This window comes from Pseudophryne corroboree, chromosome 7 (genome assembly GCF_028390025.1).
Source record: "Pseudophryne corroboree isolate aPseCor3 chromosome 7, aPseCor3.hap2, whole genome shotgun sequence".
Classification (NCBI taxonomy): domain Eukaryota; kingdom Metazoa; phylum Chordata; class Amphibia; order Anura; family Myobatrachidae; genus Pseudophryne; species Pseudophryne corroboree.
This window is the reverse complement of record NC_086450.1, coordinates 20,265,065-21,418,497: the sequence shown is the minus strand read 5'-3', so window position 1 is coordinate 21,418,497 and position 1,153,433 is coordinate 20,265,065. Positions and strand designations below refer to the sequence as shown.

The window sequence follows — 1,153,433 nt, the reverse complement described above, 5'->3', positions numbered from 1 at the left end:
GGGTTAGGCTGCGGGAAGGGAGGGTTAGGGTTAGGCTGCCGTGAGGAGGGTTAGGGTTATGCTGTGCGGGAAGGGTTAGAGCTGGGCTGCGGGAAGGGAGGGTTAGGGTTTGGCTGCAGGAAGGGAGGGTTAGGGTTATGCTGCGAGCGGGAGGGTTAGGGTTAGGCTGCAGGAAGGGAGGGTTAGGGTTATGCTGCGAGCGGGAGGGTTAGAGTTAGGCTGTGGGAAGGGAGGGTTAGGGTTAGGCTGCTGGAAAGGAGGCTTAGGGTTAGGCTGCGGGAAGGGAGGGTTAGGGTTAGGCTGCGGAAAGGGAGGGTTAGGCTGCGGGAAGGGAGGGTTAGGGTTTGGCTGCAGGAAGGGAGGGTTAGGGTTATGCTGCGAGCGGGAGGGTTAGAGTTAGGCTGCCGTGGGGAGGGTTAGAGTATGGCTGCGGAAAGGGAGGGCTGGTCCTGCTGGAAAGGAGGGTTCGGGTGTTTTGGAAAGGGTTAGCATACTTACCTACCAGGTGTCGGGATGTTGTTGACGGTCATGTGACTGCCGGCATTGAGAGCACTAGTCACCCGTATCCAACCTGGGAATAGGTATCTATCAATTACAGCACAGAAAGTGATACAAAAAGGAGAACACCTACTGGAGATGATCGGTAATGTAGCAATCAGCATATTTGGTGTTGCGTTACAATGCACCACTCATCATGAAAAAGTTGTAGGGTATAGACCTGTCATCTAAAATACACCAGCCTTAAATACCAGATATCACCAGGGGTTTGGACTATTGCAGTGCCCCTGGACTGTGCAGGGTTATTCAGGGGCAAATGCCGGATTTCTAGAAGGGGCAGTCCCAAATGCAATCCACAATCTCCCACTTTTTGGTGCATTGGGCAAGCGTGGGAGACTGGGTAGCGGCAGAAGAACCTAGTAATGACCCTGGACATTAATGTACACATTGGTTTTTTTTATACACGGGATAGTGCATGGAATACAGTATTAATATTTAATACAATAGAAGGTCTATAGTATAGGCTGTATCAATCATATTTAACTAATAGAAATAAAATAAGTGGTCAGGATAAGGTTAAACATCCCATAATAAATAAATACACATGTAATAGAACCAGTATTGCACTTTCTAAGCACACATTCTCCCACCTCATGGTAAGGCTCCTGTCTCTTCTTCCTGGCAGCTACTCCCTGGTCCAGAGCACTGATTGAGGACTCAGATCCACACACACAGCAAACTTGGTAGAAGAAGCTGCAACCAATGGGCATGTCCAGCAGCTCTGCTCTGTCCCTTACACTGCATGATGTGGCAGCAGCTTTAGTGATCCTATTATATAAATATCATTGCTACTGTGGTCATAATTTGAGTCGCTAACCAAGAGCAGGGGGTTTCTGGGCAACCAGAAACCCCCCTTACGTTTGCCTATGTTAATTAGAATTAGAATTGTGTCCCTTATAAATGAATTCATTTTCTAATATATTTGACAACACTGGGGTATATTTACTAAGAATCGTATTTTCCCGTTTGAGGTCAAAGTTCAATCACGAATGACATCGAAAGTGTAAAGTTGCAACTTTTTGAATTTATTATGGCTAATTTACTAAGCTGTCGTATTCTGCATTTTCCGTTTTACCGATGTCGATGTCATTCGTTTTTTTTGGCAGTGTTTTACGTGAGTGACTTGTAAAACACTGCCGACTTTAATACAATGAATCTCGGCCGGATCTGAGAGATCCGTGCTGGGCTTCATTGTGCACCTTTTTAAAAAAAAAAAATCAGTGTTAAAATAAATAAAAAAATTGCGTGGGGTCCCCCCTCCTAAGCCAAACCAGCCTCAGGATCTTTGAGCCAGTCCTGGTTGCAAAAATATGGGGGGGAAAATGATAGAGGTTCCCCCATATTTAAACAACCAGCACCGGGCTCTGCGCCTGGTCCTGATTCCAAAAATACGGGGGACAAAAGGGCGTAGGGGTCCCCCGTATTTCTGAAACCAGCACCGGGCTCCAGTAGCCAGATACATAATGCCACAGCCGGGGGACACTTTTATATAGGTCCCGGCGGCCCTGGCATTACATAACCAACTAGTCACCCCTGGCCGGGGTACCCTGGAGGAGTGGGGACCCCTTCAATCAAGGGGTCCCTCCCCTCCAGCCACCCAAGGACCAGGGGTGAAGCCCGAGGCTGTCCCCCCCATCCAAGGGCTGCGGATGGGAGGCTGATAGCCATTTTGTCAAAAAATGAATATTGTTTTTAGTAGCAGTACTACAAGTCCCAGCAAGCCTCCCCCGCAAGCTGGTACTTGGAGAACCACAAGTACCAGCATGCGGAGGAAAACCGGGCCCGCTGGTACCTGTAGTACTACTACTAAAAAAATACCCCAATAAAAACATAAGACACACACCTTGAAAGTATAACTTTAATGCATACATACACACCTCCATATACACATACTTACCTTATGTTCACACGAGGGTCGGTCCTCTTCTCCATGTAGAATCCATGGGGTACCTGTTGAAAAAATTATACTCACAAAATCCAGGGTAGAAGGCTCTTCTTGTAATCCAGTTGTAATCCAGGTACTTGTCAAAATAAAAAAATGGACACCCGACCTCGCACTGAAAGGGGCCCCATGTTTTCACATGGGACCCCTTTCCCCGAATGCCAGAAACCCCTTCTGACTTATATCTAAGAGGGTCCCTTCAGCCAATCAGGGAGCGCCACATTGTGGCATCCTCCTGATTGGCTGTGTGCTCCTGTACTGTATGACAGGCAGCACACGGCAGTGTTACAATGTAGCGCCTATGCGCTCCATTGTAACTAATGGTGGGAACTTTGTGGTCAGCGGTGAGGTTACTTTCGGTCACCCGCTGACCACAAAGTTCCCACCATTGGTTACAATGGAGCGCATAGGCGCTACATTGTAACACTGCCGTGTGCTGTCTGTCATACACTACAGGAGCACACAGCCAATCAGGAGGGTGCCACAATGTGGCGCTCCCTGATTGGCTGAAGGAACCCTCTTAGACATGTCAAAGGGGGTTTCTGGCATTCGGGGAAAGGAGTCCCATGTGAAAACATGGGGCCCCTTTCAGTGCGAGGTCGGGTGTCCGTTTTTTTTATTTTGACAAGTACCTGGATTACAAATGGATTACCCGAGGAGCCCTCTACACTGGATTTTGTGAGTATAATTTTTTCAACAGGTACACCATGGATTCTACATGGAAAAGAGGACCGACCCTCGTGTGAACATAAGGTAAGTATGTGTATATGGAGGTATGGATGTATGCATTAAAGTTATACTTTCAAGGTGTGTGTCTTATGTTTTTATTGGGGTATTTTTTTAGTAGTAGTACTACAGGTACCAGCGGGCCCGGTTTTCCTCTGCATGCTGGTACTTGTGGTTCTCCAAGTACCAGCTTGCGGGGGAGGCTTGCTGGGACTTGTAGTACTGCTACTAAAAACAATATTCATTTTTTGACAAAATGGCTATCAGCCTCCCATCCGCAGCCCTTGGATGGGGGGGACAGCCTCGGGCTTCACCCCTGGTCCTTGGGTGGCTGGAGGGGAGGGACCCCTTGATTGAAGGGGTCCCCAGTCCTCCAGGGTACCCCAGCCAGGGGTGACTAGTTGGTTATGTAATGCCAGGGCCGCCGGGACCTATATAAAAGTGTCCCCCGGCTGTGGCATTATGTATCTGGCTAGTGGAGCCCGGTGCTGGTTTCAGAAATACGGGGGACCCCTACGCTTTTTGTCCCCCGTATTTTTGGAACCAGGACCAGGCGCAGAGCCCGGTGCTGGTTGTTTAAATATGGGGGAACCTCTATCATTTCCCCCCCCCATATTTTTGCTACCAGGACCGGCTCAAAGAGCCCGAGGCTGGTTTTGCTTAGGAGGGGGGACCCCACGCATTTTTTTTTTCAAAAAAATAACACTTTCCCATCCCTTCCCACTGATAAACATGCACGGATCTCATGGATCCGTGCATGCCATTGCCTATCCAAACACGGGATAAAAAAGCATGTCTGTTTTTTTTTAGCACTTTTTCACGAATTGTATTTCTGCACGGCAGTGTTTGGCTATTGTCGGCAGTGTTTGTGATTTGCACTTTTTAGTAAATTACCGATTTCTACCAAATTGCAGGCGTATTTGACCGATGGTGTATTGATTCGTGATTTTTTCCTAGGACTTCCAAAATATTACGAATGCCCTCATCACTGCCGAGATTTTTGCTTAGTAAATTCCCGACATGACACTTTGAAGAAAAAACGGCATCTTGGTCAAAATCGGGAGCTTAGTAAATATACCCCACTGTTATGACTTATTTGAAACAAATATGGAAAAGTTACCGAAAGTGGATAAGTTGCCGAAAGCAACCCAACAGCTTTTAACCATCAGTTATCTAGATTTTTAATATCCTAAGTACTTTTTAGTGTAAAGATTAAACCTGATTTTTGTTAACAGTAATCGTCTTCGTTCCAGTTCTAAACTATCTGCATAAGCCTGGAGCTGATTATACCGTATGTTTATTAGCCTTTATTTATATAAATCTACAGACTTAAAAAACAGGTTGGTTTTTCCTCTTAAAAAAATAAAATGACCATTTTACATCTGGGGGCTAAATCACAGAGGCATCACAGAGGCATTACAGAGGCATCAGAGAGGCATCACAGAGGCTCGCTGCTGTGTTACTGCGTGTTAGGTAGAGGCTCTGCGTTAACAGGCACACTTGTTGGCGGCGAGTCGCGTTCCAAACTATTGAATATAGCGGTTATTAACGGTTTGTATGATTAGGTGTTTTAGCAAGATCAGAAAATATGATGTCTATGTCCTTTGATATATGGATTGATTTTAATAATTGTTTTTACGCCAGAGAAATCGATCTCTATTTTATTAAATTAAGTTTTCCTAATTATAAAAGATGAGGAAAGAACGTTTTGCAAAGGGATAAATACCGATTTAGGGGGACATTTACTAAGCAGTGATAAGAGCGGAGAAGTGAGCCAATGGAGAAGTACCCATGGCAACCAATCAGCACTGAAGTAACATCTATAATTTGCATACTATAAATTGATACAGAGCTGCTGATTGGTTGATGGGGAAATATCTCCACTGGCTCACTTCTCCGCTCTTATCACTGCTTAGTAAATGTCCCCCTGAATCACTAAAATGGAAATAACACTATAAGTATAAGCAATAGAATAAGCACAAATAAATGTTGAGAGAAGCAAAACATACAATATGTGCATGTGTGTGGAAAACAATGCTAAAAGGGGTTCACTACGATATGCCGGCGGTCGGGCTCCCGGCGACCAGCATACCGGCGCCGGGAGCCCGACCGCCGGCTTACCGACAGTGTGGCGAGCGCAAATGAGCCCCTTGCGGGCTCGCTGCGCTCGCCACGCTACGCGCGCCACACTATTTTATTCTCCCTCCAGGGGGGTCATGGACCGCCACGAGGGAGAATAAGTGTCGGTATGCCGGCTGTCGGGATCCCGTCAGTCGGCATATTGAAGACCACCCTGCTAAAAGGTCGCTCAGAAAATAAACTACAATGTGAAACAGTCTATTTGTGTCATTAGAATCACCCGGTGTAATTTCCCCTTTTTCCTAATTAAAAAATGATCACAGTATAACAGGAAAGGTGCATCCAGAAAAAAAAAAAAAGAAAAAAAGCAGATTTAACCTCATAAAGTGGACCTGTTATTAATTATTATTATCTGTCTGCTCATTATGCTCCTTTAAATAAATAAATTCAGAGTGATTAGTAATTGCAGCTGGCGTTAAGCAGTATCCCGACACTTCAGAACAGAAACGGTTTTACATTGCGGACCGTGGCGGTTCCTGGCGCGTGCAGGGTCCCAGCCCCTCGTGTACTGTGACACCTCCTCTGTTTATTACTCAGTTTCCCTGTGTAACCTCCATGATCTCACCAGCCCTAGTGCTAATGGATGCTGGCCTATTTCTGGTTTCCCTCATTAGCTCCCTATAAAAGCCCAGTCCTCTCTGCTGGTGCGACAGCTAGGAACACGGCAGTGCCCTGGACGGTGTGATGCAACATGCAGGCTGTAAGTGATTGCGTCTTGTCATGAGTCACTGAGACAGATCATCATTGATACTCACTATTGAAGGGTGCGTCTATGCACTCAGTGGTTGCTATGGAAGGAATGACAGTTACTAACCTGCAATATACACTATCCAGGTGCTGTACCTACAGTATACACAGTGCTGTGGAATACAAGGATTATTACTGTAAATAAATATAGCACAGCCCTCACAAACTCCCTAATGCCGGGGCCGTAATCACACTTGCCTACCCTCCCGGAAAGGCCGGGAGGCTCCCAAAAATCGGTTGGCCCTCCCGGTCCCCCGGAAAGGTGGGCAAGTGTCCCGCTTTTCCTGGCAGCCCCTGCACTCCCCCTCGGCTGCCCACAGCAGAGAACAAGTGGGCGGTCTGAGGGGGATACGATGACGTGATTTGCGGCATCATACCTCCGCCCCCCGCAGTACAGTGCCTGTTTTCTCGGCACTGTCTAGCGGAAGCGGGGCTTCGATGACGCAACTATGGTGCCACGCCCCCGGACCGCTCGCTTTCCCCGTCGGCCATGCCCCCGGACCGGCCACATCGCCACTGGCTGGTGAGGCACTACAGCCATAATGTCCACCGGATCCTGCCGATGACCCCTACCGCCACCGAGCCAATGCCCGCTACTGCCTTTGAGCCAATGCCTGCTGCCACCACCAATGGCTTACAAACTTGCCTACCATCAACTGACCCAGCCCTCCGCCACTAATTTGCATCTCAGTCCGATGCCGCCAATGCCCGCTGCCTGCCTGCTCATCATACTTGTGATATATTGTACATTTTTATAGAAAAAAAATAAAAATGAGTGTTTGGGACTGGGAAGGGAGTGGGAGGAGGACATGAATGCAATTTTGTTGTCCAGGGCTTCCATTAACTTAATGGAGAAGGGTCTTAATGGGTTAAAAAATGTAAAAAAAAATGTGTGAGGTCCCCCCTCCTAAGCATAACCAGCCTCGGGCTCTTTGAGCCGGTCCTGGTTGTTTAAATACTGGGAAAAAATTGGACAAGGGTTCCCCGTATTTAGACAACCAGCACCGGGCTCTTAGACCAGTCCTGGTTCCAAAAATACGGGGGACAAAAGATGTAGGGGTCCCCCGTATTTTTAAAACCAGCACCGGGCTCCATTAGCCAGGGACATAATGCCACAGCCGGGGGACACATTTATGTAGGTCCCTGCGGCCGTGGCATTACCCCCCCCCAACTATCACCCCTGGCCAGGGTTCCCTGGAGGAGTGGGGACCCCTTAAATCAAGGGGTCCCCCCCTCCAGGCACCCAAGGGCCAGGGTGCCTGGCCAGGGGTGAAGCCCGAGGCTGTCCCCAGCACCCCTGGGCGGTGGGTGCCGGGCTGATTGCCATAAGTGTGTAAAAAAAAAAAAAAATATTGTTTTTTGTTGTGGAGTTACAAGGCCCAGCAAGCCTCCCCCGCTTGCTGGTACTTGGAGAACCTCAAGTACCAGCATGCGAGGAAATAACGGGCCCGCTGGTACCTGTAGTTCTACAATAAAAAAAATACCAATAAAAACACAACACACACACACCGTGAAAGTAAAAATTTATTAAAACACACTTACACACTCACACATACTTACCTACATCCCACGCCGGTCACGTCCACTTGTCCATGTAGAATCCAAAAGGGGTACCTGTAAAAATAAAAATTATACTTACAAACGAATGAATGAATATTATGCCCTCACTGACGCGGAAAGACGTTCGCCCCTTGTAGCTGTGCCCCTGTAGCTGCGCCCCTTGTAGTTGTGCCCCTGTAGCTGCGCCCCTTGTAGGTGTGCCCCTTGTACTGTGCCCCTTGTACTGTGCCCCTTGTAGTTGTGCCCCTGTAGCTGCGCCCCTTGTAGTTGTGCCCCTGTAGCTGCGCCCCTTGTAGTTGTGCCCCTTGTACTGTGCCCCTTGTACTGTGCCCCTTGTAGTTGTGCCCTTGTAGCTGCGCCCCTTGTAGTTGTGCCCCTTGTAGTTGTGCCCCTTGTACTGTGCCCCTTGTAGTTGTGCCCCTGTAGCTGCGCCCCTTGTACTGTGCCCCTCTAGCTGCGCCCCTTGTAGTTGTGCCCCTGTAGCTGCGCCCCTTGTAGTTGTGCCCCTTGTAGTTGTGCCCCTTGTACTGTGCCCCTTGAAGTTGTGCCCCTTGTACTGTGCCCCTTGTACTGTGCCCTTTGTAGCTGTGCCCCTGTAGCTGCGCCCCTTGTACTGTGCCCCTTGTAGTTGTGCCCCTGTAGCTGCGCCCCTTGTACTGTGCCCCTTGTAGTTGTGCCCCTCTAGCTGCGCCCCTTGTAGTTGTGCCCCTTGTAGTTGTGCCCCTTGTACTGTGCCCCTTGCAGTTGTACCCCTGTAGCTGCGCCCCTTGTACTGTGCCCCTTGTAGTTGTGCCCCTTGTAGTTGTGCCCCTTGTACTGCGCCCCTTGTAGTTGTGCCCCTCTAGCTGCGCCCCTTGTAGTTGTGCCCCTGTAGCTGCGCCCCTTGTAGTTGTGCCCCTCTAGCTGCGCCCCTTGTAGTTGTGCCCCTGTAGCTGCGCCCCTTGTAGTTGTGCCCCTTGTAGTTGTGCCCCTTGTAGTTGTGCCCCTTGTACTGTGCCCCTTGTAGTTGTGCCCCTGTAGCTGCGCCCCTTGTACTGTGCCCCTTGTAGCTGTGCCCCTGTAGCTGCGCCCCTTGTAGTTTGCCCCTCTAGCTGCGCCCCTTGTAGTTGTGCCCCTGTAGCTGCGCCCCTTGTAGTTGTGCCCCTTGTAGTTGTGCCCCTTGTACTGTGCCCCTTGTAGTTGTGCCCCTGTAGCTGCGCCCCTTGTACTGTGCCCCTTGTAGCTGTGCCCCTGTAGCTGCGCCCCTTGTACTGTGCCCCTTGTAGTTGTGCCCCTCTAGCTGCACCCCTTGTAGTTGTGCCCCTGTAGCTGCGCCCCTTGTACTGTGCCCCTTGTAGTTGTGCCCCTGTAGCTGCGCCCCTTGTACTGTGCCCCTTGTAGTTGTGCCCCTTGTAGTTGTGCCCCTTGTACTGTGCCCCTTGTAGTTGTGCCCCTGTAGCTGCGCCCCTTGTACTGTGCCCCTTGTAGTTGTGCCCCTGTAGCTGCGCCCCTTGTAGTTGTGCCCTTTGTAGTTGTACCCCTTGTACTGTGCCCCTTGTCGTTGTGCCCCTTGTACTGTGCCCCTTGTAGCTGTGCCCCTTGTAGTTGTGCCCCTGTAGCTGCGCCCCTTGTACTGTGCCCCTTGTAGTTGTGCCCCTGTAGCTGCGCCCCTTGTACTGTGCCCCTTGTAGTTGTGCCCCTGTAGCTGTGCCCCTGTAGCTGCGCCCCTTGTACTGTGCCCCTAGTAGTTGTGCCCCTCTAGCTGCGACCCTTGTAGTTGTGCCCCTGTAGCTGCGCCCCTTGTACTGTGCCCCTTGTAGTTGTGCCCCTGTAGCTGTGCCCCTGTAGCTGCGCCCCTTGTACTGTGCCCCTTGTAGTTGTATCCCTGTAGCTGCGCCCCTTGTACTGTGCCCATTGTAGTTGTGCCCCTGTAGCTGCACCCCTTGTACTGTGCCCCTTGTAGTTGTGCCCCTGTATCTGAGCCCATTGTACTGTGCCCCTTGTAGTTGTGCCCCTCTAGCTGCGCTCCTTGTACTGTGCCCCTTGTAGTTGTGCCCCTGTAGCTGCGCCCCTTGTACTGTGCCCCTTGTAGTTGTGCCCCTGTAGCTGCGCCCCTTGTACTGTGCCCCTTGTAGTTGTGCCCCTGTAGCTGTGCCCCTGTAGCTGCGCCCCTTGTACTGTGCCCATTGTAGTTGTGCCCCTCTAGCTGCACCCCTTGTACTGTGCCCCTTGTAGTTGTGCCCCTGTATCTGAGCCCCTTGTACTGTGCCCCTTGTAGTTGTGCCCCTCTAGCTGCGCCCCTTGTACTGTGCCCCTTGTAGTTGTGCCCCTGTAGCTGTGCCCCTGTAGCTGCGCCCCTTGTACTGTGCCCCTTGTAGTTGTGCCCCTGTAGCTGCGCCCCTTGTAGTTGTGCCCCTGTAGTTGTGCCCCTGTAGCTGCGCCCCTTGTAGTTGTGCCCCTTGTAGTTGTGCCCCTCTAGCTGCGCCCCTTGTACTGTGCCCCTTGTAGTTGTGCCCCTCTAGCTGCGCCCCTTGTACTGTGCCCCTTGTAGTTGTGCCCCTGTAGCTGCGCCCCTTGTACTGTGCCCCTTGTAGTTGTGCCCCTGTAGCTGTGCCCCTGTAGCTGCGCCCCTTGTACTGTGCCCCTTGTAGTTGTGCCCCTGTAGCTGTGCCCCTGTAGCTGCGCCCCTTGTAGTTGTGCCCCTGTAGCTGCGCCCCTTGTACTGTGCCCCTTGTAGTTGTGCCCCTCTAGCTGCGCTCCCTTGTACTGTGCCCCTTGTAGTTGTGCCCCTGTAGCTGCTCCCCTTGTAGTTGTGCCCCTGTAGCTGCGCCCCTTGTACTGTGCCCCTTGTAGTTGTGCCCCTCTAGCAGCGCTCCCTTGTACTGTGCCCCTTGTAGTTGTGCCCCTCTAGCTGCGCCCCTTGTACTGTGCCCCTTGTAGTTGTGCCCCTGTAGCTGCGCCCCTTGTACTGTGCCCCTTGTAGTTGTGCCCCTCTAGCTGCGCCCCTTTTACTGTACCCCTTGTAGTTGTGCCCCTGTAGCTGCGCCCCTTGTACTGTGCCCCTTGTAGTTGTGCCCCTGTAGCTGCCCCCTTGTACTGTGCCCCTTGTAGTTCTGCCCCTGTTGCTGTGCCTCAAACACACACACACAAAAAAACACACACACACACACATACTTACCGCTCCTGCAGCGCTGCCTCCGTCTCCGGCCACCGGCTCCTCACTACTACGGGAGAGATGTCATGACTCATGACGTCTCTCCCACTGTAGCGCCGCTCAGACACTAGAGGTCAATTATGACTGCTGCAGCCTGCTGCAGCCGGGAAGTGGGATCGCTAGTGATTGGACAGCGGATCCAGCACTGGATCCGCTGGGCCAATCACATCTGAGGGAATGACAGGGGCGTGCATTCATCGGGGCTGAATGCAAGCCCCTGTCATTGAGGCATCAGTAAAGGTGCCGCTTCCCCGTTCTTTTTCAATGGGCTTTCACAGCCCATTGCTGCGCCCCGCCCCCTGCCCGCCCCCCGCTGCCCGGACTTTAATGTTAGGTGCGCGAGGCACCTCTCCCGCTGCCTCCCAGGGGGGGGGGGGGATTGTTAAAATAATAAAAGAATATATTTATCACAGACTCTGTTATAAATATCTTCTTTTTATTATTTTAATCATTATGACAGGGGAGGCACTGCCTCCCCTGCCTCCCCTGACTGCACGTCCCTGATTAACATGCCACGCTGCAGCCTACCGGAGGATGGTGCAGCAAGTTAGGCAACTATGGCTGTAATCCAGGTGCAGTTGTGATGATAAGGTGGAATTTATTAACAGTTTCTTATATAGCGCAGCAAATTCCGCTGCGCTTTACAACTGAACACAATGATAACAAAACTGGGTAATAACAAACAGTCATAGAGGTAGGAAGGCCCTGCTCGCAAGCTTACAACCTATGGGGAAACAGGCATTGATACACAAGGATAGGTGTTATCTATGGCATAATTGTCCACCGGATTGCAGAGGTTCCAGGTGGGCTGCATGATATCACAGCAATGATGAACCAGGGCAGGAGGAAGCAAAAGTTAAGAAAATATATAGAGGATATGTGTGGACTTCACTGTACAGCGGGGATATAAATGGATGGGAAAGCTTATGAAGGTGGAGTGAGCGGTTTTGGATTTCGATAAGCTGCCTGAAGAGGGGAGTTTTCAGGGAATGCTTGAGACCGTGTAATGCAATAGGAATGCTAGCACCTCCAGCAGCAGCAAGACCCCCACCCTCACTCAGGGAATGGTCTCAGGCAGTTACTATGGGAAGAGAACATACAGTAAAGGTCCAGTGGGGGTTAAGGGGGATGAGTTAATAGATTGTGGGGTAGTATTATGTTCAGTAGCTGTGGATAACTACTCCACTTTATCTTTCCCAAAAGATGAAATCCTCTCCTCCAGCCTCTGACTGCCACCTCAAAGACTCTGCTAGGTGGGGCAAATTTATCCACAAGTGCTAAAACTCGTTGTGACTGATAAAACTTGCTGCGTATGATTGATGGTGCTCCAGCCAATCAGCTCCCAACTGTCGTGTGTTTGAAAAATGGCATTTGGAAACTGATTGGCTGGAGCACCGTTTATCATACGCAAAAAGTTTTATCATTCACAATGAGTTTTAGAACTCTTTGATAAATGAACCCCTTAAAATCTGATTTGTTGCTTTGGTAAAACTTCTCCACTTTATCTCTCTCCAAGACTTAATACGGCTCCCCCAGAGAGAGAGGGAGAGAGATAAAGAGAGAGAGAGAGAGAGAGGGAGAGAGAGGAAGAAAGATGAAGAGAGCAGGGGGAGGGGGGAGAGGGGGGCATGGGGGCACATAGTATACATAGGACATATTTTTGTCTTCAGAACACATCTGTTTTATATATAACTTGTTCGGATTCACGGATTGTTTAATAAGATTGATATAGCTGAGTCACAGGCAGCCGGCTACGAACCGCACAGTATTACCAGGTCTCTGCGGCTTCTGACCACCACATGGGGAATCCAGGAAAAGTTGAATTCATAAGGTAAATGATACTCATCTTGTGCTGCCAGGGAGCAGTGATAAGGAGCAGTAGAGAATAATCTTTGCTATAAAATACCTTATGGACACATTTCTTGATGTTCCAGCACAGCATAATAGTGTGCATGGTGAAATAGGAAAAGTGCAAAGTGGACTTACAGCTTGTGTAATACAGTAATACATGGGTGTACCGCATTTCCCCAGTGATTCTACAGCGCTGCTGCAGCGGACGCTGCTTTCTGGAGAGGTAAGTACTGCTCAAATGGGTGCAGGGTATTGGGCCCCCCTGTACCTAAGGGGCCCGTGTAGATGACAAACACTGCCCCCATTTATACTGTAGATACAGCACTGCATGCACTCTGGGTGACGGAACACCTTACGCACCTCTCCCTACAGCCCTGGTGTACTATCTATGCCTCACTAGCAGGGATGGACAACGTAAGCCCATCATCGAATGGCGGAGGGCTCACGCCATCTAATAAAAAGCATTTGATGGTAACAAAAACATGATATGCGCACATGTACTATTATTATAATTGGCTGCTGGGAGTGGGACAGAAGGCGGGTCAGGCACAGAGACAATGCGGGCCAGTGCACAATCTGCATAGCTGCTGCAGGGGCTGTGCTCTGAGAGCCAATCAGAGCTAGCAATCTGCTCTGTTGCCTAGCAGCAGCATGAAAGAGGGGTGGGGTTGGAGCAGTCAAGTCCACTGAGAGGCAGAGAGAGCCTCCAACGGAGCAAGATGGCCTCCTGATGAAGAGAGCAGCAGCCAGCAAGAACTCAGGGGTGGGGTGCAGATCTCTGCATCTAATCTAAGGCAACCATCGGAACACCATCGAATCTTTACCATTTGATGGCGGCAAGCATCGAAACACCACCATTGAATGATAAAAACATTGCCATCGCAAGAAAAACATTAATTGATGCAAACCAGTTTTATGCCCATCCCTACTCACAGTTTCCTGTGGAAACCCTTTGTGCCATGTTTTCCCATGTATTTGTATAGTCAGACCTGGATATTGTTTATGAATAATACCTCTGCTACATTTGTAGTTGAAAAGGCTATCTCACGTCATCAATATTACGGTCATACGTGAATTCAGGAGGACGGCACACAGCGCAACTGAATTTTTGGGACTTACATAAGTCTCAAACCATACGGTAAAACAATAAACCCTTACAAAAAAACAAAAGATAACAGCAACCCTAAAATATCTATAAACTTGTATTTTAACAGTATTTATATGTTTAATAACACCTATATAGTGTAGCTAATAGCTATAGGCATACAGTGTAGCCTTCACCTCTCTGTGGGGTCTATTCATGTAACACTGGAAAGTGTGAAGTGAGCCAGTGGAGAAGTTGTCTATGGCAACCAATCAGTGTTGAGGTAACATTTATAAAATGCATTCTATAAAATGATACATAGCAGCTGATTGGTTGCCATGGGCAACTTCTCCACTGGCTCACTTCTCCACACGTTTCACTGCTTCATGAATAGACCCAATCTCTTGGGCCTGTGGCCTCTCACCATGACTGTGCATCATAGATTTTCTACTGTAGGAACAGTTATATTTTTGGGTGGTCAAATGCCTTTTGGTTTAATAAGCACAAACAGAACTGCATTTCCCTGTCACTGCTGTATAATACAATGACAAACGGTGCATATGGAAAAGACGATTTATTGTAATCTGAGGCCATGTGTGGGATTCCTGCACTCTGAGCAGCTGTTGTCTTTATGCTAAATTGTCCGGTCTTCATTCAAGAGATTTTTTCACTGGAAGCATAACTCAAAAACGGAATAATTTCACTCATCTCTTAAAGCATGTGATAATGGCATGCACTAAATCTAAAAGAAAGATTTATTTCCAGTCCATATTGGCTGAATACTCTATTGTCCACTAGTAACTTTACCATGGTTAACTGCTTACATACTGTATGTATAACTACACACACATATATATATATATATATATATATATATATATAAATAATACAGAGTACATCCACCAGAGTGGAAGACAGATAGCACTCTCCAGACTTGCTTAATAAATGCCAAAAAAAAATTTATTCCAAAAATAATGATGGTTCCTTAAGTGTCCATAACAAACAGAAATTGAAAGGGCTCACCAACGTTTCGGTCCCGTGCTGGGACCTTTTTCAAGGTAATAGCAAATTAGAAAATAGTCCAATATAGTCACCGCGTCATCAGAGAAGTAGACAAGGAACCAGGAGCACTGCTTTATATATATATATATATATTCCATAGACAAAAAACCTTACGGTTTCACATGTCCCATTAAGGCTTCTTAGACATGATCGAAATTTCAGAAACCTGTTGTAACTCTTCCACTCAAACTCCAAAAAGCAATGAAATTCCGATCATTAAGGCTGACGCCTTAATGGACGTGTTCCTTGCGCAATACAGATATGGTATGCCATCACAGCCTGTGGGTAAGTGCAGATTCAGCACTCTCACAGAGTGAGATTGCTGTCACTCACACAATGGTGGAGCTGCTAATTCACAGATTTGTGTGCTCATTGGAATACACACATGCAGTCTATGCAACTGAAGGTCTGAGCAGTTTTGTGGTGCTCCCATCCCACACTGTGCCCACAACCATCCCATTCGGTCACCACAACAATCCCACCGTGTTACAACAGCTTCTCACTCCATACATCCATCTCACTTAGTATACACATTTAGCTCCCTCAAAATATCTTGGTTAATTGCTAAAACTATAATACCACATCTACTGTCTATGCATCTACACTTGCTTCCCCTATACACCTCCATGCTGCTGTCTTCCCCTATCCCTACTGCTGTGTTCTCCCATCTGTGCTAGTCTGTACTAACTTATCTGCACCATCTGTCTTTCCCCACCTGTGCCTTGTCTGTACCACCGTTTCCTTCTCTCTGTACTGCTCAGTGTTTCCCTCTTCTACGTCACTCTGTCTCCTCCAGTACAGGGCACACTGTCTTCTCTCCCATCTGCACCAGTTTTCTACCCATCCAAGCCAGTGTTTTCAACCCATCTGCACCATTTCCCCCATCTGCACCGCTCTGTCTCCCTTCCCATACTTTGTGCTTAATCTACCCCCTATCCACACCACTCTTACCCCATTCATGTAGCTGACATCCTGAAGGTAAATTTCGTGGGTCCTGCGCTCTTGGCAGGGAAATAACCGCCACAGCCCACCCCCCAGTGGTCCGGAAACGCCTCAGTTGTGCAGACCATGCCCTGCCAATGGCATTCTAACGCTGTTTGCACACCCCCTCCTTCCCCGCAACCCCCTCTGCCTATCAATCAGGCAGGGTGATCGCAGCCAGTGAGATGCTGATAGCATCTCACTGGGCTCCTGGAGTACGTACGCGCAGTGCAGCCATTGCACGTGCGCACCTCACAAACTAATTCAGACTGCGATCGCTGCTGCTGCGGTCTGAATTACCCCGTGTTTCTTTGTCCCCCCCCCCATCAGTGCTGCTTAGTGTTCCCTCTATCCACACACTTCTGTTCCCCCATCCACACCGCTCTCCTCCCTTCAATCAACAACACTCTTACCTCATCTGAGCAGCTTTGTCTTCCGCTCAGACCTTCAGTTGCATAGACTGCATGTGTGTATTCCAATGAGCACACAAATCTGTGAATTAGCAGCTCCACCATTGTGTGAGTGACAGCAATGTCACTCTGTGAGAGTGCTGAATCTGCACTTACCCACAGGCTGTGATGGCACCATATCTGTATTGCGCAAGGAACACGTCCATTAAGGCGTCAGTCTTAATGATCGGAATTTCATTGCTTTTTGGAGTTTGAGTGGAAGAGTTACAACAGGTTTCTGAAATTTCGATCATGTCTAAGAAGCCTTAATGGGACATGTGATACCGTAAGGTTTTTTGTCTATGGAATTTCATCGCTTTTTTTAAATTTATTTTTTTTATTCAGAAATGTAAAATTTCACTGTAAAAATAAACATTTGATTTTTTAAATGTTTAATGAAAATTTTCGTATAACATCACTGTTCTGTGCAAAATAATTTTATTTACCAAACCGAATTGTTTAAGGTCCATACACACTTAACGATTTAATGAGCGACGTCGCTCATTTTCCCCCTCCTTGAGCGACGTTGCTCGTTTTATCGTTAAGTGTGTATGCCACCAGCGACGAACGATGCGCTGCCCCGCGGGTCGGCAACAATCGTCGCTGTCGGTAGGGCATGCATGAAGGATGTGGACTGTCGTCCACGACCTTCATGCAGGGCTGGCGGGGGCGTGACGTCACTGAGTGATATGAGCTGTCATATCGCTCAGTGTGTAAAGTCGGCCGCCGGCCGGCCGGCCCGGGAGGGGGAAACATTAGACGATGTCGCTCACAGAGCGACATCGTTTAATGTGTATGGGCCTTTAGACTTTGGTCAAAATATTTTGCTGCCTTTGCAGCTGATGCAGGGAGGGGGGTAGGCGGCAGCAGCCTGTAACTGAGGCTGGAGGTAGGCGTGAAATGCATTGCTTGAACGTGTGAGTGCGTGGTGTCAGGTGCTGCGCGTGTATATGTGTGTGTGTCAGGTGCTGCCTGTGTATGTGTGTCAGGTCCTATGTGTGTGTGTGTGTGTGTGTGTGTGTGTGTGTGTGTGTGTCAGGTGCTGCGTGTATATATGAGTGTGTCTGATGGTGCGTGTGTATGCGTCAGCTGCCGCACGTGGGTGTGTGTCAGGTGTTGCGGGTGTATATGTGTGTGAGTATCAGGTGCTCCGCGTGTGTACAAGTGTATGTCTGGTGCTGCGCATGAATACGTATGTCTGTGTCAGGTGCTGCGCGTGTACATGAGTGTGCATTAGGTGCTGCGCGTGTACATGTGTGTGCGTCAGGTGCTGCGCGTGTCTGTGTGTGTGAGTAAGGTGCTGCGTGTGTATGTGTGTGTCAGGTGCTGCATGTGTATATTAGTGTGTCTGATGGTGTGCGTGTATATGTATGTGTCAGGTGCTGCGTGTATATGTATGTGTCAGGTGCTGCGTGTACATGCATGTGTCAGGTGCTGCATGTTTATTTTATTGTGTCTGATGCTACGTGTGTGTGTCAGGTGCCGCATGTGTATATGTGTGTGTGTCAGGTGTTGCGCGTGTATGTGTGTGTCAGGTGCTGCATGTTTATTTTATTGTGTCTGATGCTACGTGTGTGTGTGTCAGGTGCCGCACGTGTATGTGTGTGTGTGTCAGGTGTTGCGCGTGTATGTGTATGTCAGGTGCCGTTCCCCTTCTTCCCATCCCAGCTCTCTCTGTAGAATACAGCTCTGCACCCAGAGAGAGGGAAAGACCAGGGGGCTGATCATTGCACTGCTCACTTTTTGGTCATGAGTTCGGCCTCCTGTTTCTTCCAGTGCTGAGTTCCTGCAGCCCAGCCCTCCCTGTTGTGCAAGAGAATCAGCCCTTCCTTCCCCTGCCAGAAGAGAGAGAGCCCGAGGCAGAGACACTCTTCCCGTAGCTGGCCTACCCCCAGTACTTCAGCACTGGCCATGCGGCAGTCAACAAAGGAGACCAGCAGGGGGTCCTGGCAGCATCAGCTGTGGCCGCAGCTGGATCGGGGAGGCCTGCAGTGTCTGAGGTGGGCAGGACTTCCTCCGCCGCTGTCACCTTCCCCTGCCGGAGAGAAAGCCAGAGACAAACCCTTCCTGCAGCTGGGCTACCCCTAGTACCTCAGCGCTGGCCAGGCAGAAGTCTATGGAGGGGACCGGCAGGGGTTTCGGGCCGCAGCAGCAGCGGCCGCAGCCAGATCAGGGAGGCCTGCAGGGTCAGAGCTGGGCAGCACTTCCACCAACACTGTCACCTCTGTGCTGGGCATGTACACCAGTCCGTACGGACGGAGGTGTCCACAACAGGCAGCAGTATAATGAGTCAGACAAACTCATTACACGCTGCCCACTGCTGCGCCGCATGCCCTCGATGGAGGAAGCCTAGATGCGGTCCCCAGCTGCAGCGAGGGAGAAGGGTGATCACATCACCCTTCAACCCGGCACCTCACAATCAGCTGGGGATCTGCAGTAGCTTCATCTCTCTCTTCCTCTCCCTCTCTGACAGCACAGCAGCCCCTCTGGGTCCCATGTAGCTCTGCCCCCCTGCTCACAGTTCACTCGGCCTCTCCTGATTAAAAAGAAAATAAGAGCCTGACCTGCTGCTCAGATGCGAGGAGGGGACGGGCGGTAGGTCCTCTGTGAGTGCACTACACAGCAAAATTAACTGACTCCTCACAACAGTGTGGACTGCGGGCGACGTCAGACGCCAATTTGGGTGTGCTTGCCGCACTACCTGCCCATCAAGCCCAACGTGGTGCCATGGTGCCAGCCCCGCCCACTATACGGATTCCATTTTGTATTAGGAATCCTATAACAGCATTCCGACATCCCTCCCTATGACGCTGCCATCCATACACTGCCGCTCTCATACATCCGTAAACCGCCACTCTCATACATCCGCACACTGACGCTCTCACACAACTGTACACTGCTGCTCTCATACATCCGTACACTGCCGCTCTCATACATCCGTACAACCCCGCTCTCATACATCCGTACAACCCCGCTCTCATACATCCGCACACTGCCGCTCTCATACATCCGTACAACCCCGCTCATACATCCGCACACTGCCGCTCTCATACATCCGCACACTGACGCTCTCACACAACTGTACACTGCTGCTCTCATACATCCGTACACTGCCGCTCTCATACATCCGTACAACCACGCTCTCATACATCCGTACAACCCCGCTCTCATACATCCGCACACTGCCGCTCTCATACATCCGTACAACCCCGCTCTCATACATCCGTACAACCACGCTCTCATACATCCGTACAACCCCGCTCTCATACATCCGCACACTGCCGCTCTCATACATCCGTACAACCCCACTCTCATACATCCGCACACTGCCGCTCTCATACATCCGCACACTGCCGCTCTCATACAGCCGCACACTGCCGCTCTCATACAGCCGCACACTGCCGCTCTCATACAGCCGCACACCGCTGCACTCATACATCCACACACCGCCGCACTCATGCATCCACACACCACCGCACTCATGCATCCACACACCGCCGCACTCATACATCCACACACCACCGCACTCATACATCCACACACCACCGCACTCATACATCCACACACCACCGCACTCATACATCCACACACCACCGCACTCATACATCCACACACCGATGCAGTTATACAGCCGTACACTGCCGCTCTCATACAGCCGTACACTGCCGCTCTCATACATCCGCACACTGCCGCACTCATACAGCCGCACACTGCCGCACTCATACAGCCGCACACTGCCGCACTCATACAGCCGCACACTGCCGCTCTCATACAGCCGCACACTGCCGCTCTCATACAGCCGTACACTGCCGCTCTCATACAGCCGTACACTGCCGCTCTCATACAGCCGTACAACCCCGCTCTCATACATCCGCACACTGCTGCTCTCATACAGCCGCACACCGACGCAGTTTTACAGCCGTACACTGCCGCTTTCATACATCCGCACACTGCCGCACTCTTACAGCCGCACACTGCCGCTCTCATACATCCACACACCGCCGCACACCACACGCATACAGCCGCACATCATCGCACTCATACAGCCGCACACCGACGCAGTTATACAGCCGTACATTGCCGCTCTCATACATCCGCACACTGCCGCTCTCATACATCCGCACACTGACGCTCTCTACATCCGCACACTGCCGCTCTCATACATCCGCACACTGCCGCTCTCATACATCCGCACACTGCCGCTCTCATACAGCCGTACACTGCCGCTCTCATACATCCGCACACTGCCGCACTCATACAGCCGCACACTGCCGCACTCATACAGCCGCACACTGCCGCACTCATACAGCCGCACACTGCCGCTCTCATACAGCCGCACACTGCCGCTCTCATACAGCCGTACACTGCCGCTCTCATACAGCCGTACACTGCCGCTCTCATACAGCCGTACAACCCCGCTCTCATACATCCGCACACTGCTGCTCTCATACAGCCGCACACCGACGCAGTTATACAGCCGTACACTGCCGCTTTCATACATCCGCACACTGCCGCACTCTTACAGCCGCACACTGCCGCTCTCATACATCCACACACCGCCGCACTCATACATCCGCACACTGCCGCTCTCATACAGCCGTACACTATCGCTCTCATACATCCAACCACTTCCACTCACATCTATACATACATCTACACATCCAATCCCCGCGCAAGGGAACACTGAAATCACTATCACTTTTCCCCGGGGTGTGACCACAGCCAGCCACTACTCCGGCCACCTTCTTGTGACACCAAAATGCATCTTACCTATCATCAGGGTGGTGCTGCTGCTGGGGGCGGGTTGCTGCCTCAGTCTCCTGGTTGGTGCTGCGATTGGAGGGGGTACTGCTTCCCTGTGCTGCCACTGTCTCCCGGATCATCGTGCCGCTGGCTGAATTGCAGCTTGACGCTACTGCTGCCGGGAGTAACAGCTTCCTGACTGTTGTTGCTGGTGGCTGCCTACTGCTCATTGCCGCCGGAACACTGACCGGCTCGGCAGTGATGCTGGCGGAGGAGTAGTGACGGTGGGGTGGGGGGTGCCTGCTCCCTTCCCTCGAGCATGCCGCAGTGCAAAAAAATAAATAATAAATAGAGAGCATACCAGGGTGAGAGTCTGTATGGATCACAGTGATTACACGGGGCACAGCATAAGGACACCTTGCTGTGAGGGGCTCTGCCCACACAGATTGCTGTACCCTCTCTGATGTCAGCCGCTGCCCTCTCGTTCTCTGGGCGGCCAGTTCCAGTGTGAGGTAGGAGAGGAAGAGAACACACAGGAGAGCAGCCCTGATATATAACAGAGGTGGAAGTTCTATAGGCAGCAGAGACGGAGACCAGCCAGCCAGTCTCCCAGTGCCCTGATCACTACACGCCGCCAGCACAGCATTACAGGAGGTTCCTATAGTGCTGCCCTGAGCTAACAGGTGTGTGTACTAAGTGTACCCCGTACAGTGTGCTGCGCCCTGGTGTCTCTGAGAGGGGTGAGGTCACCGTGCCGCTTTAGTATATGGCTTTTCCTTAGTACTGTACATTACAGCCCTGCACTAGTAGTGGCAACTCTGCCCTATGTGAACCTGTGAGGTTATTTTCCTATTTACAGAATAACCGGGGAGAAGGCGGCCATATTGCGGCTCTCAAGTGAAGGCCCTCTAGTACACCCCCTGCTGGCGGCCACTGCGCAGGCGCAACAAATTGAAATGCCCTATCTCTATAATGGGGCATATTTCTCTTAATTAAAAAAAACCTGTAACTTTCCGAAAAACCACAACCCCAAAAGGCACTTCACTGGGACATGCTCTATCTAATAAAACAAACCCCAAGTCTTATTTTTTTACATATATATATATATATATATATATATATATGCACACACACTCATGTATATACATGAATATACATGTATACACAAATACACGTATGTACATGTTTATGTATGTATAATACACTGATAGAGTACATTATATTTATGAATTAATTGCTTCCCGATTCTGCAGCATCATCATCAGCACCACCAGTGTTACTCACAGTCACTTCACACTGACTGCTGCACAACACATCACTTAATTTCCGGGCCGCCCGCCACCTGGTGAAGAGACATGGGAGATGAAGGACCAGCAGTGCCACGTTGAGCGGAAGTATTGTGAATTAGTTACCCACACACTCCTTGTGACACCTGCTCCCCGTCTGCCCTCCCACCCGCCGCCTGCCGTCCGGAACCCGCACTGACAAGTAAGTCTCAGCAGAATGTGTCTGCCAGCAGCTCCCAGTCCCTCCTAGAGGAACACTGCCAGTGGTGTGGCGGCCGCGGCACACTAGTACTGAGAGACCGCAGCAGGAGGAAAGCACAGGTTGGCGGGAGGAGAGCATGGGCGGACATCACCACGTCACATTGCAAGGTGACGCCAGTCCCCCCAGTGAGGCCGCCGACGAATGCACTCAGCATAGTATTAGCAGCAGGCAGAGGGGGGGCGGGTGCAGCGGTGGTGGGAGGTACGGAAATGAGCTGCAGGCTAGGCTCCACCGATCACACACTCAGCGATCACTGTGCTACAGCAAGCGTGGCGTGCAGCGGTGCTGGACATTAGGGAGTGCCTGTGCGCACCAGGCACCCCCTGTATGCACGCCTATGCGCTACCACCCCCCATATGCCACACTACATCACTATGCTACAGCCCTCCCATATGCTGCACTTCATAATTACACTATACCCCCCATACAACATACTACATCACCACACTACACTACTCACAATAAAATTAAAACATCCCAGTTCCTCATTCTTAATGAGCTCACGTGAGTTCTCTCCCCAACGGAGCTCCAGACCAAGTAACAATGAAGACACCAGCAGCGTGTAGGGGGCAGGCCTGGTCCACTTGTCAGGAGAGAGCAGTCACAAGAGGGTAAGAAGGGGGCGGGGCCTAGTCCTACAGAGGGGAGAGAGCACAGACAGGAGAGAGCAAGGTACAGGGGTAGAAGGGGACGGCTGATGTGAAGAAGGGGGCGGAGCCTATTCTTACAGGCTTTCAAAATTCGACTTTAAAATTCGACATTTGACAAATTCGACTTTTCTGCAATGGTACAAATGCGGCAATTCAACAAAAGTATATTCAATTGAAGTTTGTAAATTCGACAACAGTGCTTTTAAACAGTAAATTCGTCATTTTCAATCCGCCACACTTTGCTGGCGGAATCTAATAAAAAAATTTAAAAACATGGTTTTTTTTTTGGCAATAGCATATCTATTTATATTAGAAGGGATTAGGTACTTGGTTTGCCTTTTTTGGAGGCACAAGTATTATTTATATATTTTTTAAAATATTATTTATTTTTTAAATGGAATGTGAAAAACCCGGAAAAAAAATTGCGTGGGTCCCCCCTCCAAAGCATAACCAGCCTCAGGCTCTTCGAGCCGGTCCTGGTTCTAAAAATCCGGGGGAAAAACGGACAGGGGATCCCCCGTATTTTTAAAACCAGCACCGGGCTCTGCGCCTGGTGCTGGTGCAAAAAATACGGGGGACAAAAAGAGTAGGGGTCCCCCGTATTTTTTACACCAGCATCGGGCTCCACTAGCTGGACAGATAATGCCACAGCCGGGGGTCACTTTTATACAGTGCCCTGCGGCCGTGGCATTAAATATCCAACTAGTCACCCCTGGCCGGGGTACCCTGGGGGAGTGGGGACCCCTTCAATCAAGGGGTCCTCCCCCCCAGCCACCCAAGGGCCAGGGGTGAAGCCCGAGGCTGTCCCCCCCATCCAAGGGCTGTGGATGGGAGGCTGATAGCCTTGAGAAAATTTTAAGAATATTGTTTTTTCTAGTAGTACTACAAGTCCCAGCAAGCCTCCCCCGCAAGCTGGTACTTGGAGAACCACAAGTACCAGCATGCAGGAGAAAAACGGGCCCGCTGGTACCTGTAGTTCTACTGGGAAAAAAATACCCAAATAAAAACAGGACACAGACACCGTGAAAGTATAACTTTATTTCACACCTGCCGACACACACATACTTACCTATGTTGACATGAAGCAGTCGGTCCTCTTCTCCAAGTAGAATCCACGGGTACCTGAAAATAAAAGATAATTATACTCACCTGATCCAGGTTCCAGATTAAATCCACGTACTTGGCAAAACAACAAACCGAACACCCGGACCAGACGGACTGAAAGGGGTCCCATGTTTACACATGGGACCCCTTTCCACGAATGCAGACATCCGAATCTCGCGAGAATCCGACAGCGGGATGAGGACGTTCGTGCGCGCTCGGGCTAGCCGAGCAAGGCGGGAAGGTTCGAACCTGCCTCGGACCCGTGTAAAATGGGTGAAGTTCGGGGAGTTCGGATTCCGACGAACCGAACCCACTCATCACTAGTATGTACGTGAGTGTCAGGTGCCGTGCGCGTACATATGTGTCAGTGCCGTGCGTGTACGTATGTGTGTGTCAGGTGTCGTGCGTGTACGTGTGTGTGTGTCAGGTGGCGCGTACCTACATGTGTGTATGTCAGGTGCTGTGCATGTGTGTACGTACAGGCGTGTGTCAGGTGCCGCGCGTGTACGTACGTGTGTGTGTGTGTGTGTGTGCCAGGAGCCGCGCGTGTACGTACATACGTGTAGGTGTCAGGTGCCGTGCGTATACGTACATACGTGTGTGTGTCAGGAGCCGCGCGTGTTCGTACATGTGTGTGTGTCAGGAGCCACGCGCGTGTGTGTGTCAGGAGCCATGCGTGTGCATACGTGTGTGTGTGTGTGTCAGGTGCCACACGTGTACGTACGTACGTACGTACGTACGTACGTGTGTGTCAGGTGCCGCACTTGTATGTGTGTGTGTGTTAAATGCCGCGTGTGTACGTACGTATGTGTGTGCCTGGAGCCGCGCGTGTACATACATGTGTGTGTGTGTGTGTGTGTGTCAGGTGCTGTACGTGTATGTGTGTGTCTCAGGTGCTGCACGTGTATATGTGTGTATCTCAGGTGCTGCATTTGTATGCGTCAGCTGCCACGTGGGTGTCAGGTGTTGAGCGTGTATGTGTTTGTGTCGCATCTGTATGTGTGTGACTGTCAGGTGCTGCGCGTGTGTCAGGTGCTGCATGTATATATGTGTGTGTTAGGTGCTGTTCATGTATGTGGGAGTGGCAGGTGCTGCATGTGTATATATGTGTGAGTGGCAGGTGCTGCGTATGTATACGAGTGTGTGTGAGGTGCTGCGAGTGTATGTGTGTGTTAGGTGCTCTGAGTGAATATGATTGTGTGTCAGGTGCTGTGCGTGTGTGCGTTAAATGCCACATGTATGTATGTGTGTCAGGTGCTGTGTGTGTGTGTGGGTGTGTCAGGTGCTGCATGTCTGTGTGTGTGTGTGTCTGTCAGGTGCTGCATGTGTGTGTCAGGTGCTGCATGTCTGCGTGTGTGTCAGGCGCTGCATGTCTGTGTGTCAGGTGCTGCGTGTGTGTGTGTGTCAGGTGCTGTGTGTGTGTGTGTGTGTCAGGTGCTGCGTATGTGTGTGTGTGTCAGGTGCTGCGTGTCTGTGTCAGGTGCTGCGTGTCTGCGTGTGTGTGTCAGATGCTGCGTGTGTGTCAGGTGCTGCGTGTCTGTGTCAGGTGCTGCGTGTGTGTGTGTGTGTCAGGCACTGCATGTCTGTCAGGTGCTGCGTGTGTGTGTGTGTGTGTGTGTGTGTCAGGTGCTGTGTGTGTGTGTGTGTGTTTCAGGTGCTGCGTGTGTGTGTGTGTGTGTGTGTGTGTGTGTGTCAGGAGCTGCGTGTGTGTGTGTCAGGTGCTGCGTGTGTGTGTGTGTGTGTGTGTCAGGTGCTGTGTGTGTGTGTGTGTGTCAGGTGCTGCGTGTGTGTGTGTGTGTGTCAGGTGCTGCCTGTCTGCGTGTGTGTCAGGTGCTGCGTGTGTGTGTGTGTGTGTCAGGTGCTGCATGTCTGTGTGTCAGGTGCTGCGTGTGTGTGTGTGTGTGTGTGTGTGTCAGGTGCTGTGTGTGTGTGTGTGTGTCAGGTGCTGCGTGTGTGTGTGTGTGTGTGTGTGTGTCAGGTGCTGCTGCGTGTGTGTCAGGTGCTGCGTGTCTGCGTGTGTCAGGTGCTGCGTGTGTGTGTGTGTGTGTGTGTGTCAGGTGCTGCGTGTCTTCGTGTGTGTGTCAGGTGCTGCATGACTGCGTGTTTGTGTCAGGTGCTGCGTGTGTGTGTGTCAGGTGCTGCGTGTCTGCGTGTGTGTCAGATGCTGCGTGTGAGTGCGTGTGTCAGGTGCATGAGTGTGAGTGTCAGGTGAGTGTGTGTGTCAGGTGCTGCGTGTGCGTGTGTGTCAGGTGCTGCGTGTGCGTGTGTGTCAGGTGCTGCGTGTGCGTGTGTGTCAGGTGCTGCGTGTGCGTGTGTGTCAGGGGCTGCGTGTGCGTGTGTCAGGTGCGTGAGTGTGTGTGTGTGTCAGGTGCGTGAGTGTGTGTGTGTCAGGTGCGTGAGTGTGTGTGTGTCAGGTGCGTGAGTGTGTGTGTGTCAGGCGCTGCGTGTCTGTGTGTGTCAGGCGCTGCGTGTCTGTGTGTGTCAGGCGCTGCGTGTCTGTGTGTGTGTCAGGCGCTGTGTGTCTGTGTGTGTGTCAGGTGCTGCGTGTGAGTGTGTGTGTCAGGTCCGTGTGAGTGTCAGGTGCTGCGTCTGTGTGTGTGTGTCAGGTGCTGCGTGTGTGCGTGTGTGTCAGGTGCTGCGTGTGTGCGTGTGTGTCAGGCGCTGCATATGCGTGTGCGTGTGTCAGGCGCTGCATGTGCGTGTGTCAGGCGCTGCATGTCTGTGTGTGTCAGGCGCTGCGTGTCTGGGGAAGGTGGCCGGACACACAGCAGGGAGGGGGGTGGCCGGACACACAGCAGGGAGGGGGGGTGGCCGGACACACAGTGGGGGGGGCGGACACACAGCAGGGGGAGGGGAGGGGGGGGCAGCCGGACACACAGCAGGGAGGGGGAGGATGGGGGGGTGGCTGGACACACAGCAGGGAGGGGAGGGTGACCGGACACACGGCAGGGAGGGAAGGGGGTAGGGGGTGGCCGGACACAGCGGGAGGAGGGGGGGGTGGCCGGACACACAGCAGGGAGGAGGGGGGGGGGTGGCTGGACACACAGCAGGGAGGGGAGGGTGACCGGACACACGGCAGGGAGGGAAGGGGGTGGCCGGACACAGCAAGAGGAGGGGGGGTGGCCGGACACACAGCAGGGGAGGGTGGCCGGACACACAGCAAGGAGGGGGGGTGGCTGGACACACAGCAGGGAGGGGAGGGTGACGGGACACACGGCAGGGAGGGGAGGGGGTAGGGGGTGGCCGGACACAGCAGGGAGGAGGGGGGGGGTGGCCGGACGCACAGCAGGGGAGGGTGGCTGGACACACGGCGGGGGGGGGGTGGCTGGACACACAGCAGGGAGGGGAGGGTGACCGGACACACGGAAAGGAGGAGGAGGTGTGGCCGGACACACAGCAGGGGGGGGGGCGGACACAAAGCAGGGAGGGCTGGGTGGCCGGACACACAGTAGGGGAGGGCGGGTGGCCCGACACACAACAGGGACGGGGGGGGACCGTACACACAGCAGGGAGGGGAGGGGGTGGCTGGACACAGCGGGAGGAGGGGGGTTGGCCGAACACACAGCACGGGAGGGGAGGGTGGCTGGACACACAGCAGGGAGGGCGGGGGGACGGACACACTGCAGGGAGGGCGGGGGGGGGGACACACAGCAGGGAGGGCGAGGGAGGGGGGGGCGGACACACAGCAGGGAGGGCGAGGGGAGGGGGGGAGACGGACACACAGCAGGGAGGGCGAGGGGGGGGGGGGGCGACGGACACACAGCAGGGAGGGCGAGGGGGGGGGGACGACGGACACACAGCAGGGAGGGAGGGCGGGGGGGGAGGACTGGTGACCATAGAGACCTTGATAAATATCGCATACTGCAGGGAGGGAGGGCCGGACACAGCAGGAGGAGAAGGAGGGAGGAGTGGCCGGACACAGCTGCCCGAGACGCCTCTCACTGCCAGCCGCACCACAGACGCGGGGAGGAGACGCAGGCAGCAACCAGGGAAGGTCCGGCGGGCGGCCGGGCACACAGCGGGAGGGAGGGGAGGGAGGGCGCGGGAGGGAGGGGAGGGAGGGCGCGGCCGGGAGGGGAGGGTGGCCGGACAAGCGGGGGAGAAGTGGAAGCTGGGTACACAGCGGTGGGCTGCCTGACAGAACTCACCCAGTGCTACGCAGCTCCGGCGATCTCCTCCCGCTTCATGGACCTCAGTGAACTCACGCGCAGGGAACCGCTGGCTGTCCTCCTGCACCTCCACGTGACTCCTTCCCACTCTGTCTCCTCGTGCCCAACTGCCAGAGCTACTCTCTGTACACCCCCTGCTGGCGGCCACTGCGCAGCCGCAACAAATTGAAAAGCCCTATCTTTATAATGGGGCATATTTTACTTAATTAAAAAAAAACTGTAACTTACTGAAAAACCTTAACCCCAAAAGGCACTACACTGGGACATACTCTATCTAGTAAAACAAACCCCAAGTCTTAATTCGTCCTCTATCCTGAGTTATGCCTTCCCAAAAAAATCCTCATTCACTCTATGGGAATACGGTGTCAAAAAGCCACAGAGGGAGTGGCAGAAAAAAACTGACAGTTGGAACTTTAGGTTACTCCCAATTCCTCATTTTTTATTATTTTGCCCTGAAATTTGGCATGCAGCACCGGGTGACGATTCTACGCTCCCATGCCAAATTTCAGCTCAGTACGTCCAATCAGTTTTGAGGTGTAGCCCCTCAAACACCATGCCCCCATCTCAGAAGTTCCCTATGGGAGAATTCCGTTTGTTCGATTCAGCCTTAATTTCTCTGACGTCCTAGTGGATGCTGGGAACTCCGTAAGGACCATGGGGAATAGCGGGCTCCGAAGGAGGCTGGGCACTCTAGAAAGATTTATGACTACCTGGTGTGCACTGGCTCCTCCCACTATGACCCTCCTCCAAACCTCAGTTAGATTTTGTGCCCGGCCGAGGTTGGATGCACACTAGGGGCTCTCCTGAGCCCTTAGAAAGAAAGTATAGATTTAGGTTTTTTATTTTCAGTGAGACCTGCTGGCAACAGGCTCACTGCAGCGAGGGACTAAGGGGAGAAGAAGCGAACTCGCCTGCTTGCTGCCGGATTGGGCTTCTTAGGCTACTGGACACCATTAGCTCCAGAGGGATCGACCGCAGGCCCAGTCCTTGGTGTTCGGTCCCGGAGCCGCGCCGCCGTCCCCCTTACAGAGCCAGAAGCAAGAAGAGGTCCAGAAAAACGGCGGCAGAAGACATCAGTCTTCACCAAGGTAGCGCACAGCACTGCAGCTGTGCGCCATTGCTCCTCATACACACTTCATACTCCGGTCACTGAGGGTGCAGGGTGCTGGGGGGGGGGCGCCCTGAGAAGCAATAATAACACCTTGGCTGGCAAAAATTCCACAATATATAGTCTTAGAGGCTATATATGTGGAAAATACCCCTGCCAGAATATGGAAAAAAGCGGGAGAATAGTCCGCGGAAAAGGGGCGGAGCTATCTCTCACAGCACACTGGCGCCATTTCTCCTTCACAGATCCGCTGGAAGGAAGCTCCCTGGCTCTCCCCTGCAGTCTACACTACAGAACAGGGTAAAAACAGAGAGGGGGGGCACTAAATTTAGGCGCAGTATATAATATATAGAAAATGCAGCTATAGGGGACATAACTCAGTTAGTCCCTGCATTATATAGCGCTCTGGTGTGTGCTGGCATACTCTCACTCTGTCCCCCCAAAGGGCTTTTGTGGGTCCTGTCCTCATTCGGAGCATTCCTTGTGTGTGTGCGGTGTGTCGGTACGGCTGTGTCGACATGTTTGATGAGGATAATGATGTGGAGGCGGAGCAGATGCCTTTAGAAGGGATGTCACCCCCTGCGGGGCAGACACCTGAGTGGATGAGCTTATGGAAAGTAATGAGTACACGTATAGACTCCTTACATAAGAAAATTGACGACATGCCAAATGTGGGACAGCCGACTTCTCAGCTCGTGCCTGCCCAGGCGTCGCATGGGTCGTCAGGGGCTCTAAAACGCCCGCTACCGCAAGCAGACCCAGATGTCGACACTGATACTGACACCAGTGTCGACGACGATGAGTCTAACCTGATGCCCACTAAGGCCATTCACTGCATGATTGAGGGAAATGAAAGAGGTGTTACACATTTCTGATATAACTACAGGTACCACTAAAAAGGGTATTATGTTTGGAGAGAAAAAACTACCCGTAGTTTTTCCCCCATCAGATGAATTAAATGAAGTGTGTGAAGAAGCGTGGACTTTCCCTGATAAAAAATTGGTAATTCCTAAGAAGGTACTAATGGCGTTCCCTTTCCCGCCAGAGGATAGGTCACGTTGGGAAACACCCCCCAGGGTGGATAAAGCGCTCACACGTTTGTCTAAAAAGGTGGCACTACCGTCTCCGGATACGGCCGCCCTCAAGGAACCTGCTGATAGAAAGCAGGAGGCGATCCTGAAGTCTGTATATACACACTCAGGCATTATACTTAGGCCAGCTATTGCGTCAGCTTGGATGTGCAGTGCTGTCGCTGCGTGGTCAGATAAACTGTCAGAAAATATTGACACATTAGACAGAGACACGATCCTGTTAACCATAGACCATATAAAAGACTCAGTCTTATATATGAGAGATGCACAGAGGGAAATCTGCCGACTGGCATCTAAAGTAAGTGCATTGTCCATTTCTGCTAGGAGAGGCTTATGGACTCGCCAGTGGACAGGAGATGCAGATTCTAAAAAGCACATGGAAGTGTTGCCATATAAGGGTGAGGAATTATTTGGGGATGGTCTCTCGGACCTAGTTTCCACAGCAACGTCTGGGAAGTCAGCATTTTTACCCCATGTCCCCTCACAGCCTAAGAAGGCGCCGTTTTATCAGGTTCAGTCCTTTCGGACCCAGAAAAACAGGCGTGGAAAAGGCGGGTCCTTTCTGTCCAGAGGCAGAGGTAGGGGAAAAAGGCTGCAACAAACAGCAGGTTCCCAGGAGCAAAAGTACTCCCCCGCTTCTTCTTCCAAGTCCGCCGCATGACGGTGGGGCTCCACAGGCGGAGCCAGGTACGGTGGGGGGTCGCCTCAAGAATTTCAGCGATCAGTGGGCTCGCTCACAGGTGGATCCCTGGATCCTGCAAATAGTATCTCAAGGGTACAAACTGGAATTCGAGGCGTCTCCACCCCACCGGTTCCTAAAATCTGCCTTGCCGACAACTCCCTCAGGCAGGGAGGCTGTGCTAGAGGCAATTCACAAGCTGTATTCCCAGCAGGTGATAGTCAAGGTGCCCCTACTTCAACAAGGACGGGGTTACTATTCCACACTGTTTGTGGTACCGAAACCGGACGGTTCGGTGAGACCCATTTTAAATTTGAAATCCTTGAACACATACATAAAAAAATTCAAGTTCAAGATGGAATCGCTCAGGGCGGTGTCAAAGTCAGAAAAATGTCTCAATGCACGTTGCCATATTTGCACCGCACACTGGTCCGTGCTGCGCATGCGTACGCTCTCCCGTGGAAGCGCATACCCGCAATAGCGTGCACTCGCACGCGCAGTATGCGCATTTACGGTAGAGTTTATGTGATCGTAGCGTGCGACTCATTAGTTACAAATGTTCACAATTAATGTAGTTTATAGATCATGATCCCTTTGATAGTTTCTGTAAGTTTGGTTAAAGTATAATGTCCCAGAGCTGAGGAATCCCTCTTTGCATCGTACGAAGGGTTTAACAGGAATCATACAGCAGTGTTTGGTACCCATCGGAAGAGTATTTAATTAGCAATATTCCGGTGTTGGTTTGGAGCGTATTAATCGCTCGTGCGAATAGTTATGGACATAAGAAGTTTATGTCCATTTCTATGATTTGCACATACTCAGGTATGCGGCGGGAAACCCAGTTTCCCACCCACCTGAGCTGTTGGAAATCGTCACAGCCCACCTGTATGAATCACCCTATGACCTTTTGTTATGATGCAGGGCCGAATTCCTTCGGCCAATGGACAATGGGATTGTAGGACCAGGAGATTGCATTGTGTGTGGAGCATAAATAGGCAGGCCGACCACATCCAGCTCTCACTCTCTCATCAACGGTTATCTGCTGATAATCGGGAGCTGGATATCGAGGCGCTGGCGATCATACCCTTTGTGCGTAAGTTCTCTCCATAATCATTGTCTTTCTGCGAGCCAATCTCTCTCTCTCTCTCTCTCTCTCTCTCTCTCCTCTTTTTCTCTTAAATACCTTATAGTATTATAGTATTGTATCGTATTGCATTTAGGTCAGTGTAGTATTGTCTTTTTGTATTTATTGTTTAGTTCTGTGGTTAGGAAGTCTCTGTTATATTGTAGTGTATCATATGTACTGTTATCCCCTTTTACAAGTATATTAGACATAATACAGTTAATAGGCTTTGGAACCCTAAACCAGTATCAGTGTATTTACTATAGTGTTAAGTGTTCACTTGAGCGTCGGTGACGCTCAAACAGCTTTGTAGATAGTCAGGTTACACAAGGTTGCATTTACACCCTGTACTCACATTAAGGTATTCTGTGTGTTTCATCGGTATAAGGTTTAACATAAAGGTATAGTGTTGTGAGCGTCTGCATCGCTGGTGACCTCCTCGTGGTCTCTAGCGTACGCTACGTTACAGCGAATCTTTCCCCTAGACATAACCAATAACGTATCCTGTGATCACTGGGCCGTGAGCGAACGTGACGCTTGAGCGTCTCGCCTACGGCTGAGCGATCGGTACGCAAATAGCGTATCATTACGGTATTTCTTAAATAAACAGCGTACAGTGTTCTTAGCTTCATAAGGGTTGTTTATACGACAAGGAATTTAGCATTGTCAATTGCGGGCTCGTCCGGTCCTTTTCACATCTGCACTAGGTAGATCAGCAGACGTTATCCCCCAGCAAAAGGGTGGGAGGTTGTCTCGCAGTTGCTGACGGGATAAGCGTCTGCTTCGCTTAGGTAAAGAGTGCTGAAGGAATCCGGTAACCGGAAGTAAGAACAAAACGCTTGTGTCTTTTAAAACTGTTTATTTTTCTTTTGTCTTGCGTACGCATACATTTATCTGCATTTCTGTTTCATTTTCGTATATCACTATTCCTGTTTGCCAATTTTTTATAGTTGATAGAAAGTGCTAAAAAAAAAGAGATTTGCTGTTATTTTAGAGGTAATAGTTAAAGTATAGAACAAACACACGGTTTGTCTGAGATACAAGGCAGGCAGTGTGGATTGCGGTAGATGATCAGGGATCACCTACATTGATAAATAAATATATTGTGTTACGGTGGATCCTTTGCATTGCGTACACGTGTCGCTAACAAAGACTAGCGTACGCAATCCAAAAGGCAGACGCACGCAGCGTTCATTACGCAACGTAGCGTCTGGTTACGCCCACGTAGCCCAAGTCACGAAAAGTTGAATTAGCGCAAAGCGATAATTAGCGCAAAGCGATAATTAACGCACAGCGGTAGATAACGCACAGCGGTAAATAACGCAAATCTATTTTTTGGAAAATCTGAAATTTAGTTTAACAGATCCTGCTCCTAATTGGTAACACTTTTGGCCTGAAGACAATTTCTGCGCAGAAATAGATATAGAAACAAAGTGTACATGTGTTGAGTGAGTGTGTTTTGTATACAAAAGTTTATATAACTTTAAGGTGGAACCAAAAGGAAAGTCGGGTACTCGTCAAGGAACATACGTGTAAGTGACATATACGGTGGCCAGGGAGGCATCCCTGGTTAAATAATATTTGAGCATTAGAGTATAGCGGACCATAAGGTAACAAGACCAGGAGGTCATAAGGAACAAGACCAGGAGGTCGTAAGGTAAAAGGTCCGCTATAAAAGTCCAGTGGCACAACGCCTGGGGTGTTGGTGCAGAACCCATATAGGCCATAAGCTCTTGCTGAAGGAATCGCGGCCGGAAACATCGATTCCATTGGTCTTTCAGTACATGACAAATAGTGCTCGTGTACTGAACGATTGGACCACACGTAATTGTGTGCAGTAGTTAGTAATCTGACCTAAATACCATTAGAGTAAAGTGGTCACAAACGCTATTTGTACATTCTGACGTGATTTGTGTAATTTTTTATTTTTGGAAGGGAAGTTCGCTGGTCACTCAGGAACTATCTAACAACCCCAACTTTACTGGAAAGAGTAAGTGTCCTGCGGGTAACCCTCATATGTTCCAGTAAACTGAAGGTTCCATAGGGGCCCTGTATCGAGTACGCTGGCATCATAACGGTGTTTACAGGTCGTATTGGTCGAGGTGGGCGAGTGAGTGGGGTACTCGGTAAACCGCCACCGCCGGCCTACTGTGGAGTAATTTGGTTGTCTGAAAAGGCTTGCTGAAAACCTTGATACAGAAAATCCAAGGAGGATTAAGCAACACCTACAGACTATGGGGGCCAGTTGCTCAGGTAGGGGGCGATCAACCCTGGTTCAGGTTGATTCTGTGAACCGACCAGTTGGGTCGGCACGATATGTAATGTGTGAAAAATATGGAATTCACACCGAATCTTTATGTGATGAATGGGAGAGAATGACTGTACAAGACAGGGACAAGTTCCCAAGAATAGGTAGCTTCAGTCCAGAGGTGTTACAAAATTTAAGGAGGAGGATATGTCTCGTAAAATCAGCAAAGAGACGAATTCAGCATCATGATTATTTACAGTTATGGCACCAGGAAGGTGAGATACAGAGAGGTTTGGCTCTGGCGGCGGGATCTGGGGCAGTCAGGAAGTTGATTGCCACAGCTCCTCCCCCACCATACATTGCAGGAGAGAAGTTGATTGCGGAGAGAAACGCACTGGGTTGTAAAACACAAACTCTTAGTAACACTGTAAATGTTAATGATGTTAACCAAATAACTCATGCAAGTATTAACCCGTGCAAGATGTACCCTGTTTTGAACCTTCCTCAGGAGTGTGATCAAGAAGACGATTCAGCAACAATTTCAGCTCTCTCTCTTGCAGCCACCATAGCAGAGACCACAGTAGGCACAGCGACACCCACGAGATTAGTGAAAGCCCCTAGCGGAGGGATAGGTGAGGTCGTGTCAACGGGTAAGTACGGCACCATGCACTACACTGAAACAATTGTACCACAACAAGCTGTAGAATCTACACAGGAAGAGGCTGTTAGAATTGCTCCTGTAAGGGTAATAGCAGTTCCCAATGGAAAAACAGATGTGTCTGGAGCCACTCCCATAAGGAACATTGCCATGTACACTCCATTTTCCAGAATGGAATTAAGAACAATAGTGTCCGAATTTCCTGACCCCAGGAAGGATTTAGTTGCTAGCCAAAAATACATCAGGGATTTAGGTAACACGGTAGAACCCAACAACAAGGATTGGCAGATACTGCTAAGAGCTTGTTTACCTTCCAATGTTGATGCAACTCAGTTTTTAGCTGATTGTGCATTGGATAAAGATGTACCGCTTACAGACGTGTACAACAAGGATAATGTAAAAAGGATAAATTTACAGCTAAAAGAGTATTTCCCAGCCGTTGTTAAATGGAATAAAATATTTTCCATTAAGCAAAAGGAGTCCGAAACGGCAATAGAATATTTTCACCGGGCACTATTAGAAATGGCAAAGTACACTGGTATAGAAGACATTAAGACCAACCCAAACCATCGAGAAGTAGCAGTATCTGTACTGATGGATGGTTTGAAAGAAACATTAAAAGCTAGGGTACAGACCACGCAGCCATGTTGGCGAGGTCTGTCAGTGTCCACCTTGAGAGAGGCTGCTATTGATCACGACAGAAATATCACTAGGCACAGGGAGTCGCAAAGTGATAAGTTGATGTCCGTAAGTATACAGGCGCTGACCACAAGGCAGCCTGCGTATGTACCACCGAATCCTGTGGGTAAGGCAAGTGTAATAACATGTTTTTCTTGTAACAAACCAGGACATTTTGCACGAGACTGTAGAGTAAGAAATGTACAAAGATCTTTTCAACCCCCTAGACAACAACACCACACACGACATTGGGAGCAGGGTCCACAGAGGCGGAGTTTTGAGCCACATACAGGGGAAACAAAAAGATATCCCCCACACAGAGATTGGCATGCCTCTGGTAGTTCCCAGCTAACTCCCTCACAAGTAGTTGCTGCCAGCGGGATTCAGGGAGGTCAGCATACCCAATAGGGGTGTGGCCATACCTGTAATCTGCAACCAGTTAAATTGATTGCCAGTCTTGGAAGCGAACCAGAGATTGCAATCAATGTAGCCGGTAAAACTTTAAACTTTCTTGTAGACACAGGGGCGGCCAAGTCAGTGATCAATTCGACAGTGGGCATGAGAACCACTGGTAGGACAGTTCCAGCCATAGGAGTAACAGGAGTAGTTCAGCACTACCCTGTTAGCAAACCAGCCGAGATTACAATAGGGCCTTTGCATACCAAGCATTCCTTTTTGCTGGCTGCATCGGCACCGACCAATCTCCTGGGAAGAGACTTACTATGTAAAATGGGTTGCGTCATTTATTGTACTCCTGAAGGTGTATTCTTGGACATCCCTGAGAATCACGCTCAGGAAGTACGAGACATGTTAGACTCCCCATCAAAATTAATGTCACATTCCATTATGACAAATAGGAATCCATCCCAAGTAGAAGAGATGACATCTCAGATACCAGAGTCGCTTTGGACAAAAGATGGACAGGACACTGGATTAATGGCAAATGTAGCTCCAGTAGTTGTACAAGTAAAAGATGGTAGGATAGCTCCAAAAATCCCACAGTATCCTCTGAAGCCAGAGGTGGAGTTAGGAGTTTTCCCGGTAATAGAGCGCTTGCTACAACAGGGCATTCTAGTAAGAACGTCCAGCACAGCAAATAGTCCCATCTTCCCTGTTAAAAAGAGTGGGGGGAGGGGTTACAGGCTAGTGCAGGATCTAAGGGGGATTAACAAAATAGTTGAGAGTCAGTTCCCCGTAGTGCCTAATCCAGCTGTCATCCTAATGCAAATTCCTCCCACTGCCAAATTTTTCACTGTTATTGACCTCTGCTCCGCTTTCTTTTCGGTACCTCTGCACCCTGACAGCCAATATTTGTTTGCATTCACATACAGAGGAGTCCAATATACGTGGACTCGGTTACCCCAAGGTTTCATAGATAGTCCAAGTATATTTTCTCAGGCTTTGCATGATTGTTTACAGTCTTTCCAACCGGAAAGTGGATCAGTGTTGATACAGTACGTGGATGATCTACTGCTGTGTTCTGATTCATTGGAGGCATCCCTGAAGGATACGAAACAGCTCCTGTTTCATCTTTCAGACACAGGTCACAAGGTCTCCAAAGACAAGTTGCAATTATGCCAAGCTAAGGTAAAATACTTGGGACACTGTCTAACACAAGGACTGAGACACCTGACCGCTGATAGAATCCAAGCCATTAGAGACATGACACTGCCACAAACCCAGCAACAGATCAGGACGTTTTTAGGAATGTGTGGGTATTGCCGTAATTGGATCCCAGGGTTTTCCATATTGGCGCTACCTTTGCAGGAAATGGTCTCTTCAAACAAACCTGATCGGATTTCGCATACAAACGAATCCGAAACAGCATTTGAGAGACTCAAACAGTGCCTAACGCAGGCACCAGCATTAGGTATGCCAGACTATGGGAAACCCTTTGAACTATACGGAACAGAAAGTGCTGGGTGCGCAGCAGGTGTACTAACACAAAAACACGGTGATGCCAGCAGGCCAATTGCATACTACAGCGCGCAGCTAGACACGGTAGCGCGATCCCTCCCCACATGCTTGCGTAGCGTTGCAGCGATAGCATTGCTAGTGACGAAAAGCGAAGATGTCGTGCTAGGCCACAACCTCACAATCCATACACCACATGCGGTATCGGCCTTATTGAATTCTGCCCAAACCAGACATGTCTCATCAGCAAGGTTTACGAGATGGGAATTGGCATTAATGGCCCCAGTAAACATCACCATAAGGAGATGCAGCGCATTAAACCCTGCAACATTTCTCCCAGGTGTGCCTGGACAGGCACAAAGGGTGGGAGGTGAGAGTGATGGGGAAGGAGGATTTAATGCAAAGAAGATACACATGATTGTATTGAATATTTGACCCAAAATTTTTCCGCAAGGCCTGACATCAGTGACAATCCACTAGAAGATGCAGAACTCACGTTCTACACGGACGGTAGTTGTCACAGACAGTCAGACTCGGGAGACTTGTGTACTGGATACGCAGTCGTAGATGACCAAGACACCATAGAAGCGGAACCGCTAGGCCCACCTCACTCAGCCCAGGTTGCTGAACTGGTCGCCCTAACCAGAGCATGTGAATTGGCTAAGGGTAAGTCTGCCAATATCTACACCGATTCTAGATACGCGTTCGGGGTAGTCCATGATTTCGGAGCGCTATGGCGTCTCAGAAATTTCATGACGGCAGCTGGTACACCGATAGCGCATGCAGCTCACATAAAAAGGCTTCTAACAGCAATACAGGAACCCGACAGAGTGGCTGTTATCAAATGTAAAGCACATACATATAGTCAAGACCCAGTATCCCTTGGTAACAGCCGAGCAGACGAAGCTGCAAAGCTTGCAGCTGCTACCCCCATACGGACAGACACCACACAACTGATGGTATTTAATACCATCAACACACAAAAGTTGTGTGAAATGCAGAATTTGTGTTCCACTCAGGAGAAGGCAGTCTGGAAGGCAAAGGGATATGGCCAGGAGTCCTCAGGGCTCTGGACGGATGGACATGGTAAACCAGTGGCCCCCAGGGCATACCTTCCGTGTCTGGCTGAAGCAGCTCACGGGCTGACTCATCTAGGCAAGGAGGGGATGTGCAAATTGGTAAGAGCATACTGGTGCGCCCCAGGATTCTCCTCTCATGCTAGTAAAAGAGCAATGTCATGCCTTACCTGTCTGAGAAAGAATATTGGAAAGGCAATACCTACAGAACCCTCCCATATCCCACCTGCCGGCGGCCCTTTCCAAGTAATACAAATTGACTTCATTCAATTACCCCCATGTAGAAATTTGAAATATGTACTTGTTTGCATAGATGTTTTCTCGAATTGGGTCGAGGCTTTTCCAGCAGCTACAAATACCGCTATGTTTACAGCTAAGAAAATTGTGCAGGAATTTGTATGTAGATATGGTATCCCTAGAATCATTGAAAGTGATAGGGGTACCCATTTTACAGGTGATGTCTTTCAAGGAATGTGTAAGTTGATGGGAATTGATAGTAAGCTGCACACTCCGTACCGTCCACAGGCGAGTGCGAAGGTCGAAAGAGTGAACAGCACTATTAAAAATAAATTGAGTAAAGTAATGGCAGAGACAGGATTGACGTGGCCAGAAGCTTTACCCATTGTTTTGTATAGCATCAGAACCACTCCCAGGTCCCCTCTTAATCTGTCTCCTTTTGAAATTCTGTTTGGTCGACAACCGCATGTCATAATTAACCCTCAGGATGATTTGAAATGTAACAATGAAGTAACTGTAAAGTACTTAATTAATATGAGTAAGCAGTTGAGGAATCAAAATGATAATCTGAAGTTGGTGATTCCTGATTTACCAGATAGTAATTGTCATGACATTGAACCTGGGGATTATGTAATGATACGAAATTTTCTACGCTCAGGTTGTCTTATTGATAGATGGGAAGGACCATACCAGGTCTTATTGACTAGCACCACAGCATTGAAGGTTGCTGAGAGAGAGACTTGGGTCCATTCATCCCACTGCAAGAAGGTTGCTGATCCAGAGAAGTCCCGTGATAAGGAACAGACGGTAGAGGTTGTATCACTAGAGTGTCTGTTCCAGGAGGACTGAGGCGGCACCTGAGCCTTGAAGACCGAAAGCAGCTGTCGACTCCCCTCTCCCTTTTATTGTTTTCTCCACTTCCCATCCCCTCTCCTTTAAAATTTCTTTTTCCCCCTTCTCATTCTTCTCTATTTCCTCCTCAAAGATGGACTTGCCCCAAGAGACTGTGGTCCGGATTTTGATGTTAACCATGATGTTGACCAGAGCAGTCTGTTCCGGCGAGAGTACCATAGAGGTCGAAAGAGGTTCTGGAATGGGTTCCGATTATGATGATGTAGGCGTAGTTTTCCAAGATCAACCAAGCCAACAAGCAAAGGCGAGTATCAGAAAACGATCCGATAGAAGAAATTGTGATGGATTGTTAGCTGAGGAAAATTGTATCTGTAGGCTCTGTGATAATCTGGTTGAAGATGGATGCATAAAGAAATGCCAATCTAGTTTTAATATCCATATGGACCGGCATCCATTGAGTGACTATCACTCTCTAGTGGGTAACGTGTTGAACCAAACAGATTGTTGGGTATGCTCTCAAGTACCTCAGGGTCACAGCAAATCAGGGCTAGTACCATTTCCTTTAACGTTAGGGGAGGTACTTGAGCTAAGTGGTGGGAGACCGGTGGATCGGAGGTTTAATATCTCCAGCCCTCCTAGTTTGAAGCTCCACCAATACCATGTGGATAGGTCCCTCTTATGCTTTAACATCTCCAATCCTAGAAAACCGGGAAATTGGGAAGTGTCATGGAGCAACCTTACCATGACCTTTTCACACAGAGCAGATAGAATGCCTACAGATACAGAACTCGTACGCCACATAGCCAGTAGAGGAAAATCTTTCCGGTATCGATATACCTTAGGAAATAGGATTACTAAAGTTGGAGAGGTATCACCAGGATACTGTGCACATATCGTACAAACCGATACGTGCATTAGGCAGATGGAAGAATTAGGGTCAGGAGATTTCACCTGGAAGGTTTGTAACATGGTCATGTCCTTCTCCGTCCCTTATGTTCTCCCCGATGATGCATATTTCATATGTGGGAGAAAGGCGTACAAGTGGCTTGCCCCAAACTCTGAAGGATTGTGTTATATTGGAAAAGTATTGCCTGAAGTAATGACTGTTACACATGACAAAATGAAGGACATACACCGTGGTGCCCAAACTCCTTATACTCACACTCACTACGAGCACCTTGTTAAAAGACAACTGTCAGAAAGGTTAGAGCATCCGGCCTCTGATCTTATCCATGAATCCACCGGGATTCAGGTTCTGGTAGCGTTAGATTTCACTCGCACCGCTCGAGGTGTGATGAATTATAGATACATTTCCGCACTCGCCAATTTGTTAGATAATATCACTGAAATGTATGATGACACGTTTAGATACACTGGAAGAGAACTTCAAGCTTACAAAACAGAACTAGTTCAGCATAGGATGGTTCTTAATTATCTTACAGCAGTAACAGGCGGATATTGTGTTACATTGGCAACACAGTACGGCATAAAGTGTTGCACGTATATCACAAATAGCACCGAGGATCCGGTAGAGGTCATAGACCAAAAGATGGACGATATTCTGCAATTAAAGTGGGAATTTCGTCGAAAACACAATCTCACCCTTGCTGCTGTAGGTAATGAGCTGACTGGTTGGGTGTCATGGTTGAACCCGCGAAATTGGTTCTCCGGTTTAGGAGACTGGGCTCAAGGAGTCATAATGGATGTTGGAAAGTTTCTCCTATGTATTTTGGGTGTCGTTATATCGTTTGGATTGATATTTAGATGCGGGCAGGCTTTAATAAGGTGCAAACAAAGTACAAAAGTGATGAGCTTGAGGAGTGAGGAAACTGTAATTAACCTGGATTTGATTTATGACCCAATGCTAGAAACCATGACGTAATGATGTAATGAGTATACGGTCCGTCTTTCACCCATTTCTATGTTTTCCTCCGAGGTACAAAGACCCACGTAGACGAAGGATTTGATGAGCCAAGGGGCCGACAACGGAAAGATGGAAAGAAGAAGAGCAGACGACCTGATAAACAAGATTTTGATGGACAATGCCATGGGTACCCCAGTTTCCCTAGGAACTTTAAAATCACGCTAGCCCAACATTTTTTGTAAATCCATGGACGTTGTATGCTTTACTCACGATTTATGAGCAAAAGCACAAAGAAGAAGACTCCAATCAACCGACACCAATCAAGACCCCAATCGACGAACGTACATTAACCTGACATAGAATATCATTGCATTTTTCGTAAGTGTTCTTTATCTTCATCTCTGCAACCCTCAGGTAATAACACACATAGTCGATAGGGAATACAGGCACAGATAGCAGCAACCACATACCCCCCCCAATTCATGTATCATCAACTAAAATGTGCATCCCCATTGTGTTACAACCACAGCCGAAATGAGCTCGGTAGAGTTTGACAGCCCATCCACAGACCTGTACCACAGGATAAGAAGGAATTCAAATGTATACTTCGCAATACCTCGAAGCTTGATTTACCACACGTACGGCACGATGATACATGACCCTCCAAACATGGACTCATACACACATGCTTCTACTTTCTCACTAGGTCATACCCTCTTCACACCTACTCCATTCTTCTTCCTTTCCCCACCATGGAAATCAATTAACCCCTGACTTACATTTTTCTCCTTAAATATTTTGTGGCAGTTATTATTGACTGCCAAAGGGTGGACTGTCAAAGTCAGAAAAATGTCTCAATGCACGTTGCCATATTTGCACCGCACACTGGTCCGTGCTGCGCATGCGTACGCTCTCCCGTGGAAGCGCATACCCGCAATAGCGTGCACTCGCACGCGCAGTATGCGCATTTACGGTAGAGTTTATGTGATCGTAGCGTGCGACTCATTAGTTACAAATGTTCACAATTAATGTAGTTTATAGATCATGATCCCTTTGATAGTTTCTGTAAGTTTGGTTAAAGTATAATGTCCCAGAGCTGAGGAATCCCTCTTTGCATCGTACGAAGGGTTTAACAGGAATCATACAGCAGTGTTTGGTACCCATCGGAAGAGTATTTAATTAGCAATATTCCGGTGTTGGTTTGGAGCGTATTAATCGCTCGTGCGAATAGTTATGGACATAAGAAGTTTATGTCCATTTCTATGATTTGCACATACTCAGGTATGCGGCGGGAAACCCAGTTTCCCACCCACCTGAGCTGTTGGAAATCGTCACAGCCCACCTGTATGAATCACCCTATGACCTTTTGTTATGATGCAGGGCCGAATTCCTTCGGCCAATGGACAATGGGATTGTAGGACCAGGAGATTGCATTGTGTGTGGAGCATAAATAGGCAGGCCGACCACATCCAGCTCTCACTCTCTCATCAACGGTTATCTGCTGATAATCGGGAGCTGGATATCGAGGCGCTGGCGATCATACCCTTTGTGCGTAAGTTCTCTCCATAATCATTGTCTTTCTGCGAGCCAATCTCTCTCTCTCTCTCTCTCTCTCTCTCTCTCTCCTCTTTTTCTCTTAAATACCTTATAGTATTATAGTATTGTATCATATTGCATTTAGGTCAGTGTAGTATTGTCTTTTTGTATTTATTGTTTAGTTCTGTGGTTAGGAAGTCTCTGTTATATTGTAGTGTATCATATGTACTGTTATCCCCTTTTACAAGTATATTAGACATAATACAGTTAATAGGCTTTGGAACCCTAAACCAGTATCAGTGTATTTACTATAGTGTTAAGTGTTCACTTGAGCGTCGGTGACGCTCAAACAGCTTTGTAGATAGTCAGGTTACACAAGGTTGCATTTACACCCTGTACTCACATTAAGGTATTCTGTGTGTTTCATCGGTATAAGGTTTAACATAAAGGTATAGTGTTGTGAGCGTCTGCATCGCTGGTGACCTCCTCGTGGTCTCTAGCGTACGCTACGTTACAGCGAATCTTTCCCCTAGACATAACCAATAACGTATCCTGTGATCACTGGGCCGTGAGCGAACGTGACGCTTGAGCGTCTCGCCTACGGCTGAGCGATCGGTACGCAAATAGCGTATCATTACGGTATTTCTTAAATAAACAGCGTACAGTGTTCTTAGCTTCATAAGGGTTGTTTATACGACAAGGAATTTAGCATTGTCAGCGGTTATTGCAAGCCTGGACGAGGGGGATTACATGGTATCCCTGGACATCAAGGATGCTTACCTGCATGTCCCCATTTACTATCCTCACCAGGAGTACCTCAGATTTGTGGTACAGGATTGCCATTACCAATTCCAGACGCTGCCGTTTGGACTCTCCACTGCACCGAGGGTGTTTACCAAGGTAATGGCGGAAATGATGATACTCCTTCGAAGAAAGGGAGTTTTAATTATCCCGTACTTGGACGATCTCCTAATAAAAGCGAGGTCCAAGGAACAGTTGTTGGTGGGAGTAGCACTATCTCAGGAGGTGCTGCACCAGCACGGCTGGATTCTGAATATCCCAAAGTCACAGCTGGTTCCGACGACACGGCTACTGTTCCTGGGTATGATTCTGGATACAGTCCAGAAGAAAGTGTTTCTCCCGGAGGAGAAAGCCAGGGAGTTGTCATCTCTAGTCAGAGACCTCCTGAAACCAAAACAGGTATCAGTGCATCGCTGCACACGGGTCCTGGGAAAGATGGTGGCTTCTTACGAAGCAATTCCCTTCGGCAGGTTCCATGCCAGAATCTTTCAGTGGGACCTGTTGGACCAGTGGTCCGGATCGCATCTTCAGATGCATCGCTTAATAACCCTGTCTCCAAGAACCAGGGTGTCTCTACTGTGGTGGCTGCAGAGTGCCCATCTTCTAGAGGGCCGCAGGTTCGGCATACAGGACTGGGTCCTGGTGACCACGGATGCCAGCCTTCGAGGCTGGGGGGCAGTCATACAGGGAAGAAACTTCCAAGGACTATGGTCGAGTCAGGAGACTTCCCTTCACATAAATAATCTGGATCTAAGGGCCATCTACAATGCCCTAAGTCAAGCAAGATCCCTGCTCCTACATCAGCCGGTGCTGATCCAGTCAGACAACATCACGGCAGTCGCCCATGTAAATCGACAGGGCGGCACAAGAAGCAGGATGGCGATGGCAGAAGCCACAAGAATTCTCCGATGGGCGGAGAATCATGTACTAGCACTGTCAGCAGTGTTCATTCCGGGAGTGGACAACTGGGAAGCAGACTTCCTCAGCAGACACGACCTCCACCCGGGAGAGTGGGGACTTCACCCAGAAGTCTTCCAGATGCTGGTAAACCGTTGGGAAAAACCACAGGTGGACATGATGGCGTTCCGTCTCAACAAAAAGTTAAAAAGATATTGCGCCAGGTCAAGGGACCCTCAGACGATAGCTGTGGACGCTCTAGTGACACCGTGGGTGTACCAGTTGGTTTATGTGTTCCCTCCTCTGCCTCTCATACCAAAGGTATTGAGAATAATAAGAAAGCGAGGAGTAAACACAATTCTCGTGGTTCCGGATTGGCCAAGACGAGCGTGGTACCCGGAACTTCAAGAGATGCTCTCAGAGGACCCGTGGCCTCTACCGCTCAGACAGGACCTGATACAGCAGGGGCCCTGTCTGTTCCAAGACTTACCGCGGCTGCGTTTGACGGCATGGCGGTTGAACACCGGATCCTAAAGGAAAAGGGTATTCCGGAAGAAGTCATTCCTACGCTTATTAAGGCCAGGAAAGATGTTACGGCAACGCATTATCACCGCATATGGCGGAAATATGTTGCATGGTGCGAGGCCAATAAGGCCCCAACAGAGGAATTTCAACTAGGTCGATTTCTGCATTTCCTGCAAGCAGGAGTGGATATGGGCCTAAAACTAGGCTCCATTAAAGTACAGATCTCGGCTCTGTCGATTTTCTTTCAAAAAGAACTAGCTTCAGTACCTGAAGTTCAGACATTTGTGAAAGGAGTGCTGCATATTCAGCCCCCGTTTGTGCCTCCTGTGGCACCTTGGGATCTCAACGTGATGTTGAGTTTCTTAAAATCACATTGGTTTGAGCCACTAAAAACCGTGGATCTGAAATATCTCACGTGGAAAGTGGTCATGTTATTAGCCTTGGCTTCAGCCAGGCGAGTGTCAGAATTGGCGGCTTTATCATGTAAAAGCCCTTATCTGATTTTCCATATGGATAGGGCAGAGTTGAGGACTCGTCCCCAATTTCTCCCTAAGGTGGTGTCAGCGTTTCACCTGAACCAGCCTATTGTGGTGCCGGCGGCTACTAGTGAATTGGAGGACTCCAAGTTGCTAGACGTTGTCAGGGCCCTGAAAATATATGTTTCCAGGACGGCTGGAGTCAGAAAATCTGACTCGCTGTTTATCCTGTATGCACCCAACAAGCTGGGTGCTCCTGCTTCTAAGCAGTCTATTGCTCGCTGGATTTGTAGTACAATTCAGTTTGCACATTCTGTGGCAGGCATACCACAGCCAAAATCTGTAAATGCCCATTCCACAAGGAAGGTGGGCTCTTCTTGGGCGGCTGCCCGAGGGGTCTCGGCTTTACAACTTTGCCGAGTAGCTACTTGGTCAGGGGCAAACACGTTTGCAAAATTCTACAAATTTGATACCCTGGCTGAGGAGGACCTGGAGTTCTCTCATTCGGTGCTACAGAGTCATCCGCACTCTCCCGCCCGTTTGGGAGCTTTGGTATAATCCCCATGGTCCTTACGGAGTTCCCAGCATCCATTAGGACGTCAGAGAAAATAAGAATTTACTTACCGGTAATTCTATTTCTCGTAGTCCGTAGTGGATGCTGGGCGCCCATCCCAAGTGCGGATTGTCTGCAATACTTGTAAATAGTTATTGTTAACTAAAGGGTTATTGTTGAGCCATCTGTTGAGAGGCTCAGTTGTTTTTCATACTGTCAAACTGGATATAGTATCACGAGTTGTACGGTGTGATTGGTGTGGCTGGTAAGAGTCTTACCCGGGATTCAAAATCCTTCCTTATTATGTCAGCTCGTCCGGGCACAGTGTCCTAACTGAGGTTTGGAGGAGGGTCATAGTGGGAGGAGCCAGTGCACACCAGGTAGTCATAAATCTTTCTAGAGTGCCCAGCCTCCTTCGGAGCCCGCTATTCCCCATGGTCCTTACGGAGTTCCCAGCATCCACTACGGACTACGAGAAATAGAATTACCGGTGAGTAAATTCTTATTATAAGGGCACGACCGTGCCCTTATAATATAAATAAATCACAGAAGCTGGGGTTTTAGTTCATATTTTCAGAACAACATTTAGGCTTACAGCCTCCGTCAAGGGACCCCATTTTTCTGCAATTCCTACTCCGTCTAATTATGAACAAGGCGATTGCTATCACTTGTTTAAGGTATGCTTTCTGGTTTAGAGGGGATGCGGTCAGGATTTTGGGGGTTTAAATCCTGACTGTCAGAATCCCAGCGGATCCCTATGATAAGTACTGGGGTTAGGCCGGTTAGGTTCAAGCTTAGGCACCAGGGAGGTGGGGTTCGGCTGTGGGAGGGGTGGGTTAGGGCTAGGACTATAATTAGAGTAAAAATACCAGAATCCATTGGCATTATTATTATTACATTTTATTTATAAGGTGCCACAAGTGTTTCGCAGCGCCGTGCATACGGCAGATATTAGCACAATACAGGGTACACAGAAGTTAACATTACAGTAACTGAAAAAAATAAATAGCGTACAGGTAATAATTAGCAACACAGTTCTCAGTACACAATACAGCTGAGATGTCAGGAAGTAAAGGAGTAATGGGCGTATTGCTAGGGGTGGGCAGTCGATGGAATAGTTGAACGGTCATGAGAGGAGGAGATGCGTGTATAGAAGGTCTGCCTGTTGCGATTTTAAGCGCCAGCATATCGATACCATCCCGGTTTAGAGCTCACCTGCACTCTGGCTTTTAAAGGGGAGACAGTCGCCAATCATATCAGCTATAAAACACCTATGAAAACATCCGACAAAAGTTGGATTAAATAATCTAAAACTAGGGTGCGTAAAAGATGTGATCACAAAGCGATTAATTAAAAAATTAATCAAATAAACAAAAGGCATTGATCCACTGCACTCACCGACAGAGCCGGCCCTAACCAATATGATGCCCTAGGCAAGATTTTGGCTGGTGCCCCCTAGCACCACCGCTGGTTACGCCTCTGAACCTGCACCCTTTCCCAGCACCATCACCCCTCACCCATAGCAGTCCTTTTTTTTGTTTTCCTACCCCCTGTAATTTAAATATGAACAGTGTGCACATTCGGCGCACAGCCCAAAAAGGTATGTGTATTTGCTGGCAAGGGGCATGGCCACACAATAGTACCCCCAATTCAACTTATGCCTCACAGTACTGCAACTTTATTCACAATTTATAATGCGATAGTGTCCCTTCTACACGTTACATCACACAGTAGTACCACTTTGTCTTATATACGTTACACCTCACAGTAGTGACCCTTATTCACATTACATCACACTGAATTGCTCCTTATTCACATTACACCACACCATATTGCTCTTTATTCACATTAGACCACACAGTACTGCCCTTTCTATACGTTACGCCACACAGTAGAGCACCTTATACACATAATGCCGCACATTGGCAATGCATTTATACACATAATACCACACAGTAATGCCCCTTACACATATGACACACATTATTAATGTCCTTATAAACATAATGGGGGATATGCAATTGCGGTCGAATTCCCGAAATTGTCGAAAAACGGGACATTTTCGCCCCAAAAAAAAATCGACAATGCAATTCATTACTTTTCGTCAAAAAAACGGACTTTCAAAATTCGACTTTTTGAAATTCGACATTGTCAAATTCGACATTTCTGCAATGGTACAAATGCGTCAATTCGACAAAAGTATATTCAATTGAAGATTGTAAATTCGACAACAGTGCTTTTAGACAGTAAATTCGTCATTTTCAATCCGCCACACTTTGCTGGCGGAATCTAATAAAAAAATTTAAAAACATGTTTTTTTTTGTGTTTTTTTTATTGGTAATAGCATATCTATTTATATTAGAAGGGATTAGGTACTTGGTTTGTCTATTTTGGAGGCACAAGTATTATTTATATATTTAAAAAAAAAAAAAAATATATATATATATATATATATATATATATTTTTTAATGGAATGGTAAAAATCAGAAAAAAAAATGCGTGGGTCACCCCTCCTAAGCATAACCAGCCTCGGGCTCTTCGAGCCGGTCCTGGTTCTAAAAATCCGGGGAAAAAACTGACATGGGATCCCCCGTATTTTTAAAACCAGCACCGGGCTCTGCACCTGGTGCTGGTGCAAAAAATATGGGGGACAAAAAGCGTAGGGGTCCCCCGTATTTTTTACACCAGCATCGGGCTCCACTAGCTGGACAGATAATGCCACAGCCGGGGGTCACTTTTATACAGCGCCCTGCGGCCGTGGCATTAAATATCCAACTAGTCACCCCTGGCCGGGGTACCCTGGGGGAGTGGGGACCCCTTCAATCAAGGGGTCCCCCTCCCCAGCCACCCAAGGGCCAGGGGTGAAGCCCGAGGCTGTCCCCTCCATCCAAGGGCAGTGGATGGGGGGCTGATAGCCTTGAGTAAAATGATTGAATATTGTTTTTTCCAGAAGAACTACAAGTCCCAGCAAGCCTCCCCCGCAAGCAGGTACTCGGAGAACCACAAGTACCAGCATGCGGGTGGAAAAACGGGCCAGCTGGTACCTGTAGTTCTACTGGGAAAAAAATACCCAAATAAAAACAGGAGACACACCGTGAAAGTAAAACTTTATTTCATACATGCCGACACATACATACTTACCTATGTTGACCCACCGACTGCCACGTCTCCTGATCCGACGATCCGGGGTACCTGTGAATAAAATTATACTCACCTGATCCAGTATCCTGTGATTTGTAATCCACGTACTTGGCAAAACAAAAAAACGAATACCCGGACCACACGGACTGAAAGGGGTCCCATGTTTACATGGGACCCCTTTCCCCGAATGCAGAGACCCCCCCGTGACTGCTGTCGCAGAAAGGTCCCTTCAGCCAATCAGGAAGCGCCACTTTGTGGCACTCTCCTGATTGGCTGTATGCGCGTCTGAGCTGGCAGACAGCGCATCGCACAGCTCAGTGGCGCACCCAGGGGGGGTTCCGCGCACCCAGAAACCCTCCTACACTTAAAAAAATATATATATATATATATATATTTTTTTTTAGCTGCATGAGTATTATTAATGGCTGTCTAGCATCCTCTGCAGCCTGCTGTCTTCCTGGTGGCACTTGTAAGTGCAATAAAAGTTTACTTTATTTTAAGAATAGTACATATATATCCATGTGCATACATATATACACATGTATATACATACATATAAACACACACACACACACACACACACACACACACACACACACACACACGATATATATATATATACATGTGTGTATATATATGTGTACTGTATGTGTGTGTACATACATATATATATATATATATATGCATGTTTAATATGCTATGTATATGTGTATATGTATGTGTGTGTGTATGTATATATATATATATATATATATATATATGTAGATTTCCAATAAACACTTCACGGCGTGGAGTTTGTTCAACATTGTTTGCAAGTCTGTGAGTGCCACCTGTTTCTTCTTACTGCATGTGGGTGGACTAGCATGTCCACAAGGAAGGGCACCTCAGCCAGTTACTAGGAGGAGTGCCGGGGCAAATTCTGGATATATATATATATATATATATATATATATATACACACACAAACACACACACACACAGATACACTAGTTTTACGGACCCAGCATATACTGGGTCACCTCAGTCCGCACCCCCGTGATTGGCTCCACCCAGTTCTGGAAACCCCCCCATGCAAATCCTGCATTTGCCACTGCAGCTCCCTCCATTAGTTTCAATGGTGGGAACTTTGCGGTCAGCGGTGGGGTTACCCGCGGTCAGCCTCGGACTTCACCCCTGGCCCATGTATGAAATAAAGTTTTACTTTCACGGTGTGTGTCTCCTGTTTTTATTTGGGTATTTTTTCCCAGTAGAACTACAGGTACCAGCTGGCCCGTTTTTCCACCCGCATGCTGGTACTTGTGGTTCTCCGAGTACCTGCTTGCGGGGGAGGCTTGCTGGGACTTGTAGTTCTTCTGGAAAAAACAATATTCAATCATTTTACTCAAGGCTATCAGCCCCCCATCCACAGCCCTTGGATGGAGGGGACAGCCTCGGGCTTCACCCCTGGCCCTTGGGTGGCTGGGGGGGGGACCCCTTGATTGAAGGGGTGCCCACTCCCCCAGGGTACCCCGGCCAGGGGTGACTAGTTGGATATTTAATGCCACGGCCGCAGGGCGCTGTATAAAAGTGACCCCCGGCTGTGGCATTATCTGTCCAGCTAGTGGAGCCCGATGCTGGTGTAAAAAATACGGGGGATCACCTGTCAGTTTTTCCCCCGGATTTTTAGAACCAGGACCGGCTCGAAGAGCCCAAGGCTAGTTATGCTTAGGAGGGGGGACCCCACGCAATTTTTTTCGGGGTTTTTACCATTTTTCCCGTTTTTTTTTTTCATTTTTACAAGTCTAATCAAAATCCGTCAAATCGGCCGTTTTTCGACAGCGGGACTGTCGAATCCGTTTTTTATTGAATATGTTGAATTCCGGCACCCACCTGCCGGAATTCGACGGTCGAATTGTGTCGAATTAAAAAACGGGCGAAAAAATAAGAATTTACTCACCGGTAATTCTATTTCTCATAGGGGGTCATTCCGAGTTGTTCGCTCGGTAAATTTCTTCGCATCGCAGCGATTTTCCGCTTAGTGCGCATGCGCAATGTTCGCACTGCGATTGCGCCAAGTAAATTTGCTATGAAGTTTGGAATTTTACTCACGGCTTTTTCATCGTTCAGGCGATCGTAATATGATTGACAGGAAGTGGGTGTTTCTGGGCGGAAACTGGCCGTTTTATGGGTGTGTGCGGAAAAACGCTACCATTTCTGGGAAAAACGCGAGAGTGGCTGGAGAAACGGAGGAGTGTCTGGGCGAACGCTGGGTGTGTTTATGACGTCAAACCAGGAACGACAAGCACTGAACTGATCGCAGATGCCGAGTAAGTCTGGAGCTACTCAGAAACTGCTAAGAGAGGTGTAATCGCAATATTGCGAATACGTCGTTCGCAATTTTAGGATGCTAAGATTCACTCCCAGTAGGCGGCGGCTTAGCGTGAGTAAATCTGCTAAAAACAGCTTGCGAGCGAACAACTCGGAATGACCCCCATAGTCCGTAGTGGATGCTGGGGACTCCGTAAGGACCATGGGGATTAGCGGCTCCGCAGGAGACTGGGCACAACTATAAAGAAAGCTTTTAGACTACTGGTGTGCACTGGCTCCTCCCACTAAGACCCTCCTCCAGACCTCAGTTAGGATACTGTGCCCGGAAGAGCTGACACAATTAGGAAGGATTTTGAATCCCGGGTAAGACTCATACCAGCCACACCAATCACACCGTATAACTCGTGATACAATACCCAGTTAACAGCATGATGACAACTGAGCCTCTCAACAGATAGCTCAACAATAACCCTTTAGTTAAGCAATAACTATATACAAGTATTGCAGACAATCCGCACTTGGGATGGGCGCCCAGCATCCACTACGGACTATGAGAAATAGAATTACCGGTGAGTAAATTCTTATTTTCTCTAACGTCCTAAGTGGATGCTGGGGACTCCGTAAGGACCATGGGGATTATACCAAAGCTCCCAAACGGGCGGGAGAGTGCGGATGACTCTGCAGCACCGAATGAGAGAACTCAAGGTCCTCCTCAGCCAGGGTATCAAATTTGTAGAATTTTGCAAACGTGTTTGCCCCTGACCAAGTTGCAGCTCGGCAAAGTTGAAGAGCCGAGACCCCTCGGGCAGCCGCCCAAGAAGAGCCCACTTTCCTCGTGGAATGGGCTTTCACTGATTTAGGATGTGGCAGTCCAGCCGCAGAATGTGCAAGCTGAATCGTACTACAGATCCAGCGAGCAATAGTCTGCTTAGAAGCAGGTGCACCCAACTTGTTGGGCGCATACAGGATAAAGAGTGAGTCAGTCTTCCTGACTCCAGCTGTCCAGGAAACATAAATTTTTAGGGCCCTGACTACATCCAACAACTTGGAAGCCTCCAAGTCATTTGTAGCCGCAGGCACCACGATAGGTTGGTTCAGATGAAAAGCTGATACCACTTTGGAGAGAAACTGGGGACGAGTCCTCAATTCTGCCCTATCCATATGGAAAATCAGATAAGGGCTTTTACATGACAAAGCCGCCAATTCTGAAACACGCCTGGCCGAAGCCAAGGCCAACAACATGACCACTTTCCACGTGAGATATTTCAAATCCACGGTTTTCAGTGGCTCAAACCAATGTGACTTTAGGAAATCCAACACCACGTTGAGATCCCAAGGTGCCACTGGAGGCACAAAAGGGGGCTGAATATGCAGCACTCCCTTAACAAAAGTCTGAACTTCAGGTAGTGAAGCCAATTCTCTCTGGAAGAAAATCGATAGAGCCGAAATCTGGACCTTAATGGAACCCAATTTAAGGCCCATAATCACCCCTGACTGTAGGAAGTGCAGGAACCGGCCCAGCTGAAATTCTTCCGTTGGAGCCTTCCTGGCCTCACACCACGCAACATATCATCGCCATATGCGGTGATAATGGTTTTGCGGTTACTTCTTTCCTAGCTTTTATCAGGGTAGGAATGACTTCCTCCGGAATGCCCTTTTCCTTCAGGATCCGGTGTTCAACCGCCATGCCGTCAAACGCAGCCGCGGTAAGTCTTGGAACAGACAGGGCTGCTGCAGCAGGTCTTGTCTGAGCGGTAGAGGCCATGGGTCCTCTGACATAATTTCTTGAAGTTCCGGATACCACGCTCTTCTTGGCCAATCCGGAACAATGAGTATAGTTCTTACTCCTCTTCTCCTTATTATCCTCAGTACCTTTGGTATGAGAGGAAGAGGAGGGAACACATAAACCGATCGGTACACCCACGGTGTTACCAGAGCGTCCACAGCTATCGCCTGCGGGTCTCTCGACCTGGCGCAATATTTTTCTAGCTTTTTGTTTAGGCGGGACGCCATCATGTCCACCTGTGGTTTTTCCCACTGGTTTACAATCATTTGAAAGACTTCTGGATGAAGTCCCCACTCTCCCGGGTGGAGGTCGTGCCTGCTGAGGAAGTCTGCTTCCCAGTTGTCCACTCCCGGAATGAACACTGCTGACAGTGCTAACACGTGATTTTCCGCCCATCGGAGAATCCTTGTGGCTTCTGCTATCGCCGTCCTGCTTCTCGTGCCGCCCTGTCGATTTACATGGGCGACCGCCGTGATGTTGTCTGACTGGATCAGTACCGGCTGGTTTTGAAGCAGGGGTTTTGCCTGACTTAGGGCATTGTAAATGGCCCTTAGTTCCAGAATATTTATGTGGAGGGAAGTCTCCTGACTTGACCATAGTCCTTGGAAGTTTCTTCCCTGTGTGACTGCTCCCCAGCCTCGAAGGCTGGCATCCGTGGTCACCAGGACCCAGTCCTGTATGCCGAATCTGCGGCCCTCTTGAAGATGAGCACTCTGCAGCCACCACAGCAGAGACACCCTTGTCCTCGGAGACAGGGTTATCAGACGATGCATCTGAAGATGCGATCCGGACCACTTGTCCAACAGGTCCCACTGAAAGGTTCTTGCATGAAACCTGCCGAATGGAATCGCTTCGTAGGAAGCTACCATTTTTCCCAGGATCCGCGTGCAGTGATGCACCGACACCTGTTTTGGTTTTAGGAGGCCTCTGACTAGAGATGACAGCTCCTTGGCCTTTTCCTCCGGGAGAAACACTTTTCTCTGTTCTGTGTCCAGAACCATTCCTAGGAACAGCAGGCGTGTCGTAGGGACCAGCTGTGACTTTGGAATGTTTAGAATCCAGCCGTGCTGTTGTAGCACTTCCCGAGATAGTGCTACGCCTACCAACAACTGCTCTCTGGACCTCGCCTTTATCAGGAGATCGTCCAAGTACGGGATAATTAAAACTCCCTTCCTTCGAAGGAGTATCATCATTTCTGCCATTACCTTGGTAAAGACCCTCGGAGCCGTGGAGAGACCGAACGGCAACGTCTGGAATTGGTAATGACAATCTTGTACCACAAACCTGAGTTACTCCTGGTGAGGATGGTAAATGGGGACATGTAGGTAAGCATCCTTGATGTCCAGCGATACCATGTAATCTCCCTCGTCCAGGCTTGCAATAACCGCCCTGAGCGATTCCATCTTGAACTTGAATTTTTTTATATATGTGTTCAAGGATTTCAAATTTAAAATGGGTCTCACCGAACCGTCCGGTTTCGGTACCACAAACATTGTGGAATAGTAACCCCTTCCTTGTTGAAGTAGGGGCACCTTTACTATCACTTGTTGTGAATACAGCTTTTGAATTGCCTGTAACACTGCCTCCCTGCCTGAGGGAGTGGTTGGCAAGGCAGATTTGAGGAAACGGCGGGGGGGAGACGTCTCGAATTCCAGTTTGTACCCCTGAGATACTACTTGAAGGATCCAGGGATCCACCCGTGAGCGAGCCCACTGATTGCTGAAATTTTTGAGACGGGCCCCCACCGTACCTGGCTCCGCCTGTGGAGCCCCAGCGTCATGCTGTGGACTTAGAGGAAGCGGGGGAGGACTTTTGCTCCTGGGAACTGGCTGTATGCTGCAGCTTTTTCCCTCTACCTCTGCCTCTGGGCAGAAAGGACGCGCCTTTAACCCGCTTGCCCCTATTGGGCCGAAAGGACTGTACCTGATAATACGGTGCTTTCTTTGGTTGTGAGGGAACATGGGATAAAAATGTAGACTTCCCAGCTGTTGCTGTGGAAACGAGGTCCGAGAGACCATCCCTGAACAATTCCTCACCCTTATAAGGCAGAACTTCCATGTGTCGTTTGGAATCTGCATCACCTGTCCACTGCCGAGTCCATAACCCTCTCCTGGCAGAAATGGACATTGCACTAATTTTGGATGCCAGCCGGCAAATATCCCTCTGTGCATCCCTCATGTATAAAAGTGCGTCTTTTATATGCTCTACGTTTAGCAAAATAGTGTCCCTGTCTAGGGTATCTATATTTTCTGACAGGGAATCTGACCACGCAGCAGCAGCACTGCACATCCAGGCTGAAGCTATAGCCGGTCTCAGTATAACACCTGTGTGTGTATATATAGATTTCAGGATAGCCTCCTGATTTCTATCAGCAGATTCCTTCAGGGCGGCCGTATCCGGAGACGGTAGTGCCACCTTCTTTGACAAGCGTGTGAGCGCTTTATCCACCCTAGGGGATGTTTCCCAGCGTGACCTATCCTCTGGCGGGAAAGGGTACGCCATTAGTAACCTCTTAAGAATTACCAGCTTTTTATCAGGGGAAGCCCACGCTTCTTCACACACTTCATTTAACTCTTCAGATGGAGGAAAAGCTACTGGTAGTTTTTTCTCTCCAAACATAATACCCTTTTTTGTGGTACCGGGGGTAATATCAGAAATGTGCAACACATTTTTCATTGCCTCAATCATGTAACGTGTGGCCCTACTGGAAGTTACATTAGTCTCCTCGTCGTCGACACTGGAGTCAGTATCCGTGTCGACATCTGTGTCAACCATCTGAGGTAGCGGGCGTTTTAGAGCCCCTGATGGTTTTTGAGACGCCTGGGCAGGCACAGGCTGAGAAGCCGGCTGTCCCACATTTGGTATGTCGTCAAACCTTTTATGTAAGGAGTCGACACTATCACGTAATTCCTTCCACAGCACCATCCACTCAGGTGTCGACCCCACTGGGGGTGACATCACATTTACAGGCATCTGCTCCGCCTCCACATAAGCCTCCTCATCAAACATGTCGACACAGCCGTACCGACACACCGCAAACACACAGGGAATGCTCTGACAGAGGACAGGACCCCACAAAGCCCTTTCGGGAGACAGAGAGAGAGTATGCCAGCACACACCAGAGCGCTATATAACACTGGGATCCCACTATCAATGAGTGTTTTCCCTATAGCTGCTTTTTTATATATATTATATATATATAATATCTATACTGCGCCTAAATTTAGTGCCCCCCCTCTCTTTTTTACCCTTCTGTAGTATTCAGACTGCAGGGGAGAGCCAGGGAGCATCCTTCCAGCGGAACTGTGAGGGAAAAATGGCGCCAGTGTGCTGAGGGAGAAGCACCGCCCCCTTTTCGGCGGACTTTCTCCCGCTTTTTCTGTAATACTGGCAGGGGTAATTTTACATCTATATAGCCTCTAGGACTATATATGATGTATATTTGCCAGCCAAGGTGTTATTTATTGCCCTTAGGGCGCCCCCCCCAGCGCCCTGCACCCATCAGTGACCGAAGTGTGAGGTGTACATGAGGAGCAATGGCGCTGTGCGCTACCTTGGTGAAGACCGAAGTCTTCTGCCGCCGATTTTCCGGACCTTCTTCGTGCTTCTGGCTCTGTAAGGAGGACGGCGGCGCAGCTCCGGGAACGAACACCAAGGTCGGGTCCTGCGTAGAGATGAGCGCCTGAAATTTTTCGGGTTTTGTGTTTTGGTTTTGGGTTCGGTTCCGCGGCCGTGTTTTGGGTTCGAACGCGTTTTGGCAAAACCTCACCGAATTTTTTTTGTCGGATTCGGGTGTGTTTTGGATTCGGGTGTTTTTTTCAAAAAACACTAAAAAACAGCTTAAATCATAGAATTTGGGGGTCATTTTGATCCCAAAGTATTATTAACCTCAAAAACCATAATTTACACTCATTTTCAGTCTATTCTGAATACCTCACACCTCACAATATTATTTTTAGTCCTAAAATTTGCACCGAGGTCGCTGTGTGAGTAAGATAAGCGACCCTAGTGGCCGACACAAACACCGGGCCCATCTAGGAGTGGCACTGCAGTGTCACGCAGGATGTCCCTTCCAAAAAACCCTCCCCAAACAGCACATGACGCAAAGAAAAAAAGAGGCGCAATGAGGTAGCTGTGTGAGTAAGATTAGCGACCCTAGTGGCCGACACAAACACCGGGCCCATCTAGGAGTGGCACTGCAGTGTCACGCAGGATGGCCCTTCCAAAAAACCCTCCCCAAACAGCACATGACGCAAAGAAAAAAAGAGGCGCAATGAGGTAGCTGTGTGAGTAAGATTAGCGACCCTAGTGGCCGACACAAACACCGGGCCCATCTAGGAGTGGCACTGCAGTGTCACGCAGGATGTCCCTTCCAAAAAACCCTCCCCAAACAGCACATGACGCAAAGAAAAAAAGAGGCGCAATGAGGTAGCTGTGTGAGTAAGATTAGCGACCCTAGTGGCCGACACAAACACCGGGCCCATCTAGGAGTGGCACTGCAGTGTCACGCAGGATGTCCCTTCCAAAAAACCCTCCCCAAACAGCACATGGCGCAAAGAAAAAAAGAGGCGCAATGAGGTAGCTGACTGTGTGAGTAAGATTAGCGACCCTAGTGGCCGACACAAACACCGGGCCCATTTAGGAGTGGCACTGCAGTGTCACGCAGGATGTCCCTTCCAAAAAACCCTCCCCAATCAGCACATGATGCAAAGAAAAAGAAAAGAAAAAAGAGGTGCAAGATGGAATTGTCCTTGGGCCCTCCCACCCACCCTTATGTTGTATAAACAAAACAGGACATGCACACTTTAACCAACCCATCATTTCAGTGACAAGGTCTGCCACACGACTGTGACTGATATGACGGGTTGGTTTGGACCCCCCCCAAAAAAGAAGCAATTAATCTCTCCTTGCACAAACTGGCTCTACAGAGGCAAGATGTCCACCTCATCATCACCCTCCGATATATCACCGTGTACATCCCGCTCCTCACAGATTATCAATTCGTCCCCACTGGAATCCACCATCTCAGCTCCCTGTGTACTTTGTGGAGGCAATTGCTGCTGGTCAATGTCTCCGCGGAGGAATTGATTATAATTCATTTTAATGAACATCATCTTCTCCACATTTTCTGGATGTAACCTCGTACGCCGATTGCTGACAAGGTGAGCGGCGGCACTAAACACTCTTTCGGAGTACACACTTGTGGGAGGGCAACTTAGGTAGAATAAAGCCAGTTTGTGCAAGGGCCTCCAAATTGCCTCTTTTTCCTGCCAGTATAAGTACGGACTGTGTGACGTGCCTACTTGGATGCGGTCACTCATATAATCCTCCACCATTCTATCAATGTTGAGAGAATCATATGCAGTGACAGTAGACGACATGTCCGTAATCGTTGTCAGGTCCTTCAGTCCGGACCAGATGTCAGCATCAGCAGTCGCTCCAGACTGCCCTGCATCACCGCCAGCGGGTGGGCTCGGAATTCTGAGCCTTTTCCTCGCACCCCCAGTTGCGGGAGAATGTGAAGGAGGAGATGTTGACAGGTCGCGTTCCGCTTGACTTGACAATTTTGTCACCAGCAGGTCTTTCAACCCCAGCAGACTTGTGTCTGCCGGAAAGAGAGATCCAAGGTAGGCTTTAAATCTAGGATCGAGCACGGTGGCCAAAATGTAGTGCTCTGATTTCAACAGATTGACCACCCGTGAATCCTTGTTAAGCGAATTAAGGGCTCCATCCACAAGTCCCACATGCCTAGCGGAATCGCTCCGTGTTAGCTCCTCCTTCAATGTCTCCAGCTTCTTCTGCAAAAGCCTGATGAGGGGAATGACCTGACTCAGGCTGGCAGTGTCTGAACTGACTTCACGTGTGGCAAGTTCAAAGGGCATCAGAACCTTGCACAACGTTGAAATCATTCTCCACTGCGCTTGAGACAGGTGCATTCCACCTACTATATCGTGCTCAATTGTATAGGCTTGAATGGCCTTTTGCTGCTCCTCCAACCTCTGAAGCATATAGAGGGTTGAATTCCACCTCGTTACCACTTCTTGCTTCAGATGATGGCAGGGCAGGTTCAGTAGTTTTTGGTGGTGCTCCAGTCTTCTGTACGTGGTGCCTGTACGCCGAAAGTGTCCCGCAATTCTTCTGGCCACCGACAGCATCTCTTGCACGCCCCTGTCGTTTTTTTAAAAATTCTGCACCACCAAATTCAAGGTATGTGCAAAACATGGGACGTGCTGGAATTTGCCCATATTTAATGCACACACAATATTGCTGGCGTTGTCCGATGCCACAAATCCACAGGAGAGTCCAATTGGGGTAAGCCATTCCGCGATGATCTTCCTCAGTTGCCGTAAGAGGTTTTCAGCTGTGTGCGTATTCTGGAAAGCGGTGATACAAAGCGTAGCCTGCCTAGGAAAGAGTTGGCGTTTGCGAGATGCTGCTACTGGTGCCGCCGCTGCTGTTCTTGCGGCGGGAGTCCATACATCTACCCAGTGGGCTGTCACAGTCATATAGTCCTGACCCTGCCCTGCTCCACTTGTCCACATGTCCGTGGTTAAGTGGACATTGGGTACAACTGCATTTTTTAGGACACTGGTGAGTCTTTTTCTGACGTCCGTGTACATTCTCGGTATCGCCTGCCTAGAGAAGTGGAACCTAGATGGTATTTGGTAACGGGGGCACACTGCTTCAATAAATTGTCTAGTTCCCTGTGAACTAACGGCGGATACCGGACGCACGTCTAACACCAACATAGTTGTCAAGGCCTCAGTTATCCGCTTTGCAGCAGGATGACTGCTGTGATATTTCATCTTCCTCGCAAAGGACTGTTGAACAGTCAATTGCTTACTGGAAGTAGTACAAGTGGGCTTACGACTTCCCCTCTGGGATGACCATCGACTCCCAGCAGCAACAACAGCAGCGCCAGCAGCAGTAGGCGTTACACGCAAGGATGCATCGGAGGAATCCCAGGCAGGAGAGGAATCGTCAGAATTGCCAGTGACATGGCCTGCAGGACTATTGGCATTCCTGGGGAAGGAGGAAATTGACACTGAGGGAGTTGGTGGGGTGGTTTGCGTGAGCTTGGTTACAAGAGGAAGGGATTTACTGGTCAGTGGACTGCTTCCGCTGTCACCCAAAGTTTTTGAACTTGTCACTGACTTATTATGAATGCGCTGCAGGTGACGTATAAGGGAGGATGTTCCGAGGTGGTTAACGTCCTTACCCCTACTTATTACAGCTTGACAAAGGGAACACACGGCTTGACACCTGTTGTCCGCATTTCTGGTGAAATACCTCCACACCGAAGAGCTGATTTTTTTGGTATTTTCACCTGGCATGTCAACGGCCATATTCCTCCCACGGACAACAGGTGTCTCCCCGGGTGCCTGACTTAAACAAACCACCTCACCATCAGAATCCTCCTGGTCAATTTCCTCCCCAGCGCCAGCAACACCCATATCCTCCTCATCCTGGTGTACTTCAACACTGACATCTTCAATCTGACTATCAGGAACTGGACTGCGGGTGCTCCTTCCAGCACTTGCAGGGGGCGTGCAAATGGTGGAAGGCGCATGCTCTTCACTTCCAGTGTTGGGAAGGTCAGGCATCGCAACCGACACAATTGGACTCTCCTTGTGGATTTGGGATTTCGAAGAATGCACAGTTCTTTGCTGTGCTGCTTTTGCCAGCTTGAGTCTTTTCATTTTTCTAGCGAGAGGCTGAGTGCTTCCATCCTCATGTGAAGCTGAACCACTAGCCATGAACATAGGCCAGGGCCTCAGCCGTTCCTTGCCACTCCGTGTCGTAAATGGCATATTGGCAAGTTTACGCTTCTCCTCCGACAATTTTATTTTAGGTTTTGGAGTCCTTTTTTTTCTGATATTTGGTGTTTTGGATTTGACATGCTCTGTACTATGACATTGGGCATCGGCCTTGGCAGACGACGTTGCTGGCATTTCATCGTCTCGGCCATGACTAGTGGCAGCAGCTTCAGCACGAGGTGGAAGTGGATCTTGATCTTTCCCTAATTTTGGAACCTCAACATTTTTGTTCTCCATATTTTAATAGGCACAACTAAAAGGCACCTCAGGTAAACAATGGAGATGGATACTAGTATACAATTATGGACTGCCTGCCGAGTGCAGACACAGAGGTAGCCACAGCCGTGAACTACCGTACTGTACTGTGTCTGCTGCTAATATAGACTGGTTGATAAAGAGATGTCTATGTAACTATGTATGTATAAAGAAGAAAGAAAAAAAAACCACGGTTAGGTGGTATACAATTATGGACGGACTGCCTGCCGAGTGCAGACACAGAGGTAGCCACAGCCGTGAACTACCGTACTGTACTGTGTCTGCTGCTAATAATATAGACTGGTTGATAAAGAGATGTCGTAGTAGTATGTATGTATAAAGAAGAAAGAAAAAAAAACCACGGTTAGGTGGTATACAATTATGGACGGACTGCCTGCCGAGTGCAGACACAGAGGTAGCCACAGCCGTGAACTACCGTACTGTACTGTGTCTGCTGCTAATATAGACTGGTTGATAAAGAGATGTCTATGTAACTATGTATGTATAAAGAAGAAAGAAAAAAAAAACCACGGTTAGGTGGTATACAATTATGGACGGACTGCCTGCCGAGTGCAGACACAGAGGTAGCCACAGCCGTGAACTACCGTACTGTACTGTGTCTGCTGCTAATATAGACTGGTTGATAAAGAGATGTCTATGTAACTATGTATGTATAAAGAAGAAAGAAAAAAAAACCACGGTTAGGTGGTATACAATTATGGACGGACTGCCTGCCGAGTGCAGACACAGAGGTAGCCACAGCCGTGAACTACCGTACTGTACTGTGTCTGCTGCTAATATAGACTGGTTGATAAAGAGATGTCTATGTAACTATGTATGTATAAAGAAGAAAGAAAAAAAAACCACGGTTAGGTGGTATACAATTATGGACGGACTGCCTGCCGAGTGCAGACACAGAGGTAGCCACAGCCGTGAACTACCGTACTGTACTGTGTCTGCTGCTAATATAGACTGGTTGATAAAGAGATGTCGTAGTAGTATGTATGTATAAAGAAGAAAAAAAAACCACGGTTAGGTGGTATACAATTATGGACGGACTGCCTGCCGAGTGCAGACACAGAGGTAGCCACAGCCGTGAACTACCGTACTGTGTCTGCTGCGACTGGATGATAAATGATATAAAAAATATATATATATCACTACTGCAGCCGGACAGGTATATATTATATATTATATAATGACGGACCTGCTGGACACTGTCTGTCAGCAGAATGAGTTTTATTTTTATAGAATAAAAAAAACAACAACACACAAGTGAAGTCACACGACGAGTGTTTAACTTTTTCAGGCAATCACAATATAAGTATACTACTAACTATACTGGTGGTCAGTGTGGTCAGGTCACTGGTCAGTCACACTGGCAGTGGCACTCCTGCAGCAAAAGTGTGCACTGTTTAATTTTAATATAATATTATGTACTCCTGGCTCCTGCTATAACCTATAACTGGCACTGCAGTGCTCCCCAGTCTCCGCCACAATTATAAGCTGTGTGAGCTGAGCAGTCAGACAGATATATAATATATATAGATGATGCAGCACACTGGGCTGAGCCTGAGCAGTGCACACAGATATGGTATGTGACTGAGTCACTGTGTGTATCGCTTTTTTCAGGCAGAGAACGGATATATTAAATAAACTGCACTGTCTGGTGGTCACTCACTATATAATATTATGTACTCCTGGCTCCTGCTATAACCTATAACTGGCACTGCAGTGCTCCCCAGTCTCCCCCACAATTATAAGCTGTGTGAGCTGAGCAGTCAGACAGATATATAATATATATAGATGATGCAGCACACTGGGCTGAGCCTGAGCAGTGCACACAGATATGGTATGTGACTGAGTCACTGTGTGTATCGCTTTTTTCAGGCAGAGAACGGATATATTAAATAAACTGCACTGTCTGGTGGTCACTCACTAGTAAACTCTCTGCACTCTCTACACTTCTACAGTACTCCTCCTAGTCCTAAACTCCAGTAAATCTCTCTCTCTTATAATCTAAATGGAGAGGACGCCAGCCACGTCCTCTCCCTATCAATCTCAATGCACGTGTGAAAATGGCGGCGACGCGCGGCTCCTTATATAGAATCCGAGTCTCGCGATAGAATCCGAGCCTCGCGAGAATCCGACAGCGTCATGATGACGTTCGGGCGCGCTCGGGTTAACCGAGCAAGGCGGGAAGATCCGAGTCGCTCGGATCCGTGTAAGAAAAGCTGAAGTTCGGGCGGGTTCGGATTCCGAGGAACCGAACCCGCTCATCTCTAGTCCTGCGGTCGATCCCTCTGGAGCTAATGGTGTCCAGTAGCCTAAGAAGCCCAAACTACCACCTGTAAGGTAGGTTCGCTTCTTCTCCCCTTAGTCCCTCGCTGCAGTGAGTCTATTGCCCGCAGATCTCACTGAAAATAAAAAAACTAAATATACTTTCTTTCTAGGTGCTCAGAAGAGCCCCTAGTGTGCATCCAGCTCAGCCGGGCACAAGAATCTAACTGAGGTCTGGAGGAGGGTCTTAGTGGGAGGAGCCAGTGCACACCAGTAGTCTAAAAGCTTTCTTTATAGTTGTGCCCAGTCTCCCGCGGAGCCGCTAATCCCCATGGTCCTTACGGAGTCCCCAGCATCCACTTAGGACGTTAGAGAAATTGCCGCGATTCGCCAGCAATTGCATATACCCCAATGTGCCTACACATTATGTCAACCCTTATTAATGCCTTTATACACATAATTTCCCTTACATATATGCCACACATTGTTAATGCCCTTAAACACATAATGACACACATAATGTCCCTTACACATATGCCGCACATTATTAGTGCCCTTAAACACATAATGACACTCATAGAGCCCCTTACACATGTAACACATTATTAATGCCCTTATACAAATGACACATATAGTTCCTGGCGTGAGTCAACTGGCAGCTCTGCTAACGTTGGGTGCCTATTTTTTATGAAAATGCATCTTGTTTGCATTGCTATGTGGCTAGGATGCACAAGCAGCTTCTGCTGATTAAAATGATATGCGGCATGCCTATATTCTGTGTGAGACTGTGGCTGTATCTGCATATGAAATGCTACACACAGAATATAGGCATGCCACATATCATTTTAATCAGCAGAAGCTGCTTGTGCCCCTAGGCATACCAGATGCCCTAGGCAATTGCCTAGTTACCTATGCCTAGGGCCGGCTCTGCTCACCGATCCTAGATGTGGTGTGCACGTGGTGTGTGGTATGCAGGAACAATCAGGGTAAAAGTACCTGCTGGTCTATAACACACGGGGAAACCCATAGGTTCCAGCATTTTATGTGGAATCTATGAGTAACCGCTCGTTACCCAAGGGTTTACCTCGCGGGTAAAATGCAGAATAATTGAAGCGTTCCAGGCATTGAAGCCGGAGCTTTCCTGCGTGGTAATCCCAGTGGCTAATTGGATATGCCCCTTAGAGATGAGAAAGCCTTTTAGTAAACTCCTAAAAAAAAAATGCAGATTGTAAATTTGACATACTATTATTAACTATTAATTAAAATCTAATTTCTTTAAGAAAAAAAAAAGACAGATCTAACAATAATATGGGGCAGATGTATTAAGCCTGGAGAAGGCATAAGGAAGTGATAAACCAGTGATATGTGCAAGGTGATAATGCACCAGCCAATCAGCTCATAACTGTCAATTTACATGTTGGAGCTGATTGGCTGGTGCCTTTATCACCTTGCATTTATCACTGGTTTATCACTTCCTCATGCCGTCTCCAGGTTAATACATCTGCCCCTGTTTTAGCAGAGGTACACTCACCCTTACAGTGCAATGCATGAATGAAATGTATCTAACATTAGTCATATTGTTTGCCTCATAACAAATATACTTGGATTTTATTAATGCTTTAAAACAGTGGGGCAGATGTATTAAGCCTGGAGAAGTGATAAAGCAGTGATAAGTGCAGGGTGATAACGCGCCAGCCAATCAGCTCCTAACTGTTATTTTTCAAATTCGTAATGATTGGCTGGTGCGTTATCACCTTGCACTTATCACTTTTTTTATCCCTTCTCCAGGTTAATACACCTGCTCCAATATTATTTAACACAGTGTTATTAATTAAAATCCGGGGAAAACAAAAAGCTACAGTAATTTTAAAAGTATCACTTTATTACATTATTATATTAGTAGCTCGGTGAATGCGGCAGGCTGAGGTAAGTGTGGCTTGTGGTGGTGGGAGCTGCTTACCATCATTACTTCGGATAATTAAACACCTAACTAGATACAGTACAATACATATTAACCTCTACTCAAATACAAGTGATTATGTTCCCTCTCTGAGACCAGGCTTCAGCCAGAGACCCATTAACACCCACTGGTCTTCTCCTGCTGATAATGTTCCCTCCCTGAGACCAGGCTTCGGCCAGTGACCCATTAACACCCACTGGTCTTCTCCTGCTGATAATGTTCCTTACCTGAGACCAGGCTTCAACCAGAGACCCATTAACACCCACTGGTCTTCTCCTGCTGATAATATTCCCTCCCTGAGACCAGGCTTCAACCAGAGACCCATTAACACCCACTGGTCTTCTCCTGCTGATAATGTTCCCTCCCTGAGACAAGGCTTCAGCCAGAGACCCATTAACACCCACTGGTCTTCTCCTGCTGATAATGTTCCCTCCCTGAGACCAGGCTTCAGCCAGAGACCCATTAACACCCACTAATCTTCTCCTGCTGATAATGTTCCCTCCCTGAGACCAGGCTTCGGCCAGTGGCCCATTAACACCCACTGGTCTTCTCCTGCTGATAATATTCCCTCCCTGAGACCTGGCTTTGGACAGAGACCAATTAACACCCACTGGTCTTCTCCTGCTGATAATATTCCCTCTCTGAGACCAGGCTTCAGCCAGAGACCATTTAACACCCACTGGTCTTCTCCTGCTGATAATGATTCCTCCCTGAGACCAGGCTTCAGCCAGAGACCCATTAACATCCACTGGTCTTCTCCTGCTGATAATGTTCCCTCCTTGAGACCAGGCTTCAGCCAGAGACCCATTAACATCCACTGGTCTTCTCTTGCTGATAATGTTCCCTCTCTGAGACCAGGCTTTGGCCAGAGACCCATTAACACCCACTAATCTTCTCCTGCTGATAATGTTCCCTCCCTGAGACCAGGCTTTGGTCAGAGACCAATTAACACCCACTGGTCTTCTCCTGCTGATAATATTCCCTCTCTGAGACCAGGCTTTAGCCAGAGACCAATTAACACCCACTGGTCTTCTCCTGCTGATAATGATTCCTCCCTGAGACCAGGCTTCAGCCAGAGACCCATTAACACCCACTGGTCTTCTCCTGCTGATAATGTTCCCTCCGTGAGACCAGGCTTCAGCCAGAGACCCATTAACATCCACTGGTCTTCTCCTGCTGATAATGTTCCCTCTCTGAGACCAGGCTTCGGCCAGTGACCCATTAACACCCACTAGTCTTCTCCTGCTGATAATGTTCCCTTCCTGATACCAGGCTTTGGACAGAGACCCATTAATACTCACTGGTCTTCTCCTGCTGATAATGTTCCCTCCCTGAGAAAAGGCTTCGGCCAGAGACCCATTAACACCCACTGGTCTTCTCCTGCTGATAATGTTCTCTCCCTGAGACCAGGCTTCGGCCAGAGACCCAGTAACACCCACTGGTCTTCTCCTGCTGATAATATTCCCTCTCTGAGACCAGGTTTTGACCAGAGACCCATTAACACCCACTGGTCTTCCCCTGCTGATAATATTCCCTCCCTGAGACCAGGCTTCAGCCAGAGACCCATTAACACCCACTGGTCTTTTCCTGCTAATAATGTTCCCTCACTGAGACCATGCTTTGGCCAGAGACCCATTAACACCCACTGGTCTACTCCTGCTGATAATGTTCCCTCCCTGAGACCAGGCTTCATCCAGAGACCCATTAACACCCACTGGTCTTCTCCTGCTGATAATATTCCCTCTCTGAGACCAGGCTTCGGCCAGAGACACATTAACACCCACTGGTCTTCTCCTGCTGATAATGATTCCTCCCTGAGACCAGGATTCAGCCAGAGACCCATTAACACCCACTGGTCTTCTCCTGCTGCTAATGTTCCCTCTCTGAGACCAGGCTTTGGTTAGTAACCCATTAACACCCACTGGTCTTCTCCTGCTGATATTGTTCCCTCCCTGAGACCAGGCTTCGGACAGAGACCCATTAACACCCACTGGCCTTCCCCTGCTGATAATGATTCCTCCCTGAGACCAGGCTTCAGCCAGAGACCCATTAACACCCACTGGTCTTCTCCTGCTGATGTCACTTAGCATGAGTGCCATTTTCCATACTCCTGCAGTGAAAGAGTTACATCGTGTGTCACCATTGATATCACGGCTCTGACACACATAGGATTCATTCATATCTATAGTAAGTTCACTTTGGGTTTGAGGCTAAGTTAGAACAATGATGTCTTGTCATTTTATTAATGAAAGCCAAGCAACCCCACAACTTTTCCTAAGGAGAAACAGAATATCTTTTATAGTCCCTTGGTCAGAAAAGTACAGATCTGAAAATAAAGGAAAAAAGAATTAGCCACTACAAGGACAAAGCTAAGTGACACAGAAGGCATTGTTGTGGGGTGACTCTTCCTAAAGGAGCCTGAATGTTAAGCTGTGACCTCCAGATAGGCTGGCCAGAACATATCACTAGTGTATTGTGTTACTGTGCTAGGAAGGAAAGTGTGACTGTATACAGTATATATACCATTATACTGTAACTATAACTGTCTGCCTGTCTCTCTATCTGCAAAAACAGTATTGGGGTCTGCAAGATCTGCAAGTAGAATGTAGTACTGGGATACAATGGTAGAAACCAGTGGGGGCTTTTAGTGGGTTCTCCTGATAAGAGCCAAACAGGAAAGAGACAGTGCTCTCCGAATAAGTATATATGTCAGTTTAATTTCATCCAGCCTAGTAAAAAAAAGCAAGTGGTCAACAATCCCCTCCCCACTGAGACCTATAACGTTCCTTTTTACCTTAATATACCCCAAGAAAATGGGAATTAATGACCAATGGGGTACATGCAAAGTGACGATGGGGGGGGGGCTAAGTTGGCTATGCATCATAGGTAGATGGAGTCACATGTATCTATCTATCTATCTATCTATCTATCTATCTATCTATCTGTCTCACATATATCTATCTATCTCACATGTATCTATCTATTTATCTGTCTATCTATCTATCTATCTATCTATCTATCTATCTATCTATCTATCTATCTATCTATCTATCTATCTATCTATTATCTATCTATCTATCTCGCATGTATCTATCTATTTATCTCACATGTATCTATCTATCTATCTATCTATCTCCCATGTACCTATCTATCTATTTATCTGTCTATCTATCTCACATGTATCTATCTATTTATCTATCTATGTATGTATCTATCTATCTCTCACATGTATCTATCTATCTATCTATCTATCTATCTATCTATCTATCTATCTATCTATTTCTCTTACATCTATCTATCTATCTATCTATCTATCTATCTATCTATCTATCTATCTATCTATCTATCTATCTATCTATCTCACATGTATCTATTAGAGATGAGCGGGTTCGGTTCCTCGGAAACCGAACCCGCCCGAACTTCAGTTTTTTTTACACGGGTCCGAGCGACTCGGATCTTCCCGCCTTGCTCGGTTAACCCGAGCGCGCCCGAACGTCATCATCCCGCTGTCGGATTCTCGCGAGGCTCGGATTCTATCGCGAGACTCGGATTCTATATAAGGAGCCGCGCGTCGCCGCCATTTTCACACGTGCATTGAGATTGATAGGGAGAGGACGTGGCTGGCGTCCTCTCTGTTTATAGAGAGTGAGACTACTAGAGTAGAGAGAGACACAGTATTATTTACTTTAGTAATTTTGGGGAGCATTAGGAGGAGTACTACTACTTGCTGAAGTGATAGTGTGACTGTATATCTGACTTGTGGGGGAGACAGTGGGGAGCAGTTAGAGTCTGAGAGCAGGAGTACATATTTTAACGTACAGTGCACACTTTTGCTGGCACTCTGCTGCCAGAGCGCCACACTGCCATTGTGACCACACTGACCACCAGTATATATTGTGATTGTCTGCTTAGGAGTACTACTTGCAAGTTGCTGATAGTGTGACCAGTGACTTGACCACCAGTTTAATTAATCACCACCAGTTTAATATATATATATATATATATATATATATAATTGTATATAATATATATATAATTGTATATGTATACCACCTACCCGTGTTTTTTTTTTTTTTCTTTCTTCTTGATACATACTACTATAGTAGCTTACTGTAGCAGTCTGCGGTGCTGCTGAGCTGACAGTGTCCAGCAGGTCCGTCATCAGTCATTACATAATAAATATATATACCTGTCCGGCTGCAGTACTAGTGATATTATATATATATATATATATATATATTAATTTCATCTCATTATCATCCAGTCTATATTAGCAGCAGACACAGTACGGTAGTCCACGGCTGTAGCTACCTCTGTGTCGGCAGTCGCTGGTCCATCCATAATTGTATACCACCTACCCGTGTTTTTTTTTTCTCTTTCTTCTTGATACATACTACTATAGTAGCTTACTGTAGCAGTCTGCGGTGCTGCTGAGCTGACAGTGTCCAGCAGGTCCGTCATCAGTCATTACATAATAAATATATATACCTGTCCGGCTGCAGTACTAGTGATATTATATATATATATATATATTAATTTCATCTCATTATCATCCAGTCTATATTAGCAGCAGACACAGTACGGTAGTCCACTGCTGTAGCTACCTCTGTGTCGGCAGTCGCTGGTCCATCCATAATTGTATACCACCTACCCGTGGTTTTTTTTTTCTCTTTCTTCTTGATACATACTACTATAGTAGCTTACTGTAGCAGTCTGCGGTGCTGCTGAGCTGACAGTGTCCAGCAGGTCCGTCATCAGTCATTACATAATAAATATATATACCTGTCCGGCTGCAGTACTAGTGATATTATATATATATATATATATATTAATTTCATCTCATTATCATCCAGTCTATATTAGCAGCAGACACAGTACGGTAGTCCACGGCTGTAGCTACCTCTGTGTCGGCAGTCGCTGGTCCATCCATAATTGTATACCACCTACCCGTGTTTTTTTTTTCTCTTTCTTCTTGATACATACTACTATAGTAGCTTACTGTAGCAGTCTGCGGTGCTGCTGAGCTGACAGTGTCCAGCAGGTCCGTCATCAGTCATTACATAATAAATATATATACCTGTCCGGCTGCAGTACTAGTGATATTATATATATATATATATATATATATATTAATTTCATCTCATTATCATCCAGTCTATATTAGCAGCAGACACAGTACGGTAGTCCACGGCTGTAGCTACCTCTGTGTCGGCAGTCGCTGGTCCATCCATAATTGTATACCACCTACCCGTGGTTTTTTTTTTTTCTCTTTCTTCTTGATACATACTACTATAGTAGCTTACTGTAGCAGTCTGCGGTGCTGCTGAGCTGACAGTGTCCAGCAGGTCCGTCATCAGTCATTACATAATAAATATATATACCTGTCCGGCTGCAGTACTAGTGATATTATATATATATATATATATATTAATTTCATCTCATTATCATCCAGTCTATATTAGCAGCAGACACAGTACGGTAGTCCACGGCTGTAGCTACCTCTGTGTCGGCAGTCGCTGGTCCATTCATAATTGTATACCACCTACCCGTGGTTTTTTTTTTCTCTTTCTTCTTGATACGTACTACTATAGTAGCTTACTGTAGCAGTCTGCGGTGCTGCTGAGCTGACAGTGTCCAGCAGGTCCGTCATCAGTCATTACATAATAAATATATATACCTGTCCGGCTGCAGTACTAGTGATATTATATATATATATATATATATATATATTAATTTCATCTCATTATCATCCAGTCTATATTAGCAGCAGACACAGTACGGTAGTCCACGGCTGTAGCTACCTCTGTGTCGGCAGTCGCTCGTCCATCCATAAGTATACTAGTATCCATCCATCTCCATTGTTTACCTGAGGTGCCTTTTAGTTGTGCCTATTAAAATATGGAGAACAAAAATGTTGAGGTTCCAAAATTAGGGAAAGATCAAGATCCACTTCCACCTCGTGCTGAAGCTGCTGCCACTAGTCATGGCCGAGACGATGAAATGCCAGCAACGTCGTCTGCCAAGGCCGATGCCCAATGTCATAGTACAGAGCATGTAAAATCCAAAACACCAAATATCAGTAAAAAAAGGACTCCAAAATCTAAAATAAAATTGTTGGAGGAGAAGCGTAAACTTGCCAATATGCCATTTACCACACGGAGTGGCAAGGAACGGCTGAGGCCCTGGCCTATGCTCATGGCTAGTGGTTCAGCTTCACATGAGGATGGAAGCACTCAGCCTCTCGCTAGAAAAATGAAAAGACTTAAGCTGGCAAAAGCACAGCAAAGAACTGTGCGTTCTTCGAAATCACAAATCCACAAGGAGAGTCCAATTGTGTCGGTTGCGATGCCTGACCTTCCCAACACTGGACGTGAAGAGCATGCGCCTTCCACCATTTGCACGCCCCCTGCAAGTGCTGGAAGGAGCACCCGCAGTCCAGTTCCTGATAGTCAGATTGAAGATGTCAGTGTTGAAGTACACCAGGATGAGGAGGATATGGGTGTTGCTGGCGCTGGGGAGGAAATTGACAAGGAGGATTCTGATGGTGAGGTGGTTTGTTTAAGTCAGGCACCCGGGGAGACACCTGTTGTCCGTGGGAGGAATAGGGCCGTTGACATGCCTGGTGAAAATACCAAAAAAATCAGCTCTTCGGTGTGGAAGTATTTCAACAGAAATGCGGACAACATTTGTCAAGCCGTGTGTTGCCTTTGTCAAGCTGTAATAATTAGGGGTAAGGACGTTAACCACCTCGGAACATCCTCCCTTATACGTCACCTGCAGCGCATTCATAATAAGTCAGTGACAAGTTCAAAAACTATGGGCGACAGCGGAAGCAGTCCACTGACCAGTAAATCCCTTCCTCTTGTAACCAAGCTCACGCAAACCACCCCACCAACTCCCTCAGTGTCAATTTCCTCCTTCCCCAGGAATGCCAATAGTCCTGCAGGCCATGTCACTGGCAATTCTGACGAGTCCTCTCCTGCCTGGGATTCCTCCGATGCATCCTTGCGTGTAACGCCTACTGCTGCTGGCGCTGCTGTTGTTGCTGCTGGGAGTCGATGGTCATCCCAGAGGGGAAGTCGTAAGACCACTTTTACTACTTCCACCAAGCAATTGACTGTCCAACAGTCCTTTGCGAGGAAGATGAAATATCACAGCAGTCATCCTGCTGCAAAGCGAATAACTGAGGCCTTGGCATCCTGGGTGGTGAGAAACGTGGTTCCGGTATCCATCATTACTGCAGAGCCAACTAGAGACTTGTTGGAGGTACTGTGTCCCCGGTACCAAATACCATCTAGGTTCCATTTCTCTAGGCAGGCGATACCGAAAATGTACACAGACCTCAGAAAAAGAGTCACCAGTGTCCTAAAAAATGCAGCTGTACCCAATGTCCACTTAACCACGGACATGTGGACAAGTGGAGCAGGGCAGGGTCAGGACTATATGACTGTGACAGCCCACTGGGTAGATGTATGGACTCCCGCCGCAAGAACAGCAGCGGCGGCACCAGTAGCAGCATCTCGCAAACGCCAACTCTTTCCTAGGCAGGCTACGCTTTGTATCACCGGTTTCCAGAATACGCACACAGCTGAAAACCTCTTACGGCAACTGAGAAAGATCATCGCGGAATGGCTTACCCCAATTGGACTCTCCTGTGGATTTGTGGCATCGGACAACGCCAGCAATATTGTGTGTGCATTAAATATGGGCAAATTCCAGCACGTCCCATGTTTTGCACATACCTTGAATTTGGTGGTGCAGAATTTTTTAAAAAACGACAGGGGCGTGCAAGAGATGCTGTCGGTGGCCAGAAGAATTGCGGGACACTTTCGGCGTACAGGCACCACGTACAGAAGACTGGAGCACCACCAAAAACGCCTGAACCTGCCCTGCCATCATCTGAAGCAAGAAGTGGTAACGAGGTGGAATTCAACCCTATATATGCTTCAGAGGTTGGAGGAGCAGCAAAAGGCCATTCAAGCCTATACAATTGAGCACGATATAGGAGGTGGAATGTACCTGTCTCAAGCGCAGTGGAGAATGATTTCAACGTTGTGCAAGGTTCTGCAACCTTTTGAACTTGCCACACGTGAAGTCAGTTCAGACACTGCCAGCCTGAGTCAGGTCATTCCCCTCATCAGGCTTTTGCAGAAGAAGCTGGAGGTATTGAAGGAGGAGCTAAAAGGGAGCGATTCCGCTAGGCATGTGGGACTTGTGGATGGAGCCCTTAATTCGCTTAACAAGGATTCACGGGTGGTCAATCTGTTGAAATCAGAGCACTACATTTTGGCCACCGTGCTCGATCCTAGATTTAAAACCTACCTTGTATCTCTCTTTCCGGCAGACACAAGTCTGCTGGGGTTCAAAGACCTGCTGGTGACAAAATTGTCAAGTCAAGCGGAACGCGACCTGTCAACATCTCCTCCTTCACATTCTCCCGCAACTGGGGGTGCGAGGAAAAGGCTCAGAATTCCGAGCCCACCCGCTGGCGGTGATGCAGGGCAGTCTGGAGCGACTGCTGATGCTGACATCTGGTCCGGACTGAAGGACCTGACAACGATTACGGACATGTCGTCTACTGTCACTGCATATGATTCTGTCACCATTGAAAGAATGGTGGAGGATTATATGAGTGACCGCATCCAAGTAGGCACGTCAGACAGTCCGTACTTATACTGGCAGGAAAAAGAGGCAATTTGGAATCCCTTGCACAAACTGGCTTTATTCTACCTAAGTTGCCCTCCCACAAGTGTGTACTCCGAAAGAGTGTTTAGTGCCGCCGCTCACCTTGTCAGCAATCGGCGTACGAGGTTACTTCCAGAAAATGTGGAGAAGATGATGTTCATTAAAATGAATTATAATCAATTCCTCCGTGGAGACATTGACCAGCAGCAATTGCCTCCACAAAGTACACAGGGAGCTGAGATGGTGGATTCCAGTGGGGACGAATTGATAATCTGTGAGGAGCGGGATGTACACGGTGATATATCGGAGGATGATGATGAGGTGGACATCTTGCCTCTGTAGAGCCAGTTTGTGCAAGGAGAGATTAATTGCTTCTTTTTCGGTGGGGGTCCAAACCAACCCGTCATTTCAGTCACAGTCGTGTGGCAGACCCTGTCACTGAAATGATGGGTTGGTTAAAGTGTGCATGTCCTGTTTATACAACATAAGGGTGGGTGGGAGGGCCCAAGGACAATTCCATCTTGCACCTCTTTTTTCTTTCATTTTTATTTGCGTCATGTGCTGTTTGGGGAGTGTTTTTTGGAAGGGCCATCCTGCGTGACACTGCAGTGCCACTCCTAGATGGGCCAGGTGTTTGTGTCGGCCACTAGGGTCGCTTATCTTACTCACACAGCTACCTCATTGCGCCTCTTTTTTTCTTCTTTGCGTCATGTGCTGTTTGGGGAGTGTTTTTTGGAAGGGCCATCCTGCGTGACACTGCAGTGCCACTCCTAGATGGGCCAGGTGTTTGTGTCGGCCACTAGGGTCGCTTATCTTACTCACACAGCTACCTCATTGCGCCTCTTTTTTTCTTCTTTGCGTCATGTGCTGTTTGGGGAGTGTTTTTTGGAAGGGCCATCCTGCGTGACACTGCAGTGCCACTCCTAGATGGGCCAGGTGTTTGTGTCGGCCACTAGGGTCGCTTAGCTTAGTCATCCAGCGACCTCGGTGCAAATTTTAGGACTAAAAATAATATTGTGAGGTGTGAGGTATTCAGAATAGACTGAAAATGAGTGGAAATTATGGTTTTTGAGGTTAATAATACTTTGGGATCAAAATGACCCCCAAATTCTATGATTTAAGCTGATTTTTAGTGTTTTTTGAAAAAAACACCCGAATCCAAAACACACCCGAATCCAACAAAAAAAATTCGGTGAGGTTTTGCCAAAACGCGGTCGAACCCAAAACACGGCCGCGGAACCGAACCCAAAACCAAAACACAAAACCCGAAAAATTTCAAGTGCACATCTCTAGTATCTATCTATCTATCTATCTATCTATCTATCTATCTATCTATCTATCTCTCTCACATGTATCTATCTATCTATCTATCTATCTATCTATCTATCTATCTATCTATCTATCTATCTATCTATCTATCTATCTATCTATCTATCTCTCACATGTATCTATCTATCTATCTATCTATCTATCTATCTCTCTTACATCTATCTATCTATCTATCTATCTATCTCACATGTATCTATCTATCTATCTATCTATCTCTCTTACATCTATCTATCTATCTATCTATCTATCTATCTATCTATCTATCTCACATGTATCTATCTATCTATCTATCTATCTCACATGTATCTATCTATCGATCTATCTATCTATCTATCTATTCACATCTATCTATCTATCTATCTATCTATCTATCTATCTATCTATCTATCTCACATCTATCTCTCTCTCTCACATCTATCTATCTATCTATCTATCTATTGATTTATCTATCTATCTATCTCACATCTATCTATCTATCTATCTATCTATCTATCTATCTATCTATCTATCTATCTATCTATCTATCTATTTCTCTCAAACCTATCTATCTATCTATCTATCTATCTATCTATCTATCTCACATCTATCTATCTATCTATCTAAAGGCCCATATAGACGGGCCGATGTGGGAGAGATATGTGCTGAGCGAACCGCTCAGCACACATCTTTCCCGCCGCTCAGCACAGCGCAATCTGTGCTGAGCGTGCGGGGGGAGACGGGACGCCGCTCACTTCACCCAGCGGGTGAAGTGAGCGACCCGCTAGATTGGCCTGCATGCAGGCCAATCTAGCACCAGCGATAGCGATGTGCGGGGCTGCGCATCGCTATCGCTGTGGGGGCTACACACGGAGCGATAATGTTCAAATTCTAAGCAATCTAGTCAGATTGCTTAGAATATCGCTCCGTGAGTACCCCCCTTTACTAACATGTATCTCTCTCTCTCTCTCTCTCTCTCTCTCACAACTATCTATCTATCTATCTATCTATCTATCTATCTATCTATCTATCTATCTATCTATCTATCATGATTGCGTGTGTTCATCCGTCCTGTTACGGGGACGTGCTGACAGAGAGATAGAATGACAATACTGACAGATGGGTGCCAGATACATTTTCAAAGTCATATTATAACATTTTATTATGTGCAAGTGAATGAATAGACATGCAAAAACAAACAGCACAAATAAGAAGAACACTTATTAGATCATAGGACTTATTAATTACTGTACAACTAACATACTTTATTTATTAAAATGTGGCTGCAGTCTATCATTACTTGGCAGAACTAAGTGGCAATAAAATGTGTGGATGCAAAAACAATAAAACATGTGCAAAATATTACCATAATTAATCTAAATATTTATTGTATTGCATTTTAGGGAGCTAGGGGTCTACAGTATGCACTAAGCCTTGGAAAGAGGTAAAGTGGAGAGGGATAAAGTAGCAGCCAATCAGCTCCTAACTGCCATGTCACAGGCTGTGTTTGAAAAATAACTGATTGGTTGGTACTTTGGTGGTCATTTCGAGTTGTTCGCTCGTTGCCGTTTTTCACAATGGAGCGATTAGGTGGGAAATGCGCATGCGCATGGTACGCAGCGCGCACGCGCTAAGTAATTTAACACAAAACGTTGGAGATTTACACAAGCTCGAGCGACGTTTTCTCATCGCTCGAGTGATTGTAGTGTGATTGACAGGAAGTGGGTGTTTCTGGGCGGAAACTGCCCGTTTTCAGGGAGTGTGCTAAAAAACGCAGGCGTGCCTGGTAAAAACGCAGGAGTGGCTGGCTGAACACAGGGCGTGTTTGTGACGTCAAACCAGGAGCTAAACGTACCGAGCTGATCGCAATCTAGGAGTAGGTCTGGAGCTACTCAGAAACTGCAGGGAATTATTTAGTAGCAATTCTGCTAATCTTTCGTTCGCTAGTCTGCTAAGCTAAGAAACACTCCCAGAAGGCGGCGGCCTAGCGTGTGCAATGCTGCTAAAAGCAGCTAGCGAGCGAACAACTCGGAATGAAGGCCTTTATCTTCATCCACTTTATCACTTTTCAATGCTTAGTACATCTGGCCCTAATAGATTTCTATACACATGTTGGTCTAGGGTAATCTAGCCCCCTGCCCCTTTAAACAATCCAGATTATGGGGGCCATACCGAGTTGATCGCACGCTGCAGTTTTTCGCATCGCAGCGATCAAGTAACTACTGCGCATGCGTACATACCGCAATGCGCAGGCGCATTGTACGGGTACAAAGTGGATCGTTGCTGAGCGATGGATTTAACGAAGAATCCATTCGCACAGCGGATCGCAAGGATATTGACAGGAAGAAGGCGTTTGTGGGTGTCAACTGACCGTTTTCTGGGAGTGTTTGGAAAAATGCAGGCGTGTCCAATCGGTTGCAGGGCGGGTGTCTGACGTCAGTTCCGGGACCAAAAAGACTGAAGTGATCGTAAGGGCTGAGTAAGTTCTGGGCAACTCAGAAACTGCACAAAATGTTTTTGCAGAGTTCGGCTGCAAAGCCGTTCACACACTTGCAAAGCAAAAATACACTCCCCCGTGGGCGGCGACTATGCGTTTGCACGGCTGCTAAAAACAGCTAGCGAGCGATCAACTCGGAATAACCCCCTATGTCACCTAGTTCTCAGTGAAAAGGAGTTGTGTTTCCTCCCACTGTTCATCTACTGTCAGAAGGAGGAGGACATCAGCTATAGTATGTTCCACCCTGGCACCACTAGGCTGCAAGATTTACAGGGAGATGTATCAAACCTTGGAAAAAGACAAAGCGGAGAGAGATAAAGTACCAACTAATCAGCTTCTAACTGCCTTGTTACAGGCTGTGTCTGAAAAAATGTCTGAAGCTGATTGCTTGGTACTTTATCTCTGCACTTTGTCTCTCTCCAAGGCGTAGTACAAAGACCCCCTAGTCTTTAACAGCCACTTATCTGGCATTTCACTGCACCTCGCTGCGAATTTTGCCCACCAAATTGCCGTGTAAATTATCCTATTGTGTGAGCGATATAAAGTAGCACAGGCCATTCAGGAATGGATTATGGGTCATGTTAGAATTAGAGATGAGCGGGTTCGGTTCCCAGAAATCCGAATCCCCCCCCCCCTTCCTGAACTTCACGATCCGAGCAGGGATACGACTTCCCGCCAGACTCGGATCCAAGAACGAGGCAAAACGTCAGTATCCCGCTGTAGGATTCTCGCAGGTTTTGGATTCCACATAAGGAGCTATTTCCCTCCAGACTTGCAGAGTGAGGGAGACGGACCTCTGTCTCTCTGTGGGTGGTGGCGTTGGGTGGGGTCAGTGTGTGCTCTTTAGGGGTGCTGTCCTGTGTGCTGTTAGGGGTGCTGTCCTGTGGTGTGGTGTGGTGTCCTGTGCTGTTTGGCGTTCTGTACAGGGGTGTTGCTGTCCTGGGCTGTATAGGGGCACTGTCCTGTATGCTGTACAAATACAGGGGTGTTGTTAAAACACAGGGGTGTTGTGTCCCTGTCTTGTATGCTGTAAAAATACATGGGTGCTGGCCCTGTCCTGTATGCTGTAAAATTACAGGGGTGTTGTTAAAATACAGGGATGCTTAAAAAAAGGGATGCTGTGTCCCTGTCTTGTATGCTGTAAAAAATACAGGGGTGTTGTTAAAAAACAGGGGTGCAACTCTCACGCTTGCTGTCTTATATTATCTATAGGCCTGCTTTCACCAGCCTTTCTCATTGTTTGACAATCACATGTTATTTGTGCAGTGTATTCATGCCCCATTGGACTTAGATATTTTGACACAACGGGCCTACATACCATTAACAAATTGCATGTATACTGTATTACAGGTTGAGTATCCCATATCCAAATATTCCGAAATACGGAATATTACGAAATACGGACTTTTTTGAGTGAGAGTGAAATAGTGAAACCTTTGTTTTTTGATGGCTCAGTGTACACAAACTTTGTTCAATACACAAAGTTATTAAAAATATTGTATAAAATGACCTTCAGGCTGTGTGTATAAGGTGTATATGAAACATAAATGAATTGTGTGAATGTAGACACACTTTGTTTAATGCACAAAGTTATAAAAAATATTGTATTAAATGACCTTCAGGCTGTGTGTATAAGGTGTATATGTAACATAAATGCATTCTGTGCTTAGATTTAGGTCCCATCACCATGATATATCATTATGGTATGCAATTATTCCAAAATACGTAAAAATCCCATATCCAAAATACCTCTGGTCCCAAGCATTTTGGATAAGGGAGACTCAACCTGTATTATGTTGTGTAAATTGCTTCAATAAAAAAAAAAAATACAGGGGTGCTGGCCCTGTCCTGTATGCTGTAAAAATACAGGGGTGTTGTTAAAAAAACAGGGGTGCTGTGAGAATACAGGGGTGATGTGTCCCTGTCTTGCATGCTGTAAAACTACAGGGGTGTTGTTAAAATACAGGGGTGCTTGCCCTGTCCTGTATGCTGTAAAAATACAGGGGTGTTGTTAAAATACAGGTGTGCTGTGAAAATACAGGGGTGCTGTGTCCCTGTCTTGTATACTGTAAAAATACAGGGGTGTTGTTAAAATACAGGGGTGTTGGCCCTGTCCTGTATGCTGTAAAAATACAGGGGTGCTGTTAAAAAACAGGGGTGCTATGAGAATACAGGGGTGCTGTGTCCCTGTCTTGCATGCTGTAAAACTACAAGGGTGTTGTTAAAATACAGGGGTGCTGGCCCTGTCCTGTATGCAGTAAAAATACAGGGGTGTTGTTAAAATACAGGGGTGTTGGCCCTGTCCTGTATGCTGTAAAAATACAGGGGTGTTGTTAAAAAACAGGTGTGCTGTGAAAATACAGGGGTGCTGTGTCCCTGTCTTGTATGCTGTAAAAATACAGGGATGTTGTTAAAATACAGGGGTGCTTTGAAAATACAGGGGTGCTGTGTTCCTGTCTTGTATGCTGTAAATTACAGGGGTGCTGGTCCTGCCCTGTATGCTGTAAAAATACAGGGGTGTCGTTAAAATACAGGTATGTTGTAAAAATAAAGGAACACTGGCCCTGTCCTGTATGCTGTAAAAATACAGGGGTGTTGTAAAAATAAAGGAACCCTGGCACTGTCCTGTATGCTGTAAAATTACACGGGTGTTGTTAAAATACAGGCGTGCTGTGAAAATATAGGGGTGCTGTGTCCCTGTCCTGTATGCTGTAAAAATACAGGGGTGTTGTTAAAATACAGGGGTGCTGTGAAAATATAGGGGTGCTGTGTCCCTGTCCTGTATGCTGTAAAAATACAGGGGTGTTGTTAAAATACAGGGGTGCTGGCCCTGTCCTGTATGCAGTAAAAATACAGGGGTGTTGTTAAAATATAGGTGTGCTGTGAAAATACAGGGGTGCTGTGTCCCTGTCTTGTATGCTGTAAAAATACAGGGGTGTTGTTAAAATACAGGGGTGCTGGCCCTGTCCTGTATGCTGTAAAAACACAGGGGTGTTGTTAAAATACAGGGGTGCTTTGAAAATACAGGGGTGCTGTGTTCCTGTCTTGTATGCTGTAAAAATACAGGGGTGCTGGCCCTGCCCAGTATGCTGTAAAAATACAGGGGTGTCGTTAAAATACAGGTATGTTGTAAAAATAAAGGAACACTGGCCCTGTCCTGTATGCTGTAAAAATACAGGGGTGTTGTAAAAATAAAGGAACCCTGGCACTGTCCTGTATGCTGTAAAATTACACTGGTGTTGTTAAAATACAGGGGTGCTGTGAAAATATAGGGGTGCTGTGTCCCTGTCCTGTATGCTGTAAAAATACAGGGGTGTTGTTAAAATACAGGGGTGCTGCGAAAATACAGGGGAGCTGTGTCCCTGTCTTGTATGCTGTAAAAATACAGGGGTGTTGTAAATATAAAGGAACACTGGCCCTGTCCTATGGGGGTCATTCCGAGTTGATCGCTAGCTGCTTTCGTTGGCTGTGCAGCGATTAGTCAAAAAAATGGCACTTCTGCTCATGAATATACGGCGCAATGCGCACGTGCGTCCAGGGCCGGATTAACAATGGGGCGGGTGGATCTGCAGCTCAAGGCCTACCCGTGAAAATAGGCCCAGAGGATCCTCTGCAGTGCAGTGTTGACAGGAAAAGAAAAAGGTTTTCCTGTCACCACTGTGACCACCAGCAGAGCACATCATCCTCCTGGCTGCCCTAAGCATTGTACACACTGTACCCCCAGTTCCTGGCCGCCGATCACCGAAGCTGTCCGAAGCTCCGCCCCTGGTTGTGCTAAGCTCCGCCCCCGCCAACCGAGTATTTGCCACCAGGGTGTGACACTCCTGGCCATGCCAGGCCCCGCCCCCTGGTCGCATTAAGCCCCGCCCCTGGCAGCACTAACCTTTGCTCCAAGCCATCAGATGTTTTGCCACCAGTGTCTGACACTCCTGGCGGCGCTAGGCCCCGCCCCTGGCCTTCCAATGCTTTGTCTTCAGTGTGAGACCCTACTTTTCACGCTAGGCCCCGACCCTTGGCCGTGATAAGCTCCGCCCCCTGCCAGCACTAATCTCTGCCCCCGGCCATGAGATGCTTTGTCACCAGTGTGGGAGCCTCCTGGCTGTACTAAGCTCCGCTCCTTTGCAGCTGTGTCATTTGCAGCTGTGTCATTTGTGTGGGAGTCCCCTGGTCACACTTAGCTCCACCCACAGCCATCAGAACTAGCTGTGTCACCAGTGTAGACCACCCTGGTTTCACTCAACTCATCCCCCAGTCATGATAAACCCCACTCCTGGTCACCTGAAAATGTCACCAGGTGTGGGTGCCCCTGGTTGCTCTAAGCCAGAGGTTCTCAAACTCGGTCCTCGGGGGCACACACAGTGCATGTTTTGCAGGTAACCCAGCAGGTGCACAGCTGTATTAATTACTCACTGACACATTTTAAAAGGTCCACAGGTGGAGCTAATTATTTCACTTGCGATTCTGTGAGGAGACCTGGAAAACATGCACTGTGTGTGCCCCCGAGGACTGAGTTTGAGAACCTCTGCTCTAAGCTCTGCACCCCAGCCATCCGAAGAACCTATGGTTTGGTGTGACTACACCAGAACACCTCAGTACCTGGATACCCTGAAGCCTGGACAACTACAGCATTGGATCTCTGAAACCCAGGATTGGTGAGTGGTACAGCTGATTTTTCCCTACTTGGTGGTGTTCCCTGAAGTTGTCTGCAAAGCAGCATACAGCTGTGTCCCTTTTTGTCCTTGCTGCAATTTGTACGCATCACAGTAAGCACAGCACGGCATAGCGGGGCGCGTGCAATCGCACACTCCCGCTATGCCATAGACATGTTTGGGAGCTGGCGTGTGCATGCACCCGCCTCCCATTCACTGCATTCGCATTGTGGTCCCGCTACAGCACGCTGCTAAAAGCAGCAAGGCTGTAGCGGGACAAATCTGTAGGATGATTTAAGAACATCAGGGCCTTCACAACCAGAGCCATACTGAAGGCCACAGCAGCCGCCGTCGCCTCCTCCTACGCACCGCCGACGACCACAGTCTCCTCATTACCACCGCTGCCGCTGACCACAGCCTCCTCCTCCTCCGTACCGCCTCCGACCACAGCCTCCTCCTCTCCACCACTGACCACAGCCTCCTCCTCCTCACTGCTGGCAATTAGATAATCTTACCATGCTGCTTTTCTCTCTTCCTACTGTATGTCCTTGTTGTCCCTCTCTCTGTTACATTGCGGTTGATTCAATTCACCGACAATTGAATAGCGCCGGGAATTAGCTCCCGGCACTATTCAATTCAGCTCAAGTTAAGTCAGCGAATGCCCGTTCTCCCGGACTTAACAGGTTGTTTTGTCGGGAGAACGGGCATTCTCCGACTTAACTCCCCGCCGCGATGCTGATTCCCGACAGAATCAGCCTCGCGGCGGCCACGCGGCAGCACTGTTGTCGGATTTTCTCTCTCATCCCCCGGGGGTGAGAGAAGAATTCCCGACAATTGAGTGTCACTTGGCGCTGTATTGAATAGCGCCGGGAGCTAATTCCTGGCGCTATTCAACTGTCGGTGAATTGAATCGACCCCTATGTCCCTCTGTTACTCTCCCTGTTCATATGTCCCCCTGTCACTCTCCCTGTCCCTCTATAACTCTCTATGTCCCTGCTATCACTCTCCCTGTCCCCATGTCACTCTCTGTCCGTATGTCCCTGCTGTCACTTTCTCTCTCTCTCCTGCTGTCACTCTTCCTGTCCCTCTGTCCCTGCTGTCACTCTCTCTGTCCCTATGTCCAATCTGTCACTCTCCCTGTCCCTCTATAACTCTCTATGTCCCTGCTATCACTCTCACTGTCCCCATGTCACTCTCTGTCCGTATGTCCCTGCTGTCACTCTCTCTCTCTCTCTCCTGCTGTCACTCTCCCTGTCCCTATGTCCCTGCTGTCACTCTCTCTGTCCCTTCTGTCACTCTCCCTGTTCCTGCTTTCACTCTCTCTGTCCCTAAGTCACTGCTGTCACTCTCGTCCCTATGTCCCTGCTGTTACTCTCTCTCTCTCTCTGTCCCTGCTTTCACTCTCCCTGTCCCTATGTCCCTGCTGTCACTCTCCCTGTCCCCTTGTCACTCTCTCTGTCCCTATGTCCCTGCTGTCACTCTCTCTGTCCTGCTGTCACTCTCCCTGTCCCTGTTGTCACTCTCTCTGTCCCTATGTCCCTGCTGTCACTCTCCCTGTCCCCTTGTCACTCTCTCTGTCCCTATGTCCCTGCTGTCACTCTCTCTGTCCTGCTGTCACTCTCCCTGCCCCTGTTGTCACTCTCTCTGTCCCTATGTCTCTGCTGTCACTCTCTCTGTCCCTGCTTTTGCTCTCCCTGTCCCTATTTCCCTGCTGTTAATCTCTCTGTCCCTGCTGTCACTTTCCCTGTCCCTGCTGTCCCTCTCCCTGTCCCTTTGTCCCTGCTGTCACTCTCCCTGTCCCTATGTCGCTGCTGTCACTCTCTCTGTCCCTGCTTTCACTCCCCCTGTCCCTATGTTCCTGTTGTCACTCTCCCTGTCCCTGCTGTCACTCTCCTTGTCCCTAGGTCACTGCTGTCACTCTCCCTATGTTCCTGTTGTCACTCTCTCTGTCCCTCAATTTTGGCTCATTCCGTGTGGCATAATGTGAATTTTGGCTCATACTGTGTGGCATAATGTGAATTTTGTCTCATTCCGTGTGGCATAATGTGTAAGGGGCACCAGTACTAGATAGTATAGCTCCAGGCACTTAAAGTGGGAGCTACATGCATGCAAAGCTAATTTAATTCCCTCCAATGTGTATCCAGTTCCTGGGCAGTGACTGGGAGGTGAATATAAATGCACAAAAAAATGGTCCGTCTCATGAGCGTGTTGCGTACATGATGCTAACGTGTTTGCGTACACAGACGCTTCATCGTTAACATTGGAGGCCACACTCAAATTGGAAAATCTGCACTTCAGCAAGGGCTGGTGCAAGTTTTGACGGTGCTACCGATAATAGTGTCTCAAGAAGCACCAAGCGGTGTTACAGCATCTACAGACACTGACAGTGGGCATCTCAGTCCTTGCACATTCAGATGCATTCTAGTACACAAGGGAAGGGCTTTGTAGCGGCATTTGCGTAAAGTGCAGGTCACATATTATTTTTATTTCATATATATTTAGTATTATTTCTTATGTTTCATGTTCTGCACTTTGTTTACAGATAGATATTGGGAAATTAGCCATTTTGAGGTATATGTCTCTGTCAATGCACTCTAGATAAAAATATTATTAATAAACTAGTGTGTGTGTGTGTGTGTGTGTGTGTGTGTGTGTGTGTGTGTGTGTGTGTGTGTGTGGTTGGGGGGTATGCAATGATCAATATAACAGGATGCAATCATCAGTAATATAACAGGGGGATGTAGGCTTCATATAAGCCAGAGGGGAGGGAGTTTGAGATAGTTGAAGGCAGATGGTAGACCACACCTCCTGTTAAGACCACTCCCCCACACCACTGGTCATACCGCCCCCTCAGTACTCACACCCCCACCATGCTAATCACACCACCTGCTGCACAAACTATAGGCCCTACATAAATCTCAGCTCCAGGCCCATGTGGACCTTAATCTGGCACTGCGTGCGTCGTACTATTACAACGAATGTTGTAGTTTCACACAAGGTCTAGCGAAGCTTTTCAGTCACAGTGCTGACCGCAGAGTGATTGACAAGAAGAGGGCGTTTCTGGGTGTCAACTGACCGTTTTCAGGGAGTGTTCGAAAAAAACACAGGCGTGCCAGGAAAAACGCAGGAGTGGCTGGGAGAACGCAGGACGTGTTTGTGACGTCAAAACAGGAACTGAACAGTCTGAAGTGATCGCAAGCGCTGAGTAGGTCTGAAGCTACTCTGAAACTGCACAAAATAATTTTGTAGCCGCTCTGTGATCCTTTCGTTCGCACTGCTGCTAAGATAAAATACACTCCCAGTGGGCGGCGGCATAGCGTTTGCACGGCTGCTAAAAGCTGCTAGCGAGCGAACAACTCGGAATGACCCCCTATATGCTGTAAAAATACAGGGGTGAGGTAAATATAAAGGAACACTTGCCCTGTCCTGTATGCTGTAAAAATACAGGGGTATTGTAAAAATAAAGGAATACTGGCCCTGTCCTGTATGCTGTAAAAATACAGGGGTGCTGTAAAAATTAAGGGGCGCTGTTCTGTGTGCTATATTAATAAAGGGGCGCTGTCCTGTGAAATGGAGAACAAAAATTTGGAGGAACAAATAGTGAAAGATCAGGAACCACTTCCAGTTCCTAGTAATAGTGGTGAATCTGCTGCTGCCACCAGTCATGACACTGACAATGCAATTCCATCAACGTCATCTGCTAAGGCCGGTGCCCAATGCCATAGAGGGCATGTAAAATCCAAGAAGCAAGAATTAATAACCAAAAAAAAATATCTGATGAGAAAGGTAAAATTGGCAATATGCCATTCACGACACAAAGTGGCAAGGAAAGACTAAGGCCTTGGCCTATGTTCATGACTGGTGGTTCAGCTTCTCATGAAGATAGAAGCACTCCTCCCTCTCAATTTTTTTTTTAAAATAAGCTTGTTAAAGCACAGGAAAAAACAACTGTGCATTCAGAGATATCACAAATCCCCAAGGAGAGTCCAAGTGTGTCCGCAGTTGCGATTTCTAGGCCTGATGTTCACAACACTGTATGGGAAGAGGAGGCTCCTACCACCATTTGCATGCCCTCTGCAAGTGCTGGGAGGAGCACCTCTAGTCCAGTTGCTGACATTGAGATTGAGGATATCACTGTAGAAGTACACCAGGATGAGGAGGATATTGGTGCAGCTGGCACTGAGGAGGAAGTTGACGATGAGGAGTCTGATGGTGATGTGGTTTGTTTGAATAAGACACCAGTGGAGAGAATGGTTGGCCATGGGATGGAAAAGCCCATTGTCATGTCTGGCCAAAATACCAAAAAATCCACCACTTCCGTGTGGCATTATTTCTCTGTGAGGATGAGGATGTAAACACTGAAGGGGGTGAGGAATCAGAGGATGAGGATGAGGATGACATCTTACCTCTGTAGATCTAGTTTATGCAAGGAGAGATTGATTGCTTCTTTTTTTGCGGGGGCCCAAACAAACCAATCATTTCAGCCACAGTCGTGTGGCAGACCCTGTCGCTGAAATGATTGGTTTGTTAAAGTGTGCATGTCCTGTTTCTACAACATAAGGGTGGGTGGGAGGGCCCAAGGACAATTCCATCTTGCACGTCTTTTCTTTGTCTGCCACATCATTCCAGGGGTGCTGCCCTATATGGGGTGCTGCCCCTCTGCCCAGGGCCGGATTAACAATGGGGCGGATGGAGCTGTAGCTCCAAGCCCCCCATTGAAAATAGGCCCACAGAGTTCCCTGCAGTGCAGTGCTGACAGGAGAAAAAAACTTTTCTCCTGTCATCACTCGAAAGCAAATGCCTCCCTGTCCCTCCTCCCTCCTGGCCAAGGCTCCTCCTATTCCCTTCAGACCACCAGCAGCAGTGCACTCTCCCGCTGTGTTGCCTCTTGCAGGAAGATCAAACCCCCGGGATTTGCTAAGCCCCACCCCCGACCGTGATAAGCCCCGCCCCCTTGGCAGCCTGTACGAAGCTGTACTTGCTCAGACTGCCAAAAACTCTGCTCCAGCGGTATCCAAAGCTTTACCTGGGTGCACCATTCCATTCACATAAAGCATGGACGACCCCCCCCCCCTCGCACGGGTAACCCGAAGCTCCGCCCACAGGCCTGACTAGCCCCTCCCCTTGAAGTCAGCCACGTGTCTCCTTGCAGAGTGCAATCTCTCCATACAGAAGCCTCGGAGACCACTGCAGCTGATCTGTAAGTAAAGTCTGCACTGCAGGGCAGACACATTTGTATAACAATAAATTATTGGTTTAAGTACTATGGTGTGGCATAATGTGTGTATGGGGGCACTGCAATACGAGGGGGGCAGTATGGAATTGGGTTCAAGGTAAAAATCCTGCGCACTCTAATGCAGCCTTTAGTGGTGCCTTACCCTGATGTGTCACCACACACACCTAAAGAACATGAACAAGGCAAAACAATGGGATGGGAACCAACTGGTGGCGCAAAAAGAAAAACAAAGTGCATCAAACCAATGGATACAGATTACCTAGACACAGCTGAGACTATGCAATGTCCTTATAGGTCAAAAGTCCAGAGTCCAAAGGCTTCTCAAATTTGCTTCTCGTGAGTTGTCCAAAACCAAATGGTAACATGTAAAAAAACACAAATGGTACACACTAGTTCAGAGAAAAATCCCAGATGTGAAATAGGGAATATGAATGTTTCTTCCCGGGTTCCTTGTGCTGGGATGTCTATGGGAAGTGATGTTCTAGCCGTACAGGTTCACCTCGGTGTGAAAGGTGTTATGGGCTCCTCACATGTGTGCTTACTTCAATATGATTCCAAACAAGCTCATAAAGGTTTCTTTGGATTCTTAACATATATGCTTTATATGCTCCAATCGTGCTCCAATAGTGATAATATCATATAATCTTTAAAATTAGCCGCTCACATTCAGGCTTACTTTAAAAGATGCCGTTCTTCCATGTAGCGGTTTCTTTATGGGTAAGTCGTCTTGTCGTCCTCGAATGTCTCCTCACTTTGTATTGTGCTCGATAAAAAGCATACAAACGAGGGGACGTGTGAGGATACGTAATATATTTATTATAAAAAAAGATAAAAAGTGTTTCCAAAGATAAAACAGAGATAGGATCCCCACAACAAAAACCAGTATTGAGGATCTTAATACAGCCTAGTCCGACAGTAAGAAAAAGATATTACCCCGGGAAATCTCACCGCTTTCTGGCTGGAATAACTGGTTGCTGTGGTGATCCAACTTGTCACATGCTCCCACCAACGCGTTTCTACTAAAAGTCTTTGTCAAGACAAAGACTTTTAGTAGAAACGCGTTGGTGGGAGCATGTGACAAGTTGGATCACCACAGCAACCAGTTATTCCAGCCAGAAAGCGGTGAGATTTCCCGGGGTAATATCTTTTTCTTACTGTCGGACTAGGCTGTATTAAGATCCTCAATACTGGTTTTTGTTGTGGGGATCCTATCTCTGTTTTATCTTTGGAAACACTTTTTATCTTTTTTTATAATAAATATATTACGTATCCTCACACGTCCCCTCGTTTGTATGCTTTTTATCGAGCACAATACAAAGTGAGGAGACATTCGAGGACGACAAGACGACTTACCCATAAAGAAACCGCTACATGGAAGAACGGCATCTTTTAAAGTAAGCCTGAATGTGAGCGGCTAATTTTAAAGATTATATGATATTATCACTATTGGAGCACGATTGGAGCATATAAAGCATATATGTTAAGAATCCAAAGAAACCTTTATGAGCTTGTTTGGAATCATATTGAAGTAAGCACACATGTGAGGAGCCCATAACACCTTTCACACCGAGGTGAACCTGTACGGCTAGAACATCACTTCCCATAGACATCCCAGCACAAGGAACCCGGGAAGAAACATTCATATTCCCTATTTCACATCTGGGATTTTTCTCTGAACTAGTGTGTACCATTTGTGTTTTTTTACATGTTACCATTTGGTTTTGGACAACTCACGAGAAGCAAATTTGAGAAGCCTTTGGACTCTGGACTTTTGACCTATAAGGACATTGCATAGTCTCAGCTGTGTCTAGGTAATCTGTATCCATTGGTTTGATGCACTTTGTTTTTCTTTTTGCGCCACCAGTTGGTTCCCATCCCATTGTTTTGCCTTGTTCACGAGGGGGGCAGTGTTGATATGAGGGCCCCCTCTCTTAGGTGCCCCCCAAAGGCTTAATCCGGCCCTGCCAGTGACCACTGTATCTCCACAACAGCACACGGCAGTTTGCTCGCTGCTGCTGCAGTGACATTACCTGAACCCAGAGAAGGCCACCTGTGCAGTGAGACGGCTCCCTGCAGTGACCACTGACCTAATACAGTGTAGCAGCGGCGCTCCCGCAAACTCCCGATATACCCGGGCTGACTCCCCCCAGAGGTGACTTCTGGCCCAGTGTCCATTTTACAGTACAGCTTACTGCTCAGGCAGCCACTGTCAGAAGGAGGATGTCAGTCACTCCCTCAAACCTGGCACACCCTGTTGGAGCCATCCCCTGCCGGAAGGCGGATGACAGCACTTTTCAACCTTGATCCCAGCCAACCCCGCACTGGAGGCAAGCATTGCAGCCTTGCATGTTCCCCCTTTTCTTTTATTGATAAGTGCCCCACAGGTTTGTTGCCCAGAGGCCCCACAAACCTTAAACCGTCCATGAAGGTAGTGCAGTATTGTGGTGTGGGGAGGGAGATGTAGTGCGGGAATGTAGTCTGGCGACCAGTGAAATAGTGTGGAGATGTAGTGTGGGGAGTTAGCTTAGTAATATACTGCAGGGATGTAGTGTGGGGTAGCATAGTGATAAACCGCAGGGATGTAGTGTGGGGAGGTAGTGTAGTTATGTACCACAGGGATGTAGTGTGGGGAAGTAGTGTAGTGATATATGGCAAGGATGTAGTGTGGGGAGGCAACATAGTGATATGCTGCAGGGATGTAGTGTGGGGAAGTAGCGTAGTGATATACGGCAGAGATGTAGTGTGGGGAAGTAGCGTACTGATATATGGCAGGGATGTAGTATGGGGAAGTAGTGTAGTGATATATGGCAGGATGTAATGTGGGGAAGTAGCGTATTGATATACGGCAGGGATGTAGTGTGGGGAGGTAGAACAGTGATACACGTCAGGGATGTAGTCTGGGGAGATAGCATAGTGATATACTGCAGGGATGTAGTGTACGGAAGTAGCGTAGTGATATACAGCAGGGATGTAGTGTGGGGAGGTAGCATAGCGATATACCGCAGGGATGTAGTGTGGGGAGCTAGCGTAGTGATATACGGCAGGGATGTAGTGTGGGGAAGTAGCGTAGTGATATATGGCAGGGATGTAGTGTGGGAAAGTAGCGTATTGATATACGGCAGGGATGTAGTGTGTGGAGGTAGCACAGTGATATATGTTAGGGATGTAGTGTGGGGAGTTAGTATATTGATATACGGCAGGGATGTAGTGTGGGGAGGTAGAACAGTGATATACGCCAGGGATGTAGTGTGGGGAGGTAGTATATTGATATACGGCAGGGATGTAGTGTGGGGCGGTAGTATGGGGAGGTAGCATAGTGATATACGGCAGGGATGTAGTGTTGGGAGTTAGTGTGGTGATGTAGCATAGTGATATACGGTGGGGCGGTAGCATAGTGATGTAGTGTGGGGAGGTATAGTGTGGAGATGTAGTGTGGTGAGGTAACAGTGATATACGGTGGGGAGGTAGCATAGTGATGTAGTGTGGGGAGGTAGCATAGTGATGTAGTGTGAGTAGGTAGCATAGTGATATACGGTGGGGCGGTAGCATAGTGATGTAGTGTGGGGAGGTATAGTGTGGAGATGTAGTGTGGTGAGGTAGCATAGTGATATACGGTGGGGAGGTAGCATAGTGATGTAGTGTGGGGAGGTAGCATAGTGATGTAGTGTGGGGAGGTAGCATAGTGATGTAGTGTGAGTAGGTAGCATAGTGATGTACGGTGGGGAGGTAGCATAGTGATATACGGTGGGGAGATAGCATAGTGATGTAGTGTGGGGAGGTATAGTGTGGAGATGTAGTGTGGTGAGGTAACAGTGATATACGGTGGGGAGGTAGCATAGTGATGTAGTGTGGGGAGGTAGCATAGTGATGTAGTGTGAGTAGGTAGCATAGTGATATACGGTGGGGCGGTAGCATAGTGATGTAGTGTGGGGAGGTATAGTGTGGAGATGTAGTGTGGTGAGGTAGCATAGTGATATACGGTGGGGAGGTAGCATAGTGATGTAGTGTGGGGAGGTAGCATAGTGATGTAGTGTGGGGAGGTAACATAGTGATGTAGTGTGAGTAGGTAGCATAGTGATGTACGGTGGGGAGGTAGCATAGTGATATACGGTGGGGAGATGGCATAGTGATGTAGTGTGGGGAGGCATAGTGTGGAGATGTAGTATGAGTAGGTAGCATAGTGATGTACTGTGGGAAGTAGTTTGGGGAGGTAGAAATATTGATGTAGTGTGGGGAGGTAGTGCAGTGATATAGTATGTCACCACACACCCCTGCCTTCCTGGAAGAATTTCTCAACGGCGCTGATCACACTACCTGTGACGGCACATAGTAGGCCCTTCCTAAATTTCAGCTCCAGGCCCACGTGGACCATAATCTGGCACTGCCTCTGCCCTATCAATCCACGGGTGTTGCCCCACTGCCGTTTAAGTTCAGGAGTGCTACTGCCTGTCTGCCATGCTGTGCAATACTCCACGGGTGCTGCCTACGCTGTATAAGTACAGAGGCGCTGACGTATAATTCCAGGGGTTCCCTGTCTGAAACCATTAATCTCTAGTAGATATACAGTGCCTTGGTAAAGCATTCACCCCCCTTGGCTTTTTACATATTTTGTTACATTACAACCTGTAATTTCATTTTTTTTTTTTATCTGAATTTTATGTGATGGATTTGCACAAAATAGTCTAAATTGGTGAAGTGAAATGAGAAAAATGTATATAAAAAATAATTTTTATAAATAAAAATCTGAAAATTGGCATGTGCATACAGATGGAGCCACGATCATCTAGGCTTCTCTGCTGCGCCTAGGCACACCATGGTTTATTATCATAAACCCTTCATCTATTGTTCTCAGCTACAATACAATACAGAGAACAATACATCAGGTGATTAAGTCATTACAGCAGGGGATTAAGTCTGACTGACCTGGCTCAAATAATCTGACTGCCCTGGCTCAATTAATCCCATCTGTATGTATTCACCCCCTTCGCTATGAAGCCCCCGCAATTTTGGTGCAACCAATTACCTTCATAAATCACATAATTACTGAAATGAAGTCCACCTGAGTACAATCTAAGTGTCACATGATCTGTCAGTATAAACACACCTTTTCTGAAAGGCGCCAGAGGCTGCAACACCACTAAGCAAAAGGCATCACACAATGAAGACCAAGGAGCTCTCCAAACAAGTCAGGGACAAAGTTGTTGAGAAGTACAAGTCAGGGTTGGGTTATAAAAAAATATCCAAATCTTTGATGAACCCCCGGACCATCATCAAATCCATCATCTTCAAATGGAAAGAACATGGTACCACAACAAACCTGCCAAGAGAGGGCCGACCACCAAAACTCACAGACCGGGCAAGGAGGGCATTAATCAGAGAGGCACCAAAGGTAATCCTGAAGGAGCTGCAGAGTTCCACAGCAGGACTGGTGTATCTGCACATGTGACCACAATAAGCCATAAACTCCATAGAGCTGGGCTTTATGGAAGAGTGGCCACAAAAAAAGCCATTACTTAGTGTTAAAAATAAGAAGGCACGTTTTGAGTTTGCCAGAAGGCATGTGGACGACTCCCCAAATGTATGGAGGAAGGTGCTCTGGTCAGATGAGACTAAAATTTAACTTTTCGGCCACCAAGGAAAATGCTATGTCTGGCACAAACCCAACACATCCCATCACCCCAAGAACACCATCCCCATAGTGAAACATGGTGGTGGCAGCATCATGCTGTGGGGATGTTTTTCAGCAGCAGGGACTGGGAATCTGTTTCGAGTCGAGTGAAAGATGGATGGTGCTTAATACAGGGAAACTCTTCAGCAAAACCTGTTTCAGTCTGCCTGTGATTTGAGACTGGGACGGAGGTTCACCTTCCAGCAGGACAATGACCCAAGGCATACTGCTAAAGCAACACTCAAGTGGTTTAAGGGGAAACATTTAAATGTGTTGGAATGGCCTAGTCAAAGCCCAGATCTCAATCCAATTGAGAATCTGTGGCAGACTTGAAGATTGCTGTTCACAAGCGGAAACCATCCAACATGAAGGAGCTAGAGCAGTTTTGCCTTGAGGAATGGGCAAAAATCCCAATGGCAAGATGTGACAAGCTCATAAAAGACTTATCCAAAGTGACTTGCAGCTGTATTTGCTGCAAAAGGTGGCTCTACAAAGTACTGACTTTAGTGGGGTGAATAGTTATGCACGTTGAAGGTTTCTGTTATTTTGTCCTATTTGTTGTTTGCTTCACAATAAAATAAAAAAAAACTTCTTTAAAGTTTTAGCCATGGTCTGTGAATGAAATGATGCAAACCGTCAAACAATCCATTTTAATTCCAGGTTGTGAGGCAACAAACCATGACAAATACGTTAGCAAGGCACTTTATCTTTTAGTGTGCACTGTGTACCCAGAATTAGAGAGAGATTCTTCTCAATTATTTCATGTTAGGGACTTAAATGAATGGCTCCAATTAGTCAACCTTAATTTTAATTTATTAATCCACATTTTGGGATTATTTACAAGATGCGCATTTGTTGTACAAGGTTCTTTTCCTTTATTTTGTAAATGTTTTCTCCTTAATAATTGTACAATTTCAGGGCTGCATAAGGTTATCGCAGTGCAGTGTTAGAAGAACAGAGTTTCAGTGATCTTGCATTGCATCAGCTTTCCATTGCACTGCAGCACTAGATGGGCCAGAAGCACCTGTGAGGCACAAACAGTTACTGAATAAGGGCCCAGTATGGAGTCTCATGGTGGCTTACAGCCAGGAAAATGTCTGGCTTGCCATGCTGAGGCATTGCTTCCTCCCACAGTCCTACTTGTAATATGAAATGAGTTTGGACTAGAGTGGTAAGCTCCACTAGGGCAGGGGCTCAAAAACAAAAAAATTCACTGCACAGTCCTGCTTAGTACTGTACCGAGCCCACTCGAACTCAACTTGCCCCATCCAGGGCTGCTGTAGGGGCTCACGAGGGGCTGCTAAAACATCTAAGGGACTGCTTTATTTAAAAATAAAATATGAATAAAATAAACAAGACACACGGGTATGTTCACATGTGTGTAACTGGGACACACAGGTATGCTCACATGTGTGCAACTGTGAGCTGTGAAAAAAAAAGTAAGGCATCTGCCACAAAAAATGTAAATTAAAAATGCAATAAAAAAAATGGAAAAAAAGACACCCACGAGATTTTCACAAAATAAGTTTCCAGACTCCGTGGAGGGGAAAAAATCCAATCTTGATCCTGTGGTATACAACAGTCTATTTGCATCCCAGCATAAAATCCAAGATTATCGTAATCCCTGAAAATGGAGTAGTGGGTACAAATTCGGAAACTTTGTCCCCTAGTTTTTCAGTTTGTCCAGTAATGTGGTAATTATATATTTGCTTTTTTAAAGTCCTTTCTGTTCCACACCATGGGGGTAATTCAGACCTGATTGCTGCTGTGCGTTTTCGCAATGCGTGCGATCAGATCTGAACTGCGCATGCATATGCACCGCATTGCGCAGGTGCGACGGACTGCAGCAATGGGGATCACCAGTCAGCGACGGAATTGTGCGAAGGATCCATTTGCACGGGTGTTCGCAAGGAGATTGACAGGAAGAGGGCGTTTGTGGGTGTCAACTGACCGTTTTCAAGGAGTGTCCGGAAAAACACAGGCGAATCCAAGCGAATCCAGGCGAATCTGATGTCAAATCCGGCACCGATCAACAGGAAACAATCGCAGCGGGTGAGTAAGTTCTGGGTTTCGCAGACACTGCACAAAATCTGTTTGTGCAGCTCTGCTACACATCCGAACGCACAGTTTCACAGCGATTTAATCCTCCCCCTGTAGGCGGCGACTAGCTGATCGCAGGGCAGCAAAAAACACAGCTCAGCAATCAGGTCTGAATTACCCCCCAAGATAGGAGTGGAGGTGAAAGCCTTTGTGTTGTTCCTGATTGCGTGTGCCTCTCCAATTTTTAATTACCATCTTGACACTGTCCTCTTCCTCTTGCCTCTTCTCATAATGTTAAAAGTCATCAAAGAAGGAGGTGGTATGTTTGTAGCTACTGTTGCTATGATTCTGAGAACTTGGCAAGCTTTTTACAGGGGGACCGCCTGTTGCTGAAATGATGGGTTTATTAAACTGTGCATGTCCTGTTTAAACAATATAAGGGTGGATGGGAGGGCCCAAGGACAATTCCATCTTGCACCTCTTTTCTTTCTTTGCATGATGTGCTCTTTGGGGCCTAGGGGGTAATTCAGACCTAATCGCTAGGCTGCGTTTTCTCACAGCCTGCGATCATGTCCGAACTGTGCATGCGTATGCACCGCATTGAGTAGGCGCGACGGACGGCAACAACGGGGATCGCCGCCCTGCAACGGGATTCTGAGAGGAATCCTCACACGGGCATACCCAAGGAGATTGACAGGAAGAAGGTGTTTCTGAGTGGCAACTGACCATTTTCAGGGAATGATTGGAAAAACGCAGGCGTGTCCAAGCGTTTGCAGAGAGGGATCCTGACGTTAATTCCGGTCCCGGACAGGCTGAAGTGATCACAGCGGCTGAGTAAGTCATGGGCAGCGCAGAGACAGCACAAAATGAGTTTGTACAGCTCTGCTACACATGCGTTCACACACTTGCACAGCTAAAATACACTCCCCCTGTAAGTGGCGACTATCCGATCGCAGCAGTGCAAAAATCGCCTGCTAGCGATCAGGTCTGAATTAGGCCCCTAGTTTTTAAAACTGCCATCATGTCTGCCACTGCAGTGCCACTCCTAGATGGGCCAGGTGTTTGTGCCGCACACTTGTGTCGCCTACCTTAGCCATACAGCTACCTCATTGCACCTCTTTTTCTTCTTTGTATGATGTGCTGTTTGGGGACTAGTTTTTTTAAGTGCCATCCTGTCTGACACTGCAGTGCCACTCCTAGATGGGCCAGGTGTTTCTGCCGCACACTTGTGTCGCTTAGCTTAGTCACACAGCCACCTCCGTGCAACCTTTTGGCCTAAAAACAATATTGTGATTTTAGCTGTTTTTAGAGATGTGCGGCGGGCACTTTTCGTGTTTTGTGTTTTGGTTTTGGATCTAGATCCTCGCTCGTGTTTTGGATCTGGATTTGTTTTGCCAAAACCACCCTTTTCGGGTTTAAGTTTTGGTTTGAGAACTGGATGACTTTTGAAAAAAAAACCACAAAAACAGCTAAAACCACAGAATTTAGGGCTAATTTTGATCCTATAGTATTATTAACCTCAATAACATTAATTTTCATTTATTTCCAGTCTATTCTGAACACCTCAAACCTCACAATATTGTTTTTAGGCCAACAGGCTGCACCGAGGTAGTTGGATAACTTTGCTAAGCGACACAAGTGTGCGGCACAAACACCTGGCCCATCTAGGAGTGGCACTGCAATGTCAGACAGGATGACACTTAAAAAAACTAGGCCCCAAACAGCACATCATACAAAGAAGAAAAAGAGGTGCAATGAGGTAGCTGTATGGCTAAGGTAGGCGACACAAGTGTGCGGCACAAACACCTGGCCCATCTAGGAGTGGCACTGCAGTGGGAGACAGGATGGCACTTTTAAAAACTAGGACCCAAAGAGCACATCATGCAAAAAAAAAAAAAAAAAAAAAAGAGGTGCACCGAGGTTGTTGGGTGACTAAGCTAAGCGACACAAGTGTGCGGCACAAACACCTGGCCTATCTAGAAATGGCACTGCAGTAGCAGACAGGATGGCACTTTTTTTTTTAAAAACTAGGCCCCAAACAGCTCATCATGCAAAGAAGAAAAAGAGGTGTAATTAGGTAGCTGGATGGCTAAGCTAAGCGACACAAGTGTGCGGCACAAACACCTGGCCCATCTAGGAGTGGCATGCAGTGGCTGAATGCCAAAAGTGGCCTGCAATTTTACGGGCCAACGACAGCATCTCCTGCACACACCTGTCATTTTTCAAAAATTTCTGCACCACCAAATTAATTGTATGTGCAAAACATAGAACGTGCTGGAATTTGCCCAGATGTAATACACGCACAAAATTGGTGGACTTATACGGCAGTACCCCTGAACGTATATGGGTGCACCACTGGAATGGACTTATATGGCAGTACCACTGGACTTATACGGCAGTACCACTGGACTTATACGGCAGTACCCCTGGACTTATACGGCAGTACCACTGGACTTATACGGCAGTACCACTGGACTCATTTGGCAGGACTCCTGAACTTATACGGCAGTACCACTGGATTTATACGGCAGTACCCCTGAACTTATACGGCAGTACCCCTGAACTTATACGGCTGCACCACTGGACTGGACTTATATGGCAGTACCACTGGACTTATATGGTAGTACCCCTGAACTTATAAGTCTGCACCACTGGACTGGACGTGTACGGCAGTACCACTGGATTTATACGGCAGTACCCCTGAACTTATACGGCAGTACCCCTGAACTTATACGGCTGCACCACTGGACTGGACTTATATGGCAATACCACTGGATTTATACGACAGTACCCCTGAACTTATACGGCAGTACCCCTGAACTTATATGCCTGCACCACTGACTGGACTTATATAGCAGTACCACTGGACTTATACGGCAGTATCACTGGACTCATTTGGCAGGACTCCTGAACTTATACGGCAGTACCACTGGACTTATACGGCAGTACCCCTGAACTTATACGGCAGTACCCCTGAACTTATACGGCTGCACCACTGGACTGGACTTATATGGCAGTACCACTGGACTTATATGGTAGTACCCCTGAACTTATAAGTCTGCACCACTGGACTGGACGTGTACGGCAGTACCACTGGATTTATACGGCAGTACCCCTGAACTTATACGGCAGTACCCCTGAACTTATACGGCTGCACCACTGGACTGGACTTATATGGCAATACCACTGGATTTATACGACAGTACCCCTGAACTTATACGGCAGTACCCCTGAACTTATATGCCTGCACCACTGACTGGACTTATACAGCAGTACCACTGGACTTATACGGCAGTATCACTGGACTTATACGGCAGTACCCCCGAACTTAAATGGCAGTACCCCTGAACTTATATGGCAGTACCACTGGACTTATATGGCAGTACCCCTGAACTTATACGGCAGTACCCCTGAACTTATATGGCTGTACCACTGGACTGGACTTACATGGCAGTACCCCTGAACTTATACGGCTGCACCACTGGACTGGATTTATACGGCAGTACCCCTGAACTTATATGGCAGTACCCCTGAACTTATATGGCAGTACCATTGGACTTATATGGCAGTACCCCTGGACTTATACGGCAGTACCCCTGAAATTATACAGCTGCACCACTGGACTGGACTTTTACGGCAGTACCACTAGACATATGGCAGTACCACTGGACTTATACGGCAGTACCCCTGAATTTATACGGCAGTACCCCTGAACTTATACAGCTGCAACACTGGACTGGACTTTTACGGCAGTACCACTGGACTTATACGGCAGTACCCCTGGACTTATACGGCAGTACCCCTGAACTTATATGGCTGCACCACTGGCCTGGACGTATACAGCAGTACCCCTGGACTTATACAGCAGTACCCCTGAACTTATACGGCTGCACCACTGTACTGGATTTATACGGCAGTACCACTGTACTTATACGGCAGTACCACTGGACTCATACGGCAGTACCCTGAACTTATACGGCAGTAACCCTGAACTTATACGGCTGCACTACTGGACTGGACTTATATGGCAGTACCACTGGACTTATATGGCAGTACCCCTGAACTTATACGGCTGCACAACTGGACTGGACTTATATGGCAGTAACCCTGGACATATATGGCAGTACTCCTGAACTTATATGGCAGTACCCCTGAACTTATACGGCTGCACCACTGGACTGGACTTATACGGCAGTACCACTGGACTAATACGGAAGTACCCCTGAACTTATAAGTCTGCACCACTGGACTGGACGTGTACGGCAGTACCACTGGATTTATATGGCTGTAACCCTGAACTTATACAGCAGTACCCCTGAACTTATACGGCTGCACCACTGGACTGGACTTATATGGCAGTACCACTGGATTTATACGAGAGTACCCCTCAACTTATACGGCAGTACCCCTGAACTTATACGGCTGCACCACTGGACTGGACTTATAAGGCAGTACCACTGGACTTATACGGCAGTATCACTGGACTTATATGGTAGTACCCCTAAACTTAAACAGCAGTACCCCTGAACTTATATGGCAGTACCACTGGACTTATACGGCAGTACCCCTGAACTTATACGGCAGTACCCCTGAACTTATATGTCTGCACCACTGGACTGGACTTATATGGCAGTACCACTGGACTTATACGGCAGTACCCCTGAACTTATACGGCTGCACCAATGGACTGGATTTATACGGCAGTACCACTGTACTTTGATAAAGCTAAATATTTATCTTATATAATACCCTTTATGAGGTCTAAGAACACTGTACGCTATCTACGTATGAAGTACCGTAAGGGTACGCTCGTTGCGTAACAATCGCTTAGCCGTAGTCGAGACGCTCAAGCGTCACGTTCGCTCACGGCCAAGAGATCACAGGCAGGCACGCTATTGGCTGCTGACTAACGTAATGATTCGCTATAGCGTAGCGGACGCTCGGGACCACGAGGAGATCACCAGCGGCGCTGACGCTAACAATGTTAAACCTATAAATCTAAACCATAAACAATGTAATGTGCAGTAAAACCTTAGTGTAATGATAGAGTGTAAATGCAACACAGTATAACCTTATTACCTTTAAAGCTGTTCTAGCGTTACCGACGCTCTGAGAATACTTAACACTATAAGAAATACACAGATACCGTGCTCAGGGTCCAACGCCTAATATATATATTATGAATGATATACTTGCAAAAGAATTAATACAAATACAAATCATACACTACAATATAACATAGACTACCTAACCAGATAACTACACAGGAAATACAATACAATTACTATTTAAGGGAAAATAAGAGAGAAAGAGGAGAAGAGAGAGAGAGAGAGAAATTGGCCCACGATAACAAGAAGATCAATATAGTTGCGGAGAAACACTTACGCACAAGGGGAAACGATCGCATGCGCCTCGATATCCAGCTCCCGATTATCAGCAATGAGAACCGTTGAAGAGAGTGAACTGGATATGGTCGGCCTGCCTATTTATGCCCCACACACAATACAATCCAATGGTCCATACAATCTCATTGTTCATTGGACACAGGAATTCGGCTTCGCATTATTACAAAAGGTCATAGGTTGATTCATACAGGTGGGCTGTGACTGCTTCCAACTGTTCAGGTGGGTGGGATACTGGGTTTCCCGCCGCATGACTAAATAAGAACAAATAATAGTAAATGGACATAAACTTCTTATGTCCATAACTATTCGCACGAGCGATTAATCCGCTCCAAACCAACACCGGAATATTGCTATTTAAATACTCTTCCGATGGGTACCAAACACCACTGTATGACCCCTGTTAGACCCTTCGTACAATACAAAGAGGGATCTCTCTGTTCAGGAACATGCTATGTTAACTAAACTTTCAGAATCTATCAAAGGGACCATGATCTACAAAATACATTATATAGTGAAAATATGTAATGATTGAGTCGCACGCTACGATCACATAAACTCTACCGTAAATACGCATACCGTGCGCCTGCGGGTGCCCGCGACTGTGAGTATGCGCACGTGCGGGAGAGCGTACGCATGCGCAGCACGGACCTGTGTGAGGTGCAAATATGGTAGTGTGCATAGAGATATTTTTCTGACTTTGACAGTCCACCCTTTGGCAGTCAACAATAACTGCCACCTTCTAAAACATTTCAAAAAGAGAAAAATATATGTCAGGGGTTAATACATTTACATGGTTGGGTAGGGGAGGAGAGGAGAAGGTAGGAAAAGGGTATGACCTAGTGAGATAGCAGAAGCATGTGTGTATGAATCCATGTTTGGGGGGTCATGTATCATCGTGCCGTACGTGTGGTACATCAAGCTTCGAGGTATTGCGAAGTATACATTTGAATTCCTTCTTATCCCGTGGTACGGGTCTGTGGATGGGCTGTCAAACTTTACCGAGCTCTTTTCGGCTTTGGTTGTAACAAAATGGGGGAGCACATTTTAGTTGATGATACATGAATGGGGGAGATATGTGATTGCTGATATCTGTGCCTATATTCCCTATCGACTATGTGTGTCATTACCTGAGGGTTGTAGAAATGAAGAAAAGACATAATTACGGTGAATGCGGTGGTATTCTATGTCAGGTAAATGTACATTCGTCGATTGAGGTCTTGTTTGGTGTCTGTTGAATGCAGTCTTCTTTGTGCTTTTGCCCATAAGGTGCGAGCAAAAGCTGTCAATGTCCATAGATTTACAAAAGTGTTGGGCTAGCGTAATTTTAAAATTTCTAGGGAAACTGGGGATCCATGGCATAGTTCATCAAAAATCTGTGTATCAGGTTGTCAAAACTTCTTCTTTAATCCCTCTGTTGTCTGTATATCGGCTCATCAAATTCCTCGTCCAAGTGGGTCTTTTTACCTTGGAGGAAACGGAAAAACAGGTGAAAGAAACGGACCGTAGAAATCGCATTTTCATCACATCATTGTTTCTACATTTGGGTCATAAATCAAGTCCATTGGAATTACAGTTTCCTCACTCCTTAAACTCATTACCCTAGTACGATGATTGCACCTCATTAAAGCCTGACCGCATCTAAATATCAAACCGATCGTTATGATAACACCTAAGATACATAGGAGAAACTTCCCAACATCCATTATGACTCCTTGAGCCCAGTCTCCTAAACCAGAGAACCAATTTCGCGGGTTCAACCATGACACCCAACCAGTCAGCTCATTACCAACAGCAGCAAGAGTGAGATTGTGTCTCCTGCGAAATTCCCACTTCAGTTGGAGAATATCGTCCATCTTTTGGTCTATGACCTCGACCGGGTCCTCGGTGCTATTCGTAATATATGTGCAACATTTCACGCCGTATTGTGTTGCCAGTGTGACACAATATCCGCCTGTCACTGCTGTGAGGTAATTAAGAACCATTCTATGCTGTACCAGTTCTGTTTTATAAGCTTGAAGTTCTCTTCCAGTATACCTAAACGTGTCATCATACATTTCAGTGATATTATCTAACAAATTGGCGAGCGCAGATATGTATTTATAATTCAACACTCCTCTAGCGGTGCGAGTGATGTCTAACGCGATTAGAAACTGAATCCCGGTGGATTCATGGATCATGTCAGAGGCCGGATGCTCTGTTCTTTCTATCAGGTGCCGTTTAACTACGTGCTCGTAATGGGTGTGAGTATAAGGAGTTTGGGCAACACGGTGTATGTCTTTCATTTTGTCATGTGATACAGTCATTACTTCAGGCAGTACTTTTCCAATATAACACAATCCTTCAGAGTTTGGGGCAAGCCACTTATACGCCTTTCTCCCGCATATGAAATATGCATCATCGGGGAGAACATATGGGACGGAGTAGGACATAACCATATTACACACCTTCCATGTGAAATCTCCTAACCCTAATTCTTCCATCTGCTTAGTACACGTATCAGGTTGTACGATATGTGCACAGTATCCTGGTGATACCTCTCCAACTCTCGTAATCCTATTTCCTAAGGTATACCTATACCGGAAAGATTTTCCTCTACTGGCTATGTGGCGTATAAGCTCTGTATCTGTAGGCATTCTATCTGCTCTATGTGAAAAGGTCATGGTTTGATTACTCCATGACACTTCCCAATTTCCCGGCTTTCGGGGATTGGAGATGTTAAAACATAATAGGGACCTATCCACATGGTATTGGTGGAGCTTCAAACTAGGAGGGCTGGAGATATTAAACCTCCTGTCCACCGGTCTCCCACCACTTAACTCAAGTACCTCCCCTAACGTTAAAGGAAATGGTACTAGCCCTGATTTGCTATGACCTTGAGGTACTTGAGAGCATACCCAACAATCTGTTTTATTTAACACACTACCCACTAAGGAGTGATAGTCACTCAATGGATGCCGGTCCATATGGATATTAAAACTGGATTGGCATTTCTTTATGCACCCATCCTCAATGACATTGTTACAGAGCCGACAGATACAGTTTTCTTCAGCTAACAATCCTTCACAATTCCTTCTATGGTCAATGCTATCGGATCGTTTTCTGATACTCGCCTTTGCTTGTTGATTATGTTGTTCTTGGAAAACTACGCCTCCATCTCTGTCATCAGAACCCATTCCAGAACCTCTCTCGACCTCCATGGTACTCTCGCCGGAACAGACTGCTCTGGTCAACATCATGGTCAACAGGAAAATCCGGATCACAGTCTCTTGGGGCAAGTCCATCTTGTAGGAGGAAACGGAGAAGAATGAGAAGGGGGAAAAAATAATTTGAGGGAGAGGAGATGGGAAGTTGGAGAAAAACAATAAAAGGGAACAGGGGATCGACAACTGCTTTTGGTCTTGTGATTTTCAATGCTCAGGTGCCGCCTCAGTCCTCCTGGAACAGACACTCCAGTGATACAACCTCTACCGTCTGTTCCTTATCACGGGGCCTCTCTGGATCAGCAACCTTTTTACAGTGGGACGAATGAACCCAAGTCTCTCTCTCAGCAACCTTCAATGCTGTAGTGCTAGTCAATAAGACCTGGTATGGTCCTTCCCATCTGTCAATAAGGCAACCTGAGCGTAGAAAATTCCGTATCATTACATAATCCCCAGGTTCAATGTCATGACAATTACTATCTGGTAAATCAGGAATCACTAACTTCAGATTATCATTTTGATTGCTTAACTGTTTACTCATGTTAATCAAGTAATTTACAGTCACTTCATTGTTACACTTCAAATCATCCTGAGGGTTAATCATAACATGCGGTTGTCGACCAAACAAGATTTCAAAGGGAGACAGATTAAGAGGGGACCTGGGAGTGGTTCTGATGCTGTACAGTACAATGGGTAAAGCTTCTGGCCATGTCAATCCTGTCTCTGCCATCACTTTACTCAGTTTATTTTTAATAGTGCTGTTCACTCTTTCCACTTTCGCACTCGCCTGTGGACGGTATGGAGTGTGCAACTTGCTATCAATTCCCATCAATTTACACATTCCTTGAAAGACATCACCTGTAAAATGGGTACCCCTATCACTTTCGATAATTCTAGGGATACCATATCTACATACAAATTCCTGCACAATTTTCTTAGCAGTAAACATAGCGGTATTTGTGGCCGCTGGAAATGCTTCGACCCAATTTGAAAAAACATCTATACAAACAAGTACATATTTCAAATTTCGACAAGGGGGTAATTGAATAAAGTCAATCTGTATTACCTGGAAAGGGCCGCCGGCAGGTGGGATATGAGATGGTTCTGTAGGTATTGCCTTTCCGATGTTCTTTCTCAGACAGGTAAGGCATGACATTGCTCTTTTACTCGCATGAGATGAAAATCCTGGGGCACACCAATATGCTCTTACCAACTTGCACATCCCTTCCTTGCCCAGATGAGTCAGCCCGTGAGCTGCCTCAGCTAAACATGGAAGGTATGCTTTGGGGGCCACTGGTTTACCGTGTCCATCCGTCCAGAGTCCTGAGGACTCCTGACCATATCCTTTTGCCTTCCAGACTGCCTTTTCCTGTGTGGAACACACATTTTGCATCTCACACAACTTCTGTGTGTTGATGGTATTAAATACCATCAGTTGTGTGGTGTCTGTCTGTCTGGGGGTAGCAGCTGCTAATTTAGCAGCTTCGTCTACTCGGCTGTTACCAAGTGATACTGGGTCTTGGCTATATGTGTGTGCTTTACATTTGATAACAGCCACTCTGTCGGGTTCCTGTATCGCTGTTAGAAGCCTTTTTATATGAGCTGCATGCGCTACCGGTGTACCAGCTGCCGTCATGAAATTTCTGAGGCGCCATAGGGCTCCGAAATCATGGACTACCCCGAATGCGTATCTAGAATCGGTGTAGATATTGGCTGATTTGCCCTTAGCCAATTCACATGCTCTGGTTAGGGCGACCAGTTCGGCAACCTGGGCTGAGTGAGGTGGGCCTAGCGGTTCCGCTTCTATGGTGCCTTGGTCATCTACGACTGCGTATCCAGTACACAAGTCTCCCGAGTCTGACTGTCTATGACAACTACCATCCGTGTAGAACGTAAGTTCTACATCTTCCAGTGGGTTGTCACTGATGTCAGGCCTTGCGGTAAAATTTTGGGTCAAATATTCCATACAATCATGTGTGTCTTCCTTTGTATTAAATTCTCCTTCCCCACCACTCTCATCCTCCACCCTTTGTGCCTGTCCAGGCACACCTGGGAGATATGTTGCAGGATTTAATGCACTGCATCTCCTTATGGTGATGTTTACGGGGGCCATTAGTGCCAATTCCCATCTTGTAAACCGCGCTGATGAGACGTGCCTGGTTTGGCCAGAATTTAACAAGGCTGACACTGCATGTGGTGTATGAATTGTGAGGTTGTGACCTAGCACGACGTCTTCGCTTTTCGTTACTAGCAATGCTATCGCAGCAACGCTTCGCAAGCATGTGGGGAGGGATCGCGCTACCGTATCTAGCTGAGCGCTGTAATATGCTACTGGCCTGCTGGCATCACCGTGCTTTTGGGTTAGTACGCCTGCCGCGCAACCAGCACTTTCTGTTCCGTATAGTTCAAAGGGTTTCCCATAGTCTGGCATACCCAATGCTGGTGCCTGCGTTAGGCACTGTTTAAGTCTCTCAAATGCTGTCTCAGACTCGTCTGTATGCGAAATCCGATCAGGTTTGTTTGAGGAGACCATCTCCTGCAAGGGTAACGCTAGAATGGAAAACCCTGGGATCCAGTTACGGCAATATCCACACATTCCTAAAAATGTTCTGATCTGTTGCTGGGTTTGTGGCAGAGTCATGTCTCTAATTGCTTGAATTCTATCAGCGGTCAGGTGTCTCAGTCCTTGTGTTAGACAGTGTCCCAAATATTTTACCTTAGTTTGGCATAATTGCAACTTGTCTTTGGAAACCTTGTGTCCTGTGTCTGAAAGATGAAACAGGAGCTGTTTCGTATCCTTCAGGGATGCTTCCAATGAATCAGAACACAGTAGTAGATCATCCACGTACTGTATTAATACTGATCCACTCACTGGTTGGAAAGACTGTAAACAATCATGCAAAGCCTGGGAAAATATACTTGGGCTATCTATGAATCCTTGTGGTAATCGAGTCCATGTGTATTGGACTCCTCTGTATGTAATTGCAAACAAATATTGACTGTCAGGGTGCAGAGGTACCGAAAAGAAAGCGGAGCAGAGGTCAATAACAGTGAAAAATTTCGCAGTGGGAGGGATTTGCATTAGGATGACAGCTGGATTTGGCACTACGGGGAACTGACTCTCAACTATTTTGTTAATCCCCCTTAGATCCTGCACTAGCCGGTAACCCCTCCCCCCACTCTTTTTAACAGGGAAGATAGGACTATTGGCAGTGCTGGACGTTCTTACCAGAATGCCCTGTTGTAGCAAGCGCTCTATTACGGGATACACTCCTAACTCCACCTCTGGCTTCAGAGGGTACTGTGGGATTTTTGGAGCTATCCTACCATCTTTTACTTGTACAACTACCGGAGCTACGTTTGCCATTAATCCAGTGTCCTGTCCATCTTTAGTCCAAAGTGACTCTGGTATCTGAGATGTCATTTCTTCTACTTGGGAGGGAGTCCTATTTGTCATAATGGTATGTGACATTAATTTTGACGGGGAGTCTAACATGTCTCGCACTTCCTGAGCGTGATTCTCAGGTATGTCCAAGAATACACCTTCAGGAGTACAATAAATGACGCACCCCATTTTACACAGTAAGTCTCTTCCCAGGAGATTAGTCGGTGCCGATGCAGCCAGCAAAAAGGAATGCTTGGTATGTAAAGGCCCTATTGTAATCTCGGCTGGTTTGCTAACAGGGTAGTGTTGGACTACTCCCGTTACCCCTATGGCTGGAATTGTCTTACCAGTGGTTCTCATGCCCACTGTCGAATTTATCACTGATTTGGCCGCCCCTGTGTCTACAAGAAAGTTTAATGATTTACCAGCTACATTGATTGCAATTTCTGGTTCACTTCCAAGGCTTGCAATCAATTTTACTGGCTGCAGATTACAGGTATGGCCACACCCCTATTGGGTATGGTGACCTCCCTGAATCCCGCTGGCAGCAACTACTTGTGATGGAGTTAATTGGGAGCTACCAGAGGCTTGCCAGTCTCTGTTCGGGGGATATCTTTTTGTTTCCCCTGCATGTGGCTCATAACTCCGTTTCTGCGGACCCTGATCCCAATATCGTGTGTCGTGTCGTTGTCTAGGGGGTTGGTATGAGTTTCGTGAATTCTTCACTCTACAATCTCGTGCCATGTGTCCCTGTTTATGACAAGAATAACAAGTAACCACATTTGACTTACCCACAGGGTTTGGTGATATAAACAAAGGCTGCCTTGTGGTCAGGGCCTGTATACTCACTGCCATTAACTTATCACCTTGTTGTTCCCTGTGTCTGGTGATGTTCCTATCGTGATCAATAGCAGCCTCTCTCAAAGTAGCCACAGACAGACCTCGCCAACATGGTTGTGTGGTCTGTACCCTAGTCTTCAATGACTCTTTTAAACCATCCATCAGTACCGATACTGCTACTTCTCGATGGTTTATGTTTGTTTTAATGTCCTCTATGCCTGTGTATTTTGCCATTTCTGATAATGCTCTGTGAAAATACTCTGCAGCTGTTTCTGACTCCTTCTGTTTAATGGAGAATATTTTGTTCCATTTAACTACGGCTGGGAAATACTCCTTTAACTGTAAACTTATTCTTTTTACATTGTCTTTGTTGTACACTTCTGTAAGAGGTACATCCTGATCTAATCCACAGTCAGCTAAAAATTGAGCTGCGTCGACATTGGAGGGTAAACATGCTCTCAGCAATATCTGCCAGTCTTTATTGTTGGGCTCTACCGTGTTACCTAGGTCTCGGATGTATTTTTGGCTGGCAACTAAGTCTTTTCTAGGGTCAGGGAATTCCGACACTATGGTCCTTAATTCCATTCGGGAAAATGGGCTGTACATGGCAATGTTCCTAACAGGAGTGACTCCTGAAGTGTCTGTTTTCCCATTTGGAACTACTATTACCTTAACAGGATTAACTCTAACAACCTCATTCTGTGTAGATTCTACAGGCTGTGGTGAAATAGTTTCAGCATAGTGTATGGTGCCGTACTTACCCGTTGATACGACCTCACCTATCCCTCCGCTAGGGTCCTTTGTTACTAATCTCGGGGGTGGAGCTGTGCCTACTATGGTCTCTGCTATGGTGGCTGCTAGAGAGAGCGCTGAAATTGTTGCCGATTCGTCCTCTTGATCACACTCCTGAGGAAAGTTCAAAACAGGGTACAACTTGCACGGGTTAATACTTGCATTGGTTAATTGGTTAACATTATCTTTAACATTTACACAGTTGCTAAGTGTTTGTTTGTTACACCTTAATGCGTCATTCTCCGCAACCAATTTTTCTCCCGATATATATGGTGGCGGTGGGGCCGTGGCTATCAGTTTTCTGATCGAGCCAGATCCCGCCGCCTGAGCCAATCCTCTCTGTATGTCACCCTCCTGTTGCCACAACTGTAAATAATCGTAATGCTTGATTCGTCTCTTGGCTGATTTAATGAGACATATCCTTCTCCTTAAATTCGTTAACACTTCTGTGCTGAAGCTACCTACTCTTGGGAATTTCTCCCCGTCATGTACCGTCATTCTCTCCCATTCATCACATAAAGCTTCTGTGTGACTTCCGTATTTCTCACACATTACGTACCTTGCCGACCCGACTGGTCGGTTCATTGAATCAACCCGAACCGAGGTTGCTCGCCCCCTACCTGAACAAGTGGCCCCCATAGTTCGAAGGTGTTGCTTTATTCAGCCAACCCTTATGCAAACCAAAATGTTCAAAATAGGCTGACGGTGGCGGTTTACCGAGTACCCCACTCACTCGCCCACGCCGACCAATACGACCTGATCACACTGATATAGTGCTGGCGTACTCGACCCAGGGCCCCTGCGACCTGAACCTCTATTTACTGGAACCTGCGAGGGTGATCCGAAGAACACTTACTCTTTCCAGTAACTATTGGTTGTTGGATAGTTCCTGAGTGAGCAGCGAACCTCCCTTAAAATAAAAAAAATTACACAAATCACGTTAGAATGTACAAATAGCATTTATGACCTTCGTACACAAATAGTACCGGTCAGGTTTACTAATGCACACAATTACGTGCGGTACAATCGTTCAGCACATAAGCAACTAATCTTATGTACGGAGCGACCAGTGGAATCGAAAATTACGGCTGTGAATTCCTTCAGCCAGAGCTTGTATGGCCTATATGGGTGTTGCACCAACCCTTTCTTGGTGTTGTGCCTGTGGACTGTATAGCGGACTTCCTTGTCTGCTGTACCTGAACCTGCTGGTCTGCTATGACCTCCTGGTCTGTTACAGTATGACCTCCTGGTCTGCTACACTCTAATGCTCAAATTGTATGTTTTAACCAGGGATGCCTCCCTAGCCACCATGTACGTCACTTACACGCATGTACCTCACGAGAACTCGACTTTTCTTGTGGTTCAACCTCAAAAATTGTAAAAACAAACACTCACTCACCACATATACACTTTTGTTTCTATTTCTATTTCTGCGCAGAAATTTCTCTTTAGACCAGATGTGTTACAAATTAGGAGAAGGATCTGTTAATTTAAATTTCGAATGTTAAAATAGATTTGCGCGATTTATCGCCTTGCGTTATTTACCGCGTTGCGCTATTTATCGCGTTGAAAAAAATTAACACTTGTGATTTGAGTTACGTGGGCGTACCCGTACGCTCCGTTGCGTAATATACGCTGCGTGCGTCGGCCCTTGGGTTGCGTACGCAAGTCTCAGTCCTTTGTTAGAGACACGTATACGCAAAGCAAAGATCCACCGTAACACAATTTATACGTTTATCAATGTAGATGATCCTTTATCATCTACCACGCACCACACTGACTTCGCCTTGTCTCTCAGGCACAGCTGTGTTTGTCTATACTTTAACTATATTACCTTTTTACTCTTAAACTATGAAATAGCGGCAAATCTCTCTTAGCACGTTTATCAACTATAAAACTGGCAAACAGGAGAGTGATATACGAAAATACACAAATGAAAAAAAGAAATGCAGATATATATGTGTGCGTGCGTGTGTACGCAAGACAGAAAAATAAACAGTTTTAAAAGAGACTAGTGTGTTGTTCTTACCTCCGGTTCCCGGATTCCTTCAGCACCCTTTACTAAGAGAAGCAGACGCTTATCCAAACAGCACTACGAGGAATATGATCTCCCGCCTTTTGCTGCTGGATAATGTCTGCTGAAATTACCTAGTGCAGATATGTGAAGGACAGGACGAGCCCGCAATTGATAAAGCTAAATATTTATCTTATATAATACCCTTTATGAGGTCTAAGAACACTGTACGCTATCTACGTATGAAGTACCGTAAGGGTACGCTCGTTGCGTAACAATCGCTTAGCCGTAGTCGAGACGCTCAAGCGTCACGTTCGCTCACGGCCAAGAGATCACAGGCAGGCACGCTATTGGCTGTTGACTAACGTAATGATTCGCTATAGCGTAGCGGACGCTCGGGACCACGAGGAGATCACCAGCGGCGCTGACGCTAACAATGTTAAACCTATAAATCTAAACCATAAACAATGTAATGTGCAGTAAAACCTTAGTGTAATGATAGAGTGTAAATGCAACACAGTATAACCTTATTACCTTTAAAGCTGTTCTAGCGTCACCGACGCTCTGAGAATACTTAACACTATAAGAAATACACAGATACCGTGCTCAGGGTCCAACGCCTAATATATATATTATGAATGATATACTTGCAAAAGAATTAATACAAATACAAATCATACACTACAATATAACATAGACTACCTAACCAGATAACTACACAGGAAATACAATACAATTACTATTTAAGGGAAAATAAGAGAGAAAGAGGAGAAGAGAGAGAGAGAGAGAAATTGGCCCACAATAACAAGAAGATCAATATAGTTGCGGAGAAACACTTACGCACAAGGGGAAACGATCGCATGCGCCTCGATATCCAGCTCCCGATTATCAGCAATGAGAACCGTTGAAGAGAGTGAACTGGATATGGTCGGCCTGCCTATTTATGCCCCACACACAATACAATCCAATGGTCCCTACAATCTCATTGTTCATTGGACACAGGAATTCGGCTTCGCATTATAACAAAAGGTCATAGGTTGATTCATACAGGTGGGCTGTGACTGCTTCCAACTGTTCAGGTGGGTGGGATACTGGGTTTCCCGCCGCATGACTAAATAAGAACAAATAATAGTAAATGGACATAAACTTCTTATGTCCATAACTATTCGCACGAGCGATTAATCCGCTCCAAACCAACACCGGAATATTGCTATTTAAATACTCTTCCGATGGGTACCAAACACCACTGTATGACCCCTGTTAGACCCTTCGTACAATACAAAGAGGGATCTCTCTGTTCAGGAACATGCTATGTTAACTAAACTTTCAGAATCTATCAAAGGGACCATGATCTACAAAATACATTATATAGTGAAAATATGTAATGATTGAGTCGCACGCTACGATCACATAAACTCTACCGTAAATACGCATACCGTGCGCCTGCGGGTGCCCGCGACTGTGAATATGCGCACGTACGGGAGAGCGTACGCATGCGCAGCACGGACCTGTGTGAGGTGCAAATATGGTAGTGTGCATAGAGATATTTTTCTGACTTTGACAACTTATACGGCATTACCACTGGACTTATACAGCAGTACCCCTGGACTTATACAGCAGTAACCCAGAACTTATACGGCTGCACCACTGGACTGGACTTATATGGCAGTACCACTGGACTTATACAGCAGTACCACTGGACTTATATGGGAGTACCCCTGGACTTATTCAGCTGCACCACTGGACTGGACTTATACAGCAGTACCACTGGACTTTTACAGCAGTACCCCTGAATTTATATGGCAATACCACTGGACTTATACGGCAATACCCCTGAACATATACGGCAGTACCCCTAAACTTATATGACTGGACTGGACTTATACAGCAGTATCCCTGGACTTATATGGCAGTACCCCATAACTTATACGGCAGTACCCCTGAACATATATGGCTACACCACTGGACTGAACTAATATGGAAGTACCCCTGGACGGCAACATCACTGGACTTATGGCAGCACAGGACACCACCACTGGACTTATGGCAGCACAGGACACTACCACGGGACTGATGCAGCACAACCCAGCACCACTGGACTGGACTTATACAGCAGCACTGGACTTATGGCAGCACAGGACACCACCACTGGGACTGGACTGATGCAGCACAAGACACCACCACTGGACTGATGCAGCACAAGACAGAACTGGAATGACACATAAGTGCAGGGCGCCACACCACTTTCCCGCACAGACACTGAGGAGACATGTCCTCTCACTACACTCTCCAGGACTGGAGTAAAAATGGCGGCGACGTGCGGCTCCTTATATGAAATCCAAAACCTGTGAGAATCCGACAGCGGGATGATGACGTTTTGCCTCGTTCTGGTTTCTGAGTCTGGCGGGAAGTCCCGAGCCAGGCTCGGGGCAGGGCTCGGGACATGATGTTCGGTAGTGTTCGGTTCTCTGGGAACCGAACCCGTTCATCCCTAGTTTTTATGGGGGTTTTTTCAAAAAAAGTCCAGATTCAAAACCAAAACCCGAAAGGTGTCCGGAGCACATCTCTAGCTGATACCATCTCTAGTTAGAATATAAACTATGGTTTTTTTTTGAGGTTTTGTGTTGATAAATTCAGTGACCTTAAAGTTGCCCAAAATCATTCCAAAAGAAGTAGATTTTCACAAATCGACACGTGATAAATGATTCACTCCATACTGTAGACATAGGTGGTCATTCCGAGTTGTTTGCTCATTGCCGTTTTTCGGAAAACACCGATTAGGTGGAAAATGCGCATGCGCATGGTACGCAGCGCGCATGCGTTCGGTAATTTAACACAAAACTTTGTAGATTTGCACAAGCTCGAGCGACGTTTTTTCATTGCTTGAGTGATCATAGTGTGATTGACAGGAAGTGGGTGTTTCTGGGTGGTAACTGGCCGTTTTCAGGGAGTGTGCTAAAAAACGCAGGCGTGCCAGGTAAAAACGCAGAAGTGTCTGGAGAAACGCGGGAGTGTCTGGAGAAACGGGTGAGTGGCTGGCCGAACGCAGGGCGTGTTTGTAACGTCAAACCAGGAACTAAACGGACTGAGGTGATCGCAGTCTAGGAGTAGGTCTGGAGCTACTCAGAAACTGCAGCAAATTATTTAGTAGCAGTTCTGCTAATCTTTCATTCGCTATTCTGTTAAGCTAAGATACACTCTCAGAGGGCGGCGGCCTAGCGTGTGCAATGCTGCTAAAATCTGCTAGCGAGCGAACAACTCGGAATGAGGGACAATGTTTTGTGTATATGAGCTGAATGGGATCACTGTAGGGCTTTGAAGCTACAATTTTGTTTGCTCATATTTTTTTGTGATTATTATTTATAACAGGATAACGGACCTGGCATCTGCCGGGTCACCTTAGTCTCTGACCAATGCTTGGCCCAACCTCCTCTCTGGCCAGCCCGCCCTCTCTCTCTGCTGTGACACCCCTCCTCCACTTTCGCAGTTCCATCCCGACCACCCATCCCCATGTTGCGGCTTCATCCCCTTCTCCCATACTTACCCTGACAGCTGGTCCTCATCCTTTAAGGCTGTCCTGTCTCCCTCTCAGTGGGAGCCATTGGGGTGAGTGCCCAGGCTTCCACTGAGTGCGCATTGTTGTGACGGGACAGACCTTGCACAATTACAGTATTCTACAAATTATATATATCATAGATGTTATAGTAACATCATTTTTAATATTTGTGTGTCATTTCCATATGAAAGTTAGTTTCATTGGTTATGTTAATACAGAGGGGCCTGATTCAGGTTTGTTAGCAAAGCAAAAAGCACACAACTGGGCAAAATCATCCTGCACTGCAGGTGGGGCAGATGTAATATGTGCAGAGAGATTTGTATGAGGGTGTATCGAGGACACATCTGTAGCATCACTTCTGAAAGTTTGTGAACCAGTTGTTCTTGGGCCTTATGCAGAGTGCACAATGCTATGCTTCTGCAGATGGCCTGTGTTTCTCTTCTGCGCGTGCGTGAATGTCTTCGGAACTCCTTACTCCGTACTAATTTGCGAAGATATGAGAAGACTACTGCAAAGGATTTGTTAATCTGGGTGGAGTCCGGGAGGTTACCAAACTGCAACGCAAAAGGAAGCTGCGCTGTGGGCGTGTCGTGGGCGGGCTTATGCATGCGTCTGAGTTCTCTCTCGCAGTACCGCAGGCACAGTGGCCATATTTTGTGAAAGTTACACCGTTGAATCTGTGCCATCCAGGACCTGCTTGAGCAGTCGATGTTGGTCTAATATTTGGGTGGCGCTCAGGATCCCAGCTGCGGCATCATGACCGCTAAAACCCCAGCGCATTTATAGTGCTGTAACTCTAACCCACCCCTCCGGCAGCCTAACTTTAACCTTCCCCCTACTGCCTAACCCTAGCCCTAATACTCACCGCCCGGATTCGTTGGAATTTGAACTGTCTGCATTGGGCTGCCGGGATTGAGACCGACGGGAGGGTGACGGCTGGGATCTTGTCTACATCCTAGTATTTACATATTTTTGCACTTTGAGTACGGTATTGCAGTAGCGGCACCATTAGCATAAAACTGTGAATGATGCCCTTTGTATATATCTATGTTTATGTTATAATGGCAACCCTAAAGTGAATTTAATGACGGACATTATTCTTGTTAAAGAAAAGATAGCATTCACCATTTTAAAAGAAAGAGAGAGATTTCATGTTTTTTAAACGTTACACTACAGTATATGCACATACCTTTCATTACAAACAGTGTGTACATTTAATGAAATACTCCGCCAGAGCAAATCTTAGGAGAGACATTTTATTAGCTGGAAAGTTGACATCAACTAAGCCAAACTAAGTTCAACAGATAAGCTCTTATTTGAACGCTGAAATAGCATTTTACTTGTGTCATAAGCTTAAACTTCTCAAGTTTATTCTACAATGATTGGCAAATGCTAAGACTTTATGAAAAAGATTACACAAGGAGATAGTATAGCATTTACACTCCATGTGTGATGTGTATGGTGGTGACACGAGCTACAATAAGACAGCTGGAAAAATAATGAGCAGTGAGATGACAATTCCCAATTGAGTGAGGATTAGACAATCCTCCTGGAATGCATATTCTTTCTTAATACGCCCCCAGCCAAAACCAACATCAGGGCCCTGAGAAAGGACAACTACTTACTGTACAGTATAAGACATGCCCTGTGTTGTTTATATTATAATAATTCATTACGGCCATAATCAAAGAGAAAAGAAGATAAGGACGGACAACACAGAACTATTGGTTAGAAACAAGATTTGTGGAAGATTTAAATCATTGGTACGTCCGCACCTGGAATATTGTGTTCAATTTTGGGCACCATATTATAAAAAAGATATCAGGGAGCTCGAAAGAGTTCAAAGGCGACCTACTAAACTGATTAAAGGGTTAGAGACACTTGAGTATGAGGACAGACTTACTAGGTTATATATGTATTCCCTTGAAAAGAGGAGACTAAGGGGGTGATTCCGAGTTGTTCGCTCGCTAGCAGATTTTAGCAGCATTGCGCACGCTAGGCCGCCGCCCTCTGGGAGTGTATCTTAGCTTAGCAGAATAGCGATCGAAAGATTCACAGAATTGCAAATAGAAAATTCTTAGCAGTTTCTGAGTAGCTCCAGACCTACTCACAGATTGCGATCAACTCAGTCCGTTTCGTTCCTGGTTTGACGTCACAAACACGCCCTGCGTTCGGCCAGCCACTCCTCCGTTTCTCCAGACACTCCCGCGTTTTTCCCTGACACGCCTGCGTTTTTCCGCACACTCCCAGAAAACGGCCAGTTTCCGCCCAGAAACACCCACTTCCTGTCAATCACACTCTGATCACTTCAACAATGAAAATTCTTCGTTCGGACGTGAGTAAATCTACTTAGTTTTGTGCTAAAATACTTAGTGCATGCACACTGCGTACCATGCGCATGCGCATTTTTGCCTTAATCACTCCGTTGCGAAAATCGGCAACGAGCGAACAACTCGGAATGACCCCTAAGAGGAGACATTATTAATATCTTCAAATATGTTTAGCGGGGGATTTGTTTATTAATAAAAATCTGTATAGGGGAGGGCGTGGCTTGGTGTCAGACCCAGGCAGACGTGTGGTGCCGGAGCTCCTGCCTGAGGTGTCTTTATAACCCTGATTAGTGGTGGTTTCTGGGCGTTTTATCTGTGTCTACACCCTCGTCCCTCTCCTACTTTGGGCGCTGTGGCCAGCAGAGCCGGCGGGTGCCTCCTGCACCCGTGCAGGTTGCGGCCTACTCGCCCACCCGAAGCCGGGGACTCAGTTTATCATTTACCCGGACCGGAAGTAGACCGTCGGCGTATCGCTGGAGCGGTGCTTCCCCCAACCCTTCCTCACCTTTGCAGAGCTCCCCCCTGACTGGCCGGCCCGGCCGGAGTGCCCCATCTCCTCCGTGCGGCTAGGAACGAAGACCCGCTGCTCGGCGCCGGGTGATGGCGGGACGCCAGTGATAGCGTTGCCGCGCGCAGGAGCGCGCCGGACCCCGCCAGCCTGTTCGGCCCCCGGACTGCCTGGGTGGCTGGAAGGTCCCTACCCACTACCACCAATGATATAACCCGCACCAGGGGAGCAAGGGGAGCAACAAGTAGCCCGATCTCAAGGACCCTGGGTTGGATGCCAAAGACGCCATTTTGGTTAAGGGCTGCATGCCCACTCTACTTCTCACCACACAGAAGAAGGTGAGATCTGCTGGGCACTGTTAGATTGCGGACAGCCAGGAATTGGCTGTGTGCAGTATCCCAGCTGTCCCCCCTCTCCTGGCCTCTATTCTCATTGCCCTACATTCACATCTACTAAGGGGTACACTGCCAGTTTCACTTTCCTGTATGCTGTATCATTGCTGGGACTGGAACTCCCTCCTGTGACAACTCCCTGAGTTGCACCCTTTCCTCAGACTTTCTTATTCCATAACGGGGAGATAGCGGAGACACCCCCCGCCCTGCTACTGCTGTGTCTGCTCTTCTGGAAAGGAGGTTCCTTGCGCACCATGATGGGTTGGCGGTCTGCCGGCTCTCTGTAACTACGATACTCGACCCTCCACACTATGGTGCCTGATCTTTAAATTACAATGACCTGACCGAGCCACGCTGGGGGGACCACGTGATATGTCACCTGTAAGTGGATACCCAATTCGACGATAACTCCTTCTGACCACGCTTAGCACTGTGCCTCATGCCGGGCAGACGTTCTACCAAGAAAAGGTCATCTGCTTCAGCCAACTCATCCCGAACCAATTCTTTTCAGACGTTATTCCGGCCGCCAGTAACTGCCTCTACCTCAGCCACCCCTTCCTCGTCCTCCTTGCCCTCCAGAGCCATGGCAGGCAAAGTGGTTGGGGGACTACCTGCTCTCCTTTCACCATCTTCTCCTGTGGCGGAGTCCTCGGACTTATCTACCATTCTCTCCACATTGCGGTCCCTTCCTACTCGCCAGGACCTGCAGCAAGACCTTCAATCCATGGAGCAACGGATACAGGATTCCATTCAGACCCGTCTCTCCTCCTTGCAGTCCGACATCACGCAGGTCGCAGATAGAGTAGTAACACTGGAAGATTGCCCTGAGAAGACGGATTCTAAAATTTCTGATCTTCATGATCTCATCTCTCGCCAGTCGCGCTCTCTGATAGCCATGGGTCGACGACTCAATGACGTGGACAACAGAGGTCGCCGGAATAATCTGCGAATACGAGGCTTGCCTGAAGACGTCGCACCCCAAAATGTTGAATCTGCTCTGACCAAAATATTCAGTGAACTTTTGGAGGCGGACTCTGACTACTAGATGGTGTTTGACAGAGCACATTGCACCTTGCGCCCTAGAGGGACGCCGACAGAAAGACCCCGAGACGTTATCTGCAGACTCCACTACTTTCAAGAGAAGGAGGAGATTCTTAGAGCGGCCAGACGGGCACCGGACATTACTTTTGAGGGCCATAGGATACAAATCTTTCCGGACCTCTCGTGGTCTACCTTACAACAGAGGCGTATACTCCGCCCCCTCACAGATGAACTTAAAAGCCGCAACATCAAATTTCGGTGGGGTTTCCCATTATCTATCCAAGTGACCTACAAAGGAACCCTTTATAATCTGCAGGAATATGATGGCGTTCGGGACTTCTGCTCAGCCCTGGATATCCCGGCCCCGAGTCTCCCTAACTGGCTGGACCCGTTTGAACTTTCCTTGGCGACCCCGCCCCAAATGGAACAATGGCAGAGAGTCCGTAATCCTAGGAGGCGACGACGGAATGATACGATAGAGGAATTTGCAACTGTGCCTGCTGCTACGATTGCCATGGATGACACTGGATGATGAAGGAGGGCAGGACCTCTAATTACACTTTACAAGGACTCGTGTCTGTTTGACATACTTATTGTGTTTTTGATGTGTTGATTTCTCTTTTGCGATGTCCTTCCATTGCAGGTTGAATAGTTCTATGCCGGCAACTGTTACAGTGTTTGTTTGCCTTTCATGGATGCTTAAGTACTGATACTTCCTGTCACATTATGTACTTTGATTTGTATTTGTGTTTCCTGGTTTCTAGGTTGTCGCTCTTACATTAGACTAACGTTACCTGTTATATTGTTTTGTCTTCAGCACCCAATGCTCTGCTTGGTTTTGAAGTCTTCTGATTCAGTTTCTTCTTCGCCCGAACTGCTCTGTCCACTGAATAATTTTCAATAATGATGTTTATACCTCAATGCTAGTTGGGGTGGCGTATCCCGGTTCCCCCCAGACCCCCCCTCGCTCTGCTATACACTTGTAGATCATGGGCCGTTTTGGTCTCCCATGACTAATGATGCAGAGTATTGCTGTTGTATTGACAGCTGTTTTCTTTATCTTTTACTGTCTATGTTACTTCCCTCCCGTCCCTCCTCTTGTCTTCCCCCCCCTCCCCTTACTTGGATGAGGAGTCATGGGCAGCTGCTCTCTCAATAGGGTTATGTGGGTGTCACGGCGATATGGCAATGTTGGTATTCACTAGTATCAGATTATTATGGCTAATTTAAAGTTAGTATCATTTAATGTAAAAGGCCTTAACATCCCCGAGAAGAGATCCCGGCTTCTACACTCTCTGTATACCGACAAAGCGGACGTGGTGTTCCTTCAGAAGACGCATTTTAAAAGGGGTGCCTCTCCGAAGCTGCACTCCAGTCATTTCCCGCAGGGATATTATAATGATTTCTCGGGGGCTAAGGCCAATGGGGTTGCAATTTTGTTTGCCAAACATATTAGATTACACTACGTATCAGAAATCCCTATTGGAGATGGGAGGGGCTTGATGGTGAAGGCTACTATCGCTGACCAACTTTTTACATTTGTTAACCTTTATCTCCCTAATCAGGGCCAGATCCGTTTTATGAGGGAGGCTTTGGAGCTGATAGAGCAATCTCTGGCAGGGGTATTAGTGATAGGAGGCGACCTCAATTGGGCATTGGAACCTCTTCTAGATACTTCAACTGGAGCACCTAGATCCTCATTGAACGATATTAGACGCTTTAAGTCAATTCTGCATGATTTCCAATTAATGGACACCTGGCGCTTGCTCCATCCCAAAGATAGAGACTACACGTTTTATTCTTACCCACACAATTGTTACACCCGTATCGATTATCTCTTTGTGGACCATAACTCCCTTGATTTTCTCGTAGATGCCACAATAGGTCAAATAGTCGGATCTGACCATGCCCCCACTACTGTTACCCTGTCTTTACGCCACCCTCCCCCGCGCCAATGGCGCTGGCGCTTTAACGAGCATTTTCTCAGGGATCCAGACTGTCGGGCCCAATTAGAAAGTACTATTGAGGACTATATTGCTCTTAATATGACTGGCGAGGTCTCCCCAGTGACGGTGTGGGAAGCCCATAAATGCGTGATTAGAGGCAAATGCATCCAACTGGGCTCCCTCCTTAAGAAACAAAAAAATGAATGTCGGGAAGACCTACTTGCTAAAATTAAAAGACTGGAACTCATACATAAATCCACACTAACTCCCGACGTGCTAGCTGAGCTACAGGACGCTCGATCTTCCCTTAATGACTTGCTGAATGAAGGCACCCGCAGGGCGTTCCGCTGCTGTAGGCACAAGTTCCATAGGTGGGGTAACAAACCCGGGAAGCTTCTTGCCCGCGCTCTTCGTGTCCAGAGATCCCTGACCTATATTAAGGAGCTTAGGGACTCCTCTGGTGTGCCCCATGCTTCTGACGCTAAGATGGCTGAAATCTTTCATGCATACTATACGAAATTTTATAATTTGACGTCGCTGCGCTCCCAATGTGAGCAGTCAATGCATGGGAAGGCAGTAGAGGACTTCCTAGAAGAGATTAACTTCCCGTCCCTCTCCCCAGCTATAATTGAGGCCCTTGACGACCCTTTTACAGACGACGAACTTCTGTCTGCTCTGAAGTCCTCCCCGTCTGGTAAAAGTCCGGGCCCCGACGGCTTCCCCATATCTTATTACAAATCATTTCAAGATAAACTTCTCCATCTCCTGCTCCGCGCTTGCAATTCTGTCTCTCCGCAGGCCCCCTTCTCGAACCAGTCCTTAGGGGCTCACGTTACGGTCATCCCTAAAGACGGAAAAGACCCATTACCATCCAGTTACAGACCAATCTCCCTCCTTAACGTTGATGTTAAATTGTATGCTAAACTCTTAGCGAACCGACCTATGTTTGCTGTTGCAGGCAGTGATACACTCTGATCAGGTTGGTTTCGTTCGCGGTAGGGAAGCGAGAGACAACACCATAAGAGTGATTGACCTGATAGCCCATGCGAGCTCCGCTAAGGTTCCCATGATGCTTCTCTCCATAGATGCCGAGAAAGCCTTTGACCGCATCGACTGGGTCTTTATGGAAAAGGCGCTGCGACGATTGGGCCTGGGAGAGGTGTTCTTGCAAAAAATCTTGGCGCTATATCGAGCTCCCTCGGCACAAGTGCGGGTAAATGGAATGCTTTCTGATCCGATAGCCATCTTTAATGGGACTAGACAGGGATGCCCGCTGTCGCCATTGATATATGTTATCTGCATGGAGGCCCTGGCTAGAGCCATTCGACAGAACCCTGATGTCACTGGCTTGAGGGTGGGTGGAAACGAACATAAAATCGCATTGCTCGCGGACGACCTTCTGGCGGTCGTTACAAACCCTGCTATATTCCTGTCTGGTCTTATGAAAGAATTTGCACGCTTTGGAACATTATCCAATTTCAAGATTAATTATACTAAATTGACGGCCCTTAGTATCTCTCTCACCGCAGACTTAGTCTCGTCCCTAAAGACTGTATTCCCCTTCACCTGGCACCCCTCACACATTAAATATTTAGGCATTTTGATCCCCTCCTCCCTTTTCGACCACGGTCACTCTGAATCATCTCCCTTTACTGCGCAAGCTGCGTAAGGAAATGTCGCAGTGGCTTCAACAGAAGTTCTCCTGGCTAGGTCGTATGAGCATTGTGAAAATGAAGATCCTGCCACGGCTACTATATCTTTTCCAGACTATCCCCTTAAAGCTCCCCCATCAGTTTTTGGTAGACACACACAAAGCTATCAGCCAATTTGTTTGGGGTGGCAGAAAGCCCAGGTTCAAACACTGCTACTTATTCTATAGGAAGGCTCAGGGGGGCCAACAGCTGCCCATGGTTTCGGCATATTATCAGTCTACAATTTTGAATAGGGTTCTGGATTGGTCACGATCTGGTGCCGGCTCTAAGCAGTGGGTTGACTTGGAGAGACGGTCCTCGGGTCTACAATTGCAGGCAGTACCCTGGCTTAGGACCATTGGCCGCTCCCCACATCTGACGGTTGGACCCACCTTAGCTCTGTGGAGAACACTGCGATTTAGAATGGGTCTTTCTTCACCAACTTCCCTGCTTCTCCCGCTCCTTGACAACCCACTGTTTGGACCGGGTATGGGTGGTGGTGTGGCCGCTAGGTGGAGACAGGCAGGCTTGACTAGAGTAACGCATTTGCTCTCTGGAGGGAAGATCAGAGCTTTTAATGACCTCAGGGAGGGCACTGATATTCCTGTGACCGACTTCTGGTTCTATCTCCAAACTTGTCATTTTACTTTGTCTCACAGGACAGCTGCTGCATTGACTGGTAGTCTTACCCCTTTTGAAGCAATGTGCTCCCAATCCTCTGAACCCTCACATGTTGTATCGGGTATATATAAGATATTGCTACACGGACACTTCCCCGGTGAACCCGCTTTCTGCACAAAATGGGATGCTGAGCTTACACCTAGAGGGATTCATATTAACTGGAAGAAACACTGTGAAGTTATGTCCCGTTGCTCTACCAGTTTAGAAGTTATTGAAACACAGTATAAACTGCTTACTAGGTGGTATCGGTGTCCCTCCCTTTTGCATAAGTTCTTTCCTTCAGTGTCCCCCTTGTGTTGGAGGTGTGGAAAGGAACGTGGCACCCTTATTCATATATGGTGGGACTGCCCCCTGATATCTACCTTTTGGGGCCAGGTTATTCAAATCTCCTCCAAGATCCTGGGGTTTCCGGCTCCTACTGGAATTGACTTCTGGCTGCTCTCCCACACTACAATTCCACTAGCAAAGTATAAACACTCCCTTCTCAAACACCTCAATAACGCAGCGAGGGCGGTGGTACCGGTCCACTGGAAGTCTCCGCCTCCCCCCCCCCCCGAATATGGGAATGGTTCCAGCGGATAGAATTTTATAGATCAATGGAGGATATTTTTCATTCAGTTCTTGACTCACATGCCGACTATGTCGCCACGTGGTTTTCTTGGCTGGAATTTAAATCTACCTCTACCTACAAAGACCAGATCCCGCTAGACTCAACCTGATGCCGCTTTTCTGTGTAGTCCGCCTCGCCGTACGGCACCCAAACGTACATTTAGTTAAGATTGATTAGTTTGCTCATTCCCTCCTTTCCTGATCTTATCCCCTTTTTCCCCCTTGCTATCCCATGTCTTGTTTTTTCTTTTTCTTTTTTTCTTGTTTTGTTTTTTGTATGGATTCTGGATGTTCTATGTTTTATTGGTCTATTGACCCATGTGTTTCTACATTGTACAATTTGTTGTACTGTTTGTAACATCCTTATTTCTTTTGTAAAACCAAAATATAGAATATATAAAAAAAAAATCTGTATAGGACACTGGGACACTAGAAATCTGGGCACTCGCTGAGGCTAGAGGAGAGAAAATTCTGTACACATCGTAGAAAAGGGTTCTTCACCGTAAGAGCAATGAGGATTTGGTACTCTCTGCTGGAGAAGGTAATAATGGCAGATTCTGTAAATGCATTTAAAAAACGAATTCGACAGTTTTCTAGCTGAAAAAAGTATCCAAGGCTATAGCATTTAATATATTGACATTATGTTTATGGGTGTGATACGAAATATAGTTGTCAATTGGTATGAAACCATTACTTCAGCTGGTGCATTATAATGTGCACTGCTTTATACAGAATACAGGTTGAACCCGATGCCCTTTTTGCCACTTTTCAGCCTCATTAACTATGTTACTATGTTACTATGACATTTTTAATGTAAAAAAGTGTGTAGACAAGACATAGAAAGAGCCACCATAAGCTACAAAAACTATGATAACTGAATTTACAGTATATTTATTATCCAATGTACAATTAACAGGACCTGTAGAAGGAATAGAACAAAACCTATATACTGTACCTCAATCCATGTTATTTACTTACTCTTCCAGAACATCCGGAAGAATATTTGTCCGCCACTGCCCCCCTAATCTCTGAGGGAGGTGAGCGGTACAGGGAGCTGGATTATGTAATTCATGCTGATATGCATTATAGTGCCTCCCACACAACGATGCAAGGAAATCTTGGCATTGTATACCAAGCATGGGGTCAATATGATGCAACGGTGTATTGGGAGAGGTTGAGAAAACTTCCCCATCAGTGGAATTAACTTCAGTGTGAGAAGCTCTTACTTATGAGTCAATTTAAAAAAGTTACAGGAGAATAGATGTTGCCATGTGCGGAGACGGTGGCAGTTGCCTGTATCCATAGCTGAAGAGTGGCCGGAAGTAGTAATAGTTTCTTGTCACTGGGATCTGCTACATGGCCCAGCATAACCCATGGCGGATTGCTAGAATAAAATAAGTCAAGGGCCGTGGGACTATTTTGAGTGCGTGCATTCCAAAAATATTGGATGTTTTTATAACTCAACAGTGTTACTGATCCTGCCACATTGGGAACAAGATTCCGCCGGGCGGAGGCAAGCTGCAGGCTTAAATGTTTTGATCAAGATAATAAGAATTTACTCACCGGTAATTCTATTTCTCGTAGTCCGTAGTGGATGCTGGGAACTCCGTAAGGAACATGGGGAATAGACGGGCTCCGCAGGAGACTGGGCACTCTAAAGAAAAGATTAGGTACTATCTGGTGTGCAGCCCCTCCTCCAGACCTCAGTTAGGGAAACTGTGCCCGGAAGAGCTGACATTACAAGGAAAGGATTTTTGGAATCCAGGGTAAGACTCATACCAGCCACACCAATCACACCGTACAACTTGTGATAACCTTACCCAGTTAACAGTATGAACAACAACTGAGCCTCACTCAACGGATGGCTCATAACAATAACCCTTATTTAAGCAATAACTATATACACGTATTGCAGAAAGTCCGCACTTGGGACGAGCGCCCAGCATCCACTACGGACTACGAGAAATAGAATTACCGGTGAGTAAATTCTTATTTTCTCTGACGTCCTAGTGGATGCTGGGAACTCCGTAAGGACCATGGGGATTATACCAAAGCTCCCAAACGGGCGGGAGAGTGCGGATGACTCTGCAGCACCGAATGAGCAAACACAAGGTCCTCCTCAGCCAGGGTATCAAACTTGTAGAACTTTGCAAAGGTGTTTGAACTTACCAAGTAGCCGCTCGGCAAAGCTGTAAAGCCGAGACCCCTCGGGCAGCCGCCCAAGAAGACCCCACCTTCCTTGTGGAATGGGCTTTTACTGATTTTGGATGCAGCAATCCAGCCGCAGAATGAGCCAGCTGAATCGTGCTACAGATCCAGCGTGCAATAGTTTGCTTTGAAGCAGGAGCACCCAGCTTGTTGGGTGCATGCAGGATAAACAGCGAGTCAGTCTTCCTGGCTCCAGCCGTTCTGGAAACATATATTTTCAAAGCCCTGACTACGTCCAGCAACTTGGAGTCCTCCAAGTCCCTAGTAGCCGCAGGCACCACAATAGGTTGGTTCAAATGAAACGATGATACCACCTTTGGGAGAATTGGGGACGAGTCCGCAATTCTGCCCTGTCCATATGGAAGATCAGATAGGGGCTTTTACATGACAAAGCCGCCAATTCTGACACACGCCTAGCCGATGCTAAGGCCAACAGCATGACCACTTTCCACGTGAGATACTTTAGTTCCACGGTCTTAAGTGGCTCAAACCAGTGGGATTTCAGGAAATCCAACACAACGTTAAGATCCCAAGGTGCCACTGGTGGCACAAAAGGGGGCTGAATATGCAGCACTTAACAAACGTCTGAACCTCAGGCAGTGAAGCCAGTCCTTTTTGAAAGAAAATGGATAGGGCCGAAATCTGGACCCTTATGGACCCTAATTTTAGGCCCATAGACACTCCTGACTGTAGGAAGTGCAGGAATCAGGGCCGGCGCTACCATTAGGCAGCTTTAGGCAGCTGCCTAGAGCGCCGGCCGCTGGAGGGCGGCACTTTGCAGAACAACTAGGAATGAGTGGCCGCCACTTTCCCCACAACCCACAGCACCGATTTATTTTAAAAAATTTAATCAGAGGCAGAAGCCGCCCGCCCCTCTCGACAGAAGCAACCGCCCGCCCCGCGCCATCTGCAGCGCACTATGGACTCGGAGCCGGCGGCAGCAGCAGGAGCAGTGGCAGTGCCTCTCCGCCAGCAGCAGCCGCCCGCCCCTCACCATCAACAGCCGTCCCTCCTCATCAGCTGCTGTGCACTATGGAGCCGGCAGCAGCAGCAGTGTCTCCCCGCTAGCAGCAGCGCTAACCGGGCGGCACCATGAGCAGGAAAATGGTGGCAGCAGCGGGAGCAGTAACCTCTCCACAGCATCCTGGCCAGCGGTAAGATTCCGCCCCTTTGGTGTGATGGTGGGGCACCCGGAGTAGTAGATGCCTAGAGTCACACCCTGGGGAAGTGGTAGTGGGTAAAGTGTGCTCGGGGGGGGGGATTGGATTTATGAACAGTATGTATGGAGCCATTATGTTGTATATGGATATTTGTATGGAGACAGTGTATATATGTGCGTATGCATGGAGGCAGTGTATGTATGTATATATGTACATATGGAGGCAGTGTGTGTATGTGTGTATGTATATGTGTACGTATGGAGGCAGTGTATGTATGTATATATGTACATATGGAGGCAGTGTGTGTATGTGTGTATGTATATGTGTACGTATGGAGGCAGTGTATGTATGTATATATGTACATATGGAGGCAGTGTGTGTATGTGTGTATGTATATGTGTACGTATGGAGGCAGTGTATGTATGTATATATGTACATATGGAGGCAGTGTGTGTATGTGTGTATGTATATGTGTACGTATGGAGGCAGTGTATGTACGTACGGAGGCAGTGTATGGATGTATGTACGTACATACGGAGGCAGTGTATGTACGTACGGAGGCAGTGTATGGATGTATGTACGTACATACTGAGGCAGTGTATGTACGTACGGAGGCAGTGTATGGATGTATGTACGTACATACGGAGGCAGTGTATGTACGTACGGAGGCAGTGTATGGATGTACGTACGTACGTACGTACGTACGTACGGAGCAGGGACGTGCAGTCAGGGGAGGCAGTGCCTCCCCTGTGATTAATTATTAAAATCATACAAAGAAGATACTTATGACACATAGTCTGTGTCATAAGTATCTTCTTTATTTAATTCTAATAATTTGATGCGTTTAAATGACTTTGGGAGGCACTGATAGCAGTGCCTCCCGTGGATAATGGGAACGGGGCAGAGCGGGGGGCGGGGCCAAACACTGGGCTATAAAAGCCCATTGAAACAGAGCAGGAAAGCGGCACTGAAACAAGTGCCTCGCTGACAGGGACACCACCCCCATGTCAGCGAGGCACCTGTGATTGGGCAGCGGATCCAGTGCTGGATCCGCTGTCCAATCACCAACATGACGCTGGAGGGGGAAGAGGCGGCGGGACCCGGCGGCTGTGACTGGCGTTGGAGCGACGGGCCTGAAGCAGGAGTGAGGGGTGAGTTCTATGTTTGTGTTGTCTTGTCCCCGTAGTGCTCACCTCTCCTCCTGGCCCTCCGCCTCCAGCCGCTGCCGCCTCCTTCCTGCCTGCGGCACTGTGACTTGTGTTGCCAGGCGCGTCCCGTTGCTAAGCAACGGGCCGGGAGCTGTTTGTGAGTGAGAGTGAGGCCGGGACTTTTTCTCTCTCTCTCTCTCTCTCTCTCTCTCTCTCTTTCTCTCTCTCTCTGTCCTGTAAGTATTTATTTCTATTCTTGTTCCAGGTGTCTGGTTCCTATTGGATTCTACTGGACAAGTGGACGTGACCGGCGTGGGATGTAGGTAAGTAATCTCTCTCTTATTTTTACAGGAACCACCTATTGGATTCTACTGGACAAGTGGACGTGACCGGCGTGGGATGTAGGTAAGTATGTGTGAGTGTGCAAGTGTGTTTTTAATAAACTTTTACTGTCACGGTGTGCGGGTTGTGTTTTTATTTGGGTATTTTTTGTGTTGTAGAACTACAGGTACCAGCGGGCCCGTTATTTCCCCGCATGCTGGTACTTGAGGTTCTCCAAGTACCAGCAAGCGGGGGAGGCTTGCTGGGCCTTGTAGTTCCACAACAAAAAACAATACTCTTTTTTTTTTTTACACACTTATGGCTATCAGCCTGGCACCCACCGCCTAGGGGTGCTGGGGACAGCCTCGGGCTTCACCCCTGGCCCTTGGGTGTCTGGAGGGGGGAACCCCTTCATTTAAGGGGTCCCCACACCTCCAGGGAACCCCGGCCAGTGGTGACTAGTTGGGGGGGTAATGCCATGGCCGCAGGGACCTACATAAATGTGTCCCCCGGCTGTGGCATTATGTCCCTGGCTAGTGGAGCCCGGTGCTGGTTTCAAAAATACGGGGGACCCCTACGTCTTTTGTCCCCCATATTTTTTGGAATCAGGACCGGACTAAGAGCCCGGTGCTGGTTGTCTAAATACGGGGGATCCCCTGTCCAATTTTCCCCCAGTATTTAAACAACCAGGACCGGCTCAAAGAGCCCGAGGCTGGTTACACTTAGGAGGGGGGACCTCAAGCATTTTTTTTTTAACCCATTCAGACCCTTTTCCATTAAGTTAATGGAAGCCCTGGACAACAAAATTGCATTCATGTCCTCCTCCCACTCCCTTCCCAGTCCCAAACACTACTTTTTTTCCTATAAAATATATCACAAGTATGATGAGCAGGCAGGCAGCGGGCATTGGCGGCATCGGACTGAGATGCAAATTATTGACGTAGGGCTGGGTCAGTTGATGGTGGGTGAGTTTGTAAGCCATTGGCGGTGGCACAGGGCATCGACTCAGGGTCAGTAGCGGGCATTTACTCGGCAGCGGTAGGGGTCATCGGCAGATTCGGTGGACATTATGGCTGTAGTGCCTCACCAGCCACTGACCTCACCGCACGCCACTGGTACGGAGGCAGTGTATGTATGTATGGAGGCAGTGTATGGATGTATGTACGTACGGAGGCAGTGTATGTATGTATGGAGGCAGTGTATGTATGTACGTACGTACGTACGTACGGAGGCAGTGTATGTATGTATGGAGGCAGTGGATGTATGTACGTACGTACGTACGTACGTACGTACGTACGTACGGAGGCAGTGTATGTATGAAGGCAGTGGATGGATGTATGTACGTACGTACGTACGTACGTACGTACGTACGGAGGCAGTGTATGTATGTAGGCAGTGTATGGATGTATGTACGTACGTACGTACGTACGTACGTACGTACGCACGCACGCAGTGTATATATGTATGGAGGCAGTGTATGGATGTATGTACGTACGTACGTATGGAGGCAGTGTATGGATGTCTTTATGGAGGCAGTGTATGTATGTATGTACGTACGTACGTACGGATGTATTGTATATATGTCTGTATGTATGGACTAGTGTATGGATGTATATATGTATGTATGTACTGTGCCTGCGTACGTGTATGGGTACACTACCTCCATACATATGTATGGAGGCAGTGTATGGATGTATATATGTGTATGTATGGATGCAGTGTATGGATGTATATATGTGTGTATGTATGGAGGCAGTGTATGGATGTATATATGTACGTACGTACGTACGTACGTACGTACGTACGTACGTAGGCAGTGAATGGATGTACTGTATATATGTATGGAGGCAGTGTATGGATGTATGTATGAGAGAGCCAGTGAATGTATGTATGTATGAATGAATGAGAGAGTCAGTGTATGCATGTATGTATGTATGTATGAGAGTCAGTGTATGTATGTATGTGAGTCAGTGTATGTATGTATGTATGTATGTGAGAGTCAGTGTATGTATGTATGTATGTATGAGAGAGGCAGTGTATGTATGAGAGAGTCACTGAATGTATGTATGAGAGAGGCAGTGTATGTATATACTGTATGTATGTATGTATGAGAGAGTCAGTGTATGTATGAGAGAGTTAGTGTATGTATGTATGAGAGGCAGTGTATGTATATACTGTATGTATGTATGTATGTATGTATGTGTGTATATATGTATGAGTCTATGTATGTATGTATGTATGTATGTATGTATGAGAGGTAATGTACTGTATGTATGTATGTATGAGAGTCACTGAATGCATGTATGTATGTATGTATGTATGTGAGAGTCAGTGTATGTATGTATGTATGTATGTATGTATGAGAGAGTCAGTGTATGTATGTATGTATGTATGTATGTTGTATGTATGTATGTATGTATGTATGTATGAGAGAGGCAGTGTATGTATGAGAGAGTCACTGTATGTATGTATGTATGTATGTATGTATGTATGAGAGAGGCAGTGTATGTATATACTGTATGTATGTATGTATGTATGTATGTATGTATGTATGTATGAGAGAGTCAGTGTATGTATGTATGTATAAGAGAGTCAGTGTATGTATGTATGAGAGGCAGTGTATGTATGTATGTATGTATGTATGTATGTATGAGAGAGTCAGTGTATGTATGTATGTATGTATGTATGTATGTATGTATGAGAGAGGCAATGTACTGTATGTATGTATGTATGTATGTATGAGAGTCACTGAATGCATGTATGTATGTATGTGAGAGTCAGTGTATGTATGTGAGAGTCACTGACTGTATGTACGTACGTACGTACGTACGTACGTACGTACGTACGTACGTACGAGAGAGGCAGTGTATGTATATATGTATGAGAGACAGAATGAAATAGAAAGAGAGATGTGTGTGTGGCAGAAATAAAGGGAGATTATGTAAAAGAGAACGAGAAAGACAGAGAAAAAGTAGAGAGATGTGAAGGAATGAGAGAGTATGAATGTATAATGAGAGAGGCAGTGTATGGATATGTATGTGTGTATGAGAGACGAATAAAATAGAAAGATAAGCAGCTGGGTAGGGTGCCAGGATCTGGGAAGGGGGTGCCACTGAGTGTAGCTATCGTATAATTAAGGACGTCTTTGAGCGATACATCCGTGTTGCACTCAATGTAGTCAGATGGCTGGGAAATGTATAAGACGCCGCCTATGAACTTTCACCTTAGTGACTGGGAAAGTTGTGGGGCAGTAGGCAGAAATTTTGCCTAGGGTGCCAAGAAACCTTGCACCGGCCCTGGCAGGAATCGACCCAGCTGGAATTCCTCTGTAGGGGCCGTCCTGGCCTCACACCAAGCAACATATTTTCGCCATAGATATACGGTGATAATGCTTTGCTGTCACGTCCTTCCTAGCCTTTATCAGCGTAGGAATAACTTCATCCGGAATGCCTTTTACCGCTAGTATCCGGCGTTCAACCGCCATGCCGTCAAACGCAGCCGCGGTAAGTCTTGGAAAAGACAGGGCCCTTGTTGCAGCAGGTCCTGTCTGAGAGGCAGAGGCCATGGGTCTTCTGTGCGCATTTCTTGCAGTTCCGGGTACCAGGTCCTTCTTGGCCAATCCGGAACAATGAGTATTGTTCTCACTCCTCTTTTTCTTACAATTCTCAGCACCTTTGGTATGAGAGGAAGAGGAGGAAACACATATACCGACTGGAACACCCACGGTGTCACTAGCGCGTCCACAGCTATCGCCTGAGGGTCCCTTGACCTGGCGCAATATCTTTTTAGCTTTTTGTTGAGGCGGGACGCCATCATGTCCACCTGTGGCAGTTCCCATCGATTTGCAATCTGTGTGAAGACTTCTTGATGAAGTCCCCACTCTCCCGGGTGGAGGTCGTGTCTGCTGAGGAAATCTGCTTCCCAGTTGTCCACTCCCGGAATGAACACTGCTGACAGTGCTTGCATGTGATTCTCCGCCCAACGAAGAATCTTTATGGCTTCCGCCATTGCCACCCTGCTTCTTGTGCCGCCCTGGCGGTTTACATGGGCGACCGCCGTGATGTTGTCTGACTGAATCAGCACTGGTTGGTCTCGAAGCAGGGGCTTTGCTTGACTCAGGGCGTTGTATATGGCCCTTAGTTCCAGTATATTTATGTGCAGACAAGTCTCCTGACTTGACCACAGCCCTTGGAAGTTTCTTCCCTGAGTGACTGCCCCCCATCCGCGGAGGCTTGCAACCGTGGTCACCAGGACCCAGTCCTGTATGCCGAACCTGCGGCCCTCGAGAAGATGAGCACTCTGCAGCCACCACAGAAGAGACACCCTGGCCCTGGGGGATAGGGTGATTAACCGATGCATCTGAAGATGTGATCCGGACCATTTGTCCAGTAAGTCCCATTGAAAGGACCTCGTATGGAACCTGCCGAAGGGAATGGCCTCGTATGAGGCCACCCTCCTTCCCAGGACTCGAGTGCAGTGATGCACTGACTCCTGTTTTGGTTTTAATAGATTCCTGAGCAGTGTCACGAGCTCCTGAGCTCTCTCTATCGGGAGATAACCCTTTTCTGGTCTGTGTCTAGGATCATGCCTAGGAGAAGCAGATGAGCTGTAAGAACCCACTGCGACTTTGGAATATATAGAATCCAGCCGTGTTGCCGTTACACTTCCAGAGAAAGTGATACGCTGTTCAGCAACTGCTCTCTTGATCTCGCTTTTATGAGGAGATCGCCCAAGTACGTGATAATAGTGACACCTTGCTTCCGCAGGAGCACCATCATTTCCGCCATTACCTTGGTGAACATTCTCAAGGCCGTGGAGAGACCAAACGGCAACCTCTGAAATTGGTAATGACAATCCCGTTCCGTAATTCTGAGGTACGCCTGATGAGGTGGATAAATGGGGACCTGAAGGTATGCATCCTTTATGTCCCGAGTCACCTTTCAGGCTTGCAATAACCGCTCTTAGCGATTTCAACGTGAACTTGAACCTTTTCAGGTATATGTTCAGGGATTTTAAATTCAATATGGGTCCCACCGAACCGTCAGGCTGAGGTTACGGGACTACAACATGGTCGAATAATAACCCCCTCCTTGTTGAAGGAGGGGAACCTTGACCACCGCCTGTTGAAGATACAATTTGTGAATTGCAGTTAACACTGTTTCCCTCTCGTGGGGGGAAGCCGGCAAGGCCGTCGGTGAGGGGGCATCTTCTCAAAATCCAGCTTATATCCCTGAGACACAATATCGATCGCCCAGGGATCTAACAGGGAGTGAACCCACTTGTGGCTGAACTTACGAAGGCGTGCCCCCACCGGGCCTAGCTCCGCCTGTGGAGCCCCAGCGACATGCGGTGGATTTTTGTAGAGGCCGGGGAGGACTTCTGTTCCTGGGAACTAGCTGTGTTGTGCAGCTTCTTTCCTCTGCCGCCGCCTCTGGCAAGAAAGGACGCACCTCGGACTTTCTTGTTTCTTTATTCGAAAGGCTGCATTTGATAATGTCGTGCTTTCCTAGGCTGTGCAGGAATATAAGGCAAAATATTAGAATTTACCAGCTAAAGCTGCGGAGACCAGGTCCGAGAACCCTTCTCCACACAATCCTCAGCCTTCCATATGCCTCTTAAGTCGGCATCATCTGTCCAGTGCATATTCTACAGGACACGTCAAGCAGAAATCGACATAGCTTTGACTCCAGGACCCAGTATACTCATGTCTCTTTGGGCATGTTTTATATATATATATATATATATATATATCTATCTCTTAAGACAGCATCTTCAATATGTATATATCTATATATATATATATCTATATATATATACATATATATATATATATATATATATATATGCATACTGGGGTCTCAATCTCTGCTGATAAGGTACCTGTCCACGCTGCCACAGCGCTATAAACCCATGCCGACACAATCGCCGGTCTGAGTAGTGTACTAGAATGTGCACGCTATCTGTAGGATCCCTGAGAACAGCTAGTGCTACCGTCTGGGCAAACGTGACACCCTAGGGGAAGATTCCCATCACATCCTGGCCCTAGTGGGGAAAGGATACTGCCTGAGCATTCCTTGTGGGAAGCTGCAGTTTCTTGTCTGGAGATTCCCGCCCTTTTTCCTCATGAGAGGAGGGAAATTTACCTCAGCTTTCTTCCCCGTAACATGTGTACTCATGTGTCAGGGACAGATGAGTCATCAGTGATATGCAAATCATCTTTTATTACAATAATCATATATTGAATACCTTTCAGCCATTTTGGCTGTAACTTTGTATTATCGTAGTCGACACTGGAGTCAAACTCCGTGTCGATATCAGTGTGTATTATTTTGGATAGTGATCATTGTGAGACTCTGAAGGTCTCTGTGACATAGGGACAGACATGGGTAGATTTCCTGTCTGTTCTCTAATCTTTTGTGCAATAAATTCACCTCAGCACTTACACATATCCAAACAGGTGTCGGCGTTGTCGACTGAGACACCCTCTCACACACATATTTTCTCTATCTCCTCCTTAGGGGAGCCTTTTACCTCAGACATGTCGACACACGCGTACCGACACACCACACACAGGGGATGCTCTATTTGAAGACAGTTCCCCCACAAGGCCCTTTGGAGAGACAGAGAGAGAGTATGCCAGCACACACCCCAGCGCTATATAACCCAGGGATTACACTACAACTCAGTGTTTACCCAGTAGCTGCTGTATATACAAATTTGCGCCTAAATTTATGTGCCCCCCCTCTTTTCACCCTTTGTGTATCTGGATACTGCAGGGGAGAGCCTGGGGAGCTTCTTTCCAGCGGAGCTGTGAATAGAAAATGGCGCTGGTGTGCTGAGGAAGAAGGCCCCGCCTCCTCAGCGGCGGGCTTCTGTCCCGCTTTCTGTGTGAAAAAATGGCGGGTTTTTTTACATATATACAGTGCCAGACTGTATATATGTATTTTTATTGCCAAAAGGTACTTCAATTGCTGACCAGGGCGCCCCCCCCCCAGCACCCTGCACCCTACAGTGACCGGAGTGTGTAAGTGTACTGGGAGCAATGGCGCACACAGGGCCGGCTCCAGGCCTACTAGCACCCTGAGCGAGAAAATTTAAAAGCGCCCCCCCCATGCGCGCGCCGAAGGTGCGCGCGCTCACGGAAAAGTGGGCGTGGTCTCTGGAAAAATGGGCGTGGCTTCGTAACTTCATATCAAACTATAAATATATTTTCACACAATTAGCAGCCTTACACATAGCCACAGTAGTGTTCCTTACACACAATGTCTCCAGTATAGTGCCAGATACACATAATGTGCAGTGCCAGATAGACATGACATGCCCCCCAGCAGTGCCAGCTACACATGACATGCCCCGCAGCAGTGCCAGCTACACATGACATGCCCCCCAGCAGTGCCAGCTACACATGACATGCCCCGCAGCAGTGCCAGCTACACATGACATGCCCCGCAGCAGTGCCAGCTACACATGACATGCCCCGCAGCAGTGCCAGCTACACATGATAGTGTTCACTTTTTAGGGCATGGAGCTGATCACAGGGAGGGCACATTTTTAAGTTAGGAGGGCAAAATGATGTACATACTGCTTGTTGTTCCCATACCTATATGCCAAAGCATGGACAGTGCGCGCCTTCGGCGCGCAGCAAAAATTAAGGGGACTTACTTCGTGGGGAAGGTACGTGGCCACATAATAGTGGCAATTTGCATTACACCACACAGTAGTGCAGCTAATACACACTGCACCAGGTAGAACCTCCTATACACTTTACGCCAGGCACAGCACTGAGACACATTGCACCAGGGAGAGCACTGAGACACATTGCCTAGCCACAGACGCCTAGCGGGAACACTACATGACATGCCCCCCAGCAGTGCCAGCTACACGTGACATGCCCCCCAGCAGTGCCAGCTACACGTGACATGCCCCCCAGCAGTGCCAGCTACACATGACATGCCCCCCCAGCAGTGCCAGCTACATAAATGGCCACACAGTGCCAGATATGCACCCACAGTTCAGATACAAAAATGCCCCCAAAGTGCCAGATACATAAATGCCCCCACAGTGCAGATATGCCCCCACAGTGCCAGATACATAAATGCCCCCACAGTGCCAGATACATAAGTGCCCACACAGTGCCAGATATGCCCCCACAGGGCCAGATACATAAATGCCCCCAGTGCCAGATACATAAATGCCCCCAGTGCCAGATACATAAATGCCCCCAGTGCCAGATACATAAATGCCCCCAGTGCCAAATGCATAAGTGCCCACACAGTGCCAGATACATTATTGCCCCCCACAGTGTCAGATACATTAATGCCCCCCACAGTGCCAGATACATTAATGCCCCCCACAGTGCCAGATACATTAATGCCCCCACAGTGCCAGATACATTAATGCCCCCAGTGCCAGATATGCCCCCACAGTGCCAGATACATTAATGCCCCCAGTGCCAGATATGCCCCCAGAGTGCAAGATACATTAATGCCCCCAGTGCCAGATACATTAATGCCCCCAGTGCCAGATATGCCCCCACAGTGCCAGATACATTAATGCCCCCAGTGCCAGATATGCCCCCACAGTGCCAGATACATTAATGCCCCCAGTGCCAGATATGCCCCCACAGTGCCAGATACATTAATGCCCCCAGTGCCAGATATGCCCCCACAGTGATAGATACATTAATGCCCCCAGTGCCAGATATGCCCCCACAGTGATAGATACATTAATGCCCCCAGTGCCAGATATGCCCCCACAGTGATACATTAATGCCCCCAGTGCCAGATATTCCCCCACAGTGCCAGATACATTAATGCCCCCAGTGCCAGAAATGCCCTCACAGTGCCAGATACATTAAATCCCCCACAGTGCAGATATGCCCCCACAGTGCCAGATACATAAATGCCCCCACAGTGCCAGATACATAAACACCCCCAGTGCCAGATACATAAACGCCCCCAGTGCCAGATAAATAAATGCCCCCAGTGCCAGATATGCTCCTACAGTGCCAGATAAATAAATGCCCCCACAGCGCCTGATAAATAAATGCCCCCACAGTGCCTGATAAATGAATGCCCCCACAGTGCAGATATGACCCCACAGTGCCTGATAAATAAATGCCCGCACAGTGCCTGATAAATGAATGCCCCCACAGTGCAGATATGACCCCACAGTGCCTGATAAATAAGTGCCCGCACAGTGCCTGATAAATGAATGCCCCCACAGTGCAGATATGACCCCACAGTGCAGCCCCCACATAATGCCATCCATAATGCCCCCAATACCTGCTGCGCTGGGAGGGGGAGGAGTGCTGCTGTCTGAGGGAGCAGGGAGCAGGGCCGCGGGCGGTGTGGCGGCGGTACGGGTGGTGTGCGCTATGTGCGCTGCGCTGGCGTCTGACGTCAGATGCCGGCGCCGCACAGCGCACAAGGACACAATAGGCCGGGCAGCGCAGCACAGGGCCGGCTCCAGGAACGAAAATGGCGGCGCCAGCGCGCGGCGCCCATTAAGGGTGGCGCCCCGCGCGGCCGCTCAATTCGAACGTGCCTGGAGCCGGCCCTGGGCGCACAGCTGCGGTGCTGTGCGCTACCTTAAATGAAGACAGGAGTCTTCTGCCGCCGATTTCGTCGTCTCCAAGCTTCTGTTCTTCTGGCTCTGCGAGGGGGACGGCGGCGCGGCTCCGGGAACGGACGATCGAGGACAGGTGCCTGTGTTCGATCCCTCTGGAGCTAATGGTGTCCAGTAGCCTCTGAAGCACAAGCTAGCTGCAAGCAGGTAGGTTTGCTTCTCTCCCCTTAGTCCCACGTAGCAGTGAGTCTGTTGCCAGCAGAAGCTCACTGAAAATAAAAAACCTAATAAATACTTTCTTTACTAGTAAGCTCAGGAGAGCCCACTAGGAGCACCCAGCTCTGGCCGGGCACAGATTCTAACTGAGGTCTGGAGGAGGGGCATAGAGGGAGGAGCCAGTGCACACCAGATAGTACCTAATCTTTTCTTTAGAGTGCCCAGTCTCCTGCGGAGCCCATCTATTCCCCATGGTCCTTACAAAGTTCCCAGCATCCACTAGGACGTCAGAGAAATGAACAAAATCCCTATACTTTTTATTTTTTAATCTATCACTGTATAATTTACTCTAGGCTCTACTTCAAACCATGTGGTCTGGTTATCAAGAGAGTTGATAGGAGAAAATTTCTTTGATCGCATATTACAGCAACAGAAACTCTTCTATCACCGCAATTTATCATGAAAATGTGAAGGTAGAAAATTTTCTGTTTCTGTGATACGCGGCCGAAGAAATAACGTTTAACTCTGTTGGGTCAGTATCATCAGTGAGCCGAGCCCAGCAGAGCTAAACACACTTACCCCTTTGCCAACCAGTAGGGGTTATTCTGTGCATCACTCTGGGTCACACATGCAAATTGCTCTGGAAGTCTTGTATTGACAGACTGAGAATATTGTGTCATTAATAACAGTGATGGATCTGCCAGGCCGTGGAAGAATAGTGGTGGTAATCTAGTTTTGGGTTTTAGACACTACACAATACACAACAACACCCTAATTGGCTCTGGATATCGATGCAAGATGTTACACGTATTCTGTAATAGCTACAGTATGATGTTTTGATGATAAATTATGCATTTTTGGAACTAAGTCAAAGTTGGGAATCTGTGGGTATGGCTGCATTATGTATTCATACTGTCATCACAATTATTTTCTGTAAACGTTCTATAAGTACAGACACAAATTCAGATTCCTTATCACTTAGTAGTCTCAAGGCATCTTGGAGATATTTGTCTAAATTCACAATCACACCCGCTTTCTCTGCCTTTTTATGGCTCTTCATTTTTCTTATTTTTTGGGGAGCTGTTTTTTCTTGGTTGGTGAGGTTACAGTCTTTTAAACTTTGCTATCAATTTCTAAGTTAAACAGGGGATTTGTTTATTAATAGATCTCTGTATAGGACACGTGGGCACTCACTGAGGCTAGAGGAGAGGAAATTCTGTACACAACGTAGGAAAGGGTTCTTCACTGTAAGGGCAATAAGGATTTGGAACTCCCTGCCAGAGAAGGTAATAATGGCGGATTCTGTAAATGCATTTAAAAAATGAATTGGACAGTTTTCTAGCTGAAAAAAGTATCCAAGGCTACAGCATTTAATATATTGACATTAAGTATATGGGAGTGATACGAAATATAGTTGTCAATAGATACGAAACCATTATTTCGGCTAGTGCATAATAATATGCACTGCTTAATACAGAATACAGGTTGAACCCGATGGGCATTTTGCCTCTTTTCAACCTCATTAACTATGTTACTATGGGGGTGATTCCGAGTTGTTCGCTCGTTAGCAGATTTTAGCAGCATTGCACACGCTAGGCCGTCGCCCTCTGGGAGTGTATCTTCGCTTAGCAGAATTGCGAACGAAAGATTAGCAGAATTGCGAATAGAAAATTCTTAGCAGTTTCTGAGTAGCTCGAGACTTACTCCTACACTGCGATCAGCTCAGGCCGTTTCGTTCCTGGTTTGACGTCACAAACACGCCCTGCGTTCGGACAGCCGCTCCCCCGTTTCTCCAGACACTCCCGCGTTTTATCCTGGCACGCCTGTGTTTTTCCGCACACTCCCAGGAAACGGTCAGTTTCCGCCCAGAAACACCCACTTCCTGTCAATCACACTCCGATCACTTCAACGATAAAAATTCTTTGTTCTGCCATGAGTAAATCTACTAAGTTTTGTCCTAAAATACTTAGCGCATGTGCACTGCGTACCATGCGAATGCGCATTTTCGCCTTAATCGCTCCATTGCGAAAATCGGCAACGAGCGAACAACTCGGAATGACCCCCTATGTTACTATGACATTTTTAATGTCAAAAAGTGTGTAGACAAGACATAGAAAGAGCCACCATAAACTACAAAACTATGATAACTGAATTTACAGTATATCTATTATCCAATGTACAATTAACAGGACCTGTAGAAGGAATAGAACAAAACCTATATACTGTACCTTAATCCATGTTATTTACTTACTCTCCCAGAACATCCGGAAGAATATTTGGCCGCCACTGCCCCCCCTACTCTCTGAAGGAGATGAGCGGTACAGGTAGCTGGATTATGTAATTCATGCTGATATGCATTATAGTGCCTCCCAAACTTGTTGCGATGCAAGGAAATCGTGGCATTGTATACTAAGCATGGGGCCAATATGATGCAATTGTGGGACCACACAACTGTGCCGCGCACTGCCCACGTGCCTGCAACCAAAAAGTTGTCTTGTATGGGACAGCGATCCATCCACAGAGTCACCAGTCCAGATTGAGAATGCTCAATACAAGGATTTAATTTGCACACCGCGCCAATATTAACCTGCAGCTTTGGTATACCTAAATGAGACTCCTCACCAGTCTCAAAACAATCAGAAATACAGTACACTTTGGTATAACAATAGCGCTGATAACAATGATCACACACAGAGTCAGCTTGCATCAACAACGATATTCCATTTGTTCGGTCACGAAATACGCTATGCGTAGCAATCCACTGGTGGATGTATTCACCTCTTATAGAGGAAGAGATTCACCTTTAAATAATCCAAAGACAAATGGACATGGTGCAAGTACAGCCAGATAATTTGGATAAAAGGTGATTTTAATACAAAAAACTCACAAACAGAGAAAAGAAATAGGCATATAACCACTTTTGTGGGTTAGGACATAAGACCAAGCATCAACACCGTTACCCTCCCAGTTCGTTAGCAAGGAAGCAGATCAGAGTTCCGGAATCTCGAATCCACTAGTAACAGGAAGCTGTGATGGTCCAGCAGTAGTCCCCAGGCGTGGTGACTGACGGTTTTTGGGAGAGGTTGAGAAAACTTCCCCATCAGTGGAATTAACTTCAGTGTGAGAAGCTCTTCAATTTAAAAAAGTTGCAGGAGAATAGATGTTGCCATGTGCGGAGACGGTGGCAGTTGCCTGTATCCATAGCTGAAGAATGGCCGCAAGTAGTAATAGTTTCTTGTCACTGGGATCTGCTACATGGCCAAACATAACCCATGGCGGATTGCTAGAATAAAATAAGTCAAGGGCCGTGGGACTATTTTGAGTGCGTGCATTCCAAAAATGTTGGATGTTTTTAGAACTCAACAGTGTTGCTGATCCTGCCACATTGGGAACAAGATTCCCCAGGGCGGAGGCAAGCTGCAGGCTTAAATGTTTTGATCAAGATATGAACAAAATCCCTATACTTTTTATTTTTTAATCTATCACTGTATAATTTACTCTAGGCTCTACTTCAAACCATGTGGTCTGGTTATCAAGAGAGTGTATAGGAGAAAATTTCTTTGATCGCATATTACAGTAACAGAAACTCTTCTATCACCGCAATTTATCATGAAAATGTGAAGGTAGAAAATTTTCTGTTTCTGTGATACGCGGCCGAAGAAATAAGGTTTAACTCTGTTGGGTCAGTATCATCAGTGAGCCGAGCCCAGCAGAGCTAAACACACTTACCCCTTTGCCAACCAGTAGGGGTTATTCTGTGCATCACTCTGGGTCACACATGCAAATTGCTCTGAAAGTCTTGTATTGACAGACTGAGAATATTGTGTCATTAATAACAGTGATGGATCTGCCAGGCCGTGGAAGAATAGTGGTGGTAATCTTGTTTTAGGTTTTAGACACTACACAATACACAACAACACCCTAATTGGCTCTGGATATCGTTGCAAGATGTTAAGTTTTCTGTAATAGCTACTGTATGATGTTTTGATGATAAATTATGCATTTTTGGAACTAAGTCAAAGTTGGGAATCTGGGGGTATGGCTGCATTATGTATTCATACTGTTATCACAATTATTTTCTGTAAACATCCCTCAAGCAGATCTATAAGTACATATACAAATTCAGATTCCTTATCACTTAGTAGTCTCAAGGCATCTTGGAGATATTTGTCTAAATTCATAATCACACCCCCTTTCTCTGCCTTTTTATGGCTCTTCATTTTTCTTATTTTTTGGGGATCTGTTTTTTCTTGGTTGGTGAGGTTACAGTCTTTTAAACTTTACTATCAATTTCTAAGTTAAACACCTCTCTATTTCTTTCAAAATATTTATGACTGGCTTTTGATTTTAACATAAGGAATCTTGAAGCTGGTATGGACACTTTCTGTGACAATGTTTGGCTCCAAGAATTTCATTTATGACCAAGTATTTTCTGGAAAAGAGTCTCTTTAAGGTCAACTTTTAATCAATTTAATAATTAAAACGTATTGAGTAACTGGGTAGATGAAAAAGAAAGACCTACTGTATATTCACCCCATAGGAGTCACCACAACAGTGGCCAACATTTTTAACCTCAAAACAGAGTGATCCTTCTGAATGAGGATATAGATGGCCATTGCTATTATATACAGTATGTTAGAGGAGATGTGTCTGCTTGGTGACTTGTAAATATAAAAGAATAAGAAACAAGTTCCTTTATAGCGGTGTACATAATGAGGCATTGTACAAATTAAATTTAACGTTTATTTCGACAACCTAGAGTAAAGAAAGTGTATGTGAGGTCTACAAAAAGAATGTGCTTGCAAGTCCAGTATCCTATGTTACATCACATTCCTTCTGTTATGATTTATCCATTACTCATCTTGGGGTTAAGTTAAATATTGAATATATATTAGATTTATTTTCACTGCAAATCCTTATATATCATAAATACATTTCAAATAAAAAATTCTGTGTAATAAGTACAAGTGATCTCTTGAACTGTTTCACGTAAACTCATAAATGGTTCTCAAAATGATATGGGAAATATGAGCTATATACAGATGGGATCCGTTCAGGACACTTGTGTTTGGGATCCCGACACCTGGTGAGCATAAGTATGCTGGGGCTAGGAAGGGTTAGGCCATAGGGGGAGGGGGAGTTTAGGGATAGGCTGCGGAGCAGGGGGGGGGGGTTAAGGTCAAGCTGCAGGGAGGAAGGGTTTGGGGGGTAGGAGAGGTTAGGGTTAGCATACTTACTTAGTAGGTGTCGGGATTCTTTCATCTTCTTTTTTTTTCAGATTATATTTATTGGTTTACAGAAAAGATACAAGGTATACAAAACGTCATATGGGTACAACAGAATAAAATACAAAACAGTCAACTTAATGACATTGTGAATTTGCATATAGTGAACCAATGAATTATAATTTTTTATAGAGGACCCAGTCATAGAAAAAGGGAAGGGGGAAAGAAAAAGATGAGGTTAGAAGAGAGAGAAAAGGATAAAGTAAAAAGAAGACATTTCAGAGCCAAGATATTGGGAGGTATAATCAGGGTCAAGCAGTATAAAGATACGTACCATGGATTATAGATTTATAGTGCTCAGAATCTTTGTAAAGGAGCCACGGGGTACCAAGTTTCTGTAAATTTCTGGTGACCTTTTGATGTAGATGATATAAGGTCACCCATGGACATGTAGTGATCTAGGCGAGCACACCACTCAGACATAGTTGGTGCAGACGTAGATCTCCAATGAACAGGAATGGTTGTCTTAGATGCACTAAGTGTATGTCATAGAAATGTCTCCTTGAATTGTGCCTGACGTCTTCTCAAAAGATTCAGCAGCCAAAAACTGGGACAAAAGGGCAGATGATCCTGGAGAATGAGATCCAAGCGCCTGAATCCCGATACCAGCCCATGTATAGATCTATAGTGGTCACATTGTATTGCAGATACAGATACGTCCCCAAAGATTGTTGCTACGGAGACCTCACCCTGACTTACTATCAATTGTAAGCATGCCTTTGAAGTATTTTAATAGTTGCTGTTGCTCACACATGGTAAGGGGCCCTTATATTGGCTAATAAGTATTGCCTTCAGTTTGTGGGGGTTTCCTGTATGACTATACGCCTTTAGAAGGTTTCAGCCTGAAAGTGCATTTAGCACATGGTACACCCTTGTTTAATTTGTTCCCATGACGGGTTAATTATCAGGTATCCGCCCACACACAGTTACTGTCACAGTGTGCTACAGAAGTGTGCTTGGCGCGCTACATTAAGTAATTCAACAGTCCGTGTGTTATATGAGTTTAATTTATAGGTCTACGGTGCTGAGTGATTAATAAGGGTCCCTATGGAATATCACATTCATTTGCTTTTGATGTTACAGTTCAGAAGTTAATGAGAGTATTGTTTCTGCTCTCAGTATGTGGTACAGTCACTTATACATTGTATCATGTGCATAGATTGTTTCTATTCCCTGTTCGCTGTAGAGTTACACACAGATTATTACTGTTACCTAGTTTTTTTTTTATAAAGTGTCTTTAATGTCGCAATGTCCACTAGTTAACATTTTATCATATGATATTTCAGACGGAGAGTTTTTATGCGGAGTCGTATATGTCTCTGCTACTACATCTCTACCTAATATAATATTAAGTCCTCTTCTCTTTGTTTGTGTGGGCTAATCTGGAGAACCACTGGATGGGTTCTAAGGCTGTTTTCGCAATTCTATACAGTATTTGTCGGGAGAGCAGGGCCGGTGCAAGGTTTCTCAGCACCCTGGGCAAAACATCAGCCTATTGCCCCCAACCAACACCCACTTAACAGCCCTTCAGATGAAAGTGTGACTTATAAGTTCCACAGCAACCACTTGCATTAAGTACAACAAGGACATTTATTTCAGAGACATCCTTAATTTTGTGATAGACAGACCCCACAAGAAAACTTTTTGTTTATTTATTTCTGGGTACTTCTATGAAATGTTAGTACAAGTTCTGGTAATGACAACTCTACAAGGTAAGCTGTGTTGCCGCTAACGACATGTTCCCAGATCTTTGGTTTCTGTAATGATTTCAATAGTTTTTGGGAAATTAATTGTTATGCATTGCTTTGTTCTTTCTCTTCAATTCCCTTTCAAAGTTACTTCTATTTCCCCGACCAAGTGCAAGCTGTCCTGCCCAGTAACCAGTCATAAGTCCATTTCACAGAATGAGGTTGATTTCTGACTCATACGTCTGAGAATCCCTGAAAAAAAAATAAGTTTTCATTTTCATTTAATTCAAAAAATTGGCAACGTTACATAGATACATGTTTGTAAAGAGGTTACGTCCAAAGAGAAGGTGTTACTGTGTTTTTCTTTTGGGTCTGCGGTTCATTGGAAATAGCAGAGTCCACAGTACCAGTTCCCCTGACATAGATGGTAAATGCCAGTGTGTGCCAGTATTAAGTAAAACTTCCACATTTCCCCGCGTTACATTTCATCTGAAGCTGCAGAGTCTCAGTAATTATTGCAATATACATCAGTGAGAGCCTCACCTATTACGTAGGTGTTACACAAGTGCTAGGAAATCAGCGCCTTAGATAAATAAGAGTGTGTACGGTCGGCAGGTTGTACTCTCAGCAGCTGGAAAAACTTTTTGAAAAGCAAATATTTATTTTCATTTTCCAGGAACTGCAGCAAAAGCAACTACTACAGGCGTGTTTCTGTTCTAGGCCTCAGAGCGTGTAATCCTTTCAGCGGACACGTAGGTTTATTGGAGCATTTCACATAAACCTTCATCGTTTGTAAAGCATTGTTACTCCACTAATACAGTATATTGTATTTTTATGAAAACATTGGTAAACAAATGAGATGTTTAGTTTTTGTTGCCTTTTTTATTTTATTATTGTTTTATTTTCTGAATGTCTTCCCTATTTATAACTGTGGATAAGTTCAAGAAATGCATTATGCATCGACTACATCTCTGCAGAGTTAGCAAATCTAAATCCAAGACTATGTATACAAACTATGAGACGCTAAATGTGATGGGAGAACATCTTATTCAAAGACATGACAGCAGGTTTCGAAATGTTGTTCTCTCGTGGGGTCAAAGAGGTGACTTCAAAAACAGTAATTCAGACATGAATCCTGGGGTATTTTCTACTGTATTCCAAAACTTTGTAATTCTCAGAGCATAGCCGATCATGTACCTGTTACCTGTTACTGGATATATACAGTGTATGTTTTTATTTTCTCTTGTTTTGTTTTACAACTTGAGCTACTATTTTTGGAATAGGGAGTCCTTCCAACCGGGCAGGAATTCAGGTTGAGCCTTTGATGGCTGCGCAGTTGAATCTCATACTCAGATCATTGTGACTGATCTTAAACACATCCTCATAAAAATAATGCTTCATCTAAAAGTTTTAAATTCATTAAAATGATCTTAAGAAAAAAGACCAAACATTAACAGATTGACATACAATAATATAGGCCTCACACACAAGCTTACAATCTACTGTATAGGGAAATATAAATTTGATACATGAGGATAAGTTCTTTCAGTTCTGCGTGAGAAGGGATTCCTATAGGTAACATCACAACTAACTTGTTTCATCTATCATCTTATCTCTATGCAGACCCCCTGTGACCTCACAGACACACATAAAGGTGAAACACCAGTCTTTTTGCACAATGAGGTTACGTTTCACAATTTGTGCAGGGGTGAATCCGTAACATCACATTTATCGGGCCGATCATTTGAATTGATGATGACGAAGATCGATGGGAACTTGAAACAGAAAAATTCAAGCCCAGTGGGAATGCTTACAGGTCAACTTCTGTCCATGTTACATTTCTGTGTGTCCAGGTCTTTCCAGGCTGCAATGTTTGTTGCAGGAAGCATGTCCTAGGCTGATTTCAGTTGAGCACACAAGTGGGCACTGCGCATCCACTGTCTTACTCATCTGCCATTGGCTGAGGAATCACACATTATAGGGGCTATGGGTGGTACTCATGTTTCCCTGGCATCATCGGGAATAAAAGGTTCCATTTCCAGGAGCAAGAAACATTTCCATTCCATCAATGTCCTGGGTACATGCGATGTTTCTCATTCAGATCACTGTTGCCAAATTTCCTGGGAGTGCCTGGGGTAGTTTGCCAAGAGAGTGTGATGAGGCAATCACACAGAAGGCACAAATGATCAAACGGGCAAGGTGGAGATGCTTGGTTGTTAGGTTATGTGAATGCGTAATACCAATTTACAGTTACTATTCCATATTTTGTTCCTAAATACATCAATACCTCAAAACCACACTAAGTAATGATGTCTTCACAGTACCATTTAACATAGAACACAGCAAGTGAAAAGCATCATCAATAAACACTATACACTATATAGACAAAAGTATTTGGCCACACCTGATAATTATTGAATTCAGGTGTTTCAACCAGACCCGTTGCCACTGAGGTATAAAATCAAGCACCTAGCCATGCAGTCTTCATTAGCAAACGTTTGTGATACAAAATGGGTCTTTCTGAAGAGCTCAGTGACTACAAGTGGGGTACTGTAATAGGATGACACGTTTGCAGTTAGAAGGTTCGTGACGTTTCATCCCTGCTGGATATTCCACGGTCAACTGTAAGTGATATTATTAGAAAGTGGAAGCATTTAGGAACAACAGCAACTCAGCCATGAAGCGGGAGACCACGTTAAATCACCGAGCAGGGTCAACCACTGCTAAGGTGCATGGTGCGTAAAGGTCGACAACACCCTGCTGATTCCATAGCTGAAGAGTTCCGAATTCCCACTGGCATCAATGTAAGCACAAAAACTGTGCAATGGGAGCTTAATGGAATGGGTTTCCATGGGCGAGCAGCTGCATGCAAGACTCTCAAGTCTAATGCCAGTCATCAGATGGAGTGGTATGAAGCACACCAACACTGGACTGTGGAGCAGTGGAAATGTGTTCTGTGGAGTGACAAACCACGCTTCTCTGTTTGGCAGTCAGATGGGCGAGTCTGGATTTGGCGGATGCTGGGAGAACGTTACCTTCCTGACTGCAGATAATGGTATGGGGCTTGACCCCTTATCTCCAGTGAAGGGCAATCTTAATGCTTCAGCATACCAAGACATTTTGGACAATGTTATGCTTCCAACTTTGTGGCAACAGTTTGGGGAAGGCCCTTCTCTTTCTCTGACGTCCTAAGTGGATGCTGGGACTCCGTAAGGACCATGGGGAATAGCGGCTCCGCTGGAGACTGGGCACAACTAAAAGAAAGCTTTTGGTCTATCTGGTGTGCACTGGCTCCTCCCTCTATGACCCTCCTCCAGACCTCAGTTAGAATCTTGTGCCCGGCTGAGCTGGATGCACACTAGGGGCTCTCCTGAGCTCCTAGAAAAGAAAGTATATTTTAGGTTTTTTTATTTTTAGTGAGATCTGCTGGCAACAGACTCACTGCTACGAGGGACTGAGGGGAGAGAAGCAAACCTACCTGCGTGCAGCTAGCTTGTGCTTCTTAGGCTACTGGACACCATTAGCTCCAGAGGGATCGAACACAGGGCCCGACCTCGATCGTCCGGTCCCGGAGCCGCGCCGCCGTCCCCCTTGCAGAGCCAGAAGACAGAAGAGAAGGAGATGAAATTGGCGGCAGAAGACTCCGGTCTTCATTAAGGTGGCGCACAGCACTGCAGCTGTGCGCCATTGCTCCCCATGCACACCTCACACTCCGGTCACTGTAGGGTGCAGGGCGCTGGGGGGGGCGCCCTGGGCAGCAATAAGAATACCTTTTGGCAATATATACACATAATACAGTCTGTGACTGTATATGTGTAAAACCCCCGCCAATTTTAATCAGAAACAGGACAGAAGCCCGCCGCTGAGGGGGCCGGGCCTTCTTCCTCAGCACAGCTCCGCTGGAAGGAAGCTCCCAAGGCTCTCCCCGGCAGTATCCTGGTACACAAAGGGTGAAAAGAGGGGGGGGGGGGGCACATAAATTTAGGCACAAAATTTGTATATACAGCAGCTACTGGGTAAACACTGAGTTGTAGTGTAATCCCTGGGTTATATAGCGCTGGGGTGTGTGCTGGCATACTCTCTCTCTGTCTCTCCAAAGGGCCTTGTGAGGGAACTGTCCTCAAATAGAGCATCCCCTGTGTGTGTGGTGTGTCGGTACGCGTGTGTCGACATGTCTGAGGTAAAAGGCTCCTCTAAGGAGGTGATAGAGCGGATATGTGTGTGAGAGGGTGTCTCCGTCGACAACGCCGACACCTGTTTGGATATGTGTAAGTGCTAAGGTGAATTTATTGCACAAAAGGTTAGGGAACAGACTGGAAATCTATCCAGGTCTGTCCCTATGTCACAGAGACTTTCAGAGTCTCTCAATGCTCACTATCCATAATAACAAACACTGGTATCGACATGGAGTTTAACTCCACTGTCAACTACGATAATGCAAAGTTACAGCCAAGATGGCTAGAAGGTATTCAATATATGATTATTAAAATAAAAGATGATTTGCATATCACTGATGACTCATCTGTCCCTGACACGAGAGTACACATGTTTAAGGGGAAGAATGCTGAGGTAAATTTCCCTCCTCTCATGAGGAAAAAGGGCGGGAATCTCCAGACAAGAGACGGCAGCTTCCCACAAGAGAATTCTCAGGCTGTATCCTTTCCCCACTAGGGCCATGATATGTTGAGAATCTTCCCCTGGGGTGTCCTGTTTGCACAGACGGTAGCACTTGCTATTCTCAGGGATCCTGCAGATAGCGTGCACATTATAGTATACTACCCAGACCGGCGATTGTGTCGGCATGGGTTTATAGCGCTGTGGCAGCGTGGACAGGTACCTTATCAGCAGAGATGAGACCCTAGTATGCATATAGATATATATATGTATATATATAGAGATATATATATATATTAAAGATGCTGTCTTAAGTGATAGATATATAGTTATAAAGCATGCCCAAAGAGACATGAGTATACTGGGTCCTAGAGTCAAAGCTACGTCGATCTCTGTTTGACGTGTCCTGTAGAATATGCATTGGACAGATGATGCCGACTTAAGGGGCATATGGAAGGCTGAGGATTGTGTGGAGAAGGATTCTCGGGCCTGGTCTCCACAGCTATAGCTGGTAATTCTGCTAGTTTGCCTTATATTCCTGCACAGCCTAAGAAAGCACGACATTATTAAATGCAGCCTTTCGTGTAAAGAAACAAGAAAGTCTGAGGTGCGTCCTTTCTTGTCAGAGCCGGGCAGCTAGTTCCCAGGAACAGAAGTCCTCCCCGGCCCCTACAAAAATCCACCAATGTCGCTGGGGCTCCACAGGCGGAGCTAGGCCCGGTGGGGACACGCCTTCGTAAGTTCAGCCACAAGGTGGTTCACTCTCTGTTCGATCCCTGGGCAATAGATATTGTGTCTCAGGGATACAAGCTGGACTGTGAGAAGATGCCCTCCTCACCGACGGCCCTGCGGGCTTCCCCCCAAGAGAGGGAGCCAGTGTTAACTGCAATTCACAAATTGTATCTTTAACAGGTGGTGGTCAAGGGTCCCCTCCTTCAACAAGAGGGTGTTATTATTAGACCATGTTGTAATCCCGAAACCAGACGGTTCGGTCAGACCCATATTGAATTAAAAATCCCTGAACATATACCTGAGAAGGTTCAAGTTTAAGATGGAATCGCTAAGAGCGGTCAGTGCAAGCCTAAAAAGGGGGAGACTTTATTGTGAATTGGGACATAAGGGATGCATACCTTCAGGTCCCCATTTATCCACCTCATTAGGCGTACCTTAGAATTGCGGTACGGGATTGTCATTACCAATTTCAGATGTTGCCGTTTGGTCTCTCCACGGCCCCGAGAATATTCACCATGGTAATGGCGGATATGATTGTGCTCCTGCGGAAGCAAGGTGTCACTATTATCACGTACTTGGACGATCTCCTCATAAAAGCGAAATCAAAAGAGCAGTTGCTGAACAGCGTATCACTTTCTCTGGAAGTGTAACGGCAACACGGCTGGATTCTATATATTCCAAAGTCGCAGTTGGTTCCTACAGCTCATCTGCCTCTCCTAGACACAATCCTAGACACAGACCAGAAAAGGGTTTATCTCCCGATAGAGAGAGCTCAGGAGCTCATGACACTGGTCAGGAATCTATTAAAACCAAAACAGGTGTCAGTGCATCACTGCACTCGAGTCCTGGGAAGGATGGTGACATCATACGAGGCCATCCCCTTAGGCAGGTTCCATGCGAGGACCTTCCAATGGGACTTACTGGACAAGTGGTCTGGATCACCTCTTCAGATGCATCGGTTAATCACCCTATCCCCCAGGGCCAGGGTGTCTCTCCTGTGGTGGCTGCAGAGTGCTCACCTTCTCGAGGGCCGCAGATTCGGCATTCAGGACTGGATCCTGGTGACCACGGATGCAAGCCTCCGAGGGTGGGGGCAGTTACACAGGGAAGAAATTTCCAAGGTCTGTGGTCAAGTCAACTGACTTGCCTTCACATCAATATCCTGGAACTAAGGGCCATATACAACGCCCTAAGTCAAGCGGAGATCCTGCTTCGCGACCAACCGGTTCTGATCCAGCAGACCGCAGGGGTTCATGTAAACCGCCAAGGCGGAACAAGGAGCAGGGTGGCGAGGGTAGAAGCCACCAGAATTCTGCGCTGGGCGGAGAATCAAGTAAGCGCACTGTCAGCAGTGTTCGTTCCGGGAGTGGACATCTGGGAAGCAGACTTCCTCAGCAGGCACGACCTCCACCCGGAAAAGTGGGGACTTCATCAGGAAGTCTTCACGCAGTTTGCAAATTGATGGGAACTGCCTAAGGTGGACTAGATGGCGTCCCACCTCAATAAAAAGCTAAAAAAGGTTTTACGCCGGGTCAAGGGACCCTCAGGTGATAGCTGTGGTCGCACTAGTAACACCGTGGGTGTTCCAGTCGGTCTCTGTATTCCCTCCTCTTCGTCTCATACCCAAGGGCTGAGAATTGTAATAAAAGGAGGAGTGAAAACAATATTCTTTGCTACGAATTGGCCAAGAAGGACTCGGTACCCGGAGCTGCAGGAAATGCTCTCAGAGGACTCAGGGCTTCTGCCTCTCAGACAGGACATGTTGCAACAGGGGCCCTGTCTGTTCCAAAATTTACCGCGGCTGCATTTGACGGCATGGCGGTTGAACGCCGGATCCTAGCGGAAAAGGGCATTCCGGATGCAGTTATTCCTACACTAATAAAGGCTAGGAAAGACGTGACAGCAAGACTTTTTCACTGTATATGGCGAAAATAGGTTGCTTGGTGTGAGGCCGGGAAGGCCCCTACAGAGGAATTCCAGCGGGGTCGATTCCTGCACTTCCTATAGTCAGGAGTGGCTGTGGGCCTAAAATTAGGATCCATAAAGGTCAAGATTTCGGCCCTATACATTTTCTCTAATAAATGAACTGGCTTCACTGCCTGAAGTTCAGACTTTGTTTCGGGGGTGCTGCATATTCAGCCTCCTTTTGTGCCATCGGTGGCACCTTGGGATCTTAACGTTGTGTTGGATTTCCTGAAATCCCACTGGTTTGAGCCACTTAAGACCATGGAGCTAAAATATCTCACGTGGAAAGTGGTCATGCTATTGGCCTTAGCTTCGGCTAGGCGTGTGTCAGTATTGGCGGCTTTGTCATGTAAAAGCCCCTTTCTGATCTTCCATATGGACAGGGCAGAATTGAGGACTCGTCCCCAATTTCTCCCTAAGGCGGTATCATCGTTTCATTTGAACCAACCTATTGTGGTGCCTGCGGCTACTAGGGACTTGGAGGATTCCAAGTTGCTGGACGTAGTCCGGGCTTTGAAAATTTATGTTTCCAGAACGGCGGGAGTCAGAAAGTCTGACTCGCTGTTTATTATGTATGCAGCCAACGAGGTTGGCGCTCCTGCTTCGAAGCAGACTATTGTTCGCTGGATCTATAGCACGATTCAGCTGGTTCACTCTGCGGCTGGATTGCCGCATCCAAAATGGTGAAAGCCCATTCCTAAAAGGAAGGTGGGCTCTTCTTGGGCGGCTGCCCGAGGGGTCTCGGCTTTACAGCTTTGCCGAGCTGCTACTTGGTCGGGTTCAAACACATTTGCTAAGTTCTACAAGTTTGATACCCTGGCTGAGGAGGACCTTGAGTTTGCTCATGCGGTGCTGCAGAGTCATCCGCACTCTCCCGCCCGTTTGGGAGCTTTGGTATAATCCCCTGGTCCTTACGGAGTTCCCAGCATCCACTAGGACGTCAGAGAAAATAAGAATTTACTCACCGGTAATTCTATTTCTCGTAGTCCGTAGTGGATGCTGGGCGCCCGTCCCAAGTGCGGACTCTCTGCAATACATGTATATAGTTATTGCTTAACTAAAGGGTTATTGTTATGAGCCATCTATTACTGAGGCTCAGTTGTTGTTCATACTGTTAACTGGGTATGGTTATCACAAGTTGTACGGTGTTATTGGTGTGGCTGGTATGAGTCTTACCCTGGATTCCAAATCCTTTCCTTGTTGTGTCAGCTCTTCCGGGCACAGTTTCCTTAACTGAGGTCTGGAGGAGGGGCATAGAGGGAGGAGCCAGTGCACACCAGATAGTACCTAATCTTTCTGTTAGAGTGCCCAGTCTCCTGCGGAGCCCGTCTATTCCCCATGGTCCTTACGGAGTTCCCAGCATCCACTACGGACTACGAGAAATAGAATTACCGGTGAGTAAATTCTTATTTTACAACTAATGGCCAAATTATTTATTCTGATTCACATTTAGGGATTTACATTCAATTAAGGTCGAAACTGCCGTCTTGTTGAAAAAAGACGTCAGTTTTCGACTTTTTCAGGTCGGAAGCGGTTCCAACCTATTCAGTCCCGAGCATTTTTATTCGACAAGTCGGGGAATTCGACTTGTCGAATAATACGTGAATCGGCGGTATAGCTGTAGATTCATGTGCTTCTGAGGGAAACGGGGCCAAATTCGACAGGTTTTGGCCCCGCTTCTGACCACCTCAGTTCGACTTAAAAAAAAGTCGAACTGAGATGAGGGACCTGAGAGGAGGAGACAGGGGAGAACCGTGGGCAAACGGGGGAGAGGCGCGGGCAGACAGGGGACTACAGCGCCGCGGCAGCTCTCCCCCGTCTACCTGCGGCTCTCCCTCCTCTCTCCCCTCTCCGGTCCCTCATTTCAATTTGACTTTTTTAAAGTCGAATTGAGATGGGCATTGAATAGCCCTTGTCGGATCCATTCCGACAAATGCATGTCGGAATGGATTCGACCTTAATTGAATATACCCCTTAAACTCATATGACTATACTTAGGGGCTGATTCAGACCTGATCGTTGCAGCAAATTTGTTAGCAGTTGGGCAAAACCATGTGCACTGCAGGTGTGGCAGAGGTAACATGTGCAGAGAGAGTTAGATTTGGGTGGGTTATTTTGTTTCTGTGTAGGGTAAATACTGGCTGCTTTATTTTTACACTGCAATTTAGATTTCAGTCTGAACACACCACACCCAAATCTAACTCTCTCTGCACATGTTATATCTGCCCCCCCTGCAGTGCACATGGGGGGTCATTCCGACTCGATCGCTCGCTGCAGTTTATCGCAGCGCAGCGATAAGGGTTGGATCTGCGCATGCACCGACGCCGCAGTGTGCCGGTGCATGCTGGGCGGCCAAAGGCCATTGTATTGTAGAGATCACCTCTGCCTGATTGACAATTGAACGCCTCTGCCTGATTCTCGATTACCCACTTAGTTCACTACCTCTACCAGTTGGAGTACCGCAGGGCTCAATCTTAGGCCCTCTGCTTTTCTTAATCTCAGTATACCTCATCTCTTTGTCAAATAATCAGCTCCTTCGGATTTCAGTATCATTTGTACGCTGATGATACTCAAATCTATCTGTCCTCCCCAGATTTATCACCATCTGTATTGGTCTGTGTCACTGAATGCCTTTCTGCCATTTCATCTTAGATGTCATCTCGTCACTTCAAACTCAACATTTCCAAATCAAAAGAAAATATATTCCCGCCGGACAAGAGTACGTACCAACCTCATATCTCCATAACTGTTGACAACACTACAATCTACCCTACCCCCCATGCTCGCTGCCTAGGTGTCATCCTTGACTCAGAATTGTTCTTTGCTCCACATTCAATCTGTATCTAAATCATGTTTACATGTATCTAAAAAATATATCCTATAAAATGCGACCCTTTCTTACACAAGACACTGCAAAAACTCCTAATCCATGCTCTCATTATCTCCCGTAGTGATTATTGTAATAGTCTCCTTACTGGTCTTCCCAAGACGTTCATCGTCCCTCCATTGGTTGCCCATAGACAGACTTCTGTCAGTCCCTCCATTGATTGGCCATATTCTACCATATTCAATTTAAAATACTTCTACTCACATACAAAGCTATTAACCAAACTACACCAACATATACCTCTTCACTTATCTCAAAATATCTCCCAACTCGACCTCTCCGCTCTGCACAAGATCTGCGTCTCTCGTCTACACGGAATATTCACTCCCATTCACACTTGCAGGACTTTCTACACCAGCACCCACCCTGTGGAATACCCTTCCACACATGATAAGACTCTCCTCTAGCCTCCAAACTTTCAAGCGTTCCCTAAAAACCCACTTCTTCAGACAAACTTGTCACAAGCACTGATATACAGTATAATTACTGTAGTGCCTATTCTTGTGTATCCTTCCTAATTATCTATAGATTGTAAACTTTCAAGCAGGGCCTTCCAACCTCTACAAATAGAGCCTCGCTCATCCATGCTGTTTATGGCAGTAGTCACGATCACGAAGTCGCAGCGTGCCTGGGCGCAAGGCAGCGTGCCTAGTCATAGGGAGGCTCACAGAGCTTAGCATGGCGTTTGGCATTACCGGTGAGTGTAATACCTGCGATCATCCACCAAATGTTGCTTTTTAAAATCACCATTGTGCATGCGTTTGGTTTCCGTTGAAATACAGTACACTGTAGCGCAAGAAGTACTTTTACTGTATACTGGGCAATGGGCAAAGCTGTATGAGCGTCTCATTACGCTATTTCAAATACACTGCTGCAATGATGTCCCGTAGACAAACCAATAAATAAAAATCGCTTAAGTGCGACTAATCCTCCGTTTAGGCGGAGAAACTGCAACGATGAGGGAGGCTCCGTCTGTATGTTTGTCTGCTATTACCCAGTTTGTCTTATCACTGTTGTTTCCAATTGTAAAGCGCAATGGAATATGCTGCGCTATATAAGGAACTGTACATAATAAATAATCATAATGATCTATATCTCTTATAATAAAAGAGATCTCTGGAGATGGCTTTTAAAAAGTCACTATGTTTTTTCCTTAGTAGCTCATTGCTTATGTTATATTTAATGTCCTTCAATATGTTTAGTCTATCAATACTGAGGACTATGATGTTTGATCACCTTCCTTTTAACATCATTACTCACTTAGTTTAACTTTATTTGTTCCATTATTATTCCTTTATTTACTCCTCTCATAAGTCCACAATGTTTTCCTGAGGATTTTCATACGTGGTCTTAGTCATTTTATTCACAATTTCATGGCAGACATTACGCCTCGCAGTATCCCATTCTTAAATGTCACTGTCTGCTATGTGTCACTGTCAGACTCATGACGTAATCTAGAGATGATCATCTGCCTCTTTCTTGCTATGATTCAAAATGTCATATTTTATTAAATTTTGTTTGATATTTAATACCAGCAAATATATTCTTTCTAACAAACCCACTGTGCCATTTTATCTTCACTCAACTGTAAATCCTACTGCATTACCATTGCTATTTACCATTGATTAACATCCATACAATCTTAACAAGTTTATCTTTATATAATAATCCTGCACCCAGAACAGATCCTAAGTGTTGACTATTGTCTCTTTTTTAATTGACTATTACCTAATTTAGTACATATTGTATTCACTGCCTTTCTACTTTCATTATTGCCTATCTACTTTAGTTTGAACAGACACTGTACATCCTACTCTCCTCTTTTTCCACTACTACTACCCCCGGAAACACCCTGCCCATTTCTAGCCTCCCATTCTCTATTTTCTACTCTCTACTCCTGTTATGAACCACCACTGTGACTCATTCCTGTTTATGTTCTGACTGTTTCCTAGCAACCTGTAAAATGGCTGCTACATATGTAGCACACCTGTTTCAAATGCTTTTGTTACCTGACTCCTCCTGTGATTGGTCTCTTTCCCTTTCATTAGGGATTCTGCCCTGTTCCTGGAGCCAGTGATATTACTAGGTTTCTGCACCCAGTGAGCCTGCCACGCAGTCGCTGCATACTGTGCAGTTCCCAGTTCTTGTAACCCTGGTTGGTATGTCTGAACCCCACATCTGTTCCTGAGTCCTGGTTCCTTCCCAGTCCTAGGATCTGTGCCTTATTGGATCCTGCCCAGTACCTGCCATCCTGTGTCTGTTTCTGCTCCGTGTCAACATCTAGCCATAGCCCTCCAGTTATTCTCATGCATGGTCCTGATACTTGCCAAACTCCTCCAAAGTCTTCGTGAGTTTATCCTGCCACCTCAGGTCTCATGAACATCCAGCCTGTGTGTCCTTGGTTGTAGGTAGCAAACTTTATTCACTCCAGTCGTGCCTGTATTCATAGGCCTGCAGCAATTTCTGGATATATCTATGAGTACTCAAAGCTACAACTCTGCCTCTGTGTGTTATTACAGCCTAATCACTATTCATCAAGCAAGCCTCTCTGCTCAAGCTGACAGAACTTTGCTTTTAATCAACTCACACACACACTCGCCTGGTTACTCCCAGCAGTTATCACCTCATTCATTCAGTTCCCATTGCTCAGTTACCAGTGCATATTAGATCCTGTGGCTTCCAGTTATCATGCCTTGTCAAGCCTGTCTGCAGTAACCATTCCAGTATACTGCTAACCTGACCTGCAATAAACCCATGCTTTGCTATCTGGTTTACTCAAGTCTTGCTGTCTTCACTTGCATCAGCCTTGCCAGTATCACCTAGCCAAAGTTTACAATTAACCCCAGCCTTGCGAAGTCATCTTGCATCCAGTCTGTCTGCAATCAACCCATGCCTTGCTAGCTGCTATACTCCAGGTAAATTAACCTAGTGGATATCTGCCAATCCTGATCTTGGCTCAGGCATACCCTAACATTATCACTGGCCCAAAATACTGGAGAATAGCAAGATGGGTCTCGCTCTGCAAAATCTGGTCCAGTCTTAAACCGCTAGCCAGAATCCGGGGGAGGAACCAGTTCCGGTCTTTTTCAGCAGACTGAAGATTTATGAAGACATGCTAATTCTCATGTCACAACCTTCCTAGGGCTATCCATCCGTGTAGATTCTCTGCAGCAGCATGTTTCTGCACATAAAAACATTTCTGATGATTCAAATCTTTGTCTATCATGTGGGCAAAGAGTGTATGGCACCTTTCTAAATGACTGTTCTCTGCCTCCTTAGTGTGCCAGTAATGGGAGTCCTGAAGAACTGAGGATTATGCAGGCTCAAACTGAGCAGTTGATAACATCATTTCTTGGAAAGAGTCCGCAAATTTCTGACATATTTGGAAGTTATTTGGATGCCACAAAAGTCATTTATCTACTGAGGCAGAAGAGACCGCAGATTCTGGTTCCCCTGGGCTAGGGGTGACTCCTTCTGTACTGATTGAAAGGGGAATCCAGAGTTTCCGGCGCACCCTAAACTTTCTGAGGCTGAGCGCCAATGACGAAAGGAGAGTCTGCTTTGTATGTACTGTGGAAACGCAAGTCACTTCAGTAAGGACTGCTCCCTCCGCAGATCACCGAAAAGTGACAACTTTCAACACATAAGGGTTCAGACCGAAGAGTTGGCTCAAGTGGTTATTCCAGACTCCCTTACTTCCAATAATGGTGCCAAAGAAGGGAATCAGGTCTATAAATGGGGTCCTCTGACCCGAAGCCCCAAGTTTAGATTTGGGAACCAAATGAGGGTGTATGAATCTCTCATTTCCAGAGCAATCCCTGATCCTATAGCCCAAGGAAATACATATAACTGTTATCCTAGAAGGAGCCACCTTGCCTGCCAGTACCATGGAAGGACTGCTTATTAATCCACCCAGAGCTGTCCAGCCTGAGTCTCAACCCAGAGCTGCCCAGCCAGAGTCTCCACCCAGAGCTGCCCAGCTGGAGTCTCCACCCAGAGCTGTCCAGCCGGAGTCTCCACCCAGAGCTGCCCAGCCGGAGTCTCCACCCAAAGCTGCCCAGCCGGAGTCTCCACCCAGAACTGCCCAGCCGGAGTCTCCACCCAGAGCTGCCCAGCCAGAGTCTCCACCCAGAGCTGCCCAGCTGAGTGTCTATGCCCATGGAGAGGACTCATGTGCCAAAGCCCCCGGAGGGGACTCGTGTACCAAAGCCTCTGGAGGGGTCCCTATTGCCCTGGCCTCCGGGCCTGAGGTTCTGTCTGCCCTGGCCTCTGGGCCTGAGGTTCTGTCTGCCCTGGCCTACGGGCCTGAGGTTCTGTCTGCCCTGGCCTACGGGCCTGAGGTTCTGTCTGCCCTGGCCTACGGGCCTAAGGTTCTGCCTGCCCTGGCCTACGGGCCTGAGGTTCTGCCTGCCCTGGCCTCCGGGCCTGAGGTTCTGCCTGCCCTGGCCTCCGGGCCTGAGGTTCTGCCTGCCCTGGCCTCCGGGGCTAAGGTTCTGCCTGCCCTGGCCTCCAGTCACGAGGATCTGCCTGCCCTTGACTCCTGGCACGAGGACCTGCTTGTCCTTGCCTCACGGCATGAGGACCTGCCTGCCCCTGCCTCACGGCATGAGGGGTCTCCGAGCTGTGCCATGCATGAGGGGTCTCTGAGCTGTGCCATGCCTGAGGGGTCTTCGAGCTGTGCTGTGCCTGAGGGGTCTCCGAGCTGTGCCATGCCTGAGGGGTCTCCGAGCTGTGCTGTGCCTGAGGGGTCTCTGAGCTGTGCCAACCCTGAGGGGTCACCAAGCTGTGCCGTGTCCGAGGGGTCTCCGAGCTGTGCCATTCCTGAGTTTCAGCTTACCCCAGAAGGGGAATCTCAGGTGCTGACCCCAGGAGTGGAGTCTCAGGTGCTGACCCCAGGAGGGGAGTCTCATGTGCCGATCCCAGGAGGGGAGTCTGATGTCCGGACCCCAATTCGTTAACCCCAGGAGGGGCATCTGTTTCTGTATCAAGTTATTTAGCCCCACAAGGGGCACCTGTCTCCATGTCAAGTCCTGTAGCCCCAGGAGGGGCATATGTCTGTGTCTCAATTCCTGTAGCACCTTGTGGAGTATCTGATCCTGTTAAATTTCCAGCAGAGGAAATTCCGGTCAAGACCCCAGAAGGGGTAGATCCTGCTGAGATCTCAGAAGGGGAGATTCCAACTATGACCCCTGATGGAAAGGTTCTTGTCTTGTCTCCTAAAGTGACTTCTAAGCAATAAACTTCTAAAAGAACTTCTGCCCCAGTAAGATATGGGGAGCAATCCCAACAAGTTACCACAAGGGGGAAATCACAATCTCTTTCTACACACCAAGATCCAGAGCTGGTTCTCTTCTATGTGAAGATAGAGCATTTTCATGAACTCATGTTGCAGTCCTTAGATGCGGCTTCACTCTGTACTTAATCAGAGCTGGTGTTGCTTCTCCTTATGTCTTTTTGAGGGGAAGCTAGGAAGTGGGCTGACCAGTTAATTGTATCCAGAGATTCTGTTCTGCAGGATTTGGAGGCCTTCTCCCAAGCTGTGGTCAAGAGGTCTGGTGAACCGGAGGTTGTTCCTTCGGAGCCTCCTGCAAGTTCTGCCAAGAACTCAGTGTCCAACAAAAAGGATCGAGCTTGTAAGAACCAGGCTTCTGAGGACTTTCTGTCTCAAGTTGATCACAACACAAGCTCATCTTCGTCAAGATCTCCAATACGGAAGATAACAGTTGGCTATGCCTCACAGTCTGCACTTTGTAAAGGGGTTGTGAAAAAAACCTGATCCACTACTACCTGTCCAGTCTGTCTATGCTCAATTAAGTCATGTTTCTCCGATACCATCTCCAACTCAGATTATGATTCTGAAGCCGGTGAAATTCCTTTACTGGAAGGTACCATCAGTTCGGATAGTGTTTGGGGACTTACCTTGGTCAGACCGCTAGAGTCCTGCAAAAAGAAGTCTCGTCGGAGATCTTGAGTTTACTAGTTTTGTTCTCAGTTCCCCTTGGCCCTGATGGGGTGTCTGGAGTCCACCCTCAAGGAGGGGGGTACTGTTATGAGCCACCACTGTTACTCATTCCTGTTTGTATCCTGACTGTTTCCTAGCAACCTGGAAGCCGGCTGCTACGTATGTAGCATACCTGTTTCAAATGCTTTTGTTACCTGACTCCTCCTGTGATTGGTCTCTTTCCCTTTCATTAAGGATTCTTCCCTGTTCCTGGAGCCGGTGATATTACTAAGTTTCTGCGCCCAGTGAGCCTGCCACGCGGTGGCTGCATACTGTGCAGTTCCCAGTTCTTGTAACCCTGGTTTGTCTGTCTGAACCCCACACCTATTCCTGAGTCCTGGTTACTTGCAATCCCCACTGACTCTTTACTGACCCAGCATCCACCAATCTTCTCACCCTTTATTCCTTTTTTGGCCTTTCTCTATGGATCTTCTCCCCAACACACCAGCTTGGCCACTTGCTTGATCTAGTGTTCTCCCATCTGTGTTCTCTGTCTGCCATTTTCAACTCTCCCTTCCCACTTTCTGACTACCATCTCCTCTCCTTCATTGTTTCCCTTTCTCCTGCACTACTCCCCAAACCTAAATGTACTTTCACCAAATGCAGTCTCAATGGTCTTGACCCTGCTATACTGTCTTCCTCCCCCCTAACCATCTCCTTCTATAACCTCACATTCTCCTCGACTCTACTGACCCTTCCTTACTGGCCTATCATTGACTCACTGATCATTTCTCATCTCAACTACTGCAACCTTCACCTTACTGGCCTCCCCCACTTCCGTCTCACTACTCTCCACTCTGTACTTATTGCTGCAGCTAGATTTATCTTCCTCTTTTTCCACTATACATCTGCCTCTCCTCTCTACCATGCAATACACTGGCTCCCCTCTCCCCAACAGAACTCTCTTAAAATTCCTCATTCTCTTATTAAAGGCCCTCTCTAGTTGCACGGCTCCCTACATATCTAACCTCATCTTCTTAAATACTCCCCCAGACCACTCCCTTTGGCCAATGACCACCTCCTTCCTCCCTCTCTGGTTACTACCTTTAAGTCCTGAATCTACGATTTCTAAGTCCTGAATCTACGATTTCTACTGTGCTGCGCCTATTACTGGAATACTCTTCCTTGTTCTATCAGACTTTTCCCTTAGCCTGCACAGCTTCAGTCATGAGCTGAAAACCCAACTGTACTCAAATACCAGCCCACTTCTTAACCTTATCACCACTTACCTTACCTTACCCTCTTTCATACTCCATCTCTCCCACTCTTGTTTCCTACCCTCAGCTCCCCTGTGTCATCTGTTTATCTACTCTAACCCTTTAGTATGTAAGTTTCTATGAGCAGGGCCCTCCTCCCTCCTGTCTCAACGTCTACTACTCTTGCTCACCAGCTACTCTCATCCACCTCCTCCTTGGATCTCTGCCCGGGACTAAACCCTATCTTTGTCTTTTCTTCACACCTTTTGTAGTAGCCCTAAACCTGTTTATAGTGCCCTAGCCTATGGGTACAGGTTTCAGTTTGTAACAGATATTGCCCTTGCACCACTTGCATCAGTAGCTTCGGTGAGAGTTGTAGTGTTATTTGTTAATGATATACTGTACTGCTTACTGTAGATTACTGCGTTACCTTCTACTGTCTTGTCATTTGCCCACTGCACGATGCTGTGGATTAGATGTGGCACCCTATATAGTTTAATAATTAACAGTATTTTTTTTAACATGCACTTACTTAAGTGTACTGAGTATTTGGCTCTTGTTTACAATCATTTACTTTCCTTTTTTCACTTATAGACTATGTGGGGTATTTGATTAGTGCAGTTTTTTCGACCAGTCGATAAAACAGCACTTTTCCCCCATTTTTAGGTCAAATTTACATTCGACCTATTCAATGCCCTTGCCGTAAGCTGATCAATGTGTTTTGTTGAATTTGCGAGAGTTCTCAACAGTTTTTGGGTCCATTTTTGCCCATGCCAATTCAACAAAAATTAAAATAAATGAAAAGGCATGGGCGAAAATAGATTAAAAAAAACAGCGAAAACGCCCGCTATTACTCACATGTCGAATTAGTGCCGATTTTGCGATTGTCGGAAAATTAGTCACTAATTGAATATACCCCCCACGCAAATTCGACCACTCAAAAAAACAGCACGGGCATTGAATAGGTCGAATGTCAATTCAACCTAAAAATGGGGCAAAAAGTACAGTTTTTTTGACTGGTCGAAAACCCGGCACTAATTGAATACCCCCCCACTATAAATTATAGTATTATATCTCAGTCACAGAGTCACTCCAATTCTTTGATTTACCCCAGAATGGCCACCAAATTGTTACAGGTCTTTCTTAGAAAGGACGGCTGTGTGATCAGTGAAATTACTTTACTGATGCAAGTTTACTAAAGGAAAAATACGGTAAAACCCCCCAAAATGTACTAAGACCCTACCGGGTTTTGTTTTTTGCCGTCCAGGGTATCGCCATCTCTGGATGGCGATACCTTATAGAAGCCTATGGGCTTCTTATCGCATACCGCCGCAACCCGCCGCAGATGCCGACCCCCTTCCTTCCCCGGCAAACCTTCCTCCAGGCAGCCCTGGACCTGGAAGGTGATCTCCTCCTCCCCCTAGCTACGCAGCCGGAGGTCCTTCCGGCTGCAGGGGCAAGGAGGAGGCGCTGGGGGCAGCCTGCTGCTGCTTCCCAGTGTTGGAGGAGTCTGGAGAGCCGAGGGAGATGACGGAGACCCCCCCCCCCCCGCAGACCACCTCACAGGTATCGCGGGGGGGCCACCGTCACCGCATTGCGATATTGACCGTATATGTTAGTACATATGCGATCAACATCGCTGCGATAAGCGGCGAGGGGCGGCGATGTATCTTAATACATCCCGCCAAGTATCTGCAATGCACATATATATTTATTTCCAAACACATCGTTTGCGTTTCATCTAGGAGCATAAATCTGATGTTGTGCGAGACTGAGGGGTCTATTTACTAAGCTTTGGATGGACATAAAGCAGATGGAGATAAAGTACCAGCCTATCTGCTCCTAACTGCCATAAAACTGTCCGGGTTTGAAAAATGACAGTTAGGAGCTGATTGGCTGGTACTTTAACTCCGTCAACTTTATCTCCATCCAAGGCTTAGTAAATAGACCCCTAAATGTCTCTGATGGTTCCAATGAAAAATTCTGAAAATAAAGAGGCTGATCTACAGCCATCCACCCGCTATAATCCAACATGAAGGTCTACCTCCATACAGCTTTTGGTCAATGAAAACTGTTCCCACACATCCATCCACAAAATGGAGACCACAATGTGAAAATGTCATTTAGCACACTACTTGTACCAGCCCTGTGGTTTAAAGGCCATCAGGCGTATGTCCGCCTTCTTATACATTGATGGTGCACAGCAACCACATTGTAGCTTCAAACGCTACAGCTTTGTGATATTTTACCAACACCACGGTTTTTGGTTTATAAGCATTATCATCATACCTACTAAATGCACATTCAGTAGTATCATTTATACATCCTACTATCCTAAACCACTGTCAGGGTCAGGGGACCTATTTTCAGCCCCTGGTCCCGGGGACTGCCGGATCAGGTGCTGGTGGTGTTGGGCAGCCGGTCTCCACTCCTGGTGAGAGGTGTTGAGTAACTGGCTGAGGAGGCTAGTGCGGGCATTCGGCACTGGGAGTTCCGCGATCGGGTACAGTGTGTTACAGGTGGAAGCTCCCCCGTGTATCTGCAATGCAGGGCGCCGCTATGTGGAGACCAAACCAAGCACTGTTAGCCAATGGCAGTTCACTGTGGATTCTCAGCCAATCTTTGTTCCTCGTCCCTTTTTAAAAGGGTTTAGGCCTTGGTAAACGCTGCCAGTGCTGTAAGTTGCTGCTCAAAGGTAAATATCTCAGCTCTGTGTTCCTGCAGGTATTCCTGTAATCGCTCTTTGTCCGCTGAATCTTCCGGAGGCTTCTCGCTCTTATCATCAGAGCTTTACCGTACTCCCTGCTGTACTCCAGACTGGAGCATGGGGTCAGTGCCATTCCCTGTGGACCGTCCACATACCAGGCAGGTTTTCTTGATGGTCCGGTGTTGCTGGTATTGCTGGTGGTTCTATTGGTTCCCTGAACACCTATCCAATACCCGCAGTCTATGTTCTCAAGTCACAAAAATCCAGTACCCAGTCTTCCGCAGTCCATGTTTCCAGTCACAGTTATCCAGTATCCAGTCTTTCGCAATCCATGTTTTCAGTCACAGTTATCCAGTACCCAGTCTTCCACAGGCCGTGTTTTCAGTCACAGTTATCCAGTACCCAGTCTTCCACAGGCCGTGTTTTCAGTCACAGTTATCCAGTAACCAGTCTGCCACAGTCTGTGTTTTCAGTCACAGTTATGCAGTATCCAGTCTTCCAGAGTCCATGTTTTCAGTCACAGTTATCCAGTATCCAGTCTTCCACAGTCTGTGTTTTCAGTCACAGTTATGCAGTATTCAGTCTTCTGCAGTTCATGTTTTCAGTCACAGTTATTCAGTATTCAGTCTTCTGCAGTTCATGTTTTCAGTCACAGTTATGCAGTATCCAGTCTTCCACAGTCCGTGTTTTCAGTCTCAGTTATTCAGTATCCAGTCTTCCACAGTCCGTGTTTTCAGTCACAGTTATGCAGTATCCAGTCTTCCACAGTCTGTTTTCAGTCACAGTTATTCAGTATCCAGTCTTCTGCAGTTCATGTTTTCTGTCACAGTTATCCAGTATCCAGTCTTCTGCAATTCATGTTTTCAGTCACAGTTATGCAGTATCCAGTCTTCTACAGTCCGTGTTTTCAGTCAGTTATCCAGTACGCAGTCTTCCACAGTCCGTGTTTTCAGTCACAGTTATCCAGTAGCCAGTCTTCTGCAGTCCGTGTTTTCAGTCACTGTTATGCAGTATCCAGTCTTCTTCAGTCTGTGTTTTAAGTCACAGTTATCCAGTATCCAGTCTTCTTCAGTCTGTGTTTTCAGTCACAGTTATCCAGTACCCAGTCTTCCGCAATCCGTGTTTTCAGTCACAGTTATCCAGTACCCAGTCTTCCACAGTCCATGTTTTCAGTCACAGTTATCCAGTACCCTGTCTTCCACAGTCCGTATTTTCAGTCACGGTTATCCTGTATCTAGTCTTCCACAGTCCGTGTTTTCAGTCACAGTTATGCAGTATCCAGTCTTCTGCAGTCCGTGTTTTCAGTCACAGTTATGCAGTATCCAGTCTTCCACAGTCTGTGTTTTCAGTCACAGTTATCCTGTACCAAGTCTTCCACAGTCTGTGTTTTCAGTCACAGTTATCCAGTATCCAGTCTTCTGCAGTCTGTTTTCACTCACAGTTATCCACTATCCAGTCTTCCACAGTGCGTGTTTTCAGTCACGGTTATCCAGTATCCAGTCTTCCGCAGTCTGTGCTTTCAGTCACAGTTATCCAGTATCCAGTCTTCTGCAGTTCATCTTTTCAGTCACAGTTATCCAGTACCCAATCTTCCACAGTCTGTGTTTTCAGTCACAGTTATCCAGTATCCAGTCTTCCACAGTCCGTGTTTTCAGTCACAGTTATCCAGTAGCCAGTCTTCCACAGTCCGTGTTTTCAGTCACAGTTATCCAGTACCCAGTCTTCCGCAGTCCGTGTTTTCAGTCACAGTTATCCAGTATCCAGTCTTCTGCAGTCCGTGTTTTCAGTCACAGTTATGCAGTATCCAGTCTTCTGCAGTTCATGTTTTCAGTCACAGTTATCCAGTATCCAGTCTTCTTCAGTCTGTGTTTTCAGTCACAGTACCCAGTCTTCCGCAATCCGTGTTTTCAGTCACAGTTATCCAGTACCCAGTCTTCCACAGTCCATGTTTTCAGTCACAGTTATCCAGTACCCAGTCTTCCACAGTCCGTATTTTCAGTCACGGTTATCCTGTATCTAGTCTTCCACAGTCCGTGTTTTCAGTCACAGTTATGCAGTATCCAGTCTTCTGCAGTCCGTGTTTTCAGTCACAGTTATGCAGTATCCAGTCTTCTGCAGTTCATGTTTTCAGTCACAGTTATGCAGTATCCAGTCTTCCACAGTCTGTGTTTTCAGTCACAGTTATCCAGTACCCAGTCTTCCACAGTCTGTGTTTTCAGTCACAGTTATGCAGTATCCAGTCTTCCGCAGTCTGTTTTCACTCACAGTTATCCACTATCCAGTCTTCCACAGTCCGTGTTTTCAGTCACGGTTATCCAGTATCCAGTCTTCCGCAGTCTGTGCTTTCAGTCACAGTTATCCAGTATCCAGTCTTCTGCAGTCTATGTTTTCAGTCACAGCTATTCAGTATCCAGTCTTCTGCAGTTCATCTTTTCAGTCACAGTTATCCAGTACCCAATCTTCCACAGTCTGTGTTTTCAGTCACAGTTATCCAGTATCCAGTCTTCCACAGTCCGTGTTTTCAGTCACAGTTATGCAGTATCCAGTCTTTTGCAGTCTGTGTTTTCAGTCACAGTTATCCAGTACCCAGTCTTCCGCAGTCCGTGTTTTTAGTCACAGTTATCCAGTATCCAGTCTTCTGCAGTTCGTGTTTTCAGTCACAGTTATCCAGTATCCAGTCTTCCACAGTCCGTGTTTTCAGTCAGTTATCCAGTACGCAGTCTTCCACAGTCCGTGTTTTCAGTCACAGTTATCCAGTACCCAGTCTTCTGCAGTCCGTGTTTTCAGTCACAGTTATGCAGTATCCAGTCTTCTGCAGTCCGTGTTTTCAGTCACAGTTATGCAGTATCCAGTCTTCTGCAGTTCTTGTTTTCAGTCACAGTTATCCAGTATCCAGTCTTCTTCAGTCCGTGTTTTCAGTCACAGTTATCCAGTACCAAGTCTTCCGCAATCCATGTTTTCAGTCACAGTTATCCAGTACCCAGTCTTCCGCAATCCATGTTTTCAGACACAGTTATCCAGTACCCAGTCTTCCACAGTCCATGTTTTCAGTCACAGTTATCCAGTACCCAGTCTTCCACAGTCCGTGTTTTCAGTCACAGTTATCCAGTATTCAGTCTTCTTTTGCCAAGTTCTCTCCATTCATAGTCACTCAAGCCCTCACATGCTTCTGGGAACTCTTGAGGTGTATGAGAAAGAACTACATCAGGCCTTCTCGCTTCTATCCTCCTGAGGTCCTGTCTACCCCAGCTTTGGTCAGCTAGTCGGAGACCTCTCACAAGCCTGACCTGACAACCGCAGATTCTTCTTTCTTTATTGAACATTTTTACAGGTTCCGCATCCTCCTTTTTATGATATTACTGCATTAAACATTTTCCTTTTTAATAAACATATTACAGTATTATACTAGTGATGTGCACCGGAAATTTTTCGGGTTTTGTGTTTTGGTTTTGGATTCGGGTCCGCGGCCGTGTTTTGGATTCGGACGCGTTTTGGCAAAACCTCCCTGAAAATTTTTTGTCGGATTCGGGTGTGTTTTGGATTCGGGTGTTTTTGTACAAAAAACCCTCAAAAACAGCTTAAATCATAGCATTTGGGGGTCATTTTGATCCCATAGTATTATTAACCTCAATAACCATAATTTCCACTCATTTTCAGTCTATTCTGAACACCTCACACCTCACAATATTATTTTTAGTCCTAAAATTTGCACCGAGGTCACTGGATGGCTAAGCTAAGCGACACAAGTGGCCGACACAAACACCTGGCCCATCTAAGAGTGGCACTGCAGTGTCAGGCAGGATGGCACTTCAAAAAAATTGTCCCCAAACAGCACATGATGCAAAGAAAAAAAGAGGCGCAATGAGGTCGCTGTGTGACTAAGCTAAGCGACACAAGTGGCCGACACAAACACCTGGCCCATCTAGGAGTGGCACTGCAGTGTCAGGCAGGATGGCACTTCAAAAAAATTGTCCCCAAACAGCACATGTTGCAAAGAAAAATTAAAGAAAAAAGAGGTGCAAGATGGAATTGTCCTTGGGCCCTCCCACCCACCCTTATGTTGTATAAACAGGACATGCACACTTTAATGAACCCATCATTTCAGCGACAGGGTCTGCCACACGACTGTGACTGAAATGACTGGTTGGTTTGGGCCCCCACCAAAAAAGAAGCAATCAATCTCTCCTTGCACAAACTGGCTCTACAGAGGCAAGATGTCCACCTCATCATCATCCTCCGATTCCTCACCCCTCTCACTGTGTACATCCCCCTCACAGATTATTAATTCGTCCCCACTGGAATCCACCATCTCAGGTCCCTGTGTACTTTCTGGAGGCAATTGCTGGTGAATGTCTCCACGGAGGAATTGATTATAATTCATTTTGATGAACATCATCTTCTCCACATTTTCTGGAAGTAACCTCGTACGCCGATTGCTGACAAGGTGAGCGGCTGCACTAAACACTCTTTCGAAGTACACACTGGAGGGGGGGCAACTTAGGTAAAATAAAGCCAGTTTGTGCAAGGGCCTCCAAATTGCCTCTTTTTCCTGCCAGTATACGTACGGACTGTCTGACGTGCCTACTTGGATGCGGTCACTAATATAATCCTCCACCATTCTTTCAATGGTGACAGAATCATATGCAGTGACAGTAGACGACATGTCAGTAATCGTTGCCAGGTCCTTCATTCCGGACCAGATGTCAGCACTCGCTCCAGACTGCCCTGCATCACCGCCAGCGGGTGGGCTCGGAATTCTTAGCCTTTTCCTCGCACCCCCAGTTGCGGGAGAATGTGAAGGAGGAGCTGTTGACGGGTCACGTTCCGCTTGACTTGACAATTTTCTCACTAGCAGGTCTTTGAACCTCTGCAGACTTGTGTCTGCCGGAAAGAGAGATACAACGTAGGTTTTAAATCTGGGATCGAGCACGGTGGCCAAAATGTAGTGCTCTGATTTCAACAGATTGACCACCCGTGAATCCTGGTTAAGCGAATTCAGGGCTCCATCCACAAGTCCCACATGCCTAGCGGAATCGCTCTGTTTTAGCTCCTCCTTCAATGTCTCCAGCTTTTTCTGCAAAAGCCTGATGAGGGGAATGACCTGACTCAGGCTGGCAGTGTCTGAACTGACTTCACGTGTGGCAAGTTCAAAGGGTTGCAGAACCTTGCACAACGTTGAAATCATTCTCCACTGCGCTTGAGTCAGGTGTATTCCCCCTCCTTTGCCTATATCGTGGGCAGATGTATAGGCTTGAATGGCCTTTTGCTGCTCCTCCATCCTCTGAAGCATATAGAGCAGGGCTGGCCAAACCGGTCCTCGAGATCTACCAACAGTTCATGTTTTCCAGGCCTCCTGGAGATCTGTAGAATTGTCAGTTAGGAATTAATGCATCACATCATAATTAGTAATGACTACACCTGTGCACCAGCTAGGTGGTCTGGAAAATGTGAACCGTTGGTAGATCTCGAGGACTGGTTTGGCCAGCCCTGATATAGAGGGTTGAATTCCACCTCATTACCACCTCTTGCTTCAGATGATGGCAGGGCAGGTTCAGGAGTGTTTGGTAGTGCTCCAGTCTTCGGCACGCGGTGGCTGAATGCCGAAAGTGGCCCGCAATTCTTCGGGCCACCGACAGCATCTCTTGCACGCCCCTGTCGTTTTTGAAATAATTCTGCACCACCAAATTCAATGTATGTGCAAAACATGGGACGTGCTGGAATTTGCCCAGATGTAATGCACGCACAATATTGCTGGCATTGTCCGATGTCACAAATCCCCAGGAGAGTCCAATTGGGGTAAGCCATTCTGCGATGATGTTCCTCAGTTTCCGTAAGAGGTTGTCAGCTGTGTGCCTCTTATAGAAAGCGGTGATACAAAGCGTAGCCTGCCTAGGAACGAGTTGGCGTTTGCGAGATGCTGCTACTGGTGCCGCCGCTGCTGTAGGCAAGGAGGCAATACATCTACCCAGTGGGCTGTCACAGTCATATAGTCCTGAGTATGCCCTGCTCCACTTGTCCACATGTCCGTGGTTAAGTGGACATTGGGTACAACTGCATTTTTTAGGACACTGGTGACTCTTTTTCTGAGGTCTGTGTACATTTTCGGTATCGCCTGCCTAGAGAAATGGAACCTAGATGGTATTTGGTACCGGGGACACAGTACCTCAATCAAGTCTCTAGTTGCCTCTGAATTAACGGTGGATACCGGAACCACGTTTCTCACCACCCAGGCTGACAAGACCTGAGTTATCCGCTTTGCAGCAGGATGACTGCTGTGATATTTCATCTTCCTCGCAAAGGACTGTTGGACAGTCAATTGCTTACTGGAAGTAGTACAAGTGGTCTTCCGACTTCCTCTCTGGGATGCCGATCGACTCCCATCAGCAACAACAGCAGCGCCAGCAGCAGTAGGCGTTACACTCAAGGATGCATTGGAGGAATCCCAGGCAGGAGAGGACTCGTCAGACTTGCCAGTGACATGGCCTGCAGGACTATTGGCTTTCCTGTGTAAGGTGGAAATTGACACTGAGGGAGTTGGTGGTGTGGTTTGCAGGAGCTTGGTTACAAGAGGAAGGGATTTAGTGGTCAGTGGACTGCTTCCGCTGTCATCCAAAGTTTTTGAACTTGTCACTGACTTCTGATGAATGCGGTCCAGGTGACTTATAAGGGAGGATGTTCCTAGGTGGTTAACGTCCTTACCCCTACTTATTACAGCTTGACAAAGGCAACACACGGCTTGACACCTGTTGTCCGCATTTGTGTTGAAATAATTCCACACCGAAAAGGTGATTTTTTTTGTATTTTGACTAAGCATGTCAATGGCCATATTCGTCCCACGGACAACAGGTGTCTCCCCGGGTGCCTGACTTAAACAAACCATTTCACCATCAGAATCCTCCTTGTCAATTTCCTCCCCAGCACCAGCAACACCCATATCCTCATCCTGGTGTACTTCAACAGTGACATCTTCAATTTGACTATCAGGAACTGGACTGCGGGTGCTCCTTCCAGCACTTGCAGGGGGCGTGCAAATGGTGGAAGGCGCAAGCTCTTCCCGTCCAGTGTTGGGAAGGTCAGGCATCGCAACCGACACAATTGGACTCTCCTTGGGGATTTGTGATTTAGAAGAACGCACAGTTCTTTGCTGTGCTTTTGCCAGCTTAAGTCTTTTCATTTTTCTAGCGAGAGGCTGAGTGCTTCCATCCTCATGTGAATCTGAACCACTAGCCATGAACATAGGCCAGGGCCTCAGCCGTTCCTTGCCACTCCGTGTCGTAAATGGCATATTGGCAAGTTTACGCTTCTCATCAGACGCTTTCAATTTTGATTTTTGGGTCATTTTACTGAACTTTTGTTTTTTGGATTTTACATGCTCTCTACTATGACATTGGGCATCGGCCTTGGCAGACGACGTTGATGGCATTTCATCGTTTCGGCCATGACTAGTGGCAGCAGCTTCAGCACGAGGTGGAAGTGGATCTTGATATTTCCCTGTTTTAACCTCCACATTTTTGTTCTCCATTTTTTAATGTGTGGAATTATATGCCAGTATCAATTGCAATGGCCTACTACTATATATACTACGCACAACTGAAATGCACCACAGGCATGGATGGATAGTATACTTGACGACACAGAGGTAAGTAGAGCAGTGGCCTTCCGTACCGTACTGCTATATATACTGGTGGTCACTGATCAGCAAAACTCTGCACTGTACTGCTCCTATATAATACAGCTGCTCCCCAGTCCCCACAATTAAGCAATAAGCAGCACAAATATTATTAATAAACGGAGAGGACGCCAGCCACGTCCTCTCCCTAACATTTCCAATGCACGAGTGAAAATGGTGGCGACGTGCGGCTGCTTATATAGAATCCGAATCTCGCGAGAATCCGACAGCGGGATGATGACGTTCGGGCGCGCTCGGATTAACCGAGCCATACGGGAGAATCAGAGTATGCCTCGGACCCGTGTAAAATGGGTGAAGTTCGGGGGGGTTCGGTTTCCGAGGAACCGAACCCGCTCATCACTATATTATACTGTATGTTGTAGAAACATATGGCACCTGCCAGGGCCGGTTCTAGACCTTGTGGCACCCAGGGCGAATGTTTCTTTTGGCGCCCGCCCCCACAACCCCCCCTCTCCCTAGGGGAAATAGACTTGGTGCGCGCCGCAGAAGTGCGCCAAAAATAGGGGCGTGGCTTCATAGGGAAGGGACGTGGTCAGTTTTGCTCCCTGTAGTTTTGCCCCGAGTAGCTGTTGTGCCCCAGTTGCTGTTGTGCCTCCAGTACTGCACCCGCAGTAGTTGTGTCCCCAGTAGCTGTTGTGCCCCCAGTAGCTGTGCCCCTTGCAGCTATGCGCCCAGTACTGCGCCTTCAGTAGTTGTGCCCCCATTAGTTGTGCCCCCAGTAGCTGTTGTGCCCCCTGCAGCTGTGCCCCCAGTAGTTTTGCCCCAGTACTGCGCCCTCATTAGTTGTGCCCTCATTAGTTGTTGTGCTCCCTGCAGCTGTGCCCCCGGTACTGCGCCCTCATTAGTTTTGCCCCCAGTAGCTGTTGTGCCCCCATTAGTTTTGCCTCCATTTCTCTGCCAACCAGTAGCTGTGCCCCTAGTAAAAAATAAATAAATCAAGAATACTCACCAGCCCCGTTCCTGTTTCCAGACCACTGCTGCCGTCCGTCTTCCGCCGGCGGCGCAGCTCCTCGGATCCATAAGAGCGCATAGACACTAGAGGTCAAGTATGACCCCTAGCGTCTATGACTGTCCTAAACTGCCGTGCGGTGCGCGATGACGTGAGGTGCACCGCACGGCAGGCTCCCCTAGCAGGGAAAGGTCCTCTCCGCGAAGGGAAACTAGACGCTACCTCACTGCGTGTCTAGTTTCCCTTCGCGGAGAGGACCTTTTCCATCCCCGTCTGGACACAGTACCGCCGCCGCCATCTGGACACAGTAGCAGCTCAAGGGCAGTGCCCTTGGGAAAGTGGCGCCACGGGCAAAAGTCCTTCTTGCCTGTGGCAAGAGCCGCTACTGGCGCCTGCATAAAGTCAAGTTTATATTATCATCCTACATGTAGGTCTTCCCCTAATATGATTAATATACAAATGAAGATCTTTTATATGTGATATACTGTGATATAGTATACCTGGGAGAAGTGTTATATTATAGGGCCTAATTCTGAGTTGATCGCAGCAGCAAATTTGTTAGCAGTTGGGCAAAACCATGTGCACTGCAGGGGGGTGGGGGGTGGGGCAGATGTAACATGTGCAGAGAGAGTTAGATTTGGGTGGGGTGTGTTCAAACTGAAATCTAAATTGCAGTGTAAAAATAAAGCAGCCAGTATTTACCTTGCACAGAAACAATATAACCCACCTAAATCTAACTCTGTCTGCATATGTTACATCTGCCTCCCCTGCAGTGCACATGGGGGGTCATTCCAAGTTGTTCGCTCGCTAGCTGCTTTAAGGCGCCCATAACTTTATTGTGATTACATAAACCTTTTTCTTAAGCTAGCTTATCACTAAAATAAAACGACACCACACACTGAAATAAAGACACGGACACGGTAGCTGGAGTTAAAGGTCAGACGATATTTATTGATCGCTGACCAACTCTTTAAACTATAATTGTGATCGAATTGGAATTAATTTAGATTTTAGATTTAACTTTAGATTGGAGGATGGCAAAAGAAAGTCGCTACCAGACACCAGCTCCAGTCACCTAGATGAAATCCACCAACCAAGGAGGGGAGTACCCAAACCCCGCCTTCTTCCTGCATAACCCGCATTGTGCTGGCCTCACCACTCTTTTCTCTGGCAAACGTTCGGTTCCCGCAGGAGAACGTCTAAATGTCCAACCGCAAGAGAAGGACACACCTGCCGTCCTTCTAAAGAGGGTGCCCCACAATGACCACTTATGCCTGTGTGACCGCTGGTTGGTAGCGACTTCCCGCCACCAAAGGTTTACAAAACCGCCACCGCCATCCGAAACCAGCAAACAATAACCAACTAAGAACAAACTAAATAGCCCTAACGAAAAGGACCAAAAACATCCTCCAGGAAAACCTGCACTCCGTCCGGAGAAAGATGAACCCCATCCTCCTTTGTAGAACTGCCGATTACGCAGCACAAGTAAAGGATGCCTGACAGCTACTCCACCTATGGCCCTGACAAAGAGAGACACTGCCGAATTCACCTTCTTGCGGGCCTTCTCCAGAGCTGAGAAACGCACCGCACCACGCCAATGAAAACGCGGAACTATCTCCGACCAAACAATGCGTACTCCTGGCCAGTGACAACGAATCGCCACCAAATCCGCCTTAATGGACAAAATTAAATCTATGCCCTTAACTCGACCTAAATCATTCCCCCCTAAATGAAGGATAATACAACTAGGGCGACCCCAGCGGTGCTCACGGGAAAAAAGGAGCCGCAACAAATCACCCCACAGCATGCCTCTGACACCTAACCAGCGCAATTCCCTAGACCCAAAAACATCAGCTGCCCTTAGTGCCATGGGATGCCTCGCCGCCCTAAAAATATAGGAATGGCCAACCAGCCATACATGCTCCCCAAAATCAACGACAGCTGAAAAAGAAAAAACACCCTGACATCAGAATTGTGAACACAAAAAACATACATAATGCATAACAGAATAACCCAAGTGAAGGAGAAAACTCAAAAAACCTCCCGTGGATCTTAAGAGAACAGCCAATTGGAATTAGGCCCCCTCGGAGGAAAAATTTAAAAATTCACTTCACACCCTCGATTCCTGAACGGTAAGCGTTCAAAAACCGACGAGTAAATAAGTTTTTGGGTTAGCGCAACAGGCGCACCTACATCTTATCCAAACGGACATAAGACCTAAGGAGGCAGACTTCCAACGGCCCAGCTCCCGAATAGCCGCCGGGGATGAACCCATAGCCGCTGCATGGGTAGTCGCCCCAATCCGAAAGGAATGGGTACCGAAGTCCGCCCCCCGCAAGCCCAATGCCGCCAAACATTTCTTAAACACAGCAGCAAATTGAAACTTCGTCAGCGGGCCAACGTGCGCGTGCACCAGCAACTGGTCGCCCCCCGAAGGCCTCAACCGTATATACTCCTGCGTCAACCGCAGCGGGCAAACACCCGTTTCCTCCTGGGCCTCCAAGGACACCCAGCGACCCCGACCTGTTTGATCTGTCTTGGACCGCACAATCCTACAGAGCAACTGGCCATCCTGCATGCGCACATTCCCGTAAAGCATACCCGACTCCCGAGATGCCTTGCTGCAGGCCACTAACTCGCTCACTCGGAAAGCCCCAAAAAAGGCTAGGGCATACGCACAACTAAACAAAGCCACCTCGAACTCCGAGGTCGCAATTTGAGGCAGCACACGCAGCAACTCTGTTAGAGCTGCAACGTCACGGGTCTACGGGAGTCCGCAGGCGCCTGACGCAACCTAGCCCAACCTTTAAGCGCTCTGGAAAGGACAAAAGACCCGGTGGGGTCCGTCATCCCGTGGAGCAGCGAGTGAAAAGAAATGCCCGCAAGGGCAGACAACATGGCCGCTTTTGACCTACCCGTTTGGTAGTGTTCCCAAACAAAGGTCATCAAGACGTCAGCCGGGGACTCACCTGCCACACTGTACCTACTTTGAAAGACCGACCAATCGCGCCAGGCCGCATCATACGCCCTGAGAGTGGAAGGAGCCAAAGCACACCTGGCCAGAGCAGCTAACTCGATTCGACAAGCTGCCAGACAGAAGGCGGGCACGGTAAACCTTCCGCCGCCGCTCCCGGAACCAACGCCCGGAACTTATCAAATTGAAATCGAGACAGTGCATCCGCAATTCCGTTGTCGATTCCGGGAACGTGACGGGCCCTGAAATTAATATTGTGCAGCAAGCAAACTAACACTAGATGCCGTAGAAACCTCAAAGCCTGCGGAGAGGAGGAACGCTGATTATTAATCACGTGTACCACCCCCAAGTTGTCGCAACGGAACGAGATGTCCCGATTCACGAACTGGCAGGCCCACAATTCAAGAGCAACTATGATCGGGAACAACTCCAGCAAAAGGAGGTTCTTGGTGAAACCCCGCGCTACCCAAGAGGCCGGCCAGGCAGTAGCGCACCATGCCCCGGCAAAAAAACGCCCCAAAACCCTGACTGCCCGAGGCATCCGTGAACAATTGGAGCCACCTGCTGGAACAACAAGGCGAAGGCCACAAAACCTCCCTGTTGAAGGACACCAGGAAAGAAACCCAAATCCGCTAATCATCCCTGATCTCGCGGGAAAGGTACACGGTGTGATGCTGCCGGACCGTCTCCGCCGTGGCCTGTTCAAGTTTGCGACAGAAAACCCTACCCATGGGGATAATCCGGCACGCAAAGTTGAACGAACCTAGCAAAGACTGAACCTTCTTAAGCCGAACCCTGCGCTTGCCTAAACAATCATGAATTGAACCCAAAAGCTTACGCACTTTATCCTCGGGTAGGCGACAGCAACCCGCCACTGTGTCTATTTCAATTCCTAAATAGCTGAGACAAGTGCAGGGGCCCTCACACTTGTCCTGTGCGACGGGCACCCCCAAACTTTCGAACAAGGACCTAGCCACCGACAGAATATCCTCACAAATCGAACTGCCCCCTGGGCCCACAAAGAGAAAGTCGTCCAGGTAGTGAGCCACCCCGAGAGTGCAAAAACATGCTAAAACTCTCAAAGTAGGCGCAGGAGACCGAACAACCCATGGGGATACACCGATCCACGTAAAACTCGTCCCTCAGTTTGAAACCCAGAAACCGCAGGGAATCCGGATGCAGTGGAAGTAGCCGAAACGCCGACTACACGTCCAATTTTGCCAACAGGCCCCCCAGACCACAGTCCCGCACCAAGCGCAGAGCGTCATCAAAAGACTGATAACGTACCCTGCACACGGCCTGCGGAATGGAGTCATTAACCGAAACGCCCGGAGGATGCGACAAGTGCTGTATCAGGCTGAACTTGCCCGGGGCCTTCTTGGGCACCACCCCAACGGGGGAAATGCACAAGGAGGGCAGAGGGGGAAAGGCGTAGGGCCCATACATGCGCCCCAAGCCGATCTCCGCGTCCACCTTCCGCCGGACTTCCTGTGGGAATTCGCGAGCCGACTTCAAATTCTGGCGCGCCACTACGTGCACCGAATCCGAAATGGGCAGACGAAAACCGTGTCGAAAACCCTCCAAGAGGAATGACGCTGCCGACTTGTCGGGGTATAAGCTCAGCCAGCGGCGCAATTCGGGAACTCTTTCCTTTTCCCACCGAGTGGGAACCCGGAGCCCCGGTCGCCCCGGGCTTCTTGACCGTGGCGTCCGGAGCGGGCTTAACCTGCTGTGTGACCTCCAACCACACCTCGACATCCTTAAAACCCGCGGGCAGGATGGGGTTACCATCTTGATTACGACGGAATTTCTCATCGTAATCCCGCCAAGCGGAACCTTTGGATTTTAAGTACATGTCATGCACTAAAAACAAGTATTTGACTAAATTGGAATACTCCGCGGGTCGCGATTCCGTGTAGCAAGCCGTAAAAACCAAAAACCCCCGCAACCACTGGTGAAAATTGTGGAAAGCACTTTCCCCAATGCCACCCGGTTTCTTAGCTGCGTCAAAACCCTGCCGCATCTCATCCGTAAGGGTGAAGATGTCAACGTACTTCCCCTTCCGAATTTTTTCTCGCATCCGCTTACGAACCCCCCGTGTAACTGCCTTGTTGGCGCAATGCACCATCTCCGTATAACGGGGGGGAGGGTCGGGGGGAATTGCCGACGCCGGCGCTGCCACTTTCCGCGATTCCTTCGCCATGCGCCGCGCGATAAGTCTAGCTAATTTACGCGGGCGCCGCGGAGAACCTGAAGAAACACTGCTAGACGAGGAGGAAGAAGAACTAGACGAACAGTGTGAAGGAATAGCGTGCTCACCAGTGCTTGAAGGACCCGGATCAGCATCGTCCGTTGCACCCGACTCCGGTGGCGGCAGAACCTCCTCCGTCGGTGCCGCGGCCGCGACCCTCTCCGACCTCCATCCCCTCCGCGACGCAGACCCGGAACCAGCCAGGACCTGTGAGGAAAAAACAGAAGGGACAACAGGCGCAGGGGAAACCAGCGCATCAATGGCAATGGGGGTAACAGGCGGGGGAGGAGGCCAAGCCCAGTCGCTCCGCGGCGGGGGGCCAGCGGGAAGCGGCGGGGGAGGACCCCCAACTGAGGGGTATGCAAAGGCGTGGGGGCAGGCAGCCCCGGCCCCTGTAGTGCCCCCTATGGTGTAAGCCGGCCGCCATGAAGGATGCGGCATGTAACTGACCGCCCCCGAACCTCCCGAAGAAACCGGAAGGAACTGGGGAGGCGCTGGGGGGCGGCAAAAATTGCGCTAACGGGTTCGCCCCAGCCGGGGACCGCCCGGAATGCGAGCCCGAAAAGGCAGGGGGGGGGACCGTAACCCGGGGGCCGCCGACCGACCACGTGGGCTGGACGCCGACGGCCGAGCTGGCAAAGTACGGGGAAAATTGTGGGGCGGACGTAACCGGTAGGCCTTTGGACGGCACTCCGGCAGCCGCAGGGAACGCCGGCGCAAGAGGCCAGGGAAGGCCACCAGGGAAAAACTGACCCCCGACGAACCCTTGAGGCGCGGCAAACGAGAGAGCAGGGCCGGGTAGGTGGAACGCCGCCGCGATGGACGACTGAGTCGCCACCAGCTGCAACGCCCCCGGCGGGCTGGGGGGAGGCGCCTGGAGCCCGACGCCCGGGGACGACGCTACGGTAAGCCGCGCAACGGGTGACTGGGAGCCCAGCCAAAAGGCTCCCGATGCGGGATTCCCATCCGGGAACCCCCGCCTGGCAACTTCAGGAGGGGCGGGCGTCGCGGCAGTCCCAGCCACGCCCCCCGCCCCGAAAATCCCAGGGCCCGACCCAAGCACCCCATCCCCAACCCTATATATGGGCGAAAAAGGCCCCCCCGTAGGGAGGGGTCCATCCGCATCAGCTGCGGTACTGGGGACAGAGGGCACCTCACCCTGCTGCCCCAGAGTGACTGTCCCTGCATGCGCATTAGGCCCCCCTCTCCCCCCGCAGCCCCGCCGCGGCCACCCGGCACCACGTGGGCGCCCGAGCCGCCGGCGGGGAGGGAAGGGGAGACCCGGCGCTGACCATCGCGCCAGGGGAGGGAGCTGCCGCTGGTACTGAAGCCACCGGGGACGCCGGCGACCGCGGCCCGGCGACACGAGCAGAGCGGCCGCTGGCCGCACGCATCGCGCTGGCAGGGGAGCGGGCCGGCGCGGCCCGACCCTGCCGCGGGCCTGCCGCCGCCGAAAGCAACCTCCGGGGGGCCGCACTACGGGAGCGGGGGCGGGGGGTGCCCACGGCCTCCACGAGGCGGCGGGAGGGGGGAGCGGAGCGGTGTGGACGCGGCATATCAGGGGGGGGAGCACCAATAAAACACAATGTGAAGCAATATACCAGGAAGGATCACCACAAAGGAGGGGGGGGGGGGTGCAGAACAGAACAAATCAATATACAAAGGGAACAAACAATAAAAATACAGTGCCAATGTACTTAACCTTCCTGGGCCATACAATGAATGGCAAGAGGAAGTCTGAGGCACATGACCCTGCCCTATATACTATCCTAAGACCAACCCATTAAGCTTGATGGACAACCCTCTAATCCAATAGGAAAAACCATCGGAAAAAACTGATCTGCCTAGCACCTGCTTAGTCATCAAACAACCAATAACCATAAATTGGGCTCTTTTATAGCCTCAGGCTTATGCAGCCTTCAGCTAATCTTAGCAGCATTGCACACGCTAAGCCGCCGCCCTCTGTGAGTGTATCTTAGCATAGCAGAATTGCGAACGAAAGATTAGCAGAATTGCGAATAGAAATTTCTTAGCAGTTTCTGAGTAGCTCCAGACCTACTCACAAATAGCGATCAGTTCAGTCAATTTCGTTCCTGGTTTGACGTCACACACACGCCCAGCGTTCACCCAGCCACTCCCCCGTTTCTCCAGACACTCCCGCGTTTTCCCTGAAACGCCTGCATTTTTCCGCACACTCACAAAAAACGGCCAGTTTCCGCCCAGAAACACCCACTTCCTGTCAATCACACTACGATCAGCAGAACGATGAAAAAACTTTGTTACGCCGTGAGTAAAATACCAAACTTTTGTGCTAAATTACTTGGCGCAGGCGCGCTGCGTACATTGCGCATGCGCAGTTTGCGACTAATCGCTCCGTAGCGAAAAAAAATAACGAGCGAACAACTCCGAATGACCCCCATGGTTTTGCCCAATTGCTAACAAACTTGATGCTGCAATCAACTCAGAATTACCCCCATAGTTTGCATTTAACACATGTCCGTTTGCCAATTCTGGTCAGTGGTTCTTAATTGTTATTCATTTATTTTATTGATTATATACTTTTAATGATTTAACATTCTCACATTATACAGTATCTCTGAACATTTATCCAAGAAGGTTTGCTTCTCTACTTTGGGGTATATTTACTAAAATTCGTATTTTTCCGAATGAGGTTAAAGTTCAAACACGAATGACATCGAAATGGTAAATTTGCAACTTTTTGAATTTATTAAAACTAATTTACTAAGCTGTCGTATTCTGCATTTTCGTATTTACCGATGTCGATGTCATTCGTATTTTTTGGCAGTGTTTTACGGGAGTGAATTGTAAAACACTGCCGACTTTAACACAATGAATCTTGGCCGGATCTGTGAGATCCGTGCTGGGCTTCATTGTGCACCTTTCGTAAAAAATAAAAAATTGTTAAAAATTTTGGAAAAAAATGCGTGGGGTCCCCCCTCCTATGCAAAACCAGCCTCGGGCACTTTGAGCCGGTCCTGGTTGAAAAAATATGGGAAAAAAAGTGACAGGGGTTCCCCCATATTTAATCAACCAGCACCGGGCTCTGCGCCTGGTCCTGGTTCCAAAAATACGGGGGACAAAAAGCGTATGGGTCCCCCATATTTCTGAAACCAGCACCGGGCTCCACTAGCCAGATACATAATGCCACAGCCGGGGGACACTTTTATATTGGTCCCTGCGGCCCTGGCATTACATACCCAACTAGTCACCCCTGGCCGGGGTACCCTGGAGGAGTGGGGACCCCTTCAGGGGCCAGGGGTGAAGCCCGAGGCTGTCCCCCCCATCCAAGGGCGGCGGATGGGGGGCTGATAGCCTTTTTGTCAAAATGTGGATATTGTATTTAGTAGCAGTACTACAAGTCCCTGCAAGCCTCCCCCGCAAGCTGGTACTTGGAGAACCACAAGTACCAGCATGCGGAGGAAAACCGGGCCCGCTGGTACCTGTAGTACTACTACTAAAAAAATACCCCAATAAAAACAGGACACACACACCTTGAAAGTAAAAGTTTATTACATACATCCACACAAGGGTCGGTCCTCTTCTCCATGTAGAATCCATGGGGTACCTGTTGGAAAAATTATACTCACATAATCCAGTGTAGATCGGTCCTCTTCTGTTCTATTTGTAATCCACGTACTTTGCAAAATAAAAAAACGGACACCCGACCAACGCACTGAAAGGGGCCCCATGTTTTCACATGGGACCCCTTTCCCCGACTGCCAGGAACCCCCCCTGACTTCTGTCTAAGAGGGTTCCTTCAGCCAATCAGGGAGCGCCACGTCGTGGCACCCTCCTGATTGGCTGTGTGCTCCTGTAGTGTCTGTCAGGCAGCACACGGCAGTGATACAATGTAGCGCCTATGCGCTCCATTGTAACCAATGGTGGGAACTTTGCGGTCAGCGGTTTACCGAAAGTAACCTCACTGCTGACTTCAAAGTTCCCACCATTGGTTACAATGGAGCGCATAGGCGCTACATTGTATCACTGCCGTGTGCTGCCTGACGGACACTACAGGAGCACACAGCCAATCAGGAGGGTGCCACAACGTGGCGCTCCCTGATCGGCTGAAGGAACCCTCTTAGACAGAAGTCAGGGGGGTTCCTGGCAGTCGGGGAAAGGGGTCCCATGTGAAAACATGGGGCCCCTTTCAGTGCGTGGTCGGGTGTCCGTTTTTTTATTTTGCAAAGTACGTGGATTACAAATAGAACAGAAGAGGACCGATCTACACTGGATTATGTGAGTATAATTTTTCCAACATGTACCCCATGGATTCTACATGGAGAAGAGGACCGACCCTCGTGTGAACATAGGTAAGTATGTATGTTTGGAGGTGTGGATGTATGTAATAAACTTTTACTTTCAAGGTGTGTGTGTCCTGTTTTTATTGGGGTATTTTTTTAGTAGTAGTACTACAGGTACCAGCGGGCCCGGTTTTCCTCCGTATGCTGGTACTTGTGGTTCTGCAAGTACCAGCTTGCGGGGGAGGCTAGCTGGGACTTGTAGTACTGCTACAAAAAACAATATCCACATTTTGACAAAAAGGCTATCAGCCCCCCATCCGCCGCCCTTGGATGGGGGGGGACAGCCTCGGGCTTCACCCCTGGCCCTTGGGTGGCTGGAGGGGGGGACCCCTTGATTGAAGGGGTCCCCACTCCTCCAGGGTACCCCGGCCAGGGGTGACTAGTTGGGTATGTAATGCCAGGGCCGCAGGGACCAATATAAAAGTGTCCCCCGGCTGTGGCATTATGTATCTGGCTAGTGGAGCCCGGTGCTGGTTTCAGAAATACGGGGGATCCCTACGCTTTTTGTCCCCTGTATTTTTGGAACCAGGACCAGGTGCAGAGCCCGGTGCTGGTTGATTAAATATGGGGGAACCCCTGTCACTTTTTTCCCCATATTTTTTCAACCAGAACCGGCTCAAAGAGCCAGAGGCTGGTTTTTCTTAGGAGGGGGGACCCTACGCATTTTTTCACAACAAATTTAACACTTTCCCACCCCTTCCCACTGATAAACATGCACGGATCTCATGGATCCGTGCATGCCTATCAGAACACGGTAAAAAAAAGCAGGTCTGTTTTATTTTAGCACTTTTTTACGATTTGTATTTTTTCACGGCAGTGTTTGGCTATTGCCGGCAGTGTTTGTGAATTACACTTTTTAGTAAATGACCGAGTTCTACCAAATTACAGGCGTATTTGACCGATGGTGTATTCATTCGTATTTTTTTTCTTTGAGTTCCAAAAAAATATGAATGCCCTCATCACTGCCGTGATTTGAGTTTAGTAAATTCCCGAGATGACACTTTGAAGAAAAAACACCATCTCGGTCAAAATCGGGACCTTAGTAAATATACCCCTTTGTTTCCTATCTGCAAGTAGACTGTATGTCAATTATGATTCACATCCTGTATATGGGCAACTCTCAATCCTGCCCCACTGACCCTGGAGGAAAGGAGAGTGGTCTGACATATCTGATGAGTGGAGAAAGCCTTTTACATATGTATGTCTCTAGATATTTTTAGCTCAGCATTTTTACTTGGGACTTTATTTTACATATTGAGCTTTAGGGGGGAATGTAATATGGTGTGAGAATCAGAAAGTGAGAGATTTTGGGGGAGTTCTGGTGTTTTTTTTAAAGTGACAAACATTTATATGAAAAAATCAATCTGGTTTTGCCATATAAATGATTGCATCTCTAAAATAACAGGAGAACTCTCACAAAATCTCTCTTATTACATTCCTCCCTTACTTAGAATTTTTTTTTTTATAATATATCCAAAAGGTGCATACTTTCTGCATGTGCATCTTGGAATGGGTTAGGCTGTGGGAGGGGAAGGAATAGGCTACGGAGGGAGGGGTTAGGCTGTGGGAAGGCTGGTTTAGACTTCGGGGGGGATTAGGGGTTAGGCTGTGGAGTGGGGGGTTAGGATTAGGCAGTGACAGGGAGGGTTAAGGGTTAGGCTGCTGGAGTAAGGGGGGTTAGGATTAGGCAGGGGAGGGTTAGGGAAAGGCCGCTGGTAGGGAGAGTAGTGGGGAGGGGAGGGTTAGGCTTTGGGAAGGGTGGGTTAGGCTGCGGGTGGGGGGGAAGGTTAGGGGCTAGGCTGCAGAGTGGGGGTTAGGATTAGGCAGGGGAGGGTTAGGGTTAGGCCGCTGGTAGGGAGAGTAGTGGGGAGGGGTTAGACTGTGGGAGGGGAGGGTTAGGTTGTGGGAACGGTGATTTAGGCTGCGGGGGGGGGGGTGTTAGGCTGTAGGAAGGGTGGTTTTGGCTTTGGGGGGTTAGGGGTTAGGTTGCGGAGTGGGGATTAGGATTAGGTAGTAGCAGGGGAGGGTTAGGGTTAGGCCGCTGGTAGGGAGATTTGTGGGAGGGGTTAGGCTGTGGGAGGGGAGGGTTAGTCTGTGGGAAGTGTGATTTAGGCTGCGGGGGGGTGTTAGGCTATGGGCTGGGTGGTTTCAGCTTTGGGGGGATTTAGGGGTTAGGCTGCGGAGTGGCGGTTAGGATTAGGCAGCAGAGGGTTAGGCTGCTGGTAGGGAGAGTAGTGGGGAGGGAAGGGTTAGGCGGTGGGAGGGGAGGGTTAGGCTTTGGGAAGGCTGGGTTAGGCTGCGGGGGGGGGGGTTAGGGGCTAGGCTGCAGAGTGGGGGTTAGGATTAGTCAGGGGAGGGTTAGGGTTAGGCCGCTGGTAGGGAGAGTAGTGGGCAGGGCCGTCTTTTCGTATGGGCTCAATGGGCTCTTGCCCAAGGGCCCCAAGAGTATAAGGGCCCTAGGCTGATAGCTGAGGGTCCCCTATTTCCAGAGGTACCAGAGTTTTGAAAATCGGCCATAGGGAACCAGAGATATCGAACTTCAAAGCAGTGGTCCCCATCCAAGCCTGTTAATTGCTCTTCCCAGCCAGATATCTCAGTTTCTGTATGACGTACAGTTTTTCTGAGGGTACAGTTCAAAAGCTGGGACTCTCCACTTTCGGTGGACACTGGCAGATTTTCTCTACTATGCCCAGAACCAGAGATATCAGCCTTCAAGCAGCTGGTCCCTGCTCAAGCTCCACACGCCTAATATGCAGTTTTATATATTCATTGGTGGATTGCTCTGGCTCCTGAACTCTGATCCCCAAGTCCCCAGTACCTCCTGACAGGTGAGGCACTCTAATATTTTATCCCATTCAGAGCTAAGAAATCTTTTTACAGGAACTTGAGATATCTGCAGTCAAGCAAGCTGCTCTCTCACTAGAAAATGATGAATATTAAGCCCACTCCACTATCGACCCCTCCCTTACATATTAAACACCCCATACCACCCTGAAAGTCATGTACCGAGGCCCCTTCATTCATCCCAATGCCACCTTCTACAGTTTAGTGTTCTCCCTCCCTCCCCATCTGTGCAGTAAAGCAGTAATTAGTAGAAATTACTGCTCCGGGTCTTATATGCTGAGCAGAAGATAGAACACCCCATACCGCCCGCGGGACATCAAAGCTGCCGCTGATAGCACCCCCCCTGGAGGATGGGTAGGGGCCCCAGTGCATTGCTGTGCCCAGGGGCCCACACTGCTGTTAAGATGGCCCTGGTAGTGGGGAGGGGTTAGGCTGTGGGAGGGGAGGGTTAGGCTTTGGGAAGGGTGGGTTAGGCTGCGGGGGGGGGGGGGTTAGGGGCTAGGCTGCAGAGTGGGGGTTAGGATTAGTCAGGGGAGGGTTAGGGTTAGGCCGCTGGTAGGGAGAGTAGTGAGGAGGGGTTAGCATACTTAGAAAATTGTCGGTATTCCGACCACCGGCATCCTCCCTGTTGGGGATCCCCTACCCAACCCCTAAATAGCATCCATTATCCTGCATTACTCACCTATAAGAGTAACTGACCAGGCCTATTAGTAGCATATAAACCACAGCTACTAATGTAACCTCTCTAGGTTGCCTGCACCACCGAGTAAAATGCCCAGTTTCCCCAATGTGGCTGCTAGACATATATTTTATCTCCTAGTATATCCTGCTGAGCGTTTTGTTTGGACACACACAACTATATTTAATAGGATCTTATATTACATTTCAGTTTTTGCCATACAGGGAAATAAGGCCAAATACATGAAAATTATTTCACTCATAAAAATTATGAACTAACCAGTGCTACTGTGTAAACCCAGAAATATCCCTAAGATTTCTTTAAACTCACCGACACTCCCAGGTATTTTATTTATGTATAGTCTGAACTTTTGTATTTTTTGTATTTTTGTTTTCATTTTGATGAAAAATATAAAAAACTAAATATACAAATACTGCTGGGTTGGAATTTTTCTCCTCATGACAAAATCAGCGGCAGAAACACATCCAGTAATACCTCACATGTGGCGTTGTTTGCTGGCTGGACATACAGTACAGTATTTTCATTAGAATCGTTTACTTTGCTACTGTTATGGCTTTGTATTGCCTTTGTAGAGCCTCCACCGTGTCAGAACATCCAAAGGAGTATATCTTCTGTCCATTTGGAAAACCAGGTATGTACTAAAGGCGAAATGGACTGAAAACGGACACAAAGGGGTATATTTACGAAAGTGCAGGTATTTAGAAGTCGAAATGTTGCCCATAGCAACCAATCAGGTTCTACTTATCATTCTACCACCTTCCAGAATATAATAGCTAGAACCTGATTGGTTGCTATAGCAACATCTCCACTTATAAAAGCCTGCACACTAGTAACTAAATATTCCCACAAATCACCAGAAAATAGACTTCAGACTGAAACAGAACTGAAATAGAACATCGACCAAAACATTGGTACTTTAACATAGCGTTCTATACAAATCTCTTATTTACTAGTAGTTGGTACTGTATGAAAATTGAAAACCAATTCAAAATGGACTCAAAATCGATCCACAATCATTAAAATGAATAGACACATCAGAAACAGGGGAAACACGCATGGGGGGCACTCTTACTGTCCAAATTATGTATGTATTTATTTATTATTTATTATTGCATGTTTCTTATAGAGCACAACATATTCCATTGCGATTTACAATTGGAAACAGTGATAAAACAAACCGAGTAATAGCAGACACACATAGAGGTAGGAAGGCCCTGCTCACCAGCTTACAATCTATAGGAAGAATAGGCATTGCATGTAAAGGCACAGTAATGCTTTTTAATTTTCGGGAAAATACTAATTAGCGCTTGAATGAAGGTGTTTGTGGGTATTACAGTGCATGTGACTTGCTTTGGCCAATAAGGTTGCATTTGTCTAATGAAGTCCATTTTGAGTCCATTTTTGGTTCTATCTAAGTGTGATTAGAACAGATTTAAAACTTCATATAAAAATCAATGCACTATCAAAATCAGAATGGAACCAAAAATCAACTGTTAGTAAATTATCTATTTTGAATAGAATTACTGGGGCACTTTTGTGGTTATGTTGGTTCTATTTGGTCAATTTTAATCTAGACCCAAAATTGACTTTTAGTAAGTTTACCCAACAATGGGGTATATTTACTAAAAATCGTATTTTCCCGTTTGAGGTCAAAGTTCAATCACGAATGACATCGAAAGTGTAAATTTGCAACTTTTTGAATTTAGTACGACTAATTTACTAAGCTGCCGTATTCTGCATTTTCGGTTTTACCGATGTCGATGTCATTCGTTTTTTTTGGCAGTGTTTTACGTGAGTGACTTGTAAAACACTGCCGACTTTAATACAATGAATCTCGGCCGGATCTGAGAGATCCGTGCTGGGCTTCATTGTGCACCTTTAAAAAAAAAAAAAAAATCAGTGTTAAAATCCCCCCAAAAATTGCGTGGGGTCCCCCCTCCTAAGCCAAACCAGCCTCGGGCTCTTTGAGCCGGTCCTGGTTGCAAAAATATGGGGGGAAAAATGATAGGGGTTCCCCCATATTTAAACAACCAGCACCGGGCTCTGCGCCTGGTCCTGGTTCCAAAAATCCGGGGGACAAAAAGAGTAGGGGTCCCCCGTATTTCTGAAACCAGCACCGGGCTCCACTAGCCAGATACATAATGCCACAGCCGGGGGACACTTTTATATAGGTCCCGGCGGCCCTGGCATTACATAACCAACTAGTCACCCCTTGCCGGGGTACCCTGGAGGAGTGGGGACCCCTTCAATCAAGGGGTCCCCCCCCTCCAGCCACCCAAGGACCAGGGGTGAAGCCCGAGGCTGTCCCCCCCATCCAAGGGCTGCGGATGGGAGGCTGATAGCCGTTTTGTAAAAAAATGAATATTGTTTTTAGTAGCAGTACTACAAGTCCCAGCAAGCCTCCCCCGCAAGCTGGTACTTGGAGAACCACAAGTACCAGCATGCGGAGGAAAACCGGGCCCGCTGGTACCTGTAGTACTACTACTAAAAAAATACCCCAATAAAAACATAAGACACACACCTTGAAAGTATAACTTTAATGCATACATCCTCACCTCCATATATACATACTTACCTATGTTCACACGAGGGTCGGTCCTCTTCTCCATGTAGAATCCATGGTGTACCTGTTGAAAAAATTATACTCACAAAATCCAGTGTAGATGGCTCTTCTGCTTGTAATCCAGTTGTAATCCAGGTACTTGTCAAATTAAAAAAACGGACACCCGACCTCGCACTGAAAGGGGCCCATGTTTTCACATGGGACCCCTTTCCCCGAATGCCAGAAACCCCCTCTGACTTATGTCTAAGAGGGTTCCATCAGCCAATCAGGGAGCGCCACATTGTGGCACCCTCCTGATTGGCTGTGTGCTCCTGTACTGTATGACAGGCAGCACACGGCAGTGTTACAATGTAGCGCCTATGCGCTCCATTGTAACCAATGGTGGGAACTTTGTGGTCAGCGGTGAGGTTACTTTCGGTCACCCACAATGTGGCGCTCCCTGATTGGCTGATGGAACCCTCTTAGACATAAGTCAGAGGGGGTTTCTGGCATTCGGGGAAAGGGGTCCCATGTGAAAACATGGGGCCCCTTTCAGTGCGAGGTCGGGTGTCCGTTTTTTTATTTTGACAAGTACCTGGATTACAAATGGATTAAAAGAGGAGCCATCTACACTGGATTTTGTGAGTATAATTTTTTCAACAGGTACACCATGGATTCTACATGGAGAAGAGGACCGACCCTCGTGTGAACATAGGTAAGTATGTGTATATGGAGGTGTGGATGTATGCATTAAAGTTATACTTTCAAGGAGGTGTGTGTCTTATGTTTTTATTGGGGTATTTTTTTAGTAGTAGTACTACAGGTACCAGCGGGCCCGGTTTTCCTCCGCATGTTGGTACTTGTGGTTCTCCAAGTACCAGCTTGCGGGGGAGGCTTGCTGGGACTTGTAGTACTGCTACTAAAAACAATATTCATTTTTTAACAAAACGGCTATCAGCCTCCCATCCGCAGCCCTTGGATGGGGGGGACAGCCACGGGCTTCACCCCTGGTCCTTGGGTGGCTGGAGGGGGGGACCCCTTGATTGAAGGGGTCCCCACTCCTCCAGGGTACCCCGGCCAGGGGTGACTAGTTGGTTATGTAATGCCAGGGCCGCCGGGACCTATATAAAAGTGTCCCCCGGCTGTGGCATTATGTATCTGGCTAGTGGAGCCCGGTGCTGGTTTCAGAAATACGGGGGACCCCTACTCTTTTTGTCCCCCATATTTTTGGAACCAGGACCAGGCGCAGAGCCCGGTGCTGGTTGTTTAAATATGGGGGAACCCCTATCATTTTTTTTCGCATATTTTTGCAACCAGGACCGGCTCAAAGAGCCCGAGGCTGGTTTTGCTTAGGAGGGGGGACCCCACGCATTTTTATTTCATAAAAATAACACTTTCCCACCCCTTCCCACTGATAAACATGCACGGATCTCATGGATCCGTGCATGCCTATCCAAACACGGGATAAAAAAGCAGGTCTGTTTTTTTTTAGCACTTTTTCACGAATTGTATTTCTGCACGGCAGTGTTTGGCTATTGTCGACAGTGTTTGTGATTTGCACTTTTTAGTAAATTACCGATTTCTACCAAATTGCAGGCGTATTTGACCGATGGTGTATTGATTCGTGATTTTTTCCTAGGAATTCCAAAATATTACGAATGCCCTCATCACTGCCGAGATTTTTGCTTAGTAAATTCCCGACATGACACTTTGAAGAAAAAACGGCATCTCGGTCAAAATCGGGAGCTTAGTAAATATACCCCAATGTATTTAACTTATTCATCTTGAGATTGTATTGTTTGCTGGTGATCATTGGAAATTTTTACACAAAAAATTGAAAATTTATTTTTTTCATCCAAAAACGCCTGTTTTGAATGCAATTTTAACAGCATCAGCAATATGTTATATACACCTTAACACACATGTATTAATTATTCCGTGTATGTAGGCACCAGTTTGGCTTTAATAAGGCACTTTTTCAGAGAAGGCCTTACCACAATTTTTTGCATTTGAAGAAGATCTGAAGTACAGAACCAGAATAATACAAACAAGTATAAAAATGACTCTATATACATATATGAATACTGTAATTGACACCTCAAGGCATTAATCTAGGACCTAATTAAGTCTATTTGCATATAATGTAAATTTGTAACTTGCGGAAGGAGGTATGCCACCTGTATTTCAAGTTGAGTGTAAATCCTCTGCAGATGTTTCTCCTTCTGCTGGGTGGTGTTTCCTGACACAGCAGTAGAGGAGATGGGACTATGGCCTCATATGTCCATCCATGAACCCATTTGACCATGCAATAAAGACTGGTGAAGTGACTGACAGACCAATAGCCTCCTATAGTTTTTAGTTGACCTTGATCTTACAGCCTAGCTGTTGGCATCTGAGCAGACATACTCTGAGGCTACACGCACAACCTGAGTGTTCCCATTAAGTGGCCACTTCCAGGTCTGAGATTGATCTCTGCTACCCGATGCCCCTCCGGTGATATTTATTGGTAAATTAGCTAAATTAAAATCCAGTATTTTAACTGACCTCTTAGGACTACTAGAAAAGTGATGGGCAATTGAATTGATGCCTGTAATATCAAGTATCAGATCTCTAAATAAATTTAGGATGTCTGGTTGGCTACGCCTTTCAGTTTGATATTTAATAAAATGGCCAGGGTTGTCTGAACAATTGAAAATTCTCATCCATAGTCATGTTTATTTTGGCTTCACCAAACCTAATTTTTTTGGTTACTGACAAGAGTTTCCTAGAACTACTTGGCAGCCATATGGTCCCTACAAGCGGATCATGTGATTTAATCCGCAATACCACACAGAAACTTCAATGCAAATACTTTTTGACTTGGCTGTTTGTGGTCTAACTATCTCCATGTTAGGCTCTAAGATACATGAAAATTCCCTGAAAATGTTTCATTACAAGCAAAACAGAAACAGTTTTTTTTAATGTCCTCAATGTGCATTATATATTAATATGCTTTATTAAAATGTTCCTATTAAACAGAGGGCTATATAGTAAAAGTAGGCAGAGGCTGCTGATTAATTTTCAGCCTTTCTCCCCATTTGTCTTTGTATTTAGCTTAAACCTCCTTCTGGGACAGTCCATACGAAAAGGACCTGTACTTGTGAGAAAACTTTCCCGCATTGCCGTCCTTTGTAAATGCAAATGACGGCTACATTTACTTTTGCGCAAAGTGTGCTTGCACCTACTCATACACGCATAGAATGGGTCAGAAGAACCTGCAAAAGCTCTGCCATCTGGGTAAAAGTAAGAAGAGATCGCAGTATGCTTGTGAGTGAAGCTTTGCTTCTCTCAGCTATAAAAAGTATTATTATTCTTTATCTGGCACCACAAGGGTTCCGCAGCGCCTAACAAAGTACATAACCTCATGAGCTCGGCGGCAGAAACCAAGGGTTAGGTGCCTTGGAAGGGAGCATGGAGTAGATGATAGTATTAGTAGGGAAGCCAAAGCACATGAGGAGAGAGGGCTCTTGTGAGAGCTTATATTCTAAAGGAGTGGGGCAGAAGACATGGGTAACAGAGATGTGGTAGACAGTGATCAAGGGATAGAGGGTTAGACCGAGGGATGGCTGCGTTTGATGATGAAGAAGAAGAAGAAGAAGGAGAGGGTTCTTGACTTGAGAGCCCGTTTGAAGTTTTGTAGAGTGGTGGATAGTCTGATAGGGAGCAGGAGAGAATTCCAGAGGTAGAGAGCCCCATGGCCAAAATCTTGGAGGCCACTTTACTCTGTACCCATTTAAACAACAGCGTTTAAGGTGGATCTTTGCTAAGATATGTGCAACTCAAAATACTGTATACCAGAGGTTCTCAAACGTGGTCCTCAAGGCATCCCAACGATCCAGGTTTTAGGTATATCCATGGCTCAGCACAGTTGGTTGAATCAAATTGACTGAGGTGCTAATTAAGTCACCTGTGGCCAAGCATGGATAAACTTAATACCTGCACCATTGGGGTGCCTTGAGGACCACGTTTGAGAACCTTTGCTGTATACAAAAATATTTTTGCCTCTACAGTATTTTCAAGGTATTTTTTTTTATATTTATTTTTTTGCATTCAACTATAAGTTAGACCAGGAGTAAAAAAAGGTCTCAGTTCTTTGTTGATTTGATAAGAACATACAAATGTGTTCAAGTTATTGGCATTTATATATTAGAATCTAACCAGGTTGCTAACGCAATGCCCAATAAACAAGTTCTGAGGTACCAAAATCAAACAAGAAAAGCTGAAAAAGAGACCCAGCAAACATTGTTCTTGGCTCCTATTCACATTAGTCTCGCCAATAAGAAAACAAGATGGATTGATTTTACATTCTTTACCAGTTTTAAAAGTACTTTTTTCTGTTTGTGTTATCTCTGTACCTGCATTCTACTCCTTTTTTTCTCCATTCTTTGCCAACATTGCCTGTGGGAGGGAAGAGAGAACCCTCCTCAGTAATGAGCCTGTATAAAAAAAATAAAAAAAACGTAGACAATTTGAAATGTTACATCTTTGAATATAAGGTAGTTCATGAACCCCCCCCCCCCCCCCCCCCACACACACACACACACACACACACACACACACACACACACACACACACACACACACACACACACACTTATGATTAGAGATGTGCGGCGGGCACTTTTCGTGTTTTGTGTTTTGGTTTTGGATCTGGTTCCATGCTCGTGTTTTGGATCTGGATTGGTTTTGCCAAAACCCACCCTTTCTGGTTTTGGTTTTGGATCTGGATGATTTTTTTTAAAACACAAAAACGGCTAAAATCACAGAATTTGGGGGTAATTTTGATCCTACGGTATTATTAACCTTGATAACCAGAGCCGGCCCTAGCTATAGGCAACCTAGGCAATTGCCTAGGGCATTTGGAATGCCCAGGGGCATTGAAGCCTGCCTAGTGTGGGCAGACAGTGACAAAGCCCGCAGCTGGTGATGTTAGCTATTGTACTAATGAGTTTAGTGACTCATTGTACGCCGCCCAGACGCTGCAGGGTCGCAACCAGGAACCAGTGCGGTTGGGTAGAGGAGAGAACGAGTTGCTATCTATTGCAGGACCACATTCGCCCCCTTCTTCCTCTCTGCCATGCTCCCTCCCTTCCACAGTACCAAGCCAGCCCCCTTCAGCCCACCCACTTCTTCCCATCTATACCCGCTCTCTCCCGTCCATATCATGACCTAGCCAGTTCCCCTGAGTCCTGGGCGGGGTCTCTCCTGGACAGATGACCAAGCCACTCACACTTCTTTCCCTCTGCCTATCCCTGCTTACCTCTACTTTGCTTTGTCCCGGCGGAGGACCAGGCCCCGCCTCCTTCTTCCCCTCAGCCAGCCCAGTCCCTGCTTTCCTTCTACCCCGCTCTGCCCAGCCTGGAGGACCATGCCCCGCCCCCTTCTTTCCCTCAGCCAATATCCACTTTCCCTCTACCATTGCTGTCCCAGCTGGGGGACCAAGCCCCGCCCCCTTATTCCATTCAGCCCACCACCACCACTTCTGCTCTACTCAGCTCTCCTCCGTCAACTCTACCATGTCGCCGTGTCACCTACTCTGAAGCTGCAGTGGACAGAGAGAAGACTTCATTATGGTAAGTTCATGTGGAGGGTGGCACAAGGATGTGTTACTGAGCAGAATGTAGTGCAGTGCAGTGCAGTCATGTAGTTCAGTGTATAGGGGGTATTTAGTGTATTGATTTAGTGTGGCATATAGGGGGGTGTAGTGCAGTGATGTAGTGCAGTGTATAGGGGGTATTTAGTGTATTGACTTAGTGTGGCATATAGGGGGGTGTAGTGCAGAGATGTAGTGCAGTGTATAGGGGGTATTTAGTGTATTGATTTAGTGTGGCATATAGGGGAGTATAGTGCAGGGATGTAGTGCAGTGTATAGGGGGTATTTAGTGTAGGTATGTTCTGTGGCGTATAGGGGGGTGTAGTGCAGGGATGTAGTGCAGTGCATAGGGGGTATTTAGTGTATTTATTCAGTGTGGCATATAGGGGGGTGTAGTGCAGGAATGTAGTTCAGTGTATAGGGGGTATTTAGTGTATTGATTTAGTGTGGCATATAGGGGGGTGTAGTGCAGGGATGTAGTGCAGTGTATAGGGGGTATTTAGTGTATTTATTCAGTGTGGCATATAGGGGGGTGTAGTGCAGGGATGTAGTTCAGTGTATAGGAGGTATTTAGTGTATTGATTTAGTGTGGCATATAGGGGGGTGTAGTGCAGGGATGTTGTGCAGTGTATAGGGGGTATTTAGTGTATTGATTTAGTGTGGCATATAGGGGGGGTGTAGTGCAGTGATGTAGTGCAGTGTATAGGGGGTATTTAGTGTATTGATTTAGTGTGGCATATAGGGGGGTGCAGTGCAGGGATGTAGTCCAGTGTATATGGGGTATTTAGTGTATTGATTTAGTGTGGCATATAGGGGGGTGTAGTGCAGGGATGTAGTGCTGTGTATAGGGGGTATTTAGTGTATTGATTTAGTGTGGCATATAGGGGGGTGTAGTGCAGGGATGTAGTGCAGTGTATAGGGGGTATTTAGTGTATTGATTTAGTGTGGCATATAGGGGGGTGTAGTGCAGGGATGTAGTCCAGTGTATAGGGGGTATTTAGTGTATTGATTTAGTGTGGCATATAAGGGGGTGTAGTGCAGGGATGTAGTCCAGTTTATATATGGGGTATTTAGTGTATTGATTTAGTGTGGCATATAGGGGAGTGTAGTGCAGGGATGTAGTGCAGTGTATAGGAGGTATTTAGTGTATTGATTTAGTGTGGTATATAGGGGGGTGTAGTGCAGGTATGTAGCGCAGTGTATAGGAGGTATTTAGTGTATTGATCTAGTGTGGTATATAGGGGGGTGTAGTGCAGGGATGTAGTGCAGTGTATAGGAGGTATTTAGTGTATTGATTTAGTGTGGTATATAGGGGGGTGTAGTGCAGGTATGTAGTGCAGTGTATAGGAGGTATTTAGTAGAGATGAGCGGGTTCGGTTCCTCGGAAACCGAACCCGCCCGAACTTCAGTTTTTTTTACACGGGGCCGAGCGACTCGGATCTTCCCGCCTTGCTCGGTTAACCCGAGCGCGCCCGAACGTCATCATCCCGCTGTCGGATTCTCGCGAGGCTCGGATTCTATCGCGAGACTCGGATTCTATATAAGGAGCCGCGCGTCGCCGCCATTTTCACACGTGCATTGAGATTGATAGGGAGAGGACGTGGCTGGCGTCCTCTCCGTTTATAGAGAGTGAGACTACTAGAGTAGAGAGAGACACAGTATTATTTACTTTAGTAATTTTGGGGAGCATTAGGAGGAGTACTACTACTTGCTGAAGTGATAGTGTGACTGTATATCTGACTTGTGGGGGAGACACTGACAGTGGGAAGCAGTTAGAGTCTGAGAGCAGGAGTACATATTTTAACGTACAGTGCACACTTTTGCTGGCACTCTGCTGCCAGAGTGCCACACTGCCATTGTGACCACACTGACCACCAGTATATATTGTGATTGTCTGCTTAGGAGTACTACTTGCAGTTGCAAGTTGCTGATAGTGTGACCAGTGTCCTGACCACCAGTTTAATTAATCACCACCAGTTTAATATATATATATATATATATATATATATATAATTGTATATAATATATATATAATTGTATATGTATACCACCTACCCGTGTTTTTTTTTTTTCTTTCTTCTTGATACATACTACTATAGTAGCTTACTGTAGCAGTCTGCGGTGCTGCTGAGCTGACAGTGTCCAGCAGGTCCGTCATCAGTCATTACATAATAAATATATATACCTGTCCGGCTGCAGTACTAGTGATATTATATATATATATATATTAATTTCATCTCATTATCATCCAGTCTATATTAGCAGCAGACACAGTACGGTAGTCCTAGGCTGTAGCTACCTCTGTGTCGGCAGTCGCTGGTCCATCCATAATTGTATACCACCTACCCGTGGTTTTTTTTTTTCTCTTTCTTCTTGATACATACTACTATAGTAGCTTACTGTAGCAGTCTGCGGTGCTGCTGAGCTGACAGTGTCCAGCAGGTCCGTCATCAGTCATTACATAATAAATATATATACCTGTCCGGCTGCAGTACTAGTGATATTATATATATATATATATATATATATTAATTTCATCTCATTATCATCCAGTCTATATTAGCAGCAGACACAGTACGGTAGTCCACGGCTGTAGCTACCTGTGTGTCGGCAGTCGCTGGTCCATCCATAATTGTATACCACCTACCCGTGGTTTTTTTTTCTCTTTCTTCTTGATACATACTACTATAGTAGCTTACTGTAGCAGTCTGCGGTGCTGCTGAGCTGACAGTGTCCAGCAGGTCCGTCATCAGTCATTACATAATAAATATATATACCTGTCCGGCTGCAGTACTAGTGATATTATATATATATATATATATATATATATTAATTTCATCTCATTATCATCCAGTCTATATTAGCAGCAGACACAGTACGGTAGTCCACGGCTGTAGCTACCTCTGTGTCGGCAGTCGCTGGTCCATCCATAATTGTATACCACCTACCCGTGGTTTTTTTTTTCTCTTTCTTCTTGATACATACTACTATAGTAGCTTACTGTAGCAGTCTGCGGTGCTGCTGAGCTGACAGTGTCCAGCAGGTCCGTCATCAGTCATTACATAATAAATATATATACCTGTCCGGCTGCAGTACTAGTGATATTATATATATATATATATATATATATATATATCTTAATTTCATCTCATTATCATCCAGTCTATATTAGCAGCAGACACAGTACGGTAGTCCACGGCTGTAGCTACCTCTTTGTCGGCAGTCGCTGGTCCATCCATAATTGTATACCACCTACCCGTGTTTTTTTTTTCTCTTTCTTCTTGATACATACTACTATAGTAGCTTACTGTAGCAGTCTGCGGTGCTGCTGAGCTGACAGTGTCCAGCAGGTCCGTCATCAGTCATTACATAATAAATATATATACCTGTCCGGCTGCAGTACTAGTGATATTATATATATATATATATATTAATTTCATCTCATTATCATCCAGTCTATATTAGCAGCAGACACAGTACGGTAGTCCACGGCTGTAGCTACCTCTGTGTCGGCAGTCGCTGGTCCATCCATAATTGTTTACCACCTACCCGTGTTTTTTTTTCCCTCTTTCTTCTTGATACATACTACTATAGTAGCTTACTGTAGCAGTCTGCGGTGCTGCTGAGCTGACAGTGTCCAGCAGGTCCGTCATCAGTCATTACATAATAAATATATATATACCTGTCCGGCTGCAGTACTAGTGATATTATATATATATATATATATATTCATTTCATCTCATTATCATCCAGTCTATATTAGCAGCAGACACAGTACGGTAGTCCACGGCTGTAGCTACCTCTGTGTCGGCAGTCGCTGGTCCATCCATAATTGTATACCACCTACCCGTGGTTTTTTTTTCTCTTTCTTCTTGATACATACTACTATAGTAGCTTACTGTAGCAGTCTGCGGTGCTGCTGAGCTGACAGTGTCCAGCAGGTCCGTCATCAGTCATTACATAATAAATATATATACCTGTCCGGCTGCAGTACTAGTGATATTATATATATATATATATATATATTAATTTCATCTCATTATCATCCAGTCTATATTAGCAGCAGACACAGTACGGTAGTCCACGGCTGTAGCTACCTCTGTGTCGGCAGTCGCTGGTCCATCCATAATTGTATACTAGTATCCATCCATCTCCATTGTTTACCTGAGGTGCCTTTTAGTTGTGCCTATTAAAATATGGAGAACAAAAATGTTGAGGTTCCAAAATTAGGGAAAGATCAAGATCCACTTCCACCTCGTGCTGAAGCTGCTGCCACTAGTCATGGCCGAGACGATGAAATGCCAGCAACGTCGTCTGCCAAGGCCGATGCCCAATGTCATAGTACAGAGCATGTGAAATCCAAAACACCAAATATCAGTAAAAAAAGGACTTCTAAATCTAAAATAAAATTGTCGGAGGAGAAGCGTAAACTTGCCAATATGCCATTTACCACACGGAGTGGCAAGGAACGGCTGAGGCCCTGGCCTATGTTCATGGCTAGTGGTTCAGCTTCACATGAGGATGGAAGCACTCAGCCTCTCGCTAGAAAAATGAAAAGACTCAAGCTGGCAAAAGCACCGCAAAGAACTGTGCGTTCTTCCAAATCCCAAATCCACAAGGAGAGTCCAATTGTGTCGGTTGCGATGCCTGACCTTCCCAACACTGGACGTGAAGAGCATGCGCCTTCCACCATTTGCACGCCCCCTGCAAGTGCTGGAAGGAGCACCCGCAGTCCAGTTCCTGATAGTCAGATTGAAGATGTCAGTGTTGAAGTACACCAGGATGAGGAGGATATGGGTGTTGCTGGCGCTGGGGAGGAAATTGACAAGGAGGATTCTGATGGTGAGGTGGTTTGTTTAAGTCAGGCACCCGGGGAGACACCTGTTGTCCGTGGGAGGAATAGGGCAGTTGACATGCCTGGTGAAAATACCAAAAAAATCAGCTCTTCGGTGTGGAAGTATTTCACCAGAAATGCGGACAACATTTGTCAAGCCGTGTGTTGCCTTTGTCAAGCTGTAATAAGTAGGGGTAAGGACGTTAACCACCTCGGAACATCCTCCCTTATACGTCACCTGCAGCGCATTCATAATAAGTCAGTGACAAGTTCAAAAACTTTGGGCGACAGCGGAAGCAGTCCACTGACCAGTAAATCCCTTCCTCTTGTAACCAAGCTCACGCAAACCACCCCACCAACTCCCTCAGTGTCAATTTCCTCCTTCTTCAGGAATGCCAATAGTCCTGCAGGCCATGTCACTGGCAATTCTGACGAGTCCTCTCCTGCCTGGGATTCCTCCGATGCATCCTTGCGTGTAACGCCTACTGCTGCTGGCGCTGCTGTTGTTGCTGCTGGGAGTCGATGGTCATCCCAGAGGGGAAGTCGTAAGCCCACTTTTACTACTTCCACCAAGCAATTGACTGTCCAACAGTCCTTTGCGAGGAAGATGAAATATCACAGCAGTCATCCTGCTGCAAAGCGGATAACTGAGGCCTTGGCATCCTGGGTGGTGAGAAACGTGGTTCCGGTATCCATCATTACTGCAGAGCCAACTAGAGACTTGTTGGAGGTACTGTGTCCCCGGTACCAAATACCATCTAGGTTCCATTTCTCTAGGCAGGCGATACCGAAAATGTACACAGACCTCAGAAAAAGAGTCACCAGTGTCCTAAAAAATGCAGCTGTACCCAATGTCCACTTAACCACGGACATGTGGACAAGTGGAGCAGGGCAGGGTCAGGACTATATGACTGTGACAGCCCACTGGGTAGATGTATGGACTCCCGCCGCAAGAACAGCAGCGGCGGCACCAGTAGCAGCATCTCGCAAACGCCAACTCTTTCCTAGGCAGGCTACGCTTTGTATCACCGGTTTCCAGAATACGCACACAGCTGAAAACCTCTTACGGCAACTGAGGAAGATCATCGCGGAATGGCTTACCCCAATTGGACTCTCCTGTGGATTTGTGGCATCGGACAACGCCAGCAATATTGTGTGTGCATTAAATCTGGGCAAATTCCAGCACGTCCCATGTTTTGCACATACCTTGAATTTGGTGGTGCAGAATTTTTTAAAAAACGACAGGGGCGTGCAAGAGATGCTGTCGGTGGCCAGAAGAATTGCGGGACACTTTCGGTGTACAGGCACCACGTACAGAAGACTGGAGCACCACCAAAAACGCCTGAACCTGCCCTGCCATCATCTGAAGCAAGAAGTGGTAACGAGGTGGAATTCAACCCTCTATATGCTTCAGAGGTTGGAGGAGCAGCAAAAGGCCATTCAAGCCTATACAATTGAGCACGATATAGGAGGTGGAATGTACCTGTCTCAAGCGCAGTGGAGAATGATTTCAACGTTGTGCAAGGTTCTGCAACCTTTTGAACTTGCCACACGTGAAGTCAGTTCAGACACTGCCAGCCTGAGTCAGGTCATTCCCCTCATCAGGCTTTTGCAGAAGAAGCTGGAGGCATTGAAGGAGGAGCTAAAAGGGAGCGATTCCGCTAGGCATGTGGGACTTGTGGATGGAGCCCTTAATTCGCTTAACAAGGATTCACGGGTGGTCAATCTGTTGAAATCAGAGCACTACATTTTGGCCACCGTGCTCGATCCTAGATTTAAAACCTACCTTGGATCTCTCTTTCCGGCAGACACAAGTCTGCTGGGGTTCAAAGACCTGCTGGTGACAAAATTGTCAAGTCAAGCGGAACGCGACCTGTCAACATCTCCTCCTTCACATTCTCCCGCAACTGGGGGTGCGAGGAAAAGGCTCAGAATTCCGAGCCCACCCGCTGGCGGTGATGCAGGGCAGTCTGGAGCGACTGCTGATGCTGACATCTGGTCCGGACTGAAGGACCTGACAACGATTACGGACATGTCGTCTACTGTCACTGCATATGATTCTCTCCCCATTGAAAGAATGGTGGAGGATTATATGAGTGACCGCATCCAAGTAGGCACGTCAGACAGTCCGTACTTATACTGGCAGGAAAAAGAGGCAATTTGGAGGCCCTTGCACAAACTGGCTTTATTCTACCTAAGTTGTCCTCCCACAAGTGTGTACTCCGAAAGAGTGTTTAGTGCCGCCGCTCACCTTGTCAGCAATCGGCGTACGAGGTTACTTCCAGAAAATGTGGAGAAGATGATGTTCATTAAAATGAATTATAATCAATTCCTCCGTGGAGACATTGACCAGCAGCAATTGCCTCCACAAAGTACACAGGGAGCTGAGATGGTGGATTCCAGTGGGGACGAATTGATAATCTGTGAGGAGCGGGATGTACACGGTGATATATCGGAGGATGATGATGAGGTGGACATCTTGCCTCTGTAGAGCCAGTTTGTGCAAGGAGAGATTAATTGCTTCTTTTTCGGTGGGGGTCCAAACCAACCCGTCATTTCAGTCACAGTCGTGTGGCAGACCCTGTCACTGAAATGATGGGTTGGTTAAAGTGTGCATGTCCTGTTTATACAACATAAGGGTGGGTGGGAGGGCCCAAGGACAATTCCATCTTGCACCCCTTTTTCTTTCATTTTTATTTGCGTCATGTGCTGTTTGGGGAGTGTTTTTTGGAAGGGCCATCCTGCGTGACACTGCAGTGCCACTCCTAGATGGGCCAGGTGTTTGTGTCGGCCACAAGGGTCGCTTATCTTACTCACACAGCTACCTCATTGCGCCTCTTTTTTTCTTCTTTGCGCCATGTGCTGTTTGGGGAGTGTTTTTTGGAAGGGCCATCCTGCGTGACACTGCAGTGCCACTCCTAGATGGGCCAGGTGTTTGTGTCGGCCACTAGGGTCGCTTAGCTTACTCACACAGCTACCTCATTGCGCCTCTTTTTTTCTTCTTTGCGTCATGTGCTGTTTGGGGAGTGTTTTTTGGAAGGGCCATCCTGCGTGACACTGCAGTGCCACTCCTAGATGGGCCAGGTGTTTGTGTCGGCCACAAGGGTCGCTTATCTTACTCACACAGCTACCTCATTGCGCCTCTTTTTTTCTTCTTTGCGCCATGTGCTGTTTGGGGAGTGTTTTTTGGAAGGGCCATCCTGCGTGACACTGCAGTGCCACTCCTAGATGGGCCAGGTGTTTGTGTCGGCCACTAGGGTCGCTTAGCTTACTCACACAGCTACCTCATTGCGCCTCTTTTTTTCTTCTTTGCGTCATGTGCTGTTTGGGGAGTGTTTTTTGGAAGGGCCATCCTGCGTGACACTGCAGTGCCACTCCTAGATGGGCCAGGTGTTTGTGTCGGCCACTAGGGTCGCTTAGCTTACTCACACAGCTACCTCATTGCGCCTCTTTTTTTCTTCTTTGCGTCATGTGCTGTTTGGGGAGTGTTTTTTGGAAGGGCCATCCTGCGTGACACTGCAGTGCCACTCCTAGATGGGCCAGGTGTTTGTGTCGGCCACTAGGGTCGCTTAGCTTACTCACACAACTACCTCATTGAGCCTCTTTTTTTCTTCTTTGCGTCATGTGCTGTTTGGGGAATGTTTTTTGGAAGGGCCATCCTGCGTGACGCTGCAGTGCCACTCCTAGATGGGCCAGGTGTTTGTGTCGGCCACTAGGGTCGCTTAGCTTACTCACACAGCTACCTCATTGCGCCTCTTTTTTCTTCTTTGCGTCATGTGCTGTTTGGGGAGTGTTTTTTGGAAGGGCCATCCTGCGTGACACTGCAGTGCCACTCCTAGATGGGCCAGGTGTTTGTGTCGGCCACTAGGGTCGCTTAGCTTACTCACACAGCTACCTCATTGCGCCTCTTTTTTTCTTCTTTGCGTCATGTGCTGTTTGGGGAGTGTTTTTTGGAAGGGCCATCCTGCGTGACACTGCAGTGCCACTCCTAGATGGGCCAGGTGTTTGTGTCGGCCACTAGGGTCGCTTAGCTTACTCACACAGCTACCTCATTGCGCCTCTTTTTTTCTTCTTTGCTTCATGTGCTGTTTGGGGAGTGTTTTTTGGAAGGGCCATCCTGCGTGACACTGCAGTGCCACTCCTAGATGGGCCAGGTGTTTGTGTCGGCCACTAGGGTCGCTTAGCTTACTCACACAGCTACCTCATTGCGCCTCTTTTTTTCTTCTTTGCGTCATGTGCTGTTTGGGGAGTGTTTTTTGGAAGGGCCATCCTGCGTGACACTGCAGTGCCACTCCTAGATGGGCCAGGTGTTTGTGTCGGCCACAAGGGTCGCTTATCTTACTCACACAGCTACCTCATTGCGCCTCTTTTTTTCTTCTTTGCGCCATGTGCTGTTTGGGGAGTGTTTTTTGGAAGGGCCATCCTGCGTGACACTGCAGTGCCACTCCTAGATGGGCCAGGTGTTTGTGTCGGCCACTAGGGTCGCTTAGCTTACTCACACAGCTACCTCATTGCGCCTCTTTTTTTCTTCTTTGCTTCATGTGCTGTTTGGGGAGTGTTTTTTGGAAGGGCCATCCTGCGTGACACTGCAGTGCTACTCCTAGATGGGCCAGGTGTTTGTGTCGGCCACTAGGGTCGCTTAGCTTACTCACACAGCTACCTCATTGCGCCTCTTTTTTTCTTCTTTGCGTCATGTGCTGTTTGGGGAGTGTTTTTTGGAAGGGCCATCCTGCGTGACACTGCAGTGCCACTCCTAGATGGGCCAGGTGTTTGTGTCGGCCACTAGGGTCGCTTAGCTTACTCACACAGCTACCTCATTGCGCCTCTTTTTTTCTTCTTTGCGTCATGTGCTGTTTGGGGAGTGTTTTTTGGAAGGGCCATCCTGCGTGACACTGCAGTGCCACTCCTAGATGGGCCAGGTGTTTGTGTCGGCCACTAGGGTCGCTTAGCTTACTCACACAGCTACCTCATTGCGCCTCTTTTTTTCTTCTTTGCGTCATGTGCTGTTTGGGGAGTGTTTTTTGGAAGGGCCATCCTGCGTGACACTGCAGTGCCACTCCTAGATGGGCCAGGTGTTTGTGTCGGCCACTAGGGTCGCTTAGCTTACTCACACAGCTACCTCATTGCGCCTCTTTTTTTCTTCTTTGCGTCATGTGCTGTTTGGGGAGTGTTTTTTGGAAGGGCCATCCTGCGTGACACTGCAGTGCCACTCCTAGATGGGCCAGGTGTTTGTGTCGGCCACTAGGGTCGCTTAGCTTACTCACACAGCTACCTCATTGCGCCTCTTTTTTTCTTCTTTGCGTCATGTGCTGTTTGGGGAGTGTTTTTTGGAAGGGCCATCCTGCGTGACACTGCAGTGCCACTCCTAGATGGGCCAGGTGTTTGTGTCGGCCACTAGGGTCGCTTAGCTTACTCACACAGCTACCTCATTGCGCCTCTTTTTTTCTTCTTTGCGTCATGTGCTGTTTGGGGAGTGTTTTTTGGAAGGGCCATCCTGCGTGACACTGCAGTGCCACTCCTAGATGGGCCAGGTGTTTGTGTCGGCCACTAGGGTCGCTTAGCTTACTCACACAGCTACCTCATTGCGCCTCTTTTTTTCTTCTTTGCGTCATGTGCTGTTTGGGGAGTGTTTTTTGGAAGGGCCATCCTGCGTGACACTGCAGTGCCACTCCTAGATGGGCCAGGTGTTTGTGTCGGCCACTAGGGTCGCTTAGCTTACTCACACAGCTACCTCATTGCGCCTCTTTTTTTCTTCTTTGCGTCATGTGCTGTTTGGGGAGTGTTTTTTGGAAGGGCCATCCTGCGTGACACTGCAGTGCCACTCCTAGATGGGCCAGGTGTTTGTGTCGGCCACTAGGGTCGCTTAGCTTACTTACACAGCTACCTCATTGCGCCTCTTTTTTTCTTCTTTGCGTCATGTGCTGTTTGGGGAGTGTTTTTTGGAAGGGCCATCCTGCGTGACACTGCAGTGCCACTCCTAGATGGGCCAGGTGTTTGTGTCGGCCACTAGGGTCGCTTAGCTTACTCACACAGCTACCTCATTGCGCCTCTTTTTTTCTTCTTTGCGTCATGTGCTGTTTGGGGAGTGTTTTTTGGAAGGGCCATCCTGCGTGACACTGCAGTGCTACTCCTAGATGGGCCAGGTGTTTGTGTCGGCCACTAGGGTCGCTTAGCTTACTCACACAGCTACCTCATTGCGCCTCTTTTTTTCTTCTTTGCGTCATGGGCTGTTTGGGGAGTGTTTTTTGGAAGGGCCATCCTGCGTGACACTGCAGTGCCACTCCTAGATGGGCCAGGTGTTTGTGTCGGCCACTAGGGTCGCTTAGCTTACTCACACAGCTACCTCATTGCGCCCCTTTTTTTCTTCTTTGTGTCATGTGCTGTTTGGGGAGTGTTTTTTGGAAGGGCCATCCTGCGTGACACTGCAGTGCCACTCCTAGATGGGCCAGGTGTTTGTGTCGGCCACTAGGGTCGCTTAGCTTACTCACACAGCTACCTCATTGCGCCTCTTTTTTTCTTCTTTGCGTCATGTGCTGTTTGGGGAGTGTTTTTTGGAAGGGCCATCCTGCGTGTGTTATGATTCCCGTACTCCAGACCAGAGGAGATCTAATGGCAGAGGTCTGAGTACTGGGAAGATTTGCTGGTTGTGGGAGCAGGAGAGCCTAGTAACCCCTGGCGCCCTAACTCCGTTGTCTCGCCCGTGTTATCAGAAATCCCCTGCGAGACTATGGTTGCTTGAGCCCATGGCAGCCGCGTTCGAAGGGCGGATTATGTCTGCCCAACCCCGATGCCCCCTCAGGTCTTAATGGGAGACAAAGGGAAATCCGAGACAGGGTGATAACAAGGGGCCCTCTGACTAAGCAACCAGGCCTGGGGTTACAAGCTAACTTAAACCAAGGTATGTGCGGACTAGCCGCCAGGGAAAAGGACAACCAAAGATCCACTGATCCGTTACTCCTATCCAGCACCGCTGGATACCAGAGTGGATCTGTGGGAGCGGAATCCTCCGCAAAAGCTCCAGAACACAAATATACTAAATAATAAACAGTAAGCGGACAAGCCGCAACACACGGCTGCGCCGCGACTCACGAACACCACAGGATGTTAAAGGTGCTCGGTCAGACTCCAGGAATAGATGACAAATATCCGAGTACAGGACCACTGAGGACAGGAACAACCGGATTGAGCAGGACTGGAAACTCTCTGCAACTGACAAAGGCAAACAGGAAGCTATCACCGGCGTCTGTGAGAAGTCCAAAGGGTGCTTATAAGTGTGAGCTCCCCAATCAGGAGCCAGACTGGGTCATCACAATTAATGCCGTGCAGCTTGCATGCTGCACTGCCAGCACACCATGATACAATCAGCACATCATGATACAATTAGAACAGACCCAGCAACGGGGAACACGGCCCGAACGTGGCGTCCCCGTTGCTAGGGTCAGAGCGGCTCCGTGCGCCCGGCGTCTAGCGTTGCCAGGGAGCCGGCGGCTGTACGCGCACGGCGTCCCTGGTTGCTAGGCGCCGGGCCGCACCGACGAGCGGACCCCGGCGCCTAACAGTACCCCCCCCTTGAGAAGGGGTCGAGGAACCCCTAAAGCCAGGTTTCTGAGGAAATTCTCAAAAAAATGCACTTTTGAGCCTCGGGGCATGAAGATCCTCATCCAGGACCCAAGACCTTTCCTCTGGCCCATAACCTCTCCAATGTACCAAAAAATAAAGCCGACCTTGGGACAACTTGGAATCGAGAACCTTCTCCACCAAGAACTCCTGCTGACCCTGTACATTTATAGGTGATCTCCCCTGAGATATTTTACGAGGAAATCTACTGGACGAAACATATGGTTTCAGCAATGAGCAATGGAAGGTATTTCCGATCCGTAAAGTTTTTGGTAAACGTAACCGGAAAGCAACTGGATTGACTTTTTTGATAATGTGAAATGGTCCAATAAATTTAGGACCCAATCTGGCTGAGGTTTGTCGAAGTTTAATGTTGCGAGTCGACAACCACACCTTATCTCCTACTTTAAAAGTGCACGGCCGCCGGAGCCTGTCAGAAAATCTTTTTTCCCGGAATGCCGCTTTTCTGAGAGCCAGGTGCACTTTTCTCCAAATAAGTTTAAGATGAGAAGTCAGGGCCAGTGAGGAGACAGAGGAATGTTGAAAAAATGAATTAGCTCTGGGGTGAAAACCAAAAACTGCAAAAAATGGAGACACATTGGTGGAAGAATGACAGGCATTATTATAAGCAAACTCCGCCAATGGAAGAAACTCCGACCAGTCATTTTGGAGTTTGGCCGAGTACAAACGCAAATATTGTTTTAGAGATTGATTAACTCGCTCAGTCTGCCCATTGGATTGGGGATGATAGCCGGACGTTAAAGATAACTTCATCTTTAATGAAGCACAAAAAGACTTCCAAAATTGTGCAATGAATTGTGGACCCCGATCAGAAACAATATCAGTGGGTAAGCCATGGAGTCTGAAAACATGGCGGAGGAACAAGACTGCCAATCCCTGGGCAGATGGCAATCGGGGAAGAGCAATGAAATGGGCCATTTTGCTAAAACGGTCCACTACCACCCATATGACTCGGCATCCGGCTGACAGAGGGAGGTCCACCACAAAATCCATGGAGATATGCGACCATGGCCTAAGAGGAACATTCAAGGGCATAAGTTGACCGATGGGTAAAGAACGGGGAACTTTATGCTGTGCACAGACCTGACACGAAAAAACAAACTCTTTAATGTCTTTGGAAAGACCAGGCCACCATACTGAGCGGGAGACTAATTCCAAAGTCTTAGCGATTCCCGGATGCCCGGCAACTTTGCTATCATGAAACTCCGTCAAAACAGTTGCTCTCAAAAACTCAGGGACAAAAAGACGACCAGCAGGAGTATTTCCAGGAGCTTGATGTTGAAGCAGCTTTAACTGGGTAAATACATCCTGTGTGAGGCCTGCCCGAATGGTTGAAGACGGCAGTATGGGAGTAACAGGACTGTTGTCTTGAACTGGAAGAAAACTGCGTGACAGGGCATCTGCCTTAGTATTCTTGGAACCTGGCCTGAAGGTGATAATGAATTTGAAACGAGTAAAAAATAAAGCCCAACGAGCCTGCCGGGCATTCAGTCGCTTAGCTGATTCAATGTATTGAAGATTTTTGTGATCAGTCAAAACTGAAATAGTATGAGTCGCTCCTTCAAGCCAATGTCTCCACTCCTCGAAAGCCCATTTAATAGCCAGCAATTCCCGGTTACCAACATCGTAGTTGGATTCTGCAGATGAGAATTTCCTGGACATAAAGGCACAAGGATATAATTCAAGGGAATCCGGATCCTTCTGAGATAGGATAGCCCCCACTCCAACCTCCGAGGCATCAACCTCAACAATGAAAGGCAATTCTGGGTTGGGATGTCTGAGGACAGGGGCTGAGACAAAGGCTTGTTTCAAGGCCTGAAAAGATAACTCAGCTTCACGTGACCAATTGGTAGGATCTGCTCCCTTCTTAGTTAGTGCCACAATGGGAGCAACTAGGTCAGAGAAAGAGTGAATAAATCTTCTATAGTAGTTCGCAAACCCTAAAAAGCGCTGAATTGCTTTTAAGTTGGTGGGTTGCGCCCAACTAAGGATGGCTTGGAGCTTCTTTTGTTCCATACAGAATCCCCGAGGGGAAATAATGTACCCTAAAAAGGATACCTCCGTAACATGAAATTCACACTTCTCCAGCTTGGCATACAGGTGATTTTCACGTAATTTTTTTAGAACTTGACGCACCTGGGTAACATGTTGTTCTACAGAATCAGAATATATCAAAATATCGTCTAAGTAGACTACAACGAACCTTCCAAGAAATTCACGGAGCACATCGTTAATGAGATCCTGGAAGACTGCCGGAGCGTTAGACAGGCCAAATGGCATGACCAGATACTCATAGTGGCCTGACTGAGTACTGAATGCCGTTTTCCACTCATCCCCTGACTTGATTCTGATGAGGTTATATGCTCCTCTCAGGTCAATCTTAGAAAAAATCACAGCCGAACGTAGCTGATCAAAGAGGACAGAGATCAGCGGCAGAGGGTAAGTATTCTTTACTGAGATCTTATTCAAAGCTCTAAAATCAATGCAGGGTCTGAGAGAACCATCCTTCTTCTCTACGAAGAAGAAACCTGCACTTAAAGGGGATTTGGATGGCCTGATAAATCCTTTCCCAAGGCTTTCTTTCACATACTCATTCATGGCCACAGTTTCAGGACCAGACAATGCATATAACCTTCCTTTAGGCAACGTGGCACCAGGAATTAGCTCAATGGCACAATCATAAGGCCTATGGGGAGGCAGAATATCCGCATTGCCCTTGGAAAATACATCAACAAAATCCTGGTATTCCACAGGAATGGGTGCGGGAACGGCGGCAGCTACTCGGATAGGAAGCGTAATACATTCTTTATTACAGATGGTACCCCATTGTAAGATCTCCCCTGACTGCCAATCAATGATGGGATTATGAAAGGCCAGCCAAGGGTGACCCAGAACCACAGGAACTGCTGGACAATGGGTAAGGAAAAACTCAATCTTTTCAGAATGCAGAGCTCCTACCGAAAGTAAAACAGGAGGTGTACAGAGAGAAATAACCCCATTGGACAAGGGACTCCCATCTAAACCATGCATGGTGACACACCTACCCAAGGTTAACTGAGGAATACCTAAGGCCTTGGCCCATGTTAAATCCATAAAGTTCCCTGCAGCTCCACTGTCCACAAAAGCAGAGACCGAGGAACAGAGGCTGCCAAAGGAAACTTTAGCAGGAACTAACAGTGAATTATTTGAGGAGATAAGCTGCAGACCAAAGTGAACCCCCTCACAACTCACTTGGTCGGGAAGTTTCCCGACTTGTTCGGACAACTACGGGCAAAATGTCCCTTACCTCCACAGTATAAACAAAGACCAGAATTTTGCCTCCTGGTTCTTTCTTCAGGAGACAATTTGGAGAGACCTATCTGCATAGGCTCCTCCATGTCCACAGGGATGGAAAAAACACAAGGAGTAGACCCGACAGACGCTCCTTTTTCAGCCCTCCGCTCTCTGAGCCGACGATCTATCTTAATAGAGAGCTCCATGAGTTTATCGAGAGTCTCAGGAGCGGGATACTGAAGGAGACTGTCTTTAATAGATTCAGATAAGCCGAGGCGAAACTGACTGCGCAGGGCTGGGTCATTCCATCCACAGTCGTTCGACCAACGGCGAAACTCCGTACAATAAATCTCTGCGGGATTCCTACCCTGTCTGAGAGCACGCAACTGACTCTCAGCGGACGCCTCTCTATCAGGGTCGTCATACAGTAGCCCTAACGATTTTAAAAAGGCGTCTACAGACAATAAGGCTGGATCGTCTGTCTTTAAACCAAAAGCCCAGGTCTGAGGATCCCCCTGAAGCAGAGAAATAATAATTCCAACCCGCTGAGCCTCCGTACCTGAGGAGACTGGTCTTAAATGAAAATAAAGTTTACAAGACTCTTTAAAATTAAAAAACTGTTTTCTATCCCCAGAAAAACGGTCAGGCAGATGCATCTTTGGTTCAGGAATGACCCTCGGGGAAGTCCGTAACAGATCTTCCTGTGACCTCACCCGGAGGGACAGATCCTGAACCATCTGAGTAAGTTCTTGAATCTGACTAACTAGAAGCTGGCCAGGATTTGGCCCAACACCGGTGGGATTCATGAGGCCGACAAAAATCTCCCAACTGAATAAGTAAAAAAAAATCAACTCCTGTTAATTTTAATTTTTTTTTTTTTTTGTCTGGCCGGTGATAATGTTATGATTCCCGTACTCCAGACCAGAGGAGATCTAATGGCAGAGGTCTGAGTACTGGGAAGATTTGCTGGTTGTGGGAGCAGGAGAGCCTAGTAACCCCTGGCGCCCTAACTCCGTTGTCTCGCCCGTGTTATCAGAAATCCCCTGCGAGACTATGGTTGCTTGAGCCCATGGCAGCCGCGTTCGAAGGGCGGATTATGTCTGCCCAACCCCGATGCCCCCTCAGGTCTTAATGGGAGACAAAGGGAAATCCGAGACAGGGTGATAACAAGGGGCCCTCTGACTAAGCAACCAGGCCAGGGGTTACAAGCTAACTAACTTAAACCAAGGTATGTGCGGACTAGCCGCCAGGGAAAAGGACAACCAAAGATCCACTGATCCGTTACTCCTATCCAGCACCGCTGGATACCAGAGTGGATCTGTGGGAGCGGAATCCTCCGCAAAAGCTCCAGAACACAAATATACTAAATAATAAACAGTAAGCGGACAAGCCGCAACACACGGCTGCGCCGCGACTCACGAACACCACAGGATGTTAAAGGTGCTCGGTCAGACTCCAGGAATAGATGACAAATATCCGAGTACAGGACCACTGAGGACAGGAACAACCGGATTGAGCAGGACTGGAAACTCTCTGCAACTGACAAAGGCAAACAGGAAGCTATCACCGGCGTCTGTGAGAAGTCCAAAGGGTGCTTATAAGTGTGAGCTCCCCAATCAGGAGCCAGACAGGGTCATCACAATTAATGCCGTGCAGCTTGCATGCTGCACGGCCAGCACACCATGATACAATCAGCACATCATGATACAATTAGAACAGACCCAGCAACGGGGAACGCGGCCCGAACGTGGCGTCCCCGTTGCTAGGGTCAGAGCGGCTCCGTGCGCCCGGCGTCTAGCGTTGCCAGGGAGCCGGCGGCTGTACGCGCACGGCGTCCCTGGTTGCTAGGCGCCGGGCCGCACCGACGAGCGGACCCCGGCGCCTAACAGCGTGACACTGCAGTGCCACTCCTAGATGGGCCAGGTGTTTGTGTCGGCCACTAGGGTCGCTTAGCTTAGTCATCCAGCGACCTCGGTGCAAATTTTAGGACTAAAAATAATATTGTGAGGTGTGAGGTATTCAGAATAGACTGAAAATGAGTGGAAATTATGGTTTTTGAGGTTAATACTTTGGGATCAAAATGACCCCCAAATTCTATGATTTAAGCTGTTTTTTAGTGTTTTTTGAAAAAAACAACCGAATCCAAAACACACCCGAATCCGACAAAAAAAATTCGGTGAGGTTTTGCCAAAACGCGGTCGAACCCAAAACACGGCCGCGGAACCGAACCCAAAACCAAAACACAAAACTCGAAAAATTTCAAGTGCTCATCACTAGTATTTAGTGTATTGATTTAGTGTGGTATATAGGGGGGTGTAGTGCAGTGTATATGGGGTATTTGGTGTGTTGATTCAGTGTGGCATATAGGGGGGTGTAGTGCAGGGATGTAGTGCAGTGTATAGGGGGTATTTGGTGTATTGATATTGTGTGGCATATCGGGGGGTGTAGTGCAGGTATGTAGTGCAGTGTATAGGGGGTATTTAATCTAGGTATGTTCTGCGGTGTATAGGGGGATATTTTGTAGTGATTTAGGGCCTAATTCAGCATGAGTTGTATTTGTGCGAAAATTTGCGCAGCTACGACTCATTCCGCTAGCATGCGGGGGGCCGCCCAGACCAGGGCAAGGTCGTCCTGCATGCCGGGTCCTGCCCCAGCTGAAATGCAAGCGCTGGTATGTTTAGGTTAGCCACAGCCTAGCTGCGAAGGCAGCCGCAGCTGCGTGTAATGTAATGCCGCCGCTGTGGCCCGGGCTGTAAATGGTCCGGACACGCCTGCATTGTCTGGACGGCAACACCGCTCCAAAAACACCATGCTGACGCCCCCGCCCACCCCGTGAATGCTTCTGCCTGTCAATCAGGCAGAGGTGTTCGCAAGAGTGAGATGCCGTCGCATTCTCACAGTGTGCGAACGCATAGTGCATCTCCTGCATGTGCGCACACTGCACAAGAACTTCAGTACGCGAATGGATCGCTGATGCGTTCCATCCTGCATTAGGCCCTTAGTGCAGCATATAAATGGGAATGTATTGGAGAGATGTAGAGCGGCTTATAGGGGGGGCTGTACTGTAGGGATTTATACCCCTTTCACACCGCACAAATAACCCGGTATCGACCCGGAATATTGCCGGGTCGACGCGGGTCGGCGTGCTTTGTGAAAGGGGCATAGGCGAAATCGCGGATCGCCTGACCAAGGCAATTCAACCCGGGAATAAAGCAGTGTTATACCCGGGTTGAATACCGGGTCAGTGGCTGCGTAAACGGGCTCCCGGGTCGATGCTACCCGGGACCCGTTCACTACAGCAGGGAGAGGCAGCGCAGAGATGAGCTCATCTCCCAGCGCCGCCTCCACCTCTGCCACCGCCGCCCGGCTCCGCCCCTATTGCTATGGCAATCTGCACGGCATATTGCCGGGTCGGGTAAGCCTGCAGCAGCTGCCAATGCCGGATCCCACCCGGGAAGGACCCGTTTAGAATTCCCGGGTGGGATCCGGCATTGGCAGTGTGAAAGGGGTATCAGTGTGGAATATAGCGTGGATTGAGGTGGTCATATCGAGATGAATTTAGCACAGCTACGATTATTCACACTGACATGCGGGTGGACGCCCAGCACAGGGCTATCCTGCCCCGCATGTCAGTGCCGCCCCCCGCAGAAGTGCAAAGGCATCGCACGGCGGCGATGCCTTTGCACTTCAAGAGTAGCTCCCGACCAGCGCAGCTTTAGCGTGCGTCCGGGAGCTACTCATCGTTCCCCGGCCCGCAGCGGCTGCGTGTGATGTCACGCAGCCGCTGCAGCCCACCCCCCCCGTTCGGTATGGTCACGCCTGCATTGGCCGGACTGCGCCCACAAAACAGTGGGCAAACGCCGCTGTTCCGCCCCACCCCCATCCAGTGACTGCCTCTGCCTGTCAATCAGGCAGAGGCGATCGTAGCGGCCCGACGGCCTTTCGGCCATCTGGCATGCGCCGGCGCATTGCGGCGCTGGTGCATGCGCAGTTCTGACCCGATCGCACCGCTGCGATAAACTGCAGCGTGTGATCGGGTCAGAATGACCCCCTTACTGTAGTGATTTAGTGCTGCGTATAGGGGGATGTGGTATAGTGATGTATAGGGGTGGTGAGGTCATGCAGTATATAGGTGAGATTTAGTGCAGTGATGTGTAGTGGGGATGTGAGGACACACTGCTGTTGAGGGGGGGATAAAGTAAAAAAATTATATATATATATTCACTGCACTCGGTGCCTTCCAATATAAATTTAAATCAAACAAAACAAATATAGCAATATCTCTAATACCGCTTTCACATAGCAATAGTGGGTGGAACCCGAGACTTGAGACCCCTTTCAGACTGGCATATTGGCGGGTTGGTGACGTCAGTGGTGACGTGTGGGGAGATGGCGCCTGGAGATCAGATCATCTCCATAGTGCTGCCTCCTCCTATAGCGCCGCCTCTGCCTGTAGTGTGGGCAGGTCTCGGGTCACATCGACCCGGCAACCCATCCACACTGCACCTGACCCGGAAAAAAAAGAGCACATATCCCTTTCACACCGCACCTCGCCCTGGTTCGAACCAGCAATATACTGGGTTATTTTGGCGACGTGAAAGGGGTTATATGTGTCTGCTCCTTACTAAATAATCACACGGCTTGCCTATACATTTTTTATATATCTTACTCAATTGATATACATACATCACATATCAAAAACAATATTGTAATAAATTAGACATAATTACATAATTATTCAAAGAGCCGGTATCAGGCTCCAGCTGACAGTTCAATAAAATAGAACATATACTGTATATCCACTCCTTGCCAGACAGTAACTGATATTAGCATTAAAGTATCTATTTAGGCAATAAACAGCGCTTAGTAGATAATTGTATCCTACAGGAGAAACATTTGTATCCAGTCGGTGGACTGTAAAAATGATCACGTTAGTTACATGTTACATTCCATTTGCCATGCACAATAAGCGGTCTACCGGTTAGCGGCTTTAGAAGCTGATATGTTTAGTAGTAAGCTTTTAACTGGTTAATAGCAAGCTGTGCAGTACGTGCAACTGGCATCCCAGTGCAGGTATAACTCCAAATATGTGGTCTCGATAGATATGGTAAATAACCAGTGCATTAATATTTTCCACTTGTAATGTAACTTGGATAAGATTGGTCAGTGTGGCCACGCTAAACCTCTGTTGCAATCAGGCAGTCTCGCCTCACCGTAGAGTAATTGTTCTCATATGATAGAGGGGTATCCTCTGGGTTTGCTTGCCGCAAAATACTGTAGGAGACACATGGCTGTTCAAACACTGACTGCCGGGCAGGGAGGGGCACCAGGCAAATTCTTGCCTAGGGCATCAAAATGGTTAGGGCCGGCTCTGTCAATAACATTCATTTCCACTGATTTCCAGTCTATTCTGAACACCTCACTATATTGTTTTTCGGCCAAAAGGTTGCACCGAGGTGGCTGGAGGACTAAGCTAAGCAACCCAAGTGGGCGGCACAAACACCTGGCCCATCTAGGAGTGGCACTGCAGTGTCAGACAGGATGGCACTTCAAAAACTAGGCCCCAAACAGCACATGATGCAAAGAAAAAAATAAGAGGTGCAAGATGTTGTATAAACAGGACATGCACACTTTAACAAACCCATCATTTCAGTGACAGGGTCTGCCACACGACTGTGGCTGAAATGATTGGTTTGTTTGAGCCCCCACCAAAAAAAGAAGCAATTAATCCTCCCACCAAAAAAGAAGCAATTCATCTCTCCTTGCACAAACTGGCTCTATAGAGGCAAGATGTCACCCTCATCCTCCGATTCCTCACCCCTTTCACTGTGTACATCCTCCTCCTCCTCCTCTTCACAGAGTATTAATTCGTCCCCACTGGAATCCACCATCACAGGTCCCTGTGTACTTTCTGGAGGCAATTTCTGGTAAATGTCTTCCTGGAGGAATTTATAATTCATTTTGATGAACATCATCTTCTCCACATTTTGTGGAAGTAACCTCCTACGCCGATCGCTGACAAGGTTACTGGCTGCACTAAATACTGTTTCAGAGTACACACTGGAGGGAGGGCAACTTAGTTAAAATAAAGCCAGTTTGTGCAAGGGCCTCCAAATTGCCTCTTTTTCCTGCCAGTATACATACGGACTGTCTGACGTGCCTACTTGGATGCGGTCACTCATATAATCCTCCACCATTCTTTCAATGGTGACAGCATCATATGAAACATAGAAACATAGAAACATAGAATTTGACGGCAGATAAGAACCACTTGGCCCATCTAGTCTGCCCCTTTTTTTATCCTTTAGGTAATCTCAACCCTTTTTGAACCTTAATTCTTTGTAAGGATATTCATATGCCTATCCCAAGCATGTTTAAATTGCTCTACAGTCTTAGCCTCTACCACCTCTGATGGGAGACTATTCCACTTATTCACTACCCTTTCTGTGAAGTAATTTTTCCTTAAATTTCCCCTGAACCTCCCCCCCCCCCCCTCCAGTCTCAGTGTATGTCCTCGAGTTCTAATATTTCTCTTCCTTTGAAGAATGTTTCCATCCTGAACTTTGTTAAGACCCTTGATATACTTGAAAGTTTCTATCATGTCCCCCCTTTCCCTTCTCTCCTCCAAACTATACATGTTAAGATCTTTTAGCCTTTCCGGGTATGTTTTGTGATGTAGGCCATGCACCATTTTAGTTGCCCTTTTTGTACACTCTCTAATGTATTTATATCCTTCTGGAGATATGGTCTCCAGAACTGGACACAGTATTCCAGATGGGGCCGCACCATTGACCTATACAGGGGCATTATCACTTCTTTTTTCCTACTACTGATTCCTCTCCCTATGCAACCAAGCATCTGACTTGCCTTTCTCATTGCTTTGTTGCATTGCTTTCCTGCCTTCAAGTCACTTGAAATAGTGACTCCTAAATCTCTTTCCTCCTCAGTAGTTTCCAGTATAGTACCCTTGATACTATATTTAGCCTTTGGGTTTTTGAGACCCAAGTGCATGATTTTGCATTTTTTAGCATTAAACTGTAGTTGCCACGTTCTTGACCATTTCTCAAGCCTACCTAGGTCATCAATCATTTGTTTTACCCCTCCCGGGGGAGATGTCATGTTTAAAAACAGAAAGAAGGATCACAAATTATATGTGATCTAAGGTGTGGTGATTACCTGCAGGAATAATCACCAATAATGTTTTCAAGTGACTGTCTATATATAATTTTGTATTCTTTCAGCCTGAATGTGACAACATGGCTGACAGACAATATCCTGCATTTGACCTCAGTAGGTCCAGGCTGGGAGAGATCTGCAGAGCATAAAGTTTGAGATGACATGTGCAAGGACCAGAAAAGAGGTTATAAATATTGATAAGAGGGAGATGGCCAGATCAATTACCTGATGGAAGTAAAAGGAGTCCACATGTTTAGATAACGGAGCCGAAACTTCCTGGCTAGTCATAAAGCTGTCCAGGGGTGACAAGGTACAAATCCTCCCAGACCTCACTCTCTTTGAAGGAGATTTCAATGCCTTTGGGCTACACCCCCTCCCCTTCTCCTGTGCTTCTTTCTATCACCAACAAAATGTAAACCTGGTGTAGATGTAGTGTCCAGCACGGAAGTGGTTAAAAATCCCAAGGGAGGGGGCCTGATGAAGCTGGAGACTATATCTGTCCCACTCATGAAAATAGGAGTTGTGATCTCTTGGGGACAGCTAGTATGCTGGAGATGACCCGAGTTATTCTGTGAAGCCCCCACGGCAGAAATCTAAAATTTGCTTGCGTAAGTGAGTAGGGTTTCTGCAAGTTTTATTTCCTTTTCATTTATTGAAATTACTGTATTCTGTGTGTGGTTTTTTTTTAAATATTCTTAATAATCTTTGTAACCTTTTTGTAACCAAAGCTCTGAAGTATTCTTGAAATTAAAATCCTAATTTTAGTTCTGATTTCTGTTGTTCTTATGAACTCAATGCCTTTGTGGCTCACGCTTACCTATTTTTCTAAGTATTGCAGTGTGTGTGACAGGTAAAGCTAAAGATGCCTGCAACGTCCGTAATACATTGAAAAGTCTTTGCTGGTGGCAGCTGAAAGTATTTAAGTAATCCCGTGTGTCAAAAGTGACCCCGTACGGCGCATGTGGCAATTCTCAAATTGGCGTATTTGTGGAATTGGCCGGCAGCATCAGTAGACATGTTAGTAATCATTGGCAGGTCCTTCAGTGAGGACCAGATGTCAGCACTTGCTCCTGACTGCCATGCATCACCGCCAGCGGTTGGGCTCGGAAATGTTATCTTTTTCCTTGCAGCCCCAGTTGAGGGAAAAAATGAAGGAGGAGCTGTTGGCGGGTCACATTCCGTGACAATTGTCTCACCAGCAGGTCTTTTCTCTGCAGACTTGTGTCTGCCGGAAAGAAAGATACAATGTAGGCTTTAAACCTAGGATTGAGCACGGTGGCCAAAATGTAGTGCTCTGATTTCAACAGATTGACCACCCGTGAATCCTGGCAAAGCGAATGAAGGGCTCCATCCACAAGTCCCACATACTTAGCAGAATTGCTCCATCTTAGCTCCTCCTTCAATTTCTCCAACTGCTTCTGCAAAAGCCTGATGAGGGGAATGACCTGACTCAAGCTGGCAGCGTCTGAACTGACTTCACGTGTGGCAAGTTCGAAGGGTTGGAGAACCTTGCACAAGACGGAAATCATTCTCCACTGCACTTGAGTCAGGTGCATTTCCCCTCCTTGTATATGCTTGAATGGCCTTTTGCTGCTTCTCCATCCTCTGAAGCATATACAGTGTTGAATTCCACCTCGTTTCCATCTCTTGCTTCAGGTGATGGCAGGGCAGGTTCAGGAGTGTTTGCTGGTGCTCCAGTCTTTGGCATGCAGTGGCTGAATGCCGAAAGTGGCCAGCAATTTTTCATGCCACAGACAGCATCTCCTGCATGACCCTGTCATTTTAAAAAAAATTCTGCACCACCAAATTAATTGTATGTGCAAAACATGGGACGTGCTGGAATTTGCCCAGATGTAATGCACGCACAATATTGGTGGCGTTGTCCGATATCACAAATCCCCAGGAGAGTCTAAGTGAGATAAGCCATTGTGCGATGATGTACCTCAGTTTCCTTAAGAGGTTGTCAGCGGTCTGCCTCTTATGGAAACTGGTGATACACAGCGTAGCCTGCCTAGGAACGAGCTAGCGTTTGCAAGATGCTGCTACTGGTGCCGCTGCTGTTGTTGCTGCGGGAGGCCATACATCTACTCAGTGTTTGCCTGCTCCACTTGTCCACATGTCCGTGGTTAAGTGGACACTCGGTACAACTGCATTTTTCAGGACACTGAGGACACTTTTCTTAATGTCCGTGTACAGTCCGGGAATCGCTTTCCTAGTGAAGTGCAATCTAGATGGGATTTGGTACCGGGGACACACTACCTCCATCAATTGTCTAAATCCCACTGCACCAATGGCGGATACCAGATGCACGTCTAACACCAACATAGCTGTCAAGACCTCAGTTATCCACTTTGCAGCAGGATGACTGCTGTCATATTTCATATTCCTCGCAAAGAACTGTTGGACAGTCAATTGCTTAGTTGAAGTAGTACAAGTGGTCTTCCGACTTCCCCTCTGGGATGACAATCGATTCCCAGCAGCAGCAACAACAGCAGTGGCAGCAACAGCAGTAGTAGGCATACCACTCAAGGATCCCCCAGAGGAATCCCTGTTAGGAGAGGACTCGTCAGTCATGCCAGTGACATGGCCTGCAGGACTACTGACGTTCCTGACTGAGGAGGAAATTGACGTTGAGGAAGTTGGTGGTGTGTCTTGCAGGAGCTTGGGTACAAGAGGATGAAGGGATTTAGATGTCAGTGGACTGCTTACACTCTTGCCCAAAGTTTCTGAACTTGATAATGACTTCTGATGAATGTGCTGCAGGTGACGTATAATGGAGGATGTTCCTTGGTGGTTAACATCCTTACCCCTACTTATTATGTATTGACAAAGGCAAATCATGGCTTGACACATGTAGTCCGGATTTGTGGAGACATAATTCCACACGGGAGAGGTGGCTTTTTTGGAATTTTGCCCAGGCATGACAATGGGCTTTTTCATCCCACGGACAACAACTGTCTCCCCTGGTGCCTGATTTAAACAAACCACATCACCATCAGAATCCTCCTCGTCAACTTCCTCCTCAGCGCCAGCAACACCCATATCCTCATCCTGGTGTACTTCAACAGTGACATCTTCAATTTGAATATCAGAAACTGGATTGTGGGTGCTACGTCTAGCACTTGCAGAGGGCATGCAAATGGTGGAAGGAGCCACCTCTTCCCGTTCAGTGTTGGGAAGGTCAGGCATTGCAACCGGCGATACACTTGGACTCTCCTTGGGGATTTGTGATACCATCTTAGAACGCACAGTTCTTTGCTGTGCTTTTGCCAGCTTAACTCTTTTAATTTTTCTAGCGGGAGGATGAGGGCTTCCATCGTCATGTGAAGCTGAACCATTAGTCATGAACATAATCCAGGGCCTTAGTCGTTCCTTGCCACTCCGTGTCGGAAATGCCATATTGGCACGTTTATGTTTCTCCTCACTCTTGACAGCAAGTTAATGGTGATTCCAGAGGTGACATCATCTTCTCCTCAATAAAAGCCCCCAGGACTATAAAGTCTGATATAGTTCTGTTCTTCTGCACAGATCATGATCTTTATGGACATTGTCACTCTTCCCCTAGATGTCCTTCATTGTGAGAAAGTTAATATGCTCTCAGATTATGGAGGCATCAAAATAACAATTTGTATTTAACTCTACCAAAGATACAGTATTTGTCCCTACACACTGTAGGATGCTCACTAAGTCAACATTGGATGTATAATATTTTAATATTTCGTATAAAAAGCGGCTAAGGAGGAGAATGACTTTATCAAGTTCTGGAGTCCCAGATTCAGGAGGCCCAGACTTGTCAGTGGGTAACCACCTCCAAAGACACTTTAAGACATTTGCTATAATGAGAGAGGTCCTCAACAAAACAAAGAGTGGCTAAAACTCTAGAATGGTAGAACTAAATGTTTTCTGCAAAACATTATAAAGAAGGCTCCCTACATGCCCGCATTGTACACACTTTCAAAATTGGCATTTAATATTTGACCCCACAGGCGTAACTAGGGTTTTTGGAGCCCAGGGCAAGATCAATAATGGCGCCCCCCCCCCCCCCCCCCAAAAAAAAAAAAAAAAAATTCTAATAAAAAGAATAAATTAATAAAATGCTAATAATAAAAAAAAAAAATACAAAAGGAAAGTATGTGCAGACGCCACCGGTGTCACTGCATATAAAGATGTCAGGGTGTGTATGTATGTGTATGTAGGTGCAGTGGTCGAAGTAGAATTTTGAAGGTGAAATGAAAGAGTTTAGATAGCAATTATGCGGGCGCGGTCACTCAAAAGGGGCGTGTCCTTCAGTGTATTAGGACCCCTTGTACTATCTAGTACTGGTGCCCCTTTCACATTATAGCACACGGTATGAGCCGAAATTCACATTATAGCACACAGTATGAGCCGAAATTCACATTGCCCCACACGGCATGAGCTGAAATTCACATTATGGCACACAGTATGAGCCGAAATTCACATTACCCCACATGGTATGAGCCAAAATTCACAATACTCCACATGGTATGAGCCAAAATTCACATTACCCCACATGGTATGAGCCGAAATTCACATTACAGCACACGGTATGAGCCGTAATTCACATTACAGCACACGGAATGAGCCAAAATTCACATTACCCCACATAGTATGAGCCGAAATTCACATTATAGCACACGGTATGAGCCAAAATTCACGTTACAGCACATGATATGAGCCAAAATTCCCATTATAAAGTTAGGGGATCCTACCCCCAGAATTAACATGGCCTGTGGGGCACTATGATGAGGGAGCCCACCCCCTTAATAGACTAATTGCAGAGTTTAGCAGCGGAAGGGCTGCAGCGGTTTCTCACCCCAAGCTGCGGCGCTTCTGCCACCTCCGACACTCCACATCTTCGGCACGACCCGGGATGCAGAGCACCGCACCGGGTATGCACCCTTTTCAGTGTGGTCTGCTGCGCTCTGAAGGGGTTCTTGTTTCATGCTGCAGGATTCCGATGTGCACCTTCCTTCCCGCTGTTACTGTCACGGTAAGCATTAGTATCGATTACCGCAGAGGCCATTTTCTGAGGCATATGTGTTAAACCTCAGGAACTGAGATGCCCTTCTCACCATACAGCTGTGTGGCCGAGCCGGGCGGGGGGGACAACCAGCAGCAGCATGCCGGATATCAGCAGCAGAGGGTGCGGGCTGTACATACTTGAGGTAGCTGGATATTCAACAGTGCTGAAAGCCTCCGGAGCCCGCACCCCCGGAGCTGCAGTACACCGGCAGAGGACACCCATCCCCCCGAACCCTGCGTAGCCCAAAGCCGGACATCAGCAGCATGTTGAACGCGGAAGCAGAAGCTGCTTATTGCCGGTCAACGTGCTGCTGATCTCCGGCTTTGGGCTCCGCACGTGCATTACAGCCCCCACCCTCGGCTGCTGATATCCGGCATACTGCCCCTGCTGCTGGCTTTCCACCCGCCCGGCTCGCCCACCCAGCTGGATGGTGAGTGAGAAGGGCATCTCAGTGCCCGTGGTTTTAATACATATCTCTCTTCGGTAAATGGCCATTAGTACATCCCACACACACTGATTACACACACACATAGACTGGCCACCCCCAAATCCTACACACACCCACTCAGACTACACACACACACACACACACATTCTCATACTTTCCTCTCCCCCACACACACACACTGGACTGCAAAAATTTACACACACTGACACTGTTCCACACACACACACTCACACTGTCCCACACACACAATTAACACACACGCACACTGTCCCACACACACAATTAACACACACGCACACTGTCCCACACACCAGTGGCGTGCGGTGAGGTCAGTGGCGTGCGGTGAGGCACTACAGCATAATGTCTGCCGAATCCTGCCAATGAGCCCTACCGCCACCGAGCCAATGCCCCGCCACTGCCTCTGAGCCGATGCCCACTGCCACCACCAATGGCTTACAAACTGGCCCACCATCAACTGACCCAGCCCTCCGCCACTAATTTGCAACTCAGTCCAAAGCCGCCAATGCCCGCTGCATGCCTGCTCATCATACTTGTGATATATTGTACAATTTTATAGAAAAAAATAATAATTAGTGTTTGGGACTGGGAAGGGAGTGGGAGGAGGACATGAATGCAATTTTGTTGTCCAGGGCTTCCATTAACTTAATGGAGAAGGGTCTGAATGGGTTAAAAATGTCCAAAAAAAACTGCGTGAGGTCCCCCCTCCTAAGTATAACCAGCCTCGGGCTCTTTGAGCCGGTCCTGGTTGTTTAAATACTGGGAAAAAATTGGACAGGGGTTCCCCGTATTTAGACAACCAGCATCGGGCTCTTAGTCCGGTCCCTGGTCCCAAAAATACGGGGGACAAAAGATGTAGGGGTCCCCCCCGTATTTTTAAAACCAGCACCGGGCTCCACTAGCCAGGGACATAATGCCACAGCCGGGGGACACATTTATGTAGGTCCCTGCGGCCATGGCATTACCCCCCCCAACTAGTCACCACTGGCCGGGGTTCCCTGGAGGAGTGGGGACCCCTTAAATCAAGGGGTCACCCCCCCCTCCAGGCACCCAAGGGCCAGGGGTGAAGCCCGAGGCTGTCCCCCCCCATCCGTGGGCTGTGGATGGGAGGCTGATAGCCATGTAAGTAAAAAAGAATATTGTTTTTTGTTGTGGAACTACAAGGCCCAGAAAGCCTCCCCCGCTTGCTGGTACTTGGAGAACCTCAAGTACCAACATGCAGGGAAATAACGGGCCCCGCCGGGTACCTGTAGTTCTACAACAGAAAAATACCCAAATAAAAACACAACTCACACCACCGTGACAGTAAAAATTTATTAAAACACACTGACACACTCACACATACTTACCTATATCCCACGCCGGTCACGTCCACTTGTCCAGTAGAATCCAATAGGGGTACCTGTAAAAATGAGAGAGAGATTAACTTACCTACATCCCCACCGCCGGTCACGTCCACTTGTCAGTGGAATCCAATAGGGGTACCTGTAAAAATGAGAGAGAGATTACTTACCTACATCCCACGCCGGTCACGTCCACTTGTCAGTAGAATCCAATAGGGGAATCTGTAAAAATGAGAGACAGATTACTTACCTACATCCCACGCCGGTCATGTCCACTTGTCCAGTAGAATCCAATAGGGGTACCTGTAAAAATGAGAGACAGGATTACTTACCTACATCCCACGCTGGTCACGTCCACTTGTCAGTAGAATCCAATAGGGGGCACCTGTAAAAAATGAGAGACAGATTACTTACCTACATCCCACGCCGGTCACGTCCACTTGTCCAGTAGAATCCAATAGGGGCACCTGTAAAAATGAGAGACAGATTACTTACCTACATCCCACGCCGGTCACGTCCACTTGTCAGTAGAATCCAATAGGGGTACCTGTAAAAATGAGAGACAGATTACTTACCTACATCCCACGCTGGTCACGTCCACTTGTCCAGTAGAATTCAATAGGGGTACCTGTAAAAATGAGAGAGAGATTACTTACCTACATCCACGCCAGTCACGTCCACTTGTCCAGTAGAATCTAATAGGGGCACCCTGTAAAAATGAAAATGATACTTACCAACTTCAATCCACAGGAGGAGAGAGAGAGAGAGAGAGAGAGAGAGAGAGAGAGAGAGAGAGAGAGAGAGAGAGAGAGAGAGAGAGAGAGACTAACCTGCTGCTGCTGCTGGGGAGACCGGCACACACTGCAGGGCCACGACGGGAGGACGGAGCCGGCGGAGGAGGGGGAGAGCCGCACAACACCGCTCCTGTCAGCAGCAGCGGAGGAGGACGGGGGCGCACACTGCAGACACCAATCACCGCCGGGACAATTAACACACGCACACTGTCCCACACACGCACACACACAATTAACACGCACACTGTCTCACACGCACTGTCCCACACACACGCACACTGTCTCACACACACACGCACACTGTCCCACACACACAATTAACACACACGCACACTGTCACACACACACACACACTGTCACACACACAATTAACACACACGCACACTGTCACACACACACTGTCACACACACAATTAACACACACGCACACTGTCACACACACCACATACAATTAACACACACACACGCACACTGTCCCACACACACACACAATTAACACACACACACTGTCCCACACACGCACAATTAACACACTCACACAATTAACACACTCACACTGTCCCACACACGCACAATTAACACACTCACACAATTAACACACACACTGTCCCACACACACACAATTAACACACTCACACAATTAACACACACTCACACACACACACACTGTCCCGCAACCCCCCTCTCCCGACAGAAAAAAAAACTAAAGTCCACTCCGCTCACCTGGCTGTTAAACCCGCTCACTGAAGCCGCGCAGGCGCGCGCGTACCGTCGCGATCGCGCGCACGCGCGATCGCGCACAGTACAATGTGTAGGGAGACGGAGAGAGGGGGAGGGCCGGGGGAGATGAGCGGAGGCTCCCTGGCTGCCGCTGCCTGTCCAGTGTGACAGGCACAACAGCCGGGAAGACAGGGAGAGCGCCGCAGGTAGCGTCGGCGGAATCCCTGTTGCATGGGGTGAGCGGGCCGTGCCGGTGGCGCCCCCTCTGTTGGGGCTTCCACAGCGCCCAGGGCACGTGCCCTGCTCGCCCCGTGCTAGATACGCCCAATTATGGCTGAATTTCGTTGTTATTATTTTAACATTTGTATTTGTCTAAATTATCAGTTCTGCTGACAGATTATCTATACGATTATTTGGCATGTTGCCACCTTTATAAATGAAGCCAAGAGGCCGTCAGATTTCACAATACCTTAATCACAGATGAATAAATCTTAGTGGCCATTAAATCTATTACATTTGTCCCTGGCTTCAATGACTTTAATGCCCTTTATTATAAAAAATAGTAGCACCTTTTTCCCCTCAGTTCACCAATTTATTTGACTCTATTTGGGATAATGCATACTGACATGAAGATTTTTTATCCTGACCAAGTTGGGTTTGTGCCCTGCCGTTATGCTCTGTACAGCTCCAGGAGAGTGATAAACGTAATCAGAGTAATATCTCCCACCGTACCTATGAGTTTAGTTGCTCAATAGACATATCATAATGCAAGTTCTTGAATCATTTGGCGTGGAGGGGATATTTCTTTAGGACCTTTAGTGTAATATTTCAGATTCTGTCTTGTTGAAAGGATCTTTTTCAATGCAGTTCAGTATCACAAATGGTACATGTCAGGGTTTGGGTATGAAATCCCGGTGGTCGGAATCCTGATGTTCGGAATCCCGATGGTCATTATCGCGGTATCCAATTAGAGGCCGTTTTGGTCGCCAAAATTGGAATGCTGCTGTTTCACTAGAGGCACACCAATGGGGGAATTCAATTAGAGGCAATAAAGCGTTACGTTTTTGAGTGGTAATTTATCAGACAAATAACTTTCACATATCACCTGTTGTCGTGTGTTAATTTATTGTGCAATCCAATAAGATATTGGGGGAGATTCAATTGTTTGAAAAGTCAGTTGGGAAAAATAGACACCCAAACGACTTTTCAAACAATTGAATCCCACCCAATGGGGTTTATTTACTAAGATTCGTAATTTCCGAAAAAAGGTCAAAGTTCAATCACGAATGACATCGACAGTGTAAAACTGCAACTTTTTGAATGGATTACGACTAATTTACTAAGCTGTCGTATTCGTGTTTTTCTTTGCTTCCGATGTCGATGTCATTCGTGTTTTTTTACCTAATTTAACGGCAGTGATTAGCAAAACACTGCCGTTTTTTTTTACAATCAATCTCGGCCGGATTTGTGTGATCCGTGCTGGGTTTTTTTTTTTTTTTTTTTAAAGTAAACAATGTAATTTTTTTTTTTAAAAATGCGTGGGGTCCCCCCTCCTAAGCATAACCAGCCTCGGGCTCTTTGAGCCGATCCTGGTTGCAGAAATATGTGGAAAAAAATGACAGGGGTTCCCCCATATTTAAGCAACCAGCATCGGGCTCTGCGCCTGGTCCTGGTCCCAAAAATACGGGGGACAAAAAGAGTAGGGGTCCCCCGTATTTTTAAAACCAGCACCGGGCTCCACTAGCTGGACAGATAATGCCACAGCCGGGGGTCACTTTTATATAGTGCCCTGCGGCCGTGGCATCAAAAATCCAACTAGTCACCCCTGGCCGGGGTACCCTGGGGGAGTGGGGACCCCCTCAATCAAGGGGTCCCCCCCCCCCCAGCCACCCAAGGGCCAGGGGTGAAGCCCGAGGCTGTCCCCCCCCCATCCAATGGGCTGCGGATGGGAGGGCTGATAGCCTTTGTTGTAAAATAAAAGATATTGGGGTTTATTTACTAAGATTCGTAATTTCCGAAAAAAGGTCAAAGTTCAATCACGAATGACATCGACAGTGTAAAACTGCAACTTTTTGAATGGATTACGACTAATTTACTAAGCTGTCGTATTCGTGTTTTTCTTTGCTTCCGATGTCGATGTCATTCGTGTTTTTTTACCTAATTTAACGGCAGTGATTAGCAAAACACTGCCGTTTTTTTTTTACAATCAATCTCGGCCGGATTTGTGTGATCCGTGCTGGGTTTTTTTTTTTTTTTTTTTAAAGTAAACAATGTAATTTTAAAAAAAAAAAATGCGTGGGGTCCCCCCTCCTAAGCATAACCAGCCTCGGGCTCTTTGAGCCGATCCTGGTTGCAGAAATATGTGGAAAAAAATGACAGGGGTTCCCCCATATTTAAGCAACCAGCATCGGGCTCTGCGCCTGGTCCTGGTCCCAAAAATACGGGGGACAAAAAGAGTAGGGGTCCCCCGTATTTTTAAAACCAGCACCGGGCTCCACTAGCTGGACAGATAATGCCACAGCCGGGGGTCACTTTTATACTGCGCCCTGCGGCCGTGGCATCAAAAATCCAACTAGTCACCCCTGGCCGGGGTACCCTGGGGGAGTGAGGACCCCTTCAATCAAGGGGTCCCCCCCCCCCCAGCCACCCAAGGGCCAGGGGTGAAGCCCGAGGCTGTCCCCCCCCCATCCAATGGGCTGCGGATGGGAGGGCTGATAGCCTTTGTTGAAAAATAAAAGATATTGTTTTTAGTAGCAGTACTACAAGTCCCAGCAAGCCTCCCCCGCATGCTGGTACTTGGAGAACCACAAGTACCAGCATGCGGCGGAAAAACTGGCCCGCTGGTACCTGTAGTACTATTACTAAAAAAATACCCAAAAAAACACAAGACACACACACCGTGAAAGTATAATTTTATTAAATACATACACACATACATACATACTTACCTTAAGTTCCCACGCAGGTCGGTCCTCTTCTCCAGTAGAATCCAAGGGGTACCTGTTGAAAAAATTATACTCACGAGATCCAGTGGTCCAGGCTCCTCGGCAAATCCAGGGTTAATCCACGTACTTGAATAAAATAAAAAAAAACGCTGTCACGACCACGAACTGAAAGGTGACCCATGTTTGCACATGGGTCACCTTGCCCCGAATGCCAGAAACCCACTTTGCCTTCTGGCTAAGTGGGTTTCTTCAGCCAATCAGGGAGTGCCACGTTGTAGCACTCTCCTGATCAGCTGTGTGCTCCTGTCTTCACTGACAGGCAGCACACGGCAGTGTTACAATGTAGCGCCTATGCGCTACATTGTAACCAATGATGGGAACTTTCTGCCCTGCGGTTGACCTAAAGTGACGTCACCGCTGAGCAGAAAGTTCCCAGCATTGGTTACAATGGAGCGCATAGGCGCTACATTGTAACACTGCCGCGTGCTGCCTGTCAGTGAGGACAGCAGCACACAGCTGATCAGGAGAGTGCTACAACGTGGCACTCCCTGATTGGCTGAAGAAACCCACTTAGCCAGAAGGCAAAGTGGGTTTCTGGCATTCGTGGAAAGGTGACCCATGTGCAAACATGGGTCACCTTTCAGTTCGTGGTCGGGCAACCGTTTTTTTTGTTTTATTCAAGTACGTGGATTATCCCTGGATTTGCCGAGGAGCCTGGACCCATGGATCTCGTGAGTAGAATTTATTCAACAGGTACCCCTTGGATTCTACTGGACAAGAGGACCGACCTGCGTGGGAACTTAAGGTAAGTATGTATGTATGTGTGTATGTAATAAAATTATACTTTCACGGTGTGTGTGTCTTGTGTTTTTTTGGGTATTTTTTTAGTAATAGTACTACAGGTACCAGCGGGCCAGTTTTTCCGCCGCATGCTGGTACTTGTGGTTCTCCAAGTACCAGCATGCGGGGGAGGCTTGCTGGGACTTGTAGTACTGCTACTAAAAACAATATCTTTTATTTTTCAACAAAGGCTATCAGCCCTCCCATCCGCAGCCCATTGGATGGGGGGGGGACAGCCTCGGGCTTCACCCCTGGCCCTTGGGTGGCTGGGGGGGGGGGACCCCTTGATTGAAGGGGTCCTCACTCCCCCAGGGTACCCCGGCCAGGGGTGACTAGTTGGATTTTTGATGCCACGGCCGCAGGGCGCAGTATAAAAGTGACCCCCGGCTGTGGCATTATCTGTCCAGCTAGTGGAGCCCGGTGCTGGTTTTAAAAATACGGGGGACCCCTACTCTTTTTGTCCCCCGTATTTTTGGGACCAGGACCAGGCGCAGAGCCCGATGCTGGTTGCTTAAATATGGGGGAACCCCTGTCATTTTTTTCCCCATATTTCTGCAACCAGGATCGGCTCAAAGAGCCCGAGGCTGGTTATGCTTAGGAGGGGGGACCCCACGCAATTTTTTTTAACAACAAAAAACACTTTCCCACCCCTTCCCATTGATATACATGCACGGATCTCATGGATCCCTGCATGCATCTCAAATCACGAATAAAAAAAGCAGGTCTGTTTTTTTTTAGGACTTTTTTGCGAATTGTAATTTTTCACGGCAGTGGGGTATATTTACTAAGCTCCCGATTTTGACCGAGATGCCGTTTTTTCATCAAAGTGTCGTCTCGGTCAATCTCGGTCATTTACTAAACACTAATCACGGCAGTGATGAGGGCATTCGTAATTTTTTGCTAGTTCAGGTAAAAAATTACGAATGAATACACCATCGGTCAAATTACGCCTGTTTAGATACGAATCTCGGTCATTTACTAAGCAAAAAAACACAAAACACTGCCGTGAAAAATTACAATTCGCAAAAAAGTCCTAAAAAAAAACAGACCTGCTTTTTTTATTCGTGATTTGAGATGCATGCAGGGATCCATGAGATCCGTGCATGTATATCAATGGGAAGGGGTGGGAAAGTGTTTTTTGTTGTTAAAAAAAATTGCGTGGGGTCCCCCCTCCTAAGCATAACCAGCCTCGGGCTCTTTGAGCCGATCCTGGTTGCAGAAATATGGGGAAAAAAATGACAGGGGTTCCCCCATATTTAAGCAACCAGCATCGGGCTCTGCGCCTGGTCCTGGTCCCAAAAATACGGGGGACAAAAAGAGTAGGGGTCCCCCGTATTTTTAAAACCAGCACCGGGCTCCACTAGCTGGACAGATAATGCCACAGCCGGGGGTCACTTTTATACTGCGCCCTGCGGCCGTGGCATCAAAAATCCAACTAGTCACCCCTGGCCGGGGTACCCTGGGGGAGTGAGGACCCCTTCAATCAAGGGGTCCCCCCCCCCCAGCCACCCAAGGGCCAGGGGTGAAGCCCGAGGCTGTCCCCCCCCATCCAATGGGCTGCGGATGGGAGGGCTGATAGCCTTTGTTGAAAAATAAAAGATATTGTTTTTAGTAGCAGTACTACAAGTCCCAGCAAGCCTCCCCCGCATGCTGGTACTTGGAGAACCACAAGTACCAGCATGCGGCGGAAAAACTGGCCCGCTGGTACCTGTAGTACTATTACTAAAAAAATACCCAAAAAAACACAAGACACACACACCGTGAAAGTATAATTTTATTACATACATACACACATACATACATACATACTTACCTTAAGTTCCCACGCAGGTCGGTCCTCTTGTCCAGTAGAATCCAAGGGGTACCTGTTGAAAAAATTATACTCACGAGATCCAGGGGTCCAGGCTCCTCGGCAAATCCAGGGTTAATCCACGTACTTGAATAAAATAAAAAAACGCTGTCACGACCACGAACTGAAAGGTGACCCATGTTTGCACATGGGTCACCTTGCCCCGAATGCCAGAAACCCACTTTGCCTTCTGGCTAAGTGGGTTTCTTCAGCCAATCAGGGAGTGCCACGTTGTAGCACTCTCCTGATCAGCTGTGTGCTCCTGTCTTCACTGACAGGCAGCACGCGGCAGTGTTACAATGTAGCGCCTATGCGCTACATTGTAACCAATGATGGGAACTTTCTGCTCAGCGGTGACGTCACTTTAGGTCAACCGCAGGGCAGAAAGTTCCCATCATTGGTTACAATGTAGCGCATAGGCGCTACATTGTAACACTGCCGTGTGCCGCCTGTCAGTGAGGACAGGAGCACACAGCTGATCAGGAGAGTGCTACAACGTGGCACTCCCTGATTGGCTGAAGAAACCCACTTAGCCAGAAGGCAAAGTGGGTTTCTGGCATTCGGGGCAAGGTGACCCATGTGCAAACATGGGTCACCTTTCAGTTCGTGGTCGTGACAGCGTTTTTTTTATTTTATTCAAGTACGTGGATTAACCCTGGATTTGCCGAGGAGCCTGGACCACTGGATCTCGTGAGTATAATTTTTTCAACAGGTACCCCTTGGATTCTACTGGAGAAGAGGACCGACCTGCGTGGGAACTTAAGGTAAGTATGTATGTATGTGTGTATGTATTTAATAAAATTATACTTTCACGGTGTGTGTGTCTTGTGTTTTTTGGGGTATTTTTTTAGTAATAGTACTACAGGTACCAGCGGGCCAGTTTTTCCGCCGCATGCTGGTACTTGTGGTTCTCCAAGTACCAGCATGCGGGGGAGGCTTGCTGGGACTTGTAGTACTGCTACTAAAAACAATATATTTTATTTTACAACAAAGGCTATCAGCCCTCCCATCCGCAGCCCATTGGATGGGGGGGGACAGCCTCGGGCTTCACCCCTGGCCCTTGGGTGGCTGGGGGGGGGGGACCCCTTGATTGAGGGGGTCCCCACTCCCCCAGAGTACCCCGGCCAGGGGTGACTAGTTGGATTTTTGATGCCACGGCCGCAGGGCACTATATAAAAGTGACCCCCGGCTGTGGCATTATCTGTCCAGCTAGTGGAGCCCGGTGCTGGTTTTAAAAATACGGGGGACCCCTACTCTTTTTGTCCCCCGTATTTTTGGGACCAGGACCAGGCGCAGAGCCCGATGCTGGTTGCTTAAATATGGGGGAACCCCTGTCATTTTTTTCCACATATTTCTGCAACCAGGATCGGCTCAAAGAGCCCGAGGCTGGTTATGCTTAGGAGGGGGGACCCCACGCATTTTTTTTTTAAAAATTACATTGTTTACTTTAAAAAAAAAAAAAAAACCCCAGCACGGATCACCCAAATCCGGCCGAGATTGATTGTAAAAAAAAACGGCAGTGTTTTGCTAATCACTGCCGTTAAATTAGGTAAAAAAACACGAATGACATCGACATCGGAAGCAAAGAAAAACACGAATACGACAGCTTAGTAAATTAGTCGTAATCCATTCAAAAAGTTGCAGTTTTACACTGTCGATGTCATTCGTGATTGAACTTTGACCTTTTTACGGAAATTACGAATCTTAGTAAATAAACCCCAGTGTTTTGTGTTTTTTTGCTTAGTAAATGACCGAGATTCGTATCTAAACAGGCGTAATTTGACCGATGGTGTATTCATTCGTAATTTTTTACCTGAACTAGCAAAAAATTACGAATGCCCTCATCACTGCCGTGATTAGTGTTTAGTAAATGACCGAGATTGACCGAGATGACACTTTGATGAAAAAACGGCATCTCGGTCAAAATCGGGAGCTTAGTAAATATACCCCAATGTGTTAAGTGTTCACCTGATAATTCTCACTGGTTTTTCACGTGTTAAATATGGGTGAAAATGGTTATTTGGTGTTCTTAAATTGTGTCACATGGCTGTTATAAGCATTTTTTTAAAACTGATAAATGCTAGAAAGCAGCCACTTTTAATAAAAACCTTCAAAAAACACCTCAAGTTAAGCTAATTAAAGATAATTAAAAAATTCTAAGTGGCTAATTAATCATTAGAGAGGATGTCCCAATGGTTATCTCTCAAGTCCCAAAATGTTTACCTACAAATAGGGATTTTTCCAACTTTATACCTGCTCGGAAAAAAAAATTGTGTTAAAACCAATGGAGAATTATCGTGTGTTAACTTCACCTGCAACTGAATTGAGTGATAACCACTTTTCACGGAAAGTAAAAACGATTTATTGCCTGTAACTGAATTTCACCCCAAACATCCAAAAACCTACACCAAAACACAAGACAAAATGGAACAGTACTGTATATTATTACATGTAAACTCTCCAGTAAGGTAAATGACACATTATATAAGTGCTCAATAAATTTCACGTAGTTCACATTTATAACTATACAGTTATCTGAAAAATCTTTTTGCTAAAATCAAATATAAATTATATATTAGAGCACAGGGAAAAGCATGGAAAGGGATGAAAAGCCTCTGACATCAGATGGATTAATACTGCAAGTGTTCTTATAAAAACCCATCAAATGATCTGTGTATCCAGATGATATATAAATCTGGCCAGTGAAGCTCTTAATAATTGAGCTACAAGACCTAGTGAAATACATCTGCAACAATATCGTATTCAGGGGCGGATCCAGGAAAAAATGACAGGGGGGGCACACCTTCAGCGTGCGGTCCCATGAACGTGCGCGTGGCCTCACAACAAGGGCAGTAGGAGGAGGGAAGGGGGGATATGGAGGGTAGGGCAGCAGTGAGGGTGTCTCCTCCATATTGAAGGCCAATAGTGGGGGGGGGGGGGATATGTTATTCTACAGAGGGGAGGGAAGCACCAACTGGCTATATATACACACACAGAGCCGGCCATAGGCATAGGCAAACTAGGCAATTGCCTAGGGCATTTGATATGCCTGGGGGCATCAGCAGCTTCTGCTGATTAAAATGATATGCGGCATGCCTATATTCTGTGTGTAGCATTTCATATGCAGATACAGCCACAGTCTCACACAGTATATAGGCATGCTACATATCGTTTTAATCAGCAGAAGCTGCTTGTGCATCCTAGCCACATAGCAATGCAAATAAGCTGCATTTTCATAAAAAAAGGTGCCCGACGTTAGCACTGAGGCAAGATTTATGAGGACACATCTGTATCCAAGCAGAGGCAGAGGTCACAGTGTTAGTGGCAGTGTGAGTGCTGTGTGCATGTGAGTGAGTGGGTTGGTTGTGTAGTAGTGTTCGGAATATGTGTAAGGAGCATTATGTGTGTCATGTAAAAATGCATTAATAATATGCAACATATGTGTAAGGGGCACTATGTGTGTCATTATGTGTATAAGAGCATTAATAATGTGCAGCATATGTGTAACAGGGTACTACTGTATGTGTGTCATTATGTGTATAGGGGCACTAATAATGTGCAGCAAATGTGTAGGGGGCACTATGTGTGTCATTATGTGTATAAGGGCATTAATAATGTGCAGCATATGTGTAAGGGACATTATGTGTAAAAGGGCATTAATAAAGGTTGTCATAATGTGTAAGGTGCATTATGTTTATAAGGACATTAATAATGTGTCTCATATGTGTAAGGGGCACTACTGTGTCGTCTAATGTGAGTATAGAGCAATAGGGTGTGGTGTAATGTGAATAAGGAGCACTACTGTGAGAAGTATCGTTTTTAAGGTAAAGTGATACTACTGTGGGATGTAATATGAATTATGGACACTATTGCATGATCAAATGTGAATAAAGTTGCAGTACTGTGTGGCATAATTGGAATTGGGGTTACTATTGTGTGGCCATTCCCAGCAAGAAGATGCCCCTTTTTGGGCTGTGCATCAAATGTGCGAACTGTTCCTATTTAAAATATAGGGGGTACAAGGACTGCTATGGGTGAGGGGTGATGGTGCTGGGAAAGAGGTGCAAGGTCAGAGGCAGAACCAGCGGAGGTGCTAGGGGGCACCAGCCAAAATCTTGCCTAGGGCATCATATTGGTTAGGGCCGGCTCTGTATACACACATTAATACAGTTACATACATACATACACATTGAATTAAGCATCTCCATCTGAACTGGAAGCTCTCTGACATAAGACCCACTTCTGCTGTGTAGCCAGGTGCCCAGTACAGTCCAGTCGAGTACCCACTGCTCCTGATAGGTACCCACCAGTGCCGTAACTAGGCATTTTGGCGCTATGTGAAAGAAATGGCATTGGCGCCTCCCTCCTCCCCATGCAAGAAAGGGGCAGTGCGCGCCTACGGCGCGCAAAAAATATATAGGGGCATGGTTTCATGGGGAAGGGGTGTGGCCACAAAATAATACCAATTCATACTACGGTGCACAGTAGTCTCCATTATTCAAATTACGCCCGCACAGTAGCGCCACTACACCAGGTAGAGCCCCTTTTACACATTACGGCAGACCGTCCCCCTATTAACACATTACGGCAGACAGCGTCCCCTTTTTACACATTACGGCAGACAGCGTCCCCTTTTTGCACATTACGCCAGACAGCGTCCCCTTTTTACACATTACGGCAGACAGCGTCCCCTTTTTGCACATTACGGCAGACCGCGTCCCCTTTTTACACATTACGGCAGACCGCGTCCCCTTTTTACGCATTACGGCAGACCGTCCCCCTATTAACACATTACGGCAGACAGCATCCCCTTTTTACACATTACGGCAGACAGCGTCCCCTTTTTGCACATTACGCCAGGCAGCGTCCCCTTTTTACACATTACGGCAGACAGCGTCCCCTTTTTGCACATTACGGCAGACCGCGTCCCCTTTTTACACATTACGGCAGACCGCGTCCCCTTTTTACACATTACGGCAGACAGCGCCCCCTTTTTACACATTACGGCAGACCGCGTCCCCTTTTTACACATTACGGCAGACAGCGCCCCCTTTTTACACATTACGGCAGACAGCGTCCCCTTTTTACACATTACGGCAGACAGAGTCCCCCAGTCCTCTTTTTACACATTACGGCAGACAGAGTCCCCCAGTCCCCTTTTTACACATTACGGCAAGGCACTCACCTAGGTCCTGAGCAGGTGGCAGGGCAGGCACAGGGGTGGAAATCCTAGATTCCGTGCAGCATGGAGCTGAGCTCTGGGGAGAGCTGGTGGGGCTAAAGTACCAGCGTTGGAAGACAATACAGGTGTCTGGTTGCAGGGGAGCGGCGGGACCTGTAAAAAGTCCATGCCCCATAGCAGCCACATCCCCTGTCAGGCTCAACTGAAAAGGGTGGGTGGTCGGATCGGGCACTGTTGCCTGTGCCACGGCTCTCCATGTGGGGGAGGAGGAAGGGGGTGATCAGGGCCGGCTGCGCAGCGCTGTGTGACTGGCGGCTGGGTCACGGACGGTGTTGTCCCTCAGTAGCGGTGGCGGCGGCGGGCTGAAGCTGGCACCTCCTCCTGCTCGGCTCCTCTGCACAGAAACGTGACATGCACTGACTGACTGCATGTCACGTTTCTCAAGGGAGCCAATCCTGGACCATTAGCAGCTGCAGCAGCCTCATCATAACGGAAGTGAGCGCCGCGCCCGCCGTGCGCACTTAAAAAAAATAAAATGCAAAAATCTACTAAAAATGACAGGGGGGGCACGTGCCTTGGTGCCCCCCCCCCCTAAATCCGCCACTGATCGTATTCACCTTTTAATATATAGTCCACTAGCATATAATACCTCTGTAGGATGGAAACTTTTTGCCCAGGAAGCTGGGCACAGGTTGTTTCTTCCTCCTGAATGGAATGAGAGCTCCGAATTCTCTGCTATATGAAATGTACTGCTGTCTGGAATGCTCTCTGTGTTGTATGGCAGTCACTAGGATGCACTCTGTATCGTATGGTGGCAAATAAGATGCTCACTGTATTGTATTGGAAGTTATTAGAACGCTCTCTGTATTGTATGGTCATCCCCGCATTGTATAGACATGCTTCTTGCAATAGCAAGGACTTTCCAGACTCAGCGGAAGATTTATCAAAGCTGCTAAGTGCTATACTCCAAACACGGCCTGTAACGTGGCAGTTATTCACTGATTGGCTGGTACAGTACTTTATCTCTCTAAATGTTAGATCTCCTCCTCAATTACTATTCCATGAATGCTACTCCTGGCAAATGAATGCTGCACCAGTAATATACCTGATGTGTGTATTTCCCCCACAGGTGTGCCAACTCTCCCTAGCTGAGCAATGCTTTGCTTACTGTACTTGTGCGCTAGTTCTGCCTATAGACAGACTCAACCTTCTGTTGCTGTAAATCCGCCTACCATGACATGTGGCACTGGCCTCACCTGCCACCAATGTGGGTGGAGCGTATGGTGTTAGAACCCTGCCTACAGTACTTTTGCGTTGGCCTCATCTACAGGTGATTTGCTCTGTCCTACATGAAGCCGCTTTCTCTCCCATTTTTTTCCAGAACAACATCACTGCCAATGCACCTTTAACCATATGGAACAGGTCACAGTAAAACTAATGTGCCGGCAATATAATGAATGCACGTGTCCCTTTAGCAGTATATAGCTTAACAAGGTAAAACAGTGACTGTTGGGGAGATGTATCAAGTCTTGGAGAGAGATAAATTGGAGAAGTTGCCCAAAGCAGCCATCAGCTTCTGTCATGTCAAAGCCTGTGCTAGATAAATGGCAGAAGCTGATTGGCTACTTTGGGCAACTTTTCTATTCAGGATTTGAAACATTTCCCCCTATGTGACTTAATTGCCGCCACCACCAAACAATTAGAAACATGTCACCACAGTGACATCACAGTTACATAAAAGTTACATCAGCGGTGCAGGCAGTGCCAGCTTCCTGATGTCACAACTAGAGATGAGCGGGTTCGGTTTCTCTGAAACCGAACCCGCACGAACTTCATGTTTTTTTCACGGGTCCGAGCAGACTCGGATCCTCCCGCCTTGCTCGGTTAACCCGAGCGCGCCCGAACGTCATCATGACGCTGTCGGATTCTCGCGAGACTCGGATTCTATATAAGGAGCCGCGCGTCGCCGCCATTTTCACACGTGCATTGAGATTGATAGGGAGAGGACGTGGCTGGCGTCCTCTCCATTAGAAATTAGATTAGAAGAGAGAGAGAGATTGTGCAGAGTCAGACAGAGTTTACCACAGTGACCAGTGCAGTTGTTGTTAGTTAACTTTTATTTATTTTAATATATATCCGTTCTCTGCTATATCCGTTCTCTGCCTGAAAAAAAACGATACACAGCAGCAGCCAGTCACACAGTGTGACTCAGTCTGTGTGCACTCAGCTCAGCCCAGTGTGCTGCACATCAATGTATAAAAGGCAAAGCTTATAATAATTGTGGGGGAGACTGGGGAGCACTGCAGGTTGTTATAGCAGGAGCCCCCAGGAGTACATAATATTATATTAATTTAAAATTAAACAGTGCACACTTTTGCTGCAGGAGTGCCACTGCCAGTGTGACTAGTGGTGACCAGTGCCTGACCACCAGTATAGTAGTATATTGTTGTATGTATTGTATACTATCTCTTTATCAACCAGTCTATATTAGCAGCAGACACAGTACAGTGCGGTAGTTCACGGCTGTGGCTACCTCTGTGTCGGCAGTCGGAACTCGGCAGGCAGTCCGTCCATCCATAATTGTATTACAATATATACCACCTAACCGTGGTATTTTTTTTTCTTTCTTTATACCGTCATAGTGTCATACTAGTTGTTACGAGTATACTACTATCTCTTTATCAACCAGTGTACAGTGCGGTAGTTCACGGCTGTGGCTACCTCTGTGTCGGCAGTCGGCAGGCAGTCCGTCCATCCATAATTGTATTATTATTATAATATATACCACCTAACCGTGGTTTTTTTTCCATTCTTTATACCGTCGTCATAGTGTCATACTAGTTGTTACGAGTATACTACTATCTCTTTATCAACCAGTGTACAGTGCGGTAGTTCACGGCTGTGGCTACCTCTGTGTCGGCAGTCGGCAGGCAGTCCGTCCATCCATAATTGTATTATTATTATAATATATACCACCTAACCGTGGTTTTTTTTCCATTCTTTATACCGTCGTCATAGTGTCATACTAGTTGTTACGAGTATACTACTATCTCTTTATCAACCAGTGTACAGTGCGGTAGTTCACGGCTGTGGCTACCTCTGTGTCGGCAGTCGGCAGGCAGTCCGTCCATCCATAATTGTATTATTATTATAATATATACCACCTAACCGTGGTTTTTTTTCCATTCTTTATACCGTCGTCATAGTGTCATACTAGTTGTTACGAGTATACTACTATCTCTTTATCAACCAGTGTACAGTGCGGTAGTTCACGGCTGTGGCTACCTCTGTGTCGGCAGTCGGCAGGCAGTCCGTCCATCCATAATTGTATTATTATTATAATATATACCACCTAACCGTGGTTTTTTTTCCATTCTTTATACCGTCGTCATAGTGTCATACTAGTTGTTACGAGTATACTACTATCTCTTTATCAACCAGTGTACAGTGCGGTAGTTCACGGCTGTGGCTACCTCTGTGTCGGCAGTCGGCAGGCAGTCCGTCCATCCATAATTGTATTATTATTATAATATATACCACCTAACCGTGGTTTTTTTTCCATTCTTTATACCGTCGTCATAGTGTCATACTAGTTGTTACGAGTATACTACTATCTCTTTATCAACCAGTGTACAGTGCAGTAGTTCACGGCTGTGGCTACCTCTGTGTCGGCAGTCGGCAGGCAGTCCGTCCATCCATAATTGTATTATTATTATAATATATACCACCTAACCGTGGTTTTTTTTCCATTCTTTATACCGTCGTCATAGTGTCATACTAGTTGTTACGAGTATACTACTATCTCTTTATCAACCAGTGTACAGTGCGGTAGTTCACGGCTGTGGCTACCTCTGTGTCGGCAGTCGGCAGGCAGTCCGTCCATCCATAATTGTATTATTATTATAATATATACCACCTAACCGTGGTTTTTTTTCCATTCTTTATACCGTCGTCATAGTGTCATACTAGTTGTTACGAGTATACTACTATCTCTTTATCAACCAGTGTACAGTGCGGTAGTTCACGGCTGTGGCTACCTCTGTGTCGGCAGTCGGCAGGCAGTCCGTCCATCCATAATTGTATTATTATTATAATATATATCACCTAACCGTGGTTTTTTTTCCATTCTTTATACCGTCGTCATAGTGTCATACTAGTTGTTACGAGTATACTACTATCTCTTTATCAACCAGTGTACAGTGCGGTAGTTCACGGCTGTGGCTACCTCTGTGTCGGCAGTCGGCAGGCAGTCCGTCCATCCATAATTGTATTATTATTATAATATATACCACCTAACCGTGGTTTTTTTTCCATTCTTTATACCGTCGTCATAGTGTCATACTAGTTGTTACGAGTATACTACTATCTCTTTATCAACCAGTGTACAGTGCGGTAGTTCACGGCTGTGGCTACCTCTGTGTCGGCAGTCGGCAGGCAGTCCGTCCATCCATAATTGTATTATTATTATAATATATACCACCTAACCGTGGTTTTTTTTTCATTCTTTATACCGTCGTCATAGTGTCATACTAGTTGTTACGAGTATACTACTATCTCTTTATCAACCAGTGTACAGTGCGGTAGTTCACGGCTGTGGCTACCTCTGTGTCGGCAGTCGGCAGGCAGTCCGTCCATCCATAATTGTATTATTATTATAATATATACCACCTAACCGTGGTTTTTTTATACCACCTAACCGTGGCAGTCCGTCCATAATTGTATACTAGTAAACTATCCAATCCATCCATCTCCATTGTTTACCTGAGGTGCCTTTTAGTTCTGCCTATAAAATATGGAGAACAAAAAAGTTGAGGTTCCAAAATTAGGGAAAGATCAAGATCCACTTCCACCTCGTGCTGAAGCTGCTGCCACTAGTCATGGCCGAGACGATGAAATGCCAGCAACGTCGTCTGCCAAGGCCGATGCCCAATGTCATAGTACAGAGCATGTCAAATCCAAAACACCAAATATCAGAAAAAAAAGGACTCCAAAACCTAAAATAAAATTGTCGGAGGAGAAGCGTAAACTTGCCAATATGCCATTTACCACACGGAGTGGCAAGGAACGGCTGAGGCCCTGGCCTATGTTCATGGCTAGTGGTTCAGCTTCACATGAGGATGGAAGCACTCAGCCTCTCGCTAGAAAACTGAAAAGACTCAAGCTGGCAAAAGCACCGCAAAGAACTGTGCGTTCTTTGAAATCCCAAATCCACAAGGAGAGTCCAATTGTGTCGTTTGCGATGCCTGACCTTCCCAACACTGGACGTGAAGAGCATGCGCCTTCCACTATTTGCACGCCCCCTGCAAGTGCTGGAAGGAGCACCCGCAGTCCAGTTCCTGATAGTCAGATTGAAGATGTCAGTGTTGAAGTACACCAGGATGAGGAGGATATGGGTGTTGCTGGCGCTGGGGAGGAAATTGACCAGGAGGATTCTGATGGTGAGGTGGTTTGTTTAAGTCAGGCACCCGGGGAGACACCTGTTGTCCGTGGGAGGAATATGGCCGTTGACATGCCAGGTGAAAATACCAAAAAAATCAGCTCTTCGGTGTGGAGGTATTTCACCAGAAATGCGGACAACAGGTGTCAAGCCGTGTGTTCCCTTTGTCAAGCTGTAATAAGTAGGGGTAAGGACGTTAACCACCTCGGAACATCCTCCCTTATACGTCACCTGCAGCGCATTCATAATAAGTCAGTGACAAGTTCAAAAACTTTGGGTGACAGCGGAAGCAGTCCACTGACCAGTAAATCCCTTCCTCTTGTAACCAAGCTCACGCAAACCACCCCACCAACTCCCTCAGTGTCAATTTCCTCCTTCCCCAGGAATGCCAATAGTCCTGCAGGCCATGTCACTGGCAAGTCTGACGAGTCCTTTCCTGCCTGGGATTCCTCCGATGCATCCTTGCGTGTAACGCCTACTGCTGCTGGCGCTGCTGTTGTTGCCGCTGGGAGTCGATGGTCATCCCAGAGGGGAAGTCGTAAGCCCACTTGTACTACTTCCAGTAAGCAATTGACTGTTCAACAGTCCTTTGCGAGGAAGATGAAATATCACAGCAGTCATCCTACTGCAAAGCGGATAACTGAGTCCTTGACAACTATGTTGGTGTTAGACGTGCGTCCGGTATCCGCCGTTAGTTCACAGGGAACTAGACAATTTATTGAGGCAGTGTGCCCCCGTTACCAAATACCATCTAGGTTCCACTTCTCTAGGCAGGCGATACCGAGAATGTACACGGACGTCAGAAAAAGACTCACCAGTGTCCTAAAAAATGCAGTTGTACCCAATGTCCACTTAACCACGGACATGTGGACAAGTGGAGCAGGGCAGGGTCAGGACTATATGACTGTGACAGCCCACTGGGTAGATGTATGGACTCCCGCCGCAAGAACAGCAGCGGCGGCACCAGTAGCAGCATCTCGCAAACGCCAACTCTTTCCTAGGCAGGCTACGCTTTGTATCACCGCTTTCCAGAATACGCACACAGCTGAAAACCTCTTACGGCAACTGAGGAAGATCATCGCGGAATGGCTTACCCCAATTGGACTCTCCTGTGGATTTGTGGCATCGGACAACGCCAGCAATATTGTGTGTGCATTAAATATGGGCAAATTCCAGCACGTCCCATGTTTTGCACATACCTTGAATTTGGTGGTGCAGAATTTTTTAAAAAACGACAGGGGCGTGCAAGAGATGCTGTCGGTGGCCAGAAAAATTGCGGGACACTTTCGGCGTACAGGCACCACGTACAGAAGACTGGAGCACCACCAAAAACTACTGAACCTGCCCTGCCATCATCTGAAGCAAGAAGTGGTAACGAGGTGGAATTCAACCCTCTATATGCTTCAGAGGTTGGAGGAGCAGCAAAAGGCCATTCAAGCCTATACAATTGAGCACGATATAGGAGATGGAATGCACCTGTCTCAAGTGCAGTGGAGAATGATTTCAACGTTGTGCAAGGTTCTGATGCCCTTTGAACTAGAGATGAGCGCCTGAAATTTTTCGGGTTTTGTGTTTTGGTTTTGGGTTCGGTTCCGCGGCCGTGTTTTGGGTTCGAACGCGTTTTGGCAAAACCTCACCGAATTATTTTTGTCGGATTCGGGTGTGTTTTGGATTCGGGTGTTTTTTTCAAAAAACCCTAAAAAACAGCTTAAATCATAGAATTTGGGGGTAATTTTGATCCCAAAGTATTATTAACCTCAAAAAACATAATTTACACTCATTTTCAGCCTATTCTGAACACATCACACCTCACAATATTATTTTTAGTCCTAAAATTTGCACCGAGGTCGCTGTGTGAGTAAGATAAGCGACCCTAGTGGCCGACACAAACACCGGGCCCATCTAGGAGTGGCACTGCAGTGTCACGCAGGATGTCCCTTCCAAAAAACCCTCCCCAAACAGCACATGACGCAAAGAAAAAAAGAGGCGCAATGAGGTAGCTGTGTGAGTAAGATTAGCGACCCTAGTGGCCGACACAAACACCGGGCCCATCTAGGAGTGGCACTGCAGTGTCACGCAGGATGGCCCTTCCAAAAAACCCTCCCCAAACAGCACATGACGCAAAGAAAAAAAGAGGCGCAATGAGGTAGCTGTGTGAGTAAGATTAGCGACCCTAGTGGCCGACACAAACACCGGGCCCATCTAGGAGTGGCACTGCAGTGTCACGCAGGATGGCCCTTCCAAAAAACCCTCCCCAAACAGCACATGACGCAAAGAAAAAAAGAGGCGCAATGAGGTAGCTGACTGTGTGAGTAAGATTAGCGACCCTAGTGGCCGACACAAACACCGGGCACATCTAGGAGTGGCACTGCAGTGTCACGCAGGATGTCCCTTCCAAAAAACCCTCCCCAAACAGCACATGACGCAAAGAAAAAAAGAGGCGCAATGAGGTAGCTGTGTGAGTAAGATTAGCGACCCTAGTGGCCGACACAAACACCGGGCCCATCTAGGAGTGGCACTGCAGTGTCACGCAGGATGTCCCTTCCAAAAAACCCTCCCCAATCAGCACATGATGCAAAGAAAAAGAAAAGAAAAAAGAGGTGCAAGATGGAATTATCCTTGGGCCCTCCCACCCACCCTTATGTTGTATAAACAAAACAGGACATGCACACTTTAACCAACCCATCATTTCAGTGACAGGGTCTGCCACACGACTGTGACTGATATGACGGGTTGGTTTGGACCCCCCCCAAAAAAGAAGCAATTAATCTCTCCTTGCACAAACTGGCTCTACAGAGGCAAGATGTCCACCTCATCTTCACCCTCCGATATATCACCGTGTACATCCCCCTCCTCACAGATTATCAATTCGTCCCCACTGGAATCCACCATCTCAGCTCCCTGTGTACTTTGTGGAGGCAATTGCTGCTGGTCAATGTCTCCGCGGAGGAATTGATTATAATTCATTTTAATGAACATCATCTTCTCCACATTTTCTGGATGTAACCTCGTACGCCGATTGCTGACAAGGTGAGCGGCGGCACTAAACACTCTTTCGGAGTACACACTTGTGGGAGGGCAACTTAGGTAGAATAAAGCCAGTTTGTGCAAGGGCCTCCAAATTGCCTCTTTTTCCTGCCAGTATAAGTACGGACTGTGTGACGTGCCTACTTGGATGCGGTCACTCATATAATCCTCCACCATTCTATCAATGTTGAGAGAATCATATGCAGTGACAGTAGACGACATGTCCGTAATCGTTGTCAGGTCCTTCAGTCCGGACCAGATGTCAGCATCAGCAGTCGCTCCAGACTGCCCTGCATCACCGCCAGCGGGTGGGCTCGGAATTCTGAGCCTTTTCCTCGCACCCCCAGTTGCGGGAGAATGTGAAGGAGGAGATGTTGACAGGTCGCGTTCCGCTTGACTTGACAATTTTGTCACCAGCAGGTCTTTCAACCCCAGCAGACCTGTGTCTGCCGGAAAGAGAGATCCAAGGTAGGCTTTAAATCTAGGATCGAGCACGGTGGCCAAAATGTAGTGCTCTGATTTCAACAGATTGACCACCCGTGAATCCTTGTTAAGCGAATTAAGGGCTGCATCCACAAGTCCCACATGCCTAGCGGAATCGCTCCGTGTTAGCTCCTTCTTCAATGCCTCCAGCTTCTTCTGCAAAAGCCTGATGAGGGGAATGACCTGACTCAGGCTGGCAGTGTCTGAACTGACTTCACGTGTGGCAAGTTCAAAGGGCATCAGAACCTTGCACAACGTTGAAATCATTCTCCACTGCACTTGAGACAGGTGCATTCCATCTCCTATATCGTGCTCAATTGTATAGGCTTGAATGGCCTTTTGCTGCTCCTCCAACCTCTGAAGCATATAGAGGGTTGAATTCCACCTCGTTACCACTTCTTGCTTCAGATGATGGCAGGGCAGGTTCAGTAGTTTTTGGTGGTGCTCCAGTCTTCTGTACGTGGTGCCTGTACGCCGAAAGTGTCCCGCAATTTTTCTGGCCACCGATAGCATCTCTTGCACGCCCCTGTCGTTTTTTAAAAAATTCTGCACCACCAAATTCAAGGTATGTGCAAAACATGGGACGTGCTGGAATTTGCCCATATTTAATGCACACACAATATTGCTGGCGTTGTCCGATGCCACAAATCCACAGGAGAGTCCAATTGGGGTAAGCCATTCCGCGATGATCTTCCTCAGTTGCCGTAAGAGGTTTTCAGCTGTGTGCGTATTCTGGAAAGCGGTGATACAAAGCGTAGCCTGCCTAGGAAAGAGTTGGCGTTTGCGAGATGCTGCTACTGGTGCCGCCGCTGCTGTTCTTGCGGCGGGAGTCCATACATCTACCCAGTGGGCTGTCACAGTCATATAGTCCTGACCCTGCCCTGCTCCACTTGTCCACATGTCCGTGGTTAAGTGGACATTGGGTACAACTGCATTTTTTAGGACACTGGTGAGTCTTTTTCTGACGTCCGTGTACATTCTCGGTATCGCCTGCCTAGAGAAGTGGAACCTAGATGGTATTTGGTAACGGGGGCACACTGCCTCAATAAATTGTCTAGTTCCCTGTGAACTAACGGCGGATACCGGACGCACGTCTAACACCAACATAGTTGTCAAGGACTCAGTTATCCGCTTTGCAGTAGGATGACTGCTGTGATATTTCATCTTCCTCGCAAAGGACTGTTGAACAGTCAATTGCTTACTGGAAGTAGTACAAGTGGGCTTACGACTTCCCCTCTGGGATGACCATCGACTCCCAGCGGCAACAACAGCAGCGCCAGCAGCAGTAGGCGTTACACGCAAGGATGCATCGGAGGAATCCCAGGCAGGAGAGGACTCGTCAGACTTGCCAGTGACATGGCCTGCAGGACTATTGGCATTCCTGGGGAAGGAGGAAATTGACACTGAGGGAGTTGGTGGGGTGGTTTGCGTGAGCTTGGTTACAAGAGGAAGGGATTTACTGGTCAGTGGACTGCTTCCGCTGTCACCCAAAGTTTTTGAACTTGTCACTGACTTATTATGAATGCGCTGCAGGTGACGTATAAGGGAGGATGTTCCGAGGTGGTTAACGTCCTTACCCCTACTTATTACAGCTTGACAAAGGGAACACACGGCTTGACACCTGTTGTCCGCATTTCTGGTGAAATACCTCCACACCGAAGAGCTGATTTTTTTGGTATTTTCACCTGGCATGTCAACGGCCATATTCCTCCCACGGACAACAGGTGTCTCCCCGGGTGCCTGACTTAAACAAACCACCTCACCATCAGAATCCTCCTGGTCAATTTCCTCCCCAGCGCCAGCAACACCCATATCCTCCTCATCCTGGTGTACTTCAACACTGACATCTTCAATCTGACTATCAGGAACTGGACTGCGGGTGCTCCTTCCAGCACTTGCAGGGGGCATGCAAATAGTGGAAGGCGCATGCTCTTCACGTCCAGTGTTGGGAAGGTCAGGCATCGCAAACGACACAATTGGACTCTCCTTGTGGATTTGGGATTTCAAAGAACGCACAGTTCTTTGCGGTGCTTTTGCCAGCTTGAGTCTTTTCAGTTTTCTAGCGAGAGGCTGAGTGCTTCCATCCTCATGTGAAGCTGAACCACTAGCCATGAACATAGGCCAGGGCCTCAGCCGTTCCTTGCCACTCCGTGTGGTAAATGGCATATTGGCAAGTTTACGCTTCTCCTCCGACAATTTTATTTTAGGTTTTGGAGTCCTTTTTTTTCTGATATTTGGTGTTTTGGATTTGACATGCTCTGTACTATGACATTGGGCATCGGCCTTGGCAGACGACGTTGCTGGCATTTCATCGTCTCGGCCATGACTAGTGGCAGCAGCTTCAGCACGAGGTGGAAGTGGATCTTGATCTTTCCCTAATTTTGGAACCTCAACTTTTTTGTTCTCCATATTTTATAGGCAGAACTAAAAGGCACCTCAGGTAAACAATGGAGATGGATGGATTGGATAGTTTACTAGTATACAATTATGGACGGACTGCCACGGTTAGGTGGTATAAAAAAACCACGGTTAGGTGGTATATATTATAATAATAATACAATTATGGATGGACGGACTGCCTGCCGACTGCCGACACAGAGGTAGCCACAGCCGTGAACTACCGCACTGTACACTGGTTGATAAAGAGATAGTAGTATACTCGTAACAACTAGTATGACACTATGACGACGGTATAAAGAATGGAAAAAAAACCACGGTTAGGTGGTATATATTATAATAATAATACAATTATGGATGGACGGACGGACTGCCGACTGCCGACACAGAGGTAGCCACAGCCGTGAACTACCGCACTGTACACTGGTTGATAAAGAGATAGTAGTATACTCGTAACAACTAGTATGACACTATGACGACGGTATAAAGAATGCAAAAAAAACCACGGTTAGGTGGTATATATTATAATAATAATACAATTATGGATGGACGGACTGCCTGCCGACTGCCGACACAGAGGTAGCCACAGCCGTGAACTACCGCACTGTACACTGGTTGATAAAGAGATAGTAGTATACTCGTAACAACTAGTATGACACTATGACGACGGTATAAAGAATGGAAAAAAAACCACGGTTAGGTGGTATATATTATAATAATAATACAATTATGGATGGACGGACTGCCTGCCGACTGCCGACACAGAGGTAGCCACAGCCGTGAACTACCGCACTGTACACTGGTTGATAAAGAGATAGTAGTATACTCGTAACAATTAGGATGACACTATGACGGTATAAAGAATGAAAAAAAAACCACGGTTAGGTGGTAGGTATATAATAATAAATAATACAATTCTGGTCGGACGGACTGCCTGCCGTGTGCCGACACAGAGGTAGCCACAGCCGTGAACTACCGCACTGTACACTGGTTGATAAAGAGATAGTAGTATACTCGTAACAACTAGTATGACACTATGACGACGGTATAAAGAATGGAAAAAAAACCACGGTTAGGTGGTATATATTATAATAATAATACAATTATGGATGGACGGACTGCCTGCCGACTGCCGACACAGAGGTAGCCACAGCCGTGAACTACCGCACTGTACACTGGTTGATAAAGAGATAGTAGTATACTCGTAGCAACTAGTATGACACTATGACGACGGTATAAAGAATGCAAAAAAAACCACGGTTAGGTGGTATATATTATAATAATAATACAATTATGGATGGACGGACTGCCTGCCGACTGCCGACACAGAGGTAGCCACAGCCGTGAACTACCGCACTGTACACTGGTTGATAAAGAGATAGTAGTATACTCGTAACAACTAGTATGACACTATGACGACGGTATAAAGAATGGAAAAAAAACCACGGTTAGGTGGTATATATTATAATAATAATACAATTATGGATGGACGGACTGCCTGCCGACTGCCGACACAGAGGTAGCCACAGCCGTGAACTACCGCACTGTACACTGGTTGATAAAGAGATAGTAGTATACTCGTAACAATTAGGATGACACTATGACGGTATAAAGAATGAAAAAAAAACCACGGTTAGGTGGTAGGTACATAATAATAAATAATACAATTCTGGTCGGACGGACTGCCTGCCGTGTGCCGACACAGAGGTAGCCACAGCCGTGAACTACCGCACTGTACACTGGTTGATAAAGAGATAGTAGTATACTCGTAACAATTAGGATGACACTATGACGGTATAAAGAATGAAAAAAAAACCACGGTTAGGTGGTAGGTATATAATAATAAATAATACAATTCTGGTCGGACGGACTGCCTGCCGTGTGCCGACACAGAGGTAGCCACAGCCGTGAACTACCGCACTGTACACTGGTTGATAAAGAGATAGTAGTATACTCGTAACAATTAGGATGACACTATGACGGTATAAAGAATGAAAAAAAAAACACGGTTAGGTGGTAGGTATATAATAATAAATAATACAATTCTGGTCGGACGGACTGCCTGCCGTGTGCCGACACAGAGGTAGCCACAGCCGTGAACTACCGCACTGTACACTGGTTGATAAAGAGATAGTAGTATACTCGTAACAATTAGGATGACACTATGACGGTATAAAGAATGAAAAAAAAACCACGGTTAGGTGGTAGGTATATAATAATAAATAATACAATTCTGGTCGGACGGACTGCCTGCCGTGTGCCGACACAGAGGTAGCCACAGCCGTGAACTACCGCACTGTACACTGGTTGATAAAGAGATAGTAGTATACTCGTAACAATTAGGATGACACTATGACGGTATAAAGAATGAAAAAAAAACCACGGTTAGGTGGTAGGTATATAATAATAAATAATACAATTCTGGTCGGACGGACTGCCTGCCGTGTGCCGACACAGAGGTAGCCACAGCCGTGAACTACCGCACTGTACACTGGTTGATAAAGAGATAGTAGTATACTCGTAACAATTAGGATGACACTATGACGGTATAAAGAATGAAAAAAAAAACCACGGTTAGGTGGTAGGTATATAATAATAAATAATACAATTCTGGTCGGACGGACTGCCTGCCGTGTGCCGACACAGAGGTAGCCACAGCCGTGAACTACCGCACTGTACACTGGTTGATAAAGAGATAGTAGTATACTCGTAACAATTAGGATGACACTATGACGGTATAAAGAATGAAAAAAAAAACACGGTTAGGTGGTAGGTATATAATAATAAATAATACAATTCTGGTCGGACGGACTGCCTGCCGTGTGCCGACACAGAGGTAGCCACAGCCGTGAACTACCGCACTGTACACTGGTTGATAAAGAGATAGTAGTATACTCGTAACAATTAGGATGACACTATGACGGTATAAAGAATGAAAAAAAAACCACGGTTAGGTGGTAGGTATATAATAATAAATAATACAATTCTGGTCGGACGGACTGCCTGCCGTGTGCCGACACAGAGGTAGCCACAGCCGTGAACTACCGCACTGTACACTGGTTGATAAAGAGATAGTAGTATACTCGTAACAATTAGGATGACACTATGACGGTATAAAGAATGAAAAAAAAACCACGGTTAGGTGGTAGGTATATAATAATAAATAATACAATTCTGGTCGGACGGACTGCCTGCCGTGTGCCGACACAGAGGTAGCCACAGCCGTGAACTACCGCACTGTACACTGGTTGATAAAGAGATAGTAGTATACTCGTAACAATTAGGATGACACTATGACGGTATAAAGAATGAAAAAAAAACCACGGTTAGGTGGTAGGTATATAATAATAAATAATACAATTCTGGTCGGACGGACTGCCTGCCGTGTGCCGACACAGAGGTAGCCACAGCCGTGAACTACCGCACTGTACACTGGTTGATAAAGAGATAGTAGTATACTCGTAACAATTAGGATGACACTATGACGGTATAAAGAATGAAAAAAAAACCACGGTTAGGTGGTAGGTATATAATAATAAATAATACAATTCTGGTCGGACGGACTGCCTGCCGTGTGCCGACACAGAGGTAGCCACAGCCGTGAACTACCGCACTGTACACTGGTTGATAAAGAGATAGTAGTATACTCGTAACAATTAGGATGACACTATGACGGTATAAAGAATGAAAAAAAAACCACGGTTAGGTGGTAGGTATATAATAATAAATAATACAATTCTGGTCGGACGGACTGCCTGCCGTGTGCCGACACAGAGGTAGCCACAGCCGTGAACTACCGCACTGTACTGTGTCTGCTGCTAATATAGACTGGTTGATATTTAAAGAGATATTAGTAGTATACAACAATACTATACTGGTGGTCAGGCACTGGTCACCACTCCTGCAGCAAAAGTGTGCACTGTTAATTAATATAATTGTACTCCTGGCTCCTGCTAACAACCTGCAGTGCTCCCCAGTCTCCCCCACAATTAATTATAAGCTTTTAATTTATACATTGATGACTGTGCAGCACACTGGGCTGAGCTGAGTGCACACAGACTGAGTCACACTGTGTGACTGACTGTGCTGTGTATCGTTTTTTTTTTCAGGCAGAGAACGGATATAGCAGAGAGAACTGAACGGATATATTATATTAAATAAAAGTTAACTAGCAACTTCACTGGTCACTGACTGTGGTAAACTAACTCTGTCTGCGACTCTGCACAATCTCTCTCTATCTAATCTATCTATCTCTATTCTAATGGAGAGGACGCCAGACACGTCCTCTCCCTATCAATCTCAATGCACGAGTGAAAATGGCGGCGACGCGCGGCTCCTTATATAGAATCCGAGTCTCGCGATAGAATCCGAGCCTCGCGAGAATCCGACAGCGTCATGATGACGTTCGGGCGCGCTCGGGTTAACCGAGCAAGGCGGGAAGATCCGAGTCGCTCGGACCCGTGGAAAAAAAAGTGAAGTTCGTGCGGGTTCGGATTCAAAGAAACCGAACCCGCTCATCTCTACTTTGAACTTGCCACACGTGAAGTCAGTTCAGACACTGCCAGCCTGAGTCAGGTCATTCCCCTCATCAGGCTTTTGCAGAAGAAGCTGGAGGCATTGAAGAAGGAGCTAACACGGAGCGATTCCGCTAGGCATGTGGGACTTGTGGATGCAGCCCTTAATTCGCTTAACAAGGATTCACGGGTGGTCAATCTGTTGAAATCAGAGCACTACATTTTGGCCACCGTGCTCGATCCTAGATTTAAAGCCTACCTTGGATCTCTCTTTCCGGCAGACACAGGTCTGCTGGGGTTGAAAGACCTGCTGGTGACAAAATTGTCAAGTCAAGCGGAACGCGACCTGTCAACATCTCCTCCTTCACATTCTCCCGCAACTGGGGGTGCGAGGAAAAGGCTCAGAATTCCGAGCCCACCCGCTGGCGGTGATGCAGGGCAGTCTGGAGCGACTGCTGATGCTGACATCTGGTCCGGACTGAAGGACCTGACAACGATTACGGACATGTCGTCTACTGTCACTGCATATGATTCTCTCAACATTGATAGAATGGTGGAGGATTATATGAGTGACCGCATCCAAGTAGGCACGTCACACAGTCCGTACTTATACTGGCAGGAAAAAGAGGCAATTTGGAGGCCCTTGCACAAACTGGCTTTATTCTACCTAAGTTGCCCTCCCACAAGTGTGTACTCCGAAAGAGTGTTTAGTGCCGCCGCTCACCTTGTCAGCAATCGGCGTACGAGGTTACATCCAGAAAATGTGGAGAAGATGATGTTCATTAAAATGAATTATAATCAATTCCTCCGCGGAGACATTGACCAGCAGCAATTGCCTCCACAAAGTACACAGGGAGCTGAGATGGTGGATTCCAGTGGGGACGAATTGATAATCTGTGAGGAGGGGGATGTACACGGTGATATATCGGAGGGTGAAGATGAGGTGGACATCTTGCCTCTGTAGAGCCAGTTTGTGCAAGGAGAGATTAATTGCTTCTTTTTTGGGGGGGGTCCAAACCAACCCGTCATATCAGTCACAGTCGTGTGGCAGACCCTGTCACTGAAATGATGGGTTGGTTAAAGTGTGCATGTCCTGTTTTGTTTATACAACATAAGGGTGGGTGGGAGGGCCCAAGGATAATTCCATCTTGCACCTCTTTTTTCTTTTCTTTTTCTTTGCATCATGTGCTGATTGGGGAGGGTTTTTTGGAAGGGACATCCTGCGTGACACTGCAGTGCCACTCCTAGATGGGCCCGGTGTTTGTGTCGGCCACTAGGGTCGCTAATCTTACTCACACAGCTACCTCATTGCGCCTCTTTTTTTCTTTGCGTCATATGCTGTTTGGGGAGGGTTTTTTGGAAGGGACATCCTGCGTGACACTGCAGTGCCACTCCTAGATGTGCCCGGTGTTTGTGTCGGCCACTAGGGTCGCTAATCTTACTCACACAGTCAGCTACCTCATTGCGCCTCTTTTTTTCTTTGCGTCATGTGCTGTTTGGGGAGGGTTTTTTGGAAGGGCCATCCTGCGTGACACTGCAGTGCCACTCCTAGATGGGCCCGGTGTTTGTGTCGGCCACTAGGGTCGCTAATCTTACTCACACAGCTACCTCATTGCGCCTCTTTTTTTCTTTGCGTCATGTGCTGTTTGGGGAGGGTTTTTTGGAAGGGCCATCCTGCGTGACACTGCAGTGCCACTCCTAGATGGGCCCGGTGTTTGTGTCGGCCACTAGGGTCGCTAATCTTACTCACACAGCTACCTCATTGCGCCTCTTTTTTTCTTTGCGTCATGTGCTGTTTGGGGAGGGTTTTTTGGAAGGGACATCCTGCGTGACACTGCAGTGCCACTCCTAGATGGGCCCGGTGTTTGTGTCGGCCACTAGGGTCGCTTATCTTACTCACACAGCGACCTCGGTGCAAATTTTAGGACTAAAAATAATATTGTGAGGTGTGATGTGTTCAGAATAGGCTGAAAATGAGTGTAAATTATGTTTTTTGAGGTTAATAATACTTTGGGATCAAAATTACCCCCAAATTCTATGATTTAAGCTGTTTTTTAGGGTTTTTTGAAAAAAACACCCGAATCCAAAACACACCCGAATCCGACAAAAATAATTCGGTGAGGTTTTGCCAAAACGCGTTCGAACCCAAAACACGGCCGCGGAACCGAACCCAAAACCAAAACACAAAACCCGAAAAATTTCAGGCGCTCATCTCTAGTCACAACACAGTCATCGCCTCAATGGTTTTATAGAGTTCCTATGTCAACCACACTTAGGTTGACAGTGTCTAGGTCGACCACTATTGGTCGACAGTAAGTAGGTTGACATGGTTTCTAGGTCGACAGGGACTCTATGTCGACATGAGTTTTTGCATCTTTTTTTTTTGGTGTCGTTTTCTCCGTACAGTGACTGGGAACCCCAATTAGTGCACAGTGTCCCCTCGCCATGCTTCGGGCAAGGTTACCGTTCCCAATTGTAGTCCACGTGGATCGTAAAGTAGGAAAAAGTAAAAAAAAATGAAAAAACAATATGAAAAACCGTTTTTAGCAGCCGTGCAAACGCATTGTTGCCGCCCACTGGGGAGTGTATTATCGCTTTGCAGAAGTGCGAACGCCTGTGCAGCAGAGCGCCTGCAAAATCTTTATGTGCAAAATAAGACCAGCCCTGTAGTTACTCTTCGTGTGCATTGATTCTAATGATGGAGGGACGGCTTTTGACGTCACACACCCGCCCAGCAAACGCCTGCGTTTTACCAAACACTCCCAGAAAACGGTCAGTTGCCACCCAGAAATGCCCACTTCATGTCAATCTCCTTGCGTTCCGCTGTGCACTTGGAATAGTCGCTAGAACCAGTGCAAAACCACAAAGGACTTTGTACCCGTACGAAGCGCATGCGCATTGCGGTGCATACGCATGCACAGATTAGCCGGTTTTTACACAAATCGCTACGCAGCGAACAACGGCAGCTAGCGATCAACTCGGAATGACCTCCTTTGTTATTACACACTACGCGGCATCTCTGCAGTAGCAATGTTTTTGGGACTAGATGGGTTGAATTACATCAGATCATATTTAATTAAGTGGAAAATGAAGATTATGCTTTCGGTGATAAAATATCATTTCACTTACTGTAATTAATTTTGTCAACTGTATTTAAGCATCCGGAATTCTAAATTCCTAAAAGGGCCGAGTTCTGTTGTTGCTGGTCTTTGTCCAGACACTTGCAGAATGTCCACAAGAGACATGGAGGAGAGTGCAGCTGCACAATCTTCATTACTCTCAAGGAGGCACAACGCACTTCCAAATAACCACTTCCTATTGTGTAGAACTTCAGGAAGAAAGTAATGACATTCTTCTTCTCAGGACAGATTACTAGAAAACAGAAAAGAATCAATGGAATTTTCCAGGCAACATGGCCGGTCTGGACATCTGGCAATTCTGGCAGAAGCCGTAAGAGCTGATGGAATGATGGACCTGTCCGGCCATCTGGAGGCCAGATCCCAAAGCGCATCCTCTCGGCATTAGGGATGGCCATCAACCATCGATGATTCCAAATTATCGATGGTCTATGACCGATGGTAACAACTTTTACCATCAATGAGGGAGAACCAGACGTTTTCCCGCCATCGATGATAAAGAGCTATCAAATATTTATTTTGTGCACGCATACATATGGCGCATGTACAGTATGCTAAGAATCCCGGGGCATATTTTAAGCCTAAATCAGGTAGTTCAAGTAGTTCCCCAAAGCTGCTAATCCCCTGAGATCTTCATGCAAATCAGTCTCTAGAGTTCACAGAGAATAGCCGCAAAACAAGACAGTCATTGAGCGGCAATTCTGTGGGTTAAAACACGATGTTAATGATATAGGATATAAGTGAGAGGGGGTATGGGCAGACTGGATCATGCTGACTGGAGGGTGACAATACCACAAATAACATTACAACAGTGTAATGCCAAAGAGCATTTCTGAATACACAGCTGCACAAATCACTAGCAAACACACTGAGACAAATAAACAGTACGGGGGGACAACAAATCATGCAATTTGGCTAAAAACTTAAGTCTACACGCTCTCTATCCTGCCCAATGCATTAGGCAGTGGGGAAAATGCAGGGGATAGGTGGAAGAGAGGGGGGGGGGGGGGGGAGTCCAAATGTTATAGAAATTTGGGAGTCTCCTGCATATCCCTGTAGAATTGGCAAAGACTGTATAGTGCTCTAAATTGTCTGCTGACAATGACTTGTGTGCTGAGCGATCATGACTTGGTGCATTGGGCTAATTAGATGATAGTCATTAATGTGTCCTGTGGAAAAACAGTAGATGGTACGTTTGAATATATTCCGTAGCATGTTCTGGTCTGCAAGGAATGACTGTATGGCACAGTATGAACTGCAGACAAGTGGAGTTAGAAGCTGGAGCTGAGAGCTCAGTCCAGCTGGTCCCCAAAATATTACACTAGTAGAGGTAGAACCAATGCACATTACCCTCTCATTGAAACCACACTTGTCTTCATTAATACATGTAAACCACATATACACACAATCTATCACACTGAAGACCCATGATTGCTGAAAATAGGCTTCTGTACATTAGAGATGAGCGGGTTCGGTTCCTCGGAAACCGAACCCCCCTGAACTTCACCCATTTTACACGGGTCCAAGGCATACTCGGATTCTCCCGTATGGCTCGGTTAACCCGAGTGCGCCCAAACGTCATCATCCCGCTGTCGGATTCTCGCGAGATTCGGATTCTATATAAGGAGCCGCGCGTCGCCACCATTTTTCACTCGTGCATTGGAAATGATAGTGAGAGGACGTGGCTGGCGTCCTCTCACTTGTTTCAGGGGGCTGCATATCTTTATTCTGGGGACCAGCAGTATTATAGGAGGAGTACAGTGCAGAGTTTTGCTGACCAGTGACCACCAGTATACGTTGTCTGCCTGAAAAACGCTCCATATCTGTGCTCAGTGTGCTGCATATATCTGTGCTCACACTGCTTTATTGTGGGGACTGGGGACCAGCAGTATTATATAGGAGGAGTACAGTGCAGAGTTTTGCTGACCAGTGACCACCAGTATACGTTGTCTGCCTGAAAAACGCTCCATATCTGTGCTCAGTGTGCTGCAAATATCTGTGCTCACACTGCTTTATTGTGGGGACTGGGGACCACCAGTATTATATAGGAGGAGTACAGTGCAGAGTTTTGCTGACCACTGACCACCAGTATACGTTGTCTGCCTGAAAAACGCTCCATATCTGTGCTCAGTGTGCTGCATATATCTGTGCTCACACTGCTTTATTGTGGGGACTGGGGACCACCAGTATATTATATAGGAGGAGTACAGTGCAGAGTTTTGCTGACCAGTGACCACCAGTATTATACGTTGTCTGCCTGAAAAACGCTCCATATCTATGCTCAGTGTGCTGCATATATCTGTGCTCACACAGCTTAATTGTGGGGACTGGGGACCACCAGTATTATATAGGAGGAGTACAGTGCAGAGTTTTGCTGACCAGTGACCACCAGTATACGTTGTCTGCCTGAAAAACGCTCCATATCTGTGCTCAGTGTGCTGCATATATCTGTGCTCACACTGCTTTATTGTGGGGACTGGGGACCACCAGTATATTATATAGGAGGAGTACAGTGCAGAGTTTTGCTGACCAGTGACCACCAGTATTATACGTTGTCTGCCTGAAAAACGCTCCATATCTGTGCTCAGTGTGCTGCATATATCTGTGCTCACACTGCTTTATTGTGGAGACTGGGGACCACCAGTATTATATAGGAGGAGTACAGTGCAGAGTTTTGCTGACCAGTGACCACCAGTATACGTTGTCTGCCTGAAAAACGCTCCATATCTGTGCTCAGTGTGCTGCATATATCTGTGCTCACACTGCTTTATTGTGGGGACTGGGGACCACCAGTATATTATATAGGAGGAGTACAGTGCAGAGTTTTGCTGACCAGTGACCACCAGTATTATACGTTGTCTGCCTGAAAAACGCTCCATATCTATGCTCAGTGTGCTGCATATATCTGTGCTCACACAGCTTAATTGTGGGGACTGGGGACCACCAGTATTATATAGGAGGAGTACAGTGCAGAGTTTTGCTGACCAGTGACCACCAGTATACGTTGTCTGCCTGAAAAACGCTCCATATCTGTGCTCAGTGTGCTGAATATATCTGTGCTCACACTGCTTTATTGTGGGGACTGGGGACCACCAGTATTATATAGGAGGAGTACAGTGCAGAGTTTTGCTGACCAGTGACCACCAGTATACGTTGTCTGCCTGAAAAACGCTCCATATCTGTGCTCAGTGTGCTGCATATATCTGTGCTCACACTGCTTTATTGTGGGGACTGGGGACCACCAGTATATTATATAGGAGGAGTACAGTGCAGAGTTTTGCTGACCAGTGACCACCAGTATTATACGTTCTCTGCCTGAAAAACGCTCCATATCTGTGCTCAGTGTGCTGCATATATCTGTGCTCACACTGCTTTATTGTGGGGACTGGGGACCACCAGTATTATATAGGAGGAGTACAGAGCAGAGTTTTGCTGACCAGTGACCACCAGTATACGTTGTCTGCCTGAAAAACGCTCCATATCTGTGCTCAGTGTGCTGCATATATCTGTGCTCACACTGCTTTATTGTGGGGACTGGGGACCACCAGTATATTATATAGGAGGAGTACAGTGCAGAGTTTTGCTGACCAGTGACCACCAGTATTATACGTTGTCTGCCTGAAAAACGCTCCATATCTATGCTCAGTGTGCTGCATATATCTGTGCTCACACAGCTTAATTGTGGGGACTGGGGACCACCAGTATTATATAGGAGGAGTACAGTGCAGAGTTTTGCTGACCAGTGACCACCAGTATACGTTGTCTGCCTGAAAAACGCTCCATATCTGTGCTCAGTGTGCTGCATATATCTGTGCTCACACTGTTTTATTGTGGGGACTGGGGACCACCAGTATTATATAGGAGGAGTACAGTGCAGAGTTTTGCTGACCAGTGACCACCAGTATTATACGTTGTCTGCCTGAAAAACGCTCCATATCTGTGCTCAGTGTGCTGCATATATCTGTGTTCACACTGCTTTATTGTGGGTACTGGGGATCACCAGTATATTATATAGGAGGAGTACAGTGCAGAGTTTTGCTGACCAGTGACCACCAGTATTATACGTTCTCTGCCTGAAAAACGCTCCATATCTGTGCTGCATTGTAGTATATAGTAGGAGTACAGTGCATAATTTGGCTGACCACCAGTATATAATATATAGGAGTACGGTACAGAAGGCCACTGCTCTACCTACCTCTGTGTTGTCAAGTATACTATCCATTCATACCTGTGGTGCATTTCAGTTTTGCACAGTTTGCTGACCACCAGTATATAATTTATAGCAGTACGGTACAGTAGGCCACTGCTCTACCTACCTCTGTGTCGTCAAGTATACTATCCATCCATACCTGTGGTGCATTTAAGTTTTGCACAGTTTGCTGACCACCAGTATATAATATATAGCATTACGGTACAGTAGGCCACTGCTCTACCTACCTGTGTCGTCAAGTATACTATCCATCCATACCTGTGGTGCATTTCAGTTTTGCACAATTTGCTGACCACCAGTATATAATATATAGCAGTACGGTACAGTAGGCCACTGCTCTACCTACCTCTGTGTCGTCAAGTATACTATCCATCCATACCTGTGGTGCATTTCAGTTGTGCGCAGTATATATAGTAGTAGGCCATTGCTATTGATACTGGCATATAATTCCACACATTAAAAAATGGAGAACAAAAATGTGTAGGGTAAAATAGGGAAAGATCAAGATCCACTTCCACCTCGTGCTGAAGCTGCTGCCACTAGTCATGGCCGAGACGATGAAATGCCATCAACGTCGTCTGCCAAGGCCGATGCCCAATGTTATAGTAGAGAGCATGTAAAATCCAAAACACAAAAGTTCAGTAAAATGACCCAAAAATCAAAATTGAAAGCGTCTGAGGAGAAGCGTAAACTTGCCAATATGCCATTTACGACACGGAGTGGCAAGGAACGGCTGAGGCCCTGGCCTATGTTCATGGCTAGTGGTTCAGCTTCACATGAGGATGGAAGCACTCATCCTCTCGCTAGAAAACTGCAGTGCCACTCCTAGATGGGCCAGGTGTTTGTGTCGGCCACTTGGGTCGCTTAGCTTAGTCACACAGCTACCTCATTGCGCCTCTTTTTTTCTTTGCATCATGTGCTGTTTGGGGACTATTTTTTTGAAGTGCCGTCCTGCCTGACACTGCAGTGCCACTCCTAGATGGGCCAGGTGTTTGTGTCGGCCACTTGTGTCGCTTAGCTTAGCCATCCAGCGACCTTGGTGCACCTCTTTTTTCTTTGCATCATGTGCGGTTTCGGGACTATTTTTTTGAAGTGCCATCCTGTCTGACACTGCAGTGCCACTCCTAGATGGGCCAGGTGTTTGTGTCGGCCACTTGGGTCGCTTAGCTTAGCCATCCAGCGACCTCGGTGCAAATTTTAGGACTAAAAATAATATTGTGAGGTGTGAGGTGTTCAGAATAGACTGAAAATGAGTGGAAATTATGGTTATTGAGGTTAATAATACTATGGGATCAAAATGACCCCCAAATTCTATGATTTAAGCTGTTTTTGAGGGGTTTTTGTAAAAAAAACACCCGAATCCAAAACACAACCGAATCCGACAAAAAATTTTCAGGGAGGTTTTGCCAAAACGCGTCCGAATCCAAAACACGGCCGCGGAACCGAATCCAAAACCAAAACACAAAACACAAAAAATTTCCGGTGCACATCACTACTGTCCATGTGTGTGATCACATAACTACATCCCATACAAATCACCAGATCATTCATAGAGCATCTCATTATACTTACTTTGCTCTTTGGACAAAAATGATTCTTTTTGGTGTTTTCCAACCTGATGTGACTGATACACTCTCTCTCTAATGTGTGTGTGTGCGTGCGTGCGTGCGTGTGTGTGTGTGTGTGTGTGTGTGTGTGTGTGTCCTGTACATGTTATATGGAATACACAGTGAAAGCACCACTGGGGCAGGGACTGGGTCGCCATAAGGAAATTGGATCAGCAACAGTTAATTGGAGAGGGAGGGAGGAATGGGTTGAGGAAAGATAATCATAAAAATTGGGTGGAAATTTGATGGGCCATTATTATGAGAGTGAAGGCGTTAATGGCTTAAGAAAATTAATTCATATAAATGGGATATTGTAATTAGATTGGGGAGATAATGAAGTGGGAATAAAAAGAAAAATGTAATTAAATGATAATGTGGGTTTGAGATAGAGATGAGCGGGTTCGGTTCCTCGGGATCCGAACCCCCCCGAACTTCACCTATTTTACACGGTTCCGAGGCAGCCTCGGATCTTCCCGCCTTGATCGGTTAACCAGAATGCGCCCGAACGTCATCATCCCGCTGTCGGATTCTTGCGAGATTCATATTCTATATAAGGAGCCACGCGTTGCTGCCATTTTCACTCGTGCATTGGAGATTGAACAGAGAGGACGTGGCAGCGTTCTCTCCCTGAAAAGCTCCGTAATCTGTGCTCAGTGTGCTGCAAATATCTGTGCTCAGTGTGCTGCAAATATCTGTGCTCAGTGTGCTGAAAATAATCTGTGCTCAGTGTGCTGAAAATATCTACAGTTGTGCTCATAAGTTAAATACCCTAGCAGAATTTGTGATTTTCTGGCCATTTGTCAGAGAATATGAATGATAACTCACAAACTTTTCTTTCACTCATGGTTAGTGGTTGGGTGAAGCCATTTATTGTCAAACAACTGTGTTTACTCTTTTTAAATCATAATGACAACAGAAACTACCCAAATGACCCTGATCAAAAGTTTACATACCCTGGAGATTTTGGCCTGATAACATGCATACAAGTTGACACAAACGGGTTTGAATGGCTACTAAAGGTAACCATCCTCAGCTGTGATCTGTTTGCTTGTAATCAGTGTGTGTGTATAAAAGGTCAGTGAGTTTCTGGACTCCTGAAAGACCCTTGCATCTTTCATCCAGTGCTGCACCGACGTGTCTGTATTCTGAGTCATGGGGAAAGCAAAAGAATTGTTAAAGGATCTGCGGGAAAAGGTAATTGAACTGTATAAAACAGGAAAGGGATATAAAAAGATATCCAAACAATTGAGAATGCCAATCAGCAGTGTTCAAACTCTAATTAAAAAGTGAAAAATGAGGGATTCTGTGGAAACCAAATCACGGTCAGGTAGACCAAGAAAAATTTCAGCCACAACTGCCAGGAAAATTGTTTGGGATGCAAAGAAAAATCCACAAATAACTACAGCTGAAATACAGGACTCTCTGAAAAAAAGTGGTGTGGTTGTTTCAAGATGCACAATAAGGAGGCATTTCAAGAAAAATGGGCTGCATGGTCGAGTCGCCAGAAGAAAGCCATTACTACACAAATGCCACAAAGCATCCCGCTTACAATACTCCAAACAGCACAGAGAAAAGCCTCAAAACTTCTGGAACAAAGTCATTTGGAGTGATGAAACCAAAATTGAACTTTTTGGCCACAACCATAAACGTTACATTTGGAGAGGAGTCAACAAGGCCTATGATGAAAGGTACACCATTTTTACTGTGAAACACGGAGGTGGATCGCTGATGTTTTGGGGATGTGTGAGCTACAAAGGCACTGGAAACTTGGTCAAAATTGATCGCAAGATGAATGCAGCATGTTATCAGAAAATACTGGAGGAAAATTTGCACTCATCAGCCAGGAAGCTGCGCATGGGATGTACTTGGACGTTCCAACATGACAATGATCCAAAATACAAGGCCAAGTCGACCTGTCATTGGCTACAGCAGAATAAAGTAGTGATGAGCACCGGAAATTTTTCGGGTTTTGTGTTTTGGTTTTGGGTTCGGTTCCGCGGCCGTGTTTTGGGTTCGAACGCGTTTTGGCAAAACCTCACCGAATTTTTTTTGTCGGATTCGGGTGTGTTTTGGATTCGGGTGTTTTTTTCAAAAAACCCTAAAAAACAGCTTAAATCATAGAATTTGGGGGTCATTTTGATCCCAAAGTATTATTAACCTCAATAACCATAATATCCACTCATTTTCAGTCTATTCTGAACACCTCACACCTCATAATATTATTTTTAGTCCTAAAATTTGCACCGAGGTCGCTGGATGACTAAGCTTAGCGACCCAAGTGGCCGACACAAACACCTGGCCCATCTAGGAGTGGCACTGCAGTGTCACGCAGAATGGCCCTTCAAAAAACTACTCCCCAAACAGCACATGACGCAAAGAAGAAAAAAAAGATGCGCAATGAGGTAGCTGTGTGACTAAGATAAGCGACCCTAGTGGCCGACACAAACACCTGGCCCATCTAGGAGTGGCACTGCAGTGTCACGCAGGATGGCCCTTCCAAAAAACACCCCCCAAACAGCACATGACGCAAAGAAAAAAAGAGGCGCAATGAGGTAGCTGTGTGACTAAGATAAGCGACCCAAGTGGCCGACACAAACACCTGGCCCATCTAGGAGTGGCACTGCAGTGTCACGCAGGATGGCCCTTCAAAAAACTACTCCCCAAACAGCACATGACGCAAAGAAGAAAAAAAAGATGCGCAATGAGGTAGCTGTGTGACTAAGATAAGCGACCCTAGTGGCCGACACAAACACCTGGCCCATCTAGGAGTGGCACTGCAGTGTCACGCAGGATGGCCCTTCCAAAAAACTCCCCCCAAACAGCACATGACGCAAAGAAAAAAAGAGGCGCAATGAGGTAGCTGTGTGACTAAGATAAGCGACCCAAGTGGCCGACACAAACACCTGGCCCATCTAGGAGTGGCACTGCAGTGTCACGCAGGATGGCCCTTCAAAAAACTACTCCCCAAACAGCACATGACGCAAAGATGAAAAAAAAGATGCGCAATGAGGTAGCTGTGTGACTAAGATAAGCGACCCTAGTGGCCGACACAAACACCTGGCCCATCTAGGAGTGGCACTGCAGTGTCACGCAGGATGGCCCTTCCAAAAAACACCCCCCAAACAGCACATGACGCAAAGAAAAAAAGAGGCGCAATGAGGTAGCTGTGTGACTAAGATAAGCGACCCAAATGGCCGACACAAACACCTGGCCCATCTAGGAGTGGCACTAAAGTGTCACGCAGGATGGCCCTTCCAAAAACTACTCCCCAAACAGCACATGACGCAAAGAAAAATGAAAGAAAAAAGAGGTGCAAGATGGAATTGTCCTTGGGCCCTCCCACCCACCCTTATGTTGTATAAACAGGACATGCACACTTTAACCAACCCATCATTTCAGTGACAGGGTCTGCCACACGACTGTGACTGAAATGACGGGTTGGTTTGGACCCCCACCAAAAAAGAAGCAATTTATCTCTCCTTGCACAAACTGGCTCTACAGAGGCAAGATGTCCACCTCATCATCATCCTCCGATATATCACCGTGTACATCCCCCTCCTCACAGATTATCAATTCGTCCCCACTGGAATCCACCATCTCAGCTCCCTGTGTACTTTGTGGAGGCAATTGCTGCTGGTGAATGTCTCCACGGAGGAATTGATTATAATTCATTTTAATGAACATCATCTTCTCCACATTTTCTGGATGTAACCTCGTACGCCGATTGCTGACAAGGTGAGCGGCGGCACTAAACACTCTTTCGGAGTACACACTTGTGGGAGGGCAACTTAGGTAGAATAAAGCCAGTTTGTGCAAGGGCCTCCAAATTGCCTCTTTTTCCTGCCAGTATAAGTACGGACTGTGTGACGTGCCTACTTGGATGCGGTCACTCATATAATCCTCCACCATTCTTTCAATGGGGAGAGAATCATATGCAGTGACAGTAGACGACATGTCCGTAATCGTTGTCAGGTCCTTCAGTCCGGACTAGAGATGTGCACTTGAAATTTTTCGGGTTTTGTGTTTTGGTTTTGGGTTCGGTTCCGCGGCCGTGTTTTGGGTTCGACCGCGTTTTGGCAAAACCTCACCGAATTTTTTTTGTCGGATTCGGGTGTGTTTTGGATTCGGGTGTTTTTTTCAAAAAACACTAAAAAACAGCTTAAATCATAGAATTTGGGGGTCATTTTGATCCCAAAGTATTATTAACCTCAAAAACCATAATTTCCACTCATTTTCAGTCTATTCTGAATACCTCACACCTCACAATATTATTTTTAGTCCTAAAATTTGCACCGAGGTCGCTGGATGACTAAGCTAAGCGACCCTAGTGGCCGACACAAACACCGGGCCCATCTAGGAGCGGCACTGCAGTGTCACGCAGGATGGCCCTTCCAAAAAACACTCCCCAAACAGCACATGACGCAAAGAAAAAAAGAGGCGCAATGAGGTAGCTGTGTGAGTAAGATAAGCGACCCTAGTGGCCGACACAAACACCGGGCCCATCTAGGAGTGGCACTGCAGTGTCACGCAGGATGGCCCTTCCAAAAAACACTCCCCAAACAGCACATGACGCAAAGAAAAAAAGAGGCGCAATGAGGTAGCTGTGTGAGTAAGCTAAGCGACCCTAGTGGCCGACACAAACACCTGGCCCATCTAGGAGTGGCACTGCAGTGTCACGCAGGATGGCCCTTCCAAAAAACACTCCCCAAACAGCACATGACGCAAAGAAAAAAAGAGGCGCAATGAGGTAGCTGTGTGAGTAAGATAAGCGACCCTAGTGGCCGACACAAACACCGGGCCCATCTAGGAGTGGCACTGCAGTGTCACGCAGGATGGCCCTTCCAAAAAACACTCCCCAAACAGCACATGACGCAAAGAAAAAAAGAGGCGCAATGAGGTAGCTGTGTGAGTAAGATAAGCGACCCTAGTGGCCGACACAAACACCGGGCCCATCTAGGAGTGGCACTGCAGTGTCACGCAGGATGGCCCTTCCAAAAAACACTCCCCAAACAGCACATGACGCAAAGAAAAAAAGAGGCGCAATGAGGTAGCTGTGTGAGTAAGATAAGCGACCCTAGTGGCCGACACAAACACCTGGCCCATCTAGGAGTGGCACTGCAGTGTCACGCAGGATGGCCCTTCCAAAAAACACTCCCCAAACAGCACATGACGCAAAGAAAAAAAGAGGCGCAATGAGGTAGCTGTGTGAGTAAGATAAGCGACCCTAGTGGCCGACACAAACACCGGGCCCATCTAGGAGCGGCACTGCAGTGTCACGCAGGATGGCCCTTCCAAAAAACACTCCCCAAACAGCACATGATGCAAAGAAAAAAAGAGGCGCAATGAGGTAGCTGTGTGAGTAAGATAAGCGACCCTAGTGGCCGACACAAACACCGGGCCCATCTAGGAGTGGCACTGCAGTGTCACGCAGGATGGCCCTTCCAAAAAACACTCCCCAAACAGCACATGACGCAAAGAAAAAAAGAGGCGCAATGAGGTAGCTGTGTGAGTAAGATAAGCGACCCTAGTGGCCGACACAAACACCTGGCCCATCTAGGAGTGGCACTGCAGTGTCACGCAGGATGGCCCTTCCAAAAAACACTCCCCAAACAGCACATGACGCAAAGAAAAAAAGAGGCGCAATGAGGTAGCTGTGTGAGTAAGATAAGCGACCCTAGTGGCCGACACAAACACTGGGCCCATCTAGGAGTGGCACTGCAGTGTCACGCAGGATGGCCCTTCCAAAAAACACTCCCCAAACAGCACATGACGCAAAGAAAAAAAGAGGCGCAATGAGGTAGCTGTGTGAGTAAGATAAGCGACCCTAGTGGCCGACACAAACATCGGGCCCATCTAGGAGTGGCACTGCAGTGTCACGCAGGATGGCCCTTCCAAAAAACACTCCCCAAACAGCACATGACGCAAAGAAAATAAGAGGCGCAATGAGGTAGCTGTGTGAGTAAGATAAGCGACCCTAGTGGCCGACACAAACACCTGGCCCATCTAGGAGTGGCACTGCAGTGTCACGCAGGATGGCTCTTCCAAAAAACACTCCCCAAACAGCACATGACGCAAAGAAAAATTAAAGAAAAAAGAGGTGCAAGATGGAATTGTCCTTGGACCCTCCCACCCACCCTTATGTTGTATAAACAGGACATGCACACTTTTACCAACCCATCATTTCAGTGACAGGGTCTGCCACACGACTGTGACTGAAATGACGGGTTGGTTTGGACCCCCACCAAAAAAGAAGCAATTAATCTCTCCTTGCACAAACTGGCTCTACAGAGGCAAGATGTCCACCTCATCATCATCCTCCGATATATCACCGTGTACATCCCCCTCCTCACAGATTATCAATTCGTCCCCACTGGAATCCACCATCTCAGCTCCCTGTGTACTTTGTGGAGGCAATTGCTGCTGGTCAATGTCTCCACGGAGGAATTGATTATAATTCATTTTAATGAACATCATCTTCTCCACATTTTCTGGAAGTAACCTCGTACGCCGATTGCTGACAAGGTGAGCGGCGGCACTAAACACTCTTTCGGAGTACACACTTGTGGGAGGGCAACTTAGGTAGAATAAAGCCAGTTTGTGCAAGGGCCTCCAAATTGCCTCTTTTTCCTGCCAGTATAAGTACGGACTGTGTGACGTGCCTACTTGGATGCGGTCACTCATATAATCCTCCACCATTCTTTCAATGGGGAGAGAATCATATGCAGTGACAGTAGACGACATGTCCGTAATCGTTGACAGGTCCTTCAGTCCGGACCAGATGTCAGCATCAGCAGTCGCTCCAGACTGCCCTGCATCACCGCCAGCGGGTGGGCTCGGAATTCTGAGCCTTTTCCTCGCACCCCCAGTTGCGGGAGAATGTGAAGGAGGAGATGTTGACAGGTCGCGTTCCGCTTGACTTGACAATTTTCTCACCAGCAGGTCTTTGAACCCCAGCAGACTTGTGTCTGCCGGAAAGAGAGATCCAAGGTAGGTTTTAAATCTAGGATCGAGCACGGTGGCCAAAATGTAGTGCTCTGATTTCAACAGATTGACCACCCGTGAATCCTTGTTAAGCGAATTAAGGGCTCCATCCACAAGTCCCACATGCCTAGCAGAATCGCTCCGTGTTAGCTCCTCCTTCAATGTCTCCAGCTTCTTCTGCAAAAGCCTGATGAGGGGAATGACCTGACTCAGGCTGGCAGTGTCTGAACTGACTTCACGTGTGGCAAGTTCAAAGAGCAGCAGAACCTTGCACAACGTTGAAATCATTCTCCACTGCGCTTGAGACAGGTGCATTCCACCTCCTATATCGTGCTGAATTGTATAGGCTTGAATGGCCTTTTGCTGCTCCTCCAACCTCTGAAGCATATATAGGGTTGAATTCCACCTCGTTACCACTTCTTGCTTCAGATGATGGCAGGGCAGGTTCAGGCGTTTTTGGTGTTGCTCCAGTCTTCTGTACGTGGTGCCTGTACGCCGAAAGTGTCCCGCAATTCTTCTGGCCACCGACAGCATCTCTTGCACGCCCCTGTCGTTTTTTTTTAAATTCTGCACCACCAAATTCAAGGTATGTGCAAAACATGGGACGTGCTGGAATTTGCCCAGATTTAATGCACACACAATATTGCTGGCGTTGTCCGATGCCACAAATCCACAGGAGAGTCCAATTGGGGTAAGCCATTCCGCGATGATCTTCCTCAGTTGCCGTAAGAGGTTTTCAGCTGTGTGCGTATTCTGGAAAGCGGTGATACAAAGCGTAGCCTGCCTAGGAAAGAGTTGGCGTTTGCGAGATGCTGCTACTGGTGCTGCCGCTGCTGTTCTTGCGGCGGGAGTCCATACATCTACCCAGTGGGCTGTCACAGTCATATAGTCCTGACCCTGCCCTGCTCCACTTGTCCACATGTCCGTGGTTAAGTGGACATTGGGTACAGCTGCATTTTTTAGGACACTGGTGACTCTTTTTCTGAGGTCTGTGTACATTTTCGGTATCGCCTGCCTAGAGAAATGGAACCTAGATGGTATTTGGTACCGGGGACACAGTACCTCCAACAAGTCTCTAGTTGGCTCTGCAGTAATGATGGATACCGGAACCACGTTTCTCACCACCCAGGATGCCAAGGCCTCAGTTATCCGCTTTGCAGCAGGATGACTGCTGTGATATTTCATCTTCCTCGCAAAGGACTGTTGGACAGTCAATTGCTTGGTGGAAGTAGTAAAAGTGGTCTTACGATTTCCCCTCTGGGATGACCATCGACTCCCAGCAGCAACAACAGCAGCGCCAGCAGCAGTAGGCGTTACACGCAAGGATGCATCGGAGGAATCCCAGGCAGGAGAGGAATCGTCAGAATTGCCAGTGACATGGCCTGCAGGACTATTGGCATTCCTGGGGAAGGAGGAAATTGACACTGAGGGAGTTGGTGGGGTGGTTTGCGTGAGCTTGGTTACAAGAGGAAGGGATTTACTGGTCAGTGGACTGCTTCCGCTGTCGCCCAAAGTTTTTGAACTTGTCACTGACTTATTATGAATGCGCTGCAGGTGACGTATAAGGGAGGATGTTCCGAGGTGGTTAACGTCCTTACCCCTACTTATTACAGCTTGACAAAGGCAACACACGGCTTGACAAATGTTGTCCGCATTTCTGTTGAAATACTTCCACACCGAAGAGCTGATTTTTTTGGTATTTTCACCAGGCATGTCAACGGCCATATTCCTCCCACGGACAACAGGTGTCTCCCCGGGTGCCTGACTTAAACAAACCACCTCACCATCAGAATCCTCCTTGTCAATTTCCTCCCCAGCGCCAGCAACACCCATATCCTCCTCATCCTGGTGTACTTCAACACTGACATCTTCAATCTGACTATCAGGAACTGGACTGCGGGTGCTCCTTCCAGCACTTGCAGGGGGCGTGCAAATGGTGGAAGGCGCATGCTCTTCACGTCCAGTGTTGGGAAGGTCAGGCATCGCAACCGACACAATTGGACTCTCCTTGTGGATTTGGGATTTCGAAGAACGCACAGTTCTTTGCGGTGCTTTTGCCAGCTTGAGTCTTTTCATTTTTCTAGCGAGAGGCTTAGTGCTTCCATCCTCATGTGAAGCTGAACCACTAGCCATGAACATAGGCCAGGGCCTCAGCCGTTCCTTGCCACTCCGTGTGGTAAATGGCATATTGGCAAGTTTACGCTTCTCCTCCGACAATTTTATTTTAGATTTTGGAGTCCTTTTTTTACTGATATTTGGTGTTTTGGATTTTACATGCTCTGTACTATGACATTGGGCATCGGCCTTGGCAGACGACGTTGCTGGCAGTTCATCGTCTCGGCCATGACTAGTGGCAGCAGCTTCAGCACGAGGTGGAAGTGGATCTTGATCTTTCCCTAATTTTGGAACCTCAACATTTTTGTTCTCCATATTTTAATAGGCACAACTAAAAGGCACCTCAGGTAAACAATGGAGATGGATGGATACTAGTATACTTATGGATGGACGAGCGACTGCCGACACAGAGGTAGCTACAGCCGTGGACTACCGTACTGTGTCTGCTGCTAATATAGACTGGATGATAATGAGATGAAATCAATATATATATATATATATATAATATCACACTAGTACTGCAGCCGGACAGGTAGATATATTTATTATGTAATGACTGATGACGGACCTGCTGGACACTGTCAGCTCAGCAGCACCGCAGACTGCTACAGTAAGCTACTATAGTAGTATGTATAAAGAAGAAAAAAAAAACCACGGGTAGGTGGTATACAATTATGGATGGACGAGCGACTGCCGACACAGAGGTAGCTACAGCCATGGACTACCGTACTGTGTCTGCTGCTAATATAGACTGGATGATAATGAGATGAAATCAATATATATATATATAATATCACACTAGTACTGCAGCCGGACAGGTATATATATTAATTATGTAATGACTGATGACGGACCTGCTGGACACTGTCAGCTCAGCAGCACCGCAGACTGCTACAGTAAGCTACTATAGTAGTATGTATAAAGAAAAAAAAAACCACAGGTAGGTGGTATACAATTATGGATGGACGAGTGACTGCCGACACAGAGGTAGCTACAGCCGTGGACTACCGTACTGTGTCTGCTGCTAATATAGACTGGATGATAATGAGATGAAATCAATATATATATATATAATATCACACTAGTACTGCAGCCGGACAGGTAGATATATTTATTATGTAATGACTGATGACGGACCTGCTGGACACTGTCAGCTCAGCAGCACCGCAGACTGCTACAGTAAGCTACTATAGTAGTATGTATAAAGAAGAAAGAAAAAGAAAAAAACCACGGGTAGGTGGTATACAATTATGGATGGACGAGCGACTGCCAACACAGAGGTAGCTACAGCCGTGGACTACCGTACTGTGTCTGCTGCTAATATAGACTGGATGATAATGAGATGAAATCAATATATATATATATATATAATATCACACTAGTACTGCAGCCGGACAGGTAGATATATTTATTATGTAATGACTGATGACGGACCTGCTGGACACTGTCAGCTCAGCAGCACCGCAGACTGCTACAGTAAGCTACTATAGTAGTATTTATAAAGAAGAAAAGAAAAAAAACCACGGGTAGGTGGTATACAATTATGGATGGACGAGCGACTGCCGACACAGAGGTAGCTACAGCCGTGGACTACCGTACTGTGTCTGCTGCTAATATAGACTGGATGATAATGAGATGAAATCAATATATATATATATATAATATCACTAGTACTGCAGCCGGACAGGTATATATATTTATTATGTAATGACTGATGACGGACCTGCTGGACACTGTCAGCTCAGCAGCACCGCAGACTGCTACAGTAAGCTACTATAGTAGTATGTATAAAGAAGAAGAAAGAAAAAAAAAAAACGGGTAGGTGGTATACAATATTATATATATATTATATACAATTATATATATATATATTAAACTGGTGGTGATTATTAAACTGGTGGTCAGGTCACTGGTCACACTATCAGCAACTTGCAAGTAGTACTCCTAAGCAGACAATCACAATATATATTATACTGGTGGTCAGTGTGGTCACAATGGCAGTGTGGCACTCTGGCAGCAAAAGTGTGCACTGTACGTTATATGTACTCCTGAGTCCTGCTCTCAGACTCTAACTGCTCCCCACTGTCAGTGTCTCCCCCACAAGTCAGATATACATTATACAGTCACACTATCTATCTATCACTTCAGCAAGTAGTAGTACTCCTCCTAATGCTCCCCAAAATTACTACTGTGTCTCTCTCTACTCTAGTCTCACTCTCTTCTCTATAAACGGAGAGGACGCCAGCCACGTCCTCTCCCTATGAATCTCAATGCACGTGTGAAAATGGCGGCGACGCGCGGCTCCTTATATAGAATCCGAGTCTCGCGATAGAATCCGAGCCTCGCGAGAATCCGACAGCGGGATGATGACGTTCGGGCGCGCTCGGGTTAACCGAGCAAGGCGGGAAGATCCGAGTCGCTCGGACCCGTGTAAAAAAAAATGAAGTTCGGGCGGGTTCGGATTCCGAGGAACCGAACCCGCTCATCTATAGTCCGGACCAGATGTCAGCATCAGCAGTCGCTCCAGACTGCCCTGCATCACCGCCAGCGGGTGGGCTCGGAATTCTGAGCCTTTTCCTCGCACCCCCAGTTGCGGGAGAATGTGAAGGAGGAGATGTTGACAGGTCACGTTCCGCTTGACTTGACAATTTTGTCACCAGCAGTTCTTTGAACCCCAGCAGACTTGTGTCTGCCGGAAAGAGAGATCCAAGATAGGTTTTAAATCTAGGATCGAGCACGGTGGCCAAAATGTAGTGCTCTGATTTCAACAGATTGACCACCCGTGAATCCTTGTTAAGCGAATTAAGGGCTCCATCCACAAGTCCCACATGCCTAGCGGAATCGCTCCCTTTAAGCTCCTCCTTCAATGCCTCCAGCTTCTTCTGCAAAAGCCTGATGAGGGGAATGACCTGACTCAGGCTGGCAGTGTCTGAACTGACTTTACGTGTGGCAAGTTCAAAAGGTTGCAGAACCTTGCACAACGTTGAAATCATTCTCCACTGCGCTTGAGACAGGTGCATTCCACCTCCTATATCGTGCTCAGTTGTATAGGCTTGAATGGCCTTTTGCTGCTCCTCCAACCTCTGAAGCATATAGAGGGTTGAATTCCACCTCGTTACCACTTCTTGCTTCAGATGATGGCAGGGCAGGTTCAGGCGTTTTTGGTGGTGCTCCAGTCTTCTGTACGTGGTGCCTGTACGCCGAAAGTGTCCCGCAATTCTTCTGGCCACCGACAGCATCTCTTGCACGCCCCTGTCGTTTTTTAAATAATTCTGCACCACCAAATTCAAGGTATGTGCAAAACATGGGACGTGCTGGAATTTGCCCAGATTTAATGCACACACAATATTGCTGGCGTTGTCCGATGCCACAAATCCACAGGAGAGTCCAATTGGGGTAAGCCATTCCGCGATGATCTTCCTCAGTTGCCGTAAGAGGTTTTCAGCTGTGTGCGTATTCTGGAAAGCGGTGATACAAAGCGTAGCCTGCCTAGGAAAGAGTTGGCGTTTGCGAGATGCTGCTACTGGTGCCGCCGCTGCTGTTCTTGCGGCGGGAGTCCATACATCTACCCAGTGGGCTGTCACAGTCATATAGTCCTGAGCCTGCCCTGCTCCACTTGTCCACATGTCCGTGGTTAAGTGGACATTGGGTACAACTGCATTTTTTAGGACACTGGTGAGTCTTTTTCTGAGGTCTGTGTACATTTTCGGTATCGACTGCCTAGAGAAATGGAACCTAGATGGTATTTGGTAACGGGGACACAGTACCTCCAACAAGTCTCTAGTTGCCTCTGCAGTAATGATGGATACCGGAACCACGTTTCTCACCGCCCAGGATGCCAAGGCCTCAGTTATCTGCTTTGCAGCAGGATGACTGCTGTGATATTTCATCTTCCTCGCAAAGGACTGTTGGACAGTCAATTGCTTGGTGGAAGTAGTAAAAGTGGTCTTACGACTTCCCCTCTGGGATGACCATCGACTCCCAGCAGCAACAACAGCAGCGCCAGCAGCAGTAGGCGTTACACGCAAGGATGCATCGGAGGAATCCCAGGCAGGAGAGGACTCGTCAGAATTGCCAGTGACATGGCCTGCAGGACTATTGGCATTCCTGGGGAAGGAGGAAATTGACACTGAGGGAGTTGGTGGGGTGGTTTGCGTGAGCTTGGTTACAAGAGGAAGGGATTTACTGGTCAGTGGACTGCTTCCGCTGTCGCCCAAAGTTTTTGAACTTGTCACTGACTTATGATGAATGCGCTGCAGGTGACGTATAAGGGAGGATGTTCCGAGGTGGTTAACGTCCTTACCCCTACTTATTACAGCTTGACAAAGGCACACACGGCATGACAAATGTTGTCTGCATTTCTGTTGAAATACTTCCACACCGAAGAGCTGATTTTTTTTGTATTTTCACCAGGCATGTCAATGGCCCTATTCCTCCCACGGACAACAGGTGTCTCCCCGGGTGCCTGACTTAAACAAACCACCTCACCATCAGAATCCTCCTGGTCAATTTCCTCCCCAGCGCCAGCAACACCCATATCCTCCTCATCCTGGTGTACTTCAACACTGACATCTTCAATCTGACTATCAGGAACTGGACTGCGGGTGCTCCTTCCAGCACTTGCAGGGGGCGTGCAAATGGTGGAAGGCGCATGCTCTTCACGTCCAGTGTTGGGAAGGTCAGGCATCGCAAACGACACAATTGGACTCTCCTTGTGGATTTGTGATTTCGAAGAACGCACAGTTCTTTGCTGTGCTTTTGCCAGCTTGAGTCTTTTCATTTTTCTAGCGAGAGGCTGAGTGCTTCCATCCTCATGTGAAGCTGAACCACTAGCCATGAACATAGGCCAGGGCCTCAGCCGTTCTTTGCCACTCCGTGTGGTAAATGGCATATTGGCAAGTTTACGCTTCTCCTCCGACAATTTTATTTTAGATTTTTGAGTCCTTTTTTTACTGATATTTGGTGTTTTGGATTTTACATGCTCTGTACTATGACATTGGGCATCGGCCTTGGCAGACAACGTTGATGGCATTTCATCGTCTCGGCCATGACTAGTGGCAGCAGCTTCAGCACGAGGTGGAAGTCGATCTTGATCTTTCCCTATTTTTGGAACCTCAACATTTTTGTTCTCCATATTTTAATAGGCACAACTAAAAGGCACCTCAGGTAAACAATGGAGATGGATGTATACTAGTATACTTATGGATGGACGAGCGACTGCCGACACAGAGGTAGCTACAGCCGTGGACTACCGTACTGCGTCTGCTGCTAATATAGACTGGATGATAATGATATAAATATATATATATATATCACTACTGCAGCCGGACAGGTATATATTATATAATGACGGACCTGCTGGACACTGTCAGCACTGCAGACTCCTAAAGTAAGCTACTAGTATCAAGAAGATAGAAAAAAAAAACACAACAGGTAGGTGGTATACAATTATGGATGGACGAGCGACTGCCGACACAGAGGTAGCTACAGCCGTGGACTACCGTACTGCGTCTGCTGCTAATATAGACTAGATGATAATGATATAAAAAATATATATATATCACTACTGCAGCCGGACAGGTATATATTATATAATGACGGACCTACTGGACACTGTCAGCACTGCAGACTCCTAAAGTAAGCTACTAGTATCAAGAAGATAGAAAAAAAAAAACACAACAGGTAGGTGGTATACAATTATGGATGGACGAGCGACTGCCGACACAGAGGTGGCTACAGCCATGGACTACCGTACTGCGTCTGCTGCTAATATAGACTGGATGATAATGATATAAAAAATATATATATATATCACTACTGCAGCCGGACAGTTATATATTATATAATGACAGACCTGCTGGACATTGTGAGCACTGCAGACTCCTAAAGTAAGCTACTAGTATCAAGAAGATAGGGGGAAAAAAAACACCACAGGTAGGTTGTATACAATTATGGATGGACGAGCGACTGCCGACACAGAGGTAGCTACAGCCGTGGACTACCGTACTGCGTCTGCTGCTAATATAGACTGGATGATAATGATATAAAAAATATATATATATCACTACTGCAGCCGGACAGGTATATATTATATAATGACGGACCTGCTGGACACTGTCAGCACTGCAGACTCCTAAAGTAAGCTACTAGTATCAAGAAGATAGAAAAAAAAACACAACAGGTAGGTGGTATACAATTATGGATGGACGAGCGACTGCCGACACAGAGGTAGCTACAGCCGTGGACTACCGTACTGTGTCTGCTGCTAATATAGACTGGATGATAATGATATAAAAAATATATATATATCACTACTGCAGCCGGACAGGTATATAATATATAATGACGGACCTGCTGGACACTGTCAGCACTGCAGACTCCTAAAGTAAGCTACTAGTATCAAGAAGATAGAAAAAAAAAACACAACAGGTAGGTGGTATACAATTATGGATGGACGAGCGACTGCCGACACAGAGGTAGCTACAGCCATGGACTACCGTACTGCGTATGCTGCTAATATAGACTGGATGATAATGATATAAAAAATATATATATATCACTACTGCAGCCGGACAGGTATATATTATATAATGACGGACCTGCTGGACACTGTCAGCACTGCAGACTCCTAAAGTAAGCTACTAGTATCAAGAAGATAGAAAAAAAAAACACCACAGGTAGGTGGTATACAATTATGGATGGACGAGCGACTGCCGACACAGAGGTAGCTACAGCCGTGGACTACCGTACTGCGTCTGCTGCTATATAGACTGGATGATAATGATATAAAAAATATATATATATCACTACTGCAGGACAGGTATATATTATATAATGACGGACCTGCTGGACACTGTCAGCAGAATGCGTTTATAGAATAAAAACACCACACGACGAGTGTTTAACTTTTTCAGGCAGACAATCACAATATACTGGTGGTCAGTGGTCACTGGTCAGTCACACTGGCATTGGCACTCTGGCAGCAAAAGTGTGCACTGTTAATGTACTCCTGCTATAACTGCTCCCCAGTCTCCCCCACAATTAAGCTGTGTGAGCAGTGAGCACTCAGCACAGTCAGATATACATAGATGATGCAGCACACTGAGGCTGAGCACAGATATGGTATACTGTGTCACTGTGTATCGTTTTTTTTCAGGCAGAGAACGGATTATATTAAATAATAATAAAACTGCACTGGTGGTCACTGGTCATTCACTAGTAAACTCTGCACTCTCTGAGTACTCCTAAGCTCCAGTAAATCAAGTGTCTCACTCTCACTCTCTATCTATTTCTATTCTAAACGGAGAGGACGCCAGCCACGTCCTCTCCCTATCAATCTCAATGCACGTGTGAAAATGGCGGCGACGCGCGGCTCCTTATATAGAATCCGAGTCTCGCGATAGAATCCGAGCCTCGCGAGAATCCGACAGCGGGATGATGACGCTCGGGCGCGCTCTGGTTAGCCGAGCAAGGCGGGAAGATCCGAGTCTGCCTCGGACCCGTGTAAAAAGCGTGAAGTTCGGGGGGGTTCGGTTTCCGAGAAACCGAACCCGCTCATCACTAGAATAAAGTAGTGATGAGCGGGTTCGGTTCCTCGGAATCCGAACCCCCCCGAACTTCAGCCTTTTTACACGGATCCGAGGCAGACTCGGATCTTCCCGCCTTGCTCGGCTAACCCGAGCGCGCCCGAACGTCATCATCCCGCTGTCGGATTCTCGCGAGGCTCGGATTTTATTGCGAGACTCGGATTCTATATAAGGAGCCGCGCGTCGCCGCCATTTTCACACGTGCATTGAGATTCATAGGGAGAGGACGTGGCTGGCGTCCTCTCCATTTAGATTAGAAGAGAGAGAGTGAGAGTGAGACACTTGATTTACTGGAGCTTAGGAGTACTCAGAGAGTGCAGAGTTTACTAGTGAATGACCAGTGACCACCAGTGCAGTTTTATTATTATTTAATATAATCCGTTCTCTGCCTGAAAAAAAACGATACACAGTGACACAGTATACCATATCTGTGCTCAGCCTCAGTGTGCTGCATCATCTATGTATATCTGACTGTGCTGAGTGCTCACTGCTCACACAGCTTAATTGTGGGGGAGACTGGGGAGCAGTTATAGCAGGAGTACATTAACAGTGCACACTTTTGCTGCCAGAGTGCCAATGCCAGTGTGACTGACCAGTGACCACTGACCACCAGTATATTGTGATTGTCTGCCTGAAAAAGTTAAACACTCGTCGTGTGGTGTTTTTATTCTATAAACGCATTCTGCTGACAGTGTCCAGCAGGTCCGTCATTATATAATATATACCTGTCCTGCAGTAGTGATATATATATATTTTTTATATCATTATCATCCAGTCTATATTAGCAGCAGACGCAGTACGGTAGTCCACGGCTGTAGCTACCTCTGTGTCGGCAGTCGCTCGTCCATCCATAATTGTATACCACCTACCTGTGGTGTTTTTTTTTTCTATCTTCTTGATACTAGTAGCTTACTTTAGGAGTCTGCAGTGCTGACAGTGTCCAGCAGGTCCGTCATTATATAATATATACCTGTCCGGCTGCAGTAGTGATATATATATATTTTTTATATCATTATCATCCAGTCTATATTAGCAGCAGACGCAGTACGGTAGTCCACGGCTGTAGCTACCTCTGTGTCGGCAGTCGCTCGTCCATCCATAATTGTATACCACCTACCTGTGGTGTTTTTTTTTTTTTTCTATCTTCTTGATACTACTAGTAGCTTACTTTAGGAGTCTGCAGTGCTGCTGACAGTGTCCAGCAGGTCCGTCATTATATAATATATACCTGTCCGGCTGCAGTAGTGATATATATATATATTTTTTATATCATTATCATCCAGTCTATATTAGCAGCAGACGCAGTACGGTAGTCCACGGCTGTAGCTACCTCTGTGTCGGCAGTCGCTCGTCCATCCATAATTGTATACCACCTACCTGTGGTGTTTTTTTTTTTCTATCTTCTTGATACTACTAGTAGCTTACTTTAGGAGTCTGCAGTGCTGCTGACAGTGTCCAGCAGGTCCGTCATTATATAATATATTAGAGATGAGCGCCTGAAATTTTTCGGGTTTTGTGTTTTGGTTTTGGGTTCGGTTCCGCGGCCGTGTTTTGGGTTCGACCGCGTTTTGGCAAAACCTCACCGAATTTTTTTTGTCGGATTCGGGTGTGTTTTGGATTCGGGTGTTTTTTTCAAAAAACCCTAAAAAACAGCTTAAATCATAGAATTTGGGGGTCATTTTGATCCCATATTATTATTAACCTCAAAAACCATAATTTCCACTCATTTTCAGTCTATTCTGAATACCTCACACCTCACAATATTATTTTTAGTCCTAAAATTTGCACCGAGGTCGCTGGATGACTAAGCTAAGCGACCCTAGTGGCCGACACAAACACCTGGCCCATCTAGGAGTGGCACTGCAGTGTCACGCAGGATGGCCCTTCCAAAAAACACTCCCCAAACAGCACATGACGCAAAGAAAAAAAGAGGTGCAATGAGGTAGCTGTGTGACTAAGCTCAGCGACCCAAGTGCCCGACACAAACACCTGGCCCATCTAGGAGTGGCACTGCAGTGTCACGCAGGATGTCCCTTCCAAAAAACCCTCCCCAAACAGCACATGACGCAAAGAAAAAAAGAGGCGCAATGAGGTAGCTGTGTGAGTAAGATTAGCGACCCTAGTGGCCGACACAAACACCGGGCCCATCTAGGAGTGGCACTGCAGTGTCACGCAGGATGTCCCTTTTAAAAAACCCTCCCCAAACAGCACATGACGCAAAGAAAAATAAAAGAAAAAAGAGGTGCAAGATGGAATTGTCCTTGGGCCCTCCCACCCACCCTTATGTTGTATAAACAGGACATGCACACTTTAACCAACCCATCATTTCAGTGACAGGGTCTGCCACACGACTGTGACTGATATGACGGGTTGGTTTGGACCCCCACCAAAAAAGAAGCAATTAATCTCTCCTTGCACAAACTGGCTCTACAGAGGCAAGATGTCCACCTCATCATCATCCTCCGATATATCACCGTGTACATCCCCCTCCTCACAGATTATCAATTCGTCCCCACTGGAATCCACCATCTCAGCTCCCTGTGTACTTTGTGGAGGCAATTGCTGCTGGTCAATGTCTCCGCGGAGGAATTGATTATAATTCATTTTAATGAACATCATCTTCTCCACATTTTCTGGATGTAACCTCGTACGCCGATTGCTGACAAGGTGAGCGGCGGCACTAAACACTCTTTCGGAGTACACACTTGTGGGAGGGCAACTTAGGTAGAATAAAGCCAGTTTGTGCAAGGGCCTCCAAATTGCCTCTTTTTCCTGCCAGTATAAGTACGGACTGTGTGACGTGCCTACTTGGATGCGGTCACTCATATAATCCTCCACCATTCTTTCAATGTTGAGAGAATCATATGCAGTGACAGTAGACGACATGTCCGTAATCGTTGTCAGGTCCTTCAGTCCGGACCAGATGTCAGCATCAGCAGTCGCTCCAGACTGCCCTGCATCACCGCCAGCGGGTGGGCTCGGAATTCTGAGCCTTTTCCTCGCACCCCCAGTTGCGGGAGAATGTGAAGGAGGAGATGTTGACAGGTCGCGTTCCGCTTGACTTGACAATTTTCTCACCAGCAGGTCTTTGCACCCCAGCAGGCTTGTGTCTGCCGGAAAGAGAGATCCAAGGTAGGTTTTAAATCTAGGATCGAGCATGGTGGCCAAAATGTAGTGCTCTGATTTCAACAGATTGACCACCCGTGAATCCTTGTTAAGCGAATTAAGGGCTGCATCCACAAGTCCCACATGCCTAGCGGAATCGCTCCCTTTTAGCTCCTTCTTCAATGCCTCCAGCTTCTTCTGCAAAAGCCTGATGAGGGGAATGACCTGACTCAGGCTGGCAGTGTCTGAACTGACTTCACGTGTGGCAAGTTCAAAGGGCATCAGAACCTTGCACAACGTTGAAATCATTCTCCACTGCACTTGAGACAGGTGCATTCCACCTCCTATATCATGCTCAATTGTATAGGCTTGAATGGCCTTTTGCTGCTCCTCCAACCTCTGAAGCATATAGAGGGTTGAATTCCACCTCGTTACCACTTCTTGCTTCAGATGATGGCAGGGCAGGTTCAGTAGTGTTACGATTCCTGTACTCCAGACTGGAGAAGATCTTATGGCAGAGATCTGAGTACAGGAATGAAATACAGGTTGTGGGAGCTGGAGAGCCTAGTAACCCCTGGCGCCCTAACTCCGTTGTCTCGCCCGTGTTATCAGAAATCCCCTGCGAGACTATGGTTGCTTGAGCCCATGGCAGCCGCGTTCGAAGGGCGGATTATGTCTGCCCAACCCCGATGCCCCCGCAGGTCTTAATGGGAGACAAGGGGAAGTCCGAGACAGGGTGATAACAAGGGGCCCTCTGACTAAGCAACCAAGCCAGGGGTTACAAGCTAACTAAACTAAATCAAAAGGTATGTGCGGACTAGCCGCCAGGGAAAAGGACAACCAAAGATCCACGGATCCGACACTCCTATCCGGCACCGCTGGACACCAGAGTGGATCTTGTGGAAGCGAAATCCTCCGCAAAGCTCCAGAACTCAAAATAAACACAATAATAAATAGTAGCGGACAAGCCGCAACACACGGCTGCGCCGCGACTCACGAACGCCACCAGATGTTAAAGGTGCTCGATCAGACTCCAGGAACAGATGGTAACTTCCGAGTACAGGATCACTGAGAACAGGAACAAACGAACAGACCGGGACTGGGAACTCTCTCTGCAGCAGAATCAGGCAAACAGGAAGCTATCACCGGCGTCTGTGAGGAGTCCTGGGAGTGCTTTTAACAGAGAGCCTTCCAATCAGCTGTTTGGAGGCTGATTGGATTAAATGCCATGCAGCTGACAAGCTGCATGGCCAGGGAAACAGATGAGTGATAATTACAACATGCCGTGCAGCTGCATGCTACACAGCCAGGAAACCAGTGATGATATAAACTTAGACCCAGCAACGGGGAACACGATCCGACAGTGGCGTCCCCGTTGCTAGGCGCCGGCCGCACTGACGAGCGGACCCTCGGCGCCTAACAGTACCCCCCCCTTGAGGAGGGGTCAAGGAACCCCTAAATCCGGGTTTCTGAGGAAATTCTTGAAAAAATGCCCTTTTGAGCCTTGGGGCATGAAGGTCCTCATCTAGGACCCACGACCTTTCCTCAGGACCATAACCTCTCCAATGCACCAAAAAATAAAGCCGACCCCGGGACAACTTGGAATCGAGAACCTTCTCAACCACGAACTCCTGCTGACCCAGTACATTAACTGGTGATCTCCCCTGAGGTTTTTTACGAGGAAATCTGCTAGATGAAACATATGGTTTGAGCAAAGAGCAATGGAAGGTATTTCCGATCCGTAACGTTTTTGGTAGCTGTAACCGGAAAGCAACTGGATTGACTTTTTTGATAATGAGAAATGGTCCAATAAATCTAGGACCCAATCTGGCTGAGGTTTGTCGAAGTTTGATATTGCGAGTCGACAGCCACACCCTGTCTCCTACTCTAAAAGTGCACGGCCGCCGGAACCTGTCCGAAAAATCTTTTTCCCTGAAAGCTGCTTTTCTGAGAGCTATGTGCACTTTTTTCCAAATAAGTTTAAGATGAGAGGTCAGGGCCAGAGAGGAGACAGAGGAATGTTGGAAAAATGAATTAGCTCTGGGGTGGAAACCAAAAACTGCAAAAAATGGAGACACATTGGTGGAGGAATGACAGGCATTATTATAAGCAAACTCTGCCAATGGAAGAAACTCAGACCAGTCATTTTGGAGTTTGGCCGAGTACAAACGCAAATATTGTTTTAAGGATTGGTTCACTCGCTCAGTCTGTCCATTTGATTGTGGATGATAACCGGAGGTTAATGATAATTTCATTTTTAACGAAGCACAAAAAGACTTCCAAAACTGTGCAATGAATTGTGGACCCCTGTCAGAAACAATATCAGTGGGTAACCCATGGAGTCTGAAAACATGACGGAGGAACAAGACTGCCAATCCCTGGGCAGATGGCAATCGGGGAAGACCAATAAAATGAGCCATCTTACTAAAACGGTCCACTACCACCCATATGACTGTGCATCCAGCTGACAGAGGGAGATCCACCACAAAATCCATGGAGATATGCGACCATGGTCTAAGGGGAACATTCAATGGCATAAGTTGACCAATAGGCAAAGAACGGGGAACTTTATGCTGTGCACAGACCTGACACGAAACAACAAACTCTTTAATGTCTTTAGAAAGACCAGGCCACCACACTGAGCGGGATACCAATTCAAAAGTTTTAGCGACTCCCAGATGCCCTGCAACTTTGCTATCATGAAATTCCTCCAAAACAGTTGCTCTCAAAAACTCAGGAACAAAAAGACGGCCAGCAGGAGTATTTCCCGGAGCTTGATGTTGAAGCAGCTTTAATTGAGAAAAAACATCCTGTGTGAGACCTGCCTGAATGACTGAAGGCGGAAGTATGAGAGTAACCGGACTGTTGTCTTGAACGGGAAGAAAACTGCGTGAGAGGGCATCTGCCTTGGTATTCTTGGAACCAGGTCTGAAGGTGATAATGAATTTGAAACGAGTGAAAAATAAAGCCCAACGAGCCTGTCGGGCATTCAGTCGCTTAGCTGATTCAATGTATTGAAGATTTTTGTGATCCGTCAAAACAGAAATGGTATGGGTCGCTCCTTCAAGCCAATGTCTCCACTCCTCAAAAGCCCATTTAATAGCCAGCAACTCCCGATTACCAACATCGTAGTTGGATTCAGCAGATGAGAATTTCCTGGACATAAAGGCACAAGGATGTAACTCAAGGGAATCTGGATCCTTCTGAGAAAGGATAGCCCCTACACCAACCTCCGAGGCATCTACCTCAACGATGAAAGGCAATTCTGGGTTGGGATGTCTAAGGACAGGGGCTGAGACAAAGGCTTGTTTCAAGGCCTGAAAAGATACTTTAGCTTCACATGACCAATTGGTAGGATCTGCTCCCTTCTTAGTGAGTGCCACAATGGGAGCAACTATGTCAGAGAAAGAGTGAATAAACCTTCTATAGTAGTTTGCAAACCCTAAAAAGCGCTGAATTGCTTTTAAGTTGGTGGGTTGCGCCCAACTCAGGATGGCTTGGAGCTTCTTAGGTTCCATTCGGAATCCCCGAGGGGAAATAATGTACCCTAAAAAGGATACCTCCGTGACGTGAAATTCACACTTCTCCGGTTTGGCATACAAGTGATTTTCACGTAATTTCTTAAGTACCTGACGCACCTGGGTAACATGTTGTTCTATAGAGTCAGAATAAATCAAAATGTCGTCTAAATAGACCACAACGAATCTTCCCAGAAACTCACGGAGCACATCATTAATGAGATCCTGAAAGACTGCCGGAGCGTTAGATAGGCCGAATGGCATGACCAGATACTTATAGTGACCTGATTGAGTACTGAATGCCGTTTTCCACTCATCCCCTGATCTGATTCTAATGAGATTATATGCTCCTCTCAGGTCAATCTTAGAAAAAATAACAGCCGAACGTAGCTGATCAAAGAGGACAGAGATCAGAGGCAGAGGGTAAGTATTCTTTACTGAGATTTTATTCAGGGCTCGAAAGTCAATGCAGGGTCTGAGGGAACCATCCTTCTTCTCTACGAAGAAAAAACCTGCACTTAAAGGGGATTTAGATGGCCTGATAAACCCTTTCTCAAGACTTTCTTTCACATACTCATTCATGGCCACAGTTTCAGGACCAGACAATGCATATAACCTTCCTTTAGGCAACGTGGCACCAGGAATTAACTCAATGGTACAATCATAAGGCCTATGGGGAGGCAAAATATCCGCATTGCCCTTGGAAAACACATCCAAAAAATCTTGGTATTCTCCAGGAATATGTGCGGACCTGGCAGCAGCTACTCGGATAGGAAGTGTAATACATTCTTTATCACAGATGGTACTCCATTGTAGGATCTCCCCAGACTGCCAATCTATGATGGGATTATGAAAGGCCAGCCAAGGGTGACCCAGAACCACAGGAACTGCTGGACAATGGGTAAGAAAAAACTCAATCTTTTCAGAATGTAGAGCTCCCACCGAGAGCAAAACAGGAGGTGTACATAGAGAAATAACCCCATTGGATAAGGGACTCCCATCTAAACCATGCATGGTGATACACCTACTTAAGGTTAACTGAGGAATACCTAAGGCCTTGGCCCATGTTAAGTCCATAAAGTTTCCTGCAGCTCCACTGTCCACAAAAGCAGAGACCGAGGAACAGAGGCTGTCATAAGAAACTTTAGCAGGAACCAATAGTGAATTATTTGAGGAGATGAGCTGTAGACCAAAGTGAACCCCCTCACTATTCACTTGGTCAGGAAGTTTCCCGACTTGTTTGGGCAACTACGGGCAAAATGTCCCTTACCTCCGCAGTACAAACACAGACCAGAATTTTGCCTCCTGGTTCTTTCTTCCGGAGACAATTTGGAGAGACCAATCTGCATAGGCTCCTCCATGTCTACCGGAACGGAAGAAACACAGGGAAAAGAAACTACAGATGCCCCTTTCTCAGTCCTCCGCTCTCTGAGCCTACGATCTATTTTAATAGAGAGCTCCATGAGTTTATCAAGGTTCTCAGGAGCGGGATACTGAAGGAGGCTGTCTTTTATAGATTCAGATAAGCCGAGGCGAAACTGACTGCGCAGGGCAGGATCATTCCAGCCACAGTCGTTCGACCAACGGCGAAACTCTGTACAATAATTCTCTGCAGGATTCCTACCCTGTCTTAGAGCACGCAACTGACTTTCTGCGGATGCCTCTCTATCAGGGTCGTCATACAATAGCCCTAAAGATTTCAAAAAGGCGTCTACAGACGATAAGGCCGGATCGTCTGTCTTTAAACCAAAAGCCCAGGTCTGAGGATCCCCCTGAAGCAGAGAAATTATAATTCCAACCCGCTGAGCCTCCGTACCTGAGGAAACTGGTCTTAAACGAAAATACAGTTTACAAGACTCTTTAAAATTAAAAAACTGTTTTCTATCCCCAGAAAAACGGTCAGGCAGATGCATTTTTGGTTCAGGGATGACCCTCGGGGAAGTCCGTAACAGATCTTCCTGTGAGCTTACCCGGAGGGACAGATCCTGAACCATCTGGGTAAGTTCCTGAATCTGACTAACCAAAAACTGGCCAGGATTTGGCCCAACACCGGTGGGATTCATGAGGCCGACAAAATTCTCCCAACTGGATAAGTGAAAAAATAAACTCCTGTTGAAAATTTTTTCTTTTGTCTGGCCGGTGATAATGTTACGATTCCTGTACTCCAGACTGGAGAAGATCTTATGGCAGAGATCTGAGTACAGGAATGAAATACAGGTTGTGGGAGCTGGAGAGCCTAGTAACCCCTGGCGCCCTAACTCCGTTGTCTCGCCCGTGTTATCAGAAATCCCCTGCGAGACTAATGTTGCTTGAGCCCATGGCAGCCGCGTTCGAAGGGCGGATTATGTCTGCCCAACCCCGATGCCCCCGCAGGTCTTAATGGGAGACAAGGGGAAGTCCGAGACAGGGTGATAACAAGGGGCCCTCTGACTAAGCAACCAAGCCAGGGGTTACAAGCTAACTAAACTAAATCAAAAGGTATGTGCGGACTAGCCGCCAGGGAAAAGGACAACCAAAGATCCACGGATCCGACACTCCTATCCGGCACCGCTGGACACCAGAGTGGATCTTGTGGAAGCGAAATCCTCCGCAAAGCTCCAGAACTCAAAATAAACACAATAATAAATAGTAGCGGACAAGCCGCAACACACGGCTGCGCCGCGACTCACGAACGCCACCAGATGTTAAAGGTGCTCGATCAGACTCCAGGAACAGATGGTAACTTCCGAGTACAGGATCACTGAGAACAGGAACAAACGAACAGACCGGGACTGGGAACTCTCTCTGCAGCAGAATCAGGCAAACAGGAAGCTATCACCGGCGTCTGTGAGGAGTCCTGGGAGTGCTTTTAACAGAGAGTCTTCCAATCAGCTGTTTGGAGGCTGATTGGATTAAATGCCATGCAGCTGACAAGCTGCATGGCCAGGGAAACAGATGAGTGATAATTACAACATGCCGTGCAGCTGCATGCTACACAGCCAGGAAACCAGTGATGATATAAACTTAGACCCAGCAACGGGGAACACGATCCGACAGTGGCGTCCCCGTTGCTAGGCGCCGGCCGCACTGACGAGCGGACCCTCGGCGCCTAACAAGTAGTTTTTGGTGGTGCTCCAGTCTTCTGTACGTGGTGCCTGTACGCCGAAAGTGTCCCGCAATTCTTCTGGCCACCGACAGCATCTCTTGCACGCCCCTGTCGTTTTTTTAAAAATTCTGCACCACCAAATTCAAGGTATGTGCAAAACATGGGACGTGCTGGAATTTGCCCATATTTAATGCACACACAATATTGCTGGTGTTGTCCGATGCCACAAATCCACAGGAGAGTCCAATTGGGGTAAGCCATTCTGCGATGATCTTCCTCAGTTGCCGTAAGAGGTTTTCAGCTGTGTGCGTATTCTGGAAAGCGGTGATACAAAGCGTAGCCTGCCTAGGAAAGAGTTGGCGTTTGCGAGATGCTGCTACTGGTGCCGCCGCTGCTGTTCTTGCGGCGGGAGTCCATACATCTACCCAGTGGGCTGTCACAGTCATATAGTCCTGACCCTGCCCTGCTCCACTTGTCCACATGTCCGTGGTTAAGTGGACATTGGGTACAACTGCATTTTTTAGGACACTGGTGAGTCTTTTTCTGACGTCCGTGTACATTCTCAGTATTGCCTGCCTACAGAAGTGGAACCTAGATGGTATTTGGTAACGGGGGCACACTGCCTCAATAAATTGTCTAGTTCCCTGTGAACTAACGGCGGATACCGGACGCACGTCTAACACCAACATAGTTGTCAAGGACTCAGTTATCCGCTTTGCAATAGGATGACTGCTGTGATATTTCATCTTCCTCGCAAAGGACTGTTGGACAGTCAATTGCTTACTGGAAGTAGTACAAGTGGGCTTACGATTTCCCCTCTGGGATGACCATCGACTCCCAGCAGCAACAACAGCAGCGCCAGCAGCAGTAGGCGTTACACGCAAGGATGCATCGGAGGAATCCCAGGCAGGAGAGGACTCGTCAGAATTGCCAGTGACATGGCCTGCAGGACTATTGGCATTCCTGGGGAAGGAGGAAATTGACACTGAGGGAGTTGGTGGGGTGGTTTGCGTGAGCTTGGTTACAAGAGGAAGGGATTTACTGGTCAGTGGACTGCTTCCGCTGTCGGCCCAAGTTTTTGAACTTGTCACTGACTTATTATGAATGCGCTGCAGGTGACGTATAAGGGAGGATGTTCCGAGGTGGTTAACGTCCTTACCCCTACTTATTACAGCTTGACAAAGGGAACACACGGCTTGACACCTGTTGTCCGCATTTCTGGTGAAATACTTCCACACCGAAGAGCTGATTTTTTTGGTATTTTCACCAGGCATGTCAACGGCCCTATTCCTCCCACGGACAACAGGTGTCTCCCCGGGTGCCTGACTTAAACAAACCACCTCACCATCAGAATCCTCCTGGTCAATTTCCTCCCCAGCGCCAGCAACACCCATATCCTCCTCATCCTGGTGTACTTCAACACTGACATCTTCAATCTGACTATCAGGAACTGGACTGCGGGTGCTCCTTCCAGCACTTGCAGGGGGCGTGCAAATGGTGGAAGGCGCATGCTCTTCACGTCCAGTGTTGGGAAGGTCAGGCATCGCAACCGACACAATTGGACTCTCCTTGTGGATTTGGGATTTCGAAGAACGCACAGTTCTTTGCGGTGCTACTGCTTTTGCCAGCTTGAGTCTTTTCATTTTTCTAGCGAGAGGCTGAGTGCCTCCATCCTCATGTGAAGCTGAACCACTAGCCATGAACATAGGCCAGGGCCTCAGCCGTTCCTTGCCACTCCGTGTGGTAAATGGCATATTGGCAAGTTTACGCTTCTCCTCCGTCAATTTTATTTTAAGTTTTGGAGTCCTTTTTTTACTGATATTTGGTGTTTTGATTTTGACATGCTCTGTACTATGACATTGGGCATCGGCCTTGGCAGACGACGTTGCTGGCATTTCATCGTCTCGGCCATGACTAGTGGCAGCAGCTTCAGCACGAGGTGGAAGTGGATCTTGATCTTTCCCTAATTTTGGAACCTCAACATTTTTGTTCTCCATATTTTAATAGGCACAACTAAAAGGCACCTCAGGTAAACAATGGAGATGGATGGATACTAGTATACAATTATGGATGGACTGCCGAGTGCCGACACAGAGGTAGCTACAGCCGTGGACTACCGTACTGTACTGTGTCTGCTGCTAATATAGACTGGTTGATAAAGAGATGTAGTAGTAGTATGTATGTATAAAGAAGAAAGAAAAAAAAACCACGGGTAGGTGGTATACAATTATGGACGGACTGCCGAGTGCCGACACAGAGGTAGCTACAGCCGTGAACTACCGTACTGTGTCTGCTGCGACTGGATGATAAATAATGATATAAAAAATATATATATATCACTACTGCAGCCGGACAGGTATATATTATATAATGACGGACCTGCTGGACACTGTCTGTCAGCAGAATGAGTTTTTTATAGAATAAAAAAAAAAACACCACACAAGTGAAGTCACACGACGAGTGTTTAACTTTTTCAGGCAATCACAATATAGTATACTATACTACTAACTATATTGGTGGTCAGTGTGGTCAGGTGGTCACTGGTCAGTCACACTGGCAGTGGCACTCCTGCAGCAAAAGTGTGCACTGTTTCATTTTAATAATAATATGTACTCCTGGCTCCTGCTATAACCTATAACTGGCACTGCAGTGCTCCCCAGTCTCCCCCACAATTATAAGACGTGTGAGCTGAGCACAGTCAGATACGAGTGTTTAACTTTTTCAGGCAATCACAATATAGTATACTATACTACTAACTATACTGGTGGTCAGTGTGGTCAGGTCACTGGTCAGTCACACTGGCAGTGGCACTCCTGCAGCAAAAGTGTGCACTGTTTAATTTTAATAATAATATGTACTCCTGGCTCCTGCTATAACCTATAACTGGCACTGCAGTGCTCCCCAGTCTCCCCCACAATTATAAGATGTGTGAGCTGAGCACAGTCAGATATATACATAGATGATGCAGCACACTGGGCTGAGCAGTGCACACAGATATGGTATGTGACTGAGTCACTGTGTATAGTTTTTTCAGGCAGAGAACGGATATATTAAATAAAACTGCACTGTCTGGTGGTCACTGTGGTCAGTCACTAGTAAACTCTGCACTCTCTACAGTTCTACAGTACTCCTAAGCTCCAGTAAATCAGGTCAATCTCTCTCTCTCTCTTCTAATCTAAATGGAGAGGACGCCAGCCACGTCCTCTCCCTATCAATCTCAATGCACGTGTGAAAATGGCGGCTACGCGCGGCTCCTTATATAGAATCCGAGTCTCGCGAGAATCCGACAGCGTCATGATGACGTTCGGGCGCGCTCGGGTTAACCGAGCAAGGCGGGAAGATCCGAGTCGCTCGGACCCGTGAAAAAAAACATGAAGTTCGTGCGGGTTCGGATTCAGAGAAACCGAACCCGCTCATCTCTATAATATATACCTGTCTGGCTGCAGTAGTGATATATATATATATTTTTTATATCATTATCATCCAGTCTATATTAGCAGCAGACGCAGTACGGTAGTCCACAGCTGTAGCTACCTCTGTGTCGGCAGTCGCTCGTCCATCCATAATTGTATACCACCTACCTGTGGTGTTTTTTTTTTCCTATCTTCTTGATACTACTAGTAGCTAACTTTAGGAGTCTGCAGTGCTGCTGACAGTGTCCAGCAGGTCCGTCATTATATAATATATACCTGTCCGGCTGCAGTAGTGATATATATATATATTTTTTTATATCATTATCATCCAGTCTATATTAGCAGCAGACGCAGTACGGTAGTCCACGGCTGTAGCTACCTCTGTGTCGGCAGTCGCTCGTCCATCCATAATTGTATACCACCTACCTGTGGTGTTTTTTTTTTTCTATCTTCTTGATACTACTAGTAGCTTACTTTAGGAGTCTGCAGTGCTGCTGACAGTGTCCAGCAGGTCCGTCATTATATAATATATACCTGTCCGGCTGCAGTAGTGATATATATATATATATTTTTTATATCATTATCATCCAGTCTATATTAGCAGCAGACGCAGTACGGTAGTCCACGGCTGTAGCTACCTCTGTGTCGGCAGTCGCTCGTCCATCCATAATTGTATACCACCTACCTGTGGTGTTTTTTTTTTTCTATCTTCTTGATACTACTAGTAGCTTACTTTAGGAGTCTGCAGTGCTGCTGACAGTGTCCAGCAGGTCCGTCATTCTATAATATATACCTGTCCGGCTGCAGTAGTGATATATATATATATATTTTATATCATTATCATCCAGTCTATATTAGCAGCAGACGCAGTACGGTAGTCCACGGCTGTAGCTACCTCTGTGTCGGCAGTCGCTCGTCCATCCATAATTGTATACCACCTACCTGTGGTGTTTTTTTTTTTTCTATCTTCTTGATACTACTAGTAGCTTACTTTAGGAGTCTGCAGTGCTGCTGACAGTGTCCAGCAGGTCCGTCATTATATAATATATACCTGTCCGGCTGCAGTAGTGATATATATATATATTTTTTATATCATTATCATCCAGTCTATATTAGCAGCAGACGCAGTACGGTAGTCCACGGCTGTATCTACCTCTGTGTCGGCAGTCGCTCGTCCATCCATAATTGTATACCACCTACCTGTGGTGTTTTTTTTTTCTATCTTCTTGATACTACTAGTAGCTTACTTTAGGAGTCTGCAGTGCTGCTGACAGTGTCCAGCAGGTCCGTTATTATATAATATATACCTGTCCGGCTGCAGTAGTGATATATATATATATATTTTATATCATTATCATCCAGTCTATATTAGCAGCAGACGCAGTACGGTAGTCCACGGCTGTAGCTACCTTTGTGTCGGCAGTCGCTCGTCCATCCATAAGTATACTAGTATCCATCCATCTCCATTGTTTACCTGAGGTGTCATTTAGTTGTGCCTATTAAAATATGGAGAACAAAAATGTTGAGGTTCCAAAAATAGGGAAAGATCAAGATCGACTTCCACCTCGTGCTGAAGCTGCTGCCACTAGTCATGGCCGAGACGATGAAATGCCAGCAACGTCGTCTGCCAAGGCCGATGCCCAATGTCATAGTACAGAGCATATAAAATCCAAAACACCAAATATCAGTAAAAAAAGGACTCAAAAATCTAAAATAATTTCGGAGGAGAAGCGTAAACTTGCCAATATGCCATTTACGACACGGAGTGGCAAGGAACGGCTGAGGCCCTGGCCTATGTTCATGGCTAGTGGTTCAGCTTCACATGAGGATGGAAGCACTCATCCTCTCGCTAGAAAAAAGAAGAGACTTAAGCTGGCAAAAGCACAGCAAAGAACTGTGCGTTCTTCTAAATCACAAATCCCCAAGGAGAGTCCAATTGTGTCGGTTGCGATGCCTGACCTTCCCAACACTGGACGGGAAGAGGTGGCGCCTTCCACCATTTGCACGCCCCCTGCAAGTGCTGGAAGGAGCACCCACAGTCCAGTTCCTGATAGTCAAATTGAAGATGTCACTGTTGAAGTACACCAGGATGAGGATATGGGTGTTGCTGGCGCTGGGGAGGAAATTGACAAGGAGGATTCTGATGGTGAGGTGGTTTGTTTAAGTCAGGCACCCGGGGAGACACCTGTTGTCCGTGGGACGAATATGGCCATTGACATGCCTGGTCAAAATACAAAAAAAATCACCTCTTCGGTGTGGAATTATTTTAACAGAAATGCGGACAACAGGTGTCAAGCCGTGTGTTGCCTTTGTCAAGCTGTAATAAGTAGGGGTAAGGACGTTAACCACGTAGGAACATCCTCCCTTATACGTCACCCGGTCCGCATTCATCAGAAGTCAGTGACAAGTTCAAAAACTTTGGATGACAGCGGAAGCAGTCCACTGACCACTAAATCCCTTCCTCTTGTAAACAAGCTCCTGCAAACCACACCACCAACTCTCTCAGTGTCAATTTCCTCATTAGACAGGAAAACCAATAGTCCTGCAGGCCATGTCACTGGCAAGTCTGACGAGTCCTCTCCTGCCTGGGATTCCTCCGATGCATCCTTGAGTGTAACGCCTACTGCTGCTGGCGCTGCTGTTGTTGCTGCTGGGAGTCGATCGTCATCCCAGAGGGGAAGTCGGAAGACCACTTGTACTACTTCCAGTAAGCAATTGACTGTCCATCAGTCCTTTGCGAGGAAGATGAAATATCACAGCAGTCATCCTGCTGCAAAGCGGATAACTGAGGCCTTGGCAGCTGCGTTGGTGTTAAACGTGTGTCCGGTATCCACCGTTAATTCACAGGAAATTAGAGAATTGCTTGAGGTACTGTGTCCCCGGTACCAAATACCATCTAGGTTCCATTTCTCTAGGCAGGTGATACCGAGAATGTACACAGACGTCAGAAAAAGAGTCACCAGTGTCCTAAAAAATGCAGTTGTACCCAATGTCCACTTAACCACGGACATGTGGACAAGTGGAGCAGGGCAGACTCAGGACTATATGACTGTGACAGCCCACTGGGTAGATGTATTGCCTCCCGCAGCAACAACATCTCGCAAACGCCAAATCGTTCCTAGGCAGGCTTCGCTTTGTATCACTGCTTTTCATAAGAGGCACACAGCTGACAACCTCTTACGGAAACTGAGGAACATCATCGCAGAATGGCTTGCCCCAATTGGACTCTCCTGGGGATTTGTGACATCGGACAACGCCACCAATATTGTGCGTGCATTACATGTGGGCAAATTCCAACACGTCCCATGTTTTGCACATACATTGAATTTGGTGGTGCAGAATTATTTAAAAAATGACAGGGGCGTAAAAGAGATGCTGTCGGTGGCCAGAAGAATTGCGGGCCACTTTCGGCATTCAGCCACCGCGTGCCGAAGACTAGAGCACCAGCAAACACTCCTGAACCTGCCCCGCCATCAGCTGGAGCAAGAGGTGGTAACGAGGTGGAATTCAACCCTCTATATGCTTCAAGGATGGAGGAGCAGCAAAAGGCCATTCAAGCCTATACATCTACCTACGATATAGGCAAAGGAGGGGGAATGCACCTGACTCAAGTGCATTGGAGAATGATTTCAACGTTGTGCAAGGTTCTGCAACCCTTTGAACTTGCCACACGTGAAGTCAGTTCAGACACTGCCAGCCTGAGTCAGGTCATTCCCCTCATCAGGCTTTTGCAGAAGAAGCTGGAGAGATTGAAGGAGGAGCTAAAATGGAGCGATTCCGCTAGGCATGTGGGACTTGTGGATGGAGCCCTTAATTCGCTTAACCAGGATTCACGGGTGGTCAATCTGTTGAAATCAGAGCACTACATTTTTGCCACCGTGCTCGATCCTAGGTTTAAAGCCTACGTTGTATCTCTCTTTCCGGCAGAGACACAAGTCTGCAGATGTTCAAAGACCTGCTGGTGAGACACTTGTCAACTCAAGCGGAACGTGACCCGTCAACATCTCCTCCTTCACATTCTGCCGCAACTGGGGCTGCAAGGAAAAGGCTAAGAATTCCGAGCTCACCCGCTGGCGGTGATGCAGGGCAGTCTGGAGCGAGTGCTGACATCTGGTCCGGACTGAAGGACCTGCCAACGATTACTGACATGTCGTCTACTGTCACTGCATATGATTCTGTCACCAATGAAAGAATGGTGGAGGATTATATAAGTGACCGCATCCAAGTAGGCATGTCAGACAGTCCGTACGTATACTGGCAGGAAAAAGAGGCAATTTGGAGGCCCTTGCACAAACTGGCTTTATTTTACCTAAGTTGCCCCCCCTCCAGTGTGTACTCCGAAAGAGTGTTTAGTGCAGACGGTCCCCTTGTCAGCAATCGGCGTACGAGGTTACCTCCAGAAAATGTGGAGAAGATGATGTTCATCAAAATGAATTATAATCAATTCCTCCGTGGAGACATTCACAAGCAATTGCCTCCAGAAAGTACACAGGGACCTGAGATGGAGGATTCCAGTGGGGACGAATTAATAATCTGTGAGGAGGGGGATGTACTCAGTGAAAGGAGTGAGGAATCGGACGATGAGGAGGAGGTGGACATCTTGCCTCTGTAGAGCCAGTTTGTGCAAGGAGAGATTGATTGCTTTTTTTTTGGTGGGGGCCCAAACCAACCAGTCATTTCAGCCACAGTCGTGTGGCAGACCCTGTCACTGAAATGATGGGTTTGTTAAAGTGTGCATGTCCTGTTTATACAACATAAGGGTGCGTGGGAGGGCCTAAGGACAATTCCATCTTGCACCTCTTTTTTTCTTTAATTTATCTTTGCATCATGTGATGTTTGGGGCCAATTTTTTTAAGTGCCATCCTGTCTGACACTGCAGTGCCACGCCTAGATGGGCCAGGTGTTTGTGCCGGCCACTTGGGTCACTTAGCTTAGTCATCCAGCGACCTCTGTGCAAATTTTAGGACTAAAAATAATATTGTGAGGTGTGAGGTGTTCAGAATAGACTGGAAATGAGTGGAAATTATGGTTATTGAGGTTAATAATACTATGGGATCAAAATGACCCCCAAATTCTATGATTTAAGCTGTTTTTGAGGGTTTTTTAATCCGACAAAAAAATTTCAGGGAGGTTTTGACAAAACGCATCCGAATCCAAAACACGGCCGCGGAACCGAATCCAAAACCATAACACAAAACCCGAAAAATGTCCGGTGCACATCTCCAGTTTGAGATGGGTATGAGAAAATTATTAAGAGGTTAACTACGTTCAGTTGTTGATTCTGAAGGAGTTCATTTTTTGAGGAGAGGATTATAAATGAAGAGTTTATAATATTCTATGTCACAAAAATTCTCACTATTATATGCTGGTCACTAGGACTCCCTGTGTGTTAAATGTTAATCACTAGGATGTTCTCTGTACCGCATGTCATTCACTAGAATTTTTCTGCATTGCAATATTCAGTGGGCTCCTCTCTGTATTGTATGGTGGTCAATAGGATGTTCTATGTATTTTAAAGTTGTTACTGGAATGCTCTCTGTATTATATGGAGGTCAAAAAGATGCCATCTGTATTTTTTATGTTCATTACGATGTTCACTGTATTGTATGTTGTCATTTGGATGAAATCTGTACTACAGTATATGCCAGTTAGTATAATGTTTCTGTATTGTATGTGGGTCATTAGGATACTCTATGTATTAGATGGTGGTCCCCTGAGCTGTGCTCTGTAATGTAAAGTGTTTACAGGTTGAGTATCCCTTATCCAAAATGCTTGGGACCAGAGGTATTTTGGATATCGGATTTTTCCGTATTTTGGAATAATTGCATACCATAATGAGATATCATGGTGATGGGACCTAAATATAAGCACAGAATGCATTTATGTTACATATACACCTTATACACACAGCCTGAAGGTCATTTTAGACAATATTTTTTATAACTTTGTGCATTAAACAAAGTGTATGTACATTCACACAATTCATTTATGTTTCATATACACCTTATACACACAGCCTGAAGGTAATTTAATACAATATTTTTTTATAATTTTGTGTATTAAACAAAGCTTGTGTACATTGAGCCATCAAAAAACAAAGGTTTCACTATCTCAGTCTCACTCAAAAAAATCCGTATTTTGGAATATTCCGTATTTCGGAATATTTGGATATGGGATACTCAACCTGTATTAGGATGCTCTCTTTATTGTGTGACAGTAACTGGCAAGCTCTCTGTATTATATTTTGAGTACTATGTACTACATAAAATAATCTCTGTTTTTCATGGCAGTAACTAAGATGCTGTTTGTATTGTATGGTTGTAAAAAAATAGGTTATCCCTGTGTTTTATGGGCTCCCTGACATGCTCTTTGTAACAGATATTGATCACTAGGATTCTCTCTGTATTTTAGGATTGTCTCTAAGCTGCCTTCTGTTTTATATGGTCAATAGAATGTTATCTGTGTTGTATATTAGTCACTGTACTGCTCTCTGTATTGTATAACAGTCACTTGGATTTTATGGTGATCACTCAGATGTACTCTTTATTATATAGGGTTCACTGGAATGCTCTCTGTATTGTATAACAGTCACTTGGATTTTATGGTGATCACTCAGATGTTCTCTGTATTATATAGGGTTCACTGGAATGCTCTCTGTATTGTATAACAGTCACTTGGATTTTATGGTGATCACTCAGATGCTCTTTGTATTATATAGGGTTCACTGGAATGCTCTCTGTATTGTATAACAGTCACTTGGATTTTATGGTGATCACTCAGATGCTCTCTGTATTATATAGGGTTCACTGGAATGCTCTTTGATATGTGTCAGTCACTAGGACGCTCTGTGTATTGTATGCTTATAACTGGGCTACTCTCATTATTGTATGGTGGCCACATGGATACTCTCTGGTTTGTATTTTTTTCAAGGGCCAATTTAAATTCACAGTTAACATTTGTTAATGGCTACATACGTTTTTAACCCTTCCTCCAGTATCATTTGTTACCATAAATGTAAACTGTAAATAATTTCTATCCCGCAAGTATGGAAACAACATCTCCAATCCTTGGTATTTGGTACCATTATAGTCTGGAGAATCTATTTGTGCTTAGTGTATAAACGTCACATATGTGGACTAGAAATGCTAGTATAGACCATTAGATTTTTTACTATTTAAGGAAACGTTCCGAGAAGCAAACGCATTGAAAGCTTTATTACATGCAGTTATTTAAACATTCCCGATTCCCATATGGATTTTATTAGTCTTGGCTAAGGCATATCTTCAAGGGAATACAGATGACTTTAATTAGTGGTTTCTACTAAGGGTAATCCCAACGTTCACTTGTTTTAGTTTATATGTTGTAGATACCTGGACGTTGGGCACTTGCCAGTCATTTCTCTAGGGAGAAAAGGGGCTTATGTATTAAGCAACAGAATGCAGTAAATCCTCATTATTAGCTTTTTCACAGGATTGTTGCATTTTTGACTATTGGGTCCACTTCTACAAGGGGGTTCCACAGGAGATATCAGAGGTTCTTCTGCAAAAGCAGTCCCCGTGCATTAGCTATCATTTTCATTTTTCTGTTTGTCAGGAAGGGCTTTTATCGTAGCCTATAACCTGGCATTAACCCCTTCATGAGTAGCCCTGAAAAAGTATTCCAGATAACAGCGATATGCGAAGATAAGGCGTGCTAAGTTTAGTGGCAGATGTGCGAAAACTCACTCAGACATATGTGATAAACTTTTAGTGGCCCTAGTGCTTTTATGTTACGTTACACTTCTTGTATTGTTATAATTTATTAATAATTTAGAAGAAGCTAAATCCCAGGTTATTTTAACTTATTTATGCCTGGGTAATGTCCCGCATAGATTACAAATTGCTGCATTGTTGCGATCCCCGAGTGGTCGGGGAATCAGGAATATTAAACATGTTTAAAAATCTGATTCTCTGATCCCGTCCGAAAATGCTGGGGGACAGCAAATTGGGGATTTTGAATATGTTTCATTTCCCCGATTCCGCAATGGTTAGCCGATCAATGATGGCCACTGATTGGCAGATCCGGTTGGTGGATTGGTGTTTCCATCCGATTGGGGGAATCGGGGCTGTGATATATGGGGGTCTTAAGGGGACTATTGTTTTAGCCTTCCAGTGATAACAGCAATCACATGACTGAAGTGTTGCTAGTAATCACATGACTGAGAGCCACGCCCCTTCCCCTATGGTGAGGACACTGCACATGAGCCTCAAGAAGACAAAGAAGATAATCAAAAAAATCAGCCAACCTAAGTCCCAGGAGACAGCAGCACCTGACTCATAGTACCAGCCAGTCAGCTCCTAGCTGCCATGTTACAGGTTGTGTTTGAAAAAATGAAAGGAGCTGATTGGCTTGTACTTTATCACTGCCCACTTTATCTCTCTCCAGGGTTTAGTAAATAGACCCCCATATCTCACTCTGCCTCTCTCTCTGTCATATAAATAATGACATTGTATTTAGACCATAGGGACCTCCCTTGACGTAAATGCCCTCAAAGACTTCCTCCAGCTCTGTATTAGTGTTGTGGTATAATGGGTGTGGCGCTTGTGTACAGAATACGGAAGAAAGGTGACAGAAGTGACACGCCTGCGATACCCCCATAACACGCCCATAATGCGGTAATCTCCGTGCCTGCACTACACCGCCTCCCAGTAACTGACCGGGACCATCCAGCACTTTTCCAAGATAAAAACAAGGGCATCTCCTTTATCATCTGCATTCTGACCCTGGATTGTGACTCTGTGACCCTGAATTAGGCCCCATAGTGTTTGTGAAGTCAGTGTTGGGTTATAATCCACCCGCTGTCATTTCTCAGACAGAGGTAATATTTCTGCAGTAAATCCACCTAAATCCCATAATGCAATTCACTGTGACCTTTGTAGCCAATTATGGGATCACTTGTAACAGTTGGCCAGCCCAAATGATGAGGAAACGATTATCCTGCTGTAGCAACAGAAGGAAATTATATATGATGTGGTCGCTGAGCACGATCATTGCTGTGGGAAAATTGTACGTTTTGTTAGTGTGAATCTAATACATGTGTCACGCACCTTATACACTGTGGGAAGGACGCGTCTTACATGATTCATGCTAGAACTGTTTAATAGGAAACGATCAGTCCTCATTTGTGTGTATTATTTACTATTCATTGTGACTGAACAAAATTTATTCAAGAGGAATCTCTTCCAAACTTCTTCACCGCCATCAAAACGGTAACATATCGGGCCTGATTCAGATGAAGTCGGAACTCTGATGGCGTTGCAACTGAGTGATTATCGGCAGATTGCGCATGCATTGCAGCCACAGTGCACATGCAGCAATGTACCTTTGTGATGCCGCAGAGTGCTAAACAGGGGATGCATTTAGCATCCCGATGGATTGGATGCTGGCAGTCATGTGACCAACACCGGAATCCCGAGACCACTCGGAATACCTAAAGCCAACATCCTAGAGGTAAGTATCTGAGTCAATGTTAGAGTTAGGGCCTGGATGGGGTGGATGGTAGGGTTAGGCACTAGGGGGTAGGGGGTTTGGCCCAAGCCGCCACCCCACGGAGGATTAGCCCTAGTTGCCAGTTATGGTTAGGGTAGGGGTGGGGTGTTGGGATCTTCAATATCGGGATACCGGTGTTGGTCATGCGACCGTCGGCATCCCAACAACTGAGATTTCATGCCAACCCCCTTGACAGGAAGAGGCCCAAGAGGGAGGTAAGGAGGAGCAAAAACCAAGGCACGTCATGACTGTGTCTGAGTCTGTATATGGAGTGCTACCATGCAGCAGCAATGGCTTTTTCTCCCGCCAAGTTCCGTTGTGCTTCATCTACAACTTTGTGCGTGTTTCATACTATTCCTGTGCCATTAATGTCGTAGATCAGCCTCTTTAGTATACTACGAGTGGGATTACGCTGCATCTGCAATGCAAACAACACGGTAGGAGTCTCTCAATCATGCCAATCAGCTTGCATCTTACGGTGTATAGACGCTAGATTTATGACGATACATCTGTCCCATTGAAGTTGTATAAAGTAACTGAAAATTTGTTCACTAGATTGGTAACCAACTCCCAAACACATATACAGCGCATACAGTATCTGCCTATCCCACCGGGAGGGAGCAGCCAGATCACACAGAAGGAGCAGTGAAATAGAAGCTCATAGGCTTCTCTAGGTCAACACCATCTGAAGATGGCATTGTCCACTGTATCCAAGCCCCGTCATCTATCACATTCTGGGGCTTGATGCATATGCGCTACGTGGCCATATCTCCAGAAACTGTATTTTCAGAGGTTTGGCCTCATTTTCAGATTGCGGCATCACGCCCCTAGTGTCTTGGAGTGGAGATAACCTTCCATAGATAAAATGAATATAGGAAGATTAACTTCTACTTTATCAATACATTTTACAAGTACAGTAATCAGGGCCGGTTCTGGGGCTCTGTGCGCCCCGGGCGGCAATAGGGGGCGTGGCTTCGTACAGGGGGCGTGGTCATTTACGCCCCCTGTACAGACTGAAATTATATGCGGTGCGCGATGACGTCATCGCGCACTGCACAGCAAAGGTCCTCTCCACGAAGGGAAACTAGACGCGTAGCGTCTAGTTGCCTTCATGGAGAGGACCTTTGCTGTGCGGTGCGCGATGACGTCATTGCGCACCGCACAGTAAAGGACCTCTCCACGAAGGGAAACTAGACGCGTACGCGTCTAGTTTCCCTTCACAGCAGGGAACAGCGGGGGGCACAGCAGCAGCGGATCTTGCCCTGGTGCGGCGCCCTCCGGAAGGCGGCGCCCCGGGCAAAAGTCCTGCTTGCTTGTGGCAAGATCCGCTACTGACAGTAATTGACTGATACTGTACATGTTATAATATTTTGTTTAAAAATCATAAAACGAGTCCTGGCACTTAGTTTTTGAAATACAAGCACTTATTTCACAATAGATTATTACAATAATATATATATATATTTAAAAAAATTGCCAAATTACCTGTGCATAGGCGTCTCTATAATGGTTGCATGGTGTTCGGTGCACACGGGCCCTTGCACCATACAGTATACAGTACTTCCTTCTCCAGTGTCGTCACCACAGAATTCACAATGAAAGTGGTGTGGACAGTGGGTTTACACTGGCATCCACATTGGTAGAATGGATGCAGCCAGTAGTTCCCTCTGCTGGCTTTCCCCTTCTCTGACCACAACTGCTATAGGGTGCGCATGCCAACCTGTTTGAAATCTATAGGGGATTTGTGTGCTAAACATGATGTCAAATTTAAATCTCCTCCCTACAGTATACTGTATACTATACTGTATATGTGAATCTCTGGACACTGCACAGTGGGGGTCATTCCGAGTTGGTCGCTCGCTAGCAGTTTTTAGCAGACGTACAAATGCATTGTTGCAGCCCACGGGGGAGTGTATTTTCGCTTTGCAGAAGTGCGAATGCCTGTGCAGCAGAGCGCCTGCAAAAACAGTTTGTGCAAAACAAGACCAGCCCTGGACTTACTCTTCGTGTGCATTGATTCTAACGTTGGAGGGTTGGCTTTTGACGTCACACACCTGCCCAGCGTTCGCCCAGCCACGCCTGCATTTTCCCTGGCACGCCTGCGTTTTTCCAAACACTCCCAGAAAACGGTCAGTTGACACCCAGAAATGCCCCCTTCCTGTCAATCTTCCTGCGTTGTGCCGTGCAACTGAAAGCTTTGCTAGAACCTGTGCAAAACCACAAAAGACTTTGTACCCGTATGTCGTGCATGCGCATTGCGGTGCATACGCATGTGCAGAAATGCAGATTTTCAGCCTGATCGCTGCGCTGCGAACAACGGCTGCTAGCGATCAACTCGGAATGACCCCCAGTGTCAGAGTATCAGCTCCTAAACCTTGTTCCAGCGTTTAAGTCTCTGAGCTTCTCTATGCCTATCTCAACTAGAGATGTGCACTGCCCCTGTGTTTTGCTTTTGGTTTTGGCTCTGTATTCGTTAAATGTTTTGGTTTTGGTTCTAATTTTGCAAAATCACCCTCACGTGCTTTGGTTTTTGATCTGTATTTTTTAAGACAAATCATGTCGTCTAGGCCTGTTTTTGATCCTATAGTATTATTAACTTCAATACTATTCATTTCCAGTCAATTTTGACCTCACAGCTCATATGATTGTTTTCACCAATATTGGTTAAAGGCTGCAGCGAACGGGCTGGTTACTCAGCGACAGAGCAGCGGCACAAACACACAGCAGTTTATAGCACATCTATAAAACATTACCACACAGCAGTGGAGAAAATAAAAGAGCTGCAAGATGGAATTGTCCTTGGGCTCTCCCACGCACCCTTATGCGGCATATTAAAAAGGACATACTGTACTCAGTTTAACAAACCAAGCACTTCAGCGACAGGGACTGCCACCTTTGTGGCTGAAGTGCTTGGTTTGTTTGGCCCCCCACAAAAAAGCTACCAATGTTCTTAAGGCAGCTAACAGTGTTGTTTTGTTAATGATCTCTTCTCTACGGTGGGAAGATGTTGTCATTATCATCCTCAATCTCATCAGTGTTAACCTCATCATCACACAATATTAACTTTCTGTACTTTGCCGTAATTGGTGGGAAAGGTCTTCCTCTTAGAATTTGTAGTTATTTTTTATGAACATCATCTTTTCTACATTTTGAGAATGTATCCTCCTATGCTGATCGCTCACAAGGTTCCCGGCTGTGCTGAAAACTCTTTCTGAGTACACCCAGGAGGGTGAACAGCTTAAATAAAGCATAGCAAGTTTGTACAAGAGGCTCTAAATTGCCTTTATTTGTTCCAATAGTCAACGGGACTGTCTAAAACGTTCATTTGTACACTGTCATTAAACTAATACTCTACCATACTATGGATGGTTACTGTATCAGATTGAGTCATGGAAGAGGTGTCACTAATGTTGGGCAATTCTTTCAGACCCGAACAAATGTCAAATGCTTGTGTCACTCTTGTGTGCTGAGTGGACTCATCCTTATCACCAGTGGGTCTCTGTGGAAAGGTTAGTTTTTTTTCCTGGCAGCAGCCACAGCACTAGTACATGGTTGCTGCTCCAACTCTTCTATTGACTGATCGTGATCCATATTGATTCACAATGCTTATATTATTAATGTGGTAGCATGGCACCTAATGAGCACTATTGTACCACAATGCCACAGCCTGGCCCTGTACACACACTAGTTTTGCAAAGAAAATAACTAACTTTTCACTGTTTTTTTTAGCAAATGACAACAATAGCACACTGCAACTCACAGCGCTTATATTATTAATGCGGTGGCATGGCCTGCCTCTGAACACACACAAATGTTTTTCTATTTTTTTTTATTATCTTTTTTACACACTGCTGTGAATCACTGCTCTTATATTATAGTAATAGTGGCACACACCAAAACTTTTGTGGGCACCCGTGTGCACCAACAGTCAATGCTGCCCTGTATTACAGTATATTAGGAGCTCTGGGCTCCACTGTGGGCAGTTACAGCACCAGTATGCACAAGTAAAGGCTAAATTCTTCTCTGTATTAGGAGCTCTGGGCTGCACTGTAGGCAGTGAAAACAAAAACAACAATGTGCACCAAGGGTTAATGTTACCCCTCTATTAGGAGCTCTGTGCTGCACTGTGGGCAGTTACAGCACCAGTGTGACCATGCAATGCACTAATAAAGGGTTAATGCCAATGAATGCTGCCCTGTACAGCAGAAGGAGCTCTGGTGGCTTTGTGCACCAGTAAAGAACATAATTGTACCTTGACAGTCCATTGTGCTTTTCCTGCGGCTGCCCTGTGTGAAATGGCGCCTGAATCACTGTGGGAGGGGCTTATATTGAATAAATCCCTCCCGATGCTGGGAAGATGATGTTTTGCTTCATTTTGGACTCCGAGGCTGGCAGGAAAACCTGAGCCACGACTCGGATCCCTCAGATACCAAAAGTTCCCTAATCTAAACTGAATTCCTGTTCCTCACCTTGGATATTCCTCTGACTTGATTCCTTTTACATCTGGTACTGCTCCTCCTACTTCCTGGTCTGACCTGATTCTGCATGCATCATGATGACTAGATTTCTTTGCAGCTCCAGTGTCCAGCTGCCCCGTACTAGGGATCCCAGACCGAGGTCATGAATGAAATGTTTGCAAGCTGCAGTTTGACAAATTTGTAATGTTTGTTCAACAAATTGAATTATAAAAATAAATAAAATTGAAAGCAACTGGATTTCGGCCCGGTAAGTGCAAGCTGCTAGAAAATATTGTCATGTTTATGTAGTTGTTGCGCAACATCACAGATTTATCATGTACAATCCTACTGAGATCAGCTGGGACATGTACATACATGCACCTATCTGCTCTAAGCAACATGTATGATTTCTCACAGAAATAATAATAATATATAATGCATTGTAATTGCTTGGACGTTTCTGCAATTTATGACATACGTCACGTTGCCACATTAACTTACAGGGGTATATTTACTAAAAATCTATTTGGGTCGATTTTGATCGATGTTTGGTCGATTATTGATCAATTTTGTGTTTCATTGTCTAAATCGCACATTTACTAACATGATTTTTGATATCCTTTTAAAAAAAAAAATCCCAAATAATGGACACATTTACTAACAATTGATTTTTGACATATTTTTTTTTAAACAGTGTAAAAAAAAATCACCCATCAGTAAATGTGTAATTTAGGGATCTATTTACCAAGCCTTGGAGTTAGGAGCTGATTGGCTGGTACTTTATCTCTGTCAACTTTATCTCCATCCAAGGCTTAGTAAATAGACTCCTTAGACCCTGAAACACAAAATTGATTTAAAAAAAATAAAATAAAAATTGACCAAACATTCACCAAAAATCAATCAAAATCAACTTTTAGTAAATATACCCCACAGTAATATGATGTTTTCAGTCTCCCTAAGGGATTTATACAGAAACATAACCATGGAGGTCATTCCGAGTTGTTCGCTCGCAAGCGGATTTTAGCAGATTTGCTCATGCTAAGCCGCCGCCTACTGGGAGTGAATCTTAGCATCTTAAAATTGCGAACGAAGTATTCGCAATATTGCGATTACACACCTCGTAGCAGTTTCTGAGTAGCTCCAGACTTACTCGGCATCTGCGATCAGTTCAGTGCTTGTCGTTCCTGGTTTGACGTCACAAACACACCCAGCGTTCGCCCAGACACTCCTCCGTTTCTCCGGCCACTCCTGCGTTTTTTCCGGAAACTGTAGCGTTTTTTCCCACACGCCCATAAAACGGCCTGTTTCCGCCCAGTAACACCCATTTCCTGTCAATCACATTACGATCACCAGAACGATGAAAAAGCCGTGAGTAAAATTACTAAGTGCATAGCAAATTTACTTGGCGCAGTCGCAGTGCGAACATTGCGCATGCGCATTAAGTGGAAAATCGCTGCGATGCGAAGATTTTTACCGAGCGAACAACTCGGAATGAGGGCCCATGTTTCAGGCCGTTATAAAGGCATCACAAGTAGGCCAATACCAATAGGCTGAATTGATGGGAAACTCTCCTCTCAGAGGCTCCTCTTGTTCTGTGTTTTTCTGCAGGTTGTCTGAAAAGCAGCTTTCTAAATCTGGTCGGCTCTATTTCTCTTAGTACTAGTAAAAAGTTAGATGGTGATGTCAGGGGCGTTTTAACAGGTTCCGGTATAAATGGTCGACCATGTTATGGTCGACAGTCATTAGGTCAACCACTATTGGTCGACATTGACATGGTCGACATGGACACATGGTCGACGCATGAAAATGGTCGACACATGAAAGGTCGACACATGAAAAGGTCGACATGAGTTTTTTTAACTTTTTTGGTGTCGTTTTTTGCGTAAAGTGACTGGGAACCCCAATTAGTGCACCGCGTCCCCTCGCATGGCTCGCTTCGCTCGCCATGCTTCGGGCATGGTGCCTTCGCTCCGCTACCGCTTCGCTCGGCACAGATTACCGTTCCAATCGTAGTCCACGTGGATCGTAAAGTATGGAAAAGTTCCCCAAAAGAAAAAAAAGTTAAAAAACTCATGTCGACCTTTTCATGTGTCGACCTTTCACGTGTCGACCATTTTCATGTGTCGACCATGTGTCAATGTCGACCATGTCAATGTTGACCAATAGTGATCGACCTAATGACTGTCGACCATAACATGGTCGACCATCTGAACGGATACCGTTTTAACAGGGGAGGGGGCCTGTGTGCACTTCTGAGTGGGCTTGGTCCTCTGCACGGCACGGTAGTCTCCTGCATTGTGTCAGTCTACTGCACATGCGCAGGTCTTCGGAAAAATGGCGCCCACTATGTTCCGGAGACCATTTTGACTGCTGCGCATGCGCAGTGGCCATTTTGGCTGCAGATTCATCCACGACTGCAGCGCTCGACGCTGGATTTCGGAAAGGTAAGTACTAAAATAGGGGTACAATGTGTGCGCCGTGAGCCCCCCTGAACACATTACACCCCTTATAGAAACGCCAATGGGTGATGTATTTTATGGCTAAACTTTAAAGTTCATGGTGGGTTATCAGCAGCGTTGCTGTCGAAAAGCCATTATTGTATAGAGTACTGGAAAAACACCCAACACTGGGTGGTTTTAACAAACTGCCCTTTTAATGAATTCACTTGTAAGAGTCTTTCGTTCCTTTTTTTTCTACGATTCTTAAAATAGCGCAGCCACTAAATGTTCAGTTATCTACTGAGGAACGTAATATACAATCGCACTGAACTAAACTTACCTCCATGTTGCTAAGTAATTATGCATTGCTATCAGGGCCGGTTCCAGACCTTGTGGCGCCCAGGATGAAAGTTTTCACCACCCCCCCAATAGACAAAACTGGGTTATTGCGCGCCGTAAACGCGCACCCAAAAAATAGGGCGTGGCTTCATAGTTCATAGGGAAGGGACGTGGCCACAGTTGTGCCCCCTGTAGCTGTGCCCCCAGTACATTTGCCCCCTATGGCTGTGCCCCCAGTAGATTTGCCCCCTGTAGTTTTGCCCCCTGTAGCTGTGCCCTCTCTAGTTTTGCCCTCAGTAGCTGTGCCCCCTCTAGCTATGCCCCGAGTAGATTTGCCCCCAGTAGTTTTGACCCCAGTAGCTGTGCCCCCTGTAGTTTTGCCCTGAGTAGCTGTGCCCCCTGTAGTTTTGCCCCCTGTAGCTGTGCCCCCAGTAAATTTGCCCCCCGTAGTTTTGCCCCCAGTAGCTGTGCTCTCAGTAGTTGTGCCCCCGTATATGTCCCCCTGTAGTTTTGCCCCCAGTAGTTTTGCCCACATTAGCTGTGCCCCCAGTAGTTTTGCCCTCAGTAGATGTGCCCCTCTGTAGATGTGCCCCTAGTAGCGGCGCTTACGGGAAAAAAAAATACCAGCCCCGCTCCTGCTTCCCGACCGCTGCTGCTGTCCTCCTTCTCCGGCTGCCGCTCCTTGGATCTATGGGAGAGACGTCATGACGTCTCTCCCATAGCGCCGCACACTGCACAGACACTAGAGGTCAATTATGACCTCTAGCGTCTGCGGCCGCTCCCACAATGCTGTGCGGTGCGCGATGACGTCAGGCACACCGCACGGCACCAGTAGCTGCTCTTGCACAGCTGCGCCCTTGGCAAAAAGCCTGCCTGCCCATGGCAAGAGCCGCTACTGATTACTATATTGTACAAGTGACGAAAAGCGACATACAGAAAAATCTTGCCGTAATACTCTGTAATAACATTTGTACAATCCTAGTAGCTGTTACATTGTACAGCAGTGCTGCGTACACTGGCTGTGCGGACTCAGTGGGCTGATTGGCTTTATTAAGCCAGGATGTTGGATGCGAGGCCAAAACATCTGTTTGGATCCGATTATATTTTATATAACCAAGTTCATAGTTTGGGGGGGGGGGGGGGGGGAGGGAAATGCACAAATAGGTTGGCTTACAACTAATAGGGGTAGATTTAGCAAATGTTTGAGAGAGATAAAGTACCAACTAACCAGCTCCTAACTGTCAGTTTTCAAACACAGCCTGTAATATAACCAGAGCTGATTGGCTGGTACTTTATTTCTCTCCACTTTATCTCTCTCCAATCTTAGTACATAGCCCCCGACAGCCTGTAACATGGCAGTAACAGAAGGCGCTGATTAAATTGTACTTTATCTTTCTCCAACCTTTGCCTCATAATCGTCTTTCCTGCATGGGCTGCTACACATTACACCAAACTCTCTCAGTACATAGGAACGTTTCAGATCAGTTTTACCGGTGACACAGATCGAGCAACTTATTCTCCGGTCTTTTTACAGATTCTGCTTTTAAGGCCTTATTCATGTTTGTTAGCAAACCAAAAAGACCCACTGATGGGCAAAACCACATTGCACTGCAGGGGGGGAGCAGATGTAACATGTGCAGAGAGAGTTAGATTGGGGTGGGGTGTGTTCAAACGGAAATCTAAATTGCAGTGTAAAAATAAAGCAGCCAGTATTTACCCTGCACAGAAACAATATAACCCACCCAAATCTAACTCTCTCTGCACATGTTACATCTGCCCCACCTGCAGGGTAGCATGGTTTTGCCTAGTGTGCTTTTATTGTTAGCTAACAAACTTGAATGACCCCCATAGATTGTTAGCTCCACTGGGGCAGGGACTGATGTGAATGCCTAAAAAATCTCTGTACAGCGCTGCAGAATATGTGTGCGCTATATAAATAACTGCCAATAAATAAAAATTGAATTGATAAGACACTGAAATGGTCATTTTTCAAAAAGTGGGCATACGCATGGTTTTGACCCCAGCTGCCAAATTAGATGTAGAAGAATGTTTTGTGAGCAGCAAAAAAATAGTTTCTTACAGTAGCTCTTGGGGAGGTGTATCAAAGCTTTGGAGAGAGATAAAGTGGAGAAGTTGCCCAAAGCAACCAATAAGGTTCTAACTGTAAAGGGCCCTACACATTGGCGGATACGGCTGATGGGCGACCGGTGGCGGAGGGGCAGTGACGGGGGGAGTGAAGTTTCTTCACTCCCCCCTTCACCCGGCTGCATTGAAGTGCAGGCAAATATGGAAGAGATCGTCCATATTGGTCTGCATGTACAGCCGACGGGGGACCAGTGATGAACGAGCGCGGGGCCGCGCATCGTTCATCGCTGGAGCCTCCACACTCAAAGATATGAACGGTATCTCGTTCATTTATGAACGAGATGGTTCATATCTTTGACTGATGTCGGCCAGTGTGTAGGGCCTATCATTTATCAAACAAGGTCTATGAAAGACAGTTAGATACTGGTTGGTTGGTTGGTTGGTTGGTTGGTTGGTTGGTTGGTTGGTTGATGATGATTGATTGATTGATTGATTGGAGTAATTGCTCAAAGCTACCAACCACTTTGGGGTATATTCAGACGGGTGTGGTATGTAAGGTAGATTAGACTTAGGTCGACAGTGTCTATGTCAACCAATGTTGGTCAACAGTAAGTAGGTCAACATGGTTTCTAGGTCAACAGGGACTCTAGGTCAACATGTACTAGGTCGACACAAGAAACGGTCGACATGAGTTTGTTTACTTTTTTTGTGTCGTCTTCTCCGTACAGTGACCGGGAACCTCAATTAGAGCACCGCGTCCCCTCGCACGTTCGGCACAGGTTACCATTCCCAGTTGTAGTCCACCCATGTGGATCATTAAGTATGAAAAAGTAAAAAAAACAATAAAAAAAAACATGTGAAACTCATGTCGACCTTTTGTCGTGTCGACCTAGAGTCCCTGTCGACCTAGAAACCATGTCGACCTACTTATTGTCGACTAATAGTGGTCGACCTAGACAGTGTCAACCTACTTACTGTCGACCTAAAGACCGGATACCATTCAGACCTGGACGCAGCCACGCATTCGCACACAGCGGCCAGATCCAGGGGGCTGCGGACATGCACTGGCCATAGAACACGACCTTTCACCATGTGGCCGCATCCTTCCAAGATGATTGACAGCATTGTGTGGTGGCATAACGCATGCTGGGCGGCTTTGAGTATATGGACACAGATCTTGCTGAGGAAGCAAGATCTGGGTCCAGGGGTTAAAGTGAGCCGGAACGGGGCAGAACTGCGTTCTGTCAGTTCCACTTGGAGACGGAACACAGTTCAGCCTCCTCCAGGCTCACCTAACCCGATGTGTGCCCGGTGTCGCAGGGAGATGCCGGGCGCCCGATGAGATTGTCTTACCAGAGGGCACCCGGCTCTCTCTCCACAGAGGAAGTCGGAGGCAGGAGCTCACTACTGAGTTCCGGCTTCTGGCTCTGTCAGTGCGCGCTATGGGAGAGACGTCATGATGTCTCTCCCATAGCGCCGAGGAGTGGACGCCAGGAGGAACACAGCGGTCGGTCGCGGGAGTGGGGCTGGTGAGTATGGTGTTTTTTTTGTTTTGTTTTTAACATATGTGTGTGTATTAGCGGTGCTTCTACTGGGGGCAAGGTACAGGAGGCTGACTACAAGGGGGCAAGCTACAAGGGGGCAAACTACAAGGGGGCAAGCTACTGGGGGCTAACTACAAGGGGGCAAACTACAAGGGGGCAAGCTACAGGAGGAAAACTACAAGGGGGCAAACTACTGGGGGCATAACTACAGAGGCTAAACTACTGGGGGACTTACTACTTGGGGGCATTACTACAGGGGGGCATTACTACTGGGGGTTAAACTACAAGGGGGCTAAACTACTGGGTGCATAACTACATTGGCTAAACTACTGGGGGCATTACTACTGAGGGCATTACTAATGGGGGCTAAACTACAAGGGGGCAAACTACTGGAGGCATAACTACAGGGGCTAAACTACTGGGGGCATTACTACTGGGGGGCTAAACTACAGGGGGTTAAACGACTAGGGGCAATACTACACGGGGCATTACCATTAAGGGCATTACCAATGGTGGCACTACTAATGAGGGAATTGTAAAGGGGGCACTTCATAAGGGGCATCACTCCTGGGGACATAAGGGGCACTACTACTGGGGGCATTGCATAAGGGGCACCACTACTATGGGCTCTATATAAGGGGCACTACCACTGTGGGCACTACCAGTACAGTGGACATTGCATAAGGAGCACTACTACTGTGGGCATTGTAAAAGTGGCGCTACTGCTGTGGGCATTGTAAAAGGGGCTCTACTACTGTGGGCATTGTAAAAGGGGCGCTACTGCTGTGGGCATTGTAAAAGGGGCTCTACTACTGTGGGCATTATGTGTATTAGGAGTGCTACTACTGTGGGCATTATTACTATTGTATGACCACGCACCCTTTTTGGGCCGCGCGCCGCAATACCTTTATTATACCACTTTAAGCACTGTCTGGGTCCATCTCTGCAAACCCTCTTTATCTCTCTCCAAGGCTTGATACATCTCCCCTTTGGACAGGGCCGAAACTAGGATTTTTGTCACACGGGGCAAGGCAGAAAATTGGCTCCCCCCTCCCAAAAAAAACAAACAAAAACAAACTCTGTCAGACTAAAATAATCATATTATCAAAAAATTTGAAAAAAGAGGATACTATTGGACAATATTCCCCTATGTGCCTCAAATACCCTATGCGTCACATGCCCCGCCAGCGTGTTCAACTACATGATCCTCTGTGTGTCCCCATACATTGCACTATATCATAACACTTCGTCACAGTACTACATTCTCCTGTCCACTGCACTACATCACTATACTACATCCCCTACACGCTGAACTACATCACTACACTACATGCCCCTATTCTCTGCACTACATACCCTATATGCTACACTACAGATGTAGCCAACTTTATCTTGACTGTTTCTCCGCCGAGACGGGCGTTTAGCCACGCTAAGGCGATAGCTGAGTTTAATCACAGGCAGGCGCGTTGAGACGATCTAGATACTCATCATGCATTACACATCTCCACCACTGTGTGGCTAATGCTCCACTAATCCAGTACTTTCGATCGTACAGTATAGCGGCGGATTGATCTACAGCTCTGGCAATACTGTAGGCGTAACGGGAAGCGGTGGAAAAAGTATGGAGTACAGTACTGTATGTGTATGGAGACGCAACTACAGTAATTGTAATTGTGTAAAAGGAATAATGTACAGTACAATGTATAAACACCGTGCTTTTTAAAATATGAAATATACTGTATGAGCGTCTGAGTTCGCTAATGCATAATGGGAATGGAGGACTAGCAGGAGGCGGAGGAAAACACCGTGCTTTACAAATGCGAGCGTCCGAGTCCTCTAAGGCATAAACCAACAGCAATGGGGCGAGGGCCGGGCGCTGTTTGCAGTACTTTCACACATGAAATTAGAAATCTCTCATGAGGCGTCGTGGGCTAGGGGTGAAGGCTCCCACCTCCCTCGCTGGGGGTCCAGGGTTCGAGACATGATGTGCTTTCTTTCTTTTTTTTTTTTTTTTTTTCTGTAATAATGCACTGTATTATTTTATTTCCATTGTAAGACAGTCAATGGAAGGATGCACACAGGTTTCACATAAATCAAAGTACATCTGCAGGAGCGATTCTTTACGCTAAATGCACCCAAACAGCGTGAATGAAATGAGTGTATTCTGGCGCTACCAACTAAGCAAAACAGTACTGTAGATCTTCAGCGTTTGTGCATTGCACAGGACCTGAATTTCCTCCCTGTGCAGGCCCCCAGGGGGGAAGGGCGATGGGGGTAGGGGGGAGACGATGGAAAATACTGTGCCTTTGAAATGCAATTACATGAGCGTCCGAGTACACTACGGCATACTGTAAACCAACACCAATGGGAAGGAAGTGCCAACCTTATTTTTAATGTGTTCCCGTGACATTCACTTTAACATTTTTTTTTTTCTCTCCAATACAGTACATCCAATGGAAGGATGCACACAGGTTTCACATAAATCAAAGTACATCTGCAGGAGCGATTCTTTACGCTAAATGCAACCTACAGTACAGTACGGTACTGTAAGTGAGCAAAATAGTACTACAGTGGGCGTTTGTGTATTGCACATGACCTGCATTCCCTCCCTGTCTACTGCATGATCTGTGCAGGCTCCCATGGGGGAAGGGCAACAGGCTAGCAGGAGGCGGAGGAAAACACCGTGCTTTACAAATGCGAGCGTCCGAGTCCTCTAAGGCATAAACCAACAGCAATGGGGCGAGGGCCGGGCGCTGTTTGCAGTACTTTCACACATGAAATTAGAAATCTCTCATGAGGCGTCGTGGGCTAGGGGTGAAGGCTCCCACCTCCCTCGCTGGGGGTCCAGGGTTCGAGACATGATGTGCTTTCTTTCTTTTTTTTTTTTTTTTTTTCTGTAATAATGCACTGTATTATTTTATTTCCATTGTAAGACAGTCAATGGAAGGATGCACACAGGTTTCACATAAATCAAAGTACATCTGCAGGAGCGATTCTTTACGCTAAATGCACCCAAACAGCGTGAATGAAATGAGTGTATTCTGGCGCTACCAACTAAGCAAAACAGTACTGTAGATCTTCAGCGTTTGTGCATTGCACAGGACCTGAATTTCCTCCCTGTGCAGGCCCCCAGGGGGGAAGGGCGATGGGGGTAGGGGGGAGACGATGGAAAATACTGTGCCTTTGAAATGCAATTACATGAGCGTCCGAGTACACTACGGCATACTGTAAACCAACACCAATGGGAAGGAAGTGCCAACCTTATTTTTAATGTGTTCCCGTGACATTCACTTTAACATTTTTTTTTTTCTCTCCAATACAGTACATCCAATGGAAGGATGCACACAGGTTTCACATAAATCAAAGTACATCTGCAGGAGCGATTCTTTACGCTAAATGCAACCTACAGTACAGTACGGTACTGTAAGTGAGCAAAATAGTACTACAGTGGGCGTTTGTGTATTGCACATGACCTGCATTCCCTCCCTGTCTACTGCATGATCTGTGCAGGCTCCCATGGGGGAAGGGCAACAGGCTAGCAGGAGGCGGAGGAAAACACCGTGCTTTACAAATGCGAGCGTCCGAGTCCTCTAAGGCATAAACCAACAGCAATGGGGCGAGGGCCGGGCGCTGTTTGCAGTACTTTCACACATGAAATTAGAAATCTCTCATGAGGCGTCGTGGGCTAGGGGTGAAGGCTCCCACCTCCCTCGCTGGGGGTCCAGGGTTCGAGACATGATGTGCTTTCTTTCTTTTTTTTTTTTTTTTTTTCTGTAATAATGCACTGTATTATTTTATTTCCATTGTAAGACAGTCAATGGAAGGATGCACACAGGTTTCACATAAATCAAAGTACATCTGCAGGAGCGATTCTTTACGCTAAATGCACCCAAACAGCGTGAATGAAATGAGTGTATTCTGGCGCTACCAACTAAGCAAAACAGTACTGTAGATCTTCAGCGTTTGTGCATTGCACAGGACCTGAATTTCCTCCCTGTGCAGGCCCCCAGGGGGGAAGGGCGATGGGGGTAGGGGGGAGACGATGGAAAATACTGTGCCTTTGAAATGCAATTACATGAGCGTCCGAGTACACTACGGCATACTGTAAACCAACACCAATGGGAAGGAAGTGCCAACCTTATTTTTAATGTGTTCCCGTGACATTCACTTTAACATTTTTTTTTTCTCTCCAATACAGTACATCCAATGGAAGGATGCACACAGGTTTCACATAAATCAAAGTACATCTGCAGGAGCGATTCTTTACGCTAAATGCAACCTACAGTACAGTACGGTACTGTAAGTGAGCAAAATAGTACTACAGTGGGCGTTTGTGTATTGCACATGACCTGCATTCCCTCCCTGTCTACTGCATGATCTGTGCAGGCTCCCATGGGGGAAGGGCAACAGGCTAGCAGGAGGCGGAGGAAAACACCGTGCTTTACAAATGCGAGCGTCCGAGTCCTCTAAGGCATAAACCAACAGCAATGGGGCGAGGGCCGGGCGCTGTTTGCAGTACTTTCACACATGAAATTAGAAATCTCTCATGAGGCGTCGTGGGCTAGGGGTGAAGGCTCCCACCTCCCTCGCTGGGGGTCCAGGGTTCGAGACATGATGTGCTTTCTTTCTTTTTTTTTTTTTTTTTTTTCTGTAATAATGCACTGTATTATTTTATTTCCATTGTAAGACAGTCAATGGAAGGATGCACACAGGTTTCACATAAATCAAAGTACATCTGCAGGAGCGATTCTTTACGCTAAATGCACCCAAACAGCGTGAATGAAATGAGTGTATTCTGGCGCTACCAACTAAGCAAAACAGTACTGTAGATCTTCAGCGTTTGTGCATTGCACAGGACCTGAATTTCCTCCCTGTGCAGGCCCCCAGGGGGGAAGGGCGATGGGGGTAGGGGGGAGACGATGGAAAATACTGTGCCTTTGAAATGCAATTACATGAGCGTCCGAGTACACTACGGCATACTGTAAACCAACACCAATGGGAAGGAAGTGCCAACCTTATTTTTAATGTGTTCCCGTGACATTCACTTTAACATTTTTTTTTTTCTCTCCAATACAGTACATCCAATGGAAGGATGCACACAGGTTTCACATAAATCAAAGTACATCTGCAGGAGCGATTCTTTACGCTAAATGCAACCTACAGTACAGTACGGTACTGTAAGTGAGCAAAATAGTACTACAGTGGGCGTTTGTGTATTGCACATGACCTGCATTCCCTCCCTGTCTACTGCATGATCTGTGCAGGCTCCCATGGGGGAAGGGCAACAGGCTAGCAGGAGGCGGAGGAAAACACCGTGCTTTACAAATGCGAGCGTCCGAGTCCTCTAAGGCATAAACCAACAGCAATGGGGCGAGGGCCGGGCGCTGTTTGCAGTACTTTCACACATGAAATTAGAAATCTCTCATGAGGCGTCGTGGGCTAGGGGTGAAGGCTCCCACCTCCCTCGCTGGGGGTCCAGGGTTCGAGACATGATGTGCTTTCTTTCTTTTTTTTTTTTTTTTTTTCTGTAATAATGCACTGTATTATTTTATTTCCATTGTAAGACAGTCAATGGAAGGATGCACACAGGTTTCACATAAATCAAAGTACATCTGCAGGAGCGATTCTTTACGCTAAATGCACCCAAACAGCGTGAATGAAATGAGTGTATTCTGGCGCTACCAACTAAGCAAAACAGTACTGTAGATCTTCAGCGTTTGTGCATTGCACAGGACCTGAATTTCCTCCCTGTGCAGGCCCCCAGGGGGGAAGGGCGATGGGGGTAGGGGGGAGACGATGGAAAATACTGTGCCTTTGAAATGCAATTACATGAGCGTCCGAGTACACTACGGCATACTGTAAACCAACACCAATGGGAAGGAAGTGCCAACCTTATTTTTAATGTGTTCCCGTGACATTCACTTTAACATTTTTTTTTTCTCTCCAATACAGTACATCCAATGGAAGGATGCACACAGGTTTCACATAAATCAAAGTACATCTGCAGGAGCGATTCTTTACGCTAAATGCAACCTACAGTACAGTACGGTACTGTAAGTGAGCAAAATAGTACTACAGTGGGCGTTTGTGTATTGCACATGACCTGCATTCCCTCCCTGTCTACTGCATGATCTGTGCAGGCTCCCATGGGGGAAGGGCAACAGGCTAGCAGGAGGCGGAGGAAAACACCGTGCTTTACAAATGCGAGCGTCCGAGTCCTCTAAGGCATAAACCAACAGCAATGGGGCGAGGGCCGGGCGCTGTTTGCAGTACTTTCACACATGAAATTAGAAATCTCTCATGAGGCGTCGTGGGCTAGGGGTGAAGGCTCCCACCTCCCTCGCTGGGGGTCCAGGGTTCGAGACATGATGTGCTTTCTTTCTTTCTTTTTTTTTTTTTTTCTGTAATAATGCACTGTATTATTTTATTTCCATTGTAAGACAGTCAATGGAAGGATGCACACAGGTTTCACATAAATCAAAGTACATCTGCAGGAGCGATTCTTTACGCTAAATGCACCCAAACAGCGTGAATGAAATGAGTGTATTCTGACGGACTGTGCATCTTCGGTATTTGTGTATAGCATAAGACCTGTGAAGGCTCCCAGGAGGGAAGGGCGTAGGGCAAGACAGTGGAAAATACTGTGGTCAAAGAAAGGGCATACTGTATGTAAAACTAAGGGAAACTGTCACAAAGTACAGTAACTACAGTACTGTACGTTGAATGCCTGGAACGCACGACGCCTGAGACGCACGACGCCTGAGACGCACGACGTCTGAGACGCACGACGTCTGGATCGCTCATTGAGCATAAGCATGGCTGCTGTACCTGTAGTACCTGTACGTGACCGTCCCTATGCTATGGGTGAGCTGCGTCTCCTCGTTCGCTGGCGGGACAGAACTCTCGCCAGCAACGAGGAGAAAGTAAGGGCATATAGGAGGGCCAGCAGGGATATCCTCCGGACCTACAACCGGAGGAGAACGGTGAGGTCTCTCCAGAGGAGGTGGAGTGACCTCGTGAGGCGGACCCCACGACGCCTGCAGGCCATAAGGGATTGTAAGTACAGTACATTACTGTAGATTACTGTACTTTAAGTTACTGTAGTTACAGGTACAGTACATTATAGCAGGGGCTGCTGTAGCAGCAGGTATCCGGTCTATACAGCACTGTACAGTATTTGTGGTAAACAAATGGTTAAACAAGGACCAAACGTTAACCCGGGTCAAAAGGTCAATTTGTTTTTTTGCGTCGACCTAGATGGTGCGGCTTTTGAAATTGGTTGACACCAGTTACTGTAGGTTGACATGGTCGTTAAGTTGACATGGAAAAAGATCGACATGCGTTTTACAAAAACAATTGTTATTTTTTTAAACTTGTGTATATACAGTAGTTCTTTACAATCCAGGTGGTCTACGATTGTGCAGTGTACAGTATCATGCAGTGTACAGTATATGCAATGTATCACAGTGTATCGTGCTGCGTAATTGCAGCGTGTCATGCAGTGTACATTCAGAATATGGTATTGTGCAGTGAGTGTAATACATAGTGAATCACATCGTGCAGCAGAGCCGGCCTTAGGCATAGGCAAACTACAGTAGGCAAATGCCTAGGGCATTTGCTATGCTTAGGGGCACCAGCAGCTTCTGCTGATTAAAATGATATGCGGCATGCCTATATTTTGCGTGACTGCGGCTGTATCTGTACCTGGCTAGGGCCAGCACTGTCGTGCAGTGTACTGTATACACATGTGGTAATTGCAGTTTTTTGTGTAGTGTACATTGTATCATATTTTGCAGGGAAATGTGCAGTTTGTCATATCACGCAGTCGTGCAGTGCATTGTGTGGTTTAATTGCAGTGTGCCGAAATTTGTGTTTCAGATAGTACAGTGTTCTAAGGGATGTTACTTTGGCAGAAATTATTCTAAGGGATGTTACAGTGGCCTAATGTGTTCTGACGTGCATTACTCTTGCATAAGGTTCATGACTGGCAGATCTCTACTTTGTGACGTAATGTGGATATACTACTGCACTACTGTGACGTACAGTAACGTGAATAAGGTGCTCTACTGTGTGACACAACGTGAATCAAGGACAGTACTGTGACGTGAATACGGTGCTCTACTGTGTGACACAACGTGAATCAAGGACAGTACTGTGACGTGAATAAGGTGCTCTACTGTGTGACACAACGTGAATCAAGGACAGTACTGTGACGTGAATACGGTGCTCTACTGTGTGACACAACGTGAATCAAGGACAGTACTGTGACGTGAATAAGGTGCTCTACTGTGTGACACAACGTGAATCAAGGACAGTACTGTGACGTGAATACGGTGCTCTACTGTGTGACACAACGTGAATCAAGGACAGTACTGTGACGTGAATACGGTGCTCTACTGTGTGACACAACGTGAATCAAGGACAGTACTGTGACGTGAATAAACTGCACTACTGTGACATGACGTGAATAAGATGAATTCAGGTGAGTACTGCGTCATCTGTCATGAAATCAATTTGTAATGTAATGAACAGTACTGAGATGGTTAAGGGTGGGAGGGCTGCATGCTGATGTGTGTCATAATGTTTATAAGGGCAATGCTTATGTGTGTTACAATGTCTATAAAGGTAGTGTTCTGTCTAATACCCTGGACCTACTGTACTGTAGCGATACTGTAAGTGTACTGTATGTCACATTTAGAAATGTGCCCCTTAAGTTTTGAAGACAGTACAGTACACTATGCCCTCCTGAGTGATTAGGTGCAGGGTACTAGAATGAACAATTCCATTTATTGTGATGTCATAAAGATGCTGTCAATGTTGAATTTCATTGGCTGTACAGTATGCTGCCATTATACTGTATATATATTTTTACAGGGCTGGTAGCACGACGTCACAGGAGGCGGGACAGGCGCCGCCAAGCTGGTAAGTATTGTCAAATACAGTAGTGTACAGTACATAGTGATTTCTATAGTCCCAACCCCCTGTCCTGACCATCACAGATAACTCGCTGCAATCCGTTAATGTTAAGAATGTCTGTTTACAAAACTAAATGTAAATATTAAACACAAAGTATAAATAACATTGTAGATAGCTGAATACCCGTGCTTCGCTACGGGATGAGGATGGTAAATTCCAGTGATAGTTGTTTGTTAATTTACGTTTGTTGGCGATCTACTGTAGTATATAGTACTGTATACTTTAAGCATACTGTATCTTGCTTCTCTGATGCAGATTGTTTATTGGCCGGACCCCTTTTTGGTCCTGGATACTGTGCAGTACATGTTTCAAATTGACAGCTTCACTTACAGTACTGTTATTTTTTTTCCCACAGTACCACCACCACCACCACCTGCTGCGCTGCCAGGTATTGTGTAACGAGAATTCTGGTGCTACTGTCATCGTTGTTACACTACTGTACATGTGTCCTGGATACTGTGCAGTACATGTTTCCAATTGACAGCTTCACTTACAGTACTGTTATTTTTTTTCCCACAGTACCACCACCACCACCACCACCACCTGCTGCGCTGCCAGGTATTGTGTAACGAGAATTCTGGTGCTACTGTCATCGTTGTTACACTACTGTACATGTGTCCTGGATACTGTACAGTACATGTTTCCAATTGACAGCTTCACTTACAGTACTGTTATTTTTTTTCCCACAGTACCACCACCACCACCACCTGCTGCGCTGCCAGGTATTGTGTAACGAGAATTCTGGTGCTACTGTCATCGTTGTTACACTACTGTACATGTGTCCTGGATACTGTACAGTACATGTTTCCAATTGACAGCTTCACTTACAGTACTGTTATTTTTTTCCCCACAGTGCCACCACCACCACCACCTGCTGCGCTGCCAGGTATTGTGTAACGAGAATTCTGGTGCTACTGTCATCGTTGTTACACTACTGTACATGTGTCCTGGATACTGTACAGTACATGTTTCCAATTGACAGCTTCACTTACAGTACTGTTATTTTTTTTCCCACAGTACCACCACCACCACCACCTGCTGCGCTGCCAGGTATTGTGTAATGAGAATTCTGGTGCTACTGTCATCGTTGTTACACTACTGTACATGTGTCCTGGATACTGTACAGTACATGTTTCCAATTGACAGCTTCACTTACAGTACTGTTATTTTTTTTCCCACAGTACCACCACCACCACCACCTGCTGCGCTGCCAGGTATTGTGTAACGAGAATTCTGGTGCTACTGTCATCGTTGTTACACTACTGTACATGTGTCCTGGATACTGTACAGTACATGTTTCCAATTGACAGCTTCACTTACAGTACTGTTATTTTTTTTCCCACAGTACCACCACCACCACCACCTGCTGCGCTGCCAGGTATTGTGTAACGAGAATTCTGGTGCTACTGTCATCGTTGTTACACTACTGTACATGTGTCCTGGATACTGTGCAGTACATGTTTCCAATTGACAGCTTCACTTACAGTACTGTTATTTTTTTTCCCACAGTACCACCACCACCACCACCACCACCACCACCTGCTGCGCTGCCAGGTATTGTGTAACGAGAATTCTGGTGCTACTGTCATCGTTGTTACACTACTGTACATGTGTCCTGGATACTGTACAGTACATGTTTCCAATTGACAGCTTCACTTACAGTACTGTTATTTTTTTTCCCACAGTACCAACACCACCACCACCACCACCTGCTGCTGCATCCGAGAGCTCCGGAAGTGGTAATAATTACTTTTTGTTACAGACACACTAGTTTCCTACAGTATTACTGTAATTTTTGTATTTTACAATACTTGTCATCTTTTACACACAGACCGCCTCGTAATTGATACAGAGGAGGAGCTCATTCCCATTGATTCGGGGGAAGAGGAGCCAGATTATAGTAAGTACAGTAGGATTTTCTCAAGCCCATTCTTAAAAGTATTGACCAAGTCCACTTTTATTACTTTTCAGGCAGGGAATTCCAAACATGTACTGTACAGTATTTCCCTCACTGTGAAGACCCCTTTTCGCCTCTGTGCGAAATCGCCTCTACTTCAACAAGAGTTACTGTGCACGTGTCCTCTGTGTCCATCTTATCAAAAACCGTTCCTGTGTATTGTCCCCTTACTGTATACAGTATATTTGTAAAGGTTAATCATGTCCCCTCTTAATCTCCTCTTTTCCAATGTAAACATGCCTAGCCTGCCTTTCCTTGTATTCCATCTTCTCAATCCACTTCATCACTTTGGTCGCCCGCCTCTAAACCTTTTGTAGTTCCACGATATCCATTTTGTATTATGGTGCCCAAAATTGTGCATCCGACCCACCCTCCACTAGCCTAACCCTCCAATCATACTCTGAATCCACACTCTGCATTCTGAATGTCGGGATCCAGACAGCAGGTCTTTTAAATACAGTACTGTATGTCCCCTACCGCTGGACAGTCATTCTGCTCCTACTGTATTATGAATATATCTCTGCCTCCTGTAGCACTGTACTACTGTGCAATTTTGTAGTAACTGTACTCTACTGTATTTTGTTTATAATATTTTTTTATTTTCAACTCAGTAATTATTGACAGTGAGGATGAAAAACCCTCTCCCCAACTTGGTAAGTAAACTGCAGTATTGTACTGTACTGTACATTGTGTTAAACCAATGGGTTGGGTTTGCGTGACCAGCAGTCAGGATTCTAGCGGTCAGGTGACCGACAGTGGCATCCTGATTGCAGCAATCCCAACAGGGTGAGGTACGGTATCCTAACCCTCCTCCACTACCCCCTGATTCTGGCCTCGACATTCTCGTCTCTGTGTGCGAAATTTACTCTCCTCCTCCAATTCCTGACTGAATTTTTGCTTTACTGTATTCAACACAGAATACAAAAGTATATTTCATGGATTTTTTGCTTTCACAGGCCCTACACTGTCACAGGCGGTGGCGGAGGAGGAGGAGGAGGACCAGGACTCTCTGTCCCTCACCACACTGCACCCATTAAGTAAGTCCAGTCCGGTACATCGTGCCTCTGTAGAGCCAGTTTGAGCAAGGAGAGATTGATTGCTTCTTTTTTTGGTGGGGGCCCAAACCAACCAGTCATTTCAGCCACAGTCGTGTGGCAGACCCTGTTTATATAACATAAGGGTGGTTGGGAGGGCCCAATCACAATTCCATCTTGCACCTCTTTTTTTATTTATTTTTTTATTTATTTATCTTTGCATCATGTGATGTTTGGGGAAAATTGTTATAAGGTTTGATGTAAAAAAAAGGTTAAAAAAAAGAGGCAGATTAGATGGGCAAAGTGGTTCTTACAGTATTTGTCATCAAATTCTATGTTTCTGTATGCAGACCCTCCAACATGACCCGCCGCACTGCTCTGTTTCTAGACTTCCCTCTTAATTTATGATTTCCATCACCTGTGTTGAACTAGTTATATGATAAGAAAGCTGTTTCTTCACAGGTGATGGCAATAATAAATTAAGAGGGAAGTCCAGAACCAGAGCATTTTGTACCATGTTGGAGGGTATGTGTATTTCCTGGAATTAACCTTTTTTTTTTTTCACATTAATGTTTTTTTTCACAGGCCCTACACTGGAACAGGCCACGGAGGAGGAGGAGGATGATGATGATGCTGCTGCATTTAGTGGTAAGAATTATTACTGACATTGATCTGATGCCATCAGAGTAGCACTTTTCATCAGATTTTTCTGGCAAATGCGTAGAAATCGGATGAAAATTGTTTTTGTTTGAACTGGTGATATTGCCCATACAGTAGCAACCGATCACATCCCACATTAACATTTACAGTATCTAGTTACACTTACAGACGATAATACAGTACAGTAGGTAATATTTGATTGGTTGCTACTGTATGGACAACATCCTGTTCTAAAAAAAACACCCATCTTACTCAATTTCTCTCTCTCTCTCTCTCTCTCTCTCACCCCTTGTCACTGTCTCTCCATTCATCTCTCTAGATACTGTCAGTGATGAATTTCCCATTAGGCACGAGAGGCACGTACTGTACCTAGTGGCGGCATCTGTTTGGGGGCCTCAGTTGGATGCTTACAGTATGCTAATACTGTCATCCCAAAAATTACCACTACAGTAACTGCTAAATATTTTAAGTGTACTGTACAATATGCACATACAGTACTGTACAGTATACATAATTCAAAAGAAAAAAGAGTTGCTACTGTACCTTATTCTAGTCATAATCACCGGCATACGGGTCACTCACAAATTTTCTGATGGTCTCGGTGGGGTCCCTTGGAATCACCATGCCTGTCACAAGCATACCTTTTTTTACCCACCTGACACTGGGCCTGGACACTAGTGTACTATTACTATACTTTTTACTGTATACTGTATCTTATAATATTCTTCTCTTTTACCCACAGACGACGAGCCAGAATACATTTTTGGTAAATATACTGTACAGTAGCAATAGTTGGTACTGTAATTACAGTATTTTTTTTTTCTCCAACATTATTTTAAGTCAAACTGATATGACTAACTGTACTGTATTATCTTTTTACAGTCCGTCGCCAACCAGTGGAGGAGACACCTGGTAATAAAATAGAAATACATAATGCACTGTACTGTATTCTAACTTACTGTAACATGTATAACACTGAGCTGATCATCTTCACACCCTCTGACATAACCTTACAGTACAAACTGTACTTTCTCTCCTTTTTCACCCTCTTCACTCCACAAATGCATGCTGCGTTTCCTGACTACTGATATAATAGTGTGTAGAGCGTAGCGAGGCACCGTGCCCACCGCGTGGCGAGCGAAGCAAGCATGCAAGGGGCTGCTTTCCGCTCGCCGCCCCTGTCGGGATTGTGTGGTCGGGATTCCGGCGTCTGTATTTTGACTGCCGGGATCCCGTCCAGCGGGATTACGTACTGATCTCCAGTCTGAGCCTGCTCTAGGCATAGGCATACTTGCCAAATGCCCAGGGGCACAAGCAGCTTCTGCTGATTAATATGATATGCAGCATGCCTACAGTATATTCTGTGCATACAAAATGCATTACTAATGTGCAGCATTATGTGTATACAGTACTTTGTTGTGTAACATATACTGTAGCAAGGGCACTACTGTGTGGTCTAATGTGAACAAAGAGCAATATGATGTGATGCAATGTGAATAAGTGGGAATACTTTGAGGAGTAATGTGGTACTATCATATGATGTAACGAGAAAAAGAGACACTATTGCATGATATGTTGTGAATAAAGTTGCAGTACTGTGTGGCGTCATTTCAGATTGGGGAATTACTGTGTGGCCATGCCCCTTCCCAGCAAGAACATGCACCGTTTTGGGATGCACACCGAATGTGCACACTGTTGCTATTTTAAACATACAGGCCCTCATTCCGAGTTGTTCGCTCGGTATTTTTCATCGCATCGCAGTGAAAATCCGCTTAGTACGCATGCGCAATGTTCGCACTGCGACTGCGCCAAGTAACTTTACTATGAAGAAAGTATTTTTACTCACGGCTTTTTCTTCGCTCCGGCGATCGTAATGTGATTGACAGGAAATGGGTGTTACTGGGCGGATACACGGCGTTTCAGGGGCGTGTGGCTGAAAACGCTACCGTTTCCGGAAAAAACGCAGGAGTGGCCGGGGAAACGGTGGGAGTGCCTGGGCGAACGCTGGGTGTGTTTGTGACGTCAACCAGGAACGACAAGCACTGAAATGATCGCACAGGCAGAGTAAGTCTGGAGCTACTCTGAAACTGCTAACTCGTTTGTAATCGCAATATTGCGCGTACGTCGGTCGCAATTTTAAGAAGCTAAGATTCACTCCCAGTAGGCGGCGGCTTAGCGTGTGTAACTCTGCTACATTCGCCTTGCGAGCGAACAACTCGGAATGAGGGCCACAGTACAGTAAGTTGGAGGAGCACCAAAATGACGACTGCTATGGTTGAGGGGTGATGGTGCTGGGAAAGGGGTACAGGCTCAGAGGCGGAAATAGCATCTGTGCAAGGGGGCAGCATCCAAAAACTTGACTAGGGAATCATATTATTTATGGCTGGCTCTGAGTACAGTCCACTATTATGGATAGTACTCCCTACAACACCACCTACAGTACTGTAACCCTCTTTTTTCTGAAGCGGTCATGAAATGTCATGACTGCTAATACATACAGTAAATGTCTACAGTATTTGTACTGTGGTGTTTAATTCCTTTGACAATTTGTTTATGACCTATTGAAGCTAAACTCTTGTACAGTACTTTATATTTTGAATACCAGCAATACAGTATAATACTGTACCTACAGTATACAGTAATAATTGTTTACTATTTGAATGTGACTAAATGTTTTTTTTTCTCCAATATAGTGCCAATTATTTATGGGGGCCCCAGACAGGGGCAAGATAGGTGGGCTGGCCCAGAAGCGGGCAGGCAGCAGCCCACTTATACAAGAGGTAAACTAAAGCAATGTTTAAATTACCTCGACAGCATACAGTAGTGTTTGATTTACTGTACTGACAATACAGTACTGTACATTGTAAATAACAATATTGTCTAATATAGAGTAAAGTACTGTATTGCCATTACTACACTGTAAAGTATTCAGTATTTGTTTTGTAATACTGTCCTTTTTTTCCCACAGAACAGTTGCAGCGTGCCATCCAGCTCCAGCGGGTGGTGGTCCACCTCCTAGTGGACCACTATTTTAATATTTTATTAAGTTTAATTTAATTTTATTTAATAAAAATTTTTGTTCTTGTACTCCATTGTATAGTATCTTTTTCTACTGTATAAGATAGGCATACTGTACACCATACAATTATCTGGCAGATAATCTGCAAGATCTGGCTGTTTGTAATGAAATTCTCTCCTAATTTAGCTGTGGTGTACAGTACCTCCTGAGTGTGCTGGGGTGCTTTCTGGCCAGTTTGGGGTGATTTGGAGCAAGTTTGGTCGGCCATCTGGCCGACATGTGCTGTCGACTGTTTGGCAAACATGTGTTTTCACTCCAGCATGTGTGTGTCAGGCATTTTGTGTGTGTCAGGCATTTTGTGTGTGTCAGGCATTTTGTGTGTGTCAGCCATTTTATGTGTGTCAGCCATTGCTGTGTGGTTCCACAAATGTTAGCGTGTCAAAGTGCTGACCACTGACACCACTATTTCACTTTGTACCGCATGCCTTTTGTGGAACCACACAGCCCAGCATGACTTATTGCTGGGCTGTGTGGTTCCACAAATTTTCTTGGAAAACAAATGAACATGAGTGTCTTTACTTTAATACTTTTTTTTTTTTTCCCCCACAGATATCTATATACACAAGAAAAGAATGTAACGAAGAACAAACTACTTTTTTGTTTTAATTAACTTTCAAACTTTATTTAAAAAAAAACACCTTTTTTTTCTTCAATAAACTTTTAAAAATAGAAGTTTCCTGTGGTTTTTATTAAAATATGAAATGCAAGATGCCTAACCAAGTTGTTTTACATACAGTATACCACTCTTAATTGAATTCCCATCATACAGTAGTACTAATTTATACAGTACAGGAAGTTGGGAATACAAACATTGGAAACCACGTCATGTTTATTTTAAGAAACACTTTATTTACGGACAAAATCATTTGGAACATGTAACATCACACATACTGTACTGTATTGTAATAAAGCCAACATCACACATACTGTACGGTACTTTAATCAAAAGGTAACAGCACAAATACAGTAACAATATCAACTTTAACATTTTTATAATTTATTTTTTTGTGGTGGTGGTGCGGGGTAATGGTTTTTGTACTTTATTTTTAGGTTTTGCTTTTTTGAATTATTTTTCGTTTTTGTCTTTTGCTTTTTAACACTGTCGCATACGGACACCAGAATAGAGGACTGACAACAGCAGCCCCTGGATGGAAACGCAGCCCAAGGCCCCAGATGGACACAGCACAATGGACTCGGCTGCTACTGGATAGATACAGCAGCGCCCAAAAAATCAACAGGAATAAAAGGGGCAACTTGTAACAGGCCCTTACATTACCAGGAATGTGGTGAGCCAAGTTCATGCACTCCCCTTTGAGTAACCGAGCTGCTCCAAGTGGATTCAGCACAGTGCATGCAGCCCCAGAAAATGTACAGGTCATACAGGTACATTGACACAATTTTTTAGCTTCAGCTGTGTGAAGCTGATGTGCTGAAGCTAGGAGGTAGGTAATGATCTGGTTTCATCATAGTCGAGCTTCCAAGTCATTTTCCTCTTCGTTCTCAGCACAGAGTTTATGGTATCCCTTATCTTCCTCTTTTCTGGATCACCAATCCTCACGCGGCGTTCACACCTAGCCATGATGTCATGTACCAGATTTTTGGGCAGCGGAAGTTTGCCCTTGGAACCATCAAAGTTCACACGATTGGCCCACGTCAAGTATTTGTCGTACCGTACATGGTGCTGGAACAGAGAATATGCATATTTCTGAATATGTCCATTTGAAGCTCTGTACAGATGGTCGTCCAGGGAAGTTGAGATGACAGCCAGGGCAATATTGTTCAGAGAGCCTCCGAATGTATTGCGAAGTGGCCTGTGAGCAGGTGTGCTGGTCATCATTGGTGTTCCTGGCAACAGCACACTTGAATCCAGGCCTCTGCGGTCGTCCAGCCCTCTGCGGTCCTCCAGGCCTCCTCTGCGGTCCTCCAGGTCTCTTCTGCGGTCCTCCTGGTCTCTTCTGCGGTCCTCCTGGTCTCTTCTGCGGTCCTCCAGGCCTCCTCTGCGGTCGTCCAAGTCGCTGACTTCGTCCAGTCCGCTGCTGTGGTCCAGGCCTCTGCGGTCCTCCAGGCCTCCTCTGCGGTCCTCCAGGCCTCCTCTGCGGTCCTCCAGGCCTCCTCTGCGGTCCTCCAGGCCTCCTCTGCGGTCCTCCAGGCCTCCTCTGCGGTCCTCCAGGCCTCCTCTGCGGTCCTCCAGGTCTCTTCTGCGGTCCTCCAGGCCTCCTCTGCGGTCCTCCAGGCCTCCTCTGCGGTCCTCCAGGTCTCTTCTGCGGTCCTCCAGGCCTCCTCTGCGGTCCTCCAGGCCTCCTCTGCGGTCCTCCAGGCCTCCTCTGCGGTCCTCCAGGCCTCCTCTGCGGTCCTCCAGGCCTCCTCTGCGGTCCTCCATGTTTCCTCTGCGGTCCTCCAGGCCTCTGTGGTCGTCCAGGCCTCCTCTGCGTTCGCCCAAGTCGCTGACTTCGTCCAGTCCGCTGCTGTGGTCCAGGCCTCTGCGGTCCTCCAGGTCTCTTCTGCGGTCCTCCAGGTCTCCTCTGCGTTCGCCCAAGTCGCTGACTTCGTCCAGTCCGCTGCTGTGGTCCAGGCCTCTGCGGTCCTCCAGGTCTCTTCTGCGGTCCTCCAGGTCTCCTCTGCGGTCCTCCAGGCATCCTCTGCGGTCCTCCATGCCGCTGACTTCGTCCAGTCCGCTGCGGTCCTCCAGGTCTCCTCTGCGGTCGTCCAGGCCTCCTCTGCGGTCCTCCAGGCCTCCTCTGCGGTCCTCCAGGCCTCCTCTGCGGTCCTCCAGGCCTCCTCTGCGGTCGTCCATGCCGCTGACTTCGTCCAGTCCGCTGCGGTCCTCCAGGTCTCCTCTGCGGTCGTCCAGGCCTCCTCTGCGGTCGTCCAGGCCTCCTCTGCGGTCCTCCAGGCCTCCTCTGCGGTCCTCCAGGCCTCCTCTGCGGTCCTCCAGGCCTCCTCTGCGGTCGTCCATGCCGCTGACTTCGTCCAGTCCGCTGCGGTCCTCCAGGCCTCCTCTGCGGTCCTCCAGGCCTCCTCTGCGGTCCTCCAGGCCTCCTCTGCGGTCCTCCAGGCCTCCTCTGCGGTCCTCCAGGCCTCCTCTGCAGTCGTCCAGTCCGCTGCGGTCCTCCAGGTCTCCTCTGCGGTCGTCCAGGCCTCCTCTGCGGTCCTCCAGGCCTCCTCTGCGGTCCTCCAGGCCTCCTCTGCGGTCCTCCAGGCCTCCTCTGCGGTCCTCCAGGCCTCCTCTGCGGTCCTCCAGGCCTCGGTCGTCCAGGCCGCTGACTTGAACCGCTTGGTGGTGTGTTGCAATGATGGTGCGGCAAACTCCAACTTGCCATTCTTCCCTCGTTTGTTCAATGACTTTCTTCATGGCTTCTACCATCTGTTCCTTTATGCCTTCTTTAAGGCCAGCCACATCGGTCTGCAGCTGATTGACCTGTCCACCAACTTCTGACTCCATATTGGTCACCTTACTGAGTAGCTCCTTTAGTAAAACAGGACAGGTACACTGGCAGTCCTGCACTTTGGTGTTCACATCTGTGAAATGCAACCTTCTTCGTGGTGAATGTGTCATGTCTTCTTGTCCAGGGGTGGCTACATGGTCCAAAAAAGAAGCTTCCTGATGCAGCGTGTTTGTCACGTCCTCTAGCACCGGTATTTCCAGATTCATTGGCTGAACACTGTGATCTGCAGGAGATGGAACAATTACATCATTTGCCACACCACATATCATCTCCAACGTATTATTCTTTGCCTTGGCATTTTTTCGTGGTTTCACCACATTTTCTTTCTGAGCCGCCTTGGCAGTTTTCTTCTTCTTTTGTGGGACTAATGCAGCAAGTTTCTGTGCCACTGATGGGTGGGTTTTGGCACTCCCGTAAAATCTGGTAGTCTGCATTCTTTGTCTTTTGTCTAAAAATATAAAAACCACAATAAGAAAACATGTAAAGCACAGCATGCTAAAAATAGCAAACAACTGTACATTTTCAAATAAAGTGCACAACAGTAAAGTGCAAATACTGTACAGTATTTGCCTTTTTTCCCTGTGCCTCCCAACAAGAACCTCTGCAGGAGGGACAGAATGCTCTGTTACGGACTTCAGTTTAAATATACAGTATGATTACCATCACCTGTGCGAACAACTATACTGTACAGTAGTTACTGTATTTGATAAGATAGGTGTTTCACCACAAGTGATAGCAATCATTCAGTACTACTGCACATACCTGTAGTACACCGGGATAAGCAAGGTCTATGTACATTACGTTATACCGAGCTGGATCGCTTAGCAACCTGACAAAATGGCCACCGACCGTGAACTCCCAGCACGTGGCAGCGCTTGGATATGGAGTGAGATACAGTATGGTACAGTCCAGGGGCAATGCTGAAGGAGCGTCACAATCCCCTAGCTCAATTACTAGAGCCATTTTAACAGCAGTGTGGGCCCCTGGACACAGCAATGCACTGGGGCCCCTACCCACTCACCAGCGGAAGGGGTGGGGGGAGCTATCAGCGGCAGCTTTGATGCTCCGCGGGGGATAGGGGGGGTTCTATCTTTCGCTCAGTATGTACAGTAGGACCTGGAGAAATAATTTCTGCTAATTATTCCTTTACTGCACAGATGGGGCAGGAAGGAGAACACTAAACTGTAGAAGGGGGCATTGTGCTGAATGAAGGGGCCCTGGTACAGTACATGACTTCCAGGGTGGTAGGGGGTGTTTAATACACAGGGGAGGAGTGGATAATGGAGTGGGCTTAATATTAGTGTTATGGACTGCAATTAGTTTCCTGTATGAAACAGATACAGTACAGTAAATAACCCTCCTTGGAAGTGCATGGGCCCTGTGAGACTTACAGTAGTGTACAGCATAAGGGTCGACTGACATGATGTACAAGCATTACATACAGTACATGTCAGTACTGTATGTAAATTCTTCAATTATTGCCTAACAACAATGCTGCTTACTGTATATTAAATACTGTAGGCCTAGAAATGTGCATCTCAATATAGTAGTTAAAAACACAGGGGCCTATGTGGATAAGCGAGTTCTATGCACACAAAAAATGGCCACCGACCGTGAACCCCCAGCACGTGGCAGCGCTCGGATATGTAGTGAGATACAATATGGCATACATTTCACAGTTCAGGGGGCAATGCTGAAGGAGCGTCACAATCCCCTAGCTCAATTACATTGGGATAAGCGAGGTCTATGCACATTACGGTATACCGAGCTGGATCGCTTAGCAACCTGACAACATGGCCGCCGACCGTGAACTCCCAGCACGTGGCAGCGCTCGGATATGTAGTGAGAGATGGTATACATTTTAAAATACACCGGGATAAGTTGTACAGGCCATGGAGCAATGCACAGGGACATTCATCATTTACGTACAGTATATAAATAATTGTAAACCGTAAATGAAAGAATTACCGGTCAAATACTGTATGACGAAACTGTGTCAATGAGCTGGAACAGTATGGCCTGTGAAGAAGTTTTCGAAGGCAGAAACGGAGAGCAAATTATCAGGAGATTTCTGAAAGGTCGGAGAAGATCCACACAGCAAGTCTGCCTACGAGGAAACAGATTTGCAAAGTGGGTAGCGTAAAGCCTAACAACAATGCTGCTTACTGTATATTAAATACTGTAGGCCTAGAAATGTGCATCTCAATATAGTAGTTAAAAACACAGGGGCCTATGTGGATAAGCGAGTTCTATGCACACTAAAAATGGCCACCGACCGTGAACCCCCAGCACGTGGCAGCGCTCGGATATGTAGTGAGATACAGTATGGCATACATTTCACAGTTCAGGGGGCAATGCTGAAGGAGCGTCACAATCCCCTAGCTCAATTACATTGGGATAAGCGAGGTCTACTGTATGCACATTACGGTATACCGAGCTGGATCGCTTAGCAACCTGACAAAATGGCCGCCGACCGTGAACTCCCAGCACGTGGCAGCGCTCGGATATGTAGTGAGATACAATATGGCATACATTTCACAGTTCAGGGGGCAATGCTGAAGGAGCGTCACAATCCCCTAGCTCAATTACATTGGGATAAGCGAGGTCTACTGTATGCACATTACGGTATACCGAGCTGGATCGCTTAGCAACCTGACAAAATGGCCGCCGACCGTGAACTCCCAGCACGTGGCAGCGCTCGGATATGTAGTGAGATACAATATGGCATACATTTCACAGTTCAGGGGGCAATGCTGAAGGAGCGTCACAATCCCCTAGCTCAATTACATTGGGATAAGCGAGGTCTATGCACATTACGGTATACCGAGCTGGATCGCTTAGCAACCTGACAACATGGCCGCCGACCGTGAACTCCCAGCACGTGGCAGCGCTCGGATATGTAGTGAGATACAATATGGCATACATTTCACAGTTCAGGGGGCAATGCTGAAGGAGCGTCACAATCCCCTAGCTCAATTACATTGGGATAAGCGAGGTCTATGCACATTACGGTATACCGAGCTGGATCGCTTAGCAACCTGACAACATGGCCGCCGACCGTGAACTCCCAGCACGTGGCAGCGCTCGGATATGTAGTGAGAGATGGTATACATTTTAAAATACACCGGGATAAGTTGTACAGGCCATGGAGCAATGCACAGGGACATTCATCATTTACGTACAGTATATAAATAATTGTAAACCGTAAATGAAAGAATTACCGGTCAAATACTGTATGACGAAACTGTGTCAATGAGCTGGAACAGTATGGCCTGTGAAGAAGTTTTCGAAGGCAGAAACGGAGAGCAAATTATCAGGAGATTTCTGAAAGGTCGGAGAAGATCCACACAGCAAGTCTGCCTACGAGGAAACAGATTTGCAAAGTGGGTAGCGGGCGGTGACTGAGACGCTCTTTTATTCACATTCAAAAGTACCTGTACAGTATGCTCTGTGATTGGTGTAAGGATGAATGCGCCTATATTGGCACCAATCACAGCGGTAAGAATTCCTTTTGTGTGAATGTGAATAAAAGAGCGTCTCAGTCACCGCCCCGCTACCCACTTTGCAAAGCTGTTTCCTCGTAGGCAGACTTGCTGTGTGGATCTTCTCCGACCTTTCAGAAATCTCCTGATAATTTGCTCTCCGTTTCTGCCTTCGATAACTTCTTCACAGGCCATACTGTTCCAGCTCATTGACACAGTTTCGTCATACAGTATTTGACCGGTAATTCTTTCATTTACGGTTTACAATTATTTATATACTGTACGTAAATGATGAATGTCCCTGTGCATTGCTCCATGGCCTGTACAACTTATCCCGGTGTATTTTAAAATGTATACCATCTCTCACTACATATCCGAGCGCTGCCACGTGCTGGGAGTTCACGGTCGGCGGCCATGTTGTCAGGTTGCTAAGCGATCCAGCTCGGTATACCGTAATGTGCATAGACCTCGCTTATCCCAATGTAATTGAGCTAGGGGATTGTGACGCTCCTTCAGCATTGCCCCCTGAACTGTGAAATGTCTGCCATATTGTATCTCACTACATATCCGAGCGCTGCCACGTGCTGGGAGTTCACGGTCGGCGGCCATTTTGTCAGGTTGCTAAGTGATCCAGCTCGGTATACCGTAATGTGCATACAGTAGACCTCGCTTATCCCAATGTAATTGAGCTAGGGGATTGTGACGCTCCTTCAGCATTGCCCCCTGAACTGTGAAATGTATGCCATACTGTATCTCACTACATATCCGAGCGCTGCCACGTGCTGGGAGTTCACGGTCGGCGGCCATTTTGTCAGGTTGCTAAGCGATCCAGCTCGGTATACCGTAATGTGCATACAGTAGACCTCGCTTATCCCAATGTAATTGAGCTAGGGGATTGTGACGCTCCTTCAGCATTGCCCCCTGAACTGTGAAATGTATGCCATACTGTATCTCACTACATATCCGAGCGCTGCCACGTGCTGGGGGTTCACGGTCGGTGGCCATTTTTTGTGTGCATAGAACTCGCTTATCCACATAGGCCCCTGTGTTTTTAACTACTATATTGAGATGCACATTTCTAGGCCTACAGTATTTAATATACAGTAAGCAGCATTGTTGTTAGGCAATAATTGAAGAATTTACATACAGTACTGACATGTACTGTATGTAATGCTTGTACATCATGTCAGTCGACCCTTATGCTGTACACTACTGTAAGTCTCACAGGGCCCATGCACTTCCAAGGAGGGTTAGTTACTGTACTGTATCTGTTTCATACAGGAAACTAATTGCAGTCCATAACACTGAAGTTGTATTTTCAGTACTGTACAGTATACAATACTTAAATTTGAACATCAGGTACTGGATAGTAAACATGTACAGTATTAACTTCTATCATAAAACTCTTATGCATTTTCAGATGTGTAAATTTTAGACTACAGTATTCACAAATGTTTTCTCTCCATACAGGAATTATAGTTGGACAACATGCCAGTAACTATCAACAAAACGATGAGCAAGATAATCGCCAACATGAAAAAAGAAAATAAAACCATCAAAGAGATCCATGCATGGCTCAAGGAAAGTGGCATTATAGTCACTTTAGAAACGGTGCGCTATCATGCATTCGAGAGAACAACGCCCAGATTTGTATTTCCTACAAAATGCACATGGTACGTACTGTACACTACTGTAATGTTTAAATGACTTGCTTTATACCATAAACAATTTTTTTGAAATAAAATAAAAACTTCATCAATTGTAACTGTGATTGTGCTGTTCATGAATTCATATTTTTCATACTGTATTGTACTGTAGGAGAGTGCAACAAATTGTGGAGGAACTAACTCGTGAGGATGATGAGCGTACTGCTCTGCAAATAAAACGAATTCTCCATTCCAAGTATGACCTGGACATATCGGCCACCAGCATCAGAAGGATGCGACGGAAAATGGGATGGACCTTTGGCGCAACAAGGTAAAATACTGAAAGCAGTATAAACCATACAGTAAATGCACTGTTAATAATCCCTTGATACGTGATATAATAATGCCATAAATCATTATACAGAGTGTGTACTTTATACTATATACAGTATGTGTGTGTGTATATACTGTATATACAGTATTCTATCCCAAAAGAGATACCTACTGTATAGGCACTCAGAGACAGCAATGAAGCATTGCCGGCTTATTGTGATGATTACATACTGTATACTGTGTGTGTGTGTTTGTGTGTATGTACAGTATGTATATATATATTACTCTGTATGTAACTTAATGTACTGTATGTACAGTTTAATGTATACAGTAGGTATATAATACAGTATACTGCACATACAGTCTACTGTATATACAGTAATCTGTAAATCTGTAATTTCATAACTGTATCTGATTTCATTATTTTTGGCTCTTCACAGGATATCTCCAATGATAAGAGATGTGAATAAAGAAAAGAGAGTGGAACAGGCACGGCGATGGATTGAGAGTGGTGAAACATTTGATGATGTCATTTTCACAGATGAATCGTCTGTTGCCCTTGAGCGGTTCTCCAGAATGTCATTCAGGAAACGTAACCATATCTCTTTAAAACCACGCCCAAAGCATCCATTGAAAATCCATGTATGGGGAGGCATATCACGATTAGGAGCTGGTCCCCTATTATTTTTCGAAGGTACAGTACAGTACTATACTTTATTCTGTGCCTGTGTTCTGTAAAAATACATGTTGTACTGTAGAGTACGTGTAACTGCACAATAAAAGGAGTTGCTTATTAATGAACAACATTTTTTGATTTCTGTAGGAATCATGGATAAGAAATATTTCCAAGAAACAATAGTAGAGAAATGTATGGTGCCATTTGTGAATAAATATTACCCAACTCACCATAGGATATTCCAAGACAATGATCCTAAACACTCCGCCTCAGCCAAATTTATGGAAGAGAAAGGTATGAATTGGGAACGCACACCACCAGAGTGAGTATTCTTTCAACAGTGTACAAGTAAAATTTTGGATAGCACTCTAGTACTGTAAAAAAAATTTTTGTTTAATAAACAGTACAATATTGTATGTTTAATTTTCTCTATTTACTGTAATGTACTGTAATTAATTTTTTCTATACGCTTTTTTTTTTTTTTAATTAGATCACCAGACATGAACCCAATCGAATTAGTGTGGGCTCAATTGAAGAGGTACGTTAGGAGTGTTGCAAAGCCAACAACAAAACAGCAACTGGTGGATGGGATAAAGAAATTTTGGCTAGAAGTACTCACACCTGAACATTGTAATAATTATATAAATCACCTGTATAAAGTATTACCTGTTGTAGTTGAAAGAAATGGTCAAGCCACAAATATGTAGTTCTGTATTTTCTGTTTAAAATTTTAAATTGGTGCATTATTAAAAAAAATGATAAAATTGCCTTTGTCTGATTATTGCATAAACTAATGTAGAATATTATACAGTAGTAATGTTATTGATGTGTACTGTATGAACAGTTATTTTCAGTTTTATAAGTCCTGAATAAGAGTACTGTACATTTTGATCAGTGCAGTACATGGAATCGGATGTTGTAATACTTTATTTTTACATTAATATTGATGTTTTTCCAATAAATATTCAATTTTACAGTATGGTACGGTACAGTACATGAGGGTACCTGTACAGTATGATACGTCATTATGGGGGAGAAATACTGTATCCACTAAATGTACAGTAAAATGTTTTTTTCTTATTACAAACACACAAATGCATCTCAGATGGAAATATGCTATACACAGCAGACAGCTTATGGTGACAGAACTTCCCTACTGTATCCCCACCCATAGTCGTGGTATATTTTAGATTGCCTAATGAGACACTCCTGCAGCATTGCCAATGATTCATGTAAAACCTGTGTGCAAACAGTATCTGTATTGAATGCAAAGTACAGTAAGAGTACAGTATACAGTATTATCAGAGCCAAACCTGACCAACATGATGCCCTAGGCTAGATTTTGGCTGATGCCCTCTTGCACAGATGCTACGTAGTTCCGCCTCTAACCCTGCACCCCTTTCCCAGCACCATCACCCATTTTGGCGCTCCTACCCCCTATAATCTAAATAAGAACAATGTGCACATTTAGTGCCAGCCCAAAACAGTGTACAGTATGTTCTTGCTGGGAAGGGGCATGGTAACACAATAATACCCGAAGATGAAATGACACAACACAGTACTGCAACTTTATTCACATTATATCATGCAGTGGTGTCTCTTATTCTCATGACATCATATCATAGTACCACATTACTCCTAACAGTAATGCCCCTTATTCACATTACACCCCACCACATTCATCTTTATTTACATTAGACCACAGGTTCTCAAACTCAGTCCTCAGGACCCCACACAGTGCAGGTTTTGCAGGTCTCACAGAATCACAAGTGAAAAAATTAGCTCCACCTACTGTATGGACCTTCTAAAATGTGTCAGTTAGTAATGAATACATCTGTGCACTTGCTGGTTTACCTGCAAAACATGCACTGTGTGGGGTCCTGAGGACCAAGTTTGAGAACCACTGCATTAGACCATGCAGTAGTGCCCTTTCCTTATGTTACACCAGAAAATATTGTAGTACACCTTATACACATACAGTACAGTAATGCCACACATTAGTAATGCATTTCATATTTAAATTTTCTGATTTAATTTCATAGAGCCGCAGTCACTCACAGAATATAGGCATGTACTGTAGCATCTCATTTTATTCTGCAGAAGCTGATTATTCCCGTTTGGCTAGTTTGCCGCCTCTGTACAGTATATCACAATAGAAAAAAGTTATAGTGTCAGTGAAAAAAGCACCTCATGACAGATACTGTACACAAGCTCATGTCTAAATACTGTATACTGTAAGCAGTGACATTAAGGGGTACAGTACTGTATATGCAATTGCAGTCGAATTCCGGAAGGAATACGGAAAAAATGGACACGGGATCCCCCATCTTTTTAGAACCAGCACCGGGCTCTGCGCCTGGTCCTGGTGCAAAAAATAAGGGGGACAAAAAAAGCGTAGGGGTTCCCCATATTTTTTGAATCAGCACTGGGCTCCACTAGCTGGACAGATAATGCACAGCCGGGGGAGACTTTTATACAGGTCCCTGCGGCCATGGAATTAAATACCCAACTAGTCACACCTGGCCGGAGTACCCTGGAGGAGTGGGGGCCCCTTAAATCAAGGGGACCCCCCTCCAGCCACTCGATTATCTCTATCACCCCTGTGTATTGTAGCTAGGGGATTGTGACGCTCCTTCAGCATTGCCCCGTAGCCTGCAAAATCTGTGCTGTTATTTGCTCCATAGCTGAGTGCCTCCTAGGAGCTACTGTAGGAGTCACAGGCGGTAGCCATTTCAATTGAGTCTGCCCTGCTATAGAATTGTACAGGTATGTGTACATTACCGTACGGTGCATAGAACCTTTACAGTAGAAACTCTCCTGCAGCTTTGGCCTGCTTTACTGTATGTACTGTAAAACTTGTGTTTTGTCAGTTTGCTATGCGACCGAGCCCGGTGTAACGTACTGTACAGTACTGTAATGTGCATAGACCTCGCTTACAGTATCTCTGTGTATTTTGGCTAGGGGATTGTGACGCTCCTTCAGCATCGCCCCGTAGCCTGCACAGCTTATGCCATTTCTCATTCCATACCCAACTGCTGCCTGCCACGAGGTGGGGGTTCAGGAGGTGGGGGTTCATGGGTAGTGGTCGTTTTGACAGTGTGCTATGCGATTGAGTCCGGTGTACCGTAATACTGTATGCAATCCTACAGTAGCTTATCCCTCCCCTGTGTATTTTGGCTAGGGGATTGTGACGCTCCTTCAGCATTGCCCCATAACCTGCACAAGGGTTCAGGGGCGGCGGCCATTTTGCCAGTGTGCTACAGTATGTCATCGAGTCCGGTGTACCATAATATGCATACTGTGTATTTTAGCTAGGGGATTGTGACGCTCATTCAGCATTGCCCCATAGTCTGTACAATCTGGACTATTACTTGCTCCGTAGCCTAGGGCCTCTGTGGGGCAAGGAGTCATAGGTGGTAGCCATTTCTATTCAGTCTGCCCAGCTACAGAATTGTATGTGTACTGTGTACGGAGCATAGTACCTTAACCTGCATAGAACCTGCAGATTATGGTACACCGGACTCGATCGCATAGAACCGCTCATGCAGCTACTGTATGCCCTGGTTTGCAGTATGTGAATAAAAAAAATAATAAAGTGTCTGAAAAAAACTACAGTAACATGCATTCGTACAGTACTTAAGGAATCGAACCCTGGACTCTGAGTATAGGAAGCGAAACACTTCACCACTTCGCCGCAGACAAATGTATAAATCCGGTGGTTTTGATTATGCTGTAATGGCTACGGGATTAGGACGATAACACTGTAGAAAATTCCTAATCTTGAGAGGCAATAGTGAACTTGTAACACACATCCATTTGCGACAGTGTACACTACTGGTTTTACAGTACTGTGTTTTGTCTGCGGGACTTGCACGCTCACATACAGTATTCATAAAGTATTGTAGATGGATCATATACTGTATGCTGTACTACTGTATTTGCGTCGGTGTCGTACTGTATATACTGTACAGTACTGTATTAAATAATGCAGCGTAATGAGTACAGTATTTGCTGTATGCAGCGTAATGAGACGCCTTAGTAAAGTAGTCCTTATTATGTATGTCAGTATTGTATTTTACGGGAGACCACACGCATGCGCAGTGGTGATTGTAAAAAGCGACATCTGGTGGCTGATCGCAGGTATTACACGTAAAGGTAACGCCAAACGTCAAATGTCTGTCTCCGTGCGATTAGATAGCCTCTCTGTGGCTAGGCGCGCCTCGCTACGCCACAGTACGCTGCGTATGGTCGAACGGGACAACCGCCGCGGCCACTCAAGATAAAGGTGGCTACATCTGTACATCACTACACTACATCCCCTTATATGCTACACCACATCAGTGCACTACATGCCCCTATATACTGCAATACATTACTACACTACATACCCTATAAGCTACACCAAATTCTCCCATCTGGGAGGCAAAGTAGAGGTTGATTCTGCTAACTGGGAGCACAGTGCGCTTCTACAGCTTGTACAGTGCACTGTACGCTAGTCACAGCACTGCATGGCAAAGAAGAGAGTTTAAGACAGTAGCGGTCATAGGAGAGAACCCTGCTCCTCTTAACTCCTTGGCGCCCCCTCAAATCCTGCACCCTGGGCGCATGCTTTAGACATATCTGGCTATTTCCTCTGTAAAACTTATATATGTTGTTTTGGAGACAAACAAAACAATACTCTAATATCACTTTTATACCAAAAACCAGGTTTCAGGACACGGTTCCAACCCAGGTCAGACCCAGGCCAGATCCTGTTTACATTGCACCTTGGATCCGGGTGAGTCCCAGGTCAGCCAGTTTACACTGAACCTGGGTCTGCACTGCATGTCACTCACAGACGCTCCCTTAAGGTGGACCTCTGCATACTCAGCCAATCAGCAGCTTTTAAGCATAACCTGGGTTGAGCTGTTTTCACTGCACTGTCACCTGGGTCCAACCCTAGTAGCTACCAGGATCAAATTCCAAGGTCACTCAGCCTGGGTTATTTTTCAAGGACCCTTTTACACCAAGCTGTGACCTGGGTAGACCCAGCAATAACCCAGGTTATTGCGGCAGTGGAAAAGGGGTATAATTAATAATACTGGCGTACCTTATTATTTTAACACAGATGTGAAACCAAGTGAAATCAAGTCAACGGAACCAGGGTAGAGAACATCATCACAAGGTAACAATCAATTAAATTGTGTTTACTGAGAGGGGTCTCTGAGCTGTACTGTGTGTAGCTTAAAAAAATACATTTTGGATTTCTATCCTAATAAAACACAGATTGCTGCATGAAATACGCAGTCTCTACTCCAACTTGGCTAGCTCAATTAGGATTTATGAAAGTAGAACTTGATAGATCTGTGGCTTATTCCAACCTTAATATGTATGTAACTATGGAACACAATCCTACACTTGTGTCCTATCATCTATTACTAACAATTGTTTTACTTCAAGCAAATAGTAAAACCAATGTACAACACAATCTCTAGGACGGGTTCAAGCTGTTAGGCCTGATACATCAACCTTATTTCACTCACAACTACAACACGATTGCCAAAAAAAACTTGGCCAAATTAAAAGCTTTCAGAGCGGTACGAAGTATTATTTGAAAAAAACAAAGTTCGGTATAATATAACATCAGCCAAAAACATTTCATGAGAAAACATATGCCGCGTCCAAGCGGATAGGTGGCATCAGGCCAGGAGAATCTTATCAAACGTAGTTTTTAGCCCAGTTTTGTGATCAAATGTTTTTAAAGTTGGCAAGTCAGTTACTCTTGGCCTTGTAGCTTCCTTACAGTTCTCTGCACTTATATCTCCTTCTGCGTGCAGACGTGTCACAGACAGGACAGCTGGGGAATACAAGACTGGACATGAAGGGACAAAGTATGACTTGCACACATCATGGAACACTGCAGCATCTAGTCATTATTAGCATAGTGTGGGCAGCATACATGTCTTTGTAAATGTACGTATGATTCAGAGTTGCATGCATCTCAGTCGGTTCTCTGGGTGGCAACTAGCAGTAGCTATGAGAAAACAAGCAAGAGTATGGATTCTTGGGTATGTTGAGGTGTGTAGTGGGCATGTAGTCATTTTGAGGTGGACATAGAGTATGCATCTGGACTCCAAATTCAGTTGCATTTTCTGTACCTAGCAATGGGGTACAGATGGGTCCACATTTATCTTGACTTCTTTGCTGCGCCTAGGCACACCATGGATTATTAGCATAAGGCCTTCATTTATTGTTCTCAGCTGCAATACAATACAGAGAACAATACAGAAGGGGATTAAGTCATTACAGCAGGGGATTAAGTCAGACTGACCTGGCTCAGTTAATCTTATTAAAGGCCAAGATAAACATAGATCCATCTGTATGTGTAAGTCCCGAAGTTAATGAGCGACCCCTCGGCACAGCAAATGATGGTTCCAAACTGCTAGTAAATGAATAATTCTCATTTGGTTTCAATTCATGGATTGAGTGGATGAGAAAGACTACAGTATCCGTTCTTTTAAGAGTGTCACAACTGAGGGCCTGAGCTGACGGGAGGCAGCCTCAGTTGTAGGGGCTGAGATGTACCGGAACCTGGGAGGTTGTATCAGACCCCTGGACATGTAAGTAACATGAATAATAACTGCCCGAAGGCGTGACCACGACAACTTGGATAAAAGTCAATGATGTTTATTATGACAACTCCGCAACACAGCAGCAGTAAAAGAAAACGTAAAAGTCAGCAAATAATAAATACAGTTCCTGGGTACTACAGGATGGCAGGAGCCACAGGGCACTGGTAGTGTGAGATAGTTCTTATGATCTTCTAGATGGAAAGTCCTTACCAGGCCCGACTGTAGCAATGGAGATAACCCAGGATTGTGCCAGCTGGTGTTCCAGGAAAAGCTGGGTTGCTGAAGGTAAAACAGCTGCTGTGGATACTGGCTGGAACCAGACTGTTGTTAGCACGGAGTGGATACTGGCTGGAACCAGTTAAATAATAAATGAACTTGGGAGCGATGAAATATGAACTGAAATGTAGAACTTGAGAGCGGAGAAATAATAATACCGGTGGAGAGTGGTAAAGTGTAGAAAGGACACCGGCCCTTTAAGGGAAGCTGTACTCTGCTGGAAGCTGAGCTGGAAGCAGGTAATGTTGTAGCTGGAAACAGATGAATCCACAATGGATTGGAGAGTCAGGCTACACCGCAGGTGGAATGCTGGTGCGGGTCTCTATGGTGGAAGTCTTGAGACAGGAGCTGGAACCTGGAAGACAATCACAGGAGAGAGACAAACAGGAACTAGGTTTGACAACCAAAGCACTGACGCCTTCCTTGCTCAGGCACAGTGTATTTATACCTGCAGCAAGGAAGGGATTGGCTAGGCAATTATGCAGATTATCAATACTGAGAACAGATTGGTGGAAATGATCAGCTGACAGAATCCAAGATGGCTGCGCCCATGCAGACACTTGGAGGGAAGTTTGGTTTGTAATCCATGTGGTAATGAAAACAGTAATGGCGGCGCCGGCCACCGGAGACAGGAGGCGCCAGGCTGACAGATGCACATCCAACCACGCGGACACAGCGGAGGCCGCGGCTGACGTAATCGTCACTCAGACACTCTTCATGCAGAAGTTCAGGGACGGCGGCGGAGGCCGCGGGAGACGCCATGCCAGGTGTAATATGGCGTTTACTGTGACAGCGTCCCAGAGTGACAGGAGAGGATACAGGAATGTACACATCAGGATAACAGATGGGATCCGGTCCTGGAGCGCTGAGCCAGCCTTAGGAGGCATCTGATGGGTAAGAAATGGCGTCCAGATACCCGGATCGTGACAAAGAGATTATATTGGTGCACAGTGTGTTACTTTTCTTCAATTCTTATTTTTCTGTGTACACAAACCTGGGGTTAATGATGTGGATATAATCTTAACATGCCTGGTTATTGTCACCTGTCTTGAAAAGTTATTCTGAGATGCATGGTGTCACCTTAGAGCAAGTCAACCATATGTTTCCCCCCCCCCCCCCCCCCCCCAGCTCACAGATGCAAAAGGGGAAATAATTTTGGCTAGAATATAACATAATTGGGATGCCTCCAGGTGCATTTTGATTCCATCTAGAAATGATAACACATCAAACTGTTAATTATAATGTATACTTGGGGAAACTTCTAGACACATTTGTTGGCTGTAACCAATGGAAACAGCCAAAAGAAATGTGTCTGATTGCAGCTCCATAACGAAGCCACCAAGCTAATGAGTCTTCCTTGGGGACTCATATAGAGTAATCATGTTTCCTATGCATATGTGGGGAAAAGGACACTGTGATATCTCCACTATATTTTTTAAAATATTTATACAACTTTTTAATAGAACTGAATAAGGACATTAAAACAATTACGAAATTGTTCTACTTCTACTATCGATCAGTGATATTAAGTCAAGAGTTGCTAAGAGTCAGCTGTTGATTTTTTTTTTTGTAAACAGACCAAGTAATTTTGTTTTGTCAAACATGCAAAGGTGGATCCTGTCATGACAGCTGCAATTAAATAATTCACTATTTACTTATTGATATTGATTCTTTTCATCACTTTTTTTTTAGATATTTTCACTTTGTTTTCCATACGTACACAGCATCAGAGTAGCATGCCTGCGACATTACCTAAGACATCGGCTCTCATTCCAAGTTGATCGCTCGCAGCTGTTTTTCGCATCGATCAGGTTACTACTGCGCATGCGTATGCACCGCAATGCGCACACACGCGTCGCACGGGTACAAACGGCATCGTTGTTGTGCAATGCTTCTAGCGATGAATCCATTCGCACAACCGATCACATGGAGATTGACAGGAAGAAGGCGTTTATGGGTGTCAACTGACCGTTTTCTGGGAGTGGTAGGGAAAATGCAGGCGTGTCCAGTCGTTTGCAGGGTGGGTGTCTGACGTCAATTCCGGGACCGGACAGGCTGAAGTGATCGTAAGGGCTGTAACACACTGGCCGGTTTCTCCCGGATGGCAAAAAGCCGGACAAACTTTGTCCAGCTTTTTGCCATCCGGGAGAAACCGGTAGAGTCTCGCACACAGGACGGCTTTGAGCCGTGTGTGATGCTGTGCGCCTGCGCAGCATTAGACACGGCATGGGAAAAAAACGTTGTGTGTGAAAGCTCCCCTTCACACACACGGTTTACTGGCTGCAAAGACGGCCAGGCGCCGGCCCGGCAGCCGGACCTTCCAGTGGTGAGACCCGGCTGCAACCTGGCAGCCGGGCCGGGGCCGTGCAGTGTGTAAGGACACTAGTCCTCACACTGTTCATTACAATGCCGGCACGGGAAAAAGCCGTCCGGCTTTTTCCCGGCCGGCAGAAGCCGGGTAGTGTGTTTTAGCCCTATGGGTTGAGTAAGTTCAGACCTACTCAGAAACTGCAAAAAACATTTTCGTCCCGCTCGGCTGCACATGCGATCCCCACACTTGCAAAGCGAAAATACACTCCCCCTATGGGCGGCGACTATCTGATCGCTGCTCTGCAAAAAATAGCTTGCTATCAACTCGGAATGAGGGCCCTTATCTTCTATATGGGTTCAATATCTTTCATTTACTGTATCTGTTCTTGTCCCCCATCATTATCATCATCATCTGTTGCCTATTTATGTAAAACACACATATAACTTAAAGATATACGAATTTGCAATAATTGAAAATAAAGATAAAATGTATCTAATGTTGCAATCATCCGTATTAGAGCAGTTCACAAATGTGTCTTCCATTAGTTTTCAATCATCATGGGTAAAAACAGATATTTCCCACAAATGTTGAATGTTGCATAATATAGTTCTTTCTCTTTTCACATGCAGTCTGTCAAGTAAAGCCAAACCAGAATTCCATCTAGCTGGAATATAATTTATGATGTTATGGGAAATTGTTACATGTCTGTAACATCAGAGATTTCTTGTGCAGTATAATCTGGTGAAGGACACTTGTCTTCTTTGACATTGCTAATATGCTTTTCATTTATTTGTATTTCCCTTAACAACAAGACAGCAATGATATTCAGACGCTGTCAGATGTCACATTCCTGATGTTTTGCTGTCTGAGAAGAAGCCAGGGCTCAGTTGTGCAAATGAAGCTAGCCAGGATTTAATATACTGCATGTGTTGTCTAATTCAGACTGAGTAAATGTAAGGTGGTCTAGCAACATTGCAATGAATACCAATGGAGATGAGTATGTTTTGTGTGGGTATTGGTTAGTGATGAGCGGGTTCGGTTCCTCGGAAACCGAACCCCCCCGAACTTCACCCATTTTACACGGGTCCGAGGCATACTCGGATTCTTCCGTATGGCTCGGTTAACTCGAGCGCGCCCGAACGTCATCATCCCGCTGTCGGATTCTCGCGAGATTCGGACTCTTTATAAGCAGCCGCGCGTCGCCGCCATTTTCACTCGTGCATAGGAAATGTTAGGGAGAGGACGTGACTGGCGTCCTCTCCGTGTATTGTTGATGCAAATATTTGTGCTTGCTTATTGCTTAATTGTGGGGACTGGGGAGCAGCTGTATATTAATAAAATAGGAGGAGTACAGTGCAGAGTTTTGCTGATCAGTGACCACCAGTTTTATCCGCTCTGCCTGAAAAATACCACTTCTTATCTGTGCTCAGTGTGCTGCATATATCTGTGCTCACACTGCTTAATTGTGGGGACTGGGGAGCAGCTGTATCATATAGGAGGAGTACAGTGCAGAGTTTTGCCGACAGTGACCACCAGTATACGTTGTCTGCCTGAAAAACACTCCATATCTGTGCTCAGTGTGCTGCATTTATCTGTGCTCACACTGCTTTATTGTGGGGACTGGGGACCACCAGTATAATATTATATAGAAGGAGTACAGTGCAGAGTTTTGCTGACAGTGACCACCAGTATACGTTGTCTGCCTGAAAAACACTCCATATCTGTGCTCATTGTGCTACATATATCTGTGCTCACACTGCTTTATTGTGGGGACTGGGGACCACCAGTATATTATATAGGAGGAGTACAGTGCAGAGTTTTGCTGACCAGTGACCACCAGTATACGTTGTCTGCCTGAAAAACACTCCATATCTGTGCTGCATTGTAGTATATAGTAGGAGTACAGTGCATAATTTTGCTGACCACCAGTATATAATATGTAGGAGTACGGTACAGAAGGCCACTGCTGTACCTACCTATGTGTCGTCAAGTATACTATCCATCCATACCTGTGGTGCATTTAAGTTTTGCACAGTTTGCTGACCACCAGTATGTAATATATAGCATTACGGTACAGTAGGCCACTGCTGTACCTACCTCTATGTCGTCAAGTATACTATCCATCCATACCTGTGGTGCATTTAAGTTTTGCACAGTTTGCTGACCACCAGTATATAATATATAGCATTACGGTACAGTAGGCCACTGCTGTACCTACCTCTGTGTCGTCAAGTATACTATCCATCCATACCTGTGGTGCATTTAAGTTTTGCACAGTTTGCTGACCACCAGTATATAATATATAGCATTACGGTACAGTAGGCCACTGCTATACCTACCTCTGTGTCGTCAAGTATACTATCCATCCATACCTGTGGTGCATTTAAGTTTTGCACAGTTTGCTGACCACCAGTATATAATATATAGCATTACGGTACAGTAGGCCACTGCTGTACCTACCTCTGTGTCGTCAAGTATACTATCCATCCATACTTGTGGTGCATTTCAGTTGTGCGCAGTATATATAGTAGTAGGCCATTGCTATTGATACTGGCATATAATTCCACACATTAAAAAATGGAGAACAAAAATGTGGAGGGTAAAATAGGGAAAGATCAAGATCCACTTCCACCTCGTGCTGAAGCTGCTGCCACTAGTCATGGCCGAGACGATGAAATGCCATCAACGTCGTCTGCCAAGGCCGATGCCCAATGTCATAGTAGAGAGCATGTAAAATCCAAAAAACAAAAGTTCAGTAAAATGACCCAAAAATCAAAATTGAAAGCGTCTGATGAGAAGCGTAAACTTGCCAATATGCCATTTACGACACGGAGTGGCAAGGAACAGCTGAGGCCCTGGCCTATGTTCATGGCTAGTGGTTCAGCTTCACATGAGGATGGAAGCACTCATCCTCTCGCTAGAAAAATTAAAAGACTTAAGCTGGCAAAAGCACAGCAAAGAATTGTGCGTTCTTCTAAATCACAAATCCCCAAGGAGAGTCCAATTGTGTCGGTTGCGATGCCTGACCTTCCCAACACTGGACGGGAAGAGCTTGCGCCTTCCACCATTTGCACGCCCCCTGCAAGTGCTGGAAGGAGCACCCGCAGTCCAGTTCCTGATAGTCAAATTGAAGATGTCACTGTTGAAGTACACCAGGATGAGGATATGGGTGTTGCAGGCGCTGGGGAGGAAATTGACAAGGAGGATTCTGATGGTGAGGTGGTTTGTTTAAGTCTGGCACCCGGGGAGACACCTGTTGTCCGTGGGACGAATATGGCCATTGACATGCCTGGTCAAAATACAAAAAAAATCAGCTCTTCGGTGTGGAATTATTTCAACACAAATGCGGACAACAGGTGTCAAGCCGTGTGGTGCCTTTGTCAAGCTGTAATAAGTAGGGGTAAGGACGTTAACCACCTCGGAACATCCTCCCTTATACGTCACCTGGTCCGCATTCATCAGAAGTCAGTGACAAGTTCAAAAACTATGGATGACAGCGGAAGCAGTCCACTGACCACTAAATCCCTTCCTCTTGTAACCAAGCTCCTGCAAACCACACCACCAACTCCCTCAGTGTCAATTTCCACCTTACACAGGAAAGCCAATAGTCCTGCAGGCCATGTCACTGGCAAGTATGACGAGTCCTCTCCTGCCTGGAATTCCTCCGATGCATCCTTGAGTGTAACGCCTACTGCTGCTGGCGCTGCTGTTGTTGCTGCTGGGAGTCGATCGTCATCCCAGAGGGGAAGTCGGAAAACCACTTGTACTACTTCCAGTAAGCAATTGACTGTCCAACAGTCCTTTGCGAGGAAGATGAAATATCACAGCAGTCATCCTGTTGCAAAGCGGATAACTCAGGCCTTGGCAGCCTGGGCGGTGAGAAACGTGGTTACGGTATCCACCGTTAATTCAGAGGCAACTAGAGACTTGATTGAGGTACTGTGTCCCCGGTACCAAATACCATCTAGGTTCCATTTCTCTAGGCAGGCGATACCGAAAATGTACACAGACGTCAGAAAAAGAGTCACCAGTGTCCTAAAAAATGCAGTTGTACCCAATGTCCACTTAACCACGGACATGTGGACAAGTGGAGCAGGGCAGACTCAGGACTATATGACTGTGACAGCCCACTGGGTAGATGTATTGCCTCCCGCTGCAAGAACAGCAGCGGCGGCACCAGTAGCAGCATCTCGTAAACGCCAACTCGTTCCTAGGCAGGCTACCCTTTGTATCACTGCTTTCCATAAGAGGCACACAGCTGACAACCTCTTACGGAAACTGAGGAACATCATCGCAGAATAGCTTACCCCAATTGGACTCTCCTGGGGATTTGTGACATCGGACAACGCCACCAATATTGTGCGTGCATTACATCTGGGCAAATTCGAGCACGTCCCATGTTTTGCACATACATTGAATTTGGTGGTGCAGAATTATTTAAAAAATGACAGGGGTGTGCAAGAGATGCTGTCGGTGGCCCGAAGAATTGTGGGCCACTTTCGGCATTCAGCCACCGCGTGCCGAAGACTGGAGCACCACCAAACACTCCTGAACCTGCCCTGCCATCATCTGAAGCAAGAGGTGGTAACGAGGTTGAATTCAACCCTCTATATGCTTCAGAGGATGGAGGAGCAGCAAAAGGCCATTCAAGCCCATACATCTGCCCACAATATAGGCAAAGGAGGGGGAATGCACCTGACTCAAGCGCAGTGGAGAATGATTTCAACGTTGTGCAAGGTTCGGCAACCCTTTGAACTTGCCACACGTGAAGTCAGTTCAGACACTGCCAGCCTGAGTCAGGTCATTCCCCTCATCAGGCTTTTGCAGAAGAAGCTGGAGACATTGAAGGAGGAGCTAAAACAGAGCGATTCCGCTAGGCATGTGGGACTTGTGGATGGAGCCCTTAATTCGCTTAACCAGGATTCACGGGTGGTCAATCTGTTGAAATCAGAGCACTACATTTTGGCCACCGTGCTCGATCCTAGATTTAAAACCTACGTTGTATCTCTCTTTCCGGCAGACACAAGTCTGCAGAGGTTCAAAGACCTGCTGGTGAGAAAATTGTCAAGTCAAGCGGAACGTGACCCGTCAACAGCTCCTCCTTCACATTCTCCCGCAACTGGGGGTGTGAGGAAAAGGCTAAGAATTCCGAGCCCACCCGCTGGCGGTGATGCAGGGCAGTCTGGAGCGAGTGCTGACATCTGGTCCGGACTGAAGGACCTGCCAACGATTACTGACATGTCGTCTACTGTCACTGCATATGATTCTCATTGAAAGAATGGTGGAGGATTATATTAGTGACCGCATCCAAGTAGGCACGTCAGACAGTCCGTACGTATACTGGCAGGAAAAAGAGGCAATTTGGAGGCCCTTGCAGAAACTGGCTTTATTTTACCTAAGTTGCCCACCCTCCAGTGTGTACTCCGAAAGAGTGTTTAGTGCAGCCGCTCACCTTGTCAGCAATCGGCATACGAGGTTACTTCCAGAAAATGTGGAGAAGATGATGTTCATCAAAATTAATTATAATCAATTCCTCCGTGGAGACATTCACCAGCAATTGCCTCCAGAAAGTACACAGGGACCTGAGATGGTGGATTCCAGTGGGGACGAATTAATAATCTGTGAGGAGGGGGATGTACACAGTGAAAGGGGTGAGGAATCGGACGATGATGATGAGGTGGACATCTTGCCTCTGTAGAGCCAGTTTGTGCAAGGAGAGATTGATTGCTTCTTTTTTGGTGGGGGCCCAAACCAACCAGTCATTTCAGTCACAGTCGTGTGGCAGACCCTGTCGCTGAAATGATGGGTTCGTTAAAGTGTGCATGTCCTGTTTATACAACATAAGGGTGGGTGGGAGGGCCCAAGGACAATTCCATCTTGCACCTCTTTTTTCTTTCATTTTTCTTTGCATCATGTGCTGTTTGGGGACAATTTTTTTGAAGTGCCATCCTGCCTGACACTGCAGTGCCACTCCTAGATGGGCCAGGTGTTTGTGTCGGCCACTTGTGTCGCTTAGCTTAGTCACACAGCGACCTTGGTGCGCCTCTTTTTTTCTTTGCATCATGTGCTGTTTGGGGACAATTTTTTTGAAGTGCCATCCTGCCTGACACTGCAGTGCCACTCCTAGATGGGCCAGGTGTTTGTGTCGGCCACTTGGGTCGCTTAGCTTAGTCACACAGTGACCTTGGTGCGCCTCTTTTTTTCTTTGCATCATGTGCTGTTTGGGGACAATTTTTTTTGAAGTGCCATCCTGCCTGACACTGCAGTGCCACTCCTAGATGGGCCAGGTGTTTGTGTCGGCCACTTGGGTCGCTTAGCTTAGCACCTTGGTGCACCTCTTTTTTTCTTTGCATCATGTGCTGTTTGGGGACTATTTTTTTGAAGTGCCATCCTGTCTGACACTGCAGTGCCACTCCTAGATGGGCCAGGTGTTTGTGTCGGCCACTTGTGTCGCTTAGCTTAGCCATCCAGCGACCTCGGTGCAAATTTTAAGACTAAAAATAATATTGTGAGGTGTGAGGTGTTCAGAATAGACTGAAAATGAGTGGAAATTATGGTTATTGAGGTTAATAATACTATGGGATCAAAATGACCCCCAAATTCTATGATTTAAGCTGTTTTTGAGGGTTTTTTTAAAAAAAACACCCGAATCCAAAACACACCCGAATCCGACAAAAAATTTTCAGGGAGGTTTTGCCAAAACGCGTCCGAATCTAAAACACGGCCGTGGAACCGAATACAAAACCAAAACACAAAACCCGAAAAATTTCCGGTGCACATCACTAGTATTGGTGCTTCTACAGCACTGTATACAGGGCAGCTATCGGGGGGGACTGTGTGGACTAGTGTCCCGGGCCCTTACAGAGCCCCCACCCCCGGCTCCTACGGCCAATACCAGGAGAGCTGCACCAGCCTGTGAAACAACAGCAGCTCTCCGTGAACCGTTCCTGTAGGTCCGCAATGATCCACCTATATTTAACATGACAATGTATGACATCACATAGCGGTGGAGCAGCGCGGCAGAATCTTTTTTGGGGGGTGGAGGGGAGGGGCCCTGTCTATTTTGTCAGTCCCGGGCCCCACAATTTCTGATGGCAGCCCTGACTGTATATAGAGTAGTTAATGACACTGATGATGCTAGAACTGATTAAAGCAATATACAATTCAATGAATCGTCCTTCCTGATTTAATACACTGGAACCTTTTACCAAATCCAGAATGAAATAAATTTTTGGTTTGAAAGTGAAGTTCGTGTTTGCATACATATAATATGTTTATGACAATTGCAGTATACAGTATTTCTTTCATTTGATCAGAGAACAGCATTGAGTTCGAGTTTAAAGTTTGCATTTGCATGGAATATTTTTAAATGCAATAACGTGAATCTTTCTGCCTTGCAGCAATTAGTGCAAAATTTTACATTTTGATCAAAATTCAAGATTTTATCACACAATTGACATTTTTAAAACCAGTTTGGAATTTTAGAACCATATGGTAGTAGCAGAAGACAAATATGAATACAGTAGCTGCAGCCAAGGGCGTAGCAACAATAGGTGTAGGATGTGTGGCTGCTACGAGGCCCAGGCTGCCTCAGGGGCCCGGCCCTCCTCCTGCACCTAGTTGCTGAGCCCCACTGCTTTTATTTCTCAGCAGTGTGCTGCTACTCTGGCGGCCGGCTCCGACTCCGTCTCCTCAGTCCTAACTGATGCTGGGTGGAGGCATGGCTGAGCCTGCAGGGACATCCCGGTACCGCAGCCCAGCCTCCTACCAGCAGCAGTAAGGAAAGACGAGAAGGAGACGGCCAAGACAGAGAGCAAAGCAGCACACTGCTGAGAAATAAAAAGCAGCCAACGAGGCACAGATGGCCACTTGGGGTGTGGTCTTTGGTTAGTCCACGGGGGAAGGGTGCCTCCGTGGACAATTGATGGGGTGGGTTGGGGAGAAAAGGGGAGAACTTCGGTGTTTGTGAGTAGTCCACGGGGGAAGGGGGCGGCTTGAGCAGTCAGCCAGGGGGACTCCATGCCAATTGTGCTGTGGGTACCCCAGTGGTATAGCTACACCTCTGGCTGCAGGTACTGTGCTTAAAAACAGTGGACTGCATCGATACTGCATATATCCCTCAATCAGGCTCATAATTCTTTAGACGTCAGTTCAATCAATCATGTTAAGAATTATAGTAATGAGTAATACATAAAAAAAATTTGGGGGGTGAAAATTTAATGCTATATTAACACAGGCAGCACAGCAATGACAATATGTGTAATAAAAAAAACAACCAATGACCAATAATTCTACAGAACTATAGAAATATTACAAAAAATATTAATGTCAAAATTGATAACTGTTTATCAAATTCATTATCAGGCATCAAGAACTGCATAACCTGTCTAGTACTGTAGAAACAGCTCCCAGTCTAGTACTGTAGAAACGGCTCCCTGTCTAGTACTGTAGAAACGGCTCCCTGTCTAGTACTGTAGTAACAGCTCCCTGTCTAGTACTGTAGTAACAGCTCCCTGTCTAGTACTGTAGTAACAGCTCCCTGTCTAGTACTGTAAAAACAGCTCCCTGCCTAGTACTGTAGAAACAGCTCCCAGCCTAGTACTTTAGAAACATCTCCCTGTCCAGTACTGTAGAAACAGCTCCCTCTCTAGTACTGTAGAACCAGCTCCCTGTCCAGTACTGTAGAAACAGCTCCCTCTCTAGTACTGTAGAACCAGCTCCCTGTCCAGTACTGTAGAAACAGCTCCCTTTCTAGTACTTTAGAAACAGCTCCCTTTCTAGTACTTTAGAAACAGCTCCCTGTCCAGTACTGTAGAAACAGCTCCCTCTCTAGTACTGTAGAAACAGCTCCCTGTCCAGTACTGTAGAAACAGCTCCCTCTCTAGTACTGTAGAAACAGCTCCCTGTCTAGTACTGTAGAAACAGCTCCCTCTCTAGTACTGTAGAAACAGCTCCCTCTCTAGTACTGTAGAAACAGCTCCCTGTCCAGTACTGTAGAAACAGCTCCCTGTCTAGTACTGTAGAAACAGCTCCCTCTCTAGTACTGTAGAAAAAGCTCCCTTTCTAGTACTTTAGAAACAGCTCCCTGTCCAGTACTGTAGAAACAGCTCCCTCTCTAGTACTTTAGAAACAGCTCCCTTTCTAGTACTTTAGAAACAGTTCCCTTTCTAGTACTTTAGAAACAGCTCCCTGTCCAGTACTGTAGAAACAGCTCCCTCTCTAGTACTTTAGAAACAGCTCCCTTTCTAGTACTTTAGAAACAGCTCCCTGTCCAGTACTGTAGAAACAGCTCCCTTTCTAGTACTTTAGAAACAGCTCCCTGTCCAGTACTGTAGAAACAGCTCCCTCTCTAGTACTTTAGAAACAGCTCCCTTTCTAGTACTTTAGAAACAGCTCCCTGTCCAGTACTGTAGAAACAGCTCCCTGTCCAGTACTGTAGAAACAGCTCCCTTTCTAGTACTTTAGAAACAGCTCCCTGTCCAGTACTGTAGAAACAGCTCCCTGTCCAGTACTGTAGAAATAGATCCCTCTCTAGTACTTTAGAAACAGCTCCCTTTCTAGTACTTTAGAAACAGCTCCCTCTCTAGTACTTTAGAAACAGCTCCCTGTCCAGTACTGTAGAAACAGCTCCCTGGTCAGTACTGTAGAAACAGCTCCCTGCCCAGTACTGTAGAAACAGCTCCCTCTCTAGTACTTTAGAAACCGCTCCCTTTCTAGTACTTTAGAAACAGCTCCCTCTCTAGTACAGTAGAAACAGCTCTCTGTCTAGTACTGTAGAAACAGCTCCCTGTCCAGTACTGTAAAAACAGCTCCCTTTCTAGTACTTTAGAAACAGCTCCCTGTGCAGTACTGTAGAAACAGGTCCCTCTCCAGTACTGTAGAAACGGCTCCCTGTCTTATACAGTAGCTGGAAAAGTTTACAAAACTGTTTAGTCACATGCACAGAAAATCATGATATATGTCCGAGCATGACATAATACAATCAGCCAATCCCAAGTGACTATCCTTACCATCATCTTTGCAATCGGCTTTGACCACCCAGAAATAATATGACTTTCTAGGGGGTAAATGAATGTCTTCGCATAAATATTTAGAATCAGTATTAACAAATCTATACGCATTGTGCTGTTCACATTTAAAACGTTTAGTATGTTTATTATCTGCTAGCCAATTACTGTTTATTGGTTTATTTTTTTGAATGTTTTGGTGCAAAAGTTTGTGGGGGGTTTTCTTGTTTCACACAAAGTTAGATAGATTAGCTGCACTTAGATTAGGGTTAGCTGCACTCAGATTAGGAAAACCCAGGAGTGCATTATTACAATGTTTATTTATAATTTGGAGAAGGCAATATGGATATATCACTGCGTACACTGGAGGCTGCAATATGAACTATGTTCACTGTATGTCACCTACCATACAAATAGAGAACTTAAAAGAATAAAAGAAACACAGTTACTAATTGCGCTTCACTATAAAACTGGCTATAAAGTTCACGAGATGTCAATAATACATATCCCTGGTGGGAAATAGTCTCGATATTTATGTACTGTACATAGACTGAATCTGTGAATCTTTTCCCAAGCGGTGATTCCTCTGTTGTTAAATCCTCAAATAGTGTTGCGATATATTATGTAGAACAGAAATAGTGAAATACGTTCCAGCATAAATCGTGTACACCTCAGGTGTGTATTTCAATCTGAAGATTAGTAACCACTAGTGACTACATCTTCCAACACTATAGCATGGCATACCATACTCACAGAGTAGTACCACGTAATCCACCCACAAAGGTTTCTTTATAACCAACCTTAGTTCCTAGATATACACCTTATAGTGCAGATAAACATATGGGCGTACCCCACTTACAGCAACAAGCGTGGAATGACTCTCATAAAGGTTCCTTTGGGGTACTCCTTCCGATCTTGCTCCTTTGTCCTACCCAGAATGGCCATAGGGGGTGAATATATGTGGATAAAGGAGGTTCTTAGGGAAAAAAAACAAAAAATTTTTTTTTAAAGATATCAACAAAAACATGCTGATAAAGTTAAGCCACCAAAAACAGAGGATGATTACAAAAGCATATGAACTGAAGATAGGTATATAGTCCGGACCATCACCCTTCAGATAATATGCCTCCTCAAGTCACAGTACTATAGTGGGTAACTGCAGCAAGGTCCATAGTACCTAAACCAATGCATTTCAACTTAATGACTTTCTCAAGGTGTGAGGCTGTGGGCTATGGACCTTCCTTATATACCTGGGCATACCACCTCCCCTTATTGGGGGAGTGGTTAGTGATTATTCATATCAATCAAGGGTGGAACTGCCATTGGTGCAGCAGGTACACTGCACCAGGGTCCCTGGGTACAAATGGGCCCACCGACGCCCAGACCAGCAATTACTTTTCCCCTGGCCCGCCACCTGACCATTTTGAGCAAAGTCTGACGACTGGCCCTGCACTGTTACCCACTGTCTCCCTCTGTCACTCTCTGCCTCTCCCTATCACCCACTGCCTCTCCCTGTTACCCACTGCGGTGTGGCATATTATGAACTTGGAGTGGGGCAGAGGAGGAGGCTCAAAGCATATTTTTGCACCTGGGCCCACCACTCACAAGTTACACCACTGATATCATTAGACCTTTATAAAAGAATTACACCTATACACCCATACTTATGGATCAAAACTCATAGTCCATCACTATAAAACATATTAATCTGTTCAGTGACTCTGAAAACAAGCATAAGTTCAGCAAATTGGCCAGCCTTGTCTTCTCCAGCTTGATGTCTGACAGTCTGCAAAGATGTGTGCACTACTGCAACAGAAGTCTACGTAAGTCCTCTATCTGGGGATGCCACACCTTCATCTGTGAAGCGTTAACTGCTCTCTGCCATCGGGTGATCAATCCTCCTATAGTGGAGCTTTGGTCATAGAAAAAAAAATATTCAATATAAATAGGTCCGGTCTCTTTAGTAATATTGGATTGAATCTGATGAGTCCAGTGGGTAGCTTAGGTACAATGTAGGGGAGTTGATGTTTCTTGTGTCTTCTTACTTGTGAGTACCATCTTCTGTTCATTGCTTAGGAGCCCGTCTGTTACCCACAAAAACAGTCTCTCTTTTCTGAGTTCCTCAACACTTGGCTTATCAGTTCTTGCAGTTGCTGTTGGTAACCTCGCTGCGTCTTCAAGCTGTTTCAAAACAACTGAGAAGTCTTTTGGAGATACAAGCGGGATATACTTTTACATTTAACGCCCAACTTTTCAGCACAGACAAATAAAGCTTTTTTCGTCAAAAATACTGTAGTTCTGTTTTTCTTTGTTATCAAGCAATTCTGCAATCATGTTGGTGTAAAGCCTTTGTCCATCTGTGAAGATACATTGGGCGGGATTCAAATCTTTTATTGCCCCCGATCTCCCGTCTAAAGTGACGGAGATCGCGGGGCGATATTCTATGGCCCCCCGTTATCGTGCTGAACACACCCATAAGACACAGGTTTAGCTGCGTAAAGTAGCTAAACCCGACTGAAGACATGGGCGCGATCGTGAAAAGTCCCGTTTGGGCGTCCAAACCCCCCCTGGGGGCAGTGAGCTGAAATGCTGATATCGTATCTGTCGGCAGTAACATTTGAATACTGCCGGCGGGCGATATGGGGGCGGGAGGGGAGCTGCAAGATTAGAATCCTGTCCATTGATTGTTAGTATGTAATTTAGAGATGTGCACCGGAAATTTTTCGGGTTTTGTGTTTTGGTTTTGGATTCGGTTCCGCGGCCGTGTTTTGGATTCGGACGCATTTTGGCAAAACCTCCCGAATTCGGGTGTGTTTTGGATTCGGGTGTTTTTTTTCAAAAACAGCTTAAATCATAGAATTTGGGGGTAATTTTGATCCTATATAGTGATGTGCACCGGAAATTTTTCGGGTTTTGTGTTTTGGGTTCGGTTCCGCGGCCGTGTTTTGGGTTCGAACGCGTTTTGGCAAAACCTCACCGAATTTTTTTTGTCGGATTCGGGTGTGTTTTGGATTCGGGTGTTTTTTTCAAAAAACCCTAAAAAACAGCTTAAATCATAGAATTTGGGGGTCATTTTGATCCCATAGTATTATTAACCTCAATAACCATAATTTCCACTCATTTTCAGTCTATTCTGAACACCTCACAATATTATTTTTAGTCCTAAAATTTGCACCGAGGTAGCTGTGTGACTAAGCTAAGCAACCCAAGTGGCCGACACTAACACCTGGCCCATCTAGGAGTGGCACTGCAGTGTCAGACAGGATGGCCCTTCAAAAATATACTCCCCAAACAGCACATGACGCAAAGAAAAAAAGAGGCGCAATGAGGTAGCTGTGTGACTAAGATAAGCGACCCAAGTGACCGACACAAACACCTGGCCCATCTAGGAGTGGCACTGCAGTGTCACGCAGGATGGCCCTTCAAAAAAAGACTCCCCAAACAGCACATGATGCAAAGAAAAAAAGAGGCGCAATGAGTTAGCTGTGTGACTAAGATAAGTGACCCAAGTGGCCGACACAAACACCTGGCCCATCTAGGAGCGGCACTGCAGTGTCACGCAGGATGGCCCTTCAAAAAAATACTCCCCAAACAGCACATGATGCAAAGAAAAAAAGAGGCGCACCAAGGTCGCTGTGTGACTAATTTAAGCGACACAAGTGGCCGACACAAACACCTGGCCCATCTAGGAGTGGCACTGCAGTGTCACGCAGGATGGCCCTTCAAAAAAATACTCCCCAAACAGCACATGACGCAAAGAAAAAAATAGGCGCACCAAGGTCGCTGTGTGACTAAGTTAAGCGACACAAGTGGCCGACACAAACACCTGGCCCATCTAGGAGTGGCACTGCAGTGTCACGCAGGATGGCCCTTCAAAAAAATACTCCCCAAACAGCACATGACGCAAAGAAAAAAAGAGGCGCACCAAGGTCGCTGTGTGACTAAGATAAGCGACCCAAGTGGCCGACACAAACACGTGGCCCATCTAGGAGTGGCACTGCAGTGTCACGCAGGATGGCCCTTCAAAAAAATACTCCCCAAACAGCACATGACGCAAAGAAAAAAAGAGGCGCACCAAGGTTGCTGTGTGACTAAGATAAGCGACCCAAGTGGCCGACACAAACACCTGGCCCATCTAGGAGTGGCACTGCAGTGTCACGCAGGATGGCCCTTCAAAAAAATACTCCCCAAACAGCACATGACGCAAAGAAAAAAAGAGGCGCACCAAGGTCGCTGTGTGACTAAGATAAGCGACCCAAGTGGCCGACGCAAACACCTGGCCCATCTAGGAGTGGCACTGCAGTGTCACGCAGGATGGCCCTTCAAAAAAATACTCCCCACACAGCACATGACGCAAAGAAAAATGAAAGAAAAAAGAGGTGCAAGATGGAATTGTCCTTGGGCCCTCCCACCCACCCTTATGTTGTAAAAACAGGACATGCACACTTTAACGAACCCATCATTTCAGCGACAGGGTCTGCCACACGACTGTGACTGAAATGACTGGTTGGTTTGGGCCCCCACCAAAAAAGAAGCAATCAATCTCTCCTTGCACAAACTGGCTCTACGGAGGCAAGATGTCCACCTCATCATCATCGTCCGATTCATCACCCCTTTCACTGTGTACATCCCCCTCCTCACAGATTATTTATTTGTCCCCACTGGAATCCACCATCTCAGGTCCCCGTGTACTTTCTAGAGATGAGCGGGTTCGGTTCCTCGGAATCCGAACCCGCCCGAACTTCAGGTTTTTTTACACGGGGCCGAGCGACTCGGATCTTCCCGCCTTGCTCGGTTAACCCGAGCGCGCCCGAACGTCATCATCCCGCTGTCGGATTCTCGCGAGGCTCGTATTCTATCGCGAGACTCGGATTCTATATAAGGAGCCGCGCGTCGCCGCCATTTTCACACGTGCATTGAGATTGATAGGGAGAGGACGTGGCTGGCGTCCTCTCCGTTTAGACTAGAGTACTAGAGAGAGACACAAATTTTGGGGAGCATATTATTAGGAGGAGTACTACTTGCTGCTGATAGTGTGACCAGTGACCACCAGATTAAATTAATCCGTTCTCTGCCTGAAAAAAAACGATACACAGTGTGACACAGTCACATACCATATCTGTGCTCAGCCCAGTGTGCTGCATCATATGTAATACTGTATATCATTATCTGACTGTGCTGAGTGCTCACTGTCACACAGCTTAATTGTGGGGGAGACTGGGGAGCAGTTATAGCAGGAGTACATATTTTAAGTACAGTGCACACTTTTGCTGCCAGAGTGCCACTGCCAGTGTGACTGACCAGTGACCACTGACCACCAGTATTGTGATTGTCTGCTGACCACCAGTATATTGTGATTGTCTGCCTGAAAAAGTTAAACACTCGTCGTGTGATGTTTTTATAAACGCATTCTGCAGACAGTGTCCAGCAGGTCCGTCATTACATAATATATACCTGTCCGGCTGCAGTACTAGTGTGATATATATATATTTTAATTTTATCTCATTATCATCCAGTCTATATTAGCAGCAGACACAGTACGGTAGTCCACGGCTGTAGCTACCTCTGTGTCGGCAGTCGCTCGTCCATCCATAATTGTATACCACCTACCCGTGGTTTTTTTTTTTCTATCTTCTTGATACTAGTAGCTTACTTTAGGAGTCTGCAGTGCTGAGTCTGACAGACAGTGTCCAGCAGGTCCGTCATTACATAATATATACCTGTCCGGCTGCAGTACTAGTGTGATATATATATATATTTTAATTTTATCTCATTATCATCCAGTCTATATTAGCAGCAGACACAGTACGGTAGTCCACGGCTGTAGCTACCTCTGTGTCGGCAGTCGCTCGTCATCCATAAGTATACTAGTATCCATCCATCTCCATTGTTTACCTGAGGTGCCTTTTAGTTGTGCCTATTAAAATATGGAGAACAAAAATGTTGAGGTTCCAAAAATAGGGAAAGATCAAGATCGACTTCCACCTCGTGCTGAAGCTGCTGCCACTAGTCATGGCCGAGACGATGAAATGCCAGCAACGTCGTCTGCCAAGGCCGATGCCCAATGTCATAGTACAGAGCATGTAAAATCCAAAACACCAAATATCAGTAAAAAAAGGACTCAAAAATCTAAAATAAAATTGTCGGAGGAGAAGCGTAAACTTGCCAATATGCCATTTACCACACGGAGTGGCAAGGAACGGCTGAGGCCCTGGCCTATGTTCATGGCTAGTGGTTCAGCTTCACATGAGGATGGAAGCACTCAGCCTCTCGCTAGAAAAATGAAAAGACTCAAGCTGGCAAAAGCATAGCAAAGAACTGTGCGTTCTTCGAAATCCCAAATCCACAAGGAGAGTCCAATTGTGTCGGTTGCGATGCCTGACCTTCCCAACACTGGACGTGAAGAGCATGCGCCTTCCACCATTTGCACGCCCCCTGCAAGTGCAGGAAGGAGCACCCGCAGTCCAGTTCCTGATAGTCAGATTGAAGATGTCAGTGTTGAAGTACACCAGGATGAGGAGGATATGGGTGTTGCTGGCGCTGGGGAGGAAATTGACAAGGAGGATTCTGATGGTGAGGTGGTTTGTTTAAGTCAGGCACCCGGGGAGACACCTGTTGTCCGTGGGAGGAATATGGCCATTGACATGCCTGGTGAAAATACCCAAAAAATCAGCTCTTCGGTGTGGAAGTATTTCAACAGAAATGCGGACAACATTTGTCAAGCCATGTGTTGCCTTTGTCAAGCTGTAATAAGTAGGGGTAAGGACGTTAACCACCTCGGAACATCCTCCCTTATACGTCACCTGCAGCGCATTCATAATAAGTCAGTGACAAGTTCAAAAACTTTGGGCGACAGCGGAAGCAGTCCACTGACCAGTAAATCCCTTCCTCTTGTAACCAAGCTCACGCAAACCACCCCACCAACTCCCTCAGTGTCAATTTCCTCCTTCCCCAGGAATGCCAATAGTCCTGCAGGCCATGTCACTGGCAATTCTGACGAGTCCTCTCCTGCCTGGGATTCCTCCGATGCATCCTTGCGTGTAACGCCTACTGCTGCTGGCGCTGCTGTTGTTGCTGCTGGGAGTCGATGGTCATCCCAGAGGGGAAGTCGGAAGACCACTTGTACTACTTCCAGTAAGCAATTGACTGTCCAACAGTCCTTTGCGAGGAAGATGAAATATCACAGCAGTCATCCTGTTGCAAAGCGGATAACTGAGGCCTTGACAACTATGTTGGTGTTAGACGTGCGTCCGGTATCCGCCGTTAGTTCACAGGGAACTAGACAATTTCTTGAGGTAGTGTGCCCCCGTTACCAAATACCATCTAGGTTCCACTTCTCTAGGCAGGCGATACCGAGAATGTACACGGACGTCAGAAAAAGACTCACCAGTGTCCTAAAAAATGCAGTTGTACCCAATGTCCACTTAACCACGGACATGTGGACAAGTGGAGCAGGGCAGGGTCAGGACTATATGACTGTGACAGCCCACTGGGTAGATGTATGGACTCCCGCCGCAAGAACAGCAGCGGCGGCACCAGTAGCAGCATCTCGCAAACGCCAACTCTTTCCTAGGCAGGCTACGCTTTGTATCACCGGTTTCCAGAATACGCACACAGCTGAAAACCTCTTACGGCAACTGAGGAAGATCATCGCGGAATGGCTTACCCCAATTGGACTCTCCTGTGGATTTGTGGCATCGGACCACGCCAGCAATATTGTGTGTGCATTAAATATGGGCAAATTCCAGCACGTCCCATGTTTTGCACATACCTTGAATTTGGTGGTGCAGAATTATTTAAAAAACGAGAGGGGCGTGCAAGAGATGCTGTCGGTGGCCAGAAGAATTGTGGGACACTTTCGGCGTACAGGCACCACGTACAGAAGACTGGAGCACCACCAAAAACGCCTGAACCTGCCCTGCCATCATCTGAAGCAAGAAGTGGTAACGAGGTGGAATTCAACCCTATATATGCTTCAGAGGTTGGAGGAGCAGCAAAAGGCCATTCAAGCCTATACAATTGAGCACGATATAGGAGGTGGAATGCACCTGTCTCAAGCGCAGTGGAGAATGATTTCAACGTTGTGCAAGGTTCTGCTGCCCTTTGAACTTGCCACACGTGAAGTCAGTTCAGACACTGCCAGCCTGAGTCAGGTCATTCCCCTCATCAGGCTTTTGCAGAAGAAGCTGGAGACATTGAAGGAGGAGCTAACACAGAGCGATTCCGCTAGGCATGTGGGACTTGTGGATGGAGCCCTTAATTCGCTTAACAAGGATTCACGGGTGGTCAATCTGTTGAAATCAGAGCACTACATTTTGGCCACCGTGCTCGATCCTAGATTTAAAACCTACCTTGGATCTCTCTTTCCGGCACACACAAGTCTGCTGGGGTTCAAAGACCTGCTGGTGAGAAAATTGTCAAGTCAAGCGGAACGCGACCTGTCAACATCTCCTCCTTCACATTCTCCCGCAACTGGGGGTGCGAGGAAAAGGCTCAGAATTCCGAGCCCACCCGCTGGCGGTGATGCAGGGCAGTCTGGGGCGACTGCTGATGCTGACATCTGGTCCGGACTGAAGGACCTGCCAACGATTACGGATACGGACATGTCGTCTACTGGCACTGCATATGATTCTCTCCCCATTGAAAGAATGGTGGAGGATTATATGAGTGACCGCATCCAAGTAGGCACGTCAGACAGTCCGTACTTATACTGGCAGGAAAAAGAGGCAATTTGGAGGCCCTTGCACAAACTGGCTTTATTCTACCTAAGTTGCCCTCCCACAAGTGTGTACTCTGAAAGAGTGTTTAGTGCCGCCGCTCACCTTGTCAGCAATCAGCGTACGAGGTTACTTCCAGAAAATGTGGAGAAGATGATGTTCATTAAAATGAATTATAATCAATTCCTCCGTGGAGACATTGACCAGCAGCAATTGCCTCCACAAAGTACACAGGGAGCTGAGATGGTGGATTCCAGTGGGGACAAATTGATAATCTGTGAGGAGGGGGATGTACACGGTGATATATCGGAGGATGATGATGAGGTGGACATCTTGCCTCTGTAGAGCCAGTTTGTGCAAGGAGAGATTAATTGCTTCTTTTTTGGTGGGGGTCCAAACAAACCCGTCATTTCAGTCACAGTCGTGTGGCAGACCCTGTCACTGAAATGATGGGTTGGTTAAAGTGTGCATGTCCTGTTTATACAACATAAGGGTGGGTGGGAGGGCCCAAGGACAATTCCATCTTGCACCTCTTTTTTCTTTCATTTTTCTTTGCGTCATGTGCTGTTTGGGGAGTATTTTTTTGAAGGGCCATCCTGCGTGACACTGCAGTGACACTCCTAGATGGGCCAGGTGTTTGTGTCGGCCACTAGGGTCGCTTATCTTACTCACACAGCTACCTCATTGCGCCTCTTTTTTTCTTTGCGTCATGTGCTGTTTGGGGAGTGTTTTTTGGAAGGGCCATCCTGCGTGACACTGCAGGGCCACTCCTAGATGGGCCAGGTGTTTGTGTCGGCCACTAGGGTCGCTTAGCTTAGTCATCCAGCGACCTCGGTGCAAATTTTAGGACTAAAAATAATATTGTGAGGTGTGAGGTGTTCAGAATAGACTGAAAATGAGTGGAAATTATGGTTTTTGAGGTTAATAATACTTTGGGATCAAAATGACCCCCAAATTCTATGATTTAAGCTGTTTTTTAGTGTTTATTGAAAAAAACACCCGAATCCAAAACACACCCGAATCCGACAAAAAAAATTCGGTGAGGTTTTGCCAAAACGCGGTCGAACCCAAAACAGGGCCGCGGAACCGAACCCAAAACCAAAACACAAAACCCGAAAAATTTCAAGTGCACATCTCTAGTACTTTCTGGAGGCAATTGCTGCTGGTGAATGTCTCCACGGAGGAATTGATTATAATTCATTTTAATGAACATCATCTTCTCCACATTTTCTGGAAGTAACCTCGTACGCCGATTGCTGACAAGGTGAGCGGCGGCACTAAACACTCTTTCGGAGTACACACTGGAGGGAGGGCAACTTAGGTAGAATAAAGCCAGTTTCTGCAAGGGCCTCCAAATTGCCTCTATTTTCTGCCAGTATACGTACGGACTGTCTGACGTGCCTACTTGGATGCGGTCACTCATATAATCCTCCACCATTCTTTCAATGGTGAGAGAATCATATGCAGTGACAGTAGACGACATGTCAGTAATCGTTGCCAGGTCCTTCAGTCCGGACCAGATGTCAGCACTCGCTCCAGACTGCCCTGCATCACCGCCAGCGGGTGGGCTCGGAATTCTGAGCCTTTTCCTCGCACCCCCAGTTGCGGGAGAATGTGAAGGAGGAGCTGTTGACGGGTCGCGTTCCGCTTGACTTGACAATTTTCTCACCAGCAGGTCTTTGAACCTCTGCAGACTTGTGTCTGCCGGAAAGAGAGATACAACGTAGGTTTTAAATCTAGGATCGAGCACGGTGGCCAAAATGTAGTGCTCTGATTTCAACAGATTGACCACCCGTGAATCCTGGTTAAGCGAATGAAGGGCTCCATCCACAAGTCCCACATGCCTAGCGGAATCGCTCTATTTTAGCTCCTCCTTCAATGCCTCCTGCTTCTTCTGCAAAAGCCTGATGAGGGGAATGACCTGACTCAGGCTGGCAGTGTCTGAACTGACTTCACGTGTGGCAAGTTCAAAAGGTTGCAGAACCTTGCACAACGTTGAAATCATTCTCCACTGCGCTTGAGACAGGTGCATTCCACCTCCTTTGCCTATATCGTGGGCAGATGTATAGGCTTGAATGGCCTTTTGCTGCTCCTCCATCCTCTGAAGCATATAGAGGGTTGAATTCCACCTCGTTACCACCTCTTGCTTCAGATGATGGCAGGGCAGGTTCAGGTGTTTTTGGTGGTGCTCCAGTCTTCTGTACGCGGTGCCTGTACGCCGAAAGTGGCCCGCAATTCTTCTGGCCACCGACAGCATCTCTTGCACGCCCCTGTCATTTTTTAAATAATTCTGCACCACCAAATTCAAGGTATGTGCAAAACATGGGACATGCTGGAATTTGCCCAGATGTAATGCACGCACAATATTGCTGGCGTTGTCCGATGCCACAAATCCCCAGGAGAGTCCAATTGGGGTAAGCCATTCTGCGATGATCTTCCTCAGTTGCCGTAAGAGGTTTTCAGCTGTGTGCGTATTCTGGAAAGCGGTGATACAAAGCGTAGCCTGCCTAGGAACGAGTTGGCGTTTGCGAGATGCTGCTACTGGTGCCGCCACTGCTGTTCTTGCAGCGGGAGGCAATACCTCTACCCAGTGGGCTGTCACAGTCATGTAGTCCTGAGTCTGCCCTGCTCCACTTGTCCACATGTCCGTGGTTAAGTGGACATTGGGTACAACTGCATTTTTTAGGACACTGGTGACTCTTTCTGAGGTCTGTGTACATTCTCGGTATCGCCTGCCTAGAGAAATGGAACCTAGATGGTATTTGGTACCGGGGACACAGTACCTCAATCAAGTCTATAGTTGCCTCTGAAGTAACGATGGATACCGGAACCACGTTTCTCACCGCCCAGGCTGCCAAGGCCTGAGTTATCTGCTTTGCAGCAGGATGACTGCTGTGATATTTCATCTTCCTCGCAAAGGACTGTTGGACAGTCAATTGCTTACTGGAAGTAGTACAAGTGGTCTTCCTACTTCCCCTCTGGGATGACGATCGACTCCCAGCAGCTACAACAGCAGCGCCAGCAGCAGTAGGCGTTACACTCAAGGATGCATCGGAGGAATCCCAGGCAGGAGAGGACTCGTCAGACTTGCATGTGACATGGCCTGCAGGACTATTGGCTTTCCTGTCTAAGGAGGAAATTGACACTGAGGGAGTTGGTGGTGTGGTTTGCAGGAGCTTGGTTACAGATTTAGTTGTCAGTGGACTGCTTCCGCTATCACCCAAAGTTTTTGAACTTGTCACTGACTTATGATGAATGCGCTGCAGGTGACGTATAAGGGAGGATGTTCCGAGGTGGTTAATGTCCTTACCCCTACTTATTACAGCTTGACAAAGGCAACACACGGCTTGACACCTGTTGTCCGCATTTGTTATGAAATAATTCCACACCGAAGATCTGATTTTTTTTGTATTTTGACCAGGCATGTCAATGGCCATATTCCTCCCATGGACAACAGGTGTCTCCCCGTGTGCCTGACTTAAACAAACCACCTCACCATCAGAATCCTCCTTGTCAATTTCCTCCCCAGCGCCAGCAACACCCATATCCTCATCCTGGTGTACTTCAACACTGACATCTTCAATTTGACTATCAGGAACTGGACTGCGGGTGCTCCTTCCAGCACTTGCAGGGGGCGTGCAAATGGTGGAAGGCGCAAGCTCTTCCCGTCCAGTGTTGGGAAGGTCAGGCATCGCAACCGACACAATTGGACTCTCCTTGGGGATTTGTGATTTCGAAGAACGCACAGTTCTTTGCTGTGCTTTTGCCAGCTTAAGTCTTTTCTTTTTTCTAGCGAGAGGCTGAGTGTTTCCATCCTCATGTGAAGCTGAACCACTAGCCATGAACATAGGCCAGGGCCTCAGCCGTTCCTTGCCACTCCGTGTCGTAAATGGCATATTGGCAAGTTTACGCTTCTCCTCAGACGCTTTTAATTTTGATTTTTGGGTCATTTTACTGATCTTTTGTGTTTTGGTTTTTACATGCTCTGTACTATGACATTGGGCATCGGCCTTGGCAGACGACATTGATGGCAATTCATCATCTCGGCCATGACTAGTGGCAGCAGCTTCAGCACGAGGTGGAAGTGGATCTTGATCTTTTCCTATTTTTTTAACCTCCACATTTTTGTTCTCCATATTTTGCGCACAACTAAAAGCTACCACAGGTATACAATGTAGATGGATGGATAGTATAGTATTATTACTTATGGGCGACGAGTGACGACACAGAGGTAGGTACAGCCGTGGCCTACCGTACTGCTATATATATAATATATACAGAATAATGATAACGGACCTGGTGGACACTGTCAGCAGACTGCTAAACTAGTATGAAGAAAAATAAGCCACCACAGGTATACAATGTAGATGGATGGATAGTATAGTATTATTACTTATGGACGACGAGTGACGACACAGAGGTAGGTACAGCCGTGGCCTACCGTACTGCTATATATATAATATATACAGAATAATAATAACGGACCTGGTGGACACTGTCAGCAGACTGCTAAACTAGTATGAAGAAAAAAAAGCCACCACAGGTATACAATGTAGATGGATGGATAGTATAGTATTATTACTTATGGACGACGAGTGACGACACAGAGGTAGGTACAGCCGTGGCCTACCGTACTGCTATATATAATATATACAGAATAATAATAACGGACCTGGTGGACACTGTCAGCAGACTGCTAAACTAGTATGAAGAAAAAAAAGCCACCACAGGTATACAATGTAGATGGATGGATAGTGTACTATTATTACTTATGGACGACGAGTGACGACACAGAGGTAGGTACAGCCGTGGCCTACCGTACTGCTATATATATAATATATACAGAATAATAATAACGGACCTGGTGGACACTGTCAGCAGACTGCTAAACTAGTATGAAGAAAAAAAAGCCACCACAGGTATACAATGTAGATGGATTGATAGTATAGTATTATTACTTATGGACGACGAGTGACGACACAGAGGTAGGTACAGCCGTGGCCTACCGTACTGCTATATATATATAATATATACAGAATAATAATAACGGATCTGGTGGACACTGTCAGCAGACTGCTAAACTAGTATGAAGAAAAAAAAGCCACCACAGGTATACAATGTAGATGGATGGATAGTATAGTATTATTACTTATGGAGGACGAGTGACGACACAGAGGTAGGTACAGCCGTGGCCTACCGTACTGCTATATTTATAATATATACAGAATAATAATAACGGACCTGGTGGACACTGTCAGCAGACTGCTAAACTAGTATGAAGAAAAAAAAGCCACCACAGGTATACAATGTAGATGGATGGATAGTATACTATTATTACTTATGGACGACGAGTGACGACACAGAGGTAGGTACAGCCGTGGCCTACCGTACTGCTATATATATAATATATACAGAATAATAATAATGGACCTGGTGGACACTGTCAGCAGACTGCTAAACTAGTATGAAGAAAAAAAAGCCACCACAGGTATACAATGTAGATGGATGGATAGTATAGTATTATTACTTAAACTAGTATGAAGAAAAAAAAGCCACCACAGGTATACAATGTAGATGGATGGATAGTATACTATTATTACTTATGGACGACGAGTGACGACACAGAGGTAGGTACAGCCGTGGCCTACCGTACTGCAATATATATAATATATACAGAATAATAATAACGGACCTGGTGGACACTGTCAGCAGACTGCTAAACTAGTATGAAGAAAAAAAAGCCACCACAGGTATACAATGTAGATGGATTGATAGTATAGTATTATTACTTATGGACGACGAGTGACGACACAGAGGTAGGTACAGCCGTGGCCTACCGTACTGCTATATATATAATATATACAGAATAATAATAACGGACCTGGTGGACACTGTCAGCAGACTGCTAAACTAGTATGAAGAAAAAAAAGCCACCACAGGTATACAATGTAGATGGATGGATAGTATAGTATTATTACTTAAACTAGTATGAAGAAAAAAAAGCCACCACAGGTATGCAATGTAGATGGATGGATAGTATACTATTATTACTTATGGACGACTAGTGACGACACAGAGGTAGGTACAGCCGTGGCCTACCGTACTGCTATATATATAATATATACAGAATAATAATAATAACGGACCTGGTGGACACTGTCAGCAGACTGCTAAACTAGTATGAAGAAAAAAAAGCCACCACAGGTATACAATGTAGATGGATGGATAGTATAGTATTATTACTTATGGACGACGAGTGACGACACAGAGGTAGGTACAGCCGTGGCCTAACGTACTGCTATATATATAATATATACAGAATAATAATAACGGACCTGGTGGACACTGTCAGCAGACTGCTAAACTAGTATGAAGAAAAAAAAGCCACCACAGGTATACAATGTAGATGGATGGATAGTATAGTATTATTACTTATGGACGACGAGTGATGACACAGAGGTAGGTACAGCCGTGGCCTACCGTACTGCTATATATATAATATATACAGAATAATAATAATAACGGACCTGGTGGACACTGTCAGCAGACTGCTAAACTAGTATGAAGAAAAAAAAGCCACCACAGGTATACAATGTAGATGGATGGATAGTATAGTATTATTACTTATGGACGACGAGTGACGACACAGAGGTAGGTACAGCCGTGGCCTACCGTACTGCTATATATAATATATACAGAATAATAATAACGGACCTGGTGGACACTGTCAGCAGACTGCTAAACTAGTATGAAGAAAAAAAAGCCACCACAGGTATACAATGTAGATGGATGGATAGTATACTATTATTACTTATGGACGACGAGTGACGACACAGAGGTAGGTACAGCCGTGGCCTACCGTACTGCTATATATATATAATATATACAGAATAATAATAACGGACCTGGTGGACACTGTCAGCAGACTGCTAAACTAGTATGAAGAAAAAAAAGCCACCACAGGTATACAATGTAGATGGATGGATAGTATAGTATTATTACTTAAACTAGTATGAAGAAAAAAAAGCCACCACAGGTATGCAATGTAGATGGATGGATAGTATACTATTATTACTTATGGACGACTAGTGACGACACAGAGGTAGGTACAGCCGTGGCCTACCGTACTGCTATATATATAATATATACAGAATAATAATAATAACGGACCTGGTGGACACTGTCAGCAGACTGCTAAACTAGTATGAAGAAAAAAAAGCCACCACAGGTATACAATGTAGATGGATGGATAGTATAGTATTATTACTTATGGACGACGAGTGACGACACAGAGGTAGGTACAGCCGTGGTCTAACGTACTGCTATATATATAATATATACAGAATAATAATAACGGACCTGGTGGACACTGTCAGCAGACTGCTAAACTAGTATGAAGAAAAAAAAGCCACCACAGGTATACAATGTAGATGGATGGATAGTATAGTATTATTACTTATGGACGACGAGTGATGACACAGAGGTAGGTACAGCCGTGGCCTACCGTACTGCTATATATATAATATATACAGAATAATAATAACGGACCTGGTGGACACTGTCAGCAGACTGCTAAACTAGTATGAAGAAAAAAAAGCCACCACAGGTATACAATGTAGATGGATGGATAGTATAGTATTATTACTTATGGACGACGAGTGATGACACAGAGGTAGGTACAGCCGTGGCCTACCGTACTGCTATATATATAATATATACAGAATAATAATAACGGACCTGGTGGACACTGTCAGCAGACTGCTAAACTAGTATGAAGAAAAAAAAGCCACCACAGGTATACAATGTAGATGGATGGATAGTATAGTATTATTACTTATGGACGACGAGTGATGACACAGAGGTAGGTACAGCCGTGGCCTACCGTACTGCTATATATATAATATATACTATATAATATATACAGAATAATAATAACAGACCTGGTGGACACTGTCAGCAGACTGCTAAACTAGTATGAAGAAAAAAAAGCCACCACAGGTATACAATGTAGATGGATGGATAGTATACTATTATTACTTATGGACGACGAGTGACGACACAGAGGTAGGTACAGCCGTGGCCTACCGTACTGCTATATATATAATATATACAGAATAATAATAACGGACCTGGTGGACACTGTCAGCAGACTGCTAAACTAGTATGAAGAAAAAAAAGCCACCACAGGTATACAATGTAGATGGATGGATAGTATAGTATTATTACTTATGGACGACGAGTGACAACACAGAGGTAGGTACAGCCGTGGCCTGCCGTACTGCTATATATATAATATATACAGAATAATAATAACGGACCTGGTGGACACTGTCAGCAGACTGCTAAGCTAGTATGAAGAAAAAAAAGCCACCACAGGTATACAATGTAGATGGATGGATAGTATAGTATTATTACTTATGGACGACGAGTGATGACACAGAGGTAGGTACAGCCGTGGCCTACCGTACTGCTATATATATAATATATACAGAATAATAATAACGGACCTGGTGGACACTGTCAGCAGACTGCTAAACTAGTATGAAGAAAAAAAAGCCACCACAGGTATACAATGTAGATGGATGGATAGTATACTATTATTACTTATGGACGACGAGTGACGACACAGAGGTAGGTACAGCCGTGGCCTACCGTACTGCTATATATATAATATACTGAATAATAAATGGACCTGGTGGACACTGTTAGCAGACTGCTAAACTACTAGTATAAAGAAAAAAAGCCACCACAGGAGTGTTTTTCAGGCAGACAAACGTATACTGGACTGGTGGTCACTGTCAGCAAAACTGTGCACTGTACTCCTGCTATAACTGCTCCCCAGTCCCCACAATTAGGCAGTGTGAGCAGTGCACTCAGCACAGATATATCATGAAGCACACTGAGCACAGATATGGTATGGAGCGTTTTTTTCAGGCAGAGAACGGATTAAACTGGTGGTCACACTCACTACTATCAGCAAAACCCTGCACTGTACTCCTAACAGCTGCTCCCCGTCCCCAATCCTCCCCACAATTATAACAATGTCACTCTTAGTCTTTTCTATTATGACTATAACGGAGAGGACGCCAGCCACGTCCTCTCCCTATCAATCTCAATGCACGTGTGAAAATGGCGGCGACGCGCGGCTGCTTATATAGAATCCGAATCTCGCGAGAATCCGACAGCGGAATGATGACGTTCGGGCGCGCTCGGTTTACCCGAGCCACACGGGAGAATTCGAGCACGGCTCGGACCCGTGTAAAAAGGCTGAAGTTCGGGGGGGTTCGGTTTCCGAGAAACCGAACCCGCTCATCACTAAGTATTATTAACCTCAATAACCACAATTTTCACTCATTTCCAGTCTATTCTGAACACCTCACACCTCACAATACTATTTTTAGTTCTAACATTTTCACCGAGGTCGCTGGATGACTAAGCAAAGCGACCCAAGAGGGCGGCACAAACACCTGGCCCATCTAGGAGTGGCACTGCAGTGTCAGACAGGATGGCACTTCAAAAAATTGGCCCCAAACAGCACATGATGCAAATAAAAGAGAAAAAGAGGTGCACTGTGGTCGCTGGATGGCTAAGCTAAGCGACACAAACACCTCAATATCACAGGAATTATTCGTTCTAATCAATGGTATTATTGGTCCAAATCACTGGAAGAAAATGACAAAATCACTGGAATTATTTGTTCTAATCAATGGTATTATTGGTCCAAATCACTGGAAGAAAATGACAAAGTCACTGGAATTATTCGTTCTAATCAATGGTATTATTGGTCCAAATCACTGGAAGAAAATGACAAAATCACTGGAATTATTCGTAAACATTTGTAGAAAGTCGCTGCTTTCTGATTACAGAAATGCTCAGATATTCCTGCGAATCCACTATCCCTTCCCAGAGGAAAAAGAAATTGAGAAACCGTTGTTTGAGAACGTTTGTTCTCTTTCCCTAACAAAGGAACAAACCACTTTCCAAGAAGACTGACGTTTTTGGCATTATGGAGACATAATGTTTTGAATGTAAATCCTAAAGCAGGTGGTGTATTAGAGCAAAAGAGTGCAAGAGACCAGCCATGCAGTTACTGAAATATTATGACAAAATGTTACTGTATTTCATAAGCACTCATTCCTAACTCTGCTAAGTACTGTTTGGTATACTGTATCTGGCTTCCATGAGGTAGTTGTCCATTATTTCAGCTTCCATTGACCTTTTTGAAAGTGGTAGAAGTTATAGATTTTTTTTTTTTTTTTTTCCCCTATTTTTAATTTTCTCCTGCATAGCCCAATATAATGTTGCAATGTTAAGTATTGACTTGTGCCTTCTGGGGGTCCACTTCTTCACCAAACCCAGCCAAATCTCATCCTAACCCTCTGTTCCACGTTCTCTATGTACCCCATCTGTGTCACCCATGTCTTTCTACCCCAGTGGCGCACGCAGGGGGGGTTTCTGAGTACCCAGAAACCCCCCCTGACTAACCCACTCGGAAGCTGTGGGAGCCGTAGGCACTCTGCACTGTAAGGGAGCACTCGGCAGTAGCAGCGGAGGGGAGAGGCACCGCGGGAGCTGAGAGACCACGGCAGCAGGTGAGGAAGGCACCGCGGGAGCTGAGAGACCACGGCAGCAGGTGAGGAAGGCACCGCGGGAGCTGAGAGACCACGGCAGCAGGTGAGGCAGGCACCGGAGGGAGCTGCGGGACCACGGCGGCAGTGGCGGCATCTGTGGGAGTCAGGACCGTAGCGGCAGCGGCTGGTGAGGTAGGCAGCAGCGAGGGCTTCTGGACCCCAGCAGCAGCGAGAAGCAGGGGCTTGTGTGAGTGACTGTGCATGTATTTTTATACATGTTAGCATTGTAGTTTACACATTATATATATGGAATAAGATGTAGCAAGTATATATATATATATATATATATATATATTGTGTATATATATATATATATATATATATATATTATAATCTCCTATATATTAGCCCAGATCTGTGACTTTGTGACTCATTTGCTAACGCTGGGCGGAGTCACAATACTGGGCGGAGTTAGTCAAATGAGTCACAGATCTGGGCAAATCTATAGGAGAGGAGTCACCTGCCGCCGGGCTCCAGCCCTGAAGGGGGTACACACTGCAGCTTCCACTATACACACTGCAGCTGTGAGAGATGGACCCGTGATACAGAGGGGAAACAGACGGTGTCCTCTCCCAACAAATAGTGGTGAAGCCACGCTTCCCGCATCCGCTGCTGTCACTCTCCCGTTACGCCTCCCGCATCCGCTGCCTTCGGCAACCGCTGCTGTCACTCACCCGTTCCGCCTCCCGCATTTGCTGCTGTCACTCTCCCGTTACGCCTCCCGCACCCGCTGCCTCCGGCAACCGCTGCTGTCACTCACCCGTTCCGCCTCCCGCAACCGCTGCTGTCACTCGCCCGTTCCGCCTCCCGCAACCGCTGCTGTCACTCGCCCGTTCCGCCTCCCGCAACCGCTGCTGTCCGCACCAGCACAATAAGTATTATTTTAAATGAAGAATTATTACCTCCGCTCAGCCGGCACGCAGTGCAGGGATGCCGCACGGCAGGCGGGTGGGCGGGTGTGTGGTGAGGGGAATCTCCCTTTACTACAGGTAGAAATTGCAGCCTCCAGGCGGGGGCATGTCATGGGCGGAGCTTCCAGAGTCCTGTACTGATGAGGAGCTTGGGGCGTGCACAATGATGCAATATGCCCACACCCTTGCCCCGCCCCCTGGACGGAGGGACCCTTGATAATGATGGGAGTTCTCCATTAAAGACCAACAGGTGCAGCTGGCCAGTAAGTTTTTGACAATGCTAAATTCCTTTGTCGTATAAACAACCCTTTATGAAGCTAAGAACACTGTACGCTGTTTACTTAAGAAGTACCGTAATGATACGCTATCTGAGTAACGATCGCTCAGCCGTAGGCGAGACGCTCAAGCGTCACGTTCGCTCGCGGCCCAGTGATCACAGGACACGTTATTGGTTATGTCTAGGGGAATGATTCGCTGTAGCTTAGCGTACGCTCGAGACCACGAGGAGGTCACCAGCGATGCAGACGCTCACAACACTATACCTTTATGATAAAACCTTATACCAAAGAAATACACTGAATACCTTAATGTGAGTACAGGGTGTAAGTGCAACCTTGTGTAACCTGACTAACTACAAAGCTGCTTGAGCGTCACCGACGCTCAAGTGAACACTTAACACTATAGAAAATGCACAGATACTGGTTTAGGTTCCAAAGCCTATTAACTGTATTATATCTAATATACTTGTAAAAGGGGATAACAGTACAATTGATACACTACAATATAACAGAGACTTCCTAACCACAGAACTAAACAATAAATACAAAAAGACAATACTACACTGACCTAAATGCAATACAGTACAATACTATAATACTATGAGAGATATAAGAGAAAAGAGGAGAGAGAGAGATAGAGAGAGAGAGAGAAATTGGCTCACAGAAAGACAATGATTACGGAGAGAAACTTACGCACAAAGGGTTTGATCGCCTGCGCCTCGATATCCAGCTCCCGGCTATCAGCAGATAACCGTTGATGAGAGAGTGAGAGCTGGATGTGGTCGGCCTGCCTATTTATGCCCCACACACAATGCAATCTCCTGGTCCTACAATCCCATTGTCCATTGGCCGAAGGAATTCGGCCCTGCATCATAACAAAAGGTCATAGGGTGATTCATACAGGTGGGCTGTGACGATTTCCAACAGCTCAGGTGGGTGGGAAACTGGGTTTCCCGCCGCATACCTGAGTATGTGTAAATAATAGAAATGGACATAAACTTCTTATGTCCATAACTATTCGCACGAGCGATTAATACGCTCCAAACCAACACCGGAATATTGCTAATTAAATACTCTTCCGATGGGTACCACACACTGCTGTATGATTCCTGTTAGACCCTTCGTACGATATAAAGAGGGATTCCTCAGCTCTGGGACATTGTATTTTAACCTAAATTTCAGAATCTATCAAAGGGACCATGATCTATAAACTACATTAATTGTGAAAATATGTAACGAATGAGTCGCACGCTACGACTATATAAACTCTACCGTAAATACGCATACCGCGCCTGCGAGTGCACGCTATTGCGGGTATGCGCCTCCACGGGAGAGCGTACGCACGCGCAGCGCGGACCAGTGTGCGGTGCAAATATGGCAACGTGCATTGAGACATTTTTCTGACTTTGACAGTCCACCCTTTGGCAGTCAATAATAACTGCCACAAAACATTTAAGGAGAAAAATGTAAGTCAGGGGTTAATTGATTTCCATGGTGGGGTAAGGAAGAAGAGAGGAGTAGGTGTGAAAAGGGTATGACCTAGTGAGAAAGTAGAAGCATGTGTGTATGAGTCCATGTTTGGAGGGTCATGTATCATCGTGCCGTACGTGTGGTAAATCAAGCTTCGAGGTATTGCGAAGTATACATTTGAATTCCTTCTTATCCTGTGGTACAGGTCTGTGGATGGGCTGTCAAACTCTACCGAGCTCATTTCGGCTGTGGTTGTAACAAAATGGGGATGCACATTTTAGTTGATGATACATGAATGGGGGAGGTATGTGGTTGCTGATATCTGTGCCTGTATTCCCTATCGACTATGTGTGTCGTTACCTGAGGGTTGTAGAGATGAAGATAAAGAACACTTACGAAAAATGCAATGATATTCTATGTCAGGGAAATGTACATCTGTTGTTGAAGTTGTGTTCGGTATCTGTTGAGAGTCGTCTTCTTTGCGCTGTTTTGCTCCTTAGGCATGAGCAACAAGCTTTGTCAGTGCCATCAGATTTACAAAAATGTTGGGCTAGCGTGAGTTTAAAAAATACTAGGGAAACTGGGGATCCATGGCAAAGTTCATCAAGTGTCCATATTTAAAGTTGTCAAATCTTCTTCTTTGGTCAATCCGTTGTCTGTATACATCTCGTCTCGTCAGCTTCCTCGTCCAAGGGGGTCTTTGTATCTGGGAGAAAAGCAGAAAAACAGGTGAAAGAAACGGACCGTATAATCGCATTTTCATCACATTCTGGTTTCTATCATTGGGTCATAAATCAAATCCAGGTTAATTACAGTTTCCTCACTCCTCAAGCTCATCACTTTTGTACTTTGTTTGCACCTCATTAAAGCCTGCCCGCATCTAAATATCAATCCAATCGATATAACGACACCCAAGATACATAGTAGAAACTTTCCAACATCCATTATGACTCCTTGAGCCCAGTCTCCTAAACCGGAGAACCAATTTCGCGGGTTCAACCATGACACCCAACCAGTCAGCTCATTACCTACAGCAGCAAGGGTGAGATTGTGTTTTCGACGAAATTCCCACTTTAGTTGGAGAATATCGTCCATCTTTTGGTCTATGACCTCTACCGGATCCTCGGTGCTATTTGTGATGTACGTGCAACACTTTATGCCGTACTGTGTTGCCAATGTAACACAATATCCGCCTGTTACTGCTGTAAGATAATTAAGAACCATCCTATGCTGAACTAGTTCTGTTTTGTAAGCTTGAAGTTCTCTTCCAGTGTATCTAAACGTGTCATCATACATTTCAGTGATATTATCTAACAAATTGGCGAGTGCGGAAATGTATTTATAATTCATCACTCCCCGAGCGGTACGAGTGAAATCTAACGCTACCAGAACCTGAATCCCGGTGGATTCATGGATAAGATCAGAGGCCGGATGCTCTAACCTTTCTGACAGTTGTCTTTTAACTCGGTGCTCGTAATGAGTGTGAGTATAAGGAGCTTGGGCACCACGGTGTATGTCCTTCATTTTGTCATGTGTAACAGTCATCACTTCAGGCAATACTTTTCCAATATAACACAATCCTTCAGAGTTTGGGGCAAGCCACTTGTACGCCTTTCTCCCGCATATGAAATATGCATCATCGGGGAGAACATATGGGACGGAGAAGGACATGACCATGTTACAAACCTTCCAGGTGAAATCTCCTGACCCTAATTCTTCCATCTGCCTAATGCACGTATCGGTTTGTACGATATGTGCACAGTATCCTGGTGATACCTCTCCAACTCTAGTAATCCTATTTCCTAAGGTATATCGATACCGGAAAGATTTTCCTCTACTGGCTATGTGGCGTACAAGCTCTGTATCTGTAGGCATTCTATCTGCTCTGTGTGAAAAGGTCATGGTAAGGTTGCTCCATGACACTTCCCAATTTCCCGGCTTACGGGGATTGGAGATATTAAAACATAAGAGGGACCTATCCACATGGTATTGGTGGAGCTTCAAACTAGGAGGGCTGGAGATGTTAAACCTCCGATCCACCGGTCTCCCACCACTTAGCTCAAGTACCTCCCCTAACGTTAAAGGAAATGGTACTAGCCCTGATTTGCTGTGACCCTGAGGTACTTGAGAGCATACCCAACAATCTGTTTTATTTAACACACTACCCACTAAGGAGTGATAGTCACTCAATGGATGCCGGTCCATATGGATATTAAAACTGGATTGGCATTTCTTTATGCATCCATCCTCTACCAGATTGTCACAGAGCCTACAGATACAATTTTCTTTTTGAACTAACAATCCTTCAAAGAAAATGTTTACAGATAACATGATTGTTAGATCGTGCCCGGTACTCGCCTTTGCTTGGTGATTGGGTTGCTATTGGAAATTTACACCTCCGTCTCAGTCATCAGGACCTTTCTGGATCCTTTCTCGACCTCACTGGTACTCTCACCGAAACAGACTGCTCTGGTCAACATCATGGTTAACGGGAAAATCCATATCACAGTCTCTTGGGGCAAGTCCATCTTACAGGAGGAGAAAAGAAGAAATTTGTAAAGGGGGTATAAGAAAACAGTTTGAGGGGGAGAGAACTTGTTACGATAATAAGTTCTCTCGTCTTGTTGTTCTTCTTGTTCTGCTGTCCTCTCAAAGGTGCTGTCTCTCAGTCTTCCAAACGAACATTCTGGTGATGCAATATTCCTTCCTAACCGGCGATCTTTCTGTAAGGAGAAAAAAAATATCTGGCATTACCATTGGTCCAACTGAGGGGTGACATACCATCTTTAAACCATGGAAACATGAGTGGGAAGAGAGAGACAACAAAAAAACAAAAGAGATAGAGAACAATTCATGTGCATATATACATTACATAACTCGACAATAACCACCAATGAGAAAAGAGAAACAAAACATTTTTAAACATTGTCAACATTAAGAAAACATTGTTAGCATTAGAAAAACATTGTCAGACTTATTAGGCTGTCATATCTATGTGTCTACTGGTCTCCTTGAGCAGTCCCTCCCCACCAGCACCTGCATTACTCCACTGTCTGTATCTGGCCAGAAATACATTGTGGCGGAGGTCATGCTGGGGTTTGGTAGACTTCTGCAAGGACCAAGTGGATATGCAATGTGTGAATTCTTACCAATACTCGTCAGAGATGGGGATAGAGAGAGAGAGAGAAAAAAACATTTCACTGATACATTTACAACGTTTCCTCTGGTCATTCCTGTGTCTTTCAGTGAATGACCTCCCAATTTATTAACCGTTACCTCAGGCTTACCATCAGTCGTATGATCACCTTTCTTGACTACCTATCATGGGTGTGGCTCCAGACACATCTGTTTTTCCATTGGGAACTGCTATTACCCTTACAGGAGCAATTCTAACAGCCTCTTCCTGTGTAGATTCTACAGCTTGTTGTGGTACAATTGTTTCAGTGTAGTGCATGGTGCCGTACTTACCCGTTGACACGACCTCACCTATCCCTCCGCTAGGGGCTTTCACTAATCTCGTGGGTGTCGCTGTGCCTACTGTGGTCTCTGCTATGGTGGCTGCAAGAGAGAGAGCTGAAATTGTTGCTGAATCGTCTTCTTGATCACACTCCTGAGGAAGGTTCAAAACAGGGTACATCTTGCACGGGTTAATACTTGCATGAGTTATTTGGTTAACATCATTAACATTTACAAGGTTACTAAGAGTTTGTGTTTTACAACCCAGTGCGTTTCTCTCCGCAATCAACTTCTCTCCTGCAATGTATGGTGGAGGAGGAGCTGTGGCTATCAGCTTCCTGACTGCCCCAGATCCTGCCGCCAGAGCCAAACCTCTCTGTATCTCACCTTCCTGGTGCCATAACTGTAAATAATCATGATGCTGAATTCGTCTCTTTGCTGATTTTACGAGACATATCCTCCTCCTTAAATTTTGTAACACTTCTGGACTAAAGCTACCTATTCTTGGGAATTTGTCCCTGTCTTGTACAGTCATTCTCTCCCATTCATCACATAAAACCTCTGTGTGACTACCGTATTTTTCACACATTACATATCGTGCCGACCCAACTGGTCGGTTCTCTGAATCAACCCGAACCGAGGTTGATCGCCCCCTACCTGAACAAATGGCCCCCATAATCTGCAGGCGTTGCTTATTCCTCCTTGGATCTTTATCTCAAGGTTTTCAGCGAACCCTTACAAACAAACCAAGATGTCCTTGGGCAGGCCGGCGGTGGTGGTTTATCAAGTACCCCACTTACTTCTCGCCCACGTTGGCCAGTACTGCAATCACTGTAACCAGAGCTGCTGTACCCAACCTAGGGCCCCTGTGAACCTTTATTTACTGGGGCGCGTTCCCCAGCAAGTATCGGTTGTTGGATAGTTCCTGAGTGACCAGCGAACTTCCCTTCCAAAAATAAAAAATTACACAAATCACGTCAGAATGTACAAATAGCGTTTGTGACCACTTTACTCTAATGGTATTAGGTCAGATTACTAACTACTGCACACAATTACGTGCGGTCCAATCGTTCAGTACACGAGCACTACTTGTCATGTACTGAAAGATCAATGGAATCGATGTTTCCGGCCGCGATTCCTTCAGCAAGAGCTTGTATGGCCTATATGGGTTCTGCACCAACACCCCAGGCGTTGTGCCACTGGACTTTTATAGCGGACCTCTTTGTCTATTTTACCTGTTACCTTTATGACCTCCTGGTCTTTTACCTTATGACCTCCTGGTCTTGTTACCTTATGACCTCCTGGTCTTGTTACCTTATGGTCCGCTATACTCTAATGCTCAAATATTGTTTAACCAGGGATGCCTCCCTAGCCACCGTATATGTCACTTACACGTGTGTCCCTTGACGAGTACCCGGCTTTCCTTTTGGTTCCACCTTAAAGTTATATAAACTTTTGTATACAAAACACACTCACTCAACACATGTACACTTTTGTTTCTATATCTATTTCTGCGCAGAAATTGTCTTTAGGCCAAAAGTGTTACCAATTAGGAGCAGGATCTGTTAAACTAAATTTCAGATTTTTTTTTTTTCAAAAATAGATTTGCGTTATTTACCGCGTCGCGTTATCTACCGCTGTGCGTTAATTATCGCCTTTGCGTTACTTCACTTTATCACAGCTTGAGCTACGTGGGCGTAACCGGACGCTACGTTGCGTAATGAACGCTGCGTGCGTCTGCCTTTTGGATTGCGTACGCTAGTCTTTGTTAGCGACACGTGTACGCAATGCAAAGATCCACCGTAACACAATATATATTTTTATCAATGTAAATGATCCCTGATCATCTACCGCAATCCACACTGACTGCCTTGTCTCCTAGACAAATCGTGTGTTGTTCTATACTTTAACTATTACCTTTACTATGAAATAACAGCAAATCTCTTTTTAGCACTTTCTATCAACTATAAAAATTGGCAAACAGGAATAGTGATATACGAAATTGAAAAAGAAATGCAGATAAATGTATGCGTGCGTGTATACGCAAGACAGAAGAGAAATAAAACAGTTTTTTAAAAGACACATGCGTTTTGTTCTTACTTCCGGTTCCCGGATTCCTTCAGCACTCTTTATCTAAGTGAAGCAGACGCTTATCCCGTCAGCACTGTGAGACAACCTCCCACCCTTTGCTGGGGGATAATGTCTGCTGATCTACCTAGTGCAGATATGAGAAGGATAGGACGAGTCCCCAATTGACAATGCTAAATTCCTTTGTCGTATAAACAACCCTTTATGAAGCTAAGAACACTGTACGCTGTTTACTTAAGAAGTACCGTAATGATACGCTATCTGAGTAACGATCGCTCAGCCGTAGGCGAGACGCTCAAGCGTCACGTTCGCTCGCGGCCCAGTGATCACAGGACACGTTATTGGTTATGTCTAGGGGAATGATTCGCTGTAGCTTAGCGTACGCTCGAGACCACGAGGAGGTCACCAGCGATGCAGACGCTCACAACACTATACCTTTATGATAAAACCTTATACCAAAGAAATACACTGAATACCTTAATGTGAGTACAGGGTGTAAGTGCAACCTTGTGTAACCTGACTAACTACAAAGCTGCTTGAGCGTCACCGACGCTCAAGTGAACACTTAACACTATAGAAAATGCACAGATACTGGTTTAGGTTCCAAAGCCTATTAACTGTATTATATCTAATATACTTGTAAAAGGGGATAACAGTACAATTGATACACTACAATATAACAGAGACTTCCTAACCACAGAACTAAACAATAAATACAAAAAGACAATACTACACTGACCTAAATGCAATACAGTACAATACTATAATACTATGAGAGATATAAGAGAAAAGAGGAGAGAGAGAGATAGAGAGAGAGAGAGAAATTGGCTCACAGAAAGACAATGATTACGGAGAGAAACTTACGCACAAAGGGTTTGATCGCCTGCGCCTCGATATCCAGCTCCCGGCTATCAGCAGATAACCGTTGATGAGAGAGTGAGAGCTGGATGTGGTCGGCCTGCCTATTTATGCCCCACACACAATGCAATCTCCTGGTCCTACAATCCCATTGTCCATTGGCCGAAGGAATTCGGCCCTGCATCATAACAAAAGGTCATAGGGTGATTCATACAGGTGGGCTGTGACGATTTCCAACAGCTCAGGTGGGTGGGAAACTGGGTTTCCCGCCGCATACCTGAGTATGTGTAAATAATAGAAATGGACATAAACTTCTTATGTCCATAACTATTCGCACGAGCGATTAATACGCTCCAAACCAACACCGGAATATTGCTAATTAAATACTCTTCCGATGGGTACCACACACTGCTGTATGATTCCTGTTAGACCCTTCGTACGATATAAAGAGGGATTCCTCAGCTCTGGGACATTGTATTTTAACCTAAATTTCAGAATCTATCAAAGGGACCATGATCTATAAACTACATTAATTGTGAAAATATGTAACGAATGAGTCGCACGCTACGACTATATAAACTCTACCGTAAATACGCATACCGCGCCTGCGAGTGCACGCTATTGCGGGTATGCGCCTCCACGGGAGAGCGTACGCACGCGCAGCGCGGACCAGTGTGCGGTGCAAATATGGCAACGTGCATTGAGACATTTTTCTGACTTTGACATTTTATTCCTCTGTAGCTGCGGTTTTCCCCTCTATGCTTCCTGTCTCAGTCAGTACCTCTGCCACTGCCCCGTAGTTCATATTGCATGTCTGTCTGTTTGCCCAATTCACATTTGTACATGTCTCCATGTCCTCTCTTAGGGCGGGATGTACTAAGCTTAGAAAAGTGATAATTTCCCAGTGATAAAGTACCAGCCAATCAGCTCCTACCTGCCATGTCACAGGCTGTGTTTGAAAAATGACAGGAGGTGATTGGCTGCTACTTTATCACCATGAAATTATCCCTTTTCACGGCTTAGTACATCCCGCCCTTTTTAGTGTGAACTCAGTGTGGATATCTCCCCTCCAGCCCCAATGTGTATATCTCCATACCCCATCTCTGCAGTCCCCAGTTTGGACGTCTTAATGTCTCCCTCCCCTCCACCTCCACCAATGTGTATTTCTTTATGCCCACCCACCACTCACGAGTGTGTATGTCACTATGTCTCCCTCCTCCCAGTGGGATGTAGTTATGTGACCAGCAGTCAGGAGACCGCTGGTCACAATACAGACGCCTACATTCCGCCCCCTCAACATTCCAACAGTCGACATGCTGACTAACAGGAACTATTCCCACCCGGGGGTGTCCACGACACCCATAGAGTGGGAATAGAACCTGTGGCGAGCCTGCAGCATAGCAAACGCAACGAGCCCACAAGGGGCTTCGTTGCGTTCACCCGCCCCCACCCCCAGCCGGCGTTCTTAACCCCGGGATCCCGGCGTCGGTATGGTGACCGGTGGGATATAAGCGCTGATCATTCATTCCCAACCCCTCCCAGTCACTGGTGTATAGGTATCCATATTCCTCCAGGTCCCAGTGTGTCTCTGTATCTCCTATATATTAGTCCAGATCTGTGACCGGTTGAGCCCATACACGCTCATTCACCATCCCCAGCATCTTACCGGCCCACAGGCCAAACCTACTAACACTCACTCACACACACCACCACACCAAACACATTACCTTCACCACCATCAACAATCCAAAGCCAACCCCCACACTCCCTAACACATACATCCTCAATCCCTAACCTCCCCACCTCACCCACAACACCCCCTAACCACCTATGAGCACCCTGGAAAACGCAACACCCCCTCTAAACCCACCTACACACCACACGTTCCTCCCTCACACACAGCACATCCGTTCCCCCTTCAAAAATTCCATACCCCTTACTGCCAACCCTCCACCACTCACAACATCCATATACCCCATTTACACCACCACCTCTGCACCAACATCCCCATCCACAAGCCTATTTTACAATCAACCATCCACCACACGCACCACCTACAACAACCCTCCCCACAGTCAGTCAATACCTTAATCACAGGGCAACGCCAACACACACAAACCTCCACCTCACTACACCCACCCCCTTTCACATACAAACTACACACCATGTACACTTTTACCCCACATTCACACAACACACACCTGCCCAACACCCACAACACCTCACAATAACATCCACCAAACACTGTAGCCCCATACTTGACACATAGCTTATTCAAATACACCACCCCTGCAGCTCACACGAAACCTCAACAAAACCATAAACCTCCCCCTATCCCACTCCCCACCCCTCCCATGAACACTACAAAGCCCCCCATACCCTTCACCATCCACCCACACACCCCATGTGGAACTCCACCACCCATGTCAGCCTCGGACACACCCTCCCCAATCCCCCTGCCCCACACACTTACAACTCTAACAAACCCAACACCTCCTGCCCCCTCCACCATCCCTCAGCCCACAGGGGCATAGCCCCTTACGACGGTGTGAAGAGCGCCCGTAGGGCGCGATGAATCACCTAGTTATATATATATATATATATATATATATATATATATCATTTATATATATATATATATATATATATATATATATCCTATATATTAGCCCAGATCTGTGACTTTGTGACTCATTTGCTAACGCTGGGCGGAGTCACATCGCTGGGCGGAGTCAAGTCACAGATCTGCCCTAATATATAGGAGAGATATAGGAGAATAGGAGAATTACATAGGCGAATAGGCTATATAGATAGAATTACTGATGATAAAAGTACTGCAGGATGTAATTACTCACATGTAATTACTCAGTACAGACCGCTGGATTGTGCGGAGACATCAGCAGCTGCACCAGGTTAAGGCTCCGTCCAGGTCACGCCCACCGACGCCAGCCATAGGACAGATGACGGAAGCCCGCGCTGTGATTGGCCGCTGCGGCTAGCTGCTAGCAGCGCAGTGCTCGAGTCCTGCTGGGTCCGCTCTCATACATGGCGCCGCTGCCGGACACTGGGATGCCACGCGGCGGCCAGACCGGTAAGGTGCCTGTGCACGCCGTTCCATCATACTGCGCCCCTCCCGGTACCCGGACTCATCCCCCATCCCCGCTATATGGAGTGAGCTGGGGATGCTCTGGAGAACGCACACCAAACCGCTCCTCTGCCCCTGCGTGCTCCAGAGCGGTGTCAGGCACAACCTCTGCCTACTGTACATGGGCTAAAGCAACAACTACATGGCCGCCCGCTATGTGCGGACACCGGAGCGGGGGCGTCAGCAGGAGTAGCAGGCGGATAGAGCCTGAGGACAAGGGGGACACCCAGCGCATCATCCAGAGGCTGGAGTGGCTGCAGAACCGCATCACCCATCACATACAGGGTAACCCACCTCCCCACTATCTTATACTGTATATGTACTACTGTATGCTCTCTCTGTATAACACATATACTATCCCTACCTCCATACCACCCACAGCAGACCCACACCCGCCCCGACACCACCCGCAGTGCCTCTGGAACCCCTCCACCATCCGCCGTACCCCTGCCCTTCCCCCACCCACGTAAGCCCAGCCCCTCACCGGCCCGCCGCACCTCCGGACCCCCACACCACCTGCAGCACACCCGCCCCTTCCCCACCCGCAACACCTCTGGAACCCCTCCACCATCCACCGCACCCCCACCCCTGCCCCTCCCCCACCCTCACAAGCCCAGCCCCTCACTGGCCCGCCGCACCACCGGACCCCAACACCACCCGCAGCACACCCGCCCCTTCCCCACCCGCAAAGCCTCTGGAACCCCTCCACCATCCACCGCACCCCCACCCCTGCCCCTCCCCCACCCACATAACCTCAGCCTCTCACCGGCCCACCACACCACCCACTGTACAACTACCCCTTCCCCACCCCCAGCGCCTCCGGAACCCCTGCCACATACGCAACAGTCCTGCACCCGGCCATCCCCCACCCCCAGCACCTCCAACGTTACACCAAACGCAGCACTTCCCACCCCCTTCTCCATCCACCACCCCTGCCCCACCCACACCACCTCCTGACCCCCTCTCCCATCTGCACCCCCCCCCCCCACATACGCCCGCCCCATCCACCCGCAGCATGCACAGACACCCTCCCCCATATGCGGTCACCCTTGCGCTGTTCACCCCCACAACGCACAGGTACAAAGCGGATCTCTGCCATGAGTTTGAGCCAAGAATACATTTGCACGGTACTCGGGTTACAGGGGCGCAGCCCCTTCCGACGGTGTGAAGAGCGCCCGTAGGGCGCGATGAATCACCTAGTATATATATACATATATAGACAAAAAGCAGGGGTCCGGCACAGCCACTTAAACACGATATACACTGGGTGCCTTCACATATGGGTCAATACACTGCAAAGTCGGTGTGGCACTCCAATGATTTTCCCACAGGGAATAGTTTGAAAGAACTACGTTTCAATGCCCTTTAATCATATGCATTTTAGTCAGGTATTCAATACCTGATGAAAATGCCATATGATTAAAATACATTGAAACGTTGTTCTTTCAAACTATTCCCTGTGGGAAAATCATTGGAGTGCCGTACCGACTTTGCAGTATATATATATATATATATATATATATAGCGCACATACTGTATCTGGAAACCCCCCTTTAGAAATCCTGCGTTTGCCCCTGTACCCCTCCCCTTTAAATTGTAAGCTCTCACGATTAGGGCCCTCTTCCCTCATGTGCTTATCCTTTGTCTTACTTTAATAATCTTCAACTGTACCACATCCAGCAGTCTTCTGCCACCTGATACTTATTCCAGTGTCATCTGCTGATGTAACTATGTGTATTTACCCTGTACTTGTCCTATACTGTCATCAACTGTAAGTTGCTGTTTTCCTGTTTGATTATTTATGTACTCTGTAATTAGGCGCTGCGGAGCCCTTGTGGCGCCATATAAATAAAGGATAATAATAATAATAATAATATAGGGTGTATAATCCCCAGGTGTATCTCACACATCACACAGTACAGTATATAGGGTGTATAATCACCAGGTGTATAACACACGTCGCACAGTACAGTATACATACTGGTCACAACAATGCAGCAGATATTGAGCACTGATCAGGATACTAGAAGTGACACAGAGCTGCAAGAAACAGCAATGGCCTACTGTACAGTACAACTATATACTGTTGGTCACCAAAATGCTGCACTGTAATACTATATATACTGCTCACAATAATGCAGCACAGATATGGAATGGATACTTGCAGTGACACAGAGCTACAAGATACAGCAATGGCCTACTGTACTGTGCAACTATATACTGTTGGTCACCAAAATGCTGCACTGTAATACTATATATACTGCTCACAAAAATGCAGCACAGATATGGAATGGATACTTGCAGTGACACAGAGCTGCAAGATACAGCAATGGCCTACTATACAACTATATACTGTTGGTCACTAAAATGCTGCACTGTAATACTATATATACTGCTCACAATAATGCAGCACAGATATGGAATGGATACTTGCAGTGACACAGAGCTGCAAGATACAGCAATGACCTACTGTACAACTATATACTGTTAGTCACCAAAATGCTGCACTGTAATACTATATATACTGCTCACAAAAATGCAGCACAGATATGGAATGGATACGTGCACTCAGTGACACAGAGCTGCAAGATACAGCAATAGCCTACTGTACTGTACTACTATTATACTGGTGGTCCCCAGTCCCCACAATGGAGCACACTGATCAGATATTTGCAGCACACTGAGCACAGATATGGAGCGTTTTTAGGCAGAGAACGTAGATATTTTCAGCACACTGAGCACAGAAATTTGCAGCACACTGAGCACAGATTATTTGCAGCACACTGAGCACAGATATTTGCAGCACACTGAGCACAGATTACGGAGCTTTTCAGGGAGAGAACGCAGCCATGTCCTCTCCGTTCAATCTCCAATGCACGAGTGAAAATGGCGGCGACGCGCAGCTCTTTATATAGAATACGAATCTCGCGAGAATCCGACAGCGGGATGATGACGTTCAGGTGCGTTCGGGTTAACCGAGCAAGGCGGGAAGATCCGAGGCTGCCTCGGAACCGTGTAAAAAGGGTGAAGTTCGGGGGGGTTCAGATCTCGGAGAACCGAACCCGCTCATCTCTAGTATGTATCTACCAACATGTCACCTACAATTAGCTGATGAGCATAAAGACGCCTAAACATCTTCTGTAAATACTGTATTTTACCAGTGGAATGCTAACAGCTGGGCTATGCTCCCAGAAGGTGCAAAAGACATTAACACTACCTCAGAATCATTTAGTGCCACTCGTTCAAATATGATCCATTGTACTTTTTTAATTTGTTTCTCTTCTGAGTCTTGTCCATTGTCCTTTTAACCTGTCAGAAACCATGTATTTATTTTTTTCCTAATTTATGTCTGTGGTTTATGGACATCTTCACAACATCTGCAATTACAACCTTTTTCATTTTGCAAGCTTTCTTTGAAATCGTGAGATCAAAGTATTTCCAGGGGCTTATATTGTTGTCCAATGTGGATTCAACAAATACACTCTTTCGGCTTGCTACAACATCTTCACACAATAATGTGATCTTTCTCCGCTGCTATTTTCTTCTTCCTCGCTAGCAGGTCTGGCCAGAGCTCTGGTGGAGGCATTCTTATACAGGCCTGTGTCTCTATGTGAATCTACGTAACACACAGGTCAGGTCCACTGGCCACCTAGACATTGCAGAACTCTTCCAAGCTGTTTTGTTTGCCATTCATTCCTCTCTCTACCACTACAACATACTTTTATCAAAGCTAAAACTTTGGGGCTAATTCACACCTGATCGTAGCTGTGCAAAATTTTGCATGGCTACAATCAGCCACCCTGACATGCGCGGGAACCGCCAGCACAGGGCTAGTCCGACCCGCATGTCTGGCCCTCCCCCTATCGCCCTCCCCCTTTCGCACGGGTGCTATGCGCAGTTCAGACCTGATCGCCCGCTGTGCGTAATCAGTTCTGAATTAGCCCCTTTATCTGTTGCTCTAATGTCCTTATCTCCAGACGCCAGGTTTAATAATGCAAAACTCTTTGCAACATTTTTTATAGCTATCACGTCTGATTTCATTTCTTTCTCTGCAATGTTCCTTACATTTTAACGCTTCAGTTTTCCCCGGTACATTTTCTGATTATTGCACATACAGCAAAATCTGTTCTGTACTTTCCTTCGATTTAATCCTGGCTTTAGAGCAGATCATTTTACCATTTCATTCAAGTCAATTGTTTGCATCTGTGCTAGCAGTAGCTCGAGTTCAGCAATTTCCTGTGCATTTATACTGTCACCTAGCACTGATACAGATGACCCGCCCATTATGTGTATATAGCTGTCAGCTTCAACATACATAAAACAATGGCTGGCTGCTTTCTATTACACAACACTCAAGCTAAACTGAACCAGGATCATTGAGTCAATTTATTAATATTCTGATCCTCTATCGCCTTTCTTTTAAACAATTTTTACATTCTTTATATGATGTAACATACTCACCTAGCTGAAAAATTGTTACAAAGAGCCCCTATACAGCACCATCCAATCAGGAGCATTGTGTTACTAACTCTCCGTATTCTCTTATTTAATCCAGCCTCCACCAGGAAGACCCTATATGGATCTCAACTGTACTGTAGCTATCCATTCTCCACAACCCCTAGAATCAGGAGAGGAGAACATGTCTTATCATGGACACCCTCCCCACCACCACCACCACCACCACCATAGAGGGAACCACCAACCAATTATGTCCTAGTTGAAGCCTATTGTAATACTGGGTGTGGATTATTAGATCTACACTAAAAAGGTCTACAGTCAATGGGGGGAGATTCAAATGTTTGAAAAGTCAGTTGGGTGTCTATCTAACAGACAGGAAAAAACAGACACCCAACCCACTTTTCAAACATTTGAATTCCACCCAATAGGCCTACCACTAATGGTGGACATGCGTTAAATCAACAGGGTCAAAAGATCGACACAGAATAGGTGGACAGTAGGAAAGGTCGACAGAGTCAAAAGGTCGACATAGGAATAATCGATACAAAAAGTAGACAATTTTTTTTCTTTGGGGGGAGGCTTTGTCACTTTTCTACCAAAAACAAGCCCATTAGTGTACCACGTCCTCTTGCATGCCTTGCTTTGCCCGCCATGTTTCGGGCAAGGTGCTTTGCTACGCAACCGCTGCTCTCAGCACAGGTTACTATTCCCAATCGTAGTCCGCGTGGATGGTAAAGTATGAATGAAGTTGAAAAAACATGAAAAATTAAAAAAACTTGTGCCTACCATATGTGAGTCGACAATTCCCACGTCGACCCTTTTACCCTGTCGACATTTTGACCCTGTCGATCTGTTGAACTGTCTACCTTTTCAATGTCGACCTTTCGACTCAGTCGACTTAATGCATGTCTACCATTAGTGATAGACCTATTGACTGGAGACCTTTTTAGTGTAGATCTATAGTCCGGATACCGTTATATCTGGTGCGACGGCGACACTTGATAAATGAGTAGAAATGAATAAAGTAATATGTAAGTAGAATGTCTTTCTGTCTTTAAAGGGAGTTTGGAGTCTCCTAGCAAATATTTCCTATACACTGCATTGCGTCTAATATTAATCCTCTCAGAGATGTTTGAAAATAAATTCAGTATTTGCTGGTTCGTAGTTCTTACAATACGATACATTATGTTCAATGGAATGGAACGGATTTTGGCCCTCATTCCGAGTTGTTCGCTCGCTAGCTGCTTTTAGCAGCTTTGCACAGGCTAAGCCGCCACCTACTGGGAGTGAATCTTAGCTTAGCAGAATTGCGAACGAAAGATTAGCAGAATTGCGAATAGAAATTTCTTAGCAGTTTCTGAGTAGCTTGAGACTTACTCCTACACTGCGATCAGCTCAGTCCTTTTCGTTCCTGGTTTGACGTCACAAACACACCCAGCGTTCGCCCAGCCACTCCCCCGTTTCTCCAGACACTCCCGCGTTTTTCCCTGACACGCCTGCGTTTTTTCGCACACACCCATAAAACGGTCAGTTTCCGCCCAGAAACACCCACTTCCTGTCAATCACACTACGATCAGCAGAACGATGAAAAAACTTTGTTACGCCGTGAGTAAAATACCAAACTTTTGTGCAAATTTACTTGGCGCAGGCGCACTGCGAACATTGCGCATGCGCAGTTTGCGACTAATCGCTCCGTAGCGAAAAAAAATAACGAGCGAACAACTCGGAATGAGGGCCCTTGAACAGACAAAATGTTTTAAAAAACAAAACAGATGAATATAAAGTGAGAACTTAAGGTGTGTACACAGGGTAAGATATCTTACACTATTTCCCAGAGCTCCTGAACAAACGATAAGATATAGCATAAGATTTAGCACAATAGATTGCGCATAAAATATGGCATGAGTTACGGCTTCTCACTTTATTGTGGTGACGCAAATCGGATACAATATCGTACATTAACACACACACACGGTACGATATGCACTAGCTGCATGTTCATCCAATATAGCACATCAGACACAACCCCACACACAATATAGTGCATACACATGGGGGTCATTCCAACCCGACCGCTCGCTGCAGTTTGTCGCAGCGCAACGATCGGGTCAGATCTGCGCATGCGCCAGCGCCGCAGCGCGCCGGCGCATGCTGGACAGCCGAAGACCGTTGTTCCCTAGCGATCGCCTCTGCCTGATTGACAGGCAGAGGCGGTCGCTGGGCAGGAGGGGGCTGGACAGCGGCGTTAAGACGCCGTTTAGGGGTCGCGGTCCAGCCAACGTAGGTGTGGCCGGACCATTGGGGGGAGCGGGCCGCGGTGGCTGCGTGACATCACATGCAGCCGCTGTGACCCGGGCAGCAAAGGGGTTGTCCCGGCCAGCCGCAGGAGCCGCGCTGGCCGGGACGCTGTGCGTTGCTTTTGCATTTCTGAGGGGGAAGGGGGGCGGCACTGACATGCGGCGCGGACTAGCCCTGTGCTGGGAGTCCCCCCGCATGTCTGAGTGCCTGATCGTAGCTGTGCTAAATTTAGCACAGCTATGATCAACTCAGAATGACCAGCACGGTGCAATATAGTGCAAAAAAAATCGTACCGTGTGTACCCACCTTTAGAGTGTTGGTACAAATGTAGAAGGACATTAGAGGGCACATGAGGTTGGATATACAGTACAGCAAAACTTAGAAATGATAAGATGAAATAATAATATACTTTCTTTAGATTGAAAGGCAGCCATCACTGATGAACTTGTAACTTGCTCTCTCTATTGGTGTTTGTCAGGCACTAAAATGCTTTGTGTATTGTATGGCATCACCAAGACGCCATGTGTATTGTATGGCAGTCACAAGGTTGGTCTCTGTATTATATGGTGGTCACTAGCATGCTCAGTGTAATGTTTATCAGTCATAGAAACATAGAATGTGTCGGCAGATAAGAACCCCTCGGCCCATCTAGTCTGCCCCCTTTTTTTTTTTAACCATATTTTTATCTCAAACCTTAATTGATCCTTATTTCTTTGTAAGGATATCCTTATGTCTATCCCATGCATGTTTAAATTGCTCTACTGTCTTAGCCTCTACCACCTCTGATGGGAGACTATTCAACTCGTCCACTACCCTTTCTGTGAAGTAATTTTTCAACATATTTCCCCTGAACCTCCCCCCCCCCACCCCATCCAGTCTCAGTGCATGTCCTCGTGTCCTATTACTTCTCTTCATTTTGAGAATGTTTCCCTCCTGGACTTTGTTAAGGCCCTTGGTGTATGTGACAGTCTCTATCATGTCCCCCCTTTCCCTTCTCTCCTCCACACTATACATATTGAGATTTCTTAGTCTTTCTGGGTATGTTGTGTGATGTAGGCCATACACCATTTTAGTTGCCCTTCTTTGTACACTCTCTAATGTATTAATATCCTTCTGGAGATATGGCCTCCAGAAATGAACATTATTACTTCTTTCTGCTGCTGATTCCTCTCCCAATGCACCAAGCATCTGGCTAGCCTTCCTCATTGCTTTGTTCAGTCACTGGTAAGCTCTCTGTATTGTATATTTTTCTCTGGGATACTTAAAGTATATTGCCGTTGTTGTGACTCAGAATTCGTTAAGCAGCAGTATACAGACAGGGAGTATCTACCAACTGCAAGTATATATTAATGCGTGCACAATCACATTAAAAGGTGTCCCTGTATGCTTACACTTATTTAATACTTTGATGTCTCTGGACAAAAATGATATACCTTATGTGATCATTTTATGTGAGAAATGTGGCACCCACTGTAGTGCAGGTAATGGATTCTTTTTTTTTTTTTTTTTTTGAAAATGTTTTTATTGAGAATTTTTCAATAATGAATACAAACAGACATTCGGTATCAAAAAGCCATGTAGCATTAGAATTGTACAAATCAGAATGTGATAAGATGGAGGGGATCATAAACCGTCATCTCAAAAACGTATTTTTCAAACAACTCCCCAGAGATATAAAGAATGGCAATACACATAACCAATAAAATAAACAAATTTGAAAGAACATTCAACCACACATTCATACCACAAGACACACAGATGAAAAAAGGGGAAGGGAGGGGGGGGGGGGGGAGATCAGGACACCCCTACCAGTAGTCAAAAAGAGAATAAATAATTTTTGGCTTTTTAAAAACATATATTGGGGCAATAACAGAACAAATGGACCAAATGATCGGTCATCAGACACAGTTTTCAAAGGAGCTAAGGATTCCACCAGGGGCCCCCATTTCTTATAAAAGAGGGTTACTTTGGTACCTAAATCTGGCAAGGTGGATTGCCTCTCAAAGTATAATAGTGTTATCAAAGAGGATTTCAAAACTTCCAACCTTGGGGGGGCACGCACAGATCCATTAAGTTAAAATCAGTTTCTTCCCAACTGTAAGAATCACCTATAATAGGGGAATAAAATTTGAGTGAGAGCGAGGTAAGTTCCAGGTCGAAACAAACATGCCCAGAAAGGAATCCGGAGTCAGGGGGATGTTAATACCAAAAGTGTGGCTTATGTACCATTGTACCTTGTGCCAAAACTTCATTATCTTGGGGCAATGCCAGAAATTATGCATAAAGGAGGCATCTGGTGCCTTACACTTGTGGCACCTGCCTGATTCCGCAGGAACCATATGTTTCCGCCTTCCCGGCGATGTATAGGCTCTGTGTAAAAACTTGTAATGAGTTTCCTGCAGTTGGGAAGAGTGTAACACTTTAAATACATTTGGTGCAACTTTAAAGGTATCTGCCCAAGCTACATCCTGGGAAAAATCAACACTCCACCTCTGTGACCAAAGTAACCACATCTTATTTAACTTATTACCCGTAGGTAGTAGGTCCCAGTAAATCCATTGGGTCTTAAAACCTTGTTTGTTCATCCTAGTGAGCAAAGCTACCAGGGGATCAGGCCCATCCTCGGACCTCCACACAGGAGGTAAGGACTGGACATAGTGGCAAAGTTGAAGATACATAAAAAAGTCTGAGCAATGAAGTCCAAACTTCTCCACTAGATCCTGAAAGGAGTACAGAACACCTCCTGGATCAAAAACATCTCTCACCACCGCTATACCTTTCTGTTTCCAATTTTGAAACCTGATGTTTTCCATAGCTGGTGTAAAACAAGGGTTGCCCAAAAATGGAACAAATCTAGATTGCCCAGGATGTCTATCTAAGGCAAAATTTATGGTCCCCCAAGCTTGGTATGTATCCCAAAATAGTATATTGTTCTTGACACTTAAGGGTAACAGATTTTTGGGGGTATGTAGCAGTGCACGCAGATTATACGGTGCCACAAGGGCTTGTTCAATATCATAGTTAGCATAGGTGGAAGACTCTAATAGCCAATCTGTAAGGTATCTAAAAGAAACTGCCCTGGAGAACGCTGCTAAATCCGGTACAGCTAGACCACCATTGGGTTTCTTAAGCTTGAGTTTGGATAGGGCTATGCGGGATCATTTTCCACTCCATAAAAATTTCATGAATAGTCTGTCATAAGCAAGAAGATCAGCCTTGTTAAGTTGAACAGGTAATAATTGAAGAGCATAAGAAATCTTAGGGAATATGATGCTTTTTAGTACGGCTATTCTACCTAGTACGGAGATAGGGAGCGTAGACCAAGAAAATAAATATTGCGACACCTTAGTCAGGATAGGAGAAAAATTAACTGAATAAAGATTTGAAAGCTCTATAGGGATAAGAATGCCCAAGTATTTAAGTGTGGAAGTGTTAAATGTAAATTGCGACAGGACAGGAGAGGAGGCCATGTGTAATGCGAAGTGGTTAAGTGGTAAAAGTTCAGATTTAGACATGTTAATTCTATATCCAGCAAAGGAGCCGAACTTGAATAGCAAGGACATTATGGCTGGTATCGATTTGTGGGGGTCTGTAATAAACAATAACATGTCGTCAGCAAAAAGGCTTAATTTCAATTCTTGATGACCGATAGAAATTCCAGACAACTGCGGGAGTTCTCTCAAAGCTACAGCCAGAGGCTCTATAGCTAGGGCGAACAGTAAGGGAGATAGGGGGCAGTCCTGACGGGTACCTCTATGCAATTGCACTGGTTCAGAGAGATAGCCATTACAGAGTATACGTGAGCTCGAGGAGGCATACAGGGTCTGCAACACACTGGAGAGGCCCAGCGGAAACCCAAAGTGTGATAACGTAGTAAACAGATGATCCCAACTGACTAAATCAAAAGCTTTCTCAGCATCTATAGACAATATAAAGTGTGGGTTCTGGTCCCCACTAAGCCCCACCCAGTGCGCCGCAGCCAGGACTTTTCGAATATTGTTAGAGGAGTGCCGCCCAGTGATAAATCCAGTCTGGTCTATATGAATTAAAGAGGGTAAAAGGGGTTTTAATCTGTCTGCTAAAATTTTTGTAAATAATTTGTAATCTACGTTAAGTAGTGAGATGGACCTATAGCTGCCCGGGAGATTAAGGTCTTTCCCCGGTTTAGGGAGAAGACGAATCATGGCATCATTAAAGTATCGTGGGATTTTATGGGAACACAAAATAACGTTGAACACATCCGTCAGGGTTTTCAGTATGCGAGAATGTAGGATTTTATAAAATTCCCCTGAAAAACCATCGGACCTGGAGTCTTAACTGGCTTCAGAGACCTTATTGCTTTCTCAACTTCTGGAAGAGTAATTGGAGCACAAATGCCATTAGCCAGAGAAGAATCAAGAACTGGTAACTGCAGAGACTGCCAAAAAGAAGATTTAGAATCCAAATCAATCTGGGGGGTTGCATATATATCCGAGTAAAAACCGGAAAGCACAGCCGCTATATCTCTAGATTCTGTAGCAAGGGAAGCATCAGGGCGTTTAAGCGCCTGTAAAAGCGAGTCTGGAGAAACTCCCTTTAATAAATTTGATAACAGTCGTCCTGTTTTATTTCCAAAACGGTGAAACCTATGATTTTTATGGAAGGCATGTCTATCTCCTAAGGTTTTTAAAGTGGCCTCAAAGTGGGTTTTAGCTGCAAGGTAAAGAGGTCTGGAGGATAATGTGGGTTTCGTCTTAAAAGTAGTATAAGCCTCAGTCAATGTCTGTTGGGCTAATTTAAAAGTGGTAGCAAACTGTTTTTTGCGGCGAGATACAAATTCTATTATACGACCTCGAAGAACAGCTTTTGCGGCCTGCCAAAAAAGTTGAGGGTCAGTTACAGCCATGTCAGCATTTTCATTTTGAAAGTCCTCCCAAAACACTATCAACTGTTTCCTAAAGGAAACAGAGGAGGCAAAATCAGTAGGAAATCACCACCTCCTAAAAGCACCCACATCCAGAGAAGTAGAAAATTCCACCCAAACCAAAGAATGATCAGAGATGACCATAGGTTCTATACTAGTCTGCACCGAACTGGGGATTAAAGAATTAGACAATAGGAGGAAGTCTATACGTGACAATGTATGATGAGTGGCAGAGAGACATGTAAATTCCTTCTCCGTAGGGTGAAAGAATCTCCACACATCAGTAGTCTTCAATTGTTGCATTATAGATGGAATACCAAGCTTGGGGGGGGGATCTCGAGTGTGTGGAAGAATTAGTATCCAGTATTTTCGAGGATATCATATTGAAATCCCCGCATATAATTAACGGCATAGATGAATACGGGAGAAGTTTTGAAATGAGTAGGCGGATAAATTGTTTAGAGTACTTATTGGGGGCATAAACGGCACAGAAAACATATCTCATATTATAAACATCAATTTCCAGTACTATAAGCCGGCCTTCTGGGTCTGGGACAGATGTTATTATCTGGATCAGGAGTCGGGATCTGGCTAGAATCATTACACCTCTAGCTTTTGTGGAATAGGGGGCATCAGCAAGAACACGCCAGCCTAAAGTACCCAATTTTTGGGCTTCGGGGGAGAGGAGATGTGTTTCCTGCAAGAGTACAAAATCTAGCTTCAATTTATTCAGGTACATAAGACATTTTTTTTCTTTTGATCGGCGAGTGTATACTACCGATGTTCCACGTCGCTACTTTAAGAGTAGCCATAAATCCGTCTTATATTGAGAAAGACAGACAGACAATATATAAAACAGTGTGATAATCATATCAATTCGTGAACAGAAAAGTAAGGAAATACTGGGGGGAACCTGAGGGGGGCGGAGGTATATATGACCACAGGAAAGGAGAGAACAGTACGGAGACTGCCCCATCTGAAGACATGTCCAGAGTCAGACAAGGTGTACATGACTGCAAGACCACATCCAAAACATTAGGGAAAAATAAAATGACAAGGGCCCTGCAGAAACGAACAGCTATCACGTGTAAATTGGAAAATTACACATTATCCATGAAATTCGTGGGTCAACATAGTCAGTCAGCCTCATTCTCGGAACGATTTGCTTCGGAGATATATGCCTCTGCATCCTCAGGAACTGTGAAATCTTTAAATGAGGCACCTTCAAATACCCGCAGTCTCGCCGGGTATAACAAGGCGAACTTACGCCCCCGCTTGGGCCAATTTAGAACAGGTAGGGGGAAAAGCTTTACGCAGCCTGGTAAGCTCAGGGGTATAGTCTTGGAACATTAAAAGCCGAGATTCTTCCCAAATGAGATCCTTCTTCTGCATGATGCAGACCACAGGGCTTCTTTGTGTAAGAAGTTGAGGCATCAAAACAGCATCGGTCTGGGTCTAGCAGAGGCAGAGGAAGACATACACGCAGGACCCATCATGTGGGCCTTTTCCACAACTAAATCGGAACAAATGTCAGGTATCCCTAATAAATCAGGCAGGGTATTATGCAGAAAGTCATACAACGCGGGTCATTTGATGGCTTCCGGAAGGCCAATCAGACGGAGGTTGTTTCGCCTCGATCTGTTCTCGAGATCGTCCAATTTCGCCCTCGCCTATGCATCAGAATCATGTAACTTGATCATTCCCTCCTTCATGTCAGCTATAGCTTGGAAATTTTCCCCAGCAGTGTGTTCAGCATGAGAGATACGTTTAGCAAGTTGTTTACACTGACTCTTTATATCAGTAACTGCTTGTTGCAAAGCTGCAGCATGTGTTTGTGCTTGTTCTTGGAGCAGGGGCTGCACTGTCTCTCTCACTGCTTTAACTATATCTTGGTAGGTCAGAGGGAGGTGAGGGGGCTGCTCAGCATTGGGAGGCTGTTTACCTGACCTTTTTGAAGCAGGTCCGTCAGCTTGTGGTCCAGAGGCAGGGTCCCTGGCATCAGGCTGAGTGGCAGGTGCTATTTTGGATGTGGACCCGCGATTAGGATCGGGCTGCGAACGGGCTGATTTCCCCGGCATCCCGGCCAGGAAGCGATCCATACACAGGGGGGGGGGCAACCTGAGGCAGGTATGGGGTGCTGTAAGGGGGTGTTTGGACGCCTGGAAACGGCGTGTAGCAGGGTAGATAGGTGGCTGGCACTGGAGCTGGCTCAGGGAGCTGCTACTCCATGCAGCACCAAACAGGAAGTCTGGGTAATGGATTCTTATCATGCATCTTACAAGTGTGGATCTGAAGGTGCTAACACTGATCAGTCTCAATACAGGAATATCTCCTACTGTGGACATTTCATAGAACTCCTCATGTGGGTCATATCGGTGGTGTTATTGTACTTGTAGGTGTACATTTGTGCATGCTTTATTAAATCTATTTTATAATTATTTTTAGATATATTTAATATTGCTTATCTCTTATTGGTATGGGACTTCAGTCTTGGTGCGCTGGTTTGGGGCGTATTCTGTTGATTTTGCAGGCTGCAGCCTCCCTTGCAGTCGCATAGAACTCTTTATCTACGTCTATCTATGGTGTTATCATATTTGCTCAGTGTCCAGGATCTGTGCCCACAACCAAATAAAAAAACAAAACATAGCTCACTGTGAAACCTGATCATATTTGATTATGATATTTGAATTTTGAAATAACTCATTTCAGAGGTGCCTATTGGTCAAACTTAGTTTGGAGGCGGGGCTACATGTAATCGCGGCACAGCCCGGCTGTTCAAAGCCACTATTCACAGCATTTTACATTGGTGATGTTATGACTTGCACCATCCAACGTACAGGCTTCCCAATTTAGTAGGCAAGTACAGTACGTTGCCAAGGGTGATGGGCCAAATCTTCAGGAGGTCAGGGTAGTATGGTGTCTGATAATTAACTGCATAATTATAACAGAGAATTAGAAAATATTTATCTAGCTGATCAGCTCAATATAACTCAAATATATATATATATATATATATATATATCTATACACACACACACACATATATATATATATATATATATATATATATATACACACTGCTCAAAAAAATAAAGGGAACACTAAAATAACACATCCTAGATCTGAATTAATGAAATATTCTTATTAAATACTTTGTTCTTTACATAGTTGAATGTGCTGACAGCAAAATCACACCAAAATTATCAATGGAAGTCAAATTTATTAACCCATGGAGGTCTGGATTTGGAGTCACACTCAAAATTAAAGTTGAAAAACAGACTACAGGCTGATCCAACTTTGATGTAATGTCCTTAAAACAAGTCAAAATGAGGCTCAGTAGTGTGTGTGGCCTCCACGTGCCTGTATGACCTCCCTACAATGCCTGGGCATGCTCCTGATGAGGTGGCGGATGGTCTCCTGAGGGATCTCCTCCCAGACCTGGACTAAAGCATCCGCCAACTCCTGGACAGTCTGTGGTGCAACGTGGCGTTGGTGGATAGAGCGAGACATGATGTCCCAGATGTGCTCAATTGGATTCAGGTCTGGGGAATGGGCGGGCCAGTCCATAGCATCAATGCCTTCGTCTTGCAGGAACTGTTGACACACTCCAGCCACATGAGGTCTAGCATTGTCTTGCATTAGGAGGAACCCAGGGCCAACCGCACCAGCATATGGTCTCACAAGGGGTCTGAGGATCTCATCTCGGTACCTAATGGCAGTCAGGCTACCTCTGGCAAGCACATGGAGGGTTGTGCGGTCCCCCAAAGAAATGCCACCCCACACCATTACTGACCCACTGCCAAACCAGTCATGCTGGAGGATGTTGCAGGCAGCAGAACGTTCTCCTTGGCGTCTCCAGACTCTGTCATGTCTGTCACATGTGCTCAGTGAGAACCTGCTTTCATCTGTGAAGAGCACAGGGCGCCACTGGCGAATTTGCCAATCTTGGTGTTCTCTGGCAAATGCCAAACGTCCTGCATGGTGTTGGGCTGTAAGCACAACCCCCACCTGTGGACGTCGGGCCCTCATACCACCCTCATGGAGTCTGTTTCTGATCGTTTGAGTAGACACATGCACATTTGTGGCTTGCTGGAGGTCATTTTGCAGGGCTCTGGCAATGCTCCTCCTGTTCCTCCTTGCACAAAGGAGGAGGTAGCGGTCCTGCTGCTGGGTTGTTGCCCTCCAACGGCCTCCTCCACGTCTCCTGATGTACTGGCCTGTCTCCTGGTAGCGCCTCCATGCTCTGGACACTACGCTGACAGACACAGCAAACCTTCTTGCCACAGCTCGCATTGATGTGCCATCCTGGATGAGCTGCACTACCTGAGCCACTTGTGTGGGTTGTAGACTCCGTCTCATGCTACCACTAGAGTGAAAGCACCGCCAGCTTCCAAAAGTGACCAAAACATCAGCCAGAAAGCATAGGAGCTGAGAAGTGGTCTGTGGTCACCACCTGCAGAACAACTCCTTTATTGGGGGTGTCTTGCTAATTGTCTATAATTCCCACCTGTTGTCTATTCCATTTGCACAACAGCATGTGAAATTGATTTGCAATCAGTGTTGCTTCCTAAGTGGACAGTTTGATTTCACAGAAGTGTGATATATATATATATATATATATATATATATATATATATATATATATAGTGACCCGATACAGTCACCATATTACTTTAAATGAGTATATAAATATAATATTGCATTAATGGATACACAGTTGTTATTTAAGATCATCTATCCTAAAGCTGATTAATAATTATATTCACTATGACCATATAGGACACAGTTAATGTACAAGAAGACGCATTGAGACACATAACCGGGTGTCAGTTTATTTTACTCTCACTTATTCCTTCTTTTCACATTACGTTTTGAAACCATTATTTCGCTGTTTGATTTGAAACAATATAATCCTAGAATCTCTAGATTTTAACGGGTGTGGATCATTAGATCGACAGTGTCTAGGTCGACAATGTTTAGGTCGACCACTATAGGTCGACAGTCACTAGGCCGACAGGGTTTGAAGGTCGACGGGGTTTCTAGGTCGACATGTTCTAGGGTCAAAAGGTCAACATGAGTTTTTTATGGGGGGGGTTTGTGTCGTTTTCTCCGTACAGTGACCGGGAAACCCAATTAGTGCACCGTGTCCCCTCGCAGCTTCGGGCATGGTGCCTTGCTGCGCTCTGCACAGATTACCGTTCCAATCGTAGTCCACGTGGATCATTAAGTATGAAAAAGTTCAAAAAACAAAAAATTTGAAAAACGCATGTCGACCCTTTTACCTGTCGATCTAGAACTTGTCGACCTAGAGACCCTGACGACCTTGAAAACATGTCGAGCTAGTGACTGTCGACCTATAGTGGCCGACCTAAACATTGTCAACCTAGACACTGTCGATCTTCAGACCGGATCCCGATTTTAACATGAACCCTTAAACGTTATATTTTGCTATATTTTGTGCACCTCATACAGACTTTTTTCCCCTTTTCTTCTCAAGTATTATCATAATAGTCTGGTAGCAAGCCCTGATGTCAATAGAAAGTCTTGACTTGATATTTATATTACAGGGGTAATACATATTGCGATCAACTCAGAATTACCCCCAGAGTGCGATTTATACTTAAGCAGAGCTGGCTATTGTGAGGCTCCATGACACTGACGGAGCTCACAATCTTTCCTGTGCTGAGATGATCATTTAACTACATATGACTCAGCAAGCTGCATGTACTAGCAACATTGTAGCAAAATACAGATACACTGTCTAACGTAGCAGCTGAGACATTTCCATAGCACTGTCTGTTATGGGATCCGGTCTGAAGATCGACAGTGTCTAGGTCGACAATGTTTAGGTCAACCACTATAGGTCGACAGTCACTAGGTCGACATGGATGGAAGGTCGACAGGGTTTCTAGGTCGACATGTGCTAGGTCGACAGGTCTAAAGGTCGACATGAGTTTTTCACATTTTTTTTTTCCCATACTTAATGATCCACGTGGACTACGATTGGAACGGTAAAGTGTGCCGAGCGAAGCGGTAGCGGAGCGAAGGCACCATGCCCGAAGCATGGCGAGCGAAACGAGCCATGCGAGGGGACGCGGTGCACTAATTTGGGATGCCGGTCACTTTACGAAGAAAACGACACAAAAAAACTAAAAAAAAACTAAACATTGTCGACCTAGACACTGTCGATAAAACGAACCACACCCGTCTGTTATATCACAAGCATAGAATAATTACTGTGTGCTATTTAGGTCAAACGCTGTCTACTTGATATATTGGTATATATTATCAGTGATATACAGCTGATAATTATAAAATAGCCAGCTAGGACATACTGCTATATGATTATTAATAGCTGATGGAGCGCCACAATATACTGCATTAGTGCAATATTCAAACAGCTCATTAAATCCTGTGCCTCACAGCTGTGACTTATACAGGTTGAGTATCCCATATCCATATATTCCGAAATACTTTTTTGAATGAGAGTGAGATAGTGAAACCTTTGTTTTTTTGATGTCTCAGTGTACACAAACTTTGTTTAATACACAAAGTTATTAAAAATATTGTATTAAATGACCTTCAGGCTGTGTGTATAAGGTGTATATGTAACATAAATGAATTGTGTGAATGTAGACACACTGTTTAATGCACAAAGTTATAAAAAATATTGGCTAAAATGACCTTCAGGCTGTGTGTATAAGGTGTATATGTAACATAAATGCATTCTGTGCTTAGATTTAGGTCCCATCACCATGATGTCTCAGTATGGTATGCAATTATTCCAAAATACGGAAAAATCCCATATCTAAAATTCCTCTGGTCCCAAGCATTTTGGATAAGGGAGACTCAACCTGTATTACACTATAGCAGAGGTGAGCATTGTGGAAAGCTGTCATTATACATGTATTATTGGACACCATAGTGTTTCTCATTAATAACATCACTAACGATTATTGTGACTAATTACTTAAAGTGACACTGACTAGTATTCTGATAATTATACATTCTGACAATTATACAGTCAGAGAGAAGTGATAAGTATCATACAGTGTCTTGTGTATATGAGGTCACAATTTAGTAAACCAAACCCAGGCTGTATTGGGGGAACCCAGCTTATGTATAACCTCATTGTCAGAGTGAAGCTGACATTTTAGTAATTACCTGCTGTATCAACAGACTTACCACGGTACCAGTCAATATGTATATGAATTTGGTTATATACGAATAATAATAATAGAACGTTGGTTTAATCATATTGATAGCAACTGACTGAGAACAGCTAATTATATCGAGATCACTAGTGAGGAGAAACACCAACTTACAGCTGTACAAGTATATGAGTGCACACAAGTGAGGGTTATTCCATAGTGCCCAAACAGATGGGGAGCTTTCTATTGGAATATTGCACTTTACAGTGTTTTCAGTGAGCCCACTTAGAATTCACAACCGATTAATTCCATATACGAGTATACAGTGACTTCATAGCGCTACTATATACAGTATCACAGGGGATTACATCCCACAACCCACTGGCGATAATATCCATGTGGGAATACATGGGAGGATAGAGAATTTTAGTCAAATCATCATGCATAGGAGACCACAAATAGGTTGAACTCGATGGACAATTGTCTTTTTTCAACCTCAGATACTATGTTACTATGTAGAATACCTTTATTTGAGCACTCAGCCTAACAACATATACAATCTGAATTAAGGGTCATAGTACCTACAATTTACTATATATGTGAAGCACTACACAGTCAGCACAGTGTGTGTTTTTAATCACACATATCACACTTTGTCTTGTCAATTTATATGTTTTTGGTTTTAATATTTCACAGCTACAGGTCTTTTTAAACATAATCTAATAAAAGTTATATTTTATGTATCAATTTATTGTTTGAGTGTGCCACTTCAAGTCCAATCCTTTTTTGTTTCTTTTTGTGCAGCCAACCAGTTACCCTGCAGCCAATCACAGTCCAGCAAGGGGTTTAAAGGAAGTCTAGCCGCAGTATTTTGGGCCTGTGCAACTAGTTATAGTTAGTTTGGCAAGTGAATCTGCTTTGCTCCCCGCACAGCCTTAGCCGGTAACCAGTCCAGTCCTGCATATCCTCAGCCGGTAACCAGTCCGGTCCTGCATATCCTCAGCCGGTAACCAGTCTGGTCCTGCATATCCTCAGCCGGTAACCAGTCCGGTCCTGCACATCCTCAGCCGGTAACCAGTCCAGTCCTGCATATCCTAAGCTGGTAACCAGTCTGGTCCTTCATATTCTCCGGTAACTAGTCTGGCCCTGCATATCCTCAGCCGGTAACCAGTCCGGTCCTGCATATCCTCAGCCGGTAACCAGTCCGGTCCTGCATATCCTCAGCAGGTAACCAGTCCGATCCTGCATATCCTCAGCAGGTAACCAGTCCGGTTCTGCATATCATCAGCAGGTAACCAGTCCAGTTCTGCATATCCTCAGCCAGTAACCAGTCTGGTCCTGCATATCCTCAGCCGGTAACCAGTCCGGTCCTGCATATCCTCAGCCGGTAACCAGTCCAGTCCTGCATATCATCAGCAGGTAACCAGTCCGGTCCTGCATATTCTCAGCCGGTAACCAGTCCGGTCCTGCATATCCTCAGCCAGTAACCAGTCCGGTCCTGCATATCCTCAGCCGGTAACTAGTCTGGCCCTGCATATCCTCAGCCGGTAACCAGTCCGGTCCTGCATATCCTCAGCCGGTAAACAGTCCGGTCCTGCACATCCTCAGCTGGTAACTAGTCCAGCCCTGCATATCCTCAGCCGGTAACCAGTCCAGTCCTGCATATCCTCAGCCGGTAACCAGTCCGGTCCTGCATATCCTCAGCCGGTAACTAGTCTGGCCCTGCATATCCTTAGCCGGTAACCAGTCCGGTCCTGCATATCCTCAGCCAGTAACCAGTCCAGTCCTGCATATCCTCAGCAGGTAACCAGTCCGGTCATGCATATCCTCAGCCGGTAACTAGTCTGGCCGTGCATATCCTCAGCAGGTAACCAATCCGGTCCTGCATATCCTCAGCCGGTAACCAGTCCGGTCCTGCATATCCTCAGCCGGTAACTAGTCCGGCCCTGCATATCCTCAGCCGGTAACCAGTCCAGTCCTGCATATCCTCAGCCGGTAACCAGTCCGGTCCTGCATATCCTCAGCCGGTAACTAGTCTGGCCCTGCATATCCTCAGCCGGTAACCAGTCCGGTCCTGCATATCCTCAGCCGGTAACCAGTCTGGCCCTGCATATCCTCAGCCGATAACCAGTCTGGTCCTGCTAATCCTCAGCCGGTAACCAGTCTGGCCCTGCATATCCTCAGCCGGTAACCAGTCCGGTCCTGCATATCTCCAACCGGTGACCAGTCCGGTCCTGCATATCCTCAGCTGGTATCCAGTCTGGTCCTGCATATCCTCAGCCAGTAACCAGTCCAGTCCTGCATATACTAAGCCAGAAACCAGTCCGGTCCTGCATATCCTCAGCCAGTAACTAGTCTGGTTCTGCATATCCTCAGCCGGTAACCAGTCTGGTTCTGCATATCCTCAGCCGGTAACCAGTCCGGTCCTGCATATCCTAAGCCGGTAACCAGTTTGGTCCTTCATATTCTCCGGTAACTAGTCTGGCCCTGCATATCCTCAGCAGGTAACCAGTCCGGTCCTGCATATCCTCAGCCGGTAACCAGTCCGGTCCTGCATATCCTCAGCCGGTAACCAGTCCGGTCCTGCATATCCTCAGCCGGTAACCAGTCCGGTCCTGCATATCCTCAGCCGGTAACCAATCTGGTCCTGCATATCCTCAACAGGTAACCAGTCCAGTCCTGCATATCATCAGCAGGTAACCAGTCTGGTCCTGCATATCCTCAGCCGGTAACCAGTCCGGTCCTGCATATCCTCAGCCGGTAACCAGTCCGGTCCTGCATATCCTCAGCAGGTAACCAGTCCAGTCCTGCATATCATCAGCCGGTAACCAGTCCGGTCCTGCATATCCTCAGCCGGTAACCAGTCCGGTCCTGCATATCCTCAGCCGGTAACCAGTCCAGTCCTGCATATCCTCAGCCGGTAACCAGTCCAGTCCTGCATATCCTTAGCTGGTAAGTAGTCTGGCCCTGCATATCCTAAGCCGGTAACCAGTCCGGTCCTGCATATCCTCAGCCGGTAACCAGTCCAGTCCTGCATATCCTCAGCAGGTAACCAGTCCAGTCCTGCATATCATCAGCCGGTAACCAGTCCGGTCCTGCATATCCTCAGCAGGTAACCAGTCCGGTCCTGCATATCCTCAGCAGGTAACCAGTCCAGTCCTGCATATCATCAGCCGGTAACCAGTCCGGTCCTGCATATCCTCAGCCGGTAACCAGTCCGGTCCTGCATATCCTCAGCCGGTAACCAGTCCAGTCCTGCATATCCTCAGCCGGTAACCAGTCCAGTCCTGCATATCCTTAGCTGGTAAGTAGTCTGGCCCTGCATATCCTAAGCCGGTAACCAGTCCGGTCCTGCATATCCTCAGCCGGTAACCAGTCCAGTCCTGCATATCCTCAGCAGGTAATTAGTCTGGCCCTGCATATCCTCAGCCGGTAACCAGTCCGGTACATTACCACTGCGTGGTTCATTACCTTGAACTAATTTCAAAGGCAGTTTTCACTACTACCCAAATTCCATGCAAAAGAGCAATATTCAGCCTCCTCGACTCCAGCTCCAATCATCAGACCCTGGACGTCAGTCATCACCTGATCCAGGTAACCTTGTGCATAAAACCGTGACATCAGCACATTTTCCAGTCATGTACTAAGGAAACTAAGTGGATGGAGATAAAAAAAATAGTACCAGCCAATCAGCTCCTGTCATATTACAGGCTCTGTTTGAAAAATGACAGTTAGGAGCTGATTGGCTGGTACTTTTTTCTTTTATCTCCATATCATCTGGTTCATCAGGGTTTCGCTGTTATTTTATTCCATTTTTGTATTCCGGAGTCACCACTGACCACATACTGTAGCAGTCACACTAATTAGAGAACTGACCATGAGACTATCTACACCCCATCTACTTCAATGTGTTCACAACCATCAAAGTAACATGGTAAAATTTTACCCAATCTGTATTTACTACACCTACAGGGTAAGACCATCTTCTTGCTCCAGCATGATGTATTTTCACACAATGTGCATGACTATATTACAGTATGTTTTCTCCATTTTACCGTCTCCAGTTCTGCACTGGAGAACAAGGGAGAACGCTGATCCATAGAGAACTTAGTCCATAAAGGTGTTAAATGGTCCTGGGTTCTTCCCTTCTTCTCTTGAGACTTGTCTGAGGGCTCCATCAAAGGGCTCCTGTCCCTGACTTGCCCATACCTCCATAACCGCACAACTACTTTTGCTAACGTAAGTTTACCAAAGACATTTTGATTGATTGCCTGAGAAGTGCATTTCTATGTCACTTCCCATCACTAATGAGTACCCTCTTCTTGTGTCTTTGTTTCATTTTCAGGCTTCCATGCAGAGGCGTAACTGTGGGAGGCAACGGAGTCGGCTGCCGCCGGGCTCCTGCTGTGTAGGGGGGCACCTCTCCTCCCACTCTGTGTGTTCAGCTACACTATTCAATTAAGTTTATTGACAGCCGCTACTATCTCTTTTTCCCTGCACCTTCCAAGTCACACCCTCTTTATTATAGATGCACATTTTACAAGTGTCATACCCAGGATTATAACCTACAACCTATTACACTTGAAGAAGACACCTTACTGATGAAGCTGTTTGCTCTTATAAAGGAAGCATGAGAATTCTAACTATATGAAGTTACTTCTCTGACAATTACAAGTATCTTCATATAGTTAGAATTTTCATATTTCCTATATAGGAGCAAAGAACTCCATCAGTATGGTGTCTGTTCCCAGTGTAATAGGTTGTGGGTTCTAGTCCTAGGTATGACACTTGTAAAATAATTGTCAGAGAAATAATCAGCATTGTGAGTGACTGAGCAGATCTATGTAGTGTGCGGCTGTACACTACATAGATCTACCTAGTTGCAATGGTTTTGAAATGACAATTAGCTTCATATAGTTAGAATCTGCATGTGTGCTATGCAGCAGAAAATAGCTCTATCAGTAAGGTGTCTGCCTTCAGTGTAATAGGTCATGGGTGCTAATCCTGGGTATGACTGTGGTTTAAAATAAATGAAACTGAAATGTGTGTGTGTGTGTGTGTGTGTGTGTGTGTATATATATATATATATATATATATATATATACTGTAACACTGTAGGGGTGCAAGGTACCTTTTCCTGGGGAATATGGCAGCACGCAGCAGCTGAGGAACAACACAAGTCCAGTTTCTGGTACAACTGACCCCGGCCAGTTTTATTGAAACAGAAAATAAAACAAACCCCAAAATAAAAATACCTTGCCTGTCCGGCACTAACTAAACATAAGATGTTCCTAACTGTCACTAAACAAAACACAGAGTTCTTCAGTACATACTGTATAGCTTACTTGCATCAGAAAGCGTGTCTCTCACACACAGATCCTGCAGCCTTCCCAGGCAGTCTGCCCATACTAATCAGGTTAGAAGCACTATATCACTCTTACACAGCTGAAACCCTGATTAGCCCTCTGTGAGGCCAAAGACCCGAACTGGGCCCAATGTCTAGAACTCGCCTTATCTCTCTCTCAGAGCCTTTACCCAGCTTTTACAGCAAACTGAAAAGGTTCAGACAAAACAAAAAGCATTTTTCCTAGAAGTTAACATTTTCTAAAACATGTAAGACAAGAACCTGGGACAAATATACCTGCCCTCAAACACTATCCCAGTGTTCTTGTCACATATCCCCCTCCCCTGTTTCGACCTAGGGGTCGGAACACTTGTAGCCCCCAAACAGAAGATGCGAGACAATGCATCTGCGTTGGCCAATTGTGTTCCCGGTCTATGTTCGACAGTAAACTTAAAGTCCTGCAACGCTAGAAACCATCTAGTTACACGAGCATTCTTGCCTCTATTTACATACATCCATTTTAAAGGGGCATGGTCTGTCACTAGTCTGAATTGTCTACCCAAGAGGTAATATCTCAAGGTATCTAGTGCCCACTTAATGGCCAAAGCCTCCTTTTCCACAATGGCATACCTTTTTTCATGCTCATTGAGTTTCCTACTCAAATAAATGATAGGGTGTTCGTCCCCATCTCTGGTTTGGGACAGCACAGCACCTATCCCTACCTCTGAGGCATCTGTCTGTACCACAAATTCTTTTGAAAAATCTGGTGTTATCAACACCGGTTGTGAACACAAAGCCACTTTTAACGCTTGGAACGCCTTTTCTGCATCAGGGTTCCATTTCACCACATTTGACTGCTTCCCTTTGGTAAGGTCTGACAACGGCACCGCTGTGGTCGCAAAATTAGGAATAAACCGTCTATAGTACCCAGTAATTCCCAAAAAAGCCCTTACCTGTTTTTTATTCACTGGACGAGGCCAGTTTTGAATAGCATCAACTTTATTCAATTGGGGCCTAATCAGACCTCTGCCTATGGTGAAGCCCAAGTATTTGACCTCCTCCATTGCGAGGCAGCACTTCTTTGGGTTAGCAGTTAACCCTGCCTCTCTGATTGAGTCCAGTACTGCTTGTACTTTAACCAAATGTGACCCCCAGTCTGTACTGTGAATTACCACATCATCCAAATAGGCAGCTGCATATTTTCTATGGGGCCTCAAAATTTTATCCATCGCCCGTTGAAAGGTTGCTGGAGCCCCATGCAACCCAAAGGGTAACATCTTATACTGGTACAGCCCCTCCGGAACCGAAAAGGCTGTTTTTTCTTTGGCGCTATCAGATAAAGGTATTTGCCAGTAACCTTTGGTCAGGTCCAATGTGGTGAGAAACCTGGCTGTTCCCAGCCTTTCTACAAGCTCATCCACACGGGGCATGGGGTATGCGTCAAACTTGGACACCTCATTTAACTTACGAAAGTCATTACAGAAGCGTATGCTACCGTCGGGCTTCGGGATGAGCACTATGGGACTGGACCACTCACTGTTAGACTCCTCTATGACTCCAAGTTCTAACATGGTTTTAACTTCCTTAGAAATAGCTTCTCGCTGAGCTTCAGGAATCCTATATGGCTTTAAATGAACCCTGACCCCTGGTTCTGTGACAATGTCATGTTTTATTATGGTCGTTCGGCCAGGCAGCTCTGAAAATACCTCCCTATTTTGGATGAGAAATTCTTTAACCTGATTGTTCTGATCAGCTGATAATGTCTCTGACACCTTCACTGCGGGAAGCAACCGGGGTGAAGACACCGAAGGGCAAGGCTCCGCTGACAGAGACAACCTATCTTTCCAGGTTTTGATTAAGTTAACATGGTAGATCTGTTCGGGTTTTCTCTTTCCCGGCTGGTATACTTTGTAATTAACCTCATTCACTTTTTCCCTAATCTCAAATGGACCCTGCCATTTAGCTAGGAATTTGCTTTCCACAGTGGGTACCAAAACAAGAACTCTATCTCCAGGAGCAAATTCCCGTATCTTGGCACTCCGGTTATAGACCCTCTGTTGAGCACTTTGGGCCTGTTCCATGTGCTCTCTGACAACAGGTACCACGGCTGCAATCCTATCCTGCATTTGTGTTACATGCTCAATAACGCTTCTATAAGGAGTGGGCTGTCCTTCCCACGTCTCTTTGGCAACATCCAACAGCCCTCTGGGGTGTCTACCATACAACAAATCAAATGGAGAAAACCCCGTAGAGGACTGAGGAACTTCTCTGATGGCCATTAACAAGTAGGGCAACAAACAATCCCAGTTTTTCCCATCTCTCTCAACAACCTTTTTTAACATACTTTTTAATGTTTTATTAAACCTTTCCACCAACCCGTCAGTTTGGGGATGGTAGATGGACGTCCTGAGGTGAGTGACCTTAAATAACTTGCACAATTCTTTCATGATCCTTGACATAAATGGAGTACCTTGGTCAGTCAAAATTTCTTTTGGTATTCCCACTCTACTAAATACCTGCACCAGCTCCCTAGCTATCGCCTTGGTTGTGATAGTGCGTAAAGGGACAGCCTCAGGATATCGAGTGGCATAGTCCATAATTACCAGGATATACTGATGGCCCCGAGCAGACTTTAACAAGGGCCCCACGAGATCCATGGCTATTCTGTCAAACGGGACCTCTATAATAGGCATGGGAACTAGTGGGCTCCTGAAATGGGGTCTAGGGGCATGATACTGGCATTCAGGACAGGAAGAACAATATTCAGACACTTCTTTATAAACCCCTGGCCAAAAGAACCTTTGTAAAACTCTTTCAGTGGTTTTTTCTGCCCCTAAATGTCCTGCGGTAACGTGACTATGAGCTAAATCTAGTACCGTTCTCCGATAAGGCTGGGGAACTACCAGCTGTTCCACCACATCCTCACCCCTTTTGACAATGTGGTACAAGAGCTCATTACAGATGGCCATGTGGGGATACGTAACCCTGTCACCTGGTACCACAGGTTCCCCATTAACAATCTTAACATTCTCTCTAGCCTTTATTAAGGTAGGATCCTTTAACTGTTCAGACGCAAACAGATCCTTCTTTACCTCCAGGTCAGGCACGCTTTCAGTTCTAACTACTATGTCTCTGTTCCCGGCAAGAGGGTCCTCACTGGACTCCCCATCTGTCACTTCCCCAGCCAAACTAGCAAAAGGCAAAGGGCCAGAAAGTTCCGAAGACCCACGTACATCCATAAAATCACCGGTATTATCAACTGGCTTTTTACTTCTCACATCTGTTGATAACCGTGATTCCCACAGTTTCCAAAAATGAGGAAAATCCCTCCCTATTATGGCCTCATGCACCAAGGTAGGGACCAGTCCCACTTTAACCATTGCTGACCCACAACAAGTTTCTATATTCACCTCAGCAGTGGCATAATGTTGGGTATCCCCATGTATGCAAGTTACCCCAATAGGTATTTGCTGGACCTTTAAGGGGTTCACTAACCCAGCTTTCACGAGGGTAACTAAACTTCCTGAATCTAGCGAGGCCTCTACCTGGTTACCTTCTAAGAACACATCACACATTTGTTTTTCCAGCTCAGGTGAAGGTACCACAGTACAGGCTAACCTAGCAAAGAAAGACATTCTGCGACATTCAAAGGCAGCATCACATTGCATGGGTTCTTGCGTGACTGGGCAATTGGCAATAACATGACCTGGCATACCACACCTAAAACATTTAACCACACGATTATCAACCCATTTGGGCAGCATAGACCGTTCTAGCCCCATTGGCCTGTTTCCAGGGCCAGTGTTTACAGTCTCTCCAGCCTTGCGTTCTCTTAACCGCCCAGCAACGTTTTCCCACGGAACAGTCTTACCAGTCTTTACTGAAGGGCGCTGTCGAGGATCTATGGGTTGCTGGGTGGTCATCAGTAGTTCCTCTGCTGCCAAATACCTCTCTACCATGTCCACTAATTGGTCAGCAGTACCCGGGTTTCCATGGCTCACCCACTTGCGCAGGACCATGGGCAAAGATCTCAAGTAGCGGTCCATGACGACTCTTTCCACCATCTGGGGACCAGTTAATGTCTCTGGCTGTAGCCATTTTTTTGTTAGCTGAATAAGGTCGTGCATCTGGGAGCGCGGAGGCTTCTCCATGGCGTACAGCCAACGGTGCACCCGTTGTGCTCGTACTGACAGCGTGACTCCCAGGCGGGTCAGGATCTCAGTCTTTAGTTTATCATAGTCCCGAGCCTCAGCAGGGCTTAAATCAAAGTAAGCTTTTTGGGGCTCACCTGACAGGAAGGGTGCCAGCAGACTGGCCCACTGTGCTTTCGGCCAGTTCTCACGCTCGGCAGTCCTTTCAAACGTGGTCAGATAGGCCTCCACATCATCAGCCTCTGTCATTTTCTGCAGGAAGTGACTGGCTCGTATAGAACTAGAGCTGGTTGGAGCACTGACGGCCACATCTCCAACCCGAGCTGCAAGTCTCTGCACCACTTCTGCTAAGGCCTCTCTATCCTGACGCTGTTGCCTGTAAAGTTCATCAACAACTGCCTGCTGTTGTCTCTTATTTTCCTCCATTGCCACCTGCTGCTGTCTGTTGGCCTCCTGCTGTAGTCTCCAATTTTCCTCCATTGCCACCTGCTGCTGTCGGTTGGCCTCCTGCTGAGCCGCTGTAGCTTGCAGCAAGGCTTTAAGCAGATCCTCCATGTCAACAGATTTTTCAGGCGGCTTTGCAGCTGCCTTCACCCAGGACATATATCAAACCCTCAGGGGTGAGTCTCAGTAACTTCACACTGGGCTGTATCTGCATAAACCACCGTTTTCTGCAGGCCTCACAAAGCTGCTGCTTTCACTTATGCGCAGAACGGCCTGCCCGCATTCTCCACCAAGTTGTAACACTGTAGGGGTGCAAGGTGCCTTTTCCTGGGGAATATGGCAGCACGCAGCAGCTGAGGAACAACACAAGTCCAGTTTCTGGTACAACTGACCCCGGCCAGTTTTATTGAAACAGAAAATAAAACAAACCCCAAAATAAAAATACCTTGCCTGTCCGGCACTAACTAAACATAAGATGTTCCTAACTGTCACTAAACAAAACACAGAGTTCTTCAGTACATACTGTATAGCTTACTTGCATCAGAAAGCGTGTCTCTCACACACAGATCCTGCAGCCTTCCCAGGCAGTCTGCCCATACTAATCAGGTTAGAAGCACTATATCACTCTTACACAGCTGAAACCCTGATTAGCACTCTGTGAGGCCAAAGACCCGAACTGGGCCCAATGTCTAGAACTCGCCTTATCTCTCTCTCAGAGCCTTTACCCAGCTTTTACAGCAAACTGAAAAGGTTCAGACAAAACAAAAAGCATTTTTCCTAGAAGTTAACATTTTCTAAAACATGTAAGACAAGAACCTGGGACAAATATACCTGCCCTCAAACACTATCCCAGTGTTCTTGTCACAATACATATATTTCTCTCTCTCTCTCTCTCTTTCTCTCTCTCTCTCTCTCTCTCTATATATATATATATATATATATATATATAGAGGGGCACCAATATTTATTTGGCCTCTTTGGCAACTGGGATGAACTTACGCCACTGCTTCCATACATTAACAGCAACTTCCAAATTCCTTAAATAGGAGATATATTTGCATAAGATAAGATTCAAAATTACGAAAATAAAGGATTTTTTGGTTTTGCATAAAAATGTACCCAGAATTTTGATTGGAACGCCCACAACCAAAAAAAGTGAGTGTACACTTCCATATAGCAAAATGCTAAACTGAGTTACTTAATCAGAGCAGTACTGTCTGTGGTTTATTGTACACGTCTGTTATTGATTTAGCAAAAATGATCATGTTATTAAAAATGACTCAACTACTTTGTGTGTTTCATTGTGCAAACAGATGTTATAAGCTGTTGGGCCAGAATTACACAAAGTGATGATGAGACGTCCTAAGAATGAAAGTCCATTAAGCCCAGACAGTCAATCTCAGAGACCACGATAACCAAATGAAAAAAAAAAAACCTTAAAACTTGGCTGGGCCTATGGGATACTAAGGTATACTCAATAGAAAAATGTAGTTTACATTTAATTTTATGTTATTGCTCAGACTTTTCTTTCAACATTCTGCTTGTGTAATAACCCAATTAAAGTAGTACCAAAGTGAAATCCTGACTTTTCCCGTAAATAGCAGATAAGGCCATCATTTATCATGTTGACAGAAAATTACATTTGCAAGTGTTAGTGATGTGGGAACCGGCCAAAATGTAATTTTTCCTGAAATTGGGGAAACACTTTTACATTAGTGGATAGAGCATCTCATTCTGTATGCAGCTCATGCATATTATTATATGTATTTATAAAGCATTTTACCAGGACACAATGCATTGTGAGTCACTTCTCAGGTTCAAGCAATATCCTTTACAAACCATATACAGATATTACTGAGGCAAAAGGAAATAAGGGGTCTATTTACTAAGCCTTGGATGGAGATAAAGTACCAGCCAACCAGCTCCTAACTGTCTTTTTTCAAACCCAGCCTGTGACATGACAGTTAGGAGCTGATTGGCTGGGCACTTATCTCCGTCCACTTTATCTCCATCCAAGGCTTAATAAATAGACCCCTAAATTACAATCAAAGATACTGTACTGTACCTGTATGTTTACAAGCAGCGGTGGGGCTTGAAACTGATGCCCAGGGGAAATTACTGCCACCCTCGCTAGATATACCTCTGCACCAGAGGCGTAACTGTGGGAGGCAATGGAGTCGGCTGCCGTCGGGCTCTTGCTTTGTAGGGGGGCACCTCTCCTCCTGTTCCGTGTTCAGTGACCAGTAGCGGATCTTGCCACGGGCAAGCAGGACTTTTGCCTGGGGCGCCGCCTTCCGGAGGGCGCCGCACCATGGCAAGATCCGCCACTGCTGTGCCCTCCGCTGCCCGCTGTTTCCCCCGGCTCTGCGTCTGTGGTCCCGGCTGTGGTCCCCTGTGAAGGGAACTAGACGCGTAGCGTCTAGTTTCCCTTCGCGGAGAGGACCTTTTGCTGTGCGGTGCGCGATGACGTCATCGCGCACCACTCAGCATTTAAGCAGCGCTTCTACTATACAGGGGGCGTAACTGGCCACACCCCCTGTGTTAAGCCACACCCCCATCCCCTGCCCGGGGTGCCGAGGGCGCTCGAACCGGCCCTGTCAGTGACACCATTCAATTAAGTTAATTGACAGCCACTGCTATCTCTTTTGCGGCTGACTCTCCCACTGGTCCCTGCACCCTCTTTATTATAGTGTACATTTTAATAGTGTCATACCCATGATTAGAACCCACAACCTATTATACCGGAAGCAGACACCTTACTGGTGGACCTATTTGCTCCAGCATTACTTCCAGTGTAATAGTTTGTGGGTTCTAATCCTGGATATGACACTTGTAAAATAATTAGCATTGTGAGTGACTGAGCAGATCTACAGTATGTAGTGTGTCTCTGCACAGTACGTAGGGGGTCATTCCGAGTTGTTCGCTAGCTGCTTTTGGTTGCAGCGCGGCGATTAGATAAAAAAGCGGCATTTCTGCGCATGCGTATGTTGCGCAGTACGCAGGAACGACGTACTTTCACACAAGACTATGCAGTTTCACACATGGTCTAGCGACGCTTTTCAATCGCACTGTTGGCCGCAGAGTGATTGACAGGAAGTGGGTGTTTCTGGGTGGTAACTGCCCGTTTTTTCGGGGAGTGTGCTGAAAAACGCAGGCGTGTCAGATAAAAACGCAGGAGTGGCTGGAAAAACGTAGGTGTGGCTGGGCGAACGCAGGGCGTGTTTGTGACGTCAAAACAGGAACTAAACAGTCTGAAGTGATCGCTAGCTAGGAGTAAGTCTCGAGCTACTCTGAAACTGCACAATCTTTTTTTGTAGCAATGCTGCAATCCTTTCGGTTGCACTTCTGCTAAGCTAAGATACACTCCCAGAGGGCGGCGGCCTAGCGTTTGCACTGCTGCTAAAAGCAGCTAGCGAGCGATCAACACGAATGAGGGCCATAGATCTGCCTAGTTGCAATGGTTTTGAGTTGACAATTCTATTTCTAAGTACCTCCATATAATTGGAATCTGCAGCATGCAAGAGCAAATAGCTTGACCAGTAAGGTGTCTGCCTTCCGTGTAACAGGTCATGGGTTCTAATCCTGAGTATGACTGCTAAGAAATGTGTGATTTAAAATAAATGACAGTGGAATGTAAATATACAGGTTGAGTATCCCTTATCCAAAATACTTGGGACAAGAAGTATTTTGGATATCGGATTTTTCCGTATTTTGGAATAATTGCATACCATAATGAGATATCATGGTGATGGGACCCATGTCTAAGCACAGAATGCGTTTATGTATCATATACACCTTATACACACAGCCTGAAGGTCATTTTAGCCAATATTTTTAATAACTTTGTGCATTAAACAAAGTGTGTCTACATTTACACAATTCATTTATTTTCATATACACCTTATACACACAGCCTGAAGGTCATTTAATACAATATTTTTTATAACTCTTTGTAGTAAATAACGTTTGTATACATTTCGCCATCAGAAAACAAAGGTTTCATTATCTCACTCTCACTTAAAAAAATTCTGTATTTCGGAATATTCCGTATTTCAGAATATTTGGATATGGGATACCCAACCTGTATATAAAAAAATGTTCAGAACAATATTAATATATATATATATATATATATATATATATATATATGGAGTGTTCTGAATTTTTTTAAATATATATATTTTTTATGTATAATAAATATCCTAGCTGTAGTCCCCGGCGTTGCCCGGGAACTTAAGAATGTATGTTTTCAAAAATAAATGGAAATATTAATAAATAACATTGTAGATAGCTGAATACCCGTGCTTCGCTACGGGATGAGGATGGTGAATTAGAATGATAGTTGTTAGTTAATTTACATTGGTTGGAGATCTAGTATATAGGCATATCTTCCTTCCCTGACGCACTTTGTGTATTGGCCGGACCCCTTTTGGTCCCCCAAGGGACCCTGCTCTTCCCACTATACAACTCTTAGTCAATGGCTTCCTGCTGCCTCCATTCCCCTCCTCACATCATGTCAGTGCCCCTATGAAATTATCGATTTTTTTACAGTTTCTTATATAGCGCAGCACATTATGTATCTCCTAATATACTCTGTGCTGCTGGGGGACCATGCTACTTCCACTATATAACTCTCAGTGTGTGGGTTTGTGCTACCTGCATTCCCCTCCTCACATCATGTCACTGGCCCTGTCACATGCAGCCCTGTCATCACTGACACGTCACTCATCTCCTGATATACTCTGTGCTGCTGGGGACCCTGCTCCTCCCACTATATAACCCTGAGTCTATGGCTTCCTGCTGCCTCCATTCCCCTCCTCACATCATGTCAGTGCCCCTATGAAATTATCGATTTTTTTCAGTTTCTTATATAGCGCAGCACATTATGTATCTCCTGATATACTCTGTGCTGCTGGGGACCATGCTACTTCCACTATATAACTCTCAGTGTGTGGGTTCCTGCTGGCCCCATTCCCCTCCTCACATCATGTCACTGCCCCTGTCACATGCAGCCCTGTCCTCACTGACACATCACTCATCTCCTGATATACTCTGTGCTGCTGGGGACCCTGCTCCTTCCACTATATAACTCTCAGTCTGTGACTTCCTGCTGTCTCCATTCCCCTCCTCACATCATGTCACTGCCCCTATCATATGCAGCCCTGTCCTCACTGACACATCACTCATCTCCTGATATACTCTGTGCTGCTGGGGACCCTGCCCCTCCCACTATATAAATCAGTCTGTGGCTTCCTGCTGCCTCCATTCCCCTCCTCACATCATGTCACATGCAGCCCTGTCCTCACTGACACATCACTCATCTCCTGATATACTCTGTGCTGCTGGGGACCCTGCTCCTCCCACTATATAACCCTCAGTCTGTGGCTTTCTGCTGCCTCCATTCCCCTCCTCACATCATGTCACTGCCCCTGTCACATGCAGCCCTGTCCTCACTGACACATCCCTCATCTCCTGATATACTCTGTGCTGCTGGGGACCCTGCCCCTCCCACTATATAAATCAGTCTGTGGCTTCCTGCTGCCTCCATTCCCCTCCTCACATCATGTCACTGCCCCTGTCACATGCAGCCCTGTCCTCACTGACACATCACTCATCTCCTGATATACTCTGTGCTGCTGGGGACCCTGCCCCTCCCACTATATAAATCAGTCTGTGGCTTCCTGCTGCCTCCATTCCCCTCCTCACATCATGTCACTGCCCCTGTCACATGCAGCCCTGTCCTCACTGACACATCACTCATATCCTGATATACTCTGTGCTGCTGGGGACACTGCTCCTCCCACTATATAACTGTCTGTGGCTTCCTGCTGCCTCCATTCCCCTCCTCACATCATGTCACTGCCCTGTCACATGCAGCCCTGTCCTCACTGACACATCACTCATCTCCTGATATACTCTGTGCTGCGGGGGGACCATGCTACTTCCACTATATAACTCTTAGTCTGTGACTTCCTGCTGCCTCCATTCCCCTCCTCACATCGTGTCACTGCCCCTGTCACATGCAGCCCTGTCCTCACTGACACATCACTCATCTCCTGATATACTCTGTGCTGCTGGGGACCCTGCTCCTCCCACAATATAACTCTCAGTCTGTGGCTTCCTGCTGCCTCCATTCCCATCCTGACATCATGTCACTGCCCCTGTCACATGCAGCCCTGTCCTCACTGACATATCATGCATGTCCTGATATACTCTGTGCTGCTGTCCCTCCCCTAGGGGTGCTAGTGGTGTGTTACCCCCACAGTGTTTGTTCCCAGAGTGTAAGTCATATGTGTAGCAAGTTTGGTGTAAATTGCTCCAGGCATTCCAGAGTTATGCTGTCTACTGAAACACTCTGTGCTGCTCTCACACCGCTAGGGGTGTCTAACCCCCAGAGAGTTTGTCCCCAGATTGTAAGTTAGATGTGTACCAAGTTTAGTGTCAATTGCTCCAGGCCTTCCAGAGTTATGCTGTCTGCTGACATGCTCTGTGCTGCTGGCCCACCCGTAGGGGTGCTAGGGGTATCCTCCCCCCACAGTGTTTTTTGCCAGATTGTAAGGCTTATGAGTACCAATTTTTGAGTACATTGTTCCAGCAATTCCAGAGTTATGCTTTCTCCTGATATACTCTGTGCTGCTGTCTGCCTCCCTAGGGGTTCCAGGGATTTCAAATTGTTTTAGTAGCCTCCGCCGTGTTTTAATATGCTTGTATGTAAAATTTCACGATCCTCGCTTGTAAACTGTGGATTTGTATAGAAAGACAGACAAAAGGACAAATTTATTTATATATATATATATACATACATACATACATACATACATACATACATACATTTACCTATATATGGGGGGGACACCAATATTTATCTTGCCTCCGGGCAACTGGGACGAACTTACGCCACTGCCCTGTACGTCCTTACGGTATACCAAATTCAGTCAGTCAACCTACTGACTCTCACTAGTCTCAGAACTCCTGCTGGCTCCAGTTGTTTGCCCAGATATCCTGTACAGGGTCCTTCTAAAACAGACTGAAGACTTGGCTGACTACTCACGCGTTTCATTAATATCATTAACTCATGTGCTTGATTCTGTTTTCTGTTAAGTTCATTCTGTCCTGTATCTTGTGTTTTATACATGCAAATGTAAAGTACTTTGAGTTCTGTTGGGAGAAAAGAGTTCTATACTATTGTTACACCACCTGGTGCCCGGAGGCAAATGCTTCCATTGTCTTTTGGAGTTACATCGCTGTTTAAAGGTGCATTTAAATTGCAAAAGTTTGACAAATGGCAGATTTAAGTGACTCAAATGGAGCGTTTTTCAGCACGAGGAGCCTGTTAGGAGAAGAAGGGTCCAGATAGCTTATTACACTTAGGAGCCATTAGCAGGATCCTACTGTTTAGTAACAGAACCTAATACTGTTAGATGCAGGGTTATGGAGACTGATCAGGCATTTATACAAAGTGCAGAGGCAGATCCGGGATGGGGGGCAATCGGTGCAACTCCCGTCCATAAGTATTCTTACCTGTCCACGGATTCTGTATGATTTACCAGTGGCCAGGATGCCAGCAACGGGGCGAGCGCAAAGAGTCCCCTTGCGGGCTCGTAAGTGGGAATAGTTCTGTAAGGCCTGTTGTCTGCATTTTTGGCTGTTGGGATTCAAGCTTTGGTATCCTGACCATCGGGATTTCAACAGCCAGCAAATGAAATGCATCCCCTGTCCACTACCGCCGGCTGCAGCGGGAGAGAGGAGACTGCGGCTGCTCAGTGAATGCCGCCTCCCCGGACCGGCCGCTGTCCAGCACACAAGAATTGCGTGCTTGTCTTATGGGTTGGGGGCGAGGCCACTGCTTCTCTCTCTCCCTGCAGGATGTACGGCTGCGGATGTGCTGCTGTACGGCGCCCAGCGATAGTGGTCAGGTGATATGTGTATTGGGGCGGAGGCATTGCACTGATCCCCACCCTTTCAGATCAGCTCCTTATAATGTGTCTATTAAAAACAGGCAGAGTGTAAATTACATTTATTCAGTGCGTGGACAATCGGTGGCTTTGCAATTCTGGCTGTATTTCTCTATGCTCGGAACCCAGCATAGACCATCCAGTATAACTAGCATAATAATAAATCTCAGTGTGTAGACGTATGTAATACTCAGCTATAAAGCAGCATTCTGCGTACTCGTATATGAAATATCAATGCTTAGCCAATCCCAGAAACTCCAGGCGGGATTCACTGAATATATCTAAAAAGGGAAACAACTTGACAGATACAACAATCTCAGGAAGTCATATACTGTAATCCTGCAATAAGCTTCAAGAGTCTCACATGTGTAAAACCCTGTAAATAGATGATACTTTATTTATTGTGGGGATTGCAATAAAGACTCAAACAGGACATAAAACAAACACAGCACATCTATAAATCAGCTGGTTGTGACACCTACGGTATGGCTCCGCCCGGAATGGGATGTGGTCCTGTGCCGGATAATTGGGTCCAACTGACGGCAGACACTCAGGACAGTATGTGTGTGGTCAACCAACGCGTTTCGTTCAAGGAACTTTGTGAGGGGTATGACCTTTCTCACTGATGGCAGTCTGTACCAATTCCATGATAACATAAATGACCACATCCGTGTATACCAAGTTAAAGTGCCTGAAACGTAATATGTCGAAACTAGGTCATTTACTGGAAATCGTGACAGTGCTGGTTTAAAAATGAGAAAACAATAACAAAGTACTGGTATTAAGAAGATTGTATACAGGAAGAAACAACTAACACATGTGTATCACAGCAGATGCGACTTACTGTACACTATGCATTACATTACACACCCGGCCAGAAAGGCCCAAATTAAATATGGCAACATTAGATGAATGTATATATTAAATAAAATTAAATAAAATACAGGTTGAGTATTGTCAAAGTCAGAAAAATATCACGCTACACGTTGCCATATATTCACCTCATGCGCTTGCCCGCTGCACACGCACTTTATCTGGCGTGCGTGCACATATTCGCAATTGCGTGACGGCGCCTCTACGGGCGTGCGCTCGAGCGCATGGTATGTGCATTTACGGTAGAGTTTGTGTGCGTCTAGCGGGCGACTCAATCGCTGTTTAATAAATCCATATAGCAGGTTTTATAGGTAATGTTCCCCTTAGTGATAACTGTAAGTTTGTTTAAAGTGACTTGCTCATAGACATGGGAATCCCTCTTTTCGTGATACAAAGGGTCTGTCTAAGGTTGAACAGTGGTGTCTGGTACCTAACCGAAGAGTATTTTAATAGCAACAATCCGGTGTTGGTTAGGTATAGATTAAACGCTCCTGCGTATAGTTATGGCCATTAGTAATTTCTGGACATATCCTATATTTGCAGTTCAATATCCATGCGGCGGGAATCCGGAGATTCCCTCCCACCTGAGCTGTTTGAAATAGTCACAGCCCACCTGTTCAAATCCACCTATGACCTTTTGTTATAGTGCAGAGAGACATTCCTGTGTCCAATGAACAATAAGGTTGTAGGGCCCTTTGAAGTACACTGTATGTTGTGTATATAAGGGTCACTGTCCCCAGACCGGCCAGTACTCTCTCTTCAACAGTTATCGCTGATAATTGGAGGACTGGATTCCGGTTGCGCCTGCGAGTGTTCCCCGTATGGTATGTTTCTCTGTTGCCACTTTGTTACCCGTGTAATGTTAGCCATTCATTCTTAGTCTATGTATTTGTATTTGTGATCGTTTACTATTGTGTATATTTCTGTCTAGATATTCTGTTAGAATTATATGTTAGTTTGTAGTGTATGACTTGTCAACTGTTTCCCCTTTTCGATATAACTAAAAGCTTGTTAGTAAAGGTTTTGGAACCTTAGTAAAGTATTGTGTGTTCATTACATTACTGTGGGTATTAGGAGCGTCTCGATCGCTCAAGCAGCTTTAACATTAACAAGGTTAAGCAGCGTTACATCGCTGCAGTATTTCATAACAAGGTTTTCAGGATAAGAGTATCCTTTCTAAGTGTTACATACAAGGTTTACTGAGTGTCATCCCGTGAGCGTCTGCGCCGCTCGTGTTCCCCTCGCGGTCACAGCGTCCGCTACGCTAGTAGCGTAACAGTACGGTAGTCGGCAGCCTATAGCGTGCTTGACTCTACGCATTAAGCCGTGAGCAAACGTGCCGCTCGTGCGTCTCGACCACGGCTAAGCGTCTGCTACGCTAGGTGCGTACCCTTACGGTACCTCATACGCCAATTGCGTACTTAGTCTCTTACCCATATATAGTGAATATTATAAGGTAATCAAATCGACATTATCAGTATTATCCCTTATACAAAATTCAAAATCCCACATTTTTGGATACCCTACTGAGATAATGACATAAATATTATATATATTATATATATATATATAATTTATAAATAAATATATATATATATATATATATATATATATAAAGATAATATATATAATACATATGTCATTATCTCAGTAGGGTATCCAAAAATGTGGGATTTTGAATTTTGGATAAGGGATACTCAACCTGTACTAGTATTGAACAGATTCTATAAAGGATCCTAATTTTATAAACCTAAAAAAGAACAAAACACTGGACGTAGTCATTCATGTATGTTACAAAAGATCGGGATTTATGATATACATTATATAAAGTACAAATCACACGTATATATCACCTGAAATCAATTATTACCTATAATGACTGCAGTCCTCTAGAGGCCTCTTACTGTATATTTACAGTTACATAATTTCTTTCTATTTACAGATCAAGTATCCATTATAACAGCAGATTATATACAAAGCAAACAAATAATACAATAAACACAGATTATAATAATTATCACATACCAAGTAAAATGTAAAAATACTGTGTAGTATACAACATTACTGTAAAGCATTTGTTTTATAGAGCAATTATACAGATAAAAAAACAACACAGGAAATTATAATTCCTTTACAAAATACACCACATTGATACATTTAATCAAGGTTGGACTGGCCCAAAGGGGTACAGAGGAAACCCCTAATGGGCCACACTGTCTGGGGGCCCACCTAATCTTCTAGGGATCAGTTCCCAGACTGTGCACTTGAATTGTACATTATACATACATAAGTAATTTTATACCGTTGTGTATTTTCTACAGTGCATTGCTGTTATTAATCCGGCACATTATCATGCATCCACTATATATATTTATCAAGGGGCCCAGACCATGCACTCTCTAATGGTTAGCCATGCCTCTGTGGCAGCTGGCCACACCCCCTCTGGAGACTGGCCACACCCCTAATCATGGGCCTCTGCCACTGCATTCGTCCGGTGGGCCCTGCCTTTAATTAACACTACTAGTGACAAAACATTAATTTCATAAATCCAAAAAGATCCTTTCTTGGACAACTGATGGTATCTTCTCTTTGATTTTTTGGGACATAACCAATGTCTTTAAAACTAAAGTTGGATTAATTGCTTTTGAGAACTAAAAACAAACATCTAGGCAGGCTATGATGATTACGCCAGATTTTATATGCTAAAATGTGTTTATATTCTAATTTGTAATTCCCATTTCATTTTTCCCAATATGAAACAAAATCTACATTTAATTATATATATATATATATATATATATATAATGAACATAGAACTGTAAGTAATCTTACTCTTTATTTTGTATTCTCTTTCACAAGAACTTTTAAATGTCTCAGGTTTTCCTTCCTTTAATTTGCATATCTTGCATTTTTGAAATACATCATTGGAAAAAAGTACAAAATTAGCTAGTGGCTTTAAAAGTTATTAATTGTGTTATATTTTTTCAAGAAATTAGGAACAATCATACATTTATTTTTTTACAAATAAAAGGTTTAGGGGGTAAGTTGCTCCAACATTTGGTTCTCTTAGCAACATTTCCCAAAGTATTTGCTATTTGGTTTTAATTACAATTAAATTTAGTAATCAAGGTTTTTATACAATTATTGTAGTTAACATTTTCCCTTGTAGCATCATTTTTAGGCTTAGGTGTTTATAACTATTTTCTATCCTGGATCAATGCCTGTTAATTTGCCTATTGTATTAATGTTGTAAAATAGACATTTTCTCAAAAATGCTAGATTAAATATTCATAATATTCTTAGTATTTCTCTTTGTTACTACAAGATCTATGAATAGGATACATTGTGTTTCCAATTATTTTAAAGACTAAATAATAATAATAATAATAATAATTTTATTTATATAGCGCTCTTTCTCCAATAGGACTCAAGGCGCTTAACAGATACATAGCATAATATAGTACAGAAAATAATGAAGTACATTTTCATAAAATACAGAAGCATGAAGATACTAAAAGGGACATTATGGAAATGCTTGAGTAAACAGGAAATTCTTGAGTTCCGGAGCAAAGGACAAGTACAGTTGTGTATCAACTGCATAGCAGTGGTAGACCAGGCCATGGCGCCTGTTTATAAAGGATTCTATAGTTTGGGCCTCTCACACTGTTCGCATGATTAAAAGCTCGACCCTCAGATGAATTACGGTAGATTCTAGGTACTGCTAAAAGTCCTTCATCTACAGATTGCAGTAATCGAGTGGGGTCAGAAGCTGTTTCAGGTACCTTGGGCCTGGTCATGTAATGCTTTGAAACTCAGTAAACCAATCTTGAAGATGATTCGCCATCATACAGGCAGCCAGTGAAGGGAGTAGAGGATGGGTGTTATGTGGCTAGAACGGGGCTGGTTGGTTAACAGCCTGGCAGCTGTGTTTTGCACCAGCTGTAAGCGTTGCAATTCTTTTGCTGGGAGACCAAGGTAGAGGGCATGACAGTAGTCTAATCGAGATGATACAAATGCAGGTATGACTTTTGGCATATCATCTGAGGGAATTAAGTGCTTGATTCTGGCTATGTTCCTCAGGTGAAAGAATGAGGATTTGATTGTGGCTGATATCTGATGTTTAAGTGTCAAGCCACCATCCAGGACAACGCCAAGATTCCGCACACGATCACTGGTCTGTAATTCTGAATCCCCGAGTGAAAGTCCAGTTGGTTGGCTATGCTGCAATTTTGTCCTTTGATGTTGCGGTCGTATCATAAGGACCTCTGTTTTATCCGGGTTCAGTCACAGCCAACTGGTGCTCATCCACTCCTGGAGCTCAGCTAGACAGCCATTTAGGTGTTGCTATTGGGTTATCAGTGCCCGGAGCAAAGGACAAGTACAGTTGTGTATCATCTGCATAGCAGTGGTAGACCAGGCCATGGCGCCTGTTTATTTCACCCAATGGGAGCATGTATACTGCAAAAAGCATGGGGGATAGTATAGAACCTTGTGGGACCCCACATGGCAATGGCACTAGTGGTGATGAGTATAATCCAGACGATACTCTCTGTGACCTGCCTGTGAGAAATTATTTGAACCACCTTAGGACTGTGCCATCCAGACCACAGAAATGTATCAGTCGCTCAATCAGAAGACCATGGTCCACGTATCAAATGCTGCCGAGAGATCCAGAAGGATTAATATTGAACAGTCACCTGTGTCTCTTGCCTTCAAAGGATCATTTAACACACACACCAGGGCTGTTTCAGTGCTACGTCTTCTCCTTAATCCTGATTGAAATGGATCATAAATATCATGGGTTGTCAGGCTGGTTTCCAGTTGATTTGCAACCACTTTCTCAATAATCTTTCCTATTAAAGGATGGTTTGATACCGGTCTAAAGTTGGTCATGCAGTCGGGATCTAAATTAGGTTTTTTAAGAAGCGGCCTAACAATTGCTTCCTTTAGGGATCCAGGAAAAATGCCTGTCTGCAAAGATCATTGAACAATTTTTGCAAAGACAAGACCAATTATATCCATACAGCCTATTAGAAGCTTGGTTGAGGCCGGGTCCAGATCACAGGTGGTGGGACGCAAAATCCGAGCAATTTCAGCAGTGTCCTTTACGTCCACTGGGTCAAAGCTGGTCCATGATGGCAGGTAGCTTATATTGGCAGGCTTTGTAGTTTGGCACTCCTTTGATGGCACTGTGGAGATTCCAGCACGGATGGTGGATATTTTATCTGCAAAGAAGTTTGCAAACTCGTTGCATCTTGCCTGGGAGAGGGTTTCATCAGTCTGCAAGCATGCTGGCTTGCAAAGCATCTCCACTGTGCGGAAAAGTTGTGCTGGCCTATTGTTTGTTGCTGTGATCTCATTTGGCAGGAACTGTGATTTCTTACGAGTGATTGTCGATTGATAGTCTTCGTTATGCTTTATTAGTTTTATTTTGTCATCCACTAGGTTAGTCTTCCTCCATCGTCTTTCCAGTCTACGCCCCCTTTTCTTGAGCTCACTAACACTGTTGTCGAACCATGGAGCTTGACGTTGTGGTTTGCGAGGTCTTATACGCAAAGGGGCAAAATATCAATTGCAGCCATAACATCCCTATTATAATAATGGACTAGGGAACAGGGATCTTCACAGGCACCCAGTATAGCAGAGAGATCCAGATTTGCTGCAAGAGCCTAGGGAGTCATACCCCTCCTTGGACGATACCTGGTCAACTCCACGGGCAGAGATCTTATTTGAGGGGTTGTAACTGAGAACCAAAGGGAGTAGTGGTCTGACCAGATGACTGGGTTTATTTTTAGGTCAGTGACTTCTAATCCAATCTGAAAGACAAGGTCGAGAGTGTGACCACTTTTATGTGTGGCAGAAGGAATGACCTGTGTGAAGCCCAGACCGTTCATTGTGAACAGTAGGTCTTGGCCAAGGCGTGAGAGCTCATCATCCACCCATGTATTGAAATCCCGAGTGTGGCCGGAGAGGCTCCAGCCCACGTGTAAAATGGCCGCTGCAGCACTGAAGGGGTTAACCCCTAGTGCCCGGCGCCATTAACAGGACAATGGGTGCTTGGCGCCATATTCAAAATGTATAGGGCGCTAGGCGCCAGGTGTTTATTAATGTTTAAAAAACTGTATTTCATGATGTGCCGCAGTCCCGGACCCCTCCGGCCTCCGGCGCGCTAAGCAGAGTGTGCGCGCCGGGAGAGAGGTGAACCGCTGCAGCCGGGAGATCAGCCAGGGTCTGGGAGCTCTGCTCCCGGCAACGGCAGCGGTGAGCACAGCCCCCCAGCGCACTGAGCTGTGTGTGCGCTGGGTAGAGAAGGGTGAGCCGCTGAGGCTGGGAGCTCAGCTCCCGCGGCTGGGAGCTCAGCTCCCGCTGCAGCGCGCTCTGGGGATTGCCTGTGCTGGGGGACGAGAGCTCTGCTCCCGGCGCCTCAGCACACTGGAGGCGGCCAGCCGCGGCAGCCGGGACGAACGTCCTGGGCTGCTGGGTGGCAAGGGGGGTGCGCCGTAGCCCGGTTCCTCGCCGGACACTGCGGCGAGGCCACAGATCCAGCGCCGCATACAGGGGACCGGGCTAGCCGGCTCCCTGGCGGCGGGAGGGATGAGTAGGTTGGTGAGTGAGCTACGCTCCCGGCACCTCAGCGCTGCAAAGGACCCAGAGCCACGGCGGCCGGGACAAGTGTCCCGGGCCGCCGGGCTTCGGATCAGGAAGGGTGCGCCGCTCCGTGCGGTGAGGCTCCCAAATGAATGCCGCTCTGGGGGTCAGGGAGTGCCAGCTCCCTGGAACCCAGAGGGAGGCAGGCAGGCTGGAGGATGGGGGAAGCCAGCACCATACCTACAGCGCTGAGAGGGAGAGCCCTAGTAGCCAGGCTGCAGGGCTAGGGGAGCCCAGCGCTGAGGGCTGGGCACAGTACTTAAAGGGGAATGTACAGTGTGTTTTAAATGAAATGTATTTAATGGTAAATGCACTTACTTGGTTGTGTGTCCCAGGAGGGGGGAATCCATGGCTGTGCAGGCTGATGGATTCTCCCAGACCTTTTCCCACAAAACAGAATACTTTCCCATCCAGCCTCACCCTTGAAAGACAGAAAAGACTAAACAAGAGAGCGCAGGCAGACTTAGCAAAATTCACAATTTATTAAAACAGTGATCACAAAATAAGATAATAATAAAATGATTATGAATTAATTCCGTACTACCACTCCATATATTCCACACATTTAGAGTGCACTAGTATACTAGTATAATGACAATATGAAGTAATCCTGGAAATTTTAGGCAGCTGGTGTTTTAAGTGCTGCGGATCTTATCCATATAATAGTCTCATACTTGTATTAATTTGTTCAAAGTGAAAGTCACATGTATACAAAGTCAGTGCACTGTTGATTTGTGTTAAATATCTGTGAGTTACCTCCAATAGACAGAGCACCAGTTCCGTTTGGTTTAGTATATCCTCATATAGGGAATTAACGCTTACCGCTTCCTTGATGTGAATAAAGCACTCCCGAGTGCTCGGGTGTCTGTTTGTTCCAGCGGCTGTATCCACTGCTCTCTCCTTACTGAGTCTTGTCAGACTCCTGACTGCTCACCACTCCTATGGATCATCTGACGGTGCTGTAATTAACCGAAGTGCCGTTGATCCAAGGAGATAAGTTGATAGCCACGGTCCCCGTGTTTGCAAAAGGGACCCGTGCAGGTGGCTTTAATCGGGCAGATTCGGACCCGACAGTGGAAGTGAGCTGGCAGCCACGGTCCCCGTAATTCAAAAACGGACCAGTGCAGGAGGCTGAACTCGGGCAGATTTTTACCCGACAGTGGAGTAGAGCTGGAACAGATAAAGTCCGTGAGAAATGGAGGTAGTAGGATGAAAGGTAGTCGGATCCTATAGCAACCCTGACGCGTTTCTCGACCGGCACAATCTGGTCGTTTCCTCAGAGGGTTATAGTGAACCTATCCTGCTGGTACCTCATATTTAAAGGACTCCCAGGACGGTCATTAGTGCAGGCACCTGCGAGGCACCTGTTTAAATCATTACTGAACGTGTGTGCAGATAGAATTACAATCAATTCCACAGACAAATCTGGCAGTTTTAAAAGAGCATATCTAAACAGACTAATTCGTAACTCAACCAAATAACATAATAAGATAACTTTCAGAGTAATACTTTTATACATTTATGATATTTCATTATTATTATTAGAATTGTTTCATAGCGGAGCGGGAGACAGCAACATATTGATCTCAATACAACAGTTTATAATCCAAATTGTAACAGTATTAAACCATATCTGTTGTATTGATCAATAAATTCATTTATCTATATGGAATATTCTCACTCAAATTGATCCAATAGTATCTCGTAGAATAGGGAGAAATCCATAAGAGTTCCTTATGAAAAAATAAATAAATTTAACTAGACTAATATTATATAAATTATACAAATATAAATAAAAATAAATAGAAAAAAATTAATAATAAAATATACTACTCATCAGTAGGTATATATAATTACTTCCCCAGTGCTACAAATGGATAAGCCATTTGCTCTCCATTTGCATAAAATATATGTATATAAATAAATCTAAATAATAAAAATACTAAAAGTAATAAAAATAATAATAAATGGAAGGTGGGAATGGACGAATGCATCACACGATGGTAGAGAGATATATTTACACTCGATCTGCCAAAGTGGGAGGCACTCGCCCACTCCCTCAGCAAGAACAGAAAAGGAAGACATACATAATCAGGACAGCTCATGGAGACACCTGTAATTTACCCTACAATTGGTGGACACAATAATCTTCCATAAGGTAAAAAGAGACAGAGACAGAAGGAGAGACCAATTAAATAGCATTGAGTTCCACTGTGTCATTAAGACCATGTGGGCTCAAAGTATGTAACCGGAAAATCCAAAATGCTTCACGCATGCAAAGTTTTCTGTATCTGTCGCCTCCCCTCATAGTGACTTTTATGTGTTCAACTGCTCTAATGGTTAAACCATTAATAGCTCCTTTCTGACACCAAGAGACATGACTAGATAGACTATGCGTTTTAATATTCTTTATAATGTTCCTCTTATGTTCCATGAATCTTTCATGGAGGGGACGAATCGTGCGGCCAACATACTGTATTCCGCATTTGCATTGGATGACATATATCACAAAGTTGGTCCTACAGTTCATAAAGCCTTTTATCTCAAACTCTTCAAATCTGCTGAAGGATTTAATCTTAGTGCATTTATTTTCTGCAAAAAGACACGTCATACATCTATCCTTACCACATTTGAAGAATCCATTCGGTTTAGATGGTAATCTCATTACATTTTCTCCTATTTCTTTGGGTTTTCTTTTAAATAGACTTGGTGCTAGTTTTTGTCTCAGTGAATCAGCTTTTCTAAATACCACTAGGTTTCTTCCGGTTAGGGTAGTCTCTAACACTTTATCTGATTTTAGGATAGCAGAATTCTTTGTGATGATTCTTTTAATATCCTTCGCTGCTGTATTGTACTGTGTAATGAATGCTATTTGTCTATCATTTGGGTCTTGTTTCTTTTGACTACAGGATGAACTAGTGTGGTCCTCGATTTAAATTGTGTCTCTATAAGAGCTTTATCCAAAATGTGTGCTGGATATCCCTGCCGTATAAATGCCTTATACATGCTTTCTGCTTGGTTCTTAAAGGCCTCCTCAGTGGAACAGTTCCGACGTAACCGCTGGAACTGTCCTTTGGGTATATTTAATTTCCATGGTTTGTAGTGCCCACTGGTGAAGTGTAAGTAATTATTACAGTCCACATCTTTAATATAAGTGGAAGTGACTATTCTACCATCCTGAATAGTGACAGTGATATCAAGAAAATTGATAGATATTTTACTAAAAGTGTTAGTGAATTTAAGACCCAGTGTGTTTGAATTAAGAAAACCAGTGAGTAGTGAAAAAGGTGAGACATCCTCATCCCAAATAAAAAATAAATCATCTTGAAAGAGGCATTGGGAGAGAGAGAAGAAGCTCAGCTTTGAAACAAGCTGAGTGGTTTTCTGGAACTCCATGGAGATCACCCGTAGTGGCCCGGAAACCTGGACCGGGGAGCTAGGCTGCCCAGCTCTGGAGCCCAAATCCAGGCCACAGGCAGTGGGCTAGGTCCCGGGCAGGTTTCTGGAAGTCAGTTTTAGGAGGGAAAATTTCCCCCAGCCTAGACTGAACGGCACCGGTGCGTATCCTGATCCTCCAGGATGGGACAGTCATAGGAGAGTGACCACTGCCCACTGTCCATAGAGAACAATGTTAGCTGTGCATGTGACCAAGGCATGCACAGCTCATGGATAAACATTGATTGGTTGTACACCACAGGGCGGGCTTACCCCCTGTGGTAATGTGTATTGGACTAGGATAAAAGGAGGGCAGTTGGCCCATGGAAATTGTATTGTACCATCTTTATTCTGCTGAAACATCTGATTGTATGCTGTTGCCCCTAGCAATAGGGAGGAGCCTTTTTAAAGGTTATTATTGAGCAAATAAACATCATTGCCTCAAGAAGACTGCTTCATCTTGTGACCTACAGGGTTATGCCAACCATAGCCTCGTCCTCCGGCTGTCCAGGGAAGCACCTAACGTCTCCAAGTTCCGCCTTCCACCAGCTACCGGTAGAGGCCTAGCAAGTGGCTAGTGGGGATTCGTCAGCACCACACAGGTGTGGTAAGGCAGTGCGTCAGCACATACAGAGCAGAACTGTGGTTCCAAATGCCACGGCAGGTTAGGAGTTTGGTGGTGGCAGCATAAACCCACCCACAACGCAGTGGGTGGAGTCAGTAACAGGCGGTTACTGACGGTAAGTGGGAATCCCCTATGTGGTCAGGCCTCGTGTGACTTGACCTTCCATTCTGTGCGCAGCCGACGGGATACAAAAGCGGCGAATGCTTTCGTACGGGACCGTCCTGTCACAGAAATTGATGGCATAGCGGTGGGATAATACCAGGTGGCTTTTCATCACCTGACTTGAGAAGCCGAGTTACTCAGGAGAGGAGTAACTGCAGCGCAGGAGAACGCACAAGATGACGGACTTCAGCGGAACGTCTAAGGGCGATCTGGAGATCGTGTGCCAGGAGAAGGGTGTGGATATCCCTTCCAACGCATCCAGAAGCGCCATGAAGGCGGTGCTCATGAGCGTGGAGGAGTCCCATCGGGCGGAGGTGGAAAGCACTGACGGCGTCAGCATCGCAGAGGACGGCCCAACAGTGGACCTTCGTAAGGAACCGGTGAGACCCACAAGCCAGCCCTCTCTCACAGCAGCAATGTTTCCCAGCAATCCCTAGAGGGCCAGGATCCCAACGTCCCAGGGGGGGCGGCCCGGATACCCTAGCAAATCGGCTAGCGGAATTGGGGGAAAGGGCAACGGAGCAAGAACGCATGCTTTTCATTCGGATGTGGCATGCGGAGCGGGCATCACAAGCCGTGGTACCACGGGAGCCGTTGTCACCTGTTGTACACAGATCAGGACGCGTTCAGTTTGCCAAGTTTGCAGACAGTGATGGGGACATTGATGGACATTTGCAAGTTTTTGAAAGGACCTGTAAACTACACGATCTACCCAAGTCGGAGTGGGTGAGACACCTTGTGCCCACTCTGCATGGAGAGGCCTTGGAGGCCTATGGAGGAGTGGCCACGGAGGACTGTGGGGATTACGACGAAGTCGCGAAGGCCCTCCTCCAGTGATTCTTCATCACTCCAGAGTCTTACATGAAGAAGTTCAGCGACTTGCCCAAGAATCCTAGCAGCACCCATGAGCAGTTCGCCACCCAGCTGCGGCAGTGCGTGGTGAAGTGAGTGAAGGATTCGGAAGCCACTACATGGGACGCACTGATTGACCTGATCTGCAGGGAGCAGTTCTATCGCAGGTGCACCCCAGAAGTGAAGGAGTGGGTGCTAGATCGGGAGGCACCCAGTTTAAAGATGGCTGCCCAGTTAGCAGACAAGTATGTGGCAATTCGGCCACAGGGGCAGAAGCGCCCAGCCAGCAGCCATCTCCAAAAGACTGCACCACCAAGGGGACCCCCCTCTTCAGCTCATCACCCCCAAAGACAAGCATCTTCAAACCCGGGTGCTCTTGGCCAGCAACCGCACCGCAGCATCCCTGCAACTGATCAGAGATCATCGGTGCCATGACTGGAGAAGAAGTGCTACGGCTGTGGGAAAATCAGACATCTGAGGATGAACTGTCCTGCATCCCAAGCACCCCAGACTCGTGCCCCAAATCAGAGTGCTGGAGCCCGGCTCGCTTGTTTGACGAGAGGAGATGAGCCTACAGAGACTGTTCCCCCTCCCGTCAGTCCTATGGAGTGTGGCGAGAGACAGGTGCACTCTGCGGAGAGAGTCACCTGCATGGCCAAACAGCCCCTACACAACATGTGGAGGCACCTGCAGCCAGTCCATGGGGGACCCCTGCAGGGAGAAGGCCTAAGAGACTCTGGTGCCTCAATCACTGTGGTAAGCCCCCACCTTATAGATCCTGCTGCAGCATTGCAGGGTCGCACTGCCAAGGTCACCCTGGCAGATGGAATGGAGAAAGCAGTTCCCATGGCAAGAGTCTACCTGGACTGGGGAGCTGGACCAGAGTTGCGAGAAGTTGCCGTCATGGATGGTCTCCCAACTGATGTGGTCCTAGGAAATGATCTGGGTGGTGGGATCGTCACTACGTTTGTTGGCGCCATTCCCCGGAGTCAAGTTCCACAACCACAGTTGACAACAGCTGCTCCAGCACAGCCCAGCCCAGAGGAACAGACTACAGCTGCTAGACAACTGCCAGCACAGCCAACCACAGCTTCAACCAGCCCAGAGGAAAAGATTACAGCGGCTACATCAGCATATCGACCACGCATGCCTTTTGCCTCTGGTATGCCTACGTCCACTAGCAACGCAGAGGATGTTGGGTCCAGCTCGTTTGATCCTGTTGGGGTGCCCAATGATGCTCCTGACCCAAGTGGTTTGCCAACTCCGGCGGTGAGTATGAGAAACCACACTGACTTTTCCATGACTGACCCCTACCAGACTGACCCTAGTAGTCCCCACCTAGATCCCCCTGTAGTGTGTCCCAATTTAGGAGAGATTGAGGGCCACAGGCAGGAGTTTAGGGAGGCTCAACTCTCTGACCCATCCCCGAAAGGTATGAGGCGCCACTCTGGCAGCGGCCTTGACAGGGTTGGGGCAGGAAGTTTGACCTGGCGGGAAGGGTTAAGGTACAGGGTAGACAGGAAAGTGGGAGGGGATAGACCAGATAGGGAATGTGTCCAACTGGTCCCCCCAGGGAACGTTCCTGCGCAACCAGTGTCGGTTGCCAGGGAAACCCCTTTGGACAGTAACCCGGAGACAGATCGTACCCTGAAGTGCCTGACACAGAGCTTACCCTGGTCTGGAATGTCGGATGACGCCCAGACCAACTGTAAGGCTGGTGCCATGCGTTGGCAGCTGGGGCACTCCAGCGGTTGTGTTGTCTCTGGGCCTCTGCCCATAGGAGAACCCTTGCAGCAAGTTGCTGTGGACATAGCAGGTTCCTTGCCTGTGCTCAGTAGATCGGGGTAGACACGCAGCCTCCCTGTAGTGGATGCCACACAGGATCCAGAGGCAGGTGGTCTGGCCGCCATCACTGTGGCACAGGTAGTGGACAGTTAGGGCAGACAGATGCCAGATAGGTAAGACGGAGGTGCAGTGCCTGGGGCACCATGTGGGTGGAGACAGGGGTAGGCCCAATCCAGAGGGGGTGGAGGCAACCAGAGGCTGTCCCTGGCCCACATCACCCAGACCGGTACTGACCTTAGAACCTGTAAGGCCCTACGGACACGTTGTCATTGACTTTAGTCCTGTAGTGAACCCCTTGACAGAGATGGCTAGGAAGGGCATTCCCAAGTCAGTGGACTTTGCACCCGCTTGCGAGTTGGCATTCCAGTCATTGAAGGAGGCTCGGGTACCCGCTCCAGTGCTGATGGCGCACATTCTTGACGAGGACTGTGTGTTACGAACTACTGCGCCACTGCACGGACTGGGAGCAGTACCGAGCCCGAAAGAGCCATATGGGCAGGAGCACCCTGTGGCCTGTTTGAGCAGAAAACTGCTATGGTGGGAGTTGGGGTATGCCACAATTGGGACACCGTGGGTGGCATTTGTTTGGAACCAGCCCCCACCGTGGTGACTTACCACCTGCCTGTTAGGTGGCTGCAACCTACCTTGGGGAAATTGGAAATACTTTTGTGGTGGAGCCTTGAACTTGGACTTCAGGTGGACTATTTGAACATTGTGCACCCACGAAGAGAGGCCCACTACACTAGGGATGAACTGTCTAGGCCGGAGCCTACACCCCCCAGGTAGCTTCCCCTTTACCGCAACAGACTGCGGGACCAGGACCTAAATCGTTGGGACATGGGTCCCTGGTTGACAGCTTGAATAGGGGGGGAGGAGTGTGGCCGGAGAGGCTCCAGCCCACGTGTAAAATGGCCACCGCGGCACTGAAGGGGTTAACCCCTAGTGCCCGGCGCCATTAACAGGACAATGGGCGCTTGGCGCCATATTCAAAATGTATAGGGCGCTAGGCGCCAGGTGTTTATTAATGTTTAAAAAACTGTATTTCATTATGTGCCGCGGTCCCGGACCCCTCCGGTGACCGCGGCAGTGAGGGCAGCCTCCGGTGCGCTGAGCAGAGTGTGCGCGCCGGGAGAGAGGTGAACCGCTGCAGCCGGGAGATCAGCTCCCGCTGCAGCGATCGGAGTGCGCCGCTGACCGCCAGGGTCTGGGAGCTCTGCTCCCGGCAACGGCAGCGGTGAGCACAGCCCCCCAGCGCACTGAGCTGTGTGTGCGCTGGGGGGATAAGGGTGAGCCGCTGCGGCTGGGAGCTCAGCTCCCGCGGCTGGGAGCTCAGCTCCCGCTGCAGCGCGCTCTGGGGATTGCTTGTGCTGAGGGACGGGAGCTCTACTCCTGGCGCCTCAGCACACTGGAGGCGGCCAGCCGCGGCAGCCGGGACGAACGTCCTGGGCTGCTGGGTGGCAAGGGGGGTGCGCCGTAGCCTGGTTCCCCGCCGGACGCTGCTGCGAGGCCACAGATCCAGCGCCGCATACAGGGGACCGGGCTAGCCGGCTCCCTGGCGGCGGGGGGATGAGTAGGTTGGTGAGCGCTGGGGTCCGGGAGCTACGCTCCCGGCACCTCAGCGCTGCAAAGGACCCAGAGCCACGGCGGCCGGGACAAGTGTCCCGGGCCGCCGGGCTTCGGATCAGGGGGGTGCGCCGCTCCGTGCGGCGAGGCTACCAAATGAATGCCGCACTGGTGGGGCAGGGAGCGTCAGCTCCCTGGGCCCCAGAGGAAGGCAGGCAGGCTGGAGGATGGGGGAAGCCAGCCCCATACCTCCAGCACTGAGAGGGAGAGCCCTAGCAGCCACGCTGAGTGCTAAGCACAGTACTTAAAGGGAAATGTACAGTGTGTTTTAAATGAAATGTATTTAAAGGTAAATGCGCTTACTTGGTTGTGTGTCCCAGTAGGGGGGAATCCATGGCTGTGCAGGCTGATGGATTCTCCCAGACCTTTTCCCCAAAAACAGAATACTTTCCCATACAGCCTCACCCTTGAAAGGGGCATTGGGAGAGAGAGAAGAAGCTCAGCTTTGAAGCAAGCTGAGTGGTTTTCTGGAACTCCATGGAGATCACCCGTAGTGGCCCGTAAACCTGGACCGGGGAGCTAGGCTGCCCAGCTCTGGAGCCCAAATCCAGGCTGCAGGCCGTGGGCTAGGTCCCGGGCAGGTTTCTGGAAGTCAGTTTTAGGAGGGAAAACTTCCCCCAGCCTAGACTGAACGGCACCGGGGCGTATCCTGATCCTCCAGGATGGGACAGTCATAGGAGAGTGACCACTGCTCACTGTCCATAGAGAACAATGTAGCTGTGCATGTGACCAAGGCATGCACAGCTCATGGGTAAACATTGATTGGTTGTACACCACAGGGCGGGCTTACCCCCTGTGGTAATGTGTATTGGAGTAGGATAAAAGGAGGGCAGTTGGCCCATGGAAATTGTATTGTACCATCTTTATTCTGCTGAAACATCTGATTGTATGCTGTTGCCCCTAGCAATAGGGAGGAGCCTTTTTAAAGGTTATTATTGAGCAAATAAACATCATTGCCTCAAGAAGACTGCTTCATATTGTGACCTACAGGGTTATGCCAACCATAGCCTCGTCGTCCGGCTGTCCAGGGTAGCACCTAACGTCTCCAAGTTCCGCCTTCCGCCAGCTACCGGTAGAGGTCTAGCAAGTGGCTAGTGGGGATTCGTCAGCACCACACAGGTGTGGTAAGGCAGTGCGTCGGCACATACAGAGCAGAACCGTGGTTCCAAACGCCACGGCAGGTTAGGAGTTTGGTGGTGGCAGCATAAACCCACCCACAACGCAGTGGGTGGAGTCAGTAACAGATGGTTACTGACGGTAAGCGTGAATCCCCTATGTGGTCAGGCCTCGTGTGACTTGACCTTCCATTCTGTGCGCAGCCGACGGGACGCGAAAGCGGCGAGTGCTTTCGTACAGGACCGTCCTGTCACACCAAGGATGAGCCATCTTTGATGTTCCAGAACCAGGCCAGCAACAGTGTCTGCAATTTCTTGTAGAAATATCTTTCCATCTCCAGGTGGCCAGTAAATGAGAAGTACTCTGAAACCTAATCCTGTCGAACTCCGGGCAGCAATGCATTTGAATAAGTGAGTTATTTCAATATGGTGGACCTAAGTTTAAGTTCTTTTTTGAAGCAGATAGCCACCCCGCCACCCCGCCACCCCTGCGGTCCAGTCTTGGGTTGTGGATGACAGAGTAGTTTGTTGGTACTGCAGCCTCCAATATAGGTGCTGCATTTTCATCTTGCCAGGTCTCTGTAATACAGGCTAGATCTGCAGATTCAATATGGTCAGCAATTGTTGCAGTCTTGTTTCTTATAGATCTGGCATTACAAAGGACTGACCTGATTGGGCATACCAGAGGGCCTTCAGTTTTCTTTATGTTAAGTGCAGGAGCTCTGGGTATGGGGGTCACAAAGTGAGAGTTGACAGTTCTGTTCTTCCAAACACAGGGCCTTCTTTTGGGTAACTCTATTTCTATTTGATTGTTCTTTGAATATGGGGGTGAGCAGGTGGGCAAAGGACTTAGGTGGTTACCAGGAGAAATACATTTCCGGCCTGCTCGCTTCCCACGAATGTGCCTGTGTTTTCTTTTTAAAATGCCATGGGATTGGAGAATAGAAGCCTGTGATGGTGTGATAGGAACTGCGGAACGTGGTGGGTGGAGTGAAAGAATGAAGCTGGAGGAATACTTATACATTGGGTCATCAATGACAGATTACTATAAGTATGAGCTGCATATGATGATGAGAGAGAGAGAAAGCAGTGTTTTTGTTTTTTTTGTTTTTTCCTTTTTGTGTTTTGTTTTCCCCAATTCGGTGATCCAAAATTATAATGGGTTTATGAACAAAGTTATTGCTATAACCTATTGGGTATATTTGAAGCAAGTGATAAATAAAATAACTGCTGATTTAGTCAATTATCCTAGGATAGGCAGTCTTGTGGAAAGGTGTTAGAAGCCAATTCCTACTGTGTAGGTGTGAAAAGTATCAGTGTAAGAGGCCTTTGAAGTAGATTTCTTGTGGGGGCAGTGATAACATGTCCTGGGAAATGGATTCTAATTTGAAACAGTGAGCCTTCAGCAATTCAGAGCCTGAATATACTGATATTAGTTGATTAATGCAATAAGTCAGTTATTTGTTGCTCAGAGAACAGAGGTGGATGATGTCTAAGTGAGGGGCTGGGTGTAGCCAAAGATAGGTTGTAGTCCACAGTACCTTATCTGAGATGTCCAATGCAGAGTACAGCAGCTGCTAAACTGAAGGACTTCTCAGTGCAGAGATGCAGAAGTTTCAATCCAGTGTGTATCTCAGCGCAGGAATGCAATCCGTTGGTTTTGATGAAATGTCCGCGTAGAGTAGTACAAGTTAAAGGTAAGTCCTTGGATATTTATGATGATTCATAGGTCAGTTGTGGGGAATTTAAGCTGTTTTATGGAGATGATCAGGAGCATGCAAAAGGTGAGGCAGCCATCTTGGGCGCCAGTTAAAAAGATCCACCAAATGACAATGTAAAACTATTAGAATATATACATTTGAAAAAAACTATTTATTAACAAAGCACTGTAATAAACATCCAGCCACATGTCCTGGTAGTCAATGGACTTGAAGGTGTAGACTCCAATTATTACAATTAAACTTGGTTACAAAATGACCAATATTTATTTTAGGGCTTTTCGATACTAAAATAAAACTTCATTGTAATATTTGCACTGATTGAGTAATGATTAGCATTACTGCCTCACAGCACTGAGGTCATGGGTTCCATTCCCACCATGGCCCTAAATGTGCAGAGTTTGTATATTCTCCCCGTACTTGTATGGGTTTCCTCCGGGTACTCCAATTTCCTCCCACAATCCAAAAATATACTGGTAGGTTAATTGGCTCCCAACAAAAATAACCCTAGCGTGAATGTGTGTGTGCATGTACATGTGATAGGGAATATAGATTGTAAGCTCCACTGGGGCAGGGACTGATGCGAATGGCCAAATATTCTCTGTAAAGCGCTGCGGAATATGTGTGTGCTATATAAATAACTGCTAATAAATAAATAATTTGTCATACTGTAGTACATTTTTCTACAGAATTATAAATACTTTCAACGCCTCCATTATTTTTTGGGCATAGGCTAGGGCAAATGTAGTCCCCATTGCAATGCAATTAATTTGAATAAAAAATAAATAATGGAAATTCCTTTTCTATTCAAATGTATGGCACTTCAGTGGGCACTAAATGAGCCCCTGCCTATGCCAATATATTGACGGAGGAGTGGAAAAATTTCTTAGAATTTATAAATACTTATTTGGAGTTTATGCAGAAATTTGCAGACTATACACAGCTATATACTGCTGTGCGAATAGGCAGAGTGTGCAATCATATGCATGCACCTGTCTTGCCACAATTGTCTTACTGCAGTGGCATTTCAGTGGTCAAACTCCTGACTCATCCTGGTAAATATTTTAACATTACCTCTATCTCTAACCCATCCCAAACACAGCCTAATCTTAACCATCCTCCCCGCAGCCTAACCGTAACCATTGCTTCCCACAGCCTAACTATACCGCCCCCCACCCCCCTCAGCCTATCCTAACTAAGGTTCTGTCACAACTGAGGGCCTGAGCTGACGGGAGGCAGCCTCAGTTGTAGGGGCTGAGATGTAACGGAACCTGGGAGGTTGCATCAGACCCCTAGACATGTAAGTAACATGTAGAAGAACTGCCCGAAGGCGTGACCACGACAACCAGGGTAAAAGTCAATGATGTTTATTTATGACAAACTCCGTAACACAGCAGCAGTAAAAAGAAAACATAAAAATCAGCAGAGGATAAATACAGTTCCTGGGTACTACAGGGTGGCAAGGGCCACAGGGCTCTGGTAGTGTGAGATAGTTCTTATAATCTTCTAGTTGGAAAGTCCTTACCAGGCCCGACTGTAGCAATGGAGATACCTCAGGATCGTACCAGCTGGTGTTCCAGGAAAAGCTGGGCTGCTGTGGATAAAACGGCTGCTGTGGGTACTGGCTGGAACCAGACTGATGTTGGCACGGAGTGGATACTGGCTGGAACCAGTTAAATAATAAATGTAGCTTGAGAGCGATGAAATATGAAGTGATGTTTGGAGCTTGAGAGCGGTGAAATAATAATGCCGGTGATAAATGATAATCTGCAGAAAAGGGTACCGGCACTTTAAGAAGAGCTGACCTCTGCTGGAAGCTGGATGCTGAAAGCAGGTGGATCTGTAGCTGGAAGCAGATGAATCCAAATGGATAGGAGAGTCAGGCTACACCGCAGGTGGAATGCTGGTGCGGGTCTCTTTAGTGGAAGTGTGGAGATATGAGCTGGAACCTGGAAAACAACCACAGGAGAGAGACAAACTGGAACTAGGTTTGACAACCAAAGCACTGACGCCTTCCTTGCTCAGGCACAGATTACTTATACCTGCAGCAAGGAAGGGATTGGCTAGGCAATTATGCAGATTAACATTGCAAACAACAGATTGGTGGAAATGATCAGATGACAGAATCCAAGATGGCTGCGCCCATGCAGGCACTTGGAGGGAAGTTTGGTTTGTAATCCATGTGGGAATTAAAACAGTAATGGCGGCGCCGGCCACAGGAGACAGGAGACGCCAGACTGATAAGTGCACATTTAACCACGCGGGCACAGCGGAGGCCGCGGCTGACGTAATCACCACTCTGACATTCTGCATGTAGAAACTCAGGAACAGCGGCGGAGGCAGCGGGAGACGCCATTCCGGATGTAACAGGCGTTGCGGTGACCGCGTCTCAGAGTGACAGGAGAGGAGGCAGGAATGTGGACATCAGTATAACAGATAGGATCCGGTCCTGGAACGCTGAGCCAGCCTTAGGAGGCATCTGAAGGGTAAGTAATGGCGTCCAGATACCCGGATCGTGACAGCACCCCCCCCCCCCCTTTAGGAGTGGCCCCAGGACACTTCTTTGGCTTTTGAGGAAACTTGGAATGGAATCTCCGGACCAAGGCAGGAGCATGGACATCAGAAGTATTGGTCCATGAGCGTTCCTCAGGGCCGTAACCCTTCCAGTCAATAAGATACTGTAGTTGACCGTAACGGTGACGTGAGTCCAGGATCTTGGCCACTTCATACTCAATGCCTCGTTGAGTTTGGACTTTCGGAGTTGGAGGAAGTGAGGAATGAAACCGATTCAGGATCAGCGGTTTCAACAGGGAAACATGGAATGTCCTGGGTATTTTTAAGAAGGGAGGTAACTGAAGTCTGTAAGCAACAGGATTGATGACTTGCTCAATTTTGAAAGGACCAATGTAGCGAGGTGCAAACTTCATACTGGGAACTCTTAACCTCAAATTCTTCGTGGATAACCATACCCGATCACCCACCTTGAGAGCAGGAACCGCTCTACGCTTCTTGTCCGCAAACTTCTTATACCTGAACGATGCCTTGAGCAGAGCTGCTCGTACACTCTTCCAGTTGTTTGCAAACTGATGCAAGGTGATATCCACTGCTGGAACAGAAGTTACTGGGAGCGGTTGGAATTCAGGGACTTTAGGGTGGAATCCAAAGTTGGTGAAGAATGGTGTTGAAGAAGATGAGGAATGATACTGATTGTTATGACAGAACTCGGCCCAGGGAAGTAATTGAACCCAGTCATCTTGAGAGGAAGACACATAGATGCGGAGGAAGGCCTCCAAGTCCTGATTCACCCTCTCAGTTTGACCATTGGTCTGAGGATGGTAAGCCGTGGAAAACTTTAGTTTGACTTGGAGGACTTGACATAAACTTCGCCAGAATTTGGCTGTGAATTGGACTCCTCGATCTGAGATAATTTCTTCAGGAAGACCGTGAAGTCGGAAGATCTCTTGTATGAACACTTGAGCCAACTTGGAAGCTGACGGAAGACCGGTGAGAGGAATGAAGTGTGCCATCTTGGTGAACCGGTCAACTACCACCCAGATGGTATTGAACTTGTTGCACATGGGTAAGTCTGTAATGAAATCCATCGACAAATGGGTCCATGGTCGACGGGGAACTGATAGTGGAACCAGTTGCCCCGCAGGCGACTGGCGGGATACTTTATGTTGGGCACACTTTGGGCAAGATGCAATAAACTCCATGACGTCCTTTCTCAGAGTTGGCCACCAATAGGACCTAGAGATAAACTCCAGGGTTTTTTGGATACCTGTATGTCCGGCAAAACGGGAAGCATGGGCCCAATGCATGAGCCTCTTCCTCAGTACCGGCTTCACAAAACTTTTCCCTAGTGGGGGCGTCGAGTCCATCCCTACCGTGGAGAATGCCAACGGATTAATAATAGGATGCTTGTCTGAAGATTCTGACTCATTTTCTTGCTCCCATGAGCGGGAAAGGGCATCGGCCTTGCGATTCTGAGAGCCCGGACAGAACTGGAGTTTAAAGTCGAACCTGGAAAAGAAAAGTGCCCATCTGGCCTGACGAGGATTGAGACATTGTGCGCCTTTCAGATATAAAAGATTCTTGTGGTCTGTAAGTATGGTGATTGAATGAGAAGCTCCCTCCAACAGATACCTCCACTCCTCTAGAGCGAGCTTGATGGCTAGCAACTCCTGGTCGCCAATGGCATAGTTGCGCTCAGCTGGGGAGAACTTCCGGGAGAAGAAACTGCAAGGGTGTAAATGACCATCTTTAGCCCTCTGAGACAACACCGCTCCCACTCCAACGGAGGAGGCATCCACCTCTAAGATGAAAGGAGAGTCGACGTCGGGCTGCCTCAGAACTGGTGCAGAGATGAACCGTTGTTTTAAAAGATGAAAAGCTTGCGTAGCTTCTTCAGACCACTTGGACGGGTTAGCACCCTTCTTAGTTAAAGCAGTAATAGGCGCCACAATGGTGGAAAAGTCTCGTATAAACTTTCTGTAATAATTGGCGAACCCTAAGAACCTCTGGACCCCTTTGAGGGTTAAGGGTATCGGCCAATTCTGGATTGCTTGTAGTTTCTCAGGATCCATCTCTAGTCCGGAACCGGACACAATGTAACCCAGAAACGGAATGGACTTGACTTCAAAGACGCATTTCTCTAATTTGCAATAGAGATGATTGACACGGAGACGGGACAGAACCTCTTTTACCCAAAAACGATGTTCCTCTAAATTGTTGGCAAAAATGAGGATATCATCTAAATAGACCACGACATGACGGTATAAAATGTCTCTGAAGATCTCATTGACAAAATGCTGGAAGACAGCTAGAGCATTGCTCAATCCGAAGGGCATGACGAGGTACTCATAATGTCCGTCACGGGTGTTAAAGGCGGTCTTCCACTCGTCACCCTCACGGATCCGGATGAGATTGTATGCACCTCTCAAGTCCAGCTTTGTGAAGATGGTAGCTCCGCTAACTCTATCAAAGAGCTCAGTAATCTGGGGTAGTGGATAGCGGTTCTTGATGGTAATGTCGTTCAGACCTCTGTAGTCGATGCACGGCCGCAGACCACCATCTTTTTTCTTTACGAAAAAGAAGCCTGCGCCGGCTGGAGAAGAGGAAGGTCGAATGAACCCCTTTGCTAGGTTCTCTTTAATGTATTCCTCCATAGAATGCGTCTCAGGCAGAGACAACGGGTAAGTTCGGCCTCGAGGTGGAACCTTCCCTGGAACGAGATCAATCGGGCAGTCCCATTCTCTATGAGGAGGAAGAATATCAGCAGAAGCTTTACTGAACACATCCGTGAAATCTTGATATGGAGGAAGTGGAACATCAGACGGCCTGGGGGAGGAAGAACAGACAGGCAATACTTTAAACAAACATGTCTCAGCACAGGAGGGACCCCATGCCAGAATCTGCGTAGTCATCCAATCAATAGATGGATTGTGAAGACGGAGCCATGGAAGGCCCAGGACCACAGGATGTGTGGCTCTTGGAATCACTAAAAAAGAAATAAATTCGGAATGAAGAACTCCCACTCTCAGACGAACTGGTAGAGTCCTTAGAGAAATAACTGCATCAAAAATCTTGCTGCCATCCACGGCAGTTAAGGAGATGGACGAAGGAAGTCTCTCAGTGGGTAGAGACCACCGTTTAACATAGGCTTCGGTAATAAAGTTCCCAGCTGCTCCGGAATCAAGGAGGGCAATGACGTTCCGATAACGTTGAGCAACTTGAAGCGAGACTGGGAGATTACAATCATGAGGAGATGGAGAGGAGATCATTACTCCTAGCCGGCCCTCTCCTTGGCGAGCTAGGATTTGGAGTTTTCCCGGACGGTTGGGACAGGCATTGATGGTGTGGGACGGAGCTGCACAATAAAGACAAAGAGACTCAGAGAGACGTCTTCGGCGCTCAGCAGGAGTTAGACGAGAACAGCCAAGTTGCATGGGCTCATCTTTAGATGGTGACAGTTGGCGAGGAGGAGGAGCAGAAGATTTTGGAGCAGATGATCTTCCACGCTCAGTTGCTCTTTCTCTGAAACGTAAATCAACTTTCGTGCAGAGTGAGATTAGCTCATCTAACTTGGAAGGTAAGTCTCTGGTAGCTAACTCATCTTTAATACGCTCAGATAAGCCATGCCAGAATGCAGCATACAGGGCCTCGTCGTTCCATGCCAGTTCGGATGCCAGGATCTGGAACTGTATAAGATATTGTCCTACAGTACGTGATCCCTGGCGTAAACGGAGAATCTCAGATGAGGCTGAAGTTACCCGGCCGGGCTCGTCGAAGATACGCCTGAATGTTGACACAAATGCAGTGTAGGAGGATAGCAGGGTGTCGGACCTCTCCCATAACGGTGATGCCCAATCAAGGGCTGAGCCACTGAGAAGAGAGATAATGTAGGCAATTTTTGTACGGTCACTGGGAAAATTGCCAGGTTGTAGCTCAAACTGAATCTCACACTGGTTGAGAAATCCCCTGCAGAATCTTGGAGATCCGTCAAATTTTGCTGGCGTTGGAAGATGAAGACGTGGAGCAGAAATGGGTAAGGTGGGTGGGGTTATAGCTGGAGTCACTGTGGTTGACGCACCGGACGCGCCTGATCCACGGAGGGTTGTCTGAATCCCATCCAGCCGAGTAGAGAGATCCTGGAGACAGCGGATGATGTGGCCCTGTGCAGCCTCCTGATGTTCAAGTCGGGCTGCCAGTTCTTGCATCGGCCTGGCCGCTTGATCCTGGTCTCCGGCTGGATTCATATGGTCAGTGCTCACTGTCACAACTGAGGGCCTGAGCTGACGGGAGGCAGCCTCAGTTGTAGGGGCTGAGATGTAACGGAACCTGGGAGGTTGTACCAGACCCTTAGACATGTAAGTAACATGTAGAAGAACTGCCCGAAGGCGTGACCACGACAACCAGGGTAAAAGTCAATGATGTTTATTTATGACAAACTCCGTAACACAGCAGCAGTAAAAAGAAAACATAAAAATCAGCAGAGGATAAATACAGTTCCTGGGTACTACAGGGAGGAAAGGGCCACAGGGCTCTGGTAGTGTGAGATAGTTCTTATAATCTTCTAGTTGGAAAGTCCTTACCAGGCACGACTGTAGCAATGGAGATAGCCGAGGATCGTACCAGCTGGTGTTCCAGGAAAAGCTGGGCTGCTGTGGATAAAACGGCTGCTGTGGGTACTGGCTGGAACCAGACTGATGTTGGCACGGAGTGGATACTGGCTGGAACCAGTTAAATAATAAATGTAGCTTGAGAGCGATGAAATATGAAGTGATGTTTGGAGCTTGAGAGCGGTGAAATAATAATGCCGGTGATAAATGATAATCTGCAGAAAAGGGTACCGGCACTTTAAGAAGAGCTGACCTCTGCTGGAAGCTGGATGCTGAAAGCAGGTGGATCTGTAGCTGGAAGCAGATGAATCCAAATGGATAGGAGAGTCAGGCTACACCGCAGGTGCAATGCTGGTGCGGGTCTCTTTAGTGGAAGTGTGGAGATAGGAGCTGGAACCTGGAAAACAACCACAGGAGAGAGACAAACTGGAACTAGGTTTGACAACCAAAGCACTGACGCCTTCCTTGCTCAGGCACAGATTACTTATACCTGCAGCAAGGAAGGGATTGGCTAGGCAATTATGCAGATTAACATTGCAAACAACAGATTGGTGGAAATGATCAGATGACAGAATCCAAGATGGCTGCGCCCATGCAGGCACTTGGAGGGAAGTTTGGTTTGTAATCCATGTGGGAATTAAAACAGTAATGGCGGCGCCGGCCACAGGAGACAGGAGACGCCAGACTGATAAGTGCACATTTAACCACGCGGGCACAGCGGAGGCCGCGGCTGACGTAATCACCACTCTGACATTCTGCATGTAGAAACTCAGGAACAGCGGCGGAGGCCGCGGGAGACGCCATTCCGGATGTAACAGGCGTTGCGGTGACCGCGTCTCAGAGTGACAGGAGAGGAGGCAGGAATGTGGACATCAGTATAACAGATGGGATCCGGTCCTGGAACGCTGAGCCAGCCTTAGGAGGCATCTGAAGGGTAAGTAATGGCGTCCAGATACCCGGATCGTGACAGGTTCTTTATGGAGACCCAATAGCAGAGAAACAGACACTTGGTAGTAGCAATGTACAAGTAACAGGTCACAGAAATGTTACAGTAGCAAGATTAGAAAATAGTCATTTATGTTAGGAGTAGTTTTATATAGACACAGGTATTAACTCTCCTGACCTGGATCTCAGTAACACAAATAGAATATGTCTTGAAAACTCAAGGTAACACAATAAAATCTGTAACTCAGTGGAATACAGGGATTGCTGGATAAAGGCACAGTGCAAAGCATGTGGTCTCTGAGATGCACTAAAATATATACAGCATGATACTTAGCGGTCAATCCAATTAGATGTGAGTTGCGAGATGCGAGAGCGAGGTGCGAGTTTCTCTGCAAACTCACATTTTTCAGTTCAATTAGAAACTCGCACTGAACCAGGCAGAGGAAACTTGCATTTATCAATTTGCACCTCCTTATTTTAAAGTTAAAATGTTGGAACACCATGCAGAACCCCTTAGACATCCCCTCTAATGACTAAAAAGACCATTGGGAGTTTCCAACTATCTTAATTAATCCAATAATTACATGTAATTTTTGGGGGGTTAAAAAAAGGACTAAAATTACAAAAAAATCTACTTTTTCAGTGCTGTATGCACCCCACATTTAATAAGAGTATTTATTTTTTTGAAAATTAATAACTTTTTATCATCTTTGTAAAAATGTTTAAACCCACCTCAAAGTACCCCTGCAGCATCTTTCTTTCTTACTTATTTTTTCATTTTACATTTTTTTGTGCATGAAAGCAAATGAAGAAAGTAAGCTTTTTATTATTCTTTAAAAAAAGAAAAATTACAATCCAGCCATTTAGTACCATTTACAAACCTCCAGTGCTTTCCTTATGACCACTAAGAGCCAGTGGCGTAAGTTCGTCACAGTCACCCGGAGGCAAGATTAATACTGGGGCCCCCCTATTTCCTATATTAAGATAAATATGTGTGTGTGTGTGTGTGTGTGTGTGTGTGTGTGTGTGTGTGTGTGTGTGTGTGTGTGTGTGTGTGTGTGTGTGTGTGTGTGTATATGGAGTGTTCTGAAAAAAATCTATATACTGTCTTTTATTTTAAATCACACATTTCTTAGCAGTCATACCCAAGATTAGAACCCATGACCTGTTACACTAATAGCAGACACTTTACTGATGGAGTTATTTGCTCCTGTAGAGGAAGCATGAGAATTCTAACTATATGAAGTTATGTGTAATTGTCAGAGAAGTATCTTCATATAGTTAAATTCTCATATTTCCTGTAGAGGAGCAAACAGCTTCATCAGTAAGGTGTCTGCTTCCAGTGTAATATGTTGTGGTTTCTAATCCTGGGTAATGACACTTGTAAAATGTGTATATTCAGTATAATAAAGAGGGTGTGATTTGTAAAGTGCAGGGACCAGTGAGGAAGTTGGCCACTGAAAATACAGCGGCAGCTATCAATTAACTTAATTCAATGGTGTCACACAATGGGAGGATAGGTGCCCCCTTCAGAGCAGGAGCCCGGCGGCAGATGACTCTGTTGCCTCCCAGAGTTCTGCCTCTGCTAAGAGCCTTCTGTATGATTCTGCAAAATAAATTGTAATTTCTGAGAGGTCCAGGAAGGTCACCCCACTTTTTAATGCACTTCTTTCACATCGCATATGACTTGACAATTTGCAAACTCCCGCTGCGAATAGAACACTGGGAGGAGGCGGGGATATCCCAGCAGGCTCACCATGGCCACGCCTTCTCCCAGTAATGAATCGGTGAAGAGCCGGATAGGAGAACATGGGGCACAGCAGGCTGCAGCAGCACACTATTTTTTTAGGAGGAGTCACCCACAGGGATCCGGGGGTAAGTGCTCCCCCTCACCTGTGTCAGCCATTAGATTGCGCCTTACGTATAGAACCACCCTCATATAAATGCTCAAACCCCAAGAACTTCCAATCTCTTGGTCACACAGTTTAACTATGTTCCTTAGGGATGTGATATGGGATCCCGGTGGTCTGTATGCCGACGGTCACATGACCGGTACACCGGCATCCTGACCATGAGAATGTCGACAGGGGATGGGGTCATTATTTTCCCCTCCCCTACCCCCTACCCTAACCCATCTGGAGTGGCAGCTAGGGCTAAGATATTGGGGGTGGCGGCTAGGGCTAAGACCCAGGAGGGTGGCAGCTAGCTAGGGCTAAGACTCCTTTACCTAACCCTAACCTCCCCCGGGTCCTAAAGCTAACAGAGGGCCCGATATTACCCTCAGGATGTCAGCATTCCATGTTCCGGCACCAGGATTCTGAGTGGTGTTGGTTTTTCGGTGACGCTCCCATGACCACCGGCATCTCCAGTGACGGGATGCTAACCTCATCCCATTCCTTAGAGATAAATGATCTTCTGACGCACTGTGTAGTGTGTACAGTACAATACAAAGAATATAAAGCAACATGCACAGCAATTATAATGGAAAGAAGAATGTAAAATTGCTTATTTCCCCCCACTGGTTGCTGTGCTGAGCTATTATTGCAAGCTGCCCTCTGCCTCTAGAAGGCTGATTCCATTAAGGACATGGTCCTGTTGTAGCCTCACGCCATAGGCAAATGCAGGAGGGGGAGGGGGGTTTGGTTGCCTGGAAACCCCCCTCCTCTTGGCCAGTGATTAAGATTATGACAGCAATAACAATAGAATATAATATGATTACTAGAGATGCCTCTACATCATGTAGTGTAAAGGACAGAGCAGAACTGCTGCACATGCCCAATGTAGCAGCTTGTTCTTCCCAGTTTGCTGTGTGTGTGGAGCTGAGTCCTCAAACAGTGCATGGGGCCAGAGAGTAGCTGCCAGGAAGAAGAGACAGGAGCCTTACCATGAGGTGGGAGAATGTGTGCTTAGAAAGTGCAGTTCTGTCTCCTACAGGTTCTATCAAATTAGTGTATTTCTTTTCAACCCATCAGACGCCCACAGCAGAGCACAAGTGGGCGGTCTAAGGGGGATCCAATAATGTGATTCGTGCCGAATTGTGTTATCATAGCTCCGCCCCCCCCTTCCCCCTCCCACAGTCTAGATCCGGCCCTGATGAGTAGACATATTTTCTTTATCTAACAACACTTCTGTGACAGAGAGGAATGAAGATATTGGACGGTATTCAATTCTTTTCACCCCCTTCCACACCCGTTCTGTTTCTGCTAACGGGCGTGGTATAATCATTTCAGCTCGCTACCCCCGTGGTAACGAGGCGTCCAACCCTTGATGCAGCTAAACCTGATTAACTATGGGCGAGATATGCACGATAAAGGGGAACACTTTAAAAAGGGTATTGGGCTTGATATATAATTTGAATACCGCGCATTGTGTTCTGTAATCCACATCAGCCAATCAGATACCAGCATTTATTAGGAACGTGTAGTCAGACTATTTAAATCTGTTGTCTTTTGTGCTATGGTTTAACTGCTCATCATTACTTTTCACACATGTTCTTCTTATACAAGTCCTTTATGTGACCCTGTAATCTGATTAGGGCCACTGTCCCCTGCAGTCAGCCTTCCCAGACTAACATTAAATACATGTAATGTATTTTGAAAATCTTACTGACAAGAAAGTACATCTACACACGTTCTCCATGATGAAAAGCTTATTTCATATACATATGGAGCCAAGACGGGCGCGTCTAGTCACAGACGGAGCAAAGATAACAGAGGCTCCATCTGTAGTTTTATTTCTGCTAACTTTCTAAAAACTTTGCAACTATAATTGTGAATGTTAGTAACTTTTTTTTTTTAGGAAAAAAAAAAAACATATATATAATAATTCTCTAAGGCACTGCTTCCCAACCTGGGTGCCCTGGGTTGATGGTCCAGGACCAATTGTGGCTTCCAATAATAATCTATGTGGACAAACAGAAGCCAATTATGTCCCTTTCCAAATAACTAACCCCAAGGGTGACATATACACACAGTTCACTTAGTTTCATACTTTTCAGAATTTTTCAATAAGAAACAATTGGCTCAGGGGTGACGTGACAAAAATTCTGATACTGTGGGGGGCTTTGATTCAAAAAAGTTTTGGAACCACTGCTCTAAGGTCTGTCCCATCTCCAACATGCATGTGCAATGGAACCAGGGCGCGTTGTCCGCTCAACAGTTCCCAGTGATAGACAGCTGTAGAGTAGGAGGGGGACATACTTGGCCGACAGATAAGTATGGGGGGTGGGACGGAGCAAGGGGAGAGGTGTTGTGGGACATAGCAACAGAAAGAGAGCAAAGCAGGACAGAGCAGCAGTCAAAGCTCAGGGTGGACCAGCAGATAGAAAGGAGACAGGGCTGGACAGAGAGGGTGTGGGGGGTTTGTGGTGGACCAAGGGGCAGACTGAGGTGAACCAAAAGCAACTAAGAGTTATGTTTAGGAAATGTCTATCTACAAACCAATAACTGCACTGGCCCACAGGGGTACAGGGAAAATCCCTGGTGGGCCCCACTGCCTGAATGTCCACTCCCTACTCTAGGTGTCATGTTCCAGACTGTGCACTCATAGGGGGGAATTCAAATGTTTGAAAAGTCGGATGGGTGTCTGTTTTTTCCTGTCTATTACATAGGGAAAAACAGACACCCAACTGAATTTTCAAACAATTGAATATCCCCCATATTGTACATTGTCCATAAGAGGGCCAGTTACATTGTGGAGCCAGGCCACCAATAAACATGGGTTTTTGGTTTGTTTCTATAGAAACTATACCAAAATGTGGCTAGTGGTTGACCAAGCATCGGTGGTGGCCGGCCACGCCTGCTCTGCTGGATGATCACATCCTTTAGTCATGGGCCCCTACTATAGCATGCCCCAGTCCGACACTGATTACTGAGGTGTGGCTAGACTTAGTAGGCCTTTAATATTGTCCTTATTTTGGGTTGTATATTAACTTAGTATTTATAGTAACATAATTAATTTAAAGATGAGGATGCCACTGTAATATGTAAATGTCTCGTGATCTCTAAACTTGGTGAGTCACTGTAAGCCCCACTGAGTGTGAACAACGTTTGTGTATCACCAAAAAATCTCAGGGCCTAATTCAGAGTTGATCATAGCAGCAAATTTGTTAGCTAATGGGCAAAACCATGTGCACTGCAGGGGGGGGAGGGGGGCAAATGTAACATGTGCAGAGAGAGTTAGATTTGGGTGGTGTGTATTCAAACTGAAATCTAAATTGCAGTGTAAAAATAAAGCAGCGTATTTTTGCTGCACATAAACAATATAACCCACCCAAATCTAATTCTCTCTGCACATGTTACATCTGCCCCACCTGCACTGCACATGGGGCGTCAGTCTGACCCGATCGCACTCTGCAGTTTTGCGCAGTGTAGCGATCGGGTCAGAACTGCGCATGGCCGCCCGTCGCTGTGCTACGATCGCCTCTGCCTGATTGACAGGCAGTCGATGGGCGGGAGGGGGTGAAAACGGTGGTGTTTGACCGCCGTTTCATAGGCGCGGTCCGGCCAACGCAGGTGTGGCCGGACTGTGCGGGGAGTGTCCCGCAGTGGCTGCGTGACATCACACGCAGCCTCTGCGGGCTGGGGAGCGATGAGCAGCTCCCGGCCAGCACACTAAAGCTGCGCTGGCCGGGAGCTACTCTTGAAGTGCAAAGGCATCGCCACTGTGCGATGCCTTTGCACTTCTGCGGGGGAGGGGGGCCGGCTCTAACATGGGGGGCGGACTAGCCCTGTGTTGGACATCCCCCCGCATGTCTGAGTTCATGATTGTAGCTGTGCTAAATTTAGCACAGCTACGATCAACTCGGAATGACCCCCATGGTTTTGTCCAACTGCTAACAAATTTGCTGCTACGATCAACTGTGAATTACCCCCTCAGTCTTTGTGGTTTGTGATGATACATTATTGCTACACGGAAAATGTACTCATGGCATGAGACTCAACTTTTTCCCTAACTTCTTGAAAGATCGTCAGATAAACTTGGCATTTTCTTTGGAATCAAATTAAAAGTACCTGAGCCTTCTTCCACTGAAAGTTTTTATATACTGTATATAATTCACATGGCCCGATAAAAGAAAAGCACCTATTAGTGCTAATGGTAAAATGAATTTGTACATTTAGGAGTCTACAGTATATACTAATCCTTGGAAAAAGATAAAGTGGATGGAAATAAAGTATCAGCCAATCAGATCCTGACTGCCATGTCACAGGCTGTGTTTGAAAAATGACAAGAGCTGATTGGTTGGCACTTTATCTCAGTCTACTTTATCTTTCTGCAATGCTTAGTAAATAGACCTCATTATTACCTAGTATATATTTTCACTTTACAAAGTTTGTAAAAGGGACTAAGCATAGATACAAAACATGTCGTTAAGAATGACTTAGGATACAACTATTTAAACCCTCCAAAAAGTCTGTGTTCTATATTATGTACCATATTTAGGTGATGAAATAGGCAATTGTATAGAGACAAATAGTTGGCCGCTATGAAATATCCGCAGTTGGAGTAAATGTTTGGGAGGATCAATAAGAAGTAATCGGACTGTTCAGGAATATGATTATTTTATGGCGTATTTACTGTCGCTGTGCCCCTTGTTGTATGTATCAGAGCGCTGTGGTGAGAGCAGGGTGTTGCGCACATTAATAGTACAGGTTACCAGCCGGCCATCTCTGTTTGTGCAGTGTATATGAATTTGAATGTACATGTATTCACTAGGGATGACTGAACTTTAAAGTACTGTATGTTGTTCCTATTCCCAACTGTCCCCTGGCTCATTATTCAGAGCTGACAGATTCTACAGACAAATAATGAGTAGAGAATTTTCTTTCTTTAAGAGCCTATTGGTTGGCAATAATAATGATTCGTGTCTCATGTGTAATACAGAGGAATCTGCTGACCCTTTTAGGGGGTTGAATACTTTTGCAAAACACTGTTCTGTGTTTTCAATGCCAGAAAGTGTATCCTTATATGCTAAGAGTTGTTATTTCAGGCGTTTATACCTTACGTATTTTATTCTTTTCCCTTTTCCCTTTCTCATCTGCAACTTACACTTTTATTTACCTGTTCCTTCCAATTTAGTGTCCGTTCTTATTTCTGTCCATTCCTCGGGCTCACCGCACTATTAGGTATTCATTTCTACTACATTATTATATTTGTCTCTCAGCACTGCGTACTTATCCGTACATTTCTGTTTATTCTGCTCTTAATTTCTGTTTTATATCCTTGATTAGTGAACTATGGGGTCTATTTACGAAGTCTTGGGGAGTGATAAAGTGGACGGAGATAAAGTACCAACCAATCAGCTCCTGTCATTTTTCAAACACATCCTGTAACATGGCAGTTACAGTAGGAACTGATTGGCTGATACTTTATCAACATCCACTTTATCTCTCTCCAATGATTAGTACATAGACCCCCTAATAACTAACTAACTAGCTGGGTGTGGTATGCAAGGTCGACAGTAACTAGGTCGACCACTATTGGTCGACAGGGTCTCTAGGTCGACACAGTGTAGGTCGACAGGTCAAAAGGTCAACATGAGTTTTTTTATGGGGGCTGTTGGTCATTTTCTCCATAAAGTGACGGGGAATCCCAATTAGTTCACCATGGCCCCTCGCATGGCTCGCTTCACTCACCGGTGCCTTCTACCGCTGCACTCGGCACAGTTTACCGTTCCCAATTGTAGTCCACGTGGATCGTTAAGTATGAAAAAGGTAAAAAAAATGAAAAGAATTGTGAAAAACTCATGTCGCTCTTTTGACCTGTCGACCTAGAACATGTCAACCTAGGGACCCTGTAGGCCTAGTTACTGTCGACCAATAGTGGTCGACCTGGTTACTGTCAACTTTCGAGACTGGATCCCAACTAGCTAGTTGTTTTTTAACGGTCATCTTACCACTCCCACTCCTCCGCATGAGCCTACCTCCTATTGGCCCAGCCAGTTGAGGGCGCCTCAGACTTGTGCTGCGAGTTACACAAGCATGCCTCACATTCCGTTGCCTATGGTAAGGCATCGGTTGAACCTACGCATTGCGCTGCTTACGACGCAGAGATAATAATCTGGGCCATGCTCCTCCCTTCTTCATGACTTGGCATCTCCACCTCCTGGCCCATTGGGAGAGCACGCTACCACAACAGGTGAAGTCTTCACCTTGAGAAAGACCCGTAGTAAATCGGGTGGAAACGCGTTGGTTATTGAGGGACTAACAGCGGACTTTGCAGCTCCTGTTGCTACATCTGGATTGCTGAGTGATTACCAGAAACCGGCTCCAATAGACTTTTCCGGAAAGACGATTGGTAACCTTTAAAGAACTTGTTTGAGAACTGTTACACCACCGGTTCTCAGACCCGCTGGTAATTATTCTGACTCTCCCCTAAACAGGACCGTGCGAGTCCCTATTGTCAGATGTATCTTTGTTGAATGTTAGATGTGTAATTCCATGTGTGTTATGTACCATTAAATTTGTGAATGTACTACACATGATACCTTTTTTCTCATTTCATATGTAAACCTGTTTAAGGGAACACACACTATTTAAGGATGGATTCTTTTCTGGACGACCACTTCAAGATAAGGAACGTATTACATTTTCCTTCCCATACTTATTTCTGTGTAAAGTGATCAGCGCTTGAGGGAACACATTCCCCAATACCTCTATCCTACTGCACAACAAATACAACGCCGATCGTACCAATGCTGTGTTTTTTAGGGAATTATTATGCATGGAAACAAAATACTTGAGACATGAAACATGTAGACATGAAAAGCCGAGACTTTCATAGCAAGTCAAAAGACCTGGTTCATATACCGTAATAAGGTCTCCATTTCAGACATGTTGTCTTCTAAGACAAATAGGAATGGAAGGGAAAAATATCGGCAGGCTGACTTCCTCATCTGGAGTGCATGGAAAATGACTGTAGGCCTGTCCCAAATGAGTACTTAAAAAACAGCGAGATGGTAAAAGCCTTTATTTCTCTCAGCTGTAATGGCTGGAAACTCTATTTCACTGTTAAACATCTGATCTTGTTGGAAAAAGCTTTCTGAACGCTGGTGGAACGGGGCCAGATGTTCTAAAAAGACCCAACACAGCTGGGGGTGAAGCGTGTGCCAACTACAGCTTTCAGAGGATTATAGGCAAACTTTTCCAAGGGGTTAACATGCAAACACAACTTAATCGCATTCATCTTTAAAGGGAACCTAAAAATAAATGAGTCAGCAATGAAACGATGACAACAAAGACAGAACCTTAAAAAGCAAGCACTGCAGAGCCAGTAATCATATTAATAAAACAAAGGCTCTGCATGTTTACATATGTGTGTAAGGCCATGTTAGGAGGGTGGGAGCTTTGTAAAATGGCTGTGCAGAAAGATACTGGGTAACTCAGGGACCATAATCTTACTGATACGTCTCTCCTACCTCACTTACAGGGGATTTATAGATGATGAGGAAGATTTATCAAGCTGGGCTTTTGTTTTGGGGGGGAGGGAGGGGGCAGGTCTGAAACTGCCCCCCAACCGTATAATCATCAGCGATACTACCCTCCAAGTACGCTGCATTTTTTATGTAGCTGTACAGTATGAAGGATAAAAACTCAAATAGCCGAAATCCCACATTTACTAACAGATGATTTTTCACATATTTTTTGCTAAAGGGTGTCAAAATCATCCGTTTGGAAATGTGGGATTTCGGCTATTCGGAAATATAAAATTGCTCAAAAATCAACCCAACATCGACCAAAAATCGATTATTATCGACCAGAATTGACTTTTAGTAAACATACGCCCAAATCTGCCCCCCCCCCAACTTGTTAAATGAAATCAGACCTCAGATCTGTGGAGGCGCCCCAGTCACTCACATGTTGTGTGGTCCCATTCTGTCGCATCTCTCTCAGCTCCCGTAAAGCACTCTGATTACATCATTCATGTACAGTCTGAGTATACTGCAACCCAGAATGCCCAACATTACACCTGCCTATGCGGTACCCTGTCTGCCTATGTAAATTGCCCAGTGATTCTAACTTAACCCCCAATTGATTCTATGTACTGTATATATATATATATATATATATATATATATGCATGGCTGAATAACCCAGCACTCGCCCGCTCACCAACGGTATGTACTTTGCTCCCTTGTCTTCCAGAACCGGGGTATGAAGCCCGTAATGCAGTATCCCAAAACAGGTGGCACTTGGAGACTTTCAATCGTGCATAAAGTGCTTTAATGCAGTGCTGTCATAATAACATCAACAGTTTCGGGGTCGCAGCCCCTTCGTCAGGATAACCATACATTCAAACAGTAAGTGTTTAAATACCTTAACCCACACCAGTCCTCCTCGCTGCCTCCAATCACGCTGCCCGGTTTCCGGTCATGTCCACCAGGAAGTGACACACACCTCGATCCGACCAGCAAACGTGTTGGGGCTGAAAAAGAGGTTGTCATAGAAACCACACTGTTACTAACATACATATGCAAAAAACCCTACGTGTGCAATAAAATATAAAAGCAAGTATATCACGGCTATTTCCAACATTTCTAATAAGGGTAATAAACAGTACCTAAGTTATATATCTGGTTACTGTAAAAATATTGTTATAACACAGATTGGATAATCCACCACCGGACCGGGACATCCCTTTAGGGGTCCGGACCAGGGCCATTATAGCAGGAAGACAGGTCCCCCGACGAGGCGAGGGAGACAAACGAGGTGGCAAGCAAAGAGGAAAAAGAGGCTCGAGACCACCACGGGCGATAAACAACTAATCTACAATCTTTCATCTAAACCTTTATCGACATTGGAAAATAAAGTGTTGAGTCGAGGCCTTTCTTTTGTCCCGACCAGTTCTTTGGACTCTTTTAATTGGAAAGTGGACTCTTATAAACTTACAAGGTCACTTAAAATTAAAGAGATTTTTTGTAAACAAGGATCAGTTCCAGTAGTCGTTGATGGCACTAGCTTACCCCCTAAGGTGAGAAAATATTCTAAATCAAGCTTTGAACCTAATTCTATTAATTCGTCAATTAAGACATTTAGTAGATTATTGGAGGATGTACCAGATAAGTGTTATGCTAGCCCTTACCCGAATTTATCGAAAGAAGAGTTTGGAGCACTTAAAAGTTTGGGTAAACGAGAAGATATAATAATTAGGAGTGCATACAAGGGGGGAGCTATAGTGATCTTGGACACTGACAAATATAAATTGGAGTGTACAAGGTTACTGTCTGATGCTGAGACATATAGACGTCTGCCCGCAGATCCAACAATTTTTTTAAAATCAGAATTAGATGGGTTATTGTCTCAGGCAGTCAAAGATGATATTATTTCAGTGGCAGTACGTAAAGCATTGTTGGTTGAATTCCCTGTGGTGCCTGTATTTTATGTGATCCCGAAATTACATAAGGATCCACTCAACCCACCTGGCAGACCAATTATCTCTGCCAGGGGGTCATTGTGTGAGGTCCTGTCAATTTACTGTGACAGTTTTTTGCAACCTTGTATCCAAGATACTCCGACTCATTTATTGGATACTTCTACATTATTACGTAGGCTAGCGATGCTTGAGGCTGTACCTGAGAATATCATGCTAGCGTCGATTGATGTAACTAGTTTGTATACATGCATTCCCCATGGGGCAGGTCTTCTAGCGGTGAAACATCTGATTACCAATAATCCACGCTACAAGGGCCCGGACATCAGTTTCTTTCTTAATTTACTAGAATTTACACTCGCCCATAATTATTTTTTGTTCGAAAACATTTTTTTCATTCAGCGCACTGGTTGTGCGATGGGGTCGGCGGTTGCGCCGGCCTTTGCAAATTCTTATATGTGGGGAGTGGAGAGAGAACTGCTTTTCCAGGATGTTGAGGTATCATCACAGATTTGGTTATACCAAAGATACATAGATGACGTGTTGATATTGTGGAAAGATGGTGAAATTTCACTTAAAACCATCATTGAACAACATAATTTAACAGATAGCCCTATCAAGTTTACTATGGTGAGTGATTTTACCCAGATTGATTTTTTGGATGTGAGTATAACAATTAAGGAAGGTAAGATCACAACAAGTATGTTTTCAAAACCAACTGATAGGAATAATCTGTTAAAATATGATAGTTTCCACCCTAGGTCCACAGTACAAGGCCTCCCATATTCGCAGTTTTTGCATGTATGTCGGATTAATAGTAATTGTAAAGAAAGGGATCTTCAGCTCGAGCAGATGTTTCAGAAATTCATTCAGAGAGGTTATCCTGTGGAGGAACAAAGAAAGGCTAGGTTAAAAGCTTTAAGTAGACCACGTGACAAACTTCTAGAACCTGGGGTTAAGAAGCTAGGCAAAGGGAGATATTCCTGGGTTACACAATATAATTCCAGCAGCCCCCAAATAGCCAGAAGTGTTAAAAAACTCTGGCCTATCGTATCCACGGATAAAGAGTTAAGTGAAGCTTACCAGTCTAAACTATTGTTCAGTTATTCTAAGAATAGGAGTATACGGGATGTGGTAGTGAGGACTGATTTATCTAAGTTTAATACATCTAAAACGCATTTTTTAACACGAAAAAATGTTTTTTCCGCTGTAGTGGGTGTATAACCTGTAGCTATTTAAGCAAAGGTGATACATTCCAACACCCGCACACCGGGAAAAAATTCTTCATACGTTACCCTTTATCCTGTGACTCCAAATTTGTAGTCTATTTGATTACTTGTCCCTGCGGCATGACATACGTGGGAAAAACTGATTGTGAATTCAAGATCAGAATGGCGCAGCACATGTATGCCATTAGGGAAGCTTATAAGTTGGGCCACAGTGATCAACCCATGGCCAGACACTTCTTATTGGCAAAACATAGTATGGCAACCCTGCGTTATAAAATAATTGATCAGGTCCTGGAAGTTTGAGGGGTGGAGACAGATCGAAGAAGTTATTACAAAAAGAGGCAATGTGGATTTTCAAATTAAATACACAATCTCCGAAAGGTTTAAATGAGTCTCTCAGCTTTAGATGTTTTTTGTGATACAGTTCCTCAGGATTCTATGATATTGTGATATTTGTAACAGTTTGGTGTAACTTGAGATAAAAGCTGTCACGATCTGTAACATAATCATATGCAGCCCTAAAAGGTGGCGGAATGATCTAAGCCTTGCTGTACGGGGGATATTTTATTGATAGACCATTACCAGTGTTATAACAATATTTTTACAGTAACCAGATATATAACTTAGGTACTGTTTATTACCCTTATTAGAAATGTTGGAAATAGCCGTGATATACTTGCTTTTATATTTTATTGCACACGTAGTTTTTTTTTTGCATATGTATGTAAGTAACAGTGTGGTTTGTATGACAACCTCTTTTTCAGCCCCAACACGTTTTCTGGTCGGATCGAGGTGTGTGTCACTTCCTGGTGGACATGAACGGAAACCGGGCAGCGTGATTGGAGGCAGCGAGGAGGACTGGTGTGGGTTAAGGTATTTAAACACTTACTGTTTGAATGTATGGTTATCCTGACGAAGGGGCTGCGACCCCGAAACTGTTGATGTTATTATGACAGCACTGCATTTTTGTTTTGGGATACTATATATATATATATATATATATCATCTATAAATCACAGATTTCATCTTTTCAGATTCAACTCCAAGTTAGCAATGACCCACTTACAACAGAACCAAGAAGTCACAATAGGCGTCCATAGTATAAAACTGTTGGATTTATTAATTAAAATATATAAAGCTCCAAAATGGCTGCTGACAATAGTAAAACTTGATTTCAGGCTTACCTGACAATGACCTGTGAGGATCTGCATCTCTAATCCTCCAAACAAATGGAACTTGTTAGCATATTGTTCATGTATTTAAAGGTATGTACTCCCTATTGGACAAATATATGGTATATTTGTGCTGCTGGTAGCAATATCATTGAATTTTGAAGGAGAGCTTAAAGTGCAACACCTACTCCTCTCTATTTCTCCACTTCCACCTGCTACCTTGATCCCATTCTTTATCATGTCCTCTGCACCTCTCTTTTGATGCTTGCTACCATCTTGTCCATCTATTTAAACTATTTCTCTCTTCCATCTCTGCCACTTCTTCCTTCAAACACGCCCTTATTTCACCCATCCTTAAGAAACCCTCACTTGACCCTAACAATCTCTCAAACAACTGCCCTACAGTATCTCCCTACTTCACAATGCATACAAGCTTCTTGAAATGATTGTGTATCTCTGCTACTCCACATTCCTGTCCTACTACTCCATTCGTGACGCTCCTGAATCTAATTCCTGCTCCCTCCACTTCACTGAAGAACACCAATGACCTTCTCACCACCAAATCTAAGAGTAATTTCTTTCTGCATTACCCTTGATCTGTCTGCTGCCTTTTAACCACCCTATCCTCCTTTACATCCTCCACTCCACTGGCCTCCCTGGTTCTGTCCACTCATGGTTGACCTGTTACCTCATCAACCATTCCTTTTTAGTCTCTTCCTCCCACTCCACATCCCTCTCGCTTTCTCTACCTGTATGCATTCCTCAATGGTCCACTCTTGGTCTGGTTCTTCTCCTACACCTTCTCACTTTTAAATCTTATCAGCTCCTTTGGCCTTCAATACCATCTACAATAAATGTACAATATTAAAGTGACTAAGTGACATAAATAGCAGCCATCGATATTATCAACAGTAAACGAAATAACATATTTGACAACAATTAATTGAAAAAATTCTAGTGTGGTCCAAGAACATCATGTTCCTCCTATTGGCGCGTGCAAAAAGGGAAAAAAAAGTTTTGCTAAGAATGAACATATATATTACACAAACCGCTTAAGCTCAAAATCATAATTCAAACCTTCCGGTATTAAAATTTTAAATTTAAAAACCCATTTCATTTCTGCACAAACTAATCTATTTTGTACACTTATTTGAATGTCATCTGGATTTTATTAACTGAGCTCCCCAGAAGTTCTTTAAATGGTGTTCGGAACAATTGTGGTCATCTTTAAAATGCTAAGAAAATGAAGGTGTACGTAGACCTTTTCTAATGTTATACACATACTTAGCTAAACTTATCTTACTGTATATTCTGCTCATGTTAAATAGGCCGCATGAATGGAATGTAATAAAATCTGTATTAACAAACATTTTTTCTTTTTCTTTTTCGTTTTTTTCATTTTTTCTTTTGTTTCAAAATCTACCTTCTTACTTTCCTTGATTTTTAAACTTCTGCGCATCAGACAGGAACCACACATACCGTATGGATCCTTTTCCCCTGACCTAATCTCTTGGGCATTGCCAAAGTGCACTTGAAAAATCGAGAGATAAATGCCAAAGGGATATATTTCTTTATGCTCGACTTTAAGCAGATCTTTCTCTTGACTCAAATTAGCTAAGTCTTTATTATTAGTTAACTCTTTTTATACCCCTTTTTTAATAACTAAAGTGCTCATTTTCTCTATTTGTTCATTAAGTACTTGAGCCTGTGAACCATTACATTGTAGTCTCTTAAACAGGCCTAATGGAAGGGACTGTAGACTTTGTTTTGATGTACAAAATTTTCATTTATAGAAAAATGAAATCATTAGATTGATTTGTAGCCTCATGCATGTAATTTATTGTTTGGACATTTAAATAATTTTTATTTTTATTTTTTGAGTGATGTTAAAAGTAAGCCTGATATTGAAGTTCTTAAAATTCATATTAGTACAAAACCAATTTAAAACAGGTAGGAGGTTTTGTTTGGAGTTTACTTGGCGCTTCAATAGATTTAGTGGCAGCCTCGTTTCTTCTATAGGACTTATCCCAGACAGTCCGAATGCATGTGAAATAGGTGAGTTTAAGAAGAAGATGGCGCTACTGTATCTAATTGAGGAAAGGGTGAGTGAAAAGGCCAAAGGTATACTTATCCTATGGGTATAGTTCTATCTTCCCAATGTTGATCTTCTTTGATCGATGTTCGGGTGTGGGGGGTAGCCGGCTACACGTGCAGAGAGCTGGGCGCTGCTGATCTCCTGCCCATGGCACAGGCACACAGAGGCCACGGCTCTCCCTCTCTCTCTCTCTCTGCTGCTGCTGCACAAGGCACCGGTTGCTTAATAAGTGTAAGAAGTTTTCCTCCCAGAAATGACGTCCCCTCTCTATTCTCCACCCCAGCCTGGAGCTTGGTTCAGGCACAACAAAGGAGGTGCTGCTGCTGCTGGCAGCCTCTGTTTATTCCTCTTTGTCTTATTAGCGGAGTTTATGCTGTGTGTCTGTGGCTGTGATTTCTGTGCATGCTCCTTTACCCCGCTGCGATCGCGGCTGTGTCTGATACACAGTATCTGTCCCGGCAAAAGGAAGTGAGGCAATGAGGGAAAGCACAGGAGGAGAGAGATGCAGAGGCTGCTGGCTGGGGGCGATTCTGCTCCAAATCCGTGACTCCGCATCAGAGACCGAGGAGGTCTGTGTATCAGACACAGCCGCGATCGCAGCGGGGTAGAGGAGCATGCACAGAAATCACAGCCACAGACACACAGCATAAACTCTGCTAATAAGACAAAGAGGAATAAACAGAGGCTGCCAGCAGCAGCAGCAGCACCTCCTTTGTTGTGCCTGAACCAAGCTCCAGGCTGGGGTGGAGAATAGAGAGGGGACGTCATTTCTGGGAGGAAAACTTCTTACACCTATTAAGCAACCGGTGCCTTGTGCAGCAGCAGAGAGAGAGAGAGGGAGAGCCGTGGCCTCTGTGTGCCTGTGCCATGGGCAGGAGATCAGCAGCGCCCAGCTATTTAAAACAGACTCCTTTCTCTTACATATTAAAAAGATATCAATAAAATGGACGCAACAAACTTAGTTTGCCACATTTTTATTATTGTTCCAGATGTTCAAATGCTCCCAACAGGACGCAAAGAAAAAAAATACTTTGTACAAACCTGGTACCCATAGCCATACCAACTTTTGGTTTAAAATATTATCATTAAATTGAAAATAATTACAGCATTTTAGAGTATAAAGAAAATGAATCCTTTAAAAAATAAAAATAGTGCAGCTTCCTTCCCTCCTATTATTGAAAAATGACAACAAATCCATGGAATATAGGAAAGGATAATATCACACAGTGACACCGACAGCTGTGCTAAGCCCAGGTACTTGCAGGGGGTGTGGCCAATGCAGGGAGGTGTGGCCAGACCCATCCTTAGGAAATATTTGAAATAAAAAGTTTCTGTGCATTTGCGAAATGGATGTGCACTGCATAGGGGGGCCCCGGGTGAGGAGCAGGGGGCAGCGGGTGCGATTGCTCTCCCTCCTGTACATCTCCTGCAGGAAGAGAGGACACTGCTTCTGCAGTTGCCTTTCTCCCCAGCGTAGCACCGCCCCCCCCCCCCCCCATTCTTCACCCCTCTGATGGCATACTAAAAACTAATGCAAACTGCATTTATTAAGTGCTCAAACTGAAGTCCACTAAACACTTCAACTTCGCAATAAAAAAGAAAAGCATTTTACATTGTGCACAACAGAAATGTACATTCAGCTTCACATAACATTAGAAGCTGCCTACCAGATATCACGACCAGTGAGTCTAGAACAGTAGATGTTAGACTTTGGATGTCTACCTCGGATGCACTATGTAAAACCCTTTTTTTTATTGTATTTAATTTAATTAAATTTAATTGTAAAACCTTTTTGATAATTTTGAAATCTAAACCTGAAATTCAGTTTTAAAATCCGAATTTAGAACTGCTGTAAAATGCTAATCGTGACTTGGTTCAGATTGGATCTCCTCAAGGGAACCAAACTAGGACTCGATTTGGTTTGGACACCACAAAATTTAGGTGGGTTCCAATTTCTAAAGAACCGAGCTGCACATCTCTAAAATAGGGTTATGCAAAATTCCTGCGTGTGTCTTCTCTTGCGTATGGTAGGAGAACAAATGCTGTGCATGAGCGCCAATGTACTTAAGCTATTTGCATGATAATCCCGTATCCTGCATGGTGATCCCTAGGTGGTGTTGCATAGGAGTTTGGAATTCTTATGGTTGTTATCTTGGGAATGGAGTGATCTGAGTACAGAGGGGATAAGATAAGTACAGATGGGTCCACAGTTATCTTAGCTAGTTTGCTGCGCCTAGGCACAACATGGTTTATTAACATAAACCCTTCATCTATTGTTCTCAGCTGCAATACAATACAGAGAACAATACAGCAGGGGATTAAGTCATTACAGCAGGGGATTAAGTCCGACTGCTCAGTCTCAGTTAATCCTATTAAAGGTCAAGATAAACATGGACCCATCTGTACTTACAATAATTTTGATCTCAACAGCATCAAAACAATAACTGGTTCTACAGTACCAGCCGCACCATGGCCCTCATTCCGAGTTGTTCGCTCGCAAGCTGCTTTTAGCAGCTTTGCACACGCTAAGCCGCCGCCTACTGGGAGTGAATCTTAGCTTATCAAAATTGCGAACGAAAGATTCGCAATATTGCGAAAAGAGTTCTCTGTGCAGTTTCTGAGTAGCTCGAGACTTACTCTTCCAGTGCGATCAGTTCAGTGCTTGTCGTTCCTGGTTTGACGTCACAAACACACCCAGCGTTCGCCCAGACACTCCTCCATTTCTCCAGCCACTCCCGCGTTTTTCCCAGAAACGGTAGCGTTTTTTCACACACACCCATAAAACGGCCAGTTTCCGCCCAGAAACACCCACTTCCTGTCAATCACAATCCGATCACCAGAACGAAGAAAAAACCTTGTAATGCCATGAGTAAAATACCTAACTTAATAGCAAATTTACTTGGCGCAGTCGCACTGCGGACACTGCGCATGCGCATTAGCGACTAATCGCTCCGTTGCGAGAAAAAAATAACGAGCGAACAACTCGGAATGACCCCCCATGTTTTGTAATGCGCACACATTACAGGTAAGAGTGGCACTTCCAATGTATTTGTGGTCATAGATTAATAGAGAGTTTCTTAAATCTTCTTCTTCTTCTTAAATCTTCTTCTTCTTCTTCTTCTTCTTCTTCTTCTTCTTCTTCATCATCATTCAAAACATCTCTGAAAGCCTTAATATGATGGATTTGGCCTTTGTCCAGTGCAAACTCCACAATCGGAATCTCATGTTATGGCTCCATTTTCTTAAGGCTCTTGGGTGGAAATATATATTAGATTTGTAAAGACGTTTATTTTCTCAAGAAAGGCTATTTCAACATCCTCTATATAGTAATTCCCAAGAAGACAAATATTGCAGCTGGTGAAGGGCTCTGATTCCACATGACACGCAGGAATACACTCTTCAGACATCTGTCCAGGTTGTTCCTATACTGGCGGTTTTCCATCAAACAAATGATGAGCCGGGTTCTACATAAATAATTCCTGTGTCTCCGCCGTCTGGCAGGACAGCTAAGTAACAAAGCTTTAAAGAGTCATTCAGTGTAGAGCATACTGGCAGCACGCCCAATGTAGACCTACGAGGCAGACTCCATGTTATTCATGTAAAAGATGGGCAGTCAGGTCCGTTACACCCTGCATTATGTGTATATACAGTATAACCTACCTCTCTTAGTTACATTACTCTTTAACACTAATAACATTTAGCAGTATCATACTTTTATTAAACATGGAGTTTGTCTTCCTTTGTTTCAGGTTTAAAATGAATCTAATTTCCCATGTCACAATAAAAGAAATACATTAATAATGTAATGTATAAGAATTACCAGACACAAGTTATTTGAAATGCTTGCATATCTAGTAACATACTCTGTAAATGGGATCGGTATGCCAGACCGGCGGACAAGATGCCGGCAGACACAATACCGATGTCAACATCCCGATGGTCCGGATCCCGACAGGGTTCTAGTAAGTATTCTAACTCCCTTCCCACCGCTTAACCCTTCCTTACCGCAGCCGAACCCTAACTTCCCCCTTAGTGCCTAACCTCTCCCCGTAGTGCCTAAACCTAACCCCGCCCTTTCCACAGCCTAATCCTCTTGCCTTAGTGCTTAAACCAAACCCCCACCCCCGGTGGTGCCTAACCCTAAACCCTCCTGGTTATACTTACTGTTGGGATTCCGGCATTGGTATGTTGACCTGTTTGGGATTCCGATATTGGTGCTCTGACAGATGTAGGGATTCCTACAACTGGTATCTTGAACATATACTCTGTGAATACTAGCTTTCCTTTTGCCCAGTAGTTATTTCTTGCCAACTATATATAGTGTACATCTTTCCCTGATCCCCAAGCCCCTAACGCCCCCCACCCCCTCCCAACCGAGCTCTCTGCAACTTTTCAGACTTTCTCTGCGGGTGGGGCAAATTTCTAATCTGAAAACAGTATCCAGAAATATTCACCGTGCTAAGCACATGGAAAGTATTAAAAGGCCGCCCCATGAGATATATATATATATATATATATATATATACACTAGGTGCTTCATCGCGCCCTACGGGCGCTCTTCACACCGTCGTAAGGGGCTACGCCCCCTTAACCTATGCGTCAGATGGTGAAGGGGCGTAGGGCCTTGCGATGGTGTGAACAGCGGCTGCAGGGCACACTGTACAGAATGCAGTGGGTGTGGGGGGACCGTGGATGGGGGAAGGGATCGGGAGGGGCTGCGGGTGGGGATGTGTGGGGGAGTGGTATACAGAGGCGTTATGGGTGGTGGAGGGGCGGGGGTTGCGCGGGTAGGGGAGGGGCAGGTACGGGGATTTAGCGGATGTGGGGTGCAGTGGGGCCGCGGGTCAGGAGATTCTGCGGGTGGGGATGGTGCAAGTGCGCTGCAGGTGGGGTAGGGGGTCCGGATGCGGCGCGCATGGGGGAGGGGCAGGTGCGGTGGTGTGGCAGATGGGGAGGGGGTCCGGAGGCGGTGCGGGTGCAGTGGGGCCGCGGGTGGGGTAGGGGGTCAGGAGGTGCTGTGGGTGGGGAAAGGGCGATTGCGGGGGATGACTGCGGATGGGGTAGGGTGTCTGTAGATGCTGTGGGTGGAGGGGGGGGTCTGTGGTTGGGAGGTTCGGTGGATGAGGGAGAGGCAGGGGAGTGAGGTCCGTGGGTGGGGGAGGGGTGGCAAAGTGGCGTGTGGTGGAGAGGCAGGTGCGGGGGTTGCGTGATCCGCTCTGCCTGACATACCCCATCCCGCCAGGCAGCCGGGGAGCCCAGCAGTGTGCGGTGTCCGTGCTCCTGGGTGAGCCCCTGTGCCTGACATTTGCCCCCCAGCAGCCGCCCCACATGCAGCGGTCCAAACTGGTCACATCAGGCACCTACTGGGAGCACCGGTCGGAGCGCTGTGAGAGGGCTGTGGCGGCAATAGGAGCGCATTGCATGGTAGTCTCTGTCCTCGCTGAGGCAGGCCGTTGTATAGGCTGCTGTGACAGACGGTAGGGGAAAGGCACCGGGGCTCAGACGGGGAGTGGGAGTGAGAGCCGCTCGGCGTCAGACGGAGAGTCGCTCTGGGCATCACATCACCGCCGCGGGCCCGGGGGTTACGATGGATGCCTCTAGACCGGACCTTGGTCAGAAGACTGGGGACATGTGAGAAGGCGCCTGGTGTGTGGCAGAGCTACTCCTCATTGTCAGCCGTCACTCATCTGCATAGATTAGCCCACATCTGTGACTCCACCCAGCGTTAGAGGGCCAGGCACAGAGTCACAGGGCTAATATATAGGAGATATTGTGGAAGGTGTACATAGATAGTGGGTGTTGTATAGAAAATGGGGTGTGTGTGGGGCTGGGCTGAGTGAGGGTGGACGGTGTATGTGGTCTGGGCAGGGTATGAGTTGGCGTAGGGGTGAGGGGTGGGTGAGGGGTTAGGAGGTGTAGTAGTTGGTGGAGTTGTATGTGTGTGTTGTTGGGTGTGTTTGTTGGAAGGTGTCATGGGTGTTGCTTTTCTGCATAGGGTGGGTTGTGTAGGGTATTGTGGTGTGTGGATGGGAGGTTGGAGGGGGGGTGGAGTAGGAGTTGGCATGTGTGTGGTTGTTAGTGAGACGGGTACAGTTGTGGGGTAATTGTTGTGGTTATGGTTTGACAGATTCCATAGGCTGCTTAGAGAGGGAGGTGGGTGTGCAATAGGGGTAGCGTTGTGTTGTGCAGGATTGTGGAGGGTGTGGAAGGGAATGTGGGTGCTGGAGTGTTATTTTGGAGGTGTAAGTGGGTGTGTGTGTGGGTGAAGTAAAAGTTTTGGGTAGTGATGTATGGTGCTTGCAGAATAGGGTGGGGGTGGGTGCCTGTAAATGTATTGGTGTAGGGGTGAGGGTTGGGGGTGGTGACAGGGTGTGCAGTGTGTGATGGAGTTGTGGTTGTGGGTGTTAGGGGGATGGAGATGGAGGTGTGCATGGTGTGTTGATATGTGCTGGATTGGTGGAGGGTGGTGGGGTTATTTTTGTTGGGGGGTAGGAATGTGTGCATGGAGGGTGTGACCATTAGGTGAAGGTTTGATGTATGTTTTTTTGTGTGGGGAGAAGCTGGATGGGTGTTGTTTTTGTGGTGTGTGGTTGGCAGGTATTGGGTTATGGTGGGTGTGGGATGTCCTTACGGTGTGTGTGGTGTTTAGGAGAGGGGTGTGGTTGGGTGTGAGTGTGTGTGTAAGAAAGTGTGCTGGATGTGTGTGTGTGATTTGTGTATGTAAATGTGGCATACCTCCCAACCTGTAACTGGAGTGTAGAGGGACACTTTAGATATGTGCGGGGGCAGCGTGTGGGGTTGGTCGTGAAAGTGGGCGTGGGCTTGTAAAAAGTGGGGTGGCTTTGTGGTGGTGCAGAGATTGCAGATCATGGCCCCGGTTTTTCGTCATAGAGGGGGCATGTTGAGCGCTCTGTGAGCTGCTGGCATGCCCCCTCTCCTCTGTCTCTATGTGCACAGCGTCTATTCAACGCTGCTGTGTTAGGCAGAGCAGTGATTGACAGGTGGCTGCCAACGTCCCAGCCCCCACAACGCGGGACACTGCGATCCGCGGGTGGGACAACAGGACAGACCCTAAAAAAGGGGACTGTCCTGCGGAAATTGGGACAGTTAGGAGGTATGTGTGGTGTGATGGTGATAGGGGCAGGTGTGAAAGTGGGTGGGTGATGGGGGTGTAAACATGGTGAAAGTGTAATGTGTATTTTTTTTGGGGGGGTGTAGGGTGCGTGCGTGTTGGTAGCAGTGTGCGTGTGTGGTATATGTGGGTTAAGAGGCAGTAGCAGCAGCTGTGGGCTGCGTCCCCCCCGTCCCCCCCCCCTCCTCCCCAACCCTGAGATGAGTGGGCTGTGAGGGGAGCCGTGTGCAAAAGGGAGGCATGCTCACGGATGGCCATAGGGGGATGGGTGTTGGGGGGTGGGATGGCTGATATGTCGGTGGGGTGGCATCTATGAATGAGTGGCTTATGAGTTGATGCCTGGGGGGGCGATGTATGGTGCTGAGAGGGGAGGGGTTTTGTGTATGTGCGGGGGGGGGGGGGGTTAGGAGTGGCGAGAGGCCTGCCACCGGCAGACGGACAGGCGGGGGTGAGGGAGGGGGCTGTGGTAGTGTCTTTGTTTGCGGCGGTGTGGTGAGGGGGGCTGATGGAACACTGTGTGCCGGGGTAGGGAGACAGTTTGTGCTGGGGTTGTGGGAAGGGGGGTTGTTATCGGGGGTGTGGTGTGGGGGGCTGATGGAACACTTTGTGCCGGGGTCGGGAGACTGTGCTGGGGTTGTGGGAAGGGGGGGTTGTTATCGGGGGTGTGGTGAGGGGGGCTGATGGAACACTGTGTGCCGGGGTAGGGAGACAGTTTGTGCTGGGGTTGTGGGAAGGTAGGTTGTTATCGGGGGTGTGGTGAGGGGGGCTGATGGAACACTGTGTGCCGGGGTAGGGAGACAGTTTGTGCTGGGGTTGTGGGAAGGGGGGTTGTTATCGGGGGTGTGGTGAGGGGGGCTGATGGAACACTGTGTGCCGGGGTAGGGAGACAGTTTGTGCTGGGGTTGTGGGAAGGGGGGTTGTGGGAAGGGGGTGTGGTGTGGGGGGCTGATGGAACACTGTGTGCCGGGGTCGGGAGACTGTGCTGGGGTTGTGGGAAGGTGGGGGTTGTTATCGGGGGTGTGGTGAGGGGGGCTGGCGGAACACTGTGTAGCGGGGTAGGGACACAGGTTGAGCTGGGGTTGTGGGGAGGGCGAGTGCGCTCTGTCTGGCCGAGGCGTGCATGGGGTGCTGTGGGACCATGCGTCCGTGGGGCGCCTGCAATGTGTCAGATGGTGGAGGGGGTGGAGTGAGTTATGGGCGGTGTGGTGAGGGGGGCTGATGGAACACTGTGTGCGGGGGTAGGGAGACAGTTTGAGCTGGGGTTGTGGGGAGGGGGAGTGCGCTCTGTCTGGCCGTGGCGTGCATGGGATGCTGCGGGACCATGTGTCCGCGGGGTGCCTGCAATGTGTCAGAAGGTGGAGGGGGGGGGATGTATCGGCGGTGTGGTGAGGGGGCTAGCGGAACACTGCATGGCTGGGTCGGGAGACAGTCTGAGCTAAGGTTGTGGGGAGGGCGGGTGCGCTCTGTGCGGCTGTAGTGTGGATGGCGTGCTGCGGGACTATGTGCCCGCGGAACGGCTGCAATGTGTCAGATGGTGCAGGGGTTGTGCGGGAAGGGGGGGGGGTAGGAGTTATCGGTGGTGCGGTGAGGGGGGCTGGCTGTACAGTGTGTGTCGGGGTCGGGAGACAGTTTGAGCTGGGGAGGGGGGGTTGGCTCTGTGCGGCTGTGCTGTGGACGGCATGCTGCGGGACTATGTTCCAGGGGGGCGCCTGCAGTGTGTAAGATGGTGCAGGGATTGTGGGGGGGGTAATTATCAACGGTGTGGTGAGGGGGTCCGGCAGGACACTGTGTGAATGGACGGGAGTCAGTTTGTGGTGGGCTTGTGGGAGGGTGGGCTCTGTGCGGCCGTGCTGCGGGAGTATGTGGCTGCGACGCGTTTTTAGTGTGTCCGATAGTGGTGGGGGGTGGTCTGCGGTGTGGTGAGGGGGGGGGCAGGACTCTGTGTGCCGGGACGGGAGACAGGTTGTGGAGGGCTTGTCGGGACGGTGGGCTGTGTGCGGGCGTGCTGTTGGGGCTGTATGCCTGCGGCGTGTCTGTAGTGTGTTAGATGTTGGGGTGGGGTGGGATGGGGGGGGGGGAGAGTTATCGGCGGTGTGGTGAGGGGGGGGCCGGCGGGACTCTATGTGCCGGGACGGGAGACAGTTTGTTTCGGGCTTGTGTGAAGGGCGGGCTCTGTGCGGCCGTGCTGCGGAACTATGTGTCCACGGCGCGCCTGTAGTGTGTCCGATGTTGCGGGGGGGGGGGAGATTTATCTGTGGTGTGGGGAGGGGGTCCGGTGGGACACAGTGTGCAGGGACGGGAGACAGCTTGTGGGGAGGGTGGGCTATGTGCGGCCGTGCTGTGGTCTGTGCGTGCGTGCTGCGGCGCGCCTGTAGTGTGTCCGATGGTGCGGGGAAAAAGATTTATCTGCAGTGTGGGGAGGGGGGCCGGCGGGACACAGTGTGCAGGGACGGGAGACAGCTTGTCGGGACGGTGGCCTGTGTGCGGCCGTGCTGTGGACTCAGTGCGGCCGTGCTGTGGGCGGCGTGCTGCGGGACTATGTGCCCGCGGCGCGCCTGCAAAGTGACAGATTGTGCAGGGGCTGTGGGGGGGGGGGGAGTGAGCGGCGTTGTGGGCTGCGGGTGTTTTGGCGGCCGTTGTGGGGAAGGTGGTGGTGTTTGTACATATAGGGGGAGGGGTGGTGTGCTATGTGGCTGGGCGGCCGTGGTGCGTACCCCTGGCAAGGCAGGATGTGGGTGTTGTTGGTGGGCTTGTGCGGCGGGTGGGTTCGGTGCACTGGGGTTAGGCTGGGCAGTGTGTGGTGGATGAGTTCTGCATGTGTCGGTGTGAGGGGGGGTTGTGTGCTGTGAGTGGCTGCATGTGGGAGCCGGTGGAGGGGGGAATGGAGGGGTGCGTGCGTACCTGCCACTGTGCTGCGTCCGTCCCCTGGTGGCTGCAGGCTGGGGATGGTGGTGGGATTATGTGGCTGGAGCTGCTGCTCAGTTCTGCTAGTGGTGTGCTGGGACAGGGCAGGAGCTGCTAACTCCTCCCAGCGTTAGAGGGCCAGGCACAGACTTACAAGGCAAATATATAGGAGATACATAGAACAAAATAAAGCGGCACTCTGAGACTGTCAAATGTCAAATGTATTTCACACAAAAGTGATCCGACGTTTTGGGGTCCAAGCGCCCCTTTGTCAAGGTGAACAGATTGTTCACCTTGACAAAGGGGCGCTTGGACCCCGAAACGTCGGATCACTTTTGTGTGAAATACATTTGACATTTGACAGTCTCAGAGTGCCGCTTTATTTTGTTCTATGCATCCATCCCTACCTGAGATGGCACCTGAGCAGCGAGATTTGGAAGGGGAGTGCCGGTCCTAACAGACTCTGTATATATATATATATATATATATATATATATATATGTGCCAGTAGAGGAATGGGCGCACTTGGGTTGTTTTTCCACCCAATATTCAACGGGGGGAAAACAGCAGTCTCCCTAAGATATTTACTCCTAATTTGTGAGCATAAAACCACATTTAACATGTTCCATGTAAAATTTATTACAACATAAAAGCAATGATACAAAACGGTATAGTATCTCTTCTTGCAGATAACACCATATAGTACAGAGGACCAGTTGAAATAACTTTGATAGATTCCTCCTTCTCCTTTGACAATTCGGAGATTTGATGTTTATGAACAAATAACCCGACGCGTTTCGTCTTCCTCTAAGACTTCATCAGGGGTATGTCTCTAGTGCTTGATAAATACTGTTAGTGCATCAATAAAATGGCAATTACGTATTCTGGATACTTGAAAAAACCACACACCGGTGGGGTACACAGGTGAAAGTTAGATTAAGCCTTATGGTTAAGTGCTTGAATAACAAGTTCAAACGCATAGGCCTGAACGCAAGTTCAAATAGGTATGTGACCTTATGATTCAGGGATTTGGATAACAAGTTCAAATACACAGGTCTACCACAATTTCATATGCGTGTGTAACCTTGCCAGCAGCTACAATAGCTTCAAGTCACAACCAGTGTAATCAATGTGACTTGAAGCTATTGTAGCTGCTGGCAAGGTTACACACGCATATGAAATTGTGGTAGACCTGTGTATTTGAACTTGTTATCCAAATCCCTGAATCATAAGGTCACATACCTATTTGAACTTGCGTTCAGGCCTATGCGTTTGAACTTGTTATTCAAGCACTTAACCATAAGGCTTAATCTAACTTTCACCTGTGTACCCCACCGGTGTGTGGTTTTTTTCAAGTATCCAGAATACGTAATTGCCATTTTATTGATGCACTAACAGTATTTATCAAGCACTAGAGACATACCCCTGATGAAGTCTTAGAGTAAGACGAAACGCGTCGGGTTATTTGTTCATAAACATCAAATCTCCGAATTGTCAAAGGAGAAGGAGGAATCTATCAAAGTTATTTCAACTGGTCCTCTGTACTATATGGTGTTATCTGCAAGAAGAGATACTATACCGTTTTGTATCATTGCTTTTATGTTGTAATAAATTTTACATGGAACATGTTAAATGTGGTTTTATGCTCACAAATTAGGAGTAAATATCTTAGGGAGACTGCTGTTTTTCCCCGTTGAATATTGGGTGGAAAAACAACCCAAGTGCGCCCATTCCTCTACTGGCACATATTTGTATCTTTTTAGTCCCTCCTAACAAGGGACTTAGTGGAATTTGGCAGCCTTAACCCAATCCTTTCTCACTTTCTGTTTAATAGCGCAAAAGGGAGAGTATCTGTTTTATATATATATATATATATATATATATATATATATTAATGCCCACATTCATCCAAAAACATGATGACAAGGCACATGATTAATGTGCTGATGAATGACATAGAATAATTCAAGCATAACTACAGTACATTACAAATGTCCAAATATATCAACCGTGGCGTTGTGCTATGGATAAGTCAAACTTGAGACTAAAGTGTTCACAATTTTACTAATATTTCTTAAAAAAACAATGTAGCCACCAAACTGCCTAAAGCACTGCTGTGAACCAGTGAGCAAATCTGCTATAATAGTAATAATATAATAATAATAATAATAATAATAATAATAATAATATACAGGGGGCACCTACTCGTGAAGCAATTTTCAAACTAATTAGTTAGAAATAAATTCATTTTTAAATACTGAATTCTATAAATGTGCAAAAAAATAATTAGGCTTCTTATGAAGTTTGAAAGGTCGTCTGAGAGCAACCAGGAGATATTATATTTCTAAATGTGTGTGTGCTCAGTCTGTAATCCACTTCCAGGAATCTTATGTCAATCTGCGCTGTGGCTGATGGCCACCGTACATTTGCGGCCACGATTCCCAACTTGCCGGCACCACCGATCTGCCGACCAGATCCGCCAATCAGCGGCCAGCGGTGATCAGCGATCCATCGGTGAATCAGGGAAATTAAAAATTAAAAAAAATGCCTGATTCCCCGATCCTACCTGAAAACAGTTGGGATCAGGGAATCAGGAGTTGAAACATTTAATGTACCCAATTCCCCGACACGGCTGTCCACGGATCGGGACATTGCAGCAATTTATTGCTGATGTATGTGGGACCATAACATCCCCCTCTCTGTAGAAAGCTGAGCTACGGACAAGGGACCATGGTGGCCATTACCTAAAGGAGGGGCTGCTGGACTGGAGTGATCCAAACGTTTCTCATGTGACTCCTTTCATGGCCGTGTTCCAGCCTCTTGCATAAGTTAGCAATCCTGTTTTTAATTTCCTTTTATTTTCATAAGAAGAACTATTTGCATATATACATATTAATATGTGTCCTTTTTATAACTTCTTTGCAACTTCTGTTTAAGCATTGGACATAATTTGTTCTCAGAATAAAAAGTCATTAATTTTAGCAAGGTGTTTGAAGTCCTGTCCATGAATCTATATATCTGTAAGAATTAGAGATGGGCGGTGGGCACTTTTCATGTTTTGGTTCTGGTTCCATGCTCGTGTTTTGGATCTTGATTGGTTTTTCCAAAACCACCCTTTTGTGTTTTGGTTTTAAATCTGGATGATTTTTGAAAAAAACATAAAAACAGCTAAAATCACAGAATTTGGGGGAAATTTTGATCCTACGGCATTATTAACCTCAATAACATTAATTTCCAGTCATTCCCAGTCTATTCTGAACACCTCACACCTCACAATGGCCCTCATTCCGAGTTGATCGGTCGCAAGGCGATTTTAGCAGAGTTACACACGCTAAGCCGCCGCCTACTGGGAGTGAATCTTAGCTTCTTAAAATTGCGACCGATGTATTCGCAATATTGCGATTACTAACTACTTAGCAGTTTCAGAGTAGCTCCAGACTTACTCTGCCTGTGCGATCATTTCAGTGCTTGTCGTTCCTGGTTGACGTCACAAACACACCCAGCGTTCGCCCAGGCACTCCCACCGTTTCCCCGGCCACTCCTGCATTTTTTCCGGAAACGGTAGCGTTTTCAGCCACACGCCCCTGAAACGCCGTGTTTCCGCCCAGTAACACCCATTTCCTGTCAATCACATTACAATCGCCGGAGCGAAGAAAAAGCCGTGAGTAAAAATACTTTCCTCATAGTAAAGTTACTTGGCGCAGTCGCAGTGCGAACATTGCGCATGCGTACTAAGCGGATTTTCACTGCGATGCGATGAAAAATACCGAGCGAACAACTCGGAATGAGGGCCCATATTGTTTTTAGGTCAAAAGGTTGCACCGAGGTGGCTGGATGACTAAGCTTAGCGACACAAGTGGGCGGCACAAACACCTGGCCCATCTAGGAGTGGCACTGCAGTGGCAGACAGGATGTAACACAGTAACTAAAGTTGAAAAAAGACAATTGTCCATCGAGTTCAACCTATTTGTGGTCTCCTTTGCAGTCTTATTATAGGACTAGTTATTTTTATGTTAGGACTAGTTATATTAACTATAATGCCTGCCTACGCACCATAACCCTGAATATCTTTATCCAATGGGAATTTATCTAACCCATTCTTAAAGGTGTTGACTGAGTCCGCAGTTACTACTCTCTCAGGCAGGGAATTCCAAACACGTATTGTCCTTACTGTGAAAAAACCTTTTCGCCTCAATGTGCGGAAACTCCTCTCCTCTAACCTAAGCAACTGACCACGTGTCCTCTGTGCTGATCTAATAGAAAACAGGTCCCTCCCAAGCTCTGTGTATTGACCCCTTATATATTTGTAGATGTTGATCATGTCCCCTCTTAGTCTCCTCTTTTCCAATGTAAATATGCCTAGCCTTGAAAGCCTTTCCTCGTATTCCAGCATCTCCATGCCCTTGATTAGTTTGTTCGCCCGCCTCTGAACCTTTTCTAGCTCCAGCATATCCTTTTTGTAATATAGTGCCCAAAATTGCACACAGTATTCAAGATGAAGCCTCACTAGTGATTTATATAATGGGAGTATAATACTCTCGTCCCTTGCATCAATTCCCCGTTTTATGCATGCATGCTAAAATCTTATTAGCCTTCTCTGCTGCACTCCTACTTTGGGTACTGCTGCTTAATTTGTTATCTATGTGAACCCCTAAGTCTTTTTCCAGTACAGAATCCCCTAATATTACCCCATTTAGTATGTAGGTGTTATTTTTGGTCTTGCCCCCACAGTGCATTACCTTACACTTGTCTGTGTTGAATCTTATTATCCATTTTGCTGCCCATGCTTCCAGTTTAGTTAAGTCGTTCTGAAGAGACTCAGCATCCCCCTCCGTATTTATAACCTTACACAATTTGGTATCGTCTGCAAAAATTGATACCATGCTCTCTAGACCTACTGTTAGGTCGTTGATGAAAATGTTGAACAAAAGTGGTCCAAGTACAGACCCTTGTGGCACACCACTTAGTACTTTAGTCCAATTTGAAATTGATCCATTGACCACAACACGCTGCTCCCTATTATCTAACCAATTACTGACCCAAGTGCATATTGTGCTCCCTAGCCCTATTTCTTGTAGCTTGTAGATAAGACGCATGTGTGGTACAGTGTTGAAAGCTTTGGCAAAGTTTAAAAAGATTATATCCACCTCCTTACCCTGATCCAGGTTCGCACTTACTGTTTCATAAAAGCCAAGTAAGTTGGTCTGACATGATCGGTCCTTCACAAATCCATGTTGGTTCCTTTTAATGACCTTATTTGCTTCAAGGAACTTTTGAATACTGTCCCTTAGAATACGTTCCAATACTTTCCCCACTATAGATGTAAGACTAACTGGTCTATAATTACCTGGTTCAGCTTTGCTCCCCTTTTTAAATATCACTACCTCCGCTATACGCCAGTCTTTGAGATCCATACCCTATTTAACCGAATCCATGAAGATCAAAAATAGAGGTCTTGCTAGTTCAGCGTGCATCTCCGTAAGAACCATCGGGTGCATTCCATCGGGACCAGGTGACTTATTAATCTTTAACTTTTTTAATCAGTCACAGACTACCTCCTCCCATAAATAAGAATTTAACAGTGGGACATTATCTTTGTTGAGATTTTGTGTTAGATCCAGCATTTGGTCCTCTCTGGTAAATACCATTGAAAAAAACTTGTTTAGTTTGTCTGCTATGTCATTATCATTTTTGATTAAGGCTCCCCTCTTGTCCTTTAAAGGGCCTATACTCTCCTACTTTAGGCCCTCATTCCGAGTTGTTTGCTCGCTAGCTGCTTTTAGCAGCCGTGCAAACGCTAAGCCGCCGCCCTCTGGGAGTGTATCTTAGCTTAGCAGAAGTGCGAAGGTAAGGATCGCAGCGCTGCTACAAAAAAAGATTGTGCAGTTTCTGAGTAGCTCGAGACCTACTGCTAGCTTGCGATCACTTCACACCATTTAGTTCCTGTTTTGACGTCACGAACACACCCTGCGTTCGCCCAGCCACGCCTACGTTTCCCCAGCCACTACTGCATTTTTATCTGGCAGGCCTGCATTTTTACACACACCCCGAAAACGGTCAGTTACCACCCAGAAACACGCGCTTTCTGTCAATCACTCTGCGGCCAGCAGTGCGACTGAAAAGCATCGCTAGAGCTTGTGGAAAACTGCATCGGCTTTTGTGAAAGTACGTCACACGTGCGCATTGAGCCGCATATGCATGCGCAGAAGTGGCAATTTTTAGCCTGATCGCTGCGCTGCGAACGAAAGCAGCTAGCGATCAACTCGGAATGAGAGCCTTAGTCTCTTGCTGTTGATGTACTTAAAAATAAAATATGGGATTCGCTTTGCTTTCCTTTGCTACTAGTTTTTCAGTTTCTACTTTAGCCGCTCTTATGTCCAGGGGTGGGTCTTAAGTAGTGATGAGCACTGGAAATTTTTCGGGTTTTGTGTTTTGGTTTTGGGTTCGGTTCCGCGGCCGTGTTTTGGGTTCGAACGCGTTTTGGCAAAACCTCACCGAATTTTTTTTGTCGGATTCGGGTGTGTTTTGGATTCGGGTGTTTTTTTCAAAACATTTTGATCCCAAAGTATTATTAACCTCAATAACCATAATTTCCACTCATTTTCAGTCTATTCTGAACACCTCACACCTCACAATATTATTTTTAGTCCTAAAATTTGCACCGAGGTCGCTGGATGACTAAGCTCAGCGACCCAAGTGGCCGACACAAACACCTGGCCCATCTAGGAGTGGCACTGCAGTGTCACGCAGGATGGCCCTTCAAAAAACTACTCCCCAAACAGCACATGACGCAAAGAAGAAAAAAAAGAGGCACAATGAGGTAGCTGTGTGAGTAAGCTAAGCGACCCTAGTGGCCGACACAAACACCTGGCCCATCTAGGAGTGGCACTGCAGTGTCACGCAGGATGGCCCTTCCAAAAAACACCCCCCAAACAGCACATGACGTAAAGAAAAAAAGAGGCGCAATGAGGTAGCTGTGTGACTAAGCTAAGCGACCCTAGTGGCCGACACAAACACCTGGCCCATCTAGGAGTGGCACTGCAGTGTCACGCAGGATGGCCCTTCAAAAAACTACTCCCCAAACAGCACATGACGCAAAGAAGAAAAAAAAGATGCGCAATGAGGTAGCTGTGTGACTAAGATAAGCGACCCTAGTGGCCGACACAAACACCTGGCCCATCTAGGAGTGGCACTGCAGTGTCACGCAGGATGGCCCTTCCAAAAAACACCCCCCAAACAGCACATGACGCAAAGAAAAAAAGAGGCGCAATGAGGTAGCTGTGTGACTAAGATAAGCGACCCAAGTGGCCGACACAAACACCTGGCCCATCTAGGAGTGGCACTGCAGTGTCACGCAGGATGGCCCTTCCAAAAAACACCCCCCAAACAGCACATAACGCAAAGAAAAAAAGAGGCGCAATGAGGTAGCTGTGTGACTAAGATAAGCGACCCAAGTGGCCGACACAAACACCTGGCCCATCTAGGAGTGGCACTGCAGTGTCACGCAGGATGGCCCTTCCAAACCCCCCCCCCCCCCAAACAGCACATGATGCAAAGAAAAAAAGAGGCGCAATGAGGTAGCTGTGTGACTAAGATAAGCGACCCAAGTGGCCGACACAAACACCTGGCCCATCTAGGAGTGGCACTGCAGTGTCACGCAGGATGGCCCTTCAAAAAACTACTCCCCAAACAGCACATGACGCAAAGAAGAAAAAAAAGATGCGCAATGAGGTAGCTGTGTGACTAAGATAAGCGACCCTAGTGGCCGACACAAACACCTGGCCCATCTAGGAGTGGCACTGCAGTGTCACGCAGGATGGCCCTTCCAAAAAACACCCCCCAAACAGCACATGACGCAAAGAAAAAAAGAGGCGCAATGAGGTAGCTGTGTGAGTAAGATAAGCGACCCAAGTGGCCGACACAAACACCTGGCCCATCTAGGAGTGGCACTGCAGTGTCACGCAGGATGGCCCTTCCAAAAAACACCTCCCAAACAGCACATGACGCAAAGAAAAAAAGAGGCGCAATGAGGTAGCTGTGTGACTAAGATAAGCGACCCAAGTGGCCGACACAAACACCTGGCCCATCTAGGAGTGGCACTGCAGTGTCACGCAGGATGGCCCTTCCAAAAACTACTCCCCAAACAGCACATGACGCAAAGAAAAATGAAAGAAAAAAGATGTGCAAGATGGAATTGTCCTTGGGCCGTCCCACCCACCCTTATGTTGAATAAACAGGACATGCACACTTTAACCAACCCATCATTTCAGTGACAGGGTCTGCCACACGACTGTGACTGAAATGACGGGTTGGTTTGGACCCCCACCAAAAAAGAAGCAATTAATCTCTCCTTGCACAAACTGGCTCTACAGAGGCAAGATGTCCACCTCATCATCATCCTCCGATATATCACCGTGTACATCCCCCTCCTCACAGATTATCAATTCGTCCCCACTGGAATCCACCATCTCAGCTCCCTGTGTACTTTCTGGAGGCAATTGCTGCTGGTGAATGTCTCCACGGAGGAATTGATTATAATTCATTTTAATGAACATCATCTTCTCCACATTTTCTGGATGTAACCTCGTACGCCGATTGCTGACAAGGTGAGCGGCGGCACTAAACACTCTTTCGGAGTACACACTTGTGGGAGGGCAACTTAGGTAGAATAAAGCCAGTTTGTGCAAGGGCCTCCAAATTGCCTCTTTTTCCTGCCAGTATAAGTACGGACTGTCTGACGTGCCTACTTTTATGCGGTCACTCATATAATCCTCCACCATTCTTTCAATGGGGAGAGAATTATATGCAGTGACAGTAGACGACATGTCCGTAATCGTTGTCAGGTCCTTCAGTCCGGACCAGATGTCAGCATCAGCAGTCACTCCAGACTGCCCTGCATCACCGCCAGCGGGTGGGCTCGGAATTCGTAGCCTTTTCCTCGCACCCCCAGTTGCGGGAGAATGTGAAGGAGGAGATGTTGACAGGTCGCGTTCCGCTTGACTTGACAATTTTCTCACCAGCAGTTCTTTGAACCCCAGCAGACTTGTGTCTGCCGGAAAGAGAGATCCAAGGTAGGTTTTAAATCTAGGATCGAGCACGGTGGCCAAAATGTAGTGCTCTGATTTCAACAGATTGACCACTCGTGAATCCTTGTTAAGCGAATTAAGGGCTCCATCCACAAGTCCCACATGCCTAGCGGAATCGCTCTGTGTTAGCTCCTCCTTCAATGTCTCCAGCTTCTTCTGCAAAAGCCTGATGAGGGGAATGACCTGACTCAGGCTGGCAGTGTCTGAACTTACTTCACGTGTGGCAAGTTCAAAAGGTTGCAGAACCTTGCACAACGTTGAAATCATTCTCCACTGTGCTTGAGACAGGTGCATTCCACCTCCTATATCATGCTCAGTTGTATAGACTTGAATGGCCTTTTGATGCTCCTCCAACCTCTGAAGCATATAGAGGGTTGAATTCCACCTCGTTACCACTTCTTGCTTCAGATGATGGCAGGGCAGGTTCAGGCGTTTTTGGTGGTGCTCCAGTCTTCTGTACGTGGTGCCTGTACGCCGAAAGTGTCCCGCAATTCTTCTGGCCACCGACAGCATCTCTTGCACGCCCCTGTCGTTTTTTAAATAATTCTGCACCACCAAATTCAAGGTATGTGCAAAACATGGTACGTGCTGGAATTTGCCCAGATTTAATGCACACACAATATTGCTGGCGTTGTCCGATGCCACAAATCCACAGGAGAGTCCAATTGGGGTAAGCCATTCCGCGATGATCTTCCTCAGTTGCCGTAAGAGGTTTTCAGCTGTGTGCGTATTCTGGAAAGCGGTGATACAAAGCGTAGCCTGCCTAGGAAAGAGTTGGCGTTTGCGAGATGCTGCTACTGGTGCCGCCGCTGCTGTTCTTGCGGCGGGAGTCCATACATCTACCCAGTGGGCTGTCACAGTCATATAGTCCTGAGCCTGCCCTGCTCCACTTGTCCACATGTCCGTGGTTAAGTGGACATTGGGTACAACTGCATTTTTTAGGACACTGGTGAGTCTTTTTCTGATGTCTGTGTACATTTTCGGTATCGCCTGCCTAGAGAAATGGAACCTAGATGGTATTTGGTACCGGGGACACAGTACCTCCAACAAGTCTCTAGTTGGCTCTGCAGTAATGATGGATACCGGAACCACGTTTCTCACCGCCCAGGATGCCAAGGCCTCAGTTATCCGCTTTGCAGCAGGATGACTGCTGTGATATTTCATCTTCCTCGCAAAGGACTGTTGGACAGTCAATTGCTTGGTGGAAGTAGTAAAAGTGGTCTTACGACTTCCCCTCTGGGATGACCATCGACTCCCAGCAGCAACAACAGCAGCGCCAGCAGCAGTAGGCGTTACACTCAAGGATGCATCGGAGGAATCCCAGGCAGGAGAGGACTCGTCAGAATTGCCAGTGACATGGCCTGCAGGACTATTGGCATTCCTGGGGAAGGAGGAAATTGACACTGAGGGAGTTGGTGGGGTGGTTTGCGTGAGCTTGGTTACAAGAGGAAGGGATTTACTGGTCAGTGGACTGCTTCCGCTGTCGCCCAAAGTTTTTGAACTTGTCACTGACTTATGATGAATGCGCTGCACGTGACGTATAAGGGAGGATGTTCCGAGGTGGTTAACGTCCTTACCCCTACTTATTACAGCTTGACAAAGGCAACACACGGCTTGACAAATGTTGTCCGCATTTCTGTTGAAATACTTCCACACCGAAGAGCTGATTTTTTTGGTATTTTCACCAGGCATGTCAATGGCCATATTCCTCCCACGGACAACAGGTGTCTCCCCGGGTGCCTGACTTAAACAAACCACCTCACCATCAGAATCCTCCTGGTCAATTTCCTCCCCAGCGCCAGCAACACCCATATCCTCCTCATCCTGGTGTACTTCAACACTGACATCTTCAATCTGACTATCAGGAACTGGACTGCGGGTGCTCCTTCCAGCACTTGCAGGGGGCGTGCAAATGGTGGAAGGTGCATGCTCTTCACGTCCAGTGTTGGGAAGGTCAGGCATCGCAAACAACACAATTGGACTCTCCTTGTGGATTTGTGATTTCGAAGAACGCACAGTTCTTTGCTGTGCTTTTGCCAGCTTGAGTCTTTTCATTTTTCTAGCGAGAGGCTGAGTGCTTCCATCCTCATGTGAAGCTGAACCACTAGCCATGAACATAGGCCAGGGCCTCAGCCGTTCCTTGCCGTTCCTTGCCACTCCGTGTGGTAAATGGCATATTGGCAAGTTTACGCTTCTCCTCCGACAATTTTATTTTAGATTTTTGAGTCCTTTTTTTACTGATATTTGGTGTTTTGGATTTTACATGCTCTGTACTATGACATTGGGCATCGGCCTTGGCAGACGACGTTGATGGCATTTCATCGTCTCGGCCATGACTAGTGGCAGCAGCTTCAGCACGAGGTGGAAGTCGATCTTGATCTTTCCCTATTTTTGGAACCTCAACATTTTTGTTCTCCATATTTTAATAGGCACAACTAAAAGGCACCTCAGGTAAACAATGGAGATGGATGGATACTAGTATACTTATGGATGACGAGCGACTGCCGACACAGAGGTAGCTACAGCCGTGGACTACCGTACTGCGTCTGCTGCTAGTATAGACTGGATGATAATGATATAAAAAATATATATATATCACTACTGCAGGACAGGTATATATTATATAATGACGGACCTGCTGGACACTGTCAGCACTGCAGACTCCTAAAGTAAACTACTAGTATGAAGAAGATAGAAAAAAAAAAACACCACAGGTAGGTATACAATTATGGATGGACGAGCGACTGCCGACACAGAGGTAGCTACAGCCGTGGACTACCGTACTGCGTCTGCTGCTAGTATAGACTGGATGATAATGATATAAAAAATATATATATATATCACTACTGCAGGACAGGTATATATTATATAATGACGGACCTGCTGGACACTGTCAGCACTGCAGACTCCTAAAGTAAACTACTAGTATGAAGAAGATAGAAAAAAAAAAAACACCACAGGTAGGTATACAATTATGGATGGACGAGCAACTGCCGACACAGAGGTAGCTACAGCCGTGGACTACCGTACTGCGTCTGCTGCTAGTATAGACTGGATGATAATGATATAAAATATATATATATATCACTACTGCAGGACAGGTATATATTATATAATGACGGACCTGCTGGACACTGTCAGCAGAATGCGTTTATAGAATAAAAACACCACACGACGAGTGTTTAACTTTTTCAGGCAGACAATCACAATATACTGGTGGTCAGTGGTCACTGGTCAGTCACACTGGCAGTGGCACTCTGGCAGCAAAAGTGTGCACTGTTAAATATGTACTCCTGCTATAACTGCTCCCCAGTCTCCCCCACAATTAAGCTGTGTGAGCAGTGAGCACTCAGCACAGTCAGATATACATAGATGATGCAGCACACTGAGGCTGAGCACAGATATGGTATGTGACTGTGTATCGTTTTTTTTCAGGCAGAGAACGGATTATATTAAATAATAAAAATAAATAAAACTGCACTGGTGGTCAGTCACTAGTATAACTACTATCAGCAAAACTCTGCACTCTCTGAGTACTCCTCCTAATGCTCCAGTAAATCAAGTGTCTCACTCTCTATCTATTCTAAACGGAGAGGACGCCAGTCACGTCCTCTCCCTATCAATCTCAATGCACGTGTGAAAATGGCGGCGACGCGCGGCTCCTTATATAGAATCCGAGTCTCGCGATAGAATCCGAGCCTCGCGAGAATCCGACAGCGGGATGATGACGTTCGGGCGCGCTCGGGTTAACCGAGCAAGGCGGGAGGATCCGAGTCGCTCGGACCCGTGTAAAAAAAGGTGAAGTTCGGGTGGGTTCGGATTCCGAGGAACCGAACCCGCTCATCACTAGTCTTAAGTCCAGCACTGCTAAACAGCATGGCTTCAGCTGCAGTCCATAGAAGCAAGAATCAGCTGATAAGAGCAGGGGAGTGGCTTACCATGGCAAGCGCTCTCTCTACTATCGTAGGCGGTCTGGCAGTCCCGGGGGGAGAAAACTCCTCCTGGGTCTGCCTGTTGGGCTGTGATTAGCAGAGAGCGCTTCCTATGGGACGTCACTGCCACTACTAGACAGTCCCTGCAGGTGGCAGATTTTACTTGGATGACTGCAGTCCTGCAGCTCCTAGGATGCATTCACTGGATGCAAGGAAAGATGGTAAGCTCTGGCACCTCCTTCTGCCGCCCCTTTCACATGCGAGCGCGCCTTCGCACGGATGCCAGGGCCGAAAAGCAGTCTCAGTCCGTCCCTGGTATCAATAAACTGATTACCTAATTAATGCCAATTACAGTTGCCTGTGCCTTTATTTAGTAGCATTAAGTAAGTAGTTTATTTCTGGTTAGAAATGTGTTTTTGGTACAGGGGTACAAGCCGGCTTCTGCCGTGAGACAGAGTGCACTACTGTTACAGCATTTGCGTGGAACATCATATTCCAAGTGATCACAGAAGCTGCGAGAACATGATTCTGGATCAGCGTTGAGGGTAAGCAGCAGTAACCAGTCCGGAAGACATGCTTCGTCTCTCCAGGAGATTTGGTAGCGAGGGACGGCCTTCACTTAGCCCCAAACAGTTTGACAGTTTCAGGACTGAGGTATTTTTGTTACTGAGCACGTAGTGTAAATAGCTGTGAGGAGACAGTGAACCACAGCGGAGTGATGGTGCGTGAACTCCCGCCAACAATATGGAGAAAACTTACAGGGCGACTGCTTTTTATCAGGGAGTTACTCTCTCCTAGCTGCTAAATGCCAACGCCTGGTCTGTAACGCCATATGCTGCACAGAGCACAGAGCATTGCATATGTACAGAACTGTATACACCGTCTGTGACACCAATAATACGGCACGTATGTTATTCAGGTTCCCCATTTGTTTTGAATGTAGTGAATGTGACAAATGGACTTCAGTATATTAATTCCAGTTCTTCATATGACTCAGACGTCCCACTGAGATATGTTTATTCTTTCACACTGTAGATGTCATTTCTGTTTGACCTTAACTGTACTAGATTTTTTATTTACAATCACTTATCAAATTGATCTATGATAAGTGATTTCTCAATGATAAATATATTTTCCACAGGCTTGGCCCTGCCGTCTACAAAGCTTAAGCGTGTCAGCTAAAGCATGGAGTTAGAACAGGAGTTTAAAAACCATCTATCATCTTTCCGCCAGTGTGATACAATTGATCGGTGGTCGGGATGCAATCGGCCACATGACTGACAATTAGAATGCCGACAGGGGATGGGTTAATTATTTTGCCTCTACCCTCTCCTCTACCCTGACCCGCCTGGGGTTACAGCTAGGGCTAAGATTCAGGGTTTGGTGGCTATGGGTAAGACACCAGGGGTGGCGGTTATGGCTAAGACTTAGGGGGTGGCGGCTAGGGCTAACCCCCCGACTAGTGCCTAACCTTAACAGTCACCCCAATACTTACCTTTGGGATGTCGGCGGTCAGTGTTCCAGGGCTGGGATTCCAAGTGGTGTGTGTGACCGGTGTCATCCTGTCTGCCGGGATGCTAACCGCATCCCCTCTCCACAGGTACAGTGATACCACCTTCCATTCCTGATGCTTTCATTTCCTCCTGCCCCCACTTTACATACCCCAAGTCTGTTTTGAAAGTTTATTTGCAAATGTGAGCCTGAAACACCCCCCTCCATTAATTAGCTTGCTGAACAAATCGCTCTTCCCCTGTACTAGCTGACCCGGTACCTGCTACAAAACGACATCATCTGAAAGTCCTGCAGCCTGCCCTGCCTTCTTCAGTCCCGCAGCTTAAAGCATGCCAGAAAAAGCATGGAATTGTAACAGGAATTTGAGCTGGGCTTAGACTTTGGCCTAGTCTCTAACCTCAGATGAAGTAATTTCTGAAGCAGTGCACCTCAGGAATGCTTCTACTCCACCAGGGGCATTTTAAGAAAGGAGGAGGCCCATGTGCTACCTCCCTCCAGGCCCCCACCTCTCTAGCCAGCAGCACTGTGTAGAGTCTGAGCACTAGGAGCTCAGGCTCAAATGCACATGCGCAGTTCTCTGGAAACTAGTGTGGTGGCCATTTTCCTGGTGATTTCTCTGACTGCGCATAATGGCCACCAACTGGGACTCTGGAGAGGTGAGTATTAAATAAATGGGTGCAGTGTGGGCCCACCTGAACTCTGGGGCCCATGTGCACCCAATATAGATATGCCAGTGTTACTCCACCCTCCTGCAACTTCCCTTGTAATTCTACCCATCATTCCACCACATTAGTTTTTGCAAATTGTCTTCACTCATTTATGATTATGTCAACTTTTGTTATCAAGATGTTGTTACAATCTACTTCTTCTGCAATACGCTGACTGCTTTCCATTCCACCACAACATGGTCCCTTTCCTGTGTTGGCATCTATATATTTTCTACCTGTAACTCCTCACTGTATGTTATACATCTACAAATTGCGTATCATGCCCACTGTAGCCTATGTAGTATGCCCCAGAGGGCTGCTTTGCGTAGCGTTCTGTAGCTTCTGCCTTATCTGTCATCTCTTCCAGTCATTGCCTATTCTACCCTGTGTAAACTATATAGTGCGCCCAACATGGCAGCCTCGACTGGTACCTTTGTGGGTGTGCATAGCTGCATCAACCCGATATTATGTTCACTGGTTTCTATAATTCCTGCAAATCTAATCCTCTGTATTTTGTTCATGGTTTCTGTAAAGCGCTTGAGTACTTCTGAATAAAAGCGCTTTAAATACTTGGGATGTGCGCCGGCCCAGATCATGAGTTTGTTTTTGGATCTGTATCTCCTTTGTGTTCTGTATTGGTCTTGCCCCAACTGCGCTTGTGGGTTTTGGTTTGGATCTGTATTATTATTTTTTAGAGAAAAATCATAAAAACAGCTAAAATCACAGAATTTTGGCCTGTTTTTGTTCCTACGGTATTATTAACCTCAATGACATTCATTTACAGTCATGTACAGTCAATTTTGACCACCGCACAGCTCACCTGTTTAGGCCAAAGGCTGCAGCAAACTGGCTGGTTACTAGCTGACAGAGCAGCGTCACAAACATATGACAGTTTATAACACATCTATGTAACATTGCCATACAGCAGTGCAAGTGGTGCAAGATGGAATTGTCCTTTTAAAAAGGACATGCACCGTCTAACAAACCAAACACTTCAGTGACAAGGACTGACACTTTTGTGGCTGAAGTGCTTGCTTTGTTTGGGCCCCCACACGACAATTTTATGGAAGGACTACTGCTGATCACTAATGAGGTTGATGGTGAGGGTGTTAATTACATTATAACTTTGTAAAATAAATTTCTTATATTTGCCGCAAATGACGTAACATGGAGGAGGTGCCTAGATGGCTAACATCCCTACCTTTACTAACTTTGGCCTCATAAATGGAGCAGATGCCTTCACAAACATTGTCAGGACTTGTGAAAAAATCATTCTACACACATCATCAACATCCACAATGTCAGATAGTAGTAGTATACACATATCCCCCTCATCCTATTCCACTTCCACAGATGAATCCTCAATTTCTATTATGCCCTCATCACCATCTTTACGTGTACTGCTCCCCACATGTGCAGATGGTGCAGAAATGGTGGAAGGAGGTAACAGAGGCTTCTCTATGAGGACAGTGTGAGAAAATTTTAATTAACACTGGAGCAGAGGACTTGGATGTATGGACAGGTCACCCCTAGGTGGAAAGAACACCCCTTGTCAGATACAGCAGATGACCGCCAGAGCACATCTGGACTGATACTGATAGGACACACCAGCCACTGGATAAAACCACACTCTGTATACTGGGTTTTTAATAAACACTTGGGCAGATCCCCTGGATGTATGGACAAATCACTTCTAGGTGGACCGATACACCAGACAGGCAGAGTACCCCTGGACTTTTACACCAGCCCCCACAACAGCCACCAGCCCCACGCTCCCACACCCCACAACCCAGCACTGACACGCCCGTTCAGTACACTCTCCACAGCCGGAGTGAAAATTGTGCCGATCACGAGACCTTTATAGAATCCAAAAACCTGCGAGAATCCGACAGCGGAATGATGATGTTTTTCCTTGTTTTGGGGTCAGAGTCTGTCAGGAAACCCTGAGCCGGACTTGGATCCAGCCTTGGATCGTGAAGTTCGGGTGGACCTTCTCATCGATAATAAATACATAATAATAATAATGATAGGATCATGTCAGGATCTCAGTGTTTGGGATCCCAGCAGTCAGAATATCAATGCCGGAATCCCGACACTGCCCAGAATACCGACGCCAGGATTTTGACATGGATCTTAATGCTGGCGCAGGAATCCTGAACGAAGGAATGCAAGCTCTGCAGCAAGGTAAGCCATGGGGGCAGGTGGTGATGGTGGGTTAGGTTTAGGCTGAGGGATGGGAGGGTTGGGCTGCAGGGAGGGAGGGTTAAGGTTAGGCTGCAGTGAGGGAGAGTTAAGGTTAGGCTGCAGGGTGAGAGGGTTAGGGTTAGGCTGCAGGGTGGGAGGGTTAAAGTTAGGCTGCAGGGTGGGAGGGTTAAGGTTATGCTTCAGGGTGGGAGTTAAGATTAAGCTGCAGAGAGGGAGGGTTAGGCTGCAGGGTGGGAGGGTTAAGGTTAGGCTGCAGAGAGGGAGGGTTACGGTAAGGCTGCAGGGTGGGAGGGTTAAGGTTAGGCTGCAGGGTGGGAGGGTTAGGCTTAGGCTGCAGGGTGGGAGGGTTAAGGTTAGGCTGTATGGTGGGAGGGTTAAGGTTAGGGTAAGGCACCACTGGGGAGGGTTATGGTTAGGCTGCAGGGAAGAGGTTTGGGCTGCAGGGTGGGAGGGTTAAGGTTAGGCTGCAGAGAGGGAGGGTTACGTTAAGGCTGCAGGGTGGGAGGGTTAAGGTTAGGCTGCAGGGTGGGAGGGTTATGGTTAGGCTGCAGACAGGGAGGGTTAGGCTGCAGGGTGGGAGGGTTAAGGTTAGGCTGCAGAGAGGGAGGGTTACGGTAAGGCTGCAGGGTGGGAGGGTTAAGGTTAGGCTGCAGGGTGGGAGGGTTAGGGTTAGGCTGCAGGGTGGGAGGGTTAAGGTTAGGCTGCAGAGAGGGAGGGTTAGGCTGCAGGGTGGGAGGGTTAAGGTTAGGCTGCAGAGAGGGAGGGTTACGGTAAGGCTGCAGGGTGGGAGGGTTAAGGTTAGGCTGCAGGGTGGGAGGGTTAGGCTTAGGCTGCAGGGTGGGAGGGTTAAGGTTAGGCTGTATGGTGGGAGGGTTAAGGTTAGGCTGCAGGGTGGGAGGGTTAGGGTTTGGCTGCAGGGTGGGAGGGTTAAGGTTTGGCTGCAGGGTGGGAGGGTTAAGGTTAGGCTGCAAAGAGGGAAGGTTAGGGTAAGGCACCACTGGGGAGGGTTATGGTTAGGCTGCAGGGTGGGAGGGTTAAGATTAGGCTGTAGAGAGGGAGGGTTAGGCTGCAGGGAGGGAAGATTAGGGTAAGGCACCACTGGAGAGGGTTAGGGTTACGCTGTAAGGTAGGGAGGTTTAGGCTGCAGTGAGAGGTGGGGGTTAGGGTAAGGCACCACCAGGGAGGGATAGGGTTAGGCTGCGGGTGGGTGGGGGTTAGGGGGTCAGGGTCAGGCTGTGGGAAAGGAGGCTTAGGGTTAGGGAGGTTGGGGTAGGGCTAGTATAGTTATCTTGTAGGTGTCGAGATCCTGAGTGTCGGGATCCAGATACCATCCCAATAATAATAATAATAATAATAATAAATAGTAATCATATTAATAATGATTTGAAGTTATCATTTTAATATAGGAGACTTTGATGAGGCAAAACATATTAATAAGACTCCACTGCTGACCGCACTATTAGATTCACTATGATCAGGGGATAATAGCCAGCATGTAAGATAAAATGACATCTGGGCCGGGATGTAATGAAGTCCGAGGTCAGCGGCTAGGCGGGACAATCATCTACAAGGCTTGGTTTAGCATTGTTAGTGATTGCCCCTTTAAAAAATGTCCGCGTTCAGCCGTCATCCTACACGGCTGCTGACCTCAGACTTCATTACATCCCAGCCCACAGGAAAACATAATTTGTTTCGCAGTGCGTGTAAAGCAGACACTGTGCGCCTGTGCGGACCGCTCTTATATAGGAAACAAGGAAAGCTGAGGGGATAAATAAACTGCTGCCTTAAATCTTCTGATTAACTGCATTTATTCCCATAGTCAATAAGATTCACTATTTTGTCAACTATTTACTAGTAATTACTGTCCTTACCATTCCTTGTAATAAAAAGTCATCCAATCGATCCTGAAATATATTTAGTGAATTTCCCATTATTACATGCAATGATTTTTCCCATTTTGGCGACGTGTCTCGTCCTGTTACTCTACTAGGGTTATTGTGCATGCCGCAGATCAGAGCATTTGGACAAACACTTGGGTGGCCAATTAGATAAGATTTGGTCATTCATCTCCCCGGTCAGGGTGTCAGATCCTTTCCAGCATCCCCGCTGGGTGTTGCGCGGTCAGGCGGTGATAATACACATAGGCAAGTAAATGATCTTTTATTTTCATTCATTGTCATCACTCTTGTTCTGGGGCCACACACCTGCAAAAGGCAGATTGTATATTATTGGCTGTGATATTGCAGTGTGTGTGGCCAGCGTTACATTGCGCTCATTGTATCATTCTGTTAGTCACAATAGGCTCCCTGTCTCCAGTACAGCCTTAGGTCTGGAGGGTTTAGCCAACTAATCCTTACAATGACATTAAATACATGTGAACATATTAATTAGGACTCCACTAGTCTAGCTTCAATACGCTTCCAGAATGATGATGATGACGATGATAATTATTATCTCTTATTTATATGGCTCCACCAAGTGTCCATAGCACTGTACGTGAAGAACTGCAATAGGATAAACACAGCAGAATTAAAAAGATCCCAACCATTAGTACAGGGGGGAAAAACAGATACAACAAAATGAGGTATTTAATAACAGTAGTAGCACTCTGTGAGACACGCCCCGCCCGGTGACTGGGAAGGGTGATAGAGGGGATCAGAGTTGCCGACTTGGAGGCTGAGTAAACTGGAGATAAGGATAAAGGCCCTCATTCCGAGTTGTTCGCTCGCTAGCTGCTTTTAGCAGCATTGCACACGCTAAGCCGCCGCCTACTGGGAGTGAATCTTAGCTTTAGAGAATTGCGAACGAAAGATTAGCAGAATTGCGAATAGAAATTTCTTTGCAGTTTCTGAGTAGCTCGAGACTTACTCTGCCACTGCGATCAGTTCAGTCAGTTTCGTTCCTGGTTTGACGTCACAAACACACCCAGCGTTCACCCAGACACTCCCCCGTTTCTTCAGACACTCCCGCGTTTTTTCCAGAAACGCCAGCGTTTTTTCGCACACACCCATAAAACGGTCAGTTTCCGCCCAGAAACACCCACTTCCTGTCAATCACATTACGATCACCAGAACGATGAAAAATCTTCGTTAAGCCGTGAGTAAAATAACAAACTTTTGTGCTAATTTACTTGGCGCACGCGCACTGCGAACATTGCGCAGGCGCAGTTTGCGACTTATCGCACCGATGCGAAGAAAAAGAACGAGCGAACAACTCGGAATGAGGGCCAATGGGTGTCATTCCGAGTTGATCGCTCGCTGCCGATTTTTGCATAACAGCGATCAGGTAAAAAAACAGCAAAACTGCGTATGCACCACAATGCGCACGCGCATCGTACGGGTACAAACAGCATCGTTGCTGCGCAATGCTTCTAGCGACGATTCCATTCGCACAGCCGATCGCAAGGAGATTGACAGGAAGAAGGCGTTTATGGGTGTCAACTCACCATTTTCTGGAAGTGGTTTGGGAAAATGCAGGCGTGTCCAAGCGTTTGCAGGGTGGGTGTCTGACGTCAGTTCCGGTCCCGGACAGGCTGAAGTGATCGCAGCGGCTGAGTAAGTTCAGGGCTACTCAGAAACTACACAAAACTTTTTCATACCGCTCGGCTGCACACGCGTTCGCACACTTGCAAAGCGAAAATACACTCCCCCGTGGGCGGCGACTATGCGTTTGCACGGCTGCTAAAAGTAGCTAGCGAGCGATCAACTCGGAATGAGGGCCAATGCTGGGTGAGAACCATGAGGGTGAAGGGCCCTGCCTGTGAGAGCTTACTGTCTAAAACAAAATGAGTCAAACCAGTATGTCTGCACTATGGGTAGAGATGGATACAGGGATGGAGGTAATGATGCTGTTATATGAAGTGGAGAAATTGTTACCTCTGAACATGCTTCTAAGTCGCACTGCGCTATTGCCACAATGGTCTTGCAACAGTGGTCGCAGAGAGGATTTAGTCGCTAAGTGATTGGCAGGCAGTCAGTGTTTGGGGGAGGTAACGGGACAGGCGTGTCGCAATCATTTCTGGGGCTTGCAGTAAAAATGGACCAGCGTCTTTCTTCCAGTGGCCATGCTGCAGACCATAGGTTAATCAGAAGTTCAATGTCTGACCGATGTACGTTCGATGGTTGCATCTTTGTTCACAAGCGGCGGAAGGGAGACGCCAATTATGTGCGCCTCAATACAAAGCCCAGTGGCTGTGACATTTGTATAGTATCGCACAGCTGCGTACAGAATCGCAAATCAGTCCCTATAAGTGTAACAAAAATAGATTTGACAAAAAACCTGAGAGTGCATCTCTTTAACGACATAACGTCTGGAACATATGGAGCTCAACTGCTGGAAATTGGAGATGGTCGACTTCAGACAGACCCACAAGGAAAAATTCCATTCCCTAAAAATGTTTGCAATATAGGGGGTCATTCCGACTCAGTTTCTCGCAGTGCAGCGATCGGGTCGGAACTGCGAATGTGCCAGCGCCACAGTGCGACAGCGCATGGCAACCGTCGTTGCCTAGCGATCGCCTCTGAGGCAGAGGCGGTCCCTGGGCGGGAGGGGGCTGGATGGTGGCGTTAAGCTGGCGTTTAGGGAGAGCGATCCGGCCAACGCAGGCATGGCCGGACCGTTGGGGGGGCGGTCCGCGGTGGCTGCGTGAAGTCACACGCAGCCGCGGCGGGCTGGGGAGCGATGAGTAGCTCCCAGCCAGCACGCTAAAGCTGCGCTAGTCGGGAGCTACTCTTGAAGTGCAAAGGCATTGCCGCTGTGCGATGCCTTTGCACTTCTGCGGGAGGGGGGCGGCACTGACATGCGGGGTGGACTAGCCCTGTGCTGGGCGTCCCCTCACATGTCAGTGTGAATGATCGTAGCTGTGCTAAATTGGAATGACCCCCATAGTCACTTCAGTAGAGTAACTCATACCTAGAAATTTCCCTGACATTCACAACATTTTAACCAATGAAAATAGGAATTTGATACCTACCGGTAATTCCTTTTCTCCTAGTCCGTAGTGGATACTGGGTTCTGTACTTTAGTACCATGGGGTATAGATCGGGCCCACTGGAGCCTTGCACTTTAAAACCTTTAGTGTATGTGTGTGCTGGCTCCTCCCCTCTATGCCCCTCCTACCAGACTCAGTCTAGGAAAACTGTGCCCGAGGAGACGGACATACCACGAGTGAAGAAACAATTTATTTATTTATTTATTTATTACCAGTTACATATTCTGCAGCGCTTTACAGAGAATATTTGGCCCCATTCACATCAGTCCCTGCCCCAGTACACGCCATACTAGGGTTAATTTTTGCTGGGATCCAATTAACCTACCAGTATATTTTGGATTGTGGGAGGAAACCGGAGTGCCCCGGAGGAAACCCACGCAATTACGGGGAGAATATACAAACTCCGCACAGGTAGACCCATGGTGGGAATCAAACCCATGACCTCAGTGCTGTGAGGCAGTAATGCTAAACATTACACCATCCGTACTGCCCTGTACAGCAGAGTAGAGTCAACAAGCCAACACACAACCATAACCGAAAGGAGGGTGCTAACCAGAACAAAGGATAACAACACCAACCAAACCAGGATAGAAAGCTATCCCAACAACATACTGGGACTGCAATGGCAGGCCAACCAAAACTTACCCAGGTAAGCAGGATTGAAGCACTGAGGCGGGTGCCCAGTATCCACTACGGACTAGGAGAAAAGGAATTACCGGTAGGTATCAAATTCCTGTTTTCTCTTACGTCCTAGTGGATACTAGGGTTCTGTACTTTAGTACCATGGGGAAGTCCCAAAGCTCCCAAATGGGTGGGAGAGTGCTGAGACCCCTGTAAAACCGCCTGACCAAACTGAAGGTGTCGCACCGATAGAATTTCACAAAGGTGTTCCAACAAGAACAAGTAGCAGCTCAGCACAACTGTAAAGCTGAAACACCCCGGGCAGCTGCCCAGGAAGAGCCCACAGACCTCGTTAAGTGAGGCTGAATAGATGTCGGCAAAGGCAGGGCCGGCGACGTATAGGCCTGATGAATGGTCAACCTGAGCCAACGAGCAATTGATTGCTATGAAGCCGGACGACCAATCTTGGAGGCATCATAAAGGACAAACAGCGAATCAGATTTTCGATGAAGAGCCATCATCTTGACATAAATCTTCAGAGCCCTTACCACATCCAAGGATTCTGGCCCAATTCAAGCGTCAGACAACACCGGAACCACAATGGGCTGATTGACATGGAACGCTGAAACCACTTTTGGCAAAAACTGAGGTCGGGTCCTGAGTTCCGCCCTGTCAGCATGAAAAATCAAATAAGGGCTCTTACAGGATAAGGCCCCCAATTCAGATACACGTCTGGCAGACACCAGTGCTAACAACATCCCCGTCTTCCAGGTGATGAATTTAAACTCCACCCTATGTAAGGGTTCAAACCAGTCCGATTGAAGAAAGGACAGAACCACATTGAGATCCCATGGAGCCATGGGAGGAACAAAGGGTGGTTGCATATGAAGAACTTCTTTAAAGAAAGTCTGTACTTCCGGGAACACGGCAAGCTGTTTCTGGAAGAAAATAGAAAGCGCCGAAATCTGGACTTTGATAGAGCCCAATCATAGGCTCAAATCCACTCCCATTTGCAGGAAAAGTAGAAAACGACCAATTCTAAATTCCACGGGAGAAACCTTTCTACTTTCACATCAGGAAACATACTTCTTCCAGATACGATGATAGTGTTTTGATGTAACCATCTTCCTTGTCTGGACCATAGTGGAGATAACCCTGGAGGGAAGACCTTTCCTTGCTAGAATCTCCCTCTCAACTTCCAAGCCGTCAGACGTAGCTGCTGTAAGTCTGGATAGACGAACGGACCTTGCTGAAGAAGATCCTTTTGAAGCGGCAGAGGCCAAAGACCCTCCAGAGCCATGGTTAGGAGGTCCAAGTACCAACAAGCCCATCTAGGCCATTCCGGGGCAATTAGAATTGCTTGAACACTGTCCCTTCTTAGTCTTTTTTAGAACCCTTGGGATTAGCGGTAGAGGAGGGAACAGGTACACATACTTGTGCGTCTACGGTGTCGTCAGCGCATCCACTGCTACAGCCTGCGGATCCCTCATCCTGGAACAGTAGCGGCATAGCATCTTGTCAAGATGAGAAGCCATCAGATCTATCTGCGGACAGCCCCACCGGTGAAATAACTATTGAAACACCGGAGGATGTAAGTCTGCTTCCCAGTTGTCTACTACTGGAATGACTATGGCTGAGATGGCCCTTGCGTTGGCCTCTGCCAAGATGAGTATTCTTGACACTTCTCGCATCGCCGCTCTGCTTCTTGTTCCCCCTTGTCGGTTTATGTACGCCACCACCGTGGCATTGTCCAATTTAACCTGGATCGCCTGATCCTTCAGGAGGTGGGAAGCTTGCAGAAGAGCATTGCAAATCGCCCTGAGTTCCAGAATGTCTATTGGCAGAGTCAATTCCTGAACTAAACATATCCCCTGGAACTGGGCCCCTTGGTCACAGCCCCCCAACCCCGGAGGCTGGCATCCGTTGTTAGTAGAATCCATGAGTGGATATTGAAATTCCTGCCTTCTACCAGGTGAGGAACTTGTAGACACCATAGTAGAGAAATCCAGGCTTTTGGAGATAAGGTCACTTCCTGATGCATATGAAGGTGAGACCCTGACCATTTGTCCAGCAGATCCAGCTGAAATGGCCGGGCATGAAATCTGCTGTATTGCAGTGCCTCGTAAGCAGCTATCATCCTGACCAACAAGCGTATGTAGAGATATATCGATACCTTGCGAGGACGGAGCACGGAGTGGACCATAGCTTGGCTAGCCAAGGCCTTGTCCATTGGAAGAAACTCCTTCTGAGACACCGTATTCAATATCATTCCCAGGAACTGAAGACGTTGGGTTGGTTCCAGGTGAGATTTCTGGAAATTTAGGATCCACCCATGATCCTTAAGCAGGCGAGTCATCAGATCAATGTTGTACTATAGATGCTCCCTGGACAGAGCCTTTATTAGGTGATTGTCCAAGTAGGGGACTATATTGACTCCCAACATGCGCAGTTGCAGCATCATCTCCACCATGACCTTGGTGAATACCCTCGGAGCTGTGGACAGGCCAAAGGGCAAGGCCTGAAACTGGAGGTGGTCATCCAAGATGGTGATCCTGAGGTAAGCCTGATGAGGGGGCCACATGGGAAGCATCCTTGACATCTAGGGATACCAGGAATTCCCCCTCCTCCAGACCAGACACCACTGCCCTTAGGGATTCCATCTTGAATTTGAACACTCGCAGATACGGGTTTAGAGACTTCAGGTTTAAGATGGGTCGCACCGAACAGTCTGGTTTTGGAATGACAAAAAGACGAGTAAAAACCTGTTGTATAAAGGAGGAGGTACTGGAACCACCACCCCTGTCCGCAAAAGTTTTTGAATGGCCTCTTGCAAGGTAACTTTTGCTGCGCGCAACGCTGGTAAGCCTGATTTGAAACATTTGTGAGAAGGAAGTGCTTGAAATTCCAGCTGGTATCCCTGGGAAATGAGTTCCCTCACCCAAGGATCCCAGCAGTACTTTGCCCACACGTGGGCGAAGTGGTGAAGGTGAGCACCTACCTGAAAATCGCCTTGCTGCTGGGGCCAACCGTCACGCTGAAGGATTAGTGGCAGGGGATTCGGTGGTCTGGGCCAGGGAGACAGCAGTTGCAGGTTTACGGGACTTACCAGGAGATCCTCTGGGAGTGGTGGAGATGCCCCGGCCCCTGCCTATGAGCCTTCCCACACGAAAGGACTGCAAGGAGGGTCCTGTGTAAGAACGTCTAGCAGGTGGTGCAGTCGACAGCAGATTGGTAGACTTACCCGCTGTTGCCTGGGAAATCCATTAATTTCATTCATCTCCAAACAAAGTATCACCTGTAAAGGGATGATTATCAACACCCTTTTTGTAATCAGCGTGATTTGACCATTGACGTAACCACAGAGCTCTGCGTGCCGAAACAGCCATAGCAGTAGTGTCGCCATTTATCTTACACTCTTTAATAGCCTCGCTCATAAAATTTCCAGCATCCTGTATATGTTGCAGCAGAGTAATGACCTCATCCTGGGGTAGAGAGTCCAAACCATAAATAACATTATCAGACCTCTTGACTATGGCCCTGGAAATCCACCCACAAACAACTGTGGGGCGCTGTGCTGCGCCTGCTGCCGTATACATTGCCTTGAGCGTGGTCTCAATTTTATGGTCAGCCGACTCTTTTAGCGATATAGCCCCTGGCACCGGCAGTACCAATTTCTTAGACAGTCTGGATACAGACGTATCGACTGACTGGGTTTTTACCCATACCCTCCTGTCCTCAGCTGGGAGGGAAAAATAGGATTTTGGTTACCTACCAGTAAATCTTTTTCTCGTAGTTCATAGAGGATGTTGGGGTCCACATTAGTACCATGGGGTATAGACGGGTTTACCAGGAGCCATTGGCACTTTAAGAGTTTTAGAGTGTGGGCTGGCTCCTCCCTCTATGCCCCTCCTACTAGACTCAGTCTAGAAACTGTGCCCGAGGAGACGGACATCTTCGAGAGAAGGATTTTACACAAATAGTGGCGAGCTTCACACCAGCTCACACATACAAGGCACATCAAGCTAACTAGCTTGAAACTCTGCAACCGCTGAAACATTACTTACCAAGTAACAATGCAGTACTCAACTAAAACAAAGTTGTACTGGACCAAATAACGATAGCAGGAAAACGAAGCGCTGGGCGGGCGCCTAGCATCCTTTACGGACTACGAGAAAAGGATTTACCGGTAGGTAACCAAAATCCTATTTTCTCTTACGTCCTAGAGGATGCTGGGGTCCACATTAGTACCATGGGGATGTGCTATAGCTCCCAGAACGGGAGGTAGAATGCAGAGGCTCCTGCAGAACAGATAGACCAAACTTCAGGTCCTCAGAGGCCAAAGTATCGAACTTGTAGAACTTTGCAAACGTGTTCAACCCAGACCAAGTTGCTGTTTGGCAAAGTTGTAATGCCAAGACACCCCGGGCAGCCACCCAGGAAGAACCCACCTTACAAGTAGAGTTGGCCTTAACAGACATAGGACACGGCAATCCCGCCGTAGAATACGCATGCTGGATAGTGAACCTGATCCTGCGAGAGATCGTCTGCTTTAAAGCAGGACACCCAATTTTCTTGGGTTCATACAGGACAAACAGAGAGTCCGATTTTCTGTGATGAGTAGTCCTCCTCACATAGCTTTTTAGGGCCCTTACAACATCTAAGGACTTTGATGAAATTGAGAAGTCAGTCGCAACTGGCACCACAATAGGTTGGTTGATATGAAATGCCGACACAACCTTCGGAAGAAACTGCTGACGTGTCCGAAGCTCTGCTCTGTCTTCATGGAAGATCAAGTATGGGCTTTTACATGTTAATGCCCCCAACTCTGACACACGTCTAGCAGAAGCTAAGGCCAACAAAGTGACAGCCATCCACGTGAGAAACTTGGCCTCAACCTCCTGTAGAAGCGCAAACCAGTCCGACTGGAGGAACTGCAACACGACGTTAAGATCCCAATGCTCCGTAGGCAGTACAAAGGGAGGCTGGATGTGCAGAACTCCCTTCAAAACAGTCTGAACCTCACGGAGGGCAGCCAACTGTTTCTGGAAGAAAATGGATAAGGCCGAAATTTGGACCTATGTGGATCCTAACCTCAGGCCAATATCCACACCATTTTGCAGGAAGAGGAGAAAATGTCCCAGATGAAAGTCCACTGCAGGAAACCTCTTGGACTCACACCAAGATACATATTTTTTCCAAATATGATGGAAATGTTATGACGTTACTCCTTTCCTAGCCTGTATCAGGGTAGGAATGACCTTGTTCGGAATGCCCTTCCAAGCTAGTATCTGGCGTTCAACCTCCATGCCGTCAAACGTAGCCGTGGTAAGTCTTGATAGGCGAACGGCCCCTGCTGCAGCAGGAAGAGGCCTCGGCTCTTCTAGCAGTAGATCCGCATACCAAGCCCTTCCTGGCCAGTCCGGAGCAATGAGGATTACCTGAGCTTTTGTTCTCCTTATGATTTAAAGAACTCTTGGAATGAGTGCAAGTGGAGGAAAAACGTACACCGACTGGAACACCCACAGAGTCACTAGGGCATCCACCGCCACTGCTTGCGGGCCCCTTAACCTGGAACAATACCGCTGAAGCTTCTTGTTGAGACGAGAGGCCATCATGTCGATTTGGGGTATGCCCCAAAAATCTGTTATCTCTTTGAACACCTCCAGATGGAGACCCCACTCCCCTGGATGGAGATCGTGTCTGCTGAGGAAGTCTGCTTCCCAGTTGTCTACTTCTATGTAAGCCACTGTCGTTACAATGTCCGATTGCACTTGAATGCCCTAATTTCTCAGAAGATGGGCCGCTTGGAGAAGACCATTGTAGACGGCTCTTAGTTCCAGAATGTTTATCGGCAGGCCGGCTTCCAGACTTGACCACCTTCCTCAAGGTTTCCCCTTGAGTGACTGCGCCCCAGCCCCAGAGACTTGCATCCGTGGTTAGAAGGATCCAGTCCTGAATCCCGAACCTGCGGTCCTCCAGAAGGTGAGGTAGTTGCAACCACCAGAGGAGTGAAATACTGGCCCTTGGTGACAGACGTATCCTCTGGTGCATATGTAGATGGGCTCCCAACCACTTGTCCAGGAGATCCAGTTGGAAGGACCGAGCATGAAACTTCCCATTCTGTAGAGCCTCGTAAGAGGCCACCATCTTTCCCAGAAGGTGAATGCACTCTTGAACCGACACCCAGGCTGGCTTCACGACATTCTGGACCATTGTTTGTATCACCAAGGCTTTTTTTCTCTGGAAGAAACACCCTCTGCAATTCCATGTCGAGGATCATTCCCAGAAAGGACAACCTCCTGGTTGGTTCAAAATTTGATTTTGGAAGATTCTGGATCCAACCGTGTTCCCTGAGCAGGTGGGTCGTGAGAAGAATGGACTGTAACAGGTTCTCCTTGGACGATGCCTTTATCAGCAGATCATCCAGATATGGAATTATGTTCACTCCCTGTCTGTGGCGGAGAACCATAATTTCCGTCATCACCTTGGTGAATACCCTCGGTGCTGTGGAGAGGCCAAATGGCAGAGCCTGGAACTGATAGTGACAGTCCAACATTGCGAATCGGAGATAAGCCTGATGTGGCGGCCAAATCGGAAAGTGTAGGTACGCATCCTTGATATCCAGGGATACCAGGAATTCCCCCTCTTCCAGACCTGATATCACCGCCCTTAGAGACTCCATTTTGAACTTGAACTCCTTCAGAAAGGGATTTAGCTATTTTAGGTTCAGAATGGGCCTGACCGAACCATCCGGTTTCGGTACCACGAAAAGGTTCGAATAGTAACCTTTGTTTTGCATATGAGGAGGGACCGGTACAATGACCTGTGCCTCGACCAACTTCTGGACGGCTTCCTGCAGGACAGCCCTATCTGCCAGCAAAGCTAGCAAGCCTGATTGATTTGAAGAATCGGTGAGGAGGGAGATCTTGAAATTCCAGCCTGTACCCCTGGGACACGATATCTTGCATCCAGGGATCCAGGCCAGATGACACCCAGACGTGACAGAAATGCCTGAGTCTCGCTCTCACTGGCCCCACCTCCGGGGCGTGCAGTCCACCGGAGGTTTCTGTCCCTGGGAACCCGCAGCAGCAGGTTTCTTGGATTTGGGCCAACCTCCCCTAAAGAAGGTGTTGGACGGTCTGGCCTCTCGTGGCTTGGCAGCCCAAAAGGGCTGTGATGCAGTTGAAGAAAGGGGTTTCTTCGTAGCAGATGCAGCTGAGAGAAGAAAAGGTGACTTACCCGCTGTAGCGGTGGAGATCCATGCATCCAATGCTTCCCCAAAGAGAGCATGACCTGTAGGGTCTCCACACTTCTCCTGGATTCCGTGTCGGCAGACCACTGTCGCAGCCACAGTCATCGACGAGCTGAGACAGACATGGAAGAAATTCCTGCAGCCATGGAACCCAGGTCTTTCATGGATTTTACCACAAACCCTGCCGAATCCTGAATGTTACGCAAAAAAATTCAACATCAGATTTATCCATAGTATCCAGATCTTCAAGTAACGTGCCTGACCACTTTACTATAGCTTTGGCAATCCAAGCACTGGCAATAGTGGGACGTAGTATAGCTCCTGAAGCCGTGTACATGGATTTGAGCGTATTATCAATTTTACGATCAGCCGGCGCTTTCAAGGAGGTGGATCCTGGAACAGGTAAAAACCACCTTTTTTGAGAGTCTGATACAGATGCGTCAACAATGGGTGGATTTTCCCATTTTTCCCTATCCTCCACAGGGAAAGGAAACGCCACCAGGACCCTTTTAGAGATCTGGAATTTTTTCTCAGGGTTTTCCCCATGCTTTTTCAAAATTAGCATTTAATTCTTTTGACGCAGGGAAGGTTAGCGAGGCTTTCTTATTTTCAGTGAAGCTAGCCTCCTCAACCTGCTCAGGTGTTGTATCAGCAATATTCAACACATCCCTAATGGCCTCTATTATCAACTGCCCCCCCTTTTGCAAGAGATGCTGCTCCCCTCATCACATCCCCATCACCGTCCTCAGTGTCAGAATCGGTATCTGTGTCATCTTGCACAATCTGTGCAAGAGCACGTTTTTGGGAATATACAGCGGGGGGCCCTGAGGTAACAGAACTGGGTCAGACTGCCATAGAGTTCTGTAAAGTCTGAGTTGCAGACTCATTCTGTGCAACCCTAGTAGAAATCTGAGAAATCATAGTTTTGATAGAGGATAACCACTCAGGCTCCCTTGCTGGTATCTGTGTATCTGGACATAGCTTAATGGAGACCACAGACACTCCACACACACACAGGGGAGAGCAGACAGAGTTTCACCCCCAAGTGGCAAGAGAGACACAGAGATTGGAGCCAACCCACACCCAGCGCTTTTTAGGTAAAGGGAGACCCCAACCAGCGCTGACTGTGCACCTTAATAGGTTACACAGCCTGAATACAGCCTACCCCCCCCTTCTACAACACCCTGATACCGTGAGAGATAGCTGGAGTTGTTCTGGAGGGACTTGCTCTTCACTGACAGCGTTGTGCAGGCAGGAAAATGGCGCTGAACACTGCTGGGTCCGCTCTGAGGAGAAGCTCCGTCCCCAAAATGGCGCTGTCTTCCTGCTCTTCATAGGATTATACTGGCCTGAGGAATTATGCTGGCAGAGATCCCTGGACCCCGACAGGCTGTGTGGCCAGTGTAGGGTATAGGCGCTGGCTCAGGGCGCCCCTCACAGCGCCGCACAATGTACCCCAGAGCCCTGGAGTGCAGTTAGTACTGCGCTCCATACCCTGTTGCCGCCATCTTCACACCAGCCCCCTACTTGCTAGGGGGTTCGTGACTCACTCGCCACCAATCTTCTGGCTCTGTAAGGGGGTGGCGGCATGCTGCTGGGGTGAGCGATCCTCTGTGGCGGGGAACGATCGATCCCCTCAGGAGCTCAGTGTCCTGTCAGCGGAGACAGTGGCTCAGACCCCACAGGGCAGACACTACTCCCCCCATAGTCCCTCGATGCAGGGAGGCTGCCTCCCTGTAAAATAATAAACTCTAAAACTAAACTTTACTAAAGAAGCTCTGTAGAGCTCCCCTAGCTGTGACCGGCACCTCCGGGCACATTTTCTAAATTGAGTCTGGTAGGAGGGGCATAGAGGGAGGGGCCAGCCCACACTCTCAAACTCTTAAAGTGCCAATGGCTCCTGGTGGACTCGTCTATACCCCATGGTACTAATGTGGACCCCAGCATCCTCTAAGACGTAATAGAAAAGTAATTAAAAACCTCTGAGGAATTTTAAAATTTTTTTATCAGGGTTTAACCAAGTCTCCCTGGCCTGGGAGTTAATTCTTTAGTTAGATACAGGAAAAGTTGCTGAGGTTTTTGGTCTAACATTAAAGTACAACTCCTCATTTTATTCTGCCTCCTGATCCAGTATGTGAAGGACCTCTCTTACAGCAAAAATGAGAGCCTCCACCCCAGGGAACAGGGAGCTGCCCTCATCCATAACATCATCATCCACATCAGGCTGATCAGCTGATCACCTGTAGTGTGAAACCACTAGAGGGGGCTGAGAAGCCTTTTTGGTATCTGCTGCTTTTGCCACACAATCAGTAGACTGTTTCAACACCTGTCTCTCCTTTTTTGTTGCAGCTAATTCTGAATTTACATTCTGAATCATGCTTTTTTTTTCTTCAAATAATATTTATTGAGTTTTCAGAGATAAGTAACATTCAAGTGCAATAACAGTATACAGACTTGTATAGTCAAATGTGTTAACAGCAATGGCAATATAGGCAAGAGAGAACCAAGGTGATTAACAAACATGGTCCAAGTATATATACGGAGTGTGACAAGTCCATAAACTGTAAATAAGTAACAATTTTTAACAACGTTTAACAGAGTTGGAAAGAGAGAAGAAATGGGAGATAGAGGGGAGTAGGGGGAGACGGGGGAAGGGTGATCTATGCCTAACTATACAAGCACCTGATATATATTGAACTGTAAGTTTACAGGACCAACAGTCAATGGTGGATATTACCAAACATGGAAAACATACATTGATAAACCCAAATGGATACGGCGGGAGTTTTGTATAATGGAATCTTGTACAGTAGGGTATGAGTATAAGGCTTAGAAAGTTACTGGTGAGTTATGCTGCAAGTAGCAGTTTCCTATGTAAGAACCAGTCCGTGGTATCAAATCGAGCAAAAATCTGGGTGTGGGATATCTGTGGAAGAGTGCTTATATAAGGGTTCCATTTTTTGTAAAATTTTGCTACACCACTTTCGGAATCAGCCATGGTAGAAAAGCGATCTATGTACATGGGCCCTCATTCCGAGTTGTTCGCTCGCAAGGCGATTTTAGCAGAGTTACTCAAGCTAAGCCGCCGCCTACTGGGAGTGAATCTTAGCTTCTTAAAATTGCGAACGATGTATTCGCAATATTGCGATTACAAACTACTTAGCAGTTTCAGAGTAGCTTCAGACTTACTCGGCATCTGCGATCAGTTCAGTGCTTGTCGTTCCTGGTTTGACGTCACAAACACACCCAGCGTTCGGCCAGACACTCCTCCGTTTCTCCAGCCACTCCCGCGTTTTTTCCGGAAACGGTAGCGTTTTTATCCACACGCCCATAAAACGCCGTGTTTCCGCCCAGTGACACCCATTTCCTGTCAATCACACTACGATCGCCGGAGCGAAGAAAAAGCCGTGAGTAAAAAAACTATCTTCATAGCAAAATTACTTGGCGCAGTCGCAGTGCGAACATTGCGCATGCGTACTAAGCAGAAAAACGCTGCAATGCGAAGAAAATTACCGAGCGAACGACTCGGAATGAGGGCCATAGTCTTAAGAAGTGAGGCATGAACCTGAATCATGCTTTTTTTTTTTAAATAAAGTAATTTTTATTCAATAATATGGAGATTAAGTTACAGACATTGCATATCAACGGCATATCACCTATATCGAATTAATCACATCCTCGTTTAAGAGATAAGTTTACAGCAGTGGAGTATCAGGCTGTGTCCATGAGGAAATGAGCAAAAAAAAGAAAAAAGAAAAAAGGGGGGGGAAGACATACAGTTTATCGGCACGTTTGAGCCTGCAACATCCGCAACCAATATATAAATCACCATGACATTTTTTTTTTTTTTTTTTGGATTTTTCGCCCTTAAACTAACCCAAACAAGGGTACATAAAAAAAAAAAAAAAAAAAAAAGAAGTAAGAAACATAGAAAGAAACATAGTAAGGAGTAATCATCTAAACCAGGACCTTATCAGTCGTGTATGTAATTAGGCGAGCCCGCAGAGCTTAGCTGCCAACCATCTAAACATACATCATTATACAGTAAATCAGTAAATCAGTGGCACAATAGCTCTTCGGTATCCACTATGATTGAAGGACCAGGTGGGAGTGGGGAGATTCCAGCCAACGAGACCAGACTCTTTCAAATTTGGCTGATGCGTTTTGTTTCATATAAATATATCTTTCCTTGAATATTGTATCATTAACTAAGGTCTTGAGCGCAGAAACTAAAGGGCCACTAGGGGCCATCCAGAGCCTCGCAATGCAAACCTTAGCCAAGGCACATACATTGCGAGCATATAGATCCACCGGGCCAGTCTCAGAAGTAGAGCATCCTATCCCCAATATACAGAATTGTGGGGTAAGCAGTCCGCCAGTCACTACCGTACTCTCCAGTATTGACCTAACCCCCGACCAGAACACCCGCAGTCTTGGGCAATCCCACACCAGATGCCAAAATGTTCCCATATCCGCCTCGCACTTAGGGCAGAGGCCAGATCTGCCAGTCCCAAAAGAGGCCAGTCTAGCTGGGGTCATATATGTTCTATGTAGAATGAAGAATTGGATTTGTTGATATCTGAGGGACTTGGTGACTGTAGCAGGGTATTCCAGAGCAAGGGCCCAGTCCCCCTCACCCATGAGACCTATATCCTCCTCCCATTTTCCACGGAGACGTGTCAAAGGGTCCGTATGGAGTTTGGTGAGAAGATATCCATACGCAAGGGAAACCATCTTAGTTCGACCCAATGTAGTTACAAAAGTCTTGATGGGAAATGGGAGGATTCGTGGGGGGGACTCTGCAAACTGGGACTGGAGGGCATGTCGAAGTTGAAGGTATCTGAAAAAATAGGAGTTGGGTAAATTAAACTCATCTTTTAGTTGCTGAAAGGATTTGAATACATTATTTAGGTAGAGTTGGGAAATAGAAACCACAGATCTAGGGGCCCACACCTCCCGTCCCTCAAGCGCATGCAATTCAGGAAGCCAGTCAGAGTACCAAAGGGGGGTGTCTGGGTCCAGGTCGTCGTACCCTAAGAGGTCTCTCAGGGCCCGCCATATCTTTAAGGCCTGAAAAATAATAGGGGGAAGAAACTGGGCCACGCTCCCACTCAGCAGCACCTGCATAGGAGAGAGGTGAGGAAAATAGCAGCGAATAAACTCACACTGCAAAGAATCATCACCAGAATCCCGCACCCATACACTAATATGAGTCAGCTGAGCAGCGTAGTAATACATCTGGAAATTAGGCAAAGCTAGGCCGCCATCAGAGCGCTGCCTTGTGAGGGTATTTAATTGTATCCTAGGTCGTTTGTTAGCCCAAACAAGTGAGGACAGAACACTATTCAATTTTCTATAGAATGTTGGATAGATATATACAGGGGACTGGAGAATAATGTATAAAAGTTTGGGCAGTATGATCATTTTAATGAGATTAACCCTGCCAGACACCGTCAGTGGAAGCCTACACCAGGTTTTAGATTTGCACATGATCTGCTGCATGGTCGGGTCCAGGTTCAGAGGGATGAAATCAGAAGGGTCATTAGTTATTTGGATTCCGAGGTATTTAAATTGTATTGTCCAACATAATGGTAGGGAAATTTTTGGAACAGTAGGAGGGGGGCCTATGACTGGCATAATATATGATTTAGACCAGTTGATCTGAAGACCTGAGTGAGCACCAAAGTCCTCAATCACACGCAGCAGAACGGGCATTGACCTGGCGTAGTCTTGCAAAAATAATAACATGTCGTCGGCATAAAGTGCTATCCTATCCTCGCGTGAGCCCGTGCAAATTCCCACAATATCTGGGTGCGATCGTACCAAACAGGCCAAGGGCTCGATGGCCAAAGCAAACAGTGCGGGGGATAGGGGACAGCCCTGTCTAGTACCCCGGGACAATTGAAAGGAGGGGGATACATAGCCATTCACCAAGATTCTGGCACTCGGATGTTGGTACAGTAATTTAGTCCATCTGATAAAGTTGGGCCCAAAGCCCATACAAGACATCACCTCCCATAAATAAGCCCATTCAATACTGTCAAAGGCCTTGGCCGCGTCCAGCGAGACCACAGCCGAGTCAGAAGGGAAATCATGTGGGAGTTGTAAAATGGTATACAGTCTACGTAGGTTAATAGACGTGGACTTCCCTGGCATGAAGACAGTCTGGTCCGGGTGAACGAGGGAGGTGATCACTGTGTTAAGTCGTACTGCCAATATCTTTGCCAGGATCTTAGCGTCGGTGGGAATAAGGGATATCGGCCTATAGGAGTCTGGGGACTTAGGGTCCTTACCCGGCTTTGGGATCACTATTATAATTGCCTCTGACATAGAAGGGGGAAGTTCATTATTGGCAAATATATCTAAGTATAAGGCATGGAGCCTGGGCCCGAAAAAATCAATATGAGTTTTGTATACCTCTGAGGGAATTCCGTCACACCCCGGGGCCTTGCCATTGGGGGACACACCAATAGCCGCAGTCACCTCCGCGAGCGTCAAGGGCGCTTCCAGTACCCCACGGGCCTCAGAGGGGAGCGCGGGTAGCGGAATACCCCCCAAATAGTAGGAGAGATCCATAGTGGAGGATGTCGACTGTGAGCTATAAACCTTGGTGTAATAGGATCGGAATAACTGCGCAATGTCCGGCGTGGTGTCAACAAAGGACCCATCCCCATCGGACATTTGAGTAATCACAGTCCCAGGACGATCCTGATGTATCAGCCGGGCCAGGAGGCCACCCGTCCTATCAGCCTGCATATAAATATTAGTGGCCCTAAAGAGGAGGGACCGTGAGTTTTTATCGGACAGGTGGGCAAGCCAAGCCGACTGGGCCACCAGCCAACGTGCTTTCGTCGTGGGGGTACCATCTAGCAAGTATTGGGACTCTAAATCTCTGGCGTCACTCTCCAGGGCCTTTTCCCTTTCTCTAGAGGACACTTTATGAGCTGCTATGCGTCCTATATAAGAGCCCCTCAGAAAAGCCTTGAATGAATCCCATACCATAGTTCCCGGGGCAGACCCTGTGTTGTCGCTAAAGTAACCCTCCCACTGAGTCTCCAGATCACTGCAGTCACCCAGCTGAGTCAGCCAAGAAGGGTGCAACTTCCAATAAGAGTGTCCCCTCTGACCCTTCACAGCAAGAGTCATCAGCAAAGGGGAATGGTCAGAGATCCCTCGGGCCTCATAGCGGACGTCAGTGATCGCAGGGACAAGGGCGGGGGACACCAGTACCAGGTCTATTCTAGAAAAGGAGCCATATGTGCTGGAGAAACAGGAGAACTGACGGACCACAGGGTGGCGAAGCCTCCACACATCTACCCACTGTAAATTATTCAAGAAATCAGCAAATTTGGTAGAACCACTACCCACCATCACATCATTCGGAGACCGCCATCGGTCCAAAGAGACATCTAATATATTGTTAAAGTCGCCCAGACATATCACCGGAGTGGTAGGGGAGGAAGCTATAAAAGATGCAGCTTGCTGCAATACAGCGTATGAAAAAGGAGGGGGGACATACACTGCTAAAATGTAATAGGGCTGGGAACTCAGTTTGCATTCCAGAAATACAAATCTGCCATACGTGTCAGTTTTGACCGATATTAACTCAAATTGCACCGTTTTTTTAATCAGAACAGACACACCCCTGGAGAAGGAGGAATGAGAGGCATGGTAAGCCCATCCCACCCAGGCCCGTCTTAGAGATAACAACCGATTTCCCTGCAAGTGGGTCTCGCTAAGGCATGCAATATCCGGGTCATATTTCCTAATCATATTTAGAACCAAAGAACGTTTGATTTTGTTATTTAGACCCCGGACATTCCATGCCAGAAATTTCAAGTTACTCATGACCCCAGGTATACTCGATGTGCCACACGGATAGACATCTCACAATATATATCCAAAAATCAGCACCACTAGCCATAGCAACATATATCTCATAAGAGCTCTGCGTTGAAAGCCATAACATCCGGTATGTCAAACATCCTAGTTTCAGAAAAAACATAGATATGAAAAATAATAAACTAAAGAAAGAAAACCAAAAACAACAAGAAGAGCCGCAACTAACAGCTTCCCAACCATCCTTCCCCTCCCCGTACACCACCCCGAACTCTGGCATACTTATATCCCAAAACGCCAACCCCAACTACCAAATGCTAAGAAGGCCCAGATTCTCAACTTAACCTAAACCCTCTTAACCAGTAGCACTTGAACGTGAAAAGTCTTGAGCCACCAGTGCAAAGGGGGAAGCTCCCCGAATTGTGGTCGTCTCCTCCGGTGGTCAAGCCCCCAGCATCTTCAGCGCAGGGAATCAGTCCGGAGCTAGCGGACGAGCACCCGGCGCATATCCGTCCAGCCACTGGGCCGCCTCTCTAGGAGAATTAAAGAACTTGGTCTCCCCATCCGCCACCACTCGGAGCCGAGAGGGAAACAGCATGGAATATGAGAGGTTGAGGTCCCGCAGACGTCGTTTAATAGGCATAAACTGGGCCCTGTCCTTCTGGACATCTGCGGCAAAGTCCGGGAAGGCCGACACTCTGACTCCGTTGCGGACCAATGGGCCCTTCGTACGGCCAAGGCGGAGGACCGAGTCACGATCCTTATAGTGCAGGAATTTGGCGATGAAGGTGCGAGGAGGGGCACCAGGAGGTATCGGCCGAGATGGTATCCTATGCGCGCGCTCCACCGTGAATTGGGCCGTAAAGGACTCAGCACCATATATCTCTTTGAGCCAGGATTCGAGGAAGTCCTCCGGCTGCGAGCCCTCCTCTCTCTCAGGCAGACCCACAAATCGGACATTGTTTCTGCGCAGTCGACCCTCCATGTCTAGAAGCTTGGTTTGGAGAGATGAGACCTGCTGGGTCACTGCGGACACGGATTGCTTGAGGGGGCCACACACATCCTCCAAGTTGGAGACACGCGTCTCCGCCTCACCCACTCTCTCACGGATACGCTGAACATCTTGTCGGAGTAAGGAGAGGTCGCACTGCACCTTTTCCATCTTATCGGAGAGACGCTGCTCACTGCCGGCTATAGCCTCCAACACCTGCTGAATAGACGGCGCCTCCGCTGCCGTTGGGGAGTTGGCGGTAGACGCAGGAGGGGAGCTTGAGTGTGCTGGAGAGGCACCCTGAGGTGGAACCAATGACCCCCTGGGGTTGGATTGCCTAGCAAATCTCTCTAGTTTGGCCGCGGCCGCACTCTGGCCGCCCTTAACCATATTGACAAATGTCGGTCACACACTCCTCCGGGTAGAGTTGTAGTATAAAGTATAATTAGAAGACAGCAGGCTATATGCTTTTAAAGCCGGGAAGCAACCGTGGCGGATCTTTGGGTCAAAATATCAATGGACAAGAGCACAGGCTTTGTGTAAAGATAAAAAAAAAAAAAAAATAGTATATGATATTGATGTTGTTGAGGGGAGAATGTCCTCCAGCAAATTCCAGGTAGAAGCAGGGTATTGGTGTGTAATACACTGTGAACTATTAGTGTAACACAATAGTGCAATGAGTTCCAGTGTGCATGCAGTCCTTGCAGGGTAGACAGGGAGAGCTGTGTGCTGAGGCTGTATATGGAACTGCACCTAAAATGGCCCCCGGGCTTTTAGGCACTTCACCCCTTCACTGGAGTACCTGTGCCTTATTGTCCAGCCAGCAGTCTCAGGTCCCCTTCAGCCAGGTACAGGAGGGCCATCAGTGTCCCCTGCAGTGTGCCCAGCAACAGACAGCGCCGTCCGCCCGTTCGTCCGTCCGTCAATGAGGGCCCGGGAGCCGCGCGGCCGGGAGCGCCAAACTCGAGGCCGGGGATCCGGAGGAGTCACAGGCCGCAATGCCGGAAGTCGTCCGCCGCGGCCAGCCAGCACCCAGAGATCCCGGACAAAGGTGCCCGCCGCTGCTCGGAGGTGAGGGGGGACCAGCACCGGGGGGTAGACACTCCGGAGGGACACAGGATGGGTGCAGGAGTTATGAGATCGGGGAGCTCCCGGGATCCGCTGCCTACTCCTTCACCGCCGTGGCCACGCCCCTCCCTGAATCATGCTTTTAACACTATCTAGCCAACCAGGTGCCTGTGAACTGTGTCCCTGTGGAGATAAGGAACATTGTTCACACATGAGGGACCACACTAATTATGGAGAAGAGTTACAAGTAGCACACATAACCATGTCCACAGACATCTTACAGAACTGTAATACAGCGCAGCCCAAAGACCAACACCTCCACACAGACCCTAGAGAGCCCCTGGAGTGACGCTGAGGAGCGGATACCAGCACACGGAACACAGCAGCACAATGTGTAAATATATGTGTATGACCTGATAGGAGTGCAGCGGCGCTACTGCTGGCGTGCTTTCCCCCTGCTATGACCCCCTGGTACCAGTACAGAGTCTGTAACAGCGTGGGTCCCTGGAGGAACAGCGTGCATGCAGCCTTGAAGATCCACAGCAGCAGGAAATGGCGCCTTCCCGCCGCTGGTCCTGTTCTGGGAAGCCCCGTTCTTGCAATGGCGCACGGTCCCTGCTGTATTTTGTTATACTGGCTATGTTAAAAAAACAAACTGATACATAACAGCACACACAGAGCCTTGAGTGACAGTGAGCACTGTGGGGCATAAGCCCAAGCCAGTCTTGTCCACGGCGGGCACCGCAGCTCATGGCCCGTGACCGCAGTGCAACATGCCACCAATCTGCACCGGGGACCTACTAACCAGGTCCCCGGTGTAACACTCACCGCACCTTGAACTTCGGCATCTGTTAGAGGGTGGCGGCTAGCTGCTGGACTGGGCACATATACTAACTATGTGTGATCAGCACCTCAGGAGCTCAGTGTCCTATCAGCTGGGATAACGAACCATTAACCCTCAGGAGGTTGGTTCGGTCCCCCCTCTAAGTCCCATGAAGCAGGTAGCCTGGCTGCCAACCAGGACTACCTGAAAATAACTAACTAAAATAAAAAGTAAAGGAAACTCTCTGGAGCTCCAGAGAAATGCATCCAGCTCCTTGGGCACATTTTTCTAGTCTGGTAGGAGGGGCATAGAGGGGAGGAGCCAGCACACACATACACACACTGAATGTTTTAAAGTGCCAGGCTCCAGTGGACCTGATCTATACCCCATGGTACTAAAGTACAGAACCCCAGTATCCACTAGGACGTAAGAGAAAATTGGTTGTACTATAAAATTGGTGGCTAAACTAGCTCCAAAAATTTGGTACAATTAGCCTAGTAATGTATGACATTTTTAAACACCTTCATGGTAAGGAAACATAAGATTGCTAAGTCGATGCTGTGATGTAAAGTGGTGAGAGCATTTCATATCGGGTAGAGTTCCTCAATTCTGCCCTATAGCAGGGGATGAAAATTGGTAGTGTGAGAGGGCTACACTAACTCCGAAAAATTGGACAGTCAACCTGGTTAATCTGAACATTTGAAAACACATTTATGGTCAGGAAACATAATTTTAATCAGTTGATACTGTGATGTACATGGGCAAGAGCATTTTGTATCCGCTAGAGTTCCATAATTCTCTAGAGGAGAACCTTCTCATAAGCTTGAACTCAGTGTTGGGGTTCCAGTACTATTGATGCACAACATTGATTACATGTTATGAGTTTCTGAAAAAATATCATCAGAGCTGTCATTTCAACAAGATTGGCATAGGGTGAAAATTTAATACCCAGGATTCCCATAATACCTACAGACCTACCATTTCAGTTTAAACGTCTCCAATTCCCGGTGAAGCTAGCGTTTGCCATGTCCACCAACAAATCACAGGCCCAGACTCTGAAAGTAGCAGGTATATACTTGGAGACGCCTGGCTTTTCTCATGGACAGCTTTACATTGCTTGCTCACAAGTTTCAAGCGATGCCCATCTGTATATATTAGCGCCCTACGGTGACTTTCACTACTATTATTTTTGTTCTTTAAAATATCACTTTAAATGTCACTCCGATGTCCGCATACAGAATACACTATCCATTTAATTCTAATAACGTTTGGTCAAGAACGCAATAAGGTTGATTCAAACTGAAATTTACGTTACAGTAAGGAGTCGTTAAGATTCTTAACATCCATGTTCCAGCTTTTTTCATGAATTATTAATGAGTAATTTCATATATGTCACATTGGAACACATTTTAGTCTCTGCTTGGACACAGCTGTAAGCCCACAATGATGGAATGATATGTAATAACCTTGTCTATTTCCTCTCATTATATATTGTAAATATAGGACAGTAGTTAACTCGTAAGACAAACACATCTCGTCTTCTTGGTTTTTCAAGAATAAACAATGTAACAAACACACATCTCAGACCTTTGTTTGTACAACTGGGATGTACTATGCAGCTGTATCCAGATGCACTGGAATAGATACAGGAAAATGCCTTGTAATATGTGATTACTATACGAGGACTATTAGAAAACCAGCATGTAGTATGTCTGTTACTGGCCTAATACTGACAAATACTCCACCCTGCAATTCTGAAAGGCTTATAAACCACATTGCAGTGATCTGGTTACAACTCTAAGCTTCCATGGAATTTGCAGATAAATATCTTTTTGTTATTAATTATGAAGTAAGATTGTTGAGACATATTTGATAAAGTGGAATCAGCAGATTTTCACAAAAGCCAGAACCTTGGAATTAGAAGGCATCATTTTCGGTGTAGGTTTCCCTTCAGCCTGCCAGAACGTCTGTCTCTGGGGAATTATCAAGGGTCAAATTAAACTAATAGCTGCTTTTTCGATTTAGGGTGAATTAAAATTTGACAGAATTGACTGCAAACCTTTTTTAAAAAAAAATCTGACCTTCTGCAAATCGCTATCCAGATTTTTATCATTAAATACAAACTACAGAAACCACCTTCAAAAATAAACACCCAAAAGCTGAGGTTGTGACAGGCAAGATAACTAGATCTGCAGCCATTTGGTCTGATATATTGAAGGAAAAAAATAGACCCCCCCCCCCCCTGGAATTTATATTTAGCAATATTACCGGTTCTATGGGGGCGGGACTTGAACATATGATTTGTCCTTTGAAACGAAAAATGCAAAGGCCAATGGTATGTACTGTAGCATTGGCTACGCATGTGCAACCAAGGCTGGTTGGTATCAGAACCAAAATAACACCCCCCCTACAGTTCTTTATAATTATTATGTGCCTCCTTATTACTAATATTGTGTCCCCTTAATCATTTTAAACCATATCCGTGCACTCTTATTAAAGTAAATTGTTATTGGTAGTCCATTGCTTTTATTAATATAAAATATGCAGAGCCGGCCTTAGCCAATATGATGCCCTAGGCAAGATTTTGACTGGTGCCCCCTAGCACCGCCACTAGTTCTGCAGGAGATGCCTGGCATGAGTCAGCTGGCAGCTCTGCTAACGTCAGGTGCCTTTTGTTTATGAAAATGCATCACATTATTTGCATTACTTTGTGTCTAGGATGCACAAGCAGCTTCTGCTGATTAAAATGATATGCAGCATGCCTATATTCTGTGTGCGACTGCGGCTGTATCTGCATAAGAAATGCTATATTACAGTGATTTCCAGGAATACACTGTAACGTAGCATTTCATATGCAGATACAGCCGCAGTCACACACAGAATATAGGCATGCTGCATATCATTTTAATCAGCAGAAGCTGCTGGTGCCCCTAAGCATACCAAATGCCCTAGGCATTTGCCTAGTTTGCCTATGCCTATGGCCGGCTCTGAAAATATGTGCCATTAACATATGAATATATAATGAATGTAGCCTCCGTACTTTTCAGGTTCTGTTACAGTATATAAATAAATAAACCACTCGCTAGAGGTTCTGGACATGAGCCAACCAATCAGGAGCGGTCTCTCATAATTCACAATGAAAAAACGCTCCTGATTCGCTTCCTTTTGGAGACCAGACGCTGAAACGTTTTGCGGTCTGGGCTTTGACTGGAATCACAACACGACTTAAATTTTTTTATTTTATTTTGCATTTTTGCAATTCCAGTGTTGCTTTGCTGCATGCTATTAGGTCATTGTTATGTTGGGATTGAATTTGCTTCAGTTGTAATTTAATTAATTTCTAAGGGCTTTATTTACAAAGCAAAGCGTTTTGTAAGCCGCTGTTTCCTGGCAGATTGTAGGAGGGGTTTCCTGGAGGATCCTCCCTGCTCGCGGGGACATGTCACACCTCCAACCAGCCCTGCACCCAGCCGTCTCCTTCTGCTTCCAGCAACACCCGCACAGTACTCTCTTCACTCTGCCTGCTGTGGTGGGGTGTTGATGTCATGCCTCATGCCTCCCAGCATTCCTCACACACCAGCGGCAGCAGTAAATACAAGCGAAGCGCTTCTGGCTATGGGCCTAATTCAGACCTGATTGTAGATGTGCTAAATTTAGCACATCTACGATCAGTCACACTGACATGCGGGGGGACGCCCAGCACAGGGATAGTCCGCCCGGCATGTCAGGCCCGGCCACCCCGCACAAGTACAAAAGCATTGCGCCTTTTGTACTTGAAAAGAAGCTCCCTGGCAGCGCAGTTCTTGCGCACTGGCAGGGAGCTACCCGTCGCTGTGCTGGTCGCAGCGGCTGCCTGTGATGTCACGCCTGCATTGCCCGGACTGCGCCCCCCTAAATGGTGGCCAAATGCCGCCAGCCCTCCCCCTTGTACCCAGCAATCGCCTCTGCCTGTCAATCAGGCAGAGGCGATCGCAGTGCTGAGACAGCCGACGGCTGTCTGGTATGCGCCGGCGCACTGCGGCGCCGGTGCATGCGCAGATCAGACCTGAATTAGGCCCTATGAGCGGAGCACCGGTCCCATATCTGCAACCGGGCTACTAACAGTGGCTGGCTGTATGGTGAGAGACAGGGCTGCCATCAGAAATTGCGGGGCCCGGGACTGACAAAATAGGCAGGCCCCCCCACATCCTCCCTTGTCACCCCACTGTAGAATAGCACCAGTTAATGCGTGTGTGTGTGTTATATACACACACATGCATGCATACATGTGCCGCTGTCAGGAAGGCCCGGGATGCTGATGCCCTTGCCTGCCCGCCTCCATCCCCATTGTTCTGCTGCTTTCCTCCATCATCCTGCAGCTGTATTGAAAACGTCCCTTCCAAGAGGGCTCCTCTAGTATCTTGAGTAACTGTCTCCTCTGTGGCGGCGGCCATTTTGGGAGGGAAGTTGTAAAATACAAAGCTGCTGGAGGGTCGGAGGACAGTGGCAGAACAGTGGGGACGACCGCGGAACGGCGGGGACAGCGGCGGGCGGGCAGGTGGCTGTATGAGCATCCCGGGCCCTCCTCTCTCTCTATCAGAGAGGCTGGGCCCGGGACAGCTGTGGCCCCCCCTGATGGCGGCCCTGGTGAGAGAGCTCAGACCTTGATGAAGCAGAAGCTGGTCATGACTAGCTGTAGTCATGGTAAGTAATAGTGATAGGGACTTATGTGGTATGGAGCAGAGAAGGGGTAACACATTAGCGGACTATATGAAATTAAGAGAACATCGAAGATAAGGGCTGGGCTATGGCTACACAAACTGGCCACAGCAGTAGCGGCTCAGGCACCATGTATTTGCATGTACGATCACGCAACCATCAGAAGATACACATCCTGAAAACGGCCAATGACACGCCTGCATTTTCCCAACTACTCCCCTTAAACTCCCCGATGCCACCTCCACACAGCCACTTCCTGTCAATCATTCTACGACAAAGTTCTTGGCGTGAGCAGGATCGCAGCGGCACCTTCACGCGTGCGCACTGCGATCACAGCACATTCGCAGTTTGCCAATAATCGGCCATTTTGAACTAGGCTCACTGCTTGTTGATTTATCCTCACACACCAATGATGTCTCTAGAGATAATTATATATTAATGGCGTATTGAGCCCACCTTCTTTTGAGTTGGCTCCACCTACAGCTGATTTGGTCCCGCCCAAGTGAAGTCAATACCAGATTTTTTTCCAATGCCACTTTACGTTCCCAATCTGCAGCTGCTTATAACTATAACATCAAAGCAATATTTGAATTAAGCAGAAGCCCCATAAGCTAAATACTGTAGGTGTAACAGCCACTGCTTTCTATTTTCTTCAGTTGCTGGTGATTTCTAATACCAGAACCATCATTATAGAGAAGGTTACCTACTGTATGCATAATGTGTTCTCTAAAACCCCATAACGCAAACATGACATACTGTAAGGCTTTATAAGATTTCATAGAAGCAAATTATGGGTTTTGCACTTTATAGCAAAACAATTCAACCTCAATAGTCTTTGGTAAACCAATTAGTATATGTTAGTATAGAATCATTACGAGACATATACTATTACATTATGTGTTACTGGAAACCTCTTACCATGAGAGCAACTAACATGCATTTAAATCATAGGATTCAATGCCATAAGTTATCATTTTGCGTGGCACCATAATGTGTGGATATGTTTCATCCTATATCCTGAGAAATTTATACCAGTGGAAAGTATGTTTAATATGTATGCAATGTGCCGTAAGGTTGTGGAGGGCTAAACTTTCCTAGAAAGATCCCAGAAACTATGTAACACTGAGATAGCATGGATGTCCAACTTGCAGACACTGGCCCAGCAGAAACTATGTAACACTGAGGTAGTATGGATGTCCAACTTGCAGACACTGGCCAAGCAAAAACTATGTAACACTGAGGTAGCAAGGATATTCAACTTGCAGACACTGGCCAAGCAAAAACTATGTAACACTGAGGTAGTATGGATGTCCAACTTGCAGACACTGCAGACACTGGCCCAGCAGAAACTATGTAACACTGAGGTAGCATGGATGTCCAACTTGCAGACACTGGCCCAGCAAAAACTATGTAACACTGAGGTAGCATGGATGGTCAACTTGCAGACACTGGCCCAGCAGAAACTATGAAACTATGTAACACTGAGGTAGCATGGATGTACAACTTGCAGACACTGGCCCAGCAAAAACTATGCAACACTGAGGTAACATGGATGTTCAACTTGCAGATACTGGCCAAGCAGAAACTATGTAACACTGAGGTAGTATGGATGTCCAACTTGCAGACACTGGCCAAGCAAAAACTAAGTAACACTGAGGTAGCAAGGATATTCAACTTGCAGACACTTGCCAAGCAAAAACTATGTAACACTGAGGTAGTATGGATGTCCAACTTGCAGACACTGGCCAAGCAAAAACTATGTAACACTGAGGTAGTATGGATGTCCAACTTGCAGACACTGGCCCAGCAGAAACTATGTAACACTGAGGTAGCATGGATGTCCAACTTGCAGACACTGGCCCAGCAAAAACTATGTAACACTGAGGTAGCATGGATGGTCAACTTGCAGACACTGGCCCAGCAAAAACTATGTTACACCGAGGTAGCGTGGATGTCCAACTTGCAGACACTGGCCCAGCAAAAACTATGTAGCACTGAGGTAGCATGGATGTTCAACTTGCAGACACTGGCCCAGCAGAAACTATGTAACACTGAGGTAGCATGGATGTTCAACTTGCAGACACTGGCTCGGCAAAAACTATGTAACACTGAGGTAGCATGGATGTCCAACTTGCAGACACTGGCCCAGCAGAAACTATGTAACACTGAGGTAGCATGGATGTTCAACTTGCAGACACTGGCCCAGCAGAAACTATGTAACACTGAGGTAGCATGGATGTACAACTTGCAGACACTGGCCCAGCAAAAACTATGCAACACTGAGGTAACATGGATGTTCAACTTGCAGATACTGGCCAAGCAGAAACTATGTAACACTGAGGTAGTATGGATGTCCAACTTGCAGACACTGGCCAAGCAAAAACTATGTAACACTGAGGTAGCAAGGATATTCAACTTGCAGACACTGGCCAAGCAAAAACTATGTAACACTGAGGTAGTATGGATGTCCAACTTGCAGACACTGGCCAAGCAAAAGCTATGTAACACTGAGGTAGTATGGATTTCCAACTTGCAGACACTGGCCCAGCAGAAACTATGTAACACTGAGGTAGCATGGATGTCCAACTTGCAGACACGGGCCCAGCAGAAACTATGTAACACTGAGGTAGCATGGATGTCCAACTTGCAGACACTGGCCCAGCAAAAACTATGTAACACTGAGGTAGCATGGATGGTCAACTTGCAGACACTGGCCCAGCAAAAACTATGTAACACCGAGGTAGCGTGGATGTCCAACTTGCAGACACTGGCCCAGCAAAAACTATGTAGCACTGAGGTAGCATGGATGTTCAACTTGCAGACACTGGCCCAGCAGAAACTATGTAACACTGAGGTAGCATGGATGTTCAACTTGCAGACACTGGCTCGGCAAAAACTATGTAACACTGAGGTAGCATGGATGTCCAACTTGCAGACACTGGCCCAGCAGAAAATATGTAACACTGATGTAGCATGGATGTTCAACTTGTAGACACTGGCTCGGCAAAAACTATGTAACACTGAGGTAGCGTGGATGTCCAACTTGCAGACACTGGCCCAGCAGAATTACATGAGGCTAGTAAATGTAATGTTTATAGCAGATTAATTAGGGGTGTGCTATAGAAGATCTACAGTAATTAAATAGACAGTTATTAAGTCGACTCCATATGGTCAACATGCATTACGACAACGGGGCCAAAAGGTCAAAAGAGTCAGAAGGTCAACAATGAAAAGTAGCAAAGTTCGACAGGTACAAAATGGTGACAGGGTCAAAAGGTATGGCTGGGCTGCTTCAGGTTGGCACACCCTAACACTTTATTAACACTTATTATTTTTCCTATCACTTTGTATACATTATTTTAATCACACCACTTACATAGCACTTCTGTGCTTCTTATTAACCCTTATTAATTCTCACCTGTGTGCTGACCTGGGGTGGCCGACCTGTGCCGACATCGTGGGGTCCTGCACCCCCGGCCCATACCTAGTATTAGGGACCCCCAGTGACGGAGAAGCCTTGTCGATCGGCCTGGGGGCTTAACCCTATATCTGCAGATATACGCAACTAAGATCTCCGTATTATCTGACTATTATTATGTAGAAATATTATTCACTCGGTGTGCATTAGGGAACACAGTTTTTTTCCTACACAGAATTACCCCTCCCCTTTTAGCACCTGAGTGACATTACAATCTGATTGAGCAGCTTTCCACTTTGTGTATTGTATATAGAGAGGCATAAATGGGTCAGCATTAGGAGGGATTGCTGACTCCAGAAGTGCCATAGGGGAAGCCAGGGGTATCCCCAGGTAAGCTGGCTCTCAGATGCTGTAGGTGCCATTACCATGTGGCCTTACACTGGGAATTTAACCCAGATATATTTGTCATTATTTATGGGGTGGGTGTGGGGTGCGGTGGCCCCTGTGTCGGTATGGCTGGGCTGCTTCAGGTCGGCACACCCTAACACTTTATTAACACTTATTATTTTTCCTATCACTTTGTATACATTATTTTAATCACACCACTTACATAGCACTTCTGTGCTTCTTATTAACCCTTATTAATTCTCACCTGTGTGCTGACCTGGGGTGGCCGACCTGTGCCGACATCGTGGGGTCCTGCACCCCCGGCCCATACCTAGTATTAGGGACCCCCAGTGACGGAGAAGCCTTGTCGATCGGCCTGGGGGCTTAACCCTATATCTGCAGATATACGCAACTAAGATCTCCGTATTATCTGACTATTATTATATAGAAATATTATTCACTCGGTGTGCATTAGGGAACACAGTTTTTTTCCTACACAGAATTACCCCTCCCCTTTTAGCACCTGAGTGATATTACAATCTGATTGAGCAGCTTTCCACTTTGTGTATTGTATATAGAGAGGCATAAATGGGTCAGCATTAGGAGGGATTGCTGACTCCAGAAGTGCCATAGGGGAAGCCAGGGGTATCCCCAGGTAAGCTGGCTCTCAGATGCTGTAGGTGCCATTACCATGTGGCCTTACACTGGGTATTTAACCCAGATATATTTGTAATTATTTATGGGGTGGGTGTGGGGTGCGGTGGCCTCTGTGTCGGTATGGCTGGGCTGCTTCAGGTCGGCACACCCTAACACTTTATTAACACTTATTATTTTTCCTATCACTTTGTATACATTATTTTAATCACACCACTTACATAGCACTTCTGTGCTTCTTATTAACCCTTATTAATTCTCACCTGTGTGCTGACCTGGGGTGGCCGACCTGTGCCGACATCGTGGGGTCCTGCACCCCCGGCCCATACCTAGTATTAGGGACCCCCAGTGACGGAGAAGCCTTGTCGATCGGCCTGGGGGCTTAACCCTATATCTGCAGATATACGCAACTAAGATATCCGTATTATCTGACTATTATTATGTAGAAATATTATTCACTCGGTGTGCATTAGGGAACACAGTTTTTTTCCTACACAGAATTACCCCTCCCCTTTTAGCACCTGAGTGACATTACAATCTGATTGAGCAGCTTTCCACTTTGTGTATTGTATATAGAGAGGCACAAATGGGTCAGCATTAGGAGGGATTGCTGACTCCAGAAGTGCCATAGGGGAAGCCAGGGGTATCCCCAGGTAAGCTGGCTCTCAGATGCTGTAGGTGCCATTACCTTGTGGCCTTACACTGGGAATTTAACCCAGATATATTTGTAATTATTTATGGGGTGGGTGTGGGGTGCGGTGGCCCCTGTGTCGGTATGGCTGGGCTGCTTCAGGTCGGCACACCCTAACACTTTATTAACACTTATTATTTTTCCTATCACTTTGTATACATTATTTTAATCACACCACTTACATAGCACTTCTGTGCTTCTTATTAACCCTTATTAATTCTCACCTGTGTGCTGACCTGGGGTGGCCGACCTGTGCCGACATCGTGGGGTCCTGCACCCCCGGCCCATACCTAGTATTAGGGACCCCCAGTGACGGAGAAGCCTTGTCGATCGGCCTGGGGGCTTAACCCTATATCTGCAGATATATGCAACTAAGATCTCCGTATTATCTGACTATTATTATGTAGAAATATTATTCACTCGGTGTGCATTAGGGAACACAGTTTTTTTCCTACACAGAATTACCCCTCCCCTTTTAGCACCTGAGTGACATTACAATCTGATTGAGCAGCTTTCCACTTTGTGTATTGTATATAGAGAGGCATAAATGGGTCAGCATTAGGAGGGATTGCTGACTCCAGAAGTGCCATAGGGGAAGCCAGGGGTATCCCCAGGTAAGCTGGCTCTCAGATGCTGTAGGTGCCATTACCATGTGGCCTTACACTGGGAATTTAACCCAGATATATTTGTAATTATTTATGGGGTGGGTGTGGGGTGTGGTGGCCCCTGTGTCGGTATGGCTGGGCTGCTTCAGGTCGGCACACCCTAACACTTTATTAACACTTATTATTTTTCCTATCACTTTGTATACATTATTTTAATCACACCACTTACATAGCACTTCTGTGCTTCTTATTAACCCTTATTAATTCTCACCTGTGTGCTGACCTGGGGTGGCCGACCTGTGCCGACATCGTGGGGTCCTGCACCCCCGGCCCATACCTAGTATTAGGGACCCCCAGTGACGGAGAAGCCTTGTCGATCGGCCTGGGGGCTTAACCCTATATCTGCAGATATACGCAACTAAGATCTCCGTATTATCTGACTATTATTATGTAGAAATATTATTCACTCGGTGTGCATTAGGGAACACAGTTTTTTTCCTACACAGAATTACCCCTCCCCTTTTAGCACCTGAGTGACATTACAATCTGATTGAGCAGCTTTCCACTTTGTGTATTGTATATAGAGAGGCATAAATGGGTCAGCATTAGGAGGGATTGCTGACTCCAGAAGTGCCATAGGGGAAGCCAGGGGTATCCCCAGGTAAGCTGGCTCTCAGATGCTGTAGGTGCCATTACCATGTGGCCTTACACTGGGAATTTAACCCAGATATATTTGTAATTATTTATGGGGTGGGTGTGGGGTGCGGTGGCCCCTGTGTCGGTATGGCTGGGCTGCTTCAGGTCGGCACACCCTAACACTTTATTAACACTTATTATTTTTCCTATCACTTTGTATACATTATTTTAATCACACCACTTACATAGCACTTCTGTGCTTCTTATTAACCCTTATTCTCACCTGTGTGCTGACCTGGGGTGGCCGACCTGTGCCGACATCGTGGGGTCCTGCACCCCCGGCCCATACCTAGTATTAGGGACCCCCAGTGACGGAGAAGCCTTGTCGATCGGCCTGGGGGCTTAACCCTATATCTGCAGATATACGCAACTAAGATCTCCGTATTATCTGACTATTATTATGTAGAAATATTATTCACTCGGTGTGCATTAGGGAACACAGTTTTTTTCCTACACAGAATTACCCCTCCCCTTTTAGCACCTGAGTGACATTACAATCTGATTGAGCAGCTTTCCACTTTGTGTATTGTATATAGAGAGGCACAAATGGGTCAGCATTAGGAGGGATTGCTGACTCCAGAAGTGCCATAGGGGAAGCCAGGGGTATCCCCAGGTAAGCTGGCTCTCAGATGCTGTAGGTGCCATTACCATGTGGCCTTACACTGGGAATTTAACCCAGATATATTTGTAATTATTTATGGGGTGGGTGTGGGGTGCGGTGGCCCCTGTGTCGGTATGGCTGGGCTGCTTCAGGTCGGCACACCCTAACACTTTATTAACACTTATTATTTTAACTATCACTTTGTATACATTATTTTAATCACACCACATACATAGCACTTCTGTGCTTCTTATTAACCCGTATTAATTCTCACCTGTGTGCTGACCTGGGGTGGCCGACCTGTGCCGACATCGTGGGGTCCTGCACCCCCGGCCCATACCTAGTATTAGGGACCCCCAGTGACGGAGAAGCCTTGTCGATCGGCCTGGGGGCTTAACCCTATATCTGCAGATATACGCAACTAAGATCTCCGTATTATCTGACTATTATTATGTAGAAATATTATTCACTCGGTGTGCATTAGGGAACACAGTTTTTTTCCTACACAGAATTACCCCTCCCCTTTTAGCACCTGAGTGACATTACAATCTGATTGAGCAGCTTTCCACTTTGTGTATTGTATATAGAGAGGCATAAATGGGTCAGCATTAGGAGGGATTGCTGACTCCAGAAGTGCCATAGGGGAAGCCAGGGGTATCCCCAGGTAAGCTGGCTCTCAGATGCTGTAGGTGCCATTACCATGTGGCCTTACACTGGGAATTTAACCCAGATATATTTGTAATTATTTATGGGGTGGGTGTGGGGTGCGGTGGCCCCTGTGTCGGTATGGCTGGGCTGCTTCAGGTCGGCACACCCTAACACTTTATTAACACTTATTATTTTTCCTATCACTTTGTATACATTATTTTAATCACACCACTTACATAGCACTTCTGTGCTTCTTATTAACCCTTATTAATTCTCACCTGTGTGCTGACCTGGGGTGGCCGACCTGTGCCGACATCGTGGGGTCCTGCACCCCCGGCCCATACCTAGTATTAGGGACCCCCAGTGACGGAGAAGCCTTGTCGATCGGCCTGGGGGCTTAACCCTATATCTGCAGATATATGCAACTAAGATCTCCGTATTATCTGACTATTATTATGTAGAAATATTATTCACTCGGTGTGCATTAGGGAACACAGTTTTTTTCCTACACAGAATTACCCCTCCCCTTTTAGCACCTGAGTGACATTACAATCTGATTGAGCAGCTTTCCACTTTGTGTATTGTATATAGAGAGGCATAAATGGGTCAGCATTAGGAGGGATTGCTGACTCCAGAAGTGCCATAGGGGAAGCCAGGGGTATCCCCAGGTAAGCTGGCTCTCAGATGCTGTAGGTGCCATTACCATGTGGCCTTACACTGGGAATTTAACCCAGATATATTTGTAATTATTTATGGGGTGGGTGTGGGGTGCGGTGGCCCCTGTGTCGGTATGGCTGGGCTGCTTCAGGTCGGCACACCCTAACACTTTATTAACACTTATTATTTTTCCTATCACTTTGTATACATTATTTTAATCACACCACATACATAGCACTTCTGTGCTTCTTATTAACCCGTATTAATTCTCACCTGTGTGCTGACCTGGGGTGGCCGACCTGTGCCGACATCGTGGGGTCCTGCACCCCCGGCCCATACCTAGTATTAGGGACCCCCAGTGACGGAGAAGCCTTGTCGATCGGCCTGGGGGCTTAACCCTATATCTGCAGATATACGCAACTAAGATCTCCGTATTATCTGACTATTATTATGTAGAAATATTATTCACTCGGTGTGCATTAGGGAACACAGTTTTTTTCCTACACAGAATTACCCCTCCCCTTTTAGCACCTGAGTGACATTACAATCTGATTGAGCAGCTTTCCACTTTGTGTATTGTATATAGAGAGGCATAAATGGGTCAGCATTAGGAGGGATTGCTGACTCCAGAAGTGCCATAGGGGAAGCCAGGGGTATCCCCAGGTAAGCTGGCTCTCAGATGCTGTAGGTGCCATTACCATGTGGCCTTACACTGGGAATTTAACCCAGATATATTTGTAATTATTTATGGGGTGGGTGTGGGGTGCGGTGGCCCCTGTGTCGGTATGGCTGGGCTGCTTCAGGTCGGCACACCCTAACACTTTATTAACACTTATTATTTTTCCTATCACTTTGTATACATTATTTTAATCACACCACTTACATAGCACTTCTGTGCTTCTTATTAACCCTTATTAATTCTCACCTGTGTGCTGACCTGGGGTGGCCGACCTGTGCCGACATCGTGGGGTCCTGCACCCCCGGCCCATACCTAGTATTAGGGACCCCCAGTGACGGAGAAGCCTTGTCGATCGGCCTGGGGGCTTAACCCTATATCTGCAGATATACGCAACTAAGATCTCCGTATTATCTGACTATTATTATGTAGAAATATTATTCACTCGGTGTGCATTAGGGAACACAGTTTTTTTCCTACACAGAATTACCCCTCCCCTTTTAGCACCTGAGTGACATTACAATCTGATTGAGCAGCTTTCCACTTTGTGTATTGTATATAGAGAGGCATAAATGGGTCAGCATTAGGAGGGATTGCTGACTCCAGAAGTGCCATAGGGGAAGCCAGGGGTATCCCCAGGTAAGCTGGCTCTCAGATGCTGTAGGTGCCATTACCATGTGGCCTTACACTGGGAATTTAACCCAGATATATTTGTCATTATTTATGGGGTGGGTGTGGGGTGCGGTGGCCCCTGTGTCGGTATGGCTGGGCTGCTTCAGGTCGGCACACCCTAACACTTTATTAACACTTATTATTTTTCCTATCACTTTGTATACATTATTTTAATCACACCACTTACATAGCACTTCTGTGCTTCTTATTAACCCTTATTAATTCTCACCTGTGTGCTGACCTGGGGTGGCCGACCTGTGCCGACATCGTGGGGTCCTGCACCCCCGGCCCATACCTAGTATTAGGGACCCCCAGTGACGGAGAAGCCTTGTCGATCGGCCTGGGGGCTTAACCCTATATCTGCAGATATACGCAACTAAGATCTCCGTATTATCTGACTATTATTATGTAGAAATATTATTCACTCGGTGTGCATTAGGGAACACAGTTTTTTTCCTACACAGAATTACCCCTTCCCTTTTAGCACCTGAGTGACATTACAATCTGATTGAGCAGCTTTCCACTTTGTGTATTGTATATAGAGAGGCATAAATGGGTCAGCATTAGGAGGGATTGCTGACTCCAGAAGTGCCATAGGGGAAGCCAGGGGTATCCCCAGGTAAGCTGGCTCTCAGATGCTGTAGGTGCCATTACCATGTGGCCTTACACTGGGAATTTAACCCAGATATATTTGTAATTATTTATGGGGTGGGTGTGGGGTGCGGTGGCCCCTGTGTCGGTATGGCTGGGCTGCTTCAGGTCGGCACACCCTAACACTTTATTAACACTTATTATTTTTCCTATCACTTTGTATACATTATTTTAATCACACCACTTACATAGCACTTCTGTGCTTCTTATTAACCCTTATTAATTCTCACCTGTGTGCTGACCTGGGGTGGCCGACCTGTGCCGACATCGTGGGGTCCTGCACCCCCGGCCCATACCTAGTATTAGGGACCCCCAGTGACGGAGAAGCCTTGTCGATCGGCCTGGGGGCTTAACCCTATATCTGCAGATATACGCAACTAAGATCTCCGTATTATCTGACTATTATTATGTAGAAATATTATTCACTCTGTGTGCATTAGGGAACACAGTTTTTTTCCTACACAGAATTACCCCTCCCTTTTTAGCACCTGAGTGACATTACAATCTGATTGAGCAGCTTTCCACTTTGTGTATTGTATATAGAGAGGCATAAATGGGTCAGCATTAGGAGGGATTGCTGACTCCAGAAGTGCCATAGGGGAAGCCAGGGGTATCCCCAGGTAAGCTGGCTCTCAGATGCTGTAGGTGCCATTACCATGTGGCCTTACACTGGGAATTTAACCCAGATATATTTGTAATTATTTATGGGGTGGGTGTGGGGTGCGGTGGCCCCTGTGTCGGTATGGCTGGGCTGCTTCAGGTCGGCACACCCTAACACTTTATTAACACTTATTATTTTTCCTATCACTTTGTATACATTATTTTAATCACACCACTTACATAGCACTTCTGTGCTTCTTATTAACCCTTATTAATTCTCACCTGTGTGCTGACCTGGGGTGGCCGACCTGTGCCGACATCGTGGGGTCCTGCACCCCCGGCCCATAACTAGTATTAGGGACCCCCAGTGACGGAGAAGCCTTGTCGATCGGCCTGGGGGCTTAACCCTATATCTGCAGATATACGCAACTAAGATCTCCGTATTATCTGACTATTATTATGTAGAAATATTATTCACTCGGTGTGCATTAGGGAACACAGTTTTTTTCCTACACAGAATTACCCCTCCCCTTTTAGCACCTGAGTGACATTACAATCTGATTGAGCAGCTTTCCACTTTGTGTATTGTATATAGAGAGGCATAAATGGGTCAGCATTAGGAGGGACTGCTGACTCCAGAAGTGCCATAGGGGAAGCCAGGGGTATCCCCAGGTAAGCTGGCTCTCAGATGCTGTAGGTGCCATTACCATGTGGCCTTACACTGGGAATTTAACCCAGATATATTTGTAATTATTTATGGGGTGGGTGTGGGGTGCGGTGGCCCCTGTGTCGGTATGGCTGGGCTGCTTCAGGTTGGCACACCCTAACACTTTATTAACACTTATTATTTTTCCTATCACTTTGTATACATTATTTTAATCACACCACTTACATAGCACTTCTGTGCTTCTTATTAAGCCTTATTAATTCTCACCTGTGTGCTGACCTGGGGTGGCCGACCTGTGCCGACATCGTGGGGTCCTGCACCCCCGGCCCATACCTAGTATTAGGGACCCCCAGTGACGGAGAAGCCTTGTCGATCGGCCTGGGGGCTTAACCCTATATCTGCAGATATACGCAACTAAGATCTCCGTATTATCTGACTATTATTATGTAGAAATATTATTCACTCGGTGTGCATTAGGGAACACAGTTTTTTTCCTACACAGAATTACCCCTCCCCTTTTAGCACCTGAGTGACATTACAATCTGATTGAGCAGCTTTCCACTTTGTGTATTGTATATAGAGAGGCATAAATGGGTCAGCATTAGGAGGGATTGCTGACTCCAGAAGTGCCATAGGGGAAGCCAGGGGTATCCCCAGGTAAGCTGGCTCTCAGATGCTGTAGGTGCCATTACCCTGTGGCCTTACACTGGGAATTTAACCCAGATATATTTGTAATTATTTATGGGGTGGGTGTGGGGTGCGGTGGCCCCTGTGTCGGTATGGCTGGGCTTCTTCAGGTCGGCACACCCTAACACTTTATTAACACTTATTATTTTTCCTATCACTTTGTATACATTATTTTAATCACACCACTTACATAGCACTTCTGTGCTTCTTATTAACCCTTATTAATTCTCACCTGTGTGCTGACCTGGGGTGGCCGACCTGTGCCGACATTGTGGGGTCCTGCACCCCCGGCCCATACCTAGTATTAGGGACCCCCAGTGACGGAGAAACCTTGTCGATCGGCCTGGGGGCTTAACCCTATATCTGCAGATATACGCAACTAAGATCTCCGTATTATCTGACTATTATTATGTAGAAATATTATTCACTCGGTGTGCATTAGGGAACACAGTTTTTTTCCTACACAGAATTACCCCTCCCCTTTTAGCACCTGAGTGACATTACAATCTGATTGAGCAGCTTTCCACTTTGTGTATTGTATATAGAGAGGCATAAATGGGTCAGCATTAGGAGGGATTGCTGACTCCAGAAGTGCCATAGGGGAAGCCAGGGGTATCCCCAGGTAAGCTGGCTCTCAGATGCTGTAGGTGCCATTACCATGTGGCCTTACACTGGGAATTTAACCCAGATATATTTGTAATTATTTATGGGGTGGGTGTGGGGTGCGGTGGCCCCTGTGTCGGTATGGCTGGGCTTCTTCAGGTCGGCACACCCTAACACTTTATTAACACTTATTATTTTTCCTATCACTTTGTATACATTATTTTAATCACACCACTTACATAGCACTTCTGTGCTTCTTATTAACCCTTATTAATTCTCACCTGTGTGCTGACCTGTGGTGGCCGACCTGTGCCGACATCGTGGGGTCCTGCACCCCCGGCCCATACCTAGTATTAGGGACCCCCAGTGACGGAGAAGCCTTGTCGATCGGCCTGGGGGCTTAACCCTATATCTGCAGATATACGCAACTAAGATCTCCGTATTATCTGACTATTATTATGTAGAAATATTATTCACTCGGTGTGCATTAGGGAACACAGTTTTTTTCCTACACAGAATTACCCCTCCCCTTTTAGCACCTGAGTGACATTACAATCTGATTGAGCAGCTTTCCACTTTGTGTATTGTATATAGAGAGGCATAAATGGGTCAGCATTAGGAGGGATTGCTGACTCCAGAAGTGCCATAGGGGAAGCCAGGGGTATCCCCAGGTAAGCTGGCTCTCAGATGCTGTAGGTGCCATTACCATGTGGCCTTACACTGGGAATTTAACCCAGATATATTTGTAATTATTTATGGGGTGGGTGTGGGGTGCGGTGGCCCCTGTGTCGGTATGGCTGGGCTTCTTCAGGTCGGCACACCCTAACACTTTATTAACACTTATTATTTTTCCTATCACTTTGTATACATTATTTTAATCACACCACTTACATAGCACTTCTGTGCTTCTTATTAACCCTTATTAATTCTCACCTGTGTGCTGACCTGGGGTGGCCGACCTGTGCCGACATCGTGGGGTCCTGCACCCCCGGCCCATACCTAGTATTAGGGACCCCCAGTGACGGAGAAGCCTTGTCGATCGGCCTGGGGGCTTAACCCTATATCTGCAGATATACGCAACTAAGATCTCCGTATTATCTGACTATTATTATGTAGAAATATTATTCACTCGGTGTGCATTAGGGAACACAGTTTTTTTCCTACACAGAATTACCACTCCCCTTTTAGCACCTGAGTGACATTACAATCTGATTGAGCAGCTTTCCACTTTGTGTATTGTATATAGAGAGGCATAAATGGGTCAGCATTAGGAGGGATTGCTGACTCCAGAAGTGCCATAGGGGAAGCCAGGGGTATCCCCAGGTAAGCTGGCTCTCAGATGCTGTAGGTGCCATTACCATGTGGCCTTACACTGGGAATTTAACCCAGATATATTTGTAATTATTTATGGGGTGGGTGTGGGGTGCGGTGGCCCCTGTGTCGGTATGGCTGGGCTGCTTCAGGTCGGCACACCCTAACACTTTATTAACACTTATTATTTTTCCTATCACTTTGTATACATTATTTTAATCACACCACATACATAGCACTTCTGTGCTTCTTATTAACCCTTATTAATTCTCACCTGTGTACTGACCTGGGGTGGCCGACCTGTGCCGACATCGTGGGGTCCTGCACCCCCGGCCCATACCTAGTATTAGGGACCCCCAGTGACGGAGAAGCCTTGTCGATCGGCCTGGGGGCTTAACCCTATATCTGCAGATATACGCAACTAAGATCTCCGTATTATCTGACTATTATTATGTAGAAATATTATTCACTCGGTGTGCATTAGGGAACACAGTTTTTTTCCTACACAGAATTACCCCTCTCCTTTTAGCACCTGAGTGACATTACAATCTGATTGAGCAGCTTTCCACTTTGTGTATTGTATATAGAGAGGCATAAATGGGTCAGCATTAGGAGGGATTGCTGACTCCAGAAGTGCCATAGGGGAAGCCAGGGGTATCCCCAGGTAAGCTGGCTCTCAGATGCTGTAGGTGCCATTACCATGTGGCCTTACACTGGGAATTTAACCCAGATATATTTGTAATTATTTATGGGGTGGGTGTGGGGTGCGGTGGCCCCTGTGTCGGTATGGCTGGGCTGCTTCAGGTCGGCACACCCTAACACTTTATTAACACTTATTATTTTTCCTATCACTTTGTATACATTATTTTAATCACACCACTTACATAGCACTTCTGTGCTTCTTATTAACCCTTATTAATTCTCACCTGTGTGCTGACCTGGGGTGGCCGACCTGTGCCGACATCGTGGGGTCCTGCACCCCCGGCCCATACCTAGTATTAGGGACCCCCAGTGACGGAGAAGCCTTGTCGATCGGCCTGGGGGCTTAACCCTATATCTGCAGATATACGCAACTAAGATCTCCGTATTATCTGACTATTATTATGTAGAAATATTATTCACTCGGTGTGCATTAGGGAACACAGTTTTTTTCCTACACAGAATTACCCCTCCCCTTTTAGCACCTGAGTGACATTACAATCTGATTGAGCAGCTTTCCACTTTGTGTATTGTATATAGAGAGGCATAAATGGGTCAGCATTAGGAGGGATTGCTGACTCCAGAAGTGCCATAGGGGAAGCCAGGGGTATCCCCAGGTAAGCTGGCTCTCAGATGCTGTAGGTGCCATTACCATGTGGCCTTACACTGGGAATTTAACCCAGATATATTTGTAATTATTTATGGGGTGGGTGTGGGGTGCGGTGGCCCCTGTGTCGGTATGGCTGGGCTGCTTCAGGTCGGCACACCCTAACACTTTATTAACACTTATTATTTTTCCTATCACTTTGTATACATTATTTTAATCACACCACTTACATAGCACTTCTGTGCTTCTTATTAACCCTTATTAATTCTCACCTGTGTGCTGACCTGGGGTGGCCGACCTGTGCCGACATCGTGGGGTCCTGCACCCCCGGCCCATACCTAGTATTAGGGACCCCCAGTGACGGAGAAGCCTTGTCGATCGGCCTGGGGGCTTAACCCTATATCTGCAGATATACGCAACTAAGATCTCCGTATTATCTAACTATTATTATGTAGAAATATTATTCACTCGGTGTGCATTAGGGAACACAGTTTTTTTCCTACACAGAATTACCCCTCCCCTTTTAGCACCTAAGTGACATTACAATCTGATTGAGCAGCTTTCCACTTTGTGTATTGTATATAGAGAGGCATACATGGGTCAGCATAAGGAGGGATTGCTGACTCCAGAAGTGCCATAGGGGAAGCTAGGGGTATCCCCAGGTAAGCTGGCTCTCAGATGCTGTAGGTGCCATTACCATGTGGCCTTACACTGGGAATTTAACCCAGATATATTTGTAATTATTTATGGGGTGGGTGTGGGGTGCGGTGGCCCCTGTGTCGGTATGGCTGGGCTGCTTCAGGTCGGCACACCCTAGCACTTTATTAACACTTATTATTTTTCCTATCACTTTGTATACATTATTTTAATCACACCACTTACATAGCACTTCTGTGCTTCTTATTAACCCTTATTAATTTTCACCTGTGTGCTGACCTGGGGTGGCCGACCTGTGCCGACATCGTGGGGTCCTGCACCCCCGGCCCATACCTAGTATTAGGGACCCCCAGTGACGGAGAAGCCTTGTCGATCGGCCTGGGGGCTTAACCCTATATCTGCAGATATACGCAACTAAGATCTCCGTATTATCTGACTATTATTATGTAGAAATATTATTCACTCGGTGTGCATTAGGGAACACAGTTTTTTTCCTACACAGAATTACCCCTCCCCTTTTAGCACCTGAGTGACATTACAATCTGATTGAGCAGCTTTCCACTTTGTGTATTGTATATAGAGAGGCACAAATGGGTCAGCATTAGGAGGGATTGCTGACTCCAGAAGTGCCATAGGGGAAGCCAGGGGTATCCCCAGGTAAGCTGGCTCTCAGATGCTGTAGGTGCCATTACCATGTGGCCTTACACTGGGAATTTAACCCAGATATATTTGTAATTATTTATGGGGTGGGTGTGGGGTGCGGTGGCCCCTGTGTCGGTATGGCTGGGCTGCTTCAGGTCGGCACACCCTAACACTTTATTAACACTTATTATTTTTCCTATCACTTTGTATACATTATTTTAATCACACCACATACATAGCACTTCTGTGCTTCTTATTAACCCTTATTAATTCTCACCTGTGTGCTGACCTGGGGTGGCCGACCTGTGCCGACATCGTGGGGTCCTGCACCCCCGGCCCATACCTAGTATTAGGGACGGAGAAGCCTTGTCGATCGGCCTGGGGGCTTAACCCTATATCTGCAGATATACGCAACTAAGATCTCCGTATTATCTGACTATTATTATGTAGAAATATTATTCACTCGGTGTGCATTAGGGAACACAGTTTTTTTCCTACAGGGTCAAAAGGTTGACATGGAAATGGTCGACACAGAAAAGGTTGACACAATTGTTAAAAAAAATTTGGGTGTAATTTTTTATGTTTCATGATATGTGACCACAATTAAAGCAAGCATAGACCCTCATGGACTTGCTTTGCTTTCCACGCTCAGGCAAGGTGTCTCACTCCACCACCGCAGCACTTGCCACATATTACTATTCCCAATCGTAGTCCACGTAGATGGTAAATCAAGCAAAAGTTGAAAAATATGTGAAAACCCCCAAAACTTGTGTCACCCATATGTGTGATGACCTATTGACTGTCTATCTACAGTGTAGCTCTATCACCCGGATACCATAAATTAGTAACTCTCACTAGATAAATGTAAACTGGAGCTTTCTGGCAAGTCACATCCGCTCTGTGTCCACAGACGGAACATTAAGCTGTAACTCCCTACCTACTGGAGGGGCCAAGGTTATGCTTTGGGGCTGCTTCTGACATGGGGTGTCTTATACCTGTGCAAGGCACAATGAGATCTCAGGTCATTCTTGAGTGATACATACTGCTCAGTGTCAGAGACTTCTGTCTCAGCCACAGGTCATGGGTCTACCAAAAGGGTAATGACCCAGCACACACAGCTACAAGCACCAAAGAATGGATAAGAACAGAACATTGGACTGAAGTGTCCTCTGTGAGTCCTATGGAACGTCTATGGAAAGAGCTGAGACATGCAGCCTGGAGAAGGTACCATAACACCTGAGACAGCCGAAGCAGTGTTCTCAGGAAGAGTGGCCAGGCTACCTGCTGCAGAAGTCTCACTGAGAGCTACAGAATAGGAGGATTGCAGCCATTGTACAGGTTGTGCAGCACAGTATTAGGTTGTAGGTCCTATCATGTGTGTCCAGGACATTTTCATTTGCTAATTATACCACTTTCAGACATACCCCCATTGACAGTAGACTTGCAGTAGTGCCCAATGTCAGGATGCAGCAGTAAAGGCCAGTAGACTATTAACCAAGTAACACCAAGATGGCTGCCTCACCTTTTCCATGCTCCTGATCATTTCCATAAAACAGCTTAAATTCACCACAACTGACCTATGAATCATCATAAATATTCAAGGACATACCTTTAACTTGTACTACTCTACACGGACATCTCATCAAAACCAACGGATTGCATTCCTGCGCTGAGATACACACTGGATTGAAACCTCTGCATCTCTCCACTGAGAAGTCCTTCAGTTTGGAATCTACTGTGCTCTGCATTGGACATCCCAGACAAGGTACTGTGGACTAGAACCTATCTTTGGCTCCATCCAGCCCCTCACTTAGACATCATTCACCCCTGTCCTCTGAGCAACAAATAACTGACTTCTTACATTAATCAACTAATATACAGCATATTCAGGCTCTAAATCACTGAAGGGTCACTGCTCACCTCAATTTGCAGGAGCCATGCCACAGGACACATGTTATCACTACCCTCACAAGAAATCTACTTCAAAGGCCTCTCTCACTGAGATTTTTTCACACCTACACAACAGGAATTGGATTCTAACACCTTTCCACAATCTCGCTTTTTCCTGGAATAATTGACTAAATCAGCAACAGAAAAAGCAAAGTTATTTTATTTATCACTTGTTTCAAATATACCCATTGGAATAAAGAGCAGCAATAGGTTATAGCAATAACAATTATAGTGATTACAATCCAAGATAGCGCCGCAGATGGCTGCTTCGGAGCTATGCAGCTCAGCCAAAATACCTGTTTCCCCTTGTCTTCCCCTGCCCTTGTCTACCCCACCGGTAACCAAATACAGGAGTGAAGCCCTCCTAAGTTGGAGCGCTCCCACGGTGCTTATCCCACATTCCGGCCCGTCGGCGGGTGGATCAGCGGCCCTTGCAGCCCTTGCTGCCCTGTGTGGCAGGGATGCAGACGTCGTGGACACCGAAGTGGATGACTGAGCGGCTGTGCCCCCCACAGCCTAGGCCCTCATGTTGGCCTTAGTAGAAGGACCTGGGCTCAGAGGAGAGGCTGTCGCGCAGGTGCCCTAGTGAGATGGCAGCAGCGGTGAGGGCACCGGTCTGCACTTCCCGCGATCCTGCTTTCGAATGTGCGCTCACTGGCAAATGAGTTCAATGAATTATCCCTCCTTCTGGGCAGTGCAGGGTCAGGCATTACAGGGTAGTCCGTCCTCTGCTTTACGGAGACGTGGCTGGACGACCAGATTGCGGACAACCCAATGTCTCTGCCGGGCTTCAGTCTCTTCAGGGCCGATCGCTTCAAGGTTCTCTCAGGAAAAACAAAGGGTGGTGGCATCTGCTTCTACATCCATGACGGATGGTGCACCAATGTCATGATCCTAGGCAAATCATGTAGCCCTCACCTGAAGATGCTAAGTATCAACTGTAACCCCTTCTATTCCCCCCAGGAATTCGGCTCAATTGTCCTTGTGGGAGGGTACTTCCCCCCCCCCCCCCCTCGCCTGCGTGAACGAAGCCCTGCACCACCTGGCCGTATGCATATCCGACATAGAACAAAAACACCCAGACACTCTGCTTATAGTACTGTGCGACTTCAACAGAACTAACCTGAGCAAGGAGCTACCTAAGTACAAACAACAAGTCACATGTCCCAGTAGGGAAGGGCGAATCCTTGACCACTGCTACACTACCCTCAAGTCCGCCTTCCGATCTATCCCTCGTGCTGCACTCGTCCTATCTGACCACTGCCTCATCCACCTACTCCCTACCTATACACAGAAGCTGAGAGCGGTTAAGCCTGTCGTCAAGACTGTTAAGAAATGGACCAATGAGGCCAAGATGAAGCTCCAGGCCTGGAGACTGCACAAACAGAAGTTTGTGCAGTCTCTGCGCAGCCCAGGACTTACTCTTCCTCTGCGATGTATTCCTGCTGATCGGGACCGGAGCTGATGTCAGACACCCTCCCTCAAAACGCCTGGTCTCGTCTGCGTTTTTCCGGACACTCCTGTAAAACAATCGGTTGCCACCCACAAACGGCCACATCCTGTCAATCTCCTTGCGATCGCCCGTGCGATCGCTTTTTTCGCACCATCCCGTCACTAGGCACCGATGCCCGGTGCAGTCGGCCAATGTGCCGGCACATTGCGGTGCATACGCAGTTCAGATCTGATCGCCTGCTGTATGAAAACACACAGCAGTGATCACGTCTGAATTACCCCCTGTACCTGAGACCTGGAAAATTTCTGAGTCTTCCCCTTTCAGACATAAGCCTGATCTACCCTGGCATTATACATGCCCGGGCTGCCTGGCTGCTGTTATACACACACATACATGTCATACACACACGTCACACTCATACACACACACACATACATACATGTCACACTTATACATGTCACACTCAAGGAATCACACACCCCTTCTAAAACCAGCTACTTATCCTGGCAGCACAGCCCCCTCCTGGCAGCATGGAGCACAGCCCCCTCCTGGCAGCACGGAGCACAGCCCACTCCTGGCAGCACAGAGCACAGCCCACTCCTGGCAGCACGGAGCACAGCCCACTCCTGGCAGCACGGAGTACAGTTCCCTCCTGGCAGAATGGAGCACAGCGCCCTCCTGGCAGCACGGAGCACAGCCCCCTCCTGGCAGCACAGCGCACAGCCCCCTCCTGGCAGCACGGAGCACAGCCCACTCCTGGCAGCACGGAGCACAGCCCACTCCTGGCAGCACGGAGCACAGTTCCCTCCTGGCAGCATGGAGCACAGCCCCCTCCTGGCAGCACGGAGCACAGCCCCCTCCTGGCAGCACGGAGCACAGCCCCCTCCTGGCAGCACGGAGCACAGCCCCTCCTGGCAGCACGGAGCACAGCCCACTCCTGGCAGCACGGAGCACAGCCCACTCCTGGCAGCACGGAGCACAGTTCCCTCCTGGCAGAACGGAGCACAGCCCCCTCCTGGCATCACGGAGCACAGCCCCCTCCTGGCATCACGGAGCACAGCCCCCTCCTGGCAGCACGGAGCACAGCCCCCTCCTGGCAGCACGGAGCACAGCCCCCTCCTGGCAGCACGGAGCACAGCCCCCTCCTGGCAGCTCCGCCCACCCGCCCAAGCAGCCCCGAGCAGCCTATCAGAGGCTTCTAAGTGCGACCCAGGAGGAAAATCCCGGTTCACACCATTCACACTCAACCTGGGTTGTTTCATCCCAGAAAAAACCCTGGTCAATAACAGCGGCTCCAGCACTGGAACGTGTTCCCGGGTTGGAACCTTTCAGATATACAGAAATCCCGGGTTACTGCACGTTCACGCACAAAAACCCGGGATTTTAGAGTATGTCTGAAAGGGGTGTGAAATATCCTGTTGAATTAAAAATCAAATGCAAAGTCTGATTGTGGCATAAACATTACAGGATGGCAATTACTTCTCACTGACAAACGGGTTCTTTATATTTTTATGGAAGGTTACCCGCACATCTACTGTATCCACGTTTTGGAGAACAGTGGCGGGTGACAGGGGGCCAAGGGGTATAGTCGATTTTTGATTGCTTTTTGGTCGATGTTTGGCCGATATTTTTTATCGATTTTGTGTCGCAGGGTCTAATTCACACATTTACTAACAGATGATTTTGACATCGTTTAAAAAAATATGTCAAAAATCATGTTAGCAAATGTGTGATTTAGGCCCTGAATCAAAAATCCACCGAACAGCGACCAAAAATCTAAAAACATGTATCTAAAATACGATGGGCCTTATTCAGTTGTTAGTAAATAGGGTGTGGCTGGAAAAAAAACTGTGCACATTCGTTGCTTTGCAGAGGGACTAATTCAAGGTTGATTGCAAAAGCAAAATCTTCCTTTAATGGGCAAAACCATGCTGCACTAGAGGTGGGGCAGGTGTAACATGTGCAGAGAGAGTTAGATTTGGGTGGGGTTTGTTCAAACTGAAATCTAAATTGCAGTGTAAAAATAAAGCAGCCAATATTTACTCTGCACAGAAACAATATAACCCACCCAAATCTAACTCTCTGCACGTTACATCTGCCCCACCTGCAGTGCAGCATGGTTTTGCCCATTAGAGAAAGATTTTACTTTTGCAATCTACCTTGAATCAGGCACAGCATCTCAGGGTGCAGAGCCGGCCCTAACCAATATGATGCCCTAGGCAAGATTTTGGCTGGTGCCCCCTAGCACCACCGCTGGCTCCACCTCTGACCTTGCACCTCTTTCCCAGCACCATCACCCCTCACCCATAGCAGTCCTTATTTTGGTGTTTGTAACCCCTATACTTTAAATAGGAACAGCTCGCACATTTGGCGCACAGCCCAAAAAGGGGTGTGTTTTTGCTGGCAAGGCGCATGGCCACACAATAGTAACCCCAATTTCAATTACGCCACACAGTACTGCAACTTTATTCACATTTTATCTTGCGATAGTGTCCATAATTCATATTACATCCCACAGTAGTATCACTTTACCTTATAAACATTACTCCTAACAGTAGAGCCCCTTATTCACATTACATCACACTGAATTGCTCCTTATTCACATTACACCACACCCTATTGCTCTTTATTCACATCACATGACACAATAGTGCCCTTTCTATACACAACGCCACATAGTAGAGCACCTTATACACATAATGCCACACATTAGTAATGCATTTCTACACATAATTCCACACAGTAATGCCCCTTACACATATGACACACATTATTAATGTCCTTATAAACATAATGCGCAGTACACATCATGACAACCTTTATTAATGCCCTTATACACATAATGTCCCTTACACATATGCCGCACATTATTAATGCCCTTATACACATAATGACACATGGTGCCACCTACACATTTGCTGCACATTATTAGTGCCCTTATACACATAATGACACATGGTGCCACCTACACATTTGCTGCACATTATTAGTGCCCCTATACACATAATGACACACATACAGTAGTACCCTGTTACACATATGCCACACATTATTAATGCCCGTATACACATAATAACACACATACAGAAGTACCCTGTTACACATATGCCGCACATTATTAATGCCCTTATACACATAATGACACACATAGTGCCCCTTACACATATGTTGCACATTATTAATGCATTTTTACATGACACACATAATGCTCCTTACACATATTCTGAACACTACTGCACAACCAACCCACTCACATGCACACAGCACTCACACTGCCACTAACACTGTGACCTCTGCCTCTGCTTGGATACAGATGTGTCCTCATACATCTTGCCTCAATGCTAACATCGGGCACCTTTTTTTATGAAAATGCGTCTTACTTTCATTGCTATGTGGCTAGGATGCACAAGCAGCTTCTGCTGATTAAAATGATATGCAGCATGCCTATATACTGTGTGAGACTGTGGCTGTATCTGCATATGAAATGCTACACACAGAATATAGGCATGCCACATATCATTTTAATCAGCAGAAGCTACTGATGCCCCTAGGCATATCAAATACCCTAGGCAATTGCCGAGTTTTCCTATGCCTATGGCCGGCTCTGTCAGGGTGTGACCAGCTTTGTGTGTGAGCCTGGCTTTCATCTAGTCGTCTTCATCATTACCATCATCAGCACTGGTGAATATTTTCTCTTACCCCATGTCAGATTCAAAGGACCTTCTTCCAGACAGGCATATAGTGCCTACTGTATGTCAAGGTCAGCGTAGTCTCCCCCATTGTATTGTCTACATGAGTACACCCTATTACACCCAGGTTCCATCTCTTTGGTGGTATCCCTCTTTGGTGGTAATATTCTGCAATCACAATGATTATTTTGTATCAAGTATAAAGAGTAAATTGTAACTGTTCTCGATTGCACTACGTTATTAACTGAGAAACTTACACCACATGCGTAGGAGATGTTACAGTAATGCAATCCAAACATGACATGTTCCAAATCCTAAGCAGCATAATGATATTAAGTGAGGCAGAATCAACCCCCTGGCAGCTCTCCTGCTTGAGTGCCAGCCATTTGTGGTGATACGGCAGACCGAATGGAACCATGTAATTACAATTGGATACTTATTTGGGCAACTCTCAGTTTGACAGTTGCCAATTTATGCAACTACAAAAAACCTAAAAGTTCATGGTTGATGTTTTCCAATCTTTAAACATAGAAAGTGTTCTGCTTGTCACACGGTATATGGGGGTCATTCCGAGTTGTTCGCTCGCTAGCAGTTTTTAGCAGCCGTGCAAACGCTATGCCACCTGGGAGCGTATTTTAACTTAGCAGAAGTGCCAACGAAAGGATCACAGAGCGGCAACAAAATAATTTTGTGCAGTTTCAGAGTAGCTCCAGACCTACTCAGCGCTTGCGATCACTTCAGGCTATTCAATTCCTGTTTCGACGTCACGAACACGCCCTGCGTTCACCCAGCCACGCCTGCGTTTTTCCTGGCACGCCTGCGTTTTTCCGAACACTCCTTGAAAACGGTCAGTCGACACCCAGAAACGCCCTCTTCCTGTCAATCACTCTGCGGCCAGCAGTGCGACTGAAAAACTTTGCCAGACCTTGTGTGAAACTACATCGGCCGTTGTAAAAGTGCGACGCGCGTGCGCATTGCGCCACATACGCATGCGCAAAAGTGCAGTTTTTTTGCCTCATCGCTGCACAGTGAACGAATGTAGCTAGCGATCAACTCGGAATGACCCCCATCATGTATATAGAACATGTTTGTAAGTTTAGGCCAGCAGTTATTAGTTATTTCTCTTATAATGGATGAACTCTAACTAATATTTCCTTACTTTCATATTCAAAGTATAGCCGTTACAGTAACCCTCAAAACTATATATATTGTTTATAAGGGACCAGGGGCTTCGGATACTCAGTACACTCCACAGGTATAACACAGAATTACCAAAGTGACAGAACAAATCAATATACATAGCTACCAAATATGGGCCTATGGGAGGAGGATTAAACTATAGGAGGGAGGGTCCTGCTCACTTGTTTTCTGAAAAGGGAACAGGAATGACTTGATGGTATTGGGCAGAGATTCAGTAGGCTAGGTTGAACAAGTGAGTTTTCTGGGAGCTTCTGAAGCAAATGGATGTTGGTGGAGAGTCTGATAGAATCAGGAAGAGTGTTCCTCGGGTTAAGGGCACCGCAAGAGAACTGTTAGAGGTGGGGGTGAATGGTGGTGATAAGTGGGGAAGAGGGGTCACTGGCTGACCGGAGAGAAGGGCGTGCAATGGCCGCTCCAGAGGTGGGGCTGCAGCACAGTCCAAAATTCAAGTAGGGGAGCCGCACCCACTGCCACCCCAAACATTGGCAAACATCACTGGCCGGGACTTACTGGCAGATGGTGTGGCTCCACTATTAGAATGCTGCAGCCCCACCTCTGGAGCGGTCACCGGGTAGAGGTGTTGAGAGAAATGACATTGCAGATTTAGCAGAGAGTAAGAGTTGTGTAGGCGAGGAGTTTAAACTGGCTTCTGTGGAGGATGAGGAGCCAGCGGAGGGATTGGCAGAGAGAAGAGGCAGAGACAGAGCGTCAGAAAAGATCAGCCTACCAGCAGCTTTAGGGACAGGTAGAAGGCAAGAGAAGCAGTTGAGGGCAAGACCACTGAGAAGAAGGCGGCAATAGACTACGAGGGAGTGGAACTGTGTTTTGTTAGAATCAAGGGAGAGGAAGGAGATAATTATGTGATGCCTGGGAGATGGAGCTGACAAGTGACAGAATGTGAGAGTGGAATCCAGGGTGAATTGTTTTGTTGTTGCCCTATTTCAGCCACATTCAGGTGTTTAGAAGCAGAAGCTGAACTGTACTTCAGTCAGGGCTGTAGAAAGCTTTCCTGGGCCCCAGTAATTGAAAGGGCGTGGCCAAATAGCTGAGGTATGGCAACGCCCCCTCCAACAAAAAGAAAGGATAGAAAAGACTGATTATGTGTTGCAAAGAGTGGCAACCTACACGGGGAGGGGGGGTGCCATAGACAGGGTCAAATCCAGGGAAAGGGGGTGATCAGTGTGATGGTTCCCCACTGCAGCGTGTGCTGGGCTGTGGAAAGGGGCTGCTGCTGGCTGACAGGTAAGGGGGAGGGGGGGGGGGTGCAGACCTGGGCCCCTCCAAGAAACAATAGTGATCGCCCCCCAATATTTATGTGACATCTAAATATATTTTGCAGAGAAACTATATACTATTGTACAGTAGTTGTTACTGTGTGGTATAAGAAATTGTTAACATGTAGGACATACTAGTGATGTCATGAGATACATGTTAGGGTGCATTTTGACGGGGTATACAATAAATTGGCCACAGACAAGCCAAGATCTGTGTATTTTTCTGCCCATTTAATATGACATCAGTTTTCTTCTATATGCCATGTCCAGTAAATATGTCATCTGGATATTAAAAGACAGTGTCTAAGTGTTAACCTTTGATGATGTTGTTTTATAACATATATACGGACAGTGTAATGGTTAGCATTACTGCCTCAAAGCACAGAGGTCATGGGTTCCATTCCCACCATGGCCCTAACTGTGTGGAGTTTGTATATTCTCCCCGTACTTGCGTGGGTTTCCTCCGGGTACTCCGGATTCCTCCAACAATCCTAAATATATTGGTAGCTTAATTGAATCCCGACAAAAATTAACCCTAGTGTGTGTGTGTGCGTACATGGATACAGGGAAGACTAGATGGGCCAAGTAGTTCTTATCTGCCACAAAATGTTATGTTCCCTCTGGGTGCAACAGTCTAAGGCCCTCATTCCGAGTTGTTAGCTCGCTAGCTACTTTTTGCAGAAATGCACACGCTAAGCCGCCGCCTACTGGGAGTGAATCTTAGCTTTGCAGAATTGCGAATAGAACTTTCTTTGCAGTTTCTGACTAGCTCGAGACTTACTCTGCCACTGCGATCAGTTCAGTCCTTTTCGTTCCTGGTTTGACGTCACAAACTCACCCAGCGTTCGTCCAGACACTCCCCCGTTTCTCCAGCCACTCCTGCGTTTTTTCCCGAAACGCCTGCGTTTTTTCGCACACTCCCATAAAACGGCCAGTTTCCGCCCAGAAACACCCACATCCTGTCAATCACACTACGATCAGCAGAACGATGAAAAAACCTTGTTACGCCGTGACTAAAATACCAAACTTTTGTACTTGGCGCAGCCTCACTGCGAACATTGCGCATGCGCAGTTTGCGACTAATCACACCGATGCGAAGAAAAAGAACGAGCGAACAACTCGGAATGAGGGCCTAAATTCTAACCTATCAAGATATGTACTGAAGGGTAGGTTAGGGTCCGGGACAAGGGGGAGGTTAGGATTAGGCTGAGGAATAGGAGGGTTAGGGGGTAGGGCACTCTTACCTTCACCCTGTCTGTATTTTGACCACCGGGATCTCGTCAGCCGGGATGTTATGGTTCTTTAGTTATTTGCGAATGGGTGGCACCATTTATTTTATTAATCCATTCTTCAGGCAGCCGGTTGCATTTGCGCAAAACACTTTTAACACATCATTTATTATATTACGACCCTGAAAACAATCCAACTTACAGTACAAAATGTGCCTTTACAAGACCAAGGTAACCCTGGAGGTTCGGCTATCTTGCTATCCAGAACTGGGCTTATCCGTCTGGCGGAAAAGTCCGCTCTGGAAAGCCAAACAGTTCATAGGATTCTCCACAACATATGGACAGTGAGTTCAGACTATAAATCATCAAGGTTTCAGATACATAAGTTGCCTTTAATTCAGCTTATGCAAGTGCATCTAGTGTTTAATAAAATATCTTATATTACACTGCATTTGCATCTTTGTTCTCTATAGCAGAGGTTCCCAAACGCAAGGCACCCCAACGCTCCAGGTTTCAAGTTTATCCATGCTTGGCCACAGGTGACTGAATTAGTATCTCAGTCAGTTTGATTTTTGCTGAGCCATGGATATACTTAAAACTTGGGGTGCCTTGAGGACAGCGTTTGGGAACCTCTGCTCTATAGCAATATGTTTGCTGGCATACTTAATATTATTCTTATTATTGATTTGTAAGATGCCACAGTGCATAGGAGAGCCAGGTAGTTGGAAAAACAGAGAACACATAAATAGGGACATACAAGGAAGACAAAATAAAATAGATGTGACAACAGAGGGTATGGGGGGCCCTGCTAATGATAGCATCCCCCACTTTGTTGTATGACAGTTGTAGTAGTGCTATGAAAGTTCGCCATTTTTGCAGTAGTTTATTTACAAATTTGTGCAACTGAGAATGGTCATCCTGAATGACTGTATCCTTTTTACATTTTGGAGTTTTATGCTGACATATGTCACCAGAGATTTATTTTCTTTTTATTCCAAGTACAATTTGTTCTGTATAAATAATATATAGCTGCCAAAAGACAGTGAAACACGTTAGAGGCCAACCTCCGGAACTTGTGCACAGCTAGGAATTATTGTGGGACTACACTTGGACATTTGCAACTACTGTACAAGGAACACCAGCAATAGCCTCTGTGGACAAAAGGAATATCCATCTACAAATGCGTTGAGTTCCATTGCCTTGACTTGGACCATCACTACAGTAGACAAACCCAAAGATATCCACAGGACTGGTAACTATACCAAAAACACTGAATAAACCCAAAAGGCGTTTCTTCGACATACAAACTGTCCATTCCCTATACTGGCTTAATATTGTACCTTGAACAACTAATATAATACATCTGACCAGAGATTGGCAAAAGGTCCTATTTTAAGTGTCTATACAGTATGTATTTTATGGATATTTTTTAATTAATGTTTGCTCATTAATAAATTGTATGATATTCTTGATAGCACCTTTCTGTGTTTATAATAGCTGTTACATTTTTTTTATATTTAAGTTGTGTTGCATTTATGAGATCGACTATTTTAGAAAACCAGCTCTGATAATAGCGCCTGAACATATATCTAATTATATTATTTTATTTTTTTGCAGTAGTAAAATGAATGCACATTTATTTATTTAAAACTAATTATACTTTTCATGTAAAAATATTTTGCCCAGAATAAATAAGTGTTAATCTGTACTCCAATAATGCATACTATAACTAGACTTTAGAAAAGTGTTACTTAAGGAACTTAATAACCATAAGTAGTTTTTGGATCTTACTAGCCATATAATAGTTTAAAAGTGTGTAGGAAAAATAAAAAGCATATAACCTCCCCCAACCACCCACTTTAATATTGTCAATAATGATACAGACCAGATAAAATTAAATAAAAACATCCAGCACCCGTGTCACTGGTTTAGCCTTCCTGGGTCAGTTAATCTGTACTCATGGTTAGTAAAGAAAACACGCTGTCTGTTTTATCGGGTTCACTATGGCTGGCCGGCGGTCGGGCTCCCGGCGACCAGCATCCCGGCGCCGGGAGCCCGACCGCCGGCTTACCGACAGCGTGGCGAGCGCAAATGAGCCCCTTGCGGGCTCGCTGCGCTCGCCACGCTACGGGCACGGTGGCGCGACACTATTTTATTCTCCCTCTATGGGGGTTGTGGACCCCCACGAGGGAAAATAAGTGTCGGTATGCCGGCTGTCGGGCTCCCGGCGCCGGTATACTGAGCGCCGGGAGCCCGACCGCCGGCATACAGAAGACCACCCGTTTTATCTAATATGTAGATTATTAATTTACCTGACCATTCATGGAGAGGTAGACAAGGTTTTTTTTTAATGTTTTATTTAATTGAATTATACCACACTTTAAATATTAAAAAACTTTTAATTTACTTGAAAAAAATAAAATACTGATATATAGCAATCGTTTATGAGTTATTGAATATTAAAATAAAGAAATAAACCATACACAATATACTTGGAAATGTTTGTAACTTTATTTAGTGAGATACTTAGAATTAATATAATCTGAAACATCAAAACATGACTTATTTGACAGATAAATGCAGTTTAGCACAATTTGTCCTCCAGTCCCATATTAGTTCCAGTCTCCTGAATATATATACTGTTAATACTGACCACGTTGGCTGCCGGAACACATGAAACTGTACATTAATGCGTCAGCATGTGCAAATTGTGAATATATTGCTGTGTTACGGTTTCTAGTAAACGAACACTAAATATGCAAATTATGTTTTTTTTTTTATTTATGTTTAAAGTACAATAAAATACAAATCCTATTTGTAAAAAAAAGCCATCGCCATGGCTACTTAATCATTCCCATAATACAAATTCCAAAATACTGTATGACACAATTTATAAAGACTTCTTAAGTGACAATAAGATACAGACAATCTAGTTACTAATGTATGATATTTTGTTGTAACAGAAACAGGGAACTATATATACAGCATTGATGAACAAGTTAAAAAATAGTAAAATGTCTAATCGCATTTAAAACTATGATTATTTTAAGTGAATTTCAAATTTTGTACAGCAATGCGTCACTAATCTATTCTCTTTAATTAGCAAGTTAATTACAGTACTTGTAACTGAAAGTAACCATGCATCTGTACTGTACATGTTCCTGCATGTACGCATCTCCTCAAGAAAAATGGCTACCATGCACAGACATAGTCATGTGATGGCAGAGGGGGGTGGATGACGTGCAGACAGAGCTCAGAGGGGGTGTTTCAGTACATCATGTGCAGTGTGACTGTGGTTGCCATGCTAACCCAAAATCTTCAATCAGCTTGATGGGAAAATTAAGGGAAAATTGCAGACACCAATTTTCTTCTCTTACGTTAAAAACTCCCCTGATTTATCCATTAGAGTGCTGCTTCAGAATATTTGTTCTGGGAGTATAACATGCATTGTTGTGCTTACAACTGCTAATGCTAAAACATCAAGACACAGAGGATTCTAGTGGGTTATAGAACTCTATAGAAGTAAAATAAGCTAGCCCAGTCAGGTAAATTGGTGAATGGGTCATACAGAAATATAACTGCTTTTCACAATGCGTTTGATCAGGCAAGAAGATGTACAGTATGAGCAATCTATGACTGATATGAACATACTGCATCCGGTAAAATGTTCTACCTGGAAAGCAACATAATCTTGCTAAAAATGCTGCTGACTACTTTACGCTGGTTGAAGACTCAACACCTCTGCAAACCATTCAATTTCTGGGGTGCAAATCTAATCAGCTCCCATGACAGGGTCACACGCTACGTGGTGGTAGAATATGCCCATATTTCACACGTAAACTAGAACATGTAATATTACAGACTAGAATACCTCCTAACTGTCCCGATTCCAGCGCAATTAAGACACTGTCCCACATGTGGGTCGCAGTGTGCCGCGCGCAGGGGAAGGCAGCTGTGGGAGGCTTAGATCACCCGCTGCTCTGCAAAACAGCAAGTGAAAACAGTATGCGCACGGCATCTATTGAATGCTGGGAGGGGAGTAAGGGGCTGCCCGGCTGCTAGGGGAACACTGGGCACGCCCCCAAAAGGCTGGAAAATGGATCCTTTTGACGAGACCACGCCCACTCGGGGTGAGGAAACACCCTTTCTGACCAAGGCCACTCCCCCTTACCGAGTCGCGCACGGCTCCGCCACGCGATGGTCCTGACTCCCTTCACACAAAACTTGGGAGGTATGGATTAGTATTCAATTATGTATACTGGCTTCTTTACATTCATTTTGGACTCTGATCTTGGGATGTCAAATACAGATGTGTCCTTATACTCTTAGGGGGGATTTCAAATGTTTGAAAAGTCGGTTGGGTGTTTTTTCCCCCCCCTGTCTATTAGGTAGGAAAAACCAGACACCCAACTGACTTTTCAAAGAATTGAATCTCCCCCTTAGTGTTTATACGCTATACGGCGTCAGAAGCCCGGCGTGGCTGAGCCGCTCTGGGAGGTGTAGTGTATAGTCTTTTACTTTAAAGTTTGTGCATGTTAGACACATTGAAGCTAGAGACACTGGGTGCGACTGTAGCTGCACAGGAATTAGTTACAAACACGTACAAAGTCGCAGAGGAATCACAACAGAACTTGATACGAGAAAAAGTCACAATCGTAGCACTTCGTACACAGCGCAAATGTCACAGTATAACAGAATAGTTCTGTGCGATGCTTTTGTATTTGTGTGTGTGTGTGTGTGTGGGGGGGGGGGGGGGGGTCAGACTGACATGCGGGGTGGGCTAGCCCTGTGCTGGGCGTCCCCCCGCATGTCAGGGAAGATGATCGTAGCTGTGCTAAATTTAGCACAGCTACGATCAACTCGGAATGACCCCCATTGTCTTGTTTTACAAGTGTTCAGTGTATTTATAACTTTTATTGGTTCGCTATATCATAAAATGAAAGCTTTGAAACAAATGTATTTTGCAACTGAGATTAAGGACAAGTCTCTAAATTAATTACAGACTAGAGCTGTGTTCTCTAGCTGTGCCGTAAAATGATTTATTTAATATAATTTACTGGGGAGATTGCAGACCTTAAAATGAGCAATGGCCCAACGTACAGTATTCATTAAATATGCAGTGTGAAAATTCAATATTGCGGAATACTATATAAAGTTGATTACATTTATTGTTTTGTCATGGTATACTTTGTTTTGGGATACGTTCAGGCATGCGGCGGTCAGAACGGTGGCGGACAAAACGTGGCCAAAAAACCGGCGCTGGAATACTGCAACTTCAGTAGAAATGAGACGGCATGCGCACAGCGTCTATTCAGTGGAGATAGAGGGAGAGAGGGCATGCCAGCGGCTCACACCCCCTTTAGTGACCAAAACGGGGGCGTGGCTGGCGATCGTGGCACTGCCGCGAGGCCTACCCCTTTCATTTAGGCCATGCCCCCTTTTCGGACAGATGCGCGCAGGAGTCCCTCTTCTTCAGTTGGCAATGTTGGGAGGTTTGCCAGGACTCCGTTCAGATCAAATCTCCTCGGGAGATCCGGACCAGGTTTTGATCAGTTCAGATCCATAAAATGTGGGTGCATTTGGATTTCTGGAGAACCGAACCACACTCTAATTTAAACTATACAAGACATAAATAGAATAATATGGGGTCTATTTACTAAGCTTTGGAGAGAAATAAAGTGGATGGGGATAAAGTACCAGCCAACTAGATCCCAACAGACATGTCATGGGCTATGTTTGAGAAATGAAGTTAGGAACTGATTGGCTGCTACTTTATCTCTCTCCTAGTAAATAGACCCGTATGACACTTAGGCAAGCAGCAGGAAAGCTTTCTATGCCTAACTGTTAGACCTATAATAGTATTAAAATAAAAAGTACAATTCTGTGATTATCTAAAAAAAAAAAAAAAAAAAATCAATGGGGTACTGCATATTCAATTGGTGTCGAAACTGCCGTCTTGTCGGAAAAACGTCAGTTTTCGACTTTTTCAGGTCGGAAGGGGTTCCGACCTATTCAATCTCCGGCTTTTTGTTTCGACAAGTCGGGGAATTCGACTTGTCAGAAAGCACGTGGATCGGCGGAATAGCCGCCGATCCACGTGCTTCTGTCGGAAACGGGACCAAATTCGACAGGTTTTGGTCCAGTTTCCGCCAAACTCAATCCGACTTAAAAAAAAAAGTCGGATTGAGCAGGGCGTCCCCCCGGCCAGGCTCCTCACTCCCGGCAGCGCACCCCGGCCCCTGAATACAGCACCCCCGCCGCGGCTGACAGCTCGCCCCGCCGCCGCTGACAGCTCCCCCCAGCTGCCGCTGACAGCGCACCTGGCAGACACTGACAGCAGCAGCAGGACGGGATACCGGAAACGGCCAAATCCAACAGTCGGATTTGGCCGCTCATTGAATAGGGCTCAATTGAATAGGGTAATTGAATATACACCAATATCACATAGTTAAGCTGCCCAAACCCTGTATTACCTATTTTACTTGTTCACTAATATTAAAAATGAATTCATAAAGAATGTATTTGTTTATAAATGTGTGCAGTTTCCTATGAGAATAAACCATATCAAATCCTACGATTTCCATGATTCGTTTTATCATGTATACTTGTATAAAAGCACGTCTGACACTTGTGTATATACTGTACAAAACATTTTCACGTATGGCCAATAAGCACAAGAGGCTAGGTGCACGTAGCATAAACAAATGAATGTTTTCTATATTACAAGGCAATATTGCTAGCTGTAGGGGAGTAGCTATGAATGACAATATCCAAATCTTCAGATGCATATCGTATTCATTCTGGGATGATTTTGCAGATTTCTTCCTGATTCCGAAATTACTCCTAAAACTTTTAAATGATACCCACAAAAAGGTGGCGGTACTATGCGCCGCTGAGTACAAACAGAAAAAAACAGTATCTTCCCCCGGTAGAAAAATGTTGTAATAATATTTACAGAGAGACAATGACTTAAGAACATGAAGGCAACCTCAAACAAAACCATTGGTCATAAAACCACATGTGCGAATCTGAGTAAGCTCTGTTTAAATCAGTAAAAATGTATACAAATAGGTACTATGGTTGGTAGTAGAGATTATTGACCCAGCATCATCATTTTGTGACTTTTAGCACAGAAATGTGCCGGAACAAACAATCAAACCATAAATGGGCATCATAACAGTATTTGTGGAATAGAATTCATTATTCTGCATAGGAAAAAAAGTTAATAGTTCTCCACATATCATGTGCCATCTCCCGGTTAAGTTTTTGTTGTCGATAATCGGTCTCCTCTATTGAACTTCAAAAATAGTATCTCTGTTCTAATGTAACAAATTTGAAAAAATATCTTCATCCTTTGGCACCCAAGGTAAAATAAAGCAGTAAAGTCCCACAGTTTTCCAGTATTCTTCGTCTTAGCTTTTTTCGTCAACCGGATCAAGACAGAACACAGTCCCTTCCACAGTTAGTCCCATTTTGAACCCCTCCTGTGAAAGAGACATACAGTCAGTGGATTGCTGATTGAACACAGGTAAAGAAAACATACCCTATGTAACTTTGAAGTCTATGGTGCTCTTTGAAAGCTACACATTACACAAGGTAAAATGGAAAATACTTGTATGACTATACATATTTAATCCCATTTGTTCATTCGCTCCCATTGTCTATTTCACTTAGCTCCTTTTCTCTTAAGCAACGTAATTATCTTTTTTTCTGTTGAGAAATGAAATACAGTAAATCACCACAGTACCTTAAACATATGTTCATTCATTAAAAAAGTTAAATTCTACATTTCATATTATCTGAGATAATAATGATTATTGTCATTGACGAGTCAGGCAATACAGTGATCCATAGTGGGGAAAACAGAGCATAAATAAAACCGTAGTATACAAGGTAGGATCATTCCTCCTAAAGTGATCCAATTTTAATTACTTTTTTACCTTAGGTTTGACAATTTGTTATCCTCACTGTATACTAAATGGAGCATCAAAGCTGTCTACAAATCTTGAATGTTTACATTTTAATCTCATGTAGCTTTTGAGCTCTAGCGGTTTGAAAATATAAAAAAATCTACAAATTTTGGCACTTGTGAGCACACAAAAACCTAATTTGCTCAGGCCAAGATTAAAATATTTTTAGAAACCAAGAAAAACTAAACATTTTGTTCAGAACATAACACACTTTAATATGATATAACACATGACTGGGTGTAAGGAAGACAACCTTTCAAGGCCACAGACTGAAACATTTAAAAACAGATCTCTAGGAAAACATTTGTTTAACCTTTTTTAAAAACTTTGTGTTTATTCTCTGATGTTTTAAGATTGTCCATATAAAATTTTGCGTTTTAATCTCAATGAGATTTTCTATTTTTTATTTATTTTATTAGTCATTTTTGTTTATAGAAACATGTAGAACTTTCTGATTTGACACTACAGTATATTGCGGCAAAATATTACAAACTGACCTGCTTGTCAATCTTACTAGCGGCACTGTATGTTTTCAGAATCTGGCATTAATAATGTCTTATACCTTAGAAGCAGTGACATATAAGGATCTATTCAATTAAAACTTGGGATTTTTTAAATTGAAAAAAATAATAAAAATAAAAAAATTAATAATAATAATAATAATAATAATAATTTACATTATATTATAAATATAAAAGCTGGAATATCCAGGACTCTGGTGTTGGTAGGGACTTGGCATTGCATGCATTGGCAATGCAGGGATTTGGCAAATAGGGAGTTATGACCATGGCAAGCTATCACTTCTCTAGTATGGTTTAGAAAATGGAGGGGAACAACATACATTTGGTTTCAATGGGCAACAGCACTATTTTTTTATTTCACTAGTTTTGATAAGTGCTGGACCTCAGTCTTATCAGTTAAGTTTAGTAGCACCTAAATCTGGGAGCAACTAAGTTGGGTTTTACAATTTGCTCAGCTACATCCTAAAATCTATGTCTTAGCAGGTGGCGGTGGTACACATTCTGTTTGTGTGCACCACCACTCATCAGGTTGCTAAATTAATGATAAGTGGAGAAAAGTTAAGGGATTATACTGTACATGAGAGACTACGAAGTGTGATTAGCAAAACTAATATGTACTCCCTCGAATCCACAGCGCCATCTACATGAATGTCCTGTGACCAAGCTGAATAGCGAAACGTACGTCAGGCACGTCCAACTGTGACGTGTTGTGCACATGTGACCAGAATAGCCGGCCCTGGCCAGCCCGTCTGTCAGGATACATCAGGTAAACCGCGGCGCTACCGCTGTGCCTCCATAAATCATCGCAATCTTTTGGAGGCTCAAGTGGCATATTCAAGAATGCACTAACAACGCAGAAATGACTACCAACTAACAGGGCATTTTGGTATTGTATGAACCACGACATTTATGTTAACTACTTCACTTTTTTCTGGTCAGTATGGTTATGTTCTTTTGCGACATATGACTTCCCAATATATACAGTGTAGCAAACACACAGTCTATTTCTAATGGTAATAAAACATGTAACAAAGGGTTTTCTTGGATCACTCCCTAATACAATTGTTACCTACTACTTGTGTGATACACAATGACTTATTGTTCACTGTATATACTCACAGTGTACTAGATACAACATATGCTTTCCGGATGGTATATACCGACAGGATATTACACGCAATACATGTTTTCTGGATTACCTGTTAATGGAGAGCACGAGTGCTCATTTGTGAGACATAGGACAATCTGTATATATAGTGCAACATGTGCACAGCTAAATTCTGACAGTAAACAACAAAAAAAATAGGAATTTAATACCTACCGGTAATTCCTTTTATCGTAGCCTGTAGTGGATACTGTGGATCTGTACTTTAGTACCATGGGGTATAGATCGGGTCCACTGGAGCCTGGCACTTTAAAACCTTTAGTGTGTGTATGTGTGTGCTGGCTCCTCCCCTCTATGCCCCTCCTACCAGACTCAGTCTAGGAAACTGTACCCAAGGAGACGGACATACCACGAGAGAAGAAAACAGGTACAATAGCGGTGAGGCACTAAGCCAACACACAACCATAAATGAAAGAAGGATGCTAACCAAAACAGAGGATAGCAACACCAATCTAACCAATATAGCAAAGCTAACCCAACAACAAATCGGGACCGCAACAGCAGGCCAACCAAACACTTACTCAGGTAAGCAGGAATCGAAGCACTGAGGTAGGTGTCCAGTATTCACTATGGAATACGAGAAAAGGAATTACTGGTAGGTATTAAATTTCTATTTTCTCTTACGTCCTAGTGGATACTGGGGATCTGTACTTTAGTACCATGGGGAAGTCCCAAAGCTCACAAACGGGTGGGAGAGTGCTGAGAACCCTGTAACACCGCCTGACCAAACTGAAGGTCATCGCTGGCCAAGCTGTCGAACTGATAGAACTTAACAAAGTGTTCGAACCAGACCAAGTAGCAGCTCGGCACAACTGTAAAGACCGAGACACCCCGGGCAGCCGACCAGGAAGAGCCCACAGATCTTGTCGAGTGGGCCTGAATACACGTTGGCAAAGGCAGAGCCACCAAAGTATAAGCTTGTGGAATGGTCAACCTGAGCCAATGAGCAATTAATTGCTTAGAAGATGAATGACCAATCTTGGTGGCATCATAAAGGACAAACAGTGAGTCAGATTTCCGATGATGAGTAGTCCGTTTGACATAAATCTTCAGAGCCCTCACCACATCCAAGGACTCTGGACCAACGGAGGCGTCAGTAACACCGGAACCACAATGGGTTGATTCACATGAAAAGCAGACACCACTTTTGGCAAAAACTGTGGTCAGGTCCTAAGTTCCGCCCTGCCTTCATGAAAAATCAAATAAGGGCTGACACGTCTGGCAGACGCCAATGCTAATAACATCACTGTCTTCCAGGTGAGAAATTTAAACTCCACCCTAAGTAAGGGTTCAAACCAGTGTGCTAGAAGAAAGGAAATAACCACATTGAGATCCCACAGAGCCGTGGGAGGTACAAAGGGGCGGTTACATATGAAGAACTTCTTATAGGAAAGTTTGTACTACCGGCAACATGGCAAGATGTTTCTGGAAGAGAGGCCGAAATCTGGACTTTGATAGAGCGTAAGCGTAGGCCCAGATCCACTCCCGCTTGCAGGAAAAGTAGAAAGCAACCCTTTCTAAATTCCCCGGGAGAAACCTTTCTTCTTTCACACCACGAAACATACTTTTTCCAGATACGATAATGTTTAGACATAACCATCTTTCTGGCCTGGACCATGGTGGAAATAACCCGGGAGGGAAGACTTTTTCTAGCTAGAATCTCCCTCTCAACTTCCAAGCCATTAAACGTAGCCACTGTAAGTCTGGATAGAAGAACGGACCTAGTCGAAGACGATCCCTTTGAAGCGGTAGAGGCCAGGGATCCTCCAGAGCCATGGTTAGGAGGTCCGAGTACCACGCCCGTCGAGGTCAATCCAGGGCAATTAGACTTACTTGAACGCTTTCCCTTCTTAGTCTTTTTAGAACCCTTGGGATTATCGGTAGAGGAGGGAACAAGTATACAAACTGGTACGTCCATGGTGTCATCAGCACATCCACTGCTACAGCCTGCGGGTCCCTCGTTCTGGAACAGTAACGGCATAGCTTCTTGTTGAGACAAGAAGCCATCAGATCTATCTGCGGACAGCCCCGCCAGTGAATTAACTGTTGAAACACCTGGGGATGTAGGGCCCATTCCCCCAGGTGGAGGTCATGTCTGCTGAGGAAGTCCGCTTCCCAGTTGACCACTCCTGGAATGAATATGGCTGAGATGGCCCTTGCGTTGGCCTCTGCCCAGACAAGTATTCCTGACATGTCTCACTTCGCCGCTCTGCTTTTTGTTCCCCCTTGTCGGTTTATGCACGCCACCACCGTGGCGTTGTCTGATTGAACATGAATCGCCTGATCCTTCAGGAGATGGGAAGCCTACAGAAGAGCACTGTAAATTGCCCTGAATTCCAGGATGTTTATCGGCAGAGCATATTCCTGAACTGACAACATCCCCTGGAACTGGGCCCCAACCCCTGGCATCCGTTGTCAGTAGAATTGGATATGTAATATTGAAATTCCTGCCTTCTACCAGGTGAGGAACTTGTAGCCATCATAACAGAGAAATCCGAGCTTTCGGAAATAAGGTCACTTCCTGATGCATGTGAAGGTGAGACGCCGACCATTTGTCCAGCAGATCCATCTGAAATAGCCGGGCATGAAATCTGCCATATTGGATTGCCTTGTCTATCGGAAGAAACACCTTTTGAGCCACCGTATCCATTATCATTTCCAGGAACTGAAGATGTTGGGTTGGTTCCAGGTGAGATTTCTGGAAATTTAGGATCCACCTATAATCCGTAAGTAGACGAGAAGTCAGATTGATGCTGTGAATAGACGCTCCCTGGACATAGCCTATATCAGGAGATCGTCCAAGTAGGGGACTATGTTGACTCCCATCATGCGCAGTTGCAGCATAATCTCTGCCATGACTTTGGTGAAGACCCTCGGAGCTGTGGACAGGCCAAAGGGCAAAGCCTGAAACTGGAAGTGGCCATCCAAGATGGCGAACCTGAAGTAAGCCCAATGAGGGGGCCACATGGGAATGTGTAGGTAAGCATCCTTGACATCTAGGGATACAAGGAATTCCCCCTCCTCCAGACCGGACACCACTGCCCGCAGGGATCCCATCTTGAATTTGAACATCCTCAGATATGGGTTTAGAGACTTCAGGTTCAAGATGGGTCGCACCGAACCATGTGGTTTTGGAACGACAAAAAGACTGGAGTAAAAACCCTTGTTGCGTAACGGAGGAGGTACTGGAACCACCACCCCTGTCCGCAAAACTTTTTGAATAGCCTCTTGCAAGGTAGCTTTTGCTGCGGGAAAACTGGAATGCCTGATTTGTAAAATCTGTAAGGAGGAAGTGCTTGAAATTCCAGCCGGTATCCCTGGGAAATGAGATCCTTCATCCAAGGATCCCAGCAGGACTTCGCCCACACATGGGCAAAGTGTTGAGGGTGAGCACCCACCGGAAAGTCACCTTGCTGCTGGGGCCAACAGTCACGTGGAAGGCTTAGCGGAAAGGGATCCGGTGGTCTGGTCCAGGGAGGCAGCAGCCGCAGATTTACAGGACTTACCACAAGATCCTCTGAGAGTGGTGGAGACCCCTCGGCCCCTGCCTCTGTACCTTGCTACACGAAAGGACTGCAAGGAGTGTCCTGTGTAAGACCGTCTAGCAGGTAGCGTAGCCAACAGCAGATAGGTAGACTTACCCGCCGTTGCCTGGGAGATCCATTTATTTAATTCGTCTCCAAACAAGGCATGACCTGTAAAGGGAAGATTTTCTACACCCTTTTTGGAATCAGCGTCCACTGACCATTGACGTAACCATAGAGCTCTGCATGCCGAAACTGCCATAGTATAATGCGGCAATTTATCTTACAGAATTCTTTTATAGCCTCGCTCATAAAATTCGCAGCATCCTGTATATGTTGCAGCAGAGTAATAACCTCATCCCGGGGCAGAGAGTCTAAACCATCAATAACTGTATCAGACCACTTGACTACCGCCCTGGAAATCCACCCACAAACAATTGTGGGGCGCTGTGCAATGCCTGCTGCCGTATAAATTCCCTTGAGAGTGGTCTCAATTTTACGGTCAGCCGGCTCTTTTAGGGATATAGCCCCTGGCACCGGCAGTACCAATTTCTTAGACAGTCTGGATACAGACGGATCGACTGGCGGGGAGTTTTCCCATACCTTCCTGTCTTCAGCTGGGAGGGGAAAGTAGCTAAGAACCTCTGAGGAATTTTAGATTTCTTATCAAGGTTTAACTATGCTTCCCTGGACAGGGAGTTTAATTCTTTAGACACAGGAAACGTGGCTGAGGTCTTAGGTCTAACATTAAAGTACAACTCCTCATCCGGTTCTGCTTCCTGATCTGGCATGTGAAGAACCTCTCTTACAGCATAAATGAGGGCCTCCACCCCAGGGGACAGAGAGCTGTCCTCATCCATATCATCATCATCATCATCTACATCAGGCTGATCAGAATCAGACTGGAGCAGCCGTGGCAGTGAGCGCCTATGTGAAACCAAGAGAGGGCGCTGAGAAGCCTTTCTGGTATCTGCTGCTTTAGCCATACAATCAATAGACTGTTTCAATACCTGTCTCTCCATTTTAGCTGCAGCTAATTCTGAATTTACATTCTGAATCATGCTTTTAAAATGATCTAACCAGTCAGGTGCCTGTGACCTGTGTCCCTGTGGAGATAAGGAACATTGTTCACACATGAGGGACCCCGCAGAAGAAGGGATAGTTACAAGCAGCACACATAACCATGTCCACAGACATACTGTATTCAACTGTAGTACAGCGCAGCTCACTGAAACACCTCCACACAGACCCTAGAGAGCCCCAGGAGTGACACTGAGGGACGGAGACTAGCACACAAACACAGCAGCACAGTGTGTGGAAATATGTGCATCACCTTATAGAAGTGCAGTGGTGCTACCGCTGGTGAGCTCCCCCCCTGCTATGACCCCTGGTAACAATACAGAGTCTGTAACAGTGTGGGTCCCTGGAGGTGCAGCGTGCATGCAGCCTTGATGATCCGCAGCAGCAGGAAATGGCGCCTTCCCGACTCTGGACCCGCAACTGGCCATGTGAACATGAAATATACATAACAGTACACACAAAGCCTTGATTGACAGTGAGCACTGCAGGGCATGAGCCCCGAGCCAGTGTACTCCGCAGCTGGCCCTGCAGCTCGTGGCCCGTGACATACCGCCAAAACCGCACCAGGGACCCGCTAACCAGGACCCCGGTGTTAACACTCACCACACCTATCGATCTTCTGCATCTGTTAGAAGGTGGCGGCTAGCTGCTGGCGTGGGCACACATACACTAACGGTGTGATCAGCACCTCAGGAGCTCAGTGTCCTGTCAGTTGGGATTATGAACCATTAACCCTCAGGAGGTTGGTTCGGTCCCCCCTCTAAGTCCCATGAAGCAGGTAGCCTGGCTGCCAACTAAGACTACCTGAAAATAACTAACTAAAATAAAAAATAAAGGAGACTCTGCGGAGCTCTAGAGAAATGCACCCGGCTCCTTGGGCACATTTTTCTAAAATGAGTCCGGTAGGAGGGGCATTGAGGGGAGGAGCCAGCACACACACACTAAAGGTGTTTAAAGTGCCAGGCTACAGTGGACCTGATCTATACCCCATGGTACTAAAGTACAGATCCCCAGTATCCACTAGGACGCAAGAGAAATCTATTGGATGCAATATATGCTTTGTTTGGGTTACCTTTGACTATATGGTAGGTTCATTAAACCCCCCTCCCCCTCCCCACTTTTGTTTACGTCAGTAAAGAGAACTGTCTCTACAATATACTTGGCTGCATTGCACCACCTATGTTGTTGAACTCAAGTGATATATGTTCTTGATGCGTACCCTGGGCATCTTATATCGGTATTATACCTGCGTCTATATTTTGAACACACACTGTGGGTATCATATGCCTGCCTTATACCCTTGCTGTACTGAATACCATACCCTGTACACTAATGGTAGTACTAAATAAGAGGATTTCTTAGAATACATCACCACACTACTATATACTGTATATGGAATTGTGTGCCTTTTACTTCTACAACTACATAAGAGCGTGACCTATATCAGACAAGTCCTGCAATGCTCAGGACTTATGTGACGGTCATTGAACACTTGATAGCTCTGACAGCTCTACTTCATCTTTCTTCTAACTTGTTGTCGGTGCCTCACTCTCTCATTCTCCATCCTAGACCATTTGCTATGATGGAAGAAAAGCAGAAGTGAGACACCACAAGCACATACAGGGACTTTTTTTTAAATCCTCCCTGTACACCTATGATCTGCGATATCTGTTCTGCGATATCATTCATATCTTTCATTGTGTATGCACCAACGATGACTGATGTGCGGCCCCGCGCTCGTTCACTGTTGGTACCGGGTCGCTTATGCATGTAGGCCAATATGGCATGTAGGGCTATGGGGCATGGTGACGGGGGGAGTGAAGACACTTCACTCCACCTGTCACCCCCCCCACCCCCGCCAGGGCATCCGTCAGGCTTTGGGCACCTTGGCAGCATATCCGTCAGTGTGTAGGACCAGTGTGTGGGGCAGTTCAACCTCATCATTAATGGGCTTTATACAGTAAGTGACATTAGTGCATAAATTAATTGTAAAAAATATTTTGTGATATCAAATATTTCAACGTGAGTCTACATGTGAGACTCCCGTAATCATTTTTTTTAATTTCTTGATCTTTTTGATTATTTTGACCTTTATCACTGTCCATATGAACACATTTGGCTTCGTCCAAAAATATCGCTCACAAAATCTGACTGACTAATAGGGGTACCCTAGTCCTTGCGGCCATACCCCACTGGAGATGTCCAATCTCATCTGATCTTGGAAGCTACGCAGTGGAGGGCCGGGTCAGTACTTGGATGGGAGACCTCATAGGAATACCCAGGTACTGCAATTCACTACTGTTTGCCATCTATAGATACCACCGAGAGCGAGCATCACAGAGAAAGCCAGTACTGGAAGTATTACAGTGTGACCTATGATTTAAATCCCTGCAACATCTTTTTCGAAAGGGATACATGCATGACAAATGATGGTCATGATCTCTCAGTACATGGATACCATTTAAAAAGCCGTAGCCAGATTAAGGGGGGGATAAAGGGCATACTGTACCCTGGGCCCCCCTTTGACAGGGGCCCCCCTGGCCAGAGCACACTGACATCACTAGCTTTCCCTCTTAAGCAGCAGCAGAACCAGCAGCCAGAATGTGAACAGGACAGTATGCAGTGCAGGCAAAGACACAGGGATATCATGTATCATGAGCTACCGACGGAGCTTTCTGACCAGAGGAGAGATAGAAGGGTGGAGAGAGCTGTGACACAGGGATTCCAGCTTCTCCTCCTCCCCACCTGGGTGTCTGGGGCCTGTGTAACCTGTTATGCAACTAAATCATTTGGGTGTAGAGATAGAGACACACACACACACACACACACACAGTCCTCCTGAGTCCTGTCCCAATGTGTAAGTAGTACAGAGGCTGCTGCTATTCTTGCATGTGACAAAATACGTTATTTTATTTTTCTATGTATATTTTAAGGTTAAGTTGTTTTTGTTCCACTACAAGAAAAGTTTATAAAATAGTTGTCTTTCAATTACGTGGAGCTATAAACAGTACCCAGGCATTATTAAACTATTAGTTAAAACTTATATACACTATTGGTTTAAATTTAATATACACAATCTATACCTCCCACCATGACCCATTCCAGAGAGACAAAATGCTCTCTACCTGGACTTCCTTCTTAATTTATGACTACAATCACCTGTATTGAAACACCTTTCTTATCAATTAAATAGTTCAACACAGGTGATGCCAATCATATATTAAGTGGGAAGTCCAGGTAGAGATTATTCTGTCCCTCCTGGAACGGGACATGTTGGGAGGTATGCACAATTTAATCTACATCCCCCACCTTCCATCGGGGCCCTCCTGTCTTAAGTGCCCCGGGCACCCCCAAGGCTTAATCCGGCCCTGCTAACTACCATAAATCCAGTTTATTTATTATCATAGCCTTGAAGCTATTACAACCGTATACTTTTGCGTATATATTTTTTGCTGTGCTTTTAGTAATAAAAAAGGATACTGTTGGTACTCCCTATTTTTAATGCATAACTATTAAAATTGTATATTTTATCTGCTTCTTGTATTTGAACTAATAAGTCCATCTGTACATGAGTGCTTCCTTCTGTGTTTCACCTTGTACTCACTGACTCTGGGTAGCACCGCTGATACTCACCACATATACACTAAATAGACAATAACATGTCTCAAAGTGTATGGTCACCAAAATGAGAAGTAAATTCTTTAATGGAAATCAGTTTTCAGAGGACTATTAATACATACAAACACATTGGGGGGAATTGAATTGAATTGTTTGAAAAGTCGGTTGGGTGTCTGTTAGATAGGAAAAAACAGACACCAAACTGACTTCTCAAACAATTGAATACCGCCCATTATCTCAAGCCAGTGCTGCTTCCCGTACACTTCAACTTTGCTTAATTGGCAGTCATGTGACTAAAGGCTAGATGTTGGGGTTTCTGCTTCCAAATGTACATGGCGACCTTTTATTTGACAGTTTGGCCATCCCAACTAAGAGGCACGTAGGGTGGAATTATATTGTTTTATGGGCGGCGCTAATTAATAAGTGCCCAATGGTGCAATTCAATTGTTCCGGGCCCCCATTAATCAGCGCACTCGTCATGTCCAAATAGACCGGCTTCAGCTGTGTATGTTGGCATAACCTGCTATACTCCTGGGTAGGAAACCACTGAGTTTTGCACATTTCTGCCACCTCAGAAAGCTGCAAGCAGAAATGTGTACTCAGTATACCGACAGTGGTATCCCGTCCATTAGAATCCCGACAGCCCCCCATTAAGCCCCCTAACCATCACCTTTTCCCTACCCTAACTCTCCCTTGTGGGTGCCAAACCCTAACCCTCCCCGGTGGTTGCTTTCTCTAACATTCCCCGGAGGTAACCTAAACCTAACCCCGCTTGGTGCCTAACCCTAAACTCACTTTCTATGTGCCTAACCCTAGCCTTCTGTCCCTGGTCCCTAACCTTCCCGTGGCTGCACTCAAACCCTAACCCCCCTTCTGCTGCCTAAACCTAACAACCCCCCACACACACTCCGTGCGGCAGGACGGCAGCGCGTCCCACTGTCCTAACGATCGGGATACTGGTTGTCGGTGTTTTGAGGCCAGCATTCCGCCCAACACCAGGTTTGTGTCCTCCCTCTGGATTCCGGCGTTTGTATATCGACCGCTGGGATCCTGTACGTCGGGAAGGTAACTGCTTCCCGGCAGTGGAAAGGGGGGAACATAAAAAACAAGGAAAAGGGAAACCTAACTAGCCTTCGGAATTGAGCTACCATAATTGCTGCAAAAAGAGAAGTGCAGCACATGCAATCGCCACCCGTGTGACGGATCCTAAACAGTATAAACACGGTTACAGTGTAAATGCACTGTGAACAATACAGCATTAGAAAATCTCAGTTTAACAATAAAATAATCATTACCATGTAGCAAAAAGTCTTAGGACCGGAGGCAAGAGACTAAGGGCACGATTTACTCAGCACGGGGTTTGCTGGGGGTTGTTAAAAAAAAAAAAGCAGATACTCTCGTAGGACTGAATAGGGTCTTTCTGATTGGTCAGTAGTTTATTACTTGCACTATCTCCTTCTTGGTCTTCAGTACATCATTAATTTTATGTTTTTTTATGTTTTTGTTATATTACTTTATGGAAGGGGTTTTTTGTTTTTTTGGGTTTGTGATACTTCTTTCAACTGCTCTACCATGCTGTTCTACTTCATCTTTTCCAGGGTGAGATGTATGAATCTTAAAAATGCAATAAACCTCCAAAAACTGCCAATGTCTGAGGTTTACTGCAATGCATGGGAGCCTCGTGTGTAGTAAAAAGGCCAGCGGCAGATATTGGAGATATGTACTAAAGTGACACGGCATAGCAGCCCCCATGGGATTCTGTGGGGCTTCAGTTATTATTAGTATGCAACAATTACACATACGGTATTTGATAAATTATATGTAAGGCTTTATGTGATCCTGCTGTTGACTTGGAAGGTTCATTATTGCTTCAAATCAATAAAAAATAACTTAATGAGCAGCCCAATAGTATCAGAAACTCAAGTGCAACCTTTAACCTTCAACCTTTGTCTCCTGCTACATTTACCCACAATGCTAACAACACCATTAATCTATTGCATATTATCTTTACAGAGGGATTCAAAATAATTACCATGGGCTCACATTTTTTTGCTCCATATAAATCATATAGGCAAAGACAACAGCATGGCCCACTTGGTACCCAATTAAAATGCAATTTGTAGAGAAAGGTTTAGTCATACAGCCCATGCAGATAAATGGTCTGGTGGAATGTCAGTTACATATGGCACAGTGATCTCAGTGGAGTGCGGTATGTAAAAGAGGTTCCCAGGTCGCACACAGCGATGACACTACCAGTATACATGCTGCTAAAGCCTTCTGTCACTGAGCCAATTCTTCAGTTCAGCTGCAGCCAAGGGATGCCATAAGAATGCTAAGCATGTGTAATGTGAAATGAAATAATGTGTTTTGGACTGCCTACAGACACAAATAATTAGTGCGGCTTGGTCTATAGTACAACATTCCTACTCTGCCCAGGAGGCCACACTCCCACAGCAGCAAAGGCCAAAGAGCTGTACATTGCCGCATTCATTCTACACTATGTAACAGCACACAGCAAATCCACTACACTATGGGGGTCATTCCGAGTTGTTCGCTCGTTTTTAGCAGCCGTGCAAACGCTATGCCGCCTCCCATTGGGAGTGTATTTTAGCTTAGCAGAAGGGCGAACGCAAGGATCGCAGAGCGGCGACAATTTTTTTGTGTGCAGTTTTAGAATAGCTCAATACCTACTCAGCGCTTGCGATCACTTCAGACTGTTCAGTTCCTGTTTTGACGTCACGAACACGCCCTGCGTTCGCCCAGCCACGCCTGCATTTTTCTTGATACGCCTGCGTTTTTCCTAACACTGAAAACGGTCAGTTGACACCCAGAAACGCCCACTTCTTGTCAATCACTCTGCGGCAAGCAGTGCGACTGAAAAGCTTCGCTAGACCTTGTGTGAGACTACATAGTTCTTTGTAATAGTACGACGTGCGTGCGCATTGCGCCGCATGCGCAGAAGTGCCATTTTTTTCCCTCATCGCTGCACAGCGAATGAATGCAGCTAGCGATCAACTTGGAATGACCACCTATATGTCAGGGGTGGAGAACCTTTTATCTACCAAGGGCAATTTGGATATTTATAAAATCCTTTCGGGGGCCATACAAAAATTATCAACTTAAAAATTAGCCTGCCCTTCAGTAGTTATGCCCCTTAGTGGTACTGTGGGCAAAAAATGGGTGTTGTCAATTATAATGGGACGTGATACACATATGCCCCCAGTAGTGCAGTGCCAGATACACATATGCCGCCACAGTGCCAGATACACAAATGCCCCACAGTGCCAGATACATATTACCCCACAGTGCCAGGTACACATTGCTCCACAGTGCCAGATACACATTACCCCACAGTGCCAGATACATATTACCCCACAGTGCCAGATACACATTGCTCCACAGTGCCAGATACACATTGCTCCACAGTGCCAGATAAACATTACCCCACAGTGCCAGATACACATTACCCCATAGTGCCAGATACACATTGCCCCATAGTGCCAGATACACACTGCCCCACAGTGCCAGATACATATTACCCCACAGTGCCAGATACACATTGCCCCATAGTGCCACATACACATTGCCCCATAGTGCCAGATACACATTGCCCCACAGTGCCAGATACACATTGCTCCACAGTGCCACATACATATTACCCCACAGTGCCAGATACACATTGCTCCACAGTGCCACATACATATTACCCCACAGTGCCAGATACACATTGCTCCACAGTGCCAGATACACATTACCCCACAGTGCCAGATACATATTACCCCACAGTGCCAGATACACATTACCCCACAGTGCCAGATACATATTACCCCACAGTGCTAGATACACATTACCCCACAGTGCCAGATACATATTACCCCACAGTGCCAGATACACATTGCTCCACAGTGCCAGATACACATTGCCCCACAGTGCCAGATACACATTGCCCCATAGTGCCAGATACACATTGCCCCATAGTGCCAGATACACACTGCCCCACAGTGCCAGATACATATTACCCCACAGTGCCAGATACACATTGCCCCATAGTGCCAGATATACATTGCCCCACAGTGCCAGATACACATTGCCCCACAGTGCCAGATACACATTGCCCCACAGTGCCAGATACACATTGCCCCACAGTGCCAGATACACATTGCCCCACAGTGCCAGATACACATTGCCCCACACATGCCCCCCACCCCACTGTGATGCTCACCGCTGCTGCTGCTGTGCGTGTCAGGGGAGGAGAGCGCAGCATGCGCCTCTCCTGCCCCTTAGTACTCAGTCCGGCTGTGGCGGTGTGTCTCAGCTGTCAGGGGCCGGGCAGGGAGGAGAGTGCAGCTATGTCGGGTGGCGGCAGTGGCATGTAGGACCTCAAACCAGCCGCCGGTTCGTGATGCAATCATAGCTCACGGATTTTAGCGGCGGCTCCTGATTGGCTGCCGGTTGGCTCACAAGCTTTGATTGTCTCACGAACCGGTGGCTGGTTTGAGATCCTACATACCGCTGCCGCCGGACACAGCTGCGCTCTCCTCCCTGCCCTGACAGCTGAGACACGCCACCGCCGGACTGATCACAGAGGGGAAGGAGTGGCGCGCGCTGCGCTCTCCTCCCTTGAAACACAGCAGCAGGCCGGAACAAGTGGCTTTGCGGGCCTTATACGGCCAGCAGGCCGGAGGTTCCCCACCCCTGCTATATGTGGTCAAAAAATTTATAAAAATAATCTTTAATAATATCAGTACATATGTAAGTAGCAAGGGTTCGGTAGGTGTAATCGGTGACAAAATCCTCCCTTCCTGCAGCCTAACCCTAACCTCCCATCTAAGTGCCTAACCTTAACCCTTCCCCGATGATGCCTAAACCTAACTCCTAAACCCGCAGCCTATCCCTAACCCTCCCCCCTTAGTGCCTAACCCGAACCCCCCTGGGTGGGGCCTAACAATAATCCGCCTTCCGCCAGCCTAACCCTTCCTCCCACAGACTAACCCTAACCTCCCTCGGGAGGTGTCTAAACCTACCCCCATCCCCTCCGGCCCTAACCTGCCCGCTATACTTATGGTCAAGCTGCCGACTGTTGGTATTCCAGCTTCGGTCTCCTGACCCTGTTGAGATTCTGGTGTCGGCATTCTGAAGAGTGTCAGAATTCCCACTGCCGGGATCCCGACAGTTTTTATCTGAACCGCATCCCAGTTGGAATATTGCATTTTCACTCTTGTTTCTACTTGCATTTTTGTAGCAAATTAACACCAGTGATTATGAGGCTAAACATCATCATCATTAATATTCTTTCACTCAGCAGCTGTAACTTAGGTTGCTGTTAAAAGAAATACATTTTTTTTTAACCTTGAAGATGTATTTAGGAAACACCGAATACGCTTCTCCTGGCACGGAACGTAGATAGTTAATTCTGGCGCAAAAACAATTATGTACTATCAAGCAACTGGTAATGGTAACATACTGTAAATAATTAGACAATATGTCAGTGCTGCTACATTCTGCCTAATAATATACAGTACTAAGTCAAATTACACAGATGTTTCTTAAGCTAGTTTGACAATTCTGGGAAAATCCTCGGAGTTTTGATGTCTCCCTTCTGTGAGATAACGCAAATTTATAAAAACATAGTACTGAGGAAATATCCCGACCGACGCGTTTCACAAGATAACTTCCAGTATGTGTGCTGAGAAAATACTCTTGTGGTTTCTGACAATGAAATACATGAAAACTATTACAATGTTTCACAGTAGGGAGAGATAAGGAGTAATAAAGTCTGGGATGCCATTTATGTGTCTATATAATATGATAATTGCAGGAGAATGATAACATAGGATACCTCATAGAATGTACTGTTATACCATTAAAATAAACCACACAGACCTTGTCAGGAGCTAAACAGTTTTTTTCTTTTTAAACACCTGAATCTTCTATACTCTTTACACTGGCGCACACAGGGAGGGTTTCAGATTACCCATAAACCTCCCAGTGATGGTTTGGTTTCACTGTCTGTCCTTAGACTGGCTGCAGTGTGGGGGTGTGGTCAATATAAGCCCCATCCCACGTATCCCTGCAAATCATCGCATTACGCCTTGAGGGGATGGGTAACTCTCATCGTTGGGCCCTGCCCCCTCACGGCATAATACCACGATTTATGGGGATTTGTGTTTCTAGAATAAATGGTTTTTAGTCTGAAGTATTGAGTACAACTGATATGCCTGATGTTCTTTGATTCCAAAGCCGGCCCTAACCAATTTGATGCCTGGTGCCCCCTAGCGCTGACGCTAGTTCCGCCTCTGACCCAGCACAGCACCGATCACCCAGCAGCACAGATCACAGCAGCAAACAGAAACACCCATAGCAATTCTCATTTTGGTGCCCTGCACTATCAACAGCATATCAAAATAAGAATTTACTCACCAGTAATTCTATTTCTCGTAGTCCGTAGTGGATGCTGGGAACTCCGTAAGGACCATGGGGAATAGACGGGCTCCGCAGGAGACTGGGCACTCTAAAAGAAAGATTAGGTACTATCTGGTGTGCACTGGCTCCTCCCTCTATGCCCCTTCTCCAGACCTCAGTTAAGGAAACTGTGCCCGGAAGAGCTGACACAACAAGGAAAGGATTTGGAATCCCGGGTAAGACTCATACCAGCCACACCAATCACACTGTACAACTTGTGATAACCATACCCAGTTAACAGTATGAACAATAACTGAGCCTCATTCAACGGATGGCTCATAACAATAACCCTTCAGTTAAGCAATAACTATATACATGTATTGCAGAGAGTCCGCACCTGGGACGGGCGCCCAGCATCCACTACGGACTACGAGAAATAGAATTACCGCTGAGTAAATTCTTATTTTCTCTGACGTCCTAGTGGATGCTGGGAACTCCGTAAGGACCATGGGGATTATACCAAAGCTCCCAAACGGGCGGGAGAGTGCGGATGACTCTGCAGCACCGCATGAGCAAACTCAAGGTCCTCCTCAGCCAGGGTATCAAACTTGTAGAACTTAGCAAATTTGTTTGACCCGACCAAGTAGCAGCTCGGCAAAGCTGTAAAGCCGAGACCCCTCGGGCAGCCGCCCAAGAAGAGCCCACCTTCCTTGTGGAAAGGGCTTTCACCATTTTGGATGCGGCAATCCAGCCGCAGAGTGAACCAGCTGAATCGTGTTATAGATCCAGCGAACAATAGTCTGCTTCGAAGCAGGAGCGCCAACCTTGTTGGCTGCATACAGAATAAACAGCGAGTCAGACTTTCTGACTCCCACCGTTCTGGAAACATACATTTTCAAAGCCCGGACTACGTCCAGCAACTTGGAATCCACCAAGTCCCTAGTAGCCGCAGGCACCACAATAGGCTGGTTCAAATGAAACGATGATACCATCCTAGGAAGAAATTGGGGACGAGTCCTCAATTCTGCCCTGTCCATATGGAAGATCAGATAAGGGTTTTTACATGAAAAAAAAACGCAAATACTGACACACGCCTAGCCGAAGCTAAGGCCAATAGCATGACCACTTTCCACGTGAGATATTTTAGCTCCATGGTCTTAAGTGGCTCAAACCAGTGGGATTTCAGGAAATCCAACACAACGGTAAGATCCCAAGGTGCCACCGATGGCACAAAAGGAGGCTGAATATGCAGCACCCCCGGAACAACGTCTGAACAGCAGGCAGTGAAGCCAGTTCATTTATTAGAGAAAATGTATAGGGCCGAAATCTTGACCTTTATGGATCCTAATTTTAGGCCCACAGCCACTCCTGACTGTAGGAAGTGCAGGAATCGACCCCGCTGGAATTCCTCTGTAGGGCCTTCCCGGCCTCACACCAAGCAACCTATTTTCGCCATATACAGTGAAAAAGTCTTGCTGTCACGTCTCTCCTAGCCTTTATCAGCGTAGGAATAACTGCATCCGGAATGCCCTTTTCCGCTAGGATCCGGCGTTCAACCGCCATGCCGTCAAATGCAGCCGCGGTAAATTTTGGAACAGACAGGGCCCCTGTTGCAACATGTCCTGTCTGAGAGGCAGAAGCCCATAGTCCTCTGAGAACATTTCCTGCAGCTCCGGGTACCGAGTCCTTCTTGGCCAATTCGGAGCAAAGAATATTGTTTTCACTCCTCCTTTTATTACAATTCTCAGCCCTTGGGTATGAGACAAAGAGGAGGGAATACAGAGACCGACTGGAACACCCACGGTGTTACTAGTGCGACCACAGCTATCACCTGAGGGTCCCTTGACCCGGCGTAAAACCTTTTTTTAGCTTTTTATTGAGGTGGGACGCCATCTAGTCCACCTTAGGCAGTTCCCATCAATTTGCAAACTGCGTGAAGACTTCCTGATGAAGTCCCCACTTTCCCGGGTGGAGGTCGTGCCTGCTGAGGAAGTCTGCTTCCCAGATGTCCACTCCCGGAACGAACACTGCTGACAGTGCGCTTACTTGATTCTCCGCCCAGCGAAGAATTCTGGTGGCTTCTACCCTCGCCACCCTGCTCCTTGTTCCGCCTTGGCGGTTTACATGAACCCCTGCGGTCTGACTGGATCAGAACCGGTTGGTCGCGAAGCAGGATCTCCGCTTGACTTAGGGCGTTGTATATGGCCCTTAGTTCCAGGATATTGATGTGAAGGCAAGTCAGTTGACTTGACCACAGACCTTGGAAATTTCTTCCCTGTGTAACTGCCCCCCACCCTCGGAGGCTTGCATCCGTGGTCACCAGGATCCAGTCCTGAATGCCGAATCTGCGGCCCTCGAGAAGGTGAGCACTCTGCAGCCACCACAGGAGAGACACCCTGGCCCTGGGGGATAGGGTGATTAACCGATGCCTCTGAAGAGGTGATCCGGACCACTTGTCCAGTAAGTCGCATGGAACCTGCCTAAGGGGATGGCCTCGTATGATGTCACCATCCTTCCCAGGACTCGAGTGCAGTGATGCACTGACACCTGTTTTGCTTTTAATAGATTCCTGACCAGTGTCATGAGCTCCTGAGCTCTCTCTATCGGGAGATAAACCCTTTTCTGGTCTGTGTCTAGGATCGTGCCTAGGAGAGGCAGATGAGCTGTAGGAACCAACTGCGACTTTGGAATATATAGAATCCAGCCGTGTTGCCGTTATACTTCCAGAGAAAGTGATACGCTGTTCAGCAACTGCTCTCTTGATCTCGCTTTTATGAGGAGATCGTCCAAGTACGTGATAAGTGACACCTTGCTTCCGCAGGAGCACAATCATATCCGCCATTACCATGGTGAATATTCTCGGGGCTGTGGAGAGACCAAACGGCAACATCTGAAATTGGTAATGACAATCCCGTACCGCAATTCTGAGGTACGCCTAATGAGGTGGATAAATGGGGACCTGAAGGTATGCATCCCTTATGTCCCGATTCACAATAAAGTCTCCCCCTTTTTAGGCTTGCACTGACCGCTCTTAGCGATTCCATCTTGAACTTGAACCTTCTCAGGTATATGTTCAGGGATTTTTAATTCAATATGGGTCTGACCGAACCGTCTGGTTTCGGGATTACAACATGGTCTAATAATAACACCCTCTTGTTGAAGGAGGGGACCCTTGACCACCACCTGTTAAAGATACAATTTGTGAATTGCAGTTAACACTGGCTCCCTTTCTTGGGGGGAAGCCCGCAGGGCCGTCGGTGAGGGGGCATCTTCTCACAGTCCAGTTTGTATCCCTGAGACACAATATCTATTGCCCAGGGATCTAACAGGGAGTGAACCCACTTGTGGCTGAACTTACGAAGGCGTGTCCCCACCGGGCCTAGTTCCGCCTGTGGAGCCCCAGCGACATTGGTGGATTTTTGTAGGGGCCGGGGAGGACTTCTGTTCCTGGGAACTAGCTGCCCGGCTCTGACAAGAAAGGACGCACCTCAGACTTTCTTGTTTCTTTATACGAAAGGCTGCATTTAATAATGTCGTGCTTTCTTAGGCTGGGCAGGAATACAAGGCAAACCAGCAGAATTACCAGCTATAGCTGTGGAGACCAGGCCCGAGAACCCTTCTCCACACAATCCGCAGCCTTCCATATTCCTCTTAAGTCGGCATCATCTGTCCAATGCATATTCTACAGGACACGTCAAGCAGAGATCGACATAGCTTTGAGTCTAGGACCCAGTATACTCATGTCTCTTTGGGCATGCTTTATAACTATATATCTATCACTTAAGACAGCATCTTTAATATATTTATATTGCATACTGGGGTCTCATCTCTGCTGATAAGGTACCTGTCCACGCTGCCACAGCGCTATAAACCCATGCCGACACAATCGCCGGTCTGGGTAGTATACTATAATGTGCACGCTATCTGCAGGATCCCTGAGAATAGCAAGTGCTACCGTCTGTGCAAACAGGACACCCCAGGGGAAGATTCTCAACATATCCTGGCCCTAGTGGGGAAAGAATACAGCCTGAGAATTCTCTTGTGGGAAGCTGCCGTCTCTTGTCTGGAGATTCCCGCTCTTTTTCCTCATGAGAGGAGGGAAATTTACCTCAGCATTCTTCCCCTTAAACATGTGTACTCTCGTGTCAGGGACAGATGAGTCATCAGTGATATGCAAATCATCTTTTATTTCAATAATCATATATTGAATACTTTCTAGCCATCTTGGCTGTAACTTTGCATTATCGTAGTCGACAGTGGAGTTAAACTCCATGTCGATACCAGTGTTTGTTATTATGGATAGTGAGCATTGAGAGACTCTGAAAGTCTCTGTGACATAGGGACAGACCTGGGTAGATTTCCAGTCTGTTCCCTAACCTTTTGTGCAATAAATTCTCACACACATATCCGCTCTATCACCTCCTTAGAGGAGCCTTTTACCTCAGACATGTCGACACACGCGCACCGACACACCACACACAGGGGATGCTCTATTTGAGGACAGTTCCCCCACAAGGCCCTTTGGAGAGACAGAGAGACAGTATGCCTGCACACACCCCAGCGCTATATAACCCAGGGATTACACTACAACTCAGTGTTTACCCAGTAGCTGCTGTATATACAAATTTTGCGCCTAAATTTATGTCCCCCCCCCCCTCTCTTTTCACCCTTTGTGTACCAGGATACTGCCGGGGAGAGCCTGGGGAGCTTCCTTCCAGCGGAGCTGTGAAGAGAAAATGGCGCTGGTGTGCTGAGGAAGAAGGCCCGGCCCCCTCAGCGGCGGGCTTCTGTTCTGTTTCTGACTAAAATTGGCGGGGGTTTTACACATATACAGTCACAGACTGTATTATGTGTATATATTGCCAAAAGGTATTCTTATTGCTGCCCAGGGCGCCCCACCCCCCCAGCGCCCTGCACCCTACAGTGACCGGAGTGTGTGGTGTGCAGTGAGAGCAATGGTGCACAGCTGCAGTGCTGTGCGCTACCTTAATGAAGACCGGAGGTCTTCTGCCGCCGATTTCATCTCCTTCACTTCTGTCTTCTGGCTCTGCAAGGGGGACGGCGGCGCGGCTCGGGAACGGACGATCGAGGTCAGGCCCTGTGTTCGAACCCTCTGGAGCTAATGGTGTCCAGTAGCCTAAGAAGCACAAGCTAGCTGCACGCAGGTAGGTTTGCTTCTCTCCCCTCAGTCCCACGTAGCAGTGAGTCTGTTGCCAGCAGATCTCACTGAAAATAAAAAACCTAACAAATACTTTCTTTCTAGCAAGCTCAGGAGAGCCCACTAGGTGCATCCAGCTCTGGCCGGGCACAGATTCTAACTGAGGTCTGGAGGAGGGGCATAGAGGGAGGAGCCAGTGCACACCAGATAGTACCTAATCTTTCTTTTAGAGTGCCCAGTCTCCTGCGGAGCCCGTCTATTCCCCATGGTCCTTACGGAGTTCCCAGCATCCACTAGGACGTCAGAGAAATCAGTTTTACCGGTGTCACAGATTGAGCAACTTATGCCCTGGTCTCTGCACAGATACTGCTTTTATGGCCTTATTCAGGTTTGTTAGCAAACCAAAAAGGCCCACTAATGGGCAAAACCATGTGCAGTGCAGGTGGGGCAGATGTAACATGTGCAGAGAGAGTTAGATTTGGGTGGGGTGTGTTCAAACTGAAATCTAAATTCCAGTGTAAAAATAAAGCAGCCAGTATTTACCCTGCACAGAAACAATATAACCCACCAAAATCTAACTCTCTCTGCACATGTTACATCTGCCCCACCTGCAGTGCACATGGTTTTGCCCAACTGCTAACAAATTTGCTGCTGCGATCAACTCTGAATTACCCCCAGTGTGCACAATCCCAAAAAAGGAGTGTTCTTGCTGGGAAGGGGAGTGGCCACACAATAGTACCCCCTAATTCAAATTGCGCCACATAGCATGGCAACTTTATTCACGTTACATCACACAATAGTACCTCTTTACCCTATACATGTTATGTCACATACTGTAGTAGTGTCCCTTATTCACATTATGCCACTCAGTGGTAACCCTTTACCGTATACATGTTACGCCACATAGTAGTGTCCCTTATTCACATTATGCCACTCAGTGGTAACCCTTTACCTTATACATGTAATGCCACATAGCAGTGTCCCTTATTCACATTATGCCACTCAGTAGTAACCCTTTACCTTATACATGTAATGCCACATAGCAGTGTCTCTTATTCACATTATGCCACTCAGTGGTAACCCTATACCTTATACATGTTACGCCACATAGTAGTGTCTCTTATTCACATTATGCCACTCAGTAGTAACCCTTTACCTTATACATGTTATGCCACATAGTAGTGTCTCTTATTCACATTATGCCACTCAGTGGTAACCCTTTACCTTATACATGTTACGCCACATAGTAGTGTCCCTTATTCACATTATCCCACTCAGTGGTAACCCTTTACCATATACATGTAATGCCACCTAGTAGTGTCCCTTATTCACATTATGCCACTCAGTGGTAACCCTTTACCTTATACATGTAACGCCACCTAGTAGTGTCACTTATTCACATTATGCCACTCAATAGTAACCCTTGACCTTATGTCACCCCGTAGCACCAGCTACATGAACACAGGACACGAGAGAGCCGCCGCGGGTAGCCATGCTCCCGCTACCAATAAGAGACATGCACACACACACCAAATCACATCTTATAGGCAAAAATCATTGAAGAAAACACAGATGCAAAGTTGTTGTCAGCCAATCAGAAGCAGCCAGCTCTCGCTAGTACCTGTCAGTCTTATATGTTGCTACAACATTTTCCCTCTCCCTGACAGGTGTCAGATCTGCACAACTTTTCTTCAGCATGCAGAACTCTGGGAGTTTATTGTCTGGCACCAAAAGATTCACAAGGAATTTCCTCCAGCAGTTGTGTTACCATGAAATCCAGACGTCAATGTTTATATGGTTCCAAACACTGGTTTTCATAGACGAGCGCAGTGAATCTGACAAGCGATAGAGAGTATGACCGTAACCGTTCCGCTTGTTGTTTTGAAGGAATGTTATAGCAATGTTGGGATTTCTACTCCGGTTGGGACTGTAATTGGATAATGTGCACATCCACAGCTGGGACACGTTGCAGGATGCAAGTAGGGTGGGCTAGGAAGTTATTAGGAGATATATATTGTTTACTAAATGGTTGTCTGAATTTATCATGATAATGCTGCGTTTCCGGCTTATAGTATGAAACAGGGATACGTCCTATTTGTCTTTATTTACCTAAAATGTAAATAATATCTGGCGTCAGATTTGGGAGGCTCAGATATACTCTACACGTGATGTCTCTGGAATTTGTACAGTGCGGTGTAAGGGGTCTAATCATCATTATTCAATTATCTTCACAAATCTTACATTAGAGCCGGGATGTAATGAATTCTGAGTTGGACGGAGGTGCGCGTTCGTGGCCGAAGTCAGACTTTAAAAAAAAAAAATATTTAAGAGGCAATCATGTACAAGCAGGGGCGGACTGGGATAAAAAAAAAAAACAGCCCGGGAAATTTCTGGATGCAGCCCTAATGGAGGTGGAGTCTGTTGTCTGGGTGGAGTGTGTCGCGCTGGGCAGGAAACGCACTCCTCATAGGGCCTAATTCTGTTGGATGCAGTTGCAGCCTTCCTTGGGTCTTTTACAGAAATTATGTCTGCCACTTTATGCTAATGCAGCGCCCTGGTGTACATCCGTGTGTCTGAATGACGAGACGCCCACTGTCAGTATCTACAAACGCTGGAATCATGCTTTGTGCATCATTAGACGCCACCATTGGATAAGCCACTGACACGTTACCAGCCCTATGCTACGTGCAGATCACCCGTCTGAGTTTGGCCTCAAATGTGAGCAATTCAGTGTCGCTATATGTAACCACTACTGGCAACACGCCCGTGTCACTCCTATAACATGCCTATACTGTGTTACAACTGCGTCTGATTAGAAAACTGCCTAGGACGCCCAACAACAATACTGGCAGTGTATGTGTGTTCAGGGGGCTGTGTGTACAGGGAGCTGTGTGTCAGTGTGTGAGGTGCTGTGTGTACAGGAAGCTGAGTGTCAGTGTGTGAGATGCTGTGTGTACAGGGAGCTGTGTGTCAGCGTGTGAGCTGCCGGGCACAGGGAATGTGTGTCCGTGTGAGAGGGTGGTGGTGAGCGGCTGGGTGCAGGCGACTGTGTGTCAGTGTGTGATATGATGTGTGTACAGGAATCTGTGTGTCAGTGTGTGAGGTGCTGGGTACAGGGGGCTGTGTGTGAGGTGCTGGGTGCAGTCAGTGTGTGAGGCGCTGGGTATAGGGGGCAGTGTGTGAGGTGCTGGGTGCAGTCAGTGTGTGAGGTGCTGTTCGCACCGTCGAACAGATGTGATAAATTTAATGTATATGTAGATCTGGAGAAATTTATTAGGCGTCTGACTCTAAAGAGATTTTTTGAAGAAATCCCTTATAAGAAGGATGAAATATATGATGAGGGTATAGTTAAATTAAAAAAAAAGTCCACATTTTACCCCAAGCATAAAAAGGGCCACTTCATAGAGGCATTTGAGAAATCCGTTAAAAAAGATTTAGAAAGTGTTGTTTTGAAACCTAATAGAAGAATGAATTTAATTAAGGAAGAACGGGAAGCCATTAGTTCCTTACGAGAGAATAGGGAAATAATTATTAAGCCCGCCGATAAGGGCGGGAGTGTAGTGGTTATGAATACAGAGGATTACAATAAAGAGGTATACAGGCAACTTATGGATGCCTCAACATACAAAAAACTTAGAGGCAATCCTAGTAAAAATGTAGAGGAAAAACTTAATACCTTCTTGGCACTATATTTATCGAGGGGCATTATTACAGAGGAGGAAAGGTCATTTATTAATATTAGTGATCCATCAATACCTGTTTTATATATTCTTCCAAAGGTCCACAAGGACAAGGAAGCCCCTCCGGGACGCCCTATAGTAGCAGGAACCAATGCCTGTTTGTCCAATTTATCTTTATACATAGACCACATACTTCAACCGATTGTAAAATCTACTAAATCTTACTTAAGGGACACTATCAGTGTCATTAATAAAGTTATGACAATAGATTGGAGACCGGGCTTCCTATTGGTGACCGCGGATGTCACGTCCCTGTACACGATTATAGACCATGTACAGGGACTGTTGGCTACTGAATACTTCTTGGGGCTACATAATATGAGCAATACCAAAAAGGAGTGTGTTCTGGAGGGTATATCTCTCATTTTAAAAAATAACTTTTTTTGGTTTAATGAATCATTCTATCTGCAATTGACGGGTACCGCCATGGGCACCAGACTGGCACCAAGTTATGCCAACCTTTTCATGGCACACTGGGAGGAATTTCATGTGTGGAGTGGTCATGACTTTGGTGCCAGTCTGGTGTCCTGGAGTAGATATATAGATGATATCTTGTTCATATGGGAGGGGGGGAGAGATTCATTGAATGATTTCTGCACCCATTTGAATAACAACCTAAACAATATCAAACTGACGTTTGATGTTAGTGAGGAACAAGTTAGTTTTTTAGATCTATGCATCTATATAGAGAATGGAAACATTAAGACTAAGAACCATGTAAAAACAACAGATTGCAACTCTTATATAGATTATAGTAGCAATCACCATAATAATTGGTTACGGAGTATACCAGCGGGCCAATTTCAACGTATAAGACGTAATTGTACAGATTTAAATACATACCATCAACAGGCACAATTACTACAGACTCAATTTAAGGAAAAAGGTTACGAGGATAACTCTGTGAAGAAAGCTATGGAGGATAGTGCCTTATTATCACGTACAGACATTTTAAAAGAAAAAACAAAAAAACCTAAGCCAAGGAACTCCGTTCCATTTATTACTGAGTATAATAGTCAATTTAGACAGATTGAAAGTATTTTTAGAAAGCACTGGTGCATTTTAGAAAGAGACCCCTTGTTAAGTAATCATGTGGAGAAAAAACCTTCCTTCATATATTGTAAGGCGAGAAATATTAAAGATCAGATTGTTAAAAGCGTAACATCCGCAGGGAAAAGAACTACCAGGATAACATCAAAGGGATTCTATCGTTGTGGGATGTGCATCATGTGTAGGGCATGTAAAAGCACAGAAAGCAAGATCAATATGTATAAGTCCACACAGACGAATATTTCATATCCCATTAAGGACTTCATTACTTGCAATACTAGCAACTGTATTTATTTGTTAGAATGTTCTTGCAGGGCACAGTATGTAGGACGTACTACACGTCCTTTAAAAGTCCGTATGGCAGAACATGTACGGAACATAAAAAAGGGTCTAGAAAGTCATAATGTATCTGCCCATTTTAAAATAAAACATGACTGCAAAATAGAACATCTTGTAAGTTTCTGTGGCATTGCAAATATATCGTCGGATTGGCGTCAAAATAATGGAGAATCTAGATTAGCACGAGCAGAAATGAAAAAAATCTACGAGCTACAAACCTTGGTGCCTAGGGGATTAAATGTGGATTTTGAGACTAAATGGTTTTTATGATGAGATTTAGTTTTATGTGAAAAATCTTCTATTTGTGCTTTACATGGATATAGATATCTGTCCGTTTGTTTTATAAGTATAAAAAGATCATTTAATATGCGGATCGTTATCATGTTTATTTACTTACTCCTTGTTTTATCTTCCTTTATGATATGATCTATACACTATTGGGATTGGAATGATTGAATACTCCCAAAATCAAGATGACAATCTCTGTGACCGTCGATCATTTGTGGATACGGAACAGGGAAGTGGATGTTTATATGAAAAACATATGCGTTCCATAGCGGCAACTGGACACTTCCTGTTTGCGTTCCAACAACAGGAAGTGAGTGATGACACACTTCCGGAATGACGGAGATTAGCCGCGAAGGTGTTTGTGTAGAAAGCGGACGTGCGGTTGCCATGACAGTGGACATCAACTTTGGATAACATATCATTCCATAGTACCACGTGATCCAAAAGGAGAGGATGATGGGAGTTTGGACACCAGGAATATATGACTTGGACACTGCGGGGATTGGGATCTCTTTACCACTTGTATAATGGATGAGACTCCGATCCAAGATTCCAATATATATGTTGGTTTTTACCAATTTATAAAATTATATTTTTTGTGTGGATATTATATATTATTGGGAATAGTTACCGGCTTTAATTTACGAATGTGTATTGTATGTTTTATATTTTTATTAATGTATGGAGATAAGAGTAACGGAAAAGGTTGTTTAGATCACAACTAATCCTATTTGTCCGTTCAGAACATGTGACTGTACTGTGGGGGATAAAAGGGCACCGGCAGGGCCATTATCACTTCACATCCTGAGGAAGGAACGTCAGTTCCGAAACGCGTAGGTGAGATTACAGTCACTAACCCCAGACTCAACATTGCCACTCACTGGAATTTTTTGGTGGATTATTTTATATGCCACTTAATTGTGGCTTTAATCTATTTTCCATTTTAAAGAGTTTTTTCCCTCTATTTCCATCTGAGGGCTGTGAAGTGGTATATGGTCCAGTCGTTACTAGTGGGTTATGTGTTTATGAATTTTTATTCTTTTTTAATAAATCATTTTTACAATACACAAAGTATATGAACCTTTTTTTGCCGGTGATTACGAAAATCATGAGCAGGATTTTATATCACGGTGGATCCATGGAATAAAAGATACCTTTTGGTGAACATAGGGCACTGTTTGGAGGTGAGCTATATACCAATAAGTCAAGTAAAGCTGAATATGAATGTACTTGGATATGCTTAGAGTGAAGTTCCAGAAAGATACCTTTACGTGAACATAGGGCCTTGTTTCAAGGTCAGTGGTGGATTCCTTCAGTTTACCATAAAGAGTTATAATCTATACACATAGGACGTGTGTGTGCGTTTTGTGCTTTTTGTCTCTTCCCAAGGATACCTGTGGTTGAAGTTCAATGGGAAGACTTTCATATATATAGAACAGCGCTTGGGAAACACCTACTTTTCTGTTTTGGTGACTGTGATAAGGAGTGGTGCTCTTAGGGTTGGAACCCGAGCTGCAGTTCTTTTGGGCGCAAGTTACTATTATTCTTCTTTTTGAATTGCTGGATACAGGGGGCTGTGTGTCAGCTTTTGAGGTGCTGGGTGCAGTCAGTGTGTGAGGTGCTGGGTACAGGGGGCTGTGTGTCAGTGTGTGAGGTGCTGGGTACAGGGGGCTGTGTGTCAGTGTGTGAGGTGCTGGGTACAGGGGGCTGTGTGTCAGTGTGTGAGGTGCTGGGTATAGGGGGCAGTGTGTGAGGTGCTGGGTGCAGTCAGTGTGTGAGGTGCTGGGTACAGGGGGCGGTGTGTCAGTGTGTGAGGTGCTGGGTACAGGGGGCTGTGTGTCAGTGTGTGAGGTGCTGGGTACAGGGGGCTGTGTGTCAGTGTGTGAGGTGCTGGGTACAGGAGGCTGTGTGTCAGTGTGTAAGGTGCGGGGTACAGGGGGCTGTGTGTCAGTGTGTGAGAAGCAGGGTGAAGAGGACAGTGTTTGAGAGGCAGGGTGTAGTGTGTGAGAGGCAGGGTGCAGTGTGTAAGGTGCTGGGTGCAGTGTGTGAGGTGTTGGGTCCAAGGTGCAATGTGTGAGAGGCAGGGTGCAGTGTGTGAGGGGCAGGGTGCAGTGTGTGAGGGGCAGGGTGAAGAGGACAGTGTGTGAGAGGCAGGGTGCAGTGTGTGAGAGGCAGGGTGCAGTGTGTGAGGTGCTGGGTGCAGTGTGTGAGGTGTTGGGTCCAAGGTGCAATGTGTGAGAGGCAGGGTGCAGTGTGTGAGGGGCAGGGTGCAGTGTGTGAGGGGCAGGGTGCAGTGTGTGAGAGGCAGGGTGTAGTGTGTGAGGTGCTGGGTGCAGTGTGTGAGGTGTTGGGTACAAGGTGCAATGTGTGAGAGGCAGGGTGTAGTGTGTGAGGTGCTGGGTGCAGTGTGTGAGGTGTTGGGTACAAGGTGCAATGTGTGAGAGGCAGGGTGCAGTGTGTGAGGTGCTGGGTGCAGTGTGTGAGGTGTTGGGTACAAGGTGCAATGTGTGAGAGGCAGGGTGCAGTGTGTGAGGTGCTGGGTGCAGTGTGTGAGGTGTTGGGTACAAGGTGCAATGTGTGAGAGGCAGGGTGCAGTGTGTGAGGTGCTGGGTGCAGTGTGTGAGGTGTTGGGTCCAAGGTGCAATGTGTGAGAGGCAGGGTGCAGTGTGTGAGGTGCTGGGTGCAGTGTGTGAGGTGTTGGGTACAAGGTGCAATGTGTGAGAGGCAGGGTGCAGTGTGTGAGGTGCTGGGTGCAGTGTGTGAGGTGTTGGGTACAAGGTGCAATGTGTGAGAGGCAGGGTGCAGTGTGTGAGGTGCTGGGTGCAGTGTGTGAGGTGTTGGGTACAAGGTGCAATGTGTGAGAGGCAGGGTGCAGTGTGTGAGAGGCAGGGTGCAGTGTGTGAGGGGCAGTGTGCAGGGGGCTGTGTGTGTGTGTGTGGTTGAAAAGAACTCTCCTATGTGGGCTGCAGCCAGGGAAGTGAGTAGTGAGCTGATTACAGGGGCTGCCTGCCCCCCTCCTGCTTACCTAAGCCGGCTTCCTGGAGCCGGTGTCTGGGCTCAGCAGCTGAGGTCGGAAGCTGTATCTTGGCTATCATACCCGCAGTCCCGCACTCCGCAGCAGCTCCGGTCTTCTATGCGATGCGCTCCGTGGTAGATTGGACTACTTCCAGCAGGATGCCGCCCACTATGCAAACACTCCAACCGCAGCAGTGCATTCAGAGGCCGCCAGCCTGGCTATGTGGGATGCCCGGCACATCACTGCGCTGGCTGCGGCTGGAGTATTTGCATAGTGGGTGGGCAGCATCCAGCAACTTCTTGGCCGCGGAGCCTGAGCTGCGGCTGCTGTTGTGACAAGAAATGAATCGGCCCAGCGCTGGCGGGGGGGATGGGAGAGTGAATATGACCACAACGGAAAGGACGGAGCTCAGCCCACCGGCAATCCGTCCCGGCATCCCGATCCGCCGCTGTGTACAAAGCAAAACCCAAAAAATTACTGGAGAAATGGAGCCCGTACCAAATACTCCAGGGACATACGCAGGTCCAGGGGGGGGGGAGGGGGCACAACAGTCTGGTCTATGACGGGGTAGGGGGCACTGAATCACCCGTCTACCTTGTCCGCACATCTCTGCGCCTTTGTGTGTGTATATCTGGCTCTTATACTAGCCAGTGCCTCCTTAGCCATTTCCCTCACCGCATGTCCCTGATGTGAGGTACACAAAGCTGAAACTACTGACACAAGTGTGCGTGTGCAGTGTGACACATTGTGCAAGAGACACATACTGTATTTAGGGGGTCATTCCGAGCTGATCGTAGCTGTGCTAAATTTTGCACAGCTACGATCATCTTCCCTGACCTGCGGGGGGACGCCCAGCACAGGGCTAGTACGCCCCACGTCAGTCCGGCCCCCCTCGCAGAAGTGCAAAGGCATCACACAGCGGCGATGCCTTTGCACTTCAGGAGTAGCTCCCGACCAGCGCAGCTTTAGCGTGCTGGCCAGGAGCTACTCATTGCTCCCCGGCCCGCAGCGGCTGCGTGTGACATCACGCAGCCACTGCAGCCTGCCCCCCGTTCGGTCCAGCCACGCCTGCGTTGGTCAGACCGCGCATACGAAACGGCGGCCAAACGCTGCCGTTTCGCCCCCCTCCCGCCCATCGTAGTGCTTGACAGGCAGAGGCGATCGCTGTCCTGCTACGGCCTTCGGCTGTCCCACAGGCGCACTACGTCGCTGGCGCATGCGCAGCAGGGACCCGTTCGCTCTGCTGCGTTAAAATGCAGCGAGCGAACGGGTCGGAATGACCCCCTTACTCAGCAACAGAAAGCATTTGTGCCCGAGACTCTCTGTATCTCTCATATCTCATATGTATAGACAGTAACTGAATCCAGATGTGTCCTGCACGCCTAGCGTCTGTATGCACTATGGTGCCTGAGATACTCCGAGAGGATGCGTCGTATTCGCATTGCAGATGACCCCCACTCACAGTGTACTAGAGACCCCACACTGCAGCATAACAGGCATTAAACACACACAAAGTCTCAGATAAAGCACAACGGAACTTGGCGTGAGAATAGCGCTGCATCACAGATTCAGCCTCAGGGCCGCATTCCACATCAGCTGCAAATGAGCCTGAGATTGCGATTTTCTCTGCAATGCGACTGCCGGGCAAGAAATGTAAAAGAGACGCCAGCAGTGCGATCGCAATTTTGCGTATGCATATGCAGACTACGGGGCTAATTCAGACTTGCTCGCTCGCTAGAATTTTTTTCCAGTCCTGCATTCGCATAGTCGCCGCCTATAGGGGAGTGTATTTTAGCTGTGCAAGTGCGTGAACACATGTGCAGCCGAGCGGTACAAACAGATCTTGTGCAGTTTCTGCGCAGCCCAGGACTTACTCAGCCGCTGCGATCACATCAGCTTGTCCGGGACCGGAATTGACGTCAGACACCCGCCCTGCAAACGCTTTGACACGCCTGCGTATTCCGTACCACTCCCAGAAAACAGTCAGTTGACACCCACAAACGCCCTCTTCCTGTCTATCTCCTTGCGAACACCTGTGCGAACTGATCCTTCGCACAAACCCTTCGCTGAGCGGAGATCCGCTTTGTACCCGTGCGACGCGCCTGCGCACTGCGGTGCATACGCATGCGCAGTTTGGACCTGATCGCAGCGCTGTATGAAAACGCAGCCTAGCGATCAGGTCTGAATTAGGCCCTATAAGCAATATCAGGAAATGTCGACTGTTAGGGCAGACTTATGGCTACCGGACTGGACGCGGCAGTAGACGCACAGGCGCCATGTTTTTGATGGCAAGCGATCGGTGCTGACGTCAGATACATGGCCATGAAAAAGCCTGCACTTTCCCAACCACTCCCCACTAACGCTGTGTTAACACCCCCAAACGGTCACTTCCAAAGAACGATTGCAGAGGTATCTTTGCGCATGCGCACTGCGGCCACAATCACTCATTGTGCGATGGTCTGCATTTGTGACTGATGCTGAATGAGGGCCTCAGTCACACACACATATACAAATGTCACACGACAAACTGATCACTGCAATCTAGCAAAGTAGTGTTGACACTCCCAATTGTTTTACGTATGCAAGTAAAGTGCTCTGCTGTGCCAAGTCGCCCGGGACCTGGGGACCAAGAGGGGCTGTGTGACACGACTCGAGCAACGGTAGATGAGGACACATGAACATGAATGGAGCATGCAGGACGTCAGTAAGTGATAATGTTATACTTTGTGTACAAACACGGAAAACACAATACTAACCATCTTTGTCGCTAATGTCCCATGAAAGGCATAAAAAAAACAAAAAAACAACACAAAGGTATAATAAGTACAGCAGAGTAATACAAGTAGAAGCCGATATTATTTAGTATAACCATTTCCACTACATATAGGGCCTAATTAAAAGTTGATTGCAAAACAACATTTTCCTCTAATGGGCAAAACCATGTGCACTGCAGGGGGGGGGGGGGGGGTAACATGTGCAGAGAGAGTTAGATTCGGATGGAGTGTGTTCACACTGAAATCTAAATTGCAGTGTAAAAATAAAGCAGCCACTATTTACCCTGCACAGAAACAAGATAACCCACCCAAATCTAACTCTCTCTGCACATGTTACATCTGCCCCACCTGCAGTGCACATGGTTTTGTCCATTACAGTAAAAATAAGAATTTACTTACCGATAATTCTATTTCTCATAGTCCGTAGTGGATGCTGGGAACTCCGAAAAGACCATGGGGAATAGCGGCTCCGCAGGAGACTGGGCACAAAAGTAAAAGCTTTAGGACTAGCTGGTGTGCACTGGCTCCTCCCCCTATGACCCTCCTCCAAGCCTCAGTTAGGATACTGTGCCCGGACGAGCGTACACAATAAGGAAGGATTTTGAATCCCGGGTAAGACTCATACCAGCCACACCAATCACACCGTACAACCTGTGATCTGAACCCAGTTAACAGCATGATAACAGAGGAGCCTCTGAAAAGATGGCTCACAACAATAATAACCCGATTTTTGTAACTATGTACAAGTATTGCAGACAATCCGCACTTGGGATGGGCGCCCAGCATCCACTACGGACTATGAGAAATAGAATTATCGGTAGTAAATTCTTATTTTCTCTGACGTCCTAGTGGATGCTGGGAACTCCGAAAGGACCATGGGGATTATACCAAAGCTCCCAAACGGGCGGGAGAGTGCGGATGACTCTGCAGCACCGAATGAGAGAACTCCAGGTCCTCCTCAGCCAGGGTATCAAATTTGTAGAATTTAGCAAACGTGTTTGCCCCTGACCAAGTAGCTGCTCGGCAAAGTTGTAAAGCCGAGACCCCTCGGGCAGCCGCCAAAGATGAGCCCACTTTCCTTGTGGAATGGGCTTTTACAGATTTTGGCTGTGGCAGGCCTGCCACAGAATGTGCAAGCTGAATTGTACTACAAATCCAACGAGCAATAGTCTGCTTAGAAGCAGGAGCACCCAGCTTGTTGGGTGCATACAGGATAAACAGCGAGTCAGATTTTCTGACTCCAGCCGTCCTGGAAACATATATTTTCAGGGCCCTGACTACGTCCAGCAACTTGGAATCCTCCAAGTCCCTAGTAGCCGCAGGTACCACAATAGGCTGGTTTAAGTGAAACGCTGAAACCACCTTAGGGAGAAATTGAGGACGAGTCCTCAATTCTGCCCTGTCCGTATGAAAAATTAGGTAAGGGCTTTTATAGGATAAAGCCGCCAATTCTGAGACACGCCTGGCTGAAGCCAGGGCTAACAGCATTACCACTTTCCATGTGAGATATTTTAAGTCCACAGTGGTGAGTGGTTCAAAACAATGTGATTTTAGGAACCCCAAAACTACATTGAGATCCCAAGGTGCCACTGGAGGCACAAAAAGAGGCTGTATATGCAGTACCCCCTTGACAAACGTCTGAACTTCAGGGACTGAAGCTAGTTCTTTCTGGAAGAAAATCGACAGGGCCGAAATTTGAACCTTAATGGACCCTAATTTTAGGCCCATAGACAGTCCTGTTTGCAGGAAATGCAGGAAACGACCCAGTTGAAATTCCTCTGTTGGGGCCTTCCTGGCCTCACACCACGCAACATATTTACGCCAAATACGGTGATAATGTTGCACCGTTACATCCTTCCTGGCTTTGATCAGGGTAGGGATGACTTCATCCGGAATGCCTTTTTCCTTCAGGATCCGGCGTTCAACCGCCATGCCGTCAAACGCAGCCGCGGTAAGTCTTGGAACAGACAGGGTCCCTGCTGGAGCAGGTCCTTTCTTAGAGGTAGAGGCCACGGGTCCTCCGTGAGCATCTCTTGAAGTTCCGGGTACCAAGTCCTTCTTGGCCAATCCGGAGCCACGAGTATAGATCTTACTCCTCTCCTTCTTATGATTCTCAGTACCTTGGGTATGAGAGGCAGAGGAGGGAACACATACACTGACTGGTACACCCACGGTGTTACCAGAGCGTCCACAGCTATTGCCTGAGGGTCCCTTGACCTGGCGCAATATCTGTCTAGTTTTTTGTTGAGGCGGGACGCCATCATGTCCACCTTTGGTTTTTCCCAACGGTTCACAATCATGTGGAAGACTTCTGGGTGAAGTCCCCACTCCCCCGGGTGGAGGTCGTGTCTGCTGAGGAAGTCTGCTTCCCAGTTGTCCACTCCCGGAATGAACACTGCTGACAGTGCTATCACATGATTTTCCGCCCAGCGAAGAATCCTTGCAACTTCCGTCATTGCCCTCCTGCTTCTTGTGCCGCCCTGTCTGTTTACGTGGGCGACTGCCGTGATGTTGTCCGACTGGATCAACACCGGCTGACCCTGAAGCAGAGGCCTTGCTTGACTTAGGGCATTGTAAATGGCCCTTAGTTCCAGGATATTTATGTGAAATGACGTTTCCATGCTTGACCACAAGCCCTGGAAATTTCTTCCCTGTGTGACTGCTCCCCAGCCTCTCAGGCTGGCATCCGTGGTCACCAGGACCCAGTCCTGAATGCCGAATCTGCGGCCCTCTAGAAGATGAGCACTCTGCAACCACCACAGGAGAGACACCCTTGTCCTTGGAGACAGGGTTATCCGCTGATGCATCTGAAGATGCGATCCGGACCATTTGTCCAGCAGATCCCACTGAAAAGTTCTTGCGTGGAATCTGCCGAATGGAATCGCTTCGTAAGAAGCCACCATTTTTCCCAGGACCCTTGTGCATTGATGCACTGACACTTGGCCTGGTTTTAGGAGGTTCCTGACTAGCTCGGATAACTCCCTGGCTTTCTCCTCCGGGAGAAACACCTTTTTCTGGACTGTGTCCAGAATCATCCCTAGGAACAGCAGACGTGTCGTCGGAATCAGCTGCGATTTTGGAATATTTAGAATCCACCCGTGCTGTCGTAGTACTACTTGAGATAGTGCTACTCCGACCTCCAACTGTTCCCTGGACCTTGCCCTTATCAGGAGATCGTCCAAGTAAGGGATAATTAAGACGCCTTTTCTTCGAAGAAGAATCATCATTTCGGCCATTACCTTGGTAAAGACCCGGGGTGCCGTGGACAATCCAAACGGCAGCGTCTGAAACTGATAATGACAGTTCTGTACCACGAACCTGAGGTACCCTTGGTGAGAAGGGCAAATTGGGACATGGAGGTAAGCATCCTTGATGTCCAGAGACACCATATAGTCCCCTTCTTCCAGGTTCGCTATCACTGCTCTGAGTGACTCCATCTTGAATTTGAACCTTTGTATGTAAGTGTTCAAGGATTTCAGATTTAAAATAGGTCTCACCGAGCCGTCCGGCTTCGGTACCACAAACAGCGTGGAATAATACCCCTTTCCCTGTTGTAGGAGGGGTACCTTGATTATCACCTGCTGGGAATACAGCTTGTGAATGGCTTCCAATACCGCCTCCCTGTCGGAGGGAGACGTTGGTAAAGCAGACTTCAGGAACCGGCGAGGGGGAGACGTCTCGAATTCCAATTTGTACCCCTGAGATACTACCTGCAGGATCCAGGGCTCCACTTGCGAGTGAGCCCACTGCGCGCTGAAATTCTTGAGACGGGCCCCCACCGTGCCTGAGTCCGCTTGTAAGGCCCCAGCGTCATGCTGAGGACTTGGCAGAAGCGGGGGAGGGCTTCTGTTCCTGGGAAGAGGCTGCCTGCTGCAGTCTTTTTCCCCTTCCTCTGCCCCGGGGCAGATATGAGTGGCCTTTTGCCCGCTTGCCCTTATGGGGACGAAAGGACTGAGCCTGAAAAGACGGTGTCTTTTTCTGCTGAGAGGTGACCTGGGGTAAAAAGGTGGATTTCCCAGCCGTTGCCGTGGCCACCAGGTCCGATAGACCGACCCCAAATAACTCCTCCCCTTTATACGGCAATACTTCCATATGCCGTTTGGAATCCGCATCACCTGACCACTGTCGCGTCCATAACCCTCTTCTGGCAGAAATGGACAGCGCACTTACTCTTGATGCCAGAGTGCAAATATCCTTCTGTGCATCTCGCATATATAGAAATGAATCCTTTAAATGCTCTATAGTCAATAATATACTGTCCCTGTCCAGGGTATCAATATTTTCAGTCAGGGAATCCGACCAAGCCACCCCAGCACTGCACATCCAGGCTGAGGCGATTGCTGGTCGCAGTATAATACCAGTATGTGTGTATATACTTTTAAGGATATTTTCCAGCTTCCTATCAGCTGGTTCCTTGAGGGCGGCCGTATCAGGAGACGGTAACGCCACTTGTTTTGATAAGCGTGTGAGCGCCTTATCTACCCTAGGGGGTGTTTCCCAACGCGCCCTAACCTCTGGCGGGAAAGGGTATAATGCCAATAATTTTTTAGAAATTAGCATTTTTATATCGGGGGAAACCCACGCTTCATCACACACCTCATTTAATTCATCTGATTCAGGAAAAAATAAGAATTTACTTACCGATAATTCTATTTCTCGGAGTCCGTAGTGGATGCTGGGGTTCCTGAAAGGACCATGGGGAATAGCGGCTCCGCAGGAGACAGGGCACAAAAAGTAAAGCTTTACGATCAGGTGGTGTGTACTGGCTCCTCCCCCTATGACCCTCCTCCAAGCCTCAGTTAGGATACTGTGCCCGGACGAGCGTACACAATAAGGAAGGATTTATGAATCCCGGGTAAGACTCATACCAGCCACACCAATCACACCGTACAACCTGTGATCTAAACCCAGTTAACAGTATGATAACAGAGGAGCCTCTGAAAGATGGCTCCCTACAACAATAACCCGATTTAGGTAACAATAACTATGTACAATTATTGCAGATAATCCGCACTTGGGATGGGCGCCCAGCATCCACTACGGACTCCGAGAAATAGAATTATCGGTAAGTAAATTCTTATTTTCTCTATCGTCCTAGTGGATGCTGGGGTTCCTGAAAGGACCATGGGGATTATACCAAAGCTCCCAAACGGGCGGGAGAGTGCGGATGACTCTGCAGCACCGAATGAGAGAACTCCAGGTCCTCCTTAGCCAGGGTATCAAATTTGTAGAATTTTACAAACGTGTTCTCCCCCGACCACGTAGCCGCTCGGCAGAGTTGTAATGCCGAGACCCCTCGGGCAGCCGCCCAAGAAGAACCCACCTTCCTTGTGGAGTGGGCTTTTACCGATTTTGGCTGTGGCAGGCCTGCCACAGAATGTGCAAGCTGAATCGTACTACAAATCCAGCGAGCAATAGTCTGCTTAGACGCAGGAGCGCCCAACTTGTTGGGAGCATATAGTATAAACAGTGAGTCAGATTTCCTGACTCCAGCTGTCCTTGAAATGTATATTTTTAAAGCTCTGACAACGTCCAACAACTTGGAGTCCTCCAAGTCGCTTGTAGCCGCAGGCACTACAATAGGCTGGTTCAGATGAAATGCTGACACCACCTTAGGGAGAAAATGTGGACGAGTCCGCAGTTCTGCCCTGTCCGAATGGAAAATCAGATATGGGCTTTTGTAAGATAAAGCTGCCAGTTCTGACACTCTCCTGGCCGAAGCCAGGGCTAGTAGCATGGTCACTTTCCATGTGAGATATTTCAAATCCACATTTTTTAGTGGTTCAAACCAATGAGATTTCAGAAAGTCCAAAACAACATTGAGATCCCACGGTGCCACTGGAGGCACCACAGGGGGCTGTATATGCAGTACTCCCTTAACAAAGGTCTGGACTTCAGGAACTGAAGCCAATTCTTTCTGGAAGAAAATCGACAGGGCCGAAATTTGAACCTTAATAGATCCCAATTTGAGACCCATAGACAATCCTGATTGCAGGAAATATAGGAATCGACCCAGTTGAAATTCCTCCGTCGGAGCACTCCGATCCTCGCACCACGCAACATATTTTCGCCAAATGCGGTGATAATGTTGCGCGGTTACTTCCTTCCTTGCTTTAATCAAGGTAGGAATGACTTCTTCCGGCATGCCTTTTTCCTTTAGGATCCGGCGTTCAACCGCCATGCCGTCAAACGCAGCCGCGGTAAGTCTTGAAACAGACAGGGACCCTGCTGAAGCAAGTCCCTTCTCAGAGGTAGAGGCCACGGATCCTCCGTGATCATCTCTTGAAGGTCCGGGTACCAAGTCCTTCTTGGCCAATCCGGAACCACTAGTATCGTTCTTACGCCTCTTTGCCGTATAATTCTCAATATTTTTGGTATGAGAGGCAGAGGAGGAAACACATACACCGACTGGTACACCCAAGGCGTTACCAGCGCGTCCACAGCTATTGCCTGCGGGTCTCTTGACCTGGCGCAATACCTGTCCAGTTTTTTGTTGAGGCGAGACGCCATCATGTCCACCATTGGTCTTTCCCAACGGGTTACAAGCATGTGGAAAACTTCTGGATGAAGTCCCCACTCTCCCGGGTGAAGGTCGTGTCTGCTGAGGAAGTCTGCTTCCCAGTTGTCCACTCCCGGGATGAACACTGCTGACAGTGCTATCACATGATTCTCTGCCCAGCGAAGAATCCTTGCAGCTTCTGCCATTGCACTCCTGCTTCTTGTGCCGCCCTGTCTGTTTACATGGGCGACTGCTGTGATGTTGTCCGACTGGATCAACACCGGTTTTCCTTGAAGCAGAGGTTCTGCCTGGCTTAGAGCATTGTAGATTGCTCTTAGTTCTAGAATGTTTATGTGAAGAGACGTTTCCAGGCTCGACCACACGCCCTGGAAGTTTCTTCCTTGTGTGACTGCTCCCCAGCCTCTCAGGCTGGCGTCCGTGGTCACCAGGATCCAATCCTGTATGCCGAATCTGCGGCCCTCCAATAGATGAGCACTCTGCAACCACCACAGAAGAGATACCCTTGTCCTTGGAGACAGGGTTATCCGCTGGTGCATCTGAAGATGCGACCCTGACCATTTGTCCAGCAGATCCCTCTGGAAAATTCTTGCGTGGAATCTGCTGAATGGAATTGCTTCGTAAGAAGCCACCATTTTTCCCAGGACTCTTGTGCATTGATGTACAGACACCTTTCCTGGTTTTAGGAGGTTCCTGACAAGTTCGGATAACTCCTTGGCTTTTTCCTCCGGGAGAAAAACCTTTTTCTGAACCGTGTCCAGAATCATCCCTAGGAACAGCAGACGTGTTGTCGGAATTAACTGGGATTTTGGAATATTCAGAATCCACCCGTGCTGCTTTAGCACTTCTTGAGACAGTGCTAATCCCATCTCTAGCTGTTCTCTGGACCTTGCCCTTATTAGGAGATCGTCCAAGTATGGGATAATTAATACGCCTTTTCTTCGAAGAAGAATCATCATCTCGGCCATTACCTTGGTAAAGACCCGAGGTGCCGTGGACAATCCAAACGGCAGCGTCTGAAACTGATAGTGACAGTTCTGTACGACGAACCTGAGGTACCCCTGGTGTGAGGGGTAAATTGGAACGTGGAGATACGCATCCTTGATGTCCAAGGATACCATAAAGTCCCCTTCTTCCAGGTTCGCTATCACTGCTCTGAGTGACTCCATCTTGAACTTGAACTTTTTTATGTACAGGTTCAAGGATTTCAGATTTAGAATAGGTCTTACCGAGCCATCCGGCTTCGGTACCACAAATAGAGTGGAATAATACCCCTTTCCTTGTTGTAAAAGAGGTACCTTGACAATCACCTGCTGAGAGTACAGCTTGTGAATGGCTTCCAAGACCGTCACCCTGTCGGAGGGGGACGTTGGTAAAGCAGACTTCAGGAAACGGCGAGGTGGATCCGTCTCTAGTTCCAACCTGTACCCCTGAGATATTATCTGCAGGATCCAGGGATCTACCTGCGAGTGAGCCCACTGCGCGCTGAAATTCTTGAGACGACCGCCCACCGCCCCCGAGTCCGCTTGAGAAGCCCCAGCGTCATGCTGAGGCTTTTGTAGAAGCGGGGGAGGGCTTCTGTTCCTGGGAAGGTGCTGCCTGTTGCAGTCTCTTCCCCCTTCCTCTGCCTCGTGGCAGATATGAATATCCCTTTGCTCTCTTGTTTTTAAAGGAACGAAAGGGCTGCGGTTGAAAAGTCGGTGTCTTTTTCTGTTGGGGAGTGACTTGAGGTAAAAAGGTGGATTTCCCGGCTGTAGCCGTGGCCACCAAATCCGATAGACCAACACCAAATAACTCCTCCCCTTTATACGGCAAAACTTCCATATGCCGTTTTGAGTCCGCATCACCTGACCACTGTCGCGTCCATAAACTTCTTCTGGCCGAAATGGACATAGCACTTACCCGTGATGCCAGTGTGCAAATATCCCTCTGTGCATCACGCATATAAAGAAATGCATCCTTTATTTGCTCTAAAGACAGTAAAACATTGTCCCTATCCAGGGTATCAATATTTTCAATCAGGGACTCTGACCAAGCTACCCCAGCACTGCACATCCAGGCTGTCGCTATAGCTGGTCGTAGTATAACACCTGTATGTGTGTATATACTTTTTTGGATATTTTCCATCCTCCTATCTGCTGGATCTTTAAGTGCGGCCGTCTCAGGAGAGGGTAACGCCACTTGTTTTGATAAGCGTGTGAGCGCCTTGTCCACCCTAGGAGGTGTTTCCCAGCGCGCCCTAACCTCTGGCGGGAAAGGGTATAAAGCCAATAACTTCTTTGAAATTAGCAGTTTTTTATCGGGGGCAACCCACGCTTCATCACACACCTCATTTAATTCATCTGATTCAGGAAAAACTATAGGTAGTTTTTTCACACCCCACATAATACCCTGTTTTGTGGTACCTGTAGTATCAGCAATATGTAACGCCTCCTTCATTGCCAAAATCATATAACGTGTGGCCCTACTGGAAAATACGGTTGATTCGTCACCGTCGCCACTGGAATCAGTGCCTGTGTCTGGGTCCGTGTCGACCGACTGAGGTAACGGGCGTTTTACAGCCCCTGACGGTGTTTGAGGCGCCTGGACAGGTGCTAATTGATTGTCCGGCCGTCTCATGTCGTCAAACGACTGCTTTAGCGTGTTGACACTATCCCGTAATTCCATAAATAAAGCCATCCATTCTGGTGTCGACTCCCTAGGGGGTGACATCCCCATATTTGGCAATTGCTCCGCCTCCACACCAATATCGTCCTCATACATGTCGACACACACGTACCGACACACAGCAGACACACAGGGAATGCTCTTAAAGAAGACAGGACCCCACTAGCCCTTTGGGGAGACAGAGGGAGAGTTTGCCAGCACACACCAAAAGCGCTATATATGACAGGGATAGCCTTATAATAAGTGCTCCCTGTATAGCTGCTTTAATATATATATTTTTGCCACAATTTTGCCCCCCCTCTCTTGTTTTACCCTGTTTCTGTAGTGCAGTGCAGGGGAGAGCCTGGGAGCCTTCCTGACCAGCGGAGCTGTGTGAGGAAAATGGCGCTGTGTGCTGAGGAGATAGGCCCCGCCCCTTTTTCGGCGGGCTCGTCTCCCGCTCTTTAACGGATTCTGGCAGGGGTTAAATATCTCCATATAGCCCCCGGAGGCTATATGTGAGGTATTTTTTTGCCAAAAAATAGGTTTACATTGCCTCCCAGGGCGCCCCCCTCCCAGCGCCCTGCACCCTCAGTGACTGCCGTGTGAAGTGTGCTGAGAGGAAATGGCGCACAGCTGCAGTGCTGTGCGCTACCTTAAGAAGACTGAGGAGTCTTCTGCCGCCGATTCTGGACCTTCTTCTCGTTTCAGCATCTGCAAGGGGGCCGGCGGCGAGGCTCCGGTGACCATCCAGGCTGTACCTGTGATCGTCCCTCTGGAGCTAATGTCCAGTAGCCAAAGAAGCCAATCCATCCTGCACGCAGGTGAGTTCACTTCTTCTCCCCTAAGTCCCTCGTTGCAGTGATCCTGTTGCCAGCAGGACTCACTGTAAAATAAAAAACCTAAGCTAAACTTTTCTAAGCAGCTCTTTAGGAGAGCCACCTAGATTGCACCCTTCTCGGCCGGGCACAAAAATCTAACTGAGGCTTGGAGGAGGGTCATAGGGGGAGGAGCCAGTACACACCACCTGATCGTAAAGCTTTACTTTTTGTGCCCTGTCTCCTGCGGAGCCGCTATTCCCCATGGTCCTTTCAGGAACCCCAGCATCCACTAGGACGATAGAGAAACTACGGGTAGTTTTTTCACACCCCACATAATACCCTTTTTTGTGGTACTTGTAGTATCAGAAATGTTCAAAACCTCCTTCATTGCCGTGATCATGTAACGTGTGGCCCTACTGGAAAATACGTTTGTTTCCTCACCGTCGACACTGGAGTCAGTGTCCGTGTCTGGGTCTGTGTCGACCATCTGAGGTAACGGGCGCTTTAGAGCCCCCGACGGTGTTTGAGACGCCTGTACAGGTAATAACTGATTTGCCGGCTGTCTCATGTCGTCAACAGTCTTTTGTAAAGTGCTGACGCTATCACGTAATTCCTTCCATAAGACCATCCAGTCAGGTGTCGACTCCCTAGGGGGTGACATCACTATTACAGGCAATTGCTCCGCCTCCATACCATTTTCCTCCTCATACATGTCGACACAACGTACCGACACACAGCACACACACAGGGAATGCTGATAGAGGACAGGACCCCACTAGCCCTTTGGGGAGACAGAGGGAGAGTTTGCCAGCACACACCAGAGCGCTATATATATATACAGGGATAACATTATATAAGTGTTTTTCCCTTATATAGCTGCTGTATTGATTTATCTGCCAAATTAGTGCCCCCCCTCTCTTGTTTTACCCTGTTTCTGTAGTGCAGGACTGCAGGGGAGAGTCAGGGAGCTTCCCTCCAACGGAGCTGTGAGGGAAAATGGCGCCAGTGTGCTGAGGAGATAGGCTCCGCCCCCTTCTCGGCGGCCTTTCTCCCGCTTTTTTAAGTAAAAACTGGCAGGGGTTAAATGCATCCATATAGCCCAGGAGCTATATGTGATGTATTTTTTGCCATCTAAGGTATTTTTATTGCGTCTCAGGGCGCCCCCCCCCCAGCGCCCTGCACCCTCAGTGACCGGAGTGTGAAGTGTGCTGAGAGCAATGGCGCACAGCTGCGGTGCTGTGCGCTACCTTATTGAAGACAGGACGTCTTCTGCCGCCGATTTTCCGGACCTCTTCTGCTCTTCTGGCTCTGTAAGGGGGACGGCGGCGCGGCTCTGGGACCCATCCATGGCTGGGCCTGTGATCGTCCCTCTGGAGCTAATGTCCAGTAGCCTAAGAAGCCCAATCCACTCTGCACGCAGGTGAGTTCGCTTCTTCTCCCCTTAGTCCCTCGATGCAGTGAGCCTGTTGCCAGCAGGACTCACTGAAAATAAAAAAACCTAATTTAAACTTTTACTCTAAGCAGCTCAGGAGAGCCACCTAGATTGCACCCTTCTCGTTCGGGCACAAAAATCTAACTAACTGAGGCTTGGAGGAGGGTCATAGGGGGAGGAGCCAGTGCACACCAGCTAGTCCTAAAGCTTTTACTTTTGGGCCCAGTCTCCTGCGGAGCCGCTATTCCCCATGGTCCTTTCGGAGTTCCCAGCATCCACTAGGACGTCAGAGAAATGTTGTTTTGCAATCAACCTTGAAATAGGCCCATAAAACACATTGAGGCATATTTATCAAAATATATTTGCGGGTTCCCCAACACTTTCGGGGGGGTCACCTACAAATATAGAGCATCATTTGGAAGTACGTACAGCGGGGGTACCGCAGCAGATATTGGAGATATTTGCTGCGACAACCCATTTCATATCACAGACGCAGCTCTGTAGGTGTCCGGAACATCTTCAGATGGCATTAGCCATTGTAGCCTATGGGCTTTCCATAAGATCGCTTCTCGGAAGCGTCTGCTCGTGCTAGCGATCGCTTCACTTTTAACGCATCATAGTGACGGGCTCCTATCCCTGCATGTTATTTTTGTTACATCCCTCCCAGTGAGACATAATTTCTCACTGCTGCGATAAGCGACAATAAGAAATTATAATTTCGGAACTAATTCCAGATGATTAATAAAAATGCCTCAATGTCATGTCAAATTACATCTAAATTATTCCCCTTTCACATCGCAAATGCCGGGGTCCCACCCGGTAACTGGAAACGGGTCTCTACCGGGTGGGACCCAGCATTTGACTAACAACTGGCTCCCTGTCCTGGTAATATGTCGGGTCGGGTTGCCATAGCGGCAACCCGTTCACACTGCCACTGACCCAGTATTCAACCCGGGAACAACACTGCTTTATTCCCGGGTTGAATTACCAGGTCAGGCGACCCGGGAATTAGCCAAGGGCCCTTTCACACCTGCAGCGACCCGTGTCGACCCGGCAATATACTGTGTTGATACCGGGTTATTTGTGCAGCGTGAAAGGAGCATTAGTATATCACTGTGTGATCACTGTTCTGAGAGGCATGTATGAGATTAGTAGTTGGAGGGTATGCTGATCCTTGTAGTGCCATATTGGAGGATCCTGGGGTGCCTCCAGGCGACTTGGCTCTCAGTTTAGAAAAACATGAATATATGACCCAAAGTGGGGCTATTATCATGTAGTGCAGGAGCACCTGAGCAGAGACGCCTTGACGTGGCTGGTGGCTTATCATATGTTTGGACATGTGATCTCTGCATTAGTATTATCCCGTAGGATGCATGTCTCTGCTGTCCCATTGCAGTGTGCTGAGGGAATTTGTGTCTTGTGTTTTTCTTGTCTAGATTAACCCCTCCCTTATATGCATCCGTGATGCGCAATACATTGATTATGAGAAACATCCATTCTACACATTGGCAGATATCTCCGTACAATATTCTTATTATAGCACCATTAAGCCGACTTACCTGCATCTCGTCAAGTTTGGACTGTATGTCAGGTGTAAAATCCCCCACTGCACAGCAAAACGGGTCAAACGGTTCTGCTCCAAATAGATCTTTTTCTAAAAGATACAAAATATAAGGATAAGTGTGAACAGTGACTGAAATGTAAATAATGTGATCATACCCCCAACACAGGGACCATGGCAACCTGTGGGCATGGGGGTGGCATAACGAGGGATGTGAGTTATAGGCTACCTCCCTGCCTAAAAATCACCGCTCTTGTATGTAGCTATGCGAGTCATGTGACGCCCCCCAACACACCAGGAATCCAGCAAATAAACTCAATGCCCCTTGCCAATAATAAATAACTTAATGTCCCCTTTCTGTTACTAAAAATGTTTAATGAACTCTTTCAATTAATAAATTATTTTGTGTACACTATTTAGAACTCGTTTTACTACCCCCTTTCTATTTAAAAAAAAAAGTCAGTGCCCACTTTATAATGAATATATGAGCTGTTTATTTATAATGATTTATTGTATTTCACTGCATATTTTCTGTAGTGTATTGGATAAAACTGTAGTTCACTACCAGCCTCCTGTCTTTATCTGACGTAACCCAATGGGTTAAAGAGGATTTGTTAGTCTTACACAAAGGATTTAGGCTTCATGGCAAGTTAGCTAACGGTATAAATGGACGACCAGTCGTTGGCGATCGCTCACTGTACGTAATGCTCTAGTAATAACCACTCACATGCACACTCCCTCCCGTTAACCGAAGTTCTATAATAATAGTCTATGCCAGTGGCTCTCAAACTCGGTCCTCAGGACCCCACACGGTTCACGTTTTCCATGTCACCCGGCAGCTGCTCTGTGTATCACCAACTGTCACATTTTAAAAATCTACAGGTGACCTGTAAAACATGAACCGTGTGGGGTCCTGAGGACAGAGTATGAGAACCTGTGGTCTATGCTATACAGAACTTTAGTTTATAAGATTGCAGTGCATGAAATAATATGCAAACACACATAAAAGTACCTGCTTACTGCAAATATTCTAACTGTGATATTAAAATCGAACAGAGATAAAGTACCAACCAACCAGCTCCTAAAACACAGCCTGCAACATGGAGTTAGGAGCTGATTGGCTGGTATCTTATCTCTCTCCACTGCTTAGTAAATAGACCCTAGATGTTGGCAAACACACATGTTCTGTGTTTGTGTTCTCGGCATTGTGAATCAGGGTGTGGGGCAACGATAAAATGATTTGAATGCAAACCGCGTCATTGGCCGCCTGTAGTGCCCACTTCATTTCACGAGCGTCCTGGCTCTTCCGAGATAGTAGGCAAGTCATACTTGCCTGGTATAGAATACTTCTTACTGGGAGATGCCTGCAGAGGAGAAACAGCCAGACACTTGGGGTGGTGGGGCCAGACTTGTAGGTCAATAGGCCCCACCCCCATCACGGTAAATGCCGTGAACTGCAGGTCCTCGAGAAAGCGGCTGGGCTAAAATTACCTCAACTTCCATCATTTTAGCCCCACCCCTTCCATACGGACCGCAATAACCGGCATTATCTCCCTATACTGCCCGCTTCACTAGTAAGTGTGCGGGATCCAGAAGGAGTACCCACTCTTCCTGGAGGGTGGGGGACAACTTGAAAAATCAGAAATCTTCTGCAACTTCTCTGACAGAAGGTAAGTAAGAGGTAAGTATGCGCAGATCTATCCGACTCAGAATGATCCCCAATATGTCAATTACACACTCACCAGATGTCATAGACAATATTAGGTCAATCACAGAAACTTACTTGTCTCAGCTGACCTGTTGGGGACCGGTGGCGGCTGCGTACCATTCCGCGTAGGCGTGGTAGACTCGGGGGAAATTGAGGTAAAGGGTACCATGTCGAAGATATCCGTGGAGGGAGATTTCGGTGTCACACTGCCAGCCTAAAATAATCAGCCAAATATTACACGACTGTACCACACTAATACAAGTGACACCCATCATGCAAATGCATCACACAGCCCACACAAAGAGCACACATACAGCACCACATAGTGACTCCGGTGAGGAACTGCATGACATTGCGCAACCATTATACAATCGCACCGGTACACTGCACCATGCGCTGCTGCTCTTGGCCCTCCCTGACAGCTCAGCAGCAAAAGCACAGTTGCACAGTGGCCAGCACTGCTATCTCATAGGGGAGACGTCGTGGATTAAATTCCAACCACGGGTTAACTGTAATAGGGTGCGAGAATCCGGGATCCGGACTATACTTTAGATCTACAATGCCTAGGTCGACATCATATGGTCGACATGCATCAGGTGGACATGGACAAAAGGTTGACATATGAATGGTCAACACTGGAAAAGGTCGACAGGTTCAAATGATCAACATGGCAATGGGTCGAAGCACATATGGGCAACGTGTTTTTTGCTTTTTCATGTTTTTGGACTTTTTTCATCCTTGACTATCCATGTCACAAATCATAACCCTTATTAACTTTGTCTCGAGCGAAACTAAGTGGAGCGAGACGCCGTGCCCGAAGCATGGCGAGGGGGGAACGCGTTTCTACAAATGGTGGTCCCAGATGGAAAAACAATCCATATTAGCCTGCCTCAAAAATGCAAAAAAAAAAAAAAAAAAAAAGTGTCGACAATTGTCATGTCCACCTTTTGACCATGTCAACCTTGATCCATGTCAACTTTTTCCAGTGTCGACCTTTCACGTTGACCATATGGGATCAACCTAATGACTGTAGATCTACTACCCGAGTCCGGAGGTGCGGGAGTTACTGTGAGAATGCCCATATTTACAAGGTTGTAAATGATTGCCGCTTTAAAAATATGGCCATTCTTGCACAGACTCCTGCACCTCTGACTTTGCGCATTCTATTACAGTTACCACCAAGGCTCTATCTGTGTTGAGTTTGTATGTTCTCTATATGTTTGCATGGGTTTTTAAATTCACTGTAGCATGTGCCAATATGGTAGGGAATAGAGCTCGAAAGCTCTAAAAGTACACCTGTTCTGAAACACACACATACATGTTGCTAAATATTGGAAATAAAATTGAACGTTAATGTGGGTTTTCCTTTATGAAGAGTAAACTATTATAAAGTATTACAGTGGATTTATACTATTAGATCAGACATGAAGGGGCCTATTTATCATCCCTTATGGCCATGTCTTAAGTAACAAGCCCTTTAAGGGACCGTTGAGGCCACCTAATATTCAGCAAACTCAGACGGCGTTTGTTCCCGGAGCCCCACTCCTTCATAAGGCAAGGAGGTCTGAGGTGGTGAAGAGGGATCAGAGAAGATCTATATCTGTTGGAGAGCCAGCTTACCTAGGACTACCTACCTTGCCATGGCATGGATAATGGGCAAAACAATAATAATAATACTACTACCAGCTAGCACTACAGAGGAATGGATCACGCTCCAAGCATTCGGTTGGACACCGACATAGGGAGAGTAGGTCACTTGACCTAGGCTGGGTCACATTCTCTGTCATACATCCTGCCCCTTCCAGGGGTACAAATGGAGACCCAATCACTAGCATGGGAGACAAATTTATTTTACCACCCAGCAGCTATAAATGAGTAATAATAACCCTGCTGTAGACTGGAGGCATCTAGAGACTTCCCTTCTGGGGCACATTCTCTGTCATACATCTTGCCACTTCCAGGGGTGCAAATGGAGCCCCTATCACTAGTAAGGAGGACATGTATTTGCCCAGCCCTAACAGCTATAAATAGGATGGGTATAACCCTGCAGTAGTCTGGAGGCATCTTGTGACTCCTCTACCCCACGTTGCCACCTGGAAAGATGATTGGATCTCATCAGAGGATGGGGACAGCCTTCCAAGTGTAATGGGTGCCTTTATTATTACACTAACCCAACGAAGGATCATGTGTGTAGGACAGGCCCCCATAAGGTCATGGGGATATTTAGTATTTTTACAGCTTTACACCACATTACGTGGGACCATGAACACGGGATGCGGCATGCAGCGCTATTTTATTCATCCCCGATCCCGCAGCATAACGGAATTACAGTATTTGTTATTTAAATTAAATTGGACAGAAACTAGCACAAATGCCAGCCACCCTTACCAAGGCGGGAATACGTCTGCTCCCAATCTTACCAATGACCTTGACTGAATGTACCTACAGTAACCTTGTCTCAATTCTCAGGTTCATATAACCAAGCACTTCCCATCAATTCTCAACCAAAAAGCCAGTCCAGCTGGAAAACCAAAGTTCAGGAGCAGACACATAGCTCCTAGATGGAATGGGTCGTTCTGTTGTATAGACGAGCCATGTAACATGGGAACTGCCTGATCAGCAAATGGAATTGGGGCTTCCATCTGTTAGTGAAAGTTCACAACCATTCAACCACTATAAGAGTACTCAATAGGGTAACATCCGAGACCAGGCTGACTATAAGGAGAGATGGCTTTTATGAAGTATTACCATGTGCTGTGGTCAAGAATTGCAGCCTTGTAATTAATCTACTGATGGCACCATTGCATATGTTTCTGATGCACAGATAGCATTGTACCTGTGGGTTTTTTATACCTGTTTTGGTGTATAACTATATATTTGTTCTGGCGCTGACATTCCCATTTCAAGTAGAATTGACACAAATTGTGAATTAAGACTGCTGCAGATTTCCTGAGTCACACACAGGGCGACCATCAGAAATTGTGGGGCCCTGGACTGACAAAATAGGCCCCCTGAAATAAAATAAAAAAATATGGGATGCAGTCAATTTACCTCCAATCAAAATCCCGACGGTCGAATTCCCGACAGCAATTGACCGACGGTCAAAATCCCGACAAGGTCACAATCCCAACATGGACAAAATACCGACAAGGTCAAAATACCGACATGTAAAATGCCGACATGAGTTTTACATGATTTTTTTTAATTGAAACCGACTTATTCATAATTTACCATCCCAGTGGACCTGGAGGGGAATATAATAGTGTGCCGCGCGCAGCGAGCCATGCGAGGGGACGTGGTACACTTATATGGTGTCCATGTCGACAAAGTTCGACATACACACAAAAAACAATGAAAAACGCATGTCGGTATTTTGACCTGTCTGCATTTTACATGTTGGTATTTTGACCTTGTCGGTATTTTAAATGTCGGTGTTTTGTCCATCGGTCAATTGCTGTCGTGATTTCGACAGTCGGGATTTTGATTGGAGGTATTTCATACCGATCCCAAATATATATATATATATATATATATATATATATATATTATTTTTTTAAAAATACTATGCACTTTTGGAGCAACACCATATTATGCCCCTTGCACCATTTTAAAGGGTTCAGTATGAATTACCGCTGACCGGGATGCCGGACGTCAGCACACCGACAGCGGCATCCCAGTTAGTAGTATGTCGGCAGCGGGGCGAGTGCTCAAAAGCCCCTTGCGGGCTCGCCTCTGTGGACACCCACAGAGGGAGAATAGCCTGTCTTGCCGGTAATCCAGCGTCATCATTGTACCCCTTGTCGGGATTCTGGCTTCGGTAATCTAATCGCCAGGATCCCGAGCGGCGGAATCTTAACCGCTTTCCATATTAAGTCTCTACAGTAATGCCCCTTACACCATATTATGTCCCCACATTAATGCTGCAGGTACCTGCTCGTTGTCAGGGGTTCTGCTCATTGTCAGGGGTTCTGCTCGTTGTCAGGGGATTTAGCCACTCAGCCCCTGATGCAGGTCCAGCCTCTGTTGGTGCCTGCATGCTTGTATTAAATACGTCCCTCCCAAAATGGCTGCTGGCTCAGAGCAGAGTTATTAAAGATACTGGAGGAGGCTCCTCTAGTATCTTTAATAATTGACTCCTCTGAGGCGGCAGATGTTTTGGGAAGGACGTTTTCAACAGAGGGTGGCGGAGTGCGGACGAAAGGGGACGGGCGGCGCCGGGAGACGGCGACATGAGCTGCTCAAGCCCTTCCTTGTCTGTCAGAGAGGCCGGGCCCGGGACAGCCGTACCCCCAGTGCCCCTCTGATGCCAGCCCTGGTCACACATACTGAGACTCAGGAAATCTGTTCATAAAAGGGTACTAAGAGCCCATATTTCTTTACTCATGTAACCACAAATTAGGCTAATATTTGAATCAAATGCAGAGTACTACTTATAAGCACATTAAATAACTATATTTACGTGTTTGTATTTTTAAAATACGCTGCATGTTAAAAATCTGCATAAAGACCACACTGATTGTACTGTATGTTGGTGAATGCACAACTGACGGCAGCACTGAATTGAGCAATTCTATAACAACATGCAAGCAGCGCACAAAACGACATTGCACAGATGGAGAAATGATGCGAAGAGCTCAGAATTACACGAGGCCTCGGGATGCTGCATCCACTGTCAGATTTTGGATGAGTGTTTTTGGAAGGTGGAGGCGTTAGATGTAGTCCTGTCGGTAGTCTAGAGTCAGGAGAACTCATGGGGGTGAAAGCTATAGAGCAGATATCTAAACACGGAACCGAAGCTTCATTATTACACCAGAAAAACGTAGAGGATCTCTCAGCCATACTTTGTTCATGACTGGGCCTTATGTGCAGCAGCTGTAGAGGAATCACAGGAAATAAAGACAAGCTAGACAGCAAAGAAGCAAAAACTAGATAATTGAGTAGAGTAGATTAGAAAAGGTTCTGGAAATGACATATGTAGAAAAAAATCTGTCACACGTAGAATTGTCATTGGACCCCTTGTAGTTTAGGGATGTCACAGTATATATATATATATATATATATATTGATTCGGAGCCACATATGTAAACTGGCTAGGGGGACAAATATTAAAGAAAGGGAATTAGGCTTCTATTCATGAAACAGTGAAAAAAGTGGAGAAGTGAGCCAGTGAAGAAGTTGCCCATGGCAACCAATCAGTATTGAAGTAACATTTGTCATTTGCATACTATACAATTGTACGGAGCAGCTGATTGGTTGCCATAAGCAGCTTCTCCACAGGCTCACTTCTCCACACTTTTTCACTACTTCATGAATAGACCCTTTACAATGGTAAAATTAGAGTGTTCCAAAATTGTATCCTGTTAATACCAGCAAGTCTCTTTTCCAGCTGAATTCCTGAAATCAGCCATTCATGTATTAAACTAGTGTGTTTATTTGTAGTTCTACAAACAATGGGAAACTGAACACCGGCCTTGCTAATTTTTGGAAATCCTTTTCTTCTAGCTAAGGCACGATTTGCTGAAGTACCAGATTGTGAATATAATGCTTTCATAGACTGCTGGATCTGGCAGGCCACTGATGCATAACCCGGCGTGGTGAAGCCTCCTGTACGACAAGCCATACCTTTTTGTTTGAATTAGAAACAGACAACAATGCAAAGCCAAACCCAAACCCATGACACAATGATAGTGTGGGTTTTATTTTAAGTGAGAGCCAAACTCTGAACATAATCCAGAACAAATGTAGGAAACACTGTGTGTCATGTCTGGCCTAAACCACAGAGGAAAACAAAATGGCCTCCAGCCGATACACTCAGAGCCCCTGACTCAGGTCATCAAGCGTATTGCCTGGAACATTTCAGAAACACATTATTAGATCAAGTCGTCGCGTGATAATGAATAATCAGCATTACTGGATACTGTACTTTTCCACAGAGAGGACATTTATTAGAATGTGGTTTGGGAATTTGCTATACAGATAGTAACAGCAGGCCCCAACCGCACAAAAACTGACTTTACATTTTAAAATGTGTCTAAAAGGGGATCCTAACATGGTTATTTTTTGAAAACTCTTAGGACCTCTTATTTAAGTAATAATAATCATTTTTGCTTTTATGCTAACCATAAAATTACATTTTTTAGAGTAAACAAATGAAGGTACTGTAATTAACCCATGGCAACACAGAGGGGGTGCAGTGCCGCACCAGATGACACCATCCAAAGGGGTGACGCCAAAAGAGCAGTGATGGCGTGCCATCTACATTCTGCCAGGGGGAGAGTGGTGTCTGCCAGTGCTCCGTGATAACTGGGGCATGACACGGGGCACACCCATAAAAAGATCTCAAACAAGGGCGTGGCTTTGCAGCACTGGGTATCACCCACCAAAGTGACTCCACTGTAATGCATTTATCATAGATTAACTTGATATTCCCGATCAATTCTATAATGACAACATACTGTATACCATGTAGAGCAGCCTACTGCAAAGGGGGTGAAAGAGAGCATGCACTTATTTCCCAACCTACAAAAACCACTCAATAACAACGTAACGGTAACGTTTTCTGGGTAAGCACAACAAAAGTTTATCAGTTTGTCTCACAGTCGTGTGATGCTATACTGTATGCAATAGAAAGAAAAAATTGAAGTATAAAACTATTGTAAAATGAAGGTAACAAATGTAAGTCTACTATTAAAACAAAATGATAAAGGTTTGGAAATAATAACACAACGAATCATCATCAACATCATCATCACCACCGAACAAGATATTTGAATTACAATATAAAAAATATTTTTAAATCCCAAACTTTTGGTTGCATTATATAGTTTTTTTCTTCTTTAGTCATGAATCACATGTTCCACCCACTCACCAAATTACCAGTCATTTACGACAATGAACTAGATAGCACCAACTTTTCATTGTTAATATATATTTATAAAAGAAGCAAATTCTCAATTTATAGCATAGTTTTTTAAGTGATTTTGTGCAATATAATTGGTGCATCAATCATTAATTAATATCAATTAAGGGGTCCAATATTAATATTAATTAAGGGGCCCAAAATGATTTCTTTAAAGGCAAAATCAACCTGATTTTGCCTTCAATAATTGCCCCTTTAAATCATTGGGGAGACTCACCGGGATCTCGCTAATGCCTGCAAGTCGCAGGCTATTATATTTACCCCATTGCTTAGTAAAATTGTGAATGGCTATGCTCTGTTTAAACTTCCTTAAGTATTGGAGTATTTCCAATAAGCCATATGAATTAAAAGGGTGTCTGTAAGTACCATGAGATCGACAACGGAAGTTATCTGTGGCTAAAATAAATGTTTTCAAGAGCAGACATACAGACTCCTATAATCTATTCTACATAAAGGAAACCACACATACGATTAGCCAAACTCTGTGCAAATAATACAGATCACAGATGTAAGTAAGATTTTGTTGTACCATATCCCAAAATAATAATTACTTACTATTTTGTTGGCAGGTAAAAAAGTATTCCTAATTTTTTTTTTTGTAAAAATTGTGGAAAAAAATAGTCAGGAGAGAGTGGATCATTTTCATACATCTGCTATTCATTATTTTCCATCACAATAAATGAAACATGTATTGCGTTTCTAGATAACAAAGCCATTACATTTGCTGACACAACTGTACTATCTTAAAAACTATCTAGAAATAACAACTATTTCTACATATTGTACTAATTCAAGAGAAGTACAGCAAATTTGTAAAACAAAGCCATATATTTAATCTAGTCAAGATACTGTACATATGAGGTCATTTATATATCTTGTCTAAGGGGGTAGATTTGTTAGCCGTTGGTCAGGTTTTCAATACCATCCAATGATAGGTGGCTTTGACCGATGGATTTAAAACGGCAACTGGGATACATTTTTTTTTTTAAAGTTTTTATTTACAGGTAAAATCAAAAACAGGCAATACATATATAGAGGTCAGGTATATCTCGCAAAAACCAAATGGATCATCGGTACCTTACATCAAACAAAACAAAGAACAGCCATCATATAAGAGTCAAGAGCATATACAAAGTAATATAAACCAAAGAGAACAGACACAAGATAAGTAAAATACACCATTGGGTACATGAAGACACATTCTTAGGCAGGGCCGAGTCAGAACGGGGCACAGGAATCAAGGACTTCTAAATTGTACCCTTTAGTAGTCTGGAAACACCTCCGTAAAGCCTCTTTAAGTAACGGGGATAAAGTGTGGACATATGGAAGCCATACGTCAAAGTGTTTCTCAGTCAGCTTTTCTTTGTGAAGTGTGGTATTTGTCCGGAGAAATCCATTGGGAGAGGATATTTTTTTTTATGGCAGCAGCCAATTTGACCAATAAAATACGGTTCCCTTCAGACAATATAGAGGGGGAAGATTTAGGATAAATGCCCCAAAAATCCCAGGTTTTATCTATTGAGAATTGAATTTTCAAATCATTTGTGATATACATTTGAAGTGCGTGCCACAGGGCCTGTACCTTCGGGCAAGACCATAGGCAGTGAACGATATCAGCTTCTGGTGAGCCACATTTTAAACATATGGACGTAGGGGCAGTCCTTATAAGAAACTTCAGTTTAGGTGTAACATAGGCCCTATGCAATATTTTCTGATGAATCTCCGTGTATGATGTTGACACTAATGCTTTATCTAAAGATATAGTAGCATCCAGAATGGACTTCAATGTGAGGTCTGGAAACTCAAGTTTCCAACGCAATAAACCCACAACTCCTGAGTCCAAATCAAGCAAGGGTAGTGAGTGGCTGGGTATAAAAACAGTGGAGAAATGGCCACCCGGATTATGGCGTAATGTTCCATCTAAAATGTTGGTGCCATCAGTCACGGTCAGAGTGGCCAGAACCCTCTGTATATAACTATATGCCTGTAAGTAGGGAAAGAAGGGGATCACCAAAGCAGGAAAACGTCCCATTAGCTGAGTGACCGTGAGCAGGACTAAATCTTCCTTATTTAAGAAATTATGAATATATTTGAGGCCCCCTTATACCATGTGTGGAATATCCGTGAGGCGGTATGTGGTTCAAAGGCGGGATTGCCCCAAAGAGGTAAGAATAAAGAGGCTTGTCGTGACAATTTCATTTTAGAACGTATCGTCCTCCATGCTATATACGGAGATGATAATAGAACATTGTCGTTTATGAAGTCAGGCATGGAGTGTGGTGCGGTGTGTAAAAGGGATACTAGATTCCAGTTTGGTGCAAAAGTTTATTCTACTTGTAGATTAGCATAGATGTTGCGTCCATTAATCCAGTCCAAAGCGATTCTGTAATTGGCTGCCATTGCATAAGTGCGCAGACATGGTAGATTAAGGCCACCCCGGGTCCTTGGTTGACGTAGCTTGAACAATGAAAACCTTGGACGTTTACCTGCCCAGATAAATTTAGTTAATGCCTTATCCAAGTGGGCGAATGTACTTTTGGGCGGGGTTTAACGGAAGCATTTGCAATACATATAAGAAACATGGGAAGCTAATCATTTTATAAAAATGAAAACGGCCAGTGTATGTGAAAGTTAGATGGGCCCATTTCGAAAAATCCGTATATGTTCGAGTTAGTAGAGAAGAGAAGTTTTTTAAGGTGTACAACTTTGAAGGATGACTAAGGATGACTAAGGATTTTGATACCTAAGTAGGTGATAAAATCGTCAGTTGCCCAGTTTAATGGAAAGGAGGCATCCCAACCTGATTTGGCAGAAGAAAAGAAAGCCAAGGCTTCCGTTTTTGAATGATTAATTTTAAAACCCGATACTAATTCAGGAATTCAAAATGGATAGCAAGTGTAGTAGTGCCGTGTGGGGATTACTAAAATAGAGCAGGATATTATCAGTGAATGCCGAAAACTTAAGTTCCATATGGGCCAATTTAATACCATGCCATCTGTCTTGTTTCAGAAAATGTCGAAATAGGGGGTCTAACGCCACGTTGAACAGAAGCAGAGATAAGGGTATTGTGGGCATTAATCGTCAAAAAAGCTAAGGGTTGTTAATAGAGAGTATGGAACACATGTAAGAAGTCTAGGCTAAATTACTGATGTTGAAGGATTCTATCAATGTGAGCCCATGAGACCCTATCAAAGGCCTTGTTGGCATAACAACTGTGAACTATGTTACCCGTCTCCAGAGAGCTGTGCGTTTTAATCATAGCCGCCAATAAGGAGCGGACATTGTGAACTGAATGTCTATTACACAGGAAACCTGTCTGGGCAGGGTGCAACAGTTTGGGCAGAACCGGAGACGGGAAGCAATCATTTTTGGGAAAATCTTAAAATCCTGGTTTAAAAAGGGAAATTGGTCTATAAGAGGAAACCAAAGTGGGATCTTTATTAGGTTTAGGGAGGACTATAACCCTGGCTGTATTAAAATCAGGTGGGGTCGAATGACCTGTAAGGATAGAATTATAGAGTTTAGAAAGATGTTCTTTTAGGTGTGGAGATAGAAGTTTGTAATATGCAGCAGATAGGCCATTTGGGCCCGGGGTTTTCCCATTGGGTAGGGATTTAATAACGGCTTCCAGTTCTGCATCTGTGATGGAAGAACTAAGAATTTCTCTATCAGCTTCTGAAAGACTGGGAAGGTCAGCTTGAACTAAAAAGTCCATACCTGTAACCAGGTGGTCAGGAGGCACAGTATACAGACGTTCAAAAAATGTAAGAAAAACTTAACTAATCTTATCTTGGGTTAGTGTCAACGTTCCCTGAGTGGTTCGAATAGATGAAATATGTTTAGGGGCCGAAGAGGCTTTCACTAAGTTTGCCAATAGTTTTCCAGGACGGTTGTCCCAGTGAAAATATTTATTAGATTGAAATGACAGAAACAATTTAGCCTGCTCAGCACAGAGGGTGCTGGCATCTTTGTATAACAATCTGTTAGTTTCGGAAGGGTCAGCTAGCATTTGAGAGTAGGACGAGGTGACTGTTCGGGTCACGTGAGATAATCGTTCCTGATATTGTTTTTTCCTAGTGGCGACATAAGATAAGATGTGGCCCCAAAGGACCGGTTTCGAAGCCTGCCAAAAAAGATTTATGTCATCAGAATGAACACTATTGTCATGGGCATAGTTAAAAAAAGATTGTGTTTAAAGTCTTCAGAGGAGGCTACGAAATACGGAAAGCGCCAATTATGGGAGTATGTGCGGGGTGCTGTCAGGTTAAGTGTAAGGGTGATGTGGGCGTGGTCAGATAAAAGAATACTAGCTATAGTCGAGTCTTCAACTCTATGAATCAATGAACCGGAAATCAACCATTAGTCTAATCTGGAAAATTATTTATGTGGATGGGAGAAAAAGGAGTATTCTCGAGAGTCAGGATATGGATCTAATAATTGTAGTGAGTCTAGTAACAGTGATATGTGGATGGGGCAGATCTACACAATCCTGCCTGTCTGGGTCCACCCGACACATCTAGGGATGGATCAAAAACTACGTTCAGGTCACCCCCCAAAATTAAAGTGCCTTCCAGCCAACCCTGCAGGTTAACAAAGAGATCTGAGTAAAATGATACATTTGGTCCTGTAGGGGCATAAATGCACGCTAAAGTGAACCTTTCCCCTTCAATATCTACCTTCAAAAATAAAATCCTCCCTTCAGGATCTATCCATTCATCTCTAATCTCATAGTGTAATGATTTACTAAACAAAAGCAACACTCCCCGGGCTTTCGTAGTGTAGGAGGCACACCTAAAATCACTAATCCAAGTGTCTCTCACTTTGTTAGGGTCTGTGATCCGCCAGTGTGTCTCTTGTAATACATCTGGACGGAACTTTTTAAGATGACTCAGAATTTTCTTTCTCCTAACTGGAGTGTTCAATCCTTCCACGTTCCAAGAGATCAACTTAAAAGAAATCTTAGAGATATCCATTGAGACGTCAGCAGCAATAGGCACAGACATCATTCGATACCTAGTCTGATGGAACATGGAAGGCGAAGCCATAATAAAGCGTCCAACCACCTGACCCAACAAGCAGAGGAAGGACTAAAAATAAACAGCAAGAGGAGACACATAATATAACCAGGAAAACTGAATCGTACAACAATACTTGTAAAAACAACAATAATATATAACAAGTGGCACATGTCAAAATTTTTGGAACCCAGTAGGACAGTTCTACCAAACGTTTAAATATAATAAAATTACTATTACGAAAAGAAAAAACGGAAACATTGAGAATAGGCAGAGAAAATGGATAAACAATACCCCTCCACCCCGGTATCCACAGTATAGCACGATAAACCCCCTAACACAGTAACACCATGAAAAGTAAAAGGGACAAACAATACAGCATGGAAAGAAAAAAGGTACAGGTCTTAGCATATACGACCAAGGACAGTCAATCGGCATCATCCATACGTGAATCGGACGAGGATGAAGATAAAGATTTTAGAAAGTTCCGAGCAGTTTCAGGGGTTTCAAAATAATGTGGTTTGCCAGCATGAAAAATCCTCAGTTTTGCAGGATAAAGAAGCGCAAATTGGATATTTTTGGAGAAAAGTTCTTTACAAAATCAGAGAAAACTCCTGTCGTGAAGAAACTTGAAATGAGAAGTCCTGAAAAAGGAGCAGTTTAGAGTTCTCATAGCTGAAGCCAGAGGTCTTGCAGCAGGCTTCCATGATTTTCACCTTATCCAGGTAGTTCAGAAGCTTAAAAATCACTGGCCGAGTGCGGTTTTGTGAAGGCTGTTTATCAGGGCCGATGCGAGGACCCTTTCCACCATATAGGATGTGGGCGAAGAAGGAAGACCCAGAGTGTTGGGAAGTCAGCGAGAAACCAGCTCCAGTAGATCTTTGGGTCGGACCGATTCCGGAAAGGCCAATAAGGCGCAAGTTGTTTCGCTGATTGCGATTCTCCAAATCTTCGATTTTATCGTTTAGAGCCGCAAGATTGGCGTCATGCGTTTGCAGTTGCGACTTAGCCTCAAATTGGTTATCTTCCAACGTGGAGATGTGGTCCTCCACTTCCACGAGTCGTTTTGTGTGTTGCGTTATTGAGTTAATGGCATCCATTAGCGGGGCTAACTTCGCATCCAAAAGGGGTGAGATAATGTCCGATATTTCTTTGGCCCTCTGAACAGAAGACGGACTGAATCTATCAGTTGTAACCAAAGTATCCATGGAGCCTCCCCGACCGGGTGATGTGGGGGATAAGGAGTGATCCGAACAAGCATCTTTATCTTTAGAGGCCATTTTATTTTTGTTCTGAGAACCTTTGGTCGTTCGTGGTGTTTTGGCCACATACCGCTCCATGACAAATGGCACAACGTAAATACAAAGGAAAAGGAAAATGAGAGAATGATATAATGAAAGAGTGTAATACTGTTGTCAGAGTGCTGTCAACTGTAGTAAAAGCACTGTTACTTGCAGGGAGAAGAGTGCAGAAATTCACACTGTAACCTCTGTTGTGAGGTAGAGAAAGGACATGCAGGGTGCATTAACTGTTTGCAGACATATAAAAAGCCTGTGTAGAGAAAGGAAGGGGGGGGGGGGGGGGGGAGTCCTGTGCCCCTTGATACAGCCCTTGGTGTAAGACAGAAGACAACCAGGCAGGATAATGTAACAATGTCCCCAGGCACTTTAGCAGGAAGAAGCCTGTGTGGAGCAGGGAGGGAGGGAGAGCCCTCAGCCCCAGAACACAGCCGTTGGTGAGAGCAGGCAGCGACCAGCGCAGTACCTGCTGAGCTGATGGGTCCCTGACGGAGATACTGCATCCACGGGTGAGAGCAGAGGCAATTGCTGCCACCCGCCGCACACAGCACGCACCCATTCCAGAGGCAGAGAAGTGGAGTCTGTAGGGAGCGTGGAAGGGAGACAGGGAGTCCTAGACCTGCACGGTAACCACAGTGGGGCACAGTTAGGCCCAATGCACCCTCCAGCAGCTTGATCTCAGACGCGTCTGGGATCCAATATGGCCACCGTAATACACCACACACAGCGTGTGCTGACTCCGGCGGTGAGTGGAGTGCAGGGGCGAGCCGGGAAGCAGCACCACTTTACCCCTGGAATCTCCGGACCCCGCTGATGAAAAAGCCAGGGTCTCAGTCCTAGTGCAGCCGGCGAAATAGAGCACAATAGCAGCCTGGACGGAGAGCTCACTTTAAGAGGCGGCCAGTCAGTTTGGCCCACCCGCCGGAAGTAACTGGGATAATTTCTAAACAAAGCCGGTTTAGCATTTATTTCTGGTGCAGTTTTAAATCCATGGGTCAAAGCAGCTGATTACCTGTGGATTTGAAAACCCCGACCGCAGATGAATAAATCTACCCTCGGATGTTGGTGGGGAACGGATTTGTACTAGTGGTCTCTCAGATTCAAGAGTATTCCTTAAATGTCTATCACATAATACAGTGTATCCCTCAAGGGGAGATGTATCAAGCCATGGGGCTGGATGTAATGAAGTAGAGTTGGCCAGAGGTGCGGGTTACTGGCCAACCATGGACGTTATTTTTAAAGCGGACATCATGTACAAGGTAAAACCATTACCGCTCTAAAGAAATGTCCGAGTTCGGCCAGGAACCCGCACTTCCGGCCAACTCGACTTCATTACATCCGGCCCCAGGACTTGACACATCTCCCCTTGAGTGATACACTATGGGGGTCATTCCGACCCGATCACTCGCTGCAGTTTATCGCAGCGTTCGGGTCGGAATTGCGCATGCGCCGGTGCATGCCGGACGGCCGTCGTTCAGTAGCGATCGCCTCTGCCTGATTGACAGGCAGAGGCGGTCGCTGGGCGGGAGAGGGCTGGACGGCGCCGTTAAGCCGCCGCTTTGGGGGCGCGGTCCGGCCAACGCAGGTGTGGCCGGACCATTGGGGGGGCGGCCCGCGGCAGCTGCGTGGCATCTCACGCAGCCGCTGCAGCTAGTGGCAGCGATGAACAACTCCCGGCCAGTCGCATGATCTGCGTTGGCCGGGAGTTACTCCACATATACAAAAGCATCGCCGCTGTGCAATGCTTTTGTATTTGTGCAGAGTGGGGGGGGAGGGGCGGACTGACATGCGGGGCGGACTAGCCTTGTGCTGGGCGTCCCTCCGCATGTCAGGGAAGATGATCGTAGCTGTGCTAAATTTATCACAGCTACGATCAACTCGGAATGACCCCCTATATTACGTGATAGACAGTTAAGGAATACTCTTGAATCTGAGAGAGATAAGGTGAAAAGTTGCCAAAATCAACCGATCAGCTTCTGTGATGTCACAGACTGTGCTACAGTAGATAAATGACAGAAGCTGGTTACTTTGGGGAACTTCTCTACTTTGTCTTTCTACAAGGCATGGTCCATCTCCTCTTTATTGTGGGTTATATCTAGCGAATCGTGTCATCCAGTAACAAGTCATAATGACACAAGTTACACTACTATCTATGTAATTAAAAGTATCTAAGTTCTATCATAACACAGTCAGCAGTACAAAGCTGAGAACTTTGCAGCAAATATGACAATATTCTAAATTAGTGTTTCCCCACTCCTGTCCTCAGGGACCCCTAACAGTGCAAGTTTTACAGATCTCCTCGGTATCACAATCTTTTACAATGTGCCAAGCAGTGATGAGTGCACCTGTGCACCAGCTGGGAGTTCTGTAACTGTTAGGGGTCCCTGGGGACTGGAGTTGGGAAACATTGGTCTATATTGTTTCTACTTTAATCATACAACTTATTATACCGGAATATATCCTACTTCTTTACAACTAAGTTTCCTTCTTTCTAGTAGTGGATCTTGCTACGGGCACGCAGGATGTTTGCGCGGGAGAGCTGCCTTCCGTAGGGCGCCGCCGCCGTGGCAAGATCCGCTAAGGGTGGTACCCCCTGGTGCTGTGCGCGATGACGGCATTGCGCACTGCACAGCATTTTGGGACCGGCACATAAACGCTAGGGGTCACAATTGACCTCTAGTGTCTATGCTGTGCTATGGGAGAGACGTCATGATGTCTCTCCCATAGATCCGTGGAGCGGCGCCAGAGACGGAAAACAGCAGGGATCTGGAAGCAGGAGTGGGGATGGTGAGTATTTTTTTGGGTGATTGGTGCTACTGGGGGCACAGTACAGGGGGCACAACTGCTGAGGGCACAGCTACAGGGGGCAAACTGACCACGCCCCTTCTCCGAAGCCACGTCCCTATTTTTTTGCCCTGGGCGCCACAAGGACTAGATCTGGCCCTGCTTCTATACGATGTGGATCGTCTGGTAATTTACACTGGATTTTTGGAATGCAGAGTGTACTGAGATGGTGGGAGCATAGGAGGGCATCTGGCAGAACAGGTTTCAACACTGTCCTGCTGAAATATGTAATAAAATGCTTCCTCTTGTGTTGGCCACCACCAGCCATACCCCTTAATCACCATCACATCCTGCGATAAATAGAGAGAACATATAAATCTAGGGAAAATTCAGATTTAAGGATTTTTTCTCTAGACCCTTTAATACTGTATAGCAGGGGTGGGGAACCTTCGGCCCTCTAGCTGTTGTTGAACTAAACATACCAGCATGCCTTGCTACAGTTTTGCTATTTGGCCATGCTAAAACTGTTGAAGGGCATGCTGGGATGTGTAGTTCAACAACAGCTGGAGGGTCGAAGGTTCCCCATCCTTGCTGTATAGATTGGTTTATTCACACCCAGGGACATTGACAGTGATGTCACAGAAACTCTGACGCTGCTACGATCAGCTGTTTGAGCTGAAGTGAGGTCTCAGGACCCTGTCCAATGTCCAATGTGAGATGAGTCTCAGCAGTGTGTAATGGAGACTATTGGGAAAATAATATTTTACTTTTTAGAAGAGTTACAATAGAAAGGCCGTCTGGCACTGCCCAATTGGCCGGATTCCGATGTGGTTGGAGTTGCTGTGATAACTGTGTATGGTGATGCAGCAGGAGGCGTATATTACAAGCAGACGCCTCCTGCTGCAGTAGTGATCTGACCTGCATCGGATCATCGACTTACCATCGGGTGACTTGCAGCACCCATGGGAATTCGCAAGCCGCCCATCTCAGAGGCCAGGAAATCTCCGTCCAACGAAGGTGATCCCTGGTCTCTTCCCTCCCCCTAAATGGCAGAGACGCGCCTCCATTTTCACAAACGCCGCCCCTTCCCGCCCCCAAAACGGAGTCAGACGGTCATTCCATGACCGTCTGATTCTCAGAACCCGTTTGCCAACGTGTAGAATGGGACAGCATCCTGGAAAGGTGAAGCCGTCTGCGGTGATCTGGAGGTCTCAGTGCGGTGCAGGGGGAGGGCCAGGCCCCATAGAAGCCACACCCCCTGCACTTACTGTAGCTACGCCTATACTACACTAGTTTTCAGGGAAATATTCCACAAACAATTGGCTGCAAGCTCTGCACATAAATTGATGTTATATTGTAATCACTATGCACGCACCTCCAACAGAGAGCTCTCTACCTTAGAGGAGCACATGGCAGGGGTGACTCTTCTACACAAAGCATGTCGAGAAACAATGCTTTTTTGTAAAACGTAATACAGAAATCCCAGCCACGCCGCAGCTCCAGCCCTGCATGTGGAGAGTGGAGACCTGAATGTTATATCATTCTGCAGAACACAGCTGAACAGTGAGAGCGTGGGAGAATGAATCTAGGTTATCACACTGCTAATTGTTCATTAATATGTTTTATTTTTAATTTGTTTTTTTGTTTTTTTTTGGAGTAGAGGCCAGCGCTGTAGACAATCTACTTAACCCAACATAATGAGCTGGTATAATGCTGCCATTATATTAATGTTACAGCTACTGTACTTGAACCATCTATAATTATTTTCTATGCATGTTTTATTTAAAAAAAAAAAAAAAATCAGTAACATTAATGACTGAAAAGAATAATAATACCTTAAGTGATAATTTTATCGGACCACATAGGAGATTCACTTATCCATTGTGTCTTCCCATAGGGTACCATTAGAGAATTTTGGAGTTTGATATTGTAAGTGTTTAGTACATCGCCATATGGGGCCAGAGGCTTAGGGGGCCCGGACCCAGGTCTCATAGTTGTCAGCCAAGTTTTCTGGAATTGTCCGCTAAGCAATTGTACCAGTGGCCTGATTTATATGGAGATGCTGCATAATGAAGTGCAGACCCAGATTCACCGCATCCTCTGCTGATCTGTTCGCCCTCCTCAAATTTGCGGAGGACACCACGCTTATTGGACTCATCAGGGATAGCGAGGAGTCGGCTTATAGGAGGGAGGTTATGCGGCTGGACACCTGGTGCAAGGCTAATAATCTCGACTTCAGGAAACACCCCCCCACTTACAATTGCAGACAACGTAGTAACTGTGGTGGAAACCTTCCGATTCCTTGGTTCCTCAATCTCCAACGACCTTAAGTGGAAGTCTAATATCGAGGGTATTCTGGGAAAAGCCCAGCAGAGACTGTTCTTTCTACGTCAGCTTAGGAAGATCAAATTGCCGCAAGACCTTCTAGTCCTCTTCTACTCGGCAATCATTCAATCCGTCCTCTGCTCCTCGATAATAGTGAGGTTTGGCTCTGCCTCAATCCACGACAAAAATCCGGGTTGCAAAGTTTGCTGAAAAAATCATAGGGACAAACCTTCAGGCAGTCGAGGATATCTATCGGGCAAGGGTAATGAAGAGGGCGGGGAGGATTATTGATGACCATTCTCATCCTGCTCATGATATGTTCCGACTGCTACCGTCTGGCAGACGGTACTGCTCGCAACTAGCGCGAACGGCTAGACACAGGAACAGCTTCTTTCCCCAAGCAATCAAACTGTTCAACTCGACACTCGCTTAGCATTACTATCATATTAGAATACCTACTTGTGTATTCTCGTTATACGTCACATGTTCTTCTTCCTCTTTTTTTCTTTGCTGTCCATCATATGTTGTTGGGAGCTGTAGCTATTGGAAACCAATTCCTTGTGTATTATGTACTGATATACTTGGCAATAAACGGATTCTGTTCTTTGTACAGCCGCAGGAAAGCGCAGGGAAGCGGCTTTGCCATTCCGTACAAATAAAATGCAAATGCACTGGAGGCTGTAGGAGATATATGCCCCATTGCATGCACCTGTGAGATCAGAGTGCTGCGTCTGAGGGTTCAGCGTCGGATCACCATCGCCTACAAAAAGGGGGGTGACCCCCACTCTGCCCCCCCAATGCTGTAGTATGTCAATGGAATAGCCTCCCATCAGAGGTGGTAGAGGCTAAGACACTAGAGCAATTGAAATATGCATGGGACAGACATAAGAATATCCTTACAAAGACCTAAGGATCAAGCAGGCTTGACGTTATCAAATGGTAACAAAAAAAGGGGAAGACAATTTTGTTCACAAGACCCTTGATCAAGCTTTTAGTCCTGGCTGTAACTTGGTTAATTTGTTATATACGTCTCCAAGTCATCTCACTCCTGATATAATAGATAATCGCCTACTTCATACACCTTGCTTGGCAAAGCGTATACAGGTTGAGTCTCCCTTATCCAAAATGCTTGGGACCAGAGGTATTTTGGATATGGGATTTTTCCGTATTTTGGAATAATTGCATACCATAATGAGATATCATGGCGATGGGACCTAAATCTAAGCACAGAATGCATTTATGTTTCATATACACCTTATACACACAGCCTGAAGGTCATTATAGCCAATATTTTTTATAACTTTGTGCATTAAACAAAGTGTCTACATTCACACAATTCATTTATGTTTCATATACACCTTATACACACAGCCTGAAGGTCATTTAATACAATATTTTTAATAACTTTGTGTATTAAACAAAGTTTGTGTACATTGAGCCATCAGAAAACAAAGGTTTCACTATCTCACTCTCACTCAAAAAAGTCCGTATTTCGGAATATTCCGTATTTCGGAATATTTGGATATGGGATACTCAACCTGTATTAAGAAAAAGGCCAGGCCTCTCTCTCGTCCAATCCTTATTTATACCATTGCTCTGTAATCCTGAGCCTGACATTGCACTCAGGGGGTCATTCCGACCCGTTCGCACACAGCGGTTCTTTGCTGCGGTGCAAACAGGTTGGGACTGCGGCTGCACGGCGCCCGCAATGCGCACGCGCGTCGTTGCCTGGCGACGGTCGTCGCTGGACAGCGGCGACGCCAGCGCTGAAAGTGATCAAAGCGGCGAACGCAAGAAGATTGACGGCGGGGAGGCATTCCTAGGCGTCTACTCACCGTTTTCTGGGCATGGAGATTCGAACGCAGGCGTGTCCAGGCGTTTGGAGGGCGGATGTCTGACGTCAATCCCGGGACCTTTCGTCGCTGGATCCGTCGCACAGGGTAAGTAGGTCTGACCCTGGTCTTGTTTTGCAGAAAACTTTTTTAGCATAGCAGGGCTGCACAAGTGTTTGCAGCCCTGCTATGCTAAAATACACTCCCCCATAGGCGGCGTCTAGTTGATCGCAAGAGTAGCAAAAAGTTGCTACGTGCGATCAACTCGGAATGACCACCTCTGTTCCATTCAGCATCAAGTCAACATGTGTAGAAAGAGTCTAAATGAAGGGTCCAGATAAGTTTTTAGCACAGGTAAGATGGAATCCATCATACAAGGAGAACAAAAATATCGCTTTGTATTAAAGACATTTGGAAATGCCAATAAAAACATTCTGCATGTGGCTAAACCTGAGAACGCAAATGGAGAGAACAGTACAAAATTTACAACAAAATTATGAGCAACTCCTCATTTAGGGCTGAAATGAATCATGAAAGTGAGGGTAGGGGTGTCCTACTGACCATCGATGGACGCAAACCATCAATGGGTGGCAATTAAGAGTGGAGGTTTTAGCAGTTGATAATGGAGGTCCGATGGCAGAAGCTCCCATACTTTTGCTTTGTACATGCACTTTACTCATCAAACCAGGTTGCCCCCATCTTTCTACAGTACCTGCAACTTAAGGGGAGGGGGGGGATATAGGAACTTAAACCCCCCCCCCCTGCTCCAAGGCATTATTATTATTTTTGCACATACAGTAGGTGCAAGCACATGACATCACTTCCTCCGCATCCCTTGCCGGCCGCACACCCCACCACTTGCAAGGACTGATGGGAGAAGGTGTTTTTCTAATGGCGCTTGTCACTGTAGAGTAGACAATGAGCGTGATTCAGAGGTGGATCTGCATCATTTGGCGGTCGCTCTTCTGTGACTTGATGCAAATGAAGCTAAGTCTTCCGTGTCACCGCGCGTCTCAATCGCAACAACGGCTCCGTGCGCACTTTCTGTGTAACGCATGCGCTGTGGCAGTTTTTAGGGATTTTGCAGCAGCAGCGGCACAAAAAAATCACTCAACGCCGTAAACATCGTCATTGCACTGGGGCATGAAAGTGGGCACCTTAGGGAATGCGCAGTCCGGCACCAAACAAGGGGGAGGCTGAAACTAACATTTGCATATTAGTGTTGCTACAACTACGGAAAAAAAGTCACAGTAGCATGTGCATTAGTGTCCAGCTAATCAGGCCCGTGATGTGCACAGTTTTAAGGTATATGCAGACGATTCCCACTGTGCAGCAGCAAAGGGGTTAAGTCTCCTTTACACTGTCTCAGTACAGGCATTTTATACTTTATTGAATTGGAAAGTACTATTGGTATTTTGCTACATCTTCTGAAAGTAATTAAGTATTTGAATAATATTATTATGCATCTTGTTGTTAGTAGTACAGATAGTGGGCAGATTCAAAGTACACACACCTGTAGGGGGGGTCACGAGCAATACCCCCAAGATGATATGGCTATGACCCCCTTAAGTTACAGCACATCTTTTTCACAGCGGCATCGTCATCTCCCCCCACATACGTGGCCAGGTCCCCTAATACCGCAGGCCCTCCATTTGTAATGGCTTGTGGGTAAAAATAACAATGACCAAGCAAGACAAAAAAAAACAATAGGAAACTAAGAGCTGCTCTCCTGCGGCAGTGACTGTATATTGCAGTAAATGTTGTCTGACCTATTGATGTAAATAGAGAAGAGAGGGGAATATTGGAGATGATGCTTATGAAAGGCAAACACAATTCATTGACAGTACATAATGCACCTTTCAATTATAACTGGTCTATATATATTCTAAAAACACAGGAATAGACGCAGGTGGGGTTGATGAGCAGACTAAGCAAATGTTGGATAACATGACGTATCCTCATACGATTCATTTTTATCCACAATGACGTATTCCCATATTCCTATTAACAAGGGATGACAGAAGACCACTAGCATTGTGAAAGTCAACTTTCCCATGTACAGTGAGTCTATTACATAGTTCTGGCACGTTGGAACTTCGCTTGCGGAGCGTCATTAAAATCTCAGGTGAAGTGGGAACTGGCTGGGTGCTGTCTCCAGCTAAGAGATGCCTTTAATTAAAAAACAAAATCACTTTCAGAAACAGCTTGCAGATATATAAAGCCCACAACACCTCCTTTCCCGGGATGTTTCCTCTTATTAAACTCGCCGTTGCACCAATGTAACACTGCTGTGCAAAAGTTTTAGGCAGGTGGGGCAAAAAGTGCTGCAAAGTAAGAATGCTTTCAAAAATAGAAGTGATAATAGTTTATTTTTTATCAATTCCCAAAATGCAAAGTGAATGAACAGAAGGGACATCTCAATCAAATCAATATTTGGTGTGACCCCAAACATACAGCCAACATCATTAAGAACTATCTTCAGCCTAAAGAAGAGCAAGGAGTCCCGGAAGTGATGATATGACCCCCCCCCACAGAGCCCTGATCTCAACATCTTCAAGTCTGTCTGGGATTACATAAATAGACAGGAGGATTTGAGCTGGCCTACATCCACAGAAGATCTGTGGTTTGTTCTCCAAGATGTTTGGAACAACCTCCCTTGCCGAGTTCCTTCAGAAACTGTGTGCAAGTGTACCTAGAAAAATTGATGCTGTTTTGAAGGCAAAGGGAGGTCACACCAAATATTGATTTGATTTAGATTTCACTTCTGTTCATTGATTTTGCATTTTGTTAACTGAGAAGAACAAACTATTAGCAGGCTATTACATTTAGGTGGTCATTGCGAGTTGATCGCTCGCTAGCTGGTTTTAGCAGCCGTGCACACGCTAAGCCGCCGCCCTCTGGGAGTGTATTTTAGCTTAGCAGAATTGCGAACGAAAGGATCGCAGAGCGGCGACAATTTTTTTTGTGCAGTTTTAGAGTAGCTCAATACCTACTCAGCGCTTGCGATCACTTCAGACTGTTCAGTTCCTGTTTTGACGTCACGAACACGCCCTGTGTTCTCCCAGCCACGCCTGCGTTTTTCCTGGCACGCCTGCGTTTTTCCGAACACTCCCTGAAAACGGTCAGTTGCCACCCAGAAACGCCCTCTTCCTGTCAATCACTCTGCGGTCAGCAGTGCGACTGAAAAGCTTCGCTAGACCTTGTGTGAAACTACATAATTCGTTGTAATAGTACGTCGCGCATGCGCATTGCGCCGCATACGCATGCAGCTAGCGCTCAACTCTGAATGACCCCCTTAGCTCCTTCCAGTACAGTATGTGAGACTTTGCATGCAGATTAGCTGCACACTGTAGGTTGTTTGTTGTTTTCTCATTTATGATGAATGCGGCCAGTAACGCTTTATTTATTTCAGATTGACTTGAAAAGCTGTGACCCTGTTAAAAGCACCCAAAACACTGCACCACTGATCCCTTTGCAGAGATACAGCTGCTACCCCAGGATTGTCACAGTATCTGCAAGAAATAATTTAGAAAAATACAGTCTGACTTATTCATTATAAGCCCCTCTTAAAACCACTGGACTAATCACCAATTACCAGGATATAGGAGATGGTTTGTGGGGGTTATTAAGGTTTATAAGCAAACCAAAAAAAGCACACTAATGTGCAAAACCATGTGCACTGCGGGTGGGGCAGATGTAACATGTGCAGAGAGAGTTAGATTTGGGTGGGTTATATTGTTTCCGTGCAGGGTAAATACTGGCTGCTTTAATTTCACACTGTAATTTAGATTTCAGTTTGAACACACCCCACCCAAATCTAACGCTCTCTGCACATGTTACATCTGCCCCACCTGCACTGCACATGATTTTGTCCATTAATGTGCTTTTTTTGGTTTCTAACAAACCTGAATTAGGCCCTGTATCCGCTAATTAAAGTCAGCACTTTCAGCTGTATTATTGAAAATACAATTCTTAAATTATAATACAGCACGCATATACAGAGGAGGACTGATATGTCACCTCTTAGAGAAATGGATTTATAATATAAGTGTACAGGTCCATAGGTCCATATACCCATGTAATCATAAAATGTGAGAATTATAATATGCTTGAAAATCTCATAATCATATTTTTCTTGTTTCTGGGTTGAGGGTCTGAAGAAAACTATCTCAGGGTCCCAAATACAGAAGATCTATATACTTCATTGTATTGTTAGGGATGCATTTAAGACCTTTGTTGGAAAAGAATAACTTGTGATTTGCACATGTAACTTGCTAACATTGAAAATGTCTATATATTGTGTGTGGTTTTTCTTATGCAACTTTTTGATAGGATTTCAGTTTGAGGAACCTTCTTGTTTATGGTCAAACAGGCAATTTCCCCGCTCCAGAAAAGTGCTATATTTTTTATCTTATTCTTGTGTTTGATTTTTGTGCCTTTGTTTCATTTACTTTATTTGTATTATTTATTTTTATCTTACGGTCTATATGTTTTATTGTTATATCTAATACATATTAATTAATGTATGCATCCAAAATATTACCACAGCCTACTTAATGATGTTTAATTATAGACAGATCCAATGTTATTATCATTATGATTGTGTGATTAAGAAATCCCTCATTTCCTGTGTTCGTAATTCTGTTTTACTTCAATATATATACTAAATAATTAATGATGCTGCCTTTTTATGCATCATAAATATAAGGCTACAGTACTTTCTTACCGCCAGATAATAAATGTCCTACAAGTACAGTATATAATCAGGAATTATCATCACCGCTGGAAATGACTATTTTATATATAGAGTTAATGTGAGTTTCTTACAGGTGAGGACGTTATGTCGCTGATTCTTAACTGGTTCTCCAAATCTTGCACCTTATATTTCAGTTCTGTGTTTTCTGTCTCTAGCTCCTGAATCTGCAACACAAACACACAACATATTACATGGGTCAGATTGCAGCATACCGTACCTACAGTTTTACTATTACTTTTACTGTGATATCCTCCAATGTCAGGATTATTAGCCACCAGTCTGAATAGCTAGGTGACCTTGGTGCCTGACAGGTCTGCTTTTATAAATGCTCACATTCAGTAAGTACAGATGGAGCCATCTTTATCTTGGCCTTTAATAGGAATAATTGAGCGAGGGCAGTCGGACTTAATCCTCTGATGTAATGACTTAATCCCCTGCTGTATTGTTCTCTCTGTATTGTATTGCAGCTGAGAACAATAGATGAAGGGTTTATGCTAATAAACTATGGTGTGCCAAGGTGCAGCAGAGAAGCCAAGATAAACCTGGCTCCATCTGTACGATAATATTTCTCTTAATATTGCTCTTGCTCTACTTCCTGTAACTTTATTTTGTCAAAAACTGTAGGATGTGTGTATGTATGTGTGTGTGTGTGTGTGTGTGTGTGTGTATCCATTGTGTTGCTAGCTGTTGCTACCGCCTCAACTGGGTTGAAGAGCCAAATCGTAATTTTGATCTTCATCAGGACACCAGAAGAGGAATTAATAGGCTATGAGGTCAGACATTGGCCAGGACAGTCTGGTTTAATAGCGGACGATCAGCCATTCATCAGGCGCAGTGATTGTCAGGAACAAACTGGTTCTGTAACACTATTCTGTTTTCTTGACCGAAAGTGATATAGAAAGAGATATAGAAGACATATACAAAATGCATTGGACATAAGTAGGCAATGCATTTGCTCCTGGGCATATCAGGGGTGCTGGTCAACAGAATCTGACTGCATATAAAGATGGAGCCCTGCTCATCTATTTAATGGGATTAACTGAGCCAGGACAGTCGGAATTATTCCCCTGCTGTAATGATTTAGGGGGTAATTCCAAGATGATCGCAGCAGGAAGTTTGTTAGCAGTTGGGCAAAACCATGTGCACTGCAGAGGAGGAAGATGTAACATGTGCAGAGAGAGTTAGATTGGGTGGGGTGTGTTCAATCTGCAATCTAATTTGCAGTGTAAAAATAAAGCAGCCAGTATTTACCCTGCACAGAAACAAAATAACCCACCCAAATCTCTCTCTCTCTGCACATGTTACATCTGCCCCACCTGCAGTGCACATGGTTTTGCCCAACTGCTAACAAAATTCCTGCTGCGATCAACTTGGAATGACCCCCTAAATCTGCTGTATTGTCCTCTCTGTACTGTATTGCAGCTGAGAACAATAGATTAAAGTCTTATGCTAATAAGACTTGGTGCACCTAGGTGCAGCAGAGGCGGCTAGATGAGCGTTGCTCCATCTGTATTTTGTGAATGAGTTTAGGATTTAAAGAGGGTATTATCAGTGTCCTTGGAGATCTACTAGACTGCGGTGGTTCCCAAACTCGGTCCTCAGGACCCCACACGGTTCACTTTTTCCAGGTCACCCAGCAGCTGCACTGTACATCACCAACTGTCACATTTTAAAACTCTACAGGTGACCTGCAAAACATGGACCGTGTGGGGTCCTGAGGACTGAGTTTGAGAACGTGTGTACTAGAGAGATATAAGCAAGCATTAAACGTGTGATCATCTGGGAATATAGAATGAGTAGCAAAATCTATGGAAAATGAGCTCTGCGTGTAGACTTATGACTTTTTATTATAGGTGTGTGTGTGTACAAATGTTGCCTAATCTTCTAGTGTGTAAGGACGTGATTGACCCTCCGTCTGTCCACCTGACTGGAAACGTTACACAGAAGACAAAGCTACACTAATGTTCAACAGTTTCCAGAAAACACTCCAGAACTTCTGTACGTGAACTCCTAATTCAGACGGGATCCGGTCTGAAGATCGACACTGTCTAGATCGACAATGTTTAGGTCGACCACTATAGGTCGACAGTCACTAGGTCGACATTAGTTTTTTTTTTTGGTGTCGGGGACAAGGTGCACTAATTGGGCTTCCCGGTCACTGTACGGAGAAAACAACACCAAAAAAACATGTAAAACTCATGTCGACCTTTTGACCTAGTACATGTCGACCTAGATACCCTGTCGACCTTCAGACTCTGTCGACCGAGTGACTGTCGACCTATAGTGGTCGACCTAAACATTGTCGACCTAGACACTGTCGATTTGATGATCCACACCCGTTCAGACATGAGGGGTAAACCAAGGAAGGGAAATATTTTTTTGACCAAACCTTTGCAAGAAGAGCGGATCACGGTAATCCCTTGCGATAGCAAATAGAAAAGTAATCACCAACTAATATGTAGACTTTCAGCTGTTACTTCTACTAGAACTTTCAGTCATCAGCCAGAACAAGAGGCCTGGGACAAAGTCATGCGGGGACCAAGCAGTTTTTACATGAACATCTCGGCTTTGCTTGCATACTGCCATCAGGCTTCCTCCTGCTTGCTTGCGCCTCATGTCATCTGTCTGTCGCCCCTTCCCACTAGATTGTTAGCTCTTCAGAGCAGGGCCCTCTTTCCTCTTGTTGTCTAAGCCCTCTTCTCGACACATATCACTCGCAGCTCTCCCCTACTCAGCGACCATCTTTACCGCTTTCTCTCCTGCTGGTAAAGGCTCATCTCCATCTATGGCCGCCAGCCCCTAGTAGTACAATGATCACTCCATCACTACTTACATCTTAGCTGTATTATGTAATGAGAATTGTGCTGCTCTTTGTTACTTGTACTCTATTTCTGTTATGTATTTACTGTAACGATAAGTCTCCCTGTACTGTCCTTTGTACGGCGCTGCAAAACACTTGTGGCGCCCTATAAATAAAATGTAATAATAATTATAATGAGGGAGATGGATTAATCTGTCACTGTATCTATAGGATGACTCAAGCACAACAGCTCCCATATGGCTTGTCAATGGATTGCAGATAACGGAAACTTTCATGAGTTGTGGAAATGGTAAGTGGGTGCAGCACCTCATCCAGAAGAGGCATCATGTACTCTAGGCTATATATTACCGGTTATTTACACATTCTGTCCCCGGCCAAGTTGAGCTTACAGTCTACATTCCCTATCACTCGGACACTGGTGGTCATTCCGAGTTGGTCGCTCGCTAGCAGTTTTTCGCAGCTGTGCAAACGCTATGCCGCTGCCCTCTGGGAGTGTATTTTAGCTTAGCAGAAGTGCGAACGAAAGGATCGCAAAGCGGCTACAAAATAATTTTGTGCGGTTTCAGAGTAGCTTCAGACCTACTCAGCGCTTGCGATCACTTCAGACCATTCAGTTCCTGTTTTGACGTTACGAACACGCCCTGCGTTCGCCCAGCCACGCCTGCGTTTTTCCGAACACTCCCTGAAAACGGTCAGTTGACACCCAGAAACGCCCTCTTTCTGTCAATCACTCTGCGGTCAGAAGGCGACTGAAAAGCTTCGCTAGACCCTGTGCAAAACGACATCGGTCGTTGTAATAGTACGACGCGCGTGCGCATTGCGCCGCATGCGCAGAAGTGCCATTTTTTTTTGCCTGATCGCTGCGCAGCGAACAAAAGCAGCTAGCGATCAACTCGGAATGACTCCCACAAACACAAATACTTGTGGATTCATTTTTTTTTGTTGTTGTTAGAAGTAACCTGCAGTACCAGCAAGTTTTTGGATTGTGGGAGGAAACAGGAGTACCCAGAGGAAACCCACAGAAACAGAGAGAGAACATACAAACTCCGCGCAGATAGGGCCTTTGTGGCCTCTGTGCTGTGAGGTCATGCTGACAACTGCTAACAGTTCTCAATGACCAATACAGTCATATTCATTCAGCTAGGCAGCAGCTAGGGCCAAAGGAACAATCATTGCCTAAGACCTGTCAGGATACTGGAGGCAGCACAGGTATAAGGCCACACACCAAGCTGAAGGTCAGGGTGAAATATACACATAAATGGTTGAAGACAGGTTGCGTTGGTAACAGCTGATCGGGCCAACACTAATTAAAAGGCACAGGAATAGCCAGGAGCAAGCCACCTCAGTGATAAACAGTGTAATACACCAATAGCTAACAGGACAGTCAGGGGCGCTTTAAGAGAGGAGGAGGTCCGTGTTCAGCCTCCTCCATTCGTGCCCCCTCCTCTCTGCCTGCAGCGCTGAGTGTCTGAGCACTAGAGGGCTCAGACTCTACTGCGCATGTGCAGGTCTCCAGGAAAATGGTGCGGCGGCCATTTTCCCTGAGATTTCTCTACTGCTCAGAACTCCTTGAAAATGGCCGCTGAGACATTTTCACTGTGTTTTAACAGCACTGCGGATGCCGGTGCTGGACTCCGGAGGGGTATTTTAAAAATGGGTGCAGCATGTGCGGTGGGGTCCCCCTCTGAGCTCAGGGGCCCGTGTGCACCGCACACACTGCTCCCATTATAGACTGGGTACTACTTCCCCTAGTCCCAAGGCTAACATCCTTTTAGTTAGAGTTGCCACATTATGTGGATCAAATAATGGCCCCTGTGGCACGCACTGCGCATTTCACATATTGTATGGACCATAGTTATGTAAATCAGTGGGTTTGTCGATATTTTGTGTTTTTTAAGGTTTTTGTATTGTTTTTTAGTTAATACAGATTAAACAATATAACCACATAGCACATTCTACAGACCACTATATATACTGTAGATACAGATGTGCCCTCAAACGGCCTCAATACGTCACGCAGCGGGAAATAACTGGCACAAGTAAGCCGCCAGATCCCGTGCAACTCCGCTAGCGTCGGGCATCTGCTTTTGCAGAAGATGCATCTCAGTGACAACGCAATGTGGTTAGGACGTACGAGGAGACTGCGCTGATTAAGTTGATATGTAACATTTGTAAATTGTATGTGGTTGAGTCCGTATACGGAGCAGAACAGAACTTGTATTGGGAAAAGCTGTGGCTGCTACATTGTAGCACTTCCTGTACAGATTCAGTCGCATATCAAATTCATCGCCATAGTCTCCTGGTGCATCCTAGCCGCATTGCATTGTGACTAAGACGTATTTTCAGGTGAAAAGACACGCACACAAAAAAAGATGCCTGCCACTGTCAGCTTACTGAGAGCGGCTGTATGGCACGACTACAGCAAAGATGTATGCGGACCACATAGATAGATAGATAGATAGATAGATAGATAGATAGATAGATAGATAGATAGACAGACAGACATAAGTTCTTTAGTCTAAGGTCTCAGTTTCACCATCTGCTTGTAATACATAAATGTATTCATAGACTTCATAGTCAGCACAGACGAAACGCGTTGATGCAGTCTGCATAGACAAATTCCCTATTGACCTCCTGCATTACAGATAAGCTACCTCTAGATTCCTTTATATATTGTTCCTACTACAGGTACTTATAACTTTTTATAAATTTTATAATCTTTACATTTTTATGTACATATTCACAGTATATACTGTACATCTTTTTACATATCTACATGTAAAATCTTTGGCCTTCCATTTTTATATATCCAGCATTTGTATAAAAAAAAAATATGTTATAATTTCACTTGGATTATCTGATACACTTTTAAACCTATTTTCTATAACATCAATATTTTCTTGCACTTGAGAGCAGCTCATTGTTATTCAGTTACAATAACCTTTATTAAATAACACATTTCAATGTACTGCCATACCCAGGATTCAAACCTATAACCTGTTGAATTATAATCAAACACCTTACTCATTGAGCTATTTGATCCAGCATAAAAACTTTGAGGAAGCTACTGACACTTTGTAAAAAATAACAATCAGCATTGTAACTGAGCAGATGTATGTAGTGTAGGGAGGAGCCAGCCCACACTCTTAAACTCTTAAAGTGCCAATGGCTCCTGGTGGACCCGTCTATACCCCATGGTACTAATATGGACCCCAGAATCCTCTAGGACGTAAGAGAAAGTATTTTTTAGGTTAGTAAAAATGTTTACACTACTTTATGGATAATATGATGAGTGGTGGATGGTGTTTACCAGGTTAGCACAGTCCGTTTTTGCCCTTACTTTCCCTACCTCTAAAAGGATCCGTTGGTGAGTCCGGTGAATAGTCCGGGACTGACTGGCGTGTCAGCCTCTCGCTGCACGTGGAGCGGCCGCTATCTTCGGCTGATGACGTCACTCCGGTTGGCGGCAAGTGGCAAACGGATGCGATGGTGTTCTCTGGTGTTTGGGCTTCCACTCCTGTAGTTTCCAACGCGTTTCGTGCGGCTACCGCACTTAGGTGGTCATTCCGAGTTGTTCGCTAGTTGCCGTTTTTCGCAACAGAGCGATTAGGTGGAAAATGTGCATGCGCACGGTACACAGTGCGCATGCGTTCAGTAATTTAACAAAAAACTTTGGAGATTTGCACAAGCTCGAGCGACGTTTTTTCTTCGCTCGAGTGAACGTAGTGTGATTGACAGGAAGTGGGTGTTTCTGGGTGGTAACTGGCCATTTTCCGTGAGTGTGCTAAAAAACGCAGGCGTGCCAGGTAAAAATGCAGGAGGGGCTGGAGAAACGGGGGATTGGCTGGCCGAACGCAGGGCGTGTTTGTGACGTCAAAGCAGGAACTAAGCGGACTAAGGTGATCGCAGTCTAGGAGTAGGTCTGGAGCTACTCAGAAACTGCTTGAAAATTTTTAGTAGCAATCCTGCTAAGATAGACTCCCAGAGGGCGGCGGCCTAGCGTTTGCAATGCTGCTAAAAGCAGCTAGCGAGCGAACAACTCGGAATGACCACCTTAGTCATGGATGACTAGCTCACTAAAAGATTGTTTATTTATACAAAAAACTTTATTGTTCAGACCGGAAGTACCGGCCGGAAATCTAAAATTAGGTGGTAACCAGGTGGTAAAAAAGGAGTAATCCTCCAATTTGATCCATTTAGTAATAATGTAATGGGTGTGGATCATTAGATCGACAGTGTCTAGGTCGACAATGTTTAGGTCGACTACTATAGGTCGACAGGGTTGGAAGGTTGACATGTGCTAGGTCAACAGGTCAAAAGGTCGACATTAGATTTGGGGGGGGGGGGGGTTGTGTCGTTTTCTTCGTAAAGTGACCAGGAACCCCAATTAGTGCACTGTGTCCCCTCGCATGGCTCGTTTCACTCACCATGCTTCGAGCAAGGTGCCTCGCTCCGCTACTGCGTCACTCGGCACAGATTACCGTTCCAATCGTAGTCCACGTGGATCGTTAAGTATGAAAAAGTTCAAAAAAAGAAAAAAAAATGTGAAAAGCTCATGTCAAACTTTTGACCTGTCGACCTAGCACATGTCGACCTAGAAACCCTGTCGACCTAGTGACTGTGAACCTATAGTGTCGACCTAAACATTGTCGACCTAGACAGTGTCGATTTTCAGACCGGATCCCTAATTTAATCTAGATGGTCCAAAACAATTACAAAGAAAATTAAAATAAAAGGCGCCACATTTATATAAATAAAAATGTATATATGAAAAATAAGAATTTACTTACCGATAATTCTATTTCTCGTAGTCCGTAGTGGATGCTGGGAACTCCGTAAGGACCATGGGGAATAGCGGCTCCGCAGGAGACTGGGCACAAAAGTAAAAGCTTTAGGACTACCTGGTGTGCACTGGCTCCTCCCCCTATGACCCTCCTCCAAGCCTCAGTTAGGATACTGTGCCCGGACGAGCGTACACAATAAGGAAGGATTTTGAATCCCGGGTAAGACTCATACCAGCCACACCAATCACACCGTACAACCTGTGATCTGAACCCAGTTAACAGCATGATAACAGAGGAGCCTCTGAAAAGATGGCTCACAACAATAATAACCCGATTTTTGTAACAATAACTATGTACAAGTATTGCAGACAATCCGCACTTGGGATGGGCGCCCAGCATCCACTACGGACTACGAGAAATAGAATTATCGGTAAGTAAATTCTTATTTTCTCTGACGTCCTAGTGGATGCTGGGAACTCCGTAAGGACCATGGGGATTATACCAAAGCTCCAAAACGGGCGGGAGAGTGCGGATGACTCTGCAGCACCGAATGAGAGAACTCCAGGTCCTCCTCAGCCAGGGTATCAAATTTGTAGAATTTAGCAAACGTGTTTGCCCCTGACCAAGTAGCTGCTCGGCAAAGTTGTAAAGCCGAGACCCCTCGGGCAGCCGCCCAAGATGAGCCCACTTTCCTTGTGGAATGGGCTTTTACAGATTTTGGCTGTGGCAGGCCTGCCACAGAATGTGCAAGCTGAATTGTACTACAAATCCAACGAGCAATAGTCTGCTTAGAAGCAGGAGCACCCAGCTTGTTGGGTGCATACAGGATAAACAGCGAGTCAGATTTTCTGACTCCAGCCGTCCTGGAAACATATATTTTCAGGGCCCTGACTACGTCCAGCAACTTGGAGTCCTCCAAGTCCCTAGTAGCCGCAGGTACCACAATAGGCTGGTTCAAGTGAAACGCTGAAACCACCTTAGGGAGAAATTGAGGACGAGTCCTCAATTCTGCCCTGTCCGTATGAAAAATTAGGTAAGGGCTTTTATAGGATAAAGCCGCCAATTCTGAGACTCGCCTGGCTGAAGCCAGGGCTAACAGCATTACCACTTTCCATGTGAGATATTTTAAGTCCACAGTGGTGAGTGGTTCAAACCAATGTGATTTTAGGAACCCCAAAACTACATTGAGATCCCAAGGTGCCACTGGAGGCACAAAAGGAGGCTGTATATGCAGTACCCCTTTGACAAACGTCTGAACTTCAGGAACTGAAGCCAGTTCTTTCTGGAAGAAAATCGACAGGGCCGAAATTTGAACCTTAATGGACCCTAATTTTAGGCCCATAGACAGTCCTGTTTGCAGGAAATGCAGGAAACGACCCAGTTGAAATTCCTCTGTAGGGGCCTTCCTGGCCTCACACCACGCAACATATTTACGCCAAATACGGTGATAATGTTGCACGGTTACATCCTTCCTGGCTTTGATCAGGGTAGGGATGACTTCATCCGGAATGCCTTATTCCTTCAGGATCCGGCGTTCAACCGCCATGCCGTCACACGCAGCCGCGGTAAGTCTTGGAACAGACAGGGTCCCTGCTGGAGCAGGTCCTTTCTTAGAGATAGAGGCCACGGGTCCTCCGTGAGCATCTCTTGAAGTTCCGGGTACCAAGTCCTTCTTGGCCAATCCGGAGCCACGAGTATAGTCCTTACTCCTCTCCTTCTTATGATTCTCAGTACCTTGGGTATGAGAGGCAGAGGAGGGAACACATACACTGACTGGTACACCCACGGTGTTACCAGAGCGTCCACAGCTATTGCCTGAGGGTCCCTTGACCTGGCGCAATATCTGTCTAGTTTTTTGTTGAGGCGGGACGCCATCATGTCCACCTTTGGTTTTTCCCAACGGTTCACAATCATGTGGAAGACTTCTGGGTGAAGTCCCCACTCCCCCGGGTGGAGGTCGTATCTGCTGAGGAAGTCTGCTTCCCAGTTGTCCACTCCCGGAATGAACACTGCTGACAGTGCTATCACATGATTTTCCGCCCAGCGAAGAATCCTTGCAACTTCTGCCATTGCCCTCCTGCTTCTTGTGCCGCCCTGTCTGTTTACGTGGGCGACTGCCGTGATGTTGTCCGACTGGATCAACACCGGCTGACCCTGAAGCAGAGGCCTTGCTTGACTTAGGGCATTGTAAATGGCCCTTAGTTCCAGGATATTTATGTGAAATGACGTTTCCATGCTTGACCACAAGCCCTGGAAATTTCTTCCCTGTGTGACTGCTCCCCAGCCTCTCAGGCTGGCATCCGTGGTCACCTGGACCCAGTCCTGAATGCCGAATCTGCGGCCCTCTAGAAGATGAGCACTCTGCAACCACCACAGGAGAGACACCCTTGTCCTTGGAGACAGGGTTATCCGCTGATGCATCTGAAGATGCGATCCGGACCATTTGTCCAGCAGATCCCACTGAGAAGTTCTTGCGTGGAATCTGCCGAATGGAATCGCTTCGTAAGAAGCCACCATTTTTCCCAGGACCCTTGTGCATTGATGCACTGACACTTGGCCTGGTTTTAGGAGGTTCCTGACTAGCTTGGATAACTCCCTGGCTTTCTCCTCCGGGAGAAACACCTTTTTCTGGACTGTGTCCAGAATCATCCCTAGGAACAGCAGACGTGTCGTCGGAATCAGCTGCGATTTTGGAATATTTAGAATCCACCCGTGCTGTCGTAGTACTACTTGAGATAGTGCTACTCCGACCTCTAACTGTTCCCTGGACCTTGCCCTTATCAGGAGATCGTCCAAGTAAGGGATAATTAAGACGCCTTTTCTTCGAAGAAGAATCATCATTTCGGCCATTACCTTGGTAAAGACCCGGGGTGCCGTGGACAATCCAAACGGCAGCGTCTGAAACTGATAGTGACAGTTCTGTACCACAAACCTGAGGTACCCTTGGTGAGAAGGGCAAATTGGGACATGGAGGTAAGCATCCTTGATGTCCAGAGACACCATATAGTCCCCTTCTTCCAGGTTCGCTATCACTGCTCTGAGTGACTCCATCTTGAATTTGAACCTTTGTATGTAAGTGTTCAAGGATTTCAGATTTAAAATAGGTCTTACCGAGCCGTCCGGCTTCGGTACCACAAACAGCGTGGAATAATACCCCTTTCCCTGTTGTAGGAGGGGTACCTTGATTGTCACCTGCTGGGAATACAGCTTGTGAATGGCTTCCAATACCGCCTCCCTGTCGGAGGGAGACGTTGGTAAAGCAGACTTCAGGAACCGGCGAGGGAGAGACGTCTCGAATTCCAATTTGTACCCCTGAGATACTACCTGCAGGATCCAGGGGTCCACTTGCGAGTGAGCCCACTGCGCGCTGAAATTCTTGAGACGACCCCCCACCGTACCTGAGTCCGCTTGTAAGGCCCCAGCGTCATGCTGAGGACTTGGCAGAAGCGGGGGAGGGCTTCTGTTCCTGGGAAGAGGCTGCCTGCTGCAGTCTTTTTCCCCTTCCTCTGCCCCGGGGCAGATATGAGTGGCCTTTTGCCCGCTTGCCCTTATGGGGACGAAAGGACTGAGCCTGAAAAGACGGTGTCTTTTTCTGCTGAGAGGTGACCTGGGGTAAAAAGGTGGATTTCCCAGCCGTTGCCGTGGCCACCAGGTCCGATAGACCGACCCCAAATAACTCCTCCCCTTTATACGGCAATACTTCCATATGCCGTTTGGAATCTGCATCACCTGACCACTGTCGCGTCCATAACCCTCTTCTGGCAGAAATGGACAGCGCACTTACTCTTGATGCCAGAGTGCAAATATCCCTCTGTGCATCTCGCATATATAGAAATGCATCCTTTAAATGCTCTATAGTCAATAATATACTGTCCCTGTCCAGGGTATCAATATTTTCAGTCAGGGAATCCGACCAAGCCAGCCCAGCACTGCACATCCAGTCTGAGGCGATTGCTGGTCGCAGTATAACACCAGTATGTGTGTATATACTTTTTAGGATATTTTCCAGCTTCCTATCAGCTGGCTCCTTGAGGGCGGCCGTATCAGGAGACGGTAACGCCACTTGTTTTGATAAGCGTGTGAGCGCCTTATCTACCCTAGGGGGTGTTTCCCAACGCGCCCTAACCTCTGGCGGGAAAGGGTATAATGCCAATATTTTTTTAGAAATTAGCAGTTTTTTATCGGGGGAAACCCACGCTTCATCACACACCTCATTTAATTCATCTGATTCAGGAAAAACTACGGGTAGTTTTTTCACACCCCACATAATACCCTTTTTTGTGGTACTTGTAGTATCAGAAATGTTCAAAACCTCCTTCATTGCCGTGATCATGTAACGTGTGGCCCTACTGGAAAATACGTTTGTTTCCTCACCGTCGACACTGGAGTCAGTGTCCGTGTCTGTGTCGACCATCTGAGGTAACGGGCGCTTTAGAGCCCCTGACGGTGTTTGAGACGCCTGGACAGATACTAACTGATTTGCCGGCTGTCTCATGTCGTCAACAGTCTTTTGTAAAGTGCTGACGCTATCACGTAATTCCTTCCATAAGACCATCCAGTCAGGTGTCGACTCCCTAGGGGGTGACATCACTATTACAGGCAATTGCTCCGCCTCCATACCATTTTCCTCCTCATACATGTCGACACAACGTACCGAAACACAGCACACACACAGGGAATGCTCTGATAGAGGACAGGACCCCACTAGCCCTTTGGGGAGACAGAGGGAGAGTTTGCCAGCACACACCAGAGCGCTATATATATACAGGGATAACCTTATATAAGTGTTTTTCCCTTATATAGCTGCTGTATTGATTAATCTGCCAAATTAGTGCCCCCCCTCTCTTGTTTTACCCTGTTTCTGTAGTGCAGGACTGCAGGGGAGAGTCAGGGAGACGTCCTTCCAGCGGAGCTGTGAGGGAAAATGGCGCTTGTGTGCTGAGGAGATAGGCTCCGCCCCCTTCTCGGCGGCCTTTCTCCCGCTTTTTTAAGGAAAAACTGGCAGGGGTTAAATGCATCCATATAGCCCAGGAGCTATATGTGATGTATTTTTTGCCATCTAAGGTGTTTTTATTGCGTCTCAGGGCGCCCCCCCCCAGCGCCCTGCACCCTCAGTGACCGGAGTGTGAAGTGTGCTGAGAGCAATGGCGCACAGCTGCGGTGCTGTGCGCTACCTTATTGAAGACAGGACGTCTTCTGCCGCCGATTTCCCGGACCTCTTCAGTCTTCTGGCTCTGTAAGGGGGCCGGCGGCGCGGCTCTGGGACCCATCCATGGCTGGGCCTGTGATCGTCCCTCTGGAGCTAATGTCCAGTAGCCTAAGAAGCCCAATCCACTCTGCACGCAGGTGAGTTCGCTTCTTCTCCCCTTAGTCCCTCGGTGCAGTGAACCTGTTGCCAGCAGGACTCACTGAAAATAAAAAACCTATACTTAAACTTTTTCACTAAGCAGCTCAGGAGAGCCACCTAGTGTGCACCCTTCTCGTTCGGGCACAAAAATCTAACTGAGGCTTGGAGGAGGGTCATAGGGGGAGGAGCCAGTGCACACCAGGTAGTCCTAAAGCTTTTACTTTTGTGCCCAGTCTCCTGCGGAGCCGCAATTCCCCATGGTCCTTACGGAGTTCCCAGCATCCACTAGGACGTCAGAGAAATATTATTTAAATTTGTTAAGTAAAAAGATATTAAGATAAAAAGGCATTGAACTCGAAGTCTATATTTAATCCTTGTGGTTCCAGTGTTCTCTATTCGTAGATCCATCGACTCTCACGTTGTTTTAATTGTGTTATTATATCTCCTCCTCTCCAATTTTTCTTGATATGTTCAACAACTATGAATTCTAATCCCGAAGGGTTTTGTTATGTACTTGATATTGGTGGTCATTCCGAGTTGATCGTTCGTTATTTTTTCCCCGCAACGGAGCGATTAGTCGCTAATGCGCATGCGCAATGTCCGCACTGCGACAAGTAAATTTGCTAAGAAGTTTGGTATTTTACTCACGGCATTACAAGGTTTTTTCTTCGTTCTGGTGATCGTAATGTGATTGACAGGAAGTGGGTGTTTCTGGGCGGAAACTGGCCATTTTATGGGAGTGTGCGAAAAAACGCTGCCGTTTCCGGGAAAAACGTGGAAGTGGCTGGAGAAACGGGGGAGTGTCTGGGCGAATGCTGGGTGTGTTTGTGACGTCAAACCAGGAACGAAACTGACTGAACTGATCGCAGTGGCAGATTAAGTGTCGAACTACTCAGAAACTGCTAAGAAATTTCTATTCGCAATTTTGAGAATCTTTCGTTCGCAATTTTGCTAAGCTAAGATTCACTCCCAGTAGGCGGCGGCTTAGCGTGTGCACTGCTGCTAAAAGCAGCTTGCGAGCGAACAACTCGGAATGAGGGCCCTAGTGTCTCCAACCACTTTCTTCAAGTACATAACAAAAACCCTTCGGGATTAGAAAAATTGGAGAGGAGGGGATATAATAACACAATTAAGACAACGTGAGAGTCGATGGATCTACGAATAGAGAACACTGGAACCACAAGGATTAAATATAGACTTCGAGTTCAAAGCCTGTTTATCTTAATATCTTTTTACTTAACAAATTTTAATAATATTTTCATATATACATTTTTATTTATATAAACGTGGCGCCTTTATTTTAATTTAATTTTTAATTATTTTATACCATCTATATTAAATTATTATTAAATGGATCAAACTGGAGGATTACTCCTTTTTTAGCACATGGTTACCACCTAATTTTAGATTTCCGGCCGGAACTTCCGGTCTGAACAATAAAGTTATTTGTATAAATAAACAATCTTTCAGTGAGCTAGTCATCCATGACTAAGTGCGCTAGCCGCACGAAACGCGTTGGAAACTACAGGAGTGGAAGCGCAAACACCAAAGAACACCATCGCATCCGTTTGCCACTTGTCGCCCGCAGGAGTGACGTCATCAGCCGAAGACAGCGGCCGCTGGACGCAGCGGCCACTCCACGTGCAGTGGGAATCTGACACGCCAATCAGTCACGGACTATTCACCGGACTCACCAACGAAACCTTTTAGAGGTAGGGAAAGTAAGGGCAAAAACGGACTGTGCTAACCTGGTAAACATCATCCACCACTCACCATATTATCCATAAAGGAGAGTAAACATTTTTACTAACCTAAAAAATACTTTTTTTAACAGGTGCCACAGTTTATATCTATATTTATAATTAGAAGACCACTCATTTAACCATCTAACGCTCTTTTTACACTTTATTTGTGGGTGTCAACTGACGTTTTCTGGGAGTGGTTGAGGAAACGCAGGCTTGTCCAAGCGTTTGCAGGGCGGGTGTCTGCCGTCAATTTCGGCCCCGGACAGGCTGATGTGTTCGCAGCGGCTGAGTAAGTCCTGGGCTGCGCAGAGACTGCACAAGATCTGTTTGTACCGCTTGGCTGCACATGCGATCGCACTCTTGCACAGCTAAAATACACACCCCCGTAGGCGGCGACTATGTGAACGCAGGACTGCAAAAAACTGCTAGCGAGCGATCAGGTCTGAATTACCCCCAGAGTCAGTAGAATTTTATTTATTAAAGTGCTGTCTAGTTTTTTTGTGTCTACACAAAAACAAAAAGGCTACGGCAAAAAGTTAGTAATACAGGAGGAGAACCGCCATACTGTAACTGTTGGTGCAGAACATTCTGTAGCTTCCACATCATCAATATGTAAGACCATGGTTACATTATGTCTTCAGGAGATAGTCAAGGCCTGATATTCATACCGGGATCCGATCTGAAGATAGACAGTGTCTAGGTCGACAATGTTTAGGTCGACCACTATAGGTCGACATGGATGGAAGGTCGACAGGGTTTCTAGGTCGACATGTGCTAGGTCGACAGGTCTAAAGGTCGACATGAGTTTTTCACATTTTTTTCTTTTTTTGAATTTTTTCATACTTAACGATCCACGTGGACTACGATTGGAACGGTAAAGTGTGCCGAGTGAAGTGGTAGCGGAGCGAAGGCACCATGCCCGAAGCATGGCGAGCCATGCAAGGGGACGCGGTGCACTAATTTGGGATCCCGGTCACTCTACGAAGAAAACGACACCAAAAAAATAATAATCCTCATGTCGACCTAGCAACCCTGTCGACCTTCCATCCATGTCGACCTAGTGACTATCGACCTATAGTGGTCGACCTAAACATTGTCGACCTAGACACTGTCGATTTGATGAACCACACCCATTCATACCGCACATATTTTTTACTGAATTTAGGTACAGCATCGGGTGTGTCAAATGCTGTCACTGCCGCAGCTGCCTGAATTCAACAGTCACCCCAAAAAAATGTATTAATGATACACAAGAGCCATACGGGATATTATCGGTGAAAGGTATCATACTGCCTATGTTTGGTTTGTAACTGGGGCGTCGGTTAAACATGGCTAACCTTTACTATCACTGTACATCGAATAATATAATTCCTTTTGACTGGTATTCTACTGTAAAACATAGACGGAACGTTACGTGGTCAACACACAACTCATAAGATGTATGCCAGATAACATCACTTCATACCATTTACATGATAAGTTACAGTATACTGGGCCTAACTCAGACCTGATCGCTCGCTAGCAGTTTTTTGCAGTCCTGCGTTAGCATAGTCACCGCGCATAGGGGAGTATATTTACGCTTTGCAAGTGTGCGATCGCATGTGCAGCCGAGCACTACAAGAAAACTTTGTGCAGTTTCTGAGCAGCTCTGGACTTACTCAGCCGCTGCGATCACTTCGGCCTGTTTTTGCCCAGAATGGACGTCAGACACCCGCCCTGCAAACGCTTGGACACGCCTGCGTTTTTCCAACCACTCCCAGAAAAACGGTCAGTTGACACCCATAAACGGCTTCTACCTGTCAATCTCCTTACGAATGCCATTGCGAATGGATGTTCGCACAACCCATCGCTGAGCGGCGATCCGCTTTGTACCCGTGCGACGTACCTGTGCATTGCAGTCAACTACCCCCTAAGCTAAAGAGCTTTACTAATGTAAAAATACAGTGTGACATCTGAGCAAACGCAGCTCGTCAAATGAGTAATTAAAAACACAATACAATGCAATGATTGTATCCTATAAACAAAATACTGGCTAATAAAATGACCGGAACAATTGCACTTTACCAAACTAATAACAGCCAGTCGGAGTGACCCCGGCACGGAATGATGAGGTCATCGTCCACTGATAATATACTGTGTGGACCACTTCTGGCTGTTCGACTTTGGAGGTGACTGACCACCGCTGATCGCTGTCATCCTCTGACCAGATTTCTCAGCATGTCTGACTAATTAGGATTCAGCGGTTTTGAGTCCCCGCATGCTGCAACATTGGGCTACTTGTATTGTGTGGCGGCCATCTTGGCCCCATACACACTAGACGAGAAAGTAAAAGATATCGCTCAGAAGAGCCATTCTGAGCGATATCTTTTACTATCTCGTCCAGCGTGTACGTTCAATATCGTTAACGATGCTCGCTCCTGCGCATCGCTAACGATCCCGTCCCTCGTCTGAACAGTCCAGCCAAGGGAGGACCTTGCTAACGATGGCCAAGCTGCAGCTGCAAAATGGCCCCCACTCCCCCCACGCCGTCGCTTCCTTCACGCCGGCATCGGCAAGTGTGTATGCACTTGCCGATCCCGGCACCCCGCCGCCGCAAATATCGCCGGGTACACACAAATGGCTAGTCTGTATTTGGCTTTAGTTATACCTACTGCTAATTTCCGACAGAGCATAGCTTTATCAGATTTTAGAGAGAGATAAAGTATCAATCAATTTCTATTTTTTTCAAACATAGACTGTACAATGATAGTTGGAAGCCGATTGGTTGGCACTTTATTTCTCTCCAAGATTTGATAAATATCCCCCACACAATCTGAAAGACAAGTTATATTAACTTCTATTGTCTCTGTTAATGGGAGGATGTGGAACTGTCAATATCTTCATTTTTGTATTTCCCATAGCTCCTACGCTGTTCTGTCGTGTCCCACCAGTAATCTGGGAACCGGTTCTGCGGCAAGCTGCAGCATACTCATTGGTCAGTCACTGGCGCGCTGGCAATTCGAGCAGTAAAATCCCATCTTACCCTTTTCTGCAGTCCGGCTATTTGCTTTCTCGTTTCAACATCTTTCCCTCCGGACTCGAGAAACTTTCTGTATGCCAGATCGAAAGCTTGTCCAATCGTTAACGTTATCTCCTCGGCCTTTAAAGAAATGACACGTACGTTATTTTTTCTGTAATAACTCACCTCACCTTACAGTATTTCTATGTACCCCGTTCAGGTTATTGCAATCCCTGTGACCAGAGAATCAGATCAGTCATCACATCCTCTCTATACATTTATGTTTAATGGGTATTACATTTTACTTTAACATTCTATCCAGTTACATGTTTTTTAAGGCACGTTACACTTTTATTTGGTTGCACGTTGACAAATACATTTTTAACATGATCAAAACAGGGAGAACGGGGCAAATAAACTAAAATAAATAAATCACTTAAAGATGAATTTGTCCCTTGTTATTCTTAAGCAGTTATTGCTAATACCGCTGTCAGATCGCAAATGCTGGGTTGCACCCGGGAACTGGAAACTGGTCCTTCGAGGGTGCGACCCGGAATTGGACACTGAGAACTGGTTCCAGGTCGGGTTACCATCGAAGGGGCGGGGACTGCGGCAGCATCAGGGGTGGGTGCGCAGGTGACTCTGGAAGACGAGATCCTCTCCGCGCCACCATACCCTATGCTGTGAACGGTTACCGAGTTGCATCAACCCAGGTAACCCATCCACACTGCCCCTGACCCAGTAATAATCCGAGAATAACCCTTCTTTATTCCAGAGTTGAATTGTGTAAAACAAGACCAGCCCTGCAGTTACTTATCCTGTGCAGTGACTCCAGCGATGAAGGTCCTGGAATTGACGTCAGACATCCGCCCTCCAAACGCTTCGACACGCCTGCGTTTTCCCAAACGCTCCCAGAAAACAGTCAGTTGACACCCATAAACGCCCTCTTTCTGTCAATCATCTTGCGATCGGCAACGATTCTTAAATCCATCGCCCAGCACCGATCCGCACTGTACCCGTACGACACGCCTGCGCATTGTGGTGCATACGAATGCGCAGTTTTGCCGGTTTTCTTCCTGATGGCTGCGATGCAAAAATCGGGCGATCAACTCGGAATGACCCCCTAAGTGCACTCACCAGGGACCAGTATAAGCTCCGTCCGCAGCGCAGAAAGCAGGTAGTAAGTAACCAGGACTCTCCTCTGTTCCCGGCTATGAGAAGAATAGATTTTGCATTTGGACTTGGTAGTAATTACATTCTCCATAGCAAGCAATGTGTTTTAAAACGTAAGAGAGATGTATGAAACCTTCTAAAGCAGACAAGTAGGGGTTTTGCCCATAGCAACCAATCAAATTCTGGCTATCATGTTTTGGCATGTGCTAGAAAAATGATAGCTAGAACCTGATTGGCTGCTATGGGTGACAGCTCTGATTGTCATTTTTCAAAGGTGCAATAAATCTCCTAATTATTTTCAGAACTGAGGAAGTGACAAAATTATACAGGATCGTGTTTTTTTTCTGTGGAAAGTCAATAGGGACAAAGGGATAGGGGTATCGGCGACCGGTGGTGTTTTCATAAATAAAAATATCTATGAAGAATTGGAATAAAAAATGTAGTGCTGGGGTAAAAAATTAAACAACAAATTTATTTCCACATACGATAATAAAAACAAGATATAAGCATACAGCTAAAATATGAAATATATGGAGGGGAGTTGCAGGACACTGAATATTAATAAAGGGCTACAACGACATATTTAGGTTAAAAAAAAAAGAGATAAAAAATATATACAGTATAAAAAATGAGAGATTCCTGCTTATCTTAATATGGAGAGTCACGAGGTAGACCCAACGCGTTTCGTCTGTCTGACTTCATCAGTATATATAAAAGAATGTTTCCCACCTGGACCTTGATAAAACCCCTGATATATGTGAAAGTTTCTATCATGCCCCCCCCTTCTCTGCTCCAAGCTATACATGTTACGATCTTTCAGTGCCGTAACTAGGTGTGTGCCGGCGGTGCCTAGCACACAGCGCATGTGCACTGAGGGCGCAGGACTGCCGGCAACACCTGCAGGTCCGCGCTGTCTGCAGAAGCACTGTGCCTGCAGCGGCGGATCAGGACGCTGGAAGTGATTGCGTCCGTCTCTGCTACAGCTCTCCTGGAGGTAAAGTTGGCGGGAGGGGAGGGGGGGAGGATGTGTGTGTGTGTGTGTTTGTGGTGTGACTGGAGGTGACAGGCTGTGTGTGTGTGTGGTGTGACTGGAGGTGACAGGCTGTGTGTGTGTGTGGTGTGACTGTAGGTGACAGGCTGTGTGTGTGTGTGTGGTGTGTCTGTCTGCCATAATGTGTAATAAGGGGACGCTGTCTGCCATAATGTGTAATATAGGGGCGCTGTCTGCCGTAATGTGTAAAACAGGGGACGCTGTCTACCGTAATGTGTAATAAGGGCACGCTGTCTGCCTTAATGTGTAATAAGGGGATGCTGTCTGCCGTAATGTGTAAAAAGGGAGGCGCTGTCTGCCGTAATGTGTAACAAGGGCGCGCTGTCTGCCGTAATGTGTAATATAGAGGCGCTGTCTGCCGTAATGTGTAAAACAGGGGACGCTGTCTACCGTAATGTGTAATAAGGGCACGCTGTCTGCCGTAATGTGCAATAAGGGGACGCTGTTTGCCGTAATGTGTAAAAAGAGGAGCGCTGTCTACCGTAATGTGTAATAAGGGCACGCTGTCTGCCGTAATGTGTAAAACAGGGGACGCTGTCTACCGTGATGTGTAATAAGGGCACGCTGTCTGCCGTAATGTGCAATAAGGGGATGCTGTCTGCCGTAATGTGTAAAAAGGGGAGCGCTGTCTACCGTAATGTGTAATAAGGGCACGCTGTCTGCCGTAATGTGTAATAAGGGGACGCTGTCTGCCGTAATGTGTAAAACAGGGAACGCCATCTACCGTGATGTGTAATAAGGGCACGCTGTCTGCCATGATGTGTAAAAAGTGGACGCTGTCTGCCGTAATGTGTAAAAAGTGGACGCTGTCTGCCGTAATGTGTAATAAGGGGACGCTGTCTGCCGTAATGTGTAAAAAGGGGGGCGCTGTCTGCCGTAATGTGTAATAAGGGGACGCTGTCTGCCGTAATGTGTAAAACAGGGAACGCAGTCTACCATAATGTGTAATAAGGACACGCTGTCTGGCGTAATGTGTAAAAAGTGGACGCTGTCTGCCGTAATGTGTAAAACAGGGGACGCTGTCTACCGTAATGTGTAATAAGAGGACGCTGTCTGCCGTAATGTGTAAAACAGGGGATGCTGTCTGCCGTAATGTGTAAAACAGGGGACGCAGTCTGCCGTAATGTGTAAAAAGGGGACGCTGTCTGCCGTAATGTGTAATAAGGGGACGCAATCTGCCGTAATGTGTAATAAGGGGACGCAATCTGCCGTAATGTGTAATTGTGTAATATGAGGACGCAGTCTGCCGTATTGTGTAAAAAGGGGGACGCTGTCTGCCGTAATGTATAAAAAGGGGACGCTGCCTGCCGTAATGTGTAATAAGGGGACGCTGCCTGCCGTAATGTGTAATAAGGGGACGTTGTCTGCCGTAATGTGTAATAAGGGGACGCAATCTGCCGTAATGTGTAATATGGGGACGCTGTCTGCCGTAATGTGTAATAAGGGGATGCTGTCTACCGTAATGTGTAAAAAGGGGACGCTGTCTGCCGTAATGTGTAAAAAGGGGGACGCTGTGTGCCGTAAAGTGTAATAACGGGACGCTGTCTGCCGTAATGTGTAATAAGGGGACGCTGTCTACCGTAATGTGTAAAAAGGGGACGCTGTCTGTCGTAATGTGTAAAAAGGGGGACTGGCTGCCGTAATGTGTAAAAAGGGGGACGCTGTCTGCCGTAATGTGTAATAAGGGGACGCTCTCTACCGTAATGTGTAAAAAGGGGACGCTGTCTGCCGTAATGTGTAATAAGGGGACGCTGTCTGCCGTAATGTGTAATAAGGGGACGCTGTCTGCCGTAATGTGTAAAAAGGGGGGCGCTGTCTGCCGTAATGTGTAAAAAGGGGGGCGCTGTCTGCCGTGATGTGTAAAACAGGGAACGCCGTCTACCGTAATGTGTAATAAGGGCACGCTGTCTGCCGTAATCTATTTCTCGTAGTCCGTAGTGGATGCTGGGAACTCCGTAAGGACCATGGGGAATAGCGGCTCCGCAGGAGACTGGGCACAACTAAAGAAAGCTTTAGGACTTCCTGGTGTGCACTGGCTCCTCCCACTATAACCCTCCTCCAGACCTCAGTTAGGATACTGTGCCCGGAAGAGCTGACACAATAAGGAAGGATTTTGAATCCCGGGTAAGACTCATACCAGCCACACCAATCACACCGTATAACTCGTGATACTATACCCAGTTAACAGTATGAAATATAACTGAGCCTCTCAACAGATGGCTCAACAATAACCCTTTAGTTAGGCAATAACTATATACAAGAATTGCAGACAATGGGCGCCCAGCATCCACTACGGACTACGAGAAATAGATTTACCGGTGAGTAAAATCTTATTTTCTCTGACGTCCTAGTGGATGCTGGGAACTCCGTAAGGACCATGGGGATTATACCAAAGCTCCCAAACGGGCGGGAGAGTGCGGATGACTCTGCAGCACCGAATGAGCAAACTCAAGGTCCTCCTCAGCCAGGGTATCAAACTTGTATACTTTTGCAAAAATGTTTGAACCCGACCAAGTAACAGCTCGGCAAAGTTGTAAAGCCGAGACCCCTCGGGCAGCCGCCCAAGAAGAGCCCACTTTCCTCGTGGAATGGGCTTTTACAGATTTAGGGTGCGGCAGTCCAGCCGCAGAATGTGCAAGTTGAATCATGCTACAGATCCAGCGAGCAATAGTCTGCTTAGAAGCAGGAGCACCCAGCTTGTTGGGTGCATACAGGATAAATAGCGAGTCAGTTTTCCTGACTCCAGCCGTCCTGGAAACATATATTTTCCGGGCCCTGACTACGTCCAGTAACTTGGAGTCCTCCAAGTCCCACGTAGCCGCAGGCACCACAATAGGTTGGTTCACATGAAAAGCTGATACCATCTTAGGAAGGAATTGGGAACGAGTCCTCAATTCCGCCCTATCCATATGAAAATCAGATAAGGGCTTTTGCATGACAAAACCGCCAATTCTGATACACGCCTGGCCGACGCCAAGGCAAACAGCATGACCACTTTCCACGTGAGGTATTTTAGCTCTACAGATTCAAGTGGCTCAACCCAATGCGACTTCAGGAAATCCAACACCACGTTGAGATCCCACGGTGCCACTAGAGGCACAAACGGGGGCTGAATATGCAGCACTCCCTTAACAAAAGTCTGAACTTCAGGCAGTGAAGTAAGTTCTTTTTGGAAGAAAATGTACAGAGCCGAAATCTGGACCTTAACGTAACCCAATTTTAGGCCCGTAGTCACTCCTGACTGTAGGAAGTGCAGAAATCGACCCAGTTGAAATTCCTCCGTTGGGGCCTTCCTGGCCTCACACCAAGCAACATATTTTTGCCATAGGCGGTGATAATATTTTGCAATCACATCTTTCCTAGCCTTAATCAGCGTAGGAATGACTTCCTCCGGAATGCCTTTTTCCTTTAGGAACCGGTGTTCAACCGCCATGCCGTCAAACACAGCCGTGGTAAGTCTTGGAACAGGCAGGGCCCCTGCTGCAGCAGGTCCTGTCTGAGCGGCAGAGGCCATGGGTCCTCTGAGATCATTTCTTGAAGTTCTGGGTACCAAGCTCTTCTTGGCCAATCCGGAACCACGAGTATAGTTCTTACTCCTCTCCTTCTTAGTATTCTCCATACCTTGGGTATGAGAGGCAAAGGAAGGAACACATACACCGACTAGTACACCCACGGTGTTACCAGAGCGTCCACAGCTATCGCCTGAGGGTCCCTTGACCTGGCGCAATATCTTTTTAGCTTTATGTTGAGGCGGGACGCCATCATGTCCACCTGTGGCCTTTCCCAATGGTGTACAATCATTTTGAAGACTTCTGGATGAAGTCCCCACTCTCCCGGGTGGAGGTCGTGCCTGCTGAGAAAGTCTGCTTCCCAGTTGTCCACTCCGGGGATGAACACTGCTGACAGTGCTAACACATGATTTTCCGCCCATCGGAAAATCCTTGTGGCTTCTGCCATCACCATCCTGCTTCTTGTGCCGCCCTGCTGGTTTACATGGGCGACCGCCGTGATGTTGTCTGACTGGATCAGCACCGGCTGGTGTTGAAGCAGGGGACTAGCCTGACTTAGGGCATTGTGAATGGCCCTTAGTCCCAGAATATTTATGTGTAGGGAAGTCTCCTGACTTGACCATAGTCCTTGGAAGTTTCTTCCCTGTGTGACTGCCCCCCAGCCTCGAAGGCTGGCATCTGTGGTCACCAGGACCCAGTCCTGTATGCCGAATCTGCGGCCCTCTAGAAGATGAGCACTCTGCAGCCACCACCACAGCGACACCCTGGCCCTTGGAGACAGGGTTATCAGCCGATGCATCTGAAGATGTGACCCGGACCTCTTGTCCAACAGATCCCATTGCATGGAACCTACCGAATGGAATTTCTTCGTAAGAAGCAACCATCTTTCCCAGGACTCGCGTGCATTGATGCACCGACCCTGTATTTGTATTAGGAGGTCTCTGACTAGAGATGACAACTCCTTGGCCTTCTCCACCGGGAGAAACCCTTTTTCCTGTTCTGTGTCCAGAACCATACCCAGGAACAGTAGACGCGTCGTAGGAACCAGCTGCGACTTTGGACTATTCAGAATCCAGCCGTGCTGTTGTAGCACTTCCCGAGATAGTGCTACTCCGACGAACAACTGCTCCCTGGACCTCGCCTTTATAAGGAGATCGTCCAAGTACGGGATAATTATAACTCCCTTTTTTTCGAAGGAGTATCATCATTTCGGCCATTACCTTGGTAAATGCCCTCGGTGCCGGGGACAGACCAACGGCAATTGGTAATGACAGTCCTGTACCACAATTTTGAGGTACTCCTGGTGAGGAGGGTAAATGGGGACATGCAGGTAAGCATCCTTGATGTCCAGTGATACCATGTAATCCCCTTCGTCCAGGCTTGCAATAACCGCCCTGAGCGATTCCATTTTGAACTTGAACCTTCGTATATAAGTGTTCAAGGATCTCAATTTTAGAATGGGTCTCACCGAACCGTCTGGTTTCGGTACCACAAACATTGTGGAATAGTAACCCCGGCCTTGTTGAAGGAGGGGTACCTTGATTTCACCTGCTGGAAGTACAGCTTGTGAATTGCCGCCAGTACTACCTTTCTCCGAGGACAGCAGGCAAGGCTGATGTGAGGTAACGGCGAGGGGGAGTCGCCTCGAACTCCAGCCTGTATCCCTGTGATACTATTTGCAAAACCTAGGGATCCACCTGTGGGCAAGCCCACTGGTCCCTGAAGTTCCCGAGACGCGCCCCTACCGCACCTAGGGTATCAATATTATCTGACAGGGTATCAGACCACGCTGCAGCCACACTATTCATGCTGAGGCAATTGCAGGTCTCAGTATATAACCTGAGTGTGTATATACAGACTTCAGGATAGCCTCCTGCTTTTTATCAGCAGGTTCCTTCAAAGTGGCCGTATCCTAAGATGGAAGTGCCACCTTTTTTGACAAACGTGTGAGCGCCTTATCCACCCTAGGGGATATCTCCCAACATGACCTATCCTCTGGCGGGAAAGGGTACGCCATCAGTAACTTTTTAGAAATTACCAGTTTCTTATCGGGGGAACCCACGCTTCATTCACTCATCTGATGGGGGAACAAAACACTGGCTGCTTTTTCTCCCCAAACATAAAACCCCTTTTTTTTGTGGTACTTGGGTTAATGTCAGAAATGTGTAACACATGTTTCATTGCCGAGTGCAACGGATGTTCCTAGTGGATTGTGTATATGTCTCAACCTCGTCGACACTGGAGTCAGACTCCGTGTCGACATCTGTATCTGCCATCTGAGGTAGCGGGCGTTTTTGAGCCCCTGATGGCCTTTGAGACGCCTGGGCAGGCGCGGGCTGAGAAGCCGGCTGTCCCATAGCTGTTACGTCATCCAGCCCTTTACATAAGGCGTTGACACTGTCGGTTAATACCTTCCATGTATCCATCCACTCTGGTGTCGGCCCCACAGGGGGCGACATCACATTTATCGGCATCTGCTCCGCCTCCACGTAACCTTCGTCCTCAAACATGTCGACACAGCCGTGCAGACACACCGCACACACACAGGGAATGCTCTGACTGAGGACAGGATCCCACAAAGTCCTTTGGGGAGACAGAGAGAGAGTATGCAAGCACACACCAGAGCGCTATATAATGCAGGGATTAACACTATAACTGAGTGATTTTTCCCCCAATAGCTGCTTGTATACACAATATTGCGCCTAAATTTAGTGCCCCCCCTCTCTTTTTAACCCTTTGAGCCTGAAAACTACAGGGGAGAGCCTGGGGAGCTATCTTCCAGCTGCACTGTGAAGAAAAAATGGCGCCAGTGTGCTGAGGGAGATAGCCCCGCCCCTTTTTCGGCGGACTTTTCTCCCGCTTTTTTTATGGATTCTGGCAGGGGTATTTATCACATATATAGCCTCTGGGACTATATATTGTGATTTTTTGCCAGCCAAGGTATTCATATTGCTGCTCAAGGCGCCCCCCCCCCAGCGCCCTGCACCCATCAGTGACCGGAGTGTGAGGTGTGCATGAGGAGCAATGGCGCACAGCTGCAGTGCTGTGCGCTACCTTGTTGAAGACCGAAGTCTTCTGCCGCCGATTTCCAGGACCATCTTCATGCTTCTGGCTCTGTAAGGGGGACGGCGACGCGGCTCCGGGACCGAACGATCGAGGTCGGGTCCTGTGTTCGATCCCTCTGGAGCTAATGGTGTCCAGTAGCCTAAGAAGCCCAAACTATCTTCAGTCAGGTAGGTTCGCTTCTTCTCCCCTTAGACCCTCGTAGCAGTGAGTCTGTTGCCAGCAGATCTCACTGAAAATAGAAAACCTAAAATATACTTTCTTTTCTAGGAGCTCAGGAGAGCCCCTAGTGTGCATCCAGCTCAGCCGGGCACAAGATTCTAACTGAGGTCTGGAGGAGGGTCATAGTGGGAGGAACCAGTGCACACCAGGTAGTCCTAAAGCTTTCTTTAGTTGTGCCCAGTCTCCTGCGGAGCCGCTATTCCCCATGGTCCTTACGGAGTTCCCAGCATCCACTAGGACGTCAGAGAAAAGGGGATGCTGTCTACCGTAATGTGTAAAAAGGGGACGCTGTCTGCCGTAATGTGTAAAAATGGGGACGCTGTGTGCCGTAAAGTGTAATAACGGGACGCTGTCTGCCGTAATGTGTAATAAGGGGACGCTGTCTACCGTAATGTGTAAAAAGGGGACGCTGTCTGTCGTAATGTGTAAAAAGGGGGACTGGCTGCCGTAATGTGTAAAAAGGGGGACGCTGTCTGCCGTAATGTGTAATAAGGGGACGCTCTCTACCGTAATGTGTAAAAAGGGGATGCTGTCTGCCGTAATGTGTAAAAAGGGGGACTGGCTGCCGTAATGTGTAAAAAGGGGGACTGGCTGCCGTAATGTGTAAAAAGGGGGACTGGCTGCCGTAATGTGTAAAAAGGGGGACTGTCTGCCATAATGTGTAAAAAAGAGGACTCTGTCTGCCACGCCCGCACTGCCCCTGTTTTGCATAGAGGGAAGGGGGGGGGGGGGGGGGCGGCGAGGCTGTTTCTTGCACACAGCGCTAAAATGTCTAGTTACGGCACTGTGATCTTTTAGTCTTTCCGGGTAAGTTTTGTGCTGTAGGCCATGCACCATTTTAGTTGCCCTTCTTTGGGTGTGGTATACAAGATCTACACGCATTAGGTCTACAGTCTTTAGGTGAACCCCATATGGTAGACAAGCAAAATATTGCCACAGACAAAAGGTCGACATGAAAGGATGACACAGGAAAAAGTTGTAGTCAGTGTGTATAGTTTTTTCATCTGGGACCACCATTTGTTGAAACGCGTCCCCTCACAGGCTCGCTTTGCTCATCACGCTTCAAGCACGGTGCCTCGCTTCACTCGCCAGAAGGTTACTAAAGGTTATGATTGGTGACATAGATAGTCAAGGATGGAAAAAGGTCAAAAACATGAAAAAGAAAACCCACGCATGTCGACCATTGTCATGATGAGCCTATATTCCGTATATCGTCCTGGAGAATATGGTCTCCAGAACTGATCACAATATTCCAGATAAGGCCGTTCCAATGACCTATGTACTAAGCGGTGGTTAATCAACATTCTCTTTATTTTTCATCTTAATAGGTGAATGGTCTAATTTGATATGACTGGATTGTAATAAAAAAATAGAACAGAAAAAAAGAAACATATAAATGAAACTTTTCTTTTTTTAATATGTCTTTTAAAAAGATATTTCACATGTGTACATAGGGGGTCATTCCGAGATGATCGGGACTGTGCTAAATTTAGCACAGCTACGATCATCCACATTGACATGCGGGGGGACGCCCAGCACAGGGCTAGCCCGCCCCGCATGTCAGTGAAGCCCCCCCCCTCCCCCCGCAGAAGTGCAAAGGCATCGCACAGCGGCGATGCCTTTGCACTTCAAGAGTAGCTCCCAACCAGCGCAGCTTTAGCGTGCTGGCCGGGAGCTACTCATCGCTCCCCGGCCCGCAGCGGCTGCGTGTGATGTCCGGTCACGCCTGCGTTGGCCTGACCGCTCCCACGAAACGGCGGCCAAACGCAGCCGTTCCGCCCCCTCCCGCCCAGCGATCGCCTCTGCCTGTCAATCAGGCAGAGGCGATCGCAACCCTGATACGGCCTTCAGCCGTCTGGCATGCGCCGGCGCAGTAGAGACCCGTTCGCTCGGCTGCGACAAACAGCAGTGAGCGGGTCAGAATGACCCCCATAGAACAGGTGTGGTATGTTAGGTAGATTAGACATAGGTTTACAGTGTCTAGGTCAACCACTATTGGTCAACAGTAAGTAGGTCGACATGGTTTCTAGGTCAACAGGGACTCTAGGTCGACATATGCTAGGTCGACATGAGAAAAGGTCGACATGAGTTTTTCTTAACTTTTTTTTGGGTCGTACAGTGACCGGGAACCCCAATTAGAGCACCGTGTCCCCTCGCACGTTCGGCACAGGTTACCGTTCCCAATTGTAGTCCACGTGGATCGTAAAGTATGAAAAAGTTCAAAAAGTGGATTAAAAAAAAATAAAAAATCATGTCGACCTAGAATATGTCGACCTAGAGTCCCTGTTGACCTAGAAACCCTGTTGACCAATAGTGGTCGACCTAGACAGTGTCGACTTACTGTCGACCTAAAGCCCGGATCCCATACAGAACAGTGATGGGGAACCTTTAGCACTCCAGCTGTTGTTGAACTACACATCCCAGCATGCCTTGCTACAGTTTTAGCATGGCCAAATAGCAAAACTGTAGCAGGGCATGCTGGGATGTGTAGTCCAACAACAGCTGGAGTGCCAAAGGGTCCCCATCACGGATAGAGAACTGGTGGCACGGGACAGTATTAATAACTGCGTGTCTCATCTCAGTCACTGAATTGGCGCGCGTCACTACTACCGATATAATTTCACTTGAGCAAATCTAGCGACAGATTTTCTTAGGGGAACAGGGAGGGTAGAAATACTTCCCCCCTCCGATGTCAAGATCTTCAATGTTGGGATGCCGCGGTGCGTCATGTGACTGCCGGCTTCCTGACAGCCGGTTTATCATATGTATTCCATACAGACATACAGACAAGGCAATATAGATGGATTGCATATGTTTTGGCAACAGTCACTATGTTGATGGGAGAATAGCGAAGCGAGAATGACGACGCGGCTGTAGTGTCGGCTAAAACTTTATAACGGTGTTGGCATTATAACTCTGAATATGACGCATTAGGATCATGTTTAAAGTTAGAATTCCAACATGGTTAAAATGCTTTAAATGCATCGGCATTCTCTCGTCACCATTCCCCTGTTGACATATTGACCGTCGACAAAATGACTACTGCCTATATAAATTTATTTTGACTGTTGCAGCTATCACTACAGATGTACAAAGCGGTAACAGCCGTAGGGCCTAATTCAGACCTGATCGCAGCAGCAAAATTGTACTCTAAAGGGCAAACCCATGTGCACTGCAGGGGGGGAGGGAGGGTAGATGAAACATGTGCAGAGAGATTTAGATTTGGGTGGGGTTCAAACTGAAATCTAAATTGCAGTGTAAAAATAAAGCAGCCAGTATTTATCCTGCACAGAAACAATAGAACCCACCCAAATCTAACTCTCTCTGCACATGTTACATCTGCCACACCTGCAGTGCACATGGTATTGCCCATTAGAGAACAATTTTGCTGCTGCGATCAGGTCTGAATTAGGCCCATTATTGCAGCGTGTCACTGAATGAGAAAGGAAAACACATCAGAAACACACAGGCGCCACATCGGCCAGTCCTCTTCCCGTGCGCAATACACATTATAGCATCTTAAATAGTCAGTGTCTACTGATAATTCTACAGGCAACACTGAACGTGACTCTCCTTCTCCCGACAACCATAGAAAGTGCCTACATTGGGGGTCATTCCGACCCGATCGCTCGCTGCAGTTTATCGCAGTGCAGAGTTCGGGTCGGAACTGCGCATGGCCGTCATGCCTAGCGATCGCCTCTGCCTGATTGACAGGCGGAGGCGGTCGCTTGGCGGGAGGGGGCTGGGCGGCGGTGTTAAGCCGCTGTTTAGTGGGCGCGGTCCGGCCAACGCAGGCGTGGCCGGACCATTGGTGGGGCAGGCCGTAGCGGCTGCGTGACATTACACGCAGCCGCTGCGACTCGGGCAGCGAAGAGGTTACTCCTCAAATGAAAGAGCATCACCGCTGTGCGATGCTTTTGCATTTCTGCAGGGGGGGGGGGGGCGGCACTGACATGCAGGGCGGACTAGCCCTGTGCTGAGCATCCCCCCACATGCCTGAGTGCCTGATCGTAGCTGTGCTAAATTTAGCACAGCTTCGATCAACTCGGAATGACCCCCATTGTCCGTAGGGAAGGAGATGTCTCCTCCCCATAAGCTGCATCTTACAGCAGATCCTAGAGCGGAGGTGTATAGGGTACTCAGAAATCACTCTTCTCCTTATTAAGTCCTAAGTCCCAATAAGTCTCCTTATTAAAGGGGAACAAATCAAGTAACAAGGACAGCAGGAAATCCAGGGTTGGGTGACATGCCATATTTGAATCATTAATGCAGAATATTACTTGCCTGGGATCCAGACGGTCAACCAATGTGTGCGGAGGTCCAGCAACGCTCTTCTCATGTAAGAATACAGAGCGTTCGCCAAGGGAAAGCTAGAAGGTAGCCTTGGCAGGAGAAAGGCGTATCCCTGACGTCAGTTATGGCCCCGGAACGCTTCCTAGCGGGCTGTTATCACGGAGGCGGCGTGATGTCCATCAACAACGTGCTCCTAGCAGGTGACGGGGAACCTGCCACGGTAAGTGGAACGCCAGACCCCTATTCTGCCTTAATGATGAATTTATGGAAAACTGAATATTTATTACTGAATGGAATTAACTTTTCAAGAAATTATGAATGTGTCCAATACAGCCGAGCGCTACTCCCAATGTAGGATTAAAGAGGTAGTTTCTGTCAAGCGTATAGCACTTTCCAGCAAATCAATTACCAATTCTGACAGGTCTGGTACAGGATGTGCTGACGCAAAGCATCTGCAGCCGCTCGCCCTATTCCAGTAACACTGCCAGTACTAGGCTCTAGTCTATCATGTTATAACGGTAACTATGTATACTTTACAGAGAAACACTGTAACGTAATATCACCATAAGCCGCGTTCCAGAAAGGAATCCTTTAATTATTCAGTGCTCAGTAATAGATTGTGCGTACTATTTCTAATCTATGTAATCTATGCATTATAAAAAAGATGCGATAATATAATTTAATGCTGTAGTATTTGACTTTAAAATTTAATAATTGGGCAAAAGGCTGTATAAAGCACGAATGACCTGTATACTGCATTAATAAATGGACATAAACGTATACGTTATCACATTTCTAAAAAAAAAAAAAAAAAAAAAGTACTAATAATACAATGAAATTTAGGGCCTAATTCAGGGGATCCGGTCTGAAGATCGACAGTGTCTAGGTCGACAATGTTTAGGTCGACCACTATAGGTCGACAGTCACTAGGTCGACATGGATGGAAGGTCGACAGGGTTTCTAGGTCGACAGGTCTAAATGTCGACATGAGTTTTTCAAATTTTTTTTCTTTTTTTGAATTTTTTCATACTTAACGATCCACGTGGACTACAATTGGAACGGTAAAGTGTGCCGAGCGAAGCGGTAGCGGAGCGAAGGCACCATGCCCGAAGCATGGCGAGTGAAGCGAGCCATGCGAGGGGACGCGGTGCACTAATTTGGGATCCCGGTCACTCTACGAAGAAAACGACACAAAATAAAATAAAATCCTCATGTCGACCTTTAGACCTGTCGACCTAGCACATGTCGACCTTCCATCCATGTCGACCTAGTGACTGTCGACCTATAGTGGTCGACCTAAACATTGTCGACCTAGACACTGTCGATTTGATGAACCACACCCCTAATTCAGACCTGATCGCTCGCTAGCAGTTTTTTTGCAGCGCTGCGATCAGATAATCGCCGCCTAAAGGGGGAGTGTATTTTAGCTGTACAAGTGTGTGATCGCATGTGCAGCCGAGCGGTACAAAAAGATCTTGTGCTGTCTCTGAGTAGCCCAGGACTTACTCAGCCGTTGCGATCACTTCAGCCTGTCCGGGACCGGAATTGACGTCAGACACCCGCCCTGCAAACGCTTGGACACGCCTGCGTTTTTCCAACCACTCCCAGAAAACGGTCAGTTGACACCCACAAACGCCTTCTTCCTGTCAATCTCCTTGCGATCTCGCGTGCGAATGGATTCTTCGTAAAACCCATCGCACAGCAACGATTCGCTTTGTACCCGTGCGACGCGCCTGCGCATTGCGGTGCATACGCATGCGCAGTTCTGACCTGATTGCAGCGCAGCGAAAAAACGTAGCGTGCGATCAGGTCTGAATGACCCCCTTAGTCCTCTGAATAAAAGTTAAGACACTTCGTCAGGTAGAGGCAGCCGATTCCAGCTCCTCTATTTTGTCTTCATTACAGTAGAGCAGACACACAGTATCTTACACATTCTAAAATGTCATTTGGAATTGAAGAAGCCCAAAAATTGTAATGTTCAGAACTGTGAAGTCAAAACCTAGTGGGAGTTATTCCGAGTTGATCGTAGCTGTGCAAAATGTCAACTTTCCTGACATGCGGGGAGGACGACCAGCACGGGGATAGCCCGCCCCGCATGTCAGTCCGCCCCCCCCCCCCCGCCCCCCCTGCAGAAGTGCAAAGGCAACACACAGCGGCGATGCCTTTGCACTTCAGGACTAACTCCCGGCCAGCGCAGCTTTAGCGAGCTGGCCGGGAGCTACTCCTCGCTCCTTGGCCCGCAGCGGCTGCGTGTGACGTCATGCAGCCGCTGCGGCACGCCCCCCGTTCGGTCCGGCCATGCCTGCGTTGGCCGGACCATGCCTACGAAACGGCGGCCAAACGCCGCCATTTCGCCCCCTCCCACCCATCGATCGCCTCTGCCTGTCAATCAGGCAGAGGCGATCGCTGTCCTGCCACGGCCGTCCTGCATGCGCAGGCGCATAAAGGCGCCGGCGCATGCGCAGCAGGGACCCGTTCACTCTGCTGCGTGAAAACGCAGCGAGCAAACGGGTCGGAATGACCCCCATTGCTCAGTGCCAAAATGACATTTCACAGAGGTTCTGTACAAAAGGAAAGTGCTACCTCCGCTCTGTCACATTTTATCCCGGCTAATGTCTTTAGCACAGCGTCCAAATAGACACATCAAACAGCGTTGTAACCTATTGTGACAACAGATTCAGGGGTCTATTTACTAAAGCCTTGGATGGCCATAAAGTGGATGAAGAAAAAGTACCGGCCAATCAGCTCCTAACTGCCATGCCACAGGCTGCATTTAAAAACTGACAGTTAGGAGCTGATTAGCTGGTACTTTATCTCCGTCCAATTTATCTCCACCCAAGGCTTAGTAAATAGAACCCTCAGTATAATATCCCAGCTGACATGATGCCGGCTGTCAGGTTCTCAACAGTGGCATCCCGCCAGCCAAAAAAATAGGATTTTGATAACCTACCGGTAAATCCTTTTCTCCTAGTCCGTAGAGGATGCTGGGGATGACATCAAGACCATGGGGTATAGACGGGATCCCCAGGAGACATGGGCACTCCAAAGACTTTTCATTGGGTGTGAACTGGCTCCACCCTCTATGCCCCTCCTCCAGACCTCAGTTGTAGGAACGATGCCCAGGGAGACTGACATTTTGAGGAAAGGAATTACTTAACTAGTGGTGAGATATCTACCAACTCCCACCCTCAACCATGCCGCACACATGGCATTCAACATAACACACGCCAACAGGCATGAACTAATTGCAGCAACATGCTGAAAACTAGGATAGCACAACTTGTGTAACTGTAATAACTAAACTGCAGGTAAAGTACGCACTGGGACGGGCACCCAGCATCCTCTATGGACTAGGAGAAAAGGATTTACCGGTAGGTTATCAAAATCCTATTTTCTCATACGTCTTAGAGGATGCTGGGGATGACATCAAGACCATGGGGTCTATACCAAAGCTTCAGTACGGGCGGGAGAGTGAGGATGACCCTGCAGCACCGATTGACCAAACTTTAGGTCCTCATCGGCCAAGGTATCAAACTTGTAGAACTTAGCAAATGTGTTTGACCCTGACCAAGTAGCTGCTCGGCAAAGTTGTAATGCCGAGACCACCCGGGCAGCCGCCCAGGATGAGCCCACCTTTCTAGTGGAGTGGGCTTTACCGACGTCGGTAACGGCAATCCAGCCGTAGTATGAGCTTGCTGAATCGTATTTCTAATCCAATGTGCAATAGTCTGCTTGGAAGCAGGACAGCCAATCTTGTTGTGATCATACAGGACAAACAGAGCCTCTGTTTTCCGTATACGAGCTGTTCTAGGAACATAGATTTTCAAAGCTCTAACCACATCTAGAGACTTTGAATCAGTGAATGTGTCAGTAACTACTGGCACCACAATAGGTTGGTTTATGTGAAAAGCAGAAACCACCTTTGGAAGAAAATGTTGGCGAGTCCGCAACTCTGCCCTATCTTCATGGAAAATCAGGTAAGGGCTCTTGTGAGACAAGGCCTCCAATTCAGACACCCGCCTTGCGGATGCCAATGCCAAAAGCATCACCACTTTCCAAGTGAGAAACTTCAACTCTATCTTTTGTAGAGGCTCAAACCAATCCGATTGAAGGAACTGCAATACCACGTTAAGGTCCCATGGTGCCACTGGAGGCACGAATGGAGGCTGGATGTGCAGAACCCCTTTCACGAAGGTCTGAACCTCTGGAAGAGAGGTAAATTTTTTTGGAAGAACACTGACAAGGCCGAAATCTGGACCTTGATTGATCCCAATCGTAGGCCTGTCTCCACACCATCATGCAAAACAATGGAGAAAACGTCCTAAGTGAAACTTTTCCATAGGAGCTTTCTTGGATTCACACTAAAGGCCCATACACACTTGACGATAAAATGAACGACGTCGTTCATTTCAGCCCTCATCAACGACGTCGCTCATTATATCGTCAAGTGTGTATGCATCCGACGACCACCGATGCGCGGCCCCGCGGGACGTTAACGACCCTCGCTTATCTGTGGAGCATGTATGCTCAATTTCCACTATGGTCGTTACCGACCAGAGACGTCGTTGAATGTGTATGGTATGAAAGACCAACGACCAAGCCACTGTTCACCAGCCCTGTTCCCAGCTCATTATTTTAATAAACTGTTCAGCTTGGATGCTTCAACGATGAATGGTCTTTGGTCTTTGATCTTTCGTCTTTGGTCGTTGGTAGTTTGTATGCTCATGTCGTTTGCTCAGCTGTTCAAGGGAAGTTCAAGGGAAGTCGTTAACGACGGTCGTTAACGATGTGTGCATCGTCAAGTGTGTATGGGCCTTAAGACACATATTTTCTCCAAATACGGTGGTAATGTTTTGACGTTACTCCCTTTCTGGCCTCAATAAGGGTGGGGATGACATCCTTAGGAATACCCTTCCTGGCTAGGATACGGCGCTCAACAGCCATGCCGTCAAACGTAGCCGCGGTAAGTCTTGGTACACACATGGCCCCTGCTGCAGCAGGTCCTCCCGAGGAGGAAGAGGCTGAGGATCTCCTATGAGTAACTGCTGAAGATCTGGGTACCAAGCCCTTCTTGGCCAGTCTGGGGCAATGAAGATTGCTCGAACCCTTGTCTTTCTTATGATCCTGAGTACTTTTGGGATCAGCGGAAATGGAGAGAAAACATACACTGACGGAAACACCAACTGGGTCACCAGTGCATCCACTGCTACTGCTTGAGGGTCTCTCGACCTGGAACAGTATCTCTGAAGCTTCTTGTTGAGACGAGACGCCATCATGTCTATTTGAGGAACTCCCCAAAGACCTGTCACCTCTGCGAAGACTTCTTGGTGGAGGCCCCACTCTCCTGGATGGAGATCGTGTCTGCTGAGGAAGTCTGCTTCCCAGTTGTCTACTCCCGGAATGAATATTGCCGACAGAGCTTGTAGATGTTTTTCTGCCCAGCGGAGGATTATTGTCGCCTCTGCCATTGCCGCTCTGCTTTTCGTTCCGCCCTGCCTGTTTATGTATGCGACTGCTGTTACATTGTCCGCCTGGATCTGCACGGGACGGTCTTGAAGAAGATGTACCGCTTGTTGAAGGCCGTTGTAAATGGCTCTTAGCTCCAGAACGTTTATGTGAAGGCAGGCTTCCTGTTGTGACCAACATCCCTGGAAGTTTTCTCCCTGAGAGACTGCTCCCCAGCCTCGGAGACTTGCATCCGTGGTTACTAGGACCCAGTCCTGAATACCGAACCTGTGTCCCTCTAGCAGGTGAGAGCTGTGCAACCACCACAGGAGCGAAATCCTGGTTTTTGACAACAGGATTATATGTCTGTGCATGTGTAGGTGTGTACCCGACCACTTGTCCAAAAGGTCCCACTGGAATACTCTGGCATGGAACCTGCCAAACTGTATGGCCTCGTAGGCCGCCACCATCTTCCCCAACAACCGAATGCACTGATGGATCGACACACTTGATGGTTTCAATATCTGTTTTACCATTTTCTGGATTTCCAGAGCCTTTTCCAGCGGAAGAAATACTCTCTGAACTTCTGTGTCCAGAATCATCCCGAGGAAAGACAACCTTGTCGTCGGTTCCAACTGTGACTTTGGGTAATTTATGATCCACCCGTGTTGTTGGAGTATTGACAGGTAGAGGGATATGTTTTGTAATAACTGCTCCCTGGATCTCGCCTTTATCAGGAGGTCGTCCAGATAAGGGATTATATTAACTCCTTTCTGACGAAGGAGGACCATCATCTCTGCCATTACCTTGGTGAATACCCTCGGCGCCGTGGAGAGACCGAAAGGTAACGTCTGGAATTGGTAATGGCAATCATGAATCGCGAACCTCAGATAAGCCTGGTGAGGAGGATAAATGGGAACATGCAGGTAAGCATCCTTTATGTCCACCGACACCAAGTAGTCCCCCTCCTCCAGACTGACAATCACCGCCCGAAGTGATTCCATCTTGAACTTGAACCCTTTCAGGAAGAAATTCAGATCTTTTAGATTTAGGATCGGTCTGACTGAGCCGTCCGGCATCGGAACAACAAAGAGGCTTGAATAAAAACCCCGCCCTTATTGTGATAACGGTACCAGGACTATGACCTGGTCTTGACATAATTTTTGGATTGCCGCTGTTACTGCTTCTCTCTCTGGTGGAGAAGCTGGCAAGGTTGATTTGAAAAATCGGCATGGGGGAACGTCTTGAAACTCTAATTTGTATCCCTGGGATACTATTTGCAACACCGAGGGGTCCATGCCAGACAGAATCCAATCCTGGCTGTAGTTTGAGACGTGCCCCCACCCGAGCGGCCTCCCGCAAGGGAGTTCCAGCGTCATGCTGGGGATTTGGCAGAATTAGGGGTAGACTTTTGCTCTTGGGAACCTGGAGCCAGTGTGGGCTTCTTTCCCCTTCACCTTCCTGCAAAGAAGGGGGAACATCTCATCTTTTTGTATTTAATGGGCCGAAAGGACTGCATTTGCGGGTGATAGGTCTTTTTTGCCGATGCAGGCGCAGAGGGCAAAAATGTTGACTTACCTGCGGTAGCCACCGAGACTAACGCATCCAGGCCATCGCCAAATAAGGCCTCACCTTTATATGGGAGAGCCTCCATGTTTCTTTTGGAATCTGCATCCGCGTTCCACTGGTGAATCCATAAGCCGTGTCAGGAGCAGGGAGAATTACCTTCTTTGTCAACCTGGAAAGTGCACTGTCTAACACAGGGGCTGACTCCCATTTTTTCCTGTTTTCAACCGGGATAGGATAAGCTATGTGAATCCTTTTGGGAATACGAAATTTTTTATCAGGATTCACCCACATCCCTTCAAACAGTGCATTTAGTTCGTTCGAAAGAGGGAACGTGACTTTGGATTTATTTTCCTTACATAAATAAGCTTTCTCCTGAGGTACAGGAGTGCTTTCTGTAACCTCCAACACGTCCCTTATAGCCACAATCATATATTGTATACTTTTTGCCAATTTATGATCTATCTCTCTGGATTCACTATCGTCGACACAAGAATCAGAATCCGTGTCGGTATCAGTGTTTACAACATTTGCAAATGGTCTCTTATGTGACCCAAAGGGGCCGCCCGCATAAGGAATAACAGCATCTTGAAAAATCACATCTTCCACAGATTTTCTCCAGCATGCAGCCTTAGATTCAGACTAATCCAATCTACGGTTAATCAGATGCATACTGTCACGTAGCTCTTTCACCCATGCACGCTCTTGGTGTGCCGGTAGCGCCACCACAATACAACTCTGTGTCCCTAAAATGGCTTCCTCCGGCAAGGATCTCCCTGCCTCAGACATGCCTCACATGTGTACACCACACTCACAGACACACTGGGACTTATTTTGGGGACAGACCCACAGTAAAATCTGTCAGAGGGACACAGGATAGGAGCAGCCAATTCACAAACCCAGCGCCAGTATTGCCTGTGAACACAGTATGTCCACAGCCCAAAAGCGCTTTTAAATAGTAATATACACCATCAAATGCACCACAATCGCTTTGTGCCCCCCCTTTATAGCACCCTGTACTTGTCAGAAGTGGAGGAGAGGACCAGCGTGTTCTCTGCAGCCTGAGGAGCGAGAGAAAATGGCGCTGAGTAGTGTGCTGGCTGCCTGAGGAAGAAGCTCCGCCCCCACAATGGCGAGTCCTTACACTCAGTATATTGACTTATTATTTATACTGGTGGGGGTAGGGCTGTGCCAGCGGCATCTTATGCCCTCTTTTAGCCAGTTTGAGGTATTTTTCTTGCTGCCCAGGGCGATCCCCCCCCCCACACCCTGCAGTGCCTGTGTGTGTGAGCAGCAATGGCGCGCTGCGCTCCCACCAGCCGTGCCGCACCTCAGCCGTCACTTACTTGATTGAAGATCATTTTTCTCATACTCACCTGTCTTCTGACTTCTGGCTCTGTGAGGGGGGTGACGGCATGCTGTGGGAGTGAGCATCTAGACACGGCTAGCGTTCAGTTCCCTTCAGGAGCTAATGGTGTCCTGTCAGCCAGAAGCAGAGCCATGAAACGCTGAGGAAATTGGTTCTGCTTCTGCCCCCTCAGTCCCACGAAACAGGGAGTCTGATGCCAGCAGATCTCCCTGAAAATAAAAAACCTAACATAAGTCTTTTCAGAGAAACTCAGTAGAGCTCCTCAGAGTGCATCCAGTCTGCCTGGGCACATTTCTAAAACTGAGGTCTGGAGGAGGGGCATCGAGGGAGTAGCCAGTTCACACTCAATGAAAAGTCTTTGGAGTGCCCATGTCTCCTGCGGATCCCGTCTATACCCCATGTTTTGATGTCACCCCCAGCATCCTCTAGGACGTATGAGAAATAGGCAGTGAGCGCAGCTATGCTCGCCACGAGTTCTATTCTACCTCGGGTGGTGGCGTGGACCCACCAACTGAGTGGGAATACAAGGAACCGGTCGGTATTCCAACCATCGGCATTTTACTGGCTGCTGCGATTCCAGCGTTGCGGTCCTTAACGCCGGCATGCCAGTATATTAACTACATCCCGTGACAACACTGGAGCTGCACTTGTGTATTAGAGCACAATCCTGTCTGCATATTAAGGGCCTGATGCAGAGACTCTAGAAGCCATTGAGTCATATGTACTATGTAAATGCAGGGTTTCGCTTACCCCTTGTGAACGAGCATACACCGGAATACGCCAGTAGCCCTGTGGCAGTGTTACAGGTCTCAGAATGCAGCCCTCTTGTAGTCACAAGTCCTTCATTTGGGAACTGTTGCTGATCACTATGGAGGACGCACTGAACCACTGTAGAGCTCTAGAAGTGATTTGTCTTGCTACATCATCAGCTGGTGACACAATGAGTAACTACACGTGTCCCCAAGTGCCGACTCTTTTTTATCTATATGGCATGATCACTATTGGGCGACACTAAGTAGGTCACCATGGTCTCTAGGTCAACATGTACAATGTCGACATGACAGAAGGTCGACATGAGTTATTTATTTATTATAAATTTATTTTGGTGTCCTTTTCTTCGTAAAGTGACGGGGAGCCCCAATCAGTGCACTGTGTCCCCTCGCTTTGCTCGTCATGTTTCGGGCAAGGTGCCTCACTGCGCTCGGCACATGTTACCATTCCCAATTGTAGTCCACGTGGATCGTAAAGCATGAAAAAGTAAAAAAAAAAAAAAAAAGGGAAAAACTCGTCTCGACCTTCTGTCATGTCGACCGATAGACCATGTCAACCTACTTACTGTCGACCAATAGTGGTGGACCTAGAGACCGGATACCATGGCATGATTCCCAGGCTATGCACTTTTTCCTAATTTCTCCATCTTAGTTTGTATATTTTCTTGCAGCAAAGGAATTGGAGTAAAGTTGCAGATTAGGTATACAGTAGATATGCATGGTGCGGGTCACTCATATCCGACCTGTCTTGTCTCATTGCTCTGTTAATACTGGCTTCCTTTTTCTCATTTATGCATCTTGGATCACTAATAGTGTAGTAGGTACTTAGAATAAGTGATCTGGCACGGCTAACTCTGTGGTAAGTTACACAGGGCTGTGTGGCATGTTAGTGTATGTGGACACATCTGCAACTATTGTTTTCAGTAATGACCTTGCACATCCTCTAAAGTACTTGTACAAAGATAGACAGAAAGATGGATATATATATAAATAGATAGATAGATGATAGATAGAAATAACTAGATATCTATACATATATATATATATATATATATATATATATATATAAAAAGATAGAGAGAAATAGATAGAGAGAAATAGATAGATAGATAGAGCTATAAATACAGATAGATAGATATAAATAAATAGAGATAGATAGAGAGGGAAATAGATAGATGGATAGATAGATAGAAATATCTAGATATCTATACATACACATATATATATATATATATATATATATAAAAAGATAGATAGATAGATAGAAAGATAGAGCTATAAATACAGATAGATAGATAGATATACATAAATAGAGATAGATAGAGAGGGAAAGAGATAGATAGAAATATCTAGATATCTATACATACATATATATATATATATGTATATATCTATATATAAAAAGATAGAGAATAGATAGATAGATAGATAGATAGATAGATAGATAGATACATAGATAGATAGATAGATAGATAGATAGATAGATAGATAGAGCTATAATACAGATAGATAGATAGAAATAAATAGAGATAGATAGAGAGGGAAAGAGATAGATAGATAGATAGATAGATAGACAGATAGATAGAAATAAATAGAGATAGACAGAGAGGGAAAGAGATAGATAGATAGATAGATAGATAGATAGATAGATAGATAGATAGATAGATAGATAGATAGATAGATAGATACAGATGTGTCCACATACAGCTTTGCTATATCCCGCCATGTATGGCACAGTTTTGCATGCCATAGACTCAGAGATTTAGCCATGCCTTGTGATTTTTCTTAATTTGCTTCTTTAATATGTTACTTTATACATATTCTATTATGGCAAACAAAAATGTTAAAATTCATCCACTCGCTACACGTAAAAAACAGCTTAGCCGTGTTTTGCATGTTGGGCCAAATTTGTAAAAAAGCAAAGATGTAAGTGGACACATCTGTAGATAGAAATAATAAGAATTTACTCACCAGTAATTCTATTTCTCGTAGTCCGTAGTGGATGCTGGGGACTCCGTAAGGACCATGGGGAATAGATGGGCTCCGCAGGAGACTGGGCACTCTAAAAGAAAGATTAGGTACTATCTGGTGTGCACTGGCTCCTCCCTCTATGCCCCTCCTCCAGACCTCAGTTAGGGAAACTGTGCCCGGAAGAGCTGACACTACAAGGAAAGGATTTGGAATCCAGGGTAAGACTCATACCAGCCACACCTATCACACCGTACAACTTGTGATAACCATACCCAGTTAACAGTATGAACAACAACTGAGCCTCAAGCAACGGATGGCTCATAACAATAACCCTTTAGCAAGCAATAACTATATACACGTATTGCAGAAGAAGTCCGCACTTGGGACGGGCGCCCAGCATCAACTACGGACTACGAGAAATAGAATTACCGGTGAGTAAATTCTTATTTTCTCTGACGTCCTAGTGGATGCTGGGGACTCCGTAAGGACCATGGGGATTATACCAAAGCTCCCAAATGGGCGGGAGAGTGCGGATGACTCTGCAGCACCGAATGAGCAAACTCAAGGTCCTCCTCAGCCAGGGTATCAAACTTGTAGAACTTAGCAAATGTGTTTGAACCCGACCAAGTAGCAGCTCGGCAAAGCTGTAAAGCCGAGACCCCTCGGGCAGCCGCCCAAGAAGAGCCCACCTTCCTTGTGGAATGGGCTTTTACTGATTTTGGATGCGGCAATCCAGCCGCAGAGTGAGCCAGCTGAATCATGTTACAGATCCAGCGAACAATAGTCTGCTTCGAAGCAGGAGGGCCAACCTTGTTGGCTGCATACAGAATAAAAAGCGAGTCAGACTTTCTGACTCCCGCCGTTCTGGAAACATAAATTTTCAAAGCCCGGACTACGTCTAGCAACTTGGAATCCTCCAAGTCCCTAGTAGCCGCAGGCACCACAATAGGTTGGTTCAAATGAAACGATGATACCACCTTAGGGAGAAATTGGGGACGAGTCCTCAATTCTGCCCTGTCCATATGGAAGATCAGATAAGGGCTTTTACATGACAAAGCCGCCAATTCTGACACACGCCTAGCTGAAGCTAAAGCCAATAGCATGACCACTTTTCACGTGAGATATTTTAGCTCCACGGTCCTAAGTGGCTCAAACCAGTGGGATTTCAGGAAATCCAACACAACGTTAAGATCCCATGGTGCCACTGGTGGCACAAAACGAGGCTGAATATGCAGCACTCCCTTTACAAACGTCTGAACCTCAGGCAGTGAAGCCAATTCTTTTTGAAAGAAAATAGATAGGGCCGAGATCTGAACCTTTATGGACCCTAATTTGAGGCCCATAGTCACACCTGATTGTAGGAAATGCAGAAAACGACCCAACTGGAATTCCTCTGTAGGGGCCATCCTGGCCTCACACCAAGCAACATATTTCCGCCATATGCGGTGATAATGCTTTGCTGTCACATCCTTCCTAGCTCTTATCAGCGTAGGAATTACTTCCTCCGGGATACCCCTTTCCGCTAGGATCCGGCGTTCAACCGCCATGCCGTCAAACGCAGCTGCGGTAAGTCTTGAAACAGACAGGGTCCCTGTTGCAACAGGTCCCGTCTGAGAGGCAGAGGCCATGGGTCCTCTGTGATCAACTCTTGTAGCTCTGGGTACCAAGTCCGTCTTGGCCAATCCGGAACGATGAGTATTGTTCTCACTCCTCTTTTTCTTACTATTCTCAGCACCTTGGGTATGAGAGGAAGAGGAGGAAACACATATACCGACTGGAACACCCACGGTGTCACTAGTGCGTCCACAGCTATCGCCTGAGGGTCCCTTGACCTGGCGCAATATTTTTTTAGCTTTTTGTTTAGGCGGGACGCCATCATGTCCACCTGTGGCCGTTCCCACCGATTTACAATCTGCTCGAAGACTTCTTGATGAAGTCCCCACTCTCCCGGGTGGAGGTCGTGCCTGCTGAGGAAGTCTGCTTCCCAGTTGTCCACTCCCGGAATGAACACCGCTGACAGTGCTTGCACGTGATTCTCCACCCAACGCAGAATCCTTGTGGCTTCCGCCATTGCCACCCTGCTTCTTGTGCCGCCCTGGCGGTTTTCATGGGCGACTGCCGTGATGTTGTCTGACTGAATCAGCACTGGTTGGTCTCGAAGGAGGGGCTCCGCTTGACTCAGGGCATTGTATATGGCCCTTAATTCCAGTATGTTTATGTGCAGACAAGTCTCCTGACTTGACCACAGGCCCTGGAAGTTTCTTCCTTGAGTGACTGCCCCCATCCGCGGAGGCTTGCATCCGTGGTCACCAGGACCCAGTCCTGTATGCCGAACCTGCGGCCCTGAAGAAGATGAGCACTCTGCAGCCACCACAGAAGAGACACCCTGGCCCTCGGGGACAGGGTGATCAGCCGATGCATCTGAAGATGCGATCCGGACCACTTGTCCAACAGATCCCACTGAAAGATCCTGGCATGGAACCTGCCGAAGGGAATGGCTTCGTATGACGCCATCATCTTTCCCAGTACTCGCGTGCAGTGGTGCACCGATACCTGTTTTGGTTTCAGGAGGTCTCTGACCAGAGTCACTAACTCCTGAGCCTCTTCCTCCGGGAGAAACACCTTCTTCTGTTCTGTGTTCAGAATCATACCCAGGAATGGCAGACGCGTCGTAGGACACAGCTGTGACTTTGGAATATTCAGAATTCAGCCGTGCCGTAGCAACACTTCCTGAGAGCATGCTACGCTGATCAACAACTGCTCCCTGGACCTCGCCTTTATGAGGAGATCGTCCAAGTACGGGATAACTGTAACTCCTTGCTTCCGAAGGAGTACCATAATTTCCGCCATTACCTTGGTAAAAACTCTCGGTGCCGTGGACAGACCAAACGGCAACGTCTGGAATTGGAAATGACAGTCCTGTACCACAAACCTGAGGTACTCCTGGTGAGGTGGATAAATGGGGACATGCAAGTACGCATCCTTGATGTCCAGAGATACCATAAAATCCCCCTCTTCCAGGCTCGCAATGACTGCTCTGAGCGATTCCATCTTGAACTTGAACTTTTTCATGTAAACGTTCAAGGATTTTAAATTTAGAATGGGTCTTACCGAACCGTCCGGTTTCGGTACCACGAACAGTGTGGAATAGTAACCCTTTTCCTGCTGAAGGGGGGGTACCAGTATTATCACTTGCTGGAGGTACAGCTTGTGAATTGCCGCCAGGACTACCTCCCTCTCCGTGGGAGAAGCTGGCAAGGCAGATTTTAGGTAACGGTGAGGGAGGGTCACCTCGAACTGCAGCTTGTATCCCTGCGATACAATCTGTATAGCCCAAGGATCCACCTGTGAGCGAAGCCACTGAATGCTGAAGTGTCGGAGACGCGCCCCCACCGCTCCTGGCTCCGCCTGTGGAGCCCCAGCGTCATGCGGTGGACTTAGTGGAAGCCGGGGAGGACTTTTGTTCTTGGGAACTGGCTGCATGGTGCAGCTTCTTTCCTCTACCCCTGCCTCTAGCAAGAAAGGACGCCCCTCTGACTTTCTTGCTTTTTTGAGAACGAAAGGACTGCATTTGGTAATACGGTGCTTTCTTAGGCTGTGAGGAAACCTGTGGCAAGAAAGTTGACTTTCCAGCTGTTGCTGTGGATACGAGGTCCGAGAGACCGTCCCCAAACAACTCCTCACCCTTATAAGGCAAAACCTCCATGTGTTTTTTAGAGTCGGCATCCCCTGTCCATTGCCGAGTCCATAAGACCCGCCTGGCAGAAATGGACATTGCATTTATTCTAGAGCCCAGCAGGCAAATGTCCCTCTGGGCATCCCGCATATACAAGACAACGTCTTTAATATGGCCAAGGGTTAGCAATACGGTATCCCTGTCCAGGGTATCTAACCCCTCCGACAGAGTATCTGTCCACGCTGCTACAGCACTGCACATCCAGGCTGAAGCAATAGCCGGTCTCAGTAGAGTACCAAAGTGTGTATACACTGACTTCAGGATACCTTCCTGCTTCCTATCCGCAGGCTCTTTTAAGGCGGCCATATCCTGAGACGGCAAGGCCACCCTCTTAGATAAGCGCGTCAGGGCCTTGTCTACCCTAGGAGAGGATTCCCAACGTAACCTATCCGTTGGCGGGAAAGGGTACGCCATTAGTATTCTTTTGGGAATCACCACTTTCTTATCAGGGGAAGACCACGCTTCTTCACATAACTCATTTAATTCATGTGACTGGGGAAAAGTCACTGGCTGCTTTTTCTCCCCAAACATATTTACCCTCTTGTCAGGGACAGGGTCAACCTCTGAAATGTGTAATACATTTTTCATTGCAATAATCATGTATCGGATGGCCTTGGTCATTTTAGGCTGTAATTGTGCCTCATCATCGTCGACACTGGAGTCGGACTCCGTGTCGGCATCCGTGTCAACCAACTGAGATAGTGGGCGTATTTGAGACCCTGCCGGCCTCTGAGGCGCCTGGGCAGGCCCGGGTTGAGTGCCCGGCTGTCCCCCGGCAGCAACATCATCAAACCTTTTGTGTAATGAGTTTAGATTGTCATTTAAGACCTTCCACATAACCATCCAATCAGGAGTCGGCACCGACGGCGGCGACACCACATCTATCTGCCCTTGCTCCGCCTCTACGTAACCCTCCTCATCAAACATGTCGACACAGCCGTACCGACACACAGCACACACACAGGGAATGCTCAGACTGAGGACAGGACCCCACAAGGTCTTTGGGGAGACAGAGAGAGAGTATCCCAGCACACACCACAGCGCTATATAACTCAGGGATATACACCACAAGAAGTGATTTCCCAATAGCTGCTTAATAAACACCTTTTATGCCTAAATTTATGTGCCCCCCCTCTCTTTTTACCCTTCTAGCTTCCAGGAGACTGCAGGGGAGAGCCTAGGGAGCATCCTTCCAGCGGAGCTGTGAAGAAAAATGGCGCTGGTGTGCTGAGGAAGAAGGCCCCGCCCCCTCAGCGGCGGGATTCTCCCGCTGTCTGTGACAGGAAAATGGCGGGGGATTTTTCACATATACAGTACCAGACTGTATTATGTGTAGATTTTGCCAAAGGTACTCTAATTGCTGCCCAGGGCGCCCCCCCCCCCCCCCCAGCGCCCTGCACCCTACAGTGACCGGAGTGTGTGGTGTGCAGTGGGAGCAATGGCGCACAGCTGCGGTGCTGTGCGCTACCTTAAATGAAGACAGGAGTCTTCAGCCGCCGATTTGACCGTCTTCCAGCTTCTGATCTTCTGGCTCTGCGAGGGGGACGGCGGCGCGGCTCCGGGAACGGACGATCGAGGACCTCTGCCTGTGTTTGAACCCTCTGGAGCTAATGGTGTCCAGTAGCCTAAGAAGCGCAACCTAGCTGTGAACAGGTACGTTTGCTTCTCTCCCCTCGGTCCCACGTAGCAGTGAGTCTGTTGCCAGCAGAAGCTCACTGAAAATAAAAAACCTAACAAATACTTTCTTTAACTAGCAGGCTCAGGAGAGCCCACTAGGAGCACCCAGCTCTGGCCGGGCACAGATTCTAACTGAGGTCTGGAGGAGGGGCATAGAGGGAGGAGCCAGTGCACACCAGATAGTACCTAATCTTTCTTTTAGAGTGCCCAGTCTCCTGCGGAGCCCATCTATTCCCCATGGTCCTTACGGAGTCCCCAGCATCCACTAGGACGTCAGAGAAAAATAGAGATAGATAGAGAGGGAAAGAGATAGATAGATAGATAGATAGATAGATAGATAGATAGAAATAGAGATAGATAGAGAGGGAAAGAGATAGACAGATAGATAGAAATAAATAGATAGTTCAGTTCAACCAATCTTACAAAGGAATTTTCTGATACACAGAAGTACAGTAAGTAAGTTATAAGGGGTGTGGTCAGGAGACCGCCAGTCAGCATACCGACGCCAGGAGGCGGGTAGGGGCGAATGCAGCAAGCCCCTTGCAGGGTCGCTGCGCTCGCCACGCTGCGGGCTCGGTGGTGACCTGCACTCGCCACGGGTTCCATTCCCACTCTATGGGTGTGGTGGACACCCATGAGTGGAAATAGTCCCTGTTGGTTGGCATGCCAACCGTTGGGATAGTGAGGGGGCGGGATGTTGGTAAAGGTCATGTGAATGTCGGTCCCCCGAACGCCGGCGATATGAATTGCACCTGTTATAAGATAGGGGAGTGGGGCGAAAGAGAAAGACAGACCGAGAGAGAGAACGAGACATATATATATATATATATATATATATATATATGTGATTTAGCTGTCAGACACTCAGAAGAAGAGTATATATGTAATAACTGAAAAAGCAGGGTCGTGCAAAGGGAACCACCTAATATATGAAGGACTAAAGAGAAAAAATATTTGCTGAAACTGTGACAGTAAGAAATACAGTGTATCCCGCTCCTTGCCAGAAGGGAGAGAGTCATTATTTACCTTTAGATCCGGAACATTCACACTATTGTGAGTGGTTCCCATCATATTGTGAGCAAAGTATTGAATTTGGCTTTGATCTCTATAGGATCACTGTACTCTGCAATATACTGCATATATGTACTTAGCGGGTCCAGTAGATCTAATGTGACATTGGTGGTCATTCCGAGTTGTTCGCTCGTTGCCGATTTTCGCTATGCTGCGGTTTGTTGCTAAGTGCGCATGGAACGCGTAGCGCATGCGCTAAGTTATTTAACACAAAACTTAGTAGATTTGCTGGTGTTTTTGCGGCGCCTTTCAGTCGCACTGCTGATCGGTGAATGATTGACAGGAAGTGGGTGTTTCTGGGTGGTAACTGAGCGTTTTCCGGGAGTGTGCTAAAAAACACAGGCGTGTCAGGGAAAAACGCGGGAGTATCTGGAGAAACGGGGGAGTGGCTGGCCGAACGCAGGGCGTGTTTGTGACGTCAAACCAGGAACTAAACGGACTGAGCTGATCGCAATCTAGGAGTAGGTCTGGAGCTACTCAGAAACTGCAAGGAATTATTTAGTAGCAATTCTGCTAATCTTTCGTTCGCTATTCTGCTAAATTAAGATACACTCCCAGAGGGCGGCAGCCTAGCGTGTGCAATGCTTCTAAAAGCAGCTAGCGAGCGATCAACTCGATGAGGGCCATTAATGTTTATCACAACTGAGGTCTAAAATTCTCTGTAACGCAAACACACCACGCACCTCAGTGTCTGGTCACGTGTCTGCCAGCCACGCCACCTTAAGGGCCCCATACACTTATACGATATGACGGTCCGTCATGTCGTCTAGGATTTTCCTTCAACCTCCCGGACGGCAGGATAGAAAAAGACACATGGTATGCTGCCCTTTGCATACGATGTATCTATTACTATCCCAGCCATTCCTGCGGGATCCAATATATCACGAGTGCAGCACTCGTGATATGTCGGCTCTAGGATGATACGATCCGATGCTCACGGGAACGTGGATTGGATTGGGTTGCAAACACAACAAAAATGCCCAATTCCACCCAATATATCAATATATATCGGCCCAAATTGGGCTGAAATTGGGCATTACCGTTCTAGTGTATGGGGCCCTTTACAGTATGACTGATATAAGGCGCAGTCTAATGGCCGTGAGGTGAAGCAGCGGTCTACCTGCGCTGGCCTGGCAGGGAATTAGACTGAAATAGAGCAGGTGCTTATTAAGGGTCCACATGCAGCCTTCCAGTTTTAGATAAATGAAAATAACGCTTTGCTGGCGGTATAAATGAAACAGAAAATATCAAACAGCCTAGACCCTGTGTAGGGTTCTATCTAACTTCTTCACCCCTTACTATACAGGCAGCTAGTCAGCATCACAAAGTCTCAAAGTCTTGCCTGATTCCTGCAGATATATCTACAGGCTCCGGACTGACTTGGCTTGCTGCCACAACTACTCCCATACAGTCTTAGAGTTTTAGGGTTCTATCTGCCTCCTGCAGGTAAGATCCCCGGCTTCCTTGCCCTCCCACTGGCCTCCAGGGACACCGTGCTCTGACTGCAGTCCCAACCAGGACTACATGACTGCAAAACCCCAACTGGGCTCCGTCACCTGCTCAATAGCACCACCTACTCTGGTACTGCCAATATATAGTAACATAGTTAATGAGGCTGAAAAAATAAGAATTTACTTACCGATAATTCTATTTCTCGGAGTCCGTAGTGGATGCTGGGGTTCCTGAAAGGACCATGGGGAATAGCGGCTCCGCAGGAGACAGGGCACAAAAGTAAAGCTTTTACAGGTCAGGTGGTGTGTACTGGCTCCTCCCCCTATGACCCTCCTCCAGACTCCAGTTAGGTACTGTGCCCGGACGAGCGTACACAATAAGGGAGGATTTTGAATCCCGGGTAAGACTCATACCAGCCACACCAATCACACCGTACAACTTGTGATCTAAACCCAGTTAACAGTATGATAACAGAGGAGCCTCTGAAAGATGGCTTCCTAAACAATAACCCGAATTAGTTAACAATAACTATGTACAAGTATTGCAGATAATCCGCACTTGGGATGGGCGCCCAGCATCCACTACGGACTCCGAGAAATAGAATTATCGGTAAGTAAATTCTTATTTTCTCTATCGTCCTAAGTGGATGCTGGGGTTCCTGAAAGGACCATGGGGATTATACCAAAGCTCCCAAACGGGCGGGAGAGTGCGGATGACTCTGCAGCACCGAATGAGAGAACTCCAGGTCCTCCTTTGCCAGGGTATCAAATTTGCAAAAATTTACAAACGTGTTCTCCCCTGACCACGTAGCTGCTCGGCAGAGTTGTAATGCCGAGACCCCTCGGGCAGCCGCCCAAGATGAGCCCACCTTCCTTGCGGAATGGGCCTTAACAGATTTAGGCTGTGGCAGGCCTGCCACAGAATGTACAAGTTGAATTTTGTTACAAATCCAACGAGCAATCGACTGCTTAGAAGCAGGTGCACCCAACTTGTTGGGTGCATACAGTATAAACAGCGAGTCAGATTTTCTGACTCCAGCCGTCCTTTAAATGTATATTTTTAAGGCTCTGACAACGTCCAACAACTTGGAGTCCTTCAAGTCGTCTGTAGCCGCAGGCACTACAATAGGCTGGTTCAGGTGAAACGCTGATACCACCTTAGGGAGAAAATGCGGACGCGTCCGCAGCTCTGCCCTATGTCGAATGGAAAATTAAATAAGTGCTTTTATAAAACAAAGCCGCCAGTTCAGATACTCTCCCGGCCGAAGCCAGGGCCAGTAACATAGTCACTTTCCATGTGAGATATTTCAAATCCACATTCTTTAGTGGTTCAAACCAATTGGATTTGAGGAAATCTAAAACTACATTTAGATCCCACGGTGCCACCTTAGGCACCACAGGAGGCTGTATATGCAGTACTCCTTTGATAAAAATCTGGACCTCAGGGACCGAGGCCAATTCTTTTTGGAAGAATATTGATAGGGCCGAAATTTGAACCTTAATAGATCCCAATTTGAGACCCAAAGACAATCCTGATTGCAGGAAATGTAGGAAAACGACCCAGTTGAAATTCCTCCATCGGAGCACTCCGCTGCTCGCACCACGCAACATATTTTCGCCCAATACGGCGATAAAGCTTCGCGGTGACTTCCTACCTTGCCTTTATCAAGGTAGGAATGACTTCTTCTGGAATGCCTTTTCCTTTTAGGATCTGGCATTCAAACGCCATGCCGTCAAACGCAGCCGCGGTAAGTCTTGAAAAAGACAAGGACCCTGCTGAAGCAGGTCCCTTCTCAGAAGTAGAGGCCACGGATCGTCCGTGACCATCTCTTGAAGTTCCGGGTACCAAGTCCTTCTTGGCCAATCCGGAGCCACTAGTCTTACTCCTCTTTGCCGTATAATCCTCAATACCTTTGGTATGAGAGGCAGAGGAGGAAACACATATACCGACTGGTACACCCAAGGTGTTACCAGCGCGTCCACAGCTATTGCCTGCGGATCTCTTGACCTGGCGCAATACCTGTCCAGTGTTTTGTTGAGGCGAGACGCCATCATGTCCACCATTGGTTTTACCCAACGGTTTAATAGCATGTGGAAAACTTCTGGATGAAGTCCCCACTCTCCCGGGTGAAGGTCGTGTCTGCTGAGGAAGTCTGCTTCCCAGTTGTCCACGCCCGGGATGAATACTGCTGACAGTGCTATCACGTGATTCTCCGCCCAGCGAAGGATCCTGGCAGCTTCTGCCATTGCCCTCCTGCTTCTTGTGCCGCCCTGTCTGTTTACATGGGCGACTGCCGTGATGTTGTCCGACTGGATCAACACCGGTCTTCCTTGAAGCAGAGGTTCCGCCTGGCTTAGAGCATTGTAGATTGCTCTTAGTTCCAGAATGCTTATGTGAAGAGACTTTTTCAGGCTCGACCACACTCCCTGGAAATTTTTTCCCTGTGTGACTGCTCCCCAGCCTCTCAGGCTGGCATCCGTGGTCACCAGGATCCAATCCTGCATGCCGAATCTGCGGCCCTCCAATAGATGAGCCTCCTGCAACCACCACAGAAGGGATACCCTTGTCCTCGGCGACAGGGTTATCCGCAGGTGCATCTGAAGATGCGACCCTGACCATTTGTCCAGCAGCTCCCTTTGCATGGAATCTGCCGAAAGGGATTGCTTCGTAAGAAGCTACCATTTTTTCCCAGGACTCTTGTGCATTGATGTACAGACACCTTTCCTGGTTTTAGGAGGTTCCTGACCAGGTCAGATAACTCCTTGGCTTTTTCTTCGGGAAGAAAAACCTTTTTCTGAACTGTGTCCAGAATCATCCCCAGGAACAGCAGACGAGTTGTCGGCATTAATTGGGATTTTGGAATATTCAGAATCCATCCGTGCTGCTTTAGCACCTCTTGAGATAGTGCTAAACCCATCTCTAGCTGTTCTCTGGACCTTGCCCTTATTAGGAGATCGTCCAAGTATGGGATAATTAATACGCCTTTTCTTCGAAGAAGAAATATTATCTCGGCCATTACCTTTGTAAAGACCCGAGGTGCCGTGGACAAACCAAACGGCAGCGTCTGAAACTGATAGTGACAGTTTTGTACAACGAACCTGAGGTACCCCTGGTGTGAGGGGTAATTGGAACGTGGAGATACGCATCCTTGATGTCCAAGGATACCATAAAGTCCCCTTCTTCCAGGTTCGCTATCACTGCTCTGAGTGACTCCATCTTGAACTTGAACTTCTTTATGTACAGGTTCAAGGACTTCAGATTTAGAATAGGCCTTACCGAGCCATCCGGCTTCGGTACCACAAAAAGAGTGGAATAATACCCCTTCCCTTGTTGTAGAAGAGGTACCTTGACTATCACCTGCTGAGAATACAGCTTGTGAATGGCTTCCAAAACCGTCTCCCTTTCTGAGGGGGACGTTGGTAAAGCAGACTTCAGGAAACGGCGAGGTGGCTCTGTCTCTAATTTCAACCTGTACCCCTGAGATATTATCTGCAGGATCCAGGGATTTACCTGCGAGTGAGCCCACTGCGCGCTGTAATTTTTGAGACGACCGCCTACCGCCCCCGAGTCCGCTTGCGAAGCCCCAGCGTCATGCTGAGGCTTTTGTAGAAGCCGGGGAGGGCTTCTGTTCCTGGGAAGGAGCTGCCTGTTGCTGTCTCTTCCCTCGTCCTCTGCCTCGTGGCAGATATGAATAGCCCTTTGCTCTCTTATTTTTAAAGGAACGAAAGGGCTGCGGTTGAAAGGTCGGTGCCTTTTTCTGTTGGAGAGTGACTTGAGGTAGAAAGGTGGATTTCCCGGCCGTAGCCGTGGCCACCAAATCCGATAGACCGACCCCAAATAACTCCTCTACGCATCGCCTGTCCACTGTCGTGTCCATAAAGCTCTTCTGGCCGAAATGGACATAGCACTTACCCGTGATGCCAGTGTGCAGATATCTCTCTGTGCATCACGCATATAAAGAAATGCATCCTTTATTTGTTCTAACGACAGTAAAATATTGTCCCTGTCCAGGGTATCAATATTTTCGATCAGGGACTCTGACCAAACTACCCCAGCACTGCACATCCAGGCAGTCGCAATAGCTGGTCGTAGTATAACACCTGCATGTGTGTATATACCTTTTTGGATATTTTCCATCCTCCTATCTGATGGATCTTTAAGTGCGGCCGTCTCAGGAGAGGGTAACGCCACTTGTTTTGATAAGCGTGTTAGCGCTTTGTCCACCCTAGGAGGTGTTTCCCAGCGCTCCCTAACCTCTGGCGGGAAAGGGTATAAAGCCAATAACTTCTTTGAAATTAGCAGTTTTTTATCGGGGCACCCCACGCTTCATCACACACGTCATTTAATTCTTCTGATTCGGTAAAAACTACTGGTAGTTTTTTCACACCCCACATAATACCCTGTTTAGTGGTACCTGTAGTATCAGCTAAATGTAACATCTCCTTTATTGCCAAAATCATATAACGTGTGGCCCTACTGGAAAATACGGTTGATTCGTCACCTTCACCACCGGAATCAGTGCCTGTGTCTGGGTCTGTGTCGACCGACTGAGGCAAGGGGCGTTTTACAGCCCCTGACGGTGTTTGAGGCGCCTGGACAGGCACTAATTGAGTGTCCGGCCGCCTCATGTCGGCAAACGACTGCTTAAGCGAGTTGACGCTATCCCGTAATTCCACAAATAAAGGCATCCATTCTGGTGTCGACCCCCTAGGAGGTGACATCCTCATATTTGGCAATTGCTCCGCATCCACACCAATAACGTCCTCATACATGTCGACACACAGCAGACACACAGGGAATGCTCTATACGAAGACAGGACCCACTAGCCCTTTGGGGAGACAGAGGGAGAGTCTGCCAGCACACACCAAAAAGCGCTATATATGACAGGGATAGCCTTATGATTAAGTGCTCCCTTATAGCTGCTTTTATATTAATATATATATAGCCATTTATTTTGCCCCCCCTCTCTGTTATACCCTGTTTCTGTAGTGCAGTGCAGGGGAGAGACCTGGGAGCCTTCCTGACCAGCGGAGCTGTGACAGAAAATGGCGCCGTGTGCTGAGGAGATAGGCCCCGCCCCTTTTCCGGCGGGCTCGTCTCCCGCTATTTAGTACATTTAGGCAGGGGTAAATATCTCCATATAGCCTCTGGGGCTATATGTGAGGTATTTTTAGCCTTTTTAAAGGTTTTCATTTGCCTCCCAGGGCGCTCCCCCCCCAGCGCCCTGCACCCTCAGTGACTGCCGTGTGAAGTGTGCTGAGAGGAAAATGGCGCACAGCTGCAGTGCTGTGCGCTACCTTAAGAAGACTGCAGGAGTCTTCAGCCGCCGATTCTGGACCTCTTCTTGCTTCAGCATCTGTGAGGGGGCCGGCGGCGAGGCTCCGGTGACCATCCAGGCTGTACCTGTGATCGTCCCTCTGGAGCTTCATGTCCAGTAGCCAAGAAGCCAATCCATCCTGCACGCAGGTGAGTTCACTTCTTCTCCCCTCTGTCCCTCGTTGCAGTGATCCTGTTGCCAGCAGGACTCACTGTAAAATAAAAAACCTAAGCTAAACTCTCTAAGCAGCTCTTTAGGAGAGCCACCTAGAATTGCACCCTTCTCGGCCGGGCACAAAAATCTAACTGGAGTCTGGAGGAGGGTCATAGGGGGAGGAGCCAGTACACACCACCTGACCTGTAAAAGCTTTACTTTTGTGCCCTGTCTCCTGCGGAGCCGCTATTCCCCATGGTCCTTTCAGGAACCCCAGCATCCACTTAGGACGATAGAGAAAAGACAATTTGTCCATCGAGTTCAGCCTGTAGTATAAATCGTCCACTATTCTGTTTTCAATTATAGTGTAACTATAATGACCTGGATGGAGTTATGTTTTAATCTAACACTATAATTTCTGCTGTTTCTAAAATATAATCATTTTAAATTCTTTCACCTGAGGAACATAGCCAGAATCAAGCACTTAATTCCCTCAGATGATATGCCAAAAGTCATACATGCATTTGTATCATCTTGATTAGACTACTGTAATGCCCTCTACCTTGGTCTACCAGCAAAAGAATTGTAGCGCTTACAGCTGGTGCAAAACACAGCTGCCAGGCTGTTAACCGACCAGCCCCGTTCTAGCCACATAACACCCATCCTCTACTCCTGTCACTGGCTGCCTGTAAGATGGCGAATCATCTTCAAGATTGGCTAACTGAGCTTCAAAGCATTACATGACCAGGGCCCAAGGTACCTGAAGCCGCTTCTGACCCCATACTGCCCCACTCGATTACTGCGATCTGTAGATGAAGGACTATTAGCAGTACCTAGAATCTCCCGTAATTCATCTGGGGGTGGAGCTTTTAGTCATGCGGCTCCGACTCTATGGAACTCACTTCCCCGCACAGTGCGAGAGGCCCCAACTATAGAATCCTTCAAAAGTAGACTCAAGACTTTGCTGCTTACTCAAGCATTTCCATAATGTCCCTTTTAGTATCTTCATGCTTCTGTATTTTATGAAAATGTACTTCATTATTTTCTGTACTATATTATGCTATGTATCTGTTAAGCGCATTGAGTCCTATTGGAGAAAGAGCGCTATATAAATAAAATTATTATTATTATTATTATTATAAATGCTATATCCTTGGATATCTTTTCAGTTAGAAATTGATCTAATCCATTTTTAAAGTTATTGACTGAGTCCACCATTGCTATCTTCTGTGGCAGAGAATTCCATATCCTTACTGCCCTTACTGTAAAGAACCCTTTCCTACACTGGGTATGAAATTTCCCCTCCACTAACCTCAGAGGATGCCCGCGTGTCCGGTGTAAAGATTTTTCAATAAACAAATCGCCTGATAGCTCCATGTTTATATTTATCCCTTAATATATTTATAAATATTAATAATGTCTCCTCTTAAGGCCCATACACACTGGCCGATATATCGGCCGTTCTCTTGAACGGCCGATATATCACTGGTCCGTCGGCCAGTATGTACGGCTGATACGTCTGTGAACTCCGTCGTTCACAGACGTATCGCGTCGGCCCCGCAGCACAGCCGACCGCCAATATATCTACCGATATATTGGCGCGTCGCTGTGTGTGTACGGCGGTCGGCCGACCGTCCGTACACATGCTGCTGCGGCCGGCGGTGATTGACAGCTGAACTGGGCGGGTGTGTGTACATGCCCGCCCAGTTCATGATGTCAGTCCCCGACGGATCGGGCAGTACGTATGCTCAACACACTGCCCGATCCGTCCTTAGATATATCTGCCGATCAATTGATCGGCAGATATATCTTCCAGTGTGTACCCACCTTAAGATGCCTCTTTTCCAGTGTAAACATACCTAACCTAGTAATCCTTATATATATAGAGAGAGAAAGAGAGAGAGAGTAGCAGTGTCAAAATAGATTGCAATAGTGGTCCACTGATTCTCTGTAGGTCTGGAGGATCTGCCCACACGGGAAAGAGAAGCATTGTATCCTCACACCTAAGTGCTGCAAAGTGGAGACAGTCCATCAGAGACTGTTGCAGTCAGGCTGGAGGCAGAAAGGACCACAAATCTCTGTGACTGGGCTTATGATACTGAGAAGTCCGGCCTTGCATCTGAGAACACCAGAGGCAGTGTCTAAACCTGCAAGAGGCAGGGAAAACCACAGATCTAAAATCTATTACTTCCAGCACAAATGAAACCCCTACTTGTCCTGGGAAACATAATATTAAATTATCTTGAATAGGATGAAAAATAGAACATGAATTCCCAATGAAAGCATAAAATAGTGCTGGCGATAAAGCGGTAACGCCCCGCTCTCTCAGAGTTGCTAAGTGGTTATTTGGCCGCAGCCTATCAGCTTGTGACATTTATCAATGTGAAATATTGTCTCACATCCTGTTCCTTTCCCTAAGGACTACTATACCGTACAGGCAGCCGGGACAATTGTTATTTACAGTGTTGCAACTTTCTGCAACCGTAAACAAGCGGCAGCACTGTTGCTCTTACACCACAAAGCAGCGCTCCGAATTAAAGGGGGGATCCGGTCTGAAGATCGACACTGTCTAGGTCGACAATGTTTAGGTCGACCACTATAGGTCGTCAGTCACTAGGTCAACAGGGTTTGAAGGTCGACAGGGTTTCTAGGTCGACATTTTTTTTTTTTTTTTTTTTTTTTACTTTTTCATACTTAACGATCCACGTAAACTACGATTGGAACGGTAATCCTTGCCCGAAGCATGGTGAGCGACGCGAGCCATGCGATGGGACACGGTGCACTAATTCGGCTTCCCGGTCACTGTACGCACAAAACGACACAAAACCCCCCCAAAAAACCTCATGTCAACCTTTTGACCTGTCGACCTAGAAAATATCAACCTAGAAACCCTGTCCACCTTCAAACCCTGTCCACCTAGTGACTGTCGACCTATAGTGGTCGACCTAGACTGTCGATTTGATGATCCACATCTATTAAAGGGGAACATTTACTAAGCAGTGATAAGAGCGGAGAAGTGAGCCAGCCGAGAAGTTGCCCGTGGCAACCAATCAGCACTGTAGTAACATCTATCATTTGCATACTATAAAATGATACAGAGCTGCTGATTGGTTGATGGGGAAAGTTCTCCACTGGCTCACTTCTCCGCTCTTATCACTGCTTAGTAAATGTCCCCCAAAGATACATATAGGCCACCTTAATAACAGTTTGGAAACGCAAATGACTCTTCTTCGTTGAGGCTCTTAAAATTTGAAAGGGTGCAGAACTTTTGGCGATCGTGATGCTAAGCAGTGAAATTCCATTATAATGACCTTACAATACAGAGTGAGTGTGACTGGGCAACGTGTGGCTCCGTGCTATCTACTTCCATCTGACAAACTCATGGGGGAAGTGTATCAAGCCTAGGAGAGAGTTATGGCGGAGAAGGTGCCCAAAGCAACCAATTAGCTTATGTTACTTATAGCATAGTCTAACTGTTTTGGGCAACTACACCAGTTTATCTCTCTCTCCAAGACTTGATGCATCTCCCCAATAGTGCTGGTTACATAGAATGTTCCTGGGGCATAATCTCTGTACTGTAATGTCAGATTGAACGGTGAATGATGGGCGTGGTTGGGTAATGGCACTTATATAGCTGGGGGGTTTACTAGGACGTTTTGATTCATTCTGGACCGTCTAACAGATTATACTTCAATCCATACTTTGTGATAAATCTTCTCTTTAACTTGATTATTACGCTGACAGAGCTAAATTGGGGAACAAAGGGCACAGAAACCATCCTTTGAAACTGCATACAGCTCAGCATGGGAAGTAATACGAATGAAACATCTTGATGTATTTTCTCATGACAAGTTGGAGCCATTAATAAAGATAAACATCTGGAGATTTCATTCGCCAAGTCATTATAGCAGACTCCCGCCAAGCCGAACCCTTTTCATGTAGGACAGAAAACACCCTAAAACATCTGGCATACTTACACACTTCTCACTATCGAACACGTAACACAAGTGCTTATTGGACTCGGAATCCTTGCATATGAAGGTGAAAATCCGTTTATCGGTCTTATCGTCGGCGCAAAACGATATCCGGTGTAGCTGGCAGTTGTGGAGGACGTCCTACAAACAAACAGAAAGTAACTGGCCTGATGGCAATTCTTATACCTCGAAGAAAAACATAAATTAGGATAAAACGGTCAAATTTCATGATCGTCAAGTTTTCCACCATTAGAAACTGGTACACTCTGATCATATCCTGCATAGGTATAAAGAATGCATCGTACCACAGTAAGGGGGAGACGTACTAATCAGTATTGCATGTCGCATGCGAATAATATGCCCGATGGTCCAGAGCTCCAATATAATGAAATACATTTTTATTGACCCCATTATAGACCAAACACTATGGGGGTCATTCCGACCCGTTCGTACGCAGCGGTTTATTGCTGCGGTGCGAACGGGTGCGGAATGTGCATGCGCAGCGGCCGTAGTGCGCGTGGTTGCCCGGCGACAGGGGTCGTCGGGTTATGTCGCGCCTACCGATGGAAGCGGTCGCAGAGCCGACCACTAAGAAGATTGACAGGAAGGAGGCATTCCAGGGTGGATCCGGACCGTTTGGAGCCATTTTCGGGGAGTGGTGAGTAAAACGCAGGCGTGTCCAGCAGAACGGAGGGCGGAGGAGTGACGTCAAAGCCGACCCCATCATCGCTGGATCCATCACACAGGGTAAGTAGGTATAGGCCTAGTCTAGTTTTTCTTGAAGTTTTTTTTAGTTTAGCAGGGCTGCACAAGCGATCGCAGCTAAAATACATTCCCCCATAGGCGTGGACTAGTTGATCGCAGCAGCAGCAAAAAGTCTCTGGCTGCGATCAACTCGGAATGACCACCAATATCCCCATAAAAATGAGCCCTTTAAAAAATATCAAATTAATCTTTGCATTTTAATAAAATTAACATTGTCTTTAATTAATAAATGAATATTACCCCCATCCTTCATAAATATTTACCTTAACTGCCAAATTGTTTTTGTGGCAAGCTTGCGGAGAGTCTGTCCGTTGTTTTAAAGGGGCAATCATTTAAAAGGCAAAAACAACCTGGTTACCCGTAACTTTACTGTACCTCCATTTGTGAAATTGGATTTAAAAATAAAAAAAATAAAAAATTTAAATGCTGTCCGATGTGTTGTTTTTGCTTTTAGTAAATTGCACGTTTTAAAAAATCACACAATACAATCACCTAAATACTGACGACTTTGCGAAACTCTCCTTAGTAAATCTCCTGCTGAGTGCTGCGGTTGATAACTGACCATATTAAAGCACTTTCACATCCCACGTATATGATATACAATTATCCTGGAGATCTCTTGGACAGATCCACGCTACGCTAGCTTCTTGTGTGAGAGAAGATGTTTTCTCAGCATGTGAGGTGAAAGCTGAGAAGTCAGCTACAATTGCAGGGAGATAGATTACAGACGTGAGTTTTGTGTAATGTCTTCACTTTAAGGAAAAAGGAATTCTAAATGTAAATAACGAAAATAATATATTGTTTCCTACAGCGCTCCGTCTCATTCTGACAGAACTCAGGGCCCAGGGGCACACATGGGGAGGAGATTCAACTGCCCAGAACGATTCCTACACAAAAAAGTTACTGCTTGCGGATTTCCAATAAATTTAAAATGTTGCGAAAAGTACATAAGACAGCACCTCCCACTGGAGACTAGGGAGGCTAATCCCTGAATCGGGGACAGTGGGATCCCGTCCTAAAATTGGAGCTTCCAATCCAGGGGATTTCGGGATTAGAAAGTCCCCTTTGTTATTTCCATGCAAGACAGCGTTGAGCTCCCCCTGCCCCCAGCTGTGCGCACTGCGCAGCATGACGTGTAGTCAGAGTTCACATTGCGCAGTGTGACGCAAGCCACCCGCGCTGCACGGACCGCACCTTGCCACCTGCAGCAAGTGAACCTGCCCGAACTCCCAGAGGATGGTGTGTAGTTCTGTGGGCTGAGCTGAGCGGGTACGGGAAGGGGGGGCTCAGAAGATTTTAATTTTAAAATCCTGGGAATCCTGGGATTGATAATTTTTCCATCCAGACACCCGGGATTGAAAAAAAGGCCTACTGGAGACCATCGATGGTGAATCCCATTGTGGGCTTAGTGCCTCCTCTTATGTCCTCAGGAGTGAGGAGAGGACTCTAACTTCCCGAACTGCAGGGAAAGTGGGTAACTGTTTTCCAGTAAATGGCGACCATAGAATTTTAAAAACATCTTGAATAAATGACAAAAGCAAAGGGACAGTGGGACCGTCTTCATTGCATGTGCCACATTTGTACTTTGAGGAGTGAACCTAGTACTGAGGCCGCTCCTCCATCCCTCTGCCCTGAGGCCGCTCCTCCATCCCCCTGCCCTGAGGCCGCTCCTCCATCCCCCTGTCCTGAGGCCGCTCCTCCATCCCTCTGCCCCACGCCTTGAACATCTCTGCTTTGCTTAGATCCTGCCATCAGGCTTCCTCCCGCTTGCTTGCACCTCATGTCATCTGTCTGTCGCCCTTTCCCACTAGATTGTTAGCTCTTCAGAGCAGGGCCCTCTTTCCTCTTGTTGTCAAAGCCCTCTTCTCCTCACATATCACTCGCAGCCCTCCCCTACTCAGCGACCATCTTTACCGCTTTCTCTCCTGCTGGTAAAGGCTCATCTCTATCTTTGGCCACCAGCCCCTAATAGTACGATGATCACTGCCTCACTACTTACATCTAAGTTGTATTATGTAATGAGAATTGTGGTGCTCTGTGTTACCTGTACTCTATTTCTGTTATTTATTTACTGTAATGCTAAGTTTTGTCTCCCTGTACTGTCCTTTGTACGGCGCTGCAAAACACTTGTGGCGTCCTATAAATAAAATGTACCATAATAATAATAATAATAATAATAATAATAATTATAATGCACATGCAACTGCAAGTCCGTGCAAAGTTGGTTGTATCGCAGATCCTCATCAGTAACATACGTCTGAGCCGCGCACATCATGCATACACTGGGATCATTAACACGGAATTTTGTAAGAATTTGTTTTGGGAGTTAAATACACGTGCGGTTGTAGATTTGCATAAATAATAATAATAATGATATAAAAAAAACTCATAATATACCAAGTATAATGCTAAACACTATAAAATATAAATAAATATATTCTCACAAAATCATATAATAAATATACCAGCAATAAAAAAGCACCAATCAGCATTGGAGTTGAATCCACAGTCAGCCAATCAGAAGCAGTTAGCCGGTAATCATCATTAGCTACTGGAACCTGCTCTGAGACCATTACTTCCTGGAATTTAGTTCTTTTTTGCCATTTGTATTCGGAACTGTATACTGTTTCTGAATGGCCAACAAAAAATAAGATTTTACTTACCGATAAATCTATTTCTCGTAGTCCGTAGTGGATGCTGGGGACTCCGTCAGGACCATGGGGAATAGTGGCTCCGCAGGAGACAGGGCACAAAAGTAAAAGCTTTAGGATCAGGTGGTGTGCACTGGCTCCTCCCCCTATGACCCTCCTCCAAGCCTCAGTTAGGATACTGTGCCCGGACGAGCGTACACAATAAGGAAGGATTTTGAATCCCGGGTAAGACTCATACCAGCCACACCAATCACACTGTACAACCTGTGATCTGAACCCAGTTAACAGCATGATAACAGCGGAGCCTCTGAAAAGATGGCTCACAACAATAATAACCCGATTTTTGTAACAATAACTATGTACAAGTATTGCAGACAATCCGCACTTGGGATGGGCGCCCAGCATCCACTACGGACTATGAGAAATAGAATTATCGGTAAGTAAATTCTTATTTTCTCTGACGTCCTAAGTGGATGCTGGGAACTCCGTAAGGACCATGGGGATTATACCAAAGCTCCCAAACGGGCGGGAGAGTGCGGATGACTCTGCAGCACCGAATGAGAGAACTCCAGGTCCTCTTTAGCCAGGGTATCAAATTTGTAGAATTTTACAAACGTGTTCTCCCCCGACCACGTAGCTGCTCGGCAGAGTTGTAATGCCGAGACCCCTCGGGCAGCCGCCCAGGATGAGCCCACCTTCCTTGTGGAATGGGCCTTGACAGATTTAGGCTGTGGTAGGCCTGCCACAGAATGTGCAAGTTGAAATGTGCTACAAATCCAACGAGCAATCGTCTGCTTAGAAGCAAGAGCACCCAGTTTGTTGGGTGCATACAGGATAACAGCGAGTCAGTTTTCCTGACTCCAGCCGTCCTGGAAACCTATATTTTCAGGGCCCTGACAACATCTAGCAACTTGGAGTCCTCCAAGTCCCTGGTAGCCGCAGGTACCACAATAAGCTGGTTCAGGTGAAACGCTGACACCACCTTAGGAAGAAACTGGGGACGAGTCCGCAGCTCTGCCCTGTCCGAATGGACAATCAGATATGGCTTTTATGAGACAAAGCCGCCAATTCTGACACTCGCCTGGCCGAGGCCAGGGCCAACAGCATGGTCACTTTTCATGTGAGATATTTCAAATCCACAGATTTGAGCGGTTTAAAATGTGATTTGAGGAATCCCAGAACTACGTTGAGATCCCACAGTGCCACTGGAGGCACAAAAAGGGGGTTGTATATGCAATACTCCCTTGACAAACTTCTGGACTTCAGGAACTGAAGCCAATTCTTTCTGGAAGAAAATTGACAGGGCCGAAATTTGAACCTTAATGGACCCCAATTTGAGGCCCATAGACACTCCTGTTTGCAGGAAATGCAGGAATCGACCGAGTTGAAATTTCTTCGTGGGGCCTTCCTGGCCTCACACCACGCAACATATTTTCGCCACATGTGGTGATAATGTTTTGCGGTCACCTCCTTCCTGGCTTTGACCAGGGTAGGAATGACCTCTTCCGGAATGCCTTTTTCCCTTAGGATCTGGCGTTCCACCGCCATGCCGTCAAACGCAGCCGCGGTAAGTCTTGGAACAGACCTGGTACTTGCTGAAGCAAGTCCCTTCTTAGCGGCAGAGGCCATGAGTCCTCTGTGAGCATTTCTTGAAGTTCCGGGTGCCACGTCCTTCTTGGCCAATCCGGAGCCACGAGTATAGTTCTTACTCCTCTACGTCTTATAATTCTCAGTACCTTGGTTATGAGAAGCAGAGGAGGGAACACATACACCGACTGGTACACCCACGGTGTTACCAGAACGTCCACAGATATTGCTTGAGGGTCTCTTGACCTGGCGCAATACCTGTCCAGTTTTTTGTTCAGGCGGGACGCCATCATGTCCACCTTTGGTCTTTCCCAACGGTTCACAATCATGTGGAATACTTCCCGATGAAGTCCCCACTCTCCCGGGTGGAGGTCGTGCCTGCTGAGGAAGTCTGCTTCCCAGTTGTCCACTCCCGGAATGAACACTGCTGACAGTGCTATCACATGATTTTTCGCCCAACGAAGAATCCTTGCAGTTTCTGCCATTGCCCTCCTGCTTCTTGTGCCGCCCTGTCTGTTTACGTGGGCGACTGCCGTGATGTTGTCCCACTGGATCAATACCGGCTGACCTTGAAGCAGAGGTCTTGCTAAGCTTAGAACATTGTAAATTGCCCTTAGCTCCAGTATATTTATGTGGAGAGAAGTCTCCAGACTTGATCACACTCCCTGGAAATTTTTTTCCTGTGTGACTGCTCCCCAGCCTCTCAGGCTGGCATCCGTGGTCACCAGGACCCAGTCCTGAATGCCGAGTCTGCGGCCCTTTAGTAGATGAGCACTCTGCAGCCACCGCAGAAGAAACACCCTTGTCCTTGGAGACAGGGTTATCCGCTGATGCATCTGAAGATGCGATCCGGACCATTTTTCCAGCAGATCCCACTGAAAAGTTCTTGCGTGAAATCTACCGAATGGAATCGCTTCGTAAGAAGCCACCATTTTTCCCAGGACCCTTGTGCAATGATGCACTGACACTTTTCCTGGTTTTAGGAGGTTCCTGACTAGCTCGGATAACTCCCTGGCTTTCTTCTCCGGGAGAAACACCTTTTTCTGGACTGTGTCCAGAATCATCCCTAGGAACAGCAGACGTGTCGTCGGAAACAGCTGCGGTTTTGGAATATTTAGAATCCACCCGTGCTGTCGTAGAACTACTTGAGATAGTGCTACTCCGACCTCCAACTGTTCTCTGGACCTTGCCCCTATCAGGAGATCGTCCATTTTCTTTGAAGAAGAATCATCATTTCGGCCATTACCTTGGTAAGGACCCGGGGTGCCGTGGACAATCCAACCGGCAGCGTCTGAAACTGATAGTGACAGTTCTGTACCACGAACCTGAGGTACCCTTGGTGAGAAGGGCAAATTGGGACATGGAGGGTAAGCATCCCTGATGTCCCGGGACACCATATAGTCCCCTTCTTCCTGGTTCGCTATCACTGCTCTAAGTGACTCCATCTTGATTTGAACCTTTGTATGTAAGTGTTCAACTATTTCAGATTTAGAATAGGTCTCACCGAGCCGTCTGGCTTCAGTACCACAATATAGTGTGGAATAATACCCCTTTCCTTGTTGTAGGAGGGGTACTTTGATTATCACCTGCTGGGAATACAGCTTGTGAATTGTTTCCACTACTGCCTCCCTGTCGGAGGGAGACGTTGGTAAAGCAGACTTCAGGAACCTGCGAGGGGGAGACGTCTCGAATTTCCAATCTGTACCCCTGGGATACTACTTGTAGGATCCAGGGGTCCACTTGCGAGTGAGCCCACTGCGTGCTGAAACTCTTGAGACGACCCCCCCCACCGCACCCGAGTCCGCTTGTACGGTCCCAGCGTCATGCTGAGGACTTGGCAGAAGCGGTGGAGGGCTTCTGTTTCTGGGAATGGGCTGCCTGCTGTAGTCTTCTTCCCTTTCCTCTATCCCATGGCAGATATGACTGGCCTTTTGCCCGCTTGCCCTTATGGGGACGAAAGGACTGAGGCTGAAAAGACGTTGTCTTTTTCTCCTTTATACGGCAATACTTCCATGTGCCGTTTGGAATCTGCATCACCTGACCACTGTCGTGTCCATAAACAACTTCTGGCAGATATGGACATCGCACTTACTCTTGATGCCAGAGTGCAAATATCCCTCTGTGCATCTCGCATATATAGAAATGCATCGTTTAAATGCTCTATAGTCAATAAAATACTGTCCCTGTCAAGGGTATCAATATTTTCAGTCAGGGAATCCGACCAAGCCACCCCAGCGCTGCACATCCAGGCTGAGGCGATCGCTGGTCGCAGTATAACACCAGTATGTGTGTATATACTTTTTAGGATATTTTCCAGCCTCCTATCAGCTGGCTCCTTGAGGGCGGCCCTATCTGGAGACGGTACCGCCACTTGTTTTGATAAGCGTGTGAGCGCCTTATCCACCCTAAGGGGTGTTTCCCAACGCGCCCTAACTTCTGGCGGGAAAGGGTATACCGCCAATAATTTTCTATCGGGGGAAACCCACGCATCATCACACACTTCATTTAATTTATCTGATTCAGGAAAAACTACAGGTAGTTTTTTCACACTCCACATAATACCCTTTTTTGTGGTACTTGTAGTATCAGAAATATGTAACACCTCCTTCATTGCCCTTAACAAGTAACGTGTGGCCCTAAAGGAAAATACGTTTGTTTCTTCACCGTCGACACTGGAGTCAGTGTCCGTGTCTGTGTCGACCGACTGAGGTAAAAGGACGTTTTAACGCCCCTGACGGTGTTTGAGACGCCTGGACAGGTACTAATTGGTTTGCCGGCCGTCTCATGTCGTCAACCGACCTTGCAGCGTGTTGACATTATCACGTAATTCCTTAAATAAGCCATCCATTCCGGTGTCGACTCCCTAGAGAGTGACATCACCATTACAGGCAATTGCTCCGCCTCCTCACCAACATCGTCCTCATACATGTCGACACACACGTACCGACACACAGCACACACACAGGGAATGCTCTGATAGAGGACAGGACCCCACTAGCCCTTTGGGGAGACAGAGGGAGAGTTTGCCAGCACACACCAAAAACGCTATAATTATACAGGGACAACCTTTATATAAGTGTTTTTCCCTTATAGCATTTTAATATATATATTCATATCGCCAAATAAGTGCCCCCCCCTCTCTGTTTTAACCCTGTTTCTGTAGTGCAGTGCAGGGGAGAGCCTGGGAGCCTTCCCACCAGCATTTCTGTGAGGGAAAATGGCGCTGTGTGCTGAGGAGAATAGGCCCCGCCCCCTTTTCGGCGGGCTTCTTCTCCCGTTTTTCTGAGACCTGGCAGGGGTTAAATACATCCATATAGCCCCCAGGGGCTATATGTGATGTATTTTTAGCCAGAATAAGGTACTATCATTGCTGCCCAGGGCGCCCCCCCCAGCGCCCTGCACCCTCAGTGACCGCTGCTATGAAGTGTGCTGACAACAATGGCGCACAGCTGCAGTGCTGTGCGCTACCTTATGAAGACTGAAAAGTCTTCTGCCGCCGGTTTCTGGACCTCTTCACTTTTCGGCATCTGCAAGGGGGTCGGCGGCGCGGCTCCGGGACGAACCCCAGGGTGAGACCTGTGTTCCGACTCCCTCTGGAGCTAATGGTGTCCAGTAGCCTAAGAAGCCAATCCATCCTGCACGCAGGTGAGTTCACTTCTCTCCCCTAAGTCCCTCGATGCAGTGAGCCTGTTGCCAGCAGGACTCACTGAAAATAAAAAACCTAACAAAACTTTTACTCTAAGCAGCTCTTTAGGAGAGCCACCTAGATTGCACCCTTCTCGGCCGGGCACAAAAATCTAACTGAGGCTTGGAGGAGGGTCATAGGGGGAGGAGCCAGTGCACACCACCTGATCCTAAAGCTTTTACTTTTGTGCCCTGTCTCCTGCGGAGCCGCTATTCCCCATGGTCCTGACGGAGTCCCCAGCATCCACTAGGACGTCAGAGAAATAAACTAGTATATACCCCCATGGTGCTACATAGTACAGACTAATAACGTATAGGAGAAAAAAGGAGTAAGTGCAGTGACTGCAAACTAGGGAGGCCAATCCCGTGCCGTTTTTTCAATCCCGGGATTCGGGATTGAAAAATGCTCAATTCCGGGATTCCGGGATTGCAGTAGGGATCAGTGACGAAGGGTGTAGGGAGCAGCGCTAGAGGGTAGGTAGCGGTGCGGGAGGGTGTAGGTAGCGGCGCGGAAGGGAGGGAGGGTGTAGGTAGCTGGGCGGCAAGATGTAGGTAGCGGTGCGGGAGGGTGTAGGTAGCTGGGCGGGAGGATGTAGGTAGTTGGGCGGGAGGATGTAGGTAGCGGTGCGGGAGGGTGTAGGTAGTTGGGCGGGAGGATGTAGGTAGCAGTGCGGGAGGGTGTAGGTAGTTGGGCGGGAGGATGTAGGTAGCGGTGCAGGAGGGTGTAGGTAGCAGTGCGGAAGGGTGTAGGTAGCGGTGCGGGAGGGTGTAGGTAGCTGGGCGGGAGGATGTAGGTAGTTGGGCGGGAGGATGTAGGTAGCGGTGCGGGAGGGTGTAGGTAGTTGGGCGGGAGGATGTAGGTAGCGGTGCAGGAGGGTGTAGGCAGCAGTGCGGGAGGGTGTAGGTAGCGGTGTGGGAGGGTGTAGGTAGCGGTGCGGGAAGGTGTAGGTAGCTGGGCGGCAGGATGTAGGTAGTGGTGCGGGAGGGTGTAGGTAGCGGTGCGGGAGGGTGTAGGCAGCAGTGCGGGAGGGTGTAGGTAGCGGTGTAGGAGGGTGTAGGTAGCGGTGCAGGAGGGTGTAGGTAGCTGGGCGGCAGGATGTAGGTAGTGGTGCGGGAAGGTGTAGGTAGCGGTGCGGGAAGGTGTAGGTAGCGGTGCGGGAGGGTGTAGGTAGTGGTGCGGGAAGGTGTAGGTAGCGGTGCGGGAGGGTGTAGGTAGCTGGGCGGCAGGATGTAGGTAGTGGTGCGGGAGGGTGTAGGTAGCGGTGCGGGAGGGTGTAGGCAGCAGTGCGGGAGGGTGTAGGTAGCGGTGTAGGAGGGTGTAGGTAGCGGTGCAGGAGGGTGTAGGTAGCTGGGCGGCAGGATGTAGGTAGTGGTGCGGGAAGGTGTAGGTAGCGGTGCGGGAAGGTGTAGGTAGCGGTGCGGGAGGGTGTAGGTAGTGGTGCGGGAAGGTGTAGGTAGCGGTGCGGGAGGGTGTAGGTAGCTGGGCGGCAGGATGTAGGTAGCGGTGCGGGAGGGTGTAGGTAGCGGTGCGGGAGGGTGTAGATAGTTGGGCGGGAGGATGTAGGTAGCGGTACAGGAGGGTGTAGGTAGCAGTGCGGGAGGGTGTAGGTAGCGGTGCGGGAGGGTGTAGGTAGCGGTGCGGGAGGGTGTAGGTAGCGGTGTGGGAGGGTGTAGGTAGCGGTGCGGGAGGGTGTAGGTAGTTGGGCGTGAGGATGTAGGTAGCGGTGCAGGAGGGTGTAGGTAGCAGTGCGGGAGGGTGTAGGTAGCGGTGCGGGAGGGTGTAAGTAGCGGTGCGGGAGGATGTAGGTAGCAGTGCGGGAGGGTGTAGGTAGCAGTGTGGGAGGGTGAAGGTAGGGAGGCTGTTAGCACTGCACGGAGGGAGGGTGGGTGTAAGTAACACCACTTACTATTAGGTGGGCGGCAGCCATGGACACACTGAACGCGGCGGCATTTCAAATGAAGCGCCGGCCGCCAGCCAACCAGAGCTAGCGGACTGGCAGCCAATCAGGGAAGCGGCCGCAGCAGTCGCTCCTGATTGGCTGCCGCTGCTGCGGCAGCTTCCCTGATTGGCTGCCGGTCCGCCAGCTCTGATTGGCTGGCGGCCGACGCCACATTTGAAGTGCCGCCGCGTTTAGCGTTGGTCTATGGCTGCCACCCGCCTAATTGTAAGTGGTATTACTTACACCCACCCTCCCACACATGCGCAATGTAATCCCGTGAATCCCGGGATTGGATGCTCCAATCCCGGGATTCAAATCCCGGCATTTTTGGGCCCAAATCCTGGGATCCCGCCGATCCCGATCCCGGGATTGGCCTCCCTACTGCAAACAATTAACTATTCATTATTTTTGGGTAAAGGCTGAGGAATCATCGGGTTGGGTATGCATTGCCGGCTGCCGGGATCCTGGCGTTCTGGATATCGGCAGCAGAATGCCGGTGGGGTGTGTGTGTGTGCAAGCGCAACAAAGTCCATTGCGGGCCCGGTCATGGAGTGGGAATAGACCCTGTGGGTCGGCATTCCGTCTGCCGGCATTTTGAGTGTTTGGGATTCTGGTGTCGGCATGCTGACAGATGGGATTTTGATCGGCGGTAACATAACCGCATCCCCAATCATTAGACTACTCTTGTGACACCCCCCCAGGTAAACATCAGGATGCTTGCGTCTGATGCTTTCACTTTCATCCAAATCAGAATCATCCCCTCTATGTCCGGCCGCTAACTGCCCTCTCATCAATGCACCTTCTCCTAAACCTGAATCTCATTGAAGTATCCTGTCCCAGAAATAAAATCCCACTCAAGTATGTGGATACACGGGGGCAAAAATGCATTGTCTAAATTTGACCATTTATTCCTGTCAGAGGACACTGGCCCTCATTCCGAGTTGATCGCTCGCTAGCTACTTTAAGCAGCCATGCAAACGCTAAGCCGCCGCCCACGGGGAGTGTATTTTTGCTTTGCAGTTTCTGAGTAGGTCTGAACTTACTCAGCCGCTGCGATCACTTCAGCCTGTCCGGGGCCGGAATTGACGTCAGACACCCGCCCTGCAAACGCTTGGACACGCCTGCGTTTTCCCTACCACTCCCAGAAAACGGTCAGTTGACACCCATAAACGCCCTCTTTCTGTCAATCTCCCTGCGAACACCCCTGCAAATGGAGTGGTAGCTAGAAGCATTGCCCAGCAACGATGCTGTTATTACCCGTACGACGTGCGTGCGCATTGCGGTTTATACGCATGCGCAGTAGTAACCTAATCGCTGCGCAAATCGTCAGCGTCCGATCAACTGGGAATGAACTCCATAGCCGCCACCCACGGGGGAGTGTATTTTCGCTGTGCAGGAGTGCGCACGCCTGTGCAGCCGAGTGGCACAAAAACATTTTGTGCAAAACAAGACCAACCCTGTAGTAACTTATTCTGTGCGATGATTGCAGCGACGAAGGTCCCGGAATTGACGTCAGACACCCGCCCTGCAAACGCTTGGACACGCCTGCGTTTTTCCAACCACTCCCAGAAAACGGTCACCCATAAACTCCCACTTCCTGTCAATCTCCTTGCAATCGGCTGTGTGAATGGAATCATCGCTAGAAGCAGTGCAAAACATCGAAGCTCTTTGTACCCGTATGACGCGCATGCACATTGCGCCCCATACGCATGCGCAGTTTTGCTGTTTTTTTTTAAATGATCACTACGCAGCGAACATTGGCAGCTAACGATCAACTCGGAATGACCCCCGCTGTCTCCCTGATGTGCAGATCCACGCCTTTCCCATACAACGGATGCATCCGTACACATAACCTGTATGTATAGGTAAGAGAGCATTTGCACTTTTGTAAATTACCTATAATGGCAAAATCACATCACAGCCTTCTGTGGGTTTTTTTCTTTTAAGGAGTGTATTTATCAAGGTGAAAATAATGTGGAAGTGGCAATTATCATATGATTTAAGAAGAGCCTAACGCAGGAGCAATCATAGATACCTCCTATTTTAAGCAGAGTTGTGCGGTTCGGTTCTCCAGAAATCAGAATCTACCCGAATTTTGTGGCTCTGAACCAAACCAAAACCCAGTCCGGATCTCCCGAGGAGATCAGATCCGATCCAAGTCCCGGTTCAGATCTTCCCATACTTCGGAATATGGATTTTAACACAGAATTTCAGGTTTTGGATTGAGAAAAATTATATGACTTTAGCTACATTTTTTTTTATATTACTTTTTATTATTATTTTTTTTATCAATTAATATGTTTTTACCAATTTTTTTCCACTGTGCCAAAAAACGAATCCGAACCGAAACACTTGAGGGTTGTTTTGCCAAAACCAAAACACGATGATGAATTAGAATCAAAACCAAAACACGGAGGTCTGAGCACATCTTTAAGCAGACCATAATTCCCATAAATCACAGTCCCTATCATTCTCAGGATTCAGTATAACATGCTATTAAAAGCTCAGCTCCAATACCTACCTAGCACCCTGTATATGTCACAACCCATGCAGTTCCTCTTTTCTGCCTGGGTTGTCATTCCCTGCTCTGGTGCTTCTAGCACACTCTCAGCACTCATATAGAACAGAGGGGGTAATTTAGACTGCATCGCTACAGCGGCAGCGATCGCAGCCTGAATTTATTTTGTGGAGTGTGTAGATTTAGCACATCTACGATCAGGTCTGAATTAGGACCAGAGTGTGGTAGAAGCACCAGAGCAGGGAGCAACACCCCAGGCAGGAAAGAGAAACTGCACGGGTCCTAGAATGCACACTACCTATAATGCTATGGGGGAGCATTGCTGGATATGGATCTTCTGATAACTAGCCGGAAGACCCCTTGCTCCTCCCCCCCTTATGGTGTCACACAGTGTCCATGTGAGCGTCTTTTGCTGGTGTACCATATGCTATGACGCTAAAACTGCTACAAGCCCTTCCCTGGTGTAGATCCATGCGAATATCGGCACTGCGTGACATAATAGGGGGACATTTACTAAGCAGTGATAAGAGCGGAGAAGTGAGCCAGGGGAGATGTTGCCCCATCAACCAATCAGCAGCTCTATCATTTTATAGTATGCAAATTATAGATGTTACTTCAGCGCTGATTGGTTGATGGGGAAACTTCCCCACTGGCTCACTTCTCCGGACTTATCACTGCTTAGTAAATGACCCCCCTCAGTGTGAGAGAGGCAGTAACGTGAGAGCAATAGTTACTGCAGACCTCTCTGCCGGCCAGGATCCTATTGGACTTGCTGTAACGCGTAAAGAGTTTTTTTTTTTTTTTTTTATAAATATACCTGAAAAATAATTTGTTTTTGCAGTGAGATGTGGCAATAAAAAATTACCCCACTGCCACCAATAATAAAGATACCCCAAAGACTCTCAATTCATCACTTGTTTTTATTTTTACTATAGTAACTTTTAGGGGTCTATTTACTAAGGGGGTCATTCCAAGTTGTTAGCTCGTTATTTTTTTCTCGCAACGGAGCGTTTAGTCGCTAATGCGCATGCGCAATGTCCGCAGTGCGACTGCGCCAAGTAAATTTGCTATGCAGTTAGGTATTTTACTCACGGCATTACAAGGTTTTTTCTTCGTTCTAGTGATCGTAGTGTGATTGACAGGAAGTGGGTGTTTCTGGGCAGAAACTGGCCGTTTTATGGGAGTGTGTGAAAAAACGCTGCAGTTTCTGGGAAAAACGCGGGAGTGGCTGGAGAAACGGAGGAGTGTCTGGGCGAACGCTGGGTGTGTTTGTGACGTCAAACCAGGAACGACAAGCACTGAACTGATCGCACTGGAAGAGTAAAGGCCCGTACACACTGGTCGATATATCGGCCGTTCTCTTGAACGGCCGATACATCGCGGGACTGTCGGCCAGTGTGTACGGGCGATACGTCTGTGAACTCCGTCGTTCACAGACGTATCGCGTCGGCCGCGCAGCACAGCCGACAGCCAATATATCTAACGATATATTGGCGCGTCGCTGTGTGTGTACGGGGCGGTCGTCCGACCGCCCGTACACATGCTGCGGCGGCCGGCGGTGATTGGCCCGCCCGCCAAGTTCATGACGTCAGTCCCCCGACGGATCGGGCTGTGTGTATGCACAGCACACTGCCCGATCCATACATAGATATATCTGCAGATCAATTGATCTGCAGATATATCTAATAGTGTGTACCCACCTTAAGTCTGGAGCTACTCAGAAACTGCACAGAGAAGTCTTCTCACAATATTGCTAATCTTTCGTTCGCAATTTTGATAAGCTAAGATTCACTCCCAGTAGGCGGCGGCTTAGCGTGTGCAAAGCTGCTAAAAGCAGCTTGCGAGCGAACAACTCGGAATGAGGGCCAAAGCCTTGGATGGAGGTAAAGTGGACGGAGATAAACTGCCAGCTAATCAGCTCCTAACTGTCATTTTTCAAACCCAGCCTATGACATGGCAGTTGAGAGCTGATTGGCTGCTACTTTATCTCCGTCCACTTTATCTCCATTCGAGGCTTCGTAAATAAACCCCTTAGAACGCTACTCTATTGGAGTGTTTGAAAGCGGTTCTTTTTCAGCCAGTAAAGAGCAGAATTCTACCTGGCTTTGGGTTTTTTTTTTTTTGTCAATGGAATTTTTTTTCTCCTCTTTGCAGGTTTTACTGTCAAACATTGAGTTTCCTTCTTCTCTTTCTTTACTTTCATTCAAATATGGAACAGAATTGCAAAGCATTTTATATAGTTAGTATAAAGGGTGTGGTATGCGTGACCAGCGGTCAGCATACCTCCACTGGGATCCCGGTAGCGAATGCCGTATTGGGGGGCGGGGCGAGCGCATCAAGCCCCTTGCGGGCTTGCTACACTCAACATGCCTGCGGTCGCCACGAGTTCTATTACCACTCTATGGGACTGTGAGGAGGCGGGATTGTGGGATTGTGAGGAGGCGGGATGATGTGGGGGGAAGTATTGTAACCGTCAGTCTCCTACCTGATCCTACCGGGATAGTTGGGACATATTTTGCCCTCAACAAAGCTTGAGTTCTTCTAGGCATTAGCTCTACTAACTACTGGCACAGAGTTTGCATGGTTGCACGCACCGCCATTACAAATGGCAACACCCACGTGTGACCTGTTTACTGGAGCATACGCACCATGGCCCTCATTCCGAGTTGATCGCACACTGCCGGTTTTCGCAGCGCAACAATGAGGTTACTACTGCGCATGCACCGCAATGCGCACGCACTTCGTACGGGTACAAACATCATTGTTGCTGTGCAATGCTTCTAGCGACGATTCCATTCGCAAGGAGATTGACAGAAAGAGGGCATTTATGGGCGTCAACTGACTATTTTCTGGGAGTGGTTTAGGAAAACGCAGGCGTGTCCAGGCGTTTGCAGGGCGGGTGTCTGACGTCAATTCCGGCACCGGACAGGCTGAAGTGATCGCAAGGGCTGAGTAAGTCCAGACCTAGTCAGAAACTGCAAAAAACTTTTTCATCCCGCTCGGCTGCACACGCGTTCGCACACTTGCAAAGCGAAAATACACTCCCCCGTGGGCGGCGACTATGCGTTTGCACGGCTGCAAAAAGTAGCTAGCGAGCGATCACCTCGGAATGAGGGCCAATGTGATCCTATGGATTGTGGGTGTGTACACAGTTCATGCGCACGCCCATGGGCACTAAATTCGCGGCAAACAACCCGTGAATTTTAGCGGTCACAGGTAAGATGAGCAAGGACTCCTCTGTATGTTTCATGGGGGAATATCAGCCCCAAATGCCACGAACTGCATCCCCGTAACGTTGCATCCGCCAGCCTGCAGAGTCGTGGCGATGCAAGGAGGATCCGTGCTTTTGTACTGCTGCCCGTATCCTCACCTTGCCATCTGCATGGTGTAACTGAGAACGTGACGGGTCAGACCACATGACCTGTTTCCACTCATCCACTGCCCAATGCCTGCATTCCCGGATGTGTGACACTCTGTATCCGATAGATACGGCATGCGGACAGGCCTTCTGCTTCTGTAGCCCCTCTGCGGGACAGAACTCGTCTCCCATTCTCCGTTCTGCTGGAGCATCCACTAGCCATTTATGACCCCAGGCCCTGGAGATGTAGGTAGGCGGAGATGGGGGCAGGGCCAGACTAGATGTGTCATGAAGCCCCGCCCCTGAACAGTAAAATTCTCACATATTAGAATAGGGGTGGGGCTATAATGATTCAATTACCACATAATAATTTCATTAGGCCCTGCCCCCTACCACTATTATTCTCACGATTCTGTCCACTTCACTAGGAAGTTTGGCGGGATGCAGGAGGGGTGCCCGCTCTGCCATGGGTGCGGGGGACTACTCGAAAAATCTTGTGTCTCCCACAGGAACTGGGACAGTAGGCAGAGATCTTCTAAATGGTGATAGTTCTCTTTCAATCAATATAATATACAGCACAGGAGGTGTTGAACGATTCACACAGAAACACATCTGCATGCGTCTAGAAAGTTCCAGCTCTATATATTATTATCATTTATTACCAGTTATTTATATAGCGCACACATATTCCACAGGGCTTTACAGAGAATATTTGCCCATTCACATCAGTCCCTGCCCCAGTGGAGCTTACAATCTATATTCCCTATCAAATGTACACACAGACACATTCACGCTAGGGTTAATTTTTGTTGGGAGCTAATTAACCTACGAGTATATTTTTGGATTGTGGGAGGAAACTGGAGTACCCAGAGGAAACCCACGCAAGTACGGGGAGAATATACAAACTCCACACCGTTGAGTCATGGTGGGAGTCGAACCCATGACCTCAGTGCTGTGAGGCAGTAATGCTAACCATTACACCATCCATGCTGCCCTATTATTAAGCCTGTCATTCTCATCTGTATCTGTATGGAAGTATTCGTTTCCAAAAAACTATATAAAAATAGCAGTTTTCCTGTAAAGCATCAGGAAAATAAATTCTATAATTGTTTTCCTCTGATAATCATTTTTATTAAATTACTAGAGGAACTGTGTGGTTGTGTGGAGAATGGGTCTATGCAGGGCAGCCAAAAGGGGGGGGGGGGGGACTGCAGGGACTGGGGGTCCCGGGCCCTTACAGACAGGGGAGCTGACTCCTGGCTCCTACCGCCAATACATGAAGAGCTTCACCAGGCTGTGAAACAACAACAGGCTGATGAGTCTCCTTAAAACGAGCCTTCCTCTCCATGAATAATTCCTGCAGGACACTCCATCTGTATGTAATGTCCCATTGTGTGACATCACATAGGGGTGGAGCAGTGCAGCATATTTTTTTTTTTTTGGGGGGGGGGGGGGGGGGGGGGGGCTGTCTACGTTGGCAGTCCTGGGCCCCGCAATTTGTGATGGCAGTCCTGGGTCTACAGGCCTCATTCAGACCCGACTGCACGCTAGCTTTTTTTGCAGCGTTGCGATTGGGTCTGAAATGCGCGTGCACCGCAATGTGCAGGCGCTTCGGCCGGCGGCGATCGCCGGACAGCGACAGATTTTACGAAGAATGCGATTGCACCTGCGATCGCAAGAAGATTGACAGGAAGAGGCCGTTTGTGGGTGGCAACTGACCGTTTTTAAGGAGTGTCCGGGAGAACGCAGGCGTGTCCAGCCGTTCGGAAAGGAGGGTTTCTGACGTCAGCATCGGTCCGGATCATCGCAGCGGCTGAGTAAGTCCTGGGCTGTGCAGAGACTATTGTTTGTGCAGCCCCCTGCACATCCGTTCGCACCCCTGCACAGTGATTTCCCCCTCCCCGTGTAGGCGGCGACTACCTTGTCGCAGCACTGCAAAAAACACCTGCTTGCGACCAGGTCTGAATTAGGCCCTATGTACCAAGCGTTGGAGAGAGATGAATTGGACGGAGATAGAGTACAGGCCCAGTGAGTGGTGTTTCGTTATCTCTGCAATGTGAATAAGGCACAAAATTGAAAGAAAAAGAAAGATAATAAGGGGTATATTTACTAAAGTGCAGGTTTACAGAAGTTGAGATGTTGCCCATAGCAACTACTCAGATTCTAGCTATTATCTTCTAGAAGGGGCTAGATAAATGATAAGTAGATTCTTAAGCAACATCTCCACTTCTGGAAACCCGCACTTTAGTAAATACCCCCCTGGGGTATGAAGACACATCTCTAGTTGTTAACACTCAGATTACTTAAGTGTTGATTTTAATTCTTTTACATCCAATATGTTGTATTGTGCTAATCCCCGTACACCCTGGGCGACACACTAGACGATATGAATGATAAAAAGATCTGTTGTCCATATCGTCCAGTGTGTATGGATGAACGACGCGCACACCCGCGGCCCGTTCTGGTTCAGGCATTATCTACCGAACATGCATCTCAGTGTTAATTATATCGTTCAGCTTCATGTTCGGGGAGTGCGGGGGATGATGTCACTGAACGATATCGCTCAGTGTGCGTACGCAGGCAATCTCCCCTAATCAGCAATTAGCGATATAGCGTTGATTGATAACTAGCTGAGGTCACCCAGTGTCTGCCCCGATTTACTTCCACAGAAGAAATGTAATCAGATCTGTAACCCAATCGCTAAAGGGCCCTATACATTTGGCGATCCGCCGCCGAGCTGCCCAGCGGAGGATACGGCCGACGAGCGACCCGGCGGCGGGGAAGCAGTGACGGGTGGAGTGAAGTTTCTTCACTACCCCCCGTCACCCGGCTCCATAGAAGTGCAGGCAAATATGGACGAGATCGTCCATATTGGCCTGCATGCACAGCCGACGGGACACCAGCGATGAACGAGTGCGGGGCCGCGTATCGTTCATCGCTGGAGCCTCCACACTGCACGATATGAACGTTATCTCGTTCATTAATAAACCAGATCGTTCAAATCTTGCAGTCAAATCGCCCAGTGTGTAGAGCCTATAATATTGCTCTGCAGAAGGGAACATCTTGGTATCAATATTCTATAGAAACAAACCACGCAGCCATTGTTTATCCATGTTCCCGATGTACCTAGGGTTGCCACCTCATACATCATCGATTCCTGGAGATCCACCCCCCCAATCCACCCCCTCGCGGCACCAAGCAATGTTCATGTAAATAATATGATGTACCATATTTATAAAATATTTTCCATACAATCTAAATGAAACAGTGTATCTATATAAATAGGAATATAATAGTCGCCACTTGGATAAATTACAGGCATTTGGTGCCTTAAAACTAGATTGTGTGAAAGAGGGAAGAACCATGGAAGTGTAAGTGTTGCACACAACCTAATCACTATCACGCTTCAACAGGTCAAACAAACAAATGAACTACTAAAAGGTGTCTGCTAGTGATTAAAAAATATACATATATCTATATATAACTTGAGCCTCTATTTGTTTCATGCATGCTCATTATATTATAAATATATGTGTGACACGCCTGTCAGCTCTCGTTGCTCTTCTCACATGAGCCGTACCAGCGTTACTTCACCACCGCAGCCCGGAGAAACGCTGAGGAAGAGCTGCCGGTGACAGCATCACGGCAGCTTCTGCTCAGTCTGGGCTAAACAGATTCTCGCTAGATTTGATGTCATCATCTCACGAGACAGTCACTGTAGTTCACCGAGTTCCTCGGCTGCCAAGGAGCACGGCTGATGCTCCCAGGGTCCCCTTATTCCTGGAGAATCCAGGAATCCGGGTGAAGGGAAAAGCCTCCTGGAGGGTTGCCACCAAATCCTGGAGAATCCAGGAAATCAGGGAGAGGTGGCAACCCTAGGTGTACCAGGTAACTGACACTCTAATGGAGTAACAATGTATAATATGAATACATGGGGCCGGATGTAATTACGCCAGAGTTCACCGGAGGTGCGGGTTGCCTGCCGATCGTGAACATTTTTTAAAGGGGCAATGACTTACAAGGCAGTCTGGAACCTGACAGTAGAGGAGGGAAAGGGCCCTTGTTGAGTGGGGCCTGCCAGGGATTTCCCTGGTGACCCTGTAGGCCAGTACAGCACTGTTGATGTGAATAATTATTCCTGATTAAGTACTGGTGGCACTATATTAATAATAATAATAATAATAATAATAATAGTTATTGGTATAATGCATCTTACTCTGAAGTCTGCATTATGTCTTGTATTGCATTAATACACACCATGTAAGCTTTTGTGTATCCTGCCAGAATGTCAGAGAAATGCAGAATTGAGTGATACACGCAACACCCGCAACTCAAACATTCTTTTATTTTGGTTTTAAAAATGTATAGTACAACAGCGCCATCCAGTGGAAGTTGCTTAGAACTGCTTCTTCATTGTGCAAGTTAAGCATCTGCAGAGCATCTTATGTTCTCCATAATAAAAGTATTATCCAGGTTTAGTTTTATGATCTACCTGTGTTTCATTTGAGTGGAGCACCTATTGTGTTCATTCTTTATCATGTATAAAATGAGCATACTGTAGCAAAAGACTGTAGAGTTTAATAATGTCAGAAGACGCATAGAGTATTTCACCCATCTCTTGTTTCTCTGCGCAGATGGAGGAGCAATTACTAGAATTATTACAGTGATCCAAAGATTTCCACTCTCGTAGGCTCTCCAGTTGTGGGATATTAATTACAGAGGAGTGCAGGCACTTTAAATAATGGTCACTGCTGGGAAGGCACAAATTACAGCTGCTGTGTCTTCAGATGGCGGCAAGTGGTCAAGTCACATCCTGGGAGAAGTGTTTTCTTGTTATAGTCATAATAGGCACTGGGGTCAGACCTAAGCATGTCAGCTAAGGTATCCAGTGTCACTGGTGCCACTGGGCTCTGTATCAAACGTGAAGGAACATGCCTGAGATATGTCTATGGTGACTTCCCTTCATAGGCTGTTTAGTTTGGTATCCCAAAAGGACTTCCAGGTCAGTTGCCTGTGCAGTCCATTGCAACCGCTTGGGTGGAATGTATCCTGATGAGTGCAAATTTATGGTCTATTATGATTTGGCCATTTTACCTCACTTTGAGGATGAGACTTTGAGTTGAGTGAGTTTGCCAAGCACTGGACATTCCAGAATATAAGGTTCTGGAGCTTCTTGGCCAAGTTTAGACCAGTTGTTCTTATTTTATGTTGGATGTGATATAGAAGCTAGTTGGACTGACAATAATTAAAAAGCCAAAATTTACTCCCACCCTGCAAATGGTACAGTATTCCTGCATCTAATGCGTCAATCCCAGCCTTGATCAAGGCTATGGTTTCATTCATTGATAAGCTTTTCAAGCTGGTCTCTCTGGTCTCTGAAGCTTCTGATACAAGGTTTCAGTGGGTACTTCTACCAGAGTACAATATTCTTTTGTTACAAGATTTAGTCAAGTTTTTATTGACTCAGAGATACACATCTATTCATTTCTGCATAAGGGTTAGACCTTCGAGATAGACCAATATGCATTTCACTCAAGGGAGTTAAATGTCAAACTCAATTCAAGGTGCAACAGGTCTTCTCATCATATGTCAAACCAGGTAATCAGTTTGTCAATCTTTAGTCTTGTGGTTGAGAGTGGAGAACCACAGTCTAGAGTTGCTTTTCAACATTCGAGATTGGATATTGGTGAAATGAATGCCAGCCTTCAAGGCTTGCTATCAGGATCTCTGAACCATAGAGGAATCTAAACTTCAAATCAATGTTTAGAACTAAAGGACAGTGTTTTATGCAGTTGTAAGGTGATGTCACACTTGCACAGGAAGGCAAACAATATCAAGTCCAGTGCGATGGTGTTGACATACTGTAACTCAGTCACCAGGGAGGCACCATAAATTATCTGGTGATCACAGTGAGTTGCTACCGTACAAACGTGGCACAAAACCAGGTAGGAAAAGGCACATGGGTTTTGGTGGAGGTAAATATCATTTCCAAACCACTCTTACATCTATTCTATTAGCATGTAGCTGCATCAAATAACTAAACTGATATTTATCCATACTTGCTTACGTTCCTGGAAAGTCCAGGTGACACCCAAGTTATTGGGGCGTCCCACTCACACTTAGAAGTGTAGCTCTCACCCTTCCACATCCTAGTGAAATGGGTGGAGCATCATCCTGGCCCCTTCCCCTCTTCACGGACCCACAAATTGTGGTATTATTCAGCAAGGGTGTGAAGCCCAATGATAACAAGCACCTGGCTACAGCCCCTCATTTACCAGTTGCATTTCCCTCCAGGAACAACCCCTCATTTATCAGCAGCATGGCCCTACAGGACAAACCCTCATTTATCAGCAGCATGGCTCTACAGGAACAGCCCCCTCATTTATCAGCAGCATGGCCCTCCAGAAACAGCCCCTCATTTATCAGCAGCATGGCCCTCCAGGAACAGTCCCTCATTTATCAGCTGCATGGCCCTACAGGAACAGTCCCTCATTTATCAGCAGCATGGCTCTACAGGAACAGTCCCTCATTTATCAGCTGCATGGCCCTCCAGGAACAGCCCCCTCATTTATCAGCAGCATGGCCCTCCAGAAACAGCCCCTCATTTATCAGCAGCATGGCCCTCCAGGAACAGTCCCTCATTTATCAGCTGCATGGCCCTCCAGGAACTCTCGTTGAACATATATCAAACCTTGCGGAGAGTAAAAGTGGCGAGAAATAAAGTACCAACCAATCTGCTTCGGTCATTTTTCAAACACAGCCTGTAAAATGTCAGTTAGAAGCTGATTGGCTGGTACTCTATCTCTCTCTAAGGTTTGATACATCTCCCCCCTGGAGAGGAAATTTCACAGTTGGCAAGTAGGCATTTATCAGAATACTTTCTACAAGCTCCTATAAACAGCGGCCAGATAAATAATATACTGGCAAGCTACATATTTTCTTCTTCAATACTGTAAAAACAAACATTTGAAATTGGTCTTACACGAAGCTTATGTGATGGAATTTGGCAGCAATAAATAGTTATTTTTAACATTTACTTTTCTCACATAGAAAGAGGGAAGAAAGTTATTCCAGGCATTTTCTGTACATTCAGCTTTGTTATGTTTGGTGAATAAGATATCAGAGCATCTACAGTATGTCTTGTTTCATCAAGTGTATACGTGTTACTTGTCCGTGCAAGCAAATCATTTTTATACAATGGCTAGACAATGGGCCAAACCACTACTAAAAGCCTCAGAAATGTCAATATTCAGAAGAAAGGTGCAAAGAACCAGTCATGTAAAATTACTGGGAGTAAAAGCCAGTGATAGGACTGAGGGTGCTATGATAACTGTGCAATAGTTCCCCAACCTCTCGTCATAGACCCTCTATGTCCGGAATATTGCATAGAGGCAGCGGGGTGTAACGACCCACATTGGCCAACCCCACACCCATCACCGGCCACCTGCATCTTCTCTCAGGCTTTCTCCCAGAGAAGAGATTAATTCAATCGCATATCTCCCAACTGTCCCGAATACAGCATGACAATCCCGCTAACTGGACAGTGTCCTGGTGTCCCACTCACGAGCCGCAGTTCCCTGCGGGCGGGGGGCAGATGGGAGAGCCAATGATCACCGCTGCTCTGCAAAGCAGCCGGTGATCGCGGAATAGATGCCTAGGGGACTGCCCAGCTGCGCCAAAATGATGAAAACAGGGGTTGTTGTGCTAGACCCCTCCCACCTCTCCCCCACCCCCTTTTCAGCCACGCCTCCAGCACGGCAGCTCCCGACTCCCTAGTGTTGAAAGTTTGGAGGTATGAAATCGGTAAGTATGATTTGTGGGCTACAGTACATGCAAAAGCAGACAGTATTTACCCTGCATGCATTGCTAGGTTTGCTCTTAGCTCAGAATCCGACCCACAGTGCACTTGATTAATACTTTGGCTTATCATTTCCCTTGCCCGGCTTAGGGGTGTATGTCCAGTATATAACCTTGACCTACGCGAGACATATTCATCTTTTTTTCTGCATTGTACTATGCATGGTGAGTACAGTATATACTAGTTATTACCATAGTACGGTTTGCTGGTTTAAACTGTATTTGCTGTGGCTAAGTACTGTAAAAGGCGTCAAGTCTTGAGAAGAGCAATTTATTATTGTATCAATTGGAATAGTAACTAATCTTATAAACTATGATTCTTTGTTGTACTCTACGTGATTACATTTGTTTTCCAGACTATGTCAGCTTTGTTACATTTGATTGATTTGCATGAAATGTACAATTGTATTAGCTTTGCTAGGTTGGTACTTAGAAAGTGCTTCTGGCTTGTAAATCTTTCCCTACCCAGCTGCCAATAATATGTATCCGCGTGTCTTGTTTGCAATAATTATTTTTGGCAACATTAAAAAGTTTATGTAAAGCGACGTGGAATGCCAAAAAATAGAAGGGTTTGGCTTAGTGGTCTGCAAATGTTTAGTTAGTATAAACTCAAAGACAGCTATTCAGAAATCCAAGATTATGAACGGAGAAGTCAGTGACTTTCCCATGAAAATGTAAGTCTCATACATTATGAGCAGTATTCAATTAGAATCGGATCCTCCCCGAATTTTCGGGCACTTCCGACAGATTTTTAGCCCGTTTTCGACAATGACGATTCGACTTTTATTTAAGTCGAATCGGCATTGTCGAAAACAGGCTAAAAACTTGCCTAAAACACCCACAAAATCAACAAAATACATGGATCGGCGGCTAATTCGCCGATCCACGTGTTTTCCAACAAGTCAGAAAAATGGCACTGGACTTGAATAGGCTGAACCCAGATTTGACCTATAAAAGTCAGAAAATGCAATTTTTCCAACTTTTCACTTTTCGGATCAATTGAATACTGACCCTTATAGGTTATACCCTGAATACAGCAGGCTGTGCCAACAACAGAAAGTTCTTCGGAAAATGCACTCGGTGATGTTTGTATTGCATTAAACGCTAGGAATAAATTTACTCAGCAGCGATATGGGGGGGGGGGGGGGGGGGCGTTGCTCTGACCAACCAATGTGGCCCCATGCATTTTTATGGAGAGTGCCTGGGGTTCCCGAAGGAGCAGTATCATCTGTTTTTTTGGTTTTGCAAAAATGGTGGATGCTGCATGAACCGAAGACAATTATTTGTATAATAGAAAGTAATAAAATGGTGATTCTCCAAGTGCCATTAAGCCACCTTGCTGGGATAAGTAGTGCACCTGTAAAGAGCAATAGTAATGTAAATAATTACCACCGTATAAAAAGCCATAGCGTCTCCTGATTGTAGCCTGGTACTAAAAAGATGCTTTAATCATGAAGACAAAACTTTTGCATGATTCCGGCTTAATAAATAAATCCATTCTGTATGCATGATCATATGCAAAGTACAACCTCACTTGTTCTTTATGTTGGAGACATGTTCTGTACGAATAAGCCGTCTGCATCTGTTAATTATGTTTCAATTATGCATGTACCAAGTAATTGTGTGATACTATGCACTTGAAAGACCTATCCCACTCATAGATAACAGGCTGCCGTCACAAACCATTACTTTCCAGATGGTTTTGATGACATCTATTCTGTGGCCAGTGAAATCCTGCTCAAATGAGGCCATTTTGAATAAGGGCATAGCGGACAGCACCATTTCAAACAAAGTTGATTAAAAAAAAAAAAAGAGCAGTTGGTGGAGTGACAGTTGGAGTCATTGAGCGAGGAGAGCTGATCATCGTTGAAAGATACGTATCTGTTATTTTGCAACAACAATCCATCCACAAGGGCCCCGTCTTATCAGACATATTTTAACTTTTTAATCTCCTTAAAATACTGTAATATATAATGGAAACCAATAACCAGTAGTTTCCTCGTATTAAATGCCTACCTACAGTATAAAAGTACCATGCTGGAAGAGATTACACGCTATATCACCTGTGGGGCCCAGAGCAAAATATCCTTAATCTGTTTCTGTCTTCCCCTCGAAGTTACTTTAAGACCAGCTGAAATCTCATTCTCGCTATCAGGGAATCCCAGTCACCTGGAAACGCATTTTGTCGTCCAACGACAAATTTGCTGCTTGCATTGCAGTTTGGTACATTCAGCTTATATTTATGTCAACAAACTGTGTCCCCAAGAGCAACTCATTTAATTTAATTACTCTTACAAGGACTATTTGGCAGAGACGCATTTAGCACTGAAGGAAAAAAATAAAGCTCTTTGTTTATTCAAGTGTTGTTGTTTTATTTCTTGGTGGAAACGCTTGTAAACTGTGGAATCATGATTGAGTTACTTAATGTAGTTCATTCAGTTTGTTTATGGTCTCCCTACTCCTTAAAGAACTGTAAATAATTGCAAAAGATATAAGATAAGGTGGACGCCTTCCCTCCGCCACCCACGCAGACAGCCACAGCCTTGAAGACACGGCCTATGGTGGGTACATACCTGGTTTTGCACTCCATGGCGCTTTTTTACACCACCAAAACATTGGAACGAAAACCTGCATGACTGGTGCCGTAAACGTGGCCGGAAGAGGGGAGCTTTTTGCTATTTCAATGTTTATGCACTAATGCTCATTCGTTTGTGTATATTGTATATTTTAGTTCCATTTTCACATTCCTCCATTTTACTACGCTATGAATCTTTGTTATGGTTGCAGTCACTTACTTGTACCTACAGTAAATAGTGTATATATGAAAGTAAGCACGCCTAAGCTCCTAAATGACCAGTGGTCTTTGCTTGTTTGACTGGGAATAAATACGGAAGTCGTGCAAGCTCATGGGATTTCTGCGCTAACATAAACACAGAAAAAACGACTAATTTTAATCCGCAGGGATTCAGCAACGTGAAAGAAACTTCAGACTGACAAACCGAAGAGAAAAAATAAATTTAAAGGAAAAAATAACTGTATTCCCATAATCTGTCTCTGGTAAGATAATTACGAACAAGACGCACAGGCTGTATATCACAATGTGTACTCTCTGTGTAAGTCTGTGTCTCCCTCCTTCCCCCATACACACACAGATGTTTAAGACATTGCTTTGCAATGAGGCTATATATATATATATATGTGTGTACGAGGCAGATGTGAAACAGGAGATGTGCAGGCCAAGCACCATTATATAAATCATGGAGTTTTGCAGTAACTTCTAAAATCATTATACTATAATATATAAATACAGCAATGCATGTGCTATATCGTCTACATTGCTAAAACTGTGGGGGTCATTCCGAGTTGTTCGCTCTCAAGCTGCTTTTATCAGCTTTGCACACGCTAAGCCGCCGCCTACTGGGAGTGAATCTTAGCTTATCAAAATTGCGAACGAAAGATTAGCAGAATTGCGAATAGACACTTCTTAGCAGTTTCTGAGTAGCTCCAGACTTACTCGGCATCTGCGATCAGTTCAGTGCTTGTCATTCCTGGTTTGACGTCACAAACACACCCAGCGTTCGCCCAGAAACTCCTCCGTTTCTCCAGCCACTCCCGCGTTTTTCCCAGAAACGGTAGTGTTTTTTCGCACACACCCATAAAACGGCCAGTTTCCGCCCAGAAACACCCACTTCCTGTCAATCACATTACGATCACCAGAACGAAGAAAAAAACCTCGTAATGCCGTGAGTAAAATACCTAACTGCATAGCAAATTTACTTGGCGCAGTCGCACTGCGGGCATTGCGCATGCGCATTAGCGACTAATCGCTCAGTTGCGAGAAAAAATACAGAGCGAACAACTCGGAATGACCCTCCTGTATTTTTAAAAGAGTGTAATAATAAAATTGGCGTGTCAAGGCCCGGGAAGCCCGTGTGCAGTGTGGCCTCCCTTCCCCCCCGTGTAGCAGGCCTACACCCTGTAACTTCCCTGGCCGCTGCCATATTCCAAGTGATATTTGGGAAATGACGCATGTGCAGACGATAATAAAGGTCTCCGGTCACTGCACGGAGCCATATTTCTGAAGATATCACTAGAAAGATGTTTTTTGAAGTAGGAATGGTCATTGATTATCGATGATTCAAAATAATCGATGGTTTATGGCCGATGTAGAATACATTTGCCATTGATGGGGGAGAACCAGATGGTTTCCCTCCATCGATGGAAAGGCATAACCAAGTATATATATGCAGCTGGATCGGCACTCTTATAATAGATTAATGGTACCTGCGTGTTTTGCAGTGCTATATTAAGCTTCTAATAGCCCAGTGGTTCCCAAACTTTTTTTAATCACGGCGCCCTAGAGTATCAGAATTTTTATCACGGCACCCCTAGTCCAAAAGTTTCTAATTGGGAAATTTATAAAAAATATGAAATTTAGTAAATTATGTCATACTTAGGTTCAGTTATGTGGTGAGGGACAAGATTTGCTTCTGTTTGTACACATTTTATGACTGGCAGCCACAAGTACTAGTTTTTCCTATTACATGGATAATAATTATTTTGAATTGGTCCTGGACCACCAACCCGAGGCACCCCTGCAAGTGTCCCGCGGCACCCCAGGGTGCCACGGCACACAGTTTGGGAACCACTGTAATAGCCTATTCAGTACATGCTTTATTAGACTTTTTTGTACTTTATCATACGTTCTGTGCTGAGTACATGTTAATTTAGCCTTAATTGGAATGCTGCTCTTGCATGGTATCCGTTCACATGGTCGACCATGTTATGGTCGACAGTCATTAGGTTGACCACTATTGGTCGACATTGATATGGTCGACATGGACACATGGTCGACACATGAAAATGGTCGACACATGGAAAGGTCGACATGAGTTTTTTTAACTTTTTTTTCTTTTGGGGAACTTTTCCATACTTTCCGATCCACATGGACTACGATTGGAACGGTAATCTGTGCCGATCGAAGCGGTAGCGGAGCGAAGGCACCATGCCCGAAGCATGGCGAGCGAAGCGAGCCATGCGAGGGGACGCGGTGCACTAATTGGGGTTCCCAGTCACTTTACGCAAAAAATGACACCAAAAAAAGTTAAATAACTCATGTCGACCTTTTCATATGTCGACCTTTCATGTGTCGACCATTTTCATGTGTCGACCATGTGTCCATGTCGACCAATAGTGGTCGACCTAATGATTGTCGACCATAACATGGTCGACCATTCATACCGGAACCCTCTTGCATATATGTATATTTTAACACTGTGGTTGTGTGTTACATTTTGACATCTCCCTCAATTCTCTTGCTTCTTGCAGACAGCGCTGGCAATGGGGAGACGCACCATACTGTTGCCTAGCAACCGCCGGGAACTGTGGGTCTGACATCATCGGGATGCGACACGCCCTCCCGGTCCCGCTGGTGGCGCCCCGGCTCCGGCGTTGTCTGTGTGAAGGCGAGGGGCAGAGCATGATGTCCAGGGGATATAAGATAAGACCGCACTGTATCATTTAATGTATGCTTTTTCCTGACGACGGGACTCAGCGTCCCGAAACGTTGAAGTCAATTTTCTGCTATTTACAAATCCTGCAGTACCGTGTTTTACTCTCTCTGCCAGGAGAGTACTTTGCTGTACATCTCCTATATAATAGCCCTGTGACTCTGTACCTGGCCCTCTAACGCTGGGCGGAGTCACAGCGGTGGGCGGAGTCACAGAGCCCGCCCACCACACGTGCAGCAAGTCTCTGCTCCTGCTGCCTGTCCATCTACCCCCTCCGTCATCAGCAAATCCGACTCCCTCCGGCCGCGGCTCCAGCCGAACAACAGCTGCCAGCATACACACTTATGAGGGACGAGTGGCGCAGGAGAAGACTTTCATAGCCCTCCCTGCGCCGCGCACACAGACCCGCCGCCTCCTCCACGCACATCCAGCTATCAGCTCTCCTGCTGTGACAGGAGCCGAGTGCTGCAGAGACACAATCTCCTGCAGCACTCGCCTCCTGTCACAGAGAAGAGCCGCCACACACACACTCCAGTCTCCAGGGGCTGCCAGAATCTTCAGGCAAGCTGGAAACACCCCCGGAGCACGAGAGAAAATAGCCGTGAGGACACGCCCATTTCACAGCAAGCCACGCCCCCTTTTCAGCCGCGGGGGGGGGGTGAGAGATGTGTGTAATAGTAATACTGACTGCGCTCCGACACCCGGTGACGCCTCTGGACACTGTACTGTTTACAGCCTGCAGTAGCCGCCCACAGCCCCAACGGTGAGTCCCTCCGGCGATCCTACCCACTGATTCTATGTGTGGTCGCCACTTTACACAAGTCTCCTCTTCTGGTGCCCTCCCTCTCCACTACTTTCCCCCTCTCTTCATCAGCTTCCTCACTGGGGACCCTCCCTACGCCCCGCGTCTCTATATCCCCTCCCTACCACCCCGCATCTCTCTATCCCCTCCCTACCGCCCGCGTCTCTCTATCCCCTCCCTACTGCCCCGCCTCTCTGTATCCCCTCCCTACCGCCCTGCATCTCTCTATCCCCTCCCTGCGTCTCGGTATCCCCTCCCTGCCGCCCCGCGTCTCTGTATCCCCTCCCTACCGCCCCACGTCTTCCTATCCCCTCCCTACCGCCCCGCGTCTCTGTATCCCCTCCCTACCGCCCCGCGTCTTCCTATCCCCTCACTACCGCCCGCGTCTCTGTATCCCCTCCCTGCCGCCCCGCGTCTCTGTATCCCCTCCCTACCGCCCCGCTTCTCCCTATCCCCTCCCTACCACCCCGCGTCTCTGTATCCCATCCCTACTGCCCCACTTCTCTGTATCCCCTCACTACCGCCCCACTTCTCCCTATCCCCTCCCTACCACCCCGCGTCTCTGTATCCCATCCCTACTGCCCCACTTCCCTGTATCCCCTCACTACCGCCCCACGTCTCTCTATCCCCTCCCTGCCGCCCCGCGTCTCTGTATCGCCTCCCTGCCGCCCCTGCGTCTCTGTATACCCTCCCAGCCGCCCCGTGTCTCTCTATCCCCTCCCTGCCACCCCTGCGCCTCTCTATCCCCTCCCTGCCGCCCGCATCTCTCTATCACCTCCCTGCCACCATGCATCTCTTTATCCCCTCCCTGCCGCCCCTGCGCCTCTCTATCCCCTCCCTACCGCCCCGCGTCTCTCTATCCCCTACCTGCCGCCCCGCATCTCTGTATCCCCTCCCTACCTGTATCCCCTCACTACAGCCCCACGTCTCTGTATCCCCTCCCTACCTGTATCCCCACCCTACCGCCCCGCTTCTCTCTATCCCCTCCCTACCGCGTCTCTCTATTCCCTCCCTACCGCCCCGCGTCTCTGTATCTCCCCCCTACCGCCCCGCGTCTCTGTATCCTCTCCCTACCGCCCCACGTCTCTGTATCCCCTCCCTACCGCCCCGCGTCTCTATCCCCTCCCTACTGCCCCACGTCTCTCTATCCCCTCCCTACCGCCCCGCGTCTCTCTATCCCCTCCCTGCCCCTCCGCATCTCTCTATCCCCTCCCTGCCACCCCACGTCTCTCTATCCCCTCCCTACCGCCCCGCGTCTCTCTATCCCCTCACTACTGCCCCACGTCTCTGTATCCCCTGCCTACCTGTATCCCCTCACTACTGCCCCACGTCTCTGTATCCCCTCCCTACCTGTATCCCCACCCTACCGCCCCGCTTCTCTCTATCCCCTCCCTACCGCGTCTCTCTATTCCCTCCCTACCGCCCCGCGTCTCTGTATCTCCCCCCTACAGTCCCACGTCTCTGTATCCCCTCCCTACCGCCCCGCGTCTCTGTATCCCCTCCCTACCGCCCCACGTCTCTGTATCCCCTCCGTACCGCCCCGCGTCTCTGTATCCCCTTCTTACCGCCCCGCGTCTCTGTATCCCCTCCCTACCGCCCCGCGTCTCCCTATCCCCTCCCTACCACCCCGCGTCTCTGTATCCCATCCCTACTGCCCCACTTCTCTGTATCCCCTCACTACCGCCCGCGTCTCTGTATCCCCTGACTACCGCCCCACGTCTCTCTATCCCCTCCCTGCCGCCCCGCGTCTCTGTATCCCCTCCCTGCCGCCCCTGCGTCTCTGTATACCCTCCCAGCCGCCCGCGTCTCTCTATCCCCTCCCTGCCGCCCCTGCGCCTCTCTATCCCCTTCCTGCCGCCCCGCATCTCTCTATCACCTCCCTGCCACCATGCATCTCTCTATCCCCTCCCTGCCACCCCACGTCTCTCTATCCCCTCCCAACCGCCCCGCATCTCTGTATCCCCTCCCTACCTGTATCCCCTCCCTACCGCCCCGCATCTCTGTATCCCCTCCCTACCTGTATCCCCACCCTACCGCCCCGCTTCTCTCTATCCTCTCCCTACCGCGTCTCTCTATTCCCTCCCTACCGCCCCGCGTCTCTGTATCTCCCCCCTACTGCCCCGCGTCTCTGTATCTTCTCCCTACCGCCCTGCGTCTCTGTATCCCCTCCCTACCTGTATCCCCTCACTACTGCCCCACGTCTCTGTATCCCCTCCCTACCTGTATCCCCACCCTACCGCCCCGCTTCTCTCTATTCCCTCCCTACCGCCCCGCGTCTCTGTATCTCCCCCCTACCGCCCTGCGTCTCTGTATCCTCTCCCTACCGCCCCACGTCTCTGTATCCCCTCCCTACCGCCCCGCGTCTCTGTATCCCCTCCCTACCGCCCCACATCTCTGTATCCCCTCCCTACCGCCCCGCGTCTCTGTATCCCCTTCTTACCGGCCCGTGTCTCTGTATCCCCTCCCTACCGCCCCGCGTCTCTGTATCCCCTCCCTACCGCCCCGCGTCTCCCTATCCCCTCCCTACCGCCCCGCATTGATGTATCCCCTCCCTACCTCCCCACATTGATGTATCCCCTCCCTACTGCCTCGCATCTCTGTATACCCTCCTTACCGCCCTGCATCTCTGTATCCCCTCCCTACCTGTATCCCCTCCCTACTGCCCCACGTCTCTGTATCCCCTCCCTACCGCCCCGCGTCTCTGTATCCCCTCCCTACCGCCCCACGTCTCTGTATCCCATCCCTACCGCCCCGCGTCTCTGTATCCCCTTCTAACCGGCCCGTGTCTCTGTATCCCCTCCCTACCGCCCGCGTCTCTGTATCCCCTCCCTACCGCCCCGCGTCTCTGTATCCCCTTCTTACCGGCCCGTGTCTCTGTATCCCCTCCCTACCGCCCCGCGTCTCCCTATCCCCTCCCTACCGCCCCGCGTCTCTGTATCCCCTCCCTACCTGTATCCCCTCCCTACTGCCCCACGTCTCTGTATCCCCTCCCTACCGCCCCGCATCTCTCTATCCCCTCCCTGCCGCCCCGCGTCTCTGTATCTTCTCCCTACCGCCCTGCGTCTCTGTATCCCCTCCCTACCTGTATCCCCTCACTACTGCCCCACGTCTCTGTATCCCCTCCCTACCTGTATCCCCACCCTACCGCCCCGCTTCTCTCTATTCCCTCCCTACCGCCCCGCGTCTCTGTATCTCCCCCCTACCGCCCTGCGTCTCTGTATCCTCTCCCTACCGCCCCACGTCTCTGTATCCTCTCCCTACCGCCCCGCATCTCTGTATCCCCTCCCTACCGCCCCACGTCTCTGTATCCCCTCCCTACCGCCCCGCGTCTCTGTATCCCCTTCTTACCGGCCCGTGTCTCTGTATCCCCTCCCTACCGCCCCGCGTCTCTGTATCCCCTCCCTACCGCCCCGCGTCTCCCTATCCCCTCCCTACCGCCCCGCATTGATGTATCCCCTCCCTACCTCCCCACATTGATGTGTCCCCTCCCTACTGCCTCGCATCTCTGTATACCCTCCTTACCGCCCTGCATCTCTGTATCCCCTCCCTACCTGTATCCCCTCCCTACTGCCCCACGTCTCTGTATCCCCTCCCTACCGCCCCGGATCTCTCTATCCCCTCCCTGCCGCCCCGCGTCTCTGTATCTTCTCCCTACCGCCCTGCGTCTCTGTATCCCCTCCCTACCTGTATCCCCTCACTACTGCCCCACGTCTCTGTATCCCCTCCCTACCTGTATCCCCACCCTACCGCCCCGCTTCTCTCTATTCCCTCCCTACCGCCCCACGTCTCTGTATCTCCCCCCTACCGCCCTGCGTCTCTGTATCCTCTCCCTACCGCCCCACGTCTCTGTATCCCCTCCCTACCGCCCCACGTCTCTGTATCCCCTCCCTACCGCCCCACGTCTCTGTATCCCCTCCCTACCGCCCCGCGTCTCTGTATCCCCTTCTTACCGGCCCGTGTCTCTGTATCCCCTCCCTACCGCCCCGCGTCTCTGTATCCCCTCCCTACCGCCCCGCGTCTCCCTATCCCCTCCCTACCGCCCCGCATTGATGTATCCCCTCCCTACCTCCCCACATTGATGTGTCCCCTCCCTACTGCCTCGCATCTCTGTATACCCTCCTTACCGCCCTGCATCTCTGTATCCCCTCCCTACCTGTATCCCCTCCCTACTGCCCCACGTCTCTGTATCCCCTCCCTACCGCCCAGCGTCTCTGCGTCCCCTCCCTACCTGTGACCCCTCCCTACCGCCCTGCATCTGTGTCCCCTCCCTACCACCCTGCATCTCTGTGTCCCCTCCCTACTGCCCTGCGTCTCTGTGTCCCCTCCCTACTGCCCGCGTATCTGTGTCCCCTCCCTACTTCCCTGCGTCTCTGTGTCCCCTCCCTACTGCCCGCGTATCTGTGTCCCCTCCCTACTGCCCTGCGTCTCTGTATCCCCTCCCTACTTCCCCGTGTCTCTGTGTCCCCTCCCTACTGCCTGCGTCTCTGTGTGCCCTCCTTACTGCCTGCGTCTCTGTGTGCCCTCCCTACCGCCCCGCGTATCTGTGTGCCCTCCTTACTGCCTGCGTCTCTGTGTGCCCTCCCTACCCCCCTGTGTCACATACTGGGTCCATACCACCGGCTCCTGGATAACTCCCTGACAAACCCTCACCAGGAGGACAGGAGCTATAACCCCCTGCTGTGCCCCCTGTAGTTACCGGTATATCGGTGATGCTCCGCTGCCTCCTCGCGGGCTCGCGTGCGCAACATATCCGCGTTGCTACACCTGAAGGATGGTACGGTGTAGAGAGAGGACACAGCTGCCCCTGCTCCGCATTGTACCAGCACTCCCCTCTGTGTCTAATGACACCATATACCTCTTCATGCGGGTATGTCTATACCACATACATCCTTATCCGTGTCCTATATATTGTTACACATACAATCACATAGTTATAGGTCCCCCCCCCCACCTGCATCCACCGCCCCCCCCTCCACCCGCAGCATCTACATACTCCCTGCCTCATCCGCGGTCCCCCTCCCCCGCTACATTCTGTACATCGTGCCCTGCAGGCACTGTTCACGCCGTCGCAGGGGCCTACACCCCCTTCACCATCAGACGCCCTTTCGTCGTGCAATATTTAACCACTAACAAACCTAGGAAGGCAGGTAATACTCCATATAATACAAATATTGAACCCCAGCAAGGCGTACAGGGGTTAAGGGGGCGTAGCCCCTTGCGACGGTGTGAAGAGCACCCGTAGGGCGCGATGAATCGCGTAGTATATATATATATATATATATATATATATATATTTTAAGAGATCCTGGGACACGGAGCATAGCTCCGCCCTGACACACGCGAAGCCCCACCCCATATTCTGATTGGCCCATGGGCCAGTCAGTGAAAAAACAGGGTTGACCATCGATAGTGGGAACCATCGATGGTCATCTACTGCATAGTTGGCAGCCATCGATGGTTACCTGACATGTTGCCATTGATGGTAGCCATCGATGGCAACCACACCGATTGCCATCCCTATTTTGAGGGGATTTTAGGTGTTTAGTTGGGTTAGTTTATGGGTGTATGGTGGCGGGGCAGCGCCTCTGTTTTGCTTTTATTTCCTGTCTTTGCGTCATTATTGTATTAAGGTTGAAGGTCACGTGGTCTATACAGGGCAAACACATTAGCCATAAGGATGTATAAGTGTATCAGCGATGCACAACTGCCCACCAAGCAGGGCCGGCTCCAGGCACGTTCCATTCGAGCGGCCGCACAGGGCGCTATCCTTCATGGGCGCCGCTATTTATTGCTGCCATATTGGAGCCGGCTCCTGGAGCTCTGCCTCTGATAACAGCTGTCCTGGTCCGCCCCTCCTCCTAGCAGTGGCTGTGATGATGGGGGAGTGTTGTGGGAGGACCAGGGCTGGCTTTACAGGGTGTGTGCTCTGTGCGGTGTCTGTGTGTGACGTCAGATGCCGCTTAATGCTGTCCCTGTCAGTGTAATGGGTAGCCTCTAGTTACCCTTAACCCTGTGTGATGCTGCAGCAGACTAGTAGTTCACAGGGTACGGTGGTGCGGTGACCATCACTGCAGTGTGTGGCCAGTGCCCGGGAGAGGAATGAGTGCGGCTTCAGGCAAGGGGCCACCAGAGACAAGAGTGAGGGGCAGGAGAGGGACACGCTGCGCTCTCCTTCCCTCACACAGAGAGCAGCGGTGGAGGTGGCAACAGCGCGGGAGCAGCAGGATGAGACCAGCGGCGGAGAGCTGTGGGGGCATATTATGTGTATCTGGCACTGTGGGGGCATATTCTGTGTATCTGGCACTGTGGGGGCATATTATGTGTATCTGGCACTGTGGGGGCATATTATGTGTATCTGGCACTGTGGGGGCATATTATGTGTATCTGGCACTGTGGGGGCATATTATGTGTATCTGGCACTGTGGGGGCATATTATGTGTATCTGGCACTGTGGGGGCATATTATGTGTATCTAACAATGTGGGGGCATATTTTGTCTATCTGACACTATGTGGGCATATTATGTGTATCTGACACTGTGGGGGCATATTATGTGTATCTGGCACTGTGGGGGCATATTATGTGTATCTGACACTGTGGGGGCATATTATGTGTATCTGACACTGTGGGGGCATATTATGTGTATCTGACACTGTGGGGGCATATTATGTGTATCTGACACTGTGGGGGCATATTATGTGTATCTGACACTGTGGGGGCATATTATGTGTATCTGACACTGTGGGGGCATATTATGTGTATCTGACACTGTGGGGGCATATTATGTGTATCTGACACTGTGGGGGCATATTATGTGTATCTGGCACTGTGGGGACATATTCTGTGTATCTGGCACTGCTGGAGGCATATTATGTGTATCTGGCGCTGTGTGGGCATATTATGTGTATTTGGCACTGCTGGGGGCATATAATGTGTATCTGGCGCTGTGGGGGCATATAATGTGTATCTGGCACTGCTGGGGGCATATAATGTGTATCTGGCACTGCTGGGGGCCTATAATGTGTATTTGGCACTACTGGGGTGTATTTGTATCTGGCACTACTGGGGGCGTATGTGTATCTGGCACTGCTGGGGGCATATAATGTGTATCTGGCCCTGCTGACAGCATATAATGTGTATCTGGCACTGCTGTGGGCACATGTGTATCTGGCACTGCTGGGGGCATATGTGTATCTGGCACTGCTGGGGGCATATGTGTATCTGGCACTGTTGGGGGCATATGTGTATCTGGCACTGTTGGGGGCATATGTGTATCTGGCACTGTGGGGGCATATGTGTATCTGGCACTGTGGGGGCATATAATATGTATTTGGCACTGTAAGGGCATATAATGTGTATCTGGCACTGCTGGGGGCATATAATGTGTATCTGGCACTACTGGAGGGTGTATGTGTATCTGGCACTGCTGGGGCATATCATGTGTATCTGGCACTGCACTACTGGAGACATGGGCCCTCATTCTGAGTTGTTCGCTCGGTAAGTTTCTTCGCATCGCAGCGATTTTCCGCTAATTGCGCATGCGCAATGTTCGCACTGCGACTGCGCCAAGTAAATTTGCTAAGAAGTTTGGTATTTTACTCACGGCATTACAAGGTTTTTTCTTCGTTCTGGTGATCGGAGTGTGATTGACAGGAAGTGGGTGTTTCTGGGTGGAAACTGCCCGTTTTATGGGAGTATGTGAAAAAACGCTGCCGTTTCTGGGAAAAACGCGGGAGTGGCTGAAGAAATGGGGGAGTGTCTGGGCGAACGCTGGGTGTGTTTGTAACGTCAAACCAGGAACGAATCTGACTGAACTGATCGCAGTGGCAGAGTAAGTCTCGAGCTACTCAGAAACTGCTAAGAAATGTCTATTCGCAATTTTGCGAATCTATCATTCGCAATTCTGCTATGCTAAGATTCACTCCCAGAGGGCGGCAGCTTAGCGTGTGCAATGCTGCGAAAAGCGGCTAGCGAGCGAACAACTCGGAATGAGGGCCATTATGTGTATCTGGCACTATACTGGAGACATTATGTGTATCTGACACTATACTGGAGACATTATGTGTATCTGGCACTATACAGGAGACATTATGTGTATCTGACACTATACTGCAGACATTATGTGTATCTGACACTATACTGTAGACATTATGTGTATCTGACACTATACTGGAGACATTATGTGTAGCTGCTACTATACTGGAGACATTATGTGTAGCTGGCACTATACTGGAGACATTATGTGTATCTTGCACTATACTGGAGACATTATGTGTATCTGGCACTATACTGGAGACATTATGTGTAGCTGGCACTATACTGGAGACATTTTGTGTATCTGGCACTATACTGTAGACATTATGTGTATCTGACACTATACTGGAGACATTATGTGTATCTGGCACTATACTGGAGACATTATGTGTATCTGGCACTATACTGGACACATTATGTGTATCTGGCACTATACTGGAGACATTATGTGTATCTGACACTATACTGGAGACATTATGTGTATCTGGCACTATACTGGAGACATTATGTGTATCTGGCACTATACTTAAGACTATGTGTATCTGGCACTATACTGGAGACATTATGTGTATCTGGCACTATACTGGAGACATTATGTGTATCTGGCACTATACTGGAGACATTATGTGTATCTGACGCTATACTGGAGACATTATGTGTATCTGACGCTATACTGTAGACATTATGTGTATCTGGCGCTATACTGTAGACATTATGTGTATCTGGCGCTATACTGTAGACATTATGTGTATCTGACACTATACTGGAGACATTATGTGTATCTGGCATATACTGGAGACATTATGTGTATCTGGCACTATACTGGAGACATTATGTGTATCTGACACTATACTGGAGACATTATGTGTATCTGGCACTATACTGGAGACATTATGTGTATCTGACACTATACTGTAGACATTATGTGTATCTGGCACTATACTGGAGACAGTATGTCTATCTGGCACTATACTGGAGACATTATGTGTATCTGGCACTATACTGGAGACATTATGTGTATCTGACACTATACTGGAGACATTATGTGTATCTGACACTATACTGGAGACAGTATGTCTATCTGGCACTATACTGGAGACATTATGTGTATCTGGCACTATACTGGAGACATTATGTGTATCTGGCACTAAACTGGAGACATTGTGTATCTGGCACTATACTGGAGACATTATGTGTATCTGGCATATACTGGAGACATTATGTGTATCTGGCACTATACTGGAGACATTATGTGTATCTGACACTATACTGGAGACATTATGTGTATCTGACACTATACTGCAGACATTATGTGTATCTGACACTATACTGTAGACATTATGTGTATCTGACACTATACTGGAGACATTATGTGTAGCTGCTACTATACTGGAGACATTATGTGTATCTGGCACTATACTGGAGACATTATGTGTATCTGGCACTATACTGGAGACATTATGTGTATCTGGCACTATACTGGAGACATTATGTGTAGCTGGCACTATACTGGAGACATTTTGTGTATCTGGCACTATACTGTAGACATTATGTGTATCTGACACTATACTGGAGACATTATGTGTATCTGGCACTATACTGGAGACATTATGTGTATCTGGCACTATACTGGAGACATTATGTGTATCTGGCACTATACTGGAGACATTATGTGTATCTGACACTATACTGGAGACATTATGTGTATCTGACACTATACTGGAGACAGTATGTCTATCTGGCACTATACTGGAGACATTATGTGTATCTGGCACTATACTGGAGACATTATGTGTATCTGGCACTAAACTGGAGACATTGTGTATCTGGCACTATACTGGAGACATTATGTGTATCTGGCATATACTGGAGACATTATGTGTATCTGGCACTATACTGGAGACATTATGTGTATCTGACACTATACTGGAGACATTATGTGTATCTGACACTATACTGCAGACATTATGTGTATCTGACACTATACTGTAGACATTATGTGTATCTGACACTATACTGGAGACATTATGTGTAGCTGCTACTATACTGGAGACATTATGTGTAGCTGGCACTATACTGGAGACATTATGTGTATCTGGCACTATACTGGAGACATTATGTGTATCTGGCACTATACTGGAGACATTATGTGTAGCTGGCACTATACTGGAGACATTTTGTGTATCTGGCACTATACTGTAGACATGTGTATCTGACACTATACTGGAGACATTATGTGTATCTGGCACTATACTGGAGACATTATGTGTATCTGGCACTATACTGGAGACATTATGTGTATCTGGCACTATACTGGAGACATTATGTGTATCTGACACTATACTGGAGACATTATGTGTATCTGGCACTATACTGGAGACATTATGTGTATCTGGCACTATACTTAAGACTATGTGTATCTGGCACTATACTGGAGACATTATGTGTATCTGGCACTATACTGGAGACATTATGTGTATCTGGCACTATACTGGAGACATTATGTGTATCTGGCACTATACTGGAGACATTATGTGTATCTGACGCTATACTGGAGACATTATGTGTATCTGACGCTATACTGTAGACATTATGTGTATCTGGCGCTATACTGTAGACATTATGTGTATCTGGCGCTATACTGTAGACATTATGTGTATCTGACACTATACTGGAGACATTATGTGTATCTGGCATATACTGGAGACATTATGTGTATCTGGCACTATACTGGAGACATTATGTGTATCTGACACTATACTGGAGACATTATGTGTATCTGGCACTATACTGGAGACATTATGTGTATCTGACACTATACTGTAGACATTATGTGTATCTGGCACTATACTGGAGACAGTATGTCTATCTGGCACTATACTGGAGACATTATGTGTATCTGGCACTATACTGGAGACATTATGTGTATCTGACACTATACTGGAGACATTATGTGTATCTGACACTATACTGGAGACAGTATGTCTATCTGGCACTATACTGGAGACATTATGTGTATCTGGCACTATACTGGAGACATTATGTGTATCTGGCACTAAACTGGAGACATTGTGTATCTGGCACTATACTGGAGACATTATGTGTATCTGGCATATACTGGAGACATTATGTGTATCTGGCACTATACTGGAGACATTATGTGTATCTGACACTATACTGGAGACATTATGTGTATCTGGCACTATACTGGAGACATTATGTGTATCTGACACTATACTGGAGACATTATGTGTATCTGGCACTATACTGGAGACATTATCTGTATCTGGCACTATACTGGAGACATTATGTGTATCTGGCACTATACTGGAGACATTATGTGTATCTGACACTATACTGGAGACATTATGTGTAAGGAACACTACTGTGGGCGTTATGTGTAAGGCTGCTAATTATGTGTGTGGAGGGGGTGTGAAAATATATGTACAGTTTGATAATATAAAATTGCGAGGCCACGCCCAGTTTTCCAGGCGCGTGCGCGCATGGGGGTAGGTGGGGGGCCCTTCCACATTTTCTCACTCGGGGCGCTAGTAGGCCAGGAGCCGGCCCTGCTACCAAGGCCAGGTGGATGTGAGGTTGATGGTTGCAGATAGGAACTGAAGGAGTTAACCTGGAAATATCGGTATAAATCACTCCTCTGCCTCAGTCATGCCTCAGTAGATACAGGAGAGAATAAGGTCATTGCATTTATGTATAAAATTAGAAAACATTGTGCAAAAGGTTTCCCGGGGAAAGTAACAGCAGAGGCAAGAGAGATCTTCTACAATTGTTTTGCACATCTGCATACCTCCCAACTGTCCCGATTTTCGTGGGACAGTCCCGTTTTTTGGGGACTGTCCCGCTGTCCCACCCGCGGGCCGCAGTGTTCCGTGGTGGGGGGGGGGGGGGCAGTTGGGAGGCTCCTGCACGCTCTGCCCTGCTTAGCAGAGCAGCGGTGAATAGACGCTGTGCGCATGCGCACAGCGTCTATACACTGGAGTCAGAGGGAGAGGGGGCATGCCAGCGGCTCACAGAGCGCTGGGCATGCCCCCTCAGTGATGAAAATGGGAGCGTGGCTCGCGATCGCGGGTCCTCCCGCGAAGCCACGACCCCTTTTCTTAGGCCACGCCCCTTTTGCGGGAGCAGTCTCTCCTTCAACAAAAGAAAGTTGGGAGGTATGCATCTGACGGTCACCTTACTAAAATCCATCTACACCTTTAAAGTCAATTTTGTCCTGCAAACAAAGCCGACCCGCGAAGTCTGCATGCGCCGTGCGAAAAACTTTGCAAACGCCGGTCAGCTGCAAATCCGTTCACAACTCACTCACCATCTAATGATTTCTCCAGTCAGTGCGTAGCCCGGGACTTACTCCTACAGTGCGATACACACAGGCTGATTGGGCCGGAGCTGACATCACACACCCTCCCTGAAAACGCTTGGGGACGCCTGCGTTTTTCCTGACACTCCCAGAAAACGGCCAGTTACCACCCACAAATGTCCGCTTCCTGTCAATCAGCCTGCGTTTCGCCTAGCGATCAAAAAAGACGCAGGATTTTTTTGCAGTTGTTCGATAATCGTCTGCTGTGCAATTTCGCAACAGCAATCAGGTCTGAATTAGGCTCAAGATGCGACCGGTGTACCACCAGCGGCTGCTAAAATACTGCCCGCTTTTTAGCAATTTGTCGCAAGTACACCGAACATTAAATCAATAAAAAAAAAACTGAGGCTTTAGATAACGTACAGTTCATTAACTGAACAATAATCATTTGTAGCATAAAGAAATTGTATAATACCAATAATAATAATTCAATATTAGAAATATGGTATCAACGCTGTACTAACAAATATGCCACATTATCTGTGTTAGTGAATTTGTGACAACGCTGGTGAAAAACTGCCGTGTGCACTATTTACTGGTGTTCCGGGTATGCCCGTGGCACGGTCGCATCCACGTGGCTGACGTTTGAGGATTCCCCCCCCAGCCGGCTCTCACTACAGCGTTGTCTCCGCCCACTGCATCAGATTCCATCAGCGTTGCACTGGCCACCTAGTGGTTGAGATGTGTACTGCACGATGCGGTGGCGTTGCAATTTCTGTAACGTTACGGTATTTGGAACGATCTGAGGATTGGTGTAGGTGGACATATTTGCACTGTGGACTGAGTGGAACCTGGGATAAAAAGTTTCCCACAGCTGAGAAAACGTAAGTCTTCTTGTAAAATGAGCACATTACTAATCACAGTGTGTTAATGAGATTGCTCCATCTTTTCGTTATCTTCTCCCAGCGCTGGATGTAGCCTTGTTACTTCTCATGTTAAAATCTGTTTATTTTATTTTAAGATTGTCAATGACTGAACTATAAACTTTCTCACACACTTAGGCCGGGATGTACTAAAGGGAAAATGCAATAAAATCCCCGTTTCCGGGGGTTTTACCGCATTTTCAAATGTACTAAGACCCATTCGCCGCTTATCGCTGCAGAGGGTATCGCCACCTTTTTATGACGATACCCTATAGAAGCCTAAGGACTTCTTACCGCATTCCGCTTCATCCCGCCGCCTCCGTCGCCCAGCGCCACTCACGCCGACCCCACTTACCTGACTGCAGGCTTGCCTCCCCGTCACAGTCCCGGATCGCAGCCTTCTCCTGCCCCAGGAAGACAGTCGGCTGTACTTCCGGCTGCAGGGAGTAGGAGGAGGAGCCTGGGACTGACAGACGACAGAGCCCCCTGCAAACCCTCACACTTGGCGGCACAGGTAACGCAGGGGGCAGCTCTTAACGCATTGCGATACTTAGCGCATATGTTCGTACAGTCAATGCGGAATGTGGCGGAATGATACCGACATCTTAGTACATCCCGGCCTAAAGGCCTCATTCTGAGATGGGCTCTGTCGCCACCGTTATTCCGCCTTTTACTGCAGTTGCGCCTGTCACTTTATGCAAAGGACACAACAAACTTCTTCTATTATATACAACTGTGGGGTAAATTTACTAAGGTGGGAGATTTTTGGAACAGATTCTATCTGTTATCTGCTAGAAGCAGCTAGATAAATGTTAAGTAGAATCTAAGTGGTTGCCGTGGGCAACATCACCAGTTCTAAAAAAAAACTCCCACCTTAGTAAATTTACCCGTGTCCGAAGGTGCAAAAATTGAGAGGCCCACTCACAGTGTCTACAGGCGCTGCATTACTATCGGCTGCTTCTCTAGATGTACAGTACCAACGGTCGCACCATAAAATATTGCACCAATTCTGTGGCAGTTTCTCCGCCTGACTATGGCCTCATGTGTGAGCAGACGTCTCTGTATGTGGTGAAACACCCGCAACATGCCTGCGACGCTCCCGTACATCTCTGCGTCTTTATAGCCACCCCCATAACCTCCCAAACACCATCCAGGAATGCACCTTACAGATGCAGCCATGTTCAACCGCACCGCGATGCGGCACGCTGCATCATGGCTTGCCGCGTGGTGCGCCAGGCAGCCGGTGAACGCTTTATTAATTCCTATGGACATGCATGTGCACCTCCTAGTCACAGGCACACTAGTCGCACCAGCTATCCCGCGATACGTACGCGTGGCTACATCCGTACATTTCTCTTACACGTGCATCGCAATTTGTGCTGCGACTCTGTACACACAAATTCAGGACACCGGCGCGGTGCAGCTCACAGATGAGGAGCGTTGCCGCGCGGTGCCTGACCCTAGGAGTGCTGCTATCTAGAAACTACAATATTTCCTGGAAATTTTCTTAAACCGATTCTACAGAAATTCTCAAATCTCAAATTGATTACAACGTTGTATCCTAATTGCAGCAAGTTGCGTGCACAGCTCACACGTGATCATGACAGACGGCGCATGGGCCAGCAAATTTCACACACGGGGCCTAATTCATGTTGCACGCAAACGCAATTGTGATTTTCCAGGCTACGGCGCTGCTGATATTAGAAAGTGAAGCTGCCGCCCAGTAACGAGCAGCCTCCGGACCCGTCATAAGCTCATTCCCAATTCACTTTTATATGAATCCTTCATTGCGAGCGGAATTGCAGCAACTCCTTGGCGCATGCATCGCAGCACACGCGCAGTCTGGCGATAATTGCTCCGTTGCATGAATATCGGGCATTGTGTACAAGCATGAATTAGACTCACCGTCAGGACCATCGTGAACCAGTTCGATCTTCAGTTAATACATATGATCTCTTTTCTATTGTGAATGGAAACCTCGAATGTGACAACAGACTTCAACAGAGTGCTATGGACACTGGGCTTAATTCAGACCTGATCCTAACTGCAAATTTTTTATCTCTATTGGGCAAAAGCATGTGCAGTGCAGGTGGGGCAGATGTAACATGTGCAGAGAGAGTTAGATTTGGGTGGGGTGTGTTCAATCTGCAATCTAATTTGCAGTGTAAAAATAAAGCAGCCAGTATTTACCCTGCACAGAAACAATATAACCCACCCAAATCTAACCCTCTCTGCACATGTTATATCTGCCCCACCTGCAGTGCACATGGGGGGTCGTTCCGACCTGATCGTAGCTGTGCTAAATTTAGCACAGCTACGATCACTTACACTGACATGCGGGGGGACGCCCAACACAGGGCTATCCCTCCCCGCATGTTTGTCCCCCCCCCCGCACAAGTACAAAAGCATCGCACAGCGGCGATGCTTTTGTACTTGAAGACTAACTCCCGGCCAGCGCAGCGCCTGCAGGTGGCCAGGAGTTACTTGTCACTGCCCTGGGTCGCAACGGCTGCGTGTGACACCACGCAGCCGCTGCGCCCCCCCCCCCGCGCGCACGGTCGGGCCACGCTTGCGTTGGCCGGACCGCGCCCCTAAAACGGCAGCCAAACGCCACCGTGCCGCTAAAATGGCAGCCAAACGCCACCGTGCCGCCCCCTCCCGCCTCTGCCGGTCAATTAGGCAGAGGCGATCGCTAGGCAACGACAGCCGTCGGCTGTCAGCCATGCGCCAGCGCACTGCGTCACCGGCGCATGCGCAGTTTTGACCTGATCGCTGCGCTGCAAAGAACTGCAGCGAGCCATCAGGTCAGATTGACCCCCATGGTTTTGCCCATTAGAGAAAGATTTTGCTTCTGCGATCAGGTCTGAATTAGGCCGACACAGTAAAAAAAACTCCCTCTATTAATACTTTATTTTAAACATTGGAAAAAGAACCAAATAAGAGGTGAAAATTGCAAAGTACAACATTTTCAGATTGGAGTATAATGAGCTACCAACACGCCAGAGACACCGGATCAGTGAAGTTCAGACAAATTTTGCGATGATTCCAAATTTGCACATAGTAATATACAGAGAAGGCTGTGCGTGACTTATGGGCTACGTAATACAATTATAGAACTACACACAGGGCCAATCAGGCAACATCATTTAAAAACGACGCACTGTAAGGGTCACTTCGAAAGTTTAATGAATGCAGCGGCATAGCACAAAGTGGCACCTGCTGGCGCCGCCCATACACAGGTCAGCACACACAGGTGGCATTGATTTCAATAGGGCAAAGTCTTTCTCGTTACACTCAGCGGATAAATGCAAAAACAACATTTCACTTTATAGGTGAAGGTATCGGAATGAACCTCTGGGAGAGGAAAGAGTTAAACTTGTGGAGTACATTACAGCGTTGTAGGGAAAATAGAAGACAGAGGACACTGTACTGCAAATGTACCGGGCATTCCTGGGCGCTGACTGGGAGGGGTCTCTGCAAGCGCACAAGGATAGTCCCTCTTATAGGAGTGGTATGGGAATGTCGCTGAAGTATTTGCATAACAGATGATTAATCGCTCACAGTGGGGCCCGTACTCTGACGCAGAATCTGCACCCAACGGGTCCAAGATTCAAAGGTTAGATCGATGGTTGCATCTAAAAACACCCAAAGTGGGCATCCCAGCCCCTGTATTTCCATACACATGGTTTTACACCAGGGGCAGATATTAGCATTAGCATAAAGTGCTAATGTGGTGGCAGCAGTGTTCAGAATCAGGATCCGGTGTAAGTGTGCACAATACAGCAGAAGTTTGGTGACGCATAGTGCAGAACTAGTGCAAATAGTGCAGATCTTTTATTTAGGGCTTGCCAGGTTTTCATACTGCAATACAGGACATGATAAACCAGCCTACTAGCTGCGGGAATCCCAGATGTGGTCACCTCTACACTCATCCAATTAAGATCCAATCAGAATTTCCACATTAGTGGTATGGATTTTATAAGTGAGTCTCCCCTCCGCTAGAGATACAGGATCTGGGATTAAATTGCTTTTTACAGAATGAAAACCGCTGACCCCCTGTCTGTGGACTCACAGCTAATACAATGCTTTATATGATTGGCATACCTTTGTTTTTGGTTCAAGGATCTTTACGCCGTATATAGATATTTGAAGTTCAACCTTTGGAGTTTTCTGACCTTCAGATTTCTTGATATGTCTCGCAAACTGAAAAGAGGGAAATACAAATCTTGGCATAAATATAATAAAACAAACACTTTATACAGAGGATAAAAGATATGAGGATTAAAAATATGTATAGTAAGAACCTTTATCATTAGTCAAAATGATATGTCAGACATTTCCCCCAGTTCCAGAAGAACAAAAGAGTGACATCTGTCTGTGACAAATCCTTGCAACATGGAATTATAGCGCCACCTGCTGGTCTTTTTTGAACGTTAATTCTTTAATAGAGTATACTGACAACTGACATACACAGTATAATGGTCAAGCTGAACTAATAGTAACAATACTTCAATTTCTGTGGCAACATTGTAAACATATATCATACAGTAGCTACACTTAATGTCATCGATTTTTTTGGAATTACATTTTCTGTAATTACAGTATAACTATACTTATTTTTGTTGCTACCATGAACGAAAAACTGGGTGCAATAAAACACTTTTATACTTGTCTTGATCATGTTATGGATCATGGTATATCAGGCAACTTGGACCACTGTATGTCTATTACCTGTATAATACAGCACGTTGAGGTTTTGAACTTTACCAGTATGTTGACCTGTGAATAAGTATGTGCAGGTAAGCCTTCTTACACAATTATTTGTCTGAGAAGATGCCATGTGGCAGATTTATGCACGGTCCATTCGGATGGCCAGCAAGTGATCCAACAAACAGGTAATGGTAACGTTATGGGGTATAACAATTTGCGGGCTGGTCCTTCTCACCAAAATGAGATTGGCCTGGGGAGCGTCACCACCCAACTGAGGAATGTTTGTGTTTGTAAGCAGACTCTTGGGTACTTTGCATTGGGGTGGCCCACCAGGATACCATGACAGATTCCAATGGGCCATTCCCTTATCCCCCTCAGCCAGGCCGATGCACACTCAGGCTGGGCTGGCTCTCACTGCTTCCAGTACTTGCGGTTCATTGGAACGCAATCCGGAAGTTAAGTTAGCGGGCACTTCCAGCTGCCGCTAGCCGTGAAAAGTGGTGAAGCTGTTCTACTAATGGGGGACCTGGAGAAAGTTAACCAGCCCAGCAGCATCCTCTCCCTGGCTCCGGCCAAAGGTCACTTCAATGAGCCCGGCCCAGGAGTAGCAGCATAGCGATGGTCAGAGCCCGGATCACTACACCTGCCGTCACCCTAGCTCCCGCACTCTCACTGAGCTGGCCAGAGCGGCGACTGAACATTGAAGGGGGCCAGGCAGAGAGGTTATTTTTAATTACATTATTTGCATTATCATGATGGTGTAAGGGTTAAGGTGTCCCCGGTCACAGTGTATGGTTTGAGGACTGGACAGGAGCAGGACGTACCTTGATCTCAGGATGCCAGCTGATCAGACAGCACTCACAGCCAGCCCTGGGACAATCTCTTCAGCAAAGTCCTTCAGCCCTATAGCTGCCCAATGTCTGTCCATGATGATGGGCCTATAAATGTAATGCAGTGTCTATGTATGTAATGCGGTGGCTACGTATGTAAATGCGGTGGCTACGTATGTAATGCGGTGGCTACGTATGTAATGCGGTGGCTATGTATGTAATGCGGTGGCTATGTATGTAATGCGGTGGCTACGTATGTAATGCGGTGGCTACGTATGTAATGCGGTGGCTATGGATGTAATGCGGTGGCTACGTATGTAATGTGGTGGCTATGTATGTAATGCGGTGGCTACGTATGTAAATGCGGTGGCTACGTATGTAATGCAGTGGCTACGTATGTAATGCGGTGGCTACGTATGTAATGCAGTGGCTACGTATGTAATGCGGTGGCTATGTATGTAATGCGGTGGCTACGTATGTAAATGCGGTGGCTATGTATGTAAATGCGGTGGCTACGTATGTAATGCGGTGGCTACGTATGTAATGCGGTGGCTATGTATGTAATGCGGTGGCTATGTATGTAATGCAGTGGCTACGTATGTAATGCGGTGGCTATGGATGTAATGCGGTGGCTATGTATGTAATGCAGTGGCTACGTATGTAATGCGGTGGCTACGTATGTAATGCGGTGGCTATGGATGTAATGCGGTGGCTACGTATGTAATGTGGTGGCTATGTATGTAATGCGGTGGCTACGTATGTAAATGCGGTGGCTACGTATGTAATGCAGTGGCTACGTATGTAATGCGGTGGCTATGTATGTAATGCGGTGGCTACGTATGTAAATGCGGTGGCTATGTATGTAAATGCGGTGGCTACGTATGTAATGCGGTAGCTATGATTAAAGGTATCACTGCAGTGTAGACAGTGAAAGTGGGCATATCAGTCCTTGTATATTCAGACGTACAGATGTACATCAGGGACGGGCATTGTAGCAGCATATGCATAAAGTTGCAGGTAAACATTAGCATAACGTAAAGGAAAGGAGGCCCCAACTGTGTCTATCTCAGAATCAGGACCTCCGAGGAGTAACCCCACCCTCTTGACAGGCCCCTCCCCCTCAATAGACTCCGCTCCCATTAGGGCTGTTTCCATAAATTTCCCGGGCTGGTGTTCGATCCCAATCCGCCCCTGCCTCAACCACATAGGTATACACCTATAATACCATCTTTCACATGCAAAACTGTGCAATTCTTGTGGACCAAACTGACATTGGGAACTGCTCTATCTTTTTGCTTCTCCAAGCAAACAGGTTCATGTATAGAGGTGTTCCTGTACATCTTACATTCTAATTGCATGTCCGCGGATGTTCACGGGGCTCTGCACACGCACACGCGATCCATGGGATCGTGTGGTGCGTGCACTCCCGCAAACGGTTTACAGCATGCCACGAAAAGTTACAATCACTGCATATTCGCACCTATAGGTAAGATGAACGTGGGAACATCTGTGAAACTGTTCTGTTTATAAAAGAAAATGATTTGCCTAAGTCTATCTATATATGTCATTCTTATTAATTGTTTTATATATACTTTAAGCATTATGAGTATCTTTCTCATATTAAACTTCATTTGCTAAGATTGGTCTCTGTGATTCTTATCAGATCCATTTTAACTGTGTATTCAGCTAAACCATGCTACATATCTGTACTACAGGTTATTATTTAGATAATTGCACCTGGGACTTATATTGTAATTGCACAGATGAGATTGGAAACTTCCTACTTTAAGTGTGTCACTTCTGAACCAACTTCCGTGGTGGCATTTTCAGCAAATCAACATTGAGTGGCAGAGACACTGGGGAGTGTGATTATTTCTGTAGACAAACGAGGTGGTCATATTTATTAGCGCTGTGTCAGACCCACTTCATGCAGGTTCACATGGCTGCTGATCTTGACAAAGCTATGGACAGCGGTTAGAGATTTACAGTAAGTATCTTTGATGTGGGTCTGTGACGCCGCTACCTGTAACTATACAATAGCATATGATCGTCAGACCACTGAGTGGAATACTTTTTGTTTACGGGTGTCACCATGATGTTACTGGTAGCGTAACTCCCCAAGTAGCTGATGTTAATGAGCCCAGCAACTGGAGGGGACTGGCGACAGGATGATAATTGATTTTCTTTTTTAAATAACGCGTCTATAACTTTATTGCAATTAACAAACAATATCTACAACTTACATAACTATCTTATAACTAAAGAGAACCTCACACACATAGACTGCTTTGGTTTAAAGGTCATTACTTTTTATTAAAAGAATGGGCCTGATCTTTTACTTAATTTGGGAGACAAAGAACGCCGCTCCAAATACTCGCTTCCAGCCAGATATGATTTTAAACTAAATTAGGGGGTGACATTAGGGGGTGACAGATTTGCCCCCACCTCAATACAAATGTAAGCTGAACTGCAAAGACTCACAACCCCTTACTAAGGCATATCCGCAGAGACAGATGCCCAAATTCCTTCCGCAGAGGTAAGTCATAATAGCTACCAGTGGCATAGCTATAACGGGTGCAAGGTATGTGGTGCACACAGGTTCCTGGGTCCTGGGGGGCCCACACTGCACACCCTCAACCCATTTTTTGAATGCTGACCCCTCAGGAGTCCCGCATCGGTGGCAGCACAGATCACTGGTAAAATGTTGCGGCGGCCATTTTCCTTGAGTTTTGAGCATGTGACCGTAGTGTTTAGAGTACCGCTGTGCTGCCGACTAGAGAGGAAGGGGCCCAGACTAAGATGGCCCACGGCCCCACTCCTCTCTTAAGATGCCCATGCTACCCACCCTTCAAAGGGTATGTGCTCCACAACTGTTTGTCATACCTTATTTGGTCGCTGGTTTGTAGTATCTTCTCGCCCCAACACCACATATGAAACTGAGAATTAGTAAAACAGAGAATCCGAAAGGAGAAATAGAAAGTAGAAAGGATCACCACCACCTACAATATAGCTGTCCTTTGTGCTGAGAGGACTCCTGGGTTTACAGCCTGGTAGTTCTATTGCACTTTTCCAAGCTGCATGAGGGATGGGTATCAAGGGAATTCTGCAGCAAGAAACCCATTGGCTTCTATAGGCAATGCCATCGATACAGAGGGTGACATGTATACAAGGGCTGGCTTGTGGCATGATGTGTATAAGGGGCACTATTGTGTGGAATAACATGGAGCTCTACTGTGTGGCATAATGTGAAAAGGGGCACTACTGTGTAGCATAATGTGAATAAGGGGCACTAGTGTGGCTTAATGTGAATAAAAAACTCTGCTGTGTGGCATAACAGGAATAAGGGGCACTACTGTTTGGCATAATGTGAATAAGGGACACTACTGTGGCATAATGTGAATAAAGGACTCTACTGTGCGCATAACAGAAATAAGGGGCACTATTCTTTGGCATAATGTGAAGAAGGGGCACTACTGTGGCATAACATGAATAAAGGACTCTACTGTGTGGCATAACAGGAATAAGGGGCACTACTGTTTGGTATAATGTGAATAAGGAGCACTACTGAGGCATAATGTGAATAAAGGACTCTACTGTGTGGCATAAGGGTCACTACTGTTTGGCATAATGTGAATAAGGGGTACTACTGTGGCATAATGTGAATAAAAAACTCTGTGTGGCATAACAGGAATAAGGGGCACTACTGTTTGGCATAATGTGAATAAGGGGCACTACTAAGACAATGTGAATAAAGAAATCTACTGTGTGGCATAAGAGGAATAAGTGGCATTACTGTTTGGCATAATGTAAATAAGGGGCACTACTGTGGCATAATGTGAATAAAGGACTCTACTGTGTGGCATAACAGGAATAAGGGGCACTACCGTTTGGCATAATGTGAATTGTCGGCTCTGTCATTTCTGCATCACTTTCCAGTTAGCGCTCAGTCTTTCTACCACTTCCCAGTCATTTGTTATTTTGTGTGCAAAAGTTCAAGGTCATCAATCTTTCTGAATGGTATTGCTGGTATTGCAGGGGAATAACAATTCAAAGATCTTCCAAGTGGAACAAGTATTGGTAACTACAGTAGCAGCTATTCCTGTCAATGTAATCATACAGTCTGACAGCTTATACCAGTATACATATTCCACTTCTGCAACCAATTCCCAAGTACACTTTACCACTGTGCAGAAGAATGTGCGTCATGTGTGGTGGTGTGGTGGTTTCTATGCTGACATAAACCACCACTGAATAATACATTTGCTGAGCTAGACCAGTGCTGCAGCTACACAATAATGCCTGTGCACAAAGATTCTTTCATTATGAGACTCTTCCTATGTGAGGTGTCATCAGGAAAACAGTCTATGGGAATACAGGCAATATCATTTTGTTTCAATAATTCACAATTACGGTACATGCAAATTTATGTACAGATGGAGCCACATTTATCTAACCTTCTCTGCTGCGCCTAGGCACACCATGGATTATTAACTAAAACCCTTAATCTATTGTTCTCAGCTGCAATACAATACAGAGGAACAATACATCAGGGGATTAAGTAAATACAGCAGGGGATTAAGTCCGACTGCCCTGGTTTCGTTAATCATATTAAAGGACAAGATAAACATGGCTCCATATGTAAATGCATCACCATGATAATTACTACAACTTTCGTGCCTTTAACTCAGTTGCCAATTGTCCTATTGTCCAGGGAGGGTGTAGTATGGTATGCCGGTGGCTGGGATCCTGACGCTGGGATCCCAACTGCCGGTATATACCGACAGCTGGGTGAGCGCAAATGAGCCCCTTGCGGGCCCGCCACGCTGCAGAATTTTCACACGGCGTACACATACATTTGCACACTTGACGGGGCGGGTTTTCACTCTCTATGGGCGGCGGCTATCTGATTGCAGACCTCTGGGAAAACGCACAGCAGCGATCGGGTCAGGCCCGTTATCTGGTAAGCTAGCGGTGACATTTCAGGTGTCAGTTGTAAAAGACTAATGTAAAATAAAATGAATGTCTATCTCTTTACCTTGAGTTTTCTGACGGCGTCTCTCACAACTTCTGTACCTTTAGGCTGTTCCACCTCTGTGCTCCCGAGGAACTGTCAAACAGATATATATTTCACATTAACTAAAATGTACAGAAGACACAAAGAAATCAAAAGTTTTGTGTGTTCAAGTTTAAGTGCACTCATACAGTATAATACAGTATAATAACTATGGGGCAGATCTAACGAGTGATATTCTTCTTATCACTCGTTACTAAACTTAAAAAGGTGCTCCAGCCAATCAGCTGTGTTTGAAAAAATGACAGAAGCTGATTGGTCGGAGCACCATTTACCATTTATTACGAGTTATAACACGACTATCACTCGTTGTTAAATCCGCCCCTATATTCGTCACTGATCTCGTGGTTCACGCGTTTTGCTGCAATCTGACTGGTCTACATCACTGTACAGCAGTCTCTCCTCCTGCGCTGATCTGTATGAGACACGCATTGCGCCAGGGAGAGGAGTCTGGGTATTGGTAGTTTCTGTGTAAAAGGGGTCTGTTATACGTGGTGGTCAGAGAGATCTAGAGAATATACTGTATGTAATATATAAGCAGAGTATACAATTACCCGCGTCAATGGCTGCGAGTAACTGTATCGCCGGGGGCTACCCTATTAGCCCCGATAAGCGCGCTCGTCCCACCGATGGCGTCACTTATTGTAGATTATGCTTCGGGTTTCTCAAGCACCTGAAGCATAATCCGCGATAACCGGGCTTCTGGAGCCGCGATAAAACATGGGACCGTTTTCGGCCAATGAATGCGGCCGGTAATTTGATACGGCGATTATGATCATCGGTTTCACAACAGCTGAGAGCCACAGGTTGGCCAGGCCTGTTCTACTGTAGATTTCTCATAACAATGCTATGTACATACACTGGCCCTCATTCCGAGTTGATCACACCAAGCAACTTTTTGCTGCTGGTGCGATCAACTAATCTCCGCCTATGGGGAGTGTATTATAGCATAGCAGGGCTGCGATCGCTTGTGCAGCTCTGCTATGCTAAAAAAGTTTCCTGCAAAACAAGACCAGCCCTGGACATACTTACCCTGTGCGACGGATCCAGCGATGCAGGTCCCGGCTTTGACGTCAGACATCCGCCCTCCGTTCGTCTGGACACGCCTGCGTTTTTCTTACCACCCCCCGAAAACGGTCTCCAAAGGTCAGTTGACGCCCCGGAACGCCTTCCTGCAGTCAATCTTCTTGCGATCGCTGCTGCGACTGCTTTTTCCGCTGTCAGCGTTGTTGCATGTGTGCGCATTACGGCCACCGCGCGTGTGCAGTAGTGACCCGGTCTCAGCTGTGCGAACGAAACCACGCTGCGATCGGGTCGGAATGACCCCCATTACCCTTACAGTTTTATTATCTGTAGGTATATGCAATTGCGGTCGAATTCCCGAAAATGTCGAAAAACGGGACATTTTCGCCAAAATTTTTTTTTCGACAATGCAATTCAGTACTTTTCGTCAAAAAAACGGACTTTCCAAATTCGACTTTTTGAAATTCGACATTTGTCAAATTTGACATTTCTGCAATGGTACAAATGCGGCAATTCGACAAAAGTATATTCAATTGAAGTTTGTAAATTCGACAACAGTGCTTTTAGACAGTAAATTCGTCATTTTCAATCCGCCACACTTTGCTGGCGGAATCTAATAAAAAAATGTAAAAACATGTTTTTTTTGTGTTTTTTTTTATTGGTAATAGCATATCTATTTATATTAGAAGGGATTAGGTACTTGGTTTGTCTATTAGGAGCCACAAGTATTATTTATATATTTTTAAAAATATTTTTTTATTTTTTTTTAAATGGAATGTTAAAAATCAGAAAAAAAATTGCGTGGGGTCTCCCCTCCTAAGCATAACCAGCCTCGGGCTCTTCGAGCCGGTCCTGGTTCTAAAATTCCGGGGGAAAAAACTGATAGGGGATCCCCCATATTTTTAAAACCAGCACCGGGCTCTGCGCCTGGTGCAAAAAATACGGGGGACAAAAAGTGTAGGGGTCCCCCGTATTTTTTACACCAGCATAGGGCTCCACTAGCTGGACAGATAATGCCACAGCCGGGGGTCACTTTTATACAGCGCCCTGCGGCCGTGGCATTAAATACCCAACTAGTCACCCCTGGCCGGGGTACCCTGGGGGAGTGGGAACCCCTTCAATAAAGGGGTCCCCCCCCCAGCCACCCAAGGGCCAGGGGTTAGGCAGCGAGGGAGGGTTAGGGGAGAGAGCAGTGCAGGACACGATGTGCACCAGGAGAGAGCAGTGCAGGACACGATGTGCACCAGGAGAGAGCAGTGCAGGACAGGATGTGCACCAGGAGAGAGCAGCGCAGGACACAATGTGCACCAGGAGAGAGCAGCACAGGACACAATGTGCACCAGGAGAGAGCAGTGCAGGACACGATGTGCACCAGGAGAGAGCAGTGCAGGACAGGATGTGCACCAGGAGAGAGCAGCGCAGGACACAATGTGCACCAGGAGAGAGCAGCACAGGACACGATGTGCACCAGGAGAGAGCAGCACAGGACACGATGTGCACCAGGAGAGAGCAGTGCAGGACACGATGTGCACCAGGAGAGAGCAGCACAGGACACGATGTGCACCAGGAGAGAGCAGTGCAGGACACAATGTGCACCAGGAGAGAGCAGTGCAGGACAGGATGTGCACCAGGAGAGAGCAGTGCAGGAGACAATGTGCACCAGGAGAGAGCAGCGCAGGAGACGATGTGCACCAGGAGAGAGCAGCGCAGGAGACGATGTGCACCAGGAGAGAGCAGCGCAGGACACAATGTGCACCAGGAGAGAGCAGTGCAGGACACGATGTGCACCAGGAGAGAACAGTGCAGGACACAATGTGCACCAGGAAAGAGCAGTGCAGGACACAATGTGCACCAGGAGAGAGCAGCGCAGGACACGATGTGCACCAGGAGAGAGCAGCGCAGGAGACAATGTGCACCAGGAGAGAGCAGTGCAGGACACAAAGTGCACAAGGAGAGAGCAGTGCAGGACACGATGTGCACCAGGAGAGAGCAGCGCAGGACACGATGTGCACCAGGAGAGAGCAGTGCAGGACACGATGTGCACCAGGAGAGAGCAGCGCAGGAGACAATGTGCATCAGGAGAGAGCAGCGCTGGACACGATGTGCATCAGGAGAGAGCAGCGCGGACACGATGTGCACCAGGAGATAGCAGTGCAGGACACGATGTGCACCAGGAGAGAGCAGCGCAGGAGACAATGTGCACAAGGAGAGAGCAGCGCAGGACACGATGTGCACCAGGAGAGAGCAGTACAGGACAGAATGTGCACCAGGAGAGAGCAGCGCAGGACACGATGTGCACCAGGAGAGAGCAGTGCAGGACACGATGTGCACCAGGAGAGAGCAGTGCAGGACAGAATGTGCACCAGGAGAGAGCAGTGCAGGACATAATGTGCACCAGGAGAGAGCAGCACAGGAGACGATGTGCACCAGGAGAGAGCAGTGCAGGACACGATGTGCACCAGGAGAGAGCAGTGCAGGACACGATGTGCACCAGGAGAGAGCAGTGCAGGACAGAATGTGCACCAGGAGAGAGCAGTGCAGGACATAATGTGCACCAGGAGAGAGCAGCGCAGGAGACGATGTGCACCAGGAGAGAGCAGTGCAGGACACGATGTGCACCAGGAGAGAGCAGTGCAGGACACGATGTGCACCAGGAGAGAGCAGTGCAGGACACGATGTGCACCAGGAGAGAGCAGCGCAGGAGACAATGTGCACCAGGAGAGAGCAGCGCAGGACACGATGTGCACCAGGAGAATGCAGTGCAGGACACGATGTGCACCAGGAGAGAACAGTGCAGGACACAATGTGCACCAGGAGAGAACAGTGCAGGACACAATGTGCACCAGGAAAGAGCAGCGTAGAAGACGATGTGCACCAGGAGAGAGCAGTGCAGGACATAATGTACACCAGGAGAGAGCAGTGCAGGACACAATGTGCACCAGGAGAGAGCAGCGCAGGACACGATGTGCACCAGGAGAGAGCAGTGCAGGAGACAATGTGCACCAGGAGAGAGCAGCGCAGGACACAATGTGCACCAGGAGAGAGCAGTGCAGGACATAATGTACACCAGGAGAGAGCAGCGCAGGACACAATGTGCACCAGGAGAGAGCAGTGCAGGACAGGATGTGCACCAGGAGAGAGCAGTGCAGGACAGGATGTGCACCAGGAGAGAGCGGCACAGGACACGATGTGCACCAGGAAAGAGCAGCGCAGGAGACAATGTGCACCAGGAAAGAGCAGTGCAGGACACGATGTGCACCAGGAAAGAGCAGCGCAGGAGACGATGTGCACCAGGAGAGAGCAGCGCAGGACACGATGTGCACCAGGAGAGAGCAGTGCAGGATACGATGTGCACCAAGAGAGAGCAGTGCAGGACATGATGTGCACCAGGAAAGAGCAGTGCAGGAGACGATGTGTACCAGGAGAGAGCAGCGCAGGAGACGATGTGCACCAGGAGAGAGCAGCGCAGGACAGGATGTGCACCAGGAGAGAGCAGTGCAGGACACGATGTGCACCAGGAGAGAACAGTGCAGGACACAATGTGCACCAGGAAAGAGCAGTGCAGGACACGATGTGCACCAGGAGAGAGCAGCGCAGGACACGATGTGCACCAGGAGAGAGCAGCGCAGGACACGATGTGCACCAGGAGAGAGCAGTGCAGGACATGATGTGCACCAGGAAAGAGCAGTGCAGGACACAATGTGCACCAGGAGAGAGCAGCGCAGGACACGATGTGCACCAGGAGAGAGCAGCGCAGGAGACAATGTGCACCAGGAGAGAGCAGTGCAGGACACAATGTGCACCAGGAGAGAGCAGCGCAGGACACGATGTGCACCAGGACAGAGCAGCGCAGGACACGATGTGCACCAGGACAGAGCAGTGCAGGACACGATGTGCACCAGGAGAGAACAGTGCAGGACACAATGTGCACCAGGAAAGAGCAGCGCAGAAGACGATGTGCACCAGGAGAGAGCAGTGCAGGACACAATGTGCACCAGGAGAGAGCAGCACAGGAGACGATGTGCACCAGGAGAGAGCAGTGCAGGACACGCTGTGCACCAGGAGAGAGCAGCACAGGAGACGATGTGCACCAAGAGAAAGCAGTGCAGGACAGAATGTGCACCAGGAGAGAGCAGCGCAGGACACGATGTGCACCAGGAGAGAGCAGCGCAGGACACGATGTGCACCAGGAGAGAGCAGTGCAGGACACGATGTGCACCAGGAGAGAGCAGCGCAGGAGACAATGTGCACCAGGAGAGAGCAGCGCAGGAGACGATGTGCACCAGGAGAGAGCAGTGCAGGACACGATGTGCACCAGGAGAGAGCAGTGCAGGACACGATGTGCACCAGGAGAGAGCAGCGCAGGAGACAATGTGCACCAGGAGAGAGCAGCGCAGGAGACGATGTGCACCAGGAGAGAGCAGTGCAGGACACAATGTGCACCAGGAGAGAGCAGTGCAGGACACGATGTGCACCAGGAGAGAGCAGTGCAGGACACGATGTGCACCAGGAGAGAGCAGTGCAGGACACGATGTGCACCAGGAGAGAGCAGTGCAGGACAGGATGTGCACCAGGAGAGAGCAGTGCAGGACAGGATGTGCACCAGGAGAGAGCAGCACAGGAGACGATGTGCACCAGGAGAGAGCAGTGCAGGACACGATGTGCACCAGGAGAGAGCAGCACAGGAGATGATGTGCACCAAGAGAAAGCAGTGCAGGACAGAATGTGCACCAGGAGAGAGCAGCGCAGGATACGATGTGCACCAAGAGAGAGCAGTGCAGGACAGAATGTGCACCAGGAGAGAGCAGTGCAGGACATAATGTGCACCAGGAGAGAGCAGCGCAGGAGACGATGTGCACCAGGAGAGAGCAGCGCAGGAGACGATGTGCACCAGGAGAGAGCAGCGCAGGAGACGATGTGCACCAGGAGAGAGCAGCGCAGGAGACGATGTGCACCAGGAGAGAGCAGTGCAGGACACGATGTGCACCAGGAGAGAGCAGTGCAGGACACGATGTGCACCAGGAGAGAGCAGTGCAGGACACAATGTGCACCAGGAGAGAGCAGTGCAGGACACGATGTGCACCAGGAGAGAGCAGTGCAGGACAGGATGTGCACAAGGAGAGAGCAGCACAGGAGACGATGTGCACCAGGAGAGAGCAGTGCTGGACACGATGTGCACCAGGAGAGAGCAGCACAGGAGATGATGTGCACCAAGAGAAAGCAGTGCAGGACAGAATGTGCACCAGGAGAGAGCAGCGCAGGATACGATGTGCACCAAGAGAGAGCAGTGCAGGACAGAATGTGCACCAAAAGAGAGCAGCGCAGGATACGATGTGCACCAAGAGAGAGCAGTGCAGGACAGAATGTGCACCAAAAGAGAGCAGCGCAGGATACGATGTGCACCAGGAGAGAGCAGTGCAGGACAGAATGTGCACCAGGAGAGAGCAGTGCAGGACACAATGTGCACCAGGAGAGAGCAGTGCAGGACACAATGTGCACCAGGAGAGAGCAGTGCAGGACATAATGTACACCAGGAGAGAGCAGCGCAGGACACGATGTGCACCAGGAAAGAGCAGCGCAGGAGACGATGTGCACCAGGAGAGAGCAGTGCAGGACATGATGTGCACCAGGAAAGAGCAGTGCAGGACACGATGTGCACCAGGAGAGAGCAGCACAGGACACGATGTGCACCAGGAGAGAGCAGTGCAGGACACAATGTGCACCAGGAAAGAGCAGCGCAGGAGACGATGTGCACCAGGAGAGAGCAGTGCAGGACACAATGTGCACCAGGAGAGAGCAGTGCAGGACAGGATGTGCACCAGGAGAGAGCAGCGCAGGACACAATGTGCACCAGGAAAGAGCAGCGCAGGAGACGATGTGCACCAGGAGAGAGCAGTGCAGGACATGATGTGCACCAGGAAAGAGCAGTGCAGGACACGATGTGCACCAGGAGAGAGCAGCACAGGACACGATGTGCACCAGGAGAGAGCACAATGTGCACCAGGAAAGAGCAGCGCAGGAGACGATGTGCACCAGGAGAGAGCAGTGCAGGACACAATGTGCACCAGGAGAGAGCAGCGCAGGAGACGATGTGCACCAGGAGAGAGCAGCGCAGGACAGGATGTGCACCAGGAGAGAGCAGCGCAGGAGACAATGTGCACCAGGAGAGAGCAGCGCAGGACACAATGTGCACCAGGAGAGAGCAGTGCAGGACACGATGTGCACCAGGAGAGAACAGTGCAGGACACAATGTGCACCAGGAAAGAGCAGTGCAGGACACAATGTGCACCAGGAGAGAGCAGTGCAGGACACAATGTGCACCAGGAGAGAGCAGCGCAGGACACGATGTGCACCAGGAGAGAGCAGCGCAGGAGACAATGTGCACCAGGAGAGAGCAGTGCAGGACACAATGTGCACCAGGAGAGAGCAGTGCAGGACACAAAGTGCACAAGGAGAGAGCAGCGCAGGAGACAATGTGCATTAGGAGAAAGCAGTGCAGGACAGAATGTGCACCAGGAGAGAGCAGTGCAGGACACAAAAAGCACCAGGAGAGGGCAGTGCAGGACACGATGTGCACCAGGAGAGAGCAGCGCAGGACACGATGTGCATCAGGAGAGAGCAGTGCAGGAGACGATGTGCACCAGGAGAGAGCAGTGCAGGACACGATGTGCACCAGGAGAGAGCAGTGCAGGACACAATGTGCACCAGGAGAGAGCAGGGCAGGACAGAATGTGCACCAGGAGAGAGCAGGGCAGGACATAATGTGCACCAGGAGAGAGCAGCGCAGGAGACGATGTGCACCAGGAGAGAGCAGTGCAGGACACGATGTGCACCAGGAGAGAGCAGCGCAGGACACGATGTGCACCAGGAGAGAGCAGTGCAGGACACGATGTGCACCAGGAGAGAGCAGTGCAGGACACGATGTGCACCAGGAGAGAGCAGTGCAGGACACGATGTGCACCAGGAGAGAGCAGTGCAGGACAGGATGTGCACCAGGAGAGAGCAGCACAGGAGACAATGTGCACCAGGAGAGAGCAGCGCAGGACACGATGTGCACCAGGAGAAAGCAGTGCAGGACACGATGTGCACCAGGAGAGAACAGTGCAGGACACAATGTGCACCAGGAAAGAGCAGCGCAGGAGACGATATGCACCAGGAGAGAGCAGTGCAGGACACAATGTGCACCAGGAGAGAGCAGCACAGGAGACGATGTGCACCAGGAGAGAGCAGTGCAGGACACGATGTGCACCAGGAGAGAGCAGCGCAGGACAGAATGTGCACCAGGAGAGAGCAGCGCAGGATACGATGTGCACCAAGAGAGAGCAGTGCAGGACAGAATGTGCACCAAAAGAGAGCAGCGCAGGATACGATGTGCACCAAGAGAGAGCAGTGCAGGACAGAATGTGCACCAGGAGAGAGCAGCGCAGGACACAATGTGCACCAGGAGAGAGCAGTGCAGGACATAATGTGCACCAGGAGAGAGCAGCGCAGGACACGATGTGCACCAGGAGAGAGCAGCGCAGGACAGGATGTGCACCAGGAGAGAGCAGCGCAGGACACAATGTGCACCAGGAGAGAGCAGCACAGGACACGATGTGCACCAGGAGAGAGCAGCGCAGGACATAATGTGCACCAGGAGAGAGCAGTGCAGGACAGAATGTGCACCAGGAGAGAGCAGTGCAGGACAGAATGTGCACCAGGAGAGAGCAGTGCAGGACACGATGTGCACCAGGAGAGAGCAGTGCAGGACAGAATGTGCACCAGGAGAGAGCAGCGCAGGACACGATGTGCACCAGGAGAGAGCAGCGCAGGACACTGTGTACCAGGAGAGAGCAGTGCAGGACACGATGTGCACCAGGAGAGAGCAGTGCAGGACAGGATGTGTGCCAGGAGAGAGCAGCGCAGGACACGATGTGCACCAGGAGAGAGCAGCGCAGGACACTGTGTACCAGGAGACAGCAGTGCAGGACAGGATGTGCGCCAGGAGACAGCAGTGCAGGACAGAATGTGCACCAGGAGAGAGCAGCGCAGGACACGATGTGCACCAGGAGAGAGCAGTGCAGGACAGGATGTGCACCAGGAGAGAGCAGTGCAGGACAGGATGTGCACCAGGAGAGAGCAGTGCAGGACAGAATGTGCACCAGGAGAGAGCAGTGCAGGACACGATGTGCACCAGGAGAGAGCAGTGCAGGACACGATGTGCACCAGGAGAGAGCAGTGCAGGACACGATGTGCACCAGGAGAGCAGTGCAGGACACGATGTGCACCAGGAGAGAGCAGTGCAGGACACGATGTGCACCAGGAGAGAGCAGTGCAGGACAGGATTTGCACAAGGAGAGAGCAGTGCAGTACACAATGTGCACCAGGAGAGAGCAGTGCAGGACAGGATGTGCACCAGGAGAGAGCAGTGCAGGACATAATGTGCACCAGGAGAGAGCAGTGCAGGACACGATGTGCGCCAGGAGAGAGCAGCGCAGGAGACGATGTGCACCAGGAGAGAGCAGTGCAGGACACAATGTGCACCAGGAGAGAGCAGTGCAGGACACGATGTGCACCAGGAGAGAGCAGTGCAGGAGACGATGTGCACCAGGAGAGAGCAGCGCAGGAGACGATGTGCACCAGGAGAGAGCAGTGCAGGACACAATGTGCACCAGGAGAGAGCAGCGCAGGAGACGATGTGCACCAGGAGAGAGCAGTGCAGGACACAATGTGCGCCAGGAGAGAGCAGTGCAGGACAGAATGTGCACCAGGAGAGAGCAGCGCAGGAGACGATGTGCACCAGGAGAGAGCAGTGCAGGACACGATGTGCACCAGGAGAGAGCAGTGCAGGAGACGATGTGCACCAGGAGAGAGCAGCGCAGGAGACGATGTGCACCAGGAGAGAGCAGTGCAGGACACAATGTGCACCAGGAGAGAGCAGCGCAGGAGACGATGTGCACCAGGAGAGAGCAGTGCAGGACACAATGTGCGCCAGGAGAGAGCAGTGCAGGACAGAATGTGCACCAGGAGAGAGCAGCGCAGGAGACGATGTGCACCAGGAGAGAGCAGCGCAGGACACAATGTGCACCAGGAGAGAGCAGCGCAGGAGACGATGTGCACCAGGAGAGAGCAGCGCAGGACACGATGTGCACCAGGAGAGAGCAGCGCAGGACACGATGTGCACCAGGAGAGAGCAGCGCAGGACACGATGTGCACCAGGAGAGAGCAGCGCAGGACACGATGTGCACCAGGAGAGAGCAGCGCAGGACACGATGTGCACCAGGAGAGAGCAGTGCAGGACACAATGTGCACCAGGAGAGAGCAGCGCAGGACACGATGTGCACCAGGAGAGAGCAGCGCAGGACACGATGTGCACCAGGAGAGAGCAGCGCAGGACACGATGTGCACCAGGAGAGAGCAGTGCAGGACAGAATGTGCACCAGGAGAGAGCAGCGCAGGACACGATGTGCACCAGGAGAGAGCAGCGCAGGACACGATGTGCACCAGGAGAGAGCAGCGCAGGACACGATGTGCACCAGGAGAGAGCAGTGCAGGACACAATGTGCACCAGGAGAGAGCAGCGCAGGACACGATGTGCACCAGGAGAGAGCAGCGCAGGACACGATGTGCACCAGGAGAGAGCAGCGCAGGACACGATGTGCACCAGGAGAGAGCAGCGCAGGACACGATGTGCACCAGGAGAGAGCAGCGCAGGACACGATGTGCGCCTGGTTGTAGGACTGGAGCATTTAGTAAATCAGTAATTACACCAGTCACCAAAGCCTGTTGTCCAGATCTCAGAATTACAGGTAAAATAAATTGATCTCTAAAATAATGGTGTCCCTAAAACAAAATGCCACGTTGAGGATACCTGGTAGAAATGACATTGTGGTCACTTTCAGCCCCAATCAGCAGAACTCTGATACAATATTATAGTGTTAATTACTGCCATGGTGACTGCTCTTACACAGCGCTTCCAAATAACTCTCCTCCTTCAGTTCCACTGTAAACAAATATTACATATTAATCGGTACTACACTGGGGCGGTTATTCCAGCACATGTGCCGGGAGATCAGGGAGAGATTCGGCACAAGACAACCAGCTATACAGATCGCTATATAGTCAGAGTATCCGCACAATTCTGGGGGGGGGGGAGGGGGGGGGGGAGTTTTGTGCTCTCACAATAAAAATAAAATTCAAGGTTGCAAAGAAGCAAAGGAAAAAGGTTTTTGTGGAGGGCACCCTGTATAAATTTATATCAATGTACTTTCCTAAAACATAACGTTTTTTTGTTAGACGATAGAGCTTCATGCAGCACTGCAGTTAGATATTCGAATTGAATGATTTAATATAATATTTTAATAAGTACATCCACACACATTTATAAAGTGTGCTCAAAAAATATTTTTATTAATTTGCAACTTTGAATACCGATATAGCGCGTGTGTTTTGTCGTACATAACTGTATCTCCCTATTTTCATTGTTAAATAGCATTTTGCAACAATTCCCATATCCTATGCACACATGAAAGGACATTTTGTATCAGCAAATAGCTATATGGGCAATGCCGTAGCAGGAATCTAATACCCCTTTTGCACCGCCTGAAATATCCTGGGATTTTGCACGGGAGCGCGCAAAATCCCGGGACTGCAGGCGGTGTAAAAGGGTCCTTCTCCAAAACCCCGGGTCCATTTTCCCGGGAATCCAACCTGATTTGCAAGCAGTGTTGTACACGGGTAAGATCCCCGAACCGCAGTGTCTGGCGGGCGGTTGGGAGGCTGGGGGTCACGGCGTATGCTGTCTATGCAGACAGCAGCGCCGTGTTGGTTGCCATGCAGCGGCTGAAGCTGGGGACGCGGCACATGCTGTCTACGCAGACAGTAGCACCGTGCCTGGTAGCGCCGGAGGCTGGGGGCAGCACTGCAGGGCCAGTTTTACACCTTGTGGTGCCCAGTGCAAAAGTTTCCAGCGGCGCCCCCCCCCCCCAGTGGTAAAACCGTTAGTATGGGTCGAAGACGCGCGTAAAAAAATAGGGGCGTGGCTTCATAGGAGAGGGGCGTGGCCACAGTTGTGTCTCCAGTAGCTGTGCCCCTAGTAGATTTGCCCCAAGTAGTTGTGCCCCAGTAGATTTGCCCCTATAGCTATGCCCCCAGCAGTTGTGCCCCCTGTCGCTGTGCCCCTTAGTAGCTGCTTACAAACTCACAAAAAACCCAAACAATACTTACCATTGCCCCGCTCCTGCTTCCCGACCGCTGCTGCTCCGTCTGGCCGCCTGCAGCTCCTCTCTATGGGTGAGACGTCATGACGTCTCTCCCATAGCAGCGCCGCACAGACACTAATGGTCAATAATGACCTCTAGCATCTGACAGGTGCGCCGGCTGCAGCGGACACCCTCACAGCCCACGGCGTCTGCTGCGGGCGAGGAGCGGGGTGCGGGTAGGCGGCGGGTGCCTGCGGGGTGAGTGCGGCCGAGGCCACAGCGCCTCGAGCGCAAGCACTGCTTGCCCGCACCAAGAACCGCTCCTGGCCCCCAGCATGACGCTCCGGAGTCCCGATCTGCAGGGTTTCCCAGCGCCTGGAGATGGCGGCATCTCTAAGCGCCGGCCCCAAAGACACTGCGCAAACACTGCCGATCCGGGAATATCCCGGATCGGCACTGTGGTGTAAAAGACCCGGGACTCCAAACCGTGTTCCAAATCCTGGGTCAGACCCGGGATTTTGGTGTAAATGGGGCTAAATGCACCCAAGACCCAAGTAATCTGCTCAGATAAAATAAAACATATTACTTCAATTTGTTTCTGATTGTTATCAGAACTATAGTATGACCTCACAGCAACCGCCTGTATTGTATTTGACTACAGTAGTTTGCAAATAAATCATTTACTTGTAAAGATGACCTCTCAATGGTGACACGTGACTGCACTCTACTGGAGGAAACCCGTTAAAACCAACAGTTATTTTTTATTTTATTTTTTTTAAAGACTCCCGCCTTCCAGTACGGCGCGTACATTGGCCCTCATTCCGAGTTGATCGGTCGCAAGGCGAATTTAGCAGAGTTACACACGCTAAGCCGCCGCCTACTGGGAGTGTATCTTAGCATCTTAAAATTGCGACCGATGTATTCGCAATATTGCGATCACAAACTACTTAGCAGTTTCTGAGTAGCTCCAGACTTACTCTGCCTGTGCGATCAGTTCAGTGCTTGTCGTTCCTGGTTTGACGTCACAAACACACCCAGCGTTCGCCCAGGCACTCCCCCGTTTCTCCGGCCACTCCTGCGTTTTTTCCGGAAACGGTAGCGTTTTCAGCCACACGCCCATAAAACGCCGTGTTTCCGCCCAGTAACACCCATTTCCTGTCAATCACATTACGATCGCCGGAGCGAGGAAAAAGCCGTGAGTAAAAATACTATCTTCATAGCAAAGATACTTGGCGCAGTCGCAGTGCGAATATTGCGCATGCGCACTATGCGGAATTTCACTGCGATGCGATGAAAAATACCGAGCGAACGACTCGGAATGAGGGCCATTGTCTTTTTTGGGCTGCGGAGGAGACATTCTGTTATGGGTACACAATAAAGTGTTTACTTTCAGACTGATCATAGAACACCAGGCACTCACCAAGTCCGACAATGAACTGAGCGCCTTATGTAGATAAGGGCAAAGGCGTCACCGGGTGTGGTGATCCCCGCTGCGCACTCTGCATTATTACACACACCCCACCGAAGCCGCGGTTACAAGAAAGGGGGAGTGGGCTAATTGTAAGAGGCGTGGCCTCCCAGATCTCCTCTACTTCACTACTGCACCCCCGCACCCAGCATGTGACGCCACTGGATAAGGGCATCGCGGATATGAAGCTTTGTATGTTCCGCTCTTAGGGTCTGATTCCGAGTCACAGGCAAAGTGGCAGAAGCTGCAGGCAGCTGTGGGAGCCAGATTTACTACTTTGCGCTAATTCGAGATGCCATAGGGCATATGCAGGGTTCTGTGTATCTGTAAGTGATAATCGGCGCCGCCCAGTGGTGTTTATGCCAACTGCCGCAACGATCATCATTAGTGTTTGCACTGGCACCACTCCCACACCAAGTGCAGCAGATACATCAGATACTGGGGTCCAATCGCCATACGCACTACTCAGAATCACGTGGAGCTTTCAATACACACCCACAGCTCCTCCATGACACTGCCGTGGCTCCCCCACAAGACAGGAAGTTGCGTGTGAGCGCACTGTCGCTACCCCCCAATTTCATGGAAAGACAGGTGCGCATGATTCCCGCATGATTAAGAATCAGGAAGGAGATAAGCAAGATTGCATAAATTCACATCTGTATCAGAAAATGTCCACCTGGCGCAAATCGTCCCCTAAATGAGCAGCCATCTTTTATTCTACTCGCCTCTGAGGCATAATTGAAGGAAACGAACGTGACAAAACCATGGCAACATATGGAGGTTTCTATTAAGAAATAACTTGAGCAAACGTGGGAAAAGAAGAAGCTGCACACTCACAAAGATGGTAGAGTCGACTCATAAGGTCGATAGGATCAAAAGGTCGACATGGAAATGGTTGAGCAAAAAAGGTTGACACCATTTTTTATTTGTTTTTTTGAGCGTTTTGTCACTTTTATGCCTCGTTTCGCTCGCCAGGCTTCAGGCTACTCGGCAGAGATTACTATTCCAATCCTAGGGAGAAAGTTTAAAAAAAATGAATCGAAAAGGCAAATATAAAAAAACTTGCGTCAACCATATGTGTATCGAGCATCTGAAATGTGTTTTGGACTGTCTACCTTTTTACACGTCGACTTTTTGACAATCTCAACCATTAGTGGTTGACCGATGACTTTTGACCTTTTGACTGTCGACCTATAGTCTGGATACACAAACAATCTTGCAAATGGCAGATGAGTATGTATCAAGTACCCAGCTATGTGCCTGTGTGCAGCACCTGTTGCCGGGGATGTTGCTCGCATAACGATGCTCTAGATACCGGCAATCAGAAGATCAGCATCAGAGTCACCACACCGCTCAGAATCCCGATGCCGGAATCCCAGAGAGTCAGCATCCCAAACGTAAGTATGCCGGGGAGGAATAGGGTTAGACTGTGTGTGTGTTTAGGGGGGTAGAGGGGGATAGGGTTGGATCCTAGGAGGAGGGTTAGGGTTAGGCTGCAGGAGGGGAGGGTTAGGGTTAGACTGCGGGGAGGGAGGGTTAGGCTGCAGGAAGGGAGGGTTAGGTAGCGGGAAGGGAGGGTTAAGGTTAGGCTGCATGAAGGGAGGGTTAGGTAGCGGGAAGGGAGGGTTAAGGTTAGGCTGCATGAAGGGAGGGTTAGGTAGCGGGAAGGGAGGGTTAAGGTTAGGCTGCAGGAAGGGAGGGTTAGGGTTAGGCTGCAGGATGGGAGGGTTAGGGGTTGGCTATGGGTTGGGAAGGTTAGGGTTAGACTGCGTGGAGGGTTAGGGTGCAGGAAGGGAGGGTTAGGTAGCGGGGAGGGAGAGTTAGGGTTAGACTGCAGTAAGGGAGAATTAGGGTTAGGTTGCGGGACGGGAGGGTTAGGGGTTGGCTGCAGGAAGGGGGGGTTAGGGTTAGACTGCGTGGAGGGAGGGTTAGGGTTAGGTTGCGGGGAGAGAGGGTTTGGGTTAGGCTGCAGGAAGGCAGGGTTAGGGTTGGGTTGCGGGACGGGAGGGTTAGGGGTTGGCTGCGGGATGGGAAGGTTATGGTTAGACTGCATGGAGGGAGGGTTAGGGTTGGCTGCAGGAAGGCAGGGTTAGGGTTAGGTTGCGGGGAGGGAGGGTTTGGGTTAGGCTGCAGGAAGGCAGGGTTAGGTTGCGGGGAGGGAGGGTTTGGGTTAGGCTGCAGGAAGGCAGGGTTAAGTTGCGGGGAGGGAGGGTTAAGGTTAGGCTGCAGGAAGGCAGGGTTAGGTTGCAGGACGGGAGGGTTATGGGTTGGCTGCGGGATGGGAAGGTTAGGGTTAGACTGTGTGGAGGAAGGGTTAGGGTTGGCTGCAGGAAGGGAGGGTTAAGGTTAGGTTGCGTGGAGGGAGGGTTTGGGTTAGGCTGCAGGAAGGCAGGGTTAGGGTTAGGTTGCAGGACGGGAGGGTTAGGGGTTGGCTGCGGGATGGTTAGGTTAGGGTTAGACTGCGTGGAGGGAGGGTTAGGGTTGGCTGCAGGAAGGGAGGGTTAGTGGGAGGGTGAAGGGTGAGGGTTTGTCTACTTACCTAAATGTGTCAGGAATCTAACCGCTGAGATGCCACTGTCAGTATTCTGACTGCTGGCATCCTTACTGTTGGGATACCAACCTGTTGCCGGTGTATAATAAAAAGCAAATGCTAGCATCAGCCGCTGCCTAGTGTACTGGCATGTGCCTGTATGTGCTAGCCCTGCGATTCCCACTTTCTGCGTCCCTGCACGCTGTAGCATCACCAGGGGTTCTAGAGCCTACACCACTAGTGCACCACCACTGCATATGGCAGGTGCAGCTTCTCCATCTGAACAAGACCATGTGTCTGAGAACGCAGCGGCTTCCATTGACGTTGCCGCGACACTCCTATACCACCCCCTTGGAAACGGATTTTTATGCGTTCTCTTCAGGCCTCCTCCCAGTCACCGCCCAGGAATGCCTATCGCTGTGTCTCTCAAATTCTGATACCATCTGTACGAAATGGCACCTTTCAGGGTAACACATCCGCCATAGGGGGTTTTCGGAATATTTTGCACAGCAGCAAATAATTGCTCAATTACGTGAACTTCAGCATTGTGTGTAGTTTGTGTATCTCTTCCCCTATATGAAGTAACACAATGGCTGGATTTTGTGTTCCCTCCGAACTGGGTATAACAGACTTTCTGACTAAGCCTTGGAGAGAGATAGAAGTGCCAGCCAATCAGCTCCTAACTGCCATGTTACAGGCTGTGTTTGAAAAATGACAGGAGCTGTTTGGCTGGTATTTTATCTCTCTCCACTTTATCTCCATACACGGCTTAGTAAATAGAGCCCTATGTCTCTTGTGTTTATAGCAGAGGAAACATTATAGTGTCATTATAATCTCATAGCGCTAAATGAAATGAGAACTATTTAATGGAATACTAACACTCTGCTTCTATGGAGATACTGAATACAGGGGCAGACGTATTAACCTGGAGAAGGCATAAGGAAGTGATAAACCAGTGATAAGTGCAAGGGGATAAACACACGAGCCAATCAGCTCCTAACTGCTCATTTACATATTGGAGCTGATTGGCTGGCGCGTTTATCACCTTGCACATATCACTGGTTTATCACTTCCTTATGCCTTCTCCAGGTTAATACATCTGCCCCAAAGTATCTTGTGCTCCCAACACACCAGGGTAGAAGGTCACACAAACATATACTGTAGGTAAATGTGCAGTAAATGGTAACATCCCGGAGCTACCTACTTACAGCACATGAGGCACGTTCCATGTAGGGTAAAGTGCATTCGGAAAGTATTCACGGCGCTTCACTTGTTTTTCCACATTTTGTTATGTTACAGCCTTATTCCAAAATGGAATAAATTAGTGTTTTTCCTCAAAATTCTACACATAATTTCCCATAATGACAACGTGAAAAAAGTTTTGAGATTTTTGCAAATTTATTTAAAATAAAAAACTAAGAAATCACATGTACATAAGTATTCACAGCCTTTGCTCAATACTTTGTTGATGCACCTTTGGCAGCAATTACAGCCTCAAGTCTTTTTGAATATGATGCCACAAGCTTGGCACACATATCTTTGGCCAGTGTCGCCCATTCCTCTTTGCAGCACCTCTCAAGCTCCATCAGGTTGGATGGGAAGTGTCGGTGCACAGCCATTTTCAGATCTCTCCAGAGACGTTCAATCAGATACAAGTCTGGGCTCTGGCTGGGCCACTCCAGGACATTCACAGAGTTGTCCTGAAGCCACTACTTTGATATCTTTGCTGTGTGCTTAGGGTCGTTGTGCTGCTGAAAGATGAACCGTCGCCCCAGTCTGAAGTCAAGAGCGCTCAGGAGCAGGTTTTCATCCAGGATGTCTCTGTACATTGCTACATTCAACTTTCCCTCTATTCCTGACTAGTCTCCCAGTTCCTGCTGCTGAAAACATCCTCACAGCATAATGCTGCCACCACCATGCTTCACTGTAGGGATGGTATTAGCATGGTGATGAGCGGTGCCTGGTTTCCTCCAAACATGACGCCTGGCATTCACGCCAAAAGAATTCAATGTTTGTCTCATCAGACCAGAGAATTTTGTTTCTCGTGGTCTGATAGTCCTTCAGGTGTATTTTGGCAAACTCCAGGGGGGGCTGTCATGTGCTTTTTACTAAGGAGTGGCTTCCGTCTGGCCACTCTACCATACAGGCCTGATTGGTGGATTGCTGCAGAGATGGTTGTCCTTCTGGAAGGTTCTCCTCTCTCCACAGAGGAATGCTGCAGTTCTGACAGACTGACCATTGGGTTTTTGGTCACCTCCCTGACTAGGGCCCTTGTCCCCCGATTGCTCAGTTTAGACAGCTGGCAAGCTCTAGGAAGAGTCCTGGTGGTTCAGAACTTCTTCCATTTACGGATGATGGAGGCCACTGTGCTCATTGGGACCTTCAAAGCAGCAGATATTTTTCTGTACCCTTCCCAGATTTGTGCCTTGAGACAATCCTGTCTCGGAGGTATACAGACAATTCCTTTGACTTCATGCTTGGTTTGTGCTCAGACATGCACTGTCAAGTGTGGGACCTTATATAGATAGGTGTGTGCCTTTCCAAATCATGTCAAATCTATTGACTTTACCACAGGTGGACTCCAATTTAGCTGTAGGAACATCTCAAGGATGATCAGTGGAAACAGGAAGAACCTGAGCTCAATTTTTAGCTTCATGGCAAAGGTTGTGAATACTTATGTACATATGATTTCTTAGTTTTTTATTTTTAATAAATTTGCAAAAATCTCAAAAAACTGTTTTCACGTTGTCATTATGGGGTATTGTGTGTAGAATTTTGAGGGAAAAACTAAATTTATTCCATTTTGGAATAAGGCTGTAACATAACAAAATGTGGAAAAAGTGAAGAGCTGTGAATATTTTCCGTATGTACTGTAAACAGGCCCTTAGCATTACCACTGCAATTTATTATCATTAATTCTCCATATAGGGGCTTATTCCGTATGGATTGCTTGTGCAATCCCCTGTGTAGTTTCCTGATTATCCCGATGCAGGTCCTGCATGTGGCTTGCATTTTTCCTATAGCCTCTGCTTGACTGACAGGCAGAGGCATTCGGGAGGTGGGGCGGAGATGGACGGCGTTTCCAGAAATGGGCAGAGGGAGGTGTCGCCCCATTTTCTGGGAGTGGCGAGGCCAAGGTCTGCAACTCGATTGAAGATTTCTTGGCCTCGCAAGGCCCCCTGCGACAGCCAGCCTGAGTAAGCCGAGGCTGATTTTGATCCCAGGCTGCGACACAGTAGCATCGCTGGGAACGCAAATGCAGCAAGGATTTGTGTAACGCCTCCTACTGCAACTGCATTACTGTGGATCGCATCAGCAAAAGTGCCTGCCGAGTAGCTTTACAAATGCGATCCATGGCGAATCAGCGTTTGGTGTAAATGTACTAATCTTCCATTCTAAGCACGTTTCATGGCGTTTCAATATATTCACTCAGGAGACGCGACTTGGGGCTCATAAGTAGCAATTTCACAGACACAGCGGCGCCAAATTCTGCACGTACTGAATCCTCTCTAATAGGAAAATGTATCATTATTATTTTTTATCTAAAATAACATCACCCACCGTGGAGCAATACTGAAACGTACAGAAAGAAGAGAGTGTTATTATTTACATAGACGTACTGTATACTTTGCCTAAATTACCCCTCTCCCATCACCTGCCCCCCCCTCTATCTACTAGAAGACTTTCTATCTGCTGTAAATATATTTTTACCTTCTTAAAAGTTACATTCGTTTCTCTGCTGCCAAAAAAGAGATGACACTAATTTCAGATTTCACTGGTTCCTCTTTCATGCATACACAATAAGCTTAATGACGACTTATAGAGGAATAAGGTCTTCAGATTTTTTTTTTTATTCCACATTAGTTATTTGTCACTTTCTGCTAAAACGCAATTATTCCCTTCTTCACTACAATGCACAGGCAGAAGTGAAGATAAAATACAGTAGCAGCAGCAGATCAATCCTGCACATTAAAGGACCACAATGAGTTCAAAGTCTCGGAGAAGGGGGGGGGGGGGTACTAGGGTCACCTGTACCGAGTCACAAAACTTTGAGGGGCCCCGTCCATTCAAGGGTAAGACGTCACAACGTGCGGTTGATGGGCATAGGAGTCGCAAAGGGAGCAGGACACAGACCAGGTAAGTGTGGGACCTGGGCTGGGATTGGGGCTGGAGAGATGGAGGAAAGGGGTGATGCAGCTGGAGAAACAAAGGCGCGGTTTCTGGAGTTAGAGAGACATGGGAGGGGGGACACGCTTGTACCGGAGAAACGCGAGGGGGAAGAGAGTGGGGACGTCAATACTGGAGAGACAGAGAGGGGGATGAGGCTGGAGAAACGCATGGGCACGGTGCTGAAGACTCTGGGATGGTTCTAGAAAGACACGGGGGGGACAAGACAAGTCAAACAGGCCACAGTATGTTGATAGCTCTATTGTAAACTTTCATTGGACATGGCAGCGAGCTGGGACATTGGTGGCACTAGGCCATGTACAGTAGGTTCCCATTTCTGAAATATCCAATTTTCTCACAGTGAAACCAAATTCTAAACTCCCAAATGCCCCCTTAGTGCAGCCTACATTCATTGCTTGATAGGTAGAGAACCCAAGGTCACCAAATTATTGGAGGAAACAACATGAAGGTAAATTCTCTTTAAACTGGAGGTGAATTAACTTCATATTAGACTAAGAAGAATGACATCAGTCTGCGACCAATTATATATTTTGCCATTACAGTATATCATAGATAAGATGCAGATTATCGCCACTGTCTGCTTTCATCACATATTTCCATAATAAAAGCGTCGTCTTAGTCGCTGACAGCTAATGCAAACACATGAAACACTGGCCGGCTGTCACTTTATTCGTTTTCATGGTAATTCTGAATTTCAATTAACCTTAAGAGATGATAATATAAGATATGTATGACATCTAAGCTGAAGACTGGTAATAGTTGTAATTCACTTTTGTGTTGACATGTGTCGGTATAAGTGAGAGGGCACCGCTGTCGCAGTGATAATACTAGTAATGTACAGAGTTATCCTGTGCAATATGTTCACTGATTAAAGCAATACTCTGAGGAATTTACCGCTGTACTATACCCCATCTAAGCATACAGCACCATCCATAACCTCCCTTCCCGCAGCCTATCCCTAACCTCCCTTCCCACAGCCTACCCCAACCTCCCTTTCCACAGCCTACCCCAACCTCCCTTCCCACAGCCTACCCTAACCTCCCTTCCCACAGCCTACCCCAACCTCCCTTCCCACAGCCTACCCCAACCTCCCTTCCCACAGCCTACCCCAACCTCCCTTCCCACAGCCTACCCTAACCTCCCTTCCCACAGCCTACCCCAACCTCCCTTCCCACAGCCTACCCCAACCTCCCTTCCCACAGCCTACCCCAACCTCCCTTCCCACAGCCTACCCCAACCTCCCTTCCCACAGCCTACCCCATCCTCCCTTCCCACAGCCTACTCAAACCTCCCTTCCCGCAGCCTAACCCTAACCTCCCTTCCCAGTCTACCCCTACCTCCCTTTCCACAGCCTACCCCAACCTCCCTTCCCACAGCCTACCCTAACCTCCCTTCCCAGTCTACCCCTACCTCCCTTTCCACAGCCTACCCCAACCTCCCTTCCCACAGCCTACCCTAACCTTCCTTCCCACAGCCTAACCCTAACCTCCCTTCCCACAGCCTACCCCATCCTCCCTTCCCACAGCCTACCCCAACCTCCCTTCTCACAGCCTACCCCAACCTTCCTTCCCACAGCCTAACCTTAACCTCCCTTACTGCAGCTTAATCCTAACCCCCCTTCCCACAGCCTAACCCCATGCTCCCGCAACCTAACCCTAAACTCCCTGCAGCCTATCCCTAACCTTCCTTCCCACAGCCTAACCGCATGCTCACGCAGCATAACCTTAACCTTCCCGCATTCTGACGCCCTGCTCCCGCAGCCTAACCCCATGCTCCTGCAGCCTAACCCTAACCTTCCTTCTTGCAGCCTGACCCCCTGCTTTCGCAGCCTAACCCCATGCTCCCGCAGCCTAACCCTAACCTCCCTTCCCACATCCTACCCAAATCTTCCTTCCCACAGCCTACCCTAACCTTCCTTCCCACAGCCTTACCTTAACCTCCCTTACTGCAGCTTAATCCAAACCTCCCTACCCACAGCCTAACCCCATGCTCGTGCAACCTAACCCTAACCTCCCCGCAACCTAACCCTAACCTCCCCGCAGCCTAACCCTAACCTTTCCGCAGCCTATCCCCATGCTCCCACAGCCTAACCCTAACCTTCCTTCCCACAACCTAACCCCCAGCTTCTGCAGCCTAACCGCATGCTCCCGCAGCCTAACCTTAACCTTCCTTCCCACAGCCTGACGCCCTGCTCCCGCAGCCTAACCCCATGCTCCTGCAACCTAACCCTAACCTTCCTTCTTGCAGCCTGACCCCTGCTTTCGCAGCCTAACCCCATGCTCCCGCAGCCTAACCCTAACCTCCCTTGCCACAGCCTGACCCCCTGCTCCCACAGCCTAACCCCATGCTCCCGGAGCCTAATCCTTACCTTCCTTTCCGCAGCCTAACTCCATACTTCTGCAGCCTAACCCTAACCTTCCTTCCCGCAGCCTAATCCTAACCTCCCTTGCCTTAGCCTAACCCAAATGTCAGCATTCTGCAGAATGTCAATATATCACATATCAATATTTTTTAACATGTCGACATACCACATGTTCCACGTCGACATATAAACAATGTTGACCACTGTCAACATTGTAGTGTTGTCACTATTACAGTTAATGTTCTGCTTGTCATCATTGAGACTACACCCCGTTGCTGTACAGTATATCCAGTGTGTTTGACTTCATTTTAGGTGGACACGCTGCTCATCACATGACTTTCAGATTCTGCGCAGCTCCCTGACGACGCCGGGCGGCAGTGCTAAGAGTACAGTCACTGCTGCTCAGGGCAATTGGGTAACAAGGAGAGCATACATGATCCAACCTTATCTGCCCGCATGTGCGCAGTGACACCCGCTACTCCGCTCAGGCTTCCAGTAACAGGTGCATTTAAAAAAATAATAAAATAAAATAAACCTTTTTTCCTTTTTAAGAAAAATAAAACTGTATAATAAATTTTAAAAAAAAGTAATTCATTATTTATTTTAACAATTAAGCCTAACCCTAACCTCCCCCCTTAGTGTCTAACCTCCACCGGTGGTGCCTAAACCTAACTCCCCATGGCCTGCAGCCTAATCTTAACCTTCACCCTTTAGTGTCTAACCTCCACCAGTGGTGCCTAAACCTAACTCCCCATGGCCCGCAGCCTAACACTAACCTCCCCCCTTAGTGTATAACCTCCACCGGTGGTGCCTAAACCTAACTCCCCATGGCCCGCAGCCTAACCCTAACCTCCCCCCTTAGTGTCTAACCTCCACCGGTGGTGCCTAAACCTAACTCCCCATGGCCCGCAGCCTAACCCTAACCTCCCCCCTTAGTGTCTAACCTCCACCGGTGGTGCCTAAACCTAACTCCTCATGGCACGCAGCCTAACCCTAACCTCCCCCTTAGTGTCTAACCTTCACCGGTGGTGCCTAAACTTAACTCCCCATGGCACGCAGCCTAACTCTAACCTCCCCCCTTAGTGTCTAACCTCCACCGGTGGTGCCTAAACCTAACTCCCCATGGCACACAGCCTAACTCTAACCTCCCCCCTTAGTGTCTAACCTCCACCGGTGGTGCCTAAACCTAACTCCCTATGGCACGCAGCCTAACCCTAACCTCCCCCCTTAGTGTCTAACCTCCACCGGTGGTGCCTAAACCTAACTCCCCATGGCACGCAGCCTAACCCTAACCTCTCCCTTAGTGTCTAACCTCCACCGGTGGTGCCTAAACCTAATTCCCCATGGCACACAGCCTAACCCTAACCTCCCCTTTAGTGTTAACATCCACCGGTGGTGTCTAAACCTAACTCCCCATGGCACGCAGCCTAACCCTAAACTCCCCCCTTAGTGTCTAACCTCCACCGGTGGTGCCTAAACCTAACTCCCCATGGCCCGCAGCCTAACCCTAACCTCCCCCCTTAGTGTCTAACTTCCACCGGTGGTGCCTAAACCTAACTCCTCATGGCACGCAGCCTAACCCTAACCTCCCCCGTTAGTGTCTAACCTCCACCGGTGGTACCTAAACCTAACTCCCCATGGCACACAGCCTCACCCTAATCTCCCCCCTTAGCGTCTAACCTCCACCGGTGGTGCCTAAACCTAACTCCCCATGGCACACAGCCTAACCCTAATCTCCCCCCTTAGCGTCTATCCTCCACCGGTGGTGCCTAAACCTAACTCCACATGGCACACAGCCTAACCCTAACCTCTCCCTTTAGTGTCTAACCTCCACCGGTGGTGCCTAAACCTAACTCCCCATGGCACGCAGCCTAACCCTAACCTCTCCCTTTAGTGTCTAACCTCCACCGGTGGTGCCTAAACCTAACTCCACATGGCACACAGCCTAACCCTAACCTCCCCCTTTAATGTCTAACCTCCACTGGTGGTGCCTAAACCTAACTCCCCATGGCACACAGCCTAACCCTAACCTCCCCCTTAGTGTCTAACCTCCACCGGTGGTGCCTAAACCTAACTCCCCATGGCACGCAGCCTAACCCTAACCTCCCCCTTTAGTGTTAACCTCCACCGGTGGTTCCTAAACCTAACTCCCCATGGCACGCAGCCTAACCCTAACCTCCCCCCTTAGTGTCTAACCTCCACCGGTGGTGCCTAAACCACTCTCCCCATGACCCGCAGCCTAACCCTAACCTCCCCCCTTAGTGTATAACCTCCACCGGTGGTGCCTAAACCTAACTCCTCATGGCACGCAGCCTAACCCTAACCTCCCCCCTTAGTGTCTAACCTCCACCGGTGGTGCCTAAACCTAACTCTCCATGGCACGCAGCCTAACCCTAACCTCGCCCTTAGTGTCTAACCTCCACCGGTGGTGCCTAAACCTAACTCCTCATGGCACGCAGCCTAACCCTCTCTCCTTGGTGCCTAAACCTAACCTCCCCCGGGTGGTGTCTAACCCTAACCCCACCTGTCCACAGCCTAAGCCTAACGTTCTACCCCCTGCAGCCTAACCCTAACCCTAACACCACCACCACCACCACCACCACCCCCAGTGTCTGCTAAACCTTACCCCACCCCTCAGCCCCAGGCACTTATCTGAGCTCAGCGGCTATACTTATAACGGTCGGGATCCCGGCTGTCAGAGCTCCGGTGTCGGTATCCGGACCCTATCAGAATTCCTATGTCAAGATTTTGACGGGTCTCAGGATTTCGGCGTTGGTATTTTGACAACCGTGATTCTGACAGCCGGGATCTTAACCGCATCCCGATGTAACATGTGCAGAGAGAGTTAGATTTGGGTGGGTTATATTTTTCTGTGCGGGGTAAATACTGGCTGCTTTATTCCTACACTGCAATTTAAATTTCAGTGTAAACGCATCCCACCCAAATCTAACTCTCTCTGCACATGTTACATCTGCCCCATCTGCACTGCACATGGTTTTGCCCAGTTGCTTGCTTATTTGCTTTGCTTACAAACATGAATCAGGCTTTATGGGGGTCATTCCGAGTTGATCGCTAGCTGCTGTTGTTCGCTGTGTAGCGATTAGTGAAAAAAAGGCTAATCTGCGCATGCGTATGCACCGCAATGAGCACGCGCGTCGTACGGGTACGAAGTCCTTTGTGGTTTTGCACTGGTTCTAGCGACACTTTCAGTCGCACAGCCGAACGCAAGGATATTGACAGGAAGTGGGAGTTTCTGGGTGGCAACTGACCGTTTTCTGGGAGTGTTTGGAAAAACGCAGGCGTGGCCGGGCGTTTGCTGGGCGGGTATCTGACGTCATTACCGTGTCGCTCGTCGCAGCAATCATCGCACATGATAAGTAACTACAGGGCTGGTCTTGTTTTGCACAAAATGCGTTTGCAGGCGCTCGGCTGCACAGGCGTTCGCACTCCTGCAAAGCGAAAATACACTCCCCCGTAGGTGGTGACTATGCATTTGCGCGGCTGCTAAAAACTGCTAGCGAGCGATCATCTCGGAATGACCCCCTATGTGAGGACAGCGGCGTATCTTGGTAAATAGATTACACCGTACAAATAGTCTTCACCAGCAGGGGGCTTTGATACATAGGCAGAGAACACAGCTTTGTGACAGTGATAAATAGATCACTCCATATCTCCCCATGCAGAGCGGCTTAACGGCGTGAAAATCAGAACTGCATTATAGACAAATCTCTCCCTTCTTCCACGCAGATTTGTCTTCCACCGATCTCCTGTCACAACACGTTCTTTGGTTTAAATGTTACTTTATGTAAAACAAATTATTATTTTAGAAGGAAACAAATTTAGGTTTTGCAAAAATTTATTTTACACCCCAGTCCCTTGTCATTGGTATCCCCATACTACTGTCTCTATCTATGACTGGCAATTGGCATCCGACAGTACTTGGCGCAATGACTTATTCTGCAAAGACAACCAACCACACACTTACAAATATAATTGTCTTTACAAGATGTTTAAGAAAATTAATTTCAAATTGCAGCCAAATGACTACATTCTGGGGCTGACCACTAATAGTAAACAGCGACCAAGGGAATTACTGCGTCTCCTATACGCCGCGCACATGTATCTGATGAACGGACGGGTAATAAGAAACATTTCACGCCACTGAAACCCGTATTCTAAAAGTATCATTTCAGCTGCACATTTTGGCATTTGCATAATTTAATCACGGATCTGGTGGCATATAACATTACAATGGTGACCGTATGTCACAGGCATGACGGCGCCAGCCAATTTACATAACTCGTTGGCAATTATTGCTGCTGCTCCAAGAGGAAGATTTATTATTTTATGTGTTTACTCCGCGACACTTTCTCCTATTATTGAACAGTTCCTCCACAATCGAATAAATGTTGAAATCTAATACATTTTTATTGTTAGTTTAAAGTTTAATGTGTTAAATTAAAAGCAATATTACATTAAAGACTTCCAAATAAAATATATACGAGAGAATCGCGCAGCGCAGATTACGGCGTGCACATAACAAATGACACTGATCTTCTGGAGCAAAAAGTAAACGTTCATATTTACTGTAATTGCTCATTTCGCTTTTCATAAAAGAAGAGTGTGTTCTTTGCACTACATAGAGTCTTATCGCATTGCAGACGCACGCCAAAACTAGTAGTGCGCTGGGGGCTTAGGATTTGTACATTTCACGGCAGTAGGCCCGATTCAGGGGAATTTTTGCACAGCGTACACGTGCAATCACGCACTTGCACGGGGCGAATTTTCACTCCCCCTGGGCGGCGACTACCTGATCGCAGGACGGTGTAATTTGCAGCACGGTGATCAGGACTGAATTAGGTCCAGAGCTGTTTGGAGCAAGTTGAGGATAGGTGCAGTGCCAGATTACCAAATAGGCAAGCAGGCTCTGGCCTACGGGCCTCGCGACTTTTAGGGGCTCCATGACAACAGATCAAAATAATATTGATTTGATCTTAAAAGAAATTTACAATCACGCTTTCTTACACTGTTTCCAAAATATAGAAAAAATGAATCAACTCAAAGAAGCCAAAGCTTTATATTAAAGACTCTATAGAGAATATACTGTATTAATGTAATGTAGCCACTAACAACTTACAGCACATTGGGGGTAATTCAGATCTGATCGCTGCTGTGTGTTTTCGCACAGCGGGCGATCAGATCTGGACTGCGCATGCATATGCACCGCACTACACCGGCGCGTCGCGTTGCAGGGCTGCAACGGGCATCGGCGCCCTGCAACGGGATGGTGCAAAAAATCCTTTCGCACGGGCGATCGTAAGGAGATTGACAGGAAGAGGGCGTTTGTGGGTGTAAACTGACCGTTTTCTGGGAGTGTCAGGGAAAATTCAGGCGTGTCCAAGCGTTTTCAGGGAGGGTTCCTGATGTCAATTCCGGTCCCGGACTGGCTGATGTGATCGCAGAGGCTGAGTAAGTCCTGGGCTGCGCAAAGACTGCACAAGATCTGTTTGTACAGCTCTGCTACACATGCGTTCACACACTTGCGAAATCCCACTCCTCCTGTAGGCGGCGACTATCTGATCGCAGGACAGCAAAAATCACCTGCTAGCAATCAGGTCTGAATTACCCCCATAAACCACAGACATCAGAGTCATATTACAGTTTCCAAATCGTAGACTGTTGGTCGGTAAGATCAAAAATGTATTAGGACATCATTTGCGATGGGGGCCCCAAGATTTCAACTGCATAGGGGCCACCACAGGGTTTAATCCGGCACTGGATAGGTGTATGTGGACACATTTGTAATAATCATTAATTACGGAACTGTAACTACTGTAGGGTCATCAGGCATATGTGGATGCGGGGGCTTATCAGAGCACTGGACTAAATAAAAGGGCATTTACATTGGCACGGCTGGCGCACAGTGGTACCCATTCACCTGATCTACGTAGCTCCATCCATCAGCCAATGGAACCTTTCCACCTTACGTCACCATTGTTTATTTGCAGCTACAATTATGCTATACCATAACAACAGCAAAGGACAATGCTGATTGCAGAACGTGACAATATGAACACAAAGTTGTGGCTTGTACCCGTCATTCCCTGAATACTGATGGCTTACGGCGTTCCATAGCCTTGAAGTATAATTACTGTATTTGTAGAAGCGTACGTTGGCCATAACATAGACCTGTCTCAAACATCAATACTAATAACAGGTGATGGGTAATTTGGCCGTGCAGAGCTCTCTCTCCAGCCAGGTTGTGTCTTCACAATGGCCATCAAGTTAAAAATCCATTTGTGACCGGTCAGGTTTTTCTATGGCGTTTACACCTAATAAATGTCCTATTGTACCTACTGCTGCTGTGTTATTACGTCGCTTGCTTTGTTTCTGTTTGCCGCACACTGCGCAGCTACAGTGACTGCCTTGTACAAACCGCTCCCCGTGCTTTGTACGGATATTGATTCCAATCGGTCACCGAGTTGAAAACGGTGGCGGATATAACACTTCATGAGCAGTGTAGTGTAGAATCCCAGCCCAACCATGGCCTGATAGATAGATAGATAGATAGATAGATAGATAGATAGATAGATAGATAGATAGATAGATAGATACTTCTATATATACAAATGTAAAAGCCTTCACTCACTCACTGACTGACCCATCACTAATTCTCTTACTCCCCGATATGTTAGGAGGATGAAATGTAACATAGGTATTCTTCAGGTGGGAAATAAGAAAAGTACGTAGTTAAAATTTTAATAAACCTCCCCTAAGGGGATGGAAAGGGGGTTGACATAATGACGTCATTATTGATGCGTGTCTTGCGTCGACGTGAACGATTACGCCTAAATGGACAATCGGATCAAAATTTGGATTACACCTCCAGTGTGTACAGTTTAATAAACTACAAGAACCATGACTTAATGTTTACTTATATTAAGACGTCTCAAATTTACATCTCTATAGATTTACCACATTTTTAACACTTATTTATATTTACAATTGTGAAAATCAGAAACTCCCGTGCGGAGAACGGGTACAACAGCTAGTAATATAATGATATATAATAATAAATAATGGATGTTCCAGGACGCCTGTTACAGCCCAGTAACTCACTAGTGTAGATGCTACAGAAGTGAATACAACCGCACATCACCAGTACTTGTGCACACGCAGATTCAGAGCATGCGTAGTGCATAAACACGAAAGATGCACCCTGCAAACAAACACGTTCAACTCAACGTCAGCGCAGAACCGCGTCAGAATAAGAAACTCACATTTTCATATGAAATTGGCCTCATAGTTTTCTCTTTCGATACTGTTTCAGCAATGTCTGTTTTACATTACGTATGAGGCAATAATGGCAGTCCCTGAGCACGCAGGGCACGCGCACAGCGTCTATTCACAGGTGACAGAGGTAGAGGGGGGCATGCCAGCAGCTCTTAGAGTGCTGGGCACACCCCCTCAGTGACGAAAATGGGGGCATGGCTAGCGAGCGCGGCACAACAGTGAAGCCATGCCCCCTTCTCCATAGGCCATACCCCTTAAACTGGGACTGTATCTGCATATGAAATGCTACGTTACAGTGATTTCCAGGAATGCATTATAACATAGAATTTCATATGCAGATACAATCACATACAGAATATAGGCATGTCACATATCATTTTAATCAACAGAACCTGCTTGTGCCCCTAGGCATACCAAATGACCTAGGTATTCGCCTAGTTTGCCTATGCCTAGGGCCAAGCTCTGATGATTACTGCGTCTAGCTGGTGGTCATAATAATGTGTAATATATACATTGTGGCAGGAGAGGTACTTTGCCACCTGGAAGCTACACACAGGGTCCTGGGGGTGGATGGGAAGTGTGGATGGACCGGGTTCCCATCCATTTGGCCCAGACCAGGTCTTATAGGCTTCTTAGCCCAAGAAGCTGCCTCATCTGCCGTCACCTGGGTGCTGGGTTTAAAGCAGAGTCTCTCCCATGAGTCAGGGCTCCTGAAGGCAGTTAGTGTCCAGGTGATAGGCCTGCTAGGGACAGTGGGATCCGGAGGGCTGGGCCACTAGCGTCAGGATGCCGGGACCTGAAGGGTTCCTTATTAAGTAAGAGGGAGTGAGGCAGGGCCTAACCTCCCTGGTAGTTTATACTAAAGACAGTGATCTTAGTTTATGTATATCTTTATTTTTGAGCTACCTGAATAAAAGGTATTTGTTGTTTTTGCACAAGCCTGGAGTCGGTCGCTGGTGGAATTTTTGTAGCAGAGCGCATTCTAGCAAGACTCCTGTTACAATATATATATATATATATATATATATAATAGGATTTTAGTACCTACCGGTAAATCCTTTTCTCTTAGTCCGTAGAGGATGCTGGGGACTCCAAAAGGACCATGGGGTATAGACGGATCCGCAGGAGCTTGGGCACACTATAAAGACTTAAACTGGGTGTGAACTGGCTCCTCCCTCTATGCCCATCCTCCAGACCTCAGTTAGAAAACTGTGCCCAGGAGAGATGGACATTTCGAGGAAAGAATTTATTGTTATAAACACGGTGAGTGTCCTACCAGCTCACACCTCAAACACACCGTAGAACGTGGCATTCAGTAGAATACCAGCCCACGGCATAAACAAAACACAGCCACATGCTGAGAGAATATGTAACACAAACCGTGTGTCCACATAAGCAAAAATAAGACCCCGCATGCCCTGGCATGAAAAACGGTAGCAAACGCCTGACAGAGAAGACACACCACCAGGGTGTAACCAAAAACACTAACTGCAGGCACCGTACGCACTGGGACGGGCGCCCAGCATCCTCTACGGACTAAGAGAAAAGGATTTACCGGTAGGTACTAAAATCCTATTTTCTCATACGTCCTAGAGGATGCTGGGGACTCCAAAAGGACCATGGGGTTTATACCAAAGCTCCAAAACGGGCGTGAGAGTGCGGACGACTCTGCAGCACCGAATGAGCAAACAAAAGGTCCCCAACAATCTGGGTATCAAACTCGTAGAGCATAGCAAAAGCGTTTGATCCCGACCAATAATCCGCTCGCCAAAGTTGAACCGCCTAGACTCCTCGGGCATCCGCCCAAGAAGAGCCCATCTTTCCATTAGAATGGGCTTCCACCGACTTCGGTCACGGCAATCCAACCATCGAACAACATGCCAAATCGTATCACAGATTCAGCGTGTAACAGACTGCATACTGCAGTCGCCTCAAGCATGTTGGGAGCATACCGGACAAACAGAGCCTCTGTTTCTCCAAACTGAGCCAAATTGGCGACCTAAATATTCAAATCCCCGGTAACACCGAGAGACTTTGAATCAGGTAATGCCTAAGCAACCACCGGCATCAAAAATAGACTGTTTTCTGCGAAACCCAGAAACCACTCTTTGGCAGAACTACAATCCGAGTTCACAATTCCTCTCTATCCACATGGAAGATCAAACAAGGCTCTTGTGAGACAAAACCACCACTTCCGACACCCGCCTTGCGGACGCCAAAGCCCATAGCATGACCACTTTCCAAGAGAGAATTTTTTTTTTTAAAGAAAATAATAATAAGGCCATACTGCACCGAAATGGAACCTAACTGTAGGCCTGCATCCACACCGGTTTGTAAGTATGGATAAGAATGACCTAGCTGAAAGTCTTCCGTAGGAACCATCCTGGATTCACACCAAGACACAGAATTACGCCAACCACGGCGGTAAGGCTTTGCCGTTACTTCTTTCCTAGCCTGAAACATTGAGGAAATGGCTTCACTGGGAACATCCTTCTGGCTTAGGATATGGCATTCAACCGCCACGCCGTCAGACGCAGTCGCGGTAAGTCTTGATACACGCCCTGATCTAGTTGTAACAGTTTCTCACGTAAAGGAAGAGGGCAGGAATCTCCCATGAGCAAATCATGAAAAACTGGATAGCAAACCCTCCTTGGCTAGATCAGATCCGAGAGGATCGCCTGAACCTTTGTTCTTCTTACGTTTATCACCTTCAGAAAAAATGAAAGAGGAGAGGCCACATAGACCGACTAAAAACACCCATGGTGTCACGAGGGTGTCCACTGCTATAGCTTGAGTGTCCCTTGACCTGAAAAAATATCCCTGAGGCCTCTCGTTGAAGCGAGACGCCAACATGACCAATTGCGACCCTCCACAAAAAGTTGTCACGTCTGTGAAAACTTCTCGATGATGACTGAATTTTTCCCGGATGGAGATCGCGTCAGCAGAGGAAATCTATTTCTCCTTCACTTACCACCGGAACGAATACTGCTAATATAGTATATAGAATAACCATCCAGTGGCTAAATGTCGCACTAATGAATGCGTCTTCATATAATTGTAAACATGATGATGTCACTTCTGGTAGACTCCCATTGGTTACCTGTAGCATAAATATCTCACTCCTAGACACTCCAGTTTATCTTGATAAAGGTCTATTAGACCGAAACGCGTTGATTATACTACAAGGAGTGTGAGTAACCATTTTTAACTGTATCCATGTGGACTTAGTTTTTATTTTTTTCACTTCCGTTTTTTCATTTTTATTTTTTTAAATATTTTTCTGGGACTTTCTTTTTGTGTTTTATCAATTGTACATTTCACTCACTCCTCTGTGGAGTTTGGGGATTCAATAAATTTTTACCTTTTCTTGAAAAAAAACTCACGACTTGGAATGAAATTATCTGACAAACTGCATAAAGATACCTTGATAGGAGCGGCGCATGATCTATACGTGTGAGTGCTGGTACGCCATCTGTGATAATTTTTATATACCTTTAAAGGAAAAAAAAAAAAAAAAAAAAAAAAGATACCTTGATGTGCTTGTGACTGGTGGTGTTCCCGTGAGTGTTGGGGTACGCTACCCTGGTTTACACTACCATATAATCAGGCTATATACATTTGCTCAAATTACTACTTTATATAGTGTAAGTTGAGCTTAAATTGTGTCTCCTATATTAAACATCTAAAAAAAGGAGATTTAATTTAGAGTATAATATAAATTTCTACATACTACACATTGGGTTTTTCCTCCTCTTGTTTTATTTCTATGGTGGAACTGTGAGGATATATGATTGAACATATGAAGAAAAACCCATCAAGATCAAAGATACCTTGATAGGATTTGCTTTGCATCTTCAGGAGTGAGTTGGGGTATGCTGTATTCTACTGGAATAACGCATTTAAAAGATACCTTTATATGTGTTACAACCCTCTTTGCCCTGTGAGTTTTCGGGTACGCTCTATAAAGTTGATGCTTTCTATTTCCCCTATCGGTCTTCTCAACGCACTTCAGGGGTGAATTGACACACCATTTGATGGCATAAAGATACCTTTATATGCTTGTATCCACTTATCACTGAGTGAGTGGGGTACGCTGGATCTGGACATCTAAAATCTATTTACTTAAAGAGACTTTTTTATTGTGAAATACTACACATTGGTTGTTCTTTCATTTTTTTCTGTTTTATACTCACGAGTTGGATTCTACATACTTGGAAAGCCAGACAGAGACATCTGAGCCGACACAACCAACCAGGAACGTAATCTTTTCCCTTTATTTGCGCTGTGTGTACTGGGAAGGTTCACCATTCTGTGTATTTACTGCTAATATAGTGTTTACCAGACTTTTCGCCCCACTGCAAAACTGTGCATCTTCTGCCATTGCCGCTTTGCTCCTTGTTCCGTCATAGCGGCTTACTTACGCCACTGCTGACAAGTGGTCTGGCAGAACTAGCATGGGCCGAACACGAAGAATACGTTCGTCGAAAATATCTCTTAAATCAAGAAAGCTTATTGCAGACAAGCTTTCCAACTGAACCTTAACCTCTGGAAATACGTCCCTTGTAAGGACTGCTCCCCAGCCTCGGAGATCTGTATGCACGGACACCAGGATCTAAACCTGGATCCCGAACCTTCATCCCTCTAGAAGGAGAGAACCGAACAGACACCACAGGTGTGATGTCCTGGCCTTTAGGATTATATTCCGGTGCATGTGCAGGTGAGACCCGGACCACAATTCCAACTGGCCCCTTGAAAACCACTCTGGCAGTAGACCTGCTCACCAAAACAGGCCTCGTAGGCCGCACCCATCTGTTTTAGTAACAGAACATATTGATGAAGTGTCCCAGCAAAGCTGATCCAACTCTGGATCCTCAGACCTCTTTCCACAGGAAAAACACTGAACATTAACTGGTCAGTATCTACTCTGAAACCCACCTCCGACAACTGTGTCGGTGGGAACAACAGCCAATCCCTGTGTCGAAGAACAGTCAGAGAGAAACAACGATTTGCACCTTTATACAGGGACAACCAGACAATGTCCTGAACCTGACGCACCTCTGTATGACGTAGCGTACTACCTCCCCATCCAGAGGGGAACGGCAAGATCTATTAGAAAAACAGTAAGGGGAACAACCGTAACTCAGGATGCTCCCCTTTTGGATTCTATAAATAACTCACAAGTCTATTCCTGGACTAACTGAAGTTAGTAGACGAGTGCTCACTGGAGTGGGAACTAGCCAGATAGACTCAGCGACAAGTGGTGGATGTGTTGGAAACAGAAAACGACATCCACTTCTGCGAACCTAACAAGGCTGCAGAACTCTTACCTTTCAACCTTCCACTGTCTGCACAGAAAAGGAAAAAAGAACGGTATCGAACCGGTTAAAACGACTGCATCCCACAAAATAATGCGTCACCAACCGTTGTGAAGGAGGCTAACTCACGAAGTTAGACTTACCAGTTGTATCCGCCGAGAGTGACTGAACAGAGGGCTCACCAAACAGCTGTATATCTCCCTCGAGTATCCCTCGGAGACAACCTCAGCATTTTCCCAGCTACACCTCCTGCTGTCACGCGGCAGCCTGCTGCAATGTTATAAAGTAGAATCAACATAAGCAAGCTTACCCACTGTGAGTAGGGTAATTCTATCGGATGCCTACCCGACTACAACACTCCCTCATGTGCATGCAATGCAAATAAGGCCAAAGTATAGAAATAAAATACCACTTAGCTTCCTGTGTATGATCCTTTGCGACCGGGCTCTGCGTTGACCAGGAGTTGACTGCCGTAATGTTCTCTCCGCGTCGGGAAGAGAATAATATTCGGACTCCTTGAGAGGATCGAAAACCAACTCGTCATGGTTAATCTAGAGCTTAATCAACAGAGCGACCAGCACATGAGAAGAAATACTATTACTTCAGCATTCATGGATATACATAATGTAATACACAATAAAACACACATATCCTAACCATGCATATATAAACATATATCTACATATATATATATACATATAGATATAACCTATACGCAAGTGGATTGTCCAGACCCGTCAGGTCCCAGCAATGTGTTGTGAATGTGTATGACCATGTACTGACGTGCCCCCGATGTGGATCTACCAGGAACGTTATGGTCGACAGAAACTGAGGAAATGTCGACAGCAAGGAATAGTAAGCAGGCAAAAAATAATAATAATCTTGGAACCCCGAGGGGTCGGAGGGAAGTATACATATACAATTTCAATAACACTCCCCCCACATATACCTATAAATATATATATATATATATATATATATATATATATATATGCAGCAATAGAGATCAAGCAGCGGCACTCAGAGACTGGAATCCGGTAAATATCGTGAAAAAAAAGGACTTTAATCCATAACAGCAAATGGGGTGACCAACGTTTCGGGGTGCTAGGACCCCTTTGTCAAGGTGATACAAAGTGCAAATACCAACATACCTTAAATACACAGTGAGGAGACCCGCGAACGGGATGCACGCCGCCGGGAGGTGGGTGTGAGCGGAACGCCGCTCTGATCACTTCCGGGTGCGGTGACGTCAGTGTTACCCTGCATCTGTGTCCGTCATTTCCTGGATACTCAGAGCTTGCTTGGTTGCCTAGGCAACCAGCGCCCGGTAAGCAGGGCTCCGGATAGATGCAGGATAAGCTGGCGTGGATAACAACAATAACATTCAGTGAAATAAGAGTCTAAAGCTGGAAGTATTTCAAACACCCAGCTGAGACAATATGGTGTTAAAAAATGAAATAACAATGAAATTAAAATGAGATTAAAAAATTAGGGCACAGTGCTTTGACTTCATAATATACATAATGGCTGTGATAATAATGCATTTTCGTTATACTTAATAGTTAATTAATAAGGATGCATGTATAAAGCAAGATCAAAAAAACACCTGAATAAAAGCATCTGACTGAAGATACGCTGTCTTATATAGCTGTAAACAAGGTATTAACTAATAATTATTAGAAGGAAGCTATAATTTCATGATGTTTTGCCAAACATAGATTCAAGTCTGAAATATACTCCAGGTGACTCTGTCATTAAGTCCCTTGGGTTTGGTGGTGTCCAAGAAATAAATCCATCTGGCTTCCAGACGCAAAAGTTGACCACCGCGGTCGCCGCCCCGTATAGATTTGGGAATATGATCGATGATCTGGAAATTTAGATCTTGAAGTGTATGTTGCAAGTCGGCATAATGTTTAGCCACTGGTTGGTCAGAAGTTTTTCCTGAGGTGGCATACTTGATTGCGGATCTGTGCATGGCAAAACGTTCCCGAGCAGTACGTACTGTCTTGCCCACATATTGTAACTTGCATGGGCAAGTAATTAAATATATAATGTGGGTGGTGGTGCATGTGACCACGTGCCTAATGTTGTATGTTTTGCCAGTAGAAGTGGATTTAAAAGATGCACCAGACGTTATGTTGGTGCATGTCTTGCACCCAAGGCACTTGTAGCAACCTGGGGGTTTAGTCAAAAAATTGGAGGGCACGCATTCCCCAAAGCCAGTTATATCTGAGTGCACGACAAAGTCTTTGATGCTTCTTCCTTTTTTAAAACATGTAAGGGGTCTTTTTTTCTTGAAGCAGGGTAATTTTTTGTCTGTGGACACTATCGGCCACATGGCTTTCAAGGCTCTGGGTATAACAGGACTGGCCGTCGTATACTTAGTGACCAATGGCACCAACTCGTTATGTTTCTTGGGTTTCTGTTGTAACAACTCATGCCGTGGAATGGCTGCCACTTCCAATTTGTGTCTCAAAAGGTCGCCTTTATCATAGCCTCTGACTGCAAAGCGGTTTATTACTGTGTCCAAGGCTTGGTCCAATCTAGAAGGGTCACTGGTGATTCTCGAAGCTCTCATCAATTGAGATCGAGGGAGACCCTTCTTTAAAGCCCTCGGATGGTGACTGTTCGCACGTAGTAGTGTGTTTTTGTCAGTTGGCTTATAGAAGATGTCAGTTCTTATATTTCCATATTCCCAAATCTATACGGGGCGGCGACCGCGGTGGTCAACTTTTGCGTCTGGAAGCCAGATGGATTTATTTCTTGGACACCACCAAACCCAAGGGACTTAATGACAGAGTCACCTGGAGTATATTTCAGACTTGAATCTATGTTTGGCAAAACATCATGAAATTATAGCTTCCTTCTAATAATTATTAGTTAATACCTTGTTTACAGCTATATAAGACAGCGTATCTTCAGTCAGATGCTTTTATTCAGGTGTTTTTTTGATCTTGCTTTATACATGCATCCTTATTAATTAACTATTAAGTATAACGAAAATGCATTATTATCACAGCCATTATGTATATTATGAAGTCAAAGCACTGTGCCCTAATTTTTTAATCTCATTTTAATTTCATTGTTATTTCATTTTTTAACACCATATTGTCTCAGCTGGGTGTTTGAAATACTTCCAGCTTTAGACTCTTATTTCACTGAATGTTATTGTTGTTATCCACGCCAGCTTATCCTGCATCTATCCGGAGCCCTGCTTACCGGGCGCTGGTTGCCTAGGCAACCAAGCAAGCTCTGAGTATCCAGGAAATGACGGACACAGATGCAGGGTAACACTGACGTCACCGCACCCGGAAGTGATCAGAGCGGCGTTCCGCTCACACCCACCTCCCGGCGGCGTGCATCCCGTTCGCGGGTCTCCTCACTGTGTATTTAAGGTATGTTGGTATTTGCACTTTGTATCACCTTGACAAAGGGGTCCTAGCACCCCGAAACGTTGGTCACCCCATTTGCTGTTATGGATTAAAGTCCTTTTTTTTCACGATATTTACCGGATTCCAGTCTCTGAGTGCCGCTGCTTGATCTCTATTGCTGCATGTTTATTATTCCAGAGGGCACCGGAGCATTTTTTCTTTTGGGGTGAGTGCCAGTTCTTTTCAAGCTATATATATATATATATATATATATATACACAAATACAGGTACAAGGCAATAACAGCCTGTTAATTTTTTTACCCCGGAAATACCGTTGATGCCGACAGGGCATCCACCAACTACTGTGTCTCCCCTGGCATATTTACTTGTTTTCAAGCACACAAAACCAACCTGCTAATACTTAATTTTTCGAATCAAGTACCGCCAAGCGTCGGCGAAGCCGACAGTTATCCCCACAGCAGCCTGTGACAAAGCCCTCACACCTGTCGACATATGTCGACTAACCGATAGTGGGTAATAAACAGGGAAACAGTGAATTTATGTATCACAACAAGGATTATGCGTCCATTATTAAACATAATGCTATATGACACCCATATAGCATTAAAAACACCGTGCCCCCCCTCCTTCTTACTATACAGTAAATCCTGGTGGGGACCTAAGGAAAGTGGCGCTGACTCCTCTGTGAGGGCTAAGCTCCGCCCCCTCCCGGCGCGCTTAAGCCCGCTCAATTATATAAATATATAATACCCTAAAAACTAGCTGGGGACCCTATATACAGGGGGTAACCCCCTGTATAACTTACTTCTTGTCCCAACGCAGCCCAGGGCGCCCCCCCTGCGCCCTGCGCCCTGCACCCACGGAAGCCGTTGGTGTGTGGGAGCCATGGACCGCAGCGTGCACGCTGCGGTCTCCCGGTGTCCGGGTATGTTTCCCCGCCCGGGATCTTTTTATAAATGCCGCCCAGGGTGCTCCCCCCCAGCACCCTGCAGGCCGATGGAGAGCGGGAGCAGAGAGCGCAGCGCTACCGCTGCTGCTCCCTCCCGTTCGCGGCGCACTGGCGGGGCGGGCGCCGAAGCATGTCCCCCCCGCCAGTGATTTCAGCTGTTAAATGCTGCCCAGGGCGCTCCCCCCCCCCAGCACCCTGCAGGCCCGGTGGAGTGCGGGAGCCGTGAGCGCAGCGCTACCGCTGCTGCTCTCTCCCGTTCATGGCGCACTGGCGGGGCGGGCACCAAAGTATGTCCCCCCGCCAGTGAAGTACAGATTTTATGCTATATGCTGCCCAGGGCGCTCCCCCCCCCAGCGCCGTGCACCCTGCAGGTGATGGTAAGCGCGGGAGCAGGGAGCGCAGCGCTACCACTGTCTCTCCCCCCTGCAGCACCCTGGCGGGGTGAACATACGCCGTGCTAAGGCACCGTAATATGTCCCCCGCCAGCATTGTAGACAGTCAGCAACATGACCCCAGGGCGCACCCTGCCAGATACGTTGGTGTGTGGGAGCCTGGAGCGCAGTCGTACCGCTGCTGTTACCTCTGTTACTGAAGTCTTCTGTTCTTTCCATACTCACCAGGCTTCTTTCTTCTGGCTCTGTGAGGGGGTGACGGCGCGGCTCTGGGAACAAGCAGCTAGGCGAACCAAGTGATCGGACCCTCTGGAGCTAATGGTGTCCAGTAGCCGAGAAGCAGAGCCTTTAAACTAAGCAGAAGTAGGTCTGACTTCTCTCCCCTCACTCCCACGAAGCAGAGAGCCTGTAGCCAGCAGGTATCCCTGAAAATAAAAAACCTAACAATAAAGTCTTTCCAGAGAAACTCAGTAGAGCTCCCCTAGTGTGTGTCCAGTCACTCCTAAACACAAAGTCTAACTGAGGTCTGGAGGAGGGGCTTAGAGGGAGGAGCCAGTTCACACCCAGTTTAAGTCTTTATAGTGTGCCCAAGCTCCTGCGGATCCGTCTATACCCCATGGTCCTTTTGGAGTCCCCAGCATCCTCTAGGACGTATGAGAAATATATATTTATACACAGTATAAATAATACATACTTAATTAAGTCTTTCTTTGTCATGAAAGTTTGCATTGTCCTCATACACATTTATAAGTGTATAACAGATTACGCATTATCCCTGTACAGCAGTCGCAGCGTAGAGAACGCCTCTATGTGTGATTACAGATTTGCAATGAATAAATCAGTAATAATTCTGTACATTCACCATATATAGAAGGAGTGAATGCAATCTACTGTATAAGGGAACATTGCAGTAACCATGCAGTGCTGGGACGGGTGGTGGAGACAGGCAGTGCGGAGCTGCGGAAAGACGCCCCTGTAATCACAGTATATTTCTATATTTATGACACGGTAAATATTTCCAGTATCCCTCTTTGTGTGGATTGCAGCCTATTAGTTTGCTCCTATTGCTGTGGTTCCATCTATAAGGCCAGGTAAGTGCCACTAACCTCCCGCTATCACATGTAATGAGCGACACAGCACCACTCCACTCCCGGGACTCATTACCCTCCTGCGCATCCATTATCTTCAGCAGAGCGGAAAGCAATAAGTGCCCTACACAAAGCCCGATCAGACCGCAGACGGAACACACTTCTGAATAATTGGGGGGATGGAACGGTACTCACCTTAGCATTGTAGGCAATGAAGTGTTTGGATAAAGCTTCGGGGGTGTGCATCCAGGATTTATCTGGAATTAAAGAGAAGAGTGTTCACATTCTATAATACAGCAAATAACACGACTTATTACACTGCAGCCAGTGTCCTAATGGGGGGAGTGTTACGGACTGATCATTTGGGTGACAGGGAGAGACCCGGAGACGGCATCTGGGGTTCATATATCTACCTCCACCACAGTTTGGGGTAAGTCCCACCCGTTACAGAGCACAGATGATATGTCGGGCCCCGCGCTAGGCTGTAGGCTACTGATTTGTCCAGCCCCAGATCCCCATAATATTACATAGGGCAGAAGATGCAGATAAGAATTCTATATTAGCTCAGCCACTCCCTACTGAAACACAGGGGTAAATGAACTAAGATGGGATGTTACCCATAGCAACCAAAAACGGGGCCAAAACCGACAGCCCCCTTTTTGACCATCTCAGTCCGACATTAAAGAATGTCGGACTGAGATGCGGACCCAGAGGAGGCGAGGGGGGAGAGCCGCAGGGAGACGGGGGGACAGCCGGCGGGCATAAAGGGGAGATCAGCGCTACAGCAGCGCTGCTGCAGGATGTCACACAGCCGCGCCGCTCACGGCAGCTTCCACCCGGCTCCAGCACGCAGCTGGAGGCGGGTGGAAGCTGCCGTGAGTTCGGGCTGCTGTGTGACATCCTGCTGCAGTGCTACTGAAGCCCTGTATGCCCGCCAGCTCTCCCCGCAGCTCCCCCCCTCTCCTCCTCTGAATAAGGGTTGTCGGATCCATTCCGACAAATACATGTCGAAATGGATCCGACTTTAATTGAATATACCCCAATGTGTCTACAACATGCCCCACTATGTAGAAAGGAGCAAAGCACGTCCTTAGGATATGGCCGGCACGCATCTCCCAGATGACCATATGCGGTAAACCTATTAACTGTTGACCTATTGCTGGCCGACTCAATGATCCACACACACATGCATAGTAGGGATCCGGCGCATGTGCTCAGTACCGTACATTAGTACCTTGCGCCATGTGCCGCACATTTGTCGAGACATGAATTAGGCCCACTGGTTGCAGAAATTGGTTTCAGGAGGAGCACAGAGTACACGGACGGCACACGCCTGTTCAGAGTACACTGACGGCACGCGCCTGCACAAACACTGAGAAAGCAGAGTCTAATAAACCACAAGTCCCCAGAAGCACACAAGTCTGCTTAGAAGCAGGAGCTTTTCATATCTAGACAAAATTGCATGTCACAATTTTGCAGAGCATAAGTAAAATATTGTCGTGAGACGGTGTAAAAACAAATGAACACATCCCGCACTTTATCACAACACCGCGCTATTGCATTTGTCCCAAAACATAAAACCATATTGTGCAGGGATGATTAGATTACAGCCGGAATTAAATTACAATGACAAGACGAATAAAGACCAGGATGAAGACTGTAAAAATAGGATTTTGGTTACCTATCGGTAAATCCTTTTCTCGTAGTCCGTAGAGGATGCTGGGGTCCACATTAGTACCATGGGGTATAGACGGGTCCACCAGGAGCCATTGGCACTTTAAGAGTTTGAGAGTGTGGACTGGCTCCTCCCTCTATGCCCCTCCTACCAGACTCAGTCTAGAAACTGTGCCCGAGGAGACGGACATCTTTGAGAGAAGGATTTAACACAGATAGTGGCGAGATTCTTACCAGCTCACACATACAAGGCACATGAAGCTAAATTAGCCTGAAAACTCAGCAATCGCTGAAAACATTACTTACCAAGTAACAAGGCAGTACTTAGAAAAAACAAAGTTGTACTGAACCTGATAACAATTGCTGGAAAACTAAGCGCTGGGCGGGCGCCCAGCATCCTCTACGGACTACATGAAAAGGATTTACCAGTAGGTAACCAAATTCCTATTTTCTCTTACATCCTAGAGCAGTGATTTTCAACCTTTTTTAACTCGTGGCACAATGAACAATATTTTAAAATTGCCAAGGCACACCATCAGTTCACCACGAAAACCCCCACCACACATTGGCCCTCACAGTAAAAAAAAATAATCCACACATACATTGGCCTACACAGAAAAACAATCACATTGCTCCACCATAAATCATGTTGCTCCCTACATAAATCCTTTTGCTCCCAACATAAATAAATCACATTGCTCCCCACACAAATCCTATTGCTCCTAGTGATGAGCCGGTTCGGTTCCTCGGGATCCGAACCCCCCCGAACTTCACCCATTTTACACGGCACACTCAAATCTTCCCGCCTTGCTCGGATAACCCGAGCGCGCCCGAACGTCATCATCCCGCTGTCGGATTCTCGCAAGATTCGTATTCTATATAAGGAGCCGCGTGTCGCCGCCATTTTCACTCGTGATTTGGAGATGATAGCGAGAGGACGTGGCTGCGTTCTCTCAGTTTCTGTGTTCGGTGTGCTGCAAATATCTGTGCTCAGTGTGCTGAAAATATCTATGTTCTCTGCCTGAAAAACGCTCCATATCTGTGCTGCATTGTAGTATATAGTAGGAGGACAGTGCAGAATTTTGCTGACCACCAGTATATATATATAGCAGTACGGTACAGTCCATTGCTCTACCTCTGTGTCGTCAAGTATGCTATGCATCCATACCTGTGCTGCATTTTAGTTGTGCGCAGTATATAGTAGGAGGGGACAGTGCAGAATTTTGCTGTGACCACCAGTATATATATAGCAGTACGGTACAGTAGTCCACTGCTCTACCTCTGTGTCGTCAAGTATGCTATGCATCCATACCTGTGCTGCATTTTAGTTGTGCGCAGTATATAGGAGGGGACAGTGCAGAATGTTGATGTGACCACCAGTATATATATAGCAGTACGGTACAGTAGTCCATTGCTCTACCTCTGTGTCGTCAAGTATACTACAAAAGTTCAGTAAAATGACCCAAAAATCAAAATTAAAAGCGTCTGATGAGAAGCGTAAACTTGCCAAAATGCCATTTACGACACGGAGTGGCAAGGAACGGCTGAGGCCCTGGCCTATGTTCATGGCTAGTGGTTCAGATTCACATGAGGATGGAAGCACTCACCCTCTCGCTAGAAAACTGCAGTGCCACTCCAAGATGGGCCAGGTGTTTGTGTCGGCTACTTGGGTCGCTTAGCTTAGTCACACAGCTACCTCATTGCACTTCTTTTTTTCTTTGCATCATGTGCTGTTTGCGGACTATTTTTTAAATCTGCCATCCTGTCTGACACTGCAGTGCCACTCCTAGATGGGCCAGGTGTTTGTGTCGGCCACTTGGGTCGCTTAGCTTAGCCATCCAGCGACCTCGGTGCAAATTTTAGGACTAAAAATAATATTGTGAGGTGTGATGAGGTGTTCAGAATAGACTGAAAATGAGTGGAAATTATGGTTATTGAGGTTAATAATACTATGGGATCAAAATGACCCCCAAATTCTACGATTTAAGCTGTTTTTGAGGGATTTTTGTAAAAAAACACCCGAATCCGCCCAAAAAAATTTCAGGGAGGTTTTGCCAAAACACGGCCGTGGAACCGAATCCAGAACCAAAACCCAAAAAATTTCCGGTGCACATCACTAATTGCTCCCCACATAAATTATTCACATTGTTCCACCCCCATAAATCCTATTGCTCCCCACAGGAGAAATAAAATAACAAATATTAGCCCCTACCGGTCAGCTGTCCTCCTCCCTGTCCCTCAGTGGTGGGCGATGTTCATAGTGGAGTGCTGCGAATACTGAGCAGCAGGCGGTCGGACAAGTGTGGATGAGGGTAGGCAAGGATAGTTGTGGATGTGGGCGGGAACTGGAAGATGTGTATGCAGGCGAGTGGGCTGGCTAGGTGGTTAGAAGCGGTGGCTGTAACCTACGATGTCACACTGCCGCGTTTTCAAGGCATAGGTCACAGGCAGGGCACGACTGATCCTATAAGAAGAGCCTGGGCCACAGTTTGCTCTGAAGGCGCAGGCAACGACTCTGACTCCGTGGCACACCTTGCAACTGGTCACGGCACACTGGTTGAAAAAGCCTGTCCTAGAGGATGCTGGGGTCCACATTAGTACCATGGGAATGTACCAAAGCTCCCAGAATGGGAAGGAGAGCACGGAGTCTCCTGCAAAACTGATTGATTGAACTTCAGATCATCAGAGGCCAAAGTATCGAACTTGTAGAACTTTGCAATCGTGTTCGACCCCAACCAAGTTGCAGCTCGGCAACGTTGTAACGCCGAGACACCCCGGGCAGTCGCCCAGGAAGACCCCACCTTACGAGTACAGTGGGCCTTAACAGATTTTGGACACGGCAGTCCTGCCGTAGAATACGCATGCTGGATAGTAAACCTGATCCAGCGAGAGATCGTCTGCTTAGAAGCAAGAAACACAATTTTCTTGGGATCATACAGGACAGAGAGTCCGATTTCCTGTGACGAGCAGTCCTCTTCACATAGATTTTCAGAGCCATTACAACATCCAAGGACTTTGATGAAATTGAGGAGTTAGTAGCCACTGGCACCACAATAGGTTGGTTGATATGAAATGCTGACACAACCTTCGGAAGAAACTGCTGACGTGTCCGGAGCTCAGCTCTATCTTCGTGGAAGATCAAGTATGGGCTTTTACAGGACAAAGCCCCCAATTCCAATACACGTCTAGCAGAAGCTAAAGCCAACCACGTGACAGCCTTCCATGTAAGAAACTTGACCTCAACCTCCTGTAGAGGCTCGAACCAGTCCGATTAGAGGAACTGCAACACCACGTTAAGGTCCCAAGGCGCTGTAGGCGGTACAAAGGGAGGTTGGCTGTGTAGAACTCCCTTCAAAAAGGTCTGAACCTCATGGAGGGTAGCCAATTGTCTTTGGAAGAAAATGGATAGGGTCAAAATCTGGACCTTCACAGATCCCAACCTCAGGCCCATATCCACACCAGCTTGTAGGAAGAGGAGAAACTGTCCCAGTTGAAAATCCACCGCAGTAAATTTCTTGTACCCACACCAAGATACATATTTTTTCCAAATTCGATGGTAATATTTAGACGTTACTCCTTTCCTAGCCTGTATCAGGGTAGGAATAACCTCGTTCGGAATCCCCTTCCGACCTAGTATCAGGCGTTCACCTCCATGCCGTCAAACGTAGCCGCGGTAAGTCTTGATAGGCGAACGGCCGCTGCTGCAGCAGGTCTTCCCAAAGAGGAAGAGGCCTCGGGTCTTCTTGCAGTAGATCCAGAAGATCCGCGTACCAAGCCCTTCTTGGCCAGTCCAGAGCAATGAGTATCGCTTGAACCCTTGTTCTCCTTATGAGCTTTATAACTCTTGGGATGAGTGTAAGTGGATGAAACACGTACACCGACTGGAACACCCACAAAGTCACTAGGGCGTCCACCGCCACTGCTTGCGGGTCCCTCGACCTGGAACAATACCGCCGAAGCTTTTGGTTGAGACGAGAGGCCATCATCGATCTGGGGTACGCCCCAAAGATCTGTTCCTTGAACACCTCCGGGTGGAGGCCCCACTCCCCTGGATGGAGATATGTCTGCTGAGGAAGTCCGCTTCCCAGTTGTCTATTCCCGGAATGAAGATTGCTGACTGTGCCAACGCATGCTTTTCTGCCCAGAGGATGATTCTTGTTACCTCTGCCATTGCAGCTCTGCTCTTCGTTCCGCCCTGTCGGTTTATGTAAGCCACCATTGTCACACTGTCCGACTGCACTTCAATGGCCCGATTTCTCAGAAGATAGGCCGCTTGGAGAAGACCGTTGTAGATGACTCTTAGTTCCAGAATGTTTATCGGCAGGCCGGCTTCCAGGCTTGACCACCTTCCTTGGAAGGTTTCCCCTTGAGTGACTGCGCCCCAGCCACGGAGACTTGCATCCGTGGTTAGAAGGATAGAGTCCTGAATCCCGAACCTGCGGCCCTCCAGAAGGTGAGGTACTTGCAGCCACTAGAGGAGTGAAATCCTGGCCTTTGGCGACAGACTTATTCTCTGGTGCATGTGTAGATGGGATCCCAACCACTTGTCCAGGAGATCCAGTTGGAAGGACTGAGCGTGAACCCTCCCGTACTGCAGAGCCTCGTAAGAGGCCACCATCTTCCCCAGAAGGCGTAAGCACTGCTGAACTGACACCCGGGCTGGCTTAAGGACATCCCGGACCATCGTTTAAATCACTAACGCCTTTTTTTCCTCTGGGAGAAACACCCTTTGCACCTCCGTGTCGAGGATCATTCCCAGAAAGAACAACCACCTGGTTGGTTCCAATTGTGATTTTGGAAGATTCAGGATCCAACCATGTTCCCTGAGAAGTTGTTATGGACCGTAACAGCTTCTCCTTGGACGATGCCTTCATCAGCAGATCGTCCAGATACGGAATTACGTTCACCCCCTGTCTGCGGAGGAGAATCATCATTTACGCCATCACCTTGGTGAGTACCCTCAGTGCTGTGGAGAGGCCGAATGGGAGGGCCTGGAACTGAAAGTGACAGTCCCACAATGCAAATCGAAGATAAACTTGATGCGGCAGCCAAATCGGAATGTGGAGGTACGCATCCTTGATATCCAGGGATATTAGGAATTCCCTCGCCTCCAGACCTGATATCACTGCCCTTAGAGACTCCATTTTGAACTTGAACTCCCTCAGAAAGGGGTTTAGCGATTTTAAGTTCAGAATGGGCCTGCCCAAACCATCCGGTTTCGGTACTACGAAAAGACTTGAATAGTAACCTTTGTTTTGCATATGAGGAGGTACTGGTACAATAACCTGTGCCTCCACCAACTTCTGGATGGCTTCTTGCAGGACAGTCCTGTCTGCCAGCAGAGCTGGCAAGCCTGATCTGAAAAATTGGTGAGGAGGGAGATTTTGAAATTCCAGCCTGTACCCCTGGGACACAATCTCTTGCACTCAGGGGTCCAGGCCAGAGGACACCCAGACATGACTGAAATGTCTGAGTCTCGCTCCCACCTGCCCCACCTCCGGGGCGTGCAGTCCACCGTCATGCGGAGGACTTTGGTGTACCTGAAGCAGGTTTCTGTTCCTGGGAACCTGCAGCCGCAGGTTTCTTGGACTTAGGCCGACCTCCCCGAAAGAAGGTGTTGGACGGCTTTGCCTTTCTGGGCTTGTTAGACCGGAAGGGCTGTGATGTAACTGAAGAAAAGGGTTTCTTCGGAGCAGGTGTAGCTGAGGAAAGAAAAGGTGACTTACCAGCCGTAGCCGTGGAGATCCACGCATCTAACGCTTCCCCAAAGAGAGCCTGACCTGTGTAGGGTAGGGGCTCCACACTTCTGGATTCCGCGTCGGCAGACCACTGGCGCAACCATAGTCCTCGACGAGCTGATACCGACATGGAGGAAATCCCGGCAGCCATGGAACCCAGGTCTTTCATGGATTCTACCAGAAAACCTGCCGAATCCTGAATGTTATGTAAAAACAATTCAACATCACATTTCTCCATAGTATCCAAGTCCTCAAGTAACGTGCCTGACCACTTTACTATAGCTTTGGCAATCCAAGCACTGGCAATAGTGGTACGTAGTATTGCCACAGAAGCCGTGTACATGGATTTGGGCCTATTATCAATTTTACGATCAGCCGGCTCTTTCAAGGCGGTAGATCCTGGAACAGGTAAAACCACCTTTTTTTAGAGTCTGGATACTGACGCATCAACAATAGGCGGGTTTCCCATTTTTTCCTATCCTCTACCGGTAAAGGAAACACTACCAGAACCCTTTTAGGTATCTGTAATTTTTTATCCGGGTTTTCCCCATGCCTTTTCAAATACAGCATTTAATTCCTTTGACGCAGGGAAGGTTAGCGAGGCTTTCTTATTTTCCGTGAAGTAAGCCTCCTCAACCTACTCGAGTGTTGTATCAGCAATATTCAACACATCCCTGATAGACTCTATCATCAACTGCACCCCTTAAGCAAGAGATGCTGCCCCCCGCAACACATCCCCGTCACCGTCTGTAGTATCAGAATCGGTATCATCCTGCATGATCTGAGCAGGAGCACGTTTATGTGAATATACAGCGGGGAGCCCTGAGGTACCAGAACTGGGCCAGACTGCCATAGAGTTCTGTAAAGCCTGAGTTGTAGATTCATTTTGTGCAACCCTATTTGATATCTGAGGAGTCATAGATTTGATAGAGGATAACCACTCAGGCTCCCTTGCTAAACTGTGCTAAACCAGTGCAATCCTGATTACATGGAATGGGATCATCCTGAGAGGACATATCCTCTGCAGCATATAAAACAGAGTCCCTGGACATAGCTTAATGGAGACCATAGACACTCCACACACACACACACACACACACACACACACACACACACACACACACACACAAACACACGGGAGGGCAGACAGAGTTTCACCCCCAAGAATGGCAAGAGAGACAGAGATTGGAGCCAACCCACACACAGCGCTTTTAATATAAAGGGAGACCCCTATCAGCGCTGACTGTGCACCTTAATAGGTTACACAGTCATTTTGCAGCCTCTCACCCCCCTTCTACAACCCCCTGGTGCCGTGAGAGATAGCTGGAGTTGCTGTGGAGGGACTTGCTCTTCACTGACAGTGCTGTGCCGGCAGGAAAATGGCGCTGAAACACTGCTGGGTCCGCTCTGAGGAGAAGCTCTGTCCCCAAAATGGCGCTGTCTGCCTGATCTTCTTAGGATTATACTGGCCTGAGGATTTATGCTGGCTGAGATCACGGGACCCCGACAGGCTGTGTGACCAGTGTAGGTGCTGGCTCAGGGCGCCCCTCACAGCGCCGCACTATGTACCGCTGAGCCTCCGGAGCGCAGTAAATATTACTACCCTGATGCCGCCATCTTCACACTGGCCCCCCGCTTGCTCGCCACAATCTTCAGCTCTGTAAGGGGGTGGCGGCATGCTGCTGTCGGCTGTCATCAGAGGTGTAGCAAGGTGTCATGGTGCCTGGAGCAAGCTATGTTTTGCCCCCCCACCCCACCCCCTTCACCCCCTGTACTGAATTGGGGACGTGGCCAACATGTGATGGCATGCTACACTTGGAAAATATATATATATATATATATATATATATTTAAAATAGCTGGCACATGCGGACTGACAGTAGCGGTGTAATAAATTACACTAAGGAAATGTATATATATATATATATATATATATATATATAAATATACAGGTTGAGTATCCCATATCCAAATATTCCGAAATACGGAATATTCCGAAATACGGACTTTTTTGCGTGAGAGTGGGATAGTGAAACCTCTGTTTTTTGATGGCTCAATGTACACAAGCTTTGTTTAATACACACAGTTATTAAAAATATTGTATTAAATTACCTTCCTGCTGTGTGTATAAGGTGAATATGCAACATAAATGAATTGTGTGAATGTAGATACACTTTGTTTAATGCACAAAGTTACAAAAAATATTGGCTAAAATTGCCTTCCTGCTGTGTGTATAAGGTGTATATGTAACATAAATGCATTCTGTGCTTAGATTTAGGTCCCATCACCATGATATCTCATTATGGTATGCGATTATTCCAAAATACGGACAAATCCGATATCCAAAATACTGCTGGTCCCAAGCATTTTGGATAAGGGATACTCAACCTGTATATATATATATATATATATATATATATACACATATATATATATATATATATATATATATATGTAAAAACAGGAAAGAACGCAGCGGCATTCGGAGTCTTCCAAAACAGAATCGTGTATTAAAAAATCACTTCATGATATCCCAACGTTTCGAGGCTAACATGCCCCTTTGTCAAGGTGAGTAACATGTTAGCCCCGAAACGTTGGGATATCATGAAGTGATTTTTTAATACACGATTCTGTTTTGGAAGACTCCGAGTACCTAGCCTATTTTTGCGAGAGGGCATCGAACATATTATACCGCAAGTGGGAGTGGCAGTCCATTCGATTAGGATTTTAAATATATATATATATACACACACACACATACAGTTGTGCTCATAAGTTTACATACCCTAGCAGAATTTGTGATTTTCTGCCCATTTGTCAGAGAATATGAATGATAACTCTCAAACTTTTCTTTCACTCATGGTTAGTGGTTGGGTGAAGCCATTTATTGTCAAACATCTGTTTACTCTTTTTAAATCATAATGACAACAGAAACTACCCAAATGACCCTGATCAACAGTTTACATACCCCAGTTCTTAATACCGTGTATTGCCCCCTTTAACATCAATGACAGCTTGAAGTCTTTTGTGGTAGTTGTGGATGAGGATCTTTATTTTCTCAGATGGTAAAGCTGCCCATTCTTCTTGGCAAAAAGCCTCCAGTTCCTATAAATTCTTGGGCTGTCTTGCATGAACTGCACGTTTGAGATCTCCCCAGAGTGGCTCAATGATATTGAGGTCAGGAGACTGAGATGGCCACTCCAGAACCTTCACTTTATTCTGCTGTAGCCAATCACAGGTCGACTTGGCCTTGTGTTTTGGATCATTGTCATCTTGGAACGTCCAAGTACGTCACATGCGCAGCTTCCGGGCTGATGAGTGCAAATTTTCCTCCAGTATTTTCTGATAACATGCTGCATTCATCTTGCCATCAATTTTGACCAAGTTTCCAGTGCCTTTGTAGCTCACACATCCCCAAAACATCAGCGATCCACCTCCGTGTTTCACAGTAGGAATGGTGTACCTTTCATCATAGGCCTTGTTGACTCCTCTCCAAATGTAACGTTTATGGTTGTGGCCAAAAAGTTCAATTTTGGTCTCATCACTCCAAATGACTTTGACATGAGTGAAAGAAAAGTTTGTAAGTTATCATTCAATGTGTGTGTGTGTGTGTGTGTGTGTGTGTGTGTGTGTGTGTGTGTGTGTGTGTGTATATATATATATATATATATATATATATATATATATATGCTGCTCCAAAAAATAAAGGGAAAACTTAAACAACACATCCTAGAGCTGAATGAATGAAATATTCTTATTAAATACTTTGTTCGTTACATAGTTGTGCTAGTTGAATGTGCTGACAACTAAATCACACAAAAAGTATCAATGGAAATCAAATTTATTAACCCATGGAGGTCTGGATTTGGAGTCACACTCAAAATTAAAGTGGAAAAACATACTACAGCCTACAGGCTGATCCAACTTTGATGTAATGTCCAGTCACACTCAAAATTAAAGTGGAAAAACACACTACAGCCTACAGGCTGATCCAACTTTGATGTAATGTCCTTAAAACAAGTCAAAATGAGTCTCAGTAGTTTGTGTGGCCTCCACGTGCCTGTATGACCTCCCTACAACGTCTGGGCATGCTCCTGATGAGGTGGCGGATGGTCTCCTGAGGGATCTCCTTCCAAACCTGGACTAAAGCATCCGCCAACTCCTGGACAGTCTGTGGTGCATGGAGCAAGACATGATGTCCCAGATGTGCTCAATTGTATTCAGGTCTGGGGAACGGGCGGGCCAGTCCATAGCATCAATGCCTTCGTCTTGCAGGAACTGCTGACACACTCCAGCCACATGAGGTCTAGCATTGTCTTGCATTAGGAGGAACCCAGGGCCAACCACACCAGCATATGGTCTCACAAGGGGTCTGAGGATCTCATCTTGGTACCTAATGGCAGTCAGGCTACCTCTGGCGAGCACATGGAGGGCTGTGCGGCCCCCCAAAGAAATGCCACCCCACACCATTACTGACCCACTGCCAAACTGGTCATGCTGGAGGATGTTGCAGGCAGCAGAACATTCTCCTTGGCGTCTCCAGACTCTGTCACGTCTGTCACATGTGCTCAGTGAGAACCTGCTTTCATCTGTGAAGAGCACAGGGTGCCAGTGGCGAATTTGCCAATCATGGTGTTCTCTGGCAAATGCCAAACGTCCTGCACGGTGTTGGGCTGTAAGCCCAACCCCCACCTGTGGACGTCGGGCCCTCATACCACCCTCATGGAGTCTGTTTCTGATCGTTTGAGTAGACACATGCACATTTGTGGCTTGCTGGAGGTCATTTTGCAGGGCTCTGGCAGTGCACCTCCTGTTCCTCCTTGCACAAAGGCGGAGGTAGCGGTCCTGCTGCTGGGTTGTTGCCCTCCTACGGCCTCCTCCACGTCTCCTGATGTACTGGCCTGTCTCCTGGTAGCACCTCCATGCTCTGGACACTACGCTGACAGACACAGCAAACCGTCTTGCCACAGTTCGCATTGATGTGCCATCCTGGATGAGCTGCACTACCTGAGCCACTTGTGTGGGTTGTAGACTCCGTCTCATGCTACCACTAGAGTGAAAGCACCGCCAGCTTTCAAAAGTGACCAAAACATCAGCCAGAAAGCATAGGAGCTGAGAAGTGGTCTGTGGTCACCACCTGCAGAACTCCTTTATTGGGGGGGTCTTGCTAATTGCCTATAATTTCCACCTGTTGTCTATTCCATTTGCACAACAGCATGTGAAATTGATTGTCAATCAGTGTTGCTTCCTAAGTGGACAGTTTGATTTCACAGAAGTGTGATTGACTTGAAGTTACATTGTGTTGTTTAAGTATTCCCTTTATTTTTTTGAGCAATATATATATATATATATATGTGTGTGTGTGTATATATATATATATATATATATATATGGCTAGCATGGCCTCACAGCAATGATAATAAATTAATAATGCACGCACCACCCAGCTATATATTAATTAAACAGTGTGTGCCCGCGGCCCGGCGCACGCAGCCCCACTCTATACATTCAGTCAGACAGGATGGACTCCGTACCTCTAAATCTGTCCGGCACCGCGTCCCCGCCCGTCTGGCGTCATGACATCAGAAGCGACTCTCGTGTGTGTGACGCGTGACGTCACACGCAAGTCAGGGAGGGGAGGGGAGCGGAGGGGAGAGAAGGTTGTTGCAGGCGCAGCTCAAGCTCTCAGCTGTCAGTGACTGATAGCTGCGGCTTCAAGCTGCGTGTGGCCAGGCGGAGGTTTCCGGCGGAGTCGAGCTGCGGCGCCCTCTACTGTCTTGGGCGCCTGGAGCTCGAGCTCCACCGGAACCACCCTCCCTACACCCCTGGCTGTCATTAATCCTTTTCTGCAGAATGTTTAGCCTACAGCAAGGGTTTAGCCACCATAGGTGCAGGGAGTGAAGCTGCTATGGGGCCCAGAGCTGAGAGGGGCCACCTTCCCTGTCACAGTTACATGTGTTATATACAGGGTGTAGCTACCATAGATGCAGGGAGTGCAGCTGCTATGGGGCCAGAGCTGAGAGGAGCCACCTTCCCTGTCACAGTTACATGTGTTATATACAGGGTGTAGATATTATAGGTGCAGGCAACGCAGCTGCTATGGGGCCCAGAGCTGAGAGGGCCCACCTTCCCTGTCACAGTTACATGTATTATATACAGGGTGTAGCTACCATAGGTGCAGGGAGTGCAGCTGCTATGGGCCCAGAGCTGAGAGGAGCCACCTTCCCTGTCACAGTTACATGTGTTATATACAGGGCATAGCTACCATAGGTGCAGGGAGTGCAGCTGCTATGGGGCCAGAGCTGAGAGGGGCCACCTTCCCTGTCACAGTTACATGTGTTATATATAGGGTGTAGCTACCATAGGTGCAGGCAGTGCAGCTGCTATGGGGCCAGAGCTGAGAGGGGCCACCTTCCCTGTCACAGTTACATGTGTTATATACAGGGTGTAGCTACCATAGGTGCCGGGAGTGCAGCTGCTATGGGGCCCAGAGCTGAGAGGGGCCCCTTTGTCCCTGTCACAGTTACATATGTTATATACAGGGTGTAGCTACCATAGGTGCTGGGAGTGCAGCTGCTATGGGACCCAGAGCTGAGAGTAGCCACCTTCCCTGTCACAGTTACATGCATTATATACATTTTTCGCCATTGGGTGGTACGTACGGGTCCTTTCAAACTTTTTCCTTGGGGCCTGCAATATATCTAGGTATGCCCCTGGACCTGCTCATTGTTGTGTGGTATAAAATTAACTGAACAGCATTATAATATTATATAATATGAACCGGGGCTCTGTAAGGAGGCACAATATGAACGGGTTGCACTATATATCATAATGTGAATTGGGGGTACTGTGCGGCATAATGTGTACTGCCAGCTCTGAAATGTGACATAGGGGAAACTTAAGCACTACTGCGATAAATAAAAGAAGCTAGGACACTACTACGGGGCATAACATTAATTAAGGCTCTACTATGGGTCAGACAATGAACTAGGGCACTATTATAGGGCATTCCAGCCACAGATACAGTACACCGGGCATTCAGGGGGTATTATAACTTGCCACTTTTGTCAGATTTTATCATCTAATGTCGATGTAAACATATCTTTGGTGGAATCTTAAATAAGGGTTTCTTTCCCCTACTTCACTTTGTATATTACAATTACATGAGAAATACATTTATTTTAACATTCAACCCTCCCCTTCCACCACTTAAAAAAATAATAATAAATAATGACAATCATAACTAGCTGAGGCGCCCAGCATCCTCTACGGACTAGGAGAAAAAGATTTACCGGTAGGTTTAAAATCTTATTTTCTCTTACGTCCTAGAGGATGCTGGGGACTCCGTAAGGACCATGGGGATTATACCAAAGCTCCAGACCGGGCGGGAGAGTGCAGATGACTCTGCAGCACCGATTGAGCAAACGCGAGGTCCTCATCAGCCAGGGTATCAAACTTGTAGAATTTTGCAAAAGTGTTTGAACCCGACCAAGTAGCAGCTCGGCAAAGCTGTAAAGCCGAGACGCCTCGGGCAGCCGCCCAAGAAGAGCCCACCTTCCTAGTGGAATGGGCCTTTACCGAACTTGGTAACGGCAATCCAGCCGTAGAATGAGCCTGCTAAATCGTGTTACAGATCCAGCGAGCAATAGTCTGCTTAGAAGCAGGAGCGCCAACCTTGTTGGCCGCATACAGGACAAACAGTGCCTCTGTTTTCCTAACCCGAGCCGTCCTGGCTACGTAAATTTTTAAGGCCCTGACTACATCAAGGGACTTGGAATCCTCCAAGTCTCCCGTAGCCACAGGCACCACAATAGGTTGGTTCATATGAAACGATGAAACCACCTTAGGCAAAACTTGAGGACGAGTCCTCAATTCTGCTCTATCAACATGTGAGACAAGGCCGCCAATTCGGACACCCGCCTTGCAGATGCCAAGGCCAACAACATGACAACCTTTCAAGTGAGAAATTTTAATTCAACCGTTTGAAGAGGTTCAAACCAGTGGGATTTTAGGAACCGTAACACCACGTTAAGGTCCCACGGTGCCACTGGGGGCACAAAAGGAGGCTGGATGTGCAGGACTCCCTTTACAAAAGTCTGGACTTCTGGGAGAGAAGCCAATTCCTTCTGAAAGAAAATAGATAGGGCCGAAATCTGTACCTTAATGGCCCATATCCACTCCTGTCTGTAGAAAGTGGAGAAAACGGCCCAGATGGAAATCTTCCGTAGGAGCATTCTTGGCTCCACACCAAGATACATACTTCCTCTAGATACGATGATAATGTTTCGCCGTCACCTCCTTCCTAGCCTTTATCAGAGTAGGGATGACTTCCTCCGGAATACCTTTCCCAGCTAGGATTCGGTGTTCAACCGCCATGCCGTCAAACGTAACCGCGGTAAGTCTTGGAACACGCAGGGCCCCTGCTGCAACAGGTCCTCCCTGAGAGGAAGAGGCCACGGATCTTCTGTGACCATCTCCTGAGGATCTGAATACCAGGCCCTTCGAGGCCAATCTGGAACAATTAGTATTGTCTGCACTCTTTTTCGTCTTATGATTCTCAATATTTTTGAGATGAGAGGAAGAGGAGGGAACACATAGACCGACTGAAACACCCATGGTGTCACCAGGGCGTCTACAGCTACTGCCTGAGGGTCCCTTGACCTGGCACAATACCTCCGAAGCTTCTTGTTGAGGCGTGACGCCATCATGTCTATTTGAGGAAGTCCCCAATGACTTGTTATCTCTGCAAAAACTTCTTGATGAAGTCCCCACTCTCCTGGATGGAGATCGTGCCTGCTGAGGAAGTCTGCTTCCTAGTTGTCCACTCCCGGAATGAAGACTGCTGACAGAGCGCTTACGTGATTTTCCGCCCAGCGAAGATTCCTGGTGGCTTCCGCCATTGCCACTCTGCTCCTTGTCCCGCCTTGGCGGTTTACATGAGCCACGGCTGTGACGTTGTCCGATTGAATCAGAACCGGTAGGTCGCGAAGAAGATTCTCCGCTTGTCGTAGGCCGTTGTATATGGCCCTCAATTCCAGCACGTTGATGTGTAGACAAGCCTCCTGGCTTGACCATAGTCCCTGAAAATTTCTTCCTTGTGTGACTGCTCCCCATCCTCGGAGGCTCGCGTCCGTGGTGACTAGAACCCAGTCTTGAATGCCGAACCTGCGACCCTCTAGAAGGTGAGCACTCTGCAGCCACCACAAGGAGAGACACCCTGGCCCTGGGGGACAGGCTTATTTTCTAATGTATTTGAAGATGGGACCCGGACCACTTGTCCATAAGGTCCCACTGAAATGTCCTCGCATGGAACCTGCCGAAGGGGATGGCCTCGTAGGCCGCCACCATTTTTCCCAGAACTCGAGTGCATTGATGAACTGACACTCTTTTTGGTTTTAGCAGGTCTCTGACCATGTTCTGGAGTTCCTGGGCTTTATCCATTGGGAGAAAAACCCTATTCTGTTCCGTGTCCTGAATCATGCCTAAGAATGATAGCCGAGTCGTTGGAATCAATTGTGACTTTGGTAGATTTAGAATCCAACCGTGCTGCTGCAGCACTCTCAGGGAGAGCGACACGCTTTTCAGCAATTGATCTCTCGATCTCGCTTTTATCAGGAGATCGTCGAATTACGGGATAATTGTGACTCCCTGCCTGCGCAGGAGCACCATCATTTCCGCCATTACCTTGGTGAAAATCCTCAGGGCCGTGGAAAGCCCAAACGGCAACGTCTGAAATTGGTAATGACAGTCCTGTACAGCGAATCTCAGGTACGCCTGATGAGGAGGATATATGGGGACGTGAAGATACGCCTCCTTTATGTCTAGTGACACCATAAAATCCCCCCTTCCAGGCTGGAGATCACTGCCCGAAGCGATTCCATCTTGAACTTGAACTTTTTCAAGTACAGGTTCAGGGATTTTAGATTCAGAATGGGTCTGACCGAGCCATCCGGCTTCGGGACCACAAACAGGGTCGAATAGTACCCTTTTCTCTGTTGGACTAGGGGAACCTTGATAATCACTTGCTGTTGATACAGCCTTTGAATTGCAGCTAAAACTATTTCCCTCTCTGGGGGAGAAGCTGGCAAAGCCGACTTGAAAAATCGGCGAGGAGGCACCTCTTCGAACTCCAGTTTGTAGCCTTGGGATACAATGTCCTTCGCCCAAGGATCCACGTCTGACAGAACCCAGACCTGGCTGAAGAGTCGAAGACGCGCCCCCACCGGTGCGGACTCCCTCAGTGGAGCCCCAGCGTCATGCGGTGGATTTAGAAGAAGCCGGGGAGGACTTTTGTTCCTGGGAACTAGCCGTAGCTGGCATTCTTTTCCCTCTACCCTTACCTCTGGCGAGGAAGGAAGAGCCCCAACCTCTTCTGGACTTATTATTTATTTATTATTATTTTATTTATTAGCAGTTTCTTATATAGCGCAGCATATTCCGTTGCGCTTTACAATTAGAACAACAATTATAGAACAAAACTGGGCAAAGACAGACAGACAGACAGACAGAGGTAGGAAGGCCCTGCTCGCAAGCTTACAATCTATAGGGAAATAGGCATTGATACACAAGGATAGATGCTACCTGTCACATAATGGTTCCCCAGGTTGCTAGGTTCTTATATGATATGATCATCCAGCAATGTTGGAAGACAAAATGTGAGTTTATGTGGACTGTACAGAGGGGATGTAACTTGATAGGGAAGCTGTGAAGGTTATGTGTGTGGGTCTGAAATTTGGTAGGCTTGTCTGAAGAGATGAGTTTTCAGAGAACGTTTAAAGGTTTGGAGACTAGAGGAGAGTCTTATTGTGCGTGGGAGTGCGTTCCACAGAGTGGGTGAAGCCCAGGTAAAGTCCTGTAATTTTGAGTGGGAACAGGTAATACATGTGGATGAGAGACGCAGATCTTGTGCGACCGAAAGGACTGCATCTGATATTGTGGTGTTTTCTTTTGCTGTGGGGGAACATAAGGCAAAAAAGAAGATTTACCCGCGGTAGCTATGGAAACCAGGTCCGCGAGACCCTCCCCAAACAAAACCTCACCCTTGTAAGGCAAAGTTTCCATATGTCTCTTTGAGTCGGCATCATCCGTCCATTGGCGGGTCCACAGGGCTCGCCTAGCAGAAATCGCCATGGCGTTGGCTCTTAAACCTAATAGCCCAACGTCTCTCTGAGCGTCTCTCATATATAAGGCTGCGTCTTTAATGTGACCCAAGGTCAATAAAATGCTATCCCTATCTAGGGTGTCAATGTCAGATGACAAGTTATCTGCCCATGCTGCTACGGCGCTACATACCCATGCCGACGCCACTGCCGGTCTGAGCAAGGCACCCGTATGTGTATAAATTGATTTTAAGGTAGTTTCTTGTCTGCGATCAGCAGGATCCTTGAGGGCTGCCGTCCCTGGAGATGGTAGCGCCACCTTTTTGGACAAGCGCGTCAAAGCCTTGTCTACCCTGGGCGAGGATTCCCACCATAACCTGTCCTGTGCGGGGAAAGGGTACGCCATAAGAATTCTCTTGGGAATCTGCAGTTTCTTGTCTGGAGTTTCCCAAGCCTTTTCAAATAAAGCGTTCAGCTCATGAGATGGGGGAAAGGTTACCTCAGGTTTCTTTTCCTTAAACATGCATACCCTCGTGTCAGGGACAGAGGGGTCATCTGTGATATGCAAAACATCTTTTATTGCAATAATCATATAATGAATACTTTTTGCCACCCTTGGGTGTAATCTCGCATCATCGTAGTTGACACTGGAGTCAGAATCCGTGTCGGTACCAGTGTCTGTTACGTGGGACAGGGGACGTTTCTGAGACCCTGAAGGGCCTTGTGACACAGTCAAAGCCATGGATTGACTCCCTGCTTTTTCCCTGGACTCTGCCTTGTCCAATCTCTTATGTAATAAAGACACATTTGCATTTCAAACATTCCACATATCCAACCAATCAGGTGTCGGCGTCGCAGACGGAGACACTACAATCATCTGCTCCACCTCCTCCTTAGATGAGCCTTTAGCTTCAGACATGCCGACACACACGTACCGACACCCACACACACTCAGGGATATATCTATATGGAGACAGTCCCCCAATAAGGCCCTTTGGAGAGACAGAGAGAGAGTATGCCAGCACACACCCAGTGCCACCGGACACTGGAATAAAATCCCAGTCAGTATAGCGCTTTTACATATATATATATATATATATATATATATATATAATATTACTCACTGTGCATTACTCACTGTGCCAAAATGTTTTCTGTGATATGCTGCCTCCGCAGTATATCTATATGTCAGCCAGTCCCTTGAGGTTTATTATTGCTGCCCAGGGCGTCCCCCCTGCGCCCTGCACCCTTACAGTGCCGTCAGTGTGTGTGAATGTGGGAGCAATGGCGCGCAGCGTTACCGCTGCACGGTACCTCAGTGAAGATCTGAAGTCTTCTGCCGCCTTTGAAGTCTTCTTTCTTCTTATACTCACCCGGCTTCTATCTTCCGGCTCTGTGAGGAGGACGGCGGCGCGGCTCCGGGACGAACAGCCAGGATGAGACCTGTGTTCCGACCCTCTGGAGCTAATGGTGTCCAGTAGCCTAAGAAGCAGAGCCTATCAATTAAGTAGGTCTGCTTCTCTCCCCTCAGTCCCACGATGCAGGGAGCCTGTTGCCAGCAGTGCTCCCTGAAAATAAAAAACCTAACAAAAGTCTTTTCAGAGAAACTCAGTAGAGCTCCCCTGTAATGCACCCAATCTCCTCTGGGCACAGGATCTAACTGAGGTCTGGAGGAGGGGCATAGAGGGAGGAGCCAGTGCACACCCATCTAAAGTCTTTAGAGTGCCCATGTCTCCTGCGGAGTCCGTCTATACCCCATGGTCCTTACGGAGTCCCCAGCATCCCCTAGGACGTAAGAGAAATATAGATAATAATAATAATAATAATAATAATCTTTAAGTAAAGAAGAAAAGTGAATGAAGACATTTGTAAATAATTTAGAGCATGTGAAAGTTTGTGTACTTATGATAATGACATAAGAAGTGACATTATTTACACCTGCGATGCCCGGACCGCGCCCCCTAAATGGCGGCCAACGCTGCCGGCCCGCCCAGCAACCGCCTGTCTGTCTGTCAATCAGGCAGAGGCGATCGCAGTGCTGAGACAGCCGTCGGCTGTCTGGCATGCGCCGGCGCACTGCTACGCCGGCGCATGCGCAGGTCAGACCTGATCGGATGCTGTGCAAAAACGCACAGCACCGATGAGGTCTGAATTAGGCCCCTCAGTTTCTTACAATACTTGATCATTTCAGAAATAATTTTTACAAATCTTAATTTTAGTTGGAGCTCAGGAGACATCTCATGTCCAGACCTGACTTTAAGCAACCTTCTAGAACCTGCTCTGATGCGCTGATAAATCCCAAGATCACCGCTTGCTACAGAACTTCTAAATGAGATATGGAAATGAAGCCAAGCAGACTGGACACAGATTTAATGGCTTCAATTATTCAGTGCTTTTGCCTTAACAATGCTTCAGTTATACAGACTCATTCTACGGAATACCTGCAAATGTTACCCAAAAGCTTCAGTCTCAATTTCTTTTTAAATTACATTATATGGGAATAATTTATTAACAGACAATGTGAAGCCCCAGGGTAGCGTTACCATTTTAAGCTTAGTTTAGCCCTAACCCTACACTAGCTCTAACCGCAGCCTAACCCTAGCCATTACATTACCCTAAGAGTAAGATGGTCTGCCAACATTGTCTGTGTCGACATTCAGACCATGCCAATATTCTGGTGTAGACATTCTGCCTGTCATTTAATGACTGCATGCCGACGCGTCATTCCATTTCTTTTCCTAAGTTCAGTGCATCAAACTGTAGGTTCTCCTCCGTATCTATATTGCGTCTTCTTTTCCTCTGAGGAGGTTTTAGAGTCAATCCAACTTTTTTCTACTTGTCTTAGTAACATTTATAACTTATTCTTACACTTACAAAAACTCTCACGTAAAGTTGAACGCCAGTGGCGTAAATCTCGTAGTTCAAGTGACTTTCTCACATATAAGACCACCTACCACTCTTATCGTAATGCTCTGGACACTGCCAAACAAACATATTTTCAATCTCTCATCTCTGCTCAAGCCTCTAATCCCAAGCGACTTTTTAATACATTTAAATCACTTCTTGTCCCACCCTCACCTAACCCACCAGCCACTGTCAGTGCGCAAGATCTTGCTTCCTATTTCAAGGACAAGATTGACAAGATCCGAAATGAAATGGTATGCTCTTCCACAGTAAGTGACCTGCTCAATTCCCTGCCTGAACCCTCTAACACCTTCTCTTCCTTTGATCCTACAAATGAAGATGAAGTATCTGCACTCTTTTCATCTACCTACTCTAATACCTCTCCCCTTGACTCTATACCCTCACAAATTAGTAAAGCTCTGTCTACTGTGCTCATCCCAACCTTAACGAAAATCTGTAATCTCTCCCTGTCTACTGGTATCTTTCCTTCTCTATACAAGCATGCAGTGATTACTCCGATTCTGAAAAAACAAAACTCTGACCCGAACTCTCTCTCTAACTACCGTCCCATCTCTCAGCTCCCATGCCCCTCCAAGCTACTGGAGAGACTTGCCTACACTCGCCTCACACACTTTCTTAACTCACACAGCCTACTGGACCCACTTCAGTCAGGAGTTCGTGCCCAACACTCCACAGAGACAGCACTGACTAAGGTAGTGAATGATTTGGCAACTGCTAAATCTAAAGGACATTACTCTCTACTTATTCTCCTTGATCTCTCTGCTGCTTTTGACACTGTTGACCACTCTCTTCTCATACAAACACTACAATCCCTAGGTATTCAGGACACAGCCCTTTCTTGGTTCTCATCCTACCTATCTAATCACTCCTTCAGTGTTCGTTTCTCTGATTCCACCTCTCCTTCGCTACCTCTCTCAGTTGGAGTACCGCAAGGCTCAGTCCTAGGTCCTCTGCTTTTCTCTATCTATACCACATCTCTTGGCAAACTAATCAACTCTTTCGGATTTCAGTACCATCTGTATGCGGATGATACTCAAATCTACCTATCCTCCCCTGATTTGTCACCATCTGTATTGGGCCGTGTCACTGAATGCCTTTCTGCCATTTTATCTTGGATGACATCTCGCCACCTCAAACTTAATATTTCCAAAACAGAATTAATTATATTTCCACCGGCCAATAGTAGTTTCCAACCTGATATCTCTATCACTGTTGAGAACTCTGCAATGACCCCTACCCCACAAGCTCGCTGCCTAGGTGTCATTCTTGACTCTGAACTGTCCTTTGTTACCCACATTCAATCTGTCTCAAGATCATGTTACATACATCTAAGAAACATATCCAAAATACGCCCTTATCTTACACAAGACACAGCAAAAACTCTAATCCATGCTCTCATTATCTCCCGCATTGATTATTGTAATAGTATCCTGACCGGTCTTCCCAAACATAGGCTCTCACCACTACAATCCATTTTGAATGCAGCTGCGAGGCTAATCTTCCTTGCCAGACGTTCATCGTCTGCAGATCCGCTCTGTCAGTCCCTCCATTGGTTACCGGTATTCTACCGTATTAAATATAAAATACTTTTACTCACATACAAGGCTATTAACCAAACTGCACCAACATACATCTCTTCACTCATCTCAAAATATCTCCCTACCCAACCTCTCCGCTCTGCACAAGATCTACGTCTCTCATCCACACGCATTACTTGTTCACACTCAAAATTACAGGACTTTATCCGGGCTTCACCCACTCTGTGGAATGCCCTCCCACGCACAGTAAGACTCGCCTCTAGTCTCCAAACCTTTAAATGTTCCCTGAAAACTCACCTCTTCAGACAAGCCTACCAAATTCCAGACCCACCCACATAACCTGCAGTGCTTCCTTATCTAATTACATCCTCTCTGTACAGTATACATAACATCACATATCTTGTCATTCTTTAGTCTCACACCCTCCTGATACTAGGATAACTTTGTGGGGTATCATCATACAACCCATTAAGAACCTAGCAATCTGGTGGACCATTATGCAATAGGTTGCATCTATCCTTGTGTATCTATGCCTATTTCCCTATAGAGTGTAAGCTTGCGAGCAGGGCCTTCCTACCTCTATGTCTGTCTGTTTCACCCAGTTTGTTCTATTACTGTTGTTCTAATTGTAAAGCGCAACGGAATATGCTGCGCTATATAAGAAACTGTTAATAAATAAATAAATAAATAAATATTCTGAGTGACTCAAAGTATAAAGTACTACGTCCGATCTGTCTCTGGAGGAACACCAGGAATCCACAGGAGCTTCTGCAAGATCTGTCTCAGGTGACAAAGAACCCAATACTGGTTATTTAATGTTAACTTATCTGTGTCATTTTTCTCCTATTTATTATCAGGCTAAGTGGCATTCTTTTACAGTATTGTGTTTTTTTGTTCTGGATTGAGTTTAAATGTAAAATTGATAATAGCAGCCCATGCGCTAGTCCTTCCTAGGCGTAAGGTAAATAGGGGTACACAGTGGCGTCACTACGGGGGCTGCGGGCTGAGGGGTGACACCAAAATGTCGGCTCCTCCTCAGTGGAGTCCGGAGCCGGCATTGCAGACAGTCAATTTCCAGGGGCAGCCCAACATCCCTTTGATCCCAAGGGTGGTGAAAATGGTGGTCGGGCCTCAAGGCCATAACCCCTTCCTGTGAGACCACACCCCTTCCAGCGAAACCATGCCCCTTTTTAGCGGCATGTCACCCGCACCAGGTGTCACCATGCATAGTGACACCCCTGGGTGTACACTTGCCTGTCCTCACGCTCACTAACCTCCAAAGATACGAGCAACGTCTAATCCAAATATTTTTATTACAGGTCGAGTATCCCATATCCGGAATGCTCGGGACCAGGAGCATTCCGGATATGGGATTTTTCCGGATAATGGAATACTTGGTCTGGAGAGGGGTCCAGCAGTCGTCACGGCTGGTCCGGCTGTCAGTGCGGGGGTCTGGGAGGTGCAACGGGGGTCTGCAGTGAGGTCAGCGGGGGTTCGGCGGTCATTGCAGAGGTCAGCGGGGGTTGGCATGCACTATGGGGCGAGGGACTACCTGAAAAGCCAGACATTGGTCACAGTAGTAGTGACGTCATGACGATGCAGGACGTCATGACGTCACTACAGCTCTGGGACATTCCAGTTTTCGGAATATTACGGATAACGGGTCTTCGGATAACGGAGACCCGACCTGTATTATTACATTTTATTTATATGGCGCCACAAGTGGTCTGCAGCGCCGTACAAAGGCAAACAGTAAAACAGAACTGGGTAAAACAGAACATTACAGCAGCCAAAACATAAACAGGACACAAGTAACAATTAGCAGCACAGATCTCAACACACAACACAGCTGGTGAGCCGCTAAGGCGGAGAGACGTCATCAATAGCCATGTCGACGCTAGTAATTTAAGAGCCGACGGAGGGGATGAGCGGCTATAAGCGGGCGGAATAGCCAAACGGCACATCAACAATTCCAGCTCAACAGGGGGGAGGTGTATCAAACCTTGGAGAGAGATAAAGTACCAACCAACCTTGGAGAGAGATAAAGTACCAACCAATCAGCTTTTTTCAAACTCAACCTGTATAGGGAGAGAAGCTAATTGGTCAGCTCTTTATCTCTCTCCAAGGTTTGATGCATCTCCCCCAATGTATTCTTGTCAAGCTACAACAGTGCTCTTTCACACCTATTATTTCATATGCTATAGTCTCCATATCATCCTCATTGTCACAATGACAGCCGCTGCGCTCGCCTGGATCCATGTGTAATGCGTATAGCGGCCATACCCCCCTGAGGTACCATAACACGCTGCCAATACTCCTCCCTGGCACTGAGCCCCTGACAATAGCTGGCACGCCTCTGCGTGTGCCCTGACAGTCTCTCCCCGCTAGTAAGCTCACTGCCGCCCTGACCACTGAATACTCATGAAGCATTTACTCGATAATGTGACTGTCTGTATTTTCTGCTCAATGGTGGTCATTCCGAGTTGTTCGCTCGGTAATTTTCTTCGCATCGCAGCGATTTTCCGCTAATTGCGCATGCGCAATGTTCGCACTGCGACTGCGCCAAGTAAATTTGCTATGCAGTTAGGAATTTTACTCACGGCATTACGAGGTTTTTTCTTCGTTCTAGTGATCGTAGTGTGATTGACAGGAAGTGGGTGTTTCTGGGCGGAAACTGGACGTTTTATGGGTGTGTGTGAAAAAACGCTGGCGTTTCTGGGAAAAATGTGGGAGTGTCTGAAGAAACGGGGGAGTGTCTGGGCGAACGCTGGGTGTGTTTGTGACGTCAAACCAGGAACGAAACTGACTGAACTGATCGCAGTTGCTCAGAAACTGCTAAGAAATTTCTATTCGCAATTCTGCTAATCTTTAGTTCGCAATTTTACTATGCTAAGATTCACTCCCAGTAGGCGGCGGCTTAGCGTGTGCAAAGCTGCTAAAAGCAGCTTGCGAGCGAACAACTCGGAATGAGGGCCAATGAGCGATAATCCGTATTAATTGCAGGCATTATAGAGATATAAATTCTGATATGACCAGCGAGATAATAGCTGGAATATGAAGTATTATCTATGGTAATTAGTATGATGCAGATGAGCGGTAATTCAGCTGTCAGTTAATATAAAATGTGACCTCTGATCTCATGCACGGCTGTATCTACATCTGTGATTCCCAGAGCCACTTACCTTTCTTCCTGCTAAATGCCCGGTTCATGGTGCTTATTAGAAAACTTCAGGCTGGAATTCTTCTTTCTAAAAGTGAATTAAAATGACATTTTTATGTGATAGGTATCAACAACTCACAAGGATACAATGTATTTCCCTTGGACACGAATGTCGGTCATACTCTCCCAGTTCTTTTTATATTATGCATAATAGCATATGCCAACTTGTTATCTGTTCCAGTGTTTGCCCCCTGAATCCTGGTCTCAGGATCTTCACCCTCTGTCCTACGGTAATTTATGCATAAATCACCGACTGTGTCGGCAGAGTGGGAAGTTAGGTGGAGGTACAGCCTGTAGTCTATAACAGAGATCCTCAAATTGAGAGCCTTATTCAGGTTTGTTAGCAAACCAAAAGAGCAAGCAACTGGGCAAAACCATGTGCACTGCAGGTGGGGCAGATGTAACATGTGCAGAGAGAGTTAGATTTGGGTGGGGTGTGTTCAATCTGCAATCTAAATTGCAGTGTAAAAATAAAGCAGCCAGTATTTACCCTGCATAGAAACAATATAACCCACCCAAATCTAACTCTCTCTGCACATGTTATATCTGCCCCACCTGCAGTGCACATGGTTTTGCCCATTAGCTAACAAATTTGCTGCTGCGATCAGATCTGAATTACCCACCCCCACATCCTCAAGACATATAAACAGTTCAGGTTTTAAGGATATCCATGACTCAGGTCCTAATTAAGTCACCTGTGCTGAAGCTTGGATATCCTTAAAACCTGGATTGTTAGAGTGTTTTAAAGAAGAAGTTTGATAAGCACTGATCTATAATAACCACCACATTGTGGGGTCTGTATTGCACATAAACTACCAGAGATTGGTCTTAATGTACATTAACCGTCACAACAGATTAGTATCTGAACGGCATAGTAGCTATTAGACAGGATGCCGGCAGTCATGTGACCGACGCAGGAATCCCGCCATCATTCAGAATCCCGGTTCCGGAACACTGACCGCCAACATTCCGAAGGTAAGTATCGGGCTCACTGTTAGGGCAGAATTTCACCAGTAGAGACGTTTGGAAAATGCTGCTGCCAGTACGACAAGCGAGGGGTCACTTCCTTGTCTAAACCCACCTACTGCATAAAAAGGGTTAATCAAACTGAATGCGTTATACGGGGGCGCGGGTGTATAAGAAGGGAATCATTTATCTGAATGCCAACACATTTACTGAATGAAAACACATCATCGCACATCCCTTCATCAAAACTCGTCTATTCCATAGCTGAAAAAATAAAGGGGGAGGCGCTCTGTTTGTTTTTAGGGGGGATTATAACTCCCCTCTTTGCATGATTGGGTAGGACGTAGTTACATGGTCCTATGCTTTCCTCTGCCCCAGTTTCCTTCCTACCATCAGTTTGTAACAAGTTACACCCTCTATTAATCACCCTTATATCTTCATGCCCCTGTTATATTCATGTGACATCCATTGTTAGGGGTAGACTGTAAGCTCTACGGAGGCAGTGACAGCGCAGTGTCATTTGTTATGTACAGGAAAATAATATGTAACGGTTTAATATATTTTTTCCTCCAGCGATGGAATGGTGAAAGATATCCTGAATAATACATTTATACTGCAGGCAGGAGTTCCAGCATTGAGGCTGCTCTGTCCTTGAGCACATACAGTGCTATGTGGAAATCTCTCCTACTGTACACACTAACAAGACGTCTCCTTCATACAGTAAGTGATAGAAATATACTGTACTGTAAGTAGTTTTCCATAAAAATCTCTCGCACATACTCGGAGGCTACAGAGTGCGATTTTAGGAACGTATGAGAAGAAGAAGAAGACAGAAAAAGAAGACGACGACGAAGAAGAAGACAAAGAAGAAGACGAAGACGATAGATACTGTTGTCAGCAACCCAGCCGTATAGATGCTGGTGGTCAGGTGACCGATGCTGGAATCCCAACACCAGAACCCCAACTGCCAGCACCCCGAAGGTAAGTATTGGGATTATGGGTTAGGCTAAGGGACTGGGGGGAGGGGGGAAAGGTGTTAGGGTTAGGCACCCAGGCGGTTAAGGTTAGGGTAGGGATGGCCATCTACCATCGATGATTAAAATCATTGATTGTCTATAGCCGATGTTGAATACTTTTACCATCAATGGGGGAGAACTAGATGGTTTCCCGCCATCGATGGTTCAGTGGTACTGAATATTTATTTTCTCAAAGTGTCGGGGCACGGAGCTTAGCCCCACCTCCTGACAACCGCTGAGCCACACCCCTGTGCTCTAATTGGCCTGTATTTCATTGCACAGTAATGCAGGGATAACCATCGATGGGTAAAACCATCAATGAATCCCTTCCAGATGGTTTTACACCATCGAGGTTATCCATCAATTGTACCATCAATGGTGGCCATCGATGGATAACCCACCAAAGGCCATCCCTTGGTTAGGGTAGGGGGCAGGGGAGGAATTCATTAAATACCACATCCCCTGTCGGCATTTCAACAATCAGGATGTCGTAGTCGGTCATGTGACCACTGACATCCTGACTGCCGGAATTTTCTATGACATCCCTAAATGTAATATGTGGGCACTGCCATCAAAGTTTGGGCAAAGCGTCACTGACTGATAGTGGCTTACATAAAGGAGAGAGATATTATGTAATGATTCTCCATCCTTACCGATGCCAGAGGTGACAGCGGATCTCTGCCTTTCCCAAACACTCCAGTGTTCTAGTCCCCAGCGGCCGCTTAGTACAAGTGCAGATGCAATGAGTGACACAACAGCATAGGGCAGGAAGGAAAGCTTGTTCCTCCTGCGGTATACCTAGTACTAATCACTGCAAACCCATAGGCTGCAAGCAGAAATCAGCAAGACCTATCCCGCGGCTAAGCCATTCCAGCATCTTCAGACGTTGTAGTCATGCTTAGTGCATCTTTAGATGCAACCATTGGTCATACAATCGAAAGTTATTCCAGCCATATACTGACATGAGCGATTGTGCGTCTGAGCTCGCAACCACTTCAGGAGCACGCCTGATACAGTCGGATAACACGCCCGTAAGACTATAAATGTACATGCATAAAGTATAGCCACCTCCCAGTCACCACCCAGGAATGTCCAATACATTTACAAGACATTTCTGAGACCGTGCATCTCATTGGTTAATGCTACGCTATGCGCACGGACTCTGCAGAATCTCAACAGCATCTGATATGGGCAGTGTATCCGACTCAGAATCATGAGATTCAAATTGGTTATTTTTGGGTGCTCTAAGTAATGGGCAACCAACGTGGCTATTCAATTGCTGCTCCGATCGGGATTGTCTGCCGCACACTAAAGCACCGAGTTTAGCCACGGAAAGTGGTAAACCCATCTAACGTGCTGTTTAAGGCATTTAAACTACTGTTTAGGCATCAAAAGCGTGGCACTTTTTGCCAATGGGTGCCCACAGCATTTTCGCCCATTGGCAACATCAATTGAATAGCATGACGGGAAATGTGGTCATGCTAAAATAATTGAATCACCCCCTTAGTGTCTGTTCTCTTCCTGATTTCTTGAAATTCCGATCTATACTCCTGGATCACTTGATTTAATCCTGCTTGGATTGTAGCATTAATATCCTGAAATAATTTAGTAAACAGACTCTTCTTCTTCTGTTTCTGTTGTTGGTCCAGGACTTTGAACTCCTCTAAGACTTTGAAGAGCTTGAGCGCACTGAGATGCCTGCTTGTCTCCTTAAGGAAACTTGCTATGTCCAAGACATTCTGACTTTTGCATTTACACGCCATAATACTGAAATGAAAGCCCCATCACAAATAATTAGAGAACCAGGTCTGTTAGAGGCTGGAAGCCAATCAATATCTTTGAAGTCAGGGAGACAAAAAGCAATTAATTGTTTCAAAGTGTTTCATGGAAAAATGTGCCAGTTGCTGGCAGATCAACATTCGCGACTCAATCCCCCGGGAAAGGGAGAACAATTGTTTCTTGGCATGAAGGGCACAACTGTATTAGCTCATTGTTGTGTTTTATCTGGATTATATTTGGAATAAATTGGATCCTATAATACAGTAGTTCTTTTCTAGTGCATAGAAGTTGTAAGAAAAATGATCACACACCTACAGTAGCTAAGAGGAACATGGTGGAATCTAATACTCTCGAGTTGGACATAAATGTCTCTCCTTGCAAGAGGACATGACCTTGTTAAAATATAAGAATATTGTGCTAATCTGCTCATTAATAATAGAGAAGAAGCAAATTCTTAATAGGTCAAACGTAAACAAGGGCCCTAAATATTAGAACTTGAGGCAGGGCGTGGAGGGCATTTGAGATTGACATGCCTTTTGGGGATCTTGCACCTTTACAAAGGTGTTCTTGAATCTCTTGAAAGCCTTGTTATTGAATTATGGGCTCCACTTTGTAGGTGTCCAAGACTTATCCTTAAAAACCATTGCTGGAACGCACTTCCCTTGCAGCATATTGTAGCAGGGGGGAAGGTCTCAGATTGCAGGACTCTCCAAAAAGATCTAGTAGCCCCAATTGGTTTCCCCCACCCATCTACGCAAGTTAGCCCCATCTCAACTTGGCTATAATGTTTAATGATCTATTTGTATTTTCAGTTCTGATTCATTTTGAAGAGGCCCTCATTGCTTTTAGAGAGGCAGTGCTGCGCCAAAGCGGGCATACCTGGGGCTGGCTGTGTCCTGCACACCTGTTGCAAGTGAGAGCAATCACTTAATCAGCTCAAATAATAAGAATTTACTCACCGGTAATTCTATTTCTCGTAGTCCGTAGTGGATGCTGGGAACTCCGTAAGGACCATGGGAATAGACGGGCTCCGCAGGAGACTGGGCACTCTTAAAAGAAAGATTAGGTACTATATCTGGTGTGCACTGGCTCCTCCCTCTATGCCCCTCCTCCAGACCTCAGTTAGGGAAACTGTGCCCGGAAGATCTGACATTACCAGGAAAGGATTTGGAATCCAGGGTAAGACTCATACCAGCCACACCAATCACACTGTACTACTCGTGATAACCATACCCAGTTAACAGTATGAACAACAACTGAGCCTCAGTAACAGATGGCTCATAACAATAACCCTTTAGTTAAGCAATAACTATATACATGTATTGCAGAGAGTCCGCACTTGGGACGGGCGCCCAGCATCCACTACGGACTACGAGAAATAGAATTACCGGTGAGTAAATTCTTATTTTCTCTGACGTCCTAGTGGATGCTGGGAACTCCGTAAGGACCATGGGGATTATACCAAAGCTCCCAAACGGGCGGGAGAGTGCGGATGACTCTGCAGCACCGAATGAGCAAAGGCAAGGTCCTCCTCAGCCAGGGTATCAAACTTGTAGAACTTAGCAAATGTGTTTGAACCCGACCAAGTAGCAGCTCGGCAAAGCTGTAAAGCCGAGACCCCTCGGGCAGCCGCCCAAGAAGAGCCCACCTTCCTTGTGGAATGGGCTTTTACTGATTTAGGATGCGGCAATCCTGCCGCAGAATGAGCTTGCTGAATCGTGCTTCAGATCCAGCGCGCAATAGTTTACTTTGAAGCAGGAGCACCCAGCTTGTTGGGCGCATGCAGGATAAACAGCGAGTCAGTTTTCCTGACTCCAGCCGTCCTGGCTATATATATTTTCATAGCCCTGACTACATCTAGTAACTTGGAGTCCTCCAAGTCCCTAGTAGCCGCAGGCACCACAATAGGTTGGTTCAAATGAAACGCTGATAACACCTTAGGGAGAAATTGGGGACGAGTCCTCAATTCTGCCCTGTCCATATGGAAGATCAGATAAGGGCTTTTACACGACAAAGCCGCCAATTCTGACACACGCCTAGCCGAAACTAAGGCCAATAGCATGACCACTTTCCACGTGAGATATTTTAGCTCCACGGTCTTAAGTGGCTCAAACCAGTGGGATTTCAGGAAATCCAACACAACCTTAAGATCCCAAGGTGCCACTGGAGGCACAAAAGGGGGCTGAATATGCAGCACTACCCTAACAAACGTCTGAACTTCAGGCAGTGAAGCCAGTTCTTTTTGAAAGAAAATAGATAGGGCCGAAATCTGGACCTTTATGGATCCTAATTTTAGGCCCATAGTCACTCCCGACTGTAGGAAGTGCAGGAATCGACCCAGCTGGATTTCTTCCGTAGGGGCCTTCCTGGCCTCACACCAAGCAACATATTTTCGCCACATACGGTGATAATGTTGTGCTGTCACGTCTTTCCTAGCCTTTATCAGCGTAGGAATCACTTCATCTGGAATGCTTTTTTCCGTTAGGATCCGGCGTTCAACCGCCATGCCGTCAAACGCAGCTGCGGTAAGTCTTGGAACAGACAGGGCCCCTGTTGTAACAGGTCCTGTCTGAGAGGCAGAGGCCATGGGTCCTCTGAGATCATTTCTTGTAGTTCTGGGTACCAAGTTCTTCTTGGCCAATCCGGAACAATGAGTATAGTTCTTACTCCTCTCTTTCTTACAATCCTCAGTACCTTGGGTATGAGAGGAAGAGGAGGGAACACATAAACCGACTGGTACATCCACGGTGTCACTAGTGCGTCCACAGCTATCGCCTGAGGGTCCCTTGACCTGGCGCAATATTTTTTTAGCTTTTTGTTGAGACGGGACGCCATCATGTCTACCTGTGGCCGTTCCCAATGATTTACAATCAGCGTGAAGACTTCTGGATGAAGTCCCGACTCTCCCGGGTGGAGGTCGTGCCTGCTGAGGAAGTCTGCTTCCCAGTTGTCCACTCCCGGAATGAACACTGCTGACAGAGCTAGCACGTGATTCTCCGCCCATCGGAGAATCCTTGTGGCTTCTGCCATCGCCATCCTGCTTCTTGTGCCGCCCTGTTGGTTTACATGGGCGACCGCCGTGATGTTGTCTGACTGAATCAGCACCGGTTGGTTTTGAAGCAGGGGTTCTGCTTGACTCAGGGCGTTGTAAATGGCCCTTAGTTCCAGAATATTTATGTGAAGGGAAGTCTCCTGACTTGACCACAGTCCTTGGAAGTTCCTTCCCTGAGTGACTGCCCCCCAACCTCGGAGGCTTGCATCCGTGGTCACCAGGACCCAGTCCTGTATGCCGAATCTGCGGCCCTCGAGAAGATGAGCCTTCTGCAGCCACCACAGCAGAGACACCCTGGCCCTCGGGAACAGGGTGATCAGCCGATGCATCTGAAGATGCGATCCGGACCACTTGTCTAACAGATCCCACTGAAAGATCCTTGCATGGAACCTGCCGAAGGGAATTGCTTCGTAAGAAGCTACCATCTTTCCCAGGACTCGCGTGCAGTGATGCACCGACACCTGTTTTGGTTTCAGGAGGTCCCTGACCAGAGATGACAATTCCTGGGCCTTCTCCACCGGGAGAAACACCTTCTTCTGTTCTGTGTCCAGAATCATGCCCAAGAACAGCAGACGCGTCGCAGGAATCAGCAGCGACTTTGGGATATTCAGAATCCAGCCGTGCTGTTGCAGCACTTCCCGAGATAGTGCTACGTTGACTAACAACTGCTCCTTGGACCTCGCCTTTATAAGGAGATCGTCCAAGTACGGGATAATTATAACTCCCTTCTTCCGAAGGAGTATCATCATTTCGGCCATTACCTTGGTAAATACCCTTGGTGCCGTGGACAGACCAAACGGCAACGTCTGGAATTGGTAATGACAGTCCTGTACCACAAACCTGAGGTACTCCTGGTGAGGTGAGTAAATGGGGACATGCAGATAAGCATCCTTGATGTCCAGTGATACCATGTAATCCCCCTCGTCCAGGCTTGCAATAACCGCCCTGAGCGATTCCATTTTGAACTTGAACTTCCTTACATAAGTGTTCAAGGATTTCAAATTTAGAATGGGTCTCACCGAACCGTCTGGTTTCGCTACCACAAACATTGTGGAATAGTAACCCCGTCCCTGTTGAAGGAGGGGAACCTTGATTATCACCTGCTGAAGGTACAGCTTGTGAATAGCCGCCAGTACTACTTTCCTTTCCCTGGGAGCCGCTGGCAAGGCTGATTTGAGGTAACGGCGAGGGGGAGTCGCCTCGAACTCCAGCATGTATCCCTGAGATACCACTTGTAGAACCCAGAGATCCACCTGTGAGCAAACCCACTGGTCGCTGAAGTTCCGGAGACGCGCCCCCACCGCCCCTGGCTCCACCTGTGGAGCCCCAGCGTCATGCGGTGGACTTAGTGGAAGCAGGGGAGGATTTTTGTTCCTGGGAACTGGCTGTCTGGTGCAGCTTTTTCCCTCTACCCATGCCTCTGGGCAGAAAGGATGCGCCTCTGACACGCTTGCCTTTCTGAGGCCGAAAGGACTGTACTTGATAATACGGTGCTTTCTTAGGTTGCGAGGAAACCTGAGGTAAAAAAGTCGACTTCCCAGCTGTTGCTGTGGATACGAGGTCCGAGAGACCGTCCCCAAACAATTCCTCACCCTTATAAGGCAAAACCTCCATGTGCCTTTTAGAATCAGCATCATCTGTCCACTGCCGAGTCCATAATACTCTCCTGGCAGAAATGGACATTGCATTAATTCTAGATGCCAGCCGGCAAATGTCCCTCTGTGCATCCCTCATATACAAGACAACGTCCTTTATATGCTCTATGGTTAGCAAAATAGCATCCCTGTCGAGGGTATCAATGTTGTCCGACAGGGTATCAGACCATGCTGCTGCAGCACTACACATCCATGCTGAAGCAATAGCTGGTCTCAGTATAGTACCTGAGTGTGTATATACAGACTTCAGGATAGCCTCCTGCTTTCTATCTGCAGGCTCCTTTAGGGCGGCCGTATCCTGAGACGGCAGTGCCACCCTTTTAGATAATCGTGTTAGCGCCTTGTCCACCCTAGGGGATGTCTCCCAGCGTAACCTATCCGTTGGCGGGAAAGGGTACGCCATCAGTAACCTCCTAGAAATCACTAGTTTCTTATCAGGGGAACAACATGCTTCTTCACACAATTCATTTAATTCATCAGATGGGGGAAAAGTCACTGGCTGCTTTTTCTCCCCAAACATAATACCCTTTTTCGTGGTAACCGGGTTAATGTCAGAAAAGTGCAACACATTTTTCATTGCCGTAATCATGCATCGGATGGCCCTTGTGGACTGTACATTTGTCTCATCCTCGTCTACACTGGAGTCAGACTCCGTGTCGACATCTGTGTCTGCCATCTGAGCTAGCGGGTGTTTTTGAGCCCCTGATGGCCTCTGAGACGCCTGGGCAGGCGCGGGCTGAGATGCCGGCTGTCCCAAGGCTGTTACGTCATCAAACCTTTTATGTAAAGAGTTGACACTGTCGGTTAATACCTTCCACATAACCATCCACTCCGGTGCCGGCCCCGTAGGGGGCGACATCACATTTATCGGCTCCTGCTCCGCCTCCACGTAGCCCTCCACATCAAACATGTCGACACAGCCGTACCGACACACCGCACACACACAGGGAATGCTCTGACTGAGGACAGGACCCCACAAAGTCCTTTGGGGAGACAGAGAGAGAGTATGCAAGCACACACCACAGCGCTATATAACACAGGGATTATCACTATACTGAGTGATTTTTCCCAATAGCTGCTTATTAAAACCAATTTGTGCCTAAATTTATGTGCCCCCCCCCTCTCTTTTTTACCCTTGTTGTACTGGATACTGCAGGGGAGAGCCTGGGGAGCGTCCTTCCAGCGGAACTGTGAAGAGAAAATGGCGCTGGCTGTGCTGAGGAAGATAGCCCCGCCCCTTCAGCGGCGGGCTTCTCCCGCTTTTTATAATGTTAATGGCGGGGGGTTTTGCACATATACAGTGTTATACACTGTATTATGTGCTATTTGTGCCAAAAGGTAAACTAATTGCTGCCCAGGGCGCCCCCACCCAGCGACCTGCACCCAACAGTGACCGGAGTGTGTGGTGTGCTATGGGAGCAATGGCGCACAGCTGCAGTGCTGTGCGCTACCTTAATGAAGACAGGAGTCTTCAGCCGCCGTTTTTCATCTTTATCTTCCGTCTTCTGGCTCTGCAAGGGGGACGGCGGCGCGGCTCCGGGAACGGACGATCGAGGTCGGGCCCTGTGTTCGATCCCTCTGGAGCTAATGGTGTCCAGTAGCCTTAGAAGCACAAGCTAGCTGCAAGCAGATAGGTTCGCTTCTCTCCCCTCAGTCCCTCGTAGCAGTGAGTCTGTTGCCAGCAGATCTCACTGAAAATAAAAAACCTAACAAATACTTTCTTTTCTAGTGAGCTCAGGAGAGCCCACTAAGTGCATCCAGCTCTGGCCGGGCACAGATTCTAACTGAGGTCTGGAGGAGGGGCATAGAGGGAGGAGCCAGTGCACACCAGATATAGTACCTAATCTTTCTTTTAAGAGTGCCCAGTCTCCTGCGGAGCCCGTCTATTCCCATGGTCCTTACGGAGTTCCCAGCATCCACTAGGACGTCAGAGAATTTTTTTTAAATATACATAGAATTGTGTATTAATTGATGTATGGTAGATATTGTTGTAAAACAAATAATTCAAAAATAATTGTACAGTAGTGTCCCAATGTCATAATATGCCCCACAGTAGTGCCACTAAGTCATATGTGCCACATTATAGAGTATGCCAACAACTAAGAGTATACCCCACAGGCCGTAATATGCCACACTGTAATGTATGCCAAGAACTCATAATATGCAAGGACCCCCGTGGAAGTTTGACACTTGGGATGTCTCAGCAGAATGGGTCCCGCAACACTGAGACAGATAGCGACCCCCTTTTCCACTCATCAGCTGCAATCAGTGGGAGAAGTAATAAGGACCCCAGGTGTGTCAGTGACTTCCGGGAGTGCAACTTGACCACTGCGGTACTACAGAGGACGGATCCGTCAAAAATCCCCGGTGGTTGTCGATTGGTGGGGTGAGGGTTCGGCCAAGTACCACTCCTAAAATAGCAGCAGCGGGTACCATCAATGAGACCAAAAAAGGGTGAATTAAGGTGAACTGTGTGCAGGAGAGGCGGACCCCAGTGACAGGCCCCCTAAGCCTCCAGGCCCCATAGCAATATCACCCAATCCGGTTATTCCCCTTCCTCCACTTGTTCTACAGCAGCACTGTGCTGCACCTGAAAGGCATAATGAACACAGCCAGGATTGGACGGTTGATAGGTCATGACCTGATATCAGATGACGTACCGTTACTGTAAGTCATATGAGAGATTTTTTTTTTATTGGTTTCTGTGTTTTCCATTGTGTTATTTCATTTTTAATAATTGGATTATCATTGTTTATAAATGTGGTTGGAAAATGAACATTATTGTCTCTGTGTGCGTCCAGTTACTGACAAACTAACTGCCCACACCCACTCCCGAACTGGCCACTAATACTGTTGTTTAACATGTGGAATACTTTTTTTGAAGACTATTATTGTCTTTTAGTATGTATATTGGTGTCTTGGCAGCCGCACTGCTTCTGTGATGTTTTGATCTGATAGTTTATTGCCGTGTGTAGTAGGCCGAGCCCGGGTGAAGGGCACAGTTCTCTGCCACGGTTGGTGCAGTGTGTAATTACATATGTCAGCAGGTGAATGTGAATCATGACAGGATAATATTTCACCCGCTGACACCTGGCAGACTGACGGCGTCCGTACGTACTGTCAGCTCCAAGTGCTACAGTGATGGACCTGAGGAGCCTGTGGAATCCTGCTGGAGCCAATTACTCATAGGGTCACCACAGCTGGACACTTAGCTTATTATGTCATATGTTATCAGTATTGGCTTCCCAGCTCCGCATCATAGACTTTGATGCCTCATTTGTAGAGGCTACAATGGTGGGTTATTTATAACAACAAAAGGAGCCTTACTCTAGTGATCTGGTTTGTCAGCTCCAAAAAAAAAAATGTTCTTTACTGGTGACTGAACTCCCACTCTAGACCGGACTCATACACTCTGTTATAACTGTATTATATTTATATACGTAGCGTATTAATAGTTTGGTGAAAGTTGGAATCACCCCTGCGGAAACCAGCACCGTGACATGGCGATGTTTGAGTCCTGTGCCAGCCCCTCCCCCGGAACATGTGACATCAGAATGTCATGTTCGACGGGCTGCAAAGTGCGATTCCAGGCATCCTACAAGCCGAATGCAGGTGCTGTGGGGCAGCAAGAAGCCCCGAGCCCTGGGCAGCAGCACCACTGGCACATTCCTAGGAACAGCTCTGGCTATAACACTCTACGTGTGCCTGCTAGAATATTTATTAGTGTATACATTGCACGTGCACATTTGACAACATCATACAAGCCGTAAAACAAAACAAAAACTTTCTTTAATAAAAAATGTAAAACCTACAAAGGCGTGCGTGCTAGCATTCAGGGACCAGTACACCTGGAGTGGAACTGCTGCTAAATAAATATATTCCTCATTACTCCACAAATAGGGCCACCCAGCAGGGTTGGACTGGCCCACTGCTATATCATAGAGATACCTCATAGGCCTTGATGATCGAGAATTGCTCCACCTCTACTATGGGAGTGAGACTATACTGTGCACTGCAGATCAGTGAAGTGCACTGTGTGTTGTGATGCGCTTGGATGCAATGTCCATTTTATGGTAAGATCCCTAGGGTGCACTGTGTATTGCATGGTGATCCCTGGGATGCACAGTGTATTGCATGATGATCCCTGGGATGCACAGTGTATTGCATGGTGATCCCTGGGATGCACTGTGTATTGCATGGTGATCACCGGGATGCACAGTGTATTGCATGGTGATCCCTGGGATGCACAGTGTATTGCATGATGATCCCTGGGATGCACTGTATTGCATGGTGATCCCTGGGATGCACAGTGTATTGCATGGTGATCCCTGGGATGCACAGTGTATTGCATGGTGATTCCTGGGATGCACTGTGTATTGCATAGTGATTCCTGAAAAGCACCGTGCTGCTGGCTACTTACCAAGTAACTTGTGCAGCCTGGACGGCTTGATGACGCGGCTGGTGCTGCATCGTGTCCTGGTGGCGCTGTCCCTTGCTATGCAGAGAATCACAGCTTAGTACAGCGGTGGTGGGGTCACAATGATGTGAGCACCATGCCTCCTGCACTTGGCTGTGCCATGCCTTTACCAGCTCCCTCCTGACGCACCCCCCCCCCCCCCCCCCCCGCCCACCTCTCAGATGGGGCAGCCAAAATGTCAGCAAGTATGCATATAACCCTAAGGATACATGACGGCGCGGGTCGCACTGTAAAGCACGGCTTATTACTGACAGCAAAAACACAAACAAAACAGTGAGTCGGGGCTGCTGCTAATTTACTATATATTTACTGTATTGCCATTAACAACAGAAAGTTACTTCTAGTCAGTGCCAGATTACCAAGTAGGCAGAGCAGGCTCCGGCCTATGGGCCCGCGCCTTTTAGGGGCTCCGCCACAATGGATCAAAATAATATTGAATTGATTACAATTAAGCTTTCTTAAATTGTTTCCAAAAAACTTTATATAAAAGACACTATAGAGAAGATACAGTAATAAGTTATATACCCACTAACAACTTCCAGTACATAAACCATAGACATCAGATTCACATCACAGTTCCCAGATCGTAGACTAAAATTAAAAACATATTAGGATATAATTTGTGAGGTGGGGCCCCCGAGATTTCGGCTGCCTAGGGGCCACCACAGGGTTTAATCCGGCGCTGCTTACAGTACAGTGTGGCCATTTGCCTGCCACGTGCGTGCGCAGGGCCCCATACAGATCAGTACGCAAGCCACACTAGTACAATGGAAGGGGGACTGCGCACGGGCAGAAGGGGCCCTGTACTGTAGGTCACAGCACACACGTTTGGGGGGGCAGAGTGGGTGCAGCGGTGGGGACCGTTCTACAAAACAGGAGCACTCTGACCTGAGACGCCTCCTGCTGCGTTCCCCAACTGCGCTCATCTCTGGATCACCCCCGCCGTTACATACACACATTCCGCTACTGCTTGATTGGTTCAATAGCTCCGTCACCTTCATAATAACCGTTTACATTTCCCGCTGACTACGACGCGCTCTCTCAAGCTGCCATTTCAGGTTACATTAGATACAGAGTGTGGCTATGATTATCAACACATCTTAGGAGAACAAGAGTCTGGGGAGCAAAGCAATGAGAGCGCAGCACATCAAAGCAGCGCTTACCAGGACGTTCCTAAACACACAAGCCTTTGATTCCGGCAACATACACATTATAAACTCAATGATATTTCCCTTTGGATCCTCCCGCGTGGATCCGGCGCTCTCACTCTGCATACCGAGCAGAGATTTCAGCACATACATTAATATACTTAAGGAAGGCGATTCGCCATACGGAAAAAATGACCCAATTGTTTTGTTTATCCAGCACCACCCGAGTGACGAGACCCTGAAGCCGGGACGCACGGAGGCTCCTAAAGTGACCGAAGGGTTCTGGAGTTTGTATTTTGCAGAAGCAGCGCAGGCAGTGATCTCTGAGCTACCTATGGGCAAATCGTTTCCTTTACATCAACTGCTGCTCCCCAGGCTCCCTGTGCAAATGCCTGTAGGCACAAAGCGCTGCAGATCGCTGCAACATGTGGTCCTGTGACAACAGACAGGGTGACTGCACATACAATGTCTACGCTCCACAGGACAAGAAGTCTTTTAGCAACTTCTTCTAAGAAACACAATTAATTCCGAAACAAAAACGAGACAAAACAGAGACTTCTTACTTACTGTAGTAAAGAAAGGGGCAGGAATCAGAGACGGGAAGTGTTGCCGCGAGACGTAATGGATTGCAGATGCTTGCTACACTCTGCTACAGCATCACAGACGATCCTTGTATTGGTAGGGGCTCCTAAACTGTTCATTGCTAGCCTTACTTATTACATTTACCACGGCTCATTCTCCTGCAGGATTACAGACATCAGACGCGGCGGAAGGAGCCGGGTGATGAGGAAAACAGAATTAACTTGAATTCATGTATAATGCACAAATATGTAACGCCACTTTCAATACAACAGACGAAGACATACACAAGTACAAACACTGGGCCTGATTCACAAACACTGGGGCCTGACTCAGAGACGGACGCTAACGTAACGCAATGCCGGTGTTTGTGAGGTTGAAGACCATGACCTTTTGTGGCCGCAGTATCTTGAAAGGACGCAGTTTGCTAATAAACTTTCGCTGGGGCGACAAAGTGACGCTCAGCTCCCCGGCAGTGCAGGTTGGCAGTCTAACCACTTCGCCAGCCAGTCTTGGCGCCAATTGCGCGTGAGTGACGCAGCTCGGTCGGCTCACACGTGCGGAACTGCAATCTTCTGATTTACAAGAAGGGAACATTCATTTCATTTATTGGTTAGCAGGTATCTGTATAGCGCACACATAAGCCGCAGTGTCTTGCAGATAATACATTATTTGGAGATTCTTTCTATGGGAACCGAATGTGCGTGCACCAGTAATGGCGAACGGGGACTATGGCTGTTCCTTATAGCCCGTGAATTGTTTTGAGAGGAGAAAACCTGGCACTATCCTCACAGCCGCGCTCCTCCCAGCGCAGCCCCGGGGGGATTCGCACGTTCAGCAATGTTTTTTCCATCATATCTGACAGCAGATTCCTGCCAAGCCGCCACCACTGCTTATATACTGTGTGAGAAAAGTAAAGATTGTGGAACTACCTGTGCACACTGGTACTGGAAGTACTGTACTGTAGGTAGTCGTCTCTCACCCTTATACGTATTGTCTTTACCATTACTAAGCTGGCACACCTGGCTGGAGGTACTGTATGTAACCTGCTCCGTTATTAGGGTGTCACAATGTATCACCCGTTCATCCATAGGGCTCAGCAACGGCTTGCTCATATTTTATTTCATTAGAATGTCATTATTCTATTTCTCTTACTGAAGTAAAAAAGTGAATAACTGGAAATACGTTTTCTATTGTACCCATTAATAGGGCTTTCTATTGGGGTGTAATGGGTCATGAATACTGAGCATCCCCCTGTACTAGAAGCATACAGTATGAACCACAGACCGTATCATCAATGCCACCGACTCTCTGCTGTCACCACATGGATCTCCCAATAATACCTAAAGCTCAACGTGTCCAAACCAGAGCTCATCACCTTCCCTCCTCCCAGAGTCAGCAGTGCCGAGAGGGTTGGGGGATTCGGGAGCGGGTACTCTTTACCCAGGACACTTGGAGGGGCCTGGCAGGTCTCCCTCCTTCCCCGTTGCAGAGGGCACTTTGGCAGGCAGAGAGTGGACTACAGCAGCCTCTCTCCCCAGCCCCCCGCATGCATGGATGTCTGGCTGTGCGAGCATCACTACGGGTGGATGGGGAATATGGGCTACCACCATCTGTTGCCATCGGGATTGCCATCGGTAGCAGATTTCTCAATGCCTACAGATCCCAGTGAGTATTCTACCCCTAACCCTAACACACCCAACCTGCAGCCTAACTCTAACCGTCCCCTTCAGTAGCCTAACCCTAACAGTCCCCTGCCGTAGCCTAACCCTCCCCTGCCGTAGCCTAACCTTCCCCCTAGTGGCTAACCATAAACTGACCCTAATCCTAAAACTCACCGGGGTCAATCCAATTGGCTGCAATATTTTCGCATCTGCAAATCACACATTACGGTGGGCCGAATTCGCACAAAACGGCTTGCCACCCCGTAGAGGTCCGAGCAGTTTTGTGTGAATTGGGAATGATTCACGGCCGCGAAGGGTGCGAGATCGGGTGACGTTGCCAGCGTTTAAATGACGTGGCACCCCTTGAAGCTAATAGGATCGACACCACTGTCGGGATCCGCTGGCACGGTGACGCTCGGGATTCCGCTGTCGGGATTCTGACTACATCATTCCCCAGTGTATTGGCCCACACCCAGTCAGCAAGAGCCAGTCAGGGCATTATATATCAATATCCAACATTTATATTAGACAGCACATGGAGAACTGGGTTAATGTGCCTTTAATACGAAGCCTACTGCTTACTTCTGTGGCCTGCATTCTTTACACCCACATTTTCCCGTTTTCAGCAGGACAGATATTTTTGGGAGTGGGAGGATTATATTTCGCTGGGAGTAGGACGGACAACATAACTTACTGGTGAGTCGCTTGTTTTCAAAGCAGCTTTATTTTCCTGGCCCAAATGAGAAGTTAAATGGTATTTCATGCTGTGTCAGGGATCTGCAGAGAGACCAGAGAAACACATATAAACCACGGCACACTTGTATTCCCCGCGATTATCTGTTACTCAGGCAGTCAGCGGCTTTTACTATAACAAGACGCAGGAGGCAGGCTGCAGAGTCTGCATGCTCCACTGTTGCAGACAGGCAGGAGCCTCGGTAAAGACACTTGCATCAGTGTGTAAATCGTGTGGGAAACGTTCTATAAATCAGCACGGAGAAACTCTTTATAGCCTATCACTGCATCCATATGTAATCATCTTCCCAGCTAGCCACCTAAACATCTACAAAACACACACAGGGGGAGATGTATCAAAGCTTGGAGAGAGAGAGACAAAGTATCAGTCAATCAGCGTCTTGTCATGATACAGGTTGTGGACCGGATGTACTTAGCTTCAAAAAGTGATAAAGTGGAGAGTGATAAAACTAGCAACCAATAAGTTCCTAGCTGCGATATTTCTAACAGGGCCTGTGACATGGCAGTTATGAGCTGATTGGCTACTACTTTATCTCTCTCAACTTTATCACTTGTTAAGACTTTTAGTACATCTGGCCAGAAGCGTTTTTACAGAGGAGGGGGCCCCTGTGCAGACCGCAGGTGGGCCCCCTCCTTTCCCCGGATAATGGGCATTGTGCCGGAATCTCCTGCGCGTGTGCAGGTCACTGGAAACATGGCACCTGCCATGTTCCAGAGACTAATTTCACTACTGCGCGTGTGCGGCGGCCATTTTGGCTAGAAATGCCAATGCATTTGGCCCACAGTGGGCAGGATGTACTAACATACAACGCCACCCATCGTAGCGATGCTTATAGAACAGGTACTAACATATGCGATTAGCGTCACAATGCGATGACAGAGGCCCCCTGCGATACCTGTAAGTGGGTTGGCAGAGAGTCTTTGTCTGGTCTGTCACCTACCAGCCCCGGTAGGTGACGTGTGCAGGGCGTCCCTGGGCTGCTCCTCCTTCTCCCTGCAGCCAGAAGGACAAAAGGCTGTGATGTGTGGGGAGGAGGAGATTAGGGATCGTGGAATGCACTGGGAGGTTTCCAGGACGTAGGTGAGGAGTGTTGGCGTGAGCGACGTGGGGCAGCAGGATGCGTTAAGAAGCTCATAGGCTTCTATAGGGTATCGCCATAAAAAGATGGCGATACCCTCCATATCGGTAAGCGGGCGTCCGGGGGTTAATACATTTGAAAACGCGGGGCTTTTCCAAATTTTTGCTTTAGTACACCCCGCCTTTAGTGTTTGAAAAATGACAGTTAGGGGCTGATTGGTTGGTACTTTATCTCTCTCCAAGGGTTGATACACCTCCCCCACGATGTCTGTATATTGTATTCCGACAACGTATACCATTTTCTATGAAAGGAAATTGTTAATCTGCTAGATAAAATAATAATAAGATTTTAAACCTAACAGTAAATCTTTTTCTCCTAGTCCGTAGAGGATGCTGGGGACTCCGTAAGGACCATGGGGTATAGACGGGCTCCGCAGGAGACATGGGCACCTATAAGGAACTTTTAGTATGGGTGTGCACTGGCTCCTCCCTCTATGCCCCTCCTCCAGACCTCAGTTAAAGAACTGTGCCCAGAGGAGACTGACAGTACGAGGAAAGGATTTTTGCTAATCTAAGGGCGAGATACATACCAGCCCACACCATACACACCGTACAACATGGAATATACCAAACCAGTTAACAGTATGAACAAAACAGCATCAGTCAGAGACTGATCACAAATGTAACATAACCCTTATGTAAGCAACAACTATAGTATATACAAGCCTTGCAGCAATTGTCCAAACTGGGACAGGCGCCCAGCATCCTCTACGGACTAGGAGAAAAAGATTTACTGGTAGGTTTAAAATCTTATTTTCTCTTACGTCCTAGAGGATGCTGGGGACTCCGTAAGGACCATGGGGATTATACCAAAGCTCCAGACCAGGCGGAAGAGTGCGGATGACTCTGCAGCACCGATTGAGCAAACATGAGGTCCTCATCAGCCAGGGTATCAAACTTGTAGAATTTTGCTAAAGTGTTTGAACCCGACCAAGTAGCTGCTCGGCAAAGCTGTAAAGCCGAGACGCCTCGGGCAGCCGCCCAAGAAGAGCCCACCTTCCTAGTGGAATGGGCCTTTACCGAATTTGGTAACGGCAATCCCGCCGTAGAATGAGCCTGCTGAATCGTGTTACAGATCCAGCAAGCAATAGTCTGCTTAGAAGCAGGAGCGCCAACCTTGTTGGCCGCATACAGGACAAACAGAGCCTCTGTTTTCCTAACCCGAGCCGTCCTGGCTACATAAATTTTTAAGGCCCTGACTACATCCAGGGACTTGGAATCCACCAAGTTACCCGTAGCCACTGGCACCACAATAGGTTGGTTCATATGGAACGACGAAACCACCTTAGGTAGAAATTGAGGATGAGTTCTCAACTACGCTCGATCCACATGGAAAATCAGATATGGGCTCTTGTGAGACAAAGCCGCCAATTCAGACACCCGCCTCGCAGATGCCAAGGCCAACAACATGACCACTTTCCAAGTGAGAAATTTTAATTCAACCTTTTGAAGAGATTTAAACCAGTGTGATTGAAGTAACCGTAACACCACGTTAAGGTGCCACTGGGGGCACAAAAGGAGGTTGGATGTGCAGTACTCCTTTCACAAAAGTCTGGACCTCTGGGAAAGAAGCCAACTCCTTCTGAAAGAATATAGATAAGGCCGAAATCTGCACCTTAATGGAGCCTAACTTTAGGCACATATCCACTCGTGTCTGTAGAAAATGGAGAAAACGACCCAGCTGAAAATCTTCCGTAGGAGCATTCTTGGCTTCACACCAAGACACATATTTCCTCCAGATACGGTGATAATGCCTCACCGTTACCTCCTTCCTAGCTTTGATTAGAGTAGGGATGACTTCCCCTGGAATACCCTTCCTAGCTAGGATTTGGTGTTCAACCGCCATGCCGTCAAACGTAACCGCAGTAAGTCCTGGAACACGCAGGGCCCCTGTTGTAACAGGTCCTCCCTAAGAGGAAGAGACCACGGATCTTCTGTGATCATTTCCTGAAGATCTGAATACCAGACCCTTCGAGGCCAATCTGGAACAATGAGTATTGTCTGCACTTTTTTCGTCTTATGATTCTCAATAGTTTTGAGATGAGTGGAAGAGGAGGGAACACATAGACCGACTGAAACACCCACGGTGTCACGAGGGCGTCCACCGCCACTGCCTGAGGGTCCCTCGACCTGGAACAATACGTCCGAAGCTTTTTGTTGAGGCGTCACACCTTGAGGAAGATAACAGGCTGTTATCGAAACGCGTTGGTGAACGGTATCCTGGGTACACGTGGAGGACTCCCTTGCTGGCATCTTTACTCTTTGGGGACGCCTGATTGTTTTGCATGCTCAATTGTCTACTCGTTAGACCTACAAAATTGGTGAGAGTCCACCTGTCCCACTTTTTAACTTATTAAATTGTTTTTATGTTATTACACTATTGGACCCTCTTTCATTGCATATGATCTTCAATTGAGTTCATGTGGAGGGAGATCCCATTCGTTGAAGATTAGAAGGGGAGATTTTCTGACGGTGACCTGACGTCTTGATTTTGAGACAAGTGATTTTGTCTACTATCTGTAGACCAATCCATCCGGTACGGGTTCACGCCAGAATACCACTTCCTTATATAATTATATACAGTATCACACTATTATACATTTTCCGCCTAGGTTTATACAACACTAGATTCTGTATGAGAGTCATACCACCAGATCAGACCCTGTGAAGCGCCCGTGTATTGGTGTGGTAATATATTTCCTTCTGAATACCAGACCCTTCGAGGCCAATCTGGAACAATGAGTATTGTCTGCACTTTTTTCGTCTTATGATTCTCAATAGTTTTGAGATGAGTGGAAGAGGAGGGAACACATAGACCGACTGAAACACCCACGGTGTCACGAGGGCGTCCACCGCCACTGCCTGAGGGTCCCTCGACCTGGAACAATACGTCCGAAGCTTTTTGTTGAGGCGTGACGCCATCATGTCTATTTGAGGAAGTCCCCAACGACTTGTTACTTCTGCAAAGACTTCTTGATGAAACCCCCACTCTCCTGGATGGAGATCGTGTCTGCTGAGGAAGTCTGCTTCCCAGTTGTCTACTCCCGGGATGAAGACTGCGGACAGAGCGCTTACATGATTTTCCGCCCAGCGAAGAATCCTGGTGGCTTCTGCCATTGCTGCTCTGCTCCTTGTCCCGCCTTGGCGGTTTACATGCGCCACAGCTGTGACATTGTCTGACTGAATCAGAACAGGTAGGTTGCGAAGAAGATTCTCCGCTTGCTGTAGACCATTGTATATCGCCCTTAATTCCAGCACATTGATGTGTAGACAAGCCTCCTGGCTTGACCATATTCCCTGAAAATTTCTTCCTTGTGTGACTGCTCCCCATCCTTGGAGGCTTGCGTCCGTGGTCACAAGAACCCAATCTTGAATGCCGAACCTGCGACCCTCTAGAAGGTGAGCACTCTGAAGCCACCACAGGAGAGATACCCTGGCCCTGGGGGACAGGCTTATTCTCCGATGCATTTGTAGATGGTACCCTGACCACTTGTCCAGAAGGTCCCACTGAAAAGCTCTCGCATGGAACCTGCCGAACGGAATGGCCTCGTAGGCCGCCATCATCTTTCCCAATACTCGAGTGCATTGATGAACTGACACTGTTTTTGGTTTTAGCAGGTCCTTGACCATGTTCTGGAGTTCCTGGGCTTTTTCCATTGGGAGAAAAAAACCTTATTTTTTTCCGTGTCCAGAATCATGCCCAAAAATGCCAGCCGAGTTGTCGGATCCAACTGCGACTTTAGTAGATTTAGAATCCAGCTGTGTTGTTGTAGTACTCTCAGGGAGAGAGACACGCTCTTTAGTAACTGATCTCTCGATCTTGCCTTTATCAGGAGATCGTCCAAGTATGGGATAATTGTGACACCCTGCTTGCGCAGGAGCACCATCATTTCCGCCATTACCTTGGTGAAAATTCTCGGGGCCGTGGAAAGCCCAAACGGCAACGTCTAAAACTGGTAATGACAATCCTGTACAGCGAATCTCAGGTACGCCTGATGAGGAGGATATATGGGGACATGAAGGTATGCATCCTTTATGTTCAGAGACACCATAAAATTCCCCCCTTCCAGGCTGGAGATCACTGCCCGAAGAGATTCCATCTTAAATTTGAACCTCTTCAAATATAGGTTTAGGGATTTTAGATTTAGAATTGGTCTGACCGAGCCGTCCGGCTTCGGGACCACAAACAGGTTTGAATAAAACCCCTTTCCCTGTTGCACTAGGGGAACCTTGATAATCACCTGTTGTTGACACAGTTTCTGTATGGCAGCTGAAACTGTTTCCCTCTCTGGGGGAGAAGCTGGCAAGGCCGATTTGAAAAATCGGTGTGGAGGCACATCTTCGAACTCCAGTTTGTAGCCCTGGGATACAATTTCGATCACCCAAGGATCCAAATCCGACTGAACCCAGACCTGGCTGAAGAGACGAAGACATGCCCCCACCGGTGCGGACTCCCGCAGCGGAGCCCCAGCGTCATGCAGTGGATTTTGTAGAGGCCGGGGAGGATTTTTGTTATTGGGAACTAGCCGTAGCTGGTGCTCTTTTCCCTCTACCTTTACCTCTGGTGAGGAAGGAAGAGCCCCGAGTCTTTCTGAACTTATGCGACCGAAAGGACTGCATCTGGTATTGAGGTGTTTTCTTTTGCTGTGGGGGAACATAAGGCAAAAAAGAAGACTTACCCGCGGTAGCTGTGGAAACCAGGTCCGCGAGGCCCTCCCCAAATAAAACTTCACCCTTGTAAGGCAAAGCTTCCATATGTCTCTTTGAATCAGCATCACCTGTCCATTGACGGGTCCCCAGAGACCTTCTAGCAGAAACTCCCATGGCATTGGCTCTTGAACCCAACAGCCCAATATCACTCGCAGCCTCTCTCATATAGAATGCTGCGTCCTTAATGTGACCCAAGGTCAACAAAATACTATCCTTATCTAAGGTGTCAATGTCTGATGACAAGTTATCTATCCACGCTGCAATTGCGCTACCAACCCATGCCGATGCTACTGCCGGCCTGAGTAGGGCTCCAGTATGGACGAAAATTGATTTTAAGGTAGCTTCCTGCCTGCGATCCGCAGGATCTTTTAGGGCCGCCGTGTCCGGGGACGGTAGCACCACCTTTTAGGATAAGCGCGTCAAAGCCTTGTCCACCGTGGGTTAGGATTCCCACCATAACCTGTCCTTTGAGGGGAAAGGATACGCCATAATAATTCTCTTGGGAACCTGCAGTCTCTTGTCTGGAGTTTCCCAAGCCCTTTCAAATAAAGCGTTCAGCTCATGAGATGGGGGAAACGTTACCTCAGGTTTCTTCCCTTTAAACATGCAGACCCTCGTGTCAGGGACAGAAGGGTCCTCTGTGATATGTAAAACATCTTTTATTGCAATAATCATATATTGAATTTTCTTGGCCACTCTTGGGTGTAACCTCGCATCATCATAGTCGACACTGGAGTCAGAATCCGTGTCGGTATCAGTGTCTGCTACCTGGGAAAAGGGACGTTTATAGGACCCTGAAGGGTCTTGAGACACCACCAAAGCCATGGATTGACTCCCTGCTTTGTCCTTTGACTCTGCTTTGTCCAATCTCTTATGCAATAAAGTCACATTAGCATTTAAAACATTCCACATGTCCAACCAATCTGGTGTCGGCTGTGCCGACGGAGACACCACCACCATCTGCTCTGCATCCTCCCTAGACGAGCCTTCCGCTTCAGACATGTCGACACACACGTACTGACACCCCCACACACACTGGGATATATGAATATGGGGACAGACCCACAATAAGGCCCTTTGGAGAGACAGGGAGTATGCCAGCACACACCCAGCGCCACTAGACACTGAAAACACAGTCCCAGCCTATACAGCGCTTTTTTGTATATGTGATCTGAGCCAAATAAATGTGCCCCCCCCCCCCCTCGTTTTTTATCCCGTTACTTGGTTCAGCAGGGGAGAGTCCGGGAGCAGCTTCTCTGCAGCATGCTGTGGAGAAAATGGCGCTGGTTAGCGCTGGAGGATCAAACCCCGCCCCATCGACGGCGGGCTTTGGTCCCGCTCAATTTTTTTTATACTGGCGGGGGTTTTATAATATACTGCCTCCGCAGTACCTAAGCCTGGTGCCAGTCTTATTTGAGGTAATTATTGCTGCCCAGGGCGCCCCCCCTGCGTCCTGCACCCTTGCTGCGCCTGTGTGTGTGTGTGTGTGTGTGTGTGTGTGTGTGTGTGTGGGCAATGGCGCGCAGCGCGACCGCTGCGCGGTACCTCACTGAAGATCTGAAGTCTTCTGCCGCCTGTGAAGTCTTCTTTCTTCATATACTCACTTGGCTTCTGTCTTCCGGCTCTGTGAGGAGGACAGCGGCGCGGCCCCCGGGACGAACAGCGAGGACGACACCTGTGTTCCGACCCTCTGGAGCTAATGGTGTCCAGTAGCCTAAGACGCAGAGCCTATCAGTAAAGTAGGTCTGCTTCTCTCCCCTCAGTCCCACGATGCAGGGAGCCTGTTGCCAGCAGTGCTCCCTGAAAATAAAAAACCTAACAAAAGTCTTTTCAGAGAAACTCAGTAGAGCTCCCCTGCAGTGTATCCAGTCTCCTCTGGGCACAGGATCTAACTGAGGTCTGGAGGAGGGGCATAGAGGGAGGAGCCAGTTCACACCCATCTAAAGTCTTGGAGTGCCCATGTCTCCTGCGGAGCCCGTCTATACCCCATGGTTCTTACGGAGTCCCCAGCATCCTCTAGGACGTAAGAGAAATAAGGTTATGATGTTTTTGGCACAATACGTTTACACCTTGTTAGGCAGGGGATCCGGTCTCTAGGTCAACAGTAACTAGGTGGACAGTAACTGGGTCGACCACTATTGATCGACAGGGTCTCTAGGTCGAGCGGTCAAAAGGATCGACATGAGTTTTTCACAATTTTTTTTCTTTTTTTTAAACTTTTTCAAACTTAACGATCCACACAGACTACGATTGGGAATAGTAACCTGTGCCGAGCGCAGCGTTAGGCAGTCCAAGTCCAAACTAGCCCCAGTCCTGTGATGAAGTTACATATTTTATGAAGACATTTTTTTCTTGTCAGCTTTCAAAACTAATAACGCATAGACGGTGAGTTCTATCAGACTGGCTGAGGCCCACGGAACAAAGCGCCTCGTGTGTAAAACGCCGGGCAGAAAATGGCTGGAGTCTCATTAATGTTGTAGTAAGGTGCGAGTGCCTAAACCACTGATGGAAAATAGCAGAAAGCTGCTGAATCATGAACAATCGGGAATTTCTTAGTGCACTTCTGTCTGTATGGTGACTATGGAACCAGCTGTTTGAAATGTGTTTATTGGGTCATCCTAATTATTATACAGGGCGCGCTGCGCATATATCAATCAATATTAACAATGGCAGAAATATTCCTATAATGCATTGTGCAAAATCTCTATGAATGAGCAGCGGGAAAGCGACTACAGAGACGTTAAACAATACAGAAAAATGTATATATAAGGCGTTACACTGAGAACATCTGGCGGTGATGCGTGATCTGCCAGCGCGGACTGTTTCATACAATGGGCCTTAGTTATAACTGTTTTACATATAGATAAGGGCAAAGATTTAAAAAAAAAAAAAAAAGAATTTTGCACGCTCCTAACATCCAGGTGCCCCTGACTTACCTGCTGGCACCAAACCACAGTGTACACCCTTTTATCCAGTCCCCCACACTTCTACTCATTGTCACCTCCTCTCTGCCATATAACACAATTTAGGAATTCTGCAGGCATGGGCGGATTTAGAATATGAAATGGCCCTGGAAAAGTTTCCAAAAAGTAGTCCCCTTACACACCCACATTGCCAGCCTGCCACCTTCTACCCATAACACACCCACATTGCCAGCCTAACACCTTCTACCCATAACACACCCACATTGCCAGCCTGCCACTTTCTACTCCATAACACACCCACATTGTCAGCCTGCCACCTTCTACCCCAAAACACACCCATATTGCCAGACTGCCACCTTCTACCCTCTCCCGGCACCAGGCGGCCCCACTGGGGATCTTCTCTGTGGCCCCTATTGCCAATCCGCCCCGGTCTGTAGGTGACACTAGATTGTGCATTGTAATTGATCTTCCCACACCCTCCACATCTCCCAGTTTTTGGCTGTGTGAGAAAGAAAGTCCTTATGCAGCAATGGGAGGGGCTCCAGCTGAGGGGCCACCTATTCCCAGGAGGGAGAGATGCTTTTATCTAAATAGCTGTGAGCAATTACTAAGCTATATACTGCCACAACTAGCGTACAGCATGGCCCAATTAAATGCCTGTAGTGCTAGCAGTGCCCACAATAGGTTAGCATTACCCACTAGCTGACACATGAATGCCAACATTTTGGCCGGTGCATGAAAACAAAAATGAATATAACTAACTGGAATTTATCTGCAGATGTGGCAACAGTGCACGGACCGTACCAAGACTTTACTAGACAGACGGTGACACGCTGCTTGCTGCATGAGTTCTAGATGTACTTATACAATGCTATCAAAAGTTAAAGAGTGATAAAATATGAAATACAATGGCGACTTACACAAGTCTTTACAGCATTGTAGGAACTGGGCAAAGCAATGCACTGGGGCCGATGCAGCGGGCCCCTACCCTCCCAGTCACAGGAATAAAACAAAAAAAACAGAAAACATACTGTTGTGTCATGCCGTCTCTCCACCTGATTCCATACAGTGATTGGCTGTAAGCACTCTGATTGGTGGATAGCTCCAGGATTCACCAATCAGCATGCTGTCATTCACTGTCTGGCTGCAGGCTGGGAGACTTGTAGAGAATGCTGCCTGGCTCCTCTGATGGCGTGTAATTCACAATCAGAGCAGCCTGCCAGCATTCTTTACCTGCTTTCCAAGAAGCTTAGGAGGCACCAGCCAATTCCAAGCCTGCCACTGCTCAAAGGCCCCTTGAATGAGTGGTCCCTGGGCATCTGCCCAATGTGCCTATAAGTTAAGATGGCCTTGGACTTACATGTGTATTAAATGTGCTGAAGACGAAACTGATAAAGGGGGTCATTCCGAGTTGATCACTAGCTGCCGTTGTTCGCAGCGCAGTGATCAGTCTAAAAATCGGCATTTCTGCGCATGTGTATGGGCCGCAATGCGCATTGTACGGGTACAAAGCCCGTTGTGGTTGTGCACAGGTTGTAGCAAACTTTTCCTTTGCACTGGCGGCCACAAGAAAATTGACAGGAAGGGGGCGTTACTGGGTGTCAACTGACCGTTTTCAGGGAGTGTTTACAAAAACGCAGGCGTGTCTCAAAAAACGCAAGCGTGGCTGGGTGTTCGCAGGGCGGGTGTATGACATCAAATCCGGACACTAATAGGCTGTAGTGATCATAAGCGCGGAGTAGGTTCAGAGCTACTCTGAAACTGCACAAACTGTTTTTGCAGAGCTCGGCTGCACATGCGTTCTCACTTCTGCTAAGCTAAAATACACTCCCCAGTGGGCGGCGGCATAGCGTTTGCATGGCTGCTAAAACTAGCCAGCGAGCGATCAACTTGGAATGACCCCCACAGAGCAATCCAACGGAGTATTGCTGAACATGGGGGGTTTCCATAAAAATGAGAACTATTCCCTTAATTACCATTTGTCCATAACAGATCCTGAACAAGATCTTCAAAGGAAAATCTACCCCCGGAGAGTCAGACGACTGTAATTCAAGATTTCTATTTTTGCTTTAATTTGTTGGAGAAACGTAATGGGGTCTATAAGCTCAGAAGCTGGAGACTAAGCAACTGTAAACGGTATCTGGACTCCAGGTCGTCAACAAAAAGGTCGACACACCTTAGGTCGACGCCATTTGATCGACACACCATGGGTCGACATGTACAAAATGTCGACAGGAACAAGGTCGACATGGAAAAAGGTCGACATGAGTTTTTAACAATTTTTTTTGTTTTTTGGAACTTTTTCATACTTAACGATCCACGTGGACTACAATTGGAACGGTAATCTGTGCCGAGCGAAGCGGAGCGAAGGCACCATGCCCAAAGCATGGTGAGCGAAGCGAGCCATGCGAGGGGACGCGGTGCACTAATTGCGGTTCCCGGTCACTCTACGAAGAAAATGACACCAAAAAAACATTAAAAACTCATGTTGACCTTTTTCCATGTCGACCTTGTTCCTGTCGACCTTTTGCCCATGTCTACCTTTTATCCACGTCGACCTAAGGTGTGTCGACCAATTGGAGTCGGCCTAAGGTGTGTCGACCTTTTTGTTGTCGACCTGGAGTCCCAGACCCATTGTAAACACTAGCGAAGCGTACAGTGGTTCCCAAACGCGGTCCTCAAGGCACCCCAACACTCCAGGTTTCAGGGATATCCCTATCCCACAGAGCGTATAATCAAACTGAGGTGCTAATTAACCGACTTGGGTCTAAACAGGGATAGCCTTAAAACCTGGACTGTTGGGTGTCCTTAAGAACCACACTTGGGAACCCCTGGAATAGTCTGTTTAGGCAATCGTACAATTTAGGCAATTACTGTGTTTTTCCTGACTTTAAAGAATACAATGCTAGCGGTAATGTCTAATATGGTTTGTTTCCTTGGTTTTACGATAAGAAAATTTTTCTTTTAGCAATCAGAGTAATAAGTGACTATTGATTTCAGAGAACCCAGGATGCTTGTATGATCAGGTATCTAGTGACACATAATCTAATGGGTTCTCATTTATCCTATGGTTGGCCTATGGTATACAGCTTCTTCAGCTTCTCAAATTAACTAGATTTATTTATTTTATTTTGCGAGATGTTGGCAATTAGCAATACTTCCAACCAGCAATAAAATGGAGACTAACATTCAATTGCAGATGTTCCTTCCTGGGTAAATGCCTCAGGTGCTTCTGTGACCTTCACTGAATGCTACCCTGGGACAGCTCCTAGATCAGGAGAGACATAAGGATCTGTGATAACGTTCTCTGCTTCTGTTACTGATGGAGACGGAATCCCTAATGAATAGCGCGGTGTATGAATTGCTGTTGTAGCCAGAACTGAAGCCACGTTGTATTTCATCCCAAACCTGTAATGAGATTTGTTTATAGGCAGAAGCTTGAGCTGTTTAATGTTATAAATTTAACTACTGAATTCATTTAAAAGACGATGTTACATTTGGAGAGAGGAGTAAATGATACTAATTATGTATAACTGTACATATTTATTGTAGAAAGGCAACAGCACTATAGCAGCCAATGAAAATGTATCTTATTCACATCGTTATGCAAAAGCAGACTACGCTGATTAAAATGATTTTCTGTGTGACTATATTCTGTATGCGACTGCAGCTGTATCTGCATACGAAATGCTATGTTACAGTGTTTTCTACTGTCACTGTAACGCAGCATTTCATATGCAGATACAAGCACAGTCGCACACAGAATATAGGTATGCCGCATATCATTTTAATCAGCGTAGTCTGCTTGTGCGTAATATTCGCATACGATGCAGATTAGATTCATTTTCGAGGAAAACAGACGTCCGGCACTTGCTGAGTAGCACGAGAACTGGCGGTTCTCATGTGCCCAGCCACTCCCCCGTTTCCCCAGCCACTCCTGCGTTTTTATCTGACACGCCTGCGTTTTTACACACACTCCCCGAAAACGGTTAGTTACCACCCAGAAACACCCACTTCCTGTCAATAACTCTGCGGCCAGCAGTGCGACTGAAAAGCGTCGCTAGACCTTGTGTGAAACTGCATCGGCTTTTGTGAAAGTATGTCGTGCGTGCGCAGTGCGCCACATACGCATGCGCAGAAGTGCCGATTTTTAGCCTGATCGCTGCGCTGCGAACAACGGCAGCTAGCGATCAACTCGGTATGAGGGCCCATGTTCGGATCAGAAAATTAGGCAAAAAATGTCCACCACGTCAGATGTGGCAGGTTTGGGATTTTGGCGCCATTTCAAATTCTCATTGAAGTCTATGGGCTGACCGCTGATTGGCTGAGAGAGCCGTTCTCACAGCTCTCTGCCAATAGCTCCCTGCATTCCCATCCAGCCCGGAGGTTGCTGCAGCCAAACACCGTCTGCACACTGCTAATACTGAGAGAGCGGTATGTACACTGCATTGCCCGGACCCGCTCCCGCCTGCTGGTACAGTAAGTGCACTATTACTTCCAGGCTATAGCTGTCATGTCTACCCGCAATGTATCCGACCTATGCTGCATACGATCCGCGCTCTATCTGATGGCACTGTATCCACCGCACTGTAACCTGCACTATATCCGACCCGTTCTGCATCTGACCCGCACTGTATCCGACCCACACTGTGAGCCAGATGTACTAAGCAGAAAATGCGGTAAACCCCCTGTTTACTGCATTTTCCTGATGTACTAAGCCCCGTCCGGCAGGTCAGCGCCGCGGCGGGGTACGCCAGCTTTAGCTGGCGATAGTCCATAGAAGCCTATGGGCTTCTCTCCGCGGCGCTGTGTGAGGGATCCGATCGGATCCCTCCCAGCATGCCCTGCGGCCGCCCCCCGTCACCCCGCGCATGCGCAGACTGACTCCTGGGGCCGAATCCCGGAAGTCAGGCTGCTGCTGCGCATCGCGGAGGACAGCTCTTATCGGAAGAGCTGTCCTCCGCAATGCTGATCGCATATGTTAGTACATATGCGATCAGCATCGTGGCGCAGGGCGGCGATGTACATTAGTACATCCCGCCCTGTGTGTTCACTTGCTGTCTGCTGATGCCTGGAGCTCTGCTGATTGCCACACAGTTGTCCCTATGCCGCCCCAGGGGATAAAGGGCTGCCTCAACAAAAAGGCTGATTGATCGGTGCTTTACATGGGCTACCAGGAGGGAGGTACAGATTGGGCACTGAGAAATGCTTGTGCTAGGGGCATGTGGACTAATGTAGGGGCATCCACTTCTGCTGCTGTTATTTTACACATACAGTAGTTTAGGGTTTTTTCTTTGCTATTTGTTAACTACTACTACTTTTGAGCAATGATATTCCGCACACGAATCTTAGTAGATTTCCGCATTGTATTGTTTTCTATTGAAAGTACTTGTGAGTTGGTTTGATTGGTTATTATTAATACATTACTAATTTGCAAAACATTTCAGAAAAACTGCCTTCTGTTTGTGCCGCTGCTCGGTTGATTAAATTAGCTAGCCAGTCTTTGGCTAATATTGGTGGTCAAAACTGAATGGAAATGAATGTTATTGAGATTAATAATACTGTAGAAACAAAAATAAGCCCAAATTACACGATTTTATCTGTGTTTAGCATTTTTTTTTTAAATAATACAGACCCAAAAGCAAAACATATGAGGTAGTTTTGCAAAATTAGAATCAAAACACGATATTAATACAGATCAAAAACTAAAACACGGGGGTCGGTGCACATCTCAAATTTGTACAATACAGACAGCATCCCAGTGACCGCCATATAATAACGACAGCATGTTACTGACTGCAATACTATATAAAGTATCTCAGGGACTGCCATACACTATAGAGAACATTCTACTGATCACCGTATAATACAGAAAACATCACAGTGACTACCACACAATACAGAACACATCACAGTGACCTCTATACAATACAGAACACATCACAGTGACTACCACACAATACAGAACACATCACAGTGACCTCTATACAATACAGAACACATCACAGTGACTACCACACAATACAGAACACATCACAGTGACCTCTATACAATACAGAACACATCACAGTGACTACCACACAATACAGAACACATCACAGTGACCTCTATACAATACAGAACACATCACAGTGACCTCTATACAATACAGAACACATCATAGAACACATAGATCCAATTTATATACAAACACCAGATCTACTGGTAATTGGTGTAACAGCTGTTATTAGACGCCGTTTGCACTGATTGATTAGCACAGGCTAGCACTCATTTTATCTATGACATATTAGCTAAACGTTCCGTTGATTGCTTTCATGTTCCTGCATAACAGCGGTAATACACAGCACACGTATCCTGCAACGTCAATATATTCTTCCCAGAGAACGGTCTACAAGTCAGACTCTCAGCACACGGATCAGACAAAAAGCTTCTCAAACAATACCAGCATTATTCCTTGTACCTGAGACGTTCCACACACCTGTATCCTCTACCTGAGATTGTCCCTGAAAGAACACGCTGTCCTGTGAGACCATCTAGTGTATAGGATGAAGGTTTCTAGAAACAGTCGCAGATAGTTCTCTATTCATATCTCAGACTAAAGGGGAGATGTACCAAGATGTGGAGAGAGATAAAGTGCAAACCAATCAGCTCCTAATTGTCATTTTCCAAACTTAGGGGGACATTTACTAAGCACTGATAAGAGCGGAGAAGTGAGCCAGCGGAGAAGTTGCCCATGGCAACCAATCAGCGCCGAAGTAACAGCTATAATTTGCATACTATAAAATGATACAGAGCTGCTGATTGGTTAATGGGGCCACTTCGCTCACTTCTCCACTCTTATCACTGCTTAGTAAATGTCCCCCATAGCCAGTAACATGGCAGTTAGTACTTTATCTCTCTCCGTTTTATCTCTCTAAGAGGTTTAGTACATTGTCACGGTACAGTATTTCCATATTCTGTATGCATGCAGAGAATTCCAGACGTTGCCACCAGCCTGTAAGAGTGTAATGAAGATCGAGAAGGCCGCGGAAATAGGTTATCGGAAATCTGCGGAATAATCCACTCTGTCACATTTACATTATGCACTGAGGAATTCTTAAATTTCATCTGTATTGTTCACGGTCAGAGGCATGAAAGGTGCAGACATTCATTCTCTTCTAACTTTAATCACTGGCGGAATTCCTAATATTATGCTTAGCCACTCTCCATTATGTTCCAAAGGTCAAGGTGCTCTCCAGAAACCCCGTTTCCAGGCGGCAGCTCTCGCCCTACTCGGCTGTGATTAGAATCCCCTAATCAGCTCTGACTGATATCGCGCTGTTATCTGCAGGATTAAGGCAATCTATATTCTTCCGCCGTGTCAATATTTGGATTTGTCTCTCATCCACATGAAACACTGTCAGTGTATACCGAGGACGTCATTACTGTACGGATTAGTAATGCCAATATTTACAGCAGATCGGATACTGGGGGTAATTCAGACCTGAACGTAGCAGCAAATATGTTAGCAGTTGAGCAAAACTATGTGCACTGCAGGTGTGGCAGATGTAACATGTGCAGAGAGAGTTAGATTTGGGTGGGTTATTTTGTTTCTGTGCAGGGTAAATACTGGCTGCTTTATTTTTACACTGCAATTTAGATTTCAGTTTGAACACACCCCACCCAAATCTAACTCTCTCTGCACGTTACATCTGCCCCACCTGCAGTGCACACAGAGTTGATCGCAGCAGCAAATTTGTTAGCAGTTGGGCAAAACCATGTGCAGTGCAGGTAGGGCAGATGTAACACGTGCAGACTCAGAGAGAGTTAGATTTGGGTGGGGTGTGTTCAAACTGAAATCTAAATTGCAGTGTAAAAATAAACCAGTCAGTATCTCCACTCCTACAGCCTAACCCTAACTCTCCACTCCTACAGCCTAACCCTAACTCTCCACTCCTACAGCCTAGCCCTAACTCTCCACTCCTACAGCCTAACCCTAACCCTCCACTCCTACAGCCTAACCCTAACTCTCCACTCCTACAGCCTAACCCTAATCCTCCACTCCTACAGCCTAACCCTAACCCTCCACTCCTACAGCCTAGCCCTAACTCTCCACTCCTACAGCCTAACCCTCCACTCCTACAGCCTAACCCTAATCCTCCACTCCTACAGCCTAACCCTAACCCTCCACTCCTACAGCCTAACCCTAATCCTCCACTCCTACAGCCTAGCCCTAACTCTCCACTCCTACAGCCTAACCCTAATCCTCCACTCCTACAGCCTAACCCTAACTCTCCACTCCTACAACCTAACCCTCCACTCCTACAGCCTAACCCTCCACTCCTACAGCCTAACCCTAATCCTCCACTCCTACAGCCTAACCCTAACCCTCCACTCCTACAGCCTAACCCTAACCCTCCACTCCTACAGCCTAACCCTAACTCTCCACTCCTACAGCCTAACCCTAACTCTCCACTCCTACAGCCTAGCCCTAATCCTCCACTCCTACAGCCTAACCCTAACCCTCCACTCCTACAGCCTAACCCTAACTCTCCACTCCTACAGCCTAGCCCTAACTCTCCACTCCTACAGCCTAACCCTAACCCTCCACTCCTACAGCCTAGCCCTAATCCTCCACTCCTACAGCCTAACCCTAACCCTCCACTCCTACAGCCTAACCCTAATCCTCCACTCCTACAGCCTAGCCCTAATCCTCCACTCCTACAGCCTAACCCTAACCCTCCACTCCTACAGCCTAACCCTAACTCTCCACTCCTACAGCCTAGCCCTAACTCTCCACTCCTACAGCCTAACCCTAACTCTCCACTCCTACAGCCTAACCCTAACTCTCCACTCCTACAGCCTAACCCTAATCCTCCACTCCTACAGCCTAACCCTAATCCTCCACTCCTACAGCCTAACCCTAATCCTCCACTCCTACAGCCTAACCCTCCACTCCTACAGCCTAACCCTAATCCTCCACTCCTACAGCCTAACCCTAACCCTCCACTCCTACAGCCTAACCCTAATCCTCCACTCCTACAGCCTAGCCCTAATCCTCCACTCCTACAGCCTAACCCTAACCCTCCACTCCTACAGCCTAACCCTAACTCTCCACTCCTACAGCCTAACCCTAACCCTACACTCCTACAGCCTAACCCTAATCCTCCACTCCTACAGCCTAACCCTAACCCTCCACTCCTACAGCCTAACCCTAATCCTCCACTCCTACAGCCTAGCCCTAATCCTCCACTCCTACAGCCTAACCCTAACCCTCCACTCCTACAGCCTAGCCCTAACTCTCCACTCCTACAGCGTAACCCTAACTCTCCACTCCTACAGCCTAACCCTAACTCTCCACTCCTACAGCCTAACCCTAATCCTCCACTCCTACAGCCTAACCCTAATCCTCCACTCCTACAGCCTAACCCTAACCCTCCACTCCTACAGCCTAACCCTAACCCTCCACTCCTACAGCCTAACCCTAACTCTCCACTCCTACAGCCTAACCCTAACCCTCCACTCCTACAGCCTAACCCTAACCCTCCACTCCTACAGCCTAACCCTAACCCTCCACTCCTACAGCCTAACCCTAACTCTCCACTCCTACAGCCTAACCCTAACTCTCCACTCCTACAGCCTAACCCTAACTCTCCACTCCTACAGCCTAACCCTAATCCTCCACTCCTACAGCCTAACCCTAATCCTCCACTCCTACAGCCTAACCCTAACCCTCCACTCCTACAGCCTAACCCTAATCCTCCACTCCTACAGCCTAACCCTAACTCTCCACTCCTACAGCCTAACCCTAACCCTCCACTCCTACAGCCTAACCCTAACCCTCCACTCCTACAGCCTAACCCTAACCCTCCACTCCTACAGCCTAACCCTAACTCTCCACTCCTACAGCCTAACCCTAACTCTCCACTCCTACAGCCTAACCCTAATCCTCCACTCCTACAGCCTAACCCTAATCCTCCACTCCTACAGCCTAACCCTAATCCTCCACTCCTACAGCCTAACCCTAATCCTCCACTCCTACAGCCTAACCCTAACTCTCCACTCCTACAGCCTAACCCTAATCCTCCACTCCTACAGCCTAACCCTAACTCTCCACTCCTACAGCCTAACCCTAATCCTCCACTCCTACAGCCTAACCCTAACTATCCACTCCTACAGCCTAGCCCTAATCCTCCACTCCTACAGCCTAGCCCTAATCCTCCACTCCTACAGCCTAACCCTAACCCTCCACTCCTACAGCCTAACCCTAACCCTCCACTCCTACAGCCTAACCCTCCACTCCTACAGCCTAACCCTAATCCTCCACTCCTACAGCCTAACCCTAACCCTACACTCCTACAGCCTAACCCTAATCCTCCACTCCTACAGCCTAACCCTAATCCTCCACTCCTACAGCCTAGCCCTAATCCTCCACTCCTACAGCCTAGCCCTAATCCTCCACTCCTACAGCCTAACCCTCCACTCCTACAGCCTAACCCTAATCCTCCACTCCTACAACAACCTAACCCTAATCCTCCACTCCTACAGCCTAACCCTAACTCTCCACTCCTACAGCCTAGCCCTAACTCTCCACTCCTACAGCCTAACCCTAACTCTCCACTCCTACAGCCTAACCCTAATCCTCCACTCCTACAGCCTAACCCTAATCCTCCACTCCTACAGCCTAACCCTAATCCTCCACTCCTACAGCCTAACCCTAACCCTCCACTCCTACAGCCTAACCCTAATCCTCCACTCCTACAGCCTAACCCTAACTCTCCACTCCTACAGCCTAGCCCTAATCCTCCACTCCTACAACCTAACCCTCCACTCCTACAGCCTAACCCTAATCCTCCACTCGTACAGCCTAACCCTAACTCTCCACTCCTACAGCCTAACCCTAACCCTCCACTCCTACAGCCTAGCCCTAATCCTCCACTCCTACAGCCTAACCCTAACCCTCCACTCCTACAGCCTAACCCTAATCATCCACTCCTACAGCAACCTAACCCTAATCCTCCACTCCTACAGCCTAGCCCTAATCCTCCACTCCTACAGCCTAACCCTAACTCTCCACTCCTACAGCCTAACCCTCCACTCCTACAGCCTAACCCTAATCCTCCACTCCTACAGCCTAACCCTAACCCTACACTCCTACAGCCTAACCCTAATCCTCCACTCCTACAGCCTAACCCTAATCCTCCACTCCTACAGCCTAGCCCTAATCCTCCACTCCTACAGCCTAGCCCTAATCCTCCACTCCTACAGCCTAGCCCTAATCCTCCACTCCTACAGCCTAACCCTAACCCTCCACTCCTACAGCCTAACCCTAATCCTCCACTCCTACAACAACCTAACCCTAATCCTCCACTCCTACAGCCTAACCCTAATCCTCCACTCCTACAACAACCTAACCCTAACCCTCCACTCCTACAGCCTAACCCTAATCCTCCACTCCTACAACAACCTAACCCTAATCCTCCACTCCTACAGCCTAACCCTAACTCTCCACTCCTACAGCCTAGCCCTAACTCTCCACTCCTACAGCCTAACCCTCCACTCCTACAGCCTAACCCTAATCCTCCACTCCTACAGCCTAACCCTAACCCTACACTCCTACAGCCTAACCCTAATCCTCCACTCCTACAGCCTAACCCTAATCCTCCACTCCTACAGCCTAGCCCTAATCCTCCACTCCTACAGCCTAGCCCTAATCCTCCACTCCTACAGCCTAGCCCTAATCCTCCACTCCTACAGCCTAACCCTAACCCTCCACTCCTACAGCCTAACCCTAATCCTCCACTCCTACAACAACCTAACCCTAACCCTCCACTCCTACAACAACCTAACCCTAACCCTCCACTCCTACAGCCTAACCCTAATCCTCCACTCCTACAACAACCTAACCCTAATCCTCCACTCCTACAGCCTAACCCTAACTCTCCACTCCTACAGCCTAGCCCTAACTCTCCACTCCTACAGCCTAACCCTAACTCTCCACTCCTACAGCCTAACCCTAATCCTCCACTCCTACAGCCTAACCCTAATCCTCCACTCCTACAGCCTAACCCTAATCCTCCACTCCTACAGCCTAACCCTAACCCTCCACTCCTACAGCCTAACCCTAATCCTCCACTCCTACAGCCTAACCCTAACTCTCCACTCCTACAGCCTAGCCCTAACTCTCCACTCCTACAGCCTAACCCTAACTCTCCACTCCTACAGCCTAACCCTAACTCTCCACTCAAACAGCCTAACCCTAATCCTCCACTCCTACAGCCTAACCCTAATCCTCCACTCCTACAGCCTAACCCTAATCCTCCACTCCTACAGCCTAACCCTAACCCTCCACTCCTACAGCCTAACCCTAATCCTCCACTCCTACAGCCTAACCCTAACTCTCCACTCCTACAGCCTAACCCTAATCCTCCACTCCTACAGCCTAACCCTAACTCTCCACTCCTACAGCCTAGCCCTAATCCTCCACTCCTACCCCTAACTCTCCACTCCTACAGCCTAGCCCTAATCCTCCACTCCTACAACCTAACCCTCCACTCCTACAGCCTAACCCTAATCCTCCACTCCTACAGCCTAACCCTAACTCTCCACTCCTACAGCCTAACCCTAACCCTCCACTCCTACAGCCTAGCCCTAATCCTCCACTCCTACAGCCTAACCCTAACCCTCCACTCCTACAGCCTAACCCTAATCCTCCACTCCTACAACAACCTAACCCTAATCCTCCACTCCTACAGCCTAGCCCTAATCCTCCACTCCTACAGCCTAACCCTAACTCTCCACTCCTACAGCCTAACCCTCCACTCCTACAGCCTAACCCTAATCCTCCACTCCTACAGCCTAACCCTAACCCTACACTCCTACAGCCTAACCCTAATCCTCCACTCCTACAGCCTAACCCTAATCCTCCACTCCTACAGCCTAGCCCTAATCCTCCACTCCTACAGCCTAGCCCTAATTCTCCACTCCTACAGCCTAACCCTAACCCTCCACTCCTACAGCCTAACCCTAATCCTCCACTCCTACAACAACCTAACCCTAATCCTCCACTCCTACAGCCTAACCCTAACTCTCCACTCCTACAGCCTAGCCCTAACTCTCCACTCCTACAGCCTAACCCTAACTCTCCACTCAAACAGCCTAACCCTAATCCTCCACTCCTACAGCCTAACCCTAATCCTCCACTCCTACAGCCTAACCCTAATCCTCCACTCCTACAGCCTAACCCTAACCCTCCACTCCTACAGCCTAACCCTAACCCTCCACTCCTACAGCCTAACCCTAACTCTCCACTCCTACAGCCTAACCCTAATCCTCCACTCCTAAAGCCTAACCCTAACTCTCCACTCCTACAGCCTAGCCCTAATCCTCCACTCCTACAGCCTAACCCTAACTCTCCACTCCTACAGCCTAGCCCTAATCCTCCACTCCTACAGCCTAACCCTAACCCTCCACTCCTACAGCCTAACCCTAACCCTCCACTCCTACAGCCTAACCCTAATCCTCCACTCCTACAGCCTAACCCTAACCCTCCACTCCTACAGCCTAACCCTAACCCTCCACTCCTACAGCCTAACCCTAACTCTCCACTCCTACAGCCTAACCCTAACTCTCCACTACTACAGTCTAACCCTAACCCTCCACTCCTACAGCCTAACCCTCCACTCCTACAACCTAACCCTCCACTCCTACAGCCTAACCCTCCACTCCTACAGCCTAACCCTAATCCTCCACTCCTACAGCCTAACCCTAATCCTCCACTCCTACAGCCTAACCCTAATCCTCCACTCCTACAGCCTAACCCTAATCCTCCACTCCTACAGCCTAACCCTAATCCTCCACTCCTACAGCCTAGCCCTAATCCTCCACTCCTACAGCCTAACCCTAACCCTCCACTCCTACAGCCTAACCCTAACTCTCCACTCCTACAGCCTAGCCCTAACTCTCCACTCCTACAGCCTAACCCTAACTCTCCACTCCTACAGCCTAACCCTAATCCTCCACTCCTACAGCCTAACCCTTATCCTCCACTCCTACAGCCTAACCCTCCACTCCTACAGCCTAACCCTAACCCTCCACTCCTACAGCCTAACCCTAACTCTCCACTCCTACAGCCTAACCCTAATCCTCCACTCCTACAGCCTAACCCTAACTCTCCACTCCTACAGCCTAGCCCTAATCCTCCACTCCTACAGCCTAACCCTAACTCTCCACTCCTACAGCCTAACCCTAATCCTCCACTCCTACAGCCTAAGCCTAACTCTCCACTCCTACAGCCTAACCCTAACCCTCCACTCCTACAGCCTAACCCTAACCCTCCACTCCTACAGCCTGACCCTAACCCTCCACTCCTACAGCCTAACCCTAACTCTCCACTCCTACAGCCTGACCCTAACCCTCCACTCCTACAGCCTAACCCTAATCCTCCACTCCTACAGCCTAACCCTAATCCTCCACTCCTACAGCCTAACCCTAACCCTCCACTCCTACAGCCTAACCTAATCCTCCACTCCTACAGCCTAACCCTAATCCTCCACTCCTACAGCCTAACCCTAACCCTCCACTCCTACAGCCTAACCCTAACTCTCCACTCCTACAGCCTAACCCTAACTCTCCACTCCTACAGCCTAACCCTCCACTCCTACAGCCTAACCCTCCACTCCTACAGCCTAACCCTAACCCTCCACTCCTACAGCCTAACCCTAATCCTCCACTCCTACAGCCTAACCCTAATCCTCCACTCCTACAGCCTAACCCTAATCCTCCACTCCTACAGCCTAACCCTACTCCTCCACTCCTACAGCCTAGCCCTAATCCTCCACTCCTACAGCCTAGCCCTAATCCTCCACTCCTACAGCCTAACCCTAATCCTCCACTCCTACAGCCTAACCCTACTCCTCCACTCCTACAGCCTAGCCCTAATCCTCCACTCCTACAGCCTAGCCCTAATCCTCCACTCCTACAGCCTAGCCCTAACCCTCCACTCCTACAGCCTAACCCTAACCCTCCACTCCTACAGCCTAACCCTAATCCTCCACTCCTACAGCCTAACCCTAATCCTCCACTCCTACAGCCTAACCCTAATCCTCCACTCCTACAGCCTAACCCTAATCCTCCACTCCTACAGCCTAACCCTAATCCTCCACTCCTACAGCCTAACCCTAATCCTCCACTCCTACAGCCTAACCCTAATCCTGCACTCCTACAGCCTAGCCCTAATCCTCCACTCCTACAGCCTAGCCCTAATCCTCCACTCCTACAGCCTAGCCCTAATCCTCCACTCCTACAGCCTAGCCCTAACCCTCCACTCCTACAACCTAACCCTCCACTCCTACAGCCTAACCCTAATCCTCCACTCCTACAGCCTAGCCCTAATCCTCCACTCCTACAGCCTAACCCTAACCCTCCACTCCTACAGCCTAGCCCTAACCCTCCACTCCTACAACCTAACCCTCCACTCCTACAGCCTAACCCTAATCCTCCACTCCTACAGCCTAACCCTAACTCTCCACTCCTACAGCCTAACCCTAACCCTCCACTCCTACAGCCTAGCCCTAATCCTCCACTCCTACAGCCTAACCCTCCACTCCTACAGCCTAGCCCTAATCCTCCATTCCTACAGCCTAACCCTAATCCTCCGCTCCTACAGCCTAACCCTAATCCTCCGCTCCTACAGCCTAACCCTAACCCTCCACTCCTACAGCCTAACCCTCCACTGCTACACCCAATATTGGGTGATCAGGCTATGGATTGCGTAGGTGTGTACTCAGTCTAAGACACTGTACACAATTCTAGTCTAACTTTTAGTTTTCCATCTGTGCAAAATCCGAGAAAAGCATCAAATCGCTGCCTCATTATTGTTAGAATGCAGCAATATTTAAGACAGCAATATAAAACCTTCCTTCACACGCTGTACGAGTATTAAACTTCAATTTTTGTTTCCCAGTGAAATCTGTAAAAAGGCGCCGTCTTCTCCACCTGGCAACCCTTATCGGAGTAAGATGTTCATCAGCCGCATAGTATTCAGTCATTTGAAGCGCTAGTAGTCAGAACGTCTTCCCGGGAGCCCTGCGCTGCGGAGATAACTTGTCACCTCAGACACCAGATAGTCCGACACTATCGCAATTAACTCTAATGACTAAACCACAAGCATGAGAAATCAATAATGTTTTGTAGCTTCTGGAACGCAGAAAAGGAAAACTTCACATATTATTGGGATTTTCACTGAAACTGTCACATAAGTCTCTCAGATTTCCTGTGGTAAAGTTTCTTCCCAAGTTAGTTTTTATTGTAAAGCCATATAAGAAAAGTTCCCTGATTAATGGGGCATCTGTGATGGGAAAAAGAAGAGAACATATGTAATAAGTCTACAAGATGTCATATACAGTAGGCTAATTGCTGGTCTTTTGGAATATCAAATACACAATGCGACCGTAATTAAAGTTTCCGTATTCAGAGCTGCCTGTAGCTACACTATCTCCTCGAGCCCCCAAGTGCGCGGTCTTAGAGAAATCCTTGACTCCTCCCTCTCCATCAAACCACACATTCAGCACCTCTCACAAACCGGCCGTTTTCATCTAAAAAACATTTCCAGGTTCAGACCATTTCTCACCCAGGATGCTACTAAGTGGGACATGTACTAAGCAGTGATAAAAGTCGAGAAGTGAGCCAGTCGAGGAATTTTCCATGTCAACCAATCAGCTGCTCCGTACAATTGTATAGTATGCAAATTAAAAATGCTACGTCAATACTGATTGGTTGCCATGGGCAACTTCTCCACTTTTATCACTGCTTAGTACATACCCCCCTAAGACACTTATCCACTCACTGGTCATCTCCAGACTGGACTGCTGTAATCTCCTCCTGACTGGCATTCCTGACAAATACCTCTCTCCACTCCAATCTATCCTCAATGCTGCTGCCCGGCTCATCTTCCTCACCAAACGCACTACGTCCACCTCTCCTCTCTTACTAGACCTTCACTGGACCCCCTTCCCTTTCAGAATCCATTTCAAGCTTCTCACACTCGCTTACGAAGCCCTCACCCACTCCTCTCCCACCTACATCTCTGACCTTATCTCCCTTTACACTCCCACCCGTCCTCTTCGCTCTGCTAATGCACGCCGACTCTACTGCCTACGGATCACCTCCTCCCACTCCTACCTCCAAGATTTTTCACGTGCTGCTCCCTTACTCTGGAATTCTCTACCTCTCCCCCTCAGACTCTCCACAGAACTTCAAACGGGCTCTCAAGACCCATTTCTTCACCAAACCCAGCCAAATCTCATCCTAACCCTCTGTTCCACGTTCTCTATGTACCCCATCTGTGTCACCCCTGTCTGTCTATCCCTCCCCTTAGAATGTAAGCTCTCACGAGCAGGGCCCTCTTCCCTCATGTGCTTATCCTTTTTCTTAATTTAATAATCTTCAACTGCACCAAATCCAGCAGTCTTCTGTCACCTGATACTTATTCCAGTGTCATCTGCTGATGTAACTATGTTTATTTACCCTGTACTTGTCCTATATAGTCATCAACTGTAAGTTGCTGTTTTCCTGTTTGATTATTTGCATATGTACTCTGTAATTGGGCGCTGCAGAACCCTTGTGGTGCCATATAAATAAAGGATAATAATAATTCCACCAAACTTAGGGACAGATTTATCAAAGCTTGGAGAGAGATAAAGTACCAACCAATTAGTTCCTAACTGCCATGTTACAGGCTATGTTTGAAAAATTAAAAGATAATCCTAGACGGAAAATCAATACAGGCGCTTTAGATATAAGACCACTCTATTAATAATTAATAAATAAACAAATGCTGCTCTCAAAAGGAATTCTGTTATACCTAAATACACAAATACTATAAATAACTATAATAGAGAGCGCAAACATACATAATAATAAAAACAATTTATTATTGTGAACAGCATTAAAATTCAATTAGTATAATCATGTACAACGGAGCTAGAGAGCCATGTGCCAATATAAAGAGACACTAGATCATATCATAACATATATTCATGATGAATTGGGATAAATATATTCATGTGATCCCTTTTTAACTCTTATGATGGTTGATCCAGTAAAAAATAAGAATTTACTTACCGATAATTCTATTTCTCATAGTCCGTAGTGGATGCTGGGGACTCCGTAAGGACCATGGGGAATAGCGGCTCCGCAGGAGACTGGGCACATCTAAAGAAAGCTTTAGGACTATCTGGTGTGCACTGGCTCCTCCCCCCATGACCCTCCTCCAAGCCTCAGTTAGGATACTGTGCCCGGACGAGCGTACACAATAAGGAAGGATTTTGAATCCTGGGTAAGACTCATACCAGCCACACCAATCACACCGTATAACCTGTGATCTGAACCCAGTTAACAGCATGATAACAGAGGAGCCTCTGAAAGATGGCTCACAACAATAATAACCCGATTTTTGTAACAATAACTATGTACAAGTATTGCAGACAATCCGCACTTGGGATGGGCGCCCAGCATCCACTACGGACTATGAGAAATAGAATTATCGGTAAGTAAATTCTTATTTTCTCTAACGTCCTAAGTGGATGCTGGGGACTCCGTAAGGACCATGGGGATTATACCAAAGCTCCCAAACGGGCGGGAGAGTGCGGATGACTCTGCAGCAACAAATGAGAGAACTCCAGGTCCTCCTCAGCCAGGATATCAATTTTGTAGAATTTTACAAACGTATTTGCTCCTGACCAAGTAGCTGCTCGGCAAAGTTGTAAAGCCGAGACCCCTCGGGCAGCCGCCCAAGATGAGCCCACCTTCCTTGTGGAGTGGGCATTTACAGATTTTTGGCTGTGGCAGGCCTGCCACAGAATGTGCAAGCTGAATTGTACTACAAATCCAACGAGCAATAGTCTGCTTAGAAGCAGGAGCACCCAGCTTGTTGGGTGCACACAGGATAAACAGCGAGTCAGATTTCCTGACTCCAGCCGTCCTGGAAACATATTTTCAGGGCACTGACAACGTCTAGCAACTTGGAGGCCTCCAAGTCCCTAGTAGCCGCAGGCACCACCAATAGGTTGGTTCAGGTGAGACGCTGAAACCACCTTGGGGAGAAACTGAGGACGAGTCCTCAATTCCGCCCTGTCCGAATGGAAAATCAGATAAGGGCTTTTTCAGGATAAAGCCGCCAATTCTGACACGCGCCTGGCCCAGGCCAGGGCCAACAGCATGACCACTTTCCATGTGAGATATTTTAACTCCACAGATTTAAGTGGTTCAAACCAATGTGACTTTTGGAACCCAAAACTACATTGAGATCCCAAAGTGCCACTGGAGGCACAAAAGGAGGCTGTATATGCAGTACCCCTTTTACAAACATCTGAACTTCAGGGACTGAAGCTAGTTCTTTTTTTGGAAGAAAATTGACAGGGCCGAAATTTGAACCTTAATGGACCCCAATTTCAGGCCCATAGACACTCCTGTTTGCAGGAAATGTAGGAATCGACCCAGTTGAATTTCCTCCGTCGGGCCTTACTGGCCTCGCACCACGCAACATATTTTCGCCAATTGCGGTGATAATGTTTTTGCGGTTACATCCTTCCTGGCTTTGATCAGGATAGGGATGACTTCATCCGGAATGCCTTTTTTCCTTCAGGATCCGGCGTTCAACCGCCATGCCGTCAAACGCAGCCGCGGTAAGTCTTGGAACAGACAGGGTCCTTGCTGGAGCAGGTCCCTTCTTAGAGGTAGAGGCCACGGATCCTCCGTGAGCATCTCTTGAAGTTCCGGTTACCAAGTCCTTCTTGGCCAATCCGGAACCACGAATATAGTGCTTACTCCTCTCCATCTTATCAATCTCAGTACCTTGGGTATGAGAGGCAGAGGAGGGAACACATACCCTGACTGGTACACCCACGGTGTTACCAGAGCGTCTACAGCTTATTGCCTGAGGGTCCCTGGACCTGGCGCAATACCTGTCGAGTTTTTAATCATGTGGAAGACTTCTGGGTGAAGTCCCCACTCTCCCGGGTGGAGGTTGTGCTGAGGAAGTCTGCTTCCCAGTTGTCCACTCCCGGAATGAATACTGCTGACAGTGCTATCACATGATTTTCCGCCCAGCGAAGAATCCTTGCAGCTTCTGCCATTGCCCTCCTGCTTCTTGTGCCACCCTGTCTGTTTACGTGGGTGACTACCGTGATGTTGTCCGACTGGATCAACACCGGCTGACCTTGAAGCAGAGGTCTTGCTAAGCTTAGAGCATTGTAAATGTCCATTAGCTTCAGGATATTTATGTGAAGTGATGTCTCCAGGCTTGACCATAAGCCCTGGATATTCCTTCCCTGTGTGACTGCTCCCCAGCCTCGCAGGCTGGCATCCGTGGTCACCAGGACCCAGTCCTGAATGCCTAATCTGCGGCCCTCTAGAAGATGAGCACTCTGCAACCACCACAGGAGGGACACCCTTGTCCTTGGTGACAGGGTTATCCGCTGATGCATCTGAAGATGCGATCCGGACCATTTGTCCAGCAGGTCCCACTGGAAAGTTCTTGCGTGGAATCTGCCGAATGGGATTGCTTCGTAGGAAGCCACCATTTTACCCAGAACCCTTGTGCATTGATGCACTGAGACTTGGCTCGGTTTTAGGAGGTTCCTGACTAGCTCGGATAACTCCCTGGCTTTCTCCTCCGGGAGAAACACCTTTTTCTGGACTGTGTCCAGGATCATCCCTAGGAACAGAAGACACGTCGTCGGAACCAGGTGCGATTTTGGAATATTGAGAATCCAATCGTGCTGCCGCAACACTACCTGAGATAGTGCTACACCGACCTCCAACTGTTCCCTGGATCTTACCCTTATCAGGGAATTGTCCAAGGAAGGGATAACTAAAATTCACTTCCTTCGAAGGAATATCATCATTTCGGCCATTACCTTGGTAAAGACCAGGGGTGCTGTGTACCATCCATACGGCAGCGTCTGAACTGATAGTGACAGTTCTGTACCATAAACCTGAGGTACCCTTGGTGAGAAGGGTAAATTTTGACATGAAGGAAAGCATCCTTGATGTCCCGAGACATCATGTAGTCCCCTTCTTCCAGGTTCGCAATCACTGCTCTGAGTGACTCAATCTTGAATTTGAACCTCTGTACGTAAGTGTTCAAAGATTTTAGATTTAGAATCGGTCTCACCGAGCCGTCCGGCTTCGGTACCACAACAGTGTGGAATAATACCCCGTTCCCTGTTGCAGGAGGGGTATCTTGATTATCACCTGCTGGGAATACAGCTTGTGAATGGCTTCCAAAACTGTCTCCCTGTCAGAAGGAGACATCGGTAAAGCCGACTTTAGGAAACTGCGAGGGGGAGACGTCTCGAATTCTAATTTGTACCCCTGAGATATCACCTGAAGGATCCAGGGGTCTACTTGCGAGTGAGCCCACTGCGCGCTGAAATTCATTGAGACGGGCCCCCCACAGTGCCTGATTCTGCTTGTAAAGCCCCAGCGTATACTGAGGGCTTGGCAGAGGCGGGAGAGGGTTTCTGTTCCTGGGAACTGGCTGATTTCTGCAGCCTTTTTCCTCTCCCTCTGTCACGGGGCAGAAATGAGGAACCTTTTGCCCGCTTGTCCACGAAAAGACTGCGCCTGATAATACGGCGTCTTCTCATGTTGAGAGGCGACCTGGGGTACAAACGTGGAATTCCCAGCTGTTGCCGTGGCCACCAGGTCTGAAAGACCGACCCCAAATAACTCCTCCCTTAATAAAGCAATACTTCCAAATGCCGTTTGGAATACGCATCACCTGACCACTGACGTGTCCATAACCCTCTACTGGTAGAAATGGACAACGCGCTTAGACTTGATGCCAGTCGGCAAATATTCCGCTGTGCATCACGCATATATAAAAATGCATCTTTTAAATGCTCTATAGGCAAAAATATACTGTCCCTATCTAGGGTATCAATATTTTCAGTCAGGGAATCCGACCACGCCAACCCAGCACTGCACATCCAGGCTGAGGCGATTGCTGGTCGCAGTATAACACCAGTATGTGTGTAAATACCTTTTAGGATACCCTCCTGCTTTCTATCAGCAGGATCCTTAAGGGCGGCCATCTCAGGCGAAGGTAGAGCCCTTACAAGCGTGTGAGCGCTTTATCCCCCCTAGGGGGTGTTTCCCAACGCACCCTAACCTCTGGCGGGAAAGGATATAATGCCAATAACATTTTAGAAATTATCCGTTGTTATCGGGGGAAACCCACGCATCATCACACATCTCATTTAATTTCTCAGATTCAGGAAAACTACAGGTAGTTTTTCCTCACCGAACATAATACCCCTTTTTTTGGTGGTACTCGTATTATCAGAAATGTGTAAAACATTTTTCATTGCCTCAATCATGTAACGTGTGGCCCTACTGGAAGTCACATTCGTCTCTTCACCGTCGACACTGGAGTCAGTATCCGTGTCGGCGTCTATATCTGCCATCTGAGGTAACGGGCGCTTTAGAGCCCCTGACGGCCTATGAGACGCCTGGACAGGCACAAGCTGAGTAGCCGGCTGTCTCATGTCAACCACTGTCTTTTATACAGAGCTGACACTGTCACGTAATTCCTTCCAACAGTTCATCCACTCAGGTGTCGACCCCCTGGGGGTGACATCACTATTACAGGCAATCTGCTCCGTCTCCACATCATTTTTCTCCTCATACATGTCGACACAAAAGTACCGACATACAGCACACACACAGGGAATGCTCTGATAGAGGACAGGACCCCACTAGCCCTTTGGGGAGACAGAGGGAGAGTTTGCCAGCACACACCAGAGCGCTATATATATACAGGGATAACCTTATATAAGTGTTTTTCCCCTTATAGCTGCTGTATTGTTATACTGCGCCCAATTAGTGCCCCCCTCTCTTTTTTTAACCCTTTCTGTAGTGTAGTGACTGCAGGGGAGAGACAGGGAGCTTCCCTCCAACGGAGCTGTGAGGGAAAATGGCGCCAGTGTGCTGAGGAGATAGGCTCCGCCCCTTTTTCGCAGACTTTTCTCCTGCTTTTTTATGGATTCTGGCAGGGGTTAAATGCATCCATATAGCCCAGGAGCTATATGTGATGCATTTTTTTGCCATCCAAGGTGTTTTTATTGCGTCTCAGGGCGCCCCCCCCCCCAGCGCCCTGCACCCTCAGTGACCGAAGTGTGAAGTGTGCTGAGAGCAATGGCGCACAGCTGCAGTGCTGTGCGCTACCTTGTTGAAGACAGGACGTCTTCTGCCGCCGATTTTCCGGACCTCTTCTGCCTTCTGGCTCTGTAAGGGGGCCGGCGGTGCGGCTCTGGGACCCATCCAAGCTGGGCCTGTGATCGTCCCTCTGGAGCTAATGTCCAGTAGCCTAAGAAGCCCAATCCACTCTGCACGCAGGTGAGTTCGCTTCTTCTCCCCTTAGTCCCTCGATGCAGTGAGCCTGTTGCCAGCAGGTCTCACTGAAAATAAAAAACCTAATCTAAAACTTTCACTAAGAAGCTCAGGAGAGCCCCTAGTGTGCACCCTTCTCGTTCGGGCACAGAGATCTGAGGCTTGGAGGAGGGTCATGGGGGGAGGAGCCAGTGCACACCAGATAGTCCTAAAGCTTTCTTTAGATGTGCCCAGTCTCCTGCGGAGCCGCTATTCCCCTTGGTCCTTACGGAGTCCCCAGCATCCACTTAGGACGTTAGAGAAAAGGAGGAAAAAGTTCCTTGATATTCAAGATAATTATTATTCAGCTGAATCCCTGTTATTATATGCAGTGCCTGTAGTATAGTAAATTGCCTCATTCGATGGTGCCAGTATTCATGCAGTGGTGCGCAATGATTCTCCAACAATACGGTGATTTAAACTCCTTTAACAATGTAATGATGACACCCCTCTGCCGCTAATAGGGAAAATTCTCACCGTACATGCTGTTCTTAATGCCGTGTCCTATTGCACAAGGACGAAGTGGCTGCAGCGGCGGTGGATGTTTGATGTTGGTGCCAGGTCCTATCGCACAAGGACCAACCGGCACATGCAAAAGTGGCAGCAAACCAAGCTGGAAATCACAACGGTGAGACGCACCTGGATGGGCACTACAGGGCTTAGATGCAGCTGGGTAGAGATGTCCTGGATATAAAGAGTTATTATTGCGGCTCCGTAACTCCGCAGCACAGCCCCTTGACGCGTTTCTCCGACGTAGCTCGTGTCGGTTTCTTCAGAAGGTATCCGAAGAAGAAACCGACACGAGCTTGGTTTGCTGCCACTTTTGCATGTGCCGGTTGGTCCTTGTGCGATAGGACCTGGCACCAACATCAAACATCCACCGCCGCTGCAGCCACTTCGTCCTTGTGCAATAGGACACGGCACTAAGAACGGCATGTATGGTGAGATTTTACCCTATTAACGGCAGAGGGGTGTCATCATTACATTGTTAAAGGAGTTTAAATCACCGTATTGTTGGAGAATCATTGCGCACCACTGCATGAATACTGGCACCATCGAATGAGGCAATTTACTATACTACAGGCACTGCATATAATAACAGGGATTCAGCTGAATAATAATTATCTTGAATATCAAGGAACTTTTTTCTCCTTTTTTACTGGATCAACCATCATAGGAGTTAAAAAGGGATCACATGAATATATTTATCCCAATTCATCATGAATATATGTTATGATATGATCTAGTGTCTCTTTATATTGGCACATGGCTCTCTAGCTCCGTTGTACATGATTATACTAATTGAATTTTAATGCTATTCATAATAATAAATTGTTTTTATTATTATGTATGTTTGCGCTCTCTATTATAGTTATTTATGTTTGAAAAATGACAGTTAGGAGCTGATTGGTTGGCACTTAATCTCTCCCAACTTAATCTTTCCCAAAGCTTCAATACATATCCCCTTCAGCAGTAGCATCACTAAGGGGGTGCTGGCGGCACCGGGGAGGGGGGGGGGGGGTGGAGGAATCACCTTCCGAGTGGCGACACCAAAATGCCGGCTCCTCCTCAGTACTAGGAGCCGGGTGCTACACTGTGACAATACATGCGGTACTCAGCTACTGTCACAGTGTGGGAGCCGGCAGTGCAGCTAGACTCTGGGAGCAGACCAGCATCTCCAGGGATGCTGGGTACACCCCCATAGTGATGGAAATGGGGCAGGCCGTGAGGTGATGCCCCCTTCCCGTGAGGGCACTCCCCCTTTTTTGACGGTGTACCCGGGAATACCCAGGGGGCTTTTCAGCACACCGGGTGTCATTACTGACCTCCGCGACATCCCTGGCAGTTAGCACGTATGCAGTTCAAGGCGTGGGAAGGTTACCGTAAAAAAAAAAAAAAAAAAAAATCTGCTGAAAGGGGAAAATATAAAACAAGAATAATAATAATAAAGTCAGGTTCAGTCTATACAGTATCAAACGAAAGTGAATTCCTTTTATAGAATTGTCTATTTTGTTTTGGAAATAAATAGATGACTTTTTTGGAGACAATTTGTACATGTAAAATTACAAGATAAATTATGTACATTTTGTTTTTTACCTTTTGTTTTTATGTACATAATTCTACATCTTTTTCTTTCAGATTTGAGCAATTTACAGAAAAGTGTTATACTGTATTAGGCTGTCTGTGACATTTTCACACTCTTATGCATACCAAACCTAAATTAGTCAGGGCGTCAGGCAATGTATGATGCATAATTCATGGTGAAGTCTATGTGAAGTATTAGAAATGCAATCAGAACATTTATAATGTTGCAAATCAGGGTCAGCAGACAAGTTTCAATTTCTTTTAATCTATTTTCTAGTAACTGGTATATTTACCATAGTGTACAATATACAGATGACGGAATTCATGTGCTGCAATAGCCGCTGCTGGAACTGAATACAGAACATGTACTCGTCTAATTGTGAAAATTCTCCAACCGTCTAGAGCAAAGCTTTTATATCAAAAGACTGAAAAATGTCTATTTACGTGCTAATTTCTAAGGAGACCTCATTTAGCCCCTTTATGTGATGAAATGTGCTCTTCCTACGTCTTAATCTCCAGACTATAGTGATGAAACGTGCTCTTCCTACATCTTAATCTCCAGAGACAATAGTGATGAAATGTGCTCTTCCTACATCTTCATCTCGAGACTAGTGATGAAACGTGCTCTTCCTACCTCTTCATCTCCAGAGACTATAGTGATGAATTGAGCTCTTCCTACATCTTAATCTCCACAGACTATAGTGATGAAACGTGCTCTTCCTACGTCTTAATCTCCAGAGACTATAATGATGAAACGTGCTCTTCCTACATCTTCATCTCCAGAGACTATAGTGATGAAACGTGCTCTTCCTACATCTTCAACTCCACAGACTATAGTGATGAAACGTGCTCTTCCTACGTCTTAATCTCCAGAGACTATAATGATAAAACGTGCTCTTCCTACATCTTCATCTCCAGAGACTATAGTGATGAAATGAGCTCTTCCTACATCTTAATCTCCAGAGACGTACAGCGCTAGAGTTACTGTAAGATATTTTGCATATTTCTTAGCCGTAAGTTTTTAGTCAGGTCCTTGCTGTGAACATATTTGGGGCGGGGTGCATGACACATCGCATTTCACACCATCCCGCCACTTAGCCAAAGCATAACATCATTTACCAACACCGTACGCTTGAAGAAAAATCAGATTGGATACCTCTCTGGGTTAAACATGAATAGAAGCCCAATAGGTTTCTATAGGTTTCTACAGGGTAACACCATATAAAGATGGCACTGCCCACCGTATCCAAGCTCCGGAATGTATCACATGTCAGATCTTGGTGCATATGCAGTAAGCGGTCAAACCTCTGAAAATGCCATTTTCCGAGGCTTGACTGCAAAATAGGCTTTGCTGCTTCCCGCCCTTGGGGTTAAATTATTCTGGGTTATTTATAATGTCCAGTGCAGGAGGCTTTCTGATCAGGTGTTCATTATATTTTTCAACATGGGAATGTCGGCCTGATTCAGACAGGAGGCAATCAATTTGCCGGCTGTCAAGATCCCGGCGTTCAGGATGACGCCGGAATCCCAACAGCCAACAGTAGGAATCCTGGCTCACAGGGGCTATTTCGCATCGTGGTGCGTTTAGATAACGAGGGCATGTGATGAAAGTGGAATAAGTACACACTGAGGGGACTGGGCTGGATGTAATGTTTAAACAGACTTTTATTGGTAATAGTAACTGGCGCTTCCAAACCTTAGCAGCTATAATAAAACAGATCACGTAGAGGCTATACTAGTGTATGCTCACATCTCCTTATGTATAACCTTAACAAAGTATCAGTGATTTTACCAACGCGTTTCATCAATGGTCATGTGATTTCCTCAGGGAGGTCACCCTAACATCAGTAGGTTTGAATTGTAAAATGTGAAAAAGATAATGCTTCGTTAATCAGACCAATACTTTTATAATATATGTATATATATTTTAAAGATCATCTGATTGTTGTTTTTATTTTTAGGGTGATTAAACTGCAGTTTTGCTAAATAACCCCTTACACGCCTGCTGGAAAGTAGTAGTGCTTTAGCGTTTAACCATGGAGCAGCACTGGTATACTGTAGTGAAAACCAATACAGACATAATAACGCAGATTGTAATCTATGAGAAATATAATCCAATAATAACACATACAAATTATTAAAGACAAACTGCAACTAATTACACCACATTTTTCCGGTTTCATTTTATTATGGTCTTGTTGTTTCAAAACTAACTTATTAGCAAACCCACAAAAGTCTCCTGCGCTACGCTCTGACACACTGTCGCCTGCAGGATCACCCCGGCTGTACTTACACAGGATCTCCCCGGCTGTACTTACACAGAATCTCCCCGGCTGTACTTACACAGAATCTCCCCGGCTGTACTTACACAGAATCTCCCCGGCTGTACTTACACAGAATCTCCCCGGCTGTACTTACACAGGATCTCCCCGGCTGTACTTCCTGCTGTACGCGTCTGCTTTCTGTCTAATAGACGGCTCATGATGTTTGTTTACAGCAAGCCCTTGAGTCGATTTAATTAGCTGAGAAAATGAATATTTTGATTCTAATCTGATGCTTTAAGTGCATCGCGCGTCAAAAACTAAAAATGTGCATTATTATAGGAATATTTGCAGCAAACGCCTATAAAACACAATCCGTCGGAGAAAGACATCATGGGGGTTATTCAGAGATGGATGCAGATCTTGCTTCCGCGGCAAGATCTGCGTCCATCTACTCACGTGCTTGAGGACCGCCTAGCATAGGGCAAGGCCGTCCAGCATGTGTGAGGCGACGCCCCGCGATGCGTTCGCAATTAATTGCAAACACATCGGTTTGAGGTCGACCCCTGCCTGCACAGCCTGGATGTTGCTGGCAGGCGGCTCAGCACCATTTTTTTTTTCTCAGAGCGGCTGCGTGTGACATCACGCGGCCGCCACGAAAACGGTTCGGACACGCCTATTAATTTGAACAGTACAAGTACAGATGGAGCCACGATCATCTAGCCTTCTCTGCTGCACCTAGGTGCACCAAGGCTTATTAGCATAAGCCTTTCATCTATTGTTATCAGCTGCAATACAATACAGAGAGAACAATACAGCAGGGGATTAAGTCATTACAGCAGGGGATTATGGGGGTCATTCCGACCCGATCGCTCGCTGCAGTTTCTTGCAGCGCAGCGATCGGGTCGGAACTGCACATGTGCCGCGCCGCAGTGTGCCGGTGCATGACAGCCGTCATTGCCTAACGATCGCCTCTGAGGCAGAGGCGGTCGCTGGGCGGGAGGGGGCTGGATGGCAGCGTTAAGCAGCCGTTTAGAGGGAGCGGTCCGGCCAACGCAAGCGTGGCCGGACCGTTGGGGGGAGGGCGGTCCGCAGCTGCTGTGTCGCCGCTGTGCGATGCCTTTCACTTCTGCGGGGGGGGGGGGGGGGGGGGGGGCGGACTGACATGCGGGGCGGGCTTGCCCGTGCTGGGCGTCCCCCTGCATGTCAGGAAAGCTGATCGTAGCTGTGCTAAATTTAGCACAGCTACGATCAACTTGGAATGACCCCCTAAATCCGAATGCCCTGCCTCAATTAATCCTAGTAAAAGGATAGATGAGCAGGGCTCCTTCTGTATATCTTTTAGCTTTGGTAGCTTTCTTATCACGAAACGCATTTTGTTCTATTTCTAGCAACAAATGAAAATACGAAAGGGGATAAAAATATGCATATAAAGAAGCCCTTTCTTCTGCTGGCACTGACAGCGGAGAGACCGGTACAGATGACAGCTTGGACAGGTTTGTCGTGTATTAGAAGTAGACAGCCGTGTATACACAATGTGCGGTGTGTGACAATGTGTGTAATAAGGACAGCACTTGCAGGAAACAAGCTGTATGTTGTAGCCTTGCCTGTCATCCTCCTAATCCACCCTGGTAACTGTAACTTGTACTGAGCAAGAGATACAATTCCTTATCAAGAGAAAGAGGCTTTTATGCTGACAAAATAAACCCTATCCTTCAAAGCACATTTCCAGCGTTCCCTACAGCAAGCACAGAAATACACAGACCAGCGTCTGTAATAAATTGCTGGAGTATTATAAGCTCTTACAAGTGTTTGAAGTTCCTTTCGGAAAAAGAATGAAATGTCAGAACACTGTGTAATAAACAGAACTGTTCCAGAATGTTTCTGTTTTGAATTGTTGGGGCCATGAAGCAGCAGCAGGGCACCAAATTCCCGCAGAGACACGAGCAACATGGCATAGGGGTCACATGACCATCAAGAGGGTCAACTGAGGCCACTGTAAGCAGGGACCCCCAAAAACCCCTTATGGAAGGGGTTCGGTATGAATTACTGGTGCCCGGGATATGGAATGTCAGTATCCCGACATCAGCATCCCAGGCAGTAGAATGCCGGCAGGGGCGCGAGCGCAATAAAGCCGCCTTGAGGGCTCGCTACGCTCGTCACATGTTCTATTCAGGGCTAGTTCTAGACCTTGTGGCCCCCCCGACAGGTAAAACAGGGTTAGTGCGCACCGTAGCCGTGTGGCAAAAATAGGGGTGTGGCTTCATGGGGAAGGGGCGTGGTCACAGTTATGCCCCCTGTAGCAGTGCCCTCAGAGGTTGTGCCCCCTGTAGCTGTGCCATCAGTAGTTGTGCCCCTGTAGCTGTACCCTCAGTAGTTGTGCCCCAAGTACTGTGCCCCCTGTAGCTGTGCCCTCAGAAGTTGTGCCCCCCCCCCCCCTAGCTGTGCCCCCTGTGTAGCTGTGCTGCTTACCCCCAAAAAATAAAAAATAAACTCACCACCCCCGCTCCCCGACCGCTGTTGCCCTCCGTCTCTAGCCACCGGCGCCGCTCCTCGGATCTATGGGACAGACGTCATGACGTCTCTCCCATAGCACCGCATATGACCTCTAGTGTCTATGGCCGCTCCCACAATGCCGTGCGGTGCGCGATGACATCATCCTCATTGAGTGTAGCCTGCGGTCCTATTGCGGGCTGCTGCAGGCTGCCAATGAACAGCCCAGGACATTGCTACAAGTCAAGTCTCCCATAGCCAAAAATTCAATATCCTAAATATTCCAAAATCCAAAATATTCTGAAATACCCCAAAAAATTTGAGCGAGACAGAGACACCTTTGCTCTTCTGCTGTTTTAATGTACACAGACTTTATTTCATGCACAAAATTATTACAATATTGTATAAAAGTTCCTTCAGGCTAAAAAGAATCCCTGATACTGACGGTTATCGGGGCTAATTGAATATGCCTCTGGGGATCAATTAGTCATGGATAATTGCATTCTCCCCTAAGTGTATAAGGTGTATATGAAATATAAATGCATTTCGTGTGTAGACTTGGGTCCCATATCCCCAAGATATCTCGCTATGGTATAAAAATATTCCAAACTATGGAAACATCTAAAATAGTTCTGGTCCCAATAATTTTGTATATAGGAGTCTCGTACAAGCCCGGGGTAATTGGCACGGCTAATTGAATCCGGCCCATAGTGGTGATGAGGGTAACTGCATTCTTCTTACAATTTCACTAACAATTGAATTGAAAATCCTGGGGAACATACAGATTCATGCGTACACGCTATTACACTCTACCTTGCGATCCGTGATCCTTAAACATCTGCTGGTAACTCAGGACACAAGTACAGGAGGTAACTCGGGCTACGCTGTAGGAGGAGCATCTGCAGAAGTATTGGACACAATTGTGGGTGGTGCCATTGCGGACACACCTCCAGGTTTGCCTGACATTGCACCACCGTGCCGCAGAAATATTCAGAGGAAAATGAGGCCAGATCAGCAGACGTGACCTGTATCGCTAAGGTAAAAAACGTGATGGCGGATGCGTCACACTCCCACAATATCCCACCGACAGATCAGCAACCATATGGTCTGCAGGACAAATCGCATAGGTGTGTTCCCAGAATCACACTGCATTACGGACAATGGGGGTTATTCCGGGTTGATCGCACGCTGCTGGCGATTTTCGCAGCGCAGCGATCTGGTTACTACTGCGCATGTGTATGCACCGCAATGCGTTCGCGCGTCGTACGGGTACAAACATCATTGTTGCTGGGCAATGCTTCTAGCGACGATTCCATTTGCACAGCCGTTCGCAAGGAGACTGACAGGAAGAAGGCGTGTATGGGTGTCAACTGACTGTTTTCTGGGAGTGGTAGGGAAAACGCAGGCGTGTCAAAGCGTTTGCAGGGCGGGTGTCTGACGTCAATTCCAGGACCGGACAGGCTGAAGTGATCGCAGCGGCTGAGTAAGTCCAAAGCTACTCAGAAACTGCAAAAAGCTTTTTTGTCCCGCTCGGCTGCACATGCGATCGCACACTTGCAAAGCAAAAATACACTCCCCCGTGGGCGGCGACTATGCGTTTGCACGGCTGCAAAAAGTAACTAACGATCAACTTGGAATGACCCCCCCCCCAATGTGCAACCTGTCTGATGGTAAAATTAATTTCCGCAGGTTAAGTTGCTGATGTCATACAGCATTTCGTTAAAGGATGGCTGGGCTGCTATTGTATCCCAATCACGGCCAGCAACAGAAATCTAGGGGCCCGTTACAGGTGTTACCCCCGTTTTATAAGTGTGTTGAAGCCAGAGATAGTCAATGTTTGCGCAGATGATCCGATTTTGTGTCTTCGGTTGCAGCAGCAGATCACAAAAACCGGCCGTGGTGTTTCTCTACCGCCGATGCCTCCTGCGTCCAATAGGAAAAAAACCTGGTTTGAATAGAAGGAACCATTCGGAGGTGGCCCTCTTCCTGCGCATGCGTGAACTCAGGTCTTGTGAACGCACGATCAATGCTGGGTCATTCCCGGCAGTGTACAATTAATAATTAGTGGTATAACTGTCAGTGAGTGATAGGGCACGCAGAGGGGATGTAGTTATGTGACCGGCAGTCAGGTGACAAAATACTGACCGTCGGCATGTCAACTAGTAGGGACTATTACAGAGTGGGAAGCCGTGCCCGCAAGGGGCTTCGTAGTGCTTGCCCCCCACCGGCATTCTGCGGCCAGGATCCAGGTGTAGGGATGCTGAGCCGCCGATAACGCAACCCCGACCTCATGCAGAGGCAGCTGCTTTTGGGTCATACTAATGAATCTCGTGTACTGCGTCTTTAATTAAACTACATACAGGCTGGAAATCTAACAGCCTGCGTGCCGAGATTTTGGCGATTCAGTCGCGTGATTCAAAGCAATCTGTTTTTCCCATTAAAAAAAAAATTATTAAAAATTATTAAATCTTGCAGCTAAATCGCCGACATCTCGGAACGTGCTGCAACTCGCAGGCTATACCATGTGTCCTCCCGTTATCAATACTGGATGGGAAAATCCAAAATCCAGAATACTTCTGGCCTCAAGCATTTCGGATATGGGAGACCCAACCTGTACTGTAACTAATGAAACACACATGTATTATATTTTATATATATTTATTTATTAGTTAAATGCTACTCAGGCGCCTCATTTAGACAACGCACAGCATAAATGCGGACTCGTATCCTCCCGTGCTGCGCTGCAGTTGTTTAGCAGGGATGAGACGCAGTCAGAAAGGGATTATCGAATCCTACGGAGAAACTGCGCACACATAAGCTCTTCACATACAGCGTAAAGCAATGGGGAAGAAGCAATTAGGATATGCTCTACTTTCTCCCATACACTATGCCTCGTGCCAGTGGCGGAACCAGCGAGCGGTGGGCCCAGGTGCGACAAAATGCTTTGCCCCCCCCCCCCCCATCCCATCCAAGTCCACCCCCTCACCGCTGGAGAGGATCTGGTGAGAGGGACCTGCTCAGGACCAGAGAAATGGATACCTAGCAACAGTGCCGTAACTAGAACCGTGTGCAAGAAACAGCATCGGAGCCCCACCCCTGCATGCAAAACAGGGGCAGTGCGCGCCGTAGGCGCGTGCAAAAATACATAGGGGCGTGGCTTCATGGGGATGGGGTGTGGCCACAAAATAATACCAATTCATAAAACGGCGCACAGTAGTCTCCATTATTCAAATTACGCCGCACAGTAGCACCACTACACCAGGTAGAGACCCTTTTACACCTTACGGCGGACAGATTCCCCTTTTTACACATTACAGCAGACAGCGTCCCCCTTTTTACACATAACGGCAGACAGCATCCCCCTTTTTACACATAACGGCAGACAGCGTGCCCTTGTTACACATAATGGCAGACAGCGTGCCCTTGTTACACATAATGGCAGACAGCATGCCCTTGTTACACATAACGGCAGACAGCGTCCCCTTTTTACACATAACGGCAGACAGCATCCCCCTTTTTACACATAACGGCAGACAGCATCCCCCTTTTTACACATAACGGCAGACAGCGTGCCCTTGTTACACATAACGGCAGACAGCGTGCCTTTTTACACATTACGGCAGACAGCGTGCCCTTGTTACACATAACGACAGACAGCGTGCCCTTGTTACACATAACGGCAGACGGCGTGCCCTTGTTACACATAACGGCAGACGGCGTGCCTTTTTACACATTACGGCAGACAGCGTGCCCTTGTTACACATAACGGCAGACAGCGTGCCTTTTTACACATTACGGCAGACAGCGTCCCCCTTTTTACACATTACGGCAGACAGCATTACTGGGAGGAGGCCGGGATGTCCCAGCAGGCTCAGCATGGCCACGCCTCCTCCTAGTAATGCATCTGAGCGTTGGCTAGGACAGGAAGACACGGGGCAGCATGCTGCGGTGCCGGAGTTTTGAATCAAATTCTCCGCGGTGATCTGGGGGGTAAGTGCTCCCCGCGTGGGCTGGGGTGGATAATCGTGGGGGGAGCGCCAAAATGTATTTTTATATATGACCCCCCCCAAGCCACAACACGCGCCCCCTGCAAATAATCGATCGTATATTGAGGTGTCATGAAATAACCGTTTCAGGGCCCATGTGACAAGCTCTAGGACAAATAGGCAGATTTGAGCATAATGAACATCTGTGCACATGTGTATATTCTGGGTGTAGAACTGAACTATACCATAATGCACAGACCTATTTTACACACCCCCCCCCACCCCACCCCACCCCCACACACACACAAGTTAGCAACCACAGTGTACACTGCTGCTTTGATGGATTCATTCACCTGCTTTTATGGCTCTTATTGGCAGGGCTAGGAAGCCCGTTGAATCTTCTCTCCAGCACTAGGGATCCTGCCTAGAATGATGACATCCCCTCCCCACAGGCACCCGAATCGCAGGTAAAATGCCACGAGTGGGCGGAGCTACGATCGTGACTCGCGATCAGCAAAAAATCTTTTAAGTTAATCAGGGGGGTTTCTGGGTACGCGGCGTGCGCCAGTGAGAGGGACAGCAGCAGCAGCGCCTCAACCTATAACACAGTGCTGCTGCGGCTCCCTCCTCCACCTCCCTCCTCCTCCTTCTCCCCCGTACCGCTGCTCCTCTCCTCTCCTGTCTGGGCGGCTGTGTGCTGTGGGCAGCGGTTGCCCGCAGCGGCATGTAATGAGTCAGTTTGACTCATTACATGCTTTGGGCCCCTGGACAGCGGCGGGCCCCAGTGCAACGCACTGGTTGCACTGGCGGTAGTTCCGCCTCTGCCTCGTGCACAGAACAACCCCTGCATGCAATGTACAGGCTTTCTCCAGCTACGTTCATGAGTGCACGCCCATAAAAACAGTGTCCCCGAATGTCCTTAACCTAAATCTGCTCTAGCTTGTGTGACGACAGATATACTGGTTCTAAAGTGGAATGAAATGTCTGCAGCATTGCTTAATGCCGTCATCTGCGCGGCGTTTCCACAGAGTGTGTCCGGCAGGGTCACCGGCTGCTCGCGCTCTTCCACAGAAGTCACGCTTCTGCGTTTGAGGAGATTTACTAAGCCTTGTAGAGTGATAACGTGAAGAGAGATAAAGGGGTCTATTCAAGAAGCAGTGAAAAGAGCGGAGTAGTGAGCCAGTGGAGAAGTTGCCCATGGCAACCAATCAGCTGCTCCATACAATTGTACAGTATGCAAATAATAAATGTTGATTCAATGCTGATTGGTTGCCACGGGCAACTTCTCCACTGGCTCACTTCTCCACACTTATCACTGCTTTATGAATAGACCCCAGAGTACCAGGAAATCAGCTCCTAGCTGCCATGTTACAGGTTGTGTTTGAAAAACGACAGAAGCTGATTGGTTGGTACTTTATCTCTCTCCAAGACTTAATACATCTCTCCTCACCCGCTTTCTGTATGGCTAGACTATCTCTCCAGCCCACCATGGGCAGACTCTCAGGCCGGGATGTACTAACCTCCCCCGATGCGCTATCTTGGTTTTCTCTGCGGTTACTGGTCTCCTCTCTGCTGCCCGGCGCTACCCGTTGCTCCCCCACGCTGCCCGTGTTTTCCCTCCTCTCACCGCGGTCCACCTCATCACCACCGCGGCCACCGAGTCCTGCGCTCTCCCTGACAGTTGCGCATGTGCCCCTGTGTCAGGCGCACACTGGCTTGTGTGTGTATGGCTTGTGGGACGGCGGATCCTGGACCCTGCTCGAGGCAGACCGCGGTGAGAGAAAAAAAACGTGCAGCGCGGGGGAGCAACGGGTAGCGCCGGTCAGTGGAGAGGAGACCTGTAACCACGGAGATAACACAGGGAGCGCACAGAAAAGGAAGATACCGCAGCGGGGCAGGTTAGTACATCGCGCCCTTAAAGCCTCAGCCCGGCAAACAGTAAAGTGATAAAGCCATTTAATGGAGTGAACGTTATACACACTTCCGCAAATGTGGCCGCCGTGAGAACAGCGCTCGGTAATACTGTCCCTTGATGCTTTTCACTGATATAAAGAATATTATTATTATTATTGTAAACTTCTGAGCAGCGTTGTACAATTAGAGAAAATGTGGATACAACCGGCCTCTGTCCTATGTTTACAGGGTATGCGTTTAACATACCGACAGTCAGGATCCCGGCGAACGCAATACCGACGCCGGAATCCCAGTATGATTCTCCCTCTGTGGGTGTCCACAACACCCATACAGGGGGAATATAACATGTGACGAGTGAAGCTACCATGCCCGCAGTGTGGCGGGCACAACGAGCCCCTCTGACGGAATTCTGGCGGACGGAATGCCGCTGTCGGTATAGTGACAGCCGGCATCCTGTGCGTCGGGATCCCATACCGATCCCGTTTACAGGGTATTACATTCATTTTGATAAGCATTGCTGGTTGTCTGTATTGATCGTCCAAATTGACGTTGAAATACAGAAAAATGATACGCGTATATCCAGGGTATGCATGGGTCAACCGGAATTGTCCATGGTACTCGATTTCTGCGTATTCATCGCAATTATGCAACTGAATACGCAAATGCATGGGTGGGCGCCGTTTACCTTTCTGGGAGGCTCTTCGCGTACATGTGATTTCTTAGTTTTTTAATTTTAATAAATTTGCAAAAATATCAAAAACACTTTTTTCACGTTGTTGTTATGGGGAATTGTGCGTAGAATTTGGAGGGGAAAAAATAAATTTGTTCTATATTGGAATAAGGCTGTAACATAACAAAATGTGGAAAAAGTGAAGCGCTGTGAATACTTTCTGGATGCACTGTATGTACTGTATATATGTATTTCTATACAAATCCACAGTTTACAAGCGAAGAACGTGAAATTTTACATACAAGCGCATTAAAACACGGCGGAGGCAACTAAAATGAAATAGAAATCCCTATCACCCCTGGAGGGTGTAGACAGCAGCACAGAGTATATCAGCAGACAGCATAACTCCGGAATTGCTGGAGCAATGTACTCCAATATTGGTACACATATGCCTTCCATTCTGGGAACAAAGACTGTGGGGGTAACACATCACTAGCACCCCTAGGGGTGGGACAGCAGCACAGAGTATATCAGGACATGCATGATATGTCAGTGATGACAGGGCTGCATGTGACAGGGGCAGTGACATGATGTGAGGAGGGGAATGGAGGCAGCAGGAAGCCACAGACTGGGAGTTATATAGTGGGAGGAGCAGGGTCCCCAGCAGCACAGAGTATATCAGGAGATGAGTGATGTGTCAGTGAGGACAGGGCTGCATGTGACAAGGGCAGTGACATGATGTGAGGAGTAGAGATGAGCGGGTTCGGTTTCTCTGAATCCGAACCCGCCAGAACTTCATGTTTTTTTTCACGGGTCCGAGCGACTCGGATCTTCCCGCCTTGCTCGGTTAACCCGAGCGCGCCTGAACGTCATCATGACGCTGTCGGATTCTCGCGAGGCTCGGATTCTATCGCGAGACTCGGATTCTATATAAGGAGCCCGCGTCGCCGCCATTTTCACACGTGCATTGAGATTGATAGGGAGAGGACGTGGCTGGCGTCCTCTCCGTTTAGAATTAGAATAGATTAGAGAGACACTTGATTTACTAATTTTGGGGAGCATTAGGAGTACTCAGTAGTGTACAGTGCAGAGTTTTGCTGATAGTGACCAGTGACCACCACTTTTATTTATAATCCGTTCTCTGCCTGAAAAAAGCGATACACAGCACACAGTGACTCAGTCACATACCATATCTGTGTGCACTGCTCAGGCTCAGGCCAGTGTGCTGCATCATCTATTATCTATATATAATATTATATATATCTGTCTGACTGCTCAGCTCACACAGCTTATAATTGTGGGGGAGACTGGGGAGCACTACTGCAGTGCCAGTTATAGGTTATAGCAGGAGCCAGGAGTACATAATATATTATATAGTGAGTGACCACCAGACACACAGTGCAGTTTATTTAATATATCCGTTCTCTGCCTGAAAAAAGCGATACACACAGTGACTCAGTCAGTCACATACCATATCTGTGTGCACTGCTCAGGCTCAGGCCAGTGTGCTGCATCATCTATATATATATTATATATCTGTCTGACTGCTCAGCTCACACAGCTTATAATTGTGGGGGAGACTGGGGAGCACTACTGCAGTGCCAGTTATAGGTTATAGCAGGAGCCAGGAGTACATAATATTATATTAAAATTAAACAGTGCACACTTTTGCTGCAGGAGTGCCACTGCCAGTGTGACTAGTGACCAGTGACCTGACCACCAGTATATAATATTAGTAGTATACTATCTCTTTATCAACCAGTCTATATTAGCAGCAGACACAGTACAGTGCGGTAGTTCACGGCTGTGGCTACCTCTGTGTCGGCACTCGGCAGCCCGTCCATAATTGTATATACCACCTAACCGTGGTTTTTTTTTCTTTCTTTATACATACATACTAGTTACGAGTATACTATCTCTTTATCAACCAGTCTATATATTAGCAGCAGACACAGTACAGTGCGGTAGTTCACGGCTGTGGCTACCTCTGTGTCGGCACTCGGCAGCCCGTCCATAATTGTATATACCACCTAACCGTGGTTTTTTTTTCTTTCTTTATACATACATACTAGTTACGAGTATACTATCTCTTTATCAACCAGTCTATATATTAGCAGCAGACACAGTACAGTGCGGTAGTTCACGGCTGTGGCTACCTCTGTGTCGGCACTCGGCAGCCCGTCCATAATTGTATATACCACCTAACCGTGGTTTTTTTTTCTTTCTTTATACATACATACTAGTTACGAGTATACTATCTCTTTATCAACCAGTCTATATATTAGCAGCAGACACAGTACAGTGCGGTAGTTCACGGCTGTGGCTACCTCTGTGTCGGCACTCGGCAGCCCGTCCATAATTGTATATACCACCTAACCGTGGTTTTTTTTTCTTTCTTTATACATACATACTAGTTACGAGTATACTATCTCTTTATCAACCAGTCTATATATTAGCAGCAGACACAGTACAGTGCGGTAGTTCACGGCTGTGGCTACCTCTGTGTCGGCACTCGGCAGCCCGTCCATAATTGTATATACCACCTAACCGTGGTTTTTTTTTCTTTCTTTATACATACATACTAGTTACGAGTATACTATCTCTTTATCAACCAGTCTATATATTAGCAGCAGACACAGTACAGTGCGGTAGTTCACGGCTGTGGCTACCTCTGTGTCGGCACTCGGCAGCCCGTCCATAATTGTATATACCACCTAACCGTGGTTTTTTTTTCTTTCTTTATACATACATACTAGTTACGAGTATACTATCTCTTTATCAACCAGTCTATATATTAGCAGCAGACACAGTACAGTGCGGTAGTTCACGGCTGTGGCTACCTCTGTGTCGGCACTCGGCAGCCCGTCCATAATTGTATATACCACCTAACCGTGGTTTTTTTTTCTTTCTTTATACATACATACTAGTTACGAGTATACTATCTCTTTATCAACCAGTCTATATATTAGCAGCAGACACAGTACAGTGCGGTAGTTCACGGCTGTGGCTACCTCTGTGTCGGCACTCGGCAGCCCGTCCATAATTGTATATACCACCTAACCGTGGTTTTTTTTTCTTTCTTTATACATACATACTAGTTACGAGTATACTATCTCTTTATCAACCAGTCTATATATTAGCAGCAGACACAGTACAGTGCGGTAGTTCACGGCTGTGGCTACCTCTGTGTCGGCACTCGGCAGCCCGTCCATAATTGTATACTAGTATCCAATCCATCCATCTCCATTGTTTACCTGAGGTGCCTTTTAGTTGTGCCTATTAAAATATGGAGAACAAAAATGTTGAGGTTCCAAAATTAGGGAAAGATCAAGATCCACTTCCACCTCGTGCTGAAGCTGCTGCCACTAGTCATGGCCGAGACGATGAAATGCCAGCAACGTCGTCTGCCAAGGCCGATGCCCAATGGCATAGTACAGAGCATGTCAAAACCAAAACACCAAATATCAGTAAAAAAAGGACTCCAAAACCTAAAATAAAATTGTCGGAGGAGAAGCGTAAACTTGCCAATATGCCATTTACCACACGGAGTGGCAAGGAACGGCTGAGGCCCTGGCCTATGTTCATGGCTAGTGGTTCAGCTTCACATGAGGATGGAAGCACTCAGCCTCTCGCTAGAAAACTGAAAAGACTCAAGCTGGCAAAAGCACCGCAAAGAACTGTGCGTTCTTTGAAATCCCAAATCCACAAGGAGAGTCCAATTGTGTCGGTTGCGATGCCTGACCTTCCCAACACTGGACGTGAAGAGCATGCGCCTTCCACCATTTGCACGCCCCCTGCAAGTGCTGGAAGGAGCACCCGCAGTCCAGTTCCTGATAGTCAGATTGAAGATGTCAGTGTTGAAGTACACCAGGATGAGGAGGATATGGGTGTTGCTGGCGCTGGGGAGGAAATTGACCAGGAGGATTCTGATGGTGAGGTGGTTTGTTTAAGTCAGGCACCCGGGGAGACACCTGTTGTCCGTGGGAGGAATATGGCCGTTGACATGCCAGGTGAAAATACCAAAAAAATCAGCTCTTCGGTGTGGAGGTATTTCACCAGAAATGCGGACAACAGGTGTCAAGCCGTGTGTTCCCTTTGTCAAGCTGTAATAAGTAGGGGTAAGGACGTTAACCACCTCGGAACATCCTCCCTTATACGTCACCTGCAGCGCATTCATAATAAGTCAGTGACAAGTTCAAAAACTTTGGGTGACAGCGGAAGCAGTCCACTGACCAGTAAATCCCTTCCTCTTGTAACCAAGCTCACGCAAACCACCCCACCAACTCCCTCAGTGTCAATTTCCTCCTTCCCCAGGAATGCCAATAGTCCTGCAGGCCATGTCACTGGCAATTCTGACGAGTCCTCTCCTGCCTGGGATTCCTCCGATGCATCCTTGCGTGTAACGCCTACTGCTGCTGGCGCTGCTGTTGTTGCCGCTGGGAGTCGATGGTCATCCCAGAGGGGAAGTCGTAAGCCCACTTGTACTACTTCCAGTAAGCAATTGACTGTTCAACAGTCCTTTGCGAGGAAGATGAAATATCACAGCAGTCATCCTACTGCAAAGCGGATAACTGAGTCCTTGACAACTATGTTGGTGTTAGACGTGCGTCCGGTATCCGCCGTTAGTTCACAGGGAACTAGACAATTTATTGAGGCAGTGTGCCCCCGTTACCAAATACCATCTAGGTTCCACTTCTCTAGGCAGGCGATACCGAGAATGTACACGGACGTCAGAAAAAGACTCACCAGTGTCCTAAAAAATGCAGTTGTACCCAATGTCCACTTAACCACGGACATGTGGACAAGTGGAGCAGGGCAGGGTCAGGACTATATGACTGTGACAGCCCACTGGGTAGATGTATGGACTCCCGCCGCAAGAACAGCAGCGGCGGCACCAGTAGCAGCATCTCGCAAACGCCAACTCTTTCCTAGGCAGGCTACGCTTTGTATCACCGCTTTCCAGAATACGCACACAGCTGAAAACCTCTTACGGCAACTGAGGAAGATCATCGCGGAATGGCTTACCCCAATTGGACTCTCCTGTGGATTTGTGGCATCGGACAACGCCAGCAATATTGTGTGTGCATTAAATATGGGCAAATTCCAGCACGTCCCATGTTTTGCACATACCTTGAATTTGGTGGTGCAGAATTTTTTAAAAAACGACAGGGGCGTGCAAGAGATGCTGTCGGTGGCCAGAAAAATTGCGGGACACTTTCGGCGTACAGGCACCACGTACAGAAGACTGGAGCACCACCAAAAACTACTGAACCTGCCCTGCCATCATCTGAAGCAAGAAGTGGTAACGAGGTGGAATTCAACCCTCTATATGCTTCAGAGGTTGGAGGAGCAGCAAAAGGCCATTCAAGCCTATACAATTGAGCACGATATAGGAGATGGAATGCACCTGTCTCAAGTGCAGTGGAGAATGATTTCAACGTTGTGCAAGGTTCTGATGCCCTTTGAACTTGCCACACGTGAAGTCAGTTCAGACACTGCCAGCCTGAGTCAGGTCATTCCCCTCATCAGGCTTTTGCAGAAGAAGCTGGAGGCATTGAAGAAGGAGCTAAAAGGGAGCGATTCCGCTAGGCATGTGGGACTTGTGGATGCAGCCCTTAATTCGCTTAACAAGGATTCACGGGTGGTCAATCTGTTGAAATCAGAGCACTACATTTTGGCCACCGTGCTCGATCCTAGATTTAAAGCCTACCTTGGATCTCTCTTTCCGGCAGACACAGGTCTGCTGGGGTTGAAAGACCTGCTGGTGACAAAATTGTCAAGTCAAGCGGAACGCGACCTGTCAACATCTCCTCCTTCACATTCTCCCGCAACTGGGGGTGCGAGGAAAAGGCTCAGAATTCCGAGCCCACCCGCTGGCGGTGATGCAGGGCAGTCTGGAGCGACTGCTGATGCTGACATCTGGTCCGGACTGAAGGACCTGACAACGATTACGGACATGTCGTCTACTGTCACTGCATATGATTCTCTCAACATTGATAGAATGGTGGAGGATTATATGAGTGACCGCATCCAAGTAGGCACGTCACACAGTCCGTACTTATACTGGCAGGAAAAAGAGGCAATTTGGAGGCCCTTGCACAAACTGGCTTTATTCTACCTAAGTTGCCCTCCCACAAGTGTGTACTCCGAAAGAGTGTTTAGTGCCGCCGCTCACCTTGTCAGCAATCGGCGTACGAGGTTACATCCAGAAAATGTGGAGAAGATGATGTTCATTAAAATGAATTATAATCAATTCCTCCGCGGAGACATTGACCAGCAGCAATTGCCTCCACAAAGTACACAGGGAGCTGAGATGGTGGATTCCAGTGGGGACGAATTGATAATCTGTGAGGAGGGGGATGTACACGGTGATATATCGGAGGGTGAAGATGAGGTGGACATCTTGCCTCTGTAGAGCCAGTTTGTGCAAGGAGAGATTAATTGCTTCTTTTTTGGGGGGGGTCCAAACCAACCCGTCATATCAGTCACAGTCGTGTGGCAGACCCTGTCACTGAAATGATGGGTTGGTTAAAGTGTGCATGTCCTGTTTTGTTTATACAACATAAGGGTGGGTGGGAGGGCCCAAGGACAATTCCATCTTGCACCTCTTTTTTCTTTTCTTTTTCTTTGCATCATGTGCTGATTGGGGAGGGTTTTTTTGGAAGGGACATCCTGCGTGACACTGCAGTGCCACTCCTAGATGGGCCCGGTGTTTGTGTCGGCCACTAGGGTCGCTAATCTTACTCACACAGTCAGCTACCTCATTGCGCCTCTTTTTTTCTTTGCGTCATGTGCTGTTTGGGGAGGGTTTTTTGGAAGGGACATCCTACGTGACACTGCAGTGCCACTCCTAGATGGGCCCGGTGTTTGTGTCGGCCACTAGGGTCGCTAATCTTACTCACACAGCTACCTCATTGCGCCTCTTTTTTTCTTTGCGTCATGTGCTGTTTGGGGAGGGTTTTTTGGAAGGGACATCCTGCGTGACACTGCAGTGCCACTCCTAGATGGGCCCAGTGTTTGTGTCGGCCACTAGGGTCGCTAATCTTACTCACACAGCTACCTCATTGCGCCTCTTTTTTTCTTTGCGTCATGTGCTGTTTGGGGAGGGTTTTTTGGAAGGGACATCCTGCGTGACACTGCAGTGCCACTCCTAGATGGGCCCGGTGTTTGTGTCGGCCACTAGGGTCGCTAATCTTACTCACACAGCTACCTCATTGCGCCTCTTTTTTTCTTTGCGTCATGTGCTGTTTGGGGAGGGTTTTTTGGAAGGGCCATCCTGCGTGACACTGCAGTGCCACTCCTAGATGGGCCCGGTGTTTGTGTCGGCCACTAGGGTCGCTAATCTTACTCACACAGCTACCTCATTGCGCCTCTTTTTTTCTTTGCGTCATGTGCTGTTTGGGGAGGGTTTTTTGGAAGGGCCATCCTGCGTGACACTGCAGTGCCACTCCTAGATGGGCCCGGTGTTTGTGTCGGCCACTAGGGTCGCTAATCTTACTCACACAGCTACCTCATTGCGCCTCTTTTTTTCTTTGCGTCATGTGCTGTTTGGGGAGGGTTTTTTGGAAGGGACATCCTGCGTGACACTGCAGTGCCACTCCTAGATGGGCCCGGTGTTTGTGTCGGCCACTAGGGTCGCTTATCTTACTCACACAGCGACCTCGGTGCAAATTTTAGGACTAAAAATAATATTGTGAGGTGTGAGGTATTCAGAATAGACTGAAAATGAGTGTAAATTATGGTTTTTGAGGTTAATAATACTTTGGGATCAAAATGACCCCCAAATTCTATGATTTAAGCTGTTTTTTAGTGTTTTTTGAAAAAAACACCCGAATCCAAAACACACCCGAATCCGACAAAAAAAATTCGGTGAGGTTTTGCCAAAACGCGGTCGAACCCAAAACACGGCCGCGGAACCGAACCCAAAACCAAAACACAAAACCCGAAAAATTTCAGGCGCTCATCTCTAGTGAGGAGGGGAATGGAGGCAGCAGGAAGCCACAGACTGAGAGGAATATAGTGGGAGGAGCAAGATTCCCCAGCAGCACAGAGTATATCAGGAGATGAGTGATGTGTCAGTGAGGACAGGGCTGCATGTGACAAGGGCAGTGACATGATGTGAGGAGGGGAATGGAGGCAGCAGGAAGCCACAGACTGAGAGGAATATAGTGGGAGGAGCAGGGTCCCCAGCAGCACAGAGTATATCAGGAGATGAGTGATGTGTCAGTGAGGACAGGGCTGCATGTGACAGGGGCAGTGACATGATGTGAGGAGGGGAATGGAGGCAGCAGGAAGCCACAGACTGGGAGTTATATAGTGGGAGGAGCAGGGTCCCCAGCAGCACAGAGTATATCAGGAGATGAGTGATGTGTCAGTGAGGACAGGGCTGCATGTGACAGGGGCAGTGACATGATGTGAGGAGGGGAATGGAGGCAGCAGGAAGCCACAGACTGAGAGTTACATAGTGGAAGGAGCAGGGTCCCCAGCAGCACAGAGTATATCAGGAGATGGGTGATGTGTCAGTGAGGACAGGGCTGCATGTGACAGGGGCAGTGACATGATGTGAGGAGGGGAATGGAGGCAGCAGGAAGCCACATACTGAGAGTTATATAATGGAAGGAGCAGGGTCCCCAGCAGCACAGAGTATATCAGGAAATGAGTGATGTGTCAGTGAAGACAGGGCTGCATGTGACAGGGGCAGTGACATGATATGAGGAGGGGAATGGATGCAGCAGGAAGCCACAGACTGAGAGTTATATAGTGGGAGGAGCAGGGTCCCCAGCAGCACAGAGTATATCAGGAGATAAGTGATGTGTGAGGACAGGGCTGCATGTGACAGGGGCAGTGACATGATGTGAGGAGGGGAATGGAGGCAGCAGGAAGTCACAGACTGAGAGTTATATAGTGGGAGGAGCAGGGTCCCCAGCAGCACAGAGTACATCAGGAGATGAGTGATGTGTCAGTGAGGACAGGACTGCATGTGACAGGGGCAGTGACATGATGTGAGGAGGGGAATGGAGACAGCAGGAAGCCACAGACTGAGAGGAATATAGTGGGAGGAGCAGGGTCCCCAGCAGCACAGAGTATATCAGGAGATGAGGGATGTGTTAGTGAGGACAGGGCTGCATGTGACAGGGGCAGTGACATGATGTGAGGAGGGGAATGGAGGCAGCAGGAAGCCACAGACTGAGAGTTACATAGTGGAAGGAGCAGGGTCCCCAGCAGCACAGAGTATATCAGGAGATGGGTGATGTCAGTGAGGACAGGGCAGCATGTGACAGGGGCAGTGACATGATGTGAGGAGGGGAATGGAGGCAGCAGGAAGCCACAGACTGAGAGTTATATAGTGGGAGGAGCATGGTCCCCAGCAGCACAGAGTATATCAGGAGATGATGATGTGTCAGTGAGGACAGGGCTGCATGTGACAGGGGCAGTGACATGATGTGAGGAGGGGAATGGAGGCAGCAGGAAGCCACAGACTGAGAGTTATATAGTGGAGGAGCAGGGTCCCCAGCAGCACAGAGTATATCAGGAAATTAGTGATGTGTCAGTGAGGACAGGGCTGCATGTGACAGGGGCAGTGACATGATGTGAGGAGGAGAATGGAGGCAGCAGGAAGCCACAGACTGAGAGTTATATAGTGGGAGGAGCAGGGTCCCCAGCAGCACAGAGTATATCAGGAGATGAGTGATGTGTCAGTGAGGACAGGGCTGCATGTGACAGGGGCAGTGACATGATGTGAGGAGGGGAATGGAGGCAGCAGGAAGCCACAGACAGAGTTATATAGTGGGAGGAGCAGGGTCCCCAGCAGCACAGAGTATATCAGGAGATGAGTGATGCGTCAGTGAGGACAGGGCTGCATGTGACAGGGGTAGTGACATGATGTGAGGAGGGGAATGGAGGCAGCAGGAAGCCACAGACTGAGAGTTATATAGTGGGAGTACGAGAGTCCCACAGCAGCACAGAGTATATCAGGAGATGAGTGATGTGTCAGTGAGGACAGGGCTGCATGTGACAGGGGCAGTGACATGATATGAGGAGGGGAATGGATGCAGCAGGAAGCCACAGACTGAGAGTTATATAGTGGGAGGAGCAGGGTCCCCAGCAGCACAGAGTATATCAGGAGATAAGTGATGTGTGAGGACAGGGCTGCATGTGACAGGGGCAGTGACATGATGTGAGGAGGGGAATGGAGGCAGCAGGAAGTCACAGACTGAGAGTTATATAGTGGGAGGAGCAGGGTCCCCAGCAGCACAGAGTACATCAGGAGATGAGTGATGTGTCAGTGAGGACAGGACTGCATGTGACAGGGGCAGTGACATGATGTGAGGAGGGGAATGGAGACAGCAGGAAGCCACAGACTGAAAGGAATATAGTGGGAGGAGCAGGGTCCCCAGCAGCACAGAGTATATCAGGAGATGAGGGATGTGTTAGTGAGGACAGGGCTGCATGTGACAGGGGCAGTGACATGATGTGAGTAGGGGAATGGAGGCAGCAGGAAGACACAGACAGAGTTATATAGTGGAAGGAGCAGGGTCCCCAGCAGCACAGAGTATATCAGGAGATGGGTGATGTGTCAGTGAGGACAGGGCAGCATGTAACAGGGGCAGTGACATGATGTGATGAGAGGAATGGAGGCAGCAGGAAGCCACAGACAGTTATATAGTGGAAGGAGCAGGGTCCCCAGCAGCACAGAGTATATCAGGAGATGAGTGATGTGTCAGTGAGGACAGGGCTGCATGTGACAGGGGCAGTGACATGATGTGAGGAGGGGAATGGAGGCAGCAGGAAGCCACAGACTAAGAGGTATATAGTGGGAGGAGCAGGGTGCACAGCAGCACAGAGTATAACAGGAGAAGAGTGATGTGTCAGTGAGGACAGGGCTGCATGTGACGGGGCAGTGACATGATGTGAGGAGGGGAATGGAGACAGCAGGAAGCCACAGACTGAAAGGAATATAGTGGGAGGAGCAGGGTCCCCAGCAGCACAGAGTATATCAGGAGATGAGGGATGTGTTAGTGAGGACAGGGCTGCATGTGACAGGGGCAGTGACATGATGTGAGTAGGGGAATGGAGGCAGCAGGAAGACACAGACAGAGTTATATAGTGGAAGGAGCAGGGTCCCCAGCAGCACAGAGTATATCAGGAGATGGGTGATGTGTCAGTGAGGACAGGGCAGCATGTAACAGGGGCAGTGACATGATGTGATGAGAGGAATGGAGGCAGCAGGAAGCCACAGACAGTTATATAGTGGAAGGAGCAGGGTCCCCAGCAGCACAGAGTATATCAGGAGATGAGTGATGTGTCAGTGAGGACAGGGCTGCATGTGACAGGGGCAGTGACATGATGTGAGGAGGGGAATGGAGGCAGCAGGAAGCCACAGACAGAGTTGTATAGTGGGAAGAGCAGGGTCCGGCCACTACACAAAGTGCGTCATGGAAGCAAGATTTGCTTATATACTACATCTCCAACCAATGTAAATTAACAAACAACTATCATTCCAATTTACCATCCTCATCCCGTAGCGAAGCACGGGTATTCAGCTATCTACAATGTTATTTATACTGTGTGTTTAATATTTCCATTTATTTTTGTAAATAGACATTCTTAAGATCCCAGGCATCGCCGTGTACTCCAGCTAGTGTGTGTATATATATATATATATATATATATATAAAGAACAGGAATGAAACATTGAAGTGATCATAAAGCATACCTCTATCATCTAATGTCATTATATTTTCCAGTTTATTTCTGCTTTATTGTGTGGATTAATTAAAATATTATTGATGTATAATAAATATTAGACTCTGGCATTTAAATGTAATTACTCGGCCGATACAAAGTTTAATTACTCAGCATGTTTGAAAGTTGAAAGAAAAACATCTCTACCTTGGCGGCTAATCCTGACTTCCCGCACAGGCGAAGTTCATCACCTCACCGCATAGTTCCCTGCAAATGACTCTATTAAATTTGTATTTATTGTTCTCCTACAGCTCTGCTGACCGGTGCAACGCCGAAGGAAATAAACACGCGCTTAATTATGTTCCGTCTACGTAATAGATGGTTTATACTACAGGACAGCTGAATAAGCTACTAACATGAAGGCAATATCGCTGCAGCAATTAACCTCCAGTAATGTCATGTCAGAATATTACAATGAATGTCTGAGAGGTGGGAGCGATCTCACAGCAATAGAAACTTCCAGGTCTGACAGCTACTGGTTTATAGGATACAACTCTTATTAGTATTTCCGGATCATTTTATATCTGCTGTAACCATTGGGGTCAATTCAATTAGGTGCAAGTTGGGTCCTACAATCCGCTTACATAATGACCTCACAACCCCCCTGAGCAGGTGACAAGATAGGGAAAATATTTATTTTAAAATAAAAATGTCGAGACACTGTGCGAAACCGCTGATACGCCCCCTCCTAATGAATAATCATCCACTTGGAGGGGTTTACCTAGCAGAATTTGGACAATAATTAAAGACATATCAGTTTTCAGGTGAAATTCTCTAAAAGGCTCAATAATGGGTTAACTGATGTAGGACAGGTAGGTGGAGATGTAAATGATGTGGGACAGGTAGGTAGAGGTGTAAGTGATGTGGGACAGGTAGGTGGAGGTGTAAGTGATGTGGGACAGGTAGGTGGAGATGTAAATGATGGGGGACAGGTAGGTGGAGGTGTAAATGATGTGGGACAGGTAGCTGGAGGTGTAAATGATGTGGGACAGGTAGGTGGAGGTGTAAATGATGTGGGATAGGTAGGTGGAGGTGTAAATGATGTAGGACAGGTATGTGGAGGTGTAAATGATGTGAGACAGGTATGTGGAGGTGTAAATGATGTGAGACAGGTAGGTTGAGGTGTAAATTATGTGGGACAGGTAGGTGGAGGTGTAATGATGTGGGATAGGTAGGTGGAGGTGTAAATGATGTGGGATAGGTAGGTGGAGGTGTAAATGTTGTGGGACAGGTAGGTGGAGGTGTAATGATGTGGGATAGGTAGGTGGAGGTGTAAATGATGTGGGATAGGTAGGTGGAGGTGTAAATGATGTGGGAAAGGTAGGTGGAGGTGTAAATGATGTGGGACAGGTAGGTGGAGGTGTAAATGATGTGGGACAGGTAGGTGGAGGTGTAAATGATGTGGGACAGGTAGGTGGAGGTGTAATGATGTGGGACAGGTAGGTGGAGGTGTAATGATGTGGGATAGTAACCTGGAGGTATAAATAATGTGAGACAGGTAGGTGGAGGTGTAAATTATGTGGGACAGGTATGTGGAAATGTAATGATGTGGGACAGGTAGGTGGAGGTGTAAATGATGTGGGACAGGTAGGTGGAGGTGTAAATGATGTGGGACAGGTAGGTGGAAATGTAATGATGTGGGACATGTATGGTGAGGTGTACATGATGTGGGACAGGTAGATGTAGGTGTAAATGATGTGGGACAGATATTTGCAGGTGTAGATGAGGTGGGACTGGTACTGTAGGTGGAGGTGTAATTGATGTGGGACCTGTAGGTGGAGGTGTAATTGATGTGGGACAGGTAGGTGGAGGTGTAGGTGATGTGGCACAGGTATGTAGAGGTGTAAATGATGTGGGGCTGGAACGTGGACATGTAATGATGTGGGACAGGTACGTAGAGGTGTAAATGATGTGGGGCTGAAACGTGGACATGTAATGATGTGGGACAGGTACGTGGGGGTGTAATGATGCGGAGAAGGTACGTGGAGGTGCTAATGATGGGGGACAGGTACGTAGAGGTGTAAATGATGTGGGACAGGTAGGTGGAGGTGTAAATTATGTGGGGACAGGTAGGTGGAGGTGCAAATGATATGGGACAGGAAGCTGGAGGTGTAAATTTTGTGAGACTGGTATGCGGAGGGGTAAATGATGTGGGACAGGTACGCGGGGGTGTAAATGATGTAGGACAGGTATGTGGAGGTGTAAATGATGTGAGGCAGGAACCTGGAGGTGTAAATGATGTGAGACAGGTAGGTGGAGGTGTAAATGATGTGAGACAGGAACCTGGAGGTGTAAATGATGTGAGACAGGTAGGTGGAGGTGTAAATGATGTGGGACAGGTAGGTGGAGGTGTAAATTATGTGGGGACAGGTAGGTGGAGGTGTAAATGATGTGGGACAGGTACGCGGAGCTGTAAATGATGTAGGACAGGTATGTAGAGGTGTAAATGATGTAGGACAGGTACGTGCAGGTGTACATGAGGTGGGGAGGAACGTGGAGGTGTACATGAGGTGGGGAGGAACGTGGAGGTATACATGATGTGGGGCAGGAAAGTGGAGGTGTAAATGAGGTGGGGAGGAACGTGGAGGTGTAATGAAGTGGGGCAGGAACGTGGAGGTGTAAATGAGGTGGGGCAGGAACGTGGAGGTGTATGTGATGTGGGGCAGGAACGTGGAGGTGTATGTGATGTGGGGCAGGAACGTGGAGGTGTATGTGATGTGGGGCAGGAACGTGGAGGTGTACGTGATGGGGGGAGTGTGGGGAGGAACGTGGAGGTGTACGTGATGTGGGGAGGAACGTGGAGGTGTACGTGATGTGTAGCAGGAATGTGGATGTGTATGTGATGTGGGGAGGAACGTGGAGGTGTACGTGATGTGGGGAGAAATGTGGAGGTGTACGTGATGTGGGGCAGGAACGTGGAGGTGTACGTGATGTGGGGCAGGAACGTGGAGGTGTACGTGATGTGGGGCAGGAACGTGGAGGTGTACGTGATGTGGGGCAGGAACGTGGAGGTGTACGTGATGTGGGGCAGGAACGTGGAGGTGTACGTGATGTGGGGCAGGAACGTGGAGGTGTACGTGATGTGGGGCAGGAACGTGGAGGTGTACGTGATGTGGGGCAGGAACGTGGAGGTGTACGTGATGTGGGGCAGGAACGTGGAGGTGTACGTGATGTGGGGCAGGAACGTGGAGGTGTACGTGATGTGGGGCAGGAACGTGGAGGTGTACGTGATGTGGGGAGGAACGTGGAGGTGTACGTGATGTGGGGAGGAACGTGGAGGTGTATGTGATGTGTAGCAGGTACATGGAGGTGTATGTGATGAGGGGAGGAACGTGGAGGTGTATGTGATGAGGGGAGGAACGTGGAGGTGTACGTGATGTGGGGAGGAACGTGGAGGTGTACGTGATGTGGGGCAGGAACGTGGAGGTGTACGTGATGTGGGGCAGGAACGTGGAGGTGTACGTGATGTGGGGCAGGAACGTGGATGTGTACGTGATGTGGGGCAGGAACGTGGAGGTGTACCTGATGTGGGGAGGAACATGGAGGTGTACGTGATGTGGGGCAGGAACGTGGAGGTGTATGTGATGTGGGGAGGAACGTGGAGGTGTACGTGATGTGGGGAGATACGTGGAGGTGTACGTGATGTGGGGAGGAACGTGGAGGTGTATGTGATGTGGGGCAGGAACGTGGTGGTGTACATGATGTGGGGAGGAACGTGGAAGTGTACGTGATGTGGGGAGGAACGTGGAGGTGTATGTGATGTGGGGCAGGAACGTGGAAGTGTACGTGATGTGGGGAGGAACGTGGAGGTATACGTGATGTGGGGCAGGAACGTGGAGGTATACGTGATGTGGGGCAGGAACGTGGAGGTGTACGTGATGTGGGCGTTTGTATTGATGGGAGAAGAGAACTGAACTTGCAGGTGAGAGGTAAAAGTGTTATCAACTTCTTAGAAATGTGTTTAAAAACACTGAAAAAATACTATAGAGTTTCCTGCAGCCCAAATGCTGATAAGATGTAATCTGATGGAGAACACTCGCTGCAAATCATTTCTCATTAATAAAATGTGCAAAAATCCTCCATCTGACGCCTAAACCTCCAGCACTTTCCTTGTGGCCACTTATAGCCCTCTATACGGTCCTGCTATCTCAGATGCCATTTTTGGGTCCAGGGTGGTCTCCCCACTTTTTCATGCACTTCTCCCAGGTCGCACTTTGTAGAAAAGTTGTGCAACCTCACCGCAACTACCGCAAATTGCCATTTCTAACTAGATCATGCATTTTGTAAGGTGCATGAATTGTGTGATGTGTGTGAGTTTAACTAAACAAACTCACGCAGACTCGCTTCTAATGGGATTGTGTCCATTGTGCCCAGCAGTATATTGTGTGCATTGTGTCCAGCAGTATATTATGTCCATTGTGTCCAGCAGTATATTATGTCAATTGTGTCCAGCAGTATATTGTGTCCATTGTGCCCAGCAGTATATTGTGTCCAGCAGTATATTGTGTCCATTGTGTCCAGCAGTATATTGTGTCCATTATGTCCAGCAGTATGTGTTCAGCAGTGTATTGTGTCCATTGCGTCCAGCAGTATATTATGTCCATTGCGTCCAGCAGTATATTGTGTGCATTGTGCCCAGCAGTATATTATGTCCATTGTGTCCAGCAGTATATTATGTCCATTGTGTCCAGCAGTATATTGTGACTAGCAGTATATTGTGTCCATTATGTCCAGCAGTATATTGTGTTCATTGTGTTCAGCAGTATATTGTGTCCATTGCGTCCAGCAGTATATTGTGTCCATTGCGTCCAGCAGTATATTGTGTCCATTGCGTCCAGCAGTGTATTGTGTCCACTGCATCCAGCAGTATATTGTGTCCAGCAGTATATTGTGTCCAGCAGTATATTGTGTCCATTGCGTCCAGCAGTGTATTGTGTCCACTGCATCCAGCAGTATATTGTGTCCAGCAGTATATTGTGTCCATTGTGTCCAGCAGTATATTATGTCCATTGCATCCAGCAGTATATTGTGTCCAGCTGTATATTGTATCCATTGTGTCCAGCAGTATATTATGTCCATTGTGTCCAGCAGTATACTGTGTCCAGCAGTATATTATGTCCATTGTGTCCAGCAGTATATTATGTCCAGCAGTATATTGTGTCCAGCCGTATATTATGTCCATTGTGTCCAGCAGCATATTGTGTTCATTGCGCTCAGCAGTATATTGTGTCCATTGCGTCCAGCAGTATATTGTGTCCATTGCGTCCAGCAGTGTATTGTGTCCATTGCATCCAGCAGTATATTGTGTCCAGCAGTATATTGTGTCCATTGTGTCCAGCTGTATATTGTCCATTTTTTTCCAGCAGTATATTGTGTCCATTGTGTCCAGCAGTATAGTGTCCATTGTGTCCAGCAGTATAGTGTCCATTGTGTCCAGCAGTATATTATGTCCATTGTGTCCAGCAGTATATTGTGTCCAGCAGTATATTATGTCCAGCAGTGTATTGTGTCCATTGCATCCAGCAGTACATTGTGTCCAGCAGTATATTGGGTGCATTGTGTCCTGCAGTATATTGTGTCCATTAGTATATTGTGTCCATTGTGTCCAGCAGTATATTATGTCCAGCAGTGTATTGTGTCCATTGTATCCAGCAGTATATTGTGCCCAGCAGTATATTATGTGCATTGTGTCCAGCAGTATATTATGTCCATTGTGTCCAGCAGTATATTATGTCCATTGTGTCCAGCAGCATATTATGTCAAGCAGTGTATTGTGTCCATTGTGTCCAGCAGTATATTGTGTCCAGCAGTATATTATGTCCATTGCGTCCAGCAGTATATTGTGTCCAGCAGTATATTATGTCCATTGTGTCCAGCAGTGTATTGTGACCAGCAGTATATTATGTCCATTGTGTCCAGCAGTATATTGTGACCAGCAGTATATTTTGTCCATTGTGTCCAACAGTATATTATGTCCATTGCGTCCAGCAGTATATTGTGTCCATTGTGTCCAGCAGCATATTATGTCAAGCAGTGTATTGTGTCCATTGTGTCCAGCAGTATATTGTGTCCAGCAGTATATTATGTCCATTGCGTCCAGCAGTATATTGTGTCCAGCAGTATATTATGTCCATTGTGTCCAGCAGTGTATTGTGACCAGCAGTATAGTATGTCCATTGTGTCCAGCAGTGTATTGTGACCAGCAGTATATTATGTCCATTGTGTCCAGCAGTATATTGTGACCAGCAGTATATTATGCCCATTGTGTCCAGTAGTATATTGTGTCCAGCAGTATATTATGTCCATTGTGTCCAGCAGTATATTATGTCCATTGTGTCCAGCAGTATATTATGTCCATTGCGTCCGGCAGTATATTGTGTCCAGCAGTATATTATGTCCATTGTGTCCAGCAGTATATTATGTCCATTGTGTCCAGCAGTATATTGTGTCCAGCAATATATTATGTCCATTGTGTCCAGCAGTATATTGTGTCCAGTAGTATATTATGTCCATTGCGTCCAGCAGTATATTATGTCCCTTGCGTCCAGCAGTATATTGTGTCCATTGTGTCCAGCAGTGTATTGTGTCCATTGCGTCCAGCAGTATATTGTGTCCAGCAGTATATTGTGTCCATTGTGTCCAGCATTGTATTGTGTCCATTGTTTCCAGCAGTATATTGTGTCCATTGTGTCCAGCAGTATATTGTGTTCATTGTGTTCAGCAGTATATTGTGTCCATTGCGCCCAGCAGTATAGTGTCCATTGCGCCCAGCAGTATATTATGTCCATTGCGTCCAGCAGTATATTGTGTCCATTGCGTCCAGCAGTATATTGTGTCCATTGCGTCCAGCAGTATATTGTGTCTATTGTATCCAGCAGTATATTGTGTCCATTGCGTCCAGCAGTATATTGTGTCCATTGCGTCCAGCAGTGTATTGTGTCCAGCAGTATATTGTGTCCATTGTTTCCAGCAGTATATTGTGTCCATTGTATCCAGCAGTATGTTGTGTCCAGCAGTATATTGTGTCCATTGTGACCAGCAGTATATTGTGTGCATTGTGCCTAGCAGTATGTTTTGTCCATTGTGTCCAGCAGTATATTGTGTCCATCGTTTCCAGCAGTATATTGTGTCCATTGTGTCCAGCAATTGTGTCCATTGTGTTCAGCAGTATATTGTGTCCATGGTGTCCAGCAGTATATTGTGTGCATTGTGCCTAGCAGTATATTGTGTCCATTGTGTCCAGCAGTACATTGTTTCCAGCAGTATATTGTGTCCATTGTGTCCAGCAGTATATTGTGTCCAGCAGTATATTATGTCCAATGTGTCCAGCAGTATATTGTGACTAGCAGTATATTGTGTCCGATGTGTCCAGCAGTATATTGTGTCCATTGTGTCAAGCACTGTATTGTGTCCATTGTGTCCAGCAGTGTATTGTGTCCAGCAGTGTATTGTGTCCAGCAGTATACTGTGTGCATTTTGTCCAGCAGTATATTGTGTCCATTGTGTCCAGCAGTATATTGTGTCCATTGTGTCCAGCAGTATATTATGTCCATTGTGTCCAGCAGTATATTGTGTCCATTGTGTCCAGCAGTATATTGTGTCCATTGTGTCCAGCAGTATATTTTGTCCAGCAGTATATTATGTCCATTGTGTCCAGCAGTATATTGTGTCCAGCAGTATATTGTATCCAGCAGTATATTATGTCCATTGTGTCCAGCAGTATATTGTGTCCAGCAGTATATTATGGTTATGTATGCACAGCGGGGTCATCTGGCTACCTGTGTGTTTGCCAATATAGTAAGTCTGATGCAAAGATAAAACTCCAGTATAATAGTGTGTTGGTCTTGGTGTTAGTGACAGCTGTATTGGTCTTGGTGTTAGTGACAGCTGTATTGATTAAGTAAAGCCATATGTAGCAGAAGTTCCCTATGGTATACATACAGTATGTCACATTTACTGAAAAAAATTTAAGTGATTGCGTCTGTTTATAATTTCTACCTTTCTGGGCACTTCCCACCATCTCTCCTGTGGTCTGCACCACTTACCCGATATGCTGCAACAACCAATGCTATTCCTCTCTCCACCACTGATAATTGTGCATCTCAGCCTGTTGCTGTGCCCTCCCTATAACCACGTTGCCCACCTCCATATAACCATCTCACCTTGTGTCTCCATTATTTAAATAACTAAAGTGCATTTCTGAGCTGCGTTCTCCCTAACCATCTCACCTTCTGTCCCTAACACTGACCTCATGAAAATGTACGTCTGCTTAGCATCACAATGAGCTGTAATCCTGTTTGGTATTCCTGTAACATTCTCCCCTCTCTGTCTCCATACCTGGCTTCCTTCTGCATTTCTGTCCCTGCTTATCCATATACTGCACGGCAAGAGATAATTCTCACCTTTACTCGCCACTGTGCAACCGTATAAGACTGCCTGTATTGTTACCTAATAATCTCACCCAAAGTGCCCCCACATTGTGTTTGCCCTTTCCTTGGTCATCTCACCTTTTGTCTCCAGCTATTTTCTGAGTTTGCCAAGTTTTAATTATAATGAATAAGTAGAACATTCTCATCCTAATTTTATCTCTCGGAAGGAACCTGATTTTTTTCCCCCCAATATCACCAAGATCAAACCAGACCTGCTGGGATAACTGATTTAGGAGTCTACTTACTAAAGGAGATAAAGTACCAGCCAATCAGCTCCTAGTTGTCATGTTACAGGCTGGGTTTGAAAAATGACAGGAGCTAGTTGGTTGGTAGTTTATTTCCATCCAAGGCTTAGTGAATAGACCCCATATTCACCATAAGAACAGTACCAACCGAAACACAGCTACAAGTATAAAGAAGTAAGAAGACCACAGACACGGGTACAAGTATAAAGAAGTAAGACCACCACAGACACGGCTACAAGTATAAAGAAGTAAGAAGACCACAGACACGGCTACAAGTATAAAGAAGTAAGAAGACCACAGACACGGCTACAAGTATAAAGAAGTAAGACCACCACAGACACGGCTACAAGTATAAAGAAGTAAGAAGACCACAGACACGGCTACAAGTATAAAGAAGTAAGAAGACCACAGATACGGCTACAAGTATAAAGAAGTAAGATGACCACAGACACGGGTACAAGTATAAAGAAGTAAGACCACCACAGACACTGCTCTCCAAACCCAACTGAAACTAGGACAAAAAACTCCTTAATCACTGTACGGTAGCAGCACAACCCGGAGCCCAGACACAGCAAGCGCAGGAAGGTCAAAGGCCTAACTCCAAAGCCAATGTTTGTACGTATAGGACCTCTACTGTGACAAAGCAGAATAAATTCGAGAAAATATTCAAAGCTTGTATAAATTATACTAGTCTACTCTTTGTCCTCCTTCCATGGAGACAGGAAACCTTATGAAGATAATTCAGCACCCAGTACACACTCTACTTCTGACCAGACAGTAGAAGGCTTCCATAGCTTCGCAGGTGGTAACCCTTTGATGTATAGGGTGATATGCTAAACATACATATTTTTTGCTGCTCCACTCCAGGAGACCCTGGAGAAATAGGTCCAGGGGACTGGTGTAAGGGATGTAGGGATTTATGTCATAAACTGGAGGGATATAATGAGGCGATTCTCCACCATCCCTCAGGAAGCAGGCATCACAAAGGTGGGTTACTCTCCTAGAAGTCTGGAGGAGCTCACTGAAATCCAGGAGTCTACCCAGACACTCCGGGAGAGTAAGAAAGAGTGGTGAAGATGCCATGTACAATGCAGATGCCATGTTTTATGGTATGAGATCCCAAACCCCGAAGATCAAGACACAAGCCCCGAAAACACCTGTGTTTTTGCAGACCCCCCCCCCCCCCCCTTAGCTCCCTCCAATGGCTTCTTCCTGTCAATCACTCTACTACTGATTCCTCACTGTGCACTGCGGCTGTAATGCACTGATAATCACTTAGTTGCGACACCATTGAAGTTGCAACGGCATCTGAATTAGGCCCAGGATTAGAAGAAATATTTTGCCTCTGGTGTCATCAGTTGTGTCCCCTAGATCACAGGTTCTCAAACTCGGTCCTCAGGACCCCACACGGTTCATGTTTTGCAGGTCGCCTGTACATTTTTTAAATGTGACAGTTGGTGACACACAGAGCAGCTGCTGGGAGACATGGAAAACGTGAACCGTGTGGGGTCCTGAGGACAGAGTTTTGGAACCACTGGTCTAGATGGATGTACCTAAAATGTCACTGTTGATCTTTATGGGAAACACGAGCGCCATAATCACTGAGACAAGGACACACCTGAAATGCAGCATCGTGAAACCACTGTGGATGTGAAATTTTGCACACACTGACCATGACGTAGAGGTGTCATTTGTATTCAGTTTGTCGTCTTGAAAAATGGACACGGTGCATGCAGCCTGTGTCGTATAGGATACGGGTTACATGCAGAAAGTAATGTTTATACTGTATTAGAAAATAAAGAGAAAGAAAACGTACCTGCAGCCAGGGATCTCTGACCGGTAGGTGCGTCTGTGTTCCGATCAGCTGAGCTGTGCGATCAGCTGATGTCGGCTGGGATTTTCTCTGCAGCTCTGCTCAAAACACTGCTCAGCTGATCGGGTTACAACAGCAGCTCACCTATCAAAGATCCCAGGGTGCAGGTAAGCTTTTTTTTATTTTTTTTAAACATTTATTTTCTGTATGTTTGATGCCCATAGTCTACCAGACACACAGGCTAATCACAGATGCGGGATCCTGGCTCTGCCGGTCAGAAATCAGGGAGAGCAGAGCAGGAGAATGAGAAACAGACCAAAGGGGGTCATTCTGAGTTGATCGCTCGCTAGCTACTTTTAGCAGCCGTGCAAACGTATAGTCGCTGCCCACGGGGAGTGTATTTTCGCTTTGCAAGTGTGCGAACACGTGTGCAGCCGAGCAGGACGAAAAAGTTTTTTGCAGTTTCTGAGTAGCTCTGGACTTACTCAGCCCTTACAATCACTTCAGACTTTTTGGTCCCAGAATTGACGTCAGACACCTGCCCAGCAAACGCTTGGACACGCCTGCGTTTTTCCAAGCACTCCCACAAAACGGGCAGTTGCCACCCACAAACGCCTTCTTCCTGCCAATCTCCTTGTGATCGGCTGTGCGAATGGATTCTTCGTTAATTCCATCGCCCAGCGACGATTTGCTTTGTACCCGTATGACGCGTCTGCGCATTGCGGTGCATACGCATGCGCAGTAGTAACCTGTTTGCTGCGCTGCGAAAAACCGCAGCGAGCGATCAACTTGGAATGACCCCCCCAAAGCCTCTAATAAAGCAACCAGAAGATGCCGCGATTGGTCCGAAAATATTTAACAATTGACATTTATTAAGGGGGACATTTACTAAGCAGTGATAAGAGCGGAGAAGTGAGCCAGTGGAGAAGTTGCCCATGGCAACCAATCAGCACTGAAGCAACATCTATAATTTGCATACTGTACTATAAAATGATACAGAGCTGCTAATTGGTTGATGGGGCAACTTCTCCACTGGCTCAATTCTCCGCTCTTATCACTGCTTAGTAAATGTTCCCCTCAGTCTGGAATGATCACCTTACCCAGCAGAGGTCTGATAAATGCAGCATGCGGAGCTGATGCACATTTTAGGGCCTGGAGCACATTTTTTCCAAACTTCTCCTGTGTTACATTTATGTGAAATGAAAATAACGCGCAAAGGGTGTGAAAACTATTTTTACATTATTTTAGTAGAAAAACGATTGATAAATACGCTCCTTAATGTATGTAGCTTCATACTGCACTGTACGCGTTTCCATGCCTTGATGCGACTCCTTAAATAAATACGCGTTGGGGCCTTTGTTGATTTTGTGAAGCTTGGTAAACATATTACAAATACAATATGTACTCTCTATCACGCCAAACTCATTTGTGAGTATAATTAGCGGTGTTATGAGTCAATTGTGTGAGGTGTTAAAATAATGAAAAGTCAAAACAAGTAGGAAGACGCTCGTTATTCATTCTGCTGAAAACACTTCCCACTCCGTTATTTATTAACATGCTGTAAAAGGTAACATTTAGAAATTTATGTACAGTAAGCACTCGCTCTTCTCCTGTTCCTTCACAGTATAACTTGTGCTTTTTCTTTCTTTAATCTCAGTTTTTGCATAATTATCCTCTTTGTATTGTGTTTCCTCATATCCTTTGTTTTATTTTAATGAAGGTTTCCATCTTTAATCTGCCGATCCCTTGGATCGCTCTCATTGCCGCCTCTGGCGCACTTTGTAGTTATTCTTTCGGTCTGCCTTGTTCATTTTAACATTAGTTGCTCTGAAATCTCCGGCTAATCTGCCTTTCTCATTTTAATGAATACTTTTATCTGTCACTGCTCTTCCAGAAAACGGGTTTCTCTCGGTCCCTAGGTAACTCGTACTTCTCTTACCCTCAGTCCACTTGAGAACCCTACCTGTTTTATAGGGTCCATACATCTACTGGCCGATTCACCGCTGTGACTATGTCGATTCGATGAGCCGATCGTTCATAAACGCCTATCCAAAAAATCCCAGACTCGCTGAACTCAATCATTTTTTTGGTCGGAATTGGCAATGAGATGGGAGCGAGTCAGTTTGTTGTCTGAGGCAGATGTGCGCAGCCTGATCTTACACATAATCACCTGCCGCGTGCGCACGCTTCGCGGCAGCGACTATGGGCAGCCCACCGCGACTAGTCGCAGCAGGTGTACGCTCCATGTTTCCCTATGAAAACGGACGCGTGTGCATGTGCTTGTGGATGTTCATGGGAACGTTATTCGTGGCAAATGACTCGCGTTCACCGCACTTGTAAGATCACGCTGTGCATATCTGTAGGTCTATTCCTCCTTTCTATCACTTATTGTAAGACAGAGGATAAATAAACCCTGCAGCACACACTCTTACGTAGGGATAGACATTGGTGGGTCAACTGGAGACGATGCCATCGGGGAATAACACTGATGGCATGAAACAATCGATGGGGTACCACTGACTGTGTCGACCAATGGACATCCCTGCTGTGAGGATTGGCAGGCAGCGGGCCAATCATTGGAGGTGGTGGGGCTCTGCCATCGATGGTGGACAACCATTGACTGTCTGTCATCAATAGCAAAACCATTGTCCATCAGCGGCAAACCATTGATGGTGAGTAGCCATCAATGGACAATGGCCAAAGGAAGACTAACCTAGTGGATGACAAAATAAAACTAATAAAGCATAACGAAGAATATCAATCGACAATCACTCGTAAGAAAGCACAGTTCCTGTCAAATGAGATCACGGCAGCAAACAATAGGCCAGCTCAACTTTTCCGCACAGTGGAGATGCTTTGCAAGCCAGCATGCCTGCAGACTGATGAAACCCTCTCCCAGGTAAGATGCAACGAGTTTGCAAACTTCTTTGCAGATAAAATATCCACCATCCGGGTTGGAATCTCCACAGTGACATCAAAGGAGTGCTAAACTACAAAGCCTGCCAACATAAGCCACCTGCCATCATGGACCAGCTTTGACCCACTGGATGTAAAGGACACTGATGAAATTGCTCGGATTTTGCGTCCCACCACCTGTGATCTGGACCCAGCCTCAACCAAGCTTCTAATAGGTTGTATGGATATAATTGGTCCTGTCTTTGCAAAAATTATTCAATGCTCTTTACAGACAGGCATTTTTCCTACACCTCTAAAGGAAGACCTCTTCTTAAAAAAACTAATTTAGATCCCGACTGCATGACCAACTACAGACCAGTATCAAACCTTTCTTTCATAGGAAAGGTTATTGAGAAAGTGGTTGCAAATCAACTGGAAACCCGCCTGACAACCCATGATATTTATGATCCATTCCAATCAGGATTAAGGAGAAGATATAGGGGGTCATTCCGAGTTGTTCGCTCGTTATTTTTTTCTCGCAACGGAGCGATTAGTTGCTAATGCGCATGCACAATTTCCGCAGTGCGACTGCGCCAAGTAAATTTGCTATGCAGTTAGGTATTTTACTCACGGCATTACGAGGTTTTTTTCTTTGTTCTGGTGATCGTAATGTGATTGACAGGAAGTGGGTGTTTCTGGGCGGAAACAGGCCGTTTTATGGGAGTGTGTGAAAAAACGCTACCGTTTCTGGGAAAAACGCGGGAGTGGCTAGAGAAACGGAGGAGTGTCTGGCCGAACGCTGGGTGTGTTTGTGACGTCAAACCAGGAACGACAAGCACTCAACTGATCGCAGATGCAGAGTAAGTCTGGAGCTACTCAGAAACTGCTAAGAAATGTCTATTCGCAATTCTGCTAATCTTTCGTTCGCAATTTTGATAAGCTAAGATTCACTCCCAGTAGGCGGCGGCTTAGCGTGTGCAAAGCTGCTAAAAGCAGCTTGCGAGTGAACAACTCGGAATGACCCCCATAGCACTGAAACAGCCCTTGTGTGTGTTAAATGATCTTCTGATGGCAAGAGACAGAGGTGACTGTTCAATATTAATCCTTCTGGATCTCTCTGCAGCATTTGAGACCGTGGACCATGGAATCTGGTTGAGCAACTGATACATTTCTGTGGACTGGATGGCAGAGTCCTAAACTGGTTCAAATCATTACTCACAGACAGGTCACAGAGAGTATCGTCTGGAGCAGGCTTTCCCAACCACGGTCCTCAAGGCACACCAACAGTGCAGGTTTTAGTGATATCCAGGCTGCAGCACAGATGGTTAACTCAAAATAACTGAGCTACTAATTAAGTCACCTGTGCTGAAGCCTGGATATCACTAAAACCTGCACTGTTAATGTGCCTTGAGGACCGTGGTTGGGAAAGCCTGGTCTGGAGTATACTCATCACCATCAGTACCATTGCCATGTGGTGTCCCACAAGGTTCTATCCTATCCCCCATGCTTTTTGCAGTATACATGCTCCCGTTGGGTGAAATATTCAGGCGCCATCGCCTGGTCTACCACTGCTATGCAGATGATACACAACTGTACTTGTCCTTTGCTCCGGCCACTGATAACCCAATAGCAATCCTAAGTGGCTGTCTAGCTGAGCTCCAGGAGTGGAGGAGCGCCAGTTGGCTGCGACTGAACCCGGATAAAACAGAGGTCCTTATGATAGGACCGCAACATCAAAGGACAAGACTGCAGCATAGCCAACAAACTGGACTTACACTCGGGATACAGAATTACAAACCACTGATCGTGTGCGGAATCTTGGCGTTGTCCTGGATGGTGGCTTGACACTTAAACATCAGATATCAGCCACAATCAAATCCTCATTCTTTCACCTGAGGAACATAGCCAGAATCAAGCACTTAATTCCCTCAGATGATCTGCCAAAAGTCATACATGCATTTGTATCATCTTGATGAGACTACTGTAATGGCCGGGTCTGGGACTCAGGGTCGACAACAAAAAGGTCGACACACCTTAGGTCGACGCCAATTGGTCGACACACCTTAGGTCGACATGGACAAAAGGTCGACATGGAAAAAGGTCGACATTAGTTTTTTATGATTTTTTTGTGTCGTTTTCTTCGTAGAGTGACCGGGAACCCCAATTAGTGCACCGCGTCCCCTCGCATGGCTCGCTTCGCTCGCCATGCTTCGGGCATGGTGCCTTCGCTCCGCTACCGCTTCGCTCGGCACAGATTACCGTTCCAATCGTAGTCCACGTGGATCGTTAAGTATGAAAAGGTTCCAAAAAAGAAAAAAATCGTGAAAAACTCATGTCGACCTTTTTCCACGTCGACCTTGTTCCTGTCGACCTTTTGTCCATGCCGACCTTTTGTCCATGCCAACCTAAGGTGTGTCGACAATTGGTGTCGACCTAAGGTGTGTCGACCTTTTTGCTGTTGACCTGGAGTCCGGATACCTTGCTCCCAGCAAAAGAATTGCACCGCTTACAGCTGGTGCAAAACACAACTTCGAGGCTGTTAACCAACCAGCCCCGTTCTAGCCACATAACACCCATCCTCTACTCCCTTCACTGGCTGCCTGTAAGATGTTGAATAATCTTCAAGATAGGCTTACTGAGCTTCAAAGAATTACATGACCAGGGCCCAAGGTACCTGAAGCAGCTTCTGATCCCATACTGCCCCACTCGATTACTGAGCTCTGTAGATGGACATTTTTTTTTTTTAATCATGTAATTTTTTATTAGAATTTTACATGTAGTTACAGAGGTGAAACGAGAAAAAGAAGAAAGAGAGAAACAAAAAGAGAGAAAACAAATTCAAAACATGCAACGTACAGAGCAGTGCATTATGCTGGTCAGTAAGTGTTACATTGAATTACAGTACAAACCACAAAGCAAGTGGAACTTGAACGAGGGGGAGAGCGCTCAGAACACTAGGTCTAGTCACTACAACACTATCATCATTGACTCTTTATTATACATGAGTAGGAGAGAAGTCACATATACGAATATAGGGTTGTGTATATAAGGAGAGTGATAACATCTTCAAAGTAAACTGGAAGGTGTCAGAGGGCATCGGCCTCGGCCAAAAAATAATAATAAAGGTTTACAATCTCTGCCTGTCAACGGGCCCCGTCAGTTCCGCACTACGCCAGAGTCCATCTATCCCACTTACAGTGAAACTTGGACACAGAGTTGCGGGATAAGTACATTAGCTTTTCATGCTTTATGACGAAGGTCACCAGAGCTCTCCACCCCAGTAATCTGGGAGGGGTCTCTGCAAACCAGGAGCGTGCAATAACAACTTTGGCAAGCGTGATCAGACATAGGACATACTGATATGTGAGCAATGAGTGAGTTTCTTCCAGGTCTACCCCAAAGAGACAGGCCCAGGGGTTAAGTTGAGGAAGAGACGGGTCAGTAGTTAATATGTCAGACCAAACCCGAGTCCAAAAATTGTAGATTTTCGGGCAATCCCATAACAGATGCCAGAAACTGGCATCTGCCATCCGGCATTTGGAGCACAAAGCATCAGGCCTTAAACCAGCTCGCTGGAGAAATAGAGGGGTACGGTAAACTCTGTGCAGGATAAAGAGGTGCTCCTGTTGATATCTGATGCAAGGAGTGGTAGACCTGGCGGAGCCCAATATTTGTAGCCATTGCTCGTCTGACAAGGGGCCTATATCACCCTCCCAGCTCAGCTTAAGCGGATCTAAAGAGGCAGGTAGGACTCTATTGTTTAGTGAGGCATATATCGATGAAACTTTGCCCGTGGAGGGCAAACGTTGTAGCATAAGTTTAACTGGAGAGGGGGAAATGGAGGGGGCCGTTCTGAATTGGGTCTGTAATGCATGCCTTAATTGGAAGTATCTAAATAGGGCTGTGTTTGGGAGTTCAAAATCAGCCTGTAGTTGCGCGAATGATTTAAGATAACCATCCACATACAGTTGTCCCAGGGAAATTACCCCACTTTTTACCCAAATATTGTCTGTAGACAGCTTTTGAAGTTCTATATAGGAACTGTTGAACCATAAGGGCGAATCTGCATCTAGGTCGGACCAATCATAAAGGCTGTGCACTTGCCTCCAGACCAGAAGAGCCTGTCGTAGGATAGGAGGAAGACCCGACACAGACATTCCCGAAAGCAAGAAAAGGAGGGGGGTGAAGAAGGGTCCCACCCGGTCAATCAAGTATCTCTGTAGGGTCGGGCCACCCACTCCCGCGACCCAGCTGGAAAGGTGTACCAGCTGTGCCGCTAGATAGTACAATCTAAGGTTAGGCAGGCCCGCCCCCCCAGTGAGTTTGGTCCTACAAAGTTTTTTAATAGCTATCCTCGCCGTTTTATGACCCCAGATAAAGGAAGATATGAGACTGTCAATACTAGCAAATACTTTCTTAGGCAAGTAAATGGGGGAGTGTTGCAGGACATATAGGTACTTAGGCTGGATAGACATCTTAAAGAGATTGATGCGTCCTAAAACAGTCAGCGGCAGTGCCTTCCATGTGTGGATTTTACGTTTAAAAAAAGCTGTGATAGGGTCAATGTTCCATCTGGCGTATTCTGATGCTGGCCCCGTAACCCAAACACCCAAGTATTTAAATTTCAGAGTCCATTGCAGTGAGTGTGACGCACATGCCCTCTCCGGGATATGTCCAGAAACGGGAAAAATAAAGGATTTGTCCCAATTTATACACAGGCCAGAGTATTCCCCAAATTCATTAACTGCGTGGAGCATAGACCGGAGAGAGACATCTGAATCCCCCAGGAACAGTAACATATCGTCGGCATACAGAGACACCTTATCCACTGTGGAGCCGGCCGCCAGTCCCTGAATATCCGGGTTGTCGCGGATCATACAAGCCAGCGGCTCTATAGCCAGTGCAAACAGGGCCGGGGACAGCGGGCAACCCTGACGTGTGCCCCTGGCCAGAGAGAATGAGGACGAGGTATACCCATTAACAGAGACACGGGCCACTGGAGAGGAATATAGCAGCCGAACCCATCTGATGAACATAGGGCCAAAGCCAAACCCGTGCAACACCCGCCACAGGTAGGACCACTCAACCGAGTCGAAGGCCTTGGCGGCGTCGAGAGACACCAACACTGCCCCCGAACCCAGCAAGCCATCCCCCTGCAAGTGATAGAACAGTTTTCGCAGGTTTTGCATAGTGGACCTCCCCGGCATGAAGCCCGTCTGGTCTTGATGTATAATAGAACCGATGACCGCGTTCAGGCGAATGGCAAGCATCTTTGCAAGGATTTTAACATCAGTGGACAGCAGTGAAATAGGGCGGTAGGATTCGGGAGCCTTGGGATCCTTCCCCGGCTTGGGCAATACTATAATAGTGGCCTCAGACATGGACGGGGGGAGTCCACCAGCTTCAAACAAGGTATTAAATAATTCTAATAAATAGGGACAGAAATGGGAGTTGAATTTTTTATAAATCTCCACTGGGAGACCATCCCCACCAGGTGCCTTGGACGAGGGGAGCGACGACACAGCACGCTCCACCTCCTCCAGGGTGAAAGGAGCCTCAAGTACCTCAAGCGCCTCCCGCGACAAATTGGGAAATTCACCCGCGAGAGGTAGGAGTGCAGCTGCTCGTCGGAGTGGGAAACTCCTGACGAGTACAGTTTGGAATAAAATTTTTGAAATACCCCAGCTATATCTTTCCCCGAGTAACAGAGACTGCCATCCCCATCGGCAATACACTGAACAGTGCGGGAGTGGGATTCATCCCTGGCCAGAAAAGCCAGGCAACTGCCCCCCAACTCCGCCTGAAAATACTGCCTGTGACTGGAAAACAGCAGCCTGCGCTTGGATTTATCAAAGAGGTAATCGGCCCACCCTTCCTGTGCGTTTAGCCACGCCCCACGATCCGATTGGGAATGTGACTCTATATATACAGATTCCAAATCACGGCAAGCCTGTTCAAGTCTCGCTTCCTCCCCCCTGTTAAACGACTTGATGCCAGCTATTCTCTTAATAAAGGTACCTCTAATATATGCTTTATATGCGTCATGTCGGACAGTGGGGGAGGAGTCTGGGGGGTTGTAATCAAGGAAGTCTTTCCAGTCCTAAATAAGGTCGGAACCCTCTCCCATTAAATTCAACCAGAATGGGTGCAATTTCCACTGACTGATGCCCCTATCGTGCGTCATAGACAGCTCTAGTAATACTGGAGAGTGGTCCGATATACCCCTGGACAAATACACTAGTTCAGAAATTCTAGGCGATAATGTCGGGGAAATGAGGCACAAGTCTATCCGTGACAGTGTGTTGTGGGTAGTGGAATGACAGGAATAATGCGCCGTAGTAGGATTTCGCAGTCTCCAGACATCTATCCAGCCAAGTTCAGCGACAAGTCTTGCAAAAGGGGTCGGGGCAGGGGGGAGAGAAGTGGAGTCGCGAGACTCCCGCCAGCGATCAATAGACGGGTCCATGACGTTATTGAAATCACCCACACTAATAACCGGTGTGTCAGGGGACTGAGCTATAAAGTCGGCTGCTTTGCGCAAAACTTCACTGTTATAGGGAGGGGGGATGTATATAGCCATGATATGGTACAGTGCGTGATGTATAACGGTCCGTAAAAAAACATAGCGACCATGAGGGTCCACACTACTATGCTCCAAATGAAAGTGTACCAACTTCTTAACAAATATTGACACCCCTCTGGCGCCGGAGGAAAACGTGGAGTGGTAAGCCCATCCCACCCATGGCCTCTTAATGGCCATGACCTTACTACCATACAGATGAGTCTCAGAAAGGCACGCTATGTCAACTCTATACTTTTTAAGTTGTTTCAGGACAAGAGAGCGTTTAATTTTATCATTTAAACCACGGACATTCCATCCCATCAGTCTAATCGTGTCCCTCCCCGTGGAGTCAGTGTTAGAACCCATACCGTAGATCACATTGCATGGACACAGGGAGAAAAGTCATGGGAGACAGAAAAGGTATAGTATGTGAGAGTCGAAACATAGCAAACCTGATTGTAATAAGGCTATACTCTCTAGCATAGAGAACCCGATCAGCACCGGGAGGCCGAGGCCGAGCACCCTCCAAATGTGACACCTGAAAAACCATGCAATTCCACAGCGTTTGACAAAATAACCAGTTGCAAAGAAAAAAAAAGAAAAAAAGGGAAAGTAACAACAACAATTAAACATCCCATCCCGCACCCACCCTGTATGACCAGCAAGCAACCTAGTGTCATACCTATTCCCTAACAAAACTAAATTAAACTAACTGGGTTCAGAACAAACCAGCTGGGAAAAACAGAACTGTGGGACTAAACCCCTAAGCTATCTACAGCAGGGAACTCCCGCACGTAGAGCTTAGCCAGTGTAGCAGCCCGATGCTATATAAGAAAAACAAACAAATAAGTGACACATATCAGCCCATAAGGGTGAAGACAATAGGAACCGTACGGTTTACGCTAAAATACTTACCACACGCCAACAACATATGACCAATACGAGTTCATTCAGGAGCTGGAGGTCTGCGCTCCAGCCAGGATTCCACATCTTTCGGGTTAGAGAAAAAGTGCGTGGTGTCGTTGAATATAACCCTTAGATGAGCCGGAAACAACATTGAGTATTGAATATTCCGATCCCGGAGTTTGCGTTTGACAAGAGAGAATTGGGCACGGGATTTCTGAACTTCAATGGCAAAGTCTGGGAAGATTGAGATCGTGTGATTGTCAAACAACAACGGGCCCTGGAGTCGAGCCAGACGAAGTATAGTGTCTCTATCCTTAAAATGAAGAAGACGAGCTATAAACGTTCGAGCAGGAGCACCAGGTGGAGGAGGATGAGATGGAATACGATGCGCTCGTTCTACCGCGAATTGCGGGCTAAAGGCTTCACGTGTAAACATCTTAATCAGCTAGTCCTCAAAGAATTTCTCCGGTGCCGTTCCCTCCGCCCTCTCAGGCAGTCCGACCAGGCGGACATTGTTCTGGCGAAGCCTGCCTTCTATGTCGGATAATTTAGCATGTGCCGATGATAATTGTGTGGAAAGGTCGTCCACCCTAGTTTTGAGCGGAGAGGTAGTGTCCTCCAGGTCTGAGATGCGGTGCTCAGTCTCACTCACTCTTTCACGAATCTTTTGGAGATCCTGACGAAGAAGAGAAACATCTATCTGCACACGTTCAATTTTATCAGAGACACGTTGCTCAGAGGCAGCAATAGCCTGTATTATTTTCTGCGTAGAATGCGTCGAGTCAGTCAAGGCCGGGTCCTCGCCCTCAGAGCGCGGAGAAGGAGAGTTGCGAGCCGCAGTGGAAATGGATTGGGAAGAGGAGGATTCCCTCGCGTATTTCTGTAGTTTCGCGGCTGCACCTGTTTTCCCCATTGTAGTATCCAATATATTGCACAGGGCTAGTGCAGGAAGCGTGTAGAGTAAGATAACAAGTGTGGAGGAGTATGGAGGAGAAGCAGCAGCAGCACACCCTTAAAGACGCACAGGCACAGCTCCGGTGTAAATTATCAATAAATGAGCACAGCCTCCACGTGCCACGAGCAAGGGAGCCAAGGAAGTCAGTGTAGTATATATGTATAGAGGCCAGCACGTTATACTTAGGCGGTGATATAAATGCATATGCATGTGCAAACCGGGGTAATATGTCCAGTACAGCTCCCAGAAGGGTGCACAATCCAAGCAGGAGTTTAATGCAGGGAGCACTGCAGGGGAAAACAGGCAGATATATGCATATGAATGTGCAAACCGGGGTAGTATGTCCTTTACAGCTCCCAGAAGGGTGCACTATCCAAGCGGGAGATTAATGCAGGGAGCACTGCGGGGAAGTGCAGACAGATGCGGTGTAATGACCGTGAGCTGCAGGAGCTGATGGTGTACCGATTAGCCGGTATAACCCGGTGTTGTTCTCCTGCAGTGGCAAGCGTCGGTCCTGTGGAGAGGGAGCAGGCTGAGGAGTGCAGGCCGTACAGTGTCTCCCTGCGGCGGTGAAGACTTCCCGCCTAGGATGCAGCACGTGGGACGCTGCCCGAGGTCAGCGCCGACCCGGAAGCGCCGCGGAGCCCCAGCGACAGGAGAGGGAGAAGCGGAGGGGCAGCCGGAGGGCGTCCAGGCACTGCGGCGGTAAGCTGGAGGTGTGCGGCTAGGGAGCGGAGGGCAGAGTGCGAGGCAGGCGTCCCATCCCACGATGGCAAGATGGTCGCCGTGAGCAGCTCCGAGACACCACCCACCGTCTGTTGGCCGCAATACGGATCCGAGGGCACAGGCAAGCAGATCCAGTGAAACACCAGCAGTTGGGGCTGAAGTAGGTTCACTTTTTAAATAGGCAGCATCAGGCTAAAACGGATAAATGTAGGATTTTGTGCGGGAGCTTAAAAGCTATGCTTTTACTCCATGCTATGCCAAGCTCCGCCCCCGTACATGAAGGACTTTTAGCAGTACCTAGAATCTCCCGTATTTCATCTGGGGGTGGAGCTTTTAGTCATGCGGCTCCGACTCTATGGAACTCACTTCCCCGCACAGTGCGAGAGGCCCCAACTATAGAATCCTTCAAAAATAGACTCAAGACTTTCTTGTTTACTCAAGCATTTCCATAATGTCCCTTTTAGTATCTTCATGCTTCTGTATTTTATGAAAAGCTGTTCTGTACTTCATTATTTTTTGTACTATATTATGCTATGTATCTGTAAAGCGCCTTGAGTCCTATTGGAGAAAGAGCGCTATATAAATAAAATTATTATTATTATTATTATTTCTACTCTTACACTGTCTGTACCTCACATTCAGAGACAGAGAGCACCTTTCTCCTTGGTCACACTCCTTATATACCATCAGACCCCTCCAAGTGCCCCTTTTATGCCATTAGCTCCTCCACATACCCATTACATGCCATCAGACCCCTCCACATATCTGTAATTCAATAAGATTCCTGCACATTTCTCGTATGTATGTAGTTTAAAATATATATTCTTAGTGCATATAGAAAGCATAGTGAAAATAACAGCATATATAGAGCTTGTGTTCTAAAGATCCTGGCACTTAGCTCACAGCAAGCATTTCCAGGCATTGTGTATACAGCATCCAGCCCTGGAAGCGTATAGGTAAGTAGGAGTCTTGGCTAGATGAAAGAAAGAAAGAAAGAAAGAAAGAAAGAAAGAAAGAAAGAAAGAAAGAAAGAAAGAAAGAAAGAAAGAAAGAAAGAAAGAAAGAAAGAAAGAAAGAAAGAAAGAAAGAAAGAAAGAAAGAAAGAAAGAAAGAAAGAAAGAAAGAAAGAAAGAAAGAAAGAAAGAAAGAAAGAAAGAAAGAAAAGAGAGAGATACATAGATATGAGAGAGCTACATAGATATGAGAGAGCTAGATAGATATGAGATAGATAGATAGATATGAGATAGATAGATAGATATGAGATAGATAGATAGATAGATAGATAGATAGATAGATAGATAGATAGATAGATAGATAGATAGATATATGACAGATCGATCGATAGATAGATAGATAGATAGATAGATAGATAGATAGATAGATATGAAATAGATAGATATGAAATAGATAGATATGAGATAGATAGATAGATAGATAGATAGATAGATAGATATGAGAGAGAGAGAGATAGATAGATAGATAGATAGATAGATAGATAGATAGATAGATAGATAGATAGATATGAGAGAGCTAGATAGATATGAGAGAGCTACATAGCTATGAGAGAGCTAGATAGATATGAGAGAGATAGATAGATAGATAGATAGATAGATAGATAGATAGATAGATAGATAGATAGATAGATATGAGAGAGCTAGATAGATATGAGAGAGCTAGATAGATATGAGAGAGATAGACAGATAGATATGAGAGAGATAGACAGATAGATATGAGAGAGATAGACAGATATGAGAGAGAGAGATAGATAGATATGAGATAGACAGATATGAGAGAGAGAGATAGATATGAGATAGATAGATAGATAGATAGATAGATAGATAGATAGATAGATAGATAGATAGATATGAGAGAGCTAGATAGATATGAGAGAGCTAGATAGATATGAGAGAGAAAGATAGATAGATAGATAGATAGATAGATAGATAGATAGATAGATAGATAGATAGATAGATAGATAGATAGATAGATATGAGATAGATAGATAGATATGAGATAGATAGATAGATAGATATGAGAGAGATAGATAGATAGATAGATATGAGAGAGCTAGATAGATATGAGAGAGCTAGATAGATATGAGAGAGAAAGATAGATAGATAGATAGATAGATAGATAGATAGATAGATAGATAGATATGAGATAGATAGATAGATAGATAGATAGATAGATAGATAGATATGAGAGAGAGATAGATAGATAGATAGATAGATAGATAGATAGATAGATAGATAGATAGATAGATAGATAGATAGATATGAGAGAGCTAGATAGATATGAGAGAGATAGACAGATATGAGAGAGATAGACAGATAGATATGAGAGAGAGAGAGAGAGAGAGAGAGAGACAGATAGATATGAGAGATAGATAGATAGATAGATAGATAGATAGATAGATAGATAGATATAGATATGAGAGAGCTAGATAGATATGAAATACAATATAACCCAACAAAAGATAATTCAACACATCCCACACATAGAAATAGCTTTCCGTTGACATATCTTCCTTATTTTGTGCATTGTGAGTTGTGTGTTGATCTATGCGTCGCATGTAGAAGAGGTATAGTTAGACGTACGCACACACGTGATGCACAGTAAGCTACGTCATCAGAAGATCATGTGACAGTCGTTGATGGTACTGAAACCTCCTTGTGCCGCGGCAGGTACAGTCTGCAGAGATCAGGAGCCACATGTCACCCAACTATCATTCCTCTAAATCACTTTTCGTGCTATTTCCAAATGCATTTTGTTTTGTCCTTCTACTGCGCAGATCAAGGGGAAAACGAAAAGGGCAAAATGAATAACAAACGACTTTTAAGGAACATTTACTAATTAGTTGCTGAATGAAAGATCTTACAGAAGAGAAACATTGGTAAAGAAAATAAGAATTTACTTACCGATAATTCTATTTCTCGGAGTCCGTAGTGGATGCTGGGGTTCCTGAAAGGACCATGGGGAATAGCGGCTCCGCAGGAGACAGGGCACAAAAGTAAAGCTTTTACAGGTCAGGTGGTGTGTACTGGCTCCTCCCCCTATGACCCTCCTCCAGACTCCAGTTAGGTACTGTGCCCGGACGAGCGTACACAATAAGGGAGGATTTTGAATCCCGGGTAAGACTCATACCAGCCACACCAATCACACCGTACAACTTGTGATCTAAACCCAGTTAACAGTATGATAACAGAGGAGCCTCTGAAAGATGGCTTCCTAAACAATAACCCGAATTAGTTAACAATAACTATGTACAAGTATTGCAGATAATCCGCACTTGGGATGGGCGCCCAGCATCCACTACGGACTCCGAGAAATAGAATTATCGGTAAGTAAATTCTTATTTTCTCTATCGTCCTAAGTGGATGCTGGGGTTCCTGAAAGGACCATGGGGATTATACCAAAGCTCCCAAACGGGCGGGAGAGTGCGGATGACTCTGCAGCACCGAATGAGAGAACTCCAGGTCCTCCTTTGCCAGGGTATCAAATTTGTAAAATTTTACAAACGTGTTCTCCCCTGACCACGTAGCTGCTCGGCAGAGTTGTAATGCCGAGACCCCTCGGGCAGCCGCCCAAGATGAGCCCACCTTCCTTGCGGAATGGGCCTTAACAGATTTAGGCTGTGGCAGGCCTGCCACAGAATGTACAAGTTGAATTTTGTTACAAATCCAACGAGCAATCGACTGCTTAGAAGCAGGTGCACCCAACTTGTTGGGTGCATACAGTATAAACAGCGAGTCAGATTTTCTGACTCCAGCCGTCCTTTAAATGTATATTTTTAAGGCTCTGACAACGTCCAACAACTTGGAGTCCTTCAAGTCGTCTGTAGCCGCAGGCACTACAATAGGCTGGTTCAGGTGAAACGCTGATACCACCTTAGGGAGAAAATGCGGACGCGTCCGCAGCTCTGCCCTATGTCGAATGGAAAATTAAATAAGGGCTTTTATAAAACAAAGCCGCCAGTTCAGATACTCTCCCGGCCGAAGCCAGGGCCAGTAACATAGTCACTTTCCATGTGAGATATTTCAAATCCACATTCTTTAGTGGTTCAAACCAATTGGATTTGAGAAAATCTAAAACTACATTTAGATCCCACGGTGCCACCTTAGGCACCACAGGAGGCTGTATATGCAGTACTCCTTTGATAAAAATCTGGACCTCAGGGACTGAGGCCAATTCTTTTTGGAAGAATATTGATGGGGCCGAAATTTGAACCTTAATAGATCCCAATTTGAGACCCATAGACAATCCTGATTGCAGGAAATGTAGGAAAACGACCCAGTTGAAATTCCTCCATCGGAGCACTCCGCTGCTCGCACCACGCAACATATTTTCGCCAAATACGGCGATAATGCTTCGCGGTGACTTCCTTCCTTGCCTTTATCAAGGTAGGAATGACTTCTTCTGGAATGCCTTTTCCTTTTAGGATCTGGCATTCAAACGCCATGCCGTCAAACGCAGCCGCGGTAAGTCTTGAAAAAGACAAGTACCCTGCTGAAGCAGGTCCCTTCTCAGAAGTAGAGGCCACGGATCGTCCGTGACCATCTCTTGAAGTTCCGGGTACCAAGTCCTTCTTGGCCAATCCGGAGCCACTAGTCTTACTCCTCTTTGCCGTATAATCCTCAATACCTTTGGTATGAGAGGCAGAGGAGGAAACACATATACCGACTGGTACACCCAAGGTGTTACCAGCGCGTCCACAGCTATTGCCTGCGGATCTCTTGACCTGGCGCAATACCTGTCCAGTGTTTTGTTGAGGCGAGACGCCATCATGTCCACCATTGGTTTTACCCAACGGTTTAATAGCATGTGGAAAACTTCTGGATGAAGTCCCCACTCTCCCGGGTGAAGGTCGTGTCTGCTGAGGAAGTCTGCTTCCCAGTTGTCCACGCCCGGGATGAATACTGCTGACAGTGCTATCACGTGATTCTCCGCCCAGCGAAGGATCCTGGCAGCTTCTGCCATTGCCCTCCTGCTTCTTGTGCCGCCCTGTCTGTTTACATGGGCGACTGCCGTGATGTTGTCCGACTGGATCAACACCGGTCTTCCTTGAAGCAGAGGTTCCGCCTGGCTTAGAGCATTGTAGATTGCTCTTAGTTCCAGAATGCTTATGTGAAGAGACTTTTTCAGGCTCGACCACACTCCCTGGAAATTTCTTCCCTGTGTGACTGCTCCCCAGCCTCTCAGGCTGGCCTCCGTGGTCACCAGGATCCAATCCTGCATGCCGAATCTGCGGCCCTCCAATAGATGAGCCTCCTGCAACCACCACAGAAAAGATACCCTTGTCCTCGGCGACAGGGTTATCCGCAGGTGCATCTGAAGATGCGACCCTGACCATTTGTCCAACAGATCCCTTTGCATGGAATCTGCCGAAAGGGATTGCTTCGTAAGAAGCTACCATTTTTTCCCAGGACTCTTGTGCATTGATGTACAGACACCTTTCCTGGTTTTAGGAGGTTCCTGACCAGGTCAGATAACTCCTTGGCTTTTTCTTCGGGAAGAAAAACCTTTTTCTGAACTGTGTCCAGAATCATCCCCAGGAACAGCAGACGAGTTGTCGGCATTAATTGGGATTTTGGAATATTCAGAATCCATCCGTGCTGCTTTAGCACCTCTTGAGATAGTGCTAAACCCATCTCTAGCTGTTCTCTGGACCTTGCCCTTATTAGGAGATCGTCCAAGTATGGGATAATTAATACGCCTTTTCTTCGAAGAAGAAATATTATCTCGGCCATTACCTTTGTAAAGACCCGAGGTGCCGTGGACAAACCAAACGGCAGCGTCTGAAACTGATAGTGACAGTTTTGTACAACGAACCTGAGGTACCCCTGGTGTGAGGGGTAATTGGAACGTGGAGATACGCATCCTTGATGTCCAAGGATACCATAAAGTCCCCTTCTTCCAGGTTCGCTATCACTGCTCTGAGTGACTCCATCTTGAACTTGAACTTCTTTATGTACAGGTTCAAGGACTTCAGATTTAGAATAGGCCTTACCGAGCCATCCGGCTTCGGTACCACAAAAAGAGTGGAATAATACCCCTTCCCTTGTTGTAGAAGAGGTACCTTGACTATCACCTGCTGAGAATACAGCTTGTGAATGGCTTCCAAAACCGTCTCCCTTTCTGAGGGGGACGTTGGTAAAGCAGACTTCAGGAAACGGCGAGGTGGCTCTGTCTCTAATTTCAACCTGTACCCCTGAGATATTATCTGCAGGATCCAGGGATTTACCTGCGAGTGAGCCCACTGCGCGCTGTAATTCTTGAGACGACCGCCTACCGCCCCCGAGTCCGCTTGCGAAGCCCCAGCGTCATGCTGAGGCTTTTGTAGAAGCCGGGGAGGGCTTCTGTTCCTGGGAAGGAGCTGCCTGTTGCTGTCTCTTCCCTCGTCCTCTGCCTCGTGGCAGATATGAATAGCCCTTTGCTCTCTTATTTTTAAAGGAACGAAAGGGCTGCGGTTGAAAGGTCGGTGCCTTTTTCAGTTGGGGAGTGACTTGAGGTAGAAAGGTGGATTTCCCGGCCGTAGCCGTGGCCACCAAATCCGATAGACCGACCCCAAATAACTCCTCTACGCATCGCCTGTCCACTGTCGTGTCCATAAAGCTCTTCTGGCCGAAATGGACATAGCACTTACCCGTGATGCCAGTGTGCAGATATCTCTCTGTGCATCACGCATATAAAGAAATGCATCCTTTATTTGTTCTAACGACAGTAAAATATTGTCCCTGTCCAGGGTATCAATATTTTCGATCAGGGACTCTGACCAAACTACCCCAGCACTGCACATCCAGGCAGTCGCAATAGCTGGTCGTAGTATAACACCTGCATGTGTGTATATACCTTTTTGGATATTTTCCATCCTCCTATCTGATGGATCTTTAAGTGCGGCCGTCTCAGGAGAGGGTAACGCCACTTGTTTTGATGAGCGTGTTAGCGCTTTGTCCACCCTAGGAGGTGTTTCCCAGCGCTCCCTAACCTCTGGCGGGAAAGGGTATAAAGCCAATAAATTCTTTGAAATTAGCAGTTTTTTATCGGGGCACCCCACGCTTCATCACACACGTCATTTAATTCTTCTGATTCGGTAAAAACTACTGGTAGTTTTTTCACACCCCACATAATACCCTGTTTAGTGGTACCTGTAGTATCAGCTAAATGTAACATCTCCTTTATTGCCAAAATCATATAACGTGTGGCCCTACTGGAAAATACGGTTGATTCGTCACCTTCACCACCGGAATCAGTGCCTGTGTCTGGGTCTGTGTCGACCGACTGAGGCAAGAGGCGTTTTACAGCCCCTGACGGTGTTTGAGGCGCCTGGACAGGCACTAATTGAGTGTCCGGCCGCCTCATGTCGGCAAACGACTGCTTAAGCGAGTTGACGCTATCCCGTAATTCCACAAATAAAGGCATCCATTCTGGTGTCGACCCCCTAGAAGGTGACATCCTCATATTTGGCAATTGCTCCGCCTCCACACCAATAACGTCCTCATACATGTCGACACACACGTACCGACACACAGCAGACACACAGGGAATGCTCTATACGAAGACAGGACCCACTAGCCCTTTGGGGAGACAGAGGGAGAGTCTGCCAGCACACACCAAAAAGCGCTATATATGACAGGGATAGCCTTATGATTAAGTGCTCCCTTATAGCTGCTTTTATATTAATATATTGCCATTTATTTTGCCCCCCCTCTCTGTTATACCCTGTTTCTGTAGTGCAGTGCAGGGGAGAGACCTGGGAGCCTTCCTGACCAGCGGAGCTGTGACAGAAAATGGCGCCGTGTGCTGAGGAGATAGGCCCCGCCCCTTTTCCGGCGGGCTCGTCTCCCGCTATTTAGTACATTTAGGCAGGGGTAAATATCTCCATATAGCCTCTGGGGCTATATGTGAGGTATTTTTAGCCTTTTTAAAGGTTTTCATTTGCCTCCCAGGGCGCCCCCCCCCCAGCGCCCTGCACCCTCAGTGACTGCCGTGTGAAGTGTGCTGAGAGGAAAATGGCGCACAGCTGCAGTGCTGTGCGCTACCTTAAGAAGACTGCAGGAGTCTTCAGCCGCCGATTCTGGACCTCTTCTTGCTTCAGCATCTGTGAGGGGGCCGGCGGCGTGGCTCCGGTGACCATCCAGGCTGTACCTGTGATCGTCCCTCTGGAGCTTCATGTCCAGTAGCCAAGAAGCCAATCCATCCTGCACGCAGGTGAGTTCACTTCTTCTCCCCTCTGTCCCTCGTTGCAGTGATCCTGTTGCCAGCAGGAATCACTGTAAAATAAAAAACCTAAGCTAAACTCTCTAAGCAGCTCTTTATGAGAGCCACCTAGAATTGCACCCTTCTCGGCCGGGCACAAAAATCTAACTGGAGTCTGGAGGAGGGTCATAGGGGGAGGAGCCAGTACACACCACCTGACCTGTAAAAGCTTTACTTTTGTGCCCTGTCTCCTGCGGAGCCGCTATTCCCCATGGTCCTTTCAGGAACCCCAGCATCCACTTAGGACGATAGAGAAAATTCTAATTATATCCTCCCTTAACTTTTTCTTCTTTGGGTAATAATTAGCGTTTTGGAGCAATGCGCTTCTTTCCTAAATGGCCTACAGTGTCCGGGGGGCAGGGAGCGTACTCACATTGTAAATTCAGGGCATTAGTAAAACTTGAATAAAAATACTTTGAAGCCTCTAGTTTGCAGAAGTTAATATAGAGTTTGATGGAAACATTTTACATCTGTGTAACTTATTTTAAATAAATAATTATTCAACATTAAAAAAAAAAAAGATATGAGACATGCTGAAGCCACGAGTGATTTCCCTGGAAAGCAGGGCTGGCTGGAATAAAGTAGCTCAACACAGTAACAGACTCCATAGTGCTACTGCCAAAGTCATGTGATCAGCGTATACCCCGTGCGTCACTCATTATGAGGCTTATCTATCGATTTAATCATCTAAGCAATGACATCACCGATTTTGATGGTTCAGGTGTCATTACATAGGGAGTGTGATATAGATGTGCAATACGGTTGGCAGTATTTTGCTAAGTCAGGGCTTGACAAATTTTTCAAAAATCTAGGAGCCAGGATAAAAGTGTAGGAACCAAAGAAAGCTTTGAGTAGAGGGGGACGCTTCTTAGGGTTGTAAATTGCAGCGAGCCCATTTTTTTTCTGCCCTAAATTCTGTTGGTATAATGATAAACCTTCTGGGTAAACTAAAATTTCAGGATACCGTTAAATTTCGGGACACAGTCAACTGTCGGGATACAGACAACTGTCGGGATACAGTCAACATTTGGGATACAGTCAACTGTCGGGATACAGTCAACATTTGGGATACAGTCAACTGTCGGGATACAGTCAACATTTGGGATACAGTCAACATTTGGGATACAGTAAACTGTCGGGATACAGTCAACATTTGGGATACAGTCAACATTTGGGATACAGTAAACTGTCGGGATACAGTCAACATTTGGGATACAGTAAACTGTCAGGATACAGTCAACTGCCGGGATACAGTCAACATTTGAGATACAGGCAACATTTGGGATACAATCAACTGTCGGGATACAGTCAACTGTCGGGATACAGTCAACATTTGGGATACAGGCAACTATCGGGATACAGTAAACTGTCGGGATACAGTCAACATTTGGGATACAGTCAACTGTCGGGATACAGTCAACATTTGGGATACAGTAAACTGTCGGGATACAGTCAACTGTCGGGATACAGTCAACTGTCGGGATACAGTCAACTGTCGGGATACAGTCAACTGTCGGGATACAGTCAACTGTCGGGATACAGTCAACATTTGAGATACAGGCAACATTTGGGATACAGTCAACTGTTGAGATACAGTTGCTCAATTTCAAGCAACGTGGTTGACTCGCTTATTATGTACCATCATTGCAGTTCAATTTGGTATCCGGACTCCAGGTCGACAGCACAAAGGTCGACACACCTTAGGTCGACGCCAATTGGTCGACACACCTTAGGTCGACATTGACAAAATGTCAACATGGACAAAAGGTCGACATGGACAAAAGGTCGACATGGGTTTTTCACGATTTTTTTTCTTTTTTTTGAACCTTTTCATACTTAACGATCCACGTGGACTACGATTGGAACGGTAAAGTGTGCCGAGCGAAGCAGTAGCGGAGCGAAGGCACTATGCCCGAAGCATGGCGAGCGAAGCGAGCCATGCGAGGGGACGCGGTGCACTAATTTGGGATCCCGGTCACTCTACAAAGAAAATGACACCAAAAAAACATAAAAAACTCATGTCGACCTTTTTCCATGTCGACCTTGTCCATGTCGACATTTTGTCCATGTCGACCTAAGGTGTGTCGACCAATTGGCGTCGACCTAAGGTGTGTCGACCTTTGTGCTGTCGACCCTCAGTCCCAGACCCGAATTAATCATGCAGAGACAAACTTAAGAGCGCACTGTCTAGGAGCTAAGAGCTTCTGCTCCAAAGGAGATATTTTACTTGTTTTTCCTACTCTCTATTATATTCTAAATATTTTTTGAGCTTGGAGGATGGATGGGTGCAGCTGAGGGGAAGAAGGACGGAGGAAGACCACAGGGAGAGATCTGAAAAGATCCCTCTCTCACCTTTAAATCGGAGGAAACCCTTGGCTACACCACCTGAAAACGGTGTTGGCTTTGTAGGGTTACCACTGAGAAATGTCACACTCTATACTTGGTAAATTCGGAGCTTGCAGCATCCCCCATTAGAGCTATGGAAAATGGGGCCAGCAACCATCAATAAGTTCTGGAAATACTTATTTTTTATTAAATAAATCGCAAAATGGTAATTTTCATGTAAATTTATTAATTTATTAATGAAAAATGTGACCCTTTATGTCAGGATGGATTCCAAATATATTTATATGTTCATTTCACTTTACTATCCAGGTAGGTGAATCATCGGAATATTCTTGTTTGAGATATGTCTGGCAGTATACACTTATGACGGGAAGGATAGCTACTGTAAAACAGGATTTGGTTAGAAATACAATATAAATGCCCGTATTTTCATCAGTATTTAAAATTCTGCTACATCTGTAGGATTTCAGGTGTATTTAAGATGCACTTACCCAAAGTACCGTAATATTCATTCTGCATACGATTGCTCTAAATATAACTAGCATTTATTTTGCAAAAAAATAGTTTATGTTCATTTAAGCTCATGTACAGGTAGATAATGTACTGTATGCATAGAGAGCAAACAAATCGATTTGTTTTAATATTTCTCTTTGGAATCATGCGGTTGTATTCTATACCTGCCTTCTATATACACTGCAGGGGAGACCAGCGGGCGTACAGAGACGACGCTCCAGGGAAAACGCAACAGAAAGTTCATTGATATTCATTTTCAGCGTGACATAACCGGCTGCGCTCATTGTGAAGCTGTAAATTCATCCATTTGTACCTAGCTACATTGTGTTTTCTATAAATGTGATAATGAAATCAAGCCCATGAAACTAAAAAGTCATTACAATGTTAAATAGCCCGGTAAGGAGACAGGACTGAAAAACCAGAGTCAGACATATTTCACAGAAAATGAATGCGCAACCACCGTATTTACGTTTTATATCAGCTTCTATCTTCCGGTAAACGTGTAATGGGGAAAGTTATATATTTCACAAGTTTTGTCATTTTAGCGGTTTACCAAAACAGATTTAAATTACAGTTATATAATGAATATGGTTTTAAAGTGCAAACTATCAGCCTTAGGGGTCTATTTAATAAGCCTTGGATGGGGATAAAGTGGACGTTATAAAGTGTCAACCAATCGGCTCCTAACTGCCATAGTATAGGCTGTGTCTGAAAAATGACAGTTAGGAGCTGATTGGCTGGTACTTTATCTCCGTCCAGGGTTACCTGAAGCTGCACCGGGTGCTGGCTCCTGACAGCGCCCGGTGCAGCGCTGCTCCTCCGGCCCCCCCGGTCACATTGCTGCGCCCCCGCCATGTGACCGCTGCCGGAGGTGGAAGAGAGGGGGGATGCGGTCACAATGCTGCCCCGGCTTCTCCGCCGGGGGTCCCCACGCCAAGGACAGCTTCCGTATGCCTGCAGTCCCAGCCTGCTGCAGCGGGCATGGGACGCTGCAGCTTGTCCCGCTCATCGGGGATTTTGTTTCACCTGCCTCAGCAGGCAAAACCAACTCCCCAGAAACAGCCCCGTTTCCGTGCGAGTCTTACCAGGGCACCGGGGCCGCGGGGTATGCCGTGCGGGCGGCTTGTGGGCAGTGGCGGAGGAGGGCTACTGCGTCGGGTTCACTTGCGGCGGGTAGGAGGCTGTGGTGGGTCCGTTCGCAGTGGCGGGAGGCCGCTGCAGCGGATCCCACTCAGAGCAGTTGCTGGGAGGCCAGACACAAGGGAGTGTCTACGCACCAGCAAGAAGATCTGCATTACAGGGAGCCGCCATGTTGGAGACCAAATCCAAGTCTGTCTCCCCCCTATAGCAGCCTGCTTCACTGGCTCTGATTCCCACTCAGAATCTAGTTCAAATTCCTCATAATCACATAGAAAGTCATATCCACTCCCCCCCCCCCCCCCCCCCCCCTACACCTCCAACCTCCTCTATGCCCTAGCTGTAAATGGACCCTTAAAAATGTACCTTTATATTAAAGCTTACCAACACTCTACAAAACTCTTCATGTCTACTTCCCAGTTTACCCATCAACTCTTCTCCCATTCCCTTGTTATGTAAGCTTTAATGGGAAGAGCCTCCTTTGCCCTTTTTATTGTCAAGAGAGTAACCTCAGCAAGATGCTGTACAAGTAGAAGCACCTCACACCTCAGTCCCTCTTACCCGTTCCCATCAACAGGAAACCCACCCCTGGAGGCGCCAAGGTACAACATCCCAACCAGAAACAAGGAATGGAACTTCACTGGACTGTAAATTGGCAGCAGCTAATCCCAATGCCCCTATATACCAAGCACAGGCGGTATTAAAATAAACTCAATGGTGAAAAGGCCCAAATATAATAATGTTGTCTTTGCTCTTCTTAATGCATGGATGTGCCCCACTATCACGTTATCGCTGGTAGAAGCTTTTTACCACTGAGCGTCGTCTTTGCTTCACTGTGTATTCCCCAAAGCCATAGACACCCCCAAATTTTGTTACTGGGCCCACAAAGCCGCATTCTGCCCTTGAGCGTGCGGTTGGATTCTAATAATAAAATTCTCACTTTCCTACATGTGTAAAACTATTCCATTATAAAATAAAATGTCAGCTCTTAATTCACAGACACTGCATGTTACTAAAAGGGACATTAAGCTGGTTGCTCAGATACATTGGTGACCCCAGTGTATTTTCGCTCAGTATACGGACATTGTGGTTATTGATCTATGCTTCTGAGAACTGTAACTCTAATAGTATTTCACAGAGTAATGATCCGCCTGTCACTGGGTCACCTTCTCTGACGGTACAGACGGTATGTGTCCTCTTCAGGTCTGGGCTGTCTGACAGACTCTGCAAAACTTTCTGACTCCCTCTGTGTGAGCAAACAGCTCTGAAATACTGCGAGCTTTAAACAATGATATTAACCTATAGGTAACATCTAAAGAAACATGTACCAACTACACGTATTCCCGCTATAACATCGCCAGACACCGGAATTATATAAAATGTTCTGTTAAACTCTCGAGTCTTATCGCTAAGACCATCTAGACACCGCTACTTTCCATGGTTTCCACCTGACTCAGGGCCGCTCTTAGCGTTACAGCGTGCGTCACATCTGCTGCAGATTTAAGTTACTTTAATGAGAATATGTAGAATGTCACGGATTGCCGATAGAAGATAGAATATGAATGTTTTATGCCAGAATTCATTTTATTCTAAAGCAGCCTTTACATCACATTCTGAGCGGTTTCACAACCTTACAGGCTGCTAAATAATACCGCTATATTTACTTACAATCAGAATGTGATGCATTCCGAGGCTTGGATGCGGTGGGTAACGCCAGCTTTTACCAGAGTAATCCAACACTGCTCCGGTGCAGATACTGCTGATCCCAAGATCAGCTCTTCCCACGATCCCTATGTCTGCTACTTCCATATCACTGACTCGGCAGTACTAGTGCGCATGCATGACATCCGCTTCACACATGCGCACAAAGTACACGACAGCCAACAGAGGGATCAGAACAGGGGCGGGGGTCCAAACTCTTTGCATTAAGAATAATGAAAAAGCCCCAGGGCAATCTTAACATATGGGGGCACAGGGCAGCTGCCCAGGGCCCCACGATTCTAGGGAACCTAGATCAGGGGCGGGCTGAGGCCGGGGGTAGGCTGATACCTCCAGAGCTTCTTAGGAGGCAGGTAGAGAATGCTGTCCAGCGGCTCTGATTGCGTAATCCTCTAAACCGGTAGCCAGACAGTGAATGACTGTGAGCATGTTGATTGGTGGATGGTTGGAGCTATCCACCAATCAGAGTGCTGAAATGTATATACTCCGCATCAAATACCAAGCAACAAGTTTTAAAACACACTTACAGAATATACAAAGTACAGCAGGTAAACATGCTCACAATCTATTACATCAGTAGCATCCTGTACCTATATATTACCAGTCAGAAGTTCAGATCCATTGCTCTTTAATCCCTGACAATGCCTGCGCGGCGAAACGCGTTTGTCAACAATAAAGCACTGACACATTCCAACTCCGTGCAGCTAGCCGATAGGCGTCCGCTTCACTACAGTCTGTGCATGGATAAAGCTCCCACCTCACCTGCACCTCCAGCTGGCAGAAACTTCAAGGCTTTGCTAGGATCCTGTCATCTCAACATGTTCTAAACCCATTCCTATTGTTTCACACCTAGGTGTTAATTTTTATTTATTTTATGTTCTATTGTATACATTTTATATGTTGTGTGTCAGCGGTCACACAGAAGGTTTATTTGCAAAGTGAGTGACTGGAAGTCAGCGTTTTGGGGAGTTCACGTGGATATGGCTAGAACAACGTGGACATGTTGGGACCGCTTACTTGGCACGTTTAAATGTTGCAATGAGAATTTGCAGCAGGAGAGTGCCAGGCACGGGGCTGTTTCTTCGTATTTGCTTAATGGGCAGTTAACGATCCCAGGAGCCTGGGTCATGTAACAATCGGGAAGGGGGGGGGGGAGCATACAAGAGTCGGGGGGGGGGGGGGCTTTCTATTGACCAAATACACTGTTATTGCTGTGTGTATATAAGGGCCCAGTGCATTGCATTGCTCAGGACCTTCACTACAGCTAAGAGAGCTCCGGCCAGGCCTCTTACACGAGACGCCCATCCAGATACAGTACTACACTTCCATTGCACTATATGAAGGTTTAGCTATTCTCCTGCTACTGTTGTACTTCTGTATCTTTGTCCCAGAACTATTTCTCTTTTTATTCTCATCTTGCTAGCGCAGCAGCATCAGCTCACCGTCCGCTTCATCGTACTGCAATACGTCCCACAGCGAAGGCGGCCAACTCATCCTTTTATTTACTGACGCATAGCACGTGTTGACGTCCTGCAGCTGATTCGAACCATACTGTATCTTACCCGGTTTACATCAGCCACAGAAACTGTACGATTTACATGTGACTGAGATAAAGCGGACGAGCTGGCTGCGCAGCACATGTCATCTCACTGCGGGACAAATCACTTACGTCGTGTCGGGGCCGTGTGCCGTAATCTACCATCGTGGGTTTTACTGCTGTTTAGTAAGAAAGCAATTAAGTCTACTCACCAGAGTATAAGCTTTATTATACTCGTTATTTCCATAATATACAACGCAGCTAAAAAGGTTTCAGTAATTAATGCTACGGTACATTTTACAGCGCAGATAAAATTCCATTACTTTCAGTTAAGGACAGCCTGCCGCTTCAGACCAGGCTGCGATGATTAAAGAGATCTCGTTACGCCAATCTAATATGTTCTGTTGGGTTCGCGGATAGCCACAGTTTTACCATTACGTTAATTCAGTTCATTAACCCGATTTACTAATCAGATAAAATGATCGGATAACACTGAGGGGGGGACAGGATAGCCCACACACAGAGATACAAGATGCAATCATGAAAACCCGGCAAATAATTTCGCATTGCTGGCTATTAAACATTGTAGCCAGAGTAACTGGAAATGATTCTATTGGAATGGAAAGACTTGTGGCCCGATTCAGACCCGATCGCTGTTGTGCGAATTCACACAGCGGACAATTATCGAATGACTGTGCATACATACGCACCGCAATGTGCAGGTGCAACGCCAAACAGCGACAGAATGGTGCGAAAATTTTGATCACAAGGCATACTCAAGGTGATTGACAGGAAGCGCCCGTTTGTGGGTGGTAACTTTCGTTTTCAGGGAGTGTCAGGAAAAAAGCAGGCGTTCCCAAGCGTTTTCAGGGAGGGTGTGTGATGTCAGCTCCGGCCCCCATCAGCCTGTGTGTATCGCACTGTAGGAGTAAGTCCTGGGCTGCGCACAGACTGGAAAAATCATTCGATGGTGAGCGTGATGCGAACTGATTTGCAGATGTCCGCTGACAGAATTTTCACACGGCGTACGCATGCAATTGCACACTTGTACGGGGCGGGTTTTCACTTTCCCTGGGCGGCGGATATCTGATCGCAGACTTCTGAAAATTTGCAGCACAGCGATCAGGTCTGAATTAGGCCCTATATTCAGGCATGTTGAGCAACAAGGTCAGAAGATGAAAACACATTTCAACAACCAGAAAAGAAGATTATTTTCTGTAGTACATAATGTCATTAATATTGGAACCTGACATTAAGGTCGAGATTTATACATGATCGAGTCACGTTATTATGACCACCAGCTGATAGCCGGAGTAACCGCTGTGTGCAGCACCAACAGCAGCTAGACGGGCTGGGAGCGACTCAATAAGGTGCTGGTAGGTTGGTACAGGTTCATTGTGACGGTGAGCTGCTACACTGTAGCGTGTCGGTCTTCGCGCACCTTTGTAGCCAACGTTCACCTCTCACACCAATGGCACGTGGTGCTGCACACTTCCCACGCCGGTTATTCGCAATGGGGCCATTTGTCCAGTCACGATACACCTTCACCACAGCAGCAGCACGCAGACAGCGCAGTTTGTGACCTGTGTCATAGATACTGTAACCCCTGGCCTAAAAGCCGATAATCATCCCTTTTTGCAACTCAAATAAATTGCCCCTTTTACCCATGACAGCGACGAGTGATATGTGTGCAGACGGCCTATCACACGCCTTATACACCCACCACGCCAGCGCACGACACGTGACGTCACATGTAGGAGGTGGTCTTAATAAAGTGACTCGGCCGTGTAGAATGTACAAGATAAATGATAGCTAGAACCTGATTAGTTGCTACTGGCAACTGCTCCACGTTCCCTCTTTAAAAAGGTTGAATAATTCTCCCCCTGAAAGTTTTGTTATCTAAAGTAAGAATAAATTAATTGTACAATAAATTGTGTTAGAATACAATATTTAGAATTTGCTTTTTATGTGTCTGTTTACCTTACGTTTTCATCTGTTTCCTCTTTTACTATTTAATTGCAGCTTTCTTACAGAAATATATGGAAAAGCCAATATATTTGCCTTGCCTCATTAGAATTAAGGCCACTTGCTCGACAGGAGAACATTAAAACCTATGAATGGTTTAGGACACTTTTTAGTAACGAGAGTAAAACACAATTTCCTCCCTATGAAAAGCCGCCGCTGTGCCAGAGATTTTACAGCTACACCCTTCCTTTAGCCATCGCCTTTCCAGGATCAGTATAGCAGGAGATCGTCATAAATCTGTTTCACAAGCAGAATATCTGCAGACAATGTATAGAAATGTAGACTTTTTTATTTTATTATATTATTAGAACTGAAACGGAATACCCACGATAGGGCGTCAGGGTGCCGGAAAACTGAATCCCACATATGTACATTCACCAAGACTGAAGGAGTGAATCAGTTACTGTAAGTCATGTTTGCTGCTTTAGATAATATTATTGCAATCTCTTTTTTTATTATTATTCTACTTTCTATGCAAACAATGATGCTATGCAATAATGATCTGCACTTTCCAAAGTGTAAGTATTAATTGGATAACCTACTTTGATAAAACTATAGTTTTTTTATACTGCTGGAAAAGTTAAATAAAACACTGGGCCTAATTCAGACCTGGTCGCACGCAGGCTATTTTTTGCACTACTGCGACCAGGTAGTCGCCGCCTACAGGGGGAGGGGGTTAGGGCTTTGCAGGGCTGCGATCGGCTGTGCAGAGAGCTGCACATTGCGGCCCACACGCATGCGCACTTCAGACCCGATCGCACGGCTGCAAAAAACTGCAGCGTGCAATCGGGTCTGAGTGACCCCCATTGTGAGAAGACTCTGGGTCAAACCAAAGAGCTCTAGAATTTGGGTAATGCAGACATATAAGACCTAGATACACACGGTGGGGTAAGTCCTGGAGGCAGTGGAAGCATTGGCCTCTGGGCTCCAGCTGCCAGGGGGCCACTAAGGAGGAAGGATCGAGGGGGCGGCTGAACTAGATCTCTCGCCACACATTTCATATTGATTTGCAGCAGTGACTGCTCAATGCTGTCCTTGCTTGCAAGCCCACTTGGCGGCTCCCCAGCAGGTCCTTGAGTGAAGAATAATGGGATGTGCAGGGAGTTCACAAGGTCTTTCTGTGCTAAGCAAGTCTCCCCGCAGAAATGTGTGCAAAGTAATATGACAACACAATTGTTTTTAAACACTTAATTTCCAGGAAATAAAAGATAATTTATTACTTATTTATCTACATAAAGGGGTCAATCCAATTAAGTGCAAGTCTGTGAATGAGAGTTTGTTTCATGAAACTCAGACTTTGCACACTCAAGTATCTGCCAATCCAATTAGAAATTATAATTTGCGGCACTCGCAGTGAGGGTGTGGAAATTTTCTACCACAAGGAACCTAGGAGAGGAGCATGAGAAAGTGGGGAGACCTTCCTGCACCCCCAAAAAGTGACAACAGAATTCGAAGGCTGTTAGTGGGCATAAGGAAAGGGTTGATGCTAGATCCAAGTGGCCGAAGGGACCTTTTCCGTAAGGGGGAGGAGCCACGACACAAGGGGGAGGAGCTAGGCCAGCGGGACAGTTGCTCTCCTATCCACGCCACCAACTATTACCTTTAGTAAATAGGCGGCGAGCGAAGTGAGCCACTGAGCCTGAAGCGTGGCGAGCGTACTTTTCGGGTAACCTGTTCGGCTGTAGCTCCTCCCCCTGGTGATGTGTCTCCTCCCCCAGGTACGTCAGAAGGTCCCTTCTCCCACTCCGATATAGAATCAACCATAAGGAAAGTACTGGGAGATGTAAAAAGTGTCAAATGAATAATTTTTTGAATTTCTTTTTTTAAAGAACAAAAAAAAAAAAAATCATAAACGCTTATAAATTTCATTTGTTTAGAAATGAATTAAACCAAAAACTGCAAAATAACAGGAAAAAAAAAAAAAAAAAAAAAGGCGAAAGAAGAGGCAACTTTAAATTTAGAAAAAATATGGGGGTAATTTCAGAAAAAAATTTTCTAACCTCAAAAATGACAGGTAATTATTGGCCCAATTAAGCTAATTGAAAGCCTCCAAATGCCTAATTAGTAATTAAGGCGGTGTCCAAGGGTTCTGAAACAAGTACTGACATTTAGACCTTAAAATAAAGACTTTCTCCATCTTTTTACACCTGCAGGCAGGTGCACACACACACAAACACAAAAAAAAAAAAAAAAAAAATGCAAATTTCCTCTGAAAAAGCAATTAAAGTTTGGAACTGGATTGCAAATGCAACTCAAAGTGCGAGTTCAAGGCGAGAACTGCTCGCACAGGCAAACCAACTTGCACCTAATTGGATTGTCCTCCTATGCCCCCTCAGCTGTGTTACTGCACATCTGCCGACTGACGTCAGCATATGTGCAAGCCGGAACCACTGGAGTGGGGGGAGGGGGGGCACCATTTATTACACCTCCGGACACCTGATATATACCCATGGATGAACATGCTGTATTTCTTTAACATGTCACCTTGCCATATCTACGTCACGGTACGTGAGGCGACTGTGCCACTCCACCATATAATGTTTACAGCAGCACTGATGTAGCAGGTCAAGATGGAAACTGTCCTAACATCAGGTCATAGACAGATGATGTCATACCTGTAGCATCAGACATAAAACAAGTGGTGTAATGGCTAGCATTACTGCCTCAAATGTAGATTCCTTTGGTGAGCTGAACCTAACTTTTACCAAATGTACTTAATACAGTGTGTTATCTGGGTCGTGACCACACAATTTTCTGCAGCCTGATGTAACCTGTAAAAACTCCCGATGTTTCTTCGTTTTTTTTGCGGTCGGCCTATTCGAATTGACCGGCCGCTAAAAAGTGCATTTTCACCAGAAAATACACAGGTTCAGTGAAACCTGTGTGTTTTCGGGTGAAATAGCCCCGATCTTGGATGAAAACGGGTCTGTTATCAGGGAATTTGCTTTGCCCGGAGGCAGGTGAAACAAAATCCCAGATTACAGTAGCTGCGGAACGTGCCGGCTTATCGGGGCCAATCAGATAGCCCCCCCCGGCGATACTTTTACACCCGCAGGCGGTGCGGGTAACTGAATATCCCCCTGAGAGGTGGAAGCGATTAACCCCTTGCAGTTGCACACTGCTAGCTACACGTCACAAAGAGAGTACCGCATGTAAGTTTATTTTTGTATTTTCCATAATAACTTACAATGGACCTTTTACTGTCTATCAGCAGAGCGCAGGGTAATCTAGTTTATGCACATTTCTGTTCTCCCCTTACTTGCACCTTGTGTTTGGTAATAGAAATGGGTAAACTAAATTTCAGTGATTCACAAACGACTGTATAAATTGATGCAGATTTGTCAGCAATTGGGTGCATTATAATTATCACTTCTACTATTGCTAGTCTCTAGTTAGACAGTGTCGACATATTACTGTAATTCCATGGAATACACAGTTATACTGAGTTCTATGTTTACTGCTTATATATGAAATATACAGTGTGCATGCACTTACTTTTCATATTATATTTCTATCCATGTTATCATTGCCTTTAAATGATGTTTTCTGCATGACACAGAGGGGCTGATTCAACTGTCATTATCACGGCCACCACTAGAGGGTGTCCAACGGAAGCAATTCAACTGTTCTGCCGTTTGGGCGCCCAGCAGCCGCGGATACATTTTTTTTCTTGCAGCCTCCAGAGGTGCAAAATAATGTGTTGAAACTTAGCACTTTGGGCGTCCAAGACGGGTTTAGCCATTTCAGGCGGCTAAACCCGGTCTGTTTGGGCACAATATGCGCGATGTGCATGGGAGCCAACCCATAATTGAATTGTGACAATAGTTTGTTAGATGGTCAAAATAATTGAATAGGCCCAAAAGATTTCTTTTGAGGGGCTCAGTGTAGTAGTTATCACATCTATGTACACAGACCTTGGGGGAAATTTACTAAGATGGGAGTTCTATTTAAGATGGAATGTTGCCCACAGCAACCAATCAGATTCTATATCTCATTTACCTAGCACCTTCTAGAATATAATACCTGGAATCTGATTGGTTGCTATGGGCAACATCCCATCTTAGTAAATTTACCCCCTTGTCTTTGTAACGGAATGACAAGCAGACCTTCTATACGCCTTGCAGTGTGTGTGGGCCCTGAGAGGAGTCTGTAAGCTAGGGTATTCAATTATCCGCAAATTCGCTGCAATTTTTCAGGCGAAAATTGCCGCGAAAACGCTCAATTTTTCGACTTATTTAATTCCAAACGGGTTTCACGTGAAAATTCGTGCGGTGAAAAGTGCAGGTGAAAATGGGGAAATCAGCCTGTACCCCAAAAAATGCTAAACTAACATAGGAAAACAGAAGAGAAGTGTATTAGAGATCACATTAGAGAGTTTTTGGGGACTTAAATTGTGTGAAATGGCTGTTAAATGCATTTTTTTTTAAAAATGCAAAAAAATGATAGAAAGCAAGTATTTTTGAGCAAAATAAATGCTCATTATATTTGGGGTACATGAAAATGGGTATAAGTATAAATTTGGGTCATTTTAGGGTACTTTAAAAAAAAAGGTGGAAACAGACCGATTACTCCCATCTGCAAGCCTAAAAACACCTGTCCCACTCATAAAGCACCCCAATATACCTTTTCAATACCTTGAACCCCAATTTCCATCACTTTGTACTTTTTCACCCCAAAAATGACGTCATTATTGGCCAATTAAAAATAATTAAAAACTTCAACGTGCCTAATTAGTCATTAAGGGGGGTGTCCCAGGAGTTCTGGACCATATCCAAACATTTTTACCTTAAAATAGTGACTTTTCCCAACTTTTCACCTGCTCAGAGTAGGTGAAGTGAAATTAGTGAAAAAATTATCACCGATAAATTTTCCCGGAAAATTGAATAGGCTGTAATTGCATTTTGCGCAAAAAGTCAGTTATCGCTGCTAATTGACTATCCCCCAAGGTATCAGACCTTGGAGAAAAGGGCTTACAGTCATTAAGTCAACAAGACTTAGGTCGACAGTCACTATTGGTCGACATGCATTAGGTCGACATGGTCAAAGGGGGCAACATGGTCATTGGGTCGACATGAAAAAGGTCGACATGCGTTTTTCAAAGAAAAAAATTCTCAATTTTTTTTAACTTTTTCATAATTTACGATCCACATGGACTACGATTGGGAATAGTAACCTGTGCCGAGCGCCACGAGGGGACACGGTGCACTAATTGGGGTTTCCGGTCACTTTACGAAGAAAACGACACCAAAAAAAAGTTTAAAAAAACTCATGTCGACCTTTTTCCATGTCGACCTTGTTCACGTCAACCTAATGACTGTATCGACCTATTTCAGGTGTCAACCTAGTCACTGTCGACCAATAGTGGTCGACCTAATGACTGTCGACAGAAGTGTGGTCAACGCTACGACACATACCTTTTCCTTTTCACTTATTGCAAACTGAAGAAATTAATGTGAATTTCAAATGTTTTCTGGTACAGACCAAACCGACTCCTAGACATAACTCTAAAGGCCGTACACACTGGCCGATATATCGCTGATCCGTCGGCCAGTGTGTACGGCCGATACGTCTGTGAACTCAGTCGTTCACAGACGTATCGCGTCGGCCCCGCAGCACAGCCGACGGCCAATATATCTACCGATATATTGGCGCGTCGCTGTGTGTGTTCGGCGCTCGCCCGTACACATGCTGTGGCGGCCAGCGGTGATTGACAGCTGAACTGGGCGGGCGTGTGTACACGCCCAGTTCATGACGTCAGTCCCCGACGGATCGGGCAGTGTGTATGGTCAACACACTGCGCGATCCATCCATAGATAGATATATCTGCCGATCAATTGATCTGCAGATATACCTATCAGTGTGTACCCACCTTTAGGGATATACCCCTTTTCCACTACTAAGCAAGGGTCGCAGCCGGGAGCCTGACATGGGTGCTCAGCCCCCTTTCCCACTGCGCTCACCAACCTGGCATATTGCCAGGTTGGTGACGCTGCTAGTGACGCGGCAGGGGCGGCACTGGGAGATCACATGATCTCCCAGCGCCGCTCTTCCATACAGTGTAAACGGGAGCCGTGTCCCTAGGCAAAAAGGAGAACAGCAGCAGCACTTCTGCTATTACCGTCAGTCAGATTTGATAAAAGAGCCGGCAGGCACTAGGACCCGCCGCGGCTCTAACAGCAAGTTGATGTGCTCACCCCGCAACCTACCTCCCCCACTGCCAGCCGGCCAGAGTCATGCCCAGGCGCGGGGTTCAAATGCCAGCATGGAGTAAGACTGTTACTTATGACGGCGCAGAAGGCTTCATTAGCCCTCACTGCACCGCACAATAAACCCAGCGCTTCCTCCTCCACTTCCTTTACCACCATGCTAGGTGCAGTCACACTCAGCCTCAGCTTTGAGAAGGCGGCCCGTGTGACTGTGACAGGGCTGTCCTGCAGATGTCTTATGCTGTGTGATGTGACAGGGCTGTCCTGCAGATGTCTTATGCTGCTTGTAGGAGATCCAGCTGGCTGCTTCTGCTAATCAAAGATGGGCCGTTCCTGTCCTGCAGTCTGAGTCTCAGTGCAGTGCCCAAAACAAGGTATGCTGCACCTGCCACCACCAACTAAAAACTATAATAATTATATTGTGCTGGGGTGCTTCCAGCTTCCAATAACTAATGGAACAGGTGACCAACATTTCAAGGCCCAATCAGCCTTTTCATCAGGGTGTAACATTGGCAATAAACCAGGATGCGCTCCTACAGCCAATCATTACCTGATGGCGTATTCTGTGAGGCCACGCCCCCTGTGATACCACTCCCCTTATCTGGGTGCATGTAAATATAACTATTACCGTTCCCCTATCATGGTGCACCCCCCCCTTTCATTTTCTTCTGGATCCGCCCCTGGCCGCGTTGCATTGACACGAGTTACGTTTACACTACAATCCTACCCCGTCATTCCCATGTCCTACCCAGGTAGCTACCCGGGTAGGATTCACGGGTCACTTGATCCGGGTTTTTGTGGGGGGGATCCTTTTCCACTAGCAAAAAACACGGGTAAATGCGCGCCCATGTGCATTTAACCATGTTTTTTTGAGCTAGTGGAAAAGGGGTAATAGACTTACCAAACCTTCTAAAGATAATACATAGAGAAGACGCCCACAGCAACTAATCAGCATCTAGCCATCAGTTTATAGAATGTACTTGATAAATTATATCTAGAAGCATATTGGTTGCTATGGGCAATTGCTCATATTTAGAAGGTTTGTTTCATCCCCCTACAGTATGAGTTTTCGCTATCATGACATTGTCAAAATAAAATACTGTGTATCATCGCTTTCCCTACTGACAGAACTTTATCAATTAGAGAAAAATATTTCGTTATTTATTTATTTTTGCGGATATATTTCGTGGTTTCATATTTAGAAGTAGAAAGTAGTGTTTGGTATAGTGGAGATTTGATGTAACTTTGCGGTGACAAGAATTTTCTTTGTAGGGTCCATTAAAAAAACAGTTCGTAAAAGTCTTTTAGTTACCAAGTGACACTGAAAACTAATTAAGAAGATGAAAATGCATCATTAAATAATTTGCAGCTCTCAATGGGAAGCCCTGGAAGCTCACTAATACGGGTGTATTCCTGGAGGAACCAGGCAGAACAATTAGCATTTAATTCAATCATTAACCATCGTTTAAAGAGCGATCACATATTGAAGACACATATTCACAGAGTTATGATGAAGACTTACATTTCACAGTCATAAAGATAGATTTGTTATTATCATTCTCAAAGTGTGCCACTGAGACAGACTGTACGACAAGTCCAAATATATATCGTCCCAGAATGAATGCCATTTATTGCAAAATGTTATTAATTTATATCATTCAGTTAGAAATGACAGTGTATCACAGTACTCATATCTGCTCAGCAAATGGTGACATTCTGTCCATCTACCCCGGTATTAATCTGTCCTGTGCATCTTCCTTGTCTATGGGGGTCATTCCGAGTTGTTCCTCGCTAGCAGTTTTTAGCAGCCATGCAAACGCTATTCCGCCGCCCACTGGGAGTGTATGTTAGCTTAGCAGAAGTGCGAATGAAAGGATCGCAGAGCGGCTACAAAGTTTTTTTGTGCAGTTTTAGAGTAGCTCAAAACCTACTCAGCGCTTGCGATCACTTCAGACTGTTCAGTTCCTGTTTTGACGTCACAAACACGCCCTGCGTTCTCCCAGCCACGCCTGCGTTTTTCCTGTCATGCCTGCGTTTTTTCGAGCGCTCACTGAAAACAGTCAGTTGACACCCAGAAACGCCCTCTTCCTGTCAATCATTCTGCGGCAAGCAGTGCTACTGAAAAGCTTCGCTAGACCTTGTGTGAAACTGCATAGTTCGTTGTAATAGCACATCGCACGTGCGCATTGCGCCACATACGCAGAAGTGCCTTTTTTTGCCTCATCGCTGCACAGCTAGCGATCAACTTGGAATGACCCCCAATATCCTCTGGAATGCTATTTAAATTATCCGTAAAATCCCTACACTATCTCTCCAAGGGGTCTATGTACTAACCTTGGAAAAAGATAAAGTGAAAAGAGATAAAGTACCAGCCAATCAGCTCCTGCCATGTTACAAGCTGTCTTTGATAAATGTCAGGAACTGGTTGTTGGGTACTTTATATCTCTCTCTACTTTAGCTCTCTTTTAGGCTTTGTAAATAGACCACCCATATCTTCTAGAATGCAGTTCAAAATTTTCACTGTTACCTACAAGCATCAACAACTACACCGCTGCTTGTCGACCCTCATTTTAATGTACCCTCATGGTTGGTTCTATATCTGAGTGGAGAAGGCACCTTCCGACGTACCTAGGGGAGGAGACACGTCACCAGGGGAAGGAGCTACGGACGAACAGGGTACCCGAAAAGTACTGCTTCGCTTGCCACCTGATTACTAAAGGTAATAGTTGGTGGCGTGGATAGTAGAGGAACAATCCCGCTGACCAATACTGAATCTAGCGCTCTGTCACTCCAATCAATATGCTGCCAGTAACATAGGGCTACTCACCCCTATTAGATTAAAAAATCAATCAAGCAACAACAAAAAACTAATGTTACAGCGCACATGGATTAGAATTTATAAGGGTCTTTTTATTAAAAAACATATATATATATATATATATACTATTGCCAGTGCTTGGTGGTGTATACACATTTTATGTATGTGTTGATATAAAGACTTTTTTTCACTAAGTCCTGTAGTGCCGTGCCTGTTCTGATGGGAAACCGTTTTGAACCACTGCATGTAAGAATTGTTTGGCAAGGGCACACAGGCAGTTGACATTTTGACAAATTGAGTGCCGGATTTATACCAGATTATATATATATATATATATATATATATATATATATATATATATATAGAAATTAGAGAATAGAGAAATGTACTCATCCGGCACTCTGTGCAACAATGCAATTGCCTGGGTGCCCTCCTTGAAATAATGCAGTTTCAATGCCTTCCCCACCTGTGGCTCAGGTGTGTCTGGAAAAGGACAAGAGGCGGCACTCCGAGGACTTGAAAAAAACTTTTATGTGCAAAACATGGCAGAACAATAAAGTGCAAAAAAAGCTAGAGAAATGGAGAAATGAGAAGTGAGAATGGAGAAATGGAGAAATGTGCACATCACACTACACATGGGCTAACTTACCTGAGGAAAAGGCTTGCTGCCTTGAAACGTCGTAAGACCTCCATGTTTCTCTAGCTTTTTTTGCACTTTATTGTTCTGCCATGTTTTGCACATAAAAGTTTTTTTCAAGTCCTCGGAGTGCCGCCTCTTGTCCTTTTCCAGACACACCTGAGCCACAGGTGGGGAAGGCATTGAAACTATATATATATATATATATATAGATATATATATATAGATATATATATATATATATAAAGTAAAATATGCAATTTATACCACCGGCCGGAATCTGATGAAGCCGCTGAACCCGGAGGGAGGCGGGGAAACGCGTCAATTACTCATCTAAATTGCTATACATACCACTATCCGGAGGTCTCGACAACCAACACGAACGCTCCAGCAGGTTGTAATTGGAATTCTTCACCTTTTCTTATGATCCCCCAGAGATGACTGCATGATAAAGGTGGAAAGCACCAGCAGCCGGGGAGGATATTCTGGGTGAAATAATCCATACACAGGAGTGGTGAGACCGCACAGCATAAATGTCTGGCCAGACACGCTTTTAGAGGGAGCATTGGCTCATATCATTAATAAGCTGTGGCTATATAAATGGGACAGCATATAAACCCACATTTCATGTGAGGAATAACTTTATTTCATCATTTTTTCATCAAAGTGACTGTTACATAGCCCCGCAGAAAATAACATTGTATGCACTTTGCAGTTTCAATAAATATCGGATAAGTTACATTTTAACCATTACAATAGGTGTTGGCAAGAAATTTTAAGTGGATATAGAATAACTTGTTACAATATATGTGACATTCAGTTCATATGTGAAGTAATTATTGTAAAGGTATATCGACCGGCCGGTGGTATAAATTGCATATTTTACTTTTATATATATATATATATATATGTTTTTTAATAAAAAAGACCCTTATAAATTCTAATCCATGTGCGCTGTAACTATCCCGCTGGCCTAGCTCCTCCACCTTGTGTCGTGGCTCCTCCCCCTGGCGGAAAAGGTCCCTTAGGCCACTTGTATCTAGCATCAACCGTACCCTCATGGTCTCTTCCATCCTTCCCCATAACCCCTGGAATCTAGTTCAAACTACTGACTCTCACCTACTAAAACAACAATGCTCCTTACATGCATGCCTACTCTCATGGAATTTCCAGGAGACTAATTTGGGGATTTCTATTGGCTCACAGGAGAGTGGGTAAATATCCAACGTGTGTCACAATTTGCTGAACCATGCCCTTGGCACAACCACCTGGACCTCCCCAGTCAGTAAGTGTGCCTCTTCATACATCTTAAACATCATCTTGAAATATTCACTCTCACCCCGTCTTATGTCTCTCTCATCGGTGTCTGACCTCTCCTCTGAGGACCACCTCTTGCTCCTGCCACCAGGGCAGCTCCCCAGTATGGAGTTGGGGCACGCCTGATCAGACCCCCTTCCGTGGAAAGGTGCACCTTACTCTCACCTATACTACAGACAGTGAGACTCCCTCACTGTTGCCCTAATATCCACGCCAGTGGCAAATGCTAGATTTCTAGAGGGTTTCCAATGCAGTTCAGTCTCCTACTCTGCGGAACATTGGAGCAAGTGTGGAAGTCTAGAGCGGTAGAAGACCCTACTACCAACATTAATCTAACATTGCTCTTTTTATACACTAGATAGTATATGGAATACAGTTTTAATAATTGACACTATAGATGGTCTCTAGTATAGGCCGTATCAAACATATTTAACTAATATAAATAAGTGGTCAGGAAAAGGTTAAACATCCCACAATAAATAAATACACAAACATTAGAGAACCAATAGGAGACAAAACTGCACTTCCTAAACTCACATTCTCCCACCTCATGGTAAGGCGTCTGTCTCTTCTTCCTGGCAGCTACTCTCTGGTCCAGAACACTGATTGAGGAGCCTCACATACAACAAACTTGGTAGAAGAAGCTGCTACCATTGGGCATGTGCAGCAGCTCTGCTCTGTCCCTTAAACTGCATGTCATAATTTGAGCCAATTGCCAAGTGAGGGGTTTCCGGGCAACCAGAACCCCCCCACCTCTTGTTTGCCTATGCACGCACTCACTCCATTTGTCTCAGCTCCGCCATTGTCACAGTAGCCTGTAAGTACTCACAAGTAGGACCAAACCTAACCATTGTTTTACATTTGCTCTTATTGTGCTACCTTATATGTTGCCTTTTATGCATTTTCTGTTGTGGAGCAATAATAATAATAATAATAATAATAATAATATTATGTATTTATATAATACTGAGAGTAAGTAACTAAGGGCCTAATTCAGACCTGATCGCAGCAGCAAATTTGTTAGCAAATGGGCAACACCATGTGCACCGCAGGTGTGGCAGATGTAACATGTGCAGAGAGTTAGATTTGGGTGGGTTATTTTGTTTCTGTGCAGGGTAAATACTGGCTGCTTTATTTTTACACTACAATTTAGCTTTCAGTTTGAACACACCACACCCAAATCTAACTCTCTCTGCACATGTTACATCTGCCCCAGCTGCACTGCACATGGTTTTGCCCAATAGCTAACAAATTTGCTGCTGCGATCAACTCTGGATTAGGCCCTAAGCCAATACTGTATAACTGAGGTGAGGAGAAATATAACCGCGGTCAATGATTTCAATGGAAGGGAACTCAATTGCGTTAATGACTTGTACTCGGAGCAGAACAGCTATATATAAGAGGTGTCTGGGTAATGGACGGCGTGGAGCTTAGAACACAATAGTTTATGAGCTTGCATCCCCCTCTGCGCTAAATCTAACGGACGTGTGTATAACAAGCAAATACACGCCTTACCCCAGTATCTTATAGAAAGGTTTTATTAAAGATCTGTAAAAAGTTCTGTATCAAACAATTCAGTAACAAGCGCAGCACGAAGTCACGATCAGACCAGAGAAACCTATTTATCAACCTGCAAGGATAAAAATTACAGCTTTCCTGTTTTATTCCATATTGTGACAAAGTGGAACTAGCTTCACAAAATATTGCTCTGCAAATAACACAATGACCACATGCGCTGCAATCGTAGCTAGAACCCTACGCAGGTAATGTGCATTAGGATTACATTATGATTTAGAGGGAATTGTTCTTATGTAACAAACACCGGTTCTACTGCGATTCAGGGTTTTTTTTTTCCAATCTAAAGTAGGTACAAGGGGGAGCCGTACTGCTGCCGCAAGTGTGTAAAACACAATGACAGATTGATCAGCCTTAGGACCAAGTCCGACAGCAGGGGGAATGCAGTATTAACTGAAGGAGTACATGTGAGATTGCTACTATCCTGCAGTACAGGTATTGGGCCTAATTCAGACCTGATTGTAGCCCTGCAAAATCTACGACCAGGCACGCTGACATGCGGGGGGACGCCCAGCACAGGGCTATCCCCCCCCCCCCCCCCACATGTCAGCCTAGCCCCACCTCCTTCCCCCGCAGAAGTACAAAAGCATCGCACAGCGACGATGCTTTTGCACTTCAGGAGTAGCTCCCGGCCAGCGCAGCTTTTGCGTGCTGGCCGGGAGCTACTCGTCGCTGCCCGGGTCGCAGCGGCTGCGTGACGTCACGCAGCCGCTGCGGCCCGCCCCCTGCACGGTCCAGCCACGCCTGCGTTGTCCGGACCACGGCCACAAAACGGCGGCCAAACGCCGCCGTGCCGCCCCTGCCCGTCAATCAGGCAGAGGCGATCGCTAGGCAACGACAGCACTGCGGCACCAGCGCATGCGCACTTCTGACCCGAACGCTGCGCTGCGATGAACGGCAGAATGACCCCCCATAACACACTGAGCGGAGAGCAATACTGATTACAAGCGATAGCGCAGTGAAAACAAGGCATATACTACCAGACATACTTTATACTTGAATGGGCCTCATTCATTTCCTGGCGGTTGTGTGGCACATGCCACAAAGTACTGATGTTCGGTACTTTAGCCATGCACCAAACCCATACGTCATATGTGCAGTACGGGTCTGTGACTTTGGATGAAGTTCGGCAGCAGATGGTCAGTGATTGACAGTCTGCTGGCGTTTGGGGACAGGGAGGAGTATTGCTCCCGTTGTGGGGGAGGGACGAGGCCAGGATCTCTTTGTTGGACCTGTAGCGGCTAGTGGTGTCACAGATGAACCTAGGATGCAGCACGGATCAATAATGCATGCCGGAGTTGTGCGCCATGTGCCTCCATGGGTGTTCAAGCCGCCCAATGGTGCCAGGGACGTTCCGATACTGCCAGTCCCAGATTAAACCCTGTGGTGGCCCCTCGGCAGCTGAAATCTTCTGAGCTCCCTTGCAAGTGATCTCCTAATACTTTTTTAATTTTACCAACTAACAGTCTAGGATCTGGAAACTGTAATGTCAATCTGATGTCTATGGTTTATGAACTGTAAGTTGTTACATGACATGAATACAGTATTGTCTCTATAAAGGCTATGGGGTATATTCAATGAGAGTCGGAAACTGTCATCTTGTCGGAAAGACGTCAGTTTCCAACTGATTGAGGTAGGGAGGGGTTCCAGCCTATTCAATGTCGGGCCGTTTCTTCCGACAAGTCGGGAAATCCAACTTGTCGGAAGACTGTCGGACTAGAAGCGGGCCAAACTCGACAGGTTTTTTCCCCCGTTTCCGACTATGTCAATCAGACTTTAAAAAAAGTCGGATTGACACTGTTGTGAACGGGCCAAACCTGTCGGCTTTGGCCTGGCATTGAATAGAGAGCTGTTGGGTCTTTTCGGTCAGAAAAGACCCGACAGCTATTGAATACCCCCCTATGATGTAAAGCTTTGGTTTCTTTGAGTCGATTCATTTTTTTCTATCTTTTGGAAACAATTTAAGAAAGCGTGATTTTTTTTTTCCAAGATCAAATCTATATTATTTTGATCCATTGTCGCAGGGCCCCTAGGCTGGTGCCTACCCTGCCTATTTGGTAATCCGGCACTGGATACTGCATCCATTCAGTTCGGATCAGTAATGTCGCTGTAGGCGTGACGCCCCCTGCTGCATTACCATGGTAGTGCTATCACTGAGTTTCCTGATGGCAACTCCAACCACATCTGAATCTTATATCCTTTAAGCAAACGTGTTTCGAATCATTAAACATCTTAGTGATATTTGGTGGACCCCTTTCTTTGAAAGTAAAGCCTTCATAACCTAGAACCAGAAATAACGACACTGAGACTTGAATTTTGGCAGAAAATTGCTAGCTATTTATTTGTCCCTAACCATTAGGAAACCTGTAATAAAGAGATTAATTTAATATGCCGCTCCAGCTGGCATATGGTGGCGGCCCAAAAGAACGGCTCAATTAATCTGAATTAACTTTAAATAACTAACCCTATAAATTTACTAAAACTTACTATAAACCGGTAATAGGTGACAACTCAACCCCCACAGTGACTACCCACCGCTCCTGGGTGCCCTGCCGCTGCCTTCCCGGACGGGTGGTCAAGCGGCCATAAGTCGATGGAGGTGAGTGCACCTAAACCACAACAAACTGTAAAAAACACTACAGTTTTCCCTACAATACAAAACTGCCGTTCTTTTCCGCCAACAGCGAAAGACTCATCCCCAAAGTCTTTCGCACCGCCACCATAAACCTACCCTAACTCCTGCAAAGCGAAACCTAGATCCTCCAGAAAAAACATCATCCCCTCATTGGATAGATGTACTCCATCGCGCCGGAAAAGGTGGCTGTCTCTGAACCGTATCCTCGGGTGGCGAACCACCCTCCCACCGTGGGACAGCACCCACTTTGCCACCGCTCCGTTCACCTTTTTCCGGGCCTCATCAATCTGGCGACCATCCGCCACACCCCTCCAACACAATCTTGGCACCATCATGGAAAAAACCAACACACAATTGGTCCATGCCGCGGTCACACTTGCCAGATCCTGTATCATGGCCCACCGCAGATCCAAGGATGTCCTCTTCCCCAGGTCGTTGCCACCTAGATGGACAACCAAAACCCTAGGGACTCCATGCTTGCTGGCCTGACTCACTAACCTACTCCTCAGCTCACCCCACATCATTCCTCGCCAGCCAAGCCATCTGACACCCTGTGTTCCTAGCAATGCCTGAGACCCTTCCGAGGCCACAAACCTGGCCGCCCAGTAAATGTAAGAGTGGCCAACCACCCAAATGGGCAAATAGTCTCCGAACCATCCTGAAGGGAAAAAGAGGGGTAGAATTGATTACTAAGAGGCTTATTAATTGTTTATACTGAAGGATCTGCCAAAAAAGAAAACTTTAGATCTCGCCATTGCAGCAGTCACGGCCTAGCCGACTGCACCATGTTCCGTTGCCAATTTAAAGCGCAATTAAAGACACAAAGGGGAAGGATCAAATAAAACAAACAAAATAAAAAAGGGGGGGGGGGGATATAAAATGGGAAACACATGTAATAACTCAGCTGGAGGTGAAACGTAAAGACCTGCTGAGGGACTCTGATTAGACCAAATTAGTCGAATTATAGATTAGAATTCAGTCCGTCAAGTCAGGCAAAAAATCGCAAATAACTCCAGACCCCCGCTGCCGACTCATGCCAGCAACGGCGAGTAGCTAATCCCTGAGTAGGATAAAAAAGGGGGAACACCAACAGACGCACAACACCATAAAATCACAGAACTGGAACAACGTAATACATTGCCATTTAAACAAAGCCCCAAGCGCAAACCGACCTCTCATGTGACGGGGCGAATATATCGTCTGTAACTTGACGACTTCCATCGCCCCACCGCTTGGATTTCAGTTCTGGAGCAACCCGCCGCAGCAGCCGACGTCGCTGCGCCTATGCGAAAGGAATGGGTACCGAAAGCAGTGGGTGGGAGGCCCAAGCCCGCCAAACAACGACTCAGCATCCAACGAAACTGGTATTTCGTGACTGGCAGCCCATCATAATGCAACAGCCAAGACCCCTCCTTAACGGGTCGCACCACCACATATTGCCTTGCCAGCCAACTGGGCAAACGCTCTCCTCTAGCGCTGGAACCATTGTAACCCAGCGCCCTCTCCCCACTTGATCCGTCTTGGAGCGTCGCAACCTGCACAGCAAGGACCTCTCACCCACTACCACGTCCCCGACCAGCATGCGCGAATCTGCTCTCTTGGAAGGCGCTACCAACTCAGAAACTCGAAAGTCCCCGTGGTAAGCCATTGAGAACGCCAAACTAAACAAAAGCGTCTCAAACCTGGACGACGCGACTCGCTCTACCGCCTCGATGACGGCTGGCAACAAAGCCGCATCGATGGGCCGCCTCCTATCCGGTGGCGACGGCGCAACTCGCGCCCACCCTTTCATTGCCTTCCGCAGAACCTCGCTTTTTGTTACGTCAGGGACGCCTCGCAGCTTGCAGAAAAATGAGATGCCTGCCAAATACCGCGATACCACTGCTCGTGACCTACCGGAGACGTAAAGCTGCCACATAAAAGAAAGCATCAGCCGATGCCTACTCTTACCTTGATGCTGACGCCCTTGGACAAACTCCTCCCATTCACTCCAAGCTTGTTCGTAAGCCTTGAGCGTGGCTGGCGCTACTGACCGCAACGCTAGACCCTCCAGTCCGGCCCGATCACCTGCCAAACCTAACCGGGACAATGAAAACCTTGCTCGTTGGCCTCAGGTGCCAACAACCAACACCTCTCCCACTGTCCTCGCGACAAAGCGTCGACAATCCCATTCTCCAAACCGGGCACATGTTGCGCGCGGAACCACAGGTTCCTATGCAAGCATGTCAAAAGCAATTGCCCTAGCACCCGCATAACCACCAACGACTTTGCCCTCTGGTTATTAATCGCATGCACCACGCCCAGATAATCGCATCTAAACAAAATGCTGCGATTAGCCAGCCGATCGCCCCAGACCTCCAACGCCACCATAATGGGAAAAACTCCAGAAGCAAAAGGTCCTTCGTGAAACCCCCGCGATGCCATTCTGCCGGCCACGAGGCCGCGCACCAAGATCCCTCCAGATGGCAACCGAATCCAGAGGCGCCCGCTGCGTCGGTGAACAGCTGCAACCTAGCGCTGTCCGCCATTGGGGCCTGCCATATACACACCCCGTTGAAGTCCTCGAGGAACGAGGCCCATATTGCCAAATCCCTCTTAATCTCTGAGGACAAACGCACGAAATGGTGCGTTCTGGCACACCCCGCAGTCGCCCTTCACAGCTTCCGGCAGTATACACCTAAAAGCGAACTCAAATGAGCCGGAAAGCGCCTGGAGCCTTCTTAGGAACCACCCCCACTGGAGAGATGACCAAGTCATCCCCCGAAGGAACACGCCGCGTTGTTAAATGTGAAACATTTTCCTTTTGTGGTGGCACGCCCCCCTGCGCGGACTGCCGACCTACCTGACTTGGCCAATCCGCCGTCCGCGCCGAACCACTGGGAGGACGACCCTGCGTGGTGCCCGTCCGCCCCCGGCTTCCGGGGCTCCTCCGCCTGTAGCGAAGCCCGGGTGACCTTGAGCCCAACCTCAACGTCCTTGAACCCGAAGTCCATGACCTGCAAACCTTCCTGTTGTTCCCTGAATTCCTGATCGTACCTGCGCCACTCCGATCCCGAAGACGTGCGCTGCATGTCATGTACGAGATGCAGGTACCTAATTATATTCGTGTGCTCTGCCGGCCTGTCCTCCAGGTAAGATGCCGCGAAGACCCAGAACCCGGCCAGGCAATTATCGAAGGTACGGAATGCCTCAGCCCCGATGCCCTTCTTTGCGCCGCCACCTTACACTCTTTCTTCGCGACCTTCGTCAATACGAACACGTCCACGAAGTCGCCCCTCCAAATCTTCTTGCGGCAGCTATCTCGCAGCCCCCGCAGTACAGCAGTATAGACGAATCGCACGACACCGGGCAAATTGCGAGCTTCTTGGCCCTACGCGCTTCCTCGCTAAGCCGCTTGCGCCTGTTCCGCTGCCCTCTTGGCGAATTGAGTTGCACGCTTCTTTGCCCTAGTTGTGCTACTGACTTCGGACGCCTGTGACGACATTGAAGATGAGGAAGAGGAAGAACTACGCGAACTAGAGCTCGTGGAGGAACCCGAATACCGACTGCACCACCTTACCTGATGCCGCCGACTGCCCCGACATGGAATCTTCCGGCGCGTCCAAATCGTTGCCTTCCTCCTCGAAATCTGCCATCGCCTCATCCCCGAGCTCCCTTGAAAAAGAGGAAGAAGCGGAGGACCCCTCCAGCACTCGCGGCACATGCCGCGGCCTCAGTGCTGGGGGCGTTGCGGCCGTGAGCTCCCCCGCGTCCTGCCCTGGACCCTGTTGTAATTCTGCGGCAACCGTCCCGAGCTCACGGCAGGCGCGTGCCACCCGCTGCGCCGCCATAGCCCGCAGCCCGCCGGAATGAACAGCCGTTCTAGGGGAGGCAGCTGCGGCTAGCGGCCCTAACACCCACCGCTGTGGCCAGGGCCGAGCCAGCGCTCCGGAGGGGTCGTGACTGCCCCAAAACGCGGTCCTGGGTCCTTCGCCGGGGCTCGCGTGCGACCACGCACTCGCCGCCCGACATGCGTGTGCCGGGCATCCGACGCACGCTGCCCTTGCGGGAAAGCGGAGGCACCGCTGTCGACGCCCGCACTGCCCTCGCCTCCGAATTTGTCCCCTCTTCCCGTGTATCGGAACTATCCGATGCCGCAGAGGGGGGGGGGGTGGGACCGCCGCGAGCTCCTGCGGCGCGTGCAGCAGCCCCGCGGCCACTAACCCATTCCCTGTCCCCCCTCCTCCCCCGCAGGCCGCTAGATTCCGGCCCTGGGGGAGTGATCTGAAAAGACCGGGAACCCCGCGGCGCAGCAGAGCGCGCGCGCACTGCTCCGCTTTCAGTGGACACGGGCTCGCGCACCCGGTGACCTCTTGCTGCCGCACCCCTTCTCCTTGGTATCGCACTGCCCTGCCAGTGATCATAATTGCCCTGTCTCCCCTCTCCCCCCGGCTCCCGCCGGACTCCGGCTGCCTGGGAGATAGCAGGGGAGACAGCAGGGCCGGCGGCGCTGCTGCGCACACACGTGCGCGGCTAGCGGCGCCAGAGGCGAGCGTGGGCGCGCGCGCACCTCGGGCGCGCGCCCCACTGCTCTCTGTCACCACAAGGCCTCTTGTCTGGGCTCCTGCATTAAGAGCTCCATTAGCTTAACCTGGTTGATCACTGCCTCTCCCCCTCCCTCCCCGCTCCACACCGTGTTCCGGCTGCGGGGGAGAGGGCTGAGGAGACAAGGAGGAAAGCGGCGCCGCTGCGCGCACACGTGCGCGAGCGGCGCCGTGCGTGGGCGCGCACGCGTCCCACCGCTTCCGGTCCGTGCTCTCTCAGCCGAAGCGTTTGGGGATGACGCCGTGCGAGGCCCTGCGACAGGCCTCGCTCGGCTGGCCACCGTCCCCCGCCCAGTGCCCTCCCCCCGCCTGGAACCACTAGCCGGCCCCGGCAAGGGGGAAGAGCTGGGCATCGAACTCAGTCTCCGGTCCCTGGATGAGCGCCTGGCGCGGCGCGCTCCCGCGGGCACCCGGCACTGGGGCTTCCCCGGCCATGCCCGGAGGCAAGGGCTGCTGCCCGCCCACCTCCGGGCGGCCTGACTCCCTCTCTGATCCTCCTCGTCGGCCGCTCCCGCCAGTCACAGCCGGCCCGGCTTCCGCCAGATCCCTCGAGGAGGCCCTAGGGGACGGGACGCCGTCCCCAGGGCCACCCAGCTCGCCCCCGGAACCAGCCCCCACCGCCAGATGAGCGGTAACGGGCTGGGGTCCCGGCGGACCGTCGTGGGCGAGTGGCAGCCAGAGCACTGATGTGTGACCTAAATGCAGGGAGCTGACAATAGAGATGGCTACTGACTCTCTGTCTCAACACAGTGACTGGAATCATCAGGAAGTGTGAATGATTCGAGTCACTCACTGTTTCATGTGTCGAGACAGCAGCAGCAGCAGCTTCTCTCAGACAGAGGGAGGAAACTCTGTGTCCTTCAGTCAGTGTGTTCTGCTGTCTTTAGCTGTGATTGGCCAGAGGCTATACCAGGTGACACCCAGTGGGAGGGGGGAGGGAGCAGTCACGACTCACCAGTCAGTGAGTGCTCTGCTGCTGTGCCTGATCCATGTCATGAATCATGATTCATCCTGAGTCTGCCAGTGAGTGAGACAGTTGTACACTGTGTAGACTCAGTGACTCAGTGAATGAATCTGATTCATGCAGCAGGAGGTGGAGCCCCTGTGGTACAGGGCTCTCGGCTCAGTGCTCACTGATCCTGCTCAGTGTGATTGTGGGTGGCAAACTCCCTGGAGGCTAGATAGTGGATAATATAATAAATCCAAGGCCACCTAAAATCATCCAATTAGCAAAGTATGCAAGATAAAAAAAACAAAACGTTTTTATTTGGTTTAGTTACAGAATGAATGATGTGTTTCATGGCTGTTAAGCTTTCTCTCCTCAGCCAAAAGTAATGTCATATTCTATAACTAGTATGCAATTAGTGGTTATTAATAATATATCAACATAACAGTAAATCTATGTTAACATATTATTAACAATCAGGGCATAAGCAGCTGCCTCCCCCAGATACACTGTACAATCACTGCAGCTGAATAACTCCATGAGTCCAGCACTGATCCTCCAGCACTGGCAACTCACTGATTCATGTGCAGTCTCTGCAACACATTCCACTACAGATGAGTCATGACTCATGTGCCGAGACACTGACTCCAGACACTTCACTGAACTGAGTCATGTGTCTCAGCTCAGCTCAGTGAATCACTTTGCCCATGACTAGCTGACAAAACACTGAAATGTATAAATCCGAAAAAGAAAATGGGGGGATTCTGCAAAGCAGCACTCACCCCAAAGCAAATCACCAAGAGACTTAAGATGGCCTCTCCTTCCCTATATATAGCAAACCCTCCCCCTAAAGAAGGCTGTACTTTCCTCACAGCTAGGTCCACCCCTCCCCAGATGTTTAACTCTTTCCTCTCCTATGCAGTCAATACTCTCTCCATTTGTTCCATTATACAGTATGTCACCATCTTCTATTCCCACCTTTCCTATAATGCTACAGTATACAGCGGCCGTGTCTTTTCAACTGGAATTATACAGATGGGAAACTGTATTAGTAAAACCATTTTTTGTTTATTTTTAGCCATTACCTGGTGATCACCAGACAATGACTAATAATGGGTCAGACTGACTGGTAGATGTGTGTTTTGGGCACTATGTGAGAGATAGGGCACAACGTAGTCTCCTCCCATCTGCGGAACACCCAATTATTATTATATAACGAGTGATCGTCTGTTAATCACATTTACTGTAGCTGCTAGGGGGCCAAATCATTTGAAAGAGGGACTGGGTACCCATGGCTTTCTGGAAGCTAGATTGGGGAGATCTTTCCCCATCCTTGGGCTTCATGATTTGGACTGTAGTACCGGCAACACGACTTGTTGATGACACATCTATTGAGCATCTATTCTGAAAGAGAGAATTCCTCGCTTTCAAATGAGCATACCCCAATCTTTGTAGGCACTACAGATGGAGCCTTGATCATCTAGCCTTCTCTGCTGCACCTAGGTGCACCAAGGCATATTAGCATAAGCCTTTCATCTATTGTTCTCAGCTGCAATACAATACAGAGAGAACAATACAGCAGGGGATTAAGTCATTACAGCAGGGGATTATGGGGGTCATTCTGACCCGTTCGCGCGCTGCTGTTTTTCGCAGCCGAGTGAACGGGTCTCTACTGCACATGCGCCGGCACATGCCAGACGGCCGAAGTCCGTAGCGGGGATGCGATCGCCTCTGCCTGATTGACAGGCAGAGGCGATCGCTGGGTGGGAGGGAGCGGAACAGCGGCGTTTGGCCACCGTTTCGTGGGTGCGGTCCGGCCAATGCTGGCGTGGCTAGACCAAACGGGGGGCGGGCCGCAGCGGCTGCGCGACGTCACACTCAGCCGCTGCGGGCCGGGGAGCAATGAGTAGCACCCGGCCAGCACGCTAAAGCTGCGCTGGTCGGGAGCTACTCTTGAAGTGCAAAGGCATCGCTGCTGTGCAATGTCTTTGCACTTCTGCGTGAGGGGAGGGGGGGCCGGACTGACATGCGGGGCGGACTAGCCCTGTGCTGGGCGTCCCCCCGCATGTCAGGGAAGATGATCGTAGATGTACTAAATTTAGCACAGCTACGATCAACTCGGAATGACCCCCTAAGTCTGACTGCCCTGCCTCAATTAATCCTATTACAGGGATAGATGAGCAGGGCTCCATCTGTATGTCATAGTGTTAGATATATGCGGCGGAGAAGCCTCCCTCTACATTTCACATTTATTTTTCTAATGAAGTTGTTACGGTCATGCAGTGGTCTTCAGGGTGACCAGCAAAGGGTATTGATAATCATATCGTATGTGTATGGATAACCGTATTACTCAGTTGTGACTTTCTCTGATCTTCCTGGCTTTCTGGATAAATTTCTCATATTAGCACTTGTGAAGGGTTTGGCGTGATATACCGATGGACGGGACACCGGCGGTCATAATACCGACAGCGGCATCCCGACCATCAAATTCCCGACAGCCCCCCAGAAAGTACCCTAACCCTCCACTGCCCCCTACCCTAACCTTAACCCTCACTTGTGGGTGCCTAACCCTCCCCGGTGGTGCCTAACCCTAACCCTCCCCGGCGGTGCCTAACCCTCACCCTCCCCAGTGGTGCCTAACACTAACCCTCCCCGGTGGTGCCTAACCCTCCCCGACGGTGCCTAACCCTCACCCTCCCCAGTGGTGCCTAACACTAACCCTCCCCGGTGGTGCCTAACCCTAACCTTCCCTTCCCCGCTGCCTAACCCTAACCTTCGCCGGTGGTGCCTAACCCTAATCCTCCCTTCCCCACTGCCTAACCCTCCCCGGTGCCTAACCCTAACCCTCCCTGGTGGTGCCTAACCCTAACCTTCTCTTCCCCGCTGCCTAACCCTAATCCTCCCTTCCCCACTGCCTAACCCTCCCCGGTGGTGCCTAACCCTAACCCTCCTCGGTGGTGCCTAACCCTAACCCTCCCCAGTGGTGCCTAACCCTAACCTTCCCTTCCCCGCTGCCTAAACCTAACCCTCCCCGGTGGTGCCTAACCATAACCCTCCCCAGTGGTGCCTAACCCTAACCTTCCCTTCCCCACTGCCTAAACCTAACCCTCCCCTTGTAAGTGTCTAACGGTTCCTAACCACCCCCGTCCCGTCACTGCACCCTAAGCCTTACCTCCCTTCTAATGCCTAAACCTAACCTCCCACCCCCAGCGGCAGGACGCAATCGCGTTCCGCTAACAGAGCGCTCAGGATTCCAGGCACCGGCATTTTGACGCTGTGATCCCGAGCTCTGTTGAGATTCTGGTGCTGGTATTATGCCGCCATTCGGGATTCAGGCGTCGGTATTTCGACCCCGGGATCCCATCCGGCGGCATTTTAACTACATCCCCTTGTGAAATATAATTCTCATCCTGGATGTCCGGGGAACCAGATTACCTGGAGACCGTTACTGTGATGGGTACTGCTAGAAAATGTGTGAAAGCAAAGATTAAAATCTGCCCTTGGATGGGTTGACATCACTTCTTTTTGCTGGATATATTTATTGGAGCGAAACCTAGTACTTCCAGAGCCCTTGATTGGATAACCTTTACCGCTCTTACATTCCTGCCGGATAAACAGAAGCATGACAGATCTGCCTGACAGACCATGGAGAGGACCAGAGGCATAGTGTTCCAAATTAAACAGCAAAATGCTCAGTTCTTTACTCTGGCAGGGAGTCCGGAGACCTACGGATTGCGTCCCTGGGCGAGGCAGCACCTAAATCCTTCTAAGTAGAAACCTCCGGCACATACGCAGTAATTACGGTGTCGTTTGCTTGGAAGAAATCCAGATAGCATCCGTTTAGCTCTATGGCGATAGGCAATAAGACTTCTTCACATTCCAAATATTTTCTCAAGATTACTCCTCTGTCTTTGTATAATTAGTTCCTCTCACAATTTAATACTGACCAACTGACTAATTATTGCACAACTTACCTGTCCTGCATTACACCAAAAGTAACATACTTTCAGAAGACAGGGATGGGCTAACCTATGCAATGGTGTTTATATTATCGGGTCCAAGGAATTGGGCTGTCAGGCATTGTCGATAGAGGTAGAACTGAAGGTTAGGTCATTAGAACTGACACAGAAACCGTAATGGTGGTATTGCGCAAGAAACATTTACAGGTTGTCAAAGTCGAAAAATATTGTAATACATATCCCTTGTACTAACCCCTCGTGCACCTGGTCCCCCGTGCGTACACATATCCGCAAGTTGCGTAAGAGACGCTCCGGCGACTCGTGCGCATGATATGTGTATTTACGGCGGAGTTTGTGAGCGTGTAGCGTGCGACTCGAACATAGCATATTTAACCCAAATAGTGCATTTTGTAGATATGGTTCCCTTAGATCATGTCAGCGAGTAATGTTAGTTTAAACATTTCCTGGACAGAGAGATTCGTCTTTGCATGATAGGAAGGGTCAGATAAAGGTTGGTAGGTGATGTCTAGTATCCAGCTGTAGGGTATTTTAAGAGTAACATTCCGGTGTTAGTTAGGAAAAGATCGCTTGCTCCTGCGTATAGTTATGTACAGAAGTAGATTATGAACATTAACTGTATTTATTGTAAATTTCACATGCGGCGGGAATCCAGAGGATACCACCCACAAGAGCAGTTGGGAAAGGACATCGCCTACCTGTTCAAATCCACCTATGACCTTTGCTGTAATGTAGGAACACATCCCTGTGTCCAATGAACAATGAGATTACAGTGACCATTGTATTGTGAATGTATGTTGTGTATAAAAAGACCACTGTTGCCTGGCCAGGACACAAGACTCTTAAGGCTTTCTACCTGATAGCCGAGGACTGGTCCAGGACGCGCTTGCGAACGATTCCCCACGTATGTATATTCTCTGTAGCCATTATTCTCTATTATTCTGTTTAGATTTCCTTGTTAGCCTGTAGTGTATAACTTGTATCTGTTTACCCCTTTTCTCTGAATAATCCACTGCGGTGTTAGAGCCCAGTGGTTTACCACAAACCGGTGTTGTGTTTTCACTTTCCTGCAAAGGGCTTTCATAGCATATTAATCGTTATAAGGTGTATAAGCATTGTTAAGGTGTAAGCACTGCGGGTACTTCATACCGCCAGCGCTACTTAAGGTTTAAAGGTATTACATCGTTGCAGTACTAGGCTGCTAAGGTTTAAAGTATAAGCATATCCTTACACTGTTTCATTACTTAAGGTTTACTGTATATCACTCTGTGTGCGTCCGCGCCGCGTGTACGTTGTACCCACGGCACGGCGTCTGATACGCTAATAGCGTATCAATACGGTACTCAGTACGCAAATAGCGTACTTAGTACGAAGCGTGAATCCGTGTGCGTACATGCCGCGTGTGCATCGCGCCCACGGCACAGCATCTGATACGCTAAGTGCGTATCCATACGGTACTCAGTATGCAAATAGCGTACTTAGTACGTAGAGTGTGTAATTAGTCTAGCGGCCATAGCGGCTCCACGGTAATAGTGTATAGCTTTATGTTTTAAGATAATATTTGACATTATCAATTGGGGGCATCGTCCGGTCCGCCTCATATCCGCAGCCTAACAGGACAAGGCAGACTTTATCTATCAGCAAAGGGCGGGAAGGTATCCCCTGTTAGCCTTCTATTGGTCAGGTGGATACACTGGTGCTGATTAGATAAGCGTCTGCTCCGCATGGTTTGTAGGGATGCTGGTGGGATCCGAAATGTAAGAACGTAAAGCTATTGTTTTTTAAAATTTGTTAAATTTCTGTTTGGTGCCAACTGCGCACGCAACACACGTAACACACGCACACACCTGTATTTTGTGTATTTTGCATATCTACTCGCTTGTTGCCATTAGCATTGATTACGTGCTGAGAAATTTGTTGCCATTTAGTTAAAAATATAGAGTAATATTTAAGGGAGTACGTGTAAAACACACACGCAGCCTGACCTAATTATAAAGGTTTATACAGGAGATACTGTATGGTGTTTGGTAAGGGATTATAGTTAAATATCGTTTACATTTATAGAAGTGTGGTATTTGTATTACTGCGGACGTATACGGCCATTGTACACGTGTTTCGGAAAAACGTTCGAGACTGAGTACGCAACGTAAAGGCCTACACACGTGGCGTATTTTCCGCAACGTGCGTACAGATACGCCCACTTAATACAAATCACACAATAGCATTGTTTCAGTTTAGGCGAGACGGCAGCCACGCGATAATAGCACAAATTGATCAGTGTCCAATATTTAGTTTAAAAAAAAACACTTTTTTTCTGTATTACTTCTGGGGAAAGCTATCAGTTAACAGGAAAGGATTTTTCTGATCAGAAAACTATAGAATGTTAGTGTGGGCTGAATAGGGTGTGAATATATTGAACCCGCTTGGTGGTCTTGGTGATCTTGGTGAGCTTGGTGAAGCTTGGTGAAGCACGGCCTAGATGAAAACGTGGTGAACACGGTCAGGTGTAAAACGTGCGACGGAGTGTGATAAAGTTTTTGTGGTATTACGCTCCGGCTGTTTTGGAGCACAGTAGGGAGACTCCAGTGATCCTATCACTTATAGATAGCAAGTGTCTATGAGCGGTACGATTGGACCGCACGGTTGTATGGGCAACACGTGACGCAACGTGATACGAGGTTTTGCATATTTGTGCATAAATCTTGTCATCATACGCGTTGTAGGAAGCACAAGCAAGCGTGATTTGTGTAAAGTAAAGGTTTAGGGAATTTTCGCTGGTCTCTCAGGAAAATCTCTAGAGGTAGGGCCTGCAACGGCTACACGTGTCTGCTAAAGAAGGCGGATCCGTGGCACTCGGAGCAGAAGAAGTTCAGTGGAAGAGCTTTAAGGATTTCCACTGTAGACTACTGTGTTTGGTGCATTTTAGGAAGTTTTCCCGTATTAAAAAGGTCCACAATGGAAGCCGAGTGCACAACACAGAGACGTTCAGCAGTCAGGGTTCAGACTGCAGATTTCAGACCCAGGGGGTCAGCTCGGTTAGTAATGTGGGGGAAGTATGGTCCCCACACTGATACCTTTTGTGATGAATGGACACGAATTACTGTGGGGGATAAAGCACCATTTCCTGGGATAGGTATTACATAATCTAAGGCTTAGGATCTGTCTGATAAAATCCCAAAAATAGAGGATCAGACACAAACTGTTTACATTTATGGCAACGAGAGAGTGATATGCAGAGGGAACTAGCTTACACAGCTGGTTCTAACCCTAGCAGGAAACTGATAGCAACCGCACCACCACCGTACATTACAGGAGAGATAATGGCTACAGAGAATGGCATACTGATATATGACGATAAGAGTGCACTTAATAAATGTATTAATGACGATAAGAGTAAACTTAATAAATGTATTAATGACGATAAGAGTAAAACTGATAAATGTATAAATTCTAACCCGTGCAAGTTGCACCCCATTTTAAACTTCCCTCAGGATTACAAGCAAGAAAGTGAGCCCAGCACGATGTCGGCACTTTCTCTAGCAGCCACCATCCAGGACACCCAGGTGGGCACGGCCCAATCGGTAAGAGCAGTAGTAAAGCCCCCTAGCGGAGGGTCAGGTGAGGTCGTGTCCACAGGTAAGTACGGTATTGTACATTATGCACAGACAATTGCACCTCACATTGTAGAGTCAACACAAAATTATGTAATTGATCTGAATCCTGTCAGGGTGATCGCAGTCCCCAATGGGAAAACTGACGCTCTGGGAATCACTCCCGTCAGGAACATTGCTATGCATTGCCCCTGGTCCCGGACAGAATTGAGGACAATTATGTCTGAATTTCCCGATCCCAGGAAAGATCTAGCCGCATGTCAGAGGTTTATTAGAGAATTAGGTAATGCCACCGAACCCACAAACAAAGATTGGCGAACAGTGCTACGAGTATGTCTACCTTCCAATATTGACCCTGCAAAATTCATTACGAATTGTAAAATAGACGCATAAGTACCTCTCACCGAGGAGTACACTCAGGAGAATGTACGATAAATCAATCTGCAGTTAGGAGTATATTTCCCAACTGTTGTCAAGTGGAATAAAATCTTCTCCATTAGACAAAAAGAAGGTGAAACTGCTTCTGACTATTTCCATCGAGCACTGCAGGTAATGGCTAGATTTACTGGGATCAAAGACATTAAGGATAATGTGCATCATAGAGAGGTAGCTGTGTCCGTATTAATGGACGGGTTAAAGGAAGCGTTGAGAACCAGGGTACAAACCACTCAACCTAACTGGAGAGGTATCTCAGTGGCTGCCTTAAGAGAGTCCGCTGTTAAGCACGATCGGATCATTAAACACAGGGAGTCACAGGGGGATAAGCTGATGACAGTAAGTATAAAAGTCCTGACAACGAAGCCACATCAGCCTAAACCCCAGACCCCTGATGGTAAGTCGTATGTGGTAAAATGTTATAACTGCCAGAGGGAAGGACATTACGCACGGAACTGTAATTTTAGAGACCCACATAAGGTATATCGACCCCCTAGACCAGAACATGACACACTGTATGACGCACGAAATTGGAATCAGGGATCACATAGGGAAAATTTTGGGCCGCACCTGTAGTCTGCAGCCAGTGAAGTTAATTGATAGCCTAGGTAGTAAAAAAACCTGAGGTCACAGTGAATATAGTTGGTAGATCATATCTTGTAGATACAGGGGCGGCCAGGTAAACTCTGTGATTTAGCTTTAAAAAAATGTTTCCTCTTCATCTCTGACGTTCACCGACAGATTACAGCTCAAACGTCACGTCTACTCGGTCTTTTCAGAGGTCTGCCCAACCCCAGTATATCTCACCAGCATCATTGTGCCTGGCCATGCACAGAGGGTGGAGAGTGGAAATACTGGAGGGGAAGACTGTGTAGAGATACCGGTAGACATGGTGGTGTGACAGCCTGATGGTGAACGGAAATCTGACAATTTTTTCTTTTTATTATTCTCTCTCTTTTTGTTTTTTCATGTCCTACGGATGGTATGTCACACAACAGTTAAACAAATGGTAATGCAAGATTTATGCTCCCTACAGAAAAGTCGCTGACTCGGAAAGAATATCGTATCACTGGAGTGTCCGTTTCAGGAAGACTGAGAGGCAGCACTGTTGAGACGGCATCTGAGCAAGGAGAACAAAAAGACTAGAGGCGGTTATCGTACCAGTTTTCTTTCCCTTCTATTATTTTCTTTACCTCCCATTACCACTCTTTCTTTCTCCTCCTGCAAGATGGACTTACCCCGAGAGACTGCGTTCCGGGTTTTCCTGTTGACCCTGTTGTTGACCAGAGCAGTCTATTTCGGTGAGAGTACCAGAGAGGTCGAGAAAGGATCTGGAATGGGTTCTGATGACAAGGACGGATTAGTAGAATTCCAAGAGCAACACAGTCACCGAGCAAAGGCGAGTATCATAAAACGATCTGGTAGTCATGACACTAGGAGACATTGTGAAGGGTTATTAGCTGAGGAGAATTGTATCTGTAGGAATTGTAAAAACATAGTTGAGGACGGGTGCATCCAGAGATGTCAGTCCAGCCTTAATATCAACATGGACAGTCATCCCTTGAGTGACTATCACTCATTAGTGGGTTAAGTTTTAAACCAAACGGAATGCTGGGTGTGCTCACAAGTACCTCAAGGTCAGAGCAAGTCAGGATTAGTACCGTACCCTTTAACACTAGATGAGGTACTTGAATTAAGGGGTGGGAGACCGGTGGACAAGAAATTTAATATTTCTAGGCCTCCTAGTTTGAAGCTCCACCAATATCATGTGGATAGGTCCTTAATATGTTTCAACATTTCCAATACCCGAAAGCCGGGAAATTGGGAAGTGACATGGAATAACCAAACCATGGCATTTTCACACAGAGCCGATAGAATGCCCGTAGACCCAGAACTTATACGCCAAATAGCTGACGGTGGGAGATATTTTCGGTACAGGTACACTCTAGGAAGTAGGACCATGCGGGTTGGAGAAGTATCTCCAGGGTACTGTGTGCATATCATACAGCCTGATACGTGTACTGTACAAATGAGAGTTAGGGATAGGATTTTTCACCTGGAAGGTTTGCAATATGGTGATATCATATTCTGTCCCATATGTTCTCCCCGATGATGCATATTTCATATGCGGGAGGAAGGCGTATAAGTGGGTTGCCCCAAACTCAGAGGGATTGTGTTACATTGGAAGAGTGTTGCCAGAAGTAATGACCATTACCCATAATAAGATGAAAGACGTTCACCGCAATGCTCAAGCTCCTTACACTCACACTCACTATGAACACATTGTTAAGAGACACCTTATAGATAGGACAGAGCACGCAGCCTCTGATTTGATCCACGAATCCACCGGGATTCAATTCCTACTCGCGTTAGATATCACCCATACCGCCAGAGGAATTATAAATTTTAGGTATATTCATGCGCTAGCGAACCTGATAGACAATATAACCGAGATGTATGATCACACCTTCAGGTATACTGGGAGGGAATTGCAAGCTTACAAAACGGAACTGATCCAGCACAGGATGGTTCTCAATTACATCACAGCGGTGACAGGCGGGTACTGTGTCACCCTAGCAACTCAGTATGGTGTGAAGTGCTGCACGTACATTACAAACAGCACTGATGACCCCACCGAGGTCATAGATCAAAAGATGGACGATATCTTGCAATTGAAATGGGAGTTCCGAAGGAGACACAACCTTACCCTTACTGCTGTGAGTAAGGAACTGACCGGCTGGGTTTCATGGTTGAACCCACGCAATTGGTTCTCAGGTTTAGGAGAATGGGCTCAAAATGTTATCGCGAATGTAGGAAAATTTCTCCTTTGTATCCTGGGAGTTGTCATAATGATTGGTTTGATATTTAGATGTGTTCGGATTTTAATGCGGTGCAAGCGCAGTACCAAAGTGATGAGTTTGAAGAGCGAGGGCATTGTTACACAAACTGATTTAATTTATGATCCATCAATTGAGACAATGCTGTGATAAGACGTGATTCCACGGTCCGTTTCTTTCACCCGTTTCTCCTTTGTTTTTCTCCCAAGCAAAAAGACATCCATTCGGAAGAAGACTAAAGACTTTGATGGAGAAGACTACAGACCTTTGATGGACATTTCTACAGACTTTGAGAGACACTTTAAAGACTTTAAAGACTTTTTATGGACACTTGAAAGACTTTGATTATCACCCACAGCAGGGATACACCTATCCGGACAAGACTTCAACAGACACCCAAGGACAATTGCACACATTATCATATGAATGTATTTGTGATATGTTTCTTATCTTCATCTCTACAACCTTCAGGTAGTGTCACACATAGTCGACAGGTGATACAGATACATATATTAGCATTCACATGTTTCTCCCCCTCCATGTATCATCAACTAAATGTGCACCCCATTTGTTGGCCAAACAGAGCTCGGTAGTGTTTGTTGGCCCACTTACAGACCCTTAATACGGGATAAGAAGGATTTAATGTATACTTCGCAATACCTCGAAGCTTATCTGGAACATGTATGGCACGATGATACATGCCCCCCCAGACACGAAGTTCATACATACATGCTTTTGCTATCCCACTAGGCCATACATTTCCCGCCTACTCCTCTCCTCCTACCTCCCAATCATTTATAGGTATTTCATTGTATTGTATATTTTTCTGCTTAATTGTTTAGATTGTGGCAGTTATTGTTGACTGCTAAAGGGTCGACTGTCAAAGTCGAAAAATATTGTAATACATATCCCTTGTACTAACCCCTCATGCACGTGCACGCTGCTCGTGCACCCGGTCCCCCGTGCGTACACATATCCGCAAGTTGCGTAAGAGACGCTCCGGCGACTCGTGCGCATGATATGTGTATTTACGGCGGAGTTTGTGAGCGTGTAGCGTGCGACTCGAACATAGCATATATTAACCCAAATAGTGCATTTTGTAGATATGGTTCCCTTAGATCATGTCAGCGAGTAATGTTAGTTTAAACAGTTCCTGGACAGAGAGATTCGTCTTTGCATGATAGGATGGGTCAGATAAAGGTTGTAAGGTGATGTCTAGTATCCAGCTGTAGGGTATTTTAAGAGTAACATTCCGGTGTTAGTTAGGAAAAGATCGCTTGCTCCTGCGTATAGTTATGTACAGAAGTAGATTATGAACATTAACTGTATTTGCTGTAAATTACACATGCGGCGGGAATCCAGAGGATACCTCCCACCAGAGCAGTTGGGAAAGGACATCGCCTACCTGTTCAAATCCACCTATGACCTTTGCTGTAATGTAGGGACACATCCCTGTGTCCAATGAACAATGAGATTACAGTGACCATTGTATTATGAATGTATGTTGTGTATAAAAAGACCACTGTTGCCTGGCCGGACACAAGACTCTTAAGGCTTTCTACCTGATAGCTGAGGACTGGTCCAGGACGCGCTTGCGAACGATTCCCCGCGTATGTATATTCTCTGTAGCCATTATTCTCTATTATTCTGTTTAGATTTCCTTGTTAGCCTGTAGTGTATAACTTGTATCTGTTTACCCCTTTTCTCTGAATAATCCACTGCGGTGTTAGAGCCCAGTGGTTTACCACAAACCGGTGTTGTGTTTTCACTTCGTTATGTGTATAAGCATTGTTAAGGTGTAAGCACTGCGGGTACTTCATACCGCCAGCGCTACTTAAGGTTTAAAGGTATTACATCGTTGCAGTACTAGGCTGCTAAGGTTTAAAGTATAAGCATATCCTTACATTGTTTCATTACTTAAGGTTTACTGTATATCACTCTGTGTGCGTCCGCACCGCGTGTACGTTGTACCCACGGCACGGCGTCTGATACGCTAATAGCGTATCAATACGGTACTCAGAACGCAAATAGCATACTTAGTACGTAGCGTGAATCCGTGTGCGTACGTGCCACGTGTGCGTCGCGCCCACGGCACAGCGTCTGATACGCTAAGTGCGTATCCATACGGTACTCAGTACGCAAATAGCGTACTTAGTACGTAGAGTGTGTAATTAGTCTAGCGGCCATAGCGGCTCCACGGTAATAGTGTATAGCTTTATGTTTTAAGATAATATTTGACATTATCAAGGTGGAATGCATACTGTACATGCATAATGCCCAACAGTGTGGCAGAAATTTAACAGGGTGCTTAGTGGCATAATGTGAACTGGCATTAACATAATGTGAGCCGGGAGAACTGTGGCATAATGTGAGCTGGAAGAACTGGGCCCTATGTGGCAAAATGCGAACTGTGGGCATTACTATAATGTGAGCTAGGAGAACTGCGGCATAATGTGAGCCGGAAGAACTGTGGCATAATGTGAACTGGGGCCCTGTGTGGCATAATGTAAACTGGAGACACTGTGGCATACTGTGAGCTGGAACAACGGTTTCATAATGTGAACCGGGAGAACTGTGGCATAATGTGAGCCGGGAGAACTGTGGCATGTGAACTGGGGCCCTGTGTGTCATAATGCGAACTGGGGGCATTAACATAATGTGAGCTGGGAGAACTGTGGCATAATGTGAGATGGGAAAACTGTGGCATGTGTACCGGGAGAACTGTGTCATAGCGTGAGCCAGGAGAACTGTGGCATAATGGCCCTCATTCCGAGTTGTTCACTCGTTGTTATTTTTTTTCGCTACAGAGCGATTAGTCGCAAACTGTGCATGCGCAATGTTCGCAGTGCGCTTGCGCCAAGTAAATTAGCACAAAAGTTTGGTATTTTACTCACGGCCTAACAAAGTTTTTTCATCGTTCTGCTGATCGTAGTGTGATTGACAGGAAGCGGGTGTTTCTGGGCGGAAACTGGCCGTTTTATGGGAGTGTGCGGAAAAACGCAGGCATTTCAGGGAAAAACGCGGGAGTGTCTGGAGAAACGGGGGAGTGGCTGGGCGAACGCTGGGTGTGTTTGTGACGTCAAACCAGGAACGAAAAGGACTGAACTGATCGCACTGGCAGAGTAAGTTTCGAGCTACTCAGAAACTGCTAAGAAATTTCTATTCGCAATTCTGCTAATCTTTCGTTCGCAATTCTGCTAAGCTATGATTCACTCCCGGTAGGCGGCGGCTTAGCGTGTGCATTTCTGCTAAAAGTAGCTAGCGAGCAACTCGGAATGAGGGCCAATGTGAGCCAGGAGAACTGGGGCATAATGTGAACTGGGGCCGTGTGTGGCATAATGCAAACTGGGGATACTGTGGCATAATGTGAACTGGGAGAACTGTGGCATAATGTGAACTGGGAGAGCTGTTGCATAATGTGAACTGGGGCCCTGTGTGGCATAATGTGAACTGGGGGCACTACTATAATGTGAGCTGGGAGAACTGTGGCATAATGTGAGCCGGAAAAAGTGTGGCATAATGTGAGCTGGAAGAACTGTGGCATAACGAAGGCCGTCGTTGCCTAGCGATTGACAGGCTGGGTGGGAGGGGGCTGGACGCCGGCATTAAGCCGCCATTTAGGGGGCGCGGTCTGGCCAACGCAGGCGTGGCCGGACGGTTGGGGGGGCAGCCGGCGGCGGCTGCGTGACGTCACACGCAGCCACTGCGGGTCAGGGAGCGACGAGTAGCTCCCGGCCAGCACGCCAAAGCTGTGCTGGCCGGGAGCTACTCCTAAAGTGCAAAAGCATTGCCGCTGTGCGATGCTTTTGCACTTCTGCGGGGGGAAGCCGGCACTGACATGCGGGGCGGGATAGCCCTGTGCTGGGCATCCCCCCGTATGTCTATTGTCATGATCGTAGCCCTGCAGGGCTACAATTAACTCAGAATGACCCCCAATGAGAGCCGGAAGAACTGTGGCATAATGTGAACCAGGAGAACTGGAGCATAATGTGAGCTGGGAGAACTGCAGCATAATGTGAACTGGGGCCCTGTGCGGCATAATGTGAACTGGGGGCATTACCATAATGTGAGCTGGAAGAACTGGGGCATAATGTGTACCGGGAGAACTGTGGCACAATGTGAACCAGGAGAACTGTGGCATAGTGTGAGCCAGGAGAACTGTTGAAAAAAGTGAGCTGGGAGAACTGTGGAAAAAAGTGAACTGGGGCCCTGTGTATATACACATAATATAAACTGGGGACACTGCGGCATAATGTGAGCTGGGATAACTGTGGCATACTGTGAGCCAGGAGAACTGTGGCATAGTGTGAACTAGAAACCTGTATGGCATAATGTGAACTGGGGGCATTACCATAATGTGAGCTGAGAGAACTGTGGCATGTTAACGGGGGCATTACCATAATGTGAGCTGGTAGAACTGTGGCATAATGTGAGCCGGGAGAACTGTGGCATAGTGTGTGCCGGGAGAGCTGTGGCACAGAGTGAGCCGGGAGAGCTGTGGCATACAGTGAGCCGGCAGAGCTGTGGCATAGTGTGAGCCGGCAGAGCTGTGGCATAGTGTGAGGCGGGAGAGCTGTGGCATAGTGTGAGGCGGGAGAGCTGTGGCATAGTGTGAGGCGGGAGAGCTGTGGCATAATGTGAGGCGGGAGAACTGTGGCATAATGTGAGGCGGGAGAACTGTGGCATAATATGAGCCAAGAGAACGGTGGCATGGTGTGAGCCGGGAGAACTATGGCATAGTGGGAGCCGGGAGAATTGTCTCAGAGTGTGAGCCAGGTGAATGTGGCATAGTGTGAGCCGGGAGAACAGTGCCATAATGTGAGCTGGCAGAACTGTGGCTTAATGTGAGCTGGAAGAAATGTGGCATGATGTGAGCTGGGGCAGTGCGTAGCATAATAAGAACTGGAGGGACTGGGTAGCATAATGTGAGCTTGGGGCTTAGTGTGGCATAATGTGAACTGGGGACACTACAATGTGGCATAATGTGAAGGGGTTCCCGCAGGGGCATATCAAGAAAGGAGGGGGCCATGCGCAGTGTCCGAACAGGACCCCTACCCTCTCCTCTAGCTGCTCAGTGCCCTGAAGTCTCTGGTGCTGTGCAAGAGTCTACTGCACATGCACAGGTCTCCGGGAAAATGGCACAGTGACCATTTTCCTTGTGATTTCCCTACTGTGCTGGGAAAAGTGCCAGTAAAATGTCCTCCATGTCATTTTCGTTATGATATTGCAGCACTGCAGTTGACGACACTCAACTCTGGACAGGTAAGTACAGAAGAAGAAATAGGTGCAGGGTCTGTAGTATGGGCCCTCCCTGGAACCAGGGACTGGTGTCCACCATACGCACCGTACCCATTAGAGATTCACCACGGTGTCCACTACTAGATGTACGTGAATTGGGTGAACTTTTTTTTTTTTAATTATTATATCTTATGGTTTCTTTTTCTTTTTTCTTTTAAACAACTAATCATTTTTTTATTTACTGAATTATCAGCTGAACACACTTTCTATACAATATAGGAATAGTGGTGGGAAGGGTTAGTAGATCACGGTTAGTTCAGACACATGAAAGTAATCACAACGTATTTTACGTTAGACATGCATGGTATGCAAGAGTGAAGTTACATCTATTGGACAATCAGTCCTTTTATGTTCAAAAAGGGTGTGGTTCATTAGGTCAACATGACTGTTTTTGGTGTCGTTTTCTTCGTAAAGTGACCGGGAACCCCAATCAGTGCACCGCGTCCCCTCGCATGGCTCGCTTCGCTCAGCACAGGTTACCGTTCCCAACTGTAGTCCACGTGGATCGTTAAGTATGAAAAAGGTGAAAAAATTAAAAAAATTGTGAAAAACTCATGTCAACCTTTTTGCATGTTGACCTAGTACTGTCGACCAAGTGAGCATGTCGACCTAATGGTTGTTGAACTTCAGTGGTTGACCTAATGCTTGTCGACCTAACGACCGCCTCCCGTTCAAAAAAATGACCCTACCTGCTGTCTCATGCACTAAAATGAATGACTGTAGAGAAAGTTCGAGCACTCGCTGATCTAGTCAGCAAACATGTGATCATTTATTTTTTATTGATTAGGTCAGGGGGAAAAAAATCTTTAAAACACAACATTACCAGTAATCCATTACACTAACCAACTATGAAGCCATCATGCTAGAAGACCTGCAGCTGATCTAATTCTGTACAAGCTAGGACGGTCCGTGTACACAACGCCACAATGTAAGATGTAAACTAATTCATTCTCAAACTGTTATTAGGAAATAGCAGCATAAATGAAATACGTGGTGGTATTGCTTTTTTAGTTATCATTAGAGAAAATGCACTCCGGGCCTAATTCAGACCTGATCGCAGCACCACATTTGTTAGCAGATGGGCAACACCATGTGCACTGCAATATGCAAACTGACAGTTAGGAGCTGATTGGCTGGTGCATTTGTCACCTTGCACTTATCACTGCTTTATCACTTCCTCATGCCATCTCCAGGTTAATACATCTGCCCCACCTATTCATCAGTTAATAATTGCAAAATTTCCCATGCGTCTTAAGATGCTTGGCGAGAGTGAGCGACACAGAACGGGGGCAGTGTATTAACTTTCGCCTTAAATTTACACCTTATCTGCACTGCGGACGTGGCAAAACACTGCTCAGTATGTACCAGAGACACAGGGCTGCAATGTTAACCGCACAGGAATTAGTTTTAAACATGTACAAAGTTGCAGATGAAGCACAACGGTGTGAAAAAGGAAACACAGCAGCTCATTGGAAACACTTCATATACAGATTCGGTCTCATTCGCACACAGACGGACAAGTGTGGCATATCAAATGGATAATTGCAGTCTCGTTAAAGAGTGTTGTCACAACACATTGTGATTAAGTCACACATTCAAGCAATAAAGACCCCCCCAAAAAAAGACGCTAAGCGCAAGCCGAGTCACACAGGACCTGACGCGCCGAGCATGGCTGTTTGCCGTGACTGTGGCAATAGTATATGAGGACACATTGGTACCTATGGGGGACCGCATCCGATATCGGAGAGCTTTCTCCAGCCATTGTAGTTTATGGGATACAGATTGCTAAAAGTATACGGCACTCTCCACTCTGTGCATGCGCAGTAGAGTGCCAAGCTATCAGACCACCGCAGGGAAGGGCTCTATCAGAGACTATGTCCTCCTGGATGTAAATCAGCTCCTAAATGTCATTTTCCAAACACGCCTGTAACATGGCAATGAGTAGCTGATTAGCTGGTACTTTATCTCTCTCCAAGGCTAAGCAATATTCAATTACCTGCTTTGCTTTACCTTGGGTAATTAATCCACAGGGGTATATTCAATTAGCCACAAAAGCCAGCAGAATCTGGGATTTTTGCACATGCCAACAAGTTCAATGTCCCCATTTCAACATAACTGTAGGCACTGTGATGTCGACACTGTAAAAGTCACCATTATGACTACATCCCAGCTCTAAATGTCTTCAGTGTCCTCTCTGAGTGAATTTCTGAGACTGATGTGACAGATTTGTGCTGGATTCCATCCTGATGTACCCAGTCTGTGGAGGTCACATTCTACATGAGATCACTTTTCTTGCACGGGAGATTCCAAATAAAAATGTAAAAAAATGGTGGTGCACATCTCTTCACCAACCTACGACTACCTGCAATCCTACTTCATGTTCCATGTCAAACAAATCATTTCATTTAGGATATAGAATTTATCGTTCAGCACAATACTCAAAAGTTCAGAAATAACTTTCTCATACAAACACCGAGGTCTGGCTCAGATTACTTTTGGAGATCCAAGTGGATCGAGACCAAAGCCAGGTCTTCCCTCGATTTCGGAACTCGGATTTAAGGGAGAAGCCAGGATGCAGTGGGGCTGTGAGGTCCCTCTGAGATTGGCAGCTGCTGGAAGATCATCTTCCAGCAGACGCCCAGTGGGCATTTCTGACTACACAACCATGTCAGGGAAAGCCAAGCCTGCCATAACTGCATCTGATGCTATCACGTTAAGCAAGAGGTTAAGGGGCGTAGACTGGAAAGACGATGGAGGAAGACTAACCTAGTGGATGACAAAATAAAACTAATAAAGTATAATGAAGAATATCAATGGACAATCACCCGTAAAAAAATCACAGTTTCTGTCAAATGAGATCACGGCAGCAAACAATAGGCCAGCTCAACTTTTCCGCACAGTGGAGATGCTTTGCAAGCCAGCATGCCTGCAGACTGATGAAACCCTCTCCCAGGCAAGATGCAACGAGTTTGCAAACTTCTTTGCAGATAAAATATACACCATTCAGGCTGGAATCTCCACAGTGCCATCAAAGGAGTGTCAAACCCCAAAACATGCCAATATAAGCCACCTGCCTTCATGGACCAGCTTTCACCCAGTGGATGTAAAGGACATTGCTGAAATTGCTCGGATTTTGCGTCCCACCACCTGTGATCTGGACCCTGCCGCAACCAAGCTTCTAATAGGTTGTATGGATATAATTGGTCCTGTCTTTGCAAAAATTGTTCAATCCTCTTTGCAGACAGGCACATTTCCTGGACCCCTAAAGGAAGCAATTGTTAGACCTCTTCTTAAAATATCTAATTTAGATCCCGACTGCATGACCAACTATAGACCGGTATCAAACCTTCCTTTTCTAGGAAAGGTTATTGAGAAAGTGGTTGCAAATCAAGTGGAAACCTGCCTGACAACCCATGATATCTATGATCCATTCCAATGAGGATTCAGGAGAAGACATAGCACTGAAACAGCCCTGGTGTGTGTGTTAAATGATCTTCTGACGGCAAGAGACAGAGGTGACTGTTCAATATTAATCCTTCTGGATCTCTCTGCAGCATTTGATACGTGGACCATGGTCTTCTGATTGAGCGTCTGATACATTTTTGTGGTTTGGATGGCACAGTCTTAAATTGGTTCAAATCATTTCTCACAGGCAGGTCACAAAGAGTATCGTCTGGATTATACTCATCACCACCAGTGCCATTGCCATGTGGTGTCCCACAAGGTTCTATACTATCCCCCATGCTTTTTGCAGTATACATGCTCCCGCTGGGTGAAATAATCAGGCGCCATGGGCTAGTCTACCACTGCTATGCAGATGATACACAACTGTACTTGTCCTTTGCTCCGGCCACTGATAACCCAATAGCAACCCTAAATGGCTGTCTAGCTGAACTCCAGGAGTGGATGAGTGCTAGTTGGCTGCGACTAAACCCGGATAAAACAGAGGTCCTTATGATAGGACCGCAACATCAAAGGACAAGACTGCAGCATAGCCAACCAACTGGACTTACACTTGGGGATTCGGAATTACAAACCACTGATTGTGTGCGGAATCTTGGCGTTGTCCTGGATGGTAGCTTGACACTTAAACATCAGATATCAGCCACAATCAAATCCTCATTCTTTCACCTGAGGAACATAGCCAGAATCAAGCACTTAATTCACTCAGATGACCTGCCAAAAGTCATCCACGCATTTGTATCATCTCGATTAGACTACTATAATGCCCTCTACCTTGGTCTCCCAGCAAAAGAATTGCACCGCTTACAGCTGGTGCAAAACACAGCTGCCAGACTGTTACCCAACCAGCCCCGTTCTAGCCACATAACATCCATCCTCTACTCCCTTCACTGGCTGCCTGTAAGATGGCGAATCATCTTCAAGATTGGCTTACTGAGTTTCAAAGCACTACATGACCAGGGCCCAAGGTACCTGAAGCAGCTACTGACCCCATACTGCCCCACTCGATTACTGCGATCTGTAGATGAAGGACTTTTAGCAGTACCTAGAATCTCCCGTAATTCATCTGGGTGTCGAGCTTTTAGTCATGCGGCTCCGACTCTATGGAACTCACTGCCCCGCACAGTGTGAGAGGCCCCAACTATAGAATCCTTCAAAGGTAGACTCAAGACTTTCCTTTTCACTCAAGCATTCCCATAATTGTCCCTTTAGTATCTCCATGCTTCTGTATTTTATGAAAATCTGTTCTGTACTTCATTATTTTCTGTACTATATTATGCTATGTATCTGTAAAGCGCCTTGAGTCCTATTGGAGAAAGAGCGCTATATAAATAAAATTGTTATTATTATTATTATTATTATTATTATTAAGAAGCTCAGAGTACATCTAAAGCAAATGCCTGCTAAGCCTCCTGAGAAGGTGCTAGAGACAAAGAGGGTTTTCCAAGATTTCCAAGAATTGTAACCTCTCCAGGGGAACTGCACTGTGGTCGGATCAGGGACTGCTTCATAAAATAATGCGTCCATTGGCTGACAGTGGTGGCACTGGTGTCCCAGAGAGTCCTGTGAGTGTTGTGCTATTTTCCCCACTCACCAATGCTTGGAAGAGGTGAAAACAGCTGAGAGTCCCCAGAGCCTGTGTAGGGTTTGCTTCATTCCAGAAGGAGTGAGCCTGAGAGAAGTGGTCCAGCAGTATTTTGCTTGCATCAAGCCAGTTACCCTCCTGGAGACCAGAGAGTAGAATTTAGGGATGAACACCAACCATTGATAGTTAACACTGATGGTTTTGCCATTGATGGCAGAGATCCGGAAAGAGACAATTAAATTTTTTGATCCCCTTGGCAAATGGGAGCAGAGCTAAGCCCCATTTCGATCAATAAACCCCGCCCACCTTCCATGATTGCCCTGTCTTTCCCCACAGCTGGTGCAGTCATCGATGGTTTCATGCCATTAGGGTTAACCCCAGATGTTTATCCCTAGTAGAATCCCTGGACCCAAATTCCTCCACAGTCAGCAGGATTTAAATTAATTTTGCAAGTGTGCTGCCCCCTGTAGGGCCCAGGCTGCAAAGCTCTACAACTAAGCTCAATTCACTCTGGCTGCAGAAGCAGGATAACTTCTGTCCCAAATTCTGAGGGCCGTCTCTTTAGGGATGATTTCACGCTGGAGGCAGCACTTTGCCCCAGAACAGGTCTCCTGGAAGATTTCCTCTATCTCTAAATATAATTACACTCTGTAATAAACGGACAGATAGAACAGTAGCAGCAATAATATGTCAATACTAATTATAGCTTTCCCTTTGTGCACCAGCGTGCGAAGGGGAGTAAAAGTGCTTAGAAGCCCAATTTAAGTGTCCGTGCACAGTGCAACTGCATAGAAAGTTCTGAACATTCCACCATAGACATGGTCCTCTAAACATAGTCACTGGGCCATATGCAATTGCGGTCGAATTCCCGATAATGTCGAAAAACGGGACATTTTCGCCAAAAAAAAAAAAATTTGCAATACAGTACTTTTCGCAAAAAAAACGGACTATTCAAATTCGACTTTTTGAAATTCGACATTTGACAAATTCGACATTTCTGCAATGGTACAAATGCGGCTTTTCGACAAAAGTATATTCAATCGAAGAATGTAAATTCGACATTAGTGCTTTTCGTCAGTAAATTCGTAATTTTCAATCCGCCTCACTTTGCTGGCGGAATCTAATAAAAAAATTTAAAAACATGTTTTTTGGGGTTTTTCTTTATTGCTAATAGCATATCTATTTATATTAGAAGGGATTAGGTACTTGGTTTGTCTATTTAGGAGGCACAAGTATTATTTATATATTTTTAAAAAAAAAAAATTTTTTGGAATGGGTTAAATATCAGGAAAAAAATGCGTGGGGTCCCCCCTCCTAAGCATAACCAGCCTCAGGCTCTTTGAGCCGGTCCTGGTTGCGAAAATACGGGGGGGGGGAATGACAGTGGATCCCCCGTATTTTAACAACCAGCACCGGGCTCTGCGCCTGGTCCTGGTGCAAAAAATACGGGTGACAAAAAGCGTAGGGGTCCCCCGTATTTTTTGTACCAGCACCGGGCTCCACTAGCTGGACAGATAATGCCACAGCCGGGGGTCACTTTTATACCGCGCCCTGCGGCCGTGGCATTAAATATCCAACTAGTCACCCCTGGCTGGGGTACCCTGGCAGAGTGGGAACCCCTTCAATCAAGGGGTCCCCCGCCCAGCCACCCAAGGGCCAGGGGTGAAGCCCGAGGCTGTCCCCCCCCATCCATGGGCTGCGGATGGGGGGCTGATAGCCTTGAGTAAAAAGATAAAATATTGTTTTTGCAGAAGAACTACAAGTCCCAGCAAGCCTCCTCCGCAAGCTGGTACTTGGAGAACCACAAGTAGCAGCATGCGGGGGGAAAACTGGCCCGCTGGTACCTGTAGTTCATCTGCAAAAAAATACCCAAATAAAAACAGGACACAGACACCTTGAAAGTAAAACATGGGACCCCTTTCCCCGAATGCAGAGACCCCCCCGTGACTCCTGTCACAGATGGTCCCTTCAGCCAATCAGGAAGTGCCACGTCGTGGCACTCTCCTGATTGGCTTTGCACGTCTGAGCTGTCAGCGCATCGCACAGCTCCCTCCATTACTTTCAATGGTGGGAACTTTGCGGTCAGCGGTCATGGAGGGAGCTGTGTGATGCGCTGTCTGACAGCTCAGACACGCAAAGCCAATCAGGAGAGTGCCACGACGTGGCACTTCCTGATTGGCTGAAGGGACCATCTGTGACAGGAGTCACGGGGGGGTCTCTGCATTCGGGGAAAGGGGTCCCATGTGTAAACATGGGACCCCTTTCAGTCCGGCTGGTTCGGGTATTCGTGTTTTTTTTTGTTGCCAAGTACGAGGATTACAAATAATCGGACACTGGATCAGGTGAGTATAAATTTTATTTGCAGGTACCCCGGACGTCGCTTTTGGAGACGTGGACACAGCCGGCGTGTCAACATAGGTAAGTATGTATGTGTCGGCATGTATGTAATAAAGTTTTACTTTCAAGGTGTCTGTGTCCTGTTTTTATTTGGGTATTTTTTTTGCAGATGAACTACAGGTACCAGCGGGCCAGTTTCCCCCCCCGCATGCTGGTACTTGTGGTTCTCCAAGTACCAGCTTGCTGAGGAGGCTTGCTGGGACTTGTAGTTCTGCAAAAAACAAAAATTCTATCTTTTTACTCAAGGCTATCAGCCCCCCATCCGCAGCCCATGGATGGGGGGGACAGCCTCGGGCTTTACCCCTGGCCCTTGGGTGGCTGGGGGGGGACCCCTTGATTGAAGGGGTCCCCACTCCTCCAGGGTACCCCGGCCAGGGGTGACTAGTTGGATATTTAATGCCACGGCCGCAGGGCGCGGTATAAAAGTGACCCCCGGCTGTGGCATAATCTGTCCAGCTAGTGGAGCCCGGTGCTGGTACAAAAAATACGGGGGACCCCTACGCTTTTTGTCCCCCGTATTTTTTGCACCAGGACCAAGCGCAGAGCCCGGAGCTGGTTGTTAAAATACGGGGGATCCCCTGTCATTTTTTTCCCCGTATTTTGGCAACCAGGACCGGCTCAAAGAGCCCGAGGCTGGTTATGCTTAGGAGGGGGGACCCCACGCAATTTTTTTCCGGGTTTTTTACCATTTTTTTACCATTTTTAAAAATCGAATCAAAATCCGTCAATTGGTCCGTTTGTTGACAGCGGGACTGTCGAATCCGTTTTTTATTGAATATGTCGAATTCCGGCACCCGCCGGCCGGAATTCGACGGTCAAATTGTGTTGAATTTAAAAACAGGCGAAAAAGTGCCGCAATTCGCCCGGAATTGCATATACCCCTCTGTGGCTCTACATTGAGGAATGCAGTCGCCTTCACCGGCACACCCGTGACAGTCCCATAACATGCCAATGACAGGGGCCATTTTTGCAAACTTCAGGCCACCTCCGAGTGACCTCCCAGGAACGCCCATGACTTTGTGCCTCAAGCTCCATTGCAAGTGTCTCCGTATGCAACAGCGGCCTCTGTGTACAGTCAGGGACTGTGGAGATTCCCTGGAGTTATCACACATGAATGGTAGGAGAAATACAGAGCAGTGAAGAGAGTGGAAAAGTGAGCCGGTGGAGAAGTCGCCCATGGCCGCCTCTCTTAAAACTCCCCCTGTATATAGTCCTTTATGCAATATTTAAGGGTATATTCAATTGAAGTCGGATTCATTTGTCGAATTGGATCTGACCTTGGCTATTCAATGCAATCTCAATTCGACTTTAAAAAAAGTCGAATTGAGATGCAGGAGCAAAGACGGGGGAGAGCCGCGGCTACAGCAGCGTAGCCGGAGGATGTGTCAGGCAGCTATTCCGCTCATCCACGTGCTTTTCGACAAGTTCAATTCCTCGACTAGTCGAATAATTTGGGGTTAGATTGAATAGGTCGGAACACCTTTCAACCTAAAAAAGTCGAAAACTGACGTCTTTTCGACAGACGGCAGCTTTCGACTTCAATTGAATATACCCCTTAGAATCCAAATTACCAGCATGAGATTCGAGGGCCCATGTACCATTGCTGAATCGTCACGCAATTCAGTCGCATCTCTGCGGCTTGAGGAACATACAGTAACTGGGCTTTAATGGGGCATCAACTCAAAGACAAAGTTCAGATGGGGCATGTAATTTCAGGCTATGAAGAGTATAAATGAAAACACGCCTAAGGGGGTCATTCCGAGTTGTTCGCTCGTTATATTTTTCTCGCAACGGAGCGATTAGTCGCTAATGCGCATGCGCAATGTCCGCTGTGCGACTGCGCCAAGTAAATTTGCTATGCAGTTAGGTATTGTACTCACGGCATTACAAGGTTTTTTCTTCGTTCTGGTGATCGGAGTGTGATTGACAGGAAGTGGGTGTTTCTGGGCGGAAACTGGCCGTTTTATGGGTGTGTGAAAAAACGCTACCGTTTCTGGGAAAAACGCGGGAGTGGCTGGAGAAACGGAGGAGTGTCTGGCCGAACGCTGGGTGTGTTTGTGACGTCAAACCAGGAACGACACTGACTGAACTGATCGCAGATGCCGAGTAAGTGTGGAGCTACTCAGAAACTGCTAAGAAGTGTCTATTCGCAATTTTGCTAATCTTTCGTTTGCAATTTTGATAAGCTAAGATTCACTCCCAGTAGGCGGCGGCGGCTTAGCGTGTGCAATGCTGCTAAAAGCAGCTTGCGAGCGAACAACTCGGAATGAGGGCCTATGTTCAGATGCATCTCTTTATGTGAACGCAGCTGAACAAATAAGGATTATTTTATATGTCTGCCAGTGAAAGTGTAATATCTGCTACTTTATAGTCCTTTTTACATTTATTTCTGCACGTTCAAGCTTTATTTTATTTCTTTCTTCTATTTTTGGTCAGATTTTGCTAAATCCCAAATCACTCCCGATTCAATTAACCCTTACATAATATTCCATCCAGTCCCATTTCGAGAAGGGTTACCATGGTCACAAATGCACCAAGTAAAGACAAAGGGGGGGGGGGGGGGGGGGTGTCATTCCAAGTTGATCGCTCGCTGCCGATTTTCACAGCACTGTGATCAGGTAAAAAACCGTCAAAACTGCACATGTGTATGCACCGCAATGCACAGGCGCGTGGTACGGGTACAAAGAGGATCGGTGAGAAGATTCCATTCGCACAGCCGAACGCAAGGAGATGGACAGGAAGAGAGCATTTGTGGGTGTCAACTGACCGTTTTCTAGAGTGGTTGGGAAAACGCAGGCGTGTCCGGGCGTTTGCAGGGAGGGTGTCTGACGTCAATTCCGGCACCAAAAAGCCTGAAGTGATCGCAGCGGCTGAGTAAGCCCAGAGCTACTCAAACTGCACAAAATGTTTTTGCTGCGCACGGCTGCAAAGGTGTTCGCACACTTGCAAAGCGAAAATACACTCCCCCGTGTGCGGCGACTATGCGTTTGCACGGCTGCTAAAAGTAGGTAGCGAGAGATCAATTCAGAACAACCCCCCCGCGCGAGCGTGCGCCCCTGTACAAAGATCAGTTGAGGTTTTGGGTCGTATGCTTATTGCACGGGAATACGACCATGAAATGACCCGCTACGCCATCGCTACAGCCGGGAATCACTAAACTAAGTTGCCTTGGGTGTATTTCTGGTGTTACCTGCAATTACCTAAAGATAGGAGACTCATTTCATCAACCAGATATATCTAGAGAAGTCAAATGAAAATACATTTTTCCCTAGCCGGCAGACAACACTTATCTCATTATACCAGTGTCCCTGCAGCCCTTTCTCCGAAGCAGAGACGGGATGAGACTTTGGAGAAAGGATGGCGGGATTAGGATAGGGCTGAACTCAGACGAGAATGAACAAATGTGACTGAATGTTTCCTGCAGATCTACAGACACCGCTTGGCTATTACCTTGAGGAGTCGACAGGGGTCGTAAATTTAAGCAACTTGAAAAATTGTCTGAAGTCCGTTCTCTCTCATTATTATGTCTGGAATAAAGCAAACACGGCGTTGCACAGCAAGAACTCCACGCCACCTGTCAAACACGGCGACAGCGGCACGATAGTGAGGGGGTCAGTACTGATCTGGGCAACTTGCTATAATTAACAGAACCGTGAATTTGGCTCCGTGTCAGAAAATCTCTAAGGAAACTGTCCAGTCATCCAACATACAACATCAAGCCCAAGACGCGGAACTAAAATTCAGGAGCGGCTTACTCAACGCCCAGGTCTTATCCCCATAGATGTGATGTGCTAGGGTGTAAATACCACTAATTCACCAACATCCAATTTCTGAACTTTCTGTATCATCTCTGTATATAGCGCAAACAGACAGAAGGAATGGTAACGGGGGGACTGCCTGCAAGCTTACCATCTATCTATATCCTGTATATATTTATGAACAATCATGAAATGAATGATATGTACGGCAAATGGATTCTCTCTTTGTGACCCTTTGTCCTATTAAAAACAAATTACCCTTGATCCAGGGTCAGGCCTGTGCATCACTTGGCACATTAGCAATTTTTGGCTAGGAAATTTGCAACGTAGAGAAGAACAGAGTGAGGTTCAATCTTTAGTGTGTGTGGCCGCACTCTGCACGGAATACATACTAATTACCGATGGCCGGGATGCCGGCTGTCAAGATACTGACAGCGGCATCCCAGCCGCTAGTATGCCGGCAGGGGGGCGAGTGATAGAAAGCCACTCTGTGGGCACCGTGGCTCCCTGCGCTCGCCACAGGTTATATTTTCCCTCTATGGGTGTTGTGAACACCCATTAAGGGAGAACAGGCTGGCTCGCTGGTATTCCAGCGTCGGCATTTCACCGCCTGGTGGGATTCCGGCGTCTGCAGTTTGACTGCCGGGATCCTGACAGGCGGCCTCCTGATTGCCTTTCCTCTGCACATATTACTCTGCTTGCTTGCGTCCAGGCTGTCCGGTGCTCATCCGGCACCTCACCGCCGATCCCTCTGCAATCTCCATGCGGCACCCGCCACCACCTTGGTTCCTGCAGTCGCTCAGCGGACTCTCTGGGACCCTTCCCCACCCAGACAGGCTAAAGATACGGCTCCGCCTCTTTGCGCTGCATCTTACAGAGATCCCGATGCAAATATTCCAGAATCCGGAAAAATCCCAGACCCCGAAAATGCTTCTGGTCCGATACGGGAGACTCAACCTGTGATTCTGCTACTGCCCTGATTACATATACAGATTATAGCACTCATTGGAAAGATATTACACGCAGACACCTGGTATAAACCATGCGCAAGAATTAGGGCTGTCTTATACTTGCTTACTGCCCGGAAGTTGCAGGAGACTCCTGATTTTTCCTCCTAGTGAAGCAGGCAGGATGGGGAGATAATTACGGGAAACAGAGCGCCGTATTAAGGGGGTGTGGCTAAATGAAACGAATCATGGACCCGCGAATCGCTGCATTTTACCGTTGTGGGGTCTGGGCCTTATGACGTGAGGGTCCGGCCCTGCGCACCGTAACGGCCAGCTCCTCTCAGAGAGAAGACAGAAAAAGTCAACAAGTATGGGTCATGTAACCGAGAACCCCAATAACACACAAGGTAACATTGGGGATGTCAGCTAGGACCTATCTGCATGTTACCCTTGATTTCCAGATTTGCCAGCACTGGATGACTTATCTGATCAGACGTCAGACATTGCCCGTATTATTAAAGAAGCAATCATTTATGAGGTAAAACCAACCTTGTTTTGCTTTGTAAATGATTGCCACTTTAAAATTATCAGAGGAACCCCTTATTTCTGACGGGATCCGGTCAGGTGACCGGCGATCCGGATCCCGTCGGTCACCATGCCGGGATCCAGAGTGATCACAAGACCTACAGTCGGCACCCGGGATCCCAGTGTCGGTATGCTGACGGGCGGGATCCTCGCCGCCGGTCCCCCACCCCCGACCCTTTCTGACTTGTTTCTTTTTCATTTTAACATGGTTCTAAAAGTTGGATTTAGCCCAATTTCTCTGACGTCCTAAGTGGATGCTGGGGACTCCGTCAGGACCATGGGGATTAGCGGCTCCGCAGGAGACAGGGCACAAAAGCAAAAGCTTTAGGATCAGGTGGTGTGCACTGGCTCCTCCCCCTATGACCCTCCTCCAAGCCTCAGTTAGATTTTTGTGCCCGGCCGAGAAGGGTGCAATCTAGGTGGCTCTCCTAAAGAGCTGCTTAGAGTAAAAGTTTGTTAGGTTTTTTATTTTCAGTGAGTCCTGCTGGCAACAGGCTCACTGCTACGAGGGACTTAGGGGAGAGAAGTGAACTCACCTGCGTGCAGGATGGATTGGCTTCTTAGGCTACTGGACACCATTAGCTCCAGAGGGAGTCGGAACACAGGTCTCACCCTGGGGTTCGTCCCGGAGCCGCGCCGCCGACCCCCCTTGCAGATGCCGAAAAGTGAAGGTCCAGAAACGGCGGCAGAAGACTCTTCAGTCTTCATAAGGTAGCGCACAGCACTGCAGCTGTGCGCCATTGTTGTCAGCACACTTCATAGCAGCGGTCACTGAGGGTGCAGGGCGCTGGGGGGGGGCGCCCTGGGCAGCAATGATAGTACCTTATTCTGGCTAAAAATACATCACATATAGCCCCTGGGGGCTATATGGATGTATTTAACCCCTGCCAGGTCTCAGAAAAACGGGAGAAGAAGCCCGCCGAAAAGGGGGCGGGGCCTATTCTCCTCAGCACACAGCGCCATTTTCCCTCACAGAAATGCTGGTGGGAAGGCTCCCAGGCTCTCCCCTGCACTGCACTACAGAAACAGGGTTAAAACAGAGAGGGGGGGCACTTATTTGGCGATATGTATATATATATTAAAATGCTATAAGGGAACAACACTTATATAAAGGTTGTCCCTGTATAATTATAGCGTTTTTGGTGTGTGCTGGCAAACTCTCCCTCTGTCTCCCCAAAGGGCTAGTGGGGTCCTGTCCTCTATCAGAGCATTCCCTGTGTGTGTGCTGTGTGTCGGTACGTGTGTGTCGACATGTATGAGGACGATGTTGGTGAGGAGGCGGAGCAATTGCCTGAAATGGTGATGTCACTCTCTAGGGAGTCGACACCGGAATGGATGGCTTATTTAAGGAATTACGTGATAATGTCAACACGCTGCAAGGTCGGTTGACGACATGAGACGGCCGGCAAACAAATTAGTACCTGTCCAGGCGTCTCAAACACCGTCAGACACGGACACTGACTCCAGTGTCGACGGTGAAGAAACAAACGTATTTTCCTTTAGGGCCACACGTTACATGTTAAGGGCAATGAAGGAGGTGTTACATATTTCTGATACTACAAGTACCACAAGAAGGGTATTATGTGGGGTGTGAAAAAACTACCTGTAGTTTTTCCTGAATCAGATAAATTAAATAAAGTGTGTGATGATGCGTGGGTTTCCCCCGATAGAAAATTATTGGCGGTATACCCTTTCCCGCCAGAAGTTAGGGCGCGTTGGGAAACACCCTTTAGGGTGGATAAGGCGCTCACACGCTTATCAAAACAAGTGGCGGTACCGTCTCCAGATAGGGCCGCCCTCAAGGAGCCAGCTGAGAGGCTGGAAAATATCCTAAAAAGGTATATACACACATACTGGTGTTATACTGCGACCAGCGATCGCCTCAGCCTGGATGTGCAGCGCTGGGGTGGCTTGGTCGGATTCTCTGGCTGAAAATATTGATACCCTTGACAGGGACAGTATTTTATTGACTATAGAGCATTTAAAGGATGCATTTCTATATATGCGAGATGCACAGAGGGATATTTGCACTCTGGCATCAAGAGTAAGTGCGATGTCCATATCTGCCAGAAGATGTTTATGGACACGACAGTGGTCAGGTGATGCAGATTCCAAACGGCACATGGAAGTATTGCCGTATAAAGGGGAGGAGTTATTTGGGGTCGGTCCATCGGACCTGGTGGCCTCGGCAACAGCTGGAAAATCCACCTTTTTTACCCCAAATCACATCTCAGCAGAAAAAGACACCGTCTTTTCAGCCTCAGTCCTTTCGTCCCCATAAGGGCAAGCGGGCAAAAGGCCAGTCATATCTGCCCAGGGATAGAGGAAAGGGAAGAAGACTGCAGCAGGCAGCCCATTCCCAGGAACAGAAGCCCTCCACAGCTTCTGCCAAGTCCTCAGCATGACGCTGGGGCCGTACAAGCGGACTCAAGTGCGGTGGGGGGTCGTCTCAAGAGTTTCAGCGCGTAGTGGGCTCACTCGCAAGTGGACCCCTGGATCCTACAAGTAGTATCCCAGGGGTACAGACTGGAGATTCGAGACGTCTCCCCCTCGCAGGCTCCTGATGTCTGCTTTACCAACGTCTTCCTCCGACAGGGAGGCAGTATTGGAAACAATTCACAAGCTGTATTCCCAGCAGGTGATAATCAAAGTACCCCTCCTACAACAAGGAAAGGGGTATTATTCCACACTATATTGTGGTACTGAAGCCAGACGGCTCGGTGAGACCTATTCTAAATGGGAAATCTTTGAACACTTACATACAAAGGTTCAAATCAAGATGGAGTCACTCAGAGCAGTGATAGCGAACCAGGAAGAAGGGGACTATATGGTGTCCCTGGACATCAAGGATGCTTACCTCCATGTCCCAAATTGCCCTTCTCACCAAGGGTACCTCAGGTTCGTGGTACGGAACTGTCACTATCAGTTTCAGACGCTGCCGTTTGGATTGTCCACGGCACCCCGGGTCTTTACCAAAGTAATGGCCGAAATGATGATTCTTCTTCAAAGAAAAGGCGTCTTAATTATCCCTTACTTGGACGATCTCCTGATAAGGGCAAGGTCCAGAGAACAGTTGGAAGTCGGAGTAGCACTATCTCAAGTAGTTCTACGACAGCACGGGTGGATTCTAAATATCCAAAATCGCAGCCGTTTCCGACGACACGTCTGCTGTTCCTAGGGATGGTTCTGGACACAGTCCAGAAAAAGGTGTTTCTCCCGGAGGAGAAAGCCAGGGAGTTATCCGAGCTAGTCAGGAACCTCCTAAAACCAGGAAAAGTGTCAGTGCATCATTGCACAATAGTCCTGGGAAAAATGGTGGCTTATTACGAAGCGATTCCATTCGCCAGATTCCACGCAAGAACTTTTCAGTGGGATCTGCTGGACAAATGGTCCGGATCGCATTTTCAGATGCATCAGCGGATAACCCTATCTCCAAGGACAAGGGTGTCTCTCCTGTGGTGGTTACAGAGTGCTCATCTTCTAGAGGGCCGCAGATTCGGCATTCAGGATTGGATGCTGGTGACCACGGAGGCCAGCCTGAGAGGCTGGGGAGCAGTCACACAGGGAAAAAATTTCCAGGGAGTGTGATCAAGTCTGGAGATTTTTCTCCACATAAATATACTGGAGCTAAGGGCAATTTACAATGCTCTAAGCTTAGCAAGACCTCTGCTTCAAGGTCAGCCGGTATTGATCCAGTGGGACAACATCACGGCAGTCGCCCACGTAAACAGACAGGGCGGCACAAGAAGCAGGAGGGCAATGGCAGAAACTGCAAGGATTTTTCGCTGGGCGGAAAATCATGTGATAGCACTGTCAGCAGTGTTCATTCCGGGAGTGGACAACTGGGAAGCAGACTTCCTCAGCAGGCACAACCTCCACCCGGGAGAGTGGGGACTTCATCGGGAAGTCTTCCACATGATTGTGAACCGTTGGAAAAGACCAAAAGGTGGACATGATGGCGTCCCGCCTGAACAAAAAACTGGACAAGTATTGCGCCAGGTCAAAAGACCCTCAGGCAATAGCTGTGGACGTTTCTGGTAACACCGTGGGTGTACCAGTCGGTGTATGTCTTCCCTCCTCTGCTTCTCATACCCAAGGTATTGAGAATTATAAGACGTAGAGGAGTAAGAACTATACTCGTGGCTCCGGATTGGCCAAGAAGGACTTGGTACCCGGAACTTCAAGAGATGCTCACAGAGGACTCATGGCCTCTGCCGCTAAGAAGGGACTTGCTTCAGCAAGTACCATGTCTGTTCCAAGACTTACCGCGGCTGCGTTTGACGGCATGGCGGTTGAACGCCGGATCCTAAGGGAAAAAGGCATTCCGGAAGAGGTCATTCCTACCCTGGTCAAAGCCAGGAAGGAGGTGACCGCACAACATTATCACCACATGTGGCGAAAATATGTTGCGTGGTGTGAGGCCAGGAAGGCCCCATGAAGAAATTTCAACTCGGTCGTTTACTGCATTTCCTGCAAACAGGAGTGTCTATGGGCCTCAAATTGGGGTCCATTAAGGTTCAAATTTCGGCCCTGTCGATTTTCTTCCAGAAAGAATTGGCTTCAGTTCCTGAAGTCCAGAAGTTTGTCAAGGGAGTACTGCATATACAACCCCCTTTTGTGCCTCCAGTGGCACTGTGGGATCTCAACGTAGTTCTGGGATTCCTAAAATCACATTGGTTTAAACAAATCTGTGGATTTGAAATATCTCACAGGGAAAGTGACCATGCTGTTGGCCCTGGCCTTGGCCAGGCGAGTGTCAGAATTGGCGGCGTTTGTCTCAAAAAAGCCCATATCTGATTGTCCATTCGGACAGGGCAGAGCTGCGGACCCATCCCCAGTTTCTCCCTAAGGTGGTGTCAGTGTTTCACCCGAACCAGCTTATTGTGGTACCTGCGGCTACTAGGGACTTGGAGGACTCCAAGTTGCTAGATGTTGTCAGGGCCCTGAAAATATAGTTTCCAGGACGGCTGGAGTCAGGAAAACTGACTTGCTGTTATCCTGTATGCACCCAACAAACTGGGTGCTCTTGCTTCTAAGCAGACGATTGCTAGTTGGATGTGTAGTACAATTCAGCTTGCACATTCTGTGGCAGGCCTGCCACAGCCAAAATATGTAAATGCCCATTCCACAAGGAAGGTGGGCTCATCTTGGGCGGCTGCCCGAGGGGTCTCGGCTTTACAACTTTGCCGAGCTGATACTTGGTCAGGGGCACACCCTGACTGAGGAGGACCTGGAGTTCTCTCATTCGGTGCTGCAGAGTCATCCGCACTCTCCCACCCGTTTGGGAGCTTTGGTATAATCCCCATGGTCCTGACGGAGTCCCCAGCATCCACTTAGGACGTCAGAGAAAATAAGAATTTACTTACCGATAATTCTATTTCTCGTAGTCCGTAGTGGATGCTGGGCGCCCATCCCAAGTGCGGATTGTCTGCAATACTTGTACATAGTTATTGTTACAAAAATCGGGTTATTATTGTTGTGAGCCATCTTTTCAGATGCTCCGCTGTTATCATGCTGTTAACTGGGTTCAGATCACAGGTTGTACAGTGTGATTGGTGTGGCTGGTATGAGTCTTACCCGGGATTCAAAATCCTTCCTTATTGTGTACGCTCGTCCGGGCACAGTATCCTAACTGAGGCTTGGAGGAGGGTCATAGGGGGAGGAGCCAGTGCACACCACCTGATCCTAAAGCTTTTGCTTTTGTGCCCTGTCTCCTGCGGAGCCGCTAATCCCCATGGTCCTGACGGAGTCCCCAGCATCCACTACGGACTACGAGAAATAGAATTATCGGTAAGTAAATTCTTATTATTTGAAGAATGTTTTTCAAAGAATTAATAAAATAAAATATAAACTATTACATTTATAATAAACATAAAACAACAGCATCATGGGAAATCAAACACAATCACCGCACTCTCAGCAATTTGGGTAACCCATTGTGGTAATAAAATGTTATGCTCTCTGCAACTGAATGTTTTGCTGTACACAAACTGCAGGCTGGTGCCTCCCGCCTCCCCGGCTGTGCCTCCCTGGGTTTGGCTGGCGCTCTAGATTATTAACAGCTACTGCAATCTCTTCAGCACATTTTTATGTCCAACTATTGTCTTTTTCTTCTGCAATATGTCGCCCTTCTGACACGTTCCTTCCCCATCACAGACTTCTGTTTGCGGATCCACTCATTCATTTTCATTTCAGTTACTATGGTAATTCCCTAGTTTTGGGATATTGGAATTTCTAAATGGTATTTGCATTTAAAGGGCAAGGAAACTCCCGTATGTAAAGACAACATTTATTGTGCTGCGGCCAGGAGACTGAACAGCGTCGGGATATACCCAGCCAAAGAACTGTTTCCTACAAGATATATTACTGTACTGTATATTATAACTAGATTTCCCAGTTTGTTTTACAGCCAGAAGACATTTTCTTGAAGTCACAATACTCATTGTACCTGCGCATAAAGCAGATCAGCTGTATACTGTTATAATACTCATTGTACCTGCGCATAAAGCAGATCAGCTGTATACTGTTATAATACTCATTGTACCTGCGCATAAAGCAGATCAGCTGTATACTGTTATAATACTCATTGTACTTGCGCGTAAAGCAAATCAACTGTATAATGTTATAATACTCATTGTACCTGCGCATAAAGGAGTTCAGCTGTATACTGTTATAATACTCATTGTACCTGCGCATAAAGCAGATCAGCTGTATACTGTTATAATACTCATTGTACTTGCGCGTAAAGCAAATCAACTGTATAATGTTATAATACTCATTGTACCTGCGCATAAAGGAGTTCAGCTGTATACTGTTATAATACTCATTGTACCTGCGCATAAAGCAGATCAGCTGTATATTATTATAATACTCATTGTACCTGCACGTAAAGCAGATCAGCTGCATATTGTTATAATACTCATTGTACCTGCGTATAAAGCAGATCAGCTGTATACTGTTATAATACTCAATGTACCTGCGCGTAACGCAGATCAGCTGTATACTTTTATAATACTCCTCATTGTACCTGTGCATAAAGCAGATCAGCTGTATACTGTTATAATACTCATTGTACCTGCGCGTAAAGCAGATCAGCTGTATATTGTTATAATACTCATTGTACCTGTCCATAAAGCAGATCAGCTGTATACTGTTATAATACTCATTGTACCTGCGCGTACAGCAGATCAGCTGTATACTATTACAGTTTAATACACATTGTACATGCGCGTAAAGCAGATCAGCTGTATACTATTACAGTATAATACACAATGGGGTAAATGCAATTCCGGGCGAATTGCTGCAATTTTTCGCCCGTTTTTTAATTCGACACAATTCGACCGTCGAATTCCGGCCGGCGGGTGCCGGAATTCGACATATTCAATAAAAAACGGATTCGACAGTCCCGCTGTCGAAAAATGGACCAATTGACGGATTTTTAATCGACTTTTCAGATGGTACAAAAAAAAACGGTAAAAAACCCGAAAAAAAATTGCGTGGGGTCCCCCCTCCTAAGCATAACCAGCCTCGGGCTCTTTGAGCCGGTCCCGGTTGCAAAAATACGGGGGGGGGAATGACAGGGTATCCCCCGTATTTGAACAACCAGCACTGGCTCTGCGCCTGGTCCTGGTGCAAAAAATATGGGGGACAAAAAGAGTAGGGGTCCCCCGTATTTTTTGTACCAGCACCGGGCTCCACTAGCTGGACAGATAATGCCACAGCCGGGGGACACTTTTATACCGCGCCCTGCGGCCGTGGCATTAAATACCCAACTAGTCACCCCTGGCCGGGGTACCCTGGAGGAGTGGGGACCCCTTCAATCAAGGGGTCCCCCTCCAGCCACCCAAGGGCCAGGGGTGAAGCCCGAGGCCATCCCCCCATCCAAGGGCTGCGGATGGGGGGCTGATAGCCTTGTTGAAAATGAAAGAATATTTTTTTGCAGAAGAACTACAAGTCCCAGAAAGCCTCCCCCGCAAGCTGGTACTTGGAGAACCACAAGTACCAGCATGCGGGGGGAAACGGGCCCGCTGGTACCTGTAGTTCTTCTGCAAAAAAAATACCCAAATAAAAACAGGACACGCACACCGTGAAAATACAACTTTATTTCACACATGCCGACACATACATACTTACCATACTTGCCGACTGCCACGTCTCCAATGTCGAAGAATCCGGGGTACCTGAAAATAAACTTATACTCACCTAAATCCAGTGTCCTGTTATTATTTGTAATCCACGTACTTGGCAAAAAAAAAAAAAAAACGCATACCCGATCCACACGGACTGAAAGGGGTCCCATGTTTACACATGGGACCCCTTTCCCCGAATGCAGAGACCCCCCGTGACTCCTGTCACAGAAGGTCCCTTCAGCCAATCAGGGAGTGCCACGTCGTGGCACTCTCCTGATTGGCTGTATGCCCGTCTGAGCTGTCAGACGCGCATCGCACAGCCCCCTCCAGCGGCTGACCGCGGGTAACCCCACCGCTGACCGCAAAGTTCCCACCATTGAAACTAATGGAGGTGCTGTGCAATGCGCTGTCTGCCAGCTCAGACGCGCATAGGGAATCAGGAGAGTGCCAGGACGTGGCACTCCCTGATTGCCTGAAGGGACCCTCAGTGACAGGAGTCACAGGGGGTCTCAGCATTCGGGGAAAGGGGTCCCATGTGTAAACATGGGACCCCTTTCAGTCCGTGTGGAGCGGGTATGCGTTGTTTCTTTTTGCCAAGTACGTGGATTACAAATATCACAGGACACTGGATTTAGGTGAGTATAAGTTTATTTTCAGATACCCCGGATTCTTCGACATTGGAGACGTGGCAGTCGGCGTGTCAACATAGGTAAGTATGTATGTGTCGTCATGTGTGAAATAAAGTTGTGTTTTCACGGTGTGCGTGTCCTGTTTTTATTTGGGTATTTTTTTTTGCAGAAGAACTACAGGTACCAGAGGGCCCGTTTTCCCCCGCATGCTGGTACTTGTGGTTCTCCAAGTACCAGCTTGCGGGAGAGGCTTTCTGGGACTTGTAGTTCTTCTGCAAAAAACAATATTCTTACATTTTCAACGAGGCTATCAGCCCCCCATCAGCAGCCCTTGGATGGGGGGGGAGGGGGGGGGGGGGGGGGGGGGGGGAGGACAGCCTCGGGCTTCACCCCTGGCCCTTGGGTGGCTGGGGGGGGGTCCCCTTGATTGAAGGGGTCCCCACTCCTCCAGGGTACCCCGGCCAGGGGTGACTAGTTGGATATTTAATGCCACGGCCGCAGGGAGCGGTATAAAAGTGACCCCCGGCTGTGGCATTATCTGTCCAGCTAGTGGAGCCCGGTGCTGGTACAAAAAATACGGGGGACCCCTACTCATTTTGTCCCCCGTATTTTTTGCACCAGGACCAGGCGCAGAGCCCGGTGCTGGTTGTTAAAATACGGGGGATCCCCTGTCATTTTTATCCCCGTATTTTTGCAACCAGGACCGGCTCAAAGAGCCCGAGGCTGGTTATGCTTAGGAGGGGGGACGCCACTTTTTTTTTCTGGTTTTTAACCCATTCCATTTAAAAAAAATATATATATATATATATTATTTTTTATTTTTTTTAAATATATAAATAATACTTGTGCCTCCTAAATAGACAAACCAAGTACCTAATCCCTTCTAATATAAATAGATATGCTATTAGCAATAAAAAAAAAATACAAAAAAAAACAACATGTTTTTAAAAAAATGTATTACATTCCGCCAGCAAAGTGAGGCTGATTGAAAATGACGAATTAACTGACGAAAAGCACTGTTGTCGGATTTACATTCTTCAATTGAATATACTTTTGTCGAAAAAGCCGCATTTGTACCATTGCAGAAATGTCGAATTTGTCAAATGTCGAATTTCAAAAAGTCGAATTTGAAAAGTCCGTTTTTTTGACGAAAAGTACTGTATTGCATTGTTGAATTTTTTTTGGGGGGTGAAAAAGTCCAGTTTTTCGACATTTTTCGGGAATTCGACCGCAGTTGCATATACCCCATTGTACCGGCGCGTAAAGCAGATCAGCTGTATACTGCTATAATACTCATTGTACCTGCTCGTAAAACAGATCAGCTGTATACTGTTATAATACTCATTGTACCTGCGCATAAAGCAGATCAGCTGTATACTGTTATAATACTCATTGTACCTGCGCATAAAGCAGATCAGCTGCATACTGTTATAATACTCATTGTACCTGCGCGTAAAGCAGATCAGCTGTATACTGTTATAATACTCATTGGGGGTGATTCCGAGTTGTTCGCTCGCAAGTTGCTTTTAGCAGCATTGCACACGCTAAGCCGCCGCCTACTGGGAGTGAATCTTAGCTTATCAAAATTGTGAACGAAAGATTCGCAATATTGCGAAAAGACTTCTCTGTGTAGTTTCTGAGTAGCTCGAGACTTACTCTTCCAGTGCGATCAGTTCAGTGCTTGTCGTTCCTGGTTTGACGTCACAAACACACCCAGCGTTCGCCCAGACACTCCTCTGTTTCTCCAGCCACTCCCGCGTTTTTCCAAGAAACTGTAGCGTTTTTTCACACACTCCCATAAAACGGCCAGTTTCCGCCCAGAAACACCCACTTCCTGTCAATCACATTACGATCTCCAGAACGAATAAAAAACCTTGTAATGCCGTGAGTAAAATACCAATCTTCATAGCAAATTTACTTGGCGCAGTCGCAGTGCGAGCATTGCGCATGCGCAATAAGCGGAAAATTGCAGCAATGCGAAGAAAATTACCGAGCGAACAACTCGGAATGACTACCATTGTACCTGCGCATAAAGCAGATCAGCTGTATACTGTTATAATACTCATTGTACCTGTGCATAAAGCAAATCAGCTGTATACTGTTATAATACTCATTGTACCTGTGCATAAAGCAGATCAGCTGTATACTGTTATAATACTCATTGTACCTGTGCATAAAGCAGATCAGCTGTATACTGTTATAATACTCATTGTACCTGTGCATAAAGCAGATCAGCTGTATACTACAGGTTGAGTATCCCATATCCAAATATTCCGAAATACGGAATATTCCGAAATACAGACTTTTTTGAGTGAGAGTGAGTTAGTGAAACCTTTGTTTTTTGATGGCTCAATGTACACAAACTTTGTTTAATACACAAAGTTATTAAAAAATAAGATTTTACTTACCGATAAATCTATTTCTCGGAGTCCGTAGTGGATGCTGGGGTTCCTGAAAGGACCATGGGGAATAGCGGCTCCGCAGGAGACAGGGCACAAAAAGTAAAGCTTTTCCAGATCAGGTGGTGTGCACTGGCTCCTCCCCCTATGACCCTCCTCCAGACTCCAGTTAGGTACTGTGCCCGGACGAGCGTACACAATAAGGGAGGATTTTGAATCCCGGGTAAGACTCATACCAGCCACACCAATCACACCGTACAACTTGTGATCCAAACCCAGTTAACAGTATGATAACAGCGGAGCCACTGAAAGATGGCTTCCTTCAACAATAACCCGAATTAGTTAACAATAACTATGTACAATTATTGCAGATAATCCGCACTTGGGATGGGCGCCCAGCATCCACTACGGACTCCGAGAAATAGATTTATCGGTAAGTAAAATCTTATTTTCTCTATCGTCCTAGTGGATGCTGGGGTTCCTGAAAGGACCATGGGGATTATACCAAAGCTCCCAAACGGGCGGGAGAGTGCGGATGACTCTGCAGCACCGAATGAGAGAACTCCAGGTCCTCCTTAGCCAGAGTATCAAATTTGTAAAATTTTACAAACGTGTTCTCCCCTGACCACGTAGCTGCTCGGCAAAGTTGTAATGCCGAGACCCCTCGGGCAGCCGCCCAAGATGAGCCCACCTTCCTTGTGGAGTGGGCCTTTACAGATTTAGGCTGTGGCAGGCCTGCCACAGAATGTGCAAGTTGGATTGTGCTACAGATCCAACGAGCAATCGTCTGCTTAGACGCAGGAGCACCCATCTTGTTGGGTGCATACAATATAAACAACGAGTCAGATTTTCTGACTCCAGCTGTCCTTGCAATATATATTTTTAATGCTCTGACAACGTCCAGTAACTTGGAGTCCTCCAAGTCACTTGTAGCCGCAGGCACTACAATAGGCTGGTTCAGATGAAATGCTGACACCACCTTAGGGAGAAAATGCGGACGAGTCCGCAGTTCTGCCCTGTCCGAATGGAAAATCAGATATGGGCTTTTGTAAGATAAAGCTGCCAGTTCTGACACTCTCCTGGCCGAAGCCAGGGCTAGAAGCATGGTCACTTTCCATGTGAGATATTTCAAATCCACCTTCTTTAGTGGTTCAAACCAATGAGATTTTAGAAAGTCCAAAACCACATTGAGATCCCACGGTGCCACTGGAGGCACCACAGGAGGCTGTATATGTAGCACTCCCTTAACAAAGGTCTGGACTTCAGGGACTGAAGCCACTTCTTTTTGAAAGAAAATCGACAGGGCCGAAATTTGAACCTTAATAGATCCCAATTTGAGACCCATAGACAATCCTGATTGCAGGAAATGTAGGAATCGACCCAGTTGAAATTCCTCCGTCGGAGCACTCCGATCTTCGCACCACGCAACATATTTTCGCCAAATGCGGTGATAATGTTGCACGGTTACTTCCTTCCTTGCTTTAATCAAAGTAGGAATGACTTCTTCCGGCATGCCTTTTTCCTTTAGGATCCGGCGTTCAACCGCCATGCCGTCAAACGCAGCCGCGGTAAGTCTTGAAACAGACAGGGACCCTGCTGAAGCAAGTCCCTCCTTAGAGGTAGAGGCCACGGATCTTCCGTGATCATCTCTTGAAGTTCCGGGTACCAAGTCCTTCTTGGCCAATCCGGAACCACTAGTATCGTCCTTACGCCTCTTTGCCGTATAATTCTCAATACTTTTGGTATGAGAGGCAGAGGAGGAAACACATACACCGACTGGTACACCCAAGGCGTTACCAGCGCGTCCACAGCTATTGCCTGCGGATCTCTTGACCTGGCGCAATACTTGTCCAGTTTTTTGTTGAGGCGAGACGCCATCATGTCCACCATTGGTCTTTCCCAACGGGTTACCAGCAAGTGGAAGACTTCTGGATGAAGTCCCCACTCTCCCGGATGAAGATCGTGTCTGCTGAGGAAGTCTGCTTCCCAGTTGTCCACTCCCGGGATGAACACTGCTGACAGTGCTATCACATGATTCTCTGCCCAGCGAAGAATCCTTGCAGCTTCTGCCATTGCACTCCTGCTTCTTGTGCCGCCCTGTCTGTTCACATGGGCGACTGCCGTGATGTTGTCCGACTGGATCAACACCGGTTTTCCCTGAAGCAGAGGTTCTGCCTGGCTTAGAGCATTGTATATTGCTCTTAGTTCCAGAATGTTTATGTCAAGAGACGTTTCCAGGCTCGTCCATACTCCCTGGAAGTTTCTTCCTTGTGTGACTGCTCCCCAGCCTCTCAGGCTGGCGTCCGTGGTCACCAGGATCCAATCCTGTATGCCGAATCTGCGGCCCTCCAATAGATGAGCACTCTGCAACCACCACAGAAGAGACACCCTTGTCCTTGGAGACAGGGTTATCCGCAGGTGCATCTGAAGATGCGACCCTGACCATTTGTCCAACAGATCCCTTTGGAAAATTCTTGCGTGGAATCTGCCGAATGGAATTGCTTCGTAAGAAGCCACCATTTTTCCCAGGACTCTTGTGCATTGATGTACAGACACCTTTCCTGGTTTTAGGAGGTTCCTGACAAGCTCGGATAACTCCTTGGCTTTTTCCTCCGGGAGAAAAACCTTTTTCTGAACCGTGTCCAGAATCATCCCTAGGAACAGCAGACGAGTTGTCGGCATTAACTGGGATTTTGGAATATTCAGAATCCACCCGTGCTGTTTTAGCACTTCTTGCGACAGTGCTAATCCCATCTCTAGCTGTTCTCTGGACCTTGCCCTTATTAGGAGATCGTCCAAGTATGGGATAATTAATACGCCTTTTCTTCGAAGAAGAATCATCATCTCGGCCATTACCTTTGTAAAGACCCGAGGTGCCGTGGACAATCCGAACGGCAGCGTCTGAAACTGATAGTGACAGTTTTGTACAACGAACCTGAGGTACCCCTGGTGTGAGGGGTAAATTGGAACGTGGAGATACGCATCCTTGATGTCCAAGGATACCATAAAGTCCCCCTCTTCCAGGTTCGCTATCACTGCTCTGAGTGACTCCATCTTGAACTTGAACTTCTTTATGTACAGGTTCAAGGACTTCAGATTTAGAATAGGCCTTACCGAGCCATCCGGCTTCGGTACCACAAAAAGAGTGGAATAATACCCCTTCCCTTGTTGTAGAAGAGGTACCTTGACTATCACCTGCTGAGAGTACAGCTTGTGAATGGCTTCCAAAACCGTCTCCCTTTCGGAGGGGGACGTTGGTAAAGCAGACTTCAGGAAACGGCGAGGTGGATCTGTCTCTATTTCCAACCTGTACCCCTGAGATATTATCTGCAGGATCCAGGGATCTACCTGCGAGTGAGCCCACTGCGCGCTGTAATTTTTGAGACGACCACCCACCGTCCCCGAGTCCGCTTGAGAAGCCCCAGCGTCATGCTGAGGCTTTTGTAGAAGCCGGGGAAGGCTTCTGTTCCTGGGAAGGAGCTGCCTGTTGCTGTCTCTTCCCTCGACCTCTGCCTCGTGGCAGATATGAATAGCCCTTTGCTCTCTTATTTTTAAAGGAACGAAAGGGCTGCGGTTGAAAAGTCGGTGCCTTTTTCTGTTGGGGAGTGACTTGAGGTAGAAAGGTGGATTTCCCGGCTGTAGCCGTGGCCACCAAATCTGATAGACCGACTCCAAATAACTCCTCCCCTGTCCAGGGTATCAATATTTTCAATCAGGGACTCTGACCAAACTACCCCAGCACTGCACATCCAGGCAGTCGCTATAGCTGGTCGTAGTATAACACCTGCATGTGTGTATATACTTTTTTGGATATTTTCCATCCTCCTATCTGATGGATCTTTAAGTGCGGCCGTCTCAGGAGAGGGTAACGCCACTTGTTTAGATAAGCGTGTTAGCGCCTTGTCCACCCTAGGAGGTGTTTCCCAGCGCTCCCTAACCTCTGGCGGGAAAGGGTATAATGCCAATAATTTCTTTGAAATTATCAGCTTTTTATCAGGGGCAACCCACGCTTCATTACACACGTCATTTAATTCTTCTGATTCAGGAAAAACTATAGGTAGTTTTTTCACACCCCACATAATACCCTGTTTAGTGGTACCTGTAGTATCAGCTAAATGTAACGCCTCCTTCATTGCCAAAATCATATAACGTGTGGCCCTACTGGAAAATACGGTTGATTCGTCACCGTCACCACTGGAGTCAGTGCCTGTGTCTGGGTCTGTGTCGACCGACTGAGGCAAAGGGCGTTTCACAGCCCCTGACGGTGTTTGAGTCGCCTGGACAGGCACTAATTGATTGTCCGGCCGTCTCATGTCGTCAAACGACTGCTTTAGCGTGTTGACACTATCCCTTAGTTCCATAAATAAAGGCATCCATTCTGGTGTCGACTCCCTAGGGGGTGACATCCTCATATTTGGCAATTGCTCCGCCTCCACACCAATATCGTCCTCATACATGTCGACACACACGTACCGACACACAGCAGACACACAGGGAATGCTCCTAACGAAGACAGGACCCACTAGCCCTTTGGGGAGACAGAGGGAGAGTTTGCCAGCACACACCAAAAGCGCTATATATATAACAGGGATAGCCTTATAATAAGTGCTCCCTTATAGCTGCTTTATATATATCAAAATATCGCCATAAATTTGCCCCCCCTCTCTGTTTTACCCTGTTTCTGTAGTGCAGTGCAGGGGAGAGACCTGGGAGCCGTCCTGACCAGCGGAGCTGTGAGAGGAAATGGCGCCGTGTGCTGAGGAGATAGGCCCCGCCCCTTTTCCGGCGGGCTCGTCTCCCGCTATTTAGTGAATCCAGGCAGGGGTTAAATATCTCCATATAGCCTCTGGGGGCTATATGTGAGGTATTTTTAGCCTTTATATAGGTTACATTTGCCTCCCAGGGCGCCCCCCCCCAGCGCCCTGCACCCTCAGTGACTGCGTGTGAAGTGTGCTGAGAGGAAAATGGCGCACAGCTGCAGTGCTGTGCGCTACCTTTAGAAGACTGCAGGAGTCTTCAGCCGCCGATTCTGGACCTCTTCTGACTTCAGCATCTGCAAGGGGGCCGGCGGCGCGGCTCCGGTGACCATCCAGGCTGTACCTGTGATCGTCCCTCTGGAGCTGATGTCCAGTAGCCAAGAAGCCAATCCATCCTGCACGCAGGTGAGTTCACTTCTTCTCCCCTCAGTCCCTCGTTGCAGTGATCCTGTTGCCAGCAGGACTCACTGTAAAATAAAAAACCTAAGCTAAACTTTTTCTAAGCAGCTCTTTAGGAGAGCCACCTAGATTGCACCCTTCTCGGCCGGGCACAAAAATCTAACTGGAGTCTGGAGGAGGGTCATAGGGGGAGGAGCCAGTGCACACCACCTGATCTGGAAAAGCTTTACTTTTTGTGCCCTGTCTCCTGCGGAGCCGCTATTCCCCATGGTCCTTTCAGGAACCCCAGCATCCACTAGGACGATAGAGAAATATTGTATTAAATGACCTTCAGGCTTTGTGTATAAGGTGTATATGAAACATAAATGAATTGTGTGAATGTAGACACACTTTGTTTAATGCACAAAGTTATAAAAAAATATTGGCTAAAATGACCTTCAGGTTGTGTCTATAAGGTGTATATGAAACATAAATGCATTCTGTGCTTAGATTTAGGTCCCATCGCCATGATATCTCATTATGGTATGCAAGTATTCCAAAATACGGAAAAATCCCATATCCAAAATACCTCTGGTCCCAAGCATTTTGGATAAGGGAGACTCAACCTGTAATACAGTATAATACACATTGTACCTGTGCATAAAGCAGATCAGCTGTATACTGTTATAATACTCATTGTACCTGTGCATAAAGCAGATCAGCTGTATACTATTACAGTATAATACACATTGTACCTGTGCATAAAGCAGATCAGCTGTATACTGTTATAATACTCATTGTTATAATACTCATTGTACATGTGCATAAAGCAGATCAGCTGTATACTGTTATAATACTCATTGTACCTGTGCATAAAGCAGATCAGCTGTATACTGTTATAATACTCATTGTACATGTGTATAAAGCAGATCAGCTGTATACTATTACAGTATAATACACATTGTACCTGTGCATAAAGCAGATCAGCTGTATACTGTTATAATACTCATTGTACCTGTGCATAAAGCAGATCAGCTGTATACGGTTATAATAAGAATTTACTTACCGATAATTCTATTTCTCGGAGTCCGTAGTGGATGCTGGGGTTCCTGAAAGGACCATGGGGAATAGCGGCTCCGCAGGAGACAGGGCACAAAAAAGTAAAGCTTTTACCAGATCAGGTGGTGTGCACTGGCTCCTCCCCCTATGACCCTCCTCCAGACTCCAGTTAGGTACTGTGCCCGGACGAGCGTACACAATAAGGGAGGCAATTTGAATCCCGGGTAAGACTCATACCAGCCACACCAATCACACCGTACAACTTGTGATCTAAACCCAGTTAACAGTATGATAACAGAAAGAGCCTCTTAAAGATGGCTCCTTAACAATATAACCCGAATTTGTTAACAATAACTATGTACAGTATTGCAGATAATCCGCACTTGGGATGGGCGCCCAGCATCCACTACGGACTCCGAGAAATAGAATTATCGGTAAGTAAATTCTTATTTTCTCTATCGTCCTAAGTGGATGCTGGGGTTCCTGAAAGGACCATGGGGATTATACCAAAGCTCCCAAACGGGCGGGAGAGTGCGGATGACTCTGCAGCACCGAATGAGAGAATTCCAAGTCCTCTTTTGCCAGGGTATCAAATTTGTAGAATTTTACAAACGTGTTTTCCCCCGACCACGTAGCTGCTCGACAGAATTGTAATGCCGAGACCCCTCGGGCAGCCGCCCAAGATGAGCCCACCTTCCTTGTGGAATGGGCCTTAACAGATTTAGGCTGTGGCAGGCCTGCCACAGAATGAGCAAGTTGAATTGTGTTACAAATCCAACGAGCAATCGTCTGCTTAGAAGCAAGGGCACCCAACTTGTTGGGTGCATATAGTATCAACAGCGAGTCAGATTTTCTGACTTCAGCCGTCCTTGAAATGTATATTTTTAAGGCTCTGACAACGTCCAACAACTTGGAGTCCTCCAAGTCGCCAGTGGCCGCAGGCACCACAATAGGTTGGTTCAGGTGAAACGCTGATACCACCTTAGGGAGAAAATGCGGACGAGTCCTCAGTTCTCCGAATGGAAGATTAGATAAGGGCTTTTATAAGATAAAGCCGCCAATTTAGATACTCTCCTGGCGGAAGCCAGGGCCAGTAACATAGTCACTTTCCATGTGAGATATTTAAAATCCACCTTTTTCAATGGTTCAAACCAATGGGATTTGAGGAAATCTAAAACTACATTTAGATCCCACGGTGCCACCGGAGGCACCACAGGAGGCTGTATATGCAGTACTCCTTTAACAAAAGTCTGTACCTCAGGAACTGAGGCCAATTCTTTTTGGAAGAATATTGACAGGGCCGAAATTTGAACCTTAATAGATCTCAATTTGAGACCCATAGACAATCCTGATTGTAGGAAATGTAGGAAACGACCCAGTTGAAATTCCTCCGTCGGAACACTCCGATCCTCGCACCACGCGACATATTTTCGCCAAATGCGGTGATAATGTTTCGCGGTGACTTCCTTCCTTGCCTTAATCAAGGTAGGAATGACTTCTTCTGGAATGCCTTTCCCTTTTAGGATCTGGCGTTCAACCGCCATGCCGTCAAACGCAGCCGCGGTAAGTCTTGAAAGAGACAGGGACCCTGTTGTAGCAGGTCCCTTCTCAGAAGTAGAGGGCACGGGTCGTCCGTGACCAACTCTTGAAGTTCCGGGTACCAAGTCCTTCTTGGCCAATCCGGAGCCACTAGTATTGTTCTTACTCCTCCTCACCGTATAATCTTCAATACCTTTGGTATGAGAGGCAGAGGAGGAAACACATATACTGATTTGTACACCCAAGGTGTTACCAGTGCGTCCACAGCTATTGCCTGTGGATCTCTTGACCTGGCGCAATACTTGTCCAGTTTCTTGTTGAGGCGAGACGCCATCATGTCTACCATTGGTCTTTCCCAACAGTTTATTAGCATGTGGAAGACTTCTGGATGAAGACCCCCCTCTCCCGGGTGAATATCGTGTCTGCTGAGGAAGTCTGCTTCCCAGTTGTCCACGCCCGGGAAGAACACTGCTGACAGTGCTATTACGTGATTCTCCGCCCAGCGAAGAATCTTGGCAGCTTCTGCCATTGCACTCCTGCTTCTTGTGCCGCCCTGTCTGTTTACATGGGCGACCGCCGTGATGGTGTCCGACTGAATCAACACCGGTTTTCCTTGCAGGAGTGGTTCCGCCTGGCTTAGAGCATTTTAGATTGCTCTTAGTACCAGAATGTTTATGTGAAGAGACTTTTCCAGGTTCGTCCATACCCCCTGGAAGTTTCTTCCTTGTGTGACTGCTCCCCAACCTCTCAGGCTGGCGTCCGTGGTCACCAGGATCAAATCCTGTATGCCGAATCTGCGGCCCTCCAATAGATGAGCCTTTTGCAACCACCACAGAAGATATACCCTTGTCCTTGGCGACAGGGTTATTCGCAGGTGCATCTGAGGATGCGACCCTGACCATTTGTCCAACAGATCCCTTTGGAAAATTCTTGCATGGAATCTGCCGAATGGAATTGCTTCGTAAAAAGCCACCATTTTTCCCAGGACTCTTGTGCATTGATGTACAGACACCTTTCCTGGTTTTAGGAGGTTCCTGACAGGTCGGATAACTCCTTGGCTTTTTCCTCGGGAAGAAAAACCTTTTTCTGAACCGTGTCCAGAATCATCCCTAGGAACAGCAGACGTATCGTCGGAAAACAGCTGCGATTCTTGGAATATTTAGAATCCAGTCGTGCCGTCGAAGAACTACTTTAGATAGTGCTCTTCCGACCTCCAACTGTTCTCTGGAACTTGCCCTTTTTAGGTCGTGCAAGTAAGGGATAATTTAGATGCCTTTTTTCTTTGAAGAAACATCTTTTCGGCCATTACCTTGGTAAAAAGGCCCGGGGTGCCGTGGATAATTCAAACGGCATCGTCTGAAACTGATATTGACAGTTCTGTACCACGAACCAGAGGTACCCTTGATGAGAAGGACAAAATTTGGACATGGAGGTAATCCTTGATGTCCAGGGACACCATATAGTCCCCTTTTTTCCGGTTCGCTATCACTGCTCTGAGTGACTTTATCTCGATTTGAACCTTTTATGTAAGTGTTCAAAACATTTTAGATTTAGACTATGTGTCACCAAGCCGTCTGGCTTCAGTACCACAATATAGTGTGGAAAAATAATACCCTTTTCCTTGTCGTAGGAGGGGTACTTTGATTATCACCTGCTGGATATACCGCTTGTGAATTGTTTCCAATGCTGCCTCCCTGTCGGAGGGAGCCGTTGGTAAAGCAGACTTCAGGAACCTGCGAGGAGAAGATGTCTCGACTCTCCAATCTTTACCCCTGGGATAATACTCGTACGATCTAGGGGTCAACTTGCGAGTGATCCCACTGCGCCCTGAGACTCTTGAGACTACCCCCCCACCTTGAGTCCGCTTGCACGGCCCCAGCGTCATGCTGAGGACTTGGCAGACGCGGTGGAGGGCTTCTTTTCCTGGGAAAGGGCTGCCTGCTGCAGTCTACTTCCCTTACCTCTATGTCTGGGCAGATATGACTGGCCTTTTGCCTGCATGCCCTCATGGGAAAGGAAAGATTGAGGCTGAAAAGACGGTGTCTTTTTTAGCTGAGATGTAACTTGGGGTAAAAAAGGTTGGATTTCCCAGCTGTTGCTGTGGTCCCCAGGTCCGATGGACCGACCCCCAAATAACTCCTTCCCTTTATACAGCAATACTTCCATCTGCCGTATGGGATCTGTATCACCTGACCACTGTCGTGTCCCTGACATCTTCTGGGAGATATGGACAACGCACTTATCTTGATGCCAGAGAGCAAATATCCCTCTGTGCATCTCACATACATATATATAGAATGCATCCTATTAAATGCTCTACATGAATAAAATATTTTCAGTCAGGGAATCCGACCAAGCCAACCCAGCACTGCATCTCCAGGCTGATGGCGATCGCTGGTCGCAGTATAACCACCGTATGTGTGTATATACTTTTTAGGATATTTTTCCAGCTTCCTATCAGCTGGCTCCTTGAGGGCGGCCGTATCTGGAGACGGTAACGCCACTTGATAAGCGTGTGAGCGCCTTATCACCCTAAGGGGTGTTTCCCAACGTACCCTAATTTCTGGCGGGAAAGGGTATAACGCCAATATTTGCTATCGGGGTAACCCTACGCATCATCACACACTTCATTTTATTTTATCTGATTCAGGAAAAACTACAGGTAGTTTTTTCCACTCCCACATAATACCCTTTCTTGTGGTACTTGTAGTATCAGAAACACGTAACACCTCCTTCATTGCCCTTAACGTGTGGCCCTAATGAGAAATACGTTTGTTTATTCACCGTCGACACTGTATTCAGTGTCCGTGTCTGTGTCTGTGTCGACCGACTGAGGTAAATGGGCGTTTTTAAAACCCCTGACGGTGTTTCTGAGCCGCCTGGACCGGTCCTAATAGATTGTCGGCCGTCTCATGTCGTCAACCGACCTTGCAGCGTGTTGACATTCTCACGTAATTCTCTAAATAAGCCATCCATTCCGGTGTCGACTCCCTAGAGAGTGACATCACCATTACAGGCAATTTCTCCGCCTCCTCACCAACATCGTCCTCATACATGTCGACACACACGTGCCGACACACAGCACACACACCGGGAATGCTCTGACAGAGGACAGGACCCACTAGCCCTTTGGGGAGACAGAGGGAGAGTCTGCCAGCACACACCAAAAACGCTATAATTATATAGGGACAACCTTATATAAGTGTTTCTCCCTTATAGCATCTTTTATATATATACAATATCGCCAAAATCAGTGCCCCCCCTCTCTGTTTTAACCCTGTTTCTGTAGTGCAGTGCAGGGGAGAGCCTGGGAGCCTTCTCTCCAGCTTTTCTGTGAGAGAAAATGGCGCTGTGTGCTGAGGAGATAGGCCCCGCCCCTTTTACGGCGGGCTCGTCTCCCGCTATTTTTGAAGTTAGGCAGGGGTTAAATATCTCCATATAGCCTCTGTGGGCTATATGTGAGGTATTTTTTGCCTCTAATAAGGTTTTTATTTGCCTCTCAGAGCGCCCCCCCCAGCGCTCTGCACCCTCAGTGACTGTTGTGTGAAGTGTGCTGAGAGGAAAATGGCGCACAGCTGCAGTGCTGTGCGCTACCTTTATGAAGACTCAGGAGTCTTCAGCCGCCGATTTTGGACCTCTTCTCTCTTCAGCGTCTGCAAGGGGGCCGGCGGCGCGGCTCCGGTGACCATCCAGGCTGTACCTGTGATCGTCCCTCTGGAGCTAGTGTCCAGTAGCCAAGCAGCAAATCCACTCTGCACGCAGGTGAGTTCACTACTTCTCCCCTAAGTCCCTCGTTGCAGTGATCCTGTTGCCAGCAGGACTCACTGTAAAGTAAAAAACCTAAGCTAAACTTTCTCTAAGCAGCTCTTTAGGAGAGCCACCTAGATTGCACCCTTCTCGTTCGGGCACAAAATCTAACTGGAGTCTGGAGGAGGGTCATAGGGGGAGGAGCCAGTGCACACCACCTGATCTGGTAAAAGCTTTACTTTTTTGTGCCCTGTCTCCTGCGGAGCCGCTATTCCCCATGGTCCTTTCAGGAACCCCAGCATCCACTTAGGACGATAGAGAAAATACTCATTGTACATGTGCATAAAGCAGATCAGCTGTATACTATTACAGTATAATACACATTGTACCTGTGCATAAAGCAGATCAGCTGTATACTGTTATAATACTCGTACCTGCGCATAAAGCAGATCAGCTGTATATTGTTATAATACTCATTGTACCTGTGCATAAAACAGATCAGCTGTATACGGTTATAATACTCATTGTACATGTGCATAAAGCAGATCAGCTGTATACTATTATAATACTCATTGTACATGTGCATAAAGCAGATCAGCTGTATACTGTTATAATACTCATTGTACCTGCGCATAAAGCAGATCAGCTGTATACTATTATAATACTCATTGTACCTGCGCATAAAGCAGATCAGCTGTATACTGTTATAATACTCGTACCTGCGCATAAAGCAGATCAGCTGTATACTGTTATAATACTCATTGTACATGTGCATAAAGCAGATCAGCTGTATACTATTACAGTATAATACACATTGTACCTGCGCATAAAGCAGATCAGCTGTATACTATTACAGTATAATACACATTGTACCTGTGCATAAAGCAGATCAGCTGTATACTATTACAGTATAATACACATTGTACCTGTGCATAAAGCAGATCAGCTGTATAATATTACAGTATAATACACATTGTACCTGTGCATAAAGCAGATCAGCTGTATAATATTACAGTATAATACACATTGTACCTGTGCATAAAGCAGATCAGCTGTATACTATTATAATACTCATTGTACCTGCGCATAAAGCAGATCAGCTGTATACTGTTATAATACTCGTACCTGCGCATAAAGCAGATCAGCTGTATACTGTTATAATACTCATTGTACATGTGCATAAAGCAGATCAGCTGTATACTATTACAGTATAATACACATTGTACCTGCGCATAAAGCAGATCAGCTGTATACTGTTATAATACTCATTGTACCTGCGCGTAAAGCAGATCAGCTGTATACTGTTATAATACTCATTGTACCTGTGCATAAAGCAGATCAGCTGTATACTGTTATAATACACATTGTACCTGTGCATAAAGCAGATCAGCTGTATACTATTACAGTATAATACACATTGTACCTGTGCATAAAGCAGATCAGCTGTATAATATTACAGTATAATACACATTGTACCTGTGCATAAAGCAGATCAGCTGTATAATATTACAGTATAATACACATTGTACCTGTGCATAAAGCAGATCAGCTGTATACTGTTATATTTTAGGGTCACTTGAATGTGTTCCTGCACTGTACAAGTGTTGTATAAATACATAACATTCCTAGTACATCTACCTGATCAATATGTGCTATGCAGAATTTGAACCTATTTCTAAGATTTACCCAGAAGCCTATGGATTTATTTTTGCACTTCCCTCTGAGAGGGATCCCCCGCAGCACCTGCATCATGCTGCACCTGTGCAGAAGGACGCCCGGGTCCTAAACCCGGAAGCCCAGTGATTGCAATGGACAATTCTTATTGGGAGAGCTGTGCTTTGCGATTCTAATGACATTTCTAGGTACATAAAACCCGCCCTGAAAACGCATGGGAACGGCTGCGTATTTCCGGACACTCCCAGAAAACAACCAGTTACCACCCACAAACGTTCTCTTCCTGTCAATCACCTTGCGAACACCTAGCGCTCAAAATTTTTCCACCATTCTGTCGCTGTTTGGTGTCGCGCCTGCGCATTGCGGTGCATACGCAGTCATTTGATAACTGACCGCTGTACGGATTTGCACAACAGCGAACAGGTCTGAATCGAGCCCTAAGTCACCTGTGTTCAAGTACGGCTATCTGTTGGACTGTTAGTTTGTACCATGAGGACAGAGGTTGGGAAGGGTATAGGACTCAAGGTCGACACCCATTTGTCGACAGTGGGTAGGTCGACACCTGAAATAGGTCGATGCGGCCATTAGGTCGACATGAGTTTTATATGAGTTTTTTTTGTGTCATTTTCTCCGTCAAGTGACCGGGAACCCCAATTAGTGCACCGCGTCCCATTGCATGGCTTGCAAGCTGTGGGCAAGGTTACCATTCCCAATCGTACTCCGCGTGGATCGTAAAGTATGAAGAAGTCCCACCAAAAATTAGAAAAACTCATGTTGACCTTTTTGCATGTCGACATAATGGCAGTGTCGACCTATTTCTACTGTCAACCTAATTGGTGTCGACCTAGAGTCCGGATACCGGTTGGGAAGTACTGGCTCCATCCAGACTCACTTCCTGCTGTGATACAGCCAAGAACCTATTTGTAAGATGTTGGCCTGGGACTTGTATTCTTATACTGTAGAAGCCTCTGCAGCTCTCACACCGGCACTGCCTAAAACGACTTCACTTGTAGAGTGAAAGGAGATGTGAGTTATTAGCATTGTTGCTAGGGCACCCGGTTTATGTGTGGAAACCCTTTCCCTGGCGCTCCCTGGCAGCAGTTAGGGGTGACACATTGTCCTGCTGAGGAATCTCCGTAGAACCATTTCATAGGCACATTCTGATCACCGGCCGCATAGCAAGTCCTGTATGGTTGGCCCCAATCAGTCTCCAACATTGATTTCTCCCTAGAGAACAATGGGGGTAATTCCAAGTTGATCGCAGCAGGATTTTTGTTAGCAATTGGGCAAAACCATGATCACTGCAGGGGAGGCAGATATAACATGTGCAGAGAGAGTTAGATTTGGGTGGGGTGTGTTCAATCTGCAATCTAATTTGCAGTGTAAAAATAAAGCAGCCAGTATTTACCCTGCACAGAAACCAAATAACCCACCCAAATCTAACTCTCTCTGCACATGTTACATCTGCCACACCTGCAGTGCACATGGTTTTGCCCAATTGCTATTAAAAATCCTGCTGCGATCAACTTGGAATTACCCCAAATGTTACAGTAATTACATATTTCCCAACAGAAACAAATAAACACATGCGCCCGTGTTATAGGCCTGATCCGTGTGTGTAAGAAAAGCAAAACACGTAACTTTGCGTCTGGAACAAACCGTTCCGCCATGCAAGGGAAGCAAATACATTAATATTGTTTCTGTGCAGGGTAAATACTGGCTGCTTTTGCATGTAGCCCACACACGTTACACAGTTTTATTTTTACACTGCAATTTAGATTTGAGTTAGAACACATCCCACCCATATCTAACTCTCTCTGCACATGTTACATTTGCCCCACCTGCAGTGCAGCATGGTTTTCCCCAGTCGCTTGCTTTTTTTGCTTTACTTAAAAACATGATTCAAGCCCTTTGTACGCAAACAGCGCCTTTCAATGTTCCTCCTCCTTTTTTAACCACTTGCCTGGCATGGTGGCATCAGATGCACCATACCAGCAAGTGCTTTATCTGACCTGGTCTCACAGGACGTGAGCAGTCAGATAGAGAGTGTTAGCAGCTGCAGGGAAGGGAATCTTCCGCCCGCTGCTGCTGTCAGAGGGATGGTCTGGTGAGGTCCCTCTGTGTCCCTGCGCCCTCCCTTCAGTGATGCCGCGCTGCCAATAATTGCTGATTGGACAGCATATCAGGACTCAACACCAAGATAACAGCAGCCGCTGGGAAAGTGTAAACCAACTCCCCCCCCCCCGCCCCCCTCCCTCTCCCTGTATACCTGGCAGCTATCTGAGGTGTAAAAAAGTAATGCCGCAATGTTGCCATTGTTAACCGATGTTCCGATGGGGTTTTTTTCCTCTTTTTTAACTAAAATCATTTTGGGGATAAGGGTAAATTAATGTTTTTCACCTAATTCACTCATAAAAAACCCGACAATTTCTGAGTGGTTTTTGGGGGGGAAAATAGTCAGTTACGTGGTTAAAGAAAATCTGCCGACACATAATAAATTATGAGTTTGAGAACTTGCTGTAAGATCCTACTGGATGGCAATTATAATACCGTCCAACACAGACGTGTCGTTTGCAACGCAGACAAATCTGTTGACTTTTGAGGGGGTTGAAAACTTTTTCAAGCTACTGTCACACAGTTTCATAGTCCCCAATGCGGCAACTGTTTATGTTGGGACATACCTGCGATAGTCCAAACCCACTCAGGACACAGACGCCGACGTAAACCGACACTTAAGATATAACATGCTTCTTATGTTGCCTTTGCAGTATATCCAGTGCGTTTTGGGGACTAGATTTCTCTATACTTACCTAGACTTGAGTCGTCATTTTTCTATTTAAGTTCAGACAACTGCTGGCGCCAGGGACAACAGAATATCCCTGGGGGGGGAGTCAATTAACGTGGCTAACTGAATATCCCGCTGTAGTCTGATTTTGTGTAGATGTTACCTTTGTACTGACAAACCGTTTTTTTGTCTGTGTATATTGATCTGTATGTATCAAAGGAGACAACTGAATTTAGCACAATGTTGAATAGCGACGGGATAAGTGCCCAGAGCTATTCAATTCGCCGCGTTGTAAACCAGCGAATAATAAGAATTTATTCACCGGTAATTCTATTTCTCGTAGTCCGTAGTGGATGCTGGGACTCCGTAAGGACCATGGGGAATAGCGGCTCCGCAGGAGACTGGGCACAACTATAAAGAAAATACAGAAAAAACAGGGACCTGTGGCGCTACTTGATATCTAGGAATTCAGTAATACATAAAAAGTTTAATTATAAAAATCTGTTTGTTGTAAACAAAGACAAACGAAAATCAGTGTTAGATAAGCATATAAAAATGAGAGACAGCAATACTTTTATACCAATGGATGTGGCTTAATAAGCACCCCACAGCACCTGTCTGTAATTATAAAAGTTCACTGCTCACACATTTTCTTGTTCCACATTAATTAATAAAGCATCCGAGTCTCAGTGATGCTGTCAGTGTAAAGCGGTGGTGGTTATTAAATTAGATGTATATGTCTCAAGTAAATAAATGTAACAGTATTCTGATAAAGCAAATGAAACAACAAGGGAAATGAAAAGAGAAGATTTACTCAAGTACAAGGATAAAAACCCAGAAGAACAGAGGGAAGTAACCTTCATCACCAATTATAACAGCCAATACAGAACTTTGGAGGGGATACTCAAGAAGAACTGGCACATACTTAAGAAAGACGAAGAAATCCGGGAATATATACAAGAACGACCTAGAATTGTATATAGAAGAGCGCCAAACATCAAACAAGAACTAATCTCCAGCTTCATACTCGCAAACAACAACAGAACAACAAACACAACATGGCTCAACGATACAGCACCAGGCTTCTATTACTGCACTAAATGCAAAGCATGTAGAACATGCAAGGAGAGAAGCACAAAACCTATTACGTCTTTCATGTCAAATACAAACCAGAGAACACTCAGAATAAAAGAAAAAATGACCTGCGATACGAAAGGAGTAATATACCTTTCTCTATCGTCCTAAGTGGATGCTGGGGTTCCTGAAAGGACCATGGGGAATAGCGGCTCCGCAGGAGACAGGGCACAAAAAAGTAAAGCTTTACTAGGTCAGGTGGTGTGCACTGGCTCCTCCCCCTATGACCCTCCTCCAGACTCCAGTTAGATTTTGTGCCCGAACGAGAAGGGTGCAATCTAGGTGGCTCTCCTAAAGAGCTGCTTAGAGAAAGTTTAGTTTAGGTTTTTTTCTTTACAGTGAGTCCTGCTGGCAACAGGATCACTGCAACGTGGGACTTAGGGGGAAAGTAGTAAACTCACCAGCATGCAGAGTGGATTTGCTGCTTGGCTACTGGACACCATTAGCTCCAGAGGGATCGAACACAGGCCCAGCCGTGGAGTCCGGTCCCGGAGCCGCGCCGCCGACCCCCTTGCAGATGCTGAAGCGTGAAGAGGTCCGGAAACCGGCGGCTGAAGACTCCTCAGTCTTCATAAGGTAGCGCACAGCACTGCAGCTGTGCGCCATTTTCCTCTCAGCACACTTCACTGGGCAGTCACTGAGGGTGCAGAGCGCTGGGGGGGGGCGCTCTGAGAGGCAAATATAAACCTTATACAAGGCTAAAAATACCTCACATATAGCCCATAGGGGCTATATGGAGATATTTAACCCCTGCCTGACTGGAAAAATAGCGGGAGAAGAACCCGCCGAAAAAGGGGCGGGGCCTATCTCCTCAGCACACGGCGCCATTTTCTGTCACAGCTCCGCTGGTCAGAACGGCTCCCAGGTCTCTCCCCTGCACTGCACTACAGAAACAGGGTAAAACAGAGAGGGGGGGCACATTAATGGCTATATATATATATATATTAAAGCAGCTATAAGGGAGCACTTAATATAAGGATATCCCTTGTATATATAGCGCTTTGTGGTGTGTGCTGGCAGACTCTCCCTCTGTCTCCCCAAAAGGGCTAGTGGGTCCTGTCTTCATTAGAGCATTCCCTGTGAGTTTGCGGTGTGTGTCGGTACGTGGTGTCGACATGTATGAGGACGATATTGGTGTGGAGGCGGAGCAATTGCCAAATATGCAGATGTCACCCCCCAGGGGGTCGACACCAGAATGGATGCCTTTATTTGTGGAATTACGTGATGGTTTATCTTCCCTTAAACAGTCAGTTGAGGACATGAGGCGGCCGGACAATCAATTAATGCCTGTCCAGGCGCCTCAAACACCGTCAGGGGCTGTAAAACGCCCTTTGCCTCAGTCGGTCGACACAGACCCAGACACGGGCACTGATTCCAGTGACGACGGTAGAAATTCAAACGTATTTTCCAGTAGGGCCACACGTTATATGATTTTGGCAATGAAGGAGACGTTACATTTAGCTGATACTACAGATACCGTAAAACAGGGTATTATGTATGGTGTGAAAAAACTACAAACAGTTTTTCCTGAATCAGAAGAATTAAATGACGTGTGTGATGAAGCGTGGGTTGCTCCTGATAAAAAGTTGATAATTTCAAAAAAGTTATTGGCATTATACCCTTTCCCGCCAGAGGTTAGGGCGCGCTGGGAAACACCCCCTAAGGTGGACAAGGCGCTCACACGCTTATCCAAACAAGTGGCGTTACCCTCTCCTGAGACGGCCGCACTTAAGGATCCATCAGATAGAAAGATGGAAGTTATTCAAAAGAATATATACACACATGCAGGTGTTATACTACGACCAGCTATAGCAACTGCCTGGATGTGCAGTGCTGGAGTAGTTTGGTCAGAATCCCTGATTGAAAATATTGATACCCTAGATAGGGACAATGTTTTACTGTCGTTAGAACAAATAAAGGATGCATTTATCTATATGCGTGATGCACAGAGGGATATTTGCACACTGGCATCTCGGGTGAGTGCTATGTCCATTTCAGCCAGAAGAGCCTTATGGACACGACAGTGGACAGGCGATGCGGATTCAAAACGTCACATGGAGGTTTTGCCGTATAAAGGGGAGGAGTTATTTGGAGTTGGTCTATCAGACTTGGTGGCCACGGCTACTGCCGGGAAATCCACTTTTTTACCTCAAGTCACTCCCCAACAGAGAAAGGCACCGACTTTTCAACCGCAGCCTTTTCGCTCCTACAAAAATAAGAGAGCAAAGGGCTTGTCGTACCTGCCACGAGGCAGAGGAAGAGGGAAGAGACACCAACAGGCAGCTCCTTCCCAGGAACAGAAGCCCTCCCCGGCTCCTGCAAAAACCTCAGCATGACGCTGGGGCCTCTCAAGCGGACTCGGGGACAGTGGGGGGCCGTCTCAAAAATTACAGCGCGCAGTGGGCTCACTCGCAGGTAGACCCCTGGATCCTGCAGATAATATCTCAGGGGTACAGGTTGGAATTAGAGACGGATCCTCCTCATCGTTTCCTGAAGTCTGCCTTACCAACCGTCTCTTCCGAAAGGGAGAGGGTGTTGGAAGCCATTCACAAGCTGTACGCTCAGCAGGTGATAGTCAAAGTACCCCTATTACAACAAGGAAAGGGGTATTATTCCACTCTATTTGTGGTACCGAAGCCGGATGGCTCGGTAAGGCCTATTCTAAATCTGAAGTCCTTGAACCTCTACATAAAAAAGTTCAAGTTCAAGATGGAGTCACTCAGAGCAGTGATAGCGAACCTGGAAGAAGGGGACTTTATGGTATCCTTGGACATCAAGGATGCGTATCTACACGTTCCGATTTACCCCGCACACCAGGGGTACCTCAGGTTCATTGTTCAAAACTGTCACTATCAGTTTCAGACGCTGCCGTTCGGATTGTCCACGGCGCCTCGGGTCTTTACCAAGGTAATGGCCGAGATGATGATTCTTCTTCGAAGAAAAGGCGTATTAGTTATCCCATACTTGGACGATCTCCTAATAAGGGCAAGGTCCAGAGAACAGCTGGAGACAGCTTTAGCACTATCTCAAGAGGTGCTAAGACAACACGGGTGGATTCTGAATATTCCAAAATCCCATTTAATCCCGACAACTCGTCTGCTGTTCCTAGGAATGATTCTGGACACGGTTCAGAAAAAGGTTTTCCTTCCAGAGGAAAAAGCCAAGGAGTTATCCGATCTGGTCAGGAACCTCCTAAAACCAGGAAAAGTGTCAGTACATCAATGCACAAGAGTCCTGGGAAAAATGGTGGCTTCTTACGAAGCAATTCCATTCGGCAGATTCCATGCAAGAATATTCCAAAGGGATCTGTTGGACAAATGGTCAGGGTCGCATCTGCAGATGCACCTGCGAATAACCCTGTCACCAAAGACAAGGGTGTCACTTCTGTGGTGGTTGCAGAAGGCTCACCTATTAGAAGGCCGCAGATTCGGCATTCAGGATTGGATCCTGGTGACCACGGACGCCAGCCTGAGAGGCTGGGGAGCAGTCACACAAGGAAGAAACTTCCAGGGAGTATGGACGAGTCTGGAAAAGTCTCTTCACATAAACATTCTGGAACTAAGAGCAATCTACAATGCTCTAAGCCAGGCGGAACTTCTCCTGCAAGGAAAGCCGGTGTTGATTCAGTCGGACAACATCACGGCGGTCGCCCATGTAAACAGGCAGGGCGGCACAAGAAGCAGGAGTGCAATGGCAGAAGCTGCCAAGATTCTTCGCTGGGCGGAGAATCACGTGATAGCACTGTCAGCAGTGTTCATCCCGGGCGTGGACAACTGGGAAGCAGACTTCCTCAGCAGACACGATCTTCATCCGGGAGAGTGGGGTCTACATCCAGAAGTCTTCAACATGTTAATAGACCGTTGGGAAAGACCAATTGTAGACATGATGGCGTCTCGCCTCAACAAGAAACTGGACAAATATTGCGCCAGGTCAAGAGATCCACAGGCAATAGCTGTGGACGCACTGGTAACTCCTTGGGTGTACCAGTCAGTGTATGTGTTTCCTCCTCTGCCGCTCATACCAAAGGTATTGAAGATCATACGGCAAAGAAGAGTAAGAACAATACTAGTGGTTCCGGATTGGCCGAGAAGGACTTGGTATCCGGAACTTCAAGAGATGCTCACGGACGAACCGTGGCCTCTACCTCTGAGAAGGGACCTGCTACAGCAGGGTCCCTGTCTTTTTCAAGACTTACCGCGGCTGCGTTTGACGGCATGGCGGTTGAACGCCAGATCCTAAAAGGGAAAGGCATTCCAGAAGAAGTCATTCCTACCTTGATTAAGGCACGGAAGGAAGTCACCGTGAAACATTATCACCGCATTTGGCGAAAATATGTAGCGTGGTGCGAGGATCGGAAGGTTCCGACGGAGGAATTCCAACTGGGTCGTTTCCTACATTTCCTGCAATCAGGATTATCTATGGGTCTCAAATTGGGATCCATTAAGGTTCAAATTTCGGCCTTGTCAATATTCTTCCAAAAAGAATTGGCCTCTGTCCCTGAGGTCCAGACTTTTGTCAAGGGAGTACTGCATATACAGCCTCCTGTGGTGCCTCCGGTGGCACCGTGGGATCTAAATGTAGTTTTAGATTTCCTCAAATCCCATTGGTTTGAACCATTGAAAAAGGTGGATTTGAAATATCTCACATTGAAAGTGACTATGTTACTAGCCCTGGCCTCTGCCAGGAGAGTATCTGAATTGGCGGCTTTATCTTATAAAAGTCCTTATCTAATCTTCCATTCGGATAGGGCAGAACTGCGGACTCGTCCGCATTTTCTCCCTAAAGTGGTATCAGCATTTCATCTGAACCAACCTATTGTGGTGCCTGCGGCCACTAGCGACTTGGAGGACTCCAAGTTGTTGGACGTTGTCAGAGCCTTAAAAATATACATTGCAAGGACGGCTGGAGTCAGAAAATCTGACTCGCTGTTTATATTGTATGCACCCAACAAGTTGGGCGCACCTGCTTCTAAGCAGTCGATTGCTCGTTGGATTTGTAACACAATTCAACTTGCACATTCTGTGGCAGGCCTGCCACAGCCTAAAACTGTAAAAGCCCACTCCACAAGGAAGGTGGGCTCATCTTGGGCGGCTGCCCGAGGGGTCTCGGCATTACAACTCTGCCGAGCAGCTACGTGGTCGGGGGAGAACACGTTTGTAAAATTTTACAAATTTGATACCCTGGCAAAGGAGGACCTGGAGTTCTCTCATTCGGTGCTGCAGAGTCATCCGCACTCTCCCGCCCGTTTGGGAGCTTTGGTATAATCCCCATGGTCCTTTCAGGAACCCCAGCATCCACTTAGGACGATAGAGAAAATAAGAATTTACTTACCGATAATTCTATTTCTCGGAGTCCGTAGTGGATGCTGGGCGCCCATCCCAAGTGCGGATTGTCTGCAATACTTGTACATAGTTATTGTTAACTAATTCGGGTTATTGTTAAGGAGCCATCTTTAAGAGGCCCTTTCTGTTGTCATACTGTTAACTGGGTTTAGATCACAAGTTGTACGGTGTGATTGGTGTGGCTGGTATGAGTCTTACCCGGGATTCAAAATGCCTCCCTTATTGTGTATGCTCGTCCGGGCACAGTACCTAACTGGAGTCTGGAGGAGGGTCATAGGGGGAGGAGCCAGTGCACACCACCTGACCTAGTAAAGCTTTACTTTTTTGTGCCCTGTCTCCTGCGGAGCCGCTATTCCCCATGGTCCTTTCAGGAACCCCAGCATCCACTACGGACTCCGAGAAATAGAATTATCGGTAAGTAAATTCTTATTATTAACGTGCTCTTGCAACCTACAATACATAGGAAGAACGGCAAGAAGCCTAAAAACAAGAATAGGAGAACACCTCAGAAATATTGAAAAAGGAATGGAAAATCACAGTGTCCCAGACCACTTCCGAAGGGTCCACAACCACGATGAAGCACTCCTTAAATTTATAGCAATAAAGAAAGTGGAAATTCCTTGGAGAGGAGGAGACTACATTAGGAACATGTCCAGAGAAGAGACAAAATGGATATACAACATGCAAACCCTAGCTCCAAAAGGACTTAACATTGACTTCGAGATAGGAAGCTTCCTGAAAGACTGACCTCCGATGCGGGCTGCCCCGCCCTAAACCACCCCTCAGCGACAAGAATGTTTTTAAGAGGCGATCGATACGGTCATACCACTCACGGACCACCCAATCCCATTTCGAACTTGGAAGTTAAATGGAGTGGGCCTAGCCAGTAAGAAACGGGTGACCGTTCCTGAACCCTAGGCACAGTAATAAAAAACAAGAAGAAACACCCAGCTGTGAGATATGGCACAAATGGGACTAGGGAACCCGCACCGCGAAATGGCAGCCATTGACAGGACCACCTAGATGAAAGTCAACAAGGAAAAATCAGAAGTATTTTGGAAGTGAAAAGTACCACTCCACTACAACAAATCAATATACCGACATCTAACAAGCACACAATAAGTATATTTATACTCCCCTCATGGTATATAATTTGAAGGACTTCCAGAACCCTAAAGAGAATCCCCCCCCCCTTTTCCCTAAAAACTCTGACCTTAAAAAACTGTAAACCTGGACATACACATTTCTGATACATACTGCATAACCCCATAAAAATATATTGATTCAATTTATGCCCATCAAGACAGTTATCATGCACAGACTAAATGCTAGCAGCACCATAGGAAATGCATCAAACTGCCTGACAGGATTTAGTAACATATTAGATACACATATAAATGTTGCAATTTCTTTCATAAACAAACTCTTAAAAGGAAGCAAAGAGAAACTGTTATTATTGCACATATCAGTGGCAAACGCAGGATTTGCATGGGGGGGTTTCCAGAACTGGGCGGAGCCAATCACGGGGGTGCGGACTGAGGTGACCCAGTATATGCTGGGTCCGTAAAATTAGTGTGTCTGTGTGTATATATATATACACACACACATACACATATACATATATCTACACATATCTATATATATATATATATATATACATACATACATCTACACATATATACATACACACACACACATACATATACACATATACATAGCATATTAAACATGCATATATATATATGTACACACACATACAGTACACATATATATATACACATGTATATATATATCATGTGTGTGTGTGTGTGTGTGTGTGTGTGTATATACATGTGTATATATGTATGCACACGGATATATATGTACTATAATTAAAATAAAGTAAACTTTTATTGCACTTACAAGTGCCACCAGGAAGACAGCAGGCTGCAGAGGACGCTAGACAGCCATTAATAATACTCATGCAGCTAAAAAAAAAAAAAAATTTTTTTTTTTTTTTTTTTTTTTTAGTGGAGGGGGGTTTCTGGGTGCTCGGAAACCCCCCCTGGGTGCGCCACTGCATATTAAACCATTTATTTTACTTATGGATTCATGCAATTATACACCTGTTGATTGAAATACCTTATTTTTGTGATATTTTTGTGTTAAGTAACATTATCTGGATATAAGGAATCACGGATACAAAAGGAAATCGTATTTAACGGACAGCCGGACGAACCAATAGATAAGAACCGGCCCCTTTAAATAAGTGACTGTAACTCAATACACCACTAAGTCCCTGACGAAGCCCGGCATTCTGAAGCCGAGTGAAACGCGTTGGACAAACCCCCTCACATCCGCCCCCAACCCGGAGTTCCAGATCCCCAGGCAAGCGCTGGCCGCAAGTACAGAGAGGACCGAGGAAGAAGCACTGCAGGCGCCTGCAGCAACATCGCGACCGTGGGGAGAGACTGACACACCGCCCAAGGTGAAAACATCAGGAGTCCCGAGCGGGACGAAGACATGTAAGTGAGAGACCTTTTTTACAAACATCGGACCCAAAGAAACTCACTTGCCAATACCCGGATCCACATAAAGAAATCCTCCTTTTGTGCCGCAGAAAGGAGAGCGCGCTCTCTCATTTGGACCCAGCACACAGGGCCCTCCTCCTCAAATAGGAGAATTTATCAAGTGTTCTCACTAAGTGTTTTTTATGAAGTGTTTTTTTAACTGCATTATATCAAGTTATTATCATTTGCTTTATCAGAATACTGGTACATTTATTTACTTGAGACATATACATCTAATTTAATAACCACCACCGCTTTACACTGACAGCATCACTGAGACTCGGATGCTTTATTAATTAATGTGGAACAAGAAAATGTGTGAGCAGTGAACTTTTATAATTACAGACAGGTGCTGTGGGGTGCTTATTAAGCCACATCCATTGGTATAAAAGTATTGCTGTCTCTCATTTTTATATGCTTATCTAACACTGATTTTCGCTTGTCTTTGTTTACAATAAACAGATTTTTATAATTAAACTTTTTATGTATTACTGAATTCCTAGATATCAAGTAGCGCCACAGGTCCCTGTTTTTTCTGTATTTGCTATTGCTTAACGAGGAACCCTTGAAAAGAATTCCTCTTAGGCACCTGGGCTGCACTGGTATAACCTATCCCATAAAGACAAATTCCAATTGGAGGGAGCGCAGACCACACCCCCATCTGTATACAACTATAAAGAAAGCTTTAGACTACTGGTGTGCACTGGCTCCTCCCACTATGACCCTCCTCCAGACTTCAGTTAGGCTACTGTGCCCGGAAGAGCTGACACAATAAGGAAGGATTTTGAATCCCGGGTAAGACTCATACCAGCCACACCAATCACACCGTATAACTCGTGATACAATACCCAGTTAACAGTATGATAACAACTGAGCCTCTCAACAGATGGCTCAACAATAACCCTTTAGTTAAACAAATAACTATATACAAGTATTGCAGACAATCCGCACTTGGGATGGGCGCCCAGCATCCACTACGGACTACGAGAAATAGAATTACCGGTGAATAAAATCTTATTTTCTCTGACGTCCTAAGTGGATGCTGGGACTCCGTAAGGACCATGGGGATTATACCAAAGCTCCCAAACGGGCGGGAGAGTGCGGATGACTCTGCAGCACCGAATGGGCAAACTCTAGGTCCTCCTCAGCCAGGGTGTCAAACTTGTAGAATTTTGCAAATGTGTTTGACCCCGACCAAGTAGCTGCTCGGCAAAGTTGTAGAGCCGAGACCCCTCGGGCAGCCGCCCAAGAAGAGCCCACCTTCCTCGTGGAATGGGCTTTCACCGATTTAGGATGCGGCAGTCCAGCCGCAGAATGTGCAAGCTGAATCGTACTACAGATCCAGCGAGCAATAGTCTGCTTTGAAGCAGGTGCACCCAACTTGTTGGGCGCATACAGGATAAATAGCGAGTCAGTCTTTCTGACTCCAGCTGTCCTGGAAACATAGACTTTCAGGGCCCTGACTACGTCCAACAACTTGGAAGCCTCCAAGTCCTTAGTAGCCGCAGGCACCACGATAGGTTGGTTCAGATGAAAAGCTGATACCACTTTAGGGAGAAACTGGGGACGAGTCCTCAATTCTGCCCTATCCATATGGAAAATCAGATAAGGGCTTTTACATGACAAAGCCGCCAATTCTGATACACGTCTGGCCGAAGCCAAGGCCAACAACATGACCACTTTCCACGTGAGATATTTCAACTCCACGGTTTTTAGTGGCTCAAACCAATGTGACTTTAGGAAATCCAACACCACGTTGAGATCCCAAGGTGCCACTGGAGGCACAAAAGGGGGCTGAATATGCAGCACTCCCTTAACAAAAGTCTGAACTTCAGGTAGTGAAGCCAGTTCTCTCTGGAAGAAAATCGATAGAGCCGAAATCTGGACCTTAATGGAAGCCAATTTTAGGCCCATAGTCACCCCTGACTGCAGGAAGTGCAGAAATCGACCTAGCTGAAATTCCTCCGTTGGGGCCTTCCTGGCCTCACACCACGCAACATATTTTCGGCAAATGCGGTGATAATGGTTTGCGGTAACTTCTTTCCTAGCTTTAATCAGCGTAGGAATGACTTCCTCCGGAATGCCCTTTTCCTTCAGGATCCGGTGTTCAACCGCCATGCCGTCAAACGCAGCCGAGGTAAGTCTTGGAACAGACAGGGCCCCTGCTGTAGCAGGTCCTGTCTGGGCGGCAGAGGCCATGGGTCCTCTGAGATCATTTCTTGAAGTTCCGGGTACCAAGCTCATCTTGGCCAATCCGGAACAATGAGTATAGTTCTTACTCCTTTGGTATGAGAGGAAGAGGAGGGAACACATAAACCGACCGGTACACCCACGGTGTCACTAGAGCGTCCACAGCTATCGCCTGAGGGTCTCTCGACCTGGCGCAATATCTTTCTAGCTTTTTGTTTAGGCGGGACGCCATCATGTCCACCTGTGGCCTTTCCCAACGGTTTACAATCATTTGGAAGACTTCTGGATGAAGTCCCCACTCTCCCGGGTGGAGGTCGTGCCTGCTGAGGAAGTCTGCTTCCCAGTTGTCCACTCCCGGAATGAACACTGCTGACAGTGCTAACACGTGATTTTCCGCCCATCGGAGAATCCTTGTGGCTTCTGCCATCGCCGTCCTGCTTCTCGTGCCGCCCCCTGTCGGTTTACATGGGCGACCGCCGTGATGTTGTCTGACTGGATCAGTACCGGCTGGTTTTGAAGCAGGGGTTTTGCCTGACTTAGGGCATTGTAAATGGCCCTTAGTTCCAGAATATTTATGTGCAGGGATGTCTCCTGACTTGACCATAGTCCTTGGAAGCTTCTTCCCTGTGTGACTGCCCCCCAGCCTCGAAGGCTGGCATCCGTGGTCAACAGGACCCAGTCCTGTATGCCGAATCTGCGTCCCTCTTGAAGATGAGCACTCTGCAGCCACCACAGCAGAGACACCCTTGTCCTTGGAGACAGGGTTATCAGCCGATGCATCTGAAGATGCGATCCGGACCACTTGTCCAACAGGTCCCACTGAAAGGTTCTTGCATGGAACCTGCCGAATGGAATTGCTTCGTAGGAAGCTACCATCTTTCCCAGGATCCGCGTGCAGTGATGCACAGACACCTGTTTTGGTTTTAGGAGGCCTCTGACTAGAGATGACAGCTCCTTGGCCTTCTCCTCCGGGAGAAACACTTTTTTCTGTTCTGTGTCCAGAACCATCCCCAGGAACAGTAGACGTGTCGTAGGGACCAGCTGTGACTTTGGAATATTTAGAATCCAGCCGTGCTGTTGTAGCACCTCCCGAGCTAGTGCTACCCCGACCAACAACTGCTCCCTGGACCTCGCCTTTATCAGGAGATCGTCCAAGTACGGGATAATTAAAACTCCCTTCTTTCGAAGGAGTATCATCATTTCGGCCATTACCTTGGTAAAGACCCTCGGAGCCGTGGATAGACCGAACGGCAACGTCTGGAATTGGTAATGACAATCCTGTACCACAAATCTGAGGTACTCCTGGTGAGGATGGTAAATGGGGACATGCAGGTAAGCATCCTTGATGTCCAGTGATACCATGTAATCCCCCTCGTCCAGGCTTGCAATAACCGCCCTGAGCGATTCCATCTTGAACTTGAATTTTTTTATATATGTGTTCAAGGATTTCAAATTTAAAATGGGTCTCACCGAACCGTCCGGTTTCGGTACCACAAACATTGTGGAATAGTAACCCCGTCCTTGTTGAAGTAGGGGCACCTTTACCATCACCTGTTGTGAATACAGCTTGTGAATTGCCTGTAACACTGCCTCCCTGCCTGAGGGAGTGGTTGGTAAGGCAGATTTGAGGAAACGGCGGGGGGGAGACGTCTCTAATTCCAGCTTGTACCCCTGAGATACTATTTGAAAGATCCAGGGATCCACCCGTGAGCGAGCCCACTGATTGCTGAAATATTTGAGACGGGCCCCCACCGTACCTGGCTCCGCCTGTGGAGCCCCAGCGTCATGCTGTGGACTTAGAGGAAGCGGGGGAGGACTTTTGCTCCTGGGAACTGGCTGTATGCTGCAGCTTTTTCCCCCTACCTCTGCCTCTGGGCAGAAAGGACACGCCCTTAACCCGCTTGCCCCTATTGGGCCGAAAGGACTGTACCTGATAATACGGTGCTTTCTTTGGCTGTGAGGGAACATGGGGTAAAAATGCTGACTTCCCAGCTGTTGCTGTGGAAACGAGGTCCGAGAGACCATCCCCGAACAACTCCTCACCCTTATAAGGCAGAACTTCCATGTGCCTTTTGGAATCTGCATCTCCTGTCCACTGCCGAGTCCATAACCCTCTCCTGGCAGAAATGGACATTGCATTAATTTTGGATGCCAGCCGGCAAATATCCCTCTGTGCATCCCTCATGTATAAAAGTGCGTCTTTAATATGCTCTACGGTTAGCAATATAGTGTCCCTGTCTAGGGTATCAATATTTTCCGACAGGGAATCTGACCACGCAGCTGCAGCACTGCACATCCATGCTTACGCAATAGCTGGCCTCAGTATAACACCTGTGTGTGTATATATAGACTTCAGGATAGCCTCCTGCTTTCTATCAGCAGATTCCTTCAGGGCGGCCGTATCCGGAGACGGTAGTGCCACCTTCTTTGACAAGCGTGTGAGCGCTTTATCCACCCTAGGGGATGTTTCCCAGCGTGATCTATCCTCTGGCGGGAAAGGGTACGCCATTAGTAACCTCTTAGAAATTACCAGTTTCTTATCAGGAGAAGCCCACGCTTCTTCACACACGTCATTTAACTCCTCAGATGGAGGAAAAGCTACTGGTAGTTTTTTCTCTCCAAACATAATACCCTTTTTTGTGGTACCGGGGGTAACATCAGAAATGTGCAACACATTTTTCATTGCCTCAATCATGTAACGTGTGGCCCTATTGGAAGTTACATTAGTCTCATCGTCGTCGACACTGGAGTCAGTATCTGTGTCGACATCTGTGTCTGCCATCTGAGGTAGCGGGCGTTTTAGAGCCCCTGATGGCTTTTGAGACGCCTGGGCAGGCACAGGCTGAGAAGCCGGCTGTCCCATAGTAGGTATGTCGTCAAACCTTTTATGCAAGGAGTCGACACTGTCGCGTAATTCCTTCCACAGAACCATCCACTCAGGTGTCGACCCCGCAGGTGACATCACATTTACAGGCATTTGCTCCACCTCCACATAAGCCTCCTCATCAAACATGTCGACACAGCCGTACCGACACACCGCATACACACAGGGAATGCTCTGACAGAGGACAGGACCCCACAAAGCCCTTTGGGGAGACAGAGAGAGAGTATGCCAGCACACACCAGAGCGCTATATAATACAGGGACTAACTGAATTATATCCCCTTATAGCTGCTATATATATATATATATATATATATATATATATATATATATATATATATATATATATATACACACACACTGCGCCTATATTTAGTGCCCCCCCTCTCTTTTTTACCCTTCTGTAGCTTGTAGACTGCAGGGGAGAGCCAGGGAGCTTCCTTCCAGCGGAGCTGTGAGGGAAAAATGGCGCCAGTGTGCTGAGGGAGTTAGCCCCGCCCCTTTTTCGGCGGACTTCTCCCGCGTTTTTGAAACTCTGGCAGGGGTATTAATTTACACCTATATAGCCTCTGGGACTATATATGGTGTATATTTGCCAGCCAAGGTGTGTAATATTGCCCTCAGGGCGCCCCCCCCCCCCCCCAGCGCCCTGCACCCATCAGTGACCGGAGTGTGAGGTGTACATGAGGAGCAATGGCGCACAGCTGCAGTGCTGTACGCCACCTTGGTTAAGACCGAAGTCTTCTGCCGCCGATTTTCCGGAACACTTCTTGCTTCTGGCTCTGTAAGGGGGCCGGCGGCGCGGCTCCGGGATCGAACATCAAGGTCGGGTCCTGCGGTCGATCCCTCTGGAGCTAATGGTGTCCAGTAGCCTAAGAAGCCCAAACTACCACCTGTTAGGTAGGTTCGCTTCTTCTCCCCTTAGTCCCTCGCTGCAGTGAGTCTGTTGCCAGCAGATCTCACTGTTAAATAAAAAACCTAAAATATACTTTCTTTCTAGGAGCTCAGGAGAGCCACTAGTGTGCATCCAGCTCAGCCGGGCACAAGATTCTAACTGAAGTCTGGAGGAGGGTCATAGTGGGAGGAGCCAGTGCACACCAGTAGTCTAAAGCTTTCTTTATAGTTGTGCCCAGTCTCCTGCGGAGCCGCTATTCCCCATGGTCCTTACGGAGTCCCAGCATCCACTTAGGACGTCAGAGAAAGAGGATTTCTACTCACTTCCTCCTGAGTCGTGAGCAGAACTCTGACTAAATTATTGCTGCGGCGTTAGTTGCGGCTTATCGCGTTCGCTAACGGCATTGCACTGGGCACTTGAGTCAGAGAATGGCGTTTACCGCACCTAAACCCCTGGCTTTAAGCACGGTAACCTGCTTCTACCAACATAAGTGCCGGACAAACGGATTATTCCCGGGCGCTGTTAATTGAAGTGCCCCCAAAGCAGCAAGTTTTCCTCTACTGCCCTTATCAACGCTTCTCAACGTTTCCAGAGTGTCACAGAATTACATTACAGGTAAGTGGCGCTTCTTATTCCAGCACGTATGCCTGGTGATCACACGGCGCCATGTGAGAAGAATACAGTGTACACTGCTGGGCCCTAAAGCAGAGATCCGCAGCAAGCGTCTGCTTTTATTCCGCCACCCCCTCAGCTTTCTGCCTTTAAATATCAGATTTCTGCGAGGAAATAAACGTGTCCGCAACCTTACATACAAGTCACCAGTTACTCACCTGCAAAGAATGACCAGATATTATCTGACTGCGCCATTAGGAATAAATCCAGAATAAAAATAGAACTAGGTCATAAGGAAGAACTCTGTCTCGTGCAGAGACTTGTTCCACGCATGTACTTTTATATAACGCAAATAAACTGTTGGGGGAGATATATCAAAGCTTGCAGAGAGAAAAAGATAAAGCACCAGCCAATCAGCTCCTGTCATTTTTAAACGGCTGCCTGTAACATGGCAGCTAGGAGCTGATTGGTTAGTACTTTTTCTCTCTCCACTTTATTAGTCTCCAAGCTTTGATATATCTCCCCCAGTGTCTCTTAAGGTTCTTGGTAGTCACAAAGACTCAAACTTACTAAAGGCATTTACAATACACTGTGCTTGAAGGGACCCGGTTTTTAGGTTGACAGTACTTAGGCTGATACTCATCAGGTCGACCACTACTAGTCGACGTGGTCACTAGGCCGACACATGAAAATGTCGACATGATTTTTTTAAATTATTATTCCATTTCACGTGGACTACGATTGGGAATAGTAACCTGTGAAGCGAGCCATGTAAGGGGATACGGTGCACCAATTGGGGTTCCCGATTACTTTACGAAGAAAGCGACACAAAAAATAAAAACAACCCATGTCGTCCTTTTTCCATATCACCCTAATGACCGTGTTGACCTATTTCAGGTGTCGACCTGGTCACTGTCGACCAATAGTGGTCGGCCTAATGACTGTCAACCCTAAGATCTACACCCGTGTTGTTAATTTCTAAATTTACAGATGCTGGAAAACGGAAATATTTGACATGCTTTTAACATAAAAAAAAAAAGTGACATCCAGAATGCCGTTTCTGCGCCACCTTACGACACGTCGCTGCCAAATACTGAGTAATTATCCCCCATGGTCCTCTTTCAATGTACTACAAGCCTGGAAGTCCTCACCTGATCTCAGTGGCATTTCACCAGGTCACATAAAAGGACATAAAAAGGGAAATCGTTCAATTAAAAGAATGTTGAGTCCCCAGCAGAGGTCAGGACAGATACAGTTTAACGCTCAGGTTGTCAGAAGCTCCGGTAGACCTGCACCTCGGGTGGCCTGGATACACTAACTGCAATACTAACTCTTAGCTACTGAATGGCAGATTATTAGTTGTTACCTCTTTCAGGAGCAGTAGAACGGTTTTTGCAATATGTTGGAATATCCTTTATTTGTTTTTCCTTACTTTTGCAGGAAAATGATCATAAATACAAAAACATTCCACAGTCCACTGGATGACTCCCTTAAACGCAGGTTGGTTTTGCCTTTTAAGTTCTTTCTGCTTTAAAAATACGCCTAGATTTGCACCAAAAATGAGGGGACAGCGTGGCTGTTTTATTACATGTCCCACTTTTATGTGTGTTATTTAATCGGTTGGCATGTAGCTGGAAGGTGCTATAAGTATAGGATGATGCTGAGTTTATACCAGCCGGAGAAATCAGGAGCTTTGGCAGGGAATAAAACTTATATGTACGCACAAATAAAAGAGGAAAACTTCCCCAAATGTGCTTTTTCCATAAACACAGTTCTATTAAACATGTCCCGAATTCTGAGGAACTTCCCCAGACTCTCAGAAGAGTTGCTCAGTCTTCCACGTGTCAACAACATCCTGAGTGAAGTGGGCAGCCTAGGGGTTTGAGGATGAAATTGCATCATGGTGGCCAAAATTCCCACTATAAAATGATATGAACCACATGCCCCCCTGGCCAATGTCTTCTCTGTTACGGTGACATCTTGTCCTCCGTTCAGGCTGCTCTAACAGAAGTATGGGGCGTCCTGGTGCTCGCATCACCGTCAGTGCTACTAAACTCACACATAACATTAGCATTCTAACTCATTGTCCTGATTACCCTTCAGAAGTTGGGAGGTATGTATATGTTCAGGATGAACATTAAAAGAAATGAAACTAACTAGGGTATTCAATTATCCGCAAATTCGCGGCAATTTTTCAGCCGAAAATTTTTCGCGGCAATCGGCCGAAAATTGCCGCGAAAACGCTCCGTTTTTCAATTTTTCGCCCGAAAATTTTTCGCGGCAATCGGCCGAAAATTGCTGCGAAAACGCTCCATTTTTCGACCTATTCAATTCCGACCGGGTTTCACGTGAAAATTCTTGCAGTGAAAAGTGCAGGTGAAAATGGGGAAATCAGCCTGTACCCCAAAAAATGCTAAACTAACATAGGAAAACAGAAGAGAAGTGTGTTAGAGATCACATTAGAGAGTTTTTGGGGACTTAAATTGTGTGAAATGGCGGTTATATGCATTTTTTTTTAAATGCAAAAAAATGATAGAAAGCAAGTTTTTTTGAGCAAAATAAATGCGCTCACTAAATTTGGGGTACATGAAAATGGGTATAAGTATATATTTGGGTCATTTTAGGGTACTTTAAAAAAAAAGTGGAAACAGACCGATTACTCCCATCTGCAAGCCTAAAAAACACCTGTCCCATTCATAAAGCACCCCAATATACATGTCCCATACCTTGAACCCCAATTTCCATCACTTTTTACTTTTTCACCCCAAAAATGACATGTCATTATTGGCCAATTAAAAATAATTAAAAACTTCAACGTGCCTAATTAGTCATAAAGGGGGGTGTCCCAGGAGTTCTGTACCATATCCAAACATTTTTACCTTAAAATAGTGACTTTTCCCAACTTTTCACCTGCTTCAGAGAAGGTGAAGTGAAATTAGTGAAAACATGATCACCGATAAATTTTCCAGGATAATTGAATAGGCTGTAATTGCATTTCACGTGAAAAGTCCGGTTTTTCACCCGAAAACCGGACTTTTCACGTGAAAAGTCCGTTATCACTGCTAATTGAATATGGCCCTAAGTCTTAAAACATGATAAACCAAGTTTCATGGCAACGATTTACGCTCCCATGAAGTGTGTGAAAAACAAAGTAAATTCTTCTTGCGCCAATATCAGTGAAGGCAACGTTCAACCAGGTGCTGCTAATCAAAAGTAATTCATTATCTGATCATGAAGAACTAATACCATGTCTATATACCAGGAGAACCTTTGACAGTTGCTTTGGAGCATTTAACATTGTGATAACACCATGAAAAGAAGAACGAGCAGCTTCTCCAATCTTAGCGAAGCAATGGTTGCTGCTCATCTATAAGGGTTCTAAGTTACATTTCCAGCAAATTCATCCACAGACAAGACCATAGGATGCATAGAAATTACAGATAACCCAAAAGATACATTCAATGACCTACAGGTCTCTGGTTAATGATGAAGTTTATGATTCTATCAAAGACTGAAGGAGTATGGATTCCACGGAAGGGTGGCCAGAAGAAACCCCTTTACTCCAAAACCAACATTCACCTCTTTGGGTGCCAGATATTCAACATTATAAAGCCAAAAAAATTTCCAGAGTGCTACCACAATTACACCATGTACCCACATTTACAAAATGACCGTCCTGTTTTGAAGCCACTTTGCTCAGCTTAGAGCGATTGTTTGTAGCACAGACAGTAAGGCAAGCTTCACAATTTTGCACTGCTATTTGATAGTGAGCAGGACTAACTGTGGTTCCTTTGCCAGAGGCACAGGCTTCAATGGGGGTATACAGGCCCCGCTTGGTTCTTTGGTTTGAATATGGTATTGTGCACCAAAAGGGTATCCTCTATGAGGGAAGAAGGTGAAAGAGGAAGGAAGGAGCATCTTTCAGCAGGAGAGGGATTGACCCCACTAGCGTCACTCAAAACATCCTTCAGTACCACCTTGCGACACTAGGTGACTGTAGGTACACATCAGTAGCCAATCACACAACTGTAATACAGCGAGACATTTGGAAGCACTGCCACACCACCGACCACCTTCCCTTACTGTCACACCACCGACCGCCTTCCCTAACTGTCACACCACCGACCGCCTTCCCTAACTGTCACACCACCGACCGCCTTCCCTAACTGTCACACCACCGACTGCCTTCCCTAACGGTCACACCATTTATCACCTTCCCTTACTGTCACACCACCGACTGCCTTCCCTTACTGCCACACCACCGACCGCCTTCCCTTACTGCCACACCATTTATCACCTTCCCTTACTGTCACACCACTGACTGCCTTCCCTTACTGCCACACCACCGACCGCCTTCCCTTACTATCACACCACCGGCCGCCTTCCCTTACTGCCACACCATTTATCACCTTCTCTTACTGTCACACCACCGACCGCCTTCCCTTACTGCCACACCATTTATCACCTTCCCTTACTATCACACCACCGACCTTACTGCCACACCATTTATCGCCTTCCCTTACTGCCACACCACCGACCTCCTTCCCTTACTGTCACACCACCGACCGCCTTCCCTTACTCTCACACCACCGACCGCCTTCCCTTACTCTTACACCACCGACCGCCTTTCCTTACTGCTATACCACCGACCGCCATCCCTTACTGTCACACCACCGACCGCCTTCCCTTACTGTCACACCACCGACCGTCTTCCCTTACTGTCACACCGCCGACCGCCTTGCCTAACTGTCACACCACCGGCCGCCTTGCCTAACTGTCACACCACCGGCCGCCTTCCCTTACTGTCACACCGCCGACCGCCTTCCCTTACCCGCCGACTGCCTTCCCTTACTGTCACATCGCCGACCGCCTTCCTTTACTGTCACACCGCCGACCGCCTTCCCTTACTGTCACACCGCCGACCGCCCTTCCCTTAAGGTGGGTACACACTGGAAGATATATCTGCAGATCAACTGATCTGCAGATATATCTATGGACGGATCGGGCAGTGTGTTGAGCATATACACTGTCCGATCCGTCGGGGACTGACGTAATGAACTGGGCGCTGTCAATCACCGCTGGCCGCCGCAGCATGTGTACGGGCGACACACAGCGACACGCCAATATATCCGGAGATATATTGGCCGTCGGATGTGCTGCAGGGCCAACACGATACGTCTGTGAACAACGGAGTACACAGACGTATCGGCCGTACACACTGGCCGACGGACCCGCGATATAACGGCCGTTCACGAGAACGGCCGATATATCGGCCAGTGTGTACGGGCCTTTACTGTCACACCACCAACCACTTTCCCTTACTGTCACACAGCGACCAACTCTCCTTTATGCCACACTACGACTTCCTTTACTTACTGTCACACAACCAACCGCCTTCCCTTACTACCACACCGCCGACCGCCTTCCCTTACTGTCACACCACCATCTTCCCTTACTGCCACACCATTTATCATCTTCCCTTACTGTCACACCGCCGACCGCCTTCCCTTACTGTCACACCACCGACCACCTTCCCTTACTGTCACACCGCCGACCGCCTTCCCTTACTGTCACACCACCGACCGCCTTCCCTTACTGTCACACCACCAACCATCTTCCCTTACTGCCACACCATTTATCACCTTCCCTTACTGTCCACACCACCGACCGCCTTCCCTTACTGTCACACCACCGACCGCCTTCCCTTACTGTCACACCGCCGACCGCCTTCCCTTACTGTCACACCGCCGACCGCCTTCCCTTACTGTCACACCAGCGACCGCCTTCCCTTACTGTCACACCAGCGACCGCCTTCCCTTACTGGCACACCAGCGACCGCCTTCCCTTACTGGCACACCACCGACCGCCTTCCCTTACGGTCACACCGCCGAACTCCTTCCCTTACTGTCACACCGCCGACCTCCTTCCCTTACTGTCACACCGCCGTCCACCTTCCCTTACTGCCACACCACCGCCCTCCTTCCCTTACTGCCACACCACCGCCCTCCTTCCCTTACTGCCACACCACCGCCCTCCTTCCCTTACTGCCACACCACCGCCCTCCTTCCCTTACTGCCACACCACCGACCTCCTTCCCTTACTGCCACACCACCGACCTCCTTCCCTTACTGCCACACCACCGACCTCCTTCCCTTACTGCCACACCACCGACCTCCTTCCCTTACTGCCACACCACCGACCGCCTTCCCTTACTGTGACACCACCGACCGCCTTCCCTTACTGTCACACCACCGACCGCCTTCCCTTACTGTCACACCACCAACCACTTTCCCTTACTGTCACACAGCGACCACCTCTCCTTTATGCCACACTACGACTTCCTTTTCTTACTGTCACACAACCAACCGCCTTCCTTTACTGTCACACCACCGACCGCCTTCCCTTACTGCCACACCATTTATCACCTTCCCTTACTGTCACACCACCGACCGCCTTACTGCCACACCACCGATCACCTTCCCTTACTGTCACAAAGCGACCACCTTCCCTTACTGTCACACCACCGACCGCCTTCCCTTACTGTCACACCGCCGACCGCCTTCCCTTACTGTCACAAAGCGATCACCTTCCTTTACTGTCACACCACAGACCACCTTCCCTTACTGCGACACCACCGACCACCTTCCCTTACTGTGACACCACAGACCACCTTCCCTTACTGTGACACCACCGACCTCCTTCCCTTACTCTCACACCACCGACCGCCTTCCCTTACTGTCACACCGCCGACTGCCTTCCCTTACTGTCACACTGCCGACCGCCTTCCCTTACTGCCACACCACCGATCACCTTCCCTTACTGTCACAAAGCGACCACCTTCCTTAACTGTGACACCACTGACCGCCTTCCCTTACTGTCACACCACCGACCGCCTTCCCTTACTGTCACACCACCGACCGCCTTCCCTTACTGTCACACCACCAACCGCCTTCCCTTACTGTCACACCACCAACCGCCTTCCCTTACTGTCACACCACCGACCGCCTTCCCTTACTGTCACACCACCAACCACTTTCCCTTACTGTCACACAGCGACCACCTCTCCTTTATGCCACACTACGACTTCCTTTCCTTACTGTCACACAACCAACCGCCTTCCTTTACTGTCACACCACCGACCGCCTTCCCTTACTGCCACACCATTTATCACCTTCCCTTACTGTCACACCACCGACCGCCTTACTGCCACACCACCGATCACCTTCCCTTACTGTCACAAAGCGACCACCTTCCCTTACTGTCACACCACCGACCGCCTTCCCTTACTGTCACACCGCCGACCGCCTTCCCTTACTGTCACAAAGCGATCACCTTCCTTTACTGTCACACCACAGACCACCTTCCCTTACTGCGACACCACCGACCACCTTCCCTTACTCTCACACCACCGACCGCCTTCTCTTACTGTCACACCGCCGACTGCCTTCCCTTACTGTCACACTGCCGACCGCCTTCCCTTACTGCCACACCACCAATCACCTTCCCTTACTGTCACAAAGCGACCACCTTCCTTAACTGTGACACCACTGACCGCCTTCCCTTACTGTCACACCACCGACCGCCTTCCCTTACTGTCACACCACCGACCGCCTTCCCTTACTGTCACACCACCAACCGCCTTCCCTTACTGTCACAACACCGACCACCTTCCCTTACTGCCACACCATTGACCGCCTTCCCTTACTGTCACACCACCGACCGCCTTCCCTTACTGTCACACCACCGACCGCCTTCCCTTACTGTCACACCACAGACCGCCTTCCCTTACTGTCACACCACAGACCGCCTTCCCTTACTGTCACACCACCGACCACCTTTCCTTACTGCCACACCACCGACCACCTTTCCTTACTGCCACACCACCGACCGCCTTCCCTTACTGTCACACCACCGACCGCCTTCCCTTACTGTCACACTGCCGACCGCCTTCCCTTACTGTCACACCGCCGACCACCTTCCCTTACTGTCACACTGCCGACCACCTTCCCTTACTGCCACACCACCGACCACCTTTCCTTACTGTCACACCACCGACTGCCTTCACTTACTGTCACAAAGCGACCGCCTTCCCTTACTGTCACACTGCCGACTACCTTCCCTTACTGCCACAAAGCGACCACCTTCCTTTACTGTGACACCACACCCGTTATGTATTTACTACTGACAGAAAAATGAGTCATCAGAGTTTCTCTCCCCTGTGAGCAGAATTTATAATTGGATCCATTAAATGCCAGCTCAGCACAGCTGCTACTCCTGACCCTCTGCTAATTACTAATTATGCCTCAGAACACAGTTACACACCGAGAGGCAGGATATACAGTAGTGAAGGGAGGGAGATAAAAAAAACTGAATGAAAATTTTCTCAAAAGGGGGTCTGCGTACTCAGGGGTCTACGTACTGAGCCACGGAGAGAGACAAAGTAGCAGCCAACCAGCTCCTAACGGTCATTTTTCTAACACAGCCTGTGACATGGCAGGTCTCTTGCAGTGGCAATGTGGCAAATGCTGATTTAAATATAGTTACTTTTGATGTCACACAATTGGTACGGCTGTAATACCGATAGTCTTTGTGTAACGTGCGCCGTGTGTTTTTAGGGATTTCTGCACATATGCACCTACAAAACTTTGCTCAATTCCACGAGTGCTGGCACTGGGCGGGAACAGGCCCTTAGCGGCATAAACTAGGTTTCATTTTGGGTCTGCTGTTATAACGTTCTGCATTCAATTGCGGGTAAGAGACTTCACAAGACAGACTGTACTGTATTCAGGTGTTCAGAAATCATTTACCAGCATTATCCCAAATAAGAACATCATTATCCTCAGATACATAATATACAACAGGAATTGTGGTTAGAAACAAATAATTCTGTCTATGCCACTTGAAGCCCAATCTGCAGACAGACGGCTACAGCGAGAGATGACTTCTGCTCGTCTTCCCAGACGCTATATATATGGATATAAAATCCCTTGTGGCTCAGCTGCGGAATAGCCTGCCGCTGCCCTGATTGGTAGGACGCCCAGTGCCACTGCACAGGTTGCCACCCGCCAGCCCTGCTGCGAACCTCCAGAGCGCTCAGTATAAGCCAGTCTGAGATTTACATATGGGCAGCAGATGTAACCTTGGGGATGAGAAGATAATTCAGGGTCAGATAAATATGCTATGTAGTATAATAGGGTGAGAAATTCATCCCAGACAATATTCAGCAACAGCGACGGCTGCAGATAATAAGGACATACTGTAGGTGACAGCTTTGCATTGGCGCAGAAATCAGCAACGCTGCAAAGCGGAAATTGGGAAGATTTAGTGACAGTGTGGGAGACACAGTACGGGAAACATAGGCGACACTTGTGGGCGTGAATGATTAATGAACGGTCACATTATTGACAGTAAGTTTACTGAATTCCAGGAATAACATCAGATAAGTTTATATAAATACGGACAAGAGGAAAAACAAAGTAAATTTACAACATTAAGCTCCAAATATATATAAGGGGTGTAGCATGTTATGCCGGCGGCCGGGAACCAGGCACCCAGCTTTCCGTCGCCGGGATACCGACCGCAGGCAGCTGGGCGAGCGCAAATGAGCCCATTGCGGGTTCGCTGCGATCGCCGCGCCGCGGCCACGGTGGCGCGCTACCACGCTATTTATTCTCCCTCCAGGGGGGTCGTGTACTCCCAAGAGGGAGAATAGTTGGCGGTATGCCGGGTGTCAGGATTCCGGCGCCGGTATACTGAGCGCAGGGATTCCAAAAGCCAGCATACTGAATACCACCCATAGCGTTCACACTAGGCTTTTTTAGCAGGGCGCCGCGCCCTGCCCGATTTTTTAAGGGCAAAATCCGCCCTGCCCTTTCTGCGGCGCCCTGCTAGAACAGCCGCCCGCTTCCTGCCCTCCCAGCGTGTAAAGATGCCGTGCGCATGCGCGCGGCATCCATTCACGCTGTGAGAGAGCTTGTGGGAAGCCCAGCACCGCACGCCTCCAACAGTGACGCCGCCAGCCACGCACGCCCCGTTTTATCGTCTGTGAGCTGAACCGCCCACTTTTATTACGTTAAATGACCACGCCCCCTATTTTGTGTGGCCACGCCCCGTTTCCGGTGCGCACGCTTGTGCCCCTCACAGTCCGGCGCCCTGCCCTGCCCAAATGCTAGAGTGAACACTACATATATAAGATCTGTGTAAACTTATGCTGGTCATACACTAATATAATTATCTGGCAGATCCGGCTGGTTGGAATGAATATCTGGTAATGGATGAGAGGAGACGACAATCGAACATTTGCTCCCAAACACTGGAAAATGGACAAAATCTGTTGTTCATACAAATTGGTTGAATCCGTGTTTTAACCAAATTTGTCAGAACGACAGGTTTTGTCCATTTTCCAGCGCTTGGGACCAAATGTTCGATTGTCTTCTCCTCTCATCCACTACCAGATTTTCTTTCCAGCCAGCCAGACCTGGCAGATTATCTGTCAGATAATTATATAGTGTTAAGCTGGGTTCACACTGGCAGATTTTTTTTGGTCGGCCGACAATCGGACGATTTTGCAGCAAATTGTAGGCAAAAATATCTGAGCTACACACTGAAAGAATTTTTTTCAGTTACCAATTTTCTGCCACATCACGTGCATTTGCATATGTCCGCCCACAAGGAGGATGATGTAGTGACAGGAAAACATAGGAAATTTGGGCGCACACACACTGCTCAATATCTGGAGATTGCGGCCAATATTTTTGGTCTAGGCCGATTGATCGGAAAATCGATCGTTCGGGTGTGTGTGCGAGATTTTCCCGAATTATCGTCGAAACGCCATCACGATCGTTCGTACACACCATACAATAAATCAGGCCGATGTTCCAATTATTGGCAAATGGGGCCAATAATTGTACAGTGTGTACCCAGCATAAGACTCATGTCTGGAAGTAAAGCAAAAAAGAAAGCAAGTAACTTTGTATCTGGAACAAACCATGTCGCCATGAAAGTCCTGGAACAGAACCCAGCGGCCAACAGCGCTCTTGCGGAGTTACCTGGAGCATCCTTAGGACACGCACATACACACGTCATACACATACATCACGTCCCAGAAGGCTCCGCCCCCTTTATGTCGGGGCAGTTCCAGATGCCTCCATGCAGCCCCATCATCACATCCCACAGCGCAGTTTGCCTCCTCCGGCCCCACCTCCTCCCACTGTCCGTAAAATGTAAAAAAATAAAAAAAATTATAAAAAAATTTTAAAAAAAATTAAAACAATCACCCAGCACCTGGAAAGCTCCATCCAGCCAGGACAGTGACGCTGGGGAGCCTGCTACGTGCCGCCAGCAAATATCACTGGTAAAATCTAAATGCTAACAATTGTGAAGTAACGGAAACATAGGGGTCAATTCTATTCGGCAACTTAAGAATAGCGCCGGGAATTAGCTCCCGACGCTATTCAATTCAGCTGCTAGTGACCCGCAATTGTCGGGAATTCTTCTCTCATCCCCGTGGGATGAGAGAAGAAACCCGACGAAAGTGCTGCCTCGCGGCCGGCGCGAGGCTGATTCTGTCGGGAATCAGCCTCACGCCGGGGAGTTAAGTCGGAGAATGCCCGTTCTCCCGACAATTCAACCTGTTTAGTCGGCGAGAACGGGACATCGCCGACTTAACTGGAGCTGAATTGAATAGCGTCGGGAGCTAATTCCCGGCGCTATTCTTAAGTTGCCGAACAGAATTGACCCCATAGTGAGAGAAATAAAACCGGCCATTGATAACGCACCTTCTTTCTTTCACCTGCAGATTTGGAAAGACGATGATATCCAGGGCGCCATACTGTAGCATTTGGTCAATGAATCAGGATTTTGGGGAACATTTACTAAGCAGTGATAAGAGTGGAGAAGTGAGCCAGTGGAGAAATTTCCCCAACAACCAATCAGCAGCTCTGTATCATTTTATAGTATGCAAATTATAGATGTTACTTCAGTGCTGATTGGTTGCCATGGGCAACTTCTCCACTGGCTCACTTCTCCGCTCTTATCACTGCTTAGTAAATGTCCCCCTAAGCCATTTCAGATTGAGTCTATTAACCCTAAAGGCATAACTTCCATGTACAGGGGTGACTCTTTGATGCCAGACAGGTGCAGCTCATCAGGGTGTCCCAGGTGCACTCATCAGCTGCAGAACACAGACAGCAGCACAAGCTGAAAAGAGCACCACCACTAGGTGAACGGTGGTACTGCAGCCAGAACAGATTGTGGGGGTCATTCAGACCTTAACACTCGCTAGCTGGTTTTTGCAGTCCTGCGTTCGCATATTCGCCGCCTACCGGTATGAAAAAAAAACTTTGTGCGGTTTTCCGAGTTGCCCAGGATTTACTCAGCCGCTGCGATCACTTCAGCCTGTCCGGGACCGTAATTGACGTCAGACACCGCCCTGCAAACGCTTGGACACGCCTGCATTTTTCCAACCACTCCCAGAAAACGCTCAGTTGCCACCCACAAACGCCCTCTTCCTGTCAATCTCCTTGTGATCGCCCGTGCGACTGGATTCTTCGTAAAACCCATCGCACAGCAACGATCCGCTTTGTACCCGTGCGACGCACCTGCGCATTGCGGTGCATACGGATGCGCAGATCTGACGCTAGCGAGCGATCAGGTCTGAACTTTACAGTAGCTGTGCGCAGTGGTGCTCCTACAGAACATGATAACATGCACATGGTGAAGCATGACCTGCTGCTTCCACCGGCCCCCAGGGCAGACCGGATCAGGAAATCCACCATAAGGGCCTATTCACACTGACTCACCACCAGTGCGTTCCGTCGTGTTGTGGCTCTTGGCAAAGTGTGTGAAAAATGTATTACAACAACCAAGAAACGTCCTGTGGTAAACACAATCTGATGGAAGGAGATGTTGAGATAGAACATTTCTCTAATTCATCCCTCAAGGAGATGGACCCAGCATCAGAAGGGGTCAGGAGGCCCATAATCCTTATAGAAGGCCCTGCTTGGAGGGTCAGTGACTGAATGTTCTATTAGTCATGGTGTAAACAGAATTCCCGCATTTGGATTTCTAAGTAGTCGTTACATTCTAGGTGGCGGGATTTAGAGGAGAGGACAGGGCACCTGTACAGTTCCCAGTCCAGGAGCGGAGAGATGTCTCCATTTCAGGACACTGCCACCCCCTGTTCTCCATCAGGGCTGGGCAAAGTCGCAAGGCCATATATTATATTTCTGGCCCAGGAGCAGTCTTTCACCTAGATACAGCTGAGTCTCCATCGCGGGGGAATTTGTCTGGCTAGATGGACACCGCCGCCGGTGGAATGTAATGCCGTAAGGAACGCCATGCTCCGAGGCCTCCACTGGGAGAGCAGCAACCACAGGCCAGAGAGAACACCAGCCATGCCACCATACAGATAGTGGTTCTAGGCAGGGTCACAGAGGCAACAAAATATTCCAAGGTCAGCAGTGGTGGGGAGCCTGATTCTCAGGGACCAGCCACAGAAGACAGGGTTGTGTAGAGGCCAAGGGAGACCTGATGTACAGGAATGAGCCAGCTCGGGGGAGAGAGTCGGTATCACTGCTATCAGGACATCATTATATTTTATAGTCAATAAAAAAGGTATTCATATGTAAAAAAAAAATAATAATGACCGAGGCGGCACCTTCTGCGTGTGGCACGGACCCATCCCGTAGCAGTGTCAGGGAATAATACAAGAAGACGTGACTCTCATACAGAACGGATATTGCACCAACCCATAAACAAGATGCCAGGTCCTCAATTTGTGTCTGGTCACCCCAACACCTACGGGCACCAAAGGATTTTGCACAAAAATTCCCCGCACCCGGCATATCTTCCATGAGAATTATTTGCAAACATTAAATTATGTATCTTTGCTGCTCGCCCTATGGTGGTCATTCCGAGTTGTTAGCTCGCTAGCAGTTTTTAGCAGCCGTGCAAACGCTATGCCGCCTCCCACTGGGAGTGTATTTTATCTTAGCAGAAGTGCGAACGAAAGGATCGCAGAGCGGCAGCAAAGGTTTTTGTGCAGTTTTAGAGAAGCTCAAAACCTACTCAGGGCTTGCGATGACTTCAGACTGTTCAGTTCCTGTTTTGACGTCACGAACACGCCCCACGTTCGCCCAGCCACCCCTGCGTTTTTCTTGGCACGCCTGCATTTTTGCAAACCCTCCCTGAAAACGGTCAGTTGACACACAGAAACGCCCACTTCATATCAATCACTCTGCGGCCAGCAGTGCGACTGAAAAGCTTTGCTAGACCTTGTGTGAAACTACATCGTTCGTGGCAATTGTACGACGTGCGTGCGCAGTGCGCCGCATGCGCAGAAGTGCAGTTTTTTGCCTCATCGCTGCACAGTGAAAGAATGCAGCTAGCGATCAACTCGGAATGACCTCCAATAACTTCCACAGAACGTATGTGCAGTATATAGAGATATATATACATATATATATATATATATATATATATATATATATATATATATATATATATATATATATATATATATATATATATATATGGTAGACCTAAACTCATGAGTTCCTCTTGTGGCTGACTTCGTTGTGCGTGTTACTACAATTGTCTGATAGTCCCTACGTCAGCAATCTTGGAACGCATGTCCTTGCGTTTTTATTTACCATATCGCACAGATTTTCCGTTACATGATCCATAAAGCATGAACACATTTCCTCCGCAATGCTGCCAAAATTATACCACACCTAGGGGGGTAATTCAGACCTGAGCGCTGCTATGCGTTTTCGTACATCGGGCGATCAGATCTGAACTGCGCATGCACCGGTGCGTCGGACGACTGCACCAGGCATCGATGCTTAGTGATGGGATGGTGCGAAAAAAGCGAACGCACAGGCGATCACAAGGTGATTGATAGGAAGAGGGCGTTTGTGGGTGGCAACTGACCATTTTACAGGGGTGTCCGGAAAAACGCAGGTGGGCTCAGGCGTTTGGAGGGAGGGTGTCTGACGTCCGCTCCGGCCCCAATCATCGCAGCGACTAAGTAAAGGGCCCCATACACTTATACGATATGACGGTCCGTCATGTCGTATAAAATTTCCTCCAACCTCCCGGCAGCCTCCCCGTTGGTAGGATAGTATTAGATATATCGTATGCAGGGTTTTTTTTGCATACGATGTATCTTTTACTTTCCCATCCATTTACTGCGGGATCCGACATATAACGAGTGCAGCACTCGTGATATGTTGGATCTAGGGGGATCCGATCCGATGCACATGGGAACGCGCATCGGATCGGGGGAAAAGCACACCGAAAATGCCCGATTTCACCCACTATATCGGGCCGAATGCCCGAATTGGGCTGAAATCGGGCATTATCGGTCTGTAGTGGGCCCTTAAGTCCTGGGCTGAGTAGAGATTGCACAAACTGATGTTTGTGCAGCTTTGCTCCAAATGCGATCGCACCCCTGCACAGCACTTTACCCCTCCCCCTGCAGGCGGTGACTATCTGATCGCAGGGCTGCAAAAAACGCAGCCCAGCGATTAGGTCTGAATTACCCCCCTGGTTCCAGCCCATCTCCAAGACATGGAATTTAATCAGTAACTATTTTACTTATTTAAAACTGTAGCCCACATTGCACAACCTCCACAACCTCTCAAAAGTGAAACCTTGATGCAGCCAAGTATTTAGCTATGTACACAAACACACTGTATCCCAGAAGAAAAACACTTTGGAATATCACAGATTTATTTTCTCGTACTTTCAACAGATAAACCACCAAGAGACATCGCAAAGAACCATCTACCGTTATAAGCACACAGGAGATAGATCAGCTCAAAGAACAAGAAGTGACTGAACATAGAATTCAAGATTCATACACAGGGCACTGTTGTTCGCACATGCAAATGGCCAATGTATTAAATCTGAGCCGTACAGCGCATCACTCCATAATGCGGGAAAAGACGCAGCACAGAATGAGGTTCACAGTCTGAGAATTACAGTGGGTGCTCCTGGGAGGTAACAGAGGGGTGACAAAACTAATGTGTGTATCGCTAAAATCGAAGACGCACAACAGCTGACGCTGGAAGCCATACTCTGATGGAGACACTGCACCTGACCTATGGCGCCGTCTAAAGACGCACAGTCATGAATACACATTTTCTTAAGACGACGCAAGTGGCCGTCTCGCTCCTTTACAAATCAGACGTGGCATTTGTATAAAAACACAGACATGACAGAGGCTGAAGACTCAGCCGCTGCTGCATCTGACTAAATCAAAGCAATAACTTTTCCACGCGTTTCACATGTCTATCAAAGCAATCAAATTTCAACGCGTTTCACATATGTACTTACACAAATAACTCCTCCAGAATATCACACTTAGGCCCAGATTTATCAAGCCTTGGAGAGTGATAAATGGCACCGTGAAAGTACCAACAAACCAGCTCCTAACTGTCAGTTTTCAAACCCAGCTTGTAACATGGCAGCTAGGAGCTGATTGGCTGCTACTTTATCATTCCAAGGCTTGATAAATCTGGGCCTTAGATTGTAAACTCCGTTGCTGCTGAACTAGCCTTGCTGGGAAGTTTAGCAACTTCATATATGTGCTGAGTTAGTCTCATTATAATTACAATGAAAATCATTTTCCATGTATCATCTGCAATTGGGCGCTGCGGATCCCAAGTGGCGCCATATAAATAAAGGATAATAATAATAATAATAATAATAATAATAATAATAATAATAATAATAATGTATTTGCACAATGATGCAATAAAGCAATGTGAACACGACATGACAGCAGAATTCTTCTACTGATTGCGGATGTACCAGAGACCTCCGCACCAAACCACAGTCTTTTCTCATACTACATGTGCATCATTAAATCCCCTGATACAATAATCAATATGTATAAGACATTAACAATAATTCACAACCAAGTTCTATGTTACCAAAATAAGAAACAAAAATGTAAAAAAAAGATTCATCCTACAACATGAGCCATAAAGTAGCAAATATCATCCACAGCAATATACTATTATTTTTAAATGTAACATTTTTGATATATCACATTCATTAGTAAATACTACGCTGTATATGATTTGCATTTCATGTATAAACTATAGGTTGAATATTCCTGAATATACCGGGAAACATATGAGGACAGGAATCCACCCTGATTTATAGCTGGATTTATTCAGTAGACGTGTGTACATGTCAGCCGCTGTACTCGTATATACGTAGGATACAATCTGATTGCCAAATCCAGTAAAACAACATCTCCTGGAGCGTTGGAGTCTCAGCTGATGAGTGACTGGCTGAATGGGAGGATACAGCACACGCGTTACACTGAATGCTGCTGTACTGTGGATTACACGTGTATAATACTGTATAGCTCTACTTATAATATAACCAATTTACTGATTTACCTCCATCAGTGAAGTACTGTACCTCACAGCGTCATAGGATTATTCCCTGACATCCCAGCACTGTCACAGCATTATTCCCCCTGACATCCCAGCACTATCACAGCATTATCCCCCTGACATCCCAGCACTATCACAGCATTATCCCCCTGACATCCCAGCACTATCACAGCATTATTCCCCCTGACATCCCAGCACTATCACAGCATTATCCCCCTGACATCCCAGCACTATCACAGCATTATCCCCCTGACATCCCAGCACTATCACAGCATTATCCCCCTGACATCCCAGCACTATCACAGCATTATCCCCCTGACATCCCAGCACTATCACAGCATTATCCCCCTGACATCCCAGCACTATCACAGCATTATCCCCTGACATCCCAGCACTATCACAGGATTATCCCCCCTGACATCCCAGCGCTATCACAGCATTATCCCCCTCTGACATCCCAGCGCTATCACAGCATTATCCCCCTCTGACATCCCAGCACTATCACAGGATTATCCCCCCTGACATCCCAGCGCTATCACAGCATTATCCCCCCTGACATCCCAGCACTATCACAGCATTATCCCCTCCCTGACATCCCAGCGCTATCACAGCATTATCCCCTCCTGACATCCCAGCGCTATCACAGCATTTACCCCCTGACATCCCAGCACTATCACAGCATTATCCCCTGACATCCCAGCACTATCACAGCATTATCCCCCTCTGACATCCCAGCACTATCACAGCATTATCCCCCTGACATCCCAGCACTATCACAGCATTTACCCCCTGACATCCCAGCACTATCACAGCATTATCCCCTGACATCCCAGCACTATCACAGCATTATCCCCCTCTGACATCCCAGCACTATCACAGCATTATCCCCCTGACATCCCAGCACTATCACCAGTATTATCCCCCTCTGACATCCCAGCACTATCACAGGATTATCCCCCTGACATCCCAGCACTATCACAGGATTATCCCCCTCTGACATCCCAGCACTATCACAGGATTATCCCCCTGACATCCCAGCACTATCACAGGATTATCCCCCTGACATCCCAGCACTATCACAGGATTATCCCCCTGACATCCCAGCACTATCACAGCATTATCCCCCTCTGACATCCCAGCGCTATCACAGGATTATCCCCCTGACATCCCAGCACTATCACAGCATTATCCCCCTCTGACATCCCAGCGCTATCACAGGATTATCCCCCTGACATCCCAGCACTATCACAGGATTATCCCCCCTGACATCCCAGCACTATCACAGCATTATCCCCCTCTGACATCCCAGCACTATCACAGGATTATCCCCCCTGACATCCCAGCACTATCACAGCATTATCCCCCTCTGACATCCCAGCACTATCACAGCATTATCCCCCTCTGACATCCCAGCACTATCACAGGATTATCCCCCTGACATCCCAGCACTATCACAGCATTATCCCCCTCTGACATCCCAGCGCTATCACAGGATTATCCCCCTGACATCCCAGCGCTATCACAGCATTATCCCCCTCTGACATCCCAGCACTATCCCCTGACATCCCAGCACTATCACAGCATTATCGCCTGACATCCCAGCACTATCACAGCATTATCCCCCTCTGACATCCCAGCACTATCACAGCATTTACCCCCTGACATCCCAGCACTATCACAGCATTATCCCCTGACATCCCAGCACTATCACAGCATTATCCCCCTCTGACATCCCAGCACTATCACAGCATTATCCCCCTGACATCCCAGCACTATCACCAGTATTATCCCCCTCTGACATCCCAGCACTATCACAGGATTATCCCCCTGACATCCTAGCACTATCACAGGATTATCCCCCTGACATCCCAGCACTATCACAGGATTATCCCCCTCTGACATCCCAGCATTATCACAGCATTATCCCCTGACATCCCAGCACTATCACAGCATTATCCCCCTCTGACATCCCAGCACTATCACAGCATTTACCCCCTGACATCCCAGCACTATCACAGCATTATCCCCTGACATCCCAGCACTATCACAGCATTATCCCCCTCTGACATCCCAGCACTATCACAGCATTATCCCCCTGACATCCCAGCACTATCACCAGTATTATCCCCCTCTGACATCCCAGCACTATCACAGGATTATCCCCCTGACATCCCAGCACTATCACAGGATTATCCCCCTGACATCCCAGCACTATCACAGCATTATCCCCCTCTGACATCCCAGCACTATCACAGGATTATCCCCCTGACATCCCAGCACTATCACAGCATTATCCCCCTGACATCCCAGCACTATCACAGGATTATCCCCCTGACATCCCAGCACTATCACAGGATTATCCCCCTGACATCCCAGCACTATCACAGCATTATCCCCCTCTGACATCCCAGCACTATCACAGCATTATCCCCCTCTGACATCCCAGCACTATCACAGGATTATCCCCCTGACATCCCAGCACTATCACAGGATTATCCCCCCTGACATCCCAGCACTATCACAGCATTATCCCCCTCTGACATCCCAGCACTATCACAGGATTATCCCCCCTGACATCCCAGCACTATCACAGCATTATCCCCCTCTGACATCCCAGCACTATCACAGGATTATCCCCCTGACATCCCAGCACTATCACAGGATTATCCCCCTCTGACATCCCAGCACTATCACAGGATTATCCCCCTGACATCCCAGCACTATCACAGGATTATCCCCCTGACATCCCAGCACTATCACAGGATTATCCCCCTGACATCCCAGCACTATCACAGCATTATCCCCCTCTGACATCCCAGCGCTATCACAGGATTATCCCCCTGACATCCCAGCACTATCACAGCATTATCCCCCTCTGACATCCCAGCGCTATCACAGGATTATCCCCCTGACATCCCAGCACTATCACAGGATTATCCCCCCTGACATCCCAGCACTATCACAGCATTATCCCCCTCTGACATCCCAGCACTATCACAGGATTATCCCCCCTGACATCCCAGCACTATCACAGCATTATCCCCCTCTGACATCCCAGCACTATCACAGCATTATCCCCCTCTGACATCCCAGCACTATCACAGGATTATCCCCCTGACATCCCAGCACTATCACAGCATTATCCCCCTCTGACATCCCAGCGCTATCACAGGATTATCCCCCTGACATCCCAGCGCTATCACAGCATTATCCCCCTCTGACATCCCAGCACTATCCCCTGACATCCCAGCACTATCACAGCATTATCGCCTGACATCCCAGCACTATCACAGCATTATCCCCCTCTGACATCCCAGCACTATCACAGCATTTACCCCCTGACATCCCAGCACTATCACAGCATTATCCCCTGACATCCCAGCACTATCACAGCATTATCCCCCTCTGACATCCCAGCACTATCACAGCATTATCCCCCTGACATCCCAGCACTATCACCAGTATTATCCCCCTCTGACATCCCAGCACTATCACAGGATTATCCCCCTGACATCCTAGCACTATCACAGGATTATCCCCCTGACATCCCAGCACTATCACAGGATTATCCCCCTCTGACATCCCAGCATTATCACAGCATTATCCCCTGACATCCCAGCACTATCACAGCATTATCCCCCTCTGACATCCCAGCACTATCACAGCATTTACCCCCTGACATCCCAGCACTATCACAGCATTATCCCCTGACATCCCAGCACTATCACAGCATTATCCCCCTCTGACATCCCAGCACTATCACAGCATTATCCCCCTGACATCCCAGCACTATCACCAGTATTATCCCCCTCTGACATCCCAGCACTATCACAGGATTATCCCCCTGACATCCCAGCACTATCACAGGATTATCCCCCTGACATCCCAGCACTATCACAGCATTATCCCCCTCTGACATCCCAGCACTATCACAGGATTATCCCCCTGACATCCCAGCACTATCACAGCATTATCCCCCTGACATCCCAGCACTATCACAGGATTATCCCCCTGACATCCCAGCACTATCACAGGATTATCCCCCTGACATCCCAGCACTATCACAGCATTATCCCCCTCTGACATCCCAGCACTATCACAGCATTATCCCCCTCTGACATCCCAGCACTATCACAGGATTATCCCCCTGACATCCCAGCACTATCACAGGATTATCCCCCCTGACATCCCAGCACTATCACAGCATTATCCCCCTCTGACATCCCAGCACTATCACAGGATTATCCCCCCTGACATCCCAGCACTATCACAGCATTATCCCCCTCTGACATCCCAGCACTATCACAGGATTATCCCCCTGACATCCCAGCGCTATCACAGGATTATCCCCCTCTGACATCCCAGCACTATCACAGGATTATCCCCCGACATCCCAGCGCTATCATAGCATTATCCCCTCTGACATCCCAGCGCTATCACAGCATTATCCTCCCTGACATCCCAGCACTATCACAGCATTATCCCCCTCTGACATCCCAGCACTATCACAGCATTATCCCCCTGATATCCCAACGCTATCACAGCATTATCCCCCGACATCCCAGCGCTATCACAGCATTATCCCCTCCTGACATCCCAGCGCTATCACAGCATTATCCCCTCCTGACATCCCAGCACTATCACAGCATTATCCCCCCTGACATCCCAGCGCTATTACAGCATTATCCCCCCTGACATCCCAGCGCTATTACAGCATTATCCCCCCTGACATCCCAGCGCTATCACAGCATTATCCCCTCTGACATCCAAGCGCTATCACAGCATTATCCCCCCTGACATCCCAGCACTATCACAGCATTATCCCCCCTGACATCCCAGCGCTATCACAGCATTATCCCCCACCCCCCTGACATCCCAGCGCTATTACAGCATTATCCCCCCTGACATCCCAGCGCTATCACAGCATTATCCCCCCTGACATCCCAGCGCTATTACAGCATTATCCCCCCTGACATCCCAGCACTATCACAGGATTATCCCCCTGACATCCCAGCACAATCACAGGATTATCCCCCTGACATCCCAGCACTATCACAGGATTATCCCCCTCTGACATCCCAGCACTATCACAGGATTATCCCCCTGACATCCCAGCACTATCACAGGATTATCCCCCTCTGAAATCCCAGCACTATCACAGGATTATCCCCCTCTGACATCCCAGCACTATCACAGGATTATCCCCCTGACATCCCAGCACTATCACAGGATTATCCCCCTGACATCCCAGCACTATCACAGCATTATCCCCCTCTGACATCCCAGCACTATCACAGGATTATCCCCCTGACATCCCAGCACTATCACAGGATTATCCCCCCTGACATCCCAGCACTATCACAGCATTATCCCCCCTGACATCCCAGCGCTATCACAGCATTATCCCCCACCCCCCTGACATCCCAGCGCTATTACAGCATTATCCCCCCTGACATCCCAGCGCTATCACAGCATTATCCCCCCTGACATCCCAGCGCTATTACAGCATTATCCCCCCTGACATCCCAGCACTATCACAGGATTATCCCCCTGACATCCCAGCACTATCACAGGATTATCCCCCTGACATCCCAGCACTATCACAGGATTATCCCCCTCTGACATCCCAGCACTATCACAGGATTATCCCCCTGACATCCCAGCACTATCACAGGATTATCCCCCTCTGACATCCCAGCACTATCACAGGATTATCCCCCTCTGACATCCCAGCACTATCACAGGATTATCCCCCTGACATCCCAGCACTATCACAGGATTATCCCCCTGACATCCCAGCACTATCACAGCATTATCCCCCTCTGACATCCCAGCACTATCACAGGATTATCCCCCGACATCCCAGCGCTATCACAGCATTATCCCCTCTGACATCCCAGCGCTATCACAGCATTATCCCCCTCTGACATCCCAGCACTATCACAGCATTATCCCCCTGATATCCCAACGCTATCACAGCATTATCCCCCGACATCCCAGCGCTATCCCCTCTGACATCCCAGCGCTATCACAGCATTATCCCCTCCTGACATCCCAGCACTATCACAGCATTATCCCCTCCTGACATCCCAGCGCTATCACAGCATTATCCCCCCTGACATCCCAGCACTATCACAGCATTATCCCCCCTGACATCCCAGCATTATCCCTTCCTGACATCCCAGCACTATCACAGCATTATCCCCTCCTGACATCCCAGCACTATCACAGCATTATCCCCCCTGACATCCCAGCGCTATTACAGCATTATCCCCCCTGACATCCCAGCGCTATTACAGCATAATCCCCCCTGACATCCCAGCGCTATCACAGCATTATCCCCTCTGACATCCCAGCGCTATCACAGCATTATCCCCCCTGACATCCCAGCACTATCACAGCATTATCCCCCCTGACATCCCAGCGCTATCACAGCATTATCCCCCACCCCCCTGACATCCCAGCACTATTACAGCATTATCCCCCCTGACATCCCAGCGCTATCACAGCATTATCCCCCCTGACATCCCAGCGCTATTACAGCATTATCCCCCCTGACATCCTAGCGCTATCACAGCATTATCCCCCGACATCCCAGCGCTATCACGCATTATCCCCCCTGACATCCTAGCGCTATCACAGCATTATCCCCCCTGACATCCTAGCGCTATCACAGCATTATCCCCCCTGACATCCCAGCGCTATCATGCATTATCCCCCCTGACATCCCAGCGCTATCACGCATTATCCCCCCTGACATCCTAGCGCTATCACAGCATTATCCCCCCTGACATCCCAGCGCTATCACGCATTATCCCCCCTGACATCCCAGCGCTATCACGCATTATCCCCCCTGACATCCTAGCGCTATCACAGCATTATCCCCCGACATCCCAGCGCTATCACAGCATTATCCCCAAACATCCCAGCGCTATCAAAGCATTATCCCCCGACATCCCAGCGCTATCACAGCATTATCCCCCCTGACATCCCAGCGCTATCACAGCATTATCCCCCTGACATCCCAGCCCTATAACAGCATTATCCCCGACATCCCAGCACTATCACGCATTATCCCCCCTAACATCCCAGCACTATCACAGCATTATCCCCCGACATCCCAGCACTATCACAGCATTATCCCCCCGACATCCCAGCGCTATCACAGCATTATCCCCCTGACATCCCAGCGCTATCACAGCATTATCCCCCCTGACATCCCAGCGCTATCACAGCATTATCCCCCCTGACATCCAGCGCTGTCACAGCATTATCCCCCCTGACATCCAGCGCTGTCACAGCATTATCCCCCTGACATCCCAGCACTATCACAGGATTATCCCCCTTGACATCCCAGCACTATCACAGCATTATCCCCTCTGACATCCCAGCGCTATCGCAGCATTATCCCCCCTGACATCCCAGCGCTATCACAGCATTATCCCCCCTGACATCCCAGCGCTATCACAGCATTATCCCCCGACATCCCAGCGCTATCACAGCATTATCCCCCCTGACATCCCAGCACTATCACAGCATCATTCCCCCTGACATCCCAGCGCTATCACAGCATTATCCCCCCTGACATCCCAGCACTATCACAGCATCATTCCCCCTGACATCCCAGCACTATCACAGCATCATTCCCCCTGACATCCCAGCACTATCACAGCATTATCCCCTCTGACATCCCAGCGCTATCACAGCATTATCCCCCCTGACATCCCAGCGCTATCACAGCATTATCCCCCGACATCCCAGCGCTATCACAGCATTATCCCCCCTGACATCCCAGCACTATCACAGCATCATTCCCCCTGACATCCCAGCGCTATCACAGCATTATCCCCGACATCCCAGCACTATCACAGCATCATTCCCCCCGACATCCCAGCGCTATCACAGCATTTACCCCGACATCCCAGCACTATCACAGCATTATCCCCCCTGACATCCCAGCACTATCACAGCATTATCCCCCTGACATCCCAGCGCTATCACTGCATTATCCCCCCTGACATCCCAGCGCTATCACAGCATTATCCCCCCTGACATCCCAGCACTATCACAGCATTATCCCCGCGACATCCCAGCGCTATCACAGCATTATCCCCCCTGACATCCCAGCGCTATCACAGCATTATCCCCTCTGACATCCCAGCACTATCACAGCATTATCCCCCCTGACATCCCAGCACTATCACGCATTATCCCCCCTGACATCCCAGCGCTATCACAGCATTATCCCCTCTGACATCCCAGCACTATCACGCATTATCCCCCCTGACATCCCAGCGCTATCACAGCATTATCCTCCCTGACATCCCAGCGCTATCACAGCATTATCCTCCCTGACATCCCAGCACTATCACAGCATTATCCCCCCGACATCCCAGCACTATCACAGAATTATCCCGCCTGACATCCCAGCACTATCACAGCATTATCCTCCCTGACATCCCAGCACTATCACAGCATTATCCCCCTGACATCCCAGCGCTATCACAGCATTATCCCCCTGACATCCCAGCCCTATAACAGCATTATCCCCCGACATCCCAGCGCTATCACAGCATTATCCCCGACATCCCAGCGCTATCACAGCATTATCCCCGACATCCCAGCACTATCACAGCATTATCCTCCCTGACATCCCAGCACTATCACAGCATTATCCTCCCGACATCCCAGCACTATCACAGCATTATCCCCCCGACATCCCAGCGCTATCACAGCATTATCCCCCTGACATCCCAGCGCTATCACAGCATTATCCCCCCTGACATCCCAGCGCTATCACAGCATTATCCCCCCTGACATCCAGCGCTGTCACAGCATTATCCCCCTGACATCCCAGCACTATCACAGGATTATCCCCCTCTGACATCCCAGCGCTATCACAGCATTATCCCCCGACATCCCAGCACTGTCACAGCATTATCCCCCCTGACATCCCAGCGCTATCACAGCATTATCCCCCGACATCCCAGCACTATCACAGCATTATCCCCTCTGACATCCCAGCACTATCACAGCATTATCCCCCCTGACATCCCAGCACTATCACAGCATTATCCCCTCTGACATCCCAGCGCTATCACAGCATTATCCCCCGACATCCCAGCGCTATCACAGCATTATCCCCGACATCCCAGCGCTATCACAGCATTATCCCCGACATCCCAGCACTATCACAGCATTTACCCCGACATCCCAGCACTATCACAGCATCACCCCCCCCCCCCCCCCCCGACATCCCAGCGCTGTCACAGCATTATCCCCCTGACATCCCAGCACTATCACAGCATTATCCCCCCTGACATCCCAGCACTATCACAGCATTATCCCCCTGACATCCCAGCACTATCACAGCATTATCCCCCCTGACATCCCAGCACTATCACAGCATTATCCCCCTGACATCCCAGCACTATCACAGCATTATCCCCACTGACATCCCAGCACTATCACAGCATTATCCCCGACATCCCAGCACTATCACCCCTGACATCCCAGCGCTATCACAGCATCACCTCCCCCTGACATCCCAGCGCTGTCACAGCATTATCCCCCCTGACATCCCCGCGCTATCACAGCATCACCCCCCCCTGACATCCCAGCGCTGTCACAGCATTATCCCCCCTGACATCCCAGCACTATCACAGCATTATTCCCCTGACATCCCAGCGCTATCACGCATTATCCCCCCTGACATCCCAGCACTATCACAGCATTATCCCCCGACATCCCAGCGCTATCACAGCATTATCCCACCTGACATCCCAGCACTATCACGCATTATCCCCCCTGACATCCCAGCACTATCACAGCATTATCCCCCGACATCCCAGCGCTATCACAGCATTATCCCCCGACATCCCAGCGCTATCCCAGCATTATCCCCCCTGACATCCCAGCGCTATCACAGCATTATCCCCCCCTGACATCCCAGCACTATCACAGCATTATCCCCCCTGACATCCCAGCGCTATCACAGCATTTACCCCCTGACATCCCAGCGCTATCACAGCATTATCCCCCCCTGACATCCCAGCACTATCACAGCATTATCCCCCCTGACATCCCAGCGCTATCACAGCATTATCCCCCCTGACATCCCAGCGCTATCACAGCATTATCCCCCCTGACATCCCAGCACTGTCACAGCATTATCCCCCCTGACATCCCGGCACAATCACAGCATTATCCCCCCTGACATCCCAGCGCTATCACAGCATTATCCTCCCTGACATCCCAGCGCTATCACAGCATTATCCCCCCTGACATCCCAGCGCTATCACAGCATTATCCCCGACATCCCAGCGCTATCACAGGATTATCCCCCCCTGACATCCCAGCTCTATCACAGCATTATCCCCCCTGACATCCCAGCGCTATCACAGCATTATCCCCCCTGACATCCAGCGCTGTCACAGCATTATCCCCCCTGACATCCAGCGCTGTCACAGCATTATCCCCCCTGACATCCAGCGCTGTCACAGCATTATCCCCCCTGACATCCCAGCACTATCACAGGATTATCCCCCCTGACATCCCAGCACTATCACAGGATTATCCCCCCTGACATCCCAGCACTATCACAGCATTATCCCCCCTGACATCCCAGCACTATCACAGCATTATCCCCCCTGACATCCCAGCACTATCACAGGATTATCCCCCCTGACATCCCAGCACTATCACAGCATTATCCCCCCTGACATCCTAGCGCTATCACAGCATTATCCCCCTGACATCCCAGCACTATCACAGCATTATCCCCCGACATCCCAGCACTGTCACAGCATTATCCCCTCCTGACATCCCAGCGCTATCACAGCATTATCCCCCCCGACATCCCAGCCGTATCACAGCATAGCAGGGTCAGGCACAAGTGGTAGTACATAGGAGAGGGAGTGGCACAAGGGGCATTACATAGGGGAGGGTCTGGTATAAGGGTTAGTACATGAGGGATGAGGGGCGTCCCTATCAGTAGCCGGTCCTTCCCTCTGCCGTAAGTTTCCTCCACTACTCCAACATGCCCCCACCAGCAATAACCCGGCGTACAGCAAGCTGCAGGAGACACAGCCACACACTGACATGTGATCTCTTCTCCTCAGTCCCAGGATAACCGTACTGGATGATCAACTTCCTCAGCATCCTATCCCGGGCTCCCCGCAGGAGCACACCAGCAGCTCCTGTCCCAGGCTCCCCGCAGGAGCACACCAGCAGCTCCTATCCCAGGCTCCCCGCAGGAGCACACCAGCAGCTCCTATCCCAGACTCCCCGCAGGAGTACACCAGCAGCTCCTATCCCAGGCTACCCGCAGGAGCACACCAGCAGCTCCTATCCCAGACTCCCCGCAGGAGCACACCAGCAGCTCCTGTCCCAGGCTCCCCGCAGGAGCACACCAGCAGCTCTGGTCCCAGGCTCCCCGCAGGAGCACACCAGCAGCTCCTATCCCAGGCTACCCGCAGGAGCACACCAGCAGCTCCTATCCCAGACTCCCCGCAGGAGCACACCAGCAGCTCCGGTCCCAGGCTCCCCGCAGGAGCACACCAGCAGCTCCGGTCCCAGGCTCCCCGCAGGAGCACACCAGCAGCTCCGGTCCCAGGCTCCCCGCAGGAGCACACCAGCAGCTCCTGTCCCAGGCTCCCCGCAGGAGCACACCAGCAGCTCCGGTCCCAGGCTCCCCGCAGGAGCACACCAGCAGCTCCTATCCCAGACTCCCCGCAGGAGTACACCAGCAGCTCCTATCCCAGGCTACCCGCAGGAGCACACCAGCAGCTCCTATCCCAGACTCCCCGCAGGAGCACACCAGCAGCTCCTGTCCCAGGCTCCCCGCAGGAGCACACCAGCAGCTCCTATCCCAGGCTCCCCGCAGGAGCACACCAGCAGCTCTGGTCCCAGGCTCCCCGCAGGAGCACACCAGCAGCTCTTGTCCCAGGCTCCCCGCAGGAGCACACCAGCAGCTCCTGTCCCAGGCTCCCCGCAGGAGCACACCAGCAGCTCCTGTCCCAGGCTCCCCGCAGGAGCACACCAGCAGCTCCTATCCCAGGCTCCCCGCAGGAGCACTCCAGCAGCTCCTATCCCAGGCTCCCCGCAGGAGCACTCCAGCAGCTCCTATCCCAGACTCCCCGCAGGAGTACACCAGCAGCTCCTATCCCAGGCTACCCGCAGGAGCACACCAGCAGCTCCTATCCCAGACTCCCCGCAGGAGCACACCAGCAGCTCCTGTCCCAGGCTCCCCGCAGGAGCACACCAGCAGCTCTGGTCCCAGGCTCCCCGCAGGAGCACACCAGCAGCTCCTATCCCAGGCTACCCGCAGGAGCACACCAGCAGCTCCTATCCCAGACTCCCCGCAGGAGCACACCAGCAGCTCCGGTCCCAGGCTCCCCGCAGGAGCACACCAGCAGCTCCGGTCCCAGGCTCCCCGCAGGAGCACACCAGCAGCTCCGGTCCCAGGCTCCCCGCAGGAGCACACCAGCAGCTCCTGTCCCAGGCTCCCCGCAGGAGCACACCAGCAGCTCCGGTCCCAGGCTCCCCGCAGGAGCACACCAGCAGCTCCTATCCCAGACTCCCCGCAGGAGCACACCAGCAGCTCCTATCCCAGACTCCCCGCAGGAGCACACCAGCAGCTCCTATCCCAGACTCCCCGCAGGAACACACCAGCGTCTCCTGTCCCAGACTCCCCGCAGGAACACACCAGCAGCTCCTATCCCAGGCTCCCCGCAGGAGCACACCAGCAGCTCCTGTCTCAGGTTCCCCGCAGGTGCACACCAGCAGCTCTGGTCCCAGGCTCCCCGCAGGAGCACACCAGCGTCTCCTGTCCCAGGCTCCCCGCAGGAACACACCAGCGTCTCCTGTCCCAGGCTCCCCGCAGGGGCACACCAGCGGCTCCTATCCCAGACTCCCCGCAGGAGCACACCAGCAGCTCCTGTCCCAGGCTCCCCGCAGGAACACACCAGCGTCTCCTGTCCCAGGCTCCCCGCAGGAACACACCAGCAGCTCCTGTCCCAGGCTCCCCGCAGGAGCACACCAGCAGCTCCTGTCCCAGGCTCCCCGCAGGTGCACACCAGCAGCTCCTATCCCAGGCTCCCCGCAGGAGCACACCAGCAGCTCCTGTCCCAGGCTCCCCGCAGGAACACACCAGCGGCTCCTATCCCAGGCTCCCCGCAGGAGCACACCAGCAGCTCCTATCCCAGGCTCCCCGCAGGAACACACCGGCAGCTCCTATCCCAGGCTCCCCGCAGGAGCACACCAGCAGCTCCTATCCCAGGCTCCCCGCAGGAGCACACCAGCAGCTCCTGTCCCAGGCTCCCCGCAGGAACACACCAGCAGCTCCTATCCCAGACTCCCCGCAGGAACACACCAGCGGCTCCTATCTCAGGCTCCCCGCAGGAGCACACCAGCAGCTCCTGTCCCAGGCTCCCCGCAGGAACACACCAGCAGCTCCTATCCCAGACTCCCCGCAGGAACACACCAGCGGCTCCTATCTCAGGCTCCCCGCAGGAGCACACCAGCAGCTCCTATCTCAGGCTCCCCGCAGGAGCACACCAGCAGCTCCTGTCCCAGGCTCCCCGCAGGAGTACACCAGCAGCTCCTATCTCAGGCTCCCCGCAGGAGCACACCAGCAGCTCCTATCCCAGGCTCCCCGCAGGAGCACACCAGCAGCTCCTGTCCCAGGCTCCCCGCAGGAACACACCAGCAGCTCCTATCCCAGGCTCCCCGCAGGAGCACACCAGCAGCTCCTGTCCCAGGCTCCCCGCAGGTGCACACCAGCAGCTCCTATCCCCGGCTCCCCGCAGGAACACACCAGCAGCTCCTATCCCAGACTCCCCGCAGGAGCACACCAGCAGCTCCTATCTCAGGCTCCCCGCAGGAGCACACCAGCAGCTCCTATCTCAGGCTCCCCGCAGGAGCACACCAGCAGCTCCTGTCCCAGGCTCCCCGCAGGAGCACACCAGCAGCTCCTGTCCCAGGCTCCCCGCAGGTGCACACCAGCAGCTCCTATCCCCGGCTCCCCGCAGGAACACACCAGCAGCTCCTATCCCAGACTCCCCGCAGGAGCACACCAGCAGCTCCTATCTCAGGCTCCCCGCAGGAGCACACCAGCAGCTCCTATCTCAGGCTCCCCGCAGGAGCACACCAGCAGCTCCTATCTCAGGCTCCCCGCAGGAGCACACCAGCAGCTCCTGTCCCAGGCTCCCCGCAGGAGCACACCAGCAGCTCCTGTCCCAGGCTCCCCGCAGGTGCACACCAGCAGCTCCTATCCCCGGCTCCCCGCAGGAACACACCAGCAGCTCCTATCCCAGACTCCCCGCAGGAACACACCAGCGTCTCCTGTCCCAGGCTCCCCGCAGGAGCACACCAGCAGCTCCTGTCCCAGGCTCCCCGCAGTCTCCGGGATCTTGCGGGACAGTAATTAGATCCAGATGCGATTTACTTTCCTGCGGGGATTCCGGCGACCCAGGTGCAGATCTCGCAGCTATGTACTAAGCCAGGTCCCCGCCGCCTCCGGGGAAAGTTACACGAGTGTGTCAGTATTGTGCAGCAGCGACACAAACTCCCGGCAAGTGTCACACAAAGTTCCCGATACAATGCAGCTATGTTCCCGCGGGCGGCTCCCGGGTGTGTGTGCCCGCACAGCCCGCAATGTGCATCCTAGCGCCGGCCACTTACCCCGCTCTCTGCAGAGGAGATGCTGCCGCCGCCGCCACCGGCTCAGTGTGAGATGCCCAGCCCGTGACGTCACGCCGGGCCCCCTCCTCCCGGGGCCGCTTCCAGGCTGCACGCACCCCTTCCCTGCCGGAGCGCAGAGGGGACAGGGGGCCGCTCAGCCTTTGATCGTGGCCGGGAAGCATGCCAGGGATTACTGCCACATGCTGCTGTATAGAGAGCCCCATTCACAGAGCCCGGGACACAGGAGTGCAGCCTGCTTCCCTGCTGCTGAGTGCTGAGGCACAGGGGCTCCTCTCATTCCCTGAGGCACAGGGGCTCCTCTCATGCTGCATCTACTGCTCATTCCCTGAGGCACAGGCTCTCCTCTCATGCTGCATCTCATGCTCATTCCCTGAGGCATAGGGGCTCCTCTCATGCTGCATCTACTGCTCATTCCCTGAGGCACAGGCTCTCCTCTCATGCTGCATCTCATGCTCATTCCCTGAGGCACAGGGGCTCCTCTCATGCTGCATCTACTGCTCATTCCCTGAGGCACAGGCTCTCCTCTCATGCTGCATCTCATGCTCATTCCCTGAGGCACAGGCTCTCCTCTCATGCTGCATCTCATGCTCATTCCCTGAGGCACAGGGGCTTCTCTCATGCTGCATCTCATACTCATTCCCTGAGGCACAGGCTCTCCTCTCATGCTGCATCTACTGCTCATTCCCTGAGGCACAGGCTCTCCTCTCATGCTGCATCTACTGCTCATTCCCTGAGGCACAGGCTCTCCTCTCATGCTGCATCTACTGCTCATTCCCTGAGGCACAGGGGCTTCTCTCATGCTGCATCTCATACTCATTCCCTGAGGCACAGGCTCTCCTCTCATGCTGCATCTACTGCTCATTCCCTGAGGCACAGGCTCTCCTCTCATGCTGCATCTCATGCTCATTCCCTGAGGCACAGGCTCTCCTCTCATGCTGCATCTCATGCTCATTCCCTGAGGCACAGGGGCTTCTCTCATGCTGCATCTCATGCTCATTCCCTGAGGCACAGGCTCTCCTCTCATGCTGCATCTCATGCTCATTCCCTGAGGCACAGGTTCTCCTCTCATGCTGCATCTCATGCTCATTCCCTGAGGCACAGGCTCTCCTCTCATGCTGCATCTCATGCTCATTCCCTGAGGCACAGGCTCTCCTCTCATGCTGCGTCTCATGCTCATTCCCTGAGGCACAGGCTCTCCTCTCATGCTGCATCTCATGCTCATTCCCTGAGGCACAGGGACTCCTCTCATGCTCATTCCCTGAGGCACAGGGGCTCCTCTTCAGGGCTGTTTCTAGCCAATTTGGCTCCCAGTGCGAGATTTCAAAATGCGCCCCCCTCCCCCTCCCTTTTCATAAAAAAAAAAAGTGCTCCCTTCCCCCATAGCTATTAAAAGAAAAATCATGCGGGGGCCAAGGCGCGCGCGCTCCCGGCAAGGGGCGTGACCTCATTAAAATGGGCATGGCCTCATCTGATATCATCACAGCCACCACAGGGGAAAAAAATAATAAAATCAGAAGTCCCCATTTTACACAGTACGGCAGGCAAGAGTCCCCATTTTACACAGTGCGGCAGGCAAGTGTCCCCATTTTACACAGTGCGGCATGCAATAGTCCCCATTTTACACAGTGCGGCAGGCAAGTGTCCCCATTTTACTCAGTACGGCAGGCTAGTGTCCCCATTTTACAAAGTGCGGCAGGCAAGTGTCCCCATTTTACACAGTGCAGCAGGCAATGGTCCCCATTTTACACAGTGCGGAAGGCAAGTGTACCCATTTTACTCAGTATGGCAGGCAATAGTCCCCATTTCTCTGACGTCCTAGTGGATGCTGGGAACTCCGAAAGGACCATGGGGAATAGCGGCTCCGCAGGAGACTGGGCACAACTAAAGAAAGCTTTTAGGTCACCTGGTGTGCACTGGCTCCTCCCACTATAACCCTCCTCCAAGCCTCAGTTAGATTTTGTGCCCGGCCGAGGTTGGATGCACACTAGGGGCTCTCCTGAGCTTCTAGAAAAAAAGTATATAATTAGGTTTTTTAATTTACAGTGAGACCTGCTGGCGACAGGCTCACTGCAGCGAGGGACTAAGGGGAGAAGAAGCGAACCTACCTGCTTGCAGCTAGCTTGGGCTTCTTAGGCTACTGGACACCATTAGCTCCAGAGGGATCGACCGCATGGAACTGGCCTTGGTGTTCGGTCCCGGAGCCGCGCCGCCGTCCCCCTTACAGAGCCAGAAGCAAGAAGAGGTCCGGAAAATCGGCGGCAGAAGACATCAGTCTTCACCAAGGTAGCGCACAGCACTGCAGCTGTGCGCCATTGCTCCTCATACACACTTCACACTCCGGTCACTGAGGGTGCAGGGCGCTAGGGGGGGGCGCCCTGAGCAGCAATAAAAACACCTTGGCTGGCAAAAATACCACAATATATAGCCCCAGAGGCTATATATGTGATAATTACCCCTGCCAGAATCCATAAAAAAGCGGGAGAATAGTCCGCGAAAAAGGGGCAGAACTATCTCCTTCAGCACACTGGCGCCATTTCTCCCTCACAGCTCCGCTGGAAGGAAGCTCCCTGGCTCTCCCCTGCAGTCTACACTACAGAAAAGGGTAAAAAAGAGAGGGGGGGCACTAAATTTAGGCGCAGTATATATAACAGCAGCTATAGGGGACATAATTCAGTTAGTCCCTGCATTATATAGCGCTCTGGTGTGTGCTGGCATACTCTCACTCTGTCTCCCCAAAGGGCTTTGGTGGGTCCTGTCCTCTGTTAGAGCATTCCCTGTGTGTGTGCGGTGTGTCGGTACGGCTGTGTCGACATGTTTGATGAGGATAATGATGTGGAGGCGGAGCAGATGCCTATAGAAGGGATGTCACCCCCTGCAGGGCAGACACCTGAGTGGATGGACTTATGGAAGGAATTGCGTGCACGTGTCGACTCCTTACACAAAAAATTTGACGACATGCCAAATGCGGGACAGCCGGCTTCTCAGCTCGTGCCTGTCCAGGCGTCTCAAAGGCCATCGGGGGCTCTAAAACGCCCGCTACCTCAGATGGCAGACGCAGATGACACGGATACTGACACCAGTGTCGACGACGATGAGTCTAGTCTAATGTCCACTAAGGCCATTCGTTGCATGATTGAAGCAATGAAAGAGGTGTTACAAATTTCTGATATAAACCCAGGTACCACTAAAAAGGGTATTATGTTTGGGGAGAAAAAACTACCCGTAGTTTTTCCCCCAGCAGAAGAATTAAATGAAGTGTGTGAAGAAGCGTGGGCTTTCCCTGATAAAAGATTGGTAATCTCTAAGAAGTTACTAATGGCGTTCCCTTTCCCGCCAGAGGATAGGTCACGTTGGGAGACACCCCCTAGGGTGGATAAAGCGCTCACACGTTTGTCTAAAAAGGTGGCACTACCGTCTCCGGATACGGCCGCCCTCAAGGAACCTGCTGATAGAAAGCAGGAGGCGATCCTGAAGTCTGTATATACACACTCAGGCATTATACTTAGACCAGCTATTGCGTCAGCATGGATGTGCAGTGCTGCCGCTGCGTGGTCAGATTCCCTGTCAGAAAATATTGACACCCTAGACAGGGACACTATTCTGCTAACCATAGAGCATATAAAAGACTCAGGCCCTCATTCCGAGTTGATCGCTCGGTATTTTTCATCGCATCGCAATGAAAATCCGCTTAGTACGCATGCGCAATGTTCGCACTGCGACTGCGCCAAGTAACTTTGCTATGTAGAAAGTAATTTTACTCACGGCTTTTTCATCGCTCCGGCGCTCGTAATGTGATTGACAGGAAATGGGTGTTACTGGGCGGAAACACGGCGTTTCAGGGGCGTGTGGCTGAAAACGCTACCGTTTCCGGAAAAAACGCAGGAGTGGCCGGAGAAACGGTGGGAGTGCCTGGGCGAACGCTGGGTGTGTTTGTGACGTCAACCAGGAACGACAAGCACTGAACTGATCGCACAGGCAGAGTAAGTCTGAAGCTACTCTGAAACTGCTAAGTAGTTAGTAATCGCAATATTGCGAATACATCGGTCGCAATTTTAAGAAGCTAAGATTCACTCCCAGTAGGCGGCGGCTTAGCGTGTGTAACTCTGCTAAATTCGCCTTGCGACCGATCAACTCGGAATGAGGGCCTCAGTCTTATACATGAGAGATGCACAGAGGGAGATCTGCCGGCTGGCATCTAAAATAAGTGCATTGTCCATTTCTGCTAGGAGTTATTCGGGGATGGTCTCTCAGACCTAGTTTCCACAGCAACTGCTGGGAAGTCAGCATTTTTACCCCATGTTCCCTCACAGCCTAAAAAGGCGCCGTTTTATCAGGTACAGTCCTTTCGGACTCAGAAAAACAGGCGTGGAAAAGGCGGGTCCTTTCTGTCCAGAGGCAGAGGTAGGGGGAAAAGGCTGCAACAAACAGCAGGTTCCCAGGAGCAAAAGTCCTCCCCCGCTTCTTCCAAGTCCGCCGCATGACGGTGGGGCTCCACAGGCGGAGCCAGGTACGGTGGGGGGCCGCCTCAAAAATTTCAGCGATCAGTGGGCTCGCTCACAGGTGGATCCCTGGATCCTGCAAATAGTATCTCTAGGGTACAAACTGGAATTCGAGGCGTCTCCACCCCACCGGTTCCTAAAATCTGCCTTGCCGACAACTCCCTCAGGCAGGGAGGCTGTGCTAGAGGCAATTCACAAGCTGTATTCCCAGCAGGTGATAGTCAAGGTGCCCCTACTTCAACAAGGACGGGGTTACTATTCCACACTGTTTGTGGTACCGAAACCGGACGGTTCGGTGAGACCCATTTTAAATTTGAAATCCTTGAACACATACATAAAAAAATTCAAGTTCAAGATGGAATCGCTCAGGGCGGTTATTGCAAGCCTGGACGAGGGGGATTACATGGTATCCCTGGACATCAAGGATGCTTACCTGCATGTCCCCATTTACTATCCTCACCAGGAGTACCTCAGATTTGTGGTACAGGATTGCCATTACCAATTCCAGACGCTGCCGTTTGGACTCTCCACGGCACCGAGGGTGTTTACCAAGGTAATGGCGGAAATGATGATACTCCTTCGAAGAAAGGGAGTTTTAATTATCCCGTACTTGGACGATCTCCTAATAAAGGCGAGGTCCAAGGAGCAGTTGTTGGTGGGAGTAGCACTATCTCAGGAGGTGCTACACCAGCACGGTTGGATTCTGAATATTCCAAAATTACAGCTGGTTCCGACGACACGTCTACTGTTCCTGGGTATGATTCTGGATACAGTCCAGAAAAAAGTGTTTCTCCCGGAGGATAAAGCCAAGGAGCTGTCATCTCTAGTCAGAGACCTCCTGAAACCGAAACAGGTATCGGTGCATCACTGCACGCGGGTCCTGGGAAAGATGGTGGCTTCTTACGAAGCAATTCCTTTCGGCAGGTTCCATGCCAGAATCTTTCAGTGGGACCTGTTGGACCAATGGTCCGGATCGCATCTTCAGATGCATCGCCTAATAACCCTGTCTCCAAGAACCAGGGTGTCTCTGCTGTGGTGGCTGCAGAGTGCTCATCTTCTAGAGGGCCGCAGATTCGGCATACAGGACTGGGTCCTGGTGACCACAGATGCCAGCCTTCGAGGCTGGGGGGCAGTCACACAGGGAAGAAACTTCCAAGGACTATGGTCGAGTCAGGAGACTTCCCTACACATAAATATTCTGGAACTAAGGGCCATTTACAATGCCCTAAGTCAGGCAAAATCCCTGCTTCTACACCAGCCGGTACTGATCCAGTCAGACAACATCACGGCAGTCGCCCATGTAAATCGACAGGGCGGCACAAGAACCAGGATGGCAATGGCAGAAGCCACAAGGATTCTCCGATGGGCGGAAAATCACGTACTAGCACTGTCAGCAGTGTTCATTCCGGGAGTGGACAACTGGGAAGCAGACTTTCTCAGCAGGCACGACCTCCACCCGGGAGAGTGGGGACTTCATCCAGAAGTCTTCACGCTGATTGTAAATCGATGGGAACGGCCACAGGTGGACATGATGGCGTCCCGCCTAAACAAAAAACTAGAGAGATATTGCGCCAGGTCAAGGGACCCTCAGGCGATAGCTGTGGACGCTCTAGTGACACTGTGGGTGTTCCAGTAAGTTTGTGTTCCCTCCTCTGCCTCTCATACCAAGGGTACTGAGAATAATAAGAAAACGAGGAGTAAGAACGATACTCGTGGTTCCGGATTGGCCAAGACGAGCGTGGTACCCGGAACTTCAAGAGATGATCTCAGAGGACCCATGGCCTCTGCCGCTCAGACAGGACCTGCTGCAGCAGGGGCCCTGTCTGTTCCAAGACTTACCGCGGCTGCGTTTGACGGCATGGCGGTTGAACGCCGGATCCTGAAGGAAAAGGGCATTCCGGAGGATGTCATTCCTACGCTGATTAAAGCCAGGAAAGATGTGACTGTACAGCATTATCACCGCATATGGCGGAAATATGTTGCTTGGTGTGAGGCCAAAAAGGCCCCAACAGAGGAATTTCAACTAGGTCGATTTCTGCATTTCCTACAAGCAGGAGTGACTATGGACCTGAAATTAGGCTCCATTAAGGTACAAATCTCGGCTCTGTCGATTTTCTTCCAGAAAGAACTAGCTTCACTACCTGAAGTTCAGACGTTTGTGAAAGGAGTGCTGCATATTCAGCCCCCGTTTGTGCCTCCAGTGGCACCTTGGGATCTCAACGTGGTGTTGAGTTTCTTAAAATCACATTGGTTTGAGCCACTTAAAACCGTGGATCTAAAATATCTCACGTGGAAAGTGGTCATGTTACTGGCCTTGGCTTCAGCCAGGCGTGTGTCAGAATTGGCAGCTTTGTCATGTAAAAGCCCTTATCTGATTTTCCATATGGATAGGGCGGAATTGAGGACTCGTCCCCAGTTTCTCCCTAAGGTGGTATCAGCTTTTCACTTGAACCAACCTATTGTGGTGCCTGCGGCTACTAGCGACTTGGAGGATTCCAAGTTACTGGACGACTAGAGTCAGGAAAACTGACTCGCTATTTATCCTGTATGCACCCAACAAGCTGGGTGCTCCTGCTTCTAAGCAGACTATTGCTCGCTGGATTTGTAGCACAATTCAGCTGGCGCATTCTGCGGCTGGACTGCCGCATCCTAAATCAGTAAAAGCCCATTCCACAAGGAAGGTGGGCTCATCTTGGGCGGCTGCCCGAGGGGTCTCGGCTTTACAACTTTGCCGAGCTGCTACTTGGTCAGGGGCAAACACGTTTGCAAAATTCTACAAATTTGATACCCTGGCTGAGGAGGACCTTGAGTTCTCTCATTCGGTGCTGCAGAGTCATCCGCACTCTCCCGCCCGTTTGGGAGCTTTGGTATAATCCCCATGGTCCTTTCGGAGTTCCCAGCATCCACTAGGACGTCAGAGAAAATAAGATTTTACTCACCGGTAAATCTATTTCTCGTAGTCCGTAGTGGATGCTGGGCGCCCGTCCCAAGTGCGGATTGTCTGCAATACTTGTACATAGTTATTGTTACCTAAAGGGTTATTGTTGAGCCATCTGTTGAGAGGCTCAGTTGTTTTCATACTGTTAAACTGGGTATAGTATCACGAGTTATACGGTGTGATTGGTGTGGCTGGTAAGAGTCTTACCCGGGATTCAAAATCCTTCCTTATTATGTCAGCTCGTCCGGGCACAGTGTCCTAACTGAGGCTTGGAGGAGGGTCATAGTGGGAGGAGCCAGTGCACACCAGGTGACCTAAAAGCTTTCTTTAGTTGTGCCCAGTCTCCTGCGGAGCCGCTATTCCCATGGTCCTTTCGGAGTTCCCAGCATCCACTACGGACTACGAGAAATAGATTTACCGGTGAGTAAAATCTTATTTTTACACAGTGCGGAAGGCAAGTGTACCCATTTTACTCAGTATGGCAGGCAAGTGTCCCCATTTTACTCAGTACGGCAGGCAAGTGTCCCCATTTTACACAGTGCGGCAGGCAAGTGTCCCCATTTTACTCAGTACGGCAGGCAAGTGTCCCCATTTTACTCAGTACGGCAGGCAAGTGTCCCCATTTTACTCAGTACGGCAGGCAAGTGTCCCCCATTATGGCAGGCAAGTGTCCGTCATTCCGTGAAACTCCGCCCCCCGAGCAAGAGGGAGGAGGGGGATAAAGGGAGACGCAAAGTGCCGCGACGGGCGCCCCGTGCGATTGCACGGCTCGCCCGCCGCAAGAAACGGCACTGCTCCTCTTATGCTGCATCTACTGCTCATTCCCTGAGGCACAGGCTCTCCTCTCATGCTGCATCTCATGCTCATTCCCTGATGCACAGGGGCTCCTCTCATGCTGCATCTCATGCTCATTCCCTGAGGCACAGGCTCTCCTCCCATGCTGCATCTCATGCTCATTCCCTGAGGCACAGGGACTCCTCTCATGCTCATTCCCTGAGGCACAGGTTCTCCTCTCATGCTGCATCTCATGCTCATTCCCTGAGGCACAGGGGTTCCTCTCATGCTCATTCCCTGAGGCACAGGGGCTCCTCTCATGCTGCATCTCATGCTCTTTCCCTGAGGCACAGGGGCTCCTCTCATGCTGCATCTCATGCTCATTCCCTGAGGCACAGGCTCTCCTCTCATGCTGCATCTCATGCTCATTCCCTGAGGCACAGGGACTCCTGTCATGCTCATTCCCTGAGGCACAGGCTCTCCTCTCATGCTCATTCCCTGAGGCACACGGGCTTCTCTCATGATGCATCTCATGGTCATTCCCTGAGGCACAGGCTCTCCTCTCATGCTGCATCTCATGCTCATTCCCTGAGGCACAGGCTCTCCTCTCATGCTCATTCCCTGAGGCACAGGCTCTCCTCTCATGCTCATTCCCTGAGGCACAGGTTCTCCTCTCATGCTGCATCTCATGCTCATTCCCTGAGGCACAGGGGCTCCTCTCATGCTCATTCCCTGAGGCACAGGGGCTCCTCTCATGCTGCATCTCATGCTCTTTCCCTGAGGCACAGGCTCTCCTCTCATGCTGCATCTCATGCTCATTCCCTGAGGCACAGGGACTCCTGTCATGCTCATTCCCTGAGGCACAGGCTCTCCTCTCATGCTCATTCCCTGAGGCACACGGGCTTCTCTCATGGTCATTCCCTGAGGCACAGGCTCTCCTCTCATGCTGCATCTCATGCTCATTCCCTGAGGCACAGGCTCTCCTCTCATGCTCATTCCCTGAGGCACAGGCTCTCCTCTCATGCTCATTCCCTGAGGCACAGGTTCTCCTCTCATGCTGCATCTCATGCTCATTCCCTGAGGCACAGGCTCTCCTCTCATGCTGCATCTCATGCTCATTCCCTGAGGCACAGGGGCTCCTCTCATGCTGCATCTCATGCTCATTCCCTGAGGCACAGGCTCTCCTCTCATGCTGCATCTCATGCTCATTCCCTGAGGCACAGGCACTCCTCTCATGCTGCATCTCATGCTCATTCCCTGAGGCACAGGCACTCCTCTCATGCTGCATCTCATGCTCATTTCCAGGGCTGCAGTGCAAGGCTGGGCATCGCTGCTGTCACTGTCTATGCTGCGTATCTAGTACAGGTATAGCAGCCATGCGTCACTGAGCCTGGGGAAATGACAATGGGACCTGAGAAGTTCTGCGGACAGGGATAGGGGTGAGACGTGCTGCAGCTGGGGATAGGGGTGAGACGTGCTACAGTCTGGGATAGGGGTGAGATGTGCTGCAGCCGGGGATAGGGGTGAGATGTGCTGCAGCCAGGGATAGGGGTAGATGTGCTGCAGACAGGGACAGGGGTGAGATGTGCTGCAGCCAGGCAGCCGAGGATAGGGGTAGATGTGATGCAGCCAGGGATAGGGGTAGATGTGCCGAAGCCAGGGATAGGGGTGAGATGTGCTGCAGCCAGGAATAGGGGTGAGGCGTGCTGCAGCCAAGGATAGGGATGAGGCGTGCTGCAGCCAAGGATAGGGGTGAGACGTGCTACAGCCGGGGATAGGGGTGAGATGTGCTGCAGCCAGGAATAGGGGTGAGATGTGCTGCAGCCACGGATAGGGGTGAGATGTGCTGCAGCCAGGGATAAGGGTGAGGCGTGCTGCAGCCGGGGATAGGGGTGAGGCGTGCTGCATCCGGGGATAGGGGTGAGATGTTGTGCAGCGGGGATATGGGTGAGATGTGCTGCATCCAGGGATAGGGTGAGATGTGCTGCAGCCAGGGGTAGGGGTGAGATGTGCTGCAGCCAGGGGTAGGGGTGAGATGTGCTGCAGCCAGGGATAGGGGTGAGATGTGCTGCAGCGAGGATAGGGGTGAGACGTGCTGCAGCCAGGAATAGGAGTGAGACGTGCTGCAGTCAGGGATAGGGATGAGATGTGCTGCAGCCAGGGATAGGGGTGAGACGTGCTCCAGCCAGGGTTAGGGATGAGATGTGCTGCAGCCAGGGAGAGGGGTGAGATGTGCTGCAGCGTGGATAGGGGTGAGATGTGCTGCAGCCAGAGATAGGGGTGAGACGTGCTGCAGCTGGGGATAGGAGTGAGACGTGCTGCAGCCAGAGATAGGGGTGAGATGTGCTGCAGCCAGAGATAGGGGTGAGATGTGCTGCAGCCACGGATAGGGGTGAGATGTGTAGCAGCCAGGGATAGGGATGAGATGCGCTGCAGCCAGGGATAGGGGTGAGGCATGCTGCAGCCAGAGATAGGGGTGAGATGTGCTGCAGCCAGGGATAGGGGTGAGGCGTGCTGCAGCCAGAGATAGGGGTGAGATGTGCCGCAGCCAGGGATAGGGGTGAGATGTGCTGCAGCCAGAGATAGGGGTGAGACGTGCTGCAGCCGGGATGGGGTGAGATGTGCTGCAGCCAGGGATAGGGGTGAGATGTGCTGCAGCCAGAGATAGGGGTGAGACGTGCTGCAGCCGGGGATGGGGTGAGACGTGCTGCAGCCAGGGATAGGGGTGAGATGTGCCGCAGCCAGGGATAGGGGTGAGATGTGCCGCAGCCAGGGATAGGGGTGAGATGCGCTGCAGCCAGGGATAGGGGTGAGATGTACTGCAGCCAGGGATAGGGGTGAGATGCGCTGCAGCCAGGGATAGGGGTGAGATGTACTGCAGCCAGGGATAGGGGTGAGATGTACTGCAGCCAGGGATAGGGGTGAGATGCGCTGCAGCCAGGGATAGGGGTGAGATGTGCCGCAGCCAGGGATAGGGGTGAGATGCGCTGCAGCCGGGGATAGGGGTGAGATGTGCTGCAGCCAGGGATAGGGGTGAGATGCGCTGCAGCCGGGGATAGGGGTGAGATGCGCTGCAGCCAGGGATAGGGGTGAGATGTACTGCAGCCAGGGATAGGGGTGAGATGTGCTGGGGTCACACATGGGCTGTTGTGTTTGGGGAAGGTTCTTTCCTGCAGGTATTGTACCTCTGACATCTCTTTCCATTCTCATAGACTGCATGACTAGAGCTGGTATTTTGCACAGAGATGTCATTAAACTCTTTATAAAGATGACTTGTCATGTACGATGTGTATTAGTGGGTGTGTTGGGTGGTTTATGTGGCTGAAGGTCACAGTGTCTGCTGTGGAAATGCACCATGTGCCTATGTGGACGTGCAGGGATCCTACAGAACGCGTTCACACTTTATCAAATTGTATACACCACTACTTATAGAGATGCTGCCTGGGGTGTGATATGAGAGACCGGCGTTTGGGATGCCGGCGGACAAAAGACCAACATCGGCATCCCAACAGGTAAGTATACTTACCCTACCACTCTAACCGTCCCTTCCCCGCAGCCTAACCCAACCCCATTCCCCTCAGCCTAACCCTAACTTCCCCGGTTGTGCCTAACCTCCCCAGTGGTGCCTAACCCCACCTTCTCACAGCCTAACTCTTCCCTCCACTGCAGCCTAACCCTTACCTCCCCGGTGGGGCCTAAACCTAGCCTCCGCCCCCCTTCCCATCTGCGCAGCCTAATCCTAACCTCCCCAGTGGTGCCTAACCCTCACCCACAGCCTATCCCTAACCCTTCCCATCAGCCTAACCCTAACCTCCCCGGTGGTGCCTAACCCCACCTCCCTAACCCCCCTTACCTAAACCCACCTCCCCACAGCCTAAACCTCCATTCTCCGCAGCCTAACCCTAACCTCCCTGGTGGTGTCTAAACCTAAGCCCACATCCCGCGCAGCCTAAACTTAACCCTCCATTCCCACAGCTTAACCCTAACCCTCCCTTCCCCATAGTCTAACCCTAACCTCTCTGGTGGTGCCTAAACCTACCTCCCCACAGCCTAACCCCAACCCTTCCTACCCGCAAACCTAACCACCATGGTGGTGCCTAAACCTAACCTCAAGCTACCCGTTCCCCCTGCTCAGCCTAACCCTTACCCTACCTTCCCCACAGCCTAACCCTACCTCACTGGTGGTGCCTAACCCTCCCTTCCCCATAGCCTAGCCCTAACCTCCCTACCTGCAAGCCTAACCCTAACCTCCCCGATGGTGCCTAACCCTCCCTTCCCCATAGCCTAGCCCTAACCTCCCTGGTGGTGCCTAACTCTCCCTTCCCCATAGCCTAACCCTAACCTCCCCGATGGTGCCTAACCCTCCCTTCCCCATAGCCTAGCCCTAACCTACCTGGTTGTACCTATCCCTCCCTTCCCCATAGCCTAGCCCTAACCTCCCTGGTGGTGCCTAACCCTCCCTTCCCCATAGCCTAGCCCTAACCTCCCTGGTGGTGCCTAACCCTCCCTTCCCCACAGCCTAACACTAAACCTCCCTGGTGGTGCCTAATCCTCCTTTCCCCATAGCCTAGCCCTAACCTCCCTGGTGGTGCCTAACCCTCCCTTTCCCATAGCCTAGCCCTAACCTTCCTAGTGGTGCCTAACCGTCCCTTCCCCATAGCCTAGCCCTAACCTCCCTGGTGGTGCCTAACCCTCCCTTCCCCATAGCCTAGCCCTAACCTCGCTGGTGGTGCCTAACCCTCCCTTCCCCATAGCCTAGCCCTAACCTCCCTTGTGGTGCCTAACCCTCCCTTCCCCATAGCCTAGCCCTAACCTCCCTGGTGGTGCCTAACACTCCCTTCCCCATAGCCTAGCCCTAACCTCCCTGGTGGTGCCTAACCCTCCCTTCCCCATAGCCTAGCCCTAACCTCCCTGGTGGTGCCTAACCCTCCCTTCCCCATAGCCTAGCCCTAACCTCCCTGGTGGTGCCTAACCCTACCTCCCCACAGCCTAACACTGAACTTCCCTACCCACAAGCTAACCCTAACCTCATCGATGGTGCCTAACCCTGACCCTCTCTTTCCCATAGCCTAACCATAACCTCCCTGGTGGTGCTTAACCCTACCTCCCCACAACCTAACCTTAACCCTTCCTTCCCTGCAGCCAAACCCTAACCTCCATGGTGGTGCCTAAACTTAAGCCCCCCACCACCACCACCACTTCCCGCGCAGCCTAACCATAGGATTTTGAGAACCGACTTCCGGCATCCTGGTCGCATCCCGATGTCTGTATCTCTAATTTTATTATGTGCCGCTTTACCACCCAGCGCACTGTATGTATGTGTGGCGAGGAGATGTATCAATCTTTGGAGAGAGATGACCAATCAGCTCCTAACTGCCATGTTACAGGCTGTGTTTCCAAGGTTTAATACATATTCCCTTATCCATGACAAAGATCCATGCTGATGATGAGGGTGACCCCTATCCTGCTGCAAGGTCAGAGGAGTGCTCTGCACAGCGGCAATTTATGCAGATGGTCCATGCTGGCGGTGGCACAAACCGCAGATGACATCACATGTGGCAGTCACTAACACTCTGCCGTGAGACCGGAGCCATCCTCCGCAGGGCGCTACTGCACTTAGGAACCTGTGAATGAGCGAGTGAGGAAAGGAGGGCAGACAGGACAAGGGTAGAATAGCGGGGGGCATATGTGGCAGAGGACACGTATCAAATAGGACTTTGATGCTATCTACTTGTCACATATATTCCCTATTACAATCAATGTGTCGGGGGGGGGGGAGGGGGCCACAAAACACCTCCTGCTACGGGCTGGTCACACATATATTAAAGGGAGTTCTGAAATGTGGGATCACTCTGCCTCTGCTTGTTCATCATGGACCCTATGGGGAATTTGGCACACCAAAATATTGTGCTCCCCTCCATAGGATATAATACCCACATGCTGGCAGGGGATGGTATCGGAATTACGACGTTTGGGATGCCGGCGGTCAGAATAACAACAAAAACATCCAGACGCACATAATCCCAACACCTGATAGTTAAGTAGTCTAACCTTCCCTGTCTCCACCCCAACCCTCCCTCCCCGGTGGTGCCTAACCTTACCTGTCCCTCCCGGCAGCCTAACCCAAACCAGCGCCCCTTAGTCCCTAACATCCCCTTCCTAGTGCCTAAACCTCCCTCCCCACAACCTAATACTAACTAAAATCATAGTCTAAAAATCTATGCTGAAGGCAAAAAACTAGTATCCATAGAGATACCTACCCAAATGTGTTCTGGCCAGCTATAATGTCATGAAACCCTTTACATCAGGCATTCCCAACCGCGGTCCTCAAGACACACCAACAGTACAGCTTTTAGTGATATCCAGGCTTCAGCACAGATGGTTAAATCAAAATAACTGAGGTACTAATTAAGTCACCTTTGTTCAAGCCTGGATATCACTAAAACCAGGACTGTTAGTGTGCCTTGAGGACCGCGGTTGGGAAACACTGCTTTACATGTTCATTTATTAGAAATTTTGATAAGAGCTTCAAAAACAGCAATCCCTGTATCATCCAACCAGTTCCTGTTATGAACTGAGTACTTGGAACTCAGGGGAGTGTGTTGCAACAATACTCACGGATGAAGCTGCGGCTAGTATAGATGACTGCAGCAACTCCTACTCTACCCCTGACACCGTTACTCCTCCCAGTGGTCGGTTGGTGCCTGCAGAGCTAGCCTTCTCCTTTAGCAGCTGCTAAATTAGGCGAATTAGGTCTGCCCAGACTCTGATGCCTCCAAGTCTTACGAGGTAACAAGGCACCAACCGAGACTGCGAGTAAGGGGAAAGCTAATTAAAACCTGCGAGACTACCAACGGGAGAGAATACAGAATGTAAAAAGCAAAGACAATAATATACGAGTGATTGTGAAAACAACAATGCTCTAAGATGTTATAAACAACTAAATAAACAGTGAGAGCAACAATGCTCTAAGATGATATATACGGAAATGCAGGCAAAGCAATGTTTGTGTGGAAACTCCACAAAAACCTGAACACAAGGCTGGCTGGATCTGGTCAGGAAATCAATCGAGCAAGGTCTCTGGGTGACGGGCACAGCACAGGCTGACATGATATCCTACGAGCTGACAGGTTCACACTGAAGCAGGAACTATAACCAGCATTTTGGTAGTGACCAGGAAGGGAATATAAATGGTACTGCACCAATCACTGCAGAAACCCCTAATTACAAAATACTGTGTCGCTGCCCTGCTGCACATCCCCGTACAACTGCTGAGTACTTAGTTACCCAGAAATGGGGAACGCCATCTGCCTCTGGCATCCCCGTTACCAGGGATCCAGCGTCTCTCAGCGCCTGGCGTCTGCCTGTTGCTAGACGCTGTACGGGGACAGGAGACCTTGCGCTTGCCGTCCACCTGCTGCTAGGCGCCGGAAAGGGTAAGCGGGAGGCACGGCGTCCTGGCTTCTAAGCAACAGCCGGGACACGCGCCTCCCGGTGCTAACAGTTCCTAACTGGCATTGTTCAAACACATCCTGTAACATGGCAGTTAGGAGCTGATTGGCTGGTACTTTGTCAACTTTATCACTCTCAAAGTCTTAGTAAATAGATCCCTTAATCTCAAGTAGTGATAACTTAATATGTGATGGTTGCCAAAATTATTTACTAATAAGAATGACAGACTGACATGAGGGCACCACTTCAAGGTTCCATGATGGCATGGACCGGTATAGGACCTTGTACAACAAGATAATAACACAGGGTGATATGTTCAGGATCAAGCCTTGGAGAAGCTTCTGTCATTTATCTACCATAGTCTTTGAAATGACAGTTACTGATTGATTGCTTTGGGCAGCTTCTCCGTTTTATCTCTCTCCAAGGCTTGATACATCTCCGACTCAGAGACTTGAATAAACTGGCTGCAGCACCAGTGGCGGCGCCAGAGGTGGGGCTGCAGCACAGTCCAAAATTCAAATAGGGGAGGCACACTAACCGCCAGGGAGTCCTGGATGGGAATGTTTGGAAGGGTTTGGAGTGGCAGTTGGTGGCTCCTCTATTTGAATTTTGGACTGCTCTACAGTCCCACTGTGCAGCAGATACAGTATGTTCCACCAGTACTCCTAGTGGTACAGCAGCCAGTAATGAGTTGCTAAGTTAAGGTGGGTACACACTGGCTGATATATTGCCCGTTCTATTGAATGGCCAATATATCGCGGGTCCGGCGGCCAGTGTATACGGGCGATATGTCTGTGAACTCCGTCGTTCACAGACATATCGTGTCGGCCCCGCAGCACAGCCGACGGTCAATATATCTACCGATATATTGGCGCATCGCTGTGTGTGTACGGGCGACCAGCCGGCCGCCCATACCCATGCTGCGGCAGCCGGCGGTGATTGACAGCTGATCTGGGTGGGCTTGTGTACACACCTGCCCAGTTCATGATGTCAGTCCCTGACTGATCAGGCAGTGTGTATGCACAGCACACTGCCCGATCCGTCCATAGATATATCGGCAGATCAGTTGTGTGTATCAGTGTGTACCTGTCAGGAATAGGCGTTCAGCAGCGTCTCACCAGCGCGCTGGTGTGCAGGCCTCCGGAGGTCATGGCCCCAGTCGTGGCTGCATGGATGCACTGACCGCGAGCATCATCTCCAGTGTCACTAAGTACCCCTGAGTCAAGTTCCGTTTGTCCCTTGCTGGGTGGCGGCGTCCGGCCTGCATGGGCGCCGCCATGACATCTGCACTCAGCTGACCCAAGCATCCAATCCAGCGCTGTGCTTGCCTCCAGAGGGTAAACAACCAATCACCGTTGAGCAAGGGGTATAAGTTCCAGTCTGTGGCTCAGTCAAATCGCCTCGGACAACGAGTCACATTGGTGCCTCAAGTTCTCCTGATTCTCATGTTCCTGTCTTCAGTGGTTCCCTGTGATCTGTCTCATCGTTCATTTCATCACCCTGCATTTCCTTCATTCTGCTACAGACTCCAGCCACAGCCAGCCGCAGCTCATCAGCAGTAAGAGACTCTCCTCAGGTGTTTGTTTCATTGCTCTACCTGTGCACCTCGTTATATCAACTTATACAAAGCTTGTTGTATTGGGACTATCTCCTGCTTGGGCCCTGTGTGGTAATAAGAACTGAGCTATACAGAGACTGTGTGTTTCACAAATATTACTGGAGTTCTGTCTTCTAAAACCATTTGCATTAATTTACAAAGTTATTCCACGTTTTGTTATCAGAGACTTTATTTGCCTTAAAGCCATCAAGTTGTTCTCAGTATATATTAGTGTTGCCAGAGACTTTTTACCTTAGATTCAGTTACCGTTTCATTATTTCATTTCTGCCATTACCGATGCTAAGTATCATCTGTTCTTACATCCTTGCTCTGTTACCTCTGTGTGCATTAAACATCAGCGAATATGCGCAGGACTTTTATTCTGCCTCCACGTTTCATATATTGTACCAACTCTGACCCACGAGTGCCCGCTCCGGGGACAGACAAAATCAGAAACCTGACAGTACCCACCTTAAGCCACAGTGTAAATATCTTAAGTACATAGTATGAAGATTGAAGTTTCAGCATCTTCTCAGCGATGATGTAGCAGAGTAGAAAAATATTTATGATGGTTGAGAAACTGGTAGAAGCAGGTAAGGCAGAAGCAATGCAAAGACAAGTACCGCAAGTATTGCAATGTCCAGCAAAGCAGGCGCTAGGTATCAGTTTATAGATTGCAATGGAAGCCAAAGAAGCTTACACAGTTTCCAAGAGAGGAGGGGGGTAATTCAGAGTTGATCGCTGCACCACATTTGTTAGCAGATGAACAAAACCATGGCCCTCATTCCGAGTTGTTCACTCGCTAGCTGCTTTTAGCAGCAGTGCAAACGCTAAGCCGCCGCCCTCTGGGAGTGTATCTTAGCTTAGCAAAAGTGCGAACGCTGCTACAAAAAAAGATTGTACAGTTTCTGAGTAGCTCGATACCTACTCCTAGCTAGCGATCACTTCAGAATGTTTAGTTCCTGTTTTGACGTCACGAACACGCCCTGCGTTCAGCCAGCCACGCCTACGTTTTCCCAGCCACTCCTGCGTTTTTATCCGACACGCCTGCGTTTTTTCACACACTCCCCGAAAACGGTCAGTTACCACCCAGAAACACCCACTTCCTATCAATCACTCTGCGGCCAGCAGTGCGATTGAAAAGCGTCGCTAGACCTTGTGTAAAACTACATCGGCTTTTGTGAAAGTATGACGCTTGTGCGCAAGTGCGCACCATACGCATGTGCAGAAGTGCCGCTTTTTTACCTAATCAATGCGCTGCGAACGTAAGCAGCTAGCGATCAACTCGGAATGAGGGCCCATGTGCACTGCAGGTGGGGCAGATATAACGTGCAGAGAGAGTTAGATTTGGGTGGGTTATATTGTTTCTGTGCAGGGTAAATACTGGCTGCTTTATTTTTACACTGCAATTTAGATTTCAGTTTGAACACACCCCACCCAAATCTAACTCTTTCTGCACATGTTACATCTGCCCCACCTGCAGTGCACATGGTTTTGCCCAACTGCTAACAAATGTTGCTGCTGCGATCAACTCTGAATTAGGCCCAAGGTGTGAAAAGAAAGAAGTATAGACCCTTGAGGAACATCAACTGGGAGAGTAAGAGACAGACAAGGGGAGAGGTAGAATGTCAACCACGAGAGGACAGAGTCATGAAGACTGAAAGAGTAGAGGTTTATAAGGAATCGATTGTGGTCCACAGTATCAAAGGCAGCAGATAGGTCCATGAGAATAAGTAGAGAGACATGAGGTGAGAGACAGGAAAGTAGTTAGAGTCTCTTGAAGATAGTTGAGATATGGAAGTGTGAAGATGAACTGGATAGAGTAGATAAGAAGCATTGTTTTCTCACCAACTTTCATTTAAGGATCAAAAACCCTGATCACTTATAGACAAAAGGGACCGCCATGGGAATTAAGATTGCACCTGGCCTTGCTAACCACTTTATGAGTCGGTGAAGGGATAATACCATGTGGTTGAAAGCCAAGCTGGTCATCAACTTAGTTCTATAATGACAATACGGTACATAGATTACATTATCTTTTTATGCAAATTCACAGAGGAATCACTCACACATGTCATAATTAACACAGATAATAATAACTGGAACCTAGAGTTCCTACCACCACTAGTATTAATCTTGATGTTTTTATAGACCTAGAAATTTCCATTCACACAAACAATATTGCAACCTCACTTGCATGGCTCGATTTACTTCCCATCTGGTTTCGCTTCTTGGCAGGAGTGACCTCAAGTTTTAAAGTGGCGCCATTATTATAAAATTCATTGCAATTGATAAGTCAAACCACCGAGAAGTAAATCAAGCCTTAGACAGTAATAACTTCATCAGCCAAAAGTAACCACCCCCCAAACTGCTAGAACAATTCACTGGATTCAGGAGGTACTGTTCCAGACCATAACTTTTAACATACACTGAAAAACTCTTAAATACAATTTTATTGAGAAAATATACAACGTAACAAAGTTTGATAAAGCATTTGTCAATACTGAAACCAAAAAGAGAGATCCCTTTCTCTACTACAAAAAATGCTAAAATCGCTAATTGAAAAAATAATTCCATTCTTCGCTCCAGTATTCCAAGTCTTCCTCAACAGATTCTCCCAAGCAAACCAATGTATATAGGAAAGCAACAAGTCTTAAACAAAAGATCCAACCAGAGGAATTACCACAGCCCTGTTTTCCATTCACATTCACTGTCGACGCACACATGAGAAGGATGTTGGGGCCTTTTGTAACCCCCTGTCCGTCTCTGATGGCACTGCTAGTTATTAGACATATACAGTACACTTCAGTACATGTACCTGACAATTGTAATGCGCAAATAGGAATGTCATGCAGTGGGAAAATTGCCTTTATAGACCCATGAGGCATGAGCCTAGGGGCGGCACTTGTTGGGGGGCGGCACTTGGATGCTTGTGTTGGTATTGTCAACCCAAAAAGTACCAGTAAGTGCAAAATATTTCCACTGTATTCCTGTACCCAGGGGCAAACGCAGGATTTACTGGGGGGGGGGGTTCCGTAGGGGTATACAATAGATTATACAGGTTGAGTATCCCATATCCAAATATCCGAAATACGGAATATTCCGAAATACGGACTTTTTTGAGCGAGAGTGAGATAGTGAAACTTTTGTTTTCTGATGGCTCAATGTACACAAACTTTGTTTAATACACACAGTTATTAAAAATATTGTATTAAATGACCTTCAGACTGTGTATATAAGGTGTATATGAAACATAAATGAATTGTGTGAATGTAGACACACTTTGTTTAATGCACAAAGTTATAAAAAATATTGGCTAAAATGACCTTCAGGCTGTGTGTATAAGGTGCATATAAAACATAAATGCATTATGTGCTTAGATTTAGGTCCCATTGCCATGATATCTCATTATGGTATACAATTATTCCAAAATACGGAAAAATCCGATATCCAAAATACCTCTGGTCCCAAGCATTTTGGATAAGGGATACTCAACCTGTATATATATATATATATATATATATATATATATATATATATATATAAAATGTGTGTATTAAAAAAATATATCTGCTTTTGTATATGTTTCGCTCTCTCTCACACACACACATTACACACACACAAAACACACCACACACATACTGTACACACGTATACTGTACCAGAGCCTGGCTGAGAGAAGTCAGGAAGTCAGGTCCTCTGAACAGTGATTTTCAAAAGTTTTAAACATTTTAAAATTTCCAAGGCACACTGTCTGGTTTTTTTTTTTAAATCAAATATAATATAAATATATAATTAATTAATAACAAATATCAATAGAAATAAAACAAATACATTTACCCCACAGCAATAAAACATAGTAATAGTAATTATTACACCACTGTCACCCACAGTAAATACATCGCACACTGTCCCCCATAGTAATGCCACACTCTGTGCCCACAGAGCAATTCCACACATTGTAACTCCCCCCCCCCCATAGTAATGCCACACACTGTGCCCGTGCACATAGCAGTTACACACATTGTAAACACATACACACAGCATTCATCCCAAAACTGACCCCCACTGCAATCAAATAAAAAAAAAACACTGGCTCCATCCTCTATATACAGCTCACGTTTCCCTCTCAGGATCACAGCAGTGAGGAGCAGGACGCAGCATTCCCTCCCAGCAGCAGAGCACAACGAATGAAGCAGGCCTGAGCGGGCAGGCGAGCTGGCAGGTGATGTAGCGTGCGTGACCGCATCACCATACAGTAGCCAGCAGCAGGTCGCGGGCCAGGCAGCAGAAGAGCACTGCAGCTGCAGTGCCTGAGCCCATTTGGGCGGCTTGCATCTCGGGTGGGCCGCGGGCGGCGGGACATCTGACATCGCTGCTCTATGCAGAGGGCTCTGCCAACAAGAGCTCCCTGCAGCAGCTGTTATCGCGTACGCGATCGCGGTTTGTCGTGAGACGGAGACACAGCGGTCTCCGTCTCTGAAAAGAATTTTGCCGATCAGGGGGGGTTTCTGGGTACTCGGAAACCCCCCCTGCGTGCGCGAGTGGTACCATATGCATCTAGAATGGAGTGTAAATGGGCAATAAATGCACAGACTGCCCCTGTAAGCTGTCCTACTTAGTAAATATGTATACATAATTAAAATGTCATAGTCTCTTTAAAAAAATAATAATTCTATTATTCTATTGGTTACCATCAAATGAGGGCTTATAACCAATCAATAAAAATAATAAAATTAGGCAGGCCGGGAGCGGCTGTTACTGTTGTGCCTAGGGGCGCTCTCACCCCTAAATCCAGCCCTGATGTCATGTAGTAAACCCTAGAGGAGTGTCGATACACAAAAACGAGTGTGCAGTTCTACATGTGTATGTAAGTAACTACTGAAAATCATGTATTTAGTTTTATGTAACCATTGCCCGCATAACACAGAACTGTACAACCATGGTTCTATCAGCCAGATCTGCATTTAGTACTCTGAGTTTTACAGTCATACAGCTAAACATAGAATGTGTCGGCAGATAAGAAGTTGCCCCTCGGCCCATCTAGTCTGCCCCTTTTTTTTTTACGATATTTTTTTCTCTCTCAAACCTTTTTCGGGTTCCCGGTCACTTAACGAAGAATACAACACCAAACTTGTTTTAAAAACTCATGTCAACCTTTTTTCCACGTCGACCTTGTTCATGTCGACCTAATGACCGCGTCAACCTATTTCAGGTGTCGATTTAGTCACTGTCGACCAATAGTGGTCGACCTAATGACTGTCGACCCATACCCCCTTTATCATCCTTTACACATACTGCCATGACCAGGTGTATATCAGTACTGTACAGTAACAATCATTATTACAAGTGGCAGTATTGTAAACACAACTTATCTCTGCTATTGGAACAGACATTTCTTTGGAACAAACATTTTTAATTAAATTCCTTCTTTGCTGACCCATGAGATCTGCTGCCTGAGACCGCTATATAGGTTTGATATGCAAAATATTATTGTATTAACTCTTTTGTAGGCAAATCAACACTGCAACAAAATCACGTTAAATAATATTTATGTAAAAAATATAATTATGGTAACTGAAAAAGTGCGCTAAAGTCGGCTACTGCCGTTTACGGAAATGTTATTTTGTGGTTAGCATATCTTGTTATTGAATGAACCTATTATGCTGGTAATTCAATTATTTCATACTTCAGCATAAATATCAATACAGTATGGGGGTAATTCAGAGTTGATCGCAGCAGCAAATTTGTTAGCAGTTGGGCAAAACCATGTGCACTGCAGGGGGGGGCAGATGTAACATGTGCAGAGAGAGTTAGATTTCGGTGGGGTGTGTTCAAACTGAAATCTAAGTTGCAGTGTCAAAATAAAGCAGCTAGTATTTACCCTGCACAGAAACAATATAACCCACCCAAATCTCTCTGCACATGTTACATCTGCCCCCCCTGCAGTGCACATGGGCCCTCATTCCGAGTTGTTCGCTCGCAAGCGGATTTTAGCAGATTTGCTCATGCTAAGCCGCCGCCTACTGGGAGTGAATCTTAGCATCTTAAAATTGCGAACAATGTATTCGCAATATTGCGATTACACACCTCGTAGCAGTTTCTGAGTAGCTTCAGACTTACTCGGCATCTGCGATCAGTTCAGTGCTTGTCGTTCCTGGTTTGACGTCACAAACACACCCAGCGTTCGCCCAGACACTCCTCCGTTTCTCCGGCCACTCCTGCGTTTTTTCCGGAAACCGTAGCGTTTTTTCCCACACGCTCATAAAACGGCCTGTTTCCACCCAGTAACACCCATTTCCTGTCAATCACATTACGATCGCCAGAACGATGAAAAAGCCGTGAGTAAAATTCCTAACTGCATAGCAAATTTACTTGGCGCAGTCGCAGTGCGAACATTGCGCATGCGCATTAAGCGGAAAATCGTTGCGATGCGAAGATTTTTACCGAGCGAACAACTCGGAATGAGGGCCATGGTTTTGCCGAGCTGCTAACAAATATGCTGCTACAATCAACTCTGAATTACCCCCTATGGTTCCGGTATGAATGGTCGACCATGTTATGGTCGACAGTCATTAGGTCGACCACTATTGGTCGACATTGACATGGTCGACATTGACACATGGCCGACACATGAAAATGGTCAACACATGAAAGGTCGACACGTGAAAAGGTCGACATGAGTTTTTTTAACTTTTTTTGGTGTCGTTTTTTGCATAAAGTGACTGGGAACCCCAATTAGTGCACCGCGTCCCCTCGCATGGCTCGCTTCGCTCGCTATGCTTCGGGCATGGTGCCTTCGCTCCGCTGCCGCTTCGCTCGGCACACTTTACCGTTCCAATCGTAGTCCATGTGGATCGTAAAGTATGGAAAAGTTCCCCAAAAGAAAAAAAAGTAAAAAAACTAATGTCGACCTTTTCATATGTCGACCTTTCATGTGTCGACCATTTTCATGTGTCGACCATGTGTCCATGTCGATCATGTCAATGTCGACCAATAGTGGTCGACCTAATGACTGTCGACCATAACATGGTCGACCATGTGAACGGATACCACCCCCTATATACAGTAGTGACAGCATCTGTAAAAAGAGGTTACTATGCTATATGGTATATACAGTAATACAAAGATGAAACATGTTTGTACTGAGGCTTTTCTCAGAATCTGGTCAAACTAATTTAATTCATATGAAGGAGGCTAGAAAATGCGATTTGCTGAACTTCAAATTCGCACTTCTCCAGCTTCGCCCCAAGCCGGTGGTCTCTGAGTTTCTGGAGGACTAAGCGTACATGCTTCCGATGTTCCTCCAGGGAATGGGAGAAGATTAGGATGTCATCTAAGTATACAACTAAGAATCTATCCAAATATTCCCTGAGCACATCATTCATGAAATCATGGAAGACTGCCGGGGCATTACAGAGCCCAAAAGGCATCACCAAATATTCATAATGCCCTGAGTGGGTATTAAAGGCAGTCTTCCATTCATCCCCCTCTCTTATTCGGATTAGATTGTACGCACCGCGTAGGTCAATCTTGGAAAAAATGGTGGCAGTACGAAGCTGGTCAAACAAGACCGAAATGAGAGGCAGTGGGTATGAGTTTTTAATCGTGATACGGTTCAATTCCCTGAAGTCGATGCAGGGTCGCAACGAACCGTCCTTTTTACCCACAAAGAAGAACCCCGACCCAACTGGAGACTGTGAAGGTCTGATAAATCCCTTAGCCAAGTTCTCCTGAATGTACTCTGCCATAGCCCGAGTCTCAGGACGTGACAGGGAGTACAACCTGCTCTTGGGAAGCTTAGCATCTGGCAACAAATCAATGGCACAGTCATAGGGGCGATGGGGAGGTAGTACCTCTGCAACTTTTTTGGAGAACACGTCCGCAAAATCTGCATAACACCCTGGCAATCCTGGCAAACTTAGCTGCGAGAGCCTGACTGGAAGGCTCAAGCAACTCCTGAAACAATCAGTACCCCAACTAAGAATCTCCCCAGAGACCCAGTCAAATTGAGGATTGTGGGCCCTTAACCAAGGTAACCCCAACACCAATGGGGCAAAAGTACAGACAGTCACATAAAAGGACAATTTTTCAGAGTGTGTGGCTCCAATAAACAAAGAAATCTGGCTAGTGCAAGAGGTAATTTTACCTTGGGATAATGGTTCCCCGTTTAACCCACAAATCTCAATTTCCGATGCCAAGGGTACTAAGGGAACAGAGTGTTTCAGGGCGAATTGGCGGTCCATAAAAACCCCGTCGGCCCCACTGTCCACAAAGGCCTCAGTCTTGACAGTTTGACCGAGGATCTTCAAGGTCACCGGAATGATAAAAGTCTTCTTGGGAAATTCTGACTTCTGGCCTGACATGATATTTCCCATCACCCTCAGGCCCTGAAGTTTTCCGGCTTTTCTGGGCATGATACTACCACATGACCTTTATTCCCACAGTACAAACATAACCCCTGCTGTCTCCTCCGCGTCTTCTCACGCAAGGAGAGGCGGGTAGCCCCAATCTGAATAGGCTCCTCGGAAAATTCCTCAGAGTCTGAGGTTCCCTTGGGAAAGAAGGAAACCTCAGTCTCCCTTTCAAGCCTACGCTCTCTCAGCCGTCTATCCACCCGGATGGATAACTGCATGAGCTGATCCAAGCTATCAGGCAAGGGATATTGTACCAGTTGGTCCTTTATCTGGTTAGAAAGACCTCTTCGGTACTGGTGTCTCAGGGCTGGGTCATTCCACTGGGTATCATGGGCCAACCTCCGAAACTCCGTACAGTAAACCTCAACTGGCCTTCGCCCTTGCTTAAGGATCGAAATCTGAGCCTCGGCTGAGGCCGTCTTGTCAGGGTCATCATACAACATGCCCAGTGCCGTAAAAAAAAGCATCAACACTTTTAAGCGATGGACAGTCAGGCTGCAACCCATATGCCCAGACCTGTGGGTCTCCTTGTAGCAAGGAAATCACTATGCCCACCCGCTGAATCTCCGACCCAGAAGACTGAGGCCTAAGCCGGAAGTATAGCTTGCAGCTCTCCTTGAAACAAAAGAACTGCGAGCGATCTCCAGAAAAACGATCCGGGAGATTTACTTTCGGCTCCTTAACCCCTGAAGGTGCTGCTGCTGCGGGAGCTCCGCCAGCGGCCTGGGAGATGTGCATTTTAATGGACAAATCATTAAATTGTCGAGTCAGGACCTGCACCTGATCGACCACCTGTTGCAACGTATTTTGAGGGGTATGCTCCATATTCCCACAAAATTTCAACAGGAGTATTAGGCTGCTGAATATGTTATGCACACCAGTGCCTGCAGGAATGCACAGGTGTCAGAACTGTTATGCACTCCAGTGCCTGCAGGAATGTACTGGTGTTTGAACTGTTATGCACACCAGTGCCTGCAGGAATGTACTGGTGTCTGAACGGATAGGTATGCAAAACAAATGAACTCACAGACAGACTGGGAAATATGACATTACGTACACAGAAGGTGATAGGGTAACAAAATACACACAAAGTGAACAGAGAAGCCCAGAGGCTAAGGAACTGGGTATCTCCCTAGTATTAGTAATGCTCAGATGGGAAAAGCAAGATGTTGTGTTTTAATACGTAGAGAACCCGAAATGCTGTTGCTAAGGGCAACAGCAAAACCCTAAAGGGTTACCAACGGGTGTGGCAGTAAACTCCTTGGTCAGAGATGGAATGATAGACACAAGGAGAGTCTCCACAATCCTAATTCTCACTTGCAGTGCACAGGTTCAGCTTACTGCCACTAAGCTGACACCTGACACCTTGCACAGTGAGACAGGATTTATGCAGGCAATTCTGAGAATACAGCCGCAAACTTGCTAAGTTCACAGAGTAGCAAAAGAACCCCAGCAAGTTAAACGACTGACTCCAGTCTTACTGCTAGGTCTGGATTGGCAGAGTGTAGTACCAAATCCCCAGGCCTATTTGCAGTAAGCAACAACAAATACAAAGCTACACAGTACTGGCTAACTTTCAGAAACTGACTAACCAACAAAGATTCAGCAGCATCTGCTTAACCTGAGAAGAGGCCTTATAAAGCAGGTGCTGTCCACGCCCCACTCAGACCTCACAGACTGTGAGCACAAAAACCAGCACCGGATCCCCTGCCGTGCACAGAGCCTGTAACCACTGCACAGCAAAAGACCCGAACCGGAGTATCAGCTGCGCTCAGGTTACTCCGCTAGCACTTGTCTCCCGGTTGCCATGACGACGTGGCAGCACAGGGCAGGAGACCCTAACAAGCGATCACTTCAGAATGTTTAGTTCCTGTTTTGACGTCACGAACACACCCTGCGTTCAGCCAGCCACGCCTACGTTTTCCCAGCCACTCCTGCGTTTTTATCCGACACGCCTGCATTTTTTCACACACTCCCCGAAAACGGTCAGTTACCACCCAGAAACACCCACTTCCTATCAATCACTCTGCGGCCAGCAGTGCGATTGAAAAGCGTCGCTAGTCCTTGTGTAAAACTACATCGGCTTTTGTGAAAGTATGACGCTTGTGCGCAAGTGCGCACCATACGCATGCGCAGAAGTGCCGCTTTTTTACCTAATCAATGCGCTGCGAACGTAAGCAGCTAGCGATCAACTCGGAATGAGGGCCCATGTGCACTGCAGGTGGGGCAGATATAACGTGCAGAGAGAGTTAGATTTGGGTGGGTTATATTGTTTCTGTGCAGGGTAAATACTGGCTGCTTTATTTTTACACTGCAATTTAGATTTCAGTTTGAACACACCCCACCCAAATCTAACTCTCTCTGCACATGTTACATCTGCCCCACCTGCAGTGCACTTGGTTTTGCCCAACTGCTAACAAATGTTGCTGCTGCGATCAACTCTGAATTAGGCCCAAGGTGTGAAAAGAAAGAAGTATAGACCCTTGAGGAACATCAACAGGGAGAGTAAGAGACAGACAAGGGGAGAGGTAGGATGTCAACCACGAGAGGACAGAGTCATGAAGACTGAAAGAGTAGAGGTTTATAAGGAATCGATTGTGGTCCACAGTATCAAAGGCAGCAGATAGGTCCATGAGAATCAGTAGAGAGACATGAGGTGAGAGACAGGAAAGTAGTTAGAGTCTCTTGAAGATAGTTGAGATATGGAAGTGTGAAGATGAACTGGATAGAGTAGATAAGAAGCATTGTTTTCTCACCAACTTTCATTTAAGGATCAAAAACCCTGATCACTTATAGACAAAAGGGACCGCCATGGGAATTAAGATTGCACCTGGCCTTGCTAACCACTTTATGAGTCGGTGAAGGGATAATACCATGTGGTTGAAAGCCAAGCTGGTCATCAACTTAGTTCTATAATGACAATACGGTACATAGATTACATTATCTTTTTATGCAAATTCACAGAGGAATCACTCACACATGTCATAATTAACACAGATAATAATAACTGGAACCTAGAGTTCCTACCACCACTAGTATTAATCTTGATGTTTTTATAGACCTAGAAATTTCCATTCACACAAACAATATTGCAACCTCACTTGCATGGCTCGATTTACTTCCCATCTGGTTTCGCTTCTTGGCAGGAGTGACCTCAAGTTTTAAAGTGGCGCCATTATTATAAAATTCATTGCAATTGATAAGTCAAACCACCGAGAAGTAAATCAAGCCTTAGACAGTAATAACTTCATCAGCCAAAAGTAACCACCCCCCAAACTGCTAGAACAATTCACTGGATTCAGGAGGTACTGTTCCAGACCATAACTTTTAACATACACGGAAAAACTCTTAAATACAATTTTATTGAGAAAATATACAACGTAACAAAGTTTGATAAAGCATTTGTCAATACTGAAACCAAAAAGAGAGATCACTTTCTCTACTACAAAAAATGCTAAAATCGCTAATTGAAAAAATAATTCCATTCTTCGCTCCAGTATTCCAAGTCTTCCTCAACAGATTCTCCCAAGCAAACCAATGTATATAGGAAAGCAACAAGTCTTAAACAAAAGATCCAACCAGAGGAATTACCACAGCCCTGTTTTCCATTCACATTCACTGTCGACGCACACATGAGAAGGATGTTGGGGCCTTTTGTAACCCCCTGTCCGTCTCTGATGGCACTGCTAGTTATTAGACATATACAGTACACTTCAGTACATGTACCTGACAATTGTAATGCGCAAATAGGAATGTCATGCAGTGGGAAAATTGCCTTTATAGACCCATGAGGCATGAGCCTAGGGGCGGCACTTGTTGGGGGGCGGCACTTGGATGCTTGTGTTGGTATTGTCAACCCAAAAAGTACCAGTAAGTGCAAAATATTTCCACTGTATTCCTGTACCCAGGGGCAAACGCAGGATTTACTGGGGGGGGGGGTTCCGTAGGGGTATACAATAGATTATACAGGTTGAGTATCCCATATCCAAATATCCGAAATACGGAATATTCCGAAATACGGACTTTTTTGAGCGAGAGTGAGATAGTGAAACTTTTGTTTTCTGATGGCTCAATGTACACAAACTTTGTTTAATACACACAGTTATTAAAAATATTGTATTAAATGACCTTCAGACTGTGTATATAAGGTGTATATGAAACATAAATGAATTGTGTGAATGTAGACACACTTTGTTTAATGCACAAAGTTATAAAAAATATTGGCTAAAATGACCTTCAGGCTGTGTGTATAAGGTGCATATAAAACATAAATGCATTATGTGCTTAGATTTAGGTCCCATTGCCATGATATCTCATTATGGTATGCAATTATTCCAAAATACGGAAAAATCCGATATCCAAAATACCTCTGGTCCCAAGCATTTTGGATAAGGGATACTCAACCTGTATATATATATATATATATATATATAAAATGTGTGTATTAAAAAAATATATCTGCTTTTGTATATGTTTCGCTCTCTCTCACACACACACACATTACACACACAAAACACACCACACACATACTGTACACACGTATACTGTACCAGAGCCTGGCTGAGAGAAGTCAGGAAGTCAGGTCCTCTGAACAGTGATTTTCAAAAGTTTTAAACATTTTAAAATTTCCAAGGCACACTGTCTGGTTTTTTTTTTTAAATCAAATATAATATAAATATATAATTAATTAATAACAAATATCAATAGAAATAAAACAAATACATTTACCCCACAGCAATAAAACATAGTAATAGTAATTATTACACCACTGTCACCCACAGTAAATACATCGCACACTGTCCCCCATAGTAATGCCACACTCTGTGCCCACAGAGCAATTCCACACATTGTAACTCCCCCCCCCCCATAGTAATGCCACACACTGTGCCCGTGCACATAGCAGTTACACACATTGTAAACACATACACACAGCATTCATCCCAAAACTGACCCCCACTGCAATCAAATAAAAAAAAAAAACACTGGCTCCATCCTCTATATACAGCTCACGTTTCCCTCTCAGGATCACAGCAGTGAGGAGCAGGACGCAGCATTCCCTCCCAGCAGCAGAGCACAACGAATGAAGCAGGCCTGAGCGGGCAGGCGAGCTGGCAGGTGATGTAGCGTGCGTGACCGCGTCACCATACAGTAGCCAGCAGCAGGTCGCGGGCCAGGCAGCAGAAGAGCACTGCAGCTGCAGTGCCTGAGCCCATTTGGGCGGCTTGCATCTCGGGTGGGCCGCGGGCGGCGGGACATCTGACATCGCTGCTCTATGCAGAGGGCTCTGCCAACAAGAGCTCCCTGCAGCAGCTGTTATCGCGTACGCGATCGCGGTTTGTCGTGAGACGGAGACACAGCGGTCTCCGTCTCTGAAAAGAATTTTGCCGATCAGGGGGGGTTTCTGGGTACTCGGAAACCCCCCCTGCGTGCGCGAGTGGTACCATATGCATCTAGAATGGAGTGTAAATGGGCAATAAATGCACAGACTGCCCCTGTAAGCTGTCCTACTTAGTAAATATGTATACATAATTAAAATGTCATAGTCTCTTTAAAAAAATAATAATTCTATTATTCTATTGGTTACCATCAAATGAGGGCTTATAACCAATCAATAAAAATAATAAAATTAGGCAGGCCGGGAGCGGCTGTTACTGTTGTGCCTAGGGGCGCTCTCACCCCTAAATCCAGCCCTGATGTCATGTAGTAAACCCTAGAGGAGTGTCGATACACAAAAACGAGTGTGCAGTTCTACATGTGTATGTAAGTAACTACTGAAAATCATGTATTTAGTTTTATGTAACCATTGCCCGCATAATACAGAACTGTACAACCATGGTTCTATCAGCCAGATCTGCATTTAGTACTCTGAGTTTTACAGTCATACAGCTAAACATAGAATGTGTCGGCAGATAAGAAGTTGCCCCTCGGCCCATCTAGTCTGCCCCTTTTTTTTTTACGATATTTTTTTTTCTCTCAAACCTTTTTCGGGTTCCCGGTCACTTAACGAAGAATACAACACCAAACTTGTTTTAAAAACTCACGTCAACCTTTTTTCCACGTCGACCTTGTTCATGTCGACCTAATGACCGCGTCAACCTATTTCAGGTGTCGATTTAGTCACTGTCGACCAATAGTGGTCGACCTAATGACTGTCGACCCATACCCCCTTTATCATCCTTTACACATACTGCCATGACCAGGTGTATATCAGTACTGTACAGTAACAATCATTATTACAAGTGGCAGTATTGTAAACACAACTTATCTCTGCTATTGGAACAGACATTTCTTTGGAACAAACATTTTTAATTAAATTCCTTCTTTGCTGACCCATGAGATCTGCTGCCTGAGACCGCTATATAGGTTTGATATGCAAAATATTATTGTATTAACTCTTTTGTAGGCAAATCAACACTGCAACAAAATCACGTTAAATAATATTTATGTAAAAAATATAATTATGGTAACTGAAAAAGTGCGCTAAAGTCGGCTACTGCCGTTTACGGAAATGTTATTTTGTGGTTAGCATATCTTGTTATTGAATGAACCTATTATGCTGGTAATTCAATTATTTCATACTTCAGCATAAATATCAATACAGTATGGGGGTAATTCAGAGTTGATCGCAGCAGCAAATTTGTTAGCAGTTGGGCAAAACCATGTGCACTGCAGGGGGGGGCAGATGTAACATGTGCAGAGAGAGTTAGATTTCGGTGGGGTGTGTTCAAACTGAAATCTAAGTTGCAGTGTCAAAATAAAGCAGCTAGTATTTACCCTGCACAGAAACAATATAACCCACCCAAATCTCTCTGCACATGTTACATCTGCCCCCCCTGCAGTGCACATGGGCCCTCATTCCGAGTTGTTCGCTCGCAAGCGGATTTTAGCAGATTTGCTCATGCTAAGCCGCCGCCTACTGGGAGTGAATCTTAGCATCTTAAAATTGCGAACAATGTATTCGCAATATTGCGATTACACACCTCGTAGCAGTTTCTGAGTAGCTTCAGACTTACTCGGCATCTGCGATCAGTTCAGTGCTTGTCGTTCCTGGTTTGACGTCACAAACACACCCAGCGTTCGCCCAGACACTCCTCCGTTTCTCCGGCCACTCCTGCGTTTTTTCCGGAAACGGTAGCGTTTTTTCCCACACGCCCATAAAACGGCCTGTTTCCACCCAGTAACACCCATTTCCTGTCAATCACATTACGATCGCCAGAACGATGAAAAAGCCGTGAGTAAAATTCCTAACTGCATAGCAAATTTACTTGGCGCAGTCGCAGTGCGAACATTGCGCATGCGCATTAAGCGGAAAATCGTTGCGATGCGAAGATTTTTACCGAGCGAACAACTCGGAATGAGGGCCATGGTTTTGCCGAGCTGCTAACAAATATGCTGCTACAATCAACTCTGAATTACCCCCTATGGTTCCGGTATGAATGGTCGACCATGTTATGGTCGACAGTCATTAGGTCGACCACTATTGGTCGACATTGACATGGTCGACATGGACACATGGCCGACACATGAAAATGGTCGACACATGAAAGGTCGACACGTGAAAAGGTCGACATGAGTTTTTTTAACTTTTTTTGGTGTCGTTTTTTGCATAAAGTGACTGGGAACCCCAATTAGTGCACCGCGTCCCCTCGCATGGCTCGCTTCGCTCGCTATGCTTCGGGCATGGTGCCTTCGCTCCGCTGCCGCTTCGCTCGGCACACTTTACCGTTCCAATCGTAGTCCATGTGGATCGTAAAGTATGGAAAAGTTCCCCAAAAGAAAAAAAAGTAAAAAAACTAATGTCGACCTTTTCATATGTCGACCTTTCATGTGTCGACCATTTTCATGTGTCGACCATGTGTCCATGTCGATCATGTCAATGTCGACCAATAGTGGTCGACCTAATGACTGTCGACCATAACATGGTCGACCATGTGAACGGATACCACCCCCTATATACAGTAGTGACAGCATCTGTAAAAAGAGGTTACTATGCTATATGGTATATACAGTAATACAAAGATGAAACATGTTTGTACTGAGGCTTTTCTCATAATTTGGTCAAACTAATTTAATTCATATGAAGGAGGCTGTAGTATTCAAGTATTACAGCTGCTTTGATTTTATAACCATCGCTCTTAATCAGAGAAAATTGAAGATATTATCTTATCTCAGAACTCACAAATTATGTGAAATTACAGGAGGAGCAATAACTGTGTTTAAGAAGAACTGCACACATAGCGCTCGTTGCATTCTCATTTGCAAGAGGTCATGGAAATCAGAGCCGCACAGTAAGGAGAAGCTCTGTCCTGGGATTTGGAAGAAATATTTCAGGATATTATTTTGGCATTAAACACTCCAGATGCCCCGCAGATGAGCATGATATAATGAAGCCATGAATACTTGAAAGCAGAGTTTGATATTTCATAGACTTAAACACATTTTAAGCCAATTCAGCACTCGTTCCATTAAAGATTTAATTAAGACTTCTGTCTAATACATTATTTTAACATATTCGATGTAAAAACCTATTATTGATGCATAGACTGTAAGCTTTCCATTCATCACTATAAACTCATGGGTTCCTTTTAGGAGTAAAGACATTTTTTTGCTTTTAAGAAAGTACAAGTGAAAAACAGCGGTCAAGCAAGCAGAAACATGTAATACCGGACGGACAGAATAAAACCACATAGACACACCGATCTGTGGCAGAATTAGGGGTGAGGGCACAACAGTAACATCCGTCCCCCGCCTACCTAATTTTATTATTTTTATTTATTGGTTATAAGCCCTCATTTTATGATAGCCAATTTAATAGAGTAATAGAAAAAAGGGGTGGTCTTCAGTTTGCCGGCTGCCAGGAACTCGGCACACAGTATACCGGCGCCGGAATCCCGACACCTTTTCTCCCTCTTGGGGGTCCACGACTCCACTGGAGGGAGATTATATAGCGTGGGACGCATAGCGCTCCACCGTGCCTACAGCGTGGCGAGCGCAGCAAGCCCGTAAGGTGCTCATTTGTGCTCGCCCAGCTGTCGGTATGCCAGTTGTATGCTTGCCGCTGGGAGCCCGGCCGCCGGCATACCCTACTACACCCAGAAAAAAAGCCCTATAGCATTTATTCAATTATGTATACATATTTACTAAGTAGGACCTACCTGTTTACACTCCATTCAGGATGGCATATGGTATTACAGTGGAAATACTTTGCAGTTACTGGTACTTTTTGGGCTGACAGTACCAACACAAGCATACAAGTGCCGCCCCCAAACAAGTGCAGCCCCTAGGCATGTGCCTCACGTGCCTAATGGAAAATCCGTCACCAACACTAAAAATAGCGATATCACCAGGCGTAGAGGGAATTAATTTTTGGAACCCACTTGGAGTACCGACCCCGTTTTATCCCCAACTTGGTGAAGATTTATCAACTGTTGAGATGATTGGTAGTATACTAGTTGTGTATCCTACTGATGCAGAGGCATATGCATCTTGAGATTACTGTTTGCCTGAGGAAGTGGACCTGTACCTATGAAACGCGTAGTGAGATACTCTAATAACTATTAACCTTAATTTTATGCTTTAGTTTATTTTTAAAGGTTTATTTTTTTTTTGTCTTCTGTCCATTCCATTTATACTTTTTGTTTTTTATTGATTCTTTTATATTTCTCATTGACACTGTCAATATTGGATTACTAAAATAACATGGAGTTACCAGTATTGGTCATTACAGAAGAGGTCAACACATCAACACGTTTATCATGATTTGTCATTATTTTAAGGGTGAGGGTTGGGGGTTAGGATTAGGGCTGGGGTTAGAGTTAGACACTTGGGGGAAGGTTAGGGTTAGGCTACCAGAGGGGACGGCTAGGCACTTGGCAGAGGGTTAGGGTTAGGCTACAGGAGGCACAGTTAGGGTTAGGGTTGGGGGTTAGGATTAGGGCTGAGGTTAGAGTTAGACACTTGGGGGAAGGTTAGGGTTAGGCTACCAGAGGGGACGGCTATGCACTTGGCAGAGGGTTAGGTTTAGGCTACAGGAGGGACAATTAGGGTTAGGCACCAGATGGAGGGTTAGGGTTAGGAATAGAGGTAAAATAACAAAAAAAAAACGTGTGGACCTTCTATGTCGACCATTTTAATTTCAGTCCTTTGACCCTATTGACTCTTTGTCCCCATCAACCTAAGTCCATGTTGACAATTTATCTGTCGACACTGTTGACTATATAGTGTCCACCGATTGTCTATATATTGTAATTTTTTTAATCCACACCTGTCAAACCAGATCGCAATGTAAATAAAGCTGCCATTATTTGTGCGCAATGTGCAGAAGGAGACGGGTTTTCTTTTCTGTGCATTAAAAAATGCTTCACTCTCTAAATTATGCTGAGAGCCTGCAGGAATAATCATCATTTTTCTGGTTAACCCGGAGAGTAAAATAACTCTAGGCGCATTAACGTTAATGATTTCATGAAATAAACAAAGGACACTTTGGGGATCACCTCTTAATGGTCCTAGCGATCATCTCCTAGTTAGCAGAACAGGAGACAGATTACAAAATGAAATGTGTCTTGTATTGAAGAGCGGTGCTAAAGAGTTCCTTGTGTTGAGTGAGAATAGTGAATAGCGTGTACAGCCGAGGAAAGTGTGAAATGCACATGTCTGTGGGGGTCATTCAGAGTTGATCGCAGCAGCAAATTTGTTAGCAGTTGGGCAAAACCATGTGCACTGCAGGTGTGGCAGATGTAACATGTGCAGAGAGAGTTAGATTTGGGTGGGTTATTTTGTTTCTGTGCAGGATAAATACTGGCTGCTTTATTGTTAGACTGCAATTTAGATTGCAGATTGAACACACCCCACCCAAATCTAACTCTCTCTGCACATGTTATATCTGCCCCCCCTGAAGTGCACATGGTTTTGACCAACTGCTAACAAATTTGCTGCTGCGATCAACTCTGAATTAGGCTCTATGGGGGTCATTCCGAGTTGATCATAGTTGTGCTAAATTTAGCACAGCTACGATCTTCTTCCATGACATGCGGGGAAACGCCAACTACAGGGCTAGCCCTCCCCGCATGTCAGTCCGGCCCCCCTTGCAGAAGGGCAAATGCATCGCACAGCGGTGAACGCTTTGCACTTCAAGAGTAGCTCCCGGCCAGCACAGCTTCAGCGTGATGGCCGAGAGCTACTCATCGCTCCCCGGCCCGCAGCGGCTGCGTGTGACGTCACTCCTGCGTTGGCCGGACCAAACCCACGAAACGGCAGTCAAACGCCGCCGTTCCGCCCCCTCCCGCTCAGCAATCACCTCTGCCTGTCAATCAGGCAGAGGCGATTGTATCCCTGCTATGGCCTTCGGCTGTCTGGCATGCGCCGACGCACTACGGCGCAGACGCATACGCAGTAGGGACCCATTCGCTCTGCTGCGTTAAAATGCAGCGAGCGAACGGGTCAGAATGACTCCCTATGACCAGTCTGCAAAGACATTCTGCCTCAGTTCAGAGACGGGGGTCTGTAGTTCTTGTTCTGTCTTTGTAATGTTACCCGTGTGACACATGTGCAGAATATGTATTGCCGCATGTTTGAAGAAAGAGATGTTGGTAAAGTCTTATGGACCTGGTTTGTCTAATGTAGTGTTTCCCAACCACGATCCTCAAGGCCCACTAACAGTCCGGGTTTTAAGGATAGCACAGGTGACTTAATTATACCTTAGTTGTTTCGATTTAACTATCTGTGCCCAAGCATGGATATCACATCACAGGCCCGTAGAATCTTATGGGTCTGCAGCAGAGGTCTCCAAAACCTGCTGATAGCATTTATAACACAACATAAAGGTTTCTAACGCTATAAAAGAATTCAATGATGTTTTATTCCTAGGAAATCTCAGAATGATTGAGCAGTGGACAGGGGAGATACATTACAAATGTACAGCCTGACACAGAAACGGGCATTGCAGAAGTGGAATGGAATAGAATGAAGAGGAATGATACCAGAGTGATGAGAAATGGGTGGTGGGTCATGGGGACGTAGTCAGGTGACCGGTGGTCAAGAATCCCGGCATTTGGCACATGGATATTACCACTCATGGGGATCCATGACACCCATAGTACCGAGCCCGCAGCGTGGCAAGCACAACGTGCCGCCAAGGGGCTTCGTTGCGCTCACCCCCCTACCGGCATTCTGGTTGCCGGGATCCCGGTGTCGGTATGCTGACCGCCAGGATCCCAACCACTGATCACCCTCCCGTTTTGAGTGGAGGTTAAAGTAACGCTAAGACATTTTCTCTACTTGCACCACTGCCCAGAACATCACCCCACAGACCCTCACCGTCCCCGCACACTTACCCTATCACCAAACCATAACACCTACCACCCCATGTTGTGAGGCCACACCCACTTTTCTAGGCACGCATGCGCCTATGCTTTGTGTAAAAGAACACTGCCCCTTCTTCTCTTTCGTTGTGCCCTCCCCTGTCACTTTTTTCTGATGCAGGGTAAGTACGGGCTGCTTCTGCATGCAGCCCACAATTGCTGGGAAGACTTTTTGTTACACAGCAATGTAGATGTGTTAGGACACGCCCCTCTCACATCTATCTCTCTGCACACGTTACATCTGCCCCATCTGCAGTGCATCATGGTTTCACCAACATGCAAAGCTATTTGCGCTTTTCTGGTTCACTCCCACCTCAGAATCAGCCCGTCACATTCATCATTGGAGGTTGATGAATCATGGACAAAGATCAGATTGTAGAGTTTCAATCTGTGATATCCGAACCATGGGGGTCATTCTGACCCGTTCGCACGCAGCGGTTCTTCGATGCGGTGCGAACGGGTCGGAAATGCGCGTGCTCGGCAGACGCATTGCGCACGCGCGTCGTTGCCTGGCAACGCTCGTCGCCGGGCAACTATGCCGCCAGCGACAAATGTGATTGCAGCAGCGATCGCAAGAGGATGGACAGGCGGGAGGCATTCCTGGCCGGATACTTACTGTTTTCCAGGCGTGGTGAGTCCAACGCAGGCGTGTCCAGGCAAATGGAGGGCGGAGGTGTGACGTCAAAGCCGGCCCCATCATCGCTGGATCTGTCGCACAGGGTAATTATGTCCAGGGCTAGTCTTGTCTTGAGTGAAACTTTTTTAGCATAGCAGGGCTGCACAAGCGATCGCAGCCCTGCTATGCTAAAATACACTCCCCCATAGGCGGAGATTAGTTGATCGCACCAGCAGCAAAAAGTTGCTTGGTGCGATCAACTCGGAATCAGGGCCCATGTCTCTGTAAGCGTTTACACTGTTTACGTATGTGGAGAAACGCGTCAGGATAAATGGATTTTTTTATTTTCAGCTTGGAACTCGCAGCTTTATTGTTTTGATCGATTGCATTATACTACAGCTGTTTATTCTTCAGATGGGATACGGTCAGGCTGCGGGGAGGGGGGTTAGGCTGCCAGGGTGGGGGGGGAGGTAAGTATACTCACCTTCCCCTGTCAGGACTACGATCATCAGGGGTGCTGCCGCGGTCAGCATACTGAGCGCCGACATCCCAACCTGCCGGCAAATCAAACCCAACCCTTTCAGATTGGTGTGACAAAAAATACAGGTTAAATCACGGTCGTCCACTTAGAATCCTCCGGAGTTACAGCTGCAGATTACAATGAGTGAAGTGACATCTGCACAATTGTCAATTATATAGTTTCTGATGGGCTGTTCTTTAATGAGACTATTGTGTTACTAATTAGTAGAGATGAGCGGGTTCGGTTCCTCGGAATCCGAACCCGCCCGAACTTCAGTTTTTTTTTACACGGGGCCGAGCGACTCGGATCTTCCCGCCTTGCTCGGTTAACCCGAGCGCGCCCGAACGTCATCATCCCGCTGTCGGATTCTCGCGAGGCTCGGATTCTATCACGAGACTCGGATTCTATATAAGGAGCCGCGCGTCGCCGCCATTTTCACACGTGCATTGAGATTCATAGGGAGAGGACGTGGCTGGCGTCCTCTCCGTTTATAGAGAAGAGAGTGAGACTAGAGTAGAGAGAGACACAGTAGTAATTTTGGGGAGCATTAGGAGGAGTACTTTAGGAGGAGTACTACTACTTGCTGAAGTGATAGATAGATAGTGTGACTGTATAATGTATATCTGACTTGTGGGGGAGACACTGACAGTGGGGAGCAGTTAGAGTCTGAGAGCAGGACTTGCTGCAAGAGTGCCACACTGCCATTGTGACCACACTGACCACCAGTATAATATATATTGTGATTGTCTGCTTAGGAGTACTACTTGCAAGTTGCTGATAGTGTGACCAGTGACCTGACCACCAGTTTAATAATCACCACCAGTTTAATATATATAATATATATATATAATTGTATATAATATATATATATAATATTGTATACCACCTACCCGTTTTTTTTTTTTCTTTCTTCTTCTTTATACATACTACTATAGTAGCTTACTGTAGCAGTCTGCGGTGCTGCTGAGCTGACAGTGTCCAGCAGGTCCGTCATCAGTCATTACATAATAAATATATATTATATACCTGTCCGGCTGCAGTACTAGTGATATTATATATATATATATATTGATTTCATCTCATTATCATCCAGTCTATATTAGCAGCAGACACAGTACGGTAGTCCACGGCTGTAGCTACCTCTGTGTCGGCAGTCGCTGGTCCATCCATAATTGTATACCACCTACCCGTGTTTTTTTTTTTTTCTTTCTTCTTTATACATACTACAATAGTAGCTTACTGTAGCAGTCTGCGGTGCTGCTGAGCTGACAGTGTCCAGCAGGTCCGTCATCAGTCATTACATAATAAATATATATTATATACCTGTCCGGCTGCAGTACTAGTGATATTTTATATATATATATTGATTTCATCTCATTATCATCCAGTCTATATTATCAGCAGACACAGTACGGTAGTCCACGGCTGTAGCTACCTCTGTGTCGGCAGTCGCTGGTCCATCCATAATTGTATACCACCTACCCGTGGTTTTTTTTTTTTCTTTCTTCTTTATACATACTACTATAGTAGCTTACTGTAGCAGTCTGCGGTGCTGCTGAGCTGACAGTGTCCAGCAGGTCCGTCATCAGTCATTACATAATAAATATATATTATATACCTGTCCGGCTGCAGTACTAGTGATATTATATATATATTGATTTCATCTCATTATCATCCAGTCTATATTAGCAGCAGACACAGTACGGTAGTCCACGGCTGTAGCTACCTCTGTGTCGGCAGTCGCTCGTCCATCCATAAGTATACTAGTATCCATCCATCTCCATTGTTTACCTGAGGTGCCTTTTAGTTGTGCCTATTAAAATATGGAGAACAAAAATGTTGAGGTTCCAAAATTAGGGAAAGATCAAGATCCACTTCCACCTCGTGCTGAAGCTGCTGCCACTAGTCATGGCCGAGACGATGAAATGCCAGCAACGTCGTCTGCCAAGGCCGATGCCCAATGTCATAGTACAGAGCATGTAAAATCCAAAACACCAAATATCAGTAAAAAAAGGACTCCAAAATCTAAAATAAAATTGTCGGAGGAGAAGCGTAAACTTGCCAATATGCCATTTACCACACGGAGTGGCAAGGAACGGCTGAGGCCCTGGCCTATGTTCATGGCTAGTGGTTCAGCTTCACATGAGGATGGAAGCACTCAGCCTCTTGCTAGAAAAATGAAAAGACTCAAGCTGGCAAAAGCACCGCAAAGAACTGTGCGTTCTTCGAAATCCCAAATCCACAAGGAGAGTCCAATTGTGTCGGTTGCGATGCCTGACCTTCCCAACACTGGACGTGAAGAGCATGCGCCTTTTACCATTTGCACGCCCCCTGCAAGTGCTGGAAGGAGCACCCGCAGTCCAGTTCCTGATAGTCAGATTGAAGATGTCAGTGTTGAAGTACACCAGGATGAGGAGGATATGGGTGTTGCTGGCGCTGGGGAGGAAATTGACAAGGAGGATTCTGATGGTGAGGTGGTTTGTTTAAGTCAGGCACCCGGGGAGACACCTGTTGTCCGTGGGAGGAATATGGCCGTTGACATGCCTGGTGAAAATACCAAAAAAATCAGCTCTTCGGTGTGGAAGTATTTCAACACAAATGCGGACAACATTTGTCAAGCCGTGTGTTGCCTTTGTCAAGCTGTAATAAGTAGGGGTAAGGACGTTAACCACCTCGGAACATCCTCCCTTATACGTCACCTGCAGTGCATTCATAATAAGTCAGTGACAAGTTCAAAAACTTTGGGCGACAGCGGAAGCAGTCCACTGACCAGTAAATCCCTTCCTCTTGTAACCAAGCTCACGCAAACCACCCCACCAACTCCCTCAGTGTCAATTTCCTCCTTCCCCAGGAATGCCAATAGTCCTGCAGGCCATGTCACTGGCAATTCTGACGAGTCCTCTCCTGCCTGGGATTCCTCCGATGCATCCTTGCGTGTAACGCCTACTGCTGCTGGCACTGCTGTTGTTGCTGCTGGGAGTCGATGGTCATCCCAGAGGGGAAGTCGTACTCGTAAGCCCACTTTTACTACTTCCACCAAGCAATTGACTGTCCAACAGTCCTTTGCGAGGAAGATGAAATATCACAGCAGTCATCCTGCTGCAAAGCGGATAACTGAGGCCTTGGCATCCTGGGTGGTGAGAAACGTGGTTCCGGTATCCATCATTACTGCAGAGCCAACTAGAGACTTGTTGGAGGTACTGTGTCCCCGGTACCAAATACCATCTAGGTTCCATTTCTCTAGGCAGGCGATACCGAAAATGTACACAGACCTCAGAAAAAGAGTCACCAGTGTCCTAAAAAATGCAGCTGTACCCAATGTCCACTTAACCACGGACATGTGGACAAGTGGAGCAGGGCAGGGTCAGGACTATATGACTGTGACAGCCCACTGGGTAGATGTATGGACTCCCGCCGCAAGAACAGCAGCGGCGGCACCAGTAGCAGCATCTCGCAAACGCCAACTCTTTCCTAGGCAGGCTACGCTTTGTATCACCGGTTTCCAGAATACGCACACAGCTGAAAACCTCTTACGGCAACTGAGGAAGATCATCGCGGAATGGCTTACCCCAATTGGACTCTCCTGTGGATTTGTGGCATCGGACAACGCCAGCAATATTGTGTGCGCATTAAATCTGGGCAAATTCCAGCACGTCCCATGTTTTGCACATACCTTGAATTTGGTGGTGCAGAATTTTTTAAAAAACGACAGGGGCGTGCAAGAGATGCTGTCGGTGGCCAGAAGAATTGCGGGACACTTTCGGCGTACAGGCACCACGTACAGAAGACTGGAGCAACACCAAAAACGCCTGAACCTGCCCTGCCATCATCTGAAGCAAGAAGTGGTAACGAGGTGGAATTCAGCCCTATATATGCTCAGAGGTTGGAGGAGCAGCAAAAGGCCATTCAAGCCTATACAATTCAGCACGATTTAGGAGGTGGAATGCACCTGTCTCAAGCGCAGTGGAGAATGATTTCAACGTTGTGCAAGGTTCTGCTGCCCTTTGAACTTGCCACACGTGAAGTCAGTTCAGACACTGCCAGCCTGAGTCAGGTCATTTCCCTCATCAGGCTTTTGCAGAAGAAGCTGGAGACATTGAAGGAGGAGCTAACACGGAGCGATTCTGCTAGGCATGTGGGACTTGTGGATGGAGCCCTTAATTCGCTTAACAAGGATTCACGGGTGGTCAATCTGTTGAAATCAGAGCACTACATTTTGGCCACCGTGCTCGATCCTAGATTTAAAACCTACCTTGGATCTCTCTTTCCGGCAGACACAAGTCTGCTGGGGTTCAAAGACCTGCTGGTGAGAAAATTGTCAAGTCAAGCGGAACGCGACCTGTCAACATCTCCTCCTTCACATTCTCCCGCAACTGGGGGTGCGAGGAAAAGGCTCAGAATTCCGAGCCCACCCGCTGGCGGTGATGCAGGGCAGTCTGGAGCGACTGCTGATGCTGACATCTGGTCCGGACTGAAGGACCTGTCAACGATTACGGACATGTCGTCTACTGTCACTGCATATGATTCTCTCCCCATTGAAAGAATGGTGGAGGATTATATGAGTGACCGCATCCAAGTAGGCACGTCACACAGTCCGTACTTATACTGGCAGGAAAAAGAGGCAATTTGGAGGCCCTTGCACAAACTGGCTTTATTCTACCTAAGTTGCCCTCCCACAAGTGTGTACTCCGAAAGAGTGTTTAGTGCCGCCGCTCACCTTGTCAGCAATCGGCGTACGAGGTTACTTCCAGAAAATGTGGAGAAGATGATGTTCATTAAAATGAATTATAATCAATTCCTCCGTGGAGACATTGACCAGCAGCAATTGCCTCCACAATGTACACAGGGAGCTGAGATGGTGGATTCCAGTGGGGACGAATTGATAATCTGTGAGGAGGGGGATGTACACGGTGATATATCGGAGGATGATGATGAGGTGGACATCTTGCCTCTGTAGAGCCAGTTTGTGCAAGGAGAGATTAATTGCTTCTTTTTTGGTGGGGGTCCAAACCAACCCGTCATTTCAGTCACAGTCGTGTGGCAGACCCTGTCACTGAAATGATGGGTTGGTTAAAGTGTGCATGTCCTGTTTATACAACATAAGGGTGGGTGGGAGGGCCCAAGGACAATTCCATCTTGCACCTCTTTTTTCTTTAATTTTTCTTTGCGTCATGTGCTGTTTGGGGAGTGTTTTTTGGAAGGGCCATCCTGCGTGACACTGCAGTGCCACTCCTAGATGGGCCCGGTGTTTGTGTCGGCCACTAGGGTCGCTTATCTTACTCACACAGCTACCTCATTGCGCCTCTTTTTTTCTTTGCGTCATGTGCTGTTTGGGGAGTGTTTTTTGGAAGGGCCATCCTGCGTGACACTGCAGTGCCACTCCTAGATGGGCCCGGTGTTTGTGTCGGCCACTAGGGTCGCTTATCTTACTCACACAGCTACCTCATTGCGCCTCTTTTTTTCTTTGCGTCATGTGCTGTTTGGGGAGGGTTTTTTGGAAGGGCCATCCTGCGTGACACTGCAGTGCCACTCCTAGATGGGCCCGGTGTTTGTGTCGGCCACTAGGGTCGCTTATCTTACTCACACAGCTACCTCATTGCGCCTCTTTTTTTCTTTGCGTCATGTGCTGTTTGGGGAGTGTTTTTTTGGAAGGGCCATCCTGCGTGACACTGCAGTGCCACTCCTAGATGGGCCCGGTGTTTGTGTCGGCCACTAGGGTCGCTTAGCTTAGTCATCCAGCGACCTCGGTGCAAATTTTAGGACTAAAAATAATATTGTGAGGTGTGAGGTATTCAGAATAGACTGAAAATGAGTGGAAATAATGGTTATTGAGGTTAATAATACTTTGGGATCAAAATGACCCCAAAATTCTATGATTTAAGCTGTTTTTTAGGTTTTTTTGAAAAAAACACCCGAATCCAAAACACACCCGAATCCGACAAAAAAAATTCGGTGAGGTTTTGCCAAAACGCGGTCTAACCCAAAACACGGCCGCGGAACCGAACCCAAAACCAAAACACAAAACCCGAAAAATTTCAAGTGCACATCTCTACTAATTAGTAAGGCTCTCTTTATGATGACATTTGCCTTGGGCTAGCTGTTCATTGGTTATTCAATAATCGCCGTTCTTCATTGTGGAGTAGTCCCAAACCCAAGAGGTCAATGTATTTGTTACAGTATATGAGAGGCTCACGCAATAGTTATACAGACTGCGGCTGCGAGGTCCAGTGAGAATTATTATATGCCAATAATTATAGAAATTAATTTGTTATTACTATGTTTTGTTTCTGCACATTTGTATTTTTATATAAAAAATTAGTATATTAATTATTCTTGTTTTTTCTCCTTTGGCTCATGATTTGCGTTGCAATGTGCAGATGAAGTTAAATGATGTTTTTATGGCTAATTCATAGAGGATTGTAGGTTGTAGAACCTTCTATTATGTTTTATTTTTGATTAACCCTTCTAATAAGGAAAAGAACATGTGCTGCATCTAGCAACCAATCAGATTCTGGATAACATTTTGAAAAGGTAGAACTGTGAGGGACAAAGCTGAAGTCGAACAGGTGGAAGCAACAAAACTCTTTAATACGCCAACAAAGAAGACAAGTACGAGAATATTTGCTTGTGCAAATCTTAATAGTAATGAGGGTTTTATAATGACTGTGTGCAGGTGGGGCCTTATAGCCCAGAAATTTAGCATAATACCACCTGCCCGTAGCCAGTGGGGGGGGGGGCTGCTGTTTACCTGGGACCAGGCCTGTTGGAGTAGTCCGGGTCTCGCTGCCTCCCCCCTCCCCCGAACAGGAGAGACAGGACTGCCTGCTGCTGCAGGAGCCACTTTCCCCAGCCCAGCACATGCTGCTCAGTGCTGTGTGCTGAGCTGGGGAGAGAGGCAGCCACAGCGGTAGCCTGTCCTCCCTCTTTCTGCATCGGTAGGGAGCGAGCGATCACATCCCGCCCACCACCCAGGATACAGGTGCCCCCCCGCCCTGGACACCGGCCCTCCCCTGTGTGGCGCATGCTGCCGCTTCGTGGCCGCACGGAACATATAGTTATTATGTTTTTAATGGAGGGGGTCTGGCCATACCTCCTTCATTTGGCCACGCCCCCACTTTGTACCACAGCCCACCAAAACTGTCAGCGGACCTGCCCGTAGCTGGCTTTGTGCCAGATAATCACTATAATGAAAAAAATATTTTGGAATGCTAATAAAATGAGGGGACCTCGTCATCTTTATAAAACACAACCTCCCATTTGTAAAGCTGGGCGTACATCAGAACAATATTCCAACCAGCCAACTGCAGGATCAAAAACAGCAGTTGCCCTTCTCCCAAACTGGAGAGAAGTAAGCTGGTCTGATGAAAAAAGTTGGCCAGGTGTGTGGGACACCGCTCTAGTTGGACAGACCAGTTGAACGGTTGGTCAGTTGGGTGGTCGGAGGAAAGTTGGCTGACACATGGACAGGTTAAGGCAGCGGGTCGCTTTTAGTAAGAATTACCCACATATATTTTTGGCCTCTGGTCAGAAAAATAAAGCGTCTGAGATATTAATAATAGCGCAATTGTATTATGAGGATAGTCTATTAGTGTCGCAGCATATGGAGAGGAAAACGCTGAGACTCCCAGAGACCTCGATCGTACAAATAAACAAAAACATTCTTTGACCTTTTGTAAACAAATCAGATTAATGAAAGTTCAATTATTCATTACCCTTACTCATAAACTTGGGCTTGCCTTGCTCACAGTTCAATATATTTCAAAGGACATTAAACATACTCCTCACTCACTGGAAACCCTCCCTCCCCCACCGCTTAGACTTAAAATAGATCTCACATAAATGTCCTTTCATCAGAGAAGATGAAGGTTTCTGAGAGCTTCTGAAATAGTTAATTCTCTACCTGGCGGTTTACCACTTTACGCATGTGCAGTGACATTGTAATCCCAGGCTATCATTTCCACTTATATTAAATATAATAATATAACTTATTGTAAAAAAAATTTTTTTACAAATATATATATAAAAAAATGGAAAATAATGAAAAAATTCTTAATTGAAACAAAAAAATGCATTATTCACATAAAAAGAAAAACAAATCACCTTCTTCTCTCATTGTAACCCCGGGATGGTAGTAACAGAGCGAGCATTGCTCCAGGACATGTAACGATGGGATACTTCTTTAATAGACTTTTTATTACTATTTTTTATTTTTCTCTATTACATACAAATTATTTATTACTACAGTATATGCTTTGTCAGGTTGTAAGTGACTAAACAGTTTGGCTTTTTCTGTGTTTAGTTTATTATATATTTTCTTTAAAATAAGTTGAAGCCATTCATATTTTAGTATTTTAGTATTTTGATATCATAATGTTTAGTCTTGACTTACTGTAGTTTGTGACACTTTATCTGCTACATTTAACCCGTTACATATTGTACAACTTTATATAAAAAAAGGTGTTTAATAAAAAAATATAATAAATGGTAACAAAAAAGATCAAAAATATATTTAAAATAATAATAATAATAATAATAATAATAATAATAATAATAATAATAAATATATATTATTCATTGGGAAAAAAAAAGCTTTATTCACAGGATTTTTTTCCATTCACTTTCTTCTCTCATCACAAACCTGACATAAAGAAAAATATAATACAACTGTAACAAAAAAAGGTCAAAAATATATTTAAAATAGTAATAATAAAAAAACATCATTCATTGAAAAATAAAAGAAAGCTTTAATCACAGGATTTGTTTTCCATTCACTTTCTTCTCTCATCGCAACCCCCAGATGGCAATAACAGAGCAAATACTTTGCTCCAGGACTTGCAATGCTGCGATGCTGTTAAAATACCCACGCGTTTTGCCCAGAGAACAGTAATAGCGGCACATCTTGCTACCACTGCTATTGCCAGTAGTTTCTTTAAATTATAGGATAAAGCAATCAAAAAGTTGTTAACAACAATAGGTCTTTTTGTCACTTATAAATATACACCTTAAAAAGTATGGGGGGTGGGGGGCGTAGACGGCGCTCCCTTATCTAAAACACAATGTGCGTAATTTAGAGTTGTACGTAATGCTGATGTTCATGGGGTGTCGCGCGGCATATTTGCTGAAGTTTTTCTCTGCACAGACACACAATCACTTACATTGGAAGCTATAGGGCTGGTGCAAGTTTGTGGTGCGACAGACGGTGGCGTCTAAAAACACACCAGGCGGTGTTACTCCATCTACAGACGCTCAAAGTGGGCGTATCAGTCCCTGCACATTCATAGGCACACAGTTATATCAGAGAATAGTTTGTAGTGGCACTAGGGGGAGACCGCCAAAAGACACGTCTATGTCCACCTCTAAATCAATCCCAACAGGTGCCATTCTGAGACTTGGAGTGCCTCACCTGTGAATAGGGATGAAGTTCACGAACAGTCACTCATAATGTAACTGATTTTTGTGTGCGGTAAGTTCAGGTGAATCCCGTCAGATGGGGTGGTGGATGGGCTCGGTTGTTTGGCTAAATGTGCTCTATGCGCCTTGTTTGTACTCTTCGTTAATTTATACAGTTTATCATAATTGTGTTGACTGTCAGTGTTCTCAGTGCTTAGCGCGTGCTCCTGCAATTCCCTGTTACCTGCGCCCAAATCTCATGATGGTAATATTGCGTTATTTTAATGTGCGTCCCTCATGAACCAGGTTGTGCGTTACCTGACCTGTGTGACGTGAAGGTGTGCCGCGCATACAGTGATGCTCTGTGTTCTGTCCCCACTGCTCCTGAACGCCGTTCCTGCCCTCAGCCAAACATTCTCCTACATATATTACTACTGCTGCCATCCCTGTGGAGATCTTCTGCTGTTGTGTGATGTGTATCATCCACTCTTGTTATACTGACTCACACTGATAAGTATTAACACAACGTTGGCTCCAACACATATTAGACCGGCTCAAATCCCATATCCTTCTAATGTCTCCTTTCATTGCGTTTTGGTTGCGTCTTCCATTAGAACTCCGACCAATGCATCTTCCTGCCTGCCATAGAGGTCATTTGTAGATGACATAAGTACAAGAGTGCCTCTCAGGAATCCCCGGCATTACATAGGGTTTCTATATTATCCCTTTAGTCAGGGACACATACGGATTACACGTTCTGTGACTGAGCAAAACCAGGTAAAATGCAGACGTGGTGTCAGCCAGCCACAGAACCCGTGTAAGTTGCTGATTAAAGGGATTTTATAGCAACAAGGTGTGGTACATTTGATGACATTCGTCATGTTAACATTTGTAATAGTGACATGAGAATGTCGATATGGTGATAATGCCCTATCCCTCCCCTGGTGCCTTACCCTAACCTCTCCTCCTGTAGCCTAACCTTAACCCTCCCCCTAGTGCCTTACCCTAACCTCTCCTCCTGTAGCCTAGCCTTATCCCTCCCTCTAGTGCCTTACCCTAATCTATCTTCTGGTAGCCTAACCTTAACCCTTCCCCTAGTGCTTTACCCTAACATCTCCTCCTGTAGCCTAGCCCTATCCTTCCCCTGGTGCCTTACCCTAACCTCTCCTCTTGGAGCCTAGCCATATTCCTCTGCCTTGTGCTTTACCCTGATCAATCTTCTGGTAGACTATCCTTAACCCTAGTGCCTACCCTAACCTCTCCTCCTGTAGCCTAACCATAACCCTTCCGCTAGTGCCTTACCCTAACATCTACTCCTGTAGCCTAGCCCTGTCCGTCCCCTGGTGCCTTGCCCTAACCTCTACTCCTGTAGCCTAACCATAACCCTTCCGCTAGTGCCTTACCCTAACATCTACTCCTGTAGCCTAGCCCTGTCCCTCCCCTGGTGCCTTACCCCAACCTCTCCTCTTGTAGCCTAACCATAACCCTTCCGCTAGTGCCTTACCCTAACCTCTCCTCCTGTAGCCTAGCCCTGTCCCTCCCCTGGTGCCTTACCCCAACCTCTCCTTTTGTAGCCTAACCATAACCCTTCCCCTAGTGCCTTACCCTAACCTCTCCTCCTGTAGCCTAGCCCGGTCCCTCCCCTGGTGCCTTACCCCAACCTCTCCTCTTGTAGCCTAACCATAACCCTTCCGCTAGTGCCTTACCCTAACCTCTCCTCCTGTAGCCTAGCCCTGTCCGTCCCCTGGTGCCTTACCCCAACCTCTCCTTTTGTAGCCTAACCATAACCCTTCCCCTAGTGCCTTACCCTAACCTCTCCTCCTGTAGCCTAGCCCTGTCCCTCCCCTGGTGTTTTACCCCAACCTCTCCTCTTGTAGCTTAACCATAACCCTTCCGCTAGTGCCTTACCCTAACCTCTCCTCCTGTAGCCTAGCCCTGTCCGTCCCCTGGTGCCTTACCCTAACCTCTACTCCTGTAGCCTAGCACTCTCCCTCCCCTGGTGCCTTGCCCTAACCTCTCCTCATGTAGCCTAACCTTAACCCTCCCTCTAGTGCCTTACCCTAACCTCTCCTCCTGTAACCTAACCTTAACCATCCCCTTCTAGTGCCTTACCCTAACCTCACTTCCTGTAGCCTGACCTTAACTCTCCCCTGGTGCCTTACCCTAAACTCTCCTCCTGTAGCCTAACCTTATCCCTCCCCCTAGTGCCTTACCCTAACCTCTCCTCCTGTAGCCTAGCCCTCTCCCTCCCCTAGTGCCTTACCCTAACCTCTCCTCCTGTAGCCTAGCCCTGTCCCTCCCCTAGTGCCTTACTCTAACCTCTCCCCTCTCATAGCTTAACCCTCCTCTGCCACAGTCTAACCCTAACCCTACAGTTCTGGCAAAATGTTAACATTTCAAATGCAGATGCCGACATGTTTTAACAATCAGAAAGCAGAAAGAGCATAGGCATTTCTATAATGTGTGCAATGTGTGGGGTGCACATGGCCCCTAGGTCTGGAGGAGCCCACACCATACATACTGCACCCATATAGTATACTTACCCCTCTGGAGTCCCGCACCGGCGTCCCTGCAGTGTGGGCACAAATCACTTGGAAAATGGCCGCCGCAGCCATTACCGAGTGATTTGCGTATGTGCACTGCAGATATCCCCGGGAACAAGGTGTGGGGATTATGTGTGTTATGCCAGAGTCTACATGCTGCCAGAGAGGAGGGGGCCCGCCATGGAGGCTGCATGCTGGTACCCTCCTCTCTTGAAATGCCCCTGAGAAAGAGGGGTGATTTTTCCGCCCTGGTATCCCCTGCACACTAAATAGTACTTGCAACAATACTTGAGAACTGTATGGTAATAGAAATTCAGAGATATTTGTTGCATACATTTGCAAATACACAGTAAGCTGCCGAGCCCCATCACGGCTTCTCTGATTATCGGAAGTCCCTACACTGCATGACACCAGTGCGCACGTATGGCCATGTAATTGTTTATTGTCAATATCACAACTGTTGATATTATGGTGTTGACATTATGACTGCATCCCATAGCAACTGTAGCATTACAGCCTCAGCGCAGTTATATGGTAATAGAAATTCAGAGATATTTGTTGCATACATTTGCAAATAAATGGTAAGCTGCCGAGCCCTTTCACGGCTTCTCTGATTATCGGCAGTCCCTACACTGCATGATACCAGTGCGCACGTAGGGCCACGTAATTGTCTATATCACAACTGTTGATATTATGGTGTTGACATTATGACTGCATCCCATAGCAACCGTAGCGTTGCAGCCTCAGCGTAGCACAAAGCTTTGTATAAAATGACAGGGAAGTCAGATTTTTCCGTACCGGTTTCTGTTTACTACTCACAAAACGCTTAAACAGTTAATTAGAATACAATATAAAAGTGAGCAAGCTGTGCGCTATTCACGCAGTCTAGAGACTATTTTATTGCACCGGTTCCCTTCTGGGCGGGATCCACAGGACCAGGTTTCTGTCAGGATAAACAGAGTGAAACTGACTGCTAGATTATTATAATTTCCCTCGGCAGCAGGGAATGAATACTTTTCCTCAGGTTAATGCATTGCATGAGGTAGAGCAAATTGCCTTTGAAAATGTGACAATCTAGGATTTTTATTTATCGCATCCTCGGGCTAACCTTTTGGAATCGCATATGATGCCATTTCAGTAATTAGAGACACAAAGAAAATGTTAGAAATCTTCCAGGGAGATGCCAATTTTGATTTTACACAGACAGAACCCGAGATCTCAGCGAAAGGACTGATATATTCACAAAGGAGTTTGGCAGAAGATATCCTTTAACAGATGTTGTAAGTTAATAGGCACGCTTCATCAACAGGGAACTCTTGTTTTGTCATGAATACAAAAGTTCATTGGCACAAAAACTTGGAGAAAATGTGTTTGGAACTTTTCTACACTCACAGACCAATGGAAGGGTATTAGTGGATCAGTTTTGGTGATTTATTAGATATACTGTAAAGGGGTAAATTTACTAATTGGCAGGTTCGCAAAACCACCAGGGTTACAGCATTTCCCAGTGCCGGATTTACCACTAGGCATGTGAGGCACGTGAATAGGGGCGGCAACTGCTGGGGGCGGCAGAGCAGTTCCCCCCACCCCCAAACCAGAGAAGCAGCACAGCAGTCCTCTCCCCTGCTTGTGGCGGTTCTAAGTGCTGCGTGGCTAGCAGGATGGGTAGTTACCCCGCCAGTGTTATTTCCACTGCCCGCATCCCCCCTGCCAGCCTCCCACTGCGTGCAACCTCCCCCTACCCGCTTCCTGCTGGCCGCACTTCCCCCTTCCCGCAGCTCCTTACTTGTTGTTGGAAGGGGCTCACTACGGCTGGCCGGCGGTCGGGCTCCCGGCGACCAGCATACCGGCGCCGGGAGGCCGACCGCCGGCTTACCGACAGTGTGGCGAGCGCAAATGAGCCCCTTGCGGGCTCGCTGCGCTCGCCACGCTACGCGCGCCACACTATTTTATTCTCCCTCTATGGGGGTCGTGGATCCCCATGAGGGAAAATAAGTGTCGGTATGCCGGCTGTCGGGCTCCCGGCGCTGGTATACTGAGCGCCGGGAGCCCGACCGCCGGCATACAGAAGACCACCCGTTGGAAGAGCCGGGAGCCGAGGGACAGGAGCATGCATGGATGGTGGTGAGTGACACGCACACACTCTCTCCCTCTTTCTCTCCTGGTGCAATGTGTATAAGGGGCTACCTGGCACAATGTGTATAATGGGCTTGACCTGGCGCAGTGTGTATAAGATCTTCGACCTGGCGCAATATGTATATTAGGCTCTACCTGGCGTAGTGTGTATAAGGGGCTCTACCTGTCGCAATGTGCATAAGTGGCTCTACCTGGTGTAATGTGTGTAAGGCAGTGGTTCTCAAACTGTGTGCCGTGACACCCTGGGGTGCCTCGGGACACTTGCAGGATGCCTCGGGTTGGTGACAGTTGACTTTTGGCACACACTGTCCCTGTTTTCAGTGGGTAAAGTGGGGCACCAAAGGAAACATTTGCCCTGGGCTACAAGGTCTACAACCAGCCCTGCCCCTTGCCCCGCATCAGTGGAGTGGCACGGCAGTTCATCCTCCACATCAAAGGAGTGGCATGACAGTTCCTCCCCACCCCACTCTCATTAGAACAGTGGCACAGCAGTCCCCGCCCCCCGCATCAGAGCAGTGGCGCAGCATGGCATTCACCCTTCCCGCCGCTGCATCAGGGCAGTCACGGATGGAGGACGGACAGGTGGGTTGGGAGGAATGGGTTTTTTTGGATGTTCGGCGGCCGATACCATTGTGGTTGGGGGGGGAGAGGGGGCGGCTAATGTCATTGATTGTGCCTAGGAGTGGCCTGAGCCCTAAATCTGGCTCTGGCATTTCCATAGCTGTTTTGGATCCTGATGATTACAGCCCAACAAAAAAAAGAATTGTTTTCTTGAATGAATTTAGGGTATTTGGAGGTTGCTGAATTCAAAAAGTTTTTTTAATTTGGCTCTAGTTTTTGAGATAATGAATTAAAAAAATTAATAGGTAACGTAGCCATATAACTTAGGGGGTCATTCCGAGTTGTTCGCTAGCTGCATTCGTTCGCTGTGCAGCGATGAGGCAAAAAAAGTCACTTCTGCGCATGTGTATGTGGCGCAATGCGCACGCACAGCGTACTATTACAACGGCCGATGTAGTTTCACACAGGGTCTAGCGAAGCTTTTCAGTCGCACTGGCAGCCGCAGAGTGATTGACAGGAAGAGGGCGTTTCTGGGTGTCAACTGACCGTTTTCAGGGAGTGTACGGAAAAACGCAGGCGTGACAGGAAAAACGCAGGTGTGGCTGGGCGAATGCGTATTTGTGACGTCAAATCAGGAACTGAATAGTCTGAAGTGATCGCAAGCGCTGAGTAGGTTTGAAGCTACTCAGAAACTGCACAAAATAATTTTGTAGCCGCTCTGCGATCCTTTCGTTCGCACTTCTGCTAAGCTAAGATACACTCCCAGTGGGCGACGGCATAGCGTTTGCACGGCTGCTAAAAACTGCTAGCGAGCGAACAACTCGGAATGACCCCCTTAGTGCATATTGGAATCTACCGGTACAGTCTACAAGGTAACGCACATGAATATTCTAGGTGATCACTCTGCGATCATTCTCCATATGTCAGTGATAGGCCAATGGCAGTTGGCAGATAAGCGGTTCACGTTGTCTGTTCTCGTTTCTCATTCAGGTATCTCGAAAACGATACAAAATATAGCAAAAATAATGTCATATTGAGAGTCGGCGCCTCAAAGTTACCCCAAAATCGCTCTAATAGGATTGGCAATGAAAAGAGTATTGATCAGCGTTATCTAAGCTGAAATCCGCTAAAAAAGCCACAGTTTAGAAGAAAAACGTCGTCCTGATTCCTTTACTCCTAAAAAAAAAAAAATAAGAAGCACCAAATTTATCAAGGGACAAACTGTCTGAAGACCAAGCAGCACTGATTTTTGTTTATCTTTTTTTGTAAAAAAATGTAAATAAAAAAAAATGTGTGCGCTTCCCTCAAAAGTCAACCAGCCCCAGAACTTCAGCCTACGCTGGTAGTAGGACAATTGGGGGGGACAAAGAGTGTGGGATCCCCCTGTTCTTTCCCCATCCAAAACTAGGCATTACCAGCCAGGGTTGGTGCCAGGGGCGTTTCTAGAGAGGAGGACGCCCGTGTGCAGGCCCCTCCTCTCGACCCTAGCGCTGTCCCGAGTCTACAGAGCATGCGCAGATCTCCGGGAAAATGACGCGGCGCCCATTTTCCCAGTGATTTACCTCCTGGGCATGCGCGAAACACCGGAAAAATGGCGCCGTGCCATTTTCCCAGTGATTTTGGCAGCGCTGCTGTTGCGCCACGGGATTCCGGAGGGTAAGTATTTCTATTAATGGGTGTGCTGTGTGGGCCCCCCTGGACCCACGGGGGCCCGTGTGCACCGCACACACTGCACCCATTATAAATACGCCAGTGGTTGGTGCCACTCTATTTGGCACACAGCACGAGGTCACCTGCCATAGTGCCAACCAGCCATAGGCCATTCAGCATGTGGGTTTGGTTCCCAAGTTGGCTTGGGCCCACGCAAAATGTAGACCCACCACCACTACCACCTATGAGAAATTAGCTCTGTGCTATTAGCACTAAGACCATTCCATATGCCCTTTGACTACGTGTGATGAGGTAATAATAAAGGTTTAATGTCATAAAATATCTATTTCTTTAACTGGTGCCCTACAGGACACAGAAAGCCAGTCAGACCTAATATTAATGGATGCCAGTGTATGCTGGCACTTGGAGAATGACAATGGGAGGAACCTTCTCTATTAATGCAGCATGCATGTCTGGGTGCAACGTGCCCCTAGGAGACCCCTCCTCGAATGACAGGCAAAGCATTGCAATGACATCAGAGCATTAGAACAACCCTTCCGGTTGGTTAGTAGTAGCCTGCCCACGAGGGGCACTTTGAGTGGCTCCTTAAAGAGTTTCTCTAGGTGGAGTTCCCCCGTCTGTGCAGCACATGCAACTATCCTCTTGTTATAGTCTATTAGACCATCTGTAATTATATCAGATATTAGTTATACAGTATGAAGATAAATGGAACGGTCTGATACTATATAACAGAATCTATCTGATATAATTGAATGTTAGCACAGATTGGTGCTTGTTGTGTTAAATATTTAATTGTCTCATGAGACATGTAACTAATACTGTATCCATGTACGTTCTGATTGTATATGACAGCAGTGTTGTGTGTTGTGGTTTGGTGCACACGTCACATCTCATTAGGTAATGCACAATCACCTTCTGGAAACTGTTTCAGCAATAATCAGATTCCTGCTTTGTGTTACAATACACATTACCGGCTGGGTGATCCAGGTATAAGCCTGATAGAGAAGCATTTTACTATGTGGTCAGCTGATAGGGTACAAGTTTCTTTCTTCATATAGTATAAAACTGTGGCCCTCATTCCGAGTCGTTCGCTCGTTCTTTTTTTTCGCATCGCAGTGAAAATCAGCTTAGAGCGCATGCGCAATGTTCGCACTGCGACTGCGCTAAGTAATTCTGCTATGAAGAAAGGATTTTTACTCACGGCTTTTTGTTCGCACCGGCTAACGTAGTGTGATTGACAGGAAATGGGTGTTACTGGGCGGAAACACAGTGTTTTATGGACGTGTGGCTGAAAATGCTACCGTTTCCGGAAAAAACGCAGGAGTGGCCGGAGAAACGGGGGAGTGTCTGGGCGAACGCTGGGAGTGTTTGTGACGTCAAACCAGGAACGACAAGCACTGAACTGATCGCACAGGCAGAGTAAGTCTGGAGCTACTCTAAAACTGCTAAGTTTTTTTTGTTCGCAATATTGCGTAAACTTCGTTCGCACTTTTAAGATGCTAAGATACACTCCCAGTAGGCGTAGACTAAGCGTGTGTAACTCTGCTAAATTCGCCTTGCGACCGATCAACTCGGAATGAGGGCCTGTATTCAGATCATGTGAACTATTGCAATGCCGAAATTCACACAAATGGTTGATGCTTTTCAACTGTGCACGCGTCTAAATAGCTACAACGTCACGGGTTGGTGCACAGAGAGGTGCAGTTGCACACTTGAGATGAGAAACACAGAGATGTTATATGAGTGATACGGACGTGTCACAGAACTGGTTGCCTAGTTAGATGCTTTTTCACTTACATAAGAGGTCATTTGCAAGTTTCGATGGTGAGACCGATGGTTGCAGTAATTCAGAATCTAAAGCTGGGTACACACGGAAAGATCGAAAGATAAAATCTTTCACTTTCAGCTCCCTGCTCCAGACTCAACGATCCAGAGTGTACACATGGAAAGATCTAGCCAAATCCTTCAGTCTTTCACAGATCTTGCCTAAATGGTTTTTGAGGGTCATTCTGACCCGATCGCACGCTGCAGTTTATCGCAGCGGTGCGATCGGGTCAGAACTGAGCCTGCGCCGGCGCCACAGTGCCCCGGCGCATGCCAGATGGCCTAACGCCGTCGGACCGCTACGATCGCTCTGCCTGATTGACAGGCAGAGGTGGTTGCTGGGCGGGGGGGGGGGGGGGGGGGGGCGGAACGGCGGCGTTTAGCCGCCATTTCGTGGGCTCGGTCCGCCAATGCAGGCGTGGCCGGACCGAATGGGGGGCGGACCGCAGCGGCTGCGTGACGTCACACGCAGCCGCTGCGGGACGGGGAGCGATGAGTAGCTCCCGGCCAGCACGCTAAAGCTGCGCTGGCCGGGAGCTACTCTTGAAGTGCACAGGCATCGCCGCTATGCGATGCCTTTGCACTTCTGCGTGAGGGGAGGGGAGGGGCCGGCACTGACATGCGGGGTGGACTAGCTCTGTGCTGGGCGTCCCCCCGCATGTCAGTGTGAATGATTGTAGCTGTGTTAAATTTAGAGTATTCTACTTTTATTTTACTTTAGGTATCAGGAAGTTTTACTCCTAATATCTAACTCAGGGAATATAGGGGGGTAATTCAGACCTCATCGTTCGCTAGCGTTTTTTGCAGCGCTGCGATCAGGTCAGAACTGCACATGCGTATGCACCGCGCGTTGTACGGGTACAAAGCGGATCGTTGCTGTGCGATGGCTTTAACGAAGAATACATTTGCACAGCCGATCGCAAGGAGAATGACAGGAAGAAGGCGTTTGTGGGTGGCAACTGACCGTTTTCTGGGAGTGGTTGGAAAAACGCAGGCGTGTCCAGGCGTTTGCAGGACGGGTGTCTGACGTCAATTCCGGTCCCGGACAGGCTGAAGTGATCGCAGCGGCTGAGTAAGTTCAGGGCAACTCAGAAACTGCACAAAGTTTTTATGTAACACTCGGCTGCACATGCGATCGCACACTTGCAAAGCGAAAATACACTCCCCTATGGGCGGCGACTATCTGATCGCAACGCCTCAAAAAAACACTAGCGAGCGATCAGGTCTGAATTAGGCCAATAGTTATTGTATAAAAAACACAAAGCACTCGTTAAACATATACAGTACTGTGCTCTCTTCAGAAAAGAAAAACTCACTTCTTCATGATCTCATTACAAAAGTACAAAGCGCTGATTAAATTGTGGTCTTAGGGGATGGAAAAATCTTTTCTCACAGCAAGATTATGAGGTTTTATACATAGGTCTAAATGTGAAGACTTCTGTAATCATTCGACCTTGGCTTTATGCCTGTACTTCCCAATGTCTACTTTCTACATTCAAATAAGCTACTTATTGATTTTCCAATAAGCATTTCAAAGTGGATTTGATGGATGGACAAGGGAACTGATTAGTTCTGAATGTTTAACATGAATTTGTTTTACTTGTCTGTGAACGATGGTACCACAAAGCCAGCATAGTAATTTTGCAGACAAAGCACACAATGCTGGTAAGATGTTATCACTTCAAGATTTCTTGACGCACTTTTTTTCTATTTTAAGAGTACAATTTTTATGACATTTTTAAATACGGTATGTTCTGTGAAGTTTTTTATTTTCCAGCCCTGTATTGTACAAATGTGCGCAACTAGGCTTCCCAGAACAACGTATTATTATTACTAGAGATGTTCATCATTTCTTATAGTAATTTGGCATGAGACACCTTCAGCCTAGTTTAGCGCCCTGCCCCACCCACCCTCACTGATTTTAAATAGATACCCCAGCACTCTGACTTACGTATGTGGAGTGAGCACACTGAGGTAAGACTCCTACATTTGTTTACTATGATAGTCAATATTGGGGGGATTCTCTGGGCTGCGAGGCTCTCTGTACCTGCCGTGGCTGGACATCCCCAGGGCATCGCAATCTAACACTATTTTAATACACCATGGCACTTATAGTTTGTTTTATATATATATATGTAACACTTTGACATAATTTTCTTTCACTCCTCACATCACTCACACATGCAGCAGCAGCTGCTCCTACCTCTTTAACCCTTAATTTGTATCACTCTTGCGGTGCCCTGGGGTTGTCTCGCTGGGTGGGTCTGGGGTGTCCTGCCCCCCGGACCTGAGCCCCTATAGTTAATGTTAGGGACTTACCCAATGAGAGGCTACCTTGGCGCGGTGGGTAACTCATAGCCCTGGCCAGGATTATGTTAAATGTCTCTGGTTATTACAGGTTGAGCTGGTGTGAGATAGTGCACCTGCAACTTTTTCCCCTTGTATACTGTATCAAGTCTCAAGCACCTCATTACTTAGTTATGGTGTGCAAACTAGGGCCCCCCTCCTTTCGTATCTAATTTGGCAAAACCACCCTAACGTGTTATGGTTTTAAATCTGTATTTATTTATTTTTTCAAAAAATGCTAAAAACAGCTAAAATCATGTAATTTTAAACACACACTACAGTATTCCTTTCCAGTCATTTCCAGTCAATTTTCACCACTTCTCAGCTCATAATATTCGTCAACTATACTGACCAAAGGCTAGCTGGTGAAATGAAGCAAAAAAGCAGTGGCGCAAATACACGGCATGTATATCTGTTTAAAAATGTGTTGCACATTAGTAACATATTGGAGCTATAACTAATAAAAATGTCTATGCAAAAAAACACTGTCTGCATTGCAAGATGGAATTGTCCTTGGTCCTTCCCAACCACTTTTATGTTGGATATTAAAAAAGACATGCACAGTTTAACAAATCAAGCACTTCAGCAACAGTAACTGCCACATTTGTGGCTGAAGTGTTTGGTTTGTTGGGCCTCCACAAAACAATTTTTTGGAAGGACAACCTCCGATCACTAATGAGGTTGATGATGAGGGTGTTAATTGCAAATTCTTATAATTCTGCTAAATAAATGTAATGAACTTGCCACAAATGATGTAACATGGAGGTGGTTCCTAGATGGTTAATGTCCCTACCACTACTAACTTTGGCTTCACAACTGGAAATGGTCAACACAAAAAAAGTTGACACATGGTTTTAATGATTTTTAGGGTTAGAGTTAGGGATAGGCACTTGAAGGGGGTTAGGGTCAAGACAATTAGGGTTAGGCACTTGGAGGCGGGTTAGGCAGCAGAAGGGGATGGTTACAATTAGGCACTAGAGGAGTGTTAGATTTAAGGTTAGAATTAGGGTTTAAATAACACAAAAAACGTGTTGACCTTTTTTGTGTTGACCATTTCCATGTTGACCTTTTGGCCATGTCAACCTTTTGATCCTATTGACTTTACTCCATGTTGACCATATAACTGTCGACATTTTGACCCTGTCAACCTTTTAACTACCATATTGACTGTCGACCATCTGGTGTCGACCTTTTCACTGTCTATCTAGACACTGTTGATCTTTTAATCCACAACCAGTTTTTTTCATATATGAATTGTAACTAAAAAAAAAAAACAGTTAATGGGAGAATATTTTTGGGAAATGTAGCCTGACCATTTCTTAGATTCCCAAGCAACTTGTGGGCAGTTTATCCAAATTGGGGAAAAAAATTGTTCCAGTTGATTTTAAAGGCCAGACAAGTACAGAATTGCTCAGCTACTTGGATAATTCTTGTATAACCTTCATATAGAGCCTAACATATGTTCCACCGTGTATCACCCTCCCATTCATGTCTGGATGGTTTCAAACATCTTTCTTTTTCATGCACCATAGTTGATGGCCTGGGCAGTGTCCAGAGTGTATACCACCGTCTATTCCTCCATATTATGGATGGATAACATTGGTAAAAGTGGATTCAAAAGGCACAATTCCACCCTAAACTGGTTGATAACAATAAAAAATAATAAATCTTTGTGTCAGTATAGGCTTGCCGTACTGTCCGTTTGATCGTGACACTCATGAATTACACAGGTTCTGTGGCTGGCTGACTTCAAGCCTGTATTTCACCTGAATTTTAACAGCCACAGAACTGGTGTATTTCTTGAGAGTCTCGATTTAAAGGTATAGTATGGCAAGCCCAGGGTTGGACTGGCCCACAGGGGTACAGGGGAAACCACCGGTGGGCCCCACTGCCTAGGGGGCCCTCCTCCTCTAGTGATCAGGTTCCAGACTGTGTTCTTGAATTATACATTATACATATGTTACCTTATACTGCACAGGACTATGATGTATTCTCTACAGTGCATTGCCAATATTTATCTGGTACATTATCAAGCACGCACTAGCAGTATTTATATATTTGTCAAGGGGCCCGGCCCATGCACTCACTAATGGTTAGGCAATCCAATGTAGCGGCTGTCCACACTAGAGATGAGCGGGTTCGGTTTCTCTGAATCCGAACCCGCCCGAACTTCATGGTTTTTTTCACGGGTCCGAGCAGACTCGGATCCTCCCGCCTTGCTCGGTTAACCCGAGCGCGCCCGAACGTCATCATGACGCTGTCGGATTCTCGCGAGACTCGGATTCTATATAAGGAGCCGCGCGTCGCCGCCATTTTCACACGTGCATTGAGATTGATAGGGAGAGGACGTGGCTGGCGTCCTCTCCATTTAGATTAGAAGAGAGAGAGAGAGAGAGAGAGAGAGAGAGAGATTGACCTGATTTACTGGAGCTTAGGAGTACTGTAGAAGTGTAGAGAGTGCAGAGTTTACTAGTGACTGACCACAGTGACCACCAGACAGTGCAGTTTTATTTAATATATCCGTTCTCTGCCTGAAAAAAACGATACACACAGTGACTCAGTCACATACCATATCTGTGTGCACTGCTCAGCCCAGTGTGCTGCATCATCTATGTATATATATCTGACTGTGCTCAGCTCACACAGCTTATAATTGTGGGGGAGACTGGGGAGCACTGCAGTGCCAGTTATAGGTTATAGCAGGAGCCAGGAGTACATATTATATTAAAATTAAACAGTGCACACTTTTGCTGCAGGAGTGCCACTGCCAGTGTGACTGACCAGTGACCTGACCACACTGACCACCAGTATAGTTAGTAGTATACTATATTGTGATTGCCTGAAAAAGTTAAACACTCGTCGTGTGACTTCACTTGTGTGGTGTTTTTTTTTTTATTCTATAAAAAACTCATTCTGCTGACAGACAGTGTCCAGCAGGTCCGTCATTATATAATATATACCTGTCCGGCTGCAGTAGTGATTTATATATATTTTTTATATCATTATTTATCATCCAGTCGCAGCAGACACAGTACGGTAGTTCACGGCTGTAGCTACCTCTGTGTCGGCACTCGGCAGTCCATCCATAATTGTATACCACCTACCCGTGGTTTTTTTTTCTTTCTTCTTTATACATACATACTACTACATCTCTTTATCAACCAGTCTATATTAGCAGCAGACACAGTACAGTACGGTAGTCCACGGCTGTAGCTACCTCTGTGTCGGCACTCGGCAGTCCGTCCATAATTGTATACCACCTACCCGTGGTTTTTTTTTCTTTCTTCTTTATACATACATACTACTACATCTCTTTATCAACCAGTCTATATTAGCAGCAGACACAGTACAGTACGGTAGTTCACGGCTGTAGCTACCTCTGTGTCGGCACTCGGCAGTCCGTCCATAATTGTATACCACCTACCCGAGGTTTTTTTTTCTTTCTTCTTTATACATACATACTACTACATCTCTTTATCAACCAGTCTATATTAGCAGCAGACACAGTACAGTACGGTAGTCCATGGCTGTAGCTACCTCTGTGTCGGCACTCGGCAGTCCGTCCATAATTGTATACCACCTACCCGTGGTTTTTTTTTCTTTCTTCTTTATACATACATACTACTACATCTCTTTATCAACCAGTCTATATTAGCAGCAGACACAGTACAGTACGGTAGTTCACGGCTGTAGCTACCTCTGTGTCGGCACTCGGCAGTCCGTCCATAATTGTATACCACCTACCCGTGGTTTTTTTTTCTTTCTTCTTTATACATACATACTACTACATCTCTTTATCAACCAGTCTATATTAGCAGCAGACACAGTACAGTACGGTAGTTCACGGCTGTAGCTACCTCTGTGTCGGCACTCGGCAGTCCGTCCATAATTGTATACCACCTACCCAAGGTTTTTTTTTCTTTCTTCTTTATACATACATACTACTACATCTCTTTATCAACCAGTCTATATTAGCAGCAGACACAGTACAGTACGGTAGTCCACGGCTGTAGCTACCTCTGTGTCGGCACTCGGCAGTCCGTCCATAATTGTATACTAGTATCCATCCATCTCCATTGTTTACCTGAGGTGCCTTTTAGTTGTGCCTATTAAAATATGGAGAACAAAAATGTTGAGGTTCCAAAATTAGGGAAAGATCAAGATCCACTTCCACCTCGTGCTGAAGCTGCTGCCACTAGTCATGGCCGAGATGATGAAATGCCAGCAACGTCGTCTGCCAAGGCCGATGCCCAATGTCATAGTACAGAGCATGTCAAATCCAAAACACCAAATATCAGTAAAAAAAGGACTCCAAAACCTAAAATAAAATTGTCGGAGGAGAAGCGTAAACTTGCCAATATGCCATTTACCACACGGAGTGGCAAGGAACGGCTGAGGCCCTGGCCTATGTTCATGGCTAGTGGTTCAGCTTCACATGAGGATGGAGGCACTCAGCCTCTCGCTAGAAAAATGAAAAGACTCAAGCTGGCAAAAGCAGTAGCACCGCAAAGAACTGTGCGTTCTTCGAAATCCCAAATCCACAAGGAGAGTCCAATTGTGTCGGTTGCGATGCCTGACCTTCCCAACACTGGACGTGAAGAGCATGCGCCTTCCACCATTTGCACGCCCCCTGCAAGTGCTGGAAGGAGCACCCGCAGTCCAGTTCCTGATAGTCAGATTGAAGATGTCAGTGTTGAAGTACACCAGGATGAGGAGGATATGGGTGTTGCTGGCGCTGGGGAGGAAATTGACCAGGAGGATTCTGATGGTGAGGTGGTTTGTTTAAGTCAGGCACCCGGGGAGACACCTGTTGTCCGTGGGAGGAATATGGCCGTTGACATGCCTGGTGAAAATACCAAAAAAATCAGCTCTTCGGTGTGGAGGTATTTCAACAGAAATGCGGACAACAGGTGTCAAGCCGTGTGTTCCCTTTGTCAAGCTGTAATAAGTAGGGGTAAGGACGTTAACCACCTCGGAACATCCTCCCTTATACGTCACCTGCAGCGCATTCATAATAAGTCAGTGACAAGTTCAAAAACTTTGGGTGACAGCGGAAGCAGTCCACTGACCAGTAAATCCCTTCCTCTTGTAACCAAGCTCACGCAAACCACCCCACCAACTCCCTCAGTGTCAATTTCCTCCTTCCCCAGGAATGCCAATAGTCCTGCAGGCCATGTCACTGGCAATTCTGATGATTCCTCTCCTGCCTGGGATTCCTCCGATGCATCCTTGCGTGTAACGCCTACTGCTGCTGGCGCTGCTGTTGTTGCTGCTGGGAGTCGATGGTCATCCCAGAGGGGAAGTCGTAAGACCACTTTTACTACTTCCACCAAGCAATTGACTGTCCAACAGTCCTTTGCGAGGAAGATGAAATATCACAGCAGTCATCCTACTGCAAAGCGGATAACTGAGGCCTTGGCATCCTGGGTGGTGAGAAACGTGGTTCCGGTATCCATCATTACTGCAGAGCCAACTAGAGACTTGTTGGAGGTACTGTGTCCCCGGTACCAAATACCATCTAGGTTCCATTTCTCTAGGCAGGCGATACCGAAAATGTACACAGACCTCAGAAAAAGAGTCACCAGTGTCCTAAAAAATGCAGCTGTACCCAATGTCCACTTAACCACGGACATGTGGACAAGTGGAGCAGGGCAGGGTCAGGACTATATGACTGTGACAGCCCACTGGGTAGATGTATGGACTCCCGCCGCAAGAACAGCAGCGGCGGCACCAGTAGCAGCATCTCGCAAACGCCAACTCTTTCCTAGGCAGGCTACGCTTTGTATCACCGCTTTCCAGAATACGCACACAGCTGAAAACCTCTTACGCCAACTGAGGAAGATCATCGCGGAATGGCTTACCCCAATTGGACTCTCCTGTGGATTTGTGGCATCGGACAACGCCAGCAATATTGTGTGTGCATTAAATATGGGCAAATTCCAGCACGTCCCATGTTTTGCACATACCTTGAATTTGGTGGTGCAGAATTATTTAAAAAACGACAGGGGCGTGCAAGAGATGCTGTCGGTGGCCAGAAGAATTGCGGGACACTTTCGGCGTACAGGCACCACGTACAGAAGACTGGAGCACCACCAAAAACTACTGAACCTGCCCTGCCATCATCTGAAGCAAGAAGTGGTAACGAGGTGGAATTCAACCCTCTATATGCTTCAGAGGTTGGAGGAGCAGCAAAAGGCCATTCAAGCCTATACAATTGAGCACGATATAGGAGGTGGAATGCACCTGTCTCAAGCGCAGTGGAGAATGATTTCAACGTTGTGCAAGGTTCTGCTGCCCTTTGAACTTGCCACACGTGAAGTCAGTTCAGACACTGCCAGCCTGAGTCAGGTCATTCCCCTCATCAGGCTTTTGCAGAAGAAGCTGGAGACATTGAAGGAGGAGCTAACACGGAGCGATTCCGCTAGGCATGTGGGACTTGTGGATGGAGCCCTTAATTCGCTTAACAAGGATTCACGGGTGGTCAATCTGTTGAAATCAGAGCACTACATTTTGGCCACCATGCTCGATCCTAGATTTAAAGCCTACCTTGGATCTCTCTTTCCGGCAGACACAAGTCTGCTGGGGTTGAAAGACCTGCTGGTGAGAAAATTGTCAAGTCAAGCGGAACGCGACCTATCAACATCTCCTCCTTCACATTCTCCCGCAACTGGGGGTGCGAGGAAAAGGCTCAGAATTCCGAGCCCACCCGCTGGCGGTGATGCAGGGCAGTCTGGAGCGACTGCTGATGCTGACTTCTAGTCCGGACTGAAGGACCTGACAACGATTACGGACATGTCGTCTACTGTCACTGCATATGATTCTCTCACCATTGAAAGAATGGTGGAGGATTATATGAGTGACCGCATCCAAGTAGGCACGTCACACAGTCCATACTTATACTGGCAGGAAAAAGAGGCAATTTGGAGGCCCTTGCACAAACTGGCTTTATTCTACCTAAGTTGCCCTCCCACAAGTGTGTACTCCGAAAGAGTGTTTAGTGCCGCCGCTCACCTTGTCAGCAATCGGCGTACGAGGTTACATCCAGAAAATGTGGAGAAGATGATGTTCATTAAAATGAATTATAATCAATTCCTCCGCGGAGACATTGACCAGCAGCAATTGCCTCCACAAAGTACACAGGGAGCTGAGATGGTGGATTCCAGTGGGGACGAATTGATAATCTGTGAGGAGGGGGATGTACACGGTGATATATCGGAGGATGATGATGAGGTGGACATCTTGCCTCTATAGAGCCAGTTTGTGCAAGGAGAGATTAATTGCTTCTTTTTTGGGGGGGGTCCAAACCAACCCGTCATATCAGTCACAGTCGTGTGGCAGACCCTGTCACTGAAATGATGGGTTGGTTAAAGTGTGCATGTCCTGTTTTGTTTATACAACATAAGGGTGGGTGGGAGGGCCCAAGGACAATTCCATCTTGCACCTCTTTTTTCTTTTATTTTTCTTTGCGTCATGTGCTGTTTGGGGAGGGTTTTTTGGAAGGGCCATCCTGCGTGACACTGCAGTGCCACTCCTAGATGGGCCCGGTGTTTGTGTCGGCCACTAGGGTCGCTAATCTTACTCACACAGCTACCTCATTGCGCCTCTTTTTTTCTTTGCGTCATGTGCTGTTTGGGGAGGGTTTTTTGGAAGGGACATCCTGCGTGACACTGCAGTGCCACTCCTAGATGGGCCCGGTGTTTGTGTCGGCCACTAGGGTCGCTAATCTTACTCACACAGCTACCTCATTGCGCCTCTTTTTTTCTTTGCGTCATGTGCTGTTTGGGGAGGGTTTTTTGGAAGGGACATCCTGCGTGACACTGCAGTGCCACTCCTAAATGGGCCCGGTGTTTGTGTCGGCCACTAGGGTCGCTAATCTTACTCACACAGCTACCTCATTGCGCCTCTTTTTTTCTTTGCGTCATGTGCTGTTTGGGGAGGGTTTTTTGGAAGGGACATCCTGCGTGACACTGCAGTGCCACTCCTAGATGGGCCAGGTGTTTGTGTCGGCCACTAGGGTCGCTTAGCTTAGTCATCCAGCGACCTCGGTGCAAATTTTAGGACTAAAAATAATATTGTGAGGTGTGAGGTATTCAGAATAGACTGAAAATGAGTGGAAATTATGGTTTTTGAGGTTAATAATAATATGGGATCAAAATGACCCCCAAATTCTATGATTTAAGCTGTTTTTTAGGGTTTTTTGAAAAAAACACCCGAATCCAAAACACACCCGAATCCGACAAAAAAAATTCGGTGAGGTTTTGCCAAAACGCGGTCGAACCCAAAACACGGCCGCGGAACCGAACCCAAAACCAAAACACAAAACCCGAAAAATTTCAGGCGCTCATAACTGGTCCACACCCCCTCTGGAGACTGACCACACCCCTAAACATGGGCCCCTACCACTGCATTCCCCAGTGGGCCCTTCATGCCCCAATCTGACACTGGGCAAGCCTATGTCAGAATAGGAACCATTTACCTGTGTTGGGCAGCACTAGAATTGCCTCTAACATAGGGCCTAATCCATTCGGCTGATTTTCGAATGACTGCTCATGCGTACGGCCAACCTGTGAAAAATCCTGCGTCCTTTTTGATCGCTAGGCGTACGCAGGCTGATTGTCTTGGCGGCAACTATCCGATCACAAACCTCTGCAAATTTGCAGAGGTGCGATCGGGTCTGAATTGAGCTGCAGATGGGGAAATGCCCCCCAGTCATGTTATAGGTGAAAAGTCTCAAAAAGTTTGCCGCCACGAAATCTTTATGATTTTTTATAAAGTTCGACAGATATTGTCACACTGATGTTGTTTTATTTTTTTATTTTTGCAAACCCCCCCCCCGCCCACACACACACACACACACAGGATGAGATGATGTAATCTTTCTGGTTTGTGATTTGCAGCAACTGACATGACATATACAACGTGGTCAGACTCTTGGTTTAAGACATTGGTGGTCATTCCGAGTTGATCGCTCGCTAGCAGTTTTTAGCAGCCGTGCAAACGCTATGCCGCCGCCCACTGGGAGTGTATTTTAGCTTAGCAGAAGTGCGAACGAAAGGATCGCAGAGCGACGGCAACGTTTTTTTGTGTAGTTTCAGAGTAGCTCAAAACCTACTCAGCGCTTGCGATCACTTCAGACTGTTCAGTTCCTGTTTTGACATCACAAACACGCCCTGCGTTCACCCAGCCACGCCTGCGTTTTTTCCTGGCACGCCTGCATTTTTTCGAACACTGCCTGAAAACGGTCAGGTGCCACCCAGAAACGCCCACTTCATGTCAATCACTCTGCGGCCAGCAGTGCGACTGAAATGCATCGCTAGACCTTGTGTGAAACTACATCGTTCGTTGTAATAGTACGTTGCGCATGCGCATTGTGCCGCATACGCATGCGCAGAAGTGCAGTTTTTTTGCCTCATCGCTGCACAGCGAACGAATGCAGCTAGCGAACAACTCGGAATGACCACCATAGGTGGGAGCGGGTTCCCACCCTATTTGACGTACTGGATTCAAGGTAAGCGTTTCAGTTCTTCAATGCTGCTGTCGTGTGGCTAAGCTGTGTGTGACCATTTAAGCGTAAATTTTTATACTTGTTTTCATTTATTTTTATTTTTTACATTCAAAATAAATCTAGAAGTATTATGCTTTTCTCATCGTACGCCGAGTCCACCTCACAGTATACGGCTTTTTTACTAGCTGCATATATCATATATTCTGACACTGTATCAACTTCAGCTGCATCTGCTTATATTCTGACAGCCCGTGCATGCAGATAAGGGCCCTCATTCCGAGTTGTTCGCTCGTTCTTTTTCTTCGCATCGGTGCGATAAGTCGCAAACTGCGCATGCGCAATGTTCACAGTGCGCCTGCGCCAAGTAAATTAGCACAAAAGTTTGGTACTTTACTCACGGCTTAACGAAGAATTTTCATCGTTCTGGTGATCGGAGTGTGATTGACAGGAAGTGGGTGTTTCTGGGCGGAAGCTGGCCGTTTTATGGGTGTGTGCGAAAAAACGCTGGCGTTTCTGGGAAAAACGCGGGAATGGCTGGAGAAACGGGGGAGTGTCTGGGCGAACGCTGGGTGTGTTTGTGACGTCAAACCAGGAACGAAACTGACTGAACTGATCGCAGTTGCAGAGTAAGTCTGGACCTACTCAGAAACTGCAAAGAAATTTCTAATCGCTATTCTATTCGCAATTCTGCTAATCTTTCGTTCGCAATTCTGCAAAGCTAAGATTCACTCCCAGTAGGCGGCGGCTTAGCGTGTGCAATGCTGCTAAAAGCAGCTAGCGAGCGAACAACTCGGAATGAGGGCCAAGGAACGGCTGCAGGAATGCTATGTACAGACATGCGCCAGCTAGTGGCCTGAATGCTGCGTATAAAATGTCAAAGTCAGAAAAATATCACTATGCACACTGCCATATTTGCACCTCATGTGTGTCCTCGCAGCGCGTGCATGTGCTCTCCCGTGCGTGCGCATACTCGCTGTTGCGTGCACCCGCAGGCGCACGGTATGCGCATTTACGGTAGAGTTTGTATGCGTCTAGCGGGCGACTCAATCGTTACATATTTTAACCATATAATGTATTTTGTAGATCATGGTCCCTTTGATAGAATCTGAAAGTTTAGTTAATGTAGCATGTTCGTGGACAGAGAGATCCCTCTTTGTTTGATACGAAGGGTCAGACAGGGGTTATACAGTGGTGTTTAGTATCCATCGGAAGAATATTTAATTAGCAATATTCCCGTGTTGGTTTGAAGCGGATAACTCGCTCGTGCGAATAGTTATGGACATAAGAAGTTTATGGACTTTTACTATATTTGCACTTTATTATCCATGCGGCGGGAAACCTAGTTTCCCACCCACCTGAGCAGTTGGAAATAGTCACAGCCCACCTGTATGAATCAACCTATGACCTTTTGTTATAATGCGAAGAGGAATTCCTGTGTCCAATGAACAATAAGAATATAGGGACCATTGTACTGTATTATGTGTAGGGTATAAAAGGACAAGCCACTCTGGGCCAGCTCTCTATTTCTCTTCAACGGTTCTCATTGCTGATAATCGGGAGCTGGATATCCAGGAGGGGCATGCGATTGTTACCCTTTGTGCGTAAGTTTCTCCGCAATCATATTACCTTTATTGTTATTGTGAGCCATATCTCTCTCTCTCTCTCTTCTCCTCTTTCTCTCTCTTTCTCTTAAGTATTATTGTACTGCTATTGTATTTCATGTGTAGTTTTCTGGTTAGGTGGTCAATGTTATTTTGGTAGTGTATGACTTGTAATGTATTATTCTTTTGCAAATAGAACGTTCATATAAGGTGTTAGAACCTAATACCGGTATCTGTGTATTTATTATATTTCTAAGTATTCTCAGAGCGTCGGAGACGCTCGTACAGTTAATAAGGTTACACTGTGTTACATTTACACCCTATCACTGCACCAAGGTTTATTGCATAAATACATTGTTTATGGTATAGTTATAAAGGTTTAACATCGTGAGCATCAGCGCCGCTTGTGATCTCCTCATGGTCCCAAGCGTCCGCTACGCTAGTAGCATACCATTACGTTAGTCGGCAGCCTATAGCGTGCCTGCCTGTGATCTCTTGGCCGTAAGCGAACGTGACGCTCGAGCGTCTCGACTACGGCTAAGCGATTGTTACACAACGTGCGTACCCTTACGGTATACCATACGCCAATAGCGTACTGTGTTCTTTCACCTTTTAGAGGGTTTTAAGTAAGATAAATATTAGGCTTTAACAATTGGGGGCTCGTCCGTCCTTCACATATCTGCACTAGGTAATTTCAGCAGACATTATCCATCAGCAAAGGGCGGGAGGTCATATTCCTCGTCGTGCTGACCGGATAAGCGTCTGCTTCGCTTAGTAAAGGGTGCTGAAGGAATCCGGAACCGGAGGTAAGAACAATATGCTAGTGTCTTTTAAAACTGTTTATTTCTGTCTTGCGTACGCACGCACGCATACATCTGCATTTCTTTTCATTTGTGTATTTTCACATTTCACTCTCCTGTTTGCCATTTCATAATTGATAACGTGCTAAGAAAGATTTGTTGCTAGTAGTAGTTAAAGAGTAAAAGTAATACATTAAGGGGTAATTTGTAAAGCACGCACACGGCTTTGCCTAAAGATACAAGGAGAGACCTGTGTGGTGCTCGGTAGATGAATACAATTAAAGATCATCTACATTGATAAACGTGTTAACTGTATTTCTGTGGACATATCTGGCTGGCATACACGTGTTTCTAACAAAAGGGTTAGACTAGTGTACGCAACGTAAAGGCCGACGCACGCAGCGTATATTACGCAACGGAGCGTCCGGGTACACCCACATAATTCAAATCACACTATAGTATTATTTTAACAGGCGAAAAGGTGGCAACGCGATAAATAGCGCAAGTCAATTTTAGTGTCCGAAATTTAAACTAATAGATCCTTCTCTAAATTTACGACTCATCTGGTCTAAAGGAAAGAAATTTCTGCGCAGAAATAGAAACAAAAGTAAAGTGTACATGTGGTGAGTGAGTGTTTGTATATATATGTTTTTACAATTTTTGGATTGAACCACAAGAAGTCGAGTTCTCGTGAGGTACATACATGTAAGTGACGTGCATGGTCACGTTTTATTATTTATTTATAACAAGGCATCCCTTGTTAAATAATACATTTGAGCATTAGAGTATAGCAGACCAGGAGGTCTACTGTAGCACAGACCAGGAGGTCCGGAACAGACCAGGAGGTCCAGGTACAGCAGACTAAGAAGTCCGCTATAGAGAAAAGAGCACAACCCAGGGGGTTGGTGCGGAACCATTAAAGCTCTGGCTGAAGGAATTTGCAGCCGTAATTTTCGATTCCACTGGTCGCTCCGCACATAAGATTAGTTGCTTATGTGCCGAACGATTGTACCGCACGTAATTGTGTGCATTAGTTAGTAATTTGACCCAGTACCATTTGCGTACGCTAGAGGGGTCATAAACGCTATTTGTACACTCTAACGTGATTTGTGTAATTTTTTTTATTTTAAGGGAGGTTTGCTGGTCACTCAGGAACTATCCAACAACCGATACTTGCTGGGGACTGGTAGGTCCAACACGCCCCAGTAAGTAAAGGTTCATAGGGGCCCTAGGTTGGGTACAACAGCTCTGGATACAGTGATTGCAGTACTGGCCAACGTGGGCGAGGAGTGAGTGGAGTACTCGGTAAACTTCGCCGCCGGCCTGCCCCGGACATCTTGGTTTTTGTAAGGGTTCGCTGAAGACCCTGATTTGAAGGTCAGAGGTAGTGAAAGCAACACCTGCAAGTTATGGGGGCCAGTTGTTCAGGTAGGGGGTGATCAACCTCGGTTCGGGTTGACTTAATAAACCGACCAATCGGGTCGGCAAGGTATGTAATGTGTGAAAAATACGGTTCACACACACAGGTTTTATGTGATGAATGGGAAAGAATGACTGTACATGACGGGGAGAAGTTCCCAAGAGTAGGCAGCTTTAGCCCAGATGTGTTACTAAATCTAAGGAGAAGGATAGGTCTCATTAAATCAGCAAAGAGACGGATCAAACATTTTGATTGTTTAAAGTTATGGCAAAAGGAAAGTGAAATACAACGAAACTTAACTTACATATCTGATTCTCATCTTGGGAAGAGAGACATGGCAATGGAGAGGATTATGGTTGCGGAGAAAGGCACAATGTTGTACGATAAAAATGCACTTAGTAACTGTATTAAGGATGAAAGTAACAAATGTAATAATGTTTATGAAAATGAAAGTGTAAAAATTACAAATGTTAACCTGTGCAAGTCGCACCCCATGTCAAACTTCCCTCAGGATTACAAGCCAGAAAGTGAGCCCAGCACGATGTCGGCACCTTTTCCAGCAGCCATCACACAAGACATCCAGGTGGACACGACCAAATCGGTAAAGGCAATAATCAAACCCCCTAACGGAGGGTCAGGTGAGGTCGTGTCCACAGGTACGTACAATGTTTTATGTCACGCACAAACAAATGTACCCCATATTGTAAGACCAACACAAGATGATGTAGTTGAATTTGATCCTGTCAGGGTGATCACAGTCCCCAATGGGAAGACTGACGATCAGGGAATCATTCCCGTCGGGGACAGTGCAATGCGCTGTCCCTGGTCCCGGACCGAATTGAGATCAATTATGTCTGAATTTCCTGATCCTAGGAAAAATCTAGTCGCATGTCAAAGGTTCATTAAAGAACTAGGAAACTCAACAGAACCCACCAACAAAGATTGGCGGACAGTGCTGAGGGCATGTTTGCCCTCCGGTGTTGACTCTGCGAAATTTATTACTGATTGTCAATTAGACACAGAAGTACCTCAAACGGAGGAACACAATCAGGAATGTATTAAGCAGATTAACCGACAGTTGGAAGTATATTTCCCTGCCGTTGTCAAGTGGAATGAAATTTTCCCCATAAGACAAATCGAAGGAGAAAGTATTTCCAATTATTTCAATCGAGCACTGCAAGTAATGGCTAGGAACACTGGGATCACAGACATCAAAACATGCGCACAGCATAGAGAAATAGCGGTTAAGGTATTAATGAATGGTTTAAAGGAGGTATTGAGAACAAGGGTACAGACCACCAACCCAAACTGGAGAAATATCTCGGTGGCCGCATTAAGAGAGGCCGCTATTGATCATGATCGAAATATCACCAGACACAGGGAGTCACAAAGTGATAAGTTAATGGCCGCAAGTATACAGGCCCTAACCACAAGACCACTCCAGCATAAGCCCCAAACCCCTGCGAGAAATTCAAATGTGGAAGTCTGTTACAATTGCCAGAAGGAAGGTCATTTTGCAAGAGATTGTAGATCAGGAAGTAGACAAAAGTCATATCAACCCCCTAGACAACAACATAACCATGATATCCAAGGAAGCAGGGAAGTACAGGGAAAACGGTTGATGGTGATGAGCATCCGAGCGTTTGAGGAGGCATCAAATCAACCAAGACCTCAGGTCATTGACACTTGGAGGAAACCCAGGGTTTGTTATCTTTGTAAAAGAGAAGGGCATTATGCCAGTAACTGTAACAGCCCACATAAAGTCAGACCCCCTAGACATGAATATGACACACCAAATTGTAATCAGGGATCACATAGGAAGGAGTTTGGGCCGCACCTGTAACATGCAATCAGGAAAGGTGGTCATTAGGACTGATGGTAAGCCTGAGGCTATTGTTAACAAGTTGGGAGGTCATTCCTTGAGGACACAGGAATGACCGGGTAAAATTTGTAATGTATCTGTGAAATGTTTTCTTTTTCCCCATCTCTGATGGTCATCGGCAGGACTCAAACATTGCATACCTACTTGGTCCTTGCAGAAGTCTACCAAACCCCAGCATGACCTACCCGCATCAATGTATCCTGGCCAGATACAAAGGGTGGAGTATGGAGGTGCTGGTGGGAGGGACTGAGCAAGGATACCATTGGACATGTAGATATGACAGCCTGATGATGAACGACAGATCTGACAATGTTTTAAAATGTTTGAAAAATGTTTTTCCCTGTTGTTGTTTATTGTTGGTTTATGTAATATATATATATATATGAATTGTTCTCTCTCTTTTGTTTTTTTTTGTTCTCTCTCTTCTCACCCATGTTTTCATATTTTAAAGATGGTATGTCACACATCAGTTAGACAAATGGTAATGCAAGATTTTTGCTCCTTACAGAAAGATCGCTGGTTTGGAAGGAATATTGTATCACCAGAGTGTTCGTTTGGAAGACTGAGAGACAGCACCTTTGTGATGACAGCAGAACAAGAAGAACAACAAGACTAGAGAACTAATTATCGTAACAAGTTTCTCTCCCCCTCAAATTTTTATTCTGTACCCCCATTACAAATTTCTCCTTTTCTCCTCCTGTAAGATGGACTTGCCCCAAGAGACTGTGATATGGATTTTCCTGTTGACCATGATGTTGACCAGAGCAGTCTGTTTCGGTGAGAGTACCAGTGAGGTCGAGAAAGGATCCGGAATGGGTTTCTGATGACTGAGATGGAGGTGTAAATTTCCAATAGCAACACAATCACCGAGAAAAGGCGAGTACCGGAAAACGATCTAGCAGCCATGTTATTTGTAGACATTGTGAAAGGATTGTTAGCTGAAGAGAACTGTATCTGTAGACTCTGTGACAGTGTAGTTGAGGATGGGTGCATCAAGAAATGCCAATCCAGTTTTAATATCCACATGGACCGGCATCCATTGAGTGACTACCACACCTTAGTGGGTAAAGTGTTAAATCAGACAGATTGTTGGGTATGCTCTCAAGTACCTCAAGGCCATAGCAAATCAGGATTAGTTCCCTTCCCTTTAACTATAGGGGAGGTACTTGAGCTAAGTGGTGGGAGGCCGGTGGACAGGAGGTTTAATATCTCCAGTCCTCCTAGTTTGAAGCTCCACCAATATCATGTGGATAGATCCCTAGTATGTTTTAACATTTCCAATCCCCGAAAGCCGGGAAATTGGGAAGTGTCATGGAATAACCAAACCATGACCTTTTCATACAGAGCCGATAGAATGCCAACAGACACAGAACTTATACGCCACATAGCTGGTAGTGGAAAATATTTCCGATATAGGTATACCCTAGGAAGTAGGTCCATGAGAGTTGGAGAGGTATCACCAGGATACTGTGCACATATCATACAAACTGATACGTGTAGTAAACAGATGGGAGAATTAGGGTTAGGAAATTTCATATGGAAAATGTGTAATATGGTTATGTCCTACTCCGTCCCATATGTTCTCCCCGATGATGCATATTTCATATGCGGGAGGAAGGCGTATAAGTGGCTTGCTCCAAACTCTGAAGGATTGTGTTATATTGGAAAAGTACTGCCTGAAGTAATGACTGTATCACATACTAAAATGAAAGATATCCACCGCAGTGCCCAAGCTCCTTATACTCACACTCATTACAAGCACATCGTTAAACGGCACCTGATAGAGAGAACAGAGCATCCGGCCTCTGACCTGATCAGTGAATCCACCGGGATTCAATTCCTAATCGCGTTAGATATCACTCGTACCGCCAGAGGGGTGATAAATTATAAATATATATCTGCGCTTGCAAATTTATTAGACAATATCACTGAAATGTATGATGACACATTCAGGTATACTGGAAGGGAGCTCCAAGCTTATAAAACAGAACTGGTTCAGCATAGGATGATTCTCAATTATCTCACAGCAGTGACAGGCGGATATTGTGTCACACTGGCAACGCAGTACAGCGTAAAATGCTGCACTTATATTACGAATAGCACCGAGGACCCGGTCGAGGTCATAGACCAAAAGATGGACGACATTCTCCAATTAAAATGGGAGTTCCGAAGGAAACACAATCTCACCCTTGCCGCTGTGGGTAATGAGCCGACCAGTTGGGTGTCATGGTTGAACCCGCGAAATTGGTTCTCTGGTTTAGGAGAATGGACCCAAGGTATTATCATGGATGTAGGGAAATTCCTTTTGTGTGTTCTGGGTGTCATCATATTAGTCGGTCTGATATTTAGATGCGTTCGGGTTTTAACAAAGTGTAAACGTAGCGCCCGAGTGATGAGTCTAAGGAGTGAAGATACTGTAATAACAACGACTGATGTGATTTATGACCCAACGATAGAGACAATGTTGTGATGAAAATGTGATTCCACGGTCCGTTTCTTTCACCTGTTTCTCGTTTTTCTCCAAGGTAAAAAGACCCGCTTGGAAGAAGATTTTGACAGCCTTGTATACAGACAACAGATGGACTAAAGAAGAAGTTTGACAACCTTTTACACAGACAACTGATGGACTATGCCATAGACCCCCATATCCCTAGTACTTTTAATTTTACGCTAGCCCAACGCTTTTTGTAAGTCTATGGACATTGATAAAGCTTTGCTTACGTTTATTAGCAAAAGCACAAAGAGACTACAGTCAACATGTACATCAAGACAAGACAAGACAAGACAAGACAAGACCTCAATCGGCAAATGTATATTAAACTCACATAGTTTATCAATGCATTTACCATAAGTGTTCTTTATCTTCATCTCTACAACCTTCAGGTAATGACACACATAGTCGATAGGGAATACAGGCACAGATATCAGCACTCACATATTCCCCCATTCATGTATCATCAACTAAAATGTGCTCCCCCATTTTGTTGCAACCAAAAGCCGAAGAGAGCTCGGTAAAGTTTGACAGCCCATCCACAGACCCGTACCCCGGGATAAGAAGGAATTCAAATGTATACTTCGCAATACCTCGAAGCTTGATTTAAGACACGTACGGCACGATGATACATGACCCCCCAAACATGGATTCATACACACATGCTTCTGCTATCTCACTAGGTCATACCCGTTTCCTACCTTCTCCTCTCCTCCCCTACCCAACCATAGAAATGTATTTACACATGACATATATTTTTCTCTTTTTGAAATGTTTTAGAAAGTGGCAGTTATTGGTGACTGCCAAAGGGTGGACTGTCAAAGTCAGAAAAATATCACTATGCACACTGCCATATTTGCACCTCATGTGTGTCCTTGCAGCGCGTGCATGTGCTCTCCCGTGCGTGCGCATACTCGCTGTTGCGTGCACCCGCAGGCGCACGGTATGCGCATTTACGGTAGAGTTTGTATGCGTCTAGCGGGCGACTCAATCGTTACATATTTTAACCATATAATGTATTTTGTAGATCATGGTCCCTTTGATAGAATCTGAAAGTTTAGTTAATGTAGCATGTTCGTGGACAGAGAGATCCCTCTTTGTTTGATACGAAGGGTCAGACAAGGGTTATACAGTGGTGTTTAGTATCCATCGGAAGAATATTTAATTAGCAATATTCCCGTGTTGGTTTGAAGCGGATAACTCGCTCGTGCGAATAGTTATGGACATAAGAAGTTTATGGACTTTTACTATATTTGCACTTTATTATCCATGCGGCGGGAAACCTAGTTTCCCACCCACCTGAGCAGTTGGAAATAGTCACAGCCCACCTGTATGAATCAACCTATGACCTTTTGTTATAATGCGAAGAGGAATTCCTGTGTCCAATGAACAATAAGAATATAGGGACCATTGTACTGTATTATGTGTAGGGTATAAAAGGACAAGCCACTCTGGGCCAGCTCTCTATTTCTCTTCAACGGTTCTCATTGCTGACAATCGGGAGCTGGATATCCAGGAGGCGCATGCGATTGTTACCCTTTGTGCGTAAGTTTCTCCGCAACCATATTACCTTTATTGTTATTGTGAGCCATATCTCTCTCTCTCTCTCTCTCTCTCTTCTCCTCTTTCTCTCTCTTTCGCTTAAGTATTATTGTACTGCTATTGTATTTCATGTGTAGTTTTCTGGTTAGGTGGTCAATGTTATTTTGGTAGTGTATGACTTGTAATGTATTATTCTTTTGCAAATAGAACGTTCATATAAGGTGTTAGAACCTAATACCGGTATCTGTGTATTTATTATATTTCTAAGTATTCTCAGAGCGTCGGAGACGCTCGTACAGTTAATAAGGTTACACTGTGTTACATTTACACCCTATCACTGCACCAAGGTTTATTGCATAAATACATTGTTTATGGTATAGTTATAAAGGTTTAACATCGTGAGCATCAGCGCCGCTTGTGATCTCCTCGTGGTCCCAAGCGTCCGCTACGCTAGTAGCATACCATTACGTTAGTCGGCAGCCTATAGCGTGCCTGCCTGTGATCTCTTGGCCGTAAGCGAACGTGACGCTCGAGCGTCTCGACTACGGCTAAGCGATTGTTACACAACGTGCGTACCCTTACGGTATACCATACGCCAATAGCGTACCGTGTTCTTTCACCTTTTAGAGGGTTTTAAGTAAGATAAATATTAGGCTTTAACAAAAATCCCAAATGTTCTAAAACAGTTTAAGGGGGTCATTCTGACCCGATCGCACACTGCACTTCTTCGCAGCTGTACGATCGGGTCGGAAATGCGCATGCGCGTCGGCCGCATTGTGGCTGTTGCCGGGCAGCAACACCGCAAACAAAGAAAGCGGTCGCAGCGGCGACCGCAAAAAGCTGCGACCGTAAGAAGATTGACAGGAGGAAGGCGTTCTGGGGTGTCAACTGTCCGTTTTCTGGGAGTGGTGCGGCAAACGCAGACGTGTCCAGGTGTTTGGAGGGCGGACATCTGACGTAAATTCCGGGACCTGCATCGCTGGATTGATCGCACAGGGTAAGTAACTCTTACCCCAGGTGGTCTACTTCTACACAAAACATTTTTTTGCATAGCAGTGCTGCACAAGCGTCTTGCCTTGCTATGCAAAAAACCCTCCCCCATAGGCTGCTTCTAGTTGCACGGGCAGCAAAAAGTTGGATGGAGGTAAAGTGGATGGTAACAAAGTAATAGCCAACCAGCTCCTGTCATTTTCAGTGTGGCAGTTAGGTGCTTTTTGGTTGGTACTTTATCTCTCTCCACTTTATCTCTTTAAAAAGCTTAGTACATACCGTAGACCTCACATTCATCTAGAATCACGGCGCACTCCGATAATGCACAAGACCCCCCCCCTCACGTTTCCTCTGCTGCAAGATCGTCTAAGAATTCTGCAGGCTGCACATAAAGGTGATAGAGGAACGTTTATTCCCGGGATCGCAGACAGCGCCAGGTCTGAGTCGGGCGCAATGTAGATTTATTGCTATGATCTATAGCTATGGCCCAGACACCTCCATGTAAAGCACAGGCTCCATTGCTGCTGGTTAAGAGACACCAATTCAGCCAGTATATAGACACTGCTCCCCATGCCGACACAGCCGACCTGCCAGCATAGAGATGTAGGGAGAGATGTACTAAGCCATGAAAAGTAATATATTTCCCAGCCAATCAGCTCCTAACTGCCATGGCACAGGCTGGGTTTGAAAAATGACAGTTAGGAGCTGATTGGTTGGTACTTTATCACTGTGAATTGTATCACACACGGTGAGATCCTCGCTATGCCCGGTTCTATGCGATTTCCCCTGACTTCCCCCAGAGCCCAGATAGCGCAGATTTTGACGGGATACGGTCATTAGGTCGACAGTTCAAAAGGTCGACATGAGTTTTTCCCCCAAAATTTAATTTTTGGACTTTTTCATACTTTACAATCAACGTGGACTATGATTGGGAATGGTAACGTGTGCCGAGCGCAGCGGTAGCGGAGCCCGAAGCATGGCGAGTGAAGCGAGTGGACACGGCGCAATAATTGGGGTTCCCCGTCACTTTACGAAGAAAACGTCACCAAAAAAAGGTAAAAAAACTCATGTCGACCTTTTGACCTGTCGACCTAGTACATGTCAATGACTGTCGACCTAAGTTGTGTCGACCCAACGACCAATACTCGATTTTGACTATCTGTACTTATCGTCTCAATTGTGACTATACTTTGTACTAGGTAGTACACTAGATAGTCAAGATTGACTTCCCTGCACACTCTATCTAGATTTGCGCAGCAGGATCGAATCGGTATCGCCGGCTGCCTACACCTTGAGACGTGCACTAACTTTCCTTAAGATTTTTACTACTGTATATAGTCAAAATCTTAGAGATTTATCTCACCGTGTGTACACACCTTTAGTACATCTCCCCTATAAAGTGAGCAGCGTTCCTAGGCGTGCCTGTGCCTCTGCCCGCCGCCCAGTGTACAGAGACACTCCCATTCAAAGTGAATGGGGCGTGTGCGCGTCAACAACGCACGCGCCTCCCATTTGTTCCCGGCGTTGCACCTTGCCGGGTGCACCTAGTCGCAGACGGAGCCACGATCAGCGTGGCTCCATCTGTAACGGAGTCCGAGTTTGCCGGACGTGCAGGATTCCGGACTGAGTGGGACGCTTTTTTAAAGGGGCAGTCATTTATAAGGCAAAACCATACCTTGTAAATGTTTGCCCCTGTACGTCCGGTGAACTTGGACTCTATGGGGTGTATTTGTGATACCCAGGACTAGAGACTTGATTTGGCCCATCATTAAATGTAACAATGGACAATAGGAGGAACTAGCCTAAAGTTGCTGTTTTCATTTAGTACTGTTTTTATGTATTGTTAGTTTTATCTTTTATTGGTGGGTAACGGAGGTCATTTAGACCCAGGGGGGAGAGCCTAAGTGGACGGCGTGTCCCCGCGCTGTTGGCGGGACACATACGGGGAAGAGCAGCAAGAGAATAAAAGGGAGCCGGACAAAGTAACGGTTGGCAGTTCTGACGCAACACAGAAGGAGGCAGACCTAACGGAGCAAGCTGGCAGACAGGAGAAAAACAGGCCTCGCACTGAGGGACAGCACAGCAGCTTTTTCGTCAGCGGCTTACCTCAACTGAGAGACGGCATCCCGTAGTGCTGAGCCGATCTGATCACAGTAGAGAGACTGCAGCCGGAGGCGGAGTGGCTGTGATACAGAGAGCGGGACGCCGGCCTAATCGTGAGTGACAGGGGTCCGTACATTAGTGATCGCTGCTGAGAGGAGGTGGCCTGAAATGGAGACCGCCCCGAGGGATGGATTAGTCGGGTGAGTGCCTGTCAGCTGTCCCGTAGAGGAGGCGGAACACAGCCAAAGAGAGCTCAGGGGTCCCTGTTTCAGTCAGAGAAAGAAAGGGAACTGTTCAGTGCTGCCGTACTTACTGTAATCTCCTGGCATACACTCTCAGCAACTGATAGCCAGTGACAGTGTTATTAAGGGGGTATTAATCCCTTCACTATTCTCATTACATAGTTGCTATCCTCAGTAACAAGAGTTTGTCAATATACTCCAATCCTCCATCTCAAAGAAAGAATTCGATAAGCTGCAGGACTGTCTGTAATATAAGTTATTGGCCAGTACCGCCTCCGTCATAATAGCCTTCTCCCATAGACTATAGCATCAGCCATAGAGGTGAGAGTCGGTATTAGCCATTATTCTCGCCATTGATTAATAAGTTCCCGGCACTGAGCTGATTAGTGACTGAGATCTATTCACAAACTAAAACTAATATCCTCGCTATCACTCAGCCATTTAAGGAAAGAATCAGTTTATGCTATAAAGGAAAGCTCTACTCCATAGAGAAGATCCAGTTGGCATTTAGTCAGTTATAACTAGTCTAGTCATATTGTGACCATCATCTCTTCAGGACTACTAAGCAAGGAACAAGTTTCAGGGAAGAAAAAGGATATCGTAGAGAGAGACCTAATAAGCAAGTTAGCAAGAAATAACTGACATTAAAGATGCTCCTTTAATCACCAAGTTCTTATATGTGCACCAACGAGAGAGAGAGAGAGAGAGAGAGAGAGAGTGCTCAGTTGAACTGTGGAAGACTTGTGGGGATGCTAAAGGGTTATACGGAAAAGGCAGTATAATTATAGTGAGTTATACTAATATGCATGTATAAGTTGTAATAAATTCATCTTTGAATGTGTTAGGGAACTAACCTTTATTTAGATCTTTATAGATTTCATGGTACAGAGTACTCCACTGTTCCCGAATCCAGCATAATAAATAATTTGTCTGTGACGTGGTTGCTTTTCCTTGTATTAACATATGTTAGTTTAATCGTAACTGTGACACTCTCCCACTTCAAAGGGAGGTAAATTAGAAGTATAATTCATTCAAGGTTCAAAGCCTAGAGGAACTTGTTCTTCAGATCAAGACGACCCTGGAGAGAAAAATAGAGGAAGAGAAAAGAATAAAAGGTAAATTTAGAACGCTCTAAAAGACAACCTGTGGTAGATACTTACCTGGAGTGAAATTCAATTAAGCCACTAACATTCCACGACAACACCTGCGTATTACATCAGTATAACTTTAATTGGCGTCACGAACAGGATTAGTCACCCCACGCGAGGAAGAGTACACGCTAAGAACATGTCCAAGGAACAGGATCAGTCAACACCTTCCACCAGCGGAGAACCCAGCCAGTCTACACCAGGAATGTCTAGCATGCCGCAAATAAATCCAATAACGTTACCATACTATTTCGGGGCCCCGTGGCTTCCTACCTACTTTGGAGATAGACTTAACTCTGAAGGTAATACACTGACTGACTTTAAGAACAAGATGAAATCGATGTTCCGCCTCTATCCGTTAAATGAACAACAAAAGGTGGAGATTCTTATCGGACAGTTGAAAGGATCCGCACATCGTGAGGTTATTTCATGGCCCATCGGAGAGAGGAAAACCATTGAACAAATACTGCAGCGACTAGCTACTACATTTGAGCTGCATTCTATATCCGAATTAAAGATGAAATTTTATGCTAGGAAACAACGCACGGGTGAAACACTTCGAGACTTTGCGTTAAGCCTACAGGAAGCGTTAAAAGCGATCCGAACAGTGGATGAAAGTGAAATTGAAAATAGTGATGAAGCATTAGTATCCCAGCTGATTGAAGGGGCAAATAGAGAGGGTGTAAGAGCTCAACTCCGGCTGCTCAGAATGCAGAAACCCGACCAGTCCTTCTTAGATTTTAAAGAGGCGGCGATCAAAGTGGTTGGGACCGAGGTAACTCAGGAAGTTAGCTTTCCAGAGATGCCGGGTTATCTGGAGAGTCAGATGTCTAATGAAGACGGCTCTCTTCATCCAGTAAGGAATAAGAGAACAATTGATATCGGTAGTCAGAATTTCCAGACACCTACAAGGGACCCAATGCGAACCCTACAGAATCAAATGGAAGAACTTGTGGTGGGCATGACTGAGATGTGTAAAGAAGTTCAGAACCTTACTAGAAAACAGGTCTTCGTTCCCAATGAAACCCGGTGGCCCAGGGAACGCCGGCGAACTAGGGGTGATTGGTGGACTCCGCCGCCAACAGGTGGCCGAAGAAGTACCGATCGATTTGATCCTCAAGGACGTCCAATTTGTCGAAGATGTCAGCGACCTGGACATATCGAACGGAACTGTGACCAGGAGGAGGCTTTAAACTCCAATGCCCCGAGGTTAGGGACCGAGCCTCGGGGGGAGACAACACAATAGGCCCAAAGTCTGAAGAATGGTGGGCCCAATACGTGGGGCAATGTCCTCATGTCCGGATTTCCATCAACGGGATTGAAACTACAGCTATGGTGGATACCGGGTCACAGATAACCACCATTCAACACTCTACTTTCATTCAACATTGGGAAGAACAGCAAATTGTGTCCCCTCCGCCCGCCTGGTTACAGTTAATCGCCAGTAATGGATCGAGTATCTCGTGTATGGGTTATTGGGAGGCTACCGTAAAAATTGGAGACACGGAACTACCCCGGCAAGGATGTCTGATTACACATACTGATGATCCTAACGCAATTCCAATGATTTTAGGGATGAATATTCTACAAAGTTGCCCGGAGGAACTGATCACTATCCTCAAGCGAGAGCTGACCGGGCAATCGCCCATCAAACCGGCTGTATTACAAAAGACCATAAAGACTTTGCAGAGCCAACGGGCCTTGTTACAATGTAATGGTGCCATTGGGAAAGTTCGGATTACCGAAAGCAAACCTATTAAATTACCTCCAAATGCAGAAATGATTATCTGGGGCAAAGCACGATGTGGACCTCAAGGACAGAGTTATGAGGCATTAGTTGAGCCATATGAGGGGGAGGATGGAGGAAAATTTGTGGTCGCACATGTTCTAGTGAACGTTATAGGTGGCCGAGTTCCAGTACGGATTTTAAATCCTCATAACCATACAGTTAAATTGTACCGACAACGACCAATCGCTAAACTCACATGGATTACCTTTCAGGATGTCATCCAAGCACCGACTCGGGTGTGCTCACAACATGAGGAGTCAGCGACGGAGGGAGACAGAACTCCGACAGAATGGTGGAGAGACATCCATATCGGAAACGAAGATACCCCTCAAAACCACAAGGAGGAAGCCCTCCAAGTTATAAAAAAGAATTCTGCAGCTTTTAGCCAGGGACCGTTAGATTTTGGGACTGTCACAACTGTAAAACATCGTATCGTGACTGAGAACGCTGCCCCTATCCGGGAAAAACATCGGCCCTTAGCTCCAGGCCTTTATCAGCCGGTGAGGAAGATGCTAGAAGAAATGAAGGCTACGGGCGTAATCCAGGAAAGTCACAGTCCTTGGGCCGCACCTATGGTGTTAGTAAGAAAGAAGAACGGACAGTTGAGGTTCTGCATTGATTATCGGAAACTGAACCAGGTTACCCACAAGGATGCGTACCCGCTCCCTAGGATTGAGGAATCTCTGGCTGCCTTAAAATCCGCTAAGTATTTCTACACATTAGATTTAACGAATGGATACTGGCAAATTATGATGGAGCCGGAAGATCAAGAAAAAACGGCCTTTATCACCCCCATGGGACTCCATGAATTTAAGCGGATGCCCTTTGGATTGTGTAACGCCCCAGCAACCTTCCAAAGGATGATGGAACATTGCTTGGGGCATAGAAATTTTGAAATGATATTGCTGTACCTGGATGATATAATCATTTTTTCAAAATCATATGCCGAACATTTACAGCATCTCCATGAAGTCTTACTACAACTTGCTAATTACGGGCTGAAAGTGAATCCCGCTAAATGCCATTTATTGAAACTCCAAGTTCATTATTTAGGACATGTAGTGAGCTCTGAAGGGATTGCGCCCGATCCCGAAAAAATTCGAATTGTTCAAGATTGGCCGGTACCCCAATCCCTCAAAGATGTCAGGCGATTACTAGGTTTCGTGGGGTACTATAGGCGATTCGTGAAAGGCTTCGCTAAAGTCGCTGCCCCTATACACGAACTGCTTCGAGACGTGTCCCATGATAGCCAAAGCAAACGGCAATTGATTACCTGGACTTCCCGGCAACAGGCGGCATTTGAACATCTCAAGAGGGTGTTGACCCAAACCCCCCTCTTGGCCTATCCGGACTATAGCAAACCTTTTATTCTGCAAACCGATGTGAGCAAACAAGAACTAGGCGCAGTCCTCGCACAGATACAAGATGGTAAAGAGAGAGTAATAGCATACGCTAGCCGAGGCCTTCGGAAAACTGAGCGTAATGACGCTAACTATAGGGCCTTTAAATTAGAATTCCTAGCACTAGTGTGGGCCATCACCGAGAAATTCAGAGACTATCTGGCTGTTACTCCATTTGTCGCATATACTGACTGCAATCCTTTGGCACATTTAGCTACTGCCAAGATGGGAGCACTAGAACAGCGATGGTATGCACGACTGTCCAACTATAAATTTACCATTCAATATCGGCCTGGACAGAATAATAGTAACGCGGACGCGTTATCTCGCCTTGCCGACCGGGAGGAATCGGACGTAGAAGATAAGTTAGAAATGGTGGAAATGCCCCCTTTTCAAATGACACGACAACTGGTGAATAAAAATAATCATAATACCCTTATTCAGAAAAGCGAATCTGCACGGCCTATAGAGGAAGGGGATCGGAGTGAATGGCAAGGGTGGCAAGAGGAGTATCCTACTTTCCAGCAATTGAAAAAACTGCTTTTGCTTAAAAAAGGCCTATCTAAAGCTGAACGGCAAGCTGCAGCACCAGAATTGGTGAAATTATGGAGACAACGGGACCGTTTAGAAATCCATGGGAATGTAATAATTCGGAAAAGTACGAATCCCAAAACTCACATAACCATGACCCAAGTGCTTATCCCTATGACAAAAGCACCAATTCTATTAAATGCCTATCACAATCGGTCTGGACATTTTGGGTGTCAAAAGACGGAAATGAATCTTCGACAAAGGGTTTATTGGGTCGGATTACGTCAAAGCGTTGAAGAATGGTGTCAGCACTGTCCTGACTGTAATCTCCGAAGGACACCACTGGCCAACGAATTCTTTCTTTGAGATGGAGGATTGGAGTATATTGACAAACTCTTGTTACTGAGGATAGCAACTATGTAATGAGAATAGTGAAGGGATTTTGGGATTCGTACTTTTCCGAATTATTACATTTTCAAATCACGTCTGATCCTCACCGACGGAGAGGATCCGACAGTTCAGTATTCAATGCTGGCCGCAAACAGCCTGCATTCCGACAATTCCGACAATGCACATTTGACTTGTTAACAAGTGGAATCTGCATTATCCTTAAACTGTCAGAAACAGCCGTGCTTCCGACAGAAACACGTCGATCCACGTGGTTTTCAACAAGTGCCGATTTTTCCGACTGTCAAATTGAATTGAATATTAGAGATGAGCGCCGGAAATTTTTCGGGTTTTGTGTTTTGGTTTTGGGTTCGGTTCCGCGGCCGTGTTTTGGGTTCGACCGCGTTTTGGCAAAACCTCACCGAATTTTTTTTGTCGGATTCGGGTGTGTTTTGGATTTGGGTGTTTTTTTCAAAAAACACTAAAAAACAGCTTAAATCATAGAATTTGGGGGTCATTTTGATCCCAAAGTATTATTAACCTCAAAAACCATAATTTACACTCATTTTCAGTCTATTCTGAATACCTCACACCTCACAATATTATTTTTAGTCCTAAAATTTGCACCTAGGTCGCTGGATGACTAAGCTAAGCGACCCTAGTGGCCGACACAAACACCGGGCCCATCTAGGAGTGTCACTGCAGTGTCACGCAGGATGGCCCTTCCAAAAAACACTCCCCAAACAGCACATGACGCAAAGAAAAAAAGAGGCGCAATGAGGTAGCTGTGTGAGTAAGATAAGCGACCCTAGTGGCCGACACAAACACCGGGCCCATCTAGGAGTGTCACTGCAGTGTCACGCAGGATGTCCCTTCCAAAAAACCCTCCCCAAACAGCACATGACGCAAAGAAAAAAAGAGGCGCAATGAGGTAGCTGTGTGAGTAAGATAAGCGACCCGAGTGGCCGACACAAACACCGGGCCCATCTAGGAGTGTCACTGCAGTGTCACGCAGGATGTCCCTTCCAAAAAACCCTCCCCAAACAGCACATGACGCAAAGAAAAAAAGAGGCGCAATGAGGTAGCTGTGTGAGTAAGATAAGCGACCCTAGTGGCCGACACAAACACCGGGCCCATCTAGGAGTGGCACTGCAGTGTCACGCAGGATGTCCCTTCCAAAAAACCCTCCCCAAACAGCACATGACGCAAAGAAAAAAAGAGGCGCAATGAGGTAGCTGTGTGAGTAAGTAGAATTAGATATCCAGATCCAGCGTACCCCACTCACTCAGTGAAAGGTGGATACAAGCATATAAAGGTATCTTTATGCCATCAAATGTTGTGTCAATTCACCCTTGGAGTGCGTTGAGAAGACCGATAGGAAAGGTGGAAAGCATCAATTTATAGAGCGTACCCGAGAACTCACAGGGCAAAGAGGGATATGACACATATAAAGGTTTCTTTCAAATGTGTTATTTCAGTTACACACAGCGTACCCCAACTCACTCTTGATGATGTAAAGCAATTCCTATCAAGGTATCTTTTATTCAGTTGTCTTGATGAGTTATTCTTTGTATGTAAAACCATATATCCTCGAGGTTTCACCAAAAAATAAAGCAAGAAGAAGAAAACCCAATGTGTAGTATGTATCAATTGGTATCACAATCTGATGAATAAATCTCCTTTTTAGATATTGATATAGGAGACACAATTTGTGCTAGACTTACGCTATATAAGACAGTGGATTATCAAATGTATAAAGCCTGGTAGTAAGGTAGTGCAAAAGAGGGTAGCGTACCCCAACACTCACGGAAACACCACCAGTAACAAACACATCAAGGTATCTTTTTCAAAGGTATAGAGAATTTTCATAGACAGCGTACTGGCACTCACACGTATAGATCATGCGTCGTTCCTATCAAGGTATCTTTATGTAGTTTGTCAGGTAATTTCATTCCAAGTCGTGTTTTTTCAAAAAAAGGTAAAAATTTATTGGATCCCGCAAACTCCACAGAGGGGTGAGCGAACATACAGTACATAAAAAACAGGAAAGAGGTCCCAAAAAAAATATATCAGTAACAAAAAATAAAAATAAAACTGAAGTATAAAAAACAAGTCCACATGGATTAAATTAAAAAATGATTACTCACACTCCTTGTAGTATAATCAACGCGTTTCGGTCTAATAGACCTTTATCAAGATAAACTGGAGTGTCTAGGAGTGAGATATTTATGCTACTGGTAACCAATAGGAATGTACCGGAAATGACATCATCATGAAATTAATTATATGAATCCACACTAATTATAACAGCATTCTTTCCACTGGGCAATTACATATACATTTAACATATATACAAGAAATCTTTAAATCATTTTTCTTAAAATACACAAATTAATACATTCAGAAAAAACCGCTAAAGTCCGTGATTGACGGAAGTTCCGGTCCTCCGGGGATAGCTGGGAAATGTAGTTTTCCTTGTAGATGACGTCCGTGCTGTTTGTTTGCGGCCGCCGAAACCGGAAGTGCGGCGACGTCAGCGTAACCCGCGTTCCTCTGGGAGATGTAGTTTAAAGACATGTGTGTAGTTCATTTCCTACTCTCGGACCCGGAAGTATGGCTCAAACGGCAAAACTGATATTGTACTGAAGCATCATGGAGAATGTAGTTTTAAAAGGGATTCCAGTGGACAAAGCCATGGTCCATAATAACATACTGAGAATCATAAAAGATGTAATCAGTAATCATTGCATATAAATCCGACCATAAATAACAATATATACTTGGAATATTATAATCTGCACTTTGACATTAAATGACCGCAGAAATGACATATATCATTAAAAAGGATAAAAATATTGTTAGCTCAAAATATTGTTATTATAAAAACCATTTAAGTTCGAAGTCACAATTGAGACCATTTGGACTCAGGGTGTTATAATTATAAATACAGTTCATTTCGGAACTTCCGTCAATCACGGACTTTAGCGTTTTTTTCTGAATGTATTAATTTGTGTATTTTAAGAAAAATGATTTAAAGACTTCTTGTATATATGTTAAATGTATATGTAATTGCCCAGTGGAAAGAATGCTGTTATAATTAGTGTGGATTCATATAATTAATTTCATGATGATGTCATTTCCGGTACATTCCTATTGGTTACCAGTAGCATAAATATCTCACTCCTAGACACTCCAGTTTATCTTGATAAAGGTCTATTAGACCGAAACGCGTTGATTATACTACAAGGAGTGTGAGTAATCATTTTTTAATTTAATCCATGTGGACTTGTTTTTTATACTTCAGTTTTATTTTTATTTTTTGTTACTGATATATTTTTTTTGGGACCTCTTTCCTGTTTTTTTATGTACTGTATGTTCGCTCACCCCTCTGTGGAGTTTGCGGGATCCAATAAATTTTTACCTTTTTTTGAAAAAACACGACTTGGAATGAAATTACCTGACAAACTACATAAAGATACCTTGATAGGAACGACGCATGATCTATACGTGTGAGTGCCGGTACGCTGTCTATGAAAATTCTCTATACCTTTGAAAAAGATACCTTGATGTGTTTGTTACTGGTGGTGTTTCCGTGAGTGTTGGGGTACGCTACCCTCTTTTGCACTACCTTACTACCAGGCTTTATACATTTGATAATCCACTGTCTTATATAGCGTAAGTCTAGCAAAAATTGTGTCTCCTATATCAATATCTAAAAAGGAGATTTATTCATCAGATTGTGATACCAATTGATACATACTACACATTGGGTTTTCTTCTTCTTGCTTTATTTTTTGGTGAAACCTCGAGGATATATGGTTTTACATACAAAGAATAACTCATCAAGACAACTGAATAAAAGATACCTTGATAGGAATTGCTTTACATCATCAAGAGTGAGTTGGGGTACGCTGTGTGTAACTGAAATAACACATTTGAAAGAAACCTTTATATGTGTCATATCCCTCTTTGCCCTGTGAGTTCTCGGGTACGCTCTATAAATTGATGCTTTCCACCTTTCCTATCGGTCTTCTCAACGCACTCCAAGGGTGAATTGACACAACATTTGATGGCATAAAGATACCTTTATATGCTTGTATCCACCTTTCACTGAGTGAGTGGGGTACGCTGGATCTGGATATCTAATTCTACCTACCCAAAGACATTTTGTTTGATTTGTTGTTGTGAAATACTACACATTGGTTGTCCTCTTATTTTTTTCTGTTTTATACTCACGAGTTGGATTCTACATACTCGGAAAGCCAGACAGAGACATCTGAGTCGACACAATCAATCAGGAACGTAATCTTTTCCTTTATTCTGCTTGCGCTGTGTGTACTAGGACGGTTTACCATTTTTTGTATTTATTCTTGTCTTTAAATGTGGTGACATTTATTTTGAACCATCAGGTACCATAGCTGCATTGCGCCACTTGAGTCACTTTCCTATTTTTCTGTTGCATTCCAGCTGTGTGAGTAAGATAAGCGACCCTAGTGGCCGACACAAACACCGGGCCCATCTAGGAGTGTCACTGCAGTGTCACGCAGGATGTCCCTTCCAAAAAACCCTCCCCAAACAGCACATGACGCAAAGAAAAAAAGAGGCGCAATGAGGTAGCTGTGTGAGTAAGATAAGCGACCCTAGTGGCCGACACAAACACCGGGCCCATCTAGGAGTGTCACTGCAGTGTCACGCAGGATGTCCCTTCCAAAAAACCCTCCCCAAACAGCACATGACGCAAAGAAAAAAAGAGGCGCAATGAGGTAGCTGTGTGAGTAAGATAAGCGACCCTAGTGGCCGACACAAACACCGGGCCCATCTAGGAGTGTCACTGCAGTGTCACGCAGGATGTCCCTTCCAAAAAACCCTCCCCAAACAGCACATGACGCAAAGAAAAAAAGAGGCGCAATGAGGTAGCTGTGTGAGTAAGATAAGCGACCTTAGTGGCCGACACAAACACCGGGCCCATCTAGGAGTGGCACTGCAGTGTCACGCAGGATGTCCCTTCCAAAAAACCCTCCCCAAACAGCACATGACGCAAAGAAAAAAAGAGGCGCAATGAGGTAGCTGTGTGAGTAAGATAAGCGACCCTAGTGGCCGACACAAACACCGGGCCCATCTAGGAGTGGCACTGCAGTGTCACGCAGGATGGCCCTTCCAAAAAACACTCCCCAAACAGCACATGACGCAAAAAAAAAAAAGAGGCGCAATGAGGTAGCTGTGTGAGTAAGATAAGCGACCCTAGTGGCCGACACAAACACCGGGCCCATCTAGGAGTGTCACTGCAGTGTCACGCAGGATGTCCCTTCCAAAAAACCCTCCCCAAACAGCACATGACGCAAAGAAAAAAAGAGGCGCAATGAGGTAGCTGTGTGAGTAAGATAAGCGACCCTAGTGTCCGACACAAACACCGGGCCCATCTAGGAGTGGCACTGCAGTGTCACACAGGATGTCCCTTCCAAAAAACCCTCCCCAAACAGCACATGACGCAAAGAAAAATTAAAGAAAAAAGAGGTGCAAGATGGAATTGTCCTTGGGCCCTCCCACCCACCCTTATGTTGTATAAACAGGACATGCACACTTTAACCAACCCATCATTTCAGTGACAGGGTCTGCCACACGACTGTGACTGAAATGACGGGTTGGTTTGGACCCCCACCAAAAAAGAAGCAATTAATCTCTCCTTGCACAAACTGGCTCTACAGAGGCAAGATGTCCACCTCATCATCATCCTCCGATATATCACCGTGTACATCCCCCTCCTCACAGATTATCAATTCGTCCCCACTGGAATCCACCATCTCAGCTCCCTGTGTACTTTGTGGAGGCAATTGCTGCTGGTCAATGTCTCCACGGAGGAATTGATTATAATTCATTTTAATTAACATCATCTTCTCCACATTTTCTGGATGTAACCTCGTACGCCGATTGCTGACAAGGTGAGCGGCGGCACTAAACACTCTTTCGGAGTACACACTTGTGGGAGGGCAACTTAGGTAGAATAAAGCCAGTTTGTGCAAGGGCCTCCAAATTGCCTCTTTTTCCTGCCAGTATAAGTACGGACTGTGTGACGTGCCTACTTGGATGCGGTCACTCATATAATCCTCCACCATTCTTTCAATGTTGAGAGAATCATATGCAGTGACAGTAGACGACATGTCCGTAATCGTTGTCAGGTCCTTCAGTCCGGACCAGATGTCAGCATCAGCAGTCGCTCCAGACTGCCCTGCATCACCGCCAGCGGGTGGGCTCGGAATTCTGAGCCTTTTCCTCGCACCCCCAGTTGCGGGAGAATGTGAAGGAGGAGATGTTGACAGGTCGCGTTCCGCTTGACTTGACAATTTTCTCACCAGCAGGTCTTTCAACCCCAGCAGACTTGTGTCTGCCGGAAAGAGAGATCCAAGGTAGGCTTTAAATCTAGGATCGAGCACGGTGGCCAAAATGTAGTGCTCTGATTTCAACAGATTGACCACCCGTGAATCCTTGTTAAGCGAATTAAGGGCTCCATCCACAAGTCCCACATGCCTAGCGGAATCGCTCCGTGTTAGCTCCTCCTTCAATGTCTCCAGCTTCTTCTGCAAAAGCCTGATGAGGGGAATGACCTGACTCAGGCTGGCAGTGTCTGAACTGACTTCACGTGTGGCAAGTTCAAAGGGCATCAGAACCTTGCACAACGTTGAAATCATTCTCCACTGCACTTGAGACAGGTGCATTCCACCTCCTATATCGTGCTCAATAGTATTGGCTTGAATGGCCTTTTGCTGCTCCTCCAACCTCTGAAGCATATAGAGGGTTGAATTCCACCTCGTTACCACTTCTTGCTTCAGATGATGGCAGGGCAGGTTCAGTAGTTTTTGGTGGTGCTCCAGTCTTCTGTACGTGGTGCCTGTACGCCGAAAGTGTCCCGCAATTCTTCTGGCCACCGACAGCATCTCTTGCACGCCCCTGTCGTTTTTTAAAAAATTCTGCACCACCAAATTCAAGGTATGTGCAAAACATGGGACGTGCTGGAATTTGCCCATCTTTAATGCACACACAATATTGCTGGCGTTGTCCGATGCCACAAATCCACAGGAGAGTCCAATTGGGGTAAGCCATTCCGCGATGATCTTCCTCAGTTGCCGTAAGAGGTTTTCAGCTGTGTGCGTATTCTGGAAACCGGTGATACAAAGCGTAGCCTGCCTAGGAAAGAGTTGTCGTTTGCGAGATGCTGCTACTGGTGCCGCCGCTGCTGTTCTTGCGGCGGGAGTCCATACATCTACCCAGTGGGCTGTCACAGTCATATAGTCCTGACCCTGCCCTGCTCCACTTGTCCACATGTCCGTGGTTAAGTGGACATTGGGTACAGCTGCATTTTTTAGGACACTGGTGACTCTTTTTCTGAGGTCTGTGTACATTTTCGGTATCGCCTGCCTAGAGAAATGGAACCTAGATGGTATTTGGTACCGGGGACACAGTACCTCCAACAAGTCTCTAGTTGGCTCTGCAGTAATGATGGATACTGGAACCACGTTTCTCACCACCCAGGATGCCAAGGCCTCAGTTATCCGCTTTGCAGCAGGATGACTGCTGTGATATTTCATCTTCCTCGCAAAGGACTGTTGGACAGTCAATTGCTTACTGGAAGTAGTACAAGTGGTCTTCCGACTTCCCCTCTGGGATGACCATCGACTCCCAGCAGCAACAACAGCAGCGCCAGCAGCAGTAGGCGTTACACGCAAGGATGCATCGGAGGAATCCCAGGCAGGAGAGGACTCGTCAGAATTGCCAGTGACATGGCCTGCAGGACTATTGGCATTCCTGGGGAAGGAGGAAATTGACACTGAGGGAGTTGGTGGTGGGGTGGTTTGCGTGAGCTTGGTTACAAGAGGAAGGGATTTACTGGTCAGTGGACTGCTTCCGCTGTCACCCAAAGTTTTTGAACTTGTCACTGACTTATTATGAATGCGCTGCAGGTGACGTATAAGGGAGGATGTTCAGAGGTGGTTAACGTCCTTACCCCTACTTATTACAGCTTGACAAAGGCAACACACGGCTTGACAAATGTTGTCCGCATTTCTGGTGAAATACTTCCACACCGAAGAGCTGATTTTTTTGGTATTTTCACCAGGCATGTCAACGGCCCTATTCCTCCCACGGACAACAGGTGTCTCCCCGGGTGCCTGACTTAAACAAACCACCTCACCATCAGAATCCTCCTTGTCAATTTCCTCCCCAGCGCCAGCAACACCCATATCCTCCTCATCCTGGTGTACTTCAACACTGACATTTTCAATCTGACTATCAGGAACTGGACTGCGGGTGCTCCTTCCAGCACTTGCAGGGGGCGTGCAAATGGTGGAAGGCGCATGCTCTTCACGTCCAGTGTTGGGAAGGTCAGGCATCGCAACCGACACAATTGGACTCTCCTTGTGGATTTGGGATTTCAAAGAACGCACAGTTCTTTGCGGTGCTTTTGCCAGCTTGAGTCTTTTCAGTTTTCTAGCGAGAGGCTGAGTGCTTCCATCCTCCTGTGAAGCTGAACCACTAGCCATGAACATAGGCCAGGGCCTCAGCCGTTCCTTGCCACTCCGTGTGGTAAATGGCATATTGGCAAGTTTACGCTTCTCCTCCGACAATTTTATTTTAGGTTTTGGAGTCCTTTTTTTACTGATATTTGGTGTTTTGGATTTGACATGCTCTGTACTATGCCATTGGGCATCGGCCTTGGCAGACGACGTTGCTGGCATTTCATCGTCTCGGCCATGACTAGTGGCAGCAGCTTCAGCACGAGGTGGAAGTGGATCTTGATCTTTCCCTAATTTTGGAACCTCAACATTTTTGTTCTCCATATTTTAATAGGCACAACTAAAAGGCACCTCAGGTAAACAATGGAGATGGATGGATACTAGTATACAATTATGGATGGACTGCCGAGTGCCGACACAGAGGTAGCTACAGCCGTGGACTACCGTACTGTGTCTGCTGCTAATATAGACTGGATGATTGATAATGAGATGAAATCAATATATATATGTATGTATATATAATATCACTAGTACTGCAGCCGGACAGGTAGATAATATATTTATTAGGTATTGGTAATGATGACTGATGACGGACCTGCTGGACACTGTCAGCTCAGCAGCACCGCAGACTGCTACAGTAAGCTACTATACTATAGTAGTATGTACAAAGAAGAAAGAAAAAAAAAAACACGGGTAGGTGGTATACAATATTATATATATATATATATTGTGACAAGAACACTGGGATAGTGTTTGAGGGCAGGTATATTTGTCCCAGGTTCTTGTCTTACATGTTTTAGAAAATGTTAACTTCTAGGAAAAATGCTTTTTGTTTTGTCTGAACCTTTTCAGTTTGCTGTAAAAGCTGGGTAAAGGCTCTGAGAGAGAGATAAGGCGAGTTCTAGACATTGGGCCCAGTTCGGGTCTTTGGCCTCACAGAGGGCTAATCAGGGTTTCAGCTGTGTAAGAGTGTTATAGTGCTTCTAACCTGATTAGTATGGGCAGACTGCCTGGGAAGGCTGCAGGATCTGTGTGTGAGAGACACGCTTTCTGATGCAAGTAAGCTATACAGTATGTACTGAAGAACTCTGTGTTTTGTTTAGTGACAGTTAGGAATATCTTATGTTTAGTTAGTGCCGGACAGGGAAGGTATTTTTATTTTGGGGTTTGTTTTATTTTCTGTTTCAATAAAACTGGCCGGGGTCAGTTGTACCAGAAACTGGACTTGTGTTGTTCCTCAGCTGCTGCGTGCGGCCATATTCCCCAGGAAAAGGCGCCTTGCACCCCTACAGTGTTACAACTTGGTGGAGAATGCGAGCAACCGACAGCAGCAGGTGGCAATGGAAGAAAATAGGAGACAACAGCAGGTGGCAATGGAGGAAAATTGGAGACTACAGCAGGAGGCCAACAGACAGCAGCAGGTGGCAATGGAGGAAAATAAGAGACAACAGCAGGCAGTTGTTGATGAACTTTACAGGCAACAGCGTCAGGATAGAGAGGCCTTAGCAGAAGTGGTGCAGAGACTTGCAGCTCGGGTTGGAGATGTGGCCGTCAGTGCTCCAACCAGCTCTAGTTCTATACGGGCCAGTCACTTCCTGCAGAAAATGACAGAGGCTGATGATGTGGAGGCCTATCTGACCACGTTTGAAAGGACTGCCGAGCGTGAGAACTGGCCGAAAGCACAGTGGGCCAGTCTGCTGGCACCTTTCCTGTCAGGTGAGCCCCAAAAAGCTTACTTTGATTTAAGCCCTGCTGAGGCTCGGGACTATGATAAACTAAAGACTGAGATCCTGACCCGCCTGGGAGTCACGCTGTCAGTACGAGCACAACGGGTGCACCGTTGGCTGTACGCCATGGAGAAGCCTCCGCGCTCCCAGATGCACGACCTTATTCAGCTAACAAAAAAATGGCTACAGCCAGAGACATTAACTGGTCCCCAGATGGTGGAAAGAGTCGTCATGGACCGCTACTTGAGATCTTTGCCCATGGTCCTGCGCAAGTGGGTGAGCCATGGAAACCCGGGTACTGCTGACCAATTAGTGGACATGGTAGAGAGGTATTTGGCAGCAGAGGAACTACTGATGACCACCCAGCAACCCATAGATCCTCGACAGCGCCCTTCAGTAAAGACTGGTAAGACTGTTCCGTGGGAAAACGTTGCTGGGCGGTTAAGAGAACGCAAGGCTGGAGAGACTGTAAACACTGGCCCTGGAGACAGGCCAATGGGGCTAGAACGGTCTATGCTGCCCAAACGGGTTGATAATCGTGTGGTTAAATGTTTTAGGTGTGGTATGCCAGGTCATGTTATTGCCAATTGCCCAGTCACGCAAGAACCCATGCATTGTGATGCTGCCTTTGAATGTCGCAGAATGTCTTTCTTTGCCAGGTTAGCCTGTACTGTGGTACCTTCACCTGAGCTGGAAAAACAAATGTGTGATGTGTTCTTAGAGGGTAACCGGGTAGAGGCCTTGCTAGATTCAGGAAGTTTAGTTACCCTCGTGAAAGCTGGGTTAGTGAACCCCTTAAAGGTCCAGCAAATACCTATTGGGGTAACTTGCATACATGGGGATACCCAACATTATGCCACTGCTGAGGTGAATATAGAAACTTGTTGTGGGTCAGCAATGGTTAAAGTGGGACTGGTCCCTACCTTGGTGCATGAGGCCATAATAGGGAGGGATTTTCCTCATTTTTGGAAACTGTGGGAATCACGGTTATCAACAGATGTGAGAAGTAAAAAGCCAGTTGATAATACCGGTGATTTTATGGATGTACGTGGGTCTTCGGAACTTTCTGGCCCTTTGCCTTTTGCTAGTTTGGCTGGGGAAGTGACAGATGGGGAGTCCAGTGAGGACCCTCTTGCCGGGAACAGAGACATAGTAGTTAGAACTGAAAGCGTGCCTGACCTGGAGGTAAAGAAGGATCTGTTTGCGTCTGCACAGTTAAAGGATCCTACCTTAATAAAGGCTATAGAGAATGTTAAGATTGTTAATGGGGAACCTGTGGTACCAGGTGACAGGGTTACGTATCCCCACATGGCCATCTGTAATGAGCTCTTGTACCACATTGTCAAAAGGGGTGAGGATGTGGTGGAACAGCTGGTAGTTCCCCAGCCTTATCGGAGAACGGTACTAGATTTAGCTCATAGTCACGTTACCGCAGGACATTTAGGGGCAGAAAAAACCACTGAAAGAGTTTTACAAAGGTTCTTTTGGCCAGGGGTTTATAAAGAAGTGTCTGAATATTGTTCTTCCTGTCCTGAATGCCAGTATCATGCCCCTAGACCCCATTTCAGGAGCCCACTAGTTCCCATGCCTATTATAGAGGTCCCGTTTGACAGAATAGCCATGGATCTCGTGGGGCCCTTGTTAAAGTCTGCTCGGGGCCATCAGTATATCCTGGTAATTATGGACTATGCCACTCGATATCCTGAGGCTGTCCCTTTACGCACTATCACAACCAAGGCGATAGCTAGGGAGCTGGTGCAGGTATTTAGTAGAGTGGGAATACCAAAAGAAATTTTGACTGACCAAGGTACTCCATTTATGTCAAGGATCATGAAAGAGTTGTGCAAGTTATTTAAGGTCACTCACCTCAGGACGTCCATCTACCATCCCCAAACTGACGGGTTGGTGGAAAGGTTTAATAAAACATTAAAAAGTATGTTAAAAAAGGTTGTTGAGAGAGATGGGAAAAACTGGGATTGTTTGTTGCCCTACTTGTTAATGGCCATCAGAGAAGTTCCTCAGTCCTCTACGGGGTTTTCTCCATTTGATTTGTTGTATGGTAGACACCCCAGAGGGCTGTTGGATATTGCCAAAGAGACGTGGGAAGGACAGCCCACTCCTTATAGAAGCGTTATTGAGCATGTAACACAAATGCAGGATAGGATTGCAGCCGTGGTACCTGTTGTCAGAGAGCACATGGAACAGGCCCAAAGTGCTCAACAGAGGGTCTATAACCGGAGTGCCAAGATACGGGAATTTGCTCCTGGCGATAGAGTTCTTGTTTTGGTACCCACTGTGGAAAGCAAATTCCTAGCTAAATGGCAGGGTCCATTTGAGATTAGGGAAAAAGTGAATGAGGTTAATTACAAAGTATACCAGCCGGGAAAGAGAAAACCCGAACAGATCTACCATGTTAACTTAATCAAACCCTGGAAAGATAGGTTGTCTCTGTCAGCGGAGCCTTGCCCTTCGGTGTCTTCACCCCGGTTGCTTCCCGCAGTGAAGGTGTCAGAGACATTATCAGCTGATCAGAACAATCAGGTTAAAGAATTTCTCATCCAAAATAGGGAGGTATTTTCAGAGCTGCCTGGCCGAACGACCA

At 47.1% G+C, this 1,153,433-nt stretch overlaps 1 protein-coding gene, 3 long non-coding RNA genes and 1 pseudogene across 10 annotated transcripts; 3 read left to right on the top strand and 2 right to left on the bottom strand.

Moving 5' to 3' along the window:
- Nucleotides 1–146,315: 146,315 nt before the first annotated feature.
- Nucleotides 146,316–227,936, bottom strand: LOC134944149 (uncharacterized). Its single transcript, XR_010181854.1, has 4 exons — nt 227,730–227,936; nt 224,194–224,362; nt 195,201–195,281; nt 146,316–146,684 (listed from the first exon to the last, which is right to left on the bottom strand). It is a non-coding gene; the product is annotated as an uncharacterized LOC134944149 (long non-coding RNA).
- Nucleotides 227,937–324,360: 96,424 nt separating this feature from the next.
- On the top strand, nt 324,361–327,087 carry LOC134943288 (uncharacterized). Its single transcript, XR_010181445.1, has 6 exons — nt 324,361–324,424; nt 325,093–325,134; nt 325,438–325,518; nt 326,101–326,163; nt 326,918–326,941; nt 327,058–327,087. It is a non-coding gene; the product is annotated as an uncharacterized LOC134943288 (long non-coding RNA).
- Nucleotides 327,088–554,998: 227,911 nt separating this feature from the next.
- GULP1 (GULP PTB domain containing engulfment adaptor 1) lies at nt 554,999–1,053,184 on the bottom strand. 7 transcript variants are annotated; one of them, XM_063932723.1, is made up of 13 exons: nt 1,053,103–1,053,183; nt 831,239–831,321; nt 814,171–814,236; nt 788,210–788,271; nt 746,798–746,869; nt 740,327–740,425; nt 692,280–692,417; nt 650,488–650,604; nt 632,840–632,932; nt 612,484–612,711; nt 607,915–608,053; nt 606,130–606,224; nt 554,999–559,993 (listed from the first exon to the last, which is right to left on the bottom strand). In XM_063932723.1, exons 3-13 carry the CDS (start codon nt 814,196–814,198, stop codon nt 559,922–559,924), a joined length of 1,143 nt encoding a protein of 380 aa, XP_063788793.1. In that variant the 5' UTR covers nt 814,199–814,236; nt 831,239–831,321; nt 1,053,103–1,053,183; the 3' UTR covers nt 554,999–559,921. The 7 variants fall into 7 exon arrangements, with proteins under 7 accessions (XP_063788793.1, XP_063788796.1, XP_063788797.1 ...); XM_063932725.1 differs by lacking the exon at nt 554,999–559,993 and adding an exon at nt 560,070–560,219 and having other exon boundaries at nt 1,053,103–1,053,184; XM_063932726.1 differs by lacking the exon at nt 692,280–692,417 and having other exon boundaries at nt 1,053,103–1,053,184.
- On the top strand, nt 568,944–569,063 carry LOC134947208 (5S ribosomal RNA; annotated as a pseudogene).
- Nucleotides 928,901–1,037,644, top strand: LOC134943285 (uncharacterized). The gene is made up of 3 exons (XR_010181444.1): nt 928,901–929,104; nt 1,022,450–1,022,509; nt 1,036,764–1,037,644. It is a non-coding gene; the product is annotated as an uncharacterized LOC134943285 (long non-coding RNA).
- Nucleotides 1,053,185–1,153,433: the final 100,249 nt, after the last annotated feature.

Coding starts and splice junctions, on each gene's coding strand:
- GULP1 (XM_063932723.1), bottom strand. CDS start 814,198: ATGAACCGGGCATTTAGCAGGAAGAAAG. Junction 650,605..692,279: donor TGTTCGATAGTGAGAAGTGT/GTAAGTATGCCA, acceptor ATTTCTTTAAAG/GCCGAGGAGATAACGTTAAC. Junction 608,054..612,483: donor GCAGCATCCCGAGGCCTCGT/GTAATTCTGAGC, acceptor TGATTATTTTAG/GCTGGCAGTGTGACACCGAA.